The sequence below is a fragment of the Microcebus murinus genome, chromosome 1, assembly GCF_040939455.1.
Source record: "Microcebus murinus isolate Inina chromosome 1, M.murinus_Inina_mat1.0, whole genome shotgun sequence".
NCBI classification, from domain to species: Eukaryota; Metazoa; Chordata; class Mammalia; order Primates; family Cheirogaleidae; genus Microcebus; species Microcebus murinus.
Genome location: NC_134104.1, coordinates 25316222 through 26469654, shown reverse-complemented (window position 1 = coordinate 26469654; position 1153433 = coordinate 25316222). Strand labels below are relative to the sequence as shown.

The window sequence follows — 1153433 nt, the reverse complement described above, 5'->3', positions numbered from 1 at the left end:
GAAAGCCTCAATTTTTCCATACATAAATTGTGAAATGTCTGAAATATATTCAAAACAAACTCACCACCATGTGGTTTAAGAAAATAAACATTTAAAAAATGGGGTGGGGAATTACAGTGGAAAATTTGTCTAAAAAATAATTGTCAATTAGTATTTTGAAGATTTTTTAATACGAAAGTGTTTATCTCACAAAATCAAATCTAACTGGTGAATTTACCATACTTTGATTTGTTTTCAAATGCTAGATGAAAATAAAATTGAAGCTAGTACCACAAAAGGAAAGAAAAACTAGATAATTTTATCAAAAGTTATAGTAAATGTTTAAAAAGATATTATGTCATTTTAATTGAGTGACTAATCAGAATCAGGCACCCTCTCACATATTAGCTCATTTAAGACCCACAACTAACATCCACTTGAGATGAGAATTCTTCATCACTCTTTTACACACAAAACTGGAGTTCAGGTAGGCAAAGTGACTTACCATAGACATATAGACACATAGATAACCATACCAAATCTCAAGTCCGACAAAATTCCAGTTGTGATTAACAAGAAGATATTACTCTGTGATTTCTGAATGTTAGTTGAACTTAAATTTCCAAGGCTACTTGGAGATACTTTGACCTCATATTTTTGGTACTGATTGTTTTAACTTCCTACCATTTGATTTTTAATTGTCCAAAATAAACTGGAAATAATATATTGTTCTTTGTGAATAAATTATTTAACTCTTTGCACTACCAAACATTAGGGTATCTTCCGTAGCTTAACCAAGACTCCTTTAATATGCTTTCATTGTTATTGTTAGAAAAGTGGACAACTTATTAGTGAAAACAAATAGCATAACTTTCAGAATTTTGAATGCCTTCAAGGGCCTCACAATTCTAGGAGTAGGCTGGAATGAGGGTATGGAACGTCATTAAGCCCTAAGGCATATAGAGGAGACATGCTCTTGGAGAGGCATCCATCTTTAAATATATTCACAACCTTATAAACCAGAGAAACCTAACATGTAGGCTGGGTCTATGTTTTTGGTGCTAGTGTCTTAACTACCAAAATTAAACCTGAATAATTATGGTATCCACAAAAAAATATTAATTATAGAAAGATGACTGTAAATTGAATTCCAAAAAACAAACTGGCTGTTAATCATAGCATGTAGCAGAATAAAGAATACTATAAATATATATTTATTTTCAGCCTTGATTGGGAAGAAAACACTAATTTTAAAAAAACAACTATATACATATTTAAGCAGAATGGGCTAAAAGCCTTTCCTACACAAATTTCAAATTTAAATACAGTGAGCTACTCAGATCTAACAATACAAGCACAGTTCCTGATTTCAAAAGGGATGTGAGCTATAAATAAAAGAAGAATATTACATTGCCCACACAGTCTCAGTGGCGTTCAGCAAAGTTTACTGCCACCTCTTCACAATAGGAAACTTTACAGGTCTGTCAAGAGTGTATAATGTCCATAGCTCTGAGGTTGGCTTCTTACCTTTAAATCTCTGATCTTTTCTACATAGTACCTTCTCAAAAGGAGAATGAGCTTCTGTACATTATTATACAAAGAATAATGGAATAAGCTGAGCTCACATAAAAAACAAAAAAACTTCATGTCATATTGTTGCTTCTTTGATGTCAATTCTATAATATTCAATACTTTCTAAATAAAGCAATGCTGAATAAATTATTTATTATTTTAGGTGTGTCAAAGAATGTTTTCAGGTTCTAGCTAAAAATCCAATTCCCTAGCACTTAAAAAACCTGACAGAGGAAATCCATAGACCCCAATTAATGATCAAGACTAAAGAGTCACCAGCTACTCAAAAAATCTACACCCAAACTCATTATCGTTCCCCCATTACATTTCTTCTTTCATCATAAGTTCTTTATAAGTTATTCAATGTGCAGTTTAAATAATTTATCACGTTATGTTGTGATTACCCTAATTATAAGATACCTCTCTTTTCTCACTTCTGACACTTTCTAGCATTTGTCTGCAATATTCGGATACTTTATTGTATCATAGTTATCTGTTCTTATTTATCATCTCTGATGATATTTCAAGTTCCAAAAAGACAAGGGCAGTGTTGTATTTCTTAACTGCATTTTATGAAGAAAATGAATATGAGAATAGTTAAGATATGGTCCCAGCTGTCAAGGAACCAGGAAGTCTGGCTTCTTAAGTGTTCCACAGAGTACATTACATATCTGTAAAATTTGGGGAGTTTTTTCTTAAATAAGTTTCTGAGCCCATAATAATGGCCATAAAAGAAATGCAGATAGTAAATTCTTTTCATTTATTTGATTTCATATGAACATGCCAGTTTAAAAAGAACATTAAAATTACACTATAGAAAAGAGAAAAGGCAATGAATTAATATTTTTAATTGCATTAATGCATTTTTGGAAACAAAAGAGAATTATAATAAATAATAACATTGCAGTTTCTGTTTTCTTGAATTATTCCTTAGTTTTAAAATAATTTAAAAATTAAAAGGAATAAATTTTAATTTTAATAGTTATTTAGATTTAGTAAAATATTTTCAAAGAGCTAAAATAGGCAGTTACCAAATAAATATATTACATTTTGCAATTTACAGTTTAGCACTGTTTTAAATTGTAAATACAATAAAACTACAAGTGATCACGTAGAATGACAGAATGGAATTATTAAGTCAAGTTCTATTTCTTCATATTTACAATGTGCTGCCATTATTTTGATCACTGTTTAAATATAAGAATATGTACGGGAGAGAATTTCACCCAGAGCATGTTCAAATGCTATGAAATCGTGGGTGTGTTTGTGTGAGTGTGTATTTAGAGGCAAGCAACTCTATCCAAAGAATTTTCCAAAGTAACCTCCATATATAGAATATGATGTTCATTAAAGGTTTAATAACAAAAAATTATCAATTTGAAGTTTGCACACGTTATTAAAACTCAACAGTTACAGCAATCCTTTAGAATTTAGATGAAACAAATGTGAACTTGATAGAGTCAGTCCTTCAAGATGAATCCAAAGTGGCTAACTGGGCCAAAATTTAAATAGAGCCAAGTACCAATTTGCTAACTAGAGGACACACACACTCCAAGTTCCAGGAAAACCAACACTCCCGTTTAAATTTAGGGCTTTCAGAACTCAACTGAATCAACCAATCATTACTCAGCTACATCAGCCAATCAGGGCTCAGCTTCATTGGCCAATCAGAACTAAGCAAATTGGACTCGTTAATTTGCATAAGCTGACCTAACTGGGAACCTGGGAGGGGACTCTTCCTGTAAAACCCAGACTCTTCTTTTGTTCTCTAGAACACATCTTCATTTTAACAGATGCTTGCAGCCTCTCCTTGGTTTGCAAAGTGCACTAGAATAAAGCCTCCTTCCTCTAAATGTCTTTTCAGAAAACTTTTGTTCACAAGACCAACAAGAGATCTTTTCTGGCAGGAGTGTTTTCCCATAGACCTTTCCCATAGAAATACTGATGCCTGGTGATGATAAAAAGCAGACTGAGTTCAGTGGGTTTTATTGCTGTTTTTGAAATCTCTCCATACAGGGCACTTCTTGGTTCCAGGCGTACCCACGCTATTCTTCTATCTGAAACTTACTATCCTTAAATGAAATAATGAATGCAAAAGACCTAGCGTCAGGCCTCAGCAAGTTATTTTACGGTGATGATCACAGTGGTGAGTGTTAATCATTAGCAGACTTTATCCTTACAAGGTACATAGAGGCTTTTCTTTTAACCACTTTCTAGTTTAGCACATCAAATTAGGATTTTTTGTTTGGACTGTTACTACAAACAGATTTAAAGCATTTTCCCAATGATACTACTGATTTTTTAAATGTTTAAATGAATAGACATTCCTAACTGTCAAAATTAACAAGATAAAGAAAAGGCTTCTGTACTCTTTCACTTGCCATAATAGCAGTATAATGAAGTAATAAGCAGTGCAGCTTCAGAAGAGACTTTGTAACTCCTCAGCTCTTCAGTCAAATCTTTTTTCTCTTCTCCCCATTTCATGAGTTCTGAGCAATGTCACCTTGGACAAATTTCTCCATATTTATAAGCTTCAGCAAAATGATTATTACAACAGTACTTGCTTTCATAGGTTTGTTATAAGGAAGAAGTTAGATAATTTGTGTAGAGTAAGTCTTAAGGTATCTGAGATACTAAATGACAAAGCATTCACAATTGGTAGCTCCTCTTATTATTAAAATCATAATAGTGCTGCAATAAACATTTGAGTGCAGGTGTCTTTTGATAAAATGACTTCTTTTCCTTTTGGTAGAACTCAAAAATGTGGAATCAACCTCAGTGCCCATCATTAATTCATGGGTGGATTAATGAAATGTGGTATATATACATATATATATATATACATACACACCATGGAGTACTACTCACTCATAAAACAATTAATTAATGTCCTTCACAGCAATGTGGATAAAACTGGAAACTATTATCCTAAGTGAATTATCTCAGGAATAGAAAAACAAACACCACAAATACTCTTTAATAAGTTAGAACTAATAAATGGACACACATGGGCACAGAGAGAAGTATTAAGTCAAGAAGGCAGGAGAGGGAAGGAGGGAAGGGGTAAAACCTTGCTAGTAGGTTCAGTGAACCCTATTCAGGTGATGGGCACACTAATGGCCCTGACTTAAGCATTATAAAAGCTATCCATGTAACAGAAGTATTTGTAACCCATAATATGTTGAAATAAAAAATGAATACATAAATAATAAAAAATATAAAAACATAATAATTTGAGAATACCCACAGCTGTTGAATACACATTCTTCTCCTCAGCTCATGGATCATTCTCAAGAATAGATCATGTTAGGCCACAACACAAGTCTTTAAAATTTCAAAAAAACTGAAATCATACCCAGTATGTTCTCTGACCACAATGGAATAAAACTAAAAATCAATAAAAAGAGGAACACTGGAAAATATACAAACATATGAAAATTAAACAATATGCTCCTAAATGACCAGTGCATATTCAGTTGTTATTAAATTTAACATATGTTATATAGTACCTTCGTAATGTTTTATAAAAGTGAATGCCTATTCATAATTTTTTAAAATTTGTATATAAATTGTATCAATCCTTTGTACCTGGGTTTTATTGATTAATTCTGATCATTTTAAATGACAAACTGGTATTAATAGCAATATTTCAGCATTTCTCAAATTAAACACTCAAGTTACATTCAATGTAGTTATTCTATGCATGTTGCCCTAGCTTGCTCTGGAGAATAGAGAATATTTAAAATCCATCTTCTGCTCATCTTCAAATTCAACTAATCTCATCCAACCTCTGATTAAGTAGGAAATATGCCAGATTAAGGTATGATGATCAGCAATTAATTTCTTCTATATTAAAAAAATTTTTTGTGCTTACATAGAACTCTATTTTATGATTTTCAGTACATTTCACACAAGCTCATACAGGAAAATTTAGATGTACCTTTAACATTCATTTATCTCTGCACATAAAAGTGAATCAAATTTAGAGGTATCTTTTTATTTTGCAAATAAAAATATGTTCTAATATAGTGATGTCGTAGGAAACAAGAAGGGATTTCATAGAATGTTTTGATATTGCCTTGAAGAAATTGTGATACACAATCTGTTGGATTATTGAGCACACATTATAGCAATGTTGATGAATTCTTCTTTAATAAATGATATGTATTGACATAGCCACCAATGACATCTTAATAACAAGAAACATACCAAGAAGCCTGGAAATACAACTAGCTTAAATTATTTGTGTGTCTTTTGTATTTGTGGAGTCACTAATACTCTAAATATTTAGAGCTATGCTTCATTTTGTGCTATGCTTCATTTATACATGCTAGTATGTTTTGCAATCCAGCTCACAAATAAGGTTAATAGTCTTCCCTTCTTCATGTCCTTGTGGGTTCTCATCCAAGAATGCTTACCTCATTAAGAATATATAGGCTGAAAAGAGGTCAGTCTAGTAGCACATTAAAAATAATTTAGAAACCATTCTATTTTACTCCTTGGATCAGCTAACATATGTGTGGGGAAAATTACAACTATAGCCTAGAAATTAGAATTATTCCATAAATCATTAAGATCAAAATCTTAACTGACTCACTAACAAGAAGAAAATTAAATATAACTTTTTAAGCAGAAAAAGTTGGTAGTTCAAACATAGGTGATAAGGAGGGATAGAGATTGCTAACATAATTAATAAATAACCCTCATTAAAAATAAAGGAAAGAGACTTTTATGAATCATGTGAAACAATCATGGAATATCTAAGAATATCAATTCTAGAATTTAGCTTATGGATATTTAAGCTAAAAGACTCAAAAGTAAATTGAAACATTCAGACAATCATTGGCTCACTAGCATTTTGGTGTTGCTTTATAGTTGACAGTATTAGTATTAGTTGACAGTATTAGCATTTCCAGTTCAGTTCAGGAACTGGAAATCACCCTAGATTCTTTAAGCAGGAAAGAAATGAAATCAATGAATTATGTAAAATCCTTGGAAGAACAGGACACCTGCATTCCAGGTTGGGTCTCTAGGTCTGATCTCTGCCAGAATCAGGAAGGCAGGGAATCAGGAGTAGCTGATGAAACTGTTGAGTTATATAAAAAAGCCACCAACACGGCTGTGCTCTAAGGATAAAAAATTACCACTGCCCAGAGTAACTCCTTCAGCAATGGAGCCTTTGCCCCCTGAGACCAGTTGCTTCCTCCAGGCCGATTTCTTTCTGACACCTTTAAAGCTAAGGAATATATTCTCTGCTGTGGAGAAACTCCATTTCTCCTCAACTATGCCTGCAAGCAGAACACATCATAAAGCAAACAAGAAATGGCCTCTGGCTCAATTCTAGATTCCCAGGTCTGGCATCCACATTAAGGGAACTTATTTTAAATACACAACCATGGATGAAAGAGAACTTGGGTATTGTGGTTTGGCCTTCCAGCCTTTTCCACACAGAAAAGTCCACTAGAAGACAGCAGATTGGACATTTTGCACCTATCAACCATATCCATTATATTTACAAAGTGTCTTCACAGTCAGAATGATATATACTACTCATAAAAACCCACTAAGATAAGTGGTGCCATCCCCATTTCACAGATGAGGAAAATCACAGCTTGAAGTTATACCACCTCTAATATTACAGATGAAATAAGGTGCTAGAATCAGAAACTTGATGCAGGTTTGCTTTGAAATCCTCTCTATTAATACGACACTGCCTCTACAGGTGTTATTATCTGTGTCTTGATTATCAAGCATCCATAAAAGAAAGATCCATTTAGTTAAAACATAAGAGGGGAACATCATTGCGATGGTCTGAATGTTTGTGTACCCCCATAATTCATATGCTGGAATCCTAATTCCCAGTGTAATGATATTTGGAGGTAGGGCCTTGGAGAGATGATTAGGTCTCGTGAGAGTAGATCCCTGATAATTGGGATTAGCGAGTTTATAAAATAGACCCCAGAGAGCTAGTTAGTCCCTTCTGCCATGTGAGGACACAACTAGAAGTCACCAGAAAGTGGGTCCTCACCAGACACTGAATCTGCTGACTACTTGATCTTGGAGTTCACATCCTCCATAACTGTAACAAATAAATTTCTGTTGTTTATAAGCATCCCAGATTATGGTATTGCAGCCCAAATGGACAAAGATAACCATCCAGTTGAAAAATAACGTATAACTCTATCATAAATATGAGAAGTTATGTTCTAAAATTCAATAATGGTACATTTATTGAATCAAAGAAATAGTTTGCCCCAAATTGATTACCCAAAGAAGTAGGTGGGTATCACAAATCTTGATATGTGGAATGTTCACTTTTATAATAGTTTAAACTGACAGGTTATGAAACATTGTATAGTATGATCTCAACATAGAAAAAAACGTATGAAGACTACATCAAAATTAAATGGTTAGATCTGGATGATGTATTTTGAGTGTCTCTATATTTATTTCTTTAAATTTTTTCTTCCTTTTTCAAACTGTCACATTTTAATTTTAAAAAGCAGTGGCCAGGAGCAGTATCTCATGCCTGTAATCCTAGCACTTTGGGAGGCCAAGGCAGGAGGATTGCTTGAGGCCAGGAGTTCAAGATCAACCTGGGCAGCATAGGAAGACCCTGTCTCTACAAAAAGTAAAAAAAATTAGCCAGGAATAGTGGTGTGTGCCTGAAGTACTGGCTATTCAGGAGGCTGAGTTGGGGGGATTGCCTGAGCCTAGGAGTTAGGGCTTCAGTGAGCCATGATCACACCACTGCACTCCAGCCTGGGTGACAAAGAAAGACCTTGTCTGAAGAAAGGAAAGGAAAGGCAAGGCAAGGAAAGGAAAGGAAAGGGAAGGGAAGGGAAGGGAAGGGAAGGGAAGGGAAGGGAAGGGAAGGGAAGGGAAGGGAAGGGAAGGGAGAGGGTGAGGGTGAGAGTGAGAGTGAGAGTGAGAGTGAGAGTGAGGGAAGGAAGGAAAGAAAAGAAAGAAAAAAACAATAAATAGTACTCTTAAGACAAAAATTTTTAATAATAATAATGCATTAATAAATAATAGACCTAGGGGAAGGGTAGATAGAAGTATGGCAAGCAGGTAAAGTTATCAAAATAAAAGTACTTGAAGATAAGTTATAAAAGGTGTGATTCATACTAAAAAGAAAAAGAGAAAATATTCTTGACCCTCTTCCTATGTTTCTTAAACAAAATCCCAGTAATATTAAAAATTCTGGATACATGGGAAAAGTGCTTTAAATGGATTTATTTTTTTAAAATCATAAAATATCAGTTATGTTTATTAATTAGTTTAAAATCCATTTTTTATAAACCCAGTCCTCTGATAATCAATAAACCTAAAGCTATACATGAGCAATACACAGTGTTTGTCCTCAGTATCATAGCTGGATATCTCAATTGACTTATTTATTCTTATTTCCATAACTCATTTGGTATATAATCATTCAAACAATTTTTAAATCTTATTCACTCTTTTGCATTTTTCAACATAGCATTTTTCAAAATAAATTTTACTGTATCTATAAATTGCTACTTTAATAAGATGATAGTACCATGTTACTCTCATAGCAACTTTGAAATAAGGTTTTGCCTATGCTAATCTATAAAAAGAAAAATAGGAAATAATCTTCAGGCAGGCCAAATCATCTAATTAAAAGAAAATAATAGTAAGGGATAGGAAACCTAAGGCTATTGCCCAACATTTTTTAGTCTCAAAGTGGTAACATGAGGCTAAACTACTAGAATATGTAGAAATGAGCCCTTCAATTATAAAATACTGCATATGTATGAGGTGGTATGATTAAATGTCTTGTTTTAATTACAAAAAAATTATTCCTAACCCCAGATTCTTACAAACGACCATATTTGTATCTCTACTTCACCTAATGGAATAGGAAAGCAAATTGAAAGGCTTTCTTTTTACTAAATATTCTTCATAGCTGTGTCATTTTAAAAATGTGTGCCAGGATTGGGAGGAATGTAATCCAGCTTCTCTTTGTCCCCAAAACTGAGTGAAATGTAGGCTCTAAAATAAAAAAAACCTTAAAATTTGAAAAAGAATCAATATTGCTTAACTGAAAACTGATCGATCCTGGTCAGTTATTCAGTGAGTTTTGTTTTTTGTTTTTGTTTGGTTTTGGTTTAGCTCATTTGATGAGATCTTGTAGTAAAGCAAATATGACTTTGAAATTTTTACAATTGTTGGTAAAATCTCTTCATACACTGAGAAACTTCAGTTTAATTCTTATTTGATTGTATAATGTATTCAAAGATGAATTACTAACAAGAACTTCTTTCTCTATGTCAAAACTTCTAACAAAATAGATAATCATGTAACAATCAAAGAAGAATTTAGGAATAATTATTGGATTAATATGCCTATAGATTACCAGCAATTATGATTTATTAGTAATGAGGACACCATATATTTTCACCATCTGGTCTTTTTCCTTCTACCTTCAAATATTTTTTAAATAAAACCCTAAATGTTGAAGTTCATTGTTACTTAATAAATGAAAGTAAAACCTCATACATTTGAAACACAGAACTTTTGCTAAATACTTAGAAATTATAACTTTGTTTTTTATTTCAACAAACTAGAACTAGAACAAAATTTTTCCTTCTGAGATCTTGAAACATTACACACACACAAAAATAGCTCTTATTCAGATAATATTATTTTAAAAGCATGTCAACTAGGTTATGAATTATGACACCAATAAGATATAATTAGCCAATCATTTGTTTTCTTCATGAGTATACTGAAAATTTATAATGCTTTTTCTGAAATGACCTTTCCCACTTCACCTCTGGACCATATTACACTGTATTCTGAATCATGTTATTGATATGCTGATATGGAGTTAAAACTCTAAGAAATTAAGCTATCTCTAAGAAATCAACAAATACGGTACATGAATAAAGGAGAAATTTGAATATTCATGGATAATTTATAGCTTCCTACGTCAAACGTTGATGGAAAACATTTGAGAATAGATTGGGGATAAAGTACGGATGAAATTTCAAGTGGATTGGATGGGGATTAGCTGCTACTATTTTGGAATCTCAGGCCTATGGAATGCTAACCTCCTAGACCATTCCACTCAGATATTCAAGCTCAACAGATTTCATAGTTATCAGTGCCACTCACCCCAACAGCTTATGCCATCTCTAGTGGCATCTCCATCTCTCCTCACTTTTTCTCCCCAAAATATATTCTGATTCGTTTCAGAAATAATTCTGTGTTCTCGCAAGCTTAGCAGTCTCCTCTCTGACTTCTCTATTTAGAAGTGAAAATTAGAAGTTCTTAATAGAATTAGATGATTTTTATTCTCCATTACTACTATTAGTGACAACACTGTAAACCTAGATGTCCACAGAAGGCACTCCTATGGTCACCATACCATAGTCAACGTTACATCAATATTTATGTGGCTCATTTATTTATATTTTCCTTAATGATTCAGGTTTGTTTTTTGTTATTCCTCTTTTCCATGCAAGTTATGAACTGCCTATATTTGCAGGTAGTTCTTATGTATTTAGAGAAAGGGAGCAGATTTGACTATTTGCCCAGACAAAATATTGTAGTGTTAATCTACTATAAAACTATGTCAAGAACAGCTCAGAGAATGCAGGAATGTATTTATTCATTTTATTTTGGGGAACCCTATAATTTATTAAAATTATAAAATTTTCAAATTGGGAAAATGTTGCTCCTTATATGGTAATAACTAAGAGATGTCAGTATTCAGGGGACTGGGACCCAGGGATATACATGTGAATTTAAATCAGACAGCAAGTATGGGCAGACAAATACTAAAGAATTAAATTTAAATAATAGTGAAACTAGTGACATACCCTTCCAATGATCTCACTAAGCACACCTTCCTCACTCTTCCCTCATGTTTTCTTTTTTCCCATTCATTTACCTTTTAAAAACCCAAAGTGCCTAGTGAGGTATTCTTTGGGAATGGTGAGGTGGAGGAAGTTCAGGGAGAAGAGAGTGGAGTAGGACAGAGGATTATGGGAAGTAGAGAAAGGATTGAAGTTTCTGCTGTCACTAACAAAATCAGACCAAAGGAGTAGGAGGAACTAAGCCACGAGCTGAGAAACTGGTGATTTCATTTCAAAGGCAGCCATAACAGAGCTCTTTCCAAAGAATCAGTAACTGTTTATATATAGGGCAGAATTACTTCAAGAGTTACTTGACCTGTTTGGGGGATGGGTGTCACAGGTTTTGGGACACCTCCCAATATTCCTTAGAGGGAACTAGGTTTGAATTGTTGAAGGGAGAGATTTGGGTAGAGGTTCTTGACACCCACATCCTCATATCTTTTAGAGAGGGACAAAAAAGTTTTTCTTTTTTGTTTTGTTTTACTTTATTTTTTTTTAATTTCAGAATATTATGGGGGTACAAACATTTTGGTTACATATAATGCCTTTGCCTCACCCAACCCCAGGGCTTCAGTGTGCCCTTCCCCCATTCAGTACACTCCAGATCCATTAGTTGTGAGTTTACCCACCCCACCACATCCCTCCCACCTGAAAGCACCTAGTGAATATTACTACCATGTGAGCACCTTAGTGTTGATCAGTTAGTACCAATTTGATGTGAGTACATGTGGTGCTGTTCTTCCATTCTCATGGTACCTCACTTCAGAGGATGGGCTCAAGCTCTATCCAGGATAATATAAGAGGTGCTAGTTGACCATTGTGTTTTGTAGTTGACTAGTATTCCATGGTATACATATGCCACATCTTATTAATCCACTGATATATTGATGAGCACTTGGGTTGTTTCCACATCTTTGCAATTGTGAATTGTGCTGCCATAAACATTCGAGTGCAGATGTCTTTATTATAGAAGATGTTTTTTCCTTTGGGTATATGCCTACTAGTGAGAGTGCTGGATCAAATGGTATTTCTATTTTTAGCTCTTTGAGGTATCTCCAAATTACTTTCCACAGGGATTGTACTTTTGAAGTCCCACCAGCAGTGTAAGAGTGTTCTAATCTCTCCATATCCACACCAGTATTTGTTGTTTTAGGACTTTTTCATAAAGGCCATTCTCTTTCATTGTGGTTTTGATTTGCATTTCTCTAATGATTACAGATGTTGAGCATCTTTTTATATGTTTGCTGGTCATTCTTCTGTCTTCTTTTGAAAAATTTCTGTTCATGTCATTGGCCCATTTGTTGATGTGGTTGTTTGATTTTTTCTTGTTTATTTTCTTAAGTTCTATATAGATTCTTATTATCAGCCCTTTATTGGATGTGTAGAATGCGAATATTTCCTCTCATTCTATAGGTTGTCTGTTCACTCTAATGATAGTTTCTTTGGCTGTGCAGAAGCTCTTTAATTTGATCCGGTCACATTTATTTATTTTGTTGCTGCTGTCATTACTTTCGGGGTCTTCTTCATAAATTCTTTGTATAGGCTGATGTCTATAAGAGTTTTCCCAACATTTTCTTCCAGAATTCTTAAGATTTCATGCCTTAGGTTTAATTAAGTCTGTTATCCATCATGAGTTGATTTTTGTGAGAGGTGAGAGATGGGGATCCAGTTTCAATCTTCTGCATGTGTGGTTATCTAGTTTTCCCAGCACCATTTATTGAATAGATATTTTTTTCCCAATATATATTTTTGTCCTCTTTGTAGAAGATTAGATGATAATATGATGATTGTCTTATATCGGGGTTCTCAGTCCTGCTCTAAAGGTCTATACTTCTGTTCTTGTGCCAGTATCCTGATATTTTGGTTACTATAGCCTTGTATTAAAGCATGAAGTCTGGTAGATTGATGCCTCCCAATTTGTTCTTTTTGCTTAAGATTGCCTTGGCTATACAAGGTCTTCTCTCATTCCATACGAAGCATAGAATTATTTTTTCTAAATCTATAAAGAATGATGATGGGCCGGGCGCAGTGGCTCACGCCTGTAATCCTAGCTCTCTGGGAGGCCGAGGCGGGCGGATTGCTCAAGGTCAGGAGTTCAAAACCAGCCTGAGCAAGAGCGAGACCCCGTCTCTACTATAAATAGAAAGAAATTAATTGGCCAACTAAAAATATATAGAAAAAATTAGCCGGGCATGGTGGCGCATGCCTGTAGTCCTAGCTACTCGGGAGGCTGAGGCAGAAGGATCGCTCGAGCCCAGGAGTTTGAGGTTGCTGTGAGCCAGGCTGACGCCACGGCACTCACTCTAGCCTGGGCAACAAAGTGAGACTCTGTCTCAAAAAAAAAAAAAAAAAAAAAAGAATGATGATGGTATTTTGTTAGAGTTTGCATTGATTCTGTAGATCACTTTAGGTAGTATGGACATTTTAACAATATTGATTCTGCCAATCCATGAGCATGGTAGGGTTTTTCTGTCTGATCACATCTTTTACAATTTCTTTCAGTGTTTTGTAGTTCTCCCTATATATGTCTCTCACCTCCTTTGTTAAATACATTCCTAAATATTTAATTTTCTTTGATGCTATAGTGAAAGGTATTGCATCTTTGATATTATTGTTGGCTTGACTGTTATTGGCACACATGAATGTCACTGATTTTTGTGCATTAATTTTATATCTTGAGACTTTATTGAATTCATTTATCAATTCCAGGAGTCTCTTGGTTGAATCCTTGGAATTTTCTAGATATAATATCATATCATCAGCAAAGAGTGAGAGTTTAACCTCTTCTGCCCCCATTTAGACATGCTTAATTTCCCTCTCTTGTCTGATTGCTCTGGCAAGGACTTCCAGCACTATACTGGATAGAAGTGGATATAGTGGGCAACCTTGTCTGGTTCCAGTTCTAAGCAGGAATGCTTTAAATGTATCCCCATTCAGTATGGTATTGACTGTGAGTTTATTGTATATGGCTTTAATAATTTTAAGGTATGTCCCATCTATTTCTATTTGGTTAAGAATTTTTATCATAAAAGTGTGTTGGATTTTGTCAAATGCTTTTTCTGCATCTATTGAGAGGATCGTATGGTCTTCTTTATTCTTGCTTTTAATTATGTGGTGAATTGCGTTTATAGATTTGTGTATATTGTACCAACCTTGCATCTCTGGGATAAAGTTCACCTGATCATGATGAATTATTTTTTTGGTGTGCTGTTGGAGTTGGTTTGCTAAGATATTTTTGAAGATTGTTGCGTCTATATTCATGAGGGACATTGGTCTGTAGTTTTCTTTTTTTGTTGTGCCCTTTCCTGGCTTTAATATCAAGGTGATATTGGCTTCATAGAATGAGTTGGGGAGGACACCATTCTTCTCAGTGTTGTGGAATAATTTCTGCAGTATGAGTTCTTCTTTGTAAGTTTGGTAAAATCCAAGTGTGAACCCATCTTGTCTGGGACATTTTTTTGTTGGAAGATTTTTAATTGCTGCTTCAATTTCCGTGCTTGATACTGGTTTGTTCAGGAATTCTATTTCTTCCTGATTGAGCCTAGGAAGGTTGTGTGTTTCTAAGTATTTGTCCATTTCCTCCATGTTTTGTAGTTTTGGGGCACATAGACTTTTATAGTATTCAAAGATAATGTTTTGTATTTCCATGATGTCTGTAGTGACCTCTCCTGTTCCAATTCTAGTTGAGTTTTTTAGAGTCCTTCCCTTTCTAGTTCTTGTCAGTCTAGCAAGAGAGCTTTCAATTTAATTTATCTTTTTAAAAAACCAATTTTTGGAAACCAACTTCTGGTTATATTAATTTTCTGTATAATTCTTTTGTTCTCAATTTCACTTAGTTCTGCTCTGATCTTAGTTATTCCTTTTCTTCTGGTAGCTTTAGAATTAATTTGCTCTTCTTTTTCTAGTTCCTTGAGATGGTTTATTAGTTTGTTGATTTGTGAGCTTCTTGACTTTTGGATGTGATTATTTAATGCTGTTAGTTTTCTTTTCAGGAATGCTTTTGCTGTTTCCCGAAGATTTTGATAATTTTTGCTCCCATATCATTTGGCTCAAAGAATCTTTTGATTTCCACCTCAATCTCCTCCTTGACCCAATAGTCATTCAGCAATAGAGTGTTTAATTTCCATGACTTTGTGAAGTGGTGAGTGTTTCTGTTGGAATTGATCTCTAATTTTATACCACTGTGGTCTTAAAAGATACATGGTATAATTTCTATTTTTTTTAATTTGCTGAGATCTGATTTGTGGCCTAGGATATGATCAATTTTAGAGAAAGTCCCATGAGCTGATGAGAAGAATGTATATTCGGCTTTATTTGAGTTGAATGTTCTGTAGATGTCTGTGAGATCCATTTGTTCTAGAGCTCTATTTAAATCCATTGTTTCTTTGTTTATTTTCTGCTTGGAGTATCTGTCCAGTTCAGTCAGTGGGGTGTTGAAATCCCTGCTACTATGGCATTATTGTTTACAATGTTATTTAGATCAAACAGGATTTGCTTTATATATCTGTGTGCTTTTGTGTTGGGTGCATAAATATTAAGAATTATTAAATCTTTTTATTGGATTTTTCCTTTCACCATTATATAGTGACCATCTTTGTCTTTCTTTACTATTGCTATTTTAAAGTTTAAAACAAGTTTTATATCAGTAATGTGGAGTGTTATTTGCTTCTTAACAGTGTGAAAATTTCATTTAAAAAATTACTGTAGGACGTATCAACATAAAATGCTATTAACACTTTGATCCAGGGATGATATAAAAATATTTAACAACTGGTACAGCATGGATAATGACCAGTTAAAATGGACACAGACCAAAGTATTGGAAAAGGACCCTAGCAGGCCTGGTGGTACAGAGGAAGGGTTGGGATAACCAAGGCCTTAACATGTATTTCTTTATTTAAACAACCTATACAGACAAAACCATGTGTATGCTACCTGAATATCAGCCTTCCCTTTGTATAATTCAATTTTTGATGATACTACCATCCCTAGTCTCTAGCAGCCTGTTCCTCTGCCTAACAACCAAAAGGAACTTGCTTATTCACAGGGGCACATACCTTTGCATCACTTGCTATATACGTATTTTACTCTGCTTCCACCATTCAGCGTTTTAACATTGGCTCGTTAAGGTTTCTTTACCAGAAATTTTAATTCATATGAAAATAATGTCAAAACAAATTCTGTTGCTTTTCACAAAAATTTTGAGTTCGGCTGCCATATTAACCAAGGGTACTAATGTGTGAAATCATAGAATATTTAATTGCATGTCCAACAGTTAATACTGCTAAAGATATAGATATTAATAACAAAAACAAAATTCCATATCAAGAGTCTGAACCAAAATTAACCAATAAAAGACGAAAGATCAAAACAATGTTTAAGATATTGCCTCTCGGCTGCCGAGAGAGATAATATAGCTATCAGCCAGGAGGCACCTCTAGGGAACAGGACCTTTCCTCTTGGGACCCTACAGCTGACTGAGGGGAACTCAGATGGTGAGCTCCCCACCCGCCAGCCCTCCCAGGAGCTGCTGGCCCAGTGATCCCAGGAAAACGGGGCAGACCCTGATGCTGAGAGACAGAACCAGCTTGGGCTCCCCGTGGGTGAATTGGGACTAGCACTCCTCTCCCTGGTGGGGATATAGTTTGAACTCTGGGGCCCAGAGGTCAGACCTGCAGACCAGATCCCGTGCACCCAGGTCTCCCATTGCCCAGGACACAAAAGGGATATATACAAACAGCCTACTGAGGTGTGTATGCCTTCAGAGGCAGATCAGCATCCTAGAGGGCAACCCGTCTCCCAAAAGGAGGCCGTGGGCCAAGCCAAGGTGGTGTTCCTGCACAGGGAACCTCCCAGCCAGCGTCACAGCCAGAGGAGGCCCGGTAGTGTGAGGTCTGGCCTGCTGACAGACACCCAGGAGTAGCCGTGGAATTGAGGAGTTCCATGAGCTGATGAGAAGAATGTATATTTGGCTTTATTTGAGTTGAATGTTCTGTAGATGTCTGTGAGATCCATTTGTTCTAGAGCTCTATTTAAATCCATTGTTTCTTTGTTTATTTTCTGCTTGGAGGATCTGTCCAGTTAGTCAGTGGGGTGTTGAAATCCCCACCTACCTGCTCAGAAACTAAACAAGGCATGTAAATACCCAAACGAAAACCTAAAGGAAAGAAACAACAACTGATCAACATGGGAAGAAATCAGCAAAGGAACTCCAGAAACATGAAGAACCAAACGGAAACCATACCCCCAAAGAGAAGCACCAGCCCCTTAGAAACAGACACCAACCAAAATCAGGCAACCAAAATGACAGAAGAGAAATTCTGAATGTGGATCATAAGAAAATTCAACGACCTGCAAAAACAACTCAATAACCAACACAAAGAAACCACAAAAAGCCTCCAGGACCTGGAACAAAATCGATACAACGAAGAAAAGTTTAACCAAACTCCTGGAAATGAAGAATCAATTTAGGGAACTACAAAATACAGTGGACAGTCTCAAGAACAGGGTAGATCAAACAGAAGAAAGAATCTCAGAGATTGAAGATAACACCTTCCAATTAAATAAATCAGTCACAGAGATAGAGCGGAGAAACAAGAGAAAAGAGCAAAGCCTACAAGAGATATGGGATTATGTGAAGAAACCTAATGTGAGGGTCATAGAGTTGCCAGAAGGGGAAGAAGACAACACTCAAGGGTTGGACAACCTATTTGAAGATATAATAGAGGAAATTTTCCCAAGCCTTGCTCAAAATCTTGATGTACAAGTTCAAGAAGCTCAGAGGACACCTGGGAGATTTAATGCAAACAGGAAGAAGTCATGACATGCAGTCATCAGACTGACCAAAATATCAACTAAAGAGGCCCTTCTAAGAGCTGTAAGATGAAACAAGCAAGTAACATACAAGGAAAAGCCAATTCTAATAATACCAGACTTCTCTACTGAAACTTTACAAGCAAGGAAGGACTGGGCCCCCATTCTCACTCTTCTGAAACAGAACAATGCCCAGCCTAGAATCTTATTCCCTGCAAAACTAAGTTTTGTATATGAAGGAGAAATCAAGACATTCTCAGAGAAGCAAAGACTGAGGGAATTCACCAAGACAAGACCAGCCCTTCAAGAAGTACTCAAAACAGTGTTACCCACAGATCAGCACAATAAATACTCACGAATGTAAATCTACTCAAAGCTAAAGATCAAAGCCCAGACACTACAATGGCTCAAGAGAGAAAACAAAGCAACAAAATTCAACCCAACATAATGAACAGAAATCTTCCCCACCTATCAGTTATCTCAATAAATGTGAATGGCTTGAACTCCCCACTCAAGAGACATAGGCTGGCCGAATGGATTAAAAAAACACAAGCCAAGTATCTGCTGCCTTCAAGAAACACATCTAACCTGCAAGGACATTGGCCTAGGCAAATAATTTATGAAGAAGACCCCAAAGGCAACACAGCAGCAACAAAAATAAAAAAATGGGACCTAATGAAATAAAAAAGCTTCTGCGCAGCCAAAGAAACTGTCAAGAGAGCAAACAGACAACCCACAGAATGGGATAAAATATTTGCAAGCTACACATCTGATAAAGGGCTGATAACTAGAATATACTTAGAACTCAGGAAAATCAGCAAGAAAAAAAAAATCAAACAACCCTATCAAAAAATGGGCAAAGGACATGAATAGAAACTTCTCAAAAGAAGACAGAATAATGGCTAACAAACATATGAAAACATGTTCAACATCTCTAATCATCGGGGAAATGCAAATCAAAACCACAATGAGATATCACTTAACTCCAGCGAGAATGGCCTTTATCAAAAAGTCCCCAAACAACAAATGCTGGCATGGATGCCAAGAGAGAGGAACACTCTTACACTGCTGGTGGAACTGCAAACTAGTCCAACCTCTGTGGAAAGCAATATGGAGATACCTCAAAGCGACACAAGTAGATCTACCATTTGATCCAGCAATTCCACTACTGGGCATCTACCCAAAAGATCAAAAGTCACTTTATGAAAAAGACACCTGCACTCGAATGTTTATAGCAGCACAATTCACAATTGCAAAGCTATGGAAACAACCCAAGTGCCCATCAATGCACAAGTGGATTAATAAAATGTGGTATATGTATACCATGGAGTACTACTCAGCTTTAAGAAACAACGGTGATATAGTGCCTCTTTTATATTCCTGGATACAGCTGGAACCCATTCTACTAAGTGAAGTATCTCAAGAATGGAAAAACCAGCACCACATGTACTCACCAGCAAATTGGTATTAACGGATCAACACCTAAGTGGACATATAGGAGTAACATTTATTGGGTGTCGGGAGGGTGGGAGTAGGGAGGAAGGGACGGGTATATACAACCACAACGAATAAGAAGTGCAACGTTTGGGGGCGAGTAAGAAGTGCAACATTTGGGGGATGGACATGCTTGAAGCTCTTACTCGAGGGGAGAGGGGGGCATGGGCAATATAAGTAAACTTAACGTTTGTACCCCCATAATACACTAAAATAAAATAAAGATTAAAATTTAAAAAAAAAACCACAACCTTTAACTTTTAAAGATTATTGGTATTAAAGCTTGTGATTCTTAGGTTATTTTATGTATGACTTACTTACTCTACAAACATAAAATGTTTAGATATGCTCTCTCAACTTCAGCTGGTTAAAGTTTTTATGCAATTACTTCAGCCAATTTACAGTGAAATATAGGGATCACAGTGAAAACATACCTACTAATTTATCAAATGAATAGTGGCAAGTAGCAGGAAGGTTAATAACTATAAGAATTATGGTTATATCTTCAATACTTTTAAATCTCTTTGAAATTAAGCTTAGAATTTTACACATTGCTGTATTAAACATCTCTAACTACTTTGAACTTAAGAAAGTTCACAAAATTGTTCATAAGAGTTTTATGGCTTCCTAAGCATTTTTACATGATTTAAATTAGACAAATGAAAGTATAATGTTGAACAGTTTTTGAGAACTCTCAAGAAATCTAACAAAACAGTAAAAGAAAGTAAATGGACTAATAATCAGGAGAAAGGTCTTTCACACCTAAGATGGAAATAGTACTCAGAGGGAAACAAAGAGCAATTCGAATTGGTAAGTCCCAGCTGCCACAGAACTACTCAACATGGAGAAATATAACATAGGAAGGATGTTCCTACCATGAGTGCTTACATTAGCTAGGATACTTTGTTTGCAAATAATAGAAAAGCCAGCTCAAAGTCGCTTAAAAATCATAGAGTATTGTATTAACTTTTACAATTAAAAAAACCCAAAGTTAGACTTTGTTTGGGCAGTGCTTGAGCTACCTGTATGAACACATCACCAAGGATACAGTCTCTTTGCTTTCCAGCCTGCCTTCTGCAGAGCTGGTCTCATTTTAAAGTGAGTGTCCTTGTAATACCATGAGGACTACAAGCTGATCTGTGGAACACATGCTTCCCAGAATACATTTGCTTTGTGGAGGAGAGTGTGTTTATGTCAGCATTCTCACCAAATGTCTCAAGATTAACTCTCTTTGCACTGGCTGATGCCATATGCCCACCTCCTGTAACACATATTGTATCCACGGAGATGGAATCAACTGATTGGAGTAGCCAAGGTCACAAACTCCATACCTAGAACTTTTTTGTTGTTGTTTTTGTTTATGGTGGGGTTTTTTTAGCTTCTCTGGAGCCATTTGGATCCACCACCACTTCCACCAAAAAAAAAAAAAGTATCTGATACTATTGGGAAGATGGAATGGGGACTGGAAAGGCATCCTACAAATGTCCTCAATCAGAAAAATGTAAGAATATTGGGAAAAAAAATAAGAACATTAAACAAATACAATAATATATGTCATGATGAAGGCAAGGAGACAATTTATGAGACACAAGAACAGCTGTGAATTTATTTAAAATACTATAAGTAGTAGAAAACATAAAATATATATTAATTAAAGAATTTTTCTAGAGATTTAGCAGTAATAATGTTTCATAAAAATAAAAAAGAGCCATTAAATTCTTTCAGTAGTATTAGTTCTTTATCCAGTTGAATACATGCATCTGCAACAAGACTAATAATTTTCCAAAAATAATTTAAGTGAAACCAAGTTAAAAACTGTAGGCACCTCTCTCATTGAAATACCTCATTCTGTATATTATTGTGCCTTATTAATCATGATTAAACACTCTAATAACAAATTAAATTCAAATTTTGTTTACTTGTTTTATATATTTTTAGCTGATTCTCACTATGGATACTTTATTTCTTCTAGATTAAATCAAAGGCTTGACAAAATATTTTCTAAAATATAATTAAGTATTTATATCTGAATAAAAAGATTTTTCCCTCTTTGGAGTTTCCAATGATGCTTTCCCCTACCATCCAGCCCATTCCCCTACCTCCAAAGAATTTACACATTTGCAGAGGAGTAGTTACATGTCATCCATGTTACAGATACCAATAGAAATGCCACATAAAAAAGTCAAAATTGGGTCTATTTGTTTTTAGCAAATTAAGCTATGTCATGTTTCACTCATGATCATCTTTATATTCTGTTCAAAGATGAAATTCAGTCAATTAATTAAAAGTTCTGCCTAGCACACACATCAATATGCTTTATCATATGTGGGAAGCATGTATATATCTGTAGTTAGATTTAGCCATTGATATCAGAATCTGTCTAGAATACATTCAATATAGTTCTTTCAGAGACCAAATAGTCTTTTATTACTTATTTATTCTTCAGTATGACTAAGGAGATAAAAACATTTCAGCGAGCTGCAACAATGCCAAACTATGAATTAATATACAAATTATGCATTAATTATATTATGTGTAAAAACAACACATTGCACAGAAAACTTTATGAGAAATGCAATTTGCATTCAGAGATCCATATGTACAATATGCATCCATATAAAGGAAAAAAGCATTTGATCACCAAAATATTCACTACTGAGCTGCTATCAGAAAGTACCACAAATTGGGTACTTCAGAACAACAGAAATCTGTTCTCTCACAGATCTTGAGACTATAAGCCTGAAACCAAGGTGTTGGCAGGGCCATGCTCCCTCTGAAGCCCCTAGGGGAGGACATTTCTTTGCCTCTTCCAAATTCTGGCAGCCCCAAGTGTTTCTTGGCATGTGGCAACATTCCTCCTATCTCTGCCTCTGTCTTCACTTGGTGGTCTTCCCTGTGCATCTCTTCTTCTTATAAGGGCATATGTCATAATGACCTTTAATATAGAAAAAGAATAAGATACCTCCAGAAGGTAATCTTGATATGGAAACACTTAGGAATTTTCTTAGTGGTAAAAGCAATGAGAAAAAGAGCAGACCTTATTATCCACCTACTAACTAGCCTTCACTGAAAACTGTTTTTATGCATAGTAAAACTCAGAAAATAATTGGGGAGAAATAATAACTCATTCTTTAAAATATTAGTTTCAATTTTCATTCCTAGTTTAAATGTGGAAAATGCAAAAAAAAAAAAAAAGAAATTTAATTTGTTCAATATTGTTAATTAGAACATTCTGCATCTGTGACTTACATTTTCTGTGAGTTACACTTTCAGAGACCAAAAATAACAATGGATAAAGAGAGTATATTTTCAGGAATGTAGAATGTTTTATTTAAAAAGAAAGAATAGAAAATTTGACATAAGATATTTTCGAAGATGGATAGGGCATACTGTTTGAAACCGTGTGCTTATGGTTCTGAATATAAATGCAATTTCTTACATACAAAAATAGTTATTTCATGAAGAATCGTACTTGAGTAGAAAAAACGATTTGGAGATTACAATTCTTTAAAAATTACTTACTGCTACTTAAGGTACTTGTAAATTTCTTTAACAGTTCTATAAATTCAATTCCATTTAGTACTATGGCAATATAAAATTTCATCTATTACATAAATTCTAATTTAAGAAATGAACAAAGTATTTTTATGTTATACTATGGTGATTAACAACCTTAATGTCTATGGCCATTAAAGTAAAATAGGATCCAAACAAAGGCTGGCATGAAAGAGTTAACCATGTTATATATGTGACCTGTATACACCAAAGCATTAGGTTATCTAATGTAAAAAATATATATGTGGTTGCCTACAAATATTTGGGACAAATGTTTGGATAATGGGGTAATATAATAACTAGAAAGTTATTCTGTATTCTAAGTGCTGTTTGATAGAATTTATAGTTAAAGGATACTTTCCAAATTTAAAAATATTTAAGATACTAAATAGGTTTTGGTTGCCTTTTCATTCCCTGATTAGAAGATAATTGTTTTATCATTCTATGAGGTTGCCACTTCTTTCACTAAAATGATTGCCGTGATAAGCCATTACTGTCATTGCATTTCTTCATTAACAGTAGGGTTTATGTTTCAGCTATGCTTCCAGAAAGTTAGAATAGAATCATTCTAATCCCTTTTTAATACTTTGGCCTACTTGTGAGTAAAGGAAATATTAGAAAGATGGCTCACTGAATTCAAAGTACTGGATGAATTCCAAATGCTGTCTGTTAACAGAACCTATATATAGAATAGAGCTATTACTTTATCTATAACCATCTTGCTTTCATAAAATGGTTACAAACAATGGCAGTTGCTGAATGGAGTAACTTTTTGTGTCAGATGACTGCTTAAATAGAATTTATTTGCAGATTTATGTGTAGAGTTGCTTTTCGAATCCAAGAACTTACTCCATTTCCATGGCTACTGCTTTGATGCAAGCTACCACCACCCTCTTCTTGGACTAATGGAATGACCTAATTGATCTCCCTGCATCTTTTCTCACTCAATTATAATGCATTTTCTACATGGTACCAGAGTAAGTATTTAAACATTACATCATTCCTGTCCAAAATTCTCTCGTGATTTTCAATTGCACTTAAAATTTGAAAACAACAGGATCTGACCACAACCTCTCTCTGCAGGTTTGGGCTATCTGACTCTCTTTCTGTTCTTCCAGTACACCAACATGAATTCTGCTTTGGACCCTCTGCATTCCTTATCCTCTCTCCTATTCTCCCATCTCTTTGCAAGACATGTTCCTTCCCATAATTCATGTCTCAACCCCATGATCTCCTTTTCAGATCTGCCTTGCCTATCTGTTTCAATACAGCTTTGCATTTATTTACTACTATCTGCCATTATCTTGTCGGTTTACGTCTTCTTTCATAATATTTACTACTATCTGTCATTATCTTGTCAGTTCATGTGTCTTCTTTCTCCGTAATGAAAACATAAACTCTGTGAATGTAAAGATATTTGTTCCTAGGAGATGTCTGGCATGTAAGAGGAACTCAATAAACATTTGTTTTATGAATGAATCTTCAAAATTGGTATCTTCTGGCTAGGAACTCTTAGTTTTGGTAAAGCCTTAAAGTCTGACAAAGTGTCTCTTGACTATAGATTAACAGAGAATTTCTTTAAATGTAAGATGGAAATTATCTGCTTTTAAAATTATTTAATGCTTATATTTTCATTCCTTTTAAAATTAAAAAATAGGTAAAATTCTATTTTGTGAATTTAGGGAAAACATTGAAAAGTCTGCCTTATATTAAAATCCAACAACAATGGATATGTTATTGCTCTAGTGTTATGGAGTGTGTAATTATTATTTTTTAAGCATTTACATAACACAGATTCTGGTCATTGTTGAATTTGCAAACATAGCTTAGTGGAGAAAAGGAGATGGCAAAAGACTATGTCTTGCTTCATTACAGTAGAATAATATTTATCCATTCTATTATTTAAAACATTAAGCAAGTAGTCCACACAGGTCTTCTTCCTGGAAATGACATGAGTCAGATTCTAACCTTGCTCTGACTGCATATTCTCCATTGTAATCATAGGCTCCTATACAGATGAGAACTATGCACAAACCTCTTTCAAGATACTTGAGCATTGCACAGCCAACAATAACTATTCACTAGGCTCAGCTTCCCCATAAGAGGATCCCAGATAGGTCCATATCCATACTCTCAACACCTGTCCTAGTACCTGGTGATGAATAAAATCTGAACAAATAAATAGAAAAAATAGGTAAGAATTGATCAATCCACATATTATGAGTCATCAATGAATGAAAAAGACTTGTTCTAAAATTTATGTCCAAGTCATCCATTTTTCTATGAGAATATGTCCCTGGTTCTAATGTTAGTTGTCTAAACTAGCCCATTAAAAAGCAAATTTTACATTTATTCTTTCATCAATATTTATTAAATGGCTTTTTCTATGCTAGACAATATGGATAGAGTGGTGGGAAAACAGACACAGACCCTATCTTCATGGAATGTATGGTCATCTAGGGACATAAATATGATCAAATAATCACCCAAGTATATAATTATAAATTGTGATAAATACATTTAAAGAAGCTATGAGAGTATATGGCAATGATTCATGATTTAGCCTGAGAAGTCAAAGAAGGCTTTGATGAAAAGGTGGGTTTTGAGTTGAAATTGGAAAAATGATTAGGAATTAAATCAAATGAGGAGTTTGAGAAGAGATATATTTAAGGGGAGGAAAGGACATCAACACAGGCCTAAAGTAGGAGGGAGAATGGCATGTTGAAAGAACTGAAAAAACAGCAGGGTGACTGGAGATGAAGGACAGAGACTGGCACAAGATGAGACTGCAGAGCTAGGCCCAAGATACATGATGGGGAAAATCTTGTGGGCACTGTTAAGGGGCCATTGACATGTTATACTGTTATTCCTGCAACATGCTAGATATGAAACCTAGCCAAATGCCAGGTTTCTACTTGAGGCTTGGAATCTTTCTCGGGTATGTCAGTGGTGGGAAAGGGAGCTAGCTAATGGCGTCTGACCTCCTGATCCTACCTTTTCCTGGTAAAAATGTAAACAGGCTAGTGAAAACCTATTGAAAATCATGCTTGATGTACACAGGGGGAACACAGAGTTTGTCATGATTAGAATCATTGAAAATAATTAATTATGCCATCAGAAATTGCAAGTGAAATTCATAATCTTAAGGTCTTGCCATAAAAATTTTTTCAATTCCAAATAATAATTTTAAGTAATTTTCTCTTTGCTGTATAAACTGAGATTTTTGTGAGCATGTACTTTTTCATATTTTGAATTTATATATGTTTCATATGTATAATTTACAGAAGTACAGATTTCAAGCATTAAATTCTACTATGACCCTCAAGGATCCCCATGACTTTGCCACTTTAAATGTGGTCCAGGAACAAACATCATCAATATCTTCTAGGAGTTTATTAGAAAGCAGGAATCTCAGTTCCCATCTAGACCTAACAAATTAGAATCTGCATTTTAAAAAGCTCTCCAGGTGATTTGTTTGCACATTAAAGCTTGAGAAGGCATGCCCTAGAACTTTATTTTGCTTATTTATAACAGGAATTTTATCCTATTTATTTAGGAATCTCTATTTGAATAATTGAAAGGATTTATTTTAATGATGCTTTTGCTCAATTTTATTAAACATGATATCTCTGCACTTTTCAGTGTGCAGCTATTTAATAACTGAGTTGTAAGAGTCAAATTGGAAGAGTTTGGCAAACCAACATTTTTTTTAAAATTCCTAGTCCTCAAACTTGTTTTCTCCTGTCCCTTCAATAGGCACATACTTATACATTCTTATTTAAAATGCACAGTGACTATACATTAGTGTAAATTTATTGTCCCCCAGGAGGAAGAATGTTATTTCTAGAATCATTCATTGAATGGTGTGTTTATGATAAAAATGGACAATATTGTCATAAATATAATGAAAGGACTTGAGCATGAGAGGGATATTTTCCACTAATCTTAGAGATTAATGGCTATTTTTTAAAGGAGACTTTGTTAATGTTCTTTTTAATTTGGCAAATGAAGCTTCTAGAGCTTAGGCTGGAGCAGATTTCAAGGGAAAGGAATTAAGATATCTTACATTATAAAAGAAATTTGGGTTTGTTGTATAGGTCCTTATATTAGTGTTCTATTTGCTACTATAAAAAATTATTATACACTTACTGATTAAAGTAATGCAAATTACTTATAGTCTTTCAAAAGTCCAATATGAGTCTTGGTGGACTAAAATCAAGATGTCAGGAAGGTTGAGTTGCTTTCTGAAGGCTCTAGGGGAGAATGCATTTCCTTTCCTTTTCCAGCTTCAAGAGGACACCAGTATTCCTTGGCTTTGTGGCCTCTTCCACTTTCAAAGCCCACCATTGCTTGTCGAATGTTTCTCACCTTGCATCACTCTGACACTGACACTGCTGCCTCCCTCCTCACTTTTAAAGACACCTGTGACTACATTGGATCCACCCAGATAATCTAGAATAATCATCCCGGTTTAAGGTCAGCTAATTAGCAACTTTAATTCCATCTGAAACCTTAATGCCCCTTTGCCATGTAACATAATATTATTAATAATATATTCACAGGTTCTGAGGATTAGACATGGAAATCTTTGGAGGACATTGTTCTGTCTACCACAGTCTTTGTAGGAAGGGCTGGGTGCTGTGGAATGAGAAGAAAAGTAGAGAAAGAATTCTGGGAAGAGATAAGGAGAGAGCAGCTCCTGCAAAAGTTGTCAGGCTGTGTTCTCTTGAGAAATGTCGAGAGAGAAAGTTTCCCTGTAGTAGGGATTGATTGTCAATAAGATCATAAACTGCTTTTTATCATGGTTTTTAATATCTCACTTTAGGGACTCCTGTTCTGCACATTTCTGTATTTCTCCATTAAGCCCTAACATCAAATGAAAAATCTATTACCTAGGGTGATTTTTGGGAATATTGAAAGGGGGGGGGGAGCCATGTTCATTGAGCCAGGAGAAAAGCCAAGCTCAGAGAGAATAGCAGTAAAGATGATTAGAAAGGATTGTGAGTTAAGCCAGGAGTAGGAATTCACAACTAGAGAGGACAAAGAAATCACTCCATTCCCATGCCCACAACTGCTGTGGCATTCCATTTCCACTAAACAAAATTGACTATTGATTCTTTTGGACTCTGAGATACAAAGGCAAATAAGATATGCTCCAACCTTTGAAGTGCTTGTAGTCTAGAGGAGTCTGAGGAGTAAATGCCTATTATAGGACAGAGTATGTATAGAGCAAGGCACAGGGAGCATCCTGGGGCACAAGGAGAATCTTCCATAGTAGATAGTACATGCTGAAAAGGCTTTCCAGAGGTGGTGTTTGCGCCCTGTATGGAAAGACGGCTAGGACTATAGGCATGTATGGAAGGAGGATCAGGAATATCAGAAACAGCAAATCACATGTACAAATGGGCAGTATTAACATAGATACTATGAAGGAGAGAGTGAGGTCTCACCAGATGCCAAATCTGCTGTCACTTTGATCTTGGACTTGTCTAGAAGTATGAGCATTAAATTTCTGTTGTTCACAAATTACCTAGTTTATGGTATTTTGTTATAGCAGCTCACATGGACTAATATAATTTTTTTTACTTGAAAATTTATTCTACAAAATGAATACTGTGTTTTAAAAGTATTCACTAGTAGATACTAGTGAATACTTAATACTTTCACTCTAGTGAATTCACTAGAGTGAATTAGAATTCACTCTAATGGGATTAAACCTGTACACATTTGCTTCAAATATTCAAGTATTACTTTAGAGGGCTGTCATTGTCACTAGAAAAATAAAGTTTACAAAGATTATAAATAGCTTTGTTACAAGGAACAGAATATGAGAAATAAATAGCTTATGCTTTTTCCCAGCTACATTGTCTCCCAGACGTTGCTGTTACTGCTGTTCTGTGAAAGCAAACATGCCAACTTGATGTGAAAAGCTTTATTCAATAAGATTGTGGGAACAGGATATTCTATTAGAGGGGAGAGGGGAGAGTATAATTGTGACTATGAACTTCACTTTGAAGTACTTAATAAATGACATAAAAGTAATCAAAAATAACAAACTAACAATATTTAAAAACAACTCCCACTTATGTGTTCTTTTTGGTCAGGGGCAATTTTTCAGAAGAAAAAAATTAAATTTTCAACATCACATAAATTACCATCTCTACTTCTCAAATGACTGAGGTTGATTTTTTTTCTAAACAGAAAACATCCTATAAAACATCAGGAGTATTTTCCAAGTGTTGAGAAATAGTTTATTACTTAAAAGCTTCTACCACAGCCTCTGCTCACACAAAGAGTGGTTTTGAAATAATAGCTCATTTTCTTAAGAAAAATAGTGTTTATACAGAGTTAGCCAAAATAAGATCTACAGATTGAACAGATTTAATTGTCAAGGTCATTGGTGTGCCAGGGTGTTTTGCACAGGAATACAGTGTGAATGATTAAAGACCCTAGGTTTGGGCCACAAAAGTCTGGTAGTTGTAGAGTTACTTCACATTTACTACAGAAACTTGAATTTGTAGACACATCTTTGTAAGTGGAGACACAGTATTCAAAATGTTCTGTTAGTCCCATTAGTAATATAAGTTATTTTTTGACTTAAAGCCCACAGAAATATAGCAATCAGACTAAAGATGAATGGTACTATGCATAGTTAATATATTTCCCAAAAAATACATCAGTAAGTTACATTTATTTTGCAACAGTATAATTTTTTTGGAAACAGGGTCTTGTTCTATTGCCTAGGCTAGAGTGCAGTGTAACCATCATAGCTCACTGCAGACTCAAACTCTTGGGCCCAAGAAATACTCTTGCCTCAGCCTCCAAAGTAGCTGGGATTCCAGGTATGCCACCACCCCCGGCTAATTTCTCTATTTTTTTTTTAGAGACAGGGTCTTGCTGTCACTCTGGTTGCTCTTGAACTCCTGGCTTCAAATGATTCTCCTGTCTCAGCCTCCCAAAATGCTAGGATTACAGGCATGAGCCACTGCATCCAGGCTAAAAGTTATCATTTTTAAAATGTATTAGATAAACTCAATGCTTTATGAAAAACTGGCTGTCTTTGAATTTAATTAGTTATATCCTAACATATTTTCTAAGTATGAATTCTTCTTATGCCCAGCTCAAACAAGACTTCTCTTTTGTAATTTACAGTGTGGGATTAGTTCTAGAGTCAACTTGTAATGTGAAAATTTGCATATAGTCAACATTGTCTTTGGAAATCCCTTATGTTTCCTGTAAAATATGGTCTGTGGTATTTCTAAACTACATTTTAATATAATCTACCATCTCTAAAGTCCAATTCAGCCAGTCTTTCACTCAGCCTTTTGCTTCCTTAGGGAACAAATAATATAATTTGCTTACGTTTAGGACCATATTGAAAGAAAAATGTACATATTTAAACATTAGGATGACAATGGGGAAAATTCTTGCACCATCAGAAGCCCTCGAGAACTAATGAGGAAATAAAAACACACAAACTATTTTTTCTTTATTTCTCTTCTTTTCTTTCTCTTTTTCCTTTCTTTTTTTTTTTTTTTTTTTTTTTTTTGAGACAGAGTCTCGCTTTGTTGTCCAGGCTAGAGTGAGTGCCGTGGCGTCAGCCTAGCTCACAGCAACCTCAAACTCCTGGGCTCGAGTGATCCTTCTGCCTCAGCCTCCTGAGTAGCTGGGACTACAGGCATGCGCCACCATGCCCGGCTAATTTTATATATATATATCAGTTGGCCAATTAATTTCTTTCTATTTATAGTAGAGACGGGGTCTCGCTCTTGCTCAGGCTGGTTTTGAACTCCTGACCTTGAGCAATCCGCCCGCCTCGGCCTCCCAAGAGCTAGGATTACAGGCGTGAGCCACAGCGCCCGGCCTTCTTTTCTTTTTTTGCGTATTGCTTACAGTTTGTATTATTGCAGTTTGCTAGAGCTGCCATACAAAGTACCATAGACTGGGTGGCTTAAAGAGCAGAAATTTATTTTCTCATGATTCTGGAAGCTAGAAGTTTGAAATAGGGTATCACAGGGTAAGTTTCTTCTGAAGTCTCTCTCCTTGGCTTGTACATGGCTATCTTCTCCCTGTGTCTTTGCATAGTCTTCATTCTGCATGCATGTCCTAATCTCCTGTGCTTATAAGGACAACAGTTATGTTGGATTAGGGCCCACCATTTTTCTTTTATATATATATATATATATATATATATGTATATATATGTGTATATATATGTATATATATATACATACACACACATACATGTATATATATTAAAATGTAAAAAGATTTAGGGCATATAAGTGGTTTTTTGTTACATGGCTGAATTGCATAGTGGAGAAATCTAGGCTTTTAATATTCTTGTCACTTGAATACTGTACATTGTATCCAATAGGTAATTTTTCTTCCCATACCTCCCACCAAACCTCCCTCTTTTGAACCTCCAATGTGAATTAAGTCACTCTGTATGGTCATGCATACACATTTCCCTCTCACTTATAAGTGAGAACATGTGATATTTGTTTTTTTGTTTCTGGGTTACTTAATGTAGAGTAATGGCCTCCAGTTTCATCCAAGTTGCAAAAAACATTATTTCATTCATTTTGGTGGCTGAGTAGTATTCCATGGTGTGTGTGATAAAGGGATCAATTCAACAAGAAGGTACATAACACACACACACCATATTTTCTTTATCCATTCATCTGTTGGTGGGCACTTCAATTGAGTTCATATCTTTGTGATTGTGAACTGGGCTGCAATAAACATATGAGTGCAAGTGTCTTTTTTATAAAATGACTTCTTTTCCTTTGGGTAGTGGGATTGCTGGATCGAATAGCAAATTTACTTTTAGTTCTTTGAGAAATCTCCATATGTTTTCCATAGAGGTTGTACTAATTTACACTCCCACCAACAATGTAATTCCCTTTTCACTGTATTCAAGCCAATTTATATTGTTTTTGACTTTTTGATAGTGGCCATTTTATAGGGTAAGGCTGTATCTCATTGCAGTTTGAATTTGCATTTCTCTAATGATTGGAGATTTCGAGTGTTTTTCATCTGTTTGTTGGCCACTTGTTCTCTTATTTTGAAAAATATTCGTTCATGTCTTTTGCCCACTTTTTAATAGAGTTATTTTATTTCTTGATTTATTTGAGTTCTTACAGATTTTGAATATTAGGCCTTTCTCAGAGGTATAGGTTGTGAATATTTTCTCCCATTCTGTAGGTTGTCTATTCTATTGATTAGATCTTTTGCTATGCAGAAGATTCTTAGTTTAATTATTTATTTATTTTTGTTTTGTTGTATTGTTTTTGAGACCTTAGTCATAAATTCTTTACCTAGGCCAATATTGAGGATAGTTTTCCCTAGGTTTTCTTCTAATACTCTTAAGGTTTCAAGTATTATATTTAAGTCTTTAATCTATCTTGAGTTTATTTTTGTACACGGTGAGAGATAGGGACCTAGTTTAATTCTTCTGCATGTGACTATCCAATTTTCCCAGCACTGTTTATTGAATAGGCTGTGCTTTCCCCACTATATGCTTTTTCTGCATTGTCCAAAATCAGTTGGCTGTAGATATTTGGCTTTATTTCTGGATTCTCTATTCTATTCCATTGATCTATGTGTCTACTTTTATACTAGTACATGCTGTTTTGATTAGTGTTGACTTGTAATATAATTTGAAGGTGGGAAATATGATGGCTCCAGATTTATTCTTTTCACTTAGGATTGCTTTAACTATTCATGATCTTTTTTTGATTCCACATTAGTTTTTTGAGTTGTTTTGCTAAGTCCGTGAAAAATGATGTTGGTATTTTGATAGAAATTACTTTCAATCTGTAGATTACTTTGGGTAGTATAGACATTTTTACAATATTGAGGCTTCTAATCCATGAGCATGGAATGCTTTTCCATTTGTTTTTCACCTATGATTTCTTTCATCAGTGTTGTATAGATTTCCTTGTAGAAGTCTTTCACCTCCCTGGTGTAGTATGTCCCAAGGTTTTTGTTTGTTTGTTTTGCAGCTATTGTAAATGGGATTGAGTTCTTGATTTGATTCTCAGCTTGATTATTATTAGTGCATAGAAATGCTCCTGATTTGTGTACATTGACTTTGTAACCTGAGACCTTACTGAACTCATTTATCAATTCTAAGAGTCCTTTGGAGATGTTTTTCGGGCTTTCTATGTATAAGATTGTATAATCAGCAAACAGGGATAGTTTGACTTCCTCTTTTCCAATTTGGATGCCCTTTATTTCTTTCTCTTGCCTGATTGCTCTGCCTAGGACTTCAATACTATATTGAATAAAAGTGGTAAAAGTGGGCATTTTTGTCTTTTTCCAGTTCTTAGGGGAAATGCTTTCAATCTCACTCCATTCAATATAATGTTGGACTATGATGCTCACATGGTAGTAATATTCTCCAGGGATTGGGGGAGTTGAGGGGCGGGTAAAGTCACAACTAGTACACACGGTGAGCATTATAGAGGGGAAGGGCATGCCATTAATCCTCGCTTGGGTGAGGCAAAGACATAAAATGTAACCAAAATGTTTGTACCCTCATAATATCATGAAATAAAAAAATTAAAATATATATATAATGTTGGCAGTGGGTTTATTGTGTACGGCTTTTAATATTTTGAATCATGTTCATTCTATGCCTAGTTGGTTGAGGTTTTTTTTTCATGAAGAGGTGCTGGATGTTATTGAATGATTTTCTACATCTATTGAGATGATTATATGTTTTTTGTTTTTAATTCTGTTTATATAATATATCACATTTATTGATTTGTGTATATTGAACCATCTTTGCATCCAAGATGGAAGCCACTTGATCATGGAGAATTATTGTTTTGATGTGTTGTTGGATTCCATGTGATAGTATTTTTTTTTTTTTTTGAGAATTTTTGCTTCTCTGTTCTTAAGAGATATTAGTGTGTAGTTTTCTTTTTTTATTATGTCTTTTCCTGGCTTAGGTATCAGGGTGATACTGGGTTTGTAGAATGAGTTAGGGAGGATTCCTCCCTTCTCAATGTTATGGAACCATTTCAGTAAAATTGGTATCAGTTTCTCTTTGAATCTGTGAATCTGAAACTGTGAATCTGTGAATCTGAAGCTGTGAATCTCTTGTCCTGCGATTTTTTTGTTGTTGTTGTTAAGAAATTTTTTTATTTTTGTTCTTCATTCAATCTTGAGAAGTTATATGTTTCCAAAAGTTTATCCATTTCCTCTAGATTTTCTAGTTTGTGGGCATGGAGGTATTTGTAGTAGTCTAGGATGATCTTTTGCATTTCTGTGGTATCAGTTGTAATGTCTCTTTTTTAATTTCTGATTGAGCTGATTTGAATCATCTCTCTTCTTGGTTAATCTAGCTAGTGGTTTGTTGATTTTGTTTGTCTTTTCAAAGAACAAACTTTTCATTTCATTGAGCCTTTGGATTGTATTTTGTTTGTTTGTTTCAATTTCATTATGTTCCACTCTGATCTTTGCTATTTCTTGTCTTCTGCTAGCTTTGGGTTTCCTTTGTTATTATTTTTCTAGTTCCTCAAGGTGTGACATTAGGTTGTTAATTTGTGATCTATTTTTTTGAGGTAGGCATTTAGTGCTATGTGTTTCCCTCCTTCACTGTTTTTTATATATGCCAGAGAGTTTGGTAGCTTGTATCACCATTGTCATTCAATTCATTTATTTCCATTGTGATCTTGTCATTGACCCAAAGATCATTCAGCAGTAGCTTAACTCCCATGTATTTGTGTAGTTTTGAGAGTTCCTCTAGGAATTGTTTTCTAGGTTTATTCCAATGTGATCTGAGAATATACATGATATGATTTCTGGGTTTTTAAAATTTTTCTGAGTCTTGTTTTGTGGCCTAACATATGGTCCATCTTGGAAAATGTTCTATGTGGTGATGAGAAAAATGAGTATTCTGCAGTTTTGGGTAGAATGTTCTGTAAATGTCTTTTAGGTCCATTTGTTCTAGAGTCTCATTTAAGCCCAATAATTTTTTATTGATTTTCTGCCTTCATGATCTGTCTAGTTCTGTCAGTGTAGTGTTGAAGTCCTACACTATTATTAATTTGCTATTTATTTTATTTCTTATGTCTACTAATACTTGTTTTATAAATTTGAGAGCTCCAGTGTTAGGTGCACATATATTTAGGTTTTATGTACCTTCTTGTTGAATTGATCCCTTTATCATTATATAAGGATCATGTTTGTCTTTTTTTCTTTTTCTGTTGTTGACTTAAAGTCTGTTTTACTCAATATGAGAATAGCTACTTCTGCTCACTTTTGGTTTACAAGTATGTGGGATAAATTTTCCACCCCTTTACCTGGAGTTCATATGATTCTTTGCAAGTTTCTTTGGGTTTCTTCGAGACAACAGATATTACATTGTGTTTTTTATCCATTCCATTAATCTATTTCTTTTAAGTTGGCATATAGACCATTGACATTCAATATTTATATTGATAAATGAGATACTGTCATCATTTTGATCATTACTCAGTTGCTTTGTATTATCCGTTGTGGTGCTGTTTTATAAGAGCTGTGACTTTTTACTTTTGAATGCTTTTATGCTGGTGAGGCTCAACTGTTGTTTTTGGTGTTTAGCGCACTTTTGAGCATGTCTTGTAGGGCAGATCTACTAGTGACAAATTCCCTTAGTGTTTGCTTATGCAGGAAAGAGTTTATTTCTCCTTAATTTATGAAACTTAGTCATGCAGTATACAAAATTCTTGGCTGACAGTTATTCTGTTTAAGAAGAATAAAGATGGGACCCCAATCCCTTCTGCCTTGAAAGGTTTCTGTTGAGAAGTCTGCTGTTATTTTGATGGGTTTTCCTATGTAAGTTACTTGATGCTGTTGTCTCACGGCTTGTAGTACTTCTCTCCTTCATTTTGACTTCAGCCAGATTGATGACTATGTGATTTGTTGATATCGTATTTGCATTGACTCTTCCAGAAATTCATTTACCTTCTTTTATCTGGATGTCTAAATCTCTAGCAAGAGCAGGGAAGTTTTCCTTCATTTTCCCCTCAAATAGGATTTCCATGCTTTTTGCTTTTTCTTCTTCTCCCTCAGGGATACCTATGATTATAATGTGTGGGTGTTTTCATAATCCCATATTTCTCAAAGATTTTGTTTATTTTTCTTGATTACTTTTTCTTTATTTTTGACTAACAAGGTTAATTTGAAAGCCTTGTTTTCAAGCTCTGGAATTCTTTTTTCTGCTTGGTTTAGTCTGTTTTTAAGACTTTCCGCTGTATTTTGAAATTCCTTGAATGACTCTTTCATTTCCAGAGGCTTTTTTTTTTTTAATTATCTGTTTTGGTGATTTTTTTCATTCATGTCCTGAATTATTTATTTTGTATCTTTGTGTTAGCTTTCAACTCTCATTGATCCTATTGAGATTACTTCTGATCCATATTTTCAATTCCATATCTGACATTTCAAAAATTTCCTTTAGGTTGGAGTCTATTGCTATGATCGCTTGTGGGTATCAAGAAAGCCTGTTTTTTCACATTGCCAGAGTTCTTATACTGGTTCCTTTTCCTCTGGAACATCTTCCTTCAGCTCAAGTCAGATACATTTGTAGTTCTCCTATTCTCCTCTGCTGGGAGTCCTGATGTTCAGTGTGGAGAGGGAGAAGCACACTGCCTTTTGGCTCATGCAGGTAGGTACCCACTGTGGCATTGCTGGCAAGTTGTATCTCAGACCCCTGGAGTGTTCAGGTGCCAATGGTAGTAGACTAGGTTAGGTAATCCCCAGATCCCAGGCTACTGGATAGCATGCTTGAATCCTAGGGAGATAAGACAATAACTAGGATGGCAAATTTGCCCTCAAGCCTCCCTGAGTTCAGGTGCTAACTGTGATAGTGAAGAGTGGGATAATCTCCTGCTCTGCAAGAATGCTGAGGCAGGAGCAGAGCAGATGCACTGTGAACCTGTGACAGGAGGGACAGGCACCTCTTGACAAGATTCACAGAGACAGGCAGCTGTGGGATGCACATGATGCACTAAAACTGTTGACATAGTTTTGCCATCTTAATGGTAGCTTGTTTATGCCAGCAGAAAAGAAGCCTGGAGAGTGAGTGGTAATGAAATTGAGAAAGGTGTTTTCCATAGCTTGTTGAGAATTGAATATTTTTCCTTGTGAAAAGTGGTCCAAAAGCCTAGAAAAAGTGGTAGTCATTTGGTGCAAGGTCTGGTGAATATGGTGGATGACAGAAAGTTTCCAAGTCCAGCTTCTGTAATTTCAGCAGTGCTGCTCTCTGTAACATGTGCTCTTGCAAGAGGGTTGGCCTGTCCCTATTGACCAATATCAGCCACGTAATTGCAAGCATCCTCATCACTTTATTCAACTTGTTACTGTAGACATCCGCTGTCATTGATTAACCAGGTTTCATGAAGCATATAGTGGATAATACCAGTGCTAGACCACCAAACAGAAACCATTAGCTTTTTTGATGGACATTCGGTTTGGGACTGTGTTTTGGCACTTCATCCTTATCCAACCATTGTACAAAATGCTTGTGATTATCAAAAAGAATCCATTTTTAATCATGCATAACAATACAGTATGCAAATGATTTACCTTTATGTTGTGACAGCAATGAAAGGCAAGCTTCGAGACGATTTCTCTTTTGATGCTCATTTAATTCACACAGTACTCATCTATCCAGCTTCTTTACCTTGCCCATTTGTTTCAAATGGTCCAATATTGTTGGAATAGTAATGTCAAACCTTGCTGATAATTCATGTGTAGGTTGAGATGGATTCACTTCCACTACAGCTTTTAGCTCATCATTATCCACCTTGGTCTCAGGTCACCCACATGGCTCATTTTCAAGATTAAAATCACCAGAGTGGAACTTCTCAAACCATCAATGTACTGTGTGCTCATTAGCCACATCCTTCCCAAACACTGTATTGATATTTCAAGCTGTCTGCACTGCATTGGTTCCATATTAAAAAAATAACACAAATTTTTTACTTACCCATGGTTTCACAAAAATTATTCTAAAAAATATATGAAAGATAATCACAAGCCAAAATGTGCATTTGAAATAATGAGTATGTACCTTCACAGTAAAAAATAAATGTCAAAATGAAATGTCAGAGATATCAACTGTCAAACTTAGTACTTAAATTGGGCATTTCATACTTAATAACCTAATAAATGGTCCAGGGAATAGTTAGTACAATTCACTGATGTGAAATGTGAGGAGGAAACAGAAGTTCCTCAGGAAAATTCTGATGCTTTGAACCTTTCTATATATAGCGTCTTTTCCCTGAGGCAATGCTTGAATATGGGTTATATGTGCACTTTTGCTTCAGCAGCTCCTCTACTACCACTTTAACCCCATCCTCCTTGACCACCAGCTTCTAGAACTGGTCCATATAGCATCTGAATAAATGTTCCCAAGATTGACCAATTTGCAGGAGACACTGAGGATTCTCCCAATTTATCTGAGGTAGCAATACTGGAAACAGGAAAGGATTCTGTTGAGTAATGTATCTCATCCATTGGAACTGAGGTTGATTCCATAAAAATTCAAGGGCAGATCCTCCAGAAGTTGCTGCTATAGTTGCTGCAGTTATAGCCACTACTGAAGCTGGAGAAGTCCAGTACTAGCTGCGTGAGGGGAGACAACGACAGCCTGCGCGCCTCTCTCTCTCTCTCTCTCTCTCTCTCTCTCTCTCTCTGTCTCTCTCTCTGTCTCTCTCTCTCTCTCTCTGTCTCTCTCTCTCTCTCTCTCCAGGACTTGCAATTAAAAGACACTTTGTAGATAATCCACAGCCTGGGAGAAGATATTTGCAAAATACACATCTGATGAGGGACTTGCACCCAAAATATACAAAGAATTCCCAAAACTTAACAGTAAAAAAAAACAACAACAACCCAATTAAAAAGTGGGCTGAAGATGTGAACAGACATTTCACCAAAGAAGATATGCAGCTGGCAAACAAGCATATGAAAAGCATATCTCATTAGGGAATTACAAATTAAAACAGCAAAAGACTATTTCCTATTAGAATAGAAAAAAATCCAAAACACTGACAAGGCCAAATGTGGGCAGGGATCTCTCATTCATTGCTGATGGGAATGCAAAATGGTATAGCAGCTTTGGAAAACAGTTAGGTGGTCTCTTACAAAGCTAAACTTAGTCTTATCATATGATCTAGTAATGGTACTCCTAAGTATGCACCCAAATTAATTGAAAACACACGTCCACAATAAAACCTGCACATGGATATTTGTAGTAGCTTGATTCATAATTACCATAAGTTGGAAACAATCAAGATGTCCCTCAATAGCTGAGTTGATAAACAAAATGTCGTACATCCGTACAATGGAATATTCAGTGATAAAAAGAAATGAACTATCAAGCGACAAAACATGGAGAACTTTGAAAGCATATTGCTAAGTGAAAGAAGTAGTTTGAAAAGCCTACATGGTGTATGATTACAACTATGTGGCATTCTGGAAAATACAAAACTACAGAGACAGTAAAAATATCAGTGGTTGCCAGATGAGGAGAGTCGGGGAGGGATGGATAGATGGAGCATAAAGGATTTTTAAGGCACTAAAGGTATTCTGTATGCTACTGTAATGGTGAACGAATGACATTATACATTTGTCAAAACCCATAGAACTGTGCAATACCAAGAATGAACCTGAAAGTAAACTACAGACTTTAGTTAAAAATAATAAATGTATCAATCCTGGTTCATAAATAGTGACAGATGTACCACACCAATTCAAGTTGTCAATAATAAGAGAAGTTGTTTTAGGGGGAAGTAGGGGTATATCGGAACTCTCTGTACTCCTCTCAATTATTCTGTAAACCTAAAACTACTGTTAAAAAATGGAGTCTGTTAGGAATACAAAAGTTTTAAATACGTGGTAAAGTAAAAAAAAAAAATACTTTCCTGCTCTGTCAGCATTGTCGAAACTAGCTCTGAGAGCTGCAATTATTTGGTCCCTTCACAGCACATTGACATGATCTCATTACCATATTCTCATAAGGTCAATCTGTCATTAGTACTCTTCTTGCAGCTTCAAAGGGGTTTTACTTAGAATAATCTCCTAATGTGCTGTCAGATGGTATTAAGCTAGTAGTCACTGGGTTCCCATTGGCTTTTCTGCAGGTTCTTCTTGTTTAGTTACACTAGAAGGTGAGGTCCAAAGGATGCAGAGGTGATGGATACAGATGCACCATGGGATCCAAAGCAGAGACAGAGGCTGGGACTTGAGTCAAAGCTGCTGTTGTGGCTGACCTGATTGCAGCAGTGGTGGCAGGGTTTGATCACTGGATTGTAGATGGGGCTGGTATTGCCACTGCTTTTGGGATTTGTCACCATAATCATCACAAAGTTTTCCTCATTAAGACTATATGCTTTTTCCTTTTTCTTTCTTTCTTTTTTTTTTTTTTTTTTGAGATAGGCTCTCACTATGTCATCTGGCGTAGAGTGCAGTGCAGAGTAGCTCATTGCAACCTCAAACTCCTGAGTTCAAGCTATCCTCCTGCCTCAGCCTCCTAAGTAGCTGGGACCACTGGTGCACACCACCAGGCCCAGCTAATTTTTCTTTCTTTTTTTTTTTTTTTTTTTTCTTTTTTAGAGACAGGGTCTCACTCTCTAACTCCTGGCCTCAAGCCATCTTCCCACCTTGGCCTCCTAAAGTGCTAGGATTTCAGGCATGAGCCACCACACCCAGCCCCAAGATTATGTTCTTTGAAGGCAGTTTTGTTTGCAGACATTAATTTTTGTTCCACTATCTGAAATGCATTATTCATCTTCAGTGCTTTTACTACAAGGCTGCAGCCAGCTCCAAAGGGTCTTGTCTCCTGCATTAAGCTGAATTCCAAAACCGAGGTCCTGATTAAGCCTGGAGCCCACAGTGCACATTACATTCCCAGAGCCAGACTCCTGCTCCTGCCCTGCACCACAGCACATTGTCCAGGCCTCTAGAATGCGCTTCTCTCCTAGACCCACTGTCACCCCCTGCCCAAATGATCTTTTAAATTACTAAATAGAATCAATGTCTGTTGGTTTAAAAAAAAAAAAAAGAGAGAGAAGTCTTTCACTACTTTAATAGTTTTCATCACCCTAAAATATGAGAAATGTTATCTTAAAGAGGCACAGTTCACACTGAGAAAATTATACCATACAATACTTTTAAAAACAAACTTTAACTATTAAATTTTTAACCACCTTTTGAGTTTGGAGCATTTATTATCTAGTACCTGGCAAGTAATAATATCCAAATAAATATAATGAAGAGGCTTTGGGAATAACAGGCTTAATGAAGAGTTCAGTTCTGAACAATGTATCTTTGTGGTGTTTGTAGATGTCCCCATGGAGTTGTTGAATAGGCAGACATTAAATTTAGAATTTTTATCGAGATGGCATGAAAGCCATAGGACCAAATGAAATTACCTAGAAGTGAATATACATAGAGAGAGAGAAAAATTCTCTGCAGCAGACCAATTTAGAGACTATCAGGTTAAGGCAGAACCAGAGGCAGCAAAGGAGACTGGTACAGAGTGGCCAATGACATAGAAGGAGAATCAAGAGTAAGCAGGGTCCTGGCTTGGAGTAAACAAAGTGTTTCAAAAAGGAAGAGATGATTATTCATGTCGAGAAAGTTTTTCTGTTTATACGTTAAGCAATATCAGGACTGAGAACAGACTCTTGGATTGGACCTCATGGAGGTCACCGGTGACCTTGAACAAAGAGTTCTTGCAAAAGAGGCAGGAGGCTCATTGGAATAGATTCAAAAGTGTATGAGAAGACAGAAATGGTAGACAATGAGTAAAGGCAAGTCTTTTTAAGAGGTTTAACTGCAAAGGAGAACAGAGAAATGGAAAATTGAGCTGAAGGAGATATGGAATCCAGGTGAGTTTATTGTCAGTTTTTTTTTAATATGGAAGAAAGGGGGCACCATTGCAGGAGTGAAGTCCTTGAACAGGTGAGAGGTAATGAGAGGCAGTGCACAGGAGTAGTTGGCCTTAGGACCAAGGACAACCTACTGGTTTTAACTACAGAAAGGAATACAGGGTATATGAGTACAGGTGCAAGTTGGCAGATTTGTATTTTTTTCCATGAAATAAGAACCTAGGTTATCAGTTAAGAATGAGGAGCAGAGAGGAGGTGCTGGAGACTTTTGTAGAAGAAAATGTGTGAAATAGTTATGAGAGATTGGGGAACTTAACTGACTCAGGAAAATCTCACAAACTCTCTTCTTAGGCAAGTCAGTTACCTACCTAGCCAGGGAATTCTCAGATTGATAAAATAGCATAGACCTTTCAGCAGAGTTTCATTTCACTGGAAAAACTGAAGAATACAAATTAGTCTTCATTCTTCATGAATTGCACCCAGGAATACTAAACCAGAAACATTTACTTCCTTCAATGGCCAACAGAATTTCAGGGTATGCCCCTGCTAAGAATATAGCCCATTTCAATTTATTTCTATTTAAGCCTAAACTTTAAGCACTTCAAGAAACCATCAAGATCACCGAATCATACAGAAGCATCCCGCTTTCCAGTGTTTGCTGAATAAAACCATAGACTTAGACAAAGGGCCCTATCTCCGACTCACAATTGTCCTGGAATAGGAGACAAGATGTCAAATTATCACAGAGCAGTTCAAATGAGGAAAACCTTCATTATACTATGCCAAAGTAGGGATCACTGAAACTTAGGTAATGTTGACAGTTTGTTATTACATCTGTCAGTGACTGCCTTATACTAACAAAAAATAAAACTATGTTTATTGGTAACAATAGCTTTCCTTTAACCAAAAGAAGCTTCAGTAATTAAAATAATCTTGAGATTATGATATTAAATGTGATTTAAAAAATATTGTAGGTCAAGAAACCAATGATGAACTCAAAGTTTTCAGGTGTCATGAGTTATTTAAAGGAATATATTAATATCCAAAATAAACTGATAGAAAAAATAAGAGCAAACATTATTTTTAATTAATGAATGGGAATATAAATAGTGTGACAACCAAGGAAGCTTTTGCAAAATGACAGAGATTGGGATTGCTGTACATAAATTGAGAAACAATTGTTTTATGAATCGAATAACTAAAATCAATTTTAACTGTGTCAACAATGTAAACATTGCCAAAAATTTAAACTTTAACCAATATCAAGCACTAATAGTTTTTAAAAATAATTTGGAAGTTTAAAAATATACCTAAATAACAGACTATTCAGTTCTAAGAGAATATTTTAAAATCTTGAACTTAACTATTATTTGCCTACAAGTTTAGAAATTAACTCTGCCTACAAGTTTAGAAATATATGAATAGAAGTAATTTGGTGAGATTCTGATTTCAGCTCTGACATGTAAAAAGCTTAGAAGTTGTCACTGTTATCCTTACAACAAGAAAAAAGTGGACAAATGGAAAATTAATGCCTTTTCTTGAACCCATCGGCAAACTGAGGTCACAAAGCAAGTTGTCATCCACAAATCTAAAGAGGCAGATGCCTCCCAAGAGACACAGCTGGGACCTGTTTACTTGAAGCAGAAGTTTTGGGAGCTACAAACTGGTAGGAACACTGAAATGGTAATTTTGCTAAATGACTGGGGTCTGAGTGTGAACTAAGGTAGTAGTGAGAATCTCCCAGGGGCTGCAGTCTTGAGGGATATTTCATAGACTTTGCTTCTGGTACTTCCACCAGGTTCTCACTATGGAGCTACAGGAAAAATCCTTGTGGCTCTGGCAGGAGGAGGAAAAGAGAAATTACTGTGAAGTAAACTTGTTCTCCTGGGTAAAGGATTTCACCAGAATCTTATCCTTGCTGGTAGGAGGCAATTCCTCCCGCTTCCCCATTTCTCACACCCTCCAGGATTCCTGTTTTACCTAAAGAACTGTTGGGGTGGACAGGCCAGTGCAGGGACATAATAAACAGGGGTAAAGGCTCTAAGAGAGTAGATTGCAGCCAGGGAAGGGAGTAGAAGTTGTGGATGGGAGAAGCTATACCACTGTAGTAATATTTGTGAAGGTCAAAGTCCAAGAACAAAGGCCCACTAAAATGCTTAAATTTAATCATAAGATTATAGAATGCTCCCCCTTCCTCATACCACTCCACACTGGTGTGGTTTGAGTATTTGCCTACTCCAAAACTTTTGTTCAGATTTAATTCCTAATGTGACAGTATTGAGACATGAGACCCTTGGGATGTGTTTTGGTCTTGAGGACTCTACCTTCATAAGTGGATTGATTCATTCATGGATTAATGGGTTAGTGTGTTAATGGATTAAGGGGTTATCATGCAAGTGGGACTGGGCGGGGGCTTTACAAGAAGAAAAAGAAGAGAGATCTGAGCCAGCACATTAGCATGCTCAGCTTTCTTGCCATGTGATGCCCTGTGCCACCTCAGGACTCTGCAGAGAGTACCCATCAGGAAGAAGGCCCTCACCAGATGCAGCCGCTTGACTTTGGGCTTCTCAGCCTCCAAAATAGTAAGAAACAAATTTCTTTTCTTTATAAATAACCCAGTTTCATGGGTTCTGTTATAAGCAACAGAAAATGGACTAAGACACACACCACAGTGCTATGTTATTACAGTGGATTATACCTGAAAGAGCTGCAAGGAACAGACTCTCTCTGAGGAGCCATACCTAGGGAAGCCTGAGGGGGAAAAAAAACAAGGGCACTAGAGGATTTGAAGCTTATAGAGCCCATACCTAGAGCAAACATTAAACACACACAAATTAGCACCAATTCCCACACTAAAGGCCTATTTTATCTCAGTTCCTATTACTGATATAAATCACATCCACCTTTCAACTACAAAATTTCAAGCCAAAACGCAAGAAAAAACACGGTCTAAGGAGATAAACCAAACATTAGAATCAGACTCAGATATTACACAGTTTTGGGAATTATCATACAGGGAATTTAAAATAATTATGATTAATATGCTAAGCGTTCTAATGGGAAAAGTAGACAAAGTACAGAAACAAATGACTAATGTAAACAGAGAGATGGAAACTCTAAGCAAGAATCAAAAGAAAATGCAAGATATCAAAAACAGTAACAGAAATAATGAATGATGAGATATAGACCCATCAGTGGACTCAAAGTGCCCATGGAAAGAATAAGCGAGAAAGAACAATAGAAATAATTAAAGAATATACGGATTGCAAGAGATGTTAAAAGTTATCTAATGTATCTACTCATTTTTCTTGGGTTAAGCATACATTTTCTTTTCTGATGGGAAGCCAATTATGTAAATAACATCTAACTCTTGCTTGTAAGACTATCACAAATAGAAACATATAATTTTAACATAACTGTCTTAGATAAAACAACTTTAGCCATCCAAATACCATTTTGCCATTAAAGAGCACTGCAACACAAAAGTCATATGCAGTTATAATTTAATTAGAAGAATTAGAAAGTGAGTCTACAATTTCTTCTTTATTTGCATAGTGTCTTCGTCAATTTTTTAACATCTTTATATAGTCATTCATTTACTAAATATCCTGTCTTCTTTATGCTATACCTTTTATATTCATCTACTTTGATACTTTCTGGTATTAAGGAACAGCTGTCAAACATTAAAACTAACAACTCTTCTTATTATGGCCTTACCTCCTTGAATTCCAGTATTTAGCAACACTCTAGTCAGTGCCAATTTTAGTCCAGCTGTTCATATTTGAGTATTTGGGTAACTTGCTTCCAAATATTCATGACATTGAACTATTTAAGGTCAAGTTATTGCTAAGGGGACTTTTTTGTATACTATAATATCAGAAGAATAATGTAGCAGTTTCTGAAGATTATTAGCCTTTTCTACTTTCACTGACTATAATTGGCATTTAAGCTCCTCTTCACATACTTCACATACCCATAAATGACTCTCATATCATATATGCGATTCTGTGCTGTAGTAGAGATGTCTAAGAAGAGGTGGCTCCCACATTTAGGGCATGATCATGCTCTACCTGTGGTATTAGAATCACATTGAAAGCTTTTTAAAAATTCTGTCATTCAATCCTGTTTGAGATGGGGTCTGTTTGAATGGGGGCCTAGGTGTCAATATTTTTTAAGAACTTCCTAGATAATTTTAATGTGAAATCAGGGCTGCAACTACTGAACTATATAGAAAGAAAAATCTCACACAGATAGACTTGAAAGTGATAGAAAAAGATTCTCTCTCACACACACACACAAACACACACACACACACACACACACGAGATTTCAGAGGATGCAGAGATCATACCCAATAAAGATGAATAGCAAAGGTTTCTGAGCTTAAGGGGCTACAAAGGTTTAGGACAGGAAGACCTGGCTGAGTGGAGACACATTCCTAGCAAGGGGACACTATGATGGAAGGAAGGCAAACAAATGCACTTGACAAAGACCTTTCTGAAGAATATAGAAGAGAAAGACCCAAAGAGAATACTATTAGAAATTATTGGAAATAAGATAAGGCAGAGCGTAAGACCTTAGACTGAGAAAACTTCAAACACTTTAATTTCAGGGTCCTGTCATTATAAAGTATTTCTTAAATACTATAGATTTTTGCTGTTTAAATATTCAGAAATCAGAAAAGCCCATGATCCTGTTACCCAGCTTAAAAAGTAAACATTATTGATAGTCAAAATGTCGTGTGCTCCCTCCCATAATCATAACTAATTCCTCCCTTAGCAGAGGTAATCATTACCCTAAATTCGGTGTTTATTATTCTTAAACATTTATTAATAATGAAATGCATAGATATCACTTAAATACATACTCGTTTATTTTCATAAAGAAAACAAATTTTCCAAGTTAAAAACATATGTTGTAAAGTATTGAAGAGAATGAATATGGCATAATAAAAAAGGTATTTCAGGAAGTTGAGCCTAGCTGTAACATACAGTACTGGATGTTTTTGGTGTCATCTAGGAGTATTTGGACTAATGCATAATATTGGGCTTAAAGAGAGAGGGATGGATATCACAGAATGGGAAAGAAAGCTTAGTGCCTTAAACGTAGACAATGAGGGAGCAGGATGAGTCAAAAACAAAGACACAGGGCTTTGTGCCTGAGAGATTAAAATAGTGAAACGTATTGACAAATTCAATGAGTCACAGAGGAAGAACTGGTTTCTAGGAGTATAGATGTTGCTTTGTGGAATTTGGCCCTGTTGACTATTCCCTCATTGCTGAAGAATGTCCCGCCTAGCCTTCTGCCATCCCTCTCTTTTGGCTTTGATCCTACCTTTCCCATTGTTCCTTAGAAGTCTCCTTGATGGCTCCCAATTTGTATCCAATTTTTCTTACAGCTCATACTCTCCTGGGTGGACTCATTCGTTTCCAGGGGCTTAATACATAAATACTGATGACTTCCAAATTTGTACAGTTGACATGTATGTCTCCTCAGCTCCAGATACAGATTTCTAAATGCCTATGGATATCTATCTTCACAGCCACTTTTAATGTGTCAAAAGTTAGTCTTATTATTAAATACCATCTTATTCTCCTTCCACTTTATTCATCCCTTTTATTATCATTTATCACCTCTCCTTTATTTTCTATCACTACAGATAGTTCCCAAGTTCTGTTTTCTTATCCAGGCTAAAAAGCTGGGAAACATCCTCACATTTCTTCTTGCACGTCAGCTGTGGCATTAATTGGTGCCATGTCTTGGCAAGTCAACTTCCTTAATCCTTGTATCATTCCCCCCTTCCTAACCATCTCCACTGTCCTAATCTTAGGCTTTTAAAAAAATCTATTCTATGGCCCATTATACTACTTTCTAAACTTGTCTTATCTCCCTTAGTTTTGCCCAGTTCCTACTATCTGTCTCTCATCTGTTCTGAGCGATTTTCTTAAATATAAATCTGGTCGTTCTCTGCCCTTAGGTGTAGAAAAAAAGTCTCCTTATTATCTTCTGCAGAAGCTTTCCATTTTGTTCTTTTGAGCTATAATTAGGGTTCTACAAATTTGATTCAAAGACAACCAATGGTTCCAACCAATGGGCAGATGAACCTTTTGGGGAGACATAGCAGAGTTGGGATTCAAAAGTACAGGCCCTTTTTTTCACCTGTCCTGCTTCTAAGTAATTCATTCAGCAAACATTTATTAAGTGTGCCAAATACTCTTCGTAGTGCTGTTATATTAATGTATTAACTGGACTAACTCTCCCAGTAACCCATAGATGTAGGTAATATTATTATTTCCATTTTAAAGATGAGGAAACTAAGGCATATAGATATTAAATTACCCAAGGTCCCCAGCTTGGTAAAGTCCAGAATCAGGAATTGAACCTAGGTAGTTTGACTCTAGAATTTTGCTACTCAAAGTAGAATCTATGGACCAGAAGAATTATATCACTGGTGGTATCATTGGAAATACAGACCCCCCTACCCCTACCCTAGATGTACCCAATCATTATTTAACTTTTTTACAAGATTTCCAGGTGATGTATAGATTCATTCATGTTTGAAAAGCTTTGCTTTTGAATCTGGTTTCTTAACCACTATATACTGATCCAATATCATCAATAGTTGACTTGTTTTTCCTTCTTCAAATATGTGAGTTGGCTCTTCTTTTTACAGGCCTGTCAAAAAACAAAAGTAACAATTCCCAAAACATTGTACTTTTACTTCTCGCTAATGGGATGATAGTAAGAGGAAGCTCATATGCACACTCTGAAGATGAGGTCTGGTAGGTAAGCTGAGCCTCCCTGACCATTCTCTCTCCTTTTGTTTTGGCTGCTTCATCATTTGTCTAAAATCTAGCATCTGATACCTCTGAGCACAGAGTAAATTAAGAAGCTAAAATTTTCCTGGTTAGGTAAAATATGGACCTATATCTCTAACAGTTGTTACTCTAACAAGTTCTTGGTGTAATTTATAGCTCTTGAAGAAGAACTATGGTACTGATGTTCAAAATGATCCCTGGTCACTTCATGGTTGTCCAAATACTCAATTTTTTTTTTCTTTTTTTGTGACAGGGTCTTGCTGTTTTGCCCAGGCTGGAGTACAGTGGCTATTCACAGGTGCAATCATAGTGCACTGCTGGCCTTAAACTCCTGACTTCAAGTAATCCTCTCACCTCAGCCTCCCAAGTAGCTAGGACTATAGGCACACACCATGTGCCCAGTTCAAACACAGCTCAAATGCTTGATATTAACTCAGTACTAGTAGCTAGACAGGCAGGAGGAAGATTGAAACCAGCTTTGACTCATAGTTGCTGAATATCTTGCAGAGAGAGGGAGAGGGTGCCACATCACTTACAATAGGGCAGAAAATTAAGCAAATTTTCTTAATTTTCATTGTTAGACATAAAGATTCTTCATGTCTTTCATCCCCAAACACTTTCTTCCCAATCTAAATGGCTTTTCCCCCTTTTTCTTTGTTTCCTCTTTTCTTCTTTTAGACAACATCCAACAAACTGCAATATTGTTACCAGTATCAATTCTAATTCCAAGTTTAAATAATGTAAGCAAAGCATAAACAGAAGAGTTCTAAACAGACTCATAGATCTCCTAGCGGGTTTCACTATCAACCATATGCAATCGCATTCTCAGGACCCTGTTAAACAAAAGCAGGTCTCTTCTAGGCGGAGACAGAGATGCGTATTATTAAGAAAGTAACAGTTTCCCCGTAGTGCTACATTCTCCTCTGATGTTGACACTTGATATTTTCTTTAGAACTAAGAATAAAAGCCTTTATTCTGCTGGCAAAGGGCTGAACTGACATGCCATCCTCAGCATTCAAAAGGTAAGGTGCCTGCTCTTTGTATGTGTGTATTATTTATGTGACAAGCATTTGAAATAGGTCCTTCTATCACTCTGACTGAAGTGTGTGCACCTTACATACACTTCAATCAGAGAGGCCCTGATTATGTATTATTTTAATTTTTAAGGTTACATATTTATGGGGTACATTTGATATTTTAAAACAAGCATACAATGTAATGATCAAATCAGGGTAATTGGGATATTCATCACCTCAAACATTTATCATTTCTCTGTGTTGGCAACATGCCAAATCTATTCCTCTAGTTATTTTGAAATATACAACAAATTATTGTTAACAGTAGTTTCCCTATTGTGCTTTCAAACACTAGATCATGTTCCTACTGTCTAACTATTTTTGTATCTGTTAACAATATCCACTTTATCCCTCTTCATTACCCTTCCCAGCCTCCGATAATCATCATTCTACTCTCTCTCTCCATCAGTTCAATTGTTTTAATTTTTAGCTTCCACTTTTTAGCTTCCACATATGAGTGAGAACATGTGCTATTTGTCTTTCTGTGCTTGTCATAGTTCTCTGAACATGATGTCCTCCAGTCCTATCCATGTTGTTGCAAATGACAGGATTTCATTATTTTAATAATTACATAATATTCCATGGTGTTTATGTACCACATTTTATTTATCCATTCATCCACTGATGGACACTTAGGTTGATTCCATATATGCTTATTGTGAATAGTGCTGCAATAAACATGAGCGTGCAGATATCTCTTTGATACACTGATTTCTTTTATTTCAGATATATACCCAGCAGTGGGATTGCTGGATCATATGGTAGTTCTAATCTTAGTTTTTCCAAACTGTTATCCATAGTGGTTGTACTAATTTATTAATACATTCCCACCAATAGTGTCTGAGCATTCCCCTTTTCTTCATATCCTTGCCAGCATTTATTTATTTATTTATTTATTGTCTTTTTGGTAATAGCTATTTTAACTGGAGTGAGAATCCAACTGAGAAGGGATTGCTAACTAGAAGGTATAAGGAACTCAAGCAACTTAATAGTAAAAAACAAATAATGCAATTAAAAATGGGCAAAAGGTCTAAATAGATATTTCTCAACAGAAGACATAAAATTGGCCAGTAGGTGTACAACAAAATGCTCAACATCACCAATCATCAGAGAAATGTAAACAAAGAAATGTAGAAAAATGCTCAACATCACCAATCATCAGAGAAATGTAAACAAAGCCTACATGTATTTTGAAATATTGGATTTCCATGTGATATTTCTTAGAAAAGGGAATTCCAATTTTAAAAGTAGTTTTTAAAATATTGAAAACAAATGATAGACAACATACAGTCTTAGGAGCTCAACATTGTTTGCACGACACAAAGCTACGTATCCTCTGACCTGTGTCAAACTTCCCAGCCTTAGCTCTACTATCCTCTCCTTACCCCCACCATGCCCTGATAATGCCCACCAGCACCCCTGAGGTTCCTACAGGGCACATGATGCTTCAAGCTTATGTCTTTGCTTGTGCTGTTCTCTCCATTCACTTTGGGAGCACCTACACAGTTTGAGACATGCTCGTGTTGCTGCTGCTGCTGCTGCTGCTATAAAGATTTTCCTGAGCTTCTCTATTAGAATTGATCATATCTAGTGTGTTACCCTGCACATATCCATTTTACTTTTATCACTAGGTTTTACATGTGTTTTTATCTCTAGTAGACAATATGCTTTTTAACAGCAAGGACTGTTATTTATTGTTTCTTAAAATGTGCTGTTTGTTTACTCCTGAACCTCGGCCAGTGCCTGACAAAAGTAAATATACTTTGAATCTTTGAATGGATAATCATTTGAATGGTCATTTCCAAACTCAAATCACAAAAGGCTTTGCTGAAAGAAAAAGAGTGTAGGTGTACAATTAGTATTAAGGCATACTTACGCTTGAAAAGGGTTAGTATGTTATGAGTCTTTTAAAAAAATTCTTGTATTTTATTGTTAAAGTGCCTTGGGTAATCGTGTGACATTAATAGTACAATTAGCACTAGTATCAATTGTGTATTACAGGCTGGGCGCAGTTGCTCACACCTGTAATCCTAGTACTCTGGGAGGCCAAGGCTGGAGGTTTGCTTGAGTTCAGGAGTTCGAAACCAGCCTGAGCAAAAGTGAGACCCTGTCTCTACTAAAAATAGAAAAAATTAGCTAGGTATGGTGGCACGCATCTGTAGTCCCAGCTACTTGGGAGGCTGAGGCCATAGGATCACTTGAGCCCATGAGTTTGAGGTTGCTGTAAGCTGGGCTGATGCCATGGCATGCTAGCCCGGGCAACAGAGCAAGACTCTGTCTCAAAAAAAAAAAATTGTCTGTTACAATAATAAATGATAAATGTGTGATTTTCAACTACTTCATAAAATCTAAGATAGCTGTATAAAGTCCCCAAATCCCAGAATCAATCTTATTATTTTTAAGCTTCCATTCCTAAGAATCTCTGCTCTGTTAGACAACAGAATAGTTCTTAATTAATAATAATTCTATACATCCCCAACTATAGTTTATGCTTATACAGAAAATAAACTTATCTCTTAACTTTCAAAGTGTTTACAATATTAGTGTATACATAACACATGGTGCTTAGCTGGTAGTCATGTTCTAGAAGTGTCATTAATCATTATTTTTAATGTAGCAACAAACAGAAGGTCAGTATTTTCCCCCTCAGGTTACAAAAATCAATTTAAACTTAAAAAAATATGGTTAACATGCCTTGGAAGTTCTACAGACAACAAGAAAGATTTATAAATTAATTCCCATGCTAAAAAATACAGCATATATTTTTATTTGAATATATGTCAATAAAATGGAATACATCACAGCACAAGAATATTGTGAAAAATTATCACTATCTTTTAAAATGAGAATAATCTCAGGGTTAGGAAGCAATAAATAGAAGCAGACCAGATCACCTGTACTCTTAAATTAGCATTGACTTGAATTAAAACTTTGGAATTGTTAAGGTTCTTTTTGAATTGTACTGAAATAGGAAAATTCTATTTCTATTTCTGTGATTTATTCACGTTCATTCTATGATTCACATTATGATTAAATTTGGGGCACTGGCTGAATAAACATTCTAGGTAGAAAGGAAAGAGAAAATTGTCTGTTTGTCACCATAAAAATAGACTTAATAAAAAACAAATTGATATGTGAAAAAATGAGCAACTATTAATATGCTATTTTCTCAACAATAAAAGGTAACCATTAAATTTTCAAAATCCAATGAATATACTTTTTTTTATTATTTATTTATTTTTCTTCTTACATTCCCATGAAGTAGCTTACATACTTTTTTAATATACAAATTTCATGTCAGAAAACAACAAAATATCAAAAAACAAAAAATCTGAAATATCTTTTCACCTCCAAGAAGAGAAGACAATATTTCCTAACTATGTACATTTTATTTGTATTTCACAACCATTTCATCCAAAATGAGAGATTAACTTTGTATTTAGTTGAGTTCAGGAATAAGAATACATACAATTCTCTAGACTTTTAGGTATCAATATCAAATACTCAATATCAGATACATATAACTATTTCTGGCTTTGAGGACATCCTAAGTGCAATTTTTTTTTTATCCTTAAGGTTTTTTTCTTAGTCGATCCCAAAGAGAATAGCAATATTGAAACTCAGAAACCAATTTCAATTTGTTTTAGTGCATGTCTAGTGACAGAGAGGACTTCTATTTAATATTTCAACACATTAATTAATATTTAAACAGTGAAGTACTTGTGCTGGGTAAATTCTAACTAAAGTAAGATGGAAACTAGTTTACTGTTCCTGTTTATAATAATAGGTTGGGGATTCACAGATATGAGGCTTTTGGTGTGTTCTTTTTTATGTTGTGTATGTGTGTTGTGTGAGTGTGTGTGTGCTGTATCATTTTCAGTCTTTTCAATGTAAATTCCAAATTAACTATGATCCAAGTTGAACAGGCAAAATGACTCCCCACAAACTTTTATTTAGCTGTATATTCTTGAACAAAATAAAATTTTTAAGAAGAAAATAATATCTTTTTCAAGTGTCAATTCCTAACCATTGGTTATATGAATCTGCTTTTTTTTCCTTTTGCTTATATTAAATAATAGATTAATACCTTGCCCTTAAGAAGCATTCAATTTAGAGTTTTTAGAGCATAAATATTTGCAAAGAAATCCCTTTGAAGATCTGTTAACTGTATCCATGACAAATATAAAAAATATAAGTAATAAAAAGGCAAACGTTTTGTGAGAGATGTTTATTTTCTAGGACCTTAGGGATAGTTGAATAGGACAAAGGTCCACATGTACTAGGTATTCCCACAAAAGCTCTGTATTTTAAATGACCAAAACTATGTAAACTTAGATTGGTTGGTTAATCTGGATTGGTAGGTAAGGATAAAGAGAATGTGAATTAGATTGAATCTTTTGAAAACAGTCTGGTTCTAGCACAAAATTACCCCTATAAAATATTGGAAGAGCCTAATAACATGTTGAAGATTTTTACCAGCGTCTTCAACTTATTGAAATGCTTTGAGAGTGTTTTTAAGGACAAGAAATGACCTATAATATATATTATTAAATGAAAAGCAAAAGGAAGGTAAAAAATAGAGTGTATATGATGCTATCTTTTCCTCTGGTTTCTCTGTGTTTATGTGTGCACAAAATATATCTGCAAGGATAGCAAAGAAACTTAATAATGGCCCCAGGGGAAGAAAACAAGGGTTTTGGATGAAAGAAATATTTTCATCTGTATATCATTTTGAAATTTCATAATTTATCTCTTTATGCATGTATTACCTATTTTTTAAAAATCTTTACAGATTCCAGGGACCTAGCTCTACTTACTCAGAATCTCTGGGATCTGGCAGAAGCACTCCTATTTTGCACTTACTACCTTCTTTTAAGGAAGGTTCACATGAGAATATAACTTTTATCTCCCCAGCTGGAGAAGCACATGGTGAGGAAGGGGGATCTTATGCTTTTGTTCACAAAGGTATTGCAGAAATATAACTGCCATTCTCCTATTACCTTACCTCATAGTTAGGAAGGGTTTTAGAAATCAATTTCAATATAACAGGATTATGAAATGGTTAAAATTTTTCACTTTCAACATTGCTGGGCCAAATGTCAGCAAGTAGAAACAATATGATAATTTCACCAGCTTTTGTTTTTGTTTTTTGAAGGGCATAATAATGGGTTAGTAGTTAAACTCTGGATATCTAAAAGGCAAACAGTAAAATCTAAAGCTAAGACTGTAAACCTTGGGGATGTGTGGTTATCGGATACAGAAGTCACAACATTGCAAAGAGGTGCCCTGTCACTAGGGTGATAGATGTGGGGCAGGGCAGTCCCATCATTCTCAGTCTTCTCTTTCATCAGTGTGTCCCTAGCAAGATACACTTGTTCGGGTTTTGCAGAGCATCCATGAATTCCTGGCATTCCATCATTTTCTTCTTTGGGACACAGTGCTGTAATTCAGGCCCCTGACAGTCTTGAGGCCAATCCATATTGCACACAGCTTGAGCACTGGGCTCCTTTTGGCTCTGTTTGTGTCTCCCTTCACTTATAGCACATAAACATTCCTCAGATGTTCTTTGAATGAATAAATTAATGAATGAATTCCTTTATATAGTGCCCTCTTTTTTTATGTTTAGTCCTTCTGCTAACAAACTGTTCTTCCCACATTTTAATTTCATTCCTTCCTCTAACTGATCCCAACTGGAGAAAAGTTGTAAAATATCAATTAACTAGCCATGTTTTGTTTATAATTAGCAAGATTTAGCATTGCGTAGTCTGGTGAAAGTTTATCCACTTGGATTAGGGGCTCCATGTGAGTTACACCAATTAATGTGTCTTCCTTAACATTCAATTATAAAGACAATCTTTCTTTGGGGTTCCATCACCTGTCATTGGCAATTGTTAGGACATTCTTAAAATGAATTTTCTGTAGAACATGCACAATTAGAAGTACTACCAGATACATTGCAGGATACATTCTGTTCTTTAGGGAAAACTGGGTTTTTCCTAAATCAGGTTCCATTGTTGTAAATGACAAAAATTAACTTTGCCTTCAAGAAATAAGTGTGTTGTAAACCTACCTGGCAGCTGACACAATGAAAGGAAGGATGGAAAACTGGCTTGGAAAAAAAACTCCGGTCAGAGATTACCTTCAGCAGCCAGCATAGTGTTCTGCTTCATACTTGGAGGGACACTGGGCACCACTCACGAATCCCTCACCACCACCACCATGCCCCACTCCTTACCAACCCCCCAACTACCAAAGTGAATTCTAAACTTTCTTTGTTTCTCTGCTTCACTAGCTACATATTTAGTGGGCCTTGGTGAACATCTGATTGGCAGAGTTTATTGTAGGGATCTGAGAGAACAAGTACCTGGCATTTTTAGCTTCTTTGGCAGGTAGGTGGAGCCCTACCTCTCACCAAAAGTCACATATTGGCTAATGACTTAAGCATAGTTCAAGTAGTGGGCTGCCCCACCCCAAAATACAACCCTCATACATTCGCTACAGAGTGTTCGTGTCTTCTAGAAATAGGCTTAGTTTCAAAGTCTCCCAAGGCTTACTAAAGTAGAGACTTTGGCTAAGAACTTCCTGCTTATCACACGTGCATAATTGGTTCAAAATAACACAATAGGTTAATGATCATTTACTTCAAGTTTCTGTGAAACAAAGGTGAAGGGAAGGTCAAGTTTTTAGTACCTGCATTCAACAGAACCTGAGGTTCATGCTATCAATTATTTCTACTTCATTCTTTTTCTACTAAGACCTATATCAGATGACACCTTCTCTGTGAAGCCTTGCTTTACTTTCCTAGGCTAGGCCCATTTCTCCTTCCTCTGAATTCCAGTAATTTGTAAATAAATTTGGTTATTAATGTCTCATATTTTGTTTTCTATGTCCTGATTCTTGCATCAGATTGTGAACTGTGTCAGAGCAAAGACTGTATTATTTAGGCAAAGTTAGGGATTCCCTATTCCTGGTTTCCTTATCACCTTGTATATTATTGGCATTGTTTCTGTAGTAGACTTCCCACCAGACTGTAGGCTCCCTGGGGGTAGGGGTAGTTTTTTGTCTTTGTCCATGGTACTGAAATTCCACAGCCTCAATAGGGAGTATGGGTTCATCTCAAGTGAGCTTGACATATACAAGATGTGAATGAAATTCCCATTTATTTAGTAAAGTTATTACACCGTTGGAATGCCAATGAAAGTTATGTGTGTGATTTTGTTTTGGAAGTTAATGCTAATACATCATGTGAAAAAGAGTTAGCATTACCTCACTTACTCTTTAAGGATAGAAAAATTTAAAGATTAAGTATAAGCACTAATGTGAGAATGTGTATCTCTCTCATCAATTATTGCTCTCCTGATAAATATCTGCATAAGTGAGTGATAAAACAATACCATGGTGTGCTTTTTCAAATTCATTTAAAATCATGATGGAAAATAAGACACTGTAGCAAAAGACATTACTGTCTTTTAAGCCAGCATATGTCAGAGCTAAGACACTGGATTAGAAGTTAAAAGATACTCTAAAACTAGGTTTCTACACCTGTAGACAGAGTATGCCCTGCCTTGTCTCATAGTATGCTTAGTGAGAGTCAAATGAGACACACTGTATGTTCAAGTGGTTTATATAAAGTAATGCACTTGAACAAATAAGAAGTTATTAAATTTATTATACTAGTTATAATATATTAGTATATTATACTAATATATTAATAATGATGTAGTTATTGCTACAGTTTGGATATTTGATCCTCCAAACATCATGTTGAACAGACCAAATAGACAACCTGCAAAATGGAAGAAAATATTCACAAACTATATATCTGGTAAAGGGCTAATAACAAGAATCTACAAAGAACACAAGCAAATCAGCAAGAAATAATTAAACAACCCCATTAAAAAAGTGAGCAAAAGGCATGAACAGAAGCTTCCCAAAAGAAGAGAGACAAATGGTCAATAAACATATGAAAAAATGCTCAACATCACTAATCAACAGGGAAATACAAATTAAAACCACAATGAACTATTACCTTGCTTTGCCAGAATGGATTTTATTAAAAAGTCCAAAAATAATAGATGCTAGCATGAATGTAGAGAGAAAGGAATGCTTATACACTGTTGGTGGGAATGCAAATTAGTACAACTTCTACGGGAAAACAGTATGAAGAGGCCTCAAAGAACTAAAAGTAGACCTACCATTTGATCCAGCAATTCTACTACTGGGTATTTACCCAAAGGAAAATAAGTCATTTTATCCAAAAGACACCTGTACTCAAATATTTATTGCAGCACAATTTGCAATTGCAAAGATGTGGAATCAATCCCAGTGTCCACCAACTCATGAGTGGATTAACAAAATGTGGTATATGTATACCATAGAATACTACTCAGCCATAAGGAATTGCCTTTTGGGACAATTTGGCTGGAACTGGAGACCATTATCCTAAGTGAAATATGTAAAGAATGGAAAAACAAACACAACATATACTCAGTATTAAATTGGAATTAACTGATGAGCACACCTGTGCATAGAGGGGAAGTAAAAGTGGAAATCAAGCAGTGAAGAGGGGAAGGAGGGATGGGTGAAAAACCTACCTAATGGGTAGAGTGAATATTATCTGAATGATGGGCATACTTATAACCATGATTCAAGCATTATAAAAGTGACCCATGTAACCAAAAATATTTGTACCCCTATAATACTTTGAAATGAAAAGGAAAGGAAAAAGAAAAATGAAAATTGATCCTCAATGTTGGAAATTGGGCCTCGTGTGATGTGTATGGGTCCTTGGGTGGATCCCTTATGAATGGTTTAGTGCCATCCTCACTGCAATCAGTGAGTTCTCAATCTATAAGTTCCCATGAGAGCTAGTTGTTAAAAAGAGCGTGGCACATTCCTTCTCTCTCTTTTGCTTGCTCTCTCACCATGTGATCTCTGCACAGTCAGCTCCCCATCACCTTCCACCATGAATGGAAGTGGCCTGAAGTGCTCACCAGAAGCAGTTGCTGACATCATGCTTCTTGTGCTGCCTGAAGAACTACGAGCCAAATAAACTTCTTTTCCTTATAAATTATCCAGCCTCAGGTATTCCTTTATACAGACACAAATGGACTAAGTCAGTAATATACTAGTTAGTGCAAAAAATTATAATTTTTATTTTACCATTTATTAAATGGCAGTATGGTTATCTATTAGAGCCTATTCCTAACTTCAACAATTTCATTACTACCAAAATGTTATAATAACTCGAACTATATATTTGAATTATCCTTTATCATTTTGGGGGTACTTTAAAATAATTCATCTTTGGTTCTTTCAACAAAAGGAGAAGATGGAACAACATTCTACGCCTTATTTTTTCATGCACAGATTTCTAGGGCTCTACTTTTCCATATAATTACATGATCATTTCTTTTTTTTTTAATTTTTTTTTATTTTGGCATATTATGGGGGTACAGATTTTAAGGTTTCAATAAATGCCCATTTCCCCCCCCTCCCCCCAAAAGTCTGAGTCTCCATCATGACCATCCCCCAGATGGTGCACATCTCACTCAATATGTATGTATATACCCGCCCCCCTCCCCCCTCCCACCTGCCCAATACCCTATTACTGTAGTACCTATGTGTCCACTTAGGTGCTACTCAGTTAATACCAGTTTGCTGGAGAATATATCTGGTGCTTGTTTTTCCATTCTTGGATACTTCACTTAGTAGTATGGGTTCCAGCTACATGATCATTTCTAAACCTAGAGTTCATCTAGCTTTTGACTGGTACTTGGATAAGGAAGGAATTTTGATTCAATTTATGTCTACCCTAATTTCTTGAAGGTTCACAATAATGATGCATGATACCTGAGAGACATAAAGAACTGTCAGGTCAGTTTTATTTCTAGTTCTTGCACAATGCCTGATGATAGTAGAAATCTATAGCAGTGGATCTTAACTTTTATGATCCTAAAACTAATTTGTACTTTTAAAATTTATTGAGGACCCCAATGATCCTCAATGATTTTATGTCTTTAGGTTATATCTATCATTATTTATTGAAATTTAAAAATATTTATTTATAATTTTATTTAAAAATAACAAGAAAATCATTACATTTTCATATAAATAATGCTTTTTAAAATAATCATATTTCACAAAACAAAAAATAGCCAAAAGAATGACATGGTTGTTTTATATTTCTATAAATCTCTAATATCTGGTTTAACAGAAAACAATGGAATTGTGTAATCTACTTCTGCTTTTGATCTGTTCCCATATGTCATGAGAGTGAAGTATATGAAGAAAATATGGCCTCACACAGACATATGGTTGGAAAACGTTATAGCTTGCCAACCCCCAGAAAGGGTTTGAAGACCTCCAGGAATCCATCAACCACACTTGGGGAATGGCTGGTGCCTTAGTCCATTTGTGTTGCTGTAAAGGAATAGCTAAGGCTGGCTAATTTATAATGAAAGGAGATTTATTTGGTTCACCATTCTGCAGGCTGTGCAAGATGCATGGTGCCAGCATCTGCTGCTAGAGAGGAACTCAGGCTGATTCCACTCTTGGCAGAAAAAGAAGGGGAGCCAGCAGTGCAGATCACATGGTAAGACAAGAAGCAAGAGAGAGTACAGGAGGTGCCAGGCTCCTTTCAATAACCAGTTCTCCTGGAAATTAGGAGAATGAGAACTCAATCACTGCCATGAGAATGGCACCAAGCCATCCATGAGGGATCTGCTGCTATAATCCAAAGACCTCCCAACAGGCCCCACCTCCAACACTGGGGATCAAATTTCAACATGACAGTTGGCAGGGCCAAACAAACCATATCCAAACCATAGCAGCATGTCTGCAGTGTAGGGGGTTTAATTACAGAAGCTTTGAAGTCAAACAAAACTCCTACCTGGGTTGAAAGTTGTTTTACAGGTTTTGGTTGTATACCCTTAGGCAATTCACTTAAACTATAAGCCACAGCTTCTGTCTCTGTAAAAAGAGTGTAGTAATTCCAACCTCATAGGATTGTTATAAGGATTAAATAAGTGTAAAGTACTTAGCACAGGTACTGGCATATAGCAAGTATATAAAAAATAGTAGCTGCCTCTAAATCTATCACAGTTTCCCATACCGGAAACAGAAGGCCTGGAATAGCCGTCCCAACTCACCTGACAGTAAAACCAATCTTAGAGGAGGGTTCTGAAGTTGAAACTCATGGGATTTAATTTCAAAATGTGCTATTTTGTTTTCACTTATGTGGAATGTATTACTAGTCGGTATTCCCATATAATTATGGTGTTTATAATAGGATATCCCAACCTGAAAGCTATGGTAGATTTGAACAAAACTATCCAAATAACCTTCACATAAAAAAATTTCATGTGCTGTTATTGATGAAACAAGATATACTTTTACTTATATACACTAAACATACTAAAAATGATTTCTAAAAGATTTAAAATTAAGAAAGGAGCTTTTAAAATTAGTTTCCATTTTGGTTTATAGATTCATCTCAGTTACACTTACTGAGCACTCATATTGTATACACATCCAGAATCCAACAATGACGGCATTTCTGCCTACTACTTACGTTTTTCCCCTTTTGTTTCTACTTGCCAATAGCATGGTTTGTCTAGAAAAAAATTTCTGATTTTCCATATCTGTAGTAAGTATTTTTAAAAATTAATGACATTTACACCTGAACTTTGTGTCTTTTCTAAGAGAGAATACAAATAATCACCAAGGATTTGAAACTAAAGTAGCTGCCTGAGAATTACCAAAGAAGTTCTTTTGAGTTAGCCATGGGCCCCATCTCTAAAAAAATAAGAAAAATTGGCTGGGTATGACGGTGCCCATCTGAAGTCCCAGCTACTCAGGTGCCTGAGGCAGGAGGATCACTTGAGCCCAGGAGTTTGAGGCTACAGTGAGCTATGATTATGTCATTGCAATCCAGCCTGGGTGACAAAATGCGACCCCATCTCTTAAAAAAGAGTTCTCTTCTATATGAGCTGATATATTAAACTATTACAGAAATGTCAGTGGTGTATAGTCCCTTCTTAGACTGGGAGATTTTTTTACCAGACCTTACCTCACCCTATTTCTTGTCTTGTTTTCCTAGACTCGGAATATTCAGTCCCCGCTGCCTAATTCTTCTTAGTGCTAATGTAACGGTTTTAATTAACTTCTCCACTTATAGGTCACAAGGAAGTCTTAATAATAATAGTAGCAAAAAGTTGTTCACATTTATCATGTACTTACTTTGTGCCTTAAAGTGTTTTTGGCACTTTACATATATTAAATCATTTAGTCATCAAAATAACCACATACTATTATTTTCATTTTATAGATGATGGGACTGACACAGAGAAAATATGTCAGTAAGGATCATGTCAGAAAAACAGAATAGTCTCCGACTCCTGGCCCTATTCTCTGTCCCTGCCAAAGCACAGGATAAAATTGCTCTTTGAAGTTGCCTTATCTGCCTAAAGTCTGGGCCTGCCAAAGAAAAAAACAATTACCTCTGATCCCTTTGTTGGATTTTCATTAACTGAATTTTAGTACAGAAAGAAGACTGAAGTCTGTCAACAGCCTGGACAGACTTTTGTCATGAGCCGTTGTCTGCTCTGTGGGCCCAACAGACTTTGTCTCAGGCCATTGTATGTTCTCAAAGCCCATTGAATGACCCTAAAAATCATTTGCTACCCCCTAAAATCATCCACATTTATCCATCTCCCTTTCTTCTAAGAAGGGAGTATATAATCAATCATCTGTACCCCATTGGGTTGGGGGAATAATCACTCTGTGATTTTCCCCAATGCAGATTAACAAAAATTCGTATGCCTTTTCTCTTATTAATCTGACCTTTGTCAGTTGATTTTCAGCTAAGCTTCAAAGTGCAAAGGGAAAGTTTTCCTTTCATGCCTGAAGTGGTTAAAACAAAGGATACTCAATCCAAAGAATTGGTTATACAGATAATGGAGAGCTAAAAAGCCAACATGGACAGTGAGTTAAACCTAAGTTTAGCAACAGCAAGAAGGTACTACCACACTTAAATTGGAGGGAAGAAAAGAGGAGGTAAGGTCTCTAGAGCTCAGTGACTTGCCTCACTGGGAGGGCCTGGAACTGGCCAGTCCTGTAAGAAGTTAAACCACCAAGGAAATACAGCCCAAGGAGATCCCACTCAGGGGAGAGTGAGGAGAAAGGGGAATAGCCTGGCTTTTCCTTTCACTCACCCTCTAATACCCCACTTTTACCTGTTATTTGCCAAATCTATTCCAAAGCCATCTGACTTAAACTCATGGAACATGCAGAAATAGTCATCTGTGATTCAGAGCAGAACAATAGATGCTGAAGGTTACATCTGATAACAAACAGAAAAGGACTATGCAGAAGGTTTATGTAACCTGCCCAAGATCACAGAGCTAGCAGTCCCTGGGTTGTTCTTCAGGGATCACGTGCTCTGAATATTGGAGAGAGGTCTTAAAAAATGACATTAGTTACTTTCTAATATGTAATTTTTCTCTGCTCATATATATTATAGGATATCTTCAGGAAAATTTGTGCCTACCAATACAGGAGAGACTTTGCCTTTTGATATAGTATAAACGGAAGAAAGGAAAGCGATGAGAAAGTGTCTGGGCTGGGGCCTCTAAGCCATCTTTAGCGTGACATTGTGACTTTGGGCTTATTCGAGGTAATGAAAGGAAGTGATATAGGCAAGACATATCCACTTTTGTGCTGACTCTCAGTTGATAAAGCATATCTTTTTCTCCATGTAGACCTTGCTTTCTCTAATAGGTAGATCATGCAAAACAATAGTTCACATTAGACTAGATTCCTTTTTTAATTCACGAAACTCTTTCCTCCCCAAACTATTCTAATTGGAAGTGTCAATATTGGCAGAAAATGTGTAAAGGGATTGTGTTAGTCCATTTTGCATTGCTACAAAAGAAATACCTGAGACTGTGTGATTTATAAAGAAAATTGGCTCACAGTTGTGCAGACTGTATAGGAAGTATCCCATCAGCATCTGCTCCTGGTGACAGCTTCCAATCAAAGCAGAAGTCATGTCACATGGCCAGAGAAGAAGCAAGAGAGAGAGGAAGAGGTGCCAGCCTCTTTTTAAAAACCAGCTCTCGTGTGAACTAATAAAATAAGAACTCATTATCATTATCATCAAGATATTCGTGAGGGATTTGCCCCCCATGACCAAATACCTCCCATTCAGCCCCACTTTCAAAACTGGGGATTAAATTTCAACATGAGATTTGGAGGGGCCAAAACATCTCAACTATATATGTTAATGCATCTCTTTCCAATCTAAGAGGTTATGGGATGGGGCCAGAAAAGGATATTTGATGGCATAAGGGTATAAAGTATAAAATTAAATGAAGTGGATGAATATGACTGTTAAGGGGTGAATTGTGTTACCCTAAAAATCAAATATTGAAGTCCTAACCCCTAGTACCTCAGAATGTAACCAAATTTCAAGATAAAGTCTCTGAAGAGGTGATTCAGCTAAAATGATGTCATTTGGCTGGGGTTGTAATTCAATATGACTTTTACCCTTAGAGGAAGATGAAGAGACATCATGGGCGCACATGCACTGATCATAGAAAGAGCCAGAAAGAGGGTAGATATCTGAAAGCCAAGGAGAGAGGCTGCAGGAGAAGCCAACCCTGCTGTCACCTTGATCTTGAAATTCCAGCCTCCAGAGGTGTGAAAAAATAAATGTCTGTTGTTGAAGGCACCCAGTCTGTGGTAATGTATTATGGCAATGTGAGCAAATTAGTACAACACCAAAGAAGCAACACCTGGAGCGCCTTAGAGTGTGAGGCACTATTGATGGATGGAGATTTTAATACTAATAAGGGCATCCTTTGTCATATAGAAAATATGGTTGGGTTGCCAGGACCACAAAGCTATCCACTTAGAATGAGATTTTAGAATTAGACATGTACTGCAAAAGAATAAAGAAACTTGTTTTTTTTTTTCTTCATAGTCACCCATTTAATTAGATAAACAGTTTATTGTGCATGTATTAGGCAGACAGTGCTCTTACAGGTTCCAATCTATGGTCCTACTGAATAGGACCATTGTGACATTATAGAAACCTCCTATTTGATTGATTGCTTATTGTTTCTTTATTAGTGGAAATAAAATTATCCCAGGATATTGGGATAGTAGTTGTTCACTCCTGTAAGCCTAGCACTTGGGAGGATTGCTTGAGGCCAGGAGTTAAGACACTAGCTTGAGCAAGAGCAAGACCCGGTCTCTACAAAAAACAGAAATATTAGCCAGGCATGGTGGCCTGTGCCCATAGTCCCAGCTACATGGGAGGCTGAGGCAGGACAATCATTTGAACCCCGGAGTTTGAGGTTGTAGTTAGCTATGATGATGAGGTTGTAGTTAGCTGCACTGTAGCCTGGGTGATACAGTGAGACACTTGTCTCAAAAAAGAAAAAAATCCAGAATATCAATACACCTAAAGGAGTAAAATAATTCTGATCCTCACTGATGTAGATTTAAGCCCACTCTTTTGTCATGGAAATTGTTCAAATCTATACCACAAATTAAACATTTCTGTGTTATTAATGTCCTACCAATGTGCTTTGGCAACATTGTAAACTTTTGTTGTCCTGAAATAGATTTCCAAACCCTTTCTAAACTAAGAGAAATTAATAATCAAGATAGAGGAATACCAACTTCCTGCGTTCACACATAGAAAACACAATACTGAACATTGTTATAATATCATTTTAATCTGAAATAGAAAAATAGACTTGGGATTTGTGTTGGTCTATTTTGTGTGGCTATAACAGAATAACTGAGACTGGATAATTTATAATGAACAGAAATTTATCGGCTCACTGTTCTGGAGGCTGGGAAGTTGATCAAGGGCAAAGAGTGGAAAGGGGGGGAGGGAAAAAGGAGCCAAACTCATCCTTTCCTAAGGAACCCACTCTTAGAATAACTGTACTCTCGTGATAGTAATAGCAGCATTAATTAATTCATGAGGGCAGAGCTCTCCTAACCTATTCACCTCTCTTTAGGCCCCACCTCCCCACACTGTTTCATTGGGGATTAAGTTTCCATCACATGCTTTTGGGAGTATACATTCAAACCATGGCAGAGTTAAAAACTAAATTTTTGATTTGATATGAAATCTATCATTTTACATTTTTACCTGAGTGTCAACAGTACAGAAAAATGCAGCGGTTTAGAAATTATTAAGTAATATACTGATGACATATAGTTTGAACACCATGTATATTAAATCTGACTCATAAATAGCAAAATTGACATACAGACAACTTTTCAAAATGAGTTAGGAAGTTCTGGCAATGGTTTTATGTGCCAATTTATCTCAATTTTTCAAATTTCCATTCTCTATTCATTCCAATTGTAAGCTTTCTAAAAAGGAAAGTCTATAAGATAACTTAAAATTTTCTTCTCAAGATTCTAGAATAAAACAATTTAAAATATTTTTTAAAAATGTTGAATAGGAAACCATCAGAAGTAAACTGGAAATGAATAATCCAAGTGGGCAAATATACCTACCCTATAAAGAGCCTTATTTGATGATTATCTAGTGAGCACCCATAATGTTTTGTTTTTGTTTTTGTTTTTTTGTTTGTTTTGTGGAACTAAAAATGTAACTAAGAGGATTACCATATTGTCAAATTCTTGAAATTGATCTCTGGTATCTGGCAGTATCTTTTTAAAATCATAGTACTAGATTTTTATGTTAAATTTAATTTTCTTAAATTTGAATGTATTAACCTGATTTTTAAAAAAATATCTATAATATGAAGAAACATGAATTTGGTCTATAAACAAGGAAAAGAAGAAACTTTAGTCTATAAATGAGGAAAATGGGCTCTAATATGCTTTCTTTGACAGGTCACATTCCTTGGGTATGTGTTCTCATAAAAAAATTGATGCATTAGATCAAAACTGTGACATTATTTCTAAAATAATCTTTGTTTCCAACCATTTCATGAGTTTTCATATTCTTCTAAGAAAGATGTAGGATATCAATTAAATTTGTAATTTGTCAAAATCAAATGAGCAAACAAATATGAAGATTCAAGGAAAAGATCACGAAAGGTGGTCCAAGACTTCTGAGGTGAGGATCAAAGACGACTGTAAAGTGTACAGAATTGTTACAAAACCTTAAGCGCTATTATGATCCATGGTTATTAAATGAAACCAGATAATATTTCAATTATCATTTACCAGGCTTGCTTTCCTTGTCATCATATTAAAAATTATACCCAGGCTTGAGTGGTTATCGTATTTGTGACAATATGCACTGATAATTCCTTCCCTCCTACCTGTGCACCTTCAGCTCCGTCCCCACCTCTGTGGAACGTTTGCACTTAGGTATTGCTTTCTCAATATTAGGTTTTCCTTATAATTCCATATATAGTCAAGTATTCCATACATGGAATGGTTAATTGTTTAATTTGGCAACTGGGATATTAGAATTATGTATCATCCAGGCAGTGATATTTTTGTAATGTGTGCTGTATAGACTGTATTTCATTTATATCAAATCTTCGGAAAATAACCCTTATTTCTCTAGAGCCTAGCAGGGACTGGCACACATGCGAACGAACGAAGTAGATGCAAAGGTGTCAATGTTCATTTATGTAACGATTAGTTAAGGAGAAAAGTAGATCCCAGAATAAGGACTTCTGACAGCTTTTTGCTTATCTGACTTTTCCCTTTGGGCAAGTTTATTGCTTGTGAAATTCCTAGAAAGGCGAGGGGAGGGAACGAGAGACGCAGAGAGCAGCGGCAGTCCGGGACCCTGCGCAGGTTTTGGACGTTCCAGGCACGTTGGGGAATGTTTGTTTTGGAGCCTGTGGGCAAGCGGGCGATCGGGCACGTCCGGGTCGCTGGGAGGAGCGCTGCCCCCCGGCCTCTGCTCAGAGCCTTGCAGAGTGCGGGGCAGGCGTCGGCGCAACCTGCCGCAGGGGCGGCGCCCGGGCCCAGCCCGCGGGCCCGCTCCCACCCGGGTGGGGAGCGCCGGGCGGGCGGGACCGGCCCGGGGGGCGGGGCTGCGCGCCGGCCCCGCCCCGCCCGCCGCCCCGCGGGTCACAATGTAGGGTTAGGGCGGCGGGAGGGCGGGGCCCTGCGGGGGAGGAGCCGCCGGTGGGGGCGGTGACGGCGGTTGGGGGCGGGGAGGGGAGGAGGAGTCGGGGAGGGAGGAGGACAGCGCCATTCCGGCCGGCCGCTCCCTCGTCCCCTCGCTCCCTTCCCCGCAGTGGCCCGCGAGCCGCCAGGGAGAGAGCGCGCGGACGCGTGACGCTGCCCGACTGGCCCGCGCCCTCCCGCGCCCCGGCGTCCGCCGCCCGCCCATGGCCCGGGCCGCCGCCGACGAGCCTCTCTGAGGCGGGCCGCTAGGAAACGTGGGGCCGCCCTGGCCCGCGCAGCCCGCGCTGCGCCGCCTGCCCACGGTGCCCGCGCACGCCGGCCGCCATCGCCTCCGCGCCTGGCTGGCGGGGGCGCTGTCCTCGCAGGCCGTCCGTGCCGCTCCCTGGGGCTCGGCGGAGCGCGGCAGCCAGTGCCGGCCGCGGCACGAGGAGCCGGACGCCGCCGTCGCCGCCGCGGGGGCCATGACCGTGGAGCAGAACGTGCTGCAGCAGAGCGCGGCGCAGAAGGTGAGGCGAGCCGCCGGCCGTCGGCCCCGCACCTTCCGACGTGCTGCCCCCTCCCGCCGCCGCTCGGGCCTCGGCTGCCCCGGCTTCCTCCTCCGCCACCCTTCGTCCTGCTGCTCGCGGGCGGCGTCGCGCCCAGTGCCGGGCTGTGTGTGGGAAGCGGGGTGTAGTTTGAGGGTTTGAATCCGCCTCCTTCTGCCGATTGTTTTCTGGTGGCAGGCGCTGCCAGGTGTGGAGAGCGACCCTCGCATTCCTACAGTGCTGCTTAATTAAACTTTATTCTCCTTCCTTTAAAAAAAAAAAAAGGAAAGAGCCAGTTGTCATCCCTTCTGAACACAGTTTGTATTTCGAAGGTAGTATTCCAGGCCTGCTGTTTTGCAAAAGAAGGTTTCCACCAAAATTGGATTATCTTCCTTGCGGGGTTTGTACACTGGCCAGGTGGACTCTATTTAGAAGTAGATGGTTTGGTTGGTTTCTTTTCCTTTTTCGGTTTCTTTCTTTCTTTTCTGTGAAATAGAAACCGTCCTTAAGAAAGGAAACCTTTCTGGCCATGTTATTCCAGGAATCTTTTGTCCCCTAAGTTTGACCTTGTTTCATCGTTCACCCTTTACACTTCAATCAGTCATATATTCAAATGGTCACTCACTAAAGCAAAAAAAAAAAATATATATATATATATATGTAATGTTTGTGAAGCTTCATATCTTCAAAGTGAATAGTAAGATATTATCCTGCTATTATAGATTTTACAGTCAGAATCTTAACGTGCACTATCATGGCTTGCACTATATAGCAAGAGTAGTTGGTCATGACTTAAATTTTTTTTTTTTTTTCATTTGTGTGAAAAGCATTTTGGGCAAGAGGGAAAAACATTGCCTTAGTTGTGTTGTAATTAGAGGGTAATTAGGGTTGACTGTGATCAAACCATCAAAGCAGTGTTTGGTTTATTTGGGTGAGTAATGACTGCCCCACCCTGTTGTAGTTTTAGCGTAAATATCCTACCTGCGCTTAACTTTCTATGTAAGGCCAACTGCCTTAAAATGGACTATATATACTCATAGCCTGCTACATTTTTGCTTTGAGATTATTTTTAGAATTTTCTGATACTACTTTGAAGTAATTGAAGATGCTCAAGGAGTTTGGAAAGCATGGATAGTGCATTGTTATTTTAGTCACGTTGAGAAAGTTGTTTTTGAAACTCTTGTATGTTGATGTTACTAGTAAATTTGGAAAATTATTGCAGACTGCAATTTATTTACACTGAAATAATTCAGACTTAATGAGCATTTAAAACATTTTACCTCCTAATGTACTCTATTCTATTTTGCATACCTTAAAATTTAGTTCTTGATGTTGAGTATGTGATAGAGTTTAGGAAGGATCACATGGTCAAATGAATACTAAGCAATATATAGGATGTTTGGTATCATTTGTTTATAATTGTTTTCAGTGTTGAATATTAAAATCTGTTTTAAAGTGGGAAATCTAGCTCATATTTTTCACATCTCAATTTGAATAATATTAAAAACTTTGTAAGTTTGTGAGTTTTAAGTTGATTTTGACTAACCCGTTTCTTTAACATAGAGTCATTTAATGCAGGCTCTATTGTGTGGTTCAGAAGTTGTACATAAAATCGTAGAATCAAGAATCAAGTTACTGAAAGTGATCTTGGCTGTCAAGTCCAATTTCCTAGTTTAATGAATCCCTACTCTACACAAAGGGCGTAGTTATTAATTCAAAATATTACCATTATGATGCTGTTTTTAGTGTGTGTATGTGTTTTAGATCATTTAGTTGATACCGGGGAAAGTTTTTAGAGCAACGGTGTATTTTTGTACTTCCATCATGATATTTAGGTGTTTTTTTTTAAAGGAATACCTAAATGTGTGTTTGCTTTCCATATTGATACAGTATTACTTTGTTACTTTATCTTAGAACTATTTAAAAAATATTTATATGGACATAAATACTTTAAACCATCTACCTCAAATAAATTGACAGATTTATATCCATCAACCTAGTTACCAGGAAGTGGACTTTAAGCTAGTAACTAGGAAGTGAACTTCATACTTAGAAGAAACAAAAGTGAAACTGTTTTCACTTAGAAATTTAATAGATTATCCCTAAAAGGAGAGGTGTCCAGTGTATATTGCATAGCCAAAATTGTAGTCGGTTTTCTGCTTTCTTTAAAAAAATTGTGTGTGTGTGTGCCTGTGCTTGTAAGTTTTAGGTACATAGCTATATCACAGTGTTTGGAACAGTTTCCCAGATTTTCAAGATTTTTTTTTTGTTTTTTGGCAGAGTGATGTAAGATTAAAAATCTTTTTAAAAAGCGGCACTATACAAAACTTTCATCAGTTTTTTGTTCATCTACACAGTGTATCTATCAGTCTTTGTCACAGTGTAGTATGAGGAAGCAAGGTGCGGCCTTTCTCTTTGATGTGTTCTTTGGCTGATTGCTGCAATTTGGCCAAGCAGGGAGTTATGAGATGTAGTAAAACTGCAGAGAGCTGCTTTTCTTAGGTTTAGATGTTACAGGTGAGGTGGAGTTGGCAGCAGATTAACTACAGTTAAATCATGTGGTAACTTTTGTCTTGGATGTGTATCTTTAGCTTTTGTGCTTGATATTTACCTAAGTGCAGGAGCCTTAGATTTCAGAAATTTGATACATAGATTCAAGTTCCAAATGAGGATTCTATAGGACAGCATTAGGAGGTTTCCTCCATAGACCAAATTAATTTTAGAGGGAAATGAACAGATAACTGTTTACATTAAATGCATCCTTCTGAGTTGAATAAAATATTAGTTCCCTAGGGGTAGGTACTTTGCCTATATTGTTTCACTCTAGTGTTTAGAATAGTGCTTTGCACTTAGTAGGACTCAGCAAATATTCAATGAATGGAAAAATGAGTGAATGGATTTCAGAAGGAATGCAAGTACAGTGCTTATTTTAGTTCCTTAACTGAAGCTCAAGATTTAAAAATTACTGAGAAACAACGAAGGCTTGAAACTGCTCATGCTAGGAAAATAGGCAGTGGTAGTGAAAACAGAGGATGTGGATTAGATCTAAATCAATTTACTGTGACCTTTGGCAAGTCATTAAATGATTCTGAATCTTCTAAAGTCTTAAAGTTAGTATGATTAGACATGAGCAACTTCTTTAGATCAGAGTGTTTAATGGAGCTAAGTAAGCATTTATTCTGTATAGGGAGGATGAAAAAAAGAAATAGTAGAGGATGGAAGCAGAGTAATCTGAATCTGCAGTCAACTTTCACTTAATTATATAAATGGTGAGGGGTAGGTGGAAAGGAAAAGGAAAAGGAAAGGATGTCCCAGGTTAACCAAGTTCAGAGTTAAAACTTGAAAAACAGTACAAACTGGATTCAAGGTAAATTTCTTAGTTAAAATGACATGTAGTATTTTCCAATTTAGATATCATCTCAGGTTATAAAAATATACGATACAGCATTTGACAGTTAACATTATTAAATCACTTTAAATGTTACATAAAAGGAATATTCTTTACTAGGAATCAGTTGGTTATCTTGTTGTTAGCATATGGTTGATTTGGGCAGAAGGAAAGTGTTCCAGCTACTTATTCCCTTTCTCACCTAATTTTGATTTGTATATTAACATTGTATCCAGCCTTCTTGATGAATTCTCATCAGTTCTAATAAATATTTTTTGATTTTTTCAATATTTTACAAGTATTGAAATCCATATAATTTACAAATCATTACTTGACTTCTTGTCATTCATTATTTATACTACTTTTTTCATTTTATTTTACTGCTGTAGCTAAGATTATTAGATAATGTTTCTGTTATGTGTTGTCCGTTATATGTTGCAAATACTGTATCATTTTATGTAAGGATTGAGGATTCACAGATTTTGATATCCTTGAGGGTTCTGGAACCAATCCCTCTTGTATTTTTTGATTAGATTGGTTACAAGGTTTGCTTGTGTACATACGGGCTACTAAGATAAGTTTAACTCATAAAATAATTAGAAAGCTTTTTGTTTTCCTATCCTTTTGGAATTGTTTAGTGTAGGATTAGGTTGAGCCATTCAAAATTGGTGATATATGATCATTTTTGATTTAAAAAATTAGATGTGGTTCAACTGAAGTAAGTACTTGTTACTTTGAAGTTTGGTGATTATTTATGACTGTATCAAGCCTGAACTCTCATTTAGAGCAGATTTTAGATAAACTTTCCAAATTTTATTTATTGTCTTTTAGATTTTCTGCTTTTCACAGAGGGAAGTTTTAAAAATGTTCTATAGTTCTAGAAAGTCTAACTGGACAGTTTTTCATTTCATTTAGGTTTCTGTCTTTATTGGTCTAAAGTTTTTCTTAAATTTTGTATATATAGATACCTCCCCTTATTCCTGTTTGTTCTTAGTAATGTTTGCTAGGTGCTGATTTATTTTATTGGTCTTTCCAAAATTCATCTGTGTTTGATTTATCAATTCTGTTTTGTTTTCTAATTTATTAATTTTTATTTTTGTCTTTAATAATTTCATCTTTCTGCTCTTTTTGGTGTTTATTATTCTTGTTATGACTTGAACACAACATGTAGTCAATTTCCTATTATATTTACCAATGAAAAGCCTTTTGGGCTTTGAATTTTCATCTGATTTTGTTTTGCGTTTGACTTTCTTATTTAAAAGTTTTTTGTTTACTTACCAAGATGGCATTTTTGAAGTATTTTGATTGTTGATTTTTATGACCAAATACATGAGATTTTTGATGAGTATATGAAAAGGATGTATATTTTCTGAAAGTTACAGAGTTTTATATTTATATATGAAATGAACAAATAATGTTATTGAATATTTCGTATTTTTTTCTTGATCGTTTAAATTCTGAAATATGTTGATGTCTGTTCTACTTTTAATGGGATTTCGTCAAATTCTATTTGTGTTTCTAATGGATCTAATCCAAACTTATGTTTTTGTTTGTCTTTTAGAATTTAACCATTCACATAATAGTGATAACTGATAAATTTAATCTTTTATTGTTACCTGATTTTCCATTTATTAGTTTTGCTTTCTCCATTCAGTTTTGATGGATCAACTTTTCATTGTGTCACCACCCTCACCTACCCTTGCCTTTAACATTCCTTTTTATTTTTACTCTTTTATTTTTAAACAAGTGTATTAAACATATTTTTCTGACATATATAAAAATTAATAATTGTTTTTCTTTTTTTCTACTAGTCCCCATTTAGATAAGACATTTTAGGATGTTTCTTCTTAGCATATTCTTGGTTTTGTTGAGATAATATGGAATTGTAATTCTAAGTGAGGAATTTTCTTGATTGTATTATGAACAGATTATTAGTAGCTAATTTTTAACACTTGACTAATGTTAACTTTTTTTTGTATTGTATAATATTTTTTGATGGTTTGAGGCCACTCTGCTTTTTTGTTCTGTTTCTTTGTAGATAAGTTGTTAACTCTCTGCAAGCTGCCTATAATTTCATTTTGTATTAGCTAATACAGTAATAAATAATGATTAAATGTGATAATATTATTATCTTAGTGCTGATATTAAAAGGCATTTCCCTATTTTTGTACCTCATGCACTGCTAAAATATTTACATGTGTAAGCTGTACAAACTTACAAAGTGGATTCTGTTTGACTAAAACATATTGTAGTACTTTTAATTTTGATGCCTGCAAGTATTTTTCCTTTGGGTCCTGGTGACCCTTGTGAAATCTTTCACTCTGGGCATCCTGGGGTTGGATGGGGAGCTGGTTTGTCAGCTACTTCTTTGTCATCCTAGGTACTGTAAAGTCAGGTAAGGCACTTGGTTTCTTATGACTGGCCCTCACTCATTTCTTTCTCCAGGGGCCACTCTGTAATCATTGATTTTTGAGTGGTTACAGAGTCTTTTTTCCCCTGACACTACAGCACAATTTTAGTCTCTTATGTCATAGAATTGCCATAGCACTGACCTGAAGCAGTTGTCTGCTTTTTTCCTGCATTATAATTATATAATATATAATTATTGATTTATGCTATGTATGAAGGACCAAATTTGGCTTGTGAAAGCCAGTTTAGGAATGTCACTAATGTGGGCAAGTAGATCATGTGAAAGTTGAATTTATAAAAGTCTGATCCCTTGCATTTATTTTGGCAGACTTGTATTAATTTCTAAGAATACTTTCCTTGTCATTACATCTTGTTTTATGTATGTGATAAATACTTTTTCAAAGTTTTCTCTTTTTTCCTCCACTTGATTAATTCTGCTTTATTTTCACTGTTTGGTCCTCTTAGTTGCTAGATATTTTAAATGTCCAGCAATGTTTTCCTTGCTGTTTTAGTCTTGTTATTGTAGGTGTAGATGTAGATAAGTTTCTTACAGTGTGTGTGTGTGTGTGTGTGTGTGTGTGTGTGTGTGTGTGAACTATCTTCATTACCTGCAGTACTTGCTAAAGCACATTTCCATGTCTTACCCCAGACCTATTGTTTCAAGACTGAGGATTGGGGCTGTAGCATTCTTAATAATAATCTCAGATGACTCTTCTGCACTTAAAGTTTGAGGACCACTGGTTTAAGTTAATTAGTATTCTTAAAGGTGAAAGTGCCTTTAGCATTTGTGTAAGTTGATTGGGGGTGGGGTCCTTTAGGAATTGAATTATCATAGTACACTTAGTTTAATAAGGGGGCATAATTTTTGAACACACAGGGTTTCTTATGTTTCAGATGTTTCTCTCCATCAGTGCACTGACATGGTTTCCTTGTTGTAGAGGAGCTGTCTCCTCCTTCAGGCTTTCTCAGCCAACATTCCTACAGAAATCCAAAGTTTCAGGTGCATAGGTGGGATATTTGTTTCCCAATTCTTGTGGGGCAAATGTAGTCATCTTTATATTTGTTGAATCAAGGCATTAAGGAGTTGGGAAATGATTGCATAAGCTAAAGTTGCAATCTTCATATTTCTTTTCTTTCTTTTTTTTTGGTGTGTGTATTTGTGTATGAATGATTTCTGAAAGAATTTTTCTTGGGCCAAACATATCATATGAAAACTTATGTATAACTTAAAGAAGTATAATAAGATTACCATCCTTATTAGGATAGTAATGAAATAGAATATTTTATTGTACTGGAAGTTTCCTTTTTGCCTCACCCACGCTGCCCCTTTCACACCCCACCAGCTGCTATCTTGACCTTTTTTAAGTTAATGTTACTGTGGTATAATTTACATTTTAAGTATATAATTAGATAAATTTGGACATATAGAATATTTCTGTCACTCTCAAAAATTTCCTTGTGTCACCTTTCTCATTCACTATCACCCTCCTAATTCCAGGCAAGCATTGATCTGTTGATTTTGTTTTATTACTATAGATCAATTTTGGCTGTTCCTTGGTCTTCACATAAATAGATTTATAGAAAATTTCGGGTTTTTTTGTTTGTTTGTTTGTTTTTGCATCTGGCTTCGTTTGCTCCACAAAATATTTTTGAGATCAGACATGTTTTCTTACATGTATCAGTAGTTTCTTTTTATTGCTAATATTTTATTATAAGAATATTCCTATATATGTGTAGACATGTACTGTTAATGGATTTTTGGGTTGTTCCCAGTTTTTGACTCTTATGTATAATATTGTTATGGGTACATTTGTAAGCAGATCTTTGAGTAAACATATTTGCATACCTCTTGGGCAAATACATAGGAATAGAATTGTAATATTGCTAAATTTTTATTTAAAGTGATTGTACCAGTGTACATTCCCATTAGCAATATATGAGAATTCCAGTTCTACATTTTTATGAACACTTGGCATTGTTAATCTTTTATGTTTTAGCCATTTAGTTAATGTATAGTGATACCTCATTGTGGTATTCTATTTCCCAATTGACTGATTGTTTTGGACATATTTCATTGGCCATCTTTATTGACCAGTTTTTGAATTATCCAGTTTTACACTCACGGATCAGCAATAATAGTTGCTGCCTATTCTTCCAAGTCGGAAAATGCTAAAAATGTTAAAGATATTGCTACAGAGAAACACTTCAGTACAAAGTGCTGGTATGTTTATAAAACAAAATGAAATTGAACATTTTTTCTTTACTTAAAAACTAACACCTGATAAAACAAGTCTTTGCTGAAGAATGGGAACCCATTTCTTTATCATGCCCCAAACTAAACATTAAATTTATCTCTTCAATAATTAGTTGCACAGGAGAGATATTTTTGATGCTTATTTTGTTACATAGTATACAAAAATACTCTCACATTTTAGTTGACTCAGAAGTTTAAAAATAACTTGGAGGACCGGTGACAGGGGTGGGATGAATTGTGGAAAGGTAAGTAAATTGGGCAGGGAAAGATTTTTTTTAAAACAGTTTTTGGTCCTTTCAAAGACAAGCAAGAAAAAGGACTCTGATTTGAACTGAAAAAACCATACTATATATATGGTTGAGTTTTTGTTGTGGCTGTGTTCAGCCTGGAGGGACACTGGGCTATTGGGTCAGAATTGGCTGCAGAGCTGAGAGCTAGATCCTCACCAAAGCAGGATGGATGTGTGGGGTAGGGGTGTGGAGAGACAGACTAGGGATGATGCACCATTAGTGGCCAGGACCTGTTGCTATGAAAATACCAACATGAGAACCAACTGTACACTCGCATATACAAAAACTTATGTGTCTTATTTTTTTTATTTTTTTATTTTAGCGTATTATGGAGGTACAAGTGTTAAGATTACTTATATATATGTCTTATTTTATAACAGAATACACGCAAAATTAAGTGTCTCAGTTCCTAGTAGTGGAGCTAAGAAAACACTTGGCTGATGGTCTGGTGTTTTCTGTGTTTTCCTGTGAGGCTTCTGGGCTGGGTCTGGGTATTCTAGCAAATGTAAGTTCTTCACGTTTGTTCTTGTTTAAAAAATTGCTCTGGCTATTCTAGGTCTTTTTTGCATTCCCAAATAAAATTCCAAAGCACTTTGTACAGTTGGACAAAGAGCCTGCTGGGATTTTTGAATAGGATTTTGTTGAATGTGTGGATCAATTCTGACTGGATGGACATCTTAACAATATTTTAGTCTTTCAGTCCAAGAACATACTATATTTCTCCATTATTTAGGTTTTCTTTAATTTTTCAACAGTGTATTTTAAAGGTCTTTGCATATCTTTTGTTAGAGCTGATGTTTTTTGATATTATTGTAAATGATATTTCTTGTTTAGTTTTATACTCCAATTGTTCTTTCCTAGTATGTGTAATAGAATACAGTTGATTTTTTTATATTAAACTTTTGTATTTTGTGACCTTCCTAAATTCACTTATTCTAATAGTTTTCTTTATTTATAATATTTATGTCTTTTTTATTGTATTCTTTGGAGTCTTCTGTAAAATGTTGAATAGAAAGGGTGATAACAGGCATCCTTGCCTTGTTCTCCATTAGATATGGAATGCATTCAGTCTTCTATCAAGTATGATTTTAGCTGGATTTCTTTTTGTGGATGCCTTTTATAAGGTTGAGGAAGTTTCTTTCTATTCCTAGATTGCTAACATTTTGTTGAAATTTTTGTGTTGTAGTTCATTTATACTTCTGGATATACTACAGCATAACCATTCTACTGTTGATAAACTATTTGTCTTTTTATATATTTATGGACCATTGTGATTCTTTTCTGTGAAATTCACATTTGTTTCTCTTGTCTTTTTTCTTTGGGATATTAACATTTTTCTTATTGATTTGAAGTAGTTCTTTATAGCCTAACTATGACTTTTGTTTTTCCATTTACTGTAGTCCTCCCTTACTTATGGGGATATGTTCCAAGACCCCCAGTGTGTTGCCTGAAACCACGGATCATACTGAACCCCATTATACTATGTTTTTCCTATACATATATACCTATGATAAAATTTAATTTATAAATTAAGCACCTTAAAAGATTAACAGCAATAACTAATAATAAAATAGAACAATTATAATGATATACTGTAATAAACGTTATGTGCATGTGGTCTCTTTCTCAAAATATCTGGTAATTGAGTGGCCTGCTAAGTAACTAATGAGCAGGTAGTGTATCCAGCGTGGATATGCTGGACAAAGGAATGATTCATGTCTCGGATGGGATGGGGTGAGATTTCATCATGATACTCAGAACAATGCACAACTTAAAACTTATGAATCGTTTATTTCTGGAATTTTCCATTTAATATCTTCAGACCATGGTTGACTGTAGGTAACTGAAACCTGGGAAAGTGAAATCGTGGATAATGGGACAATACTATATGTGTTTTGCAGATATCTTTTCCTGTTTTCAGGGTGTCTTTTTATTCTCTTTATGGTGTCTTCATACATAGAAGTTCTTAGTTTTAATTTTGTCTTATATGTAATTAATTTCCTTTATCATTTGAACTTTCATGCTCTATTTCATAAAGATATTGTCATTTTTTGCCCTCTAATCTTTTTCTTGTTTTGCCTTTGGCATTTAAGTCTTATTTTACTTGGATTTGATTTTTGCATTTTGTTTGAGTAGCTATTCAAATTCATTTTCCTCTCTGAAGAACCAGTAACTTTATTGAACAGTTCCTTCTTTTCTCCATTAATACTCCACCTGATGACAGTATTTTTTTATCCTTGATTTGGGATCCTTTCAAATGTGTCAGGGACTCTTCTTTGAATTAAAATATTTTTATTATAGTTTTACTGAAAATGCTTAAATATAAACTAGGCATAGATTACATTCTGTTGTATAGCTCTTCTGCACGAAGACCAACCAATAACTTAAATGTAACCAAAACTACAAAACTAAGAAAATTCAGAATAACAAGGTTAACTTAATTTCACAGATGGTAGTGTTTTGCAGAAGCTAATTTGACACTTGCAGCTTCAACTAAGGAAATTATGTGTTTCGCGATATTCTTGTAGTATGTTATTAAGCTCTTGGGGGTAAATTTTATTTCATTTGTCATCCATACTGTATCTGTTACTGTGGTACTCAGTTGATAACCATTATTTTATAATGGTATTCTTGGACTTTTTTTTTAAGAGGCAGAGTCTCTGTGTTGTGCAGTGGCTTTTCACAGATGGAATCATGGTTACATAGTACACATTTCTGCTTAAATCCAGTCACCACTCAGTATCATGTCCATCGACTTATTTATTCTTTCTTTATTTTAAGCAGATTGAGAAATAAGTAATACACACACGGCATTTAGTTTGGTGGTGGTTTGAGCCAGAAATGCACATACGATCTGAAAGTTAAATAAAGTAATTATAGCTAGGACTAAGAGGATCTAGGAAGAATAGGAAAGGACTTGTAGAGGAGGTAATGATTGAAATGAACTGTTGAAGATAAATAGGCACTTTGTGAAGCTATTATGTGGAGCAAAGAGAGCAAGGACAATGAAACATAAAACGATTTGTGCCTTCTATTGTCTATTAGTAGCTTTATGTGGCTGGCTGTGGTATAATAAAAAAATAAATATTTGGTGTTTTTCCCTGATTCCTCGCACAGAGCCCCTAAAACCCTTGGAATTTACTATCTTCTGTATGTTAATAAGATGACTTTGGTGGGGAGGTCTAGGGAGGAGTTGTCACCAGTGGCCAATGATTTAATCAGTTATGCCTTAATAAAATCTTCAGTGCCTTACATGTGCTCAGGGTGGAACTCAGCATATATGGTTAATTTTTTTCTTTCTAATATTTTTTTGAGATTTATTCTTTAAAAATACAGAATTACATTATTAACATATTGTTAGAATGCAAACATTGCTTTTAAGGAAGTTATATCAGTTAGGATCCAATCAAGACACAGAAAACACAAAAATTAGAACAGGAATGGTTTAATACAGGCGTCCTCAAACTACGGCCCGTGGGCCACATGTGGGTGTTTTTGCCCATTTGTTTTTTTACTTCAAAATAAGATATGTGCAGTGTGCATAGGAATTTGTTCATAGTATTTTTTAAACTCTAGTTCGGCCCTCCAATGGTCTGAGGGTAAGTGAACTGGCCCCTTGTTTAAAAAGTTTGAGGACCACTCGTTTAATATAAAGAAGTGTTGACTAGTAACAGATGATTGACTACTATAGGGTAAACAGAAGAATAAAGGAAGAAGTAAATTTGGGAGAGGCCCTCCCAAAGCCAAAGGACTTTAAGATTTGATTCTTGTTGGAGAGGTTGTGATTTAAGCCCCCCGGATGGGGGAGAAGTTTACTGAGATGCTTCAGGTTTGGACATTCTTGCCAATAGCTATTTTATGGGGCTGGGAAAGAAAGTAGTGTAGAGCATATGCTTCATTAATTATATCTAGATAAATGGAGTTTCTAATATTCTGAGGGGTGTATCATATAGGTAGGTAGTATGACCGAAAGCTGTATGTATTTGCTTTAAGGAATTGTTTGTGACACAGATAGCTGCTAGGAATTATATAATATTCTAATTTCAGAGTTCTATTTAGAGTATATTTGTTTTATTAGCATATGGGAGCTTATTTTTGTATTGTAAGTTAATTATGTATATTTAAGTATGGAAACTAGAAATACATGGAGATTTAATTTGATAAAAGAGATATATTAGGAATCTGATTATTAGCATCAAAAACAAGTCAAATACATATTTCATTTAAATGGAAGATATGGTAACTCAATGATATGATTTGATTCATAAAAATTTTGTTTACTTGTTTTTTGGACTATAGACACTCTAATTTAAAAGTAGACTATGTTCCTAAAGATTTTGCAATTTGGGTGTTTGAAATTGAAAATGCATGTTCCTATAGAAACCATGTTTCCTGGTGATGTGTTCCACCCCCTGAAATGTATTTAACTCTGTATGAACTTAGTTTATAGTGCTGTGTAACATTATTTTTTGGAAGAATTGCATTTAGAGTTTCTATTTATGATGCATTTCTTTCATCTGGCTGTTAGTAGGGTTGGGAAATTCTCTAAGGAACATGGACATGATGCAGATATGGTTGAAAGGTTGGGTGACAGGTAGGGAGAAGAATTCTGAGGTGAAGGAGAATAGAAATCAACATTTATCTAGGACCAGCTGTATTCATTGCTCTTTGCTAGCTGTTTCTCATAAAGTATCTCATTTATTTTCTTAGGTATTTTTCTCTGGATTACATGAATTCTTAATATTGTTTGTAGTTCTGGGATTCTATACAAACACAGGAAGAGATTTTTTTAAATTCAGAATTCCTGGCATTTTTAGGCCTTAATGGAGACAGTAAGGTATAAGAAAGTATACCTTCAGATTTATGTGCCTGTAAAAGTATATGAATAATTTATCTTAATGCTAAAGTGTTGTTAACCCAAAAAGATTCTTCACTTTGTGGCTATAGGAAATACAGCATACCTGAGCCATTCATGGAAGTACTATATAGATGATTTGCAGTAGAGAATTTCGGCAATATTGTATTCTGCACAAACCTTCAAGTAAGATTGACAGGACAAGAACTAGGAAATGGAGCCTTCTGTGCAATTCTAGATTTAATGTAAGAGAGTATAGCAAGTTTGCTTAGTAAACGGGCCTGATTTATTTACGCTGCTTGAACCTAGAAGAGTTTGGAAGTTTACTTATTAGTTAGTTGGCCTGATTTATGTATGCTTCTTGTTCCTGTAGGGGAGAAAAAAATGCCCTCCGTTTACCCTTCTAAATTATTTGGCTGGGCTCCAAATTAAATTGACATAAGGCAGATTAACAGGAAAAACCCCCCCAATTTTAATTGTGTTTATATTAATGGAAGTCTCACAAAATGCAGTTGAAGAAGGTCAGATAATTAAAGATTATGTAACATCTTGAGCTACAGAAAGAAATAGGGGCTTGTAGCTTCTGGGGGTGGTAGCAATATAAGTTATGGCAGGTTGAAGGGAGGAAACGTATGGTGAATAAACGATGTCTTGTTATCCTTATAAAAAGTCTCTCAAGTAGTAAAAGTTGTCTAGAGCAGCCCTTTTACTGATGCAGATACTTTTACTAATGTGTGTGTGTATATATATATATATATATATATATATATATATATATTTTTTTTTTTTTTTTTTTTTTTTTTACAAAAGGACAGCTTTTCAGGGCTGTGCCTGTGTCTGTATTTTCTCAGAATAACAGCTCAAGATATGCCAAAGAAATATATTTTGAAGTGGCATATTCTGGTCTCCTATGGTCATATTTTGGGGTGCTGTGTACTGAGCTCCAGCATTCCCATCTTCAGTAATTAGTGCCCCTTTCCCGTGGATGAGCTCAAGTCTTGTGATGTTTCTCCATTTCACCTCTGCATATTCTGCTGTATTCATTTATTCAATCAATATTTGATTGTCTACCATGTACCAGGCATTGTACTAGGTACCAGGAGTGCAGTGATGAGCTGATGAACAACATAGTCCTTGCCTTTTTTTGGGCTTATTGTCTTATTGTAACCTGTGGTAAGTGCCAGGAAAATATCCAACAAAATAACTGAATGTGCAGACCCCTGTGCCTTAGGAAGGAGAATGGTATTTTGTAGACCCTGAATGAAAGAAGAAGATGGGGGAAAGCAGTGCAAGGTGAGGCTGGAGATAGAGACTGTGGCAGGCAGAGGGCCCTTAAAGAGCTATCAGAAGGATAATACTATAGGAAAATTCATCAGGGAGGTCACAGAATATTACCTTTGAAGGGAAATGAAAGGTCAAAATCACAGATTAACAACAACAAAAAGTCAGGAGATTAAGTTTTTTTTATATAGCTGGGTAGGCAGGTTTGGATTTATAAACATGAAGGACATGTTAGGTACTTGACATTCTGTCAGTGAATTTTAGAAGTTTCTCGTTATGGTAAGAGAACATGAACCAGAGCAGTTTAGTGTTAACAGGTAGATCCAGAAAGTATTTGATATATGTATGTTGTTGCTCACTTTAAAGGCAGTTTATAGGATGAATTAACCCTCTCCTTGTGAGGTAACTTTTAAATGCTTACTACTTGTTTCCTTGACTGCACTTGATTCCAGAGTTTGAGAGTGCCATGGGATTTTCTATCATGTTGTTTTTTTTCTCTAGTCTTAGAAAATTTGAAAGCTTTTTTAGAGGTCATTCTAAGGGTTGCCTTTTTCCCCCTGAGGATGGAAACATCTGACTTTCTTTCCTTGAACCCAGTTTCATTTATATTTGGAAATTCAGTTAAAGGAGTCAATGACTGACTTATGAGTCACTCACCATTTGATGGAAATCTTTTCTGCCTTGTAGTTAAGTGGTGCTTTAGTTGTCTTTTACCATTATCTGAGTATTTTATGTCAACATAATAGTGCAGTTTTGCACTGAGTTTTCATTTTTTACTGAATCTTTAATCTCCAGTGTCAGATAGAAAGTTGAGAAAATACAGAAAGGACATAGGTTGTGGCATTTGAAAAACTTGATTTTATTCCCATCTCTGCACTTAACTAATCTCTTGAAGTCTCTGTTAGCTTAAAACGAGAGTAACTTCCTAGAGGATGTGCGTGTTGTGTGTGTGTGGGTGTGTGTGTATATATATACATAAAATGAAATTATATACCGGAAGCATTTAAAACAGTCTGGTATAGGGAAGTTTAAACTTTCTTTCTGAAGGTTCAATTGAGTGCTGAAGTAAACTGACAGTAAGCAGATTAACAAGAGAAAATGCATGCAAATTTATTGACATGCAAATGTGCACAAGAGCCACACCAAATTTGAGACTCAAAGAAGGGCCAGATGATTGAGGCTTAAATGTTCTCTTCATAGAGGATAGAGAAGTGGGGGATGCAGGCAATTTTAGAGGAAAAATAAATGATTTTTTTTTTTTTTTAGGAGAAATGAGTAGGCCCAAATTGCAGATAATAGCCTGGCGTAAAGTTCCTCTGGGCTCTGGGGGAGGTGGCAACAAAGTTATGGGAAGATGAGAGACAGAACTGCACTGCAGACAAAGGTGGCTTTATGTAGGTAGTTTCTCAGGGAATAGCCTTTAGAAGAATAGTTGAAATAATAGGTGAAAAATCTGTCTGGGCATGGTGACTTTTCCTCTCTTGCCCTAGGAGTTAATCTTATCTTGTTAATGTAGATTCCAGGGAAGGGGTCTAATACAATTTCATTTCTTCTGGATGAAATTCTCTCTGTCAGTTAAGGGAACTTCAGAAAGAGCCCCTCCCTGTGCTTTCTAAGGGAAAGGAGGGAAGTCAGTAAATGTCAGCAAGGGATGTTGGTTCTGAAGCTTATTTCTGAGGCCTGTCAGTCTCCTTTGTTCAAAGCAATCAGCAAGCCAAAATGCCATACTTTGGGTTATTGTTTTCTGAGCCTCAACATTGTTATACAGCAAGAGCATAATAAATGGTTATCTTCTTTCCTTGACTTAGGCCAATGATGTCTTTTTTGCATCCTCAAAAAGTTATACTGATGTTAAGTACACTGCTATTTTTACTGAAATAAGACAATAAAAAGACCCAAAGTTAGGTAGGATCAACTGGGGAGGGAAAGGATCTGTGAAACAGTCTGATTCTTAATTTTTATTGAAATTGCCAATACCTCTTTATCCCGGAAGTGTATAGTACTGTATTTTACACATAGTAGACACTTAAGGATGTAATTGTACAGTAAAAATAACATTGAGGAAGGAGTCTGAAGGCTTGCATATAGTTTTAGCTTCTTATTAATTTTTGTGATGTTTGCAAGCAACTGTATGTCTTTGGATGTTGTTTCTTTCCTGTCTTGGTTCAGCGATGCATACGTGTTGAACTCACCTCCCTATACTTTAGTAGATAAAGATATCCATACAAGAAGGACCTTGGGGCTCAGGAAAGGAGCTCTAGATATGGGCATGATTGGATTTGATCAACCTTGGATCTGAAATTGCTAGCCGAGGAGAGAACCATACACAGGATGCTTCTAATTGAGGACCAGGATATATTGGACAGATTGGAAGTTAGAGAAATGGGAAGATATACACCTTGAAAGTCAAACCAGGGCCTTCATCACAACAGAAATAGCAGAAATGAAAAGTGTTAATAATTGGAGGAAATGAAAGTGGAGAGTTTCAAAGACAGAAAAAGCACAACCGGAGGATGCCAGTAACAAAGGGGAAAACTTTACAAATGAGGTGGCTTCTCTACCTTAAAGTTAGAATTTTTCTTATTGTTTACCTCTTGATCTCTTTCCCATTTCTTGCTAACTTAGCTAAGAAAATTCTTTTACCTTTATTTTCTTTTCTACTCACCTTTCTTACCCCTTTCCGATTTTTTCTCTTCATTGTTTCATTTCAGTAAAAAATTTATGAAAATATGAAAACACAAACCATGCTGGAGATACACCTGGGTTTGTTCCTAGGATATTTAGTTGGCTTTATAGTAAAAGGTAAACAAAACACCAAAAAACCATATCATAATTTCAAAGACCTGCTTTCTCTTCATAAAATACTCAGTATTCTTATTGCATCCTGTATCAGTCAACTATTGTTATAACAAACCACCTCAAAATCCAGTGGCATACTGAAATGTTGTCACCATGTTCACAGGTTTGCTGGGTGGCTGTCTTGGCTTTTCATGTGTCTCTTTCAAGGCAAGTGGCCTACCTAGGTCACATTCTTATGGAAGTTGCAGAAGTTCAACAGGGCAAGCCCAACCATGCAAGTGCATTTTATGTCTCTTTGCATGCTATCTGCTAATATGCCATTGGTTTAAGCCCATCATCAGTGCCACAAAGAAATATGCTATGTTTTTAGTGGCAGGAAGTGAAAAGTGGCAAAGGGTGTGGGTAGTGAATATAGGGATGGGAGAATCGGAAGGCTAGCACAGGCTGTGTAATCTTTTCAGGGGATGGGAAGGGGCACTCCAGAATGTTGAAGCTACTATTTAGATGGGAGTCTGTTACATATAGCTGAATATAGTTTCTAATTGATACCTGCCTTATTTTAAACTTTCATGTAATTTGTTTAGGGCTTTTAATTTTGGGGTATATATGTTATGCATATTGAAATTGTCAAGCATGTTTTGAAATGCACATTTTAAAGTTTTAACATAAACAAATCTGAATGCAGAACATTTAAAAACTTTTTATGTTAAAATAAGTTCAAATTTAAAGTTGCAAAACTAGTACAAAGAACTTCTGTAACTTAGTTTGTTTCCTAAAACACTTGAGAGTAAATTGCCCACATCATGCCTTTACCACGTAAATACTTCAATGTCTATTTCCTAAGAAAAAATATTCTCTTACCATACTGTAGTTATAAAATTCGGTTATTTAATATTAATACAATGTGATTACTAAACAGTCTGTGTTCACATTTCTGCAGTTGTCCCTATAATATCCTGTGCAGAATTTGGTATGAGATGGAGTCAGGCTATATTGCATTTGGTTGCCTTGCCTCTTTTATTTCCTTTAATGTGGAGACTGATTCTTTTTCTTTCATGATATAGACATTATTGAAGATAATAGAACAATTATTTTATACAAATATCTCTCAGATTGGTTTGTCTGATGCTTCTTCAAGAGTAGATTTAGGTCATGCATTTTGGCAGGGCTAGATCACAGGCTCTATTGTGTCAGGCTCACACTGCCGTTTTGTCTTTATTAATATTAACTCTGATCCCTTGGTTAAGATGGTGACTGTTAGGTTTTCACTGTAAAGTTATTCTTTCTCTCTTTATAATTTGTAGGCAGGGAGTTTGAAACTTTGTAAATACTCTCTTTTTCATCAAAGTTTCACTCAGTAGTTTTAGCATTCATTGAAGAGTCTCAACTGACTTATTACTGAGATAAATATCAAACATTTTCCAAAAAGATTTCAGTAGATCCTAATGTATTCTGGTGGCTGGGCTTGTTTTTCCTGGCATATCCATTGTTATTTCTTTATTTTTTCGTACTATTTTATAGTTTCTGAGAACTGGCTTTAAGAAATACACAAGTGTAGGGAGGAACTTGGTTCTTTTTAAGGAAAGATCAGGGGAGGGTGTGATAGTGGAGTCCTATCCTTCTATATTCCTCTCCAATAGACTGTAATTGATTTATATAGACAAGAAGGATAGAAAGAAGACTGAAACAAATGGGGGCAACTGGTCTATTCAGTTTAGGATCTATGACAGTTAAATTGGAGAATGAAATGATCCTCTTTTTTCTTTGAATAGATCTTAGTATGGCCATGATGTAATGGCCTGCCAAGAGCATGGCTTTTTCAAACACCCTAGATGATGTTCTCCTAGGGTTTAGCCAATGTGCAAATGACTCCTTTTCTTGTTGGGAGGCATAAATGAAGTGGTGAGGAATGGGACAGAAACTGTTAATTCAGTAAGATTTCTTGGGTAGTAATATAAAGAAGTTTCCTTTTGGAAACATGAAAATGGAATAAGGGCTTTCCACAGAATGGTTCATTCTAAAACATTAAGGTTTGGTTAGTCTCTCTCAAGTTCTATTTTTCTTTTCTTTTCTTTTTTTTTTTTAACTGTAGTTTACTATATTCTGTATTTATTGTTCTTTTTTTTTTTTAACCCAAAGGTCATTTATTTTCTTCCCCTTGTATATTTTGAGTTCAGAGTGTAATGATTTTGTTTTTTTCCCCTTCCTGCTAGCACCAACAGACGTTTTTGAATCAGCTGAGAGAAATTACTGGGATTAATGACACCCAGATACTACAGCAAGCCTTGAAGGTATGGCCTCTATATTATGACATACAGTTTGTGGTGTATCCTTATCTCTAGTACATACCGTCTTTCAAAGTTGAGTTAAATTATACCAAATAGTAGTAGTAGAGAGATAGGAATGGACTTCTACAAAGTAAGATCCTCACTTAACACACTGAAATTTTGAGCATGTTAGCTTTCAACAGTCTAATGTTCCTACAATGCCTTTAAGTGACAGATATTCTCCGTATATATGAAATGCTTTTTAGGCAAAATGGTGGGATGTGAATCCTAATTTCAATGGATGATTTTACTCTACGACTGTGATTTTAGAATTAAATGGATTGCAGGGTAGGGTGGGTTAAAAGAAGATGTGGAGGAAAACAGAAAAGTAGAAAATTAATAGAGGGCCAAAAGCTTTTCTCCCATTTTTTTCTCCCAAAATGGAAAAATATAAATTGACTTCCCATTCAACTAGTTATACCTTAAGTACATTCAACTTCAAACTTTTCAGTATATGCAACAAATAAAGTGCATCATTTGGAAATATCTTAGTTGTAACCTCATTTCCACACAGAGATACTCAGATAAATTAAATCACATGGATATTCCCTTTGAAAAAGATAAAGTGAATGAAGGCTATTCAGGAAATGGAACAGTATTTTAAGATTATTTGTATATTGCTACTAAAGGCTGAAAACAGTATAGCATTTTTGCTGTTATAGTCGTATACACAGCTCCAATCTTTTGGAACTTGCTTCATGAGAGACAAAGTTAATTAGGTAATTCTGAATTCTGAGCCAAAAGTTCTTTATTGGTTCTAGAAATAATTTATTTTTCAGATGATTGTAATCAAAATCATCATAATGGTAACGACTAGCACTTATTAAACACTTACTAGTACCAGGCATTATTTTAAGTAATTTATGTGGGCTAGCTCCTCCTCATAATAACTCTATGAGATAAGTAGTATTTTCATTCCCATTTTGACTCTGAGGAAACAGAGGTTAAAAGTAACTCACCCAGGATCACACAGCTAATATGTGGAGGAGCCTGGAATAGAAACTAAAGCAGCCTGTTGCCAGGGTGACACACTTGATTTCTACTTCTTTTACTAAAAGCTTTGCTTCACTTTATTTCCTGATCTGGCAAATGATAAAAAAGTACTGTTTAGAACATTAATGGAGGGCTCATGAAGCTACTGTAAGTATTTGGAGAAGAAGCAGAAGTGTCACACCTCAATTTTTATGATTATTACATTTAAATGATTGCTAGCCCCTTCTTTATTCTGGTAAATAGCATGATTAAATCCTTCCATGTCCATTTTCAGAAAGTACTTTTCCCATGCATTATATATCGCTGAGTGTCAGGCTACAACCTATCACCTTGCCAGGGTAAGTTTGGAGAATTCACTATTTTTTTTAACTTGGGAAACATATAGGACCAATTAAGTCTTGTCCATATTTCCTTTGATGAAAGTTGTATGAGCATAGGGTTTTTGTTTTTTTTCCAAACTTTTGTTTCAATTACCAATAGCTGGGGGAAAACAGTGTATTTAACCTTAATTGTTGCCCATTATAAATTTGTAAGATATTTCATAATGAGTTGACTCTTTTAGTAATATACTGACAAGGAGTCTACTTTTGGGCAATACAGTGTATTGATTATTAACAATTTCAGCACTTTTAATTTGAACATCTATTTTTAGTCCTATAAAGCAAATGACCTTCAATTTGTGTAAATTCCTGCCTCATTTAGTTTTTTATATGAGGTAGTATGTGAAAAACACTTGGCACATTTCTTGGCATATGAAGTGCTCAATGCTCAATAAATGTTAGTCATCATTATTACAACTTATTTTATGATTAGTTTACTTATCTAACAATAGAGTGTGTTATGCCTATATTTCGTATGAGTCATTTAAGAATCTTAGAGTGATTGTGAAAGGTAACATACTTGAAGGTAGTGATGCTTTTCAAACTGCACTCTTCTCTCTCCTCACTGGCTGCTAGAACTACAGTTGGGGTAGATTTTGTGGACGTCATTCTTCTAGTTACTTGAGCCTCAAATTTTGTATTAATCCTGATCCTACTTCTATTACTTCACACATATAATAGATAGCAAATAATGTTTCTTAATACATAACCAGAGTGAACCTTTTAAAATGTAAGTCCATATGCCATGTCATTCCTTTCTAAAACCCTCCACTGGCTTTCTGTCACATTCCTGTATATATGCTTAAGTTCTTAGGGCCTACACAGCCTTCCAGGTTTTTGCTTTCTGTTAAAAAGATAGCTTCATTATGAATATCTGATTTCCTGTGTTGTTTCAGTTAGTTGTATTAGAGCTAGTGTTATATTTTATTTATTTATTATCAACCATATAGAGAATATAAAGATATTAACTGGGCAAGTCTTTTATCATAATTTTGCTATTTTAAAAATTCTTATGGGGGGATGGACACAATTGTAGCTCTGACTTGGGCGAGGCAAAGGCAATATATGTAACCTAAACATTTGTACCCCAGTAATATTCTTTTTTTTTTTTTTTTTGAGACAGAGTCTCACTTTGTTGCCTGGACTAGAGTGCCGTGGCATCAGCCTAGCTCACAGCAAAGTCAAACTCCTGGGCTCAAACAATCCTTCTGCCTCAGCCTCCCGAGTAGCTGGGACTACAGGCATGCGCCACCATGCCTGGCTAATTTTTTCTATATGTATTTTTAGTTGGCCAATTAATTTCTTTCTATTTTTAGTTAGAGATGGGGTTTTGCTCTTGCTTAGGCTGATTTTGAACTCCTGACCTTGAGCGATCCTCCCGCCTCAGGCTCCCAGAGTGCTAGGATTACAGGAGTGAGCTACCTTGCCCGGCCCCCAGTAATATTCTGAAATAAAAAATAAATAAATAAAAATAAAAATTCTTATTCTAGCATCTGCTTTCTTTTAAATGAACTTTACAAAAAATTTGTCTTGGTATGTTTTTTATGAGCACTGTGTAAAATGTATATATTTAATTTGGGTTAGGATTGTCATCTTGATTGTACTGAGTATTTCTGTCTAGAGTTCTGTGTGTCTCTCCATACTATCAAGCTTCAGTATATTTTGCTATTTTCTTCCTATGAGTCCTTGACATTTTTCTTGTTAAGTTACCCCAAGGTATGTATCTAATACCCAAATTAAAAGGAATATCTTTTAGTGTCCTTGTTTGCAGAAGTAATATTAATATTTTAAATATTCATTTTATACACTTTTGTATGGCAAGTTCCAGAAAGCAGTTTTTTAGTTTATTTATTTGTTTAAAAATTTAAGTTTGTGATTGACTTTTATTAAGCAGATAGGAAAGTAATGAAAAGCTAAGCAATTAGAGAGTTGATTTTCATATTATATTATTAGTTTTAATTAGTAAAGGAATTACTGTTGGTATAGTATACTTTGTGTATGATGAATTAATTTACACAATAAAATTAGAATCACGAATAATTTCAAATCTGAAAGTGATTTTTGATATAAAGTATTAGTTATTATGCAAAAAATTGAAAAAGAATTTACTACAGTATATGGAATTATTCCAAAACATTTGATGTTCCTGTCTTGATATTTGAAGGATAGTAATGGAAACTTGGAGTTGGCAGTGGCTTTCCTTACTGCGAAGAATGCTAAGACTCCTCAGCAAGAGGAGACAACTTACTACCAAACAGCACTTCCTGGCAATGATAGATACATCAGTGTGGGAAGCCAAGCAGACACAAGTAAGTTTTCTTTTGTTTCTTACTATTTTAATAGAAACATACTGAAAATTTTTCCTGGTAAGAATTTTGCTTAAGCAGAAGTTAAGAACAAATAAAGAACTACTTTAACCATGATTCTTTTTAGTGTAGTTGAAAGGAGGATATATTTTTATTAGCTTTGTTATATTGTTTTCAGATTCAAAGGAAAAGATTTTATGTATCGTTTCATAGAATATTTCATGTAGTATTTGTTGCTTTGAAATATGGAACAGCTACAGTTGTCATATTCATAAAAGGAAGAATTCCTTGAATTTTAAATGGGCATAATCATTTGTTTTGTGGATTTTAAGTGTTGTTAGAGGGCTTAGTATTACTTTTGAAGGAAAAGTATTATATCTAATTACTGACAGGCTTACTATTTAACACAATTTTCCGTATCTCTCACCCTCTTCTAAATAAAGATTTGGGGAAAAAGTTAATACTGTGTAACAAAATCCTCTTTCATCCCAAATGAAACAAAACAAAAGGCCTTGGAAAAAATATTTTGGAGATACACACACACACACACACACACACACACACATAGAAGATTTTACATGGGACTTTAGTTTTTCTTCATGATATGAATACTTTATGCTTATGTAGCACTTAGAGTTTTTAAAAATATGTTCAGCTACCTTCCTATCTCATAATTTAATAATTGTACTATATAAAATATCTATTTTTATACATTATGGATTTGCAAAGTTTGATTATTAACATGTATTTGAAAAGAATTTCTGATTTTGTTTATAGACCATCTCAAAGTTAGGAAACAATTAGACAGAGCCTATTCACATACCTGTTTATATGTGTTGATTGACATTAAACACTGTTTAATGTTTTTTGATAAAATATTTTAATTTCCAATTTTCATGGTAATCTTGGTATTTTTGCTTCACAAGTGATATTATGTAAGCCAAAGCTGGAATGCTCCTCTCTCTCACAGTTAATAGGTGATGAGAGAAGCTTTGTATATGTGAGACACACCCACTTACTTATGTCCAAGTTCAAGACAGACTGTGACTTGGCCCCTGTCCACATCTCTGGCCTCATTTTCCACTGCTTTCCTCCTCTCATTTTACACTGTGGTAATACAGAGCAGCCTGAGGTTCTTATACACCCATGTTACTTATTTTTTCTGTCTTTACACTTGCTATTTCTTTTGTCTGGAATCCCCTATGGCCTTCCCTTTTCTAATCTAATTTATTCTGGTTTTAAAAGATTTAGTTCAGGAGCTGTTTTCTGAAGAATGTTTTCAGTGGCTTGTAGCTTGGACTAAGTGCTTCTCCAGCATCCAGGGCATACTTCTGTCTTAATGAGAACTATGTTATTTTGAAATTATTTGCTTGAACATCATGGTGCTCAAAAATGTTTGTTGGGTTATTTTTGTTAATGTGTATAGAAAAGCCCTTTCAAGACCAAAGAAAAGGGAATGAGGTTGAGAAGCTTGCTGCAAGAAATTGGAAAACAGAAGTGGTATAAATATGATAATAATGAGCATTTGAGAATAACATCTCATCTTTCAAGGTTCTGAGATTTGAGGGGGAAAAAGAAACTAGTTAGGTAGTAAAAGGAAAAAAGAAAAGGATAATTGTAAAGGCTATTGGTTTCAGTGAAGCAAATAAGAAATTGACTAAACACAGTTAAGTGTTCTAGTTGAAAGGATAAAAAGATTTTAGAAAGGTAGCTGTGAACTCAATATAGACAGTACACTTTGTGACGTGAGGTAGCATTATTTGTGTCTAAAGGGGAAAATTTGGATTATAAGAGTTAGAAATAAGAGAAGATATCATATTTGCCGTGTACTTAAGCCAAATGTTAACACATGTTCAAGACTTTAGATAAGGAATAATGATGTTGTTATGGAAGACAAAATGAAATTTGAGTAGATGCCCTTAGGGAGAAGGTGACCTAATTTCAGAAGACATGTGTCTCATTTGCTGATTATTAAAAATTTTTTTGTGTATATGTATCTCTTGAAAAATAATTCACTAAGTAATTTTATTTTCCACTTGAAATAAAAGGTAGAGAAATGGAGTTTTTGATTTCATCTCAACTGATTGTTGTCTCGAGTAAATTGCTTTCTGTTGTGGTTTCTTTATCTATAAAACATGCTACCTTTTTAATCAGGATGCTAATTGGGATAGTGTATCCATAAAGTTGGTTCGAGATTGAGAAGCAAACTGTTGTAGAAATTTAATGTGGTGATTGTATTATGATAGTATCAGTATCAAACTGGAAAAGAAATAGCTGATGGAAAAACAATAGTACTTTTGCATTTAACATAGTTGTGCCATGTTTTATAAAGTTCTTAGAAGTATAGCTGCCTTTAGGAAATAACCCCGATTCAGCACTTAAATTTAGACAGTGTAACACTGTGTCATAATACAGTATACGTGGTCTAAAACTGAGAAGGTAAGCAGATGTTGTGCATTCAGCAGGTATTTAAAAAAACTCTCTCTTTAGATTATTGTGCAATTACTGTTGAGAAGAAATGAAATCTGTGTACTTTTAATTCTTGGACCAGAGTGCTAAAATTTACATGTGGGAAGGAAAGATAGGAAATAATTGCAAATGAATATATATTCAAATGCAGGCCTCTACTGAAAAAATTTGTGTAAATGCTGTAGGAATGTAGAATAATAAAATGATCACAGTGTGAGGAAGTTTTCAAGGGATTGTTGTAGATACAAAAACACTTCTTGAGCATTTTCTCAGTTTTATATGAAATACATTGTTATTTGAGAGTTGATTATAGTTTAACTTAATTCTTTCAAATATGGCAGGGATTTTTATTTTTAGTCATTTTTTTCTTTTGAAAGTATGAAATTTCTTACAATCAGTTCTAAAGCATAAAGAGAGTCATGCTGACTTTTAAATGTATCATCTATTAATTGTAGTACTGATAAAACATCTTTATTTTGAAATAAAAATTTTTAATACTAAATACATATATTTCCTTGATATAAGCTGCAATATAACTGCTTACAATTGAGTGTCTCTTTTAGAAGGAATAAAACACATTTAAAAAATTATTTTGGTGACTAGAAAAATTCAGTTTTTAAACTAGTATCCCTTACAAGTTATATTTGGAGCTTGTGGAGAAATTTTCATTTATGTATGTCTGATATATCAGAGACTAAAATAAATTATGTCACTTGATTTGAAGAGCACTTATGTTTGTGAGCCATCATTTAATATTGAACAAGTAATTACATTTTCAGTAGTTAGTAGAAGAATCATATGCCTTTTTAGTGTATTTTTACCTTTCACTTTTGAGAAAAACAAGAAACATTTCAAGGAAAGCTTGTACTCTGTATATCTGTGGTACCCAACACCCCTCCCACTCCTTGGTCCCTGGCCTGCTAGGAACCAGGCTGCTCAGCACTAGGTGAGTGGCAGGCCAGCGAGAGAAGCTTCATCTGTGTTTACAGTCGCTCCCTGTTGCTTGCCTGGGTCACAGCATAAGCCCTGCCTCCTGTCAAATCAGGGCCAGCATTAGATTCTCATAGGAGCACAAACCCTACTGTAAACTGTGCATGTGAGGGATCCACGTTGCATGCTCCTTAATGAGAATCTAGTGCCTGCTGATCAGAGACAAAGCTAAGGCAGTCTTGCTAGCTCTGGGGAGTGGCTACAAATGCAGATTATCATTGGTGGAAAGGTTTGACTGCACAATACATGTAATGCACTTGAATCATCCCGAAGCCATCTCCTGACACCTGTCCATGGAAAAATTGTCTTCCATGAAGTTGGTGCCTGATGCCAAAAAGGTTGAGGACTGCTGCTCTACATAACAAGGAATTTAGAAGTAGTGTACCTGGTGTCTTTATGTTACTTTGGTAGCATTCCATACTGTAATTTAACTCTGTTGAGTCTGGGAAAAGGCTGAAATCATTTGTAGTATAATAAGCAAATATTCTAGGCAACTTCTTTCATCACCTGGCTTTCCTGTCCAGACTAGACCTGGTAGATTGTTAAATGAATTCCTCCTGCCCCCAGCTTAAATTGGCAATAAAATTGTTTTGGAATTTTGCAGTCAAAAATATTAATGAAAATGGGACTAGGACACAGTGTAAGGTTTTGAGCATTATAGATGTACTTAATAGTCAGAGGACAGATTCTGCAAAGTTTTTGTATTTTGGCAGACTCTGTCATAGACATGACCATACAAGGCTTTGCCCTATTTGAGATCTAATAGTAATATTCTTTATTTCTTGACCATTAAATTCTTTTGAACTTTTTTAAAACAGGAGAAAAACAGTATATGCCTACCAGAACAAGATGTGCTACAATTGAGCAATCAAAATATGGATCAAAAGATAAGAGGGATTTGGGTAGGTAATTTTAACATAGAAAGTAATACCACATATTGACTTAAGTTTTAGAGAAATTAGTGTAACACATTGGAATGAGTATTAAGTGATAGACTCTTCAAAAATTTATAATCATTGTATTTTTTCCCTAAAAACAACTTGAATCATTTGGAAAGACGTTGAGGTTCTGTCCTAGAATTCTGGGTATGGTTATATTGCTTGGACAGACTAATGGTGATTTAAGGATCAAGTGATAAATATGTACCATACTAGTGCCCCTATCCCTACTGAGGATAACCTACTATGGTAGTTTGGAATTTAATTAATTGAACACTGATATTTTTTTATTCCCCAAATTTATTATTTTTTCAGATAGAAAAAAATAATGCAATGAAATTTAAATCTTTTTTCCATAGAAATTTCTAATACATCTCTTTTGATGATTTGCCAAAATCAAAGTTAAACTTAAAACTGATGCTTAATGGTATGAAAATTACTTATAACTCATTAGATGTAATTAGGAACTTCAAACTGGTTAGCTGAATTCTATTAGATATGAACTGTATATAGAATGACTTGTATAACTTTATGAATATTCTTTAGTTTTTGTGCAGACTGATAGCCATGGTCCTTTGTACAATTTGTTGACTAATATGGAATATTCAGCATTTTCATAATCCAAGTTGAAAAACATAATAGTATTGATGACAAAACTCTGGAATGACTCTCTTAATACTCACTTTCCTTACTTACCAGTGCTGCCATTATAATTTTAGTGGCTATTATTAAACACAGATCTAGACTATTTAGAGCTGAGCTGTTCAAATACTGAAATTCAGTTCCTTGGTTACACTGAATGCATTTGAAAACCTCAGCATTAGTGGCTATGATATTGGACAGTGCAGATTATGGTATGTTTCTGTTATCACTGCAACACTGTTTTAGAAAATCTGAATTTAGTAGTGAGAAGATTAGAAAAGTTAGAACATCTTAAGTAAGCTGACTGATGGCAGGGGAGAATGGGAGGAAACAATTTACATTGTGAATGTCTTCTTGCTTTTACGTCTTCTTTTAACATGATAACTTATGCTATTTATCCTTTCACAAAAATTTTGGATGGTTAGAGGATATGTTCTCAAGTCTTCTAATTAGTTCCACTATGAAGATGACTCAGTAATTTTTATCCCTATTGCAAAGTCTTTATTTGTTCAACAAATAGTTGAACTCTTAACATATCTCTTAACATATCAGGTACTTTTAGAGGCTATTAAAAAAACATACATAGTCTCAGTTTACATAGGGAAAAGACAGCCAGTACACAATAAATAAGCAATGTCAGATAGTAAGTTCATGAGGAACAATAGAGCTGGGCAAAGAAACAGAGTGACAGAAGTGTGGTGCAGATTGGATATAGAGTATGGTATTTTATGTAGTGTGGTCAGGGAATGCCTCTTGGATGAGGACACATTTGTACACATACCTGAGCAAAGTGCAGGAGTGAACCCGGTGGCTATCTGAAGGGTGTGCATCCTAGGCCAGGGCCTGAGGCAGGAATATGTTGGCTCTTTATGTGTATAGTGAGGAACACAGCCTGGTTGAAACTGAGTGAATGTGGGTAGGAATGACAGTATTCACATTTTCAATCTCCTGCCCCACATCTGATGTTCATATTTGCCTTTCTTTCTTAAGGGTATCCCCATTCTTCTAGTGGCCGAGTCTTTATTTATTTTTTTATAGCTCTCCTGATCTACCAAAACAACCGTTTAGTTTTCAGGTCTGTCAGTTTTTGTATGCAGTCTTTTTATTTCACTTGCTTCTGCACTGCTACATATATTCTTATTACACCTCTTATCAAACTCTTGTTCAATACTTGTTGAACAATCTCTCTTCTGAACTTCCCAGAGTTTTTTCTGCTTATGTCACTCCTCTGCCTAGAAATCTTTGCTGGTGGTAAGTATAAACATGGCTTATTAAAAAAAAAAAAAAACTCCTTATGTAGATAAGGAAAACAACAGAAGAACTTTGTTTTTCCCTACTGAATTAAAATCTTTACATATATTGTAATTCATCTAGATTATGGGCTAAATAGGCTTTTTGTGAACCAACTTGGAAACTTCATATCATTAATACTGTATTTTCATGGGAAAGTGAATTATGAGCTATGCACAAAAATACATTTGAAGTCTAATTCATTGGTGAGTTGATGACTGCATATATATTGGAATTAGAGAAATGTCTGGTAATTGAGATATAACTTTTATTCAAATGGTAATTCCTTCAAAAGTGAAAGATTTATTGGGATAAGTATCATGTATTGGTATGTATTTCTGATCTTGATAGGAAAAATGTTTTTATTTTGACATTCTTAAGAATGTAGATTATTGCTCAAATGCTTTTGTAATGTGATTTTTATATAGTGTTACCTAACTAACACTTCCATACATGTGCTGTTGAATTGAGCTCTCGCTAATGCTAGATAGAGGGCTGGTAAAAACAAAGTTTTGACTGTTTTGCCAAAATCTTGCCTTGGAACAGATAAAAGAATATTCACAATGCTCTGGCAATTAGATATAATTTTTATAAAGGCTACATTTTTATAATTGACTTTTACCAATGAGAAATTGTTTACAGCCAAGCTTATTCTCATTTCCTTTTGTAAGCCTATAAAAAATATGGAGGCTCGTTTTCATTGTAAAATTGATGATTCATTACATGTTTTATCAAATTATTGTTTCACTCTGTTCAGAAAAATAAGAAATTCGGGTTTAACCACTCCATTGAAATAACATTAATACTTTCTCAATGTCTGGTCTTAAAAATCGTATAAATTTGGCATGTGAGTAGATTACAGTATTCTTCTATTGTATCTACAGTATTCAGTATTGCTGTGTTGTTCTAAAATATCCTATGGAAAGAAGCAGCTTTATGGAGTAATGGGAACATCATTGAGAAAATTATTGTAATTACAGTGAAATTACAGATACAAAATAAACCTTCTCCATTTCTTCTCCTGGCTTTTCAGTTAAGAACTCTTAGTCTCTGGTCTCAACCAACCTTTCTAGCATTAAAGACTACTATTCCTCCATAGCAGGGGTTGTAGGCTCAGATTCCCAACTGGAATACAGATGTGTCTATATACCGAACCCCTCAACTATTGGAGATGCTGGAAGAGGCTAGGGTAGGTGGAGCCATTGACTGTGGTTAGTCTAGCCACAAGCAGCTTTATCCTTTTACACCAGTGTAAGGTACAAGTATTTTTTTATGTTTTCTGTGTTGCAAGGGGTAGACAGGTAATGTGAATTTGTGTGGCTAGCCAAGTGTAAGATAGTAGGAAGTGTTGGGGTGGGGGCAAAATGGTGAGAGAATCTTCTATTTAAAGAGAGCTACTACTACTACCCCTAAGACACTCTGGCTTTGTCACAGTGATAATTGCCATGCAGGAATCACGTGGCCAGCTCTTCTGAGGTCCCATCCCCTCAAAGACGGAAGGAAGAAATATCTGTTATTACTCACGTAACGTCTCCTGATCTTTATCTTTTGCCACTTCACATTTTTTTATCATGTTGTGGAAAGCCAAAGAAAACAACTTTGGTTTTGATTTGTTTTATAAAAACCTTTATGTCTAAGAATATAGAGTAGATAATTCTTGTATTTTTGATCTCAGGACCCCTTTTATTCATAAAAATTATTGAGGACCTCAAAGAGCTTTTCTCTGTATAAAATATTTGCTATATTAGAGGTTAAAACTGAAAAAACTTTAGGATATTTATTAATTCATATAATTTATATTAAAATATGTTGCATGTTTGCATAAAAGCATATTTTTATTTATGAAAAATATATTTTCTGAAACTAAATTAGTAAGAAGAGTACATTGTTTTATATTGTTGCAAATTTCTAATGTCTGCCACATTAAGAGAGAGAGTCTCAAATCTTCTTCTGCAGGTTTGCATTCTTTACAATAATTGTTTTGGTTGAAATTTGTGAAGAAAATCTGGCTTAACATAGATATAAAATTAGAAAAGGAAGGAAGGAGTTATTTTAACTGACCATTCAGATAATAACAGATATTCTTTCAATACTATACCAAAAACTTAATGAATGGTGATTTCTTAAAGATTAGTTGCAATGTGGAATCTGAAATCACATCAGTGATTCTGCGGTGGTATCAATGATCTTTACCTGCTGTATTACCGTGTTTCCCCGAAAATAAGACCTACCCACAAAATAAGCCCTAGCTGGATTTCTAAGCATTTGTGCAATATAAGCGCCCTATCCTGAAAATAAGACCTAGTGATGGGCGTGACTACGCAGCATATCTGCACAACCTGTGTATTTCGTCGCGGAGCAGTAAAGAAGACAGAAGATGAGCAGCCCTTCTCATCTGCCCCAGGAGAGCTCTATTGCCAGACATGAGAGATTGGGGCCAATGGTTCTAAAGGAAATAGAGTCACAAGAAATTCAGGATGGAATTCCGGGTTTGCAGAATTATGATGATGTTCCAGAAGAAGATGACTTAACTATATTTGAATAAATGTAGATTGTCATACTGTACTAAAAAAAATAACACATCCCCTGAAAATAAGCCCTAGGGTGTCTTTTTGAGGAAAAATAAATATAAGACCCTGTCTTATTTTCGGGGAAACATGGTACATTAAAATCCATTAATCTATTTTGCTCTTTGAATGGATCTTTTACCCATGCATGATTTTGTAACACTATGCATTGGTAATTTGAAAAGATTTCCTTCCAAATGTTAGAAGAATGTCTACTATATAAGAAAAAATTGCATTTGTTAATATTGCCACTGATTTTACTAAAAAGCTTTTTAGTATTGGAAAGATATCAAACTCTCAGTGGTAGAAACAAGTTTTTCAAAGTTCTTATTTCTGCTTGAAAATTCCATATTAATTATTGTCAACAAATACTTTCATTTGTTTTTCTTAAAGTGATAGACTCACTTTTTTTTATTTTTGATAAAACATCTGCCAAATAGTGAAGTCTGAATAAGCATAGTTTGTAGTTTGTCAGTTGTTCTTTTAATTAAAATGGTGTTCTGTAAAAAAAAATCAGTTCACCTTGTAACTGAAAATTTGCAGTAGTTAGCATTTTTTTCTTTAGCAACAGCATGCTTTGGATATGCGGCACAAGTACTTTATGCATACTACGTATTTTGTCACATAGAATTAAAAAAACCCACATAAACCCACATAAGTTTATTTTAAGTATGATTTTTTACTTAAAGACCCTTCCACCCCCCAACACACACACTTTTTTCAAAGGGCCACAGGACCTCAGAGATCAGCAGGCCATACTTGCATAACTACTAATAAAGTAGAAAGATCGCTGAATTAAGAATTTAGAAGACTGAAATTTGAAGCCTGTGCACCATTCTCTATTCTTATGATGTTGTGCTTCATTTCTCAGAACTCTAATCATCTCATTTACAGGTGGGTGGGGGGAATCCATCTTGGCTTGGTTTTTTGCTTCTCTATTGCTTGAATTACAATTGATAAATTATGAAAAGCTGTAAGTGTAAGTTGTTGCTATTTCTAAATGAGTGTTCTTGCCCTTTGGGTTTAGTTGTCAGCCATGAAACAGTAAACATTCTAGATATTTTCAGAGAAGGAACTTAATACAGGAGATTAGGTTCTTAAATCAGTGGAAGGACTGGAGGAGGGATCTCTAGCTCAGCCTTCTGAAATGACTCCCAGATCATTGCTGGACAGACCAGCCAGGGAAGCCACTCCCTCTGCCACAGTTAGGAAGGCTGCCTTTATACTGTGTTCAAGAACATACCTCTGTAGCTGCAGTTCAGGAAACAGGAAACCAGGATTAGGTAATTTCCACTGAACTGTGCCTGGGCATTGGAATGCAGAAGCTAGTTTGCCATTTCAGCTCTATCTCTTGACATCCCTGAAGCTGGAAATTGGATAATGGAATGTTGCTATGGAACAGTTTACATCTGTTCGGTCATGCTGGAGAAAACAGCCAAAGGCAGCAGGATGATGACTTCCCCCTTGCTTCTGCCTTGCAAATCTCATGTTAGTGCATCCAATTGGTATAATCTAGATTTTATCCAGAGCCCTAACTACTAGTGAATAGGGAAGATTTTTTTTTAAAATCTTTTTAGTTTCTGTAGTTGAAGAAAGCACACTAAGAGGATGAGAAAATGGAGTCTGAGGACAAATTGGAAATATCCTTAAAACCTGTTTTTCTGCTTCTTAGGGATTTTCAAATTATTTCTTCTAATTATTCTTTATTTGTTCCAGTTATAGACATTTTAATGACCAAGATAGCTCTCATTTTTATGAGGCTTTTCATACCTGCCTAGTCCTAGCTGCTGCTTCATCAGTATTTAAGCTAGACTGTCCAGTTCCAGGTGACACTCATCTTCAGTCAGTTGGGATCTGGGTGGACTTGGATCTGGTAGCCATTCCTTGGCCTGCTGGCATACGTAAGATGTTCCATCATTTCAATTACTTTTCTGTATAATTCTCTTCTTCATTTTACTTGATTGAATTTTTTGGGCCCTACTTAATACATATTTGTGTGGTTTTATTTTACTCTCTAAAGACATTTAACAACAACAACAAAAAGAATGGCCAGCTAAATTTTTCTAATATTTTAAATATTCTTGTAAGATACTCTTTGGAGAAAAAAGTATGGATGAATAACAATAGAAATAGACTTTTGAAACCACCAGTATACATTATTTTTTTCTCATTAAATGTGGAATATTCTTTTCCAGTATCTATATAAAACCTTATAGCCAGATGGTAAAATGAAGGCACCTTCTCTCCCATCCTCTGTGCCTTTTGTTTGTTTCCCTTTTGTAAAATTCTGCAATTGCAAAGAAAAATAAATAATTTTTTAACATGTCTAAAATACAAGTAAGCAAAATGAATACAAACATCTCTAAAATACAAACAAACATAAATCCCAGTCATGCAAAGATAATAATAGATACACTTCTTTCTCTTTATCATATTGCTTTATAGCCTTTTACTACTTCCCTGCTTAACAGTGTACTATAATTCTTACCATTGTTTAAACAATATTGGAGTATTTATCATTGGCATCTTCTGGCTTAAGAAAATTGAGCAGTATATATTTGGAAATTGGATTAAAAGTGGTTTTACTAAAGGTGGTATTAGTTGTAACATGTATTCTTTGGAAAAATACAGCATCAAGACTATTATCTTTTGTTAGAAGGGGGCTGATTAGTTTCATTCATTTGTGTATTTCTTTGTTTTTGTGAAATAAGAATCTTGTTTTAAATTATAAGGACTGCATACTTATTAAATAATTTAGATGATACAGATGTGTTTAAAATTGAAATTAAAGATCCTTGGACTTCTTCCTCACATAACTCCTTTTCTTGGAGTTAAGCACTATTAACTGGCACATTCTTCCAAACTTTAAAAAATGTATATATAAACATGTATCTGTGGTCAGTTTCTGAAATATACATTTTTGAGGGCTCAGTTATCAATTATTATAATTTAATAAATCACATATAGATGGTAGTTTGGACAAAATGTAATTTGTATATAATTGGTCTAACTTCATAATGCATAAATATAAATGTTTAGTTATGTTGATTTCAATTTTTGTTGACACACTGTTCTCAGCAGTCTTTCTGCTTATTAGCTTTTAATAAGACACCTCGTAGTAATACTGAGATTCTTCTGTAATGAAAAATACATCTGCTATAGCTGCTTTAGGTATATTTTATGGAAAAGAACATTGAGTTGCCAAATATAAACAATTAAAAATGTGTTTGCATTCTTTTTAGATAGACTCTTATAAAAGAAATACAAAATTAAGTTAGTGCTGACTTTGGTTTGAAAAGGTATATTGGGTATAAAATCTCCATGATAAGAATTACCCTTCATTTTGTTTGACTTTTAATTTTGAGAAAGATAGTTTTGCTTTTCAGATGTGATTGATCTCACTGGAGATGATAAAGATGATCTTCAGAGAGCAATTGCCTTGAGTTTGGCGGAATCAAACAGGGCATTCAGGGAGACTGGAATAACTGATGAGGAACAAGCCATTAGCAGGTAAAAACATAATTTGTATAAAGCAGATATAAGTACTATTTATAACTGAAATAATAATTGGCTTGAATTTTAAGAAGTAATAAGATGTACTTTGATACTCTAAATTATTAATATGCATCTGTGTTGTTTTTAAATTTTATATAACCCAAATCTTCATATTTTAGTTTTGATTGCAATTAGGCTTAGATTTTTAGGATTTTAGAATGGCATTATGGGGCATTCAATTTTAAGTGTTTATTTTAATATTTTTGATTTGCTTTCTTGCCTTAATCCTTTTTGGATACACTGCCCAGTTCAACTAACAATAATTTATAACAGGGGTCAACATACTTTTTTTTGTACAGAGCTAATAGTAAATATTTTTGGCTTTGTTAGCTGTATGGTTTCTGTCACAAGTACTCAACTTTGGTGTTGTAGTGCAAAAGCAGCCATAGCTAATGCATTATACAATGAGCATGGCTGTGTTCCAGTAAATCTTGATTTACAAAAACAGCCTACCAACTAGATTTGTCCCATAGGCTATAGTTTGCCAATTGCTGATCTGTAGTATGATGATATGTTTAAATATATATATTTTAAAGAAATAGGCAGAATTCTAAGATGTGTGCTAGAATGTGATTTTTGATTTAATATCTGAAACTTTTTAGACAATTTGATCCATCTAAGGACTAAATAAATTGATTTTATTACCAAACGATGTTGATTAAAAAAAACATTTTAAATTATAACTAACCATAATCCTCTGAATATCTATTTCGAGGCAGTGGTAACTATCTTACAGAAGAAGAAATTTAGCTTTCAAGAGGTTGAATGATTTTCCAAAGGTACACAGCTCAGATGGGCCTTATGACTCTAGTGTAACTCAGCCCTTTGGTAGCAGAGTGTACCAGCTTTCTCAGATAATTTCCCTTGGCACAATATCAATAAGATATTTCTTTCTAAATAATCTTAGATTACTATATGGTAGGTGATGTCTTAAAATACTATGCTTAGCAAAGGCACATATTTTTTCTTTTTACTGATACTTTTTAATGTCTTTGAATGTTACTTTGGAAATTACTTTGTAGGACATATTTATACAAGATGTAAAGACTTAATTAAAATCCATTACCCCCCTCATTACTTGTGGCTAATATTTAATGCCAAGAATTTTAAATGAAAACCAAAAAAAAAAAAAGAAAAAAGAATGCATACTTAGGCTTGTTTTGTGAAGGATTTGAGAAATTACATAAATTAGGTTTTGTCTTTTTAATTTTAAAAATTGATTGGAATGCATAATTGTCTTAAATAATTATAAAATGACAGAACTTAAACTTTCAGAGAAATATTTTAAATGCAAAATATGTGAGTTGGATTTTATATGTAAGGGGCATGATGATTTATTATGTGAAAAAAGAGGTTATAAAACAATATATATGACACGTATTATTTTTAAAAGTATATATTTTTATTTATATGAATTTATTTTAGCATACCAATATAAAATTTGGAAGCTTATATACCCAGTTAGTAGTTCCATATTTTCATTCTTGGTCTTATACATTTTTATGTTAATATGCTCTTAAAATAGTAAGTATTTAATAAATATTTTTGTAGATAACATTACAGAGGTTTGGCCTTGTGTAATATGCCATAAAATTATGCTCTCTAAAAATAAAATAGTCTTATTAATTTACCATTGAAAAATATTTTTTTTCTTATTAGGTATAGATTTCAAAACATTCAGTTAATAAAAGAATGTTAAATGCAAATGTGCAGTTAATAAGCATATACATAAATCACATTGTGTCAGAAAAAGAGGATATGAGAATTTAAGCTAAACATTTGGCAGAGAGATATTTGTTCCTATGAGTTTTATTAAGGAGTAGGACTCTAAATTCAAAAGAGAAAATGATATATTTTAAAGGAAGAAATTTATATATCATGCTTAAAAGTAAAAATAAATAAATAAAGTAAAATCTAAGATCATTTGACTATGGTATATTTCATACTTTAATATGAAGTCACACTTTAAGACTACTACATTATTGTGTATAATTAGATGAGATAAAGCTTGTCTTTTTACATTTCGCATATCAAATCATGTGTTTAGTCATCTATCAATTTCATCTAAAATTTCTTAAGCAGAACATTTTAAAAGTATGCTGCTTAATATTACTTTTTAGTGTAAGGATTGTATGTGATTAATTATCTCTTGGTTATTATTGCTAGGGCACAGGTGGAGTATTGGATAGTTAAAATTTGTTAACACAGTACATTGTTACTGGTTTGTGTCTATGGTATATTGTGAAAATGGCTTGACTCATGAAATGACTGAAGTAGCCCAGTTGGTAGAAGGTATAGGACTAAATTGTGACAAAGAGCACACCTCCAATTGTTTCAAGAAATGGTAGACTAGGTTATTTGGACCAGATTTTCTGGTAGAAACAACTGATTGTATTTTCTGTTTTATGTAAAGTATTTTAAAATCTTTAAAAGTATTATAGACTAGCTAAAACAGTAAAGGCTGAGATTGAGGTCTAAAATCAGAGTGAAAGCAGGAACCCAAAGAAGTTAGTGCACAACACTGAAAGTAACTTTTTGACCTTGTGGAATATGCCTGTGTGTATAAAGCTGAGGAAGTCAAAGGCCATTGTCACTGTAAGGTGGGGAGCCTTAATAGTAGATCATTTTTCTGATTAAATGATACATCAAAGGATAACATATTCACAGTAGGGTAAATCAAAAGTATTCTTCCCCTTCACAAGCTTTAGAGCAATACAAAGATAATTACAGGTTGAGTATCCATATTCTGAAACTTTTTACAGGAGTCACATATCTGATGTACAGTGGTAGCCTCTGTATCAGAAGCATAGAGTTCCTTAATTTGTATTTAGTATATAATCATGGACATGTTTCCATGTTTGAGACCATGATAGATTGTGGCAGTGGTGGTGATCTGGGTGATGCAGCCTCCGTCAGAAACTTAATTCTAGTCGTCTCATTGGAGAACTAACAGGCACCACTTATATATCCATCACGATGGCTAAAATTAAGAAAAAACTGAGAGGAGGTGATGTCAGCAAGATGACCAACTAGGGTTGCCTGGCTCTTATACTTGCAACAAAAAGGAACTAAAACAATGAGTAAAAAAACCATATTTTTGTCTGAAGTGACTGGAGAAGTACACTGAAAAACACCCAGGGAATAGTGAAACCCTGTGGAGCCTGGAGGCCCAGGATAGCTCCATAGAGAGGGGAGCAAGGCCTCCTGACCCTGCCACACTGTCTTTCCTGCTGGGATCATATCGGAACCGGTTGGAAAAGGGCTTTTCTTACAGGAAAAGGACAGTTGGAGACCCTCGGCAGTCCCTATCACTGCCACAGATTCCAGCAGTCATTGCTACAGGAAGGTCTTCACAGGCCCCAAGTCTGGTGTAAACGATTGCCAAGAGTGTGCACAGCTGTATTTCCCTGGAGCGGGAACCCCCTTGACATTCCCTACCCCTGCAACCTAAGTGGCTATAGCACAGTGCTGTCCTGAACCTGAACCCACATCTGGAGTGCATCTTGCCCAGGGGGCCAGTAGCCACCGTTGCATCCTTGAGTTACTGCCTTAATTCTGCTAAATTCACATGCGTGACTGACTGCAGGACCAATATGTTGGCTACCTAGAGCCAAGGCCTAGAGAAATGAATGGGACCCCAGTGACCAAACCCATGAGATACTGTATCATCCAAGGAAACAGGTGGGCCTACATATTAGGCCCCTGGGAGCCACTAGGCCCATGTATACCTGCCCCTGGAATGACAGCTGGCCCAGAGGAGGCGGCAGCTCTGTCCCACCAGAGAAAGTACCACAAAGGCCACTCATAGGCCTGAGTGCACTTACCCATAGCTTGGCAGCCAGCCTGGAGGCTATTCCACACCACTGGAAAGGGTTGCAGCCCCCAGGGCATGTTTCTCTGCCCTTGGTCCTATGGCTATCCCAGAGGCACCCTGTTGCACAGATCAGTCCTGCCTCACTATAGAGTCATATGCAGCCACTGGGCCTGTCTGCACCCACCCCTGGCCTGACAGACATCTTAGTGGTGACCTCACCATTCAGGAAAGTCCATCATACGACCTGCTGGCCCACATACTCACACATGCCTGGCCAACAGCAAGCCCAGCAAAATCATGTCACCGCAGTCACAAGCTCCGTAGCTTAGGCCACTGGGATAATCACAGACATAGCAGGTTAGGGTTACAACTAAAGAATCTATTTGGAGATCACACTACTGAATCCACCCACAACCAAAGCCAACATATCATTTCCAAATGGCAGCCTAGGACCTAGCTATAGGAAAAAGGCTTTTCCTGTGAAATCTACTCTGTAAAATCAGAAAAAGTAATTGTCCCACCAGATGTGCAGATGTTAACACAGGGACAGAAGAAATATGAAAAAGCAAGGAAACGTGACAATCCCAAGGGAATACAATAAGTCTTCAGTAACAAATCTCAAAGAAAAGGATATTTATGAAATGCCTGAAAAATAGTTCAAAATAATGACCTTAAGGAAATTCAGTAAGATATAGGAGAATATAGATAGGCAGTTTAATAAAATGAGGAAAACAATTTGTGATCTGAATGAGAAATTCAACAAAGAAATAGATATCATAAAAAAGAACCAAAGAGAAATCTTAGGGCTGAAGAATTCAATGAATGAAATCAAAAGTACAGTTGGGAGCTTCAATAACAGACTAGATCAAGTAGGAGAAGGAATTTCTGAACTTTAAGATAGGTCTTTTGAAATAACGCAGTCAGAGCAAGCAAAAGAAATAAGAATAAAAATGAGTTTAAAATGCCTTTGAGACTTATGATACACCATTAAATAAGCAAATATTCACATTATAAGAGTACCTTCCAAATCTTGGGAGTCATATGGACATCCAATCCAGAAAACTGAAAGGTTCCCAATAAGATTCAACCTCCAAAAAATCTTCTCTGAGGCACGTAATAATCAAACTGTCAAAAGTCAAAGACAGGATTCTGAAAGCTGTAAGAAAAACTTCAAGCCACATAGAAGGGAATCCCCATTAGACTCTTAGCAGACTTCTTAGCTGAAACCTTACGGGACAGGAAGAGAGTGAGATGACATATTCAAGTGCTGGAAGAGGGGAAAAACAAAACAAAACACCTGTCAGATGAGAATACTATACCTAGGAAAGCTATTCTTCATAAATAAAGGAGAAATAAAGGCCTTTCCAGACATTAACTGAGGGAATTCATTACCACTAGACTGGCATTACAAAAAATGTTTAAATGAGTGCTACACTAGGAAGTGGAAGGACGATAATATCATGGAAACATGTGAAACTATAAAACTCACCGGTACAGGTAAATTCATAACCATACGCAGAATACCCCAGTGCTGTAATGGTGCTAAGTAAACCTTTCAGTCTTTGAGTACTGAAGATTTAAAGTAAAAAAAGGTTAAAAACATCAACAGCTACAATTAGTGGCTGAGGAACACAGAAAAGACAAAGATGTAAATTAAGGCAACCAAAATACAAATTGCGGAGGGCAAGGGAAAAACATCTAGGTTATTTTTGTACTACCAAAGTTAAGTTTTTTATCAGCTTAAAATAGTCTATTATAACTATAAGATTCTTTTTTTTCATTCATATAACTATATTTATTGTGCACTTAATGTGCCAGGTACTTTTCTGGGTACTGAGGATACAGTGGTGAATAAAACAAATTCCTGCATTCAAGATTCCCACTTCCAGATACTAAGACATATTTAAATTTAGAGTAATTAAAACAGTGTATTTTGGTACAAGAATAGATATAGTAATGATATAAATTAGAGGAAAACAACCCTTGGCTTATGTAACAAGTAAGTATACATTAAAAACAGTATTGCAGCATGGCTTCAGGACTAGTTTGAGTAATTCGAAAAGAGCCTATTTTAAGGCTCCCTAGCCCACCCACACACATCACTTTTGAGTATTATTTATACTGGGTACTTAAAATGGGGGAAACATAGATGTGGCACAAAATTTATGACAAGATCTAAAATTCCTAATTTCAGGTGGATATGGCTGGTGAAGAATGGGATTTAACAAGCCCCCAGTTTTGGTTGACTTTTACTAATGAGGAAAATGGTTAGGATTAAGCAGGATCTGGAGGAATCACCTGGAAAGACTCAGACTATACAGCGCTTCCCTTCCTCCCCTACCCCAACACTTGGCGAAATCTCTCATTCAGATGGCCTTTCCAATGAGTGAGAAACAGATATGGTTCTAGGAGAATTGATTATTCAAGAAAAAAGTATTCCAAAATAAATTCCAGATGGAATAAAGTTTAAAATGTAAGATATAAAAACAAAGAACAAGAGAATATAGGTGATTTTTTTATCTGATACAGAGGTTGGGAAACAATAAAAATGATTATGTAACTTACAAGTTAGAAAAATATGATTATACTAATGGAAAATGAACAAGTTAATTCAAAAAGGAAATACAAATGGTATCTTAACATTGGAAAAACAGTTTAGCTTCCCTGGTAGATCAAAGAAAATGCCAATTAAATTTAACTATTAAACATTTAACTATTAAACATCATTTTCAATACATCAAATTGACAAAAATTAAAAGCCTGGTGCCACTCCAAGGCTGATGCGCTGTTTTCATGAATGAGATGAAGTAGACACTTATAGATGGTAAATGAATAAAATGCTAAAAACCTCTCTAGAAAACAATTTGAAAGTAAACATCAATAGCTTTAAAACCATCCAAATACTTTGATCCAGTAATTCTGCTTCCAGCAATTCATTCTAAGGAAATCATCAGAAATACACTCAGAGATGTCTATACAAACATGTTTGACCAGTTATTGTATCACTTAGGACTGCATTTGGCAGAGAGAAACCTGACAGAGGCTTAAATAAGCATAGTGTTTATTTTTCTCATATCTCAAGAAGTTCAGAGATCAACAGTCCAGGGCTGGTACAGCAGGTCAAGGTATGCCATCAAGGATCTTGGCTCCTTCCGAGTTTTCACTTAAAGCACCCAAACCAAGTGGCTGCCTTCCTTATGCCTAAAAATGGCTCTGGTTCTCAGGTTTCATGTCTACACTCCAAGCAGAATGAAGACTTCATGCTTGCCAAGTCTCTCCTTTTGCATCAAAAAACTCAGCAGCATTATTAAGCAGAATTCCACTTGCTAACACTTCACTGGCCAGAGCTGAGTCATATGGCCACCCTTAGCAGGGTCTGGGGAGGTATTTTTAACAAGGCACATTATCATCTCCCCCACCCAAAGTGGGGTTCTCCTAATGAGGAAGATAAAATAGGGGATCTATTTAATTATAAAATTCTCTGCAGCTAAGAATGTCCAGTTTTTGAAATTTTCTGACCTAGAAAAATGCTCATGATGTAATGTCAAGTGAGAAGCAGGACAGAGAATATACAATTGTATTTATACAATTTTGTTTATACCAGCAAAATGTATTTGCTTAAAAATATATAATTTACATACACACCCACATATAGGAAATAACAAAATGGTAATAGTAGTTAACTTTTACCAAGTTGGCATTTCAAGTCAGAGAGGTATTGATAGACAGATGATAACTACAAGATTCTTTATGTTAGCTCCATGGTGAGCACAAGAACAGAAATTAGAATACATACACAGATAAGAAGAGAAAGGAAAGAAAGCTTATTGCTGTAGACAACCACCAAACCACAGAATTAAACAAGAGGGGAAGAATAGGACAAAGGATATCAGAAACAACAATGATGACAACAAAAATCCTGAAAACAATTAATAAAATGGCATAACTCCTTACCTATCAATAATACCCTTGAATGTAAATGGATTAAATTATCAAATTAAAAGATATAGAGTGGCTAAATGGATAAAAAAACAAGATCCCATTCTATGTTGCCTACAAGAGATACACCTCATTGTTAAAGACAAGCATAGACTGAAAGTAAAGGGATGGAAAAAGATATTCCATGCAAACACAAACCAAAACAAGCAGGACTAGTGCATTTGTATCAGATAAAATATACTTTAAGTAAAAAACTGTAAAAAGATACAAGGTCATTTTATAATCAATTAACAAGATAAAAAAATTAAATATATATGAACCCAACCCTGGAGCACCCAAATACATAAAGCAAAGATTATTTGATCTAAAGGATGAAATAGACTGCGATACAGTAATAATAGGAAATGTCAGTGCCCCATTTTGAACAATGGACAGTTCATCTAGACAGAAAATCAATGAAGAAACAAGGGACTTAAACTATACCATAGACCAAATGTACCTAACAGACATTTACTGAATATACCACCCTACAGTTCCAGAAGACACATTTTTCTCACCCACACATAGAACATTCTTCAGGATAGATCATACATATGAGGCTACAAAATAAGTCTTAACAAAATTTAAGAAGATAGATGATATCAAGTATATTTTCTGACCACAGAGGTATGAAATTAGAAATCAACAATAAGAAAAACTTTGGAAACCTGCAGATAACATATAAATTAAACAACATACTCCTATAACCTAAGGGTCAAGGAAGAAATTAAAAGGAAAATTAAAAAGTTTATTGAGAAAAAATGAGAATGGAAACACATTATACCAAAACCTGTGGGACACAAAACAAGCAGTTATTAGAGTGAAATTCATAGCAATGAGCACCTACATCAAAAAAGAGGAAAGATTTTTAATAAATAATCTAACCATGCACATCAAGGAACAAAATTGGTAGAAGGAAATAATAAAGCTCAGAGCAGAAATAATGAAATGGGATCAAAAAAAAAAAATCAAAAGACAAAAGAGTTGGTTTTGTTAAAAAAGGTGAACAAAATTGACAAACCTTTAACTATACTGAGAAAAAAGATCCAAATAAATTAAACCAGAGGTAAAAAAGGAGACATTACAAATGATTTCACAGAAATACAAAGAATCATGAAAGACTGTTATGGAAACTATACACCTGCAAATTTGAGAACATAGAAGGAATGGATATATTCTTGGATATAACCTACCAAGATCAAATTATGAAGAAGTAGACTGTCTAAACAGACCAATAATAAGAGAGGATATTGAACTAGTAATAACAATTTTCTATCAAAAAAACCAAAAAACAAAACTCTCATCCTGAAGGCTTTTCTGCTGAATTCTAACAAATGCCTAAAGAAAAACTAATGTCAATTCTCAAACTATTCCAGAAAATTGAAGAGGATGGAATGCTTCCACACTCTTTCTACGAGGCCAGTATTCCCCAGAGAACACAACAAAAAAGAAAACTATGGGCTAATATCCCTGTTGAACATAAATGCAAAAATTTGCAACAAGATTCTAGGAAACTAGCAAACTGAATTGAACAGCACATTAAAAACATCATCCATTATGATCAAGTAGGATTCATCCCAGACATGCAAGGATGGTATGGCATATACAAATCAATAAATGTGATGCATCACATTGACAACAAGAAAAACAGCATATGATTGTTTAAATAGATGCAGAAAAATCATCTGACAAGATTCAACATCCCTTTATGATAGAAACTCTCAATAAAATAGATACAAAAGGTTATGTACCTCAACATGATAAAGGCTGTATTTGATAAACTCACAGCTAATGTTACACTGAATGAGGCAAAATAGCTTTTTCTGTTATATCAAAAAAAAATGATAAGGATGCCCACTTTCACCACTCCTATTCAACGTAAAGCTGGAAGTCTTAGCCATAGCAGTTAGGCAACAGAAAGAAATAAGAGGCATCAAACTGGAAAGAAGAAAGTCAAATTGTCCCTGTTTATAGATGTCATAATCTTATATATGGAAAACCCTAAAGAATCTGGTAGAACTAAACTGTTAGAACTAAGAAATGAATTCAGTAAAGTTGCAGGGTATAAAATCAACGTACAAAAATCAGTTTCTATATACTAATAGTGAATTTCTGAAAAGGAAATCAAGAAAACAATTCCTTTGGCAATAGCTACAAAAAAAAAATAGTATACCTAAGAAAAACTATAACACACTGTTGAAACAAAAGAAGAGACAAACAAATGGAAAGATATTCCATATTCGTGGATTGGAAGAATATTGTTAAAATGGCCAAAGCAGTCCTGAGCAAAAAGAAAGCTGGAGGCAACATACTACCTGATTTCAAAATATACTACAAGACTATAGTAACCAAAAAAGCATGATGTTGATATAAAAACAGACACATAGACCAATGGAACAGAATAGAGAGCCCAGAAATAAATTCACACACCTACCCAACTGATTTTTGGTAAAAACTATAAAAGACCTGGAATAAATAATAAGAAATATGTAAGAACTCCCAACAAGGATATTATTAAATATCATTGAGGTACATTCAGGAATAAATATTTTGAAATATAAGCTGTTTCATGAATTAGAACATTATAAAACTGATCAGTTCTTCCTAAATTAACTTATGGGTTTAGTGTGATCTCAATTAAAAAACCAATAGTGCTTTTGTTTCTTTTTTAAGGAAATCAATAGATGATTCCTTCCTTCCTTTTCTTTTTTATTCTTGGTTGATCTATACAACTTAAATGATATGCATGTTTTTTAGTGCATATAATGCTTTCCAAACGGGGCTTAAAAGATGAGTTAAAGTGGGATATTTTCAATATTACTGCTGTGTGCAATTTAAATAACAATACAAAAGAAAATGACACTTCCTGACACACACAATAAAACTGTACAAGAAAATTTAAGGGAAGGTGAGCATTTACCAAATCTAAGTGTTTTAAACGTTTAGTGTAGTATGTGGAAAGAAAAGAGACAGTGAAACATTTTGTCATGTTTTTATGTTGCTGAATGTCAAGGTCATGACCAGTGTTGAGAAGATAAGAAAGCAGGTGATGTGTGGTTGGAGCTGGTATTTGATTTGTGGCTTATGAGTTTGCCTCTAAGCATGCTACATTTTGTTATAGGCTATTTCTGAGCTCTCTGAGATTTGCAGTGTTTATTTTTTCTCTCTCTACTGCCAGTTTTAATACCTAGAATTTAGCTATTGCATACCTTATACTTTAAAGCTTGGGTAGTATCATCCGTAAGGCCAGGGAAGGAACCCTTATGTAGGACTTAGCTTTATAAAAAGTTTGGATTTATAGTACCAGTACTGACTTATAGAAAGGGACAGTGCTTGGAAATAAAGCAGTATTAGGGGGGTAGAGGTTAGGCTTTTGCTTTTTTTTAAAAAAAGTAGTAGCATGTAATAATATCTTAATTATCTGTTTACTTCAGAAAGTAAACTGTTTACTTGTTTAACTCCTCCTGTTTATCCTGTATGCTCTAGAGGTAAAACAGTCTGTGTTTCTACCCTCCAGATGCTGATGGGAGACGTTGGTTGATTAATGTTTTTGATGCAGTGATAGTGTATTTATGAAGTTATTTAGAAACCAATAGGTGGTAAGAAACCTCCTGAGGCATGTTATAAGGTTCTGGTGGTATAAAAAGAGAATGTGTTGAAAGCTTTAAATCAAAGAGATCACAAAATTGTGGCATTTCTTTTTCATTTACCATTTTTTTAGTACCATAATTCTACCATTTGTTATGGTTAAGGAATATTAAACCTATTTCTTTTAAACTCATATTTTTGTTATGATGAATGATATCTACTATATCACTGAATTGAGCTATATGAGTATTTAATATATATACCAAGTATAAATGTGGTTTAGAAAATGGTTATTATTTTATTTTTAAATCTTAGGTGACTTTGAGGAGCAATGAGCAATTACATGTATCTCTTGAGCACTTAAGCAAATAATTATAATCTGTACCTAATTTGACTTCAGTAAAGAAAAGTAATGCTTTCTTTACTGGGAAGATGGTGTCTTGGTTTATACCTCTAATTTCCTTTCTCTTCCTTTCTGCTTGCTCCTAGGAACTACATTTGACACCGTACATTCTCCCAAGTCCTATGAGGGGAGAGGGGTAGACAAGTGAACTAAAAATATTACTTTATCTCATTGCATTAATGTATCATTTGTATTACATATTTTGTATGTAAACATAAAAATCAAGAGGTGTATGTTTTTTGGTGGGGAGAGGGGAAGAAGAGGAGGATGAGGGAATTGACAGATTTAAAGCATTAAAAAAACCCCTAAACTTCCTGGGTTTAATAGTCTTAACCAGATCTGGAATAAGAAAAATATCATCATCTCAAGTCAGTCTAGGTTGTAGATTTAGGTTGGGTTGTTGGCCATTATAAGGTACATGAGACCTAGTTTTTTGCTCAATCTGATTTTGAGACTAAGTCCACTATATTATTACTCCATGTGATTCATGTTAGAATTTTAAGTTTTGCAGATTGGTTGTATTTTGAAGAAATTAAATGTTCTCAAGTTTTCTGTAACTAATGTATGGGTGATCCATTGCCTGCTCTTTATAGTAGTCATTAAATCTGAAATGTCTGATTACAAATCAAAAGTTTAGTTTATTATATCTCAAACAGGAAGCTGTACAATTAATCAAATTATGCACCTAGACTGTTGACACAGTTTTGTCACCTTAATGGTAGCTTGTTTATGCCAACAGCTAAGAAGCCTGCAGAGCGAGTGGCGATGAAATCATGAAAGGCGTTTTCCATAGTGTGTTGAGAATTGAATGTTTTTCCTTGCAAGAAGTGGCCCAAATCCAGGAAGAAGTGGTAGTCAGTTGATGCAAGGTCTGGTGAATACTATGGATGACAGAGAGTTTCCAGGTCCAGCCTCTGTAGTTCGAACAGCATTGTTTGTGCAACATGTGGTTGAGCATTGTCTTGAAAGAATATTGGCTTGTCTCTATTGACCAGTCTCTGCTGCTTAATCACAAGCATTCTCATCATCTCATCCAATTGGTTGCAGTAGACATCTGCTGTAATCCAGAGGTCCCCAACCTTTTAGGCATCAGGGACCAGTTTCACGGAAGGCAATTTTTCCATTAGGTGGTTGGGGGAAAAGCTCAGATGGTGATGTGAGTGATGGGTAGCAGCTATAAATACAGATGAAGCTTTGCTTGCTCACTGGCTAGATTCCCCCCATCCCCCACTCACCTCCTTACTGTGTGGCCTAGTTCCTGAATTTCATGAAAGACAATTTTTCCACAGATGGTGGGGACAGGGGTGGGCAAAGCTCAGGCTGTGATGTGTAGCCCAGTTCCTAACAGGCAGAAAACCAGAACTGAGCCATAGCCTGGGGCTGGGTACTGCAGCTGTAATTGAGTGACCAGCTTTTATGGAGCTGTAGTGGATAATACCAGCACTGCACCACCAAACAGACACCATTAGCTGTTTCTGATGAATATTCAGTTTTGGACTGTTTCCACACTTCATCTTTATCCATCTATTGTGCCCACTTCTTGAGATTGTCAAAAAGAATCCAGTTTTCATCACACATAACAATACGGTGTAGAAATGGTTCAGCTTTATGTTGTGATAGCAAGGAAAGGCAAGCTTTGAGAAGCTTTCTTTTCTGATGTTCATTTAATTCATGCGGTACTCAGGTACTTTACCTTGCTAATTTGTTTTAAATGATCCAATACTGTTGAAATAGTAACATCAAACCCTGCAGCTAATGAACATGTAGGTTGAGATGGATTTGCTTCCAGTACTGCTTTTAGCTTATCATTATCCACATTGGTCCCAGGTGACCTACCTGGCTCATTTGCAAGATTAAAATCACCAGAACGAAACTTCTCAAACCATTGATGCACTGTGCATTCACTAGCCACATCCTTCCCAAACACTTTGTTGTTATTTCAAGCTGTCTATGTGGTATTGGTTCCACGTCGGGACTCATATTTGAAAATAACACGAATTTTTTACTTATCCATGGTTTCACAAAAATTGCTCTTAAAAAAAAATTGAAAGATAATCACAAACCAAGCCATGCATTTGAAAGATTGAAGATGTACCTTCACAATAAAAATAAAACAAGAAGGGTCAAAATGCAGTGTCAGAAATATCAACTGTCAAACTTAGTGCATAAGGAAATCGGGCATTTCATACTTAATAACCCAATAATATGTGTGATTTAGTCTGTTGGCATTATTTATAAGGATGATTTGTATACTAGCAGTATTTTATTATAATTAGTATTCAAAATATAATGGTATAAATTCATCTACTAGGAGATTTAGGATTGAATGTAGTTATTCTAGACTTTTGTCCAGTTTATACTTTTAGAATATGCTCTAGAATCCTGTTTTTAAATGATTATTATATATGTCTAAGTGGCACTCACCAATTGCTGAGTACCTCTTTTATCTCTTATGTAGGATCGCTGGGTACTAATTTGGTATTGTGTCTACCTTTTCTAGAACTTATTGCTTGTTTTAGTTTATTTGTCTCTGATTATGAAGAGAGAAATACATTTACTTTGTACTTGTAAATATATGTATGTATTACATTGGAAACAAAATTTTCAAATGAAAACACCAAAAGTCAATAAAAAGTTAAATATATCCTCTATATACAGCAATCTTTTGTATTGCAGTTATTTTTTGTATACTGTGCATTATCTTTATTGAGCATAAACTAGTCTCCTTTTACCAATTCAGTTTCTTCCAGTTGATTATTATTATTATATGATGCTGAACTGTATGATGTCACCACTATGAAGTCTCTCAAGGTGGCTCTTTGACTTTTTATGTCTTCCTTGTATCTTGAAAAGTTGCTTTCTAGTAACAGTGGGATGTATGTATCTGCCCCAATTCATCTAACTAAATACCTTCTAAGTAGTTCCGGTGTCTCATTGACAAAAGCCTAGGGTCTGGGTTGCATGTGGGAGTTGATTTTTGGCAAAGTGTACTGCTGGTAATGTTGGATCACTCTTCAAAGTGGCAGAGGTATAAACTGTTTATTTTTAAATATATGAGTTTACTTTTATCTTTATATTTTAATATACAATATTGTGTTATCTACTTTTTAAAAGTATGTGGTTTTTTGATTCCCAAAGACTTTGTTCTGTATTCACAGAAGATATTTTAAGTAATGATATTTTGGACTACTGCTACATTGTATCTAATGTCATATTGTAAATACTACTATTAGGAATGAAAGAATATTATTTTGACATTAATTTATTAAGATAAATTCTTTAGGTTAAAGATGATGTACGAATGAGATTTTCTTGAGAAGCCAAAAAATTGGAAAAGCCCATTTTTGCTAAGGTCTTTATAACTAACAAAAAGTGAGTTAAGATACTTGAATGATTTAGAATAGTAACTAACACATTTCATGAGCATACAAAATGCTTGGTTAGTTCATATGTGGGAATTAGGATTTTCCAATCATAATGAAAAGTATGTTGCTGCAGATTTAGGAGCAGGAAAAGAATCATTAAGCAATTTAGCATTACTCTTGCCATATTTAGATACATTTAAGATACTCTGTAGGTGAGTTAAATAATCTTCAGTTATTTTGATATTTAGGTATTTATTTTATTAGGTTTTTCCCAAGGCAAACTTTTGAGTTTGAAGAAGTGAACATATAAGTATTATTTTTTTTTTATTTTTTTATTTTTTTTGAGACAGAGTCTCGCTTTGTTGCCTAGGCTAGAGTGAGTGCCGTGGCGTCAGCCTAGCTCACAGCAACCTCAAACTCCTGGGCTCAAGCAATCCTGCTGCCTCAGCCTCCCAAGTAGCTGGGACTACAGGCATGTGCCACCATGCCCGGCTAATATTTTTCTATATATATTAGTTGGCCAATTAGTTTCTTTCTAGTTATAGTAGAGACGGGGTCTCGCTCTTGCTCAGGCTGGTTTCGAACTCCTGACCTCTAGCAATCCGCCCACCTTGGCCTCCCAGAGAGCTAGGATTACAGGCGTGAGCCACCGCACCCGGCCAGTATTATTTTTTTTATTTGCCTGTCTTAGAGTCAGTCATAGATCTCTAGAACTGAACCTCATTTAACCTTTTTTTAATAGAAGAGGTAATAAATGGTCAGAAGTAAAAGTACGATTTGTTCAGTTCAAAGTAATTGTTATAAAAAGTAGTGATTAGATTATATTGTATATATGTACCTTAATACATTTATGTCTCAGAAAATTTTTCTAGGTGCTATATTCCTGATACTAAACCTCTAATTAGTTGAACATAATGTAACATCGTTTCTGTTATATATAACACTGTCTTTTTGTGTTTGACATTTCTTTTTTCTTAGGAAGAAAGGCTGCACTTCTCTTTATCTGCTGACATTGCCACTGTTAAAACTAACGTTTGAGTAAAGTTAGCGTTAAATATTACTTTCCCAAATGCATTATCTAGAGCTTATGTAATCAAAGTGCTTAGATTTTATGATATGCTATTGCCTGGAGTACAGCATTATATAATACTGAATTTTTTTTCATCATTGTTTAAGAGTTCTTGAAGCCAGCATAGCAGAAAATAAAGCATGTTTGAAGAGGACACCTACAGAAGTTTGGAGGGATTCTCGAAACCCTTATGATAGAAAAAGGCAGGACAAAGTTCCTGTTGGACTAAAAAATGTTGGAAATACTTGCTGGTTCAGTGCTGTTATTCAGGTGAGGATCTTTATTCAGCTCTTATTTAGTGGGCATGATAGCAATGGAAAATGGATTGGGTTGTGTTTCTTTTAAGTTGTATACTTGAAATGTTAAGTACAGGCAAGTTTTTTTATGTTCTTCTGTCTACTAAACTAGTTTGGGGATTGCAGTATTCTCCCACCCTTCTCCACTTTCCACTTCCTATATGGAGTTTTATGAGTAGAGCACTACCTATGCCTTTCACTTATTTGGAAAAAGTTTCTCCTTCCTCCCAGCTATTAGGAATTGTTGTTGGGGTGGAAAGAAAATATTTTTGTATATATTTCCCTGCAAATTTAGGGAAGCATTATAACCAAGATATGAAACCAGAATTGGCTTATTGTGGTTCAGATCATATTTATTTGTATATACTGGAAAATTATAGTCATTTAAATAATATTTTTAATATGAAGAGGCATTTTGAGATTGGAATGTATTTACAAACATAATTCTCCGCATATATGAGAATGATATAAAGAATAAATATTGATAAATCTGGAATAACACATTTTCTTTTTAATTAAGACAGCTCTTAATTAAATGTTTCTTGAATAGCTTATTCTAAAATAAGGGATATGTGTATGTGTAGATAGCTATCCTTTTCTCAATTTGGAATAGTTTTCCTTTTAATATGCTATTTAGCTGGATTTCTTTTTTTAGATTTTTTAATGTTATAGACTATTATCATAATTCTTTACCATGCTCAGGTAACATTGGTAATGGTGTTTGTTTTGCGTTGCTGTATAGGAGATATCTGAGGCTGGGTGATTTAAAAAAAAGGTTTATTTGGCTCATAGTTTTGCAGTCTGTAAAAGAAGCTTGGTGCCAGCATCTGCTTTTGGTGAGATCCTCAGGAAGATTTTACTTATGATGGAAGGTGAAGGGGGAGCAGGCATGTCACATAGCAAGAGAGACAAGGAGTTGCCACGCCCTTAAATAATCAGCTCTTGCTTGAACTAATAGAGCAAGAACTCATGCACTATTGCAAAGAGAGGCACCAAGCCATTCATGAGGGACCCACCCCCATGACCTAGACATCTCCTACCAGGCCCCCACCTCCAACATTGGGCATTAGATTTAAACATGAGATTTGGAAAGGACAAACTATATCCAACTATACCCAAACTATATCAATAATATTCATCAGATTGAAAAACTTTAAATAAAACAATCTGTGAATAATTACATGTCTTTAATTTTTATCACTCTCTAGGAAAATTAATATTTTGTGTTTCTTTTCATAAGACAGTTGAATTGTAGTTTATTGTTCCTGATGAGTACTCTCACATCAGTGAGAGTTGTTATGCTATTTTTTTCTATATTCAAATCTTTGTGTATGACAGCTTAAACTTTCAGGTGATATTATTGGCAACTAAATGGTCTTTCACTTAATTTTCCACAAGCTTGTTATTGTTTTCTCTAGATGATTAATCTGTAACTTTAACTTTTTATATACTTCAGTGTTATTGTTTTCTCCTCCTCCCCCTTTTTGTTTCTTGCACATAATACCATATAATTTGCTTTCCTTTGGTTTTCTGAATTTGATTCACTCTTGGCTTTGGTGTATACTAGTAAGTAATATGCTGTGTGATTAGTTTTTCAAGGATATTAAAATGTTAAGGAATACTTGGATTAACATAAATCTGTAGTAGTATCTTTACTTATAGCCTTGATTATGGATTATTTATTCACTCAGATACCAAAAACAGTATCTAAAATTTTATTTGCTGTATTAGAGTCTCTTAGATTTTTTAATAGGCTATTTCACTTGTACTATTTATTATTAATGTTTTGTGTACATTTTATAACTTAGCATTTTAAAATATGAAGGACAATTTTAAGGCTGTGATCTGAGTGTTCATAAATATGGTTTGCTGACTGTATTTGGTCAAGTAGATGCTGTCCTAACATTATTATGGCCATTAAATGAGGCTCATTAATTAGAAGCTTCTCTTAGAAAACTGTAAGAAGAAAGAAATTACTTGTAAATAATCAATATTTATTAGTTAGAATAGGTATTCTTTATGTCTCTTTCCTGTATTTATTGGAAAGGCCTATTTGAAGTGATAAATTAACATTAATAGATGTAGGGATAACTACCTTTTGTCTTAATAGGACAAACTTCTTTTAATATCTCAGTTCAAACTTAATACTGTGCATACATCTATTTCTACCCTAAGTCAGGTTGCTGATGTTAGCCTTTGCTTTACATTTTAGATTTTTGGTGGTTTTTGGTGGGGAGGGAATGGGCTAGAAAAAATTTGCTGTCTTTTTCTAAATTACTAGCTTATTAAAAACTAGTAATTTTACTAGTTTTAAAATTTTGTCTAAGTTTAGTGACTTCTTAACTCCTAACATAGGCAAGTATAAGGTATTTGGGATTATTAATTTTTTCCTTTGGAGAAATCTAAACACCTAGGAGAAGTAGTATCTAAGCTTAAAAATTAGGGTTATAATGGCCTAAGAATATAGGCCTTTTCCCCACTTTTGGGGGTAGGGAAAAACATTAAGCTTCAAATTTTAGAAAATTGTGAGTAGTCAGGCAAATTTGTCTAGAGAACACTTGAAGTTTTATTTTTTATTGTAATTTTAAAGTCTATTAAACTATTTTTAGTAGCCTTTATCTTCAGTAATTAGAATCTTTTATTTTTATCTTTTATTTTTTTATTTTCTGTCATAAAATAATTAACTGCTTTAATTCCCAGATACAAACTGATATGTAGCAGTTTACCATCATAAATGGGGCTTCTCACTTATGAAAGAAAAGTTGGACAGGAAATCTGCTTTAATGTTTGAGGTTTTTACTGTTTTCCAGAGTGAGTTGGAACTTGTTCAGACTGTGATGTGTAAATGTACTGTAAAGTTTAAATTACAGAGTTTTTTCAGAGTTGGGATTTACTTAGTTGGCAAGACTAATATGAAACAACTGACAATTCTTTTCCTTGTGAATATGTTTACCAATTAGATAAGTTTACTGGAAATATAAACCTCTAACTTCAAAGAGGTAGCTGGTGTAGGCCACAACAGGCATAGTAGCTTTGTATACTTATTTTTTTAGGCATTAAGATCAATATTGTGGGAGGAAAGGGGAACAGAATGTCAGAAAGGGAATATAAACAAAGAGAAGATTGTACAGAGAATATTAAGCACATAGTAACATAAAAAACTTTTAATGTGATTTTAAGTTTTGTATAATTTTGTGCTTTGCAATAATAGAATAAGTATTGTTGGCCTAGCGCGGTGGCTCACGCCTGTAATCTTAACACTCTGGGAGGCCTAGGAGGGAGGATTGCTCAAGATCAGGAGTTCAAAAACAGCCTGAGCAAGAGCGAGACCCCGTCTCTACTAAAAAAATAGAAAGAAATTAATTGCTAAAAATATATAGAAAAATATATAGAAAATATATAGCTAAAAATATATAGAAAAAATTAGCTGGCCGTAGTGGCGCATGCCTGTAGTCGCAGCTCAGGAGGCTGAGGCAGAAGGATTGCTTGAGCCCAGGAGTTTGAGTTTGCTGTGAGTTAGGCTGATGCCACGGCACTCTTGCCTGGGCAAAAGAGTGAGATTTGTCTCAAAAAAAAAAAAAAAAAAAAAAAAAAAAAAGTATTGTTAAGTATCAAGAATAATATGTTGAAATACATGAAATCTGACTTTTTCTCAGAAAATAGTTCTTGTGTTAGTTGCAACAATTCTGTGTATAAGTAGTATAGTTGGTAAAAATAAGTCTCTGGAAGCAGTCATTTTAAAAATCTGTTAATAGAATTTTTCTTTAGGTTATCTTAAATTATTGTTCTTTTTCAGTCATTGTTCAATCTTTTGGAGTTTAGAAGATTAGTTCTGAATTACAAGCCTCCATCAAATGCTCAAGATTTACCCCGAAACCAAAAGGTAAAGTTACAAGATTTTTAAGCAGAAGATATGTACTTTTTTCCCCCTTTTATCTATGATTGCTTTGGGGGCATTTATTTATCTTACCAAACCTGAAACTGTTAGAATGTAAATGTCAGATCACTAATCTCAATTATTATAATAAATTCCTATCCTTTGTCAGTATATCGTAAATTTGAATTTTTCTTCACCTATGTGTCACAGTAATATGCCAATTTTTCTGTCACTTTGGTAGTATTTTTTTTTTTTTTGGACTGTCAAATTTCAGTAAACTTTATCGGCTACAATTTACAATTTGAGTTCTTTCCTTAATTGTCTTCTAAAAAATGTGCTAAACTCAAAATTTCTTTTCAATTGATTACCTAGTGGAGCCCTTTAAAAATTACTTTTGCACTGGTGCCTTTGTAGTACAAATCCATACCTTCTATTTTGAAACGTAATGTTGTTAGATGGGCAATAAAAAGTGACAAGAGAACCCAGTCAGCAGGGCCAAATTGCTTAGTTTCTAGCTGTGGGCCTAGAGCAAGTTACTTCATCTCTCTCTGTTCACTTTCCTTACCTGTGAAGTGTAAATAATTATTTCATAGAGTTTTTGTGAGCAAACACATCAAACATTTATAATGCATGCTAGGGGGAACATAACTTGATTTATAACCAACTTTTCAGATTATAATCTCTGGGCTGTAAATTTTCAGGCTGATAAACAACCCATTTTCAAAAGGGAACCAGGAGCATCTGACATCCTCTTATACCTCCAGAGAAGTTAAGCAAAATCCCTTCAATCAATACAGTTTTTACATGGAACTTTTTGAACTATTTCTTCCTTTTATTGCAGTTTGTTAATATCAGCAATACTTCTTTCTTGTCATGTCTTGGTTAAAGTATATGTATAATTTGCATGACATTATTAGAATTAGTATTTCCAATTTTATGTTTATGTATGTGTATGTATTTGTGTCTTGACCATATATGTTCCTGGATTTTAGTGTCAGAGCTTTAATTTCTTAATTCTTCATAGTGTTGAGTAGGACTAATTGAGTTTTGTAATCTTATTTTAAAAAGTTGTTATATCCATGTTTATATACTAGAACTAGTTGTGAAGTCATAAGAATGTTCAGTGAATACTAGAGAAATGTGTAATTCCAATCTTTTGCACCTTTCTAGAGAAATTTGTTTCTTACAATGAAGAAGTTGGCATCTCCAGGTGTACTATTAACTAGGGGATTAAAAGAATCTGTCAGTTCCATTCTGATAAAAATACTTATTTTGAAGAATCCTGTGCAGTTTTATGTAAGATTGTTCCACAAATGAGTTTATTCTTTTATTTGGCATGGTAACAGCTATAGATACTATAACTTGACATCTTTGAAGCAAAGATGGGATTTATAGGTAGTTATCAGCCACTGATGGGTGCTACGTTTACTTGAGGTGATAAAAGACACAGGTTTAAAAAATGTGTCAGTGTAACTTCTATCATTCATTATGTAATAATTACTTTCAAGGCATGAAATGTTTGCTGCTGCATTGAGTTTGAAAAATAATGTAATAAGATACAGAATACACTCGAGATCACTTTGATCAAATCACAGAGATATCATTTGCATGCATTGCTAACTAGGATATTTTTGGTTAGCAATTGAAACTTTTCACAAATATTATGTACATATTGAGTGAGAGAAATAAATGGAGTCTTTGAAATCAATTTGTATTTTAGGTATACTTGGTTATTGCTTCTACAAATTGAAACTAATTGTATGTACCTGTATTTATTAATATTTGGATTGTTTGTAATTTAGTGTCTTTGAGTATTATTTGAGAGTACTAGAAATTTAATGATATATTCTCAACAGAATCATCCCTTCTTCCCCACCACAAGGATATTCTTTTGATTGACAAAGTTAAAAACTGATGGCAAAACATATTAAATGTTGAGAAAACAAAGATGCATATGTATATGATATTTAGTGGAAATCACCATATAAATAGATAAAGCCTTATTGATTGTAAGGTTATATTAACATTGTTTAAAGTCTTGATTCAGGGCAAATATTTTTAAACAAACATATTTTTTCCACTTCCACTCAGAAGTGAGAATCATAGGAGAAGGGAGTGGGTTCACTTGAGTACCATACTGAATTCCAGGAGCAAATACCCAAAGGAATTCTGAATTTTACAAAAGAGACATTCTGGGATTTCTTCCTTTAGTCATGAAGTAACAGGGACTGGATTTACAAGTTTCAGTACATTTTAAAGGATTCAAAACAAAAAGGTAGTTTTCTGACTACAGTGGAATTTAGAAATCAACAACAAAGATATCTAGAAAATCCCCATATAGTTGGAAACCTCTAAATATCTCAAAGCAAAAAAAAAAAAGGAAATTTTCAGCATATTCTGAAATTAATGAAAATTAAAACATGATATATGAAAATTTGAGAGATTCAACTAAACTAAAAACAGTGATTAGTGGAAAATACATGAACCAAAGACCTTATTAGAAAAGAACAATGGTTTCAATATAATGACAGCAGCTTGCATATCAAGAAGTTAGGTGAGGAAACAAGCAAACAAACAAAAACACTGCAAACAAAAAACCCCACGCAATCCCAAAGCAGAAGAAAAGAAATAATAACTAGTTCATGGATTTTTGCTCTTAGCTTTATCAGAAAAAGAATAGAGAAAATTAATGAAACCAAAAGCTGCTTCTTGAGATCAGTAAAGTTGATCAACTTCTAGGTAGACTAAGCAAGAAAACAGAGGGAAAACATAAATTACAAATATAAGTAATAAAGGGGGGCATCACTATATATTCTATAGGCAATAAAAGGAGAATAGTGGAATATTATAAACAATAGACAGGTATCTTGGAAGTCACAGGCTATCAAACTCACTGATGAAACAGAAGGAACCTGAGTTTGCCCTATATTATGTGGAAAAATAAGACCTACCCAACAAAAAATTCAACAGCTCAATAATTTTACTGGTGAATTATACTGAACATTTAAGGAAGAAATAATGGCAACTCCCTATACATTTTTACAGATCATTGAAAAAGAGGTAAAACTTCCCAACTCATTTTGTGTGACTAGCATTAGCCTGAAATCAAAAGTAGAAAAATATATTTTAAGAAAAGAAAACCACAGACCAATATTCCCTATGCGTATGGAAGCAAAAAGTTGGAGCAAATTTTTGGCAAATTGAATCCTGCAATATATATAAAAGATAATACCTCAGGGAGAAGTGGGGCTTATTCAGGAATGCAAAATTGGTTTAGCATTCAAAAATCAATCAGTATAATTCATCGTCTTCACAGACTAAAGAAAAAAACATTTGGTCATCTCAGTAGATGAAGAAAGGGTTTGACAAAAGCTAACACCTATTTATGATAAAGTCTTCTAGAAACTGGGAATAAAAAAGAACTTTTTTATTTGATAAAGCTCATTTACAGAAAAATTTGCACCTACTATAATACTTAAAGGTGAAAGATTGAATGCTTTTCCCCAAATATCAGGAGCAGTCAAGATGTCAGCTTTAAGATGTCAGCTTTCAGTACTTTTATTAAACATGAGATTAGAGTTCTTAACCATGTCATAAGGCAAGAATAAGAAGCATGCTGATAGGAAAGGAAGAAAAACTGTTAAGACATGATTGTCTATGTAAAAAAATTCTAAGTACTCTCTGAAAACAACAACAACAAAGGATTCTAGAACCAAGAAATTAGTTTAATGAAGTTGCATGAGACAAGGTCAACATAAACATTACTTGTATTACTAGGTGCTAGCAATGCACAGTTGGAAATCTAAATTTAAAAACACTTCTATACCATAGCATAAAAACATGAAATACTTAGGGAGAAAATGGACAAAACATATAGATGAAGACCTGTATACTAAAAACTATAAAATATTGCTTAGAGAAATTAAAGAAATAAAGAGATATACTATGTTCATGGATCAGGGGATTCAATATTATTGACATGTCATCTGTCACCAAATTAATCTGTGGATTTAATGTAATCTTAGTCATAAGCCCAATAGGCCTTTTCATAGAAATTGACAAACTAGTTCTAAAATTTATTTGGAAATTCAAATGATGTAGGATAGCAATAAACATTTTAAAAAGAAAAAGAATGTTGGAAGGATTAAGTATCAGGCTACACTGATCATTGTATGGATCAATGGGGCAGAATAGAGTTCAGAAGTAGATCTACACATAATGGAGTGATTTGATTTTAATCAAAGTTGCTGAGACAATTCAATGGGCAAAGGGAAATCTTTTTAACTAATATGTCATATATAGGAAAATAATCCTCAACCCTTACCTGACCTTTATAAAGTAAAATAATTCATAAAGGACTATAGACCTAAAAGGAAAAACTAAAATTGTAAAAATTTCCTGACAGAAACATAGGAGAAAATTTTAGTGTCTTCAGGTTAAGCAAAGATTTCTTAAGTAGGACAATAAAAAGGCATGGATTATAAAAGAAAAAAATTGATAAATTGGCACAAAAATAATTTTTGAAAAAATTCTACAGAATGAAAAGGCAAGCCACAGACTGGGAGAAAATGTTAGCAAATAAAACCCATTATTGTATAATTCAATAAAAGAGAAATAATCTATTACTGTACCAGGGAAAATATTTGAACAGATAATTTACCAAAAAAGATATGTAGATAGATGGATAATAACTACTTGAAAATATGCTCAATGTTAGGGAAATGTAGATTAAAACTAGAGATGCCACTGTGTACTAGAAGAAATAAAGTTAATAATATAGAAATAAAGTTAAAAATATAACCTATACTCAAGTGTTGGTAGAATGTGGAACTGGAACTCTTACTACTCTACTGGCGGGAATGCAAAATGTTTAGTGCCTTTGGAAAACAGTTTAGTCATTGCTTAAAATCATCAGCCATACAACCTAGCCATTCCCCTTCAGGCATTTACTCAGGAGAAATGAAAGCCCATGTCTGCACAAAGACATGTACACTGTTATTCACAGCAGCTAGAACATGTTACTGGATAAACAAGTGGTGGAATATCGATACAATGGAATAACACACAGCAATAAAATGGAATGAATTATTAATGTACCTAATCATATAGATGAAGTTCAAAATAATTATGTTGATTACAAGAAATCAGAGTAAAACAAATGCATAGCATATGATTCTATTTATGTAAATAGAAAATGCAGAGTGACTGGATCCCTGGAGATGATTAGGGAAGGGAATGAAGGATGAAGAATCTTTTGGGGGGTTGATGGATTAGGGGTATTATCTGGATTGTGGTGATGTCTTCATGGGTGCATACACATGCTTAAAATGTATATAAAATGTACATTTTATGATGTACACAATATATTATACATCAGATTTATCTCAAATATTTTAAAGACAAAAAAGTAATGTTTGAACAGTTTCTACATATGGTGATATTTTTATAATTTAGCCAAATGAAGTAGCTTCCTTTAACATCATTTACAATTTTGCCTTTTGAAATTGAAAAAGATTTTCTAGTCACAGGAATTGGCTGAATGAAACAAAAATGTTTCATTATATCTAAGTATTTTACTTTTCAAATGTGCCTCTCAGCAGAATTAAACTTAATTTTCAAAAATTACCCTACCCTTGAACCTTGGCAAAGAATGTCTCAAAAAACTGCATTAATTTAGGTGCAGTGATAAATGAAGGCATTGAACTTAGGAAAGCAAGAATACTTTAGGAGATTATTTTGTGGATTAAAATTCATAGTATTTATACTTTAAAAACGTATTTATATAGGGCAGTTGGTGAGGGAGTAGGAAAGGATGGTGAGGTAGTTGGTGAGGGAGTACCAGAGAAAAATCATGAATTAGTTTGCTTATTTAAAATTTTTGTACTTAGCCTTTATCATTGATGATGGAATTTATTATAAGTAAATAAAAACTATGTTTTTTATAATTTAGCCTTCTTATGCCAGAATTAGTGTGTTTTGTTACTGCTTTAATGGTGTATGTAGGTTTTGGATGAAATGATAAGTATTTGGAATGAATTTTATTCCCTCTTTCCTATGTTTTAGAACTCCTTTTTTATATGTATTCTGGAAGCAACTATTTCTTTGTTTATTATATTATTCTGGGCAACAACTATGTAAAGATACCTCTCCCCTCACATACACATACCCCTAATACAATTTTATAATGTTGAGAATGCGAGCTATGTAAACTTGGAAAAAATGTTCCCATATTTAAATAGTGTATTTAGGCTTTATCTGTTAAAATTGTTATTGCAAGAACTAAATATTATAAGAACTGCTTGTCTGATTTGTTGTTACAAGCATTTCACAAAGTTATATGAATTATGTTATTTTCAAAAGTTTCCCTCTTGTTTTAAAATAATTTGCTAGTGATTGATGATATAGGTGGTTTTATTTTTTTCTGGTGGGTTGCTTTTAGTCATCCAGTAAGGATTGAATGCCTACTTTGTGTAACAAAAAGTTGTGCAAGAGATATAACAGTTCTTGTCTTTAAGAATCTTACAGTCTTGTTGAGAAACAAAAGGATGATTTCCAAGGAATAATAGGATGATATATTAATTGCATATTAAGATCTGGTCTAATTATTAAATTAATATAATCATTCAATTACATTAAAATTATAATTACAATTAATTATGTTAGATTCAATAGTTATGAAATAAAGTATATAATGATTTAAGTGATTTTATAAATAAGTATAAAATAAACATAAATCATTACTATTTATTTTAAAAAATAACCAGATGAGGTTCTAATATTAGTCTAATAATTAAGATCATCATACTAGTGGCAGCTGGGGATTCATTGCTCAGAGAAAGGTATTTATTTAAGTAGATGTGGAATTTGAAGGGATCCTTGACTTGAAGGGACCTGGAAAGGCTTCATGGAGGAGGAGGGGTTTTTTGCTTAAATTGGTTTATTGGGGTAAAGCACTTAGAGCAGTGCCTGGCATGTAGTGAACACTCATTGAATGTTTGCTATTATTGTTGCTCTCATCAGCAGCAGCTGGCCCTTACTGAATGGGAAGGATTATTATAATAAGCAGACTTGAATGAAGAGGATATTCTTGGTTGTGAAATGACATGATTTGCTATGAATATGTGGCATTTATGCTGAAATTGTGAGCCTCATTCCTTTGCTGTTTTGTGCCTGACTTCTTTGAGTCTCTTAGCACCAACTCTCTTCTTTCTTTAATTATGATATAGAGTGCTGGATTCATCTCTAATTTTTAGACACTGTTAAAATGATTATCTGTTTATCTGTAAAGATTTTCTTAATCTTCACTTAAGGTTTTTGTTTTTGTTTTTCACCAGGAACATCGGAATTTGCCTTTTATGCGTGAGTTGAGGTATCTGTTTGCACTTCTTGTTGGTACCAAAAGGAAGTATGTTGACCCATCAAGAGCAGTTGAAATTCTTAAGGATGCTTTCAAATCAAATGACTCACAGCAGGTAGCTTTGTTGCACTTACTTGTTTATTCACTATTTGTATTTTATTTAATTGGATCCATTTTTAAGCCACTTTTCTAAGAATACATGACAATTTAAGATACATTATGCAGTTTTATTAAAAGTAGCTTGAGCCATTTAAAACATTTACTTTTAAATTAGGGAAAAAATAAGTGATCTTAAAAGTGTTAAATGAAATTGTAATTTACGTTATGATTAAAATTAAGGGAAAACAGTGGATAAAATTAAGAAGGTTCATAAAATGTGTGATTAAAAGTCATCACAAATGTGTGATAACCCAATGTCAATATATAGTATACATGTTTTTGGTAGTACTGTTTCTACTGGCAAGGAGTAGTTTTCTTTAGTTACCTAGAAAAGGTTTTTTAATGACATTAACTTTGGTATTTTTGCTTTGTTTTTCATTCTTTATATAGGGTTAATGGGGTAGCTTCTTTATCCATTTCCTAAAGGGAATGTTGGGAATTTTCCTATAAAAATAGAAAATATCTGTAAATAAGTCAGCATTTTCACATATAATTTGTAAAGTCAGAGAAATTAAAGAAGGAAAACAAAGAGGAACTGAGAAAGTAGTAGAGAATAATAACAATTATTGAGAAAGGTGGCAGCGAAGTTGTAATGGGCAGAAGATAAAACATTGTTTTAAAGAAGTTCAGAAAAACAGTAAGCTTGCAGTGTATTTTTTATAGTACATACTTGGATGTGTCTCTGTAGTGTGGATGTATGGAGAAGTGATTTGGAGGAGGGTTCTGAAAGATTCCCTCTCTGTCTTCCCCATGTCTTTTGTGTGTGTGTGTTTTAAATTCACCTTGGATGGCAGAGATAAGTGAACAAAAAGGGTGCTTACTTAGAGTTTTCTTTAATTTGTTGTTTTCTTTCTCTAACAATGGTCCAGTGCCTGTGTTAGGTGTAGTGTTTATTCAGCTTTGTTACTTACCCTTTGTCACAGTAACACTAACAGACGTCAAAGGAAATAATAATATTGCTAAGAATGATCCTACACTACCGTTTTAGGACATTCTTTGTGGTTCTAAGTGTGTTTCACTTATTTTGTTTTTTTCTGTAGTATTTTTTCTTCTTTAGTATATATACTATCTTTTCCATTGACTCTGTGTATACAATTAAATTTTTAAAAAAATCACTTCTGTTTCCTGACTTTCCTTCTGGAATTACTTTATCCTTGTGATTTTCTTGGCCACTTTCTTCCTGTTGAAGCTTTTCAGGGATGTATAGATACTTATACATCCTTGGTTATCTTTTCATATTTAAATATGAGGAATAATAACTTCATTTGAAGCCATATATGAGTACATGGGTGGGGCATTTCGGCTTGAGTTAGAGTCAAATGTAGACAATTAGCTGTAATGTTGTTACATGCTCTTGCCATAACAGCTACAAAATGCCACAATATTAATGCCTTCGCTTTGGCTTGGCAGTATAGACTAACTAGTTTTCTCATGGTTGATTGTTTTTCTTCAGAGGTCTTTTAAAATAGATATACATCCATTAAGGTTGATATGGGTTTGATTCTCTTCTTTTCCCTCATCACTTGAATCTGAAGCATACTTTAGTGACTTAGTAAAATAAATCCATAAATAATGTTAAGCATCATGATATTTTTAAAAAGTAAATTTATACTTTCGTTTTATTTCTTTCTAAATATTTGAAATATATCGTGTTTTGAAATATGCAAGAGTCTTATGGGATACCCTTTGGTATGTGGTGTTTTCAATTTTAATCATACCTTCAGTTATTTCAGTTTTAAAGTATAATGTAGTCAATACCTTACTTTTTTCTTTTGATAAAAGTAGGTAGAATTTTTATTTGGCGATTGTTAATTTTGGATTGATTGCTAAAAAGGATAAGGATTAACTTCTTCTGAAGAGTAATTGTATAACTAAGAACCTTTTTGTTTTTGTTAGCTATAACCTTCAAGGTAAGTAAAGTTATGGGAAAGTATGGGAAGTTGTTTTAAGGTGGTTCCTTAGGACAGTTGTACCAAATAACTACAAACAGGACAGCTTAAAAACAATAGAAAATTGAAGAGATCAGAGGTCCAAATAAAGGTGTTGGCAGGACCCTGCTTCCTCCTATGGCATTAGGGGAGAATCCTTCCTTGCCTCTGCCATCTTCTAGTGGCTCCTGCTATTCCTTGGCTTGTGACAGGGTAGCTTCAATATCTGTTTGTCTTCACATGGCCTTTTCCTTTGTGTGTTTATGTGTCTTCCCTTTTTCTGGTTCCTATAAAAATACTCATCCTTGTAGATGGGACTGTAGGCACACACCACCATGTCCAGCTAATTTTTCTGTTTTTAGTAGAGATAAAGTCTCGCTTTTGGTTAAGCTAGTCTTGAACTCCTGAGCTCAAACAATAAAATTGCTTCTTGAAAGAGAAGTGTTTTGAAAAGAGATAGGTTTTTTCAAAATGCTTGGATTTTTTGCCACATATTGTAGATAGACTTAATTTTACCTTGCAAAGTAATAATTCAAGTCATTTTGATTTGAAATGGTATCACACAGAAATGCTGCATTTCTATAGAAATCTTCTTTAATAATTCACACTACTGATTCTGCTCTTCATAAAATTTAACTATGTGTTCTCACAGAGATAAAATTTTGGCTAACACCTGTCCCTGTGATAGCCAACACACTTTAGAATGATACGGCAAATCCACACTGAATACTTTATCATTCAACTTCAGCATGTTATGAAACTGAGGATGCCATGTTGCATTTGCAGGAATATAGTTAACAGTACTTTTAACTTGTTGCAAAGTGTCACTAAAAATAGTATCCTTTAGCACAGGATAGTTTGCCAATGCAAAATACAACTAAAAGAAATGAGAGCATTTAGATCTGTTAATACTTTTTTTTATCTGTGCAATAAACCGCTCATGTTTTCCTGTTGTGGAAGGTGCACTATCTGTATATACACTTGCTGAATTTACCAAATTCAGTCCAACTTCACAACATTTATCTTGAAAGTCGTTGAAGATATCTATCTTCCATGTTCTGGTCACAAGTGTACCCAAAGTGAGTAACTCTTTGTAGCAAAGAAAATCTTCTGTTATCATCCAAATGAAGAATAAAACCTGCACTTAGTACCATCTGTTGATTCATCCAAAGTGATAGAATAACATTATATTTTTATTTTGAAATATTGTATCAACTTATTCTGTTAAGTTGGAGGCTAATTCATGCTGTCCGATCAGTTATGGTTCTCCTTAAAAGAGGCAGTTGTTTGTACTTTGAAACATTATCAGAGTCTAAGCATCCTACAACTTAGACAATGTATTCTTTCACAATTTCTACATCACTGAATGGTTTCCCTCCCCCCCCCCCCCAGTATATAAGCACTAGTCTGTCTTCTAAGAGAGAAGCTAGTAAGAATTCTTTATAAAATGAAGAACCCTTTGGTAATATGTTATTAATTTTATAAAGATACATTACAAATCTCTTTTAGGGGAGTAGTAATTCTTTTTTAAAGTCTCATTTGTAAGTTTGAATTGTGAGAGATATATATATATATATTCTTTTTTCCTAAAGTGAAACCGAATAGCAGTAATTATCAATATAATGCTTTTTTTCAAATATTGATTTTATACGCTGGTTAAATTATAAAAGTTTCTTGCATTTGGTGTGACACATTTCGTTTTTTATTACCTTCGCAAGGGGTTGGTGATGATACGTTTCAGCAACTGGGTATAGGTTTTGTGTTACAACATTTAATATTTTTATTAGTAGGCTCAAATATCAATAAGACTTCTTCTTTTTTTTTTCCACAGCAAGATGTGAGTGAGTTTACACACAAATTATTAGATTGGTTAGAAGATGCCTTCCAAATGAAAGCTGAAGAGGAGACGTAAGTTACCATGCAGTTTAGTGATGGGGTTTTAGTAAGTGAATAAATAGCACTCAGTTTTTCCTCTTATGTATTCAGTGTCACCAGAGAAATAGGAAGCCACGACAGACTGGGCATCCCAGGCTTATCTGTATTTTTGATAAGCTTTTTGGAATTTGTGGCCATAAATACTGAGTAGTGTTAGGTTTCCACTATAAGATCAGAATCTAGCCAGAAAAATCTAAAAAATGATTCCTGACAGGGCTAATCTCACATGCTCAGTTCTTTTCCTTAGATTCAACACTTACTTTTCATGAGGAAGAATGGGTTAGTGGAGAAAGATACCAGGCACGTTAATTCTGATGAAGTTCTTTTACATCAAAACATGAGGACAGGTACATGAAGTTCCTCCTCACCATTGCCTAGCTTCTTATTCTCTATTCTCTAGGCTAAACCATTAAAATTTTGGTTATTTAAAATATGTGGCTGGCCTCTTTAGAGAAGGAAATCAGGACACTTTCAGGGCTGTCTTGCTCTCACCCTCGTGAGGCCACACTCCTAATACCAACCTATGTTCCTTTGTGTATTTTCTTAAAACATTGGTGGACCGTATAGACTTCCACCAGGAGACTCTGACATGAGTCTACAAGATGCAGTTGTTAAATTAACACTTAGAATACAGGTTGAAATCCCAACCTGAAAATTCACTCCCTTCTCTTTCTTCTATTTTTATAGAATATAAAATTTCAATTTTTATAGAATACAATGTTTCTGTTTTATTGAATATATTATAGAATATAACAATATAGTCAGCTTTGTTGTCTAATAAAGGTCATTCGAACATGGTCTGCAATGAGATTAAACTGTCTTCTAATCATAGGTTGTTTATAGCTTAGAAATGCTCCCAAACATTAATATTGAACTCACCCTCCCTTTTGTTACCAAAACCCAGGAAAAAAAATTGTTTCCAAATGATATTACCTTGATGTTTTAAAGTAGAGTTGCAAGAAGTGATGCCAAAAAATCAGATTATTTTGCCCTGTGGTTATAGTATAACAAAAAGAAAAATAATTTCCCAGGTTCTTAGTTTATGTTGGCCTAGCTATAAGCATGCTATTTCTGTGCCTGAATAGAGTTGAGGTTCTACAATTGCAGTCTATATTCTCTTTCACTTATACATGTGTAGTTCCTTTAGCATTTCAAATGTTGAATTTTCATTTTCATGCTTTACTTTTAGATTTCAGAGAATTATTAGGATACACACAATTAACATTGGTCTGTTACATTTGAAATTTGAAACCAAAGCAAAATTTTAAACTCATATCCTTTGGTACAACTATAATATTATTCTCAGAACTTAGTGAAATTCCTACTCACGTTGTTGCTGGAGAATGTAGGAGAAACTTAAGATAATATGGTAAACTCAGAAAATCATCTTGGTTTTATTTTTTAGTTTTGCCAAGACACCAGTTGCTAAGGACCAGTTGGTTGTAGACAACTTTCTGTGAACTTACACTAAACTGGGAGAAATTTCTCAAGAGAGTAATTTAGCACTATGTCTGCAATATCTGAGGGGGAAAATTCCATTATTTGCAAACTATCATTGTCATAGATTGTGGCAATTGAGAGCATGTTTAGAAGTTTATGATGGTAGCAGCCCTGATAGTTAGGTGCCCTTCTTTTCTGTCCACCAAAACTCATTGGTTGCATTTTCCTTCATAAGCCCTGGTTAGCCAGCTCCCAGTACTGTACTTAATGAAAGCTCTTTCTAATAATTTATTTTGTGCCAAAAATGGCTGCTGTCACTGTGTTTTGCTATAAAATTGCTTAGGCCTATAAAACCTGCCTTCTGGGTTGGTTTCTCTCTTCATGTTAGTTTCTGTCTTCTGTTTATGTTAGTTTCATATGAAAAAATCTCCCCATCAGATTCCTGAACTGAATTTGCTTTTGATGCTTCTGAAACATGAGTATCAACATTCAGTCAAGATTATTATCTCTTCAATATGTTCTTTCCTCAGCTTCTGAATGTCCTAGGCCTTGAGTATATTTCTTTAATATTTTTTTCTTTTAGGAAAGCTTGGCTGAATTTTTAAAGTTTAACCTGCTTCTTAGCCTCTACCTCATGCAGAACCTACATGTTTTATTGTCTACAGTACTCTACAGTTGTGTAGTTTTGTTGTCAGTACTCTACAGTTTTATTGTCAGTAAAACAGAGGTAATGGTACAACTCTTTATCAGTCAAGGTGGGTGTCTTAGTCCATTTATGTTGTTATAAAGGAATACCCAAGGCTGGGTTACATTTAAAGAAAAAGGTTTATTTGGTATTTGGCTCATGGTTCTGCAGGCTGTACAAGAAGCATGGTGCCAATATCTGCTTCATATGAGGGCCTCAGAAAGCTTTTAGTCATGGTAGAAGGTGAAGGGGAGCAGGTGTGTGCAGATCACATAGTGAGAGAGGAAGCAAGAGAGAGGGGAAAGGTGCTAGGCTCTTTTTAACAACCAGCTCTCAGGGCACTCTCTGGAACTGGTTGAGCAAGAACTCACTCACTTCCATGAGAATGGGACCAAGCCATTCATGGAGAGATCCACTACATGACCAAAATACTTCCCATTAGGCCCCACCTCCAACACTGGAGATCACATTTCACCCTGAGGTTTTGAGGGTCAAATATACAAACTCTATGAGCTAGGTAAATTCTATGGCAACAACCTCAAAATTTAGAGGCTATATCATTAGATGTACCCAATGGATGTGAGTAAAGGGCTCTCCTTATCTGTTCACTTATGGTGAATTTTATGCTATGTACTTTTATCTCAATTAAAAATAAAAAATAAATTTAAAAAAAAGTGGGAAAATGTATCTTACCTTAAAGTGAAAGGCCAGAAATTTTTTTCACTAGCACTAAAGACTACTGAACTACACACTGGGATTCTTGTGAGTATTAAGTGAAGTACTTGCATACCACCATGATTCTAAGAATTAAATGATGACTCATGTAATATGTTTATCAAGAGATAGATTTTCCCCCATTCCCCTTTTAAACAATGCTTCACAAATTATTAGGTTATTAAATATGAAATGTCCCATTTTGAAGCAAAAGTGTAGTTTATTATATCTTAAACCAGAACGAGTATATATAATCAGAGTATGTGCCTAAACCATGGCACAGTTTTACCATCTTAATGGTAGCTTGTTTATGCCACCAGCGAAGAAACCTAGAGAATGAGTGGTGATGAAATCACAAAAGGCGTTTTCCACAGCTTGTTGAGAATTGAATAGTTTTCCTTGCAAGAAGTGACCCAAAGCCTGGAAGAAGTGGTAGTTGTTGCAAGTTCTGGTGAATACTGTGGATGACAGAGAGTTTGTAAGTCCAGCTTTTGTAGTTTGAGCAGCGTTGTTCATGTGACATGTGGTTGAGGGTTGTCTTGCAAGAGGATTGGCCTATCTCTATTGACCAGTCTCGGCTACTTAATCACAAGCATCCTCATCATTTCACCAATTGTTTATAGTAGACATCCGTTGTAATTGATTGACCAGGTTTCATGAAGCTATAGTGTTTAATACCACTGCTGCACCACCAAACAGATACCATTAACTTTTTTTGATGAATATTCAGTTTTGGACTGTGTTTCGGTACTACATCTGTATCCAACCATTGTGCTGAACATTCGCAATTGTCAAAAAGAATCTAATTTTCATCACATATAACAATACAGTGTAGAAATGGCTTGCCTTTATGTTGTGACAGCAAAGAAAGGCAAGCTTCGAGACAGTTTCTCTTCTGATGCTCATTGAATTCACGTGGAACCTGTCTATCCAGCTTCTTTACCTTGCTGATTTGTTTCAAATGGCACAATATTGTTGGAATAGTAACGTCAGACCATGCTGCTAATTCACGCATAGATTGAGATGGATTCGCTTCCACTACAGCCTTCAGCTCGTATTTATCCACTTTGGTCTTGGGTCACCCACGTGGCTCATTTTCAGGATTAAAATCCCCAGAATGGAACTTCTCAAACCACCCACATACCATGAGTTCCTTAGCCACATCCTTCCCAAACACTTTGTTGATATTTTGAGCTGTGTGAGCTGCACTGGTTCCATGATGGAACTCATATTTGAAAATAACTTTAATTTTTGACTTATCCATGGTTTCACAAAAATGCTCTAAAATTTTTTGAAAGATAATCACAAGCCAAACCATGCATTTGAAAGAATGAGGATGTACTTTCACAATAAAAATAAAACAAATGTCGAAGTGCAATGTCAGAGATATCAACTGTAAACTTAGTACTTAAGGAAATCTGACATTCCATACTTAATAACCTAATAATGTTATTAATTTAAATACAAAATTAATGAAGAGAAATCTGTATACAATTGTGGATACAACACACTTTTGTATAGTAAGGCCAAGTAAACTTTTTCTTTTTAGGCTGTACAGTACAAATCAAAAAAATACAATTAAAAACTGTCAATTTTTGTTTGCTTCATGCAAAAAAGAATGAATTTGTATGCTAAACAATTTAAAAATTTATAAATGACTAATTCTACCAGCAACATAAAGCATAGAAAAGGATAGAGTAGTTCTTTAGCTACTCTGGGTCAAAGCTGATATTTTGTTTCTTCACTGGTGACAGCTGTTGTTTTTAGATGATAGGCACACACTTCTACATAAAAGCAGGAGGTAACTTAACAAAACTTTGTAGAAATCTTCTGATTAAAAGTAGCTTTCCTTCCTTCCCCAAAAGTCCAAATAAACATGTATTATACAGACATGTATTATACAATACTAAACATGTATTATACAGCATAAGATTGAAATCTATAATGCTACTAGAAAGAGTAGGTATTTCATAAGCACAGACTGTGTCAGGTCCTCTTCCAAGTTCGTTCCATTGTAGTAACTCATTTTAGAACAACAGCCCTATCAGTTCACTTATCAGAATTATCCTTAATTGATGGGCAAAGAAATGGAAAAATAAATTTAAGTTCCTTGCCAAGGTGACACTCTAAATAAGAGAGCCAAGAGTGTGATAGCCACATCAATGTTTTTGACTTGTCAGATATTACTGTTCTTTTATTGTTTTCTCTATTTATAGTTCCAAAAATTATAACCACCTTTGTATTTTTAAACATGCTTTAGGGATGAAGAAAAGCCAAAGAACCCCATGGTAGAGTTGTTCTATGGAAGATTCCTAGCTGTGGGAGTACTTGAAGGTATAGTTACACACTTTTTATTACAAGTGAAAAGATATTATTATCCATGTGTTCCTTTGTCCTGATAGTGACTCTGTATTTGTTGAATGGTTTTTACTTTTAATTTGATTTACTCTGTCTGGTAGTTCCTGTTGCATTGTTACTGTTAATTGTTTTCATATAGCACAGAATTAAGTAAATTTTTGGAAGGTACAGAGTGCATTAGCACATGCTAATTGAACTTCATTTTATCCTAATGTTCATGCCAATGAGAGGGCTTTTGTGATACTGTGTTGTTGGAATACAAGGATTAATGGGACAGTTGATAGATCCTTTGAAGATAATATTGGAGTTGAATACTGGGTTTGGTATGATGCTCACTTTTTATTTTGTGATGCTGAAAGCTGACTTTAGCAATTCAACATAATCAGGGTGATACAGGGTTCTCATTTTTTGATGCTGTAAAATTATTTAGATACCAGTTTTCAAGAAATGGTTGTATTCTATCTTTTGAAAAACCAGTTAGGAGCAATATTACTCAATCTGTGATAAATCCTAGTTTCTTTAAATTTGAGCCTAACCAGTTTCTCTTTGATTGTCCTAACAAGAGAGGAAACTAAACTCATTGGATGTAACTTACTTAATAATATTATTACGTTCCAAACCATAAACTTTTGAAAATTGTGTTTTTTTCCAAATGACCCAAAAAGTTATTTTTTTCCAGATGACCTAAAATATAAAACTTGGAAAATTGTTTTTTCTTCTTGATCTTAGGTAGTGGATTCCCATGGAGTTTTGTTTGAATATAGTTTGATGGCTTGGCATTTAGAAAAAGGCAGATATAACTCAGATTTAGGCATTTAAAAAGTTATTTTGAGGGGTCAGTATATTTTTGTTTACTTCAAATGCTAAATGTTTATTATATAAGTGGAATATTTTGCACAATACATTATATTGGGTCATTTATCCTATCATTCTGGTTTTATTTGAAGTATAACACTATGTGAAGCAGTAAGTCAGTCTAATTAGGTTATGTAAGGGCACAAATTATAATATGCTGCACAAGCATTTCTACATGTATTCATTCTTAAAAAGTGGTTAAAATACTTAATTTGTCAATCAATCTTGAAGTCTTTGTACTTGGTATTAGTAAGTTGCTTCAAAGCTGTTGTGTTGTATAAATGTGGCTTTAATACATTTCCACTTCGACTGTGTGTTTGCTTCAGTAAGAATAATTTATCTTAGAGCACTTATCACCTTTATATATATCTTCCTAATATTTTCATTTAGCCCAGTGGTTCTCCGTTGGGGGCGAATTTTTGTTTGTTTGCAAAAGTATCCCCACCGCAAAAGTTTTTCAGCCTTTTGAGAACTTCTAGTTCATTGACCTCTCCATTTGTTCCTCTCAGTCCTTTTGTGTACTTCACTTCCTTCTTTGTTTATCATTAAGGTCACTCTTTTTAATATCCAAGACTATCTTTCCCTTATTTCTTTCTGGCATCATCTCCCTGGCTATTCTCTGACCCTCACTGAGCTATTCATTTTCACTATTCATGTACTGAGTACCTCAGTGTTGCTGGGGAAAAGTCACACAAATGGGCTAATTATAATGGATCATGAATTTAAGTAATATGGATCGTGAATTTGAGTAATACTGGACTTCCTTGGTCCCAATCCTATAACCATACCTGACACATACTTGTCTTGTATAATACTGTCCTCTCCCATTTTCTGCAGTAACTATTTTCATCTTTCCCACTCATTTCAAATCTGACATCTTTGTCTCTTCATTCTCTATGAAAAATCTTACCTCAGATTTCATAGATTTACCGTGAAGTTAATGAAACTTAATCATAGTTCCCGTCCAAGGCTCTCAATCTCATTTTATGTTTGTACTTTTGTATCTGATTTTTTTAAAAACTATGTCCACAAATATGTGAGCCTCAGGTTCCACAATCTAGATCGGTTGCTACCTCCCCTGTATTCTTTTTATCTATCTGTCCAGATAATAGAGGAATTATCCAGTTTACATCAAAGGACTATTCTTTATATGTGCTCAGAATTTTATCCCTTCATGATTTTACTCAGACCTTACTCCATTATCTTGTTTTGTTTTATTTTCTATATCTTTAGCTTCTCCTCCTCCACTGTCTTTCTCATCAATACTTAGACATAGTCTGGTATCTCAAACATCTTAAAAATAAAAAAGTTATTCCTTCCTATATTATTTTTCAGTTAATACCCTTACTTTTTATTCCTATTCAGAGTCTCTTTAAAGAGAGGTGTTGGTTTCATCTGCTTATTCCCCATTTATTTAACCATCCCCACTTTAGGTTCTGGTTCCAGAACTAAGCTCAAAGAGTTATTTCTAAGGTTATTGATTTCCTACATTTGGTCAAATCCATTAGATCCCTTTCCATTTCCATATTGAACTCTTATTAACTATTAATGCTGATTATTCTCTTTCCCTCTTCCTTTTTCTCATTCTTTCCTTAAAAATTCACTTCTCTGGATTCCATGACACTGTATCAGGCGTCCTCAAACTGCGGCCCTCCGGCCACATGCAGCCCGCCAAGGACATTAATCCAGCCTGCTGGGTGTTTTTGCCACCGCTGCCTGTCCTGCTTAGCAGCCGACTCATCCCAGGCCCACAGTGCGCATGTGTGGAATGTGCGCCGCACTCTCCAATGGCCCGAGGGAGGTGAACTGGTCCCCTGTTTAAAAAGTTTGAGGACCCCTGCACCATATTCTCATGGGCTTTTTCCTGTCTCTGTGGGTACTTCTTAGTAATAGTATTTATCATCTCTTTTTCTTGAATATTAAAGTAGGAGATCCTTGGGGCTTGGCTTAGCCCTTTTCCTTGTCTTGTGTTATCTCCTGGGTAATCTGTCAATAAGACAGCAATTCTCCAGCAATTTATATCTTCAAACCAGATTATTAATTATAGTTATAGTCTTATATCCAGCTCTCTTCTTTTTTTTTTTTTTTAATTATTTTTTTTTATTTTGGCATATTATGGGGGTACAGATTTTAAGGTTTCAATAAATGCCCATTTCCCCCCCTCCCCCCAAAAGTCTGAGTCTCCATCATGACCATCCCCCAGATGGTGCACATCTCACTCACTATGTATGTATATACCCGCCCCCCTCCCCCCTCCCACCTGCCCAATACCCTATTACTGTAGCACCTATGTGTCCACTTAGGTGCTACTCAGTTAATACCAGTTTGCTGGAGAATATATCTGGTGCTTGTTTTTCCATTCTTGGGATACTTCACTTAGTAGTATGGGTTCCAGCTCTAACCAGGAAAATATAAGGTGTGCTATATCACCATTGTTTCTTAGAGCTGAATAGTACTCCATGGTGTACATATACCACATTTTGTTAATCCATTCTTTGATTGATGGGCACTTGGGCTGTTTCCACAGCCTTGCAATTATGAATTGTGCTGCTATAAACATTCGAGTGCAGGTGTCTTTTTTGTAGAGTGTCACTGGATCATTTGGGTAGATGCCCAGCAATGGGATTGCTGGATCAAATGGTAGATTCACTTGTATCGCTTTAAGGTATCTCCATATTGCTTTCCACAGAGGTTGAACTAGTTTGCAGTCCCACCAGCAGTGTAGGAGTGTTCCTCTCTCTCCGCAACCACGCCAGCATTTATTGTTTGGAGATTTTTTGATAAAGGCCATTCTCACTGGGGTTAAGTGATATCTCATTGTGGTTTTGATTTGCATTTCCCTGATGATTAGAGATGTTGAGCATTTCTTCATATGTTTGTTGGCCATTCTTCTGTCTTCTTTAGAAAAATTTCTGTTCAAGTCCTTTGCCCACTTTTTAATGGGGTTATTTGATTTTTTCTTCCTAATTTTCGTGAGTTCTAAGTATATTCTAGTTATCAGTCCCTTATCGGATGCATAGGATGCAAAAATTTTCTCCCATTCTGTAGGTTGTCTGTTTACTTTCATGACTATTTCTTTGGCTGTGCAGAAGCTTTGTAGTTTGATCATGTCCCATTTATTTATTTTTGTTGCTGCTGTGATTGCCTTTGGGGACTTCTTCATAAACTCTTTGCCCAGGCCGATGTCTAGGAGAGTGTTTCCAACTTTTTCCTCTAGAGTTCTAATAGTTTCATATCTTAGGTTTAAGTCTGTTATCCAGCGTGAGTTGGTTTTTGTGAGAGGTGAAAGGTGTGGGTCCTGTTTTAGCCTTCTACAGGTGGCTATCCAGTTTTCCCAGCACCATTTATTGAAGAGGGATTCTTTTCCCCAGCGTATGTTTTTGTCTGCTTTGTCAAAGATGAGATGGCTATATGAGGATGGTTTTATATCAGGATTCTCACATCTGTTCCACTGGTCAATATTCCTGTTTTTGTGCCAATACCATATTGTTTTAATTACTACAGCTTTGTAGTATAGTTTAATATCTGGCATATTAATGCCTCCCATTTTGTTTTTGTTGCCTAGAATTGCTCTTGATATTCGGGGTCTTCTTTGGTTCCATACGAAGCGTAAAATTATTTTTTCTATATCTGTGAAGAATGCTGATGGGATTTTAATAGGTATTGCATTGAATCTGTAGATCAGTTTGGGTAGTATAGACATTTTGACGATATTGAGTCTGCCGATCCACGAGCATGGTATGGATTTCCATCTGTTTACATCCTCTGCTATTTCCTTCCTCAGTGTTTCATAGTTCTCCCTGTAGAGGTCTTTTACCTCTTTGGTTAAATATATTCCTAGGTACTTTAATTTCTTTGTTGCTATTGTGAAGGGAATTGAGTCTTTGATTTGGTTCTCAATTAGATTGTTGTTGGCGTATATGAATGCCTCTGATTTCTGTGTATTAATTTTGTCCAGCTCTCTTCTTAAGTTGAAATCTCATGGACCATTCTCAACCAATGATTTCCACTGCTACCACAGAACAAAAGAAAAAAATTTTCTGTTCTTCCTTCAGTGGCACTGTTCTCAGTATAGAATAGTTAACCCGGTTGTTCATGCTAGAAATCCGACTTTGTTCTTGATACCTTCCTTGCTCTTCTGTCTCCCATCCTGCCAATGAGCCAGTCAGTCAGGTCCTGGTGCTACCTTGTGTGCATATGTCTGTGTGTGTGTATAAATGTGTACATGTAATTTTATGTGGTTTTGTGCATTTTTACTGTCAATATCTTAATCTATGCTAATTTTATCTCTGGATGGATTTTGTGATAGTCTTCTAACAAACTACCACCCACTTCACACAGAAGCCATAAAGGTGTTTCAGAGACACAAATCTGATACTGTTATAAAAGGATTTATAGATTTAACTGTTCAGTGATTTTCAGTTATACCCAAATGCAGTGAGGAAAAAAATTTTTTTGGGGGGGTTTGTGTTTTATTTAAGTGGATTTAGAGGTATAAGTGGGTTATTGTCACATGGAAAAAAAAATTCTTAACAGGACTTCAAGAACTTGTAAAATTTTACTCCTTGCCTGACTTTTCATTGTGATCTCTTCCTTACTCCCCTAAGCTACACTGACCTTCCTTTATAATAGTTCTTAAAATGTTAAGTTCTTTGCTGCCTTAAAGTCTTTGTCGTGCTGTTCCTTGGCCAGGAATACACCACAACCCCAAATACTCTGGCCTGTCTATTTCCCACTCACCATTCAATTCTCAGCTTAAATGTAGAACTCTTCCTTGCTTTCTCCTCCACCATGTAATACTTTAGCTCCCATTTCTATACCTTCTTACAGCACTGTCTCATCACACCTTTTTTAACACTTATAATAATAAACGATTATTTGTGTATATGTTCAGTTAATGTATATAATGTCTTTCTTTCAGATGAGGCTGAGAATTTCCTCAACTCAAGAATCATATCTCTCTTGTCCACTGCTATATTTATTTCCAGTATTTAGGACAATGTCTTGCTCTTAGAAAGTGTTTCTTACAAGAGGAAATATATATACATATGTGTGTGTATAATTACACATGTGTGTATAATATCTATGGCTGGGTGTGAATGTATTAGTGTACATGTATAAACCAACAGGCAAATTATACTTAACTCACCATTTTCAGGAATATAATCAGTCAGTGTTATAGTTTTTAGGTTCAGGAGAGAATCCATATATACACCTACTTTTAGTAGCTAAAAGGCCATATTGAGGAACATTAATTAATGTTCCCTTTTTTCATAGGTAAAAAGTTTGAAAACACTGAAATGTTTGGTCAGTACCCACTTCAGGTCAATGGGTTCAAAGATCTGCATGAGTGCCTAGAAGCTGCAATGATTGAAGGAGAAATTGAGTCTTTACATTCAGAGAATTCAGGAAAATCAGGTCAAGAGGTGAGTTTAACATTTTCAGTAGTCTTATTTTTCTCCTTTCTTACAATGCTATAAAGCATAACTTAAAGTTCTGATTTATATAGCTACATAGTAATTGAGAGAATACTCAGAAAATATATTTGGATTTAATTATGATAACTTAGACATATTCAGGAAACCTGTATAGTCAATATGGTCTACAATCTATGTTAAATTCTCTTTTAAACAATTTATCTTGAAAATTTTTATTGAAATCTTTCTAGAACATAGTTCAGTCTTTTTAGACTTTTCAATCAAGGTGCCAGCTATTGGTAGCATGATAGTCCTGGAAATAAAGAAGAAAAACACTGATATTAGGGTAGATTTTTATATAGGTTTATGTTTTTTAAATCAAATAGTATAGGGATTTGTTTAGGTGTATATAGGCAATACCAAATTTTTTGTAGAATTGCTATGTTATTGTATAAGGTCATATAGAAGAACTTGCTTTCTCAAGGAAGAAATAATTTAAAAAAATATTGTAAACTTATTTATCTAGCTCCATTGATCTTTCTCTCTACCCATCTCTGAGTCTTTATTCATCTATTTAGCTGCATTTGTGTGCCTGTTCATCCATGTATTTATCTGTAAGGGAATGTTGGCACCATAATAAGTAAGTAAAGGACAGATCTTGTGCCCCAAATCAGGCATTGTTAAGCAAGTACTGATAGCTGTCTAGATTGTAAGCTCCATGCATAAAGGTAGAAATTTTTATCTGTGTCATTCACTACTATATCCCTAGTAGTATTATGGTGACTGCATACATCATAAATATTTATTGAACGAATGGATGAAATGTGTCTGTCAGTCCTTATCAAAAAAGTTCTTTGGTCTTTATACTGAATTAGGTGCTTGATAATGTCTCTGTGTTTATCTGAAAAGAGACTGGGTTCTTGTTTCTTTGAAAATAAATTGCTTTTATCTAAATTGTTACTTTTTTTTTAAGATGTGATTAATCCTTTCCTGTTTCAGTTCCATCCTCATTTTTTCTCTTCCCTGACATACCTAGACAAACAGATTTTTTTTTTACAAGGAGGATTGTTTATGTGTAGTAGTTTATCTCTCTACACCATAGATCATATACTTCAGTGATTCTCAGTAGATGCTGAGGCTGCTCTTCAAAGCTATCAGAGTCTAGAATAGGGATATGTATATGGACAGAAGAGCTCACAAATGATGCTGATATAGACTTCTAATTAAGAATGTTTAAATTTAGCTTATTTATTTTATTGACTCGAAAATAGATCTCTAAAGATTGGGGCTTTCACAAGATCCCACAATTGAATAGGAAAGCCAGATCCCTTAAACTCTGATCTGTTTGCTATTAAATAAAAGGATGATGGGCTGGAGCAGGTGGGCAGGGATGACATTTTCCTTGTATTATCAGAGCAGCTTTTAAGTGAAATACACTATGACTTACTGATAAAAAATCTTTCACACATATTACTAGCTTTTAAAAATTATTTATCTTACATAGAATCTGAATTTCATTATTTATTTAAAAGATCTTGTTTTTGCCCATCTTTTCATACTCTGCCCAATGCTAAAGCATGTATTTTCTGCCAGGTTTTTCCATCTAGTCTAAGGAATATAGTAGTCTGTCTTCTTTTCTGAATTTAGTGTTTTCTAAACAATCTTAATAATAGCAGATTTGATTACCTGTGATTCCTATTACCAATTGTCTATATTTAATGGAGACTAAATCAGTAGTTTCCATAATAATTCAACCTGGTTTCAGAGACTGTCACTGACTAGAGTATAATATCTTACAAGTTTTTAAAACATTTAAGTTATAGTCTTATTTCATTACAACCTTCAGAATAACTATTTTATTTCTTCTTGAGTCTCCATAAACCAATAAATAACACTGTAGGCTATTTCTAAATTGACATAATCCCTGATATAACAACTTTTTCCTCACATTATTACTAAAAGATGTTGATTTTATTTTGGCATAGAAAATGTGTCTTTTGCTGAAATAGCTGTGACCAACTAATACAGGAAGACCTCCAGTCTCCAGAATTGCCCAAATTAAAACATCCAGGCCGGGCGTGGTGGCTCACGCCTGTAATCCTAGCACTTTGGGAGGCCGAGGCGGGCGGATTGCTCAAGGTCAGGAGTTCGAAACCAGCCTGAGCGAGACCCCGTCTCTACCAAAAATAGAAATAAATTAATTGACCAACTAAAAATATATATACAAAAAATTAGCCGGGCATGGTGGCGCATGCCTGTAGTCCTAGCTACTCGGGAGGCTGAGGCAGTAGGATCGCTGAGCCCCGGAGATTGAGGTTGCTGTGAGCCAGGCTGACGCCACGGCACTCACTCTAGCCTGGGCAACAAAGTGAGACTCTGTCTCAAAAAAAAAAAAACAAAAAAAAACATCCAATGGTCTGTAACAGTTTAAATTTCTACAGTGATATACCAGGAGATAACTGAATAAATAAAAATTATGTGCAATATAACTACTTAGAAAACATTTTTGAAATCATAAATTTTAATTAAATGGTATGCAATTTATAGAAGATTCATACTCTCCAGGAAACTGGGAGGTATTTTTTGATTGCCTATTGGAGGAAAAAAATTTCAAATAGGAAATACTTCAATTCTGAGTATTCACTACTACTACTGTGTTGTATTAATACATTCTTTTAGACCATTGCTATGCATATATAAATATTTGTATCTGTCTGTTCATACTGTCCTGAGACTTGCATTTTTCCCTCAGCAATATATCATGATTATTCTTCCATGACAGTATTCAATCTTTTTAAAGTATTCAATCTTTTTAAAACCTGCATAAGGTCATGTAGTCTGTATTTATAAATTTAAATTTATTTAAATCTCCTGTAAGGCAGTAGCTAGACAAAGAATTATTTTGAAGAATGCTTTTGTATAAATACCCTTGAACATTGAGGAATGAAGTATAGTGAGAAATAGAATCTTTGGGTCATAGGGCATACTCCTTTAAAATTGTTGACACTTTCAGCTGGGTATGGGGGCTCACACTTGTAATCCCAACACTTTGGGAGGCCACAGTGGAAGCCTTGCTTGGGGCCAGAAGTTCAAGATCAGCCTAGGCAACTGAGCAAGACCCTGTCTAAAAAAAAAAAAAAAACATTAGCCAGGTAGGGTGGTACGATCCTATAGTCCTAGCTACTTGGGAAGGTGAGGCAGGAGGATGGTTTGAGCCCAGGAATGTGGGTTGCAGTGAGCTATAATGATGCCCTCCAGCATAGGTGACAGAGTGAAGAGACCCTGTCTCAAATAATAAATAAGTAAATAGATAGATAGGTATTTTGAGATTTCTCTTCACAAAATTGTGTGAATTAATATTAAAGTGTTAGAAGAAGTTTCCCAAAGCTTTAAAAACTAAAGTAGAGAAACAATGTTGACATGTATCATATATATAAAAGTTATATGGTAAAAATTAATCTTTTAAAGTGCAAGGTCAAATGAATCAAGGCATTTAAGTAACTGCAGCTAATATTTGAATTGTAATAGGAAGTTTTTGCTTCTTGTGCTTAGTTTGCATCCTGACTTGCTTTAATGTTCTGAGGGTATTTGAGATCATGGATAAGTTTTTTCTGCACTTGTGTAATCTTCTCAAAAGCAAGGTATCTTAAACACTTTGATTAGAAAAACCAGCTACTAAAAGTCTTATAAAAGATCAGATTTATAGAATGATGATAAATTCTGGAGCACTTATGCTGCCAATACACATTATGTAAATTCTTCATTCACTAACTGCATAAAGCTATTCCTCCTGTAGGTTCATTATATAGTAATACAGTAAGAAAAATAATATGTTTAGAGACACGGAGAATAGCATAATTTGTACTTTTATTCACCTCTGTCTCACAAGCGTGGCATATGGATTAGATTACAGAGAAATATAGTTTTTTGTTGAATGGAAAGAATTTTTGAAAGAAAAATTTATGTTTTATATTATTTAAAATTCTAGTTATGTACTACTTTACTTACAATCCAAATATTACAGAGCTAGACACCATTAGTATTTTAAAAAATAAATTGACAGAATGTCTGGTTATCTTATCTTGTCCCATCAGCTTTAGAATGAGAAAGTGAAACCTTCCACTCTTGTAGTAGGAAAAACCTGCCATCGCTGATAGAGGAAATACACTCATAGCAGAGACATATTACATAACATTTTTTGAACATCCTTTTGTTAAGGTATGAAAGCTATTTATATTTTCTGGACTTTTCATGGTCTGCAGAAAAGTATACCCCAGTTTGGGTCATTTTGTTTCTCCTGTCTATGGTAGATTCCCTTGAATTAAAATATGTAAATTATTTAATTTTAATGGTGACATTTAAAATCTTTCAAGAACTAATACTTTAATATTTTATTGCAATATACTTACTTGCTTGAGTGTCATTAAATGAAGGCATCAAAAGTTTTCTTTGTGATATGTCTAGGTTGTAGTATCTCAATTCTTAAGAGTAATTTGGGATGTAGATTAGAGCTAATTCAAATTTCTTGCCAGTGCTATGTGAGATCAAAAAAAGTAAGCAAAATTTGCCCATCAGACTTTAAAACTGAAAAAGTGTTTCTGATATTAGATCTTTCATAACTTTATTTCATTTTAGGTAATATCCATATAAAGAAATCCTAAAACCTTAACCTTAAGTAGAAGAGAACCTAAATCCAACCTGGGAAATCTCAGTTCATATAATCATTAGCATTTTGGAAGGGAGAAATGATATTGAATAGCCATTTACTTTTATTTGCTTTAATTAAAGAAAAGTGGCAAATTTCAAGATTCTGTCAAATTCAGTTGGCCAGGTGTGTGTCATTCCTGTTTTTTGAATATTCAAATTTAAATTAGTATACTCTTAAATTATTGACAGATGCAGAGTGGCATTTTGTGGCACTTGAAGTTACACATATGGTAATGCCGCAATTTCTTTTTAAAGTAGTGCATTACACAGCTTATAATAAGCACTTCTATATATTTGTTACGTTATTTTTACACTTATGTTACTTGTTGCTTTACAAGTTTGTTAATTTTCCTTTCTCTTTAAATAATATTTATGTATAACTTGAGGCTGTTACATGGAAATAATTTTTCCTGTTTTTAGCATGAGAGTTGTGATCATTTATACTATAAACATATTTTCTCTTTTGACTGGGCACAGTGGCTCACACTTATAATCCCAGCACTTCAGGATGCTAAGGTGGGACAGTAAGTTGAGGCCAGTAGTTTTAAGACCAGCCTGGCAACATAACAAGACCCCGTATCTAAAAAAAAAAAAAAGGGGGGGGGCATGGTGATGTGTGTCTGTAGTCCTGTCTACTTGGGAAACTGAGGCAGAAGAATTTTTTGAGCCTAGGAGTTAGAGGTTGCAGTGGTCATACCACTGCACATCAGCCTGGATGATACAGTGAGACCCCATCTCTAAACAAGTAAACATATTTTTTTTTCATTTGAGTACTGTTATTTTACAAGTTATTAATACTTTATCACAGGATTTTGACAGTGTTGTTGATTAAGTGTAAGTACCATTTGATATGATATTGAAGAAGACAGAAGACTTGATCTACTAAGCCATGATTTTAACCAGTGTCTTTTTCTTTCAGTTAGAAATTCTAAATATAAAGAATTATGGAATAAGGACAGTTGTTAGAAGAGTTTTCTCTTGCTTGATTGGGTGTTATACACACTCTTCAAGAGGTGTGGAAATTTTTTAGAAAGAAGTTGAGTTTTAACTAAGTTATGTACCAGTTATTTTTGGTGTCAGCATTGTGATGATGTGTATAAAAATGTCAGTTTTAACATCCTATGCCTAAAATTGCAGTGGAGTTAACAGAAAGGTGATATTAAGGTTTTTTTGTTGTTTTGTTTTCTTTCAGCATTGGTTTACTGAATTACCACCTGTGCTAACATTTGAATTGTCAAGATTTGAATTTAATCAGGCATTGGGAAGACCAGAAAAAATTCACAACAAATTGGAATTTCCCCAAGTTTTATATTTAGACAGGTATGGTTTAGCATACAACATGACTTAGTTTTGAAATGGTTTAGTAAACAAGTGAACAATTGCTGTGTTAAGAAGAAAATTAAGCAAAATTTTCTTCTAAGAAAATTTTGCTTAATTTTCTTAGAATTAACCTTTACTTTTGTATGATATTTCTAATACCATTTGTCAAGGAAAGTGGAGTTCACTCTTTATTGGAAAAGTATAGTTACTGGGAATCATGTTATAAGAAAGTAAAAAAAATGAGATTTCTTTTGTAATTTAAAATTCTGTCAAAATTTTTTAAAATACTATTTTGTAATATCTGATATCTTATAAAATTTTGATTCATTTGAAAAATTGATTCATTGTTGTGATGGCTAGACTTAATATATCTACTTTTAAGATATTTGCTAATGATTGCTTTTTTCCCCTTGGTAGATACATGCACAGAAACAGAGAAATAACAAGAATTAAGAGGGAAGAGATCAAGAGGCTCAAAGATTACCTCACAGTATTACAACAAAGACTAGAACGGTATTTTAACTTTTATGAAATTAAGAGATAACTATAGGAAATCATGTATTTAGTGACTATCTAGATTTTTAAGTTGCTTTGAATAATTTTTAATTCTAGAAGTATATAATCATTCTGGATTGATGTTTTGCTTTGAATAGTATAGTTTAAGTTTTGTTAGAAACTAAAAATCTGTAGTTGATTTGAGGAGATTATTTTGCATTTAAAATTAAGTATCTCATTGTCAACAGGTAAGGCTCTTGGTGCTGAATATGGAAAGTTAAATGAATCTAGTTTTGAGCCTTCTTTTTTGTATGGAACTGTAGATTCCTCTTACGATATCCATTAAAATGAATGGAGCCAGGTGTTGTGGCACATGTCTGCATTCCAAGTGACTCGGGAGGCTGAAGTGGGAGGATCACTTGAGACCAGGGGTTTGAGACAGCCTGGGCAACATATTTTTAGAGACACTGTCTCTAAAAATAAAAAATAAAAAAATATTTAAAGTTGTTAAAATGAATGAAAGTTGAGTTTTTCTCCTTTACACAGAGGACATATACTTGAAGGCCTACTGGGGCCTCATAGAAGCTTCATAAAGGAGGAAATTGGGTCAGGTATAAGGGTATGTGAGAGGAGCCTAGAGTGCACATCTATGTGTAGAGGGAGCAAATGCCATCTAATACTGCTGGGTGGTGCCATGTGTGAATGTAGTCTTACTGTTATCTAGAGTTTTGGATGATTGCTAAAAGAAGCCAGAATCTGGATAGTCAGATGGTCTGCAGGTTAGGCAAAAGTCTACAGCCCAAAATGTGGCCTAACAGATCCCGGTTTGCAACCTCTGCTCTAATATGTATTTCCTTATTTTAGTATTCATTTGCAAATTAATAGCCTAAAACTTTTTATACAAAATAATATATCTTATTTTAATAATTTTTATTCTTAAAAAGTACCAGTAATCATTGAAAGTGACATATTTATGTCATTGAAATATTTATGTCAATATATCATTGTCTTGATCATGAGACCAGATGCCAGATCTAAAAATAAAAACAGTCTCAGGAGATGGTACTGTCAGTTTTCATCTTCCTATTGAGTTACAATTTAGAACAGCATTTAAAAATTGAACAGTATATGCACACATTCAGTCTTACCCAGCTTTGGTTTCCTTCCTTTGGAGAACATTTCATTTACTTTTTTCTTGAATATATTAATATATTCAGTTTTAACATCTTCATTTGAAACAAATGAATTTTATTGTTGAGGAAGATTTATTAACGTATTATATCATGTTTTATAAGAACTACTTATAAAAGCCAAAATGTTCTGTATATACAAATAAAAGCATTCATGCATGTTATGGTTAACAGGTATTTAAGCTATGGTTCAGGTCCCAAACGGTTCCCCTTAGTAGATGTTCTGCAGTATGCCTTGGAGTTTGCCTCAAGTAAACCTGTTTGCACGTCCCCTGTTGATGATATTGATGCCAGTTCCCCTTCTAGTAGCTCTGTACCATCACAGACATTACCAAGGTAAGTAGTCTTCTCCATGCCAGAAACAGCTATGTTCCCTGTGTTGTAGAATAACGTAATTGATGCATTTAAAGAAGATTGTATTAAATGCAGGTCTGGATTTATTTTAGCAAACTCTTAAAAAGAGTAGATTCACTTAGAAGATTGTATTAATATATCTTCTGGTAGTTTTCTTATTTCATTATTTCAGTACATTTTATGGCTTTGGATTGAAATTTTAATCATTTTTTTCTGTTCAGAATTGCACTTTTGATTGTTTTGGTATGCAGTTATATAAGTTTCAATCTCTTATGGTACATGAAAATAGTACTGTTAAATTAGAGGTTGTTTCTGTGATGTAAGCTGGTGTTAGCCTGGGGAAAGTCTTTATAATTTCACCATACATAAGATTTGTTGTTTTCTTAAATGGATTAAGCTGCTTTTACTCTTAAGCTACAATTCATTCTAAAATAATTTAGTTCTTGTATATTAAGAATCTCATTGGATATTAGATCAATCCATATATATTTTTAAAAATCTATTCCTTTGGAAATTAAGGAATAAACTAATCAGTTAAGGAATAGATTAATTTATAGATTAAGATCTATTCTTTTTAAAAACTGATTTAATGCTATGCGTTTGGCACTACTTTGTCCAGAGCTTCAGTTTTAAAGATTAGTAACAAATATTCTATGCTTTGAAAATGCAGCACAACAGAACAACAGGGAACTCCTTCAGAACTGCCAAGCACATCACCTGCATCAGTTGCTGCCATTTCATCAAGATCGGTAATACACAAACCATTCACTCAGTCCCGAATACCTCCAGATTTGCCCATGCATCCAGCACCAAGGCACATAACAGAAGAAGAACTTTCTGTGCTAGAAAGCTGTTTACATCGCTGGAGGACAGAAATAGAAAATGACACCAGAGGTAAGAAGCGTCTCATAGAATAGATACTGTAACCTCAGATGGGTATGTATAATGTTATAATAAAATTGAGAAGGAAAATTACCTCTGGATTCATATTTAAATATTATAGTCATTTTTATTTTAGAAAAGGGTTTATGTAAGATAAACTAGTCTGGCTTCTCATTTTTATAATCTTAAATCAGGTTCACAAGGACAAAAAGATTTTCCCTGGATTGCTTAGCTGATTAATGACATAGCAGATGGTCTGATTTTCTAGTTTAGTGGTCTAAATTTATAGCAAACTGATATTAACAGCTACTCCGTTGGTGAAATGTCATACAACATCAAAGTTCGTACATAGCAGTTATGTACTTAACCTAATGTTTGCACAACAATGAAGTTCAAGTGATTAGAAGGCTTAAGAATTAGAATTGTGAATTTTAATTTTTAATCTGATCTAACAGATTTCTAAATATGATTTATGAACTCAGTGGCAGTCTATAACAGAGTTTTAACTGGCATGCTACAAAATAAGAAAATAAGGACAGTGCTCTGTTGTGGGTGTGTGTGTGGTGTGTATGTGTTAAGTTGCCATCTGTTCTTTCTTGGAAGGAACTCTCCTTTATCCTATTTTGTCCTTTATTGCTTTATTCAGAATAAGTTAGTCTGAACTTAATCTCCTTCCTACTTTTCCATTTAAATGTACTTTTCAAAAATGTGAAATGATGTTACTATTTTGTGGTAGATTTTTGTTTATTGTATCTTTTCCTTACATATCAAAACATCATATCCTATTAACATCTCCTAATTTTATGGTAATCTACTAACTTACAAAAAAAGGAAAGTGTAGGAACTGTTTTATACTACATGATTGGAATTATATTGAACAGTTACTGATTGTTGGACTTTTTATGACCAATTTGACTCTTTATAAAGTGTGTGTGAATGAAGAGTAGTCCTAATTTAATAGGGAGTACATAGGGCATGATGGTGACTAACAATTAGCATTAGTAGCTAATTAGTAAAGATTTTGTTACTATTTTTCATATATAAGGAAAACTTTTATGTTAATATTTGAACTCATTAACAAACATTTATTAAGCACATAGTATTTAGCAAACACTGTCGTAGCTATGTGTTGGATAATTTTCTACTGGGCATGGCAGATTGTTTTGATAAGACTATGTTCAAAAGAGTGGAAGCTAGGAAGCTTTTCACACCTAGGTAATGTCATTGAGGGCAGAAAGAAATTACTGTATTTAAAATACTCTTTGGAGACAACTAGCAAATATGGACACTTAACTAGAGGTTAGAGAGGGAGGAATCAGGAATGATTCCTTAGTTTGTGATGGTATGAATAACTAAATAGAATGCACTGTGGAAAAAAGCCAACTGGTGGGTAAGCAGGTTCCCACTTGGGGAAGGAAGTAGGAATATAATGAGTTTAATTTTGGCCATTTTAAACTTGAACTTGAGGGCATCCATGTGATAAGGTGATCAGGAAAGGAAATATTTGCTTTCTTTCACCCCTTATTGATATTAAATGTTAACATTATTTTTTAAACTATTATGTAACATTCCAACATATGGGTATGATATAGTTTATTTAATTTCCATATTGATATTCTCTGCAAGTAGCAGCCTTCTATATACATACACACATATATATATATACACACACACACACATATATATATATAATACACTTCTGTAAGTAGTGTGAGTAGGATATATTCTTAAAAAGTGCCATGTTTTTGGTCCAAAGTGTGTATATTTTAAATATTGACTATTTTAAAATTATCTTTCCAAAACATTAAACAATTTTGCTCCCACTAACTGTATATGAAGGAGGAGCCTGTCTCCTAATATCCTCCCTATCTGCTGGTACTTTTTGATCTTGTGGTAGTCTGATAGTTGAAAAAATGATATTCAGTGTCTCGATTTGCATTTCCTTAATTGTGAGTGAAATTGAGTATGTATTTTCTCTAAATTTCTTGTTTGTGACATTTGCCCATTTTTTTATATTGAGTCATTTGTATTTTTCTTATTGCTTAATAGAAAGTTGAATGTATTTATGGATATTAACCTTTTAGTATATGGTATATGCTTGCAGATATTATTTTCCCAATTTGCCAGTTGATTTTCTTCATGTTGGTTTTTGTTTGTTTTGTTTTTATAATGTAGAGTTTTCTTTAAAAAAAAGTTTTGGGTGGGGTGGTCTTATCTTTTCCTTTATGGCTACTGGATTTTCTCTCAGGTTTAAACAGGTCTTTCCCCTACTGTAGTTACTTATATTTTCTTGTATTCTGTCAAGTTTCCTCCTAATTCAGCAACTTCACAGTATGATGTGGTGATAGTATAATTTACTCATTTCCCTATGGATGGATATTGAGATTATCTCCAGCTTTTTAAAATTATTATGGACAATATTGCTGTGGACATCCCTATCTCTGGATAATTTTGTAGGATTGTGTTTTCTGTAAGAAGTATTAATAGAAATAATTAATGATAATAGTCCCATAATTTTATTTCCATTGGTGGTTATAGTGGATTTTTATTTAATTACATGTATATATACACAAGATATGTGGTAAAGTTATTTTATTTCATTCTTAAGTTCACATGCTTTAGAGCAATATATAAATAGGTTTAGCTTTAATTTTCATCGAAACCTTCCTTTATAGATGTGAACAGTGTTCATTTTTATTGACTGTACATTTTCTGAATAATTCATATTTGTTTTGGTTTTTACTATGCATTTGTGCTATATCTTTTATTAAGAACTATATTTCTTTTTATACAAACTTCAAATAGTAATGTTTTTAAGAGCAGTTTTAGGAAATTTTCTTTATTACTCTAATGTGTTTATAGTAAAACCTTTAATCTCAAATATTTTATAAGTCTTAGTAGAAACACAGCTGATGTTAACCATTAAACAACACCTTATATCCTTAGATTTGCAAGAAAGCATATCCAGAATTCATCGAACAATTGAACTAATGTACTCTGACAAATCTATGATCCAAGTAAGTGAAATTCTGAGATAGTAATCATTGTCAAAATTATTTACATATATTAATTTATCTTTGTTATTTATCTTAACCTACTTCTTCCTTACATCTGTTATAAAATTTGTCAATAAAATTTCAATTCAGATGGACTCTCATACTGTATTTATTGCTTGCCCTTTTTATTATTTGACACTAAAATTTATCAAGATTTTACAAAGGCCTTAAGATTTTAAAAAATGTCCTATGAGAGAAAATATGTGGTTGCTGAAGGATATTTAGATTTGGAAAGAAACTCTAGGGCTCAATAGCATTTTAACTTCTGGTATGTATTATATAATCCATTTTGTTAGCCATCAATTTGTAACTGTTAAGTTTTAGACAAATCATGTACTATATATAACACCATTTACCATAAGTTCTTTATTCAAAAGAAATAAATAGGACAACAAATGCATGCACAACAAATAGATTTTCAAAGTTTCAAAAATTATCTTTTTATCTATACAGCTGTCTACATATCTTTAGCATATTTAGCCTACCTCTTTTTGTTTTCAACTTTGTGGTTTAATTTTTTCAAAATTTTAATCCCAGTCAGTGTTCTCTTGTTAACAAAATATGCTTGCATGGTTTCCTCCAAACAGGTTGTTTGTGGATTTTAAGGAATGTGGTATAATAGACTTTGTAATTGTAGTTTAACTCTTCTTTTGCACATTTAGGTTCCTTATCGCTTACATGCTGTTTTAGTTCATGAAGGCCAAGCTAATGCTGGACACTACTGGGCATACATTTTTGATCATCATGAAAGCAGGTGGATGAAGTACAATGATATTGCTGTGACAAAATCATCCTGGGAAGAGCTAGTGAGGGATTCTTTTGGTGGTTATAGAAATGCCAGTGCCTACTGTTTAATGTATATAAATGATAAGGCACAATTCTTAATACAAGGTAAGAATATGAAATATATAGTTTTAAATAAATAGCCCTTTTATGTGACTGTGGTCTGTGGTGTGATTAGTTAAGTATAATTCATTCAGAGGGTGGTAGACATGGTTAGAGAGTGCTACTGGGTTGTTATAAGTGAGAAAGCTGAATCGAAAAGTATTATGACCAGAGTTGAGAATCAGCATATATTTTGTACTCAAAGTTAATGATTAAATGTAAAGCTAACCTTTTTTCTCCTTGCTAAAAATCTTTTGGGGACTGCATCCACACATTGACTCACATTTAAACTCCTTAGCCTATCATGTAAGGCCTCTATTTTCTGGCCTCTATCTCTCCAGCTTCATTTATCACCAGTGCCCACTTCAAACTTTATATACTTTATGATAGTTGAATTTCTTGCTGCATTTTGCTCACATCAAACCATTTCACACCTTTAAATCTGTATGTTCTTATGTGTTTTATTTTTTGCCGGTAATATTTTTTCTTTTTTGTTTTGCTTAATTCTTGCTCATCTGTTAAGATTCAGTTGAGTTGTCCTCTCCTCTGCAAAGTTTTTCTTGATCTGCCAGAAACTCTCTCTCCTTGTGTTCTCATAGCATATCTCTGTTGGGCATTTATTGTTGCGTGTTGGAATAATATGTTGACTCGTCTTGCACAATTCACTCTGATCTTCTCAAAGTCAGAGAACATGTTATATCTCAGTTTTTTTTAGTTCTGATGTTCTGATGTGTGCTTTGCACATAGAAAACAATAAAGATTTGTTAAAACTGATAAAAATCAACTTCCTTTTACATTTAACAATTCAGCACAACTAGCTAGGCAGTCCATTTATGACTGAAAAGGTAAAATTTATCTTTTGTGTGTGTAGTAGAAGTTGAGTAACTTCTAAATACTATTTATATAATGTACAAAATCTTCCTATATTAGTTAACTTTTATAATTGCATACTTATTTTTATGGCTATCCTTAACTACTTCAGCTGAAAAACAATCTTAGTTCTGTTTCAAGCTTTAAAAAGTTATCAGCTACTCATATTTTGAAAAATTGTACTTCATGAGTAATCAAACATCTAGTATTTTCCTGTAATAGCAAAAGTAGTAGTACCATATATCATTGTTAGAGTAGCAAAAACATTTGAATGTATATCTTGTCTCATTTCTATTCATCAGGTAAAAAAAACTGAGAACATTACCTATCAAGGATTATCAAATATATCATTGTTTTTCTGAACAATTTTTTTGAGTTTTAAAATAGATAATATTGATTTGCTTAACAGTAATAATTCATAGTTTAAATCCCACTTGAAATGCATTCTATTTTGAGCTTTGTATTTTTCCTTAATTCTTAATTTTATACTAGGTTTTTTTTTTTTTTTTTTTTCCATGCATGTAAGGTATGTAAATACTAGGTTTTGAATTATGTTTTGCAGAGGAGTTTAATAAAGAAACTGGACAGGCTCTTGTTGGGATAGAAACTTTACCACCGGATTTGAGAGATTTTGTTGAGGAAGATAACCAGCGATTTGAAAAAGAACTAGAAGAATGGGATGCACAACTTGCCCAGAAAGCTTTGCAGGAAAAGCTTTTAGCATCTCAGAAATTGAGGGAATCAGAGTCTTCTGTGACAACAGGTTTGTCCATTTTTGTTGTATTTTATTAGCATTATTATTATATCTATTTTGTTATAAAAATAGAATATGCTCATTAGAGAAACATAGAGCCGTCTTAAAGTATGAAGAAGTCATTAGAAATCATCTGAATTTCCATCACTCAGAGAGTACTACAGGTAACAATTTCGTTTCCCTCTTTGCCAGATACCAGTGTATCCATATATACCTTTTTCAAAGGTAAATGAGATAATTCTGTTGACCCTGCATACTTTGAGTGGGCTTGACTTCTTGATGGGAAGCAGGAGAAGCTGTGAAATCAACAAGCAACCTAAAACAATTCACTAAAGCCATTAAGGGAATGAACTCTAGTAATTTCAAGCTTGAGCAAAATACTACTACTGGTATATTCATATATATTTTGAGTAATGATGAAGTAGCCCCATTATTATGAAATATTTTATTTTATTTTTTAAAATTCTTAGGATTAAAAACAAAATAAGCCAAAACTAAGTATTTAATGTATTTTAGGTAAAAAAAAAAAAGTTTATAGATCTGAAAAACAGATATATAAAAAACAGATGTATAAAAACACTGAAAAACAGATGTATAAAAATATAAATATTAAAAAATACTATTGTAAACTATTAGCTGATGAATTCAATAGACAATTCAAAGTAAACACTTCATAAAAATGAACAAAATATATTCTAACAAAATTGAAAATAGAATTTCTTTTGATATCTTTTTTCTTTTCTTTCTTTTTTTTTTTAGATTAATTTTGTCATCTCTGAGTTGCAAATATATTTTAGGGCAACATGTTTCCTAAACATGTAGAAAAAACACTATCTTGTTATACTAGTTGGGGAAATGAGAAGCTTTACATTAAAACCCAGATACTGTTTTCAAATTCATTTGTCTCTGTTTTTAAATAACTCTAAATGGATCCTTTTGAATAACCTTACTATTATTTTTTTTTGGCAATGTCTATATGTTTTGTTTTTATTTTTTGAGGAAGCATTTCTGGTTTTCATTTGTTTAATTTGACCTTATATAGACAGATTTTCTTGCAACTTAGGTAGTTTTCAGCATTATCATTTGAACTTTAAAAGGAATTATTCCTTCAATAGAAGATTTTTTATAGTACCTCTATGGTATTGTGACTAATGCAGACTTGTTTTCATATAGATTGAATTGTTGTTATTGATTTTGATCTGAAGAGGAAAATAATTTAGAATTCTCAAAAGGCAAACAAAATGGTATTATGCCAACATTTTGGTACTTAAATGTCATGCAGTCTACCTGAATATCACCATTGTAGTGGCTGGTGAGCTCTACCATTATGTAGGATTGCACTTTTTCCCTACACATCCAGGGCTACCATGTAGAACAGGTGAAGCTCTGGATCCACAACAATGTAGTTTCTGTAGATAGCAAGAGGTTTCTGAGCTCAAATTGCAGTGTAATAACTCTATTATATAGTTCCTTTCATTTTTGAGCCAGTCCCATCCCTCTGTGATTTCATGCTTTGTTTTCTGTACATAATCTTTCTCAAATCACTCCCTAGAACTTGCCCCAACATGGAGCTACTGTGTTATTCTTCCCTTAATATTTTGGTACTCCATTCACATGTAACTATTCTTATTATTAGTGGGAAGAAAGGTCTACATGATTTGTTTAAATGGTAGTGGTACCCAAACACTCATAGTTGAATCCTTAATTCATTGGTTAGGCTCCCACTTTATTCTTGGATTAGGTAGCTATGTTTTCTCATACCAATATATTCTATATAGCCCTCTTCCTCTTCATCTTGTCTATTTCTCATAAGGCTCTCCAATTCAGAGTTAACACATTTTATTTCTACTTAGTCAAACTAATACATATTCCCCACTGATATTCCTATTTGATAGGGACTAGCCTTGCCCCACCCATCCTTTACATTTGTCATCTTATTTTCTCTCTCTATAAAAAGGCCGTATCTATATACCCTACACTCTTTCTATGATCTGTGTCAATTCTATGACACTTTTCATGCTGTTTTGTAATTTTAAAAAATTCAATACTAGGCATTGGATATATATTTTCATGTCCCTTTTTACCATGTAAAATAAACTTGAAAAGAATGTACATATGTTTCTGAGAGGAACCACAATAACTAAAAGATAAAGAGATGGAAATAGCCAATTCACATTTAACTATTATGATAATTATCTTCCAGACTAGATTTTTAGAAAATACTGGCAATACTAGCTCAGTAGGAAACATTGTGCCCTCTCTAAACTGATGAAAATACACACTTTAAGTTGGTAGAAATAGACTGTGCCAAGTCTATAAATTTGGAGAGTGAGATTATTGTTTAAAAGATTGGTTTCTATTATGCTTTTTTGCATAATTTTGCATAAAAGGGAAGTTTTATATATCACAATTGAATGAGGCTAATGTTTCCTTACAGTCATCCATCCCCTGTCAGTATTAGAGAAATTTTATTTTAATGTCCTGCCACCATCTTCCCATTCTCTTCATAGTTTTCAAAGTAAATAATTTGTTTCACTTGGTGTGATACTTCTAGGATCTCAAAGTGAACCTATATTTAAGTTTCCAAGATGTGCACTTGGATTATGAGTGACTAGTGGAAATAATACAAGGAAATCTTGTTCATAAAATATTTTCCTTCCCTCCCTATAAAATCTGAGTTCTCAATAAAACTGTAACATAATAACCATTAAAATCCAATTTCTACTAAGTGATATTCCAAATAATAAAATTGATACTATATTAATCAAATTAGTATTTGTTCCTCTTCTTCTAATATGTGATCCAGATATGCATGTCTATTGAATTCTTCAGCACTATTCTTTGCATACTAACAATGAAGTAAGCAATAAATGATGAGAAAATGTTATTTGGTCCATTTCATAGCATGTCCCTAAACCTGCTTATTGTAAAGGAAAACTTAGCTGAATACTTCTTTTTAGATTTCTAGCCAGCAGTTCTTCACTATGAGTGTATACATTAGAATAACCAGGAGAATTTTTCTGAGTATAAACAGCATATCCCACCTGAGACATACTGAAATCAAAATCTCTGGAGAAAGGATCCAAAATATGTATTTTTAAAATGATCTTCAGATAATTCTGAGGTGTACCTCTGGTTAAGCAGCATGACTCTCAGCTGGAGGTTCTTACAACATACATAGCACACCCAGATTTTTTAAAAAGCTGAAACAAGAAAATAAGGGTAGGAAAAACATATAAGGTAAAAGTGGTTAAGATTGGTATGAAATACATTCCAAATTTATGTGGAGGTGGCAGGCTGCGTTGGCTCTGGGACATCTTTATAAACACTGTCTACAAGTTAAAAATAGGCTGATATTCTAGGAAAGTAAAATTGGTTCCTGAGAGTAAGACCTGGGAGGATGAACAATATTGTCAGTATTCTGAGGTTCCTTGAAAATAGGGACTAGGTGGTGTTCTTATTTATACCTCCTGCATCTAGTATAATAAATGACATGGTAGATGTCCCTCGAATGTTTTCTAAATTGAATTTATTCCCTAGGGAGTTTTCAATAATGAGTTTACTAGGGGTGATTCTCAGTGTAGGGACTATAAGACTTTAGGGTTTAACCTAAACGATTATAGAGTAGGGAGGCAGGCTAAAAATGTGTGATGAGGAATTAGCTCTCTGTTCTGGATAAATTTTACGTTTAACTCTGGTTCCTAAACCTCTGTTTCCTATACCCTTGAGATTCTGTTTGGAGTGGGGCCCAGGAATCTGATGCCTTAAAAGTTCCACCAGTGCTTTTATGCAGCTAGCTTAGCATGGTTCTTGATAGACTCTTTTAGGCAATCATTGATTTTAAATACATTTCTAGAACAGAATGGACTGTGTGTCTCTCAAGCAATCCTCTTTAAATGTTTTTCAGTGTGAGTGTAGTGTGACTCATTAGTAAGTCAAGCTATTAAATATTTCTGGAAGATATCTGAAATGTTTGTCTTGTTTTTATACTTGATTAAAAGCAGATTCTTATGCTATAATAGAAAGCCAGTGCCCTTCTTAAAATATTGAATACCATAGCAGGGAAGTGCATGTAAGTGAAGCAATCCAAACTCCCCTGAGTCCCTTACTTCAGTTTGAAGGTGAACCAAAGGAGCAGGCTCAGAGTACCCTCAGAATTGGTTGGGTCTTCTATAATAGCCAGAAGGTTAATGAAGTCCCTACATTATGCAACATAGAGCTTGGCTTGAAAATCTCTCATGTGGAGGCTAGTGATTTGAAAATCTCAGTGAAATTCCCATAGAACAATGAATGATCCGAGAGATACTCAAGGTACAGGGATATTATATACCTGTATAGGAAACTGGTTGTTCATGGTGAAATGAGCACACTTAGGAGCTTGTAGCTATAGGTAGGGAACCAAGGTAGACTTCCAGGAATTAAGCAAGTGGTACATACGAAAGTAATCACAAACTGTCTTCTAAGTTGTAGCTTGAACAATACATTAAACTAAGGGGCCAATTAGTATATACAGTGCCAATTAGGACATAAAGTAGATGCAGAAATCAGCCTGGTCTTTATTTATTATAAAGTTTCTGCCATTTATACAGGCCACCAGTGATGAGATTTTTTACATGATTAGAGGTTAAATAAAAATCATCTTGTGTATTTATATGGTAAAAGCCAAACTTTTTGTCCTGCTGTTCTTATGAAGAAATAGAAATTGCTTACATGTATGGTATTAGTTCTATGAGCCTCCCATACAGAACAGCACAGTATAACCAGTAAAAATTATATTGACATGAAAAATGTTTGTTGAGTTAAAAACAATATATAATAATTTTTTTGTTTAAAAGTATTGGTAGGTAGGTAAAGTCTGGAAATATATAATATCAGAAAGTATCAGTAGTGCTTATCTCTGATAACAGAAAGAGCTTTTAATTTTCCTCATTTTGCTCATTTTCCTCATTTTGCTTCCTGTTGCCCTGTTTGTTTGTTTTAGTAAACATGTTTTTACTCTTGGTTTGAGAAAATAAGGACAAAAATCTCCTTTCTTTTTTATGAAGACCTGCTATTATAATCTGATTCCCTTATAATTCTTCTAAGACTACTTCCCTATGAGTAGCCTATGTTTCATCTAAACCAGATTACTCCCCATTTTTCTTGCATGAAAATTTTCCTGTCATCATGGCATTGCTAATGAAGTATGCTTCATCTTAAAAATGTTCTTTTACCATCAACATTCATGAATTGTCCATTCTTTAAGATTTTCCTCATATCCCAAAGTCTTTATGAATTCCCTTTATTGTACTTCTGTATCAACTATTATCTTTTCCCCCTCAATCCCAGTCTATTCTTATTACCAAATTTATCATAATTCTCTTTCTTATACTTATATTTTGGTTTACTTACCAGTGTAGCAGATCATTTATAGCGGGGATTTTATTAATCTTTTATCTGTCCTTACATTACCTTTGTATATGCTATTCCATTTACCTGCAATCTTCTCCTTTCTCATCTTCACAGTAATCCTCTCTGCAAATTCTTCAATACTCAGTTCAGTTGGTATTTCTTGTACAAAGTCTTTCTTAATATGCAGCATTATCTCAAGTATGTATATTGGGTCCGTAGTGCTTTTATAGAACCTTGTGCATATGTCTGTTAATAGATTTAGCACAGTGTGTTAATATAGAGTATATGTTTATGTGATTTTACTGAGAGTTTCTTAAAATGAATGAAGTATGTAAATGTTTTCTGTCTTCATATTTTTAATACTTAATACAGTACTGAAAATGGCACAGGTTTGATAAACATTTTAGGAATGTAGTTTTTGTTTCCAATCTCCTAGGGTGTCAAATGCTTGTAGGTTCATTTACCATGACTACAAGACCACTCAAATAAGTTTCCTAGGGGTCTGTGTACAGGGAAAATTCTACAGAAAATAGTTCTATATGACATTTATGCAAAACCATTCAGTATTATTGATAAGGTTTTTGGATTCAAAACCTTATGTAGAAAGAAGCCTTGGCTACCTCAGGTGGATTTGACTTGTGTTAATCAGATAAAATTACTCTTGCTCCTAAGGACTTACTTTACGTAGACTCCAGGTTTCAATGGATTAGACCAATGTCAGACTGAAATTGCATTAAGCTCACATCCTAATGTCAACCCTTGACATTATCTACTATGGTGAGGAGAGACAAAGAAGTAGCAAACACAAGGAAAAAGTTTATCAGCAAGAACTAACTTTCTTCTGCTAAGCTTTAAAGCAGCTGCCTTAAGCTGCCTATCATGAAATCTCATGAAGCAGAAGTGCTGCTAAGTAGAAACACCTAAGATTTCTTTACCTTATCTATCACGCAGGAGCTCTGAAGGAATATTACAGTCCAAAATCAGGAAATATAAATATGAGGACATTTAACTTCTTTTAATTTGTGTCCCTTTTACACATACATTGTAAGTATTCCTACCTCTGGTTTTCCTTATCATAGTACATTTTACCTTCTTCATCTCCTAGTTGCACATGCCAAAAACTTGGAGTTGTCTTTATGTGCAGTCTTCAAATATTTGTGTCCAAAGTATGTCTTGAATCTAGCCAATTCTGTCTACTTTGTTGCTGTCTCTGTTATCCAAAAGCACAATCAGTTCTTTCCTGTATTATTCTAATACCTTCACTAACCTCTAGTTTTGCTTTCTTCTCTAATTCATTCTTCACAATATAGCCAGAATAATTTTTTAAAACTTGTCATGTTACCATTTAAAAACTTTATTCACCTCCTGTTGCCCTCAAAACTTTTACATAACTCAAAAGCTATTAATGCTTTTGCCTCTACCTGCTTCATCTCTTGCCATATCTCTACTATTATACTGTAGTCCAGTCACAATGTTCTTATTTCTTCTTTTCTTTCTTTCCAGGGTCTCATTCTATTGCCCAGGGTGGAGACTGCAACCTCCAACCCCTGTGCTCAAGCAATTTTCCTGCCTTAGCCTCCCAGGTAGCTAGGACTCCAAGCATGGGCCACCATGCCCAGCTGATTTTTAAATAATTTTTTTTTTTTAGAAACAGGGTCTTGCTATGTTGCCTAGGCTGGTCTTGAACTCCTGGCCTCAAGCAATCCTTCCTCCTTGGCCTCCTAAAGTGTTGGGATTATAGGCATGAGCCATCACACCCAGCCCTCTTGTTACTGTGTTGTTGGTTTTTTTTCCCTTTGAATCTAGCTCATACTCACTACATGTACTCTTCAGTTTTCCATTCAGCCAAACAACCCATTCATCCTTCAGCTTAAAGGTCACTTTATTTCATAACCTAAATTACTCATACCATCCCCACCCCAATTTTATTCCTAGAATGTGTTCTTATAATATTGTCAAAATTGATATGTGTGATTATTTGGTCAGTGACTTTCTCCATAGTTGTAAGCTGCATGGAGGCAGAGACTCTGGCTGCTTTGTCAGACCTGGAGTCTGACAGTGTCTAGCCTAGTGCCTGGCACATAGTTAGATGACTTACTAAGATTTTTTGGATAAATGAATGATCATGCATGTATATTGAAACTGCAGTACTTCTTTTGAAATAATATTTCACTTTGGTGTTTTTTTTTAAATTAATAAAATGTTGGAGAGGATGACAGTAATCTTGTTGTGTCCCAGCAAAGACTCACTTAACCAATCCCACTACATTGTGCAGCATTTTAGTGTACGCTTTTACTCCTCATATTCATTCATTAACTTAGTTATTAATTCATTTACTCCACTAGATTATGTATGTATTATTTGCTAGGCATTGAGGAATTAGCTGTACAAAAGGGAGATAACGTCCCTGCTATTGAGATTCTTATAGACTAGTAGGGGATATGGGCTTTAAACAAATACAGCAATAAAGTCATCATTGCGATAAGTGATATTTAAAAGGAACATATAAGTTACTCTAGAGCAGTAGTTTTCAAGTGGGAGTGATTTTGTCTCCCAGAGGACATTTGACTATACTGGAGACATTTCTGGTTGTCACACCTTATGGGGAGCAGTACTACTGGCATTCAGTGGGTAGGTATTGGGATTTATAAGACAGTGCTCCACATCAAAGAATTATCCAGGCCAAAATGTCAATGGTGCTGAGGCTGAGAAATCCTGCTCTAGGAGTTGAGTGATCAGTAGTACTTCCATATGGAAATTGTATTTAAGTAAAATCGTGAGTAGAAGTTACTAATGGGGAGAGTAAGAGAGTGGATGAACATATAGGCAGGAAGAATACGTGGAAAGATCCGAAAATATACCCTTCCTTCAATGTATTAGAAAAGCTGTAACAAGGCTAGCGTGTGGCCCTTTTTGAGAAGGCAAAGGACACAAAGTAATGTTGGAGAGATAGGCAGAGACCCACTGATGTAAAGGTTTATAGAGCGTGTAGAAATTTGGGGGTTGTCTGTGAAAGACCCTGTGGACATTCATTGTATATTGTTGGATATATGAATCTGGAGCTCTAAAAATAGGTAGGAATTGAAGATATAACTTTGACAGTTCCTCACATGGATGGCATTTGAAATCATTTTATATTGATACCAGTTTGCCAAATAGTGGTTGCTTTTCTTCTGGCAACACTCAACTACCAGGGCAGATTCACAAAAGGTAGAAGGTTAGGTTCATTTAGGTTTAGGGTTTTGTTAGGAAGGTGTGAGATAGGATACTGTGGCCAGAGAAAAATAGCTGCTGTGCTGTTGGTGAGAAGTCAGCCCAGGATTGCTGTATGAGCCAAATTCTTAGTTTGGTAAAATGCTGGCAATTTTCCAAAATGAGATTTTGGTATTTCTAATGGCATAAAAATGTACTATGGATTCCTTACCATAAACTATAATGAGTGCTTTCTTCAATAATTATTTAGGTACACTTGATTCTGTATTTTGTTTTTTTTTTGTTGGTGTGGTTTTTTTGTTTTTGTTTTGTTTGTTTTGTTTTTGGTAAATTTGGGGAGGGGAAGTGCTATATGTTGAAGGATATATTTTACTTTAAATAGAAAACTAAAATTGATTATTGTATAACTTCAGATTTAGAAATAAATAAAAGATTCATCTCAGTATAGATTCTGTGATTTATATTAGATATACAATTGATTCTTTTCTCATGAAGCACAAGCAGGAGAACCAGAATATCTAGAGCAGCCATCAAGAAGTGATTTCTCAAAGCACTTGAAAGAAGAAACTATTCGAGTAATTACCAAGGCATCACATGAGCATGAAGATAAAAGTCCTGAAACAGTTTTACAGTCGGTAAGAACTTTTCTTTTGGCTCTGTGAGCATAGCTGTGTTCACGACATTTCCTCCTGTGGTGAGCGACCTGTCTGGGAATCAGGAGAGAAAGGGCCTAGTGATGGCTCTGCCATGAATGCGATCAGTGACCATGGCAAGTCACCTAACCTCCGGGCTGTAATTTCAAAGATGACTTTCTCTTGAGTTTCTGTTTTCCTGTTAGAGAATTATGATGAATCATAATCATAGATTGAATTGACTATTTGATTTGGAACTCAAAGAGAAGTATAAAATTTAGCAATATTTCTCTTGTCCCTCACCCCACCTTCCATCTCTAATTTTATTACATTGGAATAATTGGCAGTTTAAGATATAATATTCATTGTTTCATGAAATGTGTTTAATAATAAAACTACTAGATATTCTAGGTTAGCAGGATAAATATGGTATGAAACAGTTTATGCATATTTCAAGAGTGTCCTGTGCAAAAATTATTATCATCCTACCGTACTGTAGTTTTCAAGTATGTCTTTTTATAACAGTAAATTGAGCACCTCAGTCTTATGTCATCAATGAATATGACATTCTGGAAGAAGCTATTTCAAGAATTTGGTACTACAAAACCATTCCGTTTCTATAGTCATTTATCTTTTATTTCATTAGTGAGCATAAGCAGCTCTAATGCAGTTTTTATGGTAGCTCCTATTAATATTTGAACATTCCCTTCCTAGAGAACTAAAGAGAGTGTAGCACATAGACATAACATAATTTTACAACACCTAATTTTCTGCATAGTATCTGAACTCAATCCTAGTAATAATCTGCTAATTGCAATGGGGCCTATAATATAAGTCCTCAATAAACCAAAATATTCAATAAATAAGGTCTTTAGTTTTGATGAACTAAGTAGTAATCAGAAATTATAATTTCCTTTTTGAAAAATTTTCAAAATATTAATACATCATCTGACCATTAAAAACTGTATTAATTTAAAACAGATTTTTTTGATGATTTCAAATTTTGCATATGCTTTAGAGGTTCTAAATGGTTTTAAGGTAACCATCTACTAACTGTGAAGCTTTATCTAGAAAATGCTTTTAATAGCTATGTGTATCTATTTCTTGGAGAGTAGAAAGATAAACAACTAGGAAGGAGAAGAGGCAGATAAATAGGTACAAGGTTTTGCCTAACATAAAAAATTAATTTCCCAGGCCTTTGCTCGTTAGAATTTTGTTAGAGCCTCCATTAAGGCTAATAAGTTTCATCTTTTTAGCGGATGTTAGAAAACTAAAAACATTACTTAGCTTATTGTAAAATCATGATTGTTTTTAGTTTGGCTAGTCATATGTAATTTAAATTTGCAGAAATCAGGACTTAAATTTTGATTATTTAGTTTCTTAGTATGGATATCATATAAGCTAGCAACCAACTGCCTCATCTTTACTTGAGAAAGGAGGATGACAGGGAAAGACTAAGATAGACAGATAGCACATGTTTTCACATTTGCTTGTCTTTTGGAGTAGTAGCCAAAATTTGCCCAATTGTGTGTATAAATCCTGAAGCAAGTCTAAGAATTTGTTAACTTTGGTTGTCAGAAACAGCCTATGGTTCTTTGTCCCATGGTCAGTTGCTTATGATCATGGTAACTATATCATTTAAATTTGTTATCTCATTTAAATTTGGTATATATTAGAAGCTCAATTACACATATGAAAAGAGCCTTCAGACTTTGGAATCAGATATTTCTGGGTTTTTAGATATTAGTTTACTTCTTACTAAATCTCAATTTCCTTTTTCATAAAATGGAGGTGATTGTGTGATTATGAAGGGTGCTTTTTTGAAAGTGCCTAGCATGGCCTGTAGTAGGCACTGAGTAACTTCTCTTCTGTTGTTTTAGCCATTTCACAAATACGTGGTATATTAAATTTTAACCTTAGCATAAGAAGAATTCCCTGGAAAGCTTAGAACCACAGAACTCATAGACAGTATCCAAATGTTTAGGCAGCTTGCTTTTTTTGGAAAAATGTCGTTAGTTTTAGGTGGGATACTTTAGAATGTTTAAGAAGTAAAGAAAGACTCAGGAACACATAGTCCCACTCTCTACTCAAAGTTTTAATTCAGTCACTTAATATGTTGTTTTCTTTTTCACTTGTATTTGTATTTGGGATTTATGTTTGTATTGAGTTTCATATAAAATTTTGTATCTTGCCTTTTCTTCTTTTAATGACTTGGCCTTGTAACATTTCCCCATGTTCTAAACTTAGTAAAAAATCATTTAATGACTATTATTCCTTTGAGTAACTAAATTATTGTTTACTTATCCATTTGCTCATTGTATGTATATTTCTACTTTTATAGTATTATAAATAGGCTGCTAGAAATAAACTTTTTCCATATTTCAGGTTATTTCCTTAGAATAAAATTACTAGGTTAAAAGATGTGAGCGTATTAATGTGGCTAAAGGACTTATATAGCTTTCTAACCCCTCTTCTCATGAGACCACTTTTTTTAAAAAATCATATAGTTAATGGATTTCAGGCAGCTAATAAAAATCTTTGTATTTTAATTATTTCAGCAACTTATTAACCAAGAAACTTATTTTTAATTCTTGTCTAGTTTAGCCTTTGTTCATGTGTTCATATAAGGCCTGGAAATCACAGAAAAAGATAAACTTATTCTTTGCTTCACTAAGCCTTTAAATTCTTTATGTGAAAAATCTTATGGTACCTTCGGATATCTAGATTTGGTGATTGATTCTACAGAATTATTGTATTCAGCTAAACTTTTCCCCCTTTCCAACTTTTACTTGTGTAATTAATCAGCATTATGCTGTTGAAACTCTTCCACAATGACTGGAAAGGCTTATAACACATTTATTTTCCCTAAGTGCAATTTTTTCCCCCAGAGAGAATGTGTAATATTAAGTAATATATTTCTTACTTGCTATTTGCCTTAAATTTATGTTTTTGCTCTTAAGATAGTATTGTTTTGGGTTGGTTTGCTATTGAGAAATTCATCAACACAAACTCCAGACAGATTTCTTAATTTATATACTTATATTTCACTCTCGTGAATGGGGAAACCAAGCACAATTCTTCTGTTATACGCTGTGAGGATTAAAAATCCTTAATTAAATGTCATGGGCCAAGCATATCTCTATAGAATATGTGTGGTAGTAATAGTAAGTTAGAATTATTCAAATATAAGCAATTTAAAGTAGCATAATAAAATAGTGTAAAGATATTGATAATGTCATTTATAGAACAATTACTATATACCAGGTGTTGGGTTAGCTGCATATTCTTTCTTAGGATGACGACAACCATGCAGGTTATTTATTTCCTTTTGAAAAGTTGAGTGTTCAGATAAAGTAAGAAAGCCTTTCTTAAAAATGTTATGGTTAAAAATAACAATTCTTTTAAAAGGGATTCTTGGCCATTAGTTTTGTTTTTTTGTTTAATTAAACTCTTTCTGCATATGTACTTTTGGAAAGTCAGAAAAAGTTTAATTTACCTATATTTCAAATGAAAATAAAACACCTTTGATTGTTCTTATTAAAATTTGTTTATTTAAAAACTAAAGTTTAGCTTTGCTTAGGAAAACTTTTTATGGTCCAAATTAAAATCACTTAATGTGCTTTCAAGCACCTTCAGTATTTTTGACATTTGTTTATAGGTAAATAGTGGATATGCTACTTATAAATCTGTTCAGTTAAATAACACCATGTAAAATGTGAATAGTATTTTTAATGAACCATACTAGTGTCTTTGAATGACTTTTCTGGTTTTCACATTGGCTTCTGTTTTGTTAGTATGGATTAGTGAGATACATAGATTTAGTTAACAAGACAAAAAAAAAAAAAAAACACCAACAAATCTGATCGAGTTGTTAAAAATGGATATCATTTCCAACAGTTTTTTTCTTATTTTCAACAAGAATTTGTGGGATACTTAAGATGTAAGTATACTGCACTAGAGTCTCATACAGAGTGAGTCAAATGTAATATGATATGGATTTTAAGTATATATACAATTGATTCCCAGAAAGGATAGAAAGGTAAAATCATAAGAGGAAAAACCCTACAGACTCTGCTGGGTTTAGAAGTGCTCATGTCATATGTAGGTAGATATCAATAAAGATTTTCTGGAGTCTTTGTAATTTTTTTTTTAATTAAAACCTCCAGCTATACAGACAGGAGTAGAAAATACAACTTCAGTATTTATTATTTTAAGAACTTGGATTTCAAAATGGTTTGTGGGGGAAAAACAGAAAACCTTGTTTCCATAAAGGGAAAAGCTGTAGATTTTGTTTTACTATTTGATGAATGTATTTGCTTCTAATATTCAGTTTTAGGTGACTAAGCAAATGCAGGGTTTTTAAAAAATTTTTAATTAATATGGGTACCTAGAATTATAGTTGTATATATTTATAGGGTACATGTGATGTTTTGATGCAGGCATACTATGTGTATTAAATTAGGGTAATTGGGGTATCTAATACATCAGGCATTTATCATGTTTTTATATTAGGAACATTCTAGTTCCACTCTTTTAGTTATTTTAAAGTATGTTTTTACTTATTTTAAAGTATGCCCTTATTGATGATTATAGTCACTTGTACTATCAAATATTGTTTAATCTATCTAACTATATTTTTGCACCCATTGGCCATTAAAGTAGGATGGTTAATGTGTACAAATACAGGTGTTTTTTAAAAGACTTAAGAGTCTATGCACTGAAACTTGGTGTTTCCATTGTTTTCTTTTCTAATGTTCATACTAATGATTTTCTTCTGCAGAAACCTGAAAATACCACAACCCAACCACCTAACCAGCGAGTTGTAGAGGTGGCGATTCCTCATGTAGGGAAATTTATGATTGAATCAAAGGAGGGGGGGTATGATGACGAGGTACTTTTATTGCAGCACTCTGCACTATTGCTACTTAACTTTTGCTATTTAATACACATACTTTGGGCATGCCTGCACCCTCACACTTATGTCTACTGCTGCATAACACATAGCTTTGACATCCATAGTCTGAAATTACCAATTACTAATAGAACTTTGAATTTAAGTCAAAATTTAAGTAGAAAGCTTATGGAATTTGTCAAAAGAATACTGGAGTTAATTTTTTCCTGAAGGAATAGACTCAGTTTATTCTTAGGTTAATAGATTAAAATAAGATTTAATTAGTAGGAAAAAATTTTGCATTTAAAAGTAATTTTATATTCTTTTCCTGTTGTACTTGAATTATTTGCTATACTTTGCCCACCATTACCTACCAAAAAATCCTATAGCATGATTGTAAGATGGATAATTGATATTTTTGCTATTACACCTTCTCCACATGATGGTGAATTGAATGACTCATCAACATTACTGAGTGCTTACTGGTGTTTTACACACTGTGGCACCTCCATCTTAGTTCTTCTTACCTCTTCACTGTTAATTTTCATCTACTTAGTTCTTAGTTTTCTAACAGTATGGAGATATTTTTGTTTCTCGTGATAGTGTTCTTTGGCATCCAGATGAAAATGATCTATTGCCCTGGTGCGTCAAATTATTTTCTCCCCTTTTCCACTTTTCTCTTGATACTCTTACAATTCTTCTTTTTTATATTTGAGGAAGGGCCAGTAAAACTGTTTCTGAAAAGTAACACAGAGAAGACTATGCCTATTGTGTGTGGTTTGATGGAAAAAAGCTTATTGGATTCTATCATTTGTTAGTTTTTACAGGCATGGATGAGAATTGAATATATATTAGTTTTTTCCAAGTGACTTTCGAGACTTATTCCAAGATTATAATTACAAGAGTTAATTACCAATATCAGATATATATATATATATGTATATATATATCTCAAACATAATTGCAAGAATTATTTACCAATATTGGAAGTGTCATACAGACATTATACACATTGTGTGTGTAAGAAAACATAGACCATAAAGAGAATAAGAGTCAGATTTATGAGATAGAAACTGGTCAGAGGGTTTTCTGAAGCAGATAATGTTAGATATATTGCAATTCTCAGTATATCATCCAATATAAGTACTATGAGTAATAGGTTCAGTGAATCACAGGTAATGGATATGCAATCTCTGGATTGCTATAAGATAACTTCCTACTATCTTGGGTTATTTAATTTTATAGATATTTTAAAATATAAACAGCTAAGAATAATAAACTATTATGAAAACAAATAAATACTTAGTAGCTCTACATTGTTCTAGCAAACTATTTTGTTACCATGTTGGCTCTTGAAAAGTATAGAAACTAATGTTTTTAATGAAAATATTAATTTGTTGATGAAGCACCTATGTGCTGGGTGAGCCTTCTGGAATTTAAAAAAGTTGAATCGTGATTAATCATTTAACACTGTCCTTTGTGCAAGTACTTATGCTCTTGGCAGAATTGTGTGTTTTGTTTTGTTTGTTTTTTTAAATTCATTGGATTGACAGTTTAACAGTGCATGTGTATTGGAACTTTTAAAAATAAGTCATAGGAATACAGGGCAGCTGCCTAGGGATGTGCAGGTCGTACAGTTGTACGGGGGTGCCTAGCCAAGTGACAGAAGTGGGATTGAAATTAAGCTCATGCTGAGCTCACCAAGTCTTGAGGAAGAGGTACCTTTTTTTAAATGATAAAGGGATTGTTGCTTTTTCTATATAGCTCTCTCAGAGGGCAGCACAATTTTCTAATTTGTTTGTCCAGAAGGGGGAGCATTTTCAAAATTCTCTAGTTCAGAGAGGATGCCTTTTTGCAGTTTGCACAAAGGCACCATGTGAGCCAGCTGTGCCCTGTATGGATGATTTCAAAAGATGCCTATGTGCATATTAGATCACATTTGCTATTAAAAAAATACAACATTTGATTTATAAATAGTGAAAAACAAAGGAGTTTCAACTTGCATGTAAAGAAATTGTTTTTAAAAATTTTTTTTATATTAACCTTTCAAAAACTCTTACTTTAAATCTCTGTGGCAGATCATGATGACACCGAACATGCAAGGTATTATCATGGCGATAGGTAAATCCAGGAATGTATATGACAGGTGTGGTCCTGAAGCAGGGTTCTTTAAGGTACAATTAACATTTTCATTTTATTTTCTTCTTTTTTTGAAGTTAAACTTCTTAAAATGCTTTATTTTGTTGAACTAAATTTGGTTTTCTGTGTAATTTCTCTTTTCCTATCTTAGCCATAGTCAACTAATATTCTAGGGGTTTATTTTATGCATGAATCTAAAAGTGGTTCTTTTTCTTTTAATCCAGATGATTCAAGAAAAACAAAGCATTTTACCTGAATTGCCATAATAGTGTGCCTGTAATTTGTTAGCAGAAATTTGAATTGTATTTGAAGGAAATAAGGTATTGATGAACAATAGTAGAAACTGATAATTGCTTCTGACATTAGTTTATTTTCTCCTCATAGTTCATACTATTGGTCAATGTAACAATAGTTTTCTCTTTGATTTTTTGTTGTTTGGTATTAAGTTGTTTTCTTCATTTAACTTTTTCTAAAATGATTTGTTCATTTATTATCTTCTTTCATTTCTTATTCACTTATGTTTTCCTCATAATCAATTTTTGATATTCTAGTTAAAGACATGTGAGACCATCAAGCTGATGGATTATTCCATGACCGTATCTTTTTCCTGCTAATACCAGAGCTTTCTAGTGTTTTGATTACAGTATTACTTGGTTTCACATATCGGAAAGATGAAAACACCCTGTATATTTTGTCATTTTATTTCGATTAATGAAAAATCTGCCAAGTTTTTTTACTCCTCTTCTTTTTAATGTTTTTTGTTTATTTTTTTATGAGGAGAGGGATGGGCCCTTTTTTAGTGTTTCTTAAGAAGCAGACTTGTTGAAGTATAATTTACTACAATAAACTATGTGCTCCTTTCTTTTTTGATGTTAAAAGTCTAAAATTTTCCCTAATTTTCTGTAATTTGGCATCATCCAACTTGATTGTGATAATACTGTGGATTTTTTTGTTTTTGTTTTTTATTATTTCTTTCAGCGTATAGTGCAAAACAAAAGCCTTGTGCCATAGGAGCATTTTTATGCCCAGGACTGAGCAGTTTCCTGGAATATAGGGATTAAAGTGCTAACAGTTCTAGGCAAACTGTTCCCAGGAGGAGTTCATCACCTTAGGAAGATCCCATAAGAAAGGTTGAAAAAAATACTTTAAAAAAAAAAGAAAGAAAAGAAAAACAAAATTTTTTGTAGTTCCCATGTTTGCTTAGTAACTTCTTAATTTTTATAGTTAAAAATTCATTCTCATGCCCAGGTAGTCTATATTTTCCTTTCTTAAAAATTCTAAATATATATTCCTTCTAAAGTTTCATCTATTTCTTATGGAGAAGTTATACTTTACAATGCCACTGTCATTTTTGGTCAAGTTGGGTATTTTTCTGTTGCATTGTAAATCTCATTTTTCTTAAATTAATACCCGCTTATAATTTAAAGAATCAGTTAATTGTACATACTACTACAATTCAAAAACTACTAACCTCCTAGTGGTAACAACACTTAATTATTTTGTCTAATCCTTTTGGCATTAATTCCATATGTTTTTTTGTTTTTTTTTTGAGACAGAGTCTCGCTTTGTTGTCCAGGCTAGAGTGAGTGCCGTGGCGTCAGCCTAGCTCACAGCAACCTCAAACTCCTGGGCTCAAGCGATCCTCCTGCCTCAGCCTCCCGAGTAGCTGGGACTACAGGCATGTGCCACCATGCCCGGCTAATTTTTTATATATATATCAGTTGGCCAATTAATTTCTTTCTATTTTTATAGTAGAGACGGGGTCTCGCTCTTGCTCAGGCTGGTTTTGAACTCCTGACCTTGAGCAATCCGCCCGCCTCGGCCTCCCAAGAGCTAGGATTACAGGCGTGAGCCACAGCGCCCGGCCTAATTCCATATGTTTAAATAGAATGCTTATGTTTTTTATATTCTCAGTTTATACATTACCTGTTGAATTCCCTATGGAATATGAATGATGAGCTTTCTTTCTCCTTCTGGTTTACATATATGCACTAATAGACACAGCTCGCATCCCCATCTACATACGCACACACGTAAAATCTTGTGTATTTTGATTAAATTTTGCATTTGTGGTGTTACTTCGTATGCTACATAGGAGTGAGCTAAATTATAGACATTACTTTCCATCTTTTCTTGAGCTTTCCTTTTCTTAGAGTTATTTTGGTTTTTGGTTTTCTTACTTTTTATGTAGATCACTGATTCAATTCTACACTCTCCACCAGTTGCTTAAATTTCTTCTTCTGCCTTTACTAATTTTATGTTCTTGGGGACTTCTATTCATGACCTGCTCCAATCTGGATTGGTTTTCCATTACCAACTGGTAACCTGAGATCTCCCTTCACTATCATTTTGGGGATTCCCTTTGCATCTTTTACTTTGTGTATTTTCTATGTCTCACTTATGTCTCTTTTTTGGAGTTTACCCTCTGATTTTGGTGGCTCAGTAAGAAAGTATGGACTATAAAGAGATAAGCGTGTTTGCCAGATAAGGATTGGTCATAGAGTTCTCTAAACAAATTATGTTATGTTTATTGAAACTCTCAGTGTATAATTCCAAATAAATAATATGGCTGATAAGTTTCAGTGAATCTTATTGTAAGAGTTTTCAACTAGCTCTGCAGATTTTTTAGTTTCCCTCATAGTTAAGCTATAGCATAAGAAACTTTTGCTCTTTGTCAGATGTTAAAAATTATTATTCCAGTATTTCTAATTATTTCACTATCACTCTCCTTACTACCCTGATATTCACTTACCTGCTTTCTTTCTGTTGAAAAATCACTTATAAGGATAGCTGGAACATACATCAGGAAGAAAGTACCTTACAACTTGGTATTAGCAACCAGACTGCCTTGGCTACTGCTTTGCAGCTGTGATCTTGGGCAAATTAGTCAACCTCTCTGTATCTCTGTCTCCCTAGTATTAAATAGAGATGATAATAATAACTATTTTATTGGGTCATTGTGAGTTTTACATAAATTCTATCAATAATACGGATTTAAAGCAGTATCTGATTGATACTAAATGCTCAAAATTTAGCCATTATTATTATTGTTATTGTTATTAGTGTTATCACTAGCCTTATCTTATGCATCCAGTTCTAGTCCAGGTATAGGGGAGGTGGAAAGCAAGAGTGCTGTGTCTGTGTCAAGGATCTTAATTTTCTAATATAACTTTTTTTTTAGGGTATAGGGACTTTTTTTTTATTTCAGGATATTATGAGGGTACGAACATTTTGGTTACATTTTATGTCCTTGCCTTGCCCAAACAAGAAGCATGCCCTTCCCCTCTACAGTGCTCACCAGGTCCATTTAATATAACCTTTTTATACGCATATTTTAGAATTTGCCAGTACCACTTTGCACCTATGAAATCGGTTTCATATAATTTTAACCTAATAACTTCTATCACAAAATCCTCTTTCTACTTTTATATCTTTAGTGTATGTATGTTTATGAAATTTCTGAAGTTTATATCTGTATATTTTCATCCATCTGTAAATGAGGAATATATGTTGTAATTTTTGTTAAAGTTAGATCATTAGCATTTGGAAAATTCTAGCTGATAATGTATCATTTTTAAAAATTGGTCCAATAAAAAACAAAAGTAATATATACTGGCCAGGCGCGGTGGCTCACGCCTGTAATCCTAGCACTCTGGGAGGCCGAGGCGGGCGGATTGCTCAAGGTCAGGAGTTCAAAACCAGCCTGAGCGAGACCCAGTCTCTACCATAAAAATAGAAAGAAATTAATTGGCCAACTAATATATATAATATAAAAATCAGCCGGGCATGGTGGCTCGTGCCTGTAGTTCCAGCTACTCGGGAGGCTGAGGCAGGAGGATCGCTTGAGCCCAGGAGTTTGAGGTTGCTGTGAGCTAGGCTGATGCCACGGCACTCACTCTAGCCTAGGCAAGAAAGCGAGACTCTGTCTCAAAAAAAAAAAAAAAAAAAAAGTAATATATACAAAAAGCAATCATTCAGTAACACAGAGGTATCTAAAATAAAACTAACAATGACAATTTCTGCCACTACCATGTTGTAACCAGTCTTGGCAATGTTATCCTTTCTGTTTTTTTCCTTTTGTTTCTAATTACACACATATAGAAAAAAAATTTTAATGTAGATTTTATAGTTCATGTTATTTTGCAACTTATATCACACAGAAATATATTGTAGGCTTTCTTAAAGTTAAAACAACATACCTACCATTAATCTTCAGTAACTGCGTATAATATTCCATGGTATAGATATATTCTTATTATATATTACTATTATATATTCTGTTTATGAACATGTGTTCTATATTTTTCCCTAATCTGCCATTTCTAGTGGAATTAGTTTAGGATACCTTTTTCCATAAAGAAGTTTTTAAAATAGTATGCTCTTAAATCTTTCTCCCTCTTTCTGGATTCTGGAATCATTGCCATATTTTAAGGTCTACTTTAACCAAAGGTTATGTACATTTTCTTCACTATTTATTTAAAACACTCTTCTTAATAAATTTTATTTTACTAATATTTTATACTATTTAAATTTTAACTCACTAGCATTTTATTTGGCCTTTTTGCATCCTATATTAATAAATGAATTTGGTATGTGTTTTTCTTGTGCTGTCTTCATCAGGTTTGCTATTATGGTTATGTTAACTTTAATAAATGAGTTTGAGAGCTTTCAGGTTTTTCTTATACTCCAGCGTGTTAGGATAGGAATTATCTGTTCAATAAGAATAAGTTAGAACTCACTTATAAAATCATATGAGCCTGGCTCCTTTTTTAACAATATTTTTGGTTCCTTCCACAGCTAGCGGCATGTTTAAATATTCTGCATATTCTTGGCACTTGATTCTAATCATCAGTATTTAATATTAATTCACAAAATACGTACATAGCACAGTATCTAACATGTGATGTCCTCTACTGTCTTCCTGTTTTCCCTAAATTAGATATTTTTTTATTTTTATTCTTTTTAGTATTAATTTATTATAAATTAAGGGAAAGGGCTTTCTTTTTTGCTTTGTTTCATTTGTCTTTTAAAAAAATATATCTTCTGTCCTGCCATGTTACCAAAAAGATATTTGTCATTAGTTTTTTGGCTGTGAGATAAAGTTTTCAACTCTGTACCTGTTATATACCTCTGAATATGGATTTCTTTATGCATTAGGATCAGACTGATTTTTTATTGCTTTGTATGTTTGCTAGTAATGCAACCATGTGATAAAACTATCAGCTTTGTTACTGATAGAAAGCAAAGTTGTAGAATGAAACTTAGGTTTGGGTAAGTGGACTTGCTAAGGTTTAAGCTTTGAATTAGGAAGAGTTACCAGCCCAGGCACAGGAATTCTTTCAAACACAGGCCCTCCTACATGGAAGTCTGCCCCTGTAAATGTATGGTATGAAGGAGTTAATAGGTTGGCAAATCTAGAAAAATAAAAGATGAAGAATCTAGGCAACACTTACTTGGGTCCTTCTCCCAAGTTGACTTTTTTTGGATTAGTTTTATTTATTTTATTAATAGAAAACCCCAAATAATAGCAACTTACAGAGAGAAGATTCTGTCATATAAAAATGAAATTCAGAGAAAGGCAATACAAGACTAATATGATGAGCAAAAATAAAAGCCAGAAGATTAAAAAGGAACAATATTTTCAAAGTACTGGTTGCTTGTATGTATATGTACGGGCCTGGGGGTAGGAGGATCATATTGTAATTGTAGTTATGGCATTAGTGTAGCTTTTTCATTTACTTTCAAAGACATTTAAAATTTCTTTTTTGTAACTTTCTTGTCTTTACCTATGAAATTATCCTTAGGATTTTAGTGAAGTAATGTAATTTTGTATAATGAAACTTTTTTCTTACTAGTTATTTCATTGCTTCATAATAATTACCCCTAGTTGTCATAACTTTATCACCTTTTTTAACTTTTGAAATGTTAATTACTGCCCCCTTTTTTATTCAATCATTATAAAATGTATTTATTCCAATATAAAATGCTGAAAAGTACACGATTTGTAAGTGTACAACTCAGTGAATTATGGAGTGAGCGTATTCACATGTAACCGCCAGGCCCAGAGTAGAACATTAGCAGTGCTCCCTCCAGAAGCCACCTTTGTTCCTCCCTTCTGTCACTACACTCCACTCTGACAAAAAAGTAGCCATTTTCTGGACTTCTAACAACATAAATTCATTTTCTTGTTGAACTTTATATACTTGGAATCTTTTATTCTAGGTCTTTTTTTATCTCACTATTTTTAGTCAACAACATGTTTGGAGCTTCATCCATGATACTGAATGTAGATGTAGTTTGTTTGTTCTCATAGTATTTTCTTGTATGATTACATTATAATTATTTCCCATTCGGTTGATATTCAACAGGTATTAATTACCTGCTTATATGTAAAGCATGTTCTAAAATCCAGTGGTTGTAGCTGAGATAATGATGGACTAAATTACTGCCTTAATGAAGCTTATTTTCTAGTGGAGAAGCAAACATTAATTAGAATTGTAATTAGTATGATGAAGAAGCAGTTTGATGTGGAAGGAGAACATATAATGAGAAAATAGAGTTGGTATCTAGAGGGCTTCTTAGAGAAAGTGACATTTAAACTAGTAATACATATACCAAAATGTAGAATGTAAACGTTTTTCTGTTCTTAATTCTCATTCCACACTTAGTTTCTACTGATTGTTTCTTGTATATTCTCCTAGATAGACAAGATTGAGTTAAATTGAGATATTCCTCCATACATTTATAATTTAAATAAAAATAAAACTTCTATATACTCTATTATTTGCTTTTCCTTGAGTTCTTTTTTATATAATATAGTAATTATTAATATATCAGAATTTATAGATTTATCTTATTTTTTATTTCCTATCGAGTTTATCAAAATTTAAGCATTGTCCTAGAGCAGAGCATCCCATTTTTTTCATGTTATAACAAATATGAAAAATAATAATATATATCCCAAGCAGTGATGCACCCAGGAGCTTCTGGCCAGCATAAAGACCAGTGGTTCAACTTCTCAGCACACCTATAAGTTATTCTTACTCTAAGTTAGGAAGTTCTGTCCCAGATGAGCTGTTAGGAGCAAGGGTAATATAGTCAGGTGTGGGGCGAGAGTTGAGGCAGGCCTGTGAGGAGATTAGCTGTTTCTCCCCACGGAGCCAAGTCTCTAAGATAGGGGTCACCACAGAGGATAAGGAAATTGATAGGCAAGAGAGAGAAATAAAAGAATACACAAAGACTAAGGTATAGTTTATAGTTTTATATATATAAAAAGATCAGATATAACACAGCAGGGGGATACCTAGGAGACTGGCATATCTCCACAAATGGCAGCAATATGGTTAGATTTATACAGGTTTTACAATCACAGACATCAATTACTAGTTGTCAGGGTAACATATTTGCATATCAGGGAATGCAGTTGCTAGTAGATCCAGGTAGTGGGTTAGGGTCAAAAGTCCTCTCAAGGGGCTTCCACTCTATCTAGGTGAACAAACAGGTACAAAGTCTCTCAGGGGCTAACTTTTAAATTCTAAGAGGTAGTTGTCAATTAACAAAGGTAAAACAAAAGAGGTATGGTGACTCTATATTTCTTTGATTAGTTATGGTGGACTTAAAGGTACACAGATAGGAGAGAGCAGGAAGCCCATCTCTAATAAACAGGTTGCTTATTACCATCGGGAGGCAACTTTGGGCAAAGTGCACTCATTGTCTCCAGCTCCCATCCTGTGGGCCATATTTGCCTTGTTTTGTCTTTCAAGACACAGGGAAGCTCACAAATGTTGAGATACCGAGAAGCCTTCCTGGAAAACATCCCTACCAGAGATTTGCGAGCTCTCCAATGATAGCAGCCTCTAATAAGTGAGCCATTGAGTTCACACATTCCTTCAGGGCAAAACCCTGCAAACTCCTGTTTCTGTCTTTATTATAGTAATATAGGGTTATATAATAAAATAAATATCAGCCACATTTCATTAATTTCTCAGTTATATTTTCCCAACTGTCAGGTGCCTAGGTTTAAATCCTAGCATTATTACTTAATAACCGTGTGGCCTTAGGCAATTTCTTAAATTATTAGAGCCAGTTTTTTCACTTATAAATGAGGAGTTATCTTGAGAATTAAGTGAGACAATTTAGTGTCTGTCACGTAAAGAATCCTCAAAAGTTGTTAGCTATTTATCATTACGTTGTTGCTGGATATTTGGGTTATTTCCAGTATTATGATCATTCTTGAACATATATTATTGAACATTTTAGTGAAAACAGCAAAGTAGAATCGACAAGTCAAAGTGCTTGCAAATTTTAAATATTGATAATACTGTCAAATTGTTCTCAATTAGTTATATTGGCTTTTAGTCCTATTGGTGGTTATTTGACAAAATGACATAAAGAGTATAATCCCTTTTTTTACTGTATTTCTTCTTTGATCTTTAGTGAGGGAAAAATTTTGGCAGTTGATATTTATGTTGTCTCTGTACATTTTTTAGATACAATTTTTAAAAATTAAATGAGCATGATTTCTTAAGACACTTGATTAATCTGTAATTTGCAGATTCTTCAACATATTTTATAGTTTACAGTATGTCTTTTAAATTTATTTTTGGTTTCTCACTGTACATAATTTTTTTAATCTTATAAAATATGATATTTTCTTTATGGATTTTGGGCTGTATGATCACTTTCAAAATCATACAAATCTTTAATTCTGCTACTTTCATAATTTTACTTTTTGTTTATATTACTAGATAGGGGATTTTAGTTTTCTTTAAATAGAAAAAACTTTCAAATAATACAAACATAAAATTTTGATTAAGGCATCCTTTTCACACTGGCTTAAAATATCATTTTTATAATATACTAACTAGATCCCTATTAATAAGTATCTTTGACTGAATCTCTGTAATTCTACTGATAAGTTTTTGTTTTTATAACAGTACACCTATTTACAATCTAGACCATTTGTAACATAGTTTGACATTTTGTAGGAAGAACACTTACTACTAATTTTTTTTCTTTTATAAACAAAAAGTTTGGCAAGTCTCATTTTTCTTTTTTGATGATTTTTAGAATCAATTACTACTTTCCCCAAACCATTTCAGAATTATATTTATTGTGTTAATTTAGGATGAGGTGAGTTAAATCTTTTAGTATTTTGAATCTTTCCGAAAAGGAGCATAATAAAACTTTTCAGTCACTATTATGTTCTTTTAGTAAGATGTTATAATTTTCCTTCATAATGGTCTTATACCTTTTTGTTTAATTTATTCCTAGGTGTATAAAATTTTTTACCATTATGACTTGGGTCATTAACCCTCACTTTTTCTACCTGCTTATTAGAAGTGTAGGTAATGAGAAAACTAATTTTACATATTTATATCTAGTTAGCTTTTTGAACTCTTTATTTCTCATAATTTTTGATTTGATTTTCTTGATTATTTCAGTAAAAACTCTTCCAATAATTATCTTATCATTTCCATTACACTCATTTCTTATTTCATTTCTGGTTTTATTATGGTGACCAGAAATTTCAGAACATAGTCCCAGTACTAAAATAATGGTAGTGGGCTTTTTTTGTCTTGTTCCTGATTTTAATGAGTATGTCTCTAATGTTTTATTATTCAAAATAATATGTAGTGTTGGTTTCATAGAGATTTTATAAATTTAAAAACACTTTCTCAAATTTATAATTAAGAATTATCTTTTAAACTGATTAATATTGAAATTTAGAAATTTTATAATGCATCTATTGAGATGCTAAACAGATTTCTCCATAATTTTTTTTTTTTGAGACAGAGTCTCGCTTTGTTGCCTAGGCTAGAGTGAGTGCCGTGGCGTTAGCCTAGCTCACAGCAACCTCAAACTCCTGGGCTCAAGCAATCCTTCTGACTCAGCCTCCCAAGTAGCTGGGACTACAGGCATGCGCCACCATGCCCGGCTCATTTTTTCCTATATATATCAGTTGGCCAATTAATTTCTTTCTATTTATAGTAGAGACGGGTCTCGCTCTTGCTCAGGCTGGTTTTGAACTCCTGACCTCGAGCAATCCGCCCGCCTCAGCCTCCCAGAGAGCTAGGATTACAGGCGTGAGCCACCACGCCCGGCCATCTCCATAATTTTTAATCCTTGTAAAGATCTTAACGTTGATCTCTTTTTTAATCATTAAACATTTTTTGTTCCTATGTATTCTTTTTGTACACTATGCTGTGTGTTTACCACAAATGGATATGAGTGTCAGCATCTATATACATAGACAGAATTGATCTATAGTTTCTTTTTTTTATGCTTGTCAATTTTTGATAGCGAGATTATACTAGCCTTGTATAATTGTTAAGTAGGCTTTTGCTTTTTGTCAGGCTCTGGGGCAACTTAGATACTGTAGAAATTATCTGGTCCTTCAAGATTTGGCATAGAAGCAGAGATCTAAATGTGGGTTTATCTTTTATTGGCTACAGATCTAGGGCAACCTTTTAAAATCTTCTGAAGTTTTTTTAGATCTCTTTAGTTTTTCTGCCTCTAAAAGCAATTCTAGTAATTTATATTTTCCTAGATCCTAGATGATCATCTTTTTAAGCAAGATATTATAGTTTTTTGTATAAAAATAAAGTTATATGTATTAGTCTTTAATTTTAAAACTTTCCTGTGTTATCACCTTTCTTATTGAATTTTCTTTCCTCTTTTGATCTTCTCTCCACCTTTTTAGAAAAGAAAAGCCTTTAGTATCAAATTATTATTTTATTTTTCTTTGTTTATTTTTTATTTTTTTCTCCTACTTTATTTTATTTTTTCTTTTTTTCTAAATTCTCAAAATTTTATTCTATGTTATTCAATGTTACTGAATACCTACAGGTTTTGATAACTTATTCCCAATATTAATTAATTAATTAATTACTTTTTATTTCTTTGGCTCAAGAATAATTTAGAATTATCTTTTTAAGTTCCCAAGTATGTAGCTTGGGAGGTATCTTTAATTCCTATTTGTATTGCTTTTTGGTCAAAGAATATGGCCTATATGATTTCAGTCCTCCGGAATTTGAAATAGATTTTTTTTATTTCTTGGAAAACTGTCAACTTTTAAAAAATAATCCATGAACTTTTTAAGATATATATGAAATCTTTCAACTCACTTTATTTTAGAGATAAGATCATTGGACTTACAGGATTATGTGCCTTGTTTTATGTCACAATTAATTAGAAAATGGTATACTTAGCTTTCTGAATCTAGTCAATTTTTCATTAGATTTTATTGCCTCTAGAATAAATATACTGTATGTTTTTATATTTGGTATTCTTTCACATATGTGAATGTTTACATCAAAATCAAGCTCGTAAGAAGCTATAAATTTAGATTATGATTCTATAACTTAGGAAAGCTGAAAAATCTCTGGCTAGAAATCATCTGGATCTTTAGAACTGAAGAAGCTTTCAAAATAGTGACTTAAAGTAGTCTTATTGAATGGATCATCTGTATATAGGTGGGGAACAAATAAGAATCACACATCACACACGCAAATAAGGATGTAACACATGTAGAGAACTTAAAAAACAAAGGTGTATGTATATTTGTGGGGAAATAAGCCTTTCCTAGGTGGAAGAAAATTCTTGCTGAAGAGTAATAGGAAGTAAGACTAAATAGATAACACTGGGCCTGACTAAAGATCTAGTGAAAAAATTTAAAAATTACATACAGAGCATTTCCATCACCTAATGACCAGTATCACATTTCATTTTGTAAATGTGTAGTGATTTGATTGCAATGTGTAATAATTAACTTAAAATGATTATCACAGGCAGCCAAAAAACATGGACAAACATTATTCTAGAACAGGATTCCGAGGGAGTAGTATGGGGCCAATTTCACATAACGTTAACTTTACTCGTAATGGCAGATTGTGTACAGCTCTGTTAAATATACCAGCATAGAACATCTGTTGAGAATTTGAATAAATATGATTCCAGTATATTTTGAAAGTCCTAAAATTTCTTATGAAGTAAGTTCATAAAAAATAGTTGAGAAATGCATTTATGCCAGTAAAAGTGGGTTTTCTTGTGTGCCTGAGAAATGACTCTTAGAAATTTAAATGTACTTTTCTACCTTTACTGGTTTAAATACCTATAGATTGAAAAGCACTATGTCTTTGGCAATTCACTTATGAAAATTAGAAGAATCTTAAATTGAGCAAAATCAAGAGGTAAACATATAAATCTTAGAGTACAAGAGGTTATATATTTCAGTTTCTAATAGAAATCTTCTGTTTATGAAAAATATCACAGCATCTACTTTAAAAGTAGGTAGGGGAATGGATGACCATTTAGTGTGATAACTCCTTATATGTAAACCTACAGTATTAAGACACTCAGTACAAATTTATTTTATTTGTATACTAATTTTGGACAAAAGCATATCTGAAATAGTTGAATATTCTAAAAGCCTTCTAATACAGATTGAGCATCCCAAATCTGAAAATCCAAATTTCAAAGTCTAAAATGCTCCAAAATCCAAAACTTTTGGAGCATCAACGTGAAACTCAAGGGAAATTCACTGGAACATTTTGGATTTTAGATTTTTGGATTGTGATGCTCAGCTGGTACAATACAAATATTCTAAAATCTGAAAAAATTCAAAATACTAAGTATTCCCGGTCCCATGCATTTCAGATAAAGGATACTCAACCTGTGGTCTATGATAGTCATTGTCTAAGGGCCATAGCAAAGAATAGTTATTTTGTTTTAGATTTATTCTCAAATTCAGTGTACTTTATTAAATGAACATGTACCCTTTTTTTTCTAAATTGGGGAAACAGGAAGATTTTTAACAAGTTCTAAGCAAAGTGTATATGTGCTAATTAGGCACCTATGAGCCTTGATAATCTTACATGTCAAAATAAAGGTGATTTTTATGGTTATTTTTAACCACAACAGTAAGACTTTGGAATGACATGTATATCCTGAAAAAAAAAATCAATTTTTAAGGGAAAAATATTTTAGGATACTTTGTATTAGCTATAAAAATGATGTTCTTATTCTATTTATAATGCTATGCTGGACTTATCAGCCTTCCTTATCTTTAATCGTATGGGCCTCTTGTGTACAATAGTATTTGATGTGTAAGTTTACACATTTTTTATATAGTCAAATATTTTCCAGATTTTGCTCATGTGTGGAACCATGTATTGGTGTTTATTATTAATATTTCCCATTATAATTACCGTTAAATTCTGAGCTGTCTCTGTTTATAAAGAAAAAGTAAATTTAAGCATGTCGGTAGTAATAGTGATAATAATGTATAATCATTATTATATTAATATAATTTAAATACTATTGAAGCAACAAAGAATTCCTTTTGTGGTAATTATAATTTCAGGGCTTGCTGTTGCATCCCTTATTTGTCATTCATCTAAGAGTTAATTGTGATAACATTACTATGCATGTAAGAGCCAGCCATTTTCTTTCAGATAACAGTGTTCTTGGGAGCTGTATGTATATCAACCCTAAAATTAGGTTATTCAGACTGACATTTGAAAGGTAAAACAGGATAGGAGAACTTAGCATCTCTGTCTTATAATGTCTTCAAATAGACTTTACCAAGCTCTGAAAAATTTTACAAACTCACTCAAATTGTAAGCTCAGTTGTATTATTTACCACTTCTGCATGTAGAAACAAAAAGAACATTTATATAGAGAAGGGATAAGGAAGGACATATGTGGTTAATTATTCAGAAAATTTTTTGCAACTGTGGAACACGAGGCCGTATTCTTAGATCTGCTGCCACATTTGTAATACTTTAAAAGAATAAAATACATTTGAATGCAAGAAGAATTGAAGTTGTAATACTGAGGGATTTTAATTATTATAATTAACCAAAATTATCATTTTCATCACATTTTCTAGGCAATTAAGTTGGAATACTCAAGGTTGGTTAAGTTGGCCCAAGAAGACACACCACCAGAAACAGATTATCGTTTACATCATGTAGTGGTCTACTTTATCCAGAACCAGGCACCAAAGAAAATCATTGAGAAAACATTACTAGAACAATTTGCAGATAGAAATTTGAGTTTTGATGAAAGGTAATTTAAAAATGTAAAATTTGTATGATCAAATTGTTGTTCTTTTTTTGTTGTTGTTTTGTAGATTCTTAGTGTAATTTTTAAATGTTTATACATGCATGAACATATATTTTAATATATCGGCACAAAATTTGACCTCATTTAATTTGAACAGTTGCAGAGTAAATTCTCTGGAGTCTATAGTCATGGCCTTTTAAAGTTTGAACTAAAAATAATTTAGATCATTTTAATAGATTTTTATTGTGGATCAAGTACCCTTATGGAACTCTATTTTAGAGAAATAAAAGGAGTTTCTCAACCTCGTACTATAGACAGGTTTGGTTAGATAATACTTGGTTGTGGGAGCTGTCCTGTGATATGTAGGATTTAGTGGTATCCCTGATCTCTACCCACTAGATGCCAGTTCCAACCCACAAGTTGTGATAACCCAGAATATCTCCAGGTTTTGCCCAACAACCCCTGGGGGAGCCAGATCACCCTTGTTAGAGAATCACTGGACAAAAGTTTTTAGTCATGTATATAAATAAAATAATTAAACATTCTTTGACATAAAGAGAAAGCTTAAAATGGTTAAATTAATTTGATTCACCTAAAAATATTTTCTCTTAGAAATTCCTATAAAACTATTAATGTAAAAAACTTACAATTTAATCTAATTAGAATGAATGACATTAACAAGAAATTAGGGCCTAGGTAAAGGTCCAAAGTATTGAAAGTTATTTTATTATATAAACATATTTACACTATTTTGGAGTTCATTTTAATTACATTTTAGTTCCGAAACAAATGATTATCCTTTATGAATGCCTCACAAATACTGAAGTAAAAAATTGTGTAGCAAAGGAGAATATGAGGGCAAGCAAAGCATCTAGGATCAATTCCTGCCTCTTGTGTCTGCTGTGAAATGTAACATTGAATGAAAAAATACAAATAAGTGCTTTTGAACAATATCTGGTAGTTGAGTGCTGAAGAAATGTTCGCTAGTGCTATTTGTGTTAGCAATATGGACATCACTTATTGTGTTACTGCACAGAGCTCAGAAATATGACCATTTATGACCCTCACTATCTGGACTGTCAGTGTCCTATGTTCCAGTGAGTATATACTATTGAATTTGGAGACAGTATTAATGGAGTCATCACATTGACTTTTCAGTCTTACAGTTTTCTGCCCTGGGGACTACAAGTAGTCAGTCTGTTTTGATAACATGATTTTTCTTGTGCTTAAAAGATAGTTAGGTGCATATGATTTAACTAAACATATGTGTCGGAATTTTTTTATCAATGATTTTAGTCATAAAATCCATTGAAATATTTTCCATTTTACATGAAATGATAGCTGCATTTTGGACTCTTTCTTTTTACTATTTAAGAATAATGACATTTGGGGGGAAAGAAGATGTAATCTTTCTTGAGCTTGCTTAATAGATGCGCAGTATAAAAACACAATTTCATTTTTTCCTTATGCAAGCTGTATTAATAGAATATACTTTAAAAGCCATGTATAAATGTAACGCAATTGATGCTGTCTTCTTTGTAAATTATCCAACATTAGTCTGACAAACACATTTTTCACTTAGGGTTATTTGGAAGTTGTTTTTACAAAAAATTATTGTTCAGTGACAATGGATTTCAGTTCTATATGTGTTTGGTAGTTTAGTTTTGTGTAACACATATTTTTCAGTTTTTATGGATTTTGCTTTTGATTTAGAAATATATTGTTTTTATTTGAAGGTGTCACAACATAATGAAAGTTGCCCAAGCCAAACTGGAAATGATAAAACCTGAAGAAGTAAACTTAGAGGAATATGAGGTAATATGCTTTTGTAGAGGTTGAGGGATTTTGTAGTACCCTAATGCTCTTTTCATTTCAGCACAACTAAGTTTGCATTTGTTTTGAATGATAAGTAATAATTAAATTTCTAAGTCAATGATCAAGTTATTAATACTTTTATAAATAATTTTAGGATTTATTTGATTTGGCATATAGAGCAACAAATTTAAAACAAAGGAAGGTTTTGTTTTTTGTTTTTGTATACAAATTATTATATGTATAATTTTGTATTCCAATACTAGTTCTCAACTACTTTTTAAATGAACTTTTCTAGCTTAAAAACAAAATATCAAACTACACTGCTAATTTTGAAATTAATTCTGAAATTGTCATTACATGATAACAACAAATGTTTATCTAGAGCCTCCTGTATGCCAAGCATTCTTCTAAGCACATTACGTTTATTAACTGATTTAATTTAGACAGTAAAACTCTGAGGTAGGTGATATTCTTGTTTTATGAGAAAATGAGACATAGAGAGGTGAACTAACCTGCCTAAAGTTTTCATAGCTAGAAGTATACAACTTTGCTAATAGAACCTACATTCTTAACTGCTATACTGCGCTGAAGATAATGCTGTATTTTTTTCTTTCAGTTTGCCTCCTTAGGTATTTTTGGTGAAGGTTAGAGATTTGTTTTAGTCATTATATGCCATACACATTTGTCATTATAAGACTGCATGGTCTGTGAGAGAGAGAGAGCGAGCATGCACAGGAGCACTTGTATGTGTGCTTTTGGGATTTTTTTGTTCACAGAACTCTGTGTTAACTTTGGCTTTATAACTGGTATCCTTTCTTTTAACTGACCAATTCAAACACCTAGTATTTCTTCAAGCTTTTAAATGCAACATTATAAGTTGTCTTTTTAAAAATATATAAATCTAGTAAATTTTAAATTGCTTTCCTGGGTGCCTTTGATTAATATTTCGTCCCATTTGCAAATTTAGTTATAGTACTTTAGATTCTCTTAAACAATTAGTATAATTCACTTTCACAAAGAAGAAGAGGATACAGAAAAACACACATATTTATGAAAACCCTTATCCTGGAATATAAGGATAAAGATTAAGTACCTTAATCTACTAAAGAGTATCTCTAAAATACGAAATAAAAAAACAACAAAACTGCAGCAAATATGTAGGATTGTGAACATTGAAAACTTTACTTTTGTGATTAGGAAAAAGACAGTAGGCAACAAATATAAGCAAAAAGTAAAAGATTGAAAAGGAAGAAACAAAGTCATTTGTATTTTTTGCCTAGAAATTCAAGTGAAATCTACAGATAAATTATTAGAATTAATAAGAGAACTTTGCAACATACAAATCTATGTCAAGTATCAATTTTATTTTCTTATACCAATAACAAATAATTAGAAAATGAAATTTATAAAAGACACCAAAACTATGAAGTACCTGTGAATTTACCAAATAAATTGAATAAAAGATGTGCATGACTTCTGGGGAGGAAATTACAAAATTTATTGAGAAACATTAAAGAAGCCCTAAATAAATGGATATGCATAATGATATGGAAAACTCAATATTGTGTAGTCATCAGTTATTCTCCCATGGTTTATAGATTTTATAGATTCAGTGCAGTCCCTATGAAAATTCTACCAAGATGTTTTATGGTTCTTGATAAGCTGATTGAAAAATTTTATGGAGATGCAAAGATGCTCGTCTGCTGGAGACATTTCTGAAGAGGAAGGTGGAAAGGCTTATTCTACTAGAAATCAAGACATATACTGTCTCAACCATTATAGCTTTATAATGATATTAACATAAGAATGGGTAAATTAAAATAGTAAAACAGAATAGAAAATCTAGGAATGTATCCACCCATAGGTGGACATGTGATAAATTCCATAGAGATGCAAATCAGTCAATAATGGAATTACTTTTCAACAAGTGGTCCTGGGAAAGAACTCATAAAGTACACACATTGACCAGAGATTTTGACCAGGATATGCAATCTGGAGCCATAAATATCCAGAATATGTTTTCTCATGACCATAAAGAGCAAGTAATCTTTTAGCTAATAATACCTCTAAATCTGTGCCCTTCAAATTGATTTATCTCTCTACCCATGTCCCCAAGATGCAAGCTCTTGGGACCTGATTTTTAATTGTGATGTGATTGTGCAACCCCTCCTTCAAGTTGCTTCAACAGATTGGATTAAGCATATTTTTATTCTGAAACATTCTCATATTCTAACTGCAGAGCCATTAAATTATATGTATTTAAATGACTTGTTTTTGGATTCTACATATAAAGTTCTATCAGAACATATCCATTTGTTTATGTGTTGTCTGTGGCTACTTTCACATCATAGTCACAAGAGTTGAGTAGCTGCAAAAGATGAGACTTGCAGAGTATAAAATATTTACTAACTGGCCCTTTAACAGGAAAACTGTGCCTACTCACAGCCTCTAAGGCAAATCTAATGATAACATGGAATGGCAGTTTGAATACCTTCTTCAGAAAAGCTAACTTAATACTTGCAGGACAAATTATACCTTTATGTGTTAAGATCTACTAATAGTATGAAAATTATGCCTTAAAAATTTTAAATTAAAATTTCAAATTAAAATAGTTTATATTTAAGGGGAATATATTAATTGGCCAATAATTTATCTATGTTTCTTATTTTTATTTGCTTATAATGATGTGTATATAAAATCTTTAACACTTTTATTATCAATATTCTCATTTAGATTAACATTATATTGAATTTTAGTTCTTTTTCTTCAATTTTATTAAACAAGTTAAGAAAATCCTAATTCTTGAGCTATAGAATATCAGCCCAGAATTGTTGAGTCCTGTTACATACCCTGTAATTGTTTTGGGGGTGGGGCAGAGAAAAGTGAATTGCATCTATCCTTTTACCATATCTAAGGTGAATAAACTATTAAGCTACCACATTTAAAATCAGATTTACCACAAATTTGTCTAAACTAAAAGATTAAATAAATCTGTTATAACATTTTTCTTTTAGTTCCCTAAAATTATTTATTAACTAAGTGTCCAAGCTTTGATTCATGTTAAAATAATAACTTCATTTATCTCTTATCCTCAGTGTGATGTAGTTACTACAATAATATTTTAGTGATATGATTTTTGAGAGAGATTACTTGATTGATTATACTGCCTTGGTATTTCTGTTGTCTTCCAGTGAGATCTTTATTATTTATTTTCTCATCAATGCCTAATAATTTTTATGTTTATTATTAATAAATAATCTTGTATATCAGATAAAGTATTGATTTAGGTCTAGTTTATCTTAATTTTGAACTCTTTGTTTTTATTACATCAAATAATTATCAGGATAACAGGTTACTTTATGAACAATTTTATTGTAAATTTAAAGTATTACCCTGAATATTTTTAATACTTTACTTTTACCTACAGGAGTGGCATCAGGATTATAGGAAATTCAGGGAAACAACTATGTATCTCATAATTGGGCTAGAAAATTTTCAAAGAGAAAGGTAAGCCAAAGCAGACAAATATGAAAAGAGCTTGATTTTTGTACTTAATTCTATTCAGATTTGACCTCATCTATAGAAAAGATTTTATTCACAATATATATTTTTAATAAATGTTTTAATTTAGAATAGTTTTAGATTTACAGAAAAATTATGAGGTTAGTACAGAGACTTCCCATATACCTCAGATAAAGTATATTTCCCATTTTAAATTAAATCTATAAGGTTGGCATTAGTGTCTTTGTTTTTATTAGCTTTCAAATACTCTAGTTGAAACATAGGATGGAATAGAATCGAATGGAAACCTAGCAAGTTTTCTGGAACCAAAGAAGCTGGGAGTCCAGCAAATGCAACTCTTTTTATTCCCTAACATCTACCTTCAATCACCAGTCTTTTACATATTCTTTCTGAGTCTAACTTCATATCAGAGGTAGTGTTTCCAATCTGTCTCTTTGTCTGAACTTCTGGGTAACATAAAAAATATAGCTATAGGCTCCAAACACATTTTAGATTAATTTTCATTTAAGTTAAAGATAGTCTTAAAGACATTTCTACCTAGTTAATTGTAATATTGTTATTATTATTTTAATTGTTATTAAGAAAGGATGGATTTTGCTTAGCTTCCCATTTCAGATTATTATTTCTCCAGATATTTTTGAATGCATATTCTTTAACATTAATTTACTTGACTAGTGATTGTTTTTTGAGAAAATTCTTTATTTTCAATAGTGTCATATTGCAGCCAAGTAAAAGGGATATTGAATTTTTTCCTTCCTTCTTTTTATCTTTATAAAGTATAAGAAGCTCCTGCTGAGTTAATGATGCTTTTTTTTAAAATGCCAAGATGGACATTTAATTCTAGAGTTATATTGTCTAACATGTTGGCCACAAACCCTTGTGATAAATCAAATTTAAATTAACTAAATTTATTAAAATGAAAAGTTCAGTTTCTTAGTTGCACTAGCCACATTTCAAATGTGCAGTAGCCGCATGTGGCTAGAGGTCTCTGTATTAGCCAACATAGAACATTGCCATTGTTGTAGAAAGTTTTGTTGGACAGTGCTGCTCTAGCATTGAGTTTTAAATAATTTAAAAAGTTATCACATAACAGGAACAAATAATGTTTGACTTAACATTATATCTAAATGCTTAGAAATAAATTATTAAACTCCTAGTCCTTGTGCTATTTATGATAATTTCACTTTGATCATTGAAATAGAAAACTGTTTTGATAAATAGCTCCATTTTATACACTATGTTAGTCAAGATTGTATTTCTTTAATAGGAATATTCAGATTCACTTTTAGGATTTATAATTTGTGCTGTTATGAGAAAAATAGTAATACAATCTTAAAATTGAATAGAGTGTCTAAGATCAAAAAAGATATTTCAGTTTTACAGATAAAGAAATTAGGCTCCACAATGATGCAGTAACTTTGTCAAGATCACACAAATAACTAAGGAGACAAAAATTGAAATAGAAACCCCTGTATTATATAATTTAGTGAAATCACAACTGTAAAAAATGTTCATTTACCTCAGTAAGAATTAAAAAGATGAAACTGTCAATTTGTAGCTACCTACATAACTTCTACTAGTTGTTCTTAGTGAGCATTTGTTAAAGGTCCTTAAGATATAACTTGGAAGTATGTTTAAATTTTATAATTTGCTTATCAATTCTCAAATACATACTTGTTCAGAAAGCCAATATTCTAGTATAGGAAATGCTTATTAAACTGGAAGGATCAACTAGGAAATTAATAATAGTGACAAATAATATTTATAGAATAACTTTAAAAGAAATATTAGTTTTACCATTCTAAATATAGCAGTTACCGTAGATAGCTATATATAAAATATTGCCAAAAGGATCTGTCAAATTTTTTTTAATGAAAATATAACAATTGAGAGACTCGAATGAAATATTTACTGATGGGCCCTTGTCAATTCTGTGAGTAGTGAAGTGAAATAGTGGTTTTAGGAACTGTGATTGTTTAGTAGTATAAGTAGAAGATAAATCGAGTCTACCAGGCTTCCTAATCTTATTTTATCTTAGATAAGAACGTGGTAACTGGATTGCTGAATCTTATTCTGGATTTATGTGAATACACATTTGTAAGCACTTTAAAGCTTGATAAAATATGGAACATTTTGCACACCTCAGTAGAAAATTGGACATGGTTATGGTTTCAGAGCTATTCTCAGAGTGGTGACTCAAGTCTAAAAGGCCAGATATGAATGTCATTTAGGAAAGATTTTTTTAATAAGAAACTTAATAGCTATGAAGAAATGACAGATATGCTAGTTATTTATTGTATAACAAACTACTGCAACTTAATGGTATAAAAAGAACATTTAATATCATCATCACTGCCTTCTTTTTTTATAAATAAATAAAATAGCTGAGGGTATGTTTGTTAACATAATCATATTATTTTAAAATAAAATTTTATACTCAATTTAAGTTTTCTCAAAAACTAATTCCTGAAAAGCCATTCAAAAAATTATTTAAAATAAACTTATTTGTCAGGAAATTTGATTTGTCACAAATGTGTGCATTAATTTCCAAATAATGTTATGTTTAACATGTGGGATGTAGAATGGATTTATTTTATGTCTGAGCACATGTGTTAAATAAATAGTAACACTGGCAGCATAACCTAGAGTTTTAAAATTGTGTTTCTTTTCAATATTTCACTTTCACTTTTTAGAATGTTCTATTTCTCCATATTAATGTGTGAGAAGATATTTATTAGAAAAAACAACACAAAGTAGATATCTTAAAATATCTTTCATATTTCAGTTATACAAATATGTGCCTATATATTTTTTTCTCTCACATGTTAGAAGGAGAATTATTTTAGAGGTAAAAATAATACTCAGTTACGACCCTTTTTTAAACCTGGTTTGAACTTCGTAATATCTAGATCTATATTAATATAATACATTGGTCCAATCCTGTGAGCCTTTTGTGTTAGTTTTTGGGCTTTTTTGTTTTTGTTTTATCCCACCAGGTTTCTCAGATTTAGAAGCATTTTCCCCTTTCCACCTCCTCTATCTCCTTGGATATTCTCTCCTCTATGTTTTACATTTTTCTCAATGACTAGGACTATCTGTACATAGAAGAAGCCTGATTAAATAGTCATTGAACAAACCAAATGATATTTGTCATCATAAAACAAAGTAATTTGATTTTTTTCTTCATACAAAAATGACGTGTTGTTAAGTAGATTGCTGGCTTTCACATCAGTCCTATGCTGAGTCTAAATGGAAGATATCAGGAAAATAAATACCAAAGAAGACAGAAAGAACTGTCTGAATTCATCAATTATGGTCTCTTCTCCTAGTTTTTTCTTAATTTCTCTCCCCCCCCCCCGTTTATTTTTTACTTTTAAGACATAATGATCTCCTGGTTTCAGATGTTAATGTTACTAAAAAGATCCTGTCAGGCATATGCTAGCTACATCAGATGGTATTTTTAGTTATAATATTGTTTTTAGATAGTCAAAATTTACGTGTATACTTAAAATGATTTATAATTGTAGTTGACTTTTTTTTTACAAAGATCAAATACTAATGGTGTATTTTTTTTTAATTTTTAAGTTATATAGATGCCTTGCTGTTCCTTATCTGTGCTTATCAGAATAACAAAGAACTCTTGTCCAAAGGCTTATACAGAGGACATGATGAAGAACTGATATCACATTATAGAAGAGAATGTTTACTAGTAAGTTGAATGCACATAGAGTGTGCTTATCATTTTGTCTTACATTGGGAAAGTTTTCCAGACTCATATATAAACTCTGTTAGGATAAAAATCATGGTGATGTCTATAAACTGGGTCTATTTCCTTAAGATGGCAAATTACATTCAATTCTTTATCACTTATTCTTTATGGATTCTAGGTATTGCAGATGTTAAACCAGAAATATTTTTAAAATGGGATCAGTTTATGTTCCTATATTTAGATTTCATCATCATACTACCATTCCTTTTACTTGGTGGGAAAAGAAGGGTTTCATAGATCATTAAGAAATATCATTATTCCAAAAAACAAATAGATTTTTCTGAGAATTTATAAATGGTGGTATAGTTGATGTGCATAATGTTAATTATTGTAACATAGTATCCTTTTTTGCATCTGGTGATTGGTAGGTTTTTCCTCAAATATTTTCATGATCTCTGTATGGGCTGAAATATTATTATTATTATTATAAACCTTTAAATATTCTTTTTAACAATTTTTTTTCCACCAGTTTACTTAACTCCAGATGTCTGGAGTACTTGGTTCTTTGAATAACCTTACCTTTATGTATAAAATCACAAATTCCATCTTTATACTTTTTCTGATTAGATTTTACTCTCAGTTAACTATTAACATCACCCTATTCTATATTGTGAACTTCTAAGTTGTGATAGTTTTTCCTCTTTAAAAAAATTACGACAAAGGTATTCAAAGGGTGTATGTAGTTTGAACCTATATAGGCTTGTTACATGCTTTAAGTGTACTTTAAAAAACTTTAATTGGGCCGGGCATGGTGGCACATGCCTGTAATCCTAGCACTCTGGGAGGCCGAGGTAAGTGGATCTTTTGAGCTCCAAAGTTGGAGACCAGCCTGAGCAAGAGGGAGATCCCGTCTCTGCTAAAAATTGGAAAGAAATTAGCTGGACAAGTAAAAATACATATATAAAAAAATTAGCCAGGCATGATGGCTCATGCCTGTAGTCCCAGCTACTCGGGAGGCTGAGGTGATAGGATTGCTTGAGCCCAGGAGTTTGAGGTTGCTGTGAGCTAGGCTGACGCCATTGCACTCTAGCCTGGGCAACAGAGTAAAACTCTGTGTCTCAAAGAAAAAACCAAAAAACTTTAATTGGGTAAACTTTTGGTTTCTTTTTTTTTTTTCCAGTAGAAATACATAGTATATATTAACTGTAGTGTGAATATGTCTTTACAATTTTTGAATGGGAATATTAGAAAATTGTTATTTTTCTCTCAGCTCATTTTACTATATTCAAGTGCATCTTAAAACTTAAATTGTTGATGGTTTGTATCCACTGAGGAGGATGGTATTCTTAATTTGACTAGTTTCAAAGGTTTTCAAAGCTATCCCTGAGAAGGAGCACCTAAATCATATGTATTTTGGCTTTAAAAAATACAAAGTTTTATATAAGTATATATAAATATGCGTAGAATGTATTAAAGCAATTTTTATTTAACTTAAAAATGTTGAATTTTGGGGCATGGGGAATATTTTAGTAAAGCTGATTTTAAAAGTAAATAGAACCAAGACTTAATGGTTTCTCTGAAACATTCAAAAAAATGATAGAATACCATTTTTCCACCATTAACTAGCCACAGTTAGTTGTTTTACATAGGAATTCGAATGAAACCTCATGAGGATTATTTTAGTGTTCCTTTCAGGGTTTTTTTGTCTTGTATATTTAATGATTGTCAGGTTCTAAGGGATATAGACATGAGTAAGACATACTACCTATCCTTAGAAAACCAAATCTTGTAAGAGATATACAAAAATAATTGTTCTGGAAGAAGTGCCTTTATGAGAAATATGCAAATGATATGCCTGGAATTGTTAGGAAGAACCTTAAGAGATAAGGTAAACATTCATTGATCTGATTTTGACGGATAAATAGGAGTTTTATTCATTGTAGAAAAGGATGAAGAACTTTCCAGCCAAAGGAACACTGTATGTATATATGGTTTATTAGAGGATGAAATGGAAAAGAGTAGATTGAAGTCAAGAAGTCCTTAGAGGGGAAAGACAGAGGAAGGAGGGTGAGGGCCTCAACTAAGGCAGCAGTACAAGTTGATGTAAAGCAGGGGGTATAGAAGATGGTGAAGGGAATGAAATCAAAGGATGTGGAAACTATTAGATGAGTGGGAAGAAGGGAATGTAAAACTCAAAGCTCCCTGACTTTCTAGTTTTGTGTTTATATTGGAGAATCTTAAGATTCTGTATTAATCACTTGGGCACCCCTGCATTACAGTTGTTTCTGGCACATGGCATGTACTCATTATTAAGAATTTATTGAAGGAATAAGCGAATTGGTTACCTTTATATTTTTGTATCATGGAATATAATAGCTTATATTCACTTGACATTTACAGATAAAATGATGAAGAGTTTTTTAAATTACTATGGAATCTGAATTTCTTTATTTTTGAAACTGCTTTGAATGCTTGTAGAATTTTAGAATTGGAGAAAGTTAACCTCTAGAGAATAAAAAATGACTCATATAGTGATGATCAAAGTAACATAAGCTGAACATGAACTAAAAACAGCAACAATATTTTATCCACTGCTTTTTGCTTTTGTTGCTGTTGTCATATGCATAGCTTTTTCTAAGAGACTTTCAGTTCTAGAATAGGTTGAGATTATTTTTTCTGAGGGCCATTTGTTCCAATACTGTTTATGAACATATTTATGTTGTCTTCAGTGTTAACACCAGTATTTTTATTTAATTAAAAAAGGAAACTAAACCTGTTGTTCTTTCCCCCATTGCATTAAGAAATTAAATGAGCAAGCTGCAGAACTGTTTGAATCTGGAGAAGATCGAGAAGTAAACAATGGTCTGATTATCATGAATGATTTTATTGTCCCATTTTTGCCCTTATTACTGGTGGATGAAATGGAAGAGAAAGACATACTAGCTGTGGAAGATATGAGAAATCGATGGTGTTCCTACCTTGGTCAAGAAATGGAATGTAAGTTTAAACAATGCTAGTCACATTTGAGTTGTTCAGATTAAAAGCAGTTAGAATTAGATGTTATTTATTCTTGCTATTTTTTATATTCCATAATATTTTCACATCATTACTTTTTTTCCTTATTGATGGCTGTGCACATTGCTGTTGCCATTTATATTTTTATCTCTTCCCCCAAAATGGCTATTATTTTACATATCACTGTAAATTAATAAATCATGGTGAGGACGATCATCTGATAAATTCTATCTTTAGTTAAATTGAATTGTTTATATTTGCAGCAAACCTCCAAGAAAAGCTGACAGATTTTCTGCCAAAACTGCTTGATTGTTCTATGGAGATTAAAGGTTTCCATGAGCCACCGAAGTTACCTTCGTATTCCACGCATGAACTCTGTGAGCGATTTGCTCGAATCATGTTGTCCCTCAGTCGAACTCCTGCTGATGGAAGATAAACCGCACACACTTTCCCTAAACATACTGTATAAACTCTTTTTAGTTCTTAACCCTTGCCTTCCTGTCACAGGGTTTGCTTGTTGCTGCTATAGTTTTTAACTTTTTTTATTTTAATAACTGCAAAAGACAAAATGACTCTACAGACTTAAGTCAGACTGCAAACAATAAAGCTGAGAATCGCATGGCACTCAGACTTTGTTTTAACCAGAACTGATGTATAATCATAAATCTGATTGATTTTATTATGGCAAAACTACGTTTTTGCCACCTTTCTGTTACAGTATTATTTTGCCTTTATCTTTTCTTTATCATCGGCTTTCCATTCAGTCTGGATCCTTCCATGACTGCAGCCATTTAAGTGTTCAGCACTGTGTATGATACATAATATTTGGTAGCTTGTAAATGAAATTAAAGAATAAAGTTTTATTTATGGCTACCTATGTGTTTGTAAGCAGGTATATTGTATATCAGTGTATTTTAATTATAATATATAAATGAATTTGGGGGATTAAGATTAGGTGATAAATAGATTAACCTTTTAACTTTGCCCTAATGGTAGCACATTGGAAATTTATTAATTATTTGACACTTAAATATATCAATATTTTTAAGTTGTTGAACTTAGTATGGCACCTAAACCTGTTTTGAATTCAGTCAGGTTTTCACTAAAGTAAATGGCTGATTTTTAAGTCAAACTACACTGAAACTTTTAACATTTTCTTAGATTAATCTTATTTTTTTATGTATTTACAAATATAGCAAGGTGATTATTTCAAGAGAAAACTGAAAAAAGTACTTGAATAAGGGCTATTTAATTGTGAAACTTAAATATGTATATATACACATTCATATATATACACACACGTACAACCACATAGATATATTCTTCATAATGGAGGACAATGTTTTGCATTATATAATCATTCTATTTTTGTAAATTGTATACCACTTTAATTGAAAATGTTCTCTACTAATCACTGCTGTGAAATGAAGTTGGTAATGTTTAACTAGAAGTTATGAGTATCTTCACTGCTTTTATTTACCTCCTTTTCAAAAAGGATAAAGCTGTAGAACATTTTGTAGCTGAAACTATTGTTTAAGATTAATGAAGTAATATTGTGAATGAAAATCAAAAGCAATGCTTTGAAGGTAATCATGTTACCAACAACCTATTTTTGAATTTATAAAAATTTCTTTATAAATGAAACTTAGTATAGTAAAATATATCATTATACTATGTGTATGTTTGTTATAGCGTCGCCAAAACTAGTGTTCTTTATAAGTGCCTCTCACAAAAGATCCTAGAGGAGGAAGAAAAAAAATAAGCTAGTATATGATGCTCTTTGTAAAGGTATTGATGTACTGCTGAGGTGTTGATGACAGGACTTGGCTATTACTATTCCCCTTGTAAAGTTAGATTTTGTATATTGTATACCTGTCAAAATGTGTTTGGGTTTAGATTTTAAAATTCTCTATTGAGCAGAATTTTGCATTGGTTTTCAAGTTTTGTTAAAAGTTTAAAAACTTTATTATATGTATCATCACAGCTTTTGTAAAGTATCTTCAATATTTTATGATATTCTACCATAATGGTAAAGTTGTTTGTGTTTATGTGAATAACTGAATTCTGAGACACAAAGTGCTCAGATACCATGTGGAAATTATTTCTTTCAAAAGGCACATCCAGGAAATAATGTGATTCTTGTGCTAAAGGTAAGTATTATTGTATATACTTTGTACTTAAAAACCAGGTTATTAATTCCTAGTAAGAAATCTGAAATAACTTATTTTAAAAAGGGACCTTTTCTTCTAAGACCTAGGGGAGCAACTTGTTTTGATATTGGCTTTTAATATAGTCTTAAGATTTAGGTCAGTGAAACTTCTTTACATAATATACCGTGTTAAATATAGCTTAAATAGCTAATAATTTCAGAATTGAAACCTCATAGAACTATTGTTCATGACAGGTTCTGCTTTGATTTAAATGGCTCTCATTGTGGTTTCTATGGTACTCCTCCCCCCCCAAAAAAAATATTATTTTGAAATAATTCAGGTAGAATTCAAATAGAACTTAAGACATTTTGGGAGACTAGCAGCAATGAGGGACCCCTCTAATACTCTCCACATTCATTAATATATAGTAATTATTTTGCACTAAATTAGTAGTTTTCAAAGTTTGTTCTTCAGACCAGCAATTTCAGCAGCATCTGGTAACATGTTATAACTGAAAATTCTTAAGCCTTATCTTAAAACTACTGATTCAGAAACTCTTCAGGTGATCTGTGTTTTAACAAGTCTTTCAGATAATTTTGATGTCTGCTAAAGTTTGAGAACCACTGTACTTAATGAAACTGTTAGCATTTTGTGCACCTTAAATTGATGCTGTTTAATTTCCTTTCACCTATGATCTTTTGTTTGATGGAAATAAGCTTTTTTGTATTTCTATCACTGTAATTTCAAGGAAACAACTAGATTTATTTTGCTTAGTTTTTGATTTAATTGAGAATAAGGTAGATTTTCTCCTCCTGTTTCTGGTTCTCCAGAAGTTCAGTATCTTTGTTTTATCAGCCTTGCTGACTTATGCCTCTGGGTCCTGTCATCCCCCAGAAGTACAATAATGTGGATGTTTGGGGTGAGGGGGAGCAGCATTGGGGGGTGAGTGGGAATACCCTTGTGTAATTTTTTAAAAATTTACATTTTACGTAGATTACCATTTGTTGTGCCCATGATAACTTCATACAAAATCTGTGTATTTTTCTGCTTAAGAGATGCCATAGCAAAGTACAAAAGTTTAGTGGCTTAAAAAACAAATTTTTTCATAGATCTTGGGCTGGAAGTCTAAGATCAAACTGTTGGTAGGTTTGGTTTCTCCTAAGGTTTCTCTCTTTGGCTTGCAGACTACCACCTTCTCTCTGTGTCCTCACGTGGCCTTTTCTCTGTGGGCAATATCCCTGATGTCTCGTCCTTATAAGGACCCTGGTCATATTAGATTAGGGCCAACCTTTATGACATCAGTTAACCTTAGTTACCTCTTGAAAGGCCCTATTTCCAAATACAGTCACATTGGGGGTTAGGGCTTCAATATCTGAATTTTGGGAGCAATTCAGCCTATAATAATATGTGATAGCCCAGTTTGTGTACCTCCTTTCTAGAGACAAAAGTATGATTGTTAGTGTCATCTCTTTAGACTCCAGATATAGTGCAAATATCTATAGCTGTGCTCTTTCATCTGCTTTATTTTCTTCTACTTTTTATTCTAAAAAACTATATTAAAATTGTAGCAGTCCCAGCTAGGAATTGCTTACTATGTATGCATCCATCTAATCAGTTCAAGATTTTCATTGAACAAATTTTTGTTGAATGAATGGAAATAGTTCATGTTGACCCCTGTTCTTTGTTCATGTGTTTATTTCATCAGTTTCACCTAACATTACATCATGGATATGCTTTTATTTTGCTAGTGATTTTATTGTTACCTATTCCGTGTCCTTTTTTCATTCTCCTCTCTATCCCCAATCTAGAATTGCTGCCGTTAACCATTGTGGCCACATATTTTCTCATGTTTGGATAGCTTTATGCAGCATATACACATAAATGATGGTGGGGGTTTTTTTTGAGTAGGGAGGGTGGAAAGGGAGAAAGTCATTGTTTTTACAAAAATGAAGTACCGTCTATTTTACATATCCTTTCTCTCTCTCTTCCCCCTGTACTTTACAGCCTCCAGTTTCTACTTTTTCTAATTAGCTTTGATAGGAGTGGTTTACAATAAAAAATAATAAAATGGATAACATAGCAGTGATGATAAAATAATAAAAATAAATCAGTCATGATTGAGGGAAGCATATACAATTGAATGCATACATGCAAAAACACCAAGATTTCAAATGTCCTTATTCCGTGTACATTTGACAATGGGTGTTTCAGATCTTCACTACCACCCTCAACCTCCTATTCAGTGACAACTTCTGTAACACTGGATGTTTTTATTTCATTTTGTTTTTTTGCCTTGCCAAGAAAATTGGGGACATTACCTATAACTTTGCAGTTAATTATTAGTTAACCAGGATGTAATAAGGGAGTGGACATTATGGATAACCCAATGTTATAAAGAAAATAGAATCACAGTGTAGTATAAAATGAACTTATATATTTAGTTAAAAATACATCCATTATTTTGGGGGCATGTTTGCTCTTCTACAAAAGTAATCCAGAAAGCTTACGTTTTCATCATAGATTAACCTATACAACATAGATTGCCCCATAGCAAATGATTCTCGTGCTTTTTTTATAATCTAGAACTAGACCAGTGTTCTTAACCCTGGTTGTGCATCAGAAGTATATGAGAAACTTATTTTTTTTTCTTTTTAAAATGTCTAGGTCCCTTCCAATTTCAGTTTATCTAAGAGTTGCCTGTGGCCCTATCCTGAGAGACTGTAATTGAGCCTTAGCTAAAGTAGGGTAGAGGGATTTTCTTTTTGCCTTACTGCATGTCACATTAAAGGGCAGTGGGCTTAGAATTGTTTATGTCCCTTCAACCATAAAGCATGCCCATTTGGCATATGCTCTAGCCAGAGCTGCACACAAATGTTTTTCAGTCCTTACTGAACTTCCCTCTCTCTTCTGAATAGTTAAGAGTACAGGCCTTGGAACCAAGCTGCCTAGGTTCAGATGTTTGCTCTGCTACTTACTCTTTGTGTGTTGACCTTCAGTGAGCGATTTAATTTTTCTGTGCCTCAGTTTCTTCATCTATAAGATGGGCATTGCAGTATAAGTTACATTAGGGGATTCTTTTAAAGATTAAATGGGTTTCATATAAAATGTTTAGAAAATATCTGCCACATACTAAATAGTAATTGTCAGCACTTTTTATAATTTGTCAGTGTTGATTACTCCTGCTTCTGTCAGGATCGTGGCTTCCTGAGACAGGCCTCTTTGGGCTAATCTCCTTTCTACCTGTATCTTATCTACCTTTTCTTTCTACTTCTTAGGTACTTTCTCGAAGTTGGTACTTGACCCTCTTCTTTTTTTTTTTTTTTTTTACCTTTATTGGGCAGTCATGTCTACCAGTTTGTCTTCCCATACTGCCTATATCATTCACAAGTCAGTGTTTTCTAACCAAATTTCCCTTGCGAGTTCTAGACTAATACATATTAATATTTCTAGTCTATTCAACATATGTATTTGAATATTTAATAAGTCCTTTAAACTTTGCACATCCAAGCAGAATTCGTCACTTTTTTCCAAATCTTATTCTTTTATATTACCTTGAGGGAATGATAGAATCCAGAATTGAGGAGGACTTATTCTCAATTCTTCTTTTATTTCCCATTGATTACCAAGTGTCAACAAGTCAGATTTTTAATACTTCTCACTGCTATGGCTCATGAGGTCTGTCATCTCTGAATTTGGACTATTAGATTTGTCCCTGTCTTTCTTTGATCTTCCCACTAACATCTGTCTTCCATGCTTTTGACAGAATAATCTTTCTAAGTGGTTTGTTTTACATGACTGTCTTCCACTGCTGGACTGAGGTCCTTTAGAGAGAGATTGTATCTTTTGTTTTTCTAACCCCAGCCCCTGTTTAAAATATCTGGCAACTTAATAGAGGTACATTCTTGAGGTTCTCTTGCCCTCTAGTCACCCGAGACCTGCACCAGTACAGTAGCCACTAGCTATTTAAGTATAAATCAAATGAAATTAAAAATTCTGTTACTTAGTCATAGTAACTACATTTCAAATGCTCGATAGACACATGTGATTATTAGTTATGAAATTGGACAGCATGTTTATCACAGGAATTTCCACTGGACAGAGCTGCCCATACCCTTGCTGATGTAGACGTCTTTCTGTGTGAACCTCCCTTTAACATTCAAACACCCTCCAAAGTGCTGACTTAATAAATTGGCCTTTAGCATTTATGTCTCTCTCTTTTTTAAATTTATTTCTTTCAAAGTATTATGGGGGTAAAGTATTTGGGGTTACATGGATCCCTTTTATAATGCTTGAGGGATGGTTATAAGTGTGCCTGTCACCCAGATAGTGTTCATTGTACCCATAGGAAGGTTTCGCCCATCCCCTTCTCCCCCCCCATTTTATTTCTGTTGAGTTTTATTTCCCACATGCACATGTCTCTCTGTCTTAATCCTACCATTAACAACTTTACTATGTCTGTTCTTCCACGAGTACCTCTTATCATCCTGTGTCCAATCAGGAAAGCCCACCCTGTTTCAACAGAGGAGATGTGGATACAGAGGCATTAGAGGGTAACCCAGAGATTTATAACCGCAGGATGCAACTGCTAGTCCTGGGGTTTGGGGGAATAAAGGAGGAAAATTGGGGTTACCAGAGCCTTGGAGCAACAAAAAAGAAAGGTCAGCAGGTGTTGATACTCAGACCTCTGAGAAAGTTCACCACCAACTATAACTGGTCTTGGTAATTCTGAGGAGTGTGATCTAGACAGTTCTGGAAGTAGCTGAATGGATCAACTGCCATTGTTAGATCCACACTGATAAGGCTTTGCAATCAAAGACAAAGAAGTTTATCTTTTTTTCCTCTTCCTACATTCTGACTTTCCCTGGGCACTTCCTGTTTGTCTTCCTAACCTAATAGAAGGACAGCAGGCAGAGGGGTCAGGGAAATGTAGTGTGCTGAGTCCCAGCCCCAGCATCGCAGAGCAGGGGATAGAAGGGTAGAACTGGAGCTGAGAGACAATAGGTGAAGAACCACCACACTGGATTCCTTCAAAGATTCCTTTTTATCCGAAGCTGTTAATCCTTAAAACTCCAGATAATCAGGAATTTGTAGAGACTAAGGCCTCAAGAGTAAGTATACAAGTTCTAATTGAAATCTTGTTGCTCTTTTCTATGAAATGAGACTTTAATGCTGCTATTTGATGCTTTATTTATAAGACTAGCAAAAGGGTATGCATATATAATCAGGAATTCATGAGATTAGCAAAGGGGTATGCATATTATAATCAGGAATTCGTGCCCATCTATTCATTCACACATTGAGTCCTTACCACATGCCAACAATGTGTCAGGTGATATGTACATAAAAGAAACATAAGTAACGAAACAAAATTAATAATCCCCCCCCCCAGATCCATCCATATATCCAGAGTTAGGCACTGCTAACACTTGTGTTGATGCCTCTGGACATCTTCCTATGCATGTGCACATGTACATACAAAACTGTATCAAAGTGATATAAAAATTTTACAACAGGCTGGTCGCAGTGGCTCACGCCTGTAATCCTAGCACTCTGGGAGGTGAGGCGGGAGGATTGCTTGAAGTAAGGAGTTTGAGACCCCATCTCTACTAAAATTAGAAAAATTAGTGGGCATCGTGGCATGCGCCCTATAGTCCCAGCTACTCGGGAGGCTGAGGTAGGAGGATCCCTTGAACCCAGGAGTTTGAGGTTGCTGTGAGCTCTGGCGATGATGCTGCACTCTACGTGGGGCAACAGAGTGAGACTGTTGGGGGAAAAAAAACTCACAGTAAATGTAGACATATTTTCAAGTAAGTGTTTATAACTGCTATACCGTATTTTATTATAAGAATATATTAATTTGTGCACATATAGTTTAGACTGCTACATATGTCTGTACATTTTATTTTATGCATTATGTCTTTCTACTGAATTTCTAAATGTATTTTTGTCTGGGTCACTGAGTATGCAGATTTATTTAAAATTTTGAGCTAGATTGGCAGACTGCCCTTTACCAAAGCTGTCCCAGTTTACACTGCCACCAACAGTGCACAACACACAGAATATTGTCAGTCATTAATATTTTTCAGTGACAGCCAAAAGTTTGTTGTTTTCTTTGCATTATTTTTAGTGAGAGTGCATTTCAATATGTTAATTGGCTGTTTGTGTTAATATTTCTTGTGTAGTTAATGGTTTACACCATTAACATTTTTTTTCTTTTGGATGTTCATGTCTATCAATTTGTGGTTGCTCATATTAGAAATCGTTAATCCTTATTACATTGCAATATTTTTTCATATGTCATTTATTCTAAGCTTTCTTATTGCTTTATGACAATTATGTAATCAAATCTGTTGAGCTGGTTTATAATTTCTGCTTACAGTGTGATGTTTAGAAACAATTTTACCTGGCCAAGATTATAAAAATACTGACCCATGTTTTCTCCTGATATTTTTATGATTTCATCTTTTATGTCAGTCTTAATGTAAGTAATAAGATAAAGATTCAACATTTTTGCTACTATTATCCAGTTATCATAATACTATTTATAAAATAATTCCTCATCCCATTGATTTACAATGTAGCCTTCACTAGATAGTAGTTTTTATTTTTGATATTTATGTACACTTTATTTAGTTCCATTTATCTTGTCTTTTCAACTACCATCAGTAATCTCATTACTGTTGCTTCATATTGTTTGAATATTGATTTAAAATACTTGTTTTATAACTAATATACAGTTCCATGTCTAATAGGTCAAGTATTACTCCCCAACACATATACCCTTATAACTCATTTTCTTTCAGAATTTTCTGTACTGCTTTACAGATAAACTTTAAAATTATTTAATCTTTCAAATATAAATTCCATTGGCATTTTGATTATATAGGCTACATAGGGCATGGGACATTATACAGGACATATGGAGAAATTATGGCACCTTTACAACATTGAATATTCCTATCCAAAATGAATATAGTTTGTCCTGTTATTAATAGACTCATACGTCCCTTAAGGGAGTTTTAAAATTTTCATTTTCTTTAGTCCTAGGATATATCTAAATGCATTTTTATGGTTTTGTAATGTTTATAAATAAGCTCCTTTATTCTCCCCCTTTGCAAAAATGTTTTTTAATTGAATATTATTGGTGTCAGCTCTCCAAATGTTTGGTCTCAGGACCTTTTCACACTCAAAAATTATTAAAGACCTTAAAGAATTTTTGTTTGGGCAATTTCCATGTGTTAATATTTATACCATTTTAGAAAGTGAAACAAATTGAAACTTTTATTGAAAAATATCAATTGAAAAATGATATGCCTATGTAACATTTATGTTAGCATAAGTAATATATTATGAAAAGTATATATTATGAAAAAATAGATAAATTTTCTTCCTGGCCCTTTTTTTGGATGCTGATATGCTTAAATGTAAGGAAATAAAATACTAATTACCTTTACAGTAATTACAAAATTATAGTGTACTCATATGTCAAGATTAACACATAGAATTACCTTAAAATTTGGACTAGCAAGGACTAAAATATTGATTATTTAAAAAATTGATGGAGATCATTTTTCATAATTGTAATTTCTTGGAAATTTAGATAATTTCTTAGAAAAATAAAAATTATCTAAGGTAGCAGTTTGAAACTTTAGTATCCCTTTATTAGTCTGGAAATTTCACCCTGTATGACAACTGCTCTTTGGGTTGCACTTCCCTTTCTCCATTAGTTTGAAAATGTCTCCAGGAAGAAAGCTTAACTGGTGTATTTCACTGGTCTCAAGTATTCCATACTCATGTCATCTATCCATTGTCCAAACGCTGAAAAGAGTTGCTTTATATATATTTATCCATTTTGATGGTTATTGATGGCAGGAAAATTATTCAGATACCAGCTGTTCTATGAAATCTCAGAAATCTATAAATCTTTTAGAAGCTAGCATAAGGAATTATCTTTACAATCTTGGAATAACAATGGATTTCTTCACACAGAAATAAATATGCAGGACATTTTTGGTAAATATAACCACATTAAATTAAGAATTCTGTCTATCAAAAGATTCCTTAAAGAGGGCGCAAAGACAAGATTTAGTGGGAGAAGATATTTGCAACATGCAAGAGGACAATGCACTGATACCAAATGATATAAAGAGTGGACTTAAGACTTGGGTAAGGTAATTATGAGATGCTTTCTGAAATGTCCCCAGTTTCATAGAGTAAACAGGCTAAAGAAAAACCCATAGACATATTGTTCCACAAAATTACATGACAAAGACATTTTCATAACCCCTAAAATACAAGTGGATGGAGCCAAACTACAAGCAACTACAATGTTTTTGAAAGACTGGCAGGCATAGAAGATGTGAGGAGATAGCAGAGTTAAGAAAGCCACAAAGCAGGAAAAAAACATGTACATACATGTATTTAAACCAATACAAAGATGCCTGATAATCCAATAATAAGGTAGGCTTGAACAGGCACTTGACAAAATAAAAACAAATCTGATTGATAAACATGGAAAGGTGCTCACCCATATCAGTAATCAAGAAAATGCAAATTTAAGCCACAAGAAAATACCCCCAAACACACATAAAATTGACAAAATAATTTAACCATTCTCTCTACCAAATGTTGGTGCAGATTTGTATGTAGCAACATGAACACTCATACTGGTGGGTGGGTAAATTAATGCAACCACTCTGGAAAAGTGTTGACTGTTACTTTAAAAAATCTTGAGTTATAAGTACATTATTCAGCAATTCCTAAGCACTTTTCCTAAAGATAATTTTGGTACATGTGTATAATTTTACATGTACAAAATGTTCTTCTAAATATTCATATTAGCAAAAACAAACCACGTGTCCATCAACAGTGAACTGATAAATCCGTACGAACTATATTCATATAATGGAGTACTATGCAGCAATCAAAAGGTACAAACCAGGCAAGGCATGGTGACTCACTCCTGTAATCCTAGTACTTTGGGAAGCCCAGGTGGGAAAATCACTTGAGACCAGGAGTTTGAGACCAGCCTGAGCAAGAATGAGACCCCATCTCTACAAAAAATAGAAAAATTAGCTGGGTGTGGTGGGGGTGTCTGTAGTCCCAGCTACTCAAGAGGCTGAGGCAGGAGGATTTCTTGAGCCCAGAAGTTGGAGGCTGCAGTGAGCTATGATGAGTTTGTAGTGAGCTATGATGATTCCATACTATGATGATTCTGTACTCTAGCCCGGGTGACAGAGCAAGACCCTGTCTCAAAAAAGAAAAAAAAAAGTGCAAATCATAGTTCCATATATCATCCACCTGGCTGAAATAATGTGAAAGAAACGAGACAAAAGCATATACAGTATAATTTCATTTATTTAATGTTAAAAAAAACCTTAGATAAAACCAAAGTATGCAAGAATGCATGCATGGATGGTAAAACTAAATTTAAAAAATCAAGGAAAAGCTTACCATATAAGTGAGGATAGTGGTTACTTCTAGGAGGGAAAAATTTGAAAGGAACATCTGAAAGTCACTGAAATTCTACTTTCATATGAATTTTGTGTTTTAATTTTCTGTATGTAAGTATGCAATTGAAGTTATAAATTTCAGAGCTTACAGTAGAATTATCTCCCAGAGGTATAAAGTTAAATATAGATCATCAGCTCTAAGATACATTTATAGGTATGGGAATTCATAATATGATGTAATAAGATGACTGAGAAAGAAGAGAGGAGGGCCTACAACTGAGTCTGAGGAACATTAACAGATTCTATGCTGGAGGGAAAACCTGCAAAGGAAATAGAGAATATTGAATGTAGTAGGAAAGTCTGGTGGTGTCTCTTGGTCTAAGAGAGACTTTCTCTAAAAGTAGAAAGTGGACACCTATGTGAAGTACTTCCAAGTAAAATGAGGACAAAAGAGTAGGCAATCTTGACAAGGGTTGTTTCAGAGTGGTGGGGACAAAGGTATGTTGGAATGACTTCAAGAGTTCAGTGGGGACTTATTTTTCTAGCAACATGGATGCCTACACAACTAGAAAACACTCTCATTAGATACAAGATTGGATTAAATATTAAAATAGTTTTAATGTATCCACTAGGACAGCTGAGAAGAAAGTAAACAATATTCTCAATGGCCAAGAATCAAGAAAACTTGAATCCATTTTGATCAACTGTGCTAACAGAAGAATAAATTACTTTTCTAGTCTCCCCATAGAAAATATTAATATTACAAAGTTGGCAGCATACAAAGGGGTGAAGACAAAAACCTGCAAAAAATTATAGAGATGACTGGATTTAATGACATTTATTGCTGTTTGTCATATTTTTGTAATTTTTTGCATCACATAAGTAAATATTAACTTTCTTACATAATTTTACACTTAAAAAAAATTTAGTTTCTTTCTCCCACCATAAACTGGACCTTTGGGCCCACAAACATAATTTAGGTCAATAAGCAGGGGGAAAACATAAAGCCTAGGGCCCATGCAAAAGGAAAAATCATCAGGAAAAAGAGAGAAAACCTCTCCAAGGAGGACAGTAAATAAACTTGTCTTTTTCATGTTTACTCTGGATGGAGAGAACAATTCACCACCACAAGCTGAGTATCTGGGTATGTGGGTTTGAGACTGGAATCGACATTGCATAGATAATCGGAAAAATCTCAAGATGAGAATTTTATATTTTGAAGCGGCTCCACATTGATAGTGATAGCAGGAACCTGGTAATAACGAATTCAAATCCTTTGTGAGTCAAGCAACTTATACCCAGAAAAGTAGAAAATAAAAAATGAAAAGTATTAGACTTGAGGAACATGGTATCTTAGTTGGCTTTATATAAGCCATGGCCAAGAGATAAATATAAAATTTGTAGAAATTAGCATAAAGAATCTATCAGATATGGATGCTTAAAAGAATTTGTCTCAACTTTAATGGCAGTTATGCCTACTTAGGGAATGAAAAATTTTAGAAAGGGGAATTGAAAGAAATAGTATGTGTTTATGAAATTAATAAATCTTCCCAAAAATGTGGCCTGAAATTATCTTTACATCATCTCTGTAATCCCATGTTAAGCTGGATTTAGAGAGGAGTCTCCGATTGTTGCTGGCAGGTCCTTCAGGATCTGCCTCAGTTGCAGAGGGTCACTCGAGGGCTTGCTTGTCCTGGGGTCTCCCGTATCAGGGGCCCATGGATGCATGAATTAAATCAGGCCATTTTGGCTCCATGCAGAACCATTTATGCCCCAGAGTCCTAGACTGAGTCGGCCACAGCTTTGATAATCACAGCTGGACTCTCTCTATCCAATCCTACTTTTCCCATTCTTTCCACAGGTGCTGACTGATCTCTGCTCCCAGAGAACCAGCCTGTGCCACATGTTTACCCAAATCTGCTGTGATTAGGCTTCTCCAGTATATTGATGCAAAAGTAGAGTCAAATTCATCTTGCAAGGAATTATCTTTCATTATAGGTTAGTAAATGAGTATTTGCTTTAATATACAAGTCTATTATCAATTTCAAACTAGCCAAACTAGTTCATCTAGGTATGATCATCCTGTTTATTAATAGAGGGTACCCAAAACAGCAAAGATAAATGGGTAAACTAGAGGCTTCTCTAAATGAAAATTTACTATTAAAGTTGTTAAATTTCTCTATGCCATCAGCAGTATGTTGGTCATTATTTTGATCGCTTTTTTTATAATGTAAAAAATGCACATAGTTGAAGAAAGGATAGTTAGTTATATTGAGAAAACTTGATTGTTGTCTTCAGAATTCCCAGTAGGTGGTGTCATAATACTGTATTTAGGGAATAGTTTTTTATATATAAAGTGGAAAAAGAAGAAAGTGCTAATATTTGCTCAAATATATATACTTTCATTTTAAAAGCTGCTTTTTATTCTAAGATGACACAGTTATAAACACCTTAATTGTTTATGTTTCTTCACATTTTTACTAGAAAGTATGTACTAAATGACAGTGTTTTATTCCTCTCTAGAATAATATAAAAATACTACACAATTAGTCGAAAGAACAAGATGGCCAAAATGTTTACAGAAAATTTTTCTCATGATTTTTTTTTTTTTCACTCAGACATATCAAGAAGAAACTGTATTTGTCTTGGAAGTCAAACAGGACTGTAGGACCCGCCATAATTATTGTAACCTTTATTTTGTACTTAAAATGTTTTCTACTTTTGGCTGCTTTTTTCAGCTATCGGCATCATAAATGATTAACATTGATGGAAATTCAGCTATTGAATTGAAGTTGAATGTAGTTTTAATTTTTGTACCTTAAATTTCAGTAATCTTTATGCTTACTTTGACAGTCAATACATGATTCAGATAGTTAACTCAGAGAGTAGTATGACCTATGAGCAAGGATGACTCCCAACATTTCATGAAGCATTCCATGGTTTTAGTGTCTTCCCAGCTGGACTATAAGCCCTTTGAGAGCATGGTCCATGGATTAGAGGTTTTTTTGTTTTTGTTTTGTAACCACTGAAATGCCTATTTTAAACGAGGCAAAAATATTCAGTACTGTGGGTAAGTACATGTTGAATGAATGTGTTGCTATGTAAGTTTAAATAATTAACTTCTCGTTGAACTCTCCCTATACTCCAGAGATTAGGTGTCTGCAGTGTGACATCTAGTTAATACTATTTTGGTAATTTATTGCTTGTCATACTTCAGCAGTCAATAATCTGAAGATCTGTACTCTCCATGGATTGATCTTTAAGGGAATGATATAAGTTCTTTTTAAGAAGTTACAGATATATCACTCATTTTTAAAAGAGTATTAAAGAAGTTAATGCATTTTTTTACTTTAATTTTTCTAAAAATTAAGAATTTAATTTGAGATAATAAGTTTTAAAGAGATAGTTTTTAAAAAATTCTGAAATAGCTCATTAAATTCAAGGAAATGTTGAACACCTACACCTTTGAAAGAAGAGAACATATGGCAGTCTTAGGGACGTTAGCAATAATATTGACATTCCTAGGAAAGTTGTCTCTTCACATAATCACTGAGTATAGTAGTTTGAAGAATCATTTTTTGAATGTTCTCTGCATTAACTCTAAATTCTAATGGCCTCCAGTGTATGGAAATAATGACATTTCTTCCTGAGAGGCAAGATCCATTACCTCAGGTCTTATAGGCTGACTTGTGCCCCCACCCCAAATTCATATTTTAAGTTATAACCCTTACTACCTCAGAATGTGACTATTTGGAAATAGGATCTTCAAAGAGGTAATTAAAGTCATTAGGATGGGCCCGAATGCCATACAACAAGTGACCATACAGGAGGAGAACATACAGAGACACCAACATACAGAGATAGATGACCATGTGAAGACACAAGGGAGAGATAACCAATCTGCCACCCAAGAAGAGAGGCCTCAGAGGAAACCAACTCTGCAGGCACCATGATCCTGGACTTCTAGACTCCAAAACTGTGAGAAAATAAACATCTGTTGTTTAAGCCACCAGTATGTGGTATTTTGTTATAGCAGCCCTGGTAAACTAATATACTAGTCAGTACTTGGATCTTTTTGGTTTCTTGGTGCAAATGTTCTCAGTCTTTTCTTTGCCTAAAAATTAAAGAGATGCTTGGTAGAATGTGCTTCTGGGGCATTGCAAACGGAAATTGGGTCAGCAGGTTTGAGTTAGAGCCCAAGACTATACATCTTTAGCAAGCACCTCATTGATTCTAATCAAGGTTGTCTGTCATGGCATCAGAAAGCCACTACTGTGATGTGGCATTCTTTCCTTTGAATTTTATAAAAATCTCAATTATATCCTCTGGTGGGAAACAACTTTTCCATGGGGTAAAAAAAAAAAAATCTGGAAATCAGATGCAGAAACCCAGGGTCAAGTACTAAAATTTTGAGTAGAGTTTTTATTTCTGGAAATGGTGCAATCAGTTGCTTCAGAGCAATACTCCCTGTAAAAACAAACAAACAAAAAAGCAAATGTACAAAATAAAGTACAAATATCTATTTGAAACCATAGGAAAACTTCATAAGTAATGAAGATAGAGGATTTGAGAGGCTAGAATACAGGAAAGATTGGAAGCTCAGGTAGATAATCTCAGCATCACATGCTGCTTTTCTTCTCCATGCATTTCCTGATTCCTAAAGATGTAGCTGAGGCAGGGAAGCTGAACAATACTTAATTAGGCTGACTCATGGGGACAAGAGGGAAGAACAAAAATTGGAGTTCAAGACCCATCTATGATGAGAGGCCTTGGAAAACACCTTTTGCTGACACCTTGAAGGGTTATGCTCTAAAAATTAGGGTAAACAGAAGTAGACCAGCACTGGAAAGAACTAAAGCCCAGGTTTACATCATTTCAATAACTATTGAGATTAATATGTACTGGCATTGTTAGTACCCCTTGCTGAGCTGCCTGCCAGAATAAAAGTAAATCCTCTGTGGGCAAAGATACATCATGTAGACCCTGATGGGGAGGTCCTCTAACCTTATGTATATTATCTTGCACTCAAGCTAACCAAACGAAGCAAACAAAAACTAGCATAAGAAAAAACATGACTGAATTAAAATGACAAAACATCATTAAAAAGATACATGAGAGATGCAGATCAAAAATACACTTCAAAATTAGCATGATAGATAGGTTCAAGGAACTACATGGTGAGACAAAAATGTCATCAGATCACTGTAAAGCAAAAAAGAACTGAATGGAGCTTGGAGAACTAAAAATACAGTTACTTAAGAATATTGTGAATGGATTTAACTGCAGAATAGACAGCTGCAGTGAGCACTGTGAATTATAGGATATGTTAGAAGAAATGTCCAGATTGAAGCACAAACAAAATAATTTTTTTTAAATACAGAAAAGGATATTTAAGAAACATGGGATTTAATAAAGAGGACAAACATACATCTAATTGGAGATTCAAAAGGAGAAGAAAGAGGAGGGTAGGAGAGAAACAATACTTGAAGAAATAATAGTTAAGAATCTTTCAAAACTAGTGACAGATCAGTGGACATGTTTGAGAGGCACCACAAACTGTAAGCAGGACATGCACAAAGAAAATCATCTCCTGGCACAGCATAAACTACAGAGAAAAACAAAAATAAGAAAATTTTAAAAGCAACCAGAGAATAAAAGGCAGAGTATCTCAAAAGAAGCCAAATAAGACAAGTAGCTGACTTCTTATGATAAATAATAAAAGACAAATGATATATTCGGATTGCTGAAAGAAAATATTAAAATATTTAATTTCCAACAAATGTGTTATTTGAAAATGCAGTGGCATCACAGACATTTATAAACAAAAATATATGAAGGATTTTGTCATCAGAAGACTCACACCAAAGGAAATATTAAATATTACTCTTTATGCTGAAGGAAAGTGATCTCAAATGACAGAGGTGTAAGAAAGAATGAAGAGCAAAATAAATATATGGGAGAAGCAGCATTTCTAGAATGGTAGAGGAAGGACCTCTTAAAATCTGTTCTTCCATAAAAATAATGAAACCATTGGAAAAAAACAATCAAAATAAACTTTTTCAGGACCCTGGAAATTAACCAAAGGCTTGTGATAATCTAATTAGTGTTTATCCAAGAAAAATGACTTAATCTCAATATGAAGAACAGCTTTGTGTCACTTTTACTTGCCCCATTTGCAATTCCTTACCCCAATTGTTAGTCACTTTGGAAACCAGCAGTCTAGTGACCACTGAAGAAGGCAGAATGAGCTTGATGCTCCCCAAAAAGCTCTGTCTCCAGATAATTGTTCCTATTGGACCTGTCTTGCAGTTCCCTGGGAAAGCCCAATCCACAGTGTTTATTGAACTGACTCAGAACTTCCTCAGTGGGAAAGGTCCTGTGTCCAGGGAATTTGAGAAAAAAACAATCAGCGGCAATTATTTAACATCCAGGTGACTGAGGTGGCAATGCTAGTTAGGGCAAATAAGAGACTGTCCCAAAAACATTAAAGGAAAATCTTGTGTAGAGTTTTTATTTCTGGAAATAGTATAATCAGTCTTTTCAGAGCAATACTCTGTGAATAACAAATGTGAAAAATAAAGTATATATATCTTTTAGTATTTGAAGGCACTGGGAAAACTACCTAACTAATTACAGAGTGAGATGTCCATATGGGGTTTTAAGAAGGCTTTGACGTATTGCTGGGGATCTAGAAGGCTACACACTTGGCCATGGCTGTGGGATGCCCAGGAAAGGCCTAAGAAATCCTTACTCTCTCACAGAAAGGAACACGAGCAGAGCATGGTGACCTTGCTGACTTGAGAAGACAGAGATTGAGCACAGAGGCTGAGGTTGCTGGGATTTGTACAGAAGAATACATGAGAGGAGGGATCCATTTTCCATCTATTCAAGGGTTAGAGATGTGAGTACGGAGTTCTTTCTCTGGTCCTTTCCCTTTTGGGTTTTTTTTCCTCACTTCAATGATATTTTTCTACCATCATTTTTCTGGGTCCCTCAGCCAGAAATACAGTGTGATTTTTCACAACTACCCCACACACTACTGCTGCCTCATAGACTACAATTAACCCCCGTGCTAAGATGTGGAAATAGATACTTGCTCTATACCACTCCACGATTGTCCCTGAAGGGTGTATTCCCCATCTGAGACAAGTAGAGCCTGTTTGCTTCCATCCACTCTCCTGTACCTTTTTGTATTTATGTCTGAGTTTTACAGCTGCTTAATGAGAGGTGAGCCCTCTGTTAGGATCTTACTCCATCATTAATAAAAACTTTCTGATTGGCTAATCTGGAGACTTCTGGAAAAACTGATACTGACAAATACCTGTTAGATATTTAATTTTTAAACAAGTAACATCTGTTTTACACACCCTATTTGCTCCAAGTCTAAAGACATTTATAAACCAGTAGACATATCATATATGCCCGGGTTCCTAGTTAAGCATGTAATTCCTAGCCTGCCACCCTCCAGACAAGGACAATGCTGTACTCCCTGCCTCTCTCCAGAGTACTCTGATCTTGCTGCAAATAGTTAAGTGAGATTACTGTGTCCACCTAACACTGCTTGGGTTAGAGAATACTTGTGAACAAAGGAGCAGCTGGGAATAAACAGCCAAAGGAAATAAAATGTCTAGCAAAATTATAGACACAAGCTAGTGCATCCCTTCCCTGTCTTTCAACTGTCATAGCTTGTTGGCTTAATCGATAGCTTCATTAACTTGTCGAAAGAAAATAAATATACTTTATAACAAAAAATGGTTTTCTTGGTTATATCTTTTAACTACTTGGTTATATCTTCTCAACTACATCTTCACTGTAGCCTTGGGTAGAATCTAACTTAAAAAGTGTATGCTCAAATTTAATAATTGGCAGTTGGCTCAAAATCAACAACATTGCAACTCATGTACTCTAGGCATCCAGTATTTTAGCTCTGTTCTTTTTAGATATCTTTATTATCTTTTACAGACACAAGTTTTATATTTATATATATAGTCATCATTTTATTCAATATTTCTTATGTTCTAACAGTCCTCTTGCAATTAATTTTCTTCTTACTAATGTACCTCTGAAGTTCCTTTAGTTGAGGTGATAAAATTTCAAAGGTTTGGTTTCTGACAATGCCTTTACTTCACCCTTGCTCTAGAAATAGAGTTTGGCTGGATACACAATTCTTGGTTGACACATATTTTCTCTCCAATGTTTTCTTGCTTTCTTTGTTACTGTTGAAATTCTATCATTAATCCTTTATTAACCTATCATTAATCAGTCTATTATGCCTTTCTGGGTAGCCTTTCTTTTCTCTCTAATGATTTCAAGATGTTTTTTACAATAATCCCTTCTTATGCATGGAGGGATATATTCTAAGACCCCCAAGTGGATGCCTTAAACTGCAAAGAGTACCAAACCCAATTGCCATCAATTGGAACATGTTTCTACCACAAATGTAATGTCGTTTCCACCTTAATTAAGCACTTATCATATACTATGGTTGTAACTCTTGCAGTTTGAGATGCAACAGCAAAACTCGCATGAATTTTTTTCCTTCTTCATAATTCACAAAGATTCATCGTTACCATAAATCTTAGCAGCCTTAAGATACAATTGTTTTTCTTTCCTTAAGTTTAGAACTTCCACCTTTTCACTTAAAGGAAGCATTTTACAGCTTCTCTTTGCCATATTTGAATTAAGCCAAATAAGGGCTACTTGAACACAAGCACTGAAATTCTGGGACAGTCGATCTGGTAAACAAGAGTGTGCTACTAAGTGAGTAATGGGCACGGTTACACTGGACAAAGGGGTGATTCGTGGCCTGGGTGGGATAGAGCCAGATTGTACAAGAAAGAGTTCATTACACTCAGAATAGCACATAGTTTAAAACGTATGAATTGTTTATTTCTGGAATTTTGCATTTAATATTTTCAGGCTATGGTTGATAGTGGGTAACTGAAATGTCAGAATGTAAAACCATGGATAAAAGAGAACTATATTAATATTTGTTTGATGTTTCCATTTTCACTACAAATGTTTCTAGGTATGTGTTTCTTTGTTTATCTTGTTTGGAATATATTGACAGATACCTTTCCTCCATACAATCATTAAGGGACTCAGTTTTCTAAAATTGTCCTAAATGGAGGACACTTGTGTTGAAAACTCTGACATCTAGAGCTGAGGAAGGCCATAAAAGGAGCATTCTCATGCATAAATACCTACTAACAAGAACTATCACAAAGACTGCAAAAACCACAACCTTACACAAAGGCCATTGCAACCTTTCATGAAAAAATACTTCTTGAGGACATTTGCTCAGCAACTGCCTGTCCAACCTCAAACTGGTGCCACTTTTGTTACTGATCCTTGGAGCCAAGGGTAATTGATTCAAAACAATTATGTAATCCTCATTCCTTAAAAAGCATTTTTCTTTATTTACCTCCCTGAATATGCACATAGTTTACTATGGCATCAGTATTTTCATTGCAATGCCTATTCCCAAATAAACATCATTTTCCTTTAGTCTCCCTCTCTGCTTGTTACTCAGATTGACATAATGGTATCAGAAATGAAACAAAAGTGAACTCACCTTGGACAAATCAGTGGCCACTGGAATTGAGTATGATACTGATGGAGCCTTCTGTGCTTTCGGTTTCTGTGAGTTGCTTTTCTGCCCTGGTCAATCTTTTCTCAGATTCTCAGGCTCTCTTCCTTCAGTGAGTTCTTTTTTATTTTTGGCGGACCTGATTTGGTTATAATGCTGCCTTAAATAAAGGACATTGCATCACTCCTGGAAATATAAAAGTTTTGTTTTGTTTTATTTTGGCAAGCCCTTTCTGATATAAGGAAAGGTCTTCTGGTTTAAGTAGCCTGGTTTCTACAAAATTTATGTCTTGTCTGTGCGGCATGTCTTTTCTTGTGAATTCACTGTGATTATGCATTCCTGGTTTAATATTTTGTTTGATTTGCACATCTAGGTTAAAATTTATGTGAGTTTGATTACACATGTCAACAAATAATTTGGCTCTTTTTTCCTGGCTTGTTTCTGAACATCTTCCAAGAGCAAAAATAGACATTCTAAATGGTGTATGCAAGATGGCCAATTAAAAGCCACTAGGGTGGTCGCCACCATCTAAAACACTACAAACTCCTGACATATCCTGATAGGATTGATAAAATTATCTTTGCTTTTGAGAGATTAATAAGAAATGGAACGGGACCCGTACAATTTGAAAGCATTCCAAACACTCTGGGACTCCAGCCAGCTATACATTCAAATTTTATTGTTCATTCTCATTCACATTTGTAAACTGATGGACAAATTACACCAAGGAAAATCCAGAGTTCAATGGCCATTATTCAAACTCTCTGAGCTTGTTAAAACAAACTGCAGCCAACTATGGAGTTAATATTTAGAGCCTTCTAAGTTCTTTATTTTCTGTCTATTCTGAATCTGTTGACTTTTTCACTTATATTAAAATAATGTACTGTTGCTAATTTCAAATGCCACTTAAACGTTTTTCTTAGGGCATTTCAATCAAGATCAGAAAAAACGTCTTAAAGAACTTACAAAAATGTTTGAGCTCAGAGAAATAACATCTCCAAGTAATATCTCTAAAATGCTTCTCTACCTGCATTGACTAATCAAGCAAACCACACTGCCAAACAAAAGAAAGGTTTGTTACTAAAAATTTCAAGGGCACTTGGAGATTTTGTTTAACTTATACAATTCAACTGGTCCTATCTAAAATGTAGATATTTGGATATTTGATTCTATACTTATTTGAAAAGAAAAAGGCCGGGCACGGTGGCTCACGCCTGTAATCCTAGCACTCTGGGAGGCCGAGGCGGGTGGATTGCTCAAGGTCAGGAGTTCGAAACCACCCTGAGCAAGAGCGAGACCCCGTCTCTACTATAAATAGAAAGAAATTAATTGGCCAACTAATATATATAGAAAAAATTAGCCGGGCATGGTGGCACATGCCTGTAGTCCCTCGGGCTACAGTAGCCTGTAGCTACTTGGGAGGCTGAGGCAGGAGGATTGCTTGAGCCCAGGAGTTTGAGGTTGCTGTGAGCTAGGCTGACGCCACGGCACTCACTCTAGCCTGGGTAACAAAGCGAGACTCTGTCTCAAAAAAATAAAAAAAAAAGAAAAAGAAAAAGAAAAAAATGGTAAAGGTTGCTTATTTCAAACTGCTATGAAAACTATCCAAAATTTTAGTCCACAGCCTCCATCACATTACCTATCAGGACAAATAAAATTTAGCCATGTGAAAAGGTTGCATTTTGTCAGAAATATAACCTGAATTCAGCTATCCTTTTATAAACTGGTGAGATTGTATTACTAAGTTTTACTGTCTCATGACTAAAATTCTCAAATGAAAGCTCTATGATCTTTATTTGTGTGTATATATGGGTTAACGTGTGTTTTTTGCATGTTGTGTGTTGTGTCTACATGGTAAAATCTAGTGTAGAAATACCTTAAGAAATTTTATTCTGATTGGTTTAGATATAAAATATGTAATCATTAAGCCAAATGCCTTTTAGTTCCTATGACTTGGTAAATCCTTGATAAGTAAGCTGGTTTTAAAATTGTTAATACATAAAATAGAAATGTCTTCAAAATTATCATCATACATTTTTTTAGGTTTAATGGTCAGACAGTATATTCGTCTCTACTATATGTTTTAAGGTCATAAAACTGTCAACCCAGGCTAAAAACAGAATAATCTTTGTGTAACTCTTTGATAAATATGACTAATATTGTTGGTTTAATAAAAACAGCTATAACGTCTGAGTTATTAACAAAATACCCGTATATTTAATTTTAACATGCTTACTTAGGTAAACACTTGATATTCATAGGCTATAAATATGGTTAACAAAAAAATCCCTTAAATTCTGACTTTGTCTAATATCTCAGTTTTGAAAAGTAATCTATGTATAATTGTTAAAAATAAATTAGATAAATCTAAATGGGGTAAACATTTATAAATTAACTTTTCATCTTATAAAGTTATTTTAAATTACATGATAGGGACTCATTAAATGTCTGGGTCATATCCAAATAAAATGCTAAAACATAATTTGCTGAACATAAATATATGTTTGTTCTTGACTTCTTAAATTTTATAAAAATAGTAAATATATTTGGGTCTATTAACATAAATCATGGTATGGAAAAACATGTTTCTCAAATTATAAAATAGTTTTCATCTATAAAATACTGACATGTAAAAGACAGTTCAAAATTTCTTTCTTCTTAGATTATCACTAAAAATTAAGGTTATCAAGAATTAAAAATTCTCATTAATATATGTAATTCTATAAACAAAAATGTCCCCCAAAACATTTTTGATTTAAAAATTATAAAAAATGTAAAATTGTGTTTTTTATTGAAAAATAATTTTATCTAAATTCAGAGGTCATTAAAGGTTGTTTCAAAATATGGATTTAGGAAAAGATAAAAACAAAAAGAAATCAGTAAATGGGAAGTCTAAGGCCAGGAGTTTGAGGCTAGCCTGGGCCACGTAGTGAGACTCCATCTCTAAAAAACATTTTTTTTAAATTAGCCAGGTGTAATGGCAGTGTTCCTGTATGTAGTCTAGATCCCTCCTATCCAATTTTTTCCATGAAATTACTAAAAATGCTCTGTTCCTAAAGCCCTATAAACTGAAACTGGATGAATTTTAAAGATGAGCTTGATGTTTGGGTAACACAGAAAGTTCACCAAACTACCCGATGTCGTAACCAGAGCCATTCAAACTGCAAACCAGAAGGAAAAGTTGATAGCTTTATACTACAGGCAGCTTTTCCCTAGATGTCAAAACAAGACTCTATATCATAATGAGACTCTCACCCCACTTATTACCTACCTATTTCACTTGGTAGGATAATAGTGTAATTAAAATTTCAGTCAGTAGCTTCTGCTGGTAACTTGACAGAACATGACCTAAGAGATCCTTTAGTCCACTAGTGGATGACTTTGGCAACATCCCCGTTACAACTGTTCGCTCTCATTTTTAATTCAACTCTGCCATGGGATACTAGAGATAAAATTGCCCTATACTGTCTATTCGTTAAGTAAGAAAATGTCCGTGCTATTTCTAATACCACATTTTGTGCCTGGGTAAATTTCTCTGGGAAAGTTGAAACCCATATACATAAAATAACAAAACAGGCCACATGGTTACAAAAGGTCTCACCTAATTCCCTGGGGTCATTTGAGTTATTCAGTTGGTTGCCTTTAAGCCTAAGGTTCATGGCTCAAAGCTATGATACAAACTGAGATTACTATTTTAATTTGTGTTTTCCTTTGTAAACATTGTACCTGTGACTTGTTAAATTTCTCCAGAAGTATAACTCCTAAGAGAATAATGCTGGCTCAGCACTTTGAAACAATAGCAGATGCCTATGGAACAGACAAAATTAAACTTAACAATGGACTCCAGGTAGACTTAGCCTGAGTCATTCCCTCTAAAGCTCCCTTGTTGGTCAAATGTGGCTAAAAGGATTTTAACACTGACTTGTAGTTCACATCTTTCTGATGTGGGACCAGAGCAGAACAAAACAGGACAGGTCCATCCCAGCACAGAGGGACAGTTAAAACTTAATTACAAGATGATTCATCAGTAGCACTTTTGAAGAAAGATCTTGATCAAAAAGGAGAAATCTGAAAGTTGATGAAGTCACTTGTGTTAAAAACCCTGACAGAAAGAGCTGGGAAAGGCAATGAAGGGAGGGTTCTCATGCACAAATGCCTGATAACAAGAACTATCCCAAAAGACTGCAAAAACCACAACCCCACACAAAGATCATTGCAACCTTACACACACACACACACACACACACATAAAAACAAACTTCCATGAGGATATCTGCCTCATGGAACTGGCACCACCCTTGTGCATCCTTGGACTGGCACCACCCTTGTTATTATTGACATTTTAGTCAAAGATACTTGACTCAAAACAATAACGTGATTCCCACTTTTCTTTTAAAAATCTTTGTCTTCCTTTACCTCCCTGAATACAAACATAGTTTATTATGGCATACTTATTTCCACTGTAATGCCTATTCCTGAATAAATATCATTTTTCTAGAGAGCTCCCTCTGTGTTTCTTCTTTAGGTTGACAGTTTCTTCCATTTTATATCTCAATCATTCCCCTTTTATAGTCTTAATCCATCCAGCAGCAGGAACAAAAAAAAAAAAAAACTACTGGGGAGGCACAGTAGCTTCTTAAAATCTTCAGCCCAGTATGACAAATACAGATCACTTCCACTCACTTTTCACTGGATGAACAGTCACATGGCTACATCTAGATACTAATAGAGATAGGGAGATGTACCCTCTGGTTGGGAAGCTGCTTTATAGTCAGTCCTTTTATTTTCAGCCATAGAACACATTTACCCTCTGCTCAAGAAAAATAATGCAACCACCTTTCAGTTATATCCATAAAACAATAAGCTCTCTGGGTTATGCCATAGGCTGAATAATGGTCACCCAAAGGTATCAGGCTCTAATTCCTAGGACCTACAAATGTTACCTTATAAGAGAAAAGCGTCACTACAGACATGATGAAGTTAAAGATTTTGACATTGATGATTAACCTGGATTACTCTGGTGCAATTTGGATGCAATCACAAATGTTCTTAGAGAGGCAGAAGGAAATTTGAGACACACAGAGGAGGAGAAGACAGAAAAGGAGAAGAAAACCAGGTGAAAATGAATGCAGAGATTAGAGTGACATGGACACAGCAAAGCAATGCCATCAATCACCCAAACTGTAGGAAACAAGTTATGGACTCTCTCTAGAGTCTCTGAAGAGAGCACAGCCTTGCTGTAACCTTCATTTCAGCCCAGTGAAACTGATGTTGAACTTCTGGCCTCCAGTACCATGAGAGAAAAAATTTCTGTTGTTTGAAGCCACCTAGTTTGTGGTCTTCCTTGATAGAGCCATGGGAAACTAATGACTCAGATAGTGACTCATAATCATTTGGGTATCTTTTTTTAATGTGTCCCACATACAGTGAAGTAGTCAATAGACCTTCTTTTTTTTTTTTTTTCTTGGAAAGGCAAAAGAACTTTTTAGCAGTAGATGCCACATTATCATGTCTGATATTTTTGGTATGATGGGATAAATGTTGGCATTAGTTTGCCATGAGAAATGCATTGGGGAACATTCAAAGAAGATCTACCTCTTTAGAGTTTTCTTTGGAGTTTCTGTGTTCCTCTTTTAACATAAATACCCCACAAGAGACTAAGTTTATTAGACTTTTACAATTACAATCAATTACTGTCTGTGTATATTGCACCTATCACTTATCTGTTATCCATGGTGCTTAAAGAAATGAGAGACTTGACCTAAATGGTCTCTGTAATGGAAAAGTTTTTCACCTTCCAATATCCTTTCACCCCACTTCAACTGATATCATCCTGGTTTTTATTGGGTTAATTAACTCTCCCTACTTGTGCTATTTAAGTGAGATGGAAAATCACAGTTCCCTCTTCTCATCTAAACAAAGAATGGGCATATGTTCTAAGCTGGAGAAATTTGGCTTGTCCTCCAAGGACTTTGGCTTTTAAGTAGCAGGACTTAGGGACAGAAGAATATTTGGAGTTCATTTCTTCCTGTGGTTATCTTTGGCAGGATGATCAAGCAGTGCCTGATGCCTGAAACTCTAGATCAGCCCTTGGGTTCCAGATTTTTCCTGATCCTGTAGACTTCCTGTCAATTTTGTAAGATGCCCAATAGCATTAAAATAAATTTTTTACTTGCTTAGGTTGGATGTCAAAAGTATCTGTTGCTTGCAACTAAATAACCTTAAATGTATAGGAAGTTATGAAAGTGAGTTCTGACATTGTGAGGGAATTCTATATCTAGAGGGAAGGGAAGGAGGGCATATTTAAATGGGGAAGTTATAAAAGGAGATCTTAACCTACATATTTATTTGGGTAAGAGCAATAGCCATTCTTAATATCTCTAAATATTATCTCAGTTCCTTTGACCCATGTGTTTGAAGATGTCCACATCTATGATAGGGAGTGGCTTTCTATTCTGGTAATTTCAGAACTGTTTTGAATTATGTAAATGAACACATATACAAATCTACTTCTACTAAAAAGTACACATGTTGATATCATTTCCTTTGGCATTTTTGTTTATTAATACCTGTGTGGATATCTCAACAGTATGTTCACTAAGGAAAATTTGTTTTCAAATGGCAGAGATGATAGCTATTACCCCTTAGGCATTTCTATAGAAATCCTGTCATTTCATACTACCCTTGTAATGTTCTGAATTCTTTTGTCAAGAGTTTGGTTTTCAGTGGCTGCAGAACCAATCAGAGAAGAATTAAATTGAAGCAAAGACTTGCTACTTCCCAGTGTATTACATAGAAATATCGCTGTATCCTAAAAATGAGAAAGAATGTATTATAAAATTGAACTTACTTTTGTGCTAAGATTTCTAGAGTTTATCTACTAACTAGGGCTTAACCATATCTCAGATTTAATTTAAAAAGCTTCAGGAGTTTCCAAGTATTATTAGTATGTTTTTCAATCACATACAATCAATTTGTAATTTAAGCAGAAAGGAAAATACAGCATGAGTAAAGCTGAAGTGTTTGCATTTCATGATTCTGTCTAAACTCTGTAGTTGAAAGAGTAGATGTCTCAGATATCATAGAGTGGAGCATAGGCTGCTTAGCACATACTGTTTTTTAATGTTTCTATAATAGAGTTATCTAATTAAGTAATGTAGAACTCTCCCTCCTAAAAATAGTCCCCTTCCAAATTACTCATCTCTTAATTACTATAAATACTAGTTTCGTTTTTCTTGCAAGTAATTTTCTGCTTTCTAAATTTTTGAGGTTTACTAATTTGGAAATAATTATAATCTGTTGTACTCTCCCTCACATAACTCTGCAGTATTACAGAGTCCAGGGTAGAAAAATTACATTTTCTGTATTTGGGGAAATTTTCAAGAATTCTTATTTATAACATAGTCAGATGGTTTTGTTTTGTAAGACAAGGAATAATTCCTTACAAATACATGGAAGAGCTGCCATGTAAAAGAAAGAAATCTTCCTTCCTTTCTTCCTTTATTTTAATATTAAAAATGAAAACCTCTTTTTCTTAATAAGATCCATCCCTGAGATTCACATGCCCCCAAATAAAGCCAATAATAGTAGAAAGTGATAAATTTATCCTTTTACATTTTATTAAATGGAAAAGTTAGTCATCCACAATTTTTTTTTCTCTTGGAAATAAAAAGCAGGTGAAAAATATGTCAAGGCAAATGGCCATGCAATTGAAGATATCTAATGGTTTTGAAACTCCATTGGAGTCTGCCAAATCTTGCTTTTAAGAGCAGAGAGGTTTACAGGAACTTTTATAGTCTATCTCAGAGGGGAAAACATTCTATAAACAGCCTTGTATTGCTTTTGAATCATGCCATTATCTCATAAATAAAGACTCAATAAAAATTGACTGAAAGAGAGAGGGAGAAGAAACAGCATTTAAAATGAAATGGTATCTTAAAGACTATCAAATTCAATAAAATCATTTTGGGCGTGTTTTTCAAAGAACTAGATATTAAGAACTTTTTAAGATGGAAAGTAGCTCAGAGCAAATAAAAAATTAACTATTTAACTTGAAGTTTGATGGTAACTTGTCTTCACTAGGTTCCATTTTCACAAATAATATTCATAATTATGTTTGGCAATATTTGAATAATTCTAATTTACAAGTAATTAGGTGTGTAAGCACTTATAAATGGTTATGAAGTGCATGTACAGGGACTGGGAGGGATGGTAAAACACAGAAATAAATGCTTATGGACAAATGAACTCTAATATGTAACTCATTTGCCACAATAATTTGTGTAGATGAAGTAGGACAGGTATATTTTATTACCCTAATTCTTAAATTTCTAAACTATATTCCAGTCTCATTAAAAAAAAAACTGTTATTAATTGCTATCAGCTTCTTTATGGTGGTTGTGCTGGGTGACCTGAGAAACCAACATTTACAGTAACCTGATAAATGAAAGTAATTATTGAATTCTTTGTTAGAGAAGTCCAACATCGGTGCCATCTTGGTGTTGGCATCTATGGATTGTCTTTACTCATTCAAGTTGAGATTTTTCTAGTTCTTGGTACAAGGCATGATATGTGATTGTATTGTATACATTTTGTATGTTATGCCATGAAGCTGATCTTATATAAATCTGTTTTAGGAGGCTTCCTCTGATGCTGGCAAGGGACATGGGAGGACGTCTTCATTACTGCCAGGTAGGTTCCCCACTAGGCCTCTATTGACACCATGCTGGGGGTTGAGGGAAGTTGAAGGAGGAGGTACCTCAATACTGCTGGATGGGGGTGAGATTTTAGGCTTATTATTCTACCCTCAAGGACACCTTCCTGGCTAGAATGCCTTCTTATCACCTCCTTCATGGCCTCTACTGGCAGTATAGGGCAGGAGTCGGGGTGGACTCATATCTCTGTGAGCAGTGGGGACATCTCTGACTCTCCACTAGGCCTCCTCTGGCACCACTGAAGGGTGGAGGGGGGGAGGATGCTTTATTGCCACAGCATGGAGGAGGAAGTTCAGGCTCTCCATGTGTTTGCCATTGATACTCTCAGAGTGGGGTGGAAGTTATTAATTCATGATAGAGATGGCCTTCTCAACTCCCCACTCGGCCTTCCCTGGTACCACCCCAGCAGGAGTGGGGCATGGAGCATGCCTCAACAGCTGGGCCAAAGTGGAGGCCTAGACTTTCTACTCAGTCTTTTTTGACCTGGAAGTGTGTGAGGCTGCAGTTTTTTTTTCTTTCTGTACTGTGTTTTGGAGCTAAACTGTTATTGTTTAGCCTGTTCCTTTCCTGAGAAAACAAGCTTTATTGTCTATGCCTATCAGCATTTCCTGATTGCTGGCTTCTGTAGCTCCAAATATAGGATATATGAGGCAGAAAGAAAACCCAGGATCTCACTATAGCATCATTCTTTGGGTCCACAGGCCTTAGCCAGTCTGTTTCCTTCTCTCCACTTTGGATAGCCTTCTTGTTTTGGTTTATGTATGATGTTTAAGCTATTTAGCTATACTTATTGGGAGAAATAACAAAAGGTACCTCTACTCTTTTTAAACTGAGAAAGATTTTTTTAGTGATCAATAGTATTAATAAAAATAATAAAGGAAAATAAAGCTTGAGCTATATAGGAATGAGTGGAAAGAAGTTACTAAAACGGCTACAAAAAAAAAAAATTAGAGGAGGAAGACAGATAGAGATTGAGTCGACTGAATATGGTGAAACTGTACTTTGGCGACTGTAACCAGCATGTTCCCACAACAGAATTTCCCAACCACAACCACACTGCCCACAAATATGCAGACTTCCCCCATGCCTTCCCCAGGATGATGGGATGTAAATGACCAAATCTCTGGGGAGAAACTGGCTCGAGCAATAGTAGTGGCTTATTAAACCTTTCTGCAGGAGTTTTGCTTATGTGTTGGGCAGATCCAGCACCCAGTGTGATTGCCTGCCTGCACGGTTATATGATAAACAAACCTCATTTGTTTATTTTCTCATTTTTCCACCCTTGTGCAACTTTGACTTCTCTCATTATGTTACCAGAAATTCCATTTAAGACAGAACTTTGTGGTTTAACCAGACTTGTGAATGCTGAGATTTTATCTTAACCCACAGATTATAACTTCAAAATATCCCAATTCATGAAAATTAAGTGGTTTTTGGAAGAAGGAAATTCTCAAGAACTCTAAAAAATTCCCTATTCTTCAGGCATTCAAGTCCCAATTCTTGTATTTATAACTGAGAATCATATCTTATTTCCATTTCTTGCTCTCTCAACTTACCCAGCTGGAGTGAGACTTTGTACAATATGAATTGACATCTAAAACCAAGATAGAATCATGACTGAGAAACTTGTAAGCAATTATTTTAGGAAACATAACACTCAACATATCACCTGGGATCAGTGTTGGAATTTACTATGCATATTTAATCAGAAAAGTGTAGTTTATCCAAGTATGTGCCCAAGTTTACAGTTTGAACATGTGCACTTTTGCTACAGTTTGCGGAATGAGGAAGGCCCTGGAAGACTTTAAGGTAGTTGGCAATTTCCTTAGATACCTGAGTCCTACATCACAAAATCTTGTGAATACTCTCCATTGAGCATCTGCATTTTGGGAGAAAATAGAGATTATTGATCTTTCATTACATTTCAACATCTACTGGCATGTAGGAGGCATTCAATAACCACTTGTGTGTTGACTAAATCCCTCATTATCAAAAAATGATAATAATTTTCAAGTACCACAGTCCAAAATTCTGGGCAGGACTCAAGCTGATTACTGAGAACTTCAGAGATAATTCTTGGCTATTTGGTCCATTTGACAAAGAACTGTAAATGTCATGGGGTAATATTTTGAAATATTAACAGAGTTTCCCTCATCTCTGTCTTTCTTTTACTCTTTGCTCTTTCCATTAATCAGCTATAGCATTACTTATTTCCTTGCTTATTTATAAAATATTCAATCAATGATATTTTAGTCTCTTCAACATGATTTTTTTTAAAAAAAGTATTTCATGAGTAACACAAAATTTGTTGCCTGCTTGCCAAAATAATAAAATTTCCTGGAGCTGGGGAAAGGAAGAAGTAAGACAGTAGAGCAACAAGCAAATAAGTAATGAGAGTCCCTTGGAGAAGGGAAACTGCCCCCTCCTGGATGAGCTGAGGGGATCCTTTGGACACTGCAGATATGTTTGGGGGATTGGAGCACAGGGGTACCTGTACTTCCTTGCTCACAGGCAGCCAATACAGACACCGGTGTTACAGAATAGAAATCATTTAACATTTAACCATCTCACATGAGTCTGTATATTAGTAAGGATACACTAGCCCATGGTAACAAACAGACCTAATGTAGTAATGACTAGACAAAAAAAGAAATTTATTTTTTGATCAATAACAGTCCTAGTAGGTATTCTAGAAGGTGTCTTTCTACTGTATCATTGAGGAAGCAAGGTCCTTTTCAGTTTGTAGAGCTGGTATCACCTTAACCTCTAGAGCTTCATTTGTCTGTGTCGTGCATGACAAGAGAAGGAGACATAACACAGAGGAGTGTGTGGGTTGTTGCTTTGAGGGCCAGTCCTTGAAATGGTATCAACTATTTCTGCTCATATTCCACTGGCTAAAACTCAGTTACCTGACCACGGCCCCCAACAAGGAAGGGTTGGTTCAGGAAAAAGACAAAATGTATTTAGACAAACAACCATCAGTGCTGTACTTATGATAACACACTTTCCTCACACCCCAGGATAGTATTGGAAAAGTACAAATATTCCCTGAAATTAAGAGGAGCAAGAAGTAGTGACAGATTATAGATAGTCCCATCTTGTAAGTGTCTGGCTGTGTGATGAGGAACGAGAGAATGTCCCACAGGTGTTAGCCTAGAGTGAGCATACCTGAAGGAGCCTTTTGGATGGAGGACTGATGACTTATCAGCGACTTGTTTGAATAGAAATCTGTGGACCAAAGTGAATGGATTTCTCAGCTGACATCAGGAGATGCCAACATGTACAGATTTTAACACAATAGCCAGATACTTGGCTCCTTCCACCCTCCCCAGCACTTGAAACCCAGTGGTAAGTCTATTCAATGGATATGTAATGGATCTTAAATCTTTTTTATCTGACTCCTTAGAAGCTTAGAAGGTAATAGAAAATAAACTGAGTAACATAAAAATAAGATTGTATTATGTACATATCTGAATTTTTATACTGAGTTTTATAGATACTACATTTATCTACTTAATTATTTAAATCATATTGCAAAGCAATTAAAGATCTCTTATAATTTACATCTTTGAATACCAGATGTCTTCATTTGTTTCTAAGAAATTTATCTGCCATAAACAGCCTTGAAAATCATATAACATAGTTATATGCCTTGATGTACAAACCTTCCTTATTTCATAATGAGTAAGAGTCGAGGCTGTTAAGTTCTACTCAGATTCACCCCCTAGGCATACTGTGTAATAGCTTTGTGATTTGGGGCAAGTTATAATCTTGCCCCAAAGATATATATATATATCTCTTTCTCTTCTCCAGTTTCCTTATCTGTGACATTGCAATATTGAACTACCTAACTCTTAGGATTACTGTGAAAATTAAATGGGGTAAAATATTAATGCCAGCAAAGTGCCTAGTGGAGAGTACCGGTATGTTTCCTATAACCATTGGTTATAATTATTTGTACTTCTGGAGATTTATGTGACAGACACTTTCTAGCTAGCCACTGCTTAGAATACCTTCATTACCACCTCCTCCCATCTCGTTTCCTCTGAAATCATTCCTATTCACCCCTTCTCCATGAGAATGACACCTGTGCCAGATGCTACCTTCTTTTCAACCATTCTCTCATGTCTGTGCATAAACCACTTCCTACTTATTTTGTCAGGAATAATGATGATGATATAAGAATAGAGACTATTTTTGTTTCAGTCACTGTATTTTTTTATGTTTGTTACCATGAATTTTCAAACCCCCCAATATTCTTACAAAGTATGTTTTATTATTTGCATATTATGAACAAGAAAACTTAAATCCCGGAGAGGGTAAGTAATGCATGCAGCATTATACTGCTAATAAGCAATGAATCTAGAATAAAAGTATAGTTTATCTGGTTTCTATTTGTTCCATTACTTTGCTGGGTTTTTTTCCCCCTATATGTCTTCTTCACTACACTGTGCGCCCTTGATGTTAGGAGGCATGTTATTCATCTTTGACTCCCTCAGGCCTAAGTCAAAAAAGACTCAGAATAACCATGGAACTAATTTACATAACTATGCCATGTTAAAGAATTTATGTCAATTATATGTGTGTGTGTTCATGAGTGTATATGTGAATTCTGGAGGAGAAAGGGGACCAGACCTGTTATTAGTAGACTGATATTTAATTTCCACTGGGTTATATTTGTTATATAACCATTGGTTATATTAAAAATAAACCCTTTAAATTTTTCATGCCTCATTTTCTCCATTTTCTCCATCTGGATCTGGGAATTGCCCAAAGATAAGACACTGTTCAAAATCTGCAACTAAGAGATAAAATTCTAGCATAAGTAAAGAATATCTATGTTGATTAGGCATAGTCTTCTAGACTAAAGGATATTGACAATCTTGTGCTGGTTGTAGAGACAGTAGTGGGTTGAAGACAGTCTTAGAAGTGTGTTTTGTGTTGCTAATACAAACAAAGTAGGGTGACGTCAGTCTTAGAGCTGTTTTGTGTTGTTGGTTGCAAAGGTATGTTCATTGAAGCGAATTGTCAACGATCAATTAGATTTAAAACCCATTCTGTGTTCACTTGTTACCATTGCTATATAACTGTCATTGATGGATTAGACAGGTTTAAAACCAGTTCTGTTGGCTATTTGTTCCCAGGACTATAGATATTCACTCTTTCCTTGGGAGTTTGGGGCCTTTTTATTCTCAAACCTTCTTTTTGTCCTTCCTATGCTAAAGCTGCAGGAGAAAACACTGCAGACCAACAGAAAGCAATGAGTCTTAATCATTGATGTTGATTTGCCTTGAAGGTGAGGCATAAAAACATTTAAGAATCTGTAAAAAACAGAAGAGAAAACAAATAATAAAACTAAAAGTTTTATAAGAGTGAAATGGAAGGCACTCTGAAACCATGACATAATTTTCCAACTCTGACCAAGAAAACACGTGTTAATGGCTTTATATTTCTACCTTATCGAGGATGTAGTTTTGTTTTTTTAATACAATTTATTGAGAAAAAATTTATATAAATTAATTGCATCTATATTAAGCATATAAGTTTTATGAGTTTTGACAAGAATATATACCTGTGAAAACACCAGTCCTATCGAGATATGTAGCATCATCCAAAAAAGTTCCCTTCTATCCCTTTGGAGTTAATTCCTCCCCACCTTCCACTAACCCTAGATAAACACTGACCTGCTTTCTGTCACTATAGATTAGTTTTGCCTGTTCTAAAATTTCACATAAATGGAATCATACAGCATAGATATAACCATTCAGACCATGGCATCTGTCTTATTAATTTTATCAATTTTATACATTGTATAGTGGTACCTCATTAGAGTTTCAATTTGCATTTTAATGTGCTTATTTGGCTATTCATATATCTTTATTTATGAAGTATCTATTCAAATTCTTGCCTTTTAAATATTTTATTTTATTATTGAATTCTAAATGTTCTTTATATATTCTGGATACATGTGATTTGCCAGATATATGTATGGCATATTTCTTTTCCTAGCCTGTGGCCTTCATTTTCATTTTTATAATTGTGTATAAAAGCAAATGCTTTTAAATTTGATGATGTGTTTTTATGTTTTTCTCTGTGATCCATTTTAAGTTCATTTTTCTGCATGGTGTGAGGTGTACATTGAGGATAATTTGTCCCAAGCTGTCATCCAGTTGTTTCAACACTTTGTTGAAAAGACTATTCTTTCCCTATTGAATTACCTTGGGATTCAAAGGCCTCTGTTCACTTTGTACTGTTTTTTTCTCTTTCAGTCCACATAAGCAGTGTTTCTGTCAATAAACTTTTATTAAGTACTTTGTGGTTCTCCTGTGAAACTTACTGGGTTCCACTCCATTAGATGAAAGCCACATCCACACATCTCTTGGGATAAACCATTATCTACCTTGGCTTCTGCAGCCAAGACTGCTGAAAGACAATGCTCTTATGCATTTTAGATGCCTTGGAAGTCTGACTGAATGGTTCTTCAACTCATAATCCTTGGTCTTCCTAAGGTCTTCATAAAGAATTTTACAGTTATATTTTTGGCTTTGTCCTTTGACCATATTTTACTGAAGGTATCCTAGATTTGATCTTTGCCTGGAAGCTATTTCTTCATGTTCTCATTATTTGTCTTTTGGATATTCTGATACAACAATTCTTGGATCCTTTTTTTTTAAACATTCTTTTCTTTAGAATATCTTGATTTTCTCACATTTTAATTTTATCAGTAAGAAGAAAGAAGGTGACATCTTCAAAAGAATCCAGTGAGGCCTTCAGGACTATCAAAGGATAAGAATGCCACTTAATATTGTAAAACAAATAGCTGCATTTATTGCTTAATTATGGAAGAGCCATAATGCTCAAGAAAAGTCTTGATGAACAGAATAAACTGTGGAGCCTATAGAGAGACTTTTAAAGGGTCTGTTTTGGGTTATACTGATTACAGATGTAGAAATAAGTTGTCTTTAGCCTTCGATGCTTAGGCTAGTGATTAGACAGACTTAAAAGAAGTCCTAGAATTATTTGTTGCCATAAATTTTATTTTGAAACCATGTAAACTCTAAAGCATTTCAAACTGAAAACTTCAGTGATTCTAACCTCCTTCTTGTTAACATTTCTATTTAAGTCCCATTTATATCTTAACCCTTTCTTTTTAAACTTTTATCCTTTCCCTTATGCACCCAGGCAAATTTCTTTCAATTAATAACATCTTTAAACAATGTTTACACACTTTTTCTAGCACTCTGTTTTTTTCTCCTACTCACTGTCTTCTGAAACAAGCAAAATCCATAAGTCCTTCATTTCCTTGGTTCGTCTTTGTTTAGTCCATGATAATTTTCTTCAACTCTGAAATAAATTTAAGTATGTCCGTGGGTCAGCAGACTCTATTTTAAAAGATAAATATCATGCTACAGCATTTTTCTTGAGAATAAAAATGTGATGATATTAATCACATATTTCTAAAGTGTTTGATATGGTCTAATACAGGCAAGAAAACCCACACAAAGAGACAAGAACAGAGGTCACCAAAAGGTTTTTGGAAAGGGCCAGATAATAAATATTTTAGGCCAAGACTTTTCAGGCCAAGATTTAAAAAATTTAGGATATTTAGGTAAGTACTTCTATAATAATAAAGAGACAAATTCCATAATTTTTTATTGATGAAATTTAAAATATAATAATTAGTAAAAATGTTCCTAATGTAGATTTACTAATGAGAAGAATTGAATTTTGGGGAGGCAGGGGACAACCACTTCATTTAATTGAGGTTCAAAGTTAGTGTTCCTATCTTAAAAATTGACTGCAAATGTTCATCTGTTGATGCAGATCTGTAATGAGGTCTTATGTATTTTGTCTTTGGCAGTATCTTTTCACACAGACAGTTTCTACAAAATACAGATGTCAATCCACAAGCATATGATTTTAACTGAGCATATTTATCATCTGGAATGCATTTATAAAATTCTGTTGGATTTTTCTCTTGATATTTGCCTTTTAGCATATCATTATATTACAGATCCATCACTTCCAATTGAAGATTATGTGGAGACTCCTCAATTGCACAACTAAATGGAGTTGGAAATATGAACATTCCTTTTGCATTGATACTAAGGTCTGAAAAAACATTACTGGAATTGTAGCTGGAGCTTGGGAGATATACATGTTGCAAATTTGCATGTGCATGGAAATCTAACTTCTTGTTTTAACTTTTGAGAAGTGTATAAAACAGCTTGACATTATTTGTGATTAAAACAAAGTTAGCTGTCATTAAAATTATTTTGCCAGTGTAAGTGTTGCATATAAACATTGTAATTTTAGGTTGAATTCATTAAGACACATTATCAAATCTGTAGCAAAAGCTGATTTCCAAAGCATCCAGTATTTGTTAATGGTGGTTGAGGGTGGTTTTCCTCATTCATAAAAATTTCAATCTTAAACCTGACCTCAAAAATTCACAATAAAACTTTACCACCATAAAAATCATAAAACTGGTGTATAGTAAGAAAATTGGAATATTCAGTTTCTGTTTATGACAAAAATTCACAGAACCAATGATGTTTATAAGAGCAAATGAAGTTGAGAATTGAAGTCACTGATCAATAACATATGATAGACTTAAATATCTTCTGCAAATTACTAGCTATTGAAAAGCACAATGCATATCCAGGGTCCTTAAGTACTATTTATTTACACAAGCTTTACAACATTATCAATCTCCACACGTTTTAGCAGCTTCCACTTCAGTTTATGCTGAATTAATATTTTCTCAAATTATTTCAAAATATTATTGCTAGTATTTTTTCCACACAGACTATTCATAAAGTCTAATTATTCAGTCACTTCAGAGTTGGCAGAGCTTATCCAGTGGACAAAACTGTGCAGTGTTGGTAACCTTTGTCGATTCATCAAGAACTAAAGAAAATCACTCAAAATCATTATCCTTGTTTTTAAATTCTATATTGATATTGTTGTCAATGTTCTGAACTCTTTGAGTAATTATTCTGACTAAAAGGCTAATATTCTTCTGAAGATAAAATCATTTAATAGAAAGACCATTCTTAGCTCCCAGCCAGTACAAAAATAGGGGATCTGTAGGCAAAAATTTTGACCAAAGAAGTTCCTTTTACCTGTGCTGCAGCCAATTTCCAAGTTCATAATCCTGGAAGAATATGGTTAAGAATTTGTCTAATTTTGAGAAATAGCCACATCTCTTAAAGAAATAAATGTGTTCATAATATGAGAATTGATTTATAATGTATTTTTTCATAATGCTATTCATGTACAGTAATCAAATGACGCATATCATTCTTCTACTTACAGCTCTTCTATAATTGTAAAATCCAAAATTTAGTTAGAAATTAAATGGAAAAATATGACAAAGTCAATGATATTTATATAAAATTAACTTAAAAATGATGGATGATTTGTTTTTCTGAAACTAAAATGCCACTTGTTATGAGAATATAACTGTCTCCTACAGTATATTAAAAATATTTAGAATGTCTTTATTTCAATGATAAACAAATTCTCTCAGGGCCTTTCTTTTCAGAAAGCTTTATTGATATAACTTGGTTTGATTTGGCTTTTACTTTGTGTGAACACATCAATTAAGTATTATGTTGGTATCTGTTTTCTCATTAGCCTGTACAAGTAAGGTGATGTCATTAGAACTTATGCACAAAGAATTGCAAGCACCAAGACCAGAATGCAGTATTAGTGCTTGTCCAATTTAATGAATGGTTTTTAGATCACTATAACTATGATAATAAAACAATTAATTAAAAAATATAAAAATATTCTAGAGAACTCACAGAGCCTCTGTTGAAAATTGATCTAGATTTCACTGCTGTCAATGCCAGAACATAGACCATCATTTCAAAAGGAGGTTTTCTATATGTGATTGTCAGTACTTCCTTGTACTGAGGTGATTCTCAATTGCTTGATAAATCATTTAATGAGCCTAATTTAGGTGGTATGGTTTGTACTATGAAAATGACTCACAAATTTAAAAAATACACAAAAATAATATAATAATTTTGTGATTTTTTCCATCACGCTTTTTTAGCATTTTTGCCACAAATTTTTCTTAAATTAGGTATATTAAGATCACTGCCTTGTCATTTACTTAGGAAAATTGCTTATATGTCTCTGTTTCCCCATTTATGAAATAAAAATAATAAAACCTGTTTTATAAGATTGTTGTAAGGACCAAATGAGAAAGCATTTGAAATTCCTATAATACAGAAGATGCCAAAAATATTAATTTTTTTTCTTGTCACCAGTGGGTATAATAGAAAAGTAATAGAAAAGATGCTTTAACTAACTTTGGTTACAAGTAGCCATGATTTTGTCTCTGCAGATCCATGAATGAATGAATTTTATTTGATGTATATTGTAAAAAAATTTCTTTTAAACCTTTATTAATTCAATAAAACTTTAATAAAATTCAATAAAAATTTCACAGATAGAAGCCATGTTTTTGATATTCCACATTTTGATACCATATCAAACACTTTCCCAGGTACTATTTAACTCACTCAATTGAGAAAGATTACATGAATAGATTGCTGAAGACTTTTTCCTTTTATACAGAGTTATTAATTGGGAATAAGTGCTTCAGAGTAACCATGGCATACATTCAATTATAATTGTGTCATATTATAAGGTATTATTAGGCAAAAATTAGGTTCTTATTTCAGTTTATATGATTACTGTGGTAAAGATATAATGTTTAAATACTGAGATTAGTTTTTCCCCCAGCTGGGTTTTTATATTCCAATTCTCTGTTATAGTTTCTGCTTCCCATATGTGCTTTTCTGTCCACCCCCCTTTTTAAAGTTGCAGTATACACTTGTTTTTTGCAATTTCTGCATAATTTCATTTTCTATGAAAGAGCAAACAGCTTAGCTAGACAAAGAGAACTATAATATCAGCCTTTAGATAGTATGGACAAAAAACAAAAGTCACTTCCCTTTAGCTCTGCTTTGACTTCAAGTCACTTAAACTTTTCTTGAGAATGATTGTGTCATAACTTGAATGATGTGAACATCATACAAATTAAAACTGTTAAAGCAGTATCTTCCTTGAGTCATAAGTATAAAACAAGATGTTTCTGATTATGTTATTAATATTAAGAAGAAATGGTCAATAAGTATATGGCATTTCACAATCTTTGTTCAAGAAAAGAAGAAAGTGAGTTGAAACAGCTTGTGTTGTATTTCTAAGCTTCCTCAGATACTATTCTAACTACTATTGTATCCCTAAGTGTTATCTGTTGGAATTGCCAGCACATATAAGGATATATGTTTTAAACTGCTAATGTGTCAAGGAGCTATTAAAAACTTAAGTTTGAAAATGAAAAAGGAAATTATCTAATACTAGCTAATAAATATTTTAGGGTTAAAAGTAATTGTATTTTCTTTAGTGGCATCTTTAAAAAATTCTTTTCTTATTTATTTCTCACAGTTTCAACACATTACAACAAGCTTTAAATACCCATGTGAGAAAGACAGCAAGAAATATGTTCTGTGTTTGTCTTTCCTGAATGTTCCAATCATATCTGGGCAAACATTTTTTCTCTTTCTAAAACCATTTGACAGAATTCAATCTGTTAAGTTCTGATTCACTTCAGTATATTATCACAACCTTGTTTTTAAAGATTATTTGCTATCCAAGAGCTAATGTCCTTTAAGAAGCTCTTTTATTTGTTTTTTGGTAATCTGTTTTCCTTTTGAGCAAAATTAAAACTTCTTTGACTAAAGGAAACCTGCTTTGAGGCTAAAAAATTATTTAGTTTTTATTCAAATTTAGAAAAGCAAGTTATGTGATCAGTCCCTTTTCTGTTATTTGGTAATTACAATAATACATCAGATTAATTCAGCCTTTATGTAGATTTTGAAGTAATATTGGAAGTATTCCTTTTAAAAAAAACCCTGCACATTCACTTTTTACTAACGATTCTAGCCATTTTGTGATAACAAAATGAAAGTGTGACTTGTTTGTGGTGGCACAGTCCTGATTAGTGGAAAACAGTGTTCAAGTCCTCTGATTCTCAACTCACCTCTTTCCACAAGACTTCACTGTCATGTCTGACCTCCAACTTGTTTTTGTTGCATGATTTCCTTTTCATGTCCCCGGGTGAGCAAGAGTCACACAGCTCTCTGTGTTTTTGCAGCTCAGGGAAGTGAAATGAAGGGGTCATCAGGGTCAAGATGACAGTGGAACTCATGGTGCTTTCCTCACCAGGCTGCTGCTCTGCTCTTTCAGCCCTGCTGCCTTTGAAAGCACACTTGAAAGTAACTCTTTCCATTCCAAGTGTTCAGAGGTGGGCAAATCTTGTGGAGTTTAATAAACATAAAGGATCATCCGCTTCACATGAGCAGTTTGCAAAGAGAAAAGAATGTGTGTTAATGGTCTCTTCTGGCATTCAGGATGTGGTGACAAAGAAAATACTTGATCACAAGTAATTAATAAATATCTATATAGATGAGGAAAATAATGAATGGATAAGTAGGTGATTAGTTGTTACCCTTTTTCTGTTGTCTGAATTATGGAGAAGAATGGTTTCTTTATAAAAATAATGTATGTGTACTAAAATTCCTCCACATTTTCAACCCCAAAACTGTATTGTTAAAAAAGTGTTTTTATAAGACTAATAAAGGCACTAGAGCCTGTTAACAGAGCTGACCTATTTAGAACAAATACTACAAAAACATGCACAAGATATGTGTTTTGTTCTGAAACTGAAGCTCAGGCAAAATATAAATAAAGAATCATCAAGGTAATAAATGTTGTATTTTCTTAACCAAATATGAGTCACTTCTCATAACTTGCCAATTGGATTTTAGAACTGGGGGTCTCTCATATTTGAGTAGCAATTTTGAAATCAGCACTTATGTCTAGAGAGGTTTTCTTTCCAGAAAAATACCATTAAAATATGTTTTCTTAACAATTCCTGCCAATAAGATTAAAATATGCCAGATAATAGTAGTAATTAACAAAATTATGTTTTATATACATACTAGCAATTTCAATAACTAAAGACTTGTGCAGTATTCTATGCAGTTTAAAGTCTTGTAGCTTTAAACTTATGCATGTTGTTTAAGAAAATTCTAACACAAAGCATTGCTTTTTACAAAAAACAATAGCATATTTATATACATGCATAGTAATATGTGATTTGGTTTATTCCATATATATATTTTATTTGCTGAACTATCAGAATTTAAAGGCTATAGACAACAGGAATTTTCTGGAATTCCCTTCACAATCTAAGATAAAGTTCACTTTCCTTCTTTCTCACTCTCCTATCCATATATTTTTGTTCAAATCATTCAAATAAAAACTGTTCAGGCTGAATTGAAGTTAACGTGAAAAGGAAGAATGGGTGTGGCTGACAAGAGGAGCCTCTGTCCCATTATCATTATTCCTCTAACTCAGTTTCTTATACCACACTTGTTCAGATAAACGGCCCCAAGTGCAATTGCTGGGTCCTATGGTAGTTACATGTTTAGTTCCATAAGAAACTCCCAAAATGTTTTAAAGAGTGCCATTTTTATATTCCCATTTTATATTGCGCCATTTTTATATTCCCACCAGCAATGTATGAGTCATCCTATTTCTCCAAATTCTTGTCAGCATTTGATGTCATTACTGTTTTTTTATGTTAGCCATTCCGAAAGGTATGTAGTTATATTTCATTTTGGTTTTAATTTGCATTTCCCTAAAGGCTACCGATGTTGAACACCTTTTTGTGTGCTTATTTGTTGTCTATTTTTACTGTTTAGTGAAATGTCTGTTCATGTCTTATCCATTTTCTAATTGTGTGTTTTGTTTCCTTACTGTTGAGTTTGAGAGTTATTTATATATTCTGGATGCTAATCCTTTGTTGGATATGTGGCTTGCAAATATTTTCGCCTAGTCTTTAGCTTATCTTTTCATTCTAAAAAAGTTTCTTAATACAGAAAATGTTTTTAATGTCAACGTGATTCAATTTATTATTTTTTGTATTTATGAACCATACTTTCGGGATCAAATGTAAGAACTCTTTGTCTAGTTGTAGATCCTAAAGATTTTCTCCTATATTTTTTATAAGTTTTATAATTTTACATTTAAGTTTATGATCCATTTTGTCTTAATTTTTGTATAAGGTGTGAGGTTCAGGTAGATATTTAATTTTTTTCTGATGGATGTCCAGTGCTTTAGCACTATTGTTGAAAAGGCTTCCTCCACTTAATTGTCTTTGCACCTTTGCAAAAAATCAATTAAGTATATTTGTGTGAGTCTATTTCTGGTTTCTCTGTTGTGTTTCTCTTTGTCTTTCTACCAATACCACACTATCTTGATTACTGTAGCTATACAGTAGGCCTTAATATCAGAAAGATGTATTCATCCCATTTTATTCTTTTCTTATAATATTGTTTTATCTCTTCTAGGCTGTTTGTGACTTTCCATGTAAAGTTTAGATTAGGCTTGTGTATGTTTACAAAAGACATTTCTGAGATTTTGATAGGAATGACATTAACCTATGAATAAATTTGGGCCCATTGCTTTTTTACTGTATTTTTTTAAAAACAGCTTTCCAAATTCTCCACATATTCATCAATATTTATTACTTGCCTTTTTTATTATAGCTATTCTAGTGGTTGTGAAATGTATATCATTATGATTCTGACTTGCATATTCTTAATGGCCTATTGTTTTTAGCATCTTTTTATGTACTTATTAGTCATTAGTATGTCATCTTTGGAGAAATGTCTATTTAGATCCTTTGCCCATTTTTTGCTTCTGTTATTTGTCTTTTTATTACTGAGTTGTAATATCTCTTTACATATGTTAGATTCAACTCTCTTATAAGATTTGCTAACATCTGTTTTTATATATAGTCCATTTTTGAAATGATGAGCATTGTTTGAGAGGGAAGTATAGTGTATATGTTAATGTCAGGTTAAAAGGGAAATTTTCATAGGTGAGTGTTATGTTTTAGATTGTAGCTATATCTCTTCTCCAAATATCTGTCATTGTAGTCACTACCCAAGTGCCCATCACTATGGAATATGCCTCCTGGGCACAGATTTTGCTGCAGGCTTTGCTTAAAATTACAGCTCAATAAAATTTCTTATGGCTAGAGAACATTCAGTTCTGTTGGCAACAGTTATTTTCCACCTATTATGTATTGCTTATGACTGAGTTTCAGAAAATCTCTACAAGTGTTTTTTTTCCTTCTCTAGTTACACTTAACCATCCTTCTTCTCAATACTAGATGTGATGTTTATCCTACTGCCAACATTTTTATAGGTACACCTCTATAGTTTTAAGTTGTTTTCAGATGAGCAGCTATTCATTAATAGTAGACTGATAGTGGAAATGTTTAAGGATACTAAAGCAGGTCACAGAGGAAGGGGCTGCAATATAACCTTTTCTTCTCAAACAATAAAAAGTAAAATATATATAAAATATGTGTGCTTTGTTATATTTTTATATTCTTATCATTTAAGATAAATACATGAAATAATAAAAGTAGCTTATTTTCATTGTCATTTCATGTCTTTACTTTTGAAGGGTACTTCTTAAAATGCTACCTTTACATGACAAGAGGGTGTCATGGCCATGGTTTAAGCCAAAGGCAAGATTCCAAATGGTGCCTCCTGGTTATAGTTTATTTGCTATGACTAAGATGATCATGATATGAATATTATGATGAGGAGAAGGAGGTTGGCAATGATGGAGATAATGACTTTTGCTGAGTATTGTGGCAATGTAGTTCTTGAGTGCCATGTTGAAAACTCCTTTTCAGAATTAAAGAGGTCAGAATAATAGTCTGGAAACGTATATATAAAGTAGGCATTGATTATGAGAATAATGAAATATATGCTAATATATTATAAACTTGTTGCTTCAAATTGCAACATTTAAGGTGTGCCTTTATATATTTCTCTATGTAATAAAATTAACTAAATTAAATTTTCACCAGGTACTTTTCTTAAATCAGTGGACAATTTCAAACCCCTATTGGGTCTGATATGAGAACATTTGATTTCAGAATGTACCCCATCAGAAAAAGAGGAGAGGAGCAAATTTAGTAGTTATTTATGATGCTATGAAGGTAAATGATAACACTTCCTCAACATTCTGCTCCCTAATACCCAACCTGGCGTATGAGGATAATAAAAGATTTCTGTTGGTAGAATCGTCATCCAACTACCTTATTGTTACTTCTTCCTTAAACTACACATTGAGTTGTGAAAACTGCAAACACTTTAATGTTTGTTCATGAAGAGAAAATGTGAATACAATGAAAATGCTGAAAATACGGTATTTCTTCCTTCTAAGAAGTTGTGGCATATTTTGAAAACTTTTAAATAATTGCTCATTAAAATACATTAGTTGTTTTTAACTAAGATCAAAAGGATAATACATTAAATTTAATATGTGGAGATGGATTATAGTAGAATACATTCAAAAATTATTTTTTTAAAAAAGAATAACTAAATAGAACCATGGATTTTCTACTCTGCCTTTAGAATGTATGACTTTTAGTTGAAACAGTTGTTCTTAACCCACCCTAATCCTTGTCCTATGATGGTGAGTGTGCTGACCATTTGAGGTAGGGCTAGGATTTGGTTCCCAGAACTAGTGAGCCTGACTCTTGTGTTTATTCACAGTCAATGATGTTGACAATAGTGGTGCCTCATGAGACAGACTAGATTAACAAAGTAACATTAGAATGAAAAAATATTAACCGGTTTAGTGGATAATTATTATAGGAACGACTTCATATTCAACAACAACAACACTACACGTTTTCTTGTATTTTGTTCATAAGTATTTAATTATTCCTCTATCACATTGGATGAAGTTATAACTTGAGTCTCATAAAATGAAGTTATAACTTGAGTCTTTAGCAGACTAGTGCTATAAGAAAGGCTTAATCCAACAAATTACCTTAGAGGATTAGGCTTGAAAACTCTGTAAACTATAGATATCTAGTATATAAGTCAAAGTTTAACAATTATAATATTTTTATAACTTTAATACTGTTTTATTGCAAAAATAAATATTCATTGTGGAATATAAGATTAGGCAAAATAAAATCACTTTTAATCCCACTACCCAAAACAAAGATAACCACTATTAATCATGTTTTCTCTATCATTAAAGTTGAAAAATAGGTACCGGAACCCCTCTAACAAAAATGGAATTTTAGTGTATGTGCTATTATATCCTGTTTAAAACATAAAAACTAAACTTTCATTAAATTCAAGTATCTCCAGACTTCATTTGCCTATGGATACAGATGTGGGTGAAGTTACTTCTCCAATTTTTCTGATTTTTGCCTTCGTCTTCTTTGTAGAATCTCAAGTTTTGCTCCAATTGCAACAAAGTTAAGTCTGAGGATACTGTAGTGTTTCCTCCATTTGTTCACAATGTGCTCTATCATGCTCTCTGTCACACAGTCCATGGTGTCACCATGTCTTACTGGTGCCACCATATCCCAGCAGATTGTTGTGGAACATTACCGCGCCCACCAGGCCTTTCCATTGCTCCACTGGGAACGACCACCGATGTCACCGGTCCTTGCAGAACAAATTAGGCAGGAAATTTAATGGCATAGTGGAAAAGTCTACCTTTGCCCTCTTTGTGTTATGGTCTGTTAGAGGAATACCAAAGGAATACTGCTGCACTCAGTGTTACAAGAAGGAAAAAGTAAAACAGTCCAGAGGAAACACATTGGATAAGATGCTGCCGCTTAAATTGATACTTACAAGGACTATGTTTTAGTATAATATTAATTGGTCAAATCATGTGTATCACAGGCCTTGTAAAGTTGGAGGTATCTGAAACTCAAGAGATTCTCCTGGCACCGGCTCAACACAATGAAAAAGAGAGAGCAGAAATCATTGGTATGAAGAGAGTGACTTTAAGTGAAGACAAGAAGATGACAGAAGATGATTTTCCCCAATCTAATTCTTTCCACTAAAATCTTCACCCCATTCTGCAACACTAAGGCCTAGCTGTCTCTGACTACTCCTTTGTCATCTTGACCTATTTCAGTACTTCATTTTCTTGGTGGTGCAATGAGAATTTTAGGAGAAACTTGAGCTTCTCTGACACTGTGCCTGGGTTAATATAGACCTTAAACCTTGAAGTTAAGGTTAAATAATATTTTGTCAAGTGCTTTCCATAGATCAATGCTAGATCCTTTACATAGCTACATTCTCTTTCCAGACCACGTTCCTGATGATAAGTATTGTTGAGTTGCTTTTTAGCAATACACCCCCCAAGACTTTTCTCCACAGTAGGTTAGATGTGTGTTAAGAAGCTTTCGAGGAGACACTGATTACCAGGCAAGTTTGGAAAACATTTTTCACAATTCTTGTTACCTTCCCTTTGATTATAGATCTCAGTTTATGGCCCTGGCTGGACTATAGAATCACCTGGACTCCTACTCCTGGAAATTCTGGTTTAATGGATCTATAGTAAAACCTGAGTATCAGAGGTAATTTTAATGCTCAGTCAGTTTTAATAACTACTACTTTAGGAGATGCAAAATCTGATGCTTTCATAGTCACAGCAATTTTCTACTATAAGAATCCTTTGGAACATCTAATATAGATTTTTTCACACTGTCAAGATTATCTTTAGAATTGGAATTGGCTGCATGAATTTGAAGTTCTTTTTAAAAAGTAATTTTTTTCCTAGTTTTTTTTTTTTTTCTTAAATTGCTATTTTCCTCATCCTCGTGCTTAAACATGTTGGATTTCAAACTATCTTTGTTTCTCTGTTATGCTTCCAACTTTAAAGGAAAATTGGTCATGTTTGCTTATTGTGTTTTTAAATGTGAAATTATGTGATTAGGTCCATTTTAGGATTTGGGGGGGGATAAAAACATGTCTAAAATAGTTGTTATTTAGGTTGCAGCAGCAGGCATAACTTAAAACATGCAAAGCCACAATAAGGTGACTTGAGGACTGATTTTTTCCACTTGCTGTTGTTGGGATCAAGTCAAGATTTGTCAGTCATTGAATGAGCCCTATGGATGTGTTTGCTCTGGCATTGCTAGCCAAACGAAGTCTACCACTTTGGGCAAAAAACGGACTACATTTATTCTTCCTGGTTGACAGTTTTATTTGTGATCCCTATTTAAAATGGAGAAATTGAGCCCAGCCTTTAAAACCTTTGGCTTTGGCCAAACTGCTTTGGACAAGATACAGAAGGCTAAAGAAGGAAACGGTGAATTTTTTCCTTAATAAACCTTTCCTTTGTAAAGTTGGCAAACTGTAACTACTAAATGGCAGGCGGGTTTAAGCATGTTGTCCCATGCCAGCATGACCTAGAATTTCTTTACCGGTGAGCATACTAGCTCCTTGTCACAGACAGCATTTAGTACTCTTCAGCCACATATCCCAGAAAAACCTCCTTAAACTTATGAAGTTTTATAAATATCAATATGTGGTCTTGGTGTATGTGTGAGGAGCCATGTGTGGCTTCGTAGGTGCTTGATAGCTATTTGCAATCTTTTTTCTTCTAGGTGCAACTTAGAATACTTACATAGTAAGTAGAAAATGTTAGAGAATAACCTCAAAGTGAGCAACTTGTATTTGTAACAATGAGAAATAAGAAGTTTCTCCGATTTTAAGTGTTCGTCCCTGTATTTCTTGTATATGAATACCAAAGTTAAAATGGTTTGGAAAAAAAAAAAAAGACAAGGAAAAAAATGTCAGTGGTGAAATTGAAAGTTTTATCACAATGGAGACTGGTAACCAGGAACAGCACTAGAAGAGTAATAAATATTACATTCGATTAGTCATTATTTTATAAGACTTTTTCAAAACATAAAGAGAGTGTTGAGAGAAAGGAATTTATGGGCAAGACTCATATATTGTCCTATTCTCTTTTAGGAAATTTGAAAGAAGTTCATTTTTTGATAGCATTTTATATATGTAAGGTTGGCCCTCATTTTACCTACACCTATCTAGCAGTGCTTCCCATATTTTCAGACCAGTCCCAGAGGAAGCTGGGATATACTGGACACTTGACAATTTGAAAGTCCACAGCCCACTCTCTGAGCTGAGCAAGGTGACCTATGAACTTGTTGTTAGTCCTCTACTTTTTTTTCATTGCTGTACTTACTATTTATTCAATAAAATCAACAAAATCACTGACCATATATTTCTCAAAATAGTCTCCATCAGAGTGGACATTCATTAAACTCAAAGATTATTTCTTTATTAGGGATAATGGACATATCAAAAGCATCACTGATCAACATTTCTCTCATCACTGTCCTCATGCTCAGGCTGAAAGCAAGAACAGTAGTAGTTTGCTCTGACGGTTCAGGATACATAGAAACCAGTAAGTTTTGTGGCATCTTGGGTGGACTGATGCCATTGTTTAAGAAATACTGCCTCTGTGACAATGATAGAGGGATATAGTCTTCCCAAAAAAAGGCTTCTGTCATTTCTCTTACTTTTGTCAGAATGATAGAAGATAGTGTTTCTCTATCAACAATGTTAATCTGCCTCTTGTATTAAATGCAAACTACTGACCTGCCCATGTCATTTAATATCATACCACTGACGTGAAGTCTGGGAAAATGTATTGATGGCATTTAGCATAAAAAGTGGGTGCTTGAGTTGATTTTTGTGAGAGGTGAAAGGTGTGGGTCCTGTTTTAACCTTCTACAAGTGGCTATCCAGTTTTCCCAGCACCATTTATTGAAAAGGGATTCTTTTCCCCAGCGTATGTTTTTGTCTGCTTTGTCAAAGATTAGATGGCTATATGAGGATGGTTTTATATCAGGATTCTCACATCTGTTCCACTGGTCAATATTCCTATTTTTGTGCCAATACCAGATTGTTTTAATTACAACAGCTTTGTAGTATAGTTTGATATCTGGCATATTAATTCAAGAATGGATTAATAAAATGTGGTATATGTATACCATGGAGTACTATTCAGCTCTAAGAAACAATGGTGATATAGCACATCTTATATTTTCCTGGTTAGAGCTGGAACCCATACTACTAAGTGAAGTATCCCAAGAATGGAAAAACAAGCACCAGATATATTCTCCAGCAAACTGGTATTAACTGAGTAGCACCTAAGTGGACACATAGGTACTACAGTAATAGGGTATTGGGGAGGGGGGTGGGGGGGCGGGTATATACATACATAACGAGTGATAGGCGCACCATCTGGGAGATGGTCACGCTGGAGACTAAGACTTGTGGGGGGAGAGGGGGAAGGGCATTTATTGAAACTTTAAAATCTGTACCCCCATAATATGCCGAAATAAAAAAAAAAGTGGGTGCTGATTTACTGAAATTGGAGTCCTCTACTTTTCATGCACACCTACTAGGTTCTGCCAGACTCCACCCTGTACTTAACTCTTGAAAATATGTGATCTTAATAAGACTCATTTAATGCTTTACTAATATTTATAAAGGGCTTATTTACTCCAAGCTAGGCACTGATCTGGGCTCTGGGCATTACTCAGGGAAGAAAACTGAAAAACAAAACAAAACAAAAAAACTCACTTTCTTGTGAAAATTACATTTTACTAGGGGAATAAAAAAATAACACCCAACAAATATAATATATACACCAAATATAATAAATGAATGGATAGTATATTAGAAGTTGTTAAATGTTACAGAACAAAAATTGTACCGGAATTAGAATGATTAGGAATGTGAAGATGGTGGTAATTTGTGATGTTCAGTGGAGTGGTCAGGGCAGGAAGTCTTTTAAAGAGCAAAACGTGGCAAAGACTTGAAGAAGGTGAGTGAGAGAGTCATCTTCATATCTTGGGGAGGTGTATCCCAGGCTGAGGGAAAAGCTATGCTTGTGGTATGAAACTGTAAGTTCCAAATTTCAACAGCATGAAAGAAAATCAAGGATTTAAAAAGCAGCTGGTTTCAGGTCTGGCTGGATCTTTGGGGGGAAGTGGAGAAATATGGGCAGATGTTAGGCAACTGAACAATGCATATGCCATGTTAAATTATTTACACTTTATCCTGTAGAGGCCAGTTTGTCTTCCATACAAGGATGATCCATAGGCAGGTACTCACTGTGTCTGCTGAAGACCTCTGGACATAGGAGACGCTTCATAAATGTCTAATGAATGAAGACATGGTTGATTACAAAAGCTTCTAATAGTAAAGTGGTGGCAGGAATGATAAGAATTATAAACGCCCGTGTGTGTATAAAAAGTGTGGATAAAAAGGAACATTAATGTTACTCTTAACCAGAGGTGTCTTTTCCCTAAAAATTCTTTTTCTTTTGCACAAAAATTGTGTGAGTGAATTATGTCTGTAGTAGTTTGCTATTGTTGCCATAACAAATTACCACAGTTAGTGACTCAAAACAGCACAAATTTATGATCTCACAGTTATAGGCCATGCATTCAGGATTGCTTAATTGGTTTCTTTGTTTCAGGTCTCACAAGGCTAAAGCAAAGGCATCAGCAGCCTGGGCTCTTATCTGGAACTTCTCCATAAAAATCAGCTTCTAGGATCTTTCAGGTTGTCAACAGAATCCAGCTTCTTATGGTTGCTGTAGGACCAAGGTCCCCATGGCCTTGCTGGCTGTCAGATAGGGTTTACTCTTAGCTCCTGGAGGTCCTTCTCAGTCCCTTGCCATGCCAGTGTGGACCACCACCCCCTATGTTGGAGAGGGGTTTTGATCCCTGCTCAGGAAGGAATTCAAGCACAGGGTCGCAAGGAAGAGAAAGAACAGACACGAAGTGTAGGCAGAAGTAGAAAGATTTATTGAAAGCAAAGTGCACTCTTAAAAAAAAACTTTAGCAAACTCTTCCAAGAAGGAACCATGCCTCCCCATAGTTAGGGTCTGTTGTTTCATGTTAATCCCTAATAATATGCTAAACTGAGGTGGAGTATTCATGACTTTTCCAGGAAAGGGGAGGAGAGTTGCTAGAACCAGGAACCCTCCCCCCCCTTTTGGAGGGAGGGCTGTTGTCAAGGTATTTGTAAACTCTGGTGGTGCTGGTGTGTGCATTTTTATCACGCTAACGATGCTGGTTCATTTAGGAACACTGTCACCTTAACTAAGCGCATGCTCCAATTAAAGGCTTTCTCCTTCTGCTTCAGATAAGGATGTTATAGTCAAAATAGAATAACTAAGGGGTCCCTGTTGGCTATATTTATCTTTGCTAAGCATATTCACATCCTGTGGCTTTCTTATTCTATTGGCTTTTTTCTTCCAACCCCTGCCCTAACTGCCTGCAGGATATCTGACCCTATCTCACTTGCACGTGGGTCCCTATAGCTTACAGCCAGCAACAAAAACCTGAAGTCAAATCCTTCTTCCAATTAGAATCCTTCTGTTTTACTCTTTTCTTCCTCTTCTGCCCCATCTCTATCTCTCAAACTGATTCTCCTGTCTTTCTCTTCTGCTTTTAAAGGATGATGGGATTGCATGGTGCCAACCCAGATAATCCAGGATAAACTACCTATTGAAGGTGAACTGATTAGTAACTGTGATATTGGAATATATATATTTGGTCTTCATCCCTTTTTCCTGGCACACAGCTCCTAAAATCTTTGGAATCTTCAGAGTGGTAAGAGTGGTGGTGTTTTTGTTTGTTTGTTTATGTTAACTAGATAACTGGTGGCTGAGAGTTCTTAGATGGCCTCAGGATGGGGACTGGTCACCAGAAAGACCAAGCCATGATTCTTGGGTTGGAACTTTCACCCAATCCCACATCCTCTAGGGAGGAACGTTGGGTAAAAGGATGAGGTGCTCACCAATGGTCAGTGATTTGGCCAATCATGTTTACATAATGAAGCTTCCATAAAAACCTGGAGGACTGAGTTCTGACAGCTTCTGAATAGTTGAATATGTGGAGAGGTTCCTGAAGAGCGGCATACCTGGAGAGGACTTGGAAGCTCAGTGCCTCTTCCTAAATGCCCTGCTCTGTGCATCTCTTCCACTGGCTGTTCATCTGTATCCTTTATAATATGTTTTATAATAAACCAATAAACATGTTTTCCAGAGTTCTTTGAGTTGGGTAGCAAATTAATGGAACCCAAGAAAGGGGTTATGGGAATTCTAATTTATAGCTGGTCCATTTGAAGCACAGGTAAAACAAATGGGTTTGCAATAGACATGGAAAGAGGGGAAATCTTGTGGAACTGAGCCCTCAGCCTGTGGGATCTGATGCTATCTCTAGGTGGATAGTGTCAGAAATGAATTAGAGGATGCCCAGCTGGTGTCTGCTTGGAGATTCCTGTGCATAATTGCTTCTTATGTAGTGCCCTCTCCCCATACTGGTGCCAGAAGTGTTGACTAAGAATAGGAAAAGCACGTCAGTTTTTCCTATATCTTTACAGTAACCTTAACTATATCTCCAAACAGTATCTAGATTGGTGTTTGAATAACCAGAGGATCATTTTATCTACCACAGGGTCATGCCTTGGGATGACTCATGCTCAAATACTGATGGTCTTTCTAGAGCAGGATAGAGCAAAGGGGAGGTAGATGGTAGCCTCACACCTGTTTCCTGAGGAAGAACTGACATAGGAGAAGCCACTCAGTTACAGTTGCTGATGGTAAAGGAGTAGTGAATATTGGAGGGTTTGGTTTTTGAGGAGTGTTACAGTCTAATTTGCAATGAGAAAAAAAGTAATTTTCTGGTCACGTCAGTAGTGAGTAAAACAGAAAGCTGGGAATGCCAAGAGCTGAGTGAACATTAGGCATAGGTCTCCCTTGCTGAGTAGGCTTCAGGACAGGGCTTTGGTCTCTAGGGAATGGAAAGCTCAGGGGTAAGCATGGGGTGCTAGGCAGAGGACAAGTCAAAACTAAATTATAGGGCCAATTACAGAATGAAAAGACAAAGAAAGTAGGGGCATAACAAGGGCAATTTAGGGACAGGGAGCCCATTGTGTGTAATTCTTGGCGACACCAATTTCTGACTCTTACTTGGAGTAAGTCATTTTTACAGAATAAGCCTAACAGTTCTTCAGTGTTGCTGTATGAATACAAATGTCTAGTTTAAATCCTTCTGCCTTTAAGAACTGTCCTATTTCTCCTCTTGTAAATGCAGTGACATAGCTGACTTAATTTATAGCAAGCGTTGGTACCTTGCTGTGTTTCAAAGGTGGAAGAGGGCAACATCTCTCAACCAGCTTTTGTTGCATTGACTTTAAAAGATTATTTTATGCCTGTTGATTTGCTTTCAGTATGTGCTACAATGAATTTTAGAGAAGGGAGACATAATACAGATGCAAACAAACATCTATAAAGACAGAATAAAAAGAACTTTCTCCCCCTTCTTAGTTGTAAGTACTTTAAAACATTTTTATCTGGTTTGACTAAAGAGAATATTTCTTGGTAACCTAGAAGAATTCTTGGATCTTGGAGGAGAATGCTAATTGGTCCTTTGGGGAAGCCATCATCTATAAACCTAGGGAGGAAAAGGGAAGATTTTCAAAGTGTCTGAAAGAGCACTTTCCTGGGCTACGTTTCCTGGATTCCGCTTGTTTGTCTTGTGGCCAAAGACTTTCATGCCAGATATCCATTTGCTATTAGATGTGAGTGCATACGTGTGTGCATTTGTGGTGGGGGAGAAGATGGGGAAGACGTGATGATTACTGAACAGTATTAGTCTGTTTTTAGTCAACTCACACCTCTGTAACGAGCGAGTATCTGCTTCACATTTTTCCTGCAGCTAGCTGACCTAGTCAAAACTCAATCTAGCAAATGATTGCTCGTGGCATTGGACAACGTCATACTGCCTCCAGTTTCCTGTCCTGGGCCTCCTCTCCTGGGTTTATTATATTTCAAGTCTGGTCCTTCTCCAGCTGGTTTACTAGCCCAAAGATTGCTTTAATTGTGATATGCGCAGGCCATAATGTGAGTTAAGTTTCAGAAATTCAGAAATTCTTCCTTTTATTCACTGATGGAGTATCTGCAAGTTACATAACCATCTGTATTTTTATATAGCTACCTAGAAAATTATTTTTTCATTAGATGAAATAGCTTCTGAAGAAATAGAGTCCATTAAATCATCTCTAATGATAGGTAAGGCAGAACTAGGACAGGATGGGCGTGGGGCAGTGGGTTAGGATATAAAGCAGATGAAGCTGAACAAGGTTGTCCTCTATTATATGATGCAGGCCTCAGGGACAGGAATATACTTGGGATGGCCCTGGTATGCTACAAAACAACTTCAGTGGTGTTAAATATTTTGCCCAATACCTTTCCACTTGACACTTGTCAAGTAAGTGATAACATGTACAATAACGTGACAGAAAATAGGAGGAAGGGGGGGCAGGTAAGTATAGCATTTTTACAGGTTGGAAGTTTGGGGCAAATGATTTAAAATGCTGCATTGGAGAGTCCTTAATTTTTTAAAAACTTAGGTTACTATGATATAGGGTTTTGTCTTTATTCACTTTGGAATTTATTTTTTTTTTCACTTTGAGATTTTTATTTATTCAAAATGACTTCTTGGTGTTTATTGGACACATAAAGTGTAATAAATAATTACAGTGGAAACTAAGAAGAGGGGAAGGGAAGGGTGGTGAGGAATAAAAGTCTAGCTATCAAGTACAATGTCCAGTATTCTGCTGGTGGGTACACTGAAAGCCCTGACTTCAGCATGATACAATTTATCCACATAACAAAAAACACTTGTGCCCCTAAATTCTTCGAAATAAAAAAAAATTTCAAGAGATGATTTGAAAATAAGGCCACATTGCAGCTCTAAAATGTTCTATCATTCCCCAGCTGATCCTGTAAATATTAGCATCATTTTGATTTTTTCCAAGTGTTTTAAGTTTATCTCTCTACATATGTTCATGAAAACAATGAAACTTTTGTTTTTCATCAAATATATTTATTTTTAATAAATTTTTATTAAAATTTATTTTTAATAATTTTTAATAATTTTTATAATATTTATAATCAATTATTGTACTTTGTTTTAGATACAGAAATATGTGTCATTTAGCTGAATCTACTCTGTCATATAGCATACTCTGAGCTTCCTTCTTCAATAAATTCCTCATATGAACTTAGGTGAACTTCCTCTTTTTCATTAATAAAGGACAGAACATTTGACTTTGCAATCTGTGAGCAATATAGATAGTTAACTGAAGCAAAGGCTGAAACAACCTTTACTTAGCCTACTTTTTTAGAATCATAAAATTATGATTTTCCTTGTTTTAGTCAGTATCCTTTGACATTTATCAGCATGCAAGCATATTATTATTTTAGCAGGAGTAATTGCTTTAATCAGCTAATCAACCTCACTAGCTTCAAATTAAAGAAGGTATAAATCATCATCCTATAAAGTTTTAGGATCTTCTCTGTAAAGAATGTGAGAAGTCAGGTTTCTTTTTTAAAATTGTATGCAATGCCTGCATTTCTCTCTTTCTTTTCTCCTGGGATTACTGCAATTCTGGTACTTTATAGTAGCAGATTTCTGAGTTCTGCATGAGTATGTGAAGTCTTAACTCTGTCTAGAAAATTGTGAACTACTGGATAATCTTCTTAATAAGCCAAAAATTAGTTTCTATGAGACCAATTTACTCACCTGATGGTTTCAATAAAATATGAATAATTTACATTGGCTTTTTAGATAACATTTTGAAAATAAATATTTTTAGGGGCTTACATCTCATTTTCACATTTGAAATGGTAACTGAGTGTAATTTTTCATTGCGTATTTTAACCTATAAAGATCTTTATGGTTGTTAGTCTTTACTCAAATGGAAACAGAGTCAAACTACAGATAGTACCCAACTTTACTAAGTATAAGCATCTTGAAAAGCCAGCATCTTCAATGGTACATGAGGGAGTATGCTAAGTTTAAAAAAGTAAAGCCCCATATTATTGTTTTGCTTTTTTGTAGTGTGCAATCTCAGAGGGATAAGTTTAAGAAAATCACCTCAGGACATAAAATTATAATTTACAGAAAATTATTTGTCCCCCAATTCCAGATCACCACATCCCAGCAGAACTATTCACATGGTTTCTCATTTAGTCTTTAGTTTGTTCAACAACACAGACTCTACAACTCTTTAATCTGGATAAAAGAGGGTGCCAGCCTCAGGTATGGTGCCGATAGATGCTCTCAAGACATTGTAGCCTTTAAGCACCATATCTTTACAGTTCAAGGGGCATTGGCAAGTCTCCCTTGTGTGTGGAGATGCTGTGCTTATGTCATACATTTTATGTACTGTTTTGGAAGACACATTGTCCATTTAGGTGTCTTATAACAGCCTAGAGGAAAAGTTACTCTCCAATATGTTCAAGGTTCCTTCCTTGATTTATGATTCTCCAGGGGCTGGGCTCTAAGCAGCTCACTCTATTTCTGGATGACTGTTATTTGATGAAAAATACTGATAACCATCTTCCTCAGACATCCCATCTTTTAGCAGATTCCAACCATAATCTTTTCTACAAGCATATACATGCCATTCTTTGATATAATATATAATATTCCTATTTATTTCCTGATTAATGTATTGGCATCAATTCTTTTCAGCAGCAACAACAATAATATAATTATCACTAATAATCAACATTATAAAAACTATCATGACACTTATTATATCACTTATATAACTATAATTATCTAAATAAGTTTGATTATTAATAATTCAATGTTATTTAATACATTGATGACATGTTTCCCTGTACTTTTATCCCAACAGCTAAGTCTTACAAGATGTTACTTCTAGAATAGAACAATATTTTACAATGTACTTAAGCTTTTTAACTAATAAACTTTTTCTAAGTGATTCTGATTTTACGGAGAAAAACATAGTGTGATCAACCAATTCTATGGTTGGAACTAAACTACCAAATCATTCAGTCCAAAGGCCCCTCTTACAAATAAAGAAACTTAGATGACTGAGTCCTCATTTATTAATGAAACTATTAACAAGTAATGCAAGGTGGAAGGAAAACACAGGTTGAATACACAAAACTGTTTCCAAGAGATGAGCCTTTATAAATGATTTAATGCCAATTACTTTTATTCAGTAAAATTTGGCCCAAGATTGAAAGGGTAAACTATATGATTCTCTCAAGAAAAATTTTAATAACATAATTAAGGCCTTGATCACTCTTCAGTGAACTTTGTACAGCCCCATACAGTTGGGGCTGGGTTTAGAAAAGTGAATTTGCTATAAAGTGGAAGCCAGAACATAGTATTTAGAATTAGGATATTTGACTTCTGCATCCACCTATCTTTGTATAATAGAAATGATTTAAGAAGTAGGAAAAACTGATAGGCTTTGTTATTACTATTTAAAATTTTAAGGAGGAGATGGGACCTTTATAAAAAAGGTTTTTATCACATGAAATTTTCCTGTTTCTATTAGGGGGAAAGGGTAAGAATTTTTCTGTGACTAGAATTTAGATTACATAAGAAAAAAATCCAAATATTTAATTGAACTTTGACATGTGATACCAAAATAAATTATAGGCCACCCTTTGTAGTATATATATTTAAAAATAATTTACATGTTTAAAATGCTTTAGGAGAGGACTCTTGAGGTCAGATTGAGAAAAATAACACAGTTGATATTTTTGGGTGCTATTCTCTTCTATAGGTCTGTAATTTCTATGGAGCTCCTTTCTTAAATAAGGGTTTATAATAAAAGTGATTTATTTTAAAGTTACTATTCATTACTTTATACTTCTTTAATAAAATATTTATTGAATAGTGGAATTCATGTACTGAGAGGCAAAAAGTGGTGATGGCTCAGTTTTTGCCTTAATATTTTACTGTGTTGTCAGAGCAGATCAAGTACACAATTATAATATAATTTAAAGGGTGCTATCCTGGAGGAACAGTACTAAAATGGATAGGGATTCTGAAGAAGGGGATGCAAACTAGGTGGGTAAGAGAAAAATGTTTCCTCTTTCTGAATAGCCAGGGGTATTTATGACACTGAACTGAAAAATGCATAGGTCTCCTTCGTGCATCCCTGATCTTATGTGTATGTTTCCCTTATTAATATGCAAACTCCTTCAAAGATAGAAACTTATTTTTCTACAGTATCCAGTGCAGTCCTTTGCACAGAATAGACATATACATGAAACAATGATACACTTAAATTACTTTCCCAGTAAGCCTGATACATGGAAGACACTCAATAACAGCTACTTTATTCTCACTTGAGAAGTGGTATATCAGTTGTAGGTTGGGTAAGTCTCATGTCTTTGTATAATTTGATTTTGTCTTTTGCTCAATATCTAATGAGTAAATCATAAGGAATTTCTTGGATATGTCGTTAATAAAGCTCTTCCCGTTAATAAAGTACTTGATTCTTTGATTTTAATAATATTGATAATGTAGTGAGGTTTGGTTGTGATCGACTATAAAAGTAGCTTGTTTTAAACCTACATAAAATCAAAGGCATAAGCCTTGGCATAAGAAAGACTGTATACAATAGAGAGTGTCTACACTTGCAAGCTGTTCTTTATTTGACTTGTGAACATTTAACATGGCCTTATCCACTAGAATGTCCTATATAAATACATCCATCTATTAAAATGCAATCACTATGCTTTTTATTTTCAAAACCTGCCTAAAATACTATATTCTCTAGACAATCACTCTGGAAGTGACATTTCTTCTCTGAACTACCACAAGTCCCTGGTTCTTTTTATCATTGTATTAATTGTATTCTACCTTTCATTTTGCAAATTTCTGTGCACATCTTGGTGTCTTACCTAGATTGTAGATTCTTTTCAAGGCTAAGAATATGTCTCATTCACTTTGTATCTCCAGTGGGGACTATCTCAATTCCTGCTATATTATGGGTCTTCTCCAAAGTTATAGAAAGAATAAATGGTGGGATATTGGGGAATTTCCTTAGATAAACATTCATATATTATAAGTAGTTTAAAATGCTAATATGTTTTAAATTTTTTTCCAGGCTTTTGCTTTAAGGATCACGTTCCTCTAACCTAGGCTAATTTTTATTATCATACTTTCAGGCTTTAAGATTGAAGGCCCAAGTTCATAGTCTGAACTGTGTTTGTATGGAAGATCTTTCTTCCCTCCTGCGTTTATAGACAAATGACCGTTGTTTGCACCAGTTTATACTAGATGCATTGCTCTTTTCGGGTGGAGAGGGGGCTCTAGGTGGTATGCCAGGACCGAGTATTTGAAAAGAAACAGACCTTTACAGTGGCTGATAATTTTAATCATTGTTTATATTCTAGCACATGTGAGTACATTCAATTATAATTATTTTAAACCATTTTCTGCCATTTACAATTCGCTAAATTTGTCCAGTAACTTTCTTATTTAAAATAGTGTGTTCTTTGGTCTTAGATATCTCATTGGATTTTGTTTTAGATTTTCTGTTTCTCTATTGAGATTCCCTTCCTATTCATTCATTGTGTTCCAATTTTTCCTTAAATCCTCGCACATATTTATAATAGAGGTTTAAAAATTCTTGTCTACTAAATTTAACATCTGGGCTACTGGGGTGAGGCATTGGTCTATTGTCTGCTTCTCTTCTGAAATCTTCTGAAGTGTGGTGATTTTTGTTTAGCAGGCAGTTAACTTGACTGGATTTAAACTCCAACCTCTGCAATAGGCAGCAACTGAAATTGCTCAGTTCTTTTAGCCTTCCCAGCTTTGCTTTTTACACAAAACTTTGAAATTCCCGCAATTCCCACCTTGGACATTGCCAAGCATCAACCAAGAATGTTGGTGGAGTTTAGATGCAGATTTGGGGACTCCTTCTGTAGTCCCTTTTCTTCAGTATTTCCCCTCTCAATTTTCATCCATCTGGCATCCCAAACTTCATTCTTTGACTTTTCAAGTGAATAAGCCTGGGCCTTTGCTAGAGTTTTAGCAATGTTCACTCCCCCAGACCCCCGCAGGCATTTCCTGGTGGATGTCCCCAGAGAAATGTGATGTAAACACAGATTTTTACCTGATGCAGCTTCTTTCAAGAAAAGATCAAATGCTTTCTGGTTTCTTCCTGTCCTTGATTTCTCTCTAAGGTCTCCTCAGGGTTACTTTTTATATTTGGTCTGAAATTTCGAATAGTTATCTATGGATGGATATGGATTAATCCAATATAAGCTGCTCAGTCATTCTCACACAATAAAGTTAATTATGAAGATTCATATTATGCTTTCTACTTAAGAAGTAATTCTGAAACAAAGAGACCAAAATAGTTTAAGCCCGGGTGATGGGGTGGGCATATTAATTAAAGGAGATATAGAATTACTCTACTTTCTCTGAGGGGAATTTAGTTTCTATGTAGATTGCTATGTAAATTGAAATTTAATAATTTGTTTAATCAGTTTTATTTACATATGCAAAAATAATTACATATTTGATGGGGGACAAGGAAGACAGAAGCAATAAGCATTAAGCTAATAAGCATCTACTGAACACATGCTTCCTTCTTAAAAAATTGTGTTCTATTAATAGTTTATAAGGAGAATGTAGAAATGTTCTTCATCTTTCCAGGTTCTCCTCATCATTCAGGTTAAAAGAAAGAAATTAACTCAAGATTTTAAGAAGATGAAGACAGTCCTAAATTTTGATTCTCCCTGAATGTTTCCACAAATACAAAGAAAGAAAACCAGCAGGAAAGTGTGGCCATCTGAGAACAGCACTCAAAACTGGAAGGGATTTCTAAGGATCTGATTTGCTAGTTGGTGCATGGAGACCATGGCAAGGTCTGGATCCTAAGAACTCTCATGCTACAAAATGGAAGTGCTCTTCCAGGTCAAAGCCTTGAACTAGGAGAAAATTCTAGGAGTAGAATCCAAACTGAGCAGGACCATGACCTGGGAGTGGCAACCTTTTCCTCTATAGAGACATGAAGTGAATTTTCAAGTTTTATTGGGGACCACAGTGATCTCTAACATCTCCTTCTTCCCTTCCTTCCTTTTTTTTCCCCTCTCAACCTTTTAATAAATGTAAAAAGCATTTTTATTAATAGCTTGAAGGCAGAACAAAAACAGACCCCAAGTTCGTGTTTGCTCCATAGGCTGAAGTTTGCCTCCTTTGAGTTAGGGAAACAGTAGAAGTCAGTCTCAGAACATGACTCCATTATTAATATTCTCTTGATAACTTTGTGGAGAAAACAACAGCAGAAGGAGCTTTCGAGCCACAAAGTTGGAAATTATGGCAGGGCTCATCCCTTTTTCCTAAAAGGATATGAAACTTGTTTTACTTAAAATTGAGCAATAAAAAAAGATGAGTTGACTCTCATACCAATTTAATATAGAAAAAAGAACACCAGAACATTCATATAGATAAGAAAAAATACTCAAGAGAGACATTTTCTCAAAGAAATAAAAACTATAACCTAATATTTCAAAACAAAATACATTAAGAATATAATAGAAAATATGGGTGAACAACGTAAACTAGAATGATGAAAACATAGAAATGCACTAACATACACCACTCTGAAGAAAATCTTTAGCAAAGTTTTTTTTGCATATACACATACATATAAAATAACAGTTTGCTGAATATAAAATAACAGTTTGTTGAATGCCGATTTCAATGGTTCATTAATTTGAGCATGAGAAAATAACCCTCCCTCTTTATTCTCTCGTATCTCTGAGTTTTGTAGAGATTATAATTAGATTCTCTGTCCCTTTTCTTATCAGGTAATTTGAGAGAATTTCCTGATCTTTGAAGCCATGCCACGATTGGAGCATGTACTAAAATGATAGAAATTTATTTTGTGTGGCCTTTTATTGAACAGGTGCATGATAATAGAAATAATATTTGTAATTTCAGAACTAAGAATAAATTAACCTTGTTTTTAATAAGCAAATTATATGGGCAAGATGGATATTTTCTTTTATTCATTTCTTACTTTATTGTTGTTTTGATCAAATCTCAAGGGATGATTAAATCTGTTGAGATTCATCAAATTTATCATCCGAAAGATGACCTTTTCTAAACTATGTAGTGCACTTAATCCATTATATGAATGTACACCGTTCAGGGAGGAAAGGATTTCCATTTTTCTAATATTACCCTTCTTGCAATCAATGCTATTCTCAGGAGAATTTTTGTTCATGGACTAGATGTTCTTTGCAAATTCTCAACATGACCTAATATAAAAATCAATGCATCTTTAGGTAAGTTCATTTCTATTATTGGATCTGGCTGTAGCTTCATGCTAACGTGTTTTGAAATGTAAGCAGAGCCCTACCACAGGGCATGGCTTTTTTCTGGTAATGCATTAAATTTCATTATGGTAAAAACCATTACAACTACAATAAAATCCACCACAGGTTTTAAAAAGTCTCTCGGCTCCAGCAGATAGCCAGCAATATTTGTGCTTTAATGTTCTCATTACAATATTAATCTTGATTAAGTTAAAAATGCTTTTGTCCAGATCTCTAATAGATCCTTATTAGTGACCTCTCCTTCCAACAACAGACACGGAACTCGGGGTTTCTGGCTTAGGTAGAACTAAAGGAAGCACTTTCCTGTGACACTTGAGTGAGGAGGGAGGCGTAAACACCTGGGAGCTCAAAGCAAAAGAAAGAGAGGCAAAACAGTACACACAGCATTGCTTACAAGAGAGATCAGCATGAGGAATTTATTTCATAAAGTAAAAAAATGCTGATTAAGTCCACATTGGGTATACTCGTGAAGAAACCTGCCCAAATTGAAAAAAAGATGTAGAAAGAAGTGCTGGGGCGTTTGAGGTCTGCTTTATTTTATTCCGGTTCTGACGAAAGATGTGATTAAGTATCCTGCAACTTAGGTTTTCTAGCCATAATAATTAGAACATTCCAACACAAGGAATGAATTTAGACACTCTTTGGAGTGGTTGTAGTTTGATTTGCCTTGAACTATAATTTTTCTATTATCTAGAGTACACAGAACACTTCAGCGATTGTGTTTTCTCTTGATCCTACTCTCCCGTCAGAGCACAACTTTTTAAAATTCTCACATATATTTGAATGTGTGTGGCTTTCTATTGGTCACTTAGATTATTTATCATCTATTTAAAATCTCACTTTCATATTCTAGACTTCTTAATTATGTGCTAGACTGAAATAGTCAGGTTATGGTTTTCTAGCAAGAAGAAAGACAGGTTTGAAGCAAAATCATTGTTATGTGTATTCCAGGGAGGTGTGAGGTTTTCAGGTTTTCAGAAATTCTTTGGACCTGATCACAATGCCAGTCTGAGAGGAGCTCTCAAGGTGACTTGGAAGTGGTGAAAGGGCAGTTATGGGATGCAATGGAGAAAACCAATCTTCAAAGCTTCATGGTAAAATGTCAATATTTAGTTTGAATTATTTCCAGAATAATAGACATGTTCAAAATAACTACATATAAAAAGTCTTTAAAGACAAGTAATTCTTGAATTGTCCACCAATTTGGATAAGAAGAGCTCCTGTGTCCTTTGATTAGCACTGATAGTTTTATGCCATTGTTCAATATAGCTTTCATTGTTGGTGTCCATCCTCAAAGTTTTGTCACTTAAAAGTATAAGTGTACAAAATGCACCTTAAAATTCCGTTGCTGTGAGCTATGATCAGTTTTTTTAACATTTCATTTTCTATGTTGTTTAAGGGAAAATATCATGAAAATAATTAATGTTAATCACCCATAGAGCCATGGTGTAATATTTTTTATCATGCAATATGGCTACTCAAACTTAAGGAGGAAAACCTCTGTGGTTTTCACAGGAGGATGGTGACTCTCCTTGTGAGACAGTAGAGTGAAAGTGGAAAGATGCTCATTCAATATCTTAAAGAGTTCTTTGATATAAGTCTTTTTTCTCTGAGGACTAGTGAAGATTGCAATGGCTGTCCCTTCTTGCATTCTTCCCCAGTTTTGCATCACAATTGGGTAGCAAATTTGTCAATATGGTACAATTAGTCTTGAGCCTCATGAACAAATGAGAAATCAAAAAAACTGTTGAAATCAATGACAAATCTATAGTATATGCAAGCTTGAAGACTATAGCTCATCCAATGAGAGACCTAGATGCTACAAGACTGACAGTAGTTATCTATTTGAGGGAAACTTTTATTTAGTGGAAAGAAGATAGGAGTAGCCTTCAGGGATTTAGTGATATGAATCCTAATCTGCCAATTACCAGTGACATGACCTTAGAAAGACTCTCAACATATCTGCATCTTCATTACATAGATGGCAAATGTGGGAATTTCTTTAGGTGACATTTCATTATAACATTCTGTGAATGGTTTTTATGTTATATTGTTAGAAGATTTGTATATTTTAGTTTATAAAAAATCATATTTTTATTTTATTTTCATCTAAGGAAATTTATAACGGAATGAAGACATAGCCTAAAACAGTTCTAGGGAGGCTATTTCTCTCCATTTCTCTTCTGGGTTCTTTATAGATGCATTTAAGAGATTAAAAAGAAAAGATCAAAAAGAAAACAGTGTTATTCTGTTACACATCCTTTGCTGTCAAAGAATTATTTGACATTTTGAAGATATTTTCCACTATGATTCGTAACTGTTCAGAGGATACTATTAAATCCAACATGTTTTCCGGAAAAAGAATGACTTTTATGCTAATTGATGTTCTTTGTTTAATTCCGGGACAAAAAATCTTAGCTCTTCAATAACACGCTTTTCTAATTCTGTTTTGTAATTGCAATAAGGCATCTCTGAGGATTTATCTTTAGTGATACAGGCCAGCAGTATGTGGCCTTTTCTTGAACCCATCAGAATTGTGACTTTTCTTTGAACTCTTGGCTGCTTGGTGCTACTGACCTTGTTGCTCATTTATAACTTGGGTGCCATTTATCACTCCCAGACTTACAGATATTGTTGTGGAAAGAGACTGAATGCAATCATTCATGCCATTGCCTCTTTCTAGTGGTGCCTTCCAGCTTCCTTCCTTACAGGATAACTGATAGGGAGAGATTAGTGACAAAGCTGTAATTCTATTGAGGGATTGTGATGTAACTGTATCATAAACCATGAAGTGAGACTCCAGAGATTTGAGATCACCAGAATGCTGAGATTAAGTTACAGCAGCCACAGTCAATCTCTGTCAATATGTGTTTTGTGATGGTTTGAAATCTGCCTGTAAAATATTAGCTACCTGTAGAAAATACCTCTTTTTATGGTATTGACTTTATTATATAGCTTCTGCAATTTCAGAGCTTAAAAGAAATATTGATTTTTATTTTTATAAATACACACAGACATTTTAGAGACCATTAAGAAAACTTGCTCTTTGATTTAGTACTATATGTTTTAAGTCTATGAAAGTTTTTGTTGGTTTCTCAGATACCATTTGAAGTATTTAGGTTTTAGTATTTTGAAATAGAACACTTTATGTGTATACAAAATTAAAAATAACTTACTGAGGTGAAATTGACATAATAAAATAAGCCATTTTAAAGTAACAATTCAATGACATTTTACATTCATAATGTTGTACAACCATCACCTCTAGGTAGTTCCAAAATATTTCCATTACTCCAAACTAAAACTTTTTACCCATACAGCAGTTTCATCCTGTGTGTGAAATTTTCAAAGTAAAAAGAAATTAATTGACTTATTTTATTTACTTATCACTTAAGAAGTATTAAAACCATTATGTTTGAATTATCTGTCTCATTTTAGTGAACATGTGCCTTTAGCTACACATTCACAAACCATTTTGGGAGCAGAAGTTGTCCAGGTAACATAATTCTTTAGAGGTATTAATATTAAATAGATATTTCTTATTAAGTGTGCCAAAGAAACTTGGATAAGCTGCTATAAACAGATTTCTTTACTGCAGGATTTTTTTTTTTAGAAACTTTTCATATGTTAATAAACTGCTTCTTTTAAGTCTAGAGCCAAAGTGTGTAGCATTTCCAGAATTATTTGCCTCCCTTTTCCTGGAGCATCCTGAGTCTACTAAGAGCCAAATATCAATGTCAAAAAATATTCTAGACCTAATTATGACATTGATGGATAATAGCATCAAGAAACAGGAAATTTTTACTAAAGGGATTTTAAAAATAGGAATCAGACATTTAAAGCTCACATTCATATAACAATCTTCAATAGAAAGAGCAAAAAGTAGCCAGGCATGGTGGTACAAGCCTATAGTCCCAGCTACTTTGGAAGCTGAGGCAGAAGCATGGCTTTAGCCTAGGAGTTTGAGGCTGCAGTGAACTATGGTCATGCCACTGCACTCCAGCTTGGGTGACAGAGCAAGACCCTGTCTCTAAAAAAATAAAAATTAAAAAAAACCTTTTTTTCAATAAGAGCAAAAAAGCTGAGATTCATATTTCTGAAATTTCTTCTAGTAAGTTAAAATAGTGTTTAACAGTTTAAAAACATTTTTATGTATTATCTGTATTTCTGTCAATAACTCGGAAAGGTAGGTATTATTGTCCCAATTTTATAGTTGGATAAACTGAAGTGCACAAATAAATTAGTTAACTTTAGCTATGTCAAAATATCTTTCCTTAGGGTTAAGTGATTTGCCCAATATCTCACAGTTAAAAATGGTCTAGTACTGGGAGATGGATACCCTTGAAGCTCTGACTTGGGTGTGGCAAAGGCAATATACGTAACCTAAATATTTGTAGCCCTGTAATATGCTGAAATAAAAAAATAAATAAATATGGTGGAGTAATGATTTGAATTCAGGTGCCTGGGCTTCTAAATCCTGCAATCCGTTTTTTGTTTTTTTTTTTACTCTGCAGCTTTGCTCAGCTTTTAACTAGGCTTTAGTTTTCATATTTATAAAAATGAAGAAATACGATGATCTCTAAGATCTCTTCCAGCTTTGGAATTCTGTTGCTTAAATCCTATACTATTTCCTAGCCTGTCTAAAGTCTTTAGTAAAAAAAAAAAATTATATTTGTATATCAAGAATCCCAAGATCTCAATAAAAATGTTAAACTACACTCCTGAATAAATGAACAACTATGACAGCTGACCTTTATATAAACATCTCAGAGCTCAGAGTGAGTTATAGAATGAAAGGAGGAACTCTGTTCTGCTTTTCTAAATATCGTTAAGACCAATGTAAATACAAAACTTGACTTAACACTGGGGTTTCTTAGACATAGATTGAACTTGCAGGGAGGGTTCGTGTGTGTTCACCTTTGCCTGGCCATCCTTCTTCACCAGATAAAGGACTCGGTTTTGGAGCTTGGGCCTGTATTCAGGTAGATGGGAGTTAAAATGGATCCACCACATTTTAAAATAGCTCAGTTGTTATTTTTTTTTTTTTTTTTTTTTTAGACAGAGTCTCGCTTTGTTGCCTAGGCTAGAGTGAGTGCCGTGGCGTTAGCCTAGCTCACAGCAACCTCAAACTCCTGGGCTCAAGCAATCCTTCTGCCTCAGCCTCCCAAGTAGCTGGGACTACAGGCATGTGCCACCATGCCTGGCTCATTTTCCTATATATATTAGTTGGCCAATTAATTTCTTTCTATTTACAGTAGAGACAGGGTCTGGCTCTTGCTCAGGCTGGTTTCGAACTCCTGACCTCGAGCAATCCGCCCGCCTTGGCCTCCCAGAGAGCTAGGATTACAGGCTTGAGCTACCGCGCCCGGCCTTCAGTTGTTATTTTATTAGAGGAAAAGATTATACTGCATAGAATTGGTCGAATGTCAAATGACCAAATGGATTTTATTATGTTTTCCTTCTCACCTTTAATGTATTTTTTGCCTGTTTATGAAGACCAATGTTTCTCCCTTTTTTTTTCTAAACATATACATCTCAAAAAAATCCCCAAATTTCCCTTCCCTCTGATTATGATAAACCCTCTTAAAATCACTGCATTATAAACATATTACTACCTACAAAAAAAAAATTTCACAGCTTTATTTTTTGTGTTTTATATTAGTTTCTTCTATGATACTACAAAATACTCTTTTTGCTTTGTAAAATTTCAAATAAATATCATAGTATATATGGTTTTCAAACTATTTCTCTCTCTTCTCTTCGTTCACCTTGACATTCTGCTATCTTCCCTCTATCTTATTCTATATTGCAAATCACTAAGGAGTGAACCCTTTAGGCTATCGAGTAAATTAAGAAAGAATTCCTCTCCATTTTTGGATTAGGAAGCTAAAAGCAGGCAGTCTGCTTAAGGGAGAGTTATTTTCTAAGTTAGGTTGCTATAGGTTAACTGGATCACAAAAGGATAGGGAATAAACTCTCAGCAGATTTAATTCTTTCAACATTTACAGTTACTAAAAAATAACAGACCTGAGACTTTTTTGAACACCCAAGTTGGCTTTAACTTCATATTTGACTTTTATGATTATCAAGAGAGTCATCTTTGAAAAAAAAAGTGAAGCTTCATAATTTTTCTAAAAGTCTTCTCTTACTCTTTTGATATTTAGTCATTTGCTTTTGAGGCAATTGTCTTTTCTTCAATTGTCAACTAGAGTAAACCAGCTAAATTTTCATTGTTCAGTTTCTGTGCATATCATATAAGCAGTCATCCCTCATTACTTTCATGAATTTCATGAAATCCCAATCGTTTGCAAAATTTGTGATTTCACTTAGCAATCAATTTCCATTGTCAGAATTTTACAACTCCTGATGAGAAGCTGAGAGACTGTTTCCTACTAAGTTCTTGACATGATTAGCAAGAATGGAATTATCATCAGGAGGAAAGGAAACACTGGGAAAAGTCTAATATTTTTCATAATTTTTTTGTTGTTGAATTTATTCATGTTATGTGGCTTTATGACAATGGTGGGTCAGAAAATAAACATCCAGATGTCACAGACCCTGTTAAACCACTCAGCCTTCTGGAAGAAATAACTTTATTGTTTGCAGTATAGTTTGTTCTTCATCTTTGAATATTTTATTCCAAATAAAATTGATTCTCTTCTTAGATATCTCACCATCATCCAGACTAAGCATTGGATTCCATTTGTGAGCCTCTCACGTTTACCCTTCGCCCATCCCCGAAGAGAGAGGCATCAGAAGTGAGAGTGGAGTTAGTGTTACCAATAACTAGCTCTCGTAGAGCTCACAGCCTAGTAACCATAGAATATGTCTAACACTTCATATAGGTAATCCTGGATTTTGACCCTGCTGTCTAGGGATAAGCAGCACTGATGCTCCAAAGCAGCTGGAGGTCTATGAGGTCCCATTAGGGACACATGGCTTGTTCTGACATAGCCAATGGATCTATGCAAGGACTCATAAAATCTGACTGATTTATCCCAGGCAAACACTACGCTATGGCCCCCTCTGGCCCTTTCTATGTGGTGGGGGCACATAACAGGCTATCCTTGCTTTTCATCAGAGAATGTTCGTGGAAATTGTCATGACTTATTTTATTATCAAATAGATTGATTTTTCCCATAGGAACACTTGTAACTGGTGATGGGTGTTGTATTTCTGACCAAGGGCAGGGAAAAGCATACAACTAAAAAAGTCAACAATAATTTAAAATAGTAAAATTTTGCTCAAATCCATAAACTACAGAAAATACATTAACCATGTCAGTTATATAACAAAACTGCATTATAAATTGACTTTAAAAGTATAGCTAGTTATGATAAACACTTAACTAAATAACTGTTTTATTTGCTTTCTTAAAAATTGGAACGTATTCTTTGAGATGATTTGTTATTTGTTTTTTTTTTTTTTTCAGCTGACTTTAAAAGCTGTCCAGGGAAATTTGAATCAATGTCTTATTTTTCTCCTCATATTTCTCCACAGCAAGCAGATATGTTTTGCAAAAATGACTTACAGTTCCATTTTTCTTTTCTTTTTTTGTTTTTGTGCCAAGGCTATGTATCATTAAATATTAAGTGAAAATTCCTAGGGTGTCAAAATTGTATAGAATTGGTGATGAAATTTACCAAAAGCAGTTAGTTGGTTGGACCCTGAAAGTCTCATACAAGAATATTCAGAGAAAATCCTATGAAGGAAACTTTTGAGTTTCTTAGCGGTAGCAGTGTTAGCTCAGTGCACAGCAGGCTCAGGTTACCAGAGCCCTCTCTGGAGACGGGAAGATTTAAGGAGGCTTCCAGGTTAATGCCTTCCTAAACGTCTTGGCATTTCTTCCCCCAGCCCTCCTTGCAGTTGAGCACATTGGCACCAGGTCAATATTTACTCTCTTCCCACCTCAGGGTGCAATGCAGAAGATTCCCTGTGACAGTCTAAGAGGAGCCAGAGACGTTCTGCTCTCCTGGCCCTTCACTGCCATGCCTGTCTAAGGCATCAACATATTCCTTGTCAAGGCTCTGTCAGATTGAGCCAAACATACTCATTCTAAAGAAAGGAATAGTGCACAATAAATGAGATGGGGACTGTAAGTTAGCAGAGATTATTTTACATGTTAAAACATTGAAGCATGGAAAGAATCAGTATGAACTTAAAAGCTTGGTGTCAAGGATAGACTGCTAGACTGGGACTCAGAGAAAGTGTGCTGCTGACGGTTCTATCGCTTATTTGCTGTATGTATTTGGGAAAGTGTTTAACTTCACTTCAGTTTCCTTATCTGTAAGGTAGACCAACTTTAACAGCCATGATTGTATGTTTACAGAGGAGATTTGCCTTTGTTCCCTTCTGCTATATCTGAACTGGCAAAGGCCAAATATACAGAGTAGAATAAACATGTAAGAATATTAATTTTGACATTCTCTTCTTAACTACCTTATAGAATTTTTTATCTTATTTATATCTGGTTGTATTAATCAGAGTTCTCCAGAGAAACAAAATGAACAGGATATATTTGATTGATGATTTACTACAAGGAGTTGGCTTACATGATATGGAAGCTGAGAAGTCCCAAGACCTGCAATCGCCAAGCTAGAGACCCAAGAGTACTGATGGTGTAGTTCCGGTCCAGAAGCTAGCAAGCTCAAGACCCAAGAAGAGCCAATGTTTTGATTTGCATCTGAAGGCAGGAAAAGACCAATGTTTCTGCTTCAGCCAGTCCAGCAGGAGGAGTTCCCTCTTGACTTCAGGGAGGATCAGCTTTTTTGTTTATTCAGGACTTCAACTGGTTGGATGAGGACCACCCACATTGGGGAAGGCTGCTCTACTTAGTCTACTGATTGAATTTTTTTTTTTAATTTCAACATATTACGGGTTACAAATGTTTAGGTTACATATATTGCCTTTGCCCCCACCTGTTACACATCCGATAAAGGGCTGATAACTAGAATCCATATAGAACACAGGAAAATCAGCAAGAAAATATCAAACAACCCTATCAAAAAGTGGGGAAAGTATAAGAACAGAAACTTTTCAAAAGAAGATAGACTGATGGGCAACAAATGTATGAAAAAAAGATTGAAATGTTAATCTCATTGAAGAACACCCTCACAGACACATGCAGAAGAATGTGTGATCAAATATCTGTGTACTTTGTAGCACAGTCAAGTTGGTATATAAAAATTAACAATCACAGTAGTCAAAAAAGAAAATATGTAGGAGGTATGTGTTTGTCTCTAAGCTTTGGTGTTAGCTAATTATATCTACTTTCCAAAAGGTTTTAAAGATGGTTGAGAAACTAAGAACATCAGAATCATTTGGGCCCCCCTAAAAGCTCATCCAACTCAGGAAACTCTGACTTTGATAGGACCACTTGTGTAGAGAGGATGGCAGTGTTTTTTCTTTGATCTTTATCACAAAGAGTAGAGATTGGAAGCTCTACGGTATAATTTCCTTTTGATGGGCTCTTTCATCCATGATGTCATCTAAAGTTTGCTGGAAATACCCAATTTTAATTTCTACCATTGTTCAGAAATTTCAGGTTGATGAAGCCCACTGAGTAAAAGTGTGCATTCATTTTCCAAAAATGCTTCCAAGTTTCAAGGACATGCTCCCTTTTTGGTTCATCATGGACTTGAAAATGAATACGTCCTTCATGTTTATATATTCTTCAAATATATATATATATATATATAATATTATATATTCTTTTCATGGCCTTTGACAAACAAAAGAATCTTAAATTGCCTTTATTCAATTTTCATCTAGAATTTTGTATTTCACTTGGAATATTTCAATTGCCCTTGAGTTACAATAACCACAATTGCTACTATAGATGAGTAGGTGAAAATTGTGAAATAGGGATACTGGATAACTAATTGGAAGAGAAAGATGATGATGTCAGAATCAGAACCTTGTATTTTTATTTGTTGTGGGGCTTTGAACTTTCACCAAGTTCTTGTCCCTGGTCTTGGCTGTGTTGTGAACACTGACTTACTGTTCAAGAGTCATCTCCAATATTCATATACCTAATGATGCCTTCCTGAATCTTACACAGGCACAATTAGCTTTCTACTTTTCCATAGAACAAATGCATATTAATTATAAAGAAAAGGTATTTTAATTGTAATTAGTTATGACTTGAGTCTCCTTCTACTCATGGCAGTCACTAGACCCTTTTTTGGGATAAGACCAGGGGGAAGTCCTTGTAGCTGCAATATGGAAATACTTTTTTGGAATGTATAAGTGAAAATACAACAAGTAAAAATTACAGGCTCTTGATTGGGACATTTACTTTAAAAAGTGGGGAAAATTCTCATGAAGATTAATGGAATCTGAAATAAAAGCAAAAAAGATAAGGAGTCAAATAATTAATTTTTTTGACAATGAGAAGAAAATTGTAACAAAAATGTGTTCAAATCATACCTAAAATAGTAATTCATAAGGAGAGAGAGATATTTTTTCAGGGCCATGGAATTGAATAGCTAGAGAATTGATAGATAATAAAATTAGTGAAAAAGCGAGTCATCTGAACCCTCTGGACAAAGACTTAAATTTATTGCTGATTAGATGTGATTATTGATCTTAATGAGGATAGCATGAAACTCCTAATGACATCAAAGCAATGAAGATATCTGTGGCAAACTGATTAATAACTGTTGTCAACTCAGAGTGTATGAGAGAGTCAATGTACAGGAGAAGTATTTAAAGTACCTGAAATCTTATTTATATAAAAGAAACTTGGTAAAACTTTCCCAAATTGAATAACCATCATAAACATTTTCATAATTACCAATAATAAGTTGTGAGGATGAAAGTGTCCAAAACTATCAATAATTTAAAAATGTTAATAAATGATGCTAGAGAAAAGGCTGAATTAGCTGAATTTGCAATGCTTGTGATATATTCAACTTTTTAAATTTTGCAATTTTTATGATTTATTTTATCATTCTAAATATTCACACACATGCCTAACTCTCTATCTGTAAGTTTATATTCTCTTTTAAGGAAATTCCTGTAAATTGAATAAATTTTAGGCCCCACAAAACCTGGATCATTCTGCATAGCACATTTTGCATACTCTGGTAAGCATTTATCTTATTTTATTTTATCTTATGTTACTTATTTTTGCTTATCTGTGTGTTAATTCCTTATAAAAGGAAACCAAGATTTTCATCTTTAAAACCTCTGTGCTTAGCATAGTGCCTGATATACAGTGATAGAAATTGCTTAATAAAAGATCATAGGATGCATGAGTATGCAATAGACCATGGAGTGGATCTAGAGAAACCCTCCCAAGGAGTTTCTGAATCCTCTGCTTTCACTAGCAAAATCATTAAAGTATTGAGATGAAAGCTATTATATGATAGCAATTCATCATTTTGGAAAATTTGGAAAATATTGCTTTAAGTAATTCAATTCTCCAATGAAAGCATAGTGTCAATTGTCTTAGAGAAGATATTTTTAAAGATGTCTAATTTCCTCCTTACCCACTTATGATTAAAAACACAAAATTCTATCTCAAAAGTAATGATGGCCATTTTGAATGTGAAAAGAAGTTTCTGTCAGAAAAAGCCATACACCTCAACTTTCTTTTGACTTTGAGTGCTAATTACAAACAAGATAAATTCTAAGGAGATCTTCATTGAACTTAAGAGTATGATTAGACGTAGCTATTATTAGTGTTACAATTGATTTTTCTACCTTTTGAATGTATCTGGAGCATACTATTAGGGTAAATCAATACTTTCAGTCATGGAAAGTTAAAGAAGAAACATGAACTAAAGAGAACTCTGATTCTTGCATCAGTGAAAATGGGATAGTTTCATTTTCAAAGAGGAGAAAATTCATACTGAGAATAAATTAAATGTATTCTGTATGTATAGAAAATGATCTTTAGAAAAGGAATGATGATAAACTCCAATTAAATGTTTGAATATCATGTCTTAGCAGAATGATGATATCTTATACTACAGTGAGTAATGAAGTATGAATTTATATTGTAGATGTACAATTAAACTAAATATATATGTTTTCTTTCCATTTCCTTAAGATAAGATAATGTAAATCCAGCAGAGACTCTTGAAAATATGTCTTTGTTATGTCTTTGTCTTTATTTTCTTTAAATGCTGTGATTTAGAGCCTGCAATTAAAATGATATTTAATGATAGGTATTTCCTAGTTTGTCTTTTGAAATATATTAAAATAAAATATTGAAATGAGGAATTCAGGCAATATCTACTTCTGGAAGGCATCAGGGTTGATTATCACTTGTCTGGCCAAACTTAGCTATGCTTCTGTTCTTACAAATGAAACTTCTAATTTCATACTGGCCCAGATGAGAATGCGATGACTTTTGCATTCAGAGAGAAGAAAATAATTCATTGTTTGTGTTTCAAGATTGGGAAAGAGCGAAAAATCTAAAAAATTCCTCAATAACCTACTATTGAAATAATCCACAGTGGTTTATGCTCTTTAGACAGATATTTTTAAAATAAGTGATTGGGTTAGATTCCTTGCCTGTTTAAAATATGGTGCTAGTCAACATCTGAACTAAATCTTTTTGTCTTCCTAAACAATTATAGAATAGTTTATAAAATCAAACAGCTTTTAAGAGGACATCTTACTAGTAGACCCCCTAAATTAGGAAAGGCCGGGCACCAAAGCAAAAACTATGCCAAAAAATGTAAAGCATCTCTCTCCCTGTCTATGTATGCAGTGACAAGCAAAATGAAAGGACAGAGGGCCCAGCCCCTTTCCAGCCCCGCAAATTATTTTACACAAGTCTCAATTATTCAATCAGTGAATATTTATTGAATGACTGACAGTATGAGTGCCAGACATCATGGTATTTTTAAAAAGCACACTTTGCACTTAAGGAACCAGTGGCCTAATTTGGGGAACAATATTATGATAAATGCTAATATTATAAGCAAGAATAGTGTGCTTTGGGAGCAAGGTGAGTAATGGATTAACTTGGCTTCAGTGAATCAAGAAATGAGTCCTTAAGTAGACTGAGTACCTATGATTCTAATATGAACAACCATATACTCAGTTCCAGTTCTAGAAAACTGGAAGTGGATTTAGAGATTATTAATCCAAGATTGAGTCCCCATTAAAAAAAGATTAAAAGGTCCTATGCAGTCAAAGGTGAAAGTTTTCATTGACTTAGTCAACAAATAATTATTGAGTACTAACTATGTGCCTAGCACTGTTCTAGGTGCCGAGGTTAATACTACTAAAATCAAGAACAAGATTTCTTGCCCTCATGGAAATTACATTCTAGTAGCAGTGAAGGTCACAAAATTAAATTAATCTAAAACTAGCATTGAGAACTACAGAAATAGAAAATAATTAATAATGAAGATAATAAAATGCACTAGGGCACAGATGTTCTTCCAAGTCTCAGCCTAATAGAAGAAAAAGCAAGACCATGTTTCACTGAAGTATCTGCAGTGTAGCAAGTTCTGACTCATTTTTTTTTTACTTCAGTGTATTACAGGAGTACAAATGTTAGGTTACAGATATTGCTTTGGCCCCGGTTGAATCAGAGCTTTAAGTGTGTCCATCGCCCTGACAGTGTGCACCGCACCCATTAGGTGTAAATATACCCATCCCTTCCTCCACCCTTCCACCTGCCCCACCTGATGAATGTTACTACTATATGTGCACTTAAGTGTTGGTCAATTAATACCAATTTAATAGTGAGTACATATGGTGTACTTGTTTTTCCATTCTTGTGATACTTCATTTAGTAGAATGGGCTCCAGCTCTACCCAAGATAAGACAAGAGGTGCTAGATCACTGTTGTGTTTTGTGGCTGAGTAGAACTCCATGTTATACATATACCACATTTTATTAATCCACTGATGTTATTGATGGGCTCTTGGGTTATTTCCACATCTTTGCAAGTGTGAATTGTGTTGCTATAAACATTCAAGTAGAGATGTCTTTTTTATAGAATGCCTTTTTTCTTTGGGTTGTTGCCCAGTAATGGGATTGTTGGATTAAATGGTAGTTCTACTTATAGCTCTTTGAGGTATCTCCATATTACTTTCCACAGAGGTTGTACTAGTTTGCAGTCCCATAAGTAGTGTATGAGTGTTCCTATTTCTCTGCAACCAAAGATAATCTAATAATGAACTTTTGTTTTCATTATGATAGATTTCAAGATAATATTTGCTGAATTCCTACAGACCAGAAGAGGGTATTTCTGAAGAAGTAACAGGCAAGTAAAAAGTTCAACCTTTTGGACAGGCTATTATTTTTCAGTAGGGAAATTAAGTGGAAAGATCTTTATTTAGAAAACCGGTTAGAAAAAATGGAGGAACAGATCTATATTATAAATGGACTCTCCTATGGAAAAGTATTTGTAACTCTGCATGATTTTGGACATATAATGGTACTATAATCAGTTGAGGATTAGTTACATTGGCTTTGGGAGAATCTGATTTGTAAAGTGTTCCTACCATATTTTGTCATTTATCACTTTTACATATGTGGTAAAATCTAGACTCAAACACAAAACTTGGTCCTCCAATTCTGAAGTCTTTTCTCTTTGCACAGTTGTTGGTCAATCTTATTAAGTGCCAGTTGAGCACATAGGATTTATAAATTATAATAAAAATCCTTAACTTCTCAGAGTTATTGAATGAAATGGAATTCCTCTAGATTTGTGAATAATAAAAAATACTTCATATTACACAAAAGCTAATATGTCATAATTTAAAAAATCACAAGGGTACCTTGCTTTCCTCTGGCTTATATTTTAGACATAGGTTATGCATCTAATGAATGTAATGGTTAAGATGTAAAGTTGTTTGTTTTCATACATCTGGGAGGAAAATATTCAAAGTTGTTTGAATCTTTCAAACTCTAAAGATCAACCCTGTCAGTTTTCCTAAAAATTTCCTCTTCTTCTAGTTGACCACTTTTTCTTCTCTTTGGCGACATCCATTTTAAAAGTGCTATGATTCCTTTTCTCTATAATGTTCAGTCATTCCTTTCTCTATCTATTTCCTTTTTCTCTTTTATTTTTCTTTCTCCATTTTCTTGGGGAGAATATTTTATCCCTATTTATTTTCTATTAATCATTGAGGCTCCTGATATAGTAGTGAATTGCAAAATCAATTAACTGGTGCTGAAACAGCATTTTAAAAAACAAAACAAAAGGGAATATAAACCAGAGTATATAGCATAACATAGTAAGGATAGGTTTTTTTAATGAAAAGTTATAAAACATATATATATATATATAGTCATAATGTAAAATATATTTTTGACCAGGAGTCAGTAAAAAGTTAAAAGCCACTGAAGTAATGAGTGTTAAGGACTTGATAAAATTATACAGAATTATTTCAAGTAACATATTTTAAAAACTGAACTAAGTATGAACCATAAGCCAGGGCTTATGACTATTTTCCTTATGGTGATTATTTGTTTTAAAATTTTTGTGGTAGCGGAATTTGGCTCTGTTAGTACTTGCTATAATGTTCATTCATATTAAATATATTCAGGTTTGAATGGCTTCAGTTCACAGAACAATCTGGCCCTCAGAAAAGAGGTGAAATGAGGGCATATTTTTTTTATATTCATACCTATGAGCCCAGTCAGCTTTCCCTCTTGGGAGTTGCCTTCCACCTTCATGTCTATATATTCTTACAAACAAGATTTATTTGAAAGGCTATTTTCCTTGAGAAAAATTTCCTTACCAACAATTCATGTACCAACTAACTACTAATAAATATTTAACATGAAAATGACAGATGTGGTTTTGTACTAAGGAAATGAAAGTATTGCTCACTCTTGTTTTGGGATTAAATGTTGCATTCTTTCTTTCTCTTTACTTTAATTTTCCAGTAATTGCTGTTGGAATAAAAGTGAGACTGTTTAAATTTTTATTTATATTTAAGAAATCTGACTCAGAGTTTTGTCTGAAGTAAAGAGGGCAAAAACTCAATGTGCCAAATAATTACTTGATTATTTTTAAAGCTAGTGAGAGATTAATCAAGAAGTTACTGAGAGTTTAGTATCTGAGTAAGAATAAGGGGAAGAATAAGAGCATGATCCATTCCTATTATTTTATGCAAAATAAACACAAAAGGACTAGTATCAGGCAATATTTATTATAGAAATGTATATACATGTATCCTTCATTTGCCCTGGTCTAACATTCCCATTTGCCACCAACCTTACACATTCCTTGAACATGTATTTCAGTGAATAAGCAAAGTCCATTATTACACTGGGTTACTAAAAAAAATTTGTTGGGAAGATGGACTTCCTGTGCCCTTAAGACTCAGTTGATATCAGCAGAAACCACACAGAAACACAGAATGTTAAGAGTTTGAAGGACCTCAGAGACCCCAATTTAGAGATTTAGACACTATGACCAGTAGTCCAAACCCATGAACTCAGAGGAAGAATGATCCTCAAACCTGGAGCTTCTGAGTCTAGTTTAATGCTAGTTCTAGTGACAGTTGTTATATGTCTCTTGAAATACTCTCTCAAATATGCTATGTACTCCCAAGATAAGGTCACAGGCAGATGTGGCCAGCCACAAACACAAGACAACTATGTAGATGGATATGCTACTACAAAAATTCAAACACATGTGTGTATTCTATATAATTTATATAAATGTTTTCAATTACATATAATGTAATATATATATATATATATATATATATATGTAAATCATGTACCAAGAAGGTGAGCTTTAATTTTGTTCCAACTTGATGACTTTTCAGACATACCACCACATGCTTTTGAGTGTATATATATATGTATCACCCATTGCCCTCTTAACCTTTCTGGGTCAAGTATGAAAAGGCAAAGGAAAAGAAAATGGGTCATCTCACTTCACTGCAAGATGATGCTTATTAGGATGTTGTAGTTAAAATAAAACATCCATTTTAATAAGCCCTCTAATCACTATTATCTTATAACAAGTGATTCTCTTTATATCTGTGCTGGATCATGTTACACCAAATTAAATTTTAACTGGTGCAGTATACTTTTAAAAGTATATTTGGTTCAAATATCGTCTTCTACCTATCTTTAGTTTTGTTCTCACTCTCTCTTGATTTCAAGGAACCCAAACATATTTGTACGATTCACTCAATCTCCAATAATCTGTACTTTGAGTGAACCCATCCATCACAGGAAATGCGCTTTCAAGATTGTATTGACTTGCAACTATCTGTACCAAGCTTTGTTTGTAAATCATCACTAACATTTTTAATAAATTTTAAATTTTTATGAACTGTTTTTAGTGTTCCTCTAGGATTTCAAATAATGCAAGAAGAACAATGAGTTCCGATGTGATTCCCAGGGTTAAGAAATAAAACAGATATCTTAACTCTGGGAATTTCTTACTTTTCAAGGTTCTGTCTAATGTGTAATCTTAAGCCAAATCATAAGAGCCTGAGTGTTTTCAAAATGTTTCTGAAATTAAGTACTCACACAGTGTGCTGTACTTTTCCTATCTTAGCATTCATCACACTTTACTATACGGGCTTGATAATTGTTAGTCTCTCTTAAGAGATTGTCCAATCCATGACCTGAGGCTGAGACCATCATTTTACCACTCTGCCATTTGCACCTCATAAAGTACCGAGCACATTATAGGTATGAAACAATTTTTTTAAAAAAATTGATGAGAAGTGCTTTGACTAGTGGTAAGATTTTGCCCGATGTTGTGTTTGTTTATTGGTTAGGGTATACCATTATTGAATAGCACCATATTTAGTAATTGAAAGCAGTAACAATATGTGTACATGTCTTTCAGGTTTATTACTTGAATTACCTAAAAGGCTCTGAAAATATCTAGAGTGCCAAACGGACACTAGATAACTCTACTGTAAGGTAAATAGCTAACTCTACTGTAAGGTAAATTGCTGCTCAATAAAAACTCTGTATAGGTAAGAACTTCTAAGACCTTTACTGATACTGGTAGGACATGCACTTCAGAATATATGCAACATTGATTTCAAATATTCTATTCAAATTCATGTGTCTAAAAATAAAAATATATTTTATTACTATTTAATGTTAAGACTTATGGTAGAACATGCATCTAATTTGCAAATAAGTATAATATATTGGGGGAGTGCTCCATTTTTCTGACAAATACAAGTATGTGATTTTTAAAAGTTTTCAATATCACTGTACAAGACCACCATCAATACATATCCAGAATACCACAGTGTTACAACATATTAAATGGTGGCTCATGAACATGTTTCCTCTTCATTGATATAACTGCAGAGGTAAATCATACATTCTAAGAGGTAAATCACACACTATAAATCTGCATATATTTTAAACCACCATGAGATCACATTGTAGGAAAATTCTGGAGGTTATAGGCAAATAACAGATACATAGAAACCAAGTAGAATTAAGAACTTATAAATGACATAGAAAGCCAGTGAAAAAGTGAGATTTGCCAGTAAAAGCGTGGAAACTCCCCAAACTGGCATTAATGAGAGTTTGGCTAGTGTAAGTAATTGGTCTGTTAGTGGGATAATTTATGGCAGAGCTGCTAAGCTGGGCCAGTCAGAAAGGCCACTTGGAGCATGAATGTGAGTGTTACCAGCATCCACCATGGAAGCTAGATACAAGAGAATATTATCTTTAAGTACTGAAGGAAAATAGTTGTTAATCTAGAATTTTATATCTCCAAGCCTCGAAAGAAGAAAGTCAAACTAAAGATTTTGCAGACAAATAAAAATGAAGAGCATTTCTTACCAGCAGACCTGCATGAAGATGAACCAATATCAAAGGAAGATCTGGGATGTGAAAAGCATATGGTGAGCAAATGAAATAGAAAACATGCATGTAATTCTAAGCAAACATTTACCAGTTAAAACAATTACATTTTCTAACTCATCGGATAAAAATCAAGAAAAATAAATATAAAACAAGAGAATATAAATTGAAAAATGACTGATTAGATGAAAGCATTCTGAGTTCCTTTAATTATTCAGGAGCAATACAAGGAGATTTACTTGAGTGTGTAAGTGAAACATCATGTTAAGTGTTCTAAGAAAACAGCTAATAGAATAGAATGTTTAAATAGCAAAGCATAGAAGGAAAAGGCTTGGATATTAAACGAAGTGATTTAGTAACTATTTAGTTAAACATGTAAAATTAAAATACAGACAGTAGAGGGCAGGGTATCCCTGATACTGTGTTGATATTTCTTGAAATTACAGAGTATCTCATGTTATTCTTGAAATCACATATTTCACGTATTGAGCCAGATATTAAAGATTTTGTGTTTCAAAAATACTGATGACACAATTACTTTTTATTAAAAATAGAAATCCTGATATGATCTGTGTGATATTAAGACCATGCTTCTAGACAGGAAATGCTATATTTATTATGAGTCTTTGGATTTAGGAAATCTATTGAGTTTTGCTAACACATATTGAGTCATTTTTTTTATGTTGACAATAATTTTGTGGTCTCTTGGTTAAAAAAGGGAAAAGGAAAAAAGTGATTACAGACTAGGATAGCGAGAGGCCCAATATCTATGTTCATAGATATTGGTCAATATCTAAATAATGGCCAATATTATTTCTGGATATGGTTCTTTGGCTCTGTGCTTTTCTATTCTATAAACAAGTTAAAAAATCCTTCAAGGATTCTGAATCTCTTACAAGATCCTCGTGGTTTAGGTGCAGACAAAACTTGGTTTTATATCCTAGTGTAAGTAAATGTGTTAACATACAGGGAATGTTCCAATCTTTGTTCCTTTCTGAAAAAATGAAATGTTTTATGCTGCTGCCCTCTTTAAGGTATTTTAATTCAAGTGTTAAAGTACAGAGTATAACTGGACTTTACATTGTATTAGTCACTTAGGATAGCTTATGTCATTCTGTGATAAGAAGTGATCTAAAATATCAGTGGTTAACATCAACAAAATTTTCTCACTCATGCTACATGGTCTTCTCGGTTGGTCTCAGTGGTTTTTGATGCTGTCTTTGCTCTGCACCCCAGGTTGCTGGAACAGCCCTTATCTGGGATATTCTAGTCTCATAGCATAGGAGAAGGAAGAACCTGGCAAACAACATAGAAGTTCTTAAAATGTCTGCTTGCCAATGACACACATCACTTCTGCTCACTTTTCACAAGTCATATGACAAAGGCTGACATCAGTGAATGAGGGAGTATGATCCTTCTTGAAAGGCTGCAGACACTTGCAAAAACTGACACTACTGTAGTGTTCTTATAATATTTCTTAGAAATCTAGCCGAAGGTTTAGTTAATTGGCTTATATAAACTACTTGTATAGATAAAGTATTTATACTTGTGTTCTATACATAATATTGTTGTTTAGTCTTCAGCCCCTAAGAATTCCAAAGAAAATGTTTTAGGAATCTAGTACAGTAAGTCCTCACATCACTGATAGGTGCTTGGAAACTTCAACTTTAAGCCAAAAGATGGATAAGGCAACCCATTTCTCCATAGGTTAATTGATATAAATAATAGTTAAGTTCCTACAGTGTATTTCTGGTCACAAAAACATCATCTAACTTCTAAATAAGGACTAAAGCACTTCCAGTATTAAGCATTGAAATAAATGTGAGCTATATATACATTTAAGACAGATTGATAAAAGCAAGAGGATTATTTACTGGCTTATTCCAGTTCAGAGGCACAGGTGGCTGGAGTCTACCCTGGCAGCTCGGGGAGCAAGGCAGGAACCAGCCCAGGACAGGACGCCAGGCCATCGCAGGTGCACGCACTCACACACCCACACTATCTCACACTCGGACCATGTAGACACGCTCATTCACCCAATGGGCACATTTTTGGGATTGGAAGGAAACCCATGCAGACATGGGTAGAACATGCAAACTCCACACAGACAGTGGCCTCAGCTGGAAAGCAATATTTTTTCTCATCAACATCATAATAAAATGAGGTTATTCAAGGAACTGCCATAGATTGAATATTTAGGAATGACTACATCTTATGTTTGATGATTACTAATGGTAAGGAAACTTTTTAAATGTCCTGAAAAGTGAAATGGAACTATATAATGGATTCGCTTTGCTTTTTCACAAGGATGGGATGGCAAAGACCCCGGGTTTCCTCTTTGCTATGTGCCAGGTGAAGAGAATGAAGATCTGTGAAGGAGAAAGAAAAAAGGAAACAAAGATATTTTTTCTTGTTAGAATGAACTGTAAGACTTAGAAGATTACTTTAATGAATATAGCGTTTCAAATTTACAGATAATTTATGGATTATTTTCATATAACTTTCACAATAACCCTGGTAAGCTAGGGGGTGATATGATTGCCATTTTCCTGTGGAGGATTCAGATTAAGGAGAAATTAGCTCAAGGTACCCAGTATTGTTAAGACTAAAGAGTTTAAATTTTATTAGTCTTCTGTCTCTTGCCTATGAGTCATGTAACGTCTCAATTATTTTAGGAGTCTTATGTTATCTTGATTTATTCTGTATCTATGGATGTGACTATCAAAGAAATTCTGGTGAAGATTATTATTAAAAAATAAAAATGATTATTTTTAAATTCTACTTCACAAATATGAGAAAAACTAAATGTGATTAGAATACTGCTCCATACTACTTTGAATTTTAAACAACTTAAAATGAGTGTAGCTATATTGTCCAATATTATTATACATATGAGACAAAATTGCAAAATGGCAATAGTTTCAAACTAAGAAAAAATATAGATATTAATAATAAGATTTGCTAAACTAAATATGTATTGAAAAAGAGCCCAAATTTATTTCCTTCTTTCCCCCTCCATTTTAGAAGGCCGAGTATTGCCCAAATTCCAATTCTGCACATCTATCTGATATAATGTGGTTAAATTCACATTCGGTTAGGGAGACTACCTACCTTCTTTATGCATTCTGGGCAACCAAATCTTTTTGTCCACCAAATCATCATAAGTGGCAATTTACATTAACTGGTCAGTTTTTTTTAGGACAAGACTGTATAGAAAGCTGAAAGAATACTTGAGAATGAGTGAGCCCACACTATGGAAAGAGAACCATATTTATTTATTTTTCTTTTGTTGCATGGCAATTTAGTTATTAAAGGCATAGACTTGAGTTTGAATTTTGCTTTACTGCATTCTAGATCAGAGGGTGGCAAATCACAGCCTGTGGACCCATCACTTGTTTGGGTGACATAGCCACATTTATTCGTTTAAGTATTGACTCTGGATGCTTTTGTGCCATACAGTAACAGAGGTGAGTATTTCGAACCTTATGGCTGCAAAGTCTAAAATATTTACTGATCCTTTAAGAAAAAGTTTATTGACCCCTGTTCTAAAGGATGATCTTAGACAAGCAATTTAAGTTTCTTTAGCCTACTCTCCTAATTATAAAATGTGAATAATATTAATAATCTGTACCAATTTGGGGTTTTGAGAGGATTAAATGATTTACTCTGTGTAAAAACTTAGCATAGTGATAGATGGGGAATGAAGAGCATCATAAAGACCAGCTATTGATAAAACCATCATCACATCCAGAAAATATAAAATGGCATTTATATTCTTCTCACTGGAGGAAATATAAGGAATGATAAAAACTTTTGAAAGGGAATAAATCTTTGGTTATGTTTGTTCAAGGATCTGTATTTTTTTTTTTTTTTTTTGCTGTTTCATTTCTGCTGAATCTCTTTTCTGTGTCCTGTGTAATTCTAGCCTCATGCAAGCCTGCTCTGGACTGTCACTTCTTGTAGCAGGCCCTTTCTTATTATTTGTGGAAAAATATCCATGTCTACATCTGGAATTGCTCAAAGGTCACTGTAAGTATTGAGTATTTATTAATGTTTTGTTCCCCTGCAAAATGCTTTCCAAAGTGCCTGCAGCCAGGGACTTATAGCTAGAGAAAGGTTTTCCAATCTGTTTTCAGGGACCTCAAAGCTCTGTTCTTTGCTTTCTCAGTGAAGAAGTGAAAGATTTTATTCTGCTTGCGATTAGGCATGAAAAGTTTTTGTGAGTTAAAAATAAGTTCTTTGTTGGGCAAATGTACTTCAGTTCAGCATGGCTAGACAGAAAGATTAGAGAAAATTTAGGATTAGAGACAGATTAGATAAAATTTTAGGGATTTCTGATCTATAATACTATGTCTTATACCAGGTGAAGACTTATTTTTTTGGTTTTGTACTTGCCAATATTTTCTTAATGTTTTTCAGATGACAAGTAAAATATGTACAAATTTTAAAAATTTTAACAAATATAGAAGAAGATGAAAGAAATTTTTAAAATGTACTCTAACCCTTTCCCTCAGTTGTGGCACTTCCTACTGTCATGTGTCCTCTTTATTATATATATGTATATATACATATATATGTATATATATATTTATATAGTAATATAGCAGCATATAATTGGTATGCTTTTTTGTATCTATTTAACTTGATATAGTTCTATGCATAGTTTTCCATACTATTAATTTTGCAACATAGTATTTGCATCTGTGGAAGTACCATGGTTTATTTAAATGTATTCATACCAGACATTTAGGAAAAGAACAAATTAATAAATTGTTACAACTTTTCTAAAAGGCAATTTGTTAATGTACTGCAAAATATTAAATTTAGACACTCTTCAACATAGAAAATTGTGTTTCTAGGAATTTATCCTAAGGGAAATCATAGGGTATACACACCTAAATACATGTAATGAAATGCCCAAGTTAGATTGTATAATAGTGAAAATAGTTTTGCAGCCTAAATGTCTACCCGTAGAAGATTGCATAAATAATTTATGGCGCATACTTCCAGTGGAATGCAATGTGGTTAAAAATGAAGGAGTTCATTTTTTTTAATGTACATTAAAATTGCTTATGTTGTTTTAAGGGAAATAAAAAAATAGTTTGTTTAACAGATCCCAGTTTGGTAAACACACACACACAGACATACATAAAAAACTGGGTGAACATTCTTCATGATACCAACTGTAGTTCTCTCTAAGTACTAGCATCATGCATTATTGTTCCTTTTTAATTCTTTTTTGTCACATTTGTTGGTGACATATGTTACTTTTGTGATCAGGAAAGAAAAAAGATAGCTTTAAAAAGATAAAAGAGGATTTACCAGGTGTAAGAGTCTTCATAAACTCATCTCAATTTATTTATAACATTTGATTGGAAGATTTGGAAACAATTCTTATTTCTCAGTGGATTCTTCATTTTTTTAACACCCACAAAACTTTGTAATAACTCTACTTACAGTTCAAAGGTACTATGGAAATATTTAGATGCAAAGATTATTAAACTCATGGACAAATGGGGATATTAGGATCCCACATACAAGGTAGAAATCCCATGGCTAGAAAGTCCATGCTTCTAGCTTTTGCATTATATGATTTCTCCAGAAAGCTGCTCAATCCATGAGATGAATGAAGGTCATAAAGAGGAGACTAAAAAGGGAACTCATGTTGCTATCGTTAAGAAACCCTAGAACCAATAGAGAGGTTGTAGCAATTTTTCCACTTATCTCTTTTTCTTCTTTAGGTAAAGGATGAGGCTAGGAAAATTTATATCATGAAATAAACCATTATTATGGCCACCCAGAATTATTGTCTTGCTCCTGATTCATCTATGAATAAATTTTGAACTAATTCAAATTTTAAAATTTAAATCAAACATACATTTTTTAGTAAGAATTCCTAATTCTAAGTCTCTCCCTCTCTCTTCCCATATATAGATATACACACACACACACACCCCTATGTGTATATATATATATATATATTGTTATGTAAAATATATAACAAACATGCATTGATCTTCAGAAAGTTTCTGAAATTTATGTCAATATCCTCTCCCTCCCTTTAGCCATGTATCATGGTATTTAATTCTTAATGTTATAGAGAAAATAGAATTTCATTGTCTTTTTTCTTTTTTCTTTTTTTTGCATTTCTTTGATTACTAGTATGGTTAAATATTGTTTTTGAATTTTATTGATCAATCTATTCTTTTTTTTTAATTCTGTTTTACTTCATTGCTCTTTTATTTATTAGAGTAGGGATTGGGAAACCATGAGTTTCAGGCCAAATTCAGCCTACTACCTATTTTTATAAATAAAGTTCCATTGAGAAACAATCAGGCTCATTTATTTATATATTTTATCATTTATAGTGTTTTGCTATTACAACAACAGGATCAAGTATTTGTGACAGTTTGTATAGCCCACAAAGCTTAAAATATTTACTCTCTGATTATTTATAGGGAGAGTTTGTGGGCCCCTATGCCTGCATTAGAGGGCTACTTAAAAAAAAATCTTCTTATGATTTGAATGATCTATTTATGTCGTATGAATTTTAACCATGGTTTGAAATATTTCTTGTAAATATTTTATTTCAAGTGTTTTGCTTGTCTAATAAGGCCCCAGTGGTTTTTCATCTCTAAGAGAGTCCTATTCCCTCTTCTTTTAAACTTGGGTGCTGGAATAATGAGTAGTGTCCAAAAACTCAGAAGGGCTGCCACCATCGTTTTTAGCATTATTGGAGGGTGCCAATAGAATATCTGGCTCATCACTTTATTGCCAAAATGCTTACAATCTTGATCTTGACCTAGATGTTAAGGAATATTTTTTGAGCATCTTTTAGGACCCTTCTATTTATACTGAACCCTAAATGTCCTTGCTATGATAAATCTTTGAAGTTGTAAGATAATTCCTCTCAGGGAATTATAACTTTTCTTTGTTATAAATAATACCTTATGTTTTATAACATTGAATCTTTTCTGAATGTTTCATATGGTTTTATTCTTTCTTTTTCCCTTTTAATCATCTTTTTTCTTTCATTTTTCCTGCCCCACTTACTGTAATATTTAATGCTGATAACTTTGTTTTTGTTGAATAGTCTCATTTCCATGTGGTATCATCAGTTCTGAGGGAATTTTTTTAAAATTAAGAGCCAATTAGATTGTTCTATAGCTTTCTTTAATACATTATTAGTCACCTAGTTATTTTCATGATTAAAAAAATGGATCAAACTTCTTCTTCCCATTTATTGTTATAATGTGATCCAGTACTTTGTTTGACAAATGTTTCTCCACTGTGGTGGTGATTGAATAATGTTACTGTGACTTATCTATGTTTCTGTGACTTTCTGAACATTATAAATGTAAGAAGATGGAAATCACTAGTCCTCATGATAATCTGTTTTCCTCTCCTTCCTGGGAACATGTAAATACTATACAGCTTCCCTTGCCACTAGGGCAGGGCCACGTATCTAATTGTGGGCTAAGGCTATCAGAGTAAGTGCCATGTGTCACTTCAGGTTGAGGCATTGAAGTGTGATTGTAAGTTCCTCCTGATCTGGCCACCTCAGGAGCTACCAGTGGAGATTCCAGCCCTCACTGGGACAACCAACAGCTTGGTTTCCTGAATGACTACATGGAGGGGAGTTCCCTCATAAGTTGTATATTTCATGTGACCAAGAAGTTAACCTGTGCTGTCATAAGCCACTGAGATTCTGTGGTTAATTTGTTACCACACTATAACTTTTTCTATTCTTACATAAAAATTAATTTTAGAAATTGGGTTATACCATAATAAAAAACTTTATATGTACTTGGGAGGCAGCAAGATATTTGATCTTGAAGTAGACCTAAAAAAAAAAAATTCATGTTATATAGCAGTAAAACATTTGGTAAAACTATTATGGTCAGAACTTGGAAGGCAGACCATAGGCCTAGGTAGCTTTTAGCTCCTGGGTAAGTGGGGGAAATAGAACCATAGTAGTAGATGTTAACTGATATCGGCTATGTTTGGCAAGTGTTACAAAAAGAAAAATGAATTCAGGAAAAAATTGACTTGTTTACAAGCAGAAATTAGAAGTAATAAAGAGGATCTAGAAATATGAATTCCTACAGTACTGGAAAAAAACCCACAACTGCTTCTAGACCCCATACTGTAAGCAAGGGAATTTTAAGTAATAAAAATTCAATAAAACCTTTTGCTTGACTAAAGTTGATTAAAGACTTTAAGATAACTAAAGTCCTTAAGGCAGAGAAAGTTTTAAAAGTGAGGCCTTCCCACCTGTTATAAGCTTAAGGTAGCCCCATTAAATTGAGAGAAAATGACACAGGGTTGAGAAAACAAAGAGCTCTAGGAGATTTAAGAACTAGGTATTTAAAATGTGGGTGTGGTCACTGGCATGTTGAAATGACTGGAGACAAATAGAGAAGAAGCCTCTTGAGTATTTGTGAGAATGTACTGCCAAAAGCCCACAAGCCCGGACTAAAGAAACCTTTGACTGTCTGAGGCTGAAAATGTCCTTTGTGCACAGAAGCTTGTGTGAGCGAGAAGAAGGCTGACAAAGCTATGCAGTCTTGAGGAGACTTATTTTCAGACATGGTCAAAGAAGGGAATGGAAAAAGAGACCTGTCCTATAGGGTGGAAACAGCAGCCACATCCAGGTAGGGAGACTCCACTGTGTGTGCTCAGCAAAGACATCAGGATTTAAATGGGCTGAGGTGTATGCCTCATTCTTCTCCTTTCTAAAAGCAAGCAGTATGGTAATTATCCTGTCTCTTTCATGCCTTCACTTATTGAGAGAGAGAGAGTGTGTGTGTGTGCATGTTCCTAGGGGTAGATAATTTGGCTTTTCAGTTCATAGGTCTCTGGACCAACAGAAACAACATCTGGGCTTGGCAAGAATTATTGAATTTCACCTAGATGCTCTGACTTTTGAGATTCACGCATTGATTAAATGGGCTTCAGGTCGTCTCCCATGTGGAAGTGTTGAGTATGTGTTGTAAGAAGAAAGGTGAACTGAATACTTAGTGAATAGGAGATGGGAGATTACTAATCTTTACCATAATTAATTCTTCTCCTTTTTTTGAAAAATGTCCAACATTCCCTGAAGTATGTCAGAGACATGATTTGCCAGTGAACTGTGAACAGAAAATACAGTGCTTCTCCTAAGAACAGCTGTGAGGTCTCTACCCACTTCCCTTGTTATGGCAAATGCTGAAGCCATGTGTATGTAAGATTCCAGCAAAGTCTTCCTCAGCCCAAGTCCTAGAAAATACCGTGAAGAGGAGAAATTTTCACTGACCCAAATAAGACATATATTATATGCAAGAAGATATCTTTTTGTTGTACTAAGCCATTAAGATTTGGAGTTAACAACTTTTAAAATCAACTTTGCAACAGGTTTTATATTTGAAAAGATCACATGGAATTTGTTCCAGGTGAATACTGGTGAAGACCACTTAAATTAGAAAGTAAAAGCTGCTAAGAATAAAGACTGTTTAATATAGGTTCTAGCTAGGAGAAAGCTGAGAGTTCCTAATCAGCAAATTCTGATCCCCTAACTGTATTTCATGCCCTTAGCAATTATTCCTAAATCAGAAGGGGTAAATCTTTTGATTCTAAACACATCCCATTCTTTAACATTAATCACCCCCAAAGTGTAATTAATGCCATATGTATTTTCTTTTTAGTACAAGATATTGTTTTCATCTATAATTATGGATAGGTAGAAAGCTACCTAGCACCTGATTTAATTAGGCTGGTCTCATTTTCTAAGTTAATTTATTTTTACCTAAGGACATCAGAGTAACTTGTTAAATATTTTATAAGAATCTGAATAAACAACAGTGTTTACATTAGGGAAATAAATCACTCACTAATTAAAAAGGTTCTACGGACATAAATTATGTTAGGTTTTATGTGTGGTGATGAGTCAAGAACCTCTATCCAAAATATAACTATACCGAAATATTTATTTATCTGTTTAATTATTGGTATGAACTTCAATGAAGATTGGAGTTTTATAGGAAAGTTAAATGACAGTGCTGAAAGTGGACAGTGTGCACTGAAGGAGAACATGGGAAACTGAAACTTAAGTTTTATTGGAACAAAGAAAATAAAATTAGGTAGATAAAACTGTACTTTGATGTATTTCTTAGGAAATATACACACAGATATCATTTTTGTTTCCATAAACTATCATTTCTCACTATGCTGTATATAACAATATGAGTATTGTCAAATTTTCATGTTTGCAAAGTAAAATCTGCACACAAAACTGCCTGAATTATGAACTATAGACATTCCCCCTAGGTTTTTGGTTAGGTTTACAAATGTTCAATCTTATTTTCTTATTTAAATTTAGCTATTTTCTTCAGAGTACAGTATATATTTTTATCTCTCTCTCTCTCTCAGGCAGACTTAGATCTTGCACTCGACCCTCCCATAAATATAAGACAGATGGAAATAAATAACCCACTTGAAAAGCCACTTGACTGTGAGTACTTCATTTTACGTCTTACAGGACTGGGAATGGGTCTGACTTTGAAGTCACTTCAGGAGTATATGACACTTAGAGAAAATAAATTTTTCCCCCCACTGAGCTAGAGCTCTCTGTCCTTCAAACTACATGCAACAGTAAATTTATTGATACTGCAATTGCAAGGTTGATGTTTCATTTCTAAGAAAAGAATGCTTACTACAATTGGATAATATGGTTCTCTTCTGGCCAAAGAGGCTTTTGAAAGTGTACTTCACATGGAAAAAAGAAATGTGAGTATCATTCATGTTTAGAAGTGGCTTTGTATTGCTGTTTTGCAACCTGAACTTATAAATAGCTTTAAAAATCCAATATCCATGCTAATAATGATTATGACAACACATACAAACCTTATTATTTTTTATTTCTTAAAGTACATTAATTGCAAGTCATTCCTATGTATTTCTTAATGAAGTAGAATCTTTCTTTCATTTTTATGGCACCCCACAAATTCTTAATATAATACAATAATTTCCCCTTATCCATGGTTTTGTTTTCCCACGGTCAACTGTGGTTCAAAAATATTAAATGGAAAATTCCAGAAAGAAATAATTCATAATTTTAAATTGTTCACCGTTCTGAATAACATAATGAAATCTCTTGCCATCCCATTTTGTGTAGCCCAGGACATGAATCATCCCTTTGTCTAGCATATCCAGGCTGTAAAGGCTACCCGTTCATTAGTCACTTAGTCTTGGTTATCAGATTGAGAAAACATAATATATACAAGCTGTGGTTTCAGTCATCCACTGGGCATTTTAGAACTTATCCTCCTAGGATAGGGAGGGACTACTGTAATACTGCATTGAGGATAACCCTTTGTTGTGACGATTGAAGTGAATTTCTTTGCTATAGTGATAATTAAGGCTTAATGATCCACAGAGTCTTCAAATCATTGCTAACAAAAGCAATCTCACATTGGAATTTGGAACAAAAACCCTACCACAGAAACATGCCATGGAGCTAACTTTAGGTTAAGTAGACAAAGGGTTAAAGGGTAACAGGTAAGGCAATTCTATGGCTAGAGTGCTAAATTTTCAAGGTGTTAGTATTCATGTTTATTAGATTCATCACTGATGAGCATTTTTGGGCAGATGATTGTTCTGCATCTTTACATGTTTAATGAGAAACATCTTACATCTTTATATTGCTTTTTTTTTTTTTTTTAATGACTGAGATGGTTTCACTTGGAGGGCTATATTATCTGCACTCCAAAACTCAAATAGAACATTTTAGCTGATTAATCTGAATAATGACAGTGTAAATACAAGTTAAACTTCTCTCCCTCTGTCTCTCTCAATCCAATCTTTCTGTTTAACTAGCAAAAAAAAAAGGCCAAAAAAATGGCACACTTATTTATATTTAGAAACATTATCAAAGTTAAAACAAGAGTACCAAGTGCCAGCTGTGCTGTGGACTATAAGCAATTTCTGGAACAATTAATAGAAAAAATGATTTGGTTTAATAAATTACTTGAGAGGCTCAGAATACATCTCTTAAGACTTTTTATATATTTACATAAATGAGACGTGCTAAAATTGAAGTAGTTAAAAGATGTTTATTTACTTCAGAACTCTACACCAGTAATTTACTTGATTCCGCTGAACACAGTTTGTTCTTCCTGCCCCTAGATAATAACATGTGTGCTAATCGCTCATTTTGCTGGAACACTTTAAAAATGTATTTTAGATTGCATTAGGAACTCAATTTATAGTAACTTCTTTAGATACTCAAAGCCAAGTGCAGGACTGTGATACATCTTTAAGAAATAGTGGCATTTTTGTAAAAATAACTAAAGAATCAGTAAATAGTAAACTGGAAAAAAAATTAGAGATGTTGCAATTTCTTTGCTTCCAGGAGAGATATTTACATTGCCAGATGTTCCTGACGGGCATTGAAGAAATTTAGTAGAACGTTGAAGAAAATATTTCTGACTATGAAATGAAATATGAAAAAAGAATAATCTTTCTCTTTTGTGGTGGTATTTTTAGTAGAGATGGTGGTGGTGTTAGTGGTAATAATATCTATTGAGAACTTACTATGTACCAAGCACTGCACTGAATGCTTCATATTATAGAATTCCTCATTTAATTCAGTCCTCCTTATTGAAATCCTGAAGTTCATTTTATCCTCGTTATGCAGAGGAGGAAACTGAGTCTTAGAGAACTTAATTTGTTCAAGGTCACAAAGCTAGATGGTTACTGAGCTGAGACTAGAGCAGCCAAACCCATAAATGTTACTTAAATTCTGGGAGTCTTAGATTTGTTTTCTTATGTATAATAAAGATAATAAGACCCATCTCTTATGATGCTTAGTGCCACTAAATGAGGTAACAAATGTGAAAGTACATAACACATTTAATAAATGTTATTTATCCTTTTTAATCAACTATATAGGTGTACTAAAACTCTGTCATTTATAATGTTACATTTAAATTACATGTATATTCTCTTACCAAACTGTGAGCTCTGGAAGGAGTTGGCTGGAACCATGATTTAGTCTTCCTCCTGTATCTCCAGCATCAAGTACATTGTACACCCCAGCACATTGGAAGCATGAATCAAGGTTTGTTTACTCTATGAAAAATGAATGGAGACAGGGCAGAGATACTCTCTTCTATTAAATATCATTGTTTGAAACACGATTGGATAATATTATTCTGATTTTAAAATGTGCTTACTCTTTGACTCAGAAATTTCACTTCTAAACAAGTTTCTTAAGAATATGGTGAGGCTTGTGCACCAAGATGTGTTTTCAGCTATAGTCATCACAACATTGTCTTCAATAGGGATAAATTGGAAACATTCTTATAGCCAATTTAAAAATTGTGCAACAGGCCAATAATGGAATAGTGTGGTCATTTAAAATGATGTACAAATGCACCTGTTAGTGGTGAGAGAGTCTCATGATATATTTGTTAATAAATGAAAAGCGATGGTGTTATAGTTCATCACCTTTCTAATATTCAAATATACACTATAAAAGTTTATAAGTCAAAAAATTAACAAAATGGTTATGCCTAGATAAAGAATCACAGGCTATCTTTATTTCCTCATATTTTTCTTTATTCCTCTAAAATATTTTGAGGAAAGCATTTTTATATTTGAAGAAACAGTTTATTTTGAGAGGTGAATGGAAGCATTATCAGTAACTGGACTTTTGATACAGGGCCTCAGCAGTGCATGGTATTTTAGGTTTTGAAAATCTTGAAAAAACCACACTTAAAAGAGCCATTTGGTATTATGGACTTATTTAAAACAATGCCTTTCAGGCTAGTGGCCACTTTTTTACTTTGTTAATAATTAAACAGAGGCTTTACATAGTTTATAAGATTACATGTTTTTCCTATACTTTCTGTTTACATGAGGTCAGAGATACAGAACTTTGAATCTCTGAGATAGGGAATTTGTATGGTTCGGTGATGGAGAAAGCCTCAGGATATCTGTCTTAGTCCACCTGGGCAGCTAAATAAAGTACCACAGACTTGTGGCTTATAAACAACAGAAACTTTTTGCTCACAGTTCCGGAGGCTGGGAAGTCTCAGTCAAGGCACTGGCAGATTTTATGTCTCGTGAGGGCCTATTTGCTGGTTCACAGATGGCAGCTTCTCGCCATGTCCTCACATGGCAAAAAAGGGGGCCAACCTGTTCTCTAGGGCCTCTTTTTAAAAGGCACTAATCCCATTCCTGAGGGCTCTTCCTTCATAATCTAATCATCACCCAAAGCCCCACCTCCTAACACTATCACACTGGTGATTAGGTTTCAGCTTATGAATTTTGAAGGACAAAAACATTCAGATCCTAGAAATATGTTTGAAAACTTCTCTGTTAGAGAGAACTACAGAGAACCCAAAGGTGGTTCATTCTATGGTTTTTTTAAAAAATATATGTACATATTAATATTAAAAGACTATTTCAGAGAAATATCAACAAGGGAACATCTGCTTCTAAGCAGCATGGCTGTAAGCCCATTATAGGAATGAGTTGTTTTATAAAAAGTGAAAGAAGAACTTTCATGTTCTATGTAGGGGGAGAGTAGTTTCCTGATAATTGTTGTTTGTCATAGTAGACAAAATGAGATACAGAACCATAGACCCAAGAAGAGGGCCAGTAAATATGAAAAAACGTGCATATGATGTATGAGTATATATGAGATCAAATGTGAGATCAGGATATGGGATTTTAGGAAAATCAGCCTCTTGAGGTAGCTATAAGATCATTTTTAAGTATTCATTTTTAATTTTTGGGAGTCTTAAATGATCACAAATGTGTCTTCAGTAGCAAAGGCTTCAGCAAAATTTGACAGGACTTTTTTTGTCCTTACAGGGAATGTCTTTCCTGGTTTGTTATAACCTATCATGATCTTCGCAGTTCAGCATTCCAAAACTAAGTGAAGCAACTAGAACACAGAGTGGCTGTGAACATAGCTTGGGGGAATTTTGCAACAGTAGTGGTTATCTACTACATAATTCTAGTTTTCTTGTCAAAGAGTATGATGGAAGTTTTTCTGAAATGTATTTTTCTCACAGAGGGAATTTCTATGTAAAGAATATGTAACTTAGTTTTGAGTATTATATCTGCAGAATTCAATACTGGAGAGCACCGAGACTCTTTCCTTATGTAAAATAAATAAGCTTTAGCCTATAGTAGGATCTGTGATTCTTCAGGTCCACCAAAAGTAGCTCCAGACTTTAATTTTGCAGGACACATTAAAATGAATTTTGTTACTTGAACATTTACTTTTCATATAACAGAATTCACATGCTTGGTTAAGGGAAACATATGTTGTTTATTATGTAGGTTTATCTGTTCCTGATGATATACAGCACATAAATCAAATCTAAATTAAACCAATACCACTTCTCCCCTATGCCATGATATTTGGGGACGATGTTGTTGGGTAAAGGATCATGATAAAATGTAAAATACTTTTGCTTATTGAATGTGACATGGTATATTTAGACTCCGTTGTGAGATATTCCCATTGCACTCAATAGTACCACCATTCCTGGACAGGAACTTTAGGTATTTCTATTATAAATCCTCCTGTTTATGCAGTTATTTTGCTTACCTTTTGAAATTTTTCTAGTAGTTGCATATGACCTTACAAGCAAATGGAATTTAAAAAATTAAATTGGCTCAGTAAGAGTAAGGATTTTTTGCTTATTTGGTTGGTTTTAAAATCTGGGACAGAGGGCATGACATTAATCATATACTGTATACGTTTTTAAAAGCTTGGTGGCTATTTTTATTCTTATTGTCTTCTGTGGAAAATGTTGGTATAACATTCAGATAGATGTTAGGGGATTTCTTAGGTGAAAATGGTTTATTTACTGTAATATTGAAGGAGTATGGGGAGACATCTTTGCTAGTAATTTAAAAAATTGTGTTTATTACCAAACCATTTATTTTCATATTGGGCTATATTGAAGTAAGCATTTTTGTGATAATTTTTCATGCTTTCATCCTTTATTTAATGTAGAAATATTTATCAAGCTCATAAATATAATATACTTTAAATTAAAGACCATAGGCCTGATCTCAAGGCTCTGAAATTTCCATCTTAAAGATAGACATATTGGCACAACCAACTTGTCAGATAGATTACACCTAAAGCTTACCTCAAATACTACCTTCTCTGGACAGTTTATTCATTTAGTTTGTTTTATTCATTAGCTTGTTTGCTTTTTCTTGGGCTAGAAGTTATCTTCCCTGTCTGTCAACTTTTAAGATTTTTTTTTTTTTATCTGTGTTTGTTTGCAAGTAACAGGTTCATTCAGATTACCTCAAAGTAAAAGGGAGATTCTTATGAGAGTTCTTAGTGCCTGGAATCTAAGAATGAGTTCTTAGGTCTTAGAATGAGTTCTTAGGGTTATGGTCACCAACTCCTTCCAAACTGCTACAAAAGGAATTAATTCATCTTTTTTATGGAAGAAAAAATCAAACACCACAAGTACTCTTAATAAATTGGAACTGATTGGCACACAAGTGCACAGAGGGAGGAAGTTATTCATTGGAAAGCAAGCAGTGGGGGAGGGGGAAAATGGAGGAGCAGCCCCCCCCCCCCCGCAATGAGTACAATGAACACTATTTGGATGATGGGCACATTTATAGCCCTGACTCAAGCCATTTGTACCCTCTTAATATTTTGAAATGAAAAAAGGTGTCTTAGCGCCTGGAAATGGAATATCCTGAGGAGTAAAACAGGTGTTCCAGCATCTTCTGCAACATGTGCTGGGCTCAGAGCTCTCTCTACTTGCATTTCTGTTCCCCCTCCCCTCTCTCTCTCTCTGCCTAGCATGACCCTTGGTGAACCTGGTTGCTCAACTTCTCTAAATCACCTCTTACTACCCCCACTGCTACGTTTCTTGGCTTTAATTCCCTGTGTAAGACTGTCACTTTACTTTCCACGCCAGCTCCGCTGCAGGGGTTATGGCAAGCCTGTGGAATGCTTCATGACATTTGTCCTGTAGTTTCCACTCATAATTGGCTTTTGGGTAAGCAAGACCATAATGAATATTTTGTTATTCTGAGTGTATAATAAGCAAAAGGTGAGTTTTTAAAATCCTTACTAAAAAATAAAGTGTTTAGGATTTCTGTTTCTATTAAAGATTGTCAGAAAGCTGGAGAAAAGGCCATAATGATTAGTCAAAATGGGTTAATGTCTACTATCCTTTGAAACACAAATGCAAGTATTTTTGCCTGAATAATTACCAAGATACTTAATGTATCAGAAAACTTTATGTTGTGAAAACATGGAAAATTGATCCAATGAACTTCTGTTTAGTCTTCATCATATCTGTCCTTGGTATTTGACAGTGTTGAATGTTCTTCTCTTCTTGACCATTTATTTGTGGCTTCTAGAACATCATTCTACCCTGTGCCTCTTCTTACTCCTCTGTTGTTTTCTCCCCTTTTCTCTCTCTCTTTTTTAAAACCTACTCTCCAACTATTGGAGTCATTCAGGCTATTGTTCTTGGATGTGTTTCCAATTATACAACCCTCCTGACCAATATCATTCTCTCTCATGAGATTATCAATCGACCATAATCATGAAATCTATGTTTTAATCCATAACTTCTCTACTAAGTTCAAACTTACTGGACATTTTCACCTGGCTACTTACAGGCACATGCAATCTGCCTTGCCAAATTGCACTCTTTGTCTCATCACTAACCCCTGACACTTTTTTCTGACTTTGGTATTTCTTATGTCAGCAAGCATTTCCAACTATTAATAATTAATAGCTGGGTGAAAAATTCTCTGCTTCTCTCTAACTCCCAGAATCAGTAATCATCATGTCAAGTCTACTATTTTTACTCATCCAATGTTTGTCTCCAGTATCCATTTCTTCAGCTACTAGTTTAGAACTTATTCATATCTGGCAGAACTTTCCCTATTTGAGGATCATTCTTTTCTGTTCTAGCATCCTCATTGCTTCCAAAGTGAGTTTACTAGAATATAAATGTGTCATGCTACTCACCCATTTAAAATCTTTCCATGGTGCCTCAGTGCCTCATACTCATTTCATATGACATCAGAGATTTCCAGTGAGCAGATTCTTTCTCTCATTTTTATTCTTATCCTTCTCTTTCACACGTTCCATCCTGCATCCTGATCTTACTTTCTTACATAAAGTGAGAAAGTTTGTATAGAAGATTAAATGAAATACGATCTTTCAATATTCTGATGAAGACTGCAAATTAAAATTTCCACTATAAAATTTTATATTAATCATCTATAAACTGTGTTGAACAAGTTTTTACTTCTCATAAAGCACATAAGATTATTTTTATTAAAGATTGCCATAATATCTGGCTTACCAATAGAAAGAGCCAATTGTGTTTTTTTTTCAATCAATTAAATGACAAAGAAAATATACTTGTGCTGTGATCTATATGATAGATAAAATGTATAAATTGTATACTTTGAATCATATATCTTAAAAATTTTAAGTTGCTTAGAAAAAGCGAGAATGTACCATATATTTAGGAAACTAAATGGAGTCCAACATTTCAGTACTGCTTCTGCTGAAGGATTTCAGAGACTGTTTAACAATGTGACATACTGACTTATGACATGACCCATGAGAAAAATCTGTAGAAAAATGGGATTGGATGAGAAAAACAATTTTGTTCTTTGGTGTGTAGAGTTTTGAACTAGCTAAGTTTGTGAAAGGTCAGAAATTTAGTTTAAGCTATTTAAAAATGCCTTTGTACTATTTCAATTATATCATCAAAATATGAATTTTCTTTCCTATCATATAAATTTCATATGACTAGCTTGAAAGATTGTTAAAATATACCAAACTAATTTTAAGTTGTTTTTTTCCCATTTGATATTGTGTTCTTCATATTATCAATAAACCTTAGATGACTGGTATTCTTCTAAAGTCTATACTTCATAAGAACCATCACATTTTTTGTTGGAAGAATTTACCTAGAGTATATAAAGCAATAACTTAAATTGTTTTTGAGAAAAGGTCAAAATTTCAATGTTACTTATTTCACCAGGAATAAAAATAAATTGACCATTTTTTAAAGAAATAGTATAATTTATTAAGGTAACTATGTAAATATCCAAAAAAGTGTTAAAGGAATAATCATGCTCTATCTGATAAAATAGGTCTATTACAGAGGCCTATATAATAAATAAATAAGATAAATTATTGTAAGACTGGATATAATAAAAAAATAAAGAACAAATAAAAACAATGTTCTTTCTCTTGATTTTTGTTTGTTTTTATTTTATTAATCTCCTTTTTCCATCACAATGTATATTTTAAGGCTGATTGCTCTTAGCTATTTTCATTTTCTGGAAAGATTTTTGGTTTGTTTTGTGTATTTCTGAATTCTGAAGAGTTTTATTATTTTTTCTGTTACTCTTTTTTAAGTGTTTTTTTTTCCCCATAAATAGAATTCATTCAGAGAAATTAAAATACAAATAATTCTTTGTAATACTATGCCTCAGGAAAAAATACTACTCTATTTGACTTCAAAATTTGACCCAGTCCCTTCCAAAGGTCTAAACAGAAAATCTAAGTAGATACACAGAAGATATTTTTTTGGTCTCTTATTTTATTTATTTCAGAATATTACAGGGGTACAAATGCTTTGATTACATATATTGCCTTTGTGCTGCCCAAATCAGAGATTTGAGCATGCCCAACCCCAGACATCACTCACCATACCCATTAGGTATGAATTTACCCACCTCCTCCTTCCTCCTACCGCCTGCCCAATGCCCTGTGAATGTTACTTCCATTTGTGCACATAAGTGTTGATCAATTAGTGCCAATTTAATGGTGAATACAGATACATAGAAGATATATATGCACTTCGGTAACTCATAACTGTCATATGGTTTTGTAATATTCCTATTGTTGCCATAACAAATTATCACAAACCCCAGTGTGATTATAATGTTATTAACTACTTATGCCACATAGTTGGAAAGAGCAAGGATTAGCATGGATTGGTTTGTCACAATAGCTACAGTTATCTGATATTGTAGAACATCAAAATCAATGCCATGTATAGAAAAATACTTGACCTTTTGAGAAGTGGGAGCCTGTCAGCTGCTGGTCTTGGGACTAAGGAGGGGGAGCTGACTGCAAAAATAACAATGTTAATTTTATCCTAGCTTAGAGATTAATGTTTGTGGCTGTTTCTAAAACTATTTAAAAACACTTGACAGACCTTCTCTGAATGAGACAAATGTCCCAAGGTGCTTGCCTCTTCATTTGCTAGATCTTAATTGACGTAAGCCAAGTAGTGAATGAGCTGTAGGATCCAATGTTTAGTGAGCCCACCATTCAACACTGAATCATCAAATTGTGGAAATTTAATGCTAGAAGGGATCTTGAAAAACCATTTTCTCCACCATTCTGAATATGACAGAACTTGTAGATTAGAGAATGAAACAAAAAAGGGCTTGCTGAGGGCCCATCTATTTATTGTAATGGGCACACATTAGCAAAGCTACTATTCCCCACCCCCACATCCTCACAAGTTCCGAACTTGAATTGATTTTGACTATACATGCTAAAAGGCACTATGTGCTATTTATGTATAATTGTATTCAACAAGCTATTAAGCATATATAAATAATTTTTATGTTGTTCTCACTAGATAGTTTATAATTCTTAACTAAATTGGCTGAGGCTTACTTTTCTACCTCTCTAATCTTTTCTCCACTACTAATTTGTGTGATTTGGTCTGAGCTCAATGAGTGCTTTTGGCTTCAAGACCCTAGTAACTTGATGACAGAATTTTCTTAGTTTTTGCTTATGCATTGCCTCAAAGTAGAGCTTGAAAAACCAAATCTTGACCAGCTAATCGCCATGAGGCTTTGCTTACATGTTCAATGAGTATTGTGGCTCTTTCCTACTGAAGTTCTCTGCCTTTCTGCCCATAGCTCACAATGTCTACACCTGTGTTCTCTCTGGATGCTTTAGTGTGATGGTGGGTTTGGTGCTCCAGGTGCTTCAGTTCACTTTTTACTTGGAAAATAAATTGAAAACATCTGTTCCCCACGCTGAAGTATGATGTTACTTTCCATGTATTATCTTCAAAATTTCCTGTAAAAGAATAGCTGAGGGATGTTACCATTTAATCAATTATGTCCAATAATGTGGGAGCTATACATGTGCAATATAGAGAAGTACGAAATTCAGAAAAACAAGCAGATTTTAAAAATAGTTTTGCTACACAAACACATTTTGATATGCACATTTTTCTGTACTTCCTTTCAAAATGTTTCATTTAGCTGTAATCTTAACTATTTTCATGTATTTCTATTTTGTTTTTCAACTTTATAACACATGTATGTATTCCTTGTATTTTAAATATTATCTCCATATTATTCCACAAAGTAAACTTTTAATAATATATATGGTAATTTTGCTGAAGAGATACAAAAGCTGTTTCTATTTTACTGCTATAAATAACTTTGTGTATTGAGTTTCCCCAGTCCATGTATTTAAGATAATTTCTTAGAAGGTAATGTCAAAATCTATATGGTAGTTTGCAAAATTGGCAACATTTCTCTACCCTTCTTGCACTATGCCCTTATGCAATGTCATTTTGCCACTTCTTCCATCAGGAAGTGAAGTCTGTTTCTCCACTACTTGAATTAAAACTTGTGACTTGCTTTCACCAATCAAATGCAACAGAAATGACAGTTGTGCCAGTTCCAAGCCTAGTTCTAAAAAGTCCTTGCAGTTTCTCCTCTGATTCTTGGAATCCTTCCAGCTAGAGGCACATAACCCAATTGCCCCTGTCACTCCAATTGATTGTCAGCTAACTTAAGAAACCAGGCTGCCGTCCTGAATGGCATCTGAAAAAGGTGCACAAGGTTGTCATTTTACCCAAGTTCTGGAGTGGTATTTCACAGCAAAACCAAGTGATACAATCTATTTGGCCAAAAAGAATGAACATTTTTAAGCTTATAATTCATATTGCTACATTGTTCTCCAAAACCATTGTAAAAATTTGCCCTGTTAATGTTTTTGTTGCCTTCATCAGCCAGAGTTATCATTATTGTAAATCTTTGCTAGTTTGATAAAAGATAATCAGTGTTTTGTTTTAATTTTTAAGTGCAACTTTTTAAAACCCATTTTCTGTCATTTCAACAAAATAATTATTAATTTGACGTCACTTAAAAACAAGTTATATTTTGTTGTGAAATTTTCCCCAATTATTTTCCTAGAATTCAGATAATATTGAAGGTATTGAAATTGTAGCACAAACTTTGATTTTCAATTTACTAGATAATGCTTTTTTTTTAAGTCTATTAAGTTGTAACCCTCTTCCCCAAATATTTTTAATTCAGTAACTATCAAATTCATGGAAATTAAGTTGGTTAATTGAGGTTTCTACTGACCCCATCTGACTGTATTGGAAGTTGATCTCAGTGATTATGACCATTCTAAGTTGTTAAGAGTCATGTAGTCATTCTTGGCTCAGAATAGAAAGCAAGTAGATGAGATAATTGTGTTCAAATTGGGAAATTTGCTTCTGGCTCAAGCAGATGTGCAGAAAATATAGACAAAGTATTGGCCATTATACTTGTGGGACTTTGAAATGTTGCCATTATTCAATGTTTCTCATTGCATACAGAATGAAAGTGCAGATTACATCATTTATGTTGTCTTTGGCTGTAGGTAACCGAAAACCCATTGAAACAGCACTAAATTATGAGACTCATCAGTTGGGCTGATGTTTACCAGATCCTTATGAGGATAGCGATACTAGTTTTTTAAAACTTGAAATACTTTTTCACTGATTGCTAAAAAATATAATAGTAACTGCAACAAGTAGTACAATTAATTAATAAAATAAATTAGCATGTAAAACTTGTACCTACTCTTTATGGCTAAAAAAGCTCAGTGGTGTATAGCAACAAAATTTATCAGCTTATGGTTTTATAGGATTTAGATATTTTTCATCTGAGATTAGCTGATCTCAGCTAGGTTTGTTCATGTGGCTGATGTTAGCCACGTTCCAGCTAGTTGTCTTTACTGATCTTGGCTGGCCTTGCTCACAGCTGTCAAGGATGCAACTGGCTTTGACAACTGGAGGAACTCAGCCCAGCTCCACATGTGCCATCTTAGTAAAAGGTTAGCCCAAGTGTGTTCTCCTGGTGAAGACAGAGGAGCAAGCATATGCCGAGTCACACACATGTTTTTCAAGCCTCTGCTTGCATCTCACTAATATTCCATTTGCCCAAGCAAGTCTCTTGGTGGGTCCCAGAGACAAAGGGGATGGCACTGCAAAGATACATGACCAAAGCACATGAATGCAGGGAGTGGTGAAGTAGTGAGACCATTGATACAGTCAAGCTACCACAAACATATTAATTCATTAATTCTCTTAAGAGGTCGCTGATACAGGAAAGTGGTCCCCAAAACTGGGGTCCAGCCTGAAGGTCAAGTGGGTTCTTGATTTCTCACGGAAAGAATTCAAGAGTGAGCTGACAAAGTTAAGCAAAAGCAAGTTTACTGAAGTAACAGACAGAAGAAAGTCTTGTTCCATATGCAGAGCGGTGGCTATCTCTCAGCAACAGAGAGTAGTGCTTTGTGGGGTTTTGTGGTCTTATTTTATACCTTTATTTAATTTTACATTATGTGGAGGGGGTTTAGGGAAAAGAGTGGGGAGTTCTTGGAACCAGGGATCCCTCCCCATTTTAAACCATATAGAATAACTTGTGAGCATTGCCATGGCATTTGTAAACTGTCATGGTGCTGCTGAGAGTTTCTTTTAGTATGCTAATACATTATAAGTGGAGTATAATGAGCAGTGAGGGTAACCTGAGCTCATTTTTCATAGCCATCTTGGTTCTAGCTGGTTTTGGTCAGTTTCTCCACCATCTTCTGTTTTATCAGAGACCTTGGTTGGGTCTTATGAATCCTTATTGAGCAAGGCCTGCTTGTTTCCTATCTCAGTATTATCTATCGATAAATAGTCTTCTTCTTGCAATGAGATTTGAAACATTTGCTGTTTTACCCCTGGCTGGAACTATGTCATGGTAGGCAGCTTGTGCATTCTCTAAAAAGTATTCTATGTTTTAGAAGAATCTGCATTTTTAATTGTCCTCTAGTTAATTAATTACCATTGTTTAGAAATACACTTACTTCTATTTTAGGAATTTATTGGGATAATTGAGTTTGGATAGTGACAGATGCCTATGTTATAAACATGAATCTTTAGAATTTGTGGGAGCACAGTAAAAATATAATGAAATAAAATAATAGACCATCTCCTGGATTCTCTTCTGATGCTGAGTAGAAATCAGAATATGGAATGTATTTTGATAATATTCAAGAAATAATATAAAATAAAACAAATAATTTACCTTTCTTGAATGAAAAGCAACTTATTTCATCAAATTTGTATGTAGCTTATCATAGTTTTTGAGCGTTAAAATTTGCTAAAACTTTGTCAATAAAAAGTGAAAGTGCTTAATACATCTATTTCACCAGAATATTGATCATGTTCCATTAAAGCTCATAGTTCAAATAAAGAAAATTTATAAGAATCAAAGGGGGGAAATTGGCCTGGCATGATGGTGTGTGCCTGTAGTCCCAGCTACTTTGGAGGCTGAAGTAGGAGGATTGCTTGCATCCAGGAATTCAAGGCTGCAGTGTGCTATGATCACACATGTTAATAGACATTGTACTCAGCCTGGACAACATAGTGAGACTCTGTCTCTAAATAAAAAAACAAGGGGATATCCTCAGTTATCTGTTTAATTTCATATAATATCACATAAATCAGTTTTACATAATAAAACATTTAAGATAATATAAACTTCCAAAATATTTTTTAAAAAATATCAATAAAGTATATAAAAACATTTAGAAATTACTACCAGAAATGTATTTCATGTTACAAATAGTCAGTTACTTCTAGATATAAAATATTAATAGCACATTATCAAAATAATAGTAATAACAGTCTAGATCTATGACTCATTTGTGGGAAACATGTACTTTTGGAAACATTTCTGGAAAACTTTCTTACTTTTTTGGAAAAATGTACCTATCAAGACAGAACTTTAATTATAGATGAAGCTTCAATTATTGCACATAAAAGTCATTATTAATTAACATGTAAAATTCCAGGCTGAAGATATGGAACTAACAGATTTTGCATCTGAAATAACATATTAGTTTTATTGTTGGTACTCAAGAATTATAACGTAATTGGTAAATATTTGCATTAAAATCTTATGATATATTTCCATATAGTTGTGTTAATGTAAGATGAAGGACAAAGTCTAGAGTTTAAGCCAAAAATGACTTACTGTTTTAATTTGACACTACCCTATCATATTCAGTTATTTCTGAATAAAGCAATAGAAGATAAATAAAGCAAAATATTAAATTCCTTTCTCGATAGAATTTATGCTTATTATCACATATTAGATAAACATTAAAGAGAATTAAGTGATCTACAAACTGGTTGGGAATTGACATAGTGAAAATTAGAAGAGTATTTTTACCTGTATTTTTGCCTTTTCCCCTAGAGCAGCAAACATAGTTTGGAAATCCTATCATGTTGAGTATTTACTATAATAGAAATTATGAAATGGGAATAATTAAGAACTTGGAAAGTGAGTTTGTTTTTTAAAGATTCAGGTTTGAATTATGATAGTCTTATAGTTTTCACTACTTTAGCTTTACATGAAAAGCTGTTTTATTAAAGCTGGCAGAGTAATTTAATGCATGATAAAAATGATTAAGTGTATAAAACTAAAGAAAACTGGGAATGAGAAGATGTAGAAATAAAGGCATATGACATAATATTTGAAGCAAACTAATTTTAATGAAAAGACTATTATATCCACTGATAAATTATATAAAACTGATATCACAAGTGAAACATTTAATAAATTTTGTTCTTTCAATTTATTGAATCCTGATTTTTTCAAGTAATATGAAGTAGATTTATCATTTTAAGATGCATAAAAAAACAAAATTAGGCTAAATAATTAAATATGATATTCCAATAAATAATTTTCATTAATTATTAGTAGATGCATTTAAAATGCAGAACTCACAGAGTATTATAAGCTATTAATAGAAACATTTTGAATATAATTTTGGTTAGTTTAGCAGACATGTAGAGAGGATTCAGTAAAATTTTGTGTGTGAGGAAAAACTCTCTACCTATTTAGACCATGTCACATAATAACCAACAATTTTGGGGGAAAGTTTTGGAAGGAGTTGATAAAGTTTCTTACATCAATCATGACTCAGAGACATCATTTAGCTAGAGGCAGTCACATCAAAGAAAAGATCATGACAACATTTTCTAAAAATCAAAAAGTAATTTGGAAGTTAGAATGATTTGAGTGATATGTACAGTGAGTCATATTTATAAGTTATAGCATATATCAATAAGCAGTTTCATAATATATTTATAAATATATGAGTAGTATATTATATATTGGCTTATATGTACATATATATCACAATATACAGGTCGTTTCATGTTTTTAACATTACTCTGCTTATTGGCTCTTGTACCTGGAAGTCCCGAGACAGGAAGGTATTCAGGGAAAGCTTAAGCCAGTGTTTCTAGCTGTTTCTCTTTAGCCCCTTTGGTTCTACTCTTGTCCACATAGACTTTGTTCTTCGGCAATAGAGTTCCCCATTGGAGGCAAAATGGTTGAAGCAGTCCCAGGTTATCATCCTCAAACCATGACGAGCAAACAAAGAGTATATTCCAGTGTGGCTCTCTCTCAAGAGCAGTTAAACCTCATTTCCATAAGTCCACAGGAAACTCTTACATCTTGCATCTTGTTCCAGACTGCATCACATGCATGTTCTAAATCTGATTTCTATAGTCCAGGAAATGTCGTACACAGTCTGGCATATGCCCAGTGCCTGAACCAGTCCTGGCTCGGTCAGGACTGCTCCCAGGCCTGACAGGCCCAGCCCTAAACTCTGGGTGAGCAATGAAAGGGAAGTCGAGACTGACCACTGGTCCTATCCAGTGCAGACACTTCAGGTTAATACGCAGTACCTTCTGTGGCCAGCTACCAACCTGAGTTTCCAGCAGCAACCCCTGCTGCATCTCTCTGGGCACATTAAGCCTCAAATCATTCTGAAACAATAAAGTAGGCCTCTAAGCCCTTTTTCCTCAGTCACCTCAATCTGGAATGATGCTTTACACTTCTAGCCCATCAAACGCTTTCTGCTCACTTCTGTCATGAAGTTGGTTTTCTTTGTGTTCTGAGACTGTATGACTTAAAACAACAAGATGGACCCTTTAATTATACGAAGTTAAGTAATTTATTAGCCTTTGTGTTGGAAAAATGGAAGATCATGTAAATTCACAAGCAGGATATTAAATGCTAGTTTAGTAATATAAATTGAGTTGAGTTTTAATTTCATTTGTTCCTCGAAAAAGTAGAAAAATGCTTTTCCTACTTTGTTTAGTATTTCCTAATAAATGAGGGAAATTTAGATTGCACTAAATGTGCCTAATGTGAGCTATTGAAGGTGGAGCATATAGAACTTTGAGAAATATACTGGGATCTGTTGAGGTTTTTTTTTTGGAATTTCACTTGGCTGAGCTACAGGGTGGAGGGGAGAGGTTAAGGAAAGGACTATGTCCACTCTTGGAATGAATAATCAGAATTGGGTCAAGAGTCTATTTCTGGCCATAGTACAGTCAATGTTATTTTCAGATTATTCAGAGTAATTTTTAAAATTAATACTTTTTTAACTATATATAAATTTTTATCCTTTCTCTCCTATGTACATATCTAATATGGTGTTCTACTTCCTCCTTTTCCTTTTCCCCACACAACTGGACAAAACTACCTTACCTCTGATTGTGTAATAGTGGGGAAATTAAGCCCTCCAATTAGGGCCAGGTATGGAAGGATTCAGAGTCAGGAGTCAAGTTTAAAGGAACTAAACATGGGGCTAAAGCCCTGGAGGCCCCACTCCCCTCTATTAACTATCTTCTCTGCTACCCAGTTGCACACCGGTTAACTGGTTAACTGCTTAAGAAATAAATCTAAGAGATTCCCTGGAAAAAAGGAGCAGTGGGAATCTGGGGTTCTAAAATTTGTATTAGTGAAGAGTCTAAAACTCCTTTGTTTACATTGTCTTAATTATTAAAGAATCGAATAGCATTAAATAGCTCCAGAGAATGTTTGCCCAGGGGAAGTCTATTTTTTTGGCAAGCAGTAAAATGTTGAATATAAATGAAAACCACTCTGAATCCTAGCATGTGCTATTTCAACTATGCTATTTCCTCCCACATTTTTTTTGCAGATAGATACTTTTAAAATATATTTGTCAGAATACTAAAATTATGCATCTCAATTTTTCTCTAAATACATCTTAAATATTCTTGTTGGTCTTTCTAATTATCAGTAAATGTAATTAGTTTTTAAGACATAGCTCTAGTTTTCTAATGCCCAAATAATCTTGCAATAAAAATATTAAATCATTATGATTTTTTTTCTTTTGAATGTATTTCCTTGGACTAAATTTTCAGAAATAGAATTACTGAATAGAAGGTTCTGAAATATTTAAGCCTCATTATAGGAAATGCCAAACTATTTTCAAAACAAGGTTTTAAATAATTTATCTTATAATATACTGTGTATATCAGTTTTATTATACTCCAACATTATATATTACATTTAACTAAAATTTATTTATTTATTTTGTTTTTGCTGTTCCAATTCCAGGCTCACAGCAGTTCATAAGCACCTGGAGAGACAGGAGAGTGTATTCATTACTATTTTATTTATTTAATTTTCTGTAACACTAGAAAAATGCCTAACATGTACTAAGTATTATAAATGGTAAATGTTTGTTGCATTGATTTGAATCAATAATGGAAAACCTTTTTGCAGTTGTTACAACTGCCAAATTACTTCATGTTTTGGTGAATTACTTTCTTATGATTTTAGCATTTTTTTTAATTAACTGAAACTTGAGTTCCCTTTTCTTAGTGCTCTTTTTTTTAAAAAATGAAATGCTTCATGATTTTCTGTGTCATCCTTACATGTTTATTTTCTCTGGATTGTGCCAATTTTAAGATATTTTCTGCCAAAGAATGAATCATTTAGTTTTACTCCTACAGTAAAGCAATTATATGACTGAATTTACAGTTTGCATTTGAGATACAATTGAGGTTAAACATTTTAATGCTTGCTTACTAAAATAATACTCTTTATTTAATGAATTGTTTGCTCATGGGTTTGCCCATTTGAATCCTGAGTTTAATTTGTAAAACAATAGTTATAATTAAATTGTAATCTTTTTCCTGTTACATTTGTTGTTTTCTTTTTAGCTTTTTTGAAGTTTTATTTATTGCTAAAATTTATAAATTTCAAAATTTTATATAGTCTCATTTGTTTCTTTGTGGGGATAGATACCTTTTTTTTCCCAGACAGCTCAAAGGCTATTGGTTACCCCTTTGTACTGCTCCACGATGGGCTGAACATCCAGTTTATTCCATTTGAGGCATTCTGGATATTATTAATGCTTTTTATAAAAATATATTATGCTTTTAGAGTGCATTTAGGGAGGGCATGTTATTGTCTGAATAGTCTAAATAGATTTTTTTCTAAATTTACAAAACTATTATCTAAGCATATTTTAATTAAAAACATTTTCTGTTTTTTGATGTATGGGTCTATTTTTCCTAGTACATGGCTGGATAACTGGCCCTTATTCTCCAGTACAGTAGAATCTCATTCAGAATATTACTTATTACTCAATAAACAATATTAACAGTGAGGTGCAAATGTATGTTCTGGAATATGGTAACCTCAGATGAATTCTCATCACTAATCTAAGGTCTAGTGTGCTCCTATGATTCCTTCAGTTAATGTGCAAGAAAGATTTTAACAATGGCCAAACCCTCAGCTGCTCCTCAAGCTAAAGGATAAATCCTGGACTTGTTTTCAACTCTCCTTCAAATTAGTATCCTGTAAATAAGGATGACAATGACAATAATATATGCCAGGAACCAATTAAATATTTTATATATTATTGTATAATAAATAATTTGACTATTTTATGTCCCCAGTTCTTGGGAGTTATCCTCTAAAACCTTAGAATTTCCCAAGTGATAGTAGTGTCTTTGTTATTCATGGTAGGTTATGATAGTTTTTGCTAATGAAATGACTTATGGTGCTGGATAGTTCGTACTAACAAGATGATTCGGGATGGTGCTGGCTGACCTAAAAATCTGACCCTGTGATTAAAGTATTGGGGTTTTGAACCATGTGGTATTAGTCTGACTTCCAGGGAAAGAAGGAGGAGCTGAAGATTAATTTCAATTTCGTGGCCAGGGATTCACTCAATCTTGCCTATATAATGAAACCCCAACAAAGATTCTGGACACTGAAGCACTATGAGTTTCCCTGGTTAACAGTACTCTATGTGTATTGTCACACATCAGTGTGTTGAGAGGGTGATATGTCCTGAGTCCATAGGTATAGGACACCAGAAGCTTTATGTTTGGGACTTTCTCAGGCTTCATCTTATAAACCTCTTTTTGCCGATCCTGATTTATATTCTTTTTGCTGTAATAAAACTGTAATTATAAGTATAGCATTTTCTTAAACTCTGTGAGTCAGTCTAGCAAATTATTGAGCATGAGGGGGCAGTAGGAACCCCTGAATATTTAATGGATCTGTCAGAAGTGAGGGCAGCCTGGGAACTTCCAAGCTTGTGCCTGGTTGTCTGAAGTGAGGGCAGTCTTATGGAGGGCTGTGCTCTGGGCCTAACTCTGGGTAGTTAGTGGCAAGTCATTGCACACATATCAGTTCAAGCTCTTAATATTTTTATCATGTGAATATTTTATTTTTTTCCTTTTATAGAAATTAATAAAGATTCTAGGATAAATAACATGTTGATGAATTGCTGAATAGTATATTTCACTTATCATGTTTATATTTATATATTTCATTTCCTATTCTCTCAGAATGTTTATAGCAAAATGATTATCTGAATTTTTCTTCTCATGTGTCTTTTAGAAATTTATATTATATTGCTGAGTAAATTTTTACTTCCTTGCTAACATTTTTCTAAGTCCAACATTGTTTGGAAGATTTCAAGACAGCACAGTGGAATAAATTTAAAGGCTGCCAGACCTAGATTCAAAACCTAAGGATTTTGTTAAGCCAATTTATAAATCTTTGGAGCTTCAGTTTCATCACATCTGAAAATAGAGGTAATTATATATATAGAGACTAATGTTATAAAAGGTATGAGATAACATATGAAATAAATCCAGAAAAATATTAGGTCCATTTTCCCTTTAGATTCAAATAGCCTTAGGATAAGAGCAAGCAATCTACATATTTTTATTAGTGTAATCCTTTTAGGTATGGTAAATTTATAGAAAGAATTTCACTCTTCTTTCTTCTCTTCCTCAGGGGTTAATTTTTCAGAGGTTGATAGAGTATCAGAACAGTGTATGTCAGTGTATGAGAGAGAGAGAGAGAAAAAGACTCCTATTTTAAAACAATTTAAACTCTTACCTTTAAACAATTTTCTAATAGACGAGTTTTTGTAAATATCAGCCTAAATTTTTATTAATGAATCTTGCTTATTTCCAAAAGCCTTCAGAAGAATGCTGTGGTGGTCATGGATCCACAGATCTCCAATATAGAAAATGTACTTGACTAAGGGCCCTAGCTCCTGCAAAATTTGTTGCCTTGCCTGTGGTGAAGCCACACTTCCTGTGTGCTGCTTCCAGCCAGTGACTGAACACAATAGGGTTACTAAGTCAGGCTCCTTCCTGGGAAGAAGGCACTCCCCTGATGGTCATTTGGCTTGAGTGCTCCACTCTCTTATTCTGCTCTTGCTTTTTTCTCTTTTAGCTTACTGTGGAAATTGAAAAGAACTGCTATTTTGAAAGTTGATGTTGATGTGGTTGGGAAGAGTTTGGGAAAAGCTCTCTTTGAAATCCTTTTAACTGAATTATCTTGGGTTTCAGAGTTTTTGTTTTTGTTGGTAAGCTCTATATTCATGTTTTCATGGGGAAGATGGAAACAAGGAGTCAGAAAATAGCCCTTGTCATTTCCTGTCCTGGTTTATTGCCACAAGTAAATATTTTACATACTATCCCTCTGACCTAGGTACATTGATTTGTGAGCAATGTTAGTTCTTATTATAAAGTTACTTTATTTTCTTATTGCTTTTGTCAAGTTAAACACATCTGAGATTTAAATACTGTTCCCTCTGTGTCTTAAAGACACAGATGCCCACCGTTCCCCACTGATCCTACCACGTGATCCTACCACTGATCCTATCTACCATGATACTACTGAATTGTTAAATATTCTTAATTCATATGTCAATTAAAGAAATTAAATAAATTTCATCTAAATTTAAAGAGATGCGACAATTTATTTAGACTCTTGCCTTTAAATCCAAACTAACTTGCCCATGATGGTGAGGTGGGAGTGTAGCTAACCCAGGCACAACTGGAACACAACCTTTTGCTACAAATGTGTGATTATTGGTGTCACCTATTAATGGAAGGTGCACAACCTTTGGTGGTGGTGGTGCTCTAAAGCTAGCTATTTCTATAGTGCTAAGTAACACGCTTCAACTTGCATTTTGCAGCCTATCAATGTCCGATGTAAAACAGTATTAATTTCCTCTATGGAATTCTGGGCAATCAGCACACTTGTATTTTCTTATTTTCCCCTCTCCCCTTCAATGTAATGTTTTGTTGATATGCTCTGAGATTTGGCCCCCTAGTTTAATTAACTAAAATTATTTTTACCACATGGACTTTTATATACTATATGGCATATCATTCAATTATTTTAATGTTGACATTTTATTTTATAACCATTTCTACACAATTTTTTCCTTTTTAAAAATGAATATTTACAGTTGCTACTGTAAATATTTTTAAACTGTGACACGGTGAAGTAGAAATAAAACATAAGACATAAGAAATAAGTCCTATCTGTTGAGTGGTATCTGTATCTATGATAAGTAGCTGATAAAGGGAACAAAACTATGGGACAGGCACAGGGTGTATTAGTCAGGATATATACGTAGAGAGATTTATTATGAGAATTGGTTCATGTGATTGTGTAGGTCTAGAAGTCCCATGATCTGCTGTTTGCAAGCTGGAGAACCAGGAAAGCCAGTGGTGTAATTCAGTCTGAGTCCAAAAGCCCAAGAAACAGGATATTTAATGCTGTAAATCCCAGCTACAGTTTGAAGGCCTGAGAACTAGGTGGGGAGCAGGGGATGCTGGTGTAATTCCCAGAGTCTGAAGGCCCAAGAAGCAGGAGCTCTGAGGTCAGAGGTTAGGAGAAAATAAATGTCCCAGCTGAAAGAGAGAGAGAGAGAGAGAAAGAATTTACTGTTTCTCTTCCTTTTTGTTCTATTTGGGTCATCAATAGATTGGATGATCCCTGGTCACATTAGTGAGGGTAGATCTTTTTTACTCAATGCTAATGCTAATCTCTTCCAGAAACACTCTCAAATACATCCAAGAATAATGTTTTACCTGTTATCTGGGCATTCTTTAGTCCAGTCAAGCTGATACATAAAATTAACCATCATATCGGGCAGGAGGGAAGAAAATCCCTTCCACTCTTCAACAAATCATGGAGTTCTCTGAGTTCTCAGACCAGGATATCTCAAAGGTCCTTGAGCCTGGAGAACTGTATCATCCTTTCCATTCAACAAAGGTACTCTCAAGTTATGAAATGCTATAGACATCCTAGGAAATTATCACCTGCTGCAAAGGTCCAGTGAACAACTGTCACTATCATTAGATTTTGAAGATCGAATTCCCTGGAAATAAGCTGATGGCTGCATCCTGTAGGCAGAGTTGCTCATTTTCTTTCCCACCATTCCCCACTGATCCTACTACATGATCCTACCACTGATCCTATCTACCATGATACTACTGCATTGTTAAATATTCTTAATTCATATGTCAATTACAAATTAAAGAAATTTCATCTAAATTTAAAAAGATGTGACAATTTATTTAGACTCTTGCCTTTAAATCCAAACTAACAATTCTATATATCAAATTATTGTAGCCTATTTATGTCAACTTCTAAAATAATTAATTCTATATTTGGATTCATTCTCGGATTTCTTCATATAGTTTCCACCTTCCTCCCACAGCCCATGGAAGGAGAAAGATGAAGATATATATTTTCTAATTTCCTGTATATTTGAATATTTCCGTTGCTTCACTGAGTAAATGTTAATCAGCATGAGAATGAGATTCTGGAATCACACTCTCCCCATCAATTACCTCTAGACTATTCAGTCTTCTCTGGCACCTACTTGACTTCAGTACTTTGTGAGTATCTTTCTGTTCTGCCATGTTTCCAGGGAGCAGCCAGGGTAAATGTAGACCTCTGGTGAGTCATACTAATGAGCAGAAGCCTGTAGAATTCTTAATTTATTCTTATAATTTACTACTTTATTAGACTATGTAGGTTCTTTTTGATTTGCCAAAATTATTCCTAACACAATGAATGTCTTTGATCTGAAGATGGATAATTTCCTTTAAGTCAAGATTTCATCTGTTATATATTTGTTATCTTGCAAGAGGATTAAACTGTTTCCATTGACCAATTTTGGTTGCTTAATCACAAGTATCTTCATCATTTCATCTAACTGGTTACAGTAAACATAGCGGTAATGGATTGACCAGGTTTCATGAAGCTGTAGTGGATAATACCAGTGCCGGACCACCAAACAGACACTATTAGCACAGTTTGGGACTGTGTCTTGGAACTTCATTTTTATACAACCATTGTGCCAATGCTTGCGATTATCAAAAAGAATCCATTTTTTATACCATAACAATACAGTGTAGAAATGGTTCGCCTTTATGTCATGACAGCAAAGAAAGGCAAGCTTGAGACGATTTCTCTTCTGATGCTCATTTAATTCATGCAGTACTCATCTGTCCGGCTTCTTTATCTTGCCCATTTGTTTTAAATGATCCAATATTGTTGGAATAGTAACATCAAACCTTGCTGCTAAATCATGCGTAGGTTGAGATGGGTTTCATTCCACTGTAGCTTTTAGCTCATCATTATCCACCTTAGTCTTAGGTCGCCCACGTGGCTCATTTTCAAGATTAAAATCACCAGAACAGAACTTCTGAAACCATCAACATGCTCGCGTTCATTGGTTACACCCTTCCCAAACACTTTGTGGATGTTTTGAGCTGTCTGTGCTGCATTGGTTCCATGACAGAACTCATTTTCAAAAATAACATGAATTTTTGACTTACCCATGATTTCACAAAAATTGCTCTAAAAAGAATTTGAAAGATAATCACAAGCCAAAAACCATGTGTTTGAGAGAATGACAATGTACCTTCACAATGAAAATAAAACAAGAATTATCAAAGGGAAATGCAGAGATATCAACTGTCAAACTTAGTACTTAAGAAAATGGGACATTTCATACTGAATGACCTAATATCTTTTGGAGAAAAGGTATTGTGTTTCAGCTCACATTATTATTATTATTATTTTTAGTTTGATTCAAGTTGTGTTGTATCTGATAAAATTCTTTTTATCCTGAATTCACTATTAAAGGGGTTTCCCCTTTTCTACTATCTTCTATTTGTTCAGTTAATCTTCTTTGTAAATCAAGTTCTTAAATTTCTATTATTCCCAGAATTCCCTTTCATGACTTGCCTGGACAACTTTCTGAACCTTTTGTAGCTTGACATGTCTGGATGATGGTTTATCTCAAATATTTCATTGGTGTTCTTATTTTTTAGTGTCTTTTTTTTTTTTTTGCCACAGTTTGTCTTGCCTTAATTGCTTATCTTGCAACAGCTTATGCTTGTCAAAATCAATGAATAAGAATGACAAATAAATGAAAAAAAATATGCAAAATCACTTCATTCTCACACTATTATCAGCAAAATGATATTTTGGGGTTATCTCTTCCCCAAAATGAGATTCTTCCTAATTCCCTCTCTGCCAGTCTGAGATTATTTCCTGCACACATAATCCCTCCTGTGGTCTCATTATTGCTGCAAACTATTTCAGAATATATGTTTCAGCATCTGAAGTATTAGGAAAGTGTCAAGCAAAATGCTCCTGGGGAAAAAAATGAAGTGCATTTGATTTTAAATCCTCTTTTCATAAACCCATGTTTGCTCACAAACTCTATTTTGTTAAAATAAGTGCATAGGCAAAATTGATAAATTTTTTTCTGTTTTGAAAATCACTGTATTTTCTGAATTCATAGTCATATAATTCAATAGATATAAGAAAGATTAAGTATAACAACAACATATTTGTATTGTTATATAACTTATTTCTGATTCTTTATTGACACTAAAGAATTAAGATTAAGGAAATGTCATTAAAATGAGTCAAACCTTCTCCCTTTGTTTGGTAGTTGATTTTATTTGTGTTGTTGTCTTTGTTTTGTATAACTTTCCAAACAGTATTCACCAACCTCCTTGTGGCAAACAATGAACTTTATATTTCTCTTACATTATGGTGCTTTATCACTTGTTTCAAAAGACAACCTTATTGTAACATGGTATAAAAATATTAGCAGAGAATTTTTCATTTTTAGCAGCTTCCAAGAGCTTTTTGTTAGGATTTTATTAATTCCTATAATATGTTTATCAAGGAAGTATTGGAAAGAGTCCTTCACCAAGAGATAGTCACCAGTCAGGGCTTATTTCTATGAGACCACCCCTCACCCACAGTCTACAAGGGCCAGGCCTTAGCACCAACGCCCCCCCCCACACACACACAAGTTGTTTGAGGATGAGCACTTGTCAACATGACTCACAAGATTCCCTTTCTAGGGAATTTGGGATGAGGTCCTAGAGTTGCTCTCTGATAAATTCCTACATGTTCTTATATTTTCTGCAATTGTGTTCCTGTCATTTTTGTAATTTTGTTCTCTGCATTCTTATGATAACATATTTTTTTGAAATCTGATTTGAGTAGGATTTTTTTTCCCCTCAAACTAGGATAAAAAAAATCATGTGTTGTAGTTTCCATCCTGCCATAAATTTTCTGTGGTCTTACCATGAAGAATTAAGTTTTTCTTCTCTCTCTTTCCTTAGTTTTATTCACAGCCCTGCTGTATTACTTACTGTATATACTCTACTTGTTTGGATATCTGTCTCACTCACAAAAGGGGATGATGTTATTCCTCTTATTATCAGCATCTAGTGTTGTGGTTGGCACATAAAATGTGCTCAGTAGGCCAAGCACAGTGGCTCACTCCTATAATCTCAGCACTTTGGAGGGCTAGGTGGAAGTATCTCTTGAGCCCAAGAATTTGAAGCTGCAGTGAGCTACAAGCTATGATCATGCCACAGCACCCCAGCCTGCGTGACAGAGCGAGACCCTGTCTCAAAAAAAAAAACCAAAAAACTTTTACGTGTTCAATAACTGTTTGTTGATCAATAAACAAAACACTGACTATAAGGGGTAAAGTAGCTTTACAATTTGGGTTTTTTTTAATTTTTTCTAATTTTTTAAAAATTTCCGAGTATTAGGGATACAAATGTTTTGGTTGTATAAATTGCCTTTGGCATGCTTGAGTCAATTTTTGGATGCTGTTTCCTCAGAAGGAACCAGAATAGTGAATTTCTAAAGTTTCAAATACTTCTAAAATTTTATTATTGATCTCTGGGTTCCTTTTGTTGATCTGGATGTTTGTTTAGTTTTCCTTTTTTGTCTTTAGTCTTACTTTCTTGTGCAAGTGCTTTCTTGTAGTGTTAGGAAACAAAGTATCTTTAGCATTTTAGATATTCTTTTCTTTGTTTCTCTCTTTCCACATATGTTTACAAATGTTATCATTAGAAGCCTAATCTTTGGATTTCTGTAACAAAATACCATAAATTTGGTTGCTCATAAACAAGAGACATTTATTTCTCACAGTTCTGGAGACTAGAAGTCCAAGATCAAGGTATTGGCAGAGTTGATGTCTGGTGAGGTCCCTATTTCCTGGCTCGTAGATGGTACCTGTAAAAAACTGTTATAAAAGGAGCTCTCTGTGCCCTTTTTTACTCTGGGCCCTCTGCGTACTAATTCCAGGCGTGATGGCTCCACCCTCAGAACCTAATCGCCTTTTAGAAGCCCCACTTCCAAATACTCTCACATTAAGGATTGGGTTTCAACATGTAAACTGAAGGGGGGGAGCACATTCAATCTATAGCAGATAGTTTAAATAAATGCAATAGAGGTGCAATTTTTTTCAATAAGACCACCATTTTATGGGTGATGAATACATGAGACATAGAAAAAAAATACAAAAACACTCAGATACTCATCTCCCAGTTTCCATAATTATCAATACATAGCTAGTTTGACTTTACCTCTATTCCTCTCAATCCCCCTAACTTGCCATTTATTCAAAAACAAATATTAGATATCACATCAGTTGATCTGTAAATATTTCAATAACTCATTGTAAGATTTAAGAATTCAGTGCTTCCTTTTAAAAAGTCAAATTGGTTTGTAATAATTTAAGTATTATGAAATGAATTTCTAATGCTGCTTTGATGTAAGCTAGTGTACCTAGCAATTTCTAAATATAAAAACTAAAATATGATAAATTTTAGCAAAATGGTAAAGATTTGTAGAAAAGGGCAATTATAATTTTAGTGTAGTAAATATTTTTTTATTATCCTTTTAGTCACTTCTCCTAACGTTCTAGTCTTTTTTTTATTTTTTGTCAGTGCTTGGCTGAGATCTGTAGAGAACTGCAACTCCTCTCCATTGCCATACGTTCCATTCTAGTGATACGGATAATTCTCAAAAAGTTACATCAAACTTTAAACTGTATAACAAACATTACTCCAACATAAAAATATGGATTCATGTTACGTTGGGCATAGTCCTTATGTATTACCCTGGAATGTCTTGATCCAGCTGTTTCAAATTATTAATATTTTCACTTCATACATCATATTAATAGCAGGGAGGAGACTACTGCTAATGGTTTTTTCTTGGAAATTAATCTGTCAACCTGGTGAAAGTATAATGTTTGAGCCAGATGAGCAGGGATACTTCAGTTTAACATCCTAAGCATATTAATACACTCAGCAAAAGCACAGCAAGATTTAGTAATCAATGAGAATTTCCATTAAGTTTGGGAAAACATAGCACATAAAAGGGGGATTAACAGCACTTCAATGTGATGTCATCATGAAATGCTTAAAAAAATAAATTTAGATATTGAGTAGTGATGGCTGAATTCTAATGATGTGTTTTTGGGCTGGGGATAGATATATACAGGCAATGTCCAGGCTTTAATGTAATATTTCATGATGTAATATTCTATATTGAGCCTGTATGTGTGGTGTTGGGATGAGGGGAGATTTTTCCAGTGAGCCATGTATACAATAAGCTTTTCATTTTTCTGATGGTAGTCATGCAAAGGATTTTCAAAAGTTGCTTCATGACCTTGAATTGGATGAGAGGGTCCAGGATCCAGATGCCTCTTATTAATATGAGGTAGGAGAAATCTTCTTTCACTGTGTGAGCAACACTGATTGTAATCACGGGTACAGATTGTTATAGAATCAAAGGCAAAGATCATAATGCTGTAACAGTCCTAGAATGTATAACCTCAAACAGGTTTCAGTGTTTCTCTGCTTTTGGTTTTAATATTTCTCTGCCAGATACTTTTTTTCACTTTCATGTCTCACCTAATAACTTATTTCATATCCTGTTACATTCACTTCTCTTTTCACTCTTATGCAATTCTCACACTGTAGCATAAACTTAAAGCTGCCATAAATTGCTTTCAATTTTTCTACATATTTATTTTCCATAATTTTAATGGCTTATGAGTGGATCCCAAGTCAGATAGAAACTTATAGCAGTAGAATACAGTACGAGTTAGCTAATTTATTTCTTGTTACATATGGATGGCTATCCACTGCAGACAATGGTCATATTCCCATTTTTCAATCTCTATCTGTAGCAACAGATACTCCCGTCAGATTTTTTTTCACTATATACCTTAAAAAATACTATATTTTTTGATTATTAGGCCTACTGTTGTAAAAAAGTATGAAATAGAAAAATTTTGTTGTAATGAGAAAAAGGCAGACCTTAAATATCAGAAAAGAAGATATCATTGTTCTTTCCCATTTTTAAGTATCAAAAGTGGATATTTATTAATAGATGACAGTAGAGTGTTTATTAATACATGATAAGAACTGGATAAATAAAAATAAAATTCCTCCCACTGACTCTATAATTCCATTTCTGAGAATTTAAGGAAAATGAATAAGGTAGAAAAATTGAAGTACAAAGTAATTAATTACAGCATTTTTATGATAGAAAGAAATAAAAACAATCTAATACTGCATTACAAGTAAATGGTTAAGTATTAATTAAGTAAATTTTAGAACATGCATTCAATAGAGGTATTATTAGTTACTCATTTAAAATGATAGCAAAAGTTATATAATTTTATAGAAATTTCTAAATAGAGCATAATCACTATTACATAAAACATCCATAAGACCTAAGCCAAGCAGAATAAAAATGTATTTAATTTTTTTAAAGTATAGGTGGTTTATTTCTTCTATTTGCTGTGTTTTCTCAGTTTTCTATTACACAGATGCAATACCACTGCTTAAACCCTATCTTGGAAAAGGTTAAACAACTTAATGTAAGTTAGTGCCATCTTATAAGCTTAATTCAATTTATGTTACCTAGAACAGCATTCTGTATGAGAGGGAAAATGTATTAATTATTTTGAGAGATATATAATATAGTTATTATGTCATAATAAAATATTAATGAGAGAAGCTAGGTGGGGTGGTATACACTTATTCATTGAAAAATTATTTCAACTTTGTTGAAAGCTTGAAATTTTTGATGATACAATGTTGGGGAAACAAAAATATGCTCACAGTTTCAGGCAAATAACTTACAAGTAAGCTTTCAGAGCATCATTTCTTTGTTAATTGCAGTCAGTCAGTATGAGGCCCATTATTATTCATTTTACAGTCCTGTTTTCCTTAGTATAATATATATAGTGTCAAATAGTCGGGGTTATACAAGTTGATCTGTAACATGTATTGTTTTGTTTTTTGAGTGTGTGCTTTTGGTCACTTTGACTGTAACTTTGCTTCTATGCATTAATGATATTTTATTACATATTCTCTTAAAGATCATCTTCTCTATTATCTGCCTTTAAAAGTTTATTCATATATTGACTTAATACTTGAAGAATTTATTTGTAAGAAAAAAGTGTATTTTTAATAAATACTATTATTATTTTATAGTAGTATAAATATATATATTCACATGTATGAAATATATTATGTATTATGTAAAGTTATAAAATTAAACATTATTAAAAAGATGGTAACCAGCTGGCCTACCTCTCCAGAGAAGTAGCAAAGCTAGAATGAGTGAAACTGGCATAAATATATAGCAGAAAGGATTCTATTATACACATGTATTTAATTTGGAAGCAATACAATTTCAGTAAAATGATATGTGTGCGTGGGTGTGTATGTGTATAAGATCTGAATATGGAAATAGTTGGCTTGACAAGTTCTGAGAATTCATGTGTGCTAGGCCGACAATTTCAAATATGAAATTTTTCTTTTTATGAGTCATATATTGATTGTAAAATGCCAGAGGCAGCATATATTTAATATCCTGCCATCAGGATATTAATAAGATAACAAGATAAAATACAGATCACTGCAGGTGTGCTTTTTATTTTTAAATTTTTAAATCATAGCATTTTTTTAAGCATACAGATTAAAAAGATGAATGAAGCTGATCTTCATCAAGAAGACAGAAGATCTATGCAAAGCCTCCTAAAGGAGTCTTTTTAAATTGGCACTTTTCTCTCGTCAATATTTGGTGCTAGCTTTTAAATCAATCCTTTGAAATTATAAATTTGTTAGGATTCTGCTTTGGTTAGTCTAGTGATATGAAAGTGAACCAGTAATATAAATTTATATTTAATCTTTCTAAATCCAACTTTATCTACAGATATCCTTTTGATTCCTTGCTTATAAAAATGTTCCTTTCAAATTGTCTATAGTTTAGTTTTACATTACGATAAACTCATATTTGTGTATATATTTCATATACACAAATCCAATGAAATATTCACATTTTAAACTATGAAATTTTAATATGTAATGAAAAATGTTCATATTATAAATCTGGTTGTAACAGAAAAAAATCTAATAATAAAACGTGGCTTAAACAAGACAAATGAATTTCTCTATCACATTCAAGAAGTATAGAGATCAATTCAAGCTTGTTTTGGTGTTTCAAAAGAGACCTAACCAAAATTCTTTTCATCTTGTTGTTGTAGTATACATGGCTTCCATAAATTAATTAACTCTTGATCTGAAATAACTGCTGGAGTTCCAGCCATTGCATCTACAGAAGGCTTTAACACCTTCCTTTATGCACACTTCCTGAAATTTTCATAGAATGCTTCTCTTTATGTCTCATTAGCCAGGACTTAGTCATATGGTCACACCTAGCTACAAGAGAGATTGTGAAATGTAATCTTTTTTCCCATCTGGCCATATACCAAGTTAAAAATCACAGTTATCCTATGCAGTAGATGGAATAATGACCCTCCAAGATTTAAATCACCAAAACCCTGTGAATATGCTACCTCACATGGCCAATGAGACTTTGCTGATGTGACTATGTTAACAATCTTGAAACTGTTCTGTTTCTGGATACTCTCAAAAAGAAAAAAAAAAAGAATCTTGAAACTGATTCTGTTATAGTCTTGTTTAAAATCTTTCACTGGGCTCTACCATCCAATCTCATTCCCCAGAGATTAAGTTCAATATCCTTAAAATGGTCCATATAAAAGGCCCTGAACAGAGTCTCTGCCTAATTTCCAGTTTACCTTCCTGCCATTCTCAAACTTGACGACTGTACTCTAGTCAGAATGGCCTTCTTTCAGCTCCCAGAACTTACTGTGTTTCCCTGAAAATGAAACCTACCCATAAAATAAGCCCTAGCAGGATTTCTAAGCATTTGCGCAATATAAACCCTACCCCAAAAATAAGACCTAGTGATGGGCGTGGCTATGCGGCATATCTGCACAACCCATGCATTTCGTCGAGGAGAGGTAAAGAAGATGAGCAGCCCTTCTCATCTGCCCCATGAGAGCTCTATTGCTTGACATGAGAGATTGAGACCAATGGTTCTAAAGGAAATAGAGTCACAAGAAATTCAGGATGGAATTCGGGGTTTGGAGAGTTATGATGTTCCAGAAGAAGACAACTTAACTATATTTGAATAAATGTAGATTATTGTACTGTACTTAAAAAAATAACACATCCCCTGAAAATAAGCACTAGGGTGTCTTCTTGAGGAAAAATAAATATAAGACCCTGTCTTGTTTTCGGGGAAACACGGTAGTAAACTCTTTGCTTCCGAGCCTAGCCCAGATATACTCCCTCAGCCTAGAACATCTTCATCACAACCACCCTTGCTCTCTGTCCCTTCTTCCTAAAGGCTACCTATTTAATGTCTGCCTCTCCTGCTAGACTGTACATTTGGAAGGAAGGGACTGTACCTTCATATTCACTCAGTATCTCCTGTGCCTGGCACATGGTAGATTCTTGTTATTGTTTAGCTAATCCATACTACTACGGTCTGGGCATATATCCTATAATGATGATTCTATTCTGTAATGAATATTGAATTCATGGCCATGAATATTAGAAACAATGAATGCTACTTCCAAGACTTGATTAAACACCAGAATATAAAATCTGTAAAGAATATTAATCTGTGAGAAATACTGGTGGCAATGAAAGAAAGAATAAAGATTTCTAAAAATTCAAAGCCAAAGAGAGATGAAGCAAAACCCTACAGCTGGTTCATGAAAATCTTACTTGTTGATGTTCTTATTGTTACAATTAATACTGACAATTTAATTCTAAAAACATGGATAGTGTTGCATATAACTCACACATAGAAAACAATAAAAAATAACAAATAAAGAATCTTGAGATGATGAGATTATTCTGAATTACCCAGTGGGCCCAGTGTAATCACAAGGGTCTTTAAAAGAGTGAAATTCAAAGAAGGAGACAGGATAATAGAAACAGAAGTTGGAGTGAAGATAGAAAAGTAGGTGAAGGCCCCCAAAATTCAGGTGGTTTCTAGATGCTGGAAAAAATAAGGAAACAGATTCTCCTGGAAAGTCTCCGCAAGGAACCAGCCCTATGAACACTTTAATTTTAGCCCTTGGAAACTCATTTCGATTTCTGACTATTAGAATTGTAAGAGATTAAATTTGTGTTGTTTTAGGCCACCAAGTTTGTGGTAAGATTCATTTTCTTTGCAAAAGGAAATGAATGTACTTACAAAGGAAAAGGAGTAGATGATTATTAGGCCCATTAGCAATCTACTAAACATTTTCAATGATGTGTCCATATTTTTGGTCCTTAAATTTATCTGTAGTTTTTTCAAATTTGGATTCAGCAGGCCCTGTTCATTGGTAAGTGGGTGAGAACTCTAGCCGATTGCCTGAGTACCTGGGACTCAGTTTAAGCACTTGGCAAGTAACCAGGTACAGCAATTACATAGGCATCAAGACTGTGGATGAAGAATGCTTTATTTAGTATTTGCGTTCACATTTCTCAATCTTAGCATACGAAAGTCTAGTAGTAAGGACTGGAATTGAGGTCAGAGGGAAAGCAATAAAAGAGAGACGGAGGACCCAGGAAGTGGTCTTGATTTGATGTCCTGGCCCTTTCTCTTAGTGGCTAGTGGTCTGTCTCCCTGGCTTCTCCGGTTGTCTGAGGACACTCTCCAAACCCGCTCCTCAGGCTGGTGGTTTCTGACTGGTTATCTCACCTCAGATGCTAGTCACTCCTTTTTTAAGGGGATTTTGGTGGTCGTCATTCATCCTTGAAAATTCCCCCAACTCCAATTTTATATGTTTGGTGAGTACTAATTCTTTATTGTTAATTTAAGAGTTGTTCCCTGTGGTAGATAAAATAATGACACCCCTCACCCCAAAGATGTCCATGTTCTAATCCCCAGAACCAGGGATATGTTATCTCGCATGACAAAGAAGAATTACAGTTGCAGATACAATTAAGGATGCTAAATCAGCAGATGCTGGGATTTCACTGGATTATCTGGGTGGTTCAATTTAATCACAACGGCCTTAAAAGTAGAAGAGGGAGGTAGGAGGTTTTAGCATGCGAGGGATATAACCCGAAGAATGGTCAGAGATGCAACATTGGTGAGTTTGAACACCAGTGAGAGGCCTACCAGCCAAGGAATGTGGGTGGCTTCTAGAGCAGGAAAAGGTAAGAAAATAGACCTCCCCTGGAACCCTGAAGGAACACAGTCCTGCTAACACCTTGATTTTAGCTCACAAAAGTCCATTTTGAACTTTTCATATCCATAACTGTAAAATGATAAGTTGGGGTCATTTTAAGCTACCAAATTAGTGATAAATTGTTATAGCAACAATAGGAAACGAATACATTCCCCCCACACACCTGTTTAAAAATAGACTTTAGAGATGAGAGGTGCTTTAACGCACCGAATGACAGAAGACATTTAAAGATATAAAAACAAGATCCCACTGGAAGCAGAGCAAGCACAGATTACATTTGCATGACAGATTTTGTTTTACATTTTCTGGCATCAAAGGGCAAAAAGAGAAACCTTTTTGATTACGTGGTTTTCATTTTTTGATGACAGCATCTACATATACCTGAAGAGGTTGCATTTTTCTTCCAACTGTATCATAGCTGGAATGTATTGAAGTGTCCTTGCATAGAAGACATTGATGAACAACTGAGGACCTTTCTTTGAGCCATAGTTTAAAGAAAGATACAGACTTTTCCCATTGGTTCCTTAGGAAGCAAAGTCTCTGTTGTGATGCATGAAGGCATCTCAGACAGGCTCCAAGATTACGTTCTCAGGTAGTTTGCTTTGGGAAAGGCTTACTTACTGTAGAGATACCTCCTGAGGAGAGTAGCTGAAAGAACAGGTAATTTAGCTAAAGAAAAAAAATCAATTTTCTGGTTGCAGGGAAAGTAAAGCAGGGGCCTCCTTCTTGGGCTACACACCAAGGAAGATATTTTAACATGTTACTTTATTCACTGTTGCAACAATATGGTAAATAGGTTTGATTATCTCTGTTTTATAGATGAATAAATTTCGCCTCAGAGTAGAAAAGCTAAGACTTAAACCTATGCTTCCTACAAAGCCTGTGCTTTTCCTACTACATTACTTTGCGATTTAGTCTATTGAATTTCCACCTCAGAAAGATTCAGTTAATTATTTTAGGGAGAAATGAATGTAATGTGGGAAAGTGCTTTAATCTCTATAACTCCATATTGAAGAGGTTTGCTACAAATATAAACACTCATTAAATATTAACCAAGGAAGTGTCTACATGGTCTTAACCATCTGGAAGAATGTGGAAAAAACAAGTGAATAAGCCAAATGTTTCTAAATATCTGTACATTTGGCATCATGTAACTAAATGATGCATATGTTTGGTGTCATTCATTTTTTAACATTTTACTTAGTTATGTTTGTTATTAGAAATAAAGCTAAGAAAAAAAGGTCTTCGTTCCCTTTCTCAACCTGCTCAATAAAGAGTGACAACTTTTATCACATTTGTGGGTATCTTCTCAGATATTTAAAAAATTATGCTTATAAATATAGTGTGTATGCACTATATTTATGTGTATGTGTATGTGTACACATACACGTATCATGCTTACTGTTCTGTAGTCTGCTTTTCATTTCTACTAAAGGGTATTTTTGTCAACTTTTTTCTATATAAATAACCATCTCATTTTCCTTTAATGTTTGAGTATTATTGTTTGGTTGCTATGTATCAGACAGAGTTCAAGATAGTATAATTTTGTAAATATTGTGAAGAAATCATTAATGTGTTCAAAATCTTGTTTCTATTTCACAGAAAATAAGATGAGTAAAAACAAAGAAGTATACATAATTTTTTATGTTTTATGTTTATATTCAGTTATGAATCACAGTATTGCTAAAGATGGTGCTTCATTTAATGTTTCTTTGGCAAGTTTTTATTAACTATAATATTAAGTTAGCATTGAGTACTATTACATGTAATAAATTGTGACTTTAAACATTAGATATTTTTTTCCCTTATTTTGGAAGAAACTATTCATGGCCCAGCTACAGAACGTTTGTCAGAAATATGAACATCTGTCAGGAATATGAGTGGGTACACTGAATCAATTTCTTCTAAGCTCAGAAAGGCCTATTGCAGCTCTCAGAAGGTCAAAGCAGGACATGTCTGTGGGTGAAATGAGCATGTCCAACTGATTGCAAACATCGCACAAAAGGAAGAGCAGACTCTCCATCAACCCATATCAAGACAGGGTTCAAGACAACATTATTTCCTAAGTATAAGAAAATAGGACAATGGCAGGAGGGTTCTCTATGATCATAGCCCTCCCTCTGTTGAGTCATACTGCTTCGTCTTGGACTCTCTGCCTCTCCACATCGAAAGTACAACTGTCGCACCTGAATCTCCTGTTATCTACTCTTAGAGATTTCCTTCACCACTCTTCTCTTAATACAATATATTGGGTTCCCTGACTCTGACATCCATCTCATTTTTCTCTTTTGTGTTTTCTCTTTCATTTTGATGAAGCTTATTTTCCAATAGATTTTTAAATATTTTACACTGGGTATAATATGTTTATAAGAGGGTGCTTAAATCTTAAATGTGCATCTTGATGTTCACACATATACACACCTGTGTAACTGCCATCCAGATTCAGATCTAAAACATTTCCCAAACCCAGAAGCCTCTCTTGTGCTTTTTAGTTATTATCTTTCTCCCTCCACAAGGTAAACACTGTTCTGACCTTTCTCACTATTAGATGAATTGTGCTTGTTCTTGAATTTATTATAAATGGAATTTTACAGTATTTCTATTTCTGTGACTGACTCAGTTCAACATTTTATCTGCATTATTGAACATGGCAATACTTCATTCATTTTTTATTGTGCTCATTCTGCCATTCATGAACTTTTGGGTTATTTCCAAAATATTCTTGTACATGTCTTCTGTTAGAAATACAGTTTCTGTTTTGCTTGAGTATATACCTTGAGGTAGAATTACTGGATCATTAGGTGGTTATGTGTTTAGATTTAGTAGATCTTGGCAAAGAGTTTTCCAAAGTGGGTGTACCAATTTATAGCCCAATCAGCAAACTACAAGAGTTTTGATTGCTCTACATTCTTGAAAACACTTGGTATTGTTAATCTTTTTAATTTTTGCAATTCTGGTGGCTGTGTTGTAGTATCTCATTGTGGTTTTATTTTTCATACTCATATAAGAGAAGACCTATTTTCATATGCTAATTGGCCACTTGGATATCTCCTTCTGTGAATTGCTTGTTCACTTTTATCTCTTCTTTTTTAATTGTATTGCCTAAGTTTTTCCTCATTTATTTGCAAGAGTTCTTTATATATTTTGAATGTGACCCTTTTGTATATATTGCATGTATTGCAAACATCCTCTCCCAATATGTTTCTTGCTATATCAGCCAGTTCTTGCCACAGTAATACTGATTAACAGATAATAACAAAAATCCCGGGTGAAACAGCAATAGCATTTATTTAGCTTAAGATTCTCTAGGTTTCAGAGGATTTCAGCTGGGGTGTGTTATGGATTTACGGTCATCTGGGATAAACAAGGCAGTTCTATTGTTCCTAGCTGGACTCGCTTACTTGTCGGGGTTGGGTGCATATTGACTGATCCAGCATGGCCTTATCTGGTTAAACTGTAGCAATTTAGCTCTGCTCCACATGCCTCATCTTCCAGCGGGCTAGTCTGAGATCTATCTTCTTATGACTATGGCAGAGAAACAACAGCTGAAGCAGAAATGCTCAGCTCTTTCAACCTTCTTTAGCCATCTGTCATTCTGTTAACATCGGTCAACGCATATAAGAAAGCCAATTCAAAATTAAGGGCTGGAGAAAAGACTCTACCTATTTGGTAAGAGGAACTGAAAAGTCTCATGGAAAAGTATGAAGGACTAGCTAGAAACATTAATGCAATCAATATACCACACTTGCCTTTTTTACTATAGGATAATCTCCTTGTTTTAAGATCAGCTGATTAGCAACCTTAATTCCATCAGGATCTTTAATTCCCCTTTGCTATGTAAGGTGACATATTGTGGACAATTTTACAGGGCCATTATTATGTCTACTACAGAGGAAAGAACTCAAAAGAGATGGCAAACCCCCAAAAGGAATGAGATAAATTAACTGGCAAATTTAATTTATCATCCCCACCCCTAAATAGCTAATGGGATGGGGCATGTGAAAAAAATTAGATCACTTTTAGACAATGAAGAAGATATGTTTTTTGTGATACACATCTGTGCAGTAGTGTGAAAAACTTTTTAATTGAATGCGTTCAGATGATGAGATGCAATCTAACAATGTTCTTATTAATCACTGATTTCATAACCACTGCTTAATATAATTCTGGATTTTTTTTTCAGAATATTATGGGGGTACAGATTTTAAGGTTTCAATAAAAGCCCATTTCCCCCCTCCCCCTAAAAGTCTGAGTCTCCATCATTACCATCCCCTAGATGGTGCACATCTCACTCATTATGTATGTATATACCCGCCCCCCTCCCCCCTCCCACCTGCCCAATACCCTATTACTGTAGTACCTATGTGTCCACTTAGGTGCTACCCAGTTAATACCAGTTTGCTGGAGAATATATCTGGTGCTTGTTTTTCCATTCTTGGGATACTTCACTTAGTAGTATGGGTTCCAGCTCTAACCAAGAAAATATAAGATGTGCTATATCACCATTGTTTCTTAGAGCTGAATAGTACTCCATGGTATACATATACCACATTTTATTAATCCATTCTTGGATTGATGGGCACTTGGGCTGTTTCCACAGCCTTGCAATTATGAATTGTGCTGCTATAAACATTCGAGTGCAGGTGTCTTTTTTGTAGAGTGTCACTGGATCATTTGGGTAGATGCCCAGCAATGGGATTGCTGGATCAAATGGTAGATTCACTTGTATTGCTTTAAGGTATCTCCATATTGCTTTCCACAGAGGTTGAACTAGTTTGCAGTCCCAGCAGTGTAGGAGTGTTCCTCTCTCTCCACAACCACGCCAGCATTTATTGTTTGGAGATTTTTTGATAAAGGCCATTCTCACTGGGGTTAAGTGATATCTCATTGTGGTTTTGATTTGCATTTCCCTGATGATTAGAGATGTTGAGCATTTCTTCATATGTTTGTTGGCCATTCTTCTGTCTTCTTTAGAAAAATTTCTGTTCAAGTCCTTTGCCCACTTTTTAATGGGATTATTTGATTTTTTTCTTCCTGATTTTCGTGAGTTCTAAGTATATTCTAGTTATCAGTCCCTTACCGGATGCATAGGATGCAAAAATTTTCTCCCATTCTGTAGGTTGTCTGTTTACTTTCATGACTATTTCTTTGGCTGTGCAGAAGCTTTGTAGTTTGATCATGTCCCATTTATTTATTTTTGTTGCTGCTGTGATTGCCTTTGGGGACTTCTTCATAAACTCTTTGCCCAGGCCGATGTCTAGGAGAGTGTTTCCAACTTTTTCCTCTAGAGTTCTAATAGTTTCATACCTTAGGTTTAAGTCTGTTATCCAGTGTGAGTTGGTTTTTGTGAGAGGTGAAAGGTGTGGGTCCTGTTTTAGCCTTCTACAGGTGGCTATCCAGTTTTCCCAGCACCATTTATTGAAGAGGGATTCTTTTCCCCAGCGTATGTTTTTGTCTGCTTTGTCAAAGATGAGATGGCTATATGAGGATGGTTTTATATCAGGATTCTCACATCTGTTCCACTGGTCAATGTTCCTGTTTTTGTGCCAATACCATATTGTTTTAATTACTACAGCTTTGTAGTATAGTTTGATATCTGGCATATTAATGCCTCCCATTTTGTTTTTGTTGCCTAGAATTGCTCTTGATATTTGGGGTCTTCTTTGGTTCCATACGAAGCGTAAAATTATTTTTTCTATATCTGTGAAGAATGCTGATGGGATTTTAATAGGTATTGCATTGAATCTGTAGATCAGTTTGGGTAGTATAGACATTTTGATGATATTGAGTCTGCCGATCCACGAGCATGGTATGGATTTCCATCTGTTTACATCCTCTGCTATTTCCTTCCTCAGTGTTTCATAGTTCTCCCTGTAGAGGTCTTTTACGTCCTTGGTTAAGTATATTCCTAGGTACTTTAATTTCTTTGTTGCTATTGTGAAGGGAATTGAGTCTTTGATTTGGTTCTCAATTACATTGTTGTCGGCGTATATGAATGCCTCTGATTTCTGTGTATTGATTTTGTATCCTGAGACTTTACTAAATTCATTGATCAGTTCCAGGAGTTTCTTGGTTGAATCCTTGGGATTTTCTAGATACAATAGCATATCATCAGCAAACAGTGAAAGTTTGATCTCTTCTGCCCCTATTTGGATACCTTTGATTCCATTTTCCTGTCTGAATGCTGTAGCCAAGACTTCCAGTACTATGTTGAACAGAAGTGGAGATAGTGGGCAGCCTTGTCTGGTTCCAGTTCTAAGTGGGAATGATTTCAATTTTTCCCCATTCAGTATGATGTTGGCTATGGGTCTGTCATATATGGCTTGTATCATTTTTAGGTATGTCCCTTCTATGCCTATTTTCTTAAGTGTTCGTATCATGAAAGGGTGTTGATAATTCTGGATTTATTCCATGCCTTGAGTAGAACATTTTTTTCTAATTCATCCTGGATGTTAAAACAATTATTGCTTAGATGAAAATTATTACATAGATGCTTGGTGGCAATATCTCAGATGAAAGTTTTTATTTTTCTTTCTAAGTTTTCTGCTATCTCTTGTATATAAGAGAATAAATAATAGTAATTATACAGCATCATGTTAACAGTTGCTGAAACGGGTAGCTGTTTTTCTTTTTTCTAATAGAATATTTCTCTTTACCTGGTTAATCTGCTTGAATTTTATCTTTTCTTTTGGATATTTATATGTCATGATTTATTATGTTATCTTCATTAAGTGCACCTTTAATTAATAATCCTAAATGAAACAACTAGAGACTGCACAAGAAAAACCAGTTTTATAAATTGAGCTAAAACATGCTTTTTCCACAAGGGGTGTGCTTCCTACCTTTTGGAGGTGAATATAAATAAGAACAACCATGATTATGCACTGGAAATTGTCCTTTGGAAACAGAATGTGAACTGAGTGATCCACCAGTAGCACCTATAAAAATCTTATGCTTCTTGTATTCCATAAAGATGATCATTATTAAAGTGTTCAAGGGTTGTGCATTTGGAATCCAAAACATTGACTGAAACTTTAAGCTGTGAATTTATGAGCAAAAAAGCAGCCAGATATTTAGAGCCATTCTGATGATAAACTGCATCTTATTTTGTTATCTGAATGCTTGTCATTGTGTAGACAGACACATAAATAGTAGTTTCTTGATGTTGATTACACTATGAATATTTTCCATACTTATTTAAACTATGTTTTTTTTTTCTAAGAATGAGTCACATTAGGAGACTGACAAGTTGCTTCCTAATTTATTATTTGTGTGTCTCTTTCCAAGTTGGCTCTATTTATAGAATGCATTGTATTATTTATAAAGTTAACATAATTGGCTGCCATTTCACATTCTTACAGCTGATTTGGGCAGGCTTAACTCTTTTGGTGAGATCATCATGATTATACCTCTCAGGTTATGCCTTTGATCTTTGAAAAGAAGTTTGCTTTTCCCCATCCTGGGAACACAGATGGGGATAATATTATCTATACAGTTATCTTATTTTTTTTCTTTGTAAAAATTATTTCAGAATATTATGGGGGTACAAATGTTTTGGTTACATGGATTGTTTTTATACTGCTTGAGTCAAAGTTGTAAGTGTGCCCATCACCCAGATAGTGTGCATTGTACCTTTTAGATATGATTTCAGTCACCCCCCTCCTCCCCCCTCCCACCTGAATTATTTCAGTTGAGTTTTACTTCCATCTGTGCACATGAGTGCTGATCAGTTAGTTCCAATTTAATAGTGAGTACATACGGTGTTTGTTTTTTCTATTCTTGTGACACTTTGCTTAGGAGGATGGTCTCCAGTTCCATCCAGATTGTTTCTAAAGGTATTAATTCATTTTTTATGGCTGAGTAGTACTCCATGGTGTACATAAACCACATTTTATTAACTCATGAATTGATAAGCACTGAGGTTGATTCCACATCTTTGTGATTATGAATTGTGCTGCAATAAACATTCTAGTGCAATTGTCTTCTTGATACAATTATTTCTTTTTCCTTTGGGTAAATACCCAGTAGTGGGATTGCTAGATGAAATGGTAGGTCTACTTTTAGTTTCTTTGAGGAAACTCCATACTATTTTCCATAGAGGTTGCACTAGTTTATGGTCCCACCAACAGTATTCTTTTTTGTTGTGTCCTTTCCTGGCTTTTGTATCAAGAAGATACTTGCTCTGTAGAATGAGTTGGGGAGGATTTCCTCATTTGTATTGTTATGGAATACTTTCTGCAGAATGGGTATCAGTTCTTCTTTGTAAATCTCATAAGATTTGGCTGTGAAACCATCTGGTCTAGGATTTTTTTTGTTGGAAGGCTTTTGATTGCTGCTCTAATTTTGTTGCTCATAATTGGTCTGTTGAATTCTATTTCTTCGTGATTTAGCCTTGAGAGGTTGTGTGTTTCCAGAAATTTCTCTATTTTCTCTGTTTTTGAGTTCATGTGCATAGAGATTTTTATAGTATTCACAGATGATATTTTGTATTTCTGTGGTATCAGTTGTAATGTCTCCTTTTTCATTGCTGATTGAGCGTATTGGAGTCCTTTCTTTCCTATTTCTGGTTAATTTAGTGCAAGGTTGATCAATTTTGTTTATCTTTTCAAAGAATCAACTCCTTGTTTTATTAATTTTCTGTATTTTTTGCTTTCAACTTAACCTATTTCTGCTCTGACTTTGGTTATTTCTTTTCTTCTGCTTAGTTTGGGATTAGTTTGGTCTTCCTTTTCTAGTTTCTTGAGATAATTCATTAGATGGTTGATTTGTAATCTTTCTGTCTTTTTGATGTAGGCATTGAAGGCTATGAATTTTCCACTTAAGGCTGCTTTTGCTGAATCCCACAGATTTTGATTACTTGTGTCCCCTTTCCTTTGTCATTTCATTCAAGGAATCTTTTGATTTCAACCTTAATTTCCTCCTTGACCCAATAATCATTTAGCACTGTTGTTTAATTTTCAGGACTTTTTGTAGAATTGAGTGTTTTTGTTGGAGTTGATTTCTAATTTTTTTTTTTTTTTTTTTGCAATCACACAAGAGGAGGTTTATTTTCTGGATAGCCAGGGTCTAAGCCCCAGAGCACCAATGCAGTGGCCACTCTCGCAGGCAAGGACCCCAGCCGGAACTATGGGATGCCTTTTATCCCCATGGTGCACAAGCTGCGCACAAGCTGACTACGCATAGATCATGCGTTGACCTTTAAAATGATTGGTTGCCCACTATTGCCTTTTGAAATAATTGGCGGGTTGGTTGCCCTCTATTGCCTGATGGGCCAGTCGCCCAGATTTCTAATTTTATGACACTGGTCTGATAAAATACATGGTGTGATTTCTATTTTTTTGAATTTGTTGAGACATGTTTTGTGGCCTAAAATGTGATTAATCTTAGAGAATGTTCCAAGGGCTGATGAGAAGAATGTACATTCAGTAGTTTTGGGGTAGAATATTCTATAAATGTCTGTTAGGACCATTTTCTCTAGAGTCTTATTTAAGTCCAGTGTTTATTTATTTATTTTCTGCTTGGAGGATCTTTCCAGTTCTGTCAGTGTAGTGTTGAAATCTCCAGCAATTATGATGTTGATGTTTATCACTTTGTTTAGATCTATTAGGGTTTGCTTTATGAATCTGGGCACACCTATGTTGGGTGCATAAATATTTAGGATTGTTCTGTTTTCTTGATGAATTGTTTTCTTTACTATTATATAATGACTGTTTTTGTCTTTCATTATTATTGTTGATGTAAAGTCTATGTTATCTGGTATGAGAATGGCTTACACCTGCTTTCTTTTGTTTTCCATTTGCATGGATTTTTTTTCCATCCCTTTTCCTTGAGTCTGAATGAATCCTTGTGGGTTAACTGTGTTTCCTAGAGACAGTAGATACTTGGCTTATATTTTTTTATCCATTCAGCCAGCCTATCTCTTGAATGGGGACTTCAAGCCATTCAAGTTTATTGAAAGAATTGATAAGTAGGATGTATTTCTGTTCATCCTGTTAGGTAGAACCTTATTGCTTTGTTGTATCTCTTAAACCATTATTTTATATGAGCTCTGAACTTTAGCTTTTGTGTGAATTTATAGTGATGGGTTTCTATTGTGTTGATTGATGTATACTGCAGACCTGAGTACTCTCTTACGGAAGGTCTGGTCTTGAAAAATTCCCTCAGTGTTTGCTTGTCTGGAAAAAAAAGTATTTATTTCTCCCTCATATAAGAAACTTAGTTTTGCAGGATACAGAATTCTAGGCTGGCCGTTACTCCATTTAGGAAGACAGAAGATGGGGACCCAATTCTTTCTGGCTTGTAAGGTCTCATTTAAGAAGTCTGCAGTTAGCCTGATGGGTTTACCTTTGTAAGTTACCTAATGTTTTTGCTTTATATCTTGCAGGAATTCCTCCTTCCTGTTAACTTTGGCTAATCTGATGACTATGTGTTGTGGTGATTGGCTCTTTGTGATGAATCTCCTAGGTTTTTGTTGAGCTGCTTTTACCTGGATATCTAAATTTCTAGCAAGACTAGTGAAGTTTTCCTCAATTACTCCCTCAATTAAGTTTTCCAACCCTTGTGTGTTTTCTTCTTTCCTCTCAGGGGAGCCTACAATTCTTTTGTTTGGCCTCTTTACATAATCGCATATTTCCTATAGGCTTTGTTCCTTCCTCACTATTCTCTGTTGTTTGTCTTTGACTGACTTGTTCAATTCAAAGGTGTTGTCTTCAAGCTCTGAGATTCTTTTTCTGCCTGATCTTATCTATTCTTAAGACTTTCCACTGTGTTTTGTATTTCCATGTATTTCATTTCCAGAAGTTCTATTTAATTTTTTTAATAATTCAATTCCTAGTGAATTTTTTATTCATTTCCTGCATTTTGGTTTTTGTTGCTTCTTTCTGTTGTTTTTTCATTTTCTCTTCCATTTTGTTGCACTTACTTATAATTCATGTTTGGAATTTTTTATCTGTCATTTCAATTCTGATTTTCATTGGTTTCCATTGCTAGAGAGCTGCCATTCCCTTTTGGGGATGAACTTTTGCTCTGATTTTTTATACTTTCAGAGTTTTTTTCTTGATTCCTTCTCATCTGGAACAGCTGTTGCTTCTTATTTTTGGATATTCTTTTATTTAGTTAGAGCTTTTTCCCTTTGCCTCACTCATATGTGTGTGTTTATAGCATATGCTGGGTAAGAACCTTTGGCTTTGCTTTTGAGTGCTTTGATGATGATCTAGGTTCTGGATGAATGTCTTGGTTATAGATTTCCTTGGTGTGGTGGTTTTCTCAGTTGCTCCTTGTTTGTAGGTTTTAGGAGTGGTGAGCTAAGTGAGTGGGTAGATTCCCTGCCTCTCTCTGATGAGGAAGGATGGAGGTCTTTGAAATCCTTTTTCTTTCCCCAGCCCTGTGGTCTTGTTAATTGTGTGAGTTCTAATGGCATGCCCAGGTTAATCTCTGAGGCAGTAGGTGGTGCTTGTGGGGGAGAATCAACCATACCCTATATGATTGAGTCAGTAAATGCTGTAAAGGGCATGTAAATTGACCTCCTTGGCAGTAGGTGGCACTTGCTCAAGGAACAAGCTGCAATGTTGTCTCTGAGTCATGTGACCAGCTCTAATCTCTCAGGAGAAGCACTCAATTGCTCCAGGTGATGGATGGGGCCCTTGAACTTCAGGTGACTCCTTATTCTCTGCCATAGCAGAGGCAGGTGGGGGAGGCAGGTGTGGCTGGGCAGGATGGGTTTGGTGAGCCTGCCGTCAGACTCTAGAAAAGCTGGCAAAGTAGCTATTTTATCAGGGGTTAAATGTCTGCTCCCAGCTTCTGGGCAAAGCTGCCATGGAAGGGCTGAAGTGGTATCACCCATTCAGTAAGTTGTTTGTGGAGGCATGGCCATCTGAGATTCACAGTCTGGCAGTCTGGAGCAGGCCTTTTTGCTTTCCACCCTCTGCTGCTCCATAGTTCTACCTGGCATCTGCCGTCAAGCAGGAACTCAATCCAGCTGAGCTCCCCCATGACTGTGATACAGGCTGGGAAGTTCTCTGCCCAGGATCCTGGCCTGAGGTGAGAGCACATACCTCCTGTGGAGGGAGGGGTGCCCCATGAGCACACTGCAGCTAGGACCCACACTGTATTCTTTCTCTCCCCATGGTCTGACCACATGAACTCCTTGACTCCTGAGACCAATTCACAAATCTCCTCTTCTTGACCCTGAGCAATGCAATCAAGACCTGAGGGTGGGATCTGTCCTGCCCGTCCATCCCCAGGTCCCCAAAGATCAATCCCTGACCATGCCAAGGAGAAGCATGCTTGTCCTGAGTTGCCCATGGGGTGCCCAAGCAGGCTTGATGTTGCTCCACCTTGGAGTGTGCCATTTTCTGATGGATACACTGGGTAGGCAGCACCAGGGAGGGCCAAGTGAGCAAGGAGTTCACAGTCCAAGCACCCCTCAGTTCACTGCAGAACCCCAAGAGGAAAGGTCTGAACCCCATACTGTGGAAGCCCCAGTGTCATCACTCAATTATCTCTCTTGGCAGCCATAGGTGGGGGAGGGGAAAAGAAAAAAAAAAAACAGTCTGAATGAAGGAAAGCTAGCACTCTGGTTATGTCTGTCCTTCACTTTGGGAGGCTGCCCACCCAGAATGTCTGGCCACTTGAGTCACGCAGATCACCCAGGACCCACTGAACCCCTGTGACTCCTAAAGTCTGGGCCAGAGTTGAGAAATGTCTGTGTGGAGGCAAGCAAGATGAAACCTGAGGAATTAAAGCCTCCTGGGACGGACAAAGGTAGATAGTGGTTAGAGAAGCAATGTTTCACTTGCTGTCCTGGTTCATGTCTGTGGAGATGGGTGGCACCCCAGTGGGGCTGGGAGCCTGGTGCCCTGTCCACAAGAAGCTCTCAGTTCACTGGCGGAAGTAGCCTCTGGGCTCATGTGGGCAGAAAGTCTCTCTAGCAGCTTGGGAACCTGCCAACTGTCAGATATGCAAGGAAGGGAAAGACAAACCGCTCCACCTACCCTTCTCATGGACTCCAAGCCTCTCAGGGGTTGATCTCTGCTGATACCTTGCTCCTTTCTATTCTGCTCCACAACTTCTTCTCATGGAATCTACCAAAGTTTCTGGCACCCTTCCCTCAGACCTGCACCTGATCTCTTCATACAATTATCATATAAATCCATGTCTTTGATTTTATGAGATGAGGCCATAAATACCTTATCTATAGTGAAACTCAACCAATTACGACTATCATGACATCAGGTCAGAGCTGTATTTTTAATAAAGGATGGCAGCATGATGGGTAGAAGTACATTAACTAGTTACTAGTACATTAACTACTTATTTTGGGGGGATGTCATATCTAAAATTGATGGTTTAAATTTCTAGTATACCTCAAGCCTCACTTCCCTAGTGAAATGATAAGATTTGTAAATAAGATTTTATTGCAAAATTATTTCAGATTATAGTAGTATATTAAAATCTCACAATTGCAATTTGTGTCTGTGGTATGAGAGGAATAGTAAATACGAATACTAAAATACTGGAAAAAAATACAATGTTGTTTTCAGGTATATCTAACTACTCAAACAATGACAGAGTATTTCTCAGTAGGACACCTAACTTGCCAGGTTTAATTAATCGTGCTACATAAGGAAAGGCGTCCTTATTTTTTTTTTTTATTTACAAATACTTATTTGGTTAAAGAGGTCAGATATGGACCATCCACTAACCTTGTTTACGAAATTAATATATTTGAAAAAATCCTTTGAATAACAGTAAGGTTTCCAAGCACATTCTATGTGTTAGTGGAATCTATGTAATATTATGTGAGTTTGATCTGCTTCTTGATTTTTACTTAGTAAAATAGATAACTAGCAATTATGTATGACCTCTTTGATTTTTTAAAGTTTTTATGTGCAATGTCAGATCAAAGAATTGAGATTGCTGGGCAGAAGAGTTGCACATGCTTTCAAAAAGGAGACTGCCACAATTATATATGTGTGTGTGTGTGTATATATATATACACACACACACACGTGTGTATATGTGTGCGACTGAGAGAAGCAGGGAGAGGGATGAGGTCTATCTAATTTAATTTGATGAGGTCTATCTAATTTAATTTGGCAGAAGAGTTGCACATGCTTTCAAAAAGGAGACTGCCACAATTATATATGTGTGTGTGTGTATATATATACACACACACACGTGTGTATATGTGTGCGACTGAGAGAAGCAGGGAGAGGGATGAGGTCTATCTAATTTAATTTGATTACTAGTAAGTTTTCTTGATTCATATGAAGATTTAGGAAAACTGGCCTTTGATAGGAAAATCATCAAAAAGGCAAGTCAAATAGGTGCTTGAGTTTAGTTTTTCTGAATATTTTCTGTAATCACTTAAAGAAGAAGCGTCTTACATTATATATCAAGTAACTAATTTCAGGTGTTTTGATTTCAATGTGTATAGTAGTTCAAGAATAAAAATGTAGCATTTTCTTATATTATTTGTGTTACTGTGATTGAAACTTGTGATCTCTTAGCCTAGTTAGGAATTTGTCCCTCTATTCCTCTTACCAAAACTTGATTTTTGGAAAGTATAGATAAATGAGCTGTTTGTGCTTTTCTTTTAAAATGCTTATGAAATTCAAAATCAACTTGAATATATTTTATGATACAAATCTTATATACATTTAAAAACAGAGGACTATACAATATAAATTTATTATAAAACCATTGTGATTCTTTCTCTCCAGTATGGGTACATTATATGTTATACACATGTATCCATGTGGATATAAATGAGTTGCTATTTCTCCTAATGTGCCTCTTGTAATGATGGATTCCATTCCTGATTAGAGAATCATGAGCAAAAAATCAAAATACATCAATAAATATAGGCAAACATTGGTGAAATTCTACCTAATGAAATAATCAAAGCTTAAAGCTTAGCATTCTGATTTGGAATAAGAAATATGTAAATTATGACATAATGAAAAAAATGCAGAGCTTCTGAGCACATCCCATTCTGGTGATATTCTAAGTAGCTGTAAAACAAATGTAATTTTACCTGCAAAGACCTGAGCCAAAAGTCTCCATTTCAAATGCTTATTTTCTTACAATGTGGATGAACAATACAAATGGTCTTTCCCTTTCAAGCTTATTATACTTACACATTTTTTGGTAGGTTTTCTACTCATGTCCTTTATCAGACAATGAGGTAACCCCAAATGAAACCCCCGAACATCTACTCTTCCTGGTCATCATATGCTGCCATTCTCCCCCTAGAAATTAGTACATCTGTATGCTGGATCGTGCCATTTGAGCTCCTGCTGCAGAATCAGCGGTCATAACAGCTATGCTGTTCATGAATATGTAAATGCAACAAGCATAAAAAAAAAAAAATTAGTAGGCAGTTTCCGCCACAGACTGTGCCTAACACTGTTTATCTAATACACAAAAAGCGAAAATTTAATTTTTCAAGCATTTTGAGTCGGTGTTGCAAGGCATGATATAATTATGTAATATGAAAATACATAAATGAGGCATATGCAGATACTCATGATAGTTGGACTCTGAATAAATCGGCATGTAGGCACGGCTATAGTGATGTGTGCAGCTTCACTTATTCCTTCAGTCTGATGCCTAGTGATATGGGGAAAATGCCTTAGGTCCTTAATAACCTTTTATTTGCTGACTTGGCTCCACCTCCAAAGCTCACCCCAATTAATGGCTAGAATAATGTTTAAATTATGTATATAGTACATACACACATGCAAACACACACACACACACACTTTTTTCTTTTGAAAGGGAAAAATGATGGCTGTATCCACTGAATCATTCTGGAGGAAGCATTAAGCTCTGGGAAGGAAATAATTGGTGGATTTTATTATTGAAATAAGCAAGCATGTTCATGCATATTTTTACGGCATGCATGCCTATGCGCCATTCTGAGCAAACAGTGCTATTGCAGCTTGTGCGCGGTAATTAGGTTGATGTAATTACGGTGAAATAAAGGCAGTCACACTGATAATTTCACAGTGAATATTAAAGACATATGTGCCTTCCAGTGTACAATAAATGAACCTGAACTGCCGTCAGGGTCTAGGAGGACAGTGTGGCCAATGCACCTATTGTGTCCCTGCTGCAGAAAGGAGCCTGCCGATTGGCCACTGTCTGCAGCACATAGCACTGGCTGGTTATAAAGGACTTGTCTAGGGGAGAGCCTGTAGGTACTCCATTGTCTGGTAAAGTTCATATGACTGCATTCTTTTTTGCAAGGGGGGTGGAGGGAGAGCGGGGAAGGAGGGGGTGTCAGCTCAACTGTAAAAGCTGCACAGATTTTTTTCTTTCTCTCTCTCTGCCTCTCCATAGATCGTTTCTGTTTCATGCCCTGTCTCATTTTGCATAGCTAAAAAAGAATGCTAATTAAGATCCCTTGTCTTAAACTGAAAATAATGACTCGGCTGTAATTAGAAATCTGGTGAGAGTTTAAAATTCTAGTAGGGGACCAAAAACATCAGTTACGGTGCTTAGGAGGAAAATGAAGAATTATTTTTCTGTAATCAAGGTAAACATGGGAGAGGGGGGTTCCCCCATCTTTTTAACCAATTTTAACCAATGGCATTCTACTGCAGATGAGAAGATACTGTATTTCAAAAACTATTTTAACCATCAAATTGAAAGAACACAAATCAGTAGCAATAGAAGCCTTCTTAATCCTCCTTAGGATGCAATTCAGATGAAAGAACTGCTTTTTTTTCTATTTTTCTTTTTGTATGTGTGTGTTATAGATGGATCTGAGAACGCTGTCTGGGCTTGGTGCCAAGGGCTGGTATTTCACAGCAGCGACCGCCTCACAGACGAGCTGTGGGAAGCAGGAGAGAGACTCTCTCTTAGGGTGCCACTACTATGGAGACACAGCTGGGCTGAACAAGATTTGCTTCAAACGACAACAAGAGAGACAGAAAGTATCTGGTTCAACCGCTGCCCAAGCAGGCAGGCACCAGAAGAGCTAGCAGCCAATCCGGCCATGCTCGAAGCCAGCTCTGCAGCTCAGCCAATCAGTGACATCACTGGTGAGAAACTCATTTACATCATGCAGTAATGAACTTTGTTTAACATAGCCTTCCCCCTTTCCTGTTACCCCCCTCTTTCCATATTAGGTCCTTCCATTAATTATTCTGCCGGCATAATTTAAACCGCTATGCAAAAATGTGGCTACATTCTCTCTGATAGCTTTTGCCTTTTTTCCCCCATTGGTGTCTGCTATCACTGAAAGTGATTCTGGGTACAATTCCATTTCGTTTTGACCTTGCGCAATTATCTTCTTTCTTAGGAAAAAATCTTAGAAAAAATTAAATCTTTGTTTATTTTACCTGATCCCCCTTCTTATGAATGAATACATGCTTTCTCCAAGTCTGGATTCAGAATTGTACGAGGTAATAGAGAATAGGGGGTGCATTGCTATGGAAGTTGCAGTTTTTCCAAGCAATTTGTATCTAAGAGTTTCCTTTAATGTTTTCAGATTTTATGCTGCAGTGGCCATTTTACATACGCTGCTTTATCCAAAAAGTGCTTATGTGCATCTGTCACAAGGAGGAAAGTTCTACTCTTGTTATATTTCATTCTCCACTGCTCTCAGCCAACATAATCATTTTATTAATGAATAGAACTGAGGTCATTTCTGGACAAATCTCCCCCTTCCCATCGCAGCACAATGCACCTGATTTGCATCCATTTACTAGAAAAACTGAATACAAGAACCAGCTTGAAAAGAAGTTAAGGGACCAGCTTACATATTATTTCAGAATATATTTCAGCAAAGCAGTTTGTTTCTCAGAATGTGTAATATTTAACATCTGCCTTAGTGTTTCTATAAAAATTCCTGATCTTAATTTGTAATGTAATACATTTAGCAAATTTATGGGATTGCTATATAAGCAAAGTAGACCAAATCAAATAATATTCATGAATGAGTTCATTTATCTGCAGAAAAGCTTTGGTAACACAATTTTGTCTTGCACATTTGTATTTCGTTTGTCAGGGATAAAGTAATTTTTTTTCTATAGATAACTTAAGAGGCTGGAACATGTGGTTTGTGAAGATTTCAGGTTGCCTTCTAGAATCCCAAAGAGCAAAACTGGGTCATACTTCAATGCAATTTCTATTAAGTCATATATTTATTGCATATTGGCATTAAAGGCACACCATGTTTTAAGCAGAGAAGGTGAAGTTTCATTGTCTTTTTTTAAAAAGAATGTTTTGAATATAATTATTCAAAGACATGGAATTTTAAAACACAGACAAAGGTTTCATAACAGTGCATGATTCATTTAAGAGGCTTAGAGCATGCAATGATAGGCACAGTCACTTTTTAAAGCATATGAAGGATTTAGATGAGAAACCACGGCCCTTTTAATTCATGAGGCATTCCATCATCCCATCATCAGTATTCAGGGGGCGACTGTCCTGAATCAGTCATGAGCTCCCCTGCTGCAGATCTTGTAATTTGAATCATGTGTAATAATATATTATCCTACTGGGGGCCTTCTTTCAGTAGGAGAATGGTTTGTACATTCTAGTATAAGAGAACTTTTGGCTCCTAGCCGACTCGCAGCCATTACTCACATAGGCAATCACGGTCGTCTTCCTTAAGGAATAACATCTGCACAACTTCCTGAGCCAAAAATCTGCAACCTCCCCCACATTATGAATTACGATTTCTTGGAATTGAGAACACTTGACAAACTGAAGTAGAAAAATGGAAGGTTTAAAGGAATGGATCAAAATTTTATTGAGCATGCCATGTGGCGACAGCGCAAACTCCCATTCCTTAGAAATGATGGAGAATGGTTAGGAAAGGGGGCCAGAAATACACCTACATGTGTTCATTTGATTTTTAGGCACAGCTGAAATGTAATGTGTTTTATGAAGATGTGGCTGCCTTTGAAGTCCTAGCAAGGTTCTGTAAAGGGCGTGGCAACAGGAAGGAATAAATGGGGGGCGGAGATGGTTGTGAAAGCAGAGAAATTGTCTCACCTGGGGAAGGAAGCAATGTGACACAGCAGGAACCATTTTGACCTGGCAGTTCAAAATTCTAGCAATGCCTCTGATCCTTTCTCTTGTTATGACCTTGATCGAATCATTTAATTTCTCTCTGTTTTTCCTTACATGCGAAAATTAAATGCACTGCTGGTGTAGAGATGTTCTCTTTGTGTGGAATGCCCTTCCAATTTTTAACAGTTGAAATCCTTCTTTGCTTCAAAGACCAGGTTAAAAAATGTGCCTTTCTTCTGGGAAATCTTTCCAAATCATCGTAGCCAGAATTTCTCACTTCTCCACCCTTTTTGCACCTCCATTATTACACGTGTGGCAGCTAATATTGCCGTAGGGCTGCATGTGTGCATATCTTTGCCACTAGACTGAAAGCCCCTTGGGGACAGAGACCACATTGAATTCATCCTCCATCTCAGCACTAAGAATAATGAATTATGCTCTTAAGTTTCAAATCTGTGCTTTAATTAATGAGCTATAAGTACATTATAAATCGCAGAGGGAGGTTTATACAAATTCCTGGGATTACTATTATTGTTGTCAACTGTTACCACCATGTACCAGTTGATGTCAGCTTTACCTTGTCCATGTTAAGCCTCTCACTTCCCTGACCCTTCATAATAAAGCTCAGAATAAATGGTCCCTACATTATTTTTCTTAATAACCAGTTATAGGGAAATGTAATTCATTTTGTTTATCAAATATGGAATTAAGCTAACTTAGTTTGGTGGTTTAAAACTTAAAAAGTGAAATTTATGTAGGTTAAAGCAGTTGTGATAAGCAAATTATAGTATCCAGTTTTACTGTTAATGATATGGAAGAATTAATTACTTGGAAGAGGTAAGCAATTGATGTTGAATGTTGAAATGCTCTACAAAACATAATAAATCAGGAAACGTGGAATCCTGTGTCAGTGTTAGAACTGATATATGTATTTTTAATCTGTAAACTAGTATAATAATATTTTAAGTATATTTCTAGATATTTTTGATATAATCTGATAACAGAATGACAAAATATTATTGACAAAATATTAATGACAAAATATTATTATGTTACTTAATCTAAGTTTATACTTTTGGCTACTATGCTGCTGCTAAGTGAAGATTAATTTCTTGGCAAACAATGATATTCTTGTTAATGTTTGCAAATTGTTTTTAGATTTTAAAAAATCTATTCAAACTCTTCACCCCTCTGTGTTATGAGGAAGAAATGAAATAATTAGAAAATATACACATCTTTGCATTTATATCTGGAAAAATAGAAATTTTAGAGCTTAAAATCAGCTTAAGTCTATATTTTGTAAGTCTTAGAGAGGAAAAGTATCCTGCCAAAAGTACGTACTTTCAAGTTCCTGGGACAGCTGAAACTGGTATTCAGGAAGATTGAATTCAGGAAGATTGGTTCAATAATATTTTTTCACTCTACCAAATAATGTTCACTTTTAAAATCAGCCAGATAGGATTATGCAATTTTATAGTATTAATGTAAATTATATTCAGAAACTTATGTAATATAATACTGTGTGTAGAATTCTCCCATATTACAAGGGGGAAGAAAGGAGGCTGGGTATTATTGGTCTGTATTTTTTCCACTATACTATAATAATGCAATCAGATACTAATAAATAATTATTTACATTAGTATTCTTTAAAAATAATTTTGGTTTTGGTGATGTAAAAATGGAAACCTGACATCTGGGTGCATTTTGTGGTAGCTTTGAATTCAACTTACACAAACATTGAATCTTAATGATATGATTGGTTAAATAAATTTGGATACTGTCAGTTTGAATTTTTTTAAACTAATGAATTGTGCTGTTATTCTTGACTATTTTTATTTTGCTGAAACCTCCAGTTATCTTAAAAATGAGGTAGTCTCATCTAGCTCAGTGTTTAAAAATAGAATTTTAAACCTTGTAAATACTGGGAGATAAATTGTGCCAACTTATTAACAAATGTTCATCAAAGAAAATAAAAATCGGAGTCTATCTCCAGCATCTTCTGTTTAGAAAATTATATTTAAGAGTTCAGAGAGTCACAGAGGAAAAGTGATTGTTTTAAAGAAAAATGTTACTTTACATCATGATTTGAGACATGATAACTGAAAGCCACTTGTATCTGAATAATATTGTCTTTTCTAAACTTACTAAAATAGCGATAAACAAGACAGAAGAAATGAAACATTCCTGCTTCTGTTGACACTTTTTAATATCATAATCATATGATGCTTATTCCAAAATTCTCTCTTGAATTAGGAGAGTAGGGATAAATATTGGGACCTATGCTTATACAACAAAACTATTAGGTTTGTAATTGAGAATCACTTATTTGTAAAATGGCAAAGGAATAGATGAAAGGGGCCGAAAATGTGTGTATATTATGGCATTTTTTCTACTTAACTCTTAAAACACGATTAATATCAAGAGTAGTATCAAGTATATATAAGGGCTTACTATTTTCATGCATTGTTGCTAATATGTCTTATTGTTAGTGAACAGTGGCATTGCTCTGTAACTGATCTGATCTGAGAAGATGAACAAAAGGATATGGATTAATGGCTAATATACATTATCAGTAAAGTACTAGATAAATGTAAGGTCATGCTATTATTAAAATGTCTTTGTAAGTTTGAATTACTAAAAATGATTATTAGACTAAATGTTTCCATTTCCTCTTTCCTCTAGATATTTTACTTATTAAATATATCACCTATTTTATGAGAAAATTAATGCTTATTGATTTGGCAGTTGCAGAATGTCACTTAGTCTCCTTAGACCCTGACAATTCAGACATTTAAGGTAGCTCAGCTTTCTCACTCATGGTTACAAATCTTGTGTCTACAACACACTACAATCGATGGGATGTTAAGAGAGAAGAATCTTGCAGTTACTGACTGTGTAGTAATAAATCATATGCCTAATGCTGGATTGTCTAGTTTTTATCTAGTGGTTAGGACTAAGGGGTTTAGTTGACAAGCTGTTGAATTTAAGAGATCAGCTGAACTTTGGGAAAGCAAAGGAGAAAACAGAAGTGTGCCTTCCCTGGTAAAACATTGTACAGTTTCTTCCTTGATTTTCTATTTCTTTCTCAAACTTGTTGTATACTTACCATATGCCAGAACTTTGTAGGCAACAAGCCTAGCCTCTCATGAACTGTGGCTCCAATCTTGACTGTTATTGATGTTAATTATGGAAATACTCTATATTAATATATATTAATGGATAATTAGAGCTAAAGTGTTCAGTTTTATTGCATAATTTATGGTCCCATCTCCTCAGAAAAATCTAGAAAAGCAATAGTTTTGAACTCAAGATTCTCAATGAATGAGACTCCACTCTATTCCACTTTATCTGTGGTTCTTCTGTAATCCTGACACCTAGAACTGCAGACAGTGCTCCTTGGAAGGACTAAGGAATGCAGGGTGCAGCAGGACTGTGATCTCTGTGCTTGGGGGACACCAGGCCCATTGGAGTGATGTAAAGACCTCATTAGCAGTTTTCAGATTCACATTGTGGTTTTTTCCTGTGCCTTGTATTATCCTCCGCTACAGCTAGAAGCTGATAATTCTTCTTCTCCCAAGATAGCTTTACTTTCATATTACTAATAATTACCTCTTCGTAGGCAAGAATAAATGTCAATGTAGCAGTTTCTTTCACTGATTTCTGAACTTATTGAGAAAGTACAACACAGGCACAGGACTTAAAGTATTTATTTTCAGAATGTTAATTTGTATACAATGAAAACCAGAGATAATAATATGGAAAATTATGTCAATTGCTACTTAATGATCACTTAATTCCATGGGGTGGTAGAGACATGTTTAGAAGCACAGAACCTCTGGACAAATGTCTGGTCCTGAATCTAGACTCCGTTACTTAGTAGACACATAACTTTGGACAAGGTACCTGACATCTCTGTGACCTTGGTTTTTTTATCTGTGCAGTAGTACCTACCTTAAAAGATTTTGAGGATTTTGTGCATTTTTGCAAAGGATGGTGATATAAAGACATATACATTCATGTTCTCCGTTCTTCAAAGTACAGAATGTAGTTGGGGAGTATTTGTGTGTATATATTTAAATAAATATCAATACAGTATAGTTCAGTGCTATACCAGAGATGTGTTTGTGCTTATAGTAATACTTTTTTTTTTTTTTTTTTTTTGAGACAGAGTCTCACTTTGTTGTCCAGGCTAGAGTGAGTGCCGTGGCGTCAGCCTAGCTCACAGCAACCTCAAACTCCTGGGCTTGAGTGATCCTTCTGCCTCAGCCTCCCGAGTAGCTGGGACTACAGGCATGCGCCAATATGCCCGGCTAATTTTTTTATATATATATCAGTTGGCCAATTAATTTCTTTCTATTTATAGTAGAGACGGGGTCTCGCTCTTGCTCAGGCTGGTTTTGAACTCCTAACCTTGAGCAATCTGCCCGCCTCGGCCTCCCAAGAGCTAGGATTACAGGCGTGAGCCACAGCGCCCGGCCTATAGTAATACTTTTTGAATTAATTCCATACCACCTCTTCAGTCAGCTTTTTCTTTTATTTGAGCAAGTTATCAAAACCATTGCTATAAGATAATCATCAGTTTTATTCCAAAATGTTGGTTTTATTTAAAAAGTTGAAAAAGAAAGTATGATATTTTAATGATGTAGGTATAATTTTACAATTACAGGCAACTAATAATATTTAATCCATTGGTTCTACTTTTTCCTCCTTTACTGGATGGATATATCAGGGGAAAAAAAGTCCTAAGTTATATACAAAAACACATGAAACCACTCTTTCCAATTTTTGCCAAGCTGTATACTAGAACTAATATTTGAGACCATGATACCCAAGCATAATCAGAGGCTAGGTTCCTAATCAGTGGCATTGTTATAGAAGCATAACCCACAGTTCAAATGCCTAATGGTCAAGAATCTGATACCTGATATGCATAGACTTTCCTTTAACAATCTCTATTATACTCAAGAAGAAACAAATAGATTCTAATTAGAAGACCTGGCTTAGAACCCAGTGTAGCTGCTCTAAGCCTCACTTTTCTTACTATAAAATGAGGGTAGTGGTGACTACCACCAAAGATAATTGTGTGCGCTAAAAAAGAGGACCTGTGGAATAATGTTAGGTTTTCTCTTCTGTAGGTTTTGTAAAGCCTGTTCAAGTGTGTATTTAAATGTCAATGAGAGCAATAGGATTTCAATAAAATGCTAGCCTCTGAGCAGACAAACTCTAGTATTAGTGTTCTATAGAACAGAGGATGACAAGATTGCTTCTATTTACATTTGTAATCAAAACCATCATTAGTTCCACTAATTTCAGGGGATTGTGAATATGAATTAATTAAATAAGATTGCTTTCTTGTTTTAACCTGGTAATGACTGAGACTAAAGATAGGTATATTTTAAAAAGAAGTACATAAGCTCCTTTCTCTCTCTTTCTCTCTCTCCCTCTCTCTCTCTCTCCCTCTCTCTCTCACTCCCTCCCTCATCCCTTCCCTCTCTTTCCCCCTCTTTCCCTCTATCTCTGTCTCTTCCTCTCTCTGTCAGAGAACCTGACATATTTGGTTAGAAAAGATAATTAGAAAGGGTTGCAGAAGAGGGATATTCAAAGGCATACATATTTTTAGATCATTAGTAAATAGTGCAACTAATTGTTGGAAGTATTATTAGGGTAAAAAAATTGTACACTATAATTAGCATCATGTTTGAACTTCTTTGTGATAATTTTATGATGTTTTTATAATTTCATCTCATCTATTAAGATTTGTTATTACTTCTTTCAAGCTCCATCCATGTATTTTCAATGGTATCAATAATGAAGATGGTGATTAAGTTAATTTTTGCCATGGTATCTTGCACGTGTACCTATTGGTTAAACTATGTACCAAAGAAAAGCAAAAAATTACACATTCTGTTTTGGGATATCTTATAGTATTGTTTCCTTTTAATAATTCATGTTCCCCTTTTTATTTATCATCCTATTAAAGATCACCAGAGATAGTCTTAGATATCATTGTAGCATGCTGGGATCTATGGAGATTTTCAGTTCTTAAAAACTATTCATTTTGCCGTGGAGTTAAGCTTTGCCATTCCTTCCCAGCCCTGATGGTTTTAGATTCTTTAAAAATTTTATGAAACTTATTTTAGTTATTTTTTACTTCTGATATTTAATTGATTTTCTAGAGTTGACTGGCTGGGTTTTTAACCACTGTAGAAACATATTCTTTCTCTAGAAATAGATTCTGATGGAGAGACCATATACCCCAATTCCCCAGGGACATTTCTAGTTTGTACCTGATGTACCGCAGTAATTATTGTTGGCTTCCTCTTTCATTTTCAATAGTGACCCATTTAACTAGAAATTATATGACCATTCTATAATATAAAATTAATTTCTAAATTTTGTGATAAGATTGTATTTTCAGATATGCAGATCTGTTGGCTTCATGAGGGTACTTGTAGTTTGCAGATGGTGCAACCTGAGTTTTGGTTTTGCAAATATGGTCACTACAGTGACAGATAATTTTGTTGTTATGTGTTAGACATGCAATGAGTAATTGCTGATTTAAACTCACTCATTTGAGCATCAGATTTTGTTAGTACTCTGGTCTACATTAATAGGAGAAAGGAGTCCAGGATGTCAATTCATTCAACAAATATTTGTTGAGCACTATGTACGTGCTAATCACTGCTGTAAGCACCAAAGGGCACAGCAGAAAAGCAAATAGACAAAGTACCAGGGACTCATAAAGCTTGTATTCCAGAGTTCCTTTACAGGGTAATAATATTCATTTATTAAGTTACACCAATGAGATTTTGCTCTTTTATACAAATTGCTTTAACAAAAGGAAGGTTTCTTTAAAATCCAGGCTGTTCTTATTAAGATTGCTTCATGAGGTAGGCTAACTTTATGCCATGAATTCTTACTGGCCACATTCTTCTTTCTGTCACTCAATCACTTAACCTGACATTTTTATCCCTCCTGGAATTAATGGTGCCAGTCGCCCATGATTTTCAATTTAGCAAAGAAGTAGCTCAGAAAACCAAATTTCTAGTAGCTTGATATCTTCCTGTGTTTTAGCTAACATGTAAATGTATATAGAAAACTTATTATCTTATTTTCCTTTGAATAATTTTTTTTCTCACTGAGGACAGGTTATTGTCATTTTTATCAATATATATAATTCTTCATTTCAAATACATCCTGGAGCTTTTCAAATGATTTCTTTCTGTGGAAGCACCTTCTCTTGGTATTTGGCTCTTCATAAAGCCCATGAATATTTTAAAATTTTAATGACATTGCATAAAGGAGATAATCAGCAATTTATATAAGGATACTTATTCAAAATGAGAACAATCGTATCATAAAATCAGAACCATTTAGAGTTTGAAATAGACTTTAAATGATTATTTAATTATTTTTTAAATGCACACAGGAAATATGTAAAAAATGGTACTTTTTTGTAGCCAAATTTACAAAGCAGTTTATGGCAGACTCAGAAAAAGAACCAAGAATATTTTTATTTGGATTTTTTAAAAGAATTTTGATGATAAAAACAATATTTTCTGTTATAAATTTGAAAAAAAAATTGAGAGTTATACAGGAAAAAATTCAAATATCTAGTTATCTTACTCTACGTAAATTACCATGGTCACACAAACTCTAAAAATACATTCATCTTGATAATATTGAAGTTTCACTCTATAAACAATTTCATATGTTGCTTTTAAATACTAAGACAGAAAACATCATGTGGTAAATAAGGGGTGTATATATGGATTAAAAATAAAGAAGAAATTTATGAGATAGGTCTAAAAACCCTAGATTGTTTTGAATTACAAATTTTACAAATTATATGAGATGATATAGGATAAATGTGGAAGTAAATATGAATACCTCAATGTCATTTCATAAAAATACTTGTTTTATGGTACACTGAAGTGAGATATAGAAGTGTTAGTGCCTTCACAGATGTGGACACTCTTTCTTGCTCCTAGGGAGTGGCATCTCCACACAGATTCTGTATTATTATATATCTTCTCCTAAATTCTCAAGGAACTTGTTTCATTGATAATTCTTCTTTCTCTTGTATCATCATTTTCCTCCTAGCATTCAAAAAGGACTACCTTTGACCTCTCAATCCTAAATGAACAGAAAAACAAAACAATAATGACTAAGTCTCATGAAACTATTTCCTCTGTATCTCTCACTTATCTATTCTGTTACTGGTCAGGAAGTAAGTAGAGCTGGGGAAACATTCAAACTCCCTTGGGACATAGCAGTGTAACTTCTCTGCATCCCTGCCAAATTGATAGTTTTATGTTTTATAAAACATAAAATAATGTTAAAAGGTGATAGTTATTTAAAGTACTTCATGATATCTCTTTCACCTTTAAAATTAAGTATATTAAAGGAGAAGAGAGGTACTCTTCACACACTACTTTTTCATTATTATTTTTGAGGAGCTCTAGATTAACTCTAAATGTGGTTTTGATATAATATAATTATAATATCCAGCCATGATCTCATTTCCATTTACTTATTTTGAGGTTGTGTTCCAACTCAGGTTTCTAATGGTACAAAGGAGATAGTAGGGTCAAGTTATTTTAAATAATGATTAAGGAAAATAATCTATTTTTAAATGAAATAAGCTCTATGTGCCATTGAGCAAAGAACAACAGATTCAAAGTCTATTTGTTAAGCAAAGATGATTTTGTGAGAATAGAAATGATCTCATATCTACTGATAGCTGTGCCACTAGCCATTTGTGTGACACTGGAAAACCAACGTTTATTGGTTCATCCATTTATATGATGGCAGACATGAGACCAGATTAGGTCTTTCAACATTTTTTTCCCCTCTTACAAGTAGAATCCCTGCTTAAATGAATGGACTCAGAAACTCACAGTATAAACATATAAAAGCATAACCTAAACATATATATCCCCATAATATGCTGAAATAAACACACACACACACACACAAACACACAAACAAACATAAAAGTGTAAATACTCAGATTGGATTAGGGATGAGACCTCAAGGCCCAACCATTTCACTCTTTCTACGCTTCAGGTGGTGTCTGACATGCTTTCATGACAGCCTCAGAGCTCCATGAGACTAAAGCTATTGGAGTACGTAATTGCTTAAATTACCTAGAGTTTGAAAATGAGACTGGTAATTTTTGGTTTTGGTCTTGCTTTTTTTTTTTTTTTTTTCGTCAGCAGCTAATAAATTAATATAAATTAAATTTCCACTAGATGGCAGTAGATCAAATCTTTGTTCTAATAGTTTCAATCTGGACACTCTTCATTCAGTCCAATATTTAAACACCTATTTGGACTACATACACAAATTTTAGAAGAATTCTATTTTCTTATATTTTATGCTTTAAAATTATTTTCACCCTCTATATTTATGTTCACTTGGTAACTTGTTTTCAAGATATTGTGGAGCTATTGTGTAGTCCAAATAGTCTATATAATATGTAGTAAAATACTACTTGTTCTGATCATGGAAATTTTAAAAAGTTGCATAACATTCAAATAAATATATTTACATGAGCATTTTAATTCATTAGTAAAACAATCTTTCTTTTCCAGCTTCACTGGAAGCCTAATCTTTAACCCAAAGGTAATGGTGATCTGGTCACTCATTCTTTCCATCTCGTAATACCTACTCCTTTCCACAGCACTCAAATTCCAATAATCATAATAGTCTGTACAGTGTATATTTTTAACTTTGCAGGGAGGAGATGCTTTCAGAGTATATTAGCTGATAAGAGTTCATGATAAGGGTAATAACTGGGGAATTCAGGGAATCACAGGAAGCTGCTCCATGCTCCTAAGGTTGAAGATGCAGAGCACCTTCCTTTCAGATTTAGCATGTCTTCTGGGAGTCCAACAGCTCTAGTAACCTCATACCAACAATGAGAAATCCAGAAGTTGCCTCTGTTCCTCCTTTTGGGCACCACTTATTTATTTATAATCCCCAGGAAAGAAGAACTGGTTGAGTCACTTTGTTGTAGTTTGACACAGATCACCCCTATGGACAGTCTCTTGCTAAGTGTCCTAAGAGCTGGCTAGATCCCACTGAGGATAGCTTATATATTGAATAGTCAACGTAAAAGGTCAAAGTTTATGCTTGTTTTCCGAGTGAAATTAGTGATAGTTCCCCATTTTACTCTCAAATTATCCCCATTTATATGCTAAATTACATGATTACCTGAACACGTAGTCATCTTTGCCTTGAGCATTAATTCCTGCTCTTCAGGCCAGGGTCAAGTGGCACAAGACTTGGCTAATGTAGAAAGGATTGCCTGAGGCTACATTCTTAGGAAGGAGCTGTGGGGCATAGGCATGTAGAATTATATGAGCTGTCACTTATGTAGTTCTTAGAATTAAAGAAAAGAATTTAAAGAAGAAAGCTAACTTTAAATTCAAGTTTCTACCTCATTGGCTCAATTTTATCCACTAGAGACAGCCTTTTTCTAATGCATTCTGGAAAATAGAATATGATTTTCATTATTAAGTTTAGTACAAAGCTAGAAAAGAATTTAAGTGGCTTGCCTGTATTACATTATAAATATCAGAGAAAATTCCAAAATCAGAGCTCTAAAGATGGTTTGTCACAGTATGTTATGCATGCGTATGGAGTCTTTTAATTATTACTCTCTATAATAATTCATATTTCTACCAAATGTAGGAGAAGTAGTTATCTTTCTAAGTTATTACTCAAAATTCTAAGGAATCATATTTTTAGAATTTTAAATATACTTTCTCCCACATTAGTCCTCTAACATTTAAATGAATATAGTTAATATCATGAATCATAGATTGCAAAATCTTTTTTTTTCCCTCAGACTATACTTATAATGAACAAAAATTAAGTGACTGAAATGTTTAACCCAGGAAAGAAGAGCCTAACTTGTACCATTCTTCAGGATGTGAAGATTTTTCTTAAGAGAGGACTGTGATGATCTTTTTACCTATCTCCATGTAGGTAAAAAAAGAGATGAAATTATAACTTCATCAGAAAGAGAGATGAAATTATAACTTGAGATATTTTGTTTAGAAAAATTTCATTAATCTTGCTATCAGAATGGGCTCCTGAAGACATTTGTGCTAAGATTTTTCTCTGGAAATCTTTACTTCACATATGGTATTTTGGACATTGTCATGCTGAGTTGGAGGGCAGTGGCCATTATAGTCTCACAAATGTTACTGTATCACTTTGAGTAGATGAAGTGTAAAAACAGCCACTTGTTTGGTTGAAAACCTCATATGCCTTTCTGAAAGATTCACTTCTGGTCACCAAATCCCATTTTTTTCTCCCTTCTCCTGAGTACAAAGAAGAATAAATTTCTTAGCCTCTGAGCAGTTAGTTGGCAATATACAACTAATTCTGGCCAATGAAATGTGATCAAAAGTCATCAGAGTACCCTCTTGGAGTCAGAGGAGCCTGTATGCAAACTCTCCTTGCTCTTCCTGCTATAGTAGTATTGGTGGCTAGGTACTGAGTTGGCCAAGCAACACAAGACTGTGCAGAAAGGAGTTATACTGAAGTGAAGAAGAATGAAGCGAAATGCACTGAGTACTAAGCAAAGAAGAAATACTTTTATGTCATATATCATAAGTATCATCATGTAACCTGGCCTTTCTTGACTAACACAGGAAATATATGAAGTTTAGTTTCCTAACTTATTTTTATTTTTCTGACTTAGCTTAGTCCTTGCGATAACTGAGATTCTTTCAAGCAAGTATTGAGTGAAACAGGTCAATACTTAAAAGTACAAATGATATGAAATTAGACTGTCATACAAATCATTTTTAATTTGCCTAAAATGTGAGAAATCAATTCAAATTTGTAAGATTATTTTACCTACCAAATATAATCTGTAAATCCTTACAATAAGAGAAGGAATAATCTGTAATATTTTATAGTTTGTGATTTAAAATATCCATTTATAATTTTAGAGTTCTCAGTTTTTATTTGTAAAGTAATAGTGTTTTGGAACTAGAAAAATAATTGTTAAGATTCTATGACACATAGGGTCGTTCAGCATAAGAACATATAAGTATTTGCCTTATAGATATGACAATGATGTGTCCTGGTTTGCTTGGGGGCGGTCTCAGTTCATGCCTATTGTCTCACCACAATCTTAGTAGTGCCACCTTTCATTCAAAGATTATGGTTAATTGGAGGATATCTTTCATCATGTGTCCATGGGGCCAGACTGATCAGTGACAGTTTGGAAAACACATATCTAGTGCAGCTAAATTTCCTTCTTTCTCAGTTCTGTAGAATACAATACTGCATAGAAATAGCATTACATGGGGATGCTAGGTACCCAGGCCAGCCCACAAAATATTTTTAAATCTATAATTGAGCTAAAGCATAGTGATTAGTAAATGTAAAATAAACATTTATAGGTTTTTGTGGATTGGCACAGGAAACTAATTATCATGTATATAAAACATTGCATTAGATGAAAAATGTGGTCTAGTTTCCAATAACTAACTTACCAAAGAGCTTTAGAACATAGCTGCTTTTGTCATTTGGGCATAAACAGTGGTTTTTAAATTCAGCTTTCATTATTAGTAATATTAATATTTTATTTTTTATTATGGAGAATTTTGAACATTTAAAAATTAGGTAATAGTATATCAAACCACCCTGTAGCTATCAGCCCAGTTGAAACAAACATCAACCAATGGCAAGTTCTGTCCATACCTCCATCTGATTTTTCCTCCTATATTATTTGGAAGTAAATCCAGACATCCTATCATTTTATCCTTACATATTTTAGCATTTATCTCCAAATGAGAAGTAGAAGTGTTCTTTGATGCTTTGATAGTTCGATTCTTTGATAGTTTTGTGTGGTTTTCATATAACAGTATATGTTTAATAAACACTTGACAAAAGAGGGGCGGAGCAAGATGGCGGACGAATAACACCGCCAGACAGAGGGTCTCTGCAGAAAAGACCGATTCTAGCAGAAACTAGAGAAAAGAAGCAAGAAGACGAGCATACAGCGGACAAGGGCCGGAAGGAGGGGTACCTGAGACCCCGGGAGACTCCACGGGAGGAGGCTGCGGAGGAGAACTGGAGGCTGAGACCACCGGAGCAGCCCGGAGACCAGCGGCAAGGGTAGGTGGATTTGCTATTTCCCCTCCCCTGCATTCGGGACTGCTGGTGGGCTCCCCAGCGGGTGGAGAGACCTGCGGACATCAGCCCAGAGACTGCCGCCGCCAGCCAACGGTGAGCCTGTAACAGACGTGGCACCAGGTTCCCAACTTCCTCCGGGCACCTCCGTGTGCACGGAGAGCCGCGCGGCAGGCGCCATATTGCCTCCTCCTCCCCCCCTCCGCCGACCCTACCCGCGGCTGCCCAGAGAGACAATACAGCCACCAGCCGGAGGCACCTCCAGGGAACAGGACCTTCCCGTTTGGGACCCCGCCCGCCCTCCCAGGTGCTGCTGGCACCTTGTTCCCAGGAAAACGGTGCCGACTCAGAGGCTGAGAGACATAGACCCAGCTTGGGCTCCCTGTGGGTGAATTAGGACCGGAAACCCTCTCCCTGGTGGGAATACAGTTTGAACTCTGGGACCCAGAGGTCGGACCTGCAGACCAGATCCCCTGCACCAAGGGCTAGCATTGCCCGGGGCACAGAAGGATTATACGTGAACAGCCTACTGAGGTCTGTGTGCCTCCAGGGGCGGATCGGCGTCCTAGAGGTCTGTGTGCCTCCAGGGGCGGATCGGGCAGAACGTCCCAGGAGGAGGCCGTGCGCCCAACCCAGGTGGCGTTCCTGTGCAGGGAACCTCCCCGCCGGCATCACAGTCCGGGGAGGCCTGGTGGCTTGTGGTCTGGCCTGCTGGCAGAGGCTCAGGAGTAGCTGCGGAGTTGGGGAGGGTGGAAAGAAGCGAGGCCTGCTGCAGACTGTGTGTCTCAGACAGCCCCACCCCCACCCCCAGACTTTCTGGCTGAGCGGGACCATCCCAGCCCCGCCCTGACAGCAGAGAACAGAACTTTGACCCCTGCTAACGGCCTGAGGGCAGGCTTACCCAACCCAGCTCCGCCCAGAACGAGAGCTGATAACAGGACTCAAAATCAACACCATAGCCTGTTCCTCCAAGCAAACGCCACCTACTGACAGGGACAGCATCTTGCACAGCCTTTCCACGGCACCCACTGACTCAATATACAGGGAGTGGTCCAATTTCACCCACAGGCACCACCTAACGCCTCAGAAACTAAACAAGGTGTGTGAATACCCAAACAATAACCTAAGGAAAGAAACAACAACTGATCGACATGGGAAGAAATCAGCGAAAGAACTCAGGAAATATGAAGAACCAAACGGAAAACACACCCCCAAGGAGGAGCACCAGCCCCCTAGAAATGGACACCGACCAAAATCAGGCAACCAATATGACAGAAAAGGAATTTCGTATGTGGATCATAAGAACACTCACCCAGCTGCAACAACAACTCAATAACCAACACCAAGAAAACACAAAAAACCTCCAAGAAATGGAACAAAGGTTCAACAAAGAGATTGACACAGTGAAGAAAACTTTAACCGAAGTCCTGGAGATGAAGAATCAACTCAGAGAACTACAAAATACTGTGGAAAGTCTCAAGAACAGGGTGGATCAAGCAGAAGAAAGAATCTCAGAGCTTGAAGATAACACCTTCCAATTAAATAAATCAGTCACAGAAATACAGCAGAGAAACAAGAGAAAAGATCAAAGTCTACAAGAGCTGTGGGATTATGTGAAAAAACCTAACGTGAGGGTCATAGGTTTAGCCGAAGGGGAGGAAGACAGCACTCAAGGGCTGGACAAGCTTTTTGAAGATATAATAGAGGAAAATTTCCCAGGTCTTGCTCAAAATCTCGATATACAAGTTCAAGAAGCCCAGAGGACCCCTGGGAGATTCAATGCAAACAGGAAGACGTCACGTCATGCAGTCATCAGACTGACCAAAGTATCAACTAAAGAGGCCCTTCTAAGAGCTGTAAGACAAAAGAAGCAAGTGACATACAAGGGAAAGCCAATTCGAATAACATCAGACTTCTCTAATGAGACTTTACAAGCAAGGAGAGACTGGGGCCCCATTCTCACTCTTTTGAAACAAAACAATGCCCAGCCTAGAATATTATTCCCTGCAAAACTAAGCTTCATATATGAAGGAGAAATAAAAACATTCGCAGACAAGCAAAGGCTCAGAGAATTCACCAAGACAAGACCAGCCCTACAAGAAGTACTTAAAACAGCGTTACCCACAGAACATCATAATAATAATCCACGGATATAAAAACAACCAAAACCCAAAGATATTAAAGGCCAGATATTACAATGGCTCAAGACACAAATCATAGCAACAGCATCCAACCCAACAGAATGATCAGTAATCTACCTTACCTATCAGTTCTCTCAATAAATGTGAATGGCTTAAACTCTCCACTCAAGAGACATAGGCTGGCTGAATGGATAAGAAAATACAGGCCAAGTATATGCTGTCTTCAGGAAACACATTTAACCTGCAAGGATGCACATAGACTAAAAATAAAAGGGTGGAGATCAATATTCCAAGCAAACAGAAGCCAAAAGAAGGCTGGTGTGGCAGTTCTAATTTCAGACGATTTAGTTTTTAAACCAACAAAAGTAGTAAAAGACAAAGAGGGTCATTATATAATGGTGAAGGGCACAGTCCAACAAGAAGAGATAACAATTTTAAATATATATGCACCCAACTTAGGTGCACCCAGATTCATAAAGCAAACCTTACTGGAGCTAAGCAAATGGATTAATAGCAACTCCATAATCGCCGGGGATTTCAACACCCCACTGACGGCACGAGACAGATCCTCCAAACAGAAAATTAATAAAGAAATAATGGACTTAAACAAAACTCTAGAACAATTGGGTCTGACAGACATCTACAGAACATTCTACCCAAAATCCACTGAATATACGTTCTTCTCATCAGCTCACGGGACATTCTCTAAGATTGACCATATCCTAGGACACAAAGAAAATCTCAAGAAATTTAAAAAAATAGAAATCATACCATGTACCTTCTCAGATCACAGTGGAATAAAACTAGAAATCAACCCTAACAGAAACTCACATTTCTACACAAAAATGTGGAAATTAAACAACCTCCTACTAAATGATTACTTCGTAAATGAAGAAATCAAGACGGAAATAAAAAACTTCTATGAAGAAAACGACAATGGAGAGACAAGTTATCAACTCCTCTGGGACACAGCTAAAGCAGTTCTGAGAGGAAAGTTTATCTCCATAAATGCCTATAACCAAAAGGCAAGAAGATCACAAATAGACAATCTAATGAAACGACTCAAAGAGCTGGAAAAAGAAGAACAGACCAACCCCAAACCCAGCAGAAGAAGTGAAATCAACAAGATCAAATCCGAACTAAACGAAATTGAAAACAGGAAAGCTATTCAGGAGATTAATAAAACAAAAAGTTGGTTCTTTGAAAAAATAAACAAGATTGACACGCCGTTGGCTAAGCTAACGAAAAGCAGAAAAGAGAAATCTCTAATAAGCTCCATCAGGAATAACAAAGGAGATATCACAACTGATCCCAAAGAGATACAAGATACAATTTATGAATACTACAAAAATCTTTATGCACACAAACTGGAAAATGTGGAGGAAATGGACAAATTTCTAGAAACACACAGCCTCCCTAGGCTCAACCAGGAAGAAATAGATTCCCTGAACAGACCAATCTCAACAGCTGAAATAGAAACAGCAATTAAAAATCTCCCTAAAAAGAAAAGTCCCGGTCCAGATGGCTTCACACCTGAATTTTACCATACTTACAAAGAAGAACTAGTACCTATCTTGCAGAAACTATTCCACAACATCGAGAAGAACGGAAACCTCCCCGACACCTTTTATGAAGCGAATATTACCCTGATACCAAAACCAGGAAAGGATGCAACAAAAAAAGAAAACTACAGACCAATATCCCTAATGAATATAGATGCAAAAATTTTCAACAAAATCTTAGCTAACCGAATCCAGACACTTATCAAAAAAATAATCCACCACGACCAAGTGGGCTTCATCCCAGGGATGCAGGGATGGTTCAACATACGTAAATCTATAAATGCAATTCACCACATCAACAGAAGCAAAAACAAAGATCACATGATCCTTTCAATAGATGCAGAAAAAGCTTTTGACAAAATTCAACACCCTTTCATGATACGAACACTTAAGAAAATAGGCATAGAAGGGACATACCTAAAAATGATACAAGCCATATATGACAGACCCATAGCCAACATCATACTGAATGGGGAAAGATTGAAATCATTCCCACTTAGAACTGGAACCAGACAAGGCTGCCCACTATCTCCACTTCTGTTCAACATAGTGCTGGAAGTCTTGGCTACAGCAATCAGACAAGAAAATGGAATCAAAGGTATCCAAATAGGGGCAGAAGAGATCAAACTTTCACTGTTTGCTGATGATATGATATTGTATCTAGAAAACCCCAAGGATTCAACCAAGAAACTCCTGGAACTGATCAATGAATTTAGTAAAGTCTCAGGATACAAAATTAATACACAGAAATCAGAGGCATTCATATACGCCAACAACAATCTAATTGAGAACCAAATCAAAGACTCAATTCCCTTCACAATAGCAACAAAGAAATTAAAGTACCTAGGAATATATTTAACCAAAGAGGTAAAAGACCTCTACAGGGAGAACTATGAAACACTGAGGAAGGAAATAGCAGAGGATGTAAACAGATGGAAATCCATACCATGCTCGTGGATCGGCAGACTCAATATCATCAAAATGTCTATACTACCCAAACTGATCTACAGATTCAATGCAATACCTATTAAAATCCCATCAGCATTCTTCACAGATATAGAAAAAATAATTTTACGCTTCGTATGGAACCAAAGAAGACCCCGAATATCAAGAGCAATTCTAGGCAACAAAAACAAAATGGGAGGCATTAATATGCCAGATATCAAACTATACTACAAAGCTGTAGTAATTAAAACAATATGGTATTGGCACAAAAATAGGAATATTGACCAGTGGAACAGATGTGAGAATCCTGATATAAAACCATCCTCATATAGCCATCTCATCTTTGACAAAGCAGACAAAAACATACGCTGGGGAAAAGAATCCCTCTTCAATAAATGGTGCTGGGAAAACTGGATAGCCACCTGTAGAAGGCTAAAACAGGACCCACACCTTTCACCTCTCACAAAAACCAACTCACGCTGGATAACAGACTTAAACCTAAGATATGAAACTATTAGAACTCTAGAGGAAAAAGTTGGAAACACTCTCCTAGACATCGGCCTGGGCAAAGAGTTTATGAAGAAGTCCCCAAAGGCAATCACAGCAGCAACAAAAATAAATAAATGGGACATGATCAAACTACAAAGCTTCTGCACAGCCAAAGAAATAGTCATGAAAGTAAACAGACAGCCTACAGAATGGGAGAAAATTTTTGCATCCTATGCATCCGATAAGGGACTGATAACTAGAATATACTTAGAACTCACGAAAATTAGGAAGAAAAAATCAAATAACCCCATTAAAAAGTGGGCAAAGGACTTGAACAGAAATTTTTCTAAAGAAGACAGAAGAATGGCCAACAAACATATGAAGAAATGCTCAACATCTCTAATCATCAGGGAAATGCAAATCAAAACCACAATGAGATATCACTTAACCCCAGTGAGAATGGCCTTTATCAAAAAATCTCCAAACAATAAATGCTGGCGTGGTTGCGGAGAGAGAGGAACACTCCTACACTGCTGGTGGGACTGCAAACTAGTTCAACCTCTGTGGAAAGCAATATGGAGATACCTTAAAGCGATACAAGTGAATCTACCATTTGATCCAGCAATCCCATTGCTGGGCATCTACCCAAATGATCCAGTGACACTCTACAAAAAAGACACCTGCACTCGAATGTTTATAGCAGCACAATTCATAATTGCAAGGCTGTGGAAACAGCCCAAGTGCCCATCAATCAAAGAATGGATTAATAAAATGTGGTATATGTCCACCATGGAGTACTATTCAGCTCTAAGAAACAATGGTGATATAGCACACCTTATATTTTCCTGGTTAGAGCTGGAACCCATACTACTAAGTGAAGTATCCCAAGAATGGAAAAACAAGCACCAGATATATTCTCCAGCAAACTGGTATTAACTGAGTAGCACCTAAGTAGACACATAGGTGCTACAGTAATAGGGTATTGGGCAGGTGGGAGGGGGGAGGGGGGCGGGTATATACATACATAGTGAGTGAGATGTGCACCATCTGGGGGATGGTCATGATGGAGGCTCAGACTTTTGGGGGGAGGGGGGGAATGGGCATTTATTGAAACCTTAAAATCTGTACCCCCATAATATGCCAAAATAAAAAAAAAAAAAAAAAAAAAAAAAAAAAAACACTTGACAAAATAGGTTTAGGTTGAAATTTAACATGTCAGCATTTAACTACATTAAATGGACATTATCTCTTGGACTAACAGCCTCCCATTTTCACCTTTATCAGAACAAATTACCTTTAAATATTCCAAAAGTAAACTCTAAATTTCCCTTCAGACAATTTAGAGATATACGTACACACTCCAATCCAGAGATCAAGGAGCTGTGAAGATGTGTTCAGCAGCTGTCTCCCTTTGAAATTCTTTGCTCTGACACTTCTGATAACAGTATAGCTCAGCGTTCCTGGGAACTGAGAAGCCTGGTCTTCAAAGAAAAGGTGAATAGCTTAGATTGACAGGTTAACTTCAAGAAGGTAATTCTTATAAATGGAATTTATAGGGCAAATGTTAGGAGATCTAAAAACCTCTTTTATGGGCCTATTTATTGAGACTAGGAAGCAATAGCATGTTATAAACAAGTTCTATTTCTTTTTTGCTAAAACTTTCCTGTATAATCTTTTCATAAACTTAGCAGGATTTGTAGGAAAAGTATTCCCTTTCTGTGTCATAGTTCAGAATATAATTAAATCATATTTCTGATTTGTATAAAAAGAGAAAGGCAAACCAAGTCTTTAAAATTTATCAAATCTGAAGTTGAAAGAAAAAAAAGGGAAGAAATTTTGGTACAGATTATATTTTTAGTAAAATTAGAGACATCTGAAAGTTTGTACCATATTATTTATATATTGTACCAATTTCCTAGAACTCACTATCTATACACATATATGTTTTATTTATGTGTAAATGATATAAAATGATTAAGAAGGTAGAGCTAATGTGGTTTATTGGGAAAGGAGGACATTGGAGATAGGTTTTATCTTAATTGAATCATTCGTCTTTTTTTTGGCTTCTTATATCAATGGATATAGGTGGCATTAACATAATTAAGCATTTGATTTAGATTCCAATTCAGGAGGAAGCAGCATATTAAAATGAATAATCCTGTTTCCACCAATTAGTAGCCATATAACTAAGGTTAAACCTTGGTTCTCTAATCATGTAATGAGAGTATGAGAGTAATTTAACCTATAAAAAACTATAAGGATTAAATGGGATCACCTATATAAAGATTATTTGTTAAAATCAGCTTTATTTTCATGTTTACACATAATAAAATACTCAAATTTCAAGTGTATAATTCACTTATTTGGCAAATACATACAGTCATGTAATCGATACCATAATTATGATAAAATATATTTCTATCACTTCTAAAAGTTCCCTCATGTTTCTTTGTAGTCAGTTCCCTCCAGCCACCCTCAGCTCTGCAACTACTGATTTGAATTGTCCTTACAGTTTTGCATTTTCTGGAATTTCATATAAATGGAATCATACAATGTGTAGTGTTTTGTGTCTGGCTTTTTTTAGTTAGCATAATGCTTTTGAGATTTATCCATATCGTTGAGAGTATCAGTAGTTCATCTTTATTTATTGCTGAGTGGTATTCTGTATTAAATGGATATATGACAAATTGATGGACATTTAGATTATTTTCAGTCAGGGGCTGTTATAAGTAAAGCTTCTATGAATATTCAGGTACAAGCCTTTGTGTGGACAGTTTTTATTCCAGTCTGTAGTACGCTTTTTTATTTCCTTAATAGTGTTTTATGGAAGAACAGAAACCTTTAATATTGCAGATTTATTTGAATTTTCTAGATAAATGATCATGTCTTCTGTAAAGTCAGTTTTCTTTTTTAATTTTCATTGTGGATGACATTTATTGACTTATTTGTTTATTTTATTATTAATTGTATTGTTTTTACCTTACTGCGCTAATTAGGACTTCCAGTAAAATGCTGAACAAAAGTAGTGAGAACAAATATCTTTGTCTTGCTCTTAATCTTAGAGGAAAATCATTTAGTTTTTCACAAGGGTAATGTTAACTGCAAGGTTTGGTGTTTATTTTTATCAGATTGAGGAAGTATTTTTCTGTTCATAGTTTTCAGGTAATTTTTACTATGATATTGGATTTTGAGTTATCAAATGCTTTATTCTGTGTCTATTGAAATAAGCATCTATTTTTCTTTTTATATGATAATATGGTAGACTATATTAATTACTTAATATTAACCAACCTTACGAAGATTGAGATAATGTGCTATTTCTTTTTATGCGTTGATGGATGTTGTTTGCTCATATTTTGTTTGTAGTTTTTGCAACTATGTTCAGGAGACTCATTGATCTCTTCCATTTACATATGTATGCATGTATTCATTTACTTAAGTGTTGTCTTTGGTTTTCATATTAGTTAATTCTCATGAAGCAAGTTGAGAAGTATTCTTTCCTCTTCTATTTTTTGGAAGCATTTATGTAAAATTGGTATTATTTCTTCCTTAAATATTTGGTAGAATTTACCAATGTCATCTAGGCATGGAGTGTTCTATGTGAGAAGGATTTTTAACAGTAGCTTCAGTTTCTTTAGTAGTTATAAAGCTATCCAGTTATCTATGCCTTGTTGAGGGAGCTTTGGCAGTTTCTGTTTTTCAAGGAGTTAACCCATTTCATTCAAGATATCAATAAGCATGTAGTTTGTTAATAATATTCCCTTTTCATCTTCTTTAAAAATGATTATGGGTACATAATAATTGTATATCTTTAGGGTACATGTGATGTTTTAATACAGGTATACAATGTTAATTAATCAAATCAGAGTAATTGAGGTATTCATCATCTCAAGTATTTTTCATTTCTTTATGTTAGGAACATTCCAATTCCACTCTTAAAGTACACCCTAACTTGTTGATTATAATCACTCTGTTGTGCTATCAAATAATACTCATTTTATCTAACTAACTATATTTTTGCGCCCTGTAACCTATATTTGTGTCCTCTTTTATTATTGCTATTGGTTATTTCTGTGTTTTCTCTTGGTTCCTGATTGGTTTAATTAATGCTTTAAACTTTTTTTCTCTGTTGTAAAGAACTATATTTTAGTTTCATGGATTTACTGTATTTTTTATTTCTTTTTTTCTTCTAATTATTTGGGTATAACTTGCTTTTCTATTTTTATTTCTTACAGTTGAAGTTTGGATCATTGATTTTAGATCTTTCTTAATATCATGCAGTTTGGCTGTATCCTACAAATTGTTATATTTTCACTTGGCTTAAATGTTACCTAATTTCTTCTTTTACCCATGGTTTATTTAGTGATGTGTTATTTAATTTCCAGATCTGAAGATTTTCCAAAATGATTTCTCAATTCTTTTGTAATCAGAAAACTTTATATGATTTTAATTTTTTAAAATTTATTGAAACTGGTAAATCTGTTGTTCAGGTCTTTTATACTCTTGCTGATTTTCTGTCTGATTGTTCTAACAATTACTGAGGGAGAAATGTTCATATCTCCAATTATAATATTGAATCTGTTTATTTTTTCTTTCATTTCTATCCATTTTTCTTTATACATTTTAAAGCTCTAGTATTAGCATAGCCACACTGTTGTTTTAAATATGCTGAGGAATTGATCCTCTTTATCATTATGAATATAATTTGTTTAAAAATATTTAATTGACAAAGAACATATATATTGAATGTGTATAACATGATTTTATATATGTATACCTTGCACAATAATTATCATAATCAAATTAGTTAGCACATCTATTACCATTCATGCCATACATTAGATTCTCTGAACTTGTTTATCTTATAATTAAAGATTGCACCCTTTATGTTACATTGCTTGTTATAAACTCTACTTTGTCTGATATGAATATAACCACACCAGCTTCTTTAAGAAAAGTTTGCTTTGTATATTTATTTTAATCCTTTTGCATTTAACCTACATGTCTTTATATTTAAAGTAGGTTTCTCCTAGACAAAGTCATAGCTGAATCTTGCTTTTTTATTCAATCTGATGATCTCTGCTTTTTCCACTGCTTTTGATTGAGGTGTTCAGACAATTTACATCTAATAAACTATCAGTATAGCTGGGTTTATATCTATGATGTTGCACTTTTTTTTTACTTGTCTCATCTATTCTTTGTTCCTTTTTAAAATCATTTTTTCTTTCACCCTTCCATATTTTGAGTAAGATTTTAGAATTTATTTTATTTCCACTATTGGTTTTACCTCCTTATTTTATTTTTTATTGGTTGTTCTAGGATTTGCAATATACACCTTTACCTTGCAGTAACACACTTTCAAATAATATTACACCAGTTCCTGTGCACAGTAAGAACCTTATGGCAGTATACTTCTATTTTCAAACTTCCCTTCATTTGTGCTATTTGTGGTGATAATTTTATTTCTTCATATACTACAAATACCACAATACATTTTTTATTTCTATAGATAAAAATGTTTATGTTTATCCATTTCATTTACATTTCCAATGCTATTCATTCATTTGTGCAGGTACAGATTTTAATCTGGTACCATTTTCTTTCTGCCTAAAGGCTGTTCTTTGGCATTTCTTGCAGTGCAGTTCTGCTGATGATTAATTTCCTCAGTTTTCAGTTTCCCTGAAAATGAAAAATGTATTAATTTAACCTTAGTTTTGAAAGGATTTTCACTGGGCAAAGAATTATTGGTCGGCACTTTCTTTTTCTTATTCAGTAATTTGAATGTTTTTCTTCGTTGTGTTAGGCTTAAGTATTTTCTTAAGAGAAGTCTGCTCTAATTCCTATCTTTTTTTTCAGTATGTAATGTGTTTCTGTTCACACTTAAGTCAGACTATGTGCTATTGTCTCACAAGTCATTTAATTTCTGTTCATATTTCTTTCTAGTCTTTTTCCTCTATGTGCTTGTATCATTTTGTATAATTTTTATTAGTATGTCTTCAACTTCACTGATCTTTTCTTCTACAATGTATCATCTTCTATTAATCCTATCTGGTGCGTTTCCATTTTAAATATAATATTGTCCATCTCTAGAGGTTCCATTTGTGTCCTTCTAATTTCTTTCCTTTCTCTTATTGTAAGACTTTTTCTTTCCTTTTTCTAGTTGAGGATATTGAATGTATTTACCGCAGCTTTTTAAAAATACTTCTCTAATAGTTTAAAAATACCTGTTATTTATGGGTCTGTTTCTATTCTACTTTTTATGGTACTATTTTCCTGATTTTTTATACACTTGACAATTTTTTTTTTTATTGGATGCTGTATTAGCCAGCACAGGTTGCTATTAACAAAATTCCATAGACTAGGTGGCTCAAACAAGAGTTAGTCTCTTATGGTTCTGGAGGCTAGAAATCCCAGATTAAGATACAGAAGGGTTGGTCTCTGGTGAGACCATCTCCAATTCTAAAATCAACGTGTTGTCTCAGAGAGGAGAATCTGTTTATAACTTTTAGGCTCGATCCTTGGAAACATCAATCCTCCTAATGCTCCTCTTCCTTCCAGTTAGTAAGGTCTGGGTCTTTGCCTTTTTGTGGATTCTCTTTTCAAAGGTAATAGAAAAGGAGAAGCTATTGGTTTTGTCCAGTATTTCCTTGAGCTGTGATGCTGTTGTCTACAGGGAGGACTTTAGTAACTGTGGAACTAGCAGAAATAGCAGTGAATACTCACATTGTCATTGTTTCCCTCTAACCCCTTGGGAACAACATTTTTACTGTGTGGGTTTGTCTGTGATGGGGAGAGCTTTGGCAAAAACTGTGGCTTTCACTATCTTTCTATAGAATGGAGGAGTAGATACTTTCCATTGTAATTCAAAATAGGTGATCTCTGACAGAGATGAAAAGGATTCTTGTGCTGTGCTTATTCCATAGGTAATGGTTACTATTACGCTTCCATAAATAGAGGCCTCTACTGTCCACCTTTCTCTGTCTCTACTGTCTCTACAAGCTTCTGTCATTCCCAGCCTGAACTATAACCTCATTTAGGTACAGATTTACTTGAATAGAATAGATTGAAACTGACAAGTAATTAGTTATAAGCCATTAATTTAGAGTTGTAGAAGTAATACTTTAAACTTTGGTGACCACAACAATAACAAAAAAAGAAAATTTTCCGTAGAGCGAGACTTTCACGTAATTATGCATTTGCAAGAAACCTCAGAAATCATAAATTTTGACAATCCTCAGAATGCACAAACCTCTTATATAACAGCAAATATCATTACAGTTTGCCAAAATGTCCCCAAATTGAATGAATGTTTCATTTGTGATTTACAAAATCCTATAAATATGAAGTTTTTGTCTTCTTTGTTCTGGCTACTATATCTTTACTTGTTTAGCTTTTCACTATTTTTGACCTTTCATCAAACATCACATTATTCACCAATGTTCAGCTTGAAATCCACTACAAACCCTGTCATGTGTGCTAATTCTACCATGCTTTTCTATACCCTTGAAATTTTGTTTCTCAAATTCTAATAGTTGAATTTTATATTTTTTCCATTAAATTTCATCTTGTTAGACTTAAATCATTGTTCCACTAATTGAACCGAAGTAAGCCTTAGCTCTTTCATTAGATAAGCAATTTTTGTGTCTCCCTTGTCATCCTTCTTCAAACTCTTCTCTATTTCTAATTCATGGGACTAATGAGTCCTTAACCATATCAAAATAGAAGACTAACTCTGACGGTATGCCATGACAAATGTCTCATTGACACCCTATTTGTCCCATACTCATAGGAATGACTGCATCATCCAGCCGTTTGTACATAGGGATGATTATTCAGCCATTTATACATTTGCTATGTAAAGAGCATTTCCATTAAGTGGATGAACAGATATGTGGTTTACTTGTGTATATTAGCTATAGCTTTTTTCTCTGTTTTTAAAGGGGCATTCTATCATGAGCTTAGACTGCAACTATTAGGAATAAATAAGTTAGTGACATAATGCCTGATGTATATTAAATGTTCTGTGAATTTGCTATCATCATTTCTCACTTTGAATTTTTTATTATATATATTTAACATATATAACATAATGTTTTAACATACATATACATAATTAAAGAATTACTATAGTGAAGCAAATAACATATCTATCAGCTCACATAGTTATGTTTTGTTTGTGGGCGGGGGCATAGGAGCACCTAAAATCTAATCTTTCATGAAATTTCCAGAATACAATAAAGTTAACTATAATCCTCATGTTGTACATTACATCTCTAAATTTATTCATCCGATATATTTGCAACTGTGACCTACATCTCCCCATTCCTCCCAATACCCAACACTGGTGAACACCAATCTACTTTCTGTTTCTATATATTTGACTCTTTTTTAATTTTCCATATATAAGTGAGGCCACACAGTATTTTTCTAATTTGTTTCTGTGTCTGGTTTATTTTATGTAGCATAATGTCCTTCAGTTTCATCCATGTTATTCCAAATGGCAGGATCTTCTATTTTAAGGCTGAATAATATTCCATTGTATACATGTATATATATATATGTGTGTGTGTGTGTGTGTGTGTGTGTGTGTGTCACAGTTTTTTTTTATCCATTCATCTGTCGACAAACACTTAGGTTGCTTCTGTATCTTATCTATTGTGAATAATGCTATTATATAATAAATATAGGAGTGCACATATCTCTAAAAGTGCACACACTCATTTCTTTGAGTATACACCCAGCAAAGACATACTGGGTCATGTGGTAGTTCTATTTCTAATTTTTTGAAGACTCTCTATACTGTATTTCATAATAGCTGCATGGATTTACATTCCCTCCAAAAGTGTAAAAGTGTTCCCTTTCCTCCACATCCTTGGCAACAGTTTTTATCTCTTCTTGTTTTGATAGTAGCCATCCTAACAGGCGTAAAATAATATCCTATTGTGATTTTGATTTGCATTGCCTTGATGTTTAGTGATGTTGAGAACCTTTATATATACCTGTTTGTCATTTGAATGTCTTCTTTGGAGAAATATCTATTCAGGTCTTCTGTCCATTTTTTAATTGGGTTATTTGGGTTTTGTTGTTGTTGCTGGGTTTTTTTGTTTGTTTGTTTGTTTGATTTTTTTCTATTATATGAGTTCTTTATATGTTTTGGATATTAATTATTCCAGAGCTATATGGTTCATACATATTTTCTCCCAATCTCTAGGCTGTCTTTTCATTTCCCTGATTGTCCTCTTTTCTGTGCAGAAGCTTTTTAGTTTGATATTGTCCTACTTGTTTATTTTTGCTTTTACTGTCTGAGATTTTGGTATGGTAACCAAAAAAATGATTGTCAAGGTGAATGCCAAGGAGCTTTTTCCCTATGTTTTCTCCCAGTAGTTTAAGGTTCTATCTTTCGGTCTTTATTTTGAATTGATTTTTTGTGTATGGTGTAAGATAAGGGAATAATTTCATTCTTTTGCCTGTGGATATCTAGTTTTCCTATCACCATTTATTGAAGAGACTATCCTTTTCCCATTGTGTCCTCTTGGTTCCCTTGTTGAAAATTAGTTGATCTTATATGCTTGGGATTATTTCTGGGCACTCTGTTCTATTCCATTGGTTTGTGTGTCTGTTTTTATGCCAGTACTATACTGTTTTCTTTACTATACTTTTGTTATATAATTTGAAACTAGGCAGTTTGATGCCTTTAACTTGCCTTCACCTTTTTTTTCTTATTTCTCAAGATTGCTTTGACAATTTGAGGTCTTTTGTGGTTCCATACAAGTTTTTGAATTTTTAAAAATCTATTTATGTGAAAAATATCACTGGAATTTTGATAGGGATTATATTAAATCTGTAGATCACTTTCAGTAATATAGATATTTTAACAATATTAAAATTTTTCAATCCCACCCATATCAAAAAGGAAGAAGTAAAAACTATCCCTATTTGCAGATGAGATGACCCCAAATTTGTAGGATATAAAATCAACTTACATAAATCAGTTTTACTTCTTCATACAAATAGTGATCTATACATAAAAGAAATCAAGAAAATAATCCTATTTATGATAGTATCAGAAAGGTTAAAATACTTAGGAATAAATTGAACCAAGCACTAGTGTATTGATCTATACACTGAAAACTATAAACCATTATTTAATAAAATCGAAGAAGACACAAATAAAAAGTAAAATCTTTGCCTTCTTTATTGTTTTCTTATTAAGCTATCACTGCTCAATCTTGTCCACAAGAATATTATGATTAAATATCTTCCTAAAATTTAGATCACAATGACTAAAATATTTCCATATCAAGCTGTGAAATTTTGAAGTCAGGATTTTAACTTGGCTGTTCTTCTGTGCTTGACATTGAGCATAATGTTGGTACACAGAGGATGCAGGGTGCTTTAGGGCAGCAGTCTCCAAACTTTTTGGCACCTGGGATTGGTTTCATGGAAGACAATTTTTCCATGGACTGGGAGTAGGGATGTGGGGTGTGGTGGGAGTTGCAGAGCTCAGGCAGTGAGACACAGCCCATTTCCTAAGGCTACAAACTGGTACCAGGAGTGACCTGGGGGTTGGGGACCATAGCTTTAGGGGGTAGACCTTTTTCTTTGAGTTCAGACAAAGTAGAGTTTAAATTCTGTCTATATTCCTCAGCACAAGTCACTAAACTTATATCAGCCTGAATTTCTAATTACTAATACATAAGGCCAGTGATAGTTTTCTACTTCAAATATATAAACACAGTACCTGGTAGATAGTCGAAGTAAAATTGCCTTCAATTTCTTTATTCTATGTTATTACATATTGGTAAATAATCATTATGAAACAAATGATTGAATTTCTTTCTTGAATATCATAAAACCTAAAATGACATAATAGCTTTATCACAAAATTCAAGTTTGTTTATTCTATTAGCTAAACTGTGGTCAAAATTAGGTTATAGGTAAAATTTGAGCCATAATTTTCTCTATTTTCTTTAATTACCCAGATTCTACAATGTCATGTAGTGCCTTGTGCAAGGTCCAGTTGTTTTCATTAAATTCTCAGTTTAGAAAAGCATCAAAATTAGATTATCTTCTTCATCTTGGTACTGTTTTTCTCTCATTTCACAATTTTAAGACCAAAGTAAGGGTAGAACTTATGGTTTTTATTGCATACTTTTTAAATCTTAGAGATTTTCAACATTATACTATGAGCAAAAAATATTAAGAATATACTTTTTTCTTTCAAAACTTTTACTCAGTTTCTCATCATATACCAATTGATTATCAACTGAAAAAATATTCCAAGGCCCTTAATCTCAGAGCTTTGTTTATCTTCTAATTATTCTATTATTACTGATTTTTATTGAAACATTAAATCATAAACAATTAGCCATATAATGAAAATGAAAATAATTCTCCCTTTTGCTATAGACCTTTCTTTCCTCTCCTCCTAACTAAATAAAATAAAAATTTACTAGTGCCAGAGAAGAAAAATATAGTAGTAATTCAACATGCCAGTATCAAATATGTTGGTCAGAGTCAGATATATACATTGATTTTCAGATTAAGTTCCTAAAAACATGATTAAGAACCCCTTTTGAAAATGTTCTCCTACGTGAAGTCCTTTATAGCCTTGGTACTGTATTTTTTGTTCTAAATTTATAAAATAGTACCTCATTTTGTTTGTTTTCAAATAGAACCTAAACAAAGAGATTACCTTGATTCTTACTGAATCAGAAATAAAGAAAGCAGAAATAAGACTGAAGAGAGAAGTTGACTGAGATATATACATCAATTTAATTGAAAGGAAGCTATAGTTAGTTAGCTGTTTAATATGGTCACTTTAAGAAGTATAATGTCAAGATAAACCATAATGGATATCTGATTCTAGAGACCATCTTTGCAAAATATTTTTTTCCCAAAAGTGTAGAGAGTGAATTCATTCTGCATTTGTGTTTTGATGAGCTAGAAATAGTATTATATTTATCACCTATGACTCCTTGCTTGATTTACTGGTTATAAAAACAAAGGCCTTTAGAAGGTGTTGTCTTCCTAAAAACAATGGAAAAGAAGGGCAAGTGGAGAATGTATGGTCTTAGTACATTTTGTGTTGCTATAACAGAATATCCAAGGTTGGGTACTTTATTAAAAAAAGAAATTCATTTTCCATAATCCGGTGGCTGGGAAATCCAATATCAAGGTTCTGGCATCTAGTGAGGGCCTTCTTGTGGTGTCATTGCATGGCAGAAGGCAGACCAGCAAAAGAGCACGTGTGCTTGCAAGAAAGGAAGGAGGCCAAACTCATCCTTCTATCAGGAACCCACTCCTGTGACAATCAACCCACTCTGGCCATAACAGCATTAATCCATTCATGAGGGCAGAGGCCTCATGACCTAATCACCTTAAAGGGCTCACCTCTTAACACTGTTGGCATTGGAGATTAAGTTTTCAACACATGAACTTTGGGGATCATCTTCAAACCATAGCGAATGGTATTCAAATAAAATCTAAATTCATTCTTATTCAGTTTGGAAGTCAAACCAAAACCTTTCTGCCAACTCACCAAATATTTTTATAGCCATTTTTTCTGACTTTTTAGTTTTTTATCTTAACCAAAAAATGATTTGATTGATCCAAGCAACCCTAAAAACACAAGGTGCATTTAGACAAAATATATGAGAGTTCGCATATTTTCTATAACTTTGTATTTCTTTTTCCATCTACATTTTAAATTAAATTAGTCAAATACATCTCATTCCTTCAATCATTTGTTCAAAACATATTTATTGAGGATACACAATATTGCAGGCACTGGAAATACAAATAGGAAAAACTCTTTGGCCTCAGGGAGCAAAGGGGAGGAAGAATGATGATCTCCATTTGTACAAGTACAACATATAATGAGACAGATGCTGATTAGTACAATGGAGAAAAATTAAGCAAGAAAGAGGGAAAAAGGGATTGAGATGAGGGGCTGTTTCAAACAGTGGTTTGTAAAGACTTGAGTAGAGTCTTAAAAGAGGTGAGAGAGAGTCATGTTCTCAGGAGGGAGGCTTTGCATGCACAGGGAACAGCAAGGGCAGGCCCTGACACCACAGAGAGCTTGGCAAGTTTAAATAACAGCAAGGGTGCCAGGACAACATAGTCACATGGGAGAGCTGCCAAGATGGGCTCAAAGAAGCAGCCAGGGTCAAATTTCAGAAGGTCCTGTAGGCCAGCTGTCCTCAACCTCTTTGGCAGCAGGGACTGGTTTTGTGAAAGCCAATTTTTCCTGGACTGGGGGAGGGGGCATTCGATTCTCATAAGGAGCACACAACCTAGTTCCCTCACATGCACAGTTTACAGTAGGGTTTGTGCTCTTATGGGAATTTGTTGCCACTGCTGATCTGATAGGAGGCAGAGCTCAGGCAGTGATGTGAGCATCAGGGAGTGGCTATAAATACAGATGAAGCTTTGCTCACTTGCCTGCCACTCACCTCCTGCTGTGCAGCCCCAGTTCCTAACAGGCCACTGGCTGGTACCAGTCTGCCACCTGGGGCCTGGGGACCACAGCTGTAGAATAGTGTCAGCACATTGACTTTTATTTTGAGGGTTTTGAGGAATGATATCACTGACTTATATTTTAGAAGAGTCATCCTTGCTGTTGCATTAAATATAGACCACAGAAGCAGAAGTAAGTAAAATTAGGAAAATACACACACACACACACACACACAAGCATACAGTTGATCTTCAATATTTGAAGGTTTCATATTTGCAAATTTGCCTACTTTGTAAAATTAATTTATAGACCCCAAATCTATACTTAAAGCATTTTGCAGTAATTCATCAATTTGCACATGCATGGAGTAGTGAAAATTTTGAGATGCACAACACATACATTCTCAGCTGAGGTCAAAAAGGCGATTCTCTGCTTTCTTATTTCAGCTTTCATACAGTCAACAAGTTTCCTTAATGAAGTCTATTAGGTGCCACATTTTTTATACTTTCATGCTTTTTGTTAGTGCTTTTGTTTTATAAAATGGCCTTGATGCACAGTGCTAAAGTGAAGTGCTGTCTAGTGTCTCTACAAGAGGCTGTGACGTGCCTTACACAGAAAACATATGGATTGGATCAGTTTCATCCAGGCATGAGTTACAGAGCTGTTCATTGTGAGTTTAATGTTAATGAATCTACAATGCAGTCTATCCAGAAAACGAAAGAGAAAATTCATCAATATGTGCATGAGGCCACTCTAGAAAGTGCTTAATTAACATCCATAGTATGTCTCAATACTTTGGAAAAGATGGAAAAGAGACTAAAGTTGTGGATTCATGAGATGATGACCAAAAAAGAAGGATAGTGGACAACATTGTTGTGAGGCCAAAGGTCCTAGAAATTTACCATCACCTTATCCAGCATCAGGAAAATGTTAAACTCTTCTTGGCTAGTGCTGGCTGGCTCACACATTTGAAAAGGTGATGTGGCAGGAAAAATATTAAACTTGTAGGTGGGCCAGGTTCTGCAAATCAGGAGCCTTAGGAATTTCAAAAATACCTGCTAAGTGTTATATAAGAAAAGGGTTATGTGGAAGAGTAGGTTTGCAATGCTGGGAAGACCAGCTCGTTTTATAAGGACATCAGCAAACAAACCTATATATTATAAATAGCATACAAAGCCTTGGCTTTAAATCATGCAAAAATAATGACATTAATTATTTGTGAGAAGTATATATTAATTAAGATCTGTTAAAACAGAAACACATATAAAACCAGGTTATGTATTGATTAATAAAATGTGACCAGAGGCTTACTTAAACCTAACCCTGTATTTACCCTAAAAGCAATGGTTCTGTATTCACTAATTTAGTGATTACAGTGACTTTTTAGTACTTAGCTACTACAACTAATGAGAATCAACTGTATATATGCATACATATATATTTTGTGTGTGTGTGTGTGTGTGTGTGTGTGTGTGTGTGAGTGCTTTGGACTCAGTTGTGTCCCCCCCCCCAAATTCATATGTTAAAACCCTAAGCCTCAGTATGTTAGAATGTGACTGTATTTGGAGATATGACCTTTAAAGATAAAGTTAAAATGAGGCCTTTAGGGTTGGTCCTAATCCAATCAGACTAGTGTTCTTATAAGAGGAGATTTGAATGCACAAAAAAGATACCAGAGACACACACAAACACAAGAATGACCATGTGAGGGCCACCAAAATGTTGGCCATCTGCATGCCAAAGAGAGAGAGGCCTCAGAAGACTTTTTCCCTGCCATCACCTTGACCTAGAACTTTCAGCCTCCAGGACAGTGAGAAAATAGATTTATGTTGTTCAATACAGGTAGCCTGTGGTATTTTGTTATAGCAGCCCTAGCAAACTAAGACAACATGTACTAGGCAAATCATGTTGGTGGCTTGGAACAACCATGCTTGCTATGGTGGTAGCTTGGAGTTTGAGGGACACAATTGAATTTGGGTGTATTTTGAAGGAAGAGCTAAAGGGATTGGCAAGAGAATTGGACACAGCTTATAAGAAAAAAAGAAATTTGCATTCATGAATAAATATTTACCTATTTCGTTTTCTCTTACTATCTACATGTTGTACCATTCTTTGAAATAAAAAGAAGAAAAAATAAATCTTATGATATGAGGGGAAAAAAGAACACCTTAGTCATATCACTGAAACTTATCCAGTAGAATAGTAAAGACATGATGTGGAAATGGTAATGTTGTTTGTGATCATGTAAATCTTGTTCAGAGTACAAGTTTTTTGTTTTGTTTTGTTTTGAGAGTCTCACTCTGTCATCTTGGCTAGAGTACAGTGGAATAACCATAGCTCACTACAACCTCAGACTCCTGGGCTCAAGTGATCCTCCTGCTTTAGCTTCCCCAGTAGCTGACTATAGGCACATGCCATGACAACTACCTAACTTTTTTTTCCTGTTTTCTGTAGAGATGAAGTCTTGCCCTTGCTCAGACTGATCTTGAACTCCTGAGCTCAAACAATCCCCCTGTCTTGGCCTCCCAGAGTGCTAGGATTACAGGTGTGAGTCACCATGCCCAGCCCAGGGTACAGTTTTTAAAAATTTGAGCAGGAAAGCTTAGGGGTTTTTGTTTGTTTGTTTTTTACAAAATTGAAACCATTTTCTCTTTTGTTCACTATACAAGTCAGGATTCTATGGGTCTTAGTCACAACAACACACAGATGAAGACAAGATTTAGCTGACTGAAAAAGCCAAACATTTCAATTCTATAAAATATCTGCCAGATAGACATATTTTTATTCTTCTATATGGGGAAGTCTCTTGCCCCTAACCAAAATCACCATAAATTGAGGAGTTAAACTAGAAGGAGAGATGTTGATAATATGCAGGAATGACAGAAATAGGGATAGAATGAGGATGGAATCTGTGTTACAATATAAATATGCAGCCTGAAATGTTTCTAAATTTTAAGTCAATGGACCTCATTATCAACCAACACAATAAGAATATCTAAAAAGGAATATTACAGAATTGTAAGTAGAAAATTTTCCAACTTAGTGCTTCTTCAGGATGAAAGTATAAACAAAGGATGTCTTATATACATGTATGTTTAGGGTATAGGGATAGTTTACCAAAAGGAAATAGAATGCAGGGCTGAAGGAAAAAAATATACAAATGTGGGCATCAGAGGCATTTAAAGAATTGGCTGGGGGACAAGGAGGAAAGATCGGACCAGATATTTAATAAGAATTGCTGTAAATGCAAAATGTGCTAGCATCTCTTCAAACATTTCTCAGAGCCGCAATTAAAGATTGGAATTCTCATTTTGCCTTTGCTTATTTAAAGAGAATACATCTCTGGGTTTGGACTGTATGGATTTTGGCTTTGGTAGGGTGGTACTCCTGTGAAGCCAGGTGCACCTGCTCATCAGCTTGCTGGGCCCCTGTGATCTGACGCCAGTGTGCTGGCCTTTACTCTCACAGGTTCCCTACCTCTTGTCTTTCAGGAAAGCTTAGTTTTGAAGAGTTAAAATATTTTCAAGGGGAAAAATGATTTCTTATTTCTTTATTAATGTTCTTTCACATGGTTCTCTATTAAAAAGAAAGCAAGTTGCCTCCTTGGTGTACTAGGCAGAGCGTCAGTCTCATAATCTGAAAAAGAAAGCAAACGTAACTGTCCAAACTGTAATTAATTTAGGAATGAGTGAGTCCTGAGTGGGTTTTAAGACTTCATCATTTATTTACTGTAGCTATGACTAAAATTGCCTGAAAGCAAATTGGTTATTGGGTATTAAGTCACTTTTAGGGAACAAAAGTGTTGAAAATAAATATGTGACTTTCTTTGCACTGCGGATTAAAGCTTACTGTTTTTAAGGTCATATAAAAGATGAATGATAATTACATAATTTAAAAAATGTAACTTTGAAAAGTAATTTCTGCATCTTTTAGTTATTCCATTAAAGTGTTCAATTTCATTATTTGAATTTGCATTTTAAAGTCATAACGATCTGCTTTTGTGAGATAGTATCTTGGGATGATTTTTAGGAGAAACACATTTTCATACATTCAATTCACACTTTGTCTTTTAATGCAATTACATGTTTCATTTTAATAAGGAATCATAGTCTTAATTTTGCCTTTGTTTTCTTATCTCCAATTACCATTGTGGCTTTTATTTATATTAAGAGAATTGTGTGGCTACAATAAAAGATTCTTTTCATAAGGATTGCCAACATTCTAAAGCTATATTCTTCTCTCCATGTTCAATTGTTTTTTATTTGTTTCATAGTATTTCATTTCTTTCATAGTGAGGAAAAAATGTGTTTGAAATGTCTAAGTCTCTAACCCCAGAGTTACCTTGGCTAATTAAGTGGAACAACATTTCTAGCTACAGAATACTTATTTGCCAACAGATTCTTCTTTCTCAGTACTTTTAATATAAGTTACCAAGTACCTATTGGAGCTCCCAACAAGCCTCAAATTCTGGAATTTTTAATTGATATTCAATGAAATCTATTTGAATTTCTGATCAATGTTATTTTCAGAAATAAGAACTACTTGATTTCATTTAAATAAATGTTACTTTTAGAACATTTATTTTTAATTTTTTAATTTTGTATATGAATTTAGACATCTACTTTTTTACCCTTAGAGTTAGCTTTATTTACTGCTTGTTCTTGTTCTGTCATAGGATTATGTCTCATTTCTGTTTTACTAGCAACTTATTCCTAAAAGGCAAAAGTTTGACTTATCATCTGTTGAGTTACTATTCATTTCTTTTCTAAGGCTTCATGTTCGATCAGCAACACTTTATAAATTACTTTCATATATACTATTTCATTTGAACCAGACTGACTTCATCCTGTGAAATTGATGGGAGATTATTATCTTCAATATGTAGATAAAGAGATTAAGGTTTAAAGAGAGCTATGACTAGCCCATAGGCACACAGCTGATAGGGTTGAAATGGGTGAAGTTAGGATTCACCCAGTGCTTCTGACTTTCAAGTCTTGTGCTTTTTCCACTAATGCCATTTTACCTTTGAAGAAAATTGAAACCTAGGTATTGTGCAATAAGGGGTACTTGCAAGATCATCAGTCTTGAGTATTGCCATGAATATAATGTTTAATAAATGATACTATGCACATTAAAGTTGACATATGTGAAAGTGCTTTGTGAATTGGGTCTCTACATACACAGTATAATGGTAGTATTTAGTTAGTAAAATAACATTAATGTAATTAGATATAATTGAGAAATATTTGATGTCTTCAAAAGTATTTCAGGTCAGCATTTCTATTTTCTTATAAAATATAAGTTTAGTTTTTGATAAAAATAAGTTGTACATACTTTAAAAAGACATGTAGCCGGGCGCGGTGGCTCACACCTGTAATCCTAGCTCTTGGGAGGCCGAGGCGGGCGGATTGCTCAAGGTCAGGAGTTCAAAACCAGCCTGAGCAAGAGCGAGACCCCGTCTCTACTATAAATAGAAAGAAATTAATTGGCCAACTGATATATATATAAAAAATTAGCCGGGCATGGTGGCGCATGCCTGTAGTCCCAGCTACTCGGGAGGCTGAGGCAGAAGGATCGCTCGAGCCCAGGAGTTTGAGGTTGCTGTGAGCTAGGCTGACGCCATGGCACTCACTCTAGCCTGGACAACAAAGTGAGACTCTGTCTCAAAAAAAAAAAAAAAAAAAAAAAAAGACATGTAATTCTAAAAGGCTTAAGTAAGATATTCATTTCACTGCTTTAAGAGAGAATAAAGAAATAATGGATTAAACAAGGTAGGAGGCTTATATCTCTCTTTTGTGTAAAAGTGCCAAGATGAGCATCTACTATGGTTGTATGGAAAGGGGAAAAGAAGAAACTCTGCCCCTTGAGGTCATCCAGGATCCCAAATTTCTGCTGTATTTTTGTTACTTCACCAAGTGTTCCCTTTGCCTGCATAGCCAAAACTCACCACTACATCCACAGTCTGGCACAAGGGAAAGGGCAAAGAAAAAAAATCAAAGTTATCTAGGAGTAACACACATCAATTTTGCTCATACCCAGGGAGCTATTTCTGATTTATAGGGCTTTTCCTAGCTTCCATGAGTTAAACAAAATCTTTGGGGATTCTGTTACTGAACGAGTAGAATGAAAGAATGGATAGTGGTCCAAAAATACTGTTCTCTCATAGTCTGATCACTCATACATCCATGAATCATTTTATTTATTTTTGACACCTTTAAAACATATTATGTTTTGGACACAAAATGATTCAAAGTAGTTTTGAATTACTTGGTACAGCTCAAAGGATATATAACTCTGTCCCTAAATCTAATTGTTATCTGGCAACCTATAAACTAAAAGATCAGTTATTAATCCCTTCTTTTCTGACTCCACACACAAACATTTGTTTAATGGAGCCAGCCACAACAATAACACCTCCTTTTTCAGCAGTGTCAAGAATATGACACAGAGTAAAGTTACTGTTTCATTAGAGTTATCAAATCCTGCTGAACATTAGGTACGAGATCCTCCTAAATTGACCATAATTATTCTGCTTTCTGGAATTAAATTTTTTTTTCTATTATCCTCCATGGCTCCCATATTTCCCACCTGGAAAGCTTTTTATTTGTTTCTTTTCTTTTTTGGTCCATTCTCCATGGCTTAATTTTAGGTGAGTGTAGGAATGTCTTCATTTTGAAAAAATATGGATTTTGCAGTGCATTTCCTGCTAGAATAGATTTAGAGATCTAGAGGTTGCTTTGAACGTTAAAAAGACACAGGTTTTAAAAAAAGTTTCCCTTGCAGTTTCTTGGAAAAGACAATTTTCATAAAAATGTAACAGTCAGTTCCATGTGCAGATAAGCACAAGTAAAGATTTCATGTCACCATAGATATTTAGGCTGAAATTCCTGTTCATTTATTAGTTCTGTGCAGGCAACAACCCATAGCTGACATTACAGCTACTAGATAAAGTAATACAAATAACAAAAATAATATTTGTAAAAGTAATAAAACAATAAAACAATAAGGACTAGATATCAGAGAGGACAGAACCATTCTCAGGTGATTGAAGATCAACAGTTGCTTTAAAGTCCCTAAAGGCACTACCAATTATGAATGAGGGCAGAGAATAAGCCCAATTGAAGCATAGGGCTACTACTAAGGAAAAAGAAATCAACAAAGCTCTTAGTTGTCATGGAAACCTGGAGTGACAAACTGTAAACTTGAGAGGATTCTAACACCTGGCTGAGTTCTGGGGCTACTCAAGAGATTGAGGAGCTAAGTCAAAATGCAAAGTGAAATTTTCTGCAGACCTGTGGATATTAAGAAAAAAATGACCAAAGAGAGAGTGGCTTACTCAAATATACAGATAATCTCCCTTTGAGTAGAAGGGCCTGAATTGAAGGTCAAGTGATTGAAGAATTGACCTTGGAATTTGTGACAATGGTGCTTGATTCTTTATGTCTTTCAGGGATGAGGAGAAGAGCACTTGGCAAACTCCCTGTCAAAAGCTCAGGGAGGTCACGCCTGAGGAGCAGAAATTAACCAGAGGTAAACTTAGTTTTACTGAAACTATGACAAAACCCTGAAAGAGTTCAATATCTAATTAGATGAGATCATCAGTCCCTCCTTAAGTGTGTCTAACAAAGGAAAGGGAAAACCTTCTCTGATGGAAGTGATTTTCAATTAAAATTTCCAACATATAACAGAAATTACTAGGAATGCAAAAGGTAGAAAAAGATGACTGATAGTCAAGAGAAAAAACCAGATAATTCAAGCACACCTGTACATAGTGTAGATATTGTAGGTAACAAACAAGACCTTTAAATTAATTCAGAACTTATAATTAATTTAAATTAGTTATAATTAAAATGTTAAAACTGAGGAAAAGGTGGAAATAAAATGAAAAGATGTAGAATTTTGATATAGAACTTACTATGTATGAAAAGATTAAAAAGGATATTCAAGAGCTGAAAATGCAATATCCATAATTTAAAAATCAAGAAATAGTTTTAACAGCAGTTTGGAGAAAATGGCAAAAGAGAAGATATGTCAAAAGAAAGCACATGAAAGAAAGCATGTAGAGAGAAAAAAAAATGTAAAAATGAAATAAGAGGTATGTGTAACACATTCAAAAGATCAACTTTATTAGGGCTACACTCTGAAGCCATCTGAAACAACACAGGGAAAACAATCTTTTAAATTGACCTTTCTTGCTGGGAACAAATTGAAATGTGGCTGAGGGAGGCTCAGGTGGCCTATCTTTTTTTTTTTTTGAGACAGAGTCTCGCTTTGTTGCCTAGGCTAGAGTGAGTGCCATGGCGTCAGCCTAGCTCACAGCAACCTCAATCTCCTGGCTCCAGCAATCCTTCTGCCTCAGCCTCCCGAGTAGCTGGGACTACAGGCATGTGCCACCATGCCCAGCTAATTTTTTATATATATATATTAGTTGGCCAATTAATTTCTTTCTATTTTTATAGTAGAGACGGGGGGTCTCACTCTTGTTCAGGCTGGTTTCGAACTCCTGACCTCGAGCAATCCGCCCGCCTCGGCCTCCCAGAGAGCTAGGATTACAGGCGTGAGCCACCACACCGGGCCCAGGTGGCCTATCTTATCTCCTGCTGTTTTAGATACAGAAGCTAGTTAGTTTTCCAAACTAAGTGAGGGCCCAAATGGAGTTATCTTTAGCCAATATACACTAAAGTTAACAGTCTGAGGGAGATACTTTTTAGTAAAGTTGTATTCTCTTTTCTTTCTTCTTTCTAATGTTGTAACTATTGCCAGTTCATTTTCTTTGAGTCCTCTTTTAAAGTGACAACAAGCAGCCAACAAGCATCTCCATTTTGACTTTTTCTAATGATTTTCTCTAGAGCAGTCCTATCCAATATGATAACCATTAATTAATTATATGTGGTTACTTAGATTTAAATTAATGAAAATTAAACAAAATTGAATATGCAGTATCTCAGTTGCAGTGGGCACATTTCAAGTGCCTAACCACACTGAACTGCACAGATGTAGAGAATTCCCAACATTTTCTATATCTATTTGAAAGTTCTCTTAGACAACAGTACTCCAGAACTCTGGATTAAATAATGATACAATTTTCCTTTGGACTTTTGCCTGAAGCTTACCATGGTATAAAAATGGTCACCAGCTTTTCAGCTGTCAATGTTTACTAAGAGGTTTACTTTAAAAATAATTGGCCAGGAATGCATAAATTTTGTTGGAATTTAACTATCAGAAATTATATATCATTCCTTGACTGTCTTTGTTTCCAGAGACAAAATCTTAGATTTTTTTTTTCTCTGGTGTAATAAGCACGATTGCCACTTTTCTCAAAGCTCAGTAAAGAGGGAGTTTGGTGCTGGTGGCGTGGAGATCATATCTTACCATTCAGCAATAAAAGTTTTATTTAATCTTTTTGTTTTCAGGTGGCACCCAGGCTTTGCACTGTGTGCAGTGTCTTTGAATCTAGTGTCCTTCTGTTTCAGCACTGCTGTAGAGAAATCCTCCATTGGGGAAGAGGGAGATTAGAGAGAGCTAATCGCGGTTTTGTGGAGACAAAGGGGATATCTAGGAATATAACTGCTTTTCATACCAACTTTTAACTAGTTTTTTTATTTTTGATTTCACCTACTCTCTGTCTTCAGGATTTATGGTGTCTCATATTTTTGAGACTTTCTTTGGTATGTACCACATACTGATTTCCTTTGGCTTTCTTATTATTTAAGATGTTTAGATTTCAGGTTTCTCCTTTATGTTGCCCTTTACCACTTTCCCACCTTCTTTTCTTTTTTCTTTCTTTTTGTTGGTATAAATTTGTGGGGTACAAGCCTAATTCTGCTACAGAGATATACTGAGTAGTGGTGAAGTCAGGGCTTTCAGGGTGTCCATCACTCGAGTAATGTATATTGTATCTATTAAGTAATTTCTCACCCACTCCCCTCCCACTTTGTCCTTCCAAGTCCCCATTGTCTATCATTATACACTCTATGTCCATGCGTGCACATTACTTAGCTCCTACATATAAGTGAAAACATGTATTTATCTTTCTCTGTCCAAGTTGTTTCACTTAAGATAATGGCCTCCAGTCCAATCCATGTTGCTGCAAAGATATGATTTTATTATTTTTTATGGCTGAATAGTATTCCATTGTGTGTGTGTGTGAGTGTGTGTGTATTGCATTTTCTTTATCCAGTCATCCATTGATGGATAGTTAGATTGGTGCCATATCTTTACTATTGTGAATAGTGCTGTGATAAATACACAAGTGTAAATGTCTTTTGATATAACAATTTATTTTCCTTTGGGTAGATGCTCAATAGTAGGATTGCTGCATCAAATAGTGGTTCTATTTTTAGTTCTTTGGGAAATCTTCATACTGTTTTCCATAGATATTGTACTAATTTACATTCCCACCACCAGTATATAAGAATTCCCTTTTATCTGCATTCTTCCCAAGATCTGTTACTTTTTGCCTTTTTAATAATAGCCATTCTGATTGGTAAAAGATATCTCATAGTGGTTTTAATTTGCATTTCTGTGATGATTAGTGATATTAAGCATTTTTTCATATGTTTGTTGGTCATTAATTGTCTTCTTTTGAAAAATATCCATGTTCTTTGCCCATTTTTAATGGGATTATTTCTTTTGTTGTCATTTGAGTTCTTTGTAAATTCTGGATATTACTGGATATTAGTCCCCTGTCAGATGCATAGTTTGCAAGTATTTTCTCCATCATTTCTACAGGTTATCTGCTCGATCTGTTGATTATTTCTATTGCTATGAAGAATCTCTTTAGTTTAAATCATTTTCACTTGTCTATTTTTGTTTTTACTGCCTGTGCTTTTGAGGTCTTAGTCATGAATGCTTTGCCTAGATCAATGTCTGGAAGAGTTTTACCTAGGTTTTATTCTAGTATTTTTATAGTTTCAGTAAGTGCATTTTAAGTTTTCAATCCATCCTGAGTTGGTTTTTATATATGATAAGAGATAAGAGTATAGTTTCATTCTTCTGCATATAATAATCCAATTTTCCCAGCTCAGGACCAAATGGATTCACAGCCAACATCTACCAAATATACAGAGAAAAACTAATATCAATCCTACTAAAACTGTTTCAAAAATTGAAGAGGAGTGAATTCTCTTTAACTCATTCTATGATACCATTATCACTGATACCAAACCAGACAAGAATATACACATAGAAAGAAAGAAGGAAAGAAAGAAAGAAAGAAAGAAGAAGAAGGAAAGAAAGAAAGAAAGAAAAGAAAGAAAGAAAGAAAGAAAGAAAGAAAGAAAGAAAGAAAGAAAGAAAGAAAGAAAGAAAGAAAGGAAGGAAGGAAGGAAGGAAGGAGGAAGAAAGAAAGAAAGAAAGAAAGAAAGAAAGAAAGAAAGAAAGAAAGAAAGAAAGAAAGAAAGAAAGAAGAAGGAAGGAAGGAAGGAAGGAAGGAAGGAAGGAAGGAAGGAAGGAAGGAAGGAAGGAAGGAAGGAAGGAAGGAAGGAAGGAAGAGAGAACCGAAACTATGGACTAATATTCCTGAGGAACATAGACACAAAAATCCTCAACAAAATACTAGCAAATCAAATATAATGGTACATGAAAAAGAATACAGCATGATTACGTGGGTTTTATTCTAGGGATGTAAGGATGATTCAACATATGCAAATCAATAAATGTGATACATCACATAAACAGAAGTAAGGACAAATATTATATGATGATCTCAATAGATGTAGAAAAAGAATTTGATAAAATCCAGCATCTCTTCATGATAAAAACCCTTAACAAACTAGCTATAGAAGAAACATGCCTCAAAATAATAAAATCCATATATGACAAACCCACAGCCAATGTCATACTGAAAAGTAAAATCATCTCCTCTGAGAACTGGAACAAAACAAGGTTGCTTATTTTAACCACTTTTATTCAACATAGCATTGTAAGTCCTAGCCATAGAAATTAGGCAAGAGAAAGAATAAAAGGCATCCAAATTGGAAATGATGAAGTAAAATTATCCTTATTTGATGATGGTATGATCTTATATCTACAAAAACCTAAAGACTCCTAGATTTGACAAATGTACTCAGTAAAGTTTCAGAATACAAAATCAAAGTACAAAAATTAGTAGCATTTCTATACACAATAATGATCTAGCTAAGAACCAACTCAAGAAGGAAATATCACTTATAATATCTAAAAAATAATTAAAATACCTAGGAATATATTTAACCAAGGAGGTGGAAGATCTCCACAAAGAAAACTCTAAAACACTGATGAAAGATGTTGTAAATGACAGAAACAAATGAAAAAAAAAAATCTTATGCTCATGGATTGGAAGAATCAACATTGTTAAAATGTCCACACTGTCAAAGTGACTTACAGATTTAATAGAACTCCCAACAAAATATCAACATCATTTTTCACAGATCTAGAAAAAAATAATTCTAAACTTTATATTGAACCAAAAAAGAACCCAAATACCCAAAGCAATACTAAGCAAAAAGAACTAAGCTGGAGGCATCACATCATCTGACCTCAAATTATATTATGAGGCTATTGTAACCAAAACAGCAAGCACGGTACTGGTATAAAAATGGACACATAGATCAATGAAACAGCATAAAGTACCCAGAAATAAAGCCATATATCTACTGCCAACTGATCTCTGACAAAGTAGACAAGAACATATTTTGGGGAAAGGGCATTTCACTTTCTTTACATTTTCCCCGTTTTATTAAAAATCTATCTGCTTCCTTCTCCTTTCCTGTTTTTTTCCTCCCCTTGGGAACCCTTTCCCCAATGTACCTTTTCAACAGACATTTTAATATAATTTTTAAAGGGAGAGGAGATAAATAAACATGTTCACTACTCCAGGTTTAACCAGGAATCCTATGTTTTTTTACATCTGAGCTGTGAATAATAAGCAAGTGAAAAATTTGTATAGGTAGAAACTGAGATGTAGTGTGTATTTAATATGTTCCAGGAACTTATAGTCTTTTAAAATATGAATAATTTTATGCCATAGTTGGTATTTTTTGTATGAAAAAAACCTGAAGTTCCAAGTCGATTAAATCACATTCTGGAGTCCCCAGAGCTTAATAAGTGACAATCTATCTATGCTATTTAAGCTGTGCATTTAAGATATTTATGCCTGATTTTGTCATGCTTGCTGATATCATATAGTGCAGTGGTTAAAGGCACTGTTTATCAAGGCTTCCTGCCTGGATTTGAATCCCAGATATGCAATGTTATAGCTGTGTAATTTTCTACTTAATTTCTACTTACTTTACCTGTGTCTCACTTTCTCTGTGTGCAAAATATTGATAACAGTAGTATCTACCTCATAGGGTTGTTGTAAGGATTAAGTACATTAATATATGTAAAAGGTTTTGAACAGTGCCTGCCGTAGAGTAAGTCCTATAGATGTGTTAGTAATTTCTTTTTTTTTTTTTTTTTTTTTGAGACAGAGTCTCACTTTGTTGCCTAGGCTAGTGTGAGTGCCGTGGCGTCAGCCTAGCTCACAGCAACCTCAAACTCCTGGGCTCGAGCGATCCTTCTGTCTCAGCCTCCCGAGTAGCTGGGACTACAGGCATGTGCCACCATCCCCGGCTAATTTTTTATATATATATCAGTTGGCCAATTAGTTTCTTTCTATTTATAGTAGAGACGAGGTCTCGCTCTTGCTCAGGCTGGTTTTGAACTCCTGACCTTGAGCAATCCGCCCGCCTCGGCCTCCCAGAGAGCTAGGATTACAGGCGTGAGCCACCGCGCCTGGCCGTGTTAGTAATTTCTAATCGTGCTATTTTACTCCTTTATCTATCCCAAGGAAAAGACATTGCTTCCTCATATGGATGGTCTTTTAAATCGAGAAAATGTGGCATTAATAGTGTGTTGTCCACTTGTACTTTTTAAAAAATCATGTCTTCTTAGAACTTTCTGTCACTACAGATTGAACATAGAAGAACTACTACTGAGTGGGATAATGAAAGAGAAACATGATGATTTATCTTACTTTTAAGGGGGAAATAGACCATATAAGTTCTGGGATGGCTCTCATGTTAATTAAAAAAAAAATTCTCCAGAGTAATTTTAGTGGATTTTCCATATTATTTTTATTCTACTCTATTTTATTTCAAAAGCCCTTCTAATTTTTATATTTGATTTAAAACCCCTAGAAAACATTTCCCCATAATAAAATTGCTTTAGAACCATAGTTTTCAAACTGTTATTGCACAGGACGTCAGAAGTAGTTGTGGGAATTTTAAAACTATCCTGAAACAACCTCCTTGTTTGCTTGGCTTTTATATTGCAAACTAAATCCAAACCACTCAGCTTGAGTGCCATCAGCTGTTGGCAAAACTTAGCTCCTTGGTTCTATGCAAAAGTGAATCATTTTGTAAACATTCTGACAACCAAGATATAAATCTACTAGTTTACACAGGTGACCTCATGAATATTCTTTTTCACCCTTTGTGTGTATTAGAAAATATTACAGGCAGTGAATATTAAAACTTCTTCTAATCATTGTAACTGCAAGGAAAGGCTGACAGATCCATACTCTGTACATGTGTTTTAAAGTTAAGGAGGAAAGGACATGAGAAAATACTTTATAAGCTTTGCTGAAACCAAGGCATTTGGAGCACAGTTTAATACATTTGCCAAATCCTAAATACAGCTGGGTTCTCCCACAGTTTCTTTAATTGGAAGCAGATTTCTGTGCTAATTCTGTAATGTGAAGAGAGCTCTAACAGTATTTCTTCCCTAAAAGTAGGGCATTATATTTGCAATGACCACTTCTAATATCAACAACTCCTTAGCAAATTTTTTGTTATAATTCAAATAATATCTGGTTATACATTTCCAATATTTTAGTAGGTTACCTTGTTGTATAGCTAAATTAATACATTTAATTAATAAGCAAATGTACAAATAATAATTAAAATCAATAACTAATAACCAAGCTTACTGAGTATTTTATGTTTGAAAAATATAAAAGTAGAACATACCTAAAGAATTAAAAATACAGAAATGTGCATATTATAAAGTAAAATTCCACATCCTGTTTGAATGTGAGAGAGAAAAATTTGCTTCTAATTTAAGTTTACAAAATTTACCAAATTTTAACATTTTGGTATGATAAAAATTTAGAAGAAGACTAATTAAATTAAAACAAAAATGTATTTATATTATATTTCTATAATATTTATATTTAAAACTACAGTATTAGTTTCTGAGTCACCAAATGTGGAATTTAATGTTAATACGAAGGAACTATAGTTCTTAAAAATTTATCTGTTTCTAATACCTACGTATTCATTTTAAATCTCATATATTATATCCTTAATTAGAAGTAATAATACTACTAATAATTTAAAAGAAATTTAGTATAAATTTTTATAAACACAGCATTCAAATAGGATTTTTTGAAGATTAATAGTTTTTCATTCATTGAACGGTTTTTAAGCTGCACCTATAAGATACCTTTATAACAATAAATACTTTTATAGTAGTAATCTACACCAGATGACATCATCATGATTTTCCAAACTTTCTACCTTTTGAAAATTATGTAATTGATTTTTGTTGACATTATCATTATAATTGGAGTATTGACCTGCTTTTAGCAGCACAGTGAAAGAGCCATTTTGGGAAAATGAGCATAATTGAAATACAGGCATTTGCTAAGGAGATTCTATAAGGATCATTAAGACACAAGAAATTCCCCAAATATTAGTTTAAGCACTACAAATTATCTCAGCAATGTAGTTTGAGAAAGAAGTTCTTTTCCTATTATTATGCAGGACAACTAAATAAAGGATCCATACATATATATCAGTTTGTTCCTAGGATCTTTATTATTTTCTGTTGGTCTTTGTACTGGTCCCTATGTTAATACTATATTATCTCAATGTTAATATATTTTAAGAAAAGTTTTGATTTCAGTTGAAAAAGCCTTCCCATGTTTTATTTGCATACAAAAATGCTTACCTATTCGTGACTCTTTTCATTTCATTTCTACTTTAGAGTAAGCTGTTAAGTTGAAAATTCTATTGTAATGTTGGTTCTTATTACATTGGATCTATAGATCAATTTGTGAAGGACTGACATATTTATAATATTAAGTCGCCAAAACATAAACATGGTATATCTCTTCATGTATATCATTAATTTCTCTCAATAAACTTTGTTCCATAGACTTATTGCATATCTTCTGATAGATTTTTTTTCTTACTGCCTAATATTTTTCATGTTATGATAAATTGTACCTTATAAAAATATTTTTTATTGTTGAATTTAAAAATACAACTGATTTTAGTACACTGATTTTATGGAGAATGACCTTACTAAAGTCTTATTAACTCCATCAATTTGTAAGTTGTTTCTATTTTCTATGTAAGAAAATAACATCATCTACAAATATTGACAGCTATCAATATTGACATGCTGAACAAGTGTGGTGATAGTATCTTTGTCTTTGCTTACTGTCTTATTGTTGTAGATTCAGCACTAAGGATGACTGCAGACATTTTATTTTTAGATTGAAAGATGTGCCTTTTTGTTTCTAATTTGTTGAGTTCTTTAAAATCATGAATGGATATGGAACTTTTTTCTATATTATATGAGCTAATAATGTAACTATTCTCTTTAAAGTGTTAATGTGGGAGATTTTATTGATTTATTTTTTCATGTAAGCCAATATTGTATACCTAGGATAGAAGTGGTCCTGATATGTTTACATATGCTATATTGCTGGCTTTGCTTTGCAGAAGATTTGTTTTGAATTTTTGCATCTATATTTATGGATGAGAGTGACCTAATTCTTTTTTTTTTCTTTTTTTATATTTCCTTTTTCTGGCTTTATACCAACTTTATGCTAGGCTCACAAAATGAAGATATAGAATGTACTCTCTTTTTCTAATTTCTAACAAAGTTTATATAAAATTGGAAATATTTATTTCTTACATATTTATCAGATTCTATAAGGATCATTAAGACACAAGAAATTTTCTGAAAAGACAAAAAATTCTGGACTATTCTTTGAGCTATTGCTGCCATGCATTTGAACATTTTAATTCTATATATCTATATAACACATAGACATAAAATTTTATATATATGTTTATTGGCTATTGAACTAAAATACACTTATAGGAAAGCATATACATTATAAATGTCCAGATCAATAAATTGTCACAAAATAATCACACTTATGTAAACATCATCAGTGTTAACAAAACAAAACAAAACAAAACAAAACAACACAGAGAAATAGACATACCCCAGAAGCCTTCCTAGGCTCTCATTAGTCATTACCACTCCCCCTTTCCACATCCCCAAAAGTAACCACTATCCTGACTTCTAACACCTAAAGTTAATTTTGCCTGTTTTTGAAGTTCTTTGTGCCTGGCTTATTTCATGAGGTATAATGTTTGAGACTCATCCACATTGCTGTGTGTAGCAGTAGTTAGTTTATTTTCATGGCTGTTAGGTACCACAGTGTATGTCATTTGTACTGTTCATGCATATTTTTCATTTATCTATTTAAAATAATGTTGTTATAAGCATTCTTATACAAACCTCCACATATGCACAGAGTTTGTTGGATATTTATCTAGGAGTAGGAATGGAAATGCTGTTCTTAGTGATCTTCCTCTTTATTAAATAATGCCCACCTATTTGTGTATGAGAATTCCTGTTGCTCCACCTCCCAGCCAACGTGTTGTATTGGTGAGTGTAGCAACTCATTGTGTTTTTCATTAGAATTTTTCCCTTTATTAGTGAAGTTGAGCATCTTTCAGCATACTTATTGGCTATTTGGGTATCCTGTTTGTAACATGTCTGTGTAAGTTTCCACCGCCTTTTAACAAGATTAGGGTATCTCACCTTTTCCTATTGACTTGTAGAAGTTCATTGTATATTCCAGATATGAGCCATTGTTAGCTACAGGAGTCACAAATATCTTCTTCCTCTCAGCAGGCTCGCCACTTTTCACTTTCCTATGGATGCCTTCTGACAAATATAACTTCTTAATTTTAATATAATCAAGTTCATCAATCTTTAGTTGACAGTACTTTTTTTTAGTAATGTTGAAGAGTCTTTTTCTTACTTTGAAGTCCTATTAATATTGTCCTGTATTCTTTAGAACATTTATTGCTTGGCCTTTTAAACTTACATATACCATCAGTCTGGATTGATTGTTCTATATGGTATAAGATAAGAATATTTATTTTCATAATTTTTTATAAACAACATAAAACACCTTTATTACAGGGTCAATTAGATTTAGCCACATTCCCATCCCTTTTTTGTGCTTCCTTTCTCCTTGTCTCTGAATCTCTGTTTGGGATTTGGCATTACAATCAGCCCTCGGTAACCCATGGCAGGGGATTAGTTCTGGGCCCCACACAGATACCAAAATCAGAGCACACTCAAGCCCTGTAGTCGGCACCACAGAATCCGCATATACGTGAAAAGTCAGCCCTCGGTATCCGTGGGTTTCACATCATGAGAATACTGTATTTTCCGATCTGAGTTTGGTTGCAGATTTGGAACCTATGAATGTGGCTATATGGAAGGCCACCTGTTTTTATGGGAAAAAAAATCAGTGGTTATTGGAGTGAGGAGAATACAGCACATTAACATTCTTAGTTCCCACACACATTAAAAGATAGGCCCAATCCCACTAATGAAAATGAATTCAGAAAGACATTAATTTATGAAATCTATTCATGTAAGATCAAAGGAAGCTGTTGAATAAGTCAATATTCCTCTCATACCCAAAAGAGCACATTTCATGAATTTTATGTGTATTGTTTCCAGTAAAGTATTTGGATAATTTTTTTCTTTTGTCTTTCTTGTTCAAAGTTTTCAGAGACAGAAAACTTTTTTTATGGGCAAATACATTTGAGTTTGAATACATTATTTTAGTGACTGTCTAGCAATTTTAAGTCTATGTAAGATGTCCAAAATTCCAAGATAACTGGTAAAACTCTGTTTGGCCATAAGGTGCACACAATGGTAATTAACCTAAGGCCACATTCTAAATTATCAAAAGTTAAGTTACTAATTTAATAGTATAACTATTAGTGAGTTATACTAACTTATTAATATACGAAAAGGATCAGATGTATTATTAAATTATATAGTTTGTCAGCAGTTTAAATTTATAAACAAAAGTAATAATTGTATAGCATGTCCTCAGTTAACCAAAAAGTCTCAATAAGCACATCAAATTATTGATAATAAACTTTACTATATGTGTTAATCATATTACTTTGCTCCTTTGTCTTTATAAAAAAATGTAGGTTGTCTAACTGCCTGAAGAGAAAATTTTCTTTGGATTTTCTCTCAGGACAGTCCTTTTTAATTGTATGTCTATTTGTTTTTTTAACACTCCATAATTTTAAAAGTGGTTTGGCAAGAGCCCAGGTGTATAGTATGAAAAATGTTCTTTGGACCAATTCAGTAATGCAACACAAAGTCTTTTAAATCACTTTTATATTCAACATTTGTATTCTATTCTGCAAATGATCATACTACTTATTATTCTGCCTGTTGAAACATTGAATAGGTATTCCCTTAAGACAAACATATTCAGAGGGATAATAAATTTCATATTATTTAATGTGAAACAAGACACATCAAAATACTGGTACTCTTATTTACCAAAGCCAAAGTCACTTTTTTCTTTATCAGTTCTTTGTATACCTTCAAATGCAAAAAGGAAATTCTGGTTAGTGAACCAGTAATTTGGAAGTCATCTTTCCTGTTCCTTATCTTCCAGATAATTGCTGATATCTGCTTTATGCTTTCAAAATAACTTCCATTCGCACCACTATTATGCAACTGACAAAAGTGTATGGTAAGAATTAGAATTATTACTCTCATTTTGTAATAAGAAAACTCCAGTGTAAGGAGTTCAGAGTCACATGACTGTTCAGCTTCAGATCTGGCACTGCCTCCAGCACCCTTGGGTGGTTTTTTCTTTTCTCCTGATTTTTACTGATTTTGATCCCACCCATGAGTTGCTCTTGAGATTTCAGCTCTTATGGAATGATTTCTGCAAATCATGCATTGATATTTTTGAGACATTTCCTGAAATGTTTGATGAGTGATATTAATGTAGCATATAAGCTCTAATATATGGAAATGTTAATTCTTTATCATTAATTACTGCGTTGAATCATGAATTGATTCAACGCTGTCTGCCTTTCTTAACGGTCATGGTACAACTCTGTAGATAATAAGGTTGCATTTGTAATTTGACTATTCATAGAACTCCTGGGAGAATATTTCATGTCCACTTCACAAGGCATGGCAACATTTTATATTTGATTTTGGAGTGTTCTAACCAAATCTTCGAGAACTGTAACTCTAGGTGAAACCTTCTAGCAGTAAGTCCTTCATGTAGCCCAAGGGCTTGTTTGGTTTTGATTAGTTTTACTAGACTTCATTTGGTTTCAATTAAACCTTGAGACAGGCCAGTGATTTTCATGAAAAATGTGGGTTTCTCAAGTTAGAAAATAATTCTTTTATTGTTGAAGAGTATAACTTTTTCCCTGAAATAAATATCTACTCACATAATTTCAGAAGATTTTATGATGGGAATGCAAGGAGTGAGAGTTTTATATGTTGAACTGTCTCATATTGTTTTAGAATATTTATTCTCTTGTATTCTTAGATGAAAAAATGAAATTTGCACCATATTCTTCCAGAGCAATAATAAGAAATATTTAATTATATAAATGTAACAATCTTTTATATCTAACTGCATGTTATGGAAAGCAATTTGATTTAAAAAATAAGCAGCTATTCTAGTGAGTTCAGGAAATATTTGTATTCATTTGCTCTTATAAAAGACTTTTTTTGCTATTACTTGATCATAGGTTGTGTCCAAATGAAACAATTTACTTAAGTTGCAAGTATTTTATTATCAAAAACGCAATAATGTATCAGTGTAATAAAGAAAAATGGGGTCTGTAGTCTTTAGAGAAAAAACTTTAGGAATAAGTTCTTTCGCTTTCCAAATACTCATTTCATCCTGAATAAAATCTGTTGGCATCCTAAAATTATATTTTTAAAAAGTCTATGTTGAGTAATAAAAAAATAAAAAATAAACTGAAAAGTAGTATTATTGGTCAAAGAAGGTATAAATTAGAAAATAATTCTTTTATTGTTGAAGAGTATAATTTTTTTTTCACTAAAATAAATATCTACTCACATAATTTCACAAGATTTTCTCTGTTTCCTTAAATTGACAAAGCCCTTCACATATTCTTGATTTTTACCCATAAGCATCACCAAATACTTCCCCATCTGTTTAAGATTATGCCAAAATATTGCATTTATAAATATTGGACATATATAAAAATTAGGCATATAAAGTTAAGGACATTATCATAATGCTATTCTATATTCTCAGCATCAAGTGAAGATATTAATATGTGAATATTCTACTCTGTTGAATTTGAAATTGGTAAATAAATTCGTTCAAAAATGTATGAGAATTTAACATTTACCACTCAGAAGCCAAAAGCAGATCACCTCTTAAGTGTCTTCTGTGATTCTAGCACAGTGAATATTTCATATTTACATTTTTAAAAATTGAGTTCTCAAATTATTGTGTTCTAAGGTTTAAATAAGATCAACAGTCTCCTCAAATATTTTTGTTGAGAGTTGTTTATTAAACCTTTGTATGATGACAAATTAAAATTAATGATATCTGGAGTACATGTGGATAAAATCTTCCTGTATTTCTTTGTATTTAAATAAATGGAATTGTAAAGAAAGCACTGATCTTATATTCAAACTATCCAGATTTTTGTTTAGACTGTGCTGTGAATTCACAGTGTGCCTTTGGGAGCTTCTTTCAGTGCTTAACTTTCCTCAAATGGAAAGAATTTGAAGATCTCAATGGTTCTTTCTACCTTTAACATTATGTTAGTTTAGTTTATTTTGGTTATCTCAGAATTATACATACTTTTTTTCTCTAGTATGACACTGTGTCAATTTTTAAGCTATTTTTGATCTTGTAAATGTTAAATTTATCTTGAAGGAAACAGAACTAGTTATATTGGTAAACATATTCATTTAATAATTTCCTATTATAAATAAACAGATATTATTTTCTCTATAGATAAAAAACTGCCTATTAATCCATTAAAGTATATTAGGAGACTCTTGTTTTGTTTTCTGAAAACTGATCTGGACCCTGGGATCTTTGGGGTAAGAAATTCAAAGATGAATAAGGAAAACTCTGACCTTAAATTCAGTCTTGTCATGTAGAAATGTAAGTAAACAAATAAAATGCAGTTGATAAAGTTCAAGTTTTTATTACCAGCAAATCTCAATTTTATTATCTCTGATCAGCAAAATAAAGTGGTGGTACTTTTTCAATGTATAAAAAATGGGAACAGTCTATTTAGAAAATCAATATGTATTACAAATTTCAGTATGTCCATTAGAAGATACATTGATAGGACTGTTTCTTTTTGCATATAGAGAAGCAAACTTGAACACAAAATGCTCACTGTCTTTGTATTGAATTTTCTTGTCTTGAAAGAGGAGGTAGTGACCAACATTTTTACTAGAGTGTCAGAGGTACATCTCATAAACTACCTGCATGCTGCCTTCAAGAGTTGCAGTGATCATCAAGGTGAAGAAAATGCACTAGTGAATAACTGTGGGAGACGGGAGGTGTTGATGGTATTCACCATAGGTATGCACTTGCCTCTGGCTGCATTAATGAAAGGATAAGGAAATTGTTTGGGTTTTTTGTTTGTTTGTTTGTTTGTTTGTTTGTTTTAAGGCAGAAAGCTCTTCCCAACATACCAGTATGCTGGAATAAAAAGCAACTGCCTATTTTCTTGTCCCTTTTTATGCTTTATTGTAGTTATGTAAAAAGCTTTACTCCTACAAATAATTAAAGGTTTGGCCAAGTCATGGGATCAACTCTGTATTTTAATATAACCCAGATTTTGGATAACCACATTTTCTTAAAATGTCCAGTAGACTGAATTGCTTCTCTGGCTTCAAACATAAACCACTGGAGCCAAGAAGGCTTGAGTGGAAGCAGGCAGCCACCAAAACACAATGGGATTTATTCCTTCATCCTGGCTTTGAAGAAAGGATCTTAAAAATCTGAATCTTATCCTAGAACATTTCAGAAACTGTTTCAAATACCTCTAAAGAATCTCTCCATACTTTGTAGCTCAACTTATTAGTCCATTCTATTCATACAAGTAGATTCTCAACTCTACAAACTCTCACTTGGAGAGGCTAGAATACTAAATAGGTATAGTCTGGATTTTGTCTTTGATAAAATCTTGTCAAGCAAGAATCATAGCATGACAACTTTTGGAACAGAGCTTCGGGAATAATGTAAAATAGAGAAACGTAGGCAGATTTTTATAACCCTGCTAGAAAACTAATTAAGGGTACACATTACTGTATTGGATAAAGAAGCTTTATTTTTTTTCAAGAAATCACAATAAAATGCAGGCAATTATAATGATAAAGAATTGTGCCTTTGCCAATTTCAAAGTCTTTGGATAAATTAGTAGGTTAACCCACATATTATCTGGAGGGAGCTTTGAGCTGGGAGCTAGAATTCCTGAGGTCCAGTCTTGAGTCTGGCATGTACTACTTATATTATCCTGAGCATACTCATTCACCTCTTCTGGACGAGATCATTAGCACTAATCGAACATCCCACGTTTGCCAACATTTTCTGGCTTCCCCTTGGGCTATGTTGGGGTCATGTGACAAAAGCAGAACTTTCACTCAAAGGATGTTTGTCTTCCAGTCTTAGAAAGTTAAATGAAGGAAGGTAAATTTTCAATAATCTCTGTCGTCTGTAGAGCAGTAAACAAAGGCTTTAAAATGGCAACATTGCAAGATGGAAGCAAGAAAATCCCTGAGTTGTAAAAAGAGATGGAAAGTCATTTATTTGCTCATTGTGACATAAGAAGGAGGTAAATCTTTGCTGTGTAAAGCTGTTCAGATCTGGGGTTGTTTTTTTGCCAAATCATAGTCTATCCTATGCTGACCAGCATCTCTCTGGAAGTCACTGTGAACTGAGAAGTTTGGAGACTTCTTAAATTGGTCCCAGTTTGTACTCCTGAGATTGTCTCTGGGCATATGGTTTTCATTTTACAAGAGAAGAAAGAGAGAAGTTTGGCGAGAATTGGCTAAGGTCACGATGTAAATCTGGAGTTCTGCTGAACAATGTATTTCCCTGAGAACTTGCAGATTCATATTCCCCAGCTATATTTCTGGGGAATTAACTATGGAATCTATTCAAATTGGCCATTAATAAAATGCCATATTGACTCCATTTCTGTCTGATAGGTTTTGTTCACTTAGACAGGATACAATTCTGTGATATTAGATGATAGAGCATTCAAGATCCTGACTTTTAACCCAGGGATTTATTTACCAGAAAATAATGTTTGATAGTATACATATTATATTGTGTCTATTTTCAACTAGGGAAAAAAATTCTACCTCTGTCTTCAGTTTTAAGACAGTTATTGAAAAAAAATAAAAACCTTATGGTAGACCCCAAAGCTATTTTCAAACGCCTTGGAATTTAGAAACTTAATGGATTTGTAACTAGTTGGTAGTTTCTTGTCTTTGACATCCAGGGTAGACAAAATTATAATCACAATGGGCAAGCATGAGAATGTAAAATGTAGTGCACATAAACAAATATTGATGAAGATTAAATGAGTTAATAATCTGTAAAGCCCATAGAACAGAGTGTGGCACAGAATTAACAATATGCAGATGTTTTTTAAATAAAATAAATAAATATGATGATGATGGATCATAAACTCTGTGAATTAGGATCCAGTTGGCTTCCCATCTGATTTTCCTCTTGTAGGGCCTTAGATATGTGTCATCCAATTTTTATTTGACCATTCTTAGTGTTGAGAATATGGTTAGGTGTTACAAGGTAACATTTTTTCTTAGGATCTACCATTATCGCAATTAAAAATGAGAAAACAGGCTCAGGGGAGTTAAGAGGTTTACTCAAGGTTACATAGCAATTAATGTGCTTCACTGTCTTCCTATGATGTTCATAGTCTTTTCAATGTTACTGTCTGTATTATTAGTAGGAGTAACAGTGCCATGTGATTTGAGTACAGTAGCCCATGAGTTCCACTATTAGTTTTCTACAGGGACCAGAAATCATTCCAGCCAAGACTATGGGCTAAGGCAAATTTACTCCCACTGAGCAGCATTTGCTATTCAAATACATTCATTCAATTTAATTATTTAAATATTAAATACTCACCTATTTAATAATCCATGCTAGAATTTTTTATCGGGGGGTCACAAATGTCTTCTCTCTGACATTTTAGTTAGTGGGTACAGTATGTGCCCCACCAAGGCAAGGTCTGGCACATAGTGAATGTTTGTCAATTATATAAATAATATAAGAAGGAAAGTAAAAGTGAATCTCTTTTAGAATAATTTGGACTTCAATAGATTGTCAAATATTTGAAAGCTTCTATTACTCTATATCTTGCCTCTGCCACATTTTGGTTTTCTTCATTAGGAAAATAGCAGCTATCTTAGTTCTACCACTGTGTAGCCTATGTTGTGCTCACACAATTATGTCATTCATGTTCTTCTTCCTATTTATTAGAAATCTTGTCATTCTACCTCTCTCTGTTTCATAGAAGAATCTCAATGCCAATCCCTCCTTTTACATTATTTTTATTAAATCTAATTTTTGCTTTGTTTTGGTTATGCTGAATAAGGTGCACCCTGCCACCATTGTATTCTAGACACAATCCCATGTATAGCCGCAGAGATACTCATCAGATTGTATATTTGTCTTATGTAAAAAATTAAAGGCTATATTTTTAAAATCACTGAGCATTGCTATTATTAACAACTCAGACCATGTAGTTCTTGTCTATTATTTTAAAATAAATCACATCATTTTTTTTCCTGGGACCAAATGAGCTCCTCTTATCATTGGTATGTTTTCCTGTATTCTTTAAAATTCTTTATATCCATATAGATAATATACTGGGATAATTATGTGTGAAATGGAAGGTATGTTGGCTTTGTGTTTGATGTCTAGATTTGCTACTGGCTATGTAATACTGAACAACATATTTAATCTCTCTAAACCTTATTTTCTTTTTGTGTAAAAGAAGAATGCGTATGTAGAATAGGCATTAAGAGCACAGACTATGACGCTATTCTTCCTGGTTTGAGACTTGGCTCTGGCATATATTGACTGCGTTATTCGTTGGCAATTACTTAATCCTTGGTGGCTCAATTTCCACAGTGAAAAATGAGAAAACAGTTGGATCTCCTCCATATGGTGATAGTGAGATATGTTTAAATATATATATATGTGTGTGTATGTATATGTGTATATACACATATATACATATATGCTTTGTCTTTCAGATTCTAATGGAGATTCAAAATAAAGCTTGACGTACTTACACTATGTAAATGCCGGCGATGATTATTGTTTGTGTGTACAGTCATCCCTCTATATTCTCAGGGAACTGATTCCAGGACTCCCACAGACACCAACATCTGCAGATGTTCAAGTTCATTATATAAAATGGTTTAGTATTTGTGTATAATCTATACACATCCACCTATATACTTTGTCATCTCTAGATTACTTACAATACCTGGCTCATGTAAATATAATCATGTGCCACATAATGACATTTCACTCAATGAAAGAAGGCATGTATGACAGTGGTCTCATAAAATTATAATGGAGCTGAAAAATTCCTATTGCCTAGTGACATCTTAGCCATCTTAATGTCATAGCACAATGCATTACTCACGTGTTAGTGGTGATACTGGTGTAAGCAAACTTACTTTGCTGCCAGCCATATAAAAGTATAGCACATACAATTATGTATAGTACATAATGCTTGATAATGATAATAAACAACTATGTTCCTGGTTTATGTGCTTACTATACTAAACTGAGGTTATTTTAGAATGTACTCCTAGTTTTTTTAAAAAATGGTTAACTGTAAAACAGCCTCAGGCAGGTCCTTCGGGAAGTATTCCAGAAGAAGTCATTATTATCATAGGAGATGACAGCTCCATTTGTGTTATTGCCCCTGAAGACCTTCCAGTGGGACAAGAGGTGGAGGTATAAGACAGTAATATTGATGATCCTGATCCTGTCCAGACCGAGGTTAATGTGTATGTTTGTGTCTTAGCATTTGGAAAAAAGTTTTAAAAGACAAAAAAATGTAGACTTTAAAAATATAAAAAAGATTATAGAATAATATATGAAGAAAGAAAATATTTTTGTACAGCCGCACAATGTGTTTGTGTTTTAAGCTGTTATTACAAAAGTATCAAAAAGTGTATAAAGTAAAAATTTACAGTAAAGAAGATTAATTTATTATTCAAGTAAGAAAAGTATTTTTTATAAATTTGGCAAAAATTTAGAAAAAATTTATCTTTGTAACAAAAAAACACTTGCACCTTCTAAATTTTTTGAAATTAAAAAAAGAAGCATTATTGTAAAGGAAAAGAGAGAGTTTCATTGAGATTTTGGTCCTAAGAAAATTAATGCAAGAAATTGCAATACTAGCCCTTTATAAACTCCTGTATAAAAAGGATCTTTCCAACCTTCCTCATGGGAACTGACCAACATCCAATTGTTTAAAAATAATTAAGATTTGCAGAAATTCTTACCTTCACTAGGCACTGTGGACATTGTTGAATTTAATGAAAATATATTAATAAGATCAGTTTTCAGTCACTCAATCATGTTTATTTGGAGTGAGAAACAACAGATTTGTGTTGTATTTCCCAAAATCACTGTGTCATTTTTTCCCTAGGAAATCGATTTATTTTTCACAGGTCTTCTAGATAAGAAGTTGTATGGGTTGTTATTCAATAGCTTTACATCTGAGGGGAGAAAAATCCTTTACACTGTGCTATACTGTATTCCAAAGTAAAAACTTACTAGACATACAAACATGAAAGAGTTTATGACTTAAACAAGTTAAAATACAATATACAGAATTGTATGTTCATATGGGTTCCATGATGTTAAGATATATGTGTGTGTGTTTGTGTATGTGCATAATGGAAAGAAAGTTAATAATAATATTAATGATATTTATGTTATATTGGTAGGACTAAGTGATTTTCTCATTTCCCAATTTTTGAAGCTTTTTCTTATGTTGAGTATCAAAATTTAATTATTAAACACCAAAATTTAATAAAAACTTAAATATTGGGTGATAATACATTAAAATTATTCATAGCAATATATCTACATAGTGTTTACCATTATTTTGAAGTTACTATTTTTAAATTATTAAATCAAAATATTTAGTTGATTAATGAGTAGTGATTATGTATTTGGAAATAGTAGTTGATATATATATTTTAATTACGTATCATTCTTATAAAAGTAAGATACTAATCTTTTCTCCTTCATTTGGAAAGCTCTGAGGTCTCAGTATCTTTAATCTATAACAATTTTTGCTCAACATTTAAAATTATAAATATACTCAATTCTACTCTAGACATTTCTCATTCTCACATTTGCTTTTGGGACAAAGTCCTCAAATTGAATTTTGCTCTAAAATAAGGCTAATAAACTTAGATTATAAGTGAAATCTACAGCTTTTCTTGGTTAATGTTTTAGTGTAAAAATAATCAAAAGATGTATTTCATGGTATTTTGTACTTCATAAAACACTTTTATATTATCTCATTTTATCTTCCCAAGTTTGTTGGAATACTTGGTATAATTATTTCCATTTTACCAGATGAGTACACAAAATTGATGTGCAGTAGACCCAGGATTCCATCTTGATCTGACTCCAGGTAGACCACGATCAATGGCAATCCAAATGTAAATAAACATTAATACAAGATTGTACAGCAGGAATAAATACATTGTTTTATTTAACTAAGAGCTATAATCATTAACTGTATCATCTTGAGGATTTATGCTAATTAAGTGATTCTCAAGTTTTTACATTAAATTTTTAAAAGTTTAAGAAAATATTATAAGAGTAGAGAAAGTTATAAACATAGAAACCTTAGCCATAATTCCACCACTGCAAAATAAATATGATCATTTTTGTGTATTTACTATTTGTCTTTTTCTTTTACGCAGTGATGAATGTATGAAAGACATAGCATCTTTAATGATAACACCTCACACATTTGGAAAGAGTGGGGGCAAAGTCCGGAACATAGATTCCAAAGTGCAAAAGTTCAATCAATGCCTTTTGTGTTGAGGGTGAGACATTTTCAGGGAGTAGTTCTCTGCTCTCCTCTCTTTCTGAAACCTCTTTCATCTAGATTCTAAACTTAAGATAATTTAAATAACTCCCTCCAATCCTGCTATGGTTTGAATGTACCCCCAAATTTTATGTATTGGAAACATAATCCCCAAGTTGATATGTTGATTCGAGGTGGGGAGGTAATTAGGATTAGATAATGGTCATCAGGTGTCCCCATAATGGGACTGGTGGCTTTATAATAAGAGGAAGAGAAATCTGAGATTACTCACATGCTTTTTCTCTTGCCTTGTGATGCCCTTTGCCATGTTACCACATGGCCAGAAGGCCCTCACAAGATGCCAGAAACACACTCTCGGACTTCCCAGCGTCTAAAACCATGAGCTAAGTAAAATCTCAGTCTGTGGTATTCTGTGATAGCAAGAGAAAACGGACCAAGGCACACACACCTCTATTTCAGAGAGCAGAGAGAAAACATCAATTCGTGGATAACAGTGACACTGAGGAGAATGAATTTTAGGTTCAAATATTTCATAGATTTGTGAACCAGAAAATTAGGAACAGGCAGAGACTTAAGCTATGGAAGAATAGTAGGAAATTCTGTTTCTGACCAACTACAGACCAAGTATGTATACTCACAATACACATCATTTCATACTCTGCTTTTTCACTTACATTGTACCACTTACAAGTTATGAAAGCTTTCCCCATTATGAGATCTGGTAAAGATTCAACTCTCTATTAATCTAACTTATTTTTAAAAAATTGTTTGATTTTAAACTATTTAACTTTTTTATAAACTTAGAATTTATTTTGTTGAAGATTGTAAGAGGTAGCACTCAATAGAGTATTCCCATTTTGCTAACTACTTTCACATTTTATTAAATAATCCTTTCTTCCCTATGTCTTTGTCATGACATTTATATTAAATGTTGCATTTCTATAGAGCCTAGAGCCAAACTATTTTATTTCAATGATCCACTGGTCTGATTTTGTGCCGGCACCGCATTTTCAAAGAGAACTACCACGTGGACCCACTGCTCTATCATTGAAATTCCCTGCCTCTGTGCACTGACCTTTCCTCATGTTAGTATGGATACAATGTTTGTGCCCTTATCTAAGGCCACACCTTCACTTGTGTACTTGACCTATTCATTTCATTAATTGATGGACAGTTGTTTCCTAATTATTCCATCTCTCTTCTTGATTATGAATTTTCTCCTTCCTGCCAGATCATTGCCAACAGCCTAGGAATATTCTGTATTTATCCAATCTTACAAAAATAAATAACTCTCTTGATCCCACATGGCCATCTAGCTACATCCATTTCAGTGGCCTTTTTATGGACAAGACTTCTCAAGTGCTTTTCAGATTCTCTGCCTCCAGTTCCTTTTCTCCATTCTCCTTTGACTCTATTTCAGGCAGGATTTTGTCCCCCAGTTTCTTTTGAAACAGCTTTTGTCAGACTCAGCAATGACCTCCACATTGCTAAACATAATGGTCAATTCTCAGTTCTCATCCTGCTCAAGCAACATTTGATATGATTAATCACTTTCTCATTCTTGAATCCTTTTCACTTGGCTATTGGGATTCATTTAGCTATCTTTTTTTTTTTTTCTACCTAACTGGCCCCTTCTTTTCCCTTTCTTTTGCTGGCACCTCCTTATTCCTGCTTTCTAAGCCACTACTCCAAAACTTCATTCTACCTAAGTATTATTTAGACTTGGACTTTGGGCAGGGCCTGACGAAGGTGACTCTTGGACTCCATGTGGAATTGACTGGGGTAACTTGATGTCATTCAGAGGGCAGCTGATCTGGTCTGGAGGCTTTCAGGGCATCTTCCTTCATGTGTCCGATTTCTTATTGAGATTAGCTGAATGGCTGGGCTCAGCAGAGTCCTCCTTCATAGCAATGTAATTTGTGGTTTCTAGGTCTCCTCACCAGGGTAATCAAACTTCATTCATGGAGGTTCAGACTCCAAGAGATCGAGGTGGAAGCTACCAGTTCCTTGCAGCATAGCTTGGAACTGGCATAGTGTCACTTCTTCCATGGACGCTAAGTCCTCACTTAACATTGCCGATAGGTTCTTGGAAGCACTTATGATGTTTGATATTTATAAGAAATATGATATAAATACTCGTTTTTATTAGTATTAATGAAAGTGGAGCCAGGACACATTATGGCTATAAAAACAATAAGAGTATTACATATCTTTTAAAAAAAATGAATGTTTTAAGGAAATATTTCCCCATGGTTATTAGAATAGCTTTAGATTTTCTCAAATGTTGGTTTACATTTAGATATTTGGATATTTCCTGTTTACATTGACTCTTTGAAAATATGCAATGTGAAGAATATGATACTCTTTTCTCAGCAAAACCTGTCTCTCATGTTTGACCCTTCTCCTTGAAAAGCTTCTTATTTGTCAATCTGCCCACAATAAGAAAAGCACTCCCAGACACCAAGGTAAACCACTTTGCCCAACTGCTTTGTTGTGGTCTTCCTTGAGCTCTAAGAAGTATGTCAAATCTGATAAGATGGATTTTGTTTTCATTCTTCAGTAAATAAGTTAGCTTGTGGTTATGCCTAGCCAAGTACCTGGCACTTAGTGAACAAATCAAATAAACCTGGATTTAAAACCTGACTAGCTGTATGACTGCCGGGAAATTTGTTGAGTATCTCAAGTTCTCAGTTTTCTTATGCATAAAACGGTGGTAATATCTGCTCCTGGAATTGTAGTGCAACATGAATGAGATCGTAACTATCAAGTGCTTAGCATAGGGCTGGGACCTAGTAACAGCTCATTGTTGCTTTTATTATTTTTCTTTATTTTTTTTTTTCCTTCACCATTATCTTTTTCTTTTCTTTTTTAAAGATATTGGCTGAATAAAAGAAGCCAAAAGACATCTTAACATAAATTGGATAAATCGTTTTAAATATCATTTTCATTTTAAATATCCTGTGAATGTCCCAGTATGTTTAGGTGGTATGTCAATTGTAGTTGTTCATTAAATAACTTACCTTACTTTGGGAACTATGTCATACATGCTTAACATCCCTTAATGTTAACAATAGTGAAAAGTTTATATTTGAAAAGAAAACTTCTGGAAAAAAGATATTGTATTACACTTCTTAAGAAATACACATAATATTTTTATGATTAATTTTTTAAAAGTAGTCAAAACTTTAGAATATTAGAGGAGAACTAAGATAAAAAGAAAAAAATCATAGCACAAGGTCTGTATCCTAATGTATTAAATTAGTTAATTTAATATGGAAAAAAGAAAGTATAGAGTACTTAATAAAATACCAGAATTTTAAAAATATCTGGATATTATACATAACTTATTTTCTCATTTCAGAGATGATAAAGTATGAATTAAATTATAATATGGAGATTTTGTGGGACATAAGAAAGATACTCTTGATTGTAATGTTTTCCAGACATTGCCATAAGGAATACACAATGAAAATGGTCAATTTTCCTCCAGGTTCTAAAGGCAAAATCTCTGGGAAGGTTTGTTTTTATCACCCTCTCCCTCTCAGGAAGTAAACAGATTAAATTAAGGTTCATACTCAACTCCTCACAACTCCTTGTTCCTGTGGTTGTCCAACAGGGCACTGGTTTTTTTTGTTTGTTTGTTTGTTTTTGTTTTTGTTTTTTTGAGACAGAGTCTTACTCTGTTGCCCAGGCTAGAGTGCCGTAGCATCAGCCTAGCTCACAGCAACCTCAAACTCCTGGGCTCAAGCAATCCTTCTGCCTCAGCCTCCCAAGTACCTGGGACTATAAACATGAGCCACAATGCCCAGATAATTTTTATATATATTTTTAGTTGGCCAATTAATTTCTTCCTATTTTTAGTAGAGATGGGGTCTCATTCTTGTTCAGGCTGGTTTCAAACTCCTGACCTTCTGCTATCCTCCCACCTTGGCCTCCCAGAGTGCTAGGCTTATGGGTGTGAGCCACCACGCCCGACCCAACAGGGCACTGTTAATTCCACCCACCCTTGTCTAGTTTGGGTCCTTCCTTTGGTTTTCTATATTATGGTGTCTTTCCTGCTTAAGAAGGTATCATTCCATTTTCTTCTTGGGAACATCTTAGTGATCTCTTTACCAGAGAGATGTATTTTAAAATGAGAAGTGTAATGGAAAACATTTCTTTGGCCTTTGGCAGACCAGGAAATACACTGTACATGTGAAAACTCAAGGCTTTGAAGACCTGTTACTTTCAGTATTTTTCTGTAATAAAATGAAATGGTGCTACCTAAATAAGGGTGAATGTCAAATCATAGTGTTACAGATTAGTTCAATTGGCTCATTGTCAAGGAAAAAAATAATCTTACATACTCATCTCTGAAATTGAACGTAGGTCTTCCATTGGTTCTCCTAAAGTTCATATTATTGATTCATGATTTTTATATTGGTACCTGAATTTTTCTTATTTTGGTTTAAAATTAAAATCTTAAAATATATCTGGTGGAATTATGTATCATTAAGAAGTAATTACCAAAGAAGACCCCGAATATCAAGAGCAATTCTAGGCAACAAAAACAAAATGGGAGGCATTAATATGCCAGATATCAAACTATACTACAAAGCTGTAGTAATTAAATCAATATGGTATTGGCACAAAAATAGGAATATTGACCAGTGGAACAGATGTGAGAATCCTGATATAAAACCATCTTCATATAGCCATCTAATCTTTGACAAAGCAGACAAAAAGATACACTGGGGAAAAGAATCCCTTTTCAATAAATGGTGCTGGGAAAACTGGAGAGCCACCTGTAGAAGGCTAAAACAGGACCCACACCTTTCACCTCTCACAAAAACCAACTCACGCTGGATAACAGACTTAAACCTAAGGTATGAAACTATTAGAACTCTAGAGGAAAAAGTTGGAAACACTCTCCTAGACATCAGCCTGGGCAAAGAGTTTATGAAGAAGTCCCCAAAGGCAATCACAGCAGCAACAAAAATAAATAAATGGGACATGATCAAACTACAAAGCTTCTGCACAGCCAAAGAAATAGTCATGAAAGTAAACAACCTACAGAATGGGAGAAAATTTTTGCATCCTATGCATCTGATAAGGGACTGATAACTAGAATATACTTAGAACTCATGAAAATCAGGAAGAAAAAACCAAATAACCCCATTAAAAAGTGGGCAAAGGATTTGAACAGAAACTTTTCTAAAGAAGACATAAGAATGGCCAACAAACATATGAAAAAATGCTCAACATCTCTAATCATCAGGGAAATGCAAATCAAAACCACAATGAGATATCACTTAACCCCAGTGAGAATGGCCTTTATCAAAAAATCTCCAAACAATAAATGCTGGCGTGGTTGCGGAGAGAGAGGAACACTCCTACACTGCTGGTGGGACTGCAAACTAGTTCAACCTCTGTGGAAAGCAATATGGAGATACCTTAAAGCGATACAAGTGAATCTACCATTTGATCCAGCAATCCCATTGCTGGGCATCTACCCAAATGATCCAATGACACTCTACAAAAAAGACGCCTGCACTCGAATGTTTATAGCAGCACAATTCATAATTGCAAGGCTGTGGAAACAGCCCAAGTATCCATCAATCCAAGAATGGATTAATAAAATGTGGTATATGTATACCATGGAGTACTATTCAGCTCTAAGAAACAATGGTGACATAGCACATCTTATATTTTCCTGGTTAGAGCTGGAACCCATACTATTAAGTGAAGTTTCCCAAGAATGGAAAAACAAGCACCACATATACTCACCAGCAAATTGGTATTAACTGAACAGCACCTAAGTGGTCACATAGGTACTACAGTAATAGGGTATTGGGCAGGGGGGAGGGGGACGGGTATATACATACATAATGAGTGAGATGTGCACCATCTGGGGGATGGTCATGATGGAGACTCAGACTTGTGGGGGGAGGGGGGAAAATGGACATTTATTGAAACCTTAAAATCTGTACCCCCATAATATGCCGAAATAAAAAAAAAAAGAAGTAATTGTTCTTTAAAAATATTTTAATGTTGACATTAAAAATTTGAAGTACACATATAAGCTATTTTTGGGTTAAAAGCATAATTATTTTTGCTCATATGAATTTAGTACACAAATATATTTTGTAAAGAACTCTCAAGTCACTTCAAATACTGTACACAGTTATGAGGATAAGATAGTCACTTGGAAGATTCATGCTGGGATTGAATACTAGAAACATACATTTGGGAGATTTTAAGCAGAAATGTTGTAGAAAAAATAACCTTTAAAAAAAAAAAGCTTTTACATTTCTTAGTTCAAACAGGGAAGAAGGCCTAAGTTTGAATTCATGGCATATTGCTATAATGCACTATTAGCCTAATCCTTCATTTTCTTGTCAATTAAAGACTTATCTTTATTCACTGATTCACTTATCAGTAATTCGCTGGGTATTTTAAAGCTGGTTGTTAAAAATCCTTTGTTTATGGCAATAAGGCACCATTCATTTTGTGAACTTTATAAAACCAACCTCTGCCAATTTTGCTCTTTGAGAATAGCTCAAAAGATGTGTTCCCACAGTAATTACTGATTCCAGAGATGTTCATTAAAGAATGAAGTCAGAGGCAAGTGTTTGAAACAATTGTATCCCACCAAAGCCAGCCTTACTGTGTACCTTCCCAGCCTCCACAGTACTTTTCTAGATTAAAAAAAAAAATCACTGAAGAACATTATACAAAATTTGTACTTTTGAGTGCTGTTACATATAGTAGTACCAAAGATATTGAATATTCTTTTTATATTTTTATATTTAAATTAGAGATTCAGGGAAAGATTGAGGGAAAGCTGAGATGCTTTTCAATGTGGGCCCAGCTGTCCATCATATACCTGCTGTGAATAGTATGGGTCAATCCAGTGTTCCTGTTCTCTATTGCCCACTTACCCACAGTGACCAGGGCAAGAAGAGAAAAGAGGGGGGAAACTTCATTGAAGCGAGCCAAACCTTAACAGAGAAAAACATAATTAAAAAAAAAGATGGCTTTGGATTTGTGTATTTCTTTTAGAATGAATTATGTTATTGTAGGAGAGTAAGAAGAAGAGTTTAAATCTTTTATTAGCTTGTTATCAAAACCTGTGGTGCTGGAATGTGTTTAGGTATTGCATAGTTATCTTGCAATTACAGTGCAACCTCCCACTGAGCCGTAATGGGCAAAGGAAGAGAGAAAATTCAGAGTGAAAGAACAGCGAGGGAGAGATTTTGTATATCAGCCTGTCAGTGAGAAATCTGAATGATAAACCCCTTACAGAAATGAAGTTTTATTTATTTCTATTGCATGAGAAAATGCAGCAGACAAAGGAAGGAAATCAGAACATGTGATTGGGTGCATTTTCTAAATTTTTAGGTGCTAAACAAACTAAAAACCAAGCATTTGTAATTGAACACATTCCTTGTTTGAATGCAAATAGCACAGCCAAATTAGTTTTCTAAGTGCTTGGACACAGTTTTCTGTTTCTGGCCTCCAGACTTTGAGTTCTTTCATCTACATTATTTTTTTTTTCCTTTTGGTTACCCTTATTAATCATCAAGATTTCAAATGCTGTATAAATGTAGCTTATTTTCATCAGAATTAATGTATTTGGTGACTTGGAGTTTGAATGAGTCATTTTACTGTAAAATTTCAAGGTCCTGCCTGGTACCTGGGGTATAATATTGAGGGTCCTGAGGAGGAGTGCTGCAAGGATCAGCAGGGCTTTGTGGACTGTACCCCAAGAACAGTGGAGATCCTTGTATTGTGGTATCTAAGAATGTTTACTTGGCTAGCATTTGAACTCTATTGAGAGATTATGGAATCTCTGTAGGCCTCAGTTTCTTCATCTGTAAAATGGAAATGCTAATAATACATACCTCGACTTTTTTTATTTTCCTAAATGTAGATTAAATGAGATTCCCTGTCAATGATGCTGAGATCATTGCCTGGCACATAGTAAGTGCCCAGTAAATGTCAGCTATTATTATTAATATTATATATCTACAACTACAGCACGTTTTCCTTTTTAAAACAACTGTACTTAATATGCTAACTATAAAATGATGCATATAACTATTACCAAAAATTCATAAAAATTGGACAGAAAGTAAGAATCCTACTTTCTTCACATCCCATAGTAGTCCATAATTTAAGTACCCACCCTGGAATTGTAAATATTCTATGTGGATACAGATAATAAAAAATGCCTTTAATCAGCACATTCTTATTTACTGGCCCTGGTGTGTTTGGCAATTAAAAATGGCTGAAGCCTTACTTGAGGCTGTGGTCTGGATCCCAGCCCTGCTCTCACCTAGCTGTGTGCCTTTGGTCAAGTTATATAACCTCAGTGTATCACATGTATTTTTTTTTTTTTCATTTCTAAAGTGGTGATAACAGGAATATCTACCTCACATGGTTGTTGAGCAGAATAAGTTATTGAGATAAATAAAGCTTTGGGGACAGGTTTCTGGTATATAGTTTATACTCAGTAAGTATTAGCTAAAGGCCATGTAAAAAAATCTTAGAGTTCCTCCCAAATCATCAAGGAAAAATTGATGTTATACCTTTGAATCAGGTCCATTTTATAACTGTAAAATATTTATTTTCAAATTTAACATGTTTGAAATAGGTATGCATACTTTTGGACACTTATGTGTGAAAACATACATCAAACCTATATACTGCAACTCTCAAACTATATTGGTTAGAAAATTTAATAAAGTCATTTTGTACATATTGCACACAGAATATTTTAGAAACAATCACCACAGGACAGTAGCAACCAGATTAATACTTTGTAATTTTTATTTTCTTTTTAAATCTATCTGATGAGTAGGGGACACCCTTGTCAATGAGTCAGGCTTACTACCCCATGTTGATAGGTTCAGGGATTAGGGCATGGGGACAGGAAGGAAGGTATGCTCTCTTTTCAAAGACAGACTCTGGGGGTAGTGATAAAATGTGAAGGAATTCTGAAAAAATTATCCTTCCTTAAGTGTTGTGATATATTACTTCGGCAATGGCCATCCCTTCTAATACCTAAGTATAGACATTACATCCTTATTAGGTAATTCTGGAATAACAGTTATCTCAATAAGAGCTTCAAACCGGCTAAGACCCACAAATTAGGGTGCAAAATACTTCAAGACTTTGACAAACTTTCTCTGGTCTCAGTAGGCCAGGCAGTGAGAGCTCTTAGGCCAACTCCTCTGCCAATAGCAGCTTCATTCACTTCCCCTAAAGGGTCCCAAATAAATTTAAGTTTCTCTATGTGTCTTGACATGAAATAGTTGGAAAGCACACTCTTAAATGTCTCTTTACTATCTCTACTGTCTAAAATAATAAGTGAAAGACACATGGGGAAGGATGTTCATGTGAGTTTTCTTTGTCAATTAGGTTAATTTGCATTCTTATTATATCATAGTCAAGATTCTAGCATGCTGATGCTTCTAAAAGTTAGAGACTCATAGACCCCCAGAATATATCTAATGACCCGTTATGAGAAATACTGTTCTAGAAATTAACACTTAACACTACCTAATAGTTTAGTGTTCACATGATTGCGTACACAAATATAAATTCTTATAACTGAAACTCTATTTAAAAAAATGGGTTGTAAACCTAGCCGTAGGAATGAAAAAATGCTAATGTAAATGTGGCTTTGGGAGATAATCAAAATGAAAACAACAAAATTAAATAATCCCTATCAAATATTGAAATCCTCTAAAAAATTATACATATATATATATAGACAGACTGCGGGGTAATACCATTCTAAAGTGATGTTTCCCAAAATGTGGTCCCGAGGTATCAGATCAGTATCATCTGGAAACTTATGGAAGGAAATTCCTGTGACCCACTCCAGATTTGCTGAAACAGAAGCTCTGGAGGATGGGACCCAGTTGTCTTTGGTTTCACAGGCTCTTTAGGTGACTCTGATGTGCTCAAGTTTAAGCGTCACTATTAATGAGGCCTACTACTTTTTCAATCTTTCCACACCAAATGAACTGTCTTACATTTACTTTCAGACATATATCCTCATTAGAGTTATGCTACTGCTATTTCAAATCCTTTTAAAGAATTTGTCTCAGAGCCAATTTGTAAATAAGGAGAAATTCAGTTTCATTATTTTATAGTCAGATCTCATTAAGTAATTGCAGAGACTATTTGTGTAAACTCAGATTTGCCTTTGCCCTGTGCTGTAAACAAAGAATATGAAACATTTTCACATTTGGAATAATTAGTTGTCAGGAGATGCAGTCACAAACTGTTTTTAAAAGCTTATTATTTAACATTATATTTATATTTAATATTTATAAAAGAGCCCTTGCTAGACTATGTGTGGAACTTGTAAGACACTCTCTGCCATAATATTATTTGGCCTCTAACTCTCCCTAATTGGCCTGTGGTCAGAAAAATTAATATGCTCTATTTATTTGACTTTCCTACCTCTTGACTCAGAGTTAGAGTTAGCTTTGGAAGGAGACTAGGGGTCCAGTGTTTGCCTAAGAATAACCTTTTTTTTAATCAGAAGAGCTCAGAGCCCAAACCTCATACATCCACCTCACTGCCAGAGATGACTTTGCTACTGATTTCTCCGCTGCTATGAAATCCTCTTTTCAAACTCTTACTTAATACATAGTTTTCATCTTGTCCCAGGGCAATTATGGAGGCTGGACTGCCCAAAGTGAGAAGGGGAATAAAGGAACAAGGGAGCTTGAATATTAATGGTCAATGATTCTCACTCCCACTGTTTCATGCATTACCAGCATTCTGTGATGAGTGCTTACCTGTCAACTTAAAGTTAGTCCAGCTCTCTTCCCATATTTCCCAATTAGAGATTGTGAAAAAATGTCTTGGATGATCCTCACTTTTGCAAAAAGAATTCACTGAAGGGGGAAGAATATGGATCTTCCTCTTAATGCTACATAGATCTCACGTCTGTGTTTCCTGAGGTTCTTTGTATAGCGCACTTGCAGTCTGAGGCTTCTTCCAGAGTCTAAGTGAGGAGGGAGGAAAAATGGGGGTGGGGATGGCAGAGCAGGGTGGGTGAATAGAAATCTCCAGTCATCGTTCCTCTACATGAACACCAAATTAAACAACTATCCATGCAAGGAAGCATTTTCAGAAGAACCAAAAATCGGGTGAGTGGTCATACTACCTAGTTGTAACATTGTATCAATGAAAGAGACACTGAAGTGATCAGAACAGTCTTGCATTGCCTATGCCATCCTTCCTTCATCCTCCTGCAGCACTGCACCAGCACGCTGAGCGGAGAGAGAATCTGCGAGCCCAGGGAGGGGGAGTGAAATGATTGTGAGAATTTGCACTGGAACTCAGGGCCACCCTATCACAAGGGAACACAGCACAGGGCAGAATTCTGCTGGTGCCCATAGAGGGAGCATTTGGACCAGCATAGCCCTAGGGAAATCTTCCGCCCCAATGGTAGAAACCTGAGCTCCAGCCAGCCTCACCACTGGCTGACAAAAAGTGGCCCAGAATAAATTCATAAGGCAGTCAGTCCACAAAGACTGCATTCCATGGATATGTTCTACAGCTGTGCTGGCTTAGAGTCAATGGACTTGGGGTACATAAGACCCAGTGAGACACCAGCAGGGGTGGCCAAGCCGGTGCCTATGTCACCCCTCCCCCAACTACAGGCAGCACAGCTCAGGGAGAGTCTTCTTCCATTTGGGAAAAGAAAAGGGAAGAGCTCAGAGGACTTTGTTTTGCACTGTGGGTACCAGATCAGTTACAGTAAAATAAAGTCTGAAGCAGACTCCTGAAGTCTCTGACTCCAGGCCTTAGTTACTAGGTGGCATTTCTAGATCTACCCAGGGCCAAAAGGAAATCCACTGCCCTGAAGACAAAAACCCAATCCTGGTAGGATTCACCACCTGCTGACTTTTTGAATAAACATCAGAGTTAGTCAGTCAATAGTTACCATGGGCTTTGAGTGACACTGGGCGGGCTTCAAGTGTGACCTAGTACAGTCCCAGCTGCAGTGGCCATGAGGAAGTGGCCATGTCACTCCTCCCCGAACTCCAACAACCTAGCACAGAGGGTGAGGGAAAAGAATGACATAATTTGCCTGGTAATTCAGGGAATTCTCCTTTATCTTACTCAAGTCCACCAAGTGGTGCCACCAGTAGTCTGTAAAAATCACAGCATTGCTGGGCTTGGAGTACCCCCAGTGCTGATATGGCTGCGGTGACCAAAGACTTAGATCAAAACTCTCAATTCCCTTTGAATACCTTGAAGCCTTCTCAAGAAGGATGGATTCAAACAAGACCAGCCTATGAAGATTAGAATAAATAATTCTTCAATGCCCAAGCATCAACAAACATCCACAAGCATCAAGAACATCCAGGAAAACATGACATCACCAAATGAACTAAATAAGGCATCAGTGATCAATCCTGGAGTGGTGGAGATATGTGACCTTCCAGATAAAGAATTCAATGGCTGTACTAAAGAAGCCCAATGAACTTCATGACAACATAGAGAAGGAATTCAGAAGACTATCAGATAAATTTAACAAAGAGATGGAAATAATAAAAAAAAAAATCAAGTGGAAATTATGGAGCTGAAAAATTCAATTGACTGGGAAATGCATCAGAGTCTCTCAATAGTAGTATCAATCAAACAGAAGAAAGAGTTAGTGAGCTTGAAGACAAGCTATTTCAAAATACATAGTCAGAAGAGAAAAAAGTAAGAAGAATAAAAAAGAATGAGGAACACCAACAAGGTCTAGAATATAGCTGCAAAGGGGCAAATTTAAGAGTTATTGGCTTTAAAGGAGAGAGAGAGAGAGAGAGAGAGAGAGAGAGAGAGAGAGAGAGAGAGAGAGAGAGAGAGAGAGAGAGATTGGAGTGGACAGTTTATTCAAAAAAATAATAAGAGAGAACTTTCCAAGCCTAGAGAAAGATATCAATATTCAGATATAAGAAGGTCATAGCAGATTTAACTCAAACAAGGCATTTAATAATCAAGCTCCCAAAAGTCACATATAAAGTCTTAAGGGAAGCAAAGAAAGAAAGAAAGAAAGAAAACATATAAAGGAGCTCTGATCTGTCTGGCAACAGACTTCTCAGTGCAAACCTTACAGGTCAAGAGAGAGTGGCGTGACATATTCAAAGTGCTAAAGGAAAAAAACCTTAACCCTAGAATATTATGTCCTGCAAGCAAATCCTTCAAATATGAAGAAGAAATAAAGACTTTCTCAAACAAACAAAAGCTGAGGGAGAAAGGCTAAAAGGAGTTTTTCAATCTGAAAGAAAAGGATGTTAATAAACAATAAGAAGTCATCTGAAGGTATAAAACTCACTGGTAACAGCAAGAATACAAATACAGAATACTCTATTGCTGTATGCAATTGCAGTGTATAAACAACTTATATATTGCACATGAAGACTAAAAACAAACCTATCAAAAATAATAACTATAACAACTTTTTGAGATAAATAGTATACAAAGATACAAATGGAAACAGAAAGTCAAAGAGCAGGGAGGTGGAAGTAAAATGTAGAGTTACTTTTAAATTTTTCTTTGCTTGTATATTTGTTATAAGCAGAGTTAAGTTGCCATATGTTTAAAACAATTGGTTCTAAAAATTTTTTTTTGTAAGCCTCTCGGTAACCTCAAATAAAAAAAAAAAAAACAACTTACAACAGATACACAAAAATTAAAAAGCAAGAAATTAAAACACACTACCAGAGAAAATTACTTTTATACAAAGGAAGACAGGAAAGAAGGAAGAATGAAAGAGAGGACCACAAAACAATAAGGAATCAAATAACAAGACAGTAGTAAGGCCTTATCTACTAATAATAACATTGAATGCAAATGGACTAAACTCTCCAATTGAAAGACATAGACTGACTGAATGGATAAACTAGCAAGACCCAACTGCATGTTGTGTACAAGAAACCCACTTCACCTATAAAGATTCACATAGACCTTAAATAAAGGGGTAGAAAGAGGTACTCCATGCAAATGGAAACCAAAAAAGAGCAGGAGTAATTATGCTTCTATCAGATAAAACAGATTTAAAGAAAAAACCATACAGAGACAAAAAAAAGGTCATTATATAATGATAAAGGGGTCAATTCAGCAAGAAGATATAACAATTTTAAATATATATGAACCCTGGAGCCCCCAGATATATAAAGCAAATATTATCAGAGTTAAGATAGAGATATATCCCAATACAATAATTGTTGGAGACCTCAATATCCCACTTTCAGCATTAGAAAGATCCTCCACATAGAAAAGCAACAAAGAAACATTGGATTTAATCTGCACTATAGACAGAACTAATAGATATTTACAGAAAATTTCATCCAAAAGCTGTCAGAATACATGTTATTTTCCTCAGCTCTTGGATTAACCTCAAGGATTATTCATATGTTTAGCCACAAAACAAGTTTAAAAAATTCAAAAAACCTGAAATCGTATCATTTTCTCTAACCAAAATGGAATAAACTAGAAAGCAATAACAAAAGGAACATTGAAAACGATATAAACACATGGAAAGTAAATGATATGTTCCTGAATGAAGAGGGGTCATGAAGAGACTAAGAAGAAAATTTAAAAATCTCTAGAGGCAAATGAAAACGAAAAAGCAACATATCAAACCCTACTGGATACATACCCTAATGATACATCTTAAAGAACTAGAAATACAAGAGTAAACCCAAACCAAAAGGAAAGAAATAATGAAGATCAGAGCAAAAATAAATGAAATTAAAACCAAAAGAACAATACAAAAGATCAACAAAACAAAAAGTTACTTTTTTGAAAAAAATAAAAGGATAGATAAACCTTTAGCCAGACTAAGAAAAAAAAAAAAGAGAAGACCCAGATAAATATTAATAAAATCAGAGATAAAAAAGGAGACATTACAACTTATACAGTAGAAATTCAAAGGAACATTGGAGACTTTTATGAGAAAACATATGCCAATAAATTGGAAAACCTAGAAGAAATGGATGAATTCCTAGACACATACAACATACCAAGATTGAACTAGGAAGAAATCCAAAACCTGAATAAACCGGTAACAAGTACTGAAATAGAACCAGTAATAAAATCTCCCACCAAAGAAAAACCTAAGGCTTGATGGTTTCACCAGTGAATTCTACCAAATAGAAATAATACCAACTCAACTTAAACTATTCCAAAAAATGATGGGGAGGGAATACTCCCCAATTCATTCTACAATTCATTCTTGGTGCCAAAACCAAAGACACAACAATAAAATTATGTATGATTAATATAGATGCAAAACTCCTCAACAAAATACTAACAAAACTGGAGGAACTACAATACCTGACTTCAAATTATATTATAGAGCTGTAGTAATCAAAATAGCATGATACTAGCATAAAAACATATAGACCAATGGAGCAGAAAAGAGAACCCCAAAATAAATGCATACATCTATAGCAAACATCATTGACAAATGTGGCAAGTACACACAGTGGAGAAAGGACAGTCTCTTCAATAAATGGTGCTGGAAAACTGGATATCCATATGCAGAAAAATGAAATAGAACTTTATTTCTCACTGTGTACAAAAATAAAATCAAAGTGGATTAAAGACTTAAATCTGAGACCTGAAACTTTGAAACTACTAAAAGAAAACATTGAGGAAATGCTTCAGGACATTGTTTTGGGCAATGATTTCTTAGCTAAAAAAATTCTTCACAGAAAAGGAATCAATCAACAAAGTGAAGAGACAACACACAGAATGGAAGAAAATCTTCACAAACTACCCATCTGATATGGAACTAATAACTAGAATACATAAGGAGTTCTAACAACTCGATAGGAAAAAAATAAAATAATTTGATTAAAAGTAGGCAAAAGATCTGAACAGACAATTCTCAAAAGAAGATATATAAATGGCCAACAAGTACATGAATAAATGCTCAACATCATTAGTCATCAGAGAAATGCAAATCAAAACTACACTGAGATATCATCTCACTCCAGTTCTAATGTCTTCTATCAAAAGGAAAGGCAATAATGAGTGCGGGCACAGATGTGGAGAAAGGGGAACCCTCATTCACTCTTGGTAGGAATGTAAATTAGTGCAACCACTATGGAAAATTGTATGGAGGTTCCCCTAAAAACTGAAAGTAGCACTACTATATGACACAGCAATCCCAGTCCAAGTTATATATCCAAAAGAAAGGAAATCTGTATATTGAAGAGATAGCTGCACTCCAATATTTATTACAGCACTATTCACAATAGTCAAGATTTGTAATCAACCTAAGTGTCCATCAGTGAATGAATGGATAAAGAAATTGTGGTGCATATGCACAATGGAACATCATGTAGCCACAAAAAAGAATGAAATCCTGCCACATGAAACGACACAGATGGAACTGGAGAACATAATGTTAAGTGAAATAAGCCAAGCACAGAAAGACAAATCTTGCATGTTCGCACTCATATGTGGGAGCTAAACATTAAGACAATTGATCTCATGGAGACAGAGAATAGAATGATGGTTACCAGAGGGTGGGAAGGGTAATGGCAGGTGGAGGATAAATTGGGAATGGTTAATGGGTGCAAAAATATAGTTAGATAGTTAGAATGAACCACATTTGATAGCATTAGAAAGTGACTGTAGTCAATAATTAGTTATGATATGCTTTAAAATAACTAAAAGAATAGAACTGGAATATTCCTAACACAAAGAAATGATAAATGTTTGAGGTGATGGATACCTCAATTACTCTGCTTTGATTAATACACATTGTATGCCTCTATCTAAATATCACCTGCACCCTATAAATAAATATATATTATATACCCATAATAATGAAAAATAAAATATTTTTTAAAAAAGAAAGTCAGTCAGTCCTGATTACTGGAAGAAGAGAGATGCTCAGTGTAAAGTCTAGCGGACAGAACACCCGCCAGGGGTATGTTGGGCAGAATCAGGGACATTAAGCAAAAAGAATACAAAATTCACTTCTATTGCTACCTCTCAGGGAAATCTGTTGATGAGATTTCAATCAACCAACTTTCAGCTATTTATCACTTTGCATATACCTTTACTTTTTATAGGTATATTTGTATCATTAGGTATATTTATTATTTTCATACACCTAATGGTGTATGGGATCTTAAGGATGGGAAACAAGTTTAAATACAAAATTCACTTGTTCCATATATACCTTACACACATAGCCTGAAGGTAATTTTATACAATATTTTTAGTAATTTTGTTCATGAAACAGTTTGTGTCAAATACTTCTGTGTGGATTTTTCCCACTTGGGGCATCATATTGGCACTCAAAAAGTTTTAAATTTTGGAGCATTTCAGATTTTGAGTTTTTTGATTCAAAATGCTCAACCCATATTATCTTCTTGTGAAATACAACCTATTAAAACCATCTTCTATTGTTTAAAATATTTATTACCTTCGTTTATTTTAGAGTCAGATCCTTTTAATGTTATCTCATGAGTACTTAGAATAAAACCTCAGAATATCCACCTGAGCATGCACAATATTTTATTTGTTAATTAACTTATTTTTACAATAGTATATTTAAATTGTTCAAAATCAAAACTGTATAAAATATATACTAAGATACCCTACTTCTACCATTTTATTGCTGTATTTTGTATACTCCCAACATTTTATAATACAAATACAAGCAAAGGTCAATATATAATATATTGTTTTCTCATCTTTTTTAAGGGGTAGAAAACTATATAGATATTTTTCTGTATTTTTGAAAGAAATGATGTAATATATTCTAGAGTTCTTTTCACTTTGGTATGTATTCGTGTGTGTATAAAATTTGTATAATTTATAATGGTTATATTTTTTTCCTTGGTACAGAGTGTTCATTGTGTGGAAGGAACTACTCCTCTATACAATTATAGGAATATCTGTGCATATTCATTTGGATAAGGTACAATTTTTCTATAAAATTAATATTACTCTGATAACTCCTAATTTTGACTAAACTCTTTTTAGAATACAAGCACATATTAATTCTCTTTATTTTATTTCTGAAGTATAATAATGTAGACATTAATTTGAGGAAGAACATAACAATCTGGGCATCTCAAATGCCATTCCTCATGTTATCATTCTGAAGATATATTTTAGTTTACTTCAGATAATTCCAGTTCACTCTTTAGAAAAAATTAATATTTGGGAAAATTTAGGTGCCAGAAATAAACACGGGATTTTCTTTGATGATCTTCCATAGGTAGCAAAGGAGAATTAGTGTAATTTAAATTTAGGCATGAATCTGAAAGTTAGGTTTGCTCACCCAAGTATACATAGTCTTACTAAATATCTTATTCATATTTATATCTTTAAAAAGATTTATAAAGATTGAAATTCTAATCTGCCTTATTTCAGTATTTTTCAAAATCTATTTCTTTTATTTTAATTATAAGCATGTCAGTAACTATATAATGGTATCAAATAATCTTTAGTCTTGTTTATTTCCAATAAAACTTTTCAAATTACTTTAAAGAATAACATAACCTCTCACTAATCTGCATCCTAGGGCATTGGTTTTCAACCTTAGCTGCGCATTAGAATCACCTGGGGAAATTTCTAAAAACCCTAATCCTAATGCCAAGGGCACCACACCAATTAAATATAAATATTTGATGATAGGACCCAAGCCAAAGTATTTTTTAAAGCTCCCCAGGTAATTCCAACGTGCAGCCAAGTTTGAAAAGTACCGCTCCTGGGGAAGAAATAATTATGCAGATTTTATTCATTTTTTTTTCCAATTAGAATTTATTTCAGCATGCTTTCCAGGAACAATTCTTTTGTTAAATTTTGCATTGAAAATCAAAACTAAAATAATGATTATTTCTTTTAATACTTGATATGAAAGGAGTAAATTCTCAAAATAAATTTCACTGGGTACAAAATTTTGCATTTATATATTGGTGTGTTGGGGAGAGAAGCTCATATCTGTGTTCAGATTCTCAATGTGATCCTTCTGTAGTAGATGGGGAATTGGCTGTGGTGTGAAAAAAAAATGTTTTGTTATTGGCTTGCACCTGACTCATGTCCAAGTAAATGCAAAGTGCCTCTCTCCGAAGTGTTTATAATAGAATCCTGGGTTATGCATTATTTTCTCTAATGATTCTCTACTCACACTATATCAAACTATTAAAATCCTATGTAAATTTTTGCAAAACAAACAAGCCACATGCAAAAGTGGGCAAGTTATCTGTGATTCAGAAGACAATCTCAGAATATGAATAGAGCTGGCAGCTTTTTCTTCCTTCTGATTGAATAGCTCATTATAATTCATGGATGAGCTGAAAAAGAAAATGTTCAGATAAGTTTTTATCCAGCAGTAAATGGTACTTTAGTAGGAAAGAAGAAATGGGGACATTTTAGCGAAGAGAAAAGGTGGTTTTTCTGACAATTTGGGGCTAATTTGTCCCTAAATATCCTTTTCCATCTGTATACTTCTGAGAAATTATGTACTGGAAATTTCATAGTCTTTTAATTTGAAAAGACATGACCCAATGGCTAGTGGGAAGAAAAAGGTATTTATATAAGGATTTGGGACAGGGGAGTGGTGAATAGGGCTAGATTTCTAATTTTAGATTTCTTTTTCTATATTGAATAAGGTAGATAAGATAAACAAGAATCATTGGATTACTTTAGTATCCTTTAGTATCTATGGTGTTTTATTATATGTTATAATAAAGAGAGATTATTTTTTCTTAGACTTCCCTTGTAAATTTTACATACTATTTTTCCACCTTTGGGAACTGGATATTTTACTGGGAATGATTATGTCTAAAAGTCTAAAGGTTTGCATGGTAGTCCCCCATTATCCATGGTTTCACTCTCTGAGGTTTCAGCTACCTACTGTCAACCACTGAGAAAGAGGGAGTAGGGGGATAGAGAACATTCACGTAACTTTTATTGCAGTATATTGTTATAATTGTTCTATGTTATCGTTGTTGTTAATCTCTTATTATGGCTAATCTATAAATTAAACTTTATCATAGGTATGTATGGATAGAAAAAAATGTAGCAAATACAGAGTTTGGCATTATCCACAGTTTCAGGAATCCACTGGGCATCTTGTAACTTATCCCCCACAGATAAGGGGAGGCTGCTGTATGCTGTTCTTTCTTAAGCTACTGTTTCCTCAAACACTCTTTGAGTACATTTATATTTTCATTACAAATGAAATTACACTTGCGAGGCAGTGTATTGCCTGCTATGACAGTTATTCTTTCATTTAAAGTATATAATGTTACTCATTTTGATTGAAGCCTCAAACTGACACCCAATTACAGGACACCATGCACTGTTACTTTTAATGAATCACATTTGGTAACTGGGTTATCTTCTTACAGGCTTCTTGAAGCATGCTTTCACCTTTCAAATATTTTGGCCCACCATTAATCTGGTGATTTCATCCTTTTTGTTCCCTTAGACAGGATAATTTCATCAAAGTTTTCCCACATGGCTAAAATCTGTATTAGCTATTTGGTGTGCTGTAAATTTAAAAGCTAGTAGTATTCTTCCCATTCCTCATATATACAAAAAACAGATGTAGTGATTACACTGTAATGTTCCTGGCTAAGTAAATTTAGATGTAAGAATATCATCTTCATGTGTATTTGAGCAAAGTGTGTCATTCCTTCTCATTTCGCTTAAATGGATGTTTAATAAAATTGCTACTTATCAAAAGAGAAACTCCAGAGGAAAACTAAATAAATGAGGTGATATTTTAAAAGTTAATGAATGAGGTGCCTTGATCTATGGCTCCATTATACTCTTTTCATTGCTTCACACAGCTCTTAAAAAACAAGATGTCATGTAAAGAGTATGCAAGCTAATTTAAACATTGCCTTAAAATATAGGCAGTGAAACATTCTTATTATACTTACCAAAAGGCTTAGAGTAGAAAATCCTTTATTCTAAAAGATATCACAAAGCAAAATGTAAAACACAAATTAATCTCCTTTTTTTTAAAGAAGTGAACTGTGTTTAAAGTGAGTAAGGCTATAACAATTGTCTGGTGAAACAACCTATATAATAAAACATGTTTTTGAGATTTACTTTAAGCATACTTTAACCCAGGGGTCCTCAAACTTTTGAAACAGGGGGCCAGTTCACTGTCCCTCTGACTGTTGGAGGGCCGGACTATAGTGTAAAAAAAACTATGAACAAATGCCTATGCACACTGCACATATCTTATTTTGAAGTAAAAAAACAAATGGGCAAAAACACCCACATGTGGCCCGTGAGCCGTAGTTTGAGAACGCCTGCTAACCATTACTGAGAGAATGTTATTAATAGTTCTATTTTATAAAGAAAATTTTTATAAAGAAAAAATTTGTGTTATGGCTTATGAGCATAGTTTTATAGTCAGTATAGATCATGCTTTTAGTGCCAAGTTATTTCAAATTGGTCATTCTGAAACTTCTTTATTTTGGAAGTCTATATATACCGCTGATTTACAAAAAGAAAAAAAAACTACTAAAATACCCTGGACTTAATTAGGCCTCTTTTTTCATAAAAGCCAATTTGAACTCGCTTACACCAAACATATATTTATAGCCAGCTGTTGGATTGTCTCATATAACCTAATAGCAAGAAAGTGTCTTGTTCTTTAGGAGAGGCAGGAACTGGACCCTTAATGTCTGCTGAAATATTTTCTCTGTCTTCTATCTCTACTTTTCCTTATGTACCCATCTGGTCTTTGCTCCCATGCATAATACTGATTCCAGTCCTCAGAGAGGTTGGACAAGGGTCACTCCACAGTCATGAGTTTATACCTACTTATAAAGACCTAGACTAAGCTGAAAAAGAATTTCTCAATCTCAATTCTAAATTCATGGGAGAAAGAGTTTGATCGATCCAGCATGGGTCAATCAAGCTATGTCAAGTCTGCTTGACTTGACATAATTAGGGGAGTTAGTGTCACTTGTTTCAAGGACTTATGCCTGTGGACAGAGACATAGGGACTTACCCATGTGTCAGGAAAGAGGAAATGACAAAGCATCCCAGGAAATGTTCATTATGACCTCATTAGAGGTTATGACCTCATTTACACTAGTAAGTGTAAATTTAATTTTTCCATTATATTGAGTGAATTAGGTACCAGAGAAAACACTAGTTTTTAAAATATAAAATAAATTAAAACAATAATTTGTCATTAAAAACCATTCTCTTGTATTACATTAACTGGTGCATTCTCTCAGAAAGTCCTTAAATTCTTACATTGATATTCTGTTACTTGAACAATTGCTCTTTTTAAAAATTTTCTTGAATATGTTTATAGGCCATTAGAGAAGTGAAATAGTAAATTTTGGATTTGGATTGCCAGGCAAAGCTTACCCTAGTTCCAATATGAGTAAAGTAATTTTATAAAGGCATAAAGCAAAGTGTACAATTTGTAGTACATAAATGCCATTCCAAGGTAAGAGATTTTTCAGAATATAAATATTTAAAAGGTGAATTAGATATTATCAAGTCCCAAACACCTTAACAATTATAAATAAGTAAACAGATGCTCAGAGGGGTACAATGTCTTATTTAAAGTTACAAAAATTATTTAGTGAAAACTTGTAATGAGGAGACACATCTTCAGATTCTCAGTCTTACGTTAGCCACTTGCAAAGTAACAAACCTGAAGTGTTTCTACCAATGAGATGCTCCATCTGTGAAAGAGAAAATTGGAGACCTTAGGGATTGCTAATGTAATGTTTTCCCTCATATTAAATTTAAACAATCACCTGTTTTACTGAATGAAGAAGTTTCTGATAAGTACTGAAATTGAGACAGATATCCAGAGGTATTTGGGGAGCATACCTATAAGAATTTTGGGCAGAATTCCCCTAGAGTCCATGTTTTTAGCTCATTCACGTATCAATATAACTTAAGAAAATTGTAGGAATGTAGAAATGAGTTCACAGAATGCACCAAAGAGCTTTATAAATAAAGCTCATCCAGATGACTATTTTTTATGGAAAACTGGTGTAAGGAATATATTCAAAAATTTATTTTTCCAGTTAAATTATTAAAATATGAGTCCATTTCTTTTTAGAAATAATATTTAGAGTATGATTTACTTATTTGTAATTGCCTTTAACTGAGATTTTGAAGTCTTCCACTATTGTGAGTTAATAAAGAGAATGAGAGCTACAGTATCTTTGCTCATGTTAGTAAAAGTTTTTTTGTTCTTGCTTTTTATTTTAAGCATAAATGATTTGTGATAATGGCCATGGTTTCGATAATGGATTGGCACTTAAGGGGTATTAACCTGTTGTGATCAGTAAACTTTTTTCTTTATCTTCAGTGTAGCTTAGAAAAGTGATTCTGTCAATGAAGGTCTTGTGTAGAATTAGTTCATTTGTGCATTTATTTTTAACAACTCAAATTATCTGTGTAAGAACACTTAAGTGCCCTCATATATAGATGAGAAGTTACATGTTGGAGGAAAACAATGAGATTAGGTGTTAAGGTCTCTAGCTTTTTCTCTTCTACTACATGACTGTGTACCATTAAAATAAACTATTTTATTTTCCTAGGTGTTATCTGTAAAATGCATAGGGTAAAGTTAAATAATACCTGAGGTCTTTTCTAGCTCTAATCATTGATGTTTCTATGATAATGTTAATTGCATATATAAAAATAAATTCTAATTTATTAGATGAAGATATAAACTAAGGTCCCATTCTTTTGAAAATTCCAAATAAGTAACTAGGTAGTATTCTATTGCTTTTTATTGTTAGCTATTTCTATTCTCTCTTTAGTATCTTCCCTCTTTGGGGAATTCTAAGAACTCAAGAAAAGATTTCACAAATCAAGAATCAGTACTGATTTCTAACATTCTGGAAATGATAATGTAATAGCTGCTAATGTTATTTTCAGTTCCTTTCCATGTTCATACTCATGTTAATATTCTGAACTTTAAGCAAGCAGTTTGGAAAATTCAAAAATTAAAAAGAAGAGAAAAGGGGAACATAACACTATTTTTAACTGTGGGGAAGGCCACTGTTTTAGGGAGAAAATAAAAAGCTGACTACTAACATTTTAGAGCAGAGATGATCTCCTCCCTTCCCCTATCCTCCTTTAAATTTTCTTTTTATGAATTAGTGCATAGAAAAGAAACAATACCATATGGCATTTTCAGGTTCAGCAATGAAAAGGGAGTAAGGCAAGAATGCAGTATGGAAGCAAACATTCAGGGCTTGAGAGATGGGACCTAGTGCCGGGTACCAACTTTCCAGTCATGTTTATTAAACCTCTTTATTTCCGTACCCTTTCTTTCAATATCTATAAATTGAGAAATTTGAGTAAAATTTCCTCTTAGCTCACTTTTAACTGTAAACATAATGCTTTCAGGATGTGTATTCATTATGTACATATAAACAGATTCTTTTCTTCATGTAATGAGAATATTATTTCTTATCTCCAAAGTAATTTTTTAGCACTTATACCTGTTTCATTTGGAATATGCTCAGGGGAAGCAAATAATTTAAATATTTTATAAGCAAATATTTCCAAAGCAATATTTGTTTAAGCAAACTTTAGAGAGAAATATAAACTTCTGTTAGCACTTTATCTTTCTTGTGTTTTTTTTCTATCCTTTATAATCCATTATGAGCAAGTCTAGTTTTTTAGATTACCTCCCAAGTCAGTCAATTTCTACCTGTGGATAATGGCCTAATAGAAGAACATTGTACCTTAAGACAAAATAGACAAAACTCATAAAACTAACAAAAACAAACAATACAAGAAAAATATTCATAAAATAGTTGGAGTAATAAATCATAACTGAAAAGCCAAACATGGGAATTATTTTCAGAAGGATGATAAATAAGCCCAGATTTTGTTCTTTTATAATCTCATTTAAGCTGTGACATACACTCTTGCAATAAAGATGGTCCTGAATGTCCTAGAAGTATAAAAGAGGGTGGGCCTACTTAGTTAATTTTAAATTGTCAGCTCTTTTTTCCCATTCTTTCAGTAAAATAAACTGTTTTGCTGAATAAGAGGGTTAAGAAAAGGCCTGAGTGAGTCACTCCAATTTGTTTCCACATTCTGAACAGTCAATAAAGAAATTTATTGCCTCATTAGGCATTTTGAGTAGATTTCTGGAAACCTGGGTGACGTAAGACAGAAAAGTAACCTAGTAAGATGTTTTAAAAGCAGTTGCAGCTGAATTTGTTTTGAAATTGCAAGTGGTCTGTTAGACTGGAACGACATCATGATTTGTTTCAAGCAACGGTGCCAGTCCAGGAGGGGAGGAGGGAACTGTATCTATTTTCAACAGGTACTGAAAAATACTGTAAGTACTGGTTCTGAAAAATCCTGTAAGATGATAGAAGAGGGTGGGGTCTCAGTGATCAGATAGAGAGTAAGCTTATTAGAAGTGAAGACAAGAAAAGCTGGATCAATGAACAGGATACTAAGCAAACAGCCAGCAATGCACAAACATGATGTTGCATCCTGACTTCTGCTTAGCTGATATTTGGTTCTGCGTTCAAATGTAGTTACTTAAAATCCTAACTCCATCTGATCCAGTGATCTTCAATCACTCTGCCTTTGGTTGTGGGCTTCAAAGACTCGTTTGGGTACCTGTCTTAATTTCCTTTAAAATGACTGAAAGTTATATTGGTGGTTGGCAAAATATTATTATTTTTTGAAAGAATGTTGATTTGGCTTCAAAATGTAAACAATTCAGGAGGTAAAAACTCATAGAACAATGATTTCTTAATAAGTAAAACACCATGACTTCCTTGCCTAAACTAACTTTCTTTTCATACTTTTAGCAGATTAACACATTAATCATGATCATTCTGCATTATATCAATAAAATAACTTGACAAATTGATCACAACCAGCCACAAGACAAGTAAGTTTCAGGGAATTTTCTAGATAAAAAGATGAAAATATTTGTTTCCCATAATTGAAAAAAATACATATGCAGGTGTCTTTTTTGTAGAGTGTCATTGGATCTTTTGGGTAGATGCCCAAGGTACTACAGTAATAGGGTATTGGGCAGGGGAGGGGGGCGGGTATATGCATACATAATGAGAGAGATGTGCACCATCTGGGGGATGGTCATGCTGGAAACTCAGACTTGTGGGGGGAGGAGGGAAAGGGCATTTATTGAAACCTTAAAATCTGTACCCCCATAATATGCCGAAATAAAAAAAAATACATATACATGTATATCTGTGTATATGCATGTATATGACGTGACATTCTGTTTAACAGATTTCAGTTTCCATAATTTGGAGAAGAATGGACTAAAAGGGGAAATAAAGCTTTAATCAGAACTCTTATTTTCCTTGTCAAAAAATGGTGAGATAGATTTATTCTACTGCCTCATGTTCTTATTATAAAATATTTCAACATTAGGAGATACCTTGGGATGTAAAAAGAAGGAAATACTTTCTGCACCATCAACTCTTTCAATTCTCCCCAATGGGACAGAATCTTGCTACCATTATTCCATTGAATATCCAAAAGATAAAAAATGAAAGAGAAAAAAATATATGGTGGCCTATTATTAATACCAAGGGAGAAACATTGGGAGAAGTGGCCTAGATTATCATCCCAGCTTTACAAATATTTCTGAACACAGTTTTCTTGTCTGTGAAATGTGGGTTTTGGACTGGATAACTTCAAATTACCCTTGAAGTTTTAAAGATGATTGATGAGTCTAACTTGATGGTCTGGAGAGGAATAAAGTCTATCTAAGTCTTCTACATGTGGCTATCCAATTTCCCAGCACCATTTACTGAACAGGGATTCTTTTCCCCAGTGATGTTTCTGTCTGCTTTGTCAAAGATCATATAGCAATATGAGGATGGTTTTATATCTTGGTTCTCAGTCTTGTTCCATTGGTCTATGTCTCTGTTCTTGTGCCAGTTCCATGTTGCTTTGGTTACTATAGCCTTGTAGTATAGTTTGAAGTCTGGTAAATTGAGGCCTCCCAATTTGTTCTTTTTGCTTAAGGTTGCTTTCGCTATACTGGGTCTTATCTGGTTCCATATGAAATGTAGAATTATTTTTTCTAGATCTGCAAAAAATGATGTTAATATTTTAATAGGAATTGTGTTGAACCTGTAGATCACTTTGGATAGTATAGACATTTTAACCATGTTAATTCTGCTGACCCTTGAGCATGGTATGATTTTTCACCTGTGTATAACCTCTGCTATTTCCTTCCTCAGTGTTACATACTTCTCCCTGTAGATGTCTTTCACTTTCTCAGTTAAATATATTTCTAAGTATTTTATTTTCTTTGTTGCTATTGTGAAGGAGATTGAGTCTTTGATTTGGTTCTCAGTTTGGTTGTTGTTGGTATATATGAATGCTACTGATTTGTGTACATTGATTTTGTAACCTGAGATTTTGCTGAACTTATTTATAAATTCCAGTGGTCACTTGACAGAATCTTTGGGGTTTTCTAGATAGAAGATCCTAGAAATTATTGGAAAAACTCTTATGGACATTGGCCTAGGCAAAGAATTCATGAAGAAGGCCCAAAAGTAATCACAGAAACAACAAAAACAATAACTGGACCTGATCAAATTAAAAAGCTTCTGCACAACCAAAGAAACTATCACTAAAATGAATAGACAGCCTACAGAATGGGAGAAAACATTTGCATGCTATACATCTGATAGCTAGGCTGATAACTAGAATCTATATAGAATTCAGGAAAATCAGCAAGAAAAAATTAAATAACCCCGTTAAAAAGTGGGCAAAGGACGTGAACAGAACATTGATAGACTAATGGCCAAGAAATATATGAAAAAATGCTCAACATCTCTAATCATCAGAGAAATGCAAATCCCAACACAATGAGATATCACTTAACTCCAGTGAGAATGGCTTTTATCAAAAAGTCCCCAAACAACAAATGTTGGCATGGATGCAGAGAGATAGGAACACTCATACACTGCTGGTGGGACTGCAAACTAGTACAACCTTTATGGAAAGTAGTATGGAGATAACTCAAAGAACTGAAAGCAAATCTACCATTTGATCCAGCAATCCCACTACTAGGTATTTGTCCAAAGGAAAAAAAGACATTTTATAAAAAAGACACCTTCACTGGAATGTTTATTGCAGCACAATTCACGATTCCAAATATGTGGGAACAACCCAAGTGCCCATCAATACATGAGTGGATTAATAAAATATGATATATGTATATCATGGAGTACTACTCAGCCACAAAAAATAATGCTGATCTAGCACCTCTTGTATTACCCTGGATAGAGCTGAAGCCCATTGTACTAAGTGATGTATCACAAGAATTAAAAAACAAACACCACATATACTCACCATTAAATTGGTACTAATTGATCAACACTAATGTGAACATTTGAGAAATAACATTCTCAAGATGTAGAGCAAGTGGGGGAGAGGAGCTAGGTAAATCCACACCTAAGATATGTGTCCATGCTGTCTGGGGGATGGGCATACCTATCGTGTGGTGCAAAGGCAATTTATGTAACCAAAGCATTTTTACCCCTGTAATACTCTGAAATTAAAAAAAATATAAAAATAAAATCTATTTAAAATGTGAGGGAAAACATTATAGGCAGCAAAATGGAGCTGTCTCTCATTACTTCCTTTCTAATTAACATTGTAAAAGTTCCAGGTCTAAGACCATGCCAAATTTAAAGGTCTACTTTTACATACATAGGCATTTCTCAAAGATATCATAGGTTTGATTCCAGACTCACTAATTAAAGTGAATAACACAAATATGAGTCACAAGAAATTTTTTTGCTTCCCAATGCATATAAAAGTTATGTTTACCACTATACTGTAGAGTATTAAGTGTGTGAGATAGAATTATGTCTTTAAAAGTTCATTCCTTAATTAAAAATAACTTTAAAAAATTGTATTGTTTCTCTCACAGTCAGGGTCTCCCTATGTTGCCCAGGCTGGTCTTGAACTCCTGGACTCAAGCAATCTGTCTGCCTTCGCTTCCCAAAGTGCTGGTATTACGGATGTGAGCCCCTGACCAAAAAACACCTTATTATTTAAAAACACTAGTGATCATCTAAGCCTTCAGTGAGTCTTAATGTTTTTGCTGATGGAGGGTCTTGCCTGAATGTTGATGGCTCCTTGCTGATCCTGGTAGTGGATGCTGAAGGTTGAGGTGTCTGTGGCAGTATCTTAAAATAAGACAGCAATAAACTTTGCTGTATTGGTTGACTCTTACTTTCACAAAAGATTTCTCTATAGCATGTGATGGTGTTTGATAGCATGTGAACTAATCCTCTGGAACCCTGCCTCTGCTTTATCAACTAAGTTTATGTAATATTCTCAATCCTTTCATTTCACCATGTTCATTTCATCTTCATCAAAGTAGGTTCCATATCAAGAAACCACTTTCTTTGCTCATTCATAAGGTACAATTCCACATCCATTCAAGTTTTATCATGACATCACAGCAATACAGTCACATCTTCAGGCTCCATTTCTAATTCTAGTTCACTTGCTATTTCTACCACATCTGCAGTTACTTTTTGAAGTCCTCAAAGTCATCCATGAGTGTTGGAATCAACTTCTTCCAAACTCCTGTTAATGTTGATATTTTGACATCCTTCCATGAATTATGAATGTTCTTAATGGCATCTAAGATGGTGAATCCTTTCCAGAAGGTTTTCAATTTAATTTGCTCAGATCCATCGAGGCATCACTATCTATGGCAGAATGTATTCCTTGAATAATAAGACTTGAAAGTTGAAATTACTGCTTGATCCATGGGCTGGCTGCAGAATGGATATTGTGTTAGCAATATGAAAACAACATTAATCTCCATATACATCTTTATCAAAGCTATTTGGTGATCAGGTACATTGTAAATGAGAAGTAATATTTTGAAAGGAATCTTTTCTTCTGAGCAATCTTTAGTGGGCTTAACATATTCAGTAAACCATGCTATAAACAAATGTTTTATTATCCAGCTTTGTTTACTCATTTGTAGAGCATAGGCAGAGCCAATTTAGCATAATTCTCAGGGACCCTAGGACTTTTGGGGTGGTCAAGGAACATTAGCTTTAATTTAAAAGCCACTAGCTGCTTTAGTCCCTAATAAGAGTTTCAGCCTGGTCTGCCCCTTGAAGCTTTGAAATCAAGTATTGACTTCTCCCCCTTTCTGTAAAAGTCCTAGAAGACATCTTCTTCTAATAAAAGTCTGTTTTGTCTATATTGAAAATCTATTGTTTAATGTAGCCACCTTCATCAACAATCTTAGCTAGATCTTCAAACATTTTAAACAGGAGGACAGTTCACTGTCCCTCAGACAGGAGGACTGGACTATACTTTAAAAAAAAACTATGAACAAATTCGTATGCACACTGCACATATTTTATTTTGAAGTAAAAAAACAAACAGGCAAAAACACCCGCATGTGGCCCGCAGACTGTAATTTGAAGACACCTGTAGAGAATTGCTGCAACTTCTTCATTAGCACTTGCTGTCTTACCTTGCACTTTTATATTATGCACACGGTTTCTTTCCTTAAACCTCATGAACCAACCTCTTCTAACTTCAAACTTTTCTTCTGTAGCTTCCTCACCTCTCTCAGCCTTTGTAGAATTGAAGAGAGTTAGGGCCTTGCTTTGGATTAGACTTTGACTTCAGGACATGTCGTGGCTGGTTTGATATTCTATCCAGACCACTAAAACTTTCTACGTATCAGCAGTAAGGCTGTTTTTTTTTCTTGCTTTACAAAAGATTTCTCTGTAGCATGTGATGATGTTTGATAGCATTTCCCTGACAGTAGAATTTATTTCAAAATTAGAGAATGGCCACATAAGGTGAGTTTAGAGTTACTAATTTTATTGTTGTTTTTCAGGGAATAGAGCAGGCAAGGAAAGGGAGAGGTTTGGGGGAACAGCCAGTTAATGGAATAGTAAGAACATACATAGCATTTATTAAGTTAGCTGTCTTACATAGGTGTGGTTTGTGGTACCCTAAAACAGTTACAATAGTAATACCAAAAATCACTGATCATAGATCACCAGAACAGGTATAATAATAATGAAAAGGTTTTAAACATTGAGAGAATTCCCAAAATATGACACAGTGACATAAAGGCAGCACACAGTTTTGAAAAAATGGTGCTGACAGACTTGCTCAATTCAGGGTTGCCAGACAACTTCAATTTGTAAAAAATTGAGTATCAGTGAAGTACAATAAAGAAAGTGCAATAAAATGGGGTATATCTGCATATTCTATGTATTAATTCTTTCTAAGAAAGTACATTATTTTTTAAAGATTATTGATTAGAATGTTCATTGAGATAATTATGAATGATTTGATTCTATAACTATTTAATTAATGGCTACTGTGTTGGGCAGTGACCATGGCAATGTAAAATAACACCCCTCCGAAAGAAGAGTAGTAAAATAACAAATAGTCCTTAGTTTAGGGAGTTTAAAGTGTGCCTGGTACATGGTAGGTATTCAACAAATATTTGGCCAATTATTTAAATGTATTAAGGGAGACAATTAGAGTATAACGTAAATACTCACATATATATGTACATATAAAAATACTTATATAACTATTAAGAGGAGTAGAAAAGGCTTTGCTTGAAAAAGTCTTAGAAATATTTAGAGATTTAGAGAGTAGCTGACAGTTGAACTGAGTTGGCATTCCAACAATAAACGAGATTTCAAATGTACATGTTAATCATAGGAGGCATCCTAATTTATGGCATATTTGGGTTCACTGACCATGTGTATTATGGGAAGTGGTCACAGATTTCAGGAGGTGAGGCTGGAAAGGTGGCTTTGGCAAAATTTTCAACCCTTTTTAATGCCAGGCTGAGTAGTTTAAACTTCATCCTATGAATAGGTAAAACTCCACACTATAAATATTAGGAAGTGTTTTGTTTGTCAAGAACAGAGTGACATGACTCATGTTAGTTTTTGTGATTTCTGAGCCTTTTAGTATGCCCAGAGAGTCTGAATTAAACCTTTAATGAACTTCTCCAATGTTTTTTATCCATGCTCCAGTAACCAAATGGAGTCAATCTTAAACTTCTAAAGTAATTTGCTTTCTGTAAGTAATTTAAGATGTTTAAACTATATCATTGGACATGGTGAGTAGACCTTTTCAAATGATACATCTCTCTTCAACTTTCTGGCAATTCTGATTTGTCTTCCCTCTCTTCCTAATCCCTCCTCTCGCCCCAACTCTGCAATTTTTAGATTCTCAAACATGTTGTATGGACCCAAGTGTTGTTCATACCCTAACACAAACTTGAAAAGCACAGAGTAATAACTAATTTTATAAACAAAAATAAAAATAATAACACTGGGAGCCAGTAAACATTAACAGTGTGAACTGTAGTTCCGGATGGTTGAGTTTCAAATCTTGGTTTTGCCACTGACTACCTTGACCTTTACCAAGTTACTTAAACTCTCTGCAGCTAGATTTTGGGGGATAATGTTACTTTCTATCCTAGCGATGTTGGAGGAATAAAAGAATGAATACAGACTATGTCCTGACACATTGTAGGTGGTTCATAAATTGTTGTAAATGTTATTGTTAAAGTATAGTAGAGGATGTTGGCACAATCCATGTTCCTCCCTTCTGTTGCCTTCTTTCTTTCTGATGCTGCTTCTTTTTGGAACATCCTTAGCCTTCCTCTCTTCTACAAAGAACACGTGTTCTTCTCATTGAACCTGAAAACCCATTCAAGTCTCCTAATGTTAAGTCATCACTTCTTGTTCCAACCAAACACCAGCATTATTATTATGTACTCTATTTTCTTGTCCTTTCTATTCTTAAAAACGATAGCTTTTCTGCATGTATCTGCCTTTTCCATGTGCATGCATTTGAGGACTTTTTCTCAAATGCCTGTTTTGTGTTTAGCAATTCAAGGACCATCAAGTCAGTCCTTTATCTTACATACTCTCTAATTTGAAAAAAAAAATCTCCTTTTTATTAAGACTACTTTGTAGATCTTATTTTTTATAAGACTTCATTAATCTTTATGAGTCTTCTCTAGCTTTCTTTAAGGTTTACACTTCCTTTTTGACTTGTGAAGACCATATGGAGGTCAAACTAAGCAAAAGGATTGGAACATGGCTTAGAACAACAGGTCCTACACTGGGTCAAGAGCTCTGAAAACAAGCTGGCCGTCTGCTCACCCAGATGAGCCACTTGGGAAGCCATTGCCTCTCCTACTGGAGCCACTTTCTCCATCATCAGCCTTGATTGTGGCTTCTTCTCAGACCTATTTTGATTAGATACAAAATACAGGTAAAAGATGCAAGCTATTCTTCACCTTAAACTAAATGTAACAATTGCCCAGGATTTTAAAATAAAAATCAGAGTAAGAAAATAACAAAGACAAAAATAAATCTGTGATGGTTGTATTATTGACTGTATTGAATTGCTATGGCCAGTAAGAATTAAAACATTATGAATAAGTTAATATATTATATTATTTTAAACAATGAGATAGTAAAAGACTATTTGTTTTTATCATTTTATGGAAGTAGACTCCCCCCCACCCTTTCTTCAATAAAACTAAGCAGTTCAGGGCATCCTGCATTAATGCAAGAAAGTTGGATTAATATTAATAATTATATATTCTTTACATGTTGTAGCTGTTTATCTGAATTGAGTTTTCAATATGCTTTAATTTCACTCAGTAAAAGTAAGTTTTGTTTATCTGAGCCTTTAAAAAATAAATGGCATTCCAGGATGGAATAAAGCCCTAGGCACTTTGGCCTTACATTACTGTAAATACTAAAATTCTTTTTATTTTTTTTTTCAGACTAGTCGAATTATTGTTTGAAACAGAGCTGCAAGACTAACATATGGGCTATGGGATAATAATAGATGTGTAATATACCAACATCAGAAAGATCCATTACCTTAAATAGGGGAAAATTGTGAGAGAGAAGGAGAATAAACAAAATAGCATGTCTGGGGGCTCTTTTTAGACTGTATTGCTATCCATCTAGAAAAATGTCACAAGTAAATAAAATATGTTCTTACTGAATAGTAAGTATATGTGCAATTTATTGTCATTACAAAGAGATTATATTGTGTCTGAAGAATTCCACAGAGACCCATTGAAGATCCATTATTGTGTTTTTAGTGATCTGCTCTGCTTCTCAAACTATTGTCATTTTATGCAATATAAGACTTATAATATGCATTTCTCTTTTATGCCTGATCCAAATTCCATATGCTTACAAATAATTAAGCAGGGAGGGGGTTTTGTTGCCATGTTGATCATTTTCTAAAAAGCATGGTAAAATGTATTGGAGCAAAATGTAGTAATGAGCTTTAAGGAAAACTCTCTTATATAAAAGCTCAATTTAAAAATGAATGAAGAGTAAGTTTTTATTTGCAAAGATTGAAAGAAACTTACATTGCTCATAGGAAAGGCTTCATAACTACAGTTTTTCGTTATGATAACTGAGTTCATCTCTATAAAAGTGGATTCCTTTCCCTGCCCAGAGAGGCTTCACTGGCTTCCCAAGATGTCCCCATTCTTCCAACTGGAATTCGTGATCCAGACCAACTTACATCTTGACTTCTTCTTGAATTACTTTTGCACATAAGCACTTCCTTCCACCCAGACTCATCTTTCCAAGAGTAGGTATATTCTTCCACATGTGCGGATTCAGGCTTTTACTTTCTCCAACTACTTTTTCTACTGCTCCAATTTTTTCCTGTCCTAAAGGTCTATAAAAATCTTCCCATCTCTATAAAACTCTATCTGGATGTGAATTTTTTTCTTTTAAATAAAATTATACATCTGCTATGTTGAACGGCTACATCTATCTGCAGAGCAGAAAGAGTCTTCTGTTGAATGTCCATAGTTCTCCAAGAATTTTTCCAGATGCTCTACCTTACATATTTCATTCACTTCACATAGCAACCAGGAAATGAGGAACTATGGTGCTTTTACGGAGGAAGAAACCGAAGGCTTAGTAAATTCAAGCAACTGTTCCAAAGTTTCTTTGGTAGAGAGCAACAGAACATAGATTGAAACCTTTCTTCCTTTTCCACCAAATCCTGTGGTTTTTTGCATTTGGATACCTTTCCCTATATGTGTGTCTATTTAATTTCTCCATCTTTCTGACAACAAGGATTCTACCATGAGAATTTTTATCTTTTAGGCAGCTGTCATCTACCTCAATTCTGTATTTAAGTCCCTGTGTAAGTCAGATGTAATATTGTCCTTTACAATGATTTTTCATTTTTCACTCATTAAAAGTGATATGTGTATTCGTAATGGAAAATGGTATATTTTCCCTTGTAAGAGGAAAAGAAAAGAAAATATTCATGTGACTAATGAAGGGTCATTCAGAAAATCTTGCTATATTTTGAAGTTGGTCAAGAACATAAATGAGTTTCTTAGGTTTTCCAAGTTTAATTTCTATTTAGTTTATTCTGTGCATGATTGATAATATTTCTCAGTTTATACAGCTTTGTATTTTCCTAAATAGTCCTTTGTTTTCTCAGCTTATTAAATCTTCATTAGGAAAAAGAAAATCTTCAAAAATGTACATGGACTTTTAGCTAAATTTAGATATACTTAAGAAAGCCTATGTTTAATATATTATTTTGAATTTGGTATCATTTAAAAAGCAATCAAGTTTTAAAAAATTAAATGAAATAACATGTATGAAGATAAGATAATATCTGGACCCACCCTACTCCCAAGCAGAGGGAGCAAATTATAAAGGAAGTCTTTTCTGAATCCATAAGTATTGAGATACCTTGTGGAATTACCTACAAGCAACTCAGAAGCTGCTCTGTAGACATTGTCCATCTTTGTTTATCATTTTATTCTAAGCCAAACTCCTGAATGGCAGCAAAAAAGAAGCTCCAGATGATAGGATAATATTTCTTCATAAAGTCAGCTTAAATCGCTGTCTAAAATGCATTATGAGACAAACAGGAAGCTGTTAACATTAAGCTCAAAGGAAAAAAAGTATGCTGGCTCCTTTGTCAGCTATTAGATATTAATTGTGTACAATTAAAGTGAGATTAAAGGAAACTAAAACAGAAAATGGGAGGCCTGGTTCTTGGTCTTGTGGGATTTGCACTGTAGCATAGGAGATAAGGCATCAGTTTAAACAAACATACATATACATATAACTTCTCAAGATAGAATAATATCGCTTCCAAGATAGGGTCACAGATGAGTTCAATAACTAGAGACTGCCAAGGACTTGTATAACCCAGACAAATTTTTACCAAGGAGGGACAATTTGAAAGGAGCTTTCTAAGAGGGCAGGATTTTGTTAGCTGGAAAACAGGTGACACACAGGTGGGAAGAAAATCAAGTTGTAGAGGCAGCTTAGGGAAGATATGCTTAAAGGAAAGAACAGAATGACTAAAATGGAAGCTTTGCTCCAATAAAAAAATCTTGGTTTATTTTTATTTTTCCTACTTTGCCTCTATCACTTAACTGGTCTGTTTTGACTAGTACAGACTATCATGTTTTAATATTTCTGCAATTTTATCAGTTATAAGATATAAGCTTTGAATTTATGGAGACAGGTGTCTCATTTCTTTGAGGGTCTGGCCACTCTGGGGGAGCCACAGATATTAGTGCTAGGTGGTTGATTACCTTGCCCATGATGAAACAGAATCCTACTATGTTATGTCCTAATAACATCAAAAGCATTAGTTTCTTGAGAAGCTAAACCAGGAATGTATGGTTCACTTCTACACATTCTCCAGCTGCTCTTGAACAGCTTGATTTTTTATCTATTTCATGGTGAACAGAAACATTCTCAAAATTTTTTTTTCTTTTAGCTACCAAGATTTGGGTCTGCCTTTTTATTGGTTATTTCCTGAGGGGAATGGAGTATTTGACCACTTTAATCCAGTTTTCTTAGAACCAGCACATTTTGAAATTTTTCTGAGCCCTCCCCTTTGACTATCAATAAGGATCACTTTTGGATAAGTTGAAGAAGAGGCCAGATTGAAACAGGAATCTGTCAGGCTCCCTGTTGCATGTTTTTAATTCACACACCCACATGGCTACATCCAACAGAGGTGACCTGAATTTGCTCCTTTGATGTTGCATACCATGAATTCCCATAGCAGGTCTGGGACAAAGGGAGCATTTTAAAGCTTTTTTCTAACACAGCCTTAGCAGATACTGACTGATCCTTTCCCAGGAACAGAGAGGGTCCCACCCATGCTCCTGATTTTAGAATCATAAACATCAGTGAGACCAAGATGCTTTTACAGGGATACAGTGACTTTGATTTCTCTTGGGTGGTCAAAACACAGCATGTGTGATATTATTACAAACCATGATTCAGAAAGCACATAGTTCTAGAGCGTTTTGTTTTCATTATGTTGGTGTTAATGGAAACAGTTGTGCTTCCTGATGTCTTACTGAGATGGCCTTTTTGGTCATTTGGGCCACTTTCCCAAGGATACTGCATGTTGCCTGACCCTTATTCCTGAGGAAATAAGTAGGACTTAGATTGACCTATTGTGGATAATGTAATTGCTCTAAGAATGGAGGAAGGAAAAACATGAGACTAGGATGCTCTCCAGAAATAATAACAGAGGATCTCATCCTGTTGTGTAAACTCTCCTTGTACTTTGCTCTCTGTGTATGTGGTAAAAATATTATTTTTAAAGAGCTATTATACTCTGAAAAATATTATTTTGCATTAGATTTGTTTAGAGTTAAGGAAGATAAATAAGACCTTATTATTAACAAGTTGATATGCCTACAGGAAGTTTTTGAAGGAGTGCCAACTCTGAATTTATAAATCGACATTTCTTCTCTCCGGCAGTTTTCTATAGATTGCCTATGGTGATGTGAAGGTGAGAAGGAATAACCACACCTAACCAGTGCTTCATTTGAAGACAGTTCTATTCTCTGGACACAAGGTAAAAATAAAACAGATGATTTTAGGAATGTATATTCTTTTTATGAAAGAAACTATTCTCTTTGTCAAGTTTGATCTTTGATCTACAGATTCCTTCAAGAAACTATATTTACTGTCAAGTCCAATGTATAATTTCTTTATAAACATTACATTATATCAATTTCAATTCTCTGTGATGTTTGGCTGAAGTATACATCCGTGCATTAATTCATTAGTTGAATAAACTTACATTCATAGTGGAAATATTTTAAAGATAAAAAAGACTTATGGCTATTTGATTGGACTTGTTATAATTCTAAGCAAAGGAAAGAGGAATAGGTTAAATAATATTTCTTTAAAAAATAACCTTTACCAAATAAATATGTGCATATATATTTAAAATTCAAATAAGTTTACAGGCCAATACTTAAGGAAATAAACCTTTTGGCACAACTGCAGGAAAGCAACCACTTTTGACTTCTTTCATTTTTACTTTACTTTAGTGGCTTTAAATAACATCCATACAGCTATCTTGTGATTCCTAAACTTGTGCTTATCAATTGACTACTTACTATAAGTTTAGATTTAAACTTCCTTAAAACCCTCAAGTTCTTTATTCTTTCAATATAGTTATGTCACCATTTAAGTTTACATTTATATCTGAGTGTTTAGTTATTAAGACTATACAATAGTGTTTACTGCTGAGCCTGGTGAAATGATATATATGAATATGAATATATATGATATAAATGAATATATATATTCCCTTTATTGTAAAATTTTTGTTTTTCCTCAAATTAAGTGCTTCATTTATTTTTCTTTTGCTAACTTCCTCCCTCACCATCTCTCTTCTCCCTCTCTTCTTTCCTTCCTCCCTTCCTTTCTATTTTCCTTCCTTCCTTTCTTTTCTTTTCTTTCTTTCTTTCTTTCTTTCTTTCTTTCTTTCTTTCTTTCTTTCTTTCTTTCTTTCTTTCTTTCTTTCTTTCTTTCTTTCTTTCTTTCTTTCTTTTTTTTTTTTTGCTAAGTCTTCCTAAGTTTCCCAAAGTCTTTATTAAATGCTTCTCTATTCAATTTTCTACAAAGACAAGCTGGTCAGATAATCTAACAAGACTTTTCCTCCCCTTGGAGAAATCTCATTTGTACCCTGTCTTCTCCCACTTTTATCTTGTCTGGTTGCTTTTTGAGACATTTTATAAAAAGATGTTATTCAGGATTTGTGGGGGTTTTTTTTGTTTTTTTTGTTTTTGGCTGTCATCTGTAAATCTATTTTTCCATTTTATGATGCTGTAACCTCTTTCTAGAAATATGTACTCTTTTACTTTTTTCTCTTTCCTTTTTTTTTTTTTGTTTGTTTTGTTTCTGTTTCCTCTGGAGTTCATATTCCAGTAACATTTTGAGAAAGATTCTATAGGCAATCAATATTTTACAAATTTGCATGTCAGGAAATCTCTTTATTCTATCCTCATATTTGATTAAATTTAGATGAATATGGATTAAAAATAATTTTCACTTAGGATTTTAAAAGCATTTTCTAGTTCTCCTCTAGTTTCCTATGTTGTTGCTGAGAAGGTGAATGTTATTTTGATCCTGATCTTTTTTATATGACCTACTTTGTTCACTGTAAGCTTTTGAGATCTTTTCTTTCTGGCCAGCATATGGATTTTATCAGAATGTGTCTTATTATGGGTCTTTATTCATCCTTTTTGCTGGGGCACTTGAATGCTTCTCTCAATCTGGAGACCCATATTGTTAATGAGAAATTTCTTTATATTATATCATGTCCTTAATAATTTCTTTAGTAGCATTTTCTCTAATCTTGATTTTTTAAATACTATTTGTGGAGTGTTGTATTATCTACATTGACAATCTAGTTTTTAAACAGTCTTTTCTCATATCTTTTTGTAAGTTTGTCTTTTTCAGCTTACTTTTCATTATCTTGTAACACTTGTACTAGATATTAAATATTTACTTTGGGTGCTTGGATATGAAATTTATAATTATTTTTCTTATTCTCTGTTTGTTTCTTTTTTATGGCATTCTTTCTTGTTTCACCAAGGCATTTTTTCCCTCACATTTAGGAACATTATTATCATTTCTTTGAAATTTTCTTGTCACTGCATATTCTCTATTTCTCTGAGTTTCTTCATTCATTTCACTCATTCTGTTTTCTTTTTTCTCCCTGATGAATTTTCAGTAATGATCCTTTAGTGTCCAATCATATTTTTTAATGAGGCACTAAAATTCTAATTAGAATTTCCATGAAGAGGGTAAGGTTCTCTTTTGGTTCACTGAGTAATAATTGGCTTTTTTTGTTCATGAGCAAGACATAAGAATGTCTGTATCTGAGGTTAGTTTTCTCTGTGGTAGTCATTTACTCCAGAAAAAAAAAAATTCTTAATCTTCTGTTTGGGCATATAGAAACACCCTTGGGCTTAACCAAGGTATCATAGTCCTTGGTGTCAATGTTTGGTACCGCATCTGTCCCTTTTGTGTTATAGCTTGGGACCATTCTGGTTCAAGTTATCCAGAGACGATACCCCTTATTTCCTTTACAGTTGGGGAGATTGATGACTTCTTTATAGTGGAAGGGTCATCACAGGGGTCTAGAACTCCTCTTAGTGTTTCAAACAATCTCTCTGCTTCCAACTCCTGGCTTCCACCCCACGTTGAATAATACCTGGATATTCCAATGTCTGGATTTTTCTTGGCTATCACTAGATGGGTATACTTGTTTATCTTTTAACAGTGTCTCCTATTTACATTTAGTTTGTCTTTCTTTTTACTCTGTTAAAGCAAATGCCACTATACCACCTTCTTTCTGCCTTCACACAGTATGGTTTAGAATTATCAACAATCTTCTAATTTTAGCAAATATCGGAGTTTGTATAGTAGGCTGATGACTCCCAAAAATATGTTCATGTCCTCATTCCCAGAACCTGTGAAAGTTGCCTCATTTGGAAAAAGTGTCTTTGCAGGTGTAATTCAATTAAGGATTTTTTTTTTTTTTTTTTTTTTTTTTTTGAGACAGAGTCTCGCTTTGTTGACCATGACCAGGCTAGAGTGAGTACTGTGGCATCAGCCTAGCTCACAGCAACCTCAATCTCCTGGGCTCAAGTGATCCTTCTGCCTCAGCCTCCCGAGTAGCTGAGTCTACAGGCATGCACCACCATGCCCGGCTAATTTTTTTTCTTTGTATATATATTAGTTGGCTAATTAATTTCTTTCTATTTATAGTAGAGACGGGGTCTCACTCTTGCTCAGGCTGGTTTCAAACTCCTGACTTTGAGCAATCCGCCCGCCTCGGCCTCCCAGAGTGCTAGGATTACAGGCGTGAGCCACCGCGCCCGGCCCTAAATTAAGGATTTTGAGATGAGATTACCTTGGATTATGCAGCTGGGCCCTAAATGGCATCACAAGTGTCCTTATAAGAGATGGCCAAAGGGAGATTTGACAGACCCACAGGAGAAAGTGATATGAAGATTCTGCGTCTCGGAAATATCAAGAGATGCAGGAACCATCCTCAGAAGCTAGAAGAGGCCATGGATAGATTTTCCCACAGAGCCTCCAGAGAACAGGGTCCTTCCAAAAGGCATGATTTCACCCCAGTAAAACTGATGCTAAATCTGGCCTACAGAACTGCAACAGAATAAATTTCAGTTGTTTTCAATCCACCAAGTTTGTGGGAATTTGTTACAGCAGCCATTGTAAACAAATCCAATTTGTATTAGAGTTTCTTTTGCTCCCCCAAGTTTAATGCTGATTTTTAAAAGGAGACAGATATAGAAAGATGCTTTTATGCCTTCTTAAATTGGAATACATTAATTCTTTGCTTTAGGATGGGTTTTATTTCTCAGAATTTTGTCTTTGTTATAAATTATGTTCACTTTCAGAAATATGGTGCTTTTTCAGATATGGGATTTTAACAATGTTTTCATTTATACTTCTACTCTTTGTATTACATTGTTTCCTGTCAAATCAGGAGAAAAATATTTCTTATTTCCCTCTTTCTCCTTTCCTTTCCTTGCCCTATAATCCATCAATTATCTACCAAGTGTTAGGCAGTATGATACATTTTGGAAATACAGAAACCAATAAAGCAATTTTACTGTCATCTATGAGCTCACTATCTTTTAGTATAAAGGAGGATGAAAATTAACATGTTTAGTGTAAGACATAAAGCCAAAAATGGAAATAAAAACCAACAACTAAAATACAATACCAAATGCTAAATTAGATATATGAGCAAAATGTTGTGATCTTATAGAACATACTGCCTTGGTAGGACAGATTTATTAAGTAGTGCTTGAGCAGAGTCTTAGGGGATGAACTAGAATTTTAAAAAGAACTGAATGGGGGGAAAGGCATTTTATGGAAGGGAACTGGCTCTGCAGAAGGTGCATACATGTTAAAGATCACTGAATGACAAGACATTTAAAGTACCTGGAGCATAGATTATTAAGGGTGGAGGGAGTGTAAGGTCATGAGACCATAAAGGTCAGGCTGTGATGAATATTTTTTCTGTGCAAAGGAGTTAAGATTTTTACTACTTTAGAAATAGGAGGAAATTGAGGCTTTAAGGAGGAAAATGGCATTGTCCTACCTGTCTTTTAGGAAGAAAGCTCTGGTAATATTTTGATTATTGCACTGTTCAAGAAAGGCTGGGAAATGAGTGAAGGTATTTTGTAAAAGACCAGGTGAGCAGTAGATGACAATGACAGGGGTCAAAACAGCGAATTCACTGGGGCAAAGATAAGAGGGTGGAATGAAGAGATAATTCTGAAACAAAATTGGCAGGATGGAATTTTCTATCTCTGAGTGGAAGGAATAAGTGCAATGCTAGCAGTCACAGAGAGCAACTGGATGCCAGGGGGAGGAGGATCCAGTTAGATCCAGGCAGAAGCAAAGGAGGTGGTACCTAAGCTGACTCTTAAAAGAGAGAAGGATCAATTTACCTGCAAAAGAAAAGGATCAGGGAAATAGATTGTAACAGCTGGGCTCTCCAAACACCATAGACGCTCTGAGAAAAGGCGGGGACAAGAGAACAGAATGGTGGCTGGATCAGCTCAGAGTGGAGAGGTAGGAAGGAACCAGTTAACAAAGACCTCTGATTAACGTCCTCATCATTTCTTTCTCTAAATGTTCATTCTTACATTTACACCAATCTTTGGGACTGAAATCATCTTTTGTCAACTGCTATGACTTTCTTCCTTTTGAAGTATGCTCAGAGCTTTTATCTTTCAGGACAGCCAGCCCTTTCATGTTTTGGGGAGAAATTTGTATGGATTCATACTCACTAAAAATGTTATCTTCAGCTGTTTTATACATTTGTAATACACCATTTATTCATTCAATACATATCTAACAAGTAAAAAGAAACATTCAAGACTTGTTCTATACCTTCCATTGTTGGAACTCAAGCATATGAACATGTGTTTTCTTGTTTAACAAATGTTAAAGAAAAAGACAACACCCTCATAGCAGGTCTTCACAGTTCTCTGTGCTTACCAGTATACTGCAACATTTGACTATTTCTTCTTGAGCTTTGTTTCCTGAAAGGAAAGGGGATAGGAGAGGAATAAACTTTGTAATGTGCAATCTGCATATTATATTCAAAAGGGCTTTAGCTCAGATATTTTAGGTAACTTTCTGATCACATGGCATAGTTAAATCAAAATCAATTTTCTTTCCTTAAAAACTTCAAAGTTAATTAATTTAGCTATGAATTGGGGACAAAATTACAAACATGAAAACAATTCCCTAATCTAATTAAATAGCAGCTAGGGTCTGAAAAACAGCTCTTTATTAAAAATTTTAGAGATGGAATCACAAAACTTTATTTGCCTTTGTATCTGATGTCTCATCACATTCTCTTCTAATTGTAAGTTCAGGTCTAATCATTTGGATATAGGCTTAGGGAGCTGAGGAAGGTAGTATGTTGCCTATGATTAACTCTTTAGAATTCTCTAACTCAACAAGCTAAATTTCAAAACAACATAGACACCCACATTTTCAAGCATAGAATGACAAGGGCTGTAGAGCCAGTGATTTAAAAGCACTAACTCAGATTCAGCAGCCCTGATTCTGGGAAAATTGGCTTTGTTGGCAGTATCCTCTGATTCAGAATTTCCCCTAGAGGGCTCTAAATATTCAAATGTAAGGCCTGATAATAGTTGTAAGGAGGTGAATATAATCTTCACATGCACTATATTTTATTTTTGTAGGAGTTTCCCAAGAAAGTGTTTTACCCATATAAGAATTTGTGTATGATACTGTAAGGATTTTTGGCACCAAAATATCTAAGGAGACTTTTGGAACAAGGAAGGCTAAAGGAACAGTAAACTTTGGGTAGGTTGGCCTTTCCATGCTCCTCAAACTGTAGCGTGTAGCATGTTCTTCACTACCCGCTCAAGGAAGCCTAGGTCTATCCCAGAGACATTCCTGCACAAGTGCCAAAGAGAGTCTTGGCTTTTGCTCTTGGCTGGACTCTTCCATTCTCTATGACTGGAATATACCAGAGCACATTTGCCAATGGCTCTGATTTCTTCTCCTTGATTGAACTTGTTACTCTGTGTTCCTTAGTGTGTCACTGGGGCCCAAGCAGAATTAGCCACCCAACAGCTAGAGCAATGACTTGACTGGATGGACTCTATTGACAATAAGGCAGATGGCACAACTGAGTATCCCACAGGTGATCAAAGACAATCTGGATATCAGGACTCCAGCTTAGTCCTGGCCTCACAAAAGATCCTTCCTTGAGGAGCTCAACACTTGCCCCTTAAACAGTTTCCTGTAAGATCAGACTTCAACTTTGACCTCTCACAACTTGAGACATGTGATGCATGCTTTTGCTTCTTCCCAATTTTTGACTTTTCTCCATGGTCCTGCATTATGTAAATGTCTTTATTTTCTTTTATCCGAATCAAACTTGTACTTTCTAACCACTCTAGCTTTCTCAAACCCTTCTGTCATCATCTCCAGGCCAGTCCGACCATTTTCCACATTCTGCTCTAAAATCTCTGCTTATGTCACTCTAGCAACACATGTGAGAGCCATTTACACACCTGCATTCCATATCACCTCTACAGGAGCCATACTTTCTCTGCCTTCTCGGCTCCCATTCTAATCATTTATTTATTTTTTCAGATTTCAGATTATGGGAGTTCATTGAATACTCTCTTTCTCTCCCCACCCTTTCTAATCCTCATATTTACTTCCTTTACTTATTTCATTGTTTTTTGCTTTAACAAGATCTTTAAAGGACAGCACCCAGATTGTATACTTTATATATTTATCAAAAGAGAAGTTGAGCTGGGGGCTCCTGACCAGCCTGCTCTCTAATTTCTCAGAATGAGAGTTTGCCTTTGCACTTTGATACCTTGTTCAGCTTTCACTTTTCACGAATGTCCTAGCCTAATATGTGATTTTTTTCTATGTTTGCTTGCTTCTTCTCTTTTCTTTCTTTCTATTTTCTTTTTTTTCTTTCACTCTTTCTTCCTTTTTTTTTTTTTTTTTTCCTCCTTTTGTTTAAGCAACCTCACTCAACTCCCGGTCGCTCACCCATTTGACTGCTTGCATCCTATGCAGCAGTAAAATACTTTCTTGCTTTCCTGCTGCTGCCCAATCCTTTGGGACCATACGGACAGGGAGGGTTTCAGACATGAGTTATTTTAGATTGTCTGGGAAGATCTAATTACGGGTCAAAGTAGTAGATGCTGTGGGAGGGCATTTGTCACTGACTGAAAGAGATGACTCTCACCATATGCTCTAAAAGGAGAAAACAAAGGCAACATGCATACATGAACATGATTTTATACATGTATTTAAAAATTTTTCCTATGGATCTAATAGGGTAGAAGCAGTGAAACTGAAGGGAATAGTATACTTTCAGTTACTTACAAAAGGAAAATAATTTTAAGGACTGACTAGTCTTGGGAGAGTAAATAATCCAGAATAAATAAGGCTTCAAGATTGGTATAAAGGCTTCAAGATTTGTGATAAAGAGAATGTTGGAATTCATAATACACATAAGTTGCTAATGTCTGCCTCTTTTTTTAATGAAACATATACTGAACTTATCTTTTCAAATTTAGGAAAAAATACCAGAAAGTAAAAATTCTTGATTCTGCCATATGGAGATGACAATTCCTATCAGTTTGATACCTGATCTTTTTACTATATTCAAAAACACCCATTTTACAAAATTGGTATCATACATTATCCAGAGTTTGGGCTTTTTTTCTATTTTTGCATATCTAAAGTTCACATCTCAGAACTCTTTAAAAGAATTATTTTTAATGGCTATATATAATACATCATAAGAATTGATGAGCTTTCTTTTCAGTTTTGTAGGCAGTTATAAATAACTTTGTACAAAAAATGTTGGTCTGTCTCACTGATGAGTTTCTTACGAAAGAATCCTTGATATAATAATGTTGAGAATCACTCCTCATCTTAGAGCTTTGTTACTGAGCGGTGCCTCTTTGGAAGTGCTTTTCTCCCACATATTATCATGTTGTTCTTCCATACTACACTTAGATTATGGCTCAAATGTCACCATACCAGAGGGACATTTTCCTGAGCACCTATCTAAAATGTCAGATCCACCACCTCCAAAATCATTTGCATTACTTTTTGTCTTAATGCTCAATAGTACTTAATATGTTATGTTTATTTGTTTACTTGTTAATTATCTATCTCCACCTCCTATAATCCAAGACAAATTAGACAGAAATTATGTCTGTTTTGTTAAATACTTGATCCCTAGTGTTTCAAACAGTGCCTGGCACATAGCACATGATCAATAAATATCTGTTCAATGAATAGATAAATAAAAAGAAAAAAAACAAAATAATTTTTTTACATATAAATGAGTTAGTTTCCAGAAAGCTTTTCCAACTTATATGTTCATAAGCAATGTGTAAGAATATCCACTTTAATACAGAATAACTAATTTTAAATATTAACTTAAAATTATAAAATAATAGGAAAAATATCGTGTACAACAATGTTGCTTTAGTTTTCATTCTCTTATTCCTTCTTTGAATCATCTGTTTCCCTTCTTTATCCATTTTTTATTAATGTGTTTGTTCCTTTAAAATAAAATGTGAGAGCTTTTATTTTTATGCATTAAATGTGTTGAAATTTTTCACGTTTATTGACATTTTCCCTATTTTATAATATTTGTTCAAAGTTTTCTTATATTTTGTTTCTATAAACTGAATGGCTTATTAAAATTTTTTTCCTTATATTTGTGACATCTTAGATTTAAGAATATGTGAAGTCAAATATTGTAACATTTCTTCCAGCAAGCTCACCTATGTTACTGCTATAGATTTCAAACACATCTCTTACTTTTTAAAGTTTATCATTCATTTCACTGTTGTAATTTCTTAGTGTTATTTTTCATCCTTACTGCATTTTTCTTTCTTTATCCACTATGTTTTTTTATTTTTTATTTTTTTTTTATTTATTTTTTTTTTTGAGACAGAGTCTCGCTTTGTTGCCCAGGCTAGAGTGAGTGCCGTGGCGTCAGCCTAGCTCACAGCAACCTCAAACTCCTGGGCTCGAGTGATCCTTCTGCCTCAGCCTCCTGGGTAGCTGGGACTACAGGCATGCGCCACCATGCCCGGCTAATTTTTTTTATATATATCAGTTGGCCAATTAATTTCTTTCTATTTATAGTAGAGACGGGGTCTCGCTCTTGCTCAGGCTGGTTTTGAACTCCTGACCTTGAGCAATCCGCCCGCCTTGGCCTCCCAAGAGCTAGGATTACAGGCGTGAGCCACAGCGCCCGGCCTATTTTTTATTTTTAAAAGTGTATACTTTCCTTTGATTTTTTTTTAAGTAATTTTCTCCCTTTTATTCTGTATTTTAGGGGTCATAGCTTCATGAATTCTATTTAAATTGCTTGTTTTCACCTATTTTAATAGATGATATGTTCAGTTATTGCTCTCCTTTTGAAAAGATTCTTATCCCATTTTCTCTGTACTATTTTTTATAGTCCCCATCTTATATTTGTGTTCCATTTGCTCAACACTCTGGATTAGCCTCCATCTAGCCAATGTCATATTCACAACTAGATAGCACCTGTTATTTTCTTACTATCCACTTCTTGCTGGTTAAATCCTATTCATGCTGGTTAAATCTCCTGTGTGTTGTGACAGGTTGGTTTCAGACCTCCCAGGTAGAGGCTGGGAAGCATCTGTGCAGTCTAACTTTTCTCTCTAGAGTAAGTTGGTGTTCTATGTCCCAAACCTTATTATTTCACAATTGTGAAAAGCTACAATTCCTAGCATAGTATGTGCCTTTCTCTACCGTCTTCTTATCTCTGCTGCCATGTGCATTGCTTTAATTAATTTGGGGACAATATAACATATCTCATATCAGTCCCTCTCTTTCTTCCTGTATTCAGTTACTAATGCCAAAATAGGAAGAGATAGTGATATGAGGACTTTATTTCATGTATTTAGAAAATCAGCACCTTCTGTAAATACCCAATGTAATTATGGCAATGTAGGTTTTTGGTGGAACAGGTCCATGAATCTGAATACAGTTAACCAAGAAACATTAAAATATTTTCTTAGTTTTCAGATGGATAAGGCTAATCTGTCTACAGTGCAGACCACCTCTGACTTTTCTTAGTCTAACATCGTTAGCTTGAGAAGAATGGCAAACGGATTGTCACTATTAATCTTAGTTTTTAGAATTGTTGGTAGATATATTTTTCAGTGTAGGTATTTTAACAAAAAAATTGGCTAAATGCCCCTGCAGATCCACATGCCATGTGGTGGGCCATGACTCTTGGTATTGTGTGTCAGCTGGAAGGCCCTGCCCTCTGGCTGTCTGTGACATGCCAAAGCCCACACTCCCACACCCTCCTGTGCTGTGCAGAAGTCCACAGTCCTGTGGGACTGCGGGCATTGCCAAGCAATGGGCCATGTCCCCCACACCTCTGCAGCACTGCATGGTACCATGCCTGCAGTCCAGTCCTCCAGCATGCACCCAGTAACCACAAGCCACCTCCTGCCACATACCAGGAATACTGAATGGGAGCAAACTCCCACAAAGCTGATGCCTGCTGCCACCACCCAAATAGCCTCACCAAGCAGCCTTTGGCAGTACTGCAGGAAGACCCAGGCAGAGCAATCTCCCAAAACAACTGCCTCCATGGAGAGGAACCCATCCAGTCCCCTGCCTGAGCTTCCAACAATGGCATAAGGACCAACCACTCCACATGAAGATTCCCAAGCACCAACTTGGACTGTGACAAACACAGGGGAATAGGACAGTGTATAACAGCTAAAGTACAAGATCACAGTGTATCCACTTCTCTCCTATTGGATCAATCTTCCAGAATAGGACACAAACATACCACCTAGGGTTCTCTCCTTCTTCTTACTAAATAGGAGAGTTCCCAGAAAAGGAGAACAGGAGCACTATAAACCTATCCACACTGAACTGAGAGAAGATGTTGCAGAAGAGAAGAAACCAGCAAAAGAACTCTGGTAACATGAAAAAACAAGCTAATTTGGCAACTCCAAAGGATCATAGTACACCTTCGGCAATGGACCCCAACCACAAGGAAATTGTCAAAATGTTAGAAATGTAACTCCAAATATGGATGGCAAATAAGATGAATGGTATTGAAGAGAAAGTTGAAAGCTAACTCAAAGAAACTAAAAAAAATATTTCATGACATGAATGAAAAAAATGAAAAAATTTGCTATAGAAATAGACAACATAAGAAAGGATATAATGGAACTTAAAAAATTGAAAGAGTCACTTCAGGAAGTTCAAAATACAACAGAAAGCTTCAACAACAGATTCAATCAAGCAGAAGAAAAACTTTCAGGGCTTGATGACAAGGCTGTTAAACCAATCCAGTCAGTGAAAGATGCAGAAAAAAGAATGAAGAAGAATGACCATCACTCAGAGAACTGTGGGGCTATGTAGAGCAAACCAATATATGAATTACAGATATCCCTGAGGGAGAAGAAGAAAACCCAAAAAGCCTGGAAAACCTTTTTGAGGGAATTATCAAAGAAAACTTCCCTGTTATCACAGGCATTCAGATATCCAGATACAATATGGTCATTGAACATCGGGAAGATTCATAGCAAATAGTACATCTCCAAGACACATAGGGAGCAACCTGGCTAAAGTCAAAATGAAGGAGAAAATTCTACAGGCTTCATTCTACAAGCCAACAACAACAACAAACTTACAAAGGAAAGCCCATCAGACTAATGGCAGACTTCTCAGCAAAGACCTTATAAGCCAGAAGGATTGGGGCCCCATTTTTAATGTTCTTAAACAGAACAAATTCCAGCCAAGAATTTTGTATCCTACAAAAATTAGTTTCATAAATGATAGAGAAATGAAGACTTTCCCAGATAAGCAAACACGAAGGGAATTTGTCACTACCAGACTTGGACTACAGGAAATGCTAACTAGTGCACTACACATGAAATATTACGATACATACACTTCAGTGTAAAAATATCCAAAAAGGAAAGCTAACAGCTCTTAAAAAATGATAACACAAGAGGGAAAACAAAACAACATGATACCATTCAACATGACAAACAGAACAGTACTCCACATATCAATACTAATGCTGAACATGAGCAGTCTTAATGCTCCGATTAAAAGATATACACTGGCTGAATGAATGAAAAATTATTTCCCAAGTATATCTTGTCTCCAGAAAACCCATCTAACTCTCAAGGATGTGCACAGACTCAAGATAAAGGGATGCGAAAACATATTCTAAGCAAATGAAAACCAAAAGCAAGCTGTTGTAACCATTCCCATATCAAATAAAATTGACTTTAAATCAACAATGGTAAAAAGAGACAAAGATGGTCATTATATAATGATAAAAGAGACAATTCATCAAGAAGACATCAAGAAGATAGTCCTAAATATTAATGTATATGCAATTAATACAGGAGCTCCCAGATTCATAAAGGAAATTCTACTAGAGCTAAACAAAGAAATATAAACAATAGCATCCTTATCGCCAGTATCTTCAACACCCCACTGACAAAACTGGACAGAACATCAAAGTAGAAAATAAAAAAGAAATACTGGATTTAAATGGAACTTTAGAACAAATGGACCTGATATACATTTATAGAACACTTCATCTGAAAATTACAGAATGCACATCCTTCTCATCAGGCCATGAGACATTTTCCAGATTGATCATGTCATAAGCCACAAAGCAAGTCTTGGCAAATTCAGGAAAATTGAAATCATACCAGATATTTTCTCAGACCAAAATGGAATGAAACTAGAGTTTCCAAGAGAAACTCTCAAATTCACACAAATTCACACAGTAATGGAAATTAAATAACCTGCTGCTGAATGATCCTTGGGTCAATGATGAAATTCAAGGGAAATCAAATGATTTTCTTGACTTAGTGGCAAAGGGGACAATAGTTTAAAAATCTATGGGATACAGAAAAGGAAGTACTAAGGGGAAAATTAATAGCCTTAAACACTAACATTGAAAAGACAGAAAGATTATAAATTATTAACCTGAAATCACATTTCAAGGTATTAGAAAAAGAAGAACAAACCAAACCCAAAGCCAGAAGAGAAGAAATAACAAAGCTCAGAGTAGAGAACTAAATGAAATGGGAAAAAAATCAATGCAAAGGGGTCAATGAATCAAAAAGTTGGTTCTTTGAAAAGATAAAATCTATAGACTCCTGTCCTAGACTTTCTTCTATTAACTAGAAATAGAAGAGAAAGGACCCAAACAACCTCAATTAGAAATGAAAAAGGAGACATTATAACTGATACCACAGAAATACAAAATATCATTCATGAGTACTACAAAAATCTCTTTGCACACAAACTAGAAAACCTAGAGGAAATGGATAAATTCCTAGAAACACACAACTTCCTAAGCCTGAATCAGGAAGAAACAGAAAATCCTGAACAGATCAATAACTAGCAGTGAAATTGAGGCAGTCATAAAAAAAAAACCCTCCCAATTAAAAAAGCTCTGGACCAGACAGATTCACAGCTATATTCTATTAGACCTACAAGGAAGAACTGGAACCTATTTTACAGAAATTTTCTATAATATTGAGAAGGAGGGAATCCTCCCTAACTCATTCTATGAAGCCAGTATCACCTTGATGCCAAAGCAAGGAAAATACACAACAACAACAAAATTATAGACCAATAATCCTCATGAATATTGATGCACAAAATCCTCAAAAAGATACTAGCAAACTGAATTCAGCATCGTATCAAAAAGATAATTCACTATGATCAAGTGGGTTTCATTTCAGGGATGCAACATACACAAATCAATAAATGTGATTCACCATGTAAACAGAAGCAAAAACAAAAACCATATAATTAGATGCAAAAAAGAAATTCAGTAAAATATAGCACCCTTTCATTATGAAAACCTCAACAAAGTAGGCAAAGAAGGAACATACCTCAAAATTATAGGAGCCATATATGATAAATCCACAGCCAACATCATACTGAATGAGTCAAGGTTGAAAGCATTTTCTCTAAGAACTGGAATAAGACAAGGGTACCCACTGTCACCACTTCTATTCAACATAGTACTGGAAGTCCTAGCCAGAGCAATCAGGCAAGAGAAAGAAAGAAAGGGCATCCAAACTGGTAAAGAGGAGGTCAAACTATCCCTGTTTGCCAATGATATGATCCTATATCTAGAAAACCCCCAAAACTCCATCAAAAAACTCCTAGAATTAATAAACAAATTCAGCAAGGTCTCAGGTTACAAAATCAATGTACACAAATCAATAGCATTTCTATATACTAATAACAGTCAAGCTGAGAGTCAAATCAAGGACTCAATATCATTTCCAGTAGCTATGAAGAAAAAAAAGTACTTAGAAATATATTAAGCAAAGAAGTGAACGATCTCTATAAGTAGAACTACAAAGCACTGATGAAAGAAGTCATACATGACACAAAGAAATGGATAAACAGTCCATGCTCATGAACTGGTAGAATCAACATCGTTAAAATGTCCATTGTGCCCAATGTGATTTAATGCAATTCTCATTAAAATTCCAACATTTTACTTCATGGATCTTGAAAAAATAATCCTAAACTTCATTTGGAACCAAAAACAAGCCCAAAAAGCAAGTAATCTTAAGTGAAAAGGACCAATCTAGAGGTCTCACATTACGTGACTTCAAATTATACCACAAGGCCATAGTAACCAAAACAGCAAAGTGTTGGTATAAAAGTAGAGAAATAGACTAATGGAATAGAGTAGAAACCCCATAAATAAAACCAACTTAAATGCAACTTAAGTTAAAAAGCTTCTGCATAGCAAAGGAAATAATTGACAGAGTAAACGGGCAACCTACAGAATAGGAGAAAATATTTGCAAACATCTGTCAAAGGACTAATTTTTAGAATGTACAAAGAACTCAAACAAAACAGCAAGATAAAAACAAACATTCCCATCAAAAAGTGGGCAAAAACATAAATGGGATTTTTCAAAAGAAGACTGAAAAATGGCTAACAGACATGAAAAAATGTTCAATATCAATAATCATCAGGAAAATGCAAATTAAAACCACAAGGAGTTACCAACTTACCCCTGCCAGAGTGGTCATTATTAAAAGTCAAAATACAGCAGATGCTGGCACGAATGCAGAGAAAAAGGTATGCTTATACACTCTTGGTGGGACTGCAAATTAGTATAACCTCTATGGAAAACAGTATGGAGATTCCTCAAAGAGCTAAAAATAGACTTACCATTCAATCCAGCAATCCCACTACTGAGATCTACCCAAAAGATAAGAAATCATTTTATCAAAAAGACACCTGCACTGAAGTGTTTATTTGCAGCATAATTTACAATTGTAAACATATGGAATCAACCTCAGTGCTCATCAATACATGAGTGGATAAAGACAATAATACCATGGAGTACTACTCAGCCATAAAAAAGAATGAAATGATGTCATTTGCAACAACTTGGATGAAACTGGAGACCATTATCTTAAGTGAGGTATCTCAAGGATTGAAAAACGAACACCACTTGTCCTCACTAATAAGTGGGAGCTAAACGATGGGTGCACATGGGCACAAAAAAATGTAAAGGACATTGGAAACTAGGAAGGGGAAGGGGGAAGGGAAATGAGGGATAAAAACTTGCCTATTGGGTATAATGAACACTGTCCTAATGACAAGCACACTGAAAGTCCTGCCTTCAGCATTGTAGAGAGTATCTATGTAACAAAAACCTCGTACCTCTTTAATATTTTAGGAAAAAAAAGTTGGCCCAAACCGATTTATGATGGTAGACTGCTAACCAGATGTCATGGAAAACTAAAGGTTTTATAGTAATACTTTGCAAGCTTTTCATTTTAGTTCATGTCTTCCTTGATCCTAAAGTGACTATCTCACAAAACTTTCCAGGGATTAGTGACAAGTATATAGATGCATAATAGAATTAGAGTAGAAAATATAGACATGATATAATAAGTGGCTAGTATTTTGTTGTTATTATATAATGCTTAGAAATTATGTCTTTATAACTTTATATATACATACTGTATCCTAACATCTTGAATGGCTTTTTAATGAATCAAAATATATTTTTTAATTATTTCCATATTTATCCTAAGTTAAAATTTCTAAATATACATGATAGTGTTTTGTCATTAAAATTATTTGAACTATTGAGGTGTCTTTCAAATTAGAGGAATTTAGCAGAAAATGATCTGCAATGTTTGTTTAAATCACAATGACATCTAGAACAGCAGCCCTTTTCCCTGTGAAATGAAGATGGAAACTGAGTGGAGTAAAGTTGACAAACTTTTTTCAATAGCTTCCTGGTAGTGATCTTTTCAATGTAAAATACTACACTTTTGCAAAGGGGATTATATACATAACCCATGTGTAATTCAGAATGTCTGTGGTTGTTCAACCAACTGGTCATAAAAAAATACATTATGGACTGTGAAATCACCAAGGTCCTTTCAAGTGCTGGTGTACATTTTATATTTTATTTAGGTTATTAGGTGACCTTTTTTGCACATATCATAAAGTTCTTTTATTTTCTGCATGCAGAAGCTCTATCAGAATAGAGGCCAAATCCTTAAGGTATATGATTGTAGACTTCTAATGTATAATTATGGCCTACTGACCTGTTGACTCATAAAAGTTAGTTGTTAGTCGTGAATGAAGAAACAAGAAAACAAAGCTTGTTCTTTATAACAGATGAAAAGTAAACATAGAATTATAGGGTGGCACTGAATTGTAGAAATTTCTAAAGACTAGGTATTCTTCAAGCAGTAATTAGAATTCTTGATTTTCTCCATAGCTGTTGGCTGAAAAGCCCCAAGTGATTTTCAATAATACTTGTTTTCAATACATAAAACAGCCAGGACCAAGTCTCTAAAAGATGCCAAGTTAGTATTATTATTTATTTTTTAAGTTTATTTAGAGGCAATGGCAATAGTTTTTCCAAACCTATCAATGACTCCCTATTGTGTATTGGAGAAAGAGGAAACACCTAATTTCTGCCCTAACTTCCACTCATAGCCGATTTTAACATTTTTATTACCACATTCTCTGTTACTGGAGTTTTCAAAATCGAGTCTATCCACCAGACAGTATTATTTAGTCACTATTCTCACACCTATCTTATTCATCTTGGATTTTTATGGTTTATCTGTTTTATTTATGTCAGAGAGTACCTGATTTGAAGACAATCCAATTGGCCAAGTATCCTTATGGAATATTGCCATTCCTATATAGTACTGAATCACAGAGTGCCTTGTGGCATGACCAAGTAAATAGGGTGAGAAAATGTAGGTGTGGCAAATCCACCTCTGAGTGATGGCCATTTTGAGGAAAAGAGATTGGCTAATTCAATCACTCTAAAAGCATGTGCTCCTTAATTAAGTTGTATTATTCAAAAGCACAGATTTGATTTGAAATAGAATTACTTGATGTTTCTGTGTCATTGATTTATTGGTAATGATGGTGGCTGTAATCTTTCAGCGTTTTTGAGGAATATGCAAACTTAATGAATGAAATATAAATAAAACTAGTTTTAAAAGATAAACTTTTTCTTTAGTGTTTCACTTATTTTCTCTTATTTTGAACTCTCATTTTTTGAAATATATTAGAGGGAGAAGCAGTTTTCTGAACTAGAGCACAAAAGAAAATTCTAATAAAAACAGCTATGAGAATAAGAGAAATCATGATATTAAAATAACATATAATCTTGAATGAAACTAAAATAGCTATTTCTAGCCCCTAAAGTCATTTTGATTTCCTTAAGGATAGAGAACTTTGTTTATAGTAGTTCAACTTTGCAGTTAGATATAATAAATGAGCATTCTTTAAAAAAACTAGAATAAGACCTTAGAACCTAAGTGATATATATGTGATAATGTGGCATATATGACATGTTAGTTATTTTGTCATTTCTCTCTTCTCAGCTTGAAATTTAATATAAAAGAAATGTTTCAATGCTTTCGTCTAAATTCTCTTTGATCCAACATGGAAAATATTGTTTTGGATTTCTTAACAGAAAAGAAAAATTAAATTGTTGCTACTGCAAAAAAAAAAAAAAAACAACACTTGGAGTTTACCTTTGGTCATATCTTTAGCACATTTTCTACTAGAATATTTTTAGATTTTAGTGTCTGCTTGGTTTTGGTTATCTAAGCTGTAATAAGTAGCCTTGGGACCCCTGAAGGCACACCCCACACACTTATGCTGTGTGACCTAAGGTCACAAGTAATGGCTGCAAGCTAATTGATTGAGAAAGGGTTGTCTGGCGGGGCCTCTTTGCGTCCTCCCTTTACATTCCTAAGTTCTGTGAAAGAGGCACTAGCAGCTCAGCCTAGCAAGGAAGGAAAAAAGAGAGGAAGTTTTTCTGCGTTCTGATTACACTCTGAATTCCCTTGTAGTGAGCTTACCTCTCTCCACCCACTTCTTACCAAGAACTCCTTAACTTGAGGGTGAACAACTTAAAGCTTGCTCCCACAGCTTTACCTGAAAAGTGATTTGAGTATTCATTGAACTGAAAGGACAAATCACCTACTTCAGGCGGTGGGAAGCGTATGGAAATTATATTAGAACTTCAGCAAAGTGCACAGCTGCATAATACAGAAGCCGGCACTCAGATTGACAGGCAAATAAGCCAGCTTGTGGAAGGGGCCTCTGGGTGGCAGCTCTGGGCTTTTGGGTGTTGGACAACTATAGGCAAAACTGAAATGGAACAGGGGCAGGACATAGCACACTTTTACTCTACGCAACTGTTGCTTTCTCATGGTGAGTGCAGATTTAAGATGTTATTTAAAATATACTTTCTATGTTGTGAAAGAAGTTAAGAAATCTGTTGTGCTTTGACGGAAATTATAGCCAGAGCTTTTCTTAGAAGTACTTAGATGATATAGTTTGTTTCTGCTTGATTTCCCATTAAACTTGGCAATGTGAACAGAAAAAATACAATATTTGTATTGTATTGTGTTTCCTTTTTCTTGATATTGTTCTTTTGTTTAAATTATGCTTCTCTTCAACCTGAATCAATATTGTTTTAGGCAAATCGTGTGTGGAATAGTTGATGAAGGAACAGCGATGTGACAGAATATATGTAAACATTTCATTTAGTTCGACTTTGTGTCACTTATCCACGGCTTCATGTTTTGCCGCCTTATCTCAGGAATATACAGCACGGTCTGCATGAAAAGAGCTTTGTGTGAGAATTCCTGGCCAGTTGAAGGGTCAGGGCCTGTGTGTTATCTGACTGCCAGCAAGACTCACTGGTGTTGTGTTCTCTTATTTTTAAGCTAAAATAGAAAAAAGTGCATCTTTTACATATTCAAAAGTAAGTGTGTTTTGATTCCAGCAGTTCCCTTCTTGTAGTTTATGTGTGTTATTCCTGGCAAAGGATTGTTTAAATTTCTTTTGAGAAGCAGCATGCAAACTTCCTTTGTTTCTTTTTGTCTTGTTTGCTCATATTTCATTGAAACTTTGCACATTTAAAAAGAATCATCTTGCAATAATATTGAGTAGCTTTATTTTAGTACAAATATTTTAGATGTTAGCAGGCTTATGTTTTCTGGAAAAATAAATACCTTAGAGTGTAAATTGTGCTTAATTCCTAGTTTAGTCATACTTATAATCCTATTTTAAATGTGCTTTTTTTTTAAAACAAAATCAGCACCTATAAGGAGTATTACTAGAAATATTAATAGAAGAGAAATGGTTTTCTTCTGAAAAAGCTGCAAATTCATTATTACAATTTTTATAAGTGCCAAAATATTATTGCCGTTGTTGACTTTGCTTACAAAGCAATTTTATTAGTAAGGGGACTGCATTAGATATTACCAAATGAGATGAAATGAAAAATGTGTCTTACACACTGCTGATTTGATAAAATGTAGGGCTCTGTGTTGTTATTGTATGCTTCATGTTTATTTAAACTTTTTAAAGAGCAGCTGTGTAATACAAATTTTGTATACTCATTTTACAAATAAAATTTACTAGAGTAGGCTCCTATGTTTTGAGATTTACACCTTCTGTTTGCTAAATACACCCTCTGTTTGCTACAGTAAATTAATAAACTGAAAAATATTTTGGAGTAATTGTGAATATATAAAACTTTACAAAAGAAGGAAAGCTTTTAAGGAAGAATGAATGTGCTTTCAGTTATAAGGCAATTGTAAAGCATTACTTAGCTCTTCTTTTGCAAAGATTTATGGAAATATCAACTGTTGCAGAACTAAGTAATAGTCTTGACTTTCATACAAAAACTATATATAAAAGGATAATTATTTTAGATCTATTTCTATGATTCGATACAAGTTTCCTTCAACAATTGCAAAATGTGACTGACAAATCCTTTTCTAAGAGAACAAGTTCATTATGTTCTCGTCACCTGTTACATTCATTCTTTCTTGCCCACATACACAGTTCCTAGCTGTTTATTAGTGCTGCAGAAAAGTGCAAATCTTTCTCTTTTTTTTGAGAGAAATTATTGATAATTTCATTTGCATGAAACTTTTGAGCTTTTAAAAATTCTGTTCTTATCAAAATCATCCAAAGTGTTTTTTATAAGGTCTTTTGTTATGATCTTAATGTGAACAGCTAAAAAAGAAGGACATATGAATTGTTTTGGTTTTTCTTTTAATATACCTAGGTAACTAAAGTTAAGTAAGGTGTGGCTGAAGATTTATGAAAGGTTCTGGCAAGGGATCGGCCTTTTGAAAATTTCTTTCTTTGGTATCAAGATTGAAATAAAACTGTTTACCCCTTACCTATTCCCTCCAAACCAATCCAGAGACCAAAACTAAAGGGAACTTAATTATTTTCCTTAGTTACAAAGTCTAACCACAACTCAGGAAGTTACTATGCTTTGGGGAGGAGCTACAAACGGGTGAGCTTCTCTCTAATGGAAGTACATAATTTGCAACAAACCAAAGATAAAAATATCTATTGCTTAGTCTTCCCTAATATTTAATCTTAAACTACTTATGTCTTTTCTGTTCATATTTACTTATTGATTGGTTGCTAAGATGGAGGCATCTTTTAAAAACTGAAATCAACTAAAACATTATTTTACTATCATGATTTTAAGAAGATATGTATTTTCTTATATAAGGACAATTTTCCACAGACATTTACATTATGTATTCAATTCATGGGAAACAGTGGATACATGTTCACAAATTCATATATGGTGATCTGTCTTTTCCATATATAAAATATATATCCACATACGAACATAAACACATATCTTGTGCTTATGCCTCTAACATCTTGAGGCACTATCTTTCCCTTTTGTTCCCATAACTGTTTTTAAAGACATGTATAGATTAAATAAAATGAAAGAAGAGGGTCTTCTGACAAGAGTTCTAAGTAAAACAAGAGAAAAAGTCCTCTCCAATGATGTGAAGAGCAATACCAAGCACTTTTTACAGACTATCTCATGAGTGGCAGTTCATTGCTTTTCATATGTATTCTTTCCCATATTGTGATAAATTCTCCTTTGGCTGTATACCAGATTGATGTGTTGGGGTGTGCATGTGTTCTGTGTTTGTCTGTACTTATGAGCTCACATAGGGATGATAGAATAGCCTGGACATATGCTAGGGTTATGACACTCTTTGATTTACTTCTTTAATTCTTGTGGTCACTAAATTTCAGGTTCTTTTTGTATCCTGTAGCAGTAGACATCTGTTGCAGTGAAATTGTGCCTTCTCTGTTAAGGACAGATATGATATTAGCTGTATTCTTGTTTCAATTGCCTTGATATATAATTCATTTTAAAGATGATATGCCATCAAAATATAGGGTAGAATTTATATGATAAGATGCTATGTTCCCAGTAAATTATGGGTCCTCAGAAGACTTTACCAGAGAGTCTCAGTATAGTTTTATTGTTCTCCTTACTAGGGAAGAGAGCATAAAAGTTGTTCATCCTTCTAGACCAGGGTACCTCAAACTTTTTAAACAGGGAGCCAGTTCACTGTCCCTCAGACTATTGGAGGGCAGGACTATAGTTTAAAAAAACCTTTCAACAAATTCCTATGCACACTGCACATATCTTATTTTGAAGTAAAAAAAACAAATGGGCAAAAACACCCGCATGTGGCCCACGGGCCATAGTTTGAGAACACCTGTTCTAGACACTTTGATCTTGGGACTCATGTCTGTCTTAAATTAGAGAAAACTTAGCAATTTTCTTGTCAAATATTTTTCTTTTAATATCGGTTTTACTGTCTTTTTCTGAAAGAGATAGTAGATGTTTGTTAAAGTTTCAGAATATATTATACATATTTCTTAAATTTTGTTTCATACTATTTTGTATATCTGTGCTGCACTCTTGGTGAATTACTCACAGATATCTTCCAATTTACTAATTCTTTTTTTGACTATGTCCATTCCAGAATTTATTTTTGACTATATTTTTGTTTTCTGGGAATTCTAATTGATATTTTTCTCATAGCCATTCTTATTATTCCATTTCAACTTAATTTCTTGCACATTGTATAAATGTTATATCTTACTTTGTCTCTTCAAGGATCCTAGCTTGCTTATTTTGAAGTCATTTTGAAATTGCTGTATTATTTTCATGTCAGCTTAAGTGACTTCATTGAGTATTTTTCATTTTGGTGCCTTTTTATATTATTCTTTCATGTCTTGGAATTTTGGTTTTCAGGCTCAACTTGAGCAAGAGATTTTTTTAATTCTCTCTCTGTCATTGCTAGCCTCCCCCAACCAGTTCTATAGTCAAAATGTTGGCACTGCATCCTCCCCATCCCCAGCCTAGGATCCCTGATAATGAGGATATCACAAATCCAGTTGCTAAGTCAAAGAGCAGTCTGACTCAGATTCTGACTGTGAAATTGTGGCTGCTTACTCTGGCCTCCCAAAGAAATGGCTTTGAGGAAGGAAGGTGTTAGTTATTCAGCTTCCTGTTATCTTACCCTCAGGTTTCAATAAGTAAACCTGGCACTGGTTATCACTCCCCGTGGGGCAAGTGCGGCATCCCGGTTATCTCGCAGATACAGGCAATTGCTCTCCTCTTATTTCAAAGACCAGATGGTTCACTGCACTTTGTGCTTATGTTCTATCTTTGGTCTGTTTAACATGTTTTCAAGTATCACTTTCCTTTTATATTATCTCATTTAAAATTTACCTATTTTTGTTATGTATTGGAAACAAAGCCAAATAACTCAAACCATATTCTTGCAATGTTATCTTGACAAGAGTTCTCTAAACCATGGTCTTTGTAATCAGAAAACCTGGGATACAATTCTGGCTCACTTATGAACTATGTGTTATTTCAGGCAAAACCTAAAAGCCTCAATTTCTCATGAGAAATTTTGATAATAATGCCTAAATTTGATAGTAGGGCTTCAATACAGCTCTAGAGCTGTATCGAAATGGGATGATATGTAGAAAGAGGTTATCCCTGTGCTTTGTATGCTAAGTATGCAAATTCTAGTGGTGGGAGGGAAATGACCAAAACCAAAAGTAATGAATAAATAGTAATTGGAGTATCAAATAGATTTGTATTCTGAATCAATGTAAAACTATCATTTTTATATCTAAAGTAAACTTCTAAAGATGATGTCAAGTACATGCATATCCATAGGTGGATCAAAGTTCTGCTATCCATGTGCCTTAGTGAGCATAAGTGAATATAATTCAGAGAATCTCAATAAAATAGGAAGCATTTTTCAATATGATCCTTTAGGCATAGTTATTCTAAATCCATGTCACTTAACAAGAATAGAAGAGTAGAGATAAGTGGCATGAGAACATGCTTTTGTCTTAACAAAAATATATTAATACATCGTCCAGGGATGGGCTTCTGAAATAGTGAAAAAAGGGGATAAGGGGATCTTTTGTAAGTGTTCCAGATAGTTTTGTTGTATAGCTTTGTGGCTAATTTCTATTGGTATCTTCTAAAAACATCTATTTAGTAGTCCAGTATTCAAATTTACAGCATCAGCAAAAGATATGTTTGACTGGCTGGGATATGAGATTCAGGAAATAAAAGGTTTTGAAAGGAAGAAAGATGAGGATGAAGATGATGAAGGAGGAGTAGCCTTTTGGGTTATTGTAGAGTTTGAAATATAAAGACAGGTTTCTAAAAAACTGTCTTAGTTCATTTTCTGTTGTTAGAATACTACACACTAAATTATAAATAATAGAAATTTACTTGGCTCATGGTTCTGGAGGCTGGAAAGTTCAAGAGCATGGCATTGGTGAAAGGTGGAAGTAAGCTCATGAGATAGACAACCCACTCTTTTGATAACTGACCCAATAACAACATTTATCCATTCAGGAGGTGACCCAATCATCTCTTATTGTACCCCACCTCTTAATACTGTTACAACAGCAATTAAGTTTTCAACATATGAACTTTGTGGGACTTATTCAAACCATAGCAAAAGCTATTGTCAATATGTCCTTAGGTAAAAAACATTTAGGAAATAAATATATGTATATTTTTCTTACCACCAGGTTTCCTTCCATCAGGTTCATGTCTGTTTGTAGGAACATCTTCTGCTCATTCTTTAAATATTCATGAGCTGTAGAGCTTCTTCCTGGGCTGCCTTCTTCCCATCTATTTTCCTTTGTTCTTTGTTTATTTCAGTCATCACCATGATTTCAGATACCATTATTAGTCTATCTCTAGCTACTTTCTTGGTCCCAAACTTTAAATTAATATATCCAATTAACTGCAAGCACTTCATGCTCAATATGTTCAAATTCAAATCATCATCTCCCTGCTAGAAATGTTTTCCATTTCAGTCCATTTTCTACCTAATTCCCCCAAAACAGACAAGACATGAACTTTGCCTTCTCTCTTTCTGTTTCTACACATTTAAGGTTTATGAAATATTTATTTTATTTCTAACCATATCTATTTCTAATCATTTCTCTAATCACACATACACATTTTTCACCATCTGACTAACATTGTGGTGAAACACTTCAGAGCTGTATTCAGTTATTCTTCAGAGTTGTATCACTTGAGGACAAGGAAGCTCAGGTGTATATCTAAAATTTCTGTCTTTGGTTACTACAGTGGCCATTAACTCTAGAATTCCAGCCCACCTTAAGGCAGTTCTAGCATGTTCTTGGCTACAGAGTACCCTTGAGCAGAGAGTAACAGGTGTTTGCATTAAACCACCCTCAATGTGTAAGGGAAATATGAATGCCAAGGGTATGTGAGAATACCAAGAGCATCTGCATTGTACTTTAAGTGACATTTAAGTTTCCAGGGGTTTGCTATTTCAAACAATGTTGAAAAGAACATGATTCTATACGTCCTCTTATGAATACATATCACGTTTTTCTTAAGGTCTATATCCAAAAGTTGTAATTTATGTGTTATGAGATAGGTGTGGTCTCAATTTTACTACTCTCCAAACTACTCTTTAAATAGTGAAATTACTCTCCAAAAATAATGTACAAATTTCTACTTCCATCAGCAGTTACTAGAGTACTATTGTGCCCACATCCTTTCCAATTTTTAATATTGCCCAATGTTTTAACTTTTGTCTGTTGGATAAAATGATATTTTAAAGTCTTTAAAATTTGCATATTTTTGATTCCTACTGAACACCAAAAGACTTCTAATGAAAGCTCTGAAACTACATGAGGAATAGGTACCTTATAGCTGTAAAGAGAATGCAATACCCTAGTCATTTTTTGATATGAATAAATCTTTATTTATTAAAGTGCCCTTTTCAGTTAATTGCTTCCTTATACATTTGTCAATTTTTTATTATGTTGTTTATCTTTGTCTTATTAACTTTTTGGCATTTAGGTATTGGTATTTTGTCTGTTATATATGTCTCAAATAATTTCTCCCAGGCTATCCCTTATTTAAAAACTTTTGTTATGGTTTTCTTATATTGAATATTAAATTATTTTTGAATATATAATATATTCATAATGTTGAATGTATTATCAACATAATGTTGAATCACCCAAGCATAGAAATCTATAGAGTGAAAGGTCTCCACACTATCCTAATTTTCCATCCTCTCCATTCCCTCACCAGAGGCACTTTCCCCAGAGTTTCTTTTTTGCTATAAGCAAATAAAAACATACATTTTACCATGTCCCCCAATTATATAGTGTTTCAAACCCTGCTCTTGTCATGTATTGTACCACAGAGATATTGCAGGATATGTAAGGAACTCTGCTACATACTACAAGGGTTCAAACTATGAACATGTTACACAGCCTATCCTCTAAAAGCTTAGTGTATCATACAATGTGGACAGAGTTATAAAACACTCTGGGAATTCAGAGGGGAGACATTTCTTTCCAAGTGAAAGAATTAATATTCTTCAGAACAGTTGAGAATTGTGCATCAAAGAGGCATAGTTTATTCCTATACCCATTTTTTAATCCATCATCTTAAATACTAAGTTTTCTATGGATGAGGACAGTTTAGCAAATTTATAATTGAAGAAAATATATATTAAAGGCCTGCTACATATCAGGCACTGTGAAAGGTATTAAGGATGTAAAAGTGAACTTGACAGATCATCCCTGATTTCATGGGAGATAAAGGCTGAGAGTTAAGCAGCAATGAAGATACAGTGGATATAATGTGATAGTTGAAGGGCATCATAGGAGGTATAGCATATTAACAGGGTGCCTAGGTGTCAGGCAGAGGTATGTTTAAGGGGTGGAGACAGTCAAGTGAGGGTAGGGAATGTTCCAGGCTAAAGAAAGAGCATGTGAAATACTATAAAATTAGAGTATGGTGAGTTTGAAAAACTGCAAAATGTTCAATTTGGATGGAGCACCAAGAGCTAAGAGTGGAAAATGCCTGAGAAGAAGATGTAGAGATAACATTAGTACCCCCATAATTTCTTAAAATTTTGAAATAATTAAAAAAAAAAAAAAGAACATCCTGGATAGTATAGTAGTGAGTATTCCTGCCTGTCACACAGGAGACCAGGGTTCATTTCCCCAATAGGGAACAAAAAAAAAAAGAAAAAGAAAAATATAATATAAGAAATAAAACAACAGAAAGGTATTTTCACTATATTATTTTCATACGGAAGAGGTTTTAAGCTAATATAAAGTTAAATGGAGCACATAAATATATATATATATGTATACTAGAAAATTAAATATGCCTAATAATGTTATTAAAAATGAATACAGTTAACAATAGAGTATTATACATTTAAAAATTGCTAAGAGAGTAAATTTCTAATGTTCTCACCACAAAAAAGTATTTGAAGCAATGAATATGTTAACTAGCTTGATTTAATTATTTTTCATTGTATTCAGAAATCATAAATTGATTTTTTAACCCATAAATTTATACAATTATGAATTATCAACTTATGATAAAAGACAAAATTCCAAAAAAATGTACTGGCTCCCTCCTGAAAGGTCTAGCTTGGACTCTATTCTGAGGACATCAGAGATGTATTTAAATGGTTTAATAAGGTTAACAAATGTCTAGATATTGTCTTTATCTAGTCAGAAAAATATCTTGGGACATAAGTGATAGTTAAACCATGACAATATGTATATTTCTCAAGAAATGTATTAATCTAGTTACTGTAGTTACTTATAGGGTTCAAAAATAGGTTCCAGTGTTGTTATAAACCACTGATGTTTATATGCAATACCTTTGTACCTAAACACACACACACACATATATTCTTCATTAAATTCTCAAAAATGTCATTAATTAAAAAATCAAATATCACTAATTAAATGCAGCAAAACTGAGAAAGCCAATGTTTAAGAAATTTCAGAGAACTAACAGAGAGAATCATGGAAGCCAAATATGTGAAAGGTTTAGTAGTAGCTATAAGAAAAAAAATTCCAAAATTAGTCCCTTATTTCTCTCATATTACAAGCCTCTGCTCATCAAAGTCTTTCAGAAATCCAGGTTCCTTCCATCTTATAGCTCTCCCATCTGTAATATGTTGCCTTTTGGGCTGGGGACATCACTGAGTTCACATATGAAGAGAAAAAGAGGTAAAGTTTGAGATGACATCCTGTCTGTCTTTAAGTTGAAAACAGCCTAGAAATTATACACAACATTTCCATTTTACTTATCTAAATTTAGTTACACAGTCACAACTGGATGAAAGAGAAGTTGGGAAATGAAGTTTCTGGTTGGGAAGTCATATGATTAGGAAGAGGGAGAATGAATTTTAGGGAAACTACCAGCAGTTGCCACACCACCTATTTTAACTTTTGAGTTATTACATAGGTCAAAAAATTTTGAATGATTAGATAAGTTTATACTTCCATTTAACAGATATTTATAGAGCTACTGCTATATTTAGTTATTATTCTAAGTAATGGTGATACAGATTTTATTTAAAAAATCTACCACCAAGTTGTTTATATTCTAGAAAGGAGAGATACATGCTAAACAAATGACCAAATAAATATCTGATATATTAGGAAATAAAAGTGCCAAGAAGAAAAAGAAATATTGGTTGAAATAGGATCAGGAGAGTTAACTGGAAGGAGGTTCAGAGTCAAAGTCAAAGGAGTGTTTTTATTTTTAATGAGCTTGTGGGCCATGATTATAGCTTAAAGAATAAATATATGCAGAGATGAGGTTGTTGAGATATTCCTGCTGGAAGGAAAGAAGAATGATGGCCACAGTTGTAAGATGGTTCCTATGTGATGACTTCATTATTCCCTAAATAAAACGTCAGTAAAACTAATGAGAGTGAGGATTGTATGGGCTGGGTCAGGTTTTTGATGAGACTTATAAGGGTATGGAGTTAGTGTGTCAAATATCTAGTAACTATGAGAAACCCAAGTCTAGGAGGGAAGAAGTTTGTCATGAGGTTGAACCAGTGCTGGGGTTTTTCTGGTGTGTGTCGGGGAAGTGCACTTGTGCTGGGTAAGAGAAAGCAATTAACAAGAGCGGTTTAGGTGATGAATATAATGTCCACTCTACATAGCAAAAGAAATAGCCTTTCAGAAGAGAACTGAGTACAGAACCACATGTTCCAGTTCTAAATGAATTTGTAAAGTGACTGAGAAATGTGTTCCACATTACATTTTTCATATATTTTTAAATTTAATATTTGAAATTACAAATTCACTGTCGCAGTTGTAAAGTTGAAAAGATAAGTTATAAAAAATTTTAAGAAACTAAAACCTTCAGTGAATCCCTATTGCATTCTGCCATTTCTGTTATCTTTAACAACTGACAGTACCTAGTGGACTTATTGGTTTTACATCATGCAATAACTAGTGAAATTTCTGAAAAAACAAACATCCAGTGTATAAGCTATTTATGATATAACTCATTTAGCATCATATGCATCATCTTTTATATTCCATTCAGACATATATATTATATCATAGAGCAGTAAGTCCTTCTGTGCATATTTTTCTTGATAACTTGATTCTAATTTTTTTATCCTTTACATCTGGATATTTGTGTACTCCCACCTCCACTTCCATCTTTTTATCAGGAATGACATCAGATATAATCTATGGCCAGAACTGAGAGGATTTTTACTCTTTGATGGAAATACCTTGACATAATGAAAATTTCTATTCTTTTAAGCATTTTATCTTTTATCTTTTTATTTAAATATTCATGGTTTCCATTAATTTGCTAATTCTTGTATTACTTCAAAACATATCTAATATAGACCTTTTGAAGTTTTATTGTTGCTGTTGTTGTTACTTGTTTCCAAGCAAGCCCATTCTCTGTAGTTATTTATTTTTCTCTGTAACACTATTTATTATTTATTAGTTTGTCTTTCCTCTAGGGGCACAAATGGGTCTCTGTTATTTTATTCTGGACTTTCAGCTGGCTTCTCTTATCATTGTTTGGCTTCTCTTATCTTTGTTTGGCTTTTCTTACTTTTCTTTCTGGAAGGTGCAACTGATTTCTGTATTCACATCATAATTCGTTACTTTGAAGCAAAAGTCCTGTTTGCCCTCAGCTTTCTGGACAATCTTTCTTTCCTTACTTGTATTGCCATTCCTTGGTGCTTTTAAATTCTCTTACACTATTCTGTATTGTTGACACAGTCCTACTCTCAGCAGAAATCTTACTCTATTTTCTATAAAATATCTCTCTCAACAAAGAAGAGGTAAATATTTTAAATCTTGAAACTGAATATGGTATTCTTTGACATCAGTCTTTTCTATGTTAAGTTTTGATATCTTATAGCCACTGATAATTGACTTTCTTATTGTTCTCATCTCAATCAATATTTTCTTGTCAGTCACATGTAAATTAGCAAGATTAGATTTCATATGTTCTTGAAGGGAGGATACCACAAAACAATTTAGCAAGATTTTTACAATCAATATTCATTTGTACTATTCACACACTAGATATTACATAGGGTAAAATTTAACAGGAATATGGCTCAAATCATCTAGGTTTAGAGCACTTTAATCAACATTTAGAATTCTTCTGTGGATAGAAAAAACAATCAATGCTCACTAAATTTTATTAACCTTTTAATCACTGCTATGCTGTTAGCAAATAAATTTAATTATTTATTGAGTGATTTGAAATAGCCAGTTATAAACAGAAATTTAGAAAAGCAATATTGATACTATATATACACGTACACACACATAGATTACTATATAGTTAGAATATAATAGATAAGTATATATAGATATATACATATGATACATTATAGAATGCTATTAATATATTCCATATTTCGTGTGCATAAGTTACTGAAATACTTTAAATTAAATCAAGACAAAATGAATTCTGTGGTTTGAAAATATCAGAATATATTATTTAAAAAGAGGAACCAGAATGTATATTCCTTGGAACTCTTATTTTAAAGATAATTAATGAATCATATAATTTCACAATCATATTAATCTTTTTAATAAAATTTGGGTGTATTAACTTTAATGCTTTTAAAGCTAGGGGAACCAATTTTTAATGTAGGGACAATTTTTCATTCCTTATAAATTTGGGAGGTTTTAATCATTCCCTGGCACTTGCCAGATACAGGGAGGCACAGGTAACTAACACGGTTGTATCTTTTCAGTCCATTTTATTTTGCAGAAAGTGTGATGATTGTTTTTAATTATACTATATCCCATTTCTTCTTAATTTTTTTCAAGTAATGACAGTCAATGTAGATAAACTTTTTTGGGATTAGCCTGTGTTTATGTTTTAGTTTGTTTTAAGAGGGGGGATGCTGCATGTTGCCTATCAGCAATCCATCCCTAGTCACTTTCCAGCCACTCTGGCAGGTACTTTGGGATCTAGAGAGAATTATCTGACATAAATCCTGCTCACCAGTGGTGGAGTGCATTAGGGAGAGTTAACTAAGAGAGCTTCTTTAGTCCTTTATAGAAAAAGGCAGAATATAAATAGACTCATTCAAAATATAAATTGTTACCAAATGAATATTATAGAAGTATAAAACAAGGCAAGAACATTCTGGATTGATTGATAATAAGCAATGTATTTAATATGTGAGAGCAATGTATATGTAAGAGCAAAACACCTGCTTGCCCTTGAGTGCTAGGGCGAATTGGGACATATGGCTGGGCATTTCAAAGTCTAGCCAAATGAATTCAGTGGTAAGTCACAAAATCTGGAGGCTGATTCCATACAGAGGTAGCAAATCCCAGGAGAGTGATAGTGTTCAAATGGAGAAACTGTTACATCTAAGGAGCAGCATGGGGGTGGGCTCAGCATGGGAGAAAGGATGAGATGGACATGTCAGTCTATGCAGGATCATTCCAGCCAAGCCATCCAAAATTAAGACCAGGAGAAAAACAGAAGTAAGATTTAGTTTTAAGGGATGGGATTGGAGGGGACTTGTGTTTCCCCTGTTACGTGCCAAGTGTGGGTCAGGGACCTTCCAGTTCATAGACATTTTTGCCAAGGTGGTAAAAATTCCATTATAGAAAATTTAACTTTAGAAAAATATAATTTTCAAATACATAGATATAAATCTATCTATTCTAAGAGAAGATGGGCATAGAAATTCTGAGAAACCAAGAGAGTAATAGAATGGGGGGCTCACCTTCAAATGGTGTGTACTGAGGAAGAGGAGAGTGTTAACTTGGGGGTGGTGTTTGCTCCTATTCCTGAATACTCTGCTAAGAGCTATAGCCGACAATTTTCCATCTCAACCATCTCAAGGGGCAAAGGCTACTGGCCTAGTGGCTCACTGAATTCTCATTGTATCTAGGGAACGAAAAAGGTAGTTGGGAGGATGGGCTAGTTTGGAACATTGACGAGGCCTATACAGGGATCCTCAAACTTTTTAAACAGGGGGCCAGTTCACTGTCCCTCAGATCATTGGAGGGCCGGACTATACTTTTAAAAAAACTATGAACAAATTCCTATGCACACTGCATAGGAATAATAAGATATGGGCACACTGCACATCTTCACATATTTTGAAGTAAAAAAACAAATGGGCAAAAACACCCACATGTGGCCTGCAGGCCGTAGTTTGAGGATGCCTGAAGAACAAAAATTGATGGGTAACAGCTGTAGTGGTAGCACAAGTGCAGAGGGTGTGTTCACATGACACAGGATAATGTGTGATGGAGTTTTATTTGGAAATAAGATTTTTTGAGGAATGAAAATATGTGCAAAGAACATTTCTAAAGAAGATAAAATGCATTGGTATGCTATTGAGAATGGCCAGAAGGTTTGCCTAACTCTGAGAAACAGAGAAGTCAGGAAAGAAGTTGGTGATATATGGATGAGATGAGCTTAGTTTGGAAATAATACATTTGTGAGCAGTAGTAAGAAAGCCAAGAGGCAAGTCCTTCTGGCAGTTGGAAACAATGATGGAAAGAGGTTAAACCTGGATGTTGTTATTAAACAAGCATGACTTGGCTAGGCACCAGTGGCTCATGCCTATCTGTAATCCTAGCACTCTGGGAGGCTGAGGAGGGAAGATTGCTTGAGGCAAGGAGTTAGAGGCCAGCCTGAGCAAGAGAAAGACTCTGTCTCTACAAAACAATAGAAAAATTAATCAGGCATTATGGTGTGCATATGTAGTCCCAGCTACTTAGGAGGCTGAGGCAGGAGGATCGCTTGAGTCCAGGAGTTTGAGGCTGCAGTGAGCTATGATGAGGCCACTGCACTCTAACCTGGGCAACAGAGCAAGATTCTGTCTCAAATAAATAAATGAGCATGACTAAAATACATAGATTACACTGGTTTTTATATGCCATGGGGAAAAAAAAAAAACCTCATTTCATATTCTTTTAAACTGCAATAAGGTTGTGGAATATTCTCTTTAAACTAGTAACTCATAGAGCCATCAAAACCAAAGTAAAGCATGCTGATATCTTCTTGTAAGCTACCTTTCACAATTCAATTAAATAGATGTTGTACCAGCTAGATTTTCTAAAGTACTCATTTATCTCAAAAGCAACAATGTGCAGTAGGATCACATTTGCCTGAGACATTGAGCATAAAAACAGGGAAGAAAAGAAATGCATTAAAATGTGCAAGGCTTAAACTGAAATATAATCAATTCAATACAGCAAACATACATTAGCCTCAATTATGTTTGTTCTCAAACCATATTGATGGCAGTTGTTAATGTAGTTTTATGAAATTTAATTAAAAATTAGATAAACTGATAAAGGATCAATACAAAAAACAGTTTTCTTTGAAAACTGAGCTTATTACTATGACAAACCTTGATAAAAGTAAGTTCCTAAAAAATATTTCTATTGAATCAAGTATAGGCAAGATAAATGTAAAAGACTACAAAAAATATAAAAATTTAGAAGATATCTAATCTGTACTAAAATTTTTCCTCTAGTAAATTTAAATTCTTGATCCATTCTAAGGTATCTTAAACTTAAAAGTATTGTTTGAATGGATTATCATAAAAAACAATGACAATGGGAAATTATGTTTGATGGACACATGTGCACAGAAAACCTACTCAAACCATGTATTAATTAGGTATACATATATATTAATAACATTACTTATTATTCTCCACTGTAATAATTAGCTGACCAATCAGCAGCCTTGCTCTGTTATAAGAATACAGTAGCTGATATAATACATAAAATTCCAGCTTCTTAGAAGTTTAATTTGTTCAGATTACAATCCAATGCAATATGCCTTGGGTAACTTTCTTTTCATTATTTCAAGGACTCAGGTTCATTCCATTTTGCAGCTCCACCAACACCAGCTCACACAGCCTCGAAGAGTAAGTTCACACATGGGAGGATTTTATGATCTGGATATGGAGTAGACTCATCCACATTTTAGTTTTCAGAACTCGGACACATGATCACACCTTGCTTGAGTGAATCTGGGAAATGTCATCTATCTGTGTTTCTCATGAGAGCCACAAGCCCTTGTTCACATAACACACACTGTATGATAACTTCTGTTGTTTGTACAAAGCTCTGAGCCAGCCTCTGTAGAGGGTATATGACTGAGTCTATAACTGAGACACACTTTTTGCCCTCAGAATTCTTAGATAGTAGTTAGGGAGCAAAACTTTTCATAAGCAAATGTTTAATGCAAGGCCAGATTTATTAGATTCTATAACAGAAGGATAAAGAATATCTTATGAAAGAGGGACTTTCTGGAAGAGGTAGTATTTGAGCAGAGATTGAAGCATAGGCAGGCACTTATAATCAACAGAGATGGAGGGTACAGCATAAAAAGTAACATGACAACAGGAGGCTACAAAATGGCCAGAGATTAGAGTCTATGATAGGTGCAGAGATAAATTTTGGGACCATGACATGACAGGCCTTAAGCATCCTATTGATAGTTCAGGAGTCATTTCAAAATCTGTAGCATGTAAATGAGAAAGAAAACATGTTCAGAACAAGTAACATGGAAAGAAGTTAGGAATGAGAATAGTGGGTAGCTACATGAACTAATGCAGTGGGAATGGAAATGCGAGAACAGTGGATAAAATATTTGAAAGAGTAGGTTGAAAAGACATTGAGATTGTTTGTGTTGGTGAGTAATCCAGAGATTTTGTATTTCATTGACAGAGTGTTCTCAATTGTTAATCCGTGGGAATTATTTAATGAGTTCCAAAGGACACAGATAGTTAACAGTTGATCTCATTAACTAAGGGATTGTTAAAATCTGCCCAGCCAGATACTCTTCCTGGGTTTGAAAATGATGTATCTGGAAGTTTTGAGGAAAAGCATGGCGGAAATATCTTCCATTATAGCCGCAAATCACCACGTTTTGAAAAACAGTTTTTGAGCAAGAAATAACACAAGATAGACCACCATTCCCCCCTTTTAAAGCTCTAACTAGAAATCCTTTTTGTCCTTAAAGGTTTTCCCTTGACCAAAATCTGATGGCTCTAATCTTCATTCGATACTCCCTTCTAGACTCACTGTCAGTGTATAGGTATTTTTGGAATCATGCATAAACGTAAGTAAGTTTCAGAAGGTTTGAAAGTATCATGAGTCCTTTTAATTCTGCTAGACTTCAGTGAAGGAAAGGGTAGTAATGAAATGCTTCCTAAGTAGCACACGTAAATCTTTTCTGCACATTCAAGAATACTGTATTCATTATATACAAGGCACTCCTGGAATAGGGGTTTGAGGGCCACGTTTTCCTGTTTTTATGATGCAGGGGAAGTATTTAACTGCTTTTAAGAGTAATAGTCGCTTGTGCTCCCATTAGAACTTCTAGCAACAATGTACCAGATGTAAAACATCAAATAGTGTTGATGTAGAGTATTTGAAGCCTGGTTTCCAGGTGTTTTGCCCTAATAATATTTTCAATTAGCAACTGAGAATGTAGTCTTCCAAAAATATAGCCTAACTCTTGTCAAGGTCACAACAAAAGATCTGCATCGATTGCCTCAGAGAAGAGGTAACAAAGTTTAGATGAAAACCATGCACTACAATTAACATGTAACTTTTAGATGGAAAATTTACTTTATTCCAACTTTCAGAAAAATTGTCTTAATTACATTTAGCATATTATATGTTATGTTTAATTGTGAAGTTTAGACTGCCAATTCGGAATATAGTAATGTAGCAGAATTCAAATGAAAGTGTGTTAATTATAATAAAAATTTCATCTGATCATATGGTTTCAAATGGATTTCAGCTATAATAGGTACTATTTTTATATTCTTGAAATGTTTTGATCTAAGGTGTAACTTTCCTTTTAATAATGGATAAATTCCCAAAAGATTAAGAAGAGAACAAGGCATACTAAAGGTGTCTGGGATTTACGTTTATTATTTCTTCTTCGTTATGATATTGACAAAGTGAGAAGAATTTTGATAAAATAAGTGGAAAAAGGACTGATTAGTTATCAGAAGGGTGGGGTTTTAACTTAGCTTCCTCTCTTATTAGGCCATGAAACTTGTCTGAATTTTTAGTTTTTATCCATGATAATCACTCTATCCACCTCACAGAGTTATTTTGGAGAGGAAATTATTATGTGTTTCAGCATACAGAGAAAGTGTATAAAATTGGAGCCTGGGCAACATAGACTCTGTCACTAAGAAAAAATTTAAAAATTACTAGGCATGGTGGTTCATGCCTATAGTCCCAGCTACTCCAGAGGTCAAGGTGGGAGGATCGCTTAAGTCCGGGAGTTCAAGGCTGCAATGAGCTATGATCAGGCCACTGCACTCTAGCCTGGGTGACACAGCAAAGCACGACATCAAAAAAAAAAAAAAAAAAAAAAAAAAAAAAAGAAAGAAAGAAAGAAAGAAAAAAGGAAAAAAAATGATTCTTTTTTGAGGTCGCTCCAGTATTTCAGTATTTTTGTACCACAATGACCCAACTCTACTTACATCATTCTCATGACCTATTGTGTCTTTCTGATCACTCACAGCTATGAAAAGGAATCTTTGTACTCAGCCTACCAGTCACTGCTTTTACCACCTGGGAGAATGGCACAGTTTCTGCATTTCAGTAAAGTAAAATATTAGGGCAGCAACAGAGATTAAAAAAAAAAAAAAAAGAAGAAGAACATAGATTTTACCCTATAATTAGTTACTGCCAAAGGATTTTTTTCTACATTGCAATTGTTATTATGTCACACCACTCTACTTAAATTATTTGTTTATGTTCTTCAAATCTCTTGGCATTTGATTTTGGTATTTCTTCAAATTTACCTCATGAACCAGAATATGTGATTTGAGGATTAGGCTGAAAATGTGTAATAATCAGATGTTCTTGTCAAAGTTTGTTAGTTTGTTTCATTTAAGTAAAACCCCAACAAAATAACTTTTTGATCTTTTTGTAGAATAAAGGTTAATTGCCACTGATTTTTAAATAGTATCCAATTGGAGGGAAAATTGTTTTCCTTGTTTGCTTGTTTGTTTTGGTGTGTTTGATCACCATTTCTCCTACTCTTCAGGACAGTACATAAGAACTAAACATTTACCATACATGACTTTTTTACATAAAGCAGCAAAAGTGAAAAAAATTAATAGAAAATAAGGAGTGAAAACAACTTTTAAAACTAAGTTTGTGTGTATAACCGGGTAAATCTTTTGATGAGGTACACTGGGCAGTTATAGGGATTTGATATGTAAAATGGCAAATTTCATAGAGGCATGATTTGAGCAGGCTAAAATGTTTATGATTAATATAAAACATTTCTCAATTAAAAGTCATAGGTGTACATTAAAATAATATTATGTAAACTTTGTCAAGTTCTTGAAAATCCTAAGGGATTTGGTGAGTCATCAATGAAAAGTATTAATTAGGATGAGTGTAGGTGTGTGTTTTTGGTTTGTTTGGTTTGTTTTCCCATCCTTTTCAACTCTTTTAAGTAGTACGATATATTTTCTTATTTTTTTATAACAGCAGGATTTTTATCCACCTGTACTTTTTTCCTTCCCCCAAAGAGGAAGGCCTAAAGTTTCCTGATGAATATAGAAAGGATTAAACATTTTAGCTACTCTTTTGTAACTTTTGTAACTTTTTCCTGGCTTGTCGAAAGCAATACTATTGCCATCAGTAATGGTTACAATAATGGTGACGCTTCACAGATAAGAACAAGCCCATTTTTTCATGGGAAATTTACAGATGATTATTGACTCTCCCAGATTGCTAATAACAAAGCAAAATTAATTTTTGGTCCTGCAGATTTAAGGTAATTGTTCACAGCTTAATAAGTATCAGGAAGAGGATGAACTGAATGGCAGGAAATACAACCTACAGTGAAATTTGTTCAGTTATGGAGAAAAGTTCCAACGGAAACGGTGGAAATACTGGCACTTGGAATCAGTGAAACCCAGAGAGACAAAGTGCTAAACACAATCAGTAAAGATTTAATATTGCTCTAAAAGAATGCTCCCCATATCACTGATAATTATTTAACTAGTAGATTACTGAGCTAAAACCTTGACATTTTATTACTACTTTTAAGTAAGTTAGGCAAATCAAGAGGCATGGGAATTTGGAGATATCTTTCAGTAAATGAAATTAGTTTCATCTAAGCAGGATTTGGCTGCTTGTGAACATGTAGCAGATTCTGTAATACCTATAAGCTTCCCTCATTACTTTAGCAATGAGGGTTAGTAGAAGTTCAGAAAATACTTGTTAGTTAAATTGAATTATAAATATGTATATACCGCAACCTTAAGTTATGTTAGAAAAAGTTTGACTTAGTGAAACACATTAATCGTAGTGCAAAGCCTTAAATATATCTGATGACTTAAAATACAATATATAGACATATCTTTAAGTCAGCAAAAATTCAGAAGAACATGGCAGATTAGAAATGATGGGATGAACCATCCCTGCATCCCTGGGATAAAGCCCACCTGGTTGTGATGGATTATTTTTTTGATAAGCGTCTGGATTCGGGATGATAATTTAGATTTGATTATGGCAAGATTAACTGAGCAGCTGTTGAGATTGAATAATGATATGCGAGTTTCTCATCATCCTGTAACAGTTTCTACTAATATAGATTAAAAATGTCTGGATGAACTATAATTATCTCTGTGGCTTGGGCATAATATAATTAGCTTTTCCCAATGTAAAATATTTCATTAAGTGGAAAATTATTTTTTAAAAGTTATAGAAGTAACCACAAGGGAAAATCAACTAAGGACAGAAACATTGACACTTCATAATAGCAATGTGAAAAATATATTAATACTTATCTCTTTTTGTTATATAGAGTTATCAAAATTCAAAATCTTGTTTATATGACAGATACATGAAGGATGGTTTCAATTATGCTGACCCTCTTGCTGGAGTTTGTACACCAGGTGTCCAGACCACAAAATGAAAAATGTAATCTTTGTCTGCCTTACATAAATACAGTACCGAGATCAGCTTGTCTTTTGAGTGCTTGATTGCTATTTAATTACAAAGAATTTCCCTTTAAACAGAGCAACCCAACAACAACAAAAAACAATAAAGAACTCATTTCACAGCTTTATTATCCATCCTACCACATGAAAATCATGTGATATATCTGATTATATAACCAGGCTTATTAAGTCCATTATATCATTTATAAACACTACCTTAAAATATCTAATGAGAATATTTCTGTTAATCAATAAAAATTTCTGTTAATCAATTTCTGTTGATTTATTCAAAAGTTTTGTTAATCAATAAAAACTAACTGAAACTGTGAATGCAAGGTATTCATTTCCATCCTGGTAGCATTTTAATATAAGAATTTTAAAGCAACTGTGATGTGATGAAAGAATGTTAAAGCTAAAGTGAAAAAAATGCGAATTCAAATTTCAGCTCTAAAGTGTTCCAGCTGGCTGAGTTTCTTACGCTTTCTGAGCCCCCATGTAACCACCAGTACTAATTCCTACCCCAGTGGGCTGCTGAGAGAATTAAATGAGATAATTTATGTGAACAATCATCTTAGAATATGTTTATTGAATCTGACTTTAGAAAATAATTCACAAGAAATGTTTCAAGATAAGTTTTCTGTCTTTCATCTCAAAGGAGAGAATACGAAGTAGATTAAAAGACATTTTTGACGGATGTTTCAGACTTGAAACTTTTATTTATAAAATTGTGAATTTATCTTTAGTTACAGAGTAATTGTTTCCTGTTCTTCTGATATCCTTTAAGTGAATTATTTAGCCCTCTATTTATTACTGAGAGGAAGTGAATAATTTTTAATATTTATTTCACACTTCTTAAAGCATTTCCTCAATTATTTTATTTTCTTAAGCTCTTTATGGAATATTTAAAATTCCTTTCTCTTTTGCACCTAATATTTTTCCTCCATTTAATTAATCATATTATAATAGTCTGGCAGCTGGGCCTGTTTTGCAGCTACTTGCAGCAGTCCCGAGTACTGTAATTTCGTCTCCAATAAATTCCTTGCTTGTACTTTCTATAAATAAAGACTGGTTTAGGTATGTAGGTGATTAAAAGGGCCCAGATATTTATGTTACTAGGTCTTTTTGTTTGATCTGTGTTATTTAACATAAGGCAGAATATGACCCCACTTCTTAGCAAATAGTCAGGATACTCATTCTCTATTCACCATTAATCTCCTCCTATCCCTCAATGGAAAATACATCCTTAAGATGATGGTTGAAAAAGTGTAGGATCCAAATGGTAGCATACATTAAATATTGTCATTAAAACATCCTACTGTAATCCCCTTTGCCATTTTACTTCCTGTTGGAGGTTATAGCATTGCAGACATAACACTAATATTTATTTTTCATCATTCCACATGTATTTGGTATGGTCCATGATAAGGATATGTTAAATAAGGTGATAAAAAGGAAAAGAAAGTCCATATCCAGCAAGTATTTTCTTTTATAGTCTCACATCAATGATAAAAAATAGAAAATAAGATCTGAGCAAATGGCAAACATATTGCAAACTATTTTCAAAAATAAAAAATAATTAGAATTTTCAGTAAGGTTCTATTTGTACTTAATCTATTAAGAATTAAATATTTATTTTGAAGTAAATTATTTTACCATTTTAAAATACATTAGTGCTGAATAGTAAATTAAAGTGAACTTAATGTTTCAAAAGTGATTTATTTTTGTTATTGATACCTAGATATTTTTTAAGTGTAGTTTTATTTAATAAATCATTATCCTTATTCTAAAACCTGTTGTTCCATTAACCAATTGTCCTTACCTGTGGTGTAAATTAAGTTGATAAGTATTAAAGACCTGAGATGATCAGAATTTATTTCATCAAAGAATCGCTGAAGATGGAATTTTCATTATAGTTATAAAATAAAATTCATGATTGGCTATTTGTGGTTGGCACATTCAAATTGAATTATTACTGTTACTATTCTGATTTAGAGTTTGGGAAACTGAGGCTGAAAAATATCAAATGGTTTGATCAAAGTCAATTTTCCAAGTCATTGGCTCTTTGTAATTATACTTTGAGGGGGAACAGATGTCTCCCTGTCAAAAACTTCCTATCATTTTTAAAATCTGGAAAAGAGAACTTTCTATCCTTTTTCAAATTGGAAACTTACCAGCAACTCTTATTTCTGTAAAAGTTTATCTCTGATGTTGAAAATTTAAAATCACTTTCACTAGATAATCTTTCACTAGAATTATTCCTAGTGAATATTGCTTGGAATATGTCTAAAGGAACAATGTGAAATAACTTATGGGTATGTAGTTCACTACATTTAGATCTATCTCATTTTTTAAAAAATAGCAGCTTGATAATACATAGCATGGGTATATTATAACATATTAAAACATTTTCCTATTTGGACATTTATGTTATTTCTTCTATCTGGGCACATTTCATTGTCTGAGACTTCTCATATACACTAGCATATAAATTTGTTTTTATAGGTATTATAAAAGTGGTAAAATAATAAAACAATTTCAGTTTTCAGAGCAAATCATTTCTATCTGTAGTTCTGGGTAAGTGTAGTTCTGAATCAACTGCATGAATAACTACCTATTTTTGTAAAATCACTATTTGCTGAAGACCTTAAATAATTCACATGCTTTGCCTATGGTTAATTTTGGTAATAAGAAGCAAGACAGCTAACAGATACTTAAGCTGTATGCAGAAATAGTTCCACTTGAATTTAAGCTGGATATACAATTTATTTTGATTGCCTTAACCCTAAATTCTGAAGTTCAAAGTTTAACTTGGAAGATTTTCAAGTTTAGCTGTAGCCAAAGTCCAAGAAATGGCTTATGTCTGTCAATAGTTGACTTAATGGATTTGTCCTATGTTGACACTTTGTTCTTTTCATACTAGGTTGTGTATATAATATAGGTATGTTATTTTCAGTGGGTTCCACTTTAAAATGGGATTAGAAAATTATGTGGAATTTAAAAAATTATTTAGATGTATTAGTGAGTGTTTTCTTACTAGAGTTTTGGGATAAATCATTTATTCATTAATTAATCCATTTTTCTTCTTTATTCATACTAGAATATCATTAATAACTTATTGAACTCCAACCATGTTAGTAGGGTTATCAAGATAAGACCTGCATAGTGAGGTTAGAGGCATAAAACCAATGGGTTCTATAAAATGTGAGAGTTGCTGTATGAGAGCTTTGTGCCAACAGAAGTAAAATAATCAAGAACCTCTTCAACTAGTGTCATCAAGAAAGGGTTTGTCTATGTAAGAAAGCTCCAAGAGAATCTGGATAGACAGGGATGTGATTTTTTTTTTTTTTTTTTCATGGCCAGTAAGAGAGACTTGTTTTGGACAAGGAGCAGTTGGGAGGAGAAAAGAAGCATGAAACCACATGTTGGGTACATGTGACCGCTAGAGCATGTAAACAGGTTATAGCGAAAGATAAGAATGAAGATAAGGTGGTAAAAGCAGGGGTCAGGTCTTGGAAACCCTGAGAAGCCAGGCTAAAGTCCATGAACTTTTCCTGTTAGGCAGTGAAGATCTTTTAAAGGGTTTTCAGCAAAAGTGCAACTAAGCTGTACATTTTAGAAAGAACCATTTGGCAGCTGTGCAGAGGATAAATGGGGAAATGTAGAATTAGAGGCATGAAATGATTCATTCTGGTAGTATTGAAACATGAAATAAAGCTGGAATGGTGGGGATCGAAAGGAAAGGAGTTGGTGCAGGATATGTTAAGGAAGTAATATTGACAAGTCTGGGTCAGTGATAAAATTTGGATGATACTGAAAATGTGGTAGTATGGGTTGATTCCCAAGCTAATGGTGGGAATCTTGAGCTAATGGTTGGACGGTGATGCTGTTCACCAATAAGAATAGGAGCAGGGCTTTGGGAATAAAAGTAAGGAATGTTTAGTGTTCAGTGTTTAGCCATATTTTGCTTGATGTATACATGTTCCAGCCAAATGGAGATGCCAAGTAGAAAATTCAATATGTGGGCTTAGAAGTCAGAATACCAGACAGGATTAGAGGTACAGATTTGTTGGTCATCAGCATTTAATAAATGGAGGGTTAATATCACACAAAGCAAAATGTTGAGAGAAGGAAGAATAAAATTAGGAACGGTAACCTGCAAAAACATAACATTTAAAAGGAGGAGGAGGAGCCAGTACAAGAGGTCACAGGAATAATCCAGGGGATGCCACAATAAGGAGTTTATTGGAGGATCTTTGTGGAAGTGGAAGTGGAAGCACTCACTCAGTGGCATCGTAGAATCAAACACAGATGAAAGAATTAAAATTAACAACAGTGGCCTTGTAACTTTTCTCCTTGCTATCTAGAGCCACCCCACTCTCATTCCTTCTTCTGTTCTCCACTTAGCAGCTGTAATAATATCACAAAAAGGTAAATAAGTCATGTACTCTCTGGTTTAAACCCTTTAATAACTAATAACTCATAGTGGACATGTGGTGTTAAATAAATTATGACTATTGTCATCATTAGTAGAGTTTTTCTTCCCCTTTCTCTACTAGTTTCCTCTTTTCCTTCCTTTAGCCCTTCTACAATTTGATTTTTTTGGTAAAATTCTATGATATGACTCTTTTTGGTAAAATCATTCATTAATTCAGGATCAATTCATATTAGATGGGTTTAGAGGCAATGTGAAGGTTAGCTATGCTAAAACAGAGGTATTCTAAGTGAATTGAGTCAGTAGCCACATTCAGAGATGTTGGATTATCTATCATAAGGAAATCTAGCCAATAATCACCTTACATAATAGTAAATATTTCACATATCTTTCTGTTAATTTTTATAATTATAGCCAGAATTGTAATTTTGGGCAGAACTTGGTGACTTAGCCTTATGTTTTGTACATTATTTTGGGCTCTTTGTCTACCAGATTTCAACTGATATTTTTATAATGCAGAAAGCATCCCAATTGCCTCATGTGAAAGTCATTCTAAATTAATACATCCAAAGTCATTAAGATAATGCAACTAAATAGAAATGTAGTTATTTATATGTGATTGGTAGGAGGTATGAAAATAAAGGAGTAAGTAAGGTATTTTAGTGTTCTAGAAACTCAAAGTTTTGTTTTTAATCCATGTCATTCTATTTTGCAAATGCCTGCCATAAGCAGAATACTGAACTCCCTGCCAAATATGAAACAGTAGTTAAGAAATAACTTGCAGAATAGATCTTAAGGTCTTTATTTTGCTCTTCCACGTGGAATCTATTTGCTCATTTGCATGTGTGGAACTTTTAATGTCTACAGCATGTTTTTATGCTTCACACTGAGCATAGAGATCAATACAGATTCTGATCCATAAGCAAATAGAACATTTTTTAGAATATTAAATGGTAAAAATATGTATTTCTTTCAGTTTTGGAAGTTTAACTTTGCACAAAATGTTTATCTACTTGTCAAAGATATTCATTTGTTTGGCTAAGCACTTTGTGAACCAAATATATTTAAAAGGTTAAAGAAAGAATATTCATTGGAAACCAGGTTTACAAGGCTCATAATATAACTACATTCTAAAATCTTGGTACCTTGGTTAAATTTTCATTCTATATTAATTATATAGATGGAAAAATACTTTAATTAACCAAGATTATTAGAATTAAGCTTCATGAAGCCAAATTCTTTATTTATCTTGTTTATTACTGAATCCCCAGTGCCCAATTAAATTCCTGACATGTATAAGAGCTTTAATAAATATGTTTTCAAATAATACCATTGAAAGAGGCAGGAATTAAAGCCTTGACACTTAGCATCTGGTCATAGCATTGTTTCTAAACTCAGATCTTAGCCCAGGGCTGGGGAACCTGCAGCCTTAAGGCCAGATGTAGCCTTTTAGGTCCTTAAGTGAGGCCTTTTGACTGAATCCAAATTTTATAGAACAAATCCTTTTATTTTTATTAATACATTTTTTGTTCATCTTTTATATTTTTCTTTTATTTTTAAACTGAATGTATTTAAAATACCAAAGAATAAAATCAGTTTCAACGAAATAATCCTCCCAGATTGACAGGCATAATTGGAACATTCGTAAGCCATAAGGGCTAAATCAACAGTTGCTATGCTTGCGATTTAGTTCCAACTTCCCGTACCTGACTGGCACCACTACTACACAAGGCTGGTTGGTGAGAGTTTATGGGGGTCCAGTATGCTAGTCTGTTATCAGCTTTTGACAACAGTGCACTGTGTTTCTGTCTGAAGTAGAATTTGTGAATCATTGCATAGCTCGATGGTATTTTTTAATTGTCTGCTTAATAGCCTATCATGTCAAAGAAGACCAAGAGAATGCTGAAGAAAAAAAACAGTTTTTTTCTTCAGATTGCTTCAGAATGCTAAAGAAAAAAACCAGATTTTTAAATGAGGATTGGGAATTGCAATATTATCTTGTTTCTGCTAAAGATAAGATGATTTCTTGCTTTGTGATACTGCAACATCAGCATTAAAGAAATTCAATGCTCATCAGCATTAGAACACTCATTAGGACCACAAATATTTTGAATTAGAGAAAGGGATGCCAAAGGTTGTATTGCAGAAATTAAAAGGTCAAAAGCAAAAGCAAAGACAATTATTTCAAGCATAAATAAGACTTGGAAGTAATGCCACTGAATCAACTTATAAAGTAACTTATATACTTGGGAAAAAGAGAAGCCATTCAATGATGTAGAAATTGTGAAAGCATGTATTGTCAAAGTTGTAGAATGCTTAGACTCCAGTAACGTTTCAAAGTATTAATACAAACTTGCTCTTTCAAGAACCATAAATGATTGACAGCATGAATTAGTCTTCGACTTAACAGAACAACTTTATGCAATACTTCAAAAGGAAAATATATATTATGCAATTGCTTTGGATGAATCAACTGATACTACTGACTCAGCACAGGTTTTTACTACATTTGGGTCACAACAGAAGATTTTCATTGCTATGAAGAGTTACTCACTTTGAGCACTCTTTCCCAAAACAAAACACAGGGAGTAGATACATTCAACAAGTTTCAAGATAAATGTCATAAGTTGGACTAAATTTGGTAAATTTAGTGAGTGTATGTATAGACGGTGCACCTTCCATGATAAGAACATGAAGGGTTTATTGGACAGATAAAAAGTATTAACAGATCTAGATGCTCTCATTTCTTTTCATTGTATCTCCTATCAGCAATATCTATGTGCTAAAACTACTATTTTAAGTGACACTTTGAAACAAGTTATATATATTGTTAACTATATTAGTGCAAATGAAACATGGCATCATCAGTTTTGTAACATGCTAAAGTTGAACAATGAGGTATTATTCAGTGTGGACTTGCCTTATCATTCTATAGTGTGTTGGCTATCACAGGGACAGGTGTTAGTCAAAATTTTATGCTGAGAGAACAGATAGTTAAATTTTATGAAGAACACAATCAACAATGTGAATTGCTGAAAGATTTCTATAGGAATGCAGCATTTCTGTGTTATATCAGGTCAGACCAAAACATCTTGAATATTTCTTTGCAAGGTAAAAACTAAGTCTATGTGTGATATGTGGCAAAAAATTCAACCTTTTTTTTTCAAAACACTATCTTTTATCAAAACACTTCTCCTTCGAAAGGAAATTTTGGGTGAACATTTTCCCCAGTTAGCAAAGGTCACCAATGAACAGGATGATATATGCAAATCATTTGAAGAATTCACAGCTGTTATAGATCTATTAGTTGGCGAGTACAATGAAAGGTTCATTGACTTTGAGAACCATGACATCACACATTTGATTACTGCTAAATTAATGCAGCCTTCCAACATGAAAAGATTCTACACTTATGTCTTAGCTAAACCATTTTTCTCCTTACTTGAGTCTCATTTTCCTTGTCATTTAAAAGTAAGCATTTTTTGATTGATGAGAGTTCTATATTCTTCTGGTTCTATAAAAGTATTTGACAACTGTGATATTTTATCTGAAATAACCTTGTAATCACTATCTTAAAATAAATGTATTTTCCAGGTTATATAATTGCTAAACTTATGCATTAACTTAATTAAGTATATGGACTCAAAAATTTCAGAATATAGATTTCTTCTTACCACACTGAAATATTATAATGTAAATTTCCCCCCACAGATAGTTTGCAAAATACCTTAAAATTGAAGAAAGTGGTAGTGCTGTCTCTTGATTTTGTTTAACGAAAGTATCAAGTCAGAATTCAGAGTGAATTATTTCTTTCTACTGCACAGTGTGGTTCCTGTAGGTCAGGGTTGAAGTTAAGGACAGGAAGGCTAGAGAGTAGGTGCTAGCACTAAACGTGGTGTGTGAACAAATATAAGACATCCTACTTTCTGAGCTTAGATAATATTCATACTAAATGAATATCCTAAGTCTGACTATATCCTTGTGGAAGCCTGGAACAGGTATGAATCAAAGATTACCTGGAATTAATACATTATAAAGTGATATATATATTAGGTTTTATTGATCCTCCTCAATCACACATTTTTCAGATCTTCAGGAATTTTACTGGAATAATTGTCAAAATAAAATTCCAAGCATTCTATGCAAATGGTAAGTAGAACTACTTTTTATATTACCATATTTGTTTATCTGTAATTAATACAATGTTCTGAGTATTGATATGAGAAACTTGAATTACTGTTCTTCACTTGTTTTAATTCCCTTTTAAGAAAAATTAGAATCACTGAAGAATTTCTTTTTACTTTATTTTTAAATTATCCTGAAATGCAAACATAGGGCATGTAAACTTGGGAACTATTTAACCACTTTCCTCAAAAATCTGGTAAAAAGAAAATGTCCAGAAATATGCTACTAGCAAACATATTATATAAGCAACATATAGGAAGGATTGTATATACAAATATACACATAAATTTTTCTTTCCAGATAATTATGTATCATCTATTTTCTTATAGTAAAATTTAAAAATATAACCTATGGGGTTCAAAAGATACATAATTAACTATGCTTTGAAATGGTATCAAACTCAACGTTCTCATTCATCTGCCGTCTAACTTTGGTGATCATCTTCATTAAAAGTTTATTTCATCAAGTATTGAGGTAGGAAGATAGAGCCATTATTCTTCTTGTTTATAACTAAATGGTGGGAACTGAGAAATAGCTCCCTCAAAACTTGATGTTTAAGTTTGTGACAATTGTCATGTCAGCCAAATGGGTGCACAGTCTTTTAATGCTGTTGATTGTGAGGGAGATTTCTAAAATATAGATAGTTCTACATATGAGCCCATGACCCTAGCAATGTGCTTCAGAATTGCATTTGTTATATAGTTCTTCTTATTCCATATGATATTATTAGATGTATTAAATGCACATAAATACAAATAAAAACAAAATAACTATGTTCTTGCTATCTAGCATAACCAGTTAACCCTTTGTATAAACTGGTGAATGTTTTCAGTAAATGAACACACAACTTATTCTAAGAATTCAAGACATGACAGTGTTGCTGATGATGTAAAACACAGGTTCAGCTCTTCTGCCCCCACTTACTCCGCAGCCTGGGTTGGAATCCATGCTTCACCACTTGCCCTCTCTGTGACCTTGGGCATATCCTTTGCTCTCTCTTGGCTTTCCTTTCTCATTTGTAAAATGGGGCTAATAATACTTATCTAGTTGATGGCGTTTTATTGAGGATTAAATAAGTTAATACAAATAAAGTGCTTAGAACAATGTCTATCCCATAAAGGTTAGATATCACAAAATTATATATTTATTATATTAGAATTGGTTTTTTGCAGTCAGAAAAATATTAACTTGAGCATTTTTTGTATCTTAACAACTGTTTTAGCTCTTTATTAGTTTTTATTATTCATCAGTTGGTTCTTTTGTGGTTTCAGTTTGACAACCATATTATCTGCAAATAATAACAATTTTAGATACTATTATCTTTTGCTTTTTAGTATCATACCTTTTTGAATTTAGAGTTTACTACTTATTGCCTCTATAGCTACAGCTTTCAGTTTAATGTTAAATCACTGTGAATAATTCTGTTCTTTCTGATTTCAGTAGAAATGACTCACATGATTGTCATTTAAGTATTGTTGATTTTTTGTGTAAGTTTGATGCTTTTCTTGTTAAGAAGTCATCTGATTCTTGGTGAACCAAATTTGATTATCAGAAATTTCTGTTGATGTTCTATAAATCTCATATATATATACACACATATATATTATATATATTTAATCTATTAAGAGAATAGTTTTGATTTCTTTTCTTAGTCAGTGGAGTTGCTAATATTATGTTACCCTTGCATAGCAGGAAACTTATTCTTTTATTTCATACTTTAGTTCAATTCCTTTTTATTTACTTGAAAATTGTAAAGAATGTCTCAAAGTAAGGATGGCATATACTGTTTTTTTATTGCTTGGCATCTTTTTGGTTCTATTAAGGAGATTATATTCACACTGGAAATTGTATATATAATTTCTTTAACTTGTAATTTAAAAAAATGCACTTGTAAAGTAACCAGTACACAAATCTATTTTGGAGGTGGTATCTGACATTTAGGGAAAAAAAGTATTTCAGTTGTTCTTTGAATTTTGTAGGAATTCCGCTTATTATAGACTTAATTTTCAATCTGACATTATCTGAACTATTATCTAAAGTATTGCTCATTTTATTAATCTTTTCATTTCATTAGCATATTGTTATGCATTATAGTCTTGTTGCTTGCAGAATTATTGTTGAATAAGTTTGGTAGACTCTGCATCATTTCTAAGTTTTATGTGTTTTTTTTCCTGCTTTTCATTGATAATATATGTCAGAAATTTGCCTATGTTATTGGTTCTTTTAAAAAGCCAAAACTGGAATTATTTACTTGTTTGCTCTTTTTCTCTGTTTTATTTTATCAATGCTGATGTGTAACTAGTCTATTTGGTATTCAATTTTTTAAATTGTGAGATTTATTTCTATTAAAATGTCTCTAAATATATTTTTGGTTGCATACAATAGGGTTTGGTTATTATTGATTTTTTTAATGTTTGGGAAGTGTTTGGAAACGATATGAATCCATGTCATATACTAATCTGAAGATAGTTCTATCAATTTAGTATAAGTCATATTATTCAAATTTAATGTGCTTACATTCTACCTACTGGACAGAGGTGGGGCTAGTTTGTACAAATTCTAACAATGTCCAAGTAATCCATTTGGATTTAAACAGTAGGCATAAAGCTCTCCAATATAAGCTGGTAAGTTAGATGCATAGATCTCATATAAGAAGATGAGTCTTTTGGAAGTATGGAAGATCAATTACAGTGGGGTAAAGTTAAGGCCAGAGATAAGAATTAAAGTTCTATTTAGATGGGAATTCCTACTTTTAGGAATCTGGATTTTAGAAATATTTTCCTGTTTTAGAAGGAGGTGTTTAGTGTTCTTGGTCTTTCTCAGGACAATTCCCACCATCTTCCACTTTGTCTTCATCTAGGACATTCGCTCCATCAGATTTCCTTCTCGGGCCTTTTGTGACCCTCTGTCACATTAATCACTTACATGTAAAATATAATGACTTTCTTGTCTGATGAATTACTATTTTTCCCTGCCCTTTTGTTTTTAAAAACTGTTATAGCTTATAAAAGCCAAGACAAATTTCCACCAGAATTTGAGATACAGCATTTATCCAGCCAGCCACCAAACATTGATTAAAAATCAACTATGTTCCAGGCACAGCGCTAAGAAGTGGAAAAGTTGTCTCCCTACCACAGATAGAACCTTTAACCTCTACATTAAAGAGATCTTAATCTTTTGCTTGAACTCTCCAAAGTTCAGTATCTCCAACTGGCATTATTATATTTTTGATTTGATGACCTGAAGACACCCAAAACTTTAATGAGCTCAATCTTTACATCTAACCTGCCCTTACCACAATGTCTTGTCCTGATTGATGGCTGATATTAATCTATGCTATAAACCTAATAATCTCTTAGTATATAATCTCATTAAATTAATATTTTATGCTCTACTCTTTACTCTGTCTTCTCTTTAACAAACCTTCATCAAAATCCTGTTGATTATATCTTTACATCTATGCCAAACTTCTCTTTACCTTTGCATTTATGACCTTAGTTTCAGAACCACAAAATCTGCTTCTTTTTTAAATAATCCCTAATTATTTCTATATTGCTCTTCTTGTCTACAAACAACACTGCCACCAGAGTTCTTCCTAAAATTTGTACGTTCATGGTAGTCATCCATTCAAAAGTTTTGATGACTTTACATTGCTTAGAGAAAAGCCCAGACTTCTCAGTATGCCATTCAATTCTTTTACAACCTGCTACCAAGTTTATCTCTTCTCAATTATTTGCCATGCCCTGTCCCCATTCCCCTGAATCTAAACACATTTAATTAGTGTGTCTTATGGCTTCTTTGTATTTAGACCATTTCCTGACATGTGGTGGGCGTTAAACCAATGTTTGCTGATCATTATTTTAAAAAGACATGGGTTTAGAATAAGCAGGAGTGTACAATGTCCTGGATGGGTCAAACTGAGGAGATATTGTTTAGTTGGTAATTTATAGTCGCTTTTGAAGTTTTGTATTAGGAGGATATCATAGAAATGGAATTCATAAGTGTGATTCAGAAATGACCAATCTAAGCTATGTTTTCTTGATGTTGAGAACTGAAGTGTCAGGGACTTATTCAGAATTGTAGCTAAAGTTGTTTAATACTCTGAGATTTAATGCTTCCAAATTTGCGGAGACAAAAGTAAACAATGGTTTGAGTCCTAACCAGGAGGTTAAGGGACATGATGAATTGTAACTATTATATGGTATGAGTAAATTATTCTGATTTGATTCTAAAATGGTTGCAAATGTATGTCACCAAATAATTCACTTCCAAGGCTGTATAATGTTTTCCTGAGATATCTATATTACAGTATTTATGAGCACGTAATTTTTAGAGTTTTTAAAAAGCATGTTATTGGATATTTAATTCTTAAGCTCAAAAAGTGGACTGAGCTGGTTAGAAATGGAGTCATGAAGATGGCATGGTAGACTTTTATATTTACAGCAAAAACAACATTGATCTATTTTCATTGCAATATGTTTTAACTATTAAATACTGTTTTATTAATGTGATTCAGAGGAGAATTAGCTATTTTTATTAAAAGAGTATTTTTGAAAAGTATTTTCAAATTTTATTTCAAAGTAAAAGTTATTTTGGGTGTTGAATATGATGAGTGTTTTTGTCACATAACAATGTTGTAAAATATAAATGATTGTAAATAGAAATAGAAATATGTCATTCATCAGGTTATACTTAATTAGTCACAGCTAAAATGAATGTGAAGATGTTTTTCTCATACTATTACTTTTTTCATTAGTATCTCAAAACATAATGCTTATTTCTTTATTCAGAGTTATTTGTCTCTTTTGTGTTTTAGTTAGAATTATCAAACTGTTAGTCTTCTACAAATCGTGTTATACTCCTAGAGAGAGAGGTCATGACTTATTTATCTCTTTATCTCCCTGTAGCACCATGTCTCTCAACTCTGGCTGCATGTTAAAAACACCTTAGATTAAAAATCATCAGAAATAGACAACAAAGCTTGATTTGGGTGATTTTACATGTGTCTACCTATGTCAAAACTTATCAAATTGTATATTTTAACTATGTGCAGTCTTCACAAAAAGTAAAACATACACTTACTATATGACCCACTAATCACTCCACTTGCAAGCAAGGGAGTGAGATGGTGGAAGGGTACAAATACTCAGATCCAATTTGCAGATGTTCTAATTTAATCGATATTAGGCAGGCCTCAGGCTCTGGAATTTAGTAAAAACTCCCCAGGTGATTCTAATGTTCATGTAGCATTGAAAACATTTAGCCTTGTATGCTTTAAGCACTTTGTATATGGTAAGATTTCAAAAATAGTTTTTCTCATTGTTTAATGAAAACATTAAAATGAATACATCTTTTTATTTGATTACGAGTAATGAAACTTGCATACATTGAAAAGACTAGAGGTGTATAAATTATGCTGGAGGAAGTCCAATAAAGGAAGTTCTCCCCAAACGGCCTTATGCAAATACAGACAAGCCACAGTCCTTTACGCAAACATCTTGACTAAGACACATCATAAAAACACATCTATGTGTTAAGTTATGATTCATTTTGAGTAAGGACTGACAAAAATTGACAAAGATTGAACAATTAAATCTGAAGTATGAAATTTAAGTCACAGTTGTCATCTGATTAATGGTTAATAAGTGGATCTATTTTTCCAGAAATTTCAATTTTAAATGACATATCAGTTTGCAAAACATTTTCATGTATGGTAAGTGGTCACTTAACTAATATTCATTTGTGTTTTGATCACAGACTTTCATGCTGACATCCCCCAATTTTTTAAATATCAAATTCACTTCTTTAAACATCAGTTTATCAATGAAAATGTTATACAATATTATTACAGTTTTGGTTCAAGAAAACAGTTAAGTTTTAGTAGTGTCACCATTTTTGTATATGTAAAAATATTTGTGCAATTAATTCGCCATTTAACTTAATTTTCCTTTTATGAAATGAGTGGATAACAGAAAAAATTAGAGTGCTGACATTGGTACTTAGAATTATAGATCTCAATATTGGGGTATAATTGAGATGAAAATGTCATCATAGTTTATATCTAAAAGGCAAATTATGGCAAGAGGGATTTCATATTTACTTTTAGTCCTGTGGACATAACATTTATAATTTTGACTTTTGGGAATTTATATATTTTGTGAGTCAAAATACTTTGGGTTATGGTGAAGTAATGAACCATCGCCACGTTTCATTGGTTTATCTCACCAAAGGTTTAAGTTTCTCTCATACTGTAGAGCAAGGACTGCTTGCATGTTAAACTTACTCAGAGCCAAGAAAGATGAAGCTACCATATTGACTCATGTGGCAGGGAAGAGAAACGCTGACTCTTAGCACAGGCCATATGACTACTTCTAATTCAAAAGGACAAAAGGAGAAGGAAAGTACGTTCTTACTGTGTGCCTGAGAGGAGAAAATTGGAATATTTGTGAACCAGTCCTACAGAATCCCACAAATGTCTTCTGCAGGATGGCATACTTTTAGAAATGACTTATGTATAATTTCGAATGACAGTGTATCTTTGTGAAGGTAGAACCTTATTATTGCTCCTTCTCAAGAACACCAAGAATCGGAATGTCAGCACAGCCTGACTACATACTACAGCCAGTGGGAAGGGGGATCAGGTGTATTACATCTTCACGGCATAATTGTTTCTCCATCTATTTCATTGATATGAAACCTATCCAGTGTTCTGCTACTTTACATTCTCTGGTCTTTTTGCATAATTGCTGCATTATTTTATAGTTCAATAAAGAGCTAATTTATGGTAGGCATACATCCTTAGGTTTAAATGTATAAATTTGTAGTTATTACTGTCTTTTATATTTTAGACAAATATTTTAGTGTTAAAGATTATTTCTACCTTCAGTCCACCTTTGTTTTCACTAGAAAACTATTCAATATGAAGTAAGAAACCAAAGCAAAGCTTTGCTACCAGAGTACCATAGTTATATCACTGGGAATACTGTTATTGTTTCCTAGTAAAATTTAATTTGGGTAGAAATTGTGTTTCAACCAACAATATAAAACAAGAAAACTTGCTAAGGGACAGTTCCTCAAGGGACAGGAGAGAAGTTTGTAAAATGCAAGGCTTAGCCAATGATACTGAACTATTGGCATTTATTTATTTATTTATTTCAAATATAAATGAGTCAGAAGACCTAATGAGTCAAATCTGGTTTATAATTATGTTTTTTGGTACAAGACTATGAGCATGAACTTAAAAATTCAGAGATTATATATAAAAACCTTAGGAAAGCAAATACTATTGAATAGACTTGTAATTTATCAGGTTTTTCAAACTCACTTTGTATAGCATTGCAAAGGAGCTGTCAAATGTGGGATGAATCAGGTTTTCTGTAAGAACACCATTCTAATTTTATGGAAACAGTGTGGTTCAAAACTATAAATTGGGCTGCCAAACTCTTTCTTTCAAATGTTTGACGTTTTTGAAACATGTAGAATTTATTATATTTTATTAAAGAACTCCATTTAATAAAGTGCTTTATTATGATAATTTAACATTTGAGATTCAATGGAAAAAACATTTCTCATAAATGTGATGTAATAATATAATATTCATCATTGGGTGTACAAAAGCAGGTTATTGATATATGATTCCACTGCTAATATAGTAGAAGTATTAAAGCCTCCACCACCCTCCACTCTGAGAAATATAACAGCCAAGATTTTTGAAATGTAAAGCCCCCCCCCAACCCCCGCCATTTGTGTTCAGGAATCTGACTGATTTATGCCACAACAATGGAACTAAGCCATGATGAATGGTTTAGTTCCATTTCCTCTTCCTTTTCAATATTCCTATGATTCTCATACCTATATGCCTTTCTTGGACTTATCTCTGAAGTCTGTAGGAGATAACTTCCTCCCTATTACTACCCAGCAGGGAGGCCTGAGTTTCCTTGTTGTGGAGCTGCAGGGCATTTGTTCTATGCTGTTTACAGCCAATGGGGGGCCCTTTTTCTTCCTTATAGCTAGCCCTTTTCATCTGCACAGAGGGAGATTCAAAATCGGAAATGATCTTAATTAAATGTTTTCTATAAGGAAACAACTAGTCCACAACCTTGATCTATCAAACCCTCTTGGAGGTATCCCTTCCCACCTCCCTAGGGAGTGAGATTGCAGGCAATAGACCTTATCACAAAAGACAAGGATAAACATTTATAAAGGCACAAATGTTTTTTGGAGTACCTACATTTATTACATTCATCTTATAAAATGTGTGTAACATATGAGGTGTTATTAGTATTCATGGCTGAAATAGTTTCCTGTATAATATTTTCAAATAAAATTGTATTCCCTGAACAAATGATGAAAGTGTTTTTAAATATCCAGAATAAGTATTTAGAAAATATTTATTTTAGAGTTCAGATGTCTAAGAATATCTTATGCTATACTGAGTTATTGTGATGTATGTTTTTCAGAGGAACTTGTAGTTTTATTAGCTTTGTAAGGTCAACATTTACAGATATAACCCACTTCTTAGTGATGTACAAATGGTATAAGGAACAAATAAAAATGTAACCAGATTTTGGTTAGCTTAACAATAGTGAATTTCCTTCTCAAATATTAAGATAAAAATTTTGAATCTCCACTATTCTGTTTTTAAAATTATACAACTAAAATTACCTAGTGCAAATGTAACCTCTACAATGCTAATTCCTTGGAATAGGAATAGAGGCAAAGTTTATATTTGATAAGTTGTAAAAATATTTTATTCTTCTATTTTGTGAAGAACATAAAATAATTAAGGAGACAGTATTTAATTAGTAGGTTATTTACAAGTTTAGGTGAATAGATATTTTTAGAAAAAGAAAAAAATTATATGAGGCATTTGAGATATTTGTTTTAGTAGCTATAAAATTGGAATTTTGTGATTAATCATATTTTTTACAAAACACATTTTCAAGAAATAGTTAAGAGAAATTAAAGTTTGAGATGGAAAATTTTATAATTACTGATTGTTTTAATAATTTTATTATTAATATGAAATGGAAATATCTACTACAATAAGATAAATATTATATGTACATGAAATACAAATTCCCTTTAAACATAAGTTATAACTTTTTAATTATAAGTATACCTTAAAATTTTCATATTTTTACTTCCATGGATTCTTATTTATTGGTAGATAAATAGATGGATAGAAAAATTTTCAAAATTCAAATTTGTTTTAGTGATGATGTCATTTTTTAAATTGGTTTAATATTTGCACAACAAATATGATGAAAACTTCATGTACAGATACAGGTCCTCTAGTTTGCAATTCGTTCTTTGTTTAAAAGGCATCGTTCTATGTGAATTAGACATACTGATTTAACATTCTGATTCATTGCCTACAAAACCAACTTTTGTTTAAATCTCTGCTCTCTGACATTTCCTCAGGAAGAAATAGAAAGTCACATCTTTAAAAAAGACTTTTTCTTAAAAGAATAAAACATCTTTTGAAATGTTAATAGGATACTGATATTTTAGTGCCCTTATATTTTTAATTAAAATAAATTTTAATTAAAAAGTGCTGTCATTTTTTCTTTTCTATCTCAAAATCAAGCAGATTTTAAATTTAAATTACATATATTTGAATCTATACTTTATAATATTAGAATAAAGAAAATAAGTAGTTATCATGGCTACATTTGGATATTTTTTTAAATGTGACTTCTAGTTTAAAAAAATTTACTTCCAATCATGAGACGTTGGTTATTCTGTGTACTTTTATCAGATAGATTTCATACAATTTATTGTGTCTCTTAAGGAAGTCCATACATAATAGACAAAGTATCCAAGAACTCAAATCTAATGAAAAACAAGTTTAGTTGAAATGATTTCACTCCAGTAACCTCAGAAGTGTTGATTGGTAATGTGAATTTTAGTGATAAGCTTCCATTACAGCCAGGGATGGTTCTAGCTATTGAATAGACATCGTTTTTACAAGAGCAACTTAACTGTGTTTATAAAAAGCATAAGTCTTAAGGGATAGTATCCCTTTCTCCAAGTTTAAGTTCTATGTATACGTTAATAAAAAGAACTGAAATCTCTGTTCTGTTCCATTGATCTGTTTCTATTTTTGTGATAGTGCCATGCTATTTTAGTTACTATAGCCTGTAGTATAGCTTAAAGTCTGGTAAAGTGATGCCTCCATATTTTTTCCTTTTGTTTAAGGTTCCTTTGGCTATTTGGGCTCTTTTCTGGTTCCAAAAAAAAACATAGAATTATATTTTCTAGATTCTAGAAAAATGACATTGGGATTTTGATGGGGATTGCATTGCATTTGTAAATCACTTTGGGTAGTATGGACATTTTAACAATGTTGATTCTGCCAATCCATGACCATAATATGTTTTTCCATTTGTTTACATCATCTGCAATTTCCTTCCTCAGTGATTCATAGTTCTCTTTGTAGAGATCTTTCACTTCCTTGGTTAAATATATTCCTAGGTATTTTATTTTCTTTATAGCTATTGTGAATGGTATTGAGTCTTCGATTTGATTCTCAGCTTGACTGTCATTGGTATATAGGAATGTTACTGATTTGTGTACATCAATTTTGTAGCCTGAGATTTTATTGAATTTATTTATCACTTCTAGGAGCCTCTTGGTGGAATCTTTGGGGTTTGCTAGATATAAGATCATATCATCAGAAAAGAGTAATAGTTTGACTTCCTCTTTCCGCATTTATATGCCCTTAATTTTCTTCTCTTACCTGATTCCTCTGGCAACCATACACATATTGCCCTCTGATCTTTGACAAAGTAGACAGCAATATACAGTGAGAAAAAGAATCGTTATTCAATAAATAGTGCTGAGGAAATTAGATAGCCAAATTAGAAGACTGAAACCAGATCCATATCTTTCACCACTCATAAAAATTAATTCAAGATGGGTAACAGACTTAAATCTAAGACATGAAATCATAATAATTCTAGAAGAAAATGTTGGAAAATCTCTTCTAGGTATTAGCCTAGGCAAAAATTTATGAAGAAGACCACAGGGCAATCACAGCAACAGCAAAAATAAATAAATGGGACTTGATTAAATTAGAAACTTCTGCACAGCCAAGGAAACAATCAACAGAGCATATAAACAGCATACAGAATGGAAGAAAGTATTTATGTGCTATACATATGATAAAGAGCTAATGAACAGAATCTACAAAGAACTCAAGAAAATCATCAAGAAAAAAAATCAAACAATCCTGTTAAAAAGTGAACAAAAGACATAATCAAAAGCTTTACCAAAGAAGATAGACTAATGGCCAATAAACATATGAAAGAATGCTCAACATCACTAATCATCAGACAAATTCAAATCAAAACCATAATGAGATATCACCTAACTCCAGTGAAAATGGCTTTTATCAAAAAATCCCGGAATAATAGACGCTAGTGTGGATATGGAGAGAAAGGAAACACGTGCTATTGGTGGGACTGCAAACTAGTCTAACCTCTATGGAAAATAGTATGGAGATTTCTCAAAGATCTAAAAGTTAACCTACCATTTGATCCAGCAATCACACAATTGGGTATTAACCAAAGGGAAAAAAGTCATTTTATCAAAAAGACACTTGCACTGGAATGTTTATTGCAGCACAATTCACAATCACAAAAATGTGGAATCAACCCCAGTGCCCATCAATTCCTGTTAATAAAATATTAATAAAATGTGGTCTATGTACACCGTGGAATACTACTCAGCTATAAAAATGAATTGGTACATTTTGCAACAACCTGGTTGGAACTGGAGACTACCCTCCTAAGTAAAGTATCACAAGAGTGGAAAAATAAATGCCACATGTACTCACTATTAAATTGGAACTAACCAATCAGCACTCGTGGAAGTAAAACTCAATGGAAATCATGCAGGTGGGAGGGAGGAGTAGGGGAAGGGTGAAATCATACCTAACATGTACAATGTATACTATCTGGGTAATGGGCACATTTATAATAAAATTTGATAGTAAAATTATATTATTTTTGAAAATAGCAATAAAACTTAGCTCTCTTAAGATTGCTATAAAATGATTTTAGTTGTGATCTTTTCTTCTGAAACACTGATTATATGGTTGAAAACAATTTTGTCCTAATCAAGACACAGAATTTCACAGCATTAAAACCTATACTAACATGATAGAATTAAGAAGCTAGGGACTTTCATACTTCATTTTACTTGCAACTCAAAATATCAAGCTACTATCAAATTTTATTAATTTTATTAAATTTTACTACTATCAAATTTTATTAAACACAACACTTTTATCTGGAAAGATAGGCAGTATTTTGAATTAACTATATATTTCTATATTTTGTATTTATGTTGACATTTCTTTCTTGAAGTTGTACCATATTGTGCCACCTCTTAGACCAAGGACATGATTGATGATATATTAATGTGTTAAGATATCATTTCAAGGATGATTCAAGAGCAATTAAATGTGCAACAGGAAACTTATTCTTTCTTATTAATGTTCAAGTAGGTTGGTGATGATGTGAGGTATAATTAACACTATTAGCTACTTAGATATATATAGTCAAATTTAGAAATCTATTTGTTGTAATATAATGTATCTTATATGGTGTGGTTGTCTGAGGAAAGAAAATATTTGTGATGAGAAAACTTTTTAAAAATTTTCTAATCCATACCAGAAGTTCTATATCTAGTATTATTATCTTTTGTCACTCATCAACATCTTGAGTTGTTTTCTTATTGTCACTTTTAAATATTATGCATTATTAATTTTCTGCAGTAAAACTTACTGTAGTTAATCTGCCCTTATAGTTCCATTTTGTGAGTTTTCCAATACAAATAGTTATTCCAACCACTGTTAGAGTTTCTCTCCCTTCCAATTTCCTTTCATATTATATTTTCATATAAAAACTTTAGTATAAATATTAATATCATCAAGGCCACACACAGAATGCCTATTAATCTTTGTTCATTCTATTACTTGCTCTATTAAGATGAAAATCATATAATCAAAAATATCAATATATTGTCTGTGTAACAGTGTCCCTCCACTGACACGTTAGTATAAAAGCCATGCTGTACTAATCTGAGAGTAGAATAGATCTATATCTCATCTTAATAATAATTCTCAATGAATAATGTGTGGTTATATCAACTGATGCACTGAATAGATAAAGATATTTGTTTGAGAGTTCAGTGAGTTGGCATGCCACTAATTATGATAGAAACCAGTTCTAAAGCCATATATTATTGAAAAAAAAGGTATTATTCTTGTAAACTGGTAATACAAAAAATGAGTCATTGAGTCATTACTTTTGCTACAACTAATATGAAACATTTTTCCCTTGATATTCACTTTGCCATTTTTCATATGTTTGCCAGTATTTATTTTGATATGCTTTACACACAATTGTCAAACTTTGTTTTTCTGTTTGCTTTGCTCTTTTTCATCAGTCTATCTAGTTTGTCCTGCTAAAACAAAGTACCATAGACAAAATGGCTTATAAATAACCTAAATTTATTTCTCAACAGTTCTAGAGTCTGGAAAGTTTAAGGGCAGGGTGCCAGCCTGGCTGGGTCTTGGTGAGGGCTCTCTTCCAAGATGCAGACTGCCATCTTCTCATTGTATCCTCATATTGCAGAAAGAAGGTTAGCCAATCTCTCTGAAGTATCTTCTATAAGAGCACTAACACTGTTAATGAAGGCTCCACCCTCATGACCTAATTACTTCCCAAAGGCCCCATCTCTTAATATCATCATATTGGAAGTTAGGTTTTCAACATATTCACTTTGAGGTAACACAAACATTAAGTCCATAGGATAATATTACAGGGTTTTAAAAAGTGATATGCATAATTTATAGCAAGACTTGGAATGAAATGTCTTGCTTTTCTTTCTGTATATAAGATGCTTTATCTCAAGGAAGCTCTATATTACTGTGATGCTAAAACTCAGTAAATGAAAAAATTCTGTGGGACTACTGCATTTGCTTTCATTTTCCAAATAACTCTCATTTTACAATTTTATTAATGTTCTTGCCCTCATACAATGCAGCTGAATTTGATTGGATGTAATTGCCTGTTTTTTAAAAATATGTATAGATTTAAAGAAGAGTACTATGAAGGACCTTGTCTCACTATGCCACCAGTATAGCATAGCTGAAAATATCTCAAATAGGATAATGCATGTCTCTAAAAAGCCCTTGCTTCTTAGAGACATTAACATCAGAGTTAAATGTGGAAGAAATTGATTCTAGGTATTTGAATTCTAAGTCACAAGTTTTATACTGAACATTCTAAGCCATTTTTAAAAGTCAACTTTGAATTGTACATCAAGAGATTTAGGATTTTACTGTGTCAAGCTATTTTAGAAGTTCTCAAAAAAAGCTGAGTATAGAGTCACCAGAGCAAATTATTTAAAAAACCAAGTCCTAAGTACCACTCCCAGAAATTTAGATTTTTAAATAAATCTTGAATGTGTCTTTTAAATTTATATTTCTTACCAACAACACCCTAAGTGATTCTGTAATTATGTGTTTTGATCAACAATTGGAAAACAAACTTTTTGGAGTTTAATTTTATCATTTTAGTTGCTCTTGTCATTCTAGTAGAGCACCCTTAGCCATTTTTCTTCAACTATTAATAATTGCCATTAACTAATGCTCAGTCATTCCTTAGACCAATAAGAGACCAATGATCTAACTCTTGAGCTCTATGCAATATCAGTTATATAATGCTGATGAATTAGGAGCACTCTCTAAAGTAGTGGAGATCAAGTGAGGAATAGCAGTCTTGTCAAACTATCAATCCCATGGTTTCTGAAGAGGGTTTAGGATCTCACTGTCAGTCATAGTGTGTGTGTTGGAGAAATATAATATTTTCTTTAATGCCTATAGGTCTTTTCAGTGACTATAGAAAACTTTGGAACCTATATTCATTCAGGAGGCATCTTACTGAACTCTGAAGGATTTGGAAATGGAGGTGGGGCAAAGGTACCCTCATTCAGTCTCAGATAGACCAAAACAGTTCTAATGCAAGAGTAATAATACATGAACAGCTAACTCCATTCCACTCTTATGGAAATCTGCCAAATTCCACTACACTTCCAGGAGCAATAAAACATCTTCAAGGAAAAGATGACTTATTTATCTAATTCCTTGTGTACCATAAAAAGAAAAATAAACCAAGCCTTTACCCTGAAGAGCTTGTCATTCCAAAATATATAGTATTAACATCTACAAAACCATACAGTTATTACTACTGTGGCTTTGATGTTTCCTTACATTTATTATTTTCCTATGTACTGATTTTACATAGTTGGACTCATAGTGTACAAATAATTTTTGTCTATTTTTCTTATAAGAGGCTATTAACCTTTATGAACTTCAATTCTAATTTGTTCATTGACTTCCACCTCATTACTGCTATATGGGTAATGTTTATATGACTCTGATTATTACTTAAGTACAGTATAGAGGAAAGAAATGTGAATGTTTACAAGTTTGTATCAGTAACTGACCCTAAATTGGAATCTTTACCTCAAAACATTGGATCCTTAGACCTTTTATATTTTTATAAAAATAATTATTAGAAGTGTCCAAATTTTCTATTTGACCTAGTATACCTCATTGAAAGTTAAATGTGTATGAAGGTTATAAATGTTTCAGCATACAAATACTGTAACATTTGACTATAATACCACATTCCTATATTTGTATCATATATAGATAATGGCATAGATATGAATATGTATCTCAGTGGTATGGGTGCATGTGTGCATATGGAAAGAGAAAAGATGATCATAATAAATTTCACATTGAAATTTACCAAGCAGAATTATAGGAAACTATGCTGCAAAGATATAAAAGCAATAGAGAAAAGAAAATTTAAAACCAAAGAAACAAAAAGAAAATGTACAAATCAGAAATAAAGCCTATGATATGCCTCTGCATATTTATAAATAACTAATATTCACTCTCATTATGTACCAATTAAAAATAATAGGATATTTTATAAACACTATAAAGATTGTATTTAACTTTTTATAGTATAGGGTTTCAATAGAAAATAGATTGCATAAATTACCTTTTATGAAAGTTTAGTTACTAATAATCATTTTTAGAATATCATCCAGAGAGATTCAACCCTTTGCTATAACTGATTTAAATTATAATTAAAATTATGAAATATTGTCTCTGTGAAATTTACATACTAGATTCAGCATTAAAATCTATTAGAAGCTCTGGTGCATTTGTAGGTCTAATGTGAATTGATATACTGGTTCAATTTAAAAACATGTTAATTTAGTCCCCTGTGCCATGCCACTGGGAGGCATATTATTATAATATGTCATAATCTTTAAAATTAGATTATGGTATATTCTTTTGTGATAAAAATTAACTAAAAATTAACTTTATAAAATTAACTGAAGTGCATGAAATTATTTGGGTCTCCAACAAATTATATATTCCTTCATTTTAAATAATTTAAAATTATATTGAAAATGTCAATATTTGGAACTAACATCACATCATTCAAATTATACCTAAAAAACAGAATTGCTACATTATTCCTGGTTTAAATGTACTTTCCTTTAATGTGACATTGGTATTAAAATGTAATCTAGACAATGCTTTGGTTATCTGCAGGTTTCTAAGTTTGCTTCCATTCTAATAGATTATTTGAAATGAATAATCATCAGCTGCATTGAGACAAAAGATACAATGGCAACTTTCACAGATGCTTAGTGATCTTCCAAGGATAAAATAATGAAAATAATTTAAATTACTAGCTTGTCATTTGAATTATCCCACTCATTGGGAGGCACAGGATATTATGTAACTTGGAGGAGCAATTTTCATTTGAATAGTATTTTATCATTGCGTTTGTAAATATTTTCACCACCTGGGCTAATTAGATACCAATATTTAAATCTGTGGACTGCTTCCTATTGAGGAATATATATTTTCAAGAGTAAATAAAAGAAAATAATTTCTCTTCCATATTCCCTTAAATTCTAATTAGAGAGTAATAGATTGGTGATCACTTTAACTCCTGTCTCTATTTTTTCGGAAATGAAGTTACTCAGCTGCTGTAGCTGTAGGCCTTATAGGACAGCTTTGGGTGTGCATTTTACTGACATCCTGGTTCACAGGTGTGCATTTTGCTGACATCCTGGTTCACAGGTTGAGAGACCTGATAGAGATACTCTGCATCTTTTCAGGGATTTCATTTTTATCACAGGATTTTCCTTCCAGTTGTTATCAATCTAGTCTCCATTCTAAAAATTATTAGTAAGAGCACTAGATATATCACTTATTATTAGCATTTTTTTCTCCTTCTAGTGTATAAAGGCATCAAAGTTCAGTTTCAATACTGATTCATTGAGGTTATGTTTGTGTGGACATCTATATATTATGTAGCATGGTATTGCATTATTTTACTAATTTTTATTAAGCTTAGGAATTTATTGATAATTCTTTAATAATTTTGAGAAATATAACAAATAGAAGGGTTTTTCCACATACTTTTGTGTTGGTAGCCCTCCTCAAAATAGAAAGTATGAATTTATTTGAGCCAGATCAATCCAAACAAACAACAAAAAAGACCTTTGACCTTTACTTTGTGTGTGATTTTTGTTACTGCCAGTGGAGAATTAGTTTCTCAATTCTTCCATATATTTTTATAAACATGGATAACCTTATTTTTAAAATTTTCTATATTTCTGTCTCTATTTTTTAGTGCTACCGTGTAATTTATTTTGAGTGTGACATTTGCCAGAATAGTTCCAATGAATACTTGTTTGTAATTATGTCTGTTATGTCGTCTTTATTAAATAATTTCTTAAAAAGTATTTTCTTCTCCAAATGTACTTAGTACAAAATTATCTTTGTGTTTTACTGCCACTGGAACATCTAAGTTGTGTACTTCAGTTTACATCTCTCTGGGATATTCTGAATGGCAATTAATGGCTTAAAAGTGTAAAGATTTGTGATTCAAACTTAGATCTTCATAGACATGAGATGCACCAAGGGTAAATAAAACAAAATAATTGGCTGTTAACACAATAGATTAGTTGTCATAAATTATTGCTCTTAAAATGTCAAAGTTTTTACTTTCATTGAAAGAAAAATTTCAGAAATAGCTCAAGAAAAGTAAGCTAGTCAGTTACCTTTCACTGTAAATGTAATAGTTTATCAATGCATAAAATAAATAGACTTTGCTTCACTTTGAAGATTTGGTAGAACATTGTAATGCATTTAATTTATTACATCCTATCTTGACCTTGGACTTAGATTCCTTAAAGGCAAGCAGTTTCTAGAAATGGACTGGCTAATTGATGTTTTGTTTTTTAAAAAATAGTTCCACGTGAGTAAGTGTGTGACCCAATCCACTTAAATATTGGCATTCTCATAAGATATACATGTATATTGAAATGATATTGTTTAGAAAATATTCTAGTCAGAAAATACTAATTCTCTTGAATTAAGTAGCAAGTATTTAGGAAAATACTCTGCCAGTGTTTCTTCTTTTGTAGTTAAATTTAAGCATTATAAAATATAACTTTAGGAAAAATTTTGGGAAATACTATATTTAGATTTTAAAAATATTATTTGTCATGATGACAAATAATATCTAGCATATTTTAGCTACTTAGGGAGAAAACATAAAATGACACAGGGCAATTAATTTTTGTTGCAGGATGTTGCTTAGGAAATGTGATACTAAATAAAAAATCTTTGAGTTCCCCTAAGAATTTTGTTCAAGTATGCTAGTAGATGATTTCTATTATGCCATTTTATTGAAATTATAGAATACAAAGCAAGTATAATCTCCATTTGTGTGGAGAACAAAGAAAATAGAAATGGACATAGAAATAATAATATTAACCCAGAAATAAATGAAAAATAAGTCCAGTCAATATATCTGTATTGCTCACTGATAATGCTTATGCGTTGGATCACTTTTCTCCAACTCACCTGTCTCACACTGCACAGTGGCATATTCTGAATAAATTTCCCTATAGTAAAGGAACCTCATACATTTGCTTAAATTGAGGCAGTGATTCCCATTTGAGGGATGAGTGGCATGGTTTATAGTCGTAATGGTATAGAGAATTTCTCCTATAGATAAATGTTAATGATAGAACTGTCAATGATGTTAAACTGTGGATGGAAGTATATCATGTCTCTCAGGATTATGGGATGGAAAAAGATCAGGAAATAGTGCACAATAGTATTAGTCACTGGGAGTAACTTGGAATATTTTCTTTTAGGATTTTGTATTTGATAGGGAGTTATTGAATATCAAATTTAGTACTGTAACCCAATAAAATAAACTAATGAGGGTCTTCCAGGACTCCTTGAAAAGAGAAGGCATTTGGAGACAGACATTGCATTTTGGACCTTGCTACCAATGAGTTCCTCCTACAGCAGGTACATGCTTAGTTGATTTGTGGTCGTGAGAATCCTGAACCAATCTTTAACATGTACCATCAAGTATAAATGCAAGACACACATATAGTAGGCTTAAGAGCAACTCCTTATCTCCGCCTTTATATTTTCAATTAAAAATATTGGTCCTAGGTAAGCAAATGTTTTGCTCACCCATGTTTTATGATTAGATACCAAAAATATTTCTGACCATCTGATCTCAGATGATGCATTGCCTATCCAGTGGCAATAATTCCAGATCTAATATTCTGGACTGATCTAATATTCTTGAACTATTTAACAGTGTGTGTGATAATTCTACCATATTGTTTACTATTTTTATTTATTTTCCCCAACATCACATATGTTTGGCTTTAGTTATATATGTTTAAAACTTCCTAGTTAATATTTTTAGTACAAACATATTTAAATATATTGGTTCCAAGAGCCTGAATTATAGTAGCATTTATAATAGAATTTTACAATTCAGTTGATATTGATTTTTTAAAATACATTTGCCTCAAAAACATTCTTTTTAGGTCATTTGGCATTTTATTTATATTGAAAATGAAAGAAATTCAAAGTCCTTATGAAACCATTTACATTTAACCAGGTCTTCTTCAAACTGCAATCATGTGCCTTAAAAAAATTAATAGTTTACCAAATATTTTCACATTTCCAGTATAAGCAATAGGCTAGTTTTATGAAGAAAAGAAAGCTTAAGCTTTTCTCTCTATGATTTGGCTTCATTTATTACAAAAGATTGCAAAGTAATTGAAGGAAAATGAAAACTAAATGAAATAATTAAATAAGCAATCTAATTTCTAGGTGTTAATTCAATTCTATTTCTAATCAATTTTCTGTATTTTAAACTTCATTTGATTTCTATCTACTTTTTGCCTAAAGGCTTAGATGTCTCAAATTATGGGATGGTTATATCCCCTAGTACTTAGCATGATGACACAAGGGAAAATGCCACTCAGAAGGCTAGACTAATACATTTAACAGTTATTTCATTATTTGGTGGTTTCAAACTCCAGATGGCCATGTCTAGTTGATTTGATTGTCTTTGCACATTAGAAATCTGAATCATGAAATTGTATGATTAGAAAAGGATAAATCTTGATTTACTAAAGGTGATCTTATTGCTTCTGAGATATTTTTAAGGGAAAGATGTAGTGTACCAAAATGAAAACGCTAAGCAAGGTAAGTGAAAACCTTTTTAATGTATCAGTAAATTAAACCAAATTTACTGATATAAAACATATTGTCATTTACATGCAGTTACTAAATTTTATTATCTCTTACCACACATTGACAAATTTTTTTAAAAAAATTAACTAAAGAATTCATTGAATTGGCATGTAAAAGCCTTTCCTATGAACCATGGCATCAGTTGTCAGTCCCTTTTTGAAGAATTACTTACCTGCAAAGCTAACAGCGCTGAAATTGAAGCTGAATACATTCTTTTTTTTTTCTGGCATATTATGGGGGTACAAATTTCTTTAGAAGCAAGAAAGAGAAGTAAAAGTACACAGGAGGTTATTTCGTAGCATTTTAACAAATATCCTCCAGCATAAGTGATATCAGGATATTAAATTTATGATAATTGATTTTAACAGTGTGTGTTAGGAATGAATTTTAAATATAAATGAGTAACTTCTTAACCAACTAGTCTTCTTTGCAAAGTACTTATGTTTGAATAAAAAGTAAGATTTTTTTTTTCAATTTGCTTTTAGGATACCATTTAAAAGAAATAGGCAAACTTCCCAAATCTTAATGGATTTCTTATTAGGAAACAAACCCTCCATAAAAATTCCACTGTAGCTTTTTGTAGCATCAAATTCACATGATTTTAATAATTATTCTTCACTATCTTTTATTGTTCCTTTTAAAAAATTAAGCACTGTATTTAGAAACAATTAAATATGATAATAATGCAACTACTCAGTTTTAAATATCTCTGCTAGCCAAGTCTATAGAAACTAGGGGAATATTTTTAAGATAATCACTAACAAATTTCCTAGATTCTTCCTTATTACAGACTGCTTTATAATAAAGCTAATATTCATAGCTCAATAATATTAATGTATTCAGCTTTTTTTCTCTCTTTATCTGCATTAAAACACATATAGAATGGCAGATCTACATGTCATTTACAACATACTTAATATTAATAAGTCGACTAATTTCCAAATTATCTGTACTAAATATTAGACATTAAATCAAACACATGTGTGTGTGTTTGTGTGTGTGTGTTTGTGAATTATCACTGTACCAAGTTTTTTATAACACATCCAAAGACCTAGTTATTTATAACTCCTCTGCCCTTGGAGTTTTTGTGCATACCTTTGCTTCTCTGTGGCTAAGCATACACTCCTAAATTATATGATTGCATGTGGCAATCATATCGACATCTTGAAGATGGATTAAGTGAGGTTGGATTTGTGGATTTTGCCTTTATTCTAGTTGGAAACCAATGTCCTTTCTCCTTTGGGAACCAATACCAGTCAAGAAAGAGGAGCCATAAACAGTTGTCCTCTCCTACTCCTTTAGTGATCAGAATATGAGATTTCAATTATTTATTGTCTTATTCTTCCAAGGATTGGAAAATTCCACATTGCTCAATTATCATGAAAACTTCCCAAATCCCTTAGTCGTATTTGATATTTCCACAGTTATTTTCCCTGAAAAGGCCTGTTGTGTAATGCTATCATGTGTAATAGTAAGCTTTTTCTTTTAATTGTGACAGTCTGAAAGCTTATTCTGAAAGCTGCTTCCAGAGAAATCTAATTATTCTTGGTTGGAAATGTTCTTTTGGTGATCCCACTAGCCTCCTGGGTACTAAGCATGTCTGATGATATGTGATTCATGAGTGCAATGTGACATTTCCCAATGAGTTGTTTTGTCACAGGTTTTCCATTTTGTCAGACATGTTATTTCATCCTGAGCTTTAATGTGACTATCATGTTGCTGGGCAAGTAGCTGAGAGTGTCGTATAGCTTGTCAAAACCATAACACCATTTGAACCAGAATACATAATTTTTAAGTCAGAGCTGTGAAATTTAAACGAGGATCCTGCTAAGTCACAGCTAATTCCTTCCTTCCTTAGAAACCTGGGGTCCAATGTATGAGTGTTAGTTTGCCATGATCAGCCTTTGCAAATAAGTTAAATCAATTGAGGCACGTAGTTTCTTGCTGGGGCAGGCTCTGTCACCTGTTCTGTGTTAAGCTACCATGGGGTGCATTTGAAGAAGGCAGTCTGTTCAGATGACAAACTTTTGAATCAACTGTGACAAACGCAGGAGTTTCTGTGCTTTTTTGTACAATTCTAGTATTCATGCCTATAGTCTTGCTTTTCTTAACCTGCTACCTTGTAAATTAGCACATCTATGAAAAAGCAAATCTATAATGTAAGTGTAATTCATTTTGACATAGTAGCCTTTTTACATGTGTTTCATAAATACAGAGGAGTTCAAGATTAGAAACAAAGTTCCAGTATCAATACAGTACAGCTACAAGGGTGTTCTGAAAATGAACTTACTTAATTAATTTTTAAAAGATAAACAAATACGATTAGAAGTATCCTGTCCACATAGAATTCCCTTTAATTAAATTATTTTGAAATTAGCTAGTAAAGAGGCAGTTACAGAATTTGAATTAGTTCAGCGTACAATTTTAATATATTATGTTGTGTAAGTATTTGGAGTTGTTTTCTTTTAAAGTGATTTTATATCTATGTCTATCTATCATCTATCTACACTTATATATTGTAGGGGTGTGTGTCTAAAATCATCATAACAATAAAAGCAAACCAATTAATGGTCGAATCGAAACAATGCAAAAAAAAAAAAGACCCCATAAAAAAATAATGGTAAGCTTTACAACTATTTCAATATAAAACTAATACTTAGTAATCAAGTATAATATCATAACAGAAGTGAGTGAATATTTAAACCTAGAGGAGGTAAGTATATTTACACTTAAAAATTAGGGAGTAGGATGAGGTAACGTAGGGACATATGAACTACTAATATTTTGCAGAATCCTTCAGAATCATACCCTTGAATACATAGTTTTAAGTGAAGATAATGGCATTACTTCCTAATTTTTTAATAATTTATTTTCTTAAACAAAAAGGAAATTTAAAGGAATTATATCTTTGTTGATAAATGAATATTAGAAATTCACCACAATCTTTAGTGTTACTTCAATTTCATTCTTTTGTTACACTTTATTAAAATTTAATACTTAAAAATACTTTGTATAATGATTCAGTTCATAAAGATATCACTTACCATCCTCCCATCCATCCATCCACCCATCCATCCATTCATCCATCCATCTATTCAAAGTATGCCCAGAAAGAAGTCTGAAATGCATTTCTCCTAATATCAAATCTAGTTATTTCTGTATAAGGATTTTGAGTGTTTAAAAATATTTTCCTGTAATTTTATTTCCTGAAACATAATTTTTTGAGTTCTTTACAGTAAGCATAATTTTAGTAGTAAAAGCAAGAAAATTATTTTTCATAAGAGAATACTAATAACAAATATGCAGAGATATTATTGTATCTAATTCTAGGTGGTAAGAACATGTATGATATGGATGGCTTCTTTACTGTTCTGTATATTTTAGTATCTTTTTAATTTTAGAAATTATAAGGGTTCTAAAATTAAGAAAAGCAAATCGTTGTAGAACCTACTATTGACAATGAATGATAATTCCAAGAAAAAAAGAATTGAACAAATTGTTTTTATGATGTGGAGCTACATTCTGCCTGTTAAATCAGCAATCCCAATAATATTTCCATTCCTTTAGGGAACAGATTTTTAACCTTATATAATAGGGTGGAATTTTCCACAATGATGGAATTCTTTAGAGTAATATCTGCATGCTATAAAAACATCTGGTGATTTTGGTCATTCTGTATTGTGTTTGGAATTTTCTACCAAATAATGAGGCTGAGTTTTAAGAATAATTTTTAGATTTTTCTGTTCATAGACTTCTGATCAATGAAAGTATGCTTATATTGATGGACTAAGCAAATTGAATTATAATTGTGACAATTTTATAAACTTTTCTGAAACATATATATTTTTTAATTTTAAAAAGTCAATGTCACATATAGAATAGGTAAGTCCATTTGATTTGATAAGCAAAGCATTCAGAAGGGTCCATATATTGATACTTGATGCTTAAGGAGGAAAATAACTATAGGTCATTTCTGCCCCCTTTGTATCTTATCAACATGGCCTAATGTCAAAGAGACTTAGTAGAATTAGTAGAACTACTACTACTAGTAGTAGTAGTAATAGTAGTGGTAGTAGTAGAATTCGTGTCCACAAATGAAAAAATTAATCAACCTATGTGCTTTGAAGTGAAAACTGGGAAGAAAGTTAATAGAATGAGGTACATTTTAGAAATAGAAATAGTGAAGTAAATAGAAAATATTTTTGGAAATAGCCATCTTTAATGCTATTTCCAAAAAAAATTAATGGAATGTTTCTTTCTGTGGTTTATTAACTTGCCATATATATATATGCACATATATGCATGTGTGTGTGTGTGTGTGTGTGTGTGTGTGTGTGTGTTTACCTAATTGGAACTGGTATATACCTAATTTAAAATCCATAGACTGTTACTTGTTGATAATGATAATTCTTGTATTATCTGTTTGTCCCAGTACTTTGCACAGTTCCTGCCATGTGGTAGAATGTTACCACATAGGACATAAATGTTTGTTGAAGTTAGAATTGACTTAAATGCAGGAAATGGATCAATTCCAGTGCAGGATTGCCTATTATTGTCTAATTGTAAGCAAGTAAGAAACTGGCCTGATTTTAATCTGCTATAACTTGGATGGATAAAAAGTAAATTTCTTAAATTGTTTTAGTGGTCTATTAAACATAACTTATAATTATGATTAATATTAAGTATTACCTATATATTCCATTTTATTTTATTATCTTATATGAGGACTATTTCCTTTTAGTATCTTGCACCTTCCATAGGTTTCTTGAAAATAAGTCTTTATTACTACACATTACAAAGTGAGAAAGATGGATTAATTTTTCATTTTCCAGCAACCAATTCTCCTCCTTTTTAGGCTATGTTGATGAGACAGTACATTGCTTGGAAAGTGTTCTTGACTTGAAATAGCAATTGTAGGTTTGAAGGTCTCCTCTGTCCATTTGTAACTTTTCCTCTAGGCTGAGGGGGCCATCTATGCTGTTGAAGATAGTTTCCATATTGTATTAATAAAATGGGGATGATATTATCTGTCTTTTGTCTGCAGGTTGTTATGGAAATCAAAGAATTAATGAATGTATTGTGCAAAGTGGTAAAGTACCATCCTAGTATAAGGTTTTTTTTTGACTATTAGTGGTTATGGATAAAAACTAATTTTTCTAATGTCCTAATTTTGTTTTACTATTTCTATTTTGCTTTCCCTCTATTGGTTCTCACTTTAGAGGGAAACATTATGATTATTTGCAGGGGTGCTTCTGATCTCTCTTAGTCAATACCTCTTACACCCAGGGCTAGGTCTATTATATTTTCTTTAATAATTTATTAAATATAGTTCTCATTGGGGGACTCCTCAAATGCATTTTAAGTAAAATAATTTCTATTGCTATAAGCATTAATTAATTAGAGATAAAATTTCATAAGTTTGTAAAAATCATTGGATGGGAACTACTGAATCAGCCCTGAAAGGGATTTTATGAATGGGTAATGTAGTTCCCTCACTGTAATAAAAGTACTGGACATCTCACATTTAGTTTATATTGATTGCTTTCTGACATGGAAATAAACCAATCTTTATATTATACAGAGTGTCTGTTAGTGGTAATATCAGGAATATAAATCTTCCCTTGTGACTTCTATTTCTGTGCTTTTCTCCAACCTGAAGCAACCCTAAGCAGGTTTTTAATTAAAGTAATGTGAGCCACTGAGTGTATCACCTCTTTTATGCATGATCAAGTTACCATAGCGTAAATATATTCCATCTCTCTTGTAAACTTGAATTTTATGGATAGGTAATAAAATCCTTCTTTCCAAGGTTTGCAATTTTATTTCCACCTCTAAAAAATGTTGTAGTCTCTTGGCAGTGCTTATATAAAAATCTGTAAAGTGTAATACTAGATATAGTATTATTTAAATATACTAGATTGGGTTTGCAAATGTGAACCATGAAGCCTCTTTTACTTTTTTAGCCTGTTTAGAAAATGAAGTGATACTATTTTTTTCCTGCACAACTTATATTAGATAGGATTTTTTTTTCATTTACTTAACTTGAAACTTAAGACTGAATTGTGGACTCAACAGAAATATGTTAGATTTTAATCAATGTTTCATTGTATATAATAGTAAAACCCTCAGTCTTTGGAAGAAGGTCTTTATGAATATCAGTGAACATTAATACCTTTATCATAAAATATTAGTCACATATTATCAATGTCACCACATTTAAGCACAGATGGTAATATAGTATGATTTAAGAATGTGGTGTTTGGAGGCTGACTAACCTCTAAGACTTGCTGGCTTTATGACCTTGAACAAGCTACTTAATCTTTCTAAGCCTCAGTTTATTCATCTGTAAAGGTGAGAATAATTATATTACTGCCTCTTAGGTTTGAGATTAGAAATAATGCAATTGAAGCAATCCTGACACAAAGAAAACACTTTGTGTTAAGTATTCTTATTAATTGTTCATTCCTCAAATTACAAAATCTTCTCTTTGGCTCAATCCTAAAAAGGGGGCCTCAAATCTTTTAGAAGATGGTCTATGAACTTGGACACAGTACACTAACCAAAGCCTTGTCTGTGGGCACACACTAACTACGGGTTCTTTACTAGTGCTTCAAAACTAGGCAGGTTTCTCTGCTAGGTCTGCCTGTATCTCAAGTTGGTTCAAGAAATTCCTTGCATTTTCATTTTGTTCTGCCATAGGAGGTTATTTTTTTCTTCCCTATAATTTTGTCTTGCTTTTCTGGTTGAGGGCTGATGTGTGGCATATTAGACTTTAGATAGGCAGGGATTTACCTTTGTTCAGAATTGACTGAAATAGTTATTCTCTCTCTCTCTCTTTTTGAGACAGAGTCTCACTCTGTCACCCATGCAGTGGCATCATCATAGCTCACTGCAACCTCAAACTCCTGGGCTTGAGCTATCCTCTTGCCCCAGCCTCCCAATTAGCTGAGACTATAGGCGTGTGCACTACCACCTGCTGCTAATTTGTGGTTTTTTTTTTTTTTTTTTTTTGGTTTTATTGTTTCTTTGTTTGTTTGGAGAGAAGGGGGTCTCTCTATGTTCCTCAGACTAGTATCAAACTCCTGGCCTCAAGTGATCTTCCCACCTTACCTCCCAAAGTGCTAGGATTACCGATGTGAACTGCTCGCCTGGCCCTCTTTTTTTTTTTTTTTTAAATTATATGTCCTTTGAAAGCTTTGTTGAGTGAAATTACCAAATAAAGCTTGAAATAGTATTACTACCTTTAAATGTTTCCTTCACATTTTTGTAAAGCATTTTAACTATAGGTAGATAACTAGATATAGCGATATATGGCATACTTCATTATCAATAGTAGACACCTATTGATTTTAAATAAGGAACTGAGTTTAAAAACCAATTTTCTTCTGAACTAACATTTTTTTCTTTTTTGAGAAAAAAATAAGTCATCCTTACAGCTGTCAGTGGTGCAGGGTGAAATTGGTCTATTTTTAAGTAAGGATGCCAGTAATGTAGAGAAGATACCAGAACTTGTTTTGGAGAGAGAGAATACTTGCAGTCTGGGTTCAGATGTGCCATTTAAAATTGAATGAGCCTGTTCTTTCATTTGTTTATTTATTCTTCACCTTGTTTGAGAAAGGAAATTGGAAAAGAGCCAAAATTAAAGATAGAGCATAAAAAGAAATAAAAACAGCCTTGAAAACAAAAATGCCAGAAATAAGGTTAAAAATATAACTTAAGAATATGCTCTTGCTATGGATAGGTCAAAATTTTTATTTTGAGATTCTAGCAACCAACACAAAAAAGGAAAATCTGGCAAAATTACACAGTTTAGAGTGTCTACAAGACTTAAAATCAACCAGTCACAGAGATTATGAATGCCTTTTTTTTTATATTAGGATCAGGAATCTCCTGTAGTTCCTAATAAAGGGAAAATGGAAAGTAAATGATAACATCAATTGCAACATCTTTTAAAAAGCAGCGATGAGTTTCATAAGATAGTCACAACATTTTTGGCCTAAGCTCCCAGAATATGGAGATGGTTAGGCTTTAATTTAAGGCTCCCTTCAGTTTCAATGTTCTATGACTCTAAGCTGGAGCTTATTGAGTTCAATGAGTTGTTAAATGTGAACAGGATCATACTGAATTAAGAAGCTATTAAGAAATTAAATATCTAATCCCCAACCTTTGGACTTTATTATTTTCTTTCCATTGCTAATATTTCCACTGTCATTCACATTAAAACTGTCTCATGGTAACTGCTTTTAGTGTTTGAATATTTTCTGTTCTTTCAAGACAATCATTTATTTTAAAGGTGTGACTTTTCTTTTTTGGTATAGTCTCATCGATCTGACTACAAGCTTAGTGTTTACTCCTGTATAGCTCTCAATGAAGAACTGGACTAAATGCTTCTCTAAGCCTATGTGTGTGTGTGTGTGTGTGTTTGAATAAATGGTGCTGTTTTAAATCTATTGCTAATTTATATGTAGCTGGTTCAATTTTATGCAGACCAAAAGGTTTTTTCTTTTTCTTTTTTTTTTTTTTTTGATCTATTCTTGTTTGTTGGTCTTTTAGTTTTGCCTGACTATAATAATGTTTATATTTATCTTCCATTACTTTGGGAATTGACCATATGTTAGTATCCAAATTAGTTCCTACATTTCACATATGGCATTCTGTCTTAACTTAGAACTATTTTTGTGTGTGTGTGTTATTGCCATTCTTCCTTTATAAGACAGCCTTGTGAGCCTAAATATTCAACAGTGAGAGATTAAATGGGAAGTATGTTTTCTATTTTGTTTGGCCTTGTTTTTCTTCAGGTAAATAATTGGGATTTACTTAACTTACATGGAATGCTACAGTTTATAGTACGTATGTGTCATAATAATAAGGCTAAATTCAGGAACAAGGGCGAGAGCGTGCTTTTTTCCAAACTAGTACAACTCATATATTATACTGTCTTCTTGACTATTAAGTCAGTCTTGTTTTTCCTTCAGCACAAGTTCTTCCTTAAATATGCACTAAAATGAAATTTATCCTTCTCAAGCTTTCTGAAACTATGTCTCCTAAAATTGTCTTGTATAATAGGATTCTTTATCAAATAACTGGTCTTTTAGGAGCTCAGTGCGTCAAGTGAAAAGTTGTCTGAATCAGTTGGGGAAGATTTTTCCCAGGATGTAATATTTGAACTTTAGGAATTTTCCAGGTGAGGAAAAAGGAAATAGCATTAGGGCTACAAAGAGTATAGTGCAGTAGTTGGGAGCTGGAACTAGAGATGAAAATTCCATCATCTGGAAAGTTCTCAGCTTCAAGAATTAGCACAATAGGCCAGGTGTGGTGGCTCACACCTGTAATCCTAGCACTCTGGGGGGCTGAGGCGGGCAGATTGCTCAAAGTCAGGAGTTCGAAACCACCCGGAGCAAGAGTGAGATCCTGTCTCTACTATAAATAGAAAGAAATTAATTGGCCAACTAATACATATAAAAAAAATTAGCCAGGCATGGTGGCACATGCCTGTAGTCCCAGCTACTCGGGAGGCTGAAGCAGTAGGATTGCTTGAACCCAGGAGTTTGAGGTTGCTGTGAGCTAGGCTGACGCCACGGCACTCACTCTAACCTGGGCAACAAAGCAAGACTCTGTCTCAAAAAAAAAAAAAAAAAAAAGAATTAGCATACTCACAGTGCCTTAAGCAACAGTAACAAGGACACCCACATAGAGTGGGTTGAAATTTTTTTTCTGTTTCACATAAATGTCTGAAGGAAGGTAGGTTGTTCAGAGCAGGTAGGTGGCTCAGCTCCATAAAGACATTCAAAGTCCTAGATTCCTTCTATCTTATTGTCCTCCATAGTTACAAGACTACATGAGACTTCCTGACCTAACTGTGTGTTTTATTGTATTTATTTATTTATTTATTTATTTATTTATTTATTTATTTTTTGAGACAGAGTCTCACTTTGTTGCCCAGGCTAGAGTGAGTGCCATGGCATCAGCCTAGCTCACAGCAACCTCAAACTCTTGGGTTCAAGCAATCCTCCTGCCTCAGCCTCCCGAGTAGCTGGGACTACAGGCTTGCACCACCATGCCCGCCTAATTTTTTCTCTATATATTACTTGGCCAATTAATTTCTTTCTATTTATAGTAGAGACAGGGTCTCGCTCTTGCTCAGGCTGGTTTCAAACTCCTGACCTTAACCAATCTACCCACCTCAGCCTCCCAGGGTGCTAGGATTACAGGCGTGAGCTACCGCGCCGGGCCTTCCTGACCTAACTGTGTGTTTTAGAGATGACAGAATACAAACAAGAAATAATACTGGTGGTATTTGGTTTTTTGCACAAATGTGATTTTGGAGACAACTTTAATGTTTCATAGGGAATGTGTGGTTTTACAAAATACTTAATGCTGCCTTTGGTTATGGTATACTCATTAGTTTCCCACCCTTTGGTGTCAGGAAAAGCCCCTAACTAGTCAGAGCACTTCTGCCAGATAGGAGACCTTCAAACTATATACTGAATGAAGGCATAGAGGAAGCAAATGATATTGAAGACTTTTATGCAGACTTGGAGTTATAATTTCATTGATCTACATGGATTAGAAGGATTTATACAATCTAATGGAGAAAATTGTAATTCAAAGGGAAAAAGTCTCAAAAATATAGCCATCAGGTGCTACTCACTATGTGTACTAAAATAAAAGGAACTAAATGAAAGGGTTATGTTACAGTTATCACCCAAAGGCATCCAAGCTAAAAAGGTAATTTCTTTATTTTAAAATCAAATATGTAACTATTGATGTGAATGTTGGCATTATGCACTCAATGTTCTCTGTAAAAACAATTTATATGACACTAACTGAACTTTTGGATTGTAACAGAGGTAATGTCATCGTGCCAAAATAAATGAAATTACAAAAGCAAAAGCCTTACTAATTTGAGTCTTACCAAGAGAAACCAAATGATTGAAAACCTGAGGAGACATTGAACTATTTCAGTTATTAAATTCGCAATATCAAGGAAAAGCATAACATTTCCACTTAGTAGAGGATGAATCCAATTTGGACTTTTCCAACAGTAGGAAAAAAATGACAAATGCATTGTTGTCTTCAAATTATTACTATTACTTCTTTGAGTAGAATGACTGCTGACTTGTGATCTATGTCAGTATGTAACCAATAAGGGATTTAAAATACAGGAAATCATTTTTGAACAAGGAAAAGGCAGACATGGAATATGTCTATTTGCATATCTTCAAAGGGATTTATTTGTATAGCTAGCTTAAACACTGCTTATATACATACATATGTTTGGACCACATAATGTTTTAAAATCTATTTTAGTTTTTAAAAATTCTGTTTGTCCTCTTTGTTATTGTTGTTCTACAGTTTTACCATGGTATGTCTGGGTATAATTTTTTTTTTTTAATTGATGCTATGTGGGATTTAGCAGACATCTTGAATTTGAGGATGGGTGTTTTTCATCACTTCTGAAGAATTCTCAGCCATTATCTTTTCAAATATTGCCTCGACACTCTCTTCTTTCCTTTTGAAATTTCTATTCGGCATATGTTAGACTTTCTCACTTAATGTCTCTTATCATCTCTTTCATATGTTCCATATTTCTGCCTTTCATTGCTGCATGATGAAATTATGAAGCATTTCTGAATAATTTCTTCAGCTCTAGCCTTCAGTTTCTCTTCTGCAGTGTGAAGTCAAAAGAGAGATTACCTATAAGCAATGATTACAGGCTAAGTTCTCAATAGGAGAATAACTATCAATCTGGAATTGTATACCTTGTGAAACTATTTTCAAGACTAAGGGCAAAAAGGAAAGACATTTTCATATGAACAAAAACTATGTGAGTTCACTACCAACAGTCCTATACTAGAGGAAATGCTAAAGGATGTCACTGGCACAGATGTAGCTTCAGATAAAAAGTCTAAAATATAAGGATGAAACAAAAGCAAAGAAATAGAAATACATGTGGGCCACTCTGAATAATATTAACTATGAAAATGATACTTTATTTGTAGAGTTATAAAAAAACTCTAAAATTTGAGATATCTAAAAAAAATAATAAAAATAAATAAATAAATAAATAATTCTGTTTGAAAATCAAATTTTGTACCATTTTTGTCAGTTATTTTTGTTGAATATCTGAAATGGCAAACATTCCTTTAAAATATCAACATGGATATGTAAGATAATAACATAGTGAAGAAGGTATCTACTGTTCGAGTGGCTTTCATAAACCCTGTATGATATATTTGAATCCTGTCAGCAGCTCTTTGAAAGGGATTGATTGAATCTCCTTTTTGTAGATGAGGATATTTAAACCAAGACATATTGATATTTAAGGATATGATGATTTCTCAATTCCAGCTCAGGAATTTGAACTCAAATCTATGAGGCACCAAAGTCCGAAAGCCTTCATTTTCCACTATGTTACAAATTTGCAGAAATCTGAGTTATGTGAGAAATATCTATTTTTAGTGATGCTTTATACATGTCTCCATATTATTACTTTATCATATAAGAAAAATTTTTATGAAATTATTAAAAGTAAGACCTTTTATTCATTCAATGTTTTACTTTTGACTACGTTAATAAAATATTTATTGAATGTCATTTTAAAAGCCCTGCTATGTGCTGAGCATGCACTTGTGAGAAAAACAGGCATGATTTTTGCCTTTATTGAGTAAATGGGTCTTTGGAGATCATCTGAGTATGAACTATAGGAGAGTAGAACACCTTAAGTAATAAGTAAAAGTGGAGGATATACATTTTTTTCTTATTATTTCCCAAATGCAAATAAAATATGTCTTTATTTTTTTTTAATTTTTTTTTATTTCAGCATTTTGCAGGGGCACAAATGTTTAGGTTTATATGTACTGCCTTTGCCCCACCCGAAAGGAACAAAATGTGTCTTTAACAAATTAGATCTGTAATTGTTCCAATGAAAGTGTACTTTCATGAAAAAGCACATTGCATACTTGCTTTAGGCTCCTAAAGATCAATCTTAAAATTAAAAAAAGTTTTTATTTATATTTCCCTTCCCCCACCAATCCATGTTCATGTGACACATACGCCAGTGGGACACATACATACCCAGACAGTCAATGAGAAATAAACCTACATGTGAAACGACTAAATGGTGCCTTTGGATTAGACTTTTTGAAAGTTCAGTGCTACTATTTCATTTATTAAAATGTTTTGAGCTTTTTTAAAATTTTATTTATTTATTTTATTTCAGCATATTATGTTATCTATATTGCCCATGCACCCCCTCCGCCCCCCTTGAGTCAGAGCTTCAAGCATGACCATCCCCCAGACGGTGCACATCTCACTTATTATGTATTTTATGTTCTATGCTTTATTTTCTTATATTTGGGAATTTTCAAATTATAATCTTCTTATAGTATAACATTATATTATTACTAGCCACCCATTTTATTACATTTACCACAGGGTTGTGTGTGTGTGTGTGTGTGTATGTATGTGTGTGAATTTGTAAGACTCATGGAGCCTTCATAATATTTATTTGCCTGTTTTTCTTTCTGTTTTTTTAAAAATGGTGCAAACTTTGTATTTTCATTGCAAAATGCCAACCTCTTACATAAATTTAACCCATCATGTTATGACAAGTAAATAAATCTGCTACCAGTAGAGCTAAGTTAGAAAAGAGTTTAGTGTTAATTTTACTACAAGAAAATTAGAGCATTTCATATATTTATAATTATCAGTCTCGCCTGAAATATTTAACTGAGCCATTATAATGTATCCTATACTTTTGTATTAGGTTGGTGCAAAAGTAATTATGGTGTTAGCATTGTTGAAATTTGTTGTTTTATATTGTAATACATTCTTAAATAAACATGGTTATGTTTTACATCATTTTAATGCACATTTCTCACTTTATGTTTTTTGCTAATGTTTATTACTTGCTGTTTACTTTATATTTATTTTAGACTGTGGAAATGATGTTACACAAAAAGCAAATTTGAGTGATTTTTTTTTTTTTAGTTCAAAATTAGTCACAAAGCATTAGAGACAACTCACAACACCAACAACACATTTGGCCCAGGAACTGCTAACGAACGTACAGTGCAGTGGTGGTGCAAGAAGTTTTGCAGAGGAGACGAGAGCCTTGAAGAAGAAGGGTGCAATGGCTGGCCTTTGGAAGTTGACAAGGACCAATTGAGAACAATCATTGAAGCTGATCCTCTTACAACTACACAAGAAGTTGCTGAAGATCTCAACATGTACCATTCTATGGTTGTTTGGCATTTGAAGCAAATTAAAAAGGTGAAAAATTGGATGCTTCATGAGCTAACCGAAAATCAAAGAAGTCATTGTTTTGAAGTGTTATATTCTCTTCTTGTACACAACAAGAAGACATTTCTCAATTGGATTGTGACATATGACAAAAAGAGGATTTTATAAGACAACCGGTAACAACCAGCTCAGCAGCTGGATAGAGAAGAAACTCCAAAGCACTTCCCAAAGCCTAAGTTGCAGCAAAAAAAGATCATGGTCACTGTTTGGTGGTGTCTGCTGCAGATCTGATCCACTAAAGTTTTCTGAATCCCAGCGAAACCATTACATCTGAGAAGTATGCTCAGCAAATCGATGAGATGCACTGCAAACCACAACACCTGCAGCCAGCATTGGTCAACAGAAAGGGCCCAATTCTTCTCCAAGACATTGCCCAGCCGGATGTCTCACAACCAACACTTTTTTTTTTCTTTTTTTGACCATTGGGTTACATTGTATATTTTTGCCTTTCCCTACGAAGGGTTAGAGGTATTCCCTCCCCCCCACAATGCTCGCCACACCCCTAAGATGTGTATCTCTCCCTCCCCCAAACCCTGGTGAGCACTATCACCATTTGAGCACCATAGTTTTAATCAGTCAGTACCAATTTGATGGCGAGTAGGTGTGGAGCCCATTTTCTTGATCTTGTGTCACCTCACTTTGGATAACGGGCTTAAGCTTAATCCAGGATAGCATAAACGGTGCTAGTTCACTGTCATTTCTTAGAATTGAGTAATATTCCATTGTGAGCATATACCAAATTTTAATTATCCATTCATGAATTGATGGACACTTGGGTTGTTTCCATGATCTTGCAGTAACAACCAACACTTTGAAAGTTGAACGAATTGCTCTGAAGTTTTGACTCATCCACCATGTTCACCTGACTTTTTGCCAACTGACTAGCACTTCTTCAAGCATCTCTACAACTTTTGCAGGGAAAACGCTTCCACAACCATCAGGATGCCAAAAATGCTTTCCAAGAGTTCGTGGAATCCTGACACACCGATTTTTATGCTACAAGAATAAACAATCTTATTGCTCTTTGGCAAAAATGTGTTGACTGTAATGGTTCCTATTTTGATTAATAAAGATGTTTTTGAGCCTAGTTATAATGATTTAAAATTCACAGTCTGAAACTGCAATTACTTTTGCATCAACCTAAATAGATGTTGTGGCTTTTGGCTCAATATCATGTAAAAAATTACTTTTTCAAGAAATCATACATACAAAACAAACTACCAGGTCGAGCATGGTGGCTGATGCCTTATAATCTCAGCACTTTGGAAGGCGAAAGTAGTAGGATGGTCAGAAGTTTGAGGCCAGCCTGGGTAATAAGTGAGACTCTATCTCTACGAAAAATTAAGAAAAATTAGCCGGTCATGGTGGCTTCTGTCCACAGTTCTAGCTACTCAGGAGGCTGAGGCAGGAGAATCTCCTGAGCCCAGGGGTTTGAGGCTACAGTGAGCTATGATTTTGCCACTATACTTCATCCTGGGTGACAGACACTCTGTCTCAATAAATAAATAACTAAATAAATAGAACAAAGAAAAGAAAAGAAACAACAGCCAACATATACATTTGAAAGAAGAAAAAACTTAAATAATTGGCATTCCAAATGAGAAATCATTTACAGACAAAAGTGCTATAGAACACAATGAATAGAATTGGAAAAAATTAGGCAACATATAAATGTTAATTTTTCAGGTCAGACCATAGGCACAAAGTAAGATTTCAGTTTTGGATTAAAATCCTCTTAAAAGAGGATTTTAAAAAAACAATGAAATTAGGTCTTTAATTCCTCCATGAAATGCTATACTATATATGAATTAAAATATTGATGATGTGACGAGTTTAAATCTCTTCCTACATCTCACCTGAGGTGATAGCCCTCCTTGGAGACAAGATGACAACAAATTTTTTTTTTCTTGAGAAAGTGTATTATCATTATTCTAATGGGAATAAAAATTATTTTGTAAAATTCAATTAGTGCTTATTAATAGTGAGTGTTATACAGAACACATTATATATAGCCACTCAATTGTCTAACCATCTTATGCTTTAAAATATACATGTTAGGAAATGAAGATAGGGAAAATATGATGATGACAGAGGATAGTGTTATCAAAAGAAAAAAATAAACTTCATTCTCTTTAGAGCTTATTGTAACTTCCATATTTCCATAGAAAGAATAATTTTGATATTTTCTTGCTCATTGGTGGTTGTGGGATCTCTTCAAAAATTAATTTTTTCTTATGTTGATGCCTGTGTTCCATTTTATAAAATTAAAAAAATATGTTTATGAAAATATGCCACTCTCTTAAAATAAGCTACCATCTAATTGATGCCAGAGTATGAGTTGTGACTCTCTGATAATGAGATTGGCTAGTGTCTTGTGTATTTGCCATTAAAACCTGTTTTAAAATTTTGAAGTTTCATAGGTCAAATAGTCTGTTCATGATGTGGAATCATCCAAATGACAGATAGAACATTTAAGTTGACATCAATGTGAAATATTTTTATGAGCACAGCTCTTCTGTCATCTGAGAGTCATGAACTGAAAATTCCAGATCACTGAAAACTACAAGAGCCTAACACATTACTTACCAGATGAAAATATCTGAAAATTCAGAGTTTATGCATAATTAGTCATTTCAAAGACTTAATAGAATGAAAGTTATCCACTGGGCAAATGTCATATATAAATGAAATCTACATATAGATATTGGATGAACACATACTTTCTGTCAGTTATTGCTCTAAATATTTTGCATATATTCTCATTTAGCTTTTCAAATTCCTTGTACGTTGAGTACTGTTTTCATTTCTATGCTGTGGGTTTGTAAATAGAGTCCAGAAGGTAAAGTCCCCAAAGTCATGTATAATAGCTTTGTTTGTGCTGAAATATGAACCCAGGCAAGTAGGCTCCAGATTTGTACACTTAACATATAGCTATACTATTAAGTAAACTATGATTATCAGAGATTTAAATTACATTTCAAAGGTCTTAAGTAAGATAAATGTTGGGTTGGGTTAACCACTTGGGTTCTTGAGATACACTGCAATCACCATGTTTAGCTCTGTAGGATAATATGACAAGTTCTAGACTCTATACACAATTGTTTCTCTGGAGAGTACATTTTCAGCTATTTCTCCCCTTAACCTCTGCCATGTTAATATAGTCACCCTGAATTTCCTGATAGGTACTATAGCTTAACACTGAACACAAGTCAATTTGGCCAGTGTACTACAATTCTTATGCTCTATCCAGGGGAAGATAGAACTAGTTCTTTTAGCCTCTCATTTCTGAATAGAAGCTGATTCTAAAAGTTCTTATCATTTGAACCTCCTTGATTGGATTCTGGGATTTCATGATGCCTGCCCTGTCTTGTGTAACCCTTGTGCCAGTTTTTGATTCCAGTTCCTCTGCATTCAACCCAATCTCCTTGCACTCCATCTGGACACTCTACATGAATGATCGACGACCCACCTTAGACCTCTAACTAACTCCTAGTAGTTTTCCTATATGTTGGCTTTTATTTCCCCCAGCTGCCCCCAGCCCATGGTACTGATGTCCCAATAGACTTTCATACAGAATGCTATTACATAGCAAAATAATTTTTACAATATAATTTCTTATCTTGAGCCCACTATTTGGCTCCAGAAAGTCTCTGTAACATTGTATGCAATATTCTATGCATGTCCATAAGTACATCTTTTTTTCTGAGAAGGGTCTAGAGTTATTTTTTTCCTCAAAGGTGTCTATAATCCAAAAATATTTACTAAAAAATGCAAAGCTACTAAAAAATGCAAAGCAAAAGTGAATGGTGATTTATTTAGATCCCTTCATTTTATAAGAATCCTACTTTTTCTTAAGACTCATCATCTCTTTAGAACTTTGCCTTAAAAATTATCTATAAAAGTAAAGATTCTTAGGAACGATTATGCTTTCAGTAAAGTGAAGAGATTTTTTTCAAATAGTTTTTCATTCTTGCCAAATTCTTGAACCTTTCAAAGATTACATGGAAATACACACACACACACACACATAAACACACACACACACACAAGCACAGGTGGAGGTAGTGGGGAGAGAAAGAGACAGAAGAAAATACAAATAGAGACTGAATAAATGTCCAAGATCTTGGTATAGGAAAGCAAAGGAGATTGCATTGATAATGTTTACCACTTTGCTTTGGCTATTTATTAAATAAAATATGAGCTTTGGGGTCAGAAACAATGGATTAGTAGCCTGTATCTACCTCTTACTTGCTGTCATTTAACCACGGTAGGCATCAGTTTTCACATCTTTTTAAATTTGGAGAAAATAGTAGTTTCCTCATAAAGGCAAAGATCTTATTGTGTCTTATTTACCTTTGGCTGCAGGCAAATTATCTAGCACATACTATTCATGTAATAAGCGACAATTAAATAATTGAATAAGGATTGTGGATATTTATGAATATGAATATTCATAATACAATAAAATATTAATGAATATAATTGAATCAACTTAACCAAGATCTTCCAGAATAATATAAGTGCTCAATGTTAGCTCTGACTATTTGATAATGATGATAGTTAATTATGTTTCCAAGTTATTCTTGTTAAATTAAGCATCCTTCAAACTATACCTTCTGTGAAATGGGTGTATTATTTTATTTCTCAAATTCTACTTCAACTGGTTATTTTATATTGTTGTGTTCCAGCTATGTATGCTCTTGAGTTATACTATAAACTGTTATACAAAATAACATAATACACATATAACTCACATTTTATCAAGTTTTGTATTTCAGTGAGATAATGAAACTTTTTTCATTTTTTTTAATAAACCACACTTTTTTCTCCCATGCTAAAATCTAAAAATTCTGCTTTAATTTGGGCTTCAGTAGTCTCTGCATTTAGAGCTTCTGTTAAATTGCAGTTGTAAGAATTAAGAGTGGGAGATTATGTTTTGCTAAACAAAATCAAATAGAACTACCTGGATTCTGTACTTGAGCCTGTTTTGACCGGATTCACATTTATTCTTTTTTTCAGTTTTTTTTTTTTATTTCACTAGATTTAGGAGGTATAAGGTTTTCTGTTGTTGCTGTTACATTAATGAATTGTATAATACTGAAGTCAGGGCTTTCAGTGTACCTATCACCAGAATAGTGTACATTGTTCTCATTTATTCTTAAGACTTGGGACTCCTTAGTGAGCAAATATCTCTAGAGTTGAGTAAACCTGAATAAGGAACATGTAAATGATTGAATTCTACTTCAACTATATATATTCAAACATAGAAAGGTACATCCTTGGTAAATATGCATTGGGAATCGCCACATTCAAAAGATTTCTAAAATAATTTGAGAGCTTTTTAAAATTTTTTTTAAAAAAAATTTGTACAGACAGGGTCTTGCTATGTTGCCCAGGCTGTTCTTGAACTCCTAGACCCAAACAATCCTCCCATTTCACTCTTCCAAAGCGCTGGGATTACAAATGTGAGCTACTATGCTCAGCCGAGAGGTTTTTTTGTTTTTCTGTTGTTGTTGTTGTTTGTTTTTTAAACCAAGAAGAAAAATCTTGTGAAAACTTTCGAAGTTTTTGGTAAACCTTTGTATTTTATCTATCTCAACTGCCGTTGGGTTTTATACAGCATATAACTTTTTTTTTCTTTTTTTTTTTTATTTCGGCATATTATGGGGGTACCGATTTTAAGGTTTCAATGTAACTTTTGATGTTACTTCTAGGATACTTTGCTTTATTGATAGATATGTTTATTTCTGAAAAATCATTGTTGAATAAAATCACATTAGCAACATTAATGTTACAATTTAGAGACAATTTCTTATAGAACTATAGCAAGGATATATGTTATATAATGTTAAACAATTTTGGAAGTGTACTCATATTGAGTAGGCACAGTTTTAGTGATTTTGATCTATTTCTTAAACTTTGATTTGGAAAAATCATACCTTGTTTTCACTTACCATATTTATATCATCTTATAATCAAATTAGCTCCTAGAGTTTCATTTGAAATAAATCACCTCACTTATAGTCATCCTTTTGCTGACTATAAAATAGGATAATATTTTATATGTTTTGTTTGACATTTTATATTTCACATATAACATTTTCTTAAATGAGGGTAGAAGACAATATTTAAATTAATAGCAAGAGTAGACAACATTTATAAAATCTTTACTATAACCTTCAAATATATGTATAGTAATTGGAAAGATAGAAATAGGGCTAGAAATAGAATATACTCTGTTATTTGTCTTCATGGAATACTTACATGGTTTCACAATATTACATAGAGAACCCATAGGTGTAGTATATTTTTGACAAATATTATGAGTATTTTGATAATTGCATAGTCATTATGGCTCAAATAATTGTTCAAATTTTAATTAAAACATCTTTAACCTTTTTAAGCATCCATTTGTAAGCAAAGAAGCATATTGTTTTCCCCTACCATGTTGATCATCAGAGCATGAGAAATAACTCATTTACATAGTCTTCTGTCTGAAGAGGTTTTCTTTAATTTTCTCTAAAAAGCTCTATAAAAAGTAGATTTATTTCACCACTTAAATTTTAACAGATTTGAGGGCAACCTCATATTCTTCTATTTCTTTTTATTTATTATGATCAATCAAAATTGTTTGACTTGATTATACTATTTTGTTGATTATACTATACAGTTTTTTCTATGCATGGTGCCAATTGGGCACAGTATTAATAGCAGTTAATATATATTAAGTGGATAACATTTCCCAAATACTTTTCTGGCAAATGTGTATTAACTCACTTAATTCTCACCCCAAGCCTTTGAAAGTACACTTATTCTACAGATGAGGAAACTAAGTAGAAGGATTATTAATTTGCCCAAGGTCATGGAGCTGTTAAGTGGCCATGGTTTCTTTGAACCCCACAATCTGGTCCCAGGATCCCATGGTTTTAACTACCTTTAACTTTCTAAATCCATCTTCCTAAATACACGACTCTCTCCCAAATCTCAGCCCTTCTGAAAAAGCAGTACAAAGAGAGATAAAAAGGAAACAATTGAGTGAAGACAATAAAAGTAGAAGCGTGCCAGTCAAATAAGTCACACAACCTACCTGAATCCAGAGTGAAATCTAAGATTGGAAATATATATCTCTTGTGATGTGAGTGGAGCATACATACCAGTCCTTTTTTTTTTTTTTGAGACAGAGTCTCGCTTTGTTGCCTAGGCTAGAGTGAGTGCCGTGGCGTCAGCCTAGCTCACAGCAACCTCAATCTCCTGGGCTCAAGCGATCCTTCTGTCTCAGCCTCCCAAGTAGCTGGGACTACAGGCATGAGCCACCATGCCTGGCTAATTTTTTCTATATATATTAGTTGGCCAATTAGTTTCTTTCTAATTATAGTAGAGACGGGGTCTCGCTCTTGCTCAGGCTGGTTTCGAACTCCCGACCTCGAGCAATCCACCCGCCTCGGCCTCCCAGAGAGCTAGGATTACAGGCGTGAGCCACCGCGCCCAGCCCATACCAGTCCTTTTTAAAGGACTGTATAATGAACAGTGTCCTTAGAAACATCTTAACATCAGGTCAGGATACCACTGTTTCTCATACTGATCTTTGATGAACTTTTGAAGTATTACGCTAAAAAAAAAATCATCCTGTGAAGGTGATGCTGGGAAGGCATTATGATTACACGAATCCAAATGTATAGACTTCTGGTGCCTTAACCGAATAGAAAGATAGAAATTTAGGGAGCCCAGAAAAGTGTGATGATAATGATGATGATGATGATAGTCATGATCAGAAATTGTACCATTTACTAGCAGCACCTACAATTTACAATCTTTTGATGTTGGTGACGTTATTCTCATTCTACATCTCAGGAAACTGAAGCTTAGCTAGGCGAAGGGATACATAAGTTCACAGAGCAAGTAGGTAGCAGAAGTTCATTCTGCATCTAGACTTTTTCTCCAAAATCCATGCTTTTCATCATTACACTATAGATTTTTTCTCAAATGGATATTTTGAAGGAAAATGACAATATGAGAACTTAACCATAATACTCCCTAGTTTTGGTATATACTCAGTGACTGTGATTAAAGACAGATCCACCAGCCACCTGGCAGGTAAGTGATAGGGTTAACATTTTATAACAGAAACAGAGGCACATACTGAAATTCTTGTCCACCTCACCTGGCTCTACAGGAAGGGAGAACATACCAAGTAAAACAGAAATAGCCTTAGAATTTAGTTCTGGATATACTCCAATTTGCTATTGTTATTGCTGATTTTCACAGGTGGTAATATTGGTTTGCTTGAGCTGCTATAACAAAATACCACAGTTTGTGTGGTTTTAGCCACAGAAATTTATTTTCTCACAGTTATGGAGGCTAGAAATCATGACTCAGGACTTTAGTTTCTGATGAAGCCTCTTTTCCTAGCTTGTGGACGGCTACCTTTCATTATATCCTCACCTGGTCTTTCCTCCATACAAAAATAAAAAGAGCATGTTCTCTCATGTCTCTTCTTATAAGGACACTAATATTATTGGATTAGAGTCCCACCCTTATGACCTCATTTATTCTTAATTGCTTCCCATCACTCCCTAAAGTCACACTGGGGGTCAAGGTCTTTAATATACAAATTTCAGAAGGGATACAAACATGTAGTCCATCATAATATGAACTTTATTTGTCTCTAGGTTTATCAAAGGCTCTCTAAAAGCCCTGTTAAACTTCATTATGGAACCACGTTGATATCTATATTCTGAATATAAATACATATGTCCACATGAGGGTTCCCAATGGCTTCATTTCTTTATCACCGCCAAGCTATTTCTTGAGGACAGATTCTCTCTTGTGGCTCCCAGGGTTTCAGTCAGAGGAGGAAGTACTCTCAGTTACAACTTCTCAAGCCCTACAGTAATAGTCACATTAAACTTTGCTTCCTCCTTCACTTTTGTAGATTACAGGACCTGTGGAAATCAAGGGGACAGTATATACTCTATAGAAAGAGAATGGGGAGCTTGACTCTAGAACTACACTAAGATTTTGAAAAGCAAATTTTGAAAGGGAATTGGCCAAACCATTAATTTTTGCTTTTCAGAAAATACCTGTCTCAATAGAAATTGAGTTTTGGTCATACAGATGCTACACTAATACTCTTCCTTTGACAACTGATGAAAGTATACTATGACATTGAGTTTTGAAGGAATATAATTAGGTAACACACAGTCTTTGTATGTTTTGTTTTGTTAGACAGGGTCTTGCTCTGTGGCCCAGGCTGGAGTGCAGTGGTGTGATCACAGCTCACTGCTGCCTCAAATTCTTGGGCTTAAGCAATCTTCCCATCTCAGCCTCCCAAGGAGTTAGGACTACAGGTACACACTACTACACTTGGCTAATTTTTTCTATTTTTTGTAGAGACGGGGGTCTCACTATATTGCTCAGGTTAGTCTTGAACTCCTGGCCTCAAGTGATCATCCCACCTTGGCCTCCCAAAGTTCTGGGATTATAAATTTGATTCACCTCGCCCAGCCTACACACAGGGTTAAAGTAAAAATTATTTTGTTTCACATAGCTCTATTTAAATATCAGACTAATGACTATAAAATTAGCTTATTGATTAATTTTCCACCAAAAACAATATATATTTCAGATAATTTTCTAGTTTCTAGAATAACTTTTTTCACATATTTGTACAAGTTTTCCAGTACATCTCTGGCATCCATTGATTTACTGGCTTTTATATATTTAAAAATTAATTTAGTTTAGGTGTATTTGAAAAAGCACTGGAATTTCTATGCTTTCAAAAACAATATAATGCACATTAATTATAATGATAATTTATAACAATGCTAAAGATTAACATTGAAATTTATATTATATTATAATTATAGTTCCAATGTATATTTAATAAATTTCTAAATCTTGATACTTAATTAGAATTTGATGAGGCACTGAGATGTTTAAAATTAAATTTCCTTTGTTTGAAAAATCAGTCAAACCTCTGTGATACATTTTATGGAAGAAAATTTTTTGAGCTACCAATTTATATGAATCATATACAAAAAATGATACCTATGGATTTAGAGCAAATGCATGTGCTCTTTATAAAAGCAACTTTTTGTTTTAGATAAATTGAGCAAAATAATAAATTTAGATGACTATATCATGTGGGTGGTTAAGAAGTCATTTTGTGTCCCTTTTATTTTGCTCTCTTTTTTATAAAAAGAAACTATGTATGTGGGTGAGAGTTTGTGTATTTCTATCTTCTCAGATATTACCTAATAGCATTTCTAGATATATGGTGATAGAGATCTGGATTACATTTAGTCAAATCAGATTTATTTATGTGTACTTTTGAAATATTATTTCTGAACAGTGTTCAACTTTCTTTGACATATACAGCTGCAGGGAAAAAAGTTTAATGAAAGATACCTTGGAATCATTTATGTGCATAGTTTAAAAGTTAATATTGTCTTATTTACCAAAATAAAATGGAGAAACAAAGAATCAGTAGAGCCAGAATGTTAATTAGAGTTAAAAATGTAACTTTTTATTCTGAAAATAGACCAGAGTGTGTTAAAGCAATCTGAAAATCGGAAGCAGAACAGCAGACAAAATTTCAAACTTTTTAATGCTTCTTAAATCATTATCAAGTTGAAATGGAAGTTAAGTGCATTTAGAGACTTTTTCAGTAGAAAACAGTGCATTTCCTTCAGGAGCTACTGGGTAAACTTTCATTTTTTTTTAAATGAAATAGATATTGTATACTATTTATGATAAGGGTGGATACAGATGAAGCACTTAGTTTTAAAAAATAGACTGCAAAGAATGTTACACATTCACTAGTAGGTGCTTAAGTCATTTTTTTTGTTGTTGTTCTTTTGTTCTGTAATTGATTGCTAGCACCCCCTTTAACCCACCTTAAAGGGCAAGCAGGAAATTCATGTTTTCGTTCATCAGCCCATCCCTCTGAAAAGCGTTCGATATTAAAACAGTTTGCAAGGAGCAAAAGCGGAGGAGACAAGAGGCCCAGCTAGGCTGTAGCAAGGTTAGAAGACGATTGCCTGCAACACACATCGGGTCTTGTTCCTGTCCAGTATTTGCATGGAGATATCAAGTTAATTAGGGTAGGACTCTGTTCTTCGCTTTATACGTGACCTTTTATTCTATCTGTGGCTCTCTAGTTCATGTGGTGTCATAAAGCTATGAGAAAGTCTTTCCAGCTGCTTGACACAAACTGGAAAAAATTAAGCATTGATATTTCCTTTTGCCTGAAGGTTTTTACAGCAGCAAAGTATTGCCGAGGTAAAGTTGATATTCTGGTAGATTTGCTGTGGATGTCAGAATGTTTCTTTTGTCCTTTGGCTCCCCGCTTTTCCCTGATGATCAGGTGCAATCCAGAAAGTCTCAGAGAGGAGTGGGGTGTTGGGGGTGTGTGGGTTGGTTCAGGAGGAGGTTACATGGCAGAATTCCCACGAATACTGGCGAAGGATAAAAAAGATAAAGAAATCTTGTTTTTCTGAACGAGAGAGGATTCTCTGCATGACTTCCCCACTGTTGGGGTGATGAGCTTTCAGGCTGAGATTTTATTAACAATTCATATGGAGATTGAGGGCAGTGGAGGAGCAGATTCTCACATAAACTTGATCTGTCCATGAATGCAGTTCTCTGTTTGCCCTGACCCTGCATGGCTTAAGACACTGCCTGTGAGGCCAGTGTGCCAGACACAAAGAAAGAAATGAAAAGCAAGCACATTCCAGGAGTCTGCACAAAGGAGCCCAGCAGTTTCTAGTCGTCTCCCCGGAGAGGATCTTATCTCTGCGTGGCCAAAAACCTCTAAAATGTTTATTTGTGTACCTAAAGTTTTAAAATCCATGTGGCTGCTCATGAAGCAACAGTCTATACAGAGGTTTTGTTAGGTTTTGAAATTTTGTTTTCTGAACTTGTTGAAACTGGAAAAATATTTGCAAGGGTGCATTTTCTGAAGTTTAGCTTTAGAAGTCACTGGGCTTGAATTGTTTTCACTTTGTTAATTGGTAGGTACCTTGTAAAATGAGTCCTTTCTAGCTTTAAGAGAAGCTAGACCAACATTTTAAAGCTTGATTTGACTTCGTGATACATCGTGACACTGCAGCTCTGAAACTTGTGGCAGAGTAAGTTAATGCATGAGATGAAACTGACATGGGGTCACAAGCATGGACATCCCCTTGCTCATGAACACAGATCACCGTGTTACACTAGAAAAATCATAGAAGAAGCAAGTGGAGAGAAAAACTGAGATAAAATAACAAGGGAAACTAGGAATTTTTAACATTATAACATTTTTACAATTATTGGCAGTCAGCTATATCTAGAAGCATTATAACAGGATAATGATAAGCTCTCACAAGATATTTCTCTGTAACTTAATATACTCGATTGTATTATTTAGCAAATGCATAGTCTGAAAGTATGATATCTTTAAATTCAGGGGATAAAAACTTGATATACATAATTCTGTTACTAAATTACATATTTCCACAGATGCTTAAAAATCAGACAATCCAGATACACAGACTTGAATTTTGTATATGTGTTTAGCTGTTCAAATTGCTTCAAACTTTTATGGTTCATTAATTAAATAATTAGTAGAGGAATGCAGGCAAATGCCATTAATTATGATAGGTTTTGTTCCTTTCATTTTATAGTGGTTTTATTTCCATGAAATTAACTGTTGTACTTAGGCTAATTGTCAGTAATTGGTGACAAAATCACTTCATTGTTTTTCTATAGCATGATACTAATTAGGATCTTTGCAGTATTGGCTCAGCCATGTTGTATATTTTACTTTCTGTGTTAATTGAGAGGTAGATAATATCAAATGAAACTTTTTAAGAGATATATGGGATAAATTATTTCTATTAATAATTAAACAAGTGTTTTAAACAGCTTATCATAAATTAATTTGAAAATTGAAGGAAGCTTTTATTATAGATTTAGTTGTTTCCATGAAATTTCAACTGGTTTTCCTGACTTGAATTGAATCCTATTGGAATCATTTTAAAAATTTCACAATTACAAATTTCAACTGCATAGCCACATGCACTTTTCATTATTCTATTTGCATAGGCAACTTTGAAATTAGCATTGCTAAAAATGCTTTTGTGGGGTATTACAGAGCTTAATGGGATTGTCTTTCTTTTCATACCTGATAGCTAAATTGATTCTCAAAAAATATAGTATATTATTTATTCCTGTTTTCTGTTTGTTTTTTCATGTTTTGTTTTGCCACATAAAAATGTTTTTTAAAGGGCTACATTTATAATGAAAACATACACAAAGAGTTGAGATTATAAAAGCTTGTTCATATGTATCTTTTCCAACACAGAAGGGTGTGTTCCATGTAGGAAATAGGTTGTAAAGAGAGAAGATGTGAGAGTATACTATTTTTTGAAGTGAGTTTTAATGCCAATGGAAGAAATTATTACCACATTACAAGTCCTATTAAAACAATCAGACCAAAACTGCTTTACTTATTTGTTCCTTAAAACAATTCTCAGCTGATTCTCCTATGATTTTTATAAATTTATAAGTATAAAAGTTTTATAATACTTTGAAGTATACTCTTCTTGCTTCATTTCCTTATTCTTAGATACTTTTATCAATCAAGTGCCATTTTATAGTTTATAACCCACTCTATTTGTTTTAAATGCATCCATATTGTATAACCCAGAGCTGAGTGTCTCATAGTCATCCTGAAAAAAAGTTTTTATGAAGCGATTAGAAAAATAATTGCCTATTAAAAGGTGAAGATTGGTTTGAGCAGAGAGAGAAGAAACTGAACTTTGAAATTGAAAGCATTCATCATTAGCAGGACACATACACGCTAAATCTGAAATTAGAGAAAACTCACAAAATATGTATCATAGCAAGAGGAATTATTTGAATTTTCTAAAACTGTCAGCCCATTTTCTCTATTTTTTTTCCTGTTAAAGGAAAACTTCAAATGAAAAACTTCACCTTTTGTATAAAGTTGAAATGTTTTATTATTGCAGAATTGTTGTACACTGTAAAAAACCAGAACAATTCAATAGCGTCCAGGGTGGGAGACACAAATGAGAATCTTTCTGTCATTTTAGAATGCCCATAGCAAAGCGAAAATAAGTATAAAAATCTATGGTTGTTTCCTTGAAAAAAAAATAAAAAGAATCTTTTGATTACAGCCGTTATTTGAATACCCATTCAGGCTCTTTTGTAACATGTTGTAATAAGTGCACTTCTCCTAAATGAAGAATACTTTTGAGGGGACAAAACTCAAACACAGATGATGTTTAGATGCTGTATTTCAATAGTTCACACCATAGGATTAAGTGAAGATTATTTTTCTTTTTTGTGTGTATTCCAGAAAATAAATTCCCCAAAGTAAAATTCAGTTTGTTCCTTTTTCACCTTATTAGTGTATATCCAATGTTTTCTTAGTTTTTTATCAGTTTCAAATATATAAAATGTGAAAAATAAACAAGTATGAAACTGACTTCAAGTTTAAGACTAATAAAGTATTATAAAAGCTACTTAGAAAAGATAATTTTTCCTCTTATTCATCCTGCCATATCATAGACTGTGGAGAATACAATAGGATGGAGTTTTCCTTTTTTGAACGTTCTAACTGTCCAAGGAAAATTCAAGAAATAAAGTAGGACTCCGGTAATGGTATGAGCCATATCCATGGGCATCTAAATCCTATAGGAAAAAAATAATAAATTCAGTCTGCTTCTCACATAATTATACTTGACAACCACATAGACACTGCTGGGGCTAGCACGAGTAGCAGTCAGTATGTTAGACTGCCTTGGCCCCAGACGTCCTTTATAATTGTAATCAGTTTCTTCATCAGTTCACACTGTGCCAGTACCTCTAATTAGCCATAGTCTCATTTTAAAAATTAAGAACAACCCACATGCAATAAAATCAACAACAACAACCACCCCACAGCATCAAGTATGTTTTTCATGGGAAATTACAACATGGAGCAGTTACGTCCAGCTCCTGGGCTCTGACCTACATGGCATACTTGGGGTTAATCAGCTTTCCCAATGGGAGGCTGACACAAATTTGGAAGACTACAGCCACTCTAGTGCTACAAAACTCATGTGCTATTTTTTCTGTATGCCCTTTTTGTAATTTCAGCATATCATGGGGGTACAAATATTTAGGTTGTGTATATTGCCCTTGCCCCCCTCCGAGTCAGAGCTTCAAGCGTATCCATCCCCCAGACAGTGCACATCACACTCATTATGTATGTTTATACCCATTCCATCCTCCTCCCTCCCATCTGCCCAATGCTCGATGAATGTTATTCATATATGTGTACTTAGGTGTTGATCAGTTAAAACCAATTTGCTGGTGAGTACATGTGGTGCTTATTTTTCCATTCTTGGGATACTTCACTTAGTAGAATGGGTTCCAGATCTATCCAGGATAATACAAGAGGTGCTATATCACCATTGTTTCTTGTAGCTGAATAGTACTCCATGGTATACATATACCACATTTTATTAATCTACTCATGTATTGATGGCACTCATATACTGGTGCTATTTTTTATATTTTCATGTATTTTATTCAGTGATGTGTTCATACATAGCAGAAATAGCTTCACTCTCTTACTGCTAAGTAGACTACCTACCAACTAAAGCAAACAGCAATTTTAAACAAAATAAAAAATGATCGGTGGTAGAACATATTTATTCCAAACTTATTTTAGTTTAGGTTGCTCAAATGAGTTCCACATTCCAAGAAAGTTGTCTTTTCCCAGGGGTTAAGCTCCTGTAGCACTTGGGAAAGTGAGCGATGACTACATTAAAAAGCATAAAGCATAATAAAACAATGTGATAAGCTTTGAGGTGCTTTAGTTTTTACTTATTTTAGAATGTATTCACAATTATTTATGTCTTACAATAGAGGTGTACATGTATAAAGACTCATATTACTCCTCTTATTATATCCACATTTTCTGGGGTCCTAATCCTGTAGTGGGCAATATCACCATATTTAACTTGGGACAAATTTACACAACATCAAATACAGGCCTCAGCAAGTAAAAGGTGGATGAAACAGGTTCAATACTGCATGCTGTGTTGTTTACCTGGGCAAGCAGCCATCAAGTTTCGCTTCAGGTGACTAATGTCTACAGGTGAAACCAAATTGTGTATGCTTTGCCCTTTGTGCCATATGATCATTGTTTTCATTTATAAATAATGATTGAATCACAAGCTAACTTGCTCTAGAATCTAGGCGTAACCTGTGACTGATGATTATTTTGCAAATTACCTAGCCATCTACCAGCTAAAAAAAAAAAAAGTTCTCTTATTTTTTTCCCCCATCAAACCTGTTGGCATTCATCAACATTCTCAGATGTTTCTACCAGTGGAGGCGTCATTAGAGGCTGTTCTGTTATTTTTACTAGCAGGGATAAACTACTTAAGATTTTATTTCCAAGTATGAACATATAAAATTTTCAAATTCTAAATCATGCTTTGGATATTCCTTCTAACTTTCTCTTTACACTTATGATGAGATGTGACATTTCTATTTTGTCATATCATTCAGTGCATCATTTAAAAAATAATTACAATAATGTCTAAAATTTAAAAAGAACTTAAGCACTAATACATGCTATAGTCATGCCTTATTATTTAAAATAATAAAAGAGTAAAATTATATAGAATATTTCTGCAGGAACATACTCTTCCATAAAGGGTTACATGGCTATGTAAAGAAGCTATATGAAGACAGAGCAATCAAGTATATTTCAAAATGATATAGAGAAAATTTACTAGAATGAAGAAAAAAATCTGCTTTTTAAAAACTGCAGTGAATAATTATTTTTATTTTTATTTATAATACAGACTTTTATGCCAGGGATAACTTCTAACAAACTCAAGATGTGGAATATTAAATTCATTATTGCAACATATAGCCAAATAATATGAGTACATTATAAACTGTCAAAGGTTTAAAAACACCAAAGCAGTCCATGTGATTTTGGTTAACACATTCATAGTGAGTATAGGCAATTCTTAACCTTCTCGATTTTTACATCACAGTTTTGCTCTTTGGTTTACTCCTTCCTGTGATCAATACCCAGGCAAAGCCAGAGCTCTTCAGGAGAAGATTGAGATTATAACAACGTCAGCCTTTGCTTTTAGCAGAGTGATGAGGTTATCAATAATGCATTGGAGATCTCAGGAACCTTGAACATACACACATCACAGCTGCCCTGCATTTATTGTAGGACTTGCAGCTTTGAGCTGAGTTGTCACCACATCTGTGTTTGAGCCAGCAATTGATGCAGTCTCAAGAAATCTTGGGGGCATAGGGGGAGTTGTTGAGATTATATAACTGAAACATTGCATTTGAGGAGCTTGTTTAGGAGTGAGAATACATCTATGAAATTGCTTTTATAAAGAAGGCTATTCAATACTCCTTTAATAACCTTCTGTCTGCCCACTTCTCTTCTAATGTTTATAGGTTTTGTTGTTTCTCTGACAAGTTTATTCATATCTTAACAGCTTGTCTGGCAGCAGGGTTCATGTTCTATACTTGGGCTTTCTGGTCACGGTGGTGGCTGAGGGTTATGGAGAGGGGGAATAAGTGAGTGTGGAAATGCAAAGCTGTCTCTTGTTACATTTTATCGATCTCATTCTGGTGTCATTCAATTAAGACAGAAATGTGATGAATAGTCTCTGCACAGATTCCTGGGTTGCTCTCCATCCATTGCAGATAAAGCTTTTGTGTTTTATTTTGGGGGAAGGGGTGGAGAAAGGGCATGGGCAAGTGGGAGAAATCAAAGATGCTATGTGATCTGAATTACAAATCAATGTCTCTCTAAGGATGCTCCAAAATGTCAAACATGCCATGTTTATATTTTCACATACACACAGTACTTCTGTTGATGTATGAGATGGGTTACTAGAATTAAAGGTAGGGTTAATTATTGTTGATTTATTTTCAAAGACCTATGAGCTAACTCATGCTTCTACCAGCCCAAGATGATTAAAAATGAGCCACATGGAAAAAGACTTCAGTCAAAATTGTGCCATTTTTGAAGTTCATGAAAATGAGAAATTCTCTTATCATTTTTTATGGGACTGTGATTCTAGGTTAACCTCTTTGCAAATAGATTTTAAAACTGGTAAAATGATAATAGTAGGTAAAGTGTTTTTTATGTTATAAATATATAATAATTATGTCCTATACTATTAAGAAGTATGTTATCATGAGTAAAGTGCTGGAATTTAGAACTGTATAAATTCTGATCCTTACTCTTATTTTATTTTATTTTATTTTTGAGACAGAGTCTCACTTTGTTGCCCAGGCTAGAGTGCGTGCCATGGCATCAGCCTAGCTCATAGCAACCTCAATCTCCTGGGCTCAAGCGATCCTTCTGCCTCAGCCTCCCGAGTACCTGGAACTACAGGCATGTGCCACCATGCCTGGCTAATTTTTTGTATATATATTTTTAGTTGGTCAATTAATTTATTTCTATTTTTAGTAGAGACGGGGTCTCACTCTTGTTCAGGCTGATTTCGAACTCCTGACCTGGAGCAATCCGCCTACCTCGGCCTCTCAGAGTGCTAGGATGACAGGTGTGAGCCACCACGCTGGGCCTGACCCTAACTCTTGATAACATGTTTTTTCTTAAGTGTATCATCATCTTTATTTGATTCCCAAGGTATAATGAGCATGATAAGAATTCATGGATGTGAGTAGCTGTAAATCTAATAATTCATGTAAATAAAGTGTTTTTAAAAAGACATTAATTACTGCAAGCAGATACCATAAAAACAGGTTATGCCAAGTAAACCCTCCTGATTCCTCTCAAAGCAATGCCAGATTTAAATTGAGAGGGCATGAACAATTTTCCAATCGAGGTTATGGCTCCTGATAATTAATCCATAATAAAAGGCAGTGTGGAATAAAAATATAAGCAGTAGTTTTAAAGAAGAATAATATGTTAATAATCACACTCCCTTGTGTATTTGGTACGTGACCCTGGAAAAGATACATACATGCTCTAACTTAAACCTTAATTTCATTATCTGAAAAATAATAAACAGAATTCCTGTGAGAATTATGAGACTAAACATGTAGAAATGCCTATTCCATGCTTTACCTATGTACTTGTCACACAAGAAGCATCAAACATATTTAGTTTTATCCTGAATTCCCCTTTATGATTTCGACACTGAATAATTTGGTCCTATAATAAGCTTGCTCAGTCATTTGGGAAAGGAATGTAAGCAAAGAAAAATAATACGCTTGGGCCTTACCACTGTGAGTTAAAAATTTTCCAGATCCAAATTCACAGAAGCTGATTTACTAGTCCGTGTAACATTTCACTAAAGAAATTTCCAATTGTTCACTAAAAGTTTGCCCTAAAATTTCATTTATGGAAGAGACTTTGTGTATTATGTCTTAAACCAAAAATGTAAAGATATTTTAAGTATGCTTTAAAATATACTAAAGTCAAAGAGCAGTTATTTACTAATCTTACAAAGGTTAAAAGGCACATAGAAATTATTTAGGTAGGAATCTAATTGATAATCCACATTTAACCCCTCACCAAGTTAGAAAAACACAAAATCTTATATTGTTGGCTCATGCATGGCCCTGTAGGCATTGATGAAAGTTAAACATTTATATGTGAGGTGGGATATGGCTCTCTTCATTTTCTTTCCATCTGACGTCATACAGTTTTAAATAGAGTATTTAAAGGAAACCAACTTCATGAGTTAAGGCTTACCTCAAATATATATCAAGGTATAATTGACATCTATTTAAGGAAAATACATCTATTACATGTAGGTAGTAAGTAAGGAATTTTTCTACATGATTAAAACATAAGCAATGGGAATATTTCTGGTGGTTAAAAAGGAGGTTTTATCCTAAATTTTGCACAGGATATTTTTTCCAATTATCTACTTCAAGTGTGCTAAGACTGCTTAATGCATCCTTTCTGAAAACTACCTACACTTTGGTTGAATATATGAGTTAACAGATTTCTACAGTCTAACATAATCATTGTGAATTCAATCAGTGTTACTGGGGGGAAATATATTTGTGTGTTTGCATGGGAGATTAATGCAAAATATTTCACTCATTTCATAAAAGGTATGGATAGTACACCTTGATGTCTTAGAATAACATTCATTTTTCCCCCCTCCAAGTAAAGTAGGAATTGCAGTGGTGTTGCTGTTCTCATACCCTTTGAAGTAGTTTAGGTCTAATCTGGGGCTGGGGTGCTTCTTCACTCTGTTGGATACAAGAAGATGCTGCTAAAAAACAGTGTTCTCACATGTACCACATTCTATAGCTGTAATTTAAAATATTCTAGAAGGTAGATTTTAAAAAATTAACAAGTCATTATGATTTACAGAACTTACAGAAACAGAGACTCTAGTTTGGGATCTTACCTTATACATTATAAATTCCAATGTTCAATTCCAGGAGAATACATGCCCTAATACTTGTGGAAATATTGCCTCCTCTTAAAATCTTAAAGAAATGTTTTCATGACAATGTACAAAATAGTTAAGCACCAGTTTTTAATGATGAATATTTATTTATCTATGTATTTTTGTATCTACAAAGGATCCTTTATTGACCAGAGCAGGACTGTGGTATATATATGTATACACACAAACACACACACACACTGTTTGAAGATCTGACAGGCAGTAATCCCATTGCCCACCCACCACCTCCAGCACTGATTTTCTGGCCCCTGCAAATGGAAGGGGGATGATTGCCCCACTCAGGCCACAAGGCCACAATCCCCTGCAAGCCAGAGGAAGAAAGAGGCCTTACTGTAGCCACCCCCTGCCCATCAGAAGTCAACAAGTATTCTCTCAAAGGGAAAAAAAAAAATAGAGAAATCAAAACATTTAAATATGAAAAACCAAAGGGGATTGGGTGGTTATCTTTTTAAAAATGTTTCACTGCCTTCAGCTAATATTGAAAATCTTGCTGTTGTTTACCTCCCATCTCTTTATAAGTTCTGCTTCCAATTACAATGTAAGCATTGTGAAGTGAAAAACAATTGCAGATGATGAAAGAGTGTTGAAGTAACCATGCTGAAAATACTGCGTGTCCTTAGGAGAAGACAGTTGCCATACTCTTCTTCACTCTTATTTTATGTTCATCAAAGAGATTTAAAGGATGATGTCATCCTTAGACCCTGACAGTTCCTTCTCTTCACATTTAAATATTCACTCTACATTTATTATTGATTTAACATAATGCTCTAGGTATTCAGTTGCATGTAGTAGATGAATAATTTCAAATTAATAAACTATATGCAATTTTTATAATCACTTGTCTGTCTTTAGGTTTGTAGGATTCTGGTCAATATCTGCCTTCCTCAGTCTGTCTACGTCTTCTCTCTTATTATTAAAAAAAATTAGCTTTTTTGCATGGCTTTCTGGCCATAACAACATGGTTTCAAATGCTTCCTCAGTAGTACACCACCACATATGTCAAGTAAATTATTCTTTTGAAACTGCAAACTCTTTCTTAATACTCTTCTTGTTAAAGTTCCAGCCTAAGAAAATTTTACTTTGATATTTTTCACCTGAGACTCTGATTCAATGAAATCCATTCTCTATTTTGGCTCATTCTCACTGCCTGTTTCTCTCTCTTTCTCTCTCTCTTTCTCTTTTTGCACTTTACTCATCTCTTTCGGTCTAATTGTGTTGACAATTCTTTGTAATCTTAACGTTGGAGTTTTAGATGTGGCGTGAACCACACACTACATCTCTGTGTTTTCACATATGAAGATCTTAAGTCCCAGAAAAGCTATAATTGCTCAAATCACAGGGAAAGTTTAGTAAATGCCCTTGCCCTTTGGAAAAATCTGAATGCCTTATGGAGCATCAGTCTATCATCTTGTCTTTAAGTTTGCAGCGCAGAAATCCTTGTCTCATTCATCTGTCTGTCCACAGTGTCTGGCACCCTGGTGGAGGTCAATATGTGTTTGTTAAAATAGTTAGAAAACTTTGTGTCATATCTGAAAATGTTAATAACACAGGATGAGTTAAATTTCATCTTTCCAAACCCAGACATGCTAATTATATGTTCTTCTGAGCATGAAGAGAAAATTGAATGTTTTAAAACTATGTCCTGATAATTTTCTCTTCGTCGAGATTGTGTTGATCCAGGGGAAAGAATTGAGACCCTGTATTTCTGTTTTTCCTCAGACCATTTCTAGATGGTTAATATTACATTAATATTCTTCTTATTTGAAGAAAGTACATCCAAGAAGCTCATTTATTAAGATACTTTTTTGAGAATATCTGCAGATCTGCTGCACATATAAGCAAGCTATTTTGGTACTGAAAGTTTAAGCAATACTCTGCTAAGAATGTAGACATACCCTTAAATCACACACTCAAAAAGACACTGAATATGAAAACTAGAAATTTTCCATGTTGACCAACCTTCTCAGTCTATTCTCACCAAGTATTTTACCTTTTCTCTCACCAAAATCTGATTTATTCCTTATGAGGTTTTGGGTTGTGTTCTGTTTTCAGTCATTAATGAGTATAATATCAGCTATTTGGCTGTCCACTGGAATTACGTAGTTTAGTGTTGAACCAAACTTTTCTCTGACCATCAGGCACAGCAAACATTCCAAAACACTGACTTGTAACAGATTGAATCAAAGGTGTGGGAAAGGAAAGCGCAATTATCTGGACAAGTTGGTCAAAGAGAATAGATATAAAACAGAGGTAAGGCCATGCTGCCTTCAACTGTGACTTAAGAAAAATAATTTTGGTGTGTCTATTCATAACTAGAGATGTCTTAAAAGATAGATATGCATTTCTTGGCTCATTTCCTATCGTATTAGATTATTTCTATGTTTTGGGGTTTGTTTGTTTTTTTCCCCTTTCAAGCAGTTTCATAAAGAGGAAGGTTCCCTGTTTTAGGCTGAGCCGCAAAAAAAGATCTATACCTCAGCTGGGTGCAGGTGTTCCAGGATTCTGTTGTACTTGGTCATTGTACCCAAGGGTGATAAAGTCATTGAGGATTAACTCTCACAAATTCAAGTTTACAAGAAACTTACCTACACACACAAAAAGAAAACTAATAGGGGGTAAATGGACATATCTACGTGTTAGTTGGTTAAAATATTTTGTCCCCAGTAGAATAGACAATTTAGGAAATCATATTATTGTTTGTATGGCCCTTTTAGGTTATAAAATCAAAATAAATAGTATATATTAATCCTAAGGACTATCACCATATAATTATCATTTGACCTTACAATCATGTGAGGAGAAGTCCTCAACTTGGTGGTGAAAAGTTTCCTTCAAATAGACTCTATGTTATGTCTTCCCTTTTTAGTATTCCTGCAAATCATCACCATTTCTAGGTAAAATAAATCATAAGAATGGTATAGTTCAAAACAATTACAAATAATTAAACAAAATAACATTCCAAAAAACAAACAAGTTAACAAACTAAAATGTGTCACTAGTAGGCATAGATGTATATTCAGATACTTTTTGTTTGTCTATTTGTCTGTTTTGATTTTAGCAATTATTAATAGCAATTGACCTAGCAAAGTGTCAAAAGCAAAATAAAACTGGATTAGTTTTACAAGTAACATTGCTTCCAATATCACAAATATATGAAAAGTCCTTGAACAACTATACTATTTTATATCCTTTCTGAATTTTGGAAGATAGGCTTTCTGATTTTTTTTTATCAGCAAAAACTAATCAAAGTTATCTTATGTGAGCACTATACTCAGTACAGAGTGATATGAATGTACAAAGACATCACTTCTTACTTTAAGCTGCTTGCAACACTTCTAGGTAAAAAGGCTCTGGAAGTAAAAAGGAAAACTAAGAATTGTAAGACAGTTCTAAGTGCTAAAGAAGTGATACAAATGATATACCCTTCAGAACTTCAAAAGAGCTTTGTGCTTTAATCTATATAACCTGAAGCAATTAGAGAAGGCTGTTTGGAGGAAATGTGATTTGAGAATGGTTCTAAAAGAAAGTTAAAGATAGAAAAGCCACCACCACCAATAACAAAAATCCCAGATAATTCTATATTTCTACTCTCAATCTCAAGACCTTGGAGAACAGCTCATTATAGATAGAGGAAATAGACCCATTAAGATTGCATTTGGACATCACAGGGAAGATCTAGAGCACAAATATTAATATTCCTTGCATGTTTGTTCTCTGGTTTAACTAAATCACTGGTTCAATGATCCAAATGAAAGTATGTATCCATATAAATAGGTAGCATAATATAAAACAATAAGGCCACTTTTATATTTGTATGTTGGGCAGGTGTGTGAGTGAATATATGTAAGGAATAATTTTTTTTTCATCTTGTATGAATCTGTGGCAGGTATCTATCTATCAGCTCCTTTTAGATCTTTTTGATATAGACTGAAATGTTCTATATTCAAAATAAAAGATAGATGTATGAAATGCCATAAGAAGAAACAGACGTTGTAGATTCCCACTCATCCACTTCTAAAATCTCTCTCTCTCTTTTTTTTTTTTTTTCAATTTCTCCCATCTCAGGAAATGACACTAACATCTACCCAGTATCTCAAGTATAAAACCTAAGTGTGATCTCGGATTTCTCTCTTTTTTCTGACACCCACATCCTTTCTATCAGTAAGTCCTGCCAAGTTGACTTTCAACTCTTTTCCAGTGTAATCAATTCTCTTTTCCTTCAGGAAGACCACTCCTCTTTGAACCACTGTTATCTGCTGCAGTAGCCCTCTAACTGATATTTCTGTTTCTATTCTTCTCCTCCCAGAGTTAATTTTCCTCACACATCAGTTAAGATGATTTTTAAAAAATGTAAATTAGATAAAGCTCTCCAATAGTTTATCATTAGAAGAAAATCTCAACCACTTACCCTTGCCTACTTGGTCCTACATTACAAAGCTTCTGCCTCCATTCTGAGTTCATTTCTCACCACTCTCCAGCTTGTGTATCATGTCATAGCAACACTGGCCTTCATGAAGTTCCTCCCCTAACATACCATGATCCTTCCAGCCTCAGGGACTTTACATTTGTTTCATCAGTCTGGAACATTCAACCTCCACATGAACTTCTCCATATGGTCTTTACCACTAAAACACCAGTTCCTCAGAAAGACCTTCTCTGACCTCCCAACCATTACTTCCAACTCATTATTCTCTACCTCCTGCCCCTGATTTGTTTAGAGTCATAGCACTTGTGAATGCCTGGACACATGTTATTTATTTATGCATTTGTTTATTGTCACTTTCTCCAACATAAGTCCCATCACAGCAGTGATACTATCTTTCTTGCTTATTCCTAGAATCTAGGAGAAGGCAGGGCACAAAAGAAGTATGTGATTAGTATTTGTTGAATGAATTTATTAAAGAATATGGAATGTAGGCTGTGAGGATCCATCTAAAGGGGTGAAAAATTCTGTAATCAGGAGGACTTGGATTATAATTTCAATTAGGACACTATTTACCTTCTGGACCTGGGAAAATCACTAAATACCTGAGTTTTCTCCTTTAAAAATGGGAATAACACTACATATCAAGCTGGTTTGGAAGAGAATTAGAGATAATGATCATTTTGGTTGGCCAAAAGAAGATGTTCATTGATAATAATAAATAATAGTAATAGTCATAGCTAACATAAGAGTAATAATCCAGTGCTTTGGATTCTAGCCAGTATACTTCACCAAAGCAGCATAAAATAAAACCTCCCACCCTTCAACTCATTGTCAGGGACTTCCAGTAGACTCTCCAATATGCACCCTTTGGAAGTGGAATAAGAACCAGAGCTTAAACAGTTTAAACTCATATGGGGCAAAACAATGAAAACTACACGAGGAAACAATCTTAAATTCAAAAGGAAATTGATCCAATGACCTCTAATGTATCTCTTTACTATTTCCAGGGAGAGTATGTATGTTTAATTCATAGAATTCTTCACTGTTGCTAAGCTGGAATACACTTAGATGAAAATTGTACTTACAGCAACAAAATTGGATTTTAAAGCAACAGAAATTTCAGTATTGAAAAATTTTTCTATATGATATATTAAAATTCATTGATTAGATGAATCCCCACCTGCACTTTGTGTGAATTATAAAAAGGGTGCCCTTTCCTCTATGAAGAGGACACGTGCACCCTTGCAGGTGTAATGCTATGGATTGAATTTCAGTCTTAGTCACCTCCCCAGCTAGTCTCTCTTTTACAGGGAACAGTCCAAACAACCATATCCAGAGGCCCTGTATATACTAGATAATAAATACAAAGACAGAATAGGATTCTGAATAGAGTGAGCTGAAGACAGACAAAGCTCAGCCATGCCTTTCTTCAATTGGTCATTTTGAACAGCATGTAGAATAACCAAGATTTATGGTTTCTACAACAAAATTATAGTCATGTCACATTTAAATGGAGATCACTCTAAAAACTCTTGGAATATTATTTTTTAGAGTTTTTATATTATTATACAAGTAGCATACTTGTTAATATTTTAAGCCTAATATTACTTTATATTTGATCGATTTGTTGTCATAGAGGTCAGGGTAGGAAAGAGAAGAGTTGGTCAGGAACTGGATGGAGTACTTCCTGCTTTTTAGAGTCCTTCAGGGTTCAACTTAATTCTAATGATCTTTACTGAGCATCCACTCCTCTGTTGGAAATTTAAATTTGTAGAACAATATGTGATATTTCAGACCTTATGGAAGCAAAACCTGGAAGCATAATATCAGCATAAAAATCGCTATAATACAGTGTACAGTAATATAGATGCCATAACAACAAAGAAGACAGGTCAAAGGAAGTATAATCTACATGCTGACAGATGGATCAGAAAAATTTCACTAGAGAGAAGTAGACTATTTCACTGAGAGTTTTTTAAGGGCAATATCACTCTGCCATCTTAATGTTATATCCTGGCTTTCTGTATTAAATGTGGTCCTTTGAATATGTAAGAGAACTAACTCTTTAAGGAACAGCAGACAACCCACTTTGGCAGGAGTGCAGGAGAGATACATGGAAAGAAGTGTAAGTTGAGGTTGGAAAAATATGAGAGATGACATAAAGCAGATTCAGAGAAGTGTGTTCTTTTTCTGTTTTCCTATATTTGAAGAGGTAATATATTTCTTTTGAAGGCTCTTGAACATGCTCAGGTCTAAAATGTCTAAAGAATGAATTGCCATATGAATATGGAAGGGATCATTTGAGTCAGGGGGAGTGAGGATGGATTTAGCAGTATATTCTTTTGTAGTATTCTAGGGAAGCAGTAAGGACTTACTGTAAAAGTGAAGATAATTGAGATAAAGAATTGCCATGACTTAGAAACTGTTCATATGAAGCAAAAAGGGGAGAAGGAAGAGTTAAAGAATACATTTTGACATTTTATGCCTGAATAAATAGTTGACATTTTATGCCTGAATAAATAGAAAAATGGTGGCATGATTAACAGATTGGGTAAAACTAAAAGACCTGCTTAGAATTCTGGGAATTTATTAAATATATTTTCTTAAGTAAAGGTGGAAACTGGCCTGTAATGTAAGCAAATTTGCATTCAGATTTATACTGAATTCTTAACTCCTTTACAGCTCTTTAAAATAATATTAATTTTTGTTTATTCCTTAAGCTCCAAGACATTTTATGTAGTCATGTATTTATGCACATATTCCTATTTTATCTTATTTTATGTAATTTAATCAGATTTGATTTGCAAATGTAAATTAACTCATGCATTTAATCAAGAATAAAGACATAACACTGAATAACAGCTCTTTAATGCTGATATTTGAATAACTTTCTCTTTTCAAACATTTTGTATGCACATACCTCTTTGAACTCTGTTCTCACATTTTTGATTCTTTAAACTTTTTGAGATAATTTTAAACATACAGAAGTTACAAAATAGTACATAGAGTTTCCATATTCCCTTCACCCTTCATTTCTAAAGTTAAAGTTAATATATTATGTAGCCATAGTCCAGTTATCAAAGCAAAGAAATTAATGTTAGTATTACTGATTGAACTTAATGCTATTAGTCTCTCAATCACTTTTTAACAAATATATATATAGAGAAAAAGAAAAACATTGTCCACCTATTTATATGCTACAAATGCCATGTTAAGTTTTCAGACAATGAAAACTAACATGATGGATTATGCTCTACCCTGTTAGCCAGTGACTGTTAACACAATCTACTGCAAAACATCTCATCACATTATCATGGTCTTCTACTATTTATTTTGGGTTCCAACAAACAATTCTGACCCATAGTAGTTAGAAAATGTTTGTAAGTAATAGCAGTTTGCAAAAAAGAAAAAGAAAAGTTAAAAAAAAAAAACCTGAGAAAGACAATTGTTGGATGTGAAATGTCAAGTTTGGTAGTGGCTAGAGACACAGAGATCAGTGTGCAATTAAAGATTGATGGAAATTCTTTGAAATGATTAAGGGCATTATTCATATCCCTGGAGTCTGGAAGGTGTGGTCAGCGATTCCGTGAGGAAAGGGAAAGGAGATTTATGTTTGGGGAGAACTTTCATATCCCTCTAATGGAGGATGTCTGAGATGCTGAGTTTTTGGCCTGGTATCAACCCCCTCCAGTTGGACTTCCTGTCTTATTTCACCATCCACCCATGTTAAATACCCTCATCCACCCAATTTTTCAAGCCAAAACCACAGAAGTCATCTTTGACCTCTCTTTTATAATTCCCTCAATCTGATTAAATGAACAAGTGTTGTTACTTTTATGTCACAAATATATTTTGAAATCATCCCATTCTGAGAATCTCAATTGCTACCACACCAGAATGTGGCCCTCCCCTCTCACACCATAAAGAAGTAGGATAGCACCCCGACCGTGAGCCTTGGACTTTTATTTCTCTTTCCATAACCTCTCTCCCTTAGAGCAGATTTATATCTTTGTCATAAATCTGATCATGTCACTGCCCACTTAAAATCTTCCAAAGTCTTTTCATTGCGCAAAATTGAACTTAAAAAAATAATGGCCAAAAGCCTTGTGTTATCTGGCTGCTGCCCATCCCTCCCAATTCATCTCTCCTTTTGCCTGGATTGTATCTTCTGCTGGCAGGATGTCTGGGCCAAGAAGCACAAGCAAGAACCTTCTCTCCTGTCCCTCCTTGGGCTTGCATTTCCCCTCCAGCATCTTCTTATGGGCAGTTTGTACTGCTGAGTATCACAGCTGCTGTGGGGTGAAGTAAGGACCTCAGGGAGTCCTCATTTCACTTCTACTATGTCCAGTGGTCTTCCCGTTCTATAGGATGGGTAGTTGTCTGACACTCTTGGGGTGCACATCAGAGATCCCTACTGGGAACATTCAAGTGCACTTCCTATGCATCTGGTAATAGTTTTCTTCTCATTGCTGTGCCATTATTGGCTCACATTTTTAGGCTTCTACTCTACAAGCTCTTTCTTTGATGGTGTCTATCACCCTTCCAGGTCTTTGTTAGGCAGCTTCTTTTCATGTGTGGAACTACATTGGGCCACAGGCTATGTCCATGAATTCTCTGCACCAATAAATTCTAGAAATCCAAGGAAATATCAACATTATAGGCAGCTCTCCTTTGATCTGATGCTAAAGTAGCTAGCTAATCCAAGTGTGTCATTTACATTGTCCAGGCAAGAGTCAAAGCCCATTCTCCTGTGTCTTCCACTTTGTCTCTCTAAGTGGTCCTAATCCTTCTCACTAAAATTGAGTGGAGGGGCAGGTACAGTGCTCTCTAAAGAAATCTTTCTTAGAAAACCCTCTGGCTTCTTTTCATTTCGAGCCTTATATAGTTTCAGAGTGTTCAGAGGCACTTATTCTGAAATTCCTGCAAGAGGGGGTCTGCCTCAGAATTCACTTTGTGATCTAATATCTCTTATATACTGTTGATCCAATAAAAAACTTTTAATGTAATGCCCTGATATGTACATACAATAAATGAAATCTTATATAAAGTGACAATTTTAACTCTCTGGTTTTAAATTAGATTTATCAAATCGAACATTGAAAGGGCATTTTAGTACATAAAGATTGGTATCGATGACCACTATTGAAAAACTTTTACGTGGAAACCAAAATGTCTAATGCATTTATGAAAGTGGACTGTAAATATGAAGTGAAAAATTCTACACTGTGTATTAATCATTCCTTGCAGCCTTATTTTCATCTTCTACATGGTTAAACATGAATCTCCAGAAAGGGTTGTATCTACACATTAATCTTTCAAGAGTAGCAAGGTATTTGTTGGGGAGAAGTTCACTAAAGGGAAGCCCCAATTAAAAATGCCAACTATTGTACTTCCATGGCAAATTTAAAACATGTTGCTATTAATCATGTGTTCTAATATCTAAAATTTACAATGTTGTAATGATTTGTTTTCAAAGGGCTGAAAAAGCACAATAAAACTTGTAATTAAGTATCTCAGTCAACAAAAACACCTTGTAATTTAGCTTAATAGTTGTTTTATTAATTTCTCATCCTCCTTTGGCTGAATTCTATTAAGAGTGATCCAAACTGTTTATCCAATCATTAGAGTTTTGCTCCTTTAGCTTTTAATGAACACATTTTATCTTCACAAAAAAGATCTACAGAATTACCTTAAAAAATTGATAGAAACATTAATTATATTATAATAGAATATTCCTGGTTAAGTAGAAAATAGTGTCATGTTTAACATAAAAAAGCAACCTATGTATATGTGACATTCAATTATTTTAGTTGCTAATAAACTGAAACTACTTGAATCAATTTTTTATATATGTAATATCACATCCTCAAATTTTTCAGTTGAATATTTAAACAAAACATATCATTAAATAAAATAACTTCATTGGTGAATTATTTTGCCATGCAAGTAGGCAAACTCAAGAGATGCACCTGTTCTTGGTAGAGAATGTTATATGTAGAATATTATATATAGAATGTTATATATATCCAGAATCACATACCTGAATTAATAGCCCAATTGACTCAAATTACTGTTGACTTTTAGGAAGGAACTTGTTTCATTAGCCCTTGAGAACAAAAGTCATAAAGTAATGTCCTAAGTATACAGCTTTCAGTTAAGCAAAATTAGAAGGCCTGCATTATTCACCAAGTAATGCGTGGGGTATTTTTTTATATATATATATTGTTAAGAACTATCGCCTAATTTGTCGGGTTGTAATTGATGGTCCCAGAATTTAGGGAAGTTAAAAAGAATTTCATATTCCATGTCTCATTCCCGAAAGACTCTGTGTCACAAGGTGTGTACTACAATGGGAATAAGATCCAAACTCTTCCTCATGGCCTGTAGGTACATAAGTGGTGAGCTTGTCCATACTGGCCTCCCTTGCTCTCTGGCTATGTATGCCCCAGTAGCACTATTCTCCTCTTACTGCTTCTTAGATGCTGAGTGCCTTTCTGCCTTGGGTCCTTCACACAAGTTATTCCTTCTAGTACAGAAACTTGGTGTGCTTTTCTTCCTATAACTGGGGAATTCTAATTTTTCAAACTCATTTCAAGTATTGCCTTTTGCAGACCTTTTCTATTGGCCTTTCCTGACCATCCTATCTGTATCAGAACTCTCTCTCTTCTTTCTCACTCTCATTATTCTCCTCAAGCAGATAACATGTTTTTAAATTAATAATTATATTTTTTAGCACCTGGTACATTCCTACATAGATATTAAAAATTTTGTTGAATGAATGAATTTCCCTCAAAACCTGGAAAAGCACAAAGGCAATAAAAAGGATTAGTTGAATAAATGAATGGATTTAAGACCAAAGAACTATTTGTATAAAATATTGCCAATACCTATTTCAGTTTATGAGTCATTTAAGAAATGCCTTTTTGAGAGCAATCTCCTATTAAATGATCATATCCCCTAAAGAACAGTTGCCAATTTATTGCACATTTTCATAGTTTATCATACCACTCTTTCAAACTATATATAACTTTTTTGTTATCTGAATCTATGAAGGAAATAATGCTCTCAAAAAATACTACCATGGGCCAGGCACGGTGGCTCACACCTGTAATCCTAGCACTCTGGGAGGCCGAGGCAGGAGGATTGTTAGAACTCAGGAGTTCAAGACTAGCCTGAGCAAGAATGAGACCCCGTCTCTACTATAAATGGAAAGAAATTAGCCAAACAACTAAAAATAGAAAAAAATTAGTCGGGCACGGTGGCACATACCTATAGTCCCAGCTACTTGGGAGGCTCAAGCAGGAGGATCCCTTGAGCTTGGGAGTTTGTGATTGCTGTGAGCTAGGCTGACACCACAGCACTCTAGCCCAGGAAAGAGAGTGAGACTCTGTCTCAAAAGAAAAAAAAAATACCACCATGGTCCTACTTGTATTCAACTTCTTTTTAAAGTGAAATATGGGCTTAGAGGTCTAGGGTTTTCCATTTTTAAAGCAATGTTTCACAATCATATATACACAACTGAAGTGTATTGGCTTTTGATAGCAAAACTGTAATACTATAGATGTTTAAAATGTATTTTTATATTATTAAATAGGAATCAAGGTGTAAGCCAGTACACTGGACTTCTAGCAGTAGATTTGAACTTGAGGCTTTGTTTTGAGTAGTAATAGTAACTAAAATAGATTTTTCTCCAAAACCACATGTATTTTCCTTGACCAGTGAACAATACAGCCCATACATGGAGTTTCAATTACAGTCCAAAGCCACAATAAAAGCACATACACATTTTCATTGCCTACTTAGACATAAGCATATTTAGTATGGCGTATGACTTTGTAACATATGAAATGTTATTTATAAATTTTTCACATTTACAAATATATTTTTCAAATGGTTACTTTTAAAAAATTTCTTAATTTAAACCATTACTTTCAGCAAAATGTAATGTATCCAAAGGAAAAGTCATAATAAATCATATTAATTATTTCTTTAAAAATTCCTTTAATATAGAAAAGGCGGGCAGGCATGGTGGCTCACGCCTGTAATCCTTGCCCTTTAGGAGGCCAAAGTGGGCAGATTGCTTGAGGCCAGGGGTTCGAGTGCAGCCAAAGCACAAGCAAGACCCCATCTCTACAAGAAATACAAAAATTAACCAGGCCTGGTGGCTCGTGCCTGTAGTCCCAGCTACTTGGGAGGCTGAGGCAGGAGGATTGCTTGAGCCCAGGAGTTTGAGGTTGCAATGAGCTATGATGATGCCTCTACACTCTAGCCATGGTGACAGAGAAAGACTCTGTCTAAAAAAAACAAAAAAAACATATATATAGAAAGGGATCATGTTTTATATCATTTGATGTATGAGAACTAAGCATCTGAGAACAGATTTAATTGAAAAAAAGAGAATTAAATCACATTTTAGCTCTACTTTTTTTAATATTAGAGAAAAATAAAGAAGCTAGGAAAATACAGCTAGTGATTTCTGATCTTCCTTTAGGAAATCCTGGCATTCCAGACAAACTTGGATAGAATGTGAAGGATGAATCTGTTTTTGAACTTTCAGGAAGTTTATCTTTCAATTAGAGGGATATCTGATGAGGTGGAATACAAAACCTAAAATAAAGAAAATGTTAAATAATAGTATTGTGCAAGTTTAAAAGCCATAGCTTTTAGCTTTAGAAACATGTAAAACCAGCATGGCAGTTAAAGTAAAAAACATTATGACAAAATAAGCATATAAAAATTAGTATATAAGGTTTTTTGGTATGCTTGCCCATGTATGAACATGAAAGTGACACATATGTCCCTTTTAGGCTGTGGCCCACCTGCTTGAAATGACCTTTCAGCTTTTTAAGTGATTGTATAATGAATGGCCCAAGCTAATGGCTTGCTTTAGCATTCACTCTGTTCGTGTCCATCCTTGTGTCAGCTGAGTTGCTGTCAGATCGTTGGCCTGTCTATCTCTGACCTCCACATTCCGAATTTGCTCTGATTAAGTTCTCTGGGGCCCAGAGCACATTTGTGGGACTCATCTGTGAGTGCGGTGTCTGCTGAATCTGAGGACTGTAGCCTGGCAGGTAGATCAGAGAGAAGCAGGAAGAGGCTTAGGTGCTGTGGATGGTGGAGGCTGTTGAATAGAAGGAAACACGGCTGAACAGCAGCCCTGTCCCAGGCCCTGCAAGGCCATCAGAAATGGAGTTCTGGACGTGGGCTGGAGGAGAATGTTCTCTGCATGTCTTCTAGGCAGTGACAGTCTGGAGGCTTTGACATCAGGTTCAATAGCTATGGCTAACATATGACAAAATACAGCAAAAATAGACCCTGCTTTCTGGTTGGAAATACTTAGGATACTATAAAACATGTGGGAATATCTTCATGTCTCAGACCTTACTTATATATGGCTGTGCTTGAGATATATGCCCATTGTATACATTCCATTTCTTGTCAGTAGAAAGAGAATTTCACTAACAATAGTAAAAATGAAAACATTACTGCATGGTGACAGAGAAATGTGACATCATAATGTTTTGCACAAAAAATAAAATATTGAAAGAAAGTTTGAAATTGTACTTTTCTAAGTGGAGAAAATTTTTCCAAATTCCAAAATTTCAGGGTCATGCAATTTGCATTCAGTGACATAGGCATTTTTTTTATATAAAACAGCCAAATGGTTTGATTTAAATTTTATTTATCCTTCTTATATGGAAGGATATATGGAAGGATTCAAAATCTGCATTTTGAATAACAAATATATTTTAAATATTGTAACTGAAAGAGTTGTAAATTGTGATCTTGAAGACACTCAGTTACTACATGCTTGAGAAAATCAGGAGACTGTAAACTGAAATGCTTAAAACTGATGTGAAAGAGAAAAATATCCTCACTTATAAAATAAAGTGAGGGAGGAATAGGGAGATGTTGGTCAGAGAGTATAAAGTGTCAGACAGGATAAATAAGTTCTGGAGATCTATTGTACAACATGGAGACTATAGTTGATGATAATGTATTGTATGCTTGAAAATTGCTAAGAAAGCAGATCTTAAATGTTCTCACCACAAAAAAATGGTATATGAGGTGATGACTATGTTAATTACATCGATTTAATAATTGCACAATATACATATATCAAAACATCACATTGTATGCCATAAATACACAGATTTTTTTTGTCATTATGCCTTAGTAGAGCTGGGAAAAATAAAATAAAATAAGGGAAAGAAGTCATCCAATCACCATTAGTATTGGTGTACAGTGGGTTTATATTTTGTGTTTTCAAATAATTTATAAATATAAATATTATCTCATATTTGTTGCTTAAAAATAATTTGAAGTGATAATGCTATTATGTGTAAATGAAGTATACAACAGTCATCCTTTTGTTTACTGAGATATGCTTTGTTCAAGAAAGTTTCTAGAAGCAAAAATCTTGGTAATTTTGAGGGAAGATAAGATTAATCAGAATAAAGTCATTTATTGAGAAAGAGGAGGAAGCTGACATTTGAAATAAAGGATTTCATATGCTAATTTCAAGGCAGGATTTTTAGTACGCATAAATTTTTTTGAAATATCAAAATGGCTGTGTCACATTAAAGTAAATGTAGAGAGAATTCTTCCTCTTAAGGTTTTTATTGTTTAAAAAGGATGCTTTTTAAAAAATGTAACTTTAGTGAATATTGTACTCTTAATTTCTGGTTGGATCCTATGTTGCAATACCAGTTTAGGCATGTTTGCTTTAAATGACCATGTACACTAATTAGAAAGAAAACAATTTACCGGGAGCTGTATCAAATACAGCTCTGCAAATGGTATGAGCTTTTTCCAAGGATCCATATTGTCCTTGGACTTGGCTGTTGTATTATACTTTAAATGGAATTGATTGTGTGGTTGTAATGAAAGTAACAGATTGATTTCTATCCAGTGTTACAAAGAGTAAATAGAAAAATGTTCCTGTCTTGACCTGCATTCATAACCAATGGGATTTGCTGGCTTTAGACTCAATCTTTAATAAGGGATAAGATGCAAATGTAATAAAACCACCTTCAAAGTTTAAGTATATTTCCAATGCTCATCAAAGATGTTTCTTGTTGCATTTAGATGTGTTGTATTGATTAGATCACAATCACCTAGGAAATGTTACTTTCTTTAAATGTTATTCATAATTTATCATGTAATTAGCATTCAATATAGTTATGCCTTTATAAACATATTAAGATTATTGAAGTGGGGGTTATGACACAGTTGTATATATTTTAACTGTCCTTGAAATTGAATTGTCTTTTGTTGTTATTTAAGTACATGATGATGGCCTGACTTTGGATTTATTGACAGATTATTTATGGTTAACAAATAATTTTTGGCCATAGAGTAAATTTTTATATTGCAAAATATTAGGAAAGGTCCAATATTATTCTATTGTAGCAGCATATTATAGTATTTTTGAAGGACTATTTCTGCTGAATTCAGACTTACTGTTTTATTTCTTATTAAGAAATGATATGCTTGTTTCCAATAGTGAACTCTTTGTCTTTTCCTCCATCTTTTCTTGATAATTTAGAAGATAATCAAACAAACATGAGTATTATAATTACATTTTTTATTCTATTAGTCAGGTCTTTATGAACCTTTTTCCCTATTCACCATTTTGTAAATAAAACTCAAGCTCACAAAACAAGAAATTTAAAATATAAAGTGCAGTCAGTAATTTTGCTTTGCTATAAATGAAGGAATGCCAAAAAAAAAAAAAAAACCAGGGGAAAAAAACTCAAACTAACAATTCATTTGTAAGCAACAGTTTCTTCACACATTATGTGACTTTTTTGGATTTGTTTTATGTTTTGGGTAAAACAGTTTAGTATAATGATGCCTAAATGAGACAAAACAAAACAAAACAAAATAGATTAAAAAAAAAAAAAACCAAAGCAAAAAAACTAACACATTTGACTGCCGATGTTTCTCAGTTGTAGCTTCCAAGAGCTTTCTATTCTTCCCAGCCCACTTGATACCCTGCAGGTTGTGGCAGACAATTCACAGGAAAAGCTTAGACATCAAGCTTGCACGCTTCTTGACTCCATTTTAAACCTTTTGTTCACACCAGGGTGGCATTTTTTCACACCACATGTGGCAGTTTTGACTTCTATCCAACTTGTCTTATAAAATCAAAGTCTGTGATTTTTACATTCACAGGACTGCTTCCTGAACTGCTACTGCTGTTTGTGTCTTTCCTAGTGATTGGTGCAGAAGTTTATAGCAAAATGTGTTTTAGGGAGGGGGAGGAAGAAGACAGCAATATGAAAAATATTCTGGGCCTGAAACACAGGAAATAAATTTTGGATAAAAACAGGTTGACTTTGCAAAGATCATTCATGAAAAGAAAATATACCGCCTTCTATTTCTATAATTTTTTTAGAGCACTATGCTGAGTATTCAGTTTAATTTATATAAACAAAATAATGACATCATTTTCAGGTTTATAATGTTGTTTTTAAAAACCTGCCATGCAATTGCAAAACAAAATCTCATCCTCAGATTCACATAATTATTTTCCTATCATATTTTATAGTATTTAAGGAGTACAAATGAATTTTCCTTTTAGATATGTTCATTCAGCATGTCCTATTTGATTTTAAATATGAATAAAACAAAGCTTATTATTTAAAACATGTATACTGTTAACCACATATTTAAAAAATTTCTATAACAACTTTATCTTAAAGTTTTCTTTTCACCTATATTTTATTGAAAATATTACTTGTCATTCATATTTTCTAATGATAAATTGTGTATCTATTTCAAATAAATTATACAAAACAATAATTATGAAATAACAGCAGAAGTAGAAAATTTTACCAAATGCCAAAATGTGTACATTAGATTGTTTCTATAGAGTAATTAGTAGAAAGGATATGAAAACTATAGACAGGAAATTTCTACAGATACTCTGGCAATAATTGCTATAATTGCTATATATCTTTATTCTTTTCCTTTAACATTTTTATTTTGTTTAAATATTAGCTTTTAGTTGTATTAACAAAAACATACAAAATAATATTCTAAAAACATTTCCTAGACATGTGCTTTAATTCAGTGTTTTTGTTTTGTGGGGTTTTTTTTGGTAGGGAGACAGGGAAGATCTCTGTTTTAATCAACAAATAGAAATTATAATTATGTGGTTTATCTTTTCTGAAGTTATAGAAGAATCACTCTTTTATTCAAATTACTACATTTTGAACAGAAAAATTCAATCACAACATAAGGAGAAATGAAAAAGCGGTTAATAGAAGTAAATCTTTAATGCAATAATATTTGTTAACTGTTAGGTTTTAAGAAGAAAGAATCATATGGCATATTTTACTTACTTTTTGGCTATAAGGCCAACTTAAATAAATGAAATAATTTTAGTTAATGTGATTTGTATAATTTGTATATCAAAAGAACCATATTATTTTGTCTTAAGAAAAATATATGAGAAGTAGTTGTAGATTATAGTCTTTATGTCTTCTTCCAGAGAATATCTAAACAAATTGAGTGCATTTGAATTATACATGAAAATATTTGAAATGAAATTGACCCAATAAATTGAGAAAGACTTCAAGTTCAAATTTAGGTTTTGGTTTTTTTTTCACTTTCTAGAATAATAAACCACAATGGACAAAACATAGTAGAGAAATAGTACTTTGTTGTAAGTTCTGTAATAGTGGGTATACTAGCAGATAGAACAACTGCATACTTTTCCATTTACAGATAGAAAACTATTTTGTATACAATTTCTATAAAGTATTAGAAAATAAAAACCAATTTTTAGAAATAGATCTAAATGGCAAATAAAAATCTATTTAAAACAAATGAACTACAATCAATTTTATAGTCTGAGATTTCTTATGCACAGATATTTATCAAGTACAAGTTTTTGCCTCTCTTTTAGCTAATTTACAATCTGATCTCATAAACAGAAAAGAAAAAAATTCTTTGTGTTTACATATAAAAATTTTATAAAGATCAAATAAAATCCTGTCCTTAAAAGCAAAACAAACGATTGAAAGCAAGTAAAATATCCAAATAAACACACATATTTAACCAAAAATTTGGTATTAACCCCTCACATAAAACTAAACAGTATCTAGAAATCTAACAAAGCATTATGATATTAAGAATATGAAAAAGACAAAAAATCATTAAAGAAATGTAAGTTTATGAAATAAAATTTACCTACTTTTGCAGCTCATATGTTTGTTGAAAAAAATGACTTTATTTCATGTGCATGCCAAAGAATGTAGAAATACCGTATATTTAACTCATCATTTATCATTATCTAGTATAGAAAACCAGCAACTTTTATTGCTTGAAATTTCTTATATTCTACCCTCCCCTGCTCCCTCCGTTTCTTCAGACTCTCTTCTGGCCAGCAGATCTTCTGTTTGAGATGGAACAAAATAAGACCCCAAAACAGACACACACAAAATAACCACCACCCAGCTGAAGAGAAAATAGGTTTTCTGCCTTTGCCCTATCCTCGTATGTTAATAAAATCAGCTCATACATTCTGCCACAAAATTCAGCTTGGAAGTAATCCTCTGCTACTTAAGGCTGGATGAAAAGAGTACTCATTGTGAATTATGTTTCATCTGTCACAATAACCCTCTTTATTCTGTCATGGACCTCCCCTTTGCCTGTGGCAATTAGAGAAAATAGGTATGCGTCGAAGTATGAAATAGTCGTTTCTTAAAATGAAACAAAACAAAACAAAAACTGATGACACATACAGGCAGTACTGGCTAAGCAACATACTGAAGATTAGTATAGGTGGCATTTTGAAGATATTCTGATTTTACAAGAACACAGCAAAATAATACATTTTAGAATGAGCAAGTGGTATAGTTGCCATCAATTATTATTAGCATCAGTTATTGATGACAAGTTGAACTATAATTGTATTACAAATGAAATGAAAATGACATATTTTCATATTATATACTTTCTGATTAAATCATGCCATCAGAAATACATTGTAAGTATATGGTATTTATTTAGCATACCAAATTGCAGTGATTTTATATGTTGTTTACAAATCACAATGAATTTATATGCTTTAAGTATATTTCAATGCTGCAGAATAACATTTTCACAAAATTTTAAAGGGATAAAAACAAAGAGAAATTTTCCCTTGAAACAGATATCATCAAACAATTTTGTTTAACTTTAAAATCAATGTGATTATTTGATTTACTTACTCTTACAAATCACTGAAATTACCTTGTGGCAGTTCAAGTTCACCTTTCTGGAATTAAACCTGTTAAATGATAGACACCATCTCATCGTCTCCTTACAAGTATACCTCAACTCTTTGGCTTACTAGGGTGTAGTAAAAGTTATATTCTTTCTAGTCACAAATGAGTTAAGCTAGCAGATCTTAAAAAGCTACAAAAGAAAACAAACATATTTGACAGAAAACAAAATGCTCCTACTAACACCAAAAGAAAAGTCACAGCTGATGAAGTAATTGAAACAGTCATCATAACAGTTGGATAAAAGCATATAAATAATTTAAGCTAACACGAAATTCATAAAGTCTGAAGAAAAAAAATTCTTGAGACTGAAAGGAAAACCTTTTGGCCCACTGCACAGGTTGGGCACAAAAGTGCTTGCTAAGCTATCTATTTCACACATGCAACGACAGAAGGTTCGATATTCATTCGATCGATGAGTGAAAAGGCACAATGGCAAAATCAGACAGACTTCTTTTCAAATACAGATCTCCAATGTCCCCCTACAGTCTGCAGATGCACGGCTGGTGGTGTGGCTCAGACGGAGCAAGGGTTACATCAAGGCTGTTCTCTGGACCGTGCAAACAGTCTAGACCAATGACCTGCAGCATCATGCCCTTTGAAGAAGAGGCAAGTTCGGTCATGATGAAGAAAAATCAAGGCGTACCCCCTTTAACAATAGGGAGCAGCTCGAGGCTGCAAAGAGGTAAGCAGGGTAAGAAGAAAACGGCATCTGCTTCCATGGTTACAGGCCAACTATGAGAACCTTGCTTTTCAAGGGAGTCTGTTCTCAGGCTCCCTCACGGGGTATGTCATGCATTATAAGCAAAGGCAGGTTGAGCTGAAATCCGCATAGTTATTTCAGAGTAAAATGATACGGAGCACATGGCTGGCAGAAAAAAAAAGTCACATGACTATTAAGAACCAGACTTGGGTTATTTCAGAATAGGATTTTTTTTCCTTATACCAATTTAAATGAAGACAGTAAATTTGTATAAAACAAACAGCAACGATAAACATGATTTTTATTTCTCAGGCTTTTATATCAACAGAGGTCAAGGGTCAAGGCACCCTCCACGCCAATGGCAGGACACAGCCTATTGTTAATATAGCTTTATTATGTATATCATTTAAAAATATTTCCCTTTTTTGTAGGACTATAACACAGAATATATGATTTTGTGAATTTCTTTCTCTGACCTGATTCTTTTTGATTTCCTGCCTAGGATTTTCTGTGTTTAGATCTCATGTTCATTTCTGTGGATCTCATGAGGAGAGATAGGAGGTTTGGTGAGAAACTTCCTTGGTGTGCTGTTATTGTTCTAAGAAAGTGCAAGGTTTCCTCTGCCTTTTAAAATATGCTTACAGTGAGTTCATATTGTAGCAAAACAATTTGCCTGCGACAATAGTCCTGTTTCTAATTCATGTCTTTGTAGTTGATATATCAGTGAGTCTATAGATTCAAATATAAGTGTTTTTTCTTTTCTGTGAGATGTTTAGTTATAAAAGTTGAATCCTATAATATGATATACTAGAAGCCAATGTTATTTGAATAACAATTTGATGAATATGAAATGTAGCATATTCTGTATTTCTGAGGAAAGATCTACTATAATATCCACACAAAATGCAGACATATGGATAGTTAACGTAGATAAGATATTCCTCTGACAAGGTACCATGACTCAATATTGGAAGAGCTCAAATTTAGTTATCTTCCAACTATGGATAATTAACTATGGATGTTTCATACAGTGTTTCCTTTGAACAATTTTTGTTTGCAAGTATATTACTAAAATTAGAGAACAAAAAAGGAAAGAATGCTGCAAAAGACAAGGCATAAAACAACTTTAATTAAATTTATTTTTCAGAAGCTATGTTTGTTGCTATAAATGAGCACCATATGGTCCTATATGTAGATATTCATTTCAAATGCTTATCTTGAAGAAAAATATATTTGCAGCTTTACAGAAACAATCAAGTGTTGGTGATCATGTTAGCAACAATTTTAAGCTCTCAATTGAGAAATCAGGAAATTATTTGCTGATATGTTCCTTCATACTGGTACCTTGGTTTGAACTAGGTTCATGGGCAAACAATATTTGCACGTTATTTTGGTTCTTTGAATGTGTTGAGGTAGATTAGTTTCTATTTTTGCCTGGTGAGAAAAGTGTATGGGGTAAGAAATGAACTATTGGAGTGTCACTATTTTAGTATGACAATAATTCATACACTAATATAAGCAATGTACATATTATCTTGAAGCAGTTGTATTCTAGTTTTTCAAATTTACATCTGTTAAGATAATTCAACATCAAAATTTTTTTATTTAACCACAAAATCATACTTCCTACCAAAGGTCAAGAGCCAAATATTTCACCAGTGGAAAATTTACCTGTCAGTTTTCCAAAGGGAAAAAACAAAAACAAATACAGTAAGATTTTCACATTGCATGATAATTTGTGAGTTGTGGTTAAAGGAAAAGGAGGCTATGCCATGAAATCTGTCACAAAATAGACAGTTGGAATCTTGTTATTTTTCCCCTTCACATTTAGCCTACTCCTGCTCTTTAGTTTTTCAAAACATATCCAGTTTTACTGAATATTTATATGTGGACATAAATTATACTAACTTGCCAAATGTGGACATATGTGAACACTTAGAGACATTCTCATAGAGTCAGATTGATAGTTAATAAAATGTAATTACTTTACCATATTAATATGCAGATAAGAACATTTAATATTGAGAATTTAGGGAGAAAATGATAGCATCTTTCCTTAAAAAAGATTTTCTATATCTGAGGTATTAAATAGCTGTGTAAAATATGTACACACTGCATATAGTTTGTGAAATACCCCACTCACGTAACAAGACGTGTTAGATTCGAATATTCCTTCAAGTTAAATTTTAGAATAATTATTATATTTTATCCTTTCCACTACAAAAATAATAAAAAGAAAACTAAAATTGGCCTTCTCTAATGGAGCATCTACCCTTATAAGTAAAATAAGCAGACTGAAACTTTTCAGTTCCTTAGTGTCTGATAATGCTTCGAATGTAGTATATGCTCAATAAATGTCTCTCTAATAAGTGAATTCAACTATAGTTGCATCAATGAAACAATTATATAAGAATAATCCAATCTCATGAAAGACTGGAGAGAATCTCCTTTATCTGCTTTTATATCATTTTTAACCTTTTTTGTATGACATTTCTATACAAATGGGTATTTTTATCAGTAATATGTGATTATTAAATGATTATTATTTGTCCAGTGAGACTACAAGTGTGTGAATAGAGCCACATCTCCCAAATAGCATCCTATACTATTCTGCAAGATGTTAGAAGGTGTACTGGGGAAACAAAAAACCCTGAGTCAAATAAACTATACTAAACAATGTAAATAGATAAATATACTAAACAATGTAAAATAGATTCCTTATGTGTAATAGTTTTTAGGGCATTAAAAAGAATAATATACATATATAGTGTATCCCTAAGAAGAGTGTATAGTTGACACCATTTCATAGAAGTATTTAATTAACTTTTATTAATAAAAATGCTTATTAATTTAATATGACCTAATTTTATTGATGTCCTGAAGCTAGCTTAACCCAGATGAATGAGCCAATTTTAGCTATCTCTTCCTAAATTCTACCCTTAGTAACATCATCTTCTTAGCTTAAAATTAGCTATGGCAGGAGTATTTGCACCATACAAATCAGCAAAAGCTGTAAATCAGGGCTTTTTTCCTTCTTTTTTCGACACTGGTTGTTGAACATTTACCAGCACACCACTGCCTAATTTCCTCTCTGAGTCCATCTTTGTAGGCAAGTTATAGCCACTAGAAGGTCAATAAGTTCAGAGGTTTTCTATTCATCAAACTGTCTAAAGTACAAAACTATTTAAACCAATTATGGAGATTAGACAAAAAAGAGAGAGACAGCCATGGAAAATATTGGACACTCTAATTTTTCCTTGAAGATTTAACTATTATATCAAGAAGTTATATAGTTTATCATTCTGATTTCTATAATTTACCTGGATAAACATCTATGTTTATCCATTTATTCCTTTTCTAATAAACATTTATATACTCTGATATACAATTGTCTAAGCAATGTCTAAGTGAATTCCTGACATCAGGGTTCTGAAAATTGCCAGAAATATTTTAAATGTGTCTCTCACTCAGCACCACTTCATTACCTTTGAGTTGTTATAAAACTGAGACAAAGAATCTTTAAGCAATGTATACTCTTGTGTTGCATTGCATTTCGTTTCATTTTGGGCATTTTGTCAGATGCATTAACCCGCTTGACATCTTGGGTGAGATTATTAAGAGGAAAATAAAAAATGGAAAATTTATGAATAGAGATTTAAATACACATTTTTGACAGATAAGCCATTTAATTCCCAAATGATCTTTTGTCTACTAAATTACTGTGAATAGGTTATATGTAAAATCTCTAAATTTAAATATGGGTGGATTCTGAATATAGATATTTGACTAAATAATAAATGATTTAAAATCATGAATGGGTTCTTTTTTTTTGGCTGTATCACTTGAAGCAATGATTGTTTTGAAAGGTCTCTGGGATCCACTTTGTGACAGTACACGAGATGATTTATATTATGGTTCAAATTTACCTTCCTAAACACGTCAAACCAAAACACTATTCACTTTAGTTTATACAACCCTCAAATTAATTAATCTGTGTATCTATTTTGAGCCAAATATTGTGCTGTGTATTGGAAATTAAAACATGACTAATGCAAGGTCTTTGTCCTTGTGGAGTTCATAGTCAAATGTGAGAAGAAAGCAGCTTCAACGTGCTGTCATGAGAGAAAATCATCTGAATATAACTCTGTCCACTTTAAATCGAATATGCATAATATTATGAACTCCCAGAATTCTCCAAGTGTAATCCCAGAATCTCATATACTTTTTGGATTCTACTCTCTTAACATAGTAATTGTTGGTACATTACAGACAGCTCCATATTCGCAAATAAAATAATGAATAGTACAGGCAAGATGGTGTGGATGTACTCCTTAATATAGTCTTAAGTAAACAGTAAGTGAAAAATAAATTACAGAAACAAGCTGTGCATCCTATTTATAAACACATGGAAGCATTTCACATAAAGTCAAGATTCTCAAAGGATACATTGCCATTATCATAAGATAAATATAATCAATTCTAAACCCAATGGAGATTCTCACAGGCATTCAGCTTAGATGATGTTGTGTGTATGTATGTTTATTTTTAAAATATATATTTGAATACTCATTGGGTGAGATGTTTCCTATAGTTGGAAAAAATCATTTGAGCATATTAATATTATACTTCTGAAAACTCTAAAGCCAGTATAAAGTTGTAAAAGGCTTTACTTTTCATTAAATCAGCTACATTGGAAATACATATGCAATTTTAGCAGTGGAAAATTCTCTTCCCTGTACCATAAAACCTAGAACTCTTCTTTCTTTCAAATTGTACTTCCCAATTTGAAAACATATCAGTGAAAAATATTTACAGATGAAAGGTTTTTGAATGACTTATCTGATGTCAGATATTTAATAAAAATACTTTTGATTTTTGATAATTTAAATTTATAAGCACTATTGCCTTTCAATTTTACATAGAAAAATAGTCCTTTATATATTTGTAAAGAACCTATCTTTCTTTTTGATAATACAATGTTTTTTTTTTTAAATTCTATCTAGAAAATGTAATTCATTTTTCAGGACCTAGCTTAATTCTTCTCCCTTTTGTATATCCCCTCTCATTGGAACATCTTCCCTTTCTACCTTTCCTTCTTTCTTATTCATACTTACCTTCTCTTCCCTTCTGTCCCGTTTACATTTTTACTAAGGTAAAAGTAATGGTAATCGTAAACAGATGACAATGAGTAAATTGTAAAATATATGCAGAAATCCTCACACTGGAAAGCTGTAGCAATTGAGTCTGGACTCAGCTCTGAACTATGAACTGCTTTTTAAAAACGCTTTGTCTGAACCTAAGAAATGCAAAATAAAAACAATCTCCCTCCTTTCTGAAAGGGGAAATGACCTTCCTACTCTTGTCCATTCTTTTATCTGAGGGATGAGCCGGTGCATATGTTTATAAAAAGATATCTTTAGGCTCTATATTGCCCTGCTTTTCAAAAATTCTTGTTTATTATTACTAACATAAGATCACCCAAAGCAATTTCCTTTAATTAGCATGTCACAACCTTCATATTTTTGTTGAACATCAAATCCATTCTACTTAGCTGTGGTGTGTCTGTGTGTGTATGCAGACTCCCTGATGTTAACATGTGTGGAAATAAGCATCTCTCAATACTTTGTTTTTACAGATGGATGCCAACTATTGTGCTTGCCATATTATTTTGTGTCCTCTTTTGTATTGTTTTTTTCTCAGATAAATGATTGAGTCCATCTACATTTACTCCCAATAGTCTGTTCAATTTTTCTTTAAAAATATGTTCATTCATTTACTTTTTTTTCCTTTAAAGGCTATGTCTGTGGATTTAAATTATGTTCCTTTCTAATTCCTGTTTATTATCACGTTTTACATAAATCAATCATAATTTAATATTATTGAGCAATGTTTATAATATTTATTATGTTATAGTAATTATGTTTATATAATATAGAAATGTTATTTATAGTAATGGCCAATATTAAATAAGAGTGATATTTCTATATGATGATTCTATTGCTATATATGTACACACATATATGCACACACACATAGCATTATATATATATTTGAAAGCAGACAGATTTATATCTAGTTTTATGTCCATTAAGGAGTCAACTTTAATATTCCCTCAAATTGGAGGAACCCAGGGGATACGACTGTTAATATTTAAATTCTGATTCAGGAATTGGGGGTAGACTCTGAGATTCTGCATTTCTCATAAGAATCCTGAGGGTGAAAATATTGCTGGTCTATGGATCACAGCTAGAATGTCAGAAAGTTAGAGGACCTTGGTTCCAAGTTTTCACTTTGTGCTAGATTCTGATCTTATCCTAGAAACTTAACCTTCCTGATCTTCTTCGTTATTTATAAAATGGGTGGAATCATGTTTCTTCAGCCTACTCACAAAATTGTTCTGTGTTTCAAATTAAATTAGTTTTAGGAAAGTGCTTCAAAACAAAAGAACATTAGAGGAGATAATGAAGCTGGATAATTTTCTCTCACCCCTTTAATCATTTGTTTTATCCCAATAACCTAATTTCTGTTGGAATAAGCCCGTTTAATTTAAAATGATGGACCCAGTTTTAAGCTTATCTTTCCAAAGTTCTTTGTCCTCTTTTACTCTCCTCTTTTTGTTCATTCATTCGATAGACATTTATTGTACAGCTACTGTGTACAATGCATTGTGCCAGCTACTGATGATACAATTGACTCCTTCCATTTCCTTCTACTTCTCTTCATTCTCCCAAATAATTTCATTTATTGATTTCACTCTGTGCTCTATTTCTCCCATATCTTTTCCTTCTGCCTTCAATAGCGTGTCAGAATCACTAATCTGAAGGTTGCATTCTTTCCTTTTGAATCAATTGTACCTAATTCTACATATATTTACTGATTTCCCATTCTATGGCAGATTCTCTGCAAAAAGAATACAAAATTGAAGAAGATACAGAAGGAACAGATTTTAGTTTTTCAAATTGTTTATATTCTATTTGGGGAATGAGATATTTAACAATTACTCAAGTAGTACCAGGCAGGAGATAATTAGTGTCATAAGAAAGACTTTAAAGGAGGAAATCATAACTGATTCGAGGAGTTTGGAAACAAGTTCTTAAAAGATGGCTAAATAGAGACAGAAATACATGAGAAGCAGAGAGTAGATATTACAGGTGGAACAAATTATACCTTCCCCTCTCTTTGCTTTTGTTCATGTTGGATGACTTGGGCAAATGGTCTGGTGTGGGCGAAAAAGGTCTTAAAACTATATGAGGTAAAGCTGGAAGCTCTCCATAGAATCACACTGTGATGGCCTTGGATGCCAGCTATAGGAGTCTGTACTTAATTTGGGGGGCATTAAGGAATCTTCGAAAGTTAATGTTACTGTTGACCTTCCTGCCATGCATTCAAAGTCAACCTTTAATTCAAGTCTGTGGAATTTAAATGTGAATCAACTGTCGGGGTCTGAGTTCATACAGAGCAGATTGGCAATCTCCAGGTAATCTTTTGCCAATTTTCATCAAGGCAGCATATCATAATGGACACAATATAATGGACAGTGTGAGGACACCTGGCTGCTAGACCTGGTTTGCTGACTTGCTAGCCTTTTGACCTTTGAGAAGGTTCTTTTCTCTTAATGATGGGAATAATAAACTTGACTATTTTCAGTGTTTATGGTGAAAGATAAATACAGTAAACAAATTTGAAAATGTAAACTTTGAAAATATAAAGGTCTGTACACATGTAAGGGTTTTCCTTGAATTTTGCAAAGCTCCTCTCTATACCTCTCTGGGATGGGGGATTAGGGGAGCTGATTCTTTATGTCCCCTTTCCTCCTCCTTTAAATGAAATAATGTCTTTTTATCCCTTCTGTCTGGAACTCAGTGTGTACTTTCTGAAAACATACCTAACAATAGATTTGTTTTACCAGGTCTTTTTTAAAACCCTAAAATCATCCACAAAGCTGCTATTTCTCTTTTATTCTGTAATGAATTTTTATTCATGTGCTGACTAGACTATACTATACTATTACTAAAATTATACTGTCATTCTGACCTTAGCTTAAATATCACCTCTTGAGATGCCCATCACCCACTGGCTGCTGTACACCCCCGATCCCCACTCCCTCTTCATCCCTCCCCCACCGTGGGATCCCTCACCATTCCCCTTTATTTGCTTTATGGCACTTTTCATTACCTGGAATTACCTTCTTATTTATATGCTTGTGTATTGTCTGTCTCTTTAGTCAATAAGATTTTATTAGTTCATTATGTGACAGACATTGTCATAGGTATTGGGGATATAGCCATGAATCAATGGGTGTACCTTTAAGGAGAAGGACACAAATAAATATTAAAAATAATAACTATCCATTTATGTATGAGTATAAATATAAGGAGGTAAAAAGTGCTATAAGGAAACATAAAACAAGCTGAAGGATTGGAGAGTGAAGGTTATTATGCCATTTTATGTCAGATTTTCAAAGCAAGGTTCCCTGATTAGGCACTATTTATTCGAAGGCCTGGAGGAAGGAAGAGACTGTCAAGCACATACCTAGAGAAAAAGTATTGGAAGCAGAGGCTCTGAGGTGGGGGCATGTTTAGTATGTTCAAAGACAAGCGGGGAGGTCAGGGTGGCTGGAATGCAGTGAGCCAGGGGACAGTAGCAGACAGTGAGACAGCGAGTTAGTGGCCGGGGCCTGGGGGCCGCCATGTTGGCTTTTAAGTTCCTGTTAAGATCTGAGATTCTTATTCTGAGTGAAATAAGGAGCCTCTCTCCTGAGGCTTTGGGCAAGAAGAAGTGGTATCATCAGACTCAGGTCACTCCGGCTGCTGTATGGTGAAGAGGTTATCAGCTGGGAAGGATGAAAGACGGGAGAACCAGTATTCCGCTGGGGTTGGCTGCTACCAACTCACCAGAGGCCATAGTGCACATCTTTTCTCAGACCATGCCCCTATGTCGCTTGAAATTACCTAAGGTGGGAGTGTTTACACCATGGAAATCTGCCAAAGCTATAAATACCAGATTTCTTTTCCCTCCCTTCCTTTCTTCTTTTTTTTTCTTTCCTTCCTTCTTTCCTGTTCTTCCTTTCCCTCTCTCTCCTTCCTTCCTTCCTTCCTTCTTCTCCCGCCTCCTCCTCCTCTTCTCTTCTTTCTCCTTCTTTTTCTTCCTCTCTTGCTTACTTTCCTCCTTTCCTTCCTGCCTTCTTCCCTCCTCCTTTCTTTCATTCTTTCTCCCTCCCTCCCTCTTTCCTTTCCTTTCCTTTCCTTTCCTTTCCTTTCCTTTCCTTTCCTTTCCTCTCCTCTCCTCTCCTCTCCTCTCCTCTCCTCTCCTCTCCTCTCCTCTCCTCTCCTCTCCTCTCCTCTCCTCTCCTCTCCTCTCCTCTCCTCTCCTCTCCTCTCCCCTCCCCTCCCCTCCCCTCCCCTCCCCTCCCCTCTCCCATCCCCTTCCCCTCCCCCTCCCTTCCCCTCCCTCCCTTCCTTCCTTCCTTCCTTCCTTCCTTCCTTCTTTCTTTCTGTCTGTCTCTCTCTCTCTCTCTCTCTCTCTCTCTCTCTTTCTTTCTTTCTTTCTTTCTTTCACATTATACATGTGTAATTATTATTTATAAAAAAAGTTATTGATAAACATTTACCAGGACATCTCTGAAGAGACCCTTAGAAGGTTGTTACAACTATTTACCTGAGAGAGGATGGTGGCTTAGACTAGGGTGGTAATGATAGGAAATGGTCAGATTCTAGAAGGAAGTACTGACAGGATTTGCTGAACGATTGAGAAAATGGTTGAGAAAACATTTCTTAATTAAATAGTAGAGAAAAGTATGAATGAAAAACTCCAGGTTTTTGACCTGAGTAACTGAAAGGATAGTGGTCATTGATTTAAGATGAAAATGGCTTCAGGAGCATCAGTTTGGGGAAACAGAATAAAGAATCAGATTTTAGATATATACAGTTTGACCTGTAGACCTGGTAGGTCTACCCAAGTGGGGATATTGAATAGAAGATGGGATATATGAGTCTAGCATCAGTAAAAGGACTATGGATTAGTGACATCAATTTGACAATTATCTATAAAGAGAATGGTATACCCCTGTTATTCAATATTTAAGCAGGGGCTAATTGCATATCAGTTTTTCAAAGTTTTCATGCAGAACAGAGAGGCAGTATCATTGCATTGCTACTGCATCTTTTTGAGACTGCTAAGACAGATGTTTTCTTTACATATTTTTTAATAATACAGTTTCAGCAACTAAATAAAATTTTCCATAGAGTGATTGAACTCCTACTTGTTTTTCTCCCAATTCAATTTCATACTTATGCTTTTTGCTTCTTGGAACCAACCAGCTATAGCATCACTTCTCAAAATGTTCTCAAAATTGTTTTAGGACTGCCTACATCAGAGTTAAATAGATGCAATTTAAAAAATATGCATTCCTAAACTCAAATACCGGACATATTAAATCATAATACTAGTTTAGAGGACTAGGAATCTCCATTTTAATCAGCACTCATTATTATTAGTATGCACATAAAGATTTGTCCATTCCTGCTATAACATGTAAATAAGAAGTATATCTTTTCTGTCTTTTTATAAGGATCTTCTATTGTAAAAATTTTTTAATGATTATTTATATCATTTATATATTTAAATCTGCCTGCTCATATTCTAGGTTTCTTACATTAGAATAAATTTACTTTCAGTCATATAGATTTCAATCTTAGTTAACTAGCAAAACCAAATTTAATAATCCACATTTTTCTTAGAAAAAAAGTGTACTTTTAGGATGTACTGCAACTTAAGGTTTATTGTTCAAAATAGAAAAACTGAATTTTCAATTGTAGATATTGTATTGCTATGGTAATTTAAACAGCACATAATTCTGATTCTCCACTGTTCTGGGCATGTGACAAAATTATGCTGCAATTTTTAGTCTTTTGGTGATTTAAATGGAGACAGAAATGTAGTTGTGGCCAATAAGTTTTATGTCTGGGGCCAGAGCATTTTAATAGCCAGTGTTCCTTCATTTTATTTGAATCTTTCTGCACATTTGAGGTGGTTTTCCTGTTACCCTGCTTACTTGAGATGCTATGATCAGCAGAGCTCCCCTTCCAACCTGTAAGGACATTTATGGTGAGAGGGCAAAATATTCCTTTGTAATTTTAAGCCTGTTTGTACTGCAGCATTATCTAAAACATCCTGACAGATCATGACTTTCTCTAGCAAAACTCAGCTACTTGAGCCTAGGTTATCTAGGCTGGCATTGTGAATTGACATCAGCTAATTTGTTCCTTCAACTAGTTAGGGATTTTTTTTCAATATTTTTACCTTTGACAATAAGAGATAAGTAGGAAGTAAATGTCTCTCCTTTTACAACTTTGCTCTTAGTTTGTTTAAAAAACAAACAAAACAAAAGTGCTACAGACAAATTTCTGCAAACATACACACTTTTATTAAAAATTAGGTACAAAACCAAGCAGCATGTCCAATAATCTGGAGGTAGTCTCTGTTACTTGTCCTTTTGGGGATGCCATCCTTGTAGCAAAGGTTCATTGCAGAGCAAATACAGCAGTATTCTGGTGGCAGGAGTGATGAGCTTTTTAGTAGTGACAATTGAGGGACCCACCTTCTACATAACGGGGTGACTAACAAATCAAATAGATTCCAGATCGAGGGTATCACTTCAAAATTGTTAGACTCTTGACCTTTTACTGAGATTCTTATACTTTATTCACACAATAGGGAAGAGATTGCTTGGTATTTATAACAATCTTTTGTAAATTACCAAGCTCCCGTGTGTAGTTTTATAGAGCAATATGTGGAAATTTGAAGTATTTGCCACAGTTGCCCCTGGAGTGCGAACTATCGATTAGAAAATTGCAAATCTTAACCAACCTAGAGAGTGGATCCTTGATTAGATTTGCTTGAATCTTGACTTTTTCTTGTATGTACACTAAAGGTAAGCTAATTTACTGCAGAATCTACCTACTGGAACATTTTAAAGTAAATTATAGGCACTAAACAAAATTAATTATGGATTTTTGTTAATTTTCTCCTATGTTCTATTAGGAATATAAAAACTATAAAACTCACCAGAATTTTACAGTATTGATTTAACCAATGCAGATTGTATAACTTGATCAAGTAATCCAATAATTTATTTTTGATAGTTTATTCTAGATTTTGTTATCAAAATTTAAGTAGCTTACTTCAATATTAAACAGATAAGAACTATTTGTTCTTTAAATAAATATTTAAACACATGCATGCATATATATTTGTATATATATATATATATATATACCATTGACTTGCTTATTCATTATTTTTTTTGTTTTGTAAACAAAAAATAGACCATACCAGCTTAAAATGAGCATCTTAAAACATTGAGTTATAAGTTTCAATTTTGCTTTCCTCTTTCTGCATATTCATGGTCTGGAAACGAGAATAGCCCTCTCCAATGTTTTAGTTTCCAAATATTTTGCCAACTATGAATGAACTAGGTCAACAGAAGAAAACATTCTTTCTACAGCTTACATGAATATTCTGCTGTTTGAAAAACTGGACTCGTCCATCAATCATTTTGTGAATATTTGTAGCTTCTTAGAGAGTTGAAAAACCTCATCAGTAAGCATATGTTTTCCAAAATCTTTGCCTTATTTCAAATTCTTTTAGTTACTATTAATATTATAAATAGTTTCTGAATGACTATGACAGCAAATAAGATAGTCAAAAAATGAATTGTAAATAGAGCATATAAAATGACATTTTAAAATGCATCTAAAAAACTTGGAATAGTGTCTTAAATATTATAGACATTAGACTTTTATGATATGTTTAATTTCAATGCTTAAAATTATATTTAAAATGTAGTTTCACTAATAACCCCTGTTATTGAAAAATAATTATAAATTATAGATATTAAACAAATTGATTGCTTGTATTTTATATGTTGACTTTTGTCTCAAAAATATTTTTGGTATTTTGTAATCAACAAAAATAATAGCAGCAGTGAAATTTGACTTCATGGAAACAAGTATAGCTAGATTTGTTCTAATATTTGTATTAGTTTGAGTCCTGTGAGTTTTGATGTTTAGAAGTTATATATTTCCATACTTAGAAAGCAGACCTACAATGAATTGAATTAATTTTCCCTAGTTGACATTATTGCTATCATTATGTAGTGGTTTGGGGGAAACTCATGAGAGTGACTATTTTTATTGTGGGGGAGATTGTTTCAACTGACAGACTTTAAAGTAAAATATTTAAATCCTTTAGACATCCCATTTTAATAAGAATGTTTTGGATTTAAGATTTTTTTTTAGAAGAAATGTGAAATGAACACTTTAGATGTATGTTAGTTTTGGGAACTTTTTAATGATGACAATATCTTGATTTATTCCTTTTCCTTTCAGGTCATTATGTGGCATTGTAAAGAGATAGCTCCAAAATAACAGTAAGTCTTAATTATTTGGAAGACATATCATTGTAATATTGTACTGTAACATACCATACCGTATTTGGTGATTTTGTCCTCCGTTCTAATTTTGTATTCTAGTATAAGGCATAGAATGTGAGTAGAACCTTTAGACCTCAAAGTATATTTTTATTTGAAGCCAAAATATTTTTAAGTCAACCCTGCTAGTTAGTAATTTTTGGATTTGGCAAACTGTAGTACAGTCCTATTTTTGAAAAAAGTCAATAAAAGTATTTCCCTTTTAATTCAATGTCCTTTTCTCCCTTAAAGAGTTTTTCCTTTCGGCGTAAATGCCTATGAATTCAGTATTGTTATAGTGAAATTAATAATTATGTTTCCTTCTACTGTGCTGAAAATAATTAACATTCATGCTGGATTTAAACTTCTGTCAGTCAGAAGATCTACTTATTAAGCCAAATGAAATAGGCATGATAAGAATGCTTTCCTTCTTTATCAGAGTTAGATGAACCCTGCAAGTAATACATTTACATCTTGACATTTATATATTACCATCACGGTTTTAAATCCATGCATTAATATTGATTATTTTTTACTATTTATAATAAAATGTTTAAATCAGTCAAACATTTTCTTCTGAAAGAGACATGTTATTATATGCGATGAACTACTAGAAATACTATACTGTTTCTCATTCCTCATTGGAATAATTTAAAGTATTGGTTTTGGCTAAATTATTAACCAGTACTTTAATGAAGTACTATTTTAATGAAACATACTTACATCCTCTTCTGACATTAAAATATACTTTATAAAATAACATTTCTTACCCAAAGACAGCTGATACAATAGTATACTCAATGATAACCTCAGAAATAAAACATAGCAAAACAATGTTAAATTAAAAACAACTGGTGACTCTGGATATACATATATGCATGTGTGTATGTGTATATTATACATGAACAGATTATACAGGCATATAATAATGTATAATTATATTTTGATAGATATGTAATTATATGTTAAATAGCTATATAATAACATATAATATATGTAAATAAATTATGTAAGTATACATAAGTAAATTATATAAGTACATATAATATTTAAACATATATAATTATAAAAATAAAATGTAATTGCAATACATTGTAAAACTCTAAACAGACACACAGAAAAATAAAGTTACTAATCATTTCCTCCTTCTCTCATCCCCTCCCATTGGAGGGGCCAATGTCAGACTGTGGTCTGTGTCCCTCTCCCTCTTTCATATGAGCTTCTCCAAGCTCAGAAAGCGCAGATGCACATTTGTATGTGCTTTTTGTCAGGGAGAAAAATGTGTCTTTGCTTACATAGTTTGTCTTTATAGACAAATTACCAAACACATTATTCTTCAGCTTGTTTTTCAAAGATATCCCTTCAGTTTAAGATACAAAATATTCTATATTATGTGACACTAACTTTAAAGAACATAGATAACATATTCATGGCCCTCCTTCTATTAAAGCCATAAAGAAGAAGGCACCAATATTGCCATGAACTGCAACTCTCAGTGATATTTTAACTCCAGATCTGATAGCCACAGGAAAGTGACTCTGATACCTACGGTGAAGCAGGAAATCAAGATTTACAAAGTGAATTATAATTTATAGACAATGTTATTTTACTCATCTATGTATGATCTAGTGCTATTCATCTCCAAAAATATCTAACCAACATTGTAGAACACATGCTGCTTTGTTATGTTGTAATGGTGGTGTTCTTCAGACACCACACTTGTTGAAAAAAAATTACATTATAAAACTATGTGTTTCAGTAGAAAGGAATGAGTTAGAGAATAGATATGCTAACTTGCCATCAATGGTCAAAAGTTGGATTTAGGATTCTCTTTAGATTAAAATTTGGTGTAATGAAGACAGCAAAAATAAATTAAGCCATGGACTTATCCATATGAACATAATTTAAAGAAAATAAACATGGTAAAATAATATTTGAGAGTAGATAATATTGCTTAATGAAAATACTATAGTAATTTTGTTTAGAATGGCATAGCTCTTCAGAAAGCTATGTATATATATTATATAAAATACATTGTTACTATGCTATAATATGTTATATATTTATCCATTACATATACATAACATATATTACCCTAATATTATATTGATATATCTGTTATATACTTATATATTTAACATATTATACTGATGTACTTTCTATACTGATAGATGCATATCACTTTTCCATCCTAAATTTTGCAAAGAAAAGCAAAGTTTTACAAAATTTAATCACTAGATGTGCTCCTTAATGAGTTTTTAAAAATCTCTATGTGTATGTCTGCTGTATGTGTTTGGTATGTGTATGTGTGGTTAGCAGTAAATCTAGATTCTGAGTACACAATTTGGATCAGGCAGATTTAGTCCAGCTTAAGCATAAAGAGAAAGTTGGCAAGAATGATTCAATTCAATCTCTCAATACTTATTGAACACTTACAATATACTAGATGCTCTTCTAAGGGTTAGAGTTATAGCAGTGAAAAAACAAGCATTGCCCTTATATTCTATTGGTGGTGCTGGGGGAAGGTGAAGAGGAGGGGGCAGACTTTAAACCAAAACACAAACAAATAAAAAACATCATACTGGTTTTCACAGTGTCAAATAAATGTGAAGAAAAATAAAGTTGAATGGGATGCTAGGGGAAGTGCAAACTCTGTTTTTAGGTTGGAGAAGGTTTTTCTGGGTTGGTAGCAGCTGAGAAGAGACCTGAGAGAAGTGAAGGAGATGCTGCCATGCAACCATCTGGGAAAGAGCATCCCAAGCACTGGATCAAGGTCCCAAGGAGAGCTCAAGGTGGCATATTTGAGTAATACCAAAGAGACCAATATAATGGGACAAGAGCCTGTAAGGTCTTGCTGGCCATAACAAGAATATTAGATTTCTTTTTTTTAAAATCAAATAAATGAGAAGCCATTGGAGGCTTTTGATCAGGGATGTGAATTGGCAGACATTTTTATGAGTTCTCTGCTGTATGAAAAATAGCCTGAGAGGAAGGTGGGAAATTAATTAAACATTTTTTGCAATACTTTGGAAGAATGGATTTGTACACATTAGGGGCTTTTAAATAGAATGATATAAATGCAGTGATGTTTGATTTATAGTTTATTTAATCTTCATAACACAATAGAATAATATGTGTAGAATCTTCAACACACTATTGGCATATAGTAATTTATATGGAAATGCTATTATAACTATTATCTTCATCCTCTTTGTCATCATTAACCAAAAGCGTAATAGGTGTCCTTAGGAAAAATCATGGTCCCCTCAAACGTTTTTACATATATGACTCCCTTTTCCTTCTAATGTCAGGCATAAGGGATTTTGAGTTGCATTGTATTACATAGATTTGTTTAAGAATAATATGTGTAGCATCTAAAGGTTTTTTCATTCTAAAATTATTGCATAAGTTATAATTAAAACCTAATTTTTTAAAGTAAAAGCTAAAATGAACCTATTTGCATCATTACTATTTACATTAAAAATTAAGTTCTAATCAAGCTATCATCCCCTCATTTATATGAAAATTTGGTTTCTAAACCTATATTTTAAGTTGACTTTCCCAGCATTCATTATTCTTAGATAGCAGCGTCTTCTGTGTACTATTTTCTTTTGTATATTTTTTCAGTTCTCAGCCCACATTGATGTAGATAGTACGCACATATACACAGCCATGCATAGCATTTACTGTATTGTTTGAAATCTATACCTTAGAATATGAAAGATGGCATATTAAACTATAAAATAATATAAACATATTTGCTTATGTTTAAAAAAATATAAAAGCTTTGCAAGAAACATCGCTGATGACACATGCATTTAAAATAATGTTTATTAATAAAAACTCATGTAGGTAATCATATAATCATTAAATGTTAGTTTGGAAGTATATAGTGTCAGAAAATTGGAAAATAGTTCTTTTGTAAGCTCCTTTTTTTTTTTAGTATTGGTATTTATTTTTATTTTATTTTTTATTTTATTTATTTATTTTTTTTATTTTGGCATATTATGGGGGTACAGATTTTAAGGTTTCAATAAATGCCCATTTCCCCCCCTCCCCCCAAAAGTCTGAGTCTCCATCATGACCATCCCCTAGATGGTGCACATCTCACTCATTATGTATGTATATACCCGCCCCCCTCTCCCCTCCCACCTGCCCAATACCCTATTACTGTAGTACCTATGTGTCCACTTAGGTGCTACTCAGTTAATACCAGTTTGCTGGAGAATATATCTGGTGCTTGTTTTTCCATTCTTGGGATACTTCACTTAGTAGTATGGGTTCCAGCTCTAACCAGGAAAATATAAGATGTGCTATATCACCATTATTTCTTAGAGCTGAATAGTACTCCATGGTATACATATACCACATTTTATTAATCCATTCTTGGATTGATGGGCACTTGGGCTGTTTCCACAGCCCTGCAATTATGAATTGTGCTGCTATAAACATTCTAGTGCAGGTGTCATTTTTGTAGAGTGTCATTGGATCATTTGGGTAGGTGCCCAGCAATGGGATTGCTGGATCAAATGGTAGATTCACTTGTATCGCTTTAAGGTATCTCCATATTGCTTTCCACAGAGGTTGAACTAGTTTGCAGTCCCACCAGCAGTGTAGGAGTGTTCCTCTCTCTCTGCAACCACACCAGCATTTATTGTTTGGAGATTTTTTGATAAAGGCCATTCTCACTGGAGTTAAGTGATATCTCATTGTGGTTTTGATTTGCATTTCCCTGATGATTAGAGATGTTGAGCATTTCTTCATATGTTTGTTGGCCATTCTTCTGTCTTCTTTAGAAAAATTTCTGTTCAAGTCCTTTGCCCACTTTTTAATGGGGTTATTTGATTTTTTCTTCCTAATTTTCGTGAGTTCTAAGTATATTCTAGTTATCAGTCCCTTATCGGATGCATAGGATGCAAAAATTTTCTCCCATTCTGTAGGTTGTCTATTTACTTTCATGACTATTTCTTTGGCTGTGCAGAAGCTTTGTAGTTTGATCATGTCCCATTTATTTATTTTTGTTGCTGCTGTGATTGCCTTTGGGGACTTCTTCATAAACTCTTTGCCCAGGCCGATGTCTAGGAGAGTGTTTCCAACTTTTTCCTCTAGAATTCTAATAGTTTCATACCTTAGGTTTAAGTCTCTTATCCAGCGTGAGTTGGTTTTTGTGAGAGGTGAAAGGTGTGGGTCCTGTTTTAGCCTTCTACAGGTGGCTCTCCAGTTTTCCCAGCACCATTTATTGAAAAGGGATTCTTTTCCCCAGCGTATGTTTTTGTCTGCTTTGTCAAAGATTAGATGGCTATATGAGGATGGTTTTATATCAGGATTCTCACATCTGTTCCACTGGTCAATATTCCTGTTTTTGTGCCAATACCATATTGTTTTAATTACTACAGCTTTGTAGTATAGTTTGATATCTGGCATATTAATGCTTCCCATTTTGTTTTTGTTGCCTAGAATTGCTCTTGATATTCGGGGTCTTCTTTGGTTCCATACGAAGCGTAAAATTATTTTTTCTATATCTGTGAAGAATGCTGATGGGATTTTAATAGGTATTGCATTGAATCTGTAGATCAGTTTGGGTAGTATAGACATTTTGATGATATTGAATCTGCCGATCCACGAGCATGGTATGGATTTCCATCTGTTTACATCCTCTGCTATTTCCTTCCTCAGTGTTTCATAGTTCTCCCTGTAGAGGTCTTTTACGTCCTTGGTTAAGTATATTCCTAGGTACTTTAATTTCTTTGTTGCTATTGTGAAGGGAACTGAGTCTTTGATTTGGTTCTCAATGAGATTGTTGTTGGCGTATATGAATGCCTCTGATTTCTGTGTATTGATTTTGTATCCTGAGACTTTACTAAATTCATTGATCAGTTCCAGGAGTTTCTTGGTTGAATCCTTGGGGTTTTCTAGATACAATATCATATCATCAGCAAACAGTGAAAGTTTGATCTCTTCTGCCCGTATTTGGATACCTTTGATTCCATTTTCCTGTCTGATTGCTGTAGCCAAGACTTCCAGTACTATGTTGAACATAAGTGGAGATAGTGGGCAGCCTTGTCTGGTTCCAGTTCTAAGTGGGAATGATTTCAATTTTTCCCCATTCAGTATGATGTTGGCTATGGGTCTGTCATATATGGCTTGTATCATTTTTAGGTATGTCCCTTCTATGCCTATTTTCTTAAGTGTTCGTATCATGAAAGGGTGTTGAATTTTGTCAAAAGCTTTTTCTGCATCTATTGAAAGAATCATGTGGTCTTTGTTTTTGCTTCTGTTTATGTGGTGAATTGCATTTATAGATTTACGTATGTTGAACCATCCCTGCATCCCTGGGATGAAGCCCACTTGGTCGTGGTGGATTATTTTTTTGATAAGTGTCTGGATTCAGTTAGCTAAGATTTTGTTGAAAATTTTTGCATCTATATTCATTAGGGATATTGGTCTGTAGTTTTCTTTTTTTGTTGCATCCTTTCCTGGTTTTGGTATCAGAGTAATATTCGCTTCATAAAAGGTGTCAGGGAGGTTTCTGTTCTTCTCGATGTTGTGGAATAGTTTCTGCAAGATAGGTACTAGTTCTTCTTTGTAAGTATGGTAAAATTCAGGTGTGAAGCCATCTGGACCGGGACTTTTCCTTTTAGGGAGATTTTTAATTGCTGTTTCTATTTCAGCTGTTGAGATTGGTCTGTTCAGGGAATCTATTTCTTCCTGGTTGAGCCTAGGGAGGCTGTGTGTTTCTAGAAATTTGTCCATTTCCTCCACATTTTCTAGTTTGTGTGCATAAAGATTTTTGTAGTATTCATAAATTGTATCTTATATCTCTTTGGGATCAGTTGTGATATCTCCTTTTTTATTCCTGATGGAGCTTATTAGAGATTTCTCTTTTCTGCTTTTCGTTAGCTTAGCCAATGGTGTGTCAATTTTATTTATTTTTTCAAAGAACCAACTTTTTGTTTTATTAATCTCCTGAATAGCTTCCCTGTTTTCAATTTCATTTAGTTCTGATTTGATCTTGTTGATTTCACTTCTTCTACTGGGTTTGGGGTTGGTCTGTTCTTCTTTTTCCAGCTCTTTGAGTCGTTTCATTAGATTGTCTATTTGTGATCTTCTTGTCTTTTGCTTATAGGCATTTATGGAGATAAACTTTCCTCTCAGAACTGCTTTAGCTGTGTCCCAGAGGAGTTGATAACTTGTCTCTCCATTGTCGTTTTCCTCATAGAACTTTTTTATTTCCGTCTTGATTTCTTCATTTACGAAGTAATCATTTAGTAGGAGGTTGTTTAATTTCCACGTTTTTGTGTAGAAATGTGAGTTTCTGTTAGTGTTGATTTCTAGTTTTATTCCACTGTGATCTGAGAAGGTACATGGTATGATTTCTATTTTTTTAAATTTCTCGAGATTTTCTTTGTGTCCTAGGATATGGTCAATCTTAGAGAATGTCCCGTGAGCTGATGAGAAGAATGTATATTCAGTGGATTTTGAGTAGAATGTTCTGTAGATGTCTGTCAGACCCAATTGTTCTAAAGTTTTGTTTAAGTCCATTATTTCTTTATTAATTTTCTGTTTGGAGGATCTGTCTCGTGCCATCAGTGGGGTGTTGAAATCTCCGGCGATTATGGAGTTGCTATTAATCCATTTGCTTAGCTCCAGTAAGGTTTGCTTTATGAATCTGGGTGCACCTAAGTTGGGTGCATATATATTTTAAAATTGTTGTCTCTTGTTGGACTGTGCCCTTCACCATTATATAATGACCCTCTTTGTCTTTTACTACTTTTGTTGGTTTAAAAACTAAATCATCTGAAATTAGAACTGCCACACCAGCCTTCTTTTGGCTTCTATTTGCTTGGAATATTGATCTCCACCCTTTTATTTTTAGTCTATATGCATCCTTGCAGGTTAGATGTGTTTCCTGAAGACAGCATATACTTGGCCTGTATTTTCTTATCCATTCAGCCAGCCTATGTCTCTTGAGTGGAGAGTTTAAGCCATTCACATTTATTGAGAGAACTGATAGGTAAGGTAGATTACTGATCATTCTGTTGGGTTGGATGTTGTTGCTATGATTTCTGTCTGGAGCCATTGTAATATCTGGCCTTTAATATCTTTGGGTTTTGGTTGTTTTTATATTTGTGGGTTATTATTATGATGTTCCATGCATAACGCTGTTTTAAGTACTTCTTGTAGGGCTGGTCTTGTCTTGGTGAATTCTCTGAGCCTTTGCTTGTCTGAGAATGTTTTTATTTCTCCTTCATATACGAAGCTTAGTTTTGCAGGGAATAATATTCTAGGCTGGGCATTGTTTTGTTTCAAAAGTGTGAGAATGGGGCCCCAGTCTCTCCTTGCTCTAAAGTCTCATTAGAGAAGTCTGATGTTATTCGAATTGGCTTTCCCTTGTATGTTACTTGCTTCTTTTGTCTTACAGCTCTTAGAAGGGCCTCTTTAGTTGAAACTTTGGTCAGTCTGATGACTGCATGTCGTGACGTCTTCCTGTTTGCGTTGAATCTCCCAGGGGTCCTCTGAGCTTCTTGAACTTGTATATCAAGATTTTGAGCAAGGCCTGGGAAATTTTCCTCTATTATATCTTCAAACAGCTTGTCCAACCCTTGAGTGTTGTCTTCTTCCCCTTCTTGTAACCCTATGACCTTCACATTAGGTTTCTTCACATAATCCCACAGCTCTTGTAGGCTTTGCTCTTTTCTCTTGTTTCTCTGCTCTATTTCTGTGACTGATTTATTTAATTGGAGGGTGTTATCTTCAAGCTCTGAGATTCTTTCTTCTGTTTCTTCTACCCTGTTCTTGAGACTTTCCACTGTATTTTGTAGTTCCTTGAATTGGTTCTTCATTTCCAGGAGTTTCATTACACTTTTCTTCATTGTGTCTATTTCTTTTCCCATATCCTGGAGACTTTTTGTGGTTTCTTTGTGTTGGTTATTGAGTTGTTGTTGTAGCTGGGTGAGTGTTCTTATGATCCACATATGAAATTCCTCTTCTGTCATATTGGTTGCCTGATTTTGGTTGGTGTCCTTTTCTAGGGGGCTGGTGCCTCTCTTTGGGGGTGTGTTTTCCGTTTGGTTCTTCATATTTCCTGAGTTCTTTCGCTGATTTCTTCCCATATCAATCAGTTGTTGTTTCTTTCCTTAGGTTATTGTTTGGGTATTCACACACCTTGTTTAGTTTCTGAGGTGTTAGGTGGCGTCTGTGGGTGAAATTGGACCACTCCCTGTATATTGAGTCAGTGGGTTCCATGGAAAGGCTGTGCAAGATGCCGTCCCTGTTAGTAGGTGGCGTTTGCTTGGAGGAACAGGCTATACTGTTGATTTTGTGTCCTGTTAACAGCTCTTGTTCTGGGCGGAGCTAGGTTGGGTAAGCCTGCCCTCAGGCCGTTAGCAGGGGTCAAAGTTCTGTTCTCTGCTTCCAGGGAAAACTGTCAGGGCGGGGCTGGAATGGTCCTGCTCAGCCAGAAAGTCTGTGTGTGGGGGTGGGGCTGTCTGAGACCCGCCGTCTGGAGTGGGCCTCACTTCTTTCCACCCTCCCCAACTCTGCAGCTACTCCTGGGCCTCTGCCAGCAGGCCAGACCACAAGCCACCAGGCCTCCCTGGACTGTGATGCCGGTGGGGAGGTTCCCTGCACAGGAACGCCACCAGGGTTGGGAGCACGGCCTCCTCCTGGAAGGAGGGTTGCCCTCTAGGATGCCGTTCCACCCCTGGAGGCACACACACCTCAGTAGGCTGTTCACGTATAACCCTTCTGTGCCCCGGGCAATGCTAGCCCTCGGTGCAGGGGATCTGGTCTGCAGGTCCGACCTCTGGGTCCCAGAGTTCAAACTGTATCCCCACCAAGGAGAGGATTTCTAGTCCCAATTCACCTACAGGGAGCCCAAGCTGGGTCTATGTCTCTCAGCCTCTGTGTCGGCACCGTTCTCCTGGGTACACGGTGCCAGCAGCACCTGGGAGGGCGGGTGGGTAGGGAGCTCACAGTCTGAGTTCCCCTGAGTCAGGTGTAGGGTCCCAAACGGGAAGGTCCCATTCCCTGGAGGTGCCTCTGGCTGGTGACTGTATTGTCTGTCTGGGCAGCTGCAGGTAGGGTCGGCGGAGGGGAGGAGGAGGCAATATGGTGCCTGCCTCGCGGCTCGGGTCTGTGCACACGGAGGTTCCCGGAGGAAGTTGGGAACCTAGTGCCACGTCTGCTACAGGCTCACCGTTGGCAGGCAGCGGTGGTCTCTGGGCTGGTGTCCGCAGGTCTCTCCACCCGCTGGGGAGTCCACCAGCAGTCCAGAATGCAGGGGAGAGGAAACAGCAAATCCACCTACCCTTGCCGCTGGTCTCCGGGCTGCTCCGGTGGTGTCAGCCTCCAGTTCTCCTCCGCAGCCTCCTCCCGTGGAGTCTCCCGGGGTCTCAGGTACCCCTCCTTCCGGCCCTTGTCCGCTGTATGCTCATCTTCTTGCTTCTTTCCTCTAATTTCTGCTAGAATCTGTCTTTTCTGCAGAGACCTCTGTCTAGCGGTGTTATTCGTCCGCCATCTTGTATTTTTATGTGTAAGCTCTTTAATTGTTTCTTTAGTTTATTGATGACATCCTTCTTTGAAAAGTTTATATGGTATACAAATCAGTTTTGTGTAGTGCTTTTGTTTTGTTATTGTTTTTGTCTTGTTTGCTTTTTGGGTGTGGTATTTTTTGGTAGGTTTTGTTTGTTTGTTTAATCTTTTCTTTTTTTAAACCTGGCAAAGTGATGACTAATGCTAATTTTAAGTAGACTTTCAAATAATGATTGATATTTTAAAACACACCTTTGACATGGTAACAAAAAAACCCAAAACAAAACAGACCATTAAACCAAGTGGAGAAACTAGTACAGATAAAGTGTTCTAGTTTTCTGATCTTTGATATACTGAAGTTTCTAAAGTGCATACATTTTGAAACTTCAGTATATTCACCTATCTAGTGCGTAAGTAAACTGTATAATTTAAACATGTTTCCCATTTTGTATATTACAAAGAAAAACATAAAAATATATTTTAAATCATAAAAGGTATTATTAATGTTCTGAAATATAAAATAACTCCAGGAGTATTTGTCTCTTAGTAAACATTTTCAGTTTAATGATAAATGAATGTGTTTATCTAAGGCCAAATCTAATGCAAAGATTCAGGCTGGTCTCAGCTAAATTACCTATAACTAAATAATGAAAGTCGACAATGAGCTCATTTTGGATTTTAGATCTAGAACATATGTTGCAAAAGTTAGTTTGGCAGGTATCAAACACCTTCAAAATGTATGTATTAATATTTATATACTTTCATATGTACATCTTTATGGAATGATCTTAAAATTAAAATAACTGGTTTTTAGAAAATTAATTTGACAATAACCAAACAGAATTGAAGTCTCAGACACAAAAGCATATGTTCAGATATGCTATTGGGCTAGCGCTGAAGTGCTTTTGAAAGATGTCACCAGGGAAAGCTGTTTGGCCTTTCATCCTGCTATGAAGTGGGTGTACATAGCTCAGCTGATTTCTACAAACTAGCTGTTAGATTATGTCAACAGAGATTGTGTTTTTCTTTTCAACAGTAAGAGTTGCCATTGTTTAATCCATAGATGCGGCCCTGGAAGCAACTTTGGTCACTGGTACTCTAGGGAAGAAAATAAAGTGGTTGGCAGTAGAGGGAGGTGGATACAGAGAGAAGGAAATAAACTAATAGGAAAAGAGTGTTCTCTCTCCAGAGGCAAGGACTTGAGTGAATCCCAGCTGAGAGACATGAATCAGCCTCTGTGCCTGGGAGCATCACATCTTGGCTACTCATTTTGTGCTTTGTATAAATGTCAAAATATAAATATTTTTCATATTCCATAGCACCTAAATGTAAACCAACTACATCATTCTGGATAACCAAAGAAGCCAAATAAAAAAAATAAAAAAATTTATATTTTTAGACTAATCAAGAGACCCAGGCTGAACTTCAAGTAGGTCCCTTCCTCAGAGATTTTCAAGGATTAATTTGCCTAGTCTTGGTTTTCACTATGCATGGTTGCTTTAGAACCTACCTAATTCCCCAGCAAGATGTGGCTGTACTTTGCTAGGAAGCAGTCGAGAGCAGCACTATGCAAAGTATAGTTTACGGGCCAGGCCATTCTAAAAACTATCTGTTGCCAATCAGAAAACATAGAAATACAAAAATAAAAAGAGTAAGCATTTAAAACATTTTACAAAAAAATGAGTGAGTTATTTTGTTTGTTGACTCAAAAAATGAAATGTGGATGTTTTAATGTTTGTTTTTTAAATTTTTCTAGTTATTCATTTTTACTATAAATTTTGACCTATGATTTTATGACAATTTGGAAAAAAACAAAGTCTGACTTTGACCCCAGTTAGTTTTAGACGGACTGGTTCAGCACTTTCAGAGTTTTTACATAGATCATTAAGGACAACTCTGACCAACAGAAAATATATTATTAATCCCTTGAAATATCAAGACTGCGATGAGGTTGCATGATTATAATATTAAAGGAAATTATATTTTGATTAATAAGCTTCTTCCTCTTCCTTTCTGTAAGACAATTGTTGAATATTTATATAAAAACATTTTGAATGGAAAAAGTCATATTCAAACACTAAATAGAATGTCAATAGGACTGCATTTCTATGTGCCAAAATCCTACTATCATTTTATTATAAACTCATTCTCTTCTTATCATTTTTGCTTAACTTGTATAGGATATTCATGTAGTGCTCTTAAAATATTCATTAGGAAGAAACTTAATAAAATATGAATTTATCAATCCAAGATGTGATTTCTCATGAAAATCTTGAATATCTGCACTTAGAACTTACTAATATATGTGTATGGTCAAAATCAAAAGATCTCCTTAAAAACTGGAATAATGAAATGATTTTGATAGTTATGCTGACAAAGTATCTTATTGTACCAACCACCTGTCTGTATTCAAATTCTTACCAGTGAAAATTATTCATGATAGCTGATTCTTATAGCTAGGAGAAAGAGATATGTAAACAAGACTGCTTTTAAGCTTGAAAAGCATGCAGAAACAAAATTTAAACGTAGAGATAGAGAAAAGTGTTCTTTAATTTGTCACTAAGTCGTTGCTCCCTGTGTTAAACTAGCAATTCAAGAAAGCCTCAACCACAAAGAGTCATTGTTTCCCTTGCTGGTAGCAAGCTAGCAGTTGCATTATATGTATTATTAAGTTGCTGTTACTGCCATCTAGTGGTAAGAAACAATCCATGTCACTATGTCAGGGATCCTATCTAAAGCCCTGAAGTTCTAGGAGTAAAGGGAAAGCCACAGTTTGCATGTATCACAGGAGGTCAAATGGCAAACTCAAGACACAATCTCGTGAAGATTGAAACACAATAGACACCTATTCACTGAATAAGTTAAAGAAGTATGTGAGGAGAAAAATGGGTGGGGAATGCATGCACTGGAAAATTTATTTTGTGTAGAACCAAAATTATATATAAAATATTATTTCTCGTTGAACACAGTAGAGGTTACCTGAACTAGGGCATTTTTATTACTTGTACTTATTTTTTCTTTGTCTATTTGAATGTAAATTGATTGTTTTGAATGTGCTTATTAAGTCTCAAAAATTAAGATAGCCTTGATTAGTTCTGAGAAGTTAAGGTACATACGAAACACTGTAACATGGGAATCTTGTTACAATGTAGATTCAGACTCAGTGGGCCTGGAGTATTCGACCTTGCACCTCGCTGTATAATATCTTATTATGACGTATTAATATTAGGGAATTAATTAGGGTATTAATATTAGTTCATTCAATGGCTCTTAGAGCCAAATTGCCAAATTCTTTCTTGGGTTTGTTGCTTACTATCTAGGCAATCTTGGGCAAGATGCTTAACATCTCTAAGCCTTAGTTTCATCATCTGTAAAATACAATAATAGTCATATCACCATCTGTGGTTCTTATGAAGAATAAGTGAGCTAAAAATCTCACAATAAACCATACAAAATTGCTGTCTTTATAGATTAACAAAAAGAGCATCCATAATTGCATATAGTTAAAAGTAAATGTACAAATTATTTAGCATAATATGGAGTACTTAATGGCCAATAAATATCAGCATCACTAACAAGTGTCACTGACTAAATTTGTGGGCACATATTAATATATTCATATCCTAGAAAGTTTCATTCAGTGAAGAGAGAATTTTGACATTTCCATAAAAGAAACTTGGTATATGAATCTGTGAAAGGTGTTACCTTGGAGTTCCATTGAAGGATAAAATAAATAAAGAATCTGTGAATTATTGTGTAAAGAAATTCGGTTGAGTGTGAGAAACAAGGAATCAGACTAGAGAAATGTTGGAATTATTTATTTTTGCCTTTAGTATTATCTGGAACCAATCTGGGAATGGGAAGCAAAGCATTTTTATTTAGCATCAAAATTCACATGCCTCAGTAGCAGATATAAACTGTGAGGATATAGAAAGGCAGAGATTCTGGATAAATATTATATTATATGTCTGATATGGGGAAAATAGGCTATCAAAATATCCATTGTTTTCTAAATTATTAGAGCAAATCATATTTTATATATTTGAATTCTCTGTCATTCTTATACTGTAAACATTTTCAAATAATTTAAAGCTATATTACCTTCCTTAGTTGCATGCTAAATTATAAAACTGTGTGAGAAATTATCATATTTATAAGTTTTGCTTACTTCAAAATAAAGATTTTGGCACTATGATTGGATGAAAGGACATCCATTTGGATGAAAATCAGTTCTGCTTTTTTGAGAGAAATAGTCACTTGGGTTATATGAGTAGACATTTCCTAATTTTGATCGTCGGCCTTGCCTAAAGTGTACTAACATTTGCTTTTGTAAAGTGTTGCAGTATATACACTGCAGGAAAGCATGTACAATATTACAAAAACATAAAACTTTAAATTATGAGATATAATCAGGGTTGTTATTAACTTAATATTGATATTAGTGGTTCATGAGGGCTCTACCCTAGTGACTTTATCCCCTCCTGAAGACTGCCACATCCTAATACCATTAACATGAAGGTAAGGTTTCAACATATGAACTGGGTGGGGGCATAACCTTTAAGATTGTAGCAATGTCTTAGTTTTTCTCTTTGTAAATCTGGTCATTGTGAGAATTACAGGAGAATTAGAGGCATCTATTATTATCCCAGACAAGGTGTAAGTTCTCAATAATGAGTGATTATTATTTTTTTCCTGGTGTTATTATTACTGGAACTTTCAAAATATAGAGACAAAAATTCAATATAAATAATAATAAGTTCAACACTGTTGTATAGATACTATGTGGAATATGGAGGCATAGAAGTGAGATTCAGGACCAAAATACAAATGTGTTCAAAATTTTAGATACAAGTCTCGATGCTACACCATCACTCTTTCACTTTGCCCCCCTGCTGCTATCAGAATAGAATTAGTAATAATCTCACTACTGATCCTATGTGAGCATTTTTAGCTTACTAAACACTCTCATAGGTGACTGGATTTTACTTTCACATTTACCCCATCAAAATATCTATTATAAACTGCTATTTTCAAAATTCCCAGCCAAAGCAGAGATCATGACCAGCAAAGTCTCAAAATTAATAAGAGACATGGTGAAGGCGGAACACCAGGTCTTCTGACTCTAAGTCAAACTCTTTCTTTATCCCCTGCTGCATATCATAAGTAAGTATGGACAAAGTATTGAAAATCTTGTGTTTTCTTCATATAGTATTCTTAGTTCATGAGTTTATTCAAGAAAAAAATGATAACAGAGAATATATTAATCCACATTTTACAGGTTTTCTTAGATAGAAATTTGGGGCATAGTTGCTCAAATTAATTGAAAGCCATACTTCTCTTTAGCAGCCTTAGTTTTGACAATCCTAAGAGGCATTTTAGATTACATGGAATGAGTCTTACTCCTAAATCATAAAGAATATCGGTAATGAAGTGGGTAGAAAGACTTGAATTGCAAACCACTTACCTCAACACCCTGGAGAGATAACTGAGTTAACGCAAGTTTGAATATCTCATTAAAATTTTTTCTCTGCATGTGTATTTTTCCTCATACAAACTTGTTCATATGAAACATCTGTTGCCTGTCCACCTTCTTATTCCAGATTGCTTAAATTTTAATAGATTCTCCTTTGTTTCTGTTCACCAAGGTTTTGCTTTACCGAGGCACAGGCAGATTTTTACCATCAACATCTCTTTCCACAATTATTCATGTTGGGTCAGTACCCTAGGCTAAAACTCAAAACATCAGTATTACTTCACTTTAGAAAATAGGCTAGTTTGATTTTATGTGGGAACATTGTATAACTGGATTGCTATGCTAATTTAAAGACTATATTTATTGTAGGAAAGTTTATTATATTTTGTTTTCATACTTTTTTATGGAGTTAGAATTTTCTGCAGTATATAGACAACATGTCATTTGTTTTGTTAATTGCTACATGCTGTTTTAAAGTTTATTTTTCCTGCAAAGGAAATAGCAACTTTGTTTTTAAAAAGACCTATGTAAAAACGAAATGACTGAACTTGCTTTTAGAGTATTCTATATTATAGACTAGTGATGCAAAAAAACTACATGTGTATAGCAAAACTTGTTTTAGGTTAGCATTCCAGGAACCAGTAATAATTAATTGTATAAGAAAGATAAATAGTTAACTAAAAATTGAACAAATATAGTCTTTGAAATTTGGAAGTCATTTAAAGCAGCCATTTAATTTATCAATAATCTGTATAGCTAATACCAGAACAAAAGAATAAAAGATTAGCTTGAGAAGTGGACTTTAGGTAAGATCTTAAGGAATAAAACATACTAGCAAAACCTAGTGTTTCAGATTTATTGATATAAAATATTGTCAGGCAGTTTGCTAATTATATGGCATGGGGACAAGAGCAAGGATTAATGAATATATTGTCACTCAGTATATTCTTAAATATTTTCTTATACAAATAGTAAATGTTTATTATAAAAATAGAAAATACAGATAAATAATAAATAAATAATTCATAATTCCTAATATGAATATAGACATTTTGGTACATAACCTTTCATACATTTTTCTATGCATATATATATATACCTTATTGTATACATAAATTGGTTCATATTGTACAAATTTTTTTTAATTCACATCTTTAAAATAAATATTGGAAATAACTTTTCAGTCATTAATAGTTTCTGAGAATTTTTAGTCTCACTTTTTAATAAAACACAATGTCTTTATTATAGAAGAGCTTAGGTCCTCCCTACTGATTTTCACAAAAAATATATATTTGGAAATTATAGGAAACAACATTCCAACATAGTGCTGTTTTCCTGGTAACTCCACACAAACTTCACATGTGCATTCTAGGTGCTTGTGAGTGTAACCTTTGAACAAGGCATTTGTGTTTAAGCTTTAAGGTCTAGAGTGTGTTGTAGAACAAGTATGGACAGATGAGATCAGGTATGCTAGAGAGCTGAGACCAAGATGAGGTGCAGAGTGTAGGGGGTCAGGAGTAGCCCAGGCTCAGAAGACAGTGAGTGGGAGCTAGGAAATAGCTTATCGTAGGGAGGATAAGCTCAGGCAAAGTCATCAAAAATGAGAGAAGCGTGAGTTGTCCAAGTGACCACACATTCATAAGTTATAGGGTAACAAAAGACCAGACTCCAAAAGACTGTGAATGGATATGTATCATAATAATAAATTTAAAAGTCGTTGACATATATTAATTCTACTAATATTTATTGAGCATAGGATAGTTTTATACACAATCTCTAGCTTTAAATAGTTTATAATCTACACAGTGTTGTAAGACGTTATTGTCAAGTGCTGTAATAAAAGGCAGTATGTGATTCATGTGGTCCAAGAATATGTGCTGTAGGAATTCATATATTGAAAAGGTTACTTTTTGACTTTTGGGATATAGAAATTTATGATGATCATAGCAGATAATATTGAAAAGTACTTTATAGACTTTATTTTTATTTTTACAACAAAACAATGAAGTAAATTTCTATTTTCAGGAAGACAGTGTCTATGGTGGTTATGGTCTTGGAGCCAGATTGTCTGGATTTGCATCTCAGCCACTTACTGTTGTGGCTTTCAGCAATTTATTTAACTGTTTTTCCGTTTCTCGTCTATAGAAAATAAATAATGATAGTATCTGTTTCATAGAGTTGTTGTAAAGAATAAATGTGTTAATGTACACAAAGTATTTAGAACTGTCTCTACAGATGTTAGTTTTTATTATTAATTTCATTTTTTTGTGGTGAAGAATTAAGACTTGGACAACTTAGCTAATATACCTAAGTTATGCAGGCAGAAAATGGTTGAGCCAGGGGTGAAGTCCAGCTCTGCTGTTTTCTCAATCAACTTCTTAATTTAGCCACTTTGATGCTTCAAGCTTTAAGCGTGTAATGAGTGAGTCAAAGACAGTTTGGATTTTCATTATGGATGATTAGAATCATTAGGGAAATAGGGAACGACTGGGGAAAGTTTATTTGTTGTTGTTGTTGGAGGAAGTAAAGGTTCAATTTACGATGTCTTGAATTGGAACTGGTGAGGAGGCATTGAGGGTGAAATGTGTAGCTGTTAGATAGAAATCCTGGATGAGAACTCTGGAGAGAATTGGAGTAGAAGTTGATGTTAGGGCCATATCTATGCGGAGTTAACAGTTAATGCTGCAAGAGTGGTGAAGATTGGCAGGAAGGTAATAGTTCACAAAGCAAAAAATGAAAAATAAAGAAAGCCAGGGTCAAAAGTTATTGCCTCATTAATCATGGAGAAGAGAAGTTACTAAAGGCTTCAGAAGTGGAATTGATAGAGCCCCATTGGAGACAATGATAGCCTCTTAGCATGGAAGATGAAGTCCAAGAATTTCACTAAGAATAGGGTGGAACTCTCAACTATGTGGGTGGAGGGGAGAGGCATTTTCAGTTTGTTGATTGTGCAATTGCTCATAAGGTATAGGCATCAGAGGTTTTGAAGAATCTCACTTTGTTCGGTAGGACTGAAGGGGTTGGGGGGAGTACTATTTTTAGAGCACTCAAATACACTAAGGTTCCACTTCATTTTGTTCCATCTCAGGCCTGTAATGCATTTCTCTGTGATTACCTTGAGGTACTTTAGGGTTATCTGGAATTCTAGTGTGAGGGTCTATTTCATCAAGTCTTTAAGTTAGAAAATTGCTGTCCTGAATTGCTACTTACATCTCCTTTCTTTCTGACTCTTTCCACTTTCTTGGAAATACTGGAAACCTGGAACCAAGGAACAGAAACAAGGAACATTAAACAAAATGTAAAATTCAGTTTCTCAGTTGTACTCTCCGCATTTCAAATGTTCAATAGTCACATGGGGCTTTTGGCTACTGTATTGAGTGGTAAAGAGTGGTAGAATATTTCCTCCATCCCAAGTTCTATCTAACAGTGCTGCTTTAGATAGCATATGTGCTAAGATTTCTGTGATTTTTAAACAATCTGGCAGTCATAAGGCTAGTTTTTATACTTTTGGAGATTTTCAACTCAAATAAATAGCAATAATGACCAATAAGCAGCAACAACAAAATCCTTTTCTTTGCATACTGTTTTACTGATGATTCTAGTCATTCATGACCCAAATTACTGCTATTCATTTTATGCATAAAATGTTAACCTTAAAAAAAACTAAAAGCTTTTGTGATTTATGTCATAGCCATATGATAATCATCCATCAATAACTTATTCAGTCTATCAGTGTGATTATATATTTAATGGTTAATTCACATCTCAAGTAAAATTGCTAAGGAGATACAAGAATTTTTTTCTTTATAAGTTGTTCACTGAATGATTCCAAATCTGGGTTATGTAATTACTGTTTTTTATTCTACTTGAAATTGAAAGAAAAAATTGCCTCATGTAGATATTAACTAGAACTTTTATAAGATAAATATGCTTTTTCCTATTTGATAAATATTGATGTGCATTGAGAAGGAATAAATTCAGCTTGTAAAATGATTTTTTAAAATCAATTTGGATAAATTGGATGCTATGAAGAGGTATCTCATTGTAACTACATGATACTTGTGCTTGCAGTTAGTGTTGCGTTGAAGTCATGCCATCTTCAGATAATTGGTGTTTAGTTTTTTTAAATATGCAAAATAACTCCAAATTATCATTCCTTGGCATGTTACTTGGTGGCCCCCATAATTCTGCTATGTTTTCTGCTTAAGATGAAGGCCAAACAATGTTTTTGCATGAATTTTTAGGAATCTGAAAATTACATAGTATTAAGGCAGTTTTTTCTTAGGCAGAGATATTATTTTTAATTTGCATCATTTTGGAGGAAGAAAAGGCTTCTATGCATATTTGTGATATGGTTTTTGACTTTTATTAGCAAGTATTTCCAAGGATGTTCTACCATCAATTCCTTATTATTCGCTGTTTTTGCTTATCAAAAACACTAGGGAATTTATATTTCCCAGAAATTTTGACTTTTGATCTCATGTGGAAAAAGCTGGAAAATTGAGTTTTCTTTTAGTGTTTAAATTGACATTAAATATATGACAGATTCTGTTTGGGGAGCAGTTTATAATAAATGGAACAAAATTGTGCTCCTAGAAGTTAATCGTGATGGTTAAATGACAATTTATGTGTTCTTTAAAAAGTTTGCTACAGCAAATTATAATGAATATTTTAATAAAATTAATTCTACTTTTAACTAAAGCCTAGAAGTAAATTCACTATGATTATATTTTAGGCTTTAGCTAAGGAGTAGCAGAAAACAAAATAGGATAGTTAAGTGGTAGCACTATGGATTTTCTGTTAAAGAGAAGAGTAAGCTACAGTTTTGGAAGGAAACATCTAAATCTGGAGCAAGCACATACAAAAAATAAGACAGCTGTTGGAAGTTCTTTCCTAAGAAATTACTAATTTAATACATTCTGTAGCTGCTGTGCTGGTTTCTCAGGTATTTGTCTATAGCTGGTGTTTAGAAAGACACTTCATTATTGGCATGCATTTCCTAAAGGCTTCATTGGAAGTCACTTCATGTATGTCCGATGTGTTTAGAAGTTGGTGTGTTGAGTCCAATAATGGTTGAATTCAGGTGCCTGAAGTTTATGCCATTTCTAATCCTGGAGATTAGAAATCTCCAGGATTAGAAATGGATTATCTGTTTGGGTACTTTGGAATTTTATATGTCAAGTTACATTTTAAAATGAATTCCTCTATTATATTATATGACCTTGGGCTCTTGGATCACTCAAATCTCTATCACCATCTTAATCCTTTGAGTCGATTTGCTTAGTTATATTTTTTCACAAAACATGAAGTAGCTGTGCTGCATAATTGAGATTTTTCTTCTATTCTACATCTTCCCTCAGCCGTTGCCTGATTGCACGATTAATTCAATAGTACGGCCTCCTAGGATCCTCATATTGTACGTTGCCTCCATTGTCTTATCAATGTGGCCTTTATATCTGCCAAATTCAGCTTCAGGTAATTGTTGAAAACTTAAATTTTAATTTAGAATGACATGAAGTACATTTAAAGGACTCAGGTTCTCTTCTTAAAGGGAAGACAACTCTGAAAATTTTAAACAGGTGTCTGTTGCTATCATAATGTTTTACAATTATACTATGGCTGAAAATATCATCAAACATTGGATGGGCATGGTTGTAATATTGTCAGAGCCTTTACTTTTAGATAATTTGGGGGTAAAATATAATTTTCACAGATCTAGGGAAATCTTGAGTTTTAGCATAGCTTGGTTTGGTGAAAGGAAGACCAATTGTGGTGTCAGACTGGGTATGAGTGTGGGCTAGCTTCAATTCCAGCACTAGCAATTTCCAGCTGTAGACATTCACTAATTCAATTTCTCTGAACCTCAGTGTTCTCAACTAGAAAACAGGAATGCCACATTGCCAGACTTCTGAAAGTCTCAAGTGAGGAGATGCCAGAAAAACCATCACACTATGTGGTAGAGTAGAGTCTTAATAAATGCCAGCTGCCTTCTCTTCTGTTTTTTCTGCCTTATTCCAAATTGTAGTTATCTTATAGCACCACGCTGATTTTTAATACAAATGGATACCAACTTTCAGCTATACTCCAGCTATACTTTCAGTCATCCATGATCAGTCAATCCTATATATTGTGTATAATCATAACAACTTAGACTTGAAAGGACCTTAAATATCATCTTGTCTATCTTTTACCTATAGGCATGTAGTCTTCCAGATTGTTTGATTATTTCCTATACTGAGAATACCCTACTTCACAAAGCAACCCATTATAGATTTAGAAATTGATCTTGAGTGATGGGTTAAAATTAGTTCCTATAATTAGCCAAAACTATTTTTTATTTCTAAACCATCTATATTACCATGCCTTAAAGCTTTGTATGTGAAGACTTCCCCACTTTCTTTAGCTGTGCTTGATGTGATAAACTATTCAGATCCTTCACTACCCTCCTAATTTCCATTTTAAAAGTACTATATTATTTCAGTGAAGTTTTAAAATAAATTAATTGTTTATCTCTCTAAAATACTATTGCTCCTTACTCTCCTAATTCTAATAGTGGCATCAGCCTTCTCCTGGCCACACAATGAAGTACGGTAGAAACTACCCATGCCGACATTTTTCTATTTATATCTTTTTAAATAAAAGTTCATGAATTGGATGTAACCTTACACTTTTATACTAAGAAGGTGAGCAGAACAGAAATTGGAAAGCATCCCTGTTCATACTTTCACAAATATATATTATGTACCAGGACATTAGACAATAAGTTGAAGTGCATTAAAATATTCAAGAATTTATTTGAGCATGCAGTGATTCATGAATCCAGACTGCAAGCAGTTCAGGGCCCTGACAAAGGGCTGCAGGGGAAGACTTTTATGAGGTAAATGTGAAAGTAAGACAAAGAAAATATTTAATTGGTTAAAGTGGAACAGTAGTCTTATTTAGATCATTCCAATGGAAAGTCCCTAGTTAGAGAGGTATGAGTGACCTAAAATGTGACCACTTATATCGGGTTGGGTTTGGGTTTGTTGGAACCCAAGGTGCTGGAGCTGCCTCAGACTAATGGCCTCCCTATTAATTATTTTTAACAAGGGGAAACAAAATGAAAAGATAATACTTTTGCTAAAGAATAAATTTTCTAGTTGGGAAACCAAGAAAAGAAAAATAACACAATGTTATATGTACTCTATTATAGTACTTCTCAAACTACCTGTGGTAAAGGAAATACTAACAAGAAATTTTTAAAATCTGTACTGACTATAATATTTTTGGAAAATATAATAACAATGAATTACTGGAAATAAATAAAATAAAAATATGATGCTTAAAATACAAACCTCTATTTTTTTTTTTGTTGTTTTATTTCACAACTTTTTATTTGATTTTCCTGTTTGAAGTTCAGATACTTTAAAATCTTCTGAATTCTTTAATTTATATATTTACTTTGTCCCGGAGTGGTAACCAAGAGTTTGCTGAGAGGCATCACTCTCAGATGACACGTGAAGCAGGCTGTCTTAGTGAACACAAATAGAGGGCACAGCTGGATCAGGAAGAGGGCGTAGATGCTATAGTTATCACAATAAGCAGACCAAAGTTCCTGGGCTTTACATTTTAGTAGAGTAAGACAGATATTAAGTGAAGTAAAAAATATAGTATGTTGCATGCTTATAAGTTCCATATAGAAAAATAAAGCAGGTAAAAAGGATAGGGAGAGCATATTGAGGAGATGCAAGAAATTAAATTTAGGGACATTTCTTTTGATCCTTGGTGGAACAGATTTTTTTTTTTTTGCATAATGAATGTTTAATCACCCTTCTATTGTGGTGATTGTATGAGATTAATTTGTGTAATATGCTAATTTGTAAATGATAAAATTAGATTATCTAACAGGGAAATAGTTTTTTGTTCCCATGGTAGTCCTTTATTTCTAATATATTAATTTTAATGTTTTAAAAACAGATTAACATATTTCTGATTTTGACTACTGCTATTTGTTTAAGATATTTCATCTATGGTCATAAATATTTTTGTGGTACTCCTCTTCTTAGTTTTATTGTCAAAATCATATTAAATTGGGTGTAAAGTAAATTGAACGGCATTTCATGTGTTTTTAATCTGTGAAGCATTTTGCTAAAAGTAGAAATTGTGTGTTATCTGAAGAGATGGGGAAATTTGCCTCTAAAACTGGATGAAGTGCTGAAAATTATCATTCAATTCACTATTTCTCTATTTAATCAGTTTCCAGTCTAGAATATTTTCCTATTTACTGAGGTTTCTATTTTAATGACTATATTTATTAAATTCTAATATTTTAATTATTTATTTTTACCAATTTATTTTTCTTCATATCTGCTGTTATATGTCCTTTTCAAATGTACATTGTTATTAAGCATACATATTTTTAGTCTTTGTTAGGTTGTTATATAAGATACATTTAATCTGAAGTATATTGAAGTTCCAATTTTGAGGCTGTTATTTGTCTTTTCTATCTTTTTACTAGGCCATTTAAGTATTTAGGTATACTGGCTTATTCTGAGTGAGAGGACAAGTGATGAGCAATTCCTCCCTTTTTCACCAATTTTCTGTCAGCATTTTTGCTATTACCTGGCTCAGTTCCTCTCCTACTTTTAGCTTGGAAACCCATCATCCCCATCACAGAGGTATTGGGTGGCTTGGTTTAATTTTTATTTTATTTTTTACTTATTTATTTTTGAGACAGAGTCTCACTCTGTTGCCAGGGATAGAGTGCCATGGCATCAGCCTAGCTCACAACATCCTCAAACTCCTGGGATCAAGCAATCCTTCTGCCTCAGCCTACCGAGTAGCTGGGACTACAGGCATGTGCCACCATGCCCGGCTCATTTTTTCTATATATTTTTAGTTGGCCAATTAATTTCTTTTTATTTTCAGTAGAGACAGGGGTGGGGGGGGGTTCCTAACTCTTGCTCAGGCTGGTCTTGAACTTCTGACCTTGAGCAATCCTCCCACCTTGGCCTCCCAGAGTGCTAGGATTACAGGCTTGAGCCACTGTGCCCAGCTGGTTTAATTTTTGATTGAAAAATATCTGTATTTAAGCCTGGGTCCTTAATGGTAATTCCTCAAACAGCTTCAGCTATGGATATTGCATTTTGTAGTTTATTTCTCTTGTTCAACTTCTCACTCAAAAAGGGAGCCTTATCCCAATCCCGGGTTCAGAAAAAGAGCATGGATGTCTCTGGTCCCCCAAATCATGTGGAAGATTTTTTGTTCGTCCATTTACCACAGGGGGCCAAAGTCCTGGCCACCTCTGTTAATTTTAAATTGTGGACTTAACTCTACAGCATCACTTGCTGATTTGCCTATATCTTCTGGTTTTTGTTCATTGAGATTTCGTCCCATTCTTGAGTCTGGATTTGCCTTTTGAATTTTTTTATTAATATACATGATATACATTGCTATGTGTTTGAATTAGTAGCAATATATCAAATCATGGATGTTGTGTCATCTTGACTTGAATTATCCTTTTGCAAGAATGAAATCTATAAATGTCTTCTTAAAAACTTCTGCTTTAATGGGGTCTCCCAAAATATAGATTCTTAAAATAAAAAATTGTTTATGATAGGATATTAAATGGGACTTCTCCTGTGAACTAGAATCTTTAATGAGGCCTCAAATCTGAGAATAATGGCATAGGTACCCACACATTCTAAAGACAAATTCTAGACCCTCTGATTGGACACTAGAGAAAGCAACCTGGCTGTTTCATCTTGAAAGGAGAAGCCATTGCCCATAAGAACTGACAAAAACAGCCGCTGACAAAACAGAACTGACAAAACATGGCACCAACACAAATTACAACTACACCAGTTAAATAAGACCCTCTCTGTGTCATAAGTTCTCCATTTCTCTTTTCTAACCATGAGCCAGGTTAGTGAGTGGGAAAAAGGAATAAAGGTGTGAATTGTGGAAAGAAGTTACTATGCACACCCTTCCCTCTTTCTCTACCATTGCAGTTTCTGAGCATATCGAGCCTAGCTAGAAGAGATGAAAGTATTAGACTGGACTGTAAATTTCAATGCCTAAAACTGTCTATCAAAGCCATGGATCTTCCCAAGGCCTTTTCCAGGAGCAAAGCATGTAGATTCATAGTAACATGAGTGAAAGGCATTCATGAACAAAATAAATTGGTTTATTTTAAACTTCGGTTTCTTCTAAGTTCAGCTTGTTCAATAAACTTGTTCACCAAGTTCTACGGTTGACCCTATTTGCAGATTTTCCTTGCCATTATACTTAATAATGCAATGTTTAAAATCTTAAAATAAATGGATACTTGTTTTGAAATATTCATGTGTGTACAGACTTTTTGATTGAAGCAAAAAAAATATTTAATGAAATCAAACCTTCCAGACTTTAAATTGCAATCCAATTCACATGAATACAAATGAGCTTAAAATAATATTGCATATGTATAAAAAGTCAAATAAGGAAAATATAAATCAACAGCTATGCTTCTATCTCTTTTATTGAAGCCATGATAAAAGAATTACTCTGCTGCGGCTCATTAACACACTACTAAAGAACATCATAATTTTTTTCCATTTTATGTAACATTTTATTTTGCCTTATTATGTGTTCTCATAAAATAGGCCTCCATGACTTATATAAATGTGGGAAGGAGTTATTTCTGAGAATTGTTATTGGCAATAAGGAATTGACTTAGGTAAACTATTTTAGAAATTCTAGGGGCTTATATGGAGATCAAATTTATCACCATGTAAATTCATAAAACATATATATTGCATTTCATAGCTTTGCTGTCATTGTTAGATTCCTTGTGCATGTATCCTAATATATTTTTTACTCACATTCTCCAGTTGTCTGAATTTTCTTCAGACTCCCTTCTCTGGACTGACTCTGAGATTTAGATAAATTGAATATTATTAGTGGTAGTGATCCAATTAGAATATTTTTATGAACCCCATAAAACATTACATTGGTAGAGTAAATGATTCAGCATATTATGTAGACCAAAAAAAGGTTTCCTTCAACTCCAATCATCTCTGAATCATGATGGGCTATATGGAATTTTGTGATATTTTGATATTTATAGATATTAATTATAAATGTAATATTTAGATTTAGTAAAAAGTCATAATACTTAGTAATATTAAAATCTACTTGCTTATTGTAAGATTAATACCATAGTTTCTATTGCCATCTATCTACCAACATAAATAAAAAATAAACATGAGTTTGAACACGTAAATGCATAAAGCTTATCTCTGAAAGTGCCAGACTTAGTAAGAAATGATTAAATACATGACTGAATATTTATACTGTATAGAACTTATATTTCATAATAATGATAAGGAATAGTGAATATTTACTATTAGTTTCATTTATATGTATTATGGGGATATTTTGAGATATTCAATCATCAAGATAGGAGAAAGGAAGAGATTCAAAAGAGAATTTGAGTAAATATTCCATAGTTATTATTTTGGTAACCTTCATGTTAAACTACATAAAACTTTGTCATCTACAATATTTACCACTAAAACTTGTACAAAAGTAGTAGATTGACATTAACAGGGAAAAATAAATATAATCCATTGCCCAAGACACTAAAATATGCTAAATGAAGAAAAAAATGTAAAATAATTTTGAAAATTTAAGGTAATATTCAAATGTAAGTAATGTTATCTTAGTCATCACCATCATCATTGTTATTGAAGAAAGGCAGCTTTTGTTCACCAGGATTATTTATTTTAGTTTAGATTAAAAGCTGATTTCTGACATATGAATTGAATCCTGTATCTACTTTTCTGAGATGTTATTGACTGAAACATGCTAATTAAATTTTGTTGTAACTTAATTATAAGACTCAAAGATGATAAAGCTTTAATGTAGTTTATAATTTTATAATCTGAACTGACATTTCCCTAGTGCTCCGCAGTTTTAAAAATGCTTTCATAAGCATTATCTTTTTCAATTCCTACAGCAATCTTTGCAGTGGGAAATAGTATTCCTCATTTAGGGATGACAAAAAATTAAGTTTTAGAGAGATTAAATCACTTAGCTATTAGATGGCTGAATCAGAACTCAGTTCATGTTAAGAGGGCAGTATACAGTCAAGGTCAAGAATCTTACAGTCAAGGTCAAGGGCCTTGGAGACAAAAGTCTTTGTTCAAATTCTTACTTCACTTTTACTTGTGCACCTTTGGGCAATTACAAAATTTTGGGGGTCTCAGTTTCCTTAATTTGTTAAATGGTGATAATAGCGTTCTTTATAGAGTAATCAGATGGGTTGGCACCTAAAATGTGCTTAGAATGTATGGTATATTTTTAATGAATACCCAATAAATATCTGTTGGTTGTTGTTGATCAGTACCAATTCAATTTTGAGGTTCCAAATTGCAGTTATTTGATGTACTGGTGAGAAGTCTTTCAGCTTTAGTGAGAGACTTCTAACTTAAAATAGCTTGAGCAAAAAAAAAGTGAATTATTGGACCACTGGGTTGAGAAAGTTGCTATGGTAACTCATACATTCAAAGGAAAATCTGAATCTCAGATTATATGGAATTGAAGACTCAGTTCTTTCCCAATCTATATCTCTGTTCATTTCTCCTTTCTGCTGTCTCTGCTTCCCCTAATGGGTTAGTCTCATTCTTTTCTGTAAATAAGCTTTGTCCAGAGTCTTCATGTCAGTCCAGAGAAGGATTCTGATTGGCTATACCTTTTTTAATTCAGTATATTATGGGGGATACAAACATTTTGGTTACATGTAATGCATTTGTCTCACCCAAACCAGGGCTATAAGTATGCCCTTTCCATCATACAGTGCACTCTGCTTCCATTAGTTGTGGGTTTACACCTGCACCTGACCGGCATCCAATGAGTATTACTACCATGTGAGCACCTTAGTGTAGAAAAGTTAGCACCAATTTGATGGCTAGTCCATGTGGTACATTTTTTCCATCCTTTTGATACCTCACTTCAAAGGATGGGCTCAATCTCTATCCAAAATAATATAATGGGCACTAGTTCACCACTGTTTCTTATAGCTGAATAGTACTTCATGGTATACATACACCACATTTTATTAATCCACTCATGCATTAATGGGCACTTGGGTTGTTTCCACCTTTTTGCAGTTGTGAATCATGCTGCTATAAACATTTGAATGCAGATGTCTTTATTATAGAATGTCTCTTTTTTCCTTTCTATCCGAAGAAAAAAAAGACTTTTTAAATTTTTAAAAAAATTTTAAGGGTACATAATAGTTATATATCTTTATAGGGTACATATGATATTTTGATACAGGCATACAATATGAATTAATCAAATCAGGGTAATTGAGGTCTCCATCACCTCAGGCATTCTTTGTGGTAGGGACATTCCAATTCTACTCTTTTAGTTATTTTTTAATGTATACCATAACTTATTGTTGATATAGTCACTTTATTGTGCTATCAAATATTGTTCATTCTAACTATTTTTTAGTACTCATTAATGATCCTCACTTTAACTCCCCCTCCCTGTTGCCTCTCTCAGCCTCTGGTAACTGTCATTTTATTCTCTATCTCCATAAGATCAGTTGTTTTTAATAGTTAACCCCAAATATGAGTGAGAATACGTGACATTTGTCTTTTTGTGGTTGTCTTATTTCACTTTACATAACTTTCTCCAGGTCCATCCATGTTGTTGCAAATGGCAGTACTTCATTCTTTTTGGTGGCTATACAATATTTCATTGCATATATGTATCATAATTTCTTTATCCATTCGTCCTTTGTTAATAATGAAAAAAAACTTTTAAAAATAAAAATAAGTATTTAGAACTAACTTTTGAGTTCAGTTTCAAGAATTAAGTCTTAAAACTAACAACACTTAATTTTGAACCAAATTTTGAGTTTGGTTTTAAAAACCAAGTCTTAAAACTAAGAACATTTAGTTTTGAATACTTCTGAACAGTAAAGTTGCTCTATAAGGTTTTCATACAGTCTTCTCTTTCCTTCAGAGGATTATTATTCTGCGATGCCACTGCAGGCTAGCACCAGGCAGAGGTATCTGAGCCTTTCCTGGCACTGAAGTGTAGGAGAGGACATTTCTTACACATTTCTACATCAGATAGGCTGGTGATGATCTGATTTCAAAAACTGATCTGTATGGCTATGTATCTACCTAGTCAATGAGACATCCACTAGAGCCTGGCCCGTTATATGAGGATGGCAGCAAAAGCTTGACTCTGACAATTGCTCAAAATGAGGTTATAAACTTAATGCACTAGTTACCTTGTTAATCTGTCATTAAGGTGGCATTCATGTGTCACATTTCAGTGAGCATTTATGTTGTTAAAATATTTAAAAATCATTCAAAGTTATAATTGATATTACAATTCATTCAAAGCACAAAATTTAAATAAAATATTTATACAGCCCTAAAGCACCTCTGTGGTCTCTGGATGATTTTGCAAACCACTAATCTATATAAATTGAATTAAAAACTATTGCATTAAAGAGTTGATTTGCATTAATTAAAACTTTAAAAATTATATATTTTACAATACAATGATCATACGTTAACACATACTTAAGGTTCTTCTTCACTGTGCAACTGGTACAACACTTAAACACTATTTCTTCTCTGTACTTGGTATGAATTCTTCCTTTTCTTGAATTATATAAGTTCTGAAGTTATCTTCCATGTCCAGACTTGAACTTATCACCTGTCCTGCAAAGCCTCTGTCCTCCTCTTATTTTTAACTTAGGAGTTACACATGTTTAAAGTTTATACACATTGTTGAGCTCTTTCTCAACCCTCTAATTTTTATTTAATCAGTCATTTGAATCTAACTCCTAAATAGCTCTAATTCTATCTACTTATTTCTATTCCTTCATTGTACGTAGTATTAAATTTAATTTCTTGACTTGGGCTACTAGGCTCTTTGTAATCACCTCTTGTTCATTCTGGATTTGAATTCAAGATGCAATCCAGTGTTAAAATATTGATAGATTGTTTATTTCATTCCATAGAAACTACTGATTAAAGAATATCCCCAACATTATGCAGATAGTAACATCATAACATACTAATATATAATGAATCTATAATGGTTAATGAAATAATTTAATAAAAAATATGCCTACTTTCACATATTTAGAGATATTCATTGATTAATTTCCATGTCAGTATATTGCCTTGTATAAAATAGGAACTTTGTTTCCCCCCTTGAAAAAATATAATGATAAATATAACATATAGCTATAAAATGAATATATAATTGGGGCTTGGTTAAGGTTAGTTTGTTTTATGAGCATCCTCATTTTTTATGGCTGACAGCTCCTGGCATTTGTATCTGTTTCTTTTCATAGTTAATATTCGTTACTGCTTTATAATGCAGGACTTGCTAATAAAAATGTTTCTGAATAGTAATTATCCTATAGTGCTCATACTATTTTTGTTTTTGTATCATATATACAACAACCATCAAGTACATTCTTGTACATGCCTGGCCAAGATCATGTTCTAATAATTTAGAATACTATATTCCTTTCCTGAAGTAGGAAGGGTAGTGGTATGACCCGTGTATATTAAACATTGGACTTGATTCTATTTTCTTATAAAGTTTCAGTGTGATGATTATAAGTAATCACCCATGTTTTCCTGCATTTCCCCTAGTCCTTGTATATATATGTGAACACATGTCTAATGTAAATATATAAAATATGCATCTTCCCTGAACTTTTGGCTCTTGATTCCTTTGAAAATGAATTGCTGATGATCATATGCAACTCTAACAAATGTATGAATAAAATACACTATATCTGGTGATGTTCTATACAACTTTCATAGCACGAGATTTTCCTACCTCTAAGTACAGATCATTTTTATTCTGTTGGTTTTATTACTTAGGGACATTACAACTTATCTCTAATGACACTTGTTTGGTATTTTAAAGCTTAGGATGACTGAGAAATGAACTGTTAAAAATAACTCAAATCAAATATAACAAAAAGTGTTATATTCTTTCTGATCTCAAGCAACAGATTTCATCTGAGATGGAAGGAATTCTGTTGGTAACCAGTCAGGTGTATTCCAAAACTTAGATTATGAAATGTTTTCAAGAAAAAGTAAGAAAACAAGAAGACAAAATTAGTAATCTCTTATGTGATGTTATTAGTGAAACTTTCCTTTATTCAGAATATGTTTCAATAAGTGCTAATATTTTTCTATGTATCTGGCAAAGATAATCCAATTGCAAGGTATTAAATTATTATAAAATAAAAGATAGTTATTGGAAAGATTTTAAAAACATATAAAATTGAAACTACTTATAATTCCATCACCTAGAAAAAAACAAAATGGCATTAATTTTGGATTTCATTTACTCTAGTGCTTTAAAAGTAAATATGTATAATATTGTCTTAGTTAGTTTGGACTACTATAACAAATTAACATAGACTAGGTGGCTTAAACAACAAAGATATATTTCTCAAAGTTCTGGAGGCTGGGAATTACAATGTTAAGATGTTGACATGGTCAGGTTCTGGTGAGGGCTGTTTTCTTACTGTATTCTCACATGGTAGAAAACAAAGACAGTAAAAAGCAAGCTCTCTCCTGTCTTTTTATAAGGGCACTAATCCCATTTGTGATCAAATTACCTCTAAAGGCCCCACCTCCTAATATCAAGTTGAGAATTAGCATTTCAACATATGAATTTTGAGGGAACACATTCAGTCCATAGCACTCTATCTCTCCCCCCACCCCATAGTCATATCCTTCTCACATAACAAATACATTCATTCCATCTATAAGACCCTAAAGTTCCAATATCCCCTCTTAAATCAAAAGTCTGTTTAAAATATCATCTAAGTCAGTCATGGGAAACACTCAAGGCGCTATTCATCTTGAGTAAAAATGAAAAATTTAGGACATATACTTTTTGATATTAACACAATTACATGAATGATGTTGAGCATTGTCCAAAATTCTATTATAATGACTATATAATTGAATGTTTAATGGTCCATCACCATTTATTTTATCAGTATCCAATTATTGAATATATTGTTATTCAAGTTTTCACTATTAAAAATAACACTTCAATGAACAGATCTACATGTAAAATCTATATTTTTACTCCTTTAACATGAATTTGTGATATCTGGAAGGGAAATTATTGTTTCAGAGGTAAATTTATCCATATCTTTATTTCTGGAAAACCCCAGGGTATATGGCCAGGAAGGCTTAAATGCTACCCTGGTGCAATTAACATGATATATTTATGTTTTCTTATTTAATTTGTATTTATTTCTTATGTCTCATAAGCAGACCTTAATTATAATGGTACTATAAAGGTGAAATGCTCTAATGGTGGTATAAAGGGATCCTAGAGGTGAGATAATTGACTAGAAGTACTGTCTTTTTGATTGGAGCGTGTGTGATTTGTGTCCAGCTGATTGGTTAAATTGTTTCTAACTGCCTCCGAAGTTTACAGAAGAATTTGTATCCATTTAATTTGTTCTAAAGTTTCTCAGAGTATCTTCATCATTTTTCTTTACAAGCTTCTATTATATTTCTACTAAATAGAACATTTATGTAAATAAGTTCAATTAAATATGTTAATATATTAATAGTGTGGCTGATATCACATTTGTTTTTAAGATTTGGATGAATTTTTTTGGGGGGGAGGGGGACAGAGTCTCACTCTGTTGCCCGGTCTAGAGTGCTGTGGCTTCGCCTGGCTCACAGCAACCTCAAATTCCTGGGCTCAAGCAATCCTTCTGCTTCAGCCTCCCGAATAGCTGGGACTACAGATATGCGCCGCCATGCCCGGCTAAGTTTTCTATATATTTTTAGTTGGCCAATTAATTTCTTTTTATTTTTTAGTAGAGATGACGTCTTGCTCTTGCTCAGGCTGGTTTCAAACTCCTCACCTTGAGCAATCCTCCCGCCTAGGCCTCCCAGAGAGCTAGGATTACAGGCATGGGCCACCGTGCCCGGCCTTAGATGAATTTTGATGACATCATTTAATAAGAGGATATAGCATATCAATTTAGTACATAACAAGTTCTATTATTGGATAACTGTATTTGGAAAGAAGACAAAGATTCAGAACTTAGACTTTTTGAATTGGTACTATTAGCATTTCCACTTAAGAGTTGATTTGATCACAGACTACAGGGAATCCTACCTGCTGATCAAAAATGGTTAAATCCATAAATTTTTCTAGTGGGCGTCACGTTTATTTTAAGAAAAAAATAGCTTGTCAATGACGAATATTTTATAAAAAGTACTTGGGTCCTGAGATTGGAAAAGTGATCCTTGTGTGTTTTTGAAGACAAAGAGGGTAATTATGGCTGGGGCAGAGGAAGCAAAAGGAGCACTAATAGGAGAGAAAGTCAGTACGGTTAGCAGGGTGATGTCCTATAAGTTTTATCACATATTTTAAGAACTTGACTTTTATTCCGAGTGAGCTGGTACACCATTAGAAGTTTTGAACAAAGATTTGACATGATATGATTTACATTTTAACAGCATCATTTCAGCTGCTTAGTTAAGAATAAGAAGTAGGAAAGCAAGGGTGGCATTAGGAAGACTTGTTAGAAAGTCACTTCAGTAAACCGAATGTAAGATGATGGCACATTCCCCTAGGTTGGTGGCGGTGGGGGTGTTGAGAAGTGATAAATACATTTTGGAGTTAGAGTCAAACATTTTGTTAATTGGGTCGAGTTAGGACTGATTGCAAGCTTGTTAGCCTGAGCAACTAGGAATATGAAGTTGCAATCATCTAAATTGAGGATGGTTATAGTAGAGCATGTTTAAGAGGCATGGAAATCACAATCTAGATTTGGATATTTTAGGGTATGTGGCAATGTTTAGTTGACATTTTATTTAAAGTCTGGAATTTAGGAGAGAGGTCCATTCTGGGGATATATATTTTTGGATTTGGTCAGCACACAGGGAGTACTGAATCCAATTACCAACATTAGACACAAGAAATAATAAATGAATACATTCATGAAAAAGTATTTGTTGTACATAATAATATTATCTTATCAAATAGACAATTGGGAAAAACCAAAGTTTAGATTTGGTGCCATCATCATACAGTCCCATAATCTGACATGAATTCATAATAAACATGAAGCAGCTATCAAAAACAACAGTAAGATTTAGAATGATATTATTTAGGACATTCAAGGTCATTTCCCCCATACTTTCTGTCTTCATTTTAAGGTGGATATACAACCTAGTGGTATAATTTCAATCTAAATTTATTTTAGTTTTGCTTTCCTGTCTTTTCTATGTGCAACACACTGTTATCTGTAATGTCCCTCAGTCCGTATGGCCCTCTCCAACTGAGGTAGAAGTGTGTGGGGATCTTCCCAAGCCTCATGCCTAACTGTTTTCTCCACCTACACCCCAATACCCTCATCTCTGTAATAGCCCTCTCTCCAGCACTGGAAATATCATTGGTAAAGTGACTGGTGTTTTTTGCAATTTCAGTTATCAAATAAAATAGGCCCTTAAATTTAATCCACATTTTTGCATGTGTGATTAAGAATGCTTCATGAATTTCTTCTTCTTTTTCATTATTAAGGACTAGATGCTGAACATAGAAGCCCAGGACTTATAAATATGCCTGGAATTATTTAGTTACTCTGTAGTTATAACCTTATTTCTAAAGTGCTTTCAAATGTATTTCCTCGATTGATGCTCATAAAATCCATTTGAGGGAAGCAGGGCATGTGCAGACCCTTTTTATAAACTTTAAAAAGCTGAGGCTTCGAATGTTTTGATCCTATTGGAGGTACAGAGCTGCATAATATTATTAGAATGAGGTATTGTATATCTGCTAAATACATATGTAAGTGTGTGTGTGGAGGAAGTGTATACACATGAACATTTGGGAATGTATATATATTTCAATATGTATCTATGTGAATGTATCGCCTCATGACAAGGCAGATAGTAACATATATAGTGAAATGTGTCAAAGGAGAAAGATTATATATATTATCTATTTATATAAGAACAATCAAATGAGTGCAATTGTCAACAAAGAAATCATCAACGTTTTTAATTAGCATTCAAACAATTTGACTTTTCAGTGTATGATTGAAGTTTTAGTAAATTAAATGTTACTATTTTTATATGTTCTGGAATCTTATACATTAAGATAATTCATTCAAAATAAGTATTCAGAAGATGAAAAATTAATAAAATAAAATAACAAGTATGACAGGTTGTATTAAAGTACTTAAAGACCAAGATTTCCAGATGTTTGTTTAAAAAGTAATAGATGGCATCAATTATTATTATTTTTTTTTTGGCATCAATTATTAACTGTCAGCAAAGTCAGTCTTTATGGAGCTGCCTACAAAATGTGGCCATTCACTTAAAAATCATATTTGATAATTCTATTCAACCTAAATTTAAATTTCATTTACATTCAACAAAAGCACACAATTTTATTTTATTTTTAAACTCTGTGGTTTATCTCTCTCCTTTTGGAAAACTACCACTTGGTTTAAGAGTTAATCTCATACATTCCGCTATTGACTGACTTTTGAGAGCACTTTTAGTTTTCAGATAGGAAGTGATACATTAGTACTCTCGTTAAAGAGTTCTTTTATGCTATAAATAAATCTGATGTCTTTTAAGAATAACAGTGTCTTATATAGTTGAAAAAATGAAAGAAGACTAATATTGGCTCCACAAATTAATCTAATGCTAATGAGATTTCTTTACTTGTGGGTAAACAGAACTATTAATACATATGTAATTAGTGTTGAGGAGCATATGGAATCCATCAGAAATGTGTATATATATGTGTATCTCAAGGACATCGGAGTAATTTTGCTTACAAATACATGCATTTTAATATAACTTGCTTCTACAGACTGCAATGCCTTAAAATATTTCATACATCTATTTCTTGATGCATTTTAATATTTTCCCCAAATATTGAATTTGATTATTTGAACTGTGCTTGACTGTCAGTTGGCCTCTACCTTTAAGAATTTTAAAAATGTTTAGTGCCATTTTATTCATTTTGTTCATAAGTGAAATTAAACCAGTTCCATGCCTGAACCTCCATATGCATTCAGCCGAAGTTTACGTACATGAGAGAATGAATTCTTGTAAAGCTTGAAAATTCTCTTGTAAAAACATCTTTATCTTGTGAGTTCTTGTAACGCTGATATTTCAAAGCATATTGGCCCTACTTATTTCTGAATATTAGGATTTTAGCTCCCAGGGCACCGGTTTTCCACTCCCATATTTTTTCTATTTTATTCGGATTTTACTGTGTTATGTTTATCCATTTGTGAAATATGGATCAAGTATCAAAAACGTCACATATACCATATAAATATATACAACTATTATGTATCCATAATTAAAAATAAAAAATTTTAAGAAATATTAAGTTTTGAGATCATGTGACTAAGTGTGTCAATTGGAGATGAAGATAATACCCTTTTGATTGTGGAGGAATGGGATAGTCATCAGTTGATTGGGTGGAAAATTTGAGCTATAATAATAAAAAAGATTACTATCTTTTATTTCGAAAGACTGATTCCAGCTAAATTTTATACAGATCACACTATAATAATTTTGTAAAATAGTCATTGCCTGAGAAGAATCAATGTTCCCTCATTTCTCACAGTGTGTTTTAAAGATGATCCGCACCAATGAAGTCATGCCGTGCGCTTGTAAATGGCTAACTCATCAGTGTACACAATCTTTTGTAGAACCTTGAGTTTTAAGGAAACAAGAGATAGTCCCTTGAGTCCTCAGCCTAGAGTGTGTATGTGTGAGTGTGTACCTGTAGGTGATGAGTATTATTATAGAAAGGGTAAAGTATGTACAGACACATCACAATTAAAAGCATGTTATTCTTCTATGCAACTGACACCAATTAATAGAAAGATGTGGATCCCAGGGAGTCTTGAAAGAACATACTTATGATTTAGAGATGTAAGAGGTGTCCTTGAGTAAAGGGAAGGGCCCAGATCATCATTTTCTTCCTTTCTCTATTAAACTTACTTATTGACGGAATAATTCCCTGCCTTTCTATAACCTCAGGTAAAATAAACAGAGACTCCAGGTGTAACAGGGCAATGAGAATTTATAATTCTTTATTTCTTTAAATTTGTAGTCAGAATGTTTGCATGAATGAATAACCTTGAGGAAAATAGCCTCTCTCTCTTATTTTCTCTTTTCTTTTCTTTTTCCTTCCTTCTTTCCTTCCTTCCTTCCTGCCTGCCTGCCTGCCTAAGACATAACCTTTCCTTCTAGATTTTTTTAACCACTGTATGTTAACACATCTTTATGTACAAAAGTAGATTTAGAAAATTAATAGCCCAACTAATACTATAAACTAAAGTTGGTAACAAATATGTTCAAATCTAGCTGGATTCTAAATCTCAGACACTTAAAGTTAGGGATTTTGGCAAGAACTGTCATGTGGCTGAAATAAAGAAAACAGGATGGCATTGATTAGAACATTGGAAGAAACTCAGAATTCCATCATTTAATGAAGTGTTTAATATTGTAGAGCATGTTATTGTGATATATTTTACATTAAAGTGTTAAATATATTTGATCATTTTAAATGAGCTCTGCAAATATTTTATAAAATGTTCATGGTTGAAAGACTTGTTTCATGTTCTTAATTTTATAACAATTGCAAGAGTTCACAGTATATATATATATATTTTCTTTTCTTTTCTTTTTTTTTTTGAGACAGAGTCTCGCGTTGTTGCCTGGGCTAGAATGAGTGCTGTGGCCTCAGCCTAGCTCACAGCAACCTCAAACTCCTGGGCTCAAGCGATCCTCCTGCCTCAGCCTCCCCAGTAGCTGAACCTACAGGTGCGAGCCACCATGCCCGGCTAATTTTTTGTTTCATTTTTACTTGACTGGCTATTTTTTTCTATTTTCAGTAGAGACAGGGTTTCACTCTTGCTCAGGCTGGTCTTGAACTCCTGAGTTCAACAATCCTCCCACCTTGGCTTCCCAGAGGGCTAGGATTACAGGTGTGAGCCACCATGCTGGGCCCACAGTATATTGTTATAATAGTGAGTTTTATAGTGGAAGGAAGTTATAGTATGACTTATTTTTAATCCATACATTAGCCATCATTTTAGTGTAGGCTAAAAATGGAAACATTTAGATACATAAATAAAGATGTTCACATACCATAAAAACCCCCTCAAATTTATAAACCTACTCTTCTTTTTTTTTTTTCTTTTTCTTTTTCTTTTTTTTTTTAGCTTTTTTTTTTATTTCGGCATATTATGGGGGAACAGATTTTAAGGTTTCAATAAATGCCCTCCCCCCCCACAAGTCTGAGTCTCCAGCATGACCATCCCCCAGATGGTGCACACCTCACTCATTATGTATATATATACCCGCCCCCCTCCCCCCTCCCACCTGCCCAATACCCTATTACTGTAGTTCCTATGTGTCCACTTAGGTGCTGCTCAGTTAATACCAGTTTGCTGGAGAATATATCTGGTGCTTGTTTTTCCATTCTTGGGATACTTCACTTAGTAGTATGGGTTCCAGCTCTAACCAGGAAAATATAAGATGTGCTATATCACTGTTGAGTAAACCCACTCTTCTTAAATGAAAATTTTAATTTTGGAAAAAAATTGTGTGTATAAGAGTTTTGTTTTTCTATTACAATCAAAAGAGTTGGATCATTATTATCTGGATGATAAGCTAAAATGTAAGAATGTCTCTGTCATATATCAGAAAAATGAAAGACCAATTCTACTCCACAGATGAATTGAAACAAGTTCACTACATAGTCCTTTATGGGAGTTTCTGTATCTTTTTTGCATCCTCTCTGTTCTTAACCTCTGCCTACTCATCTCCTGTTTCATTATTACTTTGGCTTGACCATTTCATTTCTAAATCTGGGTTATTAATAAATGGTAAGTAATAAATTTATTTTCATTTATTAATTTCCTTGATTTATTATTACTTATTTCACATTTCTGAGAGAGGGAATCTGGCCCACCTTGAGTTTGGGGATTAGGCCATTGGCCATATCTAATAACAATAAACACTTACTGAGAATTTGTTTTGTACTTGTCACTATGCTAAGTACTCAGATACACACTTTTCATTTAATCCTTTAATAACTCTTTAAGAATTTTACCATAGGCATAATACTGTCTGAATTGGAGTATCTAAGGCAAATTGAGGAACTCTCATCAAGTGAGTAGGAAGACTGATTTTGGGATAGGCTACCCTGCTTATTGATGTGCTCTGTAAAGTTTAAAGGAGGATTTTGTCATTGATAATAGTTAATGACTGTGATGCTGTGTGTGGAATAGTAAACATTATTAATTTACAAATTAAAAACCATCCTAATTCAATTGATAAAATCAACCATTATTGTATCTTCAACCAAAAAATTATAAAGTTATTCAAATTTAGATGAGCTCTTAATTCTGATTTTTCTGGCAACTTGTTTTTGATGAATAATTTGAGAAAAATTCAAATTCATTCAAATTACATATTGATCTCAAATAGTAATAATTTGATAATTATTAATAACTTGATTTAATTATAATAATTAAATAAGTATGTAATAATTATAATTTAATAGTAATAAAAGTAATAATTTAATTTAATAGTGTTCACAAAAAGACTGAGACACTCCAGAGGTACTTGACAATTCTTAGAGCTGATGATAGGTATAGGTTAATGAATAGGAAGGTAGAAACTATTACTTAGTCATCAGAGTAAATATGACATTGAAACATAGCATAGCATAATATACTTTGAGTAAATCAATTCAAGACTCCTCTGAATGTCCTCAATTATAAAATGATAGTGTTAAACTTTACAATCGTTCAATGCCATTTCAGCTCTTTTACAATCATTTTGGGAAATGGTGGTTTTGATTTTATTTTAAAAAATTGGTATATAAAACAAAGCATTTAGAGTATCTTCCACCTAAGCTCTGTAAGGCAGGTGTTGAACATACACTTAAAATATAATTCAAAGTCTGTTATGTCTTGAGATTCAAAGCTTCTATGTCCGAGACTTGGATCTGTGACTCATGGATTATCAAGTTTGCAACAAGAATAATGTTTTGTACCAACTGGTAGCTGCAGAAATGTTTCCTGTGGTCTTTGGGTGGAAGAGGTAAACAAATAGCTGGGTCCTAATACTCTTCTCAGAGACAAATCAAGAAGCCTTATCAGCAAGGTTGGCGGTTGCTTTTTACATTATCCTTTTGATGAACACAACCCTTGGGCCTGACTGGCAGCTTCTTCTTTATGTCCCTCCACTTTAAGGCTTTCCACAGTACAATTCCCAAAATCCCTGAATGTACTTCTCATGCAGAGAGAGGGCTGTAGAAGTCTTTGCAAGCTTCATACAGAAAAATACAAGAAATGTGATACCATTAACTGGTCATAACTAAAGCATGAAAAATTTAGTAAAACTTTCAAACACCAAACTAAAAAGCCATGAGAAAAAATCATGAATACTTGTAGATAATCTTTTTTTTATTTAAGACATATAACTTCAAATCATTCAAGCAGAAAATTCAGTCAAGTGAGATCCATTGGTAGTTTGAGTTCAGAGTCACTGAGCAAATGGAAATCATTGCAGCATCTCTCTCATTTCCCTAGTGGACATGAGACCACTCAAAATATGTCACATAATTTACAGTCCCTTGATAGTAATTGAATATACACATTGAGAATGCCCTGGCAGAACACTTAAGGAAGATTGAGTGCAGGAAGACCTGCTTACGTTATTTTTGGCTCTACTATGATTTTTGCTCTTAATTTTTTTTCTTGGGATTAAGTTTAATTTGGTTGTTCCATCCTGTCCAAACAAATGCTGTGGGAAAAAAGATTAACAGCAGCGTCAAAGAAACTGTGATACTTAGTTTCAAAGACATTAGGTATGGTAATATAATAAGACAAAAGAAGGACAAAGGAAAATCTGCAATTTACTACAAATAATTTTTAAACTGCGGGAGTAGTAGAATCAAGCCATAAAGGAGAAAAATGACTTTTGAGCTATTTCCTAAATGTCGGGGTGGATTTTCCAAGATTTAATTTAATATTTCTATTTTGATATTTAATAATTTTATTAATATTTAGAAAAATGAAGAGATAATTTCTTAGTTAAAAGTTTGAAATATTAAAATAGTCTTTCTTTTAACATTAATTATTCTAAATTTCTGTATTTTGTATTTCTGTTAAAATAAATAACAAATATCTTAGACATTCTTATCAAGAGTCATTTTTTTGTTTTTTAATTTTAATTTTTTATTTTTAATTATTATGGGTACATAATAGTTTTACATATTTGTAGGTTACATGTAATATTTTGACACAGGCATACAATGTGTATTGATCAAATCAGGGTAATAGGGTAATAGGGATATCCATCACCTCAATCATGTATCATTTCTTTGTGTTAGGAACATTCCAATTCCACTCTTAGTTATTTTAAAGTATACTATAACTTATTGTTCAGTATAGTGACTTTGTTTTGCTATCAAATATTGTTCATATGGCCAGATGTGATGGCTCGCGCCTGTAATCCTAACACTCTGGGAGGCTGAAGTGGGAGCATCACTTGAGCTTAGGAGTTCCAAACCAACCTGAGCAAGAGTGAGACCCTATCTCTACTAAAAATAGAAAAATTAGCCAGGCATGTAGCATGTGTCTGTAGTCCCAGCTACAGGGGAGGCTGAGGCAGGAGGATTGCTTAAGCCCAGGAGTTTGAGGTTGCTGTGAGTTAGGCTGATGCCACAGCACTCTAGCTCAGGTGACAGAGCGAGACTCCATCTCAAAAAAAAAAAAAAAAAAAAAAGAGTATTGTTTATCCTATCTAACTAACTATATTTTTGGAGCAGGTTGTCATGCAACATGAGATCTCCCATGGTAGTAACCTTTAGTATTCCAGAGAATACAGATCAAAATGGTAAGGATTTCAACTTGATTTTACAGACTTGCAAGTATTCCAGACATTTAATAGGAAAATGAGACCTGACAGAGAAACTGCTATTTGAAAGACAGTTTTGGTTTTCTTTCTCTTTCCCTCTCTCTCTCCCTCTTTTGCTTCCTTTTCTTCTTTCCCTTCTTTCCTTCTTCTCATCTTCCTCCTTCTTCCCTTAGAGTATGTTTGTAGAATCCACTAAAGATTGTCCCATGGACCTCTATTTTCCCATCTTTTTAATACACACACTATATATATATAATACACACACACTATATATATATAAAGGTATATATATATACCTTTCCAGATTTTTTCATTATTCACTTGAGTCAAATGATGTTCCACTATGGCCTGATTAACCTTCTGGCCACTAACATTTACTTTAGCATATTTAATAAGTTTTTATTGAGACAAAAATAGTGTAAAAACAAAAAAGTGACCAACCAAAAAATGCTTATCAAGTGAATATTTTCCTGTGCTAAAGATAAATGAGAACATAAGCAAACACTTTAATAATAATACAAATTTATTTTAATATACACAAGGGAGAATTTCTCTCCCCTAAGATAGTTTGTAGGGGTTTCAACTTGCTAAGAATACTAAACACATAAAGTTTTTTTTTTTTTTGGTAAGATACAACATTCCTTTCTCTGCTATTTAATAGGTTAAAAAATATATGATAAGAGATAATATTTTTTACCTTTAGAGATAAGAAGAAATAAGATAAAAACATAGACTCTTGCTGAAGAGATATCCACAACAGTTTTCTTATTATATTCACCTATTAACTTTCTCTATTTTGCCTACTTACTTTCAATTTACTCTTATTGTCTCCTGATGTCCTGTAATCCCCTTATCTTTTCTTAATTTTTAATTATTATGAGTACATAATAGTTATATATATGTACAGGGTACATGTGATGTTTTGATACAGACATGCAATATGTATTAATCAACTAAATATTAGCCCTGTTATCTTTGAAATCTTGCTTAATCATTTTTATTTCTGAGTCTATCTTCTTTTTGCTTTTTCTTTGAGTCCTTTCTGATATTTGTTATGCTTCTGTCTCTAAACTAAGCTATCTGTGGTTTTGTATTTGACATGCTACCATATTAAATATTTTTGTATCTATTACTTTGCTTTCTATAACAAATTAGTGTGGTAGTTGGAAGTCATTGTCCATATTTGTCAGTTAGTAGAGATTTTAAGGGCATCTTTATACACACTATCTGTGTATTATTTGTAATAAAGACAGTAAGACTAGAAAAGATCTCAGGAAAAGTAATCTCCTTCTCCTTTTTTTAAAAAATAATGCCAAATCTCTTCTTTTTAATCATGTTCATTTTTGCCTTGGTGAGAAATAGCATCACATATCACAACCTTTAATGACCAAAATATACATGTATAATGTACAGTATAAATTTGAAACGTAAAAATTCCTCACTTTTCCTATCTTTGGAAAAACTGTATTGCCTCATTAGCAGAGATTTGCAGTAAAAACCAAAGATGGCATAGATTTTTAAACTACATCAATATTTCTACCTCTAGTTCCTATTAGTGATATTGGAAAGATTGACTTTTCCCATCAAGCAGTGAACTAAGCCAAAAGGGAACATGCAGAAGTATGTAATACAAATTCTAAACATAAAACTCCCCAAAGAGGAAAAATCATGTTTGGATAAAATCAAAATAAATTATAGAATAAAAATGAGAAAAAGTTTTAGTTATTTTTTAGCACAATAATACATTGTCTAAAGGCTGTTGTCAATGATGTCAACTTTATGGAGTGGAAAATGCTGAACTGACAGTTGACTCTGTTTCTGTCACATCCTACTTTCTACCAAGAGCTTATGTCACTCTCTGATAACTCAGACCTTTTTCTTTCTATGAAATATGGAGACTTTCAGAAAGGAGCCAAGAGATATTGTTACTTTATACCACATTAAATGGACAAGCTTCCAAACATTTTATAGAGTAAATCTTCAGTTAATTCATACTGAATTTGTTTACAAATCTCAAATGCACAAATGAACATTTTTACAACAGTTTTTCTTTTAACAGGCCAAACCCATACGTCATTCATATATTTCCATGCTTTATGAATAATATAGTTATGTGAAAATATGAAGTAGGCTTCATGAAGACGAGGCTGAATGAAGCAAAAATTAAATCCAAAAGTAAAATATGGAACACAACAGTAGACATCACTCTGGCAACATCTGGTCCTAAATAAGAAGTTAGTGATCATGGAGATTTTTCTGAGAACCTGAATGCTTTTGTTCTGTCATTCACCTGGACATTAAATACATACTGAGTACATATCACTCTAGATTGTGGGGACTGACTAGTCATGGTTCAATGTTCTCAGGGAGATTATAGTCTTGTAATGGTAAATATATCTTCAGAATAACAAAATTCACCCGGGGCTAAAATTAGTTTTAGTTATTAATTATTATTTTTGTAATATTATGCTAAATGAAGGGGGCAAGGTTATTATTATATAATGTGATTTCAAGGTTTGCTAAAAGTGGAGGGAGGGGTTATTTAGTTCAAAGAACTGTGAGAGAGAATGCCTCACTCTCGACTTAGTAATGTGACTTATTTTTTCATTACATTTAAATATACCTTGTTTCTGTGGTGGTAATCAGAAACAGTATGAAGCACAGACAGGACATTATTCAGGTTTAATTTGGGCCTGGTTTACCACAGGGAGTAAGTGACTATCAGTCACAGTGATAACTTAACATTTGTGTAACAAATTATGTGTCGACATGTTCTAAAATTTAAAATTTCATAGAAAAACTGATTACATAAGAATTGCATATATCCAATCAGCCTGAATTTTTTGCTTTCTGAATGTGTGGGAAAGGTGTTGGTGAATGCATGCTTATCAAAATGTCATCATTGACCTCTTCCCATTCATGTTGCTGGTGACTGACAGTTTTCTCTTCTGAATGTTTGAAATATTTTACTGAGTCCTACAAGGGATTGTTAGAGAGACAGAGACATGACATTTGGGTCTACTACTCACTATCTCATGTTTTTCATCCCTATTGGCATAAATGATCTTTCCTGAAAGTACTGAGGCTCATTAAGTGAAACTCAGGTCTCTGGGACTTCAATAATGGCCATTCAGGCATAATTGAGGCAAAGTGTTAGGTTACAGATAGAGACTCCCCTGGAATTGAAGAGATTAAAGGATTCCTAAATGGCTATTGTGGGTTGCATGTATGTGTGTGTGTTAGTGTGTATGCATACACAGAGGTATCAAAAATAAATGTCTCATCCTAGAAAAAAATAGAGGAATAACAGTAGTAAGTCAGAAAACTAAAAGCTAAGTGAATACTTCTAATGATAAACTTCTAATGTTTCAGGCACTGTTTATTCACTAACTTTATCTTCAACAACAACTGCTATGGAGGTAATATAGGTAATAGCATTATCTCCATTCTGTAGATGGGGAAACCGAGGCACAGATTAAATAAGGATAAATAGGGAGTAATGGAAGAGCCAGAATTGAATATGAATAATCTGACTTCAAAGTTTGTGTGCTTAATTACCACTCCAGGCTGCCTCTCTGCCAGTTCAATCTCATATTTAAATTCAAGTCTTTATAAAAAGTGATTGAATAACTTAAGACTCTGCTTAAATGATTTATTTAATATTTGAGTGAAAAGGAAAAATAACTTAATGAATAAAGTCTTGTTGGATATAATTACAAGACTCAAGATCATAGAAAGTAATGTAAATAAAATAAAAATATATTTTTAAAAAGGATTCTACTAAAATTAAGCTATAAAAGAAGGAACTAACTGGAAAAAATTAACAGAAAACGGCAAGTTCATGATACTAAACGTTCATCAGATAAACAATTCTCTATCTCAAGAACAAATTATACTAGTGCACAGGAAGGACAAAAAGACAGAAAGAGTAACAAGATACTAAATTGGCTATAATCAGAGACCTGAAAGTCAAATGCCAAAGCCACAAAGAGTGGAATTCAAGCCAGAACCCTAAGGAAAAAAGAAAAGCACAATGAGAAACACTGGGCAAAAAAACAAAAAAACGTAGCACACACACGGACCAAAACAAAACAAAACAAACTTAAAACAACAACAATAACAAATTATCTAGCTGTTAAAATCACATGGCTGTACAGCCTCAATTTTTACTCTGATTTAGAAATTATTTTGCAATTAGTTTGCATTGAAATTTACTTTTACTTAGCAAAACTTTTGCCAACATAAGAAAAAAGCTAAAGTGAAGAAGACTGCAAGCATTTAAGAAGAAACTTTCTCTAAAAATTTCAGGAAACGTTTCTAAGAACTAACATTTGATATGCAAATTGCAAACTAAAGACCATGAATGAACTAATTAACAAATTCTCATTTGTTAAATTGAAGTCAAGTGATAGATTTAATGAAAACTACAGCTATACTGAAGGAGGAAACTTCTACATTGGAGTCTTTTCATGAAATCAGGCAGAGCCTAATCGATGAATATTCGTAACATACTGCTGTATAGGTCTCATTATATGCTTCCTGGTTTTTCTAAAATGTTAAACATTTTGTTCTGATCATATACTTCCGAAATTGAACAGCAAGACTGGCTGTCTATAATTCAAATTTAATTGTCTTTAAACCCTAATCTCTAAATAGTCTGTTAAATGGAATGCTATTGATTAAGTGATCTACAGTTAAATCAATGACATAAAGTCAATATAAGAATTTAAGGGTTTAATGAGGAGTTCCCTAATAACTTCATGTCAAGTAAAATTTTTTAAAATGCTTTCTATATGCTTTCAATTATCTTAAAATCTTGAATTTTAGGGACTTTAATCTTTGAAAATGTACAGGTTCCAGGCATGAGAATTTGTCTAGGGGGATGAGGGAATATAGGAACCTGGGTAAGTAAATAAAATGATGCTCCAGGTTGTTTCTGCTCAGCTAACATTTATCTCTTTGGCATGATGAAGGGCAGATCAACGTTGATTGTAAAAACAAACATGATTAGCGCTAACGCAGCATATGTTAACACTGCTGCAGCCTAGTGATGAATGAGCTATAAGTGATGCCAACACCTGTTCTTGACGATGATGCGTGACACCCAACCCCAGTGGAGTAATGAACACTCAGACACAGCGGTAAATATCTCACCAATTATAACGGTTTATGGAGGAGTTCTGGTAGCATCTTCACTCTCTCTCTCTCAATCTCTGATTACTTCTGTTATTTGTTCATTCATTCACAACTTCACAGTTGGCTTTGAGCTATATACATCCAGATGTAAGGGTCTATATGTATTGGCCACGTGAGACATATTAGGTTACCCTAAGTCCTAAATGACTGGCAAATGTGTTTTCATATCAGAATAATCCTTTCTAAAACACCACTGTTAAATTATCTTACTTGGCCCTGATGGAGATTGAAATTATCAGGCATCTCAATTAGATTGACTCTTAACTTGGCAATGCCTGAAGGGGTTTTGATAATCTCAAAACAAATTAAGAACACTTGAATATGTGTGAAGATATGTTCTATATTTAATATACAAAATATTTAACATAAGTATGAATATTATGCAAGTGTAAGATTATAAACAATAGAGTTCTCATATTATCTTCCAGTTCTATTTCAGCAAGGAATAAATGATGTATCTATCTGGGGCTTTGATCATATTTAGTGTTCTTTGTTATGTTATATATGGCTCCATGTACCAGATGATGTTTCTGTTAACATGGCCATAGACTATGAATTCTTTCTATCCTTGATTTTTCCCTCATTTTATTTCTGGTTATCTCCCCTCTTCTTTGCTTGAAAATTTAGTTAATAACAGATTCTCTCCTGTCCCAAATATAATTCCTAACCTGTGGTTAGATCACTCCTAGCTGGAGGGACTTGTGTGTACATTATTTCTTCCCATTTTTAAACTCTTAATTTCTAACTGTTACTTTTGCTCTATCTCCAAATTTATTCAAAGTTTTCCATTCTTAACATTGGGTTTCCAATTCTTGCTTCTACTTTATGATGTTCTTTCTTTCATTGGCAATTTCTCAAACAGCCAGATTCATTGCGCTTATGTCCTCATATTTTTTCTTTCTTTTTTAACTTATTGAAATTATTAAGGAATGTCAATAGATCAGGTTATTGAAAAGTTACTCTTGCAAAATTCATGACCACTGGCTTTTACTAATTTTATTTATAATTTTGCTTAGTATTTATGTTAATGACCAGATAGCAAATCCCCAGAATAATGAAAATGTTTGAAAAATAATGAAAATAACCAAAAATAATGGAAATTTTCCAAAGAGGCCTTATAAAATAGATGATAAAAGTATAGTTTCTGGAGCTAGACACTGCAGGTTCAAAACCCTATATTGCTGAGTGACTATGAGGAAGTTTCTTAACCCCTCTTGTTTAGGTGTCTCATTTGTAAAATGGCAAATAATAATACATAGCTCGTGGTGCTATTGTTAGGAAAAATGAGTTAATATATGTAAAGAGTGTTGTGCAGAGCGTAATACAAAGTAATCTCATATATTTTAGCTAATTCCATTATTATTTAGCTCCTGTTATTACCTCCTCTTTAATCCCAGAAAATGGCATTATGCCCGACACATACTAACTTTCAACCAATATTTTGTGGAGGAATGAATGAAATGAATTAATGAATCCTGCATTTAACACAACTGATATTCCTACATTTTTAGAACATTTATCTCCTTTGAATTCCACCTTGATAGTACATGACTGTTTAAAATATCATCTTTACAAAACTTAATTCCATTTCTAACTCCCCTATGTTAGCCAGTGAAAAAACTGCCCTGCAAGTTACATCCAGGGCAAAGGGAAGATATTTAAGAGTGACTGGAGATGAAGTTACTACTGCAATGGCCTCCTCTCCCAGTTCTATTTTTGTAACATTAAAATGCATTCCTCGCATAGCAGCCAAAATGACCATTTTAAAATATAAGTCAGAGCATGCTTCCCACTCTGCTTAAACCTTCCCGCAGCTTCCTATTGTAGTCAGAAGAAAATGCAAATTCCATCTAGCCTAGCTAATCAGGCCCTGCTTGCCCTGCTCCTGCCTATTTCTCCAAGCCCATTTGCAACTTCTATGTCTTAGCTAGCACACTTACACAAAATCACAGTGGCCTTCTTCTTTGAAGAGGCCAAGTTTGCTTCTGCTCTTGACACTTGCTATTCCTGTCTGCAATATTTTTCCCTTGGATTCTGACTTGGCTGACGTCTTGTCATTCAGTCTCTATTGAAATGTCCTTCAACAAAGTGGTTTTCCTTGATCCATCCCTTCCCCCACTCTATCACCTGTTTCTGCTTTATTTTCTTTATAACATTGTCTGAAATTACCTCTCAATGTATTTGTTTATTTGCTTATTATTATCTATCTTTCCCATTAGAATGCAAATTCCATGATGACAGGGACCTTGCCTGTGTGATTCATTATTTGGGTCCACCAACTGGTATAAGTTATTATTAATTATCTGTTAAAATGCATTAATAAATGAGTTTAGAGACAGGACATATCACAAAGAGCCTGTAGGTCATGTTGTAGAAATGGAATTGTATCTCAAAGGCAACAGAAGCCATGAGAGATGGAAAGTAGAAGATTAGCATATGCATTTAAGAAAATTTTACAGAGGAAGAAGTATTTGATTTGAAGAGATTTGAAGGACAGGCAAACTTTGGAGGAAGGGAGAGGAGGTACATTCTAGGGTAGGTTCTGGAATAACACAATGGTCAAGGGTGCCATAGGGGTGAAGCGTGCTCAGGACATGGTGAGTGAGTAGATGCATCTACTTATTACAAAAGTTTGCTTCAAGCTAGTAGTGGCAGAAACATTGAAATGGTGGAGAGGAATAACAATGTGGGCTAGTCTTCCTAAGCAAAGTGATTTAGAATTATCCTCTAGCAAGGGTTTGTACTTTGAAAACTTCTGCTACTGGAGACCAATATAATGAAATTCCCAAGAAAAATTGTCCTTCATACATCAAAATCTTTCTGATATTTTAGGGCCCTCCTTAAGGGCCATGTCCTTCATATGTCATCTCTGATGAAAGTAACAGAAGGGTATTCGTAGAGGCAGTCTGGTCCAACTCTTTCATTTTATGTGAACTCAGACTCAAGGAGCTAGTGACATCTCTGAGCTCACAAATAGTTAATCTAGAGTTAAGACCCATAACATGTATGTTCAGAGGATAATATTTTTAAATTGAATCCTCCAAACTTAAGTCAGCATTCAAATTAAAAACAAACCAAAAAAACCAAACTCTCATTTCCCATTGAACATTTCTCAGTTAAAGGTACAGCAGCAGTTTCCAAGCTGCCTCACTGGGTAATTTTGAATGACATCAAATACTAGGTGTCCTCTCTGTGATAAATTTAATAAGCATCTTATTCATAATGGAGATATAGGGACACTAGAAACAATACAGGAATATCTGTCAAACTAAAGTATCTTTGTCCTTTTAAAAATTTTTGTGAGGGATAATAAATAGTTCTTTTGATAACAAACATTGACCGTGGAAAGTTGTTAGGGACCACCCACACTATGTAAATAAATATTGTAAAACCAGCATCAATGTTTATTTTTGTAATTTTAAAAAATTTTATTGGAACATCTGTGGGATATAAAATAACAAAAGACGTAAAAGAAAACATTCTTCCATTTCATTTGAGGGAGGAAAAAAGGACACATTAGGATCTCTATTCAAGAACAAAGTGATTTTGTGTCTGTTTATTATGTGTAAAGGAATTCCTTGACAATAAATGTCCATTTATCCTCTAAAAATCAGTATAGAGTATAAATTTGTACCATATACAATATTTATACTACTACTCAGTTAAAATTCTCAAACAAAAGGACTAAATGGATTAATTAGATATACCCCCAAATCTTTTAAGCTTAAAACCAATGAGAACCACAAATTATTTGAAATCTTTTCTTTCTATTAGCATATGAATGAAATTTTTTTTTAAAAAAGTAACTTTTTGTTTTTCTGGTTTATGCTATTGCATTAATTTTTATTGAGTCCTTCACTTGGATTTTTTCCCCCCAGGAACATATACTTATTAATTCAAATTTAATTTGGGGCTTCTGAGTTTTCTTGCTATATTAATATAGTAGTTGTAGATGTGATAATCAGTATACAAAGGTTGCGGTTCTTTTGAAAAGGCTTAAACTTCCTCTACAAATTTTGCTTTGGAGAAAAACATGATCATACAAGCTTTAATAAGGCAAAGAGAATATCTTCTATTGTTTCTGTTTAAGGTGGTTTTTCCTTTCCTCAATTTCCATATGTAGGTAAGCAGAAAAACAAATAACAGAACCAAGCACATATTTTAAGTTTTCTAAGTGTTTTAGCTCTTTCATCTTATTTAGCCTTTACATGAGGAATACTGTAGAATTCTATCCCCAAGAGCTTGAGGAGCCCTGTACTTAGTGACATAGTGACCTCCCAGGCATGCCTCGCAGACTGTGGGCCTGATTCCATTGGAGAACTTTTGCTTTTATCTATTTTTATTTGGGATTTCTAAGTAATATGTAATTTAAGCAAAGGATTATACTATTCGAGTTAAATGAGACAAAAGTTTGAAAACTCACTGGTGTAGCAGGAAAAGAATTAGAGCAGTATGTCATCTATCTCATCTGGGATCTGGTCTGGCCAGACTTTACATCCACGGTTGTGTGATCTTGGGCATATCTTGGAGCTCCAGTAGCCTGAGTCTTCCCCTCTGACCATGCTCTCTCAGAGAGCTGCCAGAGGTGGTTAAAGGGCTGCACACTTCAAATTGAGCTAAGAAAGTTTATTAGGTGGGTATTTGTAAATCCTGCCAATTTTAACCATTTCATCAGTCTTATTTTTGTAAGGCAGACCACTAAAGAAAATGAAGGTAGAGACTATGTCTATTGTTGTCTAGCATGTGCCTGACACAGAGTAGATGCTTAAACATTTCTTAAATGAATTAACAAATGAACAAAGGCAATCACAGTACAAATGGAAAGTTGGGAACACACATAGAGTCTTAGGCATAACACACATACTCTCAGGCTTAAAATATCACTGAGAGTTGAATGTCCTAAAGTGACTTGTGTACACTTTATTGCTTTCTCACAGGCTCATATTCCAGTGGCTTTAAAGTCACCAAGAGGCTAAGAGGTCTACAGAGTTTTAGCAGTCGCAAGAAGAAATCTGTTGGGGAAAACAGCACTTGAGCAGAGCTCTTCATCTGCTGATTAAATATCTGTGGCAAAAGAGCACCTGCTTTGATAAATGAGGACAAATGGTATAAAGTTTGCCTATATCTTGATTCTGTGTGTCCCAAGGGAGTTTTCTATCTAGCTGATAATTTTCACTGCCAAATATATTTTGACATACCAGTTCACAAAGGAGACGTATCTGTCTTGTTTGGGCCAGGTGAGTGTATCATAACCGTATGAACAGGCAACACCTCTTTTTGATGATAATTAGCTTCCTGGCCCTTCTCTGGGAGTAGAATCTCTTCCAAACTCAGGCCATTGTTTTCCTGTTCTCCAATTGGTTTTCTGCCTCACTTGTAACTAAGATAGAGAACATCTTCCATAAATCTCAGCATTTGTGACTGACTAATCCTCCCCCCCTTGTCAGTTGTATGGATTCTATACTCCAGGCAACGAAACCAGTCATATTTTAAGTTCATGCTACGACAAAATAGCATCAGGTAAAACATGTCTGAGGACTTACTTTTTTTTTAAGCTCTAAGATAGACATGAGACTTGAATCTATGGGATATGTTACATTCACCATCTTGCAAGTTTTATCTTCATCACAGTACACCAGACATTACTAAACCATACACATCTGGGTTGCATGTTACTGCTGCTCAATGCTACAGTCTAAATTATCTTTAGTTTTCTCCTTTTTCCAAGTATATCTGTTTTGGAGTAAAACTTGTTGTTCGGTAGGCATTCCAAATGCTTTTATCAGAATACAATTCTCCCTCAAAATAAGAGTATGTATCCATTGTATCACATTTTACATTTACCTTTGAGTATTCCCATCAGACTTTTAATAACCATTTGTGACTGGCGTTATTATCATCCACATTTCATAAATGAGGCAAGAGGGACCCAGGAAGTTTAGGAGTTTGTGCTACATTTTTCTGATAACAAATATTGGCTATGGAAAGTTATTATGGGCCACCAACACCATGTAACCAAATATTATAAAACCAGCAGCTAAGTTTATATTCACAATTTTTATTTTATTTTATTGGCATATCTGTGGAATATAAAGTAAAAGAAGATTAAAAATAAAATACATATAAAATAGAGCTGTTCCTCAGCTCTAAAGAGCATTCCAATGTCTCTGTCTTCTTACTGTCTCTGAACAACTCTTCCCTGATAATGGACCAGTTCACCTTCATTTTCAAAGAGGTATCTCTGTCAGCCAAAGAAAAAAGAACTTTCAGTATAATTTTCTACACTGACCACCTGTCTTTTTCCATATTTAGATATAATTTGTGCTGCTAAATAAGGTTGCCCCCTGGCTATACAGACTAAACTTTGAATTTCAAACAGATACTTTGTTTATAACTGCCTTAAGTCATTAGTTCCCAGGATGAGAAGACTGGTTGTTTTTAGTACAGAAATTTTAGAAAACACACAAGGAAGAACTTTCCCTCTTTATTTAATGCCCATGGGCGGAACCTCAGGACGCTGCCATTTGAATTGCACTGCCATCCTGTCCTAGCCTTCACCAGACAGATGTGCTTTGGAGCACCCTCCTAGACAAAGACTGGCACCCCGACACTCTGACCACGGCCCACAGATGGCGGCCTGCCAGCACCGCATCTGAGCTCCTGGTGTTTGCTGGACCCGACTGCATTTCACTCCTGCTGTTTAGTGGGTTTCCTCCTTCACCACCTCTGAGAGAGCCACAGTGTCCAGAAGGAGGAAGCAGTCCAGTGTCAACAGTCAGAGCTCTGTGCAGCCTCTCACCATCTCCCCTTCTTCTACCCCTCAATCTGTGGGTCAAGAATACAGAATGAAAGAAAAAAAAATTCTCCACTAGACCAAGCCCTTTCTTTGCTTTTGGCTTTCTATGTGCTGTTAAATTTTAGGTGAAAACATTCCCCTGTCTTATCCTGTTTCCCCTCTTCTTACCCTGCTCTAAACTTGTGTCCTTCCAAATGGTGACCCAACATACACTTATATACTTGAGTATTTGAATACATACATGTGCATATATGTACATATATACACCCTACAAATATGTATGCAAATATATATGTGTGTCCATATAGACTTATATACATATATATACAAATATGTGTGTAAGTATAACATATATATATATATATATACACACTCAAATATGTAAGAATATAATCATATCTGATTTTGTTAGGCCAATAGCTATTCTTAGCCTCTTCTGAAGGCTAACTTTTGGTACCATTTTGTGTCCAGTGATAGAATTACAACAGCCTGCCCATTTAGTTCAGTGTTATTCGTGATTTTGCAAAAATAGCACTATTCTGACTTTACTCCTGTGATGTGAAGGTTTAACAATAAATCTGCTACACTGTGCTATTTTGCTTATTTTGCATAATATCACTGCAGAACTAGAAACTTGAGTTTTTAAATGTCTAAGACATAGTAGAGGCAGAACATGATAACAATTTCTGGATGCATGAATATGTTAATCCCAAGTATGGAGAGCCTGTGTAACATGGAACCAGGAAGTGTGCCTACAAAAAATGGCATAAAATTTAGAGATAAAGTCTAGGGTCTTTGACCTAAAAGGCCCTTCAACATGTTTAAGCTACATAATTCAGATGTACTCTAAAAGGGTTGCAATAAATATGAAAACAAAGAATGGTATCCTAAAAAATGCCGAGGGAGAGACTGAATAAATGCATAATTCTTGCCTAAGCAAACAATATGATAATTGAATGACTGCTGTATTATAAATACTGTTAGTAGGCTTGAGAAATATTAAGATGATTAAATATTGTTCTAAACCCTGAGAGAGATCACATTCTCGTTTGGGAGAAAAATTAGTATGTAAATAATTACAATCCAGACATAGGACCCACATTCTTGAAAATATTGAACAAGAGCCATTGACTCTCTTGGGAGTTATAGGATACTTTCCAGAAAGAAGTTATATTTAACCGTCCTGAAAGAATGTGTGTCAAGAAGGGAGGAGTGAAGGCAGCACCCTACAGAAGACATTCCTTCCTCTCTAGGCTGCAGCATTAGATGTATCTCTTGACAAGATGCTTTTCTTATGCATGCAACTCAGAGCAGTCATTTCTGCTCCTTCCTCCAATTTCTGACTGCTACTAATTTCAAATATCAAATACTTTTCCTGGAATCTCGTTCTCTTGGTGATTATTTGCATATTGTTTCCTCTTTGTTTTTGTCCCATGTCTGTTTTATCTGTCCACTATAAGCACAAGGTGATAGCTTATCTAATAATAATTTATTATTATAATATACCTGTCAAGAGATTTTAATATTAATAGTTCTGTATATGTGTTCTGTCTTCATTTTCATTGTTTCTACTCATTTCCAAGGTAATTATATTGATCAAGTTATTGAGCTATGTGTATACAGGAGACTATGTACTTTAATTTCCCTGACCCCATTAATAAAAGTTGCTTTTGGTCATATTGTATGATGAAGACCGTAAAGACATGCTTTTGTTAAAGCATTGTTAAATTGGAAGTTCTAATGATGATGTGGAATACCTCTCCAGGAATAACATTGATTCCACTAGCATCTGTAAGAGGAATTTTTTACTTTGTCTGAACATTCTACACCCCAGTACAGAAAACATTATTGAGATTAGGCTTTGTACAAACAACAAAAAAGATTGGTTGAGGAAAAAAATAAAAAATAAAAATAAAAACACTATAGACAAAGATATTTATACTTTTCTTAATACTTAATTTAAGCATACATAAAATGTTTTAATGAGCTTAAAGCTACATAATCACTGTTTGGTCCTAAAATACACAACTAATTTTTCCATTTAGAATGTTGATGAAACATTTAGCCAAGAGCTAGTAAGAAACAAAGCAAAACAAGCATTATTTCTTATTTCTATGTAAAACTTTATTTCACTGACTTGTTTCTGTGTCTCCTATTGGTCCCCAATTCCAGTCATTGCCCCATGGAGAAAGATCTCCACAGAGCTGTTTGCTTGCATAAAAGTGGATGTATTTGATAAATTAATTACATAAAATTCTGTATGAGTGCAATTTCTTAGAGCATATTAATTGTGTTTTTTCTTTGTTTACTGTGTTTTATTCCTATTAGCTAGTGGGGAAAATCCATTTAAGTGCAATTTAAAGGAGCCTGTCTCTTTTTCAGAGCTTTCTAACTCACTCTCTATAGCAGCTGTCAGAGCCATGGGGTAGAAGTGATGATGGAAGTGGGAGGGCATACTTTATAAACTGACTTGAAAATTAGAGGAAAATAACTCTCCATGTTCTAATTGAAAAATCTTTCTATATTACTAAGAAAATAACCAGAGAATAAAAATGATTACTGACAGGCTGATTCATACAAATATGTTTTCAGCTAGTTTAACATATTGAAAACTCTAACATGATTACAGATTTTTACCTAAAATTTTATTAAAATGTCCTCAATCAGATATTACTTGTCATAAAATAATTACAACAAAAATAATAGCTTAATAAAGGTCAGGCACTTTTGTAAAAGTAAGAACTTAATACAGAACCCAGATGATATCTAGTGAATGATACTAACTGTACTGTACCAGGCAAGTAGATGAGAACTTTGATGAATTAAAAATATTATTTTAGACAAAGCTTCCAACTTAAAATTGATATTTTTGTATTATTATTAAAGATTTCTACTTCTGGAGGTGACTGTTAGGTATTTCAATTAACTTCTAGTTTCTGTGGTGAAATCTATTATCCATTCAGAGGACATGGCCATCCTTTGTGGTTAGGCTTTTCTACTCCACAATAGTGCTCATTTATGCATTAAGGACCCTTCTCTTTAAAAAGAACAATTACTACAAGATGAGGTATTTAAAGTGGAGTACACTGTGGTGCTTTGTACCTGATTGCTGCCATGTCTTAAACAAGAGATATTAAAAGAAATAAATGCCAGGTGGTCTCATGAGGATACTTTGACTTAAGACTTTGAACCTTGGGCACCTAGCATAACAAAAAGGCTGGTTGCTTTGATGTTGTTTCAACATGAGAGAATCTGTACTTTTATTGTTTGCAAATGCTAGAATTCTTTCACACTGAAATGAGCATTTTTATATACTGTGAATTATAATTTAGTATGTTTTGAGGATGATATCTCTGAACAGTACTGCAGTGGAGAAAATTTGAAAGGTTCTTTTTATTTTTTTCTCCTTAAATCAAGACCTTGACTACATAGAATTTGAAACATTTGGTTGTGGGAAAGTTATTAATAGTAATGTATAATTCATACTTTTCTCATAAAGTGCCTTTTAAGATAAATTTATAATTTAGCTTTACCAAATGTATTTGTTTTTATGAATAGTGTTTCTCCAAAGATTTTAATTCCAGTTATAGGAAATATATTTATACAAAGATGATATTTTTATCAATCTATATTAAAATAAACTCTACAAAATGATTCTTAAATGATTCAAAGAAAAAATATATGTTATAAATTTGTAACGGATGATAGTGTGAAGTAAAAACAAATTGTAAGTATTTTTGAAGGTTAGCCTATGTGAATAAGTACATAGCTGCTACATCTTTTTAAAAAAGATATTCAAATACAAATTTTTAAATAAAGGATTAATTTTCTACCAGAAAAGAAGAAATGCCAAGTGATAGATAATTTGCTTTTTTAAAAAACTGCTCCCCTTTCAAAAGATAGATCAAATGTGCACCTAAGAAAAATATCTCACCTGTGTTCCAACCAACATTTGGGAAATAGCTACAAGTTGTTTTACTGAGTTTTAAAATGTGAGATTATACGTGCTAACTTTCTAATTGGGAAAACGGGACTTGTGGTATCAAAACAAGTTTCTCTGAATTGTATTTTAGCTAGATTTAGAACAGATTTGTCTAAGACAGATTTATTATTCTCTCTGGAAGATGAACATATGACCTAAAATTTGACATTACCCCTTTTACGTTTACCTTTCTCTTCCAAGATACTCTCTCTCCTGTTCATGACAGTTAGGCTCCAAGTGAATGTCTATTCATAAAGATTTCTATAAAATTATTCTGAGTATTGTTTCATTAACTTGGTTCCTCAAAAAGTCTTTTTGATACACTGACATTTTTGTTGTTTGATTTTGACTTTTTTATGTTGAAAGTTGACCCAAATATGATCTACTAAGCATATAAAATTAATTAAAAGGCATACCATGTTCTTAGATTAGATGATCATACATTAATCTATTATCTTAATGCAATCCTCCTAAGAATCACAGTGTGATATTTTAATGCAACTTAATAAACTGTTCTTAAATTTTCATATATATAAAATTAAACTTTCATTAAATTATATATGTTGGTATTACATTTTTAAAAGTGACTTAAAAGTTAATATAATTCCATTCATTCTATTAATAACCTTTAAAATGCATGCTTACTTAAAAAAAGAACATTTTAAACATGCCAATAAAAATGTTGACCATCTTAAGACCTTTAAATGTCCAAATACTTGGCACTTTACGTATTGTTTGAATAACTGAAATTCAAGATGGTTAACATATTTTAAATAGTCACAACTCTTCTCAAATGAGTCATGGCTTAAATACAGCCTTCATACTAGTTTCTCTTTTATGTTTTGGTATGCAGTTTTGCTATTGATAAATGTCCTCATGATTTGGTTTGGTTTCTCTCTTTGATTGTCAGAATACTGCAGGCCTGAACAATGTTCAGTTTATTCTCAAAATCTTTTTCTAAGGAGATAATTTTTTTAAAGTAAGTTTAATTCCTTCGGGTTTTGAATTTAATTGGTAAAGGACTGTCTTTGAATGAAAGACAACCATTTCAGGACCATTAGGGTAGTGTTCCAAACAAAAGTATATTAATATCATTATTTCAAGGAATTATATGTCTTTGTTATTTGAGGATTTAACTTCACAAATTCTCTTATAGGAAAAAGTAGTAAGTCTCTGGTAATGGCTTCTTATCATTTGTTGGCAAAATGCATCATATTTCATGTATTTTAATCAACACAGGGATTTTTACTTCCAGTGAAAAAAGCAGAGTGCCCTTAGGATTCTAATATAATCACATTTATATAACTGTGCTACAGACATCCAGGGGGATTCATCACTTTCTGAAAGTCCCAGCCTAAGAATGGAAGGCACTCAATAAATAATGGGAGAAAAATTATGAATGAATTAATCCTATGATCACACAGAAATTTGCTTAACGTATATTATAAACTTATTTAAATTAAAAATAACCCAAATGTTTGACATTGAAGTTCTACTTAAATAAATTACATTTTGTGAAAGTATTAATAATGTTCAATAATGTTTTCCTAATTTTGATATGTGACATAAAAAATTTAAATTTCTTTGAACATTACTAAGATAGTCTATTTACTTTCAACACTGTGTGTTTTTTGTAAAAATGTGACTATTCTTTTAACTTTTAAATTAGAACTGCTCACGATATCCTAAATGACATATTATTGTAAAATAAATGCTTAATATGTTAATCTCTTTTACCTATTACCTTAGTGTCATCCTACTGAGCTGGTTGACTGTAAGGTAACAGAGACCTATCCCTATATCTGCAAATACAGATATAAGAATTATATAAGGAATCTTACCATATGTGCATGGGATCATACCATATATGATTCCTATATCTGCAGATACTATATATGATACTATATGTGAACCACTCAACCAGTTGGTCTACCTATATGTAATAAGGGTTGACCTTTCATTTACTACTGAGTTAGATGCTGTAATACCACTGTTGTATATGATCTTGCCTTCTGGGAGCTTGCAAACAGGTTGAAAAGACAAGAGCTGTGAAATAATAGCAAAGTAATATAAATTTTGAATAAACAATGAAATAACTAGACCTAATCCATTTGTGTGTGCTCACTAGGACTTATAAAGAAAAAAAAAGCAGGGGAAAATCATGAATTTATGTTATAAACTTTAGATGGGGTATAGATAAGATACAAACTGTTAATATATATTTCCAATATCCACTTGTTTTACTATTATTTTTCTTTTTTACTATTTTTAAGGTGTTTTATTTTAGTTGCTTTTATGTGTTACTGAACATCTGCTCATCATATTACATATTTTGTAACATTTTATTGATTGTACAATATTTCATCATCTATATCAACATTTACTTTTTACTGTTGAACTTTTAAAGAGTTTTGAGATAATTATTTCACAAAGTGCACCAGCTAGCAGAATTATCTGTACACATAGAAGAGGGCTTTTTTGAGTGATGGTGGTGATTTATTCATTCAATAATAATTTATTGAGCCCTTATGATGTGCCAGGGACTCTCCTGGGTGCTGGAGTTACAGACTAAAAGAAAAAATCCAGACTCCCTCTCTTTGTGAAGCCCACGTTTTGGTAATAAAAGCAGGTAGCAAGCAATATAAGTAAATAAGTATACAGTGTGAATTATCATTATCTACTTATAATGATGAGTTATAAATAGGAAAAATAAAGTAGGAAGGGCACTGGAGAAATGTCAGGGGAGGACAAAAATATAGGTAGGGTAGTCAGTGAGAACTTCACTGAAGAATAACTCTTGAGTAAAAACTTGGAAGACGTGAGGAGCTGGTCATGTCTATATCTAGAGGAAGAACATTCCAGGCAAAGGATAAGAAGGCTGTTTCCTTCACAAGAGAAGGCTGCCCACACAAAGCTTGCACTTAACTTTCAATGTAGGGAACAGCAAGCAAAGAAGCAAACACTCACTGCTTGGAGAAGAAAAAGGGCCTAATTTTGCTTTAGCAATCCTGTTATTTCTGTATTCTAAATAATACATCTAAGCATTCCAATATTTTGAAATTAAATATTATTTTGTTCTGATCATCAATCTTTATGGAGAATTTTTTATAGATACTATGACAAAAAATATTTCTTCCTCAATGAGTTTGGTACAGTGGAGAGTGGAGATTAACAAAAATGTAATAGCAACCTGGAGAGAATTGGAGTGACATTAGATACATTCTTCTTACTATGAGTAAGAACAATCACATCCAGCATTTGCCTCAAGATTCACAGATTCCCAAAACATTCACTTTCTAAATAGAAGCAGCTACACTGACTAAGTAAGTTATTGTTTTTGTGGGAAGACCTAACTGCAGGACTCTGTTAGGAAAAAAGTTGCCTTTGGATGCTGATAAATCCCCAAAACAAAAAGTAATATTAAAACATACATTATGCTTTGTTTTGAGGAGTATAAGGCGTTTGCCCCATGTTAAGCAATTCTCATCATCCACTTGAGAAAGGCTAATATTACTGTTTGTTGATTGAGATGCTTATAAAGCAAAAATATATAATTTATACAGCCTGATGAAAATATGGGTAAAGCATTAAGTAACTTATGTATGACTAAGAAATATGATGGCGTACATTATTAATAGCTTCAATCTCAACCCATTTACAATAACAAAACATACAATTCTCAAAGAAACAACCTGACAGCTATGTATTGGCATTTTTGAATGAAGTTTGGTATATTAATGTTTTTGGCTGAATATCCTCCTTTCTGCTAACTTTAGACGTTAGTGCTGGACATTTACATGTTTTTCACTTCTTATACTGCAAAAAGACAGTATGACTAGCATAGAAATCTCTTTTCATTTTTAGATGCTAACACCTACAATTATGAATCAATTTTAAAGTATTGATATCACATAATCATATTTCATGGATTTACATGTTATGGTTGGCTTGTCATAGGACCTAGAGACCTGTGAAGCACATAAGTATTCTCAAACTCCTACTCCATTTCTTATACTTTAATTTATTTGAAATCTATCTAGTAGTTTGCTTTTATGATTTCCTATTGCAGTATTTCTTTTATTTTAGTGTCAATATCATCATTTTACTGATAATTTAATGTGATTTAGCCATGGTATAAGATGAATAAAATTTTGGTTTCCAATTGACAGACAGCTTTTTTCACTAGAGAAATTGGCAGAAAGGGACATACCTGTTCATTATTTCTCTCTACCCCTCATTGATTTCTAGTTGGAAAGAAGAGATACTTTCCCAAGTGGAGAAAATTTTCCAATATATAACATTATTGAAAATGTTGAAAAGACAATAATGGGCATATAGAAATATGATTGTTTTGGAGAAATTTTCTCTTTTCTCAAGGACATTTGGTCTAGCTATCCCATCAAATGTTTCATATACTTAAAATGAGGCTAAGCAGAGGTGCATTTGGTTCATGGTTTTCCAGTGTGTGTTTTCTGGAACACTTGAATCACCAGATTTCTAATGGGATTGTGTGACAATGTATATTCTCTCCTTTCCCACTAAATAGCATATTACTCTTTAATATTTTGAGAGTTCTACAGCAAACGAATCTGATTGATCTTGCATAACTCAGTGTTTACCAAACTTATTTACTGAGGGAATACTTTTTTACATTAGACCAATTATATTCTAAGACTGGTGTTTTATGGATCAAATGCTGCTCAAACACCTGCCCAAATGCTGCTACAATGAAATCCATAACCAGTTAACAAAGATATTTTCAGTTTTGTAAAACTTTAGTGGACAGCTTGATACTGGACTAAGATCCTGAGTTACTGACCTTTTGGAAGTGTTCAGCTGAACAGTAGTTGGTTATATACAAAGCAATGCACTTAGAGCATTATGTTAAGATCCAAAATCTTGGAATTTGTCAGTACTACTTTGGAGATGGCAACCAAAACATGTATTTCATCCTTTGGATTCTATGGAAATTTGCTGAATTCGGGAACAAAAAATGCATTAGCAGCATTTAACAGAACTGGCCTTAAATGTGGGAGGGGTTAGTGTTTACTTAGAACACATTATTTGCGGGATATTAGAGAGAGGATTTCCCTCTGGCTGGACTGGTCTAGATGTTTCCTCTGTGGGCCTGACAGAATTCTGCCCTGTGCCATGTTCCCCTGTGCCTGGGCAGCCTGAGTTTCAGTGCAAAGTCCCATAATCGCTTCACCCTCCACTCTGCGTGCTGGCATGGCACAGTGGGGAGGGTGGCCTTGGCAATGCAACATCATCTTTTCTGCCCTCTTCAGTGCCCCTTTCCTTGATATAGTGTTAAACCCAGGTAGTATGATCGCTTTCCTGATTTTTGGTTCTTCCGAAGGTGCTTGCTGTGCGGATAGTTGCTGAATTGGGAGTTCACTGGAGGTTTCTGTTAGGCCATTTTCCTCTGCTCCCTCTCTGCTAAGTCTCCTTAAACCCCAAAGTGTTTTCCTCACATCCCACCATGCAGTGATATTCCAACGTTGGAGCTCCTTCTCCGCTTATTTGAATTGGATAATTGAAACAACCCTGTCGTTTTATATCCCATGCCTTTTCTTAAGCTTTTTCTCTTCCTAAAATGCTCTTTTCCTTGGTGGCTCTTTGACTGTTCTTCATAATTCTTCACCACCTTCAAATGACCCTGCCTCCTTCACACCTTTTCCCATTCTTTCCATGGTGACAGCTGTTTGCTTAGACCTCTGAACATAATCCAAATGTTTCCTCTTTCCTCTATGTCTAAGCAGGACTTTGCTTGCCTGTTTGTCATAGCACATTTGATGGAATACTGTTATTGGGAATCACGTACAATATTCCACCAACTTTTCATAATCACAGTGTTTTGCTTTTATGATAAATAGCATTTTGCACAGAGAAGATGCTCAAAATTGAAAGGCATGGCAACTTAAAAATTGGCCTTGACAATCTCTTTTACATTAGGAGAGTCACGTGAAAATGCAATTGAAAAAACACATTCTGAGTTTTTATTTATAAGTTTATTTACAGAAATACACACTGGCTACTTCACATGTAAAAGAGGAATTTCTTTAGGACCCAGATATTATTGGTGTGTTTTATTATTGTCACTTTGTTCTGGTCATTTTCAGCTGGTTGAAATTTAAAAAAACAATTTTTAAAGTAATATTGATACCTATGACTACATAGTCAAATTTTTCTGTTTTATTCTCTCTGGATATGATTCTTTATCCATTTTATTCCTAGTTAGAAATATTTTATAGGACTTTTTACTTTTAAGTGTGCTGAATTCATTTATTACTTCTTCTACTTATTTTGTAAATTTCTTAGGATTTTATATGCACATGATCATGTTGTCCATGAATAAAGATGATTTTGACTTTCCAAAAAAAAAAAAAAAGACCTACAAAATAGTTTCAAAAATGGTATAGAAATTCCCTTATAGTTTTCAAGTAGCTTCCTTAAAGGTTAACATCTTACCTAACCAGGGTAAAAATTATTGAAACCAGGAGGTTAACATTGAAGCAGTTCTATTAACTAACCTACAGACCTATGTAAGTTTCCTAGGTTTCCTTTTTTCCTCAGTCCAGGATCCAATCTAGAATTCAACATTGCACGTAGTCATCAAGTCACTTTGGGCTCCTCTAGTCTGACAGTTCCTCAGTTTTCTTTGCCCATCATGACTTTGACACTGATGGAGAGAACTAGCCAGTTATCTTGTAGAACATCAATTGCAGGTTGTCTGATATGTAAGCAGTCATTATGTCCTTTGAAAAATATATTCATAGTCTTAGGAACATTTCTGAGGATTGTTTGAATGGAAAACATCTGTTTTCCCAAATGCTTTGTTGAATCTTATCATTACTTTCCATGCTAGATAAATGCATATTTTAGTGTCTAAAAAAAAAATAAAAAGCATAAGATGTCTTATTTTCTTCTTTCCAGGTGTTTTGGCCTATAATATTCTTTTGAAAGATTTATAATAAGATTGTGTTTCAGAGCTCTGTAAGCCTTTGTTGACAAGAGTGTACATCCTTTATCAAAAAAAATATTTTTAAAATGTGAAGGCATTTGTATTAATCACAGGTGCCAGAAAGAGAAAACCAGTAAGATAGATAAATGGATAGATAAAAGGGGATTTATCAGGAAAATTTGCTCATATGGCTAAGGAGGCTGAGAAGTCGCATGACAGGCCAGCCATCTGCAAGCTGGAGATCCTGGATTTTCCTAGCTTGACTCAGTACAAGTGTGAAAGCCTCAGGATCAGGGACACCAACAGTGTAACTCTCAGTCCAAGGCTGAAGGCATGAGAACCCAGGGGGGTCACTAGTGCAAGTCCAGAAGTCCAAAGGCTAGCGTTCTGATGTCCAAAGCAAGAGAAGAAGGGTGTCCTATCTCCACAAGAAAGAGAAACCCATATTGATGGTTGACCCTCGCCACTTAGTGCACAGGCTCACACAGCAATTACCTCTGGAAACAAACACACCCAGAACTATGCTGTACTGGTTCCTTAGGTATTCCTTAATCCAATAAAGTTGGATTAACATAAAATTCACCTAAATTTAATCATTGCAGTATTTTTTTCCTAAAAACCACATACATTACATGTTTTCTTTCTTAGTAACTAGTAGGTAGGTAGCATTAGACAACTTGAGATACTTAAATTTAATTGTTTTAGTTATATATTAATTGCCCTCTTTGTGAAATTTTAGGCTTGATGGATGTACCTCCTCAATGAATATCACAGAGAAATGACATAAAAATATCCTACCTTTAAGTTAATGTGTTAAAGACATTTTGATATACTTGCTTTCCTTCTATTTTCTTATGTGCCTTTTTCAGAGAGACTGGAAAACTTCCCCTACCCTACTTTTTCATTAACTTCCCCATTCATTTGGACCATTTTTTGCATTGATCAATTTTCCTTAACCAATCTGCAATCTTGTTTCAACTTCGTGAAATTGCTCGCTCCCTCAAAGAGTACAAAATGACTTTCTTATATCTAAATCTGCTACTTACGTGCATCGTTTGACAATGAGGGCTACTCCCTTTTATCATGAAGCTCTTACCTTTCTGTAATACCTGGGAAACATTCTCTCTTGGTTCTCTTGCTGCTTCCCTGAATGTATCTTGTCATTCTTATGTTTTTCAGCTTGTCTTTTAAATGTAAGCATTCTACAGGTTTATTCTCTAACCATACCACACATATGGTCTGGGCCATCTCAAATGCTCTCAAAGGTTTAGTTATCACCTTTATTCTGTTGTCTCAGTCTTCACATCTAATTTGGATATCCATCCTGAACTTTACTTCCGAATTTTCTGTAGGTACTCCAAACTCAATTAGCTACCAAACTGACATTATTAATTCCCCTTATAAACATCAACTTCTTATTTCTCCTACTCCCACTCCCTGACTTGGGCTGAGGTTAAATCCAATCTTTAGGTTACTCCATCCCACTTTTTCCTTTGCCTCCTCACCCATGCTATCTTTTTCATCTGTATTTTTCTCCTTCTTTCTCATTCCATGTTTGAACATGCTGATTTTTCATTTAAGTATAGCTTAAATTCTACTTCAGTGATGCCTACCCTGTTCAATTAAGAAATAATGGATTTTCATGTCTGTAATTAATTTCATTGTGTCATGTTTCATTATTAGCTGTAGACATGTCTGTATTGTTTTCGTCATTGGATTATAAGTCCCTCAAGTGATCTTTGTGGTCCTTATAAGCCTTCCCAATGCTTTACTTCCATACCGATTTGTGAATGATCTTGAAATGAATCACCCTTGGTTTGTTTTTGTTGTTATGTTATGTTTTGATTTGCTGTGTTTTGTTTTGTTTTGTCTTGTCAGCCCTACAAATAGCATGCTCCTCCCAGGGATGATAACCCTGCACTATAACACAAAGGTCATTAGCATTTTTTTAAATCAATCTATCCATTTATTCATTCATTTATAAAATATGGGTAGGAAAAATGAGAATGAAATATGCATGAAATAATGCTCAGTCACTCAGAGCAACATATTGGGTGGTTATTTGAGTAAATTTTTTTTTTTACCAAAGCAAATACGCTGATGCAGGAAATAAAATCAGGTGTATTTGTGATTTACTGTTGCTCGCATTCGTGATCTACTAATCAAATAGGTATCTATTCTGACACTTCAGTTCTGAAATTTAATGCTGTGTTTGTTTAATTTATCTAATTAGGACCTTTTAGCACCTCCAATAGGTACTTAAAACAACAATAACAACAACAACAACACCCAGCTGTTGGCCCTAGGGACAAAAGAATAAATGCAAATTTAACACTTTTCAAAGGTGAATACACACATTTTGATGCATTGAGAGCATTCAATAAAAATCAAGTGTGCTTAGAGATAATCTACTAATTTGCTGATTGTTTCTATGCCTATATTTCTTAATAAATATTGAAAATAAGCAAAAAAACATTGATTATTATTTGGGGGAAATATTTGTTTTTGTATACATAAATGCAATCTTTGATAACCTAAAAATATTCTTTAGGAGCTGCTTCTAAGATGAAGAAAACTCCCAATGTCAAGATTTGGACAAAGAAGAGAATGAAATACTCAATATGGTAAGTTACATGCAAAATAGACCAGTGTGACCAAGTTTCTAGCGCTCTATGGTGTAGTTATCATTTGTAAGTTGCATGTATATAAAATGCATATTATGGCAGTCATTGTTGCAAGCAAACACAGTATAATCAAAATTTTTGCACTCATAAATTTATTTTGATAAACTTAGTATAAAAGAGACTTGGCTATCACCCATGGCTGATTTTTGATTAGGAAGAATTCAAAATTGCTTGTAAGATTAGGACATACTTATTTGTGATTATACAACCATGGAATTTCTTAAGGTGACATTTAAGATTATAATACTGGCTTTAATAATAACCCACAACTTTACAATCTCTTAAAATTTGGTTATTACTTTAGGTCATTCAAACTATTCAACATACACATGCAACAGTTCCATAAACATATCTTGATATTTAAAGGGCTTTTTATTTGTTTACAAATGCAATTTAGTTTTATATAGTTTATAAGAATCTCTAATGTCTTGGGTTATTTTCTTTTCTTGCTGTGTTTACTGCAATGGGCATTAGAAATATATTTACTAGGTAAGGCTCCTTCTCACTTCTCATTCTATTTAGAAGACTCCCTGTGGAGCCTCCCAGAGAATGAATGATAGAGGGTTGAGAGAGCAAAGGAAAAATAAGGGAAGAGAGTCCCAGAGCCATTTCAGTGCATGAGCGGAGACACGCTGCTGGCTGTGCACTCTGCCCCTCCCAGTATGGTTTTTTCTCTGCTAGTGAACATTCAGAAACCAGTAGTAGGTCCCACTTTCTTTATTTAGGACCATTCTTCTCGACTAGAAATCCTTAAATTAGTATCAAAGACTAAGCTTTATACAAGGTGATCAGAAATCTCTCTGAAATTATATGCAATATATTATGGGTGTATTTACTCATTTTTTCCTGTGCAAACTGTCCATGGGTTTTATCAAATTTTTAAGGATAATGATGACACAAAAAGTTTTTATCTAACATGTTTCTCTAAGTTCAGAATAGATGTGATTGAAATGAAGGCTTTGAAAGAAGAGTGGAGTTTTTGTGAATATACAAAATAAATATATTTTTATTAATATTCCAGGTAGTGTTGGCTGTAAAATTTGTACCCTTTTTAATTTTTTCTTAATAATAAATGTTTTTCAGAGGAATAAAAACTATTCAAAGGAGTTTTGTTGCTACTTTCTCTTTTGTCATTCTCTAAAACCTGAACCAAATTGAAATATTCTTGCAAATAAGAAATATATAAAATTCCATTAATGTTTATTTTATAGTCATTTTGCAAACTCTTAAAATAGGCTTTTAGTTCTATGACTCTATGTATATTTTTAAAAGGTATCTATTTTATAAATATTCTGCTGATATTGGCCTTGTTATATGAATATTGATCTGTGTTGCCTCTGGGGTTTTGTTTCAGTTTTGTTTATTTTTGATTATAATTATAAATAGAAAAACCAGTTCTGATCCAATCATGATTTTCCTTTGCTTAGCTGCAACCTCTGGGAATCATTTACTGTCTTTCACACAATATCCCTATCCCTGCTAATGCCACGACATTGTCTCTCACCTCCATTTTGTGCTTGTGAAGATATTGATTCTTGGGTATTCCAGAAGGATATTTTATTTTCACTGAACTCTATTAACAAACATTCTGTTAGCCTATGTCTGTATCAACTGATACCTAATTTTTTCATTTTCCTTAAATATACCAGTTATAAAGAAATAGTCTAGATATTTTGGCAATTTCTTTGGTGGGGGGAAAAGTGGATTATAAGTATTTAAGAAAACCAAACTCAGTTTCTCCTACTATACTCTCACATCACAGAACACTTCTGTGACCAAATGTATGTGGGGTTTTCCACATACCCCAACCAATATTCCAGCAATCAGTTCTGCAACAGACACCAGCTGGGTGTTCTCTAAATTCAGTTGTAATCCTAACACTACCTGACTCGTAGTGATAGCTTCTGACCCCACAGGTTGAAAGGGTCAGTGCTTTCACCAGCCCCCACTGTGGATGCCAGTCATAGGTAGTAGGTTGTCATCCATACTTCTGACTTTACCAGCTATATGTCAGCATTCCCATGACCTCCTCCTTGAGTTTAATGAATTTGGTAGAGAAGCTAAAAAAACTCAGGGAAACACATTTACTGGTTTATTATAGAAGATATTACAAAGGACACAGATGAACAGCCAGATGGAGGAGATGCACAGGGCAAGGCATGTGGGAAGGGGCGTCGGGCTTCCATGCCTCCTCAAGTGAGTCAGTCTCTAGAAATCTCCCCATGTTCAGCTATGGGGAAGCTCCTCTAACCCAGTCCTTTGGGGTTTTTATGGGAGCTTCATTCCATAGACATGATTGATTAAAATCATTGACCATTGGTGATCAACTTAGCCTTCAGCCACTCTCCCTGCCCCAAAGGCTGGGGTTAGGGCAGAAAAGTCCCAACCATCTAACCAGGCCTGTTCTTTTCTGTGACCAGCCCCTATCCTGAAGGTACCTAGGAGCTGCCAGCCACCAGTCATCTCATTAACATATAAGACTCTCTCTGACTCTAGAGATCCCAATGGTTTTAAAAGCTTTATGTCAGGAAACAGGGATGAAGATCAAGCATATACAGTTGACCTTTGAACAACATGGAGGTTAAGGGTGCTGAACCACTGTGCAGTCAGAAATCTGTATGTAATGCTTGATTCCCCCAAAACTTAATAGCCTACTGTTGATCAAAAGCCTTACTAATAACATAAATAACCGATTAATACATATTTTGTATGTTAAATATATTATATACTATATTCTTACAGTAAAGTAGGCTAAAGACAATGTTTTATTAAGAAAATTATAAGGAAGAAAAAATATATTTACTATTCATTAAGTGGAAGTAGATCATTAAAAATGTCCTTATTCTTGTTGCCTTCATGTTGAGTAGGCTGAGCAGGAGGAGGAAGGGGAGGGGTAGGTCTTGCTGTCTCAGGGGTAGAAGAGGTGGAGGAGCTGGACGGGGTGGCAGGAGAGGCATGTACAATCAGTGTAATGTTAGGGAATATATCATAATTTCTGTTTGACTTTTTTGTTTTTTTATTTCTTTAAAAATGTTTCTATACAGTGCCACTCCTTCTTCCACCATTTGCTTTAGCTTCAGTGCCTGTATAATAGAAGGGTACATGTCATAAAAAAAGAAGCCAAAAGTAGTTTTGAATAATTGGAACCCTTCTGCCAGATTGCCTAATGTCAATTTGTATTCTGGCACTGCTTCTTCTACACCTTCTTCTTCATTATCTGGCACTGGTTTGGAAGTACTCATTGTCATCAAATTATCTTTTGCCAATTCCTCTGGTGTGGTATCCATTAGCTTTTGAATTTCTTCAAGATGCATAGCTTAAACCCCTCATCCTCCACTTTTTTTTTTTTTTTTTAACTATATCCACAATCTCTTTCATGATTTTCTTGATTGGCTCTGTTGCAAATTCTGTTGAGTTATGAATAACACCTGGACACAGTTTTCTCCAGTATGAATTGGTTGTTTGGGCTTGATGGCTTTCACAGATTTATCTATAACAGTGATGGCATCTTCAATGGTATAAACCTTCTGGACTTCCACAATGCTCCCTCCGTTGGAATTCTCTTCCACAGGGCTAACAATCCTCTCCACGTGTAAGGAGCCTTAAAGTTCCTTATGACTCCCTGATCTAGAGGCTGAATTAGAAATGTTGTGTTTAGGGGTAAATAGACTGCTATGACACCTTTCATGTTAACTCATGAAGTTCTGAGTGTCCAGGAACACTGCCTAATATCAAAGGAACTTTAAAAGACTTTAAAAGGCAGTTCCTTACTGGCAAGGAACTTCCTGACTTCAGGGACAAAGCATCAATAAGAACAATCCAGGAAAAGAGTTCTCATTGTCCAGGCCTTCTTGTTATACAACCAAAAATACTGATAGCTGATGTTTATCTTTTCCCTTCAAGGCTCAGGGGTTAACAGCTTTGTAGATAAAGGGAGGCCTGATCATAAACCTGACTGCATTTGTACTAAAGAATAGAGTGAGCCTATCCCTTCCTGCCTTAAATCCTGGTGCTCACTTCTTTTCTTTACTAGTAAGCATCCTTTGTGGTATATTTTTCCAGAATAGTGAACTTTCATCTACATTAAAAACCTGTTCAGGTATATATCATTTTCCTCAATGATTTTTTAACAGTATCTGGGAACTCATCTGCTGCCTCTTAGTTGGCAGAAGATGCTTCTCCTCTTATCTTGACATTTTAAAAGCCAACCCTCTTTCTAAGATTATCAAACCATCCTTTGCTGGCATTATATTCTCCAGTTTTAGATCCTTCACTTTCCTTTTGCTTTAAGTTGTCATATAATAACATTGCTTTTTCTCAAATCATACTAAAATCTGTAGGTATGTCTTTTTTATAGCAATTCTATACCCACATAAAAGATGCATTTTCAATAAGTTAAAAAAATATTCTGCACAAAGTGGTAGGTGTTTGCACCTGTTGGTGTAGCTATAGCAATGGCTTCATGCATTTCATTTTCTTTTCTTTTTTTTTTTTTACAAATTATCATTATGCTGGATTCATTAATCTTGAAATGTCAGGAAAGTACAGCTGCAGACCTCAATCTATGGTACATATCAAGCAATTCAACTTTCCTTGGAATGTCATGACTTTCCTCTGCTTCTTGAGAGCACTTCTAACATCACTAGTGGCACTTCATATGGGTCCCATGGTGTTAGTCAAGGTTTACAATATTTCACTAAATGCTATGAAAAATACTTGAAAACTGTGAGAGATCACTTTTTACTGTGATATGTAATTGGCTGGAGAGACAAACTGTTCACACAGAGATGATTAGTATCACACAGCATTTTCAGCAGATATAACACTTGAGGTCACTGCAAAAGCAACAGGAGGTGGCTACAAAATTATTACAGTAATACTGTATGTACTAGAGTTCATTTTATGCAATTATGATTTAATACTGTGTCTTTATATTTGTTTATATTCCTCTGGACTGTATATGGTGCCATGTACCATATAAGATCTGTGTTTATGTGCAAAAGTTTTGATAAATTTTAACCTTTTGTAACAGACTTGTGTGTTTTGATGGTAGTAAATGATAAATTAAACTAGTATTTACATATATTTTATACGTTTATGACATACCTTTTCCTTAATTTTTTCACTATATCTAGGCTATGTAGTTTGCAAGTTTTTTTTTTTTCAAATTGCCCTAAATCTCCAAAAATTTTTTTCAATACATTTACTGGAAAAAAATCCACATATAAGTGGACCCACACAGTTCAATCCCATGTTGTTGAAGGATCAACTGTATAATCTCCCATCAATGTTATTACTTATATAAGTATATAATAACATTGATGGGAGATTATGCTGGTTTCTAATAAGCCCAAGGAAGCTTCCCATGCCAGCCCATGTCTCCACATGTTAGTAAATGTGTTCTCCACTCAAAAGATATCTGAAGCCTATTAGCTTTACTTATGGTGCCAGAAATATTTTTTAAAAATCTTTTTTCTTCTTCTTAGTGAATCTCTTTTCCAGAAAAAGAAATGTTGAAATTTAATAAGATTAATGTAGAAGGTCAAAAGTTGTCCTGAGCTATGGCATTATTTCTTAGCCAGATGCTTTTCGTTTCTCCCCAGCTGCAAAACGTCTCTGTACTAAATTTCTTCAGTGCCAAGGAGGATATATGCAAAGGGAAGAAAATATAGCTGCTGTTGCATGGATGGCCCCACTCACTCTGACTCCTTAGGCAAGTTTTATTTTTCCTTAGAATCTTCTGGGGAATTCTTTGCCTAACCACCTACCCCAGCATCTAGGATTTACTTTTAAAATGGTCAGTTAATATTTCTTGAACATAAACTTTTGGCCAGAGTAACTGGAAATTTAAGTTTATTAAACTTTTATGTACTTAACTATGGTCCACAGGGCATTTTAAACTCTGCCATTTGGCTTCAGGTGTGCTTTCCTCCTCCCTGCCCCAAATATACAGTGTGAAATGTAAGAGAAGTAATTGGATAAAGTACCAATTTTCTAAGTCTTCAATATCCTATTTTCTCTGCCAGATAATAAAGGATGAATATACAATATTCTCATGATTAAATACACTAATCGTAGCATGAATTTCTAGGAAAATTAAACAGAAGTGATAATGAACAAGAACTTAGGTTCCTAATTGCGTAAGACAATACATATAAATGTTTGAAGACCTACTTTAAGAAAAAGGCAAGGCATTGTGGCTTACTTAAATGACTTATGAGACATCACACCATGGAACATTAGGTAAGTATTGTAAACGATTATGAAAGGACTGTATTTTCTGACTTGGAAAGTTTTCCATGATATATTTTGAAAACAAAAATCAAGTAAATCATGTTATAGCATAATTTGTCTAGTAAGATTTCTTGCCTTATAGGAAGAACTATATCAAATAAAAACCACATATATACAGAAATATAATTTCAGTCTGTTTTACAAAAACAGCACAAGCGAGTATTTGTTCATGCAATGAAAATTTCTTGAAAACACAAATTAGTAGCTAAATCAGAAGAACAGAATGATAGAGAAAGAAAGGCATCTTTGTTTTACACTTTGCATACTTCTGTATTGCTAGACTTTTTTTAAACTCAAGAAGTTATTACTTTTTAAAACAGTCTGCTATGATATTTATTGAACAAATGTTCAAATGTTTCCATTTCATGGCCTGCTGATTGATGGCATTCTGCTTACTGATATTTACTGGAAATCCCAATTTATTCAGTAGAAATAAATGAAACAATATTGGGTTGGAAATATTTTCTTAGATTACATAGAGCTTTTTATGATAAGAATCTATGTTATATTTTTCTCTTCTTATTTTACAGTGATTAGGGTGACTCATTTTCTCTTTCATCTGCTGCTTAGGATTCCTGGGGACATTATTTTCCATCTGTCTTAACCTTGTCGTTTCACCATTTTGCAACCAGAGGTGTCATTCACAAGCCTGTCAAAGTCTGAAGTTGAGGCCTTTACCTACTCTGGACTACCCCTAAGATGAAGTGACCTAGGAGTGACAACACTCTTTCTCTTTGATCCTCTTGGCTATCATGTCCCAATTCACTAGCTTTCTTCCAGGTTAATCCAAGATACCCTCAGAATGTTTTCCATGAAAGTCAATCTTTCAACATTAGTCTAGCTCCCACTTGCTAATCCCATACCTTACATTGTGGACTGCGCTTGAGATAATATCAATATTTACATATAATTTACTTTGTTAAGGGAACATGCATACATATGTATTCCCAAATGACTAGATGGTGCATTTTTTTATGTACTCATGCAGTAATTTTTAAATACAATTATCTATAGTGTGATCTTGGGTAAGTTCCTTAACTTCTCCAGCCTTAGTTTCTAAATACTTAAAGGGAAGTATATACAAATAACCAATTAATAATTTTGTTTTGAGGATTCAATTAATTACTCTATGCAAAATACTTAGAGCAGTACCTGGCACAAAAACATGAAATGAAGATAAATTTTTTGATTGTTCTATAGAAAAATATAATTCTTTATTATTAAAGGATATTTTAGGAGACTAATTAGTAATGATAAATGTGTGATATACATTGATGTGCTTTGCATCAATGGCCTGATACAAATATCAGTAATTACTTCCAAAATGTGGCTAACGTTTCTGGGAAAGACATTCTAATCAATAGCGCTATTTGTGGCAGGCTAAGTGTTTGAATAACAAAAACCACAGTAGCTCAGTGTGTTGCTTCCAAATGCACTATTCACATTTTAAATTAGTGACAGTATTAAAAGAAATAAAAATACGATCCTAAATCTTAGTTGAATCCTTTTTTTCTCATTATAGATTTAAAATGGTCATCAGCAAAGGAGAATGTATAGAGACTGGTAACATTGGAGGGCAATAGGGAAGAAGTGAAGGAAGGAAGAAAGAAGAAAAGGAAGGATGGAGGGAGGAAGAAAGGGAATGAAAGAAAGGGGAAAAAGAGTGAGGAAGGGAGGGAAGAAAGAAAGGCAGGAAAAGGAAGGAAGAAAGAAATAGGCAATGGAAGAAATGTGAGTATTAACAGAGCACACTCAAGTTTCCAGTTCAATACATCTCCTTTGTATATTCTACAAATTAGATTGTCAAATACTCAACTTTGCTCAGAAATTTAGGCTATTTGCCATTTACAACTTATTTTGAATTAATTTAATCAGATTATCAGATTAGAATTTTGTTTAGGGCCTGCCAAAATCAGCCACCATGAGGAAATTGGAGTTTTGATTGAAAAGTGGAACCAACAGGAAGTTTGGATTGAAAGCACCCAGGGTTGCTGGAGAAGGAGGGAATGCAAGGCGGGTGTCTGCTGAGTTGGGAGAGCCTGGGAGAGCCAGAGGGCAGCATGAGGGTACTTGTTGCCTGGCTCATAATTAAGAGAATTTGCCAAGAGGTAGAACATTTCCCAAGACAAACAGCATGCTTTGCACTTTGACTAACGTCCCTCCTGGCACTGCACATTTTTGATATCTACTTTCATTACATTTAATCACAGTGATATTTATGAGATTAGAGGTACCACATTCTCTGAGAGGACAGTTGAAGGTGATGGATTGATTCTTACATATCTGTTCAGTTTTGTATCACACTGGGTTTCCTTATAAAGCAAAAGTCATTACATTTTAGACCTTTGATCCAAAAGGTTAATATAATAATCATGGGGTTTTTTTTGTTTGTTTGTTTGTTTTTAGTAGACTTAAGATCTCAACTCTAAATCCTTATCAGCTTTCCATATACTATGATTCCCATGGGACCTGTGAAATGTAGACCAGACATATCAGAGGGCTTCTTGTTCCCACTACTGAGTATTTCAGATGTCTTTTGAAGGACACAAATTGAAATGTAATGTGTTCCATGGTCTGGGGGATGCTGTGGTAAATGGTCTGGTCAGATGAAAATGGGAGTCTGTTGGCCATCAATGCCTTGTTTCTGAGAGAACCTACTTTTCATTTTGATAAACGTTATCACTATCTTCAATATTAGTTATGATGTTTTCTAGTCAATAACTTTTTCTTTTCAATTATGTATTTGTATTCCATATTTCTCCACTTGTCCTGGTGTTTTACTAAGAAAGTGTTAAGATATCTTGAGATCTCTTCTGACTCTAGTCATGCTTGGGAGAGTGGTTGGCTATTAAACAGAGTAGGGGCAGCTTAGCGGGAAAAGACTGACTTTGGTTTTATGAATGGAGATGGAATGTCTATGAGCACTAGACGGGTGATTTGCTGAGGATTTGGAGGTCATCAACCTATATGTAAGCATCAGTGAGATTTCCAAGCAAAGTGAGTACAGTAAGAAAAGAAAAAAAGTAGCTAGGGAAAAAAAAGAGAGAATTTGAATAATTCTTACATTTAAAAGAATTGATAAGAAGCCCGGGGTGGTGGCTCATGCTTAAAATCCTAGCACTCTGGGAGGCCAAGATAGAAGGATTGCTTTAGGCCAGGAGTCAGAAACCAGCCTGAACTAGGGAGAGACCCAGCCTCCACAAAAATTGGAAAAATATAGCTATGTTTGGTGGCATGTACCTGTAGTCCCAGGCACTTAGGACACTGAGGCAAGAGAATTGCTTGAGCCTAGGAGTTTGAGATTGCAGTGAGCTATGATGATGCCACTGCACTCTAGCCCAGGTGACAGAGTGGGACTATGTCTCAAAAAAAAACCAAAAAAATTCAAAAGAAAACTAGATATATGAGAAGAAAAAAAAAAAAAAAAAACCAGGAAAACAATGTCATGGAAACCAATGGAGTACTTTTATTACTTTAATACATATGTCTCAGGAATTGAACATGTTATTTAATTATCTAATAACTGGATGTCTTTCAATTGTCACCTGTATACCTTTCATAGATCCCACTGTTTTTTACTTTTATTTTATTTTTAGCACTTACTTTTCAGCCTTCTGCTTCAAGCCAAACTTGTATATTTCTTGTCATGTTTTAGAATCAAGCATTTCTCCAAGAAGCCCTGGTTCATTTTATTGGAGAATGGTATTAAAAACCAAAATTTGGGCACTAGGTTTGCTCATTTCTACTCTGGTGTCATTGAATCTAGACCCTCTCAGCTGATGGAGCAAGAACACGTATTTATTTAGATCTTCTTTAATTTTTATAAGTATTTTATAGTTCTCTCTGTATGCATGCTGTACATATTCTGTTATATTTATGCCTAAGTATATAATTTTGAACTAGTATGATAAGTGATTTTTGGGGTACTTTTCTCTTTCTCTGCCCTCTATTTAATATTTTTTTTATTTCAAAGTATTATGGGGGTACAAATATTTTGGTTACATGGATCATTTTTAAATGCTTAAGTCATGGTTATAAATGTGCCTGCCACCCAGATAGTGTTCATTGTACCTGTTAGGTACATTTTCACCCATCTCCTCCCCCTTCCCCACTGCTTGATATCTTTTAAGTCTTACTTCCCTCTATGCACATGTGTGCTCATCCGTTAGTTCCAATTTAATAGAAAGTACATGTGGTATTTGTTTTTTCTATTCTTCAGATAGTTCACTTAGGATAATAGTCTCCAGTTCCATCCAAATTTTTGCAAAAGACATTTAGCCAACCTTCTTCATGACTGACTAGTATTCCATGGTATACATATATCACTTTTGTTAATACACTTGAGAATCGATTGGGTTGATTCTACATCTTTGCAATTGTGAATTGTGCTGCAATAAACATTTGAATACAGGTATTTTTTTTTTAATCAAATGACTTCTTCTCCTTTGGATAGATACCCAGTATTGGGATTTCTGGATCACATGGTAGGTCAACTTTTACTTCTTTGTGATAACTCCATACTGTTTTCCATAGAAGTTGTACTAATTTGCAGTCCCACCAACAGTATAGAAGCATTCCTTTCTCTCTGCATCATGCCAGCATCTGTTATTTTTGAATTTTAATAAAAGCCATTCTAGCAAGGGTAAGGTGATATCTCATTGTAGTTTTAATTTGCATTTCCCTGATAATTAGTGACGTTGAACATTTTTCATGTTTCTTGGCCATTTGTCAATCTTCTTTTGAGAAGCTTCTGCTCATGTCTTTTGCACACTTTTTAATGGGGTCCTTTGAATTTTTTTGGCTGATTTGCTTAATTTCTTTCTAGATTCTGGTTATTGGCCCCTTATTGGATATATAGCTTGCAAATATCTTCTCCCATTCTGTTGGTTACCTATTTGATCTGTTGATTATTCCCTTGGCTGTGTAGAAAACTTTTAATTTAATCAAGTCTCATGTATTTATTTTTTGCTGTTGCTGTGATTGACTTTGGGGTCTTCTTCATAAATTCTTTTTCTACGCTAGTATCCAGAAGAGTTTTTCCAATGTTTTCTTCTAGAATCCTTATGGTTTCATTCCTTACATTTAAGTCATTTATCCATATTGAATTAACTTTTTTGACTGGTGAGAGATATAGATCCTGTTTCATACTCCCTCACATGGCTATCCAATTTTCCCAGGAACATTTATTGAATAGGAATTCTTTCCCTCAAAGTATATAGTTGTCTGCTTTGTCAAAGATCAGTTGGCTATATGCGGATGTTTTATATCTGAGTTTTCTTTTCTGTCCCCTTAGTCTATGTCTTTATTTTTGTACTTGTACCAACCTGTTTTGGTTATGATAGCCTTGTAGTATAGCTTGAAGTCTGATCAGTGTGATGCCTCCAGATTTGTTCCTTTTGCTTAAGATTTCTTTGGCTATTTGGGCTCTTTTCTGGCTCCAATAATGTGTACAATTATTGTTTCTAGATCTGTGAAATATGACATTGGTATTTTAATGGGGATTGGATTGAATCTGTATATCACTGTGGGTAGTATGGACATTTTAACAATGTTGATTCTACCGATCCATAAACATGATATGTTCTTTCATTTGTTTGTATCTTCTGCAATTTCTTTTCTCAGTGTTTTATAGTTCACTTTGTAGAGATCTTTTTCCTCCTTGGTTAAGTATATTCCTAGGTATTTTATTTTCTTTGGCGCTATTGTGAATAGCATTAAGTCTTTGATTTGACTCTCAGCTTGACTGTTATTGGTATATAGGAATGCTACTGATTTGTATACATTCAATTTGTACACTGAAACTTTCCTGAATTTGTTTATCAATTCAGGAGTCTCTCAGTGAAATCTTTGGGGTTTTATAGATATAAGATCATATGGTCAGTAAACTGATACCACAGAGTTACAAAGTACCATCTAGGAATACTATAAAAATCTCTATGCACATAAACTCAAAAACAGAGAAAATTGGCAAATTCTGAGAATCACACAATCTCTCAAGACTCAATCAGAAAGAAATAGAATTCCTGAATAGACCAATAATGAGCAATGAGATTGAAGCAGCAATAAAACAAACAAACAAACAAAAACCGCACAAAACTTCCAACCAAAAGAAAAACACAAAAAACAAAAAACAAAAACCCTGGACCAAATGGATTCACAGCCAAATTATATTAGACCTACAAAAAAGAGTTGGTACCAATTCTGTAGAAATTATTTTTATAATATCAAAAAGGAGGGAATCTTCCTCAACTCATTCTACAAAGCCAGTATCATCTTAATACCAAAGCTGGAAAAGGACACTACAAAAAAAGAAAATTATAGACCAGTATCCCTTATGAATATAGATGCAAATATCCTTACTAAAATACTTTCAAACTGAATTCAGCAACACATCAAAAACATAATCCACCATGACCAAGTGGATGTCACCCCAGGGATGCAATGATAGTTCAACATACATAAATTGATAAACTTGATTCACCACACAAACAGAAGTAAAAGCAAAGATCATATGATCATCTCAATAGACACAGAAAAAGCATTCTACAAATGCAGCACTGCTTCATGATAAAAAGCCTCAGCAACCTAGGGCTAGGAGGCACATATCTCAGAATTATAAAAGCCATATATAACAAACCCACAGCCAACATCATACTGTATAGGGAAAAACTGAAAATATTACCCCTAAGAATTGGAGAAAGTCAAGGATGCACATTGTCACCACTTCTATTCAACATAGTGCTCGAAGTCCTAGTGAGAGCAAGAGAAAAAAATTAAGGATATCCCAACTGGGATATCCAAATAGGTCAACTGTCACTTTTTGCTAATGATATAAATGATATTTTAAAAATTACAAACTCCAAGTGTTTATTGCTGGTAAAGAGGAAAGCAGTTGTCTTTTGTGTGTTAATCTTGGCTCCTGAAACCTTGCTATCCCTGCTTTATGTTTGGAAATTTTTGGGGATTTTCTACATAGATAATCATACTGTCTGTGAATGTATAGATGGCTTTGTGTGTTTTTTCTAACATTTGAGTTTTATTTTCTTTTCATATCTTATTGCTTCAGCTAGGGTTGCCTGTATGATATTGAATAGGAGTAGTGATGGGGAACATCCTTGTCTTACCTCTATTCTAGGAGAAAAGCAACTAGTTTCTCACCATTAGGTATCATATTAGTTGTAAGGTTTTTGTAGATGTTCTTCATCAATTCAAAGAAGTTCCCCATTATTCCTATCAATAGTTTGCTGAGAGTTTTTTTTTATCATGACTGAGTATTGGATTTTGTCAAATGCTGTGTCTTCTGTGTCAATTGATATGACATATCAGTTTTCTTCTTTAGTCTGTTGATATGGTGGATAACATTGATTTTCAAATGTTGGACCACACTTACATACATGAGTTAAATGCCATTTGGTCACAGTGTATAAATATTTTTATGCATTGTTGCATTTCACTTGCTAATGTTTTATTGAGGATTTTTGTGTCCATTTTCATAGAGATATTGGAGTATAAATTTCCTTTTTTGTAATATCTTAATCCATTTTGACATTATAGTAATGCTGACCTCATAGAATGAGTTAGAAAGTGTTGCTCTGCTTTTATTTTTTGGAGGGATGGTGGAAACTGATACGACTTTTTCCTCAAATATTTGGTAGAACTCACCCCTGGAATCATTTGGGTCTAGTGATTTCTTTTGGGGAAGATTATTCATTATTATTTCAATTTATTTATAGATATATGACTATTCATGTTATTTATTTCTCCTTTATTTGCTTAGATTGTTCCTAATTCTTATGAAACTATAAAATATATTTGGTAAAATTGAAAAGTGCCTCCAGACACTTCCTCAAAAAGCAGATATATAGATTTAGAAAATGGAGTGAAGCAGAGAATAGTTAAAAAATCCTCTTACAGTGAAAATGTGAAGTCATTTTTGAAATTTTAATCAGGGTAATAAGAATAGGTATCTTCTTTTTATTACTTCAATGTATTGTGTTTTTGTTGGTTTGTTTGTGTCTATGTGCATGTCCATTTTCTATTCTAGCTAAGAAGTAAAGAAAAATTCTTTTGATTTTGACAATTGTATGTTGTATTCTGTTTTAATTATTTGCATATGATCTTTGTGGAAAATATTTATTTAATCTTTTAAGATTAGTTCTCCCATTATAATTTGAGCTGTTTCATGGTCATATTCAACTTACATTTAACATTTATTTGAAATTGTTCCTCAGTGTTTCATGGATATTCTCATTAAGAAACAAGTGTTCAAAGTACTGTATGATTAGTAGTATATGTTACTTAAGGTGAAACCTTTGTGGTGTAGTTTGCAATTTACTTTGCAATAAAAATGGGGTTCTGTGCACAAAGATTATGTATTGGATTTTATTTTAAAATGGCACAATTTTAAGAGATATGTTTTTTTTTTTTTTGGTTTCAATCTATCATGAGAAATAATGAGGAAAATGTTTGCCAAAAAGATAAAAGAATCTAACAATCATAATTTCACACAAGCAATGATGTAGTTAAGCATTTTAAGACAATGTCATTATGTAGCTGTAGCATGACAAAAAAATAGGACATTTTTCATAATAGTGCCTTTCACAGTAATGTGTTTATTGTAAGTATTTGAATAATGATAATTACCAATATTGTCATAACATTCTATCACATTTACAAAATCACTGGACATTACCACCTCAGTATTCTGAAGTGCTCAACAAACACAGTGCCATTCTTTTCAAAACTGGTTATTTTGCTTTCAATTTGCTTTCTAGACTACCAGCAACATGGTATCAGAGGCTTTGTTTTTTATACCACATAACATTTAGTCCAGGGCACCATACAAGGTCAGCATTAAATAGAATTTTTGATAGGGCAAGTAAATCAAAGCATGAATAAATGAGTGCTCACATCCAAGTGGCATCAGGTAGGAATTGTCGTTAGGTTAAACAATATCTTGTTGCAGTGATAATTTCAATCACCTTTTCCTTACCTCTTCTGGGCAGGTATATTAGTTTACTGTTGGCTTTTTATCTTCTTTCTCACTCTACTAATTTTACATGGAAATATCATTGACTCTTACAAAAAAGCAACTATCATATCATATTCACAGGTTCTATCCAACTTCTTAGGGAAGTATTTTATAAGCGTATACCAGGGAGTGGGTCCTTTGGAGCCATCTTAGAATCCTGGCCACCATAAACAGCAAAATATTTCTACTCCAATGTATTTACCATCACTATCTTGCTACTTCCAAGTTTATGTAAGTGAAATAAATGTTCATTACTTAATTATTTGGGCTATAAGGTCTTTTTTGGGAAGGGGTGCATATTCTAATTAACTCTCTGACTATTTTATCTTTACTTCATTTATGATTACTCACAATTTCTTGCAGGGCACCCACAATTTCTTTTCCTTCATCTTTTAGGGCCTCTTCCTTTTGCACAGGTTTTTGGAACTCTCTGTTTATAAAGACTAGCCTTTTTTGTTTCCAATTCTTGTGAAATTTTTATCTAACACCAGACCTTGATTGTGAGTTGCCCATGTATTAGAACTGTCTTACAAAGTCAAAAGTTTCACCTACCATTTTTGATCATCCTAAAGAAAAAGCTAGGCACCTATTTATCTCACAATTATTTTCAGTATGTACATATTAATTGTTCACATACTATTTTATTATTTACCAGATGAGTTAGTTTGAACCTATTCCTGTTCAAACTATAAAAATGAAAAATGTCATCGACAAGTGGCACCTGTGTTATATTTGCCTTCATTTTAAACACAATGTTATATTACTTTTATATAAAACTCTGGCATGCACACAGTTTTTCCTCTTTTTTGGAAAATGTGAATGAAGTACACTTCCTGCATAAATTTTACATGTTCTCTTGGACAAAATCAAACACTTACATATAGAAACCCTTGAGTACAGAAATGAACTGCATTCCAATAGTAGGTAGGACAATTTTTCATTTCTTTTTGCTTAGATATTATATTAATTTGTTACAAATAACAAATAACCCAGACTGGTTGGCTTAAACAATGGAAATTTATTTTTTAACAGTCCTGGAGGCTAGCAGTCCAAGATTAAGGTGTTGGCTGGGTTGGTTTCTTCTGATCACCTCTCCTTGTTTACAGATAGCCAGCCATCTTCTTCCTGTGTCTTCCCTCTGTGTCCTAATCTCTTCTCATAAGGATGCAGTCATATTGGATTAGGGCCCACTCTCATTTCAATTATTAATAATTGCCTCTTTAAAGACACTATCTCCAGATACAGTCACATTTCAAGGAGCTAGGATTTTAACATCTGAATTTTAGGAGGACACAATTCAACCCATAGCACTCATAATGTGAACTAGCTGCTATTATACATTAGAACTCTAAAGACAAGACAAGAAAGCAGGGTAAGAGAAGTAATTACCAAGATCAATAAGTTACTATAAGACTATCATTCTATAGCTACTGCAGAGATAAATATAGCAGTGTGATAATGGTGATTTTTTGGTAGAGTGTAATAGATCATTCAGAAAAGCATGTTGAATATTTTCTTGAAGAGAAATATTTTCTTGAAGGGCACCAAAAACCCATTTTCCAGCATTTTATTTGATTCCATAAAAATTCTTAGTGTCAAACTATATACTACTACATATAAAGGCAGATCCAATAGGAATCTTTTGGGTTTAAAGATGTAACACTTTCAGAATAAGAACAGTAACTCACTTACTATGCAATATTATCATGACATGCATTTTAATCAGTTGGGACTTTCAGTTTATGTGCACCCATAAAGCCTAATAGTTCAAATTCTCTATAACCATCTTTGCCTCTTCCTGAGGAAATAACACTTTATTATAAAATTATAAATTTTTAAATTTAGATTTCTAGTTCTAAGATAAAAAAACAGACATATTATTTGTGGAAAAAATAGAAACAAAGTAAACTCTCTGCCTAAAGCCTCAGAAACAACTTTCTGAAAAATATTTGTGGGCACACCTTTAGTGTATTTCACAAACATTTTTTTTTTTTCTTCTGACTGCAGTGGGAACCATCACAGCCAGATCAAAAAACAAAACCAAAAACTCTTTCTACTTATTTTTCCTTCTTGAAGAGACATCCTTTTGTCTGACACAACAAACACCAGTATCTCTAAATAAAAAGATGTTAGCTACTTTCACCATCGTTGTCCAGTAAGTGGGGATTTTGTCATGAATAAAAGTAACTCTGTTATAGTCCATGTTATTATATTCTTTTGATAGTCTTTCTCTTCTCCACATATTAAATGACTTATTGACTTATTTCCTCCACATACTTAATGTTCGGCTACTATCTGGCACTCATTAGGTATCAATTATTAGATCTTGTCTTTCTACTATGATGAGATAATTTTGATTATTACTTAAATTTTACTTATCCTGACTAACTTCTCTCTAGTTTCTTTTTTACTTTAGACTAACAATGGGCAAAATTTAGTGTTTTACAATTGAGAATGTGATTTCTACACACAGACTAATAACTAAATATGCTTAGAAATTTAGAAAAGGTAAATTGGGTCACTTGGTACCTTTTCATATCAAGAAAACAAACTTCTTGCGTGCTTAGGTGTTGCTTCTGGGGGAACTTTCCAGAACATTGAGGAGTCAGTGCTAACTCCTAGAATGATGTGAGTCTTTCCGGTTCTATGATGCCAACTTTCCATCTTGCTGTAGTCGAAGAGGTTTGGGTTGGGGTGAATGTGTATCATCTTTGTCCTTAGAGGTGTGATGTAGGGACCTTGTTCTTGCTACACACAAGGGCTATTTTAGTGTTAATTCGAACATATCTGAAATGTGTATGTTAGAATTTCAAAGAAATGTGGAAATTTTTGTTACCTTCAAATCCCCAAACTCTTCCATGATATAAAATATCACTCTTTTAGAAGATCATAAAATTACCCCACATGCCCAGCTCCGAATGCTGAACAGCACACAGTGCCTGTCTGCCACGAGGAATAGGGTTAAAATTTGCTCTCCAATGACAAATCCCAACCCGGAACAGATTTCAACCAGGCAGCTAGCAAAGCTCGCGGGTGAACTGCACAGGCCATGGTGGGTGCAGAGCTCAGAGCCGGAAAGCAAACAGCTGCTGTAGCCTGATTTGAGTTAAAATAGTGTGAGTGTTTAGTCTGGCGCACGGCTTCAGGGGAGATTGGCAGCTGGGTCAAACAAAGTCCTTCCATTGGCTCCCTTCCCAGGCAGCTTCTGCTAGTATTTAGGTACTAGTGCAGTGTAGGGCCCTTTTCTCAGGCAAAAACCTAACATCTGACCGCACCCTCTTTGCTATTTCAAAAAAAAAAAAGCTTTTTTTTTTTTTTTTTTTCCTTCTTTCGTTTAGATAAATTCTCTAGAAGACAACCTCTCCCACTAATTGTGTATTAGCAAGGTATTTTATCTTGAGAGCTGACGCGCTGGCTCTCAACATGGTGTGGGTAGTAGCTTGTTACAGTGCTGGATTCATAAAAGGGCCTTTATGGTTTGTGAAAGAATATCTGTGTGCTTAGGCAGGAAACTTTTTGATCTGCAGAAAAGCCAGAAGACATCTAGGTAAGGCTACGTATCAAATCTACTTTTTGGGGGGAAAGTTGGGAAGGGAAACTAGTGAATCGCAATCTATGTGAGTTTAGAGGGTGCATGTTCACTTTTGTAGAAGTTTAAAACATACTGACTATTGTTTGCTTATTTTTTGTTTGTTTGTTTAAATCTTAAAGGAATACTGTAGTCTGCATTTTTACGATTTTGTTTTCTGCTATTGAACCGATTACAGTGGATATAGAGTTTTATTATATAGTGAAATCTTTGTAAACTGGCACAGAAAGAAAGTGTTATTTAGAAGGGAAATTGACAAGTTTTAAAGAGTAATTGTACAATCATTTGAGGACAGAGGAACACTGCATTAGACTAATAAGGGTTTAATTACCAAAAAAAGTTTAATGTTGCTTTGGAAGGAATATTAAGTAAGTTGTCTTTGTCTCTTACTTTTTAATTTTAGTCGCTGATTTAGCCTGTTGGGTCACATTTTTTGTTAGTGCTGAAGGCTGCCATGAATCCGTAATGAGGCCCCTTTGCACATGATTTTGGCACTTGGCCAAAATCAACTTCCCAGCGGCAAGCTTTCTATAAAGAACCTGGAGCAATTTCTTTCTTTTTTTTCTTTTCTTTTCTTTTCTTCTTCTTCTTCTTTTTTTTTTTTTTTTATTAGGAATCATGCCTGAAAGCTGCCACAACTAGTTGTATAGGCATGTCAAAATGACTTTATACAGTAAATATGAAACAAGTATTTAAAATTTTTTCTCAAATTGTTGCTTTTATCATTATGAATTCCTTGCTTGTTGCACCTAAAAATATGTTAGAATAAGAAAAATCTTAAAGAAGATTTATGGAAAGTTTTTGTTTTTCTCAGCAGACCAGAGTAGGGGTGATCATCTAATTGAGAAGTATACAGTGCAAAAAGGTTTTTCAAAACAATACAGGATAAATAACAGATGAATTCTTAAAACTGTTAATCTCTGTAAGTAATACTCAGTGAACAGTAAGTAATGAAGTTTTCTAGAAGTTTCCTTGTGCGCACAGTTAAGCTTAACATTTTAAAATGTGGTTTTTGTGTATGTTAAAATGTCATGGTGTATAGGATTTTTAAAAATGTTAACATTTGTTATTAGTAACACCTTGATGTTATTTCTACAAATGTTTTAATAGGACTGTTACATGGCTGACTAATTTTAAATAACTGCATTTAATTGCTGTATTGCAATAAATAGATGATTTTTCATGACAAAAATTCTGAAGACACATACACCCAATTTTTGAAACTGTTATTAATTTTAATATTCCTAAAACTGAATTTTGTCATGTCAGCTGATAACGTTATTTTATACTCTAGTCTTTTAAGAGTTAAATTCACAAATTGTAATGAAATACTATAGTAATAAAACATTAACAACCTCAGATTTTTATGTAGCCATTTTTAGCAATATTTTTATACATTAAAAATAGGTACACTACAGAGTAAAAACAGAAAAGTAGAGTCTTGGTTGCTCTATTTTTTTGAAGAAATCCTATTATCTCTATCCTAAATACTACTGTGCTTTAAATGTTAATCTATGGTAATCTAGAGTGCAGCTTTATTTTTACTTAAATATAATCATATTTCTCTTTAAAATATCCTTTAAGAAAAACTTAATTTAGAGTTGTCTTAATAGGTATGTCTGTCATAACTGTCACTATGTTTATCTTCCCTTTCCACAGGGTAAAATGTTGCTAATTTGGGTAGTGGAAAAAGTGAAAATTAACTTTAGATAAAATTTAGGATTAGAAAATGCATCTTGATTCTTTTCAGGTCCATTTAATTTATATATATATTACATATATATGTCTGTATTGGTGTGGACTGAATTAGTATACTGCGTATACCTTGCTATTAGTTGAATTGAGGCATGGAGTATCTGAAATTTTCATTATCAGTCAACATTAAAATACATAAAAGTTATAAATTCTATAAGTTAGTAATAGGAATGTATTTGGATTTCTTTGTATGTGAGTTCACAGTTGAATTCTCATTTAATGTAATCTTTGTTGTTGTATAAAAAAAGAAGTTAATATAGGTAGATATTTCAACACTTGGATAAAACCGAAACATTTTGTGATTTACTGTCATCAAACAGGTGCAAGAAAAATAAGACGGCTTTTCTTGTTCAGCATGATTCTTGCTTGTAGTAATTTTTGAATTTTATTTTTATTTTAACTCTCATATACACATCTGTTTTTATTTTTTGTTATTTTGAATCAATTATTTTACTTAGCATTTGAAATTGGCAGAATATTTCTCTAAAATTTACGGAGAAATGTTTTAATTGAAAAGTATAGGGTATTGTTGTTAATTAGGGGTCATTGCAAAGTAAATGTCATTAAATATAGAACTTTTAGAGTACACAGATATGTCAGTTTGTGAGTTCAGAAGAAACTTCATTGTACACATGATTACGGACAGATATTTTTGAATTGAGGTAGAAACAAGTAAGTATCGAGAGCAATTCAAATTATGTTCTTTTCTGAAATAGCTAGGAAATTTACTTTCCTTTGCTATAGCAATGAAATGTAATTGAGTACTTCCATAATGTAGGCTTTTTGGTAGTATTATTAGGTAATTTTCCTTGGGATCATAAATGCAAAACACTGACTACATTTTTTCATCGAGTTAACAGTTTAAGAACAATTTTAAAAGAAATGCAATTACTTTTAAAAAGAAAAATATTTCAGTGTTTTTGTTGAAGTTGTTCTGTCTGTAAAGAATAGCTTGAATAATTTGTTTCATTCATTTTTCCCATAGTTTTTGGAAATGTTAAAATCTATTCCATTTTAGCAATGTGGAAACTTCTTTGCTTTTCAGAAAAAGTGAAATTCATTTGTAGGGATAAATTCTAATTAAGGACGTTTACCATATTAAGTGAGACAGAATTTTCTGTTCATTTCAATTATGCAACAGGCACATAAAATATTTTCTTCCTTCCAATTTAAAGAGACATTAAATTATTAAGTATCAACTTTTATTCTGTAGTGAAAGTAAAGCATTAACACTGCAATATTTCATCCACAATTTTTAAAATGTGAGAAATATTAACAATAGGGCATTTTAGGAGAGCATTTCGTCATTTAAATGAATGCATTGTTCTAAGAGCTCCAAAATTCAGCAATGAGATAAATGCACAGCTACATTAGGTTGAACGTAATTATTGATTTTTGGCACAACTTCAGTGACGTTGGCCATAAAAGATTAGTATAGGCAGGGTGATCTTGGACTTGCAGTAACAGAAGTAGACAAGAGAGGCAGGTGAAGACACCAACCTTTGTTGTTTTGAAGAAAGCTTGTGCTAAAATAAAGGATGATACTTTTCATGTTAAACTGCTGATAATAATATTTTGACATTTCATTAATACAACAAATCTAAAATATTAAAAAAATGTAATTTATAATACATTGTAAGACTCTTCACATAGAATTAACTGTAATATTTTACTTTTTTATTAGATGAACAGCTGTTATATTTCCAGTCAACATATAACTATAGTTTATATTACCGAATAATTTTTTAAATATTGCACTTTGACTTAAATACAATTAATATTGAACTTAAAAAGTTCTCTGATTTTTAATTTTCAAATGAAAGAAGGATTGATTTGCACTTGTTGCAATTTTTTACTTTACATCAGTTTAATTTTTATTATAAAGCAAACATTGCTATTTGATATCATTTTTAAACATGGCAGGGTTCATTTTACAAGTAATCTGGCCTGTTATATATTTAAACAATTATGATTTATGTCTAGCTGGACATCCTTTTCTCGAAGTCAAGACGAATAGATCAGCAAAGGGACCTGTTTTTTAATGTCCAAAATTTTTTCTTAAAAACTATAAGAATTTTTTTTAGTTTTCTCTTGTTTATGTATTCAGGTGTGTTTGTTGTCCTGTGTTTCTGCCAATGTCCGGAGGCATCTGTATTGTAAATGTGAGATTGGAAAGTCTGACAGCAGGCTTTAAGTTTATTCTTATTCCATAGTTCTCTGTTTAAACAAAATATTTGAATTTCTTATTGAGATTATATGAATCGGTATAAAAGATCACATCATATCTGATGATTTGGATCATTTGAAGCACTGAATATTCAGCATAAATTAGTATATGTGTGGAGTAATTATAAATATTTGATTTTTGTTAGTATTAAAAAATTACTAAATTTATGGAAAATCTAGAATGTGGTCATTTGCTTAAAAAAACTAATATCTACTAAATTTGTAATTGTCTTCATTTTGCTGTTATTGAAACGTTACATAACATCTCTCAAAATACCATGCAACTAAGCTGTCGGTGCCTTACTTTGCATTTCTTCCACTTACAAGAGGTCAGCATCTGTAGGGGAAATGTCTGAAAATATTTCAGAAAATGTCCTTTCCTGTAACTCTAAACTACAGTTCTTTTTGCAGAGATTTTGAAAGGTGTGATTGTCTTATTTGAATGTTTATATAAATGTGAGGAATATATTCACTTTCTGTAGACTTCGGTTTAAAAACTAAAATAGAAAATAAGATTCAGATTAATGACATGGTGTGTTTTTATAGTGACTAATTATTACTTGCTACTCATACATAAACAAAAAACTGGAAAGATAGACAGTGGGCTGTGAGAGCAGCTTTCATTCATTCTTCACTTAAGAACTGTTGAGAAAGTGGGGTGACAAAAAGATGGTGGTGGACCAGTCTGTAGGATCTATGATGTTTTAGGCTCAGACAATCATTTCCCATATTTAAATCTCTGAGTCTTTATTCTGTGTCTCATATCACTAATCCTAGATATTTTTACAGAGAGAAAGGGGTTGCAGCAAACACATTCATGTTCATTGGAGGGTCAGTGATGGGAGTTTCTTTGGCAGAAGTAGGGTTCTTCTATGTATAATGACTTTAAAAAAAAACAAAACTCCCAATTTGGGTTGGTCAGCTCATTCATTTGCATGAATCAGCATAATAACCAAGCTAACTCAGCCTTAGAACAATCATTAGTTTTTCATTTTGCCCTAAACCTGGTCACTTGCCTGAAGAATATGGACAGTTGTTCATGAAAGGTCAAGTTGCTAAAAATTGTAGAACATATATATTCTACTTTTGAGTTATTAAACTGTGTTTTGTGCTCAAAAGAGTATATATCGATATACATTTTTATGTCCAAAATATTTAAACAGTGATAGAAGCAGTTGATCTGAAATTTAACTTGTAGGATTGCCTTTATTATAATTCTACTTGAGATTTCATCAACAAATTGCTTTTCAAAATCATTACTTTTAAAATTTTCTTTTACATTCCTCATGGAGTATAGTGATCTAGAAGTGAATTTTTGGCTAATGCAGCAATTTTTGGAAAATTATATGTATATTGCCATTGCCTATTCTGTGGGATTCTAACCTGATCACATGTTCTTTCCTCTCCATTCCTAGAGAGATTTTTCTTTTTTTGGTCCAAAGCCAATTTTTTATTTTATTTTATTTTGGAGACAAGGTCTTGCTACATTGCTTGGGCTGAGGTGCATTGGCTATTCATGGGTGCAATAATAAGCATTACAACCTTGAACTCTTGGGCTCAACAAATCCTCTTGCCTCAACAACTAATTTTAGATACATTCAGGTGGATTACGTTCAAAAGGTTTGTGGACAGAAAACTCCTACTGAAATGTGATTTAGCTATATCTAAAACACCTTTGGTTATCAGAAAAATAATCAACGATAAAATAGAAACAAAGCGTAATTTGTAATTTTGGCAAGTGGAACAGAAATAATCAGTTCATAATATTTACAGAATTATAACATATTTGTGACATATTTTTTGTGCCAACATATTTATTTGAGAAATTGGTATTTGTTACTAGAAGACAGTAATCAGTTTTGGTCATCAATAGTTCAAAATGCCTGATTCAAGACCAAGAGCTGATTTATTGAATGAATAGGTCTTCGATAAAATGTAAGCTATTAGGTCACCTCGTATCTGGAGTTTGTTTTAATTTTCAGTGCCAAAATAATTTAATATGAATGTAATTATATTTGCATATTTTCAACTCTCAGAATTAGCCATGTCTATCTATGAAAATTGTCCTCTCCTCTTAGATAAGTGAATAACTTATGAGTAAATATATTACAATTTCCATTTTCCATCTTTAAGCTACTCAAGATGAAATTGCAGTAGTTAAATCACATAAAAGTCTATATTAATAGTGAAAGGAGATTATGTGGCCCAAAATGAAATTATATAGAGAGCACAGGTGTTTTCTAGCGTTTGTGTGGTCAAAGATGCAAATAGCATTGCAGGTAGAGCTGCTTCTTCTCACTTGAGAAAAGTGCGATTAAAAGTAATTTCCAGATGTTCAAATGCACAGCTGCTTTCTTCTAAATTAAAATTTGCAGAAATGAGCTAAATTATAATAAGTTTAAAAATCACTACATTTTAATGGTTTTTAAATTGGATTGGAAGCGTCATTACTAGGTTTACTAGATGAAGGGAATTAATGCTTATGAGTACCTAGGACAATTTCCATTTAGATGGCAGCAGAACCATTAAGATATTGGAAATTACAACCAGACAAAAACCTATAGCTGGTTTGTAAAAATTGATTATTATGTGTGTAGATACACTCTAGGCCTTATGCCATTTATATTATATACTCCCTGATAACATACAAAATTATTCTGAAAAAGTATGTGTGTATGTATGTATGTGTATGTTCACAAAATGGTGTGTGTATGTGTGTATGCATGTGTATATTTATGAGTTTGATCTTTATATTTTTATTGCCTAATCATAAGGAAAATATCAAGAGTAAGATGTAAGTACACTGTTAAAAATATGCAAGACTTGTAAACTGTTTTGCATATCAGATTATAAGCAATGACCATGAACCTATATATCTGGAAAATCAACTTTCTTTTTTTAATCCATGCATTTTACTTGGAGCTACTTGCATGATCAATAATGATAAGTTGCTGTTGTAAATATTATCCCCTTAAATAAAGTCATGTTCTTGACCAAGTTTTCTTGGGCTTGAAATAGATTTCTTCTCTTTGTGGCTAGGAATAGTCAAGTTTTTCTAAAATGTTTCTCAGAAGGCATGGTGATGGTTAAAGGAAGAAAGGAAGGTGGAAGGTGAGGGATTGCATTGGACCTGGGGATTAAAGAAATTTTACCTTATATAAGCGCAGAGATTTACCCTAACAAATCCATTAGTATTTCAATGATAATTTGCTTTTCTAAGAGTATTACTGAAAAAATTTCAAAAATTTGACCTTGGAAGTAATTAGAAAACTGACCTATTAGTTATGAGTATGATGATTGAACATTTATCTAGCCTATGTACAACATTCTCTCAAGGGATTGACTCCTGCCCTTGAGAGTACTATGCATGGCCACTCACTGATGCACTTATTCGGATCCTAGGCAGGTGCTTCGTAAATCTCATCTCACTTAAACATCTAAATAACCATGTAAGGTGGGGATGATTATCCGTACAACAGGAAGCTCAGAGTGCTTAAGTAATTTTTGCCAATCCCAGTGCTAGTAAGTACTGATGTCTGGTATTTAACCTGTGTTAATGGTGCTTCTAGCCCAACGTGTTATTCTTTGTCCCACATATTTAATGATCTTGGACCCTGAGAGAACGAAGGAACATTAAATATAACCCTCTGATATAAATGTTCTCTATCTCCCTCTCTCTTTCTTTAACAATTAAAAAAACCAAGAAATAGAGTTATAAAAATATTAAAATCGGCCACACACAGAAAGAAATATAGGGTTTTTTATTTTATACAGTAGGTTTCCTGAATACTTTGAGTATTGTTCTAAATTAAGCAATAACCAGTCAACAACAGAACAATTTTGGTCATAGGCAATTTTTCTCCAGAAAAAAACCATGATAATATCTATGGAAAAGGATTGAATTCCTGAGACTCCTCTGCACATCACTGGCTTAAAATAATAAGAGCTGTGGAATAGCATAATAGGGGGAAAACATCTCTCAGTCAGGAAATTGCACTAGCTTGTTTTGTCAACATATATATTTATTATAACCAAAGAGGTGCAAAAATTGGAGAGGTACAGTGAGTTTTCACCATGGATGCCTAGACCATCCAATGCAATACTCTATTATGGCATCCAACAGAAGCAAATCCTTACAAGCCTTCCAGAAGTGGTTACCTGCTCTAAAACAGGTGGATTGTACTAGATGACGGTGCCTGTTTAGTTTAAATTCAGAATTTGTCTATATCACATGCTGTGTAGAAAGAAACTTAAACTTTATTATAGGCCAATTGTTGGCTTAAAAATTAGATTTCTATCTTCTATTGATAAGACTAAGCTTTAAAAACAACGAGGATATGGGCATAAAATACTTTTTATAAGCTTGTTTTAAGTGTTATGTAATGCTGTCTATTATGATTCAAAATATTTTGATAAACAGTGAAAAATTTGGTTCAAAATCATTTTTCAACACTCATACATTTGCATCTTCGATTTTAGAGCTAGTATCATTGAATGTTATTTCTCTAACACTCTTATTTTATGCAAGAGAAAATGGAGACTTCAAGAGGGAAAAATGGCCTTTCTGCTCCTGGTAATAACACTGGTGCCTGGAGAGCTGGCTTTGATCACAGATTTTCCTTCCAGTTTTATATTTCTTTGTCTACATAAGGCCATTTACCCTGTAAAGTCATTTATATCCAGTAATAAAATATTCTTTTTTTTCTTCTAAAACTTTAGTGGTATAGAAATATAAGAGAAGGGGTATTTAGCCTAATTGGCAAATCTCAAAAAGTCCAATAAAAAGTGTATATAATTGAATATAAACTAGCCCATGAGTTATTGTTTCTGGAAAGTCACACTATTAAAAGTTTCTAGATTGTAATTTCATTTTTGATGTGTATTCTAGGACACTGATGCTTTAAAGAGTTTTTTGAAATGTTTGCTAGCATCTTTTCTGAAAAGTAAGATTGTTAGTTTGATTTTTTCTTTTTTTACTACATTGAAAATATTATTAAAGTATTTAGCATTCATGATTCTTAAGCATACATCTGGATGAATGTTTTACACATGTGTATATATGTGATCATGAACATACACACACACATATAATCATCTCCCAGATCAGGATATACAAATTTCCGCACCCCCAAAGGACTCATCCCTATATGACATCTATTATTGTATATTAGGTTTACCAATTTTTAATTTCATATAAATAGACTCATGCAAAATGTATGTGTTTTTGTCTGGCTTATGTTACTCACTATTTTATCCATGTGATTTCTTCATGTTGCATATATCAGTAGGTGGTTCTTTTTTATGGCTTTGTAGTATTTCTTTGTGTGATTATGGCACAATTTATTTATCCATTGTACTGTGTAAGTATACTTTTCGATTGTTTTTAGTTATCTTTTTACATAATTTCAAAAATGCAGGTCTAGTACCAAAAACACAGTAGTTAGTTTTTTTCTTTAGTGGATGAAATATGAAAATAGGATCACTTTAATTGAAGTACTACAGGCAGTTCTTGCTTTACATGGTCCCATGGTAACTGAAATTTATTCATATTTGAACCATGCAAAGTGAGGTCTCAATATTTCTGAGTTATTAATGAAAAGCTTTTCTGGAAAAGAGAATTAGTATATGTTATGCCAAGTAGATGCTGAAGAAATATTCCTATCATATTTAAACTTTTTATCACAATTCCTTTCCTCTTGTTACGTATTACAAGTATTTAACTATAATTTTACATTGACCCAAATATTCATGTTATTAGACACAATTATCATTTTCTTTTTTAAAAAGTTCTTCTGAGTTGCTGTTTTTTTTTTTTTTTTTGGTGTAAAGCAAAACAATTAAGCCACTGTCCTTGACATTGAACAATTTAGAATGATTCTTAACATATTTAACCTCATATATTCATATATGATATGAGCTAAGAAAGACAAAATATTTTGACAATAGAGATAAATATTTGTTTGAAAGTAATGGGAATAGCTTTAGAGAGACTTTTCTTATTATGTTCTATGCTATTTTGACATTTCTACAGTTCATGTGACTATATTCAAATTTACAATGGTTTACTCTACTAGGGTAATGTAAACATCTCTAACAAAAAATTGAAAAGATCTTCATTGTAGGAAAACAAGATTAACTTATTTAGAAGTTCTTACCCAAGTCACCTACTGTATTTGTTTACAAGTTTCTATTGAGTGCATCCCCAAGTGCTAATGAATATATTTATTACATTGCATATATTGATAAACAGTCTGGGATTGTCATCTGGATATTATTCACACTTGCTAATAAGCAACTGCTTTAAATAAGATAAATAAGATGAAAGTAGTATATTAAAATGTTGTTTGCAAAGCCCTTTCACATAATACACACCTTTACCCTGGGAGGGAGAAGATATCATGACCCCACATAGTAAAATAATTAATATCATATAGCTAATAAAGACTGAGCTATGACCTGCACCGAAATTTTTTTCCACTCCAAATCTGTTGTCTTTTATTACAACAGTCTACAGCTCTATAAATAATTTAATTACATATAAGAAATTTAGGGAAAACTAGTGGCTTAATACATTTCTCAAAATATTTTTTAAAAATATTTTATTTATATTTATTATGCTATAAAATTTGTGTATAATATGGATATTTATCAATAATAAATGATAAAAATTTTGTTTTTACAGTTTTTTTGGAGGCTGCATGCTACAGATAATTGATAATTAGAGCCCCTTAAAACAGTAACATCACTCTCTAAAATTTTTTTTAATAACTAGTTCAGATTTGGCCAAGGTCAATGATGCTTAAATCTTATTATTATTTTTGACAACTATGCAATGCCCAATATTGATTGCATTTCTGACACCAGCTGGCAGTAAGTTTCTCTCTCAGATGAATATATAGATGACTTGTTCACAATTCAAACATGCAATGGACACTACAAAATTCCACTGCTGTGCTTCTGCTCAATTAGATGTATTTGTATCTAATAGAAAAAGACAACCAACTTTTGACAATGATTTTTTCCCCTTAGTTTTATCCTAGGTATTAAATACATTTTTAAACATGTACCTTGTCTGAAGGCTTCTGAATAAACAAATTAATATGGATATTTAAAAGCAATACTAATTTTTTATACTTCCATTTTTGGTTTTATAAAAATATGGTTGACTTCATCATATTGCATTGTTTTACTCTGGATGTCACCTTGCGTCAGTTGGCCATTACTGACCCATGAAAGTAGTTGGAGTTAATCTGATTTTAGTGTGTAAAAAGGTCAGTTTCACTGCTTGTATTTGAGAAACAAAATGAATCACCTTTGAGGAAGAATCTGATTTTAAAAAAGAAAAATTTTTTACAACGAGTTCGTCTGAAATAAATAGAGATAAAGAAGGAAACAACGGTAGAATTACTTTAGGATATTTTAAAAGTGCCTGCACTTAGGTATACTTGGCTAAATATGTCAACTTTGTATCCATTTACTCATGAAGAACACATTGAACTTTTCACTGAAAGCATTTTTTTCTCCTCATTGAACACATGCTTATTATTCTTGCTGTAATACTTAGGCAATTTTATTTTAAAGATATCATACTACTTAGTTTATCAGTCTCATTTTCTGTTTTCTCGTAAGTCTATATTTGTTTGCTTTAATAAAACTGCTTGTTTGCAGAGATACAAGTAAAAATATAGTAATATGTATGTATTATATATATTTATTTACTGAGATGAATTTAGTTTCTAGACATTATTTTATGCTTTGGAATTCTTATCTAGAATAGTCTATATCTTAGGGTTTTGTTTGGTGACAATAAAAAAATTTCTGGGTAAACAACAATAAATTTGGCTCTTTTATTAATAGTGATTTTTATTTTGAAACATTGATATTTATGTTCTGAAAACACTATTTCTCATTTGTTTGATATGGAGCAAGAACCAATATATCATAATCGTTTTTCCCATGTGTTTATTTAATTTTTGCTAAGAGAAAGTGAATTTATATTTAATTCTGAAAAAACTATGTTTTTCTTTTGTGTAGACTAATTATGAAGTGATAAAGTACAAAATTTCTAGCCAATTAAAACATTTTAAATGTGTAGACTTATTCTCTGTAATAGCTGTCTTACTGTTAATAATAGTTAAGAAATGTAATTTATAGTAAGTTTTCTTTTGAGGAGAAGGGATACATCTGGTATTTCTTTGATTTTTTTTCCTTGCCTTTTTCTAAGAAAGCATACTTTATAGAAAAAAATGGGAATTCTGGTTGGTAAGGACCGTAATAATTTTCAAATCCTACCAAGAAAATTGTTATATGTGGAATATTTTATCCTGCCCTCTCAGAAATATTTGTTCATTGTAGGCCCTGAAACCCATTGATAAGAAATAATATTTCCTTCTGATACATGGCTAAGTTGAAGTGTATTAAAAAATTAAATAAAATTCAAGCCATAAGGATTAAAGTGATTACGTTATCCCATTCTTTTGTATTAATTTTTTAATTATAAAAAAAAAACTAAATACTCTCTTAAAAGGAAGTATTACAAAATTAACTGATAAACCATTCACCCTATTTTGTTATTCTAGTCTCTGATGGGGTGTGAAATAGCTACTAGGTAAATGTTACAAGAAAGGAATAGATGAACAAAAAGCATGGGATATCTATAGATCATAGTAATATCTAACTTCTCCCAGCAATAATTAAAATCAATCTTCAGTAAAAAGCAGTTAGCCAACTTTCAGCCATCTTCTATATAATGAATACAATATTTCTGTACCCTTATTAAAAACACATTTGTCAGTATTTCTGTCCTCATGAAGATAACAACTTGGTTGTGAGTATTAAACAGAAAGGGGAGGGATGGCAAGGGCAATATATGTAACCTTAACAGTATTTGTACCCCCATAATATAATGAAATAAAAAGAGAAAAAAAAATAAAAAAAACAGAAAGGAACTGACGTAAGAAAAATAGAAAAGAGGCTAAATTGGGTTAACCAAGCAAGTAAATTTTCTTTATCATGAGCTTTACTTAAAAGAAAAAATAATCAAAACCAGCATAAATAAATCTCTCTGAACAAGTTTCTGTGAATAATATACTTTTATTTGCCATATGAGCCTGTTGGAAAGGTCACTGAATTCAACAAAACCATTAATTGTTATTGTTTGCAGCCTATCCTAGTAAGGCATCTAGCACCCTATTCTTATTTTTGCTTCAGAATAGGACATGACATATAATAGATGCTCAACAAATATATGTTGAATGAATAATCCTAATAGAATGAATTTTGTGTCTCCCACTAGCTTTCCCTTCTCAATAAAGCTGCTTCTAGAGCTCTTATCTTTCAATGATTCAGTTACTTTACAAAGGAACAACATCTAATTAAAACTTAAGTATTTAAGGAAAAAACTTTGATGCATATTTCATAATACTATCAGTCAATGAAAATGATAATTTCTGAAGGTTTATATGTGTGGTAACTTGTAATCATTGTGCTTATATCTGGTCCACAAATGAAAAAGACTGTTCCCAAGAATTTAATAATTTAGTTTATAACACAATTTGAAAATAAATTAGTACCATATGTAAAAATCATACCCAGCCTATTTTTGGCCTCTTGTCTTGTTTTGTGGTCTGATATTTTGTTTTTCCCAAAGGTAATTGTGTGCGTATGTGTTTAGTCATTTCTTTGGGTATTTTCTGGACATGATGTATACAAACATATATTCATAAAAGGGAGAACTTTTATTTTTGTCATTTGTGAAATCAAATGAACTCATAATGCATATTTTTGTATTCTGTTATTAAGAAATTTAATGTTTAATAAAGATGAATACAGAAATAGTATAAGCAGCAATGAATTGGTCTAGTACTTATGTTAGAGCACCTTTTAATTAGCAAAATGGAACAGAAGATGTCTATTCCTAAAAGTATATTCCCCCTGATTTAATGATAAATATTCCAGTTCATAGTGTTATGATTCTGACATTAATGGCCATTGCCTTTCTACATGACAACTTATCACCAGGAAATTTCTTAACTAATCACTGGAAGATTTAATCAAAATCAGTTTAGTTACTAACAAATACACTCTTAGGGCAGTGGGAGATGCTATGTGTATAATGACTGAATTATTTCACTATATATTATTAACCCAGATATAAAACTCATGACATCTCTCCTTTCTTTCCTTCCCTCCAAAAGAAAGAAGTTGAAGATAGTTGGAGGCAAGTAATTTTTAACATCAAATTTTACAAAATAATACTAGCAGCTACTATAGCCTCTTGGAAAGGGTACTGGTTCTAGTAGAGTAGTGAAGCATTGTTAAAAGAGTGAATGCTGGAGACAGATTATGTGAGTTCAAATCCCACCTCTACCACTTACTAGTTATAAAATGTTGAAAAATTACTTTCCTTACCTTCCTTCCTTACCTGTAAATTAGCAATAATAACAAAACTGATTTAATAGTATTTGTTAAATAATTAAAAATGAATAATGTCTCTTTCAATTAAATAAAGATATGAAATTTAATCCAGATATGAATGTGAATTATCATTGAAATGGGTAAGGAAGCACATTCTTTTGAGATGTTACTCTTTTTTAGTATACCATCTTTTAAAGAAGTATCCAAATATTCAACATCTTACCATCATAAAGGATGAAACAGAAAACAGAGTGATACGTTTCTAAGAATATTGAAAAGTAGTAAATGTTGCCTGTTTTGTGGTTTTTAAAACTCAGCATTAACTAACAGGTATGCCAACCATATCTTCCATTAATATTTTCTTTTGAAACATTTCTTCAAGGAACCATAAGTACATTAATTAAACTAGGGCAAAACTTCGAAGGACCCACTTCACTTTTCATAGTGCAAGTTCACATAAGAAAAAGCAATAAAGTTAAAATCCAAGTTTCATATATTCTCAGCTTTCCAGTTAGAAGATGAAATATACATGTTCAATTCTATTTCTTTCTGAAATGAATATTCTAGTTCTCTTGGTTTTCTTTTCTGGAATAACTGGTTATTTTGATTATCATCAAAAGGCTGAATGGTGTTCACAATTATCTTCTTTCTCTTTCTGAGGCTAATTCTATTGTTTGGTAAATTAAGGGAAAGAAACACCAGATGAAACCTGGTATGATTTTTAAAGTCTGGAAAGGAAATCAGTATTTAGCTTAATTATTGTCTTTTATGTACAGGTCTGAATATTTACATTTGGAATAGCCCTTGAGCTTAATTCAGCTGTTTAGACATGAAATAGAGTTCCAAAGTCAAATTAACCAATTTTTGATTAAGATGTATTAGTTTCAGTGTATCTTGGTCTGCTTAAAAACTTCTTTTAATGCTCCATGTTTTGATCTATTTAGTTTTTAAAAGTTTAATAGGAGTTTCCAGTGTGTAAAATCTTATTGTGTTTAGTCCAGTCCTTTTATAAGTCCCATAGTTCCATTTTAAGAGCAAGATGGACCTTCCTAAGATGAAGATCTATTAGTGGAGAATGTAGTATCTGATTTATGCTGATTTAAATATAAGACATTTTCCCAATCTGAAATCTCTTGCCTTGCAGATACTACAAGTATCAATGTGAATGTTTCCATTCTCTCTAATTTTCACAAAAATGTCAGCCCTGATGGTGTGATTTTGTTTGTTTGTTTGTTTGTTTTACTTTTGCTTTCAAGTGCTAAACAGAGGCATGAATCAGAAACAAATTAATGGAAGGAAAAAGTACAAAAAAAAGTATGCTTTGAGAAAGGATATGATTTGGTAGATTTGGTGGTTAAGTGCTAGATTAGAATAATGCAACTAGGTTTTAGAAACCAGAAGATTGAAGTACACCAAAGGATGCCCAGAATTCTTGAGTATAGTAAAACAAATATATAGCAGAGGGTTTTGAATACAATATGGGTTTTGCTTGATTCAAAGAAAAAAAAAAAAGGTGGAAAAATATCCTGCTGATTTAGCAATTCCTAAGAATATCTGCATACAATCCATCCAGCATAATAATAAATCCAAGTCATTTGTCACTACCTACTGCTACTCCATTCTCATAACAACCCTCTAATCAGATCTCATCAGGAAATGAAATTTCTATTTCTATAGGTTTAAGGATATTTTGAAGACAGACTTCCACTGTGCTGTTTATCCTACATAGCTTAGCTGAAATATTGCAGCTAGAATATTGCAGCAATTTTCCAACTGATATCCAAGTTTTTATTTATTCCTTCAGTTATACTGTCCCTTTTGCCTGAATTTTCTTTTAAAAATTAAGATCACATCTCTACCTTTCTAAGAGTCTTTTTATGACCCTGGCGCCTGGATGACCATGTCTCAACTTTAATAAAGAGGCAGGGAACCTGGGGCCTTGGGGCTACATGTGGCCTTCTGGATCCTTGACTGAACCCAAATTTTACCAAACCAATCCAATTATCGAAAGGATTTGTTATGTGAGGTTTGGATTTGGTGGAAGGGTTGCACTTGCGAATGTGGAAGACCACAAATGGCCTTGAGGCTGCAGGTGTTTTTCTCTACCTCAAAGAATCCTACTTCTAATTCTTAATAACTACTCAAGTTTGGACAAGTTACTAAATTGCCTAATGCCTCACTATGAAACTCTTGGGGCCCAGATGTATTTTAGAATTTAGAATAGTTTGAATTTTAGAATGGTAATAGAATGGTCATATCATACATTGTATTATACCCCCAGCAGTGTTGGGGATGGCAACCTGTAACCAAAGGCATTAATATATCTCCATTGATATATATGAATGTTAACATTAAAATGAGTAAATAAATAGTATGAGTAGCTTTTGCTTCAAAATTAATTGGTCACAAACTTGAAAAGTATTTTATTTTAAAAATAAGCTGGATTTGGAATTGCAATTCTAAGAGGAACTGTAGACCTCTACTGCCAATCTCAGATTTCAGGTAAAGATTAAATGAGATGACACATTTATAGAATTTGCAACAGCGCCTGGCATATGATAAAAACTCATTAATCTCTAGCTGTTATTATTATTGTTACTTGTCCAAGGTTCCATTTAAATACCTTGTCCTCTGCAAAAATTCCTTCCAGCCAATTTATTCTGTAATCCGTATAAGAACATTACAGATGTTACTTTTTGGCTGTTTGTATGACTAGTTTTTTATATATTTGTTTCTACCTTGTTCCCATTGTAAAATATTTCATAGCTAAAGTATTTTATAAGGTTTCCATTCCCATAGCACATCCTCAGCTACATTCCGTAACATCTCTTTCCATTTCTTCCCTCTGGAGTTTTCTTCCACTTCCAGTGAATAAAATCAGTAAGATTCTACCTTTGTAGAAAAAAACTTCTTCCTATTCAGAGAAATTGTGACTTCCTCCATTTTTCCCTTTATAGACAGAAATTTGTCATTAATGTAGAGTAAACACAAAAATCCCTTCTTGAAACAGGATCTTTGGTTCTGGCTGATAAGCTAGGTGCTACTTGAATGTAAATGCCTTCAGGCTTGGCTTGAGTAATATAATTTTTAATATCTTTCATAGATACTTCTTATATTTCAGGTAAATAAAATTTGAAGAAACTATCACAGATTTAAAAATAATTTTAGATCAATTCTATTAGAAAAATTACTTAAATTTTAATAAACCTTATTTGTTTTTAGTTGAGGGTATAAAATATGACATTTCATTTCATAAGTTTATATGAACTTAAACTGTGATTGATATATATATATATATTTTAAGTATCAGGGGTTTTTTTGGCCATTATCTAAAAAATTCTAACTTGATTTCACAGGTTGATATATATAATCCTTATGTGTATATACTTGCAAATTTTTTTCCAAATTTTTGTTAGAGAGATTTAAACAATTGTTCAAGAGTAATTAGATTCCGAAAATAATAAAATTGAAGGTTAATTTAGAACTTTTTGGATAATTTAAACAAAAATACCCTTGATTCATTGGATTTATAATAAAGAGGAGAAAATTGAAAATTGGATTGTTTTGAGTTAGGGAGGAAGGTAGTATGAAGAGAGACAAAGCTGAAGTTAAACTGAAATTAGAGAAGGATCTTATAGGGTTTGTAACTACCACTTCCTTGAGGGTATAACCATGGTTTTATTAATATTTGTTTCTTTCCCCAAACCTTCATAATGAATGTCATTAACTGATAATACTAAATTGATTTTGGAGGAAGTTTCTTTGAGGAAACATTACTTGTTCTTTAGTAAGTTAATACATAGGCACCTGTGATGGCATGGTGGCTCAGGCCTGTAGTCCCAGTGACTCAGGGGGCTAAGCTGGGAGAATGCTTGAGGCCAGGAGTTTGAGGCTGCAGTGAGCTGTGGTCATGCCACTGCATTCTAACCTGAATGACAGAGTTAGATCCTGTCTCCTAAAAAGAAAAAGAGAGAGAGAGAAAGAGACAAAGAGAAAGAAAGAAATTATGCAGGAGATTTATGGATATGGGTGAAGAATAAAGGTGAGAGAGAAAAGTGATGATGTTCTCAAGGGGTGAACATATTATGTAGAATTTAATGTATTTTTTAATTTGCACTATTGAATAAGCTGAATTTGCCCAGACTCCATGCTTTAAAATATGACCTCCACAAATAACAGTAAAGATAATAGCATTGATCTCCCAAAATAACTCTACTTCTTACTGTAAGCTATGCATTGGGCTTCCAAAGTCATTTTTTGACTAAACCCATACCTTTAAAGATTTCAAGAATCCTCTTCACTGTCAACTTCTACATGCTGAAAAGAATAAGAAACTGAGTTTTAGTTACCATAATATAGAAATTCTATGATTTTGTTGTATGTTTATTTTTCAAGAACAGTTCAACTAAAAGGAAGATGAAATTCTCATCATTTCAATAGTGATTTTCTCAGTTATCTACTCTATAAAAAATTATTGACTAAATTGTTTCAGTAACAATAATTGCAACTTTAACATAATCTTAAGAAGATATATATTATTTGAATTTGGTATGAAAATACAATCAAGAACAATCATTTAAAATTTTTTTTAAATCTAAGTGAGTTTACATTTACAATATTTTTGATGATAGCCTTGATAAAATATTGAAAATAATATATTTAAAGTGAATATTCTTACTAATAATAGAAGTCAAGGTTTTATAAAAATGTGAATGGAGGCTGGGTGCGGTGGCTCACACCTGTAATCCTAGCACTCTGGGAGGCCAAGGTGGGAGGATCACTCAAGGTCAGGAGTTCGAAACCAGCCTGAGCAAGAGGGAGACCCCTTCTCTACTAAAAATAGAAAGAAATTAATTGGCCAACTAAAAATATATAGAAAATATTAGCTGGCATAATGGTACATGCCTGTAGTCCCAGCTACTCAGGAGTCTGAGACAGAAGGATTGCTTGAGCCCAGGAGTTTGAGGTTGCTGTGAGCTAGGTTGATGCTATGGCACTCTAGCCTGGGCAATAGAGTGAGACTCTGTCTAAAAAAAAAAAAAAAAAAAAAAAAAAAAAAAAGTGAATGGAGGATTAAGTTTTTGAAATTTTGTATCTGATAAGATGAAATTTAAAAAAACAGAAACAAAGGTCTGTAGTGTTAAGCATCTGAAAAAAAAATCCCTATGTGAATTTTCTTATTGTCTTACCATCCTGGACTATAGCATTTGACTATTAAAATGCTCAATGTAATTTATATGATATTATATGGGGAAAATAGTTTCCTCAGAAATCGTACTTGCTCTAAGTAAAAATATAACTGCAGTGAGAAGTATATGGAATAATGACAGATCTAGATCATAATCAAAATAATGCCATTACCTTGTTCATGATTGTTGCATGTAATATTTGGAAACTTTACAAATTGTTTTATCTGAACTTTTGGCTATCTATGGCTTATCTTATCTAAATGCAATTGTGATATTACACAAAGGCAGAAAAGTTATATTTTAGATCTAAAATTAATGTATTTAATGGCAATTTCAGCTTTGATAAAGCAATACATGAAAATAGGGATTTTATTATTTTAAGTGTTGTCAATTGAACCTAGAAGAGACATTTTCCCTGTTCTTATGTACTTATATGCTACTTTATGTGCTCTATACAAAACCAAGAGCTCCTTAAAAAGTCTGTTTTTAAAAAGGTCACCACAGCTTCATATACCCAAGAAAATATTCTACTTTATTTGAATTTCAAATCTTGAGCTGAATTTAGTATTGAATATAGTTTAGTCATTGCATATAGTTAATTACTGGGAGTTTTGCAGATGAATCTCTGTATAGCTGGGGGATGGTCATGCTGAAAACTCAGACTTGTGGGAGGAGAGGGGGAATGGATATTTATTGAAACCTTAAAATCTGTACCCTCATAATATGCCAAAATAAAAAAAAAATCCTAAAAAAAAATTGTTTTAGCATGAACAGTTGAGCAAATGAATGATAAAAATGCTTACCTAGAAGGAATGGAAATCTTTGCCCTAGAGGTGGCAATGAGAAAATAATCTGTCTATATTCAGCCAGCTTCCCTTCGGCCCAGTGAATTCTAACAATATTTTATAGTTTAGTTCGATTAATGGCATAGGGAGGTACCTAAAATGCTCACCCAGCTTCTGAATGTCTTGCCCCCAAATTGAATCAGCTCATAGGTCTCCATTAATGTGTTGCAGAAAGGGATGTGGATTGGCTGAGGGTATATATAGGGATAAGCTATTTCAGAAACTGTTATTTTTTATAAAAATCTTTTTTGACTGTGCTTCTCTCCCACTTAAACACCTCCAGGGTAAAAACTATTTCTTATTTACATCTATTCAGAGTCTTGTATATAGAGAATCCTTTTTTCATGAATGTTTATGGAATAAAATCAGACATTAGAAGCGAGAACGAGCCTTTCACGTCTTGTTGCCTGCAGGGTTAAGGCAAAGCTCATGGAATAAGTCTGGGATTTTTGTTTGTTTGTTATGTTGGTTTTTATAAATGAACTGTTGTATAACAGAAAGAGGAAAAGAAAGAGAGCAGTAGTAAGGAAGATAAAAATTAAAAGTTGATAAGTTGGTCAGTCTTTCCATTTCAGCTTAGCATTTAAGGTCCTTCGCACCACTCCTTAGCATACGATTCAGTTGGTGTGAAACTCTTACCAGTTTTTTCTAGCTCTATACATTTGCACATATTGTTCTATATGCATGAAAAATCATTTCCTTCCTTTTCCACCTGAAAAATATCTGCTGGTCCTCCAATACTCTGACATCTCCTTTGAAAAACCTTCCCTTACTCCTCCAGGCAGAGTTCATTGTTCTTTTCTGGGATGGTACATATCAGTATCATAATGCTTCTCACATTGACTTACAAATATTCATTGACATACATGTCTGCTCTCAGGGTAAATTGTCAGCTTACAGCTGGGACTATTTCTTATTCATTTCCATATTCCTACCACCTTTTGTTATGCTTTTCATAGTTGACATTCTATGAAAGGCTGATCTATCTTTGTAAGCATTAAACAAGTCTTTTAGAACAATAATGTAACATATTTACAGTAAAATAATATATGATACTAAGCAATAGTTTGTGCTCTCTGTTGCTTTCTTTTTCTCCATAAAAGTAATTAACAAAGAAAAAAGAAGACAGAGCACCAATTTTAGAAATGAAACAAGATTTGTTTAAAAATTATTAATTTGAATAAATTAAATGGCATATCCACACTAGTGTGAAGATAAAGTTAAAGAATTTTTGTAAGCTCTTTCTCAGTTTTTTCTAGACATTATAATATTAGAAAAGAAAAATATCATTAACGGACATTATAAGTGTACATAGAATAAATAAATGGATGACTGAAGCCCAGATATCGTCAGTGACATCCTTAAGTCATATCTGTTAAAATCGGTGGTGCTGGAACCAAGACCTAAATCATAATGTCAAGCCAAAAGTAAAACCCTCATTTTTAAAATACTGTGACTTCTTTTTTAAATTTTTATTTTTGAATAAGTTTAGACCTACAGAAAAATTGTACAAATGACACATAGATTCACATATACTTTTAGCATGATTTTCCCTAATGATAAAAACATACATAACTGTAGTACAATTATCAAAACCAGGAATTTAATATAAATTTGTTGTTGGGTCTGTGTCTCCTCTATATTTTATAGTGTCTCTATCTTTTTATGACCTTGACACTTTTGATGAGTATTTGTCAGTTATTTTGTAGAATGTCACTCAATTGGGGTTTGTCTGATGTTTTCTCACGAGTGCCTTGTGGTTATGTATTTGGGGAAGAGTAACTAATATGCCCTACTCAGTGCCTCATATCATGCGGTGCATTTTGTCAGTATGTCTTGTTACTGATGATCTTAACCTTCAGCACTTGAGTAAGGTAGTGCCTGTCAGGTTTTTCCCATATCAGATTACTATGTTTCCCTTTGTAATTCAATGTATCTCAGATAAGATACTTTTAGACTATGCAAATATGATCTTTCGCCCACAAATTTTATTAATAACATTAAATATATTGATAGATCTTATCTGGAGTAGTCATTATTATTGTGTTTGCTTAAAGTGATTTTATATGTCTTTCATTCCTTCTGCATTTATTAATTGGATTCCTCTAAGGAAAGAGATGTTCCTTCTCCTCCATTTGTCTATTTGTTCAATTATATATTTATACCAGTATGCACACATATTTATTTATTTTAGGGGTTGTAATCTAATACTATCATGTATTTTATTGTCCAAATTATTCTAGCTTTGGCCATTGGAATTTTTTTTCAGGCTAGCTTCAATGTCTGTTTGATATGTCTCTGTTCTTTTTTTATCACTTTCTTATTTTGTGGCATCACAAGATATTCCAGATTCATCTTGTGTTTTTCCTGCCCAACCCTGAAATACATCACTTGTTTAAGGAATTCTGATTCCTTTACTGGAAAATGATACTTAGAAACCAAAATCTTGGTGCTAATATGCTTATTGCTACTAATGTGGTATTTCTTTGAAGACTTCTTAATACATAGAGCTAGGGAATATAAGTATTTATACTAATACATGGACAGACATTCATCTATATTTATTTCTATATTTCTCTGTCTATAAATATATTAAGTAATATGAATTAATAGTGGTATCTGTGATTCCAATCTAATAAGATAGGGTTCATTCTAATCTCCTACCTTTTCTTGTTTCTAAATATTTTTTCTACCAGTGAAAAATTTGTCTCTGATTATCTATAACATATTTACTTATTTGTTCAATCCTGGCACATGCATAAAGTGCTTACAAAATTGATAGCCCTAACTCCTGTGAGAAACAAATTTACTAATCAGAGTAAAGTAATAGAGTCCAGTTCTTTTTGCCTTTCAGTATCTCAAAATAATTATTTCCAAAGTTACTTTGGCTTGTTATTTTCTTCACCATCCCATTCAATGTGGTTGTATTATTCATTTATGATATAACTAGGTTCATTTCTTACTATTTGTATTCCACTCCATATGTACCTGATATCCCAGTTCATTTTTATTTATTTTATTTTTTGCTATAATCCAATTTTTATTAGTCATTTTTGTATGATTCTATGGTTTGAATATTTGTCCCCTCCAAAATTCATGTTGAAACTCTATCCATAGAGGTTGTACTAATTTGCAGTCCCACCAACAATGCACAAGCATTTCTTTCTTTATTTTTTTATTTTTTATTTTAAGATATTATGAGGGTACAAACATTTTGGTTACATTTTATGTCTTTGCCTCACCCAAGCGAGGGTTAGAAGTATGCCCTTTCCCTCTACAATGCTCACCGCATCCATTAGTTGTGAGTTTACTCCCCCCCTCTAATCCCTGGAGAATATTATTACCGTATGAGCACCATAGTGTTGATCAGTCAGTACCAATTTGATGACGAGTACCTGTGGAGCCTCTTCTTCTGATCTTGTGATACCTTATTTTGGATAATGGGCTCAAGCTTTATCCACAAAAATATAAGAGGTGCTAGATCACTGTTGTTTCTTATAATTGAGTAATATTCCATTGTATACATACACCAAATTTTAATAATCCACTCATGAAGAAGAGCACTTGGGTTGTTTCCACATCATTGCAATAGTGAATTGTGCTGCCATAAACATTCGGGTGCATAGAATGTCTTTTGCTCTTCTGGGTAAATGTCTAATAGTGCTATTTCTGGGTCAAATGGTATTTCTATTTTTAGTTCTTTGAAGTATCCAAATTATTTTCCACAGAGGTTGCACTAATTTGCAGTCCCACCAGCAGTGTAAGAGTGTTCCCGTCTCTCCACATTCTCACCAGCATTTGTTGTTTGGGGTTTGTTTGATAGAGGCCAATCTCACTGGGGTTAGCTGATACCTCATTGTGGTTTTGATTTGCATTTCTCTAATGGTTACAGATGTTGAGCATTTTTTTATGTTTGATGGCCATTATTCTAGAATCTATGTAGAACTTTAAAAAATTGACAAGATAAAATCAAACGACCCCATCAATAAATGGGCAAAGGAAATGAACATTTTGATTTTTTATTAATTTTGGGGAGGGACATGTGAAAATTGCTATGGTTCTGTGTAAAAAAGATACACCAGAATAGTGTTACTCCCTGTACATTCTTTCTTCCATGTTCCCATTTTCCTTTTCTTCCCACACTTGCCTCTCTTAAGTTTGTCTTTCCTGTATTTTTTCTGCATAAAAGAGCAGTTACCTGTGTATTTTCCTATATCCTCTTCTTTGTTACAAGAAAGGTAGCTACCATAGATGCTCATTTGTAATTTACTTTCTTCAATTAACAGATTATCCTGGAAACCACTCCAGATCTGTTCATAGATATCTTCCTCATTCTTTTTTATCCACTGTGTATTGGTCTGTTGTATTGATTTAACATAATACAGTCATACCTTGCATAAGGATGTTTTGGCCAACTATGGACTGCATATACAACACTGGCACCATAAGCTCCGTATAGAGCTGAAAATTTTCTATCACCTAGTGGCATCACAGCCATTGAAATGTCACAAAGCATTACTCAAGTGCTTGTAATGATTCTTGTGTAAACAAACCTGTGCCACCAGTCCTGTAAACATTCAGCACATACAATTGTACAGCACAGAACACTTGATAATGGTAATAAACGACTGGTTTATGCATTTACTGTCTTATACTTTTAATCATTATTTTAGAGTATATTCCTTCTACTTATTAAAAAATGGTTAAATGTAATAGCCTCAGGTAGGTCGTTCAGCAAGTATTCTAGAAGAAGCCATTTGTTATCACAGGAGATGACATCTCTGTGTGTGTTATTTCCCCTGAAGACCTTCCAGTGGGTCAAAATGTGGAGGTGGAAGACAATGATAATGATCATGCTGACCTTGTTTAGGGCTAATGTGTGTGCTTGTGTCTGAGTTTTTAACAAAAACATTTAAAAAGAAAAAAAAATTAAAATAGAAGAAAGCTTATAGAATAAGGATATAATGAAAATATTTTTTTACAAATGAGTCAAAAACTTTAAAAAGTTTTAAAATTTTTAAAGTAAAATGGTAACTAACTATAATAGTAAGCTAAGGTTAATTGATGATGAAGAAAGACATGTTTAAAAATAAATTCAGTGTAACCTAAATATACAGAGTTTATAAAATCTATAATACTGTACAGTAGTAATGTCTTAGGCTTTCATATTCACTCACCACTCACTCACTGGCTCACCCAGAGCAACTTTCAGTCCTGAAAGCTCCATTGATGGTAACGACCCTACACAGGTGAACCTTTTTAAAAAATCTTTTATATCATATATATTTTTTTCATCTTTCAGAAAGCATGCTGACATTTGCCTTTTAAAGCTAAATATGTAACCTTGTCATAACAGGGACCAATTCAGAAAAAAATGTTGTAATAGCATGTTCTGAATGATTTTATTTTCATTTTTTAAAAAATTTGGATAAATTTAAGAAGTACAAATTCAATTTTGTTACATAGAAATATTGTTTAGTGGTGAAGTCTAACCTTTTAGTGTATTTATTACCTAAATAATATACATTGTACCTATTGAGTAATTTCTTATCATGTACTCCTCTCCCACTCCCCACCATTCTGAGTATCCAATGTCTATAATTCCCATTATATTTATATTTTATTGTACTTTTTCTATTTTAGCTATGTTTAGATACACAAACACCATTGTGTTACAATTCCCCACAGTATTCAGTACAGTAACAGGCTGTACAGGTTTGTAGACTAGGAGCTGTAGGCTATGCCGTCTAGGTTTGTGTAAATACACAGGTTTGATGTTCACACAACAATGAAATCACATAGAGACACGTTTCTCAGAACTTTTTTTTCCCGTTAAGTGACACATGACTGCATATTCAACAACTTTTCTGTACATGAACATGAGGTTGTTTCCAGTATTTTTCAATTAAAAACAATGCTGCAAAGAATAACCTTGTGTTGTGTATTTTCTAATTGTTGGAGTTATCTTTGGGGTAAAGTCCTAGATGTTGGATTGCTATATTGATGGTGAGTGCATATATAGTTTTGTTAGATGTTGCCCAATTTCTCTCCTATAGGAATGGACAAATTTGCATTCCCACCAGTAATGCGTGGGGGGGCCTCTTTTTCCACACCCTCATGAACAGAATGAGATGTCGTTAATTTTTGTCAGTCCAAGAACTGAGAAGCGATATCTCAGTCTTAATTTGCATGTCACTGGTTATGACTGAGTTAAAATATTTTAATATATTTGGGGGATATTGTTATACCTTTTGTGGAAATTGTTGGGTCATGTATTTTTCTAATTTTTATGTTTTTGTATTTGTTCCTCAATTTTTAACAGTCCTTGATATGTTGTAGATATTAGCCCTTTGTCTATGGTATATGTTGTGAATATTTTCTACCAGTTTTTTTAAAGTTGTCTTTTTAACTTTGCTAATTTTGTCCTGCAGATTTTTACACTTTTTATGTAGTCAAATTTATCACTCTTTTCTTTTATTGTATCTTCATTTTGATTTATGTTTAGAAATTCTTTTGTTAATCCACAGTTAATATTCATTCATAGTTTCTGGTACTTGGGTTGTTTCATTTTTACATTTAGATGCCTAATTCATTTGGAGTTTATTTTAGTATATACTATGAGATATGGTCCTAATTTTATCGTTTTCCAAATGGCTACCCAGTTGTTTCAGCACTTCAAAACTTTTTAATTTATTAAAAGTTTATCTTTACACCAGGGATTTAAAATGCCACCATCAATACGCCAAATTTCAATATATACCAGAGTCTATTTCTGGACTTTGTATTCTGTTTTTTTAATTGTCTATTTATGTTTAAGTACTATGTATTTTAAGGTCTAGTAGGGTTTTTCTTTCTTGTAGTTTTTTTTTTTTTTTAATGTTTTCTTGGATACTTTTCTCATGCTTCCTTTTAAAATGAACTTTAGTATCAACTAACTTCATAAAATAGCTTGCTGGTGTTTTATTGGGATTTCATTGAGTTTCTAAATTAACTTAGAAAGGGCTGATATCTTTATAATGTTGAGTTATCTTAGTCAAGAATAGGCTATGTCTTTCTATTTATTCAAGTCTACTTTTATATCTTTAAGGAACATTAAAAATTCTGTACATTGGTTAATACCTAAATATTAATTCCTAAATAATTATTTTTGCTATCATAAAAGTATTTTTTATCATTATTCCCTTTAGTATAGCCCTTTAACTATTCATTTATTGGCATATTAAAACTACTTATTTTTGTATGTTAATTTTTTATTATTCTACTTACTAGAATCTTTAACTGAGTTTATTTTATCATTGATTCTCTGGGGTTTTCCTGGTATATTATCATAACATCTGCAAATAGAGATAGTATTGCTCATTCTTTACCTATTCTTATCCCATTAGTTAATTTCTATCTTGTAATTGCACTGGCTAATATTTCACAATCACTGTTGAATAGTAGTAGAATAAAGAGTGGCCTTGCTTACTTTGTTTCCAATTTTGGTGGAAATGCTGCTACTATTTTCTCATTACATATGATATTGGCTTTTGTACTAAGATACATATTGACTTTGGAATATATATATAATATAAAACATATATATTATATATAAAGTATCATTCAATTCCTGTGTTTTTGAGTATTTTTAATCATAAATGGTTGTTTAAGTTTTTAAAAGATTTTGTTAACATTTGTCAAGACAATCACAAACTTTCTCCCTTAGTTCTCTAATGTAATGTGTGATATTAGATTTTCTAATATTGAACTGATCTTACATTCCTGGAATAAACCCTGTTTGGTCATGGTGCATTATATTTTTAATACTTTATTAGATTCCATTTTATAATATTTTGTTTAGTATTCTGGAATATTTATGAGTGATATTGGTTTTTTGTTTTCTTCTTTATAATGTTTTTATTTTGTTATGTATCACTTTTATGCTTGTTTCATATAAGGAATTATGAAATTTTAATTCCTTTTCAGTGCACTGGAATAATTGATAGAATCTTTAGACTCTATGGTCGTTGAAAGTAGTTAAAAATCCCCCATGAAACCATCTAGGGCTGGTGCTCTTCTGTGAAGTAATTCTTTGAAAGCCTTCTATGTTTTTTTGGTATGGAAACTGGTCTGTTTAAGATTCATAAGTGAAATGAAGTCAATTTGGTAATATCAATTTCCCTAGGAAAACTATCTAGCTTTTCAAATTTATTTGAATAGAGCTCTACAAACAGTCTTGTGCATGTGTGTATGTGTTTTAATTTCTTTGGTATCAAAGGTTATTCCCTTTTTGTCATTTCTTGTTTTATGTGTATACTTTTTTCCTGTTTTTTGTTGATCAACACAGCTAGTAGTTTATTAGTTTTTTTCTCATTTTCTTTAAAAATGGGATTTTAATATATTAATTGATAGACTTTTTCAATTCTCTCATTCTCTGATCATTTTCTTTTTAAATTTTAATTTCCTTTGTTATGATGCTTTACTTTTTTTTCCTTTTCTGCTCTTTTCTAGCTTTCTGAGAATGGAATTTAATTCATTGATGTTCATTCTTTCTTCGTTACTCATAAAACTTGACTGTGCATCATATTAGGAGCTTGTTAAAAATGCAGATGTATAGGCTCTACCACTAATATTTTGATTCAGTATATCTGGATGTGGCCTTCGACCCAGAAGCAGAAAATCTAATACACTGGAGAAACACTGATGCAGTGTTAGAATTTTGCCAAGTGTTCCTCTCAAGCAGTGTTTAATTCCTCACCCAATCACTTTGTTATTCAGATGCATTCAAAAGTGTTATGGTGCTTTGTTGGTAAGTGTCCTCCTTCTGGACCTGTGGTATTTTGACTTAATGATTGTGACACATATTCAGTCATTTAAAACTTGTTTAGAGTTGATAATAGGCAATATCAAGACTCTATCTTAGAGAAAAATGCAGTGATAACCTAAATCTGTCACTCTTATCATCCCAGGCAAGAGAAGTCAGAAGAGCTACACTAACATCTGGACTAACACTTTTAGAAATATGTGGTTATTTAACAGATTTGTCCACAATAACTTAAAAAAACAAACCTCTGGATACATGAAGTACCTGGGCATTTAGTAAAGACTGGTTGATGAGGAAAACACAGAGAACTTAAAAAAGGGTTATTTGGAAAATTGTATAACAAAACTATAATCATTGAACTCATTCTAGCAACAGAAATATTAGTTAGAAACCATGCTCTAATACTTCGAAGTTTTCCTAGACTTTGAAACTACTAATGTCACTTCAGAATGTCATTCACTAGGGCAATATTCTGAAAAGTCTGTTCTGAATTTTAGTTTAGTTTTTGCTAAAACCTATGCTTCCCTTGAACCTAGCTTATACAATTGTTAGACTGAAATCTCATACAGTTATTGAACAAACTGACAAATGAAAGCATCCCATTCCTGTAATTGTCCACAAAACACAAAGGGAAAGAAGGGGTAATTTCACTGTCTATGTTGCAAATGGCTGGTAGTTAGTTTCTCATTTAAGCTGGCAAGTGAATTATTTATCATCTCCTTTGATTGTAAAATAGATGCAGTATAATAATTCAGAGGTTATTTCTATATCCTTTAAAATTGACACTGTGTCTTTGTACTTTGTACATTGGCATTCATTTCTACAAATTATTCTGGTGTAGCTGAGGTGGGAGTCTTACAGGTTTGGTCTTAGTTTTTCAGTGGTAAAATAGAGACAGAGTGTTAAGGAATGCTCTTCCTCATGTGTTCAGTGTGAATCTCTGAGATGACCAAAGGCTGGGAAACAGGTTCAAATCTGCCTTAATTTCTCAAGCCAGGACTTCTCTATAAAACTGATTTTCAGTTTAGATAAAAATATAACCCTTGATTTACCTTCATAATGTTTATTAATATAGAGAGCCTCCTTGGGCCTTATTTCAAAGTTCTTCACCTTATGCTGTTGGGGACAAAGCAAAAGTTAGTAACATTAGACTAATGTGATAAATGATCAAATTATTATTGCTCTGTAACAGGACACAGTTGGAGTTTATTATTGAGTCGTTTTACACTTTCTGGTAATGTTTCTATCTCCTGAACTCTCTGCCAATATTCCTGTATCGTCCAAAGCTATTCTGGAAGAGTTAGCAAACTTGTTCTTATGCAATGAAGGTACCTTAATTCATTGAAAGTAAATGACCAAAATCTTGTCTGATCAAATCTTGTCAGTTTCTACTTCAATTCAGAAGAAAAAATATACCAAAAGAAGGTCATATGTTGCTGATATTAATATTAGAGAAAGGAAAAACTATAAGATTTTTTATATTTTGAAATGATATGTAATATCTGACCACGATTTTAGTACAGTATTTACTATAAATAAGATTAAAGGAGAATCAAGAAAAGTATTTCACTTCAGAGGTAATCATGCATCTCTATAAATATTTAAATATCAATTAAAGTGCAGATATTTTGCTATTCAACAGATGCCTTACAGTGATATATATACAACACAATTGCATTCATTTCAGAGTTTTGAATGTGTCAAAAATGCCCTGCTACCTTGCTCAGGAGTTACAACTAGTACAGAGTGATTTGGACAATATTGCAAAATATTGATCTGAGGCAAGATTATTGTTATCAGATCCTGGTTCATGAAAGCAAATACTGCAGTTAAAATAACATTATATACATTTTCAGTAGTTCTTTTATTTAAGAGTCTAATTATCTTGAACTGTACTTGATGCAAAGGTTTAGAGATAGTGAATGTCATCCTTATTGTTTCTTATAAAAATAAACCTTATAGACAGGAACATATTGAATACAATTTTAAACAACTTTGAAATTAAATGTGATCATGTACAATTATTATTTTTTATATAGCCTACTGGAACATAAATATAATTATTTTTGAAACATTAGTTTGGTTTGTAGATGTTCCATGTTTATAAACAGTATGTCAGAGATATAGTTTTAGAATTTTTTATTTTACTGTGTAGGTAAAAGAAAATTTGGATAAGTCTAAGTTCTGCTGTGATCATACATATTTGGTTATATGATTGTAATCATAATTCTAAGAATAGTAATGTAGCAGTTACCATATGTTGAATATTTACTTTGTGCCAGGCATGTTGCTATACACTTTACATTGCTGATGATAAGATTAAAAAATCACAACTACTATTATATTAGACATTTTGCATATGCAGAAGCCAGTCTTAAAAAATTGGGTAACTATGCAAGGTTAAATTTCTTTATAATACATACTCATTACTAAGATTGTTTTTTCTCCTTGTTTAAGCTAAATCTTTGAAAATCTTATTTGATCGTGACATGTAATCATGGTGTAATATGACAAGGGTAGTGTCAACTCTTTGGGCTTTGTGGATAATGGTAAGAAAGTTATGCTTTATAGGGACATTTTTAGACCCTGGTTATAATTGAGTTCAGTGTAATTGGGAGCTACATTGTAATGGGCTTTGATTGTATCTGGTTTTCCACATTGCTGCTATGAACAAGACTATATTTGATGAGAGTCACGGTGGTGCAGCTATAAACATGATATTACAGATGATGTCATATACAACACATGAGAGAATTACTTAATCAACAATGACTGTAAGCATTTGACATTGCCTTTTATTAAAAATGTTTCATAAGAAACACTCTTTTATATTCCATGACGTGATGATAGAGTAATTATATTTTTTTAATGCTAAAGTTATAAAACATACATATTATATGAAAACTAAAGAGATGACAATATAAAATTCAACAAAGATGCTACCTTCTCCACATTTTTATACACATGACTTTTTCTCCAATGTTCCTTTCTTATCTGATTGAGCGGTAGGAAAGTCTGAATATCCACTGAATTAAGTAAATGTTAATGTGGTTCCTGGTTTCTATTTTTTGTTTCAACTCAAGTTATTCAAAACAAATTATGATGTTAAAGTCCCTAGTTCAGAGCTTTTGCTTTAAAAAAAATTTAAGAAAACATTTATGTGCTCCAAATTTATTGATTACTAACTCTATGCCAAATACCCTGCTTGAGATTTGAGGACAGAAATAAATGATTTAATGTATTGGTTGAGATATACAAATAGATAAGTGATTATCCAGTGCTTCTCTACTTGAAGTTTTTGGGCTCCTTAGAGGTCTGTGAATAAGTTTCAAGAGATTCAGAAAATCTTAAAATTATATGAAATTCATTATGTGTCAATAGATATGAACCTTTTCATAGGGAGGGTGTTCATGAATTTCATCAGATTCTTAAAAGGTTCATAATGCAAACAGAGGTAGGAATTATTAACCCTCTTCTTCCTTGGTAATGAAAATAAACTAGTGTTAGTAATATATGTTTTCATATGTGAAGTAATTTTGATTCAGAAGTATTGACTTGCCTAAGGTCAAGTAACTGTTTAATGGCAAATCTACAATAAGAATAGTAGGTTGTCTTTTGACCTAGCACAGCATTGTTTCCCACTATATATTTTTATCTCATTGACATTATCTTGATTTTTCTTCAAACTCTGGCCATATAGCCTGAAGCATTTTTTCTTATATTTTCTTCATCTGATAAAATGAAATATCAACTTTCATATGCATCCATGTTTAATAGAATTTTTAAATAATTTTTTAATAGAAAAATTTTAACCTAATGTTAGACATCCAAATCCTAATTCAGTTTTTCTTTTGGCTGAATTTTTTTAAGAAGCAAAGACGACCAAAATTTTTACAATGTTGTTTCCCAAAAGGAGACCTAATCTCAGAACGTTGTTTATCGAAGTCACAATATCTTTGATGTCTAATGATCATTGATCATCATGATAGGCCACAAAAGAAAAATTCCATTGTATCTCCTCTCTTCTCTGCCATTTAAGACAAAGGTATAAACAAACAGAATTTTAGATATTTCAACATGATTGGGACAAGATATTCTGGTTAGGCCTATAAACCAGATATTGCAGTAAATCTAAAGAGCCCATTCTCAATCATTCTGGTCATGGGTGGTGTGGCTTGCCTTTTGTTGCTGTTGTTGTTTTTGTTGTTGTTGTTTGGCACTCAGGTTTGGTATCTCTATGGAAATAATTCAAAACTATCAGGAAAATGACATCTATCAAATGATAGCAACCTTGCATTGTTATATGACCTCAGAAACTCAATTTTAGAAATGCACGTGTGTGTATATATATATTCGAAGATTATCATATTTATAATCCTTATAAGAGAGCTGTATTAAAGATTTTACTAATTTTAAATTTAAATTTGGATGACATGATCTTTTCAAAAGAGAGAATGTGTCTTTCCTATTTTGTTATTATGAAGTGCAAAGTTCATGTTACATTTCATGTATTTATCTAGCATTTTGCAATTCTGGGGCTGAAAAATAGAAGGAAATTAGGTCAGATTTAGCCTTTATAAAAGGCATTTTTACTCTCACACACCACTGGGTGGAGTACATTGCTAGCCCAGAGTCTAATATTACTGTATTATAAGGTATGTGTTTCTGTGCCAGAGAGAGAAACTCCTAATCAATTTTGAGGTTTTGTGTATTGTTTTAAAAATCTTAACATGTTTAATAAAGGCTAAATAGCTAGCATGTAACACTAACATTGAATATGCTCTGGCATTATAACTTTCAAGATTCAATCCATCTTCCCCAGCCCCTTGGGAGATAAGGTTTGACATCCTGTCTAGAAAACTCAGAGAGAATTATGTAGAAGAAGGCCACTTTATATTCTGGTCAAAAGAGCAGCTGCAATTTGGTCTGAATTAATGCTTTAACTCTACATGGAAAAGCATAAAGCTTATTTTTGATAATGGAATCAAACTGTACCCAGGTCCTGAATTTGACTTTTATTTTGATGTTGCTTTGATACAGCTCATGTTGGAGCTGATACCTAATCTTATAATAAAATGAATTTCTCTCAGATGCCCTGTGAGACTATTATTGTCAATAGCATATACCTGAATTTGACCTTCAGAACTTTATGAATGATAATAATTTCATAGTAGATGTTAATTCTATATGATTTTTAATTTCCCCCACATTTCCCCCCATTTCTCTTTTCTCTCTTTAATTCTTTCTTTGTAAATGCTGGGAAAATGAACTCTACTGATCAAGTCTAAAAATCTTCAACCTTATAAATTTATTGTGCTTTAAAACTTTGCAATCTAATACAATTAGGTCTTTTTATAAAGCTATTTAGAAACTATAATGCTAAATATACATCTAGATTTCTCAAGTATAGATTATGTTCTTTGAAAGAGAGGATTCTCACTTTGACAATTCCTTTTTTCCTTTTTTTTTTATTCCTTTAATTTCATTTTTCTACTCTCAGGACCCCTTTATTTCTTCTAAGTTCTTAGCTCTCAAACCTTGCCCTATAGCTTTTATGCTTCCAAACCAACCCTCCTGCTCCATTTCCACTCTAAAATGAGTTATCTTTCATCTGTTTCTTTTTTAACAACCTCATATTCTACACTTTACTTTTTCTTTTCAATGCTTTAAAGATTCTTTATTCCCACCCCACCCCCTCCCATTATAGCATCTCATCTATTTCTCTATACTGAAGCTATGGTTTACCCAGGGGAGGGACTTTCTCATACACATGGCTCAGTGCTATGATGATTTCAGTGGTGCCAGCATATTTTAACCACATCATTATCATGTAGTCCCAAAGCCTTGCTCACTGAAAATACCACCTTTAAAAGGATTTAGTTTCCATTAATCAATTTTAGAACTTGAGTTTCAAGCATGCAAAGCATTTATTCGAATGTTTCCTACTTGTTCCCACATTCCTTTCATTCTCTTGACTATCTAAAAAAAAGGAATTGTGCAAGGGTCTTTTCTTCCTCCATGCTTACCTCTCCTTTCTATATCCCACCGAACCCCCCAAATCCATTCTTCCATACAGTAGTTAAATCAGAGCATGCGGCAGGACGGCATTGTGTGAACTGGTGGCCACACAAGTACTTTGTATTCACTAGAGGTTTAGAAGTACAGCAGCTGCATATAAATATGCATAGTTGAGAGATTCATGATGGTGCCTCCTCATTCTAGTGCTGGTTGGCTGCAGTGCAGGCACTACAAATCAATGAACATTTTCCCCATCCATCAGCTGCTCTCTTGCAAGCAGACAAAACACTTACAATGCCAGAAACCCACAGAGAGCTCCTTAGTGAATGAAACCTCACTGTCACAAGATTCAAAATAGCCTTCTCCCTCCCACCCTCGACCTCCACAGCTCTCGACCTCAAATGTCTTTTTTTATCCAATGTGGATCGCGAGCACTTAAAAAAATAACGCCAGGAAAGAAAGCGGAAAAAAAAGGAGCAATGATAAATCAGGGTTTTGAGGGTCCTCACGTTACACTCCTCACAAAACAAAGGATTCTTTGCAATTTAACCCTTTTAAAGAATAAAACCCATCATAACGATGAATCTGCTTATGTTGACTGTACTGCTTTACAGTTGTACAGTTTGAGTGTTGAAGCATTTAAGTATGCAAAGCGTTGTGCCATGCTGTGGCAGACATTTGTGATTTATCCATAGTTATTAGATGGCTTTGGGTATTGAAGGAGTTATTGCTGATACAAGAAGAATAAATCGTAGATGCATTTAGTAGTAAAAGTCATGTTTCTCCATTTGATTGAGCAATTTTTTGCAGAGAGCTCAGATATATTTATATTATGGCTATTCAACCCATGTGGAAACTTTAATAAAAGCTTAATTTCCCTTAATAAAATTTCATATGCAATATACTAATGAATCAAATATGTATTTCTTGGTGAAAAGATATAAATTCATTACATCTAGAGAACAAGTCTATTTTTCAGTTTTAGATAAACATTGACAATAAACGTAATTTATTCTTGCACAGAATAAGTACTTAGATATTAAATAGTTACAATTCTGTCTCTGACAACTTGCCAATCAAGCTTCCAATAAGAATAACAATCAATTTGATTTTTCATTAATTTATTCATTTGTTCATTTTTTTCAACTATTTGTAAATACATACAGTAGCATGGGACATAAAATACTATATGATAATATCTACAGTCTCTGTTTTTAAGATGTGAATGTTCTGGATGGGGAGATAGGAAATACAGCTATATAAAGGACCATGTGACTTTCAAATTTTAGGAAAGATCTGTTCAGAGTTCACTATGTTGAAGATACTTAGTAAATATTTGATAAGTGTATGACATATTTATTTAAATTTTATTTATTCAATTAATATGCTTGGTTACCATATTGGAGGAAGGATAAAAACAAATAAGGTTAAAACAATTATAATTACCCACAACTGTGGCTCAGAGAAGCTGACCAACATGTCTGTTTTATTTGCTTGTAAGGAGCAAAACCAAAATTTGAACCCCTGTCTGCTTAACTCCAGGGCCCATCCATTCACTTTCACTAAGACATATTGAATTACAAGGCAGAATGTGATAATTGCTCTAGTGGATCAGAGGAGGTAAAGATCATTTCCAGCTGGGAGGACCAAAGAAGACATCATTAAGAAGGAGTAGCATTTGAGCAAGCCTTTGAAGAATGGGCACAGGAACAAAGCAAAAACTGCAGACAGGGGTGAGCATTGGTGAAACCTCATGACTCTGGAAAACAAGTTGCCAGGCAGATGAAGGACATCACTTACAGTGAAATGGACGCCGTAAATAACACTAACATTTAAAGAATTGCCAGCGAGACTCTTCGCTTATTAGAAATGGAATCCAAAACTGGATTTATATTTCAGGCTTCAAATGAAATTCAGTTAAACTGCCTGGACCTCGGTTTCTTCATTTCTAAAGTAAAGGCTTGAACTTAATAACCACTGAAGACTCCTCTAGGGAGGTCCATTTTACGATGCTTTCATTTTCATATTTTTCAGAATATAAAAAATATTAGTAGTACTGATTTAATGCATAGCAGTTATATAACTTGTATATATGTAATTATTCTTACAGCACAAAGTATGTCTATGTATTTATATATCCATATCCCTGTATATGCATATACAGATAAGTTACTTGCATATTTGACTGGTTGATCTAAGCTCTAAACTTAATTTCAAGGGAGCTTTTCTTGCCATATATTTCTTTTCAGTTTGCTTTCCATTAGTGTTTGAATGCAAGCTGATTCTTACAATAATTTAAACAATATGTAATAAGAAAGTAAATATATATTAAGCATGTAATAATGACAAGATTTGAGGATTGTGCATTCTTTCATATTATCTGTTTCTGTATTTAAACCATTGGAAAAGATATACAGACTGAAATATATTATTCAATAAAATGGTAGATTCACAAATATTTCCCTTTTCTAGTCTATAACCCAGACAGTATTCAAAGCAAGATTTGGGCAGTGTTTATTAAATGAATATACATGCACATACACACATACATACCCCACACGTATATCAAATAAATATATATATTTGAGATATATGTCTCTCAAATGAATACAGTCTGTGTGTATGTATATAGACAAGTTGAAGAAACATGAGAACTTAAAAGAATAATACAATAATACTTATTTTTTCCTAACTTCAAAGCTTTTTTTTTTTCTATCAGCATTTCCCTCTAATTTACCTTCCCAAACAAGAAAAGAGAACAAAAAAAGAGAAGTATTTTGTTTGAATTTAGGGTGAGAAGAAAATCAAACATCATTTTTCCCATAATTTTTGCAAAGGTTACTGAAGGAGTTTTAGTGGGGAGCTCTTCCTTGAATAGAATTGCCCAGGATGGAATTCCATCCTGCCATTGTTGCTGCCAAACCCATTCAGGGGAACTGGATGCTGTGAGAGTTCCAGACTCTTTCATTTTCCATCTTACACTTTCTCTTGTGTCCTAAAATAGTATGTTTCAGCAAAAACTGATTTGGATTCCAATCTATTTGAAATTTATTAGGTTTGTTTTAATGATTTAAATGACATTGAACTTCATTTGTAGCAAACAATACAATGCTTTGATCATATTAATTCTAATTCTGATCTTAAGTGGTGATACTTTAAGCTTATTTGAGTTAAATCAGTTCATGGTCAAATTAGCTAATCTTCTTAATAAATATTTACTGAGCACTAACTATATTCATTAATGCTGGGTGCTAAGATGAAAGGAAATATAACAGGTTTCTGACCTTGACAGCTTATAATTTATGTTGAGAAATAAGATTAAATCTTTGTAAAGTTAACCAATTTAAGGTCTCATATACATAAATACTAAATGAGTGAAAAAAGTGTACAAGTCCTTTGGAAGTTCAGAGACCAGGAATTTGAGTAAATCCTGTCTTTGTTAACTTGGCAGTACCAGGACCACTTTCTCATGGGAGAAAAGTCTCAAGATAAATTTGCCCTCAGGTGCATTTTGAGCAGATACAAGTTGAAAATCACTGCTCCAGGCAATGAAAGTAAATGAAAAAAAAATCAACAGATAATTACTTAATGAAAAGAAGATAAAACTGAGGCAATAAGGAGATTACAGTAAATTTTATTATTACAATGGGGAAAAATTCCTTCAGAAAACACAAGGTACTCTCTGATAGGTATGATCTCAAGTTAGAAGAATTTAATTTTATAAAGGCCTGAGTTCCTTTGAAATGGAATCATTGATTTTTGTGAAATAAAATTGTCAAACTTATACCATGCAAAAATTAGAAACAAATGTTCTTTAGTAATTCCAAAATCAGTCGGCAAATTGAAAGCTTATATTTCAAGAAAAAGGAATATTAATAAATATCAAGATAGTACAAAAACATCTTAAGACTAGAAGTTGGATAAAATATTAACCTAAGAGCCTTCAAATCTTTCCATTTTTCTTAGGTACCATCTGTATAATACAATAAAATTAGTTTTGTAGGGAAATATTGGCCTGGGTTATTAAGACAGATTTGAACTTCTTTCCCAGGCTCTAGTTGTCTTAGAGATTCACACTGACAGCCTGAGGAATAGCACTTCCTAACACTGGCTAGAGCAAAAATGAGGGAAAATTAAAGATAATTATAAGAGCAGTCACTAGGGAAAATGTAACTGCGGACCAAATATCAATAATGTTAAAACAACTTATAAATGAATGATTAGAATGTAATTGTTGAGCTTTTAGTGGTTTACTGGGCATGGGATTCTAAATTACAGAGAAATTGAAAACTTAAGCCTATTGAAGTAGTTAAAGAACAAATGCCTTAAGATAAAAAATATATGTATATATTTAAAACTTACCATTGTTTTCATAATAAAGTGATATAGAGCAGAAATATTTATAGCCAACAAACATCTATTTGGCTGGAAAAAAAAAGAATATTGACTAAATTGGCATTTCATTGTCAGTGTCCACGCACTGCACATTCAGCCTCAAAATAAAATTTTGACCACCTCAAAAATGTAGGTATAAAGATACTGTCTAATCTACAGAATGATTTTTTTGTTTGTTTGTTTCTCCGTAGGCTACCTGGGCCCAGATAGTAATTTGAAATGTTATTCATCTGTCATTTGAAAACAAGTTGGGTTGCTTGTAATTTGTCATTTGCTAACTCATTTGTTCTCACAGATAAAGCCAAGAAATTTCCAGCTTTGTAGTCAGAGTGAGACTTTGAGTTCTAAAATCAGGCTTCAAAAATTCAGATTCTAATTCTACCATCTTGTGCCTGAGTGTGTTACTTAATCTCTGGATTTGAGGCTCCTGTTCTGTGAAAGTGGAGATTATGTCATTGCCTTCCACATTTTATGTGAAGATGAAATAGGATATGTAGAGCACAAATGAACTAGCTTGATGACTGCCCCACGTTGAATGTGTAGTAATTATTAGCGCTGCTATTCATCCATCCTCTCATGTGGTATTTATCTGCTGGGTGCTGGGCTGGAAAGTGACATTATGAAGAGGAGTCTGACACATTCTCTGCCTTTAAGGAGTGTTCAGTATGGTGCATGAGATATCAGACAGACAAAAAGGTAGGCAATTAGAATATATGCAATAAGTACGCTGAAGGGTAAGCAGAAAGAGTTAATGTGGCGCATAAAAATATCTAACTCAGATTTTAGGGAACATAGTTATTTACCTGTTGGTTTAATTCACTCAACAAATATTTATTCAGTGCTTTCAAATACACTAGTTATTGTCCTAGAAGCTGGAATACTATCATCAGGAAAAAAATAAATAATGTGTGTTCTATGGGGACAGTTATCTTGTGGGAAAAGATAGTATTATAACAATCACTAAAATAAACATAAAATTATCAACATTACAGTTGCTACCAAGTAACTCAGTGCTTTTCAACTTGGGATAATTTTGCCCCCCTTAGGGGACAGTTGGCAATGCCTTGTGATATTTTGAATTGTCGGAACTGGGGGAGTTCTACTGGCTTCTAGTAGAATAGAGGCCAGGGATGCTGTTCAATGTGCTACAATCCACAGGATAGGCCCCCATGACAAGGAATTATTTGGGTCAAAAAGCTGATAGTTTCAAAGTTGAGAAATTCTGAAGTAATTCACCCTATAGAATATAAGCCCATGATGGCTAGTATGCTTTTCTTTTTTTAGTTAAAATGTGTCCCCAATGCTTCACAATGTACCCGTCATGTAATAGGTTCTCAGTAAATATCTGTAGGGTAAATGAATGGGTTGTGAGTTATTACCAGAAAAAGGGAATAGCATACTCAAAACTCTAGTCTTAGAGAAGGAAAATTGTATTAAAGAAACTAAAAGAAGACTAGTGAGTCCAGAATCAGGGCAAGCAAGAGGGTGATTCCATTAAAAAAAAGAAAACCAATGCAAATGCGCTTATAGATATTTAAATCTATGTGCAAGTCTTAATCATTTCATAGGTAAAACCTACATTCTTCCTTCTGAGTTTCATACAGCTCCTTTTTATTCAGTTCTCATTGGAGAACATGTTATACCTGCTTATGTAAATCCAACTTTTCTTTTTTCTGAAATTTACTCAGCTTATCTTCTTTATCTTCATCGATGTCTGTTTCCCAAGTTCTCAGAATTGTGGCCAACATCAGGGGCATCAAGGAAATATCATTTAATAATTCAAACAAATTTGTATGTAATAACACATGATTTTGGGAGGTATTGAATTCCTTAGAGCAGTGGTTCTTGTGGGAGTATTTGTGGGGTGGATAAAGTGCTGGAGCAGAAATAGGATGAATATTTTGAAAATGCTGCACAACCCTCTATTCCTGCCATTTACATCCAACTGAAAAGTAGAATGTTGTTTTTCCCAGGTACCATGCTCTGACAACAGGCAAAGTAGGTCATGTCTCCCTGTTGTCAGCACTCGTAGCTCCTTGTCTATCACATCTCAATGATACCTCTAATATGTTTCATTCTTTTTTACATGTGGAAGAAGGATTAAATGGTGTGTGGATTAAATATGGTAAGAAAATAATAATGATAGTGATTACATTTGTGAAAAATCTTAAAATATATTATGGATCAGCAAACAGTAATATACTAGAAGGGCCCCCCATCTCTCTCTCTTTCTAAATAATTATAAGCAGTTCATCCCATCTGTGATTACTGAAATACAATTTCTCTCCAGTAGGAAGGAAAATATACCCCACTCCACAAACACACATACAAACATTTTGCTAATGGCTTTTCCCAAGAGCATAGCTCTGCCCAGCCACATTTGAAGGAATTATGTGGGGAGAGTGTAAGTGAGGAAGTAAAAAAGAGAGGAGGGGACACCCAGCTGTGTGTTTATCTCTACCTTGCTCAAGTTCCATTCTATTATTTAAAAAAGGAAGAGAGTGGCTGAGACACAGGCATAATTAACAAATTGTTTAAGTCGTTAGGTCATTTTAGATTATGCAATTCATGTGATATTCAATATTCTTATTGAAGTTATATTACTATTAACTATTTTTATATAATTCATACATTTGTAATATGTTTCTAAATAGCTGATGTAAACAATATTAACTAAACTCAATTTCTTTAAGTCCAACTTTTAACAACGTGTGATTTATCTGGTTGTACCACCCCTTTAAGCTTAGCTTAACTGGAACACCTGAAAGATCACAGAATAAAATTTTAGAAACAATAGCTGAGACCTACCAGAGTTTTTTTCTAGGAGCTCTTTCAGTTTCCTACTGGAAAAGTACCAAACTCATATCAATCTATGACCCACTATTCCTTCTACTCTTTCATCACTCCTCCTGTCTCCTTTAGGAGCTACTTTCTCCTATGAACACTTTATTATATCTCCCTCTTAGATTTTTCTTACTCTAAAAATTATTTCGAGGTGAGCAAATTGATACCCATAATTTCCATGCTTACTAGTATGATGATAGTTCTCCCAATTTTTATCTCTAACAAAATGACTACTTACCTGAACCACATATCCACTTCCATCTAGGCATCTCTACCAGTATATCTGAAATCTCAAGACCATATATCAGTGTTTTCTTCTTTGTTGTTACTCTTATATCTTCTATCCTAAGTGGTGAGTGAACAATGAACCACTTTCCCAAGCTAAAATGTGGGAGTCATTCATGACTGTTCCTTAAGCCTCCTCATCCCAATCTGATTTCTTCCAGTACAGTTTCCTAAATATTTCTTGAAACTTTCCTTCCTCTCCCTGTGTATTCCCACTGCTCTGCTTTAGGACTCTCATCATCTCTCACTCTATGAGCTACTATACAGCTCTTTTATTTTTTTCCCTTCCATTCCAGATCTTGCCTATGTAATCTTCCGTAAAGAAAAATCTTAGCATACACTGAAAGCACATAAACTATACACAGCAGGAATAGCAAATATAGCATTAATGCCATGAGTCACCATTTTTGCATTTATAGAAAATACTGGTAATCAATTGAAGTATTTTATTTTATTAAGGTTTAATATTCCTATTGAAGAGAATTCTGAGGACTCCTCCTCAAAACAGAAGCCACCCAGTTATATCATGTAAACTTTGGCAAAGAAGAGAAAATTCATTTGCCATATTGATTAGGATAAACTCCTTAGTATAGCACAAGGTCATCTATGGTCTGACCTTTCTGAGATTCTTTCATGTCATCTCCATCCACTCCCTGTTTCATATTCTGTGTAACCCCTCAGTTTCTAGCTTTCACTCTTCTGCTGCTTCTCACTGGGCTTTTGCTTGCACTGTTCCCTTTTGCTGGAGGCTTTCTCTTCACACTCCCATTTCTGGTCAGTTCCAATTCCAACGAATCTTGACTTGTACTTCTAGAGTCAGTCTAGTTCTCACCTTCTTGCCTCCAGTCAGAGTTGATGACTCGAATCCATGTCCCTGTGATAACCTGTGCATATCTCTATCAGTGTCTGCCATTGCTCTTACTGTGTCTATACTCAGTTGTCATTATCTAATTATCTGTTTTTCTAACCCATTAATAGGCATGTTGAAACATAGTTATGTTATTCTTCGCTATTTTGGGTCAACTTACACAGTAACTGGCACCTAATCAAGCACAGTGAATCAAGCAAAATGAATTAATTAATTTTAAAATCATTGCTGCATATGGGGAAAAATTAGTTTACTTAGGAGAGGTGATTGTCTTTCTTTAAAATAAAATTCACCAACTTCTGACATTCACCCTTCAGCCCAATACAATCAACCTCCAGCCCATGGAGTAAATTTGTATTGCTAGGTTGCTGTGGGAATTTGAGTTCTAAATTCCTGTGTAAAGCATCGAAGCATTAAATACATTTTCTGAAGAAAATTATGTATTTTTATATATAATGACTTAGTTAATGATGGTAGATGAAACAAAACTTTTTGTGGAAATTGCTCATAAGTCTCTGAATTATGTTTTCTTTTGTCATTAATTATTATTATACATCATACATCAATGCCATATATATTTTATATTTATTTTCCCTTGCTCATGTTTTAGAAAAACATATTGACTTGATTTTTTGTGCAATATAAGTACTATTTATTCACCCCAGAGACATTTGGTTTTATATGGTTGAGAAATATCTAATAAGAGTATGTCAAGATTTTTTGATAATATAAATCATACTACTTTCCCTGTCAACTTAGTCATAATCTAAAGACATGATTTTGCAGATATGAAGGTAGGCATAAGATTTCTATGTCCTGGAGAAATTTGCTGTTAAAATCTATTCTTGGCTCACGCCTGTAATCCTAGCTCTCTGGGAGGCCAAGGCGGGCGGATTGCTCGAGGTCAGGAGTTCGAAACCAGCCTGAGCAAGAGCGAGACCCTGTCTCTACTATAAATAGAAAGAAATTAATTGGCCAGCTAATATATATATATATAAAAAATTAGCCGGGCATGGTGGCGCATGCCTGTAGTCCCAGCTACTTGGGAGGCCGAGGCAGAAGGATTGCTTGAGCCAGGAGATTGAGGTTGCTGTGAGCTAGGCTGATGCCATGGCACTCACTCTAGCCTAGGCAACAAAGCGAGACTCTGTCTCAAAAAAAAAAAAAAAATCTATTCTTATATATCAATATGTTTTTAGAGTCCTCAGTTCCAAAATTTTTTTCTAAATTTTCCTGAGCTTTTACTTGTCTGATTTTAATAAAACTAAACAGAAATGATTATATGCTAGTAAAGGGGTTTCCATAGTGTCTGTGTCTTAGTTCTTGATTAACGTGTGTGTGTGTGTGTGTGTGTGTGTGTGTTTATACACATTGTTTGGAAGGAATGTAAAAAGAGTGAAACTAGAGGAAAAAGGGCTTAGTTTAAAAATACAAATGCTCTGTAATTTGATCCAATAATATGAGATTTTGATCAGGAATGTATCTGAACAAGATCTCATATTTTTCATGCAATATTTTTGAGAACCACGAGACAGCCATTTGAAATATGTCTACTTGATTCACTGAAACGTTAATAAATAGCATAAGGTAGTATTTTTCTTTGGTATCTGAATATAATTGGATGATGCCTAGGTTTGTAATGTGTTGAAGTAAATTTATCTTAAAATATGAAATAATATGTATACTGACAAACTCATAGTGATGAGTGGGAGGTTCTATGAAAGTATAATAAAATGTGGGGAGAGAATAGTCATGTGGCAAATAGACATAGTACTGTGTTATCCTTGCTTCCTGTTAACCAGGCAAACCAATTTCAGCTGCGGGAAAATGGAGGAGGAATCTCTGGCCAAGGGTCTGACTGATTTCTGGCCTTAGTAAGTCTGCATCTTCATGGGTGGTAGTACAGAGAGGAGTCACTTCTAAATTATGTTGCAGCTCACTTCATTCATCCACTAGTATTTCCTGAGCACTCATCACATACCAGGAATGATAAACAGAATTAACTGCCTTCATAGAGCTTATAGTCTACTGGCAGAAAGAGGTGAATTATTCAATATTCACACACACAAAAATAAAATCTTGACTGTCACAGCTACTGGGAAGAAGGAGTGCACAGTAAATAATTAGAGACACTTTTTGATAAAGGCCATTCTCACTGTAGATAACTGATATCTCATTATGGTTTCTGATTTACATTTCCCTGATGATTAGAGATGTTTAGCATTTTTTCATATGTTTGTTGGCCATTAGTCTATCTTCTTTTGAAAAGTTTCTGTTCATGTCCTTTGCCCACTTTGGTAGGATCATTTGATTTTATTCTTGCTGATTTTCCTGAGTTCTATATAGATTCTAGTTATCAGCTCTTTATCAGATGTGTAACATGCAAATATTTTCTCCCATTCTGTAGGTTGTCTGTTTGCTCTCATGGTAGTTTCCTCGGCTGTGCAGAGCTTTTTAATTTGATCAGGTCCCATTTATTTATTTTTGTTGTTGCTGTGATTGCCTCTGGAGTCTTCTTCATAAATTCTTTGCACAAACCAATGTCTTTAAGATTTTTTCCAACATTATCTTCTAGAATTCTTATAGTCTCATGCCTTAAGTGTAAGTCTGTTATCTGCTGTGAGTTGATTTTTGTGAGAGGTGAAAGGTGTGCATCCTGTTTCAATCTTCTACATGTAGCTATCCAGTTTTCCGAACACCATTTATTGAGTAAGGATTCTTTCCCCCAGTGTATGTTTTTGTCTGCTTTGTCAAACATTAGATGGCAATATGAGGATGGTTTTATATCTGGGATCTCAGTTCTGTTCCATTGGTCTATGTCTCTATTCTTGTGGCAGTACCATGCTGTTTTAGTTACTATAGCCTTGTAGTATTTCTTGAAGTCTGATAAATTGATTCCTCCCAATTTGTTCTTTTGGTTAAGATTGCTTTTGCTATATGAGGTCTTCTCTGATTCAATAGGAAGCGTAGAATTAACAGCAGGTCCTTGTAGACTTTAAGAAGTTGGGATATTCTACTTTTTTTTTTTTTTTTTTTTTTTGAGACAGGGTCTCACTCTGTTGCCCAGGCTAGAGTGCAATGGCGTCATTAGAGCTCAGTGCACCCTCCAACACCTAGGCTCAAGCTATCTTCTTGCCTCAGCCTCAGTCTCCCGAGGAGCTGGGACTACTGGTGTGTGCCACCACATCCAGCTAATGTTTTTATTTTTTTGGAGATGAGGATCTTGCTGTGTTGCTCAGGCTGGTCTCAAACTTCTGGCCTCAAGCAATCCTCCTGCCTCAGCCTACCAAAGTGCTAGGATTATAGGAGTGAGCCACCACACCAGGGCATGAAGTTTGGTCCTGAAGCAATGGGATGACATTGAAGGATTTTATGCAGGGGTAAGAGTGCTATGATTGGATTTGCATTTTAAACAATTTAAGAATTTCCATTCATTCAAGAAATTTTAAGCTAGCACTTACAATTTACCAGGCTCTGTTCTAAGTATGCAAAGATATACTTTTGATAACACCAGATAGGTCTATACTCAGAGAATGTAAAGTGCAGAGTTAGGTAAAGATTTTACTATCATCTAACTGCACATTTATTTACTAGTTAAATATTTTGAGATCTCCTTGTTAGTTACTTTGCACCTTCAAAAACCTACCTGTTTTCATCTTTAACAAAGTTTGGGCAATCACTTTGATTCTAATGGCTTTGAAAATTTTCAAAACTCACTAGTTCATTTATTGGTAAGAAAAATCTGGGTTATTGCGTAGAGTAGCTTCTTATATTCTATTTTACCAGTCTCCTGTTGTACAATCTATGTGCAATATTTGTGTGATCCTTTTCAAAATTTAAGGCTTCTAATATTTCAAGCTCAAGAAGTCCTGGGCCAAGACCAAAAGAACCATGTGACGGGCATGTTTATTGCTAAAAAACAACAAAAAACAAAAAACACACTGTTGGAGCATCACTTGAGAGTTGGAATTTTATAATATTTTCCAAAAAGAGAATTTAAAATTCAAGTATCAACAATAAGTAAACTTTTAATATTTTGGAGGTGGTATGTGTCTTTTGTCCAAAATACATATATTTTAAGTGATTTGCTACTGTTGAGAATTTGGAAGAAATGATAACGATTAAATTTTGATGAGAAGATATAAGCATATTTGATGTCATCAAATTTAAAAGATTAAGAATCTTCTCTTGAGAAATTCCTTCTGACTGATACTTCCCATTGATTTGACATCATTCTCAAATGATTTTGTCATTTTCCACATAACTTAACACATTTACCTCTAGAAAGAAATAAGATCCATGATTTGCTATGGAGAGAATGTGGTTATTAGTCAAAGTTGGTTATTAATCCATTCTGATTAGTTGCATAGAAAATAAGACTACCAAGTTGCTCCAGTGTCTCAGGTTATTTACTGGACAGACCTAAATTGGTAGCAACCTAGATTTTACTTAAATGACTATATTCATCATAAAACAAAAGTAGTTATCTTTCTGAAGCTCAGTGGACTTTTATATTTTAATATTTTGCTCATCTAAAACTCAGTTTATCATACGATAAAAAAAGATGTCAGTGTCCAGATTGTAATATCTATAGATGAATTCTGAAGAAGAAATAAAAAAGGCCAGTAAATATATATCTATGCCTTTCTTAATTACCAATTTTATAATTACAGGCAGATGATTTGCAATTATCCTTTCATATGTTTGATGCTTCTTCGTTTTTTTAGCCAAATAATTAAATGTTATTACAACAAATCTGGAGTGCCAAGTAAATATGAAATTGTTTTAAAAATTAAATGTTTGGTTTTCAAGGGATAATATCAAAATCTAAGAGTCAGTTTAGGACTTAATATTTATTTGAGTTTTTATCTTCCATTTTACATTACCAAGTTTCTTTTTCAGTTATAAATTTTAGTGTCCACATCTTTAAAGTTATATACTCACAATCTAGTATTGACATCTGTTTTTAAGATAATTGTGGGTAATATAAACAATTAACTGAATCATACACATTTTATGCAAATGCCAAAACATTAGTAGAATTATACCAAGTCAAATTGTATCAAATCTAATCTTCGTAGAATTGTATCAAGGATAACTTTATATGTCCCTAAGGTAGAATTGATTTAATTGGTTTGTTTGACTGGACCCAGGAAACAAAATGAAGCACAAACTAAGCTCATGAAAAATACTGTAACAAAACATTTGTATCCCTTTAATATTTTGAAATAAAAAAAGGAAAAATTGAGAGTGCTAATTTTAGAAGATTAGAAGATCGAGGAACTTGATTTTCAGTTTTTTTTATTTTTTACTAAATAGGTTCAACACCAAGAAAAAAAACAAGATTGCATATTTCAGTTGGAAAGCCTCTGCCTCACTTTTCTAACTCAAAATGATGGGGCTGGAGGAACTGGACTTGAAAGTAACAGGGACCCAGATCAAACCCTGCTGTTCCTAAAATCCTTTGCGATTTTAAGAAGTTACTTAATCCTCTTAAGTATCTGCTTCCTTATATATGAAATGGAAATAATACAAGTTTTAGCTAATATATGTAAGTGACCTAGGGTAATTTCCAAAGCAAAATGAAGCTCATTAAGTTCCATTCCAGTCCCTTATATTTAATAACACCTTATGTTCTTTTCAGATATTTACCCATAATATTTTATCAGATGTTTTGTAATCAAGTATATGTGTTACAATAATTTGCAAAGTGTGTGTTGTTATTCATTTCACAGAAAGATCACATGGTGACATAAAGGAGAATCTCAGACTCAAGTGTTCAAAATAGCAGAACCAAAATGATAGCTGAGAGCCTTCAGAAAGTACTATGACCCCTTCTTTTGTTCTTTTCCTTCCTAATCTTCCTAATCTTTCTATCTTGCCTAAAAATGTAACCTCCCTGCTTCCCTTACTTCCACATTCCCCTGCACCATTTCTCCTCATAGCGCTTGTCACCATTTGTGGGTACATATTTATTTATGAATTTATTTATTACTTTGGATAGTATATAAACTGTGTAAGAGCAATAATTGCTTATTTTGGATGTGAACTTCTCTTAATGAAAATTATTATTTTATATTTTCCAAGATAAACATCAGGATATTTTTAGAAATAAAATATTTCTAATGCATTCCATTAATTGAAGTCAAAAGAAAATGCACTTAAAGAGTGTGTGTGTATGTGTGTTTTTCAACAAATAATGTTGCACTTACTTACTTGGCAATGTATAAAACAAAATACATAGCTAAACACTACTCTTCCTGGATCTTTGTGTGTTTCAAATATAGCACGTTTTACTTAAATGGAGATTTTCATTCAGAAAGGTATCGAACATGACAGTCTGACAATCTGTCCTTGGGATGCTGTCACGGCTATTCTCAGATCAACTGACAAGACCTCAGCTGGGCCTCTACAAGTAGCTTAAGAACACTTCTAGAACCATCCTAATGGGCATGTTCCAACTGTCACTTATAAAAAAATGATCACTTGAGATCAATCTGTACAGCAGGTCTTTTGGCAGAAAACCAGTCGTATCATTCTCTCAAATAAAGCCTTTGTGGGAAAAAGGCCTTATCAAATTCCTTGGACATGAAGTTACTGTTGGAACCATTCTATTCTCAAACTGTTTTATCACCATGCAAGATAGCTGCAGCTTTTGAAAGGTCAGAAGTGGCCTTATAATGATTTAGACTATCTTATGATTGTGAGTTAGGAAGTGAAGATGGTTATAATACTGTAAAAGCTTTGAGTCTTATACCATTTTGTGAGAAGAATTTGTGTGCCATTAACTAAACCACAACTTCCTGATATAATTATTAGAGATGAAAGCTAACAGACTAACATTAGCTCTAACCTTATCCTGGACTTGGATTCAAGGTATAGAATTGGGTTATTCAAGTTGTCAAATATAAAAGAGAAAATGGAGTATGTAAAAGTCTAAAAGGAAAAAATATATTTATTTCTTATGAACAAAAATTCATGCTTTGTTCTTAATTCATTTACATATCTATAAAATAAGAGGGCTTGTCTAGACAATCAAAAAGTTGTCCTCAGCTGGTCTACAGGTAATACTATATTTTGAAATTCTTTTTTAATAAATATGTCAAGTATAATCCCCTATATGTTCATTATGAAGAGTATACTTTGTGTCAAAGGTGTATAGTATAGACATTTTAAAGTTGTTTTTTACTGTGTATTTTGGGTACAAATGCTAAGGTCTAGTTTTACTCCTATTTTTTAAGTGCTATGAACAACTTTCTCTCCTTGTGGAATATAAACTTGTTTGACCTCTGATCCTGATGAAAGTACTGAAGCCTTTAGGAATGAAAGACTAAATACATTTATACAATATTTTAAATTCTCTTGATTGTTCAAATTTCATTTTTCTAAAATAGGAGATTTTGAATGTGTTTTTTGTAGCACTTAATAAACAATAGTCTTTTCAGTGAAGGATAAGGAGAGTAGAGAACAAGAAGAAAGTTTCTAATTAATTTATATTAAAAACTAGTAACTTGACTAGTAACTCTTCTTTGTCCTTCTCCAACTCTGCAAAATCTTGCCTTCTACATTATGATACTCTTGCCTTTAATTGACGGTCATTTGTACCACCTATGTCACTTTGAAACTTGCAGATGTGTTTATTACCATAATCTTGATTTTGAAGATAGTGAAAAAGTCAAAAGTCTCATCTCGAGGAAAATACATAATGGATTAGGAGAGTAAATTTCAGTGTTTAACTGAATTTGCTTGTGTAAAACGTATTGTGCCCACCCATAGTAGTGTGTGTATCTGTGTGTATAAATTTATATATCTGTAAAATAAGAGTGCTGAACAATGATCATATATGTCTTATAGAGAAATATAGATACACTTTGTACTTTACCAATTACTTATAACTTCAAAGCACATGTTTCTTTGTAATTTTCAGTGACTTTATATCTCTTAAATATGGTTAGGTCAAGTTGCTTAGACTTTGGCACAAAACATATTTGTCTCAGCATTCTTTCTTAATGGTTTAAGCAGAATTGAACATTTGGAGTCAAAATCTGGTAAAGTCATTTTGTTATTAAATAATGCTTTATCTTCTTATAGATACTAGCTACTCTAGCTGAGTACACATCAAACTCTTAAATTATTTAAAGCCCACATTTTAAAAAACATTTTTTATCTAATGTCTTCTTTTTTTTTACATTAATATGACTTTTAAACTTATTACATCCATCCTTTGACATTATGCAAAGGAAATATGAATTAATCATGGAGTTTATCCAACAAGGGAAGATGCATCTTATTGATATTGTGATTTTCCAATGTGGTACACACAAGCTGTTTCTGAGATTATAGCACAAAAAAACATTCCCACAGCTATTGTATTGCTCTTGCTCCTTTCCCAGTCTCTTAGAATTTTAAATCTTGATAGTACAGGGGTAGAATCTATGCTTATGTAATGTTTATTTTGTTATTGCTCTGTCTGAAAACACAGAGCTTGCTATCTGTTAATAGCAAAACAAACTGGGCCAAGGGTTATTGTGACTTTTTTGAAAACCTTTACAAGAAACAGTTTATTAATTGTTACAAAAATTATATTTTATCAAGTAAGAATCACAAATAGTTGTATATTAAAAAAAAAACAACCTATGAAGTCTAGCCAGAGAGCAAAGAAGTAATTCCATTATTGCTTATAATAGTGTAGATTAATTTAGAGTAAAGAACTGTGTGTTAAAGAGCTAGTGGTAGATTTTTTTTAAGTCAGTCTGGAAAACATATTTTATATAAAGGACTGCTGGGTGGTGGTTTCTTTCATATCTAGCTGGTAGTGTTATTGACAAGTTTTTCCAGCTTTGTAGCTTGTGGGTTTTTCCAAAACTTTAAATTTTTTTCCTGCTTTCTGTCATTGATTTATAAGGAGCTTAAGACCAGAATCCCACCATCAAATTCTTTGGTGTCTCCTTCCACCAAGGAAAGGAGTTTTAAATGAAATAGATTCAGTAAATGTTGATGACATAGATCATTCATTCGGGTAGCAATATGAAGTTTCGTTGAGAGGATGGAACTTATCAAAAGCAGCATACATAATTCTACTCTCTCTATTTCTTCCCAATCTTGGAAGTTACAAAGAATTAAATATTTTAAAGCTATGGAATTAGTATGAGGCAGGGAGATGGAAATATTACCCTCAGTTCTGCCATGAGCTAGCTATGTGACCTTGCTTGGTTATCTTTAAAGTGAGGAAGTTGGACCAGTTGATTTTTAAATTACCTTCTAGTTCCAAGAGTAATTCTATTTTAATGAAGGACATCAGAATTTTTTAATAGTAATTCCCTATGCCAGATAATATCTCCATTAAATCCCTAGAACCTATGACTTGGGTTGCTTAAGCTGAAATCTCATGATTATATCTGCATAATGGTACCTATATTTTTAATGACATAAAAAGATATGGTATTAGGTCTAGAATTATTTGTTTTGCAATTTTGTTGTTTTTTTAATTGATGATTAATAATAAAATAACTAAATTGGCTAATATTTGTGAACAATAAAGAGTCTTAATCATTACATTCATGCTCTACAGAGCACAAAAATGCTCAATCCACATATAATGCTTTTATTCTAATGCTTGTGTGCCCTTTGCACTATCAGTGTTCCCAGACTTAGGTATATGTGAGGAGGTAACAGACAATGCCTAGCCACAGTGTACGGTTACCCAGCTAAGAGACCACTAACACTCAACATGGATAATGTTAAAGCATCTCTCTTATTTTATTATTTTTTATTTCATCAATTTTCTATTTCTTTTTCAGGGTATCCATTAAAATCAATCCGAGAACCTTTTACTCACCTACAAAGGTAGGAAAAAGAAAACTTTTCTGCTTACAAAATATGTTGTTATATTTGTTTTAGCTATGTTTCAAAAATTTACTCCCCTTGTTAGATGTAGATAGAATTGATGTTACTTATTATGAATGAGTAAAAAGTGTGTTATATTATAGTTACTAACTACTAAACTTAAAATCATCCAACACATATTGTTTGCCAGTTTGAGTTTTTCTTTCATATTATTAGTTTGTTTTACTGTAGGCAGAATTTATTCTTTCTTTTTAAATTTTGATATTACCTTCTCTGTAAGTTTGTGGTAGCTCGACAATAGGATATATAGTTCTATATATTAGGGAGGCAATTTAATATATATTTAAATATATATATATATATTATATGTACTATATATCAGAACCTGAGAATCTCTTGTCTGCCATAATTTCATATTTTTCTTGCTATTCCAAACCTGTATTTTTTAAAGAAACAACTTAAGTAACCATTCATATAATTAGCTGTCAGTGATTTAACAATATAAATGTTAATTTGGAAAAATTTTCTTCAGTATTTGCTTTACTTAATAAAGTACAGAAATGTGGCCTTTTTTCGGTTAGGGCATATGTAAAGATAAATTTAGAATTTCTAGTCTAGTAAATACTTCACTGATGATAACTTAATTGTAGCTATTTCAAACTAAATTGTTTAATAGTGGTGAATCACATGCAGATTGTTCAGATGTAGGTCAACCTCCACTCCCACATTCTAGCACCTTTTTTTTCTAATTCAGGACAAGCTGATGAGTGCCTAAGAGAGCAGAAGAGTGCAGATTAGAGACATATGACAATAAATAAAATAAAAAAGCAACAATAGCATAGAAACCAACAGTGGGGCAGGAGTCAGGAAGTCCCTGTAAAAATGGCTGGGCAGGTTGCATTTATTTATGCCTCAGTTGATGATCCTTTAGGCTTGCTGTGCATTCTCAGAGAACAGTTTCATCACTGCTCATGAGATTTGTGGCTGGCAAATCGTGGTGCCTCTAGGATACTAAGTTTCCTTATCCGTAAAGTACATGTAATAACTTCATTCTTGTCTGCTCAATGAAACAAAATGTCAATTCACTAAAATAAGGACTGTCAAATGAATATGTGACTCCTTGAATCTCATATGGAAAAGAACTGCTATTTTTGATGATCAGGTTGACTGACAGAGGGGTGGACGTCACATCACCAATGGGCAGGATATACTTTATATAGTTCCAGTTGAGGCCAGCTGAGATATAGTCCAGTTGCAGAAACCAACGAAATCCTTTATTTTTCTGGCTGTTACATTATAGTACTAATCTAAAGATGTCTTTGTGATGAAGCATTGTATCATTGTCTGATGAATGGCCAAGGTTTTATGATTCTATTTTATCTTTATCTTGTCGGCTGCACTTTCAAAGTTTTCTGTTCCAGTTACCAATTCATTGGAAAATGACAAAGCAGACTGCATAAGTTTGTTGTGTTAGTTGCCTTTTATCTTTAGGGGATTATTGCTGATGATTTTGATATATTTACAGAAAAAAGTCTTGCTGCTTATTGATGAAAGTTATTATCTTGTTTTAATTCTAATAAAATTAGAATTCTACCTTAAACTAAACATAATTTTTTATTGTCCCTCTTCACTGGAATTTGCTAATTCAAGAGTTTGAACTTAATTTGCATATAATTTATGATCTAAATTTTCTAAAAATTTTCTAAAAATTAGAAAAATTTCCTAAAAATTAATTATTGAAAAAATTGAAACTATTTTTATAATGCTTTGAGTGGGAAAAATAGATGGTTTATTCTTTGTACTTCTTCCAACATGAATATCTTTGTTTTTTGAATTATTTAAAATAAAAAAATAGTGAATTATATTCAAGAAAAAGTTATATTCTCAGTTAGCTACTGCTGAAGTTTATTCTTTCAGATTCTTTCTTAATATACATAAACACTAATATCAGTATGTGTGTGTAGTGCTTTCATAATCTCTGCATGTTTCTCTTTTTTTTTACCATTTAAATTATGGGCATCCTTCTAAGTCAATATATGCTATCTATATAATTCTGTTTAATAGCTGGATATTAGACAATATTTTGGATGTATCCAAAATGATTTATTTAATAGGTCCTCTAAACTTTTTTTTAAGACATACAACTTTAGAATAAAAAGTATCCTTCTTTAATTACACATTTGGCAGGCATTCAAAAGAATAATTCCCATTTGTACATTGAATAAGGAAACTAAGGAGTGAAGACAAAGTGTTACAATAAAGAGACATAGAAATTGGCATTCTGTAAGTGTACATCAATGGTCAGGGTACAGAAAACCTAATGATAGAGATGTTCATGCAAGTGTTTTACACTATGTAATTGTGAAACTCTAGCAGTTTCTTCAAGGCTCACCCCAGTGACACCTCCTTCCATAAGCACTCAGAGACTCTTCCCTTCTTCCTCATTCTTCCTAGCATCTTACATCTCCACAGCACATCATAGAAAAATGAATCTTACCAAATTATGTCATATATAAAAATTCATTTTGTATGTATCTTTTTCCCCACTAGGCTGTTAATTTCTGGAGGGTAATGACTGTGTGTTACTCATCTTTGGACCTAATAGATGCAGAATAAATATCCATTCAATTATATTAAATTGAAGTGTAAGAAAAGGAAGTAATCTAGTAGAACTGTTAAATCTTACACAAATTTTATAAAGTGCCACTATATACCTTGCTATTATCCCTGGAGTAAATTATAATCAATTCTTTTGATGGATTAGACACAAATAATATAAACATATGGATTTAGTATGCAATGGAAACTATTTTAAATTGAATTTTAATGATTCTTTGTGGTTTTCATGTTCTAAACCATACCTACAAGTCAAGTATTTCATAAAAAATGTTTATAAATTTATAGAAAATATTTGTATGGTGCTGGATTTGGATATACCTTACTTCATATGGATATCAAAATACTGTGTCACCTGCACTTGAATGTTTATAGCAGCACAATTCACAATTACAAAGATGTGGAAACAACTCAAGTGCCCATCAATACATGAGTGGTTTAATAAAATGTGGTATATGTATACCATGGAGTACTATTCAGCTATAAGAAACAGCAGTGATATAGCACCTCTTGTATTTTCCTGGATAGAGCTGGAACCCATTCTACTAAGTGAAGTATCCCAAGAAGGGAAAAATAAGCATCACATGTACTCACCAGCAAATTGGTATTAACTGATCAACACCTAAGTGGACGTATAGGAATAACATCTATCGGGCATCAGGCAGATGGGAGAGGGGAGGAGGGGATTGGTATAAACATACATAATGAGTGGGGGATGGACAAACTTGAAGCTCTGACTCAGGAGGGGGGAAGGGGGGAAAGGCAACACATATAACCTAAACATTTGTACCCCCAAATGCTGAAATTAAAAAAAAAATGCTGAAATAAAAAAAAATAGTGTCAGCTTCAAAACATTGTACATATATAAGACATTATTATTATTGTTAATACTGTAATAAAATTGGCTCTATGGATTAAAAATATAGATATTTATTTACAAAATAGCAGCAATATATAAAAGAAGCATTTCTTTATGTAAATTCTGTTAGAAGAAAGTATTGTTTTCAGTACTTTGAATAATGCAAATTGCTACTCATGCCATTTGAATCTTGTCTCAACCAGCAAAAGTAGAGTTATTACTAGTTTGAATTATCTTTGAAAGAACCTCTGAGTCCACCTTAGTCTGAATTCAGTGGTAATGTAAATTTAAAATATGGTAACAATTTCAATTTCCTTTGCAGAGAAAATAAGAATTAGTGGTATAAAAAGTATTCTTTGGAAACTGATGGTAATGCCTAATGAATTATTGAATGTTGGCTCAAATTTAAAAAGAAAGAAAAAAAGAAAGGAAACCACAAAAAGGAGTCAAGACATATCCTAGGCAAGCAATTCAGACACCTTTGCATAGATGTTCCATAAATATCTGCTCAGTCAATGAATGAATCACAGGCCTCTAGGCTAAATAGAAAAATGAAAGAATTCTCTAACTCATGTGCTTCCTTCTGCATTAGAAACTTTATATAATTTTTATGTAGGGCCATAATCGTAGCAACAAAAAAAAAATGTGGAGACTTACCAGATAAGCCTATCTCTGAATTCTAGAAGCCAGAAAAACCAGAAAGGGGAGAGCAAGAATGAATTAAATAAACTAGCAGGGCATTGTTAAAATGGATCATTCTATGCAAAAGAGTGACGAGTAAGAACGTTTTTCTCACACATTTCTATCTGGCCCACAATTTACCTTTTACTACTAATTTATTACCATCTTTTCCATTATTTGAACTTTGTGCAAATCTAATTTTTTTATTAATCCTAAAAAGAAATGATAGATAAAGATAGTGAATCAAAAGGACATCAGATGTCCTGGGAAAATAAAAATCAGACATACAATTCTTGTCAGGTAGTCATTAGTAAATAAACTGGGTCCAATGGACCCTGACTTGTTTTACATTCTGATCTATTTAATATTTACTTCCTTTTTAGGGTATATCCAGCTTTCCTTAATGAGAGATCAGCCTTCCCTTTTTTTCTTTGGATCCTATTACCACATATTTCACTGCACTTAATGTTATTTATTTGAAGTTGTTCACATGTTTCAATTCTCTAGTAGAATTGAGAATCTTGAGGCCAGAAACAATATTTTTAAAACTGTTTTTGAAACAATCATAAACTTACAGAAAATTTGCAAGTATAGCACAGAAAACTTTTTCCACTGAATTAGTTGAAAGTAAATTGCTAATATAATGCCCCATTATCCTCAGATACTTTAGGGTGTGTCTTCTACAAAGAACTTTTCTACATAACCAAAATAAAATCAGCAAGACCAGGTGCTATAGACTAAATTGTGTTCCTTGCCCTGAAATGCATATGTTAAATTTTCATATATTAAAGTCCTAACCCCTTATGTGATGGGATTTGGAGATGGACCTTTGGGATATAATTAGGATTAGATGATATTATGAGAGTGAAGTGCTTATAATGGGATTGGCACTCGTAGAAGAGACAACAGAGAGTGTATTTCCTCTCTCTCTGCCATGTCAAGACACTGCAAGAAGGTTGTAGTTTGCAAGCCAGAAACAGAGCCCTCATTGGGGAATCTAATCAGTTAGTACCTTGATCTTGGACTTCCCAACCTCCGAAACTATGAGAAATAAATTCCTGTTGCTTAAGCCATCTGAGGTATGGTATTGTGTTATGGCAGTCCGGGTTGACTGAAATAACATTGACTACCACCTAATTCTCAGATCCCATTCAAGTTTCATGGGTTGTCCAGGTAAATTCCAATTAATGTCATTTAGAGTGTAATAATTTGTTTCTGAGTGGTGTACCTTATTTAATAGTCATGTTGTATTAGTCTCCGTTAGTGTAGAAAAGTTCCACAGACTTCCCTTGGCTTTCACGACTCTGACACTTTTGAAGATTATACGCCAGTCATTTTGTAGAATGAATTTAATTTGGGTTTGTTTAATGTAGGGACCAGATTTTATGCAAGTTTGGATCCCAGCATCTAAGACAGTGTCTTGCCATTGAGATGATGTTTAATAAATGCTGACTGAAGAATGAATTAGTGACTGAATATGTCTGCTGTGCAAATCTGACTCTGAATCACCACGTTAATGCTAATACCAACTATTTTTAAAACTTTAAATAAAAAAATGTCACACATATCTAAAATTGGAAAAAAAAAAAAACAACCAAGAACCCAAAACCTAGACGCTGGTGTCTTCTCCTAGCAACATTGAGGTTCAGTCTTCATTCCATTTAGTGAGTATGCATACACGAGCCGCTGCGTAAGTTAATACTAGTTGTTTAGAGCCATGCTTCTCAAAGTGTGGTCTGTGGAATGTTCCAGTTCACACACTATTTCTGGTTCATGATGACATAAGAAGAAAAGTGGGGAATTAGAATTTAGAAACATTGTGAGCTTGTTGACAAAGTAATTTTATTTCTGCTAAATCTCATAATCCTAAAATGATCTTATATTTTATCTGTATTTTTCCTATACTTAATTGGTTTTTAACTTACATTGTATTTTTCATAAGTATTGATCCGTAATGGATTGAAAATTTTAAAATGTAGTCATTGATTACAGTTTATGACCATGCTCTGTTGCTTCAGGGAGATCAGAGTAGAGTGGGATGAATATCAGCTAGCTAGAACATGGTGGAATTTGACCAGGAACTTGAAGAATGGGTAGGATCAGTCTAGTTTATAAAGTAAAGAAATAGATAATTTATGCATGGTAAAATCTAAGAGCATACATATGTGTATATGTGTGTGCACTCACATGAATACTTTTGTGTATGCATGCACATTCATGAACATCATTGTGTGTGTGGTTATCTGTGCACATGTGTGTGCTTATTTATGTGTGCACATGTGCTCTTGTGTATGTGCATATGTATTGTACATATGTGTGCACACAGGTATGCATATATGTGTTTGTGCATGTATGTACAAATTTGTGTTCAGGAACGTGCATGATAAGTTTATAGACTGGGTGATCTTGATTTTAGCTAGTTTCTTAACTATAAAATGTGGGACCTAGACTAAGTTTTTATGTGATTCCTATAATTTCTGAAGTTCCTGAGGAGCTTGAGCAAGCCCTCTCTCAGGTCTAACACCAGGTATGGTTTCTACTCTCTCCTTGAGAACCTCAAGTAAAAGTAAGAGTTCACCCAATACTGGGTGATCTCAACTCCTCCCATGTCTGAATTCATATCATCCCCAAACATTGGTTCTAGTAGCATTCCTCTCTATAGGATATGCTCTTGTTTTCCCTTCCCTTTTTAAACTCATTCCTCTGACCAAGACAGTGGCCAGTGGTGCTATTAGCATTTCTAGATGACAGAGTATAGGCACAGCTTTCCAAACATTTAAATGAAAAGAGAAGAGACATACATTTAAAAAAAAAAAGGATAAATGATGAGAAAAAGAATAGGGTGAGCATAAGAAATAACAGCACAAAAACCTGAAAGAAAGGAAATCTGTTATTGCTCTAAATTTGATTTACATTGGCAGCCTTCAATCTCAGTAACATTCAGCTCAGTTCAAAACATATTTATAAAGCAACCGTCATATAGCAGATACTGGACTCAGGAAAGGAAGAAAAGAATAAGCTGTAAGAAATTGCCCTAGAATGAGCTGTGTTTTGAGTGAGATAGATTTTAATGTAGTTGATTTGAACACTTTGGGGTATATTTCTAGGTGCAAAGGAGAGGTGTTAGACCAGCCTCCGAGGTTTCTCCTGGGAAATGAGGCCACTGAATACTCTCGATGAAGACTAAATTGCAAAGCAGATGAGGAATGAGCACAACTGGATGATCAGTGTTCAGTTCAGAGGTGGTGCACTGTTGGTGATTAATAAATATTTGCTGAACGAATGTGCCATTTAATTAAAGTTAGCTGACAAGCTAGAGGTCAAAGTTGGGACTTAGAGGGACTAGGCATGGAAGCATAAAGCAGCCTGGTATGTGGAGGAAGGGACAGATCTGCAGTTACCTGGTGGTGGAAAAAAAAGAGGAGGTGAGTTGAGCACAGAGACATAAGTAGAACCCAGATAATGGAGACTTTTTCCTGCAATACTAAAGCTCTTGGCTTTATCTATAGGTTACAAGAGTGTGACGTTGTGAGGTTTGTATTGCAGTTTGATCACAGGTGACTAGGTGCAGGGGAGTTAGGGCAGACATAGTGATATGATTAGGAGGGTATTTCGCTAGACTTGGCAAGGAAAGATGAAAACCTAACACAGAGCAATAAAGGAAGGGATGGAAAATGGGAGAGAGATGTTGGCGTACAAAATCAGTAGTCATTTGAAAAATAAAATCAGTAGAACTTCTGACTTATTTAATAGATAATGGAGGGTGTGCGGTAAATCACAGTGTGAAGGATGAAAACTTGGGCATTCCCATATTTATGATTTGTGTTCTTGGATGAATGACAATATCCTAAATTGAGCTAAGATGTATGACAGGAGAAGTAATTGAAAAGTAGGGGAAGACACAAAAAGGAATCCTATTTTAGACATTCAATCCAAGATGTCTGCTTATGAACAGAGAAGATAAAAATGGAAGAAATGTATATGTGCATTTTTTGTGTAGGTATATGTAACATACAGTTATGCATATATAGCAAAAGCTTGGTGTACCAATTCTGTCTGTGCAAAGTCACATAGAAGCTTTACTTTCTCATTTATTGATGTCAAATTAACTTACTGCTTGAATATATCATTTGAAACTCTAGTAATTTGTTTTGTATTTCAAAATGTACCATGTACAGAGAAGAATGCTATAGCTTAAAACTGGTTCCAGACCTGTGAAAACATCATGTGTCTCTACCACAAAGCGAAGAAGAAAACTGTGCCAATTACACGCCCGAACCTGCTTTGGTTTCAATTACCTGGATTATTGAGGCAGAAATAACCTTTGTGCCTGATTTACCTTTATAATTGCCTTAGTCTTCTGCTTTGCCTTGCTTTGGACATATTTCCCTGTTCTACCGTTATTAAAAAGGTTTTACTTTCTTTTTTCCATGATTCTATAAAAAATATTTTAAATATACTTTACAATACAGAAAACTAGCATTTTAAAAGGCTCTATATTAGAGAGTAGTATACTGAGCAAAGGGAAAATAGTTAACTAGTATTCACCACAGTCATCATATGGTAGTTGAGTTACCTCTTAGTCCTTTTGTGCAACAAACCTCAGTGACTCAGTCTTACCAATATAGATCTTTGAGCGTCTCCTAATTTAAGAAGTCCAAAGAGGCCAAATATGCTCTTGACTCTTCATATATTTGAGTCAGTGTTATGAAGATTAAGTCTCCAGTCAATTCTAGCACTTGCAATGAAACTCAAAATGGATTAGACTCAGGGGAAAAAGAAGATCTGCCCCTCTGTCCCTCAACTACAACCTCAGCTTTTCTCTATAGCAACCCCAAACCTAAGGATTTTAAATGGAGACCTTAACAGCGCAATCATTATCTCACCAATACTTCACCCATGAAACCTACTCAGTAATTTTTTTTAAGCCCAGTTAATGGAAAAACCAGAATGGTAAGGTAGTACACAAAAAATAAATTATGGTCATCTCAAGTTACCTTTATGGATTACCTTTTATGAAAGAGGTAGAACAAATTTATGTGATGCTTTTCCTTTTTCCTGCACTGTTAATGAAAATAGATGTCAAGTTTTAGTGGTCAGTTTCACTTACATATCTAAAATGTATAGAATCCAATATATATAAACCTAAGTTCAGCATTTTAAAAATAAAAATATTTAACAACCCAAATTCATAAAGCCTCCCATCATTTATTTTTATCTACTAAAGTATTTATTGATTTATGTGTTTAATCCATGAGCATTGAGCATGTACTACCGTGTTTACCTGAAAATAAAACAGGGTCTTATTTTATTTTTCCTCAAGAAGACACTCTAGGGTTTATTTTCAGGGGATGTGTTATTTTTTTTAAGTACAGTACAACAATCTACATTTATTCAAATATAGTTAAGTCGTCTTCTTCTGGAACATCATCATAACTCTCCAAACTCCGAATTCCATCCTGAATTCTTGTTATTCTATTTCCTTTAGATCCATTGGCCCTAATCTCTCATGTCGAGCAATAGAGCCCTCATGGGGCAGATGAGAAGGGCTGCTCGTCTTCTTAACCGCTCCACGACAAAATGCATGGGTTGTGCAGATACGCTGCCGCATGGCCACACCCATCAGTAGATCTTATTTTCGGTGTAGGGCTTATATTGTGCAAATGCTTAGAAATCCTGCTAGGGCTTATTTTATGGGTAGGTCTTATTTTTGGGGAAACACGGTATGTATTAGGTACTGTACTAGGCTTTAGAGATTCAATAGCCATAAATCCTATTGTCTGTCCTCAGAGGGATGCATACAGATCTAAGAGCACAGAAGATAATCTCTTACCACTAATCTGGGGCAAAAGCTTTAGGTATGGCTTCCTGGAAGAGGGAATATGAAGGAAGAAATTTGAAGGATCAGGTCATCTGACAAAATGGATAAGGAAATTCCAGGCTCCATAATAAACAAATAATGATGATAGAAAAAACACACTTAAGGAATAACAATATGGTGTGTTTGAAATGTAGAAGGCAGATGGTGGGGGTTGGGGGCAAGATAAGCAGACATGTGCCAGATCACAAGACAGCTTTGCATACAGTTATAAAACTTTGAACTAAATTTTAAAGACAGTAAAGAACAAATGATTAAATTTAAGAATGAGCAAGAATTGACCAGATTTAAATTTTTGACTTATCTCTGGAAGTTTTGGCAACCATGACAGCTGTATAAATTGATAAAGCAAAAAGGGTCAAGGAAGAAGAGAGTGGTCTAAGAAGAAGAGAGAGAAGGTACCGTTAAGTAGGTTAGTCAAGAGATGTATTTTTGATATAAAATTGATATAGCACTTCACCATTCATGTGTGGGAGGTTAGCACAAGCTGGAAATCTTGGATAACTCCCAAAAGTTTGCAAGAAAGGCTGGGTAGATTTAAGGTGCCAGTAACTGAATACAAACAAGAACAGGTTTGGGGGAAAGATGATGAGTTCAGATATGAACATGTTGAGAAGTTGGTGTGCTTGGGATATATTCAATTAGTTATGTGAGTAGACTGTGTTGAATAGAGAAATCTGGCCCTCAAGAGAGAAACCTAGGCTGGAGACAGTGATTTGGGTATAATCAGTATAAAGATATAGATGGAAGTTAATTCATTAATGTAAATGGGGTAGATTGGCAGTATGTTTATAGCAGGGAGTGAACAGAGCTTGAAACTATGGTGAGACCGTAGATTACATAAAATTATAAATGCAGGACTGATGTGACAAAAGTCTCTCTAGTAATCTTAATGCCTTTGCATATTGATGTGAGACGAGCTCTTTAGTAGATGTCTTGTATTTTGAAAAACAGAATCCAATGTAGGAAAAATCTTTCCAAAATGAAAAGAAGAGCACCCAGGTTTTGATGTTTCTTATATTTCTGCAAATTTTGTTGTTTTAAAATCTAGTTTATATTGTGATTTACAAATGTTCAACCTAGCACTGCTAAAATATGAGCACAAAAACATGATCAAAGTTTTCTTTGCACGTAAGATCCCACTTCTTCCTACCAGATTTTTTGTTTTTTATAATTTTATGGCAGGCACCCAACTTGCTCTAAGAAGAACAGCCTTCTAAAAGTTTGAAGTTTTCAGTGATCTAACTCAGCTATAGCAATATTTTCCTGCATTAGCTCATCAGAAAGAATGCCAATGACATAAAAATAAATGGGAGCAAAACTAAATTAAATATTTAACTTTATAACATATTGCTTAACTCCTATTATACTTAATGTCACCTTCACATGAATTAGCATAATTGAGAAAAAAGAATGACTTCATTTTCTACACTGTAAAACAAAATTATAGCAAGCTTAAATGACCACAGAAAAGAAACATACTCCAAGAAAGTATATTTTTTTCTTTGAGAATTAAATAGGCTTTAGGTAGTTATTAAATCTTACAAAATACATTTTGAGCCAATATTTTAGTTAACCTAATGTTTGACTTTTAATTAGACTTTAAGCATTAGTGAGGTCTCTGTATAATCAATATTAGTAAGGGAATATGAGGTTTAATGTCTCAAAGTTCATAGTCTTCATGATTTTTAGGATTCATTATCACTCAGGTTTTACTATATTTCATCATCATCCTTATATAAGCAAATCAATGAACTTTTAACAAAACTAGAGATAATAATTACTTAATCTAATAAGTTTTTCTAATTTATGCTGTCAGAAAAATTTATATCATATTTTTATCATATCGTAATTGTCACTTTAAAATACATATGTCAAGCCATGTCAAAGTCAAAAACAAGCATATGAAAGCTTCTGTCTTTCCTAATACTTATGTATAGTCATATTCATACGCTGAATTTTTAAAAAATTTTGCATAACAAGCAATATAACATACTATCATTTGAGATAATTTGAAGACCAGTCATTACTCATGTGCACTCTGAATTGGTAGATCTTTTATTAACCTGAATTCTCACTTCATTTCCCTGTGCCCCACCCCTTTTCCCTTTTTGGCAGAATATTTCCTTGACCAGACATAGCCATGTAAAGCTCTGACCTGTATATGGCCAATAAATACCAAGATTATTCAGAATGCTTTCAAAAGGGAATTTTTTTAAAAAAAAACTTTTCTGAAGATTTAAAAAAAAACAAAATCAAACTCCCTCCCCAGCTTCTAAACCATCCTATGTTGTTTTCAGGACAGGATAAGGGGAAGGAGAAGAGGAAACAGTGTGGTTGGTCGAATAGTAATATTTAAGAATTATGAAGAATTGCATCATCAAAGACATATTTTCATGAGTTTCTCACTGCAATATATAATTAAAATAAGTGTTATTTGCTTATTTTAATATTGCCCCAATCTACTTTTAGAAAGGGGTTGTATCCTATTTTTATAGAATATATCTTTAATTTAGTATCTAAAAATAAATCACCCCTTAAAGTCAATTATTAATGTATTTTTCCATCTTAGAATTTTACAGATGTAGAAGAAAAAAAATTGTATTTTGAATATCAAGAACACATTAGAATATAAATGCTTTTGACACCTTAGGTTTAAAATAAAGAATTTGTGTATTCATGAAGGAGATGAAAAAATTTAAGAACACTTTGGACAATAAGTTGCATTAAGAAAAGTAAATGTTCTCTTTGTAAAAATTATAGCCAAATGAATCAGATATCTGATTTTTTTCTTCTTTTTTTTGGTATTTTTGTATCCTACTTATAGTACCACAAGAAAAGTGGGAAAGTTCCGAACTTGCCTCTCTCTTGCCAATATCGAAAACTTCTATGATGCTCAATGTTTACTAATTAGTTATGAATGCAAAATTTGTAATTTGTCATTTTGAATTAGATTTCTCTCGTTTATACTAGTTAGTGGGCAATTTTTTTCGATGTTTTACATCACTTTTGCAGTAGTCTTCTAGCTTCCTGTCTTTCCAGTTACTGCCTCTAATCCACTACTACCACAGTGCTATCTGTATAGCATACTTCTGCCCACATTGTGCAGAAAATATTGATAATTCTTAGTTATTCACAAAATAAATTTCAAATACATGATCCAGATTACTATCCTCTCTACAGCCTACTCCCAATCTCCTTTCTCCTTACTATAATAGATTCCTCAACTCTTCTTCACACACCCTGTAATTATGCCAAGCAGGTATAATTTGCAACCTGCTCCCCTTTATACCTTTTTTCTCCCATTTTTACCAATTGAAATCCTACCTGTGGCTTAATACTTGGTAAATATGCCCTAACGTTCATGTAACATCTTGTCTTAGTCTGTTCTGTGCTACTATAACAGAATACCACAGCCCGGGTAATTTATACTGAATAGAAATTTATATTCTCACAATTTTGAAGACTGAGAACTCCACGGTCAATGTGCCAGCATCTAGACAGGGCCTCCTAGCTGGGTCATTCCATGGTGGGAGGCAGGAGGGGAAAAGGAGAGAAAGAGAGAGAACCTGGCAGAGTGAGGAACATTTTAAAAGACCTTTGAATGCATGTTTGATTGTTGTAAACTTTGATTCCAAAACAGGTAGACTTCTTTAAGGTTTTGTGTTTTAAAATACCCTCAAGTCTACATATCCAGAACTTTCCAGAAATGTTTATATGATTTTTGTTGCTGTGTCTTTGAAAAATAGCTTGAAGATGTATAGATAAGTATTATCTATAATCTGAACCTATCTGAATCTATATATTATCTATATCTGACCCAATTACAATTATGTAAAACAATTTATATATGATGGTTATAGTCTAGGTAAGCGTCCATTTAAGTTGAATTAAAAAATTATGGAAACTAATTTTGCATAACTGTCGCCAAAGAGTTGTCATTAAACCCTATTCATTTTTGTAGCATTCTTGGGATACATGTGTTTTGTTTTTGATAATCTGCCTTCCTTTCAGCCAATCATGTTTTTTTCCCAAAGAAAAGATTGAGAACATAATAATTAAAACATGCACTCAATTTAGAAGTAAATAATTGATTGAAAAATAGACCAATTGCTTTGGCAATCCATTCTATTTGTGATTAGGGATGTAACTTCGAAACTAGAAAATAAATCAAAAGTTTATTTTCTGCTAATATCATCTATTTCATTTGGATATATATTTATATTTACATTTGCATTTATATTTATAGTTAAATTTTACTTAACATAGTATTTACACCTAATAATCAGGAAATTCTGGTAGTCCTTCTTCTGATAACCAGTGTTAGGGCCAATTATAAAATTAATATATAAAAATTTTGCCAAGAATTTTAAATTTTTTCAGTGTTTCTCTTTTAAGTAATTCTGAAATAGACTTCCCGTTCCTTTAGTCTAGGTTGAGATGGAATTCTTTGGATTAGTTATTCACTTATAATAAGTGGACTAAAAGAAAGTATAGTTATTGGTTTAGATGATTGTAGACAAAATTGGTATAGGTAAGATTCTCAAAGCACATAACGAATTATGAGGATCCACATATATTAATGACTTTGACTTATCAAATTCATTATTGATTAACTCTCTGCTGGAGAGAATTGATGTTTTATAGTATTCAGCTGAATTCATCTAAAATAAATAAAATGTCTATCTGGCAAGAAAAGACTTTGGCTTCCTAATTAGGCCGTTCATTTCCAGAGCCTTCAAACACTTTAGTCACACAAGGTTCAATTCCAATAGTTTTCAGACCACACATACAGTACAATGTTTAATACTTGGTTTAACAAAATAGGGGAATTAGCACTCACAATTTTGATTCTTTACATATTGACCAGACTTGTTAAGGCAAGAGATCAAAGACTTTTTTTTAAAAAGGAAAAAAAAAAAAAAAAAAAGAAAAGAAAAGAAAGCAAACCGCTATGCTAGAAAATGGGGCAAAGCTAAATCTAAAATTAAATTGTAAGCCTCATAGGTTGGCTTTTCAACCATTGAAACTTCAATTTTTCACTGTGCCTTCCATTTGAAACAAAATGAAATGTGCCAAACTTAGTGCTTTGTGTTGTAAGCGTTTTTGTTTTCTTCATGATAGCATTTCTCTTCTTAATCTGTCTCCTGCTTTTATTATTTTATTTGATGTGTTCTCTTTTAATTTTCTTATTTGTGTATGTGTTTTCTTTTTTCTGTCACTCTTTTCCTTTATCCTCCCCTATGTCTTCGTGGTTGAATCTAATGATTAGTCCTCCAAGCAATCTAATACCTTTTGTTTGCTTGAAATAAGCATATGTAGATAAAATCGTTCAACTTTCTCAGTATTGTCTTCCCACTTCCACTATTTTCATAACTTACGAAACTATGCTAGATGTAACTTGAGTAAAGGTTCTCAACGTATAAATTCCATCTCATGTAATTCTCAGTACCCATTTGGAGTGTTGTTTATCTATATCCTTGCATTTGACAAATGCTGATTATTAGAATTCTTCCCTACTTCTCAGAGAAACAATAGTTTCGATCTTTAAATTGTATGTTTCTAGTGCTCCATCTCATACCACTGCAGAATACTTTTGCTTCATTAAGAAAAAGAGATATTCTGTAGGAAATATGCTCTGGAGTCATGGAATATAGAAAAATCTGAGGGCTTAAGTAGAATAGAGGCCCATCTGGCTAGATGGCACTAAACCACATTAGTTCAGACCACGCAATTTTCATCAACAATTAAGTTAAAGGGGACTTTTTGTATCCTATAGCCAAAAAACAAAATAAAACATAACCCACCAAAAATATTTTAATTTTTAATTTTTTGGTTAGTAGTTTTGGCATTGAGCATATACAGTTTAAGCATAGAAATGCCTTCTTATAGTGGGATAGAGGATGCCGCTAACTAGAGCAAAGCAAATAAAAAAAAACCTTTCAGAATGAACAGAGCATTCATGCAGACACTGTGGCAGTGAGGCTGGCACTTATTCATCTCAAAGGACAGTGTCTTTTGGCCAAAGCTGCCAACCTCTTTGCTTTGACACTTGGAAATGGTAACTGAGTTCATAAGACAAAACTAAACATTGCCCTTCTTAATGTGAGGAGAGTATGAAGTAGAGCTCGTAAAATGGAATTCATGAATATAATTATGTGCAATATTACTGAGAAAAAAAATAGACTTGTTACTGTACTAAGTTAATGATTTGAGTTTCAGGGACCAGTACTTTTAGTTTATTAAAGGGATGATTTGGGCGTAGTCAGTTCCAGGGAAATGGATCTCCTTGTGTTACTGAACTTGGGCTTTCATTGAAAGACTGCTGAACTGAACATAGGTTAGGAAAGGAGAATGTTAGGCATTGCATTATTGATCATTTAGACTTTTCTTAAGGCAAATAAACCAGAGATACTTATATAATTTCTTCTATGTTTATTGTTGACATTGAAATAAATTGGGTTATAAAAGTAAAGGCAGGAAAAATAGGAATACAATATTAAATTTAACAACCAAAAAAGAAGACTTTTTTTGAGATTGGTGATTTTACATTGTTAGAGTTTTCTTCATTTGTTTCTGTGTTCTGAGTTTTCTATACAATAAACTTGCATAAATAGTAGCTCTGTGTTCTATGAAGAAACAAACACTCCTTTAGTTGTTTTTGTTTTTAAAATGCTTTATTTGAATTTGAAGTTAGAAAAATATAAGGCTTCCAGAAATCCTCCCACAATGCTGAAATGAACACATAAAAAGAAATAAATTGGTTGTCACAGCTCTCTTCTTTACTTTGCACATTTATATTACTTACACCAGAAAAACATGTTGCACTAGTTTCCCTAGACCATCCTATGACTTTGACCTTTCCATTCAGTTTCATATAAGCTCTCATATTTCTCAACCGCCACCCCTCTGTGTTTTGAAGAATCTTTTCAGTTGCATTTCTCTTTAGAGTACTAGGCATCTTGCTATTTTATTATTAGGCAAATCAATAAAGTATCTGTCGTCATTATAAAAATATTAATCATCAATATGTTAATATTAACCATATTAATATCAATGTTCATTATGCCCCACTCTTCAAAATAATATATTTGCAAAAATATTTGAATAGACACATTAGACTGTTAAGCAAGACAAAACAGGGTAGAGCTATGTGAACATAAGAAAATAATGAGGTGCAGAAAAATTTAGAATATATGTAGGAGAGCTTCTACTTATTGCTGTTTTGGTTGGTTGGGGTAATTTAGCAGTGATACCTGTGTTTTTAAAGTAGTACTTACAAAATAGAAGTGTTATACCTTTTGACTTTAGAATGTCACTTCTTTACAGGCTAAAATATTCTACAAGAATTCCCATAGGAGCTAATTTCTAGAAGCATAAATGGAATTTAAAGAAATATGAAGACAAAGTAATACATTGAATATTTGACAAAAGGACAAAAGACTTCTAAAACTGTTAAATCTATCTAATACCCATTAGTGCAGTTTAACAAGAATTGATCACCCCTGAGGTATGTGGCATTGTTACTGATCAGAGAGCTTGAAAAACTTTAATTGCTAGTTATTTGGTTTAAAAGAATGCAAAGAATCAGAAAGAAAATAAAATTTTTCAGAAATCCCAAAATAGTACTTTAATAATGAATTCTTACAGGTGAATTTATTGTCACTTTTTGTATTTATTAATACAGTTCTGCTGAGTTTAGGGGAAATAGAAAAAGCTTTAAGTGGTATATAGTGTTATGGGGTTAGTATCTACATTTTTTTAAGCAGGAGATAAATTTATCCATTGAGGCTAGCAGAAATTAGTCTATTTATATGTCTTCTCATGGTTTTGAAATATTGTGCCATTAATACATATGTGCATGAAAATTCAAAAATTTTTATATCCAAGAGTTTTACCTCCTTTAGTACCTTGTGACAAATATTAACTGTAATGCCAAAAAAAATGATTTTAGTTGTATTTTGAAAACCACATCCATTACTGGAAAAGCAAGAAGAAAATGCTTTATGGATTCAGAAGTAGGTAGGAATATAATGCTCTATATTTTTATTGCTTGTGGAAATACACTATAATTGATCAATAATTTTTGAGTGCAGGCTGTATTTTAGTACCATTTTTGTCATCGTAAAAGTTACTGAAGTAATTAACATAGCACTTCTCAAATATGTTTTGATATAATTATGCAAATGTCTTTAAAACATAGGAAAGAATCTTGAATAGTAAAAAGCCATTTTACCAGGAAGTGTTATTAGGGCTATCAGAGTTGAGAGGCGATGGGGCCAAATGATGAGTGCCTCGTGGAAACATCAGGAGTATAATATTGAAGACTATGGATTAATAGAACTTCATTAGTGAAACTAGGGTAAAAATAGAGGGCATTTAATATGAGGGGAATTTCATGAATGAAAGAATGCAGTTTCCAATGGGTATAGTGAGACTATGATCTGGAAGTATTTCTTGATGATCCCCAGTAAAAACGTTCGGATAAGAATGATGGGAACTGTTTATGTATGGCTTTGACATCATCATAGAAAAGTTTATATTTGGTGTGGTCTGAAATAGGGATCTGTAATTGGTTTTTAAGTAGAGTTATAATGAAAGCAGCATTTAAAATGGATTAGTCTGGACGTGATATTCATTATATGAGCAATGATTGGAGGATGGAAATAAAAAAGTCTGGAGGCAGCCTGGAGTCCTAAAAGTCCATAGAAGACATTTCCAGGTTTGCGAGTGTGAAGTGAGTGATAAGCTGTTAGCTTCAGGTGGTGGCAATTAGAACGATGTAAAAGGAGAGGATACCTGACCTGAGGCGCTGAATTTATAATAACATAGTATATCTATATTTTAATCTTATAACTACCCTCATATATTTGGTCTGACAGTTGTTTTAGTTCTGTAAACAAAATATGTTGCCATTAATGCATTCCTTATCTCTCAGTTAAAGGCTATATTAAAAATCCACATTGTCCTGCTTATAGGAAGATAGTGTTATATAGTCCTGTCCACTAGTACAATCCACTAAGAGCATATGCTTTGAATTATTTTCCAACAGCGGCAGTAGAATTTGCTGAAACAAACACATGCTCTCAGTCCCTCCCCATTATGAACAATAGAGGATACTTTTGAGATTGTTGGCAAGGATGAGTGACCCATTTGATGGCTTGCCATTGAAAGTTCTGTAACTGTCAAATAGGAGGTAGCTGATACGTAGTATCATCCCAATAGTGTTGTTAAGGCCATCTTCCAAGCAAACAGAACCAATTTACCATGTATAGTAGGGAAGATAAGTTAGCTGTCAGAAAGACAGCAAAAAAAAATAAACTAACTGGATTTCTTTTTGAGTCCTATGTCAATGAATGTTTTTGAACTTTTTACTAATTCTGTAGATTGTCAGAACACAGGGTTCAAACTAAACTAATAACACATTTGACGAAGACATGAGCTTGATGCTGATATGAATCTTATGCATGATAAAAGAGTACATTTTCTATTTTTAAAGTTTATATCATCCTTATCAACTGGAATGCCATTTAGAGATAATTTGTGAGATGGAGTTCAGCAACACAAGCAGGAGAATTCTTTCTATAAAATTAGAAATTTCTTTCCTGCTCATTGGAAGGATGAGGCCCATTTTGTAATTATGAGAGTATGAACATTGGAAACAATGTTTTGCTATTGTTGCTGCTACTGTTGTTTATCTGTTTGTTTTCATAATTGGACCAAAGAGCCTTAACTATAATATACTATCTTTCACTATGTAGCCTCTAACCTGACAGGGTGGTTTTTATGTATTAAAGTCACATAAATTGTATCGGTAATGGCCTGGTCAATTTCACTTGTCTTGTTTTAACAATTGATTTGCTCGTATCAATAAATTGGAAATTAAGTGATCCAGATAGGCAATCCAAAAAAGATTGCTTTTGATATGCCTTGTTCCCTTGGACATATACACAACTTTATACTGTGTTGCTTTGTATCATTAGACTATTTTTGCTAATTTTATCTCCCTGAGAAGAATGCTATTTGCATAATAGGTATTTATGGGTTATATTACTATAATCAGATTATCCCTATGTTGTTGATCATGAAAGAATTCTAGAGATATAAGTAAAATATTGTGTGTATAGGGCTCTTTGAATCTTGTAGTTACAACTTCTACTTTAGAAAAACTTTGGGGATCCACACTTGAAAATCTCTAGCAATTTGCTCTGGGCAATGGAGTGCTTTCATCTTTAAAAGGAGAGGATAAAACTTCACTTTCTGAGTTGCATTTGTCTAAAGAAAAACTATATTAGAGTTTTGGTATGATTCTGACAGGTAGTCTAATCATCTTGGGCTCTAAAATACCTAACAAAGCTTGAGGGGAAAAAGTAGATTTAAACTATATAGAGAGTTTATTGTTTTGGGTCAAGTTATATATTCTTTTCCTGAAGATATGGTGATAATTAAAACATAATCATCCAAGTAGAGATTGCCTTCCTAAAGAAAAAAACTTTGTTGATGAAGAGAAACCTGTAAATAGTTTGGATGGAAACATCAAGATGATGTGAAGAAGTAACGTTGTACTGGGATCCTGGGGGGAATGGGAGGAATGGCATCACAGGCTTTTATAACACTAGAAATAACAAATGTTGCATAGAGTATGGCAATATTCAATGAGTGTTTTGATATGTGTGATGACTACTTTAGAAAATGAGCACTATTGAACAGATACATATAAAGCGTATTTAAATTAGTAAATCAACAATGCAGAGACCAAGAATTGGCTGATTATACCATACTAAAAAGAAAAACAATGAAGCAGCTATTACAGAGAAAGTCTGAAAATAGGTGTATTTTTAAGAAATTCTAACTGTGATGAATTAATATAATTTGATATAGATTAAAACCAGAGACTTTAAATTCTTACTTTAAGTATGAGCATAAACTTTATCTGAAAATTGCTCATTCAAATAATCTATTTCTATGAGAAAAGTTAAGGTAAATAAAAAAATCAGAGTAAGAAACTATATTTAAATTTCACAAGCTAAAATTATTGATATTATAGTTTTCATTCATAAAATTTTGTTGCTATTTTTCAAGATATTGTACATTTTGTAACAAAATAATTTTTTGTCATCTAACTATTTCTAATAGGAAGAGAGATGCAGAGAACAGAAATAAAAGGAGGATAGTGGGTGAGTGACTGAATTGTAGAGTGTGAAGATTTTTAGGAAGAGATTTAGGAAATGATTCATAAAAAAAGAAAAGCTGGTAATGAAAATAAAGAGAACTGATTGCAAGCATGTTGATGTAACCATAGAATACCAGGTATCCACAAGAGAGCCACTAGACATTTTGCGTGTGTGTGTGTGTGTGTGTGTGTGTGTGTGTGTGTAGGAGTGGAGAAGTAGGAGGCATCGTGTACTTTGTATTCCGGATCAATTTTCTGTTTTTATGAAGTTATCACAATGATACTCATATTTTTGAAAAAAAAGAAGACAATGAGAATTTTTACCTCTGCAAATATAATTTTAATACAACCCTTCCAAGTTTATTTTAAACACATTTCAATATAATTTGTCAAGCTATAATTCTTCAAAAAGTGCAATCAGCAGTGGATAATAATTGGGCATCTGTGGTTAATTAGCTCAGTTGGTTGAATCATGGAGCTAATGAGGCCAAAGCCTTGGGTTTGATCTTTGTGTGGGCTGGTGAGTTTTGCTCTCTTCTGGGTCACAGACTACAGTTCAAAACCAGGCCAACTATCTCATAGCTGCATGCCACTGACCATAAGGAAACTGGGCAAGAGAAAGTAAATTCAATAACAAGCCTGAAATAGATCTTCAAACTGCACACAGTATCTGCTTGTTAATGTATGAAGAGAAGCATAGTTATGCCCTCAGTGCTGCTACAAAAAGACACACAGGAAACTTTCTGTGGCCTCAAATGAAACTCTGAGTAAGTAATACTAAGCATTACTTAAGAAGAGTGTGGAAAAAAGCTAATTCATAACTGCAAATTGGATCTGTTTCAAACAGCAAGTCGTTCCTACATGTTTTTTCTTCAATAGATTGTTACGGGTCTTTAAGGGGTCTGATAAAGAATACACCATATCCTGCCTTGAGTTCTGAATCAACTGTGAAATAATACAAAGGAGGGAGGAGAGAAGATAGATGGAGGACCAAAATGTCACTTTTGTTGCAGATGAAGACCGAATTGGAGGATGTAACTTAGACCCATAACAATCTATTGAAGAAAAAATATGTAGGAACCACAGAATGGGCTTCTTTAACACTAACCTCAGAATTAGAGAAACTTACCCACTCACTTAGACAAGGAAAACATAGGACTCCCCAGTGAGACTAGCCCCAGTTTCTAGCCTGATCATTCTTTTCTATACATAGTTCCACAAGAAAAAAAGGGGAAGAAAAGGAGATTGAACAATAAAAGCCGTATATGACAGACTCACAGCTAGTATCATACTGAATGGGGAAAGTGAAAAGTCTTTCCTCTAGGATCTGAACAAGACAAGGATGCCCACTTTCACCACTGTTATGCAACAGAGTACTGGAAGTTCTAGCTAGAGCAAGCAGACAAGAGAAAGAAATAAAGGACATCCAAATTGGAAAGAATGAAGTCAAATTATCCTTGTATGGAGACAATATGATCTGATATCTCTAGAGAAACCTAAAGACTCCACCCAAAAACCATTAGAACTGATTAACAGATTCAGTAAACTTACAGCATATGAAATCAACATAGAAAAATCATTAGCATTTCTATATAGTTAGATAGATAGAATAAGCAATATTTGATAACACAACAGAGTGACTATAACCAACCATAAGTTAGGGTATACTTTAAAATAACTAAAAGGGTAGAATTGAAATGTTCCTAACATAAAGAAATGTTAGATGCCTGAGGATGTCTCAATTACCCTGATTTGATTAATTCACACTGTATGCCTATATCAAAACATCACATGTACCCTATAAAGGTAGATACACAACTGTTATTTACTCACAATGATTAAACATTTAAAAAAAAAAGTAAAAAAGCAAAGGGGTTGATCCATGCATAGACAGGTGTTTTTGTTTTTGTTGTTTTTTTTTTTTTCTTGCAAACATCAATCATATTAGGTCACTGGTAGGACTCAGTGAGAGGAGGAGAGAGGCCTGGATTGTTCCATATGGAAAAAAAATCAGGAGTGGAAAAGAATTCCAGCCACCCCCCTCCTCACTCACACATTTTTTAAAAAAAATTGAATAAAGGGCCAGTCTAAGATGCAAAATAAAAAAGAAATGTCAGAAACTCTACCTTTACTATGTACTTTGTGGTAAATTGATCCTTGTAAACTTACTGAGAATCAATGTAGCTCTGTAGTGCAGACGCCTTTCCTGATGGTCTCCTAAATTTATGAGCTGGATTGTTCATATGATGTCTGCCACATTGCAGTCATAAACATCAGGACATAAAGAAATGCTTTGCTTAGAAACATCTACATACCTTGATGGAAAGGCCAAATTGAAAGTACATATTTTGCTGAAATAATTCATTTTACCAGTTCATTATCATTGACAATAACCTCAACATAACATTAGTCTAATGAGATAGTTCATCGTTTTAAGAAAGAGGTTCTGTTGTCAAATATGTCTTTTAAACACTGTGTGACATATTCCCTTTGGTGATTCACAGTGCACTTGAGCTCTCTAATGTTTGACTTTACCACAGTGTTTTCCACACTTTGATAAGGAATCCCATGTAGCTGGCATTTGGTAAATTTAAGTTTGGAGAACACTCATCAAAACCATGGTCTGACCAAATTCTTTGTAGTAAGATTTTTCTAAGTGTCTAGTTTATTACTAGTGATGAATTGATAATTTATCCTCAAACTGTGTTTCCTTGAAAATAAAGTTATAAGTACGTGGCATACCATTTAGAACTCATAACTAACAACTTGTTTTAGAAGCTGTTTTATATCTTTTACTCTGTTGTAATTATAGAGAATAACTCTTGGAATATGTTTGCATTGCTACAATTGCTATTTTGAACATGAATGACTACAGATATATTAATGATTTTCAGAAAACAAACTCCACATTTGTCAATTTTTTTAGAATATTGTTTTAATCAATGAAGATATTAAGTTTAAATTTTGGTATAAAACTGCAATTTTTGTTTCAGGTAAAAAAACACCTGGAAAAATTAACTTGGTGATTAAAGTAAGAACAACACAACATTTGTTTATTTGACAAATGTTTATAGACCACCTCTTTTGCGCCAGGTACTTTTCTGAGGACTGACAATATAACAGTAAGCAACATAGACAAATATGCCTGCCTTCATAGAGTTTACATTCTGATGGGAGAAGCTAACCTAGCTTCAATTTCTCAAGTATTTTGAGTAAATAGTTGAGTAAACACTCCAAATTTAAATAGGTAATAATATTTATCAATAGAGGACTAACATTTCTAAACCCAGTAAATAATATAGTGGTAGGAGAATTTTGGTTGATTGAATACATCTGTTTATTCTTTTTCATGCAAAGAATTATAGAATTATATTAGTACAAAGCCTTTTATGTATTTTAGAACCTGCAGATGCTCTGCTTATGAAAATAAGTCATTTAATATTACTCTTTTGATTCTTGTTGTAACATTTTTCTTTTCTGTTTCCTTTCATATTTAGTTCACCTGCATTGCATAATTGAATATAACTGAATTTTATGTCATTAAAACTATAGACTAAAGTAGCAATATTAATTTCATAATTCAAACTCCAAAACTCCTATGCTTGTCATAATACTTTTACTTTCAATACTTGTGACATGTTATCCAAATATGAGGTTTCATGATAACTGTCAAGTGTGAGCCTACATTTTGTCTAAACTCACATTTTTTTCTATCATCACAGATTAATATAGATTAGAACAGAGATTATGTTATTCGTCTGAAAAAGAAAAAATCTGATGATAACTCTAGACTCACAATTTCCCATCAAAATACAAAGTAGTAATTATTCTTTAAATAATTGCAATGCAGTCTTATAGGATAATTGCATGTTTTCTTTTGCTTCTTCTGGGTTTCTAATTTGCCTTAAATTATTCTGTGCTGCGGATTAATTAAACTTTTAAAAAAATGAAATACCAGACAACATTATATATTTTAAGTAAATAAAATTTTATTTAATCAAGATGAAGTGGATCTTTTTTTGAAAATCTATAAGGATCCTACATGTTATTTGTGGTTTACACAAAAACTTTAACCTGAGTTTATATACAGATACTAATTAAATTTAGGTCTTAACCTCAAGCTTCCATTTAAAGTGTATACATAGACATCTAAGTTCATGCGTGCCCTTTAATAATATGTGCAGTCTTATTATTCTTTATATGTTTAATTTGATCTTTGAAGAAGCTATCAACAAAATTGGTTCAACTACATTTGAAAGGAAATTTAATTGTGAAGATTCCAAATTGTATAGAAAAATCTATAAACAAAAATACCTTTTAAAAGTAGGCCTTTTGTGGTTGCAAATGATCACACAAAAAAACATCTTTTGGTATATTTGTTTATTATGCTGATAAAACTCAATGACAGCATAATTCAACTTGAATTCTTACTGAATGTTTTTCCAGAAGTTATCACAAAACAGAACTCTAAACATTCTGTTCTCTGTACGAAGTAAACAGTCTAGAGGATCCAGATTTCACCAAACTCAAAACTATTTATTTTTACTTATTTTCAGTGAATTTTACTCCTCCCCCAAATTTAGTGATCTAAACCAGACTAAGATTTTTTTCAATAAAATTATATTATATGCCTTCTCTTATTCCTACAAACTTATGAAGCAGAGGGTTGAGGGGAGAGAGAAAGAAGAGAGATAAAGAGAGAAATAGAGATAAAGAGAGAAGAAGAAGAAATGCAATAGGCTAAAAGATTTACCTCTAAAAATAAAACACATATAGTGAAAAAAATAGCCCTTGTGTAGGATTCAGATGAGTTTGGTTCCTGGGATTCTGGGTTTTATATCATGGATATACTGTATTACTTTAAGTAAACATTTTAATCACTCTGACTATCAGTTTATTGATTTATAGAAGCAAATTATAGCACCTGCCCTGTTTAACTTTCTAAGATGTTAAATGACATAATATATGTAAAATATAGCATCATATAAATGTACAAGAATGGTAGCATCATTGCCTCTATACAGAAATGCTGCTGGGAAATTTTGCTAGGTAGCTTTTTATTTAATAAACATTTTCAATTTGGCATACAGCTCTGAGGCTTAAAAATGGCTCTGATAGCTAACAGTAATTCTTACTAGACAAATTTATTATTTAATTCTTTCAACAACCCAATTGTCAGATTTTGATGTCTGAAACGATGGTTCTTGGCACACTCATGGCCAAAGAATGACCAGATGCACCAAAGTAAGGCAAGCATGATAATTAGGATTATTGAGGAGAGAAAGATAGAATTACAGAGCAAGAGCAAGATACAGGGTTTCAGAGTGTGATACCATTGTTGCAGCAAAGGGAGAGCAAAAGGAAGGGCCTGGTTATGGTCTGCATCTTGTTTTATGGTGTCCAGATTGGGACCTCCCTGTGGCTCTGACATCACCATGGAACCACTTTGGACAGTTGGGAGTTGCATGACCTGAGTCTTACAATGCATGTGGGTTGTTCTAGGTCCTTTTCCAGACCCTATCGTACCTATGCTACTTGGTCCATGGTCTAGAGAGTCCTCTGCATTCTTTTGCTGTTGATGCACTAAGTTCTGATTGGCAGATTCATAAGGTATTCCCTCCTATCCCGGGTATGGCAGTAGCTCAGGACAGGATTAAGGTGGGGCAGGACCAAGATGGGGGTGGTGGGGTGGGCCTTTGGCCCACCCTTGTCCTTCTTCCACATGGGGCAATTGCACCAAGGTAAGGCACCCACTTTCATCCCTAGGAGACCCAGAATCCCTTGATACTACCTAACACAATGAATTAATTATTGTGTTTATGCCTATCACAAAGGAGAACAAAGTGGTTGATTAAATGACTTACCCAGGGTAACAGTGGAAAAAGGGCCTCAGGTTTTCTGGTCTATCCTCAGTCTCAACAGGGAAATCTCTTCTACAGGATCTCTTCACACTGTTGAAATTTATCCCAGTAAATGAGGCAGGACAGTCTGGTTTGCTCATTACTGTGCGAAGACTCCCTTCCATAGTAACTACATGCTTGTTACAAAGTATTTTCTTGAATTGATATTTATTTTTCTTATTACTAACAAGCAAATATCAGGAAACATAGCAGGGAAAACGTTTCTGCAATTTGTCACTCCTATTAAGACAAAGAAATTTCAATAATAATTTGGACAAATGATAGTGAAGGGAATAGGATAGACAACTTCTAAAATAAATTCTGAAATATCATGGTAAGACTTTATAAATGTAAACTTAGATGCCTGTTATTTTGTATATGTGGAAAGGCATTCTGTAGTATAATCCAAGCAGTAAACCTTGAAATGAAATATACTAACCATGCTTGCTCAATATATGTAAGAAATCTTTGTGTATACACATGCACCTATTACCATTTCAGAAACTTAGACTAAATAATTAAATAGATCCCTTCTCCACATCCTGGAAATTTATCTTCTAAGAACCATCATTATCAAATTGAAATTCTTGTAGTTAAACACAGTGATCGTTGATGCACTGTCCATGAAGCAAATAAAGCAAATGAAACCAGTCAACTCTGGCCCTGGCTTTAACTACAGTCAAAGTTGTTTACTAAAACAAGTTTGATTTCAAGTTATTGGATTTAAAAAAAAAAAAACAAAGTATATACTTAGCATATCTAGATATTACTTTTAGTTTTGCCATATATACATATATAGATATATATATATATATATACATGCACACATGTACTTATACATTTCTCTCTTTTAATACCATTTTCCATTTTCATTTTTCCTTTTTCTAAGAGACAGGATCTTGCTATGTTGCCGGCACTAGACTTGAACTGCGCACAAGTAATCCTTCCATCTCAGTTTTTCATGTAGCTGGGACTATTTTTGTAATTTTCTTGTAATACTTAAAGCACAGAATAAATTTTGAAATATTTATTTAAAATATTTCACAGGATTGTTGCTCATTGTTAACTACCAGTGTCCAGGTGAACATGAGGCTCCTCTAGATTTTATTTTCACCCCTTATCACTCAACCTTCTCTTTATACCTGTTCACGATCATGAAAAATACTTCACATTTTTAAAAGTGCACATGACTTAATTGTCGTAACCTGTCAGAGGAACATCATTTGGCCTTATGTTAAAGAACTTTTTGAGACGTTTTTACCATTTCTATAAAATTTTAAGCTTTCTGAAGACATGGGACTATTTCTTTCATAGCAGTTTACTTATATGCACTGCTCATTATTTATTACATATTAAAGGAGTGAAAGCCATCTTGACAGTATTCTAATAGTTCGGTTATCTATATTTCTTTTCTGGGTAACAGAATATAAAATTCAGTAAAGGAGGAGTTGAGTTGGCATAGACCCTGACAGGAGAAGGTTGACATCCTCACAGAGATAAAGAAAAAATAAATATATCAATGAAGCTGATGAAAATGAAAACATAAGTACAAAATAAATATAATATGTAATATAATATAAAATATAAAAATATAAAGACTAGTAGTTTTGGGGTAAATTACCAAATTCTATTTTTGAAAACTGTATGTACCTTCTACTATGGACAATAGGCTACATAGGCAATGAGTGCTATAGCAAGTTACGGGAGCACATTCTTTTTTGTAAAAGACTATCTTTGCCCCACTACAGACCTAGGACACTTTGTTCAACCAAAGTGCAAAAACCAAAGTCCATAGTAATGACACCTAGAAAACTAAATCTACATAGAATGTTAAAATTATAACTATGTTTTCTGTTTAGTAAGTCAGATATGAAATGCCTTCTAAATACACATACTTATATTTAAAAACAATATTTTGTGGTTTATGAAATAAAATTTTATCACTGAAAAATAAGGTATGAAACAGTCCATTGCTTGATGATTTCAAATAAAATATTTGGTCCTGTTGTACATTTTTTTTAACTAAGGTATTGGGGAACAATAGAAGAAAGAACTGATTAAAGTGGGTTCAATTCCCAGTACAAATCACTTCCATTTAATTTTTTTTAGGTACACATAGTGTTTTGTTAAATTAGGAATGCTCTTGATTCATGAAATTAATATGATTGAAATTACCTTTGTATTTACTTCCAAAATAAAGATTATTGATAAACAAAGATTAATATTGTCACTCATATTGATATCATAATTGAGAAAAGTTTACATGCAAAATATGGACAGTAAACTCCTTCGATAGCCCATGAGATTATTCCAAATGTGGATCTTATTGGATTTTCATATGGTTCTCCTAGAGATGAAGGAGGCGTAAAACTGATGTAGTCAGACCAATGGCCATTAATATGGTAATAATCTGGCACGTTCACATTGTGGATCTGGAATAAATTAAACACAATTGACTACAGAAGGCAGCGGATGAATAATCCATGTGTTTTACTAATTCTTCCCTCTCTTGGTTCAACCACATGCCTTTGGAGGAGAATCTGTCATCACACATGCAGAAGACATGCAGGCCTGGAGGACATTACTACACTAGCATAATTGCAAGTTAGTGGTGAGGTTGAGGGCAATTTTATCTGAAGTCAAAATTATTACAAAATATCAGTAATTGACAGTACATATTTAAGAGTAAAGTCATGTCACATGTAACTTTTCAAAAGCATTATATGCTATCCATAACCGACAACAGACAGAGGAATAGGCCTGGTGAAACGTGATGAACAGAAAACCAATGTGCAGCCCCATATGTGCACTCTGACGCTTCAGTAGGTTGTGGAGTGGATTACTGCTACCTTCCTGGGATGGCATTAATTAATCATTATTCTTCTTTTGATTCTTCAAAACTCCTTACATTAAACTTGGACATTACTTGTGCATATTCATTTGACTATGGAGAAACACGCCAATCAAATAATGCAGTTGTTAAAAAGAAAAACGAAGAGACATTCTCAGCTCTGACGGTCATGCCCTTCCTACCAGTATTCCCAATTATTGCCACAGATCTGGGCTTGGCTCTGGTCTGGGCAGCTCTGGCTCACGCTAGATTTCTTTCCAAAGGCTTTTCCACTTATTTCAGGTGATGTATTTGGTGAAGTCACATGTATATTTGATATCAAGTGAAGAAATGCCTGATGGTGCCTCCCATTAAGTATAAAGAAATGTCTTGGATGTTTATGACTTTGTTACTCATCTCTTAATAAATACTCCCATTTTGCTAAATGGTGGTTACTGTAGCCCTTCGTTCCCTTTGAATCTGGAATTTTTTAATATAAAAGGCATAACTCCTAAGTGATCAAGAAAGTTGCCAGACTTATAAGATTACCACGCTTAATATGTGAACCTCACTTGGTATGTGAACCAGGAAATAAAATATCATGTGTCGTTAACATAAATGTTCTTAGGAAAAGTCAAATCAATATGATAACTAACAGTTTTACTGGTCTGTGACATCTTTAACTACTACACTTATTAATTTTCAACTTGACATGATTTATCTTTTCTAGTTCTTAATATAGCACTAGAATCTATTTAATACTCATGGAAAGAGAAGATTTATAATATATATTTTGAATTTATTGGCTTAATTTTTTTTTAATTCTCAAATTAATTTATTTCAGGCCATTCTAATCTGGTTTATATGGTCTCAGAGGGATGACCTTGGTACCCCAATTCTTAAACCAGCCAAGTGAGGTTCAACTATTAATATTAAGCATGCTTCCACTTACTCTGCAATTACTTGAGGGCCAAATTTCTAGATCTCAGAAGGGCCAGATACCCAAAGTAGCAAAGGAGGCATTTTTTTAAAAAATTACTTGAAAAATATCTTTATATTGAAAATGCATATTATTCAGTTTCTCTAGAAAATTAAAAATGGAAAATTATAATTTCATACCTATTACTAGAGTAACCCTAAGACACTTAAAACCCTAAGACACTTACAACACCAGTTTTACCACACACTTAAAAACACCATTTTTTCCCCAATGCATGTTGGTTAGTGTTATATTAGCAAAGATAATCATATTTGGATGGCCTTCTTCATGCTCATATAAGTTGGATTAGAGAAACTAAGAGTTATCAGCTGAATTAATTCGTGTAAACTCCTTGGCACAATCCCTATACTTTGAAGGTGTTCTTTTACTACAGGGTTTTGACTATGACTTTTAACAGTACATATTAACTCATGTCAGTAATGATAAAACCTCATTTTACTTTATGGTTAGTGTTTTAAAGAAATAATGTTTATTTAAAACTTCTCATTTCAATTGGAACATTTGCATCACTTTCTGATACAAAAATGATGGTCTTCAGTTATTAATGAGTCTTAGGGATTAATTAACCAAATACATAAAATTAATACAATTTAATGTTTTAGATTAATTATTTGAAGTCATTTAATTACAAAAATAAGGCTTTGCTCCCTGTCTAGTCATTCTAATTTTCTAAAGAAATTTCAGATAATATTTTGTCTGAGAACTCTGTTGTGTTCTTCACTTACATGATTTTAAAAGTGCTTTTTATAATGGTTTTAAGCATAATTTTGTGGAAAATTCTTATTTTTTAATGAAAATAAGAATTTCTTTATAAGCCTACTCTTTTATTCAGATAACCTGAATGGCGCATTATGACTTCAAAAATATGCAAGTTCTTACTTACTCTCCTCATCGACATACAGACTTTGCTTTTAAATTTCTTTTTGCACCTGACATGGTTTTATTTTTTCCTGATTTAAGTCAGGAAATTTCAATATCTTTATTAATGTCAGCAGCTACTTTCTCCCTTGCTTTTCATGTTATCTGTGCCCCTCCATCCACCACTAAACACGTGCCACCAGCATCCACAACATACCACACTATTTCTTATAGGTTTTTTATTTTTCTATTTTTCAACTTCTGGGCTAAGTAAATCTGAATCTTTCAACTAATTTGCCTCATGCAATTTGCTCTTTTAATGACTCTCAAGGCATGACTCATCAAAGAGGCCCTATAAAAAAGCAGCATTATTTCTCATTAAAATTATGAAGAAATTTAGACAAAAAGTGATCTAGGGGAGATAACTTTATCCAATTTTCTACTTTATCCCAAGATCCACATTTTCACAGTAAAAGTTCTGTTTTATCCGTTAACAACATGAGAAAGGAAAACACAGATGGGAGAACACTGAAGGGGAATTCCTAAACGGGAACAGTTAGCAGCTTTGGAAATGTAGATGTTCAAGAAAAAAAGAAAAAGAAGCAAAACTGCATCATGAGATTATAGAAGATTCCAAAAAATGTAATTTAGCTCGGCCTTCAGCAAACTACAGCCTGTGGGCCAAATCCAGGGTCTGTTTTTGTATAGTCTACTTACTAAGCATGGTTTTTACATTGATACATGTTTGAAAGAAATTTAGAAAATCATATTTTATGATGTGAAAATTGACAAAATTAAAATTTGTTGTCCATAAATAAAGTTTTATTGGAACACTGCCACACTCTTTCATTTATGTATTGTCTGTGACTGTTTTTATGGTATAACCACAGAGTTGAGCAGTTGGGACAGAGACCATATGAGATGCAGCATGTAAAACATTTATTATCTAGCCCTTTATAGAAAAGTTTGCATCTCCTGATTTAGAACATTCCCCCAAGTTAATTTTCCTAGCTAATCAAATCATTGCTTATTGAATACCAACTCTGGAATGTCAAGTCCAAATAAACCAATGTGTGCTTTGTATTTTCAGATTTTTTTCTTTTTCTTTTCTTTATTTCAGCATATTATGGGGATATAAATGTTTAGGTTACATATATTGCCTTTGCCCCACCCAAGTCAGAGCTTCAAGCACGTCCATCGCCCAGATGGTTCACACCACACCCATTAGATGTGTATATACCCAACCCCTCCAACCCTTCCACCTGCCCGACACCTGATGAATGTTATTACTATATGTGCCCTTACGTGTTGGCCAGTTAATACCAATTTGCTGGTGAGTACATGTGGTGCTTGTTTTTCCATTCTTGTGTTACTTCACTTAGTAGAATGGGCTCCAGCTCTATCCAGGATAGAACAAGAGGTGATAGATTAGATATTTTTCATTAAAGTTTTTCTTTACAGTACCATAAGGTGGGTGAAAATAACCAGTAAGAGCAGTTACCTTGGTCTATTTGTAACTTAAAAAAAAATTAAACTGTTTAATTTGTGATAACTGTAAACTCATATGCAGTTGAGAGAAATAAAACAGATAATTACTATATACACTTTATCTAGTGTCTCCAGGGGTAACATCTTGAAAACTACAGTACAATATTACAACCAAGATATTAACGTGGACCTAGTCAACATACAAAATATTTCTGTTATCATAAGGAATTCTCATGATGCTCCTTTACAGACCCACCTACTTCCCTCCCACTCCCATCCCTGTCTTCATCTCTTAACTACTTGTCTGTATCTATAACTTTGATTTCTATATAATTTTGTCATTCAAGAATGTAGAAATGAAATCATAGAATGTAACCTTTGGGGACTGGCTTTTTTCACACAGCATAATTCTCTTAAAATGTTTATCAATAGTTTGTTGTTATTGATGAGTAGTATTCCATGTCATGGATGTTCCACTATAGTTTATTTAACTCATCAGTTGAAGGACATCTGGGTTGTTTCCAGTTTTTGGCTATTGTGAATAAAGCTTCTATAAGCATTCATGTACAGATTTTTGTATGAATATAAATTTTAATTTTGAGGAAATAAATACCCAAAAGCCAAATTGCTGAGTCATATGGTAAAGCATATGGTTAGTTTTTAAAAGAATCCGCCAAACTGTTTCCTGACTGGCTATGCCATTTTATATCCCCATTAGCAATATATGACCCAATATCCTCACTGACATTTAGTGTTGACACTATTTATTGATATTTATTTATCGTATCTTTTGCACATTTTCTATTTGGATTGTTCGATTTGTTTATACTGTTAAAATGTGAGATATCTTTGCATTTTGTAGATACTGGTTCTTTGTTAGATATGTAGGTTGAAAATATTTTCTTCCTATGCATAGCTTGTCTTTCCATCCTCTTAACTGAATTATTGGGGAGGAAATATAATTTCTTTTCAAGTCTCTTAAGTTTGTAGTTGGGGCAGACCCTTGTAGCAAAAGACAGATTAACAAGAAAAAAAAAACAAGAAAACAAGCAACTTTATTAATGCATGCAGTTCACCTCACACAGGAGAAATCTCAATGGAAAGGTAACTCAAAGCGCAGTGGCATTGAATTCTGGCATATATGGCATCTCCAACAAAGAACAATAAATTTTAGAAAGGGGGCAAGACAGAGGAAAGCAGCTTTAGGCTTCCAGAGGAAGGAAAATGTGGGAAGGTAAACATATGGGGAAAAAACCTAATGGAGTAAGACTTGTTTGTAGATTCCTCTGGTGCCATCTCCGTGCTGATAAGAGTTGTCTCCAGAAAGGGGAATTTATATCTTTTCTTTAGGTGGGAAAGGGTAAAGATAGAAACAGTTCTTTCTTAGTTTGCTGCTTCTTAATTGCCTTTAGCTCAAAATTATTTGTGTCATAGAGGCATAAATTTGAGATGACATTCTGATTTCTTTCAGAGTCTTTTATGAAACAAAAGTGCTTAATTTTGTGGGCCAATTTATCAATTTTTCTATGGATTGCAATTTAGGTGTCAATTCTAGTAATTCTTTGCCTAGTCCAAGATCCTAGAGATTTTATTGTGTGTTATTTTCTAAATGTTTTGTAGTTTTATGTTTTATATTTAAGCCTGTGATCCATTATGAATTAATTTGTGTATAAAGTGTCAGATATATGTCAAAGATCTCTGTCTCTCTCTCCCTGTCTCTTTTTCTCTTGCCTGTGGATGTCCAATTGCTCTGGCATCATTTGTTGAAACAGCTGTCTTTTCTGCATCAAATTGGTCTTGCATCTCTGTTAAAAATCAACTGTTATGTGTATCTGTATGATTCTCCTTCTAGATTCCCTGTCCTGTTCCATTGACCAATGTGCCTATTGCTCCACAAATACCACAATCTTGATTAGAACCAAGCAATATTTATTATTACTATTATATATAATATTATACCTAATATTACTATATTATGGTATGCTATAATATACCAATTTATTAATTAGTCTTGAAATCAAATAATTCCTCCCACTTAATTCTGTTTTCCCCCAAATTGTTTCAGTTATTCTAGTTCTCTTGCATTCCCATATAAAATTTAGAATAATTTTATCTATATCTATAACAAATCTTGTTGGGATTTTGATTATAGGAATTGCATTAAACCTATATATCAATTTGGAGACAACTGACATATTTACTATGTTGGTCTTGCAATTTATAAACATGATATCTCTCTCCAGATATCAGGTTTCTCAGGTTTCTCATCAGCATTTTGTAGTTTTCAAAATACAAGTCTTATACATGTTCTTTTTTTTATATCTACACCTAACTAGTTCATTTATGTGAATGGTTTATAAATGGTATTGCACTTTTAACTTTTCTTTTCTTTTTTCTTTTTATTGCCCTAGCTAGAGCTTCTTGTGCAATGTTTTATAAGAATGGTAAGAGAAGGCATCCTTGTCTTGTTGCTGATCTTAGGGGAAAACTGTTTGGTCTTTTATCATTAACTATAATGCTAATATAGGTTTTTGTTGGGTTTTTTTTGGTAAAAGATCTTTACCAAGTTGAGGAAGCTCTTCTCTGGTTCCCAGTTGTCTGAGAATTTTTAGTCATGAATAGGTACTAAATTTTGTCAAATGATTTTCTGCATCGATTGATATTGTCATGTGACTCCTCTTCTTTAGCCTGTTGATATGGCAGATTACATTCATTTTTTAAACAATGAACTGGCCTTGTGTCTCTGGAATAAACCTCACCTGGTCATTGTGTATAATTCATTTTATATATCGCTGAATTCTGTTTGCTGCTATTAAATTTTGTTATAGCATTTTATTTCGATATTTAGGAGGGATATTGGTCTATGGTTTTCTCTTTTTGTGCTGCCTTGTGTGATTTTGGTATCAGGGTAATATTGACTTTGTAAAATTAATTGGAACATGTTTCCTCATCTTCTATGTTCTCAAAAAGATTGTGTAGAATTGCTGTTATATCTTCTTTCAATATTTGTTAGAATTATCCAGTGAAACCATCTGGGCCTGGAGATTTCTTTTCGAGAGATTGTTAAATTACGTATTCAATTTTCTTAATAGTTATAGGGCTATTTAAATAATATAATTCATATGAAATGAGTTATGGTAATTTGTGTTTTTAAAGAATTGGTCCCATTTCATCTAAGCTGTCGAATTTATGTATTTAGTGTGGTTTTTAGTGTTCCCTTATTATCTTTTTATATTTGCAGTATCTGTAGTGATATCCCCTGTTTAATTTCTGATATTGATAATTTGTATCTTTTTAAATTTATCAGTTGTGCTGGAAGTTTACCAATTTTTATTTTATCAATCTTTTTAAAGAATCAACTCATTGTTTTATTGATTGTATCTATTGTTTTTCTCTTTTTGATTTTGTTTATTTGTGCTCTTATTTCCTTTCCTTTCTCCTCTAGGTCTATCTTGCTGTTCTTATTCTTCTTAAGTTTGGAGCTTTGATTATAGATTTGAAACTTTACCTGTTTTCTAGTGCATTTAATGTTATTAATTTCCCTCTGAGCACTGCTGTAGCTGTGTCCCCAAAATTGTGACACATTGTATTTTGATTTTCATTCACTCCAATGTATTTTTTTTCCACTTGAAACTTTCTCTTTGACACATAAATTATTTAGAAGTTTGTTGATTAGTTTACACGTGTTTAGAGGTTTTCCTGTTATCTATCTGTTATTAATTTCTAGTTTGATTGCATTGTGGTCAGAAAACACGCTCTGTATGAATTCAATTATTTTTAACTTATTGAGATTGGCTTTATGTGTCAGGATATGGCCTATCTTGGAATATGTTTGTGGTTACTTGAAAAGAATGTGTATTCTGCTGCTGTTTGGTAATATGTTATATAAATGTCTATTAGATCCTGTTGATTGATGATTTCTTGATTTCTATATCCTTGCTAATTTTCTGTTTAGTTGTTACGTCAATTGTTAAGATTGGTGTCTTGAAGTATACAACTGTAATTGTGGATTTGTCTATTTTTCCTTTCTATTTTACTAGTTTTTAACATATTTTGCAGCTCTTTTGTTTGGGGTATACACATTCAAGGATGCTATGGCTTTTGGTTGTATTATTCCTTCTATTATTATATAATGTCTAGCTCTGTCTCTGGTAATTTTCTATCCTTGGAAGTCCATTTTATTTGATATTAATAAAGACACTCCCACTTTCTTTTGATTAATGATTGCCTGATATGTATGTATTTCTGTATCCTTTACTTTCAACTTGTTTATATTGTTATATCTAAATGGAATTCATTGTAGACAGCATATAATTGGACCATGATTTTTATTTCACTATGCAAATCTATGCCATTTCATTGGTGTAGTCAGACAATTTACATTTAATTCAATAATTTAGTTTTATGGATTAAGCCTGCCATTTTGTTCTTTGTTTTCTGTTTATTTTGTGTTGTTTTTTTTTTTTTTTAAATCTTTATGGTTTCTTTCTCCTGCCATGCTTTGGGTTAATTGAACAAACATTGGAATTTTTAGAATTTTGATGTATCTAGTATTTTTTAGTGTATTTCTTTGTGAAGTTTTTTAGTGGTTGCTTTATGTGTTATGTTGCATATATATAACTTATCATAGTCTACTGGTATCTTCATTTTACCAGTTCAAATGAGGTATAGAAACCTTATCTACCTTTTTGTACCTGTACTCTTACCCATTTATAGCATAATTACCTTAAATATTTCCTCTGTATACATTTAGAACCATATCAGACAGTGCTATGTTTTTGTTTCTACAATCAAACATAATTTAGAAAACTTCAGAGAAGGAAAACCTATTATGTTTACCCATATTTGTGTAATCTATTATGTTTACCCATACTTGTGTTTACTGAATTCTTTCTCCCCTTGTAAAGTTTTAAGTTTTCTTCTTTTATCGGTTCCTTTCCATTTAGACAACTTCCTCAGCTATTCTGTCAGGGTAGGTAGGTCTACTGGTGACACATACATTCTCTTAGTGTTCTTCATTTGACAATGTCCTAATTTCCCTTCATTCCAAAAACATATTTATTATGGGTATAAAATTCTGGGTCGATCGTTCTTTTCTTTCAACAATTGAAAATGTTGTTGTGTCTTTTCCCTCTGGCCTCCATGGTTCTGATGAGAAACCCATTCATTTTTCCTTGATAGGTAAGATTATGTTGTTTTCTTGCTCCTTTCAAGATTTCTTCTTTACGTTTAGTTTTTATAAGTTTAACTATGATGTATTTCATTGTGAATTTCTTTGGGCTCATCCTGTTTGTGGTTTGCTCACCTTCTTGAATCTGTATGTCTTTTGCTAAATTTGAGAAGTTTCCAACCATTCTTTCGTTGAGTACATCTTGAGACTTGCCCTCTTCTGTTTTTCTCAGACTCTGGTAACACAAATACAATGTTTTATCTTTTGTTATAGGTCCACAGTTGCCTAGATCTCTGTTTTTCTTTTTCTTTTTTTCTTTTTGTTAAAGTATATTTTCTCTCTGTGTTCAGACTGGGTAATTTCTATTGTTCTATCTTCCAGTTCATTGATTCTTTCCTCTGCCCTCTCCACTCTGCTGTTGAATATATCCATTGAGTTTTGTTTTTTTTAATTTCAGTTATTATGTTTTTCAGTTCTAATATTTTTATCTGGTTATTCTTTGTATCTTTCATTTCTTTGCTAAGACTTTTATTTTTGTTGTTCTTTTAACCATGTTCATAATTGCTCATTGAAGCATTTTCATGATGACAGCTTTAACATTTTTGTGAGATGATTTTAATATCTCTGTAATCTTGATGTTCACTCTCATTAATAGTCTTTCTAAAATTCAGTTTGAAATCTTGCTTCCGCTTTGTATAACAAATTATTTTCAACTGAAACCTGGGCATTTTAGATATTATATACATGACTTTGGTTCTTACTTAAACTTTCTGTTTTAGCTGGCTTTCTCCTACACCACTCCAACAGAGGAAGCAGGGGGTGCCACCTGTCACTGCCACATATAGATAGAAGTAACTCCTGCTCCTGTGTTCCTGATCCCAAGTAATGCTCCACTGATACCTCCCTGGCTGGGAAGGGTGGAGTGCTTTGTTATTCCCATCATGACCTCCAACAGTGCCTTAGAAGTTGAGGGATTATAGGGAGGCCTTTATACTACTGGGAAGTTTCTAATGTCCTGGATCTCAGCTAGGCCTCCTCTGACACTACCTCAGCAGGGAGAAAGAAGAATGAGTTATTATTGTTGGGTTTGTAGTAGAACTTCATGCTCCCCATGTAGTCTCCACTGACACTTTGGGGTGGGGAGGAAGCTTGATACCCACTACAGGGATGAAGCTCTTAGCTCCCTACTCAGACTTATCTTACACTACTCTGGAGGGTGGAAGGAAAGAGTGTTGTGGCACCTTGTTTTAGCCTGTCAAGGGTCAATGTCTAGACTCCCCATTCAGTCTTTGCAAGGGTGGGTGGAGATGGGACCACGGTTCTTTTCATGGCGTTTGACTGGAGTAAAATGGTATTGTCCTGAATTTCTGTCTTTCGAGGCTGCTCCTTTCTTGGACCTTTGGCTAGAGAAAACAGTCTTTTGTGAGGACTTTTTCTTTACTGCACCGGTTGACATTTGTGAGTTTCAGGCTTGTGTAGCTTCAAATTTTGGAGGGATAAAGTAAAAAAGAAAATTCATGTCATTCCTTGGGTCCTGCAGTCCTAAGCTAGTTTGTCATCTTCTCTCTACCTTTCAGAGTCTCCTTACATTTGATGTCTATATAGTGTCCAGGGATTTTGATTGTACCTAGCTGGAGAATTAGAAGCAGCTATGTCTACACAATCTTCCTAGAAGCAAAAGTCTCCTGTTTCTTTGTTCCTTTTTTTTAAGTCTTTTTTTTTTTTTTTTTTTTTACTTGGGAGGGAAGCATACCATTTTCACATTAGATTATTTAAGAAAATTAAACAGAATTATTAAAAAATAAATTAATGAATTTAATATTAAAATGGGAAAACATCAGTCAGAGAAAATACCTCCAACTGTAATTTATTTTTTAACGTCCATTTCACTTCCACTTTCCAGTTTCCACCAGTTTGTCTCTTTTAGGACCAGAAACACTTCTGTTTGGTAGCGAGTTTTTCTCCCTTTGAAGTACTTATCAAATGATATGGGAGTCATGTCTATTTGGTTCATTGCTGTTCCCCTGTGCCTATCATAAGACCTACCATGTACTAGCACTTAATAAATATCTGCTGAATAGATGAATGAGAACTAGAAATTTAAATTTTCATTTCCATAAGTGGGTTGTCTACTCTATTCTTGCTGTGCTGAAATGTAGAACATGAGTGTCTGCTGTGCTTGATTCCCCAAAAAACACTCTTCAAGCTTGTACTTAAGACACCAGTAGAATTTGTCTAGAATTTTGCAATCTAGGAAAAAGCAATTTTACTTTCAACATATATTTTTTTGTCTTATGGTTTAGAATTGTGTACATTTTGAATTACAAATGGGGGGGGGGACAACCTGATGGTTCCCGTGTGTGTGCCTGTGTGCACATGTTTATGTGCAAATTCCCTCCTATTGCTCCTAAAGAAAGTCATCTGAAGGATATGGCACCAAAATAACCATTAACCATTTTAGGATATCTTTCCTAGATCCTTGAACCTTTTTTAAATTTTTTTTTTTGTGGGAGGAGGGCATGATTTCCTTTTATCAAGCAAGTTATAATTTGAATGTCTTTTAAAATCTTTGTTATGTATTGTGCAATGTGTTTATACATGGGGAGGGGTAATGTTAATCCATCATTTTGGTAAGGCACACAATATAATTTCAATTTTTTTTACAAACATAATTATACTTTAGATAAAGGTCCTCTAATATTGCAACTTTTTTTTTTAATGGAGTAGCAGGACATGGTTCTTTATAGTGCTACTCAGTATGTTTGATTTCAGTACTAATAGTGCTTGCTTTCCTGCTTGGTTTTAGATTCTGCTTAAGGAAATTTTGAAAGATTTAATTCACTCTACTTTTGTTAGAAAGTATGGAAATGTTTGTACATGGGAACTTTCGTTACCCACTAGAATGGAAATTCGTTGGGGAGGGGGAACCATTTCATTTTATTGCCTAATAGCTGTTTATATAGTCCCTGCATCTTTCAAAAGCATCTTTCATGCCACACAGGCAAACAGTAGCCAGTGAAGAAATAGAAAGAGCATTTCTCACGTGTGTCAATCTCAGCAAACTTGCACAACAGCTGTGCTAGGTACTGAGGAAGCTTACCACTGGACCCAATGAAGGGTTTTGTGTGGTTGAAGAGACAACTGGCTTTCTCAGGGGACCACTTTGTTGAAGATTGCAGCAATACTGCATCCCCACTGTTGCTAGAGGATATTGTGGCCATGAGGTACAAAATGGGTGCCAGATAAAATCAGAAAGTAATAAAAATCAAGAAGAAAACTCAGAGATTTTTAAATCTTAAAGTGAGAGACTAAAACAAATGTTCTGGGCTTGTTGCATTCACTTGTAAGGAAAAGGAGACAGACGAAGGGGTGCCTTTAACTCAGAAAACTTGCAGGGCATTCAGTCTTTTTATTTGAGAACCATTTGGGTGTGTTAAGAAATAAAGTTGCAGAGTAGGCATGTTCAGACCTTTATTTGCTACATTTGGTAGGAAAGATTTTTTTTTTCCTCTCTTAACTACAAGAAGCCAGAGTTTTCTGTGCAAACGAAACAGGCGTTGCAAGAATCAGATTCACTTTGGACGACTCTTCACATTCCAAGTCATCATTGCGTTAGGCAGCACAATTCCATCTCTGGTTGATGGGCAGAAAAAGTGGGCAGCTTGCCAGGTAGACGTTTCCATGACTCCCAGCCCCCAAAGGTGATGCGTTTTTCAGCTAATTCAATGAAGAGTGGGCTGAACTTTGGGTCTAAACGAGACAATAGCTGCCTTCGCAGTATCAGCAGAATGGTTGATGGGAATGCACTCTACATTTGGCAGAGAATCATGTGACCTTACGACTGAGATTTTGTGATGGTGCCAACAGAGACTTGGAAAGCAGCAACCGTCCTGACTTTTTTCTTCTTTTCTAGCATGGCTCAGAAAATGGTGGATCTTAATACTTGACTTTAGCCAGACTCAGCAAGCGACTGAGCTTTGAAGCACAACTTCGCCTTTATTCTGGGTTTTTTGGCAGGCCACCAGGAGGCTGTCCCTTTCACGCCTGATAAATTCTGCTGCTTATCTCTAAATAGAAAAAAAAAAAAGGAAAATAATAACAGAATATTGAGGCATAACAAGTGAATCCTAAAATTGTATGTGCTTTTTATTTTTGTTTGTTTGGGGTTTTTTTTTGCTTTCTCTGACTGCTGATTTTTTTTTTTTTTAATGTTAATACCCTTTCTGCTTGCTGAAGAATCCAAGTAGTTGGGTCTTTTTTTTTTTTTTTTTTTTTTTTTGGTTTATAATGAACAGGCATTTGAACTGGGCAAACAGGACGACAGCAGCAGTGAGCATGAGATCATTGCATTGCAGCAGTGTAGCAAACTGGCACCCTGCCTTTTCACCCCTTTGGTTCAGGAGACAAACGTGTGCAATCCTCATTTCTAAAGTCAGCACAGCCTGGAAGGATTCCTGGTCTCTCCCACCTTCTACCATTCTGCTGCCAGTGACGGCAAGGATTGGTGCAGCTTCTGCGCAGTGCTTTGTGCCTGGAATACCGAGAAGGAAGAAAAAGAAGACAAGCACCCCGGTCCTTCTTTTCTGAGAAATAACAGGAGCCCTGAAGAAAAAAATCTGAGTTTGTCCTACTACATGCAAGAGTGCTGAAAAAAATGAGACGCTCCTGCTCAAAAACAAAAACAAAAACAAACAAACAAAAATCCAAACCAAAACAAACCAAAAAAAGCAAACATTGGCTTGTATAACTACAGAGACATCGGGCTTTGTAAAGCAGCTTTTTAAGGCAACATAACCAAATGAGCCTTCTTTATTTTTATTATTTCAAACAATATGGCATAATTAGCAATATATTGCACTTGGTGAAATCGCACCTTTCATATCAGGTATAACTTTTTTGTTGTTTCTTTTAAAGCCTACTGTTATATAAAAGGGGATCCTTGAACTTTCAGTTTGCTCTTATTTAACTCATCACCCACTTTACTCTTATTAACTTTTTCCTTTTCTTCTCTTGCTCTAATCCTGATTAGAATAGAAACTTAAGTGAAAATAGAAAAATTTCTATGAATAAAATGGTACCAGTTTTTATTTTTGTTACACACAGAAGTTTTGGGAAGACATTACTGTGTTATCTGTGCTTTTCGTGTCAAGTATTAGTTTTGCTGTCTAAGAAAAGTGAGTGTTCATACCTACTTGGTAAAGAAAGTAAATTTTTCATGTGATTCATAATTTGAAATGTGGAAGAAGAAACTTTTTGAACTTCTAGAAAAGGGTCATATTAGAATATGCTTTAAACTATTGATAAATAAAGTTGTTTGGGGGGAGCTATATTTAAATTATTTACAAGGATTTCAGTAGAGCAGAAATAGGAATGAAAAGATCATGTTCTCAGTTGCTAATAGAAAAGAAGCTTGTACCATAATAATACTCTCTTTTAAAATACATTTTAAAGAGAAGTATTTGTCCTAGAGCAGTTGCAAAGAGCAGGGAAATATCCATTAAGTATTTTAGTGGAAAAAGTACATACAAACTTGTTTTAAGTTCAAAGCAATGTATTGGCTTAGCAGATAAATGCATTGCATTGTAATTATTTTGTCTGTTTGTAGAAGAAAATTGCTAAGCAATTTAAGCATTTTATAACAAAACCCAGTTTTGCTTGGTTCAATGTGAAAGGATTAGCATAAGCATTCCACCTATTTTAATTTTGATAAAAAATGTTTTTAAACATGTGTAAAAATTGTTAAAAAAGAAATAATGCTTTTGAAAAATACGGCATATATCAATGAAGCTTACAGTTTGCATATTAACAATTGATGCTATAATATTTTCAGTGAAAATAAACTTTATGTAATCTGTTATGCTTTTAAAATCATATTTTATTATAGCAAAAATATATAGGTTAAACAATGAGAAATTTTATAGAACTGATGAATTCTGCCTTCATTTTTGCTATTCTATGAAGAATGATGGAAAATTACAAAAAGCTTATATAATGATAACATTCAAATAAAACATTTTATCAGGTTTATTGGTTATTGTTCACTAATTATTTACAAAATAGCTCTTGTTCCTCCATGCCGCCTCAGCTAATGGAACGCCAACTTTCACAGGCTTAATTAATATTGATAAACCTGTTTCCATGTTTCAAGATCCTTTAGTTTAAAAACATTATTTTAAATGTTATTTTTAGGTGCCATTAATCTCTACACTCTTAATTATCTTATTAAGCTCCATGCCAAATCCAAATCTCTTTTCAGCTTTCACTACTTCATTGTGCAAAACCTGGTCGCTTCTTTAAGAGCCATCGTTCTTTCACTTTCAAAATTGTTACTGTGAAAACAACACCAACCAAAATGAACGCATAAATGCAAACTATGAAACCACTTTATATGTCATATGAGTAGCCTTGGGTGGGGCCCTATGAGTCTTCCAAGCCTTTTTTTTTTTTAATACTTTAAACGGTTTTGCCCATTTTGATATTGTGTTTTCTTCTCGATCATCAACTCTCATTTCCACCATCCACTCAGTTGCTCCTCCTAGGCAGCAGTTGTCTGATATTTCTCCTTTTGTGGTTGTTTTAGGGAAAAACTTAAAATGGATATGAAAAGTGAAGAAAGGGATCATAGGAGAAAATCATCTCAGGTAAAAATAAAAAACAAAAAAGCAATTAATATATAATATGTTTAAAGGAAAACAAAATTCTTTTGACTGTGTTTAGCTATAATTCATTTCATATTCTTTATGAATCTAGCTGGTGGAATTTTCGTTGATGGTTTTCATTTGAGAGTTTATAATATTACCTGTCTTTGTGAAAAATTTTGCCCGAGTTTGTGATCAATGTACAGTTTGCGTCCCTTTGAGTATGTACCTGTATATCCATACATATGACATAGGTGCAATATGGTTGAATAGAAAGCTATTTAGGAAAAAGAAAAACTGTATTTTTTTTGTTTGTTGTGCCATATAATAGGAAGTGAAATCTGGGGAAAGGAAATAAAGTTATGCCTTTTTATCTTTTTTACATGACCTAATAAGACAATGAAACTAAAACATTGTTACAGTTATGATAAAACCTAAAACCAATGTTGCCTTTCATTTCACATTTAAGTTTATAAATATATGTTGAAATATTTCACTAACACTGAATGTATAATTGTTCATTATTTACTATAGGTTTTTAATAAGTATTAAAACAATTTAAAAATAAATAATGGTGAAAAATTATGTAGAACAAATTATATAAAGCCTTTAAGAGACATTTTATTTATTTCAAAACATGTATGTAGTAGTAGTATTTTTCACAATGAAGATATGATTAAGAAATGCTAAATGATTATAGATATGAGTGAAATAATTCATGATTGTACAACTTATAATCTTGTTGCAGTTGAGTTTAAAATCTTTTTAAAAAGGTGGATGTGGCTGGCTTTATGTTTACTCATTTGTGTGTTTGCTTGTTGTCTGATGGTTTAAAAATTTTTTAGTAACGATTTATTTTTGTCCAACCTGTTGACCAGATGAAAGTTATACGTAGGCATATATTTTAAGTATATCTTTTATAATTAATAAATTTAAATATATTTTGTTTAAGAAAAAAGATACCCTCTTTCGTGTAATATATCTGGAGTATAAATGTTAGTGCGGAATAGTAGTAATGATGCCATCATTAATGTGTCATTGATTTTAGTTTTCTGATATTAATTCATCTATATAGTATCATTCCAGCTATAGACACATATGTATATATTTAAGGCTTATAATAATTTCCTGTGTTTTCTACTTAGTGAACAAGATCTCACTTGTTTTATGAGAAAATTATAATGTTACCAATTTCTTGAAACCACTAAGGTTTTATAAAAATTAAAATAAGCACAGACTAACTCACACACAATTAACTTAATAGTTAATTTGGTTTTAATTATAGGCTCATAATACTACATTCATGCCTCACAATTACATAATTCATAATGCATGTATGGATTCTTTTGTTTTCTTTTAAAACTCATCATTAATTAGAATAGTTTAATTCCAAAATATTCACTATTAAAACAAAAGCAATCTGTGAAAAACTTTCAATAAACTACTTTTAAAATTCTCGTGCATATAAATTTATAGTTCATTTAGAATATTTAGGAAGGCCTTTAATGGGGAATATACATCCTTAGAGTTCAGAATTTAAAACATTTATACTAAAGAATCAATATTATCACTTTTGTCTCATAATTGCCTCCCATATTTACAACAAATTCTACAAGAATAGGGAGCCCATGTGAGATGTTGCCCATTGGCATAAACCCGTAGATCCGATCTTGTGGTAAAGTGGACCGCACAAGCTCGCTTCTATGGGTCTGTGTCAGTGCGGTAATCTGACAAAATGCTATACACGTTGCTGCTCAGTAATATTTCAATAAATTCCTGTAAAACTCTAGTTGACTATATATACTCTTAAAGTAATTATATTTTCCTTTGTTTTTCATGTATATTTTAATTGTCATCTGTCTTATGAGGCAGGCTTCAATTGTTGACCACTTGGAAGCATTTATAGCACAGCCATTCAAGTTTAATTCCAAGTGCAGTAAATTGCTTAAGAAAGTTGAATTTTTTTTTTAGCAGGGGTTGGATCAAGATCTGAATAGATCTTGTTCAGAAACTTCAGTGCACTCTATAGTGGTTAGTGTACCTCATCAACTTCAATAAGAAAATTAAAGGTTATAACTGGATTTATATGTTACTGAGCCTATTTCTCCTGAAAAATAAGGCTGAATGCTATTGACTTTTAATATTATTAATTGCTAGTAACACTATGGCAGGAGAGATGTCATAGGACATTTTGTGTGACCCATGCTAGAAACCCAAGAGATTTAGGATAGCCCTATGAGACACATTTTAAGTTTTTTTGATAAAATGCTAGAATATTATATCTACATCCTTGCCAAGCCCTTAGGTGTATGGCCGCCATATTTGGAGGAGCTGACTGAAGATATGATAAGGAGTTTGAAGCAACATTGGAAGCTGTGTGCATCCGGGTTGAGGTAGTAGGTTGTATGGTTTAGAGTTACACCCTGGGAGTTAACTGTACAACCTTCTAGCTTTCCTTGGAGCACACTTGAGCCATCGAGGAATTCTTCATCACTTTAATCTGACTGAGCCAATTTCTTTCTGTGCAAGAAGGTAATGTGTCATGAGTATTTTGGATCATAGATTTGAACCTGTATTATTTAATTTAAATGATCGTTTCAGCCCTAACTGTTAGATTATTCCATTTGCATCTACTTATGAACAATGGCAAAATGGTATTTCTAATTACCATGGTTGTTATTCCATGTTCAAGAAATTTTAAGCACTGATGGGTAGTCAAAAACTGCATTAATGTTAAAGCTTGTTTCATTTATAAATTCACAAAATTTGGCACTTAATTTTCAGCCTACTCATTGGTCTATTTATATTGGCTACTTAGATGCTACAATAAAAAACGTCCACTAGTGTTAATAACTCCCACAGCATATTATCTGAGTTTTTCTTATGACACATCACTTTCTACCTGATGTTATGGCTATTTATGTGCTTGTTTCTTTTTTCCATACTAGACTGTAAGCCCCTTGAGGGCAAAGTCCATGTTTTATTTTTCATTGTATCCCCCGCAATGCCTTACACGTAATAGGCACCAAATATTTATTGGATGAATGCATGCAGTATAAGACCTCACTCTGTGATGAGTTTTTATTGAATATTTGAATGAATTACAATAATGGTCAAATATCTGAGTTTTGTTTATTGGTCCTCAAGTTGCTTAAGTTTCATTCTCAGACTGCTCTTCATTTGTAATATATGTGTCATTCATCCTAGATATACAATTTAAAATTTGAAAATACTTATCTCTAGAATAAAAAGAATAGAACAAATTCATTTTTACTAATTAATTCAGTATAGTAAAAATCCTAAGTTTAGATAATGTATATTTCTGTTGAATTTTAAATACCTTTATTTCCAGATGATTTGATGTCCCTTTAGCATCAATTTCAATATTTTAAGTCTCATTTAAGAATATGAATTTTTAAATCAGATTTTTGTATTCTGTATGTTTCCATTATCCTCTACCTTTTATTTTTGTACAGCTGTATCTTTGAATAAAGCATAATCAACTAAACCAGAAACATGTTAAGAAATTAATAATAAATGAGTATAATTTGAGGATGGGAACACATTTTTGTTTAAAGGAAAGGCAACTTAAAATATTCTTTATGTTACAAAGTAAATGGGTCTCTTTGGAATCTATTAGCTTGTAGTCAACTTTAGGAGCAGTTAGTGGTATCATTGGCGTAGTGGTACTGTGTTACGTAGATCTTCTTTCAGTTAGAGAATTAAATCGTTGTTGACATTAGAACTTAAATTAAATTAACACCCCAAACATGAAACAGGGCATACATAAGAAAATATTTTTGGGTACTGATATATATTAAGGACCCTAGGATCCTGGCTATGTGGTAATGAGCTTCCTAGAATAGGCAAGTATCCAAAATGTCTTACTGTCTAAAAATTGCAAAGAATGTAATAAATAAGGAATTTCTATCCCCTCAACATGTAGAACATGTGGTCCTTAGAAAGCTAAATACCAATTTTTTCAAGCAAAATTATTTGACTGGTATACAAAAGTAAAGACTATTCATCTCTGTGAAAGAAAATCTTTGCAAGGACTAAACAGTAAGTAATGAATAAGAGGCAGGAGACATAGACGCCCCCCCCCCCAAAAAAAAGAAGACATGAAGAGATGAAAAGGAAAGTGAGTAGTATCAAAGAGAAACAACATTGTGTCTAATGGTGGCAGTTCATCACAAAGATGGGAGAAACAGACAATAGAATGGTAAATGATTACATAAATAATATAAATAATTTTTAAATATAAATAAAACTATAGTTTGCCCTTAAGATCCCTTTACAGTGTGCTTATGTATAAGTATATGTGTGTAACCCAATACTAAGTGAATATATGTAGAAGCCAAATTGATGGCTTCTACATCTATTGATGGACCAAATAGAATTACTATTGTCAATAAATGTTTATTTCTCTGAGATACAGTAAAGTGTATTACAGAGGTCAACTACAATATGCAGTTTAAGGGTAATCTCACAAAAATACTATAACAAATTCATATAATTGTGGCCTCTTTTTATACTATGTAGAAGGAATAGATATTATAGAATAGCTGAAGAATGATGAAGATGTAGCTATGATTCATTATGTTAGTCATGTAGAAATCATAAAAAGAATTCTGAAAGGCAGAGAATACAGTTAGCATCAGTGAAGAAAATTTTCAAAATTTCTCTGTAGGGGGAAAATACTACCCTACAGAGAATTACACTTTTGCCTTTGATTCATAATAAATGTTACTGTTTCAGCCATGGAGGCTATTCAATTTGCTATATATTTGTGAATAAATGACAAATGTATCAATTGATATGATTTTTTTTAAGGAAACCAAGATCTAGGGCCACTACAGATATCAACATCTAGAAATAGTTGAATTATGTCTAAGAAAACAAGAATAAACATTATTCCTTTAGGGGGTTGACATTGAGCTATGGCAAAACAATTATCAACTATCCAGATTGAATAATTCCCTTCAAATTTTAAGTGGTCACATTTTGCTATAGACTAAGGTTTCCACATCTGGTAAAGAGGAAGTATTCCAATTCAGGAAATGACTAAATATCCGCAAATCATACTTTACTTCACCAATATTTCTTTTGATATTTTGGGGTACTAAGTTGGATATATCTTTATGTTCATAATGACTGATTTACCTTAAATGCTTGGTGGGTTGAGGCAGGAAGGAGCTAGAGTGGGAAAGAAGGGAGAGACGAAAGGAAGAAAAGTAAAACCAAATACAAAGCAATAGATTGAGCCTCACCAGAAAAGCCCAATTTAGTTCATAATATTGTGAACTAAATTGGCCAGAGTAACTATGAGATAATCAGATAAATTACTTGGCAATCGGACTGAGTCTTCTTGAAAACAATCCAGCAGTATATGAACTAGGTTATTAGAATAAGTGAGTTGGTTTCTGTAAATAATCATTTAGTTTCTCTTATTCCCTATTATCAAATGCTGACTAATGAGCACAGGTGATTTCACAGGGTTACCCAAACAATGTGATGCAGGATTCTGTCACCCTGAGCTTTATTTCCCACCCATGCCTACTTGCTCTGCCAAAGTATATAGGAATAACTTGTGAGCAAACTGGTCTGGATTGTACCTGTTCTTGGCGCCTAAAAGACCTTGTGGAAATGCCTGAGAAAGATCATTGCATAAAGAGTCTGACATACCAGAAGAGCATTTCGTATTTTACTTTAATTCTTACCGCTCAAGAAAAAGTGTTATCATGTTCATCTACAAAGCCTTTACTCATTACCTAAGAGCGGATTTCTCAGTTTTGAATCCTCAAAGCCCTTGCAACTTACATTCCCACAGAGTTTTCTCTGACTTCTGTTAGTAATAATTACAGTGTCTGAATAATTACCTTTGTACTTCTTGTAATGTACACGCTTTTCTATTTTAAATATATAGGTATTGAATTAATTTCTGTTGTATTGAGTTGGACTTTAGATCATTTATGGTCGATGATAAGAACCTCTACACACCTTACAATAAATTTTGCTTCAGTAGTAAATTCCTGTGTTATCCAAGATATTTCTAAACTCTCTGGAATATATTATTATAGTATTAGCAGTATTCTGGCAGTGTCTAAGAGGTCTACAGGCCACTCTTGATTAATTCTGTGACATACCATTTGAAGGTGATTTATAAAACTAACTGATCAGTATTATTTATAATAAATCTAAGCCCATTTGTACAGAAATCCATCTCTTTTATAAACTCACAACTCCTACCATAATATTCAGCTTCTAGGATGGATTCAAGAACGCCTTGGTAAATGAACAAAACATTTTTAAACAAAATAAAAACACTATATAACATAATGAAACAATTCTATATTTAAGGAGACTTCTTCAAACTTTTAAAGTTTAGAATTTTAAAAAATTAGGAATGTCACTTTTAACTTTCGGGAATTCTGTTTGATGGTGGTTCTTAATATTTTTAAATTGACATCATGTTGTTTGTGCCTTCATTTTTAATCTTACTCTATGCTATATGCAAGGTGTGAGTTAAATCTAGATATGTATCCCCTATGTCTGATGCATCTTAAATCCAAAATGTTTCTCTTCACTGTAAACTTATAGAACACTTATTTGACTCCAGTCATATTCAGCCTGCATTTCTAGTTACTTCTTATGCTTATATAGTAAAGTTAGATCGTAAGCTGTATAATTTATGTGTATTTTACTCAATAGGCACTTAATAAATACTGCTTAATTGAAATTAAGAATAAAACCAAGATTTATTGGTTGGTAAGAATGTTAGAAATCATCTGGCCCATTTTTCAGGTAACCAAACTGAGGCATAGATGGTTTAATCGTTTTGCCAGAGTCAGTGTACCAGTTATGGACATAGCCCAGATTTCTATCCAGTTCAACGATCTCTCCAAGAAGACATGTTTTAGAATTCCTGACATTAGATTTTTAGGTAGTTCTCAATTTTAATGTGCCATTAAACAAATTTTAATGAACTAATTGATTGAAATTAGACAATAGGGTCTTGTTTCTGAAAAGCTGCAAATCACACAGTAATTTATCATCAGATTCAAATATGAAAGGTATGTAATTAAGATGATTTAAAATGAATTCCTTTATCCCTTCAATTATTTCTTTCCGCATACGATTACATTCTTATTCTTCTAGGCACAGAGAGGAAGTTATTTACTCATAGTTTCTCCCACCCTGTCTTTCTCCTCCTTCCAGAACACTTCTCCATGGGAAGAGAGCTTGGCCTAACAGGAGGTGATATATCTTAAGTAATAAAGGGGAAAACTGTAAATTGGTCAACTTGTTAGCATTTTATTGCTTGGCAGAATGAAAGTTAATATGAAATGGTAACCACAGCTAAGTTCAACTTCAGGATTCAATTGCCCATGCCCTCCATGAGATATGGAAGATAGTATGCAAGATAGCATATTTAAGTTTAGCAGGGATCATAAATTTAAATAGCCTCAGGGTCCAGGTAATATAATAAGCCAGACTTTAAGACAAGGGAAAGTAATAAGGACTGTGGTAGGCCAAAGAAGGCATGCTTACCTTTCTGATATCCCCAAATGACTCTGTCAGTCCATATGAATTTGGCCACCAGGGGCTACTAGGTTTCCATTTCTGATATGATGGCATCACATATTAAAGCAAAATTTCAATAAATATGTTCTTTTGATGACAGCATTTTTGCTTAAAGTTGAACTAGATAATCTGCAGTATCTATGGTACTTTCAAGTCATTCTAAGGTGTGTAAAAAAGAGACCTTCTTATATACTACTATGCTGATGCTATTATTTCAGATAGACATGTATGGTGCTTGGCAGTGTAACCATCTCCTCAGTTTAACTGACAAATGAAAAATATTTTTTGGCCAGGCAACAATTAGTAATTGCAATATTATTTTGATGTTTTAATGAAAGAAACGTAGTAGTAACAGTAGTATTCTTAGTTGTATATACTTTTAGATAGTATATAGTAGTAATAGTAGAAGTAGTAGTATATACTTTTAGGTTTCTATTTGAACTTCACTGTACAAAAAGAAATTCTTATAATTCTTATTCTCAAGTAATTAATGCTATAGATAGATTGATGTATAGCATTTTCAAGTCAGAAAAATCCAAAGGTTTAATAGTGTGAACACAATCAGAGTTAAAGCATTTTCATCTCCATATAAAGTCTCACACTTAGGCAACTGAGCAGAGCTCAAGAATAAAGTAACATTGGTATTATTGTTAATTGTATTTTATTGTATTATAATTAAAATACCAGTTATCCATAAGTCTGGAATTGGCTCAAGTTTCTGTCCATAAATTTTCAGTGTAATTTAATCCAATAATTTTAAGTTTGGAAAATAGAAATGACACAACCAATATGAAAATAATAAGTATCTAGTAATAAAAAATAACATAGATTTTCACTTTTGCTGTGTGCTGTAGAAGGCTTTGTATTTAATATAATCAGGATCTATAATTGATCAAAAAATTAATCCACAAAGATTTTAAACAAATTAATCTTAAAAATTAATACATATAGACAACCTACATTTGAAAAAATTAAACTGTTACTTATATATTGATTTGCCAATATTTTTATGTAAGCCAAGAACTACTTTTGTATTTGGGCTGCTGATTCCAGATCTTAGTCATTTTGGTTTTTGTTTTTGTAAATCTCATAATGCATCATCTATGGTTTTTAATTTTTGGTTGTTTCATGAATATCTTTAAGTACAAATCTAGTGGATAGAGCAGAATTCTGTTTACTGCAATTTTTCTAATCTTTTAAAATATTTTTACGTACATCTAATTCTATAGCATTTTAGCATTTTTAAAGTGACTGAATTTTATTGTCTTTCCAAAAATATTCAACTTAGGACATCTCTCTTTTTATATTCATATTTCAAATGATTTATATAATATTTCATTAAATTATGCAATTTTATAATAGCTCAACTGTCATAAACTGGTTTGGGAATAAATGTAACTGACGTCAGCCAGGCTTATAAAGCAGTTAATGGAAGCAGAAATACTTATTGGGTGTTCTAGAAATTTCTAAGGTGATGGAAAGGCTTCCTTAGTACTCTCCCAAACAATAGCCACTAGCCCATGTGTCTTTTGAGCACTTGAAATGTATCTAGTGGGAAGAACTGAATTTTAAATTTTAGTTAATTTTAGTCTATTGAAATTTAAATAACTACATGTGGCTTGTAGCTAAGGTTTTGGACTGTGCAATTCTAGAGAGTAGCTCACTTGCATTTAGCATTCTGGGACATCTGTTGAGAATGTCAGATAATCTGGAAAGTGGTGAGTGGTTAAGAGTACTTGTGTGGTTGTGTTAAGATTTAGGGGAAGAATGGCCTAGAAAAGTCAAATTAATTTGCAATGCAAATTTTGTTTTGTTTTATTTTGTTGTTTTTAAATTTTTGTCTCTTTTGCATCTATTTGAGTATAAATTTAGTTTAATGGAATTCTTAAAACTTTATTCAAAATAAGGAAGCCAATGAGTAAAATATTAAAAACTATAGAGGTATACGACTCTTTCTGTGACATTCAATTCAACATAAACCTAACTAGAAAGCAATGACATTCCTTCTCACATAGGCAAAAAAAAAAAAACAAAAACAAAAAACTGTTCTTACTTTAGGATCATAGATCCATAGGAACCATAGGATAAACTTGTTTAGTGTCTGGGCCTTTGAAACACCTGTACTACTTCAAGTATATATGGATGTGTTCATTTTTCTAAGAAAAAGTTGCAGGTCTTGTCAGATTTTCATAGGACTTCATGATTTCCTTAAAAAGTTAAGAATAACTGAATGGAGTTACTGTTTAATACTTTTCAAGGTGCCAGAAATTAATGCAGTAGTAAATTCTGATAGAATTGAAAGCCTTCTTTTACAGATATTGTAAATCTGCCACCTATCTATACATGCATGCATAATTTAAAATTATATAGTTGATATTGATAAAGGTGTAAGTAAATATATAAAACTTAAAATATTGCACAGTATATAATTTTATGTAATTTAATTAATAATACCTGTATAATTTAATTAGCTAAACCTATGAGACAATGATGAGAAAAAGAGAATAGCTTAATTCTTTCTAAGGACTCAATGAAATTGGACAGCTAAAATCACTGTCATATTAAATTTCAACATTTAACTGTAAATTATTGGACAAATCATAAAATATAGATTGAGCCCTCTCAGTTTACTATATAAGTGCCTTTATATTTTTACTTGTGAATGAGTGGACTCATTAAAATCATGCACTATAAATGTGGTTTCTGAAACATGAAAAGATAGTCACCAGTTCCAGACTCAGTGAAAAGAACTTGGCCTCACAATGAAAATATTGAAAAAATTAGAAAATTGTACTTTTATACCTTTTTTAAAAAAATAAAATGTTTGTGTTTTTATGTTTCCCTTTTTAACTATAATTAACCCTTGAACAACACAGAGGTTAGTGGCGATGACCCTCTGTGGAGTTGAAAATCTGTGTATAACTTTTGACTCCTCAAAAATGTTACTGCTAGTATCCTACTATTGACTGGAAGCCTCATCGATAACACAATCGATTAACATATGTTTTGTATTGGATACATATAACATTATATTATGTTCTTATAATAAACCATGCTAGAGAAAAGAAAACTTTATTTAAAAATCATAAGGAAGAGAAAATATCTCCCTTTTCATTAAGTGTAAGTGGGTCACCATAAAAGTCTTTATCTTGTCTTCATGTTAAATAAGCAGAGGAGGAAAAGGAAGGATTGATCTTGCTGACTGAGGTGGCAGAGGTGGAGGAGGTGGAAAAGGAGGCAGGAGAGGCAGGCACATTTGGTGTAAGTTTTATTGAAAAAATCCATGTGTCAGTAGACCCACACATTTCAAACCCATATTGTTCAAAGATCAACTATGGTATTTCTGTTTAATCTACCTACTACTGATCCCAAACACATCAGGTAGGATGGCTTCCAGTATAATAGTTCTCTTATTAGCCACAGGAGAACCACAATCAAGGAATTTTATATATATACAAATTTCCTATAACCACATACAGGGTGGTAAATCCCAGGACTGAAACAGATGTGTCTTGCACCAAAGGATTTGATTTCAACTGCATTGTTATAATGCCTCCCCAACCTGAAAGCCATAGGCATTCACAGTAAAAATTTGAAAGTAAGATTTACTTTGCTTCCTTTAGAATTCAAGCCCAGTCTCATTAGTGCAACTGGCCGGCCCTTGCTATGCTTCCAGAGACTTTCTAGACCAGTGTTTCAATTTGGAGATCCACACAATGAAAGTTCAATGAACCCTTTTCTGTTTGCAACTTTTTAAAATATATAAGAGCATATGGTTTTAAAACCTATCTGAAAAAGGCAAATACATTTGATCCTAACTGGGAATTTATCAGTTCTGTAGGGTAAAATGTTTATCTAATGATAAAGAGAAATATTGAACAGTATCTTTCAGTCTTTTATGTGATGATTACTTTTATTTTTAAAGTCCTAAGTATTTCCAAACATGGGAGTAATAAGTTGTAATAAGCCTTACCTCAGGTACTAGTTGAGATTAAGCAACTAAGACTTAGGATGCATCTAACATTGTTCCTTACATAATCTAGGGACTCAAAGAAGATTCTCTTTTTCTTTCCCTCTCCTCTAATGATATTAGCGTGACCCTTTGCTTATAATTCTCTTCCTTGCTCTGGGTTTTAAGACCTCTTAGAAAAGGGACCCTGAACTTTATTATTTAAGGTCTTGAAATGAGGGGATGGAGGTAGGAAGTGAATGTAGTTTGTAAAAGTCCTTAATGTTATTCATATTTTGCCTCTGCATAGGCACCTATCCTAATAATCATTTATTTTGTGATATGATTTCAGAGGCCTATGAAAAGGTCATCCCTTCTTTAAAATAGCATGGTCTTACATTGCACATTAAACTTAGAGCACAGTGATTGACTATTCTCTGCTCTCCAATAATACAGAGATTCAACTCCAGCCCTGTAGTTAGCACCCCCAAATTGAAGATAAGTCTGGGGCAACCATGAGTATAAAAGTTGACCTTTTCATCAGTACTTTGTGATCTTCACCTATAAAGTGAAAATTATATCACCAGTATTGCAAGATTTTTGTGAGAATTAAAAGATTATATGCATATATAATCTTTACGGCATTTAACAATCATGGTGCTTAGTAGATAGTAGGAGTTGGATAAAATGTAATTATTGTCATTAGGCATATTAAATGATACAGTGTATTGTTTATTTAAAGGTCACACATACCAGTGCTGCAGCATTTATATAGGCAGAGCCAGATACAGGAGATGTGGGGAAGCAGTTTTTTTTTTCTGAGATTGCCCCTTTGTTTTCTAAACATCATGATATTGCTGCCTGGATTTGCTGCATGGAATAGGTCTCATTTCAGATATTCTTTTTATTGTTAGATCATGGTAGACAATGTCTCACCTTTTCCATCTGAAATTATAGTCCTTCTTCATGTATATGAAGTTAATTCTTTTCCCTTTTTATCATGTTTATTTTAAAAACATAAATAATCTTGTCCCTACTGTATATATGCAAATAAAGTGAAATGATGAATTGTTTAAGTGTCTCAGTTGCCTATCTATAAAATAGCGGTCACACTCCTTTCCTATTGCACTTCTTTAGACTGTTGAGAAAATAAAAATATGTAATGTTGAAAAAAAGAGCACCAGCATTTTATTATATAGAAAATTAAGTCATTTCAACTTACCTATAAGAAGTTTGATAAGCAGACTTCCAGGGAAGGAGAAGTGGCCAAGTATTCTTTAACTATTTATTCCCCAAGGAGAGGTTCTTTCTCTCAATCTCTTAATTTTTTTTTTAATTTCAGAATATTACAGGGATACATATGTTTTGGTTACATAGATTGCTTTTGTATTGCTTGACTCAAACTTATAAATGTGCCCATCCCCCAGACAGTGTACATTGTACCTATTAGGTATGATTTTACCCATCCCCTCCTCTCCTGCCCACCTGCATGATTTCCATTGAGTTTTATTTCTGTCTGTGCATGTGAGTGCTGATTGGTTAGTTCCAATTTAATAGTGAGTACATGTAGTTTTTGTTTTCCCATTCTTGCAATACTTCACTTAGGAGGATGGTCTCTAGTTCTATTCAAATTGTTGCAAAAGATATTTATTTTTTTAATGTCTGAGTAGTAAGCCATTGTATACATATACCACATTTTATTAATTCATTCATGAATTTAGATGGACACTTAGGTTGATTCCACATCTTTGTGATAGTGCATTATGCTGCGATAAACATTCTAGTGCAAGTGTCTTTTTGATACAGTAGTTTTTTTTTTCCTTTGGGTAAATATCCAGTAGTGGGATTACTGTATTAAATGGTAGGTCTACTTGTAGTTCTTTGAAGAATCTCCATATTATTTTCCACAGAGTTTTCAGTAGTTTGCAGTCCCACCAATGGTGTATAAGTGTTCTTTTCTCTCCACATCCACGCCAGCATCTATTATTTTGGGACTTTTTGGTAAAAGCCATTCTTTCTGAGGTTAGCTAATATCTCATTGTGGTTTTGATTTGTAGTTCTCTGATGAGTAGTGACATTGAATATTTTTTCATATGTTTATTGGCCATTAGTCTATCTTATTTGGAAAAGCTTCTGTTCATGTCTTTTGCCTACTAAATCTAAGACATGAAACCATAAGAATTCTAGAAAAAAATGTTAGAAAAACCCTTTTAGATATTGGCCAAGCAAGAAATTTGTGAAGAAGACCCCAAGGGCAATCATAACAACAACAAAAATAAATAAATGGGACTTGATTAAATTAAAAAGCTTCTGCACAGCCCAGAAAACAATCAACAGAGCAAACAGACAACCTGCAGAATGGGAGAAAAGAAAAAATATTCACATGCTAAACATCTGACAAAGATCTAATAACCATAATCTACAAAGAACTCAAGCAATTCAGCAAAGAAAAAAATCTCTCAATCTCTTAATATCTCTCTTTGTCCTCCTGTCTCTCTCTCTGTCTTCTCTTCTCCTGTGTGTGCCTAGATCCTGTTTATATTTCTGTTCCTCAACTCTTTTCATAGTGACTATTTCCATGTTTGCACGTGAATTCTTTTTTCATATCTAGCAAGGTGCTGAAAATTAGAATGTTAACTATTTAATAGATAAATGAATTGTTTAATTAATTAAATCAATGAGATAAGCAGCAGAAATGTAGATTTTAGTTCTTATGAAATTGAAAGGTATTGGCTATGTTGTAATTAATTTATTAATAGTTTGGCAAACTTGGTCATCATCTCAGTCAGGGGATGCTAAAGCAAGTTAGTTCAATCCTGTAATTTCTTCCTAATTTTTTAAAATAAAGCCAACCATTTTCTTATGAGTGAAGCATACACACCATTCCTATTTGCTAAGATTGATTACATTTCATTTCTCACAAAAAATCATGAGTCTTTATGTTTCATGTTTAATTTTAATGTTTTTCAATCTAAGTTCAGTGTGCCATGCTAATCCAGTGAAAGTGTGTTTAGCAATTTTACTGTAACCAATTTTCATTTTAGATGTTAGGCAGGAGGTTTTTGAACTGTGTTCAAAAGTTTGTGAGGTTTTGAACATTGTTCTTTTCCCCTCTTTTCCTCAGGCAGGATAGAGTACTATGTCAGAGTATTGGATAGTTTCCCAAATCAGGATAACTTCTAGGGAGGAAGAAACACAGACGTCTAAAGTTCAGTGGTATAAAGCATTTATAGCACTGCTCTGATCCTGGCCTACAAATCTGCAGAAAGGACATACCACCTCCCTGGGTGGTGGAGGAGAGCTTGAATACTCTCCAGGAAATAGCATCTTCACCTACTTTGATTCTTAGTACTCCCTTTATGGCTTTGTCAGAGATTTTGGGAGCTGGGATAATGAGCTTGCCTATTTCCAACGGCTGATTATTTTACCGATGGCTATGAAAAGTACTATGGTCTTCAGAACAGGTTTTCTCAGATTTGCTGGATAATTGCTGGGATCAGGGAAGATAGATCTTTCTTTGCTTAGTTTCATTACAAAGCATGGACATTAGATGTAAGGCTGCCAGATTTAGCAAATAAAAATATGAAATACTTAAATTTAATTTTAAGTAGACAAATAATAATTTCATAATATTAGTATGTCCAATATATTATGTTGTTTTCATTGCTTATCTGAAATTCCAATTTTACTGAGCATCCTATACTTTTGTTGGGACTCTATTTAGATAAAATTTTCCATAATTAAGTGTCTTATCCCCATTTCTCCAAATTGCCCCACTCTCATTAAATAAGGGAATACAAGCTAATAAAGTGAAATAAGATTTATTTAATGATGTATCAGGGGAAAACATACAAAATTATTATAATAATTTATATTAAGTTAATAAAAAATTAGAGAGAAACCTTTTTCCTAAATGTTAGGAACATGTTAAATGTAGGCTATATTTACTTTATATGATTAAACAAAGCAGTTTGGCAAATGGCAAATGGCATTTAATAAATAGAAGCCAGTTTGTAATATCAGCATAAACTTTTGAGGAATAAAAATTCATTGCAATGTCAAAGCCACATTACCTGTTGGTTTCTTTGCATTAATTACTACAATATTGTGTGTGTGTGTGTGTGTGTTTGTATGTGTGTTTGTGAATTCTCAAGGGAAATTTTTCCAGAATATGAACATTTTGGTGAAAGCCATTTTATTTCTCAGTTACTTGCTTTTCACATGATCAGTTGTTTTCAGTTACGTCATAATCTGTGTCAGCTTTTTAAACATCGGTTGCTATAGCAAGATAAATCTTATACATATAGTCTGTGCTGTGTCTCTTTGCCCCAGCCTCCAGCAAATATGTTGCATGGTGCCTGGAGGTCTGTGGTATCCGTTCCCTCGCTGTGTCCATGCATGTCACAGCCTCACCCTTTCTCACAGGCTGATCTCTTCTTCCCTGACCATCATGATTGTCCCAGCTCAGTGGCTCTCACCGTTTCCTCTTTTGCTCAGACACTCACCAGAGCTGAGCTGTCCAGCCAGGTCTCCCCACACTCATCAGCTTCCAGTTCTCTCCTGTTCTTTCAGCCTTGAGCAGAATCACAGACCTGGAAACTTTCAAAGTGTCACCCAAAGCCACACCAGGCATACATGCTTATCCACGTGTTCACATGCAATGAATCTTTTTATTTAATGAGGGAATTTATTGTGTAAAGTTGAGTCTGTTTCTTTTATTTTATATAGAAGGACACAGTAAGCACATAAAGATTAAGAGACTGTTTTCAGAGTCACCTAGTTACAAGTCAAGGCGGGAACCCAGATCTCATTATTATTAATAAATCAGTCTTTTAAGAGACTTAAGTTCTTCCTGTGCAATATGGGATCACTATGGTCCCCAAATGGTATTTTTGTAAGAATTAAATGTGAGCTTAAAGTACTGAATTGAACTGCTTATAGTGGGCATTCAGAAAATGTCTGTTTCATCCCCATTTTCACTAAAGTGAAGAGGGTATGTGAGAGACAATTTGTTTGGTTGGGGCTAAGAACTCTATTCATTTCTCAAAACACTGAACAGATTTATTTAACTTTTGTGTTCCTGGAGATAGTTTCTTGTCACCCAGGAATGTTCTGTGATTATGTAATAGTATAATCTTTCTATTTTAGAACTTGACTCGTTAATTAGTATATAGTTGTAACTCAAGTATTTTCAAATGAATAAATTCATGAGTAAATGGAAGTGTCCAATGGTGTTATGAGTTTCCAGCTGTTTAATGACACATTCGAATGTTGGATTTTAAGAATTTGTACCATAAATCTAAATCTTTAATCTTTTTACACTCCTTCCCCTCTCTATATTTCTCTGCTCAAAGAGTAGTATATATTTTGCAAGATGTTGTAATCTTGTCTACCCAATAAAGTTAAAATTCGTCTGCAGGACAGTAAGAAACTTTACAATCTGATTTCAATGTATATCAGGCTCTCTCTTCATTTCCTGGCACCACCACTTTCTGGCTCACACCCACACACCACCAATCTATATTTCACTCATTGGAGGCTCCTTGCACAAAAGTAGCTCATGAAATGGAGGGCGATAACATGCATAAGCACAGGCGTTAGAGTGAGACAGTGTGCAAATATGGCTGTATCATTTTGTAGCTATAGGGACTGTCTCTATAAATCCCACTTGTTTTATCCATAACTAGGATAATAATACAGCACAGAGCTCTTGCATGAGTTAATGATATGGCATAATTTAAATTATATCATAAATTGCTTGGTACAGGCATAACAGTAAGTGGAAGCTATTGTGATATGATATGGACAAATATGAAAGTTTTTGTTTATTTTGTTCCTTCTGTCTGAAAAGTTTTCAATTGCTTTCATTTCTGGCAAAATTTAATTCATCATTCAAGATCTCCTTATCCCTATTGTCACATTAGACTAAGATCTAATTGTTAATGATTAAGTTGCATACTCTCATTTCTTAATTGTCATCTTCTAGGCCAACTTTTCTCTAGATTGCCACTTTTTAAAAAATTAGTCATAGTGATAAGAGTGAAGGGGACTTTGGCAGTCATTTCCTCCAACATCCTCATATAATAGCTAAGAAGACTAAAGTTCAAAGTCATTGATAACTTATTTTTGTGAAATTTTTGTATAATGTCTGCCTCCTTAGTAGTCTGTGAATTTCCAAAAAACAGAAAGCTATGCCTGTCTGTGTTAGTATCCATAATGATTGACACAGGGTGGACCCTCAGTAGTACATATTTCTGGACTAAGAGAATGTCATGAAACTACTTCTGGCTCAACTTCTGAATTCTAGACTAGTGCTCTTTTGTGCTATATTGTGTTTCCTTTCATTCAAATTTCTTCTTATTCTACAGATTCACTTACTAAAAATCTTTCTTGAAAGTTTTTGAACATCCTGGAGTGGTCCATCTAAAACTGATCTTTATAAGACACAGAAACTCTTCTGGCTCTATAATGCAATCACATGTTTGTGGAGTCCTAAAGATGTATGCTTCTAAGAGGCTGACCAAGGGAAAATTGAAACCGAAGCAATATATTTTTCCTATCTAAGTATATTAGTGCATGTAGATCCAGCCATGATACCACATCCAGTGGTCCTTTCTTGAGGCTAACGATTGTTTCAACCTTAACTTTATAGTAATGCCTGTGTTGTGTTGATCTCAGCTGCCTGCAGACCAATTTCATGCTTGTTGCTTCATTTTTATTCCATAATAACCCAGAGAGAACAGGGAAGTGAATAGATTCTGTGTTTTTTAGATGAGGAAACTAAAGCTTGGGTTGAATTCAGATTTCCTCTCTCCTATCAGAGTGTTCTTACACTGTACAGTTTTGCCTCCCTTCACTCCGTTGGGGCTGCCCTAGACCTGTGGCTGAACTATTCTACACCAGCCAGAGAAACCTAACATTTCTCCACGTAAATTCTAGCAGAGTTTCTAGAGCAGCCGTGGGCTTTAGGACCATTGAGTCCCCATGCTAAAGTCCCCACTGGGTCCTTAAATTAAACAGCTGGCTAGTTTAAATTGTAGTTTAGGGATGCAAAGTCTGTGTTTAGTAATTAGCACTTGAACTGAGCAGTACCCTTCAATGAGTCTTTCATTTTCTTACTCCAGGGAGAGAGAGAGAGATGAACAAATACACACTGAGCATGTTCCAGTTTCAGACTGTCAGAGTTTGAATCACTTGTTAGATACATGGCCTTAGACAAGTTCTTCAACTTCTCTGTGCCTCAGATGCTTCATCTGCAAAGCAGTGTCATCCTCAAAGGTTCTTAAAAAGGGGTGAATGAAATAGCAAATGTAATAGAACAGTGCCTGGCTCACATGAGTGCTCTGTGAATGTCAACTCCTAATCATTATTATTCATTAAATTGTGAAAATTAAAAGTGACAGTTTTATCCAAACTGAATTGATCATATGCATATTTTTCCTTATGTAAATAAAAATGAATTCCTTTTAAAACAAGGAATAAAGGGGGTCAGAATTAATTTCTTTATAATTAGATGATTTAGTTAATTCTCTTTTTAGCAAAAGTATCTTTGCCAGTTTTGACCATGTTGGTAATTGAACACACCTCATCTGTCATTAGTGATACTACATAGGGAATGTATATAACCTTACATTGAAAGTACAATTACAAGTGCAATTCTTTACACTTGCTTGAAATTCATCCCTTTTGAGTTATATGCTAATAATGAAAAGTAGAAATTTGCTATAAGCATTTAGGTTTAATTTAGATACAAGTTAATATTATTTCCTGTAATATGTTTAGCATTCCAAAACTGCTTTCTGATTTATCTTATCATATCTATTGTAAAACTTACAATTATTAGTCATTCTATGCAAGCAGCTAGGACACTATAAGGCAGAATATTGATATATTATAGCTCTGCAAATTACAGAATTTCTTAAGATCTATCCCTACCATTTGATGGGGCATCAAAGGTCCTTCTCCCAAGAAAGCAGAAAATATTCTGTGCTGGCAGTTGTCAGTAAAAAAAGGAAATCTGTCCCCTACAAATTTGTCACATATGAATATTAATATTCCTTATATGGCCATCATTTGCAGCATTTTATTTTCCAAATGCATTTTCTAAAGACATGTAATATTATGATCCATTACTAACCACTAATGGAGAATTTTATGACTAACTTTTGTACCAAAAATGATTATTTGCTGTGTGAGGATAGAATTGCAAAACAAGATGTGGTATCATTCAAATAACCACTTATTTTTAGTAGAAGACTGCCCTAACTGTGGTCTAAAACTTAAATTTCCATTTCATGGTATCATTATCATCAGGCCCAAATGGGTGTCTCTTGCACTTAAGAAGCATAAGGGAAACCAATTTGATTAAAATAGGCTATTTCTTATCATTAGGAAATTTGGAGATGAAAAAGTAATGGTTTGTGTAATAAATGTATGCTAAAGCCATGTTCATCTTCCAAGGTAATTAGCAATTCTGTTCTTTTAGAAATCAGGAGAGCAACAGATTTTTTTTTTTTTTTTTTTTTTTTTTTTACTGGATGTTCTTTTTATAGAGAATAGTGGGTAGAATACTTGATGGGTCAAACTGAACAAAAGAAACTATTTGATTCATGGTGTGAATATTATAGAAATTATTCCATGGCTCATTTCTTCCCCTCAATTCATAAAATTGTTCTTTTAAGCTTATTTTGCAACCAGAATTTCTAAAAAAAATCCAAGAATCTCATCTTATAATAGCATCATAATTCTTTCTTGTTTTCATGCATAATGTTGGATATCTGGATCCATTAAAGTCATTTTAACATTTCTTCCTCTATTGATGTTGCTACAGTTCATTTCAAATATTGATATGTGAGGATAATTATGAAGTAAACAATGATGTAGTAAAACAGAATTTGCATAGTACTCAAAGTGGCTCAAAGTGTAAATAGTGCTCAAAAAGATTTTGTTTTTTTATTTAAATAACATCTAGGATTTACTCATACTTAAATTTTAAGTATTTATTTTATAACTAATCTCTATTGATAGCTCCTTCAAACACTATTTCTATGTAGTTTAAATTGTAAATTAGTAGGATAAAGAAAACAATTATTAAATAAAATAGAGATTAAGTGACCTGTCTACAGCCACAGAATTAGTTCATCACTATGCCAAGAATCAAACCTAGACTTTCTGGTTTGCTCACATTCTTTTCACTGCTCCTTTAAAGAAGTCAATGTTTTAGGACAACTGACCTCAATCCATGATTCAATATCTCTCTTTATCAACACAAAATACACTTCGAACTATTGTGGTGTTTAAATGAAAGAGACAAAATATAAAAGCTAATGTGACACCCAATATGTAATGATTAACCACAAAAAGCAATATAATGTGATAAATATTCATTAAACTGCCAATTCTGTCAAATAAATATTTCTGGGGAGAGTATCCTTTTTACTTTCAGGAAGCCACATAATACCAGTAATGAATAAGAGGTGAAACCACCCAGTGGTAAAAATACTTTCAAATTTTTAAAAACTAATTTGGTAATGGGCAATATATTTAGGAACATTATTAAGTTGTTGTGGGTTTTTTTGTATCACAAAGATGGAATTCTGCTATTTCTCTTGGTAGAACATATGCTAAATCATAAGAGTGATAAGTAAGGTTAAGTTAGGCAATTTTTGGAAATGTAGTTCTAGATAGAAAACTTCCTAAATGATGAAAGAAAAAAGAACAAGAATAAATTAGCTTAAATTTTTTCTGTACAAGTTAGAAACAGATGAACCATAGAAGATTACAAAAGCATTGTGGCATGATCTTTGGAACAAGGCTAAGATGTGAGGAATTTAAGAATCTCCCCCTACACACATTGCATCATGCTCTTGCTCTTTCCTACAGGACTTTTCATTTCCTATTCCATTGCCTGAAGTATTCATCTGACATACTTCAAGTCTTAGATATCACATTCTCCAAGTTTCCTCCACAGATTCCTGGTGTCTGTGGTAAGGACTCCCCAGTGTGCTCGGTAGCATCTGTACTTTGCCCAACCTTTGTCACAATGTGATCGGCAGTTGCCTATGTCTGTGGTATCATTCCCCACGAGACTCCACTTCATGAAGACAGGAACTGGGTGTCTGATTGTTTAGCTCAGTAGGTAATCAAGTCTAACTGAGTAAAGGGATGCTAAACTCTGCGCAATTCTTTATAGCATACATACACAGACTCTCTTTTGAAACTCTTTGCAACTCTTTATTGAACCCATATTACAGATGAGGAAGATGAGGCTCGGGCAGGCTAAGCAGTCACACACCATAAATGGCAGATCGAGGAAATCAAGCCCATTCTCTTTCCTCACTTATTCTTTCATTCAGCAGATTTACACTGAGCATCCTCTATGTCAGACATTATGTCAGAGCTGAGGACCCAAACATAAATAGGTTAAGATTTCCTAAAGCTCTCTGCCTAGTCAGAGATAGATTATAAACAGTAATTATAATTCAGTTTAATAAGGGCTTTGACAGAACCACATACTCTGTGCTGTGGGATTTCTAAAGAAGGAATAACTGACTGTGCATATTAAATTGATCCATTTTATTTTAATATTCTTTTAATATCCTTTTATGTCTGATTGTTTAGTATATAACTACCCTAATTTAGAAAAAGGTAGGCAAACGCCTATGCAAATTAATGAAAGTTTAAATATTGCAATACTATTTCTAAACTAATTAGTTTTCACTATTGTTCATATTATACATTAATTTGAATATCAAACAGAAGTCTATATAAAGCCTAATTCGCAGTAGTTTTAAATGGCTTGCTTAGAAAAATTATGGTTTATTGTCATTTATATAACTTGGAAACCTAAGATAATTCTCAGAAGAGAATGATCATGATCGTAAGCACATTACAAGAATAGAGTGGAAGAACTGGGGTAGGAGTGCAATATGGCATGAGAATGGCTTAGGGTGAGTCAGGAACTTGCAAGACTGTTCTAGAAAACAGCTGTGTGCCTAGTTTTGATCAGAAGTTCATCTGCTGTTTTTATAAATCTTTTAAAGAAAAACTGTTTGATGGAAAGCCTAAATTCATTTCACTTCTCATAGTTTTTATATTATTCTTCAGAGAAAAGGAAATAGCCATGGAAAATTATGGCATTTAATAAGGGCAATTAAAAATATTTTACTAAATGAATAAAAAAAATAAATGTCAATAAACGACATGAGTTTATTTGCATTTCTTAATAATCACAAAGTCATGCAAACTGAGAACAACTAAAAGCTCTAAAGAATAAGCATGAATGTAACAGGAAACTGTGACGTTTCTTAAAGGAGGGAACATTGCTTCATTAATCTGGGTATCTCCAGTGCTAAGTATGATGGCTCCTTCATGGTTGAAAGTCCCCAACCACGATGAGAAATGCATTCTCTAATTTAAAATAGAGTAAAATAGAACAAAAATCGAGAAGACCTTAACCAAATATGAATAAAATGAAACTTTGCTCTAAATGCCTTATTTCATAAACCTAGGAGCAGCCAGTAGTCAGTGATTAAAAGCCAGGGAGCCCACTGGGTGTTAAAAAGTATTACTGGTACCTGTTTCCTACTGAAGCAGCCAAACCAGTTAAAATGGGTAGAAGCCAATAAGGGGGCACTCACCCCTTTCAAGCATCCAAGGAATGCAGATTCAACACATTCCAGGAGCACCTCCCCCGCTGGAGACTGCTCAGCCCAGTGGCTAGCCACCTCGAGTCACATTGTGCAAAATTAGTACGAAAACAAAAGAGATGTTTTTCTGGATTTGTCACATTGCTCCACACTGGTGACCCTTTCTCTTGTAATCAGGAGAAAGGAAGTAATATTCTACATGTGAACAGGAGAAAAGTATGTACCCAGAATTCTGATAAAGGAGGTGGAAGGAGCAGCAGGATTAGATGTAGTAGCCCACATAGAAACATTCCATGATTTGCTAGATATTTTTTTCTTCTGGTCACTCTTTATAATTCATTGGTTAAAGTCCCATCTGACCACCCCCAATTGATTGCTCAGATTTTCTTAGGGCAAGAATAGAGGAGGAGGTAGGTGTTTAAGTGCAAATTAGGCTACGCCTACCTGTGGTTTAGTAATGGGAATGGAGTCCTTAGACAAAAAGCCCTGTCCGTACTAGTGTTCATAAATCATCCATTTGCCACATACAAATCAAGCCCATCAGGAAAACCATTCCACCCTTGATAATCAGAAGCAGTAATGGGCTAATTGTACTATATCACTAGTTTTTACTGCTATGGAGATATCTGTAGATACCCCTCTAGGGACCCTATAACTTCATATGTATGTAAATGACTTGCTCCCGATTCCTTTACATTTTATCAATATCAACTATATTTTGTTTAAAAATGAGCCCCATATAGCAAAAATTTTTATTGCACTAAAGTAAGATTATTGTAGTGAAATCTAGCAATTATCTGTTTACTATGATTTCATTTTAAATCCTATTTTTTAACAATGTCATTATGCATTAACACCTGTTGTAAAACATTTGATCACTTTTTCACCAGATAGGCAATATGCTTCAATCTTTTCTGAAAAAAAAATCTTCATTATTCCAGCTTCATATTTTAGGAGGCACCTAATTCAACATTTTCTTTTCATTATGGTCACATGATAACTTGAGGTCATATCTTGCTGTTAATAGCCCCTCTGTTTTCTAAATTATAGATTAGGAGCTATGGACTTGTGTGTTTACTACAGAACAAACCCTGGACATGTTTTGATTTTGCATATAAGACCTGTCTTTTGGTAAATATTTAAACAAAATATTTTAAAATAAATGAATTTTATTATTGCCTGTTATGTCATTTTCTACCAAAAGTGATTTTTATACTAATTTTAGTTGATTTATATTCTTTTTTTTATTTTTATTTTTTATTTTTTTTTTTTTAGTTAAGATTCTTCAGGCTGACGATTTATATTCTTAAAGCAGTATATCCTAGTACATCCTTTGTATGAGATATGGGTAGTAAGACAGGCTAGTTTTATGGGATCAAAAGCTAGAAAGAAATTTTTCCCAAAATAGTTATGTTTCTTTATGCCATTATGCCAATTAGAAAATGTCTGTTCTTGGATATTAGCTGGGTGATGTTTTCCTGATATTAAAGTTACATACTTTTGGCATTTTTATTATTCTCAGGTAGAATAAATTAACTCAAGTGTCTTGCCTTTATAATCATCTACAGAAGATATAATAAGTTACAGTATAGGACCTCCAATGAGATTTTGTCTACTTCTGTTGGTCAGCGGATGGATATTTAGGAGTTAGGAAAAAGTGCATCTGCAACATTATGAATAACATTTTAGTGCTGAAACCAATGTATCTTTTAATCTGATGTATCCACTGTATGGCACTCAAGACAGTGTCTGTTCCTAACCACTCATGCTTACAATCTCCTTTACCCATTTTTACTTGACTTTCTACTCCCAAATCCCTCTCATGGGGGGTGTGTGGAATGTGGTAGCTTAAAAAAATAAAAAATAGTAACTTGGGGAATAAGTAGTATGATAAACACATTTTCACTATTTTAAATATATTAAACTTCAAAAGAGTTGTATATATTCAAACTTCAAAATTAAAAAGTAAACATAAACATTTCAATAACAATATCATAAATACCTCAACCTAAACCTAAAACTTTGCCTTTTGAAAACTGCATAAATATTAAATAGAACTTGTCAGGAAAGAGTTACTTGAGTAGTGAACTGCATCCTGCACTGTTAGCCTATGACATCTATGTATTTTGTACCCTAAATTCATAAAATGTATGTTTTTTAAATCTTTAAAATTTAAAACTTTCCTCTATTTAAAACCTCAAATAGAAGAGTTTGTCCTTAATTCAACTATAGATCCTATATATCATTGTTTATCTTATCAATGAATATTTTATTCTTATATAGAATAAAAATGAGTAGGTTTCTACAGGGTTTTTTTTTTTTTTAGATGATTCTGAGCTTTTTCTTCATGTTAAATACTAGGAATTTATAACTTTTCAATATTCTTTTGTCATTTGCCAAAAGGAGGTTTGTTATTTTTCTTTTTCTTAAGGAAAACTTTAGAGAGAGAACACAAGTCTTTTAAAATTTGAAGTGCACCCATCATGCCCAGTTCCTTCCCTTAATGATTGGCTACTTTTGTAAAAACTAACTTTAATATTTAAGAAATGGAAAATTATGGATTGTCTTATATAACAGTCAACTAAAAGAAATTTTTTTTTGTGATTCTAGCAACTTTCATTCCATATCCTTTAAATGAAGTTTAATGTGGACTAAAAAATAAAGGTTTACCTTGAATTATTAAAATTAGGCTCCCAAATTTTTCGGGTACCCCCAGTCTTCAGGGCTCTAAGGGACTTACACTGAGACCATTTATTCAAACCTTTACATTTCTGGTGTTCTCATTTTCTCACTGGCTGTTAGGATCACTGACACCATGTGACAATGCCAGAAGCTCTTCCTTAAAATGATTTATTGTAATGGCTCCAACATTGGACACTAATGTTTTTCCTTGGGGGGAAAAGTATTCCTTATATGTTTATGTGGATCTCTTGCCTCCATAGCTGACTTAGATTAATTTCTCTGCTAATTTTCTTGTTCAGTTTGGTAAAAGAAAGGCTTTGGGCTTTATATTTTCTGAAAACCAAAAAGAGTAAGTAATACACATAAGAAAATATGAAATTTTACCACACGTCTTTCCTCGGGATGTTGACCGCCACGCGTGTGTGCATGACAGCCTTTTGCAGTGAAATCAGTTTATATATCAGGTCTGTTTTTAAGTGTTGTAAAAAAGGCATCTAATCTATTCGATAATACATTGTCAGCAACCAGTGTTCCAAAACATAAATTGAATTGAGTGTATGCATCCAGTATAGTATTGGAGGAAAGGTAATTAAAAGCATTTAGAAATTGTTTTGAAGAATTCATTGGCGCAAAGTGGCATAGCCATATAAACATGACACCACTGTCTTATGGAATGTACAAAAAAGGGGTGTCTCTTGTGCCAAATAAACATTCTTCAATTAATGCTTCACAATATGTAGTGTGAACTTTCCTAGTCTGTGTTTATCCATCCTGAGGCTGCTACTTTCAATGCCTCCAAAACTGTTGCCTGTATATATTCTCCTTCTGCTGGATCTTAGGGTAAAGATACAGGCACATTTTCTCCTTGAATCTGTCTGAGAAGCTAAACTAAACCTCAATGAATACAAGAAAGCAATAAGAAAGAAGATCTTCTTAAGATAAATTAAGTTGTGCTTATATAAATGTAAGAATTAGTGAGGACTATAAGAATATACTGGCACAGTAAACTCTATGTATTTGAACATATAATACTTATTCTGAATTCTGTAATTAGTATACCCATATATGATAAATTTCCTATCTGAGAAGTTTTGAGTTGTACATTTGTGGGAAAATTATTTTATTTTGTTATGAAGTTTTGAATACGCATTTTGACATTCATTATCTATTTACAGGGAAATAACGGGTTTTCAAAATGAAATAGTGTGCATTACCTGTTCTGTCTCTTTTGAAAGATTTACTCTCAGGATATTTATTTAACTGTTATGTCTTCATTACTCCTACCTTTTTTGAAATAATACATATTCTTTTTAATTATTACTTATTTAAATACAATATGAAATCTTAATTTTGAATAGTTGTGAATAGCCATATTCATATGACTAGAATATGAAATTCTTCAAAAAATGATAATGTGCCAATAATTATAATGGTTCTGTACTTTACATTTATTATGTATCCATACATATTCTGAAGAAAGATGAAATGCTTATCTTTTGAGTGGCTTAAATTTTTTTGTCCCGTTTTTCTTAGGAATATTCATATTTTTTGGAGCAGCCAAGATTCATATCACTTCACAAAATGCCAGGCTATTATGCTTTAGTAGAAGGGCATATTTCCCTCACATTTTATTAATGAATCTATTTCATGAATTTTTCTTTCCAAGTGTCTATAACTTGAATTATCCTTCCTTTGCTTATGTTAAATTCAGTTTTATAGGCCTACTTAGAATGCTGATATGCAAATAGTTTTTGAAGCTCAGATTTAAGGTTCTGTTTAGTTTAATTATTTATTCCAATTAAACATTATTCTACCCCAGCCTCTCAGGTGCCTTTTACCTGGTAGTAGAAGTCAGTCCAGTCTAATGCAGGAAAAATGGATGCATTTGACAGATAAAGTAGTCAATGAGTTTACATTAAGCAATGGCTCTTAGACTTTTGTGAAGTCCACAGGTCATACCAACCTAGTTAGGGTAATGCTTTTTGAGCTATAGACAGCTAGCCTTCCTCTTGATGCATATATTTTTCATCATTGCCAGTCTTTTTTTTCCATTTATTATTTTCACCAGAGAGTCTAGAGCCTTGAAATATTAGCCTGGTTTATATTTGCTCTCCATGAATGTATATATTACTTATATCATATATCAGTTGGATCCATTCTTTAATAAAAATTTTAAAACTAAGTCCTTTCCTAATACTTTTTCAAAACGTAAACTACTATTAATTTCAGATAAGGCTGAAAGTTTGTTTTCTTATTCTATATTTTTAACCTAGAACTAAGCCATGTTCTCTGATAACCAGACCTCTTCTTATTATCAGAAGTATGGTTAGTGTCACCTGAAGCTCCAATTTGTTATTACACTTGTGGAGCACAGTTTTCTAGCTAGTTCTTTCTTTGTCAAATTATCTTTTCTTAGAGCTCTTTTATTATTTCACTTGGGGAGGATTTAAAGATTTTCTCAGTCACAACTTGAAAATGTATAATGGATTTTGTGTGTACATGGAGAAAGAAGTAGAGGTATATTATTCCTTGAAAACAAGGTCTAGCATATTTTTTAAAATGGCTAAATTAAATAGAATCAACATATGTTACCAAAACACTAGCTAAACTACTACCATCTCCACTTCAACTGAAGATAACTGAGTAACATGAATTAAGATTTTTTCTGCAGTAATCACTATAGTCTCAAAGGAAAAATAGGCACTCACAAAATTACCAAGTATGATGAATGAATCATTTAAAAGTTTGGTTAAAAGACAATGGAAATTTTACGAATGGCAGCAAAATGCATTTTGAATGTAGGTAGAAATAGAGGTGCACTCAATGGTCAAGCATAGTAGGATTTCTGTTATTTCATGGTTGCATTAAGTGATAGGGTATACACACCTGACAGCATGGTTTTCACATCTCCACCCATTGCAAAGTGGATGAGTAGTGGATGATATGGAGGTTGTCAAGTAAATCCTAAACTGAAGAGGATTATAAGCTCGTGAAACAGGAGAGTGAGGAATGTGATAGAAGCATTTTTTAACCTCATATGTTGTTAAGTTCTGAAGCCCTTAGGCATTCATCTTCTAAAATTATTATTATAATGTTTCATTGTTATTTCTCTTTAAGAACAGAATCTTCTTTCTCCTCTTCATATTTTAAAAATAGTATCTAACATATTTGTACTAAATATTTAAGAAAATTTATAGCGTTTCTTTAAATTCTTAGTGTTTTTCAAGGCAAATCATCCTGAATAAAGGAGCACAAAATTCCCAACATATTTGAAGTATGTAAAAACTATGAATTACCTGGATCCTAATGAATAGTCAACATAGTTTAGGTAGCTATCCTGAAAATTAGGGAGGTCAAATATTACTTCTTTGTTTGGAAATTCCACCTCTGTGTTCAAGAAGATAGCCTTTTTTGTGTGGAAAGCGTTTTAACTATAAAGAGTGAATGAATGAATAAGCATTTTTTATTAAACAAGCTTGACTTTGTTCCTTTGTCGTTGTAATGTATGCCTGTAATTCATGCAATACCCAACATGTTTTCCTTCTCTTTAAGAAATAAGCCTTACTAAAATACTTTCAGTTCTAAACAATGTGGCTTATATATTTGAAATTATCTTTTAGTTAAAAGAGGTCTATTTTAGAGTGTTGTGTAGAATATGGATTTAAAAAACCTTTCCAAATACCCTCAAAGCTGCTTGAACAGGGGATGAAGAGTAATCAGAAATAGAAATATGCCATCTATTCACACTATTTATTGAATATTTTCTAAATAATAAATAAAAGAGAAAAGATACAAAAATTACTCAAAGTATCTTGTCATGTACTCTCACTTTACAGTTGTAGAAGTTGGATATCTGAGGTTTCGATAAACTACTACTGTCATGAGGCCCGTTCCTTTAAAACTAGTTGAGTTATATGAGGATCTACCCAATGGATCTGCTCCTGCTCTAATGAGGAAGCCCCCACTGCTGCTACTGAGGACAAAAAGATCACAGTGCATGAAAAAAATCTGGTTGAAGGACCTGTGTATATATTACATTTCCCTAACTTGTTTACTTACCTCCTCCTCCTTCCCATAAATTGATGCATTTTTTAGGGTCTATGTGCAAGTAGTTATTTTTAAAAATATTATAAGGTTGCCTTTTTAAAGGAGTCTAAAATGTCTTTCATGTTTTTCTTTTTTTTTTTTTTTTTTTTTTTAAAATCTGGAACTTTTCTGAAAAGGATATTTAACTTGAGATGGCATCGTTACTGTTTGGAAATTTTTTTTTATCTGATTCTTCAACTCAAAATAACAATACCTACAGATTCCGAAAACTCCACTGGTTGTCTGTGTTTCTTTTTTACCCCACTAGACTTTATGTACGTTGATCAACAGAAGTTCAGGCTTTATCCTTTCTCTTTGCTATGCTTTCACATCTTCACAAATCAGCATCTCTGTCACTGCATTCCAGGTGCATAAAGCCAAGTTTAAAATGTAAGAATGAATTGGGATTTTCCCCCATTTAACAAAATTTGCTTTAAAAATACCAGATAAAATAACCCCAAATCGATCTGTTACATGGAAATGTTATTTTACATTTATATGGCACTTTTTGTTTTCATTGGGTTTTAAGTTGCAAAATTGACATTCCATTCCAGTGTGGTAGCATAATGCTTTTTCAAAGGAGGAAACTGAAACCTTGAAGTGTTAAGTATCCTGTCTGTAGTTGTACAATGAACATGGCAGAGACAAAATTAGAGCTCAAGAGTTTCTGAGTTTTGTTTTCTTTCATTTGTTCTTCTTTTATATATTAAATTTTCAAATTAGAAGTGATAATGTACCTTCAAATTTAATTTAGACCTCTGAAAAATACTTGTCCTATAATACAGAATATATTTACTTTTCTGTAATTTAAGTGCTTATTTTCAAAAAGTTCAAAAAAAATGTTAGAAATACGAATGAAATATAAATGCCAATAGAAGCCTCCAACTGATAGCTTTTATTTCAATAAAACTAAAACCCTTATGGAAGATTTGGCTCAAACTTTGTTCCAACTGATCTTATTCCTCTCCAGTAGATTTGATTATGTATTGCTAGTATAAATGCTCTACTTTATCATGAAACTTGAAGCTACCAAATGGGAGAAAATAGAATATTTTGTTAAGATGTCCTTTGAACATTAAGGCATTCAGTGGCTACTCTCACAGGCCTACCAGATAAAGAAAAGTCTAATCTTTAGCTGAATTTTCAGATGTATAATATGTAGTAAGAACAGAGCTAGATGAACAACAAAGTGGTTGAGTAATGAACCAATGGTAAAATGAATGAATGAAATTCACAAGCAAAGGCTTTAATGAATTTATATTAGATTTTGTGATTCTATGCTTGATATGTTGTAAAATTCAAATAAAAATGGAAAATGTCTCTAGGACATCAATTATTCAGTTATGCTAAAGTTATTAAGTCTTTTAAACTTGGTTTAACCTTCTCACTTCTACAATGTTATACAAAAGAGAAAATTCAAATAGAGGAATAAGGCACATGGAGGAAAAGTATTCATTTTAACACTTCACATTATAATCCCAAATTTGAACCTCTAGAAATTCTCAGATTTTGGGAAATAGTTAAACAAATTATAATTTCACAAGATGAAATTTTATACAGTAAAGTTATTAATTAGATAAACAGTAACTTGTCATGAAGGAAAGAACATGAGCTTTGGGATCGGACAGACTGCATATTTGAGTCCTTTGTCACTTCCAAAATGTTCTGAATACAAAGGGACTTTTAAAATCTCTTTGCCCTCTTAGAGGTTTCTTTGTGGAATTCTCCCTGATATAGATTACATATGTTCTGTAGTGAGATCCACATTCAACAGGGTGCTCTTGGAGAAGCCAATTTAATTTTGAGAGATGGTTTGACAAAATACTTAAGAAAGGGATGAACTTTGGAATCATGCCATAATCAAATTCTAACCACTTACTGGTGGTACTATATTAGGCACATGACTTAACTTCTTTGAAGCTCAGATTCCTTGTCAATAAATTGCAAATAATTATACCTCTTACCTAGTGGGATCATTTTTTGGCATTATGTATACTAGGACTGAGCTAGGTAGGGATTAGGCATTGAATACATGGTAATTGTTAGTATGTTGTTGAGGGTCTTATACTAATCAAAAACTCCTATTTAAAAAGATTTTAGTTGTTCCTCTTTGCCTAAATTATTAATTCCCACTATAACATAAAACACCTACTGAGTCTCAATCCAAATGCCTGGCCATTTTTCTTAGTAACATTCCTTGTTTAAACCAGCAGTTTTTGCCTCTTTCATCTGATCATTTTCCCCAAATTGTGTGAATTCCCGCCCTTGAGCCTTTCCTCCTTCTCAGCCCACAGACTAGATGTCTCTTCTCTCTCCTCTAGCTTTAACTGTTGAACAGTTATCCTCTCCTTCAAGGCTCAACACAAGTGGAGCTTGCTGGTGGAAGCCTTCTATAAAGCACGCAACGCTTTTTGTCTTTCTTCCCAGTGTTCTCATAGTATTTTGTATTCAACAGAATGCTTTACATGCCATCGATTATAATTTTGTCTGACTCTTCTACCACATATTAAAGTTTTTGAGAACAGACACTATTTCTCCCCTCCTCTTAGTAATCCTTTTAGCAATGTTAGTCACTTATACACAGTGGATACTTACAAAATGTATGTCAAATTAAATTCAAGAGTGACTGAAAGCTCTAGAAATAATTCCGTGTAACTCTTCTTGATACATACATGCCATTTGACATGCCTATTTGAGTATTTCTCTAATTATTACATATTGAACTTCACTTACATAAAGTTGGTTCCAAAAAGGCAAGAAGTATTGAGATATTTGACACAAAATCATGTTTTCTTCCTTCTCCATCTTATTTTATTGGACAGATAGAAGACTTATGGGTACAATTATCTGGGTATAATCTTTTTTCAGTTTAGGCTAGTTCATGAACATACCCTATTAGAAAATTCACAAGCTCTATTCTGGCTTGCTTACAACAGTACTTTTAGCATTTTGGGAAATCTTTACTACTTCACAAGAGGCAAAGATAAATGCATTGATTGACTTGGTAGATTTGGAAGACTTATAGATCCTCTGAAAAGAAAATGGACTTGAGACATTTCAAACATAATGTTTTATAATTCTTTCTTTGAAAAGGAATAAATTATAGCTCTTTAATATGGATTAACTACAAGGATGATAAAACTAGGGGGAAGAAAAGGCCAAAACTTGACCCTGACATGAATGTCAGCTGATCTTGAAAAAATTTCTAATTTTAGTCAAATTGAAATAAAAATGTTTTAACTTATCTATAACTTTACCTATTAATAGGTAATATTAATTAGACCTCCAAAAGAAAAAGAAAAAAATAGCTCCTCTTACAGATTTCTGATTCCCTCATATCTTTACAAATCTATGAATTATTATAGGAAATTCCTCTGTGACTAGAAAAATCATTTAAACTGTGAAATTCTCTCTCTCTATATATATATAATGTATATACAATATGTGTGTTTATGTATATATAAATACCACTGAGATCCTACTCAATAAATAAGTGAAGGCTAGACTTGGCAGAGTTTGGCAATGTAAACTCATCAAATTTTAAAACTATCAAAGTCAGAGTAGACTTTGAAAATCTTTATTTCTGCACATATGCAATGGTGAACTCAAACAATCCACCAGTATTTTTGCAAGTTAATATAAGATCCAATTCTCTTTCTTTAGAAATGGAAAAAAATTGCTTAAACATTACATATTTTTCTTTAAATAAAAAAGAGGCAAGTTAGTTCATGACTAATTCTAACTTGGAAGTATTATTTGATTTTGGAAGGCTCTAGAATACGTTTTAAGACTCGTATCTAATGAGGCCCTTCTTCTTTCAGCTCATGTTGCTTCTCCAACCCCACCTCTTAACATTCTCCTTACATTTACTTTTATCCAACCAAACTCAACTTCTTACCCTTCTCTGATTATGTATTTTTATTACTTTCTGCCTTGCCAAACTCCAAGCTACTCTTAAATATGTAAAATTCTACCATTTCCCATGGAGACTTGTGTACTATTACGAATGAAATATTAATTCAAACAAATAATTAATATAAATAAATCTTTAGTGATTATAAAACAATTATTAAAATTAAAAAATCTTTACTAAATGATAATCAAATATAATTCTTTAGGGCTAGTTTAATGATGATTATATTTAAATATGTAATTAAAAAATTTATATTTGGGCTCTCTTAACACCTAACCCCACAAAGTTAAAATTATTATTATCACAAAAGTTTATATATCATATGATTAACAAATGATTTGCAATATTAATGAAATGCCATGTTTTTCTAGTGCTTCAAAAGAATCAAGCTAATATTAATGGACTAAATAATAACAGTAAAATATGTTCACAGATACACATGGAATATTTGGCTATTTTCTACGTTAAACCATTCTCCTTCAGTCCACCAGCTCAAAACGAGATGAGAAACCTATTCTTAGTTCTTGTATAAAGCCTGGCACACATTTTTAGTGTTTAGCAATCTCATGATGACATAGAGACAGCATTTTTCTATTAAATTTTCATAGCATATGCTGCATGGATTACATAGTAAATGCTAATTTTATAACTTAAAGTCCAAAGATATTATGAGAAAAGACAACGGATACAAAAATTAAATCAAACTTTGACAATACTTTTTTTTTTTTTTTTGAGACAGAGTCTCGCTCTGTCACCCAGGCTACAGTGCCGTGGCATCAGCCTTGCTCACAGTAGCCTCACACTCCTGGGTTCAAGTGATCCTCCTGTCTCAGCCTCATGAGTAGCTGGGACTAAAGGTGCACACCACCATGACTGGCTAATTTTTTTTCTATTTTCAGTAGAGATGTAGTCTTGTTTTTGTCCAGGCAGGTCTCTTACTGCTGAGCTGAAGTGATCCTCCTCCCCTGGCCTCCCAGAGTGCTAGGATTACAGGCAGGAGCCATGGCACCTGGCCAATATTAAGTTTAAGTAAGAAGCTGGCTGACTTGTGAAATTTATCAGATAGCTGAGCATATTATAGGATACCAGCTATTGTGGAAACACCTAAACCATGTGTTTTTTTTCCTTTTCTCCTTTTCTTTCTTTCTTCTTCTTCTTTTTTTTTTTTTTGTTTAGTTTTGTTTGTTTTTATTTTTTAGACAAGGTCTTGCTCTATTGCCTGGGCTAGAGTGCTGTGGGGAAATCATAACTTGCTGTAGCCTCAAACTCCTGAGCTCAAGGAATCCTCCCACCTCAACTAGGACTACAGACGTTGGCCACCATGCCCAGCTATTTTTTTTTTTTTTTTAATATTTTGTAGAGACAGGATCTCTCTATGTTGCTCAGACTGGTCTTGAACTCCTGGCCTCAAGTGATCCTCCTGCCTTGGCTTCCCAAAGTGCTGCAGTTGCAGGTGTGAGGCACTGGGCCAGGTGGAGAAGTTTTTTTCTTTTCTTTTCTTTTCTTTTCTTTTCTTTTCTTTTCTTTTCTTTTCTTTTCTTTTCTTTTCTTTTCTTTTCTCTCTTCTCTTCTCTTCTCTTCTCTTTCTTTTCTTTTCTTTTCCTTCTCTTCATTTCACTTCTCTTTCTTTTCTTTTTTTTTTTTCTCTTGAGACAGGGTCTCTCTCTGTCTGCCAGGCTAGAATACAGTGGCAGTATTGTAGCTCACTGCAACTTCAAACACCTAGGCTAAAGCAGTTCTCCTGCCTCAACCTCCCAAGTAGCTAGGACTATAGGCACACAATACTACGCTGGGTTGCTTTTTTCTCAAACTCCTGAGCTCAAGCAATCCTCCTGCCTTGGCCTCCCAGAGTGCTAGGATTATAGGTGTGAGCCACCATGCCCAGCCCAAGTGATTTTCTAATAGGAATCCACCCCACCTCTTTTTTCTTTCAGCTGAAATTGTCATGAAAATCCTTTTTCTGTTTGTTTGGTTTTTGTAATGAATGAGTGTTTGTGTGACAGTTTCTATTGCTAACATAGATTTTAAAGAATCTTGGATATATTTTACTCTTATAAATACAATAAATGTTCATTTATATAAATATGTATATGTTTCAGATGTTTTAGAAATATCACATATTTCAATAATTGTATAGACAACATGGGACGACAGGATTCAGGAATACATGTGAATTGTAATAATTTACATATTTGTAAACTGAGGGTTCAGTCCTCTGAATTTATTTATGAATAATATGTTTATATTGCAGTAGAGAAAAGAGTGTGGGAGTTAACTAATTTTAGTCCTATTTTAAAGCAATGATACATTTAACTAGTTGCTTAATTTTAAGTGACATATTTATACAATTATGCTATGTCCATTCACAAATTTTTCCCTATAAATTTAACTTTCCCTCTACTCGTCAAGAATATTAACTAGTAGACTCAAGTGATTTCTGGATTGTTTGGGTCATGTCCTAAAAAGGAGAGATTTTTAAAAAATGATGTTCACCCCAAAGTGATGAAACTATTTTTAGTGGAGAAAATCTGGAATTTTACATTTCAGGAGTAATAGTATAAGCACACATATATTGGGATTTTGAAATAATTTGCAAAAATGTGGACATTCCAGCTGGAAAGAACATCAGATCCTTATTCTACAGAGTAGCTAAAGAGGTTATGTGCCTTCCTCTAGATTCCACAGTGAGTTAATATTCAGTGATGGACAGGAATGCAGATCTCCTGCCTTTTGGTTAGGTGCAATTTTCCATTACACTGAAATTCAGTTAATCTTCACCACATTGAATACTTCATCATGTATTAAATCACATTTCTAACTGTTCCAGACCATACATGTTTCTAAAGCCTATGTATGCAGTGACTGACACATAAAAATCAGTATAATGTTTAACAAGTGCATAAACTTGAACATCTTTATGTGAATTTAATATCTAATTGAGAATTCCTACTCACTATGTGACCGCCATCTGTCATTCAATACAAGCTGAAAAGTATACTTTATCATTATTTATTATTTCACTCCTTTTGGTCAGAGGTACAATTCCTTAAGGAAGTTACTAATTGTTGAGCCAGTGTAATTGAAATGACCACACATTTGAAAAAAAATGGTTGAATAATGAAAATAACTTAATTCTTGTTTAAATACAAAGAAAAAATAAAGTATATTTATGATTAGTTTGTATATTTTTTTACTACAATCAAAACTGGCTTGAGAAGTTTGCCAGATCTGCTTTATCTTTTTGATGGCTTTTGCGAAGAAAATGACACATTGGAATTGATATATTGTGCATACTCTAAATGCCAAGTATACAATTTACTCTTCTGGATTTTTATTTGCTTTAAGTTTATCCAACTTTTATGGAAGGCTCCTTACATCAAGGATTGACTGCTTCAGTTTTTGTTTTAGGGAGTCTTAGCTTTTGCCCTATGTGTTGTTGTACTCTTGCAAGGTAGAGCAAAAGTGGTTGTTGCTCTTGGATTTCTCTCCTTCTTGTGCCAGAATCACCTCTCTGCAAGACTGCATATGGAACATTCCTAATCCACATTTGTTTCTCCCAGGACTCTGGCTGGCTTGTGGGATTTGCCTTTCTAGCTTGATGGAAGTATTCCAGCTCCGCTTTCTTTTGGATAGTATTTCTTATTCATTTTAATCTAAATAGAGGATTATATTAGCTAAACATGATTAAACTTGAGATATGAGTAGGTACATTTCTAGTATCTGGTTTGGTTACAGGTTCTTATGGTTGATGTTTCTGCATGTAGTGTTTTAATATGACCATCTTTAAAATAGCAACAACTCCCAGGGAAAAGTTTTGAAGAAACCTAAGCAAGTTGTTTGAAAGAAATGGGCATTTAAGTGCTTAATTCAATTAGCAACTCATAAAGTTTATATTGACAAGAATGCAAATAGCCTTTATAAGCATTAATTTCATGACATGAACATTTTGTAGAAGTGAATGTAGGGTTTGTAGATCCTTAGGCAAATCTTCACTGTTGGTTGAATTTATTTAAAGAGCTTTTCTGGTCACCTTTGAACCTCAATGATTTCTCCAGATGTACAGAAGTGAACAATGTAAAAATCTTGCTGTTTCAGCAGAACTGATTCCAGCTGGCTGGGAACTGGATCTGCAAGTCATTGGTTACAGCTGTGTTTCGATTTATGTGATGGTTGAAAAAATAAATTACCCGATTAGATGGCTAGAAAGAGGACTCTTTGTTTAGCCCTTGTGTGGGGACTGAAAGTGTTTATGGTGCTGTTTTCTACGCAGTCTTTGCAAAGTAAGCTGGACAAATAGACTTATTCAATGCTTCTAAGAAATGTTGCATATTCAGCTTTAATTCTTTACTAAAGAAACTGTATTTTTTATAATGCTGTCATCCAGCAAATGTTTTTAAGGTCTAGCTTTTAAGAGAAGCAGTATGTTTTCTGTCCTACTGAGCACTGCACTTGGTAATTGAAAAGCAGTTTTCTTTTGTTTAATGTGTACTTTAAAACATTTCTTTATCAGCCATGGCAATGGTAATACATTTTCTCTTGAACTCAAACCTTTATGATAGCAAAATATCTGAACATAAATTCTAATTTAACCCTTTTCCTTAGTGAGATATGGCTCCTAGCATGTAAGAGAAAATAAATTAATTAAATTGCTAAATAAATATAATCAAGCATTACTATAAAAAGCTAACATTCCTGTCGGCCGCTTAGGCTAGGAGGCTTTTGAATTGGTGGATTTTATCTTTGTTATCTAAGTGAAGTTTATATAGATAGTTTGGAAGAGTGTTAAACAGCATGTAACTTTTCAGGCTGCTAGAAGTCAAAATGCTAATAACTCTTGGGGTTTTAGTATACATTGTCTTACAAAATACCTTCCCAAGGTGACTAATATATTAATATAATCTTGTATGAGGTTTGTTTGTTTGTTTGTTTGCATTATCTTTCTATGGTAGTTAGGTTGGGTCTTTCAGTTTCTTTAAGTTATAAACTGGCAGAACCAATGGATTGTTTACAGCTCAACCAGTTCCACTGAGGCATTAAAAAAAATGAATGGAGGCTCTCAAAAAGATGGCATACAAAAATAATATGTTTTCATTAATATTTTCTCAAACAGACACTGATGTTTAAATGAAGTCAACACTTTTTGAAAATGTTTTTTTTTTTTTTTTGATCCTTTGTGAACTTGAAAATGAGGCCAAGCACTTGATCAGATGGCACAATCTCCACTAAGTTCAGTAGCAGTTCAGTGGGGTACATACCCAGGGATGTATTATATTTTCCAAGAAAATAGACAATTCCTTAACTATTTTCATTCTTAAATGAAGATAGATATTATGGAATTTAGTGATGCAGAATAAATAACCATGATGTATCCAAAAGGAGACAAAGGTGGGATTGATCTGTCTTAGATTGGCAGACAGTTTTGCTGTGTCAGGTTATTTCCTTGATCAATGAAAGTATATCTTCTAACCCTTAACAAAATCAATATAATTGATTAGAAAGCATAGGAACAAAGCATGAGAATGCAGGATACACTTGAAACTTCACTGTTTAGAAATATTTAAATGATATTTATAATGCTTAGAAGCATTTTTACTAACTCCATGTAATGGAAGCTTCTTCAACCTAAACTGAAAACCTGAGTAAGAGAGAGTTTGAGAATATGCTATAGCAGTATTCTTCATGAAAGAATATGTTTTTTAAAAGTTAAATTTGACTCATAGCATTTATACTTCTAAAAGTGTGTTAATCAGGGAATAATTTTTATCACTAAGCATAAAGATAGCAAAGTGAAATTCAACCATGAAAAGAAACATGTATAAATTATTTTAATAAGAAAAAAATCAAGAAAAAATAAAAGTATCTATGAAGGGAGAATTTTTTTTAAATGATTTTCTCCATCTTTTGTGCTCCATTCCAAACTGTCATGATCAGTAGATAGAGCATTTTCTTTTCTTTAAAGTAAAAAACTCTACAACATTGGCATGTTTTCATATTAAAGAAAATTCTAAAAGTCTAGAACAAAAATGATTATGCACATCATAACAATAACTATCCATTAACAACTTTATTCCCCTTCAATTAAGCAGCACTTCAAAGTACTTTTAGAAACCAAAAAAGATGTTTTTAAAGTTTTTGAGAGTTGATAGAAATTTCTAACCTATAATTAACCTGATTTTCTGATTTCTTTCTCAAAATTTATAAAATACACTTAAGGAGGTTTTATGAACTTAGATATTTTATCCTGACTTATTTTAAATGCATTATTAGAGCTAAAAATGTGTCTATTTGATCAATGAATCCTATTTTTTAATTCACTTAGGCCAATTTTTACAGTTATCCAAGGAAACTAGGAGTTTTTCTCCTCAGTGCCTATCCACACACATTTTTTAAATCTTAGAACATTATTACTTTCCTAGTTCTAAAATGAAAATATTTTATATATTATTTCAAATAAATAAATATTTAAATTTAAATAGGGCAATCCATATAAAAGATCTGATAACACATTTTGATATTGTCATATTCTGCAGCTAATATGAAATCATATATTTTGATAATTCAGTTAGTTTGGGAGATACCACAGAGACATGGGAAGAGGGTGTATCATTAGTCTTTTCGGAGATAAATGGTACTGGACGGTTATTGTAAAGATTAAATCAGATAATTACATAAACAAATATCAAAATAGTAGATAATAATCACCAACCTGTGTTTCCAATTTTACTTCCCTTCCACTGCACAAGATTTTAGGACTGAATTAGGCCTTTGTGATAGGTAGTGACTAGGTAGTCCTTCTCCCTAATTTTAAAAATAAGAGAACTAAGGTTCTGAAAGTTAAATGACTTATCTAAGATCATAAACTTTATTAATTAGAGAACTGGCACTATAACCAATTTTCCTCACTTTAGATCAGTTCTTTTTCAATTTCCTCACTTTGTGTCAAGATATTGTGTACAGTGTACCACAAGGAAAATAGTATTTTTCTGTAGTTACAATAGTTAAAACATATATTGTTATTGATCCTGTGCCATGACGTTCAGACCCTAAGTATATCAGTAACTCTGAAGTTATTTGATTTCATTTAAAGCCTTTCCACTTCTGGCCTATCTTAAAAAGCCAGTATCAATTCTTTTCTCTCTCCCACCTGTTAGGAAACACATCAACACAGCAGAAACATTCATTTATTATTAGTGCGTATAATCCTGTGAATTATTGAAAAATATCTTTCAAATTGGATATAATTTGATAAGGCATAAGTTTTTGTGGTATCCAAATTGCCCCCTCATTAGCATAACCTGCCTTTTCCCTGGAAGAGAAACACTCCAGCAGCATCCTGAAGGCCTGTTTGTCTCTGTGCATGGCTGCACAACAATGTTCACATCGCTTCCCCCTCAAGAGTTCCCTCAAGTTCATGCTCTTGCTTCGATCCCCCATCTCAGTCTAGTCTCTCTGGTGTGCTTTGAATGTTGTCTCCTTGTTGATATTGATGACAGACTGGATTGGAAAGTGGGTGGAAAGAAAAATAATAGTAGGAGGAAAATATTGCGATCCAATATTGCGATCCTCTTCTGGAAAGCAGGAAGAGGAAAAGACACAGGGAGGGAGGGCTTTCATGAGTTAAAATCACTTTTTTTTTTTTTTTGGTATTTCTAAATACAAGAATGAACATTAGATTTCATATGCCAGGATCATTGCTAAAAGGAAGAGGAATCTGATTATTTATTTTGCCATGTTAGTTGTGATGCTCTACACTTACATATCAAAAGAGAGGGGGAAAAAGTAATTTCAGATTGATAAACCTTTTGCATCCTAGTTATAAAGTGTCAGAGTTAAACACTGCATCATTCTCTAGTCCAAATACTAAAATTCTAAAAGAAAATACAGGTCAGTATTTTTCCCGGTCATAAACCAGTTGTATCCTCCATCGTGAAATTTTTAAATAGTAACACATATAAATTTCTGTTTTGCTTTATTTTATTTTTGCTTAAAATACTTAGTTCCAGAATCTGATTTGTAACTCAAAATATTACAACAAGGTCCATGCATGTGCACACACACACACAAACACACTCACATCTTCTGGATTGTTTTTCTCAGTAAATTTCATAGAAAATTCTCAACTACATAGTCTTAGTTTATTGGTATCCGATTCTTTCCTCCCCTGCTCTTTAATTATTCTTTCTTTTCTCTTAAAAAAAAGAAGAAAGAAAATGTCTAACCATAATTGTGTCTGCTCCTAACTGCTGTTCCTTCCTTATATGAATAGGATTTTTTTTAAAAAATATTTCTTCTTTGGATTTTTGCTACTCACACTACTATTACATCTCTTCCTTATTGAAAACAGAAATATGTAATATGTGATGTTTGGCACTAAAAACAGCATGACTCTCATTTCTGGAAAGGTTAGACAAATAAACAACTCAGATGTATTCGGAAACTTTAGCTTGAATGGTGTTTTTGTGTCTTCTGATGGCTTTGTTATCAACTATTTTAAAGTTAAGTTTCTGTATAGCCCTTCCCCTTGAGTAATCTTGCATATTTCTAAACTATTAGTAAATCAGAACACTAGATGCTCTTCAGTCAAAAATTTTTTTTCTTTCTTTTAGATCTTCAAATAAATCAATACAGTTTCATCCCCTTAAAAGAGACTGGAAGGAAAATATTGCGATCCAATAATCAGTTATGCTATAAAACTTTTCACAAGGACAATTTAAGTCAGCACTGTCCTATAAAATTTTCTACAAGGTTGGAAATGTTTTATATCCCTGTTGTCCAAAATGGTAGCCACCAGCCACATGTACTGCTATACATCTGAAATACGACTAGCACACTAGAGATAATAAATCTTCACTTTTCTTTAATTTTAATTTAAATAGATACATGTAGCTGGTTGCAGCTTATTTAAGAATGCAGATTAAGTAAAACAAAGAAAATACCATGCAAGTAATAATATATCATGTATATCCATGGATTTTGAGTTAAAGTTTAAGCTATAGATGAATTCTTTGTTCTCCATCCTTCTTACTACAAACCTCACCAATGAATTTAAATATGATTCCCATCTATAACATGGATTTCAAATGGCCTTTATGGGAAATAAAAGATTCCTGCCTTAGTATTATAGTAAGGCAGAAGGCAGGTTGTATTATAAAGTATTTCAGAGTAGTTATTGCTTCCTTTGACTTCAGATCTCTCTTGGGTTTTTTTAAAAAGTTAATGAACAAATCTCAAAAAATCTTATAAAAATAGTTGATCTAGCAAAGTCATATTTGCATTATATTGTTTAAATTAAATGTAAAAATAAAAAAAAGTTTACTTTGTGAATCCTGTAGCTACAAAGTATAAACTCTGAGGTAGGTTCGCTTTAGTATAGACAATAAAAAGTTTAGGATTAGAAGAAACCTTGAACCTATATCTATGACAGTGGTAATTGAACTGATTGATTACAACATCTCCTTTCAAATAAATATTGATTTAATCAAATCTGCATTCCCATTTACCCTAACGAAAGTCCCGACAGAAGCCTGGGCACTTGGAACTGGCTAACTCCTGTCTAAGTGTAAATATTTTAAATGTGTGGATATTCAGTTATAATTATTATTTTTCTTAAAATCTTTATTCCTCTTGATTTTCTAACCTCTTCAGTTAATATTTTTATACCTTGTGTAAAGTTAAATTGTGTGTGTGTATCTCTCTATGTAACAAAGACAAAGCATGGATTAGGAAAAAAAGTCATATTTGCATCTTTTGCTTCTGATTCGCAGAGGTAGGAGTCAGGTGCTCATGCAGAGTCCATAGAGCTGGGATGTCAGTAGGCAGTTGCTGCAAGCACATGTTCAATTATTAAAATACTCAACATTTTATATTTGATAGCCATAGAGAGATCATGACATTAATTTATCCAGAGTATTGTGGGAAACTGTCTAGAAAAATAAATAGCGTAAAGGACACTGATGCTGAAGAGCTACAAAAAGATAAATAAATCTTAAAAGTTGAGTCAAAGTGAAGAGAGACTAAGAGATGAACAATTTAATACACAGGACAGGAAGAAGTCACCAGGTGTCTCAATGTGGCTGACAATCAGTATTTTAAGCTATGTTCTTCATGTGCTAATTTTTGTTTTAGTTTTTCATTAGATTCTAAGCTTGAACACTATTCCTAAATCTTCAGTTTCTGAAATCTAATGTCATATTTATTGTTGCTTCAGTGCATAGTGATTCTTTGCTATCCCTTCCTTCCCCTTCTTCATTCTTCTCCACCCTTTTCCCATTTTTATGTTTCCTTTTCTTCCTCCCTCTCTTATTATTTTCCTTCCTGCCTTTATCTTGCTCATGAGAGTATATACTTAACTCCACGTTTTCTTCTGGTGTCCACTTCACTTTCTATTTTTGTTTTTGTGTTTGAGGGCTTCTTTTTTCCGTTTTCTTTCAAATCAGGAGCCTGTAAGAGCTGATTTTAGAGATTCATATTCTACTATAGATGCTTCTATCTCTGTATGGGTTGTGTGATGTTTTCTTTGGAACCTCTGCAAATGGCTGTCCTTCACGTTTGTTGCCACAGATCTGTTACCAGACTGCTACCTTAGTTGATCCTGCAGTGCCGCACTGCATGCTGGGATCTGTCTGTGTGAGTAAACCGAAATTTCTACAGCACCAGACAGCACTAGAGTTGGCTTGAAAATTGCCGTACTTTGCTTCCTTTTGTATGTATTTCTTGTATGCTGCAGAGTCACCAATGGCTAGTTCTGTCTGGCAAGTAATTCAGAAATACTGCTTTTGTAGAAAGGACAGGTAGGCACTTTACCACACTCTGTCATTAAAAGGAACAATTGAAGAACAAAGGAGCTAGGTAAATACTTATATATTGCCTTTTATGTTGTGAAACACTGTAACACAAACACAACTGTGTTCAGCTAAATATTTTACTTCCTTTTGTAATAATGTATATAGTATGGATAGGAATCCATATTTTATTTGAACGTATGGATTCAATTGTTGATATTTATAGTCTGCCCACATATCTCTATCTCAAAGACTTTTACATATTCACACAGCTATTTGTTATTTTTAAAAGTTCTTAAATTTAAAAAAGTTAAAATATACTAATATCTTGTTGGTTGATTTCATTCCAGCAATTTAGGATTTCAACATAGTTTAAATCATATTGATGATTCAGATGCTGGCAGGTTTTATAATTCCTGTGAAATGAGAGCATAGCTAATAAAAAATATTAAGCAATTACGTTTATTAAAATAATTGGGTTTTTTTTTTCTTTATTACATAGAAATAAATGATCTATACAGATCGGTCTCACTTGTGTGTCTCTTGGGCTGTTTGGGGGCTTCATGTAGCCGTGGAAAGACTCCTTTGCTCGCTCTTCAACGAAGAAGGAAAAAAAAAATGAAGGCGTAGAATAAAGTCTAGGACTGGAAAAGAATTGCTGGCATTATTTCTCTCTATCGCATGTGAGCCTGGTTGCCTGCTTCCTAAGGCAGAGGATCCAGGATGAGACTGTGTCAGAGCCTGTTTCCACAACTGCACTTGGAGATCTGTCTTATTGATTAGGGGGGGAGGGGTGGGGATGGGGAGTGTGAGGTGAGGGAGGACCAACTGATGGCTGGCTCACTGAAGCACAAGGCATATCCCCCCTCCGCCCCCCAAAGATGTCAAATAACTGGGAAACAGCCACAGAGGAAGTGGAAAGGTGAAAAAAATTAGGAGGCCCTGGAAGAAATGAAGGCATTTCTTAGGAGAACGCCTTGGGGCTTTTTTTTCTTTCCTCTCCTTTCCTTTTTTTTTTCTCCCCCCCACCCCCACCCCTTCCATCATCTGACCTGCAGAGGCTGGAGTGACAGCGTCATGCAAATGCTGCAGTCCAGCAGGTCTGGGAGAGGGTGGATGCTAGACTGTGAGTTAATGTTAATGATGAGCGCAGTGAAAATACCAGCCGCTGCCACCCCCTGCTCACAGAAGCGCTCTGAGTCAGCATCAGATGCTTTGCCTCGCCTCTCGCTGTGTCTGTATGCCTGTGCGCGCGCGCGTGCTCGCTCGGGCATCCGTGTCTAGCCGAGGGGAGGGGGTGGCGTGTGAGTGCGTGGAGGGTAAAAGCCAGTCAGTCAGTGAGAAGCAAAGGTACGTTGGAGAGCAACTAAAATCTGACTGATTTCCATCTTTGGAGCATCAGATGTATTCCCTAAGGAGGATGGGTCTCCGTGATGGGGGTGGTATAATTATGTTAATGTCATATTTATGGAGGGGTGAGATTTTTCATTCTAATAATTGGTTGAATGCTATGGTCAAAAATTGTAAAGCCATATTCAGTTTTAAGGAAAAGCATGGACTTATATCTAAGGGCTGTTTTATTTTTGGCTTTTTGTGAGTGCTGCCTTTTTGTTTTTTGATTTTTGTTTTTTAACTATTTATTTTAAGCCATAAGTGATTCAGTATGGAAAATCAAATGATAAACAGAAAGAGATCTTATATAATGATTACATCATGGAGCAGAATATTTAAAGTCTTACAAGGCAGAGTAGAGATCTGGACAGGGGGTGGGGGGTGGGGGTTGGAAAGGGGTGTGGTACTAGGGTGGAGGAGGGGGCCAGTTAGCAAATATTTTGTTCAGCATAGCTTTTCCTTGCAGCTTACTTGGAAATGGATGATTCACCTGTTCTACAGGAAAACATTCTAATTCTTTCCATTTTTTTCCTCCTCTTTTCCCTTTTAAGATCAACCACTTCAGAAGAACCAGATTCTACTTCTGTGGCCAGGACTTTTATGTTATGGCTGGTCTGATTGTTTTACCCTGCGTTCTATGCTACTAAATCTTGGATCATTCCTAAAGTACAAATTCTGTACTCGAACCACAAACAAGGCTAAAAGATCGGAGGAAATTCAGTGAATATACAGGATTGGGATTGTGTATTTTCAAAAGTATTGAGCTTTATAATTTAATTATTCAAGAAATAGATTCATGTTTTTTTTTTCTTATGATGTTGCCAGCATTTTAAGTTACATGTTTATTAAGTGGCATTGCTCAAATAACTACAGAGTATGCATGGAAATATTTGCTGTCTGAATAGTTTGGAGATTCAAAGAGAAAAATCGAGCTTCAGAGGTATTAAATTATGACATGCAAAAAAGTTTTTGTTTTGTTCTTAACTGCAACGGTATATATTTAAATCCGATTTAAGTATTATATGTCCTGGGCCCACCTTAAGAGTTGTGCTGTATAGAAGTGTAATAAGAAGCAGAATTTCAATTAGGGTCCCATTAACTGGCATATAATCCTTCTTTAATGTAATAGAGGCTAAGATGTTGCTGTACAAATCTGCTAGAAGCAGATTTTAACCCATTTTTAGGCTCTTTCTTTGGATCTAATGGAATGACTCTTAACTGTTCGTTGTCTGCATTGTTTCTCATATTCTTCATTATTTTAAAGTCTGGAATTAGTCTATAAATGATCTTCATGATTACTCAGCTCATCCTAACTTTTACATATCATATATATTTTTACTTATGTATTTTAATTAATATTAGAGGTAAAGTCTAACTGAACCCACTCTAATTTCTAAGCTATCCTTATTACTGGAAGAAGAATTCTACTGCATCAAACCAGACTTTTCCTAGTCCCTGAGACCCTAACTTGTGAGGTATTTTAGTAACATCACAAGTCAGGCTCTTGGGACCTAGGCGGAGGGGAACCAGCAGCTTTGGACCTTACTGATTGTCTGCAGTTACAACCAGAACAAAAGAACATACATAGATTCTGCCTAGGAGAAAAGAACAATGCTTTTCTTTATAATGAGCAGTGTTTTCACCATTACCCACCTCCAAAAATACTATTGTCAGAAACTGTACTCTAAAGTGAATACACAGTTGCACTGAAATAGCGTTTGTATTGTAACAATCATACAAAAGAAATATGATATCTGTGTAAGAAGCAAAATTAAAATACGAGTGCTTTTAAATACTTCTTTTGGTGTATTTTAAGGTGGCTAGTATAAGAGATTATCTCCTTAGTTAATGAAGAGAGTTGTTTATATTTATAACTTTTTTCATATGCATTGAAATATGTACATTGCCTACTTAAATAAATCCTACATGTCTTCATATAACTGTGGCTTAGAATATGTAATATACAGCTATAATCATGCTCGAGGCCTAGAAATAACATGATTTACAATCTTCTTTGCTGACCCTATTAGATTTTACTACCGATCTAAGAAGAATGCTGTTTTATACTTGGCATTTATTGCCAGAGTTTTCCTTAGTTTTTTACCCAAACAAAATACTTTATATGCCTTAACAATTCTCTTGTTATGAGAGTCTAATAGTGAAAGTTATCAATAATTTGGGAAAATATGCTATCTTTTAGTTTTTACATTTTGTTTTGTGTATATCATGGATCTAATGTGTGATAAAACAGTAAATGCCACCTATGAAGTCAAATTGCTCTAGTTCATCTATCAACTGAATCCGAACTGCATAGTTTTAGTTTTATAAATTTTAGTTTGATCAGAGGTAACTATTACAACCATAACTATCTGTCATATTTGAATATTTAATAGCCATTGCCACATCAAATATGTACTTTTTGGAGATAGAATCAATATACTAAATCTATTTAAAAATTTTACAATAATATTACACATATCAAGATTAAAAATGGAGATGAGATACTTTTTATAATAGAAGAAACAAAATAACTCCATTCTTTTAACCCTATTGCTTTACATGGGTACCATAAATCATGTGTCTTCTGCATTGTTAAAATAAATATATGAATGTATATTAGAATACTGTGTGCAGTCTTTGTTCACCTTTTAAAAAATTTGATATACAACTTATGATTTGAAATTAAATAGAATTTATATCATCTATTAGTTATATTTCCTAAAAGTTAATATAGCAATATTATAAGCATATGTCATACAAGGCACATAGAATATATTTAAGCATGTATCCACACTGTACCTATTCAGGTTCTTTATTTATATCACTAACTTTATCTAGAAGTTCTGAAATTTTAGAGGTGTGTATATGTATATATACATATGTTTTAAAACTCCAGATGAAAGGACTTAATATAAACAGTAAAGATTTTTGGTAGTATTTATCTTTTACTTCTTTTAACCTCATTCTTGCTGAAATTGAATATTTTTTAAAACCCTGTTTCTCAATACAAAGAAATCTATGTGTCTACATATACACAGAAACTCGATTATATTTAATAGCAATGTTAACACAATGGATCAGAGACTACCTCTTACATACGACAATATCACATAATAAGTATAGTTTACTGACACCTGTTTTAACATAATCATAAGTAATTTGTATAAGATGTTCCATCAATTTAGTTCCAAAATAATGTAAAGGATGGATGTTTATTTGCTATCATGATATTCAATATAGGCTATTTCAAATGCAATTTTTTATGTTATTGTATTTATGAACCATATGGTATATTAACTTCTATTTTATAAAAGAAATACCAAAGCTGAATTTAGAATGCAATGATATTTCTTCATTTTCCCCATAAACATATGAAATATATATTTTTTACTGATAGTCTTGCACTATTTGAACCTTCTGTATGTAAGTTCTTAAGTGAACTGTCTTTTGTGAGAGCATCATTGATAAAGCTTTTCTCTTACTCTATAAAGGTGTGTATAGATATAAGTGGGTGACTTTGTTTATATAAGCCACTTTATGCTGTATGTGTGTAGACGATGCCACATTTTCTGCACTTCTATCTCAGCTGTCAAAGGATAATGTTGTTTTGAGGCTTTATAATATGATTTGGAAAATCAGACCATACATACTAAGCTTAAAATAAAAGGAGAGATCTACAACAAAGAGCGAGAAAATGATGTGTGTTGCATACAAAAAAAGCAGTGATATTAACAATTCGATGGCTTCCTGGTTGGGAGACCAGCCTGAGCCAGACGCATATATTAAGGGCTGTCTGCTGCCGATGTGAGCTTGCTCAATGCGGTGGAAATGAGGAATCACCTCCTCTCTGACACCAGCTTATTTGTACATTTTAATTTTGAAATAGCAAATCACTGTTTTACATAAATAGACTAACCCCTGCTTGATTCTTTCTCTTTCTCACATTGTTTGCTAATTTACTGTGAACTTCAAGTTCCTTTTAAAAATAAAATCATCGCTCAAATTAAACATCTACCAAAGACCAATGAAGTATTAGTTTTTCTTTTGTCTCCTTTGTAGTGCTCTGATAATATTGTGATGCTCATGCTTTTAACTTTTAATCTCTGTAAGGAAAACATCAATTTTCCAAAATGGCATTTTTTAAAGCCTTTTAGGATCCATCAAGGAAGCCACTCTGGAATTTTGCCAATTCTAAATATGATTGTATTTCATTTCAGGGTTCATGGGATCAATATCTTTCTCAGTATAAAAGTCCTAAACACTTTAGTATTCCAGTGAAGCTACAGAACAGGTGTAGAGATATTCTTAAATCATTTAAGCATTAGGCTACGTTAATAATGTCTTGAAGAGGAATAAGTATCTCAGGGGAATTATAGTACAAGTTAATTACTAATGAAATTAGAAAGGATATGTTCTACCTTAAACTCCTCTTCAAATGGGCATGCTGTTACATGTGCCTAGGCTTGGTCTAATACACCTTCAATATGTAAATGATTTTACAGCTGTCATGTTAGGATGAGTTTTGAGAAAAGCAGTACATAAAGGGTTAGCTAACGCCCAAATTTTCTTGCCATTTACAAATGCAGTGCAGCCTACATTTCTGTAGGCAGCAAATGCAGGCATCATTTTGATTGCTTGGATTCTTTTGTTTAATTTTTTACTAGACATTTAACTTAGCACTCAAATCCCACTGATCCCTTAGTGACTGCATTTGGAGAAGGAAAACAAAGTTCCTAATATAGAGAAATTTAAAAAAAATTCTGGGGATTTGTAAACATTTGAAAAATATACTTTTTAGTAGATCTGTAAGTGCATACTTTAGTGTGCAGAAACTTAGGTGCCATTATTATCTAGGTGTCATCTTCATATTTAGTTTTCTTATCTATCAGTGACCAAATAGACACTGTGTCATATATATATATATATTTTTTTTTCTCTGTATATCTTCATTTCTTAAAAAGGTTTAATAAAAATGGTATGAAAATTGAGACATCTTCATAAAATCATCCATATCATTTCTTTAATGAGTTAGCTTCAATTTTCATTAAATCTTGCTTTTTCCCACATCCCTCCATGTTAAATGTAGCTTTATCAGAAGTATATTATCAACCAATAATATTAACTTGTATGTCATATTTTACTTGTGCAAGTTTGAAAGCAGGTGGAACTTGAAGGTAATTGAGATTATATGAATTTAAGATTAAATAGTTTCATTTTATGTAATTACTCTGCTAATTTGATGCATATTTTATGAACAGTATATTAATAAAAGTGAAAAATTCTGATAAGATGAAGTAAATTTTTCATTGTTGACATAAGAAATGTGATTTTAACTGTTACCATAATAATTATTTCCTAAATAAACAAAACAAGTGTTCAATATAACCGTGGACTATATCAGTTAAATCAAGTAATGATAATAATAACTCTTGGGTTTTGTCTTGACCATGTAAGGTTTTAGGGGTGTTTGGGTTCTCTGTGTAGTCAGATTTAACTATTCTATCTAAGAAGTTTCTCCCTCTTTGTCGGTAGGTGTCTGATGATTTGTGAGCACCAAGTGACTATTCTGTGAAATCATCTTTCCTTGCTTTTGAATTAGCTTTCCCTAGGTCATGAGTCAACATTGGTATTTTCCACATCCAAATTGGTAGGTCTTTCTTGAAATCCTTATATATGTTTTTTTAGACCTATAAGTGAAGTGCAAGAAATCAAAAATTTACATTGTGCTTGTTTTTACAGCTTCCAAACATCTTCAGGAAGAGATTTGGGTGGTGTTGAAGTATTAGCCAACCGAAGCATTTAGTTTTATTGAATTTTGAAATGTAATTTCATTCTTGTAGTACATATCCTAATCTTGAAGGTGAGGGGGACTAGTCTGTGGCTAAGTTATTACTCCGTTACACATCACGCTAAAAGCCCAGCCCGAGCATTTGTAAACCTTGGGGAGGTTTCTACATTAGACAACATTTTTTGTTGGGGGATTACACCACAGTTGGTTCCCTTCACTTCTCCCTCTCTTCCTGGCCCCCCTCCACCCAAAATGGAGCCTTTTCAACTTCTTCAAAGAAGTAGGGGAAAAAAGTAGACTCTTTATTAATGGCAGAAAACAAACTGGCTGCTGGACTTCCGAGGCAGCCCTCTAATAATAAAGCAGAGTAGGCACTGCGACAAAGAATTCTTGAATGTACTAAATATATAGGGAAGCCTATTTAAATTCACCAGAGGGGCTTAGAGGACAGGCAGCAGAAAGTTTAGAATTCAATTCAAGCCATGCCAGAAAATGAAAATGTACTTAAAAAAGGATTTCTGAAACAATTGTTCAAAGAAATGTCAACTTTTAAGGTTCTTTCTAGAAGAATAAAATTTGTACTCTAATTTACGTGGTGACTTTTTCAATTAGAGAGGAAAAATGATTAACAGAATCTTAAAGGGATTGTGTGTTATGTTTAAAGAAAATGTGTTTTCTTTCCAAGGGATGTGCCCTAGTGAAGGCCACCTAGTGCACAGACTAAAAACAACCAAATGTATACATGGGACAAAGAAATAATGTATTTTTTAGCAATTAGACATATAACAGAATTGCTCATCCTAGTTTGGAAGAAAAATACTCAAATTGTATGTTCTTTCCACTTTATTTTCTCTCATTCAACTCTATTATTTAAATTATTTTAAAGAAATGTAATGGAGTAAATTACTGATAAATAATTGGATTATGTGATTCTGAATTTGAGAGATGAAAAAGCGATCCCTACCTTATTTCTTAGTTATTGAGTTAGGAAATTCTTTTTGCCTTTTATGTATCTATAAGACATGTGTATCTATAAGGAATACCAACATCTATAAGAATATATATATTTTTTATTAGCCCCAATGTTGACATAAAACACTATTTGTAGAATTCATTCAAGGGCAGTATGGCGTCGACTGCGGGATGGAATTTCTTGCAGGCTTTTCCTTAATATCTTCTTTTAAAAGTAACTTAGATATTGGAGAAAAGATTGTCGTTCTTTGTTATCAGGGATTGCAAGTTTTAAAGAGACTAGAAGTTTTGACCTGCTAATGATCATCTCTGTTGTGACTATTGAGAGAGTCTACTTGAGAATGAAACCTACATGAAATTCAGCAATTCATAAATGTAACTTTTCAACTCAAGATAAGCTGTTAATTCATTAATTCATGCATTCTTCTCCCCCTCCCCCCAAGGTCTCTCTGCCCTGTCTGCCTCTCCCACTTGATATCACTCTCTCCTTCCTTCTTTTTGTCTCCACTGTGTTGACTTCATTCTCAGGTAGCCTCTCTCCATGTGGTGGCAAAGATGGCCGCAGCACCTTCAGACTTCTCTCTACTCCAACATCAGTTTCATTTATCAGAAAAGTCTGGTTGGCTCTGTGCTGGTCTCATGCCCAACTGTGGAGACACTCCTCTGTCCAAACAAGAGTTGCTTTGACTGGACAGCCCACGTAGGAAGTCAAAAGATTAACCTATCAAGGCAGTGAGGAATGAATGAGGGTCTGGCAATGGCAGAAAGTGAAAGAAATTTAAAGCAGGCAAAAATGTAACAAGACACACAACAACCACTACAGACTTTAAAATTGCTTTGCATAATGTTATTTTATAGGCTTTTGTCAAATATGTTTGCCTTGGTAAACTTAGTGGTGCCTATCAACATGCAGGCAATATTAGGTTATTTTGCCCAACGTATTGTGTACAGCCAGGAAACTATGAAATATCTGCTTCAGCAAATCTCAACTTTGAGATCATGGAGATTAGTTATATTTCATTGACCTTTTCCATAATCATTTAATATATGGCACATATCAGGAAAGTCAGTATTTTTTCTCATTTAGGAATTTGAAATGTTTTAAACTTATTTAGGATTATTAGAAGTAAGAGTTTGGTAAAGAATGTGTCCATACTCAGCCACCATTTGGTTACGGCAAACTTTATATGCTTCCCACTTTTACCTGCAAGGTTAGGGAGATTTATGTTGCTGATTCTTGGAAACCATTTATTTTTGTTTATGAATTGATTTTTCCCCTTCTACCATATATGTGTATGTATGTGTGTCTGAGATATATGTGATGTCTACAATTATGTGACTAGGATGTTAGATTCTTATACCTTATTCTTTACTTTTTTGCTCTGTTGCTTATCATGGCATGACCTGGGTGGGTTTTAATATTTACTATCAAGAACTACTATTTAGGAATCTTCCTCAATGAGAAAAAGATTAATTTGCTATGAATAGCGATTCGAATGCAAAACATTTTGAGTTTTTTTTTGTGATGCAGATGAGCAAAGCTGTAAATATAATTTAGAGAGTTTGAAAATTTATTTTAACATTTGCCATTCTTCTTACTAATTAATCAAATTAAAAATGTATGCTGTGGTTTCCAGTATATTAACATAAGTTGTCATATTTGGGACATCTGTTTATGGTCCCATTATAACTATGTGTTTCTAGAGGACTGAAATATAGATTGCCATAAATAATGTTTGTAATTTATTCTGTGAAAGAATGATACCTACTTCCCTTCACAATGCTTGTTTATTTCCCACAGAGTAAATCTTCCAGGATTGTATTTTATCATTTTCTTATCAAGATAGAGGAAGAAAGACTCAGGTCTCAGTTAAGCCTTGCTGATTGGTTAAGAAAAGAGATGGCTGTCATGGGCAGCCTTTCCAGACACTGTGCCATAGCCCCAGACAGTCAGCTGGTTCTATCGCTTTGTCTCAACTATAAATCACAGCCTCGTAATGGCCAAGGCTGACACCTTGACATTTTCAAGAAGAGTAAAAGACCTGATTTGAATGGAAATCAATTTTATTTCACAAATCTTTTGCTTACTACTCCAAGCCTTTCCTTGTGTCTTCTTGAGCCTTATTTGGGATTTTCATGATCATCAGAGGATTATTTGAATGTTATATTATGACTTCTTTTAGCTGCAAAATCATATTCTTAATTCCTTCTTCATTCTTAACATAGGAAAATTGATTTTTTAAAGATTTTATGTAAGAAAAAAGTCACCAATAAGCCAGATTTATTTTAACCATGATGCATTGATGGTTTTAAAAATGGCAGCAGCAGCAGCTGCTATTTAATTTTGCAAAACAGTTGTAAAATATTCTGTGATTTAAAAATACAAGCTTTGTTCACACATATCCAGATTAACCTTTGATTATCTAATAATAAAAATATTAACTATTGAGTGATTTTGAACTTTAGTCAGGCAGATCTCAAGCCCAAAATCTTCTGAAAAATATTTGTATTTTTATGTTCTTGGACATAACAAGAGAGTTTTAGATATTAAATTTTAACTATTCTAGAGCCAATGCTGACTAACAAGTACTTAATTTTGTCAGGTGGGCCCATGCATTAAATTATATCAGCTTTTGACCATTTAACCCAAGTGATACAGAAATAACTCCACACTTTACTAGTGTGAAAAGAAGTTCTTTTGGGGGCTTTAGGAGCTTGGCTTTGAACGTTTAAAAAAAATTAGTTTACTCTGTTGTGTCTTCCATATTTAGGAGAATACTATAATTTCTTTAACACCACAGAGGGGGAAAAAACTTCTACATTTTTAGTATTTTTGCTTGATCCCTCTCCAAGAATGATCTAAACTCAGTGAAGCCTTGGGTCTTCCTAACACAATATTCTTTTTTTAAATTTTTAATTATTATGGGTACATAATAGTTTTATATGTTTAGAGGATACATGTGTAAACACATTATTGAGGGAGAATTTTGGCATTACCACTCCCTGTTTTATCAAGCATAGAAGGATTACCACAATGCTTGGTAGAGATTTTTCTTCATCTTCATTATTGGTCCTCAACTTGGTCAAAAATCATGACTCTAAATATGAATACACTTTGTTAAATGTGTTATTTTGTACAGTGCCATGAAAAAGTGGGATTATAGACAATTACAAACAGAAGGCTCCCAATCCTTTACTCTTTTTATTCATCCTTCTACCCATCCATTTATTCATTCATAATCTGTATAAAACATGATCTTATGCTAGGTAGGTGGGGAGTACAAAATGAAGTTAGATGTTCTTCTTTACATAATATTATGCTCTTACCAGAATTATTTTTTAAACTAAAAGTATTATCATGTCAAAATGTGAGAGATCCAAAAAGGAGATGTAAACACAATGTTTTGAGATTCTAGATAAGGTATTTACCTTATTCATTGAAAAACAAGAAAAATTCCATGAAGGAGGCTGCATTTAGCTGATTGCTGATGAATAGGAAGGATTCCTGGAATAATTGATGAAAGTGCTGGAGTTTCAGGGGGAATGCAGGATATAGAGATGTGCAGGAGCAGAAAAGATGGGCTATGTTTGGCAATAAATGTTGTTGGAAAGTTGGAAATTCAGTGTCTGTTGAAAGGTAAGCTAAAATCAGTTTGTGGAGTATCTACAATGTTCATGGAGTCTGTCCTGGTGATTATGCAATTTTCCAATGCAGTAGGCACTGGGAACCTTTTAAATAATTGTAGGCAGATACAAGGATGTAAGATGCAAGATTAACATATTAACTGCCAGGTGATTTGTTATTTAACTCGCGCTAGTTTTGAGTCTAGGGCCTTATGAAACATATGTAACTCACATGTCTCTTTAACTTGAGCCACATAAACTGTTTTTCAAGTTGTGCATAACTCATGCACAAAAAAAATACAAAATTGAAATTTTTAATTAAATTAGAAAGCACCATTTTATTTTTGAATTTTTTATTCTATTTTCATAATAAAACATCATGGCCCCAGGGAATTTTTTTTTTCTAGTGTGGCAGTCAATGTGTTAATCTGTTTCCAGTCAGTATGGTTTAACATCCCAACCCAGAGGATATCACAGAACTTCTGAGCAAGTTTTATGAAGATACACTATTCTTCCTACCCTATGAATTCTGACTCAATAAGTCTAGGGTAGAGAGTAGGCAGGTGCATTTTGTAAAACCTCCTAGATGATTGACTAACACACCAACTGAGAAAAAAAGTTGGTAAAAAATGCTGAATTCCACATACCCCTGCAATTTTGGAACTTGTTTTTTAATTGTTAGATACTAAATACTTTCTGACAATTTTATTAAATGCTCAATATGTTATTGTTTTATGATACAATAATATAATTTATTTAACCATTTGCCTCATAGGTATAAATTGAGTTTATTTCAATCTTACTTTTAACTAACGTAAACAGCACTATGATGATAAATGTACTTTTATATAATTATATATAATGACTGCCTTGGAATATGATTTAGAACAGATGATAATGACCTGAATGAAGGTGATGGCAGTAGGACTAGAATGATAAGGAGGGATCAGAGAAAGACTTAGGTGGTAGAATTGACAGAGCTAAGTGATTCACCATATAGTGGAATAATGGAAAATTTAACCCAAAAGTATTACCTCCCAAAATTATGCTTGTTGCTTTATTGTTGTCTACTCATTTGATCTATGACACTTACTGTTTTCATAGTAGGGAAGAAACAATCAAGAATAGGATCAATAGAATATTTGAAGTGCCTATTAGATTACTTTTTAAACGTGTAACCAGTACAATAAACTCAAAACAAATTGCTCTGATTTAGAAGAGATAGGCTCTTGAGAAGGAAATGGTTTTATTTTTAATTTCTAAAGGTAATGGCCGGAAATATTAGCCTAATCCTAGAGAACTGGATCATAGAGTTTATAAAAGTTAACTATAAAGTAGAGAAGGCTTTAGGTAATCTGGTGGCAGTTGCCCATCATGCAGAACTCAATGAAATTTTCTAGGCAAGAAGCAATGAAGAGACTAGAGTAGCAGAGAGAGAGAGGGGAAAAATGGAATGTAGGTAAGTATTCCCTATTTTACTCAAAGTTTTGTACCCTCTGGGGAAGAGAAGTGAGTAACAGGTACCCCTTAGATGATTATGATGACATAAGAGCCAAAATAGTTATGATCCCTTCCCAGCGGGAAGCCTGGAAGAAGACAGCTCTACAGATGCTTGTGGGAATGGCAATGGGAAGAACTAGAGATGGTTTGAACTTGATCACCCTTCCCTCAAATCCTTAACCCATCACTTTTTCCCAAGAACGTCCTTACCAAGGAATGGAAGAGAACTGGAAAAATGTGGCATGTCTTCAAAAGGTATCAAGGAGAAAGCTCACAACATATAGAAGATTCTCTGGAATTTCAGAGGATCCAAAACATCAGCTGAAGTCAAGGGTAGGGATTTAATCAGCAAGCTGGGTAACATTATGTAGTTTTAATGCTGAGGGAAGAGTTTTCATGAACTTTCCAAGGGTGAAAGATCAACACACCCAGACACATGCTATCAGAAGTTAGTATAGACAAGAAAACAATGATCAACCTTAATAGGGAGAAAGTTGACATCAGAAATGTGTAATTACACCTTTATTACACATTAAATTCTAAAATATTCTAGTCCATTTTAAAATAGTAGAACCAGTAGTGAAAACTATAGTCCTAGATTTTCTTTTCCTTTTCCGTTTTAGTGAGTGAATTAAGAACCTTGAAACTTGGAACCTTTTTCATGTAGTTTATCCAAAGTTAAGCATAGGATTTAGTCTTTTTCCCTAAATTTCTTTCAAGACTTTACTTTTTCTTCTTTTGTCTTTATGCATATAATCAAGTTCTTCACCCTTAATAAATAGGCCCATTTATTCATTCACTCAGTCAACAAACACATTAAATACCTTCCATATGGCAAGCAAATTATTTTAAGTTGTAAAATCAGTTGCAGCTACAATTTATTTTATTATATTTCTTTTAATGTTAATTGAACATATCAATGTATTTATGCTGGATGAAGCATATACTTCACACAGTTCTCACTTAGGGATTTTAGGATTACAATTAGAAATAAGCAAAGCAAAGCACACACACACACACACACACACACACACACACACACACACACACACCCTACCCACAGCATATAGGAAATATTGATGATGCTGCTAAAGAAATCTGCAATGGAACAGTGTAGAGAGACTGTGCTATGTGAAGTTATGGCACACCTCTTCAAAATTACTCACTAAAAGCATTGTGAGAAAGAAAGTATAACTTCTTTGTTCGTGCTTCCAATATCTTTCCTGGGAATTCAAGTGGAACATAGAATCAAGTAAAATCTGGTGCTTTGCATCATGACTAAGCTCATATCTGCAAGCTAATCGTGTGTGATAAGGCTAAATTGTAAAAGCATTTGAATCAATAGCTCTTTCAGATGCTTTCCTGATAAAATTGCTTCATTTTCTTTCCTAACTAATTAATTCATATAAGCGGAAAGATTAAGAGTAAAACTTATATTAAGAGTAACAAAATCCAAACAGTGTATTGGACTTCACTGTTTCAGTTGGCATCTTTGCAGGTCTTTTAATAATCAGATCTGAGAAACATCTGTCTTAGAAAAGGGTATACTTTCTGGCTTCCATTTAGTTGGAAAGTTAAGGTCATAAGCAGAGGTTAGGTTACTTCTACCTGGAAATTAATCAGAAATTTCATTTTGCCCTTTGGTGTTGCATTCCTATGTCCCCATCCCCCTCCCACTTTTTATCTTCTTACAGTGTTAAAGCTCCCTTTCATGCATCCTGGTAGTTTAGAGGAATTTGAAGTTGTGAATTTCCATATTTACATAATTATATACTGAATATATAATATAATAGGGTAGGGTAAAGTGTTTTTAAAAGATGTGACATCTTAAAGAAAATTTGCAGATATCATAAGTGACTAATTTATTGGCAAATTTCAGGCTACATTCTTAGTCATATTTCTGCTAGAAGAAACCTACTTTCCATTTTGTGTTTTCTCATTTGCATTACTGCAAAGTTATTCATGCATATGAAAAGAATATTATTCATCTCAGTATTCCTTCCTCTACTTATTCCAAACCCAGTGGGTATATGAGTTATACATAAAGAAACATGCTGCTATAGCTATATATTTATACATGGATATGTATGTGATTCAAATTTGGTCTTACACCTGGATAACAAACCCAAGTGATAACATTATGGGCTGCATGTGTCTTATTACTTCATTAATGACATACCCAAATTGTCAAATATGTTGAAATCCAATAATTGTAACTGACAAGCTTTAGCCTGATTTGTCTCCACTGGGAACGATTTTAAAAAAATAGAGGAATGTGTTTCTGAATTCTTCCTCGAAGTGCATATGACTGTGTGGTAAGCTCTTGTTTCTTTGCTAATATTTTTAGTGAGATGTTGTTTTCACAGTATTCATGGTAACTGGCTTCTGAAGTTTTTATGTGCATAAAGCTGTATCATCTCTCAAATTCAGAAATCCAGCAGTCCTCTAAAAAGAACTACAAATATGAACTGGCAAGAAGAAAAATGACCAACTTGGCACTGCTAACCTCCTCTAATGTTTGATTCTTAACACAATATCCTAGGAAATTATTTCACTTGAAAGTTTAGACAGAATTCAGAAAGAAACATTTTTTTCTCCCCTGCTCTCCAATTCTCCTTCTACCCCCTTATAAAAGTAAATACTATTACTTCAATTTCTAAAAGTTTTTCCTCAAAAAATATCTTGACATTTGGGATGCAGAGTAAAATAATGTGACAATGAATTTCATGGACACAAACTTCATTCTGAACAATGATGAGGTATTCAAGAATCTTCCCTATTCTGTGTCCTGCTTTATCTGTATTTGGGGATGGCATGGAGGAAGAGAAAGAGGAGGCTTATGCTTTTCATTTTAAGATTAATTCTCATTTAGTCATTAACTAGTGGTTCATTTTTAAGTCCAGAGGACATTGCAATTGTATTTTTCTTTTCAATAATTGTAGCAGATATTAAAATGAATAGACATTGGTAGTCATGTACAGAATAACCTGGTTTTCTAGATGGACCCACTTGTCAGAGATCAAACAGCTACAGCACATTTAGGGTTACACTCTCTTTCCCTTCCTTCTTATTCTCAACCACAGTGGAGCTTTTTCCAAAGTTGCCATGGTAACACTATATCTGGCTGCTAGCTCTGTCGTAAGTTATTGAACTGAGACTGGCTTTTGGTTTAGCAGATAATTAGGTTCTGTCTCACAGGTTCATTTTCCTGTGACTGGGACGTGAATATGACCTACAGCTGGCCTCAATTTCAGTGTCACAGACAAAACTTTAACCCTTCCGAGCTCCCCAGGCACACTCCTAAGCATTGCTTGTGTGGTAGAGGAAGTCCATACAGCTTACCCAAACACCTTGGGGAGAATTACCAAGTCTTCATTTCATTTTTTATCTTCATCATAACACTAAGGAAAATATGGTCAAGGTTGCACACATAGGGTATTTTCAAAATTAAAAATATACCAACAACAATGTGATATATATAAATATATTTATGCATTTTATGTATATTACATGAAACTTTTATAGGTACCATCATTTCCTTGATTCTTTAATAATTTTTAAGTCAAATTGAAGTGTCTTTTCCTGTAATTAGGAATCCACAGAATTTAGAATTCAAAATCTCTCTTCTCAGGAATATTAGTTTGGTACTTTTATTCTCAGCTTTGAGAACTATCTACTAGTTGATTCATACCCCTCCCTATACTTTAATATACCCTAAATTGCACCCAACATCGAAAGGTTCCTTTGGAGTCCCAGGTAGATCCATGTAACAGGGAACAATACCACCACTCTATTAAAATACTAAAATGTTCACTCAGGGCTTGGATCTTGCTGGTTTAGAAAACCAGCTACTTTTGCACATTGTGCTTGGAGTATTTCAGTTAGTTCAAATAACTGTCCTTTGTTTAGGATAAAGAAAGAAGCATAACTTTCAGAAAGATATTGAATTTACCATACCCATGGCAACACAGGAGAGTTGTAGGTTAGTAGGAGAAGGTATGCTTTTGTAATGGCAGACAATGGGAAAGTTCCTCAAGGAAAAACATTTAAAAATTTAGTATTTCTTGCCTAGAACCTCAACATGAGAAGATAAGAAAGGAACAAAGGGGAGTTGAGTTCACCATAATTAAAACATGAATTAAAGAAATTCCATATCTTAATTGGCTGGCGACTCACCTAACTATGTTAAAAGTGATAGGTAAAATTTGAAAATCAACAATTGCACATTGGACCTAGGATGTGTGTATCTGTATGTGTGTGTGTGTACATGCATGCATGTGCACAAACCACATAGACCACATTCTATTTTAATCCATTTCCTCCCTTTTCAAACTCTAGAGTTGTTTCATGGATGCAAACTTTGGGGAGGAGACTGAGGTCAGAGTGGGGAGAGTTTGCATAAAATGAGAGAGGAAGCTGATTGGTGAGGAATTCAGTCATTGCCCATTATTTTCCTCTAAACTGAGCTGCTTCTAATTTATAATCTTAAACTCATAGAACCTATTGTTCTTACTGATGATCGATATTTGTTGAATGAATGTATGAATTCTTTCCCAGTCTCCTTTCCATGTAGTAAGAACTAAGTTTGCACTCAATTATAAAGTGGATTAAGGAAGTCTACAAGTATTTTTGATGAAAAATCTTTTTAACCGTCTCCTCGTGGTTACCAGTAACTCTTAAGTCCTACACATGCGGGTCATTTCTTGCTCACATTATTGCAGTAGCCTCATAACTGATCTCCTCTTTTATCACCTGCTTTAGTCTCCACTATGCAAAAGAGATAGGGTGCTAATCTCAAATGCAAATTATTTCAAGTCAGCACCCTCCTCACAACTTTCCAGTGGTTTTCCCAGTGTTGTTAGTATAACATGCACAATCCTTACCTTGCTTGCTTGACTCCCTTATTGACATCATCTTTCATGACTTTTCCTCTTTTTCACTCTCAACCAGCTGAGCACATGCCCACTGGAGAACCATAGCCCTTGCTGTTCCGCCTGCCAGCAATGCATGGCTCTCTCCTGTACTATTCTGATTTCTGTTCAAGTGTCATCTCCTTATAGATGCCTTCCCTAAACATCTTTAAGATCTTTTTAAAAGCACCTCACTGAACTGAAAGGTCCAACACCATTCCTGCTTTAAGTTTTCTCCATAGTACTTATCACTTCTTGATATTGGATTAGGCAACAAGCAAACAAATATACGCCTATATGTTTTTCCCACTAAAAATATAAGCTCCATCTGAGCACAAGAGTTGATTATTCATAGATATAATCCAAGTGCCCAGGACCTAGTAGGCTGGACACTAGTAGACTGGACCCTAGTAGACCTTTCATAAACATTTGTTGGACGAACAAATGAATGAATAATTGAATAAAGAGATCCAGATAGAGTGTCTGGGTACCTCGACCTATGTGAAACCAGTACATGAATGTTTTTCTGACATAATGAAGAAAATCTTTCTCTTCGTGATTAAATTGCATGAATATATGAAGATTCAATTTAGGGACATTGCTTAGATTTCTGCAAGTCTCTCCATCTTACTAGTGTAAGACAAAGAAATTGAATGTATACCTCTTTTTCACATGAACTTAATTCAAAATAAAGCATCATCCATATACCAAACATATCACCACCCCCACTCACTCACAGAATACTTTTTCATAAAGGGCCAGATAGTAAATGTTTTTGGCTTTGGGGACCATACAGTCTGTGTCACAACTACTCAGCACTTCTGTTGAGGTGTGAAAGCAGCCGTAGAAAACACATAAACAAATGGGCGTGGCCGTGTTCCAATAAAATGTTATTTATAAACACAGGACTTTGGCTGATTTAGCCCACAGGCTGTAGTTTGCTGACCCCAGATATGGAGAATTCTCCCCAGATCCTCTTCCCACCGAGTTATTGAGAGAATGCCCACAGGACCATGGCTCCCTCACCTGGTTATTTCAAGAAATGAGACAAATTCAGGAATGACTAGAGGGTGGAACACCTGAGCCTGAATTCTTTCCTTTCCACTTACCTGTTTAAAGTGAGCCAGGTCTTAACTTTAAACTGTCTCTGCAGTAGCAACACTGGAGCATATCAGATATTTCCAATAAAAAAAATTACTTTTTGGAGAATGAAAGATGGATACATACAGTGGTGTTTTGGTAAATGTTTAACAACTAGCTCTCTCAGGAAAATAAAGAAGACATTTACTGATTTTTGTAGTGTAAATTCTCCCACCATGAATATTTTAAACTGCCAGTATGATGTCACTTAATATAAAGTTGGGAAAATATAGTCTCTTGAATCAGTATGAGCCTGCTCCAGCCCATCACTGAATACATATGTAAATGCTACAGTCACTCTGCTGACTGCCTGGAGGAAAGAGTGGTGGGCTTGGTAGGAGCAACTGGCTGGATGATCTTTTGCAATGCCAATAAATAATGAGAAAGTATGTAAATACAATGCTGTGTATAAAGCTCTGATCTCAGTGTTTAGTTAAAATACATACTCAGTAAATGGTAGCTATTATTGTCTTAGTTTATGTTATTGTAAGCATTAAAATTAAATGTTTAGCAACAGACTCAATCCAATTTTAATGTCTTTGTGTTAATAAGGCCTCTTAACAGTGAAGTAACAAAGATAAAGGAATTTTATGTGGCTGTTCAGGATTCTGCCCAGCTCAAGGTTAAGATAGCAACAAAATACTCCAACCAGAATAAAAGAAGTCTCCACTTGAGGACAGCTCTTCATAACACTTCACAAGGGTCAAGCTGTGTTCAAGCTTCAAAGTTAAACAGAGTACATATTAGGAGCATAGTTCAATTATTGATTGAATAGTGGATTCAAATTGACTATAATCCAAACTAATACACTTCAATGAGTTCAAGACCAAGATAGACCAACAAAAGAGAAAAAGTTTTGACACAAGTTTCAAGGAAAACACTCAGATAAAATTAGCAATATAAATGTATTATATTATTTGACCACATACAATACAGTTACAGCCCTGTTGGACAAAACTGGTGAAATAACAAGCAAAATATTGGCAGTGTTTGAGTAAAATGAATTAAAATGATTAAAATGAACATTGATCTAGAAGAAATTAATGGGAAACATGTATAGGGACCTTTAAAGATATTAATACACAGTTTAGTTCTAAACAGTCTTTGGGAGAAGAGACTAATATGTCCTGTATTGAACACAAAGAAAGTAATTTTTGAACTATTTACTCTCCATCCTCCTCTGGGTGTCTCCTTCAATCTATAAAGCTTTTTGTATATCTATAAAAGGTATGACGTAGTATTTGGCCCATAAAATAAAGTAAGGAGAGTATTTCTTTCTACATTCTAGTTTATCTTAATATTTTTCTCCATGCTTCTATTATCATATAATTCAAATGCATCAGTTTTGTGGTGGTTATTCTGCTCTGCCTCTTGAAGGCTCTCTTTTCTAGAAGATTCATATTATCGGTGGACACTTCAGCCAAGTCTTGGTAAGAATGCCACTCATTGCCCAAATATTACTGAATAAGTTTGAGTTTTCTCTGTTTTCAATGAATTGTTCCATGCGTACTTTTTGCTACATTTTCTTTTGGTTTTCTGTTCATACTAATATTAATGAAAATATATTTTAGATTGCTTTTGTTTTTAAAAATTTATAGTATGGAAATTCCAAATATATGCAAATTAGAGACAACAGCATAATTATATATGCTCATAATGATATATGCTCATCACATATATCAGTTCAACTATTTAACTTACATCAATTTATGGTCCATCTGGTTTCATCTATTACCATCATTCACTCATCCCTAACTTTCTGAATTATTTGGAGGCAAACTCATGCATCATAGAGGATACATGCATCAATAAATATTTCAGTATATTTCTTTAAAAGATAAGTACTGTGTTTTAAACAACAATAGCATTATTACACCTACAAATATTTATAAAACTTTCCTAATATCATAAAATATCCATAAGTGTATAAAATTTTCTCCTTGTTTCATTTTTTTCTTTTTACAGTAAATTTGTCTGAGGGAAAATTCAAACAAGTGCCACACTGGTATTTGATTGAAATTTCTAAAGTCCCTTTCAATCCATAGGTTTCCCTTTGTTTAATCCTTTGTAATTTATTTATTTCTGAAACTGGACCATTTTTCCTTCATTGTTTGTCTTATTCTGGATCTTGCCAGTTGTATACCGGGGGTGTCATTAACCATGTTCTTCTTTCCCTGTGTTTCCTGTAAACTTAGAGCTAGACTGAAATGTTTCAAACATATTTCTTTCTTTTTTTGTTTTAGCAAGATTTGTTCATAAATAAATTGCATATGTCCCAACAGGAAACACATGGAAAGCCTGCCTTTATGGAGGTTAACTAGGAAGATATTTGTAATTTTATATTATAAGTATATACTATGATTACATCATCTAGGAATCAAATATTTCAAGCTCACATGTTAAAATATAATTTTCATTATTACATGATATTTTGAAGAGAATGTTTCTTTCCACACATTTTTATTGATGAAATTCAAGATCCAATAATTGAGTATAATATTTTTTATTTCAAAAGATATAAGGGATACAAATATTTTTTGTTACATGGATGAATTGTATCATACTGAAGTCAGGGCTTTCAGTGTACTTATTACCAGAATAGTGTACATTGTACCCAACAGGTAATTTTTTGTCCCTCCTTCTGTCCCACCCTCCCTCCTTTTTTTATTTCCAACGTTCATTACACCACTTTATAGCCATATATACCCATTGTTTATCTCCCACTTTTAAGTGGGAACATGGTATTTCTTCTTCTATTCCTGAGATATTTCACTTAGGATAATGATTTCAGTTCCCTCCAAACAGAAGATATTATTTCATTACTTTTGATGACTGAGCAGTACTCCATGGTGTGTGTGTGTGTGTGTGTGTGTGTGTGTGTGTGTGTGTATCACTTTTTCTTTATTTACTCACCAGTTGATGAGCACTTAGGTTGATTCCATATGTTTACAATTGTGAATTGTGCTGTGATAAACATTCAGTGTAGATGTCTTTCAAAAAGAACATCTTCATCATTAGCCATCTTAATCAATTCCACCAACTGAGCAAATTTGAGTAGCATTACCCTAGCATATCAAAGGATTATTCCACTCATGTATCTGAAATTGGATTAAATTATGAAGAAATTCTACAGTAAGTGGCCCTGAACATACACAAAGTACATATTTAGACCTTCTCTCATTTAGGCTAATCTTAGGTTATTGTCCAAATAAAAAATGAAGAACATTGCATTAGAACCAGACTTCTTAGATGACTGTTAGCTATCTAATTGGTACTCTGACAGAAAATGAATGATTTTGAACCAGATTTCAGGGGCAATTCTAAGCATCAGAATTCTTATTGTAAAGCACTTTTCTAGCCTACTCCAAAGAAATAGTACATCCTTGTCAATATCCAGGAAAGCAGAATTGAGATAAAAATATGAAGACACAATATGAAATGTCAATTGTCTTTGCAAAACATAAGTATATGTGTATTCTTGGGAAGTAGAGAAAAATCATGTTTCTGATTTTTCAGAAATTTGTGGCTTTTAAAAAAACTACTTCTAAGCTTGCCTTTTTGATTCCTCTTATGAAAAAAAAAAAGCCTGGAACAATTAGTGGTCTTTATCATATAGTTAATCAGCTCATTATGACAGAACTTTAATCTCATCATATCTCACTCGCCAGATATAAAAAGGGTACATTTTCCACTATATACTAATAGTTATTGGAGTTAATTAAATTGTAGTTAATTTTTCCATTTGTATTGAGGCTATGGCATTATGTATAAATATTCCAATTATTCAATAAAACATCATTTAAATAGACCTATATTCTGTTTTGAAACTGTTAGGGAATATCTTATTCTGACTCTGAGAGCTGTACTGTATTAGGTTAATGAGTTCTCTTCAAGTTCTGAAGTTCCTTGAATCTATTTTAATTTCATATCAGGAATTGGAAAGGTTTTCCAGGAAAAGTTACATAAATTCACCAACTGCAATGTGAGAGTCTATGACCCACATCTTATACTTGTATTTCCTTACTGTTTTTGCCCTCAAAGTAAGAATATAGATACATTGCTTGTTTTAATATTGTTTTGTTATTATTTTTTATTATTATTTAATTATTATTATATATTTAATATATATTTATTATATTTTAATATACATTTATTATATATTTAATTATTATTATATAATTATTATTATTTAATATTGTTTTGTTATTTTTAAAATGGTGACAATAATATGTCACCATTTTAAAAAGGATTTTTTTTATGTTTTAATTAAGCTCCTTAATATAACATGTAATTTTATAATTTTTAAATTATTATTTCATATGATATCTCACTTGCCACATTTAGGAACCTGGAGCAGAATGAGCCATTTTAGCAAAATGATGAAGTTATTTAGAAAATAAGAGATAACTGTAGGCAACTCAAAGCTTATAATTTCTACAGAGCAATAGCAATAATATACTCTGTGCAAAGTTGAGTCAGGGATTATTTTACTTCTCATATAGGATTCTTTTTATAAGTTTTTATTTTATTGTAGTAAGAACACTTACTAAGATGGCATCTACATTCTAAACAGATTTTTAAATGTACGATACATTATTGTTGACTGTAGGCACAATGCTGCACAGCAGATTTCTAGAGTTTATTCAACATTTTGCTCTATGAATAGTAACTTACCCTTTCTCCCTTTCCCCAGCTTCTGACAACCACCATTCCCTTGTTTGATTCTACAAATTTGACTATTTTAGATACCTCATATAAGTGAAATCATACAGTATTTGTCTTTCTATGACTGGCTTATTTCACTTAGTGTAATATTCTCCAGGTCATCAATGTTGTTCCATATGGCAGAATTTCCTTCTTTTTAAAAGGACAACTAATATTTCATTGTATATACCACACTTCTTTATCCATTCACGTGTTCCTGGACATTTAAAGTGTTTCCCCATCTTAGCTACTGTGAATAATGCTACAATGCACTATTCATGGGTGGCTAATGAACATGGGAGTGCTGATATCTCTTCAGGACCTTGACTTCAATTCTTGTGGATAAATACCCAGAAATGAGATTGCTGGATGATATAGTAGTTTTACTTATTTGATTTTTTGAGGAAACTCCATACTGATTCACATAGCAGCTGCACCAGTTTGCATTTCCACCAATAGTACACAAGGGCTCCAATTCTCTGCATCCTCAGCAACATTTTTTTTTAATAAAAGCCATCCTGACAGGTGTGAGGTGATATTTCATGTTAGTTTAATATGCCTTCCCCTGATGACTAGTGACATTGAACACTTTTTTTTTTTTTTTTTTTTTGAGACAGTCTCACTCTGTTGCCTGAGCTAGTGTGCCGTGGTATCAGCCTAGCTCACAGCAACCTCAAACTCCTGGGCTCAAGCGATCCTTCTGCCTCAGCCTCCTGAGTAGTTGGGACTACAGGCATGCGCCACCATGCCCAGCTAATTTTTTAAATATATTTTTAGTTGGCTAATTAATCTTTTTCCATTTTTAGTAGAGACTCACTCTTGCTCAGGCTGGTTTCAAACTCCTGAGCTTGAGCAATCCTCCTGCCCCAGCCTCCCAGAGTGCTAGGATTACAGGCATGAACCACCATGCCCGGCCAGAACACTTTTTAATATACCTGTATGTCTTCTTTGGAGAAATGTCTATTCAGGTTTCTAGTTCATATTTTAATTGGATTATCTCTTTTTTTTTTTTTTTTTTTTTTTTTTTGCTACTTAGTTGTTTTGAGTTTCTCGTACATTTTAGATCTTAACCCCTTAACAAGTGGGATTCTTATTTTTTTGTTTCATATTTCATAGCATATCAAGTCCGTGAAATTAGCTATCTTAAGTAAGGTGCTTTTGTGTTGCTTGCTATGACAATGCTCGTTAGAATATTAACAGAAATGTGTGAAATACAGCTTACTAACAAACAGGTTAGTTTTTTTATTGGACCAATAGAGCCCATATTCCGAGAGTTTTACTCAAGAACCTGAGTATAAAGAAAGGACAATTACTCAGGAAAACTCAGAAGGTATAGGAGGTCTGTCTGGAAAGTATCCAGCCATTATTAATATAATGAGAATGGTTTGCACCACATCCACGTAACCTGGCAGCCAGGAAGAGTGGACTGGAATGTGCATGTGTGAAAAATGGCAACTTCACTGTACTAGTCAGTGGGGAGCTAGATGTCACTGGGTGAGCATGTGCACTGTGTGGCCGTCACATTCAAAATGACTCAGCGAGTAGAGCAACAAAGCTGCATCAAATCTTGCATTAAGCTAGAACATTCCTCTGTGGAAACTATTTGGATGATTCAGAAGCCTTTTGGGAGGATGCAATGAGTGCAGCACAAATAAAAGTGTGATGCAAATGCTTCAAAGATGGTTGAGAATCTGTTGAATGTGATCCACATTCAGAAGGCCTGCAAGAAGCAAAACACCTGAGAATGTTGAACGTGTATGGGCTGCAGTCAACAAAGATCAGCGAATGACAGTGTGAGAAGTAGTAGCTGATCTGGAGATTCGAAAAACTACTGTGTCTGAGATTTTGATGCAGGATCTTGACATGAAACGTGTTGTGACAAAATGTGTTACATGGTTTCTGCTACCAGAACAGAAGGAACATCGTGCTGCATTTGCTGACTTGCTTCAAAGTGCTACCAATGAGCCAGATTTGCTCAAGAAGGTCATAACCAGAGATGAATCTGGTCCTATGGTTATGATCCAGAAACTAAGGCCCAGTCACCCCAATGGAAGTTGCCTTGTTCTCCATGCTCAAAGAAGGTGCAGCAAACCTCGCAGTATGATCAAGACCATGTTAACTGTGTTTTTTGACTGAAAAGGTGTTATCTATCACAAGTAAGCTCCTCAAGGCCAAACAATTAATAAGGAGTACTGCCTCAATGTTCTTTGTCAGTGAGAGATACAATGCGACAAAAACGGCCGCAACTATGGGCAACTGGTGATTGGCAGCTTCATCATGACAACATGTCCACCCATGCGTCACATCCTGTGCAGAGTTTTTTGGTAAAACATCAAATCATCCAGGTGACTCAGCCCCCCTACAGCCCATCAAGACACCCATTGCAGGTGTCCTGCAATTTCTAGCTTTTCCCAAAACTAAAATCACCTTTGAAAGGGAAGAGATTTCAGACTGTTTATGAGATTCAGGAAACTACGACAAGGCAGCTGATGGCAACTCCAACACAAGATTTTACAGAGTGTTTTAAACAGTGGAAAAGATGCTGGGAGAACTGTGTGAGGTCCCAAGGTGCTTACATTGGAGGGAACTGAGGCGTCATTGTCCTATACAGTGTTTCTTGTATCTTGTATCTTCTTCAATAAATGTCTCAATTTTTCATATTACATGGCTGGATACTTTCTGGACAGGCCTCATATTTCAGGAGCTTATGTGACGGCATTTAGTGGTAATTATAGTGTGAGAAAATGTTTCCTGAAATGAATTTGTTTCGAATATTCAGGTAAATTTTGCATTAAATTTAATTGTTGTCTAGTGTGTAGTTTATGTTCTTGTATGACAGTTTTAATTTTTATATATTCATTTATGATTCATATGAAAAAATTTTTCTTTGATTTGTAACAAATACCAATTCTCAAGGTATGTTATTAAAATTCTGTATTGGTGATAGAGCTGTTTTTCAGAAAAGAGTTACTTTCCATTAACATCTCTGGAAGTAAGCATTCCTTAGTTTACTTTGATAATGACAAAAACTTGTATAGGAGGATGTGAGCCAGTGCTATACAACTTTAAGTTTTCTAGGAATATCTTTTTTTTTCTATTTTTAACTTATATTTGGCAAGATAATCGGATTATATTGAATACTATTTTTAGGCAAAGTGAAATAAACAGATCTTTATAAAAGCCAACTCTAAGACTTTGGCCTATCATATATGTAACCTTAGCTTTATATGTTCCCATTTTGAAGAAATAGTAATGGTGACCACAAGGTAGCAGAATTTTAGAGTTAGAAGATATCTTAACAATCACCTATTTTCTGGTCTGAGGTTGGATTAGTTTAGCAATACATCTTGTTTACGTCTTTCTAATCTAGGAATTAATATTTTATAAGGTGAGGAGCTTACTACTTTCATGGGTAGCTAATGACATATTTGACTAGCTCTAGTTTTTAGAGAGCTCTTTCATTTTATTTTATTTTATTTTAGAGACAGAGTTTCACTCTCTTGCCCAGGCTGGAGTGCCATGGCATCAGCTTAGCTCACAGCAAGCTTAAACTCCTGGGCTCAAGCGATCCTCCTGCCTCAGCCTCCAAGGTAGCTGGGACTACAGGCACGCCGCACCACTAGGCCGGGATAATTTTTTCTATTTTTAGTTGATTGGTTGATTTCTTTCTATTTATAGTAGAGATGTGGTCTCGCTCTTGCTCAGGCTGGTCTCGAACTCCCGAGCTCAAGCAATATCCCACCTTGGCCCTCCAGAGTGCTAGGATTACAGGCATGAGCCACCGTGCCCAGCATGAGAGCTCTTTCTTATTTTGAGCCAAATTTTGTCTCTGGAGCAATACCAAATATGTCTACATGACAGTACTTTGAATATTAGAAGTCAGTTTTCATGTCTCTTTTCTCTATAGGCCTTTAATTTGTTATAATAAATTTTCAAGAATCTATAAAATTATGGTATTATTATTATTATGCATCTATATGACATTAAGGATAAAATCTTTCAAACCACAAAGTATGCCTCAGATTTTTTAGCCCAACTGCAAGGAATTAGAGTTCACCTACAAAGTTAAAGAGAAGACTACTCTTAACTTCTGACGTGAACTACAAGTCTGGGATTTTCCCCAAACAACTTTAGGTTGGGTAATTTACTAGAAAGACTCACAGAACTCACTGAAACTTACTATACTCACAGTTTCATTTATTATAAGGACTGATACAGAAAATCAGCCAAAAGAAGAGACACATAGTACAGAACCTGGCAGGATTCCAAACAAGAAGTTTCTGTTGCCTTCTGTGATGGTAAGTGCCTTAGTCCATTTTGTGATGTTATAACAGAATACCACAGACTGGGCAATTATAATAAACAGAAATTTATTTCTCATAGACTGGTAAGTCTAAGAACAAGGGTTGGCATCTGGGCCTTTCATTGCTGGGCTTTTCATACCATGACAGAAAGCAGAAGGGCGAGAGAGAGAGAGAGAGAGATAGAGAGAGAGAGAGAGAGACAGACAGAAAGAGAAAGAGGGAGAAAGAGAGAATGTGAGTATAAAAGAGGGTCATATTCCCTCTTTCATAACAGGCCGACTTCTGTGATACCATTGATTCATTCACTTTGCCTTTATGGCCTAATCACCTCTCCTTAGGCCCTACCTTGCAACATTGTTGTATGTTTCAAACATATGCTTTTTGGGAAACACATTCAAACCATAGCAATACACGTGGAGCATTGCCAACCAGGGAAGCTCACCTGAGCTTCCATATCCAGAGATTTATTGAGATTTTATTATATAGACATGATTGATTGTTTGATATAGCAAGTTGTCCAAAGGACCCACCATGAGTAACAAAGAAATTTCTATCACTTGGGCAATTTCAGAGGTTTAGAGCTTTTCTCCCAGAAGCCAATTACAAAGTCCAGACCTCTCTTTGAGTGAGGCAAACTTCTTTCTATGCAGTATCACTTGCTATTTTCTTGGCTAAAGACACTCCAGTTTGTTAATCTTACATGAGATATAGTTTAAGAAGTTCAATATGTTTTGGGTGTGTTTATCTAGATAATCTCTAACTTTTTAATTTCCTCTTATAAAACATATACCTCCTATTGCTTGTCCCCAGAAGCTATTTCTATATTAAAGTATTGGATCCATATTAGGATTTGTGAAATAATACTTTGGACTTTGGGGTCAGCATACTTGGAGTATCCAGACATTCAACAGCCATTAAACCTTGGAAACTTTATATATTCTTTGTGAGCTTCTAGTTACTCCTAGGTAGAGTGTTTCTAATAATGTCTACTTCATATTTTAAGGAGACTAAATGAGATTGCATATAAAATTTTTAATGCATCATAGAAGCTTAATAAATATTAGTTATTTTCTGGGACAAATACTGGACAGTCTGAATTTGTGTTTGAGAGGTATCACAAGCAATGCTTGCCTATTGAGTATGTATGAATACATTGTTTAAAAAACAGAATTCAATTGAATTCATCAAATATTTAAATGCAACTGAGAAGTACAAAGTATTATACTAGTGACTGATAGAGAAAAAGACAGTTTCTACCTTCCTAGAATGAGGACATTTTTATAAATATCTTTGATATAAGTAGACAGGAATAGGTGTTAAATTCTGGCACAAAACTGGTGCAACAGTAGAAGTCTAAAAGAAAATAATTTTGATTGAGGCTCCTAGAAGAATGCATTTCCAAGAAACTAATATATCTCTAGAGGCCCAAAGTCTTAGGAGGGCTTTCATGGTATATTGGGAACAGTATCTTTTTTCAGAATTTCTCAATGAATTTACTTGGTAAAAAAGTGAATTTAGCAACAGGGTATAAAAAAATTAATCATGAATACAGAAATAAAATCTAAACAAAATTATCTTATATCAGAAATAAAAGGACTCTGCAGCAATATTTTTAAAAAATTAGCCAAAATTTTAATCTCTGTATTAAAAATAGCTGTTGATTTCATTGGAATGCAAAGAGATTGCTTCTGTGCTTTGTACTTTAAAAACTCAGGATAATTTACCCAATTTTTAAAATTCATCTTGTCAGTTTTTGATTTCAAGGAAAATATGTATAGATTTTATTTGAGATAGTTCATTTGAGAACTGTGACGGAATTAAGCATAATTCATTTATTCATCAAGCAATTGATTCAGTAAATATTCATTGAATGTATTCTGTGTGCCAGGAACTGTTCTAGGCTCTGGGAAATACATCTTGAATAAAGCAAAATCCCTGCCCCCTATGGTAACCTGACAAATAAACAAGTGAGAAAATACAGAGAATGTCAGATGGCACATGTAGTATAGAGAAAATGAAAGCAGGATAATGGATGATAGAGGGGCTGGAAAAGGATGGCATTTGCTATTTCGTATAAGTAGATCAGGAAAGACCTTGTGACAGCCATCTGAGCAGAGACAATTCCTGGTGTGGGAGCACATCAGAGAGATAGATGCGGGGTTGAGCGTTCCAGGAAGAGACAACAGCAAGAGCAAGGTTCCTGAGGTTGGAGCACGCTTGGCATTTTCCAGGAACTGCAACAAATCCAGTGTGGCTGAAGGAGAATGAGCAAGAGAGAAAGCGGTGGGAGAATGCTATAATATCAGGCCTTGTTGGGCCATTACAAAGACTCTACATTTTATTACCTGACCTGTGCCTACCCTTCAGCCTCTGCCTCACCTCTTATCTTTTTGCTTCTCTGCACCTGCATTGTCCAATATGGTAGTCACTAGCCACACGTGGCTTTTGAGAACGTGGAATGTGGCTAGTCCAATTAAACTGTACAAAAACATGTAAAATGAATCAATAATTTTTATATTGTTTAATATGTTACAATAAAAATATTTTGGATATATTGGGTTAATTATGATAAAATAAATTTCAACTGTTTTTTTTCTTGTAATTAACATTTTTGTCTTGAGATAATTCTAGATTCACATGTAATTGTAAGAGATAATACATAAAAATCTTGTGTACCTTTTATCTATTTTTCCCAATAATGATATCTTGCAAATCTATAGTCACACTGTTGCTAATAGGATATAGACAGTGATGCAATCTTACACATATTACCCCAATTTTAATTGTATTTATTTGTATATGTGTGATTGTGTATATGCACTTAGTTCTTCACAGTTTTACAGTGTGTGTGGGTTGATGTATCCACCACCACATGAAAATACAGAACTGTTCCTTCATCACAGAGATCCCTTAGATTGCCCTTTCATAACCAACCACATCTCCTTCCTGTGCCCCATCCCTGTTCCTAGCTCTGAGCCTTAGCAACCACTAACTAGTCTGTTCTCCATTTCTATAATTTTATCATTTGAAGAATGTTATGTAAATGAAATCATACAGTATGTATCCTTTTGTGATTGCTTTTTTCCCCTTAGCATAATTCTCTGAAGATTCATCCAAGTTATTTATCCAAGTTGTTGATCCAAGCTATTGGTATACATACATGTATATGTATATAAAATCAGTAGTTCATTTTTCTTATTTGCTGAATATTTCATGGTTTGGTTATACCATAGTTAATATTTAACTATTCACCCATTGAAGAACACCTGGGTTTGTTCCAGCTTTGGCTATTATAAATAAAGCTGCCATAATCATTCCTGTACAGGTTTTAATGTGAACATAAGTTTTCATTTATCTGGGGTAAATGCTCAAGAGTCCAGTTGCTGTGCCATAGGATAACTGCATGTTTAGTTTCATAAGACTGCCAGATTGTTTTCCAGAGTGGCTGTACCTACCCATTTCTTTTTACTTTTTTTATTTTTGATGTGGCTACTAGGAAATAAAATTACATATGCAATTTCTCACATTTCTGGCAAGCAGTCCTGTCCTAGTCTAGAGTATCAAGTTCTTCTCCACCTCAGGTTCTTCCTAGGTGCCTTACTTCTATCTGAAGTGTGTTCTCATTATCCTCTCATAAATGGCACGAACTATAGCTTAATGGCTAAGAGAAGAATCTAAAACCAGACAGACCGGTTTTGGATCTTGGGTCTACCCCTTACTGGCTATATGATTTGTTAAGGTATTTAATGCCTTTTTTCCCCTCAGTTTTCTTTCCTGTAAATGAAGTGATTGTAGCAGTACTCATCTCACTGGGTTGGTGTGACGGTTGAGAGAAATGAGACCCTTCTGATCCCCTCCCCAAGAGAAGGTTTAAATTCTCATTTATTAATAGGCTTCCATTGCAGCCAACACCCTCATTAAAATTGTAATTATATGATTATTTCATATCTTTCTTCACTAATAGAATCTAAGCACCTATAATGCCAGTGACCTCATCTATCTGATTTCGTGTTGTATCCTCAGGGCTAGCCAAACTAGCCAAGAGGAAGCACTTAACAAATCACCAAAGAATGACTGACTGAATGAGTGAATTTCCTTCAATGTACACATTTACTTATGATTTACTTAAGGTACTATTTTGTTTAATTTCTCTAATTTTTAAAAATATCATATATTATTCATGTTTCTCTGATTCAGAACACTTGGTCTCTAATTGTTAAGTTACATGAACAGTTTTTACATGAGGATTCTATGTACCATGAAATAAAAACTGTTCTGGTATAATGACAGAACTCAAAAAAAAAAAAAAAAAAAAGACTCATATGTATAATATGATACTATTTGTTGGTTTTGGTTAAACTAACTAACTAATTGGTTAGCTTTGGTTAATTGAAACTAAATTGTTTAGTTTAAATAATCGTGTCATTTTTATGCTGGGATTCCCTAAATTTAACAGAATGCATATTATTTAATTGCTTCCTTTGGGTTTATGGGCCTTTTGAAGACTGAGCCCCCCAAAACACTAGTAGGTGACATTGTCATAAAAGTCCTCTTTTATACCCCTATAGATAATTTTATCTCAGTATTCCAAATATGTAAGGCCTAAATTAGGTAAACTCCATGACATTTTTGGGAAATGCAGAGAAAACCATGGCATAACATAGATGATTTTCATTTACCTACTCTGTTTAAAACGCAAACTGTGTGCCGATTATCACTATAAAGCACGTATGCCTCTTATACATATATAAACACACAAACACACACACACATACACATTTTTTCAGTTATCCACTTTTATCTTCTTACCTACTGAGGGAAGTTACTGAATTATAAAGGACACTGGCTTGTGGTCACTTACTTTGACCTAGGATGAGTGAGGCTATTGCTCTACCTTTTTATTAACCTTGAGGTCTTGAAAAGACCAATTAGCATGTTTCATCCTTCATTTTGCTTGCTGCATAATGGGAATGATAGATACATGGAGAAATTGCACTGATTATTAAACACAAGGATCTCTCTATAGATCTCTAATAATACATATCTCCATATTTGGATGGTGTCAGGCCATGTGCTGAGTTTCAAGGACATACTTATACATGCACATTTTCTCCAATTTCCCCACACAGCCTCAGAGGCAGGTATCGGCAGACCACTGTTAGACATTAGACATGCTGAGTATTGGAGATACAATTTAGCTTTACATAGTTATGTGACAAGACTGTACTATAAAACTATGACTCTCAAGTCCAAACTAATCCAGTAGGAGATAAAATATCCTTTCCTTTCATTAAATTATTTGAACTCAAACTTATAATGAAGCATATCTAGATATGAAAGAAAGGTTAGGATGAAATTTGCTTCCTGGTTTAATGAATTTTAATATTGGGTAGGTTAAAATAATACGAAATAACATAAAATTGCTAATATTTGTTGAGTATTTACTTTGTACCCAGCACTATATTAAGTAATTTACTGAAATTATTTTATTTTAGTGTGACAATGCAGGCAGCTCCTGTAATTGTCCCTCTTTTATACTAGAGGAAATAGTCTAAGAGAGATTAAATTAATGGCTCAAGGTCAGAAAGCTGGTAATTATTAAAACCAGGATATGACTCTGTGTAATGTGAGGGCTCAAGCCTTTACTAGAGATGCACCTTTTTTCAATAATTTAAATTGGTCATTTGGGTTAACCATGTAGAGGTGATGTTCTCATTTCGTTTTCATATGACATATTCTTCAACATTTTTCATACACATAAAGTGGTATAAAATAAAATAATGCTCTCTCGCCTATGCCTTTACATTTATTATGCTTTTATGGACTTTATAAATAAAACAAACAATAACAACAGCAAACCCTTGCCTGAAGTGAGTTAACCATTCTGGCTCCTCCTACTTTCCTATTGCAATCAGAGGACTTTGAGGTTCATCATAAATATCTATATGCCAACAATAATTGTCATGATCAGGTAACTCCAGCACTGTACATATGAAAACATAATAACATATTTTTAAAAAATCACTTCCACCACATTTTAATAAATCTGTATATAATTACCTTCTGGAATAACAATATTACATGGATTATTTTTTTCTAATTAAAATGTTAAATCCTTTTTTAGAGATTACTGTTTATTTGACCATTTATTTACATATTACACATGAGTCTCTGTTTGGAATTTGTTAGCCTTCCCTCTACTAAACAACTGCTGCATGCTTCTATTTTCTTGTGAAAATTATTGCTTTATAGGAGCACTTTGCCTTTATGTGTTGCTATTTTATTATTGCTATATTTAGTTGTTATGCTATTGTGTAACCAGGGAGAGTTCTTTAAACCTGGGAGTGCTGGTTTCACACAGTATCGAGATATTTATTTATTTATTTTCATTTCCCCCCAAATATCAACTTTGATTAATAATTATATACAGGCTTTGTTCTTCTTATCTGGGTGTCAACAGTAATTGGAATCCATATCCATATCCTACCTTGCAATCATGCTGCAAAAGGCCAATAAATTCCCGCTGAGTGTGTTACTTGTTAAATTTAGTGCATTACATTCAGGGTAATGAATAAAAGCAGTGGACCGTTACCGTCTGGCTGGCTGAGGAAGGCTAGAACAGCCAGACTCCCCCGAGGCCTTGAGCCGGCTTAAAAATGGTGACAGGCAGATTCAAGGGAGTCCTGGAGCATCACAGTTCAGTTTGTCTCCCTTAATTTCCTCTTCTGTAGAGATTCAGGCTGGAGGGAGGTGAAGTAATCTTATCCATTAATTCACCACACTTTCGTAAAATGCTGCATGCTCTGGTTTCATTAACAAGCAAATACAGTTTAGATAAATACTTATGTATTTACATTGAGCAGGGAGATGAGAATACTATTGAATGTAAACTAGTGGCTATGCCTCCACACAGCTCACTTTGTATATCTACATAGGTCTATTATGTATTCATTTATCTATGTTAAAAATGCACATGAATATTTTTATGAGTGAATAACCCATGAAGCAAGCCACACACACACACACACACACACACATATACATATACACTGACTTACTTCTGTTTCATATTTATTGAATATACATTAGCAGTTACTGAAAACATGACTATCACATTCTTAAGACTACTTGCAACTCTTTTTAATAAATGAATATATTCATATGGAAAAGATTTCTCAAACTATAAAAACTTTACATATGCTATAAATGTACAAATGCAGGGATGTTAGAGCAAACTGGTCTATAGCCTTAATTTGCTCTTTTATTGTAATAACTGAGAGTCTTTATTCTCCTAGCTTAGCAATTTTTACACACTATGTTTCCTGCCAAAGCCAGCTGACTCGCTTAGTTTTTTGAGCTATTGTAAATATTAATATCAATTCAAAAAGAACTAGATCCTTAAAGAAAGGAAATAAAAATAATTTTCCAAAATGGCCACTTTTATTATTTTTGAGTGCTTTGGAAAATTTAGTGAGCAATGTCCTTTGCTATCCATGATAGAACAGCTGGTTCCAAATAACATGGTGTATCTCATTAGAGAGATATTAGATCTAATTATGCAACATATAAGTGAGATCATTACAGTAACATTATCTCAATGAGGTAAGTAAAGTGCATGTGAAATCTAACACTCTGCTGCTTGAAAGAATTTTTGAAAGCAAATGTAAGGAATTAATGATCACTTAACTGTATGTTGAAAGATGTTGCAAACCAGTTATGCATCTTTGACATGTAATGGAAAAACATAATAGGATGGTAGGTACCCTGATTATTTCTGCTGGAGATAAAAATGAAATTCCACACCAAATATTAATATCTTTTAATACAGATAAATAACATAATAAAACAAGTGTTTTCTTTTAAGTACCTCTACTGTGTAAGAGTTTCTCAAACTTTAGAGTAATAAAATCATAGAGAGGGCTTATTAAAACAAAGGTTGCTTGACTCCAACCTCAGAGTCTCTGTTCAGTAAGGCTGGGTAGAGCCTGAGAATTTGCATTTCTAAAATTCCCAAGGGACGCTCATATGGCTGGTCCAGGTCCACCACTTGGGAACCACTGGACTCTGTGAAAATCACTAAATAAGACACTTAACTCACATTGTCTTCTTGATTATTTTTCTGTAAGATGAAAACCCAAGGATCCTATTCTACTTGGTATTTTCAATCAAGCTAGTCATCTTTAGAAATCTAGAATTTTTTACAAAGAAATCTAAATTAAGACTATCTGCCAAGCATTAGGCGTATTTATAACAACATGTTTAGAAACAACACCACAAATAATAAAATGAATAGATATTACCAGTTTCATAATTTACCTAGCAAGGAAGACGCCAAAAATAATTAGAGGTTTCAGCTCTGCAAAGCTAATTTAGCTTATTCTTATCTGTACGCATTATCTCTTTCCTAAGAGCTCTGAGTGTGTTTAGTAAATTAATTGATTCTGCTCAAAAAATTTTAAATTAAAAAAAGCAATGAAACCAAGATTGTTTGTTATCATATATATATAAAATAACTAATTGGCTCTCTTCATTGTGTAGCAATGTTAACCAAAGATTGGATGGTTTTGCTAATTTACCACCTAATAATGTGTTTAGGAAGATGCTAATAATAAAATGCCACCAAAATTTCACATATGACTTCAGTTTATTTGGTTTTGTTTTTTATCTGTTTCTTAACCCAAATCAAGCATTATGATTGTTATAGTAACAATGGTATTCAAAGGGCATTTCCTGAGTGAATAATTTTTTGGCTCTATTGAGGGAAACTTCAAAATTAGGTAATCCATTCCCTTTTCTGAACTGAAATGTTTTAGGCTCCATAAAATCTGGAAACATATGTGTAATAATCATGCCTAAAAATAAGGACAAAGATTACAGGACCCCAATATTAAAGATATAACTTCAAATTTTCCTGCAGAAGAGAGCCCAAACCAATGGTTTTAATTTTGAAACATAAGGTTATCATCTGTTTTTCATGCTGATTTTAACTGAGCTATCTCACTAATTCTTATTGTATCCACCCTCACTCCAAAACAGAGCTGGACACTCCATTTGTCCGCGTGTCGCAAATGAGGAGACAATGATACACAGGTGATTTTGTATCATTCGTATGTGTTTATCTTAGCCCCAAAGAAAACTATGTTTCCCAGGATCATTTTTTAGGTATCCAAAAAGGATCTTTCTTATATTGAATTATATCCACACGTATAACGTATAACTAGATTCAAGGTTTAGACTCCATTCGCTTTCCTGTGTTCTTAGGCTTGGCTACACTCTGCACTTCCATGAGAAGCGTTAGAAAATACTGTTGCCTGGGTCTCAACCAGAGAAAATTGGATTTAATTGGTCTGGTGAGTACTCAGGTCATTGAGATCTTTTAAAAAGCTTCCCATGTGACTACAACATGCAGCTGAGTTTGTTTACAGTATTTATAGGTGAATTTATTAAAAGAGCTAATAGCAATGAACTTAGTTTATGCATCTCACATCCCAAGAATATGACCATATGACCATATAGTAAAGTCTTTGTTCCAATTAGTGGGTATTTATGGGGTTTTGACCATGCAGAGATGGGATTATCCTGATGAAATCCACTCTATAGATTTATCATAACCTTGAAGGTAATATCTTCGGTGGTATCATGTGCTTACTGATGCAATACTTACCACAGGAGTTACAGTTTCACTTGTTTTTTGTTCTTATTTTCTTTCTCCTGTTCTTCTGCAGTGGTTCCCTAACCAGAATTCCAGAGAGCATATGACATACCAGGCACTGGGCAAGCGATAGGAACACAGTGATGAACAAACATAAAGGTAAGTTTATATAGTGTTTAGAAAGAATAAAACTATGAAAAATCACTGGCAAAGTAAACGACTTAAATGTCCATAAAAGGATTTAAAAACCAATAATGATTTGGTATTAATATATATATTATATTGACAAAAATTAGAAAGGGAATGTGGATGATAAGAGGTGGAATAGAAGGGGTATAGAAGGAAAGGTATATCAACATTTGCATCTTATCTGGAAGGGACCATCTATGCTGCCTCATTCTTGGCTTTGATAATGACACAGTATAAAGTATAAAGAATGTATGCAGATATTTTAAAGGAACATATAAAATAAATATAAAATATAAACATTATGTATTACTAACAAATCACCAAAGAAGAATAATATAATTTAAATAACTAAGGAAATAAAAGGAAAAGTTAACAATGAATATTTATAAAGTCTTATGCCCTACAAACAGAAACTATACATTTGTTTCAAGGATCTATAGTTTATTTATAAAAATAAACCAGTATTAGTTAAGAACAACAACAATAACAAAGTCAACAGAAATCACATGTGGTCACAATTTAATAGTACTAAAAATAAATGTTTCATAAAAATACTCCCCAAAATATTTTTAAAAGACAACAAAACAAAAGTGACACTTAAATAAGCAAACCATTTCCCTTAAGAACTGTTGGGACAGAGATTGAGCCCATCCTTCCAAGTGAGGTATCACAAGGATGGAAAAACACATACCACATGTACTCACCATCAAATTGGTACCAACTGACCAACACTAAGGTGCTCACATGGTAGTAATACTCGCTGGGTGCCAGTCAGTGGAGGGGGAGGGGATGAACCCACAACTAATGGAAGCTGAACACACTGTATGAGGGAGAGATACCCTTGTAATGTCTTGGATAGGACAAACAGCGTTACATATAACCAAAATGTTTGTAACCCCATAATATCCTTAATAAATAGAAATAGAGAAGGAACTGTTGGGACAAATGAGAAACTCAAGACATAACTGTAGGCTATTTAGGAACTTACTAACATTACAGTACCATATTTTAACACTGATATATTACCAAAGCTGTTCTCAGAGACAAACTCATAGGCTTTAACATTTAGTATATTAAACTGAAATATAAAGAAATCAATTCTTTATCTCAGAAATTTAAGTGGACTATAATAAAGCAAAGACAAAAGTTAGGAACAAAAGGAAAACAAATTTAGTTGAATTAGAGAAATTGTAATATCAACAAGTAAATCACAGAACTAAATCTTTTTTAAAGGGAAAACATCTTTAATATTCTGCAAGAGTAAGAAAACAAAAAATGTGAAAATACAATAAGCAGATTTAAAAAATAATATAAAGGTAATTAAAAATTTCTAGAAGAAATAAATAATTCATATAGGGTATTAAAATAATACTCAATGATCCATCAATACTTTTGTTTATATCAATAATATGTGGATGATTTTAATAACCAATGTACAATATTTGACCTTATATAACAACATTGTCTCTTCATACATTCAAATTTTCATATAGGGTCCATAAATAGTTGTAAATGTACTTCTTATAAGTTTATATTTTTGTAAAAATTATGGTAAAGTGTTTAAATTACATTTTTACCTGATTATTGCTAGATTAAAAGAATCACAAAATTCCACACACAACAACTTGGATATAAACAGAAAATGTAGTATCCATAATCTGGTCTTTTTTCTGAAATCCACATCCAAAATTTGGCAGAAAAACAGTTTTTAATCTCCTATGAACGTACTCTGATGTACTATATTAGAAAATACTTAATCTTTCATTCTTGCATATTTTCTCCTTCCCTATAATCTCTTCCTAAATCTCGCCTGGGAATTGCAAGCCCACTAGAGATTCTATTCTGCCACTATGCAGATTCTGAATTACAATTTTGGTTCAGGTAAAGAAATGTATTCAAAATATCAACATTTTTTTTAAATCAGTATTTATCATTAAGTTACGTACAGGTTTTAGAAATTTTCTGCTAATATACTTTTTATTTCATATTACAAAACTTTTATGAAATCTCTCTTTTTTTTACTATTGGTAGATATGATACATCTTTAGGACATACTAGTTAACTACAGACTTGAATTTTACTCTCTGCTATATTTGTTTATCTTATTATCCATGATTCCTAGAATTTTAGATTGGTCCTGGGACATGCCTCTCCTCCTCAAACATCCCTGCCACCATGCCCAGTTGTTGGGCTCATCGAGCTTATTCATGTGGTGACAGCAAAGCTGATTGACAGGACTTTTGCAGAGTAGATATTAGGCTATAGGCCTATACTGTGGGAGCAGCGGCAAAGTGGTATCACAAGCCTCTCTCACAAAGGTTGATCTAGTCTAAGTCTCTCTCCAACTTTCATGTTCATGTGCAGCTCTTTTTTCCTTATTGTAACAGCCCACATCCTAAAATAAGCAATAAGAACCACTACCAAGAGCAGCAGGAGGGGTGAGCTTTGGCAATCTATCCTCCAGAATCTGATCTTGTGAATTTACTTTATTATTCCTAGACTCAGATACCTGGCACTTGCCAAGCTACACTTAGAAGAGGATCAGTCTATATCATCATTTCCCCAGTTTCTTAATAGCAAGTATTTTGTTCATTGATGAATGTCCCACCCTGAACATCTAATAGAAACTGATATATCAAAAATGAGATGTATGGAAATTTTCACAGAGGAAGGTCAAGAAATACAACCCTAAATATATCTTAATCATAAAGAGTTTAGAAAATATTCTAAAATAAACATGAATGCAGAATATGCCAACTAAAGTAAGATACATCAATGAGGGTAGGTCTGAAATACCAATTGGAAGCAGGTTTTCACCTTTGGGCCAGGCTGTCAATGCTGAAATTTCTCAATTAGAAACGTACTATATACCAGGAATTGTGCCTAAAAACTTTGCATATATATTACACTTAATCTTTCCAATAGTTCTATCAGGTAGGTTCTATTATTGTTCTTCTCCTATTTATTTATTTACTTTTTTGAATAGGAAAGCTAAAATTTGAAGAGATTAAGAAATTGGTTTTATAGGATACAGATAATAAATAGCAGAATCTTGATTTAAACTCTAATTGTGCACCCAATTTTAAGTTCTTAATCATAATGTTTTAATGTTGTTACATGTTGTTATAGTATTTTTATTGCTTGCAAAGGATTGAAACCCAATTCATATTAGTTTAAGAAAAAGCAGAATTTATGTCAGGTTTTAGTCTGGAATGTCGGTTCTTAGTGCGCTCATGGCCAAAGAATGACCAGATGCACCAAAGTAAGGCAAGCATGAAGTGAAGTTTATTGAGGGGGAGCAAGATAGGATTATAGAGCAAGAGCAAGACATAGGTTTTACAAAGCATGATATATACGCCACAGATGACAACCAGACCCCTCGTCACAGCAGAAAAAGAGACTTGGTTATGGTCTAGGTCATGTTTTATGGTGTCCAGATAGGGACCTCTCTGTGGTTTAAATGTCACCATGGAACCGCTTTGGACAGTTGGGGAGCTGCGTGACCTGAGCCTTACTGTGCATGTGGGTTCTAGGTCACTTTCCGGACTTTATGGTACCCATGTGGTTCGCCCTGTGATCTAGAGAGTCTTCTGCATTCTTTTGCAACTGGAGCACCAAGTTCTGATTGGCAGGCTCATAGGGTACTCCCTCCTCCCCCAGGTATAGAGAATTAGGGTTGGGCAGGACCAAGAAGGGGGCAACAGCACCCACTTTCATCCCTAGGAGACTCGAATCCCTCACTATCTACCTAAAAATTATAGAAAGGACTCTGAGATATTTCATAGAAACCAAAGCCAGGAATGTAGCTGGACCTTAGGAACATCAGGAACTAGTGAATAAACACTGACCAAACTCAGCTCCACCTCTGCTTCTACCACCTCACCCACTCCTACCACCCTTACGTGTTCCCTCAGACCTCCTCCACCCTTTCCTGGCTTACTTCCATTCATATAATGGAAAATACAGTTACTGCGAGTTTTGTATCTTTTAGTCCAAGCACCCCAATACCCAAAAAGAGATGAACTTAACTCACTTTTGATCACAAACCCCGCAAATTGTGGGGATGAAAAACTGGCCAGCTTTAGGTCATTGCCTAAAGCTATTCTATAGCAATCATTAATTCATTCCTTTTTTTCCTTTTTTTTATTATTTTTTTTTCCGGCACATTATGGGGGTACAAATTTTAAGGTTTCAATAAATGCCCTTTCCCCCCCCTGCCCCCACAAGTCTGAGTTTCCAGCTTGACCATCCCCCAGATGGTGCAATCAGAAATATTTTGAGATTACTCTATGTGTCTGGTACTGTCTTGGGTACTGGGAATCTGGCAGTGAAACAGATAGACAAGATATTACATTCTAGGGAGGATAAACAGGCAATAAATGTGTTAAAATTTATGATAAGCATTTGAGAGGCAAGACCATGAGATAAATACATGAGCTGATAAAATAATATATAAGATAAATACATGAGCTGATTTCAAATAGTACTAAATTAAAGCAGGGTAATGGGTAGCACATGATGAGGTGGAGTAGTGAAGGTCAACATTAGAGATATGAGAATATTTCTCTGAGATGGTATCTGAATAGAGTCCCAAATGATGAGGAGAAACCAGCCATCAAAAAATCAGGAAAAACTATATAGCAGGCAGAGAGGATGAAAGGTACAAAATCAATGAGCTGAGAGTATTAGACAGCCAGGACCGCTAGAACCTAGTAAGCAAATAGGAGAAAGGTAGGAAATGAATTAGAGGCAGTGAGGCAGATAGAGATTAAAAATATGTATGGGAGGCCCTACCAGGCATTTGTATGCTATTCAAAGTAGAAAAAGTTATAGCCAGAGGGAGGGTGCTATGATTTGCCCAAGTTGGGTAGGTTACCCCTGGGTTATATTTTAATTTGACTGCTGTTGCTGCAACCAAAATGAGACAGAGTATTTCCCTTGGGAGCTGTGGTTCTAGGCAGATAAAGCAATGCACGATTCTGTTCATTTTACAACTCTGTTCAAGTATCTCTGTTATAAATCCCTTTAACAGTTAGTCCTCACACGCTGTCAATCATGGTAGCCAGGTAGCCACTGTTCTTGCAAAGCCAGCTTTATCTAGAAGGTTTTATTTTCTACTAGTTTTCAATATCTCAGATTTTCAGATCTTCCATACATTGTTAAGGCTGTTTAAAAGGGCTAGCTCTATTGGAATATGATCCAACATTGGAAAGTTATCTTTCTTATGCTGATTTGTTGATTGATTACCTGGTGGTTAACACCTACTTGAATATGGTCTATTGCCTCTAGGCATTGGCTTCCATTTCGATTTCACTGGGCTTTGTATTCTAAAATTTTCTATCTATCTTCCAAGCTTTCTTATTTGCCATACTTATTTTCAGCTTTCTTTGGAAAAATAGATTGGATCCTGGGGGCATTTGCTAGATATCTGGCAAGTAGAATCACACAACTATAAAAGCAAGTCAAACTAACTAAGGAAAATTGAGTAAAATGGAAAAGGATGCCAGTAGAAAGTAGATAATCTAAAATAGGGGGAGGAAACTCTAAGCAGATAGTAGTCATATCAAACAACAAAGGAATGGCCCAAGAGTTATGAATCACTGTAGAGAATTAATGAGATGGAAAATTTCTCAAGGAAAAAGAGCCAAGTATAGATAAAGAAAGGGAAAAAAAGCATAAAAGGAAGAAATAATAAAAGAGAGGAAAAGAAAAATTTAAAAACCCCAAGTTCAAGGTGAAAAAGTAAAACAAAAGAATGGATAAATTAGGAAATGGTGCATTGCATTAAAGCAAATGTATTCTGTTTTCTTTATTCTTATCTCTAACTGGCTTTGCATTTCTCGGGTAGCAAAGCCAAATTGAAAGGATAATTTTGTTTATGTACCCAATTTGCATAATTGTGCAATATAAATTACAATGCTAATTAAGGACAGCCCTTGGGCTCCTGGAATTGGGTCAAAGTGTCTCCCCAAGTGCAGGGAGGTTGGGGCATTGGCTCTGTCCCCTCTCCCGCTGCAGGGAAGCTGGGCAAGAGAAAAGAACCTCTCTGACAGTGTGTGAAATCTTGTCAGAATTTGTTGAAGACCCAGAACTGTATGTCTCACTCCCATATTTGGCTTTTAAAATCATCTTTGTGTGATTCCACAATGAAACACTTAAAAACTAAAATTTCTCCTAAATGCTGTGCTGGTTATCTTTTTATGAATTTTATCCCCTAGATTTTATTTTTATTCAGAGATTTAAAAAAAAAAATCACTGTAGAAAACTGAGCATGAACCTGGCATGCCATATTTTGTCACTGGACTCTTGCCAAATTTGTCTCAAACCAGTGCATGATATACCCTTCTCAGGCTCTTATAAGCCGGGGAGGAGATGACAAGCTGATTTCTGAGCTTTAGTTAAATGTGTCCTTAAAACTAAAGTGTTGCACCATAACTACATCAAATTCGGTCCCATAGAGTTTATTCCCTGCATTCTTCATAATAAAAAAGGTATAGAGTTCATATAATCTTTAGCTTGGGTTTTTCAAAGAAAGAATATTTCTGCCTTTCTGTAGTGAAGTCTGGCATAAGTACAACAGAGGAGCCTCTGTTCAGGCCTGTTCTGAAGGTGGTGTTTTGTAGGCTTTTTGTAGTCATTGAACCTTGACTCTATGCAAAGGTTATATACAAAATAAAAAGCAGCATATCTCAATCACTCAAGTTGAAGTAGAGATAAGGGAGGCAGTACCAGTATGGGGAGAGACCTAGTGTCCTATCTAAGTCCTCTGTATCCATTTTCCCTTCTTCTCCTCTACCTTGTGAGAGTACACATCTGTAGAAAGGAATTATTATTTCCCTAACTTGGGTAACAGCAGGACAGTTAAGGCTGCTAGATGTATACACAAGACTTTGACTTTAAGATACAAAGAAATTCTTTCCACTGGGATCATTATACGAATAATGAGAAAATATGTGCTTATGTTAACTTTATTATATATAGATATGTTTTCCAAGTTCTTTCATGTCCAGGCATATGAAAAAAAAATGATAATATTTCTATGTAATACTGGAGTGCTGTGGTCTGAATATTTATGCATCCCCCAAATTTGTATGTTGAAATCTTTATTCCCAAGGTGATAGGATTAGGAGGTAAGGTCTTTGGAAGGCAATTAGATCTTTTGTGTAAAGCCCTCATGGATGGAATCAGTGCCCTTATAAAAGAGACCTGAAAGAGACCTCTTGCTCTTTCCAACATATGAAGTTACAGTCAGGAGACAGCTAAGACAGCTTAGAGTGGGCCTTCACCAAACTTGGCATCTTTAGTGCCTTAATCTTGGACTCTCCACTCACCAGAGCTGGGAGAAATAAATTTCTGTTGTTGATAAGCCACCAGGTCTGTGGTATTTTGTTATAGTAGTCAGAACAGACTAACACCACGGGTAAACTAGAGGAGAATTGGGACTCTGGACAAGGCTGTTCATGTTCCAAGGTGACTGGGTCTGGGGCTATGGCCAACCCAGCCCTCCAGTTACCTGAAACTAAGGAGTTGTATCTTGGGCACACCAGTAGATCTCAAGTAAGGTCGCACCCTACAGTTTGCACAGCAGCAAAGTTCAAGTGACAAGTCATAAGGAGGTGCAAGGTCAAATCAGCATGGGCTGCACTGGGTTAAGCAGAGAGTTAAACATATTGTAGGAATTGTGGTGGTAGCAATCCTTGTTTTCTCCCACACCCCCCATTCCCCATAGAATCTACCTTCCCCCACTCTCACTTTTGCCCACATGGTTGAGGTGGAACTGGCCTACCTTACCTAACAGAAAGGGAAAGTGAGAGTAGCTCATCCCTCAGGCCATATGGATTGGTCCAGGCTGACAATAGACCAGAGCCTGACAAATCACATTCTCATGAACAATGGGGGAAGTTGGCAAATTCCTGGCAATATTTTTGAGCATGTAGATAAAACTATGAATACATTTTCCAACTTACTCCCAGTTTATGAGATGATATATTATGCTTCCCATTTTGCCTAAGCTAGTCTGAATTGAATATCATTTTCAACTGGAAAAGTTGTGCTAAATTAATATATATTTTCATTTCCTAAAATTCTGATCTAATAGGTTGTGTTCCAGCTTGAAAATCTCTAGGTCGCACCATTGCATATAGGATAAAGTCCAAACCTTTATCTAACTATATCTAATATGTAGGTTTACCTATAATGCAGTCAATATGGGGGTGATGTTCCCTCTCACTGGTATATTGAAGACAATGTTGGTCAAGAGCAAGTGGACATGGAGGTCAGAGCCTACGAAGTCTGTGGTCTGCTTAGTGTCCTTTTATTACCTTGGTTGACCAGCCCTCAACAGATAGGTTGCTTGTTGCTCCTAGAGCTGATAATGCTTTTTGGTAGATTTCTTTCCTCTTTTTCTGTTCAGGAATTGTTCAGGTGGATTTAGCATTTCCAGCCTTTGTCTCTGGCATATACTTTGTTCCTAATTATAAAGGCATAATCTTGATAATACTCTTTCTGATCATTGCATATGTATTGAGAGCAATTACTGTAGAGCAGTGATTGTCAAAGTATCTTCCCTGGACCAGTAGTATCATCACCTGGGAAATTGTTAGTAATGCAAATTCTCAGGGCCAAACTCAAACCCATTGAATCAGAAAAACTGGGCATAGCACCCAGAAATCTGTATTTTAACAAGATGATTCTCTTTCATGATAGAATTTCTGAACCATTCATTCTCAAGGAGGTTCAAGCTTGGAGAACATCTTGGTTGAGGACTTCTTAAAATCTTCTGTCATGTTACTTCAACATATTTTCCTAACACCTTTTAAATTTTTGATTCATTAGAGTTTTTACTTCTCTAGGGAACCCATCTTAATCAACTGGGTTTGTAGTTTAACAATTTCATGCGCACCTTGGGTGGACAACTACTGTCAGGCTTTCACTTCTCTGAAGTTTTCCTGAAAGACTGGAAAAATCAAACTAACTGGATATTTATTAATCCAACTGCCATCATATCTCCTTCAGTGTGTAATTTTTAAATTATCCTATATACTTGCTTCCCCCTCTTCAATTTACCTCCATGCTGATTTAAGACTCTTAGTAAACTCGTATTTCCTAGTCACACAACACTGATGACTTTATGAAATACAAAATAGTTCACATTGCATAGCAAGGGGATCTCATTCTAGAGTTATATTCATGTCATGGAAAATTCATCACATAGGAAAAATGCATTTGCATCACAAGCAGTAGGCCTAGACAAATACAAATACTGTTTAATGGTTTAGAGCACCAGCTCTGGAGCCAGACTTCCTGAACTCAGATCCCAACCCATAGTTTACTGGTTATAGGACCTTGGGCAAATCCTCTGTGCCTCAGTTTCTTTTTTTGCCTGACATAATGAAAGTACTCAGTATATTTTAGCTAGTGCAATAGCTGTGGAGACAACATCCTGAAAAAGATGCCCAGTTATATTTGTCAAGCAAGTTTTGTCCAAACTAAGAATCCCTCTCTAAAAACACATAAAGGTTATTATTTTGAAGACAAAGAGAAATTGGTTGAGAATGATTAAATCTATACTGGGAAATGAAAGGAGTGAATAGTGCTTCTAAAACTTGAAGTATGTACTCAAATTTAACATAGAACTTTAAGTGATATAATGAGATTCCATGGAGTTCACATTCAGCCAAGCCCAGAAACTTGCATCAAATTTAGCTAATAGTCTCCATATTTCTACATCTGTTCTCTTTTTCTTAGATTGCAAGTTATTATTTTGCTTTTTTGAGGCCTTAATTATCTTCTAGCTCTACTGACCAGAAAATGTTACCATCATGTTTATACATGTATTAGTCTGGAATGTTGTTACTTTGATGCATGTAGGAAAAATTATTTGTGAAAAATGTTCTAAAATTTGTAAATAGATAAAAGTTTATGCTAAATTCTTGATATACCGCAGTCCGAAAAGGTATGGCTTCTCTCTACTATGGCTACCAATACCAACCAAGAATAATTAATTTTTCCATCAATGCCCCCAATCCCTATTTGCAGGCTCTTTGGGTGTTTGAGCATAGAAGTTTGCTCATTTTCCATGTTATACTGTATATCATATTGGCTACATTTTCTCCTTCACAGTTATACCCATGATATAGTCTCTAGTCTTAGAAATTCACTTATACATTATGTGGATGTCTTTATTTGCTTATTGAAAAATCATTAAGTGCCAGGCATTGTTCTAGGCATTAAGGGCACAGTTTGATACTAAAGTCCTGGCCATCATGATGCCCATATTAATTTGGTGAATAAACCATAATTTCTTACACGTCAGAAACTGATGCTTATTGTGTCTGTCTTGTTCTTGGTAGAGTGCTGTAAACAGAAGCATGTGCTTAGTAAAAACTCCTAGATTATTGACATGCATATTATATTTAAAATATTAGGAACTTTTTGAGGAGACTGGTTGAAAAAGGAAACTCAGCAAGTGTAGAGCTATGGAGTGGAAGATTATTTGAGCTGCGAGGCACTTTAAAGAATACCTAGCAGAAGTGCTGCTTACTATTTAGGTGAGATAACAGAGAAAATACCTGTGTCAGCAATTGAAAATTAAGAGTAATTGTGTACCATGTAGTACACCCACTGCCCACCCCACTGATCTAGTATTGGAAAGGGCACTGGGATTATGGTGGGAAAAGCAGGGTTTGTGACTTTAGGCAAATGTCTTAGCTTCATGAAATTCACATAAAATAGTTCATTCAACATTACAAGGATATTGTGAGAATTAAAGGAATAGAATATGTGGAAGTCCTTTGATACATTTTTCTAAATGTTCAATATTTTTCTCAGTAGAGCAGGACTGAGTTCAGTGGAAGATATGTTAAGTTAAAGATGGTGATAAAAGTAGTGAGTCATTGGGAAAGGGTAAAACATAGTCTAATTCACAATCATTAAGAACTTCCATGAAATTCCTCTAAAAAATTCTGAAAGGGGTACATATACCTTCAAGAATGTGTAACTTGATCATCAAGAGGTTAAACTACACTGCCACAACACACTTTTAGTTTAGACCATGATTGTATAGTAGAATTGATTTAAAAATATTTAATCTCTCTTGTTCTTAAATATTTAGTACAGAAAACAAGTAGGAATTTAAGTATTTCTCGATATCATCATACAAATGGCTAGCATATTTTGTAAACAACAGTTTCTTGGATTATTAGATACTTTGCTGTTTGTTTTTCATCAGGCACAAGCATATTGCGAGATGTTCCATATTTATGAAACTTATAATAAACTGTGAAAATAACAGAATGCATTTTGGGTGAGCTGAAGCAGTAGTCCAGATATTTCATTAAAATTCAGACCAATACATTGGGTTGTATTCTTATTTATGAATAGATTTAAAAATATTATGAAAGGCATGTTTCTCATTGCCACTTTTTAATTTCCATTTTTAGATTGTGGAAAATCCACTAGTCTGAAACTCTACAAACATGAAGGCTAATCCTGACTTAATTCACCCAACTTGGATATCATGTCTTTGGAGAAGTCTTCCCTGAATCCTTCTCCCTAAATAATTAAGCATTCTTCCACTGTGCTATCCTCTAATTTGTGCCCATCTTTTCCTCTATTGCAGTTATATTTTTGTATGCCTATCTTCTGTATTGGATACTGCTGAAGGGAGACATTTAGTCTTATTCCTTTTGGTAACTGTATCACAGAGCCTGGCACATCCATGATGACTAATAAACATTTATTGACTCAAATACATTTAATTGAATATTAATCTTTGATTGACTCTGGAAAAATACTGCAAGCCTAGTTAGGACTTTCAAGAAATCTTTTAATTTCAATTCTGAACAAATAAATTATTTGAACCTCAGAACTTCTCAGTACTTGATTTAAAGACATAGAAACTTGGGCAAATAATACTTATGTTGTTATTATATATTTCTCAAAAAAGATGCTTATCCTTTCAGAGAATGAATCTACTAAAGATATTGAGGGTATTCATAAAAGCTGAATGTAAGTGAGTTAAATGAAGTGGCCCAAGTGTGTGTGTGTATGTATGTGTGGATAATTTGAAGGATAGATGGGAGAAGATTGTGTCAAGGTAGCAAATCTTGTCTGTGTTAAATCTAGCAGTGACAGATATTGCCTAATGCCTTCTCAATATTTACTTCCCTTAAGAGCCATGTCGATTAAATAGAAATGCATCAAGCTAAAAAACCTTGCATTGGTAGCATCCAGTGAATATAGAAATACTCATGTGACCCAATTCTAGCCAATAATAAAATTAATGGAAGCCACCAGTTGGGCTGCCAGGAAAGCTTTATAAAAAGATAAACTCACTGGGATTGTCCCTTAGTCTCTTTGCCTTCCTCCCAGATGGATGCCTGGAGGAATAATCATCTTGTAATTGTGAGGATTAAAGCCACATTTTAGGGTTGGTTTCAATAGAAGAAATTTGGACCTTGAAGACATTGAGCCACAGTACTGATCCTAATTTTCCTGTCCATGGGGTTGTTGCACGAGACTAATCAACCTCTTACTCATTTAACTTACTCTTGGAGTTTCTTGAAACCAAACATAGTCCTAATATATTTGTCTTTCCAGTGAAAAGGGTAGAACATGACTTTCCAAGTCTGAGGAGGTTCATGTGTGGCTAGAACCACTGTGCTGAAACAACTCTATTTCAACTCATGGTCTAAGGAATTGCTCTAAGTGACATATGTTGTCTGATAAATTTGTTTGTATCTTTGTTATCTTTTCCTGAAATCTAGGGTTTAAAAGCCCAGGAAAGTTGTCCTAGGATAGAGATATAATTTCTGTGGACATCAATTGATAAATGCAATTATACTTTGTATCCCTAGGTTTGGCAAAAATCAAATAAGCAACATCCCTCACATAATATTGCTTTAATTAAATTTTATTTCTCTCTGGTTGTGATACATACTGCAGAAGCACAATCAATGAACATTGACAATTTGCTCAAATCTTGCTCTTTGTCCTATTTATATAATTTATTGTGTCAGTGGTTCTCAAGTGGTGTGCTCCTGCAACTCATCATCTGAAAATCTTTCCCAGATGTGCTGAAAATTTTTCATTAATTTGTACATTTTATTTTATTTTTCTAACTAAGTACACATGCCTGTGACTGTAAGAGAATACACCCCTCTTTTAGTCCCAGAGGATTATTTGGCCTTGAGGATAATTGATTCATGCTCTGCCTACTCCACCCCTATTATTCAAATAGAGATTACTGAAGAAATCCCTGCTCCATAAATTTAGCTGATCCAGAAATGAAAGGGAAAAAATCATTATTTTAAAGATTTCTACAGCATCTTTATATAACTCAGTTTTTTTTGCATTAAGAATTATATGATCCTAGAATGGGTTTCATCCCTCAACATTGAAACTGTAATACAGTTTTTAAAACAAGAAGTGATCTATGTAGTGGTATTTATCTATAAAAGTGATATTTCTGGTTAGTGAATTTCAAGACTAGAAACCAGGTCTGTTGTCTCTTAGTTTGTGGAGCAATAAAGACAAAATTCGCACTGCTCTCTATATATTAATAAGAAGCGCTCTTTATTAAGGACAGCTATTTTAGAAGCTGCCTACCACAGTGAATAGTAGTCCATTATGTGAATTAATATATGCTAGAATTTCTTTATTCAATTAGAAACAAATATTTGGATTCATTCAAGATTTAGAATATTATTTAGAAAAAAAAGTTGCTATGAACTTTCAAGTACAAGTTTTTTTTGACATTTTAATTAATAGTTTTATTTTTTAGAGCAATTTTAGTTTACACAAAAATCAAGTTTGTATAGGCATGTTTCATTTGTCTTGAATGGTATGGCAGAGTCATATAGAAAATGTACATTTAATATTATAAGAAACTGCCCCAAATGTTTTCCAAAGTGATTGTATTATTTTACACTCCTAACAATGTCCAACAATGTATCAGCATTCTAGTGGTTCCATATCTCCACAAACACTTGATATTGTCAGTCAGTTTAGTTGTAGCCATTTGAGTTGGTGTATAATGGCACTCATTATGATTTGAATATGCATTTCCTTAATACTTATTAAGGACTTATTATATTAAGCTTTTTCATATATTTAGAGGCTACTTGCATGTCTTCTTTGTGAAATATTTGTTTAAATAGATTGCCCATTTGTACTGTTCTACTTTTTATTATTGAGTCCTAGAGTTATTCATATAATCTGAATATAACTCCATTATCATATATATTTAAAATATTTTTCACTCAGTTTTTGGTCTGCATTTTCGCTTTTTACAAACTAAAACTGTCTATTGAATAACAGTTTTTATATTCATTTTATCCATTTTTATGTTATGATTGATGTTTTATGAACTATTTATGAAAGTATCACTATCAAAATAAAAAATATTAGATTTATATTTTAAAAGTTTTATAATTTTTCCATTAACTATTATGTCTGTGATCCATTCTGAGTTAATTTTTCTACATAGTTGGTGGTAAGGGTTGATGTTTATTTGCTTATTGATTTATTTATAGATACTTCAAGTTTTTCCAGTACCATTTATTGAAAAGACACTCTTTTCCCATTAAATTATTTTATGTAAATTATGTCTGAAATCTAATGCCCATATGTGCATGTTCTACTTTAAATTGTTCTGTTCCATAGATTTTTACGTGTCTGTAAACCAGTGCTAGTCTTGATTGTTGTAGATTTATTGGACATCTTAGAGTCGAAATGAAGAATTGCAACTTTGTTATTTTATCAAGTTGTTTCCGCTATTCTAGATCCTTTGCATTTTTCTATAATTTTTTGAGTTAGGTTGTCAGTTTTCCCCCAAAATAAAGCCTGCTGGGAATTTTAGTGGGATTGTATGGAATCTATAGATCAATTTAGGGAGAATTGGTAACTTATAATATTAAGTACTATAATCCATGAGCATAATATCATTCTCCATTTATTTAGATCCTCTTTGATTTCTCAGCAGTGTTTTATACTTTTCAGTGTGGAGGTGTCACACTTTGTTAAATTCTAAGTGCTTTATTGTTGTGGATGTAATTATAGATATTTTTAAAAATTAATTTCCTATGCATTGCTAGTATATACAAATACAGTTGATTTTTATATTGATCTTATCTTGTACAATCTTGCTAAACTCAATTCCAGTTTTATATAGATTCCTTAGGAGCTTCTACATGCATGATTATGTCATTTGTCAACTGAAATAAGTTTTACATCTTATTCGTACATCTGTGTGTTTTTCTTTCTTTATTTTGCTTTATCACACTTCAGTACAATGTTGATTAGGAGTATTGAGCTCAGAGATCCTTTCCTTACTTCTGGCAGTAGAGAGTAAGTATGTTAGCTATAGGTTTTATAGATACCTTTATGAAATTGAGGATATTCATTTCTATCACTAGTTTACTGAGATGCTTCATCATAAATGGGTATTGAATTTGGTCAAATGTTTTTTTGGAAATGATCTTATGGGTTCTTCTCCTTTATTTTGTTAATGTGGTAAATAGTTATATAATTATTGATATTCCAAATTAAATTGTGCATTTCTGGAAAAGCCCTATACTGTTATGATATATTCTGTTTTAAAAGATTTTAAGGATTAATTTGCTAATATTTATTTAATATTTTTATATAAACTCTTGAGGAATACTTGTACTTTTCTTATAATATTATTTTGAATCAGGGAAATGCTGGCCTTATAAAATGAATTAAGAAATATTCTACTCTCCTATAATTTTCTGAAGTAGTTTGCATGGAGCTGGTATTATTTTTCCTTAAATGTGTGATAGAATTTGCCAGTGAAGCCATCTGATCTGGAGATTTCTTTGTAGGATCATTTAAAATTATAATTTCAATTTTTAAATTGATATATGGCTATTTAGATTTTTTATTTCTATTTACTTTGGGGTCAGTTGGGTACCTTTTACCTTTAAAGGAATTTGTTCATATAATTTAATTTTTTTAATGTATTGGCTTAAACCTGGTCATAGAATTCCCTTATTGTCCTTTTAATGTCAGTAGAATTTAAATTGATGCCTCCTTTTTTCATTCTTGATGTTGTTAACATTTCACTTCTCACTTTGACTGAGTATACTTTTTAAAAATTTCTCCTGCTTAGGGCTCATTGTACATTTTGAATATTTAAATTTTTCTTAAATTTGGAAAATTTGTTCATTTATATATTCAAATGTTTATTCTGCCATCACCTCTTTCTGGGACTTTAATTATATAGCCTTTGCACCGCTTGATATTGTCCCACAGGTTGCTGAAATGAATTTCAATTTATTTCACTCTTTTTTTTCTCTTCCGTGTTTTATTTTTAGATCAGTTTTTATTGATACTCTTTAAAAGTTCACTGATATTCTCTTCTGCAAGCAGATCAAACACTTAATCTGCTAAGTGTTTTTGTCTGTAGCGTCTAATCTTGTGCAGTGAATTTTTCATGCGAGCTATTCTAATTTTCATCTCTAAATATTCCATTTTCTTGCCTTTTTAAATGTTTTCTATCCATACTATGTTTTTCTTCAGATAATTAAACAAAACTATAATAGCTGTTTTAACATTCTTCTCTTCTACTTTCATCATCTTTACCATTTCTTGATATGTTTCTACTGCTTAATTTTTCTCCTGGTTATATATTTCATTTTCCTGTTTATTCATATGTCTAATAATTTTTGACTGAATATTGGATATGTGAATCTAACTGTGTGATGGTCAGTCATTTTTCCTCCTTTTAAGAGAAGTTACCTTTGTTCTCGAAGGCAGTTAACTACAGTTCATGTTGCTCTTTTTTTGACGTTTGTTTTTACTTTTATTTATTTGGATACACCTGTAGCAGCCTTTACTCTAGGTATAATTTAGCTGTACTACTAAGACGTAGCTTTTTTGACATCTCAATGAATTTTGAGAATGATCAGTGAGGACTCTCCACTTGGGCTGGAATAAACTCAAAGAATCCCCAGCCCTCTGTGAGCTCTAGGAGCTATTCAGTTTATAGCTCCCAGCCAATTTTTTGCCTATTTTCATGGGGTTGCATCCTGTGTATATCCATTTAGTATTCAGCCACATCTCAAGGGGCCCTCATTGAGATGCCTTCTGTTCTTTTTCCACATACCTCCCTCCTCTTTGGAACTTTGAATTTTAATTTCCAATAAGGTTATATTCTAAGGTTGCAAGTAGACATATCTTTTGGGGACTACAACTCAACCTACTATAACATCTCTTGAAAAGAGTGTCATTTAGTTCTGACCTCTTGAATTTCATGTTACAAGCTGACTGGAAACTGTGACTGGAAAATCCATCTTTCCAGGAAGTGACAATAGTATCATGGAATAAAACATCTCTTACTCTCCAAATGCTCTCACCGTATCCCATGTGCATAGGTTTATATGGCATGCTGTAACAGTCACAAAAAAAATGACAGGATACTCTCCTTTAGCATAGTTATTCTTTTTCCAGTGAGAGAAATCATGAATATACATAAAAAAATTCAAACCTAGTTCAAGAGATCAAATTAACAGATGTCAAAGGCACTAAAATGGGTGAGTGCATAGGTTTAGAGAAGAAAGATCTGAGGTCTGGATTCAACAGAAAAGGTTTCATAAAGCATAGGGAGCTTGAGAAGGAACTTGGAGAATAAGGAGGGAAAGAGAAGATAGACCAGAGTGAACTAAGGCTCAGAGGAAGATGTTCAAATGGAAGAGGTAGAAAATTCAATGATTTGGTAGCAAGCTATGAATTAAATGTAAGATAAGAACTTGGCCTTTATTTCACAGGAAATAAAAATCCACTGATTTTTGGAGCATGGGTTATGAATAAGCTTATCTGTTCCAGCTTGTTTTTCCCCCTCGCTCTGCTCTACTCTTCCTTCAGTGTTGTTCCAAGATAACCTTTTCAAAAAGTCTGTTTTGTACTTTCAAAACCCCTCCCTATTTTTTGTATTTTTGCAGCTCCTCCCTCAAATTCATTATCTTCTCCCCTTCCTCCTCTAAATCATTTTTCTAAAAATTATCATAAGGCTTTCACTGTCATTTAGATGTGCATGTTTACAACAAATGAGTCCTGCATAAAGGTATTACCACCGGATAGGCATTTTCTTTCATTTCAAAACTAGAGCCTATTTAGATGTTGATTGTGGTTGAATATTCCTTTGATTAATAACTAGAATTTCTATACTTTATATAGATGCAACCCTACTGTAATGAAATGCAAAGCAGATTTAAGTTTATATTTAGCAAGGATGTGTTCAAAATGTGAATGAAATCCTGTCTGAGAGAGCTAGAATCATGCTGCACAGAGACCGTAGTTCTTTGCTGGTGAGGCCCTCATCCCCTCTGGCTACAGACTTATTTCCCTTTAGCACCCAAAGGTGGAGCAGGGTCAGCTGATGAAGAGGACAGCCATTCAAACATGCTGTTCTACCACGTAAATATTCTCTAGGCACCAGTGTTGGAATATCACTCTAATTTATTTATTAGTTCACAGGGAAAACACAAGTACATGAGAAAATGAACATTGCACACAGAGTTGCCTTTAATACTGTATCTAGTGTTAATATTTCTAACTTAGTCATTTCTGAAATGAATATGAATGAGGATTACAAGCTTGTCACCATATCCTCACAATGCCTTTTCTAATACAACGAAAAGAGTTTGCCGGCGTAATCTGCGGTGTAAACTGTGGTTGGTTGTCTATCTCCATTTCCCTTTCTGAGTCTCTTCCTCCACAAATCACATGACTACAAATAATCAAGTGTCACAGATGTGTTTTGTCTTCAGGCTTTGTATATTTTGAATGGAGCACTTTAAAATGTCCCATTTTGTAGAGCACGGCATAAGCCTCAGGAGAAATATAACAGCACTGATCGGTTGTGATAGGAAAACCATCTCAGAGCCACAATCATTAGAGAAAAGACACATTTAATTTAATTTTCAGTCTAAACTTTTGTAGTCTTTCTAGACAAACTTTTCCAGACATGGCTTCTCTCCTTTTAAACAACACAAACAAAGCAACGGAGAAAAGCATAAGAGTGACCACTGATTCTGAAGAAGGAAGAAGAATGTTTTAGTTCAGAAGTTAAACAACTCATTCAGAAAAGGAAAAGAAGAATGTTTTATTTTTTTTTATTTCAGCATATTACCGGGGTACAAATGTTTCAGTTATGTATATTGCCCTTGCCTCACCCAAGTCAGAGCTTCAAAACGTGTCCATCTCCCAGATGGTGTGCACTGCACCCATTAGGTGTGAACATACCCATCCCTTCCTACCCTCTCCCATCTGCCCAACACCCGATGAATGTTACTACTATATGTACGCTTAAGTGTTGGTCAGTTAATACCAATTTGATGGTGAATACATGTGGTGCTTGTTTTAAGAATGTTGTATTAATAGCTACTATTCCCTACACCAAAATCATCACTACTTTCTAGCACCCAATCTTTCCTAAAAGCTCAATAAATGTACCCAGTACAAGTAAACTGTCTCCTTGGTTGCCTCATCTTCTACTCCATTCCCACAAATGTCAGGAAGGATCCCTGAGGAAGGAAACTTACAACAAAAGGTAAAGGGTATTAGAGTTGCTGAGCCTAGAAAAAGACAGAATAAGCACAGGTGTAAAAATCGTCTTTGGATGTGAAGTAGCAAGCTGCTTATTCCCATGAGGATAAGGATTGTGTCTAAATTAATCCTGCCCCTGGCATGAATTTTAAAGAATCAGACACTTTTACCAATGTGACTGCTGCTATTATGGCTAAGCTGATGCAACATATAGGATAAAGGGTTTAGGTGGGGCATTTTAAATAATTTGCAGATTTTAGGCTTTAAAACAGGGTTGACAATTTGTTTCTATAGAGTGACAAATAGTAGATATTTTAGGCTTTGGGGGTCATAATCCGTCACCAATACAGAAATCTGCTGTTGCATCAGGAAGGTAGCAAAAGACCATATGTAAAATAATGGGCATGGTGGGTTCCTACAGGCCACAGGATGCCAACTCCTGCTCTAAATTATTAACATCAGTTAGCAGAGCTGAGCCAAGGTATGGTTTTGAGGGAGTGGGAATAGAAGTGGCTGATGCAGAGGTTTATTGTCAAAGAAAAAAGTTAAACTTCAACGTCCTTACTAATTATTAGCCCCTACTAATAAACATTTCTCTAAGGAAAAAGATTGCTGGCAATGCAAAGAGAACATCAATACAAATTCCTCAGACTTCCTTCCAACTAGACTGCTGTTCTCATGATCTACTCCACAGCAGTTTTGTAACTTGCATAGCATACAAAGATACATAGAGTATTCACCTAACAAAGAGAATGATTGAAGTAAGTGTCCTTCGGGTTGGGGCTGGAATAAATTGTTTCCCACAGCCAAGTCAACAGTTTCAATAAAATCAAATTTTGGTAGTTATACTAGATCAGTGGTTCTCAAGATTTTGTCCCCTAGGCAGTGCTTCCCAACCTTTTTTGATACTGCAGACAGGTTTCATGGAAGACAATTTTTCCCCAGATGGAGGGAGTGGGTTTCAGTATGATTCAAGTACATTACATTTATTGTGCATTTTATTTGTATTATCACTACATTGTAATATATAATGAAATAATTAAACAACTTACCATAATGTAGAATCAGTGGGAGCCCTGAGCTTGTTTTCCTGCAGTCCCACCTGGGGGGTGATGGGAGGCAATGACTGATCTGACAGGTGGTGGAGCTCAGATGGTGATGCCAGAGATAGAGAGTAGCTATAAATACAGATGCAGCTTCTCTCGCTCACCTGCTGCTCACCTCTTAGTATGCGGCCCAGTTCCTAACAGGTCACGGACTAGTACCAGTCTGGGCCTAGGGGTTGGGGACTGTAGCCTTAGGGAACACTTAAAAACATCTGAAGACATTTTTTGGTTATTAAAACTGAGGAGGGGTTGCTAGTGGCATCTATTGGGTAGGAGGCAGAAACTAAGATGTTTAGAGGGCAGGGGTGCTGCTGAACATCCCATAATGCACAGGGTAGGCCCCTACAACAAAGACTTATCTAACCCCGAAATGTTCATAATGCTGAGGTTCAGAAATCCTACACTAGTGCTTTAATAAATTCTTCCTGTAGTGAAAATAATTACAACACAAAATATAAATTCATTTTCTGGAGGAATCTTGAGAGCCATCAGTGCACAAAAAAAGTTCTCAGAGCTTCCAAGTAGTTTGCAGAAAAAAACTTTCGTGACAATATTTTGCTTTTTGCAAATTAATGCAGGAAGTAAAAGGATGTCTCATATGTTAAGATCTGAATGCATTATCATTCAGAATATGATTTGAAATTCTTGCCTTGAAGAAGGTTGCTTTTAATTTGATGTGTTCTGTAGCTTATTTCTTTAACCCTGACACTGATATAAAATATAGAAATATTTAAGTTTTTTATTATGCACATAATGTAGTCTGGAGTTATATCAAGCCTGGACAATAACTTACCTGGTTAATACTGAGAATTGGAACTTTGGAAGAGAGAGGGTTTAAAGTACATGATAAAATAGAGGCAGTGCTTTTGTAGAGTTGGAAAGAGATTAGTGGGGCCTTGGAACTGCCTGAGAACTGTATCCTTTTCTGTTGGGAATGCAGGGGCTAAGAAGCAGTTGAGGCTGGGTTGACAGAATCAGGTCAAAATGTTCTGCTCCATTTTGATGTGTCTTAATATGGGGTTACTCAGATGAAGTTAAATCCATATAACTCTTGAGTCTCGGAAAAGGAAAAACATTTCAGCACATATGGAGTTTCCTCCAGTAGCTAAGTTTAGTTATATACATTAATTGAGGTTACCCCAAATGATCAGGAGCCACGAAAACCTATCAAAGCATCCATATCAGTCAATGACAACTGAGTTAAGAAGTAGGAACCAACCAATAAATTTGCCATCAGAAAAAAATAAAAGCCAGTTGTTTATAGCAATAAAAATAAGATTCCTGTTTCTAGATAATCAATATCCAAAAATAAACTTTTTACTTTACAGTAGCCTTAGATTTACAGGGAAGTTTCTAAGAGGGTATATAGCATTCTAATATATGTCACAGCCAATTTCCCATGTTATTAATGTCTTGCATTATATTATTAATATATTACGTTAGCATGGTACATTTGTTGCAATTTAAGAACAAAGATTAATACATTATTATTAATTAACATCCGTACTTTATTTAGATTCCCTTAGTTTGTCCCTAACGTCTTTTTTTTCTGCTCCTGGATTGCATGCAAGGTATCATAATATATTTAGTCATCATGTCTTTGTAGGCTCTTCTTGATTGTGGCAGTTTCTCAGATTTTCCTCATTTTTGATGATTTTGAGGAGTATTGGTCAGATAGTCTGTAGTCTGTAGTCTTTCAATTGGGATTTTTTCTGATGTTTTCCTCATAATTAGACTGAGGTTGTATGTTTTGGAAGGAAGACCACAGAGATAAAATGCCAGTCCTAGCAAGTCAGATCAAAGTTACATGCTATCAATATCACATATCATTCTTTTTTTTTTTTTTTTTTTTTTTTTTGATACAGAGTCTCGCTTTGTTTCCCAGGCTAGAGTGAGTGCCCTGCCGTCAGCCTAGCTCACAGCAATCTCAAACTCCTGGGCTCAAGCGATCCTCCTGCCTCAGGCTCCCGAGTAGCTGGGACTACAGGCATGAGCCACCATGCCCGGCTAATTTTTTCTATATATATTTTTAGTTGCCCAATTAATTTCTTTCTATTTATATTAGAGACGGGGTCTTGCTCTTCTTGCTCTTGCTCAGGCTGGTTTCGAACTCCTGACCTTGAGCAATCCACACACCTCAGCCTCCCAGAGTGCTACAGGTGTGAGCCACTGCGCCCGGCCTGACATATCATTCTTGATATTGACTTTGATCATCTAGCTGAAGTAGTGCATATAATTCAATTTTAAACTGAATTTTATCTGTTGAAATTGTATGCATTAAGTGACGCATATTATGTAAAATGGCTTGAGAGGACGTGCAGGTAGCTTTTTACCCTTTCTTTTTAAAAAAATCATTATGTTTTCTTGAAAAGTATTCACTCAAATATTTTTCAACTGAAACCACAACTGTTTACTACTGTGTTAACTAACACCTAATCATAGAATAACCAAGGGTTAGCCCTATTTGTAACAATTTTTAACTTACTTCTGTGATATAACATTGAAGGCTACATTACTCTTCCTAAGGTGGAATAAAAACACTGCTACTACTACTACTACTAATGATATTTTTAGTAAGAGCATCTTAAACTTTTTATAGCATTTTCACATATATTAACTCTCTTGAGTCTCATAACAATCTCAAAAGTTAATCAGAAGACATTATCTCTTTAGTCATAGTAGCAATTTGCTTTCATATGATGAATATTTACATATTGTATGTGTCTTCATTGCATTGTGAATACAAAGATTAATAGATAAGAAAATTTACCATCCATCCTTACCTCCAAAATTTACATTTGTATTTGTCATGTGTGCCTATATATATATTTGTAAGAAGAATCTATCCATTCATTAATTTCCATTATAAAGGAAATAATGGGTTTTCCTATTGATTAGCGATTATCAAGATTTTACATTTCACTAAAATTAAGCCTAGTGTGCCAACAAATGAGTATTTCAAGAGGTAAATACCAAAATTATCCTGGTATCTGTAAGATAAATTACCAGCTAAAATAGACAAAATATTATTTTAGAACTCATTCTGAAATGTTGATTGTTAGATTTTAGGAATATATTTAAATACTATACTGTAGCTAAATTACTCTTCATAGGAATACAAGGATTTAAGAAATTAGCTATTATTTTCTTTTCTGGAAGTGGAATCTGTGGCCTCTATAATTTGGACATTTCATGTAAGTTTTGACTACTTTTCAAAAGCTAAGACTATTATTTTCTAACTAAAGAATTTATCAGAAATGATTTTATATGACAAAAGCCAGACATTCGTTAGGACAATTTATATAAATAAGCCCTAATTGTTTAATGTTTATAGTAATAAAAATAATCATCAGAAAACATTATGGACTAAATGGGTAAAGAAAATTGGCCCAGTGCAGAACATCTAAATATTGCTGATAAAAATATTTTTAGAAAGCTTTTCAAAAAAACAACTATTTAGCTGATATAAATTAAAGAAAACAATCCTAGGCTGGAAATAAGGAGAAAAGCTTGTACCTTGTTTGGTACCATTTCTTGATACCACAGGGCCAAGAAATTTCTAAAGCTTGTTCTAATCCTGCTGATCTCTGGTGGTCTAGAGCCTAGATTTTAATGGGACACAGAATGCAAAAGATGGGAGACAAATTATGGCCCATAATTATTGGCAGGTCAGAGTTGCTTACCGATATGGAACATAGGATTAACTACCCTGGCAATAGGGGAACACACACACACACACACACACACACACACACACACACACTTATCTAGCTTAAATGTCTTGGCTTAGGCTTTATAGAGAGTAGAAAAAATAATAAAGAGAATTCATAATCACAAACTTGCCCTCAAGCACATATGGGTAATTTGAAAAAAATCCATTTTGAAAATTTAGTTTAATGTGATCGCGGGTTGTACTTATAGTTACTGGCTGAGGCAAAGGTAAATATTTCAAAGAGAAATTCACTGTAAACACAGTTCCTAAAGAATTCTCATAGGTAAAGTTCTAATACACATAACTTCATAACAATGATAATAATAAAAAACACTAATTGTATAGGAAACAAGCTGTTATGAGCAAGAGTCACCAGGACAATAAACTGCATACTCAGACCCACTAACACTGTAGTCAATAGTATTGGTGGACATAGAATATAAAACTTTTCCGTCTTAAGTATTTAAAGGAATAAATGAAGATTTGGAGTACAAATAAGAAATACAAGGCCATCACATTTCATAAGGCAATTTTTAAAATGTTATCATTATAATTGCAAAGAAATAAAAATATATTTATGGAAGTAAAGATTTAATAAACAATTTTTGTATCAGATAGAGACACTTGAAAAGTGACTTAGTATCATGGGTACTTCAATTTCCACAATATGGTGGAATAGATACCAGACCAATTGTCACTGAAAACACTTTGCAATAACATGAATTTAGATTGTGAACAGACTCAAAGGAATCAGAAATCCTATTCAGTATCAGGATATATTAATTATTTTATGGATGCAATTAATTTCAAGGCACAGACAATGCAGGGAGAGATCTGGGACCATTACTGGAACTTCCCAGTTATTTGTTACAGTATTAGATGTACTCTGAACCCAAATTAACATATGAGGCCTGTAAGTGGTGTGTGCAGAGGACATTTTAGAACATGAAACATTTCCATTTTATACTCATATAGTTACATAGCTTTTGTGATAGTTTCCATTTTCCATGGCATGTAAGTCTATAGATCCCAAGTTTGTTTATGATGAGCAGTTCTAGACAACCTGGTATATCCTACTACCAACATTCTATAAATAAGGGGAACCACTAGCAAACACAATTTGCTTGTTTGCAGATGCATCATTAGCACATTGTAAGAAGATAGAATCTGATCCTTTTCTTTCCCAGGGCCATCTTCTCTCAGGTTCCTCAAAAGTAGAAAAAAAGGAGTCCAAGCTGGCTGCTTCACCATTTATGTCCCACATCTAAAAATATATAACATATTTTAATGAGCCCCAAAGAAGTTAATGCTTATCATATGCAAAAAATATATTGAAAAGAGCTAGCAATTGCAATATGTCTTTATAATTTATACCTTGATGCAAATATCCTTTAAAAGATAATGATATTTATGAAATGATCAGAAAATTTAATACTTACTGGATATTTGAAGTGAGGGAATTGCTAATTTTTGTGTATAATAACTTAAACAGAACCCTTATCTTTTAGAGATGCATACTAAAATATATACAGATGTAATAATGTGATGTTTGAAATTTGCTTTAAAATGATATAGGGGGTAGGGTGGGTACCTGTGAAGTGCTGTTGGCCTGGATTTGATAAATGTTGATGTTGGAAGAGGGGAACATGGGAGAACTTTATACAATTCTAATTTGTATATGTTTGAAGTTCTCCATAACAAAAAATATATTTAAAAAACTGTTGGGAACTGTCACCACATATGTTTCTTCTATTAGCTACTTGTCACCAAAAAATAATTGCAATAATCAATGAACAAAAAACAAGCAAACAACTGATTAAAAACTCAGTGTGTGTGCATAATAGGACATTAAGCTAAAAGAGATTTAATAAAAAATAATACATAGCTAAAAAGAAAATATCTAAACTGACACAATGGTTAAAATAACTATAAAATGCACACAAAAAGAGTATTATTGCGGCAATGTGTATAGCTAGAGTTATAGCTCTTGACCTGGGAAAGAACCAAGTGGCACACGAAGAGTCAGAGAACAGCCTTTATTCCTCCCCAGCAGGCTCAGCACAGCTAGTGTTACAGATCTCGTGTCTTCTGATCTTCTGACCTTTCTGCCCCCCTTCCTTGTTCTCCTACTTTTAATACCCTTTGTAGGGTTCAAAAAGCGTCCAATCAACTACAAGCTTTAACATCCAATCAACATCAAGCTTTAACATCCAATCAACAATAGTGGGATTAAAAAATTACCCAATCAGGATCATACAAACAGTGCAGCCGGAAATAGGTAGCGCCCCCCCTGCCTGGGGGCATTCCAGCAAGTGGGGCCCCAGGTGGCTTTCTGCCCTCTCTGTTGTGGGTCTGGCCCCAGCAGTGCCCTCCAACTGGCCACACGCAGCGCTAGCCGGTGGAGATGCGGAGCTATGGGGAGGCGGCAAGCAGTCGCATCCTGGCGCCTGACATTTTCCATGTCAGCATAACTAGAGAATAGGACAGGGACAAAGATCTAACATATGTACAGCTAGAGTTTCTGTTGGAGAGAGTAGAGAACATAGTATAGAAACACTATTTTTGGAGTTCATGCTAAGAATTTCCCAATTCACAAAAAGATATAACACAAGATTCAACAATAATAACAATCTTCAATCAGGATACATACAAAAGAAGGTATCATATCACAATTTCTATAAACCCCAACCAAATGAAAATCTCAAGACAGCCAAAGGGGAAAAAAAAGACATGTTATCTTTAAAGGAGCAAACAAAAAATAAACAAAACCAGAATTTACTTCTCACCAGAAATAATTGAAATCAGGAGATAAAGCAATAAGCTTAATGCTGAAATAAAGTACCAAACATTCTATAGTCAATGAAACTTTGCTTCAAAGATGGCAGCTTGAAATAAACAAGAGAGAAAAACAATGGAAAGTTTAACTATCTGGGCAAATTTAAATAAATATCTATGGTATAAATTAATAATATTGATGACTTGGGGTACAAAGTACATAGCATGTCAAAATATAAGATAATAAGAATACATACTTAGGGAGGAAAAAATAGTGTCAAAGTTCTAAAGTAATTTGATTTTTCTACAAGTATCTTAGAATTTATATTAGACCTTAATAAGAAAAATATCTGTTCTACAATCTCTATGATAACCAAAAGGACAACAAAAAAGTTTAATAAACCCAGAAAAATAAAATGGCAAAAGTTACTTACTATTCCAAAAGAAAACAACAAAAGCAAGAATAAATTAAAATGAAAATAAATGATATAATTGAATATTTAAATCAAATAAATAAATATTGCATTTCATTTAAAGGGAATACAAGTGTCAATTAAAATCAAGAATCGTAATGGGGGAAAAACACTCAAATGTATACAGATTGCATACTTTAGCATAGGTATGCAAAAGGGGTGAAAATAAAAGATTATAAAATGCTTCACCATTCAAATGGTACTAAAAGAAAGCTAGTGTAGCAATAGTAACAAAGACTTTCATGCCAGAAGCAAAACAAATGATAATGAGAATATTTGATAATGATCAGAAATAAAGTCCAAGAATATATGGTAGTTCTGAATTTGTAATGAGAAAAATTCAAAATATGTGGAGTAAAAGTAAAATGAAAAGGAGAAAAAAATCAAATCTGTTATAGTAATGAGAGATTTCACAATCCTTTTCTCATGAACTGATAATGAGGCATTTGACCATATGCTGAACCATAAAACTAATTTCAACAAACCTGAAAGAATCAAAATCTTACAGAATATGTTTTTTCATCACTAAATTAACTAGAAAGAAAAACAAAAGATAAGTAGAATCTTCTCATATGTTTGGAAATTACCTAGTAGATTTCTAAATAGTCTATGGGTCAAAAAAGAAAATACAATTGAAATTAGAACATATTTTGAATTGAAAATAATAAAAATACTACCTATAAAAACATATAGGATGTATTTAAGGTGGTGCTTATTGATAAGTGCATTGCTTTAAATTCCTATATCGGCAAATAATTAAAGTTTAAAAATGTATAATCTAAACATTCAACTCAAAAATAAAATGTAAATAAACTAAATAAAATCTAAAAAGGATAAAGAGAAAGGAATATAAGACAAGAGTAGAAAAATGCCCATTATTCCTAGAATAATTAGAGGTTTTAAGACTCTCTTAATGAGGTTATGTTTAAAGCTGATGCAGGAAATAAGAAGTTAGATATGAAATAACTGGCAATTCTTCACATTTAAGAATTATTCATATATGATAAAGATTAAAGACTTAATTTCCACTTGAAAAGGAAGGAAAAAGAGTAGAAACTAATAGGAAAAAACAAAATACAACCAAACCACAAACACAAAATAGAAAATTAACAAAGTTAGAAATTTGTTCTTCAACAAAACAAATAAACTTGGTGATCTCTTTGCAAGATGAATCAAGAATAAAAACAGAAAACACCAATTTCCAATATTAAGAATGGAAAAGGCAAAATCAATATAGATCCTAGAGACATTTAAATTATTATAAAAACATATTTGAGATTAGTTTATGCTGTTAAATTTAAAATTTTAGATGAAACAAGATAAATTCCTAAAACTAATAACTTTGTCAGGAGACACAGGAAGGAACAAAAATCTAAATAGTCTTACATGTATCAAAAATACTGACCTGTAATTAAACTTTTCTATAAAATAATTCCAGGCTGAAATAACTTCATCAAGCAATTCTACCAAACTTTTAAAGAAAAAAAATAAAATGCAAAAGGCTGATAATAACACATTTTGGACAATTGTATTGGACAATTGATTTGGATAATTGTATTTTCAATAAATTGACACTGGAAATTTAAATGCTCACAATCACTTTGGAAAACTGGCATTGTCTATTCAAATGAAATATACTCATACTAAATTTATATGCAATAAAAATAACTATAATACCTGGATGATAGGTAACAGTTAAATATTAAAACAACCTACTTATTTGTCAATATTAAAATGGATAAATTTAGTGTGTTATATTTATTCCTACAATGAAATTTCATATAGCAATAAAAATGCATGAACTCATGCACCAACATGAATGAATTTTATAAGCATAATTTTGAGTGACAGAAGGAAGACAAAAATAGTACAGGTGGCATAATTATATTTTATGGTATTCAAAGACAGGCAAAATTAATTTATAATGTTTTCTTTGGGGACTGAATGATTAAAAGGAGCTTCTAGGGAGCTCATGATGTGCTTCTTCCATGGATGTTTTCATTCCAGAAAAATTAAGTGAGCTGCATATTTAACATTTTTTCAGTTTCTGGTAATTATTTTTAAGAAAGCAATTTTTAATAGACCTATGCACACATACAATGTAATTTGGTACCATATTGGTTTTCCTGACTATCATACATTGATTTTTTTGCTGCATTTTTATGAAGAAATCTTTGCCATCATTCTACCTGGAGTACTTTTTCTCACACTTCACAAATTTCTTGAAACAATACTATGGAAGATCCTTCTTCACCTGTCTTAATGTATTGCTATTATTACATTAATAAGCTACAAAATTTGTATTTCTAATCATAGTTTCCTGTGTTTAGTAGAATATCATTACAAAATGTTAAACCTCTGCTTTGTGTTAAAGTCATTCATTTTAAAGAGTTTATTTCACTTTAGAGAATTAAATATGACTGAAGTTTATTTAACTGTCTAACATGAATCCATTAAAAGGCACATACGGAAAAAAATACATCCTGCAGCTATTGCCTTTGCTCATTGTGATGGTAATAATGGAGGAGTGGCACACAGGCTAAGTGAGACAGTGTGGGGAATCTTCCAAGGGTATGTCTAAGGAACATTAGAGTCTCTGGTTGGCCAAAATCACTAGCCTTCTGTTTTTTTAAGCAAAAAATATAAGCCAATTTCTTGTCTAATTGCTAGAGAACATAAGAAAGGGGATCACTCAGAAATGGAAGAGAAAGGATAGTGATGAAGTGGTTTGTGGAGACAGAAATTATGAGAAAGAGATATGTTTTAAAAATATTGTAATGACATTTTAGTGGATGACATTTTAAAACCTTGTATCATATCTTCACAAAAAATATCCAGTAAATATTTATTTTAATATTTACAATTTTTGGTTGAATACATTTTTCATCAACATGACAATTCCTTTTTTGAAGTCAGAATGTTGACAATAAAATATGTCTATAAGAAGCCCTCAGTATCCTGGTTACTACTGGAAATAAAAAGTACAGAAATATTGCTTAGAAAGCATCAAAGAATGACTTAATATTTCTGTACTTTTTATTTCCAGTAGTAACCAGGATACTGAGGGCTTCTTATAGACATATTGTCAACATTCTGACTTCAAAAAAGGAATTGTCATGTTGATGAAAAATGCATTGAACCAAAAATTGTAAATATTAAAATAAATATTTACTGGATATGTTTTGTGAAGATATGATACAAGGTTTTAAAGTACAGAAATATTGCTTAGAAAGCATCAAGTAATGACTTAATCTGAGAGTGAAGCCAAAGTAACTGAAATGGAGAAATTACAGAGAAAGACTGGGGGGAGGGAGGAGGGGGGCGGGTATATATATATATATGTAAGGAGTGAGATGTGCACCATCTGGGGGATGGTCATGCTGGAAACTCAGACTTGGGGGGGGAGGGCATTTATTGAAACCTTAAAATATGTTCCCCCATAATATGCCGAAATAAAAATAAATAAAAAAAAAAGAATGACTTAATTTAAAAATCCTCAGCCACTAATATGGAAACTCTAGGATTCATTGGCTAACGAACAGGATATTACCTAGCCTTCAAAAGCAGGAAATAGACTTTGTCTTGCTTGTTTTTAATTTAAAGCCCAGTCCCTGCTTCCAGAGCTCTTTGTTCTATAAATTTACCAAATTGTACCTTAAAAAAATCTTTGCTTTCAAACTCATCATGCTCCCAAATTAATACTAGAAATAAAATACCAACTGATATCAATTTTTAAAAAATATAATGGGACTTTTGCTATAGCTCCTGAGCGAGAAATGAATATCTAAAGATTCAGAATTCAACTGATCCTCTCTGCGTCCTTATATTTCTCAACAATTCCAGGAAAGCCTAGTATAAATTCAGGTTATTTTTTCTCATTGAATTTATAATTAAACTCTTATTTGATACAAAGTTTAGGGTCATTGCAAAAATTTAGAGTATGCCTACAAGTCCTTTAATCTAAAGCATCAAAACTTTAGATTCATGAAATTGTTACGGTATTTTAAGTTATGGAAGTTTATTCTATTTACTGTGCTCATGGACTGTCCACAGAATTAAAATTTCTTCAGTTTCAATTGAGGGATTTATCTGACAAATCAAATTTTACTGACCTTTTTTGAGCCTTCTTTCTTAGAGATGTGAATGATTTGGCAGTTTAAAATTAAGGATTATATCTGTATATTTTGGATGTATTATTACCATGTTTTCTGAGTTCTGAGATAAACAGATAAATTGATTGCTATTTGGAAGGATTTTGGTTTGTTCTTGTTTTATTTCCAAGAGCAAATTTATTCTCTGGAGACCTAACAATGTGTAAAATAATATTCATCCTTATTATCTTACTTGAAAATTTAATTAATTTATGAGTTAACCTTGCCATAATATTTACTTACTATTCTTATTTTAATAACAGACATAGAAAAAGGACACATATAATATAGTCATTTTGAGTAATAAATAATTCACTTTAGAATGTGTCAGGATCTGTCTTAGTTCCTTAAATAAGCTCTCAGAAATACATTAGTAAAAAATAAATTATTGCTTATTCTGTACCTCTTGAAGAAAATAAAAGTACATTTGGTTTTGGTATGTCTTTGTTCCCAGTCCTTCTTTCTGAATTGTTTACTTTCTCCTTGCTGGTCATCCTACATTCATCCGTTACTAAAAGCCTAGCTCTGGCCTGTCCCCATTCCTGGGCAGCTGGCCGCATGCAAGGCAGTGCACTACAGAACTTGGTACTGTTCAGTGTAAGAGATTTCCTGAGTCTATGTCTCATCCCTTTAACTGGAAGCCAACAGAAATTTAGTTTTCTTCTTTTATATTTTCTATATCCACCTACAACATCCTGAACAATTTTTTCCCCCTGAGGGATGTACATTATAAAATGAATACTTATTCACTGATTGTGTGACATAAATCTCTTCTACAATGATACCAGAATGATGTGATACTGTAATTAAATGGATCTCTGTATTTCAAGAGAAGCACTGAGCTCAGTTCTAATATAACTAATAGAGTCAGTGCTCATATAATATGTTGCTTAATATAGATGTCTCTTCAATTTAAAAGGTGTTCATTGAGCAGCTACTGTATGTCAGATATGATATAAGTAACAGCTGTAGAGAATAGGGCTGACACAAATCTTTTCTCTCACACAGCTTATGTTCCAGCAGGAATCAGATAATATCTGAGAGAAACATTCTGGGCAGGAAGAACAGCAAGTGCAAAGGACCTGAGTCAAGAATATTGAGTCTAGCAAGGCAGAGGTCACACAATTAATAGGAAGCTAGATGACTTACGGCATTATAGGGTGTTGAGTAATGATAAACCATGGGAGGATTCTGAGCAGAGTAATTACACTGTCTGACTTAAATTTAACAGCACCTGTAAAGCTGCTGTATTGGATTTAAAGGTTACTTCAAATTTCTCCTATGAATAAAATTCTGTCGTTTTATGACTTTCTCTTCTATTTTCCTTGGTTTTCATTCTAAAAAATGGATTAATTTTATTTGTTTTTTTTATTTCAGCATATTAAGGAGGTACAAATGTTAAGTTACATATATTGCCCTTGCCCCCACTCCCCCTCGAGTGAGAGCTTCAAGCGTGTCCATCCCCCAGATGGTGCACATCATGCTCATTATGTATGTACATACTCATCCCCTCCTACCCTCTCCCATCTGCCTGACGCCGGGTAAATATTATTCCTATATGTCCACCTAGGTATTGATCAGTTAATATCACTTTGCTGGTGAGTACATGTGGTGCTTATTTTTCCATTCTTGGGATACTTCACTTAGTAGAATGGGTTCCAGCTCTGCCCAGGAAAATACAAGAGTTGCTATATCAGTCACTGTTGTTTCTTATAGCTGAATAGTACTCCATGGTATACATATACCACATTTTATTAATCCACTCATGTATTGATGGGCACTTGGGTTGTTTCCACAGGTTTGCAATTGTGAATTGTGCTGCCATAAACATTTGGGAGCAGGTATCTTTTTTATAGAGTGTCTTTTGTTCTTTTGGGTAGATGCCCAGAAATGGGATTGCTGGATCAAATGGTAGATCTACTCGTATCACTTTAAGGTATCTCCATATTGCTTTCCACAGAGGTTGAACTAGTTTGCAGTCCCACCAGCAGTGTAGAAGTGTTCTTATCTCTCCACATCCACACCAACGTTTATTGTTTTGAAACTTGTTAATAAAGGCCATTCTCACTGGAGATACGTGATATTTCATTGCAGTTTTGATTTGCATTTCCCTGATGGTGAGAGATGTTGAGCATTTTTTCATGTTTGTTGGCCGTTATTCTATCTTCTTTTGGAAAGTTTCTTTTCATGTTCTTTCCCCATTTTTTGATGGGGTTGTTTGATTTTTCTTTGCTGATTTTCCTGAGTTCTAAATAGATTCTAGTCATCAGCCCTTTATCGAATGTGTAGCTTGCGAAAATTTTCTTCCATTCTGTATTTCCTCTCCTGACAGTTTCTTTGGCTATGCAGAAGCTTTTTAATTTGATCAGGTCCCATTTATTTATTTTTGTTGCTGCTGTGATTGCCTTTGAGGTCTTCTTTATAAATTCTTTGCCTAGGCCAATGTCTAGAAGAGTAATTCCAATGTTTTCATCTAGAATTTCAATACATTCACATCTTAGGTTTAAGTCTGTTACCCAGCATGAGTTGATTTTGTGAGAGGTGAAAGATATGGATCCGGTTTGAGTCTTCTACATGTGGCTATCCAGTTTTCTTAGCACCATTTATTGAATAAGGATTCTTTTCCCCAGTGTATGTTTTTGTCTTCTTTGTCAAAGATTGGATGGCTATATGAGGATGGTTTTATATCTGGGTTCTCTGTTCTGTTCCACTGGTCAATGTCCCTGTTCTTGTGCCAATAAAAAACTGTTTTAATGACTATAGCCTTGTAGTATAGTTTGAAGTCTGGTAAATTGATACCTCCCATTTTGTTTTTATTGCCTGGGATTTCTTTTGCCATACAGGGTCTTCTCTGGTTCCATATGAAGCATAAAATTATATTTTCTATATCTGTGAAAAATGATGATGGTATTTTAATAGGGATTGCATTGACTCTGTAGATCACTTTGGGTAGTATAGACATTTTAATAATGTTGATTCTGCCAACGCACGAGCATGGTATGGTCTTCCACCTGTTTACATCCTCTGCTATTTCCTTCTTCAGTGTTTCATAGTTCTCTCTGTAGAAATCTTTTACCTCCTTAGTTAAATATATTCCTAGGTACTTTATTTTCTTTGTTGCTATTTTGAAGGGAATTGAGTCTTTGATTTGGTTCTCACTTTGAATGTCATTGGCGTATATGAATGCCTCTGATTTGTGTTTATTGATTTTGTATCCTGAGACTTTACTGAATTCATTTATCAATTCAAGGAGTCTATTGGTTGAAACTTTGGGGTTTTCATATCATCAGCAAAGAGTGAGAGTTTGATCTCTTTTGCTCCCATTTGTACATACTTAATTCTACTCTCTTTTCTGATTGCTATAGCAAGGACTTCCAGCATTATGTTGAATCAAAGTGGAGATAGTGGGCAACCTTGCCTTGTTCCAGTTCTAAGTGGGGATGCTTTCAATAATCCCCATTCAGTATGATGTTGGCTGTGGGTTTGTCATATATGGTTTGTATCAGTTTTAGGTAAGCCCTGTCTATGCCTATTTTGTTAAGTATTCTTATTATAAAATGGTGTTGAATTACGTCAAACACTTTTTCTGCATCTATTGAGAGGATCATATGGTTTTTGTTTTTGCGTCTGTTTATGTGGTGAATTACATTTATAGATTTGCATATGTTGAACCATCTCCGCATCTCTGGGATAAAACCCACTTTGTTGTGATGGATTATTTTCTTGATAATCAACATGCCATGTGTATCTTTCTACCCATACCATATATGTTTTATAAGTGTCCATTTGAGAATAACAACATACAGATGTGGGAATAAGAGAGTTTCTTCTTTCATAATCATCCAAAGAAAACTAGAACCTACTTTATAGATGTTCAAATACTTTGTATATGCTATTCTTCTTAGGTTCATGTAGAATTAGTTTTCTATGTTAAATATACTGTTTCCAGAGAAGCTTTGAAAGTAAGCCACCATGATTTTTTTAAAACTGTTTTTTTGTGATTATCTACATATTTTTTCTATGCATATGTTTTTAATTTAAAATTTAAAAAAATCCTTCCTGTCATCAATCTAGCCTATATGTTCTAACATAGATGAATATACAAAAACAATTATAGATATATGTGTATTTATTGGTTATTATACATACCTATATTACCTTTGTATGCTGAGAGAGTCTTTAAGCAATGACATCCCAGTAGTAACAAGCACAACCAGAGCCCAGATTTTGGTTTCTGCATATTATTCTCTATTAAAAGACAGAAGATATTATTGATTTTATACTTGGTACAGGAAAATTACAAGATGAGCCTATAGCATCTTGTAGTACTAGAAAGTAAGGAAGTGTTCAAAAAAACAACAAAAAAAAAATGAGGGTATTGTCAAAGGGGTAAAGAACGAACCTAGAAGACTTCAGTTAGCAAAACAACAAGAAATTAAAGCAATAAAATAAATGCAGTATTGGATTATAAACCAAATTAAAAAATAAATATACCTGACTTCATAGTGATATGAACAAATGATTGATAAGTAAACAGGGGAAGAGATAAGTCTTTGTTACAGAAGAATCTCAAATAATATATGTAGGTTTTTCTACTTGTAGGGGGTGGAGCTGAATGTCCATACCACCCCCACATCTGAGTGTGGGCTAGATTTAGTGACTTGCCTCCAAAGAGTAGAGTAGGAGATAGGAAGAAAAGTAACTTTTCAGTGGAGTAACCTGGTGAATACTACTTTATCCAAGTAATAAAAAGTAATATTGTTACTGACTTCTTGTGAATATCATGTAACACCCAATGTGATGTGACAAAAAAAAAAGTGCTTCACATTGTTATTATTTTTTAAGCCCATAATCCCAGTCTCATTATAAGAAAAACATTGAACAAACCCAGGTTGGGGAACATTCTACAGAATATCTGGGTGGTACTACTCAAGACTGTCATAGCCATGGAAAAAAGACTAAGAAATAATCATAGACCAGAGGAGGGTGAGAAAACTTGACAACTAAAAGCAATGTGACACCCTGGATTGGATCCTGGAACAGGGAGAGGGCATTATGGTATTAAAAACTGATGAAATCCAAATAAAGTTGGAGTATAGTTAAGAGGTAAACAGTGATGTACTAGTGTTGGTGTTTTTGGTTTTGACAGACGTACCAAAGGAATGTAAGATGCTAACCATCAGGGATATTGACTGAGGAGTACATTGGAACTCCTTGTACTATTTTTGCAACTTTTCTGCAAATCTAAAATTATTCCAAAATAAAATGTTCATTCAAAAGGTAAAAGTATGTTGAATATTCTTAACAAATATATTCATCAATTTACAGATTGCCATTTTTGACTGCAAAGATGCTTCTGTTAAAAATGAAGGTGATTGTGTCTGGATCAAAAGCCATGGAAAATACATGAATACATTCTTCTGCTTAGTCTCTTCTTTTTCTAGCACTACAGAAAAAACGGCAGAATCTCTTTTCACCATTGTTGTGGTCCTTTCATTTACAATATTTATCTGAAATTAGTAGGAAGAGACAAAGGAAGCATTGGCATTTTTACTTTCACAAACACTAACAGATGCAGAGTCAGGAGGTCTTCCCAGTGACAGCCAGTGGGTGGTTTCAGTTTTTTCTTCCCAGCAGGGTCTCATTTGAATAATGGTGGAAAATTACATATGACTTTATTAAGCACCTTTCTCTTTTTAGGGAAAAAAACTATTTTTCATTAAATATGGAATAATAATAGTTATAATCACAATGATACTGACTATCCATCTTAAGAACCATATTTTCTTTTTTTCATTTATTATAGAAATCACCTCAGATTATATGTTGAGCTTGTTGAAAGCCTAAATACAACATACATTATCTCTACCATGACCTTTTACAAATCTGAATACAAAGTAAAAATAAAATCCTGGAACTAAAAGACTGAAATCACTGTCTAGAAAAATTTCAAGTAAAAATATTAATTAAAAATGTTTTCTCTGAAAAATTTATAATTGAAAAGAAAGGATAAGAATTGCCTCTGAAATTTTCCATATTGTGATAAGCAGATTTATGAAGCAATGAGATTTAAGGTATTTTTTTAATCCAAATAACAGTAATAGCACTAGTAATTGTACAAATCAAGTCTTAGCAGGCTACAAAACCACTACAAAATCTAGCGCAATAATTTTAACTATCAAAAATTATGCTATTGTTGCTTTATTCCATATGTATGATTCTCTGCAAATGGTTATTCCTTAAAGACCATAAAATATGTTACATTAAAGAATCTCTGAGAATTGAGTTATTAATACTAGAATTAGTTGTACATCTTGTTTCTTCAACTGATGCTGCTGTGAATAATTAATTAAACAAGTAAACAAAATAATTTGAGGTTTTAATTTTTCCTCATTTGGTTTATATGTATTCTGCTTAACTTTTCCAGTAATGAATAAGCAGGGCTTTTATTTTAAAATTAGTAACAATTATTTTTAATGTCCAAAATCAAATGCCTTCCATTAATTTGATGAAATAGTGATAAATAGAAATATTGCTCATTAATGCTCACATTTAGCTAGAATTCAGAAGATTTTGAGAACTTCAAGATTAATCTCAAACTCTAAACATATTTAGAAAGAAGATATCCCATATCCTTAAAAATAAGCAATGCAAATCGACTAGCCTATATCTTTTTATTCTATTATCATCTTGATCCAGACTTGTTGCTATAACTTTCTATTTTCAACAAATTCTCACAATTGGACTGCAAACTAGTACAACCTGTGTGTACTAGTAATATGGAGATATCTAAAAGAGCTAAAAGTAGAACTACCATTTGATCCAGCAGTCCCATTACTAGACCCAAAGGAAAAAAAACAACAACATTGTATAAAAGAGACATCTGCAGTGGAATGTTTATAGAAGCACAATTCACAATTGCAAAGATGTGGAAACAACCTAAGTGCCCATTAATACATGAGTGGATTAATAAAATGTGGTATATGTATACCATGGAGTTCTATTCAGCCACAAAAAGCAATGGTGATCTAGCACCTCTTATATTATCTTGGATGGAGCTGGAGCCCATTCTACTAAGTGAAGTATCACCAGAATGGAAAAACAAGCACCACATGTACTCACCATCACATTGGCATTAACTGATCAACACTTACGTGCCCATATAGTAGTAACATTCATTGGGTGTAGGGCAGGTAGGAAGGGGGAGGAGGTAGGAGGGGATGGGTATATCCACACCTAATGGATATGGTGAGCATCATCTGGGGGATGGACACACTTGAAGCTCTGACTTGGGTGGGGGAACAGCAATATATGTAACCTAAACATTTGTACCCCTGTAATATGCTAAAATAAAAAAATTAAAAAAATAGACAGTTGCCAATAAAAGAGGTTGCTTATTTTAATACTACATCAAGCAAGAACGTTCTAATTTTATACAAAAATTACAAGAAACTGAACATTTGGGTATCCCATCATGACCTCCAATGCAACTTGTATGAAGTTGAAGTCATCATTTACTAATTTCTCAAATGCTACAAACCTATAAACCACCAAACCATATTCTATTCTTTAAATTGAGAAATCTTGGAGGAACTTTAAAAAAAATCACTTTTTCTCAGCCTTTTAAAAAAATTAATAAATCACCAAAGTTGTCCATTTATCTTTTGAGATATCTTTTGGAATCATAGCTTCTTTGCCATTTTGTCCATAACAATTATCATCTAGTTATTCAGTTTCTCACATGTAGACCACCAAGCAAACTAGCTATTCTCAATCTCTTTATTGGGCAATTCATCCTGTAATGTCCGCTATTGGCTACCATGCTAAAATCAAGGACCCCTGCCAGGTGACACAACTCTTATCTGCTTAACTTACTTTCCATTCCAGTCCTCTAAATATATCACACTTTTCCAGTTTTTGCCTATCTCTTGACTCTACCAGAAACTTCTCAAACTCTCTTCTACTTAAACTCTCCCATCATGCCTTTTACTCTTGAATTTACTCATACATATATAACATAGAAATATTATATCTGTGTTTACATAAAAAGCAACAAAAACCATTTTAAGCTGACAAGAATTCAGAGAACATTGTTCTCAGAAAACTTTCCTATAGAAATTACTTGAGAATCAATTTTAGTTAACCAAGGTTTGAATTGAGAAAAAATAGTAAAAGGATTATGCATAGTACTGAACAGAAATAAACCATGGAATTATATTTACAGGAAGGAATATCTATGGTGTAAACTCAACAAGGTAAAAATTATATAAATAATAGTGTTCAGTAAACAAAAAAGGGGAGGGGGAGAGGAAGGCATAGATTGTGTAGGTACACTGATTTTTCTCATTCATTTTTTATGGTTAAAAAATCCAGAGATAATTTATTATTTAAAAATAAAATAATAAAATTATAAAATCAAAGATTAATAAAACAACCAACTAAAAACATGTGGTAGAAAGAGGAAAGGAAGAAGCAATGCACAGTTATATCACTGCTTGTTGTAGAGAGTTAATAAACCTGCCTAAGATACAAAAAGATTAGTCTGTTATTAAAATGAACAATAACTCCTGATGTATTTACCACAAAATTAATGAAGCTAAAGCTTCAAGGCTCCTTTTTTGCAGACCCCTTCTGCACTTTGCTGTGATTCCTTTCATAATTTTAAAGAAATATTTTCACTTGCCTAGTTAATTTTCTTTCATTATTTTCTATTCTTTTTTTTAAATACATTTCCTCTAATTGTGTAACTTCAGGTTCCATATTACCTGAATCCACTCCTGATTTTAAAGATAACTGTCGGAAAAAAAAACACACATAGCACAGCACACACATGCACAAAAAGAAAAACCGATAAGCAAACAAAAGGGTCAGTAAATATATAAGAAGAGATACTTTGAAAAATACATAAACAGAGTAATTATATGTATGAGAACAGAACTAAGATGAAGCACATCTTGATTTAAAACATATAAATTGACTAGACTCATTTATTAAAATAATAACACTTCCATTTGGGTCATTATAAATATTAATGTATATAATGTGTGTCAGAGAATCACCAAAACTGACTTAGAGAGATTGAAAAAAAAAAAAGATGAGAAATATATAGCAGACAAATAAAAACCAAAAATAAATTAGGTGTTACAATCTTAGTATCAGACAAGGTAAAATCCAAAGGAAAATGCATTAAACAATATAGAGTATACCAGTATTAATAAACATCTTAATCTGCTCAGCCTGCTATAACAGAATATCTTAGACTGGGTAGCTTATAAACAATAGACATTTATTTCTCCCAGTTCTGGAGGCTGGAAGTCCCAGATCAAGGTGCACTGAGTGAGGGCGGGTTACCTGGGGGGGTCATAGATGGCACCTTCTCACCGCCTCCTCACATGGCGGAAGGGGCTAATGAGCTCCCTTGGGCCTCTTTTATAAAGGCATTAATCCTATTTATGAAAGCCCTGCCCTCATGAATTAATCACTTCCCAAAGGCCCTACCTCTTAATACTATCACCTGGGGGTTTAGCAAGTCAACATATAAACTTGGGAGGCACACACATATTAAGACGATGGCAATGAATAAGGGCAAAATCCACAGTGAACATTGAACAGATGAATTTCTATGCCAAAAAGGATATAACATCAACAGTTATACAGAAAGAACCTTTTAAAAAACTTGAAGAAGGTGACATGAATACATTAGCAATAGTTTTATTCTCCCCTATAAGTGCACAATAGATCGAATAGGCATAACATAAGTACATACATGAAAAACTGAAGTATCACAATAAATGAGATACTATTAATTCTGAGGCCACCAACCCTCAGGCTGCAGACCAGTACTGGTGTGTGGCCTGTTTGGAACCGAGCAGGAGGTGAACAGCAGGTGAGTGAGCGAAGCTTCACGGCTGCTCCCCATCACTCTCATCACCACCTGAGCTCCTAGGCCAGGAGTCCTCAAACTATGGCCCACAGGCCACATGCGGGTGTTTTTGCTCCTTTTTTTTTTTTTACTTCAAAATAAGATATGTGCAGTATGCATAGGAATTTGTTCATAGTTTTTTTTTTAAACTATAGTCCGGCCGTCTAACGGTCTGAGGGACAGTGAACTGGCCCCCTGTTTAAAAAGTTTGCGGATCCCTGCCTTAGACACTTGCACAAGACAGGAAACAGATACCTAAGAATCTATAAACTCAGTGAGAGTTGTGGTTAAAACAATAAGAACAACAAATGTGCCGACAAATGGAACGAAAAGGAGACCTGCTTGGCTTTGCTACAGCCCCGGATGGGGTAAAAATGGTATCTCCTGAATGTGATAAGCATAGGCCTGCCTCGTTAATTTACATTCCTGAACAGGTCAGGAACTTCTCAAGTTGAGAAATTAATTTACAGTTCCAGGTTGTTAACATTCTTTGGTACTAGCAGAGGCAACCTCAGTTCTTCTCTGGAAATTCTTAATCTACTAGCACAGGATTTTCAGAGATTAAAGCCAGAAACTGTATTTAACTATTAACAAATGCCAATACATGCAAAAATAAATCAAACCAACCTGATCAGAAAGCAATAGAACCAAGATGGAAACAATTCGGTGTATCAGATATTAGGATAGCTAGAGGAGAGAATATATATGTTAATATATAAAAATCTACATATAAAATATTTAAGACAATAAAACGGATTGAGAAAATGTGGTCAAATATCAAGAGACTACAATTGCTACAGCATCTAATTAGTTGTGGAGAACCAGCAATATATTACCAAAGATGCATTATGCTAATGGTAAGTATAAGATGCATCCTACCATTAGGAAATTTTCAAAACACAAAATGATGAAGAAATCCAAATAAAGGACTCTGTAAACCAATTTTTGTATGGCAAAAATTCATCTTTTCCCTCGATTGGTTGCCAGACAAAATTTCAATTCTACTACTTTTCTTCTAAGAGGAATTGTTAATCACTTGTCCAGAGTAATTCACCTTTGAAACTGCAATGCTAGCCTTTTCTTACTCTTGCCAAATTCATCTAAAAATCATGTAAGGATCACTTTAACGTTACCAATGAGACTAATGATAGACATGTACATCCTTGGCTGTAGTCACAGCTAGTATTACCTGGAGACACATTTGCAAGTTTGAAAATGGTTTATGAGTGTGTTATCTGTCCAACAGTTACATCTGTTTGCAATGTACTGTATAAACTTTACAGTTGGTAAAAAAAAAAATAATAATAATATAAGCTTTTGTATACTGAGATTACATGGAAAAGGAAAATAACATTTTAGTGTTGTCTTCCTGGCCTCTTTCCTTTTATTTCTCTGAGTCAGCAACATGTGCAGGCTTATGCCTTTGAGTGGTTAGCCAAACTGTGCCAACCTTTCACCCAATGTGAAATTCCTACTTAACAAAGAAACTCGGGCCTTTTTTAAAATTTAAAACATGTTGGCCCACGTCTACAGACTTAAAAGCAACAAAACAAATTGCTCAAATGGAAAATCTGTAATTTAAAAATACAATCAATGCAAACCACAACTCCTTCATACAATCTTTGAGAAAGTCTCCCCTTCCCAAGGAAGACATTTAATGAATTGGCAATAGCTGGATATTGAATGATACTCCCAGAAGTAGCGCTGTAAATAATCTTGAAACCCCAAGTGTTTAGATTGGCTTTTCTTGAAATACTTATCTAATAAAAAGTTGGCTCTGTGAGATTTCTCTCTTCGCTTATTGTTAAAGTCTAATGGCCAGATATTCTGTCTTCTTGTTTCTGGCAGTAACGGTTTGATCATTTAACCTAGTAGGGAATTTATAATCCTGGTAGTGTGAGCAAAAGCTAGCTATGTGGTTCCAAGTCCAGCAGCAGAGGTCTTGCCTGTTCTGAGAAAGCCCTATCCGGGACAGCAGTGCTGCGGCATCCCAACCAAAGTGCTCTGCGGATGAGAGCCTTCCGTTTTCCTGCTGCCTCTCCTTTTCTGTTTCGGCCCCTTTATTTAGTATCACCATATATTATGCAAGGTACCAAATAGCCTTCTAATATGTTCCTTTCAGCCCAGACTAGAGTCAGTTTCTGTCCCTTGCAATCAACAAGCCTAACTGATATAATATCTCAACTAAAATGTAAGCTATCAGCTATGAAGAATGCATATCTTTTTTCAGCCATTTGTTCCAGATTTAATGCAAGTGAGATTATATGTAGGTACTGTTTGCCTTTATCTCTCTTAGCTTTCTTTCCTTTTTTTGAGGCAGAGTCTCACTCTGTTGCCCAGGCTAGAGTGCCGTGGCGTCAGCCTAGCTCACAGCAACCTCAAACTCTTGGGCTCAAGCAATCCTTCTGCCTCAGCCTCCCGAGTTGCTGGGACTACAGGCATGCACCACCATGCTAGGCTAATTTTTTTTCTATATATTTTAGTTGGCCAATTAATTTATTTCTATTTTTTTATTAGACACAGTGTCTCACTCTTGCTCGGGCTGGTTTCAAACTCCTGACCTTGAGCGATCCTCCTGCTTCAGCCTCCCAGAGTGCTAGGATTACAGGCATGAATCACCCTGCCAGGCCTCTCTTAGCTTTCTCACATCTGAATTTGTATATCAGTAAAGATAGTGCAAAATTGAATTTGTCTAATATATGTTTAGCTTTTCTTTTCCATTGTTATAAAGTACATATAGCACAAGGGATCAAGGAAGAAGCCACAGGATAGCAGTTATTAGGTATAAATCCATTATCCAGTGTTCTGTGAATGCATTCCTCTGGGGCAAAATAAAAAATATTGGAGTAGTTTCACTCTGAAGTCAACTGCTTCAGAAATTGCGGACTCTGTCAGATTTAACTCTCAAAGGAGAATATGAAGTGCAGAAACAATGGAAAAATGAAAAGTAATGGGAAAAGTTGTATACAATGAGTAGAAGTAAAATAAACTTTAATATTTTTAAAATAAGATTTAATATTTTTTAAGTGTTTACTCTGCATGAGGCACTGCTTCAAGTGATTCAGATCAGGGTTTTTCAACTACAGTTCTGTTGACTTGTGGAGTAGGAGAATTCTTTTTTGTTGGGGGGCTGTCTTGTGCATTTTAGGATGTTTAGTGGGATGCTTGGGCTCTAGCCACTAGATGCCAGTTGTGGGGGCGCACACACACACGCACACACACACACAACTTATGACAAACACAAGTGTTTTCAGATACAATGTTACCTTGACTGGGAGTTGGGGGGTATGGTGGGAAATTACTCTTGACTGAGAACTGCTCCTTTAGGTGATTTAGTTATTTAATCTTCAAAATAAACCCATGAGATAGAAATGATCATTATATTTTACTTGATAAGAATTATCATTAATCTTTTACAGATGAATAAAAGAAGGTAATAATATGTTTGGTTAGTCAGCCAGACAAATAGCTAATAAGGGGAAAAGCTGGGATTCAAACCTAGGCAGTTCAACTCCAGAATTTTTGTTCACATTATTTGTCAGTTGTACCCAAAATGGTTGGGCTTGAGGATCAGTTGAATTCAAGGGTTTATTATATTTATCAAAATATACAATTCAGAAAAATATTATGCATTCTGTGTATATATTCTCATTTTTTCTTAGCAGGAATATCCTTAAATATTTAGTGCCAGGAAAAGATTCACAATACTTAATCAAGCTCACACTGAAGTCATCATTCCTGGATTTTAGATATACTTAAAGGAACTTTTGGTAGGAAAATGATGTGGAAATATGATTTTTAAAAGTCAACATAAATACCTTCTTAAGTGAAATTAATAGCACATAGACAGTTCCAATCTCTCCTTTCAACAGACTGTGGACGTGAGCTATGAGCTACCTCAGCCCCACCCCGGTGCAAACCCATATCACGTTCAAGTCCGTACCCACCTCCAGACAACTCATGTAGAACCAAAATGGCAACTTGGGTTGGGGTGGAAAGCTTTCTAAATTGGAGCACCTACTGAGTTATGTGAGAAAAACTTTGATGCGGTGTTTCAATTTATATTTCTGAATTTCAAAAGCCTTGATTTCCTTCTCCCACCATCCCCCTCCCTAAAAGCATAGGCTGTAGGTAAAAGAAGGGAATGAAATATGGAGAAAAAGGAAATGTGGGGAGAGAGAGTGAGGAAAAGGAAATAAAAACTAAATTTTTTACTTCAAATCAATCTTTCTCTTTAGGTTATCTTTTGATTTATCATTTAAATTTAAAATGTAAAAATGTATAATTTTTTAAATTAAATTTTAAAACCCATTTACAACTTGAATCAGCAAACTTACTAGATACTTGTATCAGTAATTCTACTTCTGGTAAACAAATAAACAAATCCATAAAATGTCACTTTTCTTCCTAAAGCTGTAAAAATTTTATACTTAGTACCTTAAAAATTTTATACTTAGTACCTTAAGATATTGAAATTTTATACTTAGTACCTTAGTACCTTAATCATGCAACTTACAAACTTTTACTGTAAGTCTGCAGCTTTAACTTGTCTAGGACATAGGGAGGAGGCGGGATGGGGATTGAACTGTACTTGCAATTTTAAGAGAACTGGTTCTTCAGAGATGGAAGTTCCGAACAGCATGCTAAGTCTAAGTGGAACTTAGTGCCTATGGATTCAACACAGGTTATAATTGAGTTATTATTTGCCCTTTCAAGGACTTATGCAAAGCTTTATTCTCTTAACACGCTACACACAAGGTGACATTTCTCAGCAGTCTGACTTTTCAATTATGGATCTTTCGGAAAGCTAATGATGTCTATATTGTTAATACTGCCAACATTGTGTCAGTACATCGAAGAACCTGTGATATTAAATATGCTGATGTAAAAATATATGTTATTTCTGCTCAGCCGTGTGCAAACAATCTGGCCGAAGTGCTAGAGTTATAGGGAAATCCTCTCCAGAGATAAAAGCAGAATGGAATTCTGTTGAGAGCAGTTAAAAAGCTCTCTTGTTTTCAGTGCTTTCCAGAAGTACTGAGGCCAAAATTTTAGAAGTTAATTACATGGAGTCTCTCACTCAAGACTTCTGATTAAAGTTATAATATTCTTGCCATATTATTCTTACTTTAGAGGGTTGGAAGGGCATCGTTAGACATTATTTAGGCAATTATTTTGAGTTTTAAAAAATCCATATAAATTGAATTTTTGAGGAAAATGATTGATGATGTTTAAGGTTTCAGGAGAGTATAGCAATTCTTCAGGCAGGAAGATGTTATAAAGATCTAAGGCCAAATATTTTCTATCACGTAATTACTATAACAAAGCTAGGATCATATTCTTAATGTTTATTCTTCACAGTAAACCCTCATTTATTAGTTATGAGTGTTGGTGATTGTTCAGTTTGATGAGTTCCAGATGTTTAAATAGTGACAGCCTATGGATAAAATGAATTATAGTGACCAAACTAACAAACTGAAAGCACATTCTTCTCAAAAGTAAAAGGAATAACAAATGTGATATTTAATCACATATTTAAGATATCGCCCTTCCAGATTCATTTTTTTTTCAGATTTTTATCACTTGTTTCCAAATCTCTTGCTTCATGTCTCCTTTAGATAATAAATTCTAATAATAATTTTATTTCTCATGTATAAAAATGTCTGATATTTTCATAGACTAAAACCTTATTTGGTATGAAATTAAAATGCATACTACACTTAAAGAAAAATTTCATTTGCTGGTAACGTCCAAATGGAACAAAGTATTTGGTGTAGAAGAGAAACTATGTAATGATAAGAAATAACAATGTTGAACAAATATTTTATTATAAAGGGAACCCAAGAAATAGAAAGTAAGTTTTAGAATAGTATGCTCCCGCTATCTTAGAATAGTATAATAGTAATGATTTATAAGTAGTTAAGAAAAATTTGTGTCAAGAAATAGATAAACAATATTCTATAGGTCATCAGTATAAATGTTAGAATATGTTCTTTGAGGCCATTATTTAGTAGAATTTTTAGAATATCCAATAAATAGCTTTACTTGTAATTCAGAGATACCTCATATTGCTTTTCAATCTATATAAATTGCTAATGGTGATTATTCCATATATAACTTCTATATAATGACAAATATTCATAAAATAAAACAAAATATCAGAGATTAAGAAAACGTGATTTTTCTCTAGCAGTCAAATTCTGTGATATTTGTATTTGTTGATCCTGTTTTACTCATTTTGCAGTGGAAATGAATTTGATAATGGTAGAAAAGTGAGGCAGAAGCAGCCATCTAAAAAGAAAAACTCAAATTTATCATTATATAGCAAAATTCAAACTGTGTATTACCATTGAAAGTTAACCTTGTAATAACAGGATGACTTTGTGGAAAAATATTTTCATACTAGAGAAAAACAAGAATTATCTTTTTTTTGAAACTATAAAACTATAAAAATAAGAATGGTGATAATTAATTCAGGTTTTTGAACAAACAGTAATAGAAGTTTTGATATAGTTAGAAATATTTTTGTAAGGTGGAGATGTTTGGGGGAGAAAGTGGCAGATACACACAAGATTATCATTACAAATTTTGACAATCCTCAATATCAAAGGTGATTCAATTATAGAAATAGCCAAAAATGTAGGAAACAATTGAACAACCAAACTGGGTAAATTTTTGTCTTATTTTATTTTGTTGTTAATGGATGATGAGACTAGTTTTTTCATAATTTATAAACTGCTGTTTAAGATAACTCTAAATGTCTCTGTAAAATACATTAAGTTACAACATAAAGTGAATTTCTTCTTTGAATGATGTATCTCCTTTGGATTAGCTTTCCGTTGCTATGTAACAAATTCCACAAATTCAGCAACATGAAACAACACCCATTTATTAGCTCACAGTCTGTAGTTCAGAAATATGGACATGGCATCATTGGGTTCTCTGATAAGGGTCTCACAAGGCTGAAATCAAGGTGTCACCTGGGCTGCATTCTTCTATGGGGCTTGGGATTCTCTTTTAAACATGCACGATTTGGGCAGGATTCAGTTCCATGCAAGTATAGGACTGAGGTCTCTGTCTCTAGTTTTCAGTCAAAGGCCATTCTCAGCTTCAGGAGAGCACCCATATTCCTTTCAAGTGGCCCCTCCATTTTCAAAGACAGCAATATAGTATTTATCTCTCATTAAATCACTTTCATTTTCAAATTTCTTTAACCAAGAGCATAACCAAGAGGACTCACTGATTAGGTGCAGCTGACCCAGGATAATTTCCCTATATTAAAGTAAAAAAATCCAGAAACTTAGTTACATCTGCAAAATTCCTTTCTCATATAACACAACATCAGGAGGTAAGTGTTTGTGGTGTTTTGTTTTGTTTTGTTTTTTTGAGACAGAGTCTCACTCTGTCACCCTGGCCAGAGCATAGTGGCATCATCATAGCTCCCTGGCAACCTCAAACTCCTGGGCTCAAACAATCCTCCTGTCTCAGGCCTCCCAAGTAGCTGGGACTACAGGTGCATACCACCATGCTCAGATAATTTTTCTATTTTTTTTTTTTTTTTTGTAGAGATGGGGTCTTGCTCTTGCTCAGGCTGGTCTCCAACTCCTGACCTCAAGTAATCCTCTTGCCTTGGCCTCCCAGAGTGCTAGGGTTACAGGTGTGAGCCATCACACCCTGCCAATCAAGGAAGTTATGTCTAATCATATTCACAGTTTCCACATACACATACTGGCAAGAGATTACAGAAGGGAGCAAGTCACTAAAAGTCATTTTGAAATTCTGCCTACCACAACATCCTAACTGAGCTCTCTGCTTCATTTAGCCTCTAATCTGCTACTAGACAGTTCAGGGTTTTTTTTCTAAATTCAAATATAAGCAAGTTGATCAATAACACCATCACCATCATCTATCCCATTAATATTTGATATTTTGTTGGGTTTTATTTGTTTATTCTTATGATAGCACATTTAACTGTTGTCTCTTCAAATATTTTTGGCCTAGCATATATTCATACCCAGTGCTCTAGTTTCATTTCCTTAGTTTTAGCACTGTTTTAAGACCTTTCTCACCTCTGGGATATCTTATGCTTAGAATTTTTATTTCTTCTAACCTACTGACTACCTCCCAATTTATGCTTGTTTCTTTAGGTTCATTAAGATTTCAGCTTACACATCATATCCTTGAACAACTTTTGCTATTACTTTTTCTCCGTCCTTAACACCTTTGTTTTTGATAGATGCCCTTTCTCTGTGATCCCACATGACTTCTATGAATCTCTTAACATCATTCTGCATTTGGGTTATGCCTTGTTCTCTCTACTCCACTGGATTGTGGAGTTTCTTTCATGTCTCATCTGTTGTATTTCTGATGTCAAACATAGTTCCTGTGACCAAAATAGTCTATAGAATTCATGGAATTTTGACATTTTGCAATTATTTAAACCTTGTCCATAAAAGGCAGATAATTTGACTCATTTATATTCTGGTTATTTCAGTTACCTTATGGATTAAACAAAATCAACAGTGTATTAACTTTTATAATCAAGTGGAAATTTGATTTTTATAGAGCTAATTCAATAATTCACTAGATAAATGGTTATTTGTATATCTGGAAACATGGTCTTAACTTAACTACCTTATTTTTTGATTTAGTATAATAGATAATACTGGAGCCTGGATTAAAAGACAGAACAACCAGCAGGACCTTATACTGAGACATAATTAATGAGACAATAGAACAAGTTTTTGATAAAGTTACAAAGTCAAACAGACTGGCATTGTTTTTTCATTATGGTATTGTACTTGTCTGAGCTTTATATTCTAATTCATAATTTTCTCGTTTATTTAATTCATTATATGAAGAAAGTTTCAAGTGTTGGAAAATTCCTGTAAGAACTGATTCCCCTATGCCTGCCAGACACACAAAAGCATTTGTGTAGTTTTTTTCTTTCATCAACACTGATTAAATGGCTGCCCATGCCCTTTTACCTATCCTGCATTTTAACCTGTTTTTTGTTTGCTTTCTAGTGAATGGCAAATAAAGAAACTTTTAATTTCCCCATGTATTATACACTAATTATACTATTTTATAGGCATCTTTTCACTCATGAGTAGGTGTTAACATTAGTTTTACTAACATAGTGTTTATCCTATAATGTAGATGGTAGAATTACAGATAGGATTCTTAAAGAAGATAACCTGCTTGAGAAATGAAATCCCCATCATCAAATACAACACATACCCATAACCACCCTATCACATACAAATACATACACCATACCCAAATATATAAATTTCAGGGAGAATTTTCCTATTGATACTGAAAACTGAAAGAAATGGTCCTTTATAATGAATCATTTTAAGGGTAAGCAATTGGATATGTTTCTGAATACGAAAAATACTTTAAGCACTAGCATCATGTATAAATTAAGTTGTGAGAAATAGCTTATCCAGTGTTTACACAACACTTCAACAATCTTCACTAACAGAACTATATAAACCCTATTCATGCACAAGTTCCGAAAAAAACTTAACAGTTTACACCTGACATCTCCCGGAATTTGTTATCAAGTCTTTCATTAAAAAAAACAATGGTACCTTTCATTCAAAAGCATTCAATAGTCTTTATAGACTTTCCTTTTCCACATTGTGCTTTTAAGCAATTGAAAGTTTGTATTAGTTGTCAAGAGCTTGTGTTTTTAAGAAAATGCTAAGTAGAACAAACATTAATAGGTTACTTTTAAATATCTGACAACATTTATTCAAGAATTGATCACATTTTTTTAAAAGTGATGAATCCATTTTAATTGTCATATTGGCATTAAAAATAACTTCTTTGGATTACAGTTTTTATAATTTCTATCTTCAAGTGCATAATATTGACCTTGAATCTTACACTTTAATAATCAGGATGAAATTCTTCTTCCGGGAAATCTTCACATGTAATTATCCGTTGTTCTTTGCCTTACATATATTAAACTACATTCAAATAAGTCTATTTCAAGACTCAAATTTTCTACATTATATATTTGAAATTTAATGTGAGAAACGTTATAAATATGAAAAACATATTGATCTTCTGAACTAACAAAACATGAAATGCCAATCATTAGTTCTCAGTGTTGGCTGTTTTCTAGAAGCACCTGGGGGTGGAGGTGAAGCCCATAAAGATCCTGATGTTCTGGCTGCACCTTGGATCATTTACATCAAACTGAAGTGTAGGAACTTGGCACCAATAGTTTTAAGAATTCCCAGGAGTTTCCAATGTGGAAACAAGGTTGAGAACCATTACTCTAAGCTAGTGGCTCTCATTTGTTACACATTGCAATTATCAACTGAGCTTTTAAAACTTCTTTTAAAAATTCAAAACCGCATTGCAAAACAATTAAATATGGTAGAGTGAGACGCAAGGATCAGCATTTTTTAAATGTTCCAGGTCATTGCAGTGTTCAGCCAAGTTTGAAAATGAGCGCTTGAGATTGAAAATCAGTTTACATATATTGATGTTCTATGTTTGTGGATTGTTTGGATTTTATAAGATAGTGAGGTGGTGGGAAAGATGGCAGGAAAAGAAAAAATAACATTTTTAACAAACGCTATTTTGTAGATTCTGTATATTTAAAAGCAATTTAATGAAAACATAACCTACCTGTCTTGAAGGTGAAACACTTTAACAAAGGCTTTTGAGTGAAAATAAAACAGAAGTGTTTAATGAAGATTTGGAAAAGAAAAAAAAAAGATTTGGAAGTTTTTATTCTTGGAATCAGAAACAAGTATGTGAATCATTGTTATCATCCTTCTTTTATATTTCCACAGAGGAAATATATCAAGTTAACAAGGATATGCTAAAGCAACTGTTAGTAAATAATTTATTTCCTTTCTTATATATTGCTCTCTTTGTTGAAAAACTGTTAGGTGATAGATGGCTTATTTCTCTATATACTTAGGTAAAGATGCACAAGGCTCAAAAATTGTTCTGACACTTTGATCTGAATTGAGCTTGAATTCTTCCAAGTTCTATTACCATATACATTAAGTTTCAATCTAAGTTTTAAAACTTACAGTTATGCCTTTTTCAACAAGCATTCCAAAGAAAAGTCACTATCAGGTCAACTTCTTAAAATGCACTAGAATCAAAAAGCTAATATAATCATAAACTTTCTTCCTATAATTATTATGTTTGTCCCTACATGTGTTCAAATAATGTTTGGGGTAGTTGACAATCAACTGTGATAAAATAGGTAGACGAACCCAATATTATGTTTATGTTATTAATTCTGTAGCAAGTAAATCTGCCAATTCAGTACAATGTAAAGGTACATAAATTCCAAAACATGGAATAAATTACATTTTGAATAACTTTTTTTGTAATTCCTTGGTGAGAAGGACTGTGAAAATTATGTATTAGAATTTGGAACAAAAGCAAGAGTTTTACTAAATAGATTATTCATGTCCTTAACTATTTCTATATGTAATGTCAAAATCATGGGACAGTATTCAAAGGGGTGATATAATTATATAGGTGCAGAGACCCTCTGTAGTGCTTCTACATCATGCACACACATACACGCACACTCGCACTCACCTGAAAATCTCTGAATCTTTTCTCTACTGACTTATGAAATTATAGAGGTAATCATATTTCTACCTCCTGATTTTAACTCTATTTCAGAGATCAAATATGGAACAAACAGGTTTAAAACACATCCATGTTTTAATCAAGAACATTTTCCCTGCTGGAGCTATCATTTACATCAAAGGCAATTGTATGAACTCAGTCTTGAAAATCATTCAAGAGGATAGAATAATTTTCTGTGGAACAGAATTTAACCGAGATTCTACATGATCAGCCAAGAACAACATGCACTCTTGACTTGTGCTGATTTATTCACATACTCCATGTCGGATTAGTTTTCTGAAGATAAGTTTCTGTACCCGATGACTTCCCAAAGCCTTGTTGAGCATTGTGACTCAATGAACTGAGAGGAGTTTTCTGTGTTGGAAAGCCTGTCCTTTTTCTGATGATGGAACCTCTTGCTATGACCTTTAAACCTAATGTTTGGTCTGTTGTGAAGCCCTAGCTGAGTTCTTGTCTCAGCTGTGAGGCAGATTGAATATAAATGAGTGAAACACCATGCTTATGGAATAGATCTTTGTGTTCATGGATCAACCAACTCTAAATTTAATTTCCCTGCTCCCCAATCTTTGAAAAGAGAATAACCATCAGAGATGAAACTATGTATATTGCCCCAGAACATAGATATTAGGGATTCATAGCCTGACTCAATCCAATCATTTGGGAAGAGTTTCATCAGTAAAAGGAACATGAGTTTAGTTTGGTATTAACTAAAGATGGGTCTTGAGCTCCATCACTTACCAACTCACTGACAAGGGGCAAATTATGTAATTTCTTTAATCTATTCATTATAAAATGAAAACAATAAAACTACCTAAGAATTTGTAAAAGCAATTAAATGAAACAGAGCTTGGAATATACCTAACAGGGCAAATTGTACACATCAGGCCAAAATAATACTATTAACAATAGTTTTCCTCCTCTATAATTATAAGGAAAGAAAAATCTGGGTTTGAGAGTATGCTGACTTGAAGAGTGATGAAATAAATAATAGTGATAAAAGCTACATAAAACAGAATTTCAACTTTTCCCTGTAATCATATTCCCTTTCCTTCTTTAACCCATTTTCTACTTGTTTTTCTCACTCATCTGGGGGATCATATATAGCCTAACCATTCCACATACATAGATACATACTTTGGCTATTATGCCTGAAAGTATTTTTAAGCAAATATATAAATTATAGATCAAAATATATACATAATTATTTATGGAAAATTTGGCCTCTTAAAATATATTTTTAGACCTAGTGGTAATAAAATATATGTAATAAACCAAGAAAATTAAGAACCATCCTCACACTATAAATTCATGCTTCTGATGTGGTTACATAAACACATACCACACTGTTTCAAAACAGAAGTATGGGTGGCTTGGCAGTCCTAGAGAAATTGAAAAAGTGTAATAATTATCATTATATCAATTATAAAACTCAATTAGGAATGTTTTGATGTAACTACTATTTTACTTATTTTGATTAACAAAAACTAATACTCATTGTTGCAGATATTGGCAGTAACCTACTCACCTTCCTAGAAACTTTTTCTCAGAATGACTCAAAACTTGCTAATTTAAAGGAAAGCTTGCTGAAATGGGAGATTTTAAAATCTTTTTCCGCATCTTATGTTTATAATATTCTCTACATAAAGACTTTTAGTCACTCTTTATCCTAGAGATTTCAATTAGTATTAGTTAAATGTTGAGCTCATTCACCTGTACAAATAGTTTTGGGACATCATGTTCTACATACCAGTCGGGATTGGAATGCTTTAAGTTGAGTTTGAGTTGTCTCAATCTTTAGACATGTGTTCATTTCATTATCTTTAATTTTATTTTTAAAAGTATTGAAAATTAGCCTTTTATTGGTCGTTTCAAAATGCTTCAAAATGATCATGAGAAAAATATCATACTAATCCCACTTGAGGGACATTCTATAAAATACCTGACAAATATACCTCACAACTATGAAAGTCTCCAAAAACAACAAAATCTGAGAAACTCTTGTAGTCAAGGCAAGGCAACATGACTACTCAATATAATGTGATATGCTGGATGGGATCCTGGAACAGAAAAATATTAGGTGAACAATGGAATAAAATATGCACTATAGTTAATAATATATCAATGCCTTACTTGATTGTAACAAATGTATGGTACTAATATATAAGTAATAAGGAAGACTGGATGTGAAGTGTATGAGAACTCTGTACTATCTTTACACTTTTTCTGTAAATCTAAAACTATTTTAAATTTAAAATTTAATTTAAAAATTATTCCCTTTCCACAATTCATGTTGAGTCTTTCATGTCAATCTGAAATATTATGATGGTATGAAAATTCAAAGCAACAAGTCATTATTAATCATTGTCAAAAATTTCATTGCCCTTAAGATTTACTATCTTATTGTGCATATAATATGTAAAAACAAGAAATGTTTAAAAGAACAACCCTGGGGCAATGTACAATTAAGGGTTAAAATGAGGAGATAAGACAAAAAAGAACTCCACATTGGGAAGTAAATGTTCTAAAAAGTGAGCTGTGTCAGAAAGATCATTCAGGGATGTAGAATAGTGCCATCTAATAGAACTTTCTCTGTTGATTGAAATGATTCTGTGTGCTGCATAATATGTAGCCACTAGCCACTTGTGGCTGTGGATCACTTGAAATATTGCTTGTGTGACTGAAGAAATAAATGTTTTATTTCTCCCCCTTTTAAATTAAATTGAATTTAAATACCCAGTTTTGGTTAGTGCCTACTGTGTTAGTCAGTGTATAGTTAATGTTTAAGTGAAACACAAAAGCCCAGATTGAGTGGGCATTCCATTTCAGCACAAGGACAAATTATAGTAAATGAAAGATATCATGCTTACAGAACAGTGAGTAGGTCTATGAGCTACAGGATCAATCACCCCTAAAACCTGTCCCTCCTTTGTACTTCCTGTTCTTTGAACCAATTCATTTTCTATGTAAGCTAATTTTAGCTCTTCATATGAGCTAAATATTCAAATTTAATATTCTTTTAAAGATATTTTTTCTCTAGTTTAAACCTGATGTTTAGATGAGAGAATTGAGAGAGGCACAATTAAAAAGAAAAAAAAGATAAGATATATCCGACACATGGAGAACTTGGCTTTTCTACATCTCTAATCTTCTGATCGGTTTTTATGCCTGGTATTATGCATAGTAAATTGTGATGAGTCATATTTTGCTTAACTTTATAGACTAGTGTCTTGGCAGCCACAGTTTTTAGATCGGTTAGGTGGAGTTCTTATAGAAAGGATATCACTGTCATCCTTCTTTACAACTCTTATCCACTTAAGTTGTAAAAGCCTGAAGAACAGGAGTTGGATTTAAGAGAAGGGTTTGTCCACATGTGCAGGCACTGAACAATCTGAGCTATAAATCAGAGAAAGATGCATCAGGGGAGGATTATTTCTACTATGTATTTTTCCATCAACCTCTCTAAAATTACCTAAAAGACTGATCCAAAGAAACAAGTTTTGATAAATATTGATTATTCATCTTCCCATAAGAAACCATTAAGAATAATTCCATTAAGCCTTATTGTGTTTATATCATTGACCACCAATCCTCAAAGGTCATTCATCATTATCTGAACACTTATACCTGAAATCTCTCTATATTCCTCCACTACTAATGTGACCCAATATCCCACCCCTCCCAAATGCAGCAAACGCTTCCATTAAAACTCCTGGGAATGTCCTTTCAGTCATCAGCAAAATTGCTAATACACTCAATCTTCTCTGAGCACTCACTTCACTTTCTTGCTCTAATTGAAACCTAGTTATTTCTGAGGTCACTTCTGTCCCTGAAGACTCTCAAGCAAAGAATAGCTTTTCTCCAGCACCCTACGAATGAGACAGCCTGGAAGTGGTACCATCCTTGCTTCTCAATGCTGCTTCCAGAATATTTATCTCTACTTGTCTCTCAATCAAACCAGATACTTTGAAGCACATTCCATCAGGCTACACCAACTGTTATCCCTTCTTGTGTGGAAATTTTTCAAATTCCCAGCCACTCTCCGTTAATCATTGAAGATTTTAGTGACTGGTTCATGGGCTTTCCTTCCAAAACTACTTCTGTTATTATTCTCTGAAATATCAAATTCCAAATAGAAAATTAATCTAACAGGTAGACTGCATAATTTCTTGACCTTTCTAAAACCCTTTTCAGTCACACAATTATGTGATTTTACCCTTAAACTTGGTATTTAACATAACAAAATTTGCAGTTTCAGCCACCTCTCTGACCAGAGATTTGTATCATTTCAGGTCTCTAGTATCCCATCCCAGCAATTTTTTGAGCCCATTAGAACTACCAATCCATTGACAATCACAAGTATAAAAAATAGGATGATGCATTGGCCTTTTATTGCTTAATTTTTCTTTTAAATCATGATAGGGAAGAAAAAATGGCAAAGGTTTTAGGCAAGTGGGTATCAGGGGAACTTTTGGCCCAGGGCTGGTTCTGAACTTGAGTGTACATTTTACAAAAGTAATATGTACTATATATACTTGTTGGTTTGGTAAGTTTGTTTAATTCTAGTGAATGTGTTTTCTATAAATGAGTGTGTAGAGCAAGGGTATAATGAGAATGTATTATGCCTATGAGTATGTGTTATGGGTATTCACTGCAATGAGGTTTATGACACTAAGGAGTTAAATTACAACTTGCTTATTTTCTCCAAATGAAATCCAGCTAAAAGTATCAAAAGGCATGTCCAGGTCATTGGCATAAATCAGTGATAAGAACAGACAAAAAGTGCACCTTTTTCATTCTATCAGCAATATTTACTCTGAAAACCTATCTAAATAATTTAACTACTGCCTATAAGTAAAAAAAAAAAAAGTTAGATTCATAATACTTTTTAAGCCAGAAAATGTAATTGAAATTCTTTAGTGATCTGTCCTGTCTACCCCATCCAATTGTCTTTCATCTTAGAAGAAAATTGCTTAGGTCAAAAGCCATTGCTTTAAGTCCCTACATATAAAATAAGACACAGAATATTAAACTCAAAAGTCATTATCAAGTTTCTGATAAGGGCTTTTGTGGTAGGAATTCTAATTTTTGTATAGTTATAGTTATTAATAAGCATTGTGGAGACTTAGGCTCTCACTCCTACATGTGGCTTGCTTATTCGGTGGAAACATGCCACAACTAAGTCTCTGTTTTACTGTGCCTAAATTCTTTCTCTGTAGCATTATTTTGGCTTTGTCTATCTCAAGAAGTTGTACTTGCATGTTTCTTCCCAAAAATGTCAATGTGCTTTCTCTTTCATGTGTTTGCTTGGAAATGCAGACTGTTACAGAAACAAGAACCAATGTCTACCTGAAATGTATTTTACCTAAAATCTATAAACCATTCATCTCTTTGAAGATTGCTATGGGTTTATATTTCAATTTAATAAGCCATGTCCTCCCAGTAAGGTTGGTACTATTTATAAATTAATCCTATACTTATAAAATACAAGTAGAAGTTGGTAGAACTTTAAGCATAATCAATTTTCTCCTTAATAGATGCATAGGTCAAATGTGATGCTAGATGTATCCTGATATCATTTGATCAGAATTTATTTTGCCTTACATGTTTTATAACAGGTTGATATGGATGAACATAAATGAGAAGTGGAGCATTTTCGGTGGAGGAATTCATGTTTATAATGAAAATGAACATTCTAATATGTAGTGGATTGTCCAAGGAAATGTCTCATCTTTGCAATGCTCCCAAGTCAATGTATGGTTCTGTGGAAGACAAGAGAGATATTGTATTTTCTTATATTCATTTGTTTCACATATTATATTAAATAACTGACATGTGTCAGGTATTGTGCTAATAAAAAAAATAAGGCGATATGTCTTTTTACCCCTAATTTCCTTCACAGAGCTCTGCCATGGAGGATGTTAAAAATGTTTGTGATTATATTGTCCTTTTCCCTTCTGTGAAGTTTAGTTGCTTTATGCTTAATATTGCTCTATTTTATGGAAAATTAAGTCTTTGTAAAACCTCTGCTAAAAGTCATATGCTACATTATAAAGCCAAATAAAATTTTTCTCATAACCTGAGGCTATAGTGGAATGTTAGTGCCAATGTACATTTTTTAACAGAGTAAATTACTAAGAAGCGGTAAATTGCCTCAACTAATAGCTTGAGGTTCTTCTCCGTATGATTGCCTGAACTGACACTTTAAATCTAGGCCAGTTTGTTTTTGCAGCACTAAATCTATTCAAGTAATTGTATGGTGAGATTTGATGAGTATTAGAAAATCTATCCTGCTCCCCAAATACTTTCATCACAACTATATCACATCACTTAAAATGACTATGACTAAGACATCTGTCTATGAGGTTAAAACCTTCACTCAAAAATTTCTATTTTGAAATGAGTACCCTAGAACAAAGGTTGATTTATCTTTTCTTGGACCTTACTACAATCATAATTTTTTTAGCAAGTGAAAAAGAACAGAACATAGATCAAGCAAAAATTTTAAATTATCAGTTTTATTGAAGAATATACATACAATTATTTCACTCCCTTTAAGTATATGGTTTGATGAGTTTATAAAATGCATTACTGTGTTATCACCACTGAAATCAAGAAATAGAACCTTTCTTCATCCCTAAAAAGTTGGCCTTTGGTGGTCAAATATGTATTACCATCTCTTGGTTCATGACAGCAATGTGCTTTATACATGCAGTTTGGTCTCTCATGGAATTTTATACAAATCGAACTATATAAAATGTGGCTTCTTTCACTCGGCATAGTGATTAAGGTCCATCCATTATGTTGAGGGTATCAGCAGCTTATATAACAATTTACTTTTTGATGAAACATTTGGATTGTATCCAGTTTTGGGCTATTTTAAGTAAAGCTGCAATGTAAATTCTTTTACGAGCCTTTGTGTGTTCATACATTTTAATTTCTCTTGATAAATACTTGGAATTGCTAAGCCGTAGAGCAAGTGCATGTTTAACTTTATAAGAAACTGTCAAACTGTTTTCCAACATGACTATACAATTTTACATTTGCTCCAGCAATGTATGAGAATTTCAATTGCTCTGCCTTCTCACCCACATATAGTATTGTCAGTCTTTAATTTCTAGTGGGTGGTTAATGATGTTTAATTGCGGTTTCATTTCCATTTCCCTGGTGACTAAAAACGTTGATCGTCTTCACATTTGGTTTTTGGCCATTCAAATACCATTTTTGGCGAGCTATCTGCTCTTATCTTTTGCCCATTTTCAAATTGGGTTGTTTGTCTTATTCAGTTCTAATACTCCTTTATATACTCTACGTACATGACTTTCACCGGGTACAAGTTTGAATAAATATTTTCTCCCAGTTGTGGCTTGCCTTTTCATTTTCTCAGCAGGGTCTTGAGAATAGCAACTGCTTTCTCTCTCATTCTCTCTCTCTCCTCTTTTTTTTTTTTTTAATGAAATTCAATTTATCGAATTTTCTTTCATGTTCTATGCTTTTAGCTAAGAAACCATTGTTAACCCAAGCCCAAAAAGTTTGGTTGTTTTAGAGCTTTCCTATGTTTATATGGGAGGTAACGGTCCCACTGCTGTGTAGGGGTGGAGAACCTGTGGCCTCAAGGCCACATGTGGCCCTTCAGATCCCAACTGTGGCCCCTCGACCGAATCCAAACTCACGGAACAATTCCCTATATTAAAAGGATTTGTTCTGTAAAATTTGGATTCAGTCAAAAGGCTGCACTCAAAGATCTAGAAGGCCACATGTGGCCTCAAGGCCATTGGTTCCCCACCTCAACTTGACCATATGTTGGTGGGTCTATTTATGTTCTGTTCATTGTGTCTCATCGATTATATGTTTGTCCTCACATCAATATTTTCATGACAATATTGATTAATGCATAACCTGAAATTAGATACTATAAATCCTCCAATTCGATTCCTCTTTTATTAAATTGTCTTGATATGTTAATTCCTTTGCATTTCTGTTTAAAGTTTAGAATCACTGTGTCAATTACAACAACAAAGCGTTGTGGAAATTTAACCGTGGTTAATTTAAATTATAGATCAGTTTAGAGAAAATTGACATCTTAAAAATTTTAATTCTTCTTATCCACAAATATGGTATAGTCCTCCATTTTTTGGTCCTCTTTAACATCTCTTAGCAATATTTTGTGGTTTTCAGTGGATGTCTTGCATATTTTATGTGTCTTACACATATTTTACAAAATATATCCCTAAGCATTTCATAATTTAGTACTATAATTAATGGTATTGTTTAATTTTAATTTCTTATTTATTTTTAGTGTATAGAGGTACAATTAACTTTTGTGTAATGACCTTATATTTTTCAACCTTGTTAAACTTACTTATTTACTTCCAATAAAAAGTTTGCTATAATTATTATCTTCCTTTCTATGTATGTGATGTGCCTTTTTCCTGGTTATTTTTTAAAAAATGTATTTAATCATTGGTTTTCAGTAATTTGATTATTGTGCCATGGAGTAGTTTTGTTTCTATTTACTCAGCTTAGTTGCTCTTTTTAAATGTGATAATTTGTTTAAATTTGAAATATTTTGATATCCTTTTTAAAATTATTTTATTTTTAATTATTGTGGGTACATAATAGTTGCATCTATTTTTAAAGGTATTCTTTCTTCAACTATCTGCCCTGCTTTCCAATGATGCCAATTTCACTTTTGGACAACTTGATATTGTCTCACAGGTTCCTGATGAGCCATTCTTTCTTTTTCTTCTTTCTTTTCTCTTTCTGTGCTTTATTTTGGATAGTTTGTATTTGTATGCCATCAAGTCCACTGATGTTTTTTTTCCCCCGCAGTGTCTAATTAGCAATTTATTTTTCCTTGCTATGTGTCATATAATCTTGCTCTTTGGCATGCCTGCTATTTTTTTTCTTAGATGTAAGACTTTTGTGAAATATGTGGTTTTAAATGGTGATTTTTCTCTTTTAATAGTTTTGAACTAATTTCTGGCATAAGTTAAGTTACTTGGAATAAGTTGGATCTTTTCGAGGTATAGTCTTCCAGTTTTTTACTGAAGTTTTAAAATAGTCTTCTAAGGCCATCACATAGGCATAACTCTTCTGAGGACTCTACCTAATGCTGCATGTACAGCAAAGTTTAACAGTTCTGGCTGTGGGTAACACAAATTCTTCATAGCCCTAAGTGACCTCCAGGGAATTTTCAAATATTGCTTTCCAGTTTTTTCCCCCAGGCTTCATGAAATTTTATTCTATGCATTCCAGATTTCTAATCAATACCTCCAAGACTCGTGTGTGTGTGTGTGTGTGTGTGTGTAAAACTCCCTCCTTTGAGACACTCTGACCCACAACATTTAGCCAAATTTCTAACTGAACTCTCATTTCTGTTTCTTCAACTCAGCTAGATTGGTAGACCCTGTTTAAAATCCCCCTTGGTGGACTATGATCTGTAAACTGCCCTCTGAGTATAAACTGGTGGTTAGGATTCACCTAATTATTTTGCTAATCTCAGAGATCACATTTTGTACTGCCTATGGTCCAATGTGTGAATTTGTTTGCTTTATATATTTTGTCCAATTTTATAAATATTTTTGGCAGAAAGATAATTTTCATAGCTGTTAATATTTCACGGATAGTAGTGAGACTTTGGGTAAGTTTTGATTAAACAATATTGGACTGTTTGAAGCAAAATCAGCAAGGTAAAGAGGCTGGATAAATGGGTTCTGCATGAATTAAATGAGCATCAGAAGAGAAGTCATCTTGACGCTTGCCTTTCTTTGCTGTGATGACATAAAGGTGAACCATTTCTATAAAACATCTAGAGGAAGGAGCATGGTTCTAAGGCATAAAACTGAGTAGAGAATTGAAACAGGAAATTCTGGAAAACCATAGGATAAAAATAAAAGGCACTTATGGATGAAAGCAGAAAAGACAAATTTCGCTTACTGCCAAATTTTTCATTTAAGAATACTCTATTCCATTCTATTCCATGTTTATTTTCATGGATAAATCTATGGACCAGGGGTTCTCAGACTTTTTAAACAGGGGGCCAGTTCACTGTTCCTCAGACCATTGGCGGGCTGGGCTATAGTTTAAAAAAAAACTATGAACAAATTCCTATGCACACTGCACATATCTTATGTTGAAGTAAAAAAACAAATGGGCAAAAACACCCGCATGTGGCCTGTGGGCTGTAGTTTGAGGATGCCTGCTATGGACCATTCAACAAAGTTCCATAAAAAATCATTACTTTGAAATGCTTTTTTCCAACTTCTGAACTGCTGCAGGACAGGGGGTCTAGGTTTGGCTTTAAGAAAATATCAGATTGAGTTAGTTTCTTCTCCTCCACCCTTCTCCTGCTGCTCCCTTTTGAACTATTTTTTCATCTATTTAATAGTTTGGTGCCTCTGTCCTTGCCGTCTCTTGCTCCTTGCATTAAAGATGTATGTTAAGCTGCCAAGGTTCTATTACCATATTTAAATCTATTTCTTCTCTAAGAACACCTTACATTTATATCATACTTTTGCAAAGGGCTCTCAGATACATACTTCATAAAAGCAACCTCTGAGTTAGATATTATTTTCACAGCTTCAAAAACCACCTATAATAGTGAGAATTCCCCAGACCAGTATATGTATTAAGGTTTCTCTCCTAAACTTAAGACTCATACATCCAACTATTTTCTAGACTCTTCTACTTAGACAAACCCAGCATATTCCAAAGTGAATTCACCAATTTTCTTCACCAAATGCATTGTTGAAGTCAATTGCCTTTGATATTCAAGACTAGAAGGGAGCGTAGGAAGGGCAAGAATTTGCTGAATTTCATTATATGTATTTTAATATCTTTTAAAAATGCATTAAGTGATTAATTTTGTAAAATTTGAAAAACCACTATAATGCAAAAAGGAAAAAGTTATTATACTGTATCCTAAAAAACAAGCACATTCCAAATGGAACAAGAGCCCTGGCCCAATGGGGGGGAGGGAGGAGAGAGAGAGAAAGAGTGTGTTCGTGTGTGTGTATTGGTTGTTAAGTATGAAATGTCTGATTTCCTTAAGTTCTAAGTTTGACAGTTGATATCTCTGACATTTCACTCTGACACTTCTTGTTCTATTTTTATTGTGAAAGTGCATCCTCATTCTTTCAAATGCATGCTTTGGCTTGTGATTATCTTTCACATTTTTTAGAGCAATTTTTATGAAACCATGGATAAGTCAAAAATTCGTGTTATTTTCAAATATGTGTTCTGTCGTGGAACAAAGGCAACACAGACAGCTCAAAGTATCAGTGAAGTGTTTGGGCAGGATGTGGCTAATGAATGCACAGCATGTCGATGGTTTCATTCTGCTGAGTTTAATCTTGAAAATGAGCCACAAGGGCAACCTGAGATCAAGGTGGATAATGATGAGCTGAAAGCTGTAGTGGAAGCGAATCCATCTCAACCTACATGTGAATTAGCAGCAAGGTTTAATGTTACTAGTCCAACAATATTGGACCATTTGAAACAAATCAGCAAAGTAAAGAAGCTGGATAGGTGGATATCACATGCTTTATATATTTTGTCCAATTTTACAAATGCTTTTGGTAGAAAGATAATTTTTATAGCAGTTAATGTTTCACAGATAGTAGTGAGACTTCAGGTAAGTTTTGATTGAACAATATTGGACCATTTGAAACAAATGAGCACGGTTAAGAAGCTGGATACATGAATTAAACAAGTGTCAGGAGAGAAGTCATCTTGAAGCTTGCCTTTTTTTGCCATCATGGCATAAAAGTGAACCATTTCTACATTGTATTATTACATGTGATGAAAATTGTATTCTTTTTGACAATCGCAACCATTTGACTCAATGGTTGGGTAAGGATGAAGTACTGAAACACAGTCCAAAATGGAATATTCATCAAATAAAAAAAATTTAAAAAAAGCTAATGGTGTCTGTTTGGTGGTCCAGCGCTAGTATTATCCACTACAACTTCCTGAAACCTGATCAGTCGATTACAGTAGATGTTTACTGGACAAAATGATGAGGATGCTTGTGATTAAGCAACTGAGATTGGTCAATAGAGATGGGCCAATCCTCTTGCAAGACAATGCTCAACCACATGTCGCACAAACAATGCTGCTGAAACTACAGAGGCTGGACTTGGAAACTCTCTCTCATCCATCTTATTCTCTAGACCTTGCAGACTACCACTTCTTCCAGGCTTTGGACCATTTCTTGCAAGTAAAAACATTCAATTCTCCGCAAGCTGTGCAAAGTGCCTTTCATGATTTCATCACCACTCACTCTCCATGCTTCTTCACTGTTGGCATAAACAAGCTACTATTAAGATGGGAAGATTGTGCGATAGTTTAGGCACATACTTTGATTAATTGTACTGCTACTTGTTTGAGATATAATAAACTAATATTTTGATTCAAAATTGGACATATCATATTTAATGACCTAATACAAAGACCTCCAAAGTCTTGAACCCCAGCGGTGGGCTTCAAGCACAGAAGGAAAGAATATTTCCTCTTTTGCTTCAAGTGTATTCTTTCTCCTTCTATAATAGTCTAGGATAAAATAAATGCTCTCTGTTTTTTATTTAAATGTATTTATTAAACTAAATTCTATGGAAAAAAACACCAATGTCTCCTTTTATATGGTCTAGTAATGAGCTGACAAAAAGAAAAGTTTCTAAATACTGAGATCATAAATTATATCATATGATTCCTTTTGAATCATGGGCATTGATAAAAACAATATTAGAAGCATTCAGGTATTAGATTTTCAAAAATTATTTAAAAAATGATTATCTTTTAAAATATAGTCATGGCTTTGTACTAACTGAAGAATTAATTGTCAAAGTGAAGAACTGAAATGTTTGCACCAGGGAGTCAGGAGAATACATGAGAAGCAAGGTGCTTTTTATGTCATTTTGATTTGTGAACCATATGATGTACTACAGATTTGAAATAAACTGAAAGGCTTGTGATGGTGGCATTATCATTCTCAAAAAACAGAAGCTAAAAATGAATGTTAAGTGTTCACTCAGTGGCCAAATCTATGTGACCCGGACAGAGTCTATTTTAATGACAATTGAGAGTATTGTAAAATTGCATAGATTTCATGAAACAAAGATAATTTATTGCAGAACAGGAAATACTCCAGATGTGGAGTCTGAAGGAAATATTTGAAAAAGGAAGACATAACAGGAGGAAGCAGATGATATTGATGGATGTTTTAGAAAGGGCTGTCATATCATCTTCTCATTTGGTTTCTAAAGATGCTGTTAAACTAATTCTGACGAGTGATTCTACTTCCGCACTATCTGTAGATCAATAAAGATTCTCTGGAACAAAACGTTTCTTTCTTTTTTATTTTACACTAAGTACAATGTCTTTTGCCATTTTTAAGGGAAAAATTAAAATTGCAAATTCAACTTCGTAGTGAAAGATTTGCAATGCAATTATTTTTCTGCTCTTAATATTATTAAACAATTAGGATTTTTTGCTCTATTTTTAGCCTGATGTTTTAATATATGTGAAATGACAGATGTTTAAAATATTGTTCAACTGACTTTCATGATATGCTTGCTTGTAGACGTAATCATAGATTGTTTGGAACAAATATTATTCATAAACTTTTTGACTAGTTTTCATAAATTCATATTATTCATATTAAATGCCACAATATAATCTTTATTTTTTACTATTGCATTTCCCAGAATCTAGGCTATGTAGTCATAGAAACATTATTAAACTATAATGGGGCCAATCCTAGACATCCAAATAAAATATTTTAATACATTGTAGCATCCTCTCCAAATATACTACAGGCGAATTAAGATTTTTAAAGGCTATCGGAGAATATCAAGTTTGAAATTATTCATTTTTCAAATAAAGATATTTGTTTACCTTTTTTTTCAATTTTAGAACATTTTTATTATCCATAAAAGAAGTCCCATACAGATTAATAGTCAGGCTTCATTTTTCCTCACCCCTCCTAGCCTTAAGCAATCACTAATCCATTTTCTGTCTTTATGGATTTGCATATTCTGAACATTTCCTATAAATGGCATGATGTACTGTAATGTGTGGTCTTTTGCATTGGGTTTTTTCACTTAGCATAATGTTTTCAAGGTTCATCCCTCTTGTAGCATATATAGGTCCTTTATTCCTCTTGTACATATATAGGTCCTTTATTCCTTTGTATTACTGAATAATATTCTATTATATGCTGTGTTTGTTAATGGGCATTTGGTTTGTTTTCCCTTTTGAGTTCTTATGAATAATACTGATACAAACATTCATGTACAAGTTGTTTTGTTTTGTTTTGTTTTTTATTTCAGCATATTTCAGGTGTACAAATGTTTAGGTTACATATATTACCTTTGTCCCACCTGAGTCAGAACTTCAAACCTGTCCATTGCCCAGATAGTGTGCACCACACCCATTAGGTGTGAATATACCCATCCCCCCTCTCCCCTCCCACCCGCCCTACACCCAGTGAATGTTACTACTATATGTGCACATAAGTGTTTATCAGTTAATACCAATTTGCTGGTGAGTACATGTGGTGCTTGTTTTTCCATTCTTGTGATACTTAGTAGAATGGGCTCCAGCTCTATCCAGGATAATAGAAGAGGTGCTAGATCACCATTGTTTTTGTGGATGAGTAGTACTTTTGTGTGGACATATGTTTTGATTTCTCTTGAGTATATATGTAGGAGTCAAATTGCTGGGTACTATACAGTTTTTGCCTTTTACGGTGGCTTCTAGAAAATTTAAAATTACACATGTGTCTTACATTATAATTTTATTGCAAAACGCTGATCTAATCAAACCAAATTTCTGGAGAAGTTCTCATCCTGCTGAGTAAAAAGGAAAATACTTAAAATTGCCAATTAGAAGTGTCTTGGTCTCTTAATATTTTGAGTAGTTCCTTTTTCCTCCTACATGAAACAGTTTTTTGCAGGTAAATATTCAGCTGGTTTATAAATTCCACTCTCTTGTGAGACTATTCCTCCCTTTCCCAGAGATGGCGCCTGGGGTGGAGGGAGAGCTGGGGGAGAGGTCCTTGGTTCCAACATTTCCTTTGGGATCTTTACTAGTCCTGGGCGTGTGTTTCTGGGCAGTGTGGCACTTTTGTCCATGGGGATCTGGCAGTCTTGCCCACTGAGGAGTGGTCGAGGGAGCCTCCAGAAGGTGAAGGCTCATGCCTCTGCTTACCTAAGCATGCCACACTGCTCTTCCTCCTTAGCTCTGGGTGCTTCCCTGTTGGCGCAGGGACCTCAGATGGTCTTCCCAGCTGAATTTGCCTAAATGCCTCCTCAGGCCTTTCCAAACTCACATAGTTCCAGCGCCATGGCAGACATGGAGAATTATTGCAAATGACCAAAATTTTCTACAGATATGCATCTAAGATGTGAGGAACAACACTTGCACTGGTCATTCCTCAACATTATATAGTTATTTCTACCTCCCCTTGCCTCCCACCCCAGAGAAAGAGCCAGGAAATTTCACTGGAATTAGTGAGACTATAGGCGATCTTGATTTTAAAAAATAATAAATTCTGGGCTGATTACCCAGGTGTGTAAATCTGTGCATACATAATAAGTGTACACTTAAAATAGGTGCATTTTATTCTATATAAATTGTATCCTAGGGGTGTGAAGGATAAAAAATTACCTGTCAGGTATAATGAACACTATTCTGGTGATAGGTACATTGAAAGCCCTGACTTCAGCATTATACAGTTCATCCGTGTTACCAAAAACACTTGTACCACCATATCTATTGAAATTAAAAAAAGAAGAAAAAAATTACAAGGTACAATGAGGGCACACACCAGGAGCAACTAGACTGAACACAAGATTCCGAGGCAGAATAAAAATCTGGATATAATTTTGCACACTTCAGGGTTTTTAGTTTTAAAATTAAAAACCCTGAGGTGTGCACCCCTAGAACCAGATAACTATTATCAAGGTTAACTAACTTCATTTATTAATGTTATAATTTTCTCTTTATTGTGTTTTTAATTTTAAAAAGACCTTTGTACTATATGTGCTCATAAGACTAGTTAAAGAATGCCAAGGCAAAACAATTGCTTGAGGCCAGGATTTTGAGAACAGCCTAAGACCTTGTCTCTACAAAACATTTTAAGAAAACATTGTAGTTAAACAATACAGAGAGATGCAGAGAAAAATTTAATCATTTCCCTACCACCATTCTCTAGCCAATCCCCTTTGGACAAGCAGTTTTTATTGTTTTGTTTTTTTTTTACAATCTCTCTATGTTTACATTAGAAATATAGCAAATATATATATATATATGATTGTTTCCTTTTTTCTTATTTTATCTATAAAAATCTTATCTTTACTCATTGCTCTACAACATTCTTACTTAACACAAAAATATCTTACAACTATATGATAAATATCTTCTTGGGACAATGTTATATAAATTTAACTTGCTCTTTCTTTAAATCAAATGGAGATTCATAATGTTCATAAAATCTAGTGGTTTTCTCAACATCTCAGAGCTAGGTAGTAGACTGAACACTGGAACGAGGCTTGGTGTTTTTCAGCCCAGTGTTCTTGCTCCCAACTCACAAATTCAGTTCAATTTTTGGAAGACTCTTCTAATGGCTATGAAGATTTCAAAATGAATTTGAATATGTCCAGTTGATCTTAAGGCATACTCACGTGTTTCAACATTGGGTTTAGTTTAACAAAATTGTTTTTAAGTCATTAGAATATTGGCTATTATTAGATAGAGGAAGTGTTCCTGGATAGTAAAAGATCAAAATCAAAGGATAAAGGAGTGTGAGGGGAAAAAAAGCACAGAATCCTCTTTGAAAATGTTTCTAGAGAAAAACAAAACAAACTAAATTAAAAAATTTAGGAAAGAAGCTGAACTGGACTACAAAGACAAATGATAAACAAAGAAACAAGTACAACTTACACTTATTTCCAACTAAATTTTGATGCATAACACTGACTAAGTCAACTGAAACTTAAAAGTCAGATGATCTCAACACGAGTGTTGGGAGGGGTAAAGCAAAATAGAAGGCAAATGAAAGCAAGGTAAAAATTTTTGTCTTATTTGGGAGGAGACTATAGATAGTGTTAAACTTTCGATATTGATATAAAACTGTGTTAAATATTTGTACTCAAACAAGAAATAGTAGGAATAGAAATAGGATATATGATTTCTGACCAGATGAAAGCAAAGAAATAAGGGAGATAATTCAATAAAATATTGAAAATAAAAGGATGGAAAGTGATAGGCAAGGTAAATGTTTATAAAAATCACTGTGGGCTGAGCAATATTAATATAAGATACAATAATATTAAGTCCAAAATCCAATGGTAGTTCTAATTTTAGTTGTTTTAGGTATCTCCATATTACTTTCCATAAGGTTGTACTAGTTTGCAGTCCCACCAGCAGTGTAAGAGTGTTCCTATCTCTCTGTATCCATGCCAACATATATTGTTTTGGGACTTTTTGATAAAAGCCACTCTGATTGGAGTTAAGCGATATGTCATTGTGTTTTGATTTGCAATTCCTTGATAATTAGAGAAATTAAGCATTTTTTCATATTTTTCTTGGCCATTAGTTTATCTTCTTTTGAAAAGTTTCTGTTCATGACTTTTGCCCACTTTTTAATGGGGTTGTTTGATTTTTTTCTTGCTGATTTCCCTGAGTTCTATATAAATTCTAGTTATCAGCTCTTTATCAAGATGTATAGTATACAAATATTTTCTCCCATTCTCTAGGTTGTCTATTCACTCCAATGATTATTTCCTTGGTTGTGCAGAAGGTTTTTAATTTGATCAGGTCCCATTTATTTATTTTTGTTGCTGCTGTGATTGCTTCTGGGATCTTCTTCAGAAATTCTTTTCCTAGGCCAATGTCTGTAACAGTTTTTTCCAACATTTCCTTCTCGAATTCCTATGGTTTCATGCCTTAGGTTTAAGTCTGTTATCCATTGTGAGTTGATTTTTGTGATAGGTGAGAGGTGCAGATTCTATTTCAGTCTTTTACATGTGGCTATCCAATTTTCCCAGAACCATTTATTAAGTAGGGATTCTTTACCCCAGTGTATGTTTTTGTCTGCTTTGTCAAAGATTAGATGGCAATATGAGGATGGTTTTATATTTGGGTTCTCAGTCCTATTCCATTGGTCTATGTCTCTGTTCTTGTGCCAGTACCATGCTGTTTTGGTTCCCAGAGCCTTGTAGTATAGCTTGAAGTCTGACAAATTGATGCTTCCTGATTTGTGCATTTTGCTTAAGGTTGCATTAGCTATACAAGGTCTTCTCGGGTTTCATAGGAAGTATAGAATTATTTTTTTCTAGATCTGTGAAAAACTATGTTGTTATTGTTTTAGGCATTGCATTGAATCTATAGATCACTTTGGGTAGTATAGACATTTTACCAATATTGATTCTGCTGATCCATGAGCACGCTATGGTTTTCCATCTGTTTATGTCCTCTGCTATTTCCTTCCTCAGTCTTTCATAGTTCTCCCTACCATTTGGAGAATACCAGCAATTCCACTACTGGATATTTACCCAAAGGAAAAAAAGACATTCTATAAAGACATCTGCACTCAAATATTTATAGCAGCACAATTCACAACTGTAAAGATGTGGAAACAAACTAAGTGCACATCATTACATGAGTGGATTAATAAAATGTGGTTTATGTATGCCATGAAGTACTATTCAGCCATTTAAAAAAAATGGTGAACTACCTCTTGTATTATCCTGGATGGAGCTGGAGTTCATTCTTATAAGTGAAGTATCATAAAAATGGAAAAGCAAACACCACATGTACTCACCATTAAATTGGTACTAATTGATCAACACTTATGTGCCCATACAGAAGTAACATTTATCGGGTGTCAGGAAGGTGAGGTGAGGAGAAGGGGATGGGTAAATTCACACCTAATGGGTGCAGTGTATGCTGTCTGGGGGATGTGTAGCTCTGATTTTAGCAATACCAATGCAATTTATGTAACCAAAGCCTTTGTACCCCATAATGTTCTGAAATTTAAGAAAAAGAACAGAATAATTGAGAGCAAAAAAATCCAAAATCCAAATGAAAAATAACTTTTTTGTAATAAGAAAATTTACATTAACCAAAATATAAGGAGATTAATTAAAGACTTTAATATGTTTTTTTCCAAATCAACAGAACAAGTTTTCTAGAGATTTCCATGTCATACAGTAGTTTTGTGTAAGAAAAATTTTATTTGTATATATTTATTTATATAAATTACTTAAATATTTTTAGACCAAATATTTTTTAACATGGTAGGGTGGACTTACATATAATATCCTTAATTCAGATTTAAATCCATCCCATTTGGTGCCATACTGGAGTAAGAAACTCTAAATTTGTTGCAACATTTCCTATTGTTTCTGACAATGAATTGGGGGGAAAGTGTGGATGGGCAGGGACAAACTCTACTTCAGAAATTTTCAAATTATATTAAAAATTTGTTCATTCTTGCTCAGAATGTTCATAGCATTCATGTGAATATGTGGACTAACCAGATTCTTTACAAGGAAGGGTTTCTAAATATGTACCAAGAGCTACAACTGCCAAATAATTCTACAAGAGAAGTTAACAGTTTTCTTCTAACTCTAAAAATACTAAGAAATCCTTCAGCGTTTCTGTTCTAATTTTTCCTCATGCTAATTAGATGAGATTTTAATCTTAGAAACAACCCTACTATGTTCTTTTTCTCATTTAATTGACACATCAGATTTGCACTTTAATGGCACAAAGGAGTGGCAGTTGCAGCTATTACATGGAAGTCTCACTCTGATGCCACAGAACCATTAGAGATGAAGTCAGTTGTGAGTCATGATGTTTGTGGTAATTAAGCTGTTCTACAACTGTGTCCCACATGTATTTTGTTCTGTGTCAGGAAAAACTCAGAATCCAGAAAAACTTCCACCAAACAAATGTCATCTATAGTGTAAGACTAATCTGACTGAAACATACATTTCTATCCTGAGGAAAGAGCTCTCCATAGATGGACAATTGGCATGATATAATACCCATGATCATGGGTCACATCCTTGTACTAATGAGTGTATCACTAGATTTAAAATATTAATAAACTGATATATTTAATGTCTCCAAAATATTTGTTCATATATATGACTTTACTGTTGAATTTTTTTGTTGGAGTAAATAATTGTTATAAGTGATTTCTTTCACAATAACAACTTTCTAATGAATACACTAAACTCCAAATATGCAACTAAGAAATAAAAACATAATTCCTGGTCAAAAATCTGAAATATGTAACTCTGTTATTTCTGAAGAAAGAGAACGATGATATAAATTGACAATCTTAGAGTTAATTATTTTTTCTTGAATGTATAATTTGGGGAATTTTGTAATAAAAATTATTTTTGAAAAATTGATCTCACATTATAAAAAATAGTGTACATACACATGCATGTATATATTTAATTTCAAATAGTTTCACATAACCCCACAAAATAAAACCTGTTTTGATATTAAAATTATTAATGATATAGTTTCTAAAGATTCTTATAATCTTTAAATTGTAAAAGTCTGAGTCTTGTAGCATAAAGCAGGCCTGGTAGATGGATGGAGAATACAATACACAAAGCCAAAAAGAAATGCCTGGAATGTGATGGATTTTTGGACTTCGTGCAAACACATAGGGTGGTGCCTACTGAGGAGGCTGCAAAAAGAGAGAACATAATAACAAATCATTTTTTTTGTTTTAAACTGAAAAAAAGTAATTCTATAACAATGTGAAATAATTGTGAATTTACTTGATAATTTTGTCAATAATAGTTCACTGTAAGTGCTCTGAGATATTTCTTTTGCCCCTATCACCTTAACTGGTCACTCGCCCAGAATGGGTTGTGTTTATAAGTCATGAGATGCTTCTTCCATGACTTTAGTGGCCTCTAAACTCATGTGAAATTTATATGTTTAAATCTTGTCCAAAATGAATCACATCTGTTTTTTTGGAAACTGTGGCCAACTTAAAACATTCAAAAGAAAATGAGAACTAAAACTACTTCATCTGGCTTAGTGGTGCAGAAGGAAAGGATGTGAAAAGACATATGATCTTAACATTATGGACGTTACTTTATCCCATTATATCTGCAGCAAAAAGTACTAAAACTGATATTTGGATACATGTTACCAAGTGGCAAAGCTGTTTCAGCCATAATTGAAGTAGAGAGAACATTTTTTTTTTCGTTTTATAAAAAAAACAAAATTCTTCATTCTGTGAATGAGAATTAACAGCCAAAGTTTTCAGAGGCCCAGTATCATGAAAGCTGTCATTAATTATTTTTAAAAAGCTTATTATATTAATACAAATGAAATTGTAATACATTAGGCTGAAGTCACTTAGCTTTGAACAGCCAGATTACTTATATGAGTATTTTGGTTTTCTCTTCTGCTTATTCCATATAATTCTTTTTATCATTCTGTTATTTCCTGATTCTTTCTTGGTTATAGTGTTTTATTGCATATGATTGAAGACTGAAGAAAACAGTGTAGCATTGTATGAGTTTGGGTAGGACAGTCTGGCTTAACAAATATGCTCCAAAATATATAATGGATCAAAAACAATGGACTATTTTTGATACCTTTAATAGTTAAAAAAAGGGGTTTACTTTTCGACTGGCAACTTTCATCTTGTGATGGTTCAGGACCCAGGCTCCTTCTTGTGACTCTGCCAAACCAGATGCAGAATTCTTCATGTTTTTGCTTTTGTACAATAAACCCATCCTTCACTCTGATAAAGACCCTTTCTGAGTATAATGGTTTTAAATGTACACAATAAAGTCTTTAGGCTTATAAAGGAAAGCAATTACATAAACCTAAATTTATCAAAATATAAATTAATAAAATTAGTTTAGGATATAGTAGATGTGCTTTTAAATTAGCATTAAATAACTAGATCTAGAGGCACACAATAATTTTGAAATTGTGGTGAAGGTAAGTAATATTTTCAGATATCTGCAACAGGATTGTGATATGAAAATATCTGTGATCCTGACCAGTGGCCAAGTCACAGGTAATACTAATACTACTGAGGCTTGTTGACTGCTATCAAAAGTGAAATAAATGAAAATTTAAGTTAAAGACAGTTAAAATAAATATATCATTTGTTCCCATGCAAGTTTATGCCCAAGGGCTAAGAATCTTGACCCTTGTCTACTCTAAACCACCAGGAGAGAAAAGTGAGCATGGAGTGGCATTTTAGTTTTTGTATATTTTGCTGATATTAAAACTGCAGATATAATGGGATAAAGTAATATCCATAGTGTCAAAGTCACATATCTTTTCCCTGTGATAAACTTTGTCCCCAAATTTGCACACATGACTTTTCTTTGGCTATAACTGAGGCCTATAACCATGTCTAACTATGAAGGAGACAATGTGAGGATAATGTAGGATTGGGCTAATATAAACAGAATTTAGAAGATATCTGTAAACATTTCTCCTTCAGTCATGAGTGGGTTGGAATATTAAATCACTATATGTTGATTCATTGGATTCACCGTGGAACAGGCACTATTCTAGGTTCTGGGGATACTACAGTCGATAGCTAGATAAAGTCCTTCTGTTCTCAGAGGTTTCATGCTTGTTGGAGTAGAGAAAGGGACGAAAATGAATGCACAAACAACTAACCATATAATAAGTCATACGTTGTGACAGGCATCAGCTGAGATCGCTAAATATTTTGTTTCTTGAGACAGGCCTTGCCATGTCTTCTTTTAAGTCATGCCAAGTAGTCCAAGTATTCAGATAAAGTCACAACTATCAAAAAAGGTATGTATCTTGGTTCTAGGAATAGAAAGAGCTAAACCTAAACAAAGCTACAAAATTCTTAGATCTAGGTCTTTGGTAGGCCAGTAGGGAGGGAAGGCACAGATTTTGTGGAGTCTAGTCAATTTGTATTAATAGATCTGAAACAGGAAGTCCAATTTAGGTCCTATTAAACCTTTTATCATCATGAAGGTAAATGACTCTCTAGTTCTTTAAAGTTGTTCTTTCTTTACATTTTCCACAACTTTACTATTTTTGTTTTTTAGTTTTCATTTTTTTTTTTGGTTTATTGGTTATCTTAACAAAATGTACTGACAGAGTGGGATTACAATTACATTTTAATAATGTAGATATGGAGCAAGAATTAATATTTTCTGGCTTATGAACATCATATTTCTAGAAATAAACTGGCTTTTACCTAATAACCATACATAGTGATTTATGTTTAGTACGTATTCAACATGTGTACCACAGGAGGCAGATAAGCATCTGACAGAGCCCCTTAAAACCTGACAGTAACAAAAGGAGGAAGAAGATGATTCTCCTCGGAAATCAGAAAAATTAGGGCTGGGATTTTAGGAAAGGATAGTATTTGAACAGGTAGATACCTAAAGAAATGTCATCCTAGAGAACATTGTGAACAAAGAAAAGGAAAGAAACCATTGTTCAAAAAATGGTGAATGTCCTGAGTTGATTGTAGCACATGGTTCACGACGAAAAATAAAATGGTGGACACGTCTGGAAAAAGTATAAAAGGGTCAGATCATTGATGGCCATGAAGTTCTGCCAAGCTTTTAGTAATTAAGTACACACATCCCTAGTAGGGAAATAACTTGACTGTAACATGAAGAGGCAACAAAGAGATCAGTTAGATTGCTACTGGAAAATTCAGGGAAGAGTGAATAAGTTCCTGTGCAAGGCATTAGCTACAGAAAGGGAAAGGAGTGAATTAATTTGGGTGAGAATTTAGATTTAGCGATAACTGGTCATTATAGCCAATTTGTTTCAGGAATAAATAAGAGATAGAAAGTTAAGGGAGTGATTTCTGATTGGTTAACCTAGAGGACGATGATGATGTATAAACTATGGCAGGAAACAAAGGCAGTGGCACAGATTGAGGGAAAGAAGACAATAGCCTCAATTTGAGACATTTTAGTTGTGCTGTATGAGCACAACATGCATTTTACACTCAGAGAAACAGTGGAGGGTGTAAGTCTGAAACCTAAGAGGGGGCCAAGATTTGAGTCATAGGTCTCCTGGAAACTATTTAGAAAGTGTGAGTAAAGTCACTTAGGAAAGGACTGTCAAATAGAACATCAATCAATTTTAAATCACCTAGAAAAGCAGTTCCATTGAGTAATCATGACCTCCTACTAGCTGCAATTTTTTCAAAATTTAACTAAATGACAGATGTGAAAAAAGAAACATCAAAAGACTCATTAGAGTAAGGGTTTATAAATAACCCCTGCTTTGTTTTCAGGAACAAGATTAAAAGTAGAATTTTATTTTCTTATTTTATGTATTTATTTTTCTTTTTAGATTATGACATGTGTTATTATTAATAGTTTCACTTAAATATTGAAAAGCAACTTGGAACCTCCAATAGAAAATACCTTATAAACCAAAATTGGGCCATATGTCCATTCCTGAACCAATCACTGGCAGGCTAAATGGGATTACTCATTGAATTATTAATCTCTTCCTGGAGAAACAGTGGGATTTACCTCATCAAGATATTTAGCTGTGTGTCTTACCTGAAAAAAAAAAAATCAGGATTTTCTCACACAGAAAGGAGGAGTGGATATTGTGAAATAGCATCTATTATATCTTGATGATCTCGTTAAATGCATAAATAACAACAACAACAATTTTCATTTCAACACTTGTCATCTATGCATATCAGTGCATGCATGTTATTACAAAAACATATTATAAAACATGTTAGTTCTTCCTCCTTGAGTGAATAGAATTATAGAGTATTTTATCCTGGGCTTATTATTTTGGATTAGCATGAATGATCAATACTAAAAATACACATATAAAAAATGTACATACTGGAGTTGAATACAAACAACAGGAAATAAATTAGAAGATGTTGTAATGAATTTGTATGATATATTTATATTTTAAAAATGTAAGTTCACAAGGGAGGCATGTTGGTTTTTTTTGTTTGTTTGTTTACTGGTGAATGTACAGTGCCTAAAAAGATGCCTTACACAAAATATGCTCTCAATAAATATCTGTGGAATGAAAAAATGAAGAAAATCTTTACATCATCTTAGTTGTTATTTTGATTCTTCTCTAAAAACAGAGAATTCTCTCTAAATACTTTATTTCTGATTATTAGGTATTTAATTTACTCTGATTCTACTATTTCCTTTTGTAATATTCTTTCTAAATTTAACTATGTGTGACCTTCTTACTTGTCCTTCAACATCATCCAAAGTTCTGGGTTTAGTCATATTGGCTTCTTGTTTCCCTTCTTGGTTTTTGAGTATCCTGGTATAATTTGTTTTGAGTGGGTAAACTATGTTCTTTTTCATAATCAACTTCCTTGAACACCACTTTCTAAGAGAAGCCTAAGGATTCATTGTACTAGTTTCAAACTTGACACAATTAACTTCCTAAAGTTAATTTTCATAAGTTTTCAGACATTTCTATTCTCTTCCCTGAGGGAAGGGAATTCAATTTCATCAACTTATGATTGCTTCCTCAAGGTTTCCTTCTGCTATTAGAACCCCATCTAATTTTTCCCTATGAGCAAGAATCAAATCTGATGTCTGCCCTGGGAAATTTTACGTTTATCACAGAAGACCAAGCTATGAGATCTCATTGTCTCAGAACTGCTTTGTCATCAGTATTCTCATTTTGATACATGCCTGTCAATCCTTCTCCATCTTTATTTAAAATTGCTGTAAGTTGACTAAAGAAAACCCCATTAACATTTTTTCCTGGTTTTGTGTTCTATATAATTTACATTAGATTTATAACACAGTTATTTCCTGTGTTCTTAACATATTAATTTTTTTTCAGTTTTTTTTATTTCGGCATATTATGGGGGTACAGATTTTAAGGTTTCAATAAATGCCCATTTCCCCCCCTCCCCCCAAAAGTCTGAGTCTCCATCATGACCATCCCCCAGATGGTGCACATCTCACTCATTATGTATGTATATACCTGCCCCCCTCCCACCTGCCCAATACCCTATTACTGTAGTACCTATGTGTCCACTTAGGTGCTACTCAGTTACTACCAGTTTGCTGGAGAATATATCTGGTGCTTGTTTTTCCATTCTTGGGATACTTCACTTAGTAGTACGGGTTCCAGCTCTAACCAGGAAAATATAAGATGTGCTATATCACCATTGTTTCTTAGAGCTTAACATATTAATTTTAATCCAATTATTTTTCCATGGATAATCCCATTACTGCACCTTAATTCCAAATTTATAAAGACATAAATTTCACAAATAATTACAAAATACTTTCTCTTTTCTAAGCCAGTCCTCCAGTTCCAAGTCCTGTTCTACTCATTGTCAGGTATTTTAATAACATCTTAACTCTGACCCTGAGCTGAGACCTCTACATATTCCTGATAATTCCATCATTCAAAAGTCATAACAGAACATATTTACATAGTTGTATGATTATTTCCTCACAAAGGAATGTAAGAATTAATAGAAAATAAGATGTTTAAAATGTAGTATGGTCTACGGCCATACCACCCTGAACGCGCCCAATCTTGTCATAAAATATATAATGAAGGTCATTGGAACACATATATGTTAATGTTCTTAGTAGATGATTCTATGAAAATAAAAGCATTAAAGAAGGCGATCAAATCAAGATGACAAAAAAATAAAAATCTTCAACTGGTTTGTATTAGAAAGAAAAAAAATGGTAAAAGATTTGGTGAACACCCAGGTAAGAGTTAAATGGAGAGCTAATCCTATTTAATAGATTAAACAAGATATCAGTTGACTAAAGTGATAAGAAAGTAATCATTTTATAAACATTTAAAAGTGCTTCAAATGATGCTTCATGAATTCTTTGTATTTCTTCAACTGCTATATTTTGAGTGTTAATCATAGAATCACTGGATGTGAGCCAGAGCAGGCAGGTTAAAAATTAGGGTGTTTGCACCTAAGCCGTTTGGGGATGATTAGGTTAGGCCTCCACAGGCAAAAGAAGCATAGCACTTATGTAGTTATTCAAATAAATATCGTTCTTTTGAATAGATTTCACAGAGAGATTATACCATACACCAAATTGTAAGTGATTGTGAATTGGCAAATGGGAAATTCTACCAAGAGATGTCTCTAAATAAAAGTGAGTCCTACTGATTTTCCAAAGAGTAGAAATGGATGCTGACAGCTTTTATTTTGGCATTTCAGTCTTTCTGAGGAGTTTAGCTATGTTCAAGTCTGAAATGGCAGTACAATTCTTGTCTGAGAAAAAGATTTCATAGAAACCAGATATCTCTTCCTTGGATGGCTTTTCTAAGATTAAAAACTATCCCAAAGATAATAAAATAGTTGTTTGCTAAATGAACATAGAACTAACGGTTTTTAAAAACATTTTTAAAGTAAAAATAAATCCATTGAGGAGAAACATGGTAATCAGGAAATGGGTATTTTTCTGTTTATGTAAAATTTATCAATGTGTAATCTGTATCAAAATTCTTGGCTTAAGTCTTGTTCCTAACTTTCATCTCAGCAATTCTACTTCAAACAATAAATCTAGTGGAAATAATTAATGATATGCACAAAGAATTACAGAAAGGACACTAATTTAATTGCTTGGCACTTCCCACCCCTCAAGGCAGAACCAAATATAAAGACTTATTTTGATGTAGTGATATTAGGATGCAGAAATGAAGGACAGAAGAGACTGAAGAAAGGAGGTAAAACTGTAAGTGTCTCTTGTCCAGGTCACTACACAGGACTATGGGGGCTTTACCCCACCTGGGATCCTTCAGAGCTTTTCTCTTGAAGATCATTCATCCATGAGGGCTCATACTGCAGGCATCACCTCTGTTCTTCACCCCTGCTCCAATCCCCTTATCATCTGCATAGATCAGTGCCAATTCTTGGTCATTCTTGGCCAAAAAGCAGGAGAAAAAAATCTGCCTTAGGAGAGATGCTGTCAGCTTACAGGGAATTGAATCCCAAACAAAATTGTCTACTGGGGTTTTTGCCAAAATCAATGGGGAGGTCTGAGGCCTGGGGGTAGGACATCAGAGGCATTTGATACACAAATTATGATGGCTATTTTTAAATAATGTTCAAAAATTGGATAGTGGCCAAATAAACCAAACAGACAAAAATGGAGTTTGGTTATTATAGTGTATAGCCAGCCTATATGACAAAGCATTTGTAGCCACTTAAATATGTTTAAGAAGAATATATTATATATTGGAAAATTGAGCATAATATTAAGTAAGCAAAATAGATAATAGAGGTGTACATATCTTAATTGTTCATGTATATGCATAAAGTCATTTAAAAATATATATTAATATATGAACAGTGGTTTTTAGAGGATAGCAGGATTATAGGTTATCTTCATTTTCTTTTTTGTACTTTTCCATATTTTCAAAATAGTTTACAAAGGTCATGTAGTATTTTAGTGACTAAAAAGTCAACGTAAAAAAAATTTTTTTTGACCACTGCATAGAATTTGTTCTATAGTTCCACTGTTTAGGAGTCCAAGTTTTGTGAACTACAGACTCACTGTAAAATCTTTTCTCAACTAAGTATTCAACATACACCCTAATGCCCATTTACAACTTTGACTATCTATCTGTGATTAGGTGATGTAGCCCCAACTCAAGCCTCCCCTATCTCTAATTGATTGATCCTACAAAGCAATACTGTGTACTTGGAGAACTGTATAAGTTTCAGTGTAGATAAGTGCATATTCACTTAATTAAATTACTTTTTCTTGATTTAGCCAGCAGAAACAGAAGAGCCAGAAATGAAAGAGGGTTCAGAAAAGTTACACAGCTACCCAACACATTTTGTGTGGGAAAAATACAGAATTATTTATTTGCTGAAAAAGAAATTTTATCCAGTATTGGAAAACTATAAAGGAAATTTTGTGGTTAGTTTTATGAAGACTCAATGGCCATTTAATATGGATCAGAATCTAATGTCACATGACAACACACTCATCCTCTCTGGTTTAGTTTTTGCTTCATATTTCTAAAGATTCTCACATAATAAATAACTGAGGGTTGAGAAGCTACACAGTTCATCTGAAGAGGTTATATACAAGACATGAACAATACTGGAAAATCAAGCAGATGGCCCATGGTTAAGTGAGTGAGAACAACTGGTTCGGGTAGCAGACAACCTATATCACAGCTAAAAGCAACAAAATGCCAGCTGTATCCTGCTGAGAAAATAACAATGGTAGGAAAGAAAGAAACTAGCCTGGTTTATAGTAGTTGGAAATAAAATGGCTTTTCTTGAACAGAGTGTAGACTAATGGTGAGCTTAAGGGGAACCAAAAAGAATTAGATTTGGTGTCATACTGGAAATACAACTTAAAAACTCATCAATTAAAAAAAAAGTAGAAATGAGTGCTTACCAGGCAAATGGACTTTTTTTTGCTGCCACATTGTATTACTTTTACAGAAAGTTGACCATCAGTAAATTACACTGCATGATAGAAATTTGGAAAAGATTCAGGGATCAATAATTTATCTTGATGGTATTATTATATTGGTAAATTTCACTTATTTATGGAAGCCTTGAAAATTATGTTTCTTTGACAAAGAAATTTCTTCTGATCCAAATTATGTATTCATTTATTCAACAAATATTTTCCCACATCTTCACGGTACCAGATAGCATAATTGGCTCTGAAGACATACAAAAAAATGGAAATTTTTGTTACAAACTCCCAGAAGAGGAGATAGTGATATAAATAAAAGACATTATTGCAATAAAAATGTGCAATTGCAAAAGTTTGAAAGAGTCAGTGGAGTGGAGTGACTAACAGCATGGGCTCAGAAGCCATTTTGCCTGTGCGGCAGCCCCTATTTTACCATGCACTACATGGATACTATTGGGCCAGTTACTTAAGCTACTTCTTCCTCAATTTCTCCATCTAGAATATGAGGGTAACAATAATGCATCTACGTTTTGTGATCCAAATGGGTCTAATGAATCAATATATCATTTACATATATGTAAAGGGAGTCTGATGTGTATCAGCTAAGGCCATAAAAGTAAGTAGCCATGAATAAGAAAAGGAGAGAACACTGCTGGGAAGAATTCGTCTGGAAAAGCTTAACAGAGGAATACTCTAAAGGTGATTGAGGATTTGTAAGAATGAAGGATAAAAATCTGATCTGAAATTATTCTAAATCATAAAGGTCATCTTTAAGCCAAAAAGATAATAAAATACATAAAACATCTAAAAATAGTCTTTATGGGTGGGGTGGATATTTGTGTGTGGGGAGTTCCAGATTTTTCTGCAGTATAGACAGCAATGTATATTGCAGCTGGCTTTTTTACTGGGAAAGACCAAGGCACAGATTAACTCACTACTCCTATCTTTACAATGGATTTCCACTCTGCTTGCCTCCAAACTTTGGCGTTTTTAATAATTTAATCTAATATTTTCAATTTTTCAGATGTCTGGTTAGTATCTAAGTAAATTTACTGAATTTGTTTCTAAAAATGTTTCTAAGATTACTAATGAGCCATTTATATTCTGGGAGAGACTACACATCTTTTAATAAATGTATAAGAATTGGCCCCAAGAACTTCAAGTGAAGCTAATTAGATTGGAAGCTCCTTGAGGGCTATAATGGTGTGGTTTTTTTTGTCTTAATATTCCACTCAACAAACGCCCACAATATGCCAGATACTGTATTATATGCATCTTAATAGTTACCCATTAAAACTAGACCTGGATGTGAAGTAGGTGTTAAAAGAAAGTATGTTATATTGCATTGCTGTTTGGAGTATGTTGATATATCTGAGTATTATACTACTGTTATTTTTATTCAATTATTTCCAGTTATTTTGGTGATTATGAGATTAGGGCATAGAAAACTGAAAGAAAATAGACCTTAATTTGGGCCAACAGCTGGTGATTACACATGCAATTAATGGGGAAGACTGTTTACCGGTATTTATTTCAGAACTGATCCCTGCCAAAGAAAATGGCAGTACTGAAACTTCACATATTTAAACAGCCAGATTTGGCTGCCATGAACTTGTGGCTGTAATAGATTTATTTAATTTTTTATATTGCACATTTAAGAGTCAGAATTTATATAGGGCATAGGGTTTTATTTTCATTTAATAATAATTCTCTGGTTTTGATACATACCAAATGAAATTCATGGCATATACTCTGTGATGTAAAATTGTATGTCTTAAAACATATTTAATTTGTGTTTTCCCATAGTGCTGAGACATTTCAGTAGCTAATGGATACCACAAGTTAGTCTAATAAAGTCCACGGATAATTTTTATGCCATAGTCTGTGCAACTTTGACATTTTCATAATTAACCAAAGTCTAGGGATTTAGTTCTAGGTTGATCTTTTGCCCAAGCATTCAATCCTTGCATATGATTAAAAGGCTGAATTTTATGTTTAAGTACTTGGCTTCAGTTCCTAGAAATCATGCTACTGAAATCATTTGGTTTCTAAGCATTGCCTTGCGGAGGGAACAATTTCCATAAAATAGTGTTTCTTAGAGATATTTTCGTTCAATATTCTGCATAACATTATTCTTTTTGTGCAATATTCCTTTGCCTTTGCATAGTTGATTCTTCCCCATTTTCCAGATTTCAGCTTAAATATCTCTTCCCAAACAGCCTTTTCTAAAGAACATATGCTATGTAGCTTCTACCAGAACATTCTCTATCTGAAATTATTTTAAATAGTTGTAATATATTTATCATTTGTTATATCTAGTATTAACATATATTTTTAATATGCCCCAGATATATGGAAACCACCAACTGCTCTTATTGTTTTTGCTTTTGGTGGATAATTCAGGTAATTGTTTATTGACATTTTGAAGTTGTTCTCTTCCCCGACCCTGTGGAATATTGGAAAAGATTAATGAAAGCAAAGCAAATTTGTTCTGATTTTTATCAGCTGAATATACAAGGTCAAAGAACTTATAAAACAAATAGAATTATTTATATTTAGTTACATATTCATGTATGTAAGAAGATTTTCAAAAGAACAAATCTTCAAAGCCTCTGATAGTGTTCTTTATCTCAAATACTCTTTCCTTTTCTCCTTTCTCCTGCCAGAGACTCGGTGCAACTGCTTACCTTCTCTGCTCCACAACTCGGACTGTTTGCTCTCGGTTGTCACACAGACCTCTCAAATTCAGCATGTTTAAAACTGAACCCATCATAAGCCCCCTAAACTCCATTCCTAATAGCTCCTCCTCTGATATGCTTTATATTGATTTATTGGGACCACTTTCCATCACCTCTTCTGAGCCATGATCCAAGAATGGTGTAGAAGCCTCTCTCTCTCAATCTGCTGGCCCTATAAGTCACCACATATATCTATCTATATATTTATGTATACATATGTAGATTTATATCTCTCACTATCAAACATATATTTATCTGTTTATCTATACGTCTGTTTTACTCTTTAATCAAATTCAAAAGTCAGTTCTTTTCTCTCACCTCCACCATTTTTGCCACTGCTGGGTTCAAATCATTTTTTGATCTGACCTACTGAATCAACTTCCAGCTCCAAGTGTCTTTTTGGTTTGTTTTTTGTTTTCTTTCCTAAAAGTCTATCTCTTCTGACTAAACTTCTGTAATTTACAATGCCTTCAAGATAAAATCCAGCATCTTAGTATAATACACACAACTCTTCATGGTGTTGCCCTTGTTACTTTTTATTTTTAATTATTATAGATATATAATAGTATATATTTATGGGGTAGATGTGATGTTTTGATACAGGCATAATATATGTAATAATCAAATCAGGGTGATTGAGGTATCTATCCCCTCAAGCATTTATCATTTCTTTGTGTCAGGAACATTCCAACTCCATTATTTTTAGTAATTTTAAACTATACAATAACTTATTGTTGACTATAGTCACCCTGCTTTGCTATTAGGTATTAGATCTTGCTCATTCTATCTATTTTTGCACCCATTAATCATCTCCTCTTTATTCCCCATTCCCAATTACCGTTCCCAGCCTCTGGTAATCACCATTTTCCTCTCTATCTCACTACTATTTAGATTCGTCTTTTACTTCTCTCCACTTTGAGTTTTACATGTAAAAATGTAGGATTTCCTCAAATACTTGAAAGCACTCTTCTGTTCTATGTCTCCTGAATGTTGTACACTGTTTCATTGTTTTCTCTCTGAAATCGTCTCTATGCTTTACTCATCCCAGTTAACTGCTATGTGCCCTTCAAAATTTAGTTAAGCTATAGTTTCATATCAAATGAGTTTTTAGACTTCTCATTTCAGGTGACCACTTTCTATCTCCATCAGTTATTACTCTGTATTTACTGGTTTTTGTTTTTACTTTTCTGCCATTTCCACATGGCTATAAGCACATTATCTGGTATATAACATAGTGCCTGGCTCAAGATTTTGCTCAACATATGTAGATGAAGGAAAAATAGTCATGAAACCAAGAACATTGGCTTCTATTTGAAGAAATTTTGTAGTTGGGGAAAAGCAATGTAAAAGTGATTGGCACGTAAAACTTCATTTCAGGTTACGCTTTCTGTGTGTCAGGAAATGTTCTAAGTGTTTTGCATGTATCAATGCATCTGACAAGTGCAACCATCCTAAGAGATAAGAACTATTATGACCCATTGCCACATCTCCTCATCATTTTCTTAGCCTGGGTTCCTCTGAAAACAGAGTCTGAGACAAAGATTTATGTGCTAAAATTTTATTAGGTTATGCAAAACCAGGGAAGCAGAAGTTAGGGAAAAAGAAACTGGTACTAAAAAAGAGTCAATGTGAGGGAGGATTACTGAGCTGATCAGCATTTGGCATCAAATGTGATGGATCTGGATCTCTTTCGACCATCTTTTGAGAGGCTTTGTAATGATTGCATCTCAGGATTATCCATTGACAGAGAGAACAGGAGAACTACCCATGTGCTCATGTGCCCCATTGGTCAAAGTTTTCCCCACATTTATTTCTGGATTGTGCATACATGGTTATATTAGGGATCCCATGGCATTTTATGCTTTATCATTGACAGAGGTGCACAAGAGAAGGAGGCACAGAGTAGATAATACAGGTGAATAATGCAAGGTAGAGTTGCTTAACTTCCCTCTGCAGCCTTCTGAAGCCCATGCCTAGCTCATTATTGCAGATATGGCCTGGATGGAGTGGCAGCTAAAATCCCTGGAGAAGGTGTGGTTGAAATCATCTGCAGAGAGAGATGCACAAGAAACGTCTGATATATCCATCTAATAAATGATGAAACTCTAATACAAATGCTGGAAGTCTGACTACAGATTCTATAATCAGTGCTGCTCTTCAGCCTGGGCAAAGTGGCCCTTGCCCAGTGCTTTGGTGGGCCACATGTCAAAAAGACACACAAAAAATAAAATTATTAAAAAACACATGGATGCCTCTGTTTTGACACTACCTGACCTGTAAGCCAAAACACCTGTTCCCTACACTGTAAGCTGCTTTAGCTTCAGGGAAATGCTTCACCACATCTTTTCCCTGTGTCCTACATCCAGTGCTAGGACTGAGACTCTTCGTGTTATTGACATGGAAGATGGACACTGACTCAGAGGGTGGGGAAGATATGATCAGCTGAAGCACTTAGGCAAGAGAAAAAAGCAAAGTAATTTCTCAATCCCTTCTCTCAGATAGAATGACTATAAGACATTCTTATCTAATAAAATATCATTTCTCAGGAATGTAGTATTTGTAATAGTTGTATATAAGGTGTAAAGGATATTTTGATGTTATCAGTTCTCTACATGGACATCTGGATTACTACTAAATGTTAGAATTATGAATAGCTTTATTTTTATAAAATTACTTAACCAAGATTCAATTAAATTTTTTAAAAATTAAATGTAAAATTCAAGTTGTATGTAAAATCTAGGCTTAAAATTATTATATTCATCCATTATAATTCTGTTTCTCAATTTTAGATAATATTGACTAAAATTTCTTTTAGAGGAAAAATAACTCTCTAAAGCACATAGGAAAGACAATTTGATTTAATTTTATGTTTACATTTGCCTTAATTTATATTTCTTATTGAAAATAATTCAACTCTTGTGAACTCTGAATATAATTAAATATTATTTTATTTCTTTACATCATTAGATGGCATTAGAACACAAATTATGTGAAAATCTTGTTAATGGCACAATTCATGATTTTGTGGAAACAAGGGAACACATACATTTATGGAATATATAGATAATTTATGAATTACATATATTTATTTTATACTTATTCAGACATTACAGACCATCAACAAAATATCCAGCCATTTGCAGTAACAATTGAATTTAGTAATCTCTGGTATTTGGCTGACTCATTCATTCAAAAACCATAGATTTAAAGATATGTTCTAGTTTTTTATTATTCAGGCATACATAATAAAATACTTTATTTAACAGTTGGTTAGTTAGAAATATAACTTTTAAATACTTGAGTATAATGTTTCTGTTTCTCCCTTTGTACTCTTGCCCCAGACACCACAAAAATCAGCAGTGGTTTTGCCCATGTTTAGAATATTAATACTGTTTCCACTCCACCATACTTCACTTCATTCTCCCCCACTCGGTACAGGACACTATTCCTCTCCACTCTATTCTACTGTACACTATTTACTATACTCCACTGCAGCCTTATTCTTTCAAGGATTGGTTCAATGAAGAAACTCATTCCAGTTAAGCAGTTGTTACTAAACTAAGACATCATTGTAGCCCACCTAACTGTTTGCACTATGTTCACCCATCTACATATAAATATGAAAACAATACACAAGACAAAAACTAATTACTCCAAGTTATAGTATGAGACACGATGTTGCTTTTAGCTCCTGAGAAAAGTCCTGTTCACATATCAGCTGTCTCCTCCCACCCTTCACAAGATTTTATTTAAGTCATCTTAGTTAATTTCTCCTGCAAAAAGGAGCACTGTTTTTGTTCCTCCCTGACTAAATAAATAGCTCAGTTAAGATGCCTGATACTCTAAATTTCATAAGGCATTTGCTTATTATCTCTCTTTTTATGTGACCAAATGTTTTATGGACTTCCAGGAATTTTATTGGGTAGTGCTAAAAATATTCCTAAAGGACTGTAGTTTTACCATTTTTGTATATTCTCTTTTGAATGAATTTCTAGTAAGGAGCTTCTGGGAAGGGAACAGGTAATAAAGACTTGGATCAGATTTCCTCAAATGCTATTCCATCTCTGTTTTTCCCTGTTGAAGCCACAGACTTTGGACAGTACTATTTAAAGAGAAACTGATGCTTTGATACCCAGTTATTGTTTATATGTTTTCCCCATAATTATAATTTAAGCATGTTATACTCAACAAAAATTGGATTATAAAATATTCCATTCTTGATCTCCCTGTGAAGGCCATAGAGGAAGATAAGAGCTTGCAGTAATGAGCTCATTTTATACCACAAAGTAATTTAAACACTTTTTTCCTCTGACAACTATATCCTCATCTCCAACTTCACCATAGAAATCTCCCATTATGTAAATTTAGGAATTTTATATTTTCATGTTATGGAGATTTTATATTTTTAATTTCTTACATATGAAAACTAAAAAAAAAAAAAAAAAAAAAAACCTCCGCATTTCTTCTTTAGTCTTTGCAAAATACTATTTCATTATTTTAAAACTCTATTTTCACTTACAGGTTATAAATTTATCTTAACATGTTCTCAGTTAAACTCAGAAATATAGAATGCAGTCTTTGATATATTCTCTGAAGTTTAGTTGAATTTAGGTCCATTCATGTGAGACAGCAAAGCCATCCATGCATAGGCTTAAGTATTTTAAAAACAATCTAAATAGTCACTCAAGTATCCATGCTGATGAGACAAAAGATGGGCATAAATAACTAAATATTTATAAATAATCTTCTCTGCTTTCTGTGGTGGCAGAGATGTATTCTTGATGCTAAATTCTGACATGGGAGGGAAACCAGGTGTCCAGGCATGACAGATTTCTCAATGCCAAGCAGCTCCATGTCTCAGAAAGATATTCTTCATGAATTTGACCTGACCCAGCTGGAGACAGGACGGCAGCTGGGAGGAAGAGCACCCTGTTGAGGACAGAGAATCTCTCACCCTTCTGGCCTTCTGGCTGAGTTATTTCTACAATGCATACTTTCTACCACAATTATTTGAAAGTTGAGTAAGCAGTCATGACATCCAGACAACATATTTCTTACAAAACCCTCTTTGGTGCCAGAGATCTATACAAATCTCTTGCTCCAAGACAGACTGATCTTCATAATCATGACAATTTGTGATACTCACTTGACCTTCTCAAGCTACAAATATTCAGTATATTTGACCTAAAATATTAATAAAAACTTTCAAAGTAAATTAAATAATTCTTCTGAAAAATTTTAAGATACTAAAAATCTGGTATGTGTGTGTGTTTTGTTGCTGTTGTTGCTCCATATATCTTTTTTACTTCGTGTTTCTAAAATATCTGAAGCTCTAATATTAATAATATTTACCTTAAATAAGTATTATTGCAGTTATCTAAAATGATTCCTTTATCTGTGGAGAAAATGGCTGCAGACAAATGGTTATAGTTGTACGCCTCAGAAATAGGTTGTTCTTTACAGAAACACATTTCTGAGAGCTGGCAATCTCCTATTAAGGTCAAATAGCTTTTAAAGTCAAGTGGTGGAATTAAATGACTGAAAGATTTGGAATGCAAGTTGCTGCTTAGAAATGTACAAATGAGAATACTTTAGAAGAAACCAGCTGAAATCAAAATATTTTGCTGAACCCAGAAGTAAAGGGTAAGCAATATAAAGTGCAAAACACTTGAAGCGATATGTCTCTACGACCAAACAGCAGTTTCATTTATAAGAAGTTTGTGGAATGATATGACAGTAGAACTCAACTGTGGTTAGATTATTTGTGTTGTGGTTGGTTCTCAATGTATGATAAATTAAAAATATTTTTTTGATCCAGAATATATGGAACATCCCAGAACCTCTAGTTATTCCATCAAATATCATGAGTTCATCCTGCACTGAAAATACTTTTGCTATATAAATATTCTCTTCTCTACCTCTGTGATTTGCACACAGTAAACCCCTCTGCTTGTATGCCTTTTCATTTCTTTTTTTCAGTAGGGAAAACTCATTCTCAGTCAGCAAGAGTTAACTCCAACATCTCTGTTGTTTGGAACACACCTGACTTCTCCAGAGAAAATGATTTGCTTCTTCTACTCATTTTGAAACATAATACTTTATAACATAACTACCTGAAACCTCAAATCTCAATGTTAAACCATGTGTTTCATGACCCCAGAAAGTGTTTATGTTCTTTTCTATATTTTCAAAACTTTCACAATGTGTTTGCATGTAATAGGTACCTGAAGCACAGTTGTTGAATCATTGCTGTGAGCCTGCCTATGTCCTTATTCTCCATCAATTCATTCCTTTGTCTGTGTCCCTACCTCTCACTCTTTCCTCTCCAGTTCTCCAGTTTCTCATCCACACCTCCACTGGAGATGATTCTTAGTTCACAAATACACATATACAAATTATATAACTTCATTTTTATAACAATGTATTTCTTCTTTGAAGGCCCCAATTCCTTTAGGTGGTAAAAATTTAATCTTACTTTGTAAAGCACTACTGTTTCCTCTGCGGTTATGTCTAAGTTCCAGTTGGCTCATCTACTGAAGCTTTGGGGTGGGGAAGAGATCCCACATGGTTTGTGACATCCCTACCAACATTAGCCTCCACTGAGAGGACAGGGGGCCCTTCTGGGCCCTTTCTCCTCAGTGCCACAGACAGCTGCTGATTTGCTCCTCTTATCTATTGCCGAGGCCCATTCAGTTTTCTAGGTAATCTCAGTTGCCTCTGCAGCACATTAGAGAGCTCAGGAAATGTTCAGCAGCTCATGTGCAGTCTGCAGTAGTGGACCATTTGATGGGACTCTCTTCAATTCTTCATCACTCTGTGCTATCTCCAGGAACACAGACACCAGCCCACTGTTCCCAAAGTCCTGCTAATGGATGCAGGGATGTTCTGAGGCTCCTCTAGTCTCACCCACCCAGAATCAATATGCAGGTATTTCAGTATTTCAGGCTTTTTGTTTGTTTGTTGCCCCTTCACCATACTGGCTGGAAAAGTGAGAGTGGCTTGAGGGGGGGTACTGAAATTTTGATTATGACTAGAGTCCTCTCACTCAAGAAAGGGCTGTATAGATTCTTCTGTAATTACCTGGGACCCTGTTAGCAATTGGTCCTGGTCAGAGAGGGTGAGAACTCAGTGCCTTTTAGGGATATACCAGCATGGGAGTATTCATTTCTTTCCTGACTTGTTCTCTTCCTGCAGAGGAAGAGAAAGCCTGGGGAGGGACAACAGCATTTGACTAGTTATTTAAATTATAGTCAGAGAGAAATTTTACCTAATATCTCAAATGTCATTCAACACACACACACACACACAAAATATAATATGATTTTAGTTATAGTCATTCAGTATATTCAATTATATCAATGATATTTGAGCATTTTGGTCATTCAAATCCATCCATATTAAATTTTCAGCACATCTGACCCATGGACAGATGGGAAAACACATGTCAATTTGTACATTAAATTCTGTAAAACTTGGCTTCTTTATTTCTTATTTTAATGTAAATTAAATATAAATAAAAATTTTCTTTGTTATATTACATTAGAGACCATTATTCTAAATAATTTCTCTTTTAGTAATAATGTCTGCATCATGTTCTACAAAGGAATTTATGGCACTATGTTGGAAAACACCCTTATATTAAAGTATAAGGGAGAGAATGGAAGAGTATTCAGAGCAAACATATTTCCCAATACTTTTTTTTCACTCTCTTCTGGCTATAATTTACTCACTTATTTGTGCTGTTAGATTTTCCAATCAGTATTTAATAATCTTGACTCACTTCAAACTGAAGGAATAAAGAAAACATTATGAAAGAAGTAAGGCCTAGGATGTCTGGCAGGTGGGAGTAGGGAGGAGGGGATGGGTATATTCACACCTAATGGGTGCAGCGTGCACTATCTGGGGGATGGACACATTTGAAACTCTGACTCGGATGGAGCAAAGGCAGTATATGTAACCTAAACATTTGTACCCCCCTAATATGCTGAAATAAAATTAAAATTAAAAAGTAAGGCCTAGGAAGTGTTGCATTATGAGAAAATGTTCAAACCAATTAAAAGGTTTTCATAGAGATCCATCATCCCAAGATAAGAAAAAGTACCTGGAAAGAACAACATATAACATTCCTGAGGACTCCTCAATTTTAACCAAATCACCGACTGTATCTTCTACAAATTCAAGAGCATGTTTGTGGGAGCAGCTTGTATTTATTTCAGATATAAATCCTTGAAGAAATCAACCATGTGCCCATTGTACCCACAGGAATATAGCTGACTAATACTTTGTATAGAAACAACCAAAATAAGTGTTTTTGAAAGGGAGAGCACAAAATCACATCTGATTCCAAAGATACACTTCTATTTCATTACTTCGAACAAATTATAATTCATGAGAATGAAAATTAAATATTCCAGAGTTGAGTAAAAATAATATCACATTGTTTTTTTCCTGTCAAAAGCCTGAGTAGATTTGTGCAGCTGTGGGAAAAAAAAAAAAAAAAGGCGTTCAAAGACTCTCAACAGGCATGCTTCAATAAGACATCCTACTGTTCTAGAAAATGCCTCAACAGAAAGGTCAGTTTTTAAGAATCCATTCAAAGGCATAAGCCAAACTTAAAAGAAATTTGTCTGGGATCCTAGGTAACCTTACTTCGCCCCTTCGGAGTTGATTCTGTTTCACGTCAGAGACACACCAGATAAGTGGAAGTGAAAGGAAAGGGTGATTCGAGCTTTGTGGGCTGCTCTGTCACCAACCATTCTTAGTTACATTTGTTCCATTGTCAACACTTCAAATAGGAACCATGATTGGATATTGCTAGTGAGAGATTTGGAAAATGTACATCAATGACACACTCCCCTCCCCTCCTCCCCTCCTTCCCTCCTCCTCTCCTCCCCTCCTCCCCTCCTCTCCTTCCCTCCAGAGTACATCAGAGCTTATTATCAAGATACAGTAAGAGAAAATGTGGGCACATTAAGAGTCCTCTACCTGCCTCACAGTTACTTTATTCAATGGCATCCTGGCATTTTCCAACAAAACCTTTGATGATAAGTGTTAATTTAGCATTCCAACTCCAGGAAGAAGGTTAGGGAATTTTAAATACAAGTCATCTACTCACAAGTGTTCAGAATATTCATAAGATTTTCTTTGAATAGTCTGATGTCTACAAGTGCAGTAGGTAACAAACTGGAATTGTGCGCTGATTTTAAAACGTCAAGAACAAAGGAAAGACCAAGTTTCCTCCCTATAGCAATATCATTCTCCAAAAGAAAACACATTATTCTGAGTCTAAAATCACTGCTATTTCCACAGCCACATCATGCCTCCCAGCACTACAGTGATGATTTTTCTCCACACAATTACAGATATTAGAAATTTGTCATGTGCTTTGCTGTTATTTTGGTTGATTGAACTATGAACTTTATGTGCATTGTTGAATATACAATGATACAAACTCTTAAGGTTGTTTCACAGCTACAGCTTTTCTCTTAAAGTTTGCAGATTTTTATAAGCAGATATAGAGTTGCAGATATGAATACATGTGTGCGTGTGCGTGTGTGTGTGTGTGTGTGTGTGTGTGTGTGTATTCCAGATATTTCTACTCCTACCCTCATCTTTTCTACTTTCATACAGGAAAGAAAGCCAACAGACTTCAAGAGTCCATTCCATAATGAGGTGATATTTCATACCAGGACAATTGTTACAGTCACTCACTGGCTCTGTTCTCTTTTTCACTCCAATCTAGCCAGCATTCCACTTGCAGACAAATATTTTTAGAAGTCAACTTTCAGTGACTTAATCACATGATGAAGAACCTGCAATGAACTTTCATTTCCCACCACATTCTGTTCACATACAACCAGCCTGACTTCAAGTCTCTGCATAAATACTGTAGTTATAACATGTCTCACTATTTTAGAACAAGCAACGCTCTTCCTGAAAGGATGGCTCTTTCTCTGCCGTCTCCCTTTGTTGGTTATATTTATTCCCAGTTCTGTGATTTTGCTTTTGCTGCCATCCCAACCTGGATACTCTCATTTTTACTTTTGAACTATTTAAATAAAACTATTATTGATGACTCACTTTTTCCATGAAGGTTTCTCTGAATTTTTCTGGAAACAGGAGCAAGTAGCATTTTCTCTAGAGTGAGTTACACATAGTTGATCACTTCATTATTGGCTAAGGTTATCAAGACTATTAGTTTTCTCTTTCCAGATTTATAATAACTTTTTGGTGGGAACATGTCCATCTAATAATTATGTTGTTGTTTTAGGTGCCTGCTACTGGCTACATAATTAGGAAGACCTCCATATGCATTTTGTTTTAGCAAAGATGTGAGTTATTTGACAAGAAAACTGAAAAGAATCTCTATCTCTCTCTCAATGAATTGCACAAATTTGGGGGTCAGGCAGAGAAGAGCTACCCATGTAATTTCAGACTAGCTACTGACTAGTTACTGAAACACTCTAAGCCTCAATTTCCCTTTGTAGATAATATGAATAGATTCTGCTCATAGTTTATGTAGGAGTAAATAACATATGCAAGGTCATTAATATTATTCCTGGCCTATAGTAAATACTTAATCAATGGTATTTTTTTCCAATTAAAGGGAAAGAATCAGTCTAATGGTTAAGAGAACAAATCTTAATAAACATACAAACCTGGCTTCAAATTCCAGCTCTATCATTTATTAATTTGCAAAGGTCCCTTAACCCCTATGTTCTTTATTTTTCTCATTTCCAAAATTTGGATAGTACTTTCTGCAAAACAAAAAATTGGGAAGACTGAATGGATAATAAAAATGTGACCAATTTGTCAACAAGCATGATGAGTGTGCACTGTGATCACTGAAAAAAATTTAATGGGATAGTGGGAGAAGATATAAACATCTCCCGACCCTAGAAGGAACATTCAGACAGCTTCCCTGGCTTTTTCTCTCATTATTAGGTAAAAAGGAAATCCAATTATTACTTTAAATTGAAAACACGTGTTCAATTCAGTCACCAGGATATTCAGTCTGATATAACGGCAGAAACCCCAAATCTCACTGAACTTGCAACATCTCACCTCAGCTAGCTGGTACCTGTTTCAGGATGGAACTTCCAATGGCGAAAGGGCTCTACCCCTTCTTCCTGCCCACTCACTATCCCCTGCAGTCCTCATATGCACTTCAGGATCAAAGTCACAGAGAGCGAGAGGAAATTCCTGGATGGCTTGATGCTTTCTGGGTTCTAGCGTATAGTTAAAGCTGGCAGCTCTTGGTGGAAGAAAGAGCCATGCAGGTGATTACAGATGATCTCATAGTTGCTGCTATAGACTGAATGTTCGCGTACTTCCAAAATACTATGTTGAAACCTAATTCCCAATGTGATAATACTTGAAGGTGGGGTCTTGGGGAGGTAATTAGGTTTAGATGACATCATGAGAGTAGAGCCCCCATGATGGGAATAGGGTCCATATAAAGCAATGAGTAGCACAGAGCTCTCTCTCCACCAGGTGAGGATGCAGTGTGAAGATAGCTGTCTGCACACCAGGGAGCAGGTCCTCACCAACAACCTGATGATGCCGGTACCCTGATCTTGGACTTACAGCCTCCAGAACTATGAAAAATAAATGCTTATTGTTTAAGCCACCCAGTTTATGGCAGTTTGTTTAGAAGCTCAAACTGACTAAGAGAGTAGCTTTAGGAGATTCCTCAAATGTTCTCTTTGGACAGTCTGTCTCCCATTTCTCTTGACTCCAGCAGATCCATCTGTATTCCAGGGACTCAAGATTCTTGCCTCAACTCATCCCCGTAAGCTGAACATCCTTCCCTGAGGTCTCTTCATGCCGCCAGCAACCCCAAGATAGACCTGGGATGACCCAAGTAATTCTATACCGGGGCTGTGTTCCAGATGGCTCATAGCCAACTCTCATGCATCATCCTTTGTTCTGCCAAACTAGATCACTGCCTTTTGATTTCCCTATTTTACCACTGCTCAAAGCTTCTATATTTTCCAAGTCTGAGTTGGATCTACACAGTGGGCTGTGGCTTTCTCAGACATGAGTCATGTATCAGTTGTTTGTGTCCCCCATAAGTCCTGATCTTCCAAACAAAAGAAGAGGGGATCTTAGAAGAAATCCTCACAGGTATTTTCTTTCTCTAATCCCTTTCTTAGACCCTTGATCTGGCTGAAGGACCCAAGACATAAAGAGCAGGTTCTCAGTGCCACTTCCATTATAACCCTTCACAGGGGTTGAGCAGGCTGTCTCATGCTCACTTTGGCATCCTGACTTGTACCCTGATATCTATCCTATTGTACCTCAATCAAAACTGAGAAGGAAGTTCTCATTCTGGAATCCTGTTATTATTTACAAATCACAGAACAAAGCTTGGCACCAGGACAGGCTACATAATTTGCTGGGCCCAGTGTAAAGTGAAGAGTCAAGTCCTCTTGCTCACAAATTATGAAGAATGTCAACATGACAAGAGTAGAACATTAAACTGCCGGTGTCAGTGTGGGATCCTGTGCAGCAGCACAGGCTGCATGCCCATGCAGTCGACTCTAGAAAACAGATGGTGGAAGTGGTCATTGTTATTAGTCTTTTGATTCACCTCCCACATAATACTGCTTCTCTCAGATGTGCCTGAGTGGCCTTAGTAGCACTGAGATACTTACTAAGAATCCATTACCAAAGACCCCACTGTGGCACATTTGTGTACAGTTGAGAGCTGATTTCATGCTGAAACAAAAACCAGTCAATTTAGATCAGAGCAGACTTTCCCAAAATTAACTAGCCACTTCCCTGATAAGAAAATAGGGGCTCATTACTATCATTTGTAATTTATTTTTCCTATTTTCATTCAGTTGAAGAAAGCAAAGATGTGTAAAACACAGTGTAAAGCCTACTCCCTGTCCCGGGAACCTCTTTTGTTTTAGCTTTGAAAAAAATAACAACAGAGTAACAAGGCAAAAACAAAGAGTCGTGTAGTCAGGAATACGGAGGATGAAAGTATTATGTGCTATCCATCAAATATCTAATGCATGTTATTATTTCCATTAAGGTATTTTGTACTGGGAGAAAATAAGACATTTCTGGAAAGGTGGAAGTTTGTTTTTCTAATTCATGGCACAAAAGCTCACATCCCTGAGGTAAGGTTCAGCAGGAGCTCATAGAGTCAGCGTGGAGATGCAGACACTGCGCGTATCATCCATCTCTCTGACACACGCAGGGCCTCATTGTGCCGCTGCCAGACACCGTCGGCTAAGATGAGAATGTCACAGAATACAGAAAAGGAAGTGATGCCATTGGGCTCGTTACTGCTTTTATCTATGAATAGCTCCATAAAGCAGCTCCGGGGAATATTATTTTGAGATGAAGGAATGGAGGTTCTGTCCATGGCCATCATGATCCGGGCTAGCAGGGAAGGGGTTAAGTGAACGATGCCTGGGGAATGTGGAAACCCTTATGTGAGAGCCAGGGAGTGAGGGGACTACATCTTTTTCAGAACAAAATTTTTGGTGCAGACGCTGAGTCATCAGATAAGCTGCCTCTCAAGATTGATGATATTCCAGCCTCTCCCATTCCTTGAATTCTAAACCAGATGACAAAGAGTGCCCCATAGGAAGACATCACTCAGTCATCGTCAGAACAGGCAATTAAGATGGCCATGTGTGTATAGAGGTGGGCAGAGTACAGGGTAAGAAACATCCAGTTACAGTTCCTGCCTGAGGCTTCCTTGCTGATTGAAAAAGAAAACAACAAAGAGGAAACTGTCACAGGTAACCTGGAACAGGCGGACCCTATAAGGACAAAGGGCTTTGCAGAGATAAACGTAGCAAAGCAGGATAGCATGCAATCATTTGAGGTTCTATGACAAGGAAAAGGTTGAGGCCAGTTTCAAATGAGGAGCATGTAGCGTGAGGTCAAACCTGTACCTTATCACCCTTCACTGCCATACAGAATTATCTGGTTTACTGTTATGCTTTGGGATGCATGGTTTGACCTGTGACCTCAAAATCTGCAAAAAAATTGATTGTTCTTAAAAGGATCTCACACTATTTAAGAATCCATGCCTCATCCCATCCACCCCCTGCCTTTTGTTTTAAACAGAACTTCTTTTAGGGAAGAAGACAATTAGTGCAAAATCTATCAGAAGGCGTCTCAACCTGTCCTGCAGTCTCCAGCCAGGAACTCCCTGGAAGGAGGCCATGTAACTCATTATTTGTTAGGCCATGGCCTATTTTTCCAGGCTGTTGTATAAGGCAAATCCATTGCCTCATTTCACATAGCCTCTCTACAAAAGAAAAAAGCAGACAGATCTTCCCAAACTCAGACAGAATATTGTGCACAGCCAAGTGGGCTGAAAAAGCATGCTGCCAAATTGGCTAGCACAGCTCCATGTACTGCTCTCTTTCCAGAGTTTCAGCAACAACAGCAAAGATGCTGACCCCAAATAAATGCAAGGGAGGCCTCATATGCTTCTATTTGGACAGACCCCAGACTCTAAAAGCAAGCAAGAAATGTTTCCATCAAGGCTCGATGCTCCTCAGAATTATTACATGAAGGTCTGGTAACCAATATTTTCAAAAAATCAGTCCAAGCTAGAAAAACTTCATGTCAGGTAGATAAATACTGAAATGGCCCAAATCATCACCACATACAGGACAAGTCAATTACATGCACAGGAGGGTCCTTGGTCAAGTGCTGCTGCTAAGGCATTATCCACATTTCTGATAAGCATGTTATGATTATTGTAATCCTAACAAATAGTTAATAGGTTATTGAGTATTTACTAAGTTTATGGCACTGGGATAAGGTTTTGACATGGCTTATCTAATTCTCAGCACAACTCTGAAATTATTCACCTTTACAGATGAGAATACAGATGTTCAGCAAAGTCTGGACATTTGCTCCAGCTGACTATGATAGAGGTGGGATTTGATCTCAGAACAGGCTGATTTAAAAGTCTTCTACCACAACTTTGCTTCCTATATCATTCAGGTGCCTTTAAAATGAACAACTACAGGATTTTCATCTTAATTGTTTTAATCAGCACTTACCATGTGTTGAACTATGAACTTTCACAAAAAGTTGATATAACTTTTGCCTTCAAAGAATTATGAATAAAATCTTTGAGATTTTCAACAATAAGGGAAGAATTGGAACAGAAGGACTGCACTTCAGATATTTCTTCTGTCCTAGCGGTACTCCTTGTCCATCCCATTAGTTGATCTCTCTCTCTCTCTCTCTCTCTCTCTCTCTCTCTCTCTCTCTCTCTCTCTCTCTCTCTCTCTCTCTCTCCCTATTTGTTTGATCACAGCACTTCTTATGCCCATGCAACATAATGTGAGGGCCGATTCCCATCTGCCCTCTTTTCTCATAGACCAGTAGAGAGGCATTCAGACTATAGAGACCACATTCCCAGTGGCTGCAGGGCCTCTGGTGGTGGTCAGGAGATTGGAAACTCTATGCCTCAAAACACTTCATCAAGCCATTCAGCCGGTGGCATTTCACATAATGCTACATGATTAAAGACCATGAAGGTTAAACATTCTAACCAGACACATATGTCTAGCAATGGTCTTTTGAAAACCCCCATTCTGGGGAACCATCTGGACATTCCAGGTGATCTCCATGCCTACTGATGGGAGCTTACTCCATTATACATAATAGTTTGGGCAATCCAACAGAGAGTGTATTTGATGGCCCCTTTTGTTTTAGCTTCTTTAAGAAGAGAGCCAAAGATTGACTTCAGTTTCATCAAAAGAATATTAAGTTACACATAAATAAGAATGCCATGGCTCTTAAACAGTATTAGAATTTAGAACTTGCTCCTGAGCAGTGTAAGCATTTAGATTCCAATTGAGACTCTAAAGACTTAGAAACATAATTCAGAGAGTGGATGCTGAAATTACAGAGGGGTAAGTTTCAGCTATACCCAAGAAGAACTTTCTAACAGCAAGAATAGTGCAAGGTTTGAACGAACTCCGTGGCTTCCAGAGAGTGAAATATTCATAAAATCAGACAGATCAGATCTTAGTAGTTATCTCTCTGACACACTCTAAGAAGAAGAAAAGTCAGAGACTGACAACTTGAAGATTAGACCTCAAACTCTTAGACTTCTAACTCACAGGATTGAACATTTTCCTCAAAAACAAACTGAATATGTTCAGAGAGTAGATAAAAACTGTTTAGAATGTTGCAGTTATGATTCAATGTTTAGACAGAAGAAAGGGGGTCAAGTATTATTTTTAAATTTAATAGTTTATGACATTATGGCTAACTACCTGGGATAAATGGTATTATATAAGCCTGCTAAGTGCCAATAAACTAGATGACTTTAAGATTCTTTCCTCTTCTTAAAAGTAATCGTGGAAAGAAGCATCATCTATGCTAAAGAGAAATCATTCCGGATGCATCCAATAAAAAATCACTTCAGTAGACAACCATATATTGAACACAATATATTAATATATATTTATATGTATACATGTATGTGAGTGTGTTCCTACACAAAGTTGGAAATACAGAAACAAAACACAATGTCACCTAGGTAACTTTATTAAATTGTCTAAATAAACATTGTACTAATGTTAGTGCTCACATCACTTCCCTTTCAGGAAGTAATTTTTTAATACATTTTTTCTATGTAGTATAAGATCTTTGAAAGAATATTTATTTTTATTATAAACTGATTTGTGAGATGCAAACTGTACTTTTATAAAAAGCCTCTGGAATGTAATACTTTATAGTGGACCACAACATTTATTGACTCAATGATTAAGGTTTGGACTCTTCAGAATAAACTCTGGAGGCCAATTTTGTGATGTGCAGTTTTGCTAAGTAATAAATATAAAGGTCAGTATGCAAAAAAGGAGTCACTTTAGAGGATAAATGAGATTACCCAACAAACACATTACTATGATTCAATTTAATTCAGCCAGGAGTTTTTGAAGTTCTATTCTTTGGCATTATCAGCCAAATAGTATTTCTCATTAATCCTCTAAAGGATCACTTAATTCAATATTGTTTTATTCCATTTTTATGTGAATAGTCATATGCTATATTAGTAGTCATGTATTTGATGGCTTTTGAACAAATAGAAACTTAGTCCTTGTGGAAGTCCAGGACCTGATATTAATTTTGTAATAAAAGAAGGAAGAATTTAAGATTAAATGGTTTAATCTTGTCAGAGATTTTGGCACTTCATTCAAACATACATCCACATTTTTACTATCTTTTCCTTGAAAAGCTATTTATATGACTTTATTTGCACATAAATTGTGGATGGATGGCAAAATACTGCCAGTACTTCTATCATTTACTATGGTCAAACTCATCTTGATACTAGAATGCTAAAATATGTCATCTTGTCAATTTCTACTTACATTTATTTCTCTCCACATGCTATACCTATTATATTTTACCTACTTTTTCATACACTTAGCATTAAACTCTCCCCTAGCTTAAATTATTACTGGAGACTGCATTCTATATATTTTAAATACTTTTATTTTCCTAGCCCTGGATGGATTTAACTATATTTTAAAAAGGAGCTACTCCAACCCTGATAAGATATACTGGATCAAACAAACATAGAGAGAAGGCCCAGAGTCATAGATTGGGTCCTGAAATGCCTGATCTCGACTGTTTTACATTCTGTTCCTGCTTCTTTTTCCTAAGTGCAGTTGGTTGTCAGTATCACCAACCCTCCATTTATAATCTCACTTATCCTGTCAGTTTGGCCAAGAAGCCCATTCTCTTTATCTTAATTCCCTTCCCTGCTTCCTTTTTATTACACAATGCCCAGAGAAAGTGTGGGCTACCTAAAGTTTAAAAGACTAAAAGCCAGATCATAACCCTGTCTATGTATCCCCCATTGAGAAGTAGGACCTAGACCCCGATGTATCTAATATTTTAGAACCTATTCAAAACACAGTTTAAAGCTTCAGGATTTCTGTAGTCATTGAATAGGTTTACTCTAAGTGACAAATATAGGCATTATGCCAGTTGATTCCACAGTTTTATAATTTTAAGAAGGAAATAGTCATCATTATTTACTGTCTGTAATGACATCATTTGTGTAAAATTGCAGTATGTTTTAACACATTTCATTGTGCTTGTTTCTTCTGTTACTGCTTTCTTTCTTTTGTTATATATCAGTGAGAAGTAAGAATCAAATTATTTGGAAGCTTTTTGTTCCTTGTGTTCAATATCAGATTACATTACACCTGAATAGAGCTATACCCTGCTTGTTAGTTAACTAGTAATCCAAAGGATGTTGATAACATAGACATTTCCCCAATCAGCCTCTTTTTTTTTAATAAAAGGGCAATTTAAAATAAAATAAACTTTGTTTCGGTTTTTGATATTTCAAATAATTATATATAGGTTAGAACTCAAAGTGGTTAACTTAATTAAAATGTCTAAGCCCAATGCTACTAGACCTTTCAAAAGGGGGTAGCTTATCCAGATACACATGTAATGGTTTAATAATATGCATTATATCCTTCCAAGTTGGTACACTTACATAAACAATGGCTCAAAAGCTATCAGCCAAACCGAAAGTGTACTGGTGTAAAAAGTGCTGAATGCTTCCATTATGCATTATTTTAGCCAAGGTAATGAATATTGTATGATCCCTTAATGTCTACATAGTTTGTACTATTTTGGTGTCTATTATTCTTAGAGGAACTTTAAGTAATGTAATGGAGCCAAGCTTAAACGCTATTTTGCTGTCTTTGCTGTCATTATTTTTCCTTTCTTGCCTACACTTTAAAGTGACTCTTTCCTGGGAGAAACACAAAGCATTTTCACTTATGATTTCTAATTATAAAATAGGTGCCTCAAAAATTGCCAAATATTTGATTCCTGGAAAAGGCCTCATAAATAAGCATTGTTATAATAAGCTTTTAGATGAGAAAATTTAGGGATTATAAGCTTAAGTGGTTGCTTAGAAATATACATATATAGTACATATAAAAAGGGAAGGGAATTAGACATTAAGAACCTAATATGTACTAGGAATGGAGGTTAATATTTAATAAATGACACCTCATATTGACCCTCCTCCACATGGTACCTTTTCCAGCACTACACCCTTACAAAATCCAAAGCTACTGCAACCAAATCAATCTAACTAAAAGGACAGCTTCCCAGTCATACCTCATGTAGTCAGCTGCCTTCCCTAAGTTAGTTGGAAAGTTGAAGCAAGAGCTATTTTTACTTGTTTCCATGACTCACCAGGGAGTCTACAGTCCTTCTAAGGCTCACTGAACTCACAATCAATTCTACTGACCTATGGTCCAGACATCCAGGAGTCCCCTCCTTTCCCTGTCCATCTCTACCCCACAGTTGTTTTCCCCACTCTCTTCCTTTATCACTGCCTCATCGATCAACCCCTGCACAAACAATGCTCACTTCAGTTCATTATTTCTCTCATTAATTGGTTCCTTTTAGCAACTAGCTATAATAACAATGTTTATTCAGGAGTTTCATCTTTGAGGATAGTGGATTAGTTGGAGTCTATGCAGTCACCTTCTTCCTAATCCAGCTAATTCATCATCTTGCTACATATGGTTGAATACTTTTCCCACCTGTTTATTGTGTATGATCACCAGGAGTGATCATTCTTTCCTGGCTTGATTTTATACATTTTCTGGAATTGGTTTGCTTATTTACTTTTCTCAATATTCATCTTTACTCAAGTACACAGAAGTAGATAAATTTATATCTACATTTTATAGACAGATATAAATACATTATAAAAGAATACCTTTATAGTTTAACATTCTCATTTATTTTGAAATTAACAAAATATATATTCACCTCATTACAGTAATTTTTTCTTTATATTACAAATACATTTTATATGCTTCATGTTAACTGAATCACTATTTTATTTTAACTATTAAATAAAAACTTTAAAAAAATTATTTCCTTTGGCTAAAGCCAAACATTTGTTATTCAATTTGTCACCTATTTAATTTGTCACCTTTAGATCTCTTACTAGGTTAGAAATCAACTTTAGACACATTTCTTTTTCTGGTGTTTAAAAAAATCTCCATCCCTTTCAGGGGAATGTTTTGCAAGGGACAAACATCTTGGTGCTAAAGTGATAAACGGGTAATTCTAAAAGTAATGTAGTTTATTTGGTGATAGTTTCTAAAGTCATGAACTACTCTTTCTCTAGTCATTCGCTTTCTTTTTCCTAATGAGATTTTAAAATTCATTCTCATATTCTTTTTGATCTCAGTGACTTTCTCTCTCCCCATACTACATATTGTCATTTTAAGTCATGTGTTTCAATGATAATTTTCCCCAAAGATCTAGAAATTTCTGTTGTTGTTGTAAGATTAGATTTTATTTAACTAACCATAAAGGAACTTTTATGGTTCATTAGTCATCCTCCTCCCCTTTCCCTGTTTCTTATCCTACTCTGGCTTTGGGGAAAAGTAGTATGCTAATAAGTATTATAATTAGATGAGAATACGTGGATACAACATGCCATTACTGACAGATGCTCACATATTAATCCTTTTTGGCCAGTGGCTAAAGTGTTTCTTAGGTTTAAAGGTCTAGACATGAAAATAAACAAATAAATAAAAATAAAGGTCCAGATATATCTGCTAGCTAACATTATTTTAGTAGTGACTAGCTCCCTGAACAAGCACTTCCAGCCACTTCCCATAGCAAAGTATTACACTGAATGTAAACTTATTTCTATAAATCAAGTTCCCTGTTTCTTTCATATTTTGCTTTTCCTGTTATTATCATTTTATCCTCAATAGTTCCAGCATTAAATTTTAATCCTTCATAGGAACTTTAATAGATGCGCACAGATACATGTTCAATACCTCTGTTTTGAATAATCTTATGAAGCTAAAGTGTAATAAATTTAGTACTAGGAATAATCAGGAAGAACATGTCAGATAATTGGAAAGCACTCACCTTGAGATCATATGAAAGAATGTTTTATATGTTCTATAAAAAGTTCATAATATTACTCACAATTTTAAGTACCAATATACAAAAGATCCAACCACAATTGAGCTATAACTTATTCAAATTACAATGTCATTATTACATTGCACTTTGTTATCCCTCCATATCACTCCAAACAATTTTCACACATTTAACAAGGTCCCAAATTGTTTTTTTTCCAAATAAAGCAAATCCAGGAAATTCAGAAAGTTGCATTTAGTTTAGTTTGATTGCAAACATCTGTCATTGGCATGATTTAGATACTGCTTATTACCTGTGCCTTCAGTTTAGTGCCCTGTGGTAGCTGTATCACCCCACTAAACAATCAGATGAAACTAAATCATCCAGAAACCTTTTTAAAGTTTTGGTTTTATATTTTTAGTATAAGCCAACTGCATTTTTTCTTTTTAGTAATTTGACAATTTCAGCTTAGCAAAGATTCTGTTTTAAGGAAACTCCCATTTTGATTTTAGTTATTAAATTTTTAGTTATTAAATTTTTACTAAAGTATAGTTCATTCTAGGTCAGTAAAATAACTTCATTTTAATAAGTTTATATCACTTAAATTTGAAATAAGTCATGTAAAACATGTTGCTCAGAATTTGTTTTACTCCAGTAGTATATTCATAGTTATCCTGAAAAATGTGTTCCTTGATCCCTAATAGAGAGATAAAGAAAGTCAAGCTTAGAAGTTCTAAGTAACAGGTCCAGGGAACACAAATTGCTATGGGGAGAGGATTTAATTCCAGGCTATTCTGCCTTCAAAGATGTAAGTCTAGGTTAAGTACAATTGATGTCTCTAATTTCTTATACTCTTTTCTACCTCTGAGTGAGTTAGTCACCATATAAAAACCTCTCCTATATACTGTCATCTATAAAGATTTCTCCCTTCTAAAATACATTGAAGGCATAGGTTCTTCTAGTTTGTTTTTGTTGTTGTTGCTACTGTAGCTTCAAAGCCTAGGTCTGTTTTGCAACTTGACCAAAATGCCTACTTAAGCATCTAATACTAATTTTCCTTAGCATACACAGAGTGAGTTAAATGCTATCTAACCACTATAAATGAAGTGCAATGGAACAGAAATTCTTGGCTTACCTACTCTTACTCTCTGCTCTTTTTTAAATCAAAAACATCTAAATTAAAATTAAAGGCACTATTTTTTGTCCTAGTTTATGAATATGCCTCTGACTTATAAAAGGAAGTAAACTATTAACCTTAAATGAGAAGGAAGTCAGCTGCCTGCCTATTGAAGATGGATGTAGCTGACTCATTTGGAAGCTTGCTAGGAGGTTTTGTTTCTTTTTTAGATCATATAAATTAGATCACTGATTATTTTGTCTGCAGGTGCTATCTTGGTGCTTTCCAGATGCTTCTGTTAGAAGGCAAGCAGAGATCTACAGTTATGGAGTCCCCTGTGTCTGTCTTCCAAGAGGAACAGTTAGAGAGAAAACCTGTTAGCACTTGCTGTTGGTTGGGAATCACCACAGAGCCTTCGGTTGTGGTTTCTAACTGTTGATACATGAGCAAGATGCCAGCTATTTGGTTTCTGAAAAATGTACTATATATTTTAATGTTTTCATTCTGCCATTGACATAGAGATTTGAAATTTATTATTTGTGAACCACAAGAAAGAATTGCATTTTTATAACTGTCCAGATAAATAAAATTAAAACACAAACCTCATCTGAAAAAAGTAACTGAGACTCTTTCTTAGCCAAGGAATTCTTTCAACAATTGGCCTTCGAGGGAACAGGATAATGTTTAACCCATAATCAAGCTTTGAAATTTGCCAACTGCCCTGTCCCTTTGATCACTCCAAAGAGAAATATGTTCTTGTCTGTTCGAAAGAGAACCAGATACAATGCGCTTTGGCTGTAGTCCCTGTGCTTGGTCACCAGATTTATAAATGAAGTTGTTTTATATGCACATAAAGGAAGGGGCTAAAAGTTGTAGGAAATTCAAAGAATAGTACTCGAAAAAGAGAGAGAAAAAAGAGCACCTTATAAAGGAGTACTGTAAGACAAGGACTTTAGAATATAGCATATTTGTGACTCAAAGAAATTAGTATGCCCTCAGAAACGTTACATGTGATGTTCTCTCATGACAACAAGGAAGAAATTGGTCACAACTATTCAAGGAAAGAATTTAGTGCTTCTGAGAAAAAAATTAAACTCACCAGGGACAATTAAAAATGGAATTGTGACACATGCTTGTATTTACAGAGATGCTGAAGTGAAAATTCTCTTTGGATGAGCTTCAGAGGATGCTCAAGAGCACCAGAGTGCCTTCTCAGTGGAATACAATAGACAGACTTGGACATCATGAAGAATCTCTTTGAAATCTCACTCTCCGTATGGAGCACCCTGAAAAATCTGCAACTTTACTAGTTTTTCCAACTTTAACCCTTTAGTATCCTCCAAGTAGATTTTATCTTTTCATGGAAAAAATATTTAAAACATTCAAGTTTTAGAATAATTAATTATTTCCACAGATTTAAAAACCTTATTCACAACATGAAATTAAACTTTGAAAATTAAAGGAAATAGAAGCCCATATAAGGGTCTAAATTAGCATAAAGCTTCTAGACTAGAAGCTAACTGTTAGACATTTAATGTCTTTCTAGCTTTTGTTTCTTTTCCTTCATCTTTCTCTGAAACTCATCTGGATGGGCACTTTACCTGCTGTTCATCTAATACATATTTAAAACACACCTCTATTGCGCTTGAAAACAGAGAGGAAGATCAGTAAAATTATTGACAAAAGATGAGGCTAAATAAACTAGATTTCCACCCACTCCACAATAAGGATTTGAGAGATTTTCCAGATGAGAAAAAAAAAAATGGCAGAGCTAAATGATTATATTCTTGGGTTATATTAATGAGTTCTACTAAACATGTTTACCTAAATTTTAGGTGAATTATGATCTACTGTTACTCAAGAAAGATTAGTTTCAGGGCAGTTCTAAGAAAAGCATATTTCCTGTTAGGTTCTTGGTAGCTAGTGTTACTTAACAAATTACTCTAAAACTTTGCAGTTTAAAACAGTAAGCATTGAGTGATACGTCACAATATGGGAGTCAAGAATGTAGTGACACTCAGCATGGCAATTCTTCTAATACACATGAGGTTGACTAAAGTCACCCAGTGCTACTCACCTGGCAGATGGGTTTACCTTGAGGGTCCAAAACAGCTTCACTCACATGCCTGGTGTTTTGATTGGATGGGTGGAACACTGAGTTCAGCTGGGACTCTTAACTAGAGGACCTATTTGTGGCCTCTCCATAATGATAGTCTCAGGGTAGTCAGATTTCTTACATGGTATTTCAGAGTTTGCAAGGAGAATGTTCCAAGAGACAAAAGCTGAAAGCTTCCAATTTCTTAAGGCCTGAGCCCCCAGACCATAAGAAACTGGCACACCATCATTTCTACCATCTTTACTTTGTCAAAGCAGATTCCAGGGGAAAGGACACAGGTTTCCACTTCTTAATAGGAATTATTTCAAAAAGGTGCAATCATCTTTATTTTGTCATGTTTGTCATTACTAAACTAAATATACCTATATATTCTTAGCAATCTAGTATGGAGACATAAGTTATGAGACCCATTATTGAAAATAAATCTCACATATCACACTTTTTATTTTTTAAACATTCCTATTTCTATAATGACAAAGTTCAATGATTAGACTTTGTTTGGATCCTGAGTTAAGAAAATCATGTGTAAAAAGAAATTTAGGGGAAATGGGCATTTATTGAAACCTTAAAATCTGTACCCCTATAATATGCCAAAATAAAAAAAAAAAGAAAGAAATTTAGACAAGAGAAGAAATCTAAATATAGTCTGGGTATTGAATAATATTGTTTAGATGTGATGATGGTCATCATGGTTGTCTAAGAAAAAGTTTTTATTGTTATTCCAAAGAAACATGATAAAATATTTAGGAATCAATTGACATTCTTTTAGGGATTTGCTTTAAAATACCCCGCTAACAAAAGTGGGTAGATAGACAAAGTGATTGTGGCATAATATTGGTGATGACTAATGCTGATGATGTCATTGTGTTCTCTACTCTTGACTGTGTTTATATGACACATTTTCCAATAAAGAAAAAAATTTCTGTTGTTTTACTAATGTATATATTTTATAATTACCACTGATAGCACATTTCTGAAGATAAATCTCTGTGTTGAGTCATTTTTAATCTATTATGCATAGATTGTCTCAGGGTGTAGTTCTGGCTCTTGCCTGCCAACAGACACCTCTGAGTCTGTTCTTATCAGCTTATTTGTATTAGGTTTTGTCATTAGTATAACATAATTTTCTTCATACATATTTATCTCTTCCATCACAAGTATTTCTTGAAAGCCTACTACGTGCCAGACATGTGCTAGAAGCTAGAGTTTTGACCAAAGCAATAAAACAGACCTACTCATTACCTTTAAGAAGTCTGCAATATAGTGAGAGAGGCAAATGTTTTTTTAAAAAAACAGCAGCTCAACAATAAATTTGCATTGCCATAAACTATGATAGCTGCTTTGTAGGAGAGATCACATTATTTGGAGTATAAGTAAAGCAGACCTGACTTTACGTAGGTGCTTCCAAAGACTTGACAGAGGAGGTAATAATTAATTTAAATATGAAAAAAGAATAAGAGTCAATTGATGGGGGAGTAGGTATATTTCACACAGGTGGAAGAATGTGTGCAAGGAAATTGTGACCAGAGGAAGCATGGTATGCCTACAAAATAAACTAAGATAAGGCATTTGGGGCTGGAGTGCTAACAGCATAGAGAATGGGAAGCTCAAAGCATAGGCAGGAGCCAGGTAGGTAAAACATTTAGTTCATAAGAAAGAGTCTTCCTTTATCTCTCCCTCCTTCCCTCCTTCCTTCCTCTCTTCCTTCCTTCTTTCTTCCCTTCCTTCTTTCTAAAAATTATAAGAAACTATGAGAAATCACAGAGAATGATGTGTATAAATAAAGTGCCCATCCTTTCAGTTTGAGAAGAATCTTCTTACAGTGTAGAGAGAACATTTTAGGGTGGAGAGAAACAGGAGTGTATTGGATTCAGGGTGGTTACCATAGGCGTGGAGACAGATTGAATAAAATCTACAAAACTTCTTGATGTATTAAATACAAGAATTGAATTGAAAGGGACTAAAAATCAAGTGTTTCTTTTCCATTAATATCTAGTATCTCCTGCCTTAATAATACTCATTTTAACCTAAAAACATGTAAGTATACCAAGCACAGTTCTAAATACTTAGTAAATATTTTTCTGTAAAGTAGATAAGATTATGGACAATTTCCAGATGATGAATCTGGTACACAAAGAGGCAAAAATAACTTTCCCAAAATCACACAATTGATTTAGTAGAATAGGTATTTGAACCCAAGAAGAGTTTGTAATCTTAGCCCCAGACCACACTTGTCCATTCAGGCTCATGGGTAGAGATTACATTTCTCTGATTATAGCTCCCTGTAATTTGATGTGTTCTTGTGACTGAGTAGTAGTGACACATGCCACTACTTGGATCATGTTTTATTCCTCTGCCCTTTCCTCTTCCCACTGAGAGATGATGAACATTAGAACAACTTCCCTGAACCAAGAAATGAATGTTGTGTACTGAAGAGAGCAGGACTGGCTTCCTCAACAGCCTGTGACCACTTATTTAGAAGCCATGTGGAAGAGAAATGTGCTTCTGTGTTATCTAATCTACAGTAAATTAGGGACTATTTGTTATATAGTCAATTAACCCATGCGCTATTTAATATAAAGATCTGTCATAGATAATGCATGCCTTTCTGGAGTGTAGAAATGGGGGCATGAGAAACCCATTCAGTAAGGAGAAAATGTAGAAGGGGATAGTTTGGGAAGAGGGAAAGACCATGGTGTTAGTCATAAACAAGTTAAGTTGAGATGACTTTAAAGCATTCAAGTAGAGATGTTGAGTAGGTAGCTGTATATATGGCTATAGAGCTCAAGAAAAAGTTGAAGCTGAAGATATACTTGAAATATTCCATTGATAGAGTTTTAAAACCAGCTGCATATCAAGTGAAAAAAATATACATTGTTCTAAAACGGCTTGCAATAATCTCAAGTGCTAAAAGGTAAGCTCCCTCCCTTTTATTGACTTCCAAATTTTATCAAACAAAATACATTTTAAAATTATGAATGTTTAGAATAGATGATCCCATTAAATCTTATATTTCTGAAGAAACACTTGTTCCCGATAATCTAGCCTCTGAAAAGCTATTCAGTAATTTTACTTCAGAAGAATTACCTGATTTAGGGAGGTTAGGGTATTGGTAATTGTATTAACTATCTATCGCTGCATAACAAATTACTGACAAAACTTAGTGGCTTTAAACAACAAACACTTATTATTTCATAGTTTCTGTGGGTCAGGAATCTGGGTCAATTTAAGTGGGTGCGTATGATTTAAAGTCTCTCAGGAGGTCGCTGTTAAGCTACAGGGTTGCATCTCAGAACTCGTCTGGGGCTCAAAGGTCTGCTTCCAACCTATTTGGGAGATTACCAGAAAGCTTTAATTCCTTGCAGCTGGAGGGACTCTTTTCTTCATCATTCTGAAAGAGCCTCTCCATAGGGCTGCTGGCAACATGGCAGCTTGCTTCCCCCAGCATGAGAGAGAGAAGGAAAAACATCGCAGAAGGAAGGTACAGTCTTTTTAAAACTTGAGGGAAGTGCCATCCTGAATACCTCTGCAATATTCTGTTCATTAAAGGTAAATCAGAATTCCAGTCCACTTGGGGGCCAGGGGAGTGGGGAGATTATGGAAGGCTGGAGATATCTGAGGCAGGGATTATTTTGGGCCATGTTAGGGGCCATTTAGATCACAGTAATCACCAGCGATACTGATGATGTTAATGCAGATTTATGGAATATTTAAATTCTCTTTGGTTCTAAACTTTTTTAAAGTTACAATCAATATTTAAAATATATATATATATATATATATATATATATATATATATATACACACACACACACATATTGTGGTTTGCATCTTGTGGAATATAAATATAAATAAGTCATGGAATATGGCCTCTAATCATTCCTGCTAAAACGTGTGGGCTACTTATACATCAATTTGAAACATATTATTTTTAGAGCTCAGCTAAATATATAGATGAATACAGATATATAGATATAGATACAGGTGTGTGTATATTCATATATATACAGTTTCAGTATGGCAAAATGGGATATGAGGAAATATTATATTTTTTCTTACATAAAGATAAATCAAATAATATCTTTATATTTGACATTGTAAATGTTCTAGGAATAATAAATTATTAATAATTATATTTAAGAATTGATATTCTTAGCTTTCACCAATAAAACATTTTTATTCTTAAGAAATAGGAATTGAAATATTTTTTAAATATACAAATGCAAAGAATGTAAATTGTTTTTATAGTTCATATTTCTTATAATAAAATTCAAGGGGGACTAATGATAAACCTCTATAAAGCTTTTTAAAAAATTCATTGCAGATATGATAAGTATTAAGATTAATAAAAAAGCAATTAAATTAAGATAATTAACACTAAATACAGTATTCATGCTCAGTAGGGCTACTCTATACTGAATTATAATTGAAAATTGACATCTTCTTAACCAGCATACTAACCAAGGGCTTTTATTTCATCTTGAGAAGATTACATATCAGTATAAATCCAGAGATTAGAAAACTCTTTGTAATTACACAAATTGCCTGTGCAATATCATGTCAATTTTAATGTTACATAAAGATAGAGCAACAAAACTAAAAAGTTAAAAATAAACAACCATTTTACTGCTGGAGAAAAGTCTATAAAAAGGGCACACTATGTTCTTTACTAAGAAAATATCAAACAGTTTCAATTCTGTATTGATCAGCTCATTTCCATGGTGGGAATCCTTGTAAACTATTGAGCTAGGTGAAAGGGAACACATAAATTCAAATATTGCAAATACAGATATAAAACATTTGGTATATTATTGTTTTATTTATTCTGCATATAAAATTAAATATATATGATGAGATAGTATGTAGGAGTTATCCTTATATGTCAGCACTATTGCCAAAATGTGTAGTCTATCAATAGTCATATTTAAAATTATTGCTCTACAATTTGAATAAAAATCAATTAAAAATAATTTGATAGATAAAGTGTTAACTGATTGGGTAGAGTTAATTGAGTAGGCAAAATTTTCATGAGTAGATAGAGAATTTCTCATGTTTTGTCCAAGATGAGCAGAAGAAATTATACCATCATTTTGATATATAATATCCACTATTCATTCATCCATTAGATTCCAACAAACATTGGTTTAGCCTTTATTATGCAGCAGATATTGTGTAAGCTCTCTGTGGGATACAGGGGGATAAATAAAAAGATAAGTACAAAGATAAATATAAGAAGTGATGCATGAAGCACGCTATAATAATGTCATGGAACCTAACTTCAAATAGTGTATAATGCAACATAAGGGTTATTTATTTCCCAATTTGAAACTTACATTACTTTTTGGAGTTCAGATAAGAAACTATTATGGGAATTTCCCTGCATAAGTCAGCACCTTTGCTTTCTCTCTTCTAGAAATAATGCGAAAAGCACAACGATAATAAAGACCTCTCTAGCTGCATGTTAGGGAAACTAGAAAGCAGAATTGAAATGTATGTATAGAGAAGGAGCTACATGGAAGAAATTACAGGGAATAATATGAGAGTTATAAAATTGCTCAATGGTAGCATATTTCAGAAAGCACCAGCAAAAAGCATATTTCCTGGAGGTGAGTGGCACACTGTGAATTGTGAAATTATATATCTTCTTTGCATTAATGGGAGTGGGAATTGGTATGAACAGTGTTGATGAGAATTCTGTCTCCCATCCCTATCCAAAATGGTTTCGATGAAAAAGTACAGGTGGGAGGGTTAGGCAAAAAATATCTCTTAGAAGAGACATTTTAGCATGAAGCAGTCTGGAGAGATAGTTGCTAGTGTAGAATATAAAATTTTAATTTTGAAACTCTAGAAGATATTCTGGAAAACAAAATCATTCAGAAACTTCTTACAAATTGTTGTCCAGGAAAATTACGATTCATTCAGTGATAAAAAATACAAAAGGAACTGAAATAGCATCTATACAAAGATAATACACAAAATGAAACATAATGCCACCACAGAGTAAAGACATTATCATGATGCCTATGAAAATTGTGAACAAATATTTCAGCATATATTGAGAGAAACTATCTCATGAAACATGAGCCTCCATGATACTGGACTAGAAAGATAAAAAACTCGGGTATAGATGGCAAGTAAATAGGTGAGCTGAAATGTGAAAAAGTAGAAAAAAATAAATTATTGCAGAATACAAGAAACCATGAAGACTACTAAGAAGAGTTGTTATGAAAAATGTAGCAAGTGAGATAGAGAATAGAAAAGTAAAAAAGGAATGATAAAGACTTAAAAGTAACTTAAAATGTTAGCTATATAAATTAGGTGGTGGTACCTCCAATGTATGCATCATTGGTGACACTGTTGAAAAAAGCAAAGAAAAACAAAAGAAAAAAAGAGAAAGATATGATTTTTAAAAATTCATGAAAGATTACAAAAGGACAAATATAGTATGAATCCCTTCATGTGGAATAAATAAATCAAATTCATGGAGACAGAAAGTAGAATGGTGGATGGTAATTTATAAGGGTGGGAAAAAGAGAAAATGAGGAGTTACTGTTTAATGGGTGTGGAGTTTCAGTTTGGGAAGATGAAAAAGTTCTGGAGACAGACACTACTGATGATTGCACAACAATGTGAATGCACTAAATGCCACTGCACTGTGTACTTCAAAATGATTAAAATGGTATGTGAATTTTTCTACAAAAAAAATCATGAAAGAAGACTTGACTTTTCATAATAAAAAGGAACACTTTTGTGCCATAGAAAATTGACCAAGAGCAGGCCAAGACATATTCTATCAAAAATAGTGGACATTAAAGATAAAGGCACAGGCAAAATATTAAGACACTTGTAAAGGGAAAAGCAATCAAGCTGGCCTCAAATTTATCTCTAGAAATTTTCAACCCCAGAAGTCAGTAGAGCAATATCCAAAAGATATTTAAGGATAGAAAGCAGGAACCAGGGATTTTACATGCAGACAAGCCAGAGTCAAGTATAAAGTTACAGACAATTGTTTTAAACATGCAAGAAATCTGGAATTTTATTCCTACGAGACCTTCTTAAGACAAAAACTAGAAGAGACTTCAGCTAATTAAGAAATGATTCATGAAAACATCACAAAAGAACTGTCAGAAAGCATTGAATATTTTTAACTGCAAAATAAATGGGATGATTAGGGCTAAGTCAGAGTAGGCAAAGGTATATTCCCTGACAATAAGAAAATGATAAAAGAAAAAGTGGGAAAGAGAAGGTATGATGAGGTTGCAAGATGAATAATTTCCTGATTGTCTCATCTGAAATATCTGGGACCCAAAGAATATCATTTACAGATATAAATAAAATAAAAAATATATTTATAATATTACATATATATGTATATAACCTAATTGTCAGAAGAATGGGAAAAAATAGTAATTAAAATAGTAACCTTTAATTCTCAAGAATCTGCAATGTGGCTAGGGCACCTCTGCTTCAGAAAGCAAGTCTGTGAATCCAAATCTTCTCCATATGGTCATAATCCATTTGGGGATAGTAGACTAGCTAACCAGGCATGATGTTGTGGTAGTGGAAAAGGCTTAAGAGGGCAAGTGGAAACACATAAGGCCCTTTAAGATTAGCATTAAAGCAACTCTTACTTCTCTGAGCTCGTCTCTTTCTTGCAGCACCTTATCAAATATTTGGTTACTAAAAGCAACCAAAATATGCTTCTGACATTCTACCTGAAACAATCTTGCCCAAACTTTCATTCTGCCTGGAAACACAAAATCATTGGCTGCATTTTATAACTTTCAATTTTAAGTAAGTGGAGGTATTACCAAATATCTTACCATTGTATAAGTGTGTTAGGTTGAATAATGCCTCCTCAAAGATGTCTAAATCCTAATTCATAAGACTTGTGAATATTTGACCTTATAAAGCAATGTGGCCTTTACAGAAGCGATTAAAAAGGATTTTGAGATAGAATATCATTCTGGATAATCTGGGTGTACCCAGTGTATTTACAAGTGTCCTTATAAAATGGAGCCAAGAGGATCAGAGTCAGAAAGGATGGTATAATGACACAAGCAAAGAGATTTGCAGATGATACTCTGTGACTTTGAAGATGAAGGAGGGGCCATGAGCCCAGCAATGCAGGCAGACTCTGGAAGCTGAAAAGGGAATTCTACTGTAGAACCCATTAGGAATCAACCCTCCTGAAATCTTGAACTAAGACGACTGAGACTGATTTTGGATTTCTGACTTCCAAAACTGTAAGATATAAATTTGAGTTATTTTAAGTCAATAAGTTTGTGATAATTTAATTTAGCAACAATAGGAAACCAATACACATTGGTCACCAATTTCCCAAATTTGTATAATAATTTATTCTCTCACCAATTTTCCGACCTCTTATATTAGGGACAATACAAAAATTTACTGGGGAGGGAAGAAAAAACTGGCTGTATTGCAGGTTTTACTAATTATTTCATCTAAAATACTAATTTTTTCATCAGTATGCTAAATGTCATTTAAATATGTCACATCAAATAATATAAATTTATGCATATTTAACAGTACAAAGGTAAGGAGTAATAACAACAATCAAATATTAAAAGAGGGGAAAGAAAAAAATAAAAATGTATGGATTTTATTATCATAGAGAACTAATAGACACTTTCCAAATTAATCAAAAAATAAGAGTATGATTAGAGCAATAGAAAAAAAATAACAAATATTCTTAAATATTAAATGTCTGTACACATATGCACACATCACATACATACACACACCAAAATCAAAGGGAACACATAGTGAAAGTGTACAAAAAAATGGAGGAAAAACCCCAGAAAACATAAAATAATATGAAAATAAAAGAATGGGCAATAATACACCAAAAGAATGAAAACCCAAAAGGCATAGGAGCATGATTTTATCAGCTATGGTAGAAGTCATGGTGAAAACATGAAGTGTTACAAAAGGGGAACTTTACAATTGTACAAGGTATGGTTCTCAATGAAGATGTAACAGTTATGAATCCTTATGTACTAAGTAGCAGAATGCCATGATTCAGAAAGTAGAAATTATAGAATATTTAAGGAGACTACACCAGCATTAAAATAGTTACTTTACGTAACTCAATCTAGCAAATATTGAGCTCCCACTAAGCACCAATGAGATTTAAAAAATAGACAAAAACTCCTTCTTCCAATACACTTTTCACTCTCTACCTTTTTATAAATTTTGAACCATGTGATTATAGTGTCTTTTCATAAAATTTAGAAAATTAAAATGAAGAGATAGCATGATTTGAGGAAACAAACTGAATCATGAGACACAATATTTGAGTTTTGGTTCAGGTTCGGTTACTAACTTGCCTGTGACTGTAGATGAGCCATTTAATCCCCTGAGCTTAGTTTCTTGATCTGTAAAAATGATGGTGTTGGATTAGGCAATCTTCAAGTTTCTTCCTCCTTTAATATTCTGTGGCTCTATGATTTAATACAGTGTTCACCAAACTGTGGCCTAGGAAAATAGTTTTGAAGTCTAGCCATTATTCAACCTTTTTATCAGCACTTCTGTCCTCTGCTTTCCTGAAACACACAAATAATGAATAACCGTTTCCCCAATTCTATAAATTCAAGTCATGCAAAGAGTAAATATTAGAGAACTCGAGAAAGAACACCCTTTTGAAAGTCTTCAAAACAAAATGACAACAGGAAAATTCCCTAAAATAATTATACCAATTATCCTTTTAGACATCATAGAAATAATAATAAAATCATAAATGGATTTTAATATACATTTTATATAAATCTACAAAAAATACCTTTTTATTCTTTTGTAATATGGATTTTGGGTAAACCCCAGGAAATTTTCTGTTCATTGTAAAGTTAAGCTCACTTAAAGCTGTGGGTGAAATATTCTTTTCCTCAATGATGTAACACGTCATGATGTAACACGACCTATGTTAGTCTTACAGTTATATACCTAAACTATGTGTCCTAGCCCTGCACCTTATACAGAGTAAGAAACCTTCTACTTCCTCAGTAACTTCCACTCACATACTGTAGAGTTCTGTCATATATGTGCTCATATATGGTTAAGAGGAAAGAGATGAGGTGGCAGGGTAGGTGGAGCCCTCTTAGAGGATAATGAATTCTGAATTCTCCTACATTGATGTAAATAAGCAAATGAGAAAAATAGGCAAATTTTTTCTGGTCCACCAGGCTAGTAGCCCTTCCTAAAGTGAATCAATGCCCCAAGTGTGAGGCCCTACCATTTATACAATGAAAACATTTGCATGGTCACAAAATACAAGAATGACATCTTAGCTCTCCTATACAATGGGGATTAGATACACAGATCTTTCCCTCAACAGCAAGGGGAGGATAACTGTGACTTTTATAAATAGTCTTTGTCTCAAAATGCAGGTTGAATGAACCTCCCCAAGCAAGATTGCAACAATTTGTACAATCTCCGTATATCCTCCAAACACATGGAATATACCTGGCTGGTGTGCCATTTGGTAAAGTGTCTTCCTACATTTCTTCTTTCATTAACGTAAGGTGTACTGTTTGTTTTCCACAGGGACTTTCCTGAAACAGTGGGTTTCTCATCTAAGAAATGATACAACTATTTCAGATCTTGCACTGCAGTCAGAATCAGCATTCTTTAAGCAAATGGTCTCACACCCCCTTCTATTTGGGGATTTATACATTATCCTTTTTCCTCATACATAAAAATGGGTATTTTGTGATTTTTAAAAAAATCAGTATCTTTTATCAAAAACTGTATAACTCCCTAAACTCATAGTGGCAGAATTGAAAATGTTTTAGTTAGAGAAGATCACGTTAATAAAAACAAGATCAACTCAGGGCAATAAAACTGTATCTCATTTCTTCCTAAGTTTAGATCTGAAACAGCTGCTTTATCACATGAGCCAACAGAAGTTTGAGTGGCTCTACTTGAAGGAATTCTGTCCTAATTATCCTCAATTATCATGAATATCATCTGTTTTGAATTTCTTACTCTTACCTTTATTAATTTTCCATTGCAGAATTTATTTGTGCTTAAATGTAGCACAATGATATGTAAAATGTATGTAAATATTCTCTTTATATTTTCTTCTCTATTCTTCTTATTGTGTTAAATGACTATATTATTCCTATGTAAAAACCTATTATAACTATATCCAAACTAGAATAATGTGGGATAATGTTATTAAAAGCAATTCCCCAAAATGCAATACTATAATAATAATTTAACAAATGGTCCTTCTCTCAAATTATATAAGATTTTCACCAACTAAAAAAAAAGTGCTTCAATTTGTTCAATAATATATTTTTTCTTTTTCTTGCTTTCAGCTTTCAGATATGACTTTAAAAATTGAACTATAAAATATCTTCATTTGGATAAGCAGCTTTGTAGAAGAAAATGCTTTAAAATCATAATTTGGATTAGTTGCTTTTGAGAAACTTAAGTCCTGCCAATCCCAAAACTATTGTTTTCATTCCTGAGAAATAACTAAAAATAAAATGCTATTTTATAATGCTATTAAAATTGGATAGGAGTTAATATAAGAAGCAAATAAGTCATTTTCCATAGGAGACCAGAAACAAAAACAAGAAAATTGAACTGCGTGTAAAAAAATTAAATATATTAGATTCATAAATGAATCATGACATTGGTCCAAGATGGTCTCAAACTGAAAAAAATATTATGCCAGAAATACTCTTAATGCTTTCGTATTTTGTATTCTAAAATGTAATAATATTATTGTATCAATAGGAAATTGTCCTGGTTTTGTTGCTCAAATATTATTTTTGTGGGAGAACTTTATGATTTATATTTTCAAGGCATTTTGAATTTAAATTTAGGTACTTTGGTTTTTCAGAGGTGATATAATATTTGAGACATTGCTACATTAATTTCTTTTTTTATCACTTCAAACCACTCAATATTTCCTGGGATCTTAGGTCCAGAAATTAATGAGCTGGCTCAGCAAAATTTTCAACCAACTAGCTGTTTTTATTCCACAGGACACCTAAGTTAGCAAAAGCCTTCTGGGATTTCATATTGTCAGAAAGAGAACACAGATTATCTGGAATATATTCATGTCAGCCACTAAGTTCATCAAAAACCCCTAAGGCAGAAGGTAATAAATACTTGAACCTTCTTTGCCCCTGCTGTTGGAGAGGTGCTCTGGTTTAGATTTGAGGTCACTTCAGATAGCCAGACAGAACAGTTTTTGAGACATACAGAACTTTCTTCCAAACCTATTCACACCTCATTCAACTGCTAAGTGTAGCACTCTGAATTATATGCAATGTGAATATGTAGAAGAATCTAATAGTCTATGAGCAGGGGTAATAAATACACACAAGCATCTACTAAACTCACCCAATCTAGAGCCATCTTTATTTTTACTGGTACCAAACCTGTGCCTTTACACACATCTCTTGTTTTAGTAATGGCACAAAACACCCTGCACCCAAAACAGGCAAGCAGGAACCTCTCTAACTCTTTCGTCTGCCAGTATCTCTCTATCCCTGCTACCCAAATTTTTGAGAAACTAACCTCATTTTCCCCCCGGAATCACTGTTTGACTGGTTCCCCTCATCCCATAGCTTCTTCAAAATGACATTTCTAATATAAACTACGATCCTCATCCTTATTTATAACCTATAAGCTGATCCCCAAATTCTTGTTTGGAAGGTAAGCCCATTGCCATCTCACTCCTGACTGCCTCTTCTATCTTAGTTCTCATCACTTCCATCCAGGTCACATGTAAGTTCCAGCCACTTGGAGGTATTTAGCTCTCCTCAAACTTGTATTTAAGCATATGTCTTTGCATGTGTTCATCTATGTGGAATGCCCTATGCCACCCCATTATATATCCTTTGTGGTTGGTTCACTGTGAACTCTTGTTCACTCTTCATTCTTGTTCCAAGCATTTTTTTTCTGTGATATATTTCCTAATGCCTTAGATAGTAATATAGCCATCTATCTACATTATAGCATCTGTTGTTTTGTACTTTCAGCACCTTACAACATGATATTGTATTTGTTATCATGTCTGTCTCACCACTAGTTTGAGAACTTCTTGAAGGTAGGGATAACATGAGCTTTTTTTCACGTTCATATCCTAAGTTCTTAGTGCAATACTGGACACATAGTAAATACTCAATAACTATTGAATTAAAACATGCACATATAAATTAATAACATAATACAGCATGTGGAAAATGCTATAACTTTAATATTTAATAGTTATATCTGAGTTGAGAGAGAGTACATTAGCTGAGGAAATCAGAAAAGACTCCTGGTGTAAGTTATATAGCCAGACACAAGAGAATTCATAGAATTTGCAAACATGGAAATGGAAGGGAGAAAATGCTTAGCTTAAGGAATTGCATGATCAGTAACAGGAAGTTGAAAAAAAAATTGCTGTATAAAAGTATCTGGTTTGAACAGTGAAAGAATGAGGGCAAGAAAATAATTTAATAAAGTAGAAAAGTTACCTTGGAGAATAGATTCTTGGAAGCATAAATATCCAGCTTATGTTTTATCTCTAGGAAATAAAATATGTACATGTTGAAAGATAGTTGTGTTCACATACATATACACACACACATTGTATCAGGAAAAGAAACCATAATAAATTAAATAGGAAGTTATCTTGGGAAGATATTATGGAGGTTTATATATATAATTGTTTTTCTCTAGGAAATACAGATATATTAAAGGATAAATAAATGATACTACTATAGTTGCTTAAATAGATACAGTTATAGACATTGACATTGATATCTTGGCAAATTTAAGGCCAGGAAATCAAATAGTAGACTATAGACACACTGTAGAAGAATATTTTTGATAACCTGAATTTGGATAATTGCAATTCAGAGAATATATAAAGTTTTAGAAGACACAACTCTACATAATTTGGCAGAAAAATATGAGTCAAAGAACCTATTGATTGGGCAACTTTTACTTATTATCTTGTGCCATTGATTTGCTTCCCTTGTATAAGCTATATAAGTTTACTAAAGGTAGGGCCCTTCATTTTCCATTTTGAAACCCTATCTTTCATTCAGTAGAGGGTATGGTTTATTTTAGGTAAATCAACAAATATTGAATAGATCCAACCATAGCTAGAGATTGATGACACTATGGCTCACGTTAAATTTACTCATTTATGGTTTATCTTATGAAGCCTGGTCACATATTAAGTCCATACACCGTTGAAGACCTGAGTATAGAACATAACTTCGATGTGTTCTTATAGTTCAGTGGCCCCTGCTGCTTAATCTTACTGCAAATGAGAAAAAAAGTGCCAGCTTGAGGAAGCACTGTCTTATTGTAACAGTAAATATACCACTTTACACTAAATTTAGTGAGCCATACCATGTTTGCCAACAATTTTTTCTTAGCAAAAATAGCAACAATTGTGCATTTAAAGTTTCAAAAAATACTGTATTTATTTTTCAAATAGTGGAACATAAATTTAGCAAATCAAGGAAATTAAGACACTGAATCTCTTATGCCCTCTGTTATGTTTTCTTTTTATGGAAAACAAGCTGTATAAAGTAACACCTTGAGAAAAAAGAAATGCAAAAGTATGTATGGCTACCACTTTTAAAAAATTCTATTAGCTGCTTTTATTTGCACATTTCTTCCCTTTTCTTTCTAAATGGTTTTCATTATAATTTAGATATAAAGAGAAGTGACCTCCTGCAATATACTAATCTTGAATACTGCCTGTTATGTCTAGAATAACTATTACAAAGCTTTCTAAAAATCCTTGTAATTTCTAAGGAGATATGGGGACTGTCTTTTAAATCAACTATTTGGTTTACCCTCTATTGTTCCTCCGCAAATTCTAAAGTAATTGGATAGCATTAGGCCAATAATTATCTAATTTGAATTTTTAAAATATCAAAGTTGTTAGGGAATTGTCTTTCTATGATGCAGGGCATTGAAAGGAAACTTGTGAATTGCTACCCTTCTTTTCTGTGTCTATACACGGCAAGATCTACTGTTTCTACAGTTAATTCAGCCAAAGAAACCATTTGATCTGAATGTTTGACCAAATGACCAGTGGTTTGACTCAATTCACAGCCATCGTGGCTGTTCTGCCCATGCGTGTCCACACGGGCTTTGTTTGCTTGCTGGCAGTCTCTGCACAGAGAACACACAGCATATGCCAGGTGGCCATGTGTCTGAGGCAGAGAAAGGGGAGAACAAAGCAAAAAAAAAGATTCCATTTGGACAGAGATGCTTTAAGCCATCCGACTGCCAGTAATATATTAAAGAGAGAAGAAAATGCAATGATGCTTGAATATACTCAACGGTAAACAACTTCATGCCCGAGATTCAGATCACAAATCTCCCTCTGCCACTGCTAACATGCTCAGCTTGAGCGTGGTTGCAAGAGACAAAGAAACCTGCTCCAAGAGGAAAATAGAAGAGAAAATCCCCACCCTGATTTTAATCTGTTTCATAGGAATGTTTGAAGAATCTGCTATATCAAAACCATTGTGTTCTTCTCTCAGAAACCTGTTCTATTGAAGGTGCACACAGGGGAAGAATGTTCTAGAATGGCAAAAACAAGAGCTTGCTTCCCTGTTCACCTCTTTCACCTTTATCTCTACCCTCCACTTGACACTTAACACATTGCTCACCACTTTTTTCCCCACAAACTGTGGAATACAGAGCACAGATGCTAAGGCCATCTCAGAAGTGTTGGGGGCTACAAAATATTATTTTAGAAAGGCAACAAGATAGTACGGTTTCCTTAAAAAATGGAATGGATCATTTATTATATAAATATAGTATTGCCTTTATTGCCTACCTTGTGATTTAAGATAAATAAATTTTCTTCTCTGCATCATTTTCCCATTACTCATTAATTGAGCAGCTGCTATGGTCTAGGTGGTATGCTGGAAGTCTGACCTTCAGGATTTTCAATCCTCCCAAAAGTGCTACTAAACCTTGTTGTATTTATCTTGCAGATGGGAATATCAACACTCAGATCAGTTAGTTAACTTGCCCAGGCTCACTCAGCTAATAAGTGTGAGAGAGATTTAAATCCAAGGGGATCTGATTCCAAAGCCTGTGCTAATCACATCGCACCAAGCTACAACTTCATTTATAAATAAGTCAGTTTGCAAGGGTCTCTCAGGTGTCCTGTGCTTCCACAAGCTATGCCATTTAATCAACTCAAAATGTGTCCTTTGGTGGAATATTATTGTCAGTATTTCAGATATTAGAACACTAAAGCTCTTAAGCTGACTTAAAGCTAGGCTTAAATTCAAACAAGAGTCTACTCCAATATATATCTTAATGTTTGTCCCCAAATTCTATTGACCTCAACTCAAGAGAGTGTAAAGAGCTATATTCTTTACACATTCTCAAAGTTATTATGTCATCTTGAAATTAACAAAATGGACACAGATTTGAACGGACTGTATCATCATAGGACTAACTTTTTCTTTGAATAATTTGTTTCTTTTGCTTGAAATTGCATTTCTCTCTCTGACTAATTCCTTCCATTTCGTCTTTCACAATCTAGTTCTGATGGATGTTTTTGGATATACTCTTCGATTCCAAAAGACAGAACTAGTTACTCCCTTCCTCGTGCTCCAGAAGGCACTGTATTTGTGTCTGTATTAAAGCATGTTGCCATATCACACTGGATTGCTCGGATCATAATTTGTCTCTGGGTATGCCTCCTTCAGGCAACTTGTGATCACCCAGAGAACACATTTTGTATCTTATTGATCTTTGAACTTCCAGCATCCAGGTCAGTGTCTTAAAATAATAGGTATGCAAAAACATTTGCTATGAGTATGTAGTGTACCATTAAATGATATCGTAAAGGGAAGCCATTAGAAAAAGCATATCTGTGCTTGTGTGTTTAAAAGGCAGTGTGGAAAAGGAAGAAATGTCATTTATAGTGAAGGGACAAAGTCACATTACCTCTTATCTGGCTTTTAAGGGGATTTTTGCTGAGCTAAAAATCCTATATTTGTAGAAAAGCCTTACCTGAGCTGCCAATACCATCTAAGATTATTAAAAGGAGGATTTTAAAGATCTCATTTACTTTTTGTCATGCACTGCTTGCTATTTGCATTCCGCTCTGGTTGAACACTGAAATGAGACGAGCCTTTATCACCTTTGTGTCTGGTCACGTCTGCTTCCTCGTCTCCCCGTGCTAGCACAGCGCTGCAGTACCAGGCTGTAAACACAGCAGCAAAACGGTTCAGGAAAAGGAAAATGAATCAGAAAAGAGTACGCTGCTTTGGCTCATAATTGGATGAAAATACATGTAATGAAAACATTTCTATCGGTAGCAGGCTTTTTATAAATTCTTCTTTTCTTTATAATTAAATTTTCTAAAATGCAGACATTTGGCCTTAGCTATCTCGTGGATGTACTATTGGCACCAGATCAGTACAGCTTGCTAGCCAAGCTTAAAAAGGGAAAATATAATGGGGAAACACTGCAATTCTATAGTTCTTGTAAAAATGAGAAAATCACAACCTGCACAAAAACCCCCAAGTAGTATGTCCAGTAATCTGCCCACAGAGAGACCAAGATATATGTTTTCAGTTTTGAAGATGACCCTAGAAACCTAACTGGTGTTTATTTTAGTTTACCCTGACATAACTAGAGATCCATCTTGGCAAACAGATGTGCAGAACATGAACTTTATGTTGATTGGCTCAGGAAATGGAATTGAGAATTTAAACTAATTTCCATTTTTATTATGTAGTATGACTTTTGCTTCTTTGTTCTCTCATAATCAACTTCAGTCCCCTTGAAAATACCCTAACTGATAGCCTCTAACAGGGTTAGATTGTGTGAGCTGAATGTAGACTTGTTTATGACTATCTTACCCAAATATGCACCTGACATACTTTCTCTCAGTGGAATAACAAATTGGATTTTTCCAGAGCAGGAGAGAAGTACAAGCTCCTTCTAATAAAGTAAATATGATATCACTACTGTATGGCAGAATCTTTTGAAATGATTAAAAGTGCATTTTTGAGGCATTGAGCATAGAAAACTCAGTATTTACAACCTTGATGAAGAGGAGATTACCTCTTCAGGACAATCCCAGGCAGTAGTGAAGAGGAGTATGTCTGAGCATTTGCACTGGCTCTTCTTCCTTTGCCCATCAAACCTATTTACCACTCCTCTCGGGTCTCTTTGTGTTCCCAGAGATGATTGCTGTGTCCTTGGCTCTCCTGCAGGCTGACCTTATTTTGGTTTGGCCGATGAGAGCATCAGCAGGGTAGGAGGAGAGAAATACCTGCACTTACTCTCCCTTTCCTTCCTGCTTCAAGGCCAGATGTGGCAGTGGCTGTGTCCCTCTACAGTGAATGCATCCATTGAGAGCCTCCTCTGTGGTCCTCCCTCCAGTGGTCCACCATAACTCTGTGTCTTTCCTGTGTCCCTTTGGCCTTTGAGTAGTTAAGTCCCCCTAATATTGCTAGTATTTGGGTGTCTCACCAGCTCTTATTTGCTCTCTTATCTCTGCTCACACTCTATTTGGGGTCCCTCTATTAAAAACTTTTCACATAAAGTATCTGAGTTGAATCCAATATCCTGCTAGGATCCTAGTGATAAAGAACACAAGCATTTCCTCCCTCCCTCCCTTCCTTCCTTCCTTCCTTCCTTCCTTCCTTCCTTCCTTCCTTCCTTCCTTCCTTCCCTCTTTCCTTTCTTCCCTGCTTCTCTCATTCCTTCCCTCCTTCCCTCCCTCTTTCCTTCTCTCCTTTCTTCCCTCCTTCCCTCTCTCTCTCTCCTTCCTTCCCTCTTTCCTTTCTTCCCTGCTTCTCTCATTCCTTCCCTCCCTCTTTCCTTCTCTCCTTTCTTCCCTCCTTCCCTCTCTCTCCTTCCTTCCTTCCTTCCTTCCTTCCTTCCTTCCTTCCTTCCTTCCTTCCCTCCTTCCCTCCTTCCCTCCTTCCCTCCTTCCCTCCTTCCCTCCTTCCCTCCTTCCCTCCTTCCCTCCTTCCCTCCTTCCCTCCTTCCCTCCTTCCCTCCTTCCCTCCTTCCCTCCTTCCCTCCTTCCTTCCTTCCTTCCTTCCTTCCTTCCTTCCTTCCTTCCTTCCTTCCTTCCTTCCTCTCTCTCTGTCTCTTTCCTAAATAGTTGCTTGAAAAAAATAATCTGCTGAATAATCACAGATTGATTCTAATTGGCTTCTAGTAGGAAGGTCATTGTGAACAAGATTGCCTAACCTTTAATTTCTGTGGCAAAGATTGATAGAACATGAAGCAACTAAAGTCTACATCTTCTAGAGAAAGCAGTCAAAAATCTCCCAGATTCCTAGATTGAGTAGAAATAATTTCATATGGATGAAGTCATAGAGGGAAGATTCATGATTCTTCTGGCTGGGACACAGCATAAACTTAAGGAGGAAGGGGAGAGAGAAGATCCAACAGAGATGAACTTTCTTTAACTCAAAGTGGTAAGGATGGCTGAATTCTAGGACATCTCAGTAAAATAAAAAGGTTTCTAGAAAATCTTTTTACCCAGAAAATAAGAAAATCTTTAAAAAATGGTCTGAACATATCAGGAAAACAAGACTTAAAGGGGCTCCCACTGACCAGATCTGGCCATTTTGAGCTAAAAAATGTCATAATTATTTTTAACACATTGAGTAAAATGAGACTCCCTGAGTGCATTCTGAATTAGGAAAGAAAGAACAAAATAAGAAAAAAGAAAGAAAAAAAGGAAGAAAGAAATCTCTTCTTTACAGTAGAATGCCAACTAATACATACCATGATGGAGTTAATAATCCATCATTAATAATCAATGGATTCCAAAACAGTGGGTGAAAATTTGATGAAGAATAGGACATTTCAGAGTCTCAAAGAATCTCCCCACAAATTGCTTCTTAATTTCTAGGAAAATAACAACTTTACCATGGAGAAACCTGTCAGATGCCACTGAAGGGTGGAAGAATATGCTACCCCAAAATATGCTACTTTGGCATAAAGGTTATTTTGAATTAAATGAACTTAAAATAAACCAGCAAATGCCTGAAGGAGATCTCCCCCTTTTTCTTCCTGAAAGCTAGAGATAAAACTTCCATTTGAAAAACATCCCCCCTGTACCAGAAGCAAAATACCATTCTCACTATCATGGATAAGAAGTTGAGACCAAGAGAACTGTGTACAAAAAGATCTTGTTAAAATAATTCTTATCTTCCTCTAGCCTCCTCAGATAGTTTAGTTACTTTTCCACAATTGCATCTCTGTCAACCTGTCAGGTTTTAGTCTAAAAATGTCAGTTCTTGGCGCATGACCATGGCCGAATGAGCAGACATGCCAAAGTTAGGCAAGCATGAAAATGAGGCTTATTGAGGAGAGAAAGATAGGATTGTAGAGCAAGAGCGAGATACAGGTTTACAGAGCATGAGACATATGCCACAGATGACAACCAGACCCATTGTTGCAGCAGGGCTAGCAAAAGAAAGGGCAAAGAGAGAGGTTGGCTATGGTCTATGTCTTGTTTTATATTGCCTGGATAGGGACCTCCCTCATGGGTCAGAGGTCACCAGGGAACCACTTAAATTGGACAGTTGGGAGTCACATGACCTGAGCCTTAACTATGCATGTGGGTTCTAGGTCACTTTCGGGACTTTATGGTACCTATGCTGCTTGGCCTGTGGGCTAGAGAATCCTCTGCATTCTTTTTCAGCTTGTATCCCAAGTTCTGATTGGCGGATTCATAGGATATTCCCTCCTCCCCCAGGTATGGAGAATTAGGGTTGGGCAAGACCAAGATGGTGGCAACAACACCCATTTTTGTACCTAGGAGACCCAGAATCCGTTACTGCCTAACAAATCTAATATAAAAGCATTTAGATTTTGCCACTTCTTTGAATCTTCATTGCCTTATAAGGGCTCTTGTGTCATGTAAAATTTATGTTAAATAAATCTGTATGCTTTTCCTCTGCTAATCTGTTTTATGTCGGTTTGACTCTCAGGCCCAGCTGAAAAACCCTAAGAGAAGAGAGGTAAAATTTTTCTTCCCATACACCACCTTAATAAAAGGCTCTATCTAAATTAATATCGCCAATGTAGGTGAAAACACTATTACGTGCCTCCTGATGTGATGTGCTGAGAATAAATAGCTCACCATTCTTATGATATTCTTGCCTAAACTGAGTGAAGGACTCCCCTGTTAGTTTAGGGTTCTTGAAGCAAAGAAATCACGCTTATATTCATGTTGCTCACCTGACAGAAATTTTAATCTCATGTGTTGGAAAATATATAACTGCTGAAATATTATAAGGTGAAGCTAGTGGAAAGATTCTTTGAAGACTGTTGGCATGCCAAAAGACTGCCCCTGAGGGAGCAAACGTAAGAGACTGTGAGAAGAATGCAACAGGAAGAGAAGACCTAAGAGACAGTGACTGAGAAAGAGAACAGAAATGGAAGGCAGCACGACATCCAGAAGATGATCGTTCTCTTGAATCTTTTTTTCTTCTAGCTTTGTATAATAATATTCCAGATATTCTGCTTAAATATATGATTTTATTACATTTGGAATCTACAGCAAGTTTATTAAACCTTTTCTTTCTCCTGTTTTTCATCTCTCAAGCCTTCTGGCAGACACATTTCAGGACCCCATTTATTCTATCAGATATTTAAGCTGCCAACATTTTTAACTTGCTCATCATTTCTTTATTACCACTCAAAAATTAATTTCTCATTCAATTCTAGAGCCCAGTGTTTGGTGAAATCCCTTCGTACATCAGTATTGATATTGGATGTCAAAGAGATTTCTGCATTATTTTTGTTTCTCCTTTTCTCATTGTGAATGTTTCAACATAATGTGTATTACCATTCTAGTTTGGATGTCTATTTTTGATTTGCAACTCAAATGTATACCAACTTAGCTACTACAAATTCCAGAACACTTTAACTTTAGCCCATACCCTCCAGAAATATATTTTAAATATATGTTAGAGGAAGTAAGATTTTCCAGATGTCTTTTTTTTTTTTTTAAAATAATGAAACCACATAAGCCATTGTGCCTTATTTCTACCTTTGGATTTAGAATGAGTCATGCAATCATATATTAGAGGGCTTTGTTAGCAAATATTAAAACATTAATAAAATGTTAATATATTATTGCTTGTACTCTCTAAATTGCTATTGTTGGTACCTCTACTTAAAATGAGGTCATGGAAATGTTTTCTAAACATGATTCTTTGATGTAAAAGAGATATAGTTATACAGTTTAAATGTACTTATGTAAATATAAAATACCCATTTTTAGTAAGGGCTACTATCAAAGAAGATTTTTATATCTAATAGTCTTGAAAATGTTATATGATAAAAAAAGATAGAATCCAAGACCTTGCTAATTATATTTTAGTGCAGAAATTATCCATAACTCCTTTATTTTTATTACTATTTTTTGTTGGAAACTGAAACACCTTGAACTGAGGCATTTTTCCATGGTGGCCTCTACATGTCCTTGTGCCTCATAGATGTTTTTCCCCACCTCTTCCACACAACCTTTATCCTTAACTCTTCCTTCCCAAGAACAATTCTTGCCTCTTCTCAGAATGATCTTTGACCAACTATTCTCTGTAACTAGATGAACTTCACCTGCCTGTCCTCCTAAACCCTATAAAGCATTCCATCCTCCTTCTCAAGTTAGATTTGTCCTTGAGAGCCTTCTCATGCCCAGTATTTTTATAATTTGCTTAAGCTAATGGCATTCCAGTTCCTTTTCTTCCACAAAATATATAATTTTGTATGTATGCTGATATATGCATAAATATGTGTGTGTATATATATGTGTGTATGTGTGCACGCACACATATAAAAGAATTTAACTTTCTTAATGTTTTAAAGTAAATGAGTGTTTAATGTTAATTTTCCATTTAATCGTTATGACAAAGGATAATTTTTCCCCCTATGTTACAGAAGAGAACGCAGATTCAAGCAGGATACAGTTGGAAATGTGGTGTGGAAGAGAAAGAATTTCCCCAAGCAGTTTGGTAGATGGCAATCCCAGTCCTTAGGACAGGAAATTTAGGAGTAGGACAAGGTTTGAATAAAATGAGTTCAGTTTCAACATTACGAGTTTGAAGTCACTCTTCTGAGATATCTAAGTGCAGACACAAATAGTTAGATGTATGTTGAGACTCAGTAGTTAGATCACAGTTAGAAATTGGAAGCCATCAAAAACCATGGAAACTGAAAATCTTGAGCTAGGGGTATACTACTATGTAATCATAAACATATCTCAAGGACTTTTAAGTCATGCAACACCCCACAGATAATATTTCAAAACTAGTCTCCATGTTCTGCTGAATTCCCTTGTAATAAACACAGGAAATGAACCATAACAAAGAATTTGGAATTTTTCTTACATGAGCAGGCCTATAACATACTTAATCATTATAATTAACTTTCCTTTTCTATAAGTTATATATATTCTCCATGTTAGTACATTTCCTAAATTGAGTTGCAATATTTCATTTCAGGATTTGTGAAACAATCATAGCTGTATCTTTTCTAAGTTATGGACCTAAAACCATATGTGATTAGTTAGAACTACTAAAACCATAAGTGATTTTGTCAATTATTTTTCATTTCCTGTTTCAATATCTTAGCCTACTTGAAGGATGTGGCTAAATGTTGACTTTTTTAATCATCCCTTAAAACACCAGACTTTTATTGTGGAGAAGATTCAGTCTCTGACAAATACTCTAAAAAACTCATTAATCAATTTCACAGTTCCACCAATTACTAAGCCAGAATTTAGGTGGCCCATTTGAAAATGTAGGTTTCCTTACTATAGTAATCTTTCTGCTGATACCTCTGTCCACTCACCATATTGTTCCTTTAATCCCTCAAACCTCCTGTTGCTTCTTATTGAGTTCCTTTGTTTTGTTTCCATTTTTCATCAACTATAGTTTGAGGTGAATTTCCTTAGATTCTATAATTAATTTTGTGCCTTTACATAAAGTTAAACTAAAAAGATGACAAATACTTCCCCATAAAGAACTAGTTATACCATTTGTAGAGTATGCCTTGACCAGTGGTCTACATTTCTATGAGATAGCTTTAGACCCATAAGGCTAAAGGCTATATCTTGTTAGGGGACAATATCTATATAGGGGACTTATCAAAGGCTAAGATTCCTCTTCTAGAATGCAACAAAATGGGATTTCTATTAGAACTTTACTTCCATGTTATTATATTATTGAATTATTTCATTTGTTGTTTTCATTCATTTTCATTAATTAAAAAACTCATGCATTTGCTATTTTTAAACTTTTTTCTTTTCAGATTATAAAAGAAAAGTAAATTTAACAGAATTGTATATGCTTTCCACAGAATACTTTTGGCATATTTTCATTTCATTTCACAAAGCTTCATAAAACCTATATGCTTATTTTGCCAATGGTTTCTATCCAGACCTAATCAGAGAACGTAACTCAGATAGTGGTCAAGGGATTTCCTTGACTCTTGTTTTGAGTGCTTTTTAATGCTTCTCTAATATGTGTATGTACTTCCTCCAAAATTCTGCTTCCTTAACAGGTTCGTTTTTATTCTGTATGGCCAACCTAAGGAAGTAGAAAAGCCAGAATTATATTTAAGACTTTCCCAACTGTCAGTTTTGTACTCAAACAAACTAGTCATTGCTGTCCCTCAGAAAGAAAGCTGCCTCTCACATATAAAGAACCTTCCTCTTGGAAGATTCTGTATCTTAAAAGGTTGTTTTGAAATGTTGATGTACCATATAAGTAAAAAAATTCTCCAGGCAGATTAAATGCATATATAAATTTATAATAGCCCACTGACTCCAGTTGGCAGAGTTATAGCTTTAGGATAAGTGGCAAAACACTTTCCAAAGAAGTTTGGAGACTCTTTTTTGTCTTTCTGCCAAGTTCTCCCCACTGAATCTCACACACTGACTAATGCATATGCTTGTTGGTGTAAGATTCCAGGGAATGGTCTTTACTGAGGCGGGTAGGTGAGAAGACATTCAGTCAAGGCCTATCTAAATTCCTGACTTGGACAGATTTTGGCTTCTGTTCTTATTTCTAATGGCTTTCCTCTTGTATACATATCAACTTTAGCAAAATGGGTGTCCTCCAGCTTTTAATTCACATTCGGTAGCCTCAAATATAAAATATGTTTATAATTTTAAAATGTTAATTGTGAAACATTTGGTCAAATACATATTGTTTGAAAATAAAAACACAAAGGAGTAAAATCCCATGTGATCAGTTGTTTTTAATCTTTTCTAATAATTACTCTAAACGGTATTCTTAACATCTCACCTCTTTTTATTGATCCATCAATGTTAGAAAATATCTGCATGCTCTATACTATATAAATGAAAAATTAGAATTCTAAAATTTCCTTCTAAATCTTCTTGCTGACCTCTTTGTGCAGCTTCTTTCCTTCTATGTTATCAGTGTTCGGTGTAAGTAATTCTTATTATTCACTGTTGCTAAATATTCTACTATACAAATATAATGTATTGATTTTTTCTTCTGCTTATGGATAATTGAGTTGTTTCCTGTTTGCAACTATTATAAAGGTACTAGGGAAATTTTCTGTACATGTCATTTGTTGCCACAATCACTCATTTCTATTGTGTCTATAACTCAGACTAGAATAGGTTTTATATGTACATATGTTTAGCTTTTGTTGATACTGCCAAACACCTTTCCAACAAACTGATTATTGAGTTATAGAGTGTTAATTTGTATGATTTTTGAGAAATCTATTTGATTCATATTCCCACTAATACTTGATATTTTTTAAATTTTAACATTCTGCTTGGGATGTAGTGTTATTTCATGTGGCTTTTATTTGTATTTAGCTAATGAATAATAAATGATTCTGACCACTTTTTCATACATCTACTGGCCTTTTGACTATCCCATTTGGTTAAGTGACTACTAAAGCATTTTGCTCATTTGTTTAGCTATTGTTTTTCTCATTTATTAATTGGAACTTTTATGTATCTTAACTATGAAGTATGTATGTATTGAACAATTCTATTTATACTTATGTGTAATTCTTTTTTTCTCTCTATTTTTTCAATTATCTTCTCTCATTTGGTAGTTTCCCTTTCCCTTTTCACAACATTAAAGCTATCTTTTATTAACAGAATTAACTATTTTAAATGAATTTCTGCTTATTAATCTTTTCTTTTATAGTTCATAGTATAAGTAATCCTCCTACCCTAACATTATGCAGGCATTCTCTGATGATTTCTTCTAGAAAAGTGCTGTTCTTTGGACTTCCACATGTATGTCTAAAATCCACTGTAAATTAAATTTTGTAAGTGGTATAAGGTCAGTGCGGACTAATTTATTTTTCAAATGGATATCCAATTGATGAAATCATTTAACAAAACCATCATCTTTTTCACACTGAATTGCTGTGGCATCTTTATGATAAATCAGGTGATCATTTATATGGGTCAGTTTCTAGATATCTATTCTGTTCTTTTGGCCCATTTATTCTTACATCAACATCACACTGTTTTACTCACTGCACCTTTGTAATAAGACTTTATCTCTGTATAACTCAGCCAGATTTGTTCTTTTTCAAGGCTGCCTTGTTATCTTGTTTATCTTCTGCATTTTCATACATGTTTTAGAATCAGCATGCCAATCCCCTCTCCCCCATTAAATAAGAAGAAGAAAAAGAAAATACCTTACTGTTATTTTGATTTAGAGAACACTACATTAGAGATCAAGTTAGGAAGAACTTAACATCTTAATAACATCGAACCCTTCAGTTCAAGAACTTGTTGTATCCCTCCATTTATTTGGATTAAAAAATTTTTTCTCAGTTTTGTTGTATATAATGTAGAGGACTTGGATGTTTTCATGAGAATTATTTATAAGTATTAGGAGAGTTTATTTATGTAGTCATATATGTTATTTATTGATTTCTTAAGATTTATTGATAATTTATATGCAATTCTTTTTTGTATATTGATTTATTATTTTCCATGTGTATATACTTTTTTCAATGAGAAGTTCCAATTAACTTTAAACAAGTCATCTCCTTTTACAGTTAATATTTTTTTTTGAAGGAAATTGAGTTGGTTGTTTCTTCTGTGAATGAGTGGCTCTGATGTAATAAGATTATCCCCTTACTTTTCTACCAATAGAAGCAAGAAATAGCAAAGGAACACAGATAAGAGGCAATACAAAATCCTGAACATAGATACCACTAGTTGCCAGCCAGTAACTTTCCTAAGCATCGAGTAGATATGGACCTAATTTTTATGACCCTCAAATAAAATTGAAATTATAGAATTTTAATTCATGAAAAGAGTCTTAGACTACATATGTTTCTTTAATGCAATTAAGTTCCTGTGGTTTGAAAAGAATAAGTACCTACTGCAAGGTCTAATTCACATCCCACGTAGCTAATTTATTCATCTGGTTGAATCTGGGTCAAGTTATTGAGAAATTATCAACACCTAGAGCTTCTAAGTAAGCAAATTTTGCAACTGAACTCACTTCTAAGCTTTAGTAAGCTTCACTTTACTGGGAAAAAGACTTATTTGTATTTTAATAGTATTTTATATGTCTTTTTCATTTTTTTTTCTATCTAACCTACTGGAATAAATGTCTCTCAAGATAACCTGTGAAATTCCAAAGCAAGACGATTTGTTTTGGTGTTGTGGGAATTTAACTTGACAAAAATTATCCCTAAAATTTTATTGAAATTTTTCCAGGACCAATAGAAGCAGAAACCTTTCCTTTTGCCTGTGCTTCCAGAATTCCGGTATGAAACCACTGCCATTTGCACTGTACGCTAATGACAAGCTGGATGTTTGCATGAAAGCCAATATGTTCTTACACTGCTTTTTGAGACAAGTAATAATCAGTCTGTCATCAATGTCATGCTGCAATCAGGCTTTGACAAGGTTTGCAAATAACTTGAAAGGAATTGCTCATCCCTGAACACTACAGATCAAAACCAGACCTGAACAAAAACTGAAAGTCTGCTGAGCGTCAGCTGCACAGTCTTAGGAAACGTGCTGTGAATAAGCAGACGCAATAGCAGAGGGAACAACCAAGCCTTATCCCTTCCCATCTTCATTTATAATTTTTTTTTTTAATAGAGCTTTTCGCAGCTACCGATCCTGGAAGCTCACTACTCAAAACAATAATGTAGCCACCAGAAATTCCCAGCTTGACTGAAAGTACCACATATTATTCCTGAAGATGATTGGAAAAGCAAATGGCATGCCCATTTTGGTGTGGTTTGTCCTCTCAACTCATGGACTGCAGCAGGCAGCATTTCTGATCAACCCAGTATTCACATGAGTGGAGAGAGTGTGTGCATAAGCATTAAACCACCAATTGCTTTCTTTATCTCTCCTCTCTCAACTCTTCCCATTCCATAAAGGAAGTGATATGTGTGTTATTTTTTCACTGCTATTCCCGACACTTGTTAATCTGCAGGCTTACCTGGTCCTAAGAAACAAGTTAAACTTATACATAAAACTTTGAAAACAAGGTTCTTTGGAGAAAAAAAAAAAAGATTTTTTTTTTTTAAAACATCAGCTGGCCACAGTTCTACTCAGAGGTTCAAACCATGTTTTTACTTCATGTTTGTATAAAAAGCTGCTGGATGGCCACTTTATATATGGACTTAAGCATTCATGAATTGTGTCTAACGCATGAGCATAGAAATGGGATGTGAATTAATTGTTGATTTTATTTTAGCATAAGGGAAGAATTTAATTCAGAATTATCTTTATATTCTTTATAAGGAACCCTGAAAATCAGGTGCTAGTGAGGGGCCTAAAACATTCACAGTGAAGATAGCAATAAAAGAAAAAAATCAAAGTGAAAGTCCACATTACACAAAGAAAGGAAATATAAACACATTTAACACCCCATTTCATGTGATTACAGTAATTTCAGACTATAGGCTATATAGTCCTAAAAATAAATGTCCAATAAAGTGTCCATTTCATAAATATATGCTGAGCACCATAATATTAGCTCAGCACCATGTTAAATGTTATGAGAGATAAGCATGATATGTAAGAATTAATCTCTATTTTTCAAAGAGTTCATGATCTTGTTAGGGACAAGATACTAATGCACATGAACATATAGCAGTAATTTTTTGAAAATATATAATGTAAGCACTGAAATATGAGACAAGAACCCCTCTTGAACTACACTGAGGACTTGTAACAGATATCTGTAAGCATATCTTTAAGTTACATTTGATTATTCCTCAACTTGTTCAGTCTACTGAGCTTACCCTTTATCATGTAATTAATTCTGAGTTTCTCCTTCATGAGCACAGGAAATCTATCCTATCTCTGTTGTTTCTGAGGTTCTCTCAATGTGGGCTATACTTATATATATAGGCTATCCTTGTCACCTCTCAAATTTGACTATAGAGCTGAGATTCTTCAGCAATTGTCTCTGCCCCTCCCATTTTTGGTTTTCTTTGCAAAGCCTGCTCTGCAATTTCACCTCCAAACCATGGATGCATACCCATACATTGGCTTCCCTACAGCAGCTTACTTGAGATTGTATTGGTTTAATAAATTCACCTAAACTTTTAAGGACTGAATCAAGGAATTACAAAAAATAAAAGAAATTTAAAATTTGTTATAAAGTAGCATGTCTATCAGCTATGCCTGCTCTTTTTATATCCCAAGGCTCTTCTGTATTTCCTTAGAATCTGAGACCCTTCTCTTCCTACTAGCTAAATCTCCAACCTCCTTTCTCTTGTTTCTTTAGTGTAAATCCCAAAATCAGTTAACATGACAACATCTCAGATGTGTGGCTCTGCTCGGAATGAAGCCAGAGTTTTAAATCATTGGCAGAGCCCGTTAAACCCTCTCAACTCAAACACTTCCTACAGAGTAAGTTCTGGGACTTCTTTACATTTGTAATTCTGATGCACTGCTGAGGAAAACAAAGACTTATTATTTCTGGGCTCCTAATAATTAATATGATTAGCAAGACTAGATAGGCCCTGAAACCACAATCATTTTTTACATAAGCATCTTTCATGTTTAACTGAGAAACAACCTAAACACTCTTTGTTGGATTCAGCTTAAAAATGCAGTACTATTTAGTCATCTTTTTGACCTTAGTCACTCAAATACATTACAAACCTACCCAATATTTCAACAATTGTTATGTATTTGTAACTGCTAAAAGAATTTAGACAGGGTATAATACTTCCTGTGGAAAGACCAGTTTTAAATCATTATCCATTTTATGATTCTAATCCAATGTTTTGATAGTTACTTTTAAAAATAATTTCCATTTCTGAGAATTGCACTGTCTCCTTCAATGACAAACCTCAGTGTATAAAATTTTGTGTACTTTTTAATGAAAAGTTTTGCAGTGTTCAATGTGCAATACGAAGGTCCATAACAAACATATTTATTCTTTCTCTACTTCGTAAATTCAGCTTCACTTCCTTTTCCAAATTTAAGTTAATCAAGAATTGACACTAGAGGACTCCTTTCCTTATGGAAAATTGAACTGTAGTTGTAATTTAGATATCTTAGAAAAAACACAAGGAAATCATATTCTAAAATATTAAGTATGAGTCTCTTCAAGTATTGTGCTTCTCATTTCCATTTTGAATAGCTCAGCAGGCTTTCAAAAAATCTTAAAGAATATCTAACTGTTTTAGGAGACTCAGAAGCAATTGGGCACAGATTCATGGACAGAGTTCTGTGACAGTATACTGGAAACCTCCTGGTGGTCTCACATTACTCCACTGTCATTTGTTCAACAAATATTTGCTAAATGCCTAGTAGGGAAGATGCTGTGCTAGAAGCTGGTGAATTGGTGATGAACTAGAAAGTCAAGTATTGACATTTAAGAAGCCTGCACAATAACAGAAGAGAAAACAATGACCAAAGACATAAATTAATTAATTAATTAAAATAACTACAGATTATATTAAGTACAAGAAAGGAGATAACAGTGTTATGCTAGAGTAAAAAAAAAATTTAAATGTCCTTGAACGTAAGAAAAAAATCTCAACTTCAAAAATAGAAAAGAAATATCAAAACTATAGTGACAATTTTTTTTTACCTCTTATTGACAAAGATTGAAAAGTTTGATGGCACATTCTTTAAGTAAGAATGAAGTAAAAGGGCATTTTGATTGTGAATGTAAATGAATTCATCCTATATGGAAGGCAATCTGGCAATAGCATATCAATATATAAAAACATATAACTTTTGTCTTTGAATTCAGAAATAGGAGTATGGCCTATAAATTTGTTCTCATTAGTACAAATTGTACAAAAATGGTGTCATGTACAAGATTATTCACTGTGATTGTGTTTTTAGTAACATGAAACTGGAAAAAGTATCTAAAGATCAATCAATAAAAGACCAGCTTAAAAATTATACTAGAAATATAAAATATAATTCAATGTTGCCATAACACAGAATAAGAACATAGCTTTTTGTTCATTTGTTTGTTTGTAAATATGGGCCTATCAACAAGATAGTGTTAAGTGAACAAAATTAAGATTCAGCACAGTTTGTATAAGATGCTAAAAGAATGTGAACACTTTTATTTGTACATGCCTAAAATATCTCTGAAGGTGGAGTGGGAGAGAGTTCTTTGCCATGTACATATTTCCTTTTGTTCCTTTTAAAATTTGAATTCTGTGAATATGTTATCTCTTTTAAAATATTTAAATATTTATGTAAAGTAAAAACTTCCAGTAGTATCTGTTGTGAGATTCTCATTACCACTTCTATAAGCTGTAGAGTTTAAGAGCAAAGTTCTTGAAATATTCAAATCAAAATTCATTGATTCACTAGCACTCTGGGAGGCCGAGGCGGGCGGATTGCTCAAGGTCAAGAGTTCAAAACCAGCCTGAGTGAGACCCCGTCTCTACCATAAAAATAGAAAGAAATTAATTGGCCAACTAATATATATAATATAAAAATCAGCCGGGCATGGTAGCTCGTGCTTGTAGTCCCAGCTACGTGGGAGGCTGAGGCAGCAGGATCGCTTGAGCCCAGGAGTTTGAGGTTGCTGTGAGCTAGGCTGACACCACGGCACTCACTCTAGCCTAGGCAAGAAAGCGAGACTCTGTCTCAAAAAAAAAAAAAAAAAAATTCATTGATTCTGTCAGAAACAACCAAAAACAATATATACACCAGAACCTATTGGGTTCACAGTACTCTGTTCTTGGGATATAATATTAAAATAAATACCTTGTATTCAAGAGAATACAGTCCAATGGAGGAACCAGATGTTTTTATATAAAAAGTAAAGTGTGAAAAATGTAATTAGTTGAATAAAGAATTTTAATTTTTACTATGCCTTTCAAAACATAAAATTCGATTTATTTTATGTAAAGCCCCAAAGTATTCTGTGGTGTATCCTACGAATATTATTGGCATATATGTGATGAAAGCTATTTATTTAAAGATTATGGAAAAGGAATTCTATAGAAACCTGCATTATATCCCCATCAAAATACCAAGTACATTCTTCAGAGAAATAGAAAAAATAATCCTAAAATTTATATGGAACCACAAAAGACCCAGAATAGCCAGAGTCATTCTGAGCAAAAGGAACAAAACTGAAGGAATCACATTACCAAATTTCAGATTATACTGAGCTGTAGTAACCAAAACAGCATGGCACTGGCACAAAAACAGACACAGAACAATGGAACAAAATAGAGAACCCAGAAATAAATTCACAGATCTATAGTGAACTTATCTTTGACTAAGTTGTCAAGAACTTACAGTAGGGAAAGGACAGTCTCTTCAGTAAATGGTGCTGGGATAACTGGATATCTATATGCAGAAGAATGAAATCAGACCTTTATCTCTCACCATATCAAATCAAAATGGATTAAAGACTTAAGTCTAAGACCTGAAATATGAAACTACTAAAAGAAAACATTGGGAAAATGCTTCAGGGCATTGGTTTTGGCAGAGGCTTCTTGAATAATACCTGCTAAACACAGACAACCAAAGCAAAATTGGACAAATGAGATCACATCAAGCTAAAAAGCTTCTGCACAGCAAAGGAAACAATCAACAAAAGAATGGGAGAAAATATTTGCAAACTACCCATCTGAAAAGGGATTAATAACTAGAATATATTGTATAAGGAGCTTCAACCACTCGATAGGAAAAAATCAAATAATGTAAAAACTGGGCAAAGGATCTGAATAGACATTTCTCAAAGGAAGACATACAAATGGCCAACAGGTATATGAAAAAATATTCAACATCATTAGTCATTAGAGAAATGCAAATCCAAACTACAATGAGATATCATCTCACTGCAGCTCAATAATAATAATAAAAAAGACTGGCAATAATGAATGCTGACGAGGATGTAGAGAAAGAAGAACCCTTGTGAACTGTTAGTAGGAATGTAAATTTGCGTAACCATTGTGGAGAACAGTATGGAGGTGCCTCAAAAAACTGAAAATAGAACTACCATATGATCCATAAATCTCCTGCTGGAAATATATCCAAAGAAAGGGAAATTCAGTATGCCAAAAAGATGTCTGCACTACCATGTTTATTGCAGTGCTATTCACAATAGACAAGATACGGAATCAACCTAAGTGTCCATCAAGAGATGAATGGATGAAGAAATGATGGTACTTATACCCGATGAAATGTTATATAGCCACTAAAAAGAATGAAATCCTGCCATTTACAGCAATATGGATGAAACTAGAGAACATTATGTTAAATAAAATGACCTAAGCACAGAAAGACAAATCTCACATATTCTCACTCATATGTGGGAGTTAAATACTAAAAACAATTGATTTCATGGAGACAGAGAGTAGAATGATGGTTACTAAAGGCTGAGAAGTGTAGCAGGAAGTGGGGATAAAGTGGGGATGGTTAACGGGTGCAAAAATATAGTTAGATAGAACAATATGTGATAGCACAAGACAGTGATGATAATCAACAATGAGTTAGGATATACTTTAAAAGAGTAGAATAGGAATGAAATTGGAATGTTCCTAACACAAAGAAATGATAAATGCCTGAGGTGAGAGGTACCCCAATTATCCTGCTTTGATTAATTCACATCATGTGCCTGTATTAACACATCATGTGTAACCTATAAAGATATACAACTATTGAGTACTCATAATAATTAAAAATTTTTAAAAACCTGCATTAAAATTTTTACAAACCCTATTTAATTACAATTGTTTAGATTTTACACAACTTCTTCAGTCAGTTATCTGATGTGCCCTTCAGAAATCACATAGAATACACTCCAAATAACCATGTTAGCAAATAAATTAACTATTATAAAATAATCTGTCCTATTTTTTCCTATTATCTACAGTTTTATTTCCTACTCGTAATTTTATTAAATGGTTTTGAAGTACTATGATGCATGCAAACTGTACATTCTTTGTTACTGTTGTTTAAATATGTGCAAGCCTGGAATTGATGGAGGATCTAGAATATCCCCCAAAATGAGAGGAAAACCCAGATATGACTATTCAAAACACAGCTACAGGGTTAGAAATCTGACTGCCATAAAAAGCAATACAATAGCAATAAGAAGTGATCACATAAGTCATTCATGTTCTCCCTTCTCTTCAGGCATGGATTCAGAATTTGTGGAGCTTAAAGCTTACATAACTGGGTGGGAAGCTTAAGGAAAAAAATATTAAATTTACAAATGGAAATTTGAGTCTAGGGCCTTAGAAGAAGACTTTGCAAGAGAGGGTCCCTGAGTTTATTTGCTTTGTAGAAACTTTGTTTCTCTTAGCAAATTTCCTTAAACTTCATTCTCTGGTTTAGTCTGAATATTTATTTGAGACAGTGGTGGATATAAATATCGATGAAGTCATCAGGAAGTAAAAGAAGTTTTCCATCTCACTATCTAGATTACATCCCCATTTATTAGTTTTCTTCATTTGAGAAAGTAAAATTAAATCTGTCATATCAGATTCAATAGGACAGAGCAAAAATTTCTTCTCACAGAATACAGCATCTTGCAATGCAATTTAAATACTGTTCTTTGAGCCTACATGCAGAAAATTCAACAATGATTTTTTTCATTCCTCACAAGTGATGCAGTCACAGTTGTGACAATTAATTCACCTCTATCCAGCATTTATTAAGGTGATAGAATGCAGCTCTTCTCCTTCGCAAGGGCCCCTTTCTGTTCAGTCTTAACTGTAGAGATATGCAGAATTACCCCTCATAGTAAGAAAAATAGACATGTCTAAGTTTTCTCCCTTTCATTATGCAAGGCGAGTGGGAACCAGTTTCGGTTAATTCTGGTAACCATGTTATCTAGCTCTCAAAACAGGGAAAATGATGAGGAAGAGAGGAGGCAGAAGTTCTAAGAAGCAGCCCCTGGTTATTGTTGCTAGGGCAACTGCTACTTGGCATCCTCCAAATAGTCATCGTCTGTCACACTTGGGGTATAATTCACAGGCATGCAACACATTTGAGTGGATCTTTAAAAAATGGTGGGGGAGGGGTGAGGATTCATGTAAATAAACAAGAGAATTTTAAATAGGCACATAAACAAAAGTGCCTAATATTTAGAAAGAGAGAAGATAGGCGTAAGAGGAATATATTTTTGATAAATGTGAGTGTCACTGTTATATATTATTGTGTCTCTTATTGCACAAATTAGTTTCTACCCAATCCTAATAATTGTCTACCCATCTGCCTCCTGTTACAAGAATCCCTTCTTCCTCCAAATAATAGTCTTCTGTAGTATGATTTCAGAATAAATAAATGCAAACATTTAGATGTCATTATCCTTTTTGTAAACCTTAAGAGAGCAAAGAATATTTTAAAATACTTCTTCATTGTTTACCAGAATGTCTGACTTAGAAACTAGCCTGACTTCATTATAAGAGAAGACAAGGCATATCTTACCAAATAATCATTGACAACAACAGCCATGAGCTCTGAAATGCCCTTGGCTAAATCTAAGTTGTACATTTCACTTTTATCATGTCTTCATTTCTTGGAGCCAGGGTGTCTGCTTAATCTTTCTAATCACTGACTCTTTTTCTTAACATTATAGAAAAGTTATTTATACATTGTAAAAAAAAAAAAGAGATACCCCTGCTCAAATTATATAGCAGAAGGAAGCCTTAAAAATACCTGTCATCAAAGTTACATAAAACCCTGACAGCTTCAACCTCCTCTTAGCATTTTCTAGGGTCAGCATCATAAAAATGTGAAGGAAACCCATATCAATGTATCACATTTACAAAATAGGTTTAATAGCAAATGCATTTTTTGGAAGTCACTGGGGAGAAGGAGAAAGAATTTTAACCAATTTGAACTGAATGAATAAAAAAAGGCATTATAGATTAAAGAGGAAGAAATAAAAATTGGAAAGAGTAATGCTGGCAATGGCTTCACTAAAAGCTTTGCTTTCCTTTTTAGAATTGCTAACGTCCTCTCATGAAAGCTAAATATATACTTTCATATAACCAAGATAATGAAACTAGACACTAAAGCATATAAAGAAAAAAATACTTCCTAAATTACCAGGCTTAACATTGCACATTGGCTCAACCAAATCAGCATGGCTTTGGTATTATTTGACATGTTGTTTTAATGGAATCACCTAAATTTTGTGAACCAGTACATTCCCTGCTTAGAACTTCAGGGAAGGAATAATCACATAATGGTATCCATAATGAAAATAATGGCTTGATTTTGCTAACATTTACTATATGCTAGTCACTATATTATATACTTCATAGAAATTAACTCATTTAATGCTCACATTACAAAACATCAAATTAAATTATTCCAATTGTACAGATTAAGGAATTTAAAGTGCATAGAAGCCATGTAATAGGTTCAAATTTGCATAACAAGAAAATAGCAGTACCAGGGTAGAATCTCTGTTTTTTACATTAGTGTCCTGTGCTGTGGAAATGTCAGATGGCCACTCTTTACCTGAGCTTGTGATCTCCTTTTACCTGGAGTATTTCTGTGAGTTTGGGCTGCAGCTTTTCTGTCTAACCCCTACCTTTTACATGGCAGATGCTTCCAATTGTCCTTTCTGCATGTCTGGTTCTCAAGCCAGGTCGCTTTTTATGATTAAATTTGCATTAAAGTCTAGTATTGCGGATTGAAGCAACTGAGAGGCTCACCTATGTATCCTCAGTCTTATTTCTTCCCTTAGTATTCTCTGCTGGCACCATCTTGCCTAGGTAGATACCTAATCTCTAGTAGTGTCTTCTACCACATCCCACCTTGTTTCTTTGATTTATATGCCTTAGATATTGGGCCATTTGAATTTGCATTTGCTATGATTTGCACATAGGGAATTTGTTGCTGGAAAGCCACCTTGCTCCCCCCATCACACACACACACACACACACACACACACACACACACACACACACACACACAGTGGATACTTTATCCCATGATGATTCTTATGCTTGTTTCTCCTTCATGCAGAATAGAATTGCACAGAATAATGTGACATGTACCATGCTAGTAAGGATAAAACTCTCCTGGGAATAAATTCTGAGCATCTTGAGAGAAAAGAGTGAATCTTGCTAATTTCTATATCTGCATTTCAAATAAATAACTAGTGCTGTTCCTTATACACAGAAGATCTCAATAACTGATTATAAATTAAATGGGATCACATGCCAAGAAACTAGCTTTCTGATTTACATTAATGAATATACTAGTCAGGAGAGGCTGTACTGTACTAACAAGCACACCCAAACCTCAGTGGCTTTTCATAACACAAGCTTGTTTTTCACTCTCCTTGCCCATGCCTTGAGGAGTAGCATGGGGACTCTGCTCATCACAGCCATTCATGTTCCCGGTTGATGTAAGTCCCTGTCTCAACACATGACCTCGTGTGGCTGAGACAGGAAAAAGGGACTATGGCAAAACAAATAACTTCTTTAATTTTCTGTCCAGAAATGACACATAGCATCTCCACTCACATATTGTTGGGTGCAGTAAAACCATATAATCATCACTAACTTCTAAGAGTCAGGATGTGCAATCATTCTGTTGACCAGGAAGGAGAAATGAATAAAAATGCCCGTGAATGGCCCAAAATGACTATGGCAAGGGACATGCCATTTATGCCTTTTCTCCATGGTTATCCCTCATATTAGCGCAGATGGGGTCTGTTTGTTATCTTAGCCCAAAAATTGTGTGGCAAGCAGTGGGGAGAGAAAAGGCAGGAGGAGGAGTGCAGATATCAAGGGTATATCCAGTTCAAGCAGACGGCACAGTCGCAGCTGGGGGAGAGGACTACAAAAGCAGTCAACCTTACAAGTTTTATTCAAGGGGCAAGAACCTAGGCTCTGTGGCAAGAATTTTAGAGAAACTAGGATATTGATCATACCCCATCGCATAAGGTGTGGAAAGACATTATCAGTGCATTCAGGAAGTGATGTACCCTGCTCAATATGTCCCTCCCTCTTAGACACCTACATCTGTGAACTATATGAGGTCCAGTGTCCTGTTGTTGCCTCTTGATGTGTTGATGTCCAAAAAGGCCAACAGTATATCTGCAAAAATAATAATCCTGTGTATGAATTATAGGTTCTAGATGAATCTAAACTAAAATTTTACTCATAAAATCTCCCAGTAATGAATACAAGCTGTGCTGACTTAAACAAAGGTGTTGTTAAGATGCAATATGTTCAAATTTTACAGTAGGAAAATCACTTAACTGAAGATCACATTCCTGCTTAGTGCCATGATTCATTCACACATGGTGAAGGAAGTCACTGGTTCCAAAATGATTTTCCCAAAGAGTGAGTAGGAATCATAAGGGATAGGAGACAGCACCTTCTTAACCTGATTAGTGCTTGTTGTAGAAATGAGTGGCAAAACACTGCAGAGATTCTAGAAAGGGGAGAAACAATTAAGGTCAGTCTATGTTTACTTCCGTACAGTCAATCCTAGTTACTTTATTTTTCCATAGCATGAAATATTTCTTTCTTTTTAGTTTCATTTGCATACTACAGATTATGTTTGAAAGGCCTAGCAGGAAATTCAAATACTCCAGTAACGATTTCCAAACACCACAGCTTCTGCCAAAAGTATTACCATACCCTGCCTTACAGGATGTATCTGTATTGTGATTACTTCTGGACATTCAGACCCAACTGAATATTTTGGGGATTACTAATGAGAAAGAATGTAAAAGCATCTATTTGCATAGAGAGTGGCAATCCTCCTAAGAAAGATCTAATCTTAAAGTAACCCAGATTCTGGAATCCTGAGTTTGACCTAATTATATGACCTTACTTGTCAGAAGGGAATAGGAATTCTGAGTACAGTGTACAATGGCTCTCATAAAATCTAGTTCTGGGCCAGGAACTTGGATGCATATCCATATACCGAAGAGAGGAATGTAAAAGTATACTCTTAGGCTTCCCTAGAGTATATTTTAAAACTATATTTTTAGGCTTCTCTCTTCCTAGCCTACAGGATGGGTTTATTAAATTCTGGCACATACCAGTGCTCACCCCCAACCCCCCAGAAAAATGTTCAGGTCTTACAAAGAGGAGGAGATTTTTCTCTAACTTCATGACCTCCATATAGCTTTAGGATCTCATGGGCTCAATGAAAAAGTGACCGAGGACATCTGTGTTCAGTAGAACAGGAGAAACTACCAAACCCTGAAGTGGAATCAAGTTGTACAAGTGCACACTGCACCAAGAGTTGGAGTGATAGTGACTGCACTTCTGACAGAGTGGAGGCAGACATCAGAGATGAAATGCCGGATCTGGGTAGCAGTGAAGGTGTCCACCACACCCTTTAGGACTGGTAGAATTGGAGCAGTGATCAAAGGATAAATTTTCTGCTCAAAACAGAGGCAAAAAGTAACAGAGCATTCTAGATCTGAGGACTCTGAGGTTTAGACAGTGGTCATAGCAGTAAAAACAACTATGACATGCAGAACAATTTTGGGGTTTGTCCCATTATGTCTTTACATTTGTACTTAGTGTTGAACATTTGACAGACCCTTGGAGGCTAATGCATGAGTCCAGAGTCTTTGCAAGAAGCTACATTTATTATCAGTAGATGTTGGTAATGGTCTTTATAATTTAGTTATGTATATGACTTCGTGTATACTTCTGAGCTGGTGAGGCTGTGAAATTTCAAATTTCATGGTGTCACCATTTTCAAACTTATAGGAGATTTCTATTACATTGTGCTGCATATTTGTTAATGGCAGTTCAAGGGGCAATTTTAATGCCTCCCCTAATTTTTCATAAGGCATATCAGAGGATGGAAAACTTTGGAAAAGATGATCTCAAACATGCTATGCAGATTCTTCTTAGCTTATGTCATAAGGAGCAATGTTACCTTACCTAATATTTTGTGCTTTCTGTAATCTGTTTCAATTATCATTTTTCCTAATCATTTATTTTATGAAATCTGGATAATCTTTTGAAAATACAATTACTTTAATTTTCTGCAAAGAACATATCAGATGGATAGTTGTCCTAGAACTTTCTTTGTTTTCTTTTCTTTTCCTAAGTCTGTGTGTGCTCATGCTTATACACCAAACTCTCTCAACAGTAACATCTCCCAAAGAAAAACACAAATCCAAATAAGGAGGTGGGAAAAGAATATCTGAATTTCTTATTTGAAAATAAAACCTCCCTATAGTATAAAATGATTTCCTAGAGGGCCTATATATACTGGGAGCTCAATGAACATTTGTTGAGTGGTAGAATTGTGGTTTTATAAATTTAATTTGGATTTAAACTTAAAGTTCACCTGATCTGTTATCCCAAATGATAGATAAATTATTTCTATGTTCCCCAATAGACAAGTTTAGTTGCAAGAACTGAGAAAGGGTCTAGATTCCACTATATTCTTAAGGCCTTTGATTCTATTATGTATACATTTACCTGGAAAAGAATTCTTACTTATATAGAGCTAAAGATTTGCCTCTCTGAAATATTATTCATCAGGCTTAGTGATTTCCTATGAAGCATCACAGAGAAATCCTACCACCCAACCTACACAGGATAATTTCAAATACTCTAAAGCAGTCATTATGTCCTCTCTTAAGGGGTCTCTTTTCAGTTTAATATCTCTGGTTATTTCAATCATTCTTTCTACACATTTTACCATCCAAATTATTTTTTCCTCCACTGTATCTAATTTTTCATGACCTTCTTGAATTGTGATCTTTGGAATTTAACACAGAGTTACAAATATAAACTCATCAGCATTCACTGTTCTCATTTTCAATAAATATTTGATGAATGCCTGCTTTAACACAGCTATTGTAGTAAGCACTCGTGGTGAAATAAGACAGACATAGTATTCACTTGCTTTAGGAGGCTTCCAATCAAAGATGGTGCTGGGATTGTGATGGAGATAACCCTATTAATACTAAATTATAACTGTGTTAAGTATAAAATGAAAATAGAATAAATCAAATGCTTATCTCTGGACATCATAATTATATTATAAAAATCTAAAATCATATTTGTATTTTTAACATCAGCATTAAAGTTTTTATTGAAATAAAATTAGTGGTCATTCTCATTTTCATATAATTTATTAAAAAGTCAGCCAGAAAATTAGATACATATGATGTCAAATTACTCAGGGTGAAAGAAAGAAGAAAAATCAGAAAAGGAAAAGTCTAAGAAAAAAATAATAATATAACACCACTAGATCTTTGATAAATTTTAACTTGTAAATAGAAATCATATGCTTAAACTAAAAACCAAAATTCATAAAAATATAAACTTAAAGAACAAAGAATTTTGTCTTTTTTGAGATAATATTTAATAGTAGACAGCGGACTAAAACAAAAATTAGAAAACGGGATACCAATTCAGGTGGCTTAGACCAAATATGTTACTCTCCTTGAGGTTTAATATCTTTTTTCTCTTTTTTTTATTTCAGCATGTGACAGGAGTACAAATGCTTAGGTTACATGTATTGCCTTTGCCCCACCAGAGTCAGAGCTTCAAGAATGTCCATCTTCCAGACAGTGCGCACCACACCAACTAGGTGTGAATATGCCCAATTCCTCCTTTCCCCTCCCACCTGCCCAACACCCGATGAATGTTACTACTATATGTGCACTTAAGTGTTGATCAATTAATACCAATTTGATGGTGAGTACACGTGGTATTTGTTTTTCCTGATACTTAGTAGAATGGGCTCCAGCTCTATCCAGGGTAATACAAGAGGTGCTAGATCACCATTGTTTTTTGCAGTCGAGTAGAATGCCATGATATACATATACCACATTTTATTGATCAACTCGTGTATTGATGGGAACTTGAGTTTTTTCCACATCTTTGCAATTGTGAATTGTGTTGCTATAAACATTCGAGTGCAAATGTCTTTTTTATAGAAAGTTTTTTTTTTTTTTTCCTTTGCGTAGATGCCCAGTAATGGGATGGCTGGATCAAATGGTAGTTCTCCTTGTATCTCTTTGAGGTACCTCCATGTTACTTTCTACAGAGGTTTTACTAGTTTGCAGTATCTCTCTGCATCCATGCCAACATTTATTGTTTGGGGACTTTTTGATAAAAGCCATTCTCACTGGAGTGATATCTCATTGTGGTTTTGATTTGCATTTCCTTGATGATTAGAGATGTTGAGCATTTTTTCATATGTTTTTAGCCATTAGTCTATCTTTATTTAAAATTTTCTGTTCATTTCCTTTGCTCACTTTTTAATGTGGTTGTTTGATTTTTTTCTTGCTGATTTTCCTGAGTTCTATATAGAGTCTAGTTATCAGCCCTTTATTGGATGTCTAACATGAGAATATTTTCTTCCATTCTGTAGGTTGTCTCTTTGCTCTCGTGATAGTGTCTATACTACCCAAAGTGATCTGTAGATTTAATGAAATCCCAATTAAAATACCAACATCATTTTTCACAGATCTAGAAAAAATAATTCTATGCTTCTTATGGAACCAGAGAAAGACCCTATATAGCAAAAGCAATCTTAAGCAAAAAGAACAAATTAGGAGGCATCAATTTACCAGACTTCCAGCTATACTGAAGGCTGTAGTAACTAAAACTGTATGATATTGACACAAGAACAAAGATATAGACCAGTGGAACAGAACTGAGAACCCAGATATAAAACCATCCTAATTTAGCCATCTAATCTTTGACAAAGCAGACAAAAGCATACACGGGGGAGAAGAATCCGTATTCAATAAATGATGCTGGGAAAATTGGGTAACCACATGTTCAAGACTGAAATAGCATCCTTACCTCTCACCTCTCACAACCCTATTGTGGTGATAAGCACAACAAAACCCCTGACTTAAGCATTATACAGGGTATCTATGTAACTAAACACTTGTACACCCTTAATAGTAATATTTTGAAATAAAAATAAATATATAAATAAATAAATCACAGTAGAAAAGAATTACATAATTTAGCTTTCAGCGAGGTAGCATCCACAGTGGCTAGCACATAAGCAAAGTACCAGATGTATCCATAAACAGAGAAAAATACAGAATAAAGAGTTAATAGACATAGACACAGAGATTACACATAGATGTCATGAATATTAGCATTATGAGACAAGGACCTTGATATATCTGTGGTAATTATATTCAATTATTTAAAGGACAAAATGGATACAATAAACAAACAGAAAAACATTGCTCTAAAACTAAAAAATATAATATCTGAAATGAAAAAGACAATTATAATACTGCTGCAGAAATGATCAGTAAATTAAAGACAAGCCATAGAAACTATACAAACAGAAGCACAAACTATAAAAGAATAAAAACCAAAAATGCCTCAGTGGCCTGTAGGACAATATCAAGCTGAGGTATATATGTGTAAAAATGCTTTAAAAATTAGCATCCACCAATCTCAAAAACCACAATTAGGGTGAACACAAAAATAGGCACAGATAGGCACATCACTGTCAAATAGCAAAAACTCAAAGACAAGAGAAAAATTTTATAAGCAACCAAATAAGCAAGAGGCATTAAATACAGGACAAATATAACAAGTGTAATCACTGACTTTTTAAAATATGCAATGCATTCCAGAAAACAATAAAACAACATTTTAAAATGTTAAAATAAAAAATTATGTCAATGTAGAATTCAATGCATTGCAAAAATTCTTCAAAAAGAAAAAGAAAATAAAAACATTCTTAATGAATAAATGAATGAATGAATTCACTGAAGAATTTTGAAGAAATTCATTTGAAGAATTTTGAAAAATTCTTCAAAAAGAAAACGAAAATAAAAACATTCTTAATGAATGAATGAATGAATTCTTAAATGAATATTGAGAGTTTGTCACCATAGACTTAAAATTAATTCAATGATAAAGTTCTTTTGAAGAAATAGATACCACACAAAAACTCAAATTTATGTGAAGAAATGAAGAATAGGAATGATTATTATAGAAAACAAGTAACAAGATTAACGAGTTAAACTCAGCCATATTGGTAATTATATTAATGCAAATGCAAATACCATAGATAAATATTGCAATTAACAGATAGATAACATTCAACTAGCCAGAAATAGAGAACAATGTTCAGCCCCCAATATGGTAACTACTCTATGAGAAGACTAGACACTTGGTGGCAATTTGATCACATTGGACTCCATTCACTCTGAAAGGGGCAGTGATTCATCTTGAGTGAAACTGGCATACATTCTATAATAAGATTGCCTTTTCTGCTTCACAGGACCTCAGCCAGCACAAATTTTCAAGTGCTTATAGTTTTAGATCTATGAACACAAACATTGCCTGAAGCCAAGGGATCTATTTAATAGCAAGAGGTATTTCAATAAGGCATACATACTGGCCCTAATGCATACATCACCACTCAGAATCTGCCAGAGACTGACCTTTCAGAAGAGTGGATTGTTGAAGTTGCAACTGAAGCACCAGTTCAGATATATTATTATGTGAAGATCAAACCACCCTAGAGTATGCAATATATACTCTTAATTCCCAACTAATATATGTTGCTGTATATTCGACTAACAGAAATCATGGCTCCAGAAATCAAGATGTAAAAGTGAAAATGGCCTTGTTTATCATCACTTTTCTTGACTTGTGCTCATGGCTCTTGCAACATTGCTCTATGCAAAAGTTTTTGTAGATGCTAGTCATCCAAATGGTTAACTTGCCAACTGGAGACCCAACAAGAGCCTAAAAATATTTTATTCTCTGGCTTCTGTCTGTGCAACTTGAACTCATTCCAAGAAACTAGCAGAAATACAGAGGAGTCACTGACCTGATGTGATAACCGTCTCTGATTATCAAAGGAGATAGTGCCACTGTTACACAATGGAGGAATAAATTTGGCATTCAGATAAACTCCTGAACATTTTTTGGTGCTCCTTTTGCACAACCTTGCCACTTAATGGATGAGTATAGCAGTCACATCCTAAAAAGATCATGCTGATTAGGTTCTTAGTACCCTCAGTTATGAATTTCTTGATAATACCACCAAGCAAACCTCCTAAATGAGCTAAGTAGCTAGCCAAAGGTGAGAAAAATCTTAAATAGTTAATAGAGGATGCAGATGATGAGTATCATTTGTGGCCAAAAGACTAGCTTCAATGGTAGAGGCTATAGTTCATCCCACTAAAATTAAGTTTCCCCTGGGAAAAAAGGCTCATCGGCATACTGACGGGTCTTTTTAAAAAAAATTCTATGAAGGAGATCAAAGTGGCATAAAGCATGAAATGTAGTATATGCAGTCCTGTGCAGCCCACCACCCCAGTACTTCAGCCCCTTAGTACTAAGGGAATTATTCTGCTAGCATCTAGGAGTGGTACTGGCAGATAGTTCTCAGATACAAGCCATCTCTGAAATTACTCTCAGCTAAAGAGGGCCACTCCACCTCAGGCTCCTCCTCTTAGTGCAGTCTAAAACTGATCACCAATTGATATTGGGCCATAAAAGTCCAGTCACTGCTCCAATGCAGGGCTTTAAAGGGCTATTCCAGATTTTCATATTCCCATCATATCAACTGGTACCATTGTTTTGACTGAATTTTAATGAAACTTCCCCTTCTGACTAATCCCACTTCTATCACTTTCACTATAGGCATATATTTAACTCAAGAAAGCACTCTGCAATAAACTGTCCGCAAGCCAATCTGTCTCTGTGTCTGATCTGTAATACCAATACACACAAAAAACCCTGCAAAGTATTTGTTAAAATAAATGAATGAATACCTAAATAAGTTGAAAGATATATTAACAAATTGCTAAGATGTCAAAAATTTCCCAAAGTATCTTTTCGATTCAATATGAACCCATTAAAAATTTTTTGCACTTTTTTTGTAGAATATAACAAGGTCATTCTAAATTGTATATGGAAGTAATAAGTATATAGATTTTCTAAGACAATCTTCACAAAGACAAATTTAGAGGACTTACACATTATTTGACATTAAGACATAGAATAAGGTACATTAATCAAGGCAGTTCAGATTAGTGTAAGAAAAAACAAATAGATTTAATAAAACCAAAGAGAGATTTTAAAAATAGACTCATAATTTACAATCAAATAATTAACTTCCAAAAAAGCCACTAAATTGCATTTATAGGGTAATAAAAATATTCCCACCAAATGGTGCTAAAATAGGCATACCCTTATATGAAGAAAAGTTGAACATTGACCCCTCCACCAGTACCTTACTCCAAATAAAAATGTTAATAAAAGATAGATTTCTAGCTCTAAATGTACACACAAAAATTATAAGGTTTATACAAGAAATTATTGGACAATATCTTTAAGCCTTTTAATTTTCTTAGATAGAACACAAAATGCATTAACCACAAAAAGAAAAAAAGTGGATTCTACCAACAATTAAAACAGTTCCTCATACAAAAACATCTGTTCTGAAAACAGTAAAAAGACAAGCCACAGCTAAGAGAAAAAGTGAGCTCTCATCAAACACTGAATCTTTTGGCACCTTGATCTTGGACTTCTTACTTTCCAGAACTGTGAGAGATAAATTTTTGTTGTTTATTAACCATGGGGTCTAAGGCATTTTGTTATAGCAGCCTAAACAGACTAAGACATAGAACATCAAAAATTCTCATACATTGCTGGTGAAACACTGTCAATTTCTTATAAAGTTAAACACACATCAACCCTTTAATTTAGCAATTCTGTTCCTTGGTATTTACCTAAATAAATAAAAATATATGCCAACCAAAAGTTTCTAGGAGAATATTCTTAGAAGCTTTGTACGTTATAGCTCAATGTTGGAACAACACAGGTATTGCTCAGTGGTAAAATGGATAAACAAATGGTTGTGTATTCATACAATGGAATATTAGTAATAAAAGGAATGAAATACTGATACATGTAAAAACTTGGATAATTTTTAAAAATATTCCATTTATATAAATTTCTAGAACAGAAAAAACAAATTCATCATGATAGGAATCAGACAGTAGCTTCCTCTGGGGAATCAATTGACTAGGAAAGGAAAGGAAGAAAATTTCTGGGGGGTAGAAATGTTCTGTCTTGATAGGAGTGGGTGACACAGGTGTATGCATTTGTAGTACACTCTAGAAATACATGTATTTATCTTGTCATACACTCTACGCTTATGGATTATGGATTAGTATATTCCACTGTATAAAGATTATATCAAAAAACAGGAGGTAGAATTATATCAGAAAGCTACTAACAGCCAATACATTGCAACATTTCTGGGAGGTTTGAACCAAATTATAAGTTGGCTGTTTGTAGTGACAACACAACTCAATTTTGTCTTCTCTTCCTTTCTATAAAATGTTTCTCTTTTTCCTGTTAGCAGATAAATATTTAATAAGCATACTTATTAAATATATATACTAGACACTGTAATCTCAGGTTCCCTATGTCTGATGTATCATGGCAGATAGTTAGCTAGTTAATCATGTTACAAGTTTGAACTCAACATGTGACTTTTTTAAAAATAGTTTTTAAGAACATGGGGAAAATTAATCTAGAAGAAAAAAAATCAGTTATTGGAAATTTTTCTGTCAGTGATAAACCAGTTGGAGAGAAATTTTTTGTTTAGGAAATTCCTAGTCCTCATGAAATAATTGAAGGCTTCTGTTCTTCAAGTTGAATCCTTTCCAACTCTCAAAGAGTTTAATGGAAATGCACAAACAAAACAGAACTAATTCAGAGTAGAGTTTTACTTCACTGTTTCTTGTAGACTGTGTGTTGCTAGCTGTTTAAGCATCGTCTAAAGAGCTTGATAAATATGCAGATTTTAATCCCTAATTTTGGAGATTCTATTTTAGCAAGGCTATGCAGCCAGGTTCTTAAAATATTATTATAGACAGCCAGGTTTTAGAAATAAATGCAGAAAAACTCTATGAGGAAAAGAGAAAAGTCTATATGAGAGATTATTATAACAAGAAAATAGAAAAGATGGCTATATGATACAAATGATGTCACGCTTCCCAGCACTTACACCTCCCTTTTGGTTCTCTCAACTTTGTCTTCACTACAGCCTCTGGGGGCACACGATTGGCTCTGAGCTATAAGATCCAGAAATGAACAAAAACTTGTTTCCCATCTTGCCCCTTGCTTAACAAAGAAAACCTAAAATTTCAAAATAATTTTACTGAGAATCAAGGAGAAAGTAAAAGAAAATAAGGAAAATGTAAAACTAGAAAAAGCTTAACCTAATAAAATACAGATTTCTGAGCCAACATAGTTAAATTGAAAACACAAATTAACTGGCCCAATTTACTGACATTTAGGCCAGAGTTTTGTTCAACTTCCTCCAGCACATTCTACTGATTAGGAATTCATCTGAAATGAATTGGAAAAAAAAAAGACAAAAATAAAAACTTTTTAAAACTTACAAATTACTTTTTAGGGAAGTTAAGTCTATCATAAAGTTTTATCAGATAATCTTGATTTTTTTTTTTTTTTTGCTTTCCTCCTAATACAAAGCTGAAATAATGAAGAGAGTTTAGGGGATGGGGGAGAACTGAAAAGACAATTTCAGAGAAAGAAACACTGGGAGGGAAACAAGTCAGAGACTGAGTTTTTAGCAACTCCTGGAATGCCCCTACAACAGGCATGCCCTAAGTGCCCTTTGCAAAACAACTAATCCTTCTTCCATTCAGGATTTTTCCCTAGGCTCCCACCTTTGGATACTCTCCTTCAATCCTCCTGTCTTTTTCTTCTTTTTGCATAGTCTCCTCTGAACAGTGCTTCAGTTGGCCAGCCTATGACTAGGCTTCATTTGATTGGCTTCAGTCCCTGGTCTCTTCCCTGATCTTGTTTGAGACTCCAAAAACACCGCACCTGTGCCTGGCCTGTGATCTGGGGCTCCTCCTTGTTTGGAAGGTGACATCAAATGCATGAGAGGATAAAATAGAGAACTCTGGATGAGCAGAAGCCCTTTCAGGGCATTGAGGATGTGACTAGTGGTCACATGTGGGACACTAAGTTAAAAAGGAATGAAAGAAGGGATGTGGAAAATTGTCAGAGTTTTGTCTGGCCCTGGGTATTATTACATGTGCCCACAATACAATTTGGATCATCTTGTTTTCTCTGATGATGTGAATGACAGACGTTGTTGACCTCAGAGGCACTTAAGTCAACATGCTCCCCACATACCTCACTGCTTTACCTCTGCCACCTTGAGTGGAGCTTCTTTTCCCCATTCCCAAGATCTAATCATTGGCCTTCTGCTCTTCTCTCTCTATGCTCCAAGATATCATTTATCTATTTACATGTTTTCAATTTTGTACCTATGCTTTTGACTTCTAACTCTGCAGTACAGGTCCAGCACTATTTGTCCCACTCCATTTTTTTTTTTAATGAATGTCATGACCTATGACTCCCAATAGCTACTTTCCTCTTACTGATAGAATTATTCACTGACAAAATTATTTGGAAGCCTTTCCATATGAAGCATATGTTTTCTTTTTTTCCAGTCTCTTACACATTGCCATCTGGTTTCTGTTTCTGCTTTATCTTCATCTATGTTCTCTCTCAGACTTCTTTGCTGTATTAAAAACTATAAAGCCTGCTTTATTAAAGACCGTGAAACCCTTTTAGTAAAGGTACCTCCTTCCTGGTTTGCTTAAACCAAGTGATCAGGGTTATATTATGAAGTAAAATAGTACCAGGAAGGAAGGCTGCATACCAATCTGAAAGATGCCCCCTCCCAGTTCAAAGTAACATGTCTTTGTTGAATTCCTACTATGTCCCAGACATTTTGTTTAAATGCCGGAGACACAAAAGTCAGGGGAAAGGATGAATTGTTGAATTCGAAAATGATTGGTGAACTCTTGAAAAAAGTTCAAGAAATTCTAATGAGAGTTTTATCTGACTAAACTTGAGTTCTAAAACTCTGTTTGCAAAGACCTAATAGAAATATCTTGTCATAATCTTAATATCAACAAAACCAAACTTACTAGTTTCCCTTCAATAATCCCTGAAAAATGTCATTATGTCTTTGCCATCCAACTCTTTCAGTCATAACTTTTATCCCTTTCTTATTTCCCTCCATGTACAGTCAGTCTTTCCTTCTTTGACATCTATGTACTACACTATTAATGCCTTTTAAAAGATTGATTTATTGAGATGTTATGTTGACATAATAATGATATAGCATCATTAATGACAGAAAACTAAAATTTAAGTCAAAAATCATTAGAAAATACAAAGTGGGATATTTCATGTTTAAAAAGGAAAATAACAACTTATGAAAAAGATTTAATAATTGTAAAAATTTTTGAGTCTAACAAAGTAGAAATTAACACTTGTTACAATTATAATGGGAAACTTAAGCATAATTCTTTTTCCAGAAGCTAACAGATAAAAGAAACTCAAGCCCAGCAAGGCAAGGGAAGATTTGAATTACATAAATAATAAACAATGCTGCATTTAAGAGGTAATACATGTTCGGTTGAAACCCACATGCAACATTTACAAAAATGACCAAATACTGGGTTATAAAGGAGGGCCCCCAAAGAAAAAACAAACAAAATTATTTTATGAATACAAGCTATATTCACTATTAAAATAAAGGAATAATAAAATTCAATAACCTTTCAAGTGAAACAAACCAAACCAAAACAAAACTCTCTTAGCAAACTGGGAAAATAATAAAATTCTCTTATTTTGATAGTACATATTTATTGGAAGCTGTAGGTGAATATCATCTCTCAAACAGCTAATGAGAAACATTACACACTTTCCCACTAAAGTCAGAAACAGGGTTATGATTTCTGTTATCTCTCTAACTATTCATCAGTATGCTAAAGGTCGTAGCCTATGCACTAATATTTCTTTAAAAAATTAGATTGAAAAGAGAGAATTTTAAAATATTATGAATATTTGTGAGAGGGAAAACTACCATATTTATAACAGTTATTACCAACAAGTGAATTTAGCAATACAGCAGATTGAAGTAGAAATTATAAATATAAATAGCTTCCCTAAATCTTGCCAATGTTAGGCAGAAACAATTATTTTCACAGTAATAACAGAAAATATAAAGTACTTAAAGTTATACCTTATCTCAAAGACTTTTAAATGATAAGTATTCAACTTATTATAGCAGATAAAACTCAGGGTAAATTTTCAGAAAACAAATTTAAAATATAGGCTAAAATATATGAAATTAAATAATCAAATATGACCAAAAAGGAAATGAGTTTTGTGAAGAGATTAATATTAATAACATAAATATTGGACAATACTGATCCAGGAAAAACAGAAGACAAATGAAATATTAAGAATGAAAAAGAAATGGAAATTTCAAAATCTCAAGAGAATATTTTCTTTCTAAAAAATTATAAAAGTTTACTTAATGATATAATCACTCCTGAATAAATGAAGAAATATAACATCTCCTTCTCTTCCACCATCCAATCCATTCTCTACACATTAGCCAGAGTCATCTTTCTATATGTAAATATGATGTCTCACACTCCCCTGAAAACATTTCATGGTTTTCTTTTACAAGCATAAGAAAATCCAAATTCTTTACTAAATCTATAACTCCTTCTATCTTCTGGCCTCTACTCTCTCTTTAACTTGATATTTAAGCTACTCTTCCTTTCACTAACTGTTCTCCAGCCATACTGACCTTCTTTCAGTATCTGCTCTGAAATTCTGTTTCTTGCATTTTAACCTGGCACATTTGTTCTCATGCTTTTCATTGACCCAACAAATCTAAATTAAGTATATCTCTTCAGCTGTCATTTGTTATAAACCCAGTTCTTTTCTCTCATAGAGCTTATTGCAAATAAAGACCATACATATTTTTAGATTTGGTTTTGTGCTTGATTTCTTTTACCTCCTATAACCACTACACTGAGAGCTACAGGAAAGCATTAATAGAAAGTGATGGTTTTATAGACAGAACCTAGTACAGTGGTCAGCAGGTAACAGGAGTTCAACAAATATGTATTGATTAATCAAATAATTGAGTAAATGAGGAAGAGAGGATAAGAAAGGATCCCAAAGTTAAAAAGAGAAAAAAGTGATTTTAAAGAAAGAAAGGAAGAAAGGATGAAAGGAAGGAAGGCAGAAGAAAGGAAGGAGAAATTGTGTTGATTTAAAAAAATAATAAAGATAAATTCAAAATTATAATACTTAATACAATTAAAACAAAAATATTGAAGATAAACAAGCTGTGACATCATTCTATAACTACCCTTTTTTCAGAATTATGAAGACAGAGTAGCATTCTATTTTAAATGTAGAATCTTTTTTAAAATGTATAACTATCACTACCACATCATATCAATATAATATTCAAATGCAAAAAAAAATGGGTTTCATTATTTGTATTCTATTCTCTTACCATATAATAAATGAAATTTTACATTCTCTGGGAACTTTTGTTGAGCCAGTGAAAGAATTTTATTTTTCTTGGATGTGAGGTGAGTCCAGCTGGTTTCTGAGTAGATAAAAAACAAAACAAAACAAAAAAAAATCTATGAGTGAATAAAAGGAGAGAAGAAAATGGCAACTTTTATTTGTAATTTATTTGTGAAATAATATAAGTAATGTTAATCTACCATGTTTTTCCCACAGGCATAATTTTAGATCTGAGAATTGAGTTACAGGTTCGAGAGTCAAATATTCTTTCTTTGTGGGCACATTAAACAAGTTTTTCTTCCTTACCCTGTCTTTTTATTATATTTGTATCAGTCACTGCTCAGTTTTAGGGAAAATAATCCACTCTAGCTAGTTTAAAGAGAATGGATTTACTTAAGGGCATTAAATAACTCACGGAGTCATTAGGAGGACTGAAGACCTGGACACTTGTTTGCGTTTCCAGGAATCATTCCTGAAGCTACATTGTAGAACTGGGCTACAATCCTGCCACAATCCTGTAAATGCAGAAAACTGCATGTCATATGCCTGTGATATGCTGAAATAAAAAAAAATTTAAAAAACTTCATGTGAAATCAGGAAGATGTTGCTACAACATATACCAATTTCAGGACCATAGTGCCTATCAATATCTGTATGAAGAAAATGGATTTCTGACACCCTGAGTCCCTAGCCACAAGACTCTGTTTGAAATAAAAATTTTGTGCTTGTTCATCTTACCAAAGACTGTAAATCATATTTAGAACTCTAGCCCCACTCTAGACTCTAGAGTGTCTAGGAAATGTAGTTTGTTGTTTCTTTTGTCCTATGCTAAAAGAAGGTTGGAATGACTGTTCAGCAAGTCCATAGTGGCAGCAGGTAGTATATGCACCTGCTCTTTTCTGCTGTGAATTAAGACAATAACATGAAAATGTGGAAATTCTAAGAGATATTTAATGGATATATTTCTGTTTGGGTTGATAAGAAAATATAGGTATTATTTTAGAGATTCATGGTGATACTATAAATATGTCATTGATTAAAATGTCAATCATTTCTTGGATTTTTTACAAGAAATTATTGAACTTCTAACAAATTACTTTAAAACAATTAAGTCTTGGCACAACTGATACTTTGGGCCAAATAATTCTTTCTTGTGGGAGGTTACTCTGCAGGTTGCAGGATATTTAGCAGCACATCAGGCCTCTGCCTACTAAATGCCAGTAGCATCCTTAGGCATGGCAATCAAAAATGTCTGTAGACATTATCAAGTGTCCCTTGAACTGGGGGGAAAATTGCTCCTGGTTTTGAACCACTGGTTTACATGATCATATGAGAAGAAGAGGTCCAAATCTTGCTTTTGAAAAAGAGAAACAAAAAATAACATCCAGAATACATGATTCTTATTTCATTATAATTTTCTATTTTTAAATTTTAGAAATATATCTTCTAAATATTTTAGACAATATTTTAGTGAGGGTAAACTTCATTTAAGCAAACTGCTTCAACAGTTATTAGCACCTATTTATACATTTTCTGCTTTAAACAAAGGGAGTAGCTTTTGTACATTATGAGATCTTACAACATAATAAGAGATAAATTTAAAATCATCTAATTTTCAAAAGAAATTTTATAAATTTTTACTCTGCAGATGTACCATTTTCTATAAACTTTAAATAGTGTAATTTCTATGTTTCTGTCAATGCTTTATTATAATTTTTTCACTTTCATCACTTAATTTCAGCAGTAATGTTATAAACTCAAGAAATTGAAATTATTGTTTACTTATGAACATACCACTTCCTCACAAAAATAAATTGATATTAGAATACAATGCTGAAATACCCTATTTATGACAAATGTGAGAGAAATAATTTTTCATTAATATCACCTTTGCAATAATGGTGACAATGAGGTAAATTGTATTTTTAATTCCATCTCCTGGTCATCATAATGTTAGCTATAAGTCAAGGTCTTGCCCTACATTTAAAGTGATATTGATGGTTCTCAAATGCTTCTGCTTCCACTTTCTTCCATTAGTAACCGTCTTAGTCCATTTGGTGTTGCTACAAAGGAATACCTGAGGCTGGGTAATTTATAAAGGAAAAAAGTTTATTTGGCTCATTATTCTGATGGTTGGAAAGTTCAAGATTGGACATCTGTGTCTGGTGAGAATGTCAGGCTGCTTCTACCCATGGTAGAAGGCAAAGGGAAACTGGCCTGTGTAGAAATCATGTGCCAAGAGGAGAAGTGGGGGTTTTCCAGGATTTTTTAACAATCAACTCTCTTGAAGACATTAATTTATTCATAAGGAATCTGCCTCCATGATCCACACAACTCCCATGAGGCCCCACCTCAATATTGGGATCAAATTTCAACATGAGGTTTGGAGAGGACAAACATGCAAACCCCAGTTGTAATAATGGCTCTTAATGGCTGGGATTTTCAGTGGGATGGGGGGATTTAGAAACATGTTCTTCCAGGAAGAGTTTATCAAATTCTCAACTCTTGATGTCCAGAACTCATCCCTAGACTATTTGATTTAATTTGTCTGAGTGGGGTTGGTCATAGGTACAATTTTAGAACTCTCTGGCTGACTCTAATGTATAGCCAGAGTGAGAAACACTGCTGGATGAGAAGATAAGAATACTGTTCAACTATGAGCAAAGTATGTATGATTTGAAACACTTCCTTGGATAATTTTCATGTACCTTCTTTAAAGGAACATCCTCTTTATAATAGTTAAGAAGCATATCCTTAGAATGAATTGTTCATGAACCAAGATGAAACACGAATTTGTCTCCTCTCTCTCTGCCCCCTCCTTCCTCTCTTCCACCCCCACTCTGAATAAGGAACACTCAATAAAAGCAGGTACCTTCAAATGCAGAGTTAGAAAAATTTTGTGTGGAAGAGAATGCTTTCTTTAAGATTAAAACTAAATCTGTAAAATTGAAGTCCAGTGTTATTTTCAACTGTAAATTTTCAGAAAGAATGTGGAGCCAACAGACAAGCCTGTGGCCCTGATGATGGCTTTAGGTGAGTCTTCTGGTTCATAGATCCATCCAGCACACTGCACTGCTGCTGCTTTAGTGGCCTATGTAACCTACACACCAAAGGCCACTCTGATTGCCTGACATGACCAGCTGTTGTACCGGCTCTGAATCCTATTTTACATATGCTCCAGATTACAAAACTACTTTTTTGCAGGATCGTGTGACTATGAAAAATTTAGTTAATATTTCTGCATATCTTTTTCATCTCTAACATAAAGTAAATAGAATAGAAAATTTTAAAATCTATTCCTGCTCTAATATTTTATTTCCTTCTTTGAAAGATGTTTGGCAAAGTGATTAATTATTGTTAGGGGCTTGAAAACTCCAGTGGCATATATTAAGTTAAATGAAACAGTTTTGATTATTCTTTTGCTTTCAAAGTCAATCGTGAACCCTCAGATTCTCTTTCTCTTCTACCTCTGTTTTGTCTTGGCATTTCCTCTTCTGAGATAGGATGATAAATTATTACCTTTCTATAGAGGGAAATTGATGGTCTAAGGGTGAATCACAGAAGTTAGGGAATAGCAACTTAAGTAACAGTAAAGAGAGAAGAGGAAGTGAGATCATAGATACCAAATGCACATGACTTAAAGATGGGAACCTGTGATAATGAGGTGTCAGCAAGGTCAAGTAGATAAGTACTGAACTTAGAGGATTCTGGTTGCATCGGCTTTGGAGTTTGTAAATGGATTGCACAGTGTTCACCAGTCCCCAACCACAGAAGGCTGCCGTGCACTCTCTGGCTCTTCTGACAATTCCCTTTAGCCCTTCTCCTCCTGCAGAGAGTCATGAGTTATAACCCCAAAGCCCCCGCAAAGACATCTCTCACCCCCACTGTGGGCAGGTGCAATCATTCAAAATATACACTGATTCCATGGAGAAAAAGACATTATGACGGCATTGCAATCGATCTCCTCACTGCTAAAGAAGTTAAATCCACATGACCTATATTCATGTACAGATTAGCTCAGATGGAAAAATGAAAACTAGTGATAATAAATCATGCAGTAAATATAAGAGCTCATAAATAAATAAAATCCCTGTGGGGAGGAAACTCAAAGTTGAAATAAGAAAGGCTGATAAATGAAAAAAAGAAAAAAGGAAAGTTAGAATCATAATATAAAATGTTGGAAAAACTGGCATAAAAATTTCTAATATTTGTAAATACATATTTTCCTTGGATAAACTAAGTGAGAGAGGTTTCAAAAGTAGTAAAGTGACAGACACAGCCTGAATTTGGGGGTTGAATAGTTCTACATTGACTGAATCTTTACAAAGATAAAATATGTTAACAGAAAAAAATTCAGAACTGAATAAGTAAAAAATAATTCATATTTTAGCCTTTAAGTCTTAGGCTCTAATAGTAACCATTGTTACAAACTGGTGTGATTATATATATACATATATATATATATATATATATATATAGAGAGAGAGAGAGAGAGAGAGAGAGCGACAGACAGACAGTCAGAAAGATATGCATATATATCTGTATACACATATATGTATTTCAAATACATTTATATTTCACATATAGTTACTAATGTAAAAGCATATTTGTATCTATATATTTTCATATACTTTTGACACAAATGGATTCATATTTTACATCTTTGTGCACATTCCCTTACTTTTTCCCATTCAATATAATCCCACTTCCTGGTGTTATACCTGGCTCCTCCACTTTATACTAGCGTGACTTTAAGCAATGCTGTTCAAACTCTCTGTGCTTCAGTTTCTCACCAAAAAATGGAGATAATAGTGATTCCTACCCCTTAAAGTTGCTGTGAGGATTAAATGTACTATATTAAAAGGTCTTAGAATAGTGTTGTCATATTAAAAGTGCTGTAGAAATGCTATTATAAGGCCTGTTATTTTGATTATCATTGATACCATCATAATCTCACACATAGTGAATGTCATGGTATTCTGCCCAGATCCCCTCTTCAGGGCACTTTGAATACTTATAATCATGCCCCTTAGGGCATAGCCAAGTTGCCCTTGGCTATGTGGAATGGCCATGCACAAAGTGATATTCATATTCCAGGGCACAATCCACAGTCAACTACTGGCTGATGTGTGATAAATGCTCAGCCTCTTTAACCTCAATTTGGATAATTTTGAAGGACAATCCCAGATCTAGAACTTTCTGTAGGATTAGCAGACATTTCTTTGCTCAATCCTATTTTTCTTGCTTGCTTTATTCTTAAGATGTAAATCCTGAAACCACTAACCAATAAATGCACTACATATAATTTTCCATTCCAGAGTTTGTTTCCAAAGAACCACCAATCTAAAACAATTGATTCCAGAGGTAGCCCTAGGGAGTATGTTCTAAAATGAAATTTTCTATTTGGATTACACACTAATCGACCAGTACTGAAGACACTGTTACTACTGGATGGTGAAGTATGGATAACCTTCAGTGTGTTGTGTTTTTGTGTTAAAACTTTCACTGGTGATGAATAGTGTGTGATACCAGTGGAAGGTGATACACAAGCTGGTGCAATTTCTCTTAAGTTGACAAGATATGAGACAAATGGTAACTACAAAGTCAAGGAAGTTGAATGATTATCATTGACTTCTATCGAATAGTTAGAGGGACAATTATAACTTAGGATGATTAATCAACTATTCAAGTCAGAGAGTGCAAGACTACAAGTAGCTTGTAAGTGGCAGCATTTAAGGAAAACCTAACCTCTTGTAGCTCAAGGGCAGAGAAAATAAAGAACCACTCTCAGGGCTTAAATAGAAATAGAGATTTGGAGAAAGTTGATTTCTCAGTTCTGAAAGGTCTCCTACTCTAAGGATTTTATCTCTAGTCCTAAAAGGAATGAGATATTCAGGTTTGGAATGGTGATATCTGGATGGATATATCTGAGAACCTTAAACTCTCAAATTCCCCTGACCTTTCTGGGCTTACAAAAGTGGTCCATTCCTTTTTGTTAGAAGACACCCATTTCCTGCCCCAATGACTTGGGATCATGGGTTGCATATGAACCAGAGACATTTTAAGACAATCCTTGCTCCTTCGGGATATCCTGGCATGCAGACTTACAAGGATCAAATCCCAGCACAGCCTAGTTAGGAAGGCATTGCACATTCCAAGGGAAGATGGGGACTCTGCACTTAAGTTGCCACAAGATCTGGCTATTATGTGTTGTAGGAAGAGCAAGGGTATGGGACTGGATCCTGAGGGTTCTGGATTGAGGGGGCAGAAGATAAAGTTGACTATTAAAAATTTATTAATATGTGGTTACTCTGCTGAAATATAGGATTTAATATTATGTCAAGGCTTACTGGAGATGGTGCTAATACACTACTAGGAAGAACTTTGAATATAAGGAGAAAGTCATGACTCACACAAATGAAGTAGAAATGCCAGAAATTACTGGAATATATAATGAAGTAAGGGATCAAAAGAATAAATAAAGTGAGTATGCTAGAATGGATAATATCTGAGGTTAGAAAACTCATCAGGCAGAAATGTCCTTTGGAATAGCCCAGGGGATATTTCATTTATTATAGCAATAGGGATTGTGCTGATAAGAGGGGCTGTGGTATTGTTGAGAAGTTGGGTGGTGACAATTATCTGCAGGTCATGGTAAAGGGAGAAGACATTGTTACAGAACTCAGCTCCTTGATAGTAATGCAGGTGAAAGGATCCTGACATTATAGTAACTGGGTTGTGGCATAAACCATCAGAAGCTTGGTGTGTGCAATTATTAAATTAAGTCAGAAGATTGAAATATTAGCCAAGGGGCTGATTAGCAGAACTACAGCTATGTCAAATGAAACATACTATCCTTAGAAATACAGGCAAGAAATATAGCAGAGGCAGTATAAGGACTGTTTAAGGAATCAAGGCTATATGTATAATTAGGATCCTAAGGGTAGAAGCCTTAACAAAAAAATTACAATCTCTTATCAGACCCGTAATTCATAGAACAACACCACAGCAAATATTCAGCAGTAATTTCTTCAATCTTTCCCAAAAGGGATCTATAGCCAATTGATTTGGCAATCATGTAAATTAAGTCTGAATTGACATTAATATAAGGACTCAAGTACTACCATAGCCCCCTTGTCAGGGGAGGGATAGAGGGGGGCCAGGTGATAACTGAAACTGTGGCCCATATTAGGATTAGTGAGTCCACTGGGTTCATAGACTCACCCAATGGTAATTTATCTAGTACCTAAATATGTAATCAGAATAGATATACTTGATTATTAGTGCAACCTGCATATTTTTTACTTGATTTGTGTAAGAATTATCTTAAGAAACCAAACTGAAAATTTCTGAAACTGTGAAATTTCTTTCCTCATTAGATAATCAAAAACAATGCCACATTCCAGAGGAAATGCAAAGATTAGTGCCACCCTCAAAAAACCTGAAGGATGTAAGACTTTTGGCTCCTTTTATAATATAATTTAATTCACAGATTAGCTCTTTAAAAAAACAGATGGATCATATCAGATGACCATGGATTATTGAAAATGTACCCAAGTAGTACTCTTAATTGTAGCCACTGCCATATTTTTGCTAGAGCAAATTAATATAGACTCTGGCTACCATATGTGGCCATTGACTTTGCAGCTATATTCTTTTCCATCCCATTCAGGAGGTCCAGAAGCAGATCATTTGCATGTGGGATGAACCACAGAATATATTTTCAGTCTCATCCCAGAGCTATATAAACTTTCCCTTCTTCTGACATAATATAGTCTAGGCCATAATCTAGGTCTAGATCATCTGGGCATCTAGCAGATGGACAACTAGAACATCACAAAAGTCCACTAAATAGATGATATCATTATAAGCCAGGTGAGCAAAATCTGGCAAGTACATTGGAGGCCTTGTCAGACCTATGTCCCAAAGAGGGCAGGAGATAAACCCAACTAAGATTCAGGAGCCCTCCATATCAGTGAAGAAGTTTGCAGGGTTCCAGAGGACTGAGAAATGCCAAGACATTCTGTCTAAAGTAAAAGATAAATAATTGTCTCTCGATACTTCTGCCACTCAGAAGTAACACAATAATTGGCAATTCTCTTTGGATTCTTTGGAATCTTAAGTCAGCAAATTAACAACGTGGAATACTGTTTCAACCCATTTTCTAGGTGCCATAAAAGTCTGCTGGTATCTAGTATATCCTAATGCAAGAAAAAGGTCTGCTGCAGGTCAAGACTACATTTCAAACAGCTCTGCCACTTGGAAGACAATACTTAGAAGACCAATGTTACTGGAGGTATCTATGGTGGAAAAAAATGTCTGTCATAGGAAGTTTACATCCAACTTCAATAGGAGAATCCAAGTCATATATTCTGTGAAACCCACTACTATAGTCAGGACATTTGTGTTGCCCCAAATCCATCTGTTGAAACTGTAACACCAAGGCAGTGGTATTAGAAGGTGGAGCCTTTGGGGAAGTGATTAGGTCATGAGGCAGAGCCTTCATGCATGATATTAATGCCATTATGAAATAGATCCAAGGGAGCTTATTCATCCTTCCCACCATGCAAGGCCACAGCAAGAAACCATCATCTATGAACTAGGAAATATGCCCTCTCCAGACACTGAGTCTGGACTTCCCAGCCTCTAGAACTATGAGAAATAAATTTCTGTTCCTTACAAGCCACTCATTTTATGGCATTTTGTTATAGTGGCCAGAATGGACTAAGACACTCACCAAGTCATAAGAGATGAGGCTTTGTAAGATCAATGAGATAAATCAGGGATCGGGCAAAAATAAGACCAGAGGGCATGAGTAAGGTGTGGAGAAAGGAATAAATAATATAAGAATATATACAAACTCATGGGAAGTGGTTTAGCTGATTTTTCAGTGTCTTTGAAGGAGACAAATTATAAGATTGGAGACAAGGCAATCTCAGAAAATGGCATGTGACTGGAGAAGATAAAGGAGAGAATGAGATGTATAGAGTTTTGTAGCACTTGTCAATCCTTTCCAGAAAGCATCTACCAGGAAAGAGACGCTAAACAATCAAATTGATGACATACCATGGCCAGTTTACGTCAGCCAGTCCCTGTTGTCCTGTGCTTAAGCAATAGGTGTATCAATAGGTGTATAAAAGAGTAGCTAAGGTAGCAAGGATGGAGGGTATGCATAGGCTCAACAGTATGAGCTCCCACTGAACAAAACATATGTAGCTGCTGCCCCAGCTGAATGTCTAATCTGCCAGAAACAGAGACCAGAACTGAATCTCCAAATGGTCCCATCTCCTAAGGTCATCCAATCACCTACTCTGTGGCAAGTTGACTACCCTGGAGGCAACAGGACATTATTTTTCTTTATATTGACAAATATTTATTGTTATGTGCTTATCTTTTCTCTTCAGATTGCTACATTTAACATTATTTTTGAGGACTTACCGAGTATTTTATCCACCAACATGGGATCTCATAGAGCATGGTTGCAGAATTTAAAAACTACATTACAGTAAAAGTGATATATAAATGGACACATAGCTGTGGGATCCACTTATTCTGTCACACATTGTACAACCCAGAATTTGTCAGCCTGATGGCTGCTTAAAAATATAGCTAACATTCCAGTTTAGAGATGATACTTTCTACCTGCCAAACCCTCATCCTGGATCAATCCTATTATTTTCTTATTTAGCATCTGCACTTAAGATATAGAATGACCCTAGAGTGAAGGACAACTTGGTTTCATTATATTAATGAATTCTCAACCACCATAGAAAAGTGACTCTTAAGACAGCACAGAAATTTCTGGTTAACTTTATCCCTTAAGAATTTCTCTTTGTCTATTCTCCTCTTATGCCCTTTAATCCACACTCAGAAATTTTCATTACCTTCTATGTACCGAAGATTCAACTTTCATCTCCAGCTCAGGAACCACATATACAATTACCTCTTCAATATCTCCGTTTAGATAGCTCAACATAGCAAGATTTTAAATTCATGATTTTCTTTCTTCCCAGCCCTCAATCCAGTTTTCTCTTGTGTTTCTTTTGTCTCTGAATGACATCACCACACATCCACCTATACAGATGAGAAATCCAGTATTTATCCTTGAAATTTTTCTTTTCCTAACCTATAATATCTTATTCATTAGAATTTTAAAAAATTATACATCCTTGTTTTTTCCCTGGAATACTTCTGTTACTGCTATAAGTTATGCAAAGTCATCAAAATATTAGAGTGCTGGTACTCAGTGAAGTATTAATGAATTGTTACATCATAAAATTAAAGATGAGCACTTTTCAAGCTGCTATTGGGAAATATCACCTAGAATATTTTGGGGCAACCACTCATTTTGGATGGAAAGAAGCAATAAGATATAGACAAAATAACCATTTGAAATACATGTGATTTCCAGTTGAAATTGTGCATTTGACTTATGGCTTAAAAGATACCTGAAGAAAACAAAATAAAGATGAAACTTTGATCATTTTAATTTTTTTAAAAAATTATGTTTTCATGTATAGTTATAAAGATAAAAATCTATTTTTATAGAGGTGATTGCCTCAAGTATTTTTCAGGAATGATAAGCTATAAAATAAATACTTCATTAAAAGAGTTTGGTCCAAGATGCCCATTAAATCATAGCACAATTATCATTAAAGAACCCCAAATCAAAGGTGGATGGAGCAGTGGCATAGTAGCAATGGTTTTGGTGTATGTAATAGTGATGGCAATAAAGGCTGTAAAAAATATCCAAGACTCTTACCCTATCAAAAATCACTTTACAGAGGTTTTTAATTCTTATATTTTAAAATTTGTGTGACTCTGTCAGGTCAGTAGTCTGTTCTTGACTCTCGATGTGCTCTGGCCAAAGAATGACCAGACACATTGAAAGCAAGGTAAGCATGAGGGGAAGTTAATTGAGCAAAAGTAAGATGCAGTCTACACAGACAGTGAACAGAGCCCCTGTAGTAAGAGGAGGACCTGATTATGGTCTGGGGTCCTCTTTTATATTGCCTAGGCTGGGCCCTCCTTGTGGTTCAAATGTCGCCATCAAACCACTTTGATAGACAGTTGGGAGTTATATAACCTGAGCCTTACTGTACATGCAGATTTCCATGAGTCTCCCTGAGAGCCCATGGCGGGAGTAAATGTCAACGCAGACTGAAGTTAATGACAGGATAATTAGCCTTAGGTTGCTTCAGGTCATCTTCCAGACTCCATTGTGCCTGCCCTGCTTGGCTCTCTGGCTGGGGAATCCTCTGCATTCTTTTGCATCTGGCATGCTAAGTTCTGATTGGCAGATGGGCAGAGCATTCCTTTCTCCCCTGGGTGTGGCAATTGCTCAGGGCACTCACCTTTGTCCACTTGAGAGTCAGAGATCTCTCACTATCTACCTAACAACTTCTTTATAGATATGGAGATATATGATGACCTTGTAAATATATTATTTATTCCAAACTTTCAGCAGTCCATGTGACATACCTGTTTTTAGATTTAAGATGTTGCCTAGTATTTTTTTTTCCTTTTAATTTGAGAAAATAAACAAGAGCTAGATTTAATCCCTACTTCAACATTTTTTGGCTGCATAACTTTATGTAATATAGATACTATATCATATTTCTCCTAGCCTTGGTTTCCAACTATATAGTTGGAACAATAGGACTGCTAATACCTACCTCAAACTAGTTACTGTGAGAGTATAAATATAAAGGCCACCTAATAGTTCTTATCATTTAGGCACTCAATCAGTAATACTTCTTTTTTGTTTGTTTATTTTGTTTTGTTTTGATACAAAGTCTCACTCTTTTACCGGGGCTAGAATACAGAGGTCACATCATAGGTCACTGCAAGCTCAAACTCCTATGTTCAAATGACTCTCCTGCCTCAGCCTCCAAAGTAACTGGGACTATAGGGAGGCACCACCATGCCCAGCTAATTTTTCTATTTTTTGTAGAGATAGGGTCTCCCTCTTGCTTGGCCTGATTTTGAACTCCTGGCGTCAAGCAATCCTGCTGCCACTGCCTCCAAGAGTGCTAGGATTACAGGCGTGACCCATCGCACCTGGCCAATACCTCCTAATAGTATTAATATTGATCTTTTGGTTTTGAACCTTTGCTTATAATTACAGGTAAAATTATACTGTTTAATTTTGCAATCCCAACTAAATATAATTTATGGGAAGAAAATGAGATATAATCTGAGGTAGTTTATTATTATTATTATTATTATCTATAGAAGACAGTGATTTCTAAGGTTATTTTACCAGAGAGAGGCAATTTGGGGCTTGAATGTTCATCTATTGCAATGAAGTAGTGAGAGTTCAACTGCAACATTTTATGGGAGATAACTGATAAATGAAACTTAACTCTGTGAATGTTGAAATTGAATAGGACCACAGAGACAACCTAAACCATCCTCATTTTTCAAAATTCAAGGATTGAGCCTAGAGAAGACAACTAATTTTATACTGCCACATAGCAGATTTGGAAAAGGGAAAATAAAATACATTTTTTAACTCCCAGCATAAGGCTCTTTCTAATACTGCATAATGCAAATGAAGAGAAAATTAGTTTCCAGGTTATTTGCTTATCTTACAGGCAGAACACTTTGGATAGATAATGTCTAGATTCTTTTGGAAATATTATCACAGATATATAAATGGTTGGCTATGTTCATAGACATCATTCTGCATGTCTGTAAGTATTCTAAGAGAAACTTAGACATTCGTTAAATTTCTGGAATAAAACTTTTAATTTAACTACACTTACATATTAGTTAGATACCTAGGAAGAATTACATAAGCTTCATCCAACATGCTGTTTCAGCAAATACAGTGGCTCCACAATGTATATTTTGTTTTGTGCTTGGTGTAAAACGATATGTGATCATGATCCTTGCCTTCTAAGAGTACATGGTCTAATGAGGAGGAAGCCAATAAATAGACAAATGCAATTCAATAAGGAAGGTGCTGAAATATGGGTGTATAGAGAGTGTTAGGATGGTGCAAAGCAGCAATGCTTACCTGTGGTCAAATTACCACTGATTAGATAGGCTTTCAGGTAAAGAAATTAATAGAAAAAATAACCAGATATACAAACAGATAATAAAACTACCATTACCTCAACTTGTTTCTATCAGCAAAAAAGGCTGTTGGGGAGTAGTACTTGGTTCACAGAAAAACAAAAATATGTTGATATCATTACCATAACTATTTAGGATTTCTGTATACTCCTTTGAGAAAACAGAGTGAGAATCTGTTTTCTAAACTGCCAGCTAACAAGATTTATACTCCCACCTTCAGAAAACATACCCAACTTCAATTTTTTAAAAAGTTCTTTTTCCATACTTCCTTTCTTTCCAAATATGAAAAGAAATTCCAAGCAAGAACAAAAAAGAACATCAGGCAGCTGTTTGGGCTATTACTGAATAATCAGGATGCTCAGCACTATTGTTTCCTTTTAATGTTAATTTAAAATATGCTAGGCTCTGTAAAACACACTAGTGAATGCAGTGTTTTAAAGAAACTTTGGGCTGAAATGCATAATATTTTATTTGAAAGAAATAAAAGGAAAGCAACCAGATGCCACGTCATAATCTCCTCTCATTTTGGGGGGGAAGTAGCAGTCCATTATTCTCGAGGAGAAAAAATAGTGAATGGGATGTTCTAGAGCCACACTGAATCCACTATATCTCATGAAATCACCACAATAAACAAATTTAATTATTTTGCCCAGAGCCAACATTTTAGCCTTCTTGCAGAGGTTTGTGTTCTTTCTGAGTCTCTTTTAAAAACAGTGATAATAAATAACAGTGAAAAAATAACAGTGAATGAAATGATATAATAACTAATAATGTTATTTCCCTATATTATCTTTCAGGACAATAAAATGTAACAAAAATTTACATTAATAAAAAACAAAAGAGAATTTATTTTAGAATTTAATTATTTTCAAAACTTTTGGCTTTTTATATTTTATCTTAATTGAAGCCTTTGGAATCCATCAAAATATTAGAGAAACGACACCAAAATCAATATATGAGTGTTTAAGCTCTTGAGTCTAAATATTTTTTCAGGAAAATTCATTCATATCTTATACTTGACAATTATCATGTACAGTCTTTATAAAAACTCTTAGTGAAAGAATTAAGTATAAAGAAAAAACAATTGGTTAAGGAAGATTTTCACCAGAAAATAAGCAGGAGATTTTTTTGCCCGAATGACCTTCCCTTTTACAATCAGAATGAAGAGAAGATTAGACAAAAGGAATAAATCTTAAATTCAAATGTTATGAAACAATAAGGGGTGGAAGACCAGCACATAGGCTAATTTGCAAATTGAGATAGTTTTGAAATTAAGATTTGAATAAAGGGGAAAATATTAATAATAATTTTTCTTGGAGAATTTATTCAGTAATTCAGTAATATTTGTGAACAACTTACATCTACTACACACTTATCTAATCTATGTATTAAGAAGAAAAAATAAAACCAAAATCTCTGTTTCATGGACTTTAGGGTATGGTGAGTAGAAAGAGACCATAAGCAAATTCAAAATAATCTACTATGTCAGGGAAGAAAAATAAAGCAAAGTCATAGAATCAAGGTTGTGGGCAGGAGTGTATATCTATTACTTTTGATAGTGTGGCCTCAGAAGGCCTCTCTAAACAGATACTTAAATGAAGCAAGGGAGTGAGGTTTGTTGATTTATTGGACAAATGGAGATTAAGAGCTTCCTCTTATCAGAATTAAAGAAATATGGAAGTTTATAGGTCATAATTTTCAAATTAGAAATCACATGCAAATAAGGAACAGGTAAGAAGATATTTTGGTGCTTGTTAAGAAATGGAAATATCTATATATCTAAATGGAGATTTAAAAATTAGTCTGTGAATAAAAATTAGGTTGTGTATAAACAAATTTTCATAGAGGTAATAGTATATACAATTAAAGTATACATATATACATAAAAGTAATATCAAAATTAAGTGAGATTACTCTCTCTACATATAAATATACATAAATTTATACATACATAAATAAAAATAAGGGACTATATATAATATATATAAATGGAAATAAGAGGCATGTTTTTGTGCCTTTGTCATCAATGATCATCTTCCTAATAAGAGTATGAAAATTAATTCTTAAAGAGTATGTCTGCTGATTTTGTTTTTAGACCAATTTTTCCTACCCTCTTGACAAATTTTAAAATATGTTATTTTTTCATTTTTAAAAAACATGCAGTGTGAGGTTGAGAGACAGAGAAGCTTGTTCTCAGCAGCTGTGCAATGCTAGCATGTTGTGAATATTCAACAAATATTAAGTGACATTGAAATATGAATTGATGGATAATGAATCACTTTAGGGAATTATCCTGCCAAAATGTTTTGGAAGATCCATGAAATGTTTGACAAATCCAAAAGATCCTAAGCTTTGCCTTTGCTGAAATTTATTTATTTATTTGAAGGGATGGGGAGACAGGTTCTTATTTTTCATCTGGCTCTTTATGTCTTTCTGTTAGAAAGTAATTCACGTTCAAATCATATTGCTTTAACTTCTGTTAAGCAATTGATTTCTTAGTGGTTATATAATTGGAGAAACAGAGCATCTAGAAAAATTGCTTCTTTTTATTAAGTACAGAAATAAAACTGATTAAGCAGAAACTTAATTATAGTAATGAGATTGACCCGGAGGTGGTGAATGAGCACCAGGACAAGACACAAATATTGCATTCAGAGAGTTTATACCTAACAATGTTATGTTATTTAGCATTACTTAAGAAAGGGGGAAAATGTCCAAGCTTATAAAATATTTTTGCCTCTTCTGATTACATTCAAATTAATAGTCAGGATCTTTGTCTAAAATCTACATGGTGATTTTAACATAATGATTTAAAAATCATCTCACTTTCAATACCAAGTAATGTTAGCCCACCCTCAGCTACTTTTATATTCCCTGCCACATTTGTTCTGTATATACCCATCACTATAGTTACATAAACTTTCTTGTAATGCCTGTAATATGAAAAGTTCTATGGATTAGTCAGGATTCTTAAAGTTACAAGTAACAAAAGACAACTTAAAGGAAAAAGAGGGGACTTCTCATTAGGATACAGAAATTTCTAATAGTAAGTAGTTAAAGAAAATAATGCAGCCAGAAGTCAGGTATTTCAAGAAGAAGCACTACCAGACTATTGAGACATGGACCTTTTCTTTACCATTTTTTTTTTTTTATTTTAGTTCTCTCTATGGATTTGCTTTATCCTTGTTGGCAGACTTGTTTTCTTCTATTCAATCCACATGATGGCAGAAGAAAAAGTATATAGCTATATATTGTAGAACTCAAACCATATGGAGAGATGAACTCTCTTGGTCCTAATTTCTGATTATCAAGGAAATGACCTAAGCTCAAACCAGGAAAAGTATCCAATATTTCCCAATTAATTCTGGCCAGGAAATCAAGGTGTCGTTGCATAAATATGGCAGCTGCCTGTTTCTAGTTTGGCTACCAGGATGTATGAATGGGAGTAATGAAGCAGTTCATTGTGAGTTAGGAGATGCCCAACTGTGTCCACTATATTGTATAAGTGAAGTTTTGTCTAAAAGTCTCCTTCCCAAGTACTTCAGCCTTCATAGTCACTAAAATTTTTAGGACAATATCTTTTCACCATTCAAAATTCAGTTTCCAATCCATCTCTTAAGTCATGTTAATGGAGAAATGATTATCCAACAAAGCTATCCTCCTAGATAGAGGTATAAAATGGAGAAAACAAACATAGTTACCTGTGTGTTCTGGAAAGTGCAGTATGATAGGCAGATTCTGGAGCAGAAACAAGACTTGGGGACAGCAATCAGGACAGAATGAGTTCCTTATTTTCATTTGAGGAAGAGCCACAGTCATAGTGGCAGTGGTATAGGGTTGGTTCAAACTCTGATAGAAAGCCCATTGGTTTATTAGGTAAGGGAAATGAGGTAAGAAGCACAGAGCAACCTGAGTCTCCACAGAGCAAGAGGACATCAAAAAGGAGAGAGCCAGAGAAAGAGAACCCCAAAGTCTGTGCTTAAGCTCCACACAAACTAGTACACAGAGACTGTGCCCAAGTCCATGACTGAACATCGAGCCACATATTGAATGCGAAAAATGGAAACCAGCTCACAGCTATGGTTAAAGGAACTGAACTGAGATTTAAGCTGCCGCTCACCACAAACATTCCTGTTGGCACTTTGAGTCTAACCAAGTTAATTGCCTGCTAAAACAAAAGCATCAACACTTTTTGGAGCAATATAACAGAATCCAGATTCTTCACAACCTAACATTCAGAAAGTCCAGGATATAGTCCAGTATTACTCACATATAAATAGCCAGGAAAATGTGGCATAGTCTCAAGGGAAAACACTATAAACAGACAATAACAGATGAGGTTAGCAGATGTTGGAATTATTAGACAAAGTACTTTAAAGAAGTAGTTATAATTATACTCACTGACAATGAAAACTAGACTTGCATTGAATGAAAAGATATCACTGCAATATTAAAAATTGGGGCATATTAGAACTGAAAATTTCAATATTTGAAATTTTAAAAAATCCACTAGATAAGCTTAGGAGTCTATTAGAAATGGAAATAAAAGTGCCAGTAAATTTGAAAACATACAAAAACGTAGCATCTAATCTAAAGAAAGGTCATCCTCTACAACATACTTGTTAATTTCGAAGGAGGAAAGAGAGTAACTTTATGATGGAAAAGATAGTAGACATCACCTTAACCAAATGATAGAGTTAATATCACCAGTAATGACATAGCCACACCTTCCACCTCCTAATATGATACACTGAAAAGGGTACAGCATCAGTTCTAGGGTTATCTTTCAAAAAATGAATAACCTGAATTTAACATAAGTAAACATCAGACAAATCAAAATTAAAAGATGTTCTACAAAATCACTGGCCAGTACTCTTCAAATGTGTCAAAGACATGAATGACAAGGAAAGAATCAGGAGCTCTTCCAGAAAGAGAGCTTAAAGAGACATGACAACTAACTGCAATGTGTGATGCTGGGTTGAATCACACAGTCCAAATAGAGAACATTAGTAGGGCAATAGATGAAACTTGAATTTCATACTTGAATTTATAGATTTTATAATTTATAAAATCTATAAATTAGTATTATATCAATGTTAATATTATAATTTTGAAAATTGTATTTTGGTAATGTATATATTGTTAGGCAATCCATTTTCTCCAAGTATATTTATAGTTTCAATGCAATCTAAGTCAAAACTTCAGTGTGTTTTTGTGGAAATTGGCAAGCTAATTCTAAAATTTATATGGAAATGCAAATGAACATAAATAGCCAAGCAATTCTGAAAAAGAAAATAATCAAACTTAAACGATCTGATTCCATGACTTACTATAAATAACGAGTAATCAAAAGAGTGTAATACTGGAGAAAAAATTAGACATACAGGTAAATGGAAGAGAACAGACAGCTCTGAAATAGTTCCAAACATAATTGGCCAAATGATGTTTGAATAAAGTATAAAGTCCTTTTAATGCAGGAAAGAAATGTTGTTTCCAAAATGATGTTGCAACAACTGGATGTTTATATGGAAATAAATGAACACTGACTCTTTCCTAACATGATCTATAACACTGAACTAAAAGAATTTCTATACCTAAGTATCAAAACTAGAAAACTCCTAAAAGAAATAAAGGCAGAAAGTCTTTGTGAGTTCTTGAAATAGGTCAATATGTCTGCAATAGAATACAAAATACTTGAATCGTATTTTTAAAAAGAATAAATTCAACTTTATCAAAATTAAAACATAAAGCTCCAAAATGAGGATCAAGTATATATTCACGTACCCAGGAGCCCCACACCTCTACCCAGACATTCTTCATTACTCTTTCCATCTTTGAGGCCTAGTTCTACAAAAACCCAATTTGGTGGGTACTGCCAAAGCAATTTTTCCTTATAATCGACAAGAAGTAATGTTTTTTTCCAGCTACGTGTACTTGTGTATTGGAATATATTACATTCGTGACTTCTTTCTAAGCTTAACTTATAGAAAGGATTATTTTTATTTAGAATATGTAACATTCTCACTAAGGTCAAACCATATGGAAGTAATTTCCCCCAAATGCATAGAGACTAGAAGGAGACAAAAAACAATAAATTCTCTAGTGCTTATTTGAGTGCTTAGCATGACCAATGTACTTGCACTTGCCCTGTGGTCCAGATGAAAGTTCGAAAGTGTGGTGTGGAAAACATTTCCCCAAAATGAGAGAAGTTGCTCTCCTCACTGAAAAACCTAGAAATGTGGTAACAAATGATCTCAGGATGGTCTAAGTTAATATTAAAAGAGCAAAAACCTGAATTAGGTCTTTGCACAGCTGGCTTATACTCTTGAGAAAAGAATTTCTAGCAAATGGCAATATGTTGAACAAAAATCTCCCATTACTGCTCTGACACTTTCAAGGTATTTTTCAATTTTTTTGGCTGAACAACTCACAAAGCTTCTGCACAAGTAATTTTTCAAAGCCCTGTAATTCTTGTGGATGTGTATATGATTCTCATTTTTGACTCTCTTTATGTTAAGACACCAGAACACAGGAATTTCTATTTTTAAATAAACATAATTTTGAGTGTCACGGAATCCTGCTGTGCATTTCTTAAAGGTTTTCCCCTTTTTTCTTAAAAGCTTTATACTGTTTTTCTAAGAGCAAACCTATTCTAAGATTAAAAGGTTCCAATTAGATATGAAACTCCAAACCCATGAATTTTGAGAAGGTTCTGAACTTGCCAAAACAATTTCTTGTTAGACTTGATAACTTGGATTACACACTCCCACTGCATATTTAAAAGCCTTTACTAGAAAGGTTTCCTATAACAAAAGGGAGATGAAAAGATACTGTAATTATTCACAGAACATATTCAAGTCATCATTACTGATGCAATATGATATCTATGACATTCCTCTACTGTAAATAAGGCTGTGATTCAGAGGAGTGCTATTACCTTCAAAAAACCCATTCTTATCCTTATTAACACGTAAAACAATAGCTTTCATCTCAGTCTATGCTGCCTCTCAGTCTCAATCATACTGAATTTAAACTCTTTAGGAGTAAAATTTAAATTGCAGGTTGGCTTCAGCTTTTTATACTTTTACTTCAAATGGGAACTTTGGGTGCTTCTCCTCTAGTGATATGGTCAAAGGGATATTCCTCCTTGGAAAAAAAAAGCTAATAGTTTAAGCAGTTTGATTCTTTAGGTGGACCTGGGTTGGGAAAATAGGTTAGAAAACGGCTGACTTCAACAGTCCATAACCTGTGCTAACAGTTTCTTTTGAGTACTATGAGGCATAGATGAGTGCTGTGGGAAGCCACATCAACCCTGAACAGGATCCTGAACACAGAAAACAGAGTGAAGCACTCATGATACTTAAATGCAGTCTGCAACCTGTAAGTGCGATCCTTGCATTCATTCTGAGAAGCCATCCTTGAGACTGTATGTAAACATATTCTGATGACAACAAAAATACAAGTAAATGGACAAACACTTGATTAGAGGAGTTTCACAGCTCACTGTGTGATGTTTTCCAGAACGCCTATATTTGTTGCTCACAATCCTTTTAGAAAAGTACCCATAAATGCATTGCTTCTCTTGGTTTAATAAGGCTTTCAAGCTGCCATTATAATTATTAAAGCTTTGAAAAGTGCCACAAGTAGTTTCAGTGCCCAGAGATCTTCTCCCTGATTTTATCACAATGAAGCAGTATATAAAAAGTAGGGGAAAGGTGGCAAGTTGACCCACATGCCATTTCTCCTGTGCCGTCAGAAACCTGCTGCTACATGATTTTTCCTGCAACTGATGGTGTTATTAGGCCTGACCTCACCAGACTTAGAAAACCTGTGTCTATTTTAGCCACTTGCTGAAAGTACACAGAACTGCTAAGATAAAATTTCCAAGAATATATTAAAACAAAACCGCTAACTCAGCCAAATTTCCTACACACTTGGAAAGCCTGTAAAAAAACAGGCCAATGTTAATACGCAGAAAGACGATAGTATTACATAACTAAGTAGAAGCTGCTGTTTAAATGTCAAGGTTTTGAAAATTAAAGGAATGTTTACATGAGTGCCAGCAATCTTTTAGTGGCCACATGAGTTGTTTCAGCTTACCTTCAGGTTATTTTTAACGTCAAAAATTGAGATTGCAATTTGCTGAATATATCACTTTTATTTTTTTTCCTAAATTGAAAAAATAATTTTGTAAAGAAGGTTTGGATTTCTGAGAAACCATCATATGTTCTCATTTTAGAAAAAAATCCATTCCAAATCTTCCCCCTAGCAGAGAAATACTTTGTATGTACATGTAAAGTGATAGCATGAAATTCACTATTACTGATTTCAACAAGTAATTTGTGGATGGATGGTTCAATGTCTTTCTGTCTTGTTCTAGGCACGGAATTCATATTAAATAATTTCTATTTACTCCTTGCTCATCTCCCAAATATCCTCATAGATAAAAAATGGCTTACTCAATTATCTCCATGCAATAGAGTGACTCAGCTTCTAGCTTTTCATCCCTAGCATAGTCATATGTGTTAGGTTGTAGGTTTCTTACATAAACTGTTTCATTGACCTCCATATTCCCTGTGTCTAATAGTGTTCCTGGTAAATAGTAGTCACAGAAAATATATTTAATGGAACCAGAAGCTACATTTCTCAGACAATTTATTTTGATATTAATCTGAAAAAAATTTTTAATGCAAAACATGTTTAATTATTCCACAGATAAGAAAATATGGCCTTTTGTTACTAGAACAATACATTTAACCACTTTTATTTCTATCTTGTACTTTTATTGAATGTGTTGTAGCAGGGTTTTTTTTTTGTATATATATATATATATATATATATATATATATATATACACACACATATATATATATACATATATGTGTGTGTGTATATATATATATAAAATTTGCCCCAAAAGTTTGAAATGAGTAACTCTATCATATGTGCTTTTTCCCCAAAAAGCCCAGACCAGGGCTAGCTCTTAATTCTGTTGAATTAAACTGAAATCAAATGGAAGAAATTAAAGTGTCTTTCATAAAAGATGACCTTTGCCACATACATAAGCATCAATAGAATATGTTGATCACTTGACTTGATAATCTATTTTTAAAAAGAAGAATTATTTTAATGAGGTATTGAGACTGAACCTAAGGGACATTGTCTATTAGCTAGCCATTATTTGTGAGTTAGGATTTTGTATCTTTACCCACCTAATAGTACTTCTAGGTAATTCATAAGCTTTCAAAAAATGTTCTCAATATGGAAGAAAAAATTCAGGACAAAAGGAGAAGAATCTGTGAATTAATTAAGAAACAACATAGATTAAGAAAAGGAATTATAAATGAATTCAAAAATTAAGGAATATTATCAGCAATTTATTAGTGTTTTTTGTGGTTAAAGATAAAAATGAGGATATTTTAGGAAGTAAGGACTTAGATTTGTGAAATTTGACCTTTCTGCAAAAATGAAAGTAAAACAATAAAAATTTTTCTAATTATAAATGGATTTACTAACCTAGATGTCAGATTCTATCAGATAATATTTCAACCATTAATATTGAAATCACAAACAATGCCATCTAGAATAAGCATTCATCTGAGAGGCCAACGATCTGTTTTGTAATCCTGGTCCTGTCACTAACTGGTTGTTGAGTTTGAATAGTCTTTTAAACACTGACCTTTAGTGTCTTTTGAGGTGTCTGAGTTATTGAATCAGCTGATCTATCAGTTCTCTTCTAGCCTTAAAATTCTGTGATCTTTTAGAAGCCCTCAGTTCTGCTTGGTAATGAAAGGTTTATTCAGTATGGTTAAAAGTTATGTTTAGAATTATATTTTTCTTCCTTTATAACTAATATACTAACTGATTTATCAAAGATGTTTTCTGGACAATTTTGTCTGAAAGTAGATAATGGAAGGAAAAGTTATGAGAATTAGATTTGGTTTTGGTCACCTACATTTATATATATGAGTGTGTATGTGTTATATATGTGCATTTTGTGTGTTCTTTTGTTTGTTTATTTTCTTTGTTTTTTGCCTTTTTGTGTTCTTTAGAATTTCTTACTTTCAGAAACTTCCAAGTGCCAAAAGAACCACATTTATATGAAAAGATTTTTTGGAGCATTATTGCCGACCTTGATTTGAAGCTGAAGTTTACAAAATCTTCACAGAGCCTATTTTAATGAGGTTTCCAGCTTTAATAAAAAGAGTGTGGTTGCTTAACTAAAATGACCTGCCAAAACTTTCTTAGGTTCATCCGTGGTTACACTGAATATTAAAAATTTTGAATAATAAATTGAAACAAGAGCATAAACTTTCATCTAGAAAGCAGAGCAGTTGCTCCAAGCTTTTATATTAAGAACAATTCCTCTCAGGGCATATGTAGAAACACCTAACAATTCTTATGAACATTTACCACAAGTATAATTTGTGGCAGTTAATATTTTGTAAAATTGAATTTGCTTCAGAGTTTTGACTAAAAGTCCTTATTTCAGACTCTGTGAATAAAAGAGCTCTAGTAAAAATGATGAAGATATTGTAAGTTGCTAAAACAAACTAGCTTTTGTTCTTGAAGTCTGAAAAAAATATGAAAGCATATTTGTTTCCAGATGGAAGATAATTAACACAAAAAATCTGCTTTATCCATAAATATGGTTCCTTTTTAAATTTCAGTTAAGTTCACCAAAATATATAAATTCCCTTGGAACAAATTAAAGAAAAACTGGTATTGGAGAAAAATAAGTTAAAACGAGTTATTTTTCTTTATTTAAATCATGGGAAAGATGTGTACATAAGTTGAGAAATTGTGTCTTTGTTAGTCTCATTATTTCTTTGTGCAAGGTGTTTGTTAGAATGAGATTCAGGCTGTCTATTAACAAAATTATGTGACAATCTGCATAATTATGCTACATATGTGTGAGGCTAGTTATGAATGATTAGATTGTTACTCAAAGTTAGAATGTCTTTATTTTATAAAAGCCAATGACTATGAAATGAATGGGATTATTTGTGGCAGCAAAAATATTTCCAAATTGCAGAATTAGACTGCCAGTATCAAAAGGACTTAGACTGAGTAACATTATTTACCTCTATCCCTTAATGATAGAAGCTAAATGAAAGAATTCGCATAAACACAACAGTGTAAGTCACCGCTAAGTATGGTGTAACTTAAATTATTTCTGTTCAAGTGCATTTAAAGTGTCAATTAATTGCCTCCATTTCAAATGCACACCTTTTCCCCAATTATCAAATTAAAATTTGAGCTGAATCAATGAGCACAATGATAGTTTAATTATATTAAACCACATGAAATAAACAGTGAGGAAGTGTTTGTGCAGATGGCCACCTGAGTCTGTCACCTCCAGGCATAGCCAATGACAAGTATCATTCTCTTGGTAAATAAAATTGCTTTATTTTACTGTCACTGCAGCATCCTTACTTTTAAAAGATAGGAGAATGAGCTGAGAAAGAAAGATTTAAGGGAATTACAGAAGGAGAAATTGCAGACGCAGATGTATTTTTTTTTCCAAGGGCACCAGGTGTTTTAAATGCCACCAGAAGGGTGCTCCAGGCAATTCCGTGCTGTCCAAGATAGCTTGGCATAGATTATCTGAAAGCTTTTGTGTCTTTTCAGCTTTTGATTAAAGGCCAGTGTCAGGACTCCTCTGGGCTTTTGCTTGGTACAGTAAAGCCGAGGGATTTTTTTTTTTAAGCTGCTGCCAAAAAGATGCCAGTTGGGATAATTACATTTCAATTTAAATTGGTAATTTTATGAAAATTTAAACCAGAATATGTGTCACCCAAATCCCCTTACTTTCATTCCTCCCAAACATGCACACACACACCCCTCTTGTTTTGGGGGAGACAAAGACAGCAGCCCACCAGAACCTTCCCATGACCCAGAGATATGTGCCAGGAATTAAACAGATGAGAGAAAATTGAACAGAGCCTGTTTTCTCTGTCCAAATTTATTTTCTAGCCTGGATTTATCACTAGTGTACATTGGAACCATCCCAGGGCATCCTAGCTTCTAGTATCTCTTTCCCCTGGACTCCAGCAAAAGAAGCTTTGGACCATAACTGTAGTATTTAAGACATTGTTTTCCATTCACAGTCAAGCTTTGTATTTGTTAACAGGATGTAGAAAAGGAATCAAACCTACTTAGAGTCTCTCACCCTCCTGGTGAAAGGAGTAGGGACACAAGTGGCCAGATGAACCCTGCATTTTCTGTCTGCCACTTTCTTTTTCCAGGACACATACGCAAGCTTGGCAGCACCAACAAAGTGGAAGTAATGTTCCTTTGTTTAGAATGCAGTGTGTACGAACATTTACATAATAAAATACACACACAAATAACAGATGGTGAAGAGCCACTCATTTCGCCACATGTTGTAAGCACGATATCATTCCTTGATGATCTCATTTCTCTTACTTCTGCCTACAGATGTCTACCAGCTATTTAACCTCAGGGGTTATTCAGATGGTGAAAGGTTTGAAGACAGGCACAAATCTGTCTGCAGAATTTTCCTCTTCCCTCAGGTGCAAATGCCTTTTCTGGGTAGAGTTATCAATCCACAAAAATGCTTTATTCTGTCTAAAGTACTAAATAATAAACTCCATTTCTCATGACACTTGTTGGGAAGCTAGTGTCTACAAAAGAGGACAATAAATACTGCCAGTATGCTGACTCGAAAGAGGTCCTTTCCTTGTAACCTTTTGTTCTGAACACAAAGTGTATTAATCATTTTGGTTATTAAATGAATAATCTTCTTTTATGGATATGAAGAAGGGCCTTCTGAAATGAGTGAAAATCTCGCAGATGCTATTTGCTCACATGTCCAATCTGTAATTAGAGTTAAGCCTCAAATGTGTGGTAATAGATACATTGTATGGATTTAACTGCCACTTCCCTCCCTAATTTACACTTAGATAATACTTCTCCCAAAAGCACAAATTACATTCCTTTTAATTAGCTCCCAATGTATTTTGTTAAAGTACTTTGAGAATGCACATTATTAACCTATTAATTTATAAACATACATTATGCAAAAGCAAATAATCATCAATTAACTATTGCAACACATAAGGAGACAGCATTTTCACACCCATTTTACAGAAATGAAATAAATGCATGTTAAATTATTTGGACTATGACAGATCCAGAATAAAGAATCTGTGTTGATCTATGATTCACTATTTTCTCCAAAAGGGTATCACTTTGACTAAACTCTGTGTCTTCTTACATAAAATTAATCATAATTCTTAAGCAAAAATTGCATTTAAAATGATTATATATTTAAATCAATTAGTACTTTAGGGAAATCTCATGTTTTAACATGTACATATATTTACATTTTATATTAATATATGGTATATAAGAAGGATTTAATATCAACACTGGAATAAACCAACAAATGTGACTATTATAAACAATCTACCTAACAACGATTCTCTAGAAATGAACAATGAACTTTTTTCAAAATGGCTGAAAACAAACAAAGAATCTTCCAGAGAATATCTAGATAATGATATTTAGAAATAGGCTGGCTGGAATTTAAATGAAAACATGTATGGAACCTGAAAAGACCTGAATAGCCAAAGCAACCTTAAGTGAAAATAACAAACGGGAGGGATCACTCTACCAGACTTCAAGCTATATTACAAAGCTATAGTAACTAAAACAGCACAATGATGGCACAAAACAGAAACATAAACCAATCAATCAGAATAGAGAATCCAGATATAAAGCCATCCCAATCTTACCATCTGATCTTTGACAAAGCAGACAAAAACATGCATTGGGCAAAAGAATCCCTGTTCAATAAATGGTGCTGAGAAAACTGGATAGCCACATATGGAAGACTGAAACAGGATCTGCACCTCTCACCAATCACAAAAATCAACTCATGGTGGATAACAGACTTAAACCTAAGGCATGAAACTATAAGAATTCTAGAAGAGGTTGGAAAAAAATCCTATAGATATTGGCCTAGGCAAAGAATTTATGAAGAAGACCACAAAAGCAATCACAGCAATAACAAAAATAAATAAATGTTACCTGATCAAATTAAAAATCCTCTGCACAGCCCAGGAGACAATCAATAGAGCAAATGGACAACCTAAACAATGGGAGAAAATATTTTAATGCATCCAATAAAGGGCTAATATTCAGAATCAATAATGAACTGAAGCAAATAAGCAAGGTAACATCAAACTACCCCATTAAAAAGTGGGCAAAACACAGGAACAGAAGCTTTTCAAAAGAAGATAGACTAATGGCCAATAAGGATATGAAAAACTATTCAATGTCTCTAATCATTAGGGAAATTACAATCAAAACCACAATGAAATATCACCTAACTCCAGTGAGAATTGCTTTTATCAAAAAGTCTCAAAACAACAGATGCTGGGTTGGATCTGGAGATAAAGGAACACTCATACACTGTTGGTGGGACTGCAAACTTTGAAGACACGAAGGTATGAAGATACCACAAAGAACTGAAAGTAGACCTACCATTCAATCCAGTAATCCCACTACTGGGTATTCACCCAAAGGGGAAAAAAAGACATTTTATAAAAAGACACTTCCACTCGAATGTTTATAGCTGCACAATTCACAATCACAAAGATGTGGAAACAACCCAAGTGCCCATCAATACATGAGTTGATTAATAAAATGTGGTATATGTATACCGTGGAGTATACATGAGTATGACTACTCAGCCATAACAAAAAATGGTGAATTCCACCATTTTTGGGGAATGGGTGAATTCACACCTAATGACTACAAATGCACACTATCTTGGTGATGGGCACACTTACAACTTTGACTCAATCTGTACAAAAGCAATTCATGTAGCCAAAATGTTTGTGCCCCCATAATATTTTGAAATTAAAAAAAATTAAAAAGATCAGAATGAGTTTTGGAAAGGAAAACAAATAAACAAAAAAGAGAGTCATTTATCCATATTCCTGAGGGCTGATTAAGGGATACTTAATGACCATTGAACATAAACATATGTCAGAATTAAGACATGGTCCACCCATAAACAAAAGGAAAAATCGTGGTCATAGATTAGGAAGAGAGAGCAGGAGAGTAAAGGAGAGTAAGAAAGCAGGCAAAAAGATGAGTGGACACGGTGATAAAAAACTTCTGGACCAAGAAACTTTGGGGAAAGGAAGAAAAATGTAAGAGAGATCAATGAAATGCCTGTAAGAGCAGAAGAGGGAAAAAAAGTTGCTAATCTGACAAAATTTACCAGCAAGCACTAGATTTGAGAGTATTAAAATTCCCAGGAATATATTGTGCACATATCAAATTTCAGTCCTTACAGGAAAAGCAAAAACAAAAAACAAAACTATTTCTGAGGACAGGTGCTCAGTGAAATAATTTCACTTGCTTATTTTAGTCACTTCATGGTGGTTTTTTTTTTTGTTTTGTTTTGTTTTTTTGATGTGGTAATAGCAGACAATCCTTGCACTAACCAGGGTGTTCCCCATTCTCCATACTTCACTTGCTCTGTCTAGTTCCACATGCATCGGTCACACATACCTCTGTGTTCCCATCCTTCTTGCTCCTTGCTGGCATAGCCAACAACTGGAATAAAACAATCATGGTGGACTGCTCCTTTTAGTTTACATTTAAGTCAAACTACAATCAGCCATTGGCATAATAAATGAAAGAAATCCTGGCTGTGACACTGATTTGTCAAATGCTACATAATATTCCAGTTCTCAGCCTCTGAATCCTTTTATGGCACCTTCCTAGGAAATAAATGAGGAAAGATAGACTACTGAGGGAGGTACGAAAAAGGAGTCCAGCAGGAACTAGGTAAACTCCAAACTATAGCCTGGGTTCCTCTAATAAATTTGGGGCCTTCCCAAATTGAAAATGAAGCAAATAATTGTTTTCTACTCCATGGAGTTTACAGGGATTCCTAGTAGGAGAGTAAGTTAACCATTAATATCTTCACAAAAACTGTACTGCCAGTATCCTTCACCCCTATCTGCAGCTTCTCCTTTGCTATCCTCCTTTCTCAAACTCTGCTCTCTCCTCTTGAACTCAGTTTCAGAGAAAGGAAGTCTTGTAACTAATGTTTGCTGGTTGAATACTATCTATATGCCAAGGGCTAGGCTAATTGCTTATGTGTGTGTTAATTGATTCATTTCTCTCATTTATATCCTAGAACAGGCCTCCTTATCCCCATTAGGGGGGAATTATACTAATCTGTAAAAGCTTTAGTTCAAGGAAGGGTCTAGGAACAAATCTATAACCCTCTTCCCACTGCAGGCTTCTCTTGCTACCCAAGTGCTAGCAGTTTTCTCCTGTTTTAAAATCCTCAGGCATTCTTCACTTTTTTTAAGATTGCTATATTAGGGCATTGACCTGGAATGTCTTGAACTCCCTGACAGCCACCCCCATCACACTCCGAACTTTCACACAACATAACACCTAAGTTGAGATCTAATGTCTCCCAAGTTCTCTCCCCAGGCTCTCTTGATATTCCTTCTTCTTCTGAATTGTGAAAACATTTATTACATTTTTCTGGACCATCCTCCCTGGCTTTTCATTTCATATTTGCCTCCTCCACAGAGTCAAGATAGAGACGGACCTTTATTTTTTAACTTTATCAGCACCTAAAACTGAAAAAATTTTGGATTATCACAGTTGTTATTTCCTATCAGTAAGATATAGAGTGTTTGAACAACAAATTGAGGATGTGGAATTTTATTAAGGGCTTGAACTGCACATAATAGTTTCATATTTTATTGGTCTGTATGAACAAAAAGTTTTACTTAACCAACGAACACAAACGAATAGCTAATTATTGCCAGGTGACAGTATCTTGGTCTGTTTTTGCTGCTATAACCGAACACCACAGACTGGGTAATTTATAAACAACAGTTTATTTTGCTAATGGTTATGGAGACTGGAAAGTCCAAGATCAAGGAACCACATCTAGTGAGGGCCTTCTTGCTGTTCATAAGATAGCATAAGACATCACATGGTGAGTGTGTGAGACAGAGAAAAAAAGGGGGGCTGATTTCATCCTTTTTATCAGAACTCACTCATGCAATAACTAACCCACTCCCATGATAATGGCATTAATCCATTCATAAGGGGTCCACTCTCATGACCCAATCACCTCTTAAAGATCCTACCTCTTAATACCATAACAATGGCAAATAAATTTCAACATGAGCTTTGAAGGAGATATTTAAACCATTGCAGACAGGTACTTTCCCATGTTCTCAATAATAGTTACATATAAGAGTGAGCCTATTTCAATTCAGAGCCTATTTCAATTCAGAATAGTGAGCCTATTTCAATTCAGAATACATGACTTGAATCATGTACATTCTCTTTCAACCCTTTGTCCCTACTTTTTCCAGGTACCAATCTGTTCATCATCCCTGGCCACTATTTACAGGATGCTGTAATAGACTTAATGTGTTTTTTTCTGGCTAAGAGTATTTTCAGATAAATGGAGAAATATGGTGGGAGTTGAACTACTCTGGTAGAAGTAAGAAGTAGATTATCTTTTACCAAATCAGATCCCCTGGCATTCTTAAATTTCCCCTCTGTGCTAGCACCTATTCACTTGCCCTTCAGGTTTTCTAGCTCCTATTGCCTTGATTCACTGCTGTGGTTAAGGATTTGAAAAGATGAATGGCTTTTATAATATGTAGCCAGCACAAACTCTAGCAGCTGCCAAAACGAACAGGGCAGCACTGACATAGAACCATGAATGGCATACTATCTGGAGAGTAGGTGTCCAGAGTAAAATTTCAAAGTGGACAAATTTTGTCTCTAACCTCTTTTTCTGTTTTTCTCATTACCTCCTTTACTTCCAAGTGGCCTGTAAGAAAGATGTAAGAAGGTAAACAATCTGCATTTGAAAAACAAAAATACCTTGGTGAGAAAACACAGCAAAGCCACATTTGGGGAGAATAGAGGGATAGATATTGCATTCCGAATTAGTCTGAATCACGTGTTCATTACCTCAATTATGCTTCATCCTTTTGGTAAAAATGTGTCTCATGACAAAGTGGAAGTGTGAAATCATCAGATCCTTCTGGTTTCCTTTTTTCTTATTGCACTAAACACAGTGAGGTCAAGTGCCTACAGGGCTTAAAGTTATAGATGTCAGTCCACTATAGACTTGTTACATACACCCTGAGACCTGTGTCAGAGAGTAAATTCTTTTCCTCTACAGCTGGGCTCAACATTCCTATACAGGTAACTAGGACAAGACCCCAAATGAAGATGCTTTGGACTCAGTAGATTGGTGAGTCAAGACCAGAGCACACTGCAAGGAAAAAGGCAAAGGCATATCTCTAATATGACTTTTCTAGGAAATATAATCATTGCTTATTTTGCCAGTATACAATATTATCCTCTTTCTTGATGTTTGCCTTTGTAATGTGTCAGAGGCCCTCAAATTCTTCTCTTTAATAATACCCCACTCATTGGTACTTGCATTATCAATTACAATTTGTTCTGTTTCCTTTACAGAATTTAGATTATCAATTTTTTCAACCTTGAAAACATAAGAGCACAACTTCCATTCAATAAATTGGCATAAAGTTAATTGTGTACTCCGAAGTACAAGAAGGTCATAGACTAAGAACATACTATATCAATATCTATTATTAGAGAAGGTAAAAGGTAATGTTTAGGAGCGCAGGTTCTGCAATCTGTGGTGTGCTTGAATCCTGGTTCCACTACTTCTAGGTTTGTGACTTCAAGCAAATTACTTCACCTTTCTGTGTATTAGTTCCATCTGTACAATGGAGATAATGGTAATATCTGCCTCAGTATGTTAAGTGCTAAACTGGTTAGAACAGTGCTTGAAAATAGTAAGCAAAGGGGAAAAAATCGTTTTGATTTGCTCTGTCGTAATAAATAATGAAGCCTTAACCTAATATTGTTTGATGTCATCCCTAACTTCTACCTTTAAGGTAAATGTTAGAATAAAAGTCTTGAATTCAGTGAACACTAGTATTCACAAGCATTCAGTGAACACTAGTATCCTTGCCTAGAACCAATTAGAAGAGACTGATTAGATGTAAACTTTTATATCCACATCTTTACGTCATTAGATAATGAAAGAAAATATATAATGTCTATCAGGGAAGCCATATGAAAATTAAATAATATAAAATGGATTTAGGTGATATGATAAAGATCCTATATTTAAATTTGCTCTACCTGTACACAGCTGCGAGTTTGTAACCCAATCCTATATCAGGGAGGGTAAGAAGAGTGGAAGCTGGGAGCTCACAGCCATGAAGAATATTTTGGCCTCTTTCCTAATTTTCTATACCTGTTATCAAGGCCATTTTATAAAATATTTATAAAAATATATTGTATATTAGCATACTATATATGATTTACTTATAAATATATTAAGGTATTTATAAAATATTTATGCTCCAAAGGGACTTGTCTTGTCTATTAAACAATCAGGTTGATATCTTCCGCTGTAGCATGCTTACTCCTGCGATAATCAAGGAATGGCTGGCTCAAGGTAACAACTCAGTATACAACCTGTGGTGAAGCCTCTCGTTTTTCTCTCTCTTCTAATCAAGATCCATCAAGTTATGAAAGGAAGAATTGAGACCATTGTGCACTATGCTTCTAACACTGTCTGATCTTGGAAAGGGATCAGTTGCAAAGGATCATATGAATTGAGCTTGGAATACCAGAGTAAGCTTGAACACTCTATCTTGGGAAGGATTCCATTTCATAGGCCCTGTTGATTAACTGAGAAGATATGAGACATGGCGAACTTATGAATAACTGTAAAATACGAAGTGGCAGATCCAAATTGGGAGAAGTAGTTTCACCAAGGGATAATGTCTTAAAAATTGAGAAGCTGGAGATCATTTCAAAAGATTGCAAGTGAGTACCATAGCCTCAACAAAGAAAGCAATATAAGGTACTCTGGATATATTAGCTCAGAGAATAATTTAGTTTCACTATGTATTTCTGGAACAGACTATAGAGAAAAGATTTAATATTATGAGATTTGTAGACTATACTGAAAAACAAGAAAAGGTAAGAGAGAGAAATCCAAGTTAGATGGAACTAAAATGCATGGAATGGCACTCAAATTCAAATTGGGATATAATTTGGGGATACATATGTGTATGTGTGTAAAACTTGATTTTTTTGCATTAGCATATATTGTCTTTGTAATAATAGCTCCTTTAAATATGCATAAGAAAACATAAAATCATTATCCAAACAACTGGGAATTATAGCAGAAGTAAAATATAAGGAAAATGTATGAATCTTGGAGTAGACTCAATTTCACTTTCTTAGTAAGTACTCAGATTTCCAGAATAGTGGTCAGGGCTCAGTTTCATTGATTCTAGCAAAGACAATACCAGAATATTATCCAGTATAAGTTGAGGGGACCATTTGATCTATCAAAGCAATGTCCTTGCTAAATCACTAAAGATTTTTCTGGAGCAACCAGCTGGAAAGTACTCTGAAATAAATATGATTTGCACTCATTTACATTGAAATTTAATGTTAAATCAGGGTAGCAATGAGGAAAATGCAATTACATTTTTAAAATATGAGGAATTATATAGAACTTTGAAAATTCTTAGGGGTTATTTGTGGAGGATGGCTACATGTCCCTCCAACTCTATCATGCAAAACTACAACTTCTGGTCTGCATGTATTCTTTCTTTTTGTAGACAGCTATATAAGTTGCTAGTTACTCTAACATCACTTAGCAAGCCCCATTCTAAGTTCAAATTCCCTGGTTGTGCCCTTGTGTTGCATTACTATTAGGCCTAAGCATGAGGACAAAAGTGGGTTAGGTGTCTTTCCAGTTGGTACTCATCTCCTAATTCCATCATTGCTCTAGTTTTTAGACCAAGTGAAAAAGTAGTCCAGCCATATCTAAAGGCATAGAAATTTTATCAAAAGTAGCATGGCAGCCTACTTTTGATAAAAAATGAAAAATAATGTTGTAGTAGAAACCATGTGAATTTTGTAGTACAATTATAAATTAGGCAATGAAAAATATTTAGCTAGTTCTACTGGAGGCTAAGAAAAAGAATGAAGGAAGGAAAGACGGGAAGGAGGGAGAAGGAATAGGAAGGGAAGGAAAAGGAAGGGAAATTTTTCACCTATTATTGGAATGTAAAATTTCTACATTGATTTTCTAGGTAAGATAATGATTTGCTTGAAATTCACAAATTGTCAAAAAAACCTTAACTCTAAGTTTGCATCTGGCCACAACTAGCTATGTAATCTCTTTGAGTGTCATTTACTTTTGGGGGATAATAAATCTCATGGATATTTTGTGTGATTTAAGTAAGTAAACTTTGAATAATAAGTCCTTCATACAAGCATTCAGTGAATACTAGTATCCTTGCCTAGAACCAATTAGAAGAGACTGATTAGATGTACACTTTTATATCCACTTCTTTACGTCATTAGATAATGAAAGAAAATATATAATGTCTGTCAGGGAAGCCATATGAAAATTAAATAATATAAAATGGATTTAGGTGGTATGATAAAGATCCTATATTTAAAAATGAATAGACTAAATGCATATGTATTAAATAATGCTATTAAAACCTAAAATTCTGTCTTGTTTTCTAATGAAAATATTTGCATATAGCACTATAAATTTTCATTATATGAGCCTAGAAATTGAGGAGTGTTCATTTAAGTGTGTGTGAACATTTATTTTCTATGTAACATAAAAGTGAACATTTTAAAGGACAAGAGGGAAAATTGGGGAGTTTTCTGAAAGAAACATGCCCATATTAAAAAAAAAATTATGATCAGGATCATCCTTAGAACAGATAACAAAATGAAAAGATTATTATAAGGGTCCATTCTTCAGGAATACTTTGCTAATGCTTGCCAGAAACTCAGAGGATGAAAGTGGAGATGGTAAGAGCACATGATACGAAAACAATGGAAAAGCTCTCATATATATTGAAATAGGCCATAATCCCCAATCCCTGTATCACCAAATCTGCCAAGATGAAAAAATAAAAATTTCAACCTCTTTCTTCACCACACAAGTGTTGTTTATTTTGTTTTGTAATATTTTACAAGTATCTCTTTTTTTTTTTTTTTTTTTTTTTTTTTTTTGAGACAGAGTCTCACTTTGTTGTCCAGGCTAGAGTGAGTGCCGTGGCGTCAGCCTAGCTCACAGCAACCTCAAACTCCTGGGCTCAAGCGATCCTCCTGCCTCAGCCTCCCGAGTAGCTGGGACTACAGGCATGCGCCACCATGCCCGGCTAATTTTTTTATATATATATCAGTTGGCCAATTAATTTCTTTCTATTTATAATAGAGACGGGGTCTCGCTCTTGCTCAGGCTGGTTTTGAACTCCTGACCTTGAGCAATCCACCCACCTCGGCCTCCCAAGAGCTAGGATTACAGGCGTGAGCCACAGCGCCCGGCCACAAGTATCTCTTTGATGTTTAAATATGTAAAAATAATTTTGAAAATATTGAGCTCCCAAGCACAGTCAATAATTCTTGGCACTAAGGTATAACCGATGAGAAAAAGAAAATAAGAAGATACTCACTTTATAGTCAATTACTCAGATATGCACAAACACAGAGAAGATAGTCAGCACTTGTCTACATGCATATCATACCCTTGTGAATTATTTTTATTATATGTAATTACATGAAGATATATAACCAAATTAGAAGTGTGTATACATTCATTTACCCACAATTACCCCATATTTTTAATTTCGGCTATAAAATTGAATTTGTAATATGAATACATTGGTTTTAGATGGCTGAATGAGTAAACTGTTAATAATGAAAATAATAAGTAGGTTTAAAATTTTGCATTCAGAGAACAAGAAAGCCAAGTATTTTTGTTTTGTTTTCAGTTTTTTTATCATTGTAGTTAAAAAATATGTAACACACAGTTTACCATCTTAACCATTTTTAAGTGTATAGTTCAGTAGCATTAAACTAATTCACATTGTTGTGAAGCAGATTTCTAGAACTTTTTTACTTTGCACATCTGAAAATCTGTACCCACAATTACATAAAACATCTTAAACTTATAGCATTAGATTTTAAACTGGATAACAGATAAACTTCAAACACATACAGATCTTACTCTTTTATAGCTCTACCACTATACACATACACACTTTATGTTAGTGATATCACAAATTACATCTTTATATATTGTATGCCCATTAATCTAGAATTATAATTTTTAGAATGTTTTTACACTTAAATTCTATGCACCAAAATTACAACAGTACAGGTTAATATATTTGTCCCCGTATTTACCTTTACCAGAGAACTTTATATCTTCATATGGTTTAATGTTGCTGTCTATCATCCTTTTTTGTTTTGTTTTGTTTTTTAATTTGAAAGACTTCCTTTAGTATTTCTTATAGAGCAAATCTAATGATAATGAATTTCTTCAACTTTTGTTTAAAGTATTAATTTCTCCTTCATTTTTGAAAGACAATTTTTGAAATACAGTAGTCTTGGTTGACAGGGTTTTTTCCCCAGCACTTTGAATATATTTTTCCCTTCCCTTCCTTCTAGCTTGCAAAGTTTCTGCTGAGAAATCTGTTGTTGATCTTATGAAGCTCCCTTGTATGTGATGAATCACTTTCTCTGCTGCTTCTGAGATTCTCTTTGTCTTTGACATTAGACAGTTTGATTTATGTGCCTTGTTCTGGTTGTCTTTAACTTACCTTTGAACTTCTTGAATCTGCATATCCACTTCTTTCCTAATATTTATGGAGTTTTCACATTATTACTTCAAATAAGCTCTCTGCCCATTTCTCTTTTTCTTTTCCTTTTGTGATTTTCATAATGTTTATATTAGTCTATAGTGTTCATAAACATAAATATTGAGTGTTCATAAGCATAAATCCCATAGATTCTCTTCACTTTTCTTCATTATTCTTTCTTTTTGCTCCTCTGACTCAGTGATTTCAATTGACCTGTCTTAAAGTTCATTGATTGTTTTTCCTGCCAGATAAAATCTGCTATTGAAACCCTTAATGATTTTCCCATTTAATTATTCTATTTTCAGATCCAGAATTTTTTGATTCATTTTATAGTTTTTATTTCTTTGCTGATACTTTTATTTTGTTCACACTTTGTTTTCCTGCAAGAAAATATCCTCTTTTTGTTTATGCATTGTTTTCATTTCAGTTAGATATAATCGTTAATTATCTTTTTTTTTTTTTTTTTTTTTAGTTAATTGAGCATCTTTATGACAATTATTTTAAATTCTTTGCCAGGCAGTTCATAGATCTGTTTCCTTAGGGTCAGTTTCTGAGGTTAAATTTTGTTCCTTTGATTTGGCCATGTTTTTCTGAAAACCTTGTGATTTTTGCTAAGATTTGAGTGTTTGAAAAACAAGTACCTCTCCTATCCTTTTCTTACTGGCTTCATGCAGAGTAAGACCTTCACCATTACACCCAGATGGAGCTTCTAGGACTTCTGAAACTTTTTCTGATCTCTTGCTCCCCCCTGGCATCTGCCTGAAGAATTGCAACTCTAATGTACTGTTCACCTCTGTTTTTAGTGGCTTCCAAACTGTGGCACTTGTCCTGTCAATGCTCCAAGTCATGCAAGACAGAAAACAGTCCCTCTGGCAACCCCCAGAAAAGCCAGAATATTGGGAGCAAGATCTAGTCCTTTGTTTCTGTTCCAAAGGTAGAGCTTGGCCATAGGAGGTTTCCTCCTGGTTGCTCTGCACTATGCCACATGAGGGAAGGGACACAAATGGTATACCAAATGCTATAAATCATTCTACCCCTTTTGATAGAATCCCTTCTTGGTTTTAGAATGACCAGGGTGTTATAGCTTTTCAACTGCTCTCTAGAATTCTCAAAATGTTATTCTGGTCCATATATTATCATCAACTTGGTATCTCTTTGAATATATTTTATGAATATATGAGTGCCTGTTGCTTCCTAGTTCCACCATCTTGCTGATATAATCTCAAGGTTTGTTTTTTTTTTTTTTTAATACCAAATGCTTGGCCAATAGGTTAACTCAATAGAAAATATCTAAGAAATGTTTTGTTACATTCATATAACATATCATAATTATCAAGTTATAGAAGAGGCTGTAGTGAAAAGTCAATCTCCAGTAAACATACAATGATTAAAGACTACCTAATGTTGATATTAACCACCTGAACTATTTGCAATATTCTTAAAGTGAGTAAAAATATTTCTCCAGTAAAGTTATGAAAATGCTCCTTGAATAAGGAAACAGAGAAGTTACCTAGAACATTTTTTAAGTCCCCCAGGAAAGTGACAATAAGAAACAGTTGAGAGCTAAAAAGTGACTGAGTATAGGTAGGATAAAAAATTTGATAAAGAAATCATGTTATTATAATAGAAATTTCTAAATTGTCAAGTGAAACACAGAATAATGGAAAGCCCTATTAGATAGTCATATATATCCTCAGTCATCTAGTCCTTCTGAGACTCTTCTCATCTATAAGGAAGATACAGATATCTACTGTTTTACCATATGACCGTTCTGAGGTTCAAAGGAAATGTGATAATGTGAAAAATATTTGATAAATTTTCACATTGTTTCCAATCACATTATTTCTGCACTTTTCCTCTTTTTCTCTGTTAAATACAAAGAAGGACATTGTAATTCTCTGACCTTTTCCCTGTCTTATCTTCTTCATATTTGATTTGAAAAAAAAATCCTAAATCTATAAAGAAGCCAATGCTCCCTATTCACCTATTCTGTGGAAGAAGTTTTCTCCTACTTATATGAAGGATTTAGTTTCAGACATTTGAAAAGTCTTTAGGGAGATCATAGAGTTCAACATTTTTGTGGCTCTAAGTCTGAGACTTCACAAATGTCAACTTCAGTCTGGGGGGCATTTTAGAGAAATAAGCTATGAACACCATTTGACATTATTTGGTACAATGGGATCAACTGCAATTAGTTCCTACAAGATTGACTCTACCCACTGCTACATGTTGTCACTGAGGGGCATATGAAAAACACAAAATATTTATATCAAATGACATAACCTGGACTAGCCATAAGTAAAGGGAATGGAGTCAAAAGTTAATAATTACTGCAAATATTCTTTATAATATTCCCTAAGAGAAGCCCTTAAGCTTGGTACTTACTACTTACAACTACTTCATGATGTAGGCATTCTAACACCCATGTTTCTGAAAATGAAACCAAGACTAGGAAAGGTGAAATAATTTGCCCAATGTTCATAAAGGTAGTTAACAGGAAAGTAAGGATTTAAACCCATGGGTAATCATATTTATCTACATTTTAAAATGTAGCTGTATATAACTAAATTTTATACATTAAATATTTCCCATTAAATATACTCAGAAATTTAGAGAAAATTAAACTGAGAAAAGATTTGACAACATAAAAGTTATTCTTAGAAAAAAATTTAAAGATAGTAACTTAGAAAATCACATATAAAAGAGTTCTAATAACCATTTAATAATATACAATTAAATCAAACATTGTGAAGAAAATATCTACTATTAAATACTAGAAATTAGGGTGATTATCTATAAGATCCATGAAGGAAAAATTTTAAAAGTGAGACATTTTATCTGGGGTCCATGGACTTCACCACACTTGTAAAGACCCTAAAATTTTATACAAAATATTTTGTTTATATGCTTTTGGTTCTGGAGAGAGAGTCCATAGCTTTACTGTCAAAATGGAGACATAAATTACTTTTTCAAAAGGAAAAACATAAAACTGCTTTCAACAAAACAATAGTCTCTCTTTTGTTTTCTGGTCTCCTCCTAAATATTTAAAGATAAGTGGTCAAGCCATAGTGAAAATGTAGTTTTTATGCTTTTGGAGAAAATAATTAAGTATATATATTTCCCATTTAGAATTAGGATACTCCTTTCCCATGTGGTTTTAAGTGTACTTAACAACAGAACCCAATGGAAACTCACCCATTTAAAAAGTCTGCCTAGATGGTTTCAAATATGGGCCTAACATGGAAATCTAGTCATAATTAAATCAAAGGACTAAAATAAATATGTATGAAAGGATCCTGGTAAATAAGAGAAAATTTAAATCTAGGGATACATTATGAAAAGATGTTGAAGTGTGAAGTAGAACCCCAGTAGTAAGGCTAGTTTTGGAAGGCTGGCAACAAAAGAAAAAATAGATTAAATTTGGCATACAGCAAACATACAAAGAGTGATTCTTTTCAAAACACATAAAATTGGCACGATCACTAAACTCTGTAAATAATTGTAATGGTTACACACAAATTGTAATGGTTACACACAGACTGTTTTTTCATAGTCTTAGTGTAGAAAAATTAAATCACTATTTTTAATTTGGATCATAAAATCCTGGCAAATTCATAAATGGTGGAATTATTATGAAAGAAAGATGTGTAACTATGTATCACACACAGACCTACATGTGTATGAGCATCTCTATTGTTTAGTTTTCATTCAGCTTCTATAATTATTTCTCTGTTGTTTCTCCGTTATTTCTCTGTCCCTCTGACATTCGTATTTTTTGTTTTTATTTTTATTCTTAATGAAATTTTGAATAAGATTTCACAACAGGGAGCAATTTTGAAAATAAGGGTTCTGTCATCAAATTATCTCTTATAAAAATTTTAATTTTTTAACCTTATTTTTTTTGTAAAAAATGACTTTTTTACACAACAAAACCTGATACACAATAGCATATAAAACTCACTTTTCAAATACAGAAACATTCTCATTATGCTATTTTTTTCAAGAAAAACAGAGGATAAGAAAAATTGTAAGGTGATATACTTCTATATGGTTATAATGAAAACTCAGCAGATATAAAAATTAAATTGGGGAACAAAGGGCAGAAATGTACTATAAGCCAAGAAAAGGGAAAAATCTAAATAAGCTTTGTGGAGTTGTTATTAACCCTATACAACTATTCCAGAATATAGTCTTTAGAATGACTTAGGATAAATTTATTATATTAACTATGAGTATGTCAGTGAAGTTTTTGTAAGATGACTAGGTTGATGTTCTATTGAACTAATTTCATTTTGATATTCTCTCTTCAGTCAAGTTAAACTTCTCTATAACTTTTTTGCATTTTCTTCCCATTAATGACATTGCCGTCTAGTTTTCCAGATTATCTGCCTTCATTTATCTTTTTCTACTTCATCCCTCTTCAAAATGTGGCTTAAAACCTAACACCTCACAGAAGAATTTTCTTCTTATTTTCTGCTGACATTTACTACCCTGAGACTACCCTCAGTCTCCAGTTTTTGTCTTTTTATAGATGTTTGTCACAAGTTTCTCCATGTGTGTTTACATGTGCATGTGTAACTATACACATAAGTGTTTTTGCATCAATGTGGTCCAGAGAGTTTATCAGAGGACTATTTCTACCCTATTACCCATACCTTCTAGAACAGCACTCCAACACAAATGAAAAGCTCAAGAAATGTTACTGAACCACTGACTGTAGTAACAATGATTTTAATTATTAGGATAAAAACATAATTAGTACTTGTAGATCACATTAGGGCTTAACAAAAGCTTTCAGATATACCAGATCATATGTCTATTGTTTTATAATATACAGTTTATCTATTGACAATTAAAGTGTATAATAACAATAATTTGAAGCTTTGAAGTGCAGGGATTTCTTTTGTATTTGTGTATGAAGATATCCTGGGAATACATAACATTTCAAACTAATAATGTGACATTTGGAAGGTTGCTCAGCAATTGCATCATGCTTCTCTGCTTAGGAAAAACCTACTATCTACCTCCATTTTGTTTTCTACTTTGTGTCAGACTTTTCTTCCATCCTGGAGTGACAATAGTTAAAGATTTCAGTTTACAAAGCTCAACTGGAAACTATGCTGTAAATCCACATTCCCTTCTCTCTAACCCTTCCTAGGTTTCAGGCAGTAATCAGAAGCATCAATGGAGAAGGTAAGAAAATCAATACATCTGCCCAGGTCTTACTGGTGACCATTGAAAGGCAATACTAATACAGGCTTACTTGATAGTAAGAGCTGGCATTTGATGAAGAAAAGATTAACAGATCAAGTACAGTTGGAGAAAATACTTTCTAAACTCAGCCTAAAGGCATTCTATGATTACTAATAAATGTCTTAGAATCCAAGAGTAAAAGTAACATAACAAGACCATTTTTCAAAATAACCCTTTTTGTTAAATGGGATAGGAAATTCTTTTAAAAACACTTTATTTGGCCCCAATTAAAAACAACTATAGTTTTTTAAACTTTTCTTTAAAAAATATTGCTTAGGGAGAGAAAAAGGAGAAATATGTATACACAGTTAAACAAATAACCTCAATAAATGTTCTGTTGATGTACTAAGTTATACCCAGAGGCCAGTCTGTAATATTGATTGAAAGTTGAACTCCTTATCATAAGAAAGTAAAAGAAATAGTGAATCATATTGCATCTCTTAACCCCACTCTCTCTCAGGAGGTAGAGACTGTGGGTTTGGAAGAGAAAAGGAGAACAGAGTGAGAATTTGGGTCTCAGAAAGAGAAAAGCTTAATAATTTTATGAAAGAGTAATATTTAATATTCATATTTTTCTTAAAATTTTATTTTATTCTTGTATAGTTAATACATTCACGTTTCAAAATTTAAAAGATCTTACTATCTTATTTTCCCTTTTTTTCATAAATAATAGAATATCTATTTACAATAAACTATATTACTATTTAATTGTGAATCTCAGAGTTCTTATATCAGAATATCAAAATTTCTTTTATTTTTTTAAATGGCTCTATATGTGCAATGCATTTATTCTATTCTTTGCGAATAAACTTTACATTGTTTTAAGTTTTTTCACCCTTGCAAGACTGCTATTCACTGAATAGCTGGGTACATGTATATAACATTTACATACAGCATAAAGTCTTACAAGTGGAACTGCTGTGTCAAAAGGTATGCACATTTTTAAATTGGGGAGATATTGACAAATACTCTTCTAAGGAATTATACCAATTTAAACCTTCACAAATAATATAATATGTGAAACTGCTTGTTTTTCTACATCTTTGATAACACATTAGATAATTAAAACTTTGCTGTTTGCCAAACTTCTAGGTGCAAATGGTACAATAGCATAGTTCTAATTTATAATAATCATATGACAAATGTTATTGAGAATTTTTCCATGTTTATAAAGTATTTGTATTTTTTTATGCTTACATCTTTTCTCCTGCTTTTACTTGGTGGTTAGAATTTTTTATTTGTAAAAACACATTAATGAGTTCAAAATATTTTTTCTCAATTTGTAATTTGTATTTTGATTTCCCTTTGGGTGGCTTTGCTATGTAGAACTTTTCAAAGGAATTTAAATTTATTACTATTATTGTTACTTGGATAGACCATCCATAGTACAGCATTTTTAAGAAAATTTTTTTCTATTTTTTCTTTAAACTTTTGTGGTTTTCTTTAATAAATTTAAATATTTTGCCATTTTGAATTTTATCTGATGCAAGATATGAGGTTTTGGGATAACTTAATTTTATCCAACATTGCTACTTTATCTCAATACCAATTGTTGATAATGAAATCTTTTCCTATTAATTATAAGTGACAGCTTATAATGTATTAAATTCCAAAATGTATGTAGGTCTATTTTTTAACTTTAAATTATTTTCCATTGATATACATTCATTTCAACATTACTTTGATTTCAACTATCATACACATATTAAAAGTGTATGATAAGAATGTTCACAGCTTATTGATCTTTCTCTCAATCTTTCAGTTTAGTTTTTCTATTGTTTTGCCATTTGACTTTAGAATCAGACTCTTAAATTTCTAATGCTTTTACTGGGATCGTTTTTGATTTATACATTAATTTAGGGACACTTAATACTTTTTATGACATTGAGGCTTCCTCTATAAGAACATGTTCACCATTTCCTTTGTCTAAGACTCAACCTTGCATCCCAGAGTATCATCTTGAAGTTTTCTTTAAATATATTGTGTAAATATCTTGTTATTCCCAAATATGTTATTTAAATACCTAGTTGGATGATTATATATGATGGCTACTGGTTTCTGTATATTAATTTTGTATTCAGGTGCATTTTTGAATATTCTTACTCTGATTTTTCAGTGATTTCTTCAATATTTTCCAAGTTTAAAACATTAATGTCAGCAAATAATATAATAATTTTACATTCTCTTCAAAAATGCTATATTTATAATAGCTTCATGTTTTATACTTGCATTGACTAGTACTTCTGAGGTGTGAATGGCCCTTCAAAAAAAATTTTAAAAACCAAACAAAAAAAAAAGCATGGTCATTAAAATATAATTGATAAACTTCAATTTCTACAAAAGTTCAGCATAGCAAAATCTACCATAAAGTCACAAGATAAATTAAAAATTAATAAAAAATATTTTGAGCTTATTAAAGCACTCTTACAAATCAATAAGTCCAACCACCAGGTAGAAAAATGTGCAAAAGTTGTTAGAATATATTCCCAGAAATTATTCTAAACATGAAAAGATGATGAATATCATTTTTCATATGATAATTACAAATTAAAACTACCCTATAATTTTTAACTCAGCACTCTGGCAAAGCTCAAAAGTTTTAATAAGGATGTAAAAATCAAGAACTTTCACATATTGCAAGTGAAGGTTAAATAATAGCCATAATACTGGATTTTCTCGGCCCTGACTAAATGAAAATAACTCCATATTCTAGTTTAAGACAAATATATTTTACTACTTTATTCATCTATTTAAATTTTATTGAGGGTTTTCATCTAGAATGGATATTAAATATTATCAAACACCTTGTGAGCATACTAGCTAATTATCTACTATTCATTATACCATTACCATTATAGTAATGAAGATACCATGTGTCAAAAGCTATAGGATACAGCTAAAACAGTACCTTGAAGAAAAGTTCTAACAATAACTATTATATTAATCAATGAGAAAATTAATAAAATGATTGGTGATAATGCATGGTCTAACCCATACTCACAGACCTGTTACTGAACAGGTTACTGAAATACAAAGGATGTTATTGTTTCAAAGGACTTTTTTTCATAGCTGGTATTATGTACAGGTTGCATAAAGCCTCTAAACAAAACTATTCATTTTTGACACTCAGATACTTTGCCTTGAATTCCTTATCTTTTGTTTATAAGTTCTTCAGACTGGGTTTCTGATTAATAGAATAGAAACCGTATATTAACATAAAAGTCACTATAATGCATCACCTACTGGTTCAAGTTTCAAAGTTGAAGGGTTTATTTCCTGCTTGCTCAGACCTATAGAATGGGAAAACTCTTCCCTTGACTCACCTCACTAAAGTGATCCTTTGCTTTTCTGGACTTCAACTACTTGCTAACCCCCATTCTATTTTCATATCACTGACTCTTGGCACAACTGTCTACCACCCCAATCATTCCTGTCCAGATGCAGTACAAAGTTGAGGTGGGAAAACTCTTCTGACACAGAAGTTCCTGCATACAAAGTGCTTACTGGGTAGGGTAAGAAGGAGAACTTTTAAGGAATAAAATATACAACTGTCCAACTTTTCTGGATATGTTGAGGTTGATATACCCATATAATATAATATAACCGTGTGAAATATAATGTGTTTTAATGTCCCTAAAGATTTAGCACGCCTATACTCAGAGATTTATTTACTTTGTTGGTTTTCAATTTTGTTGTTGTTGCTGTTTTCACCACATAGAATTTCCCCATGCCCCTGGTGTGGAAAAGTATAAGGAAAAATATAAGAATATCAGTCAAAGGAATCTTGTTATATAAAAATCACTGTAATGATTTGTAGTAGAGCTTACTAAAGAAGAGTACAAACATTCATAGTGGCAGGTTATGAGTAATAAAAGGCCTAAGTTTAGAATAGGCCTATTTTTATTGTCTTGCCATAAATTATACTGTTTATGTGCAGCATAGCTGACCAAGGCTATACTTATTCCTAAACAATTCCTAGTAGACATTCCAAATAACTGAAGAATTGGCTCACTCGCCATTAACAAGATGACATTGAGCAACTTGTCTTTAGAGAAAACTACTTATTTGTTTAGTTTAAGGATAATGCAACCAATTCAAATGGTAGAAATAATATATTAATATAAAAATCATTATAGTATATTATCTACTGATTTGTTAAGAGGTCTAAGTTTTCTTAAACTGAAAGGAAGTAATTCTTTGTGGTTTATCTTGCTTTTAGGGTCTGCTATTTTCTGAGTTTAAGTCATCCATCACCATGTCTATTTTAAAAGCAGAGGCTTTTAAAGGGTCTGATAATAAATGCCTAATATTGACATTTAGAATATAAAACTAGAAATATAATATCCTTTATCTAGCTCATTTTTAATAATTACACAGTGGCTAATTATAGCTTCTGCTCTCATTTCCAAGGTTTTTTCTAGCATGAAATATAACCCTACTGTTTATCCAAACCAGGTTATCAAACACATTGACTAGACCAGAATTCCCTTCAGATTCAGAGCACCTTGTTTTCATACTGATCTTAAAGGTCTGATGCTATGTTAACAAAGACTCAATATTTGAGGACAGAAATAATTATGCTGTCTCAGACTGAGAAATGCAGAATTATAAACAAACTCTGAATCTGTAGAACCCTGAAATATAATAATTCTTTTATAGGAATTTTCAGTATTTAATTATTAGATTTTATATAATATTATTGTTTGATCCAGAATATTTCTACATTGTAATAAGTCATTTAAATAATATTCTATACAAACTAGGCTGATTAACAGTAATTTCCCAGTTAGAAGTGTGGAATTTTACAAAGGATCTTATGGCTTTGATGGTGATCCTTTAAATAGAGACTATAATTCACAGACTATGGCAAAGATACAAGGTAGCTTTAAAGCCATCAACATGCCTCCTAAGACCCTTAGTGAAGAAAAGAAATGTATTATAGTTAAAGAACAGAGTAAGGGTCTCAATAATGTCTTACTACCCCAGGCAAGAAAATGCAAACTTCAATGGTAGACAAGATGGGTGACCACTGTCGCCAAGTATGTAGTTTTCAGAAAGCACAATTATTTCATGTACAGACCTAGGAGAGACAGAATTTCTTCATATTCCAACAGGAATTTAGCTCCTGAGAACAAGGGTATAGAAATAAATTCCTAACTAAAAATTAAATCCAATCTTGATTAAGATTTTTGTCTTTATTTCATGTATAAAATAAGCAAAACTATACTTTTTAGTATCAACACTGATATGGATAATTTGATTTAATTGAGAAGAATCTGGCTGTTCAGTTTCAAATTCAGAAGAAAATTAAATTAAAATAAACCAAAACTCACTTTCCAGATAAAACACCTAGTAGTATTTGGGGATGAATTATGGCAAACGAATTGCTAATTAAGGGTGAAGAATAAAAAAAAAAAATACACCTCAAACATTGTTCTTTGATTTAACTTGTCTCTTTAGTTTATCTTCTGTTACAGTTTTCTGTAAATTTTAAATCTATATCTTAAATTTATAGTTGTTTTTATAATGAAACAAGCATATCATGATTTCTCAAAATAAAACTATAAATCTTACCAGTTTATATAGTGCATATATTCAAGTTTAATTGCCTTTGAACCTACAGGTGGCTGTTTTGTGTGCAATGTCACGTTATTATTCCAAACTAACTGTTGAGTTATTCTGGAATGTCCCATAAATAGTTTTGTAGTAAATCCATTTTTCATGCCCTGGTGCTTAATTGCATACACGAAACAACTTGTAGCAGTTGTCCTAATCTGACCTGGAAACATACAGCATCTTGATCCATGTTCTCCTCATTAAGCATTTATTTATACTAGTGACATGTCAAGGACACAAAATTTCTTTCTCGCAGAAACAAAACTACATCCAGATGGTCAAAGTCTCTTCCAGAAGAGTATGGTTAGCAGAAACACAAACCAACAATAAGAACAACAAAATAGCATCCATAATTTGTGAAAAGACATCGTCTATAAAAAAAATTAAAAGAGGCTGAGAAATCAGCACAACCTACCTCAGTGTCTTTCTCTTTATCCTGGTGTTTGGCTAGCTTTTTGGCTGTTGCAAGTACCAGGTCTCTTGTTTCCAAAGAGCTGCCTGTGTTGGCCTGTCTCTCAGACTATCGTGTTGCAAAATCTGAAGTTCTGTTGCAATAAACACCAGATTTCAAAGGAAAAGCAATGGAAATTGTGCAGAGATTAAACTTCATTTTTATAGCAACAGTAAGTAGTACATAACTATGTGTCTAAACAACACTTCCTCATCCAATATAATATTAGATTGAGAAAGACACTGATTTTGAGGGTGCATTTAGATTAAAAAAAAACATATTTAGGCTTGGGGGAACAGAGGGTTGTCTTTTGTATAAACACAATAAATGTATCCTTTAAATCCCTCCTGAAGCAACCATATGCAAACAGATAACTTTAGAACTGTGTTATTCTAGAGTGATCCTCAGCCAAATGTAGTTGAAAAGTGGTTGGGCATAATGAGGGCAGCCCTGACACAAACATAAGCAATATGCTTCACAAGATAAAGAATTCTTTAAAAACCTAAGTCAAATGAGAGCACAATATTTCAGGAATACTTGTTCTCTCTATGTTCATTTAGCTTGAGATAAGGACTGATGACCTCAAATAACAGTACCTTATGAATTGGCTTTTCTTGATCTTCTTTCAAGAGCATCTTCATTAGCATTATAATGTCTGTGACTTTTAAGGTTGGGAGATAATGTTTAAAGAAGGCAAAGGAGTTAAAAACTATCAAATAGGCAGGGATATGCTTATAAACTACTGAGAGAATCAATAAGAATATGAACCAAGGAAACCAAGGAACCAAGGAAACTTAAAGATTCTTTTTCTAAGGAAAAAGGTCATCTATATTTTAACTCTCTATTTTTTGTTTCAGTCTCTTTTCATTCTTTCTTGGCTTATAGATTCCCATGACCTAATTGCTACAGAAGTAAAAGCTCTCAGATACCTTACATGACAAAACCGTATACCTTAAAGGTCCATCTATTTTACGGATGAGAAGGTTGAACCTTGACAAGATTAAGTGATTTGCCCCAACATGATGAATAGTTATGTCAAAATGGGGGTGAAATTCCAGTTCTCATAATTATCAGGTAAGAGTGTCTTTTTTAGTATACTAACTTCCTGAGTGAGTATTACTTAAAAGGTCTAGAATTAGATAAATTGGCATAGAAGACATGGTAAAATTTAAATCAATAGTCTAACAAACGATGCAGAAAAATTGGAGACTTAGATAAGTCAAAGTTGGTGGTCTCAAACTCCTGACTTCCAGCGATCCTCCCACCTCGGCCTCCCAGAGTGCTAGGATTACAGGCCTAAACCACTACGTCTGGCCTAAACCACTATACCTGGCCTAAACCTATAATTTTGAATTTGACATCAGAGTGACTAGAGAAATCATGGTTTATTTTTACATTGCTTATAAGTATTACTTTCATGTCATTTATTAATGGAATTATTAATTATAAATAAAGAAGATCTACTTGTATATTGTCATTCTCTTCATAAAATGAGTACCTGTTATAAAAGGGTCACAAAAAATGAGTTAATGTTTCAGTTAAGGGCAAATTCAATCCAATGATCAATGTATTTCTCTGGCAGGGTAGTATCCACTCTTAGGTGAGTCCTTCTCAATTGATCCATGGTAAATATTTGCATTTTCAACCCATATATAGTCCCCCTTATCCATCCAGCAGATATGGTAATAGTTTATAGCTGGGGATTTGCATTTGTATTGTCAGTTAGGAAGAATTATAAAATCCTAGATCGCTTCAAATTAAATTGGCTAAAACCCAAGGACATCACAAGGCAAGGACAAATATTCTACCCTATTACAATGCAATGTAACTTTTATAGTTCTGAAATATTCAAGGGTTGATTATTTCCCTAATAAATATTAATAGCATAATAAACCAATAGGTAGAATAATACTTTGGGATCAGTGCCAAGATAATATGTATTAATTTACCTTCAGAAAGGTGTAAATTCAGAAAGACAAATACCGCATGTTTTCACTTTTATGTGGAAGCTAAAAAAAGTGGAACACGGAGACTAGAATAGTGGTAACTATTCCAGGATGGGGAAAGGGGAGATGATGATCAAAGTTTATAATGTTTTAGTAGATGGGAGGATTAAGTGATAAGGTGATGGACATGTTAATTAGCTTGAGTCAATCATTCCGTATTGTATTCACATATCATAGCATCACTTTTTACTCCATAAATACACACAATTATAATTTACCAATATCAAATAAAAAGTTGAAAAGCATTTCTAAAAAATAAAGATGGAAATTGTTCTCTTAAATCATTATGTCCAAGTGAAGATCCTTTTAAAACAATAATAATAATAATTTCTTGGCTTTTTTCCCCATTATCCTTATCACAGAATAAACATTAATGACAGTAACTAAAAGGGAGTGCTCCGGTGGGTCACCAACACTACTCCAAGACTACTCCATTGTAGAACATGCAGCCAGGGGCCAACAGAGAGGCAACACGATATGGATGTTGTGAATGGAAGTATGAGTAAGTCAGGTTTGGCCTTAACTCTAAATATCTATTTTCATCTCTGAGCCTTGATTTCCTCATTGCTAAAGTAGATATTATATTAGTACCTGCCATGTTAAACTGTTCTAAGAATTACGTGGTATAATGTATACAACACAATTAGCAGAGCAGAGCGTCCAGTTCATAGTAAGCTCTTAATTAATCTTAGATTTTATTTTGTTTTTAGTATTTTTTATTATGAAAGTGGATCTTCGGCCGGGCGCGGTGGCTCACACCTGTAATCCTAGCACTCTGGATGCCGAGGCAGGCGGATTGCTCCAGGTCAGGAGTTTGAAACCAGCCTGAGCGAGACCCTGTCTCTACTATAAATAGAAAGAAATTAATTGACCAACTAATATATATAGAAAAAATTAGCTGGGCATGGTAGTGCATGCCTGTAGTCCCAGCTACTAGGGAGGCTGAGGCAGGAGGATCGCTTGAGCCCAGGAGCGTGAGGTTGCTGTGAGCTAGGCTGATGCCATGGGCACTCACTCACTCTAGCCTGGGCAACAAAGCAAGACTCAGTCTCAAAAAAAAAAAAAAAGAAAGTGGATCTTCTCCATTATAAGTCAGAAATAATTTTTGATTATTGAGCTGATGTGTTTGAGTCTTTCATTAAAAAAGAATAAATTTTACAGCTAGGTGAGAAAATAGTGAATATGCAAATAAATTGGTGATACTGGAAGTCAAGAAAAGAGAATACATTTCAAAGATGCTCTCATAGTATTGAAGCACCAGACTGGGAATTAGGGTATGGGAGTCATAGTCCTGAGTCTCTTACTAAATTGCTGAGTGTACAAGTCATTTTGGGCTTTTAGTTTCCTGATCAGTAAACATATTTTATTGTCATTTCCAGCTCTAACATTATGTAGTTGTATTGTGCAGGATTATGATGTTGGAAAACCCTTTCTTTTATTTAGTACATGGAGAACTTTGCCAATTTTGCTGCTGTTTTCCTTAGAGAGGATGCCCTGGAAGTAGTTACTATAATGGGAATTCTTGTGCAAATGATTTCTTATGAGAATTCTCCCAGGAAAAATGCATAAGGGAGTGTATTAGCCCATTCTGTGCTACTATAAAGAAATGCCTGAGACTGGGTAATTTATAAAGAAAAGAAGTTTATTCAGCTCACGGTTATGCAGGCTGTAGAAGCAGCATCACATCAGTATCTGTGTATGGTGAGGGCTTCTGGGAGTTTCCAATCAAAGCTGAAGATGAGGGGGAACCAGGCAAGGCACATGGCAAGAGAAGGAGCAAGAAAAGGGAGAAGGAGGAGCAAGAAGCGGGAGAAGGAGGGGCCAGGCTTTTTTAAACAACCAGCTCTCACGTGAACTAATAAAGTGAGAACTCACTCATTATTGTGGGGAGGGCACCCAGCCATTCATGAGGGATTCACCCAAACACCTCCCACCAGGCCCCACCTCCAGCACTGGGTGTTGAATTTCAACATGAGATGTAAAGGGACCAAACATCCAAACCATATAGGAGAAGGAAAGGAAAGAAACTATGCGGTGATGTGGATTCAGTGAGGTCCAGCCCTAGTCTGATCCTGTAAAGAGCTCTGGAAAATAAATTTCACCACAAGGTCTGTCCCACTCATTAAGTTACAAAGGAGGACTTCGTATCTCTGCAAAGATGATCTAGATGCCCAACGTAGGGGGCAGGTGGCTCCAATCACCCAAGATCTAAGTAGCAGCACCTGCAGCAGCCAGTAAAAGTAATTCCTAAGTATCTAGAAGAGGCAGGAGCAGTTTCTAACACATTATGCTTGATGTACTGCATATTTAAAGCACTTGAACTTATTCAATTGCTTCCATAAATCAGCCTCACCATTATAGGTTATCATTGTACACAAGTTCCATCACTTCATGTTTTGTTGGACAAATGCTATAACCTTTTAATGTTGTCTGCTTGATTTTTGCTAACTAATGATTACAAAGCTCATCTTCTCCTATATTTTCAGAAGAGCATAGGGTCCTTACTTCTGCTGATTATCAGTCAACTTAAAGGCATAATCTTAGGATGTACTAATCTGTTATAAATATGTAGACATTAAAACCAAAGTTGGATGTGGAAAGCCTCAGGAGCTGACTGTTGGGCACTTTCTTCTTTTCTTCATGAAATGCAATTCTTACATTTTGATGTCTTTTTAAGTGACAGAATCTTGCTCAGTTCACTCACGCTGGAGTGCAGTGGCATGATCATATTTTACTGTAGCCTCAACCTCCTGGGCTCAAGCAATCCTCTGCCTCAGCCTCCTGAGTAGCTAGGACAACACACACATGCCACCATGCCTGGCTAAGTCTTTTATTTTTTGTAGAGACAGGGTCTCACTATGTTACCCAGGGAGTCTCAAATTCCTGGCCTTAAGCAATTCTCCTCCCTTGGCCTCTCAAAGTTATAAGTGTGAGCCATTATGTCAGACTATATTTTCATTTGAAGACATTGTCTTCTTTTTTTTTAACAAGTGTAAACTTTATGAGAAGCATATGTGATGCTATAAAAGTACCTTTTGGAAGAAAAATGTGAAATCCAGACAGGAACTTCTTCAAGTTTTTTAAATAAGAAAAGAAGAGGACAAATCGATGTTCATCTTTGAAACTTTAAAAAAAAATCTTTTTTGAATTCCAAGATTACCAATCATTTTACTGTAACACATTCTCTAGTAAGAGATTACATGGTGTTTCAGTGGCTGCTAACTTCCCACGTTGCCTATATAACTACTCTGGCCTAGTAGAAACCTGGGGAGAGTCTAACTCAATTTTTATTTAGGCTTCTAGAATAGAGTATCCCTAGTTTTCATTTTCTTTGAGATAAATCACATTATATTTTGACACTCTTGCATTATTTCCACCAGAATGCCTCCCTCTCAGCATTGATTTATTTGCATCATTGTGGCAAGAAATAGTAGGTCACAAAAGTTAATAAGCTTTTACATGTAAAATAAATTACTGAAAGTTTTTCTAATAAGAAGAAAGATTAGTTTCAAAGTTAATTTTTTGACCTAATATGCCCTATTAATAAAATTAACATAACATTTTTAAAGAATTTAAATTCTCTTAATGTGTATAATGCAGTCCTGATTTTGTTTGAGGGCAGACTTAATTTAATTTATTTAATTAATATGTTTTTTTGACTTGTGTAGGTTTGTTTTCCTTCCTTTCTTTTGTCTTTCCTTCTTAGGAAACACGAATTTACATAAAAGATGTTACTTTTATTCAGTTTTTAAATGTATTAGAAACTCTAAAAGCTTGGGAATATTAAGCAATGGATTTCATTTCATAGTCTATGAACAAAATGTGTATTTCACAGTTTACTTTGATGTGTAGGGTTTGTTTTATGGCTAGGACATTTGTGGTAAGTTGAATGTTCACCATGTATAGTTAATTCTTAACTGTGTTAAATTTTCATTATAACTGCTCATATAAAACTAATGCCACTTTGAAATAGCAGAAAGTGCTAATACTACAGTATGGATCGCAAGAATGCTTCTCTGTTAGTACCCTGCCTTATTTTCAGGCACCTATAAAAAGTCATGCATATTTATTCAATATTGAAATCTAGCATAAATACCAATCCAAAAGCAATTTTTATTTTTCTTAACCTTCAATCTTTAAATGAGAAAGGGAAAAAGAAAGATATTTTTTCCCCAACAGAGCACACTCCAGAAACAAATATGCTACATCTGTTTTAGCTGGCATGGATGGGGCCCTGCAGGGTAATATATTACTTTAGGTTTCAGAACCAACAATCTGCAGACTAGTAGTTCTCTGTGTTGCAAAGCAGCAGACATCCATGTGTAAAGATTTTATTTTCCAATGATGTTTATTTAGGATTTTTTACTGGATGAATTGAGCTTGTGAGTTTATGAACTCTATTGAAGCAATTATCTCCCTAACTCAGAAGGAGCTGTTGGAATCTCTCATGTGAGTACCACACAGCCAGCAGGTTCCCTCATCACAGATCATCACAGAAGGCATTTCAGTGGTTTATTTGGAAGGCATTTTCATGCTAAATCCCATTTTTCAATACTTTGCAACTTCTTCAAAAGCTTTCTTTAGCTTCAATGTGGAGTTAGAGCAATTTATCTATTTTTTTTTTGAGAGATTGATGCACAAGAGAAAGTGTTTCTAGGGTATTTGAGGATTGGATAATATCAAATTAGGCCATGATAAAATATAGTCGAAGCCAGCATTTTAAATTGAAGACCCATATGAGAGCATTGAATTCAGATATTCAGAGGCAGAATACACAGGGAATATTTTACATTCACAAAGGATTTTCTTCCTAACCCCCCTTCTTCTACATCATCCACTCCCAAACACAAACATGCACACATTCTTTTGAAGTATGTGAACTCATAGCAGGCATGCCCCTCAGTCTATGCCTGTGGGCATGATTTTAAACAGAAACCTTGAGGGGGTTTATTTCTGTTAAAGTGCATAGACAAGACCATGTGTTTTTAAAATTTGTAGCACAAGAACTCAATAAAAGTGGAGTCAACACATGTTTACATGTATGTACAAACATATACAGGAACTTACTAATATAAATATATAATATATTTATGCTACTGGCAGAGACGGGCAATTAAACAATGTGCAATTGGGCATGTAAAATTGAGGTCCAGCCAGCAGATGGAAGTGTATTTGAGGATAAAGCTGCCAACTCGTGCTATAATGCAATATGCTTATACTCAGAAAATACATCCTACATTAAAGAAACAAAAGAAAAGTTTGTTTTTTGTTCAATTTCGAAATAAGTTTTTTGTTTGTTTCTGGTGGTATTTTTATTATAGGAGAAAGAGCAATAATGATCTAATTGTCAGAAAACATACATGTAAGATGAGACTTGGGAGTCTGAGTTCTTGAAAGCTATAAACCAAAGATTTTCTCTAATACCTTTATTTTCAGAGTGTTTTCCCCCAAAGGAGCAACAAATCTCTACAGTCTTCATCTGATTAATCCTCACATGATCATTGTTATGGAGTTAGGCAGGCTAGAACTTCTGTAGATTCCACCAGTGAAACAGACAGACAATGGCTGTTAGAGTGACTTGATTGAAATTATAGAACAAGTCAGGGGCACAGCTGGTGAGAGGATCTGGGTCTGCGGTTTGCCAGAGCTTTCTTCTACTCGACAGAACACATTGCCTAAAGCTGAGAATCCCACAGTGTCCTTGATTACGTATTTTCAAATTATAGTTCACTTTAGAGAGTCCTATTAAAAATTGGATATGGCAGCAGGCCTGGAAATCATTTAGGAAACCCCAGGTTTCAAGCGGGTGGGAGATTTAAGAAGCAAAGCTGGTGGGATGAAATATCTAAAATGTAGGTGGGGATGGAATGTCAAAATGGCTATCTTCTGGATTTTTCTGCATGGAGGGCATTGTGTTACCTGCTATTCTGGTTAGACAGAGAAATGTAGAAGGTATTCCCTAAGATTTTATTTATTTGTTTAGTTAGTTAGTTATTTCACAAGTGTCTTTGTGTGAAAGCCTCATTTCTACTCATAAGTTTCTGGAGAAGGCGGATGAATAATAGGAAGATATATAGCTATTTTAGGGCAGCTTGAAATGAACTTCCTCGTAAAGAGAAGAGCTTCTCTCTTGGGAAGGATTCAGTAGGCTCCCTCTTGTCTCACTTGGATTTTTTAAGATGTAGTCTAGTAGGGATAGACATTTCCCTCATGAATTATTGATACTCTAAAGCCGTTTTAATTGTTTTTTCCTTTCAGTGCTATGTAGAGAAACTCAATAATGATTCTCACTGCAATATTAGCATATATTTTAAGCATGCCATAATACCAAGGGAAAGCATCTAATTTTCCTGAAACAATATGCTTCTTTAACTTTGAGAAATATGATTTAAATTAGTAATAAAGATCAGAAGTAATCTAATTTAGGTTATAAAATTGCTTTTTGTGCTGAAATATTCTGTAGGTAAATAAGAAAAAAATACATTTATGTTTGATTTAATTTAATCATGTGAAAGCATAGTTAAACATTGAAATATGGGATTTGTAGATATAAATATCACTATAACATGAGGATCTTTCGGGTCACAGATGTAAAATAATTAGAAAAAATTTTAGAATATATAAAGGTTTGAAACACTAAAGTGTAATGTTTATTAAATTAATATTGCTTTTCTATTAAACACAGAGAAATATTTTTCAAGAGCAGTTGTCAAACCTTTTGACCTTAACATCCCTTTACAGTCTTAAAAATTATGAAGTACCACAAATTACGTTTAGAAATTAAACCTGAGAAAATTTTAAATGCTTACTTATTAATTTATTAAAATAAAAATAATAAACATACAATATGCCAAGATACACAATACATTTTTGTGGAAAAGTGTGTTATTTTCCCAAACAGAAATATTAATGATATTAATTATAAAAGAGAGTAACAATCCCTTTATTGGCTGCTTAAATTTTCGGGCTGTATTCTCATATCTGCTTTTGCCTTCAATCTATTGTGAAGTCATATAAAATGTAGCCTCTGGAAAACTCCACTATAAACTCATGAGAGTATAAAAGTGGATGAGGCAAAGAACATGCTGGTATTGCTATGGAAAGAGTTTCAATTTGTGGATCTCTGAAGAGGTCATGACCACCCAGATCACATTAAAAACAGCTGAAGAAAAGAGCCCCAGACAGGAATGCTGCAGACTTCATTTCTATTTCTGGTGCCATCATCAGCCAGATTTTTTTCCTCTGGAATGAACATTCTCATCTGCAATATGACTGTTTTAGATCAGATTATCTCTGAGGTCACATCTATTCTCTTATTGTCCTCAAAAACAGGCTAATCATGTTAATCAATAACTCACAAATCTATTTTTGCATATGAAAAGTAATTATGATGAAGGTACAAAAGAAGTTTACAATTAAATATTGATATGTTGAATATCTGTCATCATTGTATGTGGATGCATATTTGAACTCCAGTGTAGATATAATTTGCTTTATTGGGGAAGTGAAGAGAAATAACTAATCTTTACCTCCTTCAGTTTTTGAGGTAGCCCTTAGTAAGTGAGTGACTTGTACTTCCTCTATAATTGTGTCCTGGATGCTGAGGATAGCTCTCTTTAGTATAAGACTGGCTTGGATGCAAATCCTATCTCTCTCATTTAGTAGCTATGTGATAACTCAAATTACTTAGCATCCCTAAGTTTCATGTATTTCAACTATTAAAAGGTAATGATAATAGTCCCATCACATATGCTTCTTATGAGGATTGAATGAAATAAATTACCTAAAGAAATAAGCATAGCATTGTACTCAGAAAAAAATTGGCTCTCAACAATTATAATGTTATTAATATTTTCACATAGGTTTTCTCTCAGATCTCCTTTGTTGCAATTGTTAAATGTATTATTATTATCATTGTTATTGATTTTAACTCTTTAGATAACATTTTTTATGCATGATTATTCTTTGCCACAAAGCAAAGAAAAATTAAAACACAGAAAAGGCTGGAGTCCCACTGACTACTCTTAATTTTTTGATATCCTCTTCTCTTTTTTGTTTTATGTATATTTATTCTTAAATAGTATTTATTTTACTTAAAGTTTAGACAGTCTGTCTCTTTGCTACTGATGTGTCATAATTGGTTTTCCATACCAAAAACATTCTTCTACAATGGGATTTTTAAACTCTGAATTGCAATATATCACAAGGATGTTTATAATTTATAAATTATTTTTTTAGTTTAGATAGGTAAATCATTCCTGGTTTTTTTATTATTCTGATAAACATATTATTACTGACTTAGCCTAGTACATTGCTCATCTTCTTTAGAATTCCTTAGAGGGAGTCAATGTCAAATACAAATATTGAGGCATCCAAATACTTGGCCTTCTGTGAGTCTATGTCAAACTATTTCTAAGAAAGAGACTTCCAATTCCAAAATGGTGATGTAGAAGCAAATCAGTCTCACTCCTTCCCACAGAAAACTGAAAACAAATATACAGCAACAATATCATCTCTAGTAATATTCCAGAGCTCATTTATGAAGAGGAGACTGTTCCTCGGGCCACAGAGAAGTGAAAAAAAAAAATCTCATCACATGATAAAATAATTGGATTTCCATCTCCATGATGTCTCTCCACCAATCTGTCCAGCACCAAGCATATAGAAAATTTTCCCCTGACTCATGGTTTCTGTATTGGAAAAAGTGAGATCCATCAAGAAGCTTCCTCACCATCTTGGGCTTCCTGGCAGAAGAACTATTCCTGCTTTAATCCATGGAAAGCATTAGTAGTGGCTGAAGAGAAAAATATCTCTAAGGAAAGCCAGAGATAAAGGTGGGGGGGAGCAGGACTACAATCCCCATCTCTGAAAACTCTACTCAGCCAAAGGAGACACCAAAGCAGACAATGTTCAGCAACACAATGTCATAGGTTATTTGTTCCACAGGTCCTCTGTGCATGAACTATTAGCCAGTCTTCCCACACTACCAGGATATCGTGTTTAGTATCTCTCTCATTTGGGACAGGTAGGACTCTGATCATTGTAAAAAGTCAAGGCAAACCTGGACTTAGTGAGGAAAAAAAAAAAAGGAGGCAATGAGATAGCAAGAAAAAAGCAAAAACATTCAGAAAATAAATTACAAAGAATCATTAGGCAAACATATCCTTAAAAAGCCAAAACAAGCCAGTCAGAAAGGATTGGAATACATCCACAAGAGACAACAAACAGAGAACAGTGAGTTCTCAAAATGGCCAGGGCAAGAAACCAGTCACAGACCCTGAGGAGGAAAGTGATATGTGAGCTCTCTGACCAAGAATTCAAAGTAGCAGTTTTAAGGAAACTCAATGATTTCTCAGATAATGCAGAAAATTTCTTCAGAAATTTATCTGAGAAATATAGCAAAGAGAATAAAATAATAAAAACTTGGAACTGCAAGATATATTTGCTGAATTGAAAAACTCAATAGAGGCTCTTAACAGCAGAATGGATCTAGCAGAGAAAATCATCCAGAAAAAAATTACTCTATTAAAAAGTGAGCAAAAGACATGAACATTTTTCAAAATGATACAAATGACCAAAAACATATGAAAATATGGTCAACATCACTAGTCATCAGGGAAATGAAAATTAAAACTACAAGGAGACATCACCTAACCACTATCAGAATGGCATTATTAAAACAAGTAGATGTTGGCATGGATGCTGTGAAAGGAAACACATACACTATTGGTAGGAATGCAAATTAGTACAAACTCTGTTGATATAGAAGCAATCCAAGTGCTTATCAACTTATGAGCAGATAAAGAAAATGTAGTTTATATATACTATGGAGCCATAAAAATGAATGAAATAGTGTCATTTGTAGCAACTTGGATGGGACTGGAGATCATTATCCTAGGTGAGGTATCTCAAAAATATAGAAAAACAAATACCATGTGTTCTCACTTATAATTGGCAGCTAAATGAAGGGTATATATTATCATAAAGTGTTATAGACATTGAAAACTAAGGGAAATGAGGGATACAAATCTACCATTGGGTAAAAGAAGTTCCCTACAATTATGACACCTGACTCAAAGTCCATGTTCTTATGATCTGTTCTAATACAGACATAAATTTGTTTCATTGGATGCAGCTGCTCTTCTTCCAGAGGCCTGTGAACTAAGAACATAAGTTATCTGTTGCCAACCAATATCAGATAAAAGGGCAGGATGGTAGCAAGGTAATTGCAAAAGATACTTCTTATCAGAAAGGAGAGGAACAGGAGGCACAGAACAGTCATTGGTCTAACCAATTCTGAAATCCATCCTGGCTCATATTAAAAGGGTCCCCTACTTTGGGTCTATTAATGATCCTTGAGTAGAGTCCATTTGGGCCTCCTGAGAATAATTTGCTTTTACATTGTTCTCTGAGTCTATTGGCTCTACCTCTAGGATTTTCATCTTTTTACATAATAAATGGCCATGATTCTCAGCTTAATTTCTTCCCTAAGAATGTTAGAACCCAGAAAGGGTTCTTCTTTTTAAACTATTGCAATCTTTTTTAGTCTAAGCTGGCAGTGATTTTTTTAGTATAATGGTCTTTAAAACATCATGGATTGCCTATGGATCTGACTTATATTTATTCTGTTATTCCTAAAACCCTCCACTCCTAAAATTCGTACTCATTTTTTTTTAAATGGGCCTAACTCTACTTTAGAGTGAGTAGCCTGACATTAAAAAAAAAATGCCCTCAGAATTATTAGGAATTCATTTGGCTTCCTGAGGACTGTTATGTCTAGCTTACAGCTTTCAGAGGTTTTTAAAAAGGGTGTTATAGCCACATCTTTGATTCTATCTTTACACTAAGGCCATTTTCTACTTTATGAGTTTTTACCAGCTTGAGAGATTGAAGATGAAAAGTTTTATTTTCCAGCCAAGCAAGTCCTGACTGATTTTTATTTCTTCTAAAATTCAGTTGCAAAGAGAACAATTCTTTTTTTTTTTTAACTTATCTCTCTGTTTCAATACCTTATCATATGCAGACCAAAGAGGCCAACTGACACTTTCAGCATCTCCCATAGAATTTCCTTAAATAGATGCACAAGTTCATTTGGTACATTTTCTATTTTCCAAGTTCCTGCAGATTAAGGTTTTTCCAAATATTCCACTATGGCATAAACTTGTTTGCCATTTTTTCACCTTTCATCAGCGGTTTCTTCACTTTTTGTTTACAGCCTCCATCCACTGTCTGAATTGAAAGCCCATACTACATATTTTAGTATTTTACTACATATTTTACTTTTTTTTGGTTTTTTTTACAGCAATACCCCAGTGCAGGTAATAGTTTTTCTATCAGTTAACTTTTGTTGTGTTAAGCAAAAATTTGCTTTAAATAATAAATATTTTTTATGTTTCTGTGTTTTGCCTAGTTTGTTCTCTAAGCCAGATTGGTAGGTGCTGGCAGTTTGCAGATAGCCTCATTCATGCATCAGGCAGTGAGCTTCCTGTCAGTTGGGGTAATGAGAATGACTTTGCCAATATCTCTTCATCCATCAGGTTAACATAGACTCATTCAGTTATTGCAAGGTTCCCAAGATCAGAGACTGCAAATGCTGTTTTTATAGCCACTACTTATGTCCTTTTATATATGTCCCTTTGCCCGAGGCAAGTCCCATGGCTAAACTCAGATTCAATAGGTGAAGGAAAAGATTCCACCTTCTAATGGATGGAGCTGCAAAGTCACATAATAAAGGGGAGAATGTGTAAAGAGGTAGAAAAAAATTCCTAGCAATTTTTGCAGTCTATCACACCAAGCATGTTTTATGTAAGACCTGAGTATAATTTTTCATTTCTAGTTTAATCATTAAAGTTTGCTAAATTTTCTATCCTAGGTTTACAGGAAAGATTACTTATTATTGTTTCCATAAATTATTAAAGGTTATGAGATATAAACCTACATGCTTAACTAAATTGACTACACATATTGATGTATTTTTTTAAAACTTGTGAAATGGAGATAATGTTACAAATCATGTGAACTTAGTTACTCTATCTACCCTATGTTGATGAAATCATAAAATGTTCTCTCTGTAAAACACTTGATATTTATTTTGGTTGTGTGGTTCTGTAGGACCAATTTATATGCAATTTCCAAGATGATAAATTGACTTTAAACCTTTGGGCTAGTATTAAATTAAGTTAATGAATAAGTAATCCCTCCAATTAAAATGGAAAATTCAACAAGTTATGTGCATCAATTTATAATATGTTGATAAGTTAATATTTTAAAGCTAAAGTTCAAAGCTTTAATTTGTCATCTAATCATATGTTTATATATGTTTGTATAAACTTATATCCAAATCATTAGACAAATAAAGCTTTGGTATGATAAAGACGATGAAAGAACTGATAATTCAAAATTAATCTTGAGATATTTAATCTTTTTTTTAAAAAAAGATAGTGGTTTATTCTCTGTAATGGGTCCAGGTGACAGAGTTTCCTTAACTCACAAGAATTCTCTCACTTGGGATCCTGTTAAGGTTTCATCATACTTATGAATTATTTGGTAATAAACAATAAGTTTCTCAGTTCTGAAAGAACTAAAGTGTCTTTATTATGCTTCCTTCGTCTATGTTATTTTAATATATCATCACGCTTATTAACAGTAATCAAGACTGTGATAATTTACCCATGACTTATGTTCATATCTTGATATAATAATCAATGATCTCTCATCAATCTTTTTGATATTGTATTTCCCAAACTCAGGTATGAGATTCAAAATTAGATATGTTTTATCCACTCTCTTGTACGATATTTACTCATATACCTTCTAAAGAAGAGTGACTAGAAATAATTAGATAGGTCTGGTATTCTCTATATGTTAATTACATTAACACTATTGTGAGAAACAGCCATTCTATTTGTCAAACTAACAGTATAGGAAGAGTTGTCAAATCAAGAAGAAAAGCTCAACCTTCTCTAGGTCAATAATGTACAAGTAAGATTAATACAACATATTTCCACATTCATAGGCTTTCAGGATAGAATGTATTTGAAGTATTCTCATATTCATGTGCAAAGCCTGGAACAATGTTTCCAGAGCAAATTGAGTCTTTAAAGATCAAGACCTAGAATGAAACTGGCACAATGACATATCTGCCATATTCTACTGGACAAAACAAGTAACAAATACAGCTCAAATTAAAAAACAGTTATAATGATTAATTTTGACCGGGCCACAGAGTGCCCAGATATTTGGTCAAACATTATTATTGGAGTGTCTGTGAGTGGGTCTGGATGAGATTAACACTTGAATTGATAGAATGAGTAAAGCAGATTGTACTTTCTAAAGTGGGTGTCCTTCATCCAATCACTTCAAGACCTGAGTGGAACGAAAAGACTAACCATCCCTTGAATAAGTGAGAATTCATCCTGCCTGATGGCCTTTGAGGTGGGAAATTAAACTATTCCTGTCTTTGGACTCAAACTGAAACATCAATTCTTCCAGAATTTCAAGCCCATTGGCCTTTGTACAGGAACCATGCCATTGGATTCCTGGATGTCCATCGTTCCAATTTCCCTTGCAAATCTTGGGACTTGCCAGACTACAGAATGGCATGAGACATATGTATACATATATGTATACCTTCTGTGTTAAATGGTTTGCTCTTCTCTTCAAAGAGCCATGGCACTCAGTACTCTCCTGTGTGTCATTCACTACATGGCCCTACAAGTTGATGACTCATCTATCATTTCTTCTGGATATTTAGTATTTTAAAAGTAAGGACTGTGTCTCATATATCACTATGTGTCTAGCACCTGACCTCAGTGTAGTATTTAATGGTACTTGGTGGATGAATGAACAACTGAATAAAAGTGTACCCTATATTTATGAATTTTTTATTCTTGATTTTTATAAGCTTTATAATTCCCTTTTAACCGCTACTTAGTTATCTTATACTCTTACTTACAAATACCCTACACTGTGTCTCTAGGAGACCATCCCGCCTTTAAGATATACAAACAATCCAGAATAATATGAAATCAATAATATACAATTATTATGGTGCAGTACCTGTTTTTCATTTGAGCAAAAGAAAGATAACCTGGTTCTAATTAACATCATCCCTTAGAAATTTTGTGAGATAGATGTTAAATTATAAAAACTGTTTCAAACTTAGAAATTCTAAAAATCACAATCTCAAAATAGATATAATTTAATAACCTATCAAAGAATACACTCTGGACTTCACCACTATACAATATACACATGTAATTGAATTCAACTTGTGCTCCCTAAATCTATTGAAATAAAAAAGAAATAATGCATTCTTTAGTACAAATTTTGTGCTGAACTGAACTGATCCTTGTGATGTCGGAAATATTAGCTCTTCCAGAGGTATAAAGAAGCCTTGGTGCACATCTTGTAAAGATTGCGGCTGGGCTAAACATCCCTCCTACCTTGCTCTCTCGCCTCACACTGCTTGTGACCTCTGCATCTCTAACAAAGAAAAGACAATGAAAGATGATTTCAGTGCTTTGGAAGGGTCTAAAGTTTGCCTTATCAAGGACAATACTGGCAACTTTCCAGAAACCTGGAGGCCATGGCTCATCTGCAAATCATGTACATATATTTGCATGAATTTTATTTTGATTAGTAGCCTCAACCCATGATGGTACTTAGGATGAATGAAGCATTTTACATATATGAATAAATGAAGACAATTTAGCAGTCTTACTGCTTATGGCTGTGTTTTCCCTTTTTCTGTTGCTCTAACTCCCTCATCTATCTCCTTCTTATTATTTCTTCTCTTTGAATCTATAGTGGGTGCTTTTTCTTTTCTTTTCTTTTCTTTTTTTTTAACATATTGATTCTACATGGGTGGTGGGAAGAAAGATGCCTTGCTTTTGTGTTCTATTGATCCATTTAACCTAGATCCACTATCACCAAAATCATTATGACTTAGTGATTTTTGCAAGATTCTTTATCTTGCCTGAAATAAATTAGCATATTTTGGGGCTGAGTCAGTGCAGTATACAAAGCTTGATACCTGTGCAATTTTATTTTAAAGAACTTTTCCGATGTATTCCATAAACTCAAATGTAATTTTGGGGGCAAATATAGCAAAAGTTGTATATAAAGATGGTGAAAGTAGAAGCAAAAACTACTTTATTAATAGCTTTTAATTTTCCCTAAATGTTACAATTTCCCTGAATGTGAGTGTGTATATGTGTGTGTGCATGTGCTTGTGTGTATTTGACTTGAAGTAGGGAAAATTTGTGGATGACAAAAAGAGGATCATTAGTTGACTAGATAAAGAATGACTGATGATGGCACAAAAAGACTGTTGGCAGAAAAATGAGGGGAGGAAAACTATGGCTTGTATATTGAAATCATAGAAAATTCTAGAGATCATGAGAGGTGATTAAATGGTAGTGACTATTAATAGTTTAAAGATTAACTATGTAGGCCTCTAAACTTCACAAACAAATCCATATGCACTTATTGCAATTGATGACTGATAAAAAAGATCATTTCTCTCTATATATTCAATGTAAATTTTTCCCAGGTAATTAAAGGCAATCAATTCTAGATTTGGGGAAACAAGATTTTTTTCTTCCTTACATTACTACCTCATTTTGTGTTGTCTTCTATTTCCTGTTCTTTTCTCCTTTATTTCATTCTTCTACACTCTAACATGTTTAAGTCTTTTCTAGTGTTTCTGTATAGTAATGTCTTCTACAAGCAATAATTTATTCATATTAGTATTAGTTATTACTGAGCAGGGCCTAGTTTATTTATGAGAAATAATATTTATTTATTCCTCTTGATTTGGAGAAATAGAAAACATATGAAATTACTTCAGAATATGATTAATGTCTGCTATTTATAAGCTATAAAGATGATAATACAGTTCTAAATATTTAAGAATAAAAATCTACAAATATTACAGAGAACTAAATTAATTTTACAAAGTTATAGCAATATTACTGTAAGTAGTATTTTAGAAATTTAGCTTAAAATAAATCTGGGAGTTGGATCAACTAGAGTTTGATCAGAGAAGCAGACTACAAGGAGCAAGGAGAGACATAGAATAAGGAATTTAGTGTGAGAATTAGATTTTACGCAGTGATGGTGAGCAAGTCTATGGAAAGGCTGTTGCCTCTGCACTGGTTATTGTACCTAAAGTCATGTTGGTTATCATAGCCAGTAGTTGGGAAGGAAAGCTGAACTGAATAGAGTGTAATAGAGTGGAGATAAACTGCAGCTCAATAGAATTAACTGGAGCTCATAAGGACAAACTGGAACTTATATCTGATTTTCACAATTTCTAACCTGGTATAAGTTACCTATAGGAGAATCTAATGCCCTCCGCCACAAAGCTACTGAGACACTTGCTCCAGAACTTGGAAATGCTGAAGTGAAAGATCCAGTAAGATTTGAAGGGTTTGCCAGCCTGCTTGTTGCCACATACCAAGATTAGCTAGCAGATCCACAAAACATGAGAAAACCGAAAAAAGTATCTGCTGCCCTGAACTGACTTTCAGAAAGTAGATTTCACTTCTATACTTCCACGTGTCATACAAATGAGATTGCGTGAGATCTTGTGGCCATCACTAACCTGGGACTATATCAGAAGAGCAGTCAGAGGAAAGTAGTTCCAGCTTAACCTAAGTTGACACCAAAAAAAGACACCACAGTCAACCTCTTGTCCAATTTCCAAATGTATGTACTTCTTTGAACTATACTATCATTCAAATAAAGACAATAGTTCAGTTGTGTTTCTGGTGAACATCATGCAACCTACTTTGTAACATTAATCACATCTTAATCTCTCCCAGGAGGAAGAGAGAAACTCCTTTATCCATTTTTGGGAGACACTCATTCTTCTTTTAGCCGAGTTCGTCTTCCATTTCAATAGCTTACAGCTTAAAATTGATTTTCAGGAGATAATTCTTCAGAAGTCTTCTATGATCCTGCATGTCTTTAAAAATCTTGACAGCTGGCCGGACGCGGTTGCTCACGGCTGTAATCCTAGCTCTCTGGGAGGCCAAGGCGGGCAGATTCCTCAAGGTCAGGAGTTCAAAACCAGCCTGAGCAAGAGCGAGACCCCAGTCTCTACTATAAATAGAAAGAAATTAATTGGCCAACTGATATATATATAAAAAATTAGCCGGGCATGGTGGCGCATGCCTGTAGTCCCAGCTACAGCCTGTAGTCCCTTGGGAGGCTGAGGCAGTAGGATCGCTGGAGCCCAGGAGTTTGAGGTTGCTGTGAGCTAGGCTGACGCCACGGCACTCACTCTAGTCTGGGCAACAAAGCGAGACTCTGTCTCAAAAAAAAAAATCTTGACAGCTGATTTGCTTTGTTTTATCTTTTGAAAGATGTTTGGAAGATAAGGATGGATACATTCTAGGATAGTAAAGATAGAGATTTTTATTCCAGAATAAGAAAGAAAATATTTCTATCTAGAAGGCAGTATAAAAAGGTTTTACCAGAAGCCCCTTCTATAACATCTGAGATTCCTCATATTAACGTTCTTTTCCTGCAATGGCTACAATTCAATGAGCAGGAAACACTTAGTTCACATTACATGGCTAGATCTCTATCACTGCCCTTCACATTTAAATACACACACTGCCATGTGAATGGGGAGTAACCAAATGTGACCCTAGCCCTGCCTCCTGCAATTTATATGCTTCTTAGCTGTATGTCTGCGCTTAGGTATCACATGCGTCCAAAGGGTCAAATATGCACAGTCAGCACAACACACTGGGATAATATATATTATATCTACTCCCATAGTCAAATATATTTGGATCCCAAACTGTAGATAATATAAAGATCCAGCAAACCTCCCGCCCAGAATAAAAGAGATAAATTCTTAAGATTGGGAGAAAATAAAGGACTGTGGGCTGGGCGTGGTGGCTCACGCCTGTAAACCTAGCACTCTGGGAGGCCAAGGCAGGTGGATTGTTTGAGCTCAGGAGTTCGAGACCAGCCTGAGCAAGAGCGAGACCCCATCTCTACTAAAAATAGAAAGAAATCAGCTGGACAACTAAAACATATATAGAAAAAATTAGCCAGGCATGGCAGTGCATGCCTGTAGTCCCAGCTACTCGGGAGGCTGAGGCAGAAGGATTGCTTGAGCCCAGGAGTTTGAGGTTGCTCTGAGCTAGGCTGGCACCATGGCACTGTAGCCCAGGCAACAGAGTGAGACTCTGTCTCAAAAAAAAAAAAAAAAAAAAAAAAGGACTGTATTATTAATCCATAGGCTGTTCATGAAAAATAAATGTATTTATTACAATAACTCTAAGCCCTCTCTCCCTCTCTTTCTCTCTCTTTCTCTCTCTCTCTCTCTCAACTTATTCTTCAAGTTGAACACATTTCAAAACAATTGGGGAAAAAGAGAAAAACACTGCTTATCCTTCCTTATCTTCTTTCTAAATATGTGCTACCAAATTAATTCCCGTTTTGAGCTCTTTTGTGACTATCATGAGCAGTGGGGAGAATTTCTCTCTAATATAGTGTTCTGTACACTGTGTCCTGACTATAACATAGAATGTTTCATAATAGTGATCTATTATGACATAAATAATTGCCTGAAATTTCAGTTCACAAGGCCTGAATCTGTGAAAGTACAATTAGATTGCCTAGGAACATAGCAAAATTAAATGAGTGCTGGTTTGAACCTGGCCATCTATTCAAAGTTTAGCCAGCAAACAACCAACATGGAAATGAAATAGAGGGATACAGATAAAATAGAGTGAGACTGTGCTATCAAATTTCTGGGTCCTCAAATAGGTGGGTGTCTACTGTGTAATTTTCCCCAATTCTATAGATTTCCCTCAAGAACATCTTTTTAGATCAAACGATGACACATGGATAAGTTTGTCATTTATTTTGGATGTTGGTTGATTTACAAATGAAAGTGGTCAACACTTAGGTAATGAGTTTAGACTGAAGTGAAAACATGTGTTTGGGGAATCATATTCTAAGGTTGTTCTCCTATCTAGAACACATGCCAAACACACATTCTCTATTTCAAAAAAGAAAAAAAGCAATGCTTTGAAGCATATAGCTTTAAATATCATTAGTGTATATATATCAGTTTAGCCAAACTCTGCTTATACAGTAGATGTAATTATGAGATGCTGCTTTTAGAATGTTGACTGTCATCAACATCCCCTTAGGACCTGTATCCTTTTTAAAGTACTTAAGAGGAGAGAGTCAAGGAATGTCAAGTCTGGAAAAAAGATAGTGTCTATATAAGCCTCATTTTACAGGTGAGCAAATTGCGATCTCAGAAGTTTAGAGAGTTGCTCTATGTCACATTAGTCATAAGAAGAGGAGGAACAAGATTCCTCAGGAATCCAGCATACTGATTTTTTTTTAGTAGAACTGGAGTACCTAGAATAAGGATCTATCAGGTTTGAATTGGGCCCTCTTGGTGGAAGTCATTAGGAGTTGGATGGTTTGCCGATGCCAGACCAATGACAAAAGTGAGGGTTTATTTTTAAGATCAGCTTACTTTTCTTATCTTCTTTTAATGATCTTTCTTTTTTTGCCCCTAAATATTGTGTTCAATATGACTATAAGTTACCCAGTTGGAAGACATCCCAGTTTAGTGGATAGGAATGAAATTAAGTGCACATACTCCCCAAACTAGCTAGGTTGATACACGTTTGGCAGCTGATAAATTTTAAGGAAATAGGGAGGCATAGAAAAATTTCTTCTCCCATCTAATCCACATAGGCTTTTTTTTCTTTTTTTTTTTTTTGCATTGTCAACTTTTTGCTTTGCCAAGCTCTCTTTTCAGAAAAACTTTCATGTCATGTTGTCTTCTTCACCGTCTATTTTCCTTGTTCTATCATTTGGTCTAAGTATTTAGCCCAAAAACCATTGAAAAGCCTTTCACTCTTTTGTCTTATAAACTGTACTGTACTGAGGAACTATCTATAAACTCCCTTTAGTACATTTTTGTTTAACTCTAAGCTACTTTTTAAAAATGAAATTGTTGGACTAAAAGTTAAGATTTTTTTAAATTTTAATTATGGTGAAGACGTCTATATAGATTTTACCTATTTATATTTCTACCAACAATACATAAGAATTAATACCTGATACCCCAACCCACATTCATATGCCCGTATTAATAGAGTATATTTTCTCTCATCATGAATTTTGACCTATTTCCCTATATTTCATGATACTGGATGTCTTTTTACATTAATTTGCTCAGAAAGATATATGCACACATCCTTGTATGAGCACAGAATACTCTGGAAGGATATACGTAAAATCCAAAAAGCATGGTTGCCTTTGAGAAGATGTATGGTAGATTTAGAGATGGGGTAGGAGGAAAACTTTTTTTGGCAATATGTCATTTGGTAATTTTTTGTTTCTTTTGGTTTTTACCATATGTATGTGTTATAGATTTAAATATATAACAATTATTTCTACAACCTGAAAAAATAGCATATTAAATGGAAATGAGAGCAAGGGAGGATGGAATCAAAGAGCTGTCAGTGACTTGTTCCCCCCAAGCAGCTAGTGGAGGCTGAAAACAGATTGCTAGTTGTAACTGTCAGTGAACAGCCAAAGGGCTATGTGATCTGGACTTACTGTGTTGGCGCCCACACCTTGGGTGATTGGTAATTTCATTCTCTCTTGGTCAACTTGCCGAAACCCTGAGGCACACAAGTTGCACATAGAGTTTTTCAAAGGCCCACCTAGGAATAAGTTTTCCTTAGAGAGGCAAAACATAAAACAACAACAAAACAGAACCTAACTCATATGCAATAACTTTTGTTGCTGTATTTGCCTAGAAATCATGTAACACTCTAAATTATATTTTCCCATAAAATGAACACCATAATTGGAGTATGTTATTTATTATTTTTGTAATAATAACATAAATAAATAAAAAGCACAAAGAATTGTGAGTGAAATTATCTACAGTCTCACCTTACACAGACATCAAATATTAATATTTTATTTTTCATACATATGCATACATATTATATATTTGCATGCTCATATGCTTTTTCAATTTTTACATACATATGAATTTATATGTATTTACTTCGTTTATTATTACACACTTGAGATAATACATTTTTTAAAACATGTTTACAAATATACAACCAGTTTTCTCAAGGAATGCTTTTGGTGGAAGTAAAATTTATGCTGAGGTACGAATTATTTAAGGTTATCTGATTCTCTGTAAGTATGATTGGTGAAGCTCAGTTTTTGCATTTGCACAATATTGGATAGGTTTGATATTAGGGTTATGCTAAGCTTTGAAAAAGCAATTCGTAAGCCTCTCTTTATGTGTGTGCATGTGTGTGTATATATGTATGCACAGAGTATATACATATATTCTGCCATAGTTATTGTTATATTTAGTTTTCTATTCCTTCCTGGCTCCATTTTAATAATAGGTATTTATCTATAACACACTCAACTCATGGAAATTGTCAAATGTATATTTTTACTCTCCTCTAGTTTTCATATATCCCCTCTTATTTCCAAAATTAGTTTGTGTGCAGTGCTAGGAACTGCTATTTTTTTTAATTGGTTGCATCTGTATATTTAACTGACTTTTTTTTTTAAGAATCAACTATTAAATTTCCTCATCTAAAATTAACAATTTACTTAGCTTTATTATTCTACTCCTTCACATTTTCTGGTTTTCTTATTATCGTTAATTACTCACGTATTCCTCTTACGTATCCATTTTTTAAACTCATGCATGCTTATTTATTTTCTTTCTCCTATTTTTAAATAATGAAGGTTTTTAGGGCTAGATGACATTATTGATCAATATTGAACGTTATTTCATAAAGCAAAGATGTATGCTATGAATCTCTAAAGCCTTTAAAATAATTTAAATATTATGTTCAAAGCCACATAATATGTACCTGACATTTAATTATAGAAAAATCTCCAAAGTACTATAAACTTATGAAGAGTATAAAACATGACACTATAATGAATTTGACCCATATAAAATGAATATATGAATGATAAATAATAAGATAATAAATTATCAAAATTTTACCTTTTAAGACTTCAGATGAATGGAAATAAACTTTACTAATACATTTGAATTTAAAGTTGATATCATTTCTTTAAAGAATACTTTCAATGAATCTGAATATTAAAATACCTCACTAAGGAACATTTTAAAAACAATTTAGAGAGAATTCTCACTATAGTCTCTTTTTCCCATTTTCCTGTTATTTAACTTAGGTTTCCCTACCCTTGCCCCACTTCTTATTGTATTAATAGAATATTAATTCAGCTTTGAAAATAGAAATAAATGACAGGAGAGTGATTTGAGAACTGCGATTGAAAGGATACATCATTAAAGCTCTCCTTTGTTTGCTCTGTATATTTTAATAAAACTATTGGCTATCAACTATGAATTTATTGTGTAAACCTGGTAGCAGCAGCTGCAGTATGAAATGCTATGTTTATTTGCTTTGAGGTACACAACATAATCCATTCAGGTCTTTAATAAGAAAATAAATAAAAATGACAAGAACTTAACTATAGGATTTTATTTGGTAATATCAAATAATCAGACTAATATCAATAATATCAAATGTCAGTCGGTCTTTGCAAATGGGTCTCTGAAGAAAATGAGTTTCTACTCTGTAGTTAGCCATTGTTGAAACATATTTTGAAGGAACAGCTTCCTCTTCTGAGTATGAAACGGACAGTAAGCAAAATTTAACATAAAATGAAAAAACATGAAGTTTTAATGAAATAATTTGTCTTTTCTACCTTTCCTCTTACCTTGTCTTCTTTTAAACAAGCATTGATTCTTGTTAATTGATTGCAAACATTAGAACAAACAATCTATTTATAGTCAAAGACTCACTATCATATCTTATAATTTGGAAGTAATTATGAAATGTGTGCTTACACTTAATAACAGATAGATGAAAATAAGCATTAATAATCTTTTCTTTATTCTGTTACTAACCTCAAGAGTTAAAAAAAGAATTTATTCAAAAAAATGTCATTAATTCTCTGGACTTAGGCACTGTTGCAAAAATGGATATAATAGACAAGCAATCATTAAACGTCAAAACAGTTTGCACTTTTTATTTGGTAGAATTTAAAAAAAACATAAATCTTTAAAAGTGAAACAAGAATGTTATTTAAATGAGGAGGGAGTGTCATTTCTTCCTAATGCCTTTGTCAAACAACTACTCTAAAATGGTACAATACACAATTCTGAAATGCCATGAATTAGTAAGAGACCTCCAAATTCTGTAACACAATTCGTTTTTACCCCTGATAACGAATTCCTTTTCCATGGCCTTTAGTTTTGTTTTTAAACTAAGATAGTGAATTGACAACATTTTTTGTAATAGACATAAAAAAGAGAAGATGAAAAAAAAGAGAAGATGAAATGCACAGTACAATAAAGAAGTGAATAAATATTTATTCACAAAGTTATCTGTGTACCTTTAGTTAATACAAAACAAATTCAAAGTATTATTTTTTACTGAATTTCAGAAAAGTTTGGGATAAACAAAGTAACAATTGAACTCCAGCCAAGAATTTATTTCATAGCAGGTATAAAATGTGTAAGTAAGTACTATGGACTGAATGTTTGTGCTCCTCCTCCAAATTTGTATGTTGAAGCCCTACCTCCCAGTGTGGCTATATTTGAAGATGGAGCCTTTAAGGAAGTAATTAAGGTTAAATGACATCGTAAAGGTAGGGTGCCGATTTAATAAGATTAATGTCCTTATAAGAAGAGATATCTGAGAGCTTGCTCCTCCCTTCCCTATAACACATATAGTGGGGAAAGACTATAGCAAAAAGGAACAAAAAGGCAGTCAGGAAGAGAGTCCTTATTGGAAACTGAATTTCCACAACCTTGATCTTGGACTTTTAGCCTTCAGAACTGTGAGAAAAATATACTACCTTTGTTTAAGCCCTCCAATTTATAGTATTTTATTATGGCAACCTGAGCAGACTAAAGCAGTTGGGTAGAAACTAAATGGTTGTTCAGTATGGTATGAATTAAATTATAACATTGACATAAATATCCTAAATGCAGCTATATAAGATTTGATAGATTGTAAAACAAACTCAAGAAAAGTTGTCTTTCATTTTCTAGCAAATCTTCAAAACTACAAGAAGGAATTAATATGTTAAACTTTAGGTCAATTAGCCATGTGTATTTTGTTTAAAAAACAATATTTTGTATGAATTTTAAAAGGGCAATTTTTACAGTAACATATGAACCCAGTTTTCAGAATTTCCAGTATTGTCCATCCAAAGAAGATTGGATTCTTGACTAATCACTGCCATAAAGGAAATAAACTTTAATTTGATTAGAGAATCTTCAATATCTTCTTTTCTTTAATATTCTTTAGTTAATTTCATTACAGAAAAAAGAAAATCTAAATGGTCAACCTGGCCTTTAAAACTCTCATCTCAACATTTCTAAACTTATATATCTTTAAGTATGTGTGTCCAACACTAACTCTTACCCTCAACCAAGTCTATCTGGTATCCCCAGTCTCCAGGGCGTGTCTTGTTATTTCCTCCATTAGGAACACAAGCTTCTTCCTTGACTCTAGCCTGTCATTCTATGGTTCCACTCCCTCTGGAAGACCTACCTTAAATAACATCACCACAACACATTTCTATTTTCTCTCAATCAGAGTCAACCACTCCCCTGAACTCCATAGAATTTTTAAAATTTTCTGTAATAGTAACATTTATCGTGCACTGTTTTATTGTATAGTTTTTTGTTTCACTGTCTTTCTAACAGAGTATGGACTTTAAAATGGTAAAAACTTCATCTTGTTCCTCACTGTATCTCCCCAAAACACTACCCCAGTACCTATTGGCAAAACCAGAGCCATTTTTTTTTCTGAATAAATAAATCTGCATTCTGAGAAAATAAAATTATGAGTAATTGATGTCCAATTGTTGAGATTCTTCTGGAAATAAAAATTGCAATCCTCGAATTTCAGTAATACTTTTTTAAACTCAGATTTTGGCAAACTATGGTCCATGGACCAAATCTGGGCATCCCTCTATTTTTGTATAGCCTGGAAGCTAAGAATAGTTTTTCAACTTTCCAATGTTTGAAAAAAATCAAAAGTAAAATAATATTCTAGGACTCATGAAAATTATATAAAATTTTAAATTTCATGTCTACAAATTAAGTTTCACTGGAACATAATCATGCTTATCTAGGTATTATCTATGGTTGCTTCTGTAGTTCAACGGCAGGGTTTAGAAGTTGTGAGAGAGATTATATAGCCCACAAATCCTGAAATATTTATTTTTGACCCCTTACAGAAAAAACCTTAGCAACACTTTTTTTTAGAGTATTAGATTTGCAGTATTTATTGTATAAATTTACATATTCTTGGTATAGTAAAACAAACATTTAATATTTGGGGCCAGATTTTTTGTCATATTTGAAAGAATTTTTAAAAAAGCAACAGTGGTAATATAAAAAAAAAATTAGTTGTCTAACTTGTACTAGAATTCTCTTCAAAAATTACACCTTAAATGACTGAGTTATCCAGATGTGCAATGTTATGAGATGTCATCATGTTATATAAAACATGAAATATTGTCTAATGTTCCCTAATAACTATTACAACTGCTGCAATAGTTAATGCATAATAGAAAGCAAATAGTCAGTAAATGGTCACTAATGCGCACTATGTACAAAGTGAGAAAAAGAAGGCAGTGGAGAAAAGGAGACAGATATTTAAAAAATCAAGAAATCAAGGCAACAACATCAGGAAATTGGATGAAGAACAACTAGAGCAGCTTGTCTGGCCTGGGTGAGTAGGATGTGGGTGGTGCCTTTAACAGATGTAGAATTCACAGCAATTAAAAACATGCTAGGAATCTTGATGTCAATTTTGGAAATGCTATGCTTGGAGGAATTGTGTGATAGCCAAGAAGAGGTGTTAACAGACAATTAGAAATCTGATATTCAAGGTCAAGATATACCATTGGGTGTCATCAACATCTTATAGATAATAGTTGAAGTCCACGAATATATTAAACAGAGAAGAGCCAAGAACAGAAATTGGTAGAACATATATAAGATTTGCTTACAATTAGATAGGTAGTCAGATGAGTGGAAAAGAGCATGATAAAATGAGATTTTCAAGAATACAGAGGTAGTCAATGTATTGTAGTATTGCTTGTAACAGAGAGGCTGAAGAAATGAAATACATAAGACATGTCACTGAATTTGGAACAGAGCATATTATTAGGAGTACCATCTTTAGATCCAGGGAAGAGGAATCCCTCATACCTCAATAGAGGCCCCCAAACCACAAACACAATCTCCCCGAACATTGTTATATAGAAGACATGGGCACCTCCTTCTCTCAGGATTCGGCCCTCAACTCTGGAAAGATGTAACTCCAAACATTGCTTTAATAATACCAGAAAATCATTCTCATCATGGCACTATGTGCTTCATGTATGGAAACTTAATCCCAAATGCAACAGTGTTGGGAGCTGGGGCCCAGAGGGAGGTGTCTAGGTCACGGGGCAATTGCATTTCAGCATTGTCACGGTCTGTGAGTTGTGATACTAGCAAAGGTGGGAACAGGTTGTTGAGAAGATCTGAATCATGGAATTGCATAGGAAAAAAAAATATCAGCCAATTCAACTAAATTTTCAAGTCTTTTCTTTTAAATAACATAAATTCAATAAACTTTTGAACTACAAAAGATGGTTTCCCAGTAGTACCAAATATTCATTTTCTTCTTTTTGTCTTCCAATTTGTGTGAATTGCTTATAAATTAATGCTGTATTTGGCAACAGTTGTAATAGTTATTAGGGAACATTTGACAATATTTCACAATTTATACTGCTCTAAAACTTGTATAGAAATAGGCATGGAATTACTATGCTTGAACAGTAATATATACAAGGACTGTCCGGAAAGCATCAGCCACTGTTAATATAACGAGAATATATTACATGGCTGGGTACTTTCCAGACAGCCCTCAGATGTATTTTTTACATTTCCAGCTAGATGGTTATTAAATGCTGGAATGTCTAATGCTAGAATGGCTAATAATAAAACACTTTTATGAAGTGTTTTAATAAAAATTTTTAACATAAATTTAATTAAATTTTCCAAAAAATGAAAAGTTTCTAGTTTCATTTAAACATTTAATCTTTAAAATTTTCATATTTATTAATCACAACTTTCTTTTTAAATATTAATGGACTTTTTATTTTTTAGAAGAAAAATTATTTGAACATATATGAAAAATATTTTTAATTTTTTATTCTTATATGCATTTAATATTTTATTAAAATATGTTAATTTTTTACATAATTACATTTAATTTTTAATCTCTTTAATATTGAGAATGGTGCAAGTTGCTATCATAATATAAATATAAAATATAAAATTGATTCCAAAAAAATCTGGAAAGATAAAAGAAATAGAAAATCTTCAAAGATGAGGATTACCTAAATATTTAAAAAGAGGAAATAATGAAAGGGATGAGACTTCTGTAGAGTATAATTTATACAAAGCAGAATATGATAAACAGAACATTACAAAGTTTTCATTTTAAAAGTTATAATTCCTAGTCAAAACAATGCTATGAGCAATACAAATGTTCTCATCAGGTTCACAACTGAAACAGGTTAAATAAATTCCTGTTATTTATAACTTTTTAATAAAGATTCTATTACTGATCAAAACAATGAGATTATGAAAAAAGAATTTTTATATCAGATTTACAACAAATACAACTCCAGCCTGCTATCCAAAAGATAAATTAAATTAAATTCATGAAAATAAGAAATTGAGATAAGAAAAATAGAACTTCTAATTTTACTATGTTTATTTGATCACAATTCTGGAAAATGACCATGGCATCTCTCACATAGTATGACAATGATTCTAGCTAAACACAATCTGACTCAAATAAAAGTTTGGGATTTTCCATTGGAGCAACATGATTGAAAATTTAGTATTTTTTTATACACTAAAATTATTTCACATAAAGAAAGGAAATACAAAAGTTATAGTTCAGGTTGTTGCATGTTCCACAACCAATCTTTGAAATCAGCTCTGGCCAAAGTTGTTATTGGAAACACTTTGGCTTTCAATTAAAAGAATATGAATTGAAACCTTAAAATCTGTACCCCCATAATATGCCGAAATAAAAAAAAAAAGAATATGAAGCTTCACTTACACAGAAAAATTAAAAATAAAAACATGTTTACTCACTAGAAGTGAAATAAAAGGGACTAAATAAATAGCAAATGATCAATAGCATTATGTAAATGTAAATAAATACTATTACAAAATGTGATATTCTTAAAAAATATATTATGTATCAAATAATTACCCAATCATATTAATGCTTTACAAGGCACAAACAACATAGTGATTATAGAAAATAATATAATACAATAATAATGAAATTTCTGGTTTAGTAGAAATCATTTCAAAATTGACACTAAAATGGCCAAACATATAAGATATATTTAAAAATAATAAAATATTATCACTACTCAGAATGGAGAAATCAAAATCAGATTATTAACTTAATGGATAATAAAGTGAAAGAAGAAATTTTATGTAAAATTTAAAAGTAAATACTATTTATCAGGACAACTAGATTTTAAAGGACAAAAAAATCCATGCCGAAAATGACATTTATCATACATGATTGAATTTTTAGAGGAAGAAAGTAGTGGTGTTGAAATTAACAATTGTTTTATTCTTTTCAGATCTGCTATTTTATAAAAGTGCATGTTTTTTACTTAAATGAAGAACTGAAAACAAATAGCATTTTTAGGCTTTGGATAGAAAGACTATGGAAGAAAATACTATGATAATGTTATTAGAAAGATTAATTAAGAGGGAGGATTACAAACTAGAATTTTGGCCAATATTGCTGAAACATTCTTCACGTCATATGTAGCAAATAATTTGACTTTCTTATCAGGAAACCTCAGCTGGACCCAAAGAAGTGACAAAATACTTTGGAAGAATTCAAAGAGTATATATGATATTTTTTTGGATCTGTCTAAAAATGTAATATCTTGAAGAAAGATAGTAATTTTACAAACATTCTTGAAGCATGATGGGAATGCTGACTAAACTCAGCATAAAATATCTGAAATGAAAAACACACTTGAAAAGATAAGCAAAATAGTCAAAATTTTAGGCAGGCATGATTGTGCCTGTAGTCTCAGCTATTTGGGAGGCTACGGCAGGATGGTCCCTTGAGCCCAGATTTCAAGATCAACGGGATGACAGAGCAAGACAGTCTCTAAAAAAAAAGAGAAGGAGAAAAAAGAAAAAAGAAAACAGCCAAAGAGACTCAAACTAAAGTAAATTTTGATTTTTGGTGGGAAATACAAATAACTTTCAATTTGCATAATTCAAAATTATTTGATAGGAACTGTTAAAAGTTAATATTTTAACCAGAGTTACAAAAATAAATTTATGAAAATTTGTCAATTTCACTTTTTTAAAAGGATTAAAATTCACATTTTTTAAAATTTTAGAATGTTTTTCCAAATCAAAAGAAAATGCCTTTGAAATATGTGACAAAAGTGGCATTCCAATATAATATGAGACAATTGGAATAAGAATGACAATTTTTACATGACTATGAAAGAGACAATACACATATACATAATCCCCAAACTTATGTTAATAGAGATGAATTTTGGGACATTATAGATCAAGCTATAGTCACAATTTTACTATTTTCTGTGTTCTTTATAATGTCCCAGTACTAAAATTTTTGAAGAAAGAGGAATTGCATGCTCTATGAATCTAGATATTACTTTAAGAGATGGTGAGAAACATTATATAAATGATAAATTTATATGATGAAATTAAAATATGTTTAGTAATTTCTGAAATAATGTTATCAATTGGGACTTCATTACAATGTTAGAAGATACTGTGGAAAATTTATGGCTTATTTTCGAATCCCAGCTTTAAAAAATTATTAACAATTCCATGAGCCACTGACTTAACAGAATAAGTTTCATCCCAATTCAAATAAATAAGAATAATCAGAAAAAGTTGAATATTTTGTCACTTTTAATAGATCACAAATTATTTGAAGAGCTTGACTATGAAAATATAATTAGCAAATTTCCTAAAAAGAAGGTGAGAAAAATAAACTTTATAATAAGTATATAATTTAACTTACGAATATATCAATTTTAATGTCACCCAAACATCACTGCCCATCAACAGAACACCAGGCATGCACAATGACAAAGTTCACTCATCTTTGTTATCTTGCTAGTTTTCAGTGATAAAACATCACAGATGTACATATGTTGTTATGAAGGTGTATTTGTGAAGACAAGAGAATAAAATATATTTTATTTAACAATTTATTAGCTAATATACAATTAGACACATAATGTGTGGGCCTCCCTTTATTATATTACTCAGATCTCTAAAAATGTTAGTGGCAGGACTAATATTGTGTCTCTTAAAAAAAGATATTTCAGTTCTGAATTGAGGATCAATTCAGACTGCAAAATTTAAGACATTTGTGCTGTAGTTAGAGGAAGACTAGAGATGAATCTTGCCTAATAAGGCCAGGTGACTTTGTGTATGGATCCTATTACAAAAGCAATGGTTTTAATTTTTTAATTTTTAATTTTTTGTTTTTTATGAATGTTAGTCAAGATTCCAGTATAAAATACATTCAAATTAGGGTAGTTCAATAAGAGTATAACAAAAACTACTTATAAAAGTAAGGGTATAAACATGACAAGAACACAATACATCAAGGTAAATTTTGGGAGAGCTCTTAACACTCCTAGGCCCCAAAGGCTGCTGTGGTGTTATGATATATACACATATATATTGGTTTTCATCCACACTTCCTAGCTCATACTTCCCATACCCCTTGTTACAGTCTTTTGTTATAATGTTGAGTGTGTTAGGCCTCAGGAACAGGTTTCAGAAAACAGAGTCTCTCTGACATTCACCTGCCCCAAAGCAGGACCTTAAGACCTTCATTCTACAGAGGGTCCCACCCTATACCCTTGATGAAGGCTAATTCTATTTCCACATAGTTGTCCGTAAAAACCCAAGAAGACTGGGTTCAGAGAGCTTCTGAATATCTGAATGCATGGAGGTTCCTGGAGGGTGGTGTGCCCTGGGAGGGCATGGAAGCTCCATGCCCCTCCCCCCATACCTCACCCTGCATATCTCTTCACCTATATCTTTTGTAATATCCTTTATAATAAACGAGTAAGTATAAGGACTTCTGTGAGTTCTGTAAGCTCCAGCAAACTAAGCCAGCCCAAAGAGAGGGGTGTGGGAACCCCAACATGAAGCCAGTTGGTCAGAAGTTCTGGAGGCCCAGACTTGTAACTGGTGTCTGGTGGCAGAAACCAGTTCTGGGGAGTGAGCCCTTACCCTGTGGACAGGGTGAATTAGAGGATATTTAGCTTGTATTCACCGCTTGGTGTGCTGGAGAAAAACCTCACATTTGGTCACAGAAATCTTCTGTGTTGGTTATTGTTGTGTGGTATGGAATTTAGAGGGGAAAACATGCTTTGAGATTTTTCCTGAAACAGCTGCCTTGAGTGAAAGAAACAGGTGGCCCAAAGGAACCCACAGGAATGAATCCAGGGGAATAAATAATCAGTCCCACTCCTACCTCCTTCCTATTTTCTGTGAAGCTCTTATTGGATGAAACCGATCATAATCTATATTATGATATGATTTACATGGTGTCATCCATATAGATCATTCTCTCAGGATGCAAATCAGGATGGAGAAGAGTGAAGAATAGATCTGCTAGAAAAGCAGAAGTTACCAGGCACAGTACCTCCTTTCTTCCCTTAGAATCCACTCTTATCTTTTATTCACTTAAAAAGTCTTTATTCTCTACATGGGGTACATAGAAATACTGCTAGATACTATATCATTATGGCATATTAACTTGGCCATAATTTCCACTTGAAACCTGAAATATTATCTACCATCAATATTTTGCATAAAAAATTGAAGGGGAAATAGGTAATTGAATAACATAAAAATAGCTGGAAAAGTTTGTTCCTATACCTGGTTAAGAAACCTAAGTTAGCAAACATTGTTTTTTACTTCACAGTTTATTCCATGTTCCACTTACACTCCATTAGCACTTTAGTTCTGACCACCCTTGGCACCTACTATCAAAGATACAGTACCATTAGAAATGGGTTCTGATATTTGTGTGCAGAAAGTTTATTTTGTCGTACTCAAGATCAACTGCTATGGAGGTGCAGAACTGGACAGATGGAGAATTCGAACACTGATGTAGTCACAACCAAGATTTCAGTTGATTCTATGATTAACTTTGGAGCTGTGATGGTTCTTCAGAACTGTTCTATATTCTGACATAGGGATAGGCCTTTATACCTCTCTATTGACCAATTATTCAATTGGTCTGCCCCTAGCAAGTAAGCATGACCTCAGGTGGATAGACTCCCTTCAGCTAAGAGAAAGTACTAAATAGGAACTCAGCTGAGAAGTGTTGGTTGCCAAGACTTTCAGAAACCAGAGAAATGAGCTCTGGTTTCTAGAGGAGAGAATCTGCACAGTGAACCATGGCATCCACTATAGCCAATGCCTTTCAAAGACACCCTTGGAAGCTGCTGTTCACTTCTCACTGGTACTAGTATAACAATCAGATCCATCAGCAAACCAGGTTCATTCTTTTTCCTTCTCCATGATCAAAGCCATGAAACAGGTACCATGTTAAACTGAGCCATCCATTTGTGCTGTTTACTTGTGTCTCACAGAGCAATTTAGACTCAGTCTAATATATATATGACTTTCATTTCATAAAGCAGTGCCACCATGCATATCTAATTTTATGGTTGGGTTGATTAGGTAACATACAGTTCATCTTGGACAGTATAATTTGCATAGTCTTGGAGTTTTACAAAATCAAGCATTCACTTTTATCAGAGCCCAGTAGCAAGCTAGAACATACTTTTCAAATGGAAATAATTGATGGAAGGATAGAAGGGCATTGCCTTACTCCTTATCATAGGTACTGAAGCTGTGATTTCTCTTATTTGGGTTTAAAAGAATTTCATACAAAAATCTGGCCTGTCACAAATACTGCAAAAAATATCAAGTATACTAGGTTATTAGACCTAAATGGCAAAGTCTTTTTAACCAAAACTAGTGTGGTTGCAGAGCTCTTACTTATTCAAGACCCAAACCAATGCTAGTACCTGTCTGGCTGAGTAAATGAATTGGACAAGAGTAACCAAAGCAGAATATATTGCTTCCAAAATCCAAAGAGGTCTATCAAACTATGTGTTTCTTTCATTGTGTTGGGTGAAATAATTTGTCTCAAATTTCTTACTATGAATCCCTAAAAATTTCACTGATATGGCATACCACTCAATTCTTTCAGTGTTTATCTCCAGCTTCTATATATTTTACTAGGGCATTTATGGTCCTTGTTACTTTCTGTTCACCATTTTCAATTAGCATAATGTCATCAGTGTAAAGGATTAGGATTATGGACAGGCCATATCCGAGCTCACTTCCCATAACTACTGAATCTGAATCTGCATTTTAATAGGATTCCTAGGTGATTCATATGCACATCAAAATTTAAGAAGCATCGTCCAAGGTCGTATCAGGTAGATGAGCAAATAAGATACAGCCTTTAGGCAAAACAAGATAAGTACATTTTTGTCCCTGCCATACAATTGCCATTCCATACATAAAAGTCTTATTCCTTCCCCAGGATGGCTCTTATCTAAACGTGAGACACTTAGCAAGGTTATCTATTTAATTGGCATTTACAATCAAACTTTATTGGTCTTCAGTTTTATATCCCTTGTGAATTCATGAGATGACAGATTCCTTCAAAAGTGCCACTGAGCCTCCTAGTTCTCCACAGGTATTAGTAATTATTCATAGATAATACTTTTCATTTTTCTATATGCACATCTCCAGGACCATAAACCAAATCCAGAGACCCCAACAATCTTATAATCACTATTGTCACCATAGCTACTAAGTGCCACAGCCACTTGATCTCCCTCCATCTGTGCTCCATCTAATGATTTGATTTGATTAATTATGATGTCACTCTATGCTGTAGATTGCCCATGTCCCATTCCCTTTAGCGAAATGTTATTATCTCTGTGTCCTTTGCATATATGAGGGACTCCAATCTAGAATTCCATTTTGAGGATCTGTTTTCTAGGACTATTTCCTGAACTAATGACTTCATCAGTCAAAACTAAATATAGCAAACTTAAACCTCAATATAGTCCCAGGAAGACATACCCAAAGTAGAATATTTTGAGAAGGATTGAATAAAGGGAAAACATAAGGGGTTACTGCATTATCTCAGGCCCAAGAACAATGGGCCTGTTAAGACGTCTGTATAAGAATGGGAAAGAGGGTATAGTTGTTAGCAGAATCCAGAAGTGAGGAGTGTTATGGACAATATCACCCTGACAAGGTTAGTAACATATAGTTAAGGGTCAAGCAAGACAGACCCTTCAATCATCTCTTCCTCTTATCCACTTCAGAGGCTTCCCATTAGCCAAACACAAGAAGCTGGTGGAAAAGGAATCCCACTGATGCATTCCATTTAGTTCAATCACTTGGGTCAGGGAATAAGGTGCAAAAAGTAGAGATTAGATTGAAGGAGGTAAATATAACTCTCCAGCATATCACAAATATCTAGGTTACCATGATAAATATTAGTGTCAATAAAAGAAGAGCCTTAAGTCTTCAGCAGAGTATTTTCTGCCAGAATGCAAATTACCACAGGAAAATACATTATAATCAGAAATTTTCGTGTCAAGAAGAGAGAAAAAAGGAAGGTATTAATTAGATTAATTTCATGGTTATTAACACCAAGTTATAATAACCTACTGTATTCACCTCTACTATAGTGACATTCTTCATTTTTTTTTAACATTCAGTTTTCAAACTTCTATTTATCAAACCATATGTTTGGCATTGAGAACACGAAGAAAAATAAAACACTGTCTATGTCTTCAAGAAGCTTATAGTGTAGTTAGAAAACAGAACAAAATTCACCATAATAAGCATTATGTCAGAGGTAAGCACAAAGTTCATGAGATCTCAAAATGAGAGCAATTAGGTAGACTAATGGATCCAGAAAAGTTTTTAGCAAAGATTATCTATGCAGAGTGTTAACAATGAGTAGGTATTAATTAACAAAGAAGCATGATAAACATTTAGGAGCAAAATTATCTGCAAAAGTAGTATGAATTATACAAATAATTGCAAGTTTCAATCCATTGTGTCTGGGATATATGTATGACATAAGATATGACAGGAATGAGTATATCCATATACTCGGGGACAAAATTATGCCAAGGCTTTTACACATTAAGAAATTTATATTTCACCCTGGAGTGAAAGGGAAATTATAGCAAAATGTAAAATTTTGGAATATCCTGAATCCTGAAAGAAATTTATCTGCTAATTAGCTACTCTTCTTCCTAGACAGTGCTAAAGACATCCTGGTAAATCCTTGTGCTTCAAGCTTTACTTTTTTAGGCATTAACTGAATGACTACCCTTCTGCTTACATGTTGATTCTTCTGATTCTGGCCAACTAACTTAGGTCTAATTTTCTATATTACAATCATATATCCACTTTCCCAAGTTTCATCAGCTAAAACTGAGCATCCAGGAACTCTTTAGTCACATATTTATGTATTATTTCCATGGAATCTGTTATTAACGTAATACCATCTTCCAAGAAGATTTTTCATAAATTTTATTCTTAGGTAATATTAATATCATCTGGTTTTAGCATTTAATTATTGTTATTCCTAGGCCTTTGTGAAATGTTTTAACTGATACATAATAGATGTATATATTTTGGGGGTACATGTGATAATTTGATACATTCATGTAATGTATAAAGATCAAATCAGGGTAATTGGGTTATTCACTACCTTACTTTTCTTAATGTTAGAAACATTCAAATTATTCTCTTTTAGCTATTTTGAAATATACAATACATTATTTAAACTGTAGTCACCCTGATAATCTATCAAACACTAGATATTATTTCTTCCACCTAACTGTATATTTGTACCCATTAATCAACCTCTATTTACCCCACTCCTTTACATTTTTCCAAACCCCTGATAATCACCAATCTATACTATCTTTATAAAAGATCCACTTTTTTAGCTCCTACATGTAAGAACATGCAATATTTATATTTCTGTGTTTGCTTATTTCACTTAACATATAGTTCCATACATGTTACTGCAACTAACAGGATTTTACTATTTTTATGGTTGAGTAATATTCTTCTGTGTATACATATCATTTTTTTTAATTCATTCATCCAATGTAGGCACTTAGGTTGATTCCATACCTTGGCTATTGTTAATAGTGCTGGAATAGCCATGGAAGTGCAGATTTCTCTTCAATATACCGATTTCCTTTCTTTTGGTTATATACTCAGTAGTGGAATTGCTGCATCATATGGTAGGTAGTTCTATATTTAATTTTTTGAGCAACCTCCATAATGTTCTCCATAGTGGCTGTACTTATTTACCTTCCCACCAACAGTGGGAACAAGAACAAGAACTCCTTTTTATTCCTATCTTCACCAGTATCCATTATTCTCTGTCTTTTTGATAAAAGCCATTTTAACTAGGGTGAGATGATATCTCATGTAGTTTTGAACTGTATTTCTCTGATGATTAGTGATGTTGAGCATTTTTTTCATATACCGGTTGGCCATTTGTATGTCTTCTTCTGAGAAATGTCTATTCAGACATTGTGCTCATTTTTTAAGCAAATTATTTTCTTTTTTTACTATTGAGTTGTTTAAGCTCCTTATATATTCTGGTTATTCATTTCTTGTCAGATGAATAGATTACAACTTAGATCATAAAGAAAATAATAGATGCAATCTAAGAAAAAATTTAAAAACCCTGTTTGCTTTTACTCTGTGTCCCTCCCCCCCAGTTTAACTCTATGTTATCTCAGTTTATATATTTTTATATTGCCTGTCCTTCAATAGGTTTCCATAGCTATTATTATTTCTGGTAGATTTATATTTGGGGCTTCATATTAGCATCATAAAGTGGATTGCACACTAATATTACAATATTAGAGTATTCTGGGTTTATCTGTGTACTTAATTTTACCAATTTTACCAGTGGTTTTATATTAATATCTTCAAATGTTTTCTTTTTGCACAATTAGTGTTTTTTCCTTTAAAATTAAAGAAGTTTCTTTAGCATTTATTGTAAGACAGGTCTGGGGGTGGTAAATTCTCTCAGCTTTGTTTGTCTGGGTAAGATTATTTCTCTTTCATGTTTGAAATAAAGATTTGCTGGATGCAGCATTCCTGGATGACAGCTTTTTTGTTTCCAGCACTTTGAAAATGTCCCACTCTCTCCTGGCTCATATGGTTGATATTGAGGAGTCTGTTGCCAGATGAATTAGAGCTCCTTTGTATATTATTTGTTTCTTTTCTCTTGCTGCTTTTAGGATCTTCTCTTTGTCCTTGACCTTTGAGAATTTGATTATTATATGCTTTGGAATAGTCTTATTTGGGTTGAGTCTGTTTGGTGGCCTCTGAGATTCCTATACCTGGATATGTATTTCTTCTTCAACTTTTGGAAAGTTTTCTGTTATTATTTCTTTGAATAAGATTTCTACTCCTTGCTCTTGCTCAATTTTCTCTAGAACACCAATAATTTTAGATTTGGTCTTTTGAGGTAATTATTTATATCTTATAAGTGATTCTTGTTCCTTTTCATTCTATTTTTTCTCCTTTGTGTGTTTTCAAATAGCCTGTCTTTGATCTCCCTGATATTCCTTCTGCTTGATACATTTTGCTGTTGAGAACCTCTAATGAGTTTTTCAGTCCAGGAAATCTATTTCTCAGTTCCAAGATTGTTTGGATGATTTTTTTATTATTATTTAATTATTTTTGCTAGATTGTTATGACCAATTTCTTAATAAGTTTTCTGTATTATCTTGGAGATTACTGAGTTTTCTTTAAAGTACTATTTTGGATTTTTGGTCAGAGAGTTTCCATAGTACAGTCTCATTAGGCTCAGTCACTGGTTCCTTACTTTGTCTGTTTAAGGAAATCATGGTTCCCCATTTGCTATTGTTTCTTGTGGATAAATGTCTACATCTTCACACTGAATGACTAGTTATTTAGTCCAGTCTTCTATATTTGGCACTTTTTTTATTGAATATGTTTGCATAAAGATTCTTTGTAATTTACCTGTTGCTTTTCTCTCTCTCTCTCTAAGTTTCTGCCTCCTTTATTTCCCCTCAAAAATGAGAGAATAAGGTCATCCATGTTAGAAGTTAAGTATTTAAAGAGTATATAAATGTGTTATACAGAGACTATAAAAGTGTAAATTCACTGACTAGAAGCATTATTGAGCAAGGATGAAGAGGTTGACCAAAATTAAAATTAATAACGTACTAGTGGACATATTTGACCTCTGATTAATTGTTGCTATCAAGCTTTAATAGCAGGAAGCAAAATTAGAAAAAGGAAGTAAATGTATTCATTTAGCAGGTAAAGTTAGAAAAGAAAATTTAAGGACATTATGGTAATAAACTTTATTATCTCCTCATTTTACTTGTAAGAAAAGTTAGCCTGCGTCAGTTTCATTTATGCTGGGAGAAGACATGAGACTCCTGGGCTAGAAACAAAGGACTTTATTACTTTTGCCACAGCAAGCAGCAAAAGCTTCATGTTTACATTGGCCCCTAAATTTCATGGCCATACATGATAGAAGTGGGCCCAGGTGGATGTTACATGCAATGAGTTTTTGTTATGGCTGAGAAATTCAATGTTAAGAATCTCTTTATAACAGGGTTCAAGAAAACCTGCTCAACCTTTGCCCTGAAGAGAGGCATTATCTTTATTATACTTGACAACAAATGAACTTGTCCTCTCCTATAGTGGGAAGATCCTGTCTCTGTCTTATAAGGTTATTTGCTATACATATCTCCTTGTAGAGACAGTATAGACAAAACTATAAATGCCTGTGCTTATAAGAAGTACAGAAATGAGAGATCCATGGAGAATTTTTCCCAACAATATTAGATATTTAGAATTGAGAGCAATCACATACTTATTAAGCATAAGTTTAAAAAAAAAAAAGAGCACATGAATTTAAAAGTTAAATTTCTGGTAATCTTATGAAGTCTTTGATGTAAATAAATAAGGACTCTTGCCCTGGGTAAGAAAATTAATTTAGTTTTAAGCATGGTGAATATGAGGTATCTATCACACATATGATGACAATATTTAGTGGAAAACAAAATTGATTAAGATGATGAAGAGATATTTAAAAATGATTATGCAAGCACTGAAATCATTCTTATGAAAATGTTAACTGAAACATTCTTTTTCTCTTTAAAATAGTATCCTAGCCCAATAAACATTGTTTTATTGAAAAAGAGCAATACTACATCCTTTATTGTATGTATTGTTGATAGCTGCTTTCATATTACAAAGGTAGAATTTGGTAGCTGCAACAAAGAGCTAAGACCCACAAGGCCAAAAATATTTACTATCTGTCTCTGCAGAAAAAGTTGGCTGGCCTCTGTCCTATACTCTTGAATTTGTGCAATCACATTTCTTTCTTTAGGTTCTTCTTGGACATTTCTTCTTCATGAAAGTCATTTGTGAAAGTATACAGAACTCAGTCCTTTTTTCCAAAGTTTAACATTATGAAACCATATGTACTTGTTCTCTGAGCTTTGGAATTTGATTCTCATATTTGTACTTTCCCAAAGAAATTACGATTCAGACAAAAAATGAGTTAAATGGTATGTTAGTGATACGAGTTGCAATGATAGAACAGAGAGAGAAAAAAATGTATATTAATTCACATGCAAAAGATCTGTAATGTCCTCTCAGAAAATATGGGTTAGGAAGGCCTTAAAGTACAGTTAAAGCATAGAGAAACAAAACTTTATCATTGGTGAAAAAAATTGCATAAGTAATGGATAGGAGTTTGTGGAAAACAAGATTAATACTTAGAACAACAGTGAACCAATCTGCAAGGTTAGGTCAAAGCAATAAGATACAAACAATTTTTCATATTGTTTTGTGATTGAAATTCTGTTAACTGCTGAAAAGTCTAGGACATGTGTGCATTATGCAGAAAGAGAAGGAAAAGTCAGCAAAAAAGAGTCAGCAAAAAGAAGGCCAAGATAACCTGCTGTGACAAGCAAAGCAAATGAGAAGCTTGTTTGACAAAAATAGATTCTACAATCCAGTGCCTGTTCCTAATGTTGACAGAGGCAAAGTTGATGTGCATAATATGGAGCATTTATCAAGGTGATGTCAAAAGATGGTGCTTCCCACTTGGGAACTTAGTCTAGAATTATGACTTACAAAGGGCAAAGAAAGACTTGTAAATGCAGAGATCATCACAAATAAAAAGAAATCTGTTATTAAAAGTTTTCATATAACCTAATTACTTAGATTTGGAATAAAACTTCAAAAGCTATCCTAAAAAGAGGATGTTTTGAAATTTTATATCAATTTTTTAAAGAATTTGAGGTAAAAAGTATCTTTCAGTTGTACGAGACTATGACAAGTCAGTCATGATTTCATTACTTGGTAGCTTACCATAAAAATCTAGATATATGGCTTTTAGGGGCATTGCAAGTCATGTGTATTTAATTCCCTTATTTTATATTTGTGTGGTTATCTTATACCAGTGTAACAGAGGTCCCCAACCTTTTTGGCACCAGAGACCAACTTCATGGAAGACAATTTTTCCATGAAGAGGGGAAGTTTTAGGCTGAGCTCAGGCAGTGATGCAAGCCATGTGGAGTGGCTGTAAATACACACGAAGCACTTGCTCACCACTCACCTCCTGCTGTTCCCACCGTCCCCGCCCCCCCAAGCCAAGTTTCATGAAAGACAATTTTTCCACAAGAGGGGGGTAGGTGAATTGGGGATGGCAGTCTTATACCATTTCCATATGTGGTGGCTATGTAATTCGATTCATAATCCTGGGTGTTCAAGAAATAACACTTTATTTACTGTATCTCAGTTTCATTTCTGATTTTAAGTTGCTTTTTTCTCAATCAGGCTTATCTTTTATTCCATCCCCAAAACCCTTCCATGGTTCCAATATCGAGTGAATGCCACGGTATTGTGGGAGCTGACACTGTGTGGACAGCAATCATTTTTTTTCACAGACATCTCTTATTTTTGACCACAGGGCTGTTTCAGTTTTGTCAGCTGTCTTCAGCTTTTATGCTTTGATTGGGGCCCAGTAACTTGGAAAGGCTGCCTTTGATTCTTCTTACTAGAATCATCATACAGCCAGTTCCCTTTAGGATTTGTGTATCTTACTGCCTATACAGAGGCACTTCCTGGGAAACAGAAGTTAATCTCCACTTTTTAGAATTTACAGTCCTCTTTTTCTCACTTTGTTCATGTCAATTTCTTATATGAGTCCTTGAGAGAATTGCTTCTTCAAATTGCCCTAGGTAGTTCCTTCTTATCTCCTCTTCTGTGGATACACAGCTGTTCGGTGGCGTGGATCAGCAGCTTTTGAACTAGGGAGGAATTTGGTCAGCATACAGGCATGTTTTACAAGGGTGATGCCAAATAAAACAGCCTATAGAATTTTGAAATTAGTTGAGGACAAGAGGATTGGGTAAATAAGTAAGTGAATTCAGAATAATAAAAATTAGGTTTATACTGTTACATAAAGAGGGTATGAATTTGAAAGGGGAGAAAAGCTGGTGTTATTTGAAAGTATCAGTGTGAACTTGCGGTTTTTAATATAAATATAGATACATAGATACACGCCTATGTGTTTGTGTATACATGCATGTATTTTCTAGCTGTCCTATAAGAAGTCCTAAAAGCAATGGAATACTGGCAATAAGGAATACATACCTGGTCCCAAGATTTTGGTTTTTAAATTCATTCTCCAAAAAAAGAAACCAGTTTCTTGAAGGAATCGCTGATTCCAGAACATGGGCTAGGAAACTATAAGATTAACCTAGAGCATTCTATCATGACAAAATATAAAAAAGTTTATGCAATGATTGATGGGGACATTTTAAAAGAACAAAGAGGTTGATGTGAAGGTACCCCCTTGACTGAACCTGAAAAATTTTAGTATCAAAATAAATAATGATAATAATGTAACCTTTTGAATAAATTAGGAATAGAAAAAAAATCACTACTTTATAGTAGAGTACCAACCAATAAATGTAAAAGGAATGGTGGAATTAGAAAATCATTTGGCAATCATCTTAAATATAATTGATTCAGAAAAGAATTATCAATGGATGCTAAAATTACTCGGTCAATATTTGGTGAGGAACAGGATATTTACATAGTCTGAAAGCATCTCCCCACAAATAGTTTTATTTACTGGTTATTTAATCAGTTCAAGATACTTATTAATTAACTTTAAAATGAAAAAAGTTATCTGGTAGATTATATTTTAAATAAATGGTAAAAGTTAACACCATGTATTGTGAGCCAAATATTATGCCCCCTTAATATTTGGCATGGATTGAGAAAAACATTGCATTGCCTTTCTGGTATTCCTGTCCCCAAAATACAGTTGCTGTATGTTAAAACCCAAATTATCTTTTACCTCCTCACTATTCTTATTTCCACTAAGGCCTTAATGGTATGCAAAATAAATGTTAGAAAACTTTCAGAGAACTACTACATTCTACTCTTCCACATATCTCTTTTTAAAATAAGGAAGCAAAAGCAAAAATTCAGACACAAACTTATCACACGATGCATGTTGTCACATGAAAATACTTTTCATCTTAGCCATCATATGAAACAAGTACATAAATCTGAAAAATCTGTAAAAAACACTAGTTTCTTGAGCTGAATAAGAGCCCTCTGAAATGTGAAAAGCACTTTTCTGAGGGCATTTATTAGAAAATTTAAAAATTTTAAAAAGCTGAGGCATTTAAAAATTTTAACATTTTAAAAATTTTAAATTTTAAAATTTTTTAAATTTTAAAAATTTAAAAATTTTTAAAAATGGCAATACTGCTTGGGGCAAACACAAAGCTGACCAAAATACAAAAGGAAAATCTAGGCAATTAAGCAATTAAAAGTAATAAAGTTATCCAGCTCAGAAGGAAAGAAGTAAAACTATCTCTACTGACATATGACATAAATTTATAAAAGGAAAACCTTAAGGATTATACACACATAAAAAGCTATTAGAACTAATAAATGCTTTCGCTATTAATAAGTTCCAGGATCAATATATGAAAAACCAATTGCTTTTCTATATAGTAACAATAACACTCCAGACATAAAATTAAGAAAACAAGCCCATTCACAATTTCATCAAAAAGAACAAACTACTGAGTTTCAACAAGGAAGACAGTGTGGTTCTGGTATAAGATTATATTTATGTCTGTGTGTATGTGTGTGTATAAATGGAGTAGAATTGAAAGTCCAGAAATAAACCCATTTTGTTAGTTTTAAAAATTGGCATTTATTGTCAATTCATTTTTCACAAGGATGGCAAGGTAATTCAATGAGGAAATAATACTTTTCAATTATTATGAGACTGATGTACTGTCGGTTGCACTAAGGAGGCATGTTTTTCAACTATTAATGCTAGGACAACAAGATGTACAAATGCAAATGAAGAATTTTGAACCCCTACCTCACGCCACAGATTAAAAATTAACTGAAAATGGATTATAGACATAAATGTAATATCTAGAATTATAAAACTCTTAGGAGAGGACATAGAAGTAAATCTTTATTACTTAATATTAGGCAACCATTTCTAGATATGACCTCAGAAGTATAAGCAACATCAAAACCAAAAACCTTCATGTCTCAAAGAACATCATCAATACAGTAAAAAGAATCCCACAAAATGTAAGAAAATATTTGTAAATTATGTATCTGGTAACGGACTTGTATTTGGAATATACAAAGACACTTATAATTCAACAACACAGAGACAAATGCTGCAATTAAAATAATGAGAAAGGATATGGATAATTTTCTAAAGAATATATTCAAATAGCCAATAAAAATATCAAAAGATGCTCAATATCATTTATCACATCAAAATGCAAATAAAAACCCCAATGACATGTCACTTCACACCTACTAGAATGGCTAAAAATAAAAAGGCAGACAATAATGAGTGTTGGTAGAAAATTTGGAACCCTTATACGCTGCCGGTGGGAATGTGAATCTGTGCAGCTACTTTAGAAAATATTTTGGCAGCTCCTCAAAATGTTGAAAGTAAAATTACCATATGACCAGCTATTCCACTTCTAGGTATACACCCAAGAAAAATAAAAACATATGTCCACACAAAAACTTGTAAACAAATGTTCATAGCAGCACTATGCATTTTAGTCAGAGTTGAAACAAATCAAATATCCACCAATTGATAATAGAACATTAATTACCACCAGCAGGGCACCAGCATTTTCCTTTCTCCATATCCTCACCAACATCTGTTATTTTTTGTAGTTTGGATAACAGACATTTCAGCTCAAGTGAGATATCTCATAGTAGATTTGACTTACATTTCCCTGATGATCAGTAATGTAGAAAAATTTTATATGCCTCTTGGCCATTGTATGTCTTCTTTTGAGAAATGTCTATTCAGATCATTTGCCCCCTTTTTAACTGGATTATTTGTTTTTTGGCTATTGAGTTGTCTTATTTCTTTCTATATTCTGGTTATTAATCTTTTGTCAGATGGATAGTTTGCAAATATTTTCTCCCATTTTATGGGTTGTATCTTCACTAAATCAATCATTTCCTTTGCTGTGCAAAGTTTTTTTAGCTTCATGCAATCCTATTTGTCTATTTTTGCTTTTATTGTATGTGTATTTGAAGTCTTACCCAAAGAATCTTTGCTTAAACCAGTGTCCTGAAGTTTTTGCCTAAACCAGTGATTTAGTCTGGTAGTTTCATAGTTTTGGCTCATATACATAAGTCTTTAATTCATTTTGAGTTAATTTTTATATGATAAGAGATGGGGTTATAGTTTCACTCATTTGCATATAGATATCCATTTTTCTTAGCACCATTTGTTGAAAAGACTATCCTTTCCCCAATGTATGTTCTTGGTCCTTTGTCAAAAATAGGTTGGCTATAAAGGCATGAATTTATTTCTGGGTTCTCTATTCTGTTCCATTGTTCTATGTGTGTGTGTGTTAGGCCAGTACCATGCTATTCTGGTTCCCATAGCTTTGAAGTATATTTTGAAAACAGGCAGTGCAATGTCTCCAGCTTTATTCTTTTTATTAGCATTGCTTTTACTATTCAGGGTCTTCTGTGGTACCATATAAATAATAATTAATAATAATTGATTATTAAAAATAAATGATTATTTTTTCTATTTCTGTTAAGATTATCACTGGTATTTTTTTTACAGTCTTAACCTTTCCACTATAAATGTAAATTTTTTTATTTCAGCATATTATAGGGGTACAAATGTTAAGACTATGTATATTGCCCTTGCCCCACCTCCCTCCTTGAGTCAGAGCTTCAAGCGGATGCACACCATCCCCCAGATGGTGTGCATCGAACTTATGTATATATATATACCCATCCCTTCCTACCCCCTCCCATCTGCCCAATGCCCTATAAATGTTATTCCTATATGCACACTTAGGTATTGATCAGTGAAACCAATTTGCTGGTGAGTACATGTGGTGCTTATTTTTCCATTCTTGTGATACTTCACTTACAATGGGTTCTAGCTCTATCCAGGAAAATATAATTGGTGCTATATCACCATTGTTTCTTATAGCTCCATTGCATACACTTCTCACATTTCATTAATCCACTCATGTATCGATGGGCACTTGGGTTGTTTCCACATCTTTACAATTGTGAATTGTGCAACTATAAACATTCAAGTGCAGATGTCTTTTTTATAAAATGTCTTTTGTTCTTTTGGGTAGATGCCCAGTAATAGGGTTGCTGGATCAAATGGTAGATCTGCTTGTATCTCTTTAAGGTATCTCCATATTGGATTCCACAGAGAAATTATACCATGTATCTTCTCAGATCACAGAGGAATGAAAGTAGAAATCAACCTAACAGAAACTCTCCCTTCCACACAAAATCGTGTAAATTAAACAACCTTCTGCTGAACGATTACTTTATAAATGAGGAAATCAAGATGGAAATCAAAAAATTCTTTGAACTAAATGACAAAGGAGACACAAGTTATCAAAATCTGTGGGACACAGCTAAATCAGTCCTAAGAGGAAAGTTTATTTCCGTAAATGCCTGTATCCAAAAGACAGAAAGATCACAAATAGACAACCTAATTTTAATCACCTCAAAGAGCTGGAAAAAGAAGAACAGACAGACCCCAAACCCAGCAAAAGTGAAATCAATAAGATCAAATCAGAACTAAATGAAATTGACAACAGGAAAACTATATAGAAGATTAATAAAACAAAAAGTTGGTTCTTCTAAAAAATAAACACAATTGACACACCTTTGGCTAGACTAAGGAAAAGTAGGAAAGAGAAATCTCAATAAGCTCCATCAGGAACAAAAAAGGAAATATTACAACTGATTTCCACATTGATACAAGATATGATCTATGAATACTACAAAAACCTTTATGCACACAAACTGAAAAATGTGGAGTAAATCATGAACCTATTGTGGCGCCTCGATCTTGCAGAGTATGTTTGCTTTCTGTGGCAGGGTTGGATATATGTTGCCACAGCACCAGGATTTGTGATTCTGAGACACCCTCTTGCAACTCAGGTTGAGGCAGTAGAGTTGTTGCTGTGATTCTACTCCTGTGTCAGGGGACATCCCTGGCCTGACTCTGGGAAAGATGGATGCTCTATAATTTTTTGAGCCTAGGATACAGTGTTCAGTTATAATTCAGGACCTTGAGCCAATAGGGCTTAGTGGCAACACAGGTCTCTGGAGATGAGTACCATGTGGTGGTGATTCCAGACTGTGAGATGGAGGGGCTCATTAGTATCCCAAATTCTGTAAGGCCAGATGCAGCAGTAGCAAGTACCCCAGATTGACCAAGTATGACTGTTATTTGGGCCCTGTAGGGCAAGAAGCAGCACAATAATAATTCCATTTCCTGGAGAAAGTGGTGTCTCAGTAGCTCAGACTCTGGGGGGGAATAGTCCACCTCCAAGTAAACAGGGTACTACAGTTGTTTGGCCTATAGGGCAGGATCTCTTAACTCAGCCACTGCTCTGTTTCCCTGAGCAACAGGGTACTATCTCAGCTCAGCCCTGGGATGTACAGCCTCTCAGCTCAACCAAGCTACCAGTTTCCCAGGGTGCAATATGTCGCTTTAGCTCAGGCCTGGGGAGCATGACTGTTCTTAGTGACCCAGGTATGGAAATATGTTTTCAGTTAGACTCATTATAATGTCAGCTGTATAAAATTTAGGAATCCCTAAGCAATGAGTAAGACAAAGGCATGGAATTTGTTATTAGTCCATCTTACTGTTGAATTAAAAAAACAAAACTGGTCACCTCTCCATGTTCCATGTATAAGATATAAACATAATAATTTTAATATTACTAATGATTTTGTGCAAAGCAAATGTAATTCTGGAAGACTTTTTCTCTTATGCTGTCTTGTGAAACTTTGTAGCTCACAGCTACAGTGTGGGAAAATCTAAGATTTCTTCATCTTCACTACTGAAAATGCTGAGCAATTTATGGCAATAATTTACTCAGACTCTTTTAAATGTTTGGGCCCCATAGATTCAGAATTATAAGGAATTAATATGCAGAGAGTAGACTGAGATTTGATTAAATATGTTTTGAGATTTGATTAAATATGTTTTGAGGTTTGATTATTATAAATCTAGGGGTTTTTTGCTATTCTGCTTCAATTTATTTTCACAAGACATGAAAAATTAACAAGACTTTTTCTTGAAAGACTCATGTCTTAATTGCTGTCCTAATTGCAATTAAATAATTGAAAATCAAAAATATTTTTAAAAATACTTTAATGCTATTTTCTTAATTTTCTTATTTTAATTACTTGAAGTTTTTAATCACTCTTTAAATATATAAATTTATAGTGATCATTAATTATTAAAGTATTTATGTTTGAAATAATATCTATACATATCAACTTATTGCTGAATTTTCCACATAGAAAACATTTAAGGAGATTTTCTACTCCAATTTGCATCAAGCATAGCCTATTCATCTACAATGCATATTCAGATATCAAAAATAAATTCAAATGACATAGCTGTCTGTGTTTCTGAAACTAGATGTGATGATAATGTATGTTGTCAAATACTTATTGATAACATGTTAATTGGAGGTGGAAAATCACACTATTTTAGGCATTTGCTATTTGATATCACAAATACTGAAGCCAAAGCCAAGGCTGATGAGATATTTGTGGCTAATCACCAAGACCAAAGTTGAACTTTGGCACATACAAAATAAGGAACATACAAAGCCAAAGTAAAGCATGTCACCCAACATTCTTTGAAAACTTGCCAGGCATTGGCTAGGCCATCCGGACATTCCAGGGAAGGTGTGAACTTTACAGTTCATCTGAAACAAATACACATACACACAGAGAGGTATTCTTAATGTTCTTTACTTGAGGTAGCCAACGTCATTAATATTCATTTTCTTGTAAAGCCACAAAAATTTGCAAATAACATCTGCCTTCTCTTACAAATCCAGTTTCAAAAGACAATAATATCTTCAAACTAAAGTGGAGACTTTTCAATATAATCTCTTCTACTTTGTATTAATAGTTCTTTGTGGTATTTTATTCAGTTATTAAAATTCACTGGCTGACATCAACTGAGCTGTTGAAACAGATGCCTGAAGGGTGCAACTTGGATTTGCACTCAGTTTATATTCACATTGGACACGTGGGACAGTGCAGAACTATCAGTTATTAGGTTTCCAAAAAGATGGTGGAAAATGTGAATCTATGTGACTTAAATGGTCTTGAACATATTTTGGAGAATATATTTATCTTATGTCTTCTGTGTACCTCAATATTTTTTAATCTGGATGCCAAATCTTGGCACCAATACTCTTCTTTCTTAACCTTGTCTCCACTTTATGCCCATGTGTCTCTGCAAAATGCAGCATTTCTATTGACATCTAAGCAATTTCTAAAGGCTGATGCATTCTAAAGTTGGAGTGAAGAGAGGGAAATACAATAGAAATTCATTCTCATAGGTTTTATCACAAACATATTTTATTTCAAACACTGTCAATACTTAAAGCAAGGAAAGAAAAATTCCCAGAGTACACTACATCTAAAACTATTTGAACCACAAAAGTGAACACACAGGGAATAGATCTACTTAAGTGTTTTGTCAATATCAGCTTTAGTATTGCCGTGGGGCTTTATAAAATTTTTAGGACTCAGATTTCTTCCATTTTTTTTTTTTTTTTTTTTTACAGAAGCTTTGGAGCTAAATTTAAGTTGTTATCAATTTGAGGACTGGAGTCTTTTTAAAAGTCTGAGTTGTCATGTGACATGGGGTTAAGAGTTGTAACTTGTCTTCCTCTACCAAGAGTATCCATGAAGATTTTCCCATTCTTTCTTTTGAATCCCATGCAAGATATATCCATTGTGTCTTATTGCTGACAGAACTATTCCTGAGTTGCCTTAATCTTATTTCCTTTGGCATGGAGTAATCTTGAAAAGGATATGGGATGAATAAAAAAACATTTATGAGTCTTTACAAAATAAACCCATGTGTTTGTTTGAAAAACAAACACTAAATGTTATTTCAGGAAAGTCTTGTAATTTCAGTAGAAACTGCAAAGCATTTTCAATACCACTATCACATATTGGGTTTACAGTAGCCTGTCCTAACATAATCGTTCTCATTTTTTTAAGAAAAAAAGGTGATACACATATAATGCTGATATACATATAATGCACACACATATACACACATATATGTATCTGTTTAAAATAATATTCACTTAATAAAAAGAAATATGAAATACAAACACAGAACAGAAAATATTTGGATTAAATCAGAGTTTAAAAAAATATTTCCCAAGGATTTCAAGGTCCTAAAAAGAATCATCTTAAACTTATGGAAAACAAGATTAACTTCACATTGGTCAACTGAATTTCCTAGCAAATTGGAGTGAAATAAGTAACATATAAAAGAAAAGTACTCTGAAAATGGGTTAGATTTGGAAATCTTGTGAGTAGTTTTGTCATATAGTTATTTGAGGAACAGCAAATTCATTTATTAAAAAATACAATTTTACAATGGAGCATCAATTAAAATGCTCTTTGCCAGTTCTAGTCCTTGGAACAGTCATAAGAAGTAGTTTGACAATTTTTTTCACATAAATGGATTTTTCTGGAATCCTGCCTGTTACTGAATCTACGTGACAATACTTGGAAAAATGTTATCTCCTTCTGAGTCTCCTCCTTTCTATTCTCCTCCCACTCACTGTATACCTTCATCTTTACATTTCTCAACCTACAATATCATTTTTGGGTTAACTCTGTTTTCTTCACTAAACTGCAATCAGTTTGAAGGTATAGGTTCCATCTTCTCCATTTTTGTATGTCCAGTGCATCGCCCATAGTAATGTCTGATTTAATATTTGTTGAATGAATGCATGAGGGCAAAATTAGGAAAAGACAAAAGTATAGAAACTACCATTTTTAGTATGCCTACTATAAAACTAGCTCTGTGCTAGACAGATAAGTATTTTACTCATTTATGTCTCACATCAGCACTATTTTACAAGCAAAGATGCTCAAATTTCAAAAGATTATCATGCTCTGGCCTTCACAATTGATAAATGGTAAAGTTTGAAATTTAAATCCAGCAATTCTTGATTCCAAAGGTCAGTGTTCTTTTTCCTGAAACGTCTTGCCTCCAAGAGGTAAAAGTAAACTTTAAGAAGTAGATTAGAGAACTCAAAAGGTATGGTTCTATGGGGGCTAAGAGAAACAGATTCACATCTATAACCCTCCATGCTTCTTGTTTCTCATTTGTCCCTGTGTCATCAAACACCACCTTTTGAAATACTATCTATCTTCTGATATTGGAAATTTCTTTGATTCAGACTTGGATTCCCTCCTTTTTGAGAGTTTATTACAAGTCCATTCTTCTAATAGTTTTCAATGGACTTCAGGTCGACTAACAGACTAATCATAGCACCCATATCATGGTACATAACCAGCTTTGGTCCACACAAACCCACATTTGATTTATTCATTCCATTATATTCTCAAAGCTGATGCCCTTCCTCCTCCTTGCCACAGGTAAACATTCCAATGGGTTTAATGTGGTTTTGTTTGTATGTGTTCTTTGAAAATGCATGTTTTTGTTGCACCTATATTTTAAATTTATATAAATTTTCTTTTGATGTATATCGTATCCTTTTTTGATTTTTTTATGAACACTACATTTTAAAATACATCCATGTTAATATGTATACATTTAATACATTGCTACATAACATGCACCTAATTTTCTACCAGAACCAACTGGAAACACTTATTCTCACATCCCTTACCTATCCTATATTTCAAAGCATTTGGAAACCAAATAAATGGGAAGGAATATCAAGTCAGTGTCACCTAATTGTTCATGATGGAGAGTGAAGTACGTTATATTTACTATATAATATAAATGAAGTACTTTGAATGTGCTTATAATGCACATGCTTAGAGCATTCACATGTTCATATTTAGGGATATTATAATGATTTTGCTTGATATGTAACATATACCCTGAGGTAGAGGAACTTTAAAGAATCTGGGAAAATAAAATTATATGAAATAGAAATGGCTTATGAAGAGGCAACAAGGACTAAGATCAAAGTTTTTATCACTGGTAAGTAATAACTTTTACTTGGGAGACAAAACATATCATTATTTAAATAAGTGTTATAGACCCTCCTTTATAAACTTTTTAATTTCTTCCTCCTTTAAAAACAAGTTTACTGGCCAAGCACAGTGGTTCACACCTGTGATCCTAGCACTTTGGGAGACCAATGCAGGAGGATTGCTTGAGGCCAGGAGTTCAAGACCAGCCTCAACAAGAGCGAGGCCCTATCTCTACAAAAAATAGAAAAATTAGCCTGGCATAACTTCAGTCTAGGAGTTTGAGGTTGCATCTATGATGAAGCCACTGCACTTTAGCCTAAAAGACAAAACAAGACCCTGTTTCAAAAAAAAAATGGTTTATAGAATGTTAACTATGATACAGTCATTTTAATTTAATTTTGACAAAGATTCAGCAAATTTGTGGTTATTATCCCCATTTTAATGATAAGGAAACTGAGATACTAAGTAAAATTTTTTAAAAATGTGGTGCTAAGGCAAGGCAGGAATTGATTCAAACCTAGCATTGGATGAAAACAGACACTGGTCAGAAATATTTGGCTCAAATCCTAATTCTGCTACTTATCCATACTCTGACATTTGGCAAGTTACCTACCTTCTCTGTGCCTTGGTTTCTAATCCATAGAATGAAGTTATTGATACCTATCTAAAGAATTGCGTGAATTGATACCTATCTAAAGAATCGTGAATGTTAGAAGGGATATCAGACATACAGAGTGCCCAGCAGAGTGTCTGGCATATAATTGTCACTTATTTATTTATTCATTTATTTATTTATTTATTTTTTGAGACAGAGTCTTGCTTTGTTGTCCAGGCTAGAGTGAGTGCCGTGGCGTCAGCCTAGCTCACAGCAACCTCAAACTCCTGGGCTCAAGCGATCCTACTGCCTCAGCCTCCCGAGTAGCTGGGACTACAGGCATGTGCCACCATGCCCGGCTAATTTTATTTATATATATATATATCAGTTGGCCAATTAATTTCTTTCTATTTATAGTAGAGATGGGGTCTCGCTCTTGCTCAGGCTGGTTTTGAATTCCTGACCTTGAGCAATCCACCCACCTCGGCCTCCCAGAGAGCTAGGATTACAGGTGTGAGCCACCGGACCGGCCATTTATTTATTTATTTATTTATTCTTACTAAGCCTGCATATTTCATGGCAGAAATGGGATTTGAACCTAGGCTTGAGGGGTATAAATTTAGGACTTGTTCCAGGAGACTAGACATCTTTAATTAATCAACACACAATATTATTATTGTATTCAAAGCATCCCATGTCTAAACTGTATTTAATGTCTTTAATTCTCTTATTCTCTGGTCCCAATCCCTATTGGCCAGAGTAATCTTCTTCTATTACCAGAGGAATCTTTCTTCTGGCCTTGTGCCTTGAATATGTTACTAATTTTATCAGAAAAACACCATATTTAAAACTCTTCACAACTTGGACTTTACCTGCTTTCAATATTTATCTGCTGGGGCCCCAGCTTGGGACAGGTCTGGATTTTTATCCCACTTTAACTTTGCCTCATGAATTCACTTACCCCCACATGACAATGTCCCTAACTCTTCATCTTTAGTTATCACCATTCTTTAAGGTCCATGAAGACTTTTGTCTTCCCCCTGACATGATGTGTCTGGAACACAGCTCCTTTGAATCATTGAACTGTGAAAAAAGTTTATTTCTCCTTCTTCTTCTATGGCATTTACATACAGGCATTTGTATTCCTAACTCATTCTCCCCAGTTAACTAAAGTGTTTTGAAAACGCTTTCCTACTTACTTCTTACTCATTTCTTGTCAGCTGTTCCACTTAGTGCATGAGACCTTATACATAGTTGGTGCTTAGTAAATATTATTAATAATTGAACATAATTAAATTAAAAACTTGAAAGTTTTCATTCCTTGGCTGCTAGATCCGTGTTTCTTAAACTACTTCAGTTTTCCAGGTAACTTGTATAAAAGCAAAATGAATTATCAAGAAGATGATAAAGCACAATTGATGAAGAAAAGAGTTAAACTTTCAGAAGCAATGACAGCATTAATTTTCCTCACCAGCTAAGACAGACTCAACAAAGCAATTAAAAGCTATTAAAGTGAACTGGGATCCTTGGTGAAACAACATTGCATAATATCTCTCAGTGATTCTAAGTCACCACAGTGCAGCGGGTGAAAGAATTTTCCACTTGGAATCTAAGGTAACAGAAAAGGATTATTAATTTTTTCCCCTCAACTTATAAATGAGACTCACATATTAGGAGTAAGAGCTGCAGACACAACATAATGACCTTTCTACTTGGCTTCTTTTTCCTAACATAAACAGAATCACTCTCAGTGGTTAAGAGGATATTAAGCGGTCAATCTTATAATTGTGAGTTTGCATACCACTGCCTGTACCTTAAAAACAAAAATTAGGAGCAACATTTCTAATTTAAAAAATTTAAGTTCTGTTCTCTTAGCTTTAGAAATCTCAACATCTAATTGTGTGCTTTGTCTTCTTGCTTCAGTGTTGAAAGTCCTGTGTTTACTTCATGCCTCATCACTAATACACAAGTTAAGCTTAAAACAATCACTTTATTGAAGACATAAGACCTTGCTTGACCTTGTTTTAGATTTAAGATTTCAAATAAACTTATTGCTTCCTGTCGCATTATCATAAGGAGAAAGACCAACAAAATATGAAATAATGGGGAAGGCTGTATTAAAATTGTCCCAAAACAAAACCTATGGGGTTGATAAAGTCATTAAAATCAGATTTTGTTTTGTACTTGTCGGATTTCAACTTCATGATTTAATTAGGGGCTTTCTGAAAACAAGTTGAGGCTTGATAGATTTCCTGCTTGTTAGTGCTAGTTCCTTTCTCAGAGATTTAAAATAACTGTATTTTCTTCAATTTTTCTCTCTTTGAGGTGAACTCTTTGAATCATTTCTGTGTTTGTTTCAGGACTTTCTTCTTTTCTGGCTATTCCGTGAGATCTGTCTGCTAGAAACATAACATGTTTCTGTGTGGTCATCCACAGATACTTCTCTGCTAGCAAGCAGGGACGTTTTTGTGGTTTGAAAGGTACCAGGTAGATATATCTACTCTGTGTAAACATATTAGCGCCACCTACCACCAACATACACTGCCAGTTATGTCTGAAGTTCTCCCATAGAATTTCTATCAGTTCCAGTATAACAAATACATGTTTCACATACTACGTGAGACTCATCCTTTTAGATACTGGAATTACAAAAATAATATCATCTACAATTTATCTAGTGTTAATTATATGCCAAGCATAGAACTAAGTGTTCTATATATATTCTCTCATTTCATACTCACATCATCGCAGTGAAGTATATAAATTGTAGAACCTTCAATTTACATATAAAGAAAGTGAGGTTCAGAGAGTTAAGTGACTTGGCCTAGAGCTTGTAAGTGCTAAAATGAGCAGGTTTTTCTGATTCCAAAGACTGAGCTCTGCCAGTAACTGCTTCTATGGATAAGGAAGTCTCTGTTAAGAGGCTGATAACCACAGAGAAAATAGGAGTAATTCTCAAAAGTTTAAGAAGAGCCTTCAATTCTAGCAAAGATCCCGTTTTTATTATACAGATAAAAAAAAACAGGTGCAGAAAATTTTCAGACATTCCCAAGCTTATAAATCTTGTGTGTCAGTTATCAATTTGTAATGTTCCATCTTCCAATCTGCTACTCTTCATCACCTCCAATTCAGTATAGAAATAGAACCTGGGTACTAGTTTGCCAGGGTTCCCATGCAAAGCAGCACAGGCTGGGCAGCTTAAACAACATAAATTTATTCCCTGATGATTCTAGAGACTGGAAGCCAGAGATCAGCGTGTTGGCAGGGTTGGTTTCATCCTGAGGCCTCTTTCCTTGGCTGTCTTCTCCCTATGTCTTCAAGTATCTTCTCTCTGTACATGTTTGTTCCTAATCTCTTATAAGAACACCAGTCATGTTGAATTGGTGACCATTCTAATGGCTTCATTTAGCCATGTTTACCTCTTCGAAGATCCTCTCTCAAAATACGAGGCCATTCTGGGATATTAGGGGGATTGGGACTCATCATATGAATTGCAGGTAACATAATTCAGCCCATAACCATGCTGCGCATCCTTCTTTGCCACTGGTAAGGTATTAAGTTTTGTCAGTAGAAGGTGCTGGAGGTGCACTGGGGGAGAAGGGGCTCCCCTTCCTGGTTCTGGTGTGCTCCTCTAGACAAGCCCCTGCAGCATATGCAGCTCAGCTTCTGCAGTGCCAGGCTCCTGCAGCACCCACCAGACAGCAGCACATGGTACTTCCCCACCGACAGCTGCTACTAGTTTCCTCTTGGAAGGCTTTGCAGTGAAGAGTCACCAGCATGGTGCCTACCATAAGCAGCTTCTTCTAGGTGGCCCCTTGGGTGGCGGTATGACAGAAGGCTGCAGCACCACCCTATTGATGGCTTCCCCAGAGACCCCCCTGGGGCAGCTGCACAGTGAGTTCCAAGGTGCAGTGCCTCTCCAGAGTAGCTTCCTTCAGCATCCCAGAGCAGGGCTTCCCAGCAAATGCTGTCAATGTGGTACCTTCCTGGCGATGACTTCCCCTGAAACTCACCCAGAACTCCCTTGGGTGGCCTCATAGTTTTGGTGAATATCTTTGCTACCCAGTGAGTTGCAGCTTCATCCTCTTCAATGAGCCCTGGATCTCAGTCCTAGGGTGAGAAAGGGCTTCCAGATTCTTTCCTTCCTTGAGTATTCTTTCTCATCCCTCAAGGTAATGACTGTTTCTTATACCTGCTATTGCTCTGTGTTTTCACTTCTACTAGTCAATCTCCTGTTACCCTAATTCCCTGATAATAGTTCCTCACATTATCTGTTTCTTCTTCAAATTACCTTCAAATTTAAAAAAAAATCATGTGATTTATGTCTCCTGATTAGATGGTAACTGATACAACTGGTAAGTGGCTGATCTAGTACTCAAATAATCCTATAAGACAAGAAAACTGCATAAATGCTATAAAGATTGGAAAGGAAAATGTGAAACTGTCATTTTTTTCCAGAGTATAAGATCATCAATATAGAAAATCCAAAAGAATGAAGCTGAAGACCATAGATGACAGAAGCATAATGAAAAGAAAGAAATTAACAATAAATTTTAAAAGCAGGCCCTTATACAAATTAATGATGATAAATGGCTATAAATTAGGATGGTGATCAATTTAATTCTCTCTACAAAATTCTAAAAAGCATAGTGAAATTTAACAAAATAAAATAAATCAAAACAAAATAAAATTTTATAGGAATAAATGGTATCAGCTAGGGAGTTTTACAATCTGAGGGAAGAGTGCTGATCACAGTGAGAAATGTAGTAGAGATGCAATAGCCAGCAAAGAGACTGACAAGGTATGAACAAGAAAAATGTAGATGTGTGGTGTGAAATCAAAGAAAAAAGATATCAGCAAAACTATGGTCTGTGAGCCAAATCTGACCATCCTCCCATGCTGTTCCTCAACCTTCCACTCTGCCTGAGTTTGGACAGCTCGTTAGCTAAGAACAGGTTCTGTGCTAAAACAGAACAGTTGAGTAGTTGCAACAGAGACTGGCAGCAAAAGCCTAAAACATTATCATCTGACACCTTACAGGTGTTTCATGACCCCTGATAAAGGAGAATGATTTTAAGAAAGAGGAATTGATAAACTATGTCAAATGCTATTGTGAGATAGAAAAAATGAGGACAAAAGCATGACCAAAAGCATTTATTTATGTTCTTGGATTCTGTGTCTTCTGAATGTAAATTTCACATCACAAATTCTCAGATATGTAAAAACCTGAACTTCCCAATCATTGAAATTTAAGATCTACTCAATCTCATTTCAGTTGTGCTTTCCACAGATTCTTTGACCAAATAATCTATTTTAATAATCCCTGCTTCCTCCCATCCAGAGGTGATCTAAGTCCCAGGCAGCTTACTTATCATTCTAGAATTGAGGAGAAGGCCAGCCTGGTCCACAACACTTCTCTGTCATCTTTTGATCTCTACCAAGATCCACATTCCTCACTAATCTTTGATGGTTGACACTTCTGGTACCTGATCTACTCTTTGATCACCAGGTTGATTCCAGCCACACTCTCTCTTCATCACACCATTTATAATGTCAGACCAAGTCTTTCAGCTCACTCACCATCTCTTTTTTACCTCTTGCACTTGGGGACTAGAAAACTGTGCTATGCTCCCTCAAGTACTATACTGGATGAGCTGAAATCTGTGAGAACTTTCCCATCTACTGATATTCTTTTATTCAAGAAGCTTCTCTGAGGGGTTGGGTTCACGCCAGGCTATATCCTAGAAGCAAAACACAAGTTCTTCCTAATGTTGTTCTGCCCAAACTTACCAGAAATGGAGAGAAAATAGATGTACAGCTTTTGGACTCACCTAGAGACATGCCCCAAGTTCTGACTATCTTAATTTTCTTTCACAGTTCTGAAGCTTCTCTAAATTTTAATCTCTCCCAGTGAAGGAAAAACTAATCCTTACAACATTTTTATTCATGTTTTAAAATTCTCTTTCATATAGCAAAATAAAGGATGAGTGAAGTAACATGGCATATTCCATGCATATTAAAAAATTAATAAAATAATTTTATTAAAAACTTAATGCCTATAAATTTAACAACTTAGATGGAATGAATAATTTTCTTTAAAGATATAAACTACTAATACTTAATCAAGAGGAAACAGATAACCTAAATAAACCTAAATAGCCATATATATTAAATAAATTGAAATTGTAGTTAACAATCTTTCCCAAAAGAAAAATCCAGATCCAGATGTCTTCACTGATGAATTCTACTTCAGATTTATAGAAAAAATAATACCAATTCCACATTAATTCTTCCAGAGAGTTAAAGAAGATGTAATACTCCTGAATTCATTCTATGAGGCAAGGATTAATCTGATGCCAAAACCAGATAAAAACATTACAAGATAAGAAAACAACAAATCAAGTCCCCATAAATGTGGATGTAAATATTCTAAACAAAAATTTAACAAATCAAATCCTACAGTATATTAAGATGAAAACACATCATCACCAAGTTGTGTTTTTCCCAGAAATGCAAATTTGGTTTTATATTATTTTTTAAAAAATAAAACAATATAATTAACCATGTTAAAAGACTTAAATAAAGCCATGTGACTATCTTGATAGAAGCAAAAAAAGCCTTTGACAAATTCTAACACCCATTTTTCTCTCTCTCTCTCTCTCTCTCACACACACACACACACACACACACGCACACGCACACATACCACACAAACTCCTGATATCAGGAATGAAAGGGAACTTCCTCAAAGTGTTAAAAAGCATGTACAAAAAACACAACAGCTAATATCATACTTAATAGTATAAGTCAGTACAAACAGAATGTGAATCGTGTTGGTGTCAGGTTAAAAACTAAGAATTTATCCTTCAGGCCAGAGATAGCAATTGGTTTCATTTCAAATGACAATTCTGACAAAGTACACTGACAAGAATTCTGAGACCACATTCAACCTTTACAAGAAAGAGAGTTTTAATATAGGAGTAATGTGAGATGGTACATACATATCCTTGCTACGCACAATAGGAAATTACTGACAGTATCGGAGTTGTTTCAATAGAGAATAATAGAATCCAAAACTTGAAGGGACATAAAAATTTAAACTTGTGTTTTATAAAACAGCATACTGATGAGGGAATGTAGAATAATTCATATAAGAGATTAAATAGGAGGCTACTATAATATATGCAATAACAAGGTGTCTTCCCAAGAAGATCAAAACAAAGATATGATGAACCATATTAATTTGGCCAAATACTTTTTAGACTAAGACTTTACAGGAAATCAATGGAGGGCCTTACCATACCTGAAGAAATAATTTATTAATCAAAAGGGGAATGACTATCATTATAATTATAGAAAATGAAGCATAAATAAAGAAGGAATTATCAATAGATCTATAGAATTATCTAAGAGAAAGGATGTACTGGACGATGAGAGGAATTTTCTGCTATAGTGACTAGGGTGAGTCTAAAGGTGATGTGAATACACCAGACTTCTATAGCTCCATAACACTAGCCATTAAAAATCATCTGACCAACTCCCCTTACTCTGATTTTATTCCTATAAACAACTTTCTTATTATCTTTTGGTTTGCATGTGATTTGCCTTCAGGGAGCATATATTGACCTGTGAACCCTGCTCTCTGGTTCTATTTCATTTTTATTATTAATTTTAAAATTCATATTGTTATATATATTAATTTATTATGACTTTAGCAAATTAATTTCTAGAGCTCTCTAACTTCCATATATATTAACCCTCATATTTCTAAATCCCCCCATGCTGAATTGCAATGACTAAACAAAGTTGTCACTACCATGAAAATATGTAGCTCTGTCTCACTGCTTACCTTCAAACTGTAACAAATAACAAATACATATTTGTTTCATTGTAGTATAAAGAAGATAATAGCAGAAGATATATATAAGCAGAGCAAATATCTTAAAACTGATTACATTGCCAAGTATTCAAACACAGATAAAATTAAGTTTTATTTCTTTATTTGTTAAAAAAACAATAAGAATAATGCAGCTGTCATATTTAAAAATAATTTAATGAGATGGAAGGGAGGAGATGGGATGAAATGGATAGGATGGGATGGAATTCGATGAGGGGAATGAGACAGGATGAAATGGAAGAGAAGGGGATGAGAAGGGATGGGATGAAATGGAAGGAAAGGTATAGAGAGGGATGGGATGTGGAGGGATGGGATGAGACAAGATGGAAAGGAACAGATGAGTTGGGGAAAAAAAACAAAAAAAAGGGAAAAAATTTGTATTTTAGAATTTGTTTGACCATTGTGGAAGAAGACATTGCCTAGAAATCTGATGATCTAATGAGATGCATTTCACTCTTCTGCCCTTTCTGGTATTAAACAATGAAAAAGTAAAATATATCCAAAAGGATAACTATCTTACTTGAATATAATTGCTCATGCTGCATTAATTTAAATTAATTTTTAATAAGCACATTTTTAATAAGCCTGAACCCTCTATGAAAATATTAAAGATTTAAATTGTCTCCTCCTTTAATCAATTTATTTTATTAAAAAAATTATTTTGGCAACTCTACTGTCTATTGGCTCTCTCTTTTCTTGACTTCCACGAAGTCTGTAAAGGCATGTTCTCATTAAGGCCCTCTACACATTAGCCTCTTTTTCATTTTTTGAAATTAAAAAATATACATATGAATAATATCAGGCATGCTTTTGGCACTTCTACATTTTGAAGCCTACAAATGAAGTTCAAGATAACAAACTGCCAGAGACTGCAGGGAAAACAGATAGCAAACATTGAGGGTGCCAAGCAAGTTGTTTGCCATCAGTCATATTGACATAATGTGCATACACTGAAAGAGACATAACAGCATCCTGCTGGATAATTCGAGGGAAAGGGGGTAAAAGCTTAATAGAACAATTAGTGGAATATTTTGTTTTATCCTTAAGGACGGATTATAAAACAACTTCTTAGTTTGGATTTCTGATTGACATTGATTCATTTGCCCTCAGAGATTTTAGCACAGTAAAAGAAAGGTGAATGAAACAAGACCAACGTTGTGTTTTTATGTGACCCATGGGATAACCTTGAAACAACAGAAAGAAAACAAATTGATACCTGGCATTCTTTCACATGAGAAAATATAATTTTTATCATCAAATAATTTGCAATAAAAATAAAATTTAAAAATTTTAATTTAAGGAAATCTATGCACATTCTTTTTTTCTTCTTTGTCAATAAATCTACATATATCAGCTAACTTAAAAAAGTTCTGAAAAATAAGAAAAAGATTAAAGCTATAAAAAGAAAAGCAATACAACAAAACAGCCATAACCTATTTTGAGGGAAAAAAATACTCATCTGAAAGGCCTAGTGTGGTACTGGTAGACACAGTACTGATATTTAAGACCTTGCCTGATGGGCTGAAGATGCTGCATAAGGGTAACTACATCATGAGACCAATAAGACCCGCTCACATTCTTTGATTAAGTCAGCAATTGGACCCTTTGTAGTATGGACTACAAGCTTAAGGTGAAAACATACACATATAGAATTTATGTCATAACAGGATAAAATAAATTCTAACCAGAAAATAATGGATGTTACATGGCTGAAATTTCCTTCATTTAATTCCCAGACTGATTATTAAAATATTCAACTGACCAGCTTAAAACCAGGCAGCTAAAAATTCAATCTAGATGTGTCATGTGCTGCAAACCCATCATGCTGAAAATTGAATTCACCACATATTCATCTAAAAATTATTTTTAGAACATACTATGTTCAAGGAAATGTGACTTTTCCCGTTCTTCTTACTTCATTGTTCAGAAAACATATTAATAAATCATATGAAAGTAGATCAAGGGCTAAATACTTCTGGTTACTACATACATCAAAATCAGCTTTTATCAAGAACTTATACTTCTTCTTTATAAGTCTGTACATTATACAGCAAATAATTGCACAAAATAATTTATTACCTTGGTTGGGTGCCTTTGAGTTTCTCTATACCTTCCTGTTTCATAAGCTTCTCCTATAAGCACAGTACAATATGCACAGGTCCTTGTTTGTGGAGGTCACTATAGTGGCTCTCCATTAGTGCCAGGGTTTTTATTGACAGCAGTAAAACCACAGGTATATAATTATCACTCTTGGAAAGAGTAGAATTTTTTTCTATCACAGTGATTTTTATATGATTATTTATACACAGGAAAAATTACTGTTTTACAATATATACTTCTATAAATAGTGAGGGTGTTTTAAAACTTTGGTTTATACACAAAGGAGACAGCAGAAGACTAAAAGATGTGCTAATAGCAATTCAGAGCATAATCTCTAAGTGAGATTCTTTTATTCTTTCCTTACTACATTCGCCTGTTATAATTTCCTGTCTCTGAACAAGAACATGTGTGTACATGTGCACATGCACACACACAGAAGTTACACGAATCACTTTTATTTTACTGGAAACTGAAATGTTTTTAATTCTATTTGGAAATACCAAAATATTGTATGATACTTTACACAATTCCACTATGGGCTCTTTTTCTATCTTAGTTTTCTCCCATTTTACTTGAGTAAATTGTAACAATAATTATTTACAACATCCTGACCAAGACAAGAAAGAAAGAAAGAAAGAAAGAAAGAAAGAAAGAAAGAAAGAAAGAAAGAAAGAAAGAAAGAAAGAAAGAAAGAAAGGAAGAAAGAAAGAAAGAAAGGAAGAAAGAAGAAAAAGAAGTTAGATGCACTTGTAGCATTTGCTTAATCTTCCTCAAAATCAATTCTATGATACTGAGAGATAAGGGAAAAAATTATCTTAGCTGATGAGGTCAAATTTATTACAACTTATGTTTTCCCACTTTGCAAATCACTTTTTAGTAAAAGGAGAAATTTATATCCTCAGAAATCTATGAACATAGATCATAATATTAACAAAAATAATTCTCTGAAAATTTTGATGTTTATTTTATAATTATTGTGTTATTTTTTTAAAATTACTTAAGCATCATAAGAATCAATTTTGTATATTACAAAATTATTTTTATTCATCTCTAATGACAGTATTTCTAACTTTACTTATATAAGACATGATGTCATGAATAAAATAGTAATGTATCAAATAAAAATATTATAGTATTTACTATAAGCCAGGGTAAAGTAATAAGCGGACTTCAAATTTTAGCAGCTTAATACAATTAAAGTTCATCTCTCAGTCATAGGTGTGCACGGTTGTGAAGGTTCTTCCTCATGTGATAATTTAGGGACCTAGAAGCTCTAGATGTACAAAAGAAGTACCATTGCTTCCTAAAAATCTTACCTAGAAATTTAATATATCACTTCCTGTCATATTCCAGAACTATTTACAAGGTCACTCCAAGCTTCAAGGGGGACTAAGAAATAAAATTCCACTGGGAACAGCCATCACTCCATACCTTGAAAAGAGGCATAAATTTTGGTGGACAGATAGCTGCCTCCCTCACTATTATGTCCATATAAGCACAAAAGTATTCAATTGAGAAATACAATTTTTGGATAAGAAACAAAAAAATTATTAAAAGCCATAAAATTCTCTGGAAAATGTGTATTAATATATCTCTGTGGCATCATTGTTCTATTTTGATATTTTTTAAATTGTTTGAAATTACTACTTTGTTTACCAAAGGCATCAATTTATTCATTTTCATGTTTGCTCAAACAAAAATATCACAGAAATGTATAATAATGCAACAATGTGACCCTGATTCATTCGGTTCCCTAATCATGACTTCAAGAAAATTATCTACAGACAGCAAATACAAATGTACATCTGCTTCCTGGCTCTTTTTATTTTTATCTGAAATGCCAATAGATGCCTGGGATCCTAACCATGTGAACACTGAAATTCATTCATCCACTACCTATAAGCAAGTAATTTCAGTATCTGTATCTCTAGCTGCAACAATTCGCTAAAACCCCAGATGATCTTCCCAGTTGATTTGTTCAATTCTCTAACAGTGTGATACTGTTTACTTCAAGTTAATATGTCGAGGCTAGGCCGGGCGCGGTGGCTCACGCCTATAATCCTAACACTCTGGGAGGCCGAGGTGGGTGGATTGCTCGAGGTCAGGAGTTCGAAACCAGCCTGACAAGAGTGAGACCCCATCTCTACTATAAATAGAAAGAAATTAATTGGCCAACTAATACATATAGAAAAAATTAGCCGGGCATGGTGGCACATGCCTGTAGTCCCAGCTACTCGGGAGGCTAACGCAGCAGGATTGCTTGAGCCCAGGAGTTTGAGGTTGCTGTGAGCTAGACTGATGCCAGGGCACTCACTCTAGCCTGGGCAACAAAGCAAGACTCTTGTCTCAAAAAAAAAAAAAAATATGTCAAAGCTAGACGTGGTGGTTCACGTCTGTAATACCAGCACTTTGGGAGGCTGAGGCAGGAGGCTCACTTTAGGTCAGAAGTTTAAGACCAGCCTGGGCCACATAGCAAGACCTCATCTCTACAAAATTAAAAAATTAGATGTGCATAATGGCTCATGCTTGCAGTCCTAACTACTCAGGAGGCTGGAGCAGGAGAATCACCTGAGCCAAAGAGTTCAAGGCTGCAGTGAGCTATGACTGTGCCACTGCACTCCAGCCTGGGCAGCAGAGACTCTGTCCCTAAACATAATAATAGTAACAATAAAAATGAAAATAATTCCAAAACTAAATAGATCTTCCCCTTGAAACTTTAAACTTGATGTTCTTCAAATTTCTTGGTAAATGATATATTTGTTCATTAATAAAATAAAATTATACTGGAGTTCATGTGAGAGGTGTCAGTTCCTTGTCAAGACACTCTAAAGGAAGGGTATTTTGGGAAAAATAGAATCACATAATAACCAAAAAAAAAAAAAAAAGAGCAACATAGTTACCTATACTAATCAAAATAGTTCTTCAGGCCTGATTATTAAATAGTCAAAGAAAGATCACAAAACATTTAAAGAGAGTCAACACATAGGAAAAGATGAAAGATGAATAAATCGAACTGATTCTAAATAAAAAAGTAATAATTCAGGAAGAGAAGATCATTTTATTTAACCCCCAATGATTATGCCAAATAGATCAAAAGAAAGTTGAATTCATAAAAGAGACTGCTGGAAACATAAAAGAATATGGAAACAAAGAGTTTATAAAAATTAAAACTGGGCCGGGCGCTGTGGCTCACGCCTGTAATCCTAGCTCTTGGGAGGCCGAGGCGGGCGGATTGCTCAAGGTCAGGAGTTCAAAACCAGCCTGAGCAAGAGCGAGACCCCGTCTCTACTATAAATAGAAAGAAATTAATTGGCCAACTGATATATATATAAAAAATTAGCCGGGCATGGTGGCGCATGCCTGTAGTCCCAGCTACTCGGGAGGCTGAGGCAGAAGGATCACTCAAGCCCAGGAGTTTGAGGTTGCTGTGAGCTAGGCTGACGCCACGGCACTCACTCTAGCCTGGACAACAAAGTGAGACTCTGTCTTAAAAAAAAAAATAAAATAAAAAAAATATAAAAAAATATAAAAAAATATAAAAATTAAAACTTTAATTCCTATTAAATCACCAAATGAATATTTCTAAGTCTAAAGTACTGCCCTATGAGGCTTTCCAGATAAAATAAAGGACAGTCAGCTACATTTGGGTTTCAGATGACTAAGTAGGTTTTTTTCAGTTTAAGTATGTGCCAAATAGTGCATAGGATATGCTTATGTAAAAGGTCATTTGTTATTTCTCTGGAGTTCAGATTTGACTGGGTATCCTGTATTTTTATTTGCTAAATCTGGCAGCCTTATGTGTTATGCACTTAGGGAGCGAGGATTAGATAGATATCATACATAAAGAAGAGCACAAAGAAACCATAAATTAAATTTATATTATTTTGCTCTTAAAAATATATAATTTCCAGATTAAAAATTAGATTACTCAATACAAACATGACATGGCTAAAGACGTAAGTAGAAGTCTAAAACAGAAAGTCAAGGAAGTTTCTTATAAATTATATCAAAAAAGATCGAAAGTGAAAGCATGAGGGAAAAATTGTAGGATATATAAAGGTTAGATTCTAATACAGGTGAGACTTTGTAAGTACTTTGATAAAACTGCAAGGTAGGAGATGCCATACTCTAAATGCCAAGAACAGAATTCTCATTGCCATTTTAACAGCAATGATCCAGCTCAAAAATTCCATCTAGTTGTAGGCTTTTAAGGCCATTCCTAGAACCAGTTGTTTTAGCATGGATTCACCACAACTCACAACCTAGGACAGCAGGGTGTGTGTGCAGGGAATTTATTTGGAAAGTGAGCCCAGGAAGGAGCAGTTAGGCATAGGGGTTGTGAAAGAGGGGAGTCGGGAGAGTCAATACATGATGAACAATGGATTTGACTATCCCTCCCGGCAACTGTATCCTTTCCTGCTAGGCCATCTGACAAACCTTATGGAATGAATCAATTAGTCATTGGCTCCAATATATTAGTCTGCTCAGTCTTCCATAACAAAATACCATAGACTGAAGCCTTAAACAACAGAAATTTGTTTTCTGGAGGCTAAAAGTCCATGATCAAGGTGCCAGCTGACTCCGTTTCTGGTGAGAGCAGCCTTCTGCCTTTTCACTGTTGTCCTCAACTGGTGGAAAAGGAGAGAATTCTGGTGTCTCTTCCTTTTCTCATAAGGCCCCACCCCATCAGTAGAGCCCCACCTAACCTATTATGATTATGACATCATTCAACTTTTATCACATTCTCACAGGCCCTAGTCCCAAATACAGTCTCAATGGGGATTAGGGCTTCAACATATGAATTTGGGGCAGAGGGGACACAAACATTCAGCCTATAATGACTCCCAGCCACTGTAGGCTAAGGGTGGCTCTATGGGCCTGAAATCCCCACACATCTGTATTCCACATATGTGAGTGCTGGGCAGGTGCTCTGTAGCACCAATAAGTGTTGGTGCAGAACACAGAAAGCAGGCACAGGGCTCAGGAGAGATGCTCTCAAGTTGTGTCTGCACGAAGCTGGTGGAAGCCTGCACAGAAACTGATCGCCAAAGCAGTGGCTGGAGTCAAACGTGAGACTGAGACATTTTGCAGTGTTGTACAAAAGGAGTCTGTACACACACTGTAACCTTCCAGAAACCTAAAAGAGAATCAACTAAAAATATCTTAAAAGGGGGAGCTGGATGGAGGAGTATAAGAAGAATAAGGAGGAAGATACTTAATTTTAATTTTATATCCTTTTGAATGCCATGATTATTTTTCATCACATGACTATGGTACTTTTGATTTTGAATAATAAAAAATAAGCAAATAAAATATGATTCTCTTTATGTCATTCTTTCAATGTTTCTTACTTGCTTTGAATATAAAATCTAAGTGCAAACTTCAGAATCTGAATTGATATTTCTATCCAACCTCACACTTTATGGCCCCCTTCTTACTCCACATGTCACACATACCATTTGGCATTTCTCAATGTGTCATGCGATCTCCTATTTTTTGTACATTGCACAGGTGATTTATTCTCCTTAGGATGTCTTTGTCCTCATTTCCTTTAGCTAATAAGAATGAGAATATTAAAAATATAATTTGTTTTTAATATGCTAGGCCAAGCACATTTTTTGTGTAATTCCTGCAAGTTTTTTCAGATACATTCCAGATAAGGCCTCTCCAAACCCTCCTCATTTCCAAACAACTGGAGCTTCTTCTGACGCCCACAGAATCCTTTGCATATTTCTCTCAGAATAATACACTTATTCTATTAATATTTTTTGTAAGTATGCTTTTGTCTACTACTCTCACTAGGTTGCAAAAGTTGATCTACTTTAGGGTAGAAATTGTGTGTTATCTTGATGTGTTTAGCACATGGCACAATGTTAACATCTCATGTTAACATCTAAAATCTAATGCTTTATCAAGGTCAGTTTTTAATTGTAATGACTAGTTTAGAGTCATCTTGCGATGAGGCTATTTATAATAATTTTTAGTGTAATTAGAGTTTAAATTATTTCATTTTCTTCCTTAAGTCTGTGTAGATGTGTGCTTTAATTCAGGAACTACATAATTACATTTTCCTTAATACTCATGTGAACTGATTTTTATCAATATTTTTACTCCACTTTTTAAATGTTCACTGTTCATAGAAGTCTTTCTTTTCAGAATTCCCTTCTCTAGCATTCCTCATCATGTCAGTAGCAATATGTTAAAACTTTGATCATATCCACATAATGCCTAAAATTCATTTACTTAAAAATCTTTAGAGTCTTATTTTATAAACATTTTTAATACACAACAAACATCATTGAAACCTTCACAAAGATTCCACTACCCCAGTGGGAATACGTCTCTACTTCACAAGTTAGAACTATTTTAGTCAAAGTAATTTTCTATATTATTTCTCTTTATAAGTAATTGCATAATTTTTTTACACTGCTCTGCCAATGTTAGAGAAAATACTTAAACTCTGCTGGCTTAACATTACTCTAGGCATGATACAAGAGAAAATGTAATCATAATATCGACAGCTCTGTTTAAACCCCCTTCAAAGAAGTTTGGATCAGGTCTCACACTGTGTCTGAAAGCAGATATTTATAAATTGCTTTGAATTATATGACACCTTTCTTCTCCCAAGGAGCTTATTCTGATATTATTTATTCTGTGGCATTTCAAATAATTGATTTGTTTCGGTGTGCATGTCCAGAGGCCCCAAGGACATGGCCATGTTTTTCACAGACCTAATAAATAAAATTAACTTGGGGCAAAAACCAATGAAGGTAAGCTGATGCAATCAAGCGGGAGGCAGGAAGACTCAGCACGTTGTGTGTTGCTCATCTCATGGAATAATTTTTTGTGTGCCGCAAAGATACAGAAGATATATAAGTTATTAGATTTTCTATTTCTGTTCGAGACCCTATGCTGACTCACTAACTGACCATGGGCAAGGAGTCACTAAACTTTTTGCAGCTGCGATATCTTTATTTAGTAGAAATTGTTATTGGTGAGCTGTGTTCTAACAGCATTACCTGCCAGATATTACAGTGACTGATGAGATCATATTGTAAATAAGTTAAAATTCCTCAGATGATGAGAATTAGCAAATCATAGCTCATATCTCCCTTAGTGAACAAAAGAGAACTCCCATCACAGCTCCACTCAGAGCTTACCCTAATGTTAATTGACCCATGAAAATTCCTTGGAGCTTCTAATAAACCTTTGCCTCAAGAGAATTTTGAGATATTGCCTTAGTTGAGGCGCCAATGATCAAAGATCTTAGTATAATAACAGAGATTGGAACAGAAAATGCAGAAAATGATGCTAACCTCCCTTATATTCAATAAGTGTATTTCATAAAACATCACATAATTCCTTGAATTTACAATATAACTATTTCCTATTCTCTGTACAGAATATAAATATGATGTGAAGTTGTATTTGGTTAAATTAGGTGTGTCAGAAACCCCATAATCTAAAAAAAAGGAATATTTTGTAAGTCATGATTTATGTTGTTTCAGTCTAAGTCTATAGTCTATTAATATTTCTACCCTCAATAAGGTATTTACTCTGTTTTGTTTTGTTTTGTTTTAAATAGATGTCAAAAGTCCATCAATTTCCTAAGAATATATTTCTCAGCATTATTGTATGCCTAAGCTGTTAGTATGTTAGACATAGAGAAGAAAACAGCGAAGGAATATAGTATATATGTGGACGTTTATTTTTTATAAATTAGTGGTGACTAAATCTACTAGAAATGCAATTAATACATTAACATTAAATGCTATCTAGCATTCTTGGTAAAATATCAGCATAAATAAAAAATAAAATTTAATGAAAACCTATTGGTTTGTGTGTGTGTGTTTTTAACATAGCCCATTTTCTTTCTTTCTTTCTTTCTTTCTTTCTTTCTTTCTTTCTTTCTTTCTTTCTTTCTTTCTTTCTTTCTTTCTTTCTTTCTTTCTTTCTTTCTTTCTTTCTTTCTTTCTTTCTTTAGTTAGGAGCTCTATGGAGCTTTGCCCTGGGCTAATAGCTAGGCTTTGATTTCACATTTCTAACAAATCTCTGCCAGTAGAGGCAATAGATCTAATGTTGCCTGCCAGTTCAGTTCAGACCTTATCTCTTTTTCTAATTGTTCTGACGTCCGCAGAATCTCTTGTGCCAAAATGAGTCCTGTGTGTCTGTTTCACGGCTCCACATGCCTCAGCTGGTTTCCACAAACTGAGAAACTTCTCTGTACTAACACTCTTTTGCAAATGTATGGATTTGAAAGGAGCTGTATATTGGATTCACTTCTGAAAAGTTTTCCCTGTTTTGTTATGAAGATAAAGATTATGTAAAATTTTCAAATTGTTCTATGTTTACTGTTTTTTTAAACAACCTTGATACTATACTTTTATCTTAATTAATATGGTGTTAATAATTATAAATTTTAAGGGGGAACAGACGTCTTCTGAGTTTTTCTCCAGCAATGTTCAACTACACAGGCATAAACACTATGTCTGTGGAGAGTTAGATTTAACCTGGGTTCTTATCACCTCAAACAGTTACAACAAAATACTTAAAGGTGTTAAAGGTATATACAGTAGTATTCAAAATAATTGATCACTTAACACTTTCTCAACACAGCAGAAACAGATATCTCTTTATATTTAGAATGCTTTTAAGAAGTGATGTGTTTTACTTCTGCCTCCAGGCATAGTAGAATAACAGAGGTAAGATTTACTTTCCCATCTTAAACAACTAACAACTATTAATAAATATATGCACGTATGTATATATATATACACACACCCTTATATATATATATATATATCTATAAGTGTGTGTGTCTATATATATGTGTGTGTGTGTGTGTGTATATGAAAGAGTCAATAGTTTTCAGATGCTGGACAATAGGTAGTACATGACAATGACCTTTGAGAGAAGGGGAAAAACAAGATGAGCCCTAAAATGCTCCATATTGCTACCTATTTCCAGGATAAAGTACAGGAAAAGGAAACCCAAAGAAAGCATGTATTTCTGATTTGAGAAAACAAGTACAGAGTTCAGAGAGGCCAAAGCACCTAGAATTCACAGGGCAGAGTACTGGAGAGATACAGCTACCCAAGAGAGAACTCCAGAAGTCTTCAAAGGGGCTCTCCCCTCAACCCTTCATCATGAACATGAATATGATCAGTGCAAGTGAAGTGGAAATCTCCCTAACACGTGGGGCATTGAGTAGAGTCCTCAAAAGGGCATTACACTTAGAAACAACCAACTTGCTTTCAAGTAATTTACTGCTTTCCAGAATAAAATTCAAAAAATATTAAAAGGAATACAAATACTCTAGCACATCACATATACAATTCCACTGGAAAAAAACATACCAGGCATGCAAATAAAAGCAGAGGAAAAGTCAATCAATACAATTGCATAAATGACAAATATGACATAATTAGTAGCCAAGAAAGTTAAAGCAGTCATTATAAATTTGCTCAATATCCAGGAAAGTAGATTAAAGCAAGAATGATAAGGAGAGATATGGGGAAAATAAAGATTAAAATCAAATTTCTAAAGATTAAAAATAAAACAAAATTCATATTCTTTTGGAACACTCTCAAATATTTGCCAAAATAACCTATAGTATGAGTCATAAAACAAGTCTTAAAAATGTAAAAGGTTTGTAAAAGGTACAAAAAATGCAAGGTACATTGTTTAACCACAATTAAATTAAATTAGAAATCATTAACAGAAAAATACTTAAAATCTATAAATATTTTGAAACAAAACAACATACCTATGTAATTAATGAATCAAAGAAGAAATCACAAAGAAAATTAGAAAACATGAACTAAATAAAAAAGAAAACAAAATATGTCAAAATTTGTGGAATGCAACTAAAGCAGGTCTTAGAGGGATATGTATAGCTTGAAAAGTACATATAACAAAAGCAGAAGGGTCTAAAATTGACGTACTTCCACAATAAGTAATTAGAAAAAGAAGAGCAAATTATATCCAATGTAAGCAGAAGAAAATAGTAAAGAAGAAAGCATAAATCAAAGAGTAAGTTATATATATACGTGTGTGTGTATATATATGTGTGTGTACATATATATAGAGAGAGAGAGAAAAGAGGGAGAGAAACAAATAGAAAGAAGCATAAAAAAGAGACAAAACCAATTAAAACAAAAGCAGGTTCCTTGAGAAAAATCAATAAAATTGATGAACTCTACCCAGAAAAAAAGAAGTGAATATGTATATTATCAGCATCACAAATGAGAGAAGGAAAGTAACTACAGATGCTATAGACATTAAAATAAAAATAAAGGAAAAAAATTAACAATTGTATGGCAATAATGCTAACAACTTTAATGAAATGAAATTAAAAAATATAAACTACCAAAGCTTATTCAAGAAGAAGTAGATAAACTGAATAGTCCTATATTTACTTTTAAAATTGAATTTGTACTTAACAACTTTCCCAAGAAGTAAACTCCAGGCATATATAAAAAAGTTCACTCATGAATTGTACCAAACGCTTAAAGAAAAACCCTTTCATATTTGAGTTCATTCTCAGGAAAGTGTACCCTGATACAAAAACCCAAGAGATTACAAAAAAAAAGAAAAGAAAAGAAAACTATAGACAATGACCCTCGTGAACATAGATCCAAAATTGTGTTAACTTAATTTTAGAAAATGGAGTTTAACAATATTAAAAAAGATAATATATTATGACTAAGTGGGGCTTATCTCAAGAAAGAATTTTCTGACTAGTGTTTTTAAATCTAATGATATAATTTACCATAATACCGACTCAAATTAAAAAATCATATGATATTTTCAATAGAAGTAAGAAAGCATTTTGTGAAATTCAACATCAATTCATGATTTAAAAACTCAGTAAACTAAGAATAGAAGTTGTGGTAGGTTGAGTGAGTAATTGTCTCCTAATCACTGAAACCTATGAATGTTACCTTATATGACAAGAGGGATTTTACGTGCATAATTAGGTCAATGATATCTAAATAAGGAGATTATGCTGGATTATCCAGGTGAGTCCTAAAGCAGTCACAGTGTCCTTATAAAAGGGAGGCAGGGTGACATTATAGTTAGAAGTGAGAAGGCATAGGATGACCTGTGTAGCAGGATTTGAATATGGATGGAACAGATCTGAGCCAAGGAACACAAGGAATGTGACTCTAAAAGCTAGAAAAGCCAAGAAAATAGGTTCTACCCCTTCAGCCTCTGGAGAGAACATGACCCTGCTGACACCTTGGTTTTGGCCCAATATAACTGATTTCAGACCTCTGGCCTCCAAAAAGAGAATAATTTTGTGCTGCCTAAAGCCGCCAAGTTTGTGATAATTTGTTACAGCTGTCACAGGAAACTAATACAGAAAGGAACTTTCTCAACCTGATAAAGGACATCTAAGCAAAATCAACAGCTAACATCATAATCATGAAAGAGACAATGCTTTTCCCTTTAGGTTGAAACATGGATTGGAAACAAGGATGTCTATTTTCAGCACTTCTCTATAACATTACACCATAGATGGTAATCAGTTCAATAAAGACAAAAAAATAAGTAAAAAGTACAATGATGAAGTAACACGATATGTAGAAGAAAAACCAAGTTTAAGTAGAAAATTTTTAAAAATCTTTTAAAAAGCTGCTAGAACTAATGAGTGAGGTTAACAAAATTACATGACTCAATATCAATATAAAAAGTAAATGTAAGCCGGGCGCGGTGGCTCACGCCTGTAATCCTAGCACTCTGGGAGGCTGAGGCGGGCGGATTGCTCGAGGTCAGGAGTTCGAAACCAGCCTGAGCAAGAGCGAGACCCCGTCTCTACTATAAATAGAAAGAAATTAATTGGCCAACTAATATATATATAAAAAATTAGCCGGGCATGGTGGCGCATGCCTGTAGTCCCAGCTACTCGGGAGGCTGAGGCAGCAGGATTGCTTGAGCCCAGGAGTTTGAGGTTGCTGTGAGCTAGGCTGACGCCACGGCACTCACTCTAGCCTGGGCAACAAGCGAGACTCTGTCTCAAAAAAAAAAAAAAAAAAAAAAAAAGTAAATGTATTTTAATATAATAGTTTTAAAAATTCCAGAAAATGAAATAGAAAAAAAATACCATTTACAAGAACATCAAAAATATTAAATACTTCAGAATAAACATCGACAAAAATTATGGAAGTTTTATACACTGAAATCTACAAAATATTATCTACAGAATTAAAGAAGACTTAAATAAATGGAAATAGCACACGCAGTAATCAGAAGATCCAATATTGTTAAGTTACAAATTCTTTCCAGCTTGATCAGAGTTGACAAATTTTTCTGTGAAGAACCAGACAGTAGGCTGGGCGCAGTGGCTCACACCTGTAATCCTAGCACTCTGGGAGGCTGAGGCGAGTGGATTGCTCAAGGTCAGGAGTTTGAAACCAGCCTGAGCAAGAGTGAGACCCCGTCTCTACTAAACATAGAAAAAAATTAATTGGCCAACTAATACATATAGAAAAAATTAGCCGGACATGGTGGCGCATGCCTGTAGTCCCAGCTACTTGGAAGGCTGAGGCAGCAGGATTGCTTGAGCCCAGGAATTGGATGTTGCTGTGAGTGAGGCTGACGCCAGAGCACTCACTCTAGCCTGGGCAACAAAGTGAGACTCTGTCTCAAAAAAAAAAAAAAAAAAAAAAAGAACCAGACAGTATGTTAGCTTGTGTTTATCTGGTATTTAATGATGGAAATATTCTAGTTACTGCACTAGCATATAACTTTCTTAAAGAATTTACACATTCTTCTTATATGTTATTTGTTTATTTTTATTACTAGTAACCATTTGTTATTACATAGGAAGATTGAATTATATTGGGGTCATAGTAGAGCTTTGGTTTATTGTACCTTAAAACAAATAAATAGCTTTTCTAAAAACGAAACAAAACAAACAAACAAACAAAAAAACCAGACAGTAAATATTTTAGGCTTTGCAGGCTACATATGATCTCTTATCTATGTTGTATTCTTTTGTTTGGTTGATTGGGTTTGTTTGTTACAATCCCTTAAAAAGGTAAAAACCATTATTAGCTTGAGGGCAGTACAAGAACAGACTATGAGTAGGATTTGACATATTGGGATGTATATTGCAGACTCCTGCTATACAGTTGTCCCTTGGCATACATGAGGGATTGGTTACAAGACCCCCTAGTATACCAAAATCTACACACACTGAAATCCCCCAGTAAGTCCTGAGGAACCTACCTATAGGAAAAGTTGGCCCTCTCCTTTGAAAAAAAATCCAAGTGGATCTGAGCAGTTCAAACCCATGTTGTTCAAAGGTCAATTGTAGATTCAATGAATCTTGACAAACATCCCAGAAGGCTTTTATGGAAATCTATATGGAAATACAAAGGACCTGAAATAGGTAACAATTGAAAAAGAACAAAAGTTGAAAGACTGATACTTCTCGACTTGAAGACTTGTTTTCAACCCCCAATTGGTCAAGTTAGTGTTAGATTGGTATAAAGCTATATAAAGATATTTGCATCAATGGAACTGAAAAGAAAGTCCTGGAAAAAAAAAAACAAAAAACACCCATGCATATAGGCTCAGTTATTCATTTTGACAAAGATGCCAAGGCAATTCCATAAGGGAAGGATAATCTTTCAACAAATGGTGCTAGAACAATTGGATGTCCATTTAGGGGAAGGGGAGAAAACATCAACCCATGCCTCAGGACAAACACTTAGGGTTGAATCTTGGCTTAGGCAAAGATTTCTAAATAGAACACAAATATCATGACCTGTTAAAAATAGCCCAGCCTGGATAACATAGCAAGAGCCAGTCTCTGAACAAAAAAAAAAAGAAAGAAAAATTAGCTGGGCGTGGTGACTGTGCATATAGTCTCAGCTACTCAGAGGTCTGAGGTAGAAGGATCACTTGAGCTCAGGAGTTTTAACCTCAATAAAGCTATGCAAAAATGGAAACTTTTCTTAGATAAAATTTTCATAGCCACAATTTCTCCAACAGAAATATTATTCTTGGAGTGTTGCTTATGAAAGAAAAAATAATTATAGTGACATTCAGCTTTGCCACTCGGATTGTTCTCTGAGGAGCGACGGCTTTGGCATTGACAGAGCTTGTTAGAAATGCTGAATCTTTTCTCTAGCCTAGCCACCACCCTCGAACTTTTATTAGAATATGCATTTTGAAAAGGTCTCCAGGTGATTTACATGCATATTAAAGTTTGAGAAACATTCTTCTACAAACAGCAGCTTTGGCTCAAAGGAGAGGTAAAAATCAATACAAAAATCTCTCATCAGAAACATGATTTACAAGATTCAGGTGTCATTTCCTCGGTATTACTAGATAATTCTAACATACTCTTTGATTCTGATTCCACAGTCCCATGTAATTGCCTAGTTTTTCCTGGTGCTGCCACCATTTTCACATGTTTTTTTCCTTTAAAGTTAATATCCCCAATCTCCCTATACTTAGGTATAATGTTCATTTTCTCATAGGGAATGTCAAGTGGATCACATTGGTCTCTCCTCCCTCCATTCCTGTCCGTGATCCCTGTACACTGTGGTAAAGTGGGACAGAGGGTGGTTTCAGAGAGTTAGTCACATGACTTTTTGAATCAAAAATCTCTAAAATTAGCTTCAGAAATTATTGAATAATAAATAAAATAAATGAATAGAAAAAACCCAGCTGTGTAGACAACTACCCACTTAATTCTTCTTCAATAAACTTTCAGTAAAACCTAAGTTCAACTCAAAGAAATGAGATAAGAAACAAAGATTTGAAGAGAAATTCATAACACAGAGCAAGTGCATCAAAAAGGGCACAAACAAGGAAAATATTACCTTATGTAGTTTTCATAGGTTTTACTGTATTCTCACATTCATTATAGCATTTACTTTTTTCTATAAATCTGTGAGGTATGAAGTTAAGTATTATCACTATTTTCCAGACAGCCATGCAATTTGTTCAGTACCACTTGGCAAGGGATTCAAATTCAGTTGTCTCATTATCTAGCCTCGTGTTTCCTGTACCAGCCCATATCGCATGAATGAAATGTTCTTGAAAAAAAACACTCATGAAGATTTCTTTAAAGGTTCACATGTAAGTGGTTCAATTAAATGCTGGAAAAAAAACAAACGCTGAGATATTTGTTCTCATTATAAGCCAAAATCTGAAAGAGTTTGTTGTTAAAATTAAAATTGCCTTTGAGTTAAAAACAAAAAAGTACATTAATTCAACTTTATCTCCAAAACTTATATCATCTGTTCACCTAAAATGAAATAGCAGGCAGGGTTAAATTTCATTTGATAAAAAAAATAAAACTTCTGGGTAGGAAGATTTTTTTTTATCTGAATAGGGTTCCAAATGTCATGTTTTAAAAGGCACTGTTCTCAGACTTTTTTCTACTAACCAAGGAAATCTTTTCCCTCTTTAGGTAAATTTACAGTATTTGTCCTACCTTTTATCCTGGGGTCAGCCATTATTTGTATCCTTTTTCTTTCCTTAAATGACTGTTTTCTTTGATTTCATATTAAAGGGCTTGACAGAAATAGATAAAAATGACACCTAGAAAGAACATTTCTGCTCCTAGGAATCATAAAATTTCAAAGTTAAACTTGCAAATGTATCTGAAGCAAGCTAAAATGAGCACAGAACAAGCCCAGTGACAAATATTATCTTCTTTTGGGGGATAGGGAGAATTGTTTTGTTTTGTTTTACGTTTGGTCAGCTGGCACACAGCACAGTAACTTGAGGTATTTTTCCCCGTTTCTCTTTTTAGTTGCTTTTAGATGTGTCCTAAATTAGCTTTTCTTTAAATCTTGAAGGAAGTTGGCTTCCATTCCCCAAATAGAACAATAGTTCCTCTTGGGTGAGAGTGCCAGCTACATATATTATCTGTCCTGTTCCCAGCAGGAACATTCCAGCGCCCGCTTAGAAAAATTAGTCACATAGATTTTTAGATTGAAGAGGAGGTGGCTAGCTTTAGTTGTCATCTTTAATTTATGAGAGAATTGAACTGTTTTTTGCTTTTCAAGTCTTCCATTTACCCATTTTAGACTTTTGTGGATGCTTCACCTTTTCTTCGTGGCAGGCAAGAATAAGCCCATCTTTGGAAGGCTTCAAGACCTGGGGACACATTTCCACTATTAATGCTGCTTTGTTGGCCTGATTCCACTTTGGTTAATTACATTCTGTTCCTCAAAAATATCTCTTTGCATTTTCATTTGGTGATGAAAAAGATTGTTTTTCAACCTCCTCGTCTAAGCTCAACCCTCAAAAGCCCAGCATGGATCCATATAAAGTTGCCTAAGGAAAAATTCCCTGAGTGTGGGAGAATCCAAAAGAACAGTCATTCCCAGCCCTCCCCACACTCATAACAAAATCAGTATTGAAAGAAAAATATATGATTATCTCGCTGCAGAAGTTTGCCCTTTGCTTTCAAAGAGATGCTTCTTTACCAAGGGATAGTAGTGACATACTTGAGGATCTATATCAAATACCATCTAAGAGAGTCAGGAATTCCCTGGAAACACATTGTCTCTTTCTTTTTTGAACATGAAAAGCATTGTAAAGTAATCCTAAAAAGTCAAATTCCTGCAGTTTCTAACTACTTCTTTGATGCTACACGCTGCATGCTCCAAACATGGCTAGCATGCTGGAGACATTCAAGGACATATATACATCTTACCAAGATCTCTTTTTCCTACAATGTTTATAACAAGGGCTCTTCACTTTTATTTCAATTACGTGAAACAATGTGACAGTTGTCCTTGTTATTTTAGCTTTATTTCAGAAGTTTCTGACACACTTGTCTCTGCAAGATTTTATTGTTAGATGTTAAGGCACAGGAAATTTGCTGTAGGCTCTGCTAACTGAGCATTTGCACATTTTTCTTCTGATGAGGTATTTTGTTTCCTTTAAAACCAAATGATGTAATGCAACTATAACAATATAGAATTATACTAATTATGATATAAAGTGACAGATTTAGATGGAATCATGCTTTTTGTCTGTTCTTGCAGTATATATAGTCATTATCTATCAAGTATTCACATGTAGACTGGGAATTTTTATACTAGCTGCCAAAACTTCAAACTAACCACTTTTTAAAAAGAAAAAAAAGTTCAACTTCAAAAGGCTTACAAGTTTAATTTGGAAGGCACCACCAGGAAGTGATCCATGAACAAATTCATTTTGCTAGCCTTTGTGACTAGAAAGTTCTCATGATTAAACTCTTCTTTTTTCTTTATTTCTTCTTCTTCTTCTTCTTTTTTCTATAGCTTAACTTTATGATTCATAGGCTAAAATAAGACCACAAACGCTTTACTATTGGTGTCATACTTTCACATGTTCTATTACAAGTTTCATATAAATGTAAAATTGTATTAGTTTCTGTCTCACAAATGGCCTTAAAAGAAAAGGATGAATTTTAATAGAAGAAGAGTTCTTTCCAAACATCAGTCATGATAAGGTCTTAGTTTTAGATATTAAAGAAGAGAGAAGACATCGTGAAATCTCCTAATTTTAAGTTAACATTAAGCTTTCTCATAAAAAAATGATAAGTTGCAAAAAAAAAATTTCTTACTAAATTCAATGAGGTGACAGAAGAGTGGTAAATAAGTTTCCATTTGGAAAAACATGGTAGATTATTTATGGAAAAATCCCTATTTATATGTGAATCCTATAGACTATTTCTAGAAGATAGTAGCCTAATGAAGAAGGGTATTCAGTAAAAAGACCATATTTGTGCTCACTTCAGTACAAATATACTAAAAAAAACAAACCACATAGTTATGCCTGTGTACCAAAACATGTGTCCTTGCTTTTAGCAGCTCTGGAATCTACACCTAAAGAAAAAAGATAAACCCAGGTAGATGAATTCCTAGAAAGAATTTCATAGTGAATAAATAATGAGCTTATTTTCATTTAAGGATGAAAAATTTAGATATCTTTATTTAAAAATGTGAATACTTTCAGAAAATATGGCTAAAATAAGACAAAAAATTGAAGCATATGGATAGAGTAAAAGCCATGTCTTAAAATATTGGACTTTGGTGACACTATGATATTTGAAGAAACTCAAGTTAATAAAAGGATGAAAAATAATTCAAAGTGTGTAGTAAATGTGTATAATCCATTACTCCAAGAAATTAAAAATATTCTATGCTCTTGATGAGTTACTAATTATTGCATTAAATACATATTACAAACAACAGAGAGAGGATAATTAATGCAATATTTAGTTGTAGTTCTGACCCTTTTATATATTACAAGGATATTTTATTTTATTGTACTTTTCTTTATTGCACTTTCACAGATACTATGCTATTTTTTATTTTGTTTTGTTTTATTTTTTTGATTTTTGATTTTGTTTTGTTTTGCTTTGTTTTGAGATAGGGTCTCACTCTGTTGCCAGTGCTACAGTGCAGTGGCATCATGATAGCTCACTTCAATCTCAAACTCCTGAGCTCACATGCTCCTTCTGCCTGAGCGTCCTGAGTAGTTGAGACTACAGGTTCGCACCACCATGCCTGGCTAATTTTTCTGATTTGGGGAGAGATGTGAGTCTTGCTATGTTGCTCAGGCTAGTTTGGAACACCCTAACCTCAAGCAATCCTTCTGCCTTGGCCTCCCAAAGTGCTAGGATTACAAGCACAAACCCTCATGCCCCACCGATAGCATGGTTTTTTCTTTTGTTTATAAACCGAAGATTTGTGTAAACCATGCATCCAGCAAGTTTAGTGGCATCATTTTCCCAACAACATGTGCTCACTTTGTGTCTCTGTGTCACCTTTTGATAATCTTTCAATATTTTAAACCATTTCATTATTACTGTATCTATTATGGTGATCTATAATCAGTGTTCTTTCTTGTTACTATTGTAATTGTTCTGGGGCACGATAAACAGCACCCACATAAGACGGTGAACTTGATTGATAAATGTTATGTGTGTTCTCACTTCTCCACCCTCCAGTTCTTTTACTGTCTTGCTCTCCTCTGCTTAGGCATCCCCATTCCCTGAGATATAACAATGTTGAAATTAGGCCAATTAATAATCCTACCATGGCCTCTGAGTGTTCGATGAAAGGAAAAGTTGAACATCTCTCACATCTTAAATCAAAACATCTTAAATAAAAAACTAGAAACGATTATACTTAGTGAGGAAGGCTAAAGCCAAGATATCCTGAAATCTAGGCCTCTTGTACCAAACACTTAATGAAGATATGAATGCAAAGAAAAAGTTCTTGAAGAAAATTAAATGTGTGACTCTAGTGAATACACAAATGATAAGAAAGCTAAACAGTCTTAGTGCTGATATGGCTGAGAAAGTTTAGTGGTCTAGATAGAGGAACAAATTAGCCACAACATTCCCTTAAGCCAAAGCCTAATTCAGTCCAAAGCCCTAATTCTCTTCAATTCTATAAAAGGTAAGAAAGGTGAGGAAGCTGCAGAAGACACTGCAAAAGAGAAGTTTGGAACTAGCAGATGTTGGTTCATGGGGTTTAAAGAAAGAAGCTGTCTCCATAACATAAAAAAAGAAGCAAAGGAAAGCACCACGTGCTGGTGTAGATGCTGTAGCAAGTTATTTGGACGATCTAGCTAAGATGGCTAATGAAGGAGGCTACACTAAACCACAGATTTTCAGTGTAGATGAAACAGCCTTCTATCAGAAAAAAAAAAATGCCATTTAAGAATTTAGGGCCCTGTGTGGTGGCTCACGCCTGTAATCCTAGCACTCTGGGAGGCCAAGGAGGGAGGATCACTTGAGGCCAGGAGTTCAAGACCAGCCTGAGCAAGAGCGAGACCCCGTCTCTACTAAAAATAGAAAGAAATTAGCCAGACAACTAAAAATACAGAAAAAATTAGCCAGGCATGGTGGTGCATGCCTGTGGTCCCAGGTACTCGGGAGGCTAAGGTAGAAGGACTGATTAAGCCCAGGAGTTTGAGATTGCTGTGAGCTAGGGTAATGCCACGGGCAACAGAGTGAGACTCTGTCTCAAAAAAAAAAAAAAAAAAAAAGAATTTTGTAGCTAGAGTGGAGAAGTAAATGCCTAGTTTCTAAGGCTTTTTTTTTTATTTCATCATATTGTGGGGGTACAAATATTGTTAAAGTTGCATATATTGCACTTGCCACCTCCCCACCCCCCCACCCCCCCACCCCCCCCACCCCCCGCCCCCCCACCGAGTCAGAGCTTCAAGCGAGTCCATCCTCCAGGTGGTGCACATCCATCGCACTTGGTTTTTAAGGACAGGCTGACTCTCTTGTAAAAGCCTAATGCAGCTGGTGCCTTTAAGTTGAAACAAATGCTCATTTACCACTCTTGAGAATTATACTAAGTCTACTCTGCCTGTGCTCTAGAAATTGAATAACAAAGTCTAGCTGCTAGCACATCTGTTTTTCTGAGTATTTTAAGTCCACTATTGAGGCCTACTACTCAGTAAAAAAATGATTCCTTTCAAAATATTGCTACTTCTTGACAATGAACCTAATCGGTCAAAAGCTCTGGTGAAGATGTACAGGTGATTAATTTTGTTTTCTTGCCTGCTAACATATCTTTTCTACACCCCATGGATCAAGGAGCAATTTTGACCTCCAAGTTTGATTATTTAAGAAATGTATTTCATATGACTATAGCCTCCATAAATCATAATTCTTTAGATGAATCTGAGCAAAGTTAATCAAAAACCTTCTGGAGAGGATTCATCCTCCTACATGTCATTAAGAACATTTGTGATTTTCATCCAGTCAGCCAGCCTAGTCATCTGAGAAGAACATTCAGTCCATTCACTATAATCAATAGCATTGATATGTGGGGTATTGGTCTGTTCATCCTGTTGGGTAGCCCCTTGTTGCTTTGTGTTACCTTTTGTTCTATATTTTTTTTATAGGAGTTGTGAGTTTAGGGAGTTTTTTAGGTGAATTTACACTGGTGCATATCTGTTGTG

At 33.9% G+C, this 1153433-nt stretch overlaps 1 protein-coding gene, 1 long non-coding RNA gene, 1 other non-coding gene and 1 pseudogene across 9 annotated transcripts; 2 read left to right on the top strand and 2 right to left on the bottom strand.

The window, feature by feature from the left end:
• Positions 1 to 68242: 68242 nt before the first annotated feature.
• On the top strand, positions 68243 to 205498 carry USP25 (ubiquitin specific peptidase 25). 7 transcript variants are annotated; one of them, XM_012786008.3, is made up of 27 exons: positions 68243 to 68725; positions 88233 to 88310; positions 91884 to 92028; positions 96303 to 96386; positions 104308 to 104431; positions 120801 to 120963; positions 124786 to 124872; positions 132201 to 132338; positions 136142 to 136218; positions 141345 to 141418; positions 147575 to 147723; positions 153614 to 153741; positions 154159 to 154254; positions 155601 to 155762; positions 156451 to 156674; positions 159609 to 159679; positions 160381 to 160609; positions 162036 to 162236; positions 171327 to 171466; positions 176244 to 176354; positions 178433 to 178528; positions 192385 to 192563; positions 194297 to 194375; positions 197803 to 197882; positions 201483 to 201606; positions 204408 to 204603; positions 204885 to 205498. In XM_012786008.3, exons 1-27 carry the CDS (start codon positions 68681 to 68683, stop codon positions 205055 to 205057), a joined length of 3453 nt encoding a protein of 1150 aa, XP_012641462.1. In that variant the 5' UTR covers positions 68243 to 68680; the 3' UTR covers positions 205058 to 205498. The 7 variants fall into 7 exon arrangements, with proteins under 7 accessions (XP_012641462.1, XP_012641464.1, XP_012641465.1 ...); XM_012786010.3 differs by lacking the exon at positions 96303 to 96386; XM_012786011.3 differs by lacking the exon at positions 176244 to 176354.
• A 90463-nt stretch (positions 205499 to 295961) lies between these two features.
• Positions 295962 to 916330, top strand: LOC105883106 (uncharacterized). Its single transcript, XR_012918558.1, has 9 exons — positions 295962 to 296112; positions 297866 to 297947; positions 588400 to 588440; positions 656941 to 657013; positions 729432 to 729477; positions 736741 to 772815; positions 774511 to 774571; positions 857271 to 857356; positions 894501 to 916330. It is a non-coding gene; the product is annotated as an uncharacterized LOC105883106 (long non-coding RNA).
• LOC142875190 (uncharacterized) lies at positions 316481 to 316574 on the bottom strand (annotated as a pseudogene).
• LOC142875431 (small nucleolar RNA SNORD74) lies at positions 550447 to 550522 on the bottom strand. Its single transcript, XR_012922784.1, has one exon. It is a non-coding gene; the product is annotated as a small nucleolar RNA SNORD74 (small nucleolar RNA).
• Positions 916331 to 1153433: the final 237103 nt, after the last annotated feature.

Excerpts from the sequence above, each read along its gene's own strand:
- USP25 (XM_012786008.3), top strand. The coding sequence starts at position 68,681 with ATGACCGTGGAGCAGAACGTGCTGCAGCAGAGCGCGGCGCAGAAG. Across the intron at positions 162,237-171,326 it reads AGAGTCTTCTGTGACAACAG|CACAAGCAGGAGAACCAGAA; the intron begins GTTTGTCCATTT and ends TTTCTCATGAAG. Across the intron at positions 197,883-201,482 it reads GAAAATTTTCAAAGAGAAAG|TTATATAGATGCCTTGCTGT; the intron begins GTAAGCCAAAGC and ends TTAATTTTTAAG.